Source organism: Saccopteryx leptura, chromosome 4 (assembly GCF_036850995.1).
Source record: "Saccopteryx leptura isolate mSacLep1 chromosome 4, mSacLep1_pri_phased_curated, whole genome shotgun sequence".
In the NCBI taxonomy this organism is placed as follows: Eukaryota; Metazoa; Chordata; class Mammalia; order Chiroptera; family Emballonuridae; genus Saccopteryx; species Saccopteryx leptura.
This window is the reverse complement of record NC_089506.1, coordinates 206,081,508-207,198,235: the sequence shown is the minus strand read 5'-3', so window position 1 is coordinate 207,198,235 and position 1,116,728 is coordinate 206,081,508. Positions and strand designations below refer to the sequence as shown.

The 1,116,728-nt window shown below is 45.1% G+C and overlaps 3 protein-coding genes, 1 long non-coding RNA gene, 2 other non-coding genes and 1 pseudogene across 6 annotated transcripts; 3 read left to right on the top strand and 4 right to left on the bottom strand.

Moving 5' to 3' along the window:
- Window positions 1–118,518: 118,518 nt before the first annotated feature.
- Window positions 118,519–118,911, bottom strand: LOC136402514 (large ribosomal subunit protein uL23-like). The gene has a single exon (XM_066379977.1). The coding sequence runs from the start codon at window positions 118,909–118,911 to the stop codon at window positions 118,519–118,521; it is 393 nt and encodes a 130-aa protein (XP_066236074.1).
- Window positions 118,912–146,910: 27,999 nt separating this feature from the next.
- HAPSTR1 (HUWE1 associated protein modifying stress responses) lies at window positions 146,911–171,868 on the top strand. The gene is made up of 4 exons (XM_066382632.1): window positions 146,911–147,319; window positions 147,885–147,965; window positions 156,731–157,006; window positions 169,463–171,868. The coding sequence occupies exons 1-4, from the start codon at window positions 147,094–147,096 to the stop codon at window positions 169,705–169,707; spliced, it is 828 nt and encodes a 275-aa protein (XP_066238729.1). The 5' UTR covers window positions 146,911–147,093; the 3' UTR covers window positions 169,708–171,868.
- LOC136403648 (uncharacterized) lies at window positions 158,247–651,535 on the bottom strand. The gene is made up of 2 exons (XR_010751164.1): window positions 651,422–651,535; window positions 158,247–163,075 (listed from the first exon to the last, which is right to left on the bottom strand). It is a non-coding gene; the product is annotated as an uncharacterized lncRNA (long non-coding RNA).
- On the top strand, window positions 176,600–250,233 carry LOC136403363 (antiviral innate immune response receptor RIG-I pseudogene; annotated as a pseudogene).
- On the top strand, window positions 240,314–240,460 carry LOC136404677 (small nucleolar RNA SNORA57). Its single transcript, XR_010751390.1, has one exon. It is a non-coding gene; the product is annotated as a small nucleolar RNA SNORA57 (small nucleolar RNA).
- Window positions 651,536–709,141: 57,606 nt separating the features above from the next.
- GRIN2A (glutamate ionotropic receptor NMDA type subunit 2A) lies at window positions 709,142–1,111,285 on the bottom strand. Its single transcript, XM_066382631.1, has 14 exons — window positions 1,111,039–1,111,285; window positions 1,110,252–1,110,442; window positions 1,108,426–1,108,857; window positions 868,182–868,774; window positions 824,230–824,344; window positions 789,169–789,374; window positions 783,201–783,369; window positions 782,940–783,093; window positions 777,810–777,935; window positions 773,729–773,958; window positions 765,517–765,677; window positions 744,417–744,604; window positions 719,639–719,877; window positions 709,142–712,827 (listed from the first exon to the last, which is right to left on the bottom strand). Exons 3-14 carry the CDS (start codon window positions 1,108,837–1,108,839, stop codon window positions 711,028–711,030), a joined length of 4,395 nt encoding a protein of 1,464 aa, XP_066238728.1. The 5' UTR covers window positions 1,108,840–1,108,857; window positions 1,110,252–1,110,442; window positions 1,111,039–1,111,285; the 3' UTR covers window positions 709,142–711,027.
- A 4,421-nt stretch (window positions 1,111,286–1,115,706) lies between these two features.
- On the bottom strand, window positions 1,115,707–1,115,782 carry TRNAV-GAC (transfer RNA valine (anticodon GAC)). The gene has a single exon. It is a non-coding gene; the product is annotated as a tRNA-Val (tRNA).
- Between the last annotated feature and the right edge of the window lie 946 nt (window positions 1,115,783–1,116,728).

The following is a 1,116,728-nucleotide window of genomic DNA, read 5'->3' as shown; positions in this document are numbered from 1 at the left end:
TAAGAGAATGCAGAAAAGGATATACATGTCTACACACTCATACGTCTAAGTGACCATCTCACTTTAGGATGTAATTTTACACTAAAAAAGGACAGGAAATCGTCATTCCTGTTCCACTTGACACCTGTTTCCTTTCCCTGCATTTTTCTCCAGTTTGTTTACAGTCCATATCCCCACCCACAAAAGATGTTTGGGATGCTCCGGGATCCCAAATGCCTGAGACACAGCCAGTATACTTGGTTAATATGTGTGGAATGAATGTAGGGGCTAGAATGTGACCGGATCCCCCCCAAGCATTTCATACACTTGAAGGTTACCCACCAGTGAAATTCCAGCTGGAGGAAAGAAACCAGCAGCAAAGGAAGTAGTTACTTCACGGGGATTCCCCCTGGATTCTGTAGAGGTGCTGTTATTCACACAGATTTTCACAAATGCTAATAAACACTTCTCACATGCAAAAGAATCCTTCTCTCCAGCTCTGGAGACACTTGGGGGAGGGCAGAAAGGACTCGTGGCGGAGGAAGAGGCCGCAGGGAGAATACAGGCCTGCTGAGTTCTATACTGGCCCAGCAGATCCTCATCACAGGGTTCAAACCAACCAGGGACTTAAAGGGAGTAAAAAGGATACCTTGCATGATAGATAATTACCTGTTGTATACCCATACAAAGAAATACTATTTGGCAATAAGAAAGAATGAGGTACTGACAGGCTACAACTACGTGAGCCTTGAAAACGCCTTGCTGAGTGAGTGCAAGAAGCCAGAAGCAAAATACTAGGCAGTGTATGAATCCAATCACAGAAAGAGTTCAGAGCAGGTAAATCAATCTATAGAGACAGAAGGCAGACTAGGGGGGACTGGAGAGTTAAGGGTTGGTATAGGATTTCTTCTGGAAGTGATGAAAATTCCCTAAAATTTGATTCTGGTAATGGTTGCACAACTCCGTGAATGTATTAAAAACTATTGAATTGTACACTTTAAATGGGTGAATTGTACGGTATATGAATTATATCACAACAAAATTAAGTTGTTGTTTTTTTAAGGGTATCTTGAGAAGGAAGACAATAAGAACAGAGTGGAGGCCCTGGCCAGTTGGCTCAGTGGTGGAGCATCGGCCTGGCGTGCTGGGGACCTGGGTTCGATTCCCGGCCAGGGCACATAGGAGAAGCGCCCATTTGCTTCTCCACCCCTCCCCCTCTCCTTCCTCTCTGTCTTTCTCTTCCCCTCCCGCAGCCAAGGCTCCATTGGAGCAAAGATGGCCCAGGCGCTGGGGATGGCTCCTTGGCCTCTGCCCCAGGCGCTGGAGTGGCTCTGGTCATGGCAGAGCGACGCCCCCGGAGGGGCAGAGCATCCCCCCTGGTGGCCGGGGCAGAGCATCCCCCCTGGTGGGCAGAGCATCGCCCCTGGTGGGCGTGCCGGGTGGATCCCGGCTGGGCGCATGCGGGAGTCTGTCTGACTGTCTCTCCCTGTTTCCAGCTTCAGAAAAAAGAAAAAAGAAAAAATAAAAAAAAAGAACAGAGTGGAGGCTATGCATAGTCCAGACAAGAGATGGAGGTGGACTGGACTGGGGTGGCGGAGATGGAGGTAAGAGGACAGGTTTTGGTGTGTCGAATCAGCTGGCATTACAGACAGACTGGAGTTGGATAGGAGGAAAAGAGAAGAATCCAGTATCTCTCTCAGATTTTTGACTTGAGCATAGGGCTCATTTCTATGCCACTACAGCTACTAGAAAAGCAATACAGGTGCCCTTTCAGGCCTACCAAGAAGGCCCAGATTCAGTTATGCCAGAGGGCAGGGCTAGCCTGTTTCTTCCCCTGGTGGAATTATATCTGCATTAGCCATAAAGCCTTTTTGCACGCAGAAAGGGTGTGTGTTGAAAACGCCACAGAAGATGTGAATCAGCTGAGTAATACAAGCTTCCCGAGAGGCTGAATGCCAGGATGCCTCAAAGGACCTGGACAATTCCAAACGGGAAGACTGACGGCACCATTTCTCATCATTGCCAATTTTTTATCATTTCATACCCCCTACCCTGGTTCAGAAACCAGGGACCTAAGGACGGGAGGGAAAACCGGGAAGACAGGAGTGGCAGGAACAGCTGACTTATCATTAGGTAGAGTCAGTCAAGTGCAGGGAGGGGCTACCCTATCATTACTCAGAGCAAAACATATTTTGCTGCTCTGGGACCATGCCATGACTTGGCATAAACAGAGGGTTGGTTTTTCTTCTTGAGAACCAAAATATTTATCTACCTGGAAGCTATGTTGGTCAGGGTCTGAAATAATTTAATTGAAGTGTCAGAGAAGAAATGGGAATTAGCAGGTGTTATGTTTTTGTTTTTGTTTTCTGGATATTTAAATTCTAGATAATCCATACCTGGAAAAATGATCTAAACCCCCAACCACAAGGTTAGAGAGAAAGACAGGCTTAGAAGAGATAAGGCATTCGCCAAGGTCATGCGGCTGGAAGCAGTTTGGGAGAGGAAGAGGCTTCAATATTCAGAGCCAGATGATCCATCCAGGCGGGGGCTCTGCAAATTTGAACTTGGGAAGTTGACTCTTTTCAGATTTAACTTTCCTATCAGGGAAATGGGGAGGAAAATTTCTACCTAAAGGGACTATTGTGGAAATCATAGGAACTGCTACAACTTTATTGAAACACTCACAATCCAGGAGTTGTGAAATGGCTATTGTAAGAGCAAGGGCAGAATGAGATGAGACCCCAGCGCCCATTCCTGACCCACTGTGCTTCCCCTCAGAGTTGTTCCTGCTCTCCCTCTGGGGGAGAACACCTGTGCCTGTCCCCGTCCCTGTCCCCCTCTCTCCCCCCAGGCACTTTGCCTTTACCCTCCTCTCTCCTAAGCTTCAAGGGCCTTCTTTTGCCTCTGGAACTTGTTTCCTGAGCTCATTTCTTCTACTGCTCACTTCTTCTACCTCTGTGACTTTCGAAATACACTTTCTTTTATAGTTTGGAAAGAAAAACAACACAAAACTTAATAGGTCAAGTACCTATGTGCCAGGGACTGGGCTAACCAATGTTGGATGAATGGCAAAAATGAGACAGGGTGGCTAATTAAACAAAATCATTTCACCACCAGCATTCTTCTCCCCTGTGAGACAGCAAAATGTTAGTGCAAGCTTTTCACTAGAACAACTAACTACTCATGGTTAGCCAGGTGTGCGTGCAGATGCTGGGTTGTTGTTTATTTAAAAAAAAAAAAAAAGGAAAAAAAAGCCTGACCTGTGGTGGCGCAGTGGATAAAGCGTCGACCTGGAATGCTGAGGTCACCGGTTCAAAACCCTGGGCTTGCCTGGTCAGGGAACATATGGGAGTTGATGCTTCCTGCTCCTCCCTTCTCTCTCTCTCTCTCTCTCCCTCTCTCCTGTCTAAAATGAATAAATAAAGTCTTAAAAAAAATTTTTTTTTAAAGTTTATAATGCTTGACCTGTGGTGGCACAGTGGATAGAGTGTCAACCTGGAATACTGAGGTCCCAGGTTCTAAATCCCAGGCTAGGCCAGTAAAAGCACATACGAGAAGCTGCTGCTTCCTGTTCCTCAGCCCTGTCTCTCTCTCTCTCTCTCTCTCTCTCTCTCTCTCTCCTCTCTCTAAAATCAATAAGTAAAATATTTATTTATTTTTAGATTCTATTTATTCATTTTAGAGAGAGGAGAGAGAGAGAGAGAGAGAGAGAGAGAGAGAGAGAAAGCAGGAGGAGCAGGAAGCATCAACTCCCATATATGCCTTGACCAGGCAAGCCCAGGGCTTCAAACCGGCGACCTCAGCGTTCCAGGTCAACGCTCTATTCACTGCGCCACCACGGGTCAGGCTATATAAGTCAAATATTTAAAAACAAAAAGCCCTGGCCCCATAGCTCAGTTGGTTAGTATTGTACAGATAAACGCCAAGGTTGTGGGTTTGATCCCTAGTCAGGGTACATGCAAGAAATCAACCAATGAGTGTATAAATAAATGGAAAAACTTATTTGTGTTTATCAATGCTTCTCTCTTTTTCTCTCTGTCTAAAATCAATCAATAAATAAAAATTTTAAATTAAAAAAAAACTCACAAAAGATGCTTTGGTAGTATGACTGGATTGACTGAAATTTTAAAAACAGCCTGATTGGTGGTGGAGTAGTGGATAGAGCAGGGGTCCCCAAACTTTTTACACAGGGGGCCAGTTCACTGTCCCTCAGACCATTGGAGGGCCGGACTATAAAAAAAACTATGAACAAATCCCTATGCACACTGCACATATCTTATTTTAAAGTAAAAACAAAACAAAACGGGAACAAATACAATATTTAAAGTAAAGAACAAGTAAATTTAAATCAACAAACTGACCAGTATTTCAATGGGAACTATGCTCCTCTCACTGACCACCAATGAAAGAGGTGCCCCTTCCAGAAGTGCGGAGGGGCCGGATAAATGGCCTCAGGGGCGCATGTGGCCCTCGGGCCGTAGTTTGGGGACCCTTGGGATAGAGTATTGACCGGGGACTCTGAGATCCCAGGTATGAAATCCTGAGCTCGCCGGCTTGAGCATGGGATCATCAACATGATCCCATGGTTGCTGGCTTGAGGCCAGATGTCACTGGCTTGAAACCAAGGTCACTGGCTTGAGCAAGGGGTCACTGGCTCAGCTGGAGTCCCCCTCACCCCCCCTCCACTCAAGGCATGTATGAGAAGCAATCAATGAACAACTTAAGTGCCTCAACTATGAGTTGATGCTTCTCATCTCTCTCTGTTCCTGTCTCTGAATGTCCCTATCCCTTTCACACAAAAAAATAAAATAAGAAATTTTGAAACAACGTTGCAATAATGAGAGGCTTTGAGAACTTGAGTAACCAACAGTGCCTTCTTTTCCTCCTTTCCCTTTTTTTCTTTCTTTTTTTTTTTTTTTTGGCTTTTTAGGAAAATTAGTCAGGCTATTAACCACTCTTCACTCCTCTTGGTCAAACTAACAGTGAGGTCTTTCAATTTAAAAAAAAAAAGGAAACTGAATTTCCCAGTTAAATAAAGCTGATGGTAAGCCAGGAACTTTTTAAAGCAATTTGGGTATTAACTCATTTAACTCTCACAACAACCTTATGAAGCAAGTGCTATTATCCCGCTTTTATGGTTGAGGTCACTGAGGCACACTCTACAAGTTAAATGACTAGCTCAAGTTCATGCAAATAGTGAAAAAGCAACCCAAATTTGAACCCATGCAGTCTGGCTCTATATACCTACACAGAACATTAATGAGACTTTATTATACTCACTTTACACCCTAAATGTGAAATGATCCTCCCCCACTAAAAGCACGAATCAGGAATCCCATGATTTAACAATTGTCTTTACACAATTTTCTTATCCACAGTAGCTGGAAAACAGATATAGGCCATCCTCCCAGCAGAATTGCTCTAGAATCATGCAAAATCTTTAGAAACTATCCTTTGCTTAAAGACATCCACTCTATTTTTAATTGGCCAATATCAGCCTAGTAGTTTGCCACATCACATATGTTCTTTTTTAAAAGATTCTCTTACTGGCCTGACCAGGCAGTGGCGCAGTGGATAGAGCGTCGAACTGGGATGCGGAAGACCCAGGTTCGAGACCCCGAGTCGCCAGCTTTAGCATGGGCTCATCTGGTTTGAGCAAAAAAAATTCACCAGTTTGGACCCAAGGTCGCTGGCTCAAGCAAAGGGTTACTCGGTCTGCTGAAGGCCCATGGTCAAGGCACATATGAGAAAGCAATCAATGAACAACTAAGGTGTCGCAATGCTCAACAAAAAACTAATGATTGATGCTTCTCATTTCTCCATTCCTGTCTGTCTGTCCCTGCCTATCCCTCACTCTGACTCTCTCTCTGTCTCTGTAAAAAATAAATAAATAAATAAAATTGCTTAAAAAACAAACAAACATCACTTTAAAAAAAAAAAGATTCTCTTACTGATTGATTTTGGAGGGGAGGGGGAGACAGAGAGAGAGAGACATTGATTTGCTGTTCCACCCATTCATGCCTTCATCAGTTGATGCTTTTATGTTCCCTGACAGGATCGAACCCACAACCTTGGCATCTCGGGACAACACTCTAACCAACTGAGCTACATGGGCAGGGCACATACATTCTTGACAGAATTCTATTGGCAGGAATTGTAAACCAAATAAAAAAAAAGTAACTACTCAAAAGCCAGGCAACATGCTTTTTGTGGGAATTTTACTTAATCCTCCTAACCAGTAAGAGCAACAATTAACTGCTAATGTTTGTTGAGTGCTTCTTTGTCCCAGGCATGTTCCAAAGGCTTTACGTTAACTCATCCATTTAATCCTCTCAACAACCCTGTGAAATAAACTGTTGTGAACCTCCTCGATAGGTGAGGAAAACAGGCACAGGAAAGGAAGGAGCTCAAGGTCTCAGAGGTGAGAATTGCAAGGTGTTTCTTGGTTATTTACCCAACAAAATCGACAATAATCTCAAACCAAAACTTGTAACACAAATGTTTATAGTAGCACTATTCACAATCGCCAAAAGGTGGAAACAACACAAATGACCACAGGAGGATGAAGGTATAAAAAAATGTGATCTAGGCCCTGGCTGGTTAGCTCAGATTTAGGGCAGTGGTTTTCAAACTTTTTACACTTGGGGACCAGAAACCCAGCAGGCAGGAAACTGAAACAGGCAATGAATAAAGTTTTATCTTACCACATATAACAGTGCAAAGTGGTACAAGCTGGTGCTTGATTTCTGAACTCCACTTGTATGATGCATTAAATACTACATAGTTTGAATGCTTTTTATTAATTGCACATGCTTTGTAAATGCTCTGCATGGTGCAAAAGGTTGTTTAAGCCTGACCAGGCGGTAGTACAGTGGATAGAGCGTCGGACTGGGATGCTGAGGACCCAGGTTCGAGACCCCGAGGTTGCCAGCTTGAGCATGGGCTCACCTGGTTTGAGCAAAAGCTCACCAGCTTGGACCCAAGGTCACTGGTTTGAGCAAGGAGTTACTAGGTCTGCTGAAGGCCCGCGGTCAAGGCACATATTAGAAAGCAATCAATGAACAACCAAGGTGTTGCAACGAAAAACTGATGATTGATGCTTCTCATCTCTCTCCGTTCCTGTCTGTCCCTATCTATCCCTCTCTCTCTCTCTGTCAAAAATAAAAATAAATAAATAAATAACAGGATAGTTATCTCTTTCACGCAGCTGCACGAAATTTCTGGTGGACCAGCAGCAGTCTGAGGATCAGCAATTGAAAACTACTGGGTTAGAGCATCATTCTGAAATGCTAATGTGGTTGGTTCGATCACTGGTCAGGTCTCTCTCTCTCTCAAATAAAATTTTTTGGCCCTGGCCGGTTGGCTCAGTGGTAGAGCGTTGGCCTGGCGTACAGGAGTCCTGGGTTCGATTCCCGGCCAGGGCACATAGGAGAAGTGCCCATCTGCTTCTCCACCCCTCCCCCTCTCCTTCCTCTCTGTCTCTCTCTTCCCCTCCCGCAGCGAGGCTCCATTGGAGCAAAGATGGCCCGGGCGCTGGGGATGGCTCCTTGGCCTCTGCCCCAGGCGCTAGAGTGGCTCTGGTCGCAACAGAGCAATGCCCCGGAGGGGCAGAGCATCGCCCCCTGGTGGGCAGAGTGTCGCCCCCTGGTGGGCATGCCGGGTGGATCCCGGTCGGGCGCATGCAGGAGTCTGTCTGTCTCTCCCGTTTCCAGCTTCAGGGAAAAAAAAAAAAATTTAAGGTGGTATATCCATACAGTGGAATATTATTCAGCTATTAAAAAGAAGTTTTGACACATGCTACAACACAGAGGAACCTAGAAAACATTCTGGTAAATGAAAGAAGCCAGACACAAAAGGCCACATATTGTATGATTCCATTTATACGAAACATCCAGAATAAGAAAATCATAAGAGACAAAATGGACTAGTGGTTGCCAGGCGATGGGGATTGGGATGGGGGTGGGGAGTGTCTGCTTAATGGATATGGGATTCCTTTTGTAGGTGATGAACATGTTCTGGAAATAGATATTGATGATGGTCGTATATCATGGTGAATGTTCATAATGTCGCTAATATTAAATTTTATGATATACATACTTCAAAAAAAAAGGTAAAGATTTGAACCAGGGCAGTCTCTCATTCCATAGCATACACTTCTAATCACTATACCGTGCTTTACATTCTGGTAGAAAGTATTATTATTCTCATTTTACAGAAGAGGAAACCTAGGAACCAGTAGAAAATGGCAGAAATGGGATTCAAGCTTAGCTGTGCCCCCCATAGCAGAAGTCAAGGCACCCTCTGCTGTTTGTCTGATTCAATGAGCCAGTTTCCTTTCAACAACCCTAAAAATAAAATGCTGATCTGGAAAATTAAAATATTTTAAAAGATTTAAAAATGAGAGTTGAGAATATCTATGTGTTAAAGGTAAAATTCATTGAACCTCACAAAAATTCATTCATTCAATCATTCAAATATTGGTGGAATACCTCTTCTGGCCCAATGTTGAGTCTAGATTGGAGGTCGCTCTACCAGGAGAAAGGAGACTATGACACAGTATGGCGAGTTGGTCCCCTTTCTCATGAGACCATGCATGGCTCATGCTTCCAGCTGGAAATGCCTTTCTCGGAACCTCCTCTCATCTCTTAGGATACCCAAGTACAGGACACAGCTATGTTTCTGGGCTCTGCATGTCCATCAAGTAGCAGGTCTTTCCTTCCATAGCTCTTGCTCAAGAAATACTGTTTTACCTAATCAATGCGTACATAAGCTGGCAACAGTTCTAGGCAGATTTTTTTGCAACAGTTCAGTGACTGTTGCAAGCAGCAACTGGATTTTATCTGCCAGACGGGAACTCTGGGAATTTAAATTAATTAAAATAATGGCATCTGATACCAGGGCTGATAAGGAAACAGTATCAGTCTCAGGTTCTAAGGGCCTCAAACAAGGTTGAGAACACCAAGATCCCCTTTGTGTTAAAGAACATCAGACACCCACAATGGCTGTTTATTTAGCACTTACTATGTGCCAGGCAACTCAGTGAGTGTTTTCCATGTTCTTTGTTGTTTTCTTAAATAACCTGTAATCTCCAAAGACTTAAATCAGGAAAACAGTGTCCCATGTTAATAACTGTTACACTTCTTTAGAAAGTAATTTTTTTGTTCACAAATAATCTCTGCTCCACCCCACCATGTCTAGCAAAGTGAAATATAAAGGAAGTTTGTTTGTTTTTAAATGTTCTAGAATTATTTTATTTATTCATTTTAGAGAGGAGAGAGAGAGGGAGAGGGAGAGAGAGAGAGAGAGAGAGAGAGAGAGAGGAGCAGGAAGCATCAACTCCCATATGTGCCTTGACCAGGCAAGCTCAGTGTTTCGAAACAGCGACCTCATCATTTCCAGGTCGACGCTTTATCCACTGCGCCACCACAGGTCAGGCAGAAGTTTTTGTCAAAAATGCAAGTATCCCCATTTTGACAGGTCCTTTTGAATTTCTAAAACAATATCAACAATGTTTTTAAGTGGCACCGAACAACCTGTGTTAGGATTTGGTGTTACTTAGTTTTTTCTTACAATAAGAAAAATTGAGCCTGACCAGGCAGTGGCGCAGTGGATAGAGCATGGGACTGGGATGCCAAGGACCCAGGTTCGAGACTTCGAGTTGCCAGCTTGAGCGCGAGCTCATCTGGCTTAAGCAAAAAAAAAAAAAAAAAAAAAAAAAATTGCTCACCAGCTTAGACCCAAGGTCGCTGGCTCGAGCAAGGGGTTACTCGGTCTGCTGAAGGCCCACGGTCAAGGCACATATGAGAAAGCAATCAATGAACAACTAAGGTGTCGCAACGAAAAACTGATGATTGATGCTTCTCAATCCTCTCCATTCCTGTCTGTCTGTCCCTATCTATCTCTCTCTCTGTCCCTGTAAAAAGAAAAAAAAGAAAAAGAAAAATTGAGCCCTTAAAAAGAGTGATCTTGTGACCAGGCGGTGGTGCAGTGGATAGAGTGTTGGACAGGGATGTGGAGGACCCAGGTTCGAGACCCCGAGGTCGCCAGCTTGAGTGCGGGCTCATCTGGTTTGAGCAATGCTCATCAGCTTGGACCCAAGGTCGCTGGCTCAAGCAAGGGGTTACTTGGTCTGCTGTAGCCCCACGGTCAAGGCACATATGAGAAAGCAATCAATGAACAACTAAGGTGTCACATAGAAAAACTGATGATTGATGCTTCTCAACTTTCTCCATTACTGTCTGTCCTTCTCTCTGACTCTCTCTCTCTGTCTCTGAAAAAGAAAAAAAAGAGTGACCTTGTTAGTTAAGTCCTAGTTTTCCCAAATTTTTTTTTTTTTTTTGTATTTTTCTGAAGCTGGAAACGGGGAGAGACAGTCAGACAGACTCCCGCATGAGCCCGACCGGGATCCACCCGGCACGCCCACCAGGGGCGACGCTCTGCCCACCGGGGGCGATGCTCTGCCCCTCCGGGTGTCGCTCTGCCGCAACCAGAGCCACTCTAGCACCTGGGGCGGAGGCCAAGGAGCCATCCCCAGTGCCTGGGCCATCTTTGCTCCAATGGAGCCTCGGCTGCAGGAGGGGAAGAGAGAGACAGAGAGGAAGGAGAGGGGGAGGGGTGGAGAAGCAGATGGGCGCCTCTCCTGTGTGCCCTGGCCGGGAATCGAACCTGGGACTTCTGCACGCCAGGCCGACGCTCTACCACTGAGACAACCGGCCAGGGCTTTTAAATATTTTATTAGGAGTTAATTCCACCATTGACTTGAAGTAACTTACAAAGAAAACAAAAGGTGGCAGTGGTAAAATACAACTAAGAAAACAGAACTAAATATTTAGATGTATCTAAGAGTAGAAATTCAAGAAAGGGAAAGAGAATACAAATATGCAATTAATAAATCTACATCATTGCTATGACCCTGCTCTATTTATTTTATTTATTTATTTATTTTTTACAGAGACAGAGAGAGAGTCAGAGAGAGGGATAGACAGGGACAGACAGGAACAGAGAGATGAGAAGCACCAATCATTAATTTTTCTTTTTTTTTTTTTTTTTTTTTTTTCATTTTTCTGAAGCTGGAAACAGGGAGAGACAGTCAGACAGACTCCCGCATGCGCCCGACCGGGATCCACCCGGCATGCCCACCAGGGGCGACGCTCTGCCCACCAGGGGGCGATGCTCTGCCCATCCTGGGCGTCGCCATGTTGCGACCAGAGCCACTCTAGCGCCTGAGGCAGAGGCCACAGAGCCAACCCCAGCGCCCGGGCCATCTTTGCTCCAATGGAGCCTTGGCTGCGGGAGGGGAAGAGAGAGACAGAGAGGAAAGCGCGGCGGAGGGGTGGAGAAGCAAATGGGCGCTTCTCCTGTGTGCCCTGGCCGGGAATCGAACCCGGGTCCTCCGCACGCTAGGCCGACGCTCTACCGCTGAGCCAACCGGCCAGGGCTAAATCATTAATTTTTCGTTGCAACACCTTAATTGTTCATTGATTGCTTTCTCATACGTGCCTTGACCGCGGGCCTTCAGCAGACTGAGTGACCCGTTGCTGGAGCCAGTGACCTTGGGCTCAAGCTGGTGACCTTTTGCTCAAACCAGATGAGCCTGTGCTCAAGCTGGTGACCTCGGGGTCTCGAACCTGGGTCTTCCGCATCCCAGTCCGACACTCTATCCACTGCGCCACCGCCTGGTCAGGCCAAATTTTTCATTTAATCTACTGAGCCAAATTTAAATTGAACTAAACATTTTTGGAACACCTAATAAGTTGGTCATCACCCTAAACTTCTCAGCCCATTCATTATGTTAGAACATCCTTATTGTCACTTCTCAGCTCTCTCTTATTTGCTTTATTTATTCACCAACATATATATATCTTTGGTGCTCTCCCTCCCGGGAGCATGCCCACACCTTTCTTCCCTCTCAGGTGTGCATCTCCTAAATTCTAAAAGTCCCCACAAGACTCGCAACCAGGGGAGCAATGGGCGACAGCAGCTCATCCCGGGCTAACCCCCTGACCCTGTCCCCAAGGCCCCCTTTCTCTAACTTTCCAGAGAGCCGAAGCAGCCCTGCCTAGGCTCTCTCCTGTTGATTCTTCTCTCCTAAGCCCTTCCTTGTTTCACAATCCCAAGGTTTAATGAGCATGCTCTCAGAATCACCTGGATGCATGTTGTGAAATCTTCCCCGCATGAAGTCAATAATTACACACTACGTGCCAGCCCTAAGCAGACCTGCTCTGCGCCCAGCTTCTGTTCAGTAACAAATGTACCACAATCTGCTCATCTATTCACTAAGTTGTTTTCAACTTTTGGCTATTATGAATAAAGCTGCTATGAACATCATGTATAAGGGTTTGTGTGGATATACATTTTCATTTCTCTTGCATAAATACTTAGAGGTGAAATTATTAAGTTGTATTAAAAAAACATTTTTATAACTCTATTCAAGGCAGTGAGTGAGGATGGGAAGTAAGTTGGGCTTCTCCTCTGTCACCATAAATTCCGACATTACCTGGCTTGTTTTATTTCACCTTTACATAACAGCTCTGCTATTAAAGTATTCCCAGTTTAACATTGTTAATATTATTTTATACAGTAGCTCACCCACAGGGACACATGAGCCCAAATGTGATCTGAGACAGTTTGGCTCCCAAACCACACTTTTAACCACAATACTATGCACAAGAAACTGTGAATAGTTGTTTCTTCTGAGGAATGGAAACAGGAATTAGGAGTATCGTGTCTACTTTTCATTTCACCCTTTTCTCTTCCACAGGAATCAGCAAACTTAAGCCTGTGGGCCACATCTGCATGTGCCATTTTTTAAAAATACAGTTTTATTGGGACACAACATTCATTCACTGATGCACCGTCTATGGCTTCTTCCACCCCAAAGGCAGAGCTGAATTGCTACAACTGAGACCAGAAACTGTATGGCCCACAAAATAAAAAATAATTGCTATCTGGCCATTTATGGCAAGTTTGTTGACTCCTGCTGTCGTGTATTAAAGCACAGCTACAGGGAACCTCAGAGATGACAAGGCCCAGACCCCAGGAGGAGAGCAGGTGGATTGGTAGTCAAGATTTCAGGAGGCCCTTGCCTGACCAGGCAGTGGTGCAGTGGATAGAGCGTCAGACTGGGATGCAGAAGGACGCAGATTCGAAACCCCAAGGTCTCCAGCTTGAGTGCACGCTCATCTGGTTTGAGCAAGGCTCACCAGCTTGGACCCAAGGTCGCTGGCTCTAGCAAGGGGTTACTCGGTCTGCTGAAGGCCCACGGTCAAGGCACATATGAGAAAGCAATCAATGAACAACTAAGGTCTCTCAAGGAAAAACTAATGATTGATGCTTCTCATCTTTCTCCGTTCCTGTCTCTCTATCCCTATCTATCCCTCTCTTGGACTCTCTGTCTCTGTAGAAAAAAAAAAAGAATTCAGGAGGCCCTTATTTGAGATCACCTCCCTATTACCATTTTTCTTGGTTGCCTTGTTGGGTACAGTGGGCTCCCCCGGTTCTGCCAGAACTGGTACCATTGCTAACTTCCTTCATCCCTCTCCTGGCCCTCCCCCCAGTCACTTTGCTGGTTTCTACCACCAACTTTCCCCATCATCCCACAATGGACAAAGCTCTGACCGTGGACTCTAAAATGTCTCAGAGTTACAACAGCTCACCTGTGATGGGTACTTAATATGTGCCAAGCCCTGCACTGAATGCTTTCTATGAACTTATTTATTTATTTATTTATAGTTTTGTTTTTTTGTTTTTTTTTTAATTTTAGAGACTGGAGAGAGAAAGAGAAATGTGGGGGGGGGGGGAGCAGGAAGCATCAACTTACAGTAATTGTTTCTCTCATGTACCTTGACCAGGCAAGCCCGGGGTTTCCAACCTGCGACCTCAGTATTCTAGGTCAATGCTTCATCTACTGTGCCACCACAGGTCAGCACTGATTCACTTAATTATTTTTATTTATTTATTCATTTTAGAGGGGAGAGAGAGAAAGAGAGAGAAGGGAGGAGGAGCAGGAAGCTTCAACTCCCATATGTGCCTTGACTGGGCAAGCCTAGGGTTTTGAACCAGCGACCTCAGCATTCCAGGTTGACGCTTTATCCACTGCGCCACCACAGGTCAATCAGCACTAATTCATTTAAATGTCACAGCAGGCCCTAGCTGTGGAGTTCAATTCATTAGAGCGTTGTCCCCAAACACCAGGGTTGTGGGTTTGATCCCCAGTCAGGGTACATACAAGAATCAACCAATGAGTGTGCATGGATAAGCAGTACAATACATTGATGTTTGGCCCTGGCTGGTTGACTCAGCAGTAGAGTGTCGATCGGTGTGTGGAAGTTCCAGGTTCGATTCTCGGTCAGGGCACACAGGAGAAACAACCATCTCCACCCCTGCCTATGATTGGAGAGCTATTATTACCCCATTTGACAGACGAGGCCAAGGCAGCAGGAGATCAACTGGCCCAAAAAATAGGTCCAGGCCTGACCTGTGGTGGCGCAGTGGATAAAGCGTCGACCTGGAAATGCTGAGGTCGCCGGTTCGAAACCCTGGGCTTGCCTGGTCAAGGCACATATGGGAGTTGATGCTTCCAGCTCCTCCCCCCTTCTCTCTCTCTGTCTCTCTCCTCTCTAAAAATGAATAAATAAATAAATTAAAAAGAAAAATAGGTCCAGAAAATGCCTAGGCTTCACCCTGGAAACAACTTAAAATGCCCATTGAAAGATCATTAGATAAATAAGTGGTACAGCCTACAATGGACTATTACTCAGCCATAATATCGTAGGATTCTATTTTCATGAAATGCCCAGAATTAGTAAATCCAAAGAGACAGAAAGTAGATTAGTGGTTGCCCGCAGCTGGGGGGAGGGGCGGCTGGGGAGTGACACACTAACGTGCACGGGATTTGGGGAGAGAAATGAAAATGCTGGAAACCAACTGTGGTGATGGTTGCACAACTTCCAGAATACATTACAAACCACTGAATTAAATATACACAAGACAGGTAAATTGTGTAGTATGTAAATTATGTTTTGGGAAAAGTAAAAGGTAAACTAAAAAGGAAAAAAAAAATTTAGTTCTGGCAACCTGTACAGCACTTCACCGGAGCTCTTAACAGTCACACTGACCTGTGGCAGCGCAGTGGATAATGCGTCCGCCTGCATCGCTGAGGTCACCGGTTTGAAACCTCGGGCTTGTCTGGTCAAGGCACATATGGGAGTTGCTGCTTCCTGCTCCTCCCCCCTTCTCTCTCTCTGTCTCTAAAATGAATAAATAAAAAACTTTAAAAACAGATTGCCTTTACCCAGGCAGGACTGTCAATGTTCAAAACCCATCCAAGAAATTCCTAAATACTCTGCCACTGAATTAGTACAAATAGCCATAATAGCCTTTTTTTTTTTTTTTTTTGGCCTGGTCCTTTTCTTTCTTTCTTTTTTTTTTTTTTAGCATTTTTAATTTTATTTATTTATTTTTTTTTTTGACAGAGACAGAGAGAGGGACAGACAGGAAGGGAAAGAGATGAGAAGCATCAATTCTTCATTGCAACACCTTAGTTGTTCATTGATTGCTTTCTCATATGTGCCTTGACCAGGGGGCTACAGCAGACCGAGTAACCCCTTGCTCGAGCCAGTGACCTTGGGCTCAAGCTGGTGAGCTTTTGCTCAAACCAGATGAACCCGCGATCAAGCTGGCGACCTCGGGGCCTCAAACCTGGGTCCTCCACATTGCAGTCCAACGCTCTATCCATTGTGCCACCACCCAGTCAGGCTGGCCTAGTCCTTTTCTTATATTAAATCTACTTTTCACACCAGTGGGACAGGTTGGGTTTCAGGTTCCCACATTTTCTAGGAAGATTGTGTCCCTGAACACTTGTCAACATTTAAAAATAATTATTGCAGACTTGACAATGGGGAGTGTGGATTTCTGTCTACAAACTCAGTGGGGTTGCCAGTTAGAGTGTGGACACAGGTTCTGCGGGCCAATCTTGGTCCCAGGCACCCTGATGTTACTAGATCTTTAAATTAATGTGCAGGAGGGGAGGGAGGTGCGGAAGGGGGGTAGTAAAGAGAGACAAATAGGCCTTGGCCGCCAGTTGGCTCAGTGGTAGAGCGTCAGCCTGGCATGAAGGAGTCCCAGGTTTGATTCCCGGCCAGGGCACACAGGAGAAGTGCCCATCTGCTTCCTCTCTGTCTTTCTCTTCCCCCTCCCGCAGCCAAGGCTCCATTGGAGCAAAGTTGGCCGGGGCGCTGAGGATGGCTCTGTGGCCTCTGCCTCAGGTGCTAGAATAGCCCTGGTTGCAACAGAGCAATGCCCCAGATGGGCAGAGCATTGCCCCCTTGTGGGCATGCCGGGTGGATTCCGGTTGGGCACATGTGGGAATCTGACTGCCTCCCCGTTTCCAACTTCAGAAAAATAAAAAAATAAAAAAAATAAAATAAAAATAAGAGGGACAAATATATGGTGATGGAAGATGATTTGACTTTGGGTGATGGGCACACAATGCAATCAACAGTTCAATTGCTAGAGTGGTTTACCTAGAATCTATGTACTCTTACTGATCAATGTCACCACATTAAATTTAATTTCCTAAATAAAAAATTTTAAAAAAGTTAATGCGCAGGGTAAGGAAGTTGCATTGTTTTACTTCAAGGCAAAAAGTGATACTTTAATCCATGTTTTTGTTGCACTGATTCAATTGTACCGAAAATGACAACCCTATATGATTATCTTCTTTTTATTTTTTAATTTTATTTATTTATTAATATTATTTTACATATTTAAAAAAATATTGAGTTCTTTTATTTTTATTTTTTGAAAGAGAGAAATACAGAAAGGGAGAGAGTGAGAAGCATCAACTCATAGTTGCTTCACTTTAGTCATGCATTGAGCTTCTCCTACGTGCCTTGTGCCTTGACTGACCGGGGTCATGCCAGTGTCTCCTTGCTCAAGGGAGCAACCTTTGGGCTCAAACTGGCGAGCTTTGGCTCGAGTGGATGATCCACCGCTCAAGCCAGCATCCCTGTGCTGACAAGCCCATGCTCACAGCCAGCAACCTCGGGGTTTGCAGCCTCCAGTCGGAGCATTCCAGGTAGACGCTTTAGCCACTGCACCACCACCCTTCATGCTATCTTTAACTCACAGTCTGTAAGTTAGCAGTCCCAGACAAGTCTCACTGAGCAAAAATCAAGGTGTCAGCAGAGTTGTGTTCCTTTGTAGACACTGTTGGTGTGAATCCGTTTCCTTGCTTCATCCACCCAAAACAAGTCCTTGACTTGCCTGATGAGGCAGTGATGCAGTGTATATAGAGCATGGCCTGGGAAGCTGAGGCCTCACTCAAAACTCCACCATTGCCAGCTTGAGCATGGGCTCACCAGCTTGAGCCTGGGGGCACCAGCCTGAGCATGGGATCATAGACATGACCCCATGGTTGCTGTCTTGAGCCCAAAGGTCACTGGCTTGAAGTCCAAAGTTGCTGGCTTGAGCAAGGGTCACTGGCTCAGCTGGAGCACCCCCCCCCCCCATCAAGGCATATATAAGAAGCAATCAATGAACAACTAATGTACTGCAACTATTAGTTGATGCTTCTCATCTCTCTCCCTTTCTGTCTGCCCCTCTCCCATTCTCTCTGACCTTCACTTTTAAAAAAAGTCCTTTGCTCAAGGCCTCGTTTGTCCATCTCCAAATCCAGCCATTTGGTGTCTCTCTGCATCATATCTCTGAACTGACCCTGATTATCGTTCTTTTCTTTTTCTTTTCTTTTTTTAGATAGAGAGATGACAAGCATCAATTCTTCATTGTGGCACCTTAGTTGTTCATTGATTGCTTTCCCCTACATGCCATGACTGGGGAGTGGGGGTGCTCTTGCCAAGCCAGTGACCCCTTGCTCAAGCCAGAGGTCCTGGGCTCAGGCCAGCGACCATGAGGTCATGTAGATGATCCCACGCTCAAGCTGGTAAACCTGTGCTCAAGCTGGATGAGATGGCGCTTAAGCTGGCAACCTGAGGGTTTTGAAGGACACTCTATCCAGTATGCCATCTTCAGTCGGGCTGATTATCTTTCTTTTATAAAGAGACTGACAACTTGTCCAAAATCACACAGCAAATAAGTGATGGTCTCAGGATTCTAAGTCTGTCCATATCTGAAGCTGGTGCTCCACCTCTGCCCAGTCCTCCCGGTCATTTGAAAGTCTCATCCTGAGTTTTCAGTGGAAAGCACTGATGGGATCCAGTTAGGCAAGTGCTGCGACAGCTACTCTCAAAGACACGTGTCTTCCTTTTTTCTAAATTTAATTAACTAATTAATTCATTTATTTATTTTTACAGAGACAGAGAGTCAGAGAGAGGGATAGATAGGGACAGAAAGACAGGAACAGAGAGAGATGAGAAGCATCAATCATCAGTTTTTTGTTGCCACACCTTAGTTGTTCATTGACTGCCCTCTCATAGGTGCCTTGACCGGGGGCCTTCAGCAGACCGAGTAACCCTTTGCTCGAGCCAGTGACCTTGGGTCCAAGCTGGTGAGCTTTTGCTCAAACCAGATGAGCCCACGCTCAAACTGGCGACCTCGGGGTCTCAAACCTGGGTCCTCTGTATCCCAGTCCAGTGCTCTATCCACTGATCCACCGCCTGGTCAGGCTAAATTTAATTTATTGATTGGTTTTAGAGAGAGAGGAAAGGAGGAACAGTGACCTGGTCCTGTGTGTGCCCTGACTGGGGAATTAAACCCACAACCTTGGTGTATTGGGATGACATTCTAATCAACTGAGCTACCCAGCCAGGCCTGGTATGACTTTTTTAAAGTATTTGGTTGGTCTGTGAACACACATGCACACACAAAGTATTTGGTCTGGGATAGAACTGTTAAAACCTTAGCTTTGTTAAAAACGTAGAGTTTAAGGTGATGGTTGCCAGATGGGAGAGGGCTACGGGGGTAGGTGAAGGGATTAAGAAGTACAAATTGGCCCTGGCAGGTTGGCTCAGCGGTAGAGCGTCGGCCTGGCGTGCAGAAGTCCCAGGTTCGATTCCCGGCCAGGGCACACAGGAGAGGCGCCCATTTGCTTCTCCACCCCCCCTCCTTCCTCTCTGTCTCTCTCTTCCCCTCCCGCAGCCAAGGCTCCATTGGAGCAAAGATGGCCCGGGTGCTGGGGATGGCTCCTTGGCCTCTGCCCCAGGCGCTAGAGTGGCTCTGGTCGCGGCAGAGCGACCCCCCCCCCCCCACCGAGGGGCAGAGCATCACCCCCTGCTGGGCGTGCCGGGTGGATCCCGGTCGGGCGCATGCCGGAGTCTGTCTGACTGTTTCCCCCCGTTTCCAGCTTCAGAAAAATACAAAAAAAAAGAAGTACAAATTGGTAGTTACAGAATAGTCACAGGAGCCTGACCAGGTGGTGGCGCAGTGGATGAAGCGTTGGACTGGGACACAGAGGGCCCAGGTTCAAAAACCCCAAGGTTGCTGGCTTGAGCACAGGCTCATCTGGTTTAAGCAAAGGGTCACTTGGTCTGCTGTAACCCGCCCTCCCATCAAGGCACATATGAGAAAGCAATCAATGAACAACTAAGGTGCCGCAACGAAGAACTGATGCTTCTCTCTCCCCTCCTGTCTATCTGTCCCTATCTGTCTCTCTCTCTGTCTCTGCCAAAAAATATATAAATAAAAAAAAATAAAATAAAATCACAGGAATGTGAAGTACAGCATAGGAAATATAATCAATAATAGTGCAATAACTATGATGGTGTCAGATACATATTAGAGGGGGGGATCACTTCCTAAGATATATAAATGTCTAATCACTATGCTATACATCTGAAACTCATGTAAATAATGAATGGCAACTGAATGGTAATTGAAAAAACATTTTTATCTAAAAAGAAAAACTTAGAGTTGAGAAACTTAAGTTTCTGAAACCTAGGACAGCTTGGATTTGAATAGCTTTGGCTCTGTGGAATCATTCGCTGTCTCTTGTTTTTCTTTTGTGTAGCTGTGTGTAATGGCACAGGACCCAGCCAGACCACGTGAGCTCTGTGCCCTCACCTCTCTGTACCTGCCTCTGCATGTATTGAAAGTGGAAAACTGTTCCTCCCTGTCCACTTCACTGAGCCATAGTCAAGTTCAAATGGTACCAAATCGGGCTTGACAAACTACAGCCCCTGGGCCCTGTCTGGTCTATTTCCTGTTTTGTATAGCCCAGGAGCTAAGAATGGTTTTTACGTTTTTTTCGTTTGTTGAAAAAAATCAGAGAAGACTATTTCATGACCTGTGAAAATTATATAAATTTCACATTTCGGTGTTCACTAATAAGGTTGTATTAGCCCTGGTCAAATAGCTCAGGAGCATCATCCTGAAACACATAGGTTGTGGGTTTGATCCCCAGTTTGGGCACATACAGGAACAGATCAATGTTTCTGTCTCTCTCTTGCTCCCTTCCTCTCTTAAATCAATAAGTAAATTTAAAAATAATAATAACGTTTTACTGTATAACATGGCCAGACCCTTTCATTTACTTATTGTTTATGGCTGTGACAGGGCAGAGGGGGTAGTTAGGGGAGACTGTATGGCCTGAAGCAAAGTCCCAACTATTTCCTTTTTTTTTTTTTGAGAAACAGGAAGAGAGAGGTGAGAAGCATCACTTCATAATTGTGCCACTTTAGTTGTTCATTGATTGCATTCTCCTCTGTGCCTTGATGGGGGGCTCCAGCTGAGCCAGTGGTCCCTTGCTCAAGCCAGAGACCTTTGGCTCAAGCCAGCAACCTTGGGGTATCCAACCTGAGACCTCAGCATTCCAGGTTGACAGTCTATCCACCGGCTCACCATCAGGCAGGACCAACTATTTCTTAGTTGGACCTTTATCAAAAAAGACTTCTGCCTGACCAGGCAGTGGCGCAGTGGATAGAGCATCGAACTGGGATGCAGAGGACCCAGGTTCGAGACCCCAAGGTTGCCAGCTTGAGCGTGGGCTCATCTGGTTTGAGCAAAAAGCTCAGCTTGGACCCAAAGTCGCTGGCTCGAGGAAGGGGTTACTCTGTCTGCTGAAGGCCCATGGTCAAGGCACATATGAGAAAGCAATCAATGAACAACTAAGGTGTCGCATGATGATTGATGCTTCTCATCTCTCTCTGTTCCTGTCTGTCTGTCCCTATCTATCGCTCTCTCTGACTCTCTGTCTCTGTAAAAAAAAAAAAAAAAAAAAGACTTCTGACCCCTGGAAAAAGGACGCTCTTGGTAAAAAAAAAGAAAAAAGGATGCTCTTGGTAAAATAAGGCATGCCATATATCAGCTACCATTTATTCTTCCTTATTATCAATGTTCCTAATATACACACCAAATTTTCTTTAACCTCCTATGTTTCTTAATTATTAGATAATTGTGAGCATGCATTTCTTTTAGAAGGTATTTTTCAAAATATTAACCCAATAGATGAAAAATACTCATGATATAGTCAAAGGACAGAGATTCTTTTTTTCAGAGAGAGAGAGAGAGACAGGAAGGGAGAGATGAGAGCATCAACTCATTGTTGAGTCACTTCAGTTGTTCACCAATTGCTTCTCATACGTGCCTTAAGGCAGAGCTGGGTAGGGGGGCTCAAGTATAGCCAGTAACCCCTTCTTCAAGCCAGCAACTGTGGGATCGGGTTGACGATCTCACACTCAAGCTGATCACCTCAGGGTTTTCAAACCTGGGACTATCCCAGGTCGACATTCTACCCACTGTGCCACAACTGGTCGGGCACAAGTACAGAGATTCTTAGTGTGAAAAGAATACTTTTAGTCTGACCAGGCGGTGGTGCAGTGGATAGAGCGTTGGACTGGGATGCAGAAGGACCCAGGTTTGAGACCCAGAGGTCACCAGCTTGAGCGCTGGCCCATCTGGTTTGAGCAAAAGCTCACCAGCTTGGACCCAAGGTCACTGGCTCGAGCAAGGGGTTACTCAGTCTGCTGAAGGCCTGCGGTCAAGCCACATATGAGAAAGCAATCAACGAACAACTAAGGTGCCGCAACACACAATGAAAAACTAATGATTGGCCCTGGCCGGTTGGCTCAGTGGTAGAGCGTCGGCCTAGCGTGCGGAGGACCCGGGTTCGATTCCCGGCCAGGGCACACAGGAGAAGCGCCCATTTGCTTCTCCACCCCTCCGCCGCGCTTTCCCTCTCTGTCTCTCTCTTCCCCTCCCGCAGCCAAGGCTCCATTGGAGCAAAGATGGCCCGGGCGCTGGGGATGGCTCTGTGGCCTCTGCCCCAGGCGCTAGAGTGGCTCTGGTCGCAACATGGCGACACCCAGGATGGGCAGAGCATCGCCCCCTGGTGGGCAGAGCGTCACCCCTGGTGGGTGTGCCGGGTGGATCCCGGTCGGGCGCATGCGGGAGTCTGTCTGACTGTCTCTCCCTGTTTCTAGCTTCAGAAAAATGAAAAAAAAAAAAAAAAAAAGAAAAACTAATGATTGATGCTTCTCATCTCTCTGTTCCTGCCTGTCTGTCCCTGTCTATCCCTCTCTCTGTAAGGAAAAAAAAAAAAGAATACTTTTAGCTAAAAACACACTAAGTTTATAATCATTAATTTGGTTGTAATCTAAATAACAACCAGTGAACAAACAAAAGATGATCAACCGGCCCTGGCCGGTTGGCTCAGCGGTAGAGCGTCGGCCTGGCGTGCGGGGGACCCGGGTTCGATTCCTGGCCAGGGCACATAGGAGAAGCGCCTATTTGCTTCTCCCCCCCACTCCTTCCTCTCTGTCTCTCTCTTCCCCTCCCGCAGCCAAGGCTCCATTGGAGCAAAGATGGCCCGGGCGCTGGGGATGGCTCCTTGGCCTCTGCCCCAGGCGCTAGAGTGGCTCTGGTCGCGGCAGAGCGACGCCCCGGAGGGGCAGAGCATCGCCCCCTGGTGGGCAGAGCATCGCCCCATGGTGGGCATGCCGGGTGGATCCCGGTCGGGCGCATGCGGGAGTCTGTCTGACTGTCTCTCCCCGTTTCCAGCTTCAGAAAGAAAAAAAAAAAAAAAAAAAGATGATCAACCTAATTAGTAACAAAGAAACCCAAATTAAATAAAAAGTGCTTTTCCCCCCAGCAGATTCACCATGGCTACAAATTGAAAAGGTATAGAATCAGTGATGGGGAAGATGCAGGAAAATGGACATCAATTGTACATGGGATGTTTCTCTGAATAGTGATTTTAACTGTTTCATCTTTTTTAACTTAAAATGTCTTTAAACTAAAAAATATATAGACCTGGCTGGGTAGCTCAATCGGTCAGACTCTAACCAACTAACTGTTAGAGCATCGCTTCCATACACCAAGGTTGCAGGTTAATTCCCCAGTCAGGGCACATACAAGAATCAACCAATGAATGCATAAATAAGTGGAACAACAAATCAACGTTTCTCTCGCTCTCTCTCCCTTCTCTTTCTCTAAAATGTTAATTTAAAACTTTAAAAAAATATATATATAGGTTTGGAACAAAATAACATAAAATATTTTTTATTATTTATTTACAAATATTTCATGAGTATTGAGTGAATACCAGACCATGGGAAAGACTTTTACATTTGAAATCATTGCAATGAGAAGCCATTGAAGGGTATTTAAACAAGGAATGTCGTGATCAGATTTACACTTTTAAAAATACCTTTGGCTGCTAGCTGGAGATTTGGCCCTGGAGCAAAGACCAGTTAACAGCCTTTGGCAATTATCATCAAGAAAGATGAGGGTACGTAATGTAAAAAATGAAAGTTAGCAAAAGTGCCACAGCATTGCCCTGCACTGCCTTCCCTCTCCCTCTCACCACCTTTAGTTTATTCCTCCAAACTTTCACCAAGATACTTGGGCCCAAAGTAGACTTCTAGGCTAGCTGTCCAAAACAGGTATAATATGAAGTACAAACATGTAATTTTTAATGGTCTAGGAGTCATATTTTAAAAAATAAAAACAAGTAGAGTTACTGTGTGATCCAACAATTCTACCACTAAATATGTATCCAGGAGAACCGAAAACGTATTCGTCTACTTGTACATGAATATTCATAAGCCACTTTATTCAAAATTGCCAAACAGTGGAAGCAACCCAGATGTCCATCAACTCTTAAGTGGACAAACAAAATGTGATATATAACTACAAATAGACTGTAATTCAGCCATAAGAAGAAAAGAAGTACAACATGGATGAACTTTGGAAACATTATGTTAAGTTAAAGAAGCCAGTTACAAAGAGCAACATATTGTATGCTTTCATTTATATGAAATGCCCAGAATAGGCAACTCCATAAACAGAAAGTAGATTACTGATTGCCTTGGGTGGGAAGGGGCAAAACAAAGCAGCTGCAAATGCATATGGGTTTCCTTCAGGAGTAATGAAAATATTCTGAGATTACGGTTGTGGCAATGGTCACACAACTCTGTGAATATGTGGAAGCCCACCAAACTGTACATCTTTAAACGGTGACTATTGGGCTTGCGAATTCTATCTCAGTTAGAAGTATATACATAAATGGACCCAAATAAATTCAATAAAAAGGAAAGGAAAAAGGAAACTCGTGATATTAATTTGAACCTAATTGTACCTAAAATAGCATTTCAATAAGTCATTGACATAAAAAGTTATTAATGAGACATTTTACATTATTTTTTCTTACTAAGCCTTCAAAATCTACATATTTCACAAAGATTTCAATTTAGATGTTAAAATTTCATTGGAAATACTAAATCTACATTTAGATTATGGAAAATTTACCTTTAAAGAAGTAGTCAAAATGTTATCAGGAGCTGTTTCAATGGCAAAGAAATTTTTTAAATTTCTTTGACAATAACATTAATTTTTTAAAAAGTAGGACATATCCAAGTTGTTCCAAACACACTTTTAAAAACCAGTTTTCCAATAAACAGCATCAACCATTTTTAAACTTAAAGTTAAATTCAATTCGAAGTTCAGCTCCTCAGTGGCACTATTTATATTTCAAAGGCCCAGTTGCCACGTGGGGCTGGTGGCTCCCATTCTGGGCAGACCAGATATAGACTATTTTCATCATCACAGAAAGTTCATCTGGCAACACAGGCTTTGAGGATTAAGGAAACTGATGAACCTAAGTGCTTAACACTATGCCTGTCCAGTTGTCAATATAGCACTTGATACCATGTAGTTATTTCATTGCTACATCCTCCAGGTAACCCAGTCTTCCTGACAGGGCAAGACCCACCCATGACTGTCCAGCATGACTTTCTTGTCTCTTCCCACTTGTAACTCAATTTTGCTTCCTAACGACTCCTAAAGGAGCTCCCACTCCCACCCCCACATCCATCTCTGCCCACGCAAGTTCAGGCCAGCATTCCTTTATCATCCTCCTTGTCTTTTCCCCCAATCTTCCCTGAGCCAGAGAGCAAGTTCCCTGGGATATTCACCCCCATCCCGTTCTGCACCTCTAATCTATTCTTGCACGAGGAATCAAAGTCATCCTTTCAAATTGCAACTGAATGGATTAACTTCAGTTCGTAATTACACTCAGATCTAGCCTTGCTAGGTCTGGCCCCTCCTTCCAGTCTGCCTTTCCACCTCACCCTACCTGGGATCGGGAACTGCCTCTGGCCCCAGGGCCTTTCTCCAGATGCCTGAGCCTCACCAACTTTTGCCCCAATAGACGCCAATCACTTTCTTAGAGTCCCCTGTCTCACCAAGTCACTGTACCTTTTACTTCTTCACAGCATTTGCAGTTGGTAACAATTTATGTGTGACTAATTGAAAGTTTTGAATTAACAGTGTTATTCTTACTAAATGAGGCTTTTTAAAATTTTTTAAATTTACTTAATGATTTTAGAGAGAGAGGAAAGAAGAGAGAGAGACTGAAACATCAATCTGTTCCTGTATGTGCCTGACTGGGGAAGGAACCCGCAACCTCTGTGCATTAGGATGCTCTAACGGTCCAAAGGAGCTATCCAGTCAGGGCTAGACGAGATTTTTCTTGAATGAGGTCAGGCCCCCCATCTGCTTCATTCTCTGTCCCCAGGGCCAGGCATAGACAAGTGCCTGTATGTAAGTTCATTTTCGTAAATTAGATTGTTTTTTAAAAAGACTCTCTCCATTAGAACGTAGCCTCCACAAGGTAGGAGGCTTGCACATATTGGGAAGACTCAAATACCGCCTGAAGGAACAAACGGATTCATTTGTAAGTTTCAGGGAGCCAAGGTGTCTGAAGCAGCTCAGCTGTGAGATGTAGTCTTGGTAGCTGCCCCACCTGGCACCCTCCTCAAATGCTTCCACCCCAACCCTGCACATGCACACAGTTTTCTTCTCCCTGTCTGTGAGGTTCAGGAGGATAAATTCTCCAAGTAGGCAAAGCAAAAAAGGTGAAACAAGAATAAATAGAAGAGGCCTTGGCCGGGCAGCTCAGTTGGTTAGAGCGTCATCCCCCTATGCTGAGGTTGTAGGTTTGATTCTGGTCAGGGCACACACAAGAATCAACCAATGAATGCATAAGTGGCACAACAAATTGATGTTTCTCTCACTCTGTTTTTCTCCCTTCCTCTCTCTCTAAAATAAATGTTTAGCTATTTCATGTTAATTTATATCATTTCAGCTCTGAACTGGTATAAATGAATTTTAAGATTCTTTTTGGTGGGGGACTATAATGACATTGCTAAAGACAGTAGTCGAGTCTTTAGAAAGGTCACATAACAGTCCCCAATAGGTGATCTGTTCCTGTCTTGGAAGAGAATGGATTTTCAAGGGTAATTGTGCCCCCCCCCCTCAGCATCTGTACCCACGAGGAGCTGGAGCTCCCTGTGGAAGCCCTTTAGCTGTGATCGTGATTAGACCTGATAACAAGTCACCCTTCTTTGCTTTCCATCACGCTGCTGGCCTCCATCCCCACATCCATCCTTCCAACTAGTTGCTCAAAGACCCAATTCCATGTTGGTCAATCCAATCAACTTCCAAAGGAACACGACCAAAGGCAATAGAACAAAACGCAAGCTCAACTGCAAAAGAGGAGATAAAACACTTATTTGTAAATCACATGTGTGCATACCTAAAACTGTCCAAAGGAAACACAAACCAGCAGCGAGAAGCAAGATGTCCATGAGGCGGCCAACAGCAAAATCCACTCTAGTCCCTGAAAGCAACAGTTTTCTTATGGACCAGCAATGAAGTTGGAAAATATGATTCTAAAAAACATACCTTGTCTTTTGCTGCTGTCCCTCCAGGAAAAGCTAGTGAGTAACAGTCTGCATCGGAAGCTGGTACTGGGAACCACAGGGGGAAGAGGCCGGGCTTTGCGTCTCCGGCGTGCAGGCATCCGTCTCGCAGGCGGCCTTGACTGCTGGGTGAATCTCATGAAATCAAGTTCTCTGGGGCCTCACAGCGTGTCCTTTGCCTATTCAGAGGGACCTAGGCAAGGAGGAGAAACAGACCTGGTCCTCCCCTTCCTAACCCTCGGGATTTTATAGGCCCTCTCCCAGCAGGTCCAAAGGCAGGGTCTGGAATCCTTGCTTTATTTGCATAACTTAAAGGTTTACTTAAGGCGGGGCTCCAGAACAAAAGAGCTAACAGGATTAAAGAAATTTTGAAGCCTCTACCTTTTTTTGGTGGAATATGGTGCAAAAAATCCCTCATAAGGACTTTCACCCCAAATATTCACTATGACACTTTGCTACATAGATAAATGACAGATAGATAGATAAAATAAATTTAGCAATGGTCACAGTATGTGTTTGCTATTTAAACATGTGTGTTTCATCTTACCCATTCCTTCTCTGTCTTAATTGGTCCTGGTGTTGGCTTCTGCCTCATACCTACGTGGCTACCAAATCAAGCACACTTTAGATAATATTTATATTTTTTAATTTTAGAGAGAGAGGGAAAGAGAGAAAAACATTAAATTTTGTTTCACTTATTTATGCATTTATTGTTTGATTTTTATTTATTTATTTTTTTTTACAGAGACAGAGTCAGAGAGAGGGATAGATAGGGACAGACAGACAGGAACTGAGAGAGATGAGAAGCATCAATCATCAGTTTTTCATTGCAACACCTTAGTTGTTCATTGATTGTTTTCTCATATGTGCCTTGACCGTGGGGCTACAGCAGACCTAGTAACCCCTTGCTCAAGCCAGCGACCTTGGGTCCAAGCTGGTGAGCTTTTTGCTCAAACCAGATGAGCCCGCGCTCAAGCTGGCAACCTCAGGGTCTCGAACCTGGATCCTTCGCATCCCAGTCCGATGCTCTATCCACTGCACCACCGCCTGATCAGGCACATTGTTTGATTTTTGTATGTGCCCTGACCAAGAATCAAACCCGCAACCATGGTATATGGGGACAATGCTCTTAGTAACTGAGTAACTCTGTCAAGGCATCCTTATTATTATTATTATTTTTAATAGAGACAAAGAGAGAGTCAGAGTGAGGGATAGACAGGGACAGACAGACAGGAACGGAGAGATGAGAGGCATCAATCATTAGTTTTTCGTTGCACATTGCGATACCTTAGTTGTTCATTGATTGCTTTCTCATATGTGCCTTGACCACGGGCCTTCAGCAGACCGAGCAACCCCTCGCTTGAGCCAGAGACCTTGGGTCCAAGCCGGTGAGCTTTTTGCTCAAACCAGATGAGCCTGCACTCAAGCTGGCGACCTCAGGGTTTTGAACCTGGGTCTTCAGCATCCCAGTCCGACGCTCTATCCACTGCGCCACCGCCTTGTCAGGCACATTGTTTGATTCTTGTATGTGCCCTGACCAGGAATCAAAACCGCAACCATGGTATATGGGGACAATGCTCTTAGTAACTGAGTGACTCTGCCAAGGCCATCTTTATTATTTGTAACATATATACAATTGTTCAATTACAGTACAGTACAAATTCTTTGCATGGTTAAAGGAAACATAATTAAAAAAAAAAGAAAACATAATTGCATACTGTACAATACTGAGGCATACTTCACATTGTTCCCACCAATGAGTTCATTATCATTAGTGTGAACTATTGGGCTATCTTAAAGATTTTCTTTCCTTCTTTTTCCTTTTTTTTTCTTTCTTTTTTTTTGAGATAGAGAGAGAGGCAGGGAGAGAGGGACAGGAACACTGAGCTGCTCTGTATGTGCCCTGACCAGGGAATCAAACTGGCAACCTTTGCATCTGGATGACGCTCCAACTAACCAAGCTATTATCTAGGCAGGGTTTTATTTATTTATTTATTTAATTATTATTATTTTTTAGGGTTTTATTTATTGATTGATTTTTGGAGAGACAAAGAGAGGAAGAGAGAGAGAGAGGAGGGAAAAGGGAAGCATTCATTTGTCCCACTCAGTCGTGCATTCATTGGCTGCATCCCGTATATGCCCTGACCGGGGATTGAACCCACAACCTTGTTGTTTCTGGATGACACTTTTTTTTTTTTTTTTTACAGAGACAGAGAGTGAGTCAGAGAGAGGGATAGACAGGAACAGACAGGAACGGAGAGATGAGAAGCATCAATTATTAGTTTTTCATTGTGTGTTGCAACACCTTAGTTGTTCATTGATTGCTTTCTCATATGTGCCTTGACCGTGGGCCCTCAGCAGATCGAGTAACCCCTTGTTGGAGCCAGCGACCTTGGGCTCAAGCTGGTGAAATTTTGCTCAAACCATATGAGCCTGCGCTCAAGCCGGCGACCTCGGGGGTCTCGAACCTGGGTCCTCTGCATCCCAGTCCGATGCTCTATCCACTGCGCCACCACCTGGTCAGGCTCTGAATGACACTTTTAACTGACTGAACTAACTTGCCAGGGCCTAAAGGCTCTCTTTAAATAAAATCCTCATTAGGTTTTTATGTGGGTGGTTAGAAATGTTTTAATACTATATTTGAGGAATATAGTAGCTGGGGACATATTCTTTTTTTCAATAATAGGATACACTGATAACAACAACAACAAAATACTAGAACCAACCCAAATGGCCATCAACAGGAGAATGGCTAAATTATCTGAATATACAATGGATTACTCTACAACAATATAAAAGAACAAATTATGGAGGCATGCAATGACACGAATGACTCTCATAAACATTTATGGTTCTACTTACGAAATATAAGAAGAGACAAAACTAATCGATAGTGCTAGAATTCGGCATCATTGTGACAACTGAATGGGGAGTGGGTGCTGCCACAAATAGGGGTGTTTGGGGGCTGAAAATATTCTATTAATTAGTGTTGGTCTACATGGGTGACTGTGAGATGTATGTGTATGCGAAAAGTCATCAAGCAGTGCATTCAAGATTAGTGCACTGTAATGTATGGAAGTCCATTGTTGTTCACAGTAGTTGGCTTGGGCGCCATTTTAAACAGTAAATTGACCCTGGCTGGTTAACTCAGTCAATTAAGAACATCATCCCGACCTGTGGTGGCGCAGTGGATAAAGCGTCAATCTGGAATGCTGAGGTCGCCGGTTCAAAACCCTGGGCTTGCCTGGTCAAGGCACATATGGGAGTTGATGCTTCCTGCTCCTCCCCCCTTTCTCTCTCTCTCTCTCTCTCTCTCTCTCTCTCCTCTAAAATGAATAAATAAATAAATAAAAAGAACATCATCCCAAAACAAGGTTGGGGGTTCAATCCCCTGTTAGGGCACACATGGGAAGCAACCAAAAAATACACAACTGAGTGGAACAACACATGCTTCCTTTTCCCTCCCCCCCCCCCCCTCTCTTCCTCTCTCTGTCTCTCTGAAAGAAAAGAAATTAAGCCCTGGCCGGATGACTTGGTCCGTTGGAGTGTTGTTCCGGAGTCTGGAGGCTGCCGGTTCGATTCCCTGGTCAGGGCACATACAGGAGCAGCTCCATGTTCCTGTCTCTCTCTACCTTCCTTTCCCAAAAGGGAAAAAAAACCCCAGTAAATTAATAAAAATTGCAAAACAACAAAAAATTTTTTAAAATGTGGCACTAAGTAGACCATGAAAAGGATGCTGTTCATAGTACCAGAGCTGAAAACGTTGGTCACGTTGTGCATTTCAGCTGGGAATGTGCCCATGGGGCAACTCAATTTTTGCTGCCCTGCACATGTTCATTAATGACCTTGGTAGCACTGTATTTTAATTCTTCCATTTTTTGAGAGGGGGAGGAGGGAGAAGGAAGGAGAAAGGGAAAGTAAGAGAGAGAAGCATTAACTTATTGTTCTACTTCTTGCGCATTCGTTGGTTGCTTCTCGTATGTGCTCCGACCAGGGATTGAACCCGTGACCTTGGCAGGCCGGGACAATACTCTATCCACTGAGCCATCTGGCCAAAGTGCACTGTGAGTATTGATTTGAGGATGACAAGTCACAATTTCACTGCCATCTAGCTGTGAGGCCTTGAGGCCCAGGCAAGAGACCCTCTACATCTTTAAAAATACTCTTCTCGAACAGTATATACAGTTTCTTTGTGTGTGTGTGTGTGTGTGTGTGTGTGTGTGTGTGTGTGTGTATACACATGCAGTTGCTTAACAAGTATAAATTTACCATACAACCAGCCATTCCACCTCTAGGTATCCACCCAAAAGAAATGAAACTATACAACCCAACAGACTTGTGCTCGAGCATTTCTCACAACATTGTCCTTAATAGCTAAATACCAGAAGCAATCGAATGTCCTTCAGCTGGTGAATGGATGCATAAAACAGGGTCATTCAAACAATAAAAAAGAATGGAGTTTCGATACCAGTTACAACGTGGGTGGGCCTCGAAATTGTGGTGCTCAGTGAAAGAAGCCAGATGCGAAAGGACACACATTGTACGGCTCCATCTCTATGAAAGGTCCAGAATAAGCAAATACATGAAGTCAGAGAGTGGATCAGTGGTTGCCTAGGACTCGTGGATTAAAGGGGATTAACTGTAAACTGACCTAAGCGATCATTTTAGAGTGATAGGTTCTAAAATTAGATTATAATGATGGTTACCCAACTTGTAAACTTTCTAAAAATCATTGACTTGTACACGTTGAATTTAGGATTTTTAAATAATACCTCAATAAACTAAAAAATAAACCCCTTCCAGTGTTGATGTGTTAAATCTGTTGCAGATATAACCATTAGTTAAACACGTGGCTCCTTGAGTAATTACTTACGAAAGGATGCTCTGGCCTGAGCAACTGCTGCTCCCTCCCAGACCCTGCATACCTCGGTACCCTGGGCCTGCGTCACCCCTTGACACCTTTGTTCTGGTCATTTCTATGGCCTGCAGATGGACTCCTGACGTTTTCCTGGGTCTTGCTCAAAGTTCTGCTCTTTTTGAAGTCGTCTCAGTGATCCTCCTCACTCTCTACCCTTGCCCCAACCCCAAATACCTCCCCGAAATAGTTGGTATTCCCACCTCTAGCTTTGTTCTAACTACAAGACGAGGAAGTTCTAGAAATCTACTATGCAACACAGAGCCTGTAGTGTTTTTATTTATTATTATTATTATTATTATTATTATTATTAGAGAGAGGAGAAAGAGAGAGAAGGGGGGCAGCGGGAAGCATCATCTCATAGTAGTTGCTTTCCGTATGTGTTTTGCCCAGGCAAGCATGGGTTTCAAATCAGCGACCTCAGCATTCCAGGTCAGCACCTTATCCACTGAGTCACCATAGGTCAGGCTAGAGCCTGTATTTAAACATAGTGTTTGCACTTAAAAATTTGTTAAGAGGGTAGCTCTCAGGTTAGTTAAGGGTTCTTATCACAGGAGAAAAGAACACAAGAAATCTTCGGAGACTAATGAATATATTTATTGCCTTGATTGGGGCAACGGTATATACATACGTCCAAACTCATTAAAATTTATGCGTTAAACACGTGCCATTTTTGTATATTAAGTATACACAAAAGCTGAAAAAGAAAGCACGCGATAGAAAAATAAATAAGTACAATAAACCAGTGCTTTGCACATTATATTAAAAAAATGTTTTAAATATATCTTTTGAACCCATTATTTTGAGCTTCATGTCACTTTCAGTTTGTTATCCAAGGCGCTAAAAAAAAGTATGTGACTTTTAGAGAAACTAAAAATATGGACAGCAGGAAGGAAGGAAGAAAAGAGGGAAGGAAGGAGGGGGAGAATGAGGGCAGTGTAGGTGTGATGTGGCAGTGAAAGTTTCACTGATTTCTTCAGCCAGGGTTTACTGAACACCTCACAGGCACCTGGCATTGCCCTGGGCCCTGGGAACAGAAGTGTGAGCGAGCATGTCTAGCAACCAGTTCCAGAAATGGGAGCGCTCCTGGAAGTGACAGGCGTTTAAAGGGCTCATCAAAGTCGATTGAACTCATTGCTTTCTAAATCCAATTATTTTTGGCTGTTTGCATTGATGCCACCGGCACGGAGTGATTCATCTACAAGTGTTCCTTTGGCCTTATATTCTCCTGGGAGAGACAGCCAAGAAGTGACTCTGTCGCTAAGCGCTGGGAGGAGAAGCAAGGCAGGCTGAGAGGAGAGAGGGGTCAAGGGGGCCCTTTCTGTGATGGTGATCCAGGAATGCCTCTCAAGGAGGGGCCATCGAAAGTGTCAGACGGCCTGTGTCACGGACCACCAGCCCTGCTACTTGCTGGGAAAGGCCTCTCGCTGCCTCAGCCTTTGGATTCTGGGAAATGGAGACTCTGAGGATGGCATCTGGGGTTCCTCTCAGATGGAAGGAAGCCCCACAGAGAACCTGAGCTCTGGCCGTCACTGTCATGGGGACGCTGACCTGGCAGGGAGCCTTGGGTTTCTAGGATGCCTCCTTCAGATTCTGCCATGGTGCCACAGACTGAGAAAGGTCAACTCACCTCTTCTCAGAGTGTCCGAGATAATAGTAATAATAATATGCTCACGTATTTCGTGAATCTCCCCTACTCATCTGTCAGCTCCACGAAGAGGAAGAGCTTCCTCCGCCTCCTCACCACCTCTCCAGGGCCTGCACCTAATGGAGGCTCAAAAACAACGTGGTGAATGAGCCTGACCTGTGGTGGCGCAGTGGATAAAGCATCGACCTGGAAATGCTGAGGTCGCCGGTTCGAAACCCTGGGCTTGCCTGGTCAAGGCACATATGGGAGTTGATGCTTCTAGCTCCTCCCCCTGTCTCTCCCTCCCTCTCTCTCTCCTCTCTAAAATGAATTAAAAAAACCCAAAAACCAACTTGGTGAATGAACGAATGACTCTAAAGACAAGATGTGAGAAACACACTGTGTTGTATTTTTACCTTAGAAACCACTTAGAATATAACAAGGACCTGGCAGGGCCTGGGGGTGGAGGGAAGGAGCGTGTCTCCCCTACCCTTCTCGGTCTCCAGGCATACAGCAGGGGTTCAATAGATGTGCGAGTGGACGTCCTGCCTGGTCCCCTCTGTCCTTGTAGGACAGGAGCCTGTCCCATTTCGCTTCCAAGATAGAAGCACTCACGCATCCCATACACGGGTGTTTACTCATGTCTTTTTTTTTTTTTTAATTTTAATTTTTTATTTTTTACAGAGACAGAGAGAGTCAGAGAGAGGGATAGACAGGGACAGACAGACAGGAATGGAGAGATGAGAAGCATCAATCATTAGTTTTTCATTGCGCGTTGCAACACCTTAGTTGTTCACTGATTGCTTTCTCATATGTGCCTTGACCGTGGGCCTTCAGCAGACTGAGTAACCCCTTGCTGGAGCCAGCGACCTTGAATCCAAGCTGGTGGGCTTTGGCTCAAACCAGATGAGCCCGCGCTCAAGCTGGCAACCTCGGGGTCTCGAACCTGGGTCCTCTGCATCCAAGTTCGACACTCTATCCACTGCACCACCTCCTGGTCAGGCTACTCATGTCTTTTCTTCAGATTCTCCCATTCATTCAGCCAGAGGGACCAGTGATGGGCCCCAGTAGAAACCACAAAGCTCTCCTTTAACCTTGAAATGGGCAAGACAGGAGCAGATTCAGACCCAGAGAGCTCCGCTTCCTCTCCGCACATCTGCCGTCAGAGGGATGCCAGGCAGCAGCGGCCACCTGAAGGAAGGAAGCAGGACAGCCTGACCCGTGGTGGCACAGGGGACTGTCGACCTGGAACACTGAGGTCGCCAGTTCATGGGATAAACCTGAAGGAAAGGGGGGCAGGGCACTGTAGGGAGGGGGGCAAGGGAGACGTTGAGGGGGAGAGAGGGGAGGGGGGAGGCATTCAGGGTGACCCTAGAATCTATGTAAACACAATTAATTAAATAAAAAAAAAAGTTAAACAAAGAAACTCCGGGCTTGCCGGATCCAAGCACATATGAGAAGCAACTACTACACGTTGATATTTCCTGCTCCTCTCCATTCTTTCTTTTTCTCCCTATCTATCTGTCTCTAAAAAAATTAATTAAAAAAAACCCTAAAATCGCCAGACGGGGCGGTGGCGCAGTGAATAGAGCGTCGGACTGGGATGCGGAGGACCCAGGTTAGAGACCCCGAGGTCGCCAGCTTGAGCACGGGCTCATCTGGTTGGAGCAAAGCTCACCAGCTTGGACCCAAGGTCACTGGCTCCAGCAAGGGGTTACTCGGTCTGCTGTAGCCCCACGGTCAAGGCACATGTGAGAAAGCAATCAATGAACAACTAAGGTGTCTGCAACGAAAACCTGATGATTGATGCTTCTCATCTCTCTCCGTTCCTGTCTGTCTGTCCCTATCTATCCCTCTCTCTCTCTGACTCTCTCTCTCTGTAAAAAAACAAAAACAAAAAACAAACAAAAAAACCCCCAAAACCTAAAATAAATAAATAAATAAATAAAGGAAACAAGACAGCATGCCTTGACCCCCTGACGTTATGCCAAGATGCTCCTGACGTCCCGAATATGGACTGTAATTTTCTTCTCCTTGCTGATGTTCTCTACAAAGAGAGAGCAGTTTTTAAATTTAATCAGCACAAGAATCTTTGGGGCGTGCTAATATGCAGATCACTCAGTCCCACCTTGGGTCAGGCTGGTCTCAGGCCTGGGCATCTATGGCTCCCACCAGCCCTCCTCCCAGGCGCTAGACACCCCCCCCCCACCCTGCACAAAACGACTCTGACAGAGCTGGTGTGTGGACCAGTCTTCGGGAAACCCTAGGAATACAAAATGCTATTTTTATCTCAAATGGGAATAGCTAAACTGGGGTGTGAATTTTTTTCTCTTTATTCACGTTCAGATGGAATTAACTGGGTCTAGAAAATGTCTGAGCTCTTAATTTCCTATTACTCCTCTTGGGATAATAGTAGAAGCCAGAACAGACTTTTTATCCAGGACTTACTAGGCTAATTTGCATGACATTGCATCCACATTTGCATTTTTACTCTCGCAACACATCCAGGAGACAATACTATAATTATCTTTATTTTTCAGAGGAGGAAAGAAATAACCTGTCTGAAGTCATCCGTCTAGTAGGAGACAAAAGTGGCATTTGAACTCAAAGCTGCTTGGGTGCTTACCTGACATGCCATGCCGCCTTCATACACCGGAGACCCCGAAGAGGTGGCAGGTTCCCATATGCAAGGTGAACATCAGCAAGTCCAGGCACCCCTGCAGAGATGTTTCCCAGGGCATGGATTTGGCGTTGAGAAATCACTTCTCTTTTCCTCCAACCATGACAGAGATCTCTATCACAGTGGTCCCCAACCTTTTTTGGGCCACTGACCGGTTTAATGTCAGAAAATATTTTCATGGACCGGCCTTTAGGGTGGGACGGATAAATGTATCACGTGACTGAGACAAACGTCAAGAGTGAGTCTTAGACGGATGTAACAGTGTAACAGTGAGTCTGGTCATTTTTTTTTTTTTTTTTTTTTTTTTTTTTAGAGAGGAGGGGAAGAGAGAGAGAGAGAGAGAGAGAGAGAGAGAGAGAGAGAAGGGGGAGGAGCAGGAAGCATCAACTCCCATATGTGCCTTGACCAGGCAAACCAGGGTTTTGAACCAGCAACCTCAGTGTTTCCAGGTTGACGCTTTATCCACTGCGCCACCACAGGTCAGACGAGTCTGGTCATTTTTTAAAAGTAAAACATCGTTCAGACTTAAATATAAATAAAACAGAAATAATGTAAGTTATTTATTCTTTCTCTGCGTACCGGTACCAAATGGCCCATGGACCAGTATTGGTCCGCGGCCCAGGGGTTGGAGACCACTGCTCTATCAGATCCCCTTCAACTCCTAGAATGCTGTTGACTGTAGGTGGAGGTTGAATTGTTTAGGTATTTGATGCATGGGGCTGAGTGGTCAGGACCGAAATTTGGATCCAAACAGGATTCGGTTTGTTTTCAGCATGGTGCCCCTAGAAGAGGGTAGATTTTATGGCCATGAATGTTCAGACATACAGATCCGGCTGGCCTGAGTGGAAGATCATGTGGGCAGCAAGGTCACTACCTGATGGTCCCCTCTCTCCCTTGCAGAGGTCAGAGACGTCTCCGGCAGATCATACTTATTTTTGTCTCCTCCACCTTGTGATGGTCACCTGTACTCTGTAGCAGGGCGGCTCATGGCAGCCAATGCAATCTGTTTTCTTTCTGAAATGGACAGAAATGAGATCTGATGTATGGCTCCCCCTGTTGCTGACTTCCTAAGAGGGACACTGTGGTTGGTGGGCAGGATCATGACCACTCAAAAATATCCACATCCTAATCCCTGGAACCTGTGGATATGCGATTTAGGTTGCAAATGGACTGACTTGAAAAGATGAGACTAAGATAATCACAAAGCTTCTTTGTGTGTGTGTGTGTGTGTGTGTGTGTGTGTGTGTGTGTGTGTGACAGAGAGAGTCAGAGAGAGGGACAGGTAGGGACAGACAGACAGGAAGGGAGAGGGATGAGAAACATCAATTCTTTTTTTTTTTTTTTTAAGTTTTTTTTTTTTTTTTTTTTTACTTTTATTTATTCATTTTAGAGAGGACAGAGAGAGACAGAGAGGAGAGAGAGACAGGGGGGGAGGAGCTGGAAACATCAACTCCCATATGTGCCTTGACCAGGCAAGCCCAGGGTTTCGAACCGGCGACCTCAGCATTTCCAGGTCGACGCTTTATCCACTGCGCCACCACAGGTCAGGCAACATCAATTCTTTGTTGCGGTTCCTTAGTTGTTCGTTGATTGGTTTCTCATATGTGCCTTGGCCGGGGGCTACAGCAGACCAACTGACCCCTTGCTCAAGCCACAGACCTTGGGCTCAAGCTGGTGAGCCTTGCTCAAAGCACATGAGCCCGTGCTCAAGCTGGCAAGCTCGGGATCTCGAACCTGGGTCCTCCACATCCCAGTCCGATGCTCTATCCACTGCGCCACCGCCTGGTCAGGCAATCACAAAGCTTCTTAAGCCTCTATGGACCGGTATAACTTTTAAATCACATACTAATATATCGATATTTTATTAATTTAATCTTTTACCACAAGGTGGCGTATACATCTTATTATATAATGCCTTCTTAGTAACCAACAACATTCTTGGTAGCAGTTATCAACTCTAACCTGAGATATCAAAGTAAATGCTTTTGCAAGTTTTCTGCAGATAGAGGCATAGGAACCATCTTGTGCAATTGTCATTATTTTTTTTTTTGTTCTATTGGTGTTTGGTAAACAAGAAACAGCCTACATAATAGCTCTTGGTTTGCATATCAATAATCTCTTATTTGATTGCATTTCAACCATCATTTCGTTATTATTTTCATATAATATAGCATTGTGACTTTGAGTCACAGTGAGCTATAATGGTAGGGTTCGGTGTATCTGCGGTAACACCTGGCTGTTATATAAGAGATTGTTCATTGCATACTATAAGCTGCAAGCATCAAATACTTTGTTGGAATTTAAAACTGATATTGCATCTTGTTTATGTTGAGCGAAAAGGAATCAGTAGGAAAAGAGGACACCCATTTCAACTTGTGTAGATAAACAATTAGAGGAGAAAGAGACCAAACACAATCCTTCCGGTGAAAGACGTGTGAACAGATGAACCAGCACTCTGCCCAATATTTTCAGATAAGAGGGACGCTGTAAAAAGCTGGATGTAAAGGGGTTCCAAAAATAAAATGTTCGAAATGCAACATATATCAATGTTGAACACCAACCACAAACTGTTTCATGGAATTCCATACCTAAGCTTTTTTTATACACACAAGTGCAACATTGTAAGCCATTGTTACTTCAAAGTTACAAAACATATTTGTTACAATAAAATGGTTGAAACTGTTGAATTCATTGTTAATTTGTATTTATAGGCTGATATTTGTTGATTTCATGTTACATAAATTTTCTTATAGTCATGAAAAAAATTCAGCCCATAGAGGGTTAAAAGAAGGGAGAAGGGCTTGACCAGGCGGTGGTGCAGTGGATAAAGTGTTGGATTGGGATGCAGAAGACCTGGGTTCGAGACCCCAAGGTCGCCAGCTTGAGTGCGGGTTCATCTGGTTTGAGCAAAGCTCACCAGCTTGGACCCAAGGTCGCTGGCTCGAGCAAGGGGTTACTCGGTCTGCTGAAGGCCCACGGTCAAGGCACATATAAGAAAGCAATCAATGAACAACTAAGGTGTTGCAAGGAAAAACTAATGATTGATGCTTTTCATCTCTCTTTGTTCCTGTCTGTCTGTCCCTGTCTATCCCTCTCTCTGAGTCTCTCTCTGTCTCTGTAAAAAAAAAAGAAGGGAGAAGGGCCTGACCAGTGGTGGGGCAGTGGATAGAGCATTGACCTGGAATGTTGCAGCCCCAGGTTTGAAACTCCTAGGTTGCTGGCTTGAGTGCAGGCTCACTAGCTTGAGAGTGGGATCATCAACATGATTCCAAGGTTGCTGACTTGAGCAAGGGGTCACTGGCTTTGCCTGAGCCTCCCACTCCCTATCAAGGCACATATTAGAAGCAATCAATGACAACTAATGTGACAAAAACTACAAGTTGATGCTTCTCATCTCTTTCCTTTTCTGTCTTTCTCTTTCACTAAAGAAGGAGAAGGAGGAGGAGGAGGAGGAGGAGGAGGGAGAAGGAAGCAGAAGAATCAAACCAGGGATACGAAATGATGAGAAATATTTGGCCAGCCATGGCTAGTTTTGAAGGTGGAAGGGGGCCATGAGCCAACGTGCAGCCTCTCTTAGATAATCTGGAAAAGGCACAAAAGCAGATTCTCCTCTAGAACCTCCAGGAAGACACGTAGCCCTGATGACAACTTCATATTAGCTTTATAGAGACCCCCCCATTAGAATTCTGACCACCAGAGAGAGAGCAGTGAGATAATGCACTGTGTCTTGAAGCCACTAGGTTTTTGGCAATGTGTTACAGCAGCCATGGGAGACTCATACTGGCGCAGAGCAATGACGCTGGGCATGATGCTCAGGGGCCCATGTGCAGTGCGGAGCCTGCTCGACATTCATGGCCACCTGTGTTCTCCCCACACCACACAGAGAGACTGAGAGAAAGACACTGGGTGGCCAGGCTGAGAGAGAAAGAATGAATCCAACCTGAGGAGAGAAACAGAGCCAGGAGGCTCTTGAAATGCATGCACACCAAGTCTGCGTTCTGAGGGCTTCGATCCTGGCCCCTCCTGAGGTTCGGTGAGCAGTTCCATATTCTTGTAGCAAGCCTTCCCCTTTGCTTCAACTGCTAGCTGCATTCCTGCTCCAGCAGACTCCTAGCGACCCAGGAAGCACTAGGTTACAGCCACTGTTCTCCCAGGTAACTGGGAGACACTTTCATGGAACTCCCCAGGGAGCTGAGATTTGGATTATGCCCAGTTTACAAAGAGGTGTGGTGGTGCCAGTGTCCCTGGAGGTTGTGAAGGTTGTGATGAAAAATGAGGTTAGATTCACATCCCGGATGAGCCCCCCCCCAAAAAAAAAATGAGGTTAGAGCCTGACCAGGCAGTGGTACAGTGGATAGAGCGTTGGACTGGGATGTGGAGGACCCAGGTTCGAGACCCCGAGGTTGCCAGATTGAGCATGGGCTCATCTGGTTTGAGCAAAAGCTCACCAGCTTGGACCCAAGGTCACTGGCTCGAGCAAGGGGTCACTCGGTCTGCTGAAGGCCTGCGGTCAAGGCACATATGAGAAAGCAATCAATGAACAACTAAGGTGTCACAACGAAAAACTGATGATTGATGCTTCTCATCTCTCTCTAACCCTGTCTATCCCTCTTTCTGACTTTCTCTCTGTGTTAAAAAAAAAAAAAAATGAGGTTAGAGTCTCTGAGGTTCACGAATGAGAATTTACCCCCTTCTACTCACCTGACCCAGAGCCATGTCAGGAAGGCAGCTCTGGCGGCTATGAAAGGAGTTTCTACAAGGAGAAGCCACTGTGGTATATTAAAAGAAATTTCTTTGATGGACCCTAAAAGTCCCGATAGACAATCTGACTCCAGGCCTTTCTTGTTGCCTTGGGTCACAAAGCCCAGGATGATGACTACATAGCCAGCATCATGGTAAACACGGTGCTTTTCCCTTTCCCTGTGAAACACCCTGGCATGTGGGGGGTAGAATTATTTTATATTAGGTCTGTGATTTCAGGCCGTGGCCGGTTGGCTCAGTGGTAGAGCGTCGGCTGGCATGCAGGAGTCCCGGGTTCGATTCCCGGCCAGGGCACACAGGAGAAGCGCCCATCTGCTTCTCCACCCATCCCCCTCTCTCCTTCCTCTCTGTCTCTCTCTTCCCCTCCTGCAGCCAGGGTTCCATTGGAGCAAGGTTGGCCCGGGCTCTGGGGGTGTCTCTATGGCCTCTGCCTCAGGCACTGGAATGGCTCTGGTTGCAGCAGAGCAGCGCCCCAGGAGGGCAGAGCATCGCCCCCTGGTAGGTGTGCTGGGTGGATCCTGGTTGGGCGCATGCGGGAGTCTGTCTGACTGCCTCCCCGTTTCCAACTTCAGAAAAATACAAAACAACAACAACAACAAAAAGAATGCAGAAGCTTTCTGGCTTGCAAGGACAACTGGGTCATTTAGTTTAACTATAGAATAAAGATTCTCTGAAGAACTTCCTTTCCCTTTCAATAAGAGACAATATTTAGCCTGACCAGGCAGAGGCACAGTGGATAGAGTGTCAGACTAGAATGCCGAGGACCCAGGTTCGAGACCCCGAGGTTGCCAGCTTAAGTGTGGGCTCATCTGGTTTGAGCAAAAGCTCACCAGCTTGTATCCAAGGTCGCTGGGTCAAGCAAGGGGTTACTCACTCGGTCTGCTGAAGGCCCGCGGTCAAGGCACATATGAGAAAGCAATCAATGAACAACTAAGGTGTCGCAATGTGCAATGAAAAACTTATGATTGATGCTTCTCATCTCTCTGTTCCTGTCTGTCTGTCCCTGCCTATCTCTAACTCTGTCTCTGAAAAAAAAAAAAGAGAGAGACAATATTTACATACCCTACCCTGATTTATTTATTTATTTTTTACAGGACAGAGTGAGAGTCAGAGAGAGGGATAGATAGGGACAGACAGACAGACAGAAACAGAGAGAGATGAGAAGCATCAATCATCAGTTTTTCGTTGCAGACACCTTAGTTGTTCATTGATTGCTTTCTCATACGTGCCTTGACTGCAGGCCTTCAGCAGACCGAGTAACCCCATGCTCGAGCCAGCAACCTTGGGTCTAGGTTGGCGAGCTTTGCTCCAACCAGATGAGCCCGTGCTCAAGCTGACAACCTCGGGGTCTTGAACCTGGGTCTTCCACATCCCATTCCGATGCTCTATCCACTGCGCCACCACCTGGTCAGGCCCTATACTGATTTTTAACTCTTCCTCCCTTTGCCTAGAATCCTAAAAGTAACATATACCTCTAGGCAAAGGGAGGGGAGATAGACTGTTGGTCAAATAAGTTTGTAAATATGATACATATGTTTGTTTGCTTATAGTTTGCATTGGGTGTGGGGGACAGGCTGGAAGCAGGCAGGGTCCTTATAGCCTAAGACTTAGTTTTAAGACTAAGCCTTTCCCACCCTTTTAATCCTAAAATCTTCTCAACACTAAGCTTTTCCCCACACCCTTGAATGTTGCATGATGGGGGGTGGTACACTCTTATGAGGAATCTCATTTATGCCTCAGATAAGTGACTCTGTATCAGAAACTTCCTTATTTGTATATTGGATTAAAGGTTTTGATTTCTACACTATAAAATGGGCAGAGGAGCCTCACCTGTGGTGGCGCAGTGGATAAAGTGTCAACTTCGAATGCCAAGGTCGCCGGTTCGAAACCCTGCACTTGCCTGGTCAAGGCACATATGGGAGTTGATGCTTCCTGCTCCTACCTCCGTCTCTCTCTTTTTTTTTTTCCTACCCCCCTCTTTCTCTGTCTCTCCTCTCTCTCTAAAAAAAAACGAATAAATAAAATGGGACAGAGGAGCCCATGCTGGAAAAGAGAAGAGAAGAGAAAGGCCACGTGGAGGAGAGGAGAAGCAGCCAAGATGGTAGAGTGCTGAAGGAGAAGCCAGTTTGTGCAGAGTTTGTGCGGAGAGAAGGAGATGGGGAACAGAGGTGAATAAGTCTGGTGAGGTAGAAACCTTTGATTCTAGGAAGCTCAGGTGAGTCAGTGGCTTTGGGAGCCCTGAATGGAAAGGGAAGTGTTTTCCCACTGTGTGTACTTCTTGCCTGTTGGGCGCAAGCTAGGATTAAAGGTAATGGCCCACCAGTTCTTGGCTCCGTTGTGTCATTACTATCTGTCCAAATCAAATGTGAACCTGCATGGGCCAGGTGGCTGAGATGGTGGCCGTGGCTACTGGCTTTACATAGACACTAAAAGATTTGTGAATGTCTTTGATATGTAAAATGACATCACTATTGTGTTACCTTGAAAGTTTTAGTGTTTTTTATAGATCCTCTAGACCAGGGGTCTCAAACTCACGGCCCGCTGGCCGCATGCGGCCCACCGAACAATTTTGTGTGGCCCGCAGACTAATCCACGAAGTTCAAAATATTTTGGATAAAATTAGCCCTGGCCGGTTGGCTCAGTGATAGAGCGTTGGCCTGGCGTGCCGAGGACCCGGGTTTGATTCCCGGCCAGGGCACACAGGAGAAGCGCCCATTTGCTTCTCCACCCCCCCCCCTCCTTCCTCTCTGTCTCTCTCTTCCCCTCCCGCAGCCAAGGCTCCATTGGAGCAAAGATGGCCTGAGCGCTGGGGATGGCTCCTTGGCCTCTGCCCCAGGCACTAGAGTGGCTCTGGTCGAGGCAGAGCAACGCCCCGGAGGGGCAGAGCATTGCCCCCTGGTGGGCAGAGCCTCGCCCCTGGTGGGCGTGCTGGGTGGATCCCGGTCGGGCGCATGCGGGAGTCTGTCTGACTGTCTCTCCCCGTTTCCAGCTTCAGGAAAAAAATATATATATATATTTTGGATAAAATTAAGTAAGCCTAGGGGCCTACTTGTATTTTTCATTTCTCTAGCATCCTAGCTAGATATTAGCTTAGTTAACAGCAGTTGTGATGCGAACTACAGTTTCTGGTCGTTTTGTGACACTGAGTAAACTGCATGTAAGATTGTGCTTGTTGTACTGATTTTTTTTTTGTTTTCAACTGCAGTGAGAAAAGTGTTGCGTAACAGTTGCCTTTTGTAGACCTAGTGCGGCCCGCCAAACGGCTGTGATCTTGCTCTGCGGCCCACATGCTGAGTTGAGTTTGAGACCCCTGCTCTAGACAAATGTTATAAGCTTGTTAATGACTGTGTCATGCTCCCCTTCCTTTTCCCCCTACCTGTATGTGGTCAAGGGTATATAACCTGTCACCTAAGCTCTTTGGATTTCAGTTTGCACTCAAATGAGGAAGCCGCATTAAGTAGGGCCACCAGTTTATGTAATTTGGAGAGACCCTTTGATGTTAAAAAAGTTTAATTATAATTATAAAATTAGGAGTGTCTGCCTTGTGGTGACGCAGTGGATAAAGCATCAGCCTAGAATGCTGAGGGCGCTGTCAGGCCAGGGGCCGCCGCCATCCTGGCCATTCGCTCGCACATGCAGGTTCACACTAAATTCGGGCAGCTGGTAAAGCAACAGTGGAGCCAGAAAATGGTGGGCCATTCCTTTATTCTAGCCTGGCACCAGCCAGTGAGTAAACACACACAGGGCTCCAAAACCCTGACACATTCTCTGGTTTCACAACCGGGAGAATCTTCTCCGGTTTTTCCTAGAATCAAAGGCCTCCACTAGTCTCAATCACCTCTGGCTCCCCAACTGCATACCTGCTCCCTTCTTCTCTCTGCACAAACTGGCTTCTCCTTCAGCACCCTGCCGTCTTGTCTTCCTTCTTTTTCCCTGACATCTTGGCTTCTTTCTTCCTTCTCCTCTCTGCTCTTTTCAAAACCTTTTGGCACAAAACCCATCTTCCATGCCGGACCATGTGGTGGCACAGTGGATAGAGCATCGGACTGGGATGCAGAAGGACCCAGGTTCAAGACCCCGAGGTCTCCAGCTTGAGCGTGGGCTCATCTGCTTTGAGCAAAAAGCTCACCAGCTTGAACTCAAGGTCGCTAGCTTGAGCAAGGGGTTACTCGGTCTGCTGAAGGCCTGGGGTCAAGGCACATATGAGAAAGCAATCAATGAATAACTAAGGTGTCACAACGAAAAACTAATGATTGATGCTTCTCATCTCTCTCCGTTCCTGTCTGTCTGTCCCTATCTGTCCCTCTCTCTGACTCTCTCTCTCTCTGTCCCTGTAAAAAACAAAACAACAACAAAAAACCCAAAAAGCAAAACAAACAAAAAAACCCCACAAAACCCCAGACTTCCCAGTCAAGGCACATACAGGAAGCAACATTGAGTTGATGCTTCCCACTCCTCCCCACCCCATTCTCTCTCCTCTCTCTCTCTCTCTCCTCTCTCTAAAATCGATGAATAAAATCTTTAGAAATTAAATGAAATTAGTAGGAAACAAACAGCAGACCAGATTTGCCCAAGAGCTGTAGTTTGCTGACCCCTGATCAGCATCAGAGGGGGACATATGATTTATAAACACAACACCTAAAACAAAAAACTTATTAGGTTCCCTCCCAGGGCATAGAAAAGGGTAAGGTAGGACCCCACCTCAAGCTATATGACTCTCACATTTAGGGTGCATCTGTTTGCACCCAATTAGGATAAATGGTTTTATTTGTTTGCATCTATTACTTTTTCTCCAGATATAATTTATACCAGATTAAGATCGCACACTGCCTCATGACTACATTCATCTCTGAGTCTGTCTGTCTACACAGCACCCGATAGCTCAGGGGTCCCCAAACTTTTTACACAGGGGGCCAGTTTACTGTCCCTCGGACCGTTGGAGGGCCGGACTATAAAAAAAAAACTATAAACAAATCCCTATGCACACTGCACATATCTTATTTTAAAGTAAAAAAGAAACGGGAACAAATACAATATTTAAAATAAAGAACAAGTAAATTTAAATCAACAAACTGACCAGTATTTCAATGGGAACTATGGGCCTCCTTTTGGCTATTGAGATGGTCAATGTGCTCCTCTCACTGACCACCAATGAAAGAGTTGCCCCTTCCAGAAGTGCGGCAAGGGCCGGATAAATTGCCTCAGGGGGCCGCATGCGTCCAGTGGGCCATAGTTTGGGGACCCCTGCGATAGCTGGTAAGTGGTTGAGAATATTTATACTGCTTCTTTTTTAACTCTATCAAAAAAAACTTTTTTTTCACCAGTACTCTCTGTGTTCTCCTTTGGAAATCAATCAAGCAGGTCTTTGCACCCAATTTGGCTCCCATTAACTAAATAGATAAGCTTAATAATAGGTGTGAAGCACTGTACTAAGTGTTTTATTTTATTTTATTTTTTTTTAAAGGTTTTTTTTTTTTAATTTTATTTATTAATTTTTAGAGAGGAGAGAGAGAGGGAGAGAGAGAAAGGGGGAGGAGCTGGAAGCATCAACTCCCATATGTGCCTTGACCAGGCAAGCCCGGGGTTTTGGACCGGCGACCTCAGCATTTCCAGGTCAATGCTTTATCCACTGCGCCACCACAGGTCAGGCTGTACTAAGTGTTTTAAAGACATTTTCTTATTTAATCTTATTGGTAACACTGGGAGGCAATGGGGGCAGGGAGCACTGTTCATTGCCTGTTCAGCATCCAATCTGCATTTTTTGAAATTCAGAAATGCATGTAGCTTATGTCAGTGGTCCCCAACCTTTTTTGGGCTACGGACCAGTTTAATGTCAAAAAATATTTTCACAGACTGGCCTTTAGGCTGGGACGGATAAATGTATCACATGACTGAGGCAAGTGTCAAGAGTGAGTCTTAGACGGATATAACAGAGGGAATCTGGTCATTTTTAAAAAATAAAACATCGTTCAGACTTAAATATAAATAAAATGGAAATAATGTAAGTTATTTATTCTTTCTCTGCGGACCGGTACCAAATGGCCCACGGACCGGCACCGGTCCACAGTGGGGACCACTGGCCTATGTGACTGAAGGCAGGCCAACCCCATCTTCAACTGCAGGGATGGGCTCTGATTGGTCTAAACTTGGCATTCCCCTGCATGTGATTGGTTCAGGAATCTAGGCCTAAGCCAACCAGCTTTAGGCATTCTTGAGTAAATGGGTTTTCAGTCTATGGGTGGATATGAGACTTAAATTGCACCAACTACACTGAAAGAATGGGATTTTATTCCATGATGGAAGAAGGGACTCTATTGCTCATTGGACATGAACAATAAGGCATGTGGCCTTAATTACAAAGAGAAGTCAGACGCCATCTAATAACCACAAAAGAAGCTTGACTAGATAGAGAAATGGAAAGTTCCCAAGTCTTAGAATGATGACCAGATTTCAGCTTTTGGATAAACCATTATGGAAGGCCACCCTACCATTGGGCTTTTGCTCTGTGATGTGATACATTTTCTTACAGTTCATATAACTTTTTGTTCCTTACAGTCCAAACATCTGGGTGATGCATATAGATATTTACCTTCATTTTCCTTCCTTCCTTCCTTCCTTCCTTCCTTCCTTCCTTCCTTCCTTCCTTCCTTCCTTCCTTCCTCCCTCCCTCCCTCCCTCCCTTCCTTCCTTCCTTCCTTCCTTTCTTACTTTTAAGTGAGTGGAGGGAGGATAGTGAGACAGACTCCTGCAAGAGTCCGAACCAGGATCCACCCAGGAACCCCTCTCTGGGGCCCTGCTGATAACCGAACTATTCTTAGCACTTTAGGCCAACACTTGACCAACAGAGCTATCCTCAGTGCCTGGGGCCACTGGAACCAATGAAAACACTGGCTGTGGGAGGAGAAGAGGGAGCGAAGGGAAAGAGGGAGAGGGAGAGAAGTAGATGTTCGCTTCTCCTTTGTGTCCTGACCAGAATCGAACTCCAGGGACATTCATAGCAGGGCCAACGCTCTACTCACTGAGCAAGCTGGCCAGGGCCTACCTTCATTTTCATTTGAGAAAACTGAGCACAAAGATGTTATGTAATATAAATGAGTCACTCAACTAGTAAGTGGCAGATCTGGGTCTGTCTGATGTCCCTATTAGTTCCTTAATCATATCAGTATAAAAATTAACTTGAACATTCATACCCTACACTCCCATTTCTGCAAAGTAACTGATGACAATATAAGAATAATAATGATAATAACAATAATACTTATTAAATAGCTACTACCCACCAGGTACTGTTCTAAGGAACTCACTTGCATTAATTCTTGCAGTTATAATTATTCCCATTTAACAGATGAGGAAACTAAGGCACAGAGAGTTTAAGCAACCTTTCCAAGGTCACATAGCTAATGAGGTCCAACTATAAATGCTCTTACTCACTATGCTAAATAGAGAAATGCACTTTAGTACCAACTTCCCTTGGCTAAGCTGAGAAGCTTGTTGCCACAGATCCTCCCACACTCTGTTATCTTTCAGGCTACTTATTTGCAAAACCAGCCCAGTTCCTCTAAACATTAGGGTTTCTAAACCTTGGGGCATAGCAGGGAGGCAAAAAACAGAAGCCATTATTTTTCCATGTCCACTTTCTTTTTTCTGTGTCCACTTATTTCCTGGTATATTTTTCTTAGTGGCTTTTTCTTTTCTTTTTTTAAAATTGATTTTAGAGCCTGACCAGGCGGTGGCGCAGTGAATAGAGCGTCCAACTGGGATGCGGAAGGACCCAGGTTCAAGACCCTGAGGTCACCAGTTTGAGCACGGGCTCATCTGGTTTGAGCAAGGCTCACCAGCTTGGACCCAAGGTCGCTGGCTCGAGCAAGGGGTTACACGGTCTGCTGAAGGCCCGTGGTCAAGGCACATATGAGAAAGCGATCAATGAACACAAGGCTCAACAAAAAACTAATGATTGATGCTTCTCATCTCTCTGTTCCTGTTTGTCTGTCCCGGTCTATCCCTCTCTCTGACTCTCTCTGTCTCGGTAAAAAATAAATAAATGAATAAATAGAAATAAAAGTAAAGTATGTTAAAAAAAATAAAATTGATTATAGACAGAGGAAGGAGTGGGAAACATCAACTTGTGCCTTGACCCAGAGTTTCAAACTGGCAACCTCAGCAGCATTCTTGGTCAACTTTATCCACTGTGCCAGCACAGGTCATGTGGTGGCTTTTTCTACTTTGCTTTTGTATCTGTACCACCCCCTACTTATGTTATGGCTTTAATGAATTACATTCTTGGAACATTCACCTCCCTTCTTCTCTCTCCTGCCTGAAGCTGAGTAAACCAGCTGGCCATAGGTTCATCTCCCGTTGTTTCTTCTTGCACATCATTAATTTAGGAGCTGAAAACAATTATAAGTTTACAGCCAATGTATGTCTAAAGGATGCTTCCCACAGGCCCAGCATTATTCTGGGAGCTTACCATACACTCCTTGCGACAGCTTCTGAGTCAAAGTTCTATTATTATCACCCATCTTTTAAAGATGAAAAAAAACTGAGACACAGAGAGATTAATTAATTTGCTAAGGTCACACAACAGTAGAAGCAGCAAAGATTTTTTTTTATACAGAGACAGACAGAGAGTCAGAGAGAGGAATAGATTGAGACAGACAGACAGGAATGGAGAGAAATGAGAAGCATCAATCATTAGTTTTTCGTTGCGCATTGCGACACCTTAGTTGTTCATTAATCGCTTTCTCATATGTGCCTTGACTGTGGGCCTTCAGCAGACCGAGTAACCCTTGCTCAAGCCAATGACCTTGGGTCCAAGCTGGTGAGCTTTTGCTCAAACCAGATGAGACCACGCTCAACCTGGTGACCTAGGGGTCTCGAACCTGGGTCCTCTGCATCCCAGTCCGACTCTCTATCCACTGTGCCACCGCCCAGTCAGGCGAAGCCGCAAAGATTTCAACGTAGAAAGTCTGACTCATTACTCATACGGTGGACCATGGCATTACAATTACTAGGGGAAGAAGGGAAATCTGTATGATATCAGAGTTTTTGAAATACTATTTAAAGCACACCAGTCTCCTGCTGGGCTGATCCTGTGTTTGCTGATGGTTCTATCAAATGAGGACTTACATTACTCAGACCTGACATTTTCTTTGCTCTCAGCCTGATTTCCTCAGCTTAAAAAGTTCTTTGCAGCCTGACCTGTGGTGGCGCAGTGGATAAAGCATCGACCTGGAAATGCTGAGGTCGCCGGTTCGAAACCCCGGGCTTGCCTGGTCAAGGCACATATGGGAGTTGATGCTTCCAGCTCCTCCCCCTCTTTTCTCTCTCTCTGTCTCTCCCTCTCCTCTCTAAAAATGAATAAATAAAAAATAAATAAATTAATTAAAAAAAAGTTCTTTGCAGCCTTTATCCTTGGTTCTTTATCCCTCCAGACCAGGGGTTGGGAACCTATGGCTCACAAGCCAGATGTGGCTCTTTTGATGGCTGCATCTGGCTCGCAGACAAATCTTTAATAAAATAATAATAACGTTAAAAATATAAAACATTCTCGCCCTGTCCGGTTGGCTCAGTGATAGAGTGTCGGCCTGGAGTGCAGGAGTCCCGGGATCGATTCCCGGCCAGGGCACACAGCAGAAGTGCCCATCTGCTTCTCCACCCCTCCCCCTCTCCTTCCTCTCTGTCTCTCTCTTCCCCTCCCACAGCCTAGGTTCCATTGGAGCAAAGATGGCCCGGGCGCTGAGGATGGCTCTGTGGCCTCTGCCTCAGGTGCTAGGATGGCTCTGGATGCAACAGAGTGATGCCCCAGATGGGCAGAGCATCGCCCCCTGGTGGCCATGCCGGGTGGATCCTGATCAGTTGGGCGCATGTGGGAGTCTGTCTGACTGCCTCCCCGTTTCCAGCTTCGGGGGAAAAAATAATTTTATATATATATATATATAAATTTTATATATATATATAAAATTCTCATGTATTACAATCCGTTCATTTCCTACCGCTCATGTTCATGGTTGCAGGTGGCTGGAGCCAATCACAGCTGTCCTCCGTGACGCCAAATTTTTATTGGATAATGCGTAAGGTACACGGGTTGTTATATGGCTCTCATGGAATTACATCTTTATTATATGTGGCTTAAGTGTCTGTTTGTTGCCAATAGCTTATTGGTTGCTTGCGTAACTGTACTAGCCAATGGGGTGAAGTTGCCACGGCTGAATGCAAATTGAGCGTGTCAGGGGGAAGGTGAACATTTGTTTGCATTGGCAATCATCTGTTTTACATAAAAACTATGTCTTAACGTAATTTCTTTTAAGAATGCCTCCTAGAAAATACAGCACTGAAGAGGAGAGAAAAGGAGCTAAAGCTGCACAAAAATGGCTTTCTCGAAAAAAGAAACCACTGAGCAGAGAAAGACAAGGCTTGCTTCAGTCGCAGAGCAAATGCGTCTTTCTCGGCAAAATGAGACTTATGAGCATAGAGAAACAAGGCTTGCCTCAGATGCAAGACAAAAAAGCCTGTCTCAACAAAATGAGTCCCTTGAACAAAGGCAGGAGAGAAATGCAAAAAAAACGACAGAGTAATGCTGACCGAAATGCAAAAAGGATTAAAAGTTTCAAACGGAGAAACTTTAATTTTTGAGCATTCCTCTGGTGACATGAATATTAAATATGAACACTGTCAGTCCTTAAACTTCAAGTTAGAAACTAATCGATTTGACGGTGGCAAGAAAGGATTTTCTCAATGTTGCAAGTACGGAAACATTGTAGTTCCACTAATTGAGAATTATCCACCACTCTTGAATAAATTATTGACTAATCAGCATCCAAATAGCAAACAGTACATGAATAGCAAGTAGAAGGGGGAAACCCCGTGGGGCACTAAGCAAAGGGGCGTCCTCACCACCTGCCCTGGGTAATTCAGTTTGAATTAGCAGACACCTTTGCACAAATCATTTTAATTACAATTTATAATAGCTAGAACAGCAGTCATTTCGTATGACCGCCGGGCTTTCTAGTTTTAAAATATGTGGCATTCATGGCTTTCTCAGCCAAAAAGGTTTCCGACCCCTGCTCCAGAGCTCGGCTGTCCAACATGGAAGCTGCCAGCCCCATGAGGCTACTGAGCACTTAAATTGGGGCTAGTGCAAATTGAGATGTGTTCCAAGCATCAAATGAGCAATGGATTTTGAAGACTTATCATGAAAAGAAAGTACAATATCTCATCAATAATTTTTTTATTGCTCACAGATTGAAATGATAATATTTTGTACATTTTAGACTAAATAAGATATATTGTTAAAATTATTTTCAGTTTCTTCTTACTTTGTAAATGCAGCTCCTAGAGATTAATTATTACCCATGTGGTTTGAATTCTATTTCTATTAGCACCTTTCTAATGCTCCTTCCTCTAGGAAGCCTTCCTAACCACTCCACCTAGAATGAGCCGTCTCACCTTAGATGAGTTCTCACCACAGGTAATTATTTCTCTATCACCTAAAAGTCTGAAAGGGGGCTGCACAGGGTTGGGGTGCAGTTTCACAGTGTCTGGAACCCAGGCTCCTACCTTTTGCTCTGCTTTGCATAGTCTTCATTGCATGGTAAGAACAGGTGCTCCAACATTCCTCTTTCCTTAGATCTACGACTGTAAGACTTCAAAAAAAATTCATTTTAGAGAGGAGAGAGAGAGTGGGGAGGAGCAGGAAGCATCAACTCCCATATGTGCCTTGACCAGGCAAGCCCAGGGTTTTTAACCAGTGACCTCAGCATTCTAGGCTGACGCCTTATCCACTGCGCCACCACAGGTCAGGCTCAGATTTATGACTTTAAAAGAAAAAAAGAGTGCCTGACCTGTGGTGGCGCAGTGGATAAAGCGACGACCTGGAACAGTGAGGTCGCCGGTTCAAGGCCCTGGGCTTGCCTGGTCAAGGCACATGGGAGAAACACCTACTCTCGCTTCTCTCTCCCCCTTCTCTCTCTAAAAATTAATAAATAAAAACTTTAAAAAAATAAGAATTAAATAAGTAAAAGAAAGAAGAGGTATGGTGGGGAAAACCATCATTTCTGTTTCATCTCGTTTATGCAGGGTCTTATTTGTTAGCACTGGTCACGTTTTTGTTATTTAGTTATCTGTTTCATTTGGAATATGCTCTCTCCTATAGGCAATAAGTTGGGAAAGGGTGAAGACTTGACAGTCTTCAATGCTGGGTCCCAATACCTGATAGACTTCTTGGCACAGATTAGACACGTAGTAAATATTTGTTGAATAAATCAGTTTGTTAAAGCCAAATCATTTCTAGTAGATAAATCTTATAGGTAATGAGTGAGAATTACAGCATTTTGCCCAGCACAAAGTCAGGGTATTAAAAGAAAGAGTGACCCAGCCCTGGATGAATAGCTGGGTTGGTTAGAGCATCATTCTGATACACCCAGGTTGCGGGTTCGAGCCCCAATCCTAGTGCATACAGGAGCCGATCGATGTTTCTGCCTCTCTCTCGCCTTCCCTAAAAATCAATAAAAAAAGAGAAAGTTATCCAAATGATTGCTGGGCGGTTGGTTGGCCTGGCAGCACCTATAACTTCCCCTTAATATTAAACCACAATGTGCCCCAGTAAGCAGTTTCCAGATAGAATGAATCCTGCCTTTGTGTAGATGGGACTCTTCACCAATCTTAGAAAACTCTTGGAATGTTCCTGGAATTGTGATGACAACCCACTGAGACTCCAAGCACCATTGCCAAATTCGTCTCCCTAAATGCCACAGAGATCCTTTCCAAAAACCTCCCTGTGTTGTCATTTTACGATAAAAACCAATCCCCATGACTGTCATTCGAGGATTTCTCTTTTCTGATTAGCATCATCTCTCTTAGCATATGGAGCATGTGGCTGTGGCATCCCAGAGACCTACACTCACATCTTGCCTCCTCTCTTACTAGTTCTGCTGTGGTTTCTATTTCTTCATCTATAGAATGAGGATAATAATACCCACCTCCTAAGGATGCTGGGAGGTTAAGACAGTGATTGTCTTTAGCACAAAGCGGGGTGTGTCCACTCACTGCTGTTGGTCCTCGTTATTACTTTGGCTGTATTTATCCTTTCATCTGGCTAAACTGGCCTGATGACTACACCCTAAGGAGGAGTGGCCTATTCTTGCCAATATTAGCAACAACGAGGAGGAGGCTAAAACCACTTATATTTATTGAGGCCTGTTCTGTACCAAGCACCCTCTGGGCCACACTGTGACTTTCTTGGGACCTTCCTCCAGGAAAAAAACAAACAAAAAACTAGACTTCAGGACTGTGATAGTTCAATATTTTTCTTCTGGTAATAAGTTATTTCCATGGTCATTAAAAGTATCAGGGCACATAGGCACTGTGCCTGTTGTGTCTAATGGAAAACTTGGCCCTGGAATTTAATTGTCCTAAATACATTCCAATTTCACTGTCCCAACAGTCCCATAGAGCAGGGATAGGATGGAGCATTTTTTATGTCTAGGACTTATTACTAAAGACTCGGTATAATTTTAAATTTGTATAATTTACCACCAAGCTGTACCCAGATTGGCAAATGCTTCCATTTCCCAAAGACATACGATAGTAGGAGCCATCAAACCATATTCGATATCCTGAGCCTCACATTCCTCAGGTCTTTCATGATTTCTGATGCATTTAAATTTCAGGGGGAAGCCATTTCAAATTATTTCAAATGGGGTGCATTGAGAAAAATTTATTAATGTTTTGTTCTATCATGGTATTTCAAATTCATAAAATTCAAACGGTACTATATTGTTTGTTATATCCATTTTATTTATTTATTTATTTAAGCAAGTTTATTTTTTATTTTATTTATTCATTTTAGAGAGGAGAGAGACAGAGAAAGAGAGAGAGAGAGAGAGGAGAGAGAGATGGGGAGGACCTGGAAGCATCAACTCCCATATGTGCCTTGACCAGGCAAGCCCAGGGTTTTGACCTCAGCATTTCCATATCGACACTTTATCCACTGCGCCACCACCTGGTCAGGCTGTTATAGGCCATTTTAGAGTTGTGGCTACACAGATTACCCAAGACTGTCAGAATCCAGAGTTCAAGATCTCAGCCACAACATATTACCTTTGTACCCATCTCCTCCTTACCCCACTGTGGGTCAAATAAGTTTGCAAATATGATATATATGTTTGCTTGCTTATAGTTTGCATTGGGTGTGGGAGCAGGCTGTAAGCAGGCAGGGTCCTTATAGCCTCAGGCTTAGTTTTAAGACTAAGCCTTTCCCACCCTTTTAATCCTAAAATCTTCTCAACACTAAGCTTTACCCCACACGCTTGACTGTTGCATAATGTGGGGTGGTGCACTCTTCTGAGGAATCCCATTTATACCTCAGATAAGTGACTTTGTATCAGAGACTTCCTCACTTGTATATTGGGTTAAAGGTTTTGATTCTACACCAGGGGTAGTAGTCAACCATTTTTTTTGTTGTTGTTTTTTGTTTTGTTTTGTTTTTTATTCTTTTTTTTTTTTTTTTTAGTCAACCATTTTTAAAAATTTAATTGTTTATTTTTTCTTTTTGTTTCAGATTTTTATTTATTCTTTTTTTTTTTTTTTTTTTTTTTTTTTTTAGAGAGGGGGAAGAGAGAGAGAGAGAGAGAGAAGTGGGGAGGAGCAGGAAACATCAACTCCCATATGTGCCTGGACCAGGCTAGCCCAGGGTTTTTCTTTTTCTTTTTCTTTTTTTTTTTTTTGTATTTTTCTGAAGCTGGAAATGGGGAGAGACAGTCAGACAGACTCCCGCATGCGCCTCACCAGGATCCACCCGGCACGCCCACCAGGGGCGATGATCTGCCCACCAGGGGGCGATGCTCTGCCCCTCTGGGGCGTCGCTCTGCCGCGACCAGAGCCACCCTAGTGCCTGGGGCAGAGGCCAAGGAGCCATCCCCAGCGCCTGGGCCATCCCTGCTCCAATGGAGCCTTGGCTGCGGGAGGGGAAGAGAGAGACAGAGAGGAAGGAGAGGGGGAGGGGTGGAGAAGCAGATGGGCGCTTCTCCTGTGTGCCCTGGCCGGGAATCAAACCCGGGACTTCTGCACGCCAGGCTGACGCTCTACCACTGAGCCAACTGGCCTGGGCCTGGCCCAGGGTTTTGAACCAGCGACCTCAGCATTCCAGGTCAACGCTTTATCCACTGTGCCACCACAGGTCAGGCAGTAGTCAACCTTTTTATACCTACCGCCCACTTTTGTATCTGTTAGTAGTAAAATTTTCTAACTGCCCACCGGTTCTACAGTAATGGTGATTTATAAAGTAAGGAAGTAACTTTACTTTATAAAATTTATAAAGCAGAGTTACAGCAAGTTAAAGCATATATTGATAATAATAATTACTCACCAAGTACTTTATGTCAGATTTTCGCTAAGTTTGGCAGAATGTTTGTTTGTTTTTTTGTTTTTTTTTTGGTACCCCAGGTGGGACACGAACCAGAATAAATATTTTATTATTATTATTATTATTATTATTTTTACAGAGACAGAGAGAGAGTCAGTGAGAGGGATAGACAGGGACAGAGAGATGAGAAGCATCAATCATTAGTTTTTTGTTGTGCATTGCGACACTTTAGTTGTTCATTGATTGCTTTCTCATATATGCCTTGACCGTGGGGCTACAGCAAACCGAGTAACCCCTTGCTCTAGCTAGCAACCTTAGGTCCAAGCTGGTGAGCTTTTGCTCTAACCAGATGAGCCCGCACTCAAGTTGGCGACCTCGGGGTCTCGAACCCAAGTCTTCCGCATCCCAGTCCGACGCTCTATCCACTGCGCCACGACCTGGTCAGGCCAGAATAAATCTTTATAAAACAACTTACTATAGTTTAATCTATCTTTTTATTTATACTTTGGTTGCTCCGCTACCGCCCACCATGAAAGCTGGAATGCCCACTAGTGGGTGGTAGGGACCAGGTTGACTACCACTGTTCTACACTATAAAATGGGCCAGACCAGGAGCTCTCTCTCTCTCAGTTCCTGAAACTAGCATTGGAGAGGAAAAGCAGCCAATATGGCAGAGTGCTGAAGGAGAAGCCAGTTTGCGCAGAGAGAAAGTGATGGGGAACAGAGGTGAATAAGGCTGGTGAGGTAGAAACCTTTGATTCTAGGAAACTCGGATGAGTCAGTGGCTTTGGGAGCCCTGAATGGAAAGGGAAGTGTTTTCCCACTGTGTGTACTTCTCGCCCGCTGGGTGCGAACTAGGATTAAAGCTAATGGCTCACCAGTTCTTGACTCCATTATTTCATTATCATCTGTCCGAATCAAATGTGAACCTGCATGGGCTAGGCGATTGCGCTGGTGGCCGCGGGTACTGGCTTTACACCCAGTGAGCTCTCTTTGATTCTCTCAATATCTTTCTTGAGGCCCAGCTGGAATATCACCTCCTCCATGCTGTTTTTCTTGGTCACTCAGCTCACACAGGTCTCCCTTCCTAGGCTCTATTCCTATTGCAGTGTCAACCAGTGGTCTGCAGTTGGTAGGTCGTTAGTGCCAATTCAGTGCTAACAGGAATTCCCAGTTTGAGGTGTGGCAAAGAAGGAAACTTTTTTCAGTGCAAAACAGCTATATTGTAATCCAGCATGACTGTAAAAATAGCTTGTCTGTGAGGCAGCCCTGGGGCCAGGTGGCCCAGGGGACAAGTTCCCCACTGGCCAGGCATCTCTGTCCTGCTGTGATACTCGCTGGTCTGCTCCCCTCTGTTCTGTTCTATGCCAGTCTTCTCTGGCCTGCACTGGTCTGTTCCACTCTGCTTTGGTGGAACTTCTTCGGTGTTACAGCTCGGCCAGGCAAACAGCCTTCAGTCTTTGGTAGAAAGGAAAAGGGTGTTGTGCTTATCAAAATGACAGAATTAAACCTGTGGTTTTTATTTAAAGAAATGTGGGGAGGGGGAGCTGGCTTATATAGACAGAAGTCCCTTACCCTGGTCTCTAATTAGTCCATCTTCATACAAATGAGGACAACAAATCCTAACAATTTGATTGGTCCAAAAGGCACTATCCTGATTCATCAGAATAAAGTTGCTCTAATTGGTCAGAACGGCACATCTCCAACTGAATGGGGAAAGCCTAAATCTTATTGGTTAAAATAGGATTCCAAAAACTTTTATAAGGATTGGCTCAGTGGCAGAAACACAGAACAGGCAGACAGTTCTGTGCTAGCTGCTAGCCAGGGGACCCCAAACTACGGCCCGCGGGCCACATGCGGCCCCCTGAGGCCATTTATCCGGCCCCCGCTGCACTTCCGGAAGGGGCACCTCTTTCATTGGTGGTCAGTGAAAGGAGCACATTGACCATCTCATTAGCCAAAAGCAGGCCCATAGTTCCCATTGAAATACTGGTCAGTTTCTTGATTTAAATTTACTTGTTTTTTATTTTAAATATTGTATTTGTTCCCGTTTTGTTTTTTTTACTTTAAAATAAGATATGTGCAGTGTGCATAGGGATTTGTTCATAGTTTTTTTTATAGTCCGGCCCTCCAATGGTCTGAGGGACAGTGAACTGGCCCCCTGTGTAAAAAGTTTGGGGACCCCTGTGCTAGGCTCTGGGTTTTGTTTTGTTTCTTTTTTTGTTTTGTTTTGTTTTTTATTCATTTTAGAGAGGAGAGAGAGAAAGTCAGAGAGAGAGAGAGGAGAGAGAGACGGGGGGAGGATCTGGAAGCATTAACTCCCATATGTGCCTTGACCAGGCAAGCCCAGGGTTTTGAACCAGCGACCTCAGCATTTCCAGGTCGACGCTTTATCTACTGCGCCACCACAGGTCAGGCTTGTTTTGTTTCTTTTGATTCCAGTTAGCCACCAGGTGTCCTTCTTAGGGTCCTTTTTTTCCCCTTCAGGTCCACATTTTTTCCCTTTCGATCAGAACCTGTTGGCAGACAGTGTTGATTATCAATCAGGTCAGTGTGTCCCATGTTGTCAGTACCAGAGTGGCTTGGCTACCTTCTCTGGTCCCATCCACCTAGTTCCTTGGTGGTATCCTATGGCAGGACAGTAGCCAATAGAGCAACTAGAACCATTTGATTAGAAAAGGTCTCTCAGGTATCTGCCAAATTCAAAATTCACAGTCTTTTATAAAAGCAGGCAAAACAACTTGGGAAAGGTTAAACAACAAAGGGTCTTAGTTCATGAGAGAAATCATAGGTGATTGACAAAAGGTATCTGGCATCAGAAATAAAGGTTCCAACTATCATGAATTACACACATGGAGGAGATACAATGGCTTGATGGATTATTTCTTTCTTTTACTTTTCCTTTTTTTTTTTAGATGCTCTTTATTAATGACTTTCTTTTATTACAGTCTTTACAATGCTGACAGATACCCACACAATTCATATCATGACCCACAATTTTTAAAATCATCTCACCAGAAGATGAAATACAAATATAACTTCTCTGCATGCTTGAACATAGGGTTTAAAAAATTCATTTTTAAATGAAGAGGGACCTTCCCGGAGGCTGACTCAACTGAGCAGACCCTGCCCTTCTCAGCGGGCAGCCAGACCAGGAGGTACGGGGCACAAGCACAGTTGTGGGCGGAGGCCTGGCCTCACAGTCAGGGCCTGCTGCCTCCCTTTTTCATCTCCCCCATGTCATTTCTTCACTTTCTCTCTCTCTTTTTTATTTTATTTTTATTTATTTATTTATTTATTTATTTTTGTATTTTTCTGAAGCTGGAAACGGGGAGAGACAGTCAGACAGACTCCTGCATGCACCTGACTGGGATCCACCCAGCACGCCCACCAGGGGAGACGCTCTGCCCACCAGGGGGCGATGCTCTGCCCCTCTGGTGTGTTGCTCTGCCGCGACCAGAGCCACTCTAGCGCCTGGGGCAGAGGCCAAGGAGCCATCCCCAGAGCCTGGGCCATCTTTGCTCCAATGGAGCCCTGGCTGCAGGAGGGGAAGAGAGAGACAGAGAGGAAGGAGGGGGGGGGTAGAGAAGCAAATGGACGCTTCTCCTATGTGCCCTGGCCGGGAATCGAACCCGGGTCCCCCGCACACCAGGCCGACGCTCTACCGCTGAGCCAACCGGCCAGGGCCTCTCTCTCTTTTTAAGAACTCCCACAAGGGAAACTGGACCAATGAGAAAGGAATCTCTCTTAAAGCTGTGCTTTTGTAGCCTCGATACAATCCTTGGATACCCTCTTGATATATTAAGATGTTAGAGAAAATCTGAGATGTCTTCGAAGAAGCAGAAACCTGTGCCCTCTGCTTAACTACTTCTGAAGGAACTCGAATCAGGCAGGCAACCACCAGCGAGGCCGTGAACCCAGGCCTGTCCATGGCCCCCAAAGACAACGCTAGAATTCGAGGCTGAGCAGAGGCTACTAGCAGCGCCAAGTACAGCGCGCCGCCATCTTGGGGGCCGGGCCACAGAGGCCCGCGCTTCTGCGCCCTTTTTCTTCTTTTAAAGAGACAGAGAGAGTCAGAGAGAGGGATAGACAGGGACAGACAGACAGGAACGGAGAGATGAGAAGCATCAATCATTAGTTTTTCGTTGTGCATTGCAACACCTTAATTTTTCATTGATTGCTTTCTCATATGTGCCTTGACCGCGGGCCTTCAGCAGACCGAGTAACCCCTTGCTGGAGTCAGTGACCTTGGGCTTTTGCTCAAACCAGATGAGCCCACGCTCAAGCTAGTGACTTCAGAGTCTCGAACCTGGGTCCTTGGCATCCCAGTTCAACTCTCTATCCACTGTGCCACTGCCTGGTCAGGCCTTGATGGATTATTTCTACCCTTCAAGCAACCAATACTCAAATTTTTGTAGGAGATTTAAAATATTTGGTTATACAGAGCATCACTAGCTTGATAATAAACTATATTGAACAAATAATAATAACAATTTGCAACTCAGACCTTAAAATAGCTCTGAGCCCAGTTGGGAGCCAACTGAAAATGTCAGAGAATTTAAGTCTTAACCAGCCATAGACACTAGAAGCAAAACTGGAATGTCCCTTAAGGTAGTGGTCCTTAACCTTTTTTGGGCCACAGACCGGTTTAATGTCAGAAAATATTTTCACAGACCTGCCTTTAGAGTGGGACAGATAAATGTATCACATGACCGAGACAAGTGTCAAGAGTGAGTCTTAGACGAATGTTACAGAGGGAAACTGGTCATTTTTTAAAAATAAAACATCGTTCAGACTTAAATATAAATAAAACGGAAATAATGTAAGTTATTTATTCTTTCTCTGCGGACTGATACCAAATGGCCCATGGACCGGGGGTTGGAGACCACTGCCTCAAGGAATCTGGCAAGGATAAGGAGTTAGATTGTTTCTAATTCTACCTGGGAAGAAGTATGTATCCAGGGACAGTAGCAGGTGTTGACTATGGCACAAACCCTTTGGGCTACGAGCACATAATTAAAGGGTGTTTCTGTTGTCAAGGACTATGTGTACTCAGGAGTCTAAAGATGTTTGCCGGGATGTCATTATTCAAAAAAGTGAGCAGTTTGACAGTTCTGGTTAAGTTTCATATATTTAATTAAGTAGTTCCAAGGCCACCTCATGAAAATAAAATTCTGAGAAAAGGATTACTCTCACTTTCTGAAAAGCTTGCTAGCAAGACACATCCTACAGAAAGGCCATGAGAGTATCTTCATAAACAGAGGTATCCACAGCAGGGTAGTAATCTCCTATGATCAAGCCTTCTTTTTCCTTTGATGAGAACTTGGAGCGGTGGCTATTATTATTCCGAGGATAGTAAAAAAGGATGTCAAGTGTCCCAAAAGGCTTTGTCCAGTCAGCCTCCAGTTATCTAGACAGCCAAATGCCCAAAACTGATTTATGTATGCAAAGACAAAATATAACCTGTGGGGCACAGAAGGTGACTACAAGAGTTTGTTTGTTTATACATTCATTAACAGGAAGGGAGTGAGAAGATCTTCTACTCCAGAAGTATATTTGAACATCATGGAGTGAACATTTAGGTTCACAACAGTATGGGCTGTTTTTCCTCACGATGGCCTTACAAAGGGGAGTTCCAAAGCAGAAATGAAATAAATGCAACCATATTTAAGGAGTTTAAGACACAGGTAGCCATGTGATAAGGGATGGCTAGCAACTAATTCAACTGTGGGAGATGGTTGGGTCCCATCTGGAGAGAATGTGTAACTAATGCAAAAGGTGGGTTTAGGTAGACAGAGGGAAGAGTGGAAGTTCCTTCTGCAATTTAACCTGATAGGTTTCAGAGGGAGGAGATTTGGTGAAATTAATAGTAAAGTTAGGGGCAGTTGATAAATTGCTAACAGAAATAACGATGGGGTCATCAGTTTTACCAGAAGTAAAAAGAGGTAATGGATGGCAACCCAGCAGATAAGTTCCACGAGAAAGCTACGTGTTTTTTTTTGTTTGTTTGTTTGTTTTTTTGTTTTTTTTTTTTACAGAGACAAAGTCAGAGAGAGGGATAGACAGACAGGAACGGATGGAGAGAGATGAGAAGCATCAATCATCAGTTTTTTGTTGCGACACCTTAGTTGTTCATTGATTGCTTTCTCATATGTGCCTTGACCGCGGACCTTCAGCAGACCGAGTAACCCCTTGTTCGAGCCAGCGACCTTGGGTCCAAGTGGTGAGCCTTTTGCTCAAACCAGATGAGCCCGCGCTCAAGCTGGTGACCTCGGGGTCTCTAACCTGGGTCCTCTGCACCCCAGTCCGATGCTCTATCCACTGCGCCACCACTTGGTCAGGCAAGAGAAAGTTAAGTTTTGAAACCATTATACAATAATACATCTAAGCCCAAGTTTTCCCATTTACAAGGTTAGAACAGCAAAAATCAGGAAGTACTGTATAGTTGAGGGTTCAATGATGTGGAATAATTAGAACATACACAATTTTTTTTCCATTCGTCAGTTGGTAGACATTGGAGTTGTTTCTACCTTTTCACTATTATAAAGGATGCTGCTTTACACATTCATGTACAAGGTTTTGTGTGGACACTTTTTCACTTCTCTTGGGTGCAGACCAATGAGTGAAATGGCTGGATCATATGGGAACTCTGTTTAACATTTTGAGGCATTGCCAGGCTGTTTTCCAAAGTGGTTGAAATACTTTCTATTCCTACCAATAATCTATGAAGGTTCTCATTTCTCTACAGCAATGAAAAACATAGGAAAAGTGATCAGCTTGTTGTGAGAGGGTTAAAGTGAATAAAATACCCAAGAAGTCACTGTTATAGCAACTATGAAATAAACGTATGAGTTATACATAGCAGGAGTTGACTTACTGGCCCAGTCCCGGATTGTGGGAAAAGTCATCTGTTTTGAGCACCACCTGCTTTTTATCTGAGTAGTTTTCTTTTCTGGATAACTTTAATTTGAGGTCTCCTACAGGCTGCAGGGGAATGCACCTCAACCAGGGGAATGAGGTGTAAGTTTGGGAGCCTTTTATTTTATTTTATTTTTTAATGTTTATTTTATCAATTTTAGAAAGAGGAAAGGAAAGAATGAGAGAGAGAGGAAGATCGATCTGTTCCCGTATGTGCCCTGACAGAGGATTGAACCAGCAACTTTTGTACTTTAGGACATTGCATTAACCAACTGAGCTATCTTGCCAGGGCAAGTTTGGGAGCCTTTTAAAGTGAAAAACATAAATTTATGTATCAATACTTTTTTAACCTTGCAACTCAGGGATTAGTTAACAACACCTTGTATGGTCCCTTCCAGCGAGGCTGAGTGAGTCCTTGTGGATGTCTTTTTTTTTTTCCTAAGTGAGAAGTGAGGGGGGGGGGCAGTCAGTCAGACTCCTGCATATGCCTGACCGGGACCCACCTGGCATGCCCACCAGGGGGCGATGCTCAGCCCATCTAGGGTGTTGCTCCGTTGCGGCCGGAGCCATTCTAGAGCTTGAGGCGGAGGACATGGAGCCATCCTCAGCGCCTGGGCCAACTTTGCTCCAATGGAGCCTTGGCTGTGGGAGGGGAAGAGAGAGATAGAGAGGAAAGAGAAGGGGTGAGGGGTGAAGAAGCAGATGGGTGCTTCTCCTGTGTGCCCTGGCTGGGACTCAAACCAGGGACTTCCACATGCCAGGCCAACGCTCTACTGCTGAGCCAACTGGCCAGGGCATGGATGTCTTTTTTGATGAACCATGTATCCAGGTTGCAGGCTGTGATGTTCCTTGCTTCGTCTCCTGGGAGCATGCTGTGAAGATTGCTCTACAAGCTTGCATTAATTTCGAGACCCTGCCTTGGCAGGGTTGCTCAGTTGATTAGAGCATTGTCCCAATATGCTGAAGTTGCAGGTTTGATCCTTGGCCAGGGCACGTACAAGAGTCAACCAATGAACACATTAATAAGTGTAAGGCCTTGGCCAGTGGCTCAGGGGATAGAGCATTGACCTGGCATATGGATGTGCTGGTTCGATTCCCAGTCAGGGCACACAGGAGAAGTGACCATCTGTTTCTTTTTCCCTCCCTCTCCTCCTTCTCCCTCTCTCTATCTCTCTTTTTCTCCTACAGCCATGACTCAATTGGTTCGAGCACATTGGCCCCAGGTGCTGAGGGTAGTGCCGTTGGTCCAAGTCAGCCTCAAGTGCTAAAAATAACTGAATACTCAAGCATTGGCCTGAGAGTTGGGGTTGCCAGGTGGATCCCAGTCAGGGTGCAGGCAGGAGTCTACCTCACTATCTTCTTACCTAAAGAAAAAAATTTAAAATAAAAAATAAAAATATCCTGACCTGTGGTGGAGCAGTGAATAAAACTTCAACCTGGAACGCTGAGGTTGCTGGTTTGAAACCCTGGGCTTGCCCAGTCAAGGCACATATGGGAATCAATGCTTCCTGCTCCTCCTCCTTCTCTCTCTCTCTCTCTCTCTCTCTCTCTTTAAATGAATAAATAAAGTCTTAAAATAAATAAGTGTAATAACAATCAATGTCTCTCTCTGTCTCTCTTCCTCCTTTTCTTCCTCTAAAATCAATAAATAAAACATTTTAGGAAAAGATTCAACATGTTTTATCAATTGAATTTTACTTATCCTGTCAGTTTTTTTCTGTAACACTAGAGGACTAGGGGTGATAAGTATTTATATAATGGAAATGCTAGAATATCAGCCAAATTTTACACACCTGCTATATAATTTGTCTGGTAAAGTGGGCTCCCCTTTCTCTATGGAACTCTGTGGAGATTTTTTTAAAATTAATTAATTAATTAATTAATTCATTTTAGAGAGGAGAGGGAGAGACAAAGAGAGAGAAGGGGGAGAGGAGCTGGAAGCATCAACTCCCATATGTGCCTTGACCAGGCAAGCCCAGGGTTTCGAACCGGCGACCTTAGCATTTCCAGGTCGACGCTTTATCCACTGCGCCACCACAGGTCAGGCCGTAGAGATTTTCTAAGCAGGAAAAGTCCTTTCTAGAAGTATTTTAGTTACTGCTGTGGCTGTAGCCCTCCAATGTAGGAATGCTTCTACCCAGTGAGAACATCACTGATACACTTTTATCCACGGGGTGGTGGGGTGGTGGCAACAGGATTGAAACCCACCTTTCAAACATCAGATAGGCCTCACTAGTTTCATTTTCCACTTTTGGTAATGAGAGATTTCCTTATTTTAGTTATGCATTTAATCATTCAGTTAAAAAAAACACACACAACAGCTTCACAAGCAATTATAAAAGTAAAATGGTTAGAAGTAAAATTTAGCTCTTTAAATATTAAGGTTTGGTTTACATGAACAATCAAAGACCTGAGATGCAGAGTACCTTGTTACTGTCCCTTTATAATCTATGAAGGGCATACCAATAGTATAAGAAAAAAATCTGGCCGTGGCTGGTTGGCTCAGCGGTAGAGCGTCGGCCTGGTGTGCGGGGGACCCGGGTTCGATTCCCGGCCAGGGCACATAGGAGAAGCGCCCATTTGCTTCTCCACCCCCCCCCTCCTTCCTCTCTGTCTCTCTCTTCCCCTCCTGCAGCCAAGGCACCATTGGAGCAAAGATGGCCCGGGCGCTGGGGATGGCTCCTTGGCCTCTGCCCCAGGCACTAGAGTGGCTCTGGTCGCGGCAGAGCGACGCCCCGGAGGGGCAGAGCATCGCCCCCTGGTGGGCAGAGCGTCGCCCCCTGGTGGGCGTGCCGGGTGGATCCCAGTCGGGCGCATGCGGGAGTCTGTCTGACTGTCTCTCCCCATTTCCAGCTTCAGAAAAATGCAAAAAAAAAAAAAAATTAAAAATATATACTTAATAAAAAGCATCCCATTGTTTTTTTTGGGGGGGGGGGACAGTATTTTCTTTGTTATCACTGAGCACACAAATAAACAAGTTTGCGGGTTGCAAAGGAACTCCATCTTGGCCAACAAAGTTAGAGATCTTCTTGCATGATTTTTGTCTAGAGGCTTAGCCAATTGCAATTCTCTGCACCATAATTTTGGTATATATAATCAGCCAAAGTACCAAATGGTGGCTGATTGGCACGTGAAAATTGAGAGCATGGGTTACCCACTTAGCACTTCTCTTTATGAGTGTTCCTTCCTCCCCCACCCCCCAGCAAGTGCTGTTAGCATGAACATCCTCACAAACTTAATGGTCTAAACCAAACCTGGAGGATGCCCTCCCCAATACCAAATGCGACTGGAGGATACCCTCCCTGGGTACCAAACACAACAGAGGACAGCGCTCCCTAGAGAATATCCTCCCTGGTGTCAAATACAACTAAGGGATACTCCTTCTAAGTACCAAACACAAATTCTATGGAAAAGGTCTTTTGGTCCAAATGTATGAACCAAGATCACCAGGTGAAGGTTCTCTACCTAAACTAAACAAAGCCTCTGAGACCTCAGCCACAGGCGTGAGAGGCCCTGAATCTGAGAGGACTTACCCAAGGTCCTCAGGTGCTGCTAGGAAGACATTTCGATCACAAGGAGTTTGTTCAGGCGTCATACTAGTTGGTTTCAGGATAATGTCAGGAGATTCAGTCATACCTTCAGAGCCCCGAGTTGGGCACCACGGGATGTCAACTGATAGTTGTTGGCACCAATTCAACACTATCAGGAATCCCCAATTTGGGGTGCAGTGAAGAATGAAGCTTTATTCAGTGCAAATAGTTCGATTGTGATACAGCATTGTTGTGAAAACAGCACAGCCATGAGGCAGTCCTGGGGCCCAGTCCCTCTCTGGTTAGATAGCTCTGCTCTGCTCCCCGCTGGTCTGTTCTGCTCAGCTCCATGTCAGTCTGCTCTGGCCTGTGCTGGTCTGCTCCATTGTGTTCTGGCTAGACATCTTCAGGGGAACCACAGTCTTCAGTGGAAAGGGAACATGAGTTCTCAAAGTTAGAGTGGGAGCTGGCTTATATAGTTAGAGATCCTCAACCCTGGTCCCTGATTGGTCCATTCTCATGCAAATAGGGTTCCAAATCCTCACCATTTGATTGGTCCAAAAGGAACTGTCCTGATTGGTCAGAATGGAGCAATTTTGAACGGCTGAAGCTATGCAACTCCAATTGAATGGGGGAAGTCTCAGTCCTATGGGTTAAAACAGGATTCCAGGGACTCCTTTATAAGGGTTTGCTCAGTTGGCAGAAACAGTGTAAGCAGGCAGTTCAGGGCAGAGGCAGGTAGTTCAGTTCAGGCTTCTCCCTGAAGTGTAGTTTGCAGGAGAGGCCCCTGTAGAAATAACTGCTAGGCCCTATTTTTCAGTTTTTGTTTTAAATTTGAACCCAGTTGGCCATGAGGAGCCTTCTCAGCATCCATCCAGTAACCAGGAACTGTTACTCATAATTCTTATCACCTGCCTCGGACTGTTAGCACCTCCATGCTCCCTACAACTCTCCATGCCAGCACTTCCTTTCTTCTCTCTCTTATTTGAACTTCCTCACCCTCTCATTCTGGATTTGCATCACAGCACATAATAGCAGCTAACATATGTCAGGGCTCTGCATGCATAAACAACACCACTGGAAATGGGGACTATTACCCCCCCTCATTTTGCAGGTGAGGGAACTGTGGCACTGAGAGTTAAGTGGCTTGTCCCTGATCACACAGGGAGTAAGTGGCAGACCCGGTATTAACCACGTACCCCCCAGTTCCAGACCCTGCACGCTTAACCATGCATTGCTACCTAACTACCTATACATTTAAAATTGCAAAGGGGACAGAGGGATTGTTTTTTTTTTTTTAAAAAAAAGCTTTTAATGAATTTGTATTTATTGATTGATTTTAGAGAGAGGATATATATAGAGAGAGATAGGGGGAAGGTGGGAAGCATCAACTTGTAGTAATTGCTTTTCATATGTGCCTTTACCGGGTAAGCCTGGTTTTGAACCAGCGATCTCAGCATTCCAGGTCAACACTTTGTCCACTGCGCCACCACAGGTCTGGTCTGTTGTATTGAATTTAGAAAGAGTAAGGAAGGGAAGGGAGAGAGGGAGAGAGAGTCGAAGACATCAATCTGCTTCTGTCTGAGCCCTGACTGGGTCTTGAACGGACAACCTCTATGCTTCAGGACAATGCTCTAACCAACTGAGCTATCCAGCCAGGGCTGCTATTTGTAAACTGTCTATACTTTACAGTCATTTTTTTTTTTTTAATTTAGGTCCACGGAGAAGGAAGAATCAGGAGCAAAGGTTTCTCTGGCCAGAAAAAGGCCTGCGCGGTGGAACAGGCAGCACAGAGATTAAGGACGGGTGCAAGAATAATTAGAAGCCATGAATGTAAGAGATCTCCAATCAGTTCCCAGCTTTTTTGGCGATAGTTAAATTGGAGAGGGTGTTAACACTGAAAGTCCCTTCAGGAGGCTAATCCAGTGAGTTCTGTGGCCTGGCCACAGCAGAGAAGAAGAACAGTTTCTTCTTCTTTAGGGAGGGAGATTCCTGTGCCCCCACAGCCGCCCTCAGTCCTCGGAGTGGTCAGATTTGAGAACTGGCGTCGCAAAACTCAAGCTCTGGCCATGGACGGATAAGGTAAAGTGGATGTGCTTGGGATGTCTCCACGAGCACATGCACTCAGAACGAAAAGACTTCCCTGATGTAGCTAAAGTTTCGGACAGGGAGTCTCGGTGGAAAGAACTCAAGGATGGCTGGAGGCAGGGGACTTACCGCACCGTGCGCTGAAGTGGGTGGAAGGTTGGAGATCCTGGTTCTTTCTCAGAGGGGACGGGAAGAGGAGAGGTCCTTGCGGACTTCAAACTCCTCCCGGGTTTTCGGCACCAAAATGTAAGATATTTTTCTCCCGCCGAGAAGGAAGGAAGGGGGCCGGAGCAACGAAGTGTGGAATAATAAAAGGCTTTATTTAGTACAGAGCGCGCATCCCACCTGACAAGGTTCCCTGGCCCTGAGGAAAGATGGAGGCCAAGGAAGTCGCCACTTTACATCCATTTTAAAAACTAGTGCTTTTCATTCATATAAGTATCATGGACAAAAACATCTTAATAAAGCTGGGCCAAAAATATATCGTGGAAAAAACCAAAATCATGGATAGAGAAGAAACCTGATAAATGTTACCTTATCCAGGTCATCATCAAGGTCAACATCAACAGTGAGGATCATGCTGATAACGTGCATCTTTGATTTGATGTGACGAGAACGGCGATTCATCTGTGAAGTCTTTCTCCCCAAATTCATCACCCCAGGCTCATCCTGAGGAAACATTAGACAAATTCCAACTGAAGGACATTCCATAAATACCTGACTAGTACTTCTCAAAACTGTCATCAGAAGCAAGGAAAGTGGGAGAAACTGTCATAGCCAAGAACAACTTCAGGGCATACGACAAATAAATGGAATGAGGTGTCCTGGATAGGACCCTGGAACAACGACAAAAAAAGATGTTAGGTAAAAACCAAAAAAAACTAAATAAAATATGGGTTTTAGTTAGTTGTAATACATCAACTTTTTTCTTTTTGGGGGGGGATAGAGAGAGGGAGAGAGACAGAAAGAGGAACAGATAGGGACAGACAGACAGGAAGGGAGAGAGATGAGAAGCATCAATTCTCTGTTGCAGCTTCTTAGTTATTCATTGACTGCTTTCTCATATGTGCCTTGACTGGGGGGGGGGCTACAGCAGAGTGAGTGACCCCTTGACCTAGAGCTCAAGCCAGTGACCTTGGGCTTCAAGCCAGCAACCTTTGGGCTCAAGCCAGCAACATGGGGTCATGTCTATGATCCTATGCTCAAGCCAGCAACCCTCTTCTCAAGCTGGTGAGTCCACACTCAAGCAAGATGAGTCTGTGCTCAAGCAGGTGACCTTGAGGTTTCGAACCTGGGTCCTCTGTGTTCCAGTCCAATGCTCTATCTACTGTACCAGAGTCTGGTCAGTTTTTGTTTATTAATTGTAACAAGTGTATCATACTGATTTAGATAATCAAGAATACTGAATGCAGATATATGAAAACTTCCTGTACTATCTTTACAGTTTGGGGGCATATCTAAATACACGTTATTTTAAAAGATTATATCATGGAGCCTGACCAGGCAGTGGCACAGTGGATAGAGTGTTGACCTGGGATGCTGAGGGCCCAGGTTTGAAACCCTGAGGTTGCCGGCTTGAATGCGGGGTCACTGGCTTGGATGTGGGATTGCTGACTGGAGTGCAGGATCATAGACATGATCCCATGATCACTGGTTTGATCTCAAAGGTCACTGGCTGGAGCCCAAGGTGGCTGGCTTGAGAAAGAAGTCACTGACTCAGCTGGAGTCCCCCTGGTCAAGGAAAGTATGTATATGAGAAAGCAATCAATAAACAACTAAGGTGCCACAATTATGAGTTGATGCTTCTCACCTCTCCTTTCCTGTCTGTCTGCCTCTCTTTCTCTCTCTTCCCTTTGCTAAAAATAAAATAAAATAAAACAAAAAGATATATCATGGCCTAACCAGGCAGTGGTGCAGTGGATAGAGCATCGGACTGGGATGCAGAGAACCCAGGTTCGAGACCCCGAGGTCGCCAGCTTGAGCACGGGCTCATCTGGCTTAAACAAAAAGCTCACCAGCTTGGACCCAAGGTAGCTGGCTCGAGCAAGGGGTTACTCGGTCTGCTGAAGGCCCGCAGTCAAGGCACATATGAGAAAGCAATCAATGAATAACTAAGGTGTTGCAACAAAAAACTGATGATTGATGCTTCTCATCTCTCTCCATTCCTGTCTGTCTGTCCCTATCTATCCCTCTCTCTGACTCTCTCTCTGTTCCTGTAAAAAAGAAAAAAAAAAAAGATATATCACGGGCATTTTGTGCCACATCAGCTTTTTAAGTGACTGCATGGTGTTCCTTACTACGGAACCCGCCATTTTTGCTGGTTCCATTATTCGCCAGTGCCTTCTTAGGCAGATGCATTCTCAACAGGAAGCTGGTCTCCCTAAAAGCTGCCATAGCTTGATACAAAGATCAGAAACACGCCACCCCTCGTCAGATCTCCAGCCTCCTGGGCTCCCCCTTTGTGGGAAAGAGGGATGGGTCGTGAGTGAGGCTGGTAGTAGAAGCAGGCGCTTCAATTCCCAGGCCTACTGCTAACTACAGGCTGTTCTCCCTAGGCTTGACTCCTGCTCCGGAAAGCCAGGGCATTGGGCTTCATGCCCTTGATCTCCATCAGACAAAATCCAGTGTTTGCATCTAGACTCTGGAAGATATGACTTTGGAGCATGATAGGCTTAAAAAAGAAATAATCAAACAAGGAACTGGGCTTCAGAGAGGTGAAATGACATTCCCAATGTCCCAGCTGAGAGTCAGACAGGGCTGGGACTTGAACTCAGGTTCCCCGGATTCCCAGGTTAGTCCTGGTGAAGCCGAGCACCCTGGATGCATCCAGTGCTCCTTTGTGCTTTGGGAGGAGTCTGTGCTTTGTTAGGGTTTGGGTTTGTGTCTGGTCCACCTGTTGCATTGTTTCTCATATATCAAAGTGAAACATAGATACCACATGAAAGAAGAAAAGGAGCTACCATCTCAGAGCATACTCTATGCAGATTGATTTTTACTTGTTTAATCCTCACCTCAGATGTCACTGCCTCCAGGAAGCCTTCCCTGACCACCGAAGACTGGATGTTCCTCTGTGTAGTTCCATAGCCCCTTATCATGGTACTCACCATATTGTTATAACTGCTTGTTTAACATTCTGTCTTCTTCTGAGTTCAGAAATGGGGTCTCAAGGGGACATCCAGTCGAGATGGCGGCATAGGTAAATGCTGTACTTGCCTCCTCCCACAACCACATCAAAATTAAAACTAAACTACAAAACAACCATTATGTAGAGCCACCTAAAATCTAGATGAATGGAAGTTCTACAACTAGAAATTTAAAGAAGCCACATTGAGACTGGGGTGGAGGGGAAGGGGGAGGGGAACGAAATCAGCTGATCTCACACCCATGTAGGGCAGATAAAAATCTCAAGGGAGGCCTGACCTGTGGTGGTGCAGTGGATAAAGCGTCGACCTGGAAATGCTGAGGTCGCCGGTTCAAAACCCTGGGCTTGCCTGGTCAAGGCACATATGGGAGTTGATGCTTCCTGCTCCTCCCCCTGTTCTCTCTCTATCTATCCCCCCCCTCTCTCTCCCCTCTCTCTCTAATAAAAATGAATAAGTAAAATCTAAAAAAAGTAAATAAATAAAAAAAATTAAAACAACAACAACAAAAAATCTCAAGGGATATCTCAGTTCCAGAGGTCCTCCCTGAGGGGCATGGGGTCCCAGCCTCACACCAGGTCTCCCAGCCCAGGGTTCCAGGCCAGGAAGAGAAGTCCCCATAACTTCTGGTTCAAACTAGTCATGATTCACGCCCTAGAGTTGGGCCCATTTCAGTTTGCATAAAATTTCTTTTCTTTTCTTTTTTTTTTTTATATATTTTTCCGAAGTTGGAAACGGGGAGGCAGTCAGACTCCTACATGCGCCCTAGCAGGATCCACCCGGCATGCCCACCAGGGGGCGATGTTCTGCCCATCTAGGGCGTTGCTCTGTTGCAACCAGAGCCATTCTAGCGCCTGAGGCAGAGGCCATGGAGCCATCCTCAGCGCCCGGGCCAACTTTGCTCCAATGGAGCCTTGACTGCGGGAGGGGAAGAGAGAGACGGAGAGGAAGGAGAGGGGGAGGGATGGAGACGCAGATGGGCGCTTCTCCTGTGTGCCCTGGTCGGGAATCGAACCCGGGACTCCTGCACGCCAGGCCGACGCTCTACCACTGAGCCAACCGGCCAGGGCTAAAATTTTCTTAGCAAGAAGAAAGGGACATGGTTTCTGGGGTGGGGGGCACAATTGTGAATGTCTTGAGGTCAGGAACGGTGTTTTGTCCACCTGTTTTGTACAGTCTCTAGCACGAGGACTTGCAGGTCAGGCAATGTTTGTTAAATAAAAAAAATAAATAAACCAGAGTGTTTATGCAACAGCGTGAGAAACATTTTTTCTGAAACATCGCTCATGATATAGATCTAATCTCTTAAAACGTCTGGGGAAGAAACATAGCAAAATCAGTAGAGTGTCTTTCTTTCTACCTGCAGAATAATGTTCCTCAAACATGACCATGTCCTAACGCCTGGAACCTGTGAAGATGTTGTGTTACGTGGCAAGGTGGAATTAGGGTTATTAATCATATAATCCTGAGATGGGGAGATCATGCTGGATTATCCAGGTAGAGCCAGTGTGATCACAGGGGTCCTTTTAAGAGGAGACAGGAGCATCATACCAGAATAAGGAGCTGTGATGACGGAAGCGGAGGTGAAGTAACGGGCTTTGAAGACAGGGAGGAGCCGCAATTCAAGAAATGTGGGTGGTCTCCCGAAGCTGGAAAAGGCAAGAACCTCCAGACCTGTGGATGGACAGGGCTCCAGAAAGGAAAAGAAAGCAACCCAGGCACACTGCCTTCAGCCCTGTGAGAGCTGCTTTGGATTTCTCTCCTCTGAGACAGGAAATATGTGTTGTTGAAAGACATTAAGTTTGTGGCCATTTGTTACAGCAGCAGTAGGACACTAATTCACCATTCTGGTGTCTAGTCCCTGACAGTGGTCCACGGTGAGCCACATCTTGAGTGTTCGCTCTCTGGGGGATGTCCCTCCCACATTGATCTTGTGCCACCTGGCACTTGCCAATGGATGATAACGGTGTCAGCTCCAGACCCAAGCATCAAGAGGGCTGGGCAGCTCTGCTTCTGCGTTTCTGGGGGTCCCAAGGCGCAGGATGTGAAGCTCCGCTGAGGGGCCTGTGTGGAGAGGAGAGACCCAGAGGCAGCTTGGAGTGCAGAGGGGCCCAGTCTCCCCAGTGTCCCAGCTTAGCCACCAGATGACTCAGCTCATCAGACTGCAGCAGCAGGAGAGACCCGAAGCAAGGTCAGCTATGGACTAGCCCAGGGAGCCCCGTCCATCCACAGGACTGGAGGGATAATAACATGGTTGTTGTAAGCCACTGTCCAATTTTAGCTGCCATGAGTTCAGGCTCTACTGTGGTGGGTGCCAGGGAACCGCTGGCTCATAGTATTGTCCTATATAACAGTCCCACTGTCAAGTTGAAGAAATTGAGGTCTGGAGGGAAGATAACTAGACCTGCTGGTAGATGGGAGAGCTGCCTTTAAACCTGTCTGTCTTACTCTGGAGCCCCAGGCCCTTTGCACTTCCCAGTGTAACCTCTCCTCAAAGCTCATTAGATAAAATTCAGAGGCCAAGATTGGTTGGTCCCAGTTGCTGCTTTGAAGCCATTGGTTACCTTCATGCTGGTTTCAGCAAACTCATAGCTCCGCTTCAGCCTTTTTTTTTCTTCATCGGGCTCTCAAGTCTCATCGGAGAAACAGGATTACTTACAGTAAATGAAAACCAAGACTTGTACAGGAAGCGCAGCCTGATCCATTACAGGGTTATTCTAGCCTGTAATGTACCTGTGCGCTCTCAGACACAGTCAGACTGTCTGGAGAGGGGCTGGGAGGGTTCAGACCGCTCTCTGCCTACTCCTGGAGCCGAGGCTCAGGGACACAGAACAGAGGAGGAGCAAAGACCCCTGAGGCTGTTCCTGGGGTCTCCCGGAACTGCAACCCCAGACTGTCCTCAGCTTGGCTGGTTCTGATGCCAACAGATGCTCTGATGCGTGGGTGTTTGTCTGCAGCCCAGGGACTTTGGATAACCTACTGCTTGTTTCCCGAAGGAACATGGAGGGCTTTCTATGCTGAATCACCAGCCACAGCCCTGACCCCAGCTGCCTGGGCTGTGCCGAGGTCCAGCAGCTGCTCTGGGTCCTTGCACCCTCTAGTGGCCACAAAGAGAAAAGAGCCACTTAGCAGATAAACAGAGATTAGGAAGCTGGGTCCCAGATGGCATTGAAAACTCAGACTCTCCTGCTCCTTCAGTACCAAGTAAACAGAAGGCACAACTCAGAAGAATGGATGGCCCCAGTCAGACATCTCTTTTCTCGAGAATGATAGTGCTGGCTCAGCTGGTTAGTTCAGTCCATTAGAGCGTCATCCTGAAACGCCAAGGTTGCAGGTTTGATCCCATCAGGACACAGACAGGAATCAACCAGTGAATGCACAGCTAAGTGTAACAATGAATAAATGTTTCTTTCTCTCTCTTTTCCTCTTCCTATTTCTGTCTCTCTAAAAAATCAATTAAAAATAAGAATACAAAGAACGACGGCACTGACTAGACACAGGCGTCCGTGGCCTTATCAAACATGCCCCAGCCATGTGAGCTATAAAAAGAACCTTGTTTTCTTATTTTTTAAAGACTTTTTAGCACAGTTTAAGGTTCACAGCAAAACTGAGGGGGAAGTACAGAGATTTCCCTTATACCTGCTGCCTGCACACACGCACTGTTCCTCTGTTATCGATATCCTGCACCAGACCAGTTCATTTGTTTTAATCGATAAACCTACATTGACAAGTCATCATCACCCAGAGTCCATAATTTACACGACAGTTCACTTTTAGCGTCGTACGTTCTATGGTTTGAACACATATAGAAGGACATGTGTCCATTATTATGGTATCATAGAGAGTATTTCAACAGCCTTAAAAATCCCGGCCCTGGCTTTGCTCAATGATACGGTGTTGGCCTGGCATGTGGCTGTCCTGGATTTGATTCCTGGTCGGGGCACATAGGAGAATTGCCCATCTGCTTCTCCACCCTTCCGCTTCTCACTTTTCCCTCTCTCTCTCTCTCTCTTCCCCTCCTTTAGCCATGATTCAAACGGTTCGAGCAAGTTGGCTCGGGGCACTGAGGATGGCTCCATGGCCTTACCTCAGGGACTAAAATAGCTCTGTTGCCAAGCAACAGAGTAGTGGCCCCAGATGGGCAGATCATCCCCTGGTAGGGGGCTAGCTCGGTGGATCCCATTTAGGCACATGCAGGAGTCTGTCTCTCTGTCTCCCTGACACACACACACACACACACACACACACACACACACATACACACACACACACACTCCTCTAGTTAACCCTCTCCATTAACTCCTGACAACCACTGACCTTTTCATTGTCTCCATAGTTTTGCCTTTCCAGAATTATATACAGTGGGCGTCATATGGTACGAAGCCTTTCCAGACTGATTTCTTTCCTTAGTGATATGCATTTACAGCGCCTCCATGTTTTCTCATGGCTTGACAGCTCATCTCTAGCTGCCACTGAAAATATCCATATTCTTCATATCAGTGGAATAATAAAGCATTTATCCTTTTCCGACTGGTTTATTTAACTTAGTATAATGTCCTCATGGTTCATCTATATGGTAGCACATCACAAATTTTTTAAGACTGAATAATATTTTACTGTATGTACACACCATATTTTCTTTATCCACTCGTCTGCCCAGGGACACTTGTGTTGCTTCCATCTCTTGGCTATACTGTGAATAATGCAGCGATGAACCTGAATGGGCAAATAACTCTTTTGAGATCCTGTTTTTAATTCTTTTGGGTTATACCCAGAAGTGAGGTTGCTGGGTCATGTGGTCATTCTATTTTTTTTTTTAAAGATTTTATTTATTCATTTTAGAGAGGAGAGAGAGAGAGAAGGGAGGAAGGAGCAGGAAGCATCAACTCCCATATGTGCCTTGACCAGGCAAGCCCAGGGTTTCGAACAGTTGACCTCAGCGTTCTGGGTCGACTACTTATCCACTGCGCCACCACAGGTCAGGCTGGTCATTCTATTTTTAATTTTTTGAGCTACTGCCATACTGTTTTCCATAGCAGCCATACCACTTTACATTCCCACCAATGGGTACAAGGTTTCCAACTTCTCCATATCCTCGCCGACACCTGTTAATTTCTGTTCTTTTGATAGTGGCTATCCTGATGGGTGTGACAAAATCATTTCATAATTAAAAAGTAATACATATTCTTTGATTGAAATAGCATAGAACATAGTATAACTTTTTTTTTTTGTATTTTTCTGAAGTTGGAAACGGGGAGGCAATCAGACAGACACCCGCATGCGCCCAACCCGGATCCACTTGGCACACCCACCAGGGGGCGATGCTCTGCCCATCTGGGGTGTCACTCTGTTGCAACCAGAGCCATTCTAGCACCTGAGGCAGAGGCCACAGAGCCATCCCCAGCGCCCGGGCCATCTTTGCTCCAATGGAGCCTTGGCTGCGGGAGGGGAAGAGAGAGACAGAGAGGAAGGAGAGGGGGAGGGGTGGAGAAGCAGATGGGCGCTTCTCCTGTGTGCCCTGGCCGGGAATCGAACCCGGGACTCCTGAACACCAGGCCGACGCTCTACCACTGAGCCAACCAGCCAGGGCACTATAACCTTTTTTAAAAAATATTTTAGGCCCTGGCCGGTTAGCTCAGTGAAAGAGCGTCGGCCTGGCCTACGGGAGTCCCGGGTTCGATTCCCGGCCAGGGCACACAGGAGAAGCACCCATCTGCTTCTCCACCCCTCCCCCTCTCCTTCTTCTCTGTCTCTCTCTTCTCCTCCCACAGCCAAGGCTCCACTGGAGCACAGTTTGCCCGGGCACTGAGGATGGCTCTGTGGCCTCTGCCTCAGGCGCTAGAACGGCTCTGGATGCAACAGAGCGATGCCCCAGATGAGCAGAGCATCGCCCCCTGGTGGGCGGGCTGGGTGGATCCTGGTCGGGCGCATGCGGGAATCTGTCTGACTGCCTCCCTGTTTCCAACTTCAGAAAAAAAAAAAAAAAAAAATTTATTGATTGATTTTTAGAGAGAGAGGAGTGAGAGAGAGAGAGAGAGAGAGAGAGAAGGGGGAGGAGCAGGAAGCATCAACTCCCATATGTGCCTTGACCAGGCAAGCCCAAGTATTCGAACCAGCAACCTCAGTGTTCCAGGTTGACACTTTATCCCACTGTGTCACCACAGGTCAGGCAACTATAACGTTTTTGAACAATTGACATAAATGGTGCACATGTTACGTGTATTTTTTATTTTGAGAGAGAGAAAGACGGGAAGGGAGAGAGATGAGAAACATCAACTCATAGTTGCAGCACTTTTAGTTGTTGATTAATTGCTTCTTATATGTGCCTTGATGGGGGGGCTCCAGCTGAGCCAGGGACCCCCTTGCTCAAGCCAGCAACCTTGGGCTTCAAACCAGCAACCTTTGTGCTCAAGCCAATGACCATAGGATCATCTTAATGATCTCATGCTCAAGTTTGATCCCGTGCTTGAGCGACCCGGCGCTCAAGCTGGTGATCCTGTGCTCAAGCCAGATGAGTCCAGGATCAAGTCAGTGACCTCGGGGTTTCGAACCTGGTACCTCAGCACTCCATGTCGATGCTCTACCTACTGCACCAAAACTGGTCAGGCAAGTGTACACTTTGATTTTGAGTTTGACACATATATACACTTGTAAAACCATCACCACAATTAAGATAGTGAACATCTCCAATATCCTCAAGAGTGTCCTGTGTCCCTTTGTGTCCCTTCTATTCTTTCTTCTCTTTGCCCACTATTTCCTGTCTCCAAGCAACCACTGATACCTATGTCCAATAAGGACACACCTGAATTGGCTGCTACTGGTAGCTGCAGTTCTACATCAAGCATTGCTGAGATTTGGGGACCATTTCTAACCTAATGACACCCCTGACCTCTTCCATCCAGAAGCTGGGAGCATTGTTCTTTCTGTGGCTTTCTGAGGTCCTCATAAATACTAGGTTGTGTCATATGAAATGGCTGATAGTCATTATTTTTGACCCAGAAAAAGCCAATTTTGTCTGATTCAGCTTAAAAAGATAACAATTTGGGTATTTATTTACTCATTTTGCCAAAGGGATCTTCAGAGATTCTGTCCATAATTATTATGGCCAAGCAAAATTATTAGAGCAAGCAAAAATATTAAAATAAAGAGAAAAAGCGACACCTTTAATCACTGAAAAGGAAGACAGGATAAGTGTACCAGGAGTCACTGATAAGAAGTCAATGCACTTGGTAGTAGTCGTACTTTTGGTTGTGTCTAAGAATCTGGATGAAAAGGGAAACAGAAAGCATAGGCCTTGTGCTCTCAGATGAAAGAAACCAAGATCAGAAGGGGAGCCAAATATTATTCTCCAAAATCCAAGAAGAGAATGGTCATACTGGGTGAGTCATCATCTCTTACATTTCAGCTCTGAGAAAAATCACATTCCTCTCTTTAAGTTGGAGAAGTTAAGAGTGGCTTTTGGTTCCAGCGGGGAAGCATCACTCCAGCAAAAGGCAATTATTAGATCAAAGGGACAATTTAATGCATCTTTAAAAGCCACTAATTTGATGCAGATGTGACAATCAAACCCTGCTCCCGAGACTGGTTTGCTTGACCTTGAAAAAATATCTTGTCATTTTGTTCCATGCTTTAACTTTTCAAATCAATACTCTTTTTTTTTTTCTCTCTCTCTCACAGCATTAAAATATAAACAGACAAGAATGACAGAGACCCAGAAAGCTTCAGGAACTAGTAAGAGGTGATTTTACACAGGCTCTCCTCAAACCAGTTAAAAATATGGCACTGGGAATCTTGTCTTCAGTGAAAGCCAGATTCAAGACCCAGAGGCTCCCTTTATGCCGTTTTTCAACCTACAATTATCTCACAGATAAAGGTTTCTTCCTTTAGGTTAGTGGTTCTGAAATGAGGGGTGGGGGTGGGGTGGGGGGGAGGGGTGAATCACCAACGCACTGGCAATATTTAGATACATTTAGGGTTGTTGCAACTGGCGTTTGTGTGTGCTATTAGCATGTAGTTAGTGGGTGGAAGAAGGGGTGGAGGGGTTGGAGGGGAGGATGGAGAGAGAGAGGTAGGAGGAGAAGGGTAGTTAGACAAGAGAAGAGAAGAAATACAAAGTGAGACAAGAAAAGAGAGAGAAGACTGGCAAGGTGCCAAGCCTCAAGTAGGTGTTAGATCCAGCCAGACGTGAAATCTCCCCCTTGCACTTTTCAATTATGTGAATCAATCACTTCCCTTTTTAGCTTACGCTGGTTTCAGATGGGTTTCACTCCCTTGTAACAAAAAAACCCTCCCAGCTATCACACAGAAGGAAGTGACTGTCAACCGTTTAAGGAGGCTCTGTAAGGTTGAATACGGAGTGGCCTGCCTTGAGTCAGCTAGCCCCGATCACTCTCAGAGCCAGGGGAATATTCTGCTCCACACGGGCATTTTAGGTTTATGGGGTAACGCAGGAGTGAAGACAAGAGAGATGGGATCTCTGGGTGAGTGAGAAGACCCGGCAGGCGCAGGAGGAACCAGCTCCTGAAGAAGCAGACTGAAGTCCCATCTCGCCTGAGATGGAGACATCCTCGTCTGGGTGTCGAGGGAAAAAGTGACTCCAGAAGAGAGGTGCCCTTAAAGCCAACTTCGTTCCTTAGGATGCGGAGTTCAGGCGCAAGCACGCAGCAGGCAGGAAGGAGCCGGTTCCCAAGTTCGTTCCTCGCATCCTCTCTCTCTCCTCCCCGCCTGCCTGTAGAGGGCGGGCTGGGGTCCTCCCAGCCGACGACGTGAGTGGGGCGGGGCTCCATCTGCACTGCGCCAGCCGCTGTCTGAAGGCTGGGTGGGAGTAGGGCCTGGACCACTTTGGGAATCAGGATTCAGAGCTGACTCTGGGCGGAGGCAGCCCCAGCAGCTGCCTGACTGCACGCCCTCCCCGCTCCTAACCAAGACAGGCTCCTTGTTTCTCACCCAGTAGGAGTCCTACTGGAAGAGAGAGAGAGAGAGAGAGAGAGAGAGAGAGGAAGAGAATACTCTTAGCTCCTTTTCTTGCATGTGGGATGCAGAGACGTGGGAATAAATTACCCAGGCTTCCTTCTGCTTTGGCACACTGCATTAAGCAGGTATGATAAAATTGCATCCACCCTAGACAGTAGGAATAAGGAATTTAAGGTCACCAGAACACACTCTGGGATAGAAGACGATGGTCCCATCCAGTTGTTCTCAATCCTGCCTGCATGTGAATTACCTGGGGAGCTAAAAATCACCACCTGATGCCAGAGTGCCATGTCCAGTCCAGAGAGTCCAGGGATTGCGACTTAATGCAGATGAGACAAACAAGCAAACAAAAATCCTACTGAGCAAATAGTAACTTTAAACCTATAAGCATCCTATAAACCTGGCTGGGAGTCCTGATTTCAGCAGTTGAGTCCTAATTTTACCCCAACATCACAGAATCAGCTGTGACTCTGGCCAATTTCCCCAACTTCCCTGACCTTTAATTACACTGGGGAACAAAATTTTTGTTGCATCCACAAAAACACTTGTTCTTACCTAATTCGAGTGTGCTGATCTCAAATCTGACATTAGTTTTTCTCTGTAAGCTACAGGTTTTTTTGCAATTAAAGATTTTAGGTTTTCATCTTATTGTAAAATTTTCAACATTTAGTTTAACATAATGAAGTAGAATGTCATCTTGGGCATCATCTTTGTGAAAATATAATAATTTATATAATGCAGTAAATACACTAATACACTAAAAGATATGATTGCATCAGAATTTGTCTACAATTTCAAAATATATAGAACATATCAAAACATTTATTTTAATCATAAAATTTGTGCAAAACTTATTTAAATTCTATTTAGGCAAAAATTTGCGTTTGTAGCCCTTGCGTTTGTGTACTTGTTGAGGACAATCTTGTTTGATGCTCCAGCAGTAGTCTGCTCATCACTAACAGCTCCAAGACTTTTGGGAAACTTATCAAGGTGACTGTTCAGGAAATGAATCTTAATGCTCATGTTACATCCAATGTCGCGGAAAGCCAACAGCATCCTTTGAACCAGAAGTTCATAGGTTTCTGCTTTTTTGTTGCCAAGGAAGTTCTTTGTAACTGCCACAAAAGATTGCCATGCTGCTTTCTCCTCCTTATTCATCTTCCTGGCAAATTCTTTGTTACATATGAGGGTTCGAATTTGAGGTCCATCAAATACACCTGCTTTTATCTTCTCAAAAGACAAGGCAGGAAAAGCAGAAATAATATGTTGAAAGCATTCACTTTCTCTATTCAAAGCCTGAACAAACTGCTTCATTCAGCCAAGTTTGATGTGAAGTGGGGGGAAAATGATCCTGTCTCGATTAACTACAGGTTCATTCACAATATTTTGCATCCCTACTTCCAGAGCTTCACGTTTCAGCCACTCCTTCTGTGTCCAGTGTTTCTCCTGAGTTCAACTGTCCCACAAACACAGAAAGCAAGGATACTTTGTGAAACCTCTCTGTTGTCCTAACAGGAAATTTACCATTTTAAGATCCACACAAATGATCCAGTTATGCTCCTCATACTTCAGAAAGTCGAGGACAATTTTTATGTCATTCTTACTAAGTCATTCAATTCGGGTTGGCTAAACTGCTGAGGGGTTAATGACTGCTTGGCATCAGAAGAAGACCCTTCAGATTCTACAACCATTTCCTCATACATCTTATCAATATACACTTGATCACCATGTTCACTTTCTTCATCCTTAGAAGAAATAAAACCATTGAAAACTGGAACTGGGAATGTCTCAGAGTGTGGGATAGGTCGTATTGCTGAAGGAATATTAGGATATGCGATCATATGCTGTTTTTTCTTGCCGATGCCCTTTGAATGGATCAGACAGAAATAACAGTCATTGCTGTGGTTTTTAGGTTCACGCCAAACCATGGGAATACCCAAAGGCATTCCTTTGTGTTTTCCTTTTGTCCAGTCACAAAGCATTTCCTCACAATTATGACATACAATATGAGGAGCCCAATTCTTGTCTTGATTGCCAAGGGGAACTTGAAAATAGGCAATATATGCACATGTCATAAATGATGAAATATTGAGCCTTTGACGTTGTATATAACAGAAGGTGTCAGGACTATTCTTACATTTATGCCTACTTGAAGAAGCCATGATTCAATCTTAAAACAAAATAAGAGGGCGTTTTTATCAGATAATAATTCAAAAACAACTACATTTATGTAAAAGTGATGTTTGTAAAACATTAATTACCTGTGGTTATGTTCAATCCAAGAGTCATTGCCCTTCAACTCCAATTTAAAAACCAATGCATGCCATTAACTGTAACAAAAAGAAATTAAAATTGCATAAAAACTAGATCATGCACCAAAAAATGGATTTCAGATTTGAAATCAGCAATGCAGAAATATATAGAAACAAGTCTAAAACTTCATGCAATAGAAAATGTAAAAAAAATTGTTCCCCAGTGTTATCTGTAACAGAAGGATGATGGGGCAGCAGCATTCTCCTCTTGCTCTTAATTCTTCAACCGCTTTGGACTTCTGTCCCCAGAAACTGGCATCTCTCTGGTCTCCATTCTTCTACCCAGGTGGTCCCCTTTGACTAGCTCATTCCTAATCAGGCTTTGATACCCAGCTTTCGTATCATTTGCTCTGAAAACCTTTGTGTGCACACAACGTTCCCTCTGCCTGGAACAGTTTTTCACTGCTTGTGGCACAGACCACTAACTGTCCCTGAATCCCCCATTCACCTCTTATTTCTTTAGTACTAGATTCCTGTGGTTTAACAAAGCACACTCAGAAAAAGACTGTATTTCTCACTTGATTAAATTCTGCTAATGGAAGGTGTGCCATGTGATGCATCCAACCTCTAAGTCACAGCCTTAAAGGAAAGAAGCATGCATCTCATTTTTATTTCCTGCTGGCTGGAATATGTGTGTAATGGCAGGTGCTAAACCACACTCTTTGGACTGTGAGGTAACAATCTGGCTCCCTAACCCTGAGGAAGAGCTGGAACAGCCTTCGACAAAGGTGACTTAAATAAAAGTAAACTTCTGTCTTGTTTGACCCACTGCTAACTTGATCTTTGTTATGTTAACCTAAAGATAAAAAGACATTTCAAAGTGAGAGGTAACAAGCATTTATTTGAGATCAATAAGAATGTCTCTTCAGGAATCCATAATTCAGGCAGAAGCCCAAAGAGTGTTCCCATCAGGAGACAAAAGCAGTGGGTATTTATGGGAAGGGGAAAGGGGAACAGTTTACATCAATAGAAGGGAGGCATTTCTACTGGTACAGGGAAGCTAACATAGGATGCTGATTCTAAACAATGTTTTTCATTTTCAATCCAGTAGTCATCAGTCCAGTGGTCATAATGACTGCTTTTTTGTTATCTTTGCAAACGGTTCTTTGCAAGGCAGTTCCTCTGCCATGGTAGCTCTGGCTTCTTCTTCCTCTTTTAATTTTTAAGACTTTATTTATTGATTTTAGAGAGAGGAGAGAGAGAGAGAGAGAAAAGAAGGGGCGGGGAGCAGGAAGCATCAACTCATTCTAGTTGCTTCTCATATGTGCCTTGACCGGGCAAGCCCAGGGGGTTTTTTTTTTGGTTTTTTTTTTTTTTTTAAGTATTTTATTTATTGATTTTTTTAGAGAGGGAGGAGTGAGAGAGAGAGACAGAGAGAGAGAGAGAAGGGGGAGGAGCAGGAAGCATCAACTCCCATATGTGCCTTGACCAGGCAAGCCCAAGGTTTCGAACCGGTGACCTCAGTGTTCCAGGTCGACGCTTTATCCCACTGCGCCACCACAGGTCAGGCAAGCCCAGGGTTTTGAACTGGTGACCTCAACGTTCCAGGTCAATGCTCTATCCACTGCGCTATCACAGATCAGGCACTCCGGCTTCTTCTTAAAGTGGTTTGTTTATATTATTATTTACAGTTACAGCATCCAAACCAGTGTCCTAAGGAACATACCACGCAATCCCTGGCTAATACCTATTTAACTCTTCACACCTCAATATAAATACCCTTTGCAGAGAGGTCTTCTCTAATATTTTCTTATCTAAAATAGGTTCTTCATACCTACGTCTTCATCTAGAGTGCTAAATATTAGCCTGACTGGGCAGTGGCGCAGTGGATGAAGCATCGGACTGGGATGCGGAAGACCCAGGTTCGAGACCCCGAGGTTGCCAGCTTGAGCATGGGCTCATCTGGTTTGAGCAAAAGCTCGCCAGCTTGAGCCCAGGGTCACTGGCTCGAGCAAGGGGTTGCTTGGTCTGCTGAGGGCCCGCAGTCAGGGCACATATGAGAGGGCAATCGATGAACAACTAAGGTGTTGCAACGCTCAACGAAAGACTGATGATTGATGCTTCTCATCTCTCTGTTCCTGTCTGTCTGTCCCTGTCTGTCGCTCTCTCTGACTCTCTCTCTCTCTGTCTCTAAAAAATAAAAAAAATAAAAAATAAATATTTTATAAATTCTGTACCTGATAGATACGTGAATTCCAAACTGCCCTCTTGATGTTCCGCTTATCCGTCAGACCTCACCCCTACCGAACAATCGCCCCTGGGACAAAGGAATTCCAGGAAGCTGGTCAATCACCCCAAAGATGAGTATTCCAGAAAGCCGAACATACCAGCACACCCTTGCTCGAGGCTATCCCCAACCCTACAAAGTTTTACCTCAGTCTGTTTTTGGGGCCCTTCTTTCGGAGAAGCACCCCAGCAGGTCTTTCTCCTCTAATAAAGCCTGCACCGCCCTGGCCGGTTGGCTCAGTGGTAGAGCATCGGCCTGGCGTGCAGGAGTCCCAGGTTCGATTCCCAGCCAGGGCACACAGGAGAAGCGCCCATCTGCTTCTCCACCCCTCCCCCTCTCCTTCCTCTCTGTCTCTCTCTTCCCCTCCCGCAGCCAAGGCTCCACTGGAGCAAAGTTGGCCCAGGTGCTGAGGATGGCTCTGTGGCCTCTGCCTCAGGCGCTAGAATGGCTCTGATTGTGGCAGAGCGACACCCCAAGATGGGCAGAGCATCGCCCCCTGGTGGGCATGCCGGGTGGATCCTGGTCAGGCGCATGTGGGAGTCTGTCTGACTGCCTCCCCGTTTCCAGCTTCAGAAAAATACAAAAAAAAAAAAAAAAAAAAAAGTCTGCACACCTGGAGTTCCAGTGTCATCTCATTCTTACATCTGGTGCCAAAACCCAGGACAGGGTATCGACTGCCTGGACGATCCCCTTGCTGGCCGAACTTACAACCAGGGAAGCAGTGGACAGTGGCAGCTCGTCCAGGCTTACTCCCTGATTCTGTTCGGCTGTGTGAGCGCGGTTGAGTGACCAGCAGTCCAACCCTGTCCTGAACCCCTGCCGGACCAGGAAGGTAAGGAGTTTCTCCCTCCCTTTCCCCTCCAAATTTCTCTCCAAAAACACCCCTTCCTGGTCAGAAGGTTTTGACTTCGGACCCCATATCTATGAGTGGTCTGCCTCTACTCCTTTATGGACTTCTATGAAAGTCTAGGCATGCCTAGCCAGGCCCCTGTCCTACGTCCCGGGATCTCAGCCTTGGGGTGATGACCTCCTGTCTGAGACTCTCTTTCTACAGAGATTTTCTCCTCTCGGAACTGTGACTGAAGGCGGGGAGGCGCCCTTCTCTCACCAGTCTCCTCTACTGTGTGCTCCTCCCAGTCCAAACCGTTCAGCCAGACTCCCCTCGGAACATGGGCTCCTCCCAATCTCAGGCCTCAGAGGCTACTCCTCTACTCCTTCGGGACTCCTCCTTCAGGACTCCTCTACTCCTTCGGGACTCACCTTATTCTCTGAGGTTCACAGTTTGGGAGGTTTCTACTCCAAGCAGCCTGCTTCTACGAACTTCCTCGAAAGTCTGGGTGCCTAGCCAGGTTGCTTTCTACTACCATTACAATATCCTAAAAGATCTTGACAACTTTTGCTACCAGACGGGGAGGGCATCAGAGATTCCTTATGTGCAGGCCTCTCTTCTCCCTTTGCTCTTGTCCTTAATTTCTGTACTGCTTGTTCTACACGCAGGCCGTTTTTGGCCAGAGAAACCTCACCTAAAACCTCCACTCCTAATCTTTCCTTCTCCATGGACTTTCAACTCTCTCTCCCTACTGCCTGACCCCCATGGGCACCCCTTTCTTGGGACCCCTCTCTGGTCCCTCTGCAAATCTCTTTCTCTCGAGTCTCTTCCCTCCAGAAAGCCCCCTCCCTTTGCAGGATTCTGTTTCTCATTCACCTGCAAATACCATTCTCTCTTTCTCCTTCCCTGCTGGCCAGGGGCCCTCCCTTCTCCACTGTGTTCTTAAATCCCTCCTCCATCCTTAAAAACTGTGGCTCTGGCTGCGGTGCCTGTCTCTCTTCTTCGACCCCTCCCCACTGGCTTCGGCTGTATTTTACCCATTTTCCTGTCCCTACCAGCTTCCGCTATAGCTATGTTCTTCTCCTCAGGAGAAGTGCCCGGCAGGGTTCCTTTCTTCCTTTCAATAAAGCCTGTTACTCTGGTCTTTTCGAACTCCCATGGATTCCAACAGTACCTTTGAATTTCCTTAGTGATCTTAGGAAGTAGATTCTTATTAACCTTTTATCGACCAGGAAGTGAAGCCACAGAGAGAGGGACTCCTAGGCTCGTCTGCTTCTAGGGCCCATTACTACAGCATAGCCTGCAAATGCAGGTGTGCAAAAATATCCCTTCCTTAGTTATCTAGAGCTCAGGTTCATCCAAACTCACGTCCTTCCTGGGGCACCCACCCTTCTGTCCACAGTTGTGCTGTGGTCCTTGGAGTCTTCCTGGGGCCCAAGGGTCCCTCTGTCATTGACCCACAAGGGCTGCCATGGATCCATCGTCTTGGTTTACATGGCCTCTAAGGCTCTAGAATTCTCTGCTGCTTCTAGATCTTGCTCTGGGCTCCAGGAAGCCTGGACTCAATCTTAGCTCTGCCATTGGCAACTCACTTCATTTCTCCAAGCCTTTGTCTCCTGCCCCATGACGTGGGAACGGAAGGTTCTGCGGTGTGTTTTTGGTGAGATGCCCCAGCCAGCGGATCCCTCTCCACTGTCTTGCATTCTGCTCAGGCACTCAGCTTCAGGTGGAGCCTTCGATGGTGAGACCCACAGGCCACTGCTGCCACCACGTGTCTTTCTCCTGTCCTCCATCCAAAACAGTCTTTTTCTGCTCTGGGGATCCAGGCACCACCCTTCTTCCTGCTTCTGCCTCAGGCGGTCTGACTTACCAGAAAATCCATTTTATTTGTTTTAGGTAAGGCATTTATATGCTCAACAGATATAAAAGAGGATATAGTGAAAAGGCTCCCTCCTACACCTGCTTCTCTCCCCCCAGTGTCTCACTCTGGACATCAACATTGTTACCAACTCCCTTCGTCCTTGGGAGATGATGTCTGCATATCCTAGCAACTAGTTTTACACATCCTCTCCCTGCCCACATAAGACACACTGTTTTTTTTTTCTTTTTTCTGAAGTTGGAAACGGGGAGAGACAGTCAGACAGACTCCCGCATGCGCCCCACCGGGATCCACCTGGCACGCCCACCAGGGGCGACGCTCTGCCCACCAGGGGGCGATGCTCTGCCGCAACCAGAGCCACTCTAGCGCCTGGGGCAGAGGCCAAGGAGCCATCCCCAGCGCCCGGGCCATCTTTGCTCCAATGGAGCCTTGGCTGCGGGAGGGGAAGACAGAGACAGAGAGGAAGGAGGGGGGGGTGGAGAAGCAAATGGGCACTTCTCCTATGTGCTCTGGCTGGGAATTGAACCCGGGTCCCCCGCACACCAGGCCAACGCTCTACCGCTGAGCCAACCGGCCAGGGCCAAGACACACTGTTTTTAAATTTATTAAGAAACATTGCAAACATATGCTCCAGTAGAGAGAATGGTATAATGACCCCACCCTGGGCCAGCACCCAGCTGCACCCACTGTCAGCTCAAGGTCAGCCTTGTGTCCTCTCTACCCCACCCACTTTCTGATCCCCGTAGATTAATTTGACACTTCATTATTTCATTCATAAATATTTCAGAATGCATCTCAAACATATAAGGACTCTATTTTTTTTTTTTTGCAATAGAGAGACAGACAGATGGACAGGAAGGGAGAGAGATGAGAAGCATCAACTTGTAGTTGCTCTACTTTAGTTATCCATTGATTGCTTCTCATAGGTGTCTTGACCCGGGGCCCAGCCAACCCAGTGACCCCTCACTCAAACCAGTGACCTTGGGATCATGTTGGTGATCCCACACTCAAGCCAGCAAACCGTGCTCAAGCTCGCGTCCTCAGGGTTTCGAACCCAGGTCTTCAATCTTCCAGGCCGGCCCGCAATCTACTGCGCCACTAACGGTCAGGTTGCATCTTCTTCACATCACGGTGTATTTCGGCTTTCAGTCCACATGCAGTAATGTGCTTTTGACTTTTGGAAACAAAAGTGCCCCCCAAAGCACATAAGACATTAACTAGGTCAGATAAGTGATTAACCTCATCCTTCTTGTTTCCTCCCTTCAAAATAAAAAACCTTTCTCCCTGGTCGGATTGTTGGTTGACTGAAGTGCCAGCAGCGTGGTCCCAATGCACAGAGGTAGCTGGTTTGATTCCCAGTCAGGGCACATATGGGAACAAACCGATGTTTCTCTCTTTCTCTCTTGCTCTCTCTCTCTCTCTCTCTTGCTTTCTCTCTCTTTCTCTCTTCCACTCTCTCCAGAATCAATAAAAAACTTCAAAAATTTCAATTCAATAATTCTTATTAACATACTACTTCTGATTGGAAAGCGGGAAATGCACTGAATCAAGTAGTTACATTTTAACGCACGTGGCTGAGAAATTCCTTCTCCGGGCTCATGAATGCCGAGAATGCTGGCTCTATTTGGGAATTTGACAAAAACAAGTTTGTCCATCTCCTGCTTCTCAGAGCCTCCCAGAGCTCTTCTGTTCCCTAACCTTTGAGATTGTAGTGACGATGCAAATTGGGTCCTAGGAACTCCTGTACTCTCTCTTCTCCACCACACCCGGCCCCTTCTTTCCTCGTCTTGTCAGCTTCTGACAAGTGTTCACAGGAATCTAAAGTTCAAAAAGGTAAGTTCACGAAACTAAATGCCAAGGAGACTTGAGTAATCTTTCTTTATATAACAAAGCACTTCGGGTTCCTTTTCAAATGCCAAGAAGCCTTGCCATCTAACTTTCATTCCCATTTTTGAGAGAGAAGTGGGTACTGAGAAATATTGCTCAACTGAAAGAAAAACGGTAACTTAAATGTTTAAATAATAATTGGCTTTGGGTTTCATCTTTACTGGGGGGTGAGGCAGTAGGGAAGAGTGGGGACTGTGGTGAACTGGAATCCCTTTCTAAAAGGGCAGCTACTACTGAATTCCAGTTGCTTGTTGTTAGGCAAAATATGGGCACAATGTTCCCACATCTTAGGAATTTTCAAAAGAAACTGGAAATGTGGAATTTGAGGTTAAATCAATTTCTTGAATTTTAGATGACTTGATTTTTTTATAAAACATTTTGTCACCTGGCTGGTGGTGGTATAATGAACAGAGTATCAACCTGAGATGCTGAGGTCCCTGGTTCAAGACTCCAAGGTTGCTGGTTTGAAAGCGAGGTTGCTGGCTTGAGTATCGGATCATTGACGTGATCTCAAGGTCACACTGGCCCAAGGTCGCTGGCTTGAGCAAGGCATCACCGGCTGGCTGGAGCCCCCACCCCATCAAAGCACATATGAGAAGCAGTCAATGAACAATTAAAGTGATGCAACTATGAGTCATTGCTTCTTTTCTCACTTCTCCCCACCTTCTCTTTCTCTCTCTCTCTCTCTCTCTAAAGAAAAAAAGAAGACAGCAAGACAGAACTTGTAATGATTTTATGAAATCTCACTGTAATTTTCTTAATATCCTTTTAGTCATACAAGTCAGCTGTTTTCATTGTGAGAGGGGACTACACAAAGGTGTGAATATCAGGAGATGAGAATCATTGGGACCCATCTTGGAGGTTGACTACTATGACAGTCTATAGACTATATATAAGCCCTGGCTGGATAGCTCAGTTGGTTGGAGCATCATCTCGGAGCATGGAGGTTGCTGGTTCGATTCCCCAGTTAGGGCACATACAGGAGCAGTTTGATGTTCCTGTCTCTCTCTCTCTCTCTCTCTCTCTCTCTCTCTCTCTCTTTCTGCCTCTCTTAAAAAGAAAAGATTATATATTACAGTGTCTATGTGAATCAGTTAGGTAAAAACATTCTTATTAGAATTGCGTTGATTCTAGTAACTACTGTGCACACTTTTGCCCCCACTTGGAATAATATCCTTCTCTTATGGCTTCTCTTCCAGCCAAAGCTCAGAAGCTAGTAGTACACGTGCTCCTCTGGAGGCAAGAATTCTTAGGTATTAGGGATGGTTTCACCAGGTGTGGCGAGCAGGATGTGGGTCAACAGCAAAACCTGTCTGGACTCCAGGACCTGAAATGACTTTCTGGCTTCTTGGAAAGTTCCTTCGGTCTCCCAAGTTTCTGGGGATTAAGACACTAGCCAGGCGTCCTCTGGTGGAGAAGGGAAGCCTTGGCTCTCTCTCAAGGGGCTCTCTTTCAGGATCTCGTAGAGCAGGGACAACGTCTTCTGAGACCAAGTGGACCTAACACGCCTCCGAGGTCGATAATCCTGCTCTGGAAAGGCTGCATTTCCGCTGGAGGCTCTGATCCTGGATGAATCCATCCCTATCTGACCAGGTGGTGGCGCAGTGGATAGAGCGTTGGACTGGAATGCCGAGGACCGAGGTTCGAATCCATCCTTATCTTAGGTCTGGAGAAAAGATGCTGTCCCCTCTCTCCAGCTTTTAAGCTTTATTATTTAAATAATGTGTATAAGAGCATGCGTTTCTGTTATAAAAGTAACATCATACATCATTTAAAAAGAACAATCATGACAAGATAACATATTCCACCTGTTTGATTGGTAAGGATGAAAAAAATGTGAGAACCACGTGCCAGGATGGGAGGGTTATAGGGAAAAGGGCTTCTCCATCTTGTGTTAGAAGGGAGTGTCATTGGGCACAGTTGGTTTTTTGTTTTGTTTTTGTTTTTTTTGTTTTTTTCAGGGAAAACTGGCAATCTCTGGCAAAGATTAAAACAAGACAGTCCTCTGATTCAATTAGTTCATTTTTCATGTTGACCCTGGTCCAAGAGTTGTTCAATGTGCCCGAGGCAATGTGACATAAAAAAAAAAATTGGAGGTAATGTACAAATCTATGAGAGGGGACTTGCTAAATAAAGCAAAAGGCATTCATACCATGGCTGGGCTACCATGCTGCCTTTAAAAAGAACGAGGCAGGCCTGACCTGTGGTGGCGCAGTGGGATAAAGCGTCGACCTGGAACACTGAGGTTGCCGGTTCGAAACCTTGGGCTTGCCTGGTCAAGGCACATACGGGAGTTGATGCTTGCTGCTCCTCCCCTTTCTCTCTCTCTCTCTCTCTTTCTCCTCCCTCTCTAAAAATCAACAAATTAAAATAAATAAAAATAAAAAGAATGAGGCAGAAAACACCCCCAAATAGAACTATCCCCAGGAAAGCTCAGGTTAGAATACCATGTTGTAGAACCATACACATAGAATGATCTAACTGCTATGATACTTTAAAAGAAGAGCATTTCTTTGCTTATGTTTATAGAGGCAGAGCAAATTTCTAGAAGGATGCACTAGAGACCATGGCCATCTTGGAGGCTCAGTTCTACACGCCTCGTCCGTGCTCCCATTGGTCCCTGTACTTCCTTCTGTCATCGCAATTACCACACCGAGAACTCCTCAGAGAAGAAACTGCTCTGTCCCCAGCACCTGGCACCCTCAATCTGACACATAGTGGGTGCTCCATAAGTGGCCTCTGAATTCGAATGACAGCACTTGCCTTCTGGTCACCCAAGCTTGACCTACCCTTAACTCACCTTGCACCTACCCTTCTTCCGTATTTCTTCATCTATTGTCAAATCTGATCAGCATGCACCTGCAACCCCTCACACCCATGTCGCCTCTCCTTCCTTTCCTGGGTCGCTGCTCCTGTTGGGACTGTTATTACATTTAAATGAACAGAGTGCTGCAGCCTCCCAGAAGATTGCCACATTTGCCTTCCCTCTGCCACCAGCCCAACCTCAACACTGCAGGCAGAGTGGTCTTTCTACAACATACATCTACTTTCAACCTTCAACGGGATTCCAGGGCTGGGGCGGAAGAGACCCAAGATGAACCTGGACCACCTAGTGGAGCCAAAAAGTAAGCGAGTGCTCAGAAAAGGATGAGGACGTGCTGAAAGGGCACGGGTGCCAACCTGAAAGGGTTCCCAATGGGCAGCACTGGAACGGTTTGGGGAATAGTGAATGTCTTGGATAGTCGTCCATAGGCTAGAATAAACATCCAGGGTTTTATACATGTAAATAAGTAATGCTCTTTCATACTGAAGAATTAGTGTAGAATTCATAAATGGAGAAGGAATGAAAGTGTCCAATGGTGGGACAGGGTGTAACGAATCACAATAATGAGAAGGTATCTTTAGGCTGAAAGAGGAGGCAGGCAACTCCATAGAATATGACAGAATTTATTATAGAGTGATTTACTTACCGGAAGGTCGGGCCGGAGCAGACAGACGGCCCAGCAGTTTTGTGAAAATTAGTCTCTGCTGAAGATTCCTGTTACTGTTCCTTTTTTTTTTTTTTTTTGGTATTTTTCTGAAGCTGGAAACGGGGAGAGACAGTCAGACAGACTCCCGCATGCGCCCGACCGGGATCCACCCGGCACGCCCACCAGGGGCGATGCTCTGCCCACCAGGGGGCGATGCTCTGCCCCTCCGGGGCGTCGCTCTGCAGCGACCAGAGCCACTCTAGCGCCTGGGGCAGAGGCCAAGGAGCCATCCCCAGCCCCCGGGCCATCTTTGCTCCAGTGGAGCCTTGGCTTGCGGGAGGGGAAGAGAGAGACAGAGAGGAAGGGGGGGGGGAGAAGCAAATGGGCGCTTCTCCTATGTGCCCTGGTCAGGAATCGAACCCGGGTCCCCCGCACGCCAGGCTGACACTCTACCGCTGAGCCAACCGACCAGGGCCTACTGTTCCTTTTTAATAAGAGTATAACTCCGGTACTAATGATTGACAGGACAAAGGGACAAAGAATGCAGTAGCACCAGGGACCATACCTCCTGGTGGTTAATCTTGTTATCAGTTTCATATGCATCTCAGTTGTCATGCTGGCCGCTACTAACGAAAGTATTTAAGGTCACATTTTAAGGGACACAGAAAATCATTAACTAGAAGACTTTGGTATACTTACTAAGGAGAGTGAGGTTGGCCAAAGGTCACAGCATAAAAGGACACAAAGATGGGGATGGTTTTCGTTCATATCTACATCTATGCAGAGGGGAAGAGAAATGGTTTCTGTAGGCAAGATCCACTAGTGGATGTTAAAATCTGTGGGCAAAAGATGGAGAACAGGAGTCAATTTCTCTTTTAGAATTAAATGTGTGCCCCTGAACCCCAAACAAATTATTTGTTCAAGGGCCAACTGCTGTTATGCTAAAGCATATATTTATAGAAATGCATGCTTTTTTATTATTACTATAAATGGCTTTCTTTTTATTTTTCTTTTTAAAAATGCAATTGGGGCCTGACCTGTGGTGGCTCAGTGGATAAAGCATTGACCTGGAACACTGAGATTGCCAGTTCGAAACCAAACCCTGCACTTGTCTGGTCAAGGCACATATGGGAGTTGATGCTTCCAGCTCCCCTCCCCCTTCTCTCTCTCCTCTCTAAAATGAATAAATTTTAAAAAATGCAGTTGGGGCATTGTGTTTCTTTTTGTAAATTATGTACAGAGAGACTACATTGTCCATGACTTCTTATTCGGTATAGTAAAATGAGGTTATGGAGTATTTGTATTCAAAGGGAGCTGTGGGTCTAACAAGTCGTCTACACGGTCAGGCTCTTATCCAGCCCAGCTCTTGTGTTAGTCTTGAGGGACTCAACTATTAACTGTCTTTTCACCACCTGGGCTTTCTAGGGTGTCTACTGATGGCACACTTTGATTGTGTGTCCCTAACCCTGAATGAGCTGGGAAAAGTTGCCAGAATTAGATCTTGCTGGCCATCATAAAGGCTTTGAATTTAATCCTAAAGGCAGCGGGAAGCCATTGAAGGGTTGCTATTTGTTCTTTGTCCATTTAAAAAAAAAATTTTAAGGCCCTGGCCGGTTGGCTAAGTGGTAGAGCGTCGGCCTGGCATGCAGGAGTCCCGGATTCTATTCCCGGCCAGGGCACACAGGAGAAGCGCCCATCTGCTTCTCCACCCTTTCCCCTCTCCTTCCTCTCTGTCTCTCTCTTTCCCTCCCACAGCCAAAGCTCCATTGGAGCAAAGTTGGCCCGGGTGCTGAGGATGGCTCTGTGGCCTCTGCCTCAGGCGCTAGAATGGCTCTGGTTGCAACAGAGCAACGCCCCAAATGGGCAGAGCATCGCCCCCTGGTGGGCATGCCAGGTGGATCCCGGTCGGGCGCATGTGGGAGTCTGTCTGACTGCCTCCCTGCTTCCAACTTCAGAGAAATTAAAAAAAATAAAAAAATTTTTTTAAAACTATTTATTCATTTTAGAGAGGGCAGATAAAGAGAGGAGAGAGAAGTGTGGGGGGGTGACAGGAAGTGTCAACTGCCATATGTGCCTTGACCAGGCAAGCCCAGGGTTTCGAACTGATGATCTCAGCATTACAGGTAAATGCTTTTATCCACTGCACCATCACAGGTCAGGCTGTTCTTTGTTTCTTTATTTTAAATTTCCCGTGCTCAAAGTAGCTTTTCAATTTTCCCCCATTCTCAATGAAGTCTTTATTTTGAAATAATTTTAGACTTAGAAGAGTTTGCAAAATTATACTTTTTAAAATATAGCAAAGAGGCCTGACCTGTGGTGGTGCAGTGGATAAAGCGTCGACCTGGAACGCTGAGGCCCCCGGTTCGAAACCCTGGGCTTGCCCATTCAAGGCACATATGGGAGTTGAAGCTTCCTGCTCCTCCCCTCCCTCTCTCCCCTCTTCTCTAAAATAAATAAATAAAATCTTTAAAAAATAAAAAATAAAAAATAAAATATAGCAAAGAGAAAAACAGAAAACAATAAAAAAATTAAAATAATATACACTAGACAGTTCCAGGGACAGAGAGAAAGAGTCAGAGAGAGGGATAGATAGGGACAGACAGATAGGAATGGAGAGAGATGAGAAGCATCAATCATCAGTTTCTCGTTGCGACACCTTAGTTGTCCATTGATTGCTTTCTCATATGTGCCTTGACTGTGGGCCTTCAGTAGACTGAGTAACCCCTTGCTCAAGCCAGCAACCTTGGGTCCAAGCTGGTGAGCTTTTTGTTCAAGCCAGATGAGCCCATGCTCAAGCTGGCGACCTCGGGGTCTCGAACCCAGGTCCTCCACATCCCAGTCTGATGCTCTATCCACTGCACCACTGCCTGGTCAGGCCCATATACTTTTTATTTTATTTTATTTTTTGTATTTTTCTGAAGTGAGAAGTGGGGAGGCAGAGAGACAGATTTCTGCATGTGCCCAACCAGGATCCACCCGATATGCCTACTAGGGGGCGATGCTCTGCCTATCTGGGGCTCTGCTCCTTTGCAATCAGAACCATTCTAGCTCCTGAGGTGGAGGCCATGGAGTCATCTTCAGCACCTGGGCCAATTTTGCTCCAATGGAGCCTTGGCTGCAGGAAGAGAAGAGAGAGATAGAGAGAAAAGAGAGAGGAAGTGTGGAGAAGCAGATGGGTGCTTCTCCTGTGTGCCCTGGCTGGGAATCGAACCCAGGACTTCCATATTCCAGGCCGACACTATACCACTGAGCCAACTTGCCAGGGCCCCATATACTTTTTACCCAGCTTCCCCTAATGATAACATCTTACATAAATAAATATGGTCCATTATCAGAACCAGGAAGTCCACACTGGTATAATATTCACTAAACTACAAACCTCATTCACTTTTATCAGTTTTTACATGCATTCTCTGTGTGTGTGTGTGTTTATGTGTAATTCTATGAAGTTTTATCACAGGTATATAGATATATGTAAATGTCACCACAGTCAGGACACATAACTGTTTTATCGTTACAAGTGTGTTTGTTTTTAACTGCAATGTTGGTCAGATGTATTTTTAAAAGGGTAGGAGTACTGTTTCCACATTTTTTAGTATCTGAAGTTCCATTCACTGCTCAGTAAGAAGGATCTTGTTCCGTTCAAGTTTCTTGTCTTTATCAAAAGACTTCAAACTAGAAACCAAATCATGGGAGATGGCACAATCCTTTGCTGTATCTTTTTTAAAAAAGATGTGTTGATGGTGAAAAATGCACACAAAATTTCAAGACTTGATATGAAAAAAAGAATGTGAAATATATCATTAATTTAAAAAATACTGAATATACGTTGCAATATAATTTTTTATTTTGCAACATATATATAATATTCTGGACATTTGGGTTAGATAAAATATTAACATCAGCTTCACCACTTTCTTCTTACTTTAAGAATATAGCGGCCCTGGCCAGTTGGCTCAGTGGTAGAGCATCGGACTGGCGTGTGGAAGTCCCCGGTTTGATTCCCGGCCAGGGCACACAGGAGAAGCGCCCATCTGCTTCTCCACCCCTCCCCCTCTCCTTCCTCTCTGTTTCTCTCTTCCCCTCCCACAGCCGAGGCTCCATTGGAGCAAAAGATGGCTCGGGCACTGGGGATGGCACCTTGGCCTCTGCCTCAGGCACTAGAGTGGCTCTGGTCGCGACAGAGCGACGCCCTGGAGGGGCAGAGCATCGCCCCCCTGGTGGGCATGCCGGGTGGATCCCGGTCGGGCGCATGCGGGAGTCTGTCTGACTGTCTCTCCCCATTTCCAGCTTCAGAAAAATACAAAAAAAAAAGAAAAAAAAAGAAAAGAATATAGCTACTGACATGCTCTCCCTCCCAAGGGCACACCTGCGCCTTTTCCTTCCTCCTCTTCTTCTTTCTCAGGAGTGCCTCTCCTAAACTCTAAGCGTCCCGAGAGACTTGCAACCAGGGGAGCAGTGGGCGGTGGCAGCTCATCCCAGGCTACTCCCCTGACCCCGTCTCCAAGGCCCCTTTTCTGTGACTGCAGCGAGCTGACAGCAGCCCCGCCTAGGATTTGTCCTGTTGCTTCTTCTTAGGCCTTTCCTTGTTTCACTGTCTTTAGCATTAATGCATGTAGTCTCAGAAATTAAATAAAATAAAAATACGGCTACTAATTTACACTTGCTTGTGTGGTGTGTGTCCTAGTCCTATTGGGCGGTGCCCATCTGGATATGGTTGCAAGCGCAGAGGGTCCATGTGCAAGGGGTATGGGCGTCGCAGGGATGGGGCAAGAGGAAGAGGTTTATCCTATCCTGAGGCCCGACGTGAACTGAACTTATAACCACAGCTCTCTCCCTCTTTTGCTTTCTATTGAGATGAAATTCACATAACATAAAACTAACCATTTGCAAGTGAACAATTCAATGATATTCAGTGTGTTCTCAATGTTGTGCAACCACCACCTCTTTTTAATTCCAAAACACTTAAATCACCCCAAAAAGAAACCTTCTGTCCATTAAGCAGTTCCTTTCCGTCCCCTCTGACCCTCAGCTTCTGGCAACCACAAATATGCATTCCGTGTCTATAGCTTTAGCTATTCTAAATATTTCATACAAATAGACTCATACACTTTGTGACCTTTGTGTTAGGCTTATTTCATTTAGCATAAGGTTTTTGAGGACATCCACACTGCAGAATGTATCAGAACTTCGCTCCTTATTATGGCAGAATAATATTTCATTGTGGGGACACAGCACACTTTGTTTATTCATTCATCTGTTCATGGATGTTTGGTTTGCTTCCATCTTTTGGTTGTGACTAATGATGCTATAAACACGCATGCACATGTATTTGTTTGAGTACCAGTTTTCAATTATTTTGGGTGTACACCCAGGAGTGGAATTCCCGGGCCATATGGTAATTCTGTTTAATGTTCTGAGGAACTACCACACTGATTCCACAGCAGCTGAGCCATGTGTACATTCCCGCAAGCAGTTCATGGGGCTCTAATTTCTCCACATCTTCATTATTTCCTTTTTTTAAGATATACATCCTAATGGGCGTCTTGCTGCGATTTTGATTTGTGGTTCTCTACTGACTACTGATGTGAAGCAGCCAACAACACTTTGACAACAAAGTTTAACAAATCCCTTCAGGAAACCAGGCCTTTGCCTTCCACATAGAGACACAGGTCACGCTGGATAGATAGCTCAGTTGGTTAGAGCATCATCCCAAACGTAGAGGTTGCAGTTTGGTCCCCAGTCAGGGCACATGCAGGAACAGATGGATGTTCCTGTCTCTCTCTCTCTCTCTCTCTCATTAAAATCAATCAATAAATAAAAAAGAACAGAGACACAAGTCTCCCCCAAGGTGCCTGTTTAGGATCTGAATATTTGGTTTAGGATCTGAATATTTGTGTGTCTTTGTTTTTTTTTTTTTTTTTCTGAAGCTGGAAACGGGGAGAGACAGTCAGACAGACTCCCACATGCGCCCGACCGGGATCCACCCGACACGCCCACCAGGGGCAACGCTCTGCCCACCAGGGGGCGATGCTCTGCCCCTCTGGGGCGTCGCTCTGCCGCGACCAGAGCCACTCTAGCGCCTGGGGCAGAGGCCAAGGAGCCATCCCCAGCGCCCGGGCCATCTTTGCTCCAATGGAGCCTTGGGTGTAGGAGGGGAAGAGAGAGACAGAGAGGAAGGATGGGGGGGTGGAGAAGCAAATGGGCGCTTCTCCTATGTGCCCTGGCCGGGAATCGAACCCGGGTCCCCCTCACGCCAGGCCGACGCTCTACCGCTGAGCCAACCGGCCAGGGCCTTTCTTTTTTCTTTTTTTAAAATTGATTTTAGGAAGAGAAGAGGAGAAAGAGAGAGAGAGACAGGAACATTGATCTGTTTTCATATGTGCCCTGACTGAGGATCGAACCAGCAACCTCTGAGCTTTTGGATGGTGCTCTGAGCTATCTAGCCAGGGTCACCCATAATTCTTATGTTGAAATCCTACTTCCCCAATGTGACGGCATTAGGAGGTGGGCCTTGTGGAGGTGCTTAGGTCATGAGGACGAGCTCCCTTCCCCGCAGGCAAGGTCACAGCCAGAAGATGGCCATCTGCAAATCAGGAAACAGGTTCTTCTCAGGTACCAGATCCACCAGCACCTTGATCTTGGACTTCCCAGCCTCCAGAACTCGAAGAAATTAACGTTTGTTGCTGACACCACCCAATCTGTGGTATTTTTGTTATAGCAGGCCAAACGGACAAAGTGCATATGGTTGCGATTCCATGTCCCTTCCTGCTTTCATGCTTAGGTATGACAGGGGCTGTGGTTCTGTCCGCTTTGCGACTTGGGCTCAGCTCTTCACAGCCGCTCTGCAGGCCCCGAGGTCTCCAAAGATTTGGTTTATCTGTAGAAACAGTTTGGGAGACACTTTTGCACAGGGGAGAAGAAAAAGGAAGGAGGGAGGCCCTGGCCAGCTGGTTCAGTTGGTTATAGCATTGTCCTGATAGGCCAAGGCTACGGGTTCAATCACCCAATGAATGCATAAATAAGTGGAACAACAAACTGATCTCTCTCTCTCTTCTCCTCTCTCTCTAAAATCAACTGTTTAAAAAAGAAAGGCAGAGGTGGAGGTGAGCAGAGCCCGAAGCCTCCTGGTTCTGCAGAGGAAGCAAGGCCGTGTTTCCGAGCCACTCGGGGAGGATTCGTGGCTCCGGGAAGGTCTCTGCAGGGAAATGAGCTACCATGATGGATGGGGACCACGAGTGATGGGGACGGAGATGATGACAAAGGGTCCCCGGTGGGATTAGCTGGGAGGCCTGCCAGGAGCCACAGAAAGCAGACCTCTTTCTTGTGGAGACCGCCTCCGTCTCAGGAGACAGGCTGGCTTGTTAAGGTTGAGCCTTGGTGGGGTGGGAGTGCCCACAACAGGTTGGCACCATCATACTGTAAAATGTTTGTTGTCAGAGCAAAATAGGGAACTGCAGGGGTGAGGGGGGGGGCCTGAAAGCCAGGTGGTAGGAAAGGGGTTTGTCTGCATTCCAAGAACTGCGTGGATTTGAAGGGCTGTCTGAGCAGGATCAGATGTGCATTTCACAAGATGGCACTGGATGTAGTATGCACAACAAACAGCAGGGGGCGAGAGGGAGACAGCAGAGGTCATCTCTGGGAGTACACCAGCAAGGCATGGGCATCCCTGAACAAGTGCCCAGTCCTGTTCTAGATGCTTCCACAGACACACAGCCCATACAAGATGTGGCCATGGCACTCAGAGACATACAGCCATATCAGTTCAAGTGACTCCTGTTTATTGTTCTTGTGCTGCAGTAAGAAGAAGGTGAGTTTCAATTTATTCATTCATTGTGGTTTGAATGAATAAATAGCCGAACAACAAGACAATTGAGAGGGTGTGTTAACCCCTAAGGCCAGTTGACCGAATGTAATGTCCGGCCACAGGCATTTGTTACCTAAATACCATGTCTAGCGTTTTCTCTTGATGGCAATATGGGTATTTGTAAGGTCATGACAATTCATCCCCATTAATTCACCTCTCTGAGCTTCAGTTTCTTCATCTGTGAAATAGGATTATAAGATTTTCTCCATCATTGTGTGGTTATGAGGACTGAGATGATGCATGCAATGTGTTTAGCACAGTGCACACAATAAATGTTAGTGATTGTCATTATTATTATTTTTTCTCAAATAAGAGTGAAATACACATGTCCTTTATTACTAAGTTATTACTCAACCACGTAGCTCTCTCTCCCATGACTTTGAGCTCCTTGCAGGCAATCGATATGTCAGATATCTTTTTCTTTTTTTCTTTTTCTTTTTTTTGTATTTTTCTGAAGCTGGAAACGGGGAGGCAGTCAGACAGACTCCCGCATGCACCCGACTGGGATCCATCCAGCATGCCCACCAGGGGACGATGCTCTGCCCATCTTGGGGCGTTGCTCTGCCACAATCAGAGCCATTCTAGCGCCTGAGGCAGAGGCCACAGAGCCATCCTCAGCGCCTGGGCAAACTTTGCTCCAATGGAGCCTTGGCTGCGGGAGGGGAAGAGAGAGACAGAGAGGAAGGAGAGGGGGAGGGGTGGAGAAGCAGATGGGTGCTTCTCCTGTGTGCCCTGGCCGGGAATTGAACCTGGGACTCCTGCACGCCAGGCCGATGCTCTACCACTGAGTCAACCGGCCAGGGCCTCAGACATCTTTGTATCTACCATACGCATAAGAGTAACTGATGACCACCAATGGGAGTTAGGGGGGAGGGCACAAAGGAGAGCCATGTCCCTGTCCACAGTGCTGAATCCTCATGGTCTGGGTGCTTGCTGTGATGCTTCCTCTCCAACTAGTTCACATCGTGTTCTTTACAAAGATGCCCTCTGGAGTTCTGTAACACAGTGGCCCTGGCATCAGCCCTCATCTGATCTCTCAGATGTGTTAACTGAAATAAGACAGGTAGTAAAAGATGTGCTAGCATGAACTCACTGTTAGAAAACTGACTCAGATCCTGGCCAGGGAGCTCAGTTGGTTAGAGCATCATCCTAATACACCAAAGTGTGGATTCACTCTCCAGTTAGGATACATACAAGAAACAACCAATGAATGTGAAAATAAATGGAACAACAAATCAATGTTTCTCTCTTTCTCTCTCTCATAATCAATCAATAATAATTATTTATTTTTTTTTGTATTTTTCCGAAGTTAGAAATGAGGAGGCAGTCAGACAGATTCCCGCATGTGCCAGACCAGGATTCACCCGGCGTGCCCACCAGGGGGTGATGCTCTGCCCATCTGGGGTGTTGCTCTGTTGCTGCTGGAGCCATTCTAGTGCCTGAGGTGGAGGCCATGGAACCGGCCTCAATGCCCGGGGCAACTTACCTCCAATGGAGCCTTGGCTGCGGGAGGGGAAGAGAGAGATAGAGAGGAAGGACAGGGGAAGGGTGGAGAAGCAGATGGGCGCTTCTCCTGTGTGCCCTTACCAGGAATTGAACCTGTGATTTCCACACTCCAGGCTGATGCTCTACCACTGAGCCAACTGACCAGGGCCAATAAATAACAATTTTAAAAAAGAAAAACACACACTGTGTGCACATTCTTTTTTGTAGAACACATACTGTGCACACACAAATTATTGAACTTGTTTAGAGAAATATAGAGAAGAATCTATACCAAACTGTTCATGGTGTTTATCTAAACATTAGAGTGGGATTGGTGACCGCAGGAGGGCTATATTTTTAAACTTATACACCTTGATATTTTTTGTTTTGTTTGCATTATAACTCCTATATTATTTTTTTGTCAGAATAATTTGAAAATAATGTTTTTAAACCTAGAAAATAAAGTTAGTTGGGAGAAACTGTGAAACAAGGGTCGGGACCCACCTTCATTGTCCAAAGATCAGCTCCATAATGAAGTGTCAGAAGACAATGGATTTTTTTTTTTTTACAGAGACAGAGAGAGTCAGAGAAATGGATAGATAGGGACAGACAGACAGGAATGGAGAGATGAGAAGCATCAATCATCAGTTTTTCATTGTGACACCTTAGTTGTTCATTGATTGCTTTCTCATATGTGCCTTGACTGCGGGCCTTCAGCAGACCAAGTAACCCCTTGCTCAAGCCAGCGACCTTGGGTTCAAGATGGTGAACTTTGCTCAAACCAGATGAGCCCGCACTCAAGCTGGCGACCTTGGGGTCTCGAACCTGGGTCATCCGCATCCCTGTTCGACGCTCTATCCACTGCACCACCGCCTGGTCAGGCGACTGGATTTTTGAAGTTTTGTTGTGTGTGTGTATCTAAGCAACCCTGACAGTATAGGAACTTTAGACATCAGCAAATACAGTCTCTACCCCCCATTTTACAGATGATGAAACAGACTCAGTGAGGAGAAGGGAAGAAGCCAACATCACCTGTTTAATCAGAGGCAGCTCTTGGATTAAACTCATGCTTCTGGCTTCCCAGCAAACCCTGCTTATCAGTTTCCCTGGGTTGCTGTAACAAAGGACCACAAACTGAGTGGCTCAAAGCAATAGAAGTTTATTCTCTATTGGATAAAATAATAAGCTGGTGACCTCGGGGTTTCAACCTGGGTCCTCCGTGTCCCAGTCCGACGCTCTATCCACTGCGCCACTGCCTGGTCAGGCTAGTTGCGTCACTTTAGTTGTTCATTGATTGCAATATGTGCCTTGATTGGGGAGTGCCAGCTGAACCAGTGACCCCTTGCTCAAACTTGGATCTGGAGGACCAAAGTTTGAAATCAAGGTGTCACTCTAAAGGCTCTCGGAAAGGGTCTCTTCCTTGCCTCTTTCTGCTTTCTGGGGGTTCTTTGGCTTATAGATGCATCATTCTAATTTCTGCCTCCCTTGTCATAGGGCATTATCCCTGTGTGTATGTGTCTCTCTCTTTTTAGATATTGGTGACTGGATATATAAAGCCACCTTAATCCAGTATGATCTCATCTTAATGTACATCTTTATTTTTTTAAGTGAGAGGAGGAGAGATAGTGAGACAGACTCCCACATGCACCCCAACCAGGATCTACATGGCAATCTCCGGCCTCGCAACCAGCCCAGCAAATCTTGTCTGGGGCCAATGCTCAAATCAACTGAGCTATTTTTAGCACCTGATGCTGACATGCTGGGGCCAATCAAGTCACTGGCTGTGGGAGGAGAAGAGGGAAAGAAGTGGGAGAGGGAGAAGGAGAGAAGCAGATGGCTACTTCTCTTGTGTTCCCTGACCAGGAATCAAACCTGATGTTCATATGCCAGTCCAATGCTCTATCTACTGAGCAAACCAGCCAGGGCCAATTATTTACATCTGCAAAGACTCAATTTCCAAGTAAGATCACATTCACAGGTACAAGGGGTTAAAACTTGAATATATTGTTTTTTGAGGGACATAATTAAACCCACAACACCTTGTTTCAGCCATGCCAAGATGCCTCATGGTTTAATAATAACTATTATTAACAATGACTTCTACTTTTTATTTTTTTTAGACAGAGAGAGGGAGAGATAAGGACAGACAGACAGGAAGGAAAAGAGATGAGAAACAACAACCTTTAGTTGCATCACTTATTTCTTTTTTTGTGACAGAGACAGAGAGAGACAGAGAGAGACAGAGAGAAGGATAGATAGGGACAGACAGTCAGGAAGGGAGAGAGATAAGAAACATCAATTGTTCATTGTGGCACCTTAGTTGTTCATTGATTGCTTTCTCATATGTGCCTTGACTGGGGGGCTACAGCAGACCGAGTGACCCCTTGCTTGAGCCAGCGACCTTAGGCTCAAGCTGGTGAGACTTGCTCAAACCAGATGAGCCCGTGCTCAAGCTGGTGACCTTGGGGTTTTCAACCTGGGTCCTCCGTGTCCCAGTCCGACGCTCTATCCACTGCGCCACTGCCTGGTCAGGCTAGTTGCGTCACTTTAGTTGTTCATTGATTGCAATCTCATATGTGCCTTGATTGGGGAGTGCCAGCTGAGTCAGTGACCCCTTGCTCAAGTCAGCAACTTTGGGCTTCAAGCCAGTGACTTTTGGGCTCAAGTCAGCAAGCATGGGGTCATGTCTATGATGCCATGCTCAAGCCGGCGATCCTACGTTCAAGTTGGTGAGCCGCATTCAAGTTAAATGAGCCCACACTCAAGCTGGTGATCTCAGGGTTTCAAACTTGGATCCTCAGCATTTCAGGCTGACGCTCTGTCCATTTCACCATCACCTGGTCAGGCAATAACTTTTATTTTATTATTATTATTATTTTTTTTTTGTATTTTTCTGAAGCTGGAAACAGGGAGAGACAGTCAGACAGACTCCCGCATGCGCCCGACCGGGATCCACCCGGCTCGCCCACCAGGGGCGACGCTCTGCCCACCAGGGGGCGATGCTCTGCCCCTCCGGGGCGTCGCTCTGCCGTGACCAGAGCCACTCTAGTGCCTGGGGCAGAGGCCAAGGAGCCATCCCCAGCGCCCGGGCCATCTTTGCTCCAATGGAGCCTTGGCTGTGGGAGAGGAAGAGAGAGACAGAGAGGAAGGAGGGGGAGGGGTGGAGAAGCAAATGGGCGCTTCTCCTATGTGCCCTGGCTGGGAATCGAACCCGGGTCCCCCGCACGCCAGGCCGACGCTCTACCGCTGAGCCAACCGGCCAGGGCCAATAACTTTTAATTTTCACTGAATAATTGCCATGTCGCAGTCACAGTGCTAAGTATTTTATATGCATTATTTTATTGGATTCTCTCTAGACTGTAGACACTATGATTATTCCCATTTTACTGATGAAGAAACTGAGGCCCAGAGAGGTGAGGCAACTTGGCTGGTGCCTCATCCAGTTAGTGTGGCAGATTGTAATTTCCAAAAATTTTCATAGCAATAGTTCTAGCCCCATGTGCCTTTCCAGAACCTTGTCACTCCCCATCAAGGAGCCAAATGTATTTCTTCTCCATCTGAACATAGGCAGGACCCTGTGACTACCTCACTTAATAGGATATGGAGGAAGTGACACTAGGTAACTTCCAAAACTAGGTCATGATTGGTGCTACAACCTCCTACTGTCTCTCTCTTTCAGGACGCTTGGTTTTGGAACCCAGCCACCATGCAGCAAGGCCGCCCAAACCAACCACGTGGAGAGGCCCACGTGGAGAGAAACTGAGGCCCAGCCTACACACAGCATCAACCACCACGTGTGTGAGTGAGGGAGCTCTCAGATGACCCAGCTCCTGGCTTTTGGGTCTTCCAGCTGGGGCCCCAAATAAGGAAGAGCATGTACAAGTCACCATGGCTGCTGTGCTTGGTCTGAATTCTTGACCCACAGCACCTGTGAGCATAATAAGTGACTGTTTTATGGCATGAAGTTTGGGAGCCCTTTGTGTTGTGGTCATAGCAACTGGAGCCGCTAGGAAGTGGGGGAGACGGGGCTGGAAATTTGGAATCCCAAGCTCTGTCCGCTCACTTCCACCCTCCCCTCTTGCTATCTGGTGAAACCCAGAATTATCAGCAGTTAGCAGCCTCCTTTCTTCCAGCCTGGGGACCCCTGACTAATCTCAATAGCAGGCCTTTCTATTTGGAAAAAAAATAATCAGAATCCAAAGACAATTGTTCACAGAATGTGCAAAAGCCTCTTGGTGACAGCTGGGGTTCTTTTCACAATGTAGAACGACCAGACCAGCCCACTTTATCACTCCCACCCCCTATGAAAAAAACAAAACACCAGAGTCAAACAAAAGTAATGAGAATGTCTTCATTCCTGCCACCCATGCTGTCTGCTCAGATCACAAAGGCTCTCTTTTAAAAAACAAAAAAAAAAAAGTCTCAAAGGATCTGCTAGGCCAGGCGTTGCCTTTTCTATGCTGACCTTGCCTCCCTCCAAAACAGCGGGGACCATACCTTCCATCTTGTTTAGCATTAAAAAAAAAGATTCACACTTAACTTCTGGGCAAGTCTACTAGCACATCTACATGCCTCCGGGCCGGGGAGCTAAGCTGGCCTGAATGTGAATTTGTTTTGTTCATTCTAGGCCCGTGGATTGATCAGGACTCATTGCGAGGTGAGAAATAAAAACCAAAACCAAAAACCTCAACAATCTCAACTTAAGCTGTTTAAAAAGAATAATAATTAAAACAAAGAAATGTATTCACCTTTATCACTGGAGGTCCTGGTGTATGTAGTTTGACTTCGGACAACAAGGCTGGATCAGGGGCTCAGACAATTAAACACCATCCATCCACACCCTGAACCTCTGTGTCCCTCTGCCTTGTCTTCTCGGTGGTATCCTCATTTTCCTGCTTTTCTGGGGGATCCCTGGCAACTTCAGCTTCCTCATGTCACTGAACCAAATGCAGAGGAACACAGAGTTTCTCTGACCAATAGCACTAAAGGAATCAAGAAATGGAGGCTTGCTTTCTCTGGCTGATCATTCTTGGGTTGTGGTGCTGCCCTAAGCCAATCACCGCGGCCTGGGCAAGGGAGAGCGCCTGTTAGCTCCCTCTAGGACTCAGCGGTCGGCAAACTCATTAGTCAACAGAGCCAAATATCAACAGTACAACGACTGAAATTTCTTTTGAGAGCCAAATTTTTTACACTTAAACTATTATATATAGGTAAGTACATTGTTATTAACCCACACGTGGTATTTTGAGGAAGAGCCACATTCAAGGAGCCAAAGAGCCTCATATGGCTTGAGAGCCGCGGTTTGCCGACCACGGCTCTAGGTCAAAGGCTGTGAATTTGATCGCACAAGAGGTTGGTAAGAGGCCCTGACTGGTTGGCTCAGCAGTAGAGCGTCGGCCTGGCGTGCGGGGGACCTGGGTTCGATTCCCGGCCAGGGCACATAGGAGAAGCGCCCATTTGCTTCTCCACCCCCCACCCCCTCCTTCCTCTCTGTCTCTCTCTTCCCCTCCCGCAGCCAAGGCTCCATTGGAGCAAAGATGGCCCGGGCGCTGGGGACGGCTCCTTGGCCTCTGCCCCAGGCACTAGAGTGGCTCTGGTTGCGGCAGAGCAATGCCCCAGAGGGGCAGAGCATCGCCCCCTGGTGGGCAGAGCGTCGCCCCTGGTGGGCGAGCCAGGTGGATCCCGGTCAGGCGCATGAGGGAGTCTGTCTGACTGTCTCTCCCTGTTTCCAGCTTCAGAAAAATACAAAAAAAAAAAAAAAAAAAAAAAAAAGAGGTTGGTAAGAATGGACACAGAGCCCTGGCTGGTTGGCTCAGTGGTAGAGCGTAGGCCTGGTGTGCAGGAGTCCCGAGTTTGATTCCCGGCCAGGGCACACAGGAGAAGCGCCCATCTGCTTCTCCACCCCTCCCCCTCTCCTTCTTCTCTCTCTTTTCCCCTCCTCCCGCAGCCAAAGCTCCATTGGAGCAAAGTTGGCCCGAGCGCTGAGGATGGCTCCATGGCCTCTGCCTCAGGTGCTAGAATGGCCCTCGTTGCAACAGAGCAACGCCCCAGATGGGCAGAGCATCGCCCCCTGGTGGGCATGCCGGGTGGATCCCAATCGGGTGCATGCAGGAGTCTCTCTGACTGCCTCCCCCCATTTCCAACTTCAGAAAAATACAAAAAAAAAAAAAAAAAAAAAAAAGAAAAAAAAAAGGGGCACAGAGGGACTGTTTTCACGAGAAAGGGGAGAGGATTTGGGCAGCTGGACCATAAGTAGCCGCTGCAGGGTGGAACTGAGGTGCCGTGAGAACAAAATAAACATCTGCAGCTCTAATAGGCTTTAGCAGGTCAGTCACAGAAGATGATACAGAAATGGTCATTACACACATTTGAAAAGATGCTTGAGCACACAGGTAAGCTGAGAAATGCAAAGTAAAACATTAAATGAGATACAACTTTTCCACCTCCCCCATCCATAGAGGCAACATACATACAGTTGCAAACAATTCTACAAACAGAACCACTTTAAAACGGAGCTGAAGCTGCCACCCCAGAGGAGCGGTCTTGCACATCTTATATCTCAAACCTTTAAAACAGGACCAAATAATCTTTGGATTGGGCCTAAGTAACCATGTTTCCCCAAAATAACCCGTTTGCAAAGGTAAGAAGAAAGCAGCTATTATGACTACTAGACTGAAAATTAAAAACAGGATTTAGAATTAACATGACTATGTTATGCTATCTGCACCCATAGAAATGCCTTCCTTCTGTTGAGGTCATTGTTCCCCTTCCCTTTCTCATAAATACCCATTGCCTTTGTCTCCTAATGGGAACATGCTTTGGGCTTCTGCTTGAGTCAGTGCTTCCTGAATAGCTATTCTTATTGATCTCAAATAAATGCTGGTTGCCTCTCACTTTGAAAGGTCTTTTATTCTTAGGTTAGCACAGTGTTTTTGTTTTTGTTTTTTTACAGAGACAGAGAGAGAGTCAGAGAGAGGGATAGACAGGGACAGACAGAGAGGAATGGAGAAATGAGAAGCATCAATCATTAGTTTTTCGCTACGCATTGCAACAGCTTAGTTGTTCATTGATTGCTTTCTCATATGTGCCTTGACCGCAGGCCTTCAGCAGACCGAGTAACCCCTTGTTCGAGCCAGCGACCTTGGGTCCAAGCTGGTGAGCTTTGCTCAAACCAGATGAGCCCGCGCTCAAGTTGACAATGTTGGAGTCTTGAACCTGGGTCCTTGGCATCCCAGTCCAACGCTCTATCCACTGCGCCACCACCTGGTCAGGCAGGTTAGCACAGTGTTGGCAAGAGTGTCGGGATCAGGTGTTCCTATACTGGTGATGGTGTGTAAACTGGTGCATCCTTTTGGGTAGAAAACCTAAGATTATTTCTCAAAGGTTAAACTGCCAGTTCTAGAAATCCCTAGAAACGAGTGCCCAAAGACATTTGAGCAAATGAGGATGCCATCTCTTTCTGATGTTAAGGCTTGTGTTCTTTCTTTAGAAATGAGCTGTAAACCCTGGCCGGTTGGCTCAGTGGTAGAGTGTCGGCCTGGCGTGCGGGAGTCCTGGGTTCGATTCCCAGCTAGGGCACACAGGAGAGGTGCCCATCTGCTTCTCCACCCCTCCCCCTCTCCTTCTTCTCTCTCTCTTCCCCTCCCGTAGCCAAGGCTCCATTGAAGCAAGGTTGGCCTGGGCGCTGAGAATGGCTCTATGGCCTCTGCCTCAGGCAGTAGAATGGCTCTGGTTGCAACAGAGCGACAGCCTAGATGGGCAGAACATCGCCCCCTGGTGGGCACGCCAGGTGGATCCCGGTCGGGCGCATGCGGGAGTCTGTCTGACTGCCTCCCCGTTTCCAACTTTGGAAAAATACCAAAAAAAAAAAAGAGAGAGAGAGATGTAATTAGCCTGACCAGGCAGTTGCACAGTGGATAGAGCAATGGACTGGGATGCGGAGGACCCAGGTTCAAGACCCCGAGGTCCCCAGCTTGAGTGCGGACTCATCTGTTTTGTATTTTTTTTTTTTTTTGTATTTTTCTGAAGCTGGAAACGGGGAGACAGTCAGACAGACTTCCGCATGCGACCGACCGGGATCCACCCGGCACGCCCACCAGGGGTGATGCTCTGCCCACCAGGGGGCGATGCTCTGCCCCTCCAGGGCATCGCTTTGCCGTGACCATAGCCACTCTAGCGCCTGGGGCAGAGGCCAAGGAGCCATCCCCAGCGCCCGGGCCATCTTTGCTCCAATGGAGCCTTGGCTGCGGGAGGGGAAGAGAGAGACAGAGAGGAAGGAGGGGGGGTGGAGAAGCAAATGGGCGCTTCTCCTATGTGCCCTGGCCGGGAATCGAACCCGGGTCCCCTGCACGCCAGGCCGACGCTCTACTGCTGAGCCAACCAGCCAGGGCCTCATCTGGTTTAAGGAAACTCACCAGCTTGGACCCAAGGTCGCTGGCTCGAGCAAGGGGTTGCTCGGTCTGCTGAAGGCCCGTGGTCAAGGCACATATGAGAAAGCAATCAATGAACAACTAAGGTGTCGCAACGAAAAACTGATGATTAATGCTTCTCATCTCTGTCCGTTCCTGTCTGTGTGTTCCTGTCTATCCCTCTCTTTGACCCTGTCTCTGTAAAAAGGGAAAAATTGAGATGTAATTAGTGTTTGAAATAAGGCAGGTATGCCCGGGGTCACTGCAGTGCTGTCCAGCTGAAAGCAGGAGCACTCTTCCAGATCTCACCTCTGCCGGTGTTCAGACCTTGCCACGGTTTCGATTCCTGAGTCTAGATCTGCATGGCTCTCTGGGGACTGCTGGCCTGGACCCACATCTGTGGTTTCAACTGGGTCAGATCATCCCAGCCAAGAGGCAGAGTTGGGATGAGAAAGGAGCCTGCACTATGTGGAGCCCCTGGCGTCACCCCAGCGTAGAACACAGGGGTGCCAAGAATTGGAGGAGTGAACAAGTCAGAACAGAGGGAAGCGGAAATGATGACTCACCTTTGGGTCATGATTTCGTGCTGCTCTGACTTCTGAGTCAAAGGTGATGAGTCATTGCTTTCTTGCCTTTAATTTTTGGACTTCTCACTCATCCGAGCAGGGCAGAGGAAGAGGGGGAAGGGAAGCTCCTAGCAGTTTCCCCGCTCTGCCCCCAGGTGGCCCCCGAGTTCAAATTCAGTATCTACTACAGGGGTCCCCAAACTTTTTACACAGGGGGCCAGTTCACTGTCCCTCAGACCACTGGAGGGCCGGACTATAAAAAAACTATGAACAAATCCCTATGCACACTGCACATATCTTATTTTAAAGTAAAAAAACAAAACGGGAACAAATACAATATTTAAAATAAAGAACAAGTAAATTTAAATCAACAAACTGACCAGTATTTCAATGGGAACTATGCTCCTCTCACTGACCACCAATGAAAGAGGTGCCCCTTCCGGAAGTGCAGTGGGGGCCGGATAAATGGCCTCAGGGGGCCGCATGCGGCCTGCGGGCCATAGTTTGGGGACCCCTGGTCTACTACTTACTAACCACGTGACTTTGGCAAATTACTGGGCCTGCATTTACCCACCTGCATCCTGGAGCTGCTAATGCCTATCTTGCTAGGTTCTTTACCTAATCCAACGACTGAGTGATTGAGCGCTTCCTGTGTGCCAGCACAGGGCCTGGGGTAGTAAGCTAATCAGGCAAAATCTTTGACCCTATAATGTTTACACTTTAGGTACATCCAATATAACGTCAGTTAGAGATAAGCACAGTGAAGGGAAATTAAAACGGGTGAAGAGAAAGAGGATTAAGGGGGCTGGTGGACGCAGATCCTGTTAAATGTGCTTAGTGCAGGGCCTGGCACATCGTAGGGCTCAATAAACAAATATGCAGTTTAGGAATTAAGCACCACGTGGTTCGCAGGACTGAAAGGACCTTCCCTCTCTGGAAAAGTTGCAAAGTGACTCGCGCACAGGGTTCCCAGCCACTGCACAGTGAAGAGGACAGCTGTGTGTGTGAAAGAAGTTTTTTCATTGAGATGAAATTCCCATGACATAAAACGAACAGTTACCACTTAAAAACGAACAATTTAGTGACATTTAGTATTCACAATGTTGCGTGACCCCCACCACTTCCGAGTTCCAAGACGTTTTTCAGCACCCCAGAAGAAAACCCTGTCCCCACTAAGCAGTTCCTCCCCACTCCTCTCCCTCCCCAGTCCCTGACAAATGTTTATTGCTCAGAAAAAGCAAAAAAGGGTTGGGGAGTGCCAAGGCACAACAAACACACTCATTAAAGTAAAATTAGTACAGGTCTTAAATTCTAGAGGTTACAAACAGCCTGGCTGAGGTCATTCATGCCTAATTATTGCGCCTAATAATTACCTTGACTAATTAGAGCAAAGGTTTTGGAGTGTGTTTCTATTCCCAGACACTGAGTCATCAGTGACCCAGAATAAATCTCTTCCCTCTATTTGTGTCTTGGATCATCCACATGGAAGCACCCCAGCCAACCCCTCAGGGACATTCCACAGGCTTCATTAATTTAATATTTGGAAAACAGTATAATTTGTGTATGTCAGGCCTATAGAAACATGACATTAGTATGTTTTCTTTGTTGGATTCATTTATTTAATGATGCAACTATGCTCCAGGTGCATTTAATATTTATTAAGCTCTTAGTCTGAGCCAGGCCCTGAGACAAGAAGTGGGGATGTAACAGTGAATAAGACAGTTGGGCCTCTGGCCTCATAAACTTAGAGACTAGTGGGGGAAACAGATGCTAAATAAGTAAAGTAACAAATAAAATAATGACAACATGTTAAATGCTGTGAGGAAAACTAATAGAACTCTGCCACAGATTGTAGCAGGAGGGGTCTATTCCTGTTGAATGATCCTGGAAGGCTTCTTGGAGGAAGTGATCTCCAAGCTGAGACCTGAACTCCGGGAAGGAAACAGCCAGGTAGAGCTAGTGTTCAGTATGTGTAGAAGGCATATAAAGAAGCAAAACAGCGTGGGCAAGAGTAGTGATGAGTGGTTGTGACATGCATAAACCTTCTGGGTTTGAATTCTACCCTGCCACTGACTTGCTGAATGCTCTTGTACAAGTTATATCCTGTTTTCCATGCCTCGATTTCTCCATCTGTAAAATGGGAACAATAACAATATTTGTTTCATGAGACTGTCATGAAGATTCAGTGAATTAATATTTGTGAAGCACTTAAAACTTTGCCTGGCATGGATCCAGCATCATGCATGCATGTAAGGATCCCAGAATCTTTTTCTTTTTTTTTTTTTTTTACATTTATTTATTAATTTGAGAGAGAGAGAAACATTGATTTGTTGTCCCATTTATTTTTATATATTTATATTCATTGGTTGAGTCTTGTATGTGCTTTGACGGGGGCTTGAACCCACAACTGTGGTGTATGGGGAAGACTAGAGTCTGTGATGGTGATCCATATTCCCTGGCTCACCTGACCTCATCTATAGCTGCAAAGGAGATGATTTCCAGTTCTCTCAGAGCTCCCCAACTCGACCTGCAGCTCTCCTCTCCTCCACCAAGGGGCACTCTTCGGCTCAAGCACAGGCTTACTCTGGAAATGTGAGCGTTAAAGTCCTGAGAGCTACCCACAACCAGTGAGGATCGAAGTCGGTGGAAAAACGCATCAGTGGCTGCGCCCTGCACTGGGGCCCCTCTGACCTGTACTCCACGCAGCCTTTCAGGGGAGCACCAATGAAAGTGCGCCTCCATTGCCCACCTTAGTAACCTGCTTGGTAATGCACCCTCTATTAGTTCTTCATTTCCAGTCTCATTTCACTCCCTCTCATAGCTTCCTGGAATCGCTTCCCAGGACGGGGATGAGGCAAGCCATGTGGCTAGAGTGTAAAAATTGAAAGAGGCACTGGGGTTTTTAGACTAGGAGCCATGAGAATCTCAAATTGTTTTCCACAGGCAGTGGTCCAAGCTGATATAAAAGTCCCCTCTACAGCAGCTAATGCCTGGAGCTCATTCTGGAGTGGATCGCCTATGGAAATGGACAGTTAGGAGGTGCGGCAACATTCTAAGTACTTTATATAAACATGCTCCTATACTCCTCAAAGCAACCCCATTTTGAACACAGGGAATCTGAGATCAGAAAGGTTCAGTGATGTACCCAAGGTCACACAGCAATTATCTGTAAAGTTGCTGGATAAGCTACAACAAAATATGGCATGGAACATACTTACAGTAAAAAAACTTCACTGTTTATCTGAAAATCAAACTTAGTGGGTGATCTATATAGATATTTTTGCTAAATTTGGCAACCCTAATTACAGACTAAGCTAGGATTTCAGTCCAGGGTCTGGTTCCAAAGTCCCATACTGCCTCGAGTCCTGGGCAAGGATTTGCTCTGATTCACATCCATATCCCAGCTCAACTCACTGGGGCATGGCCGACAGACAGCAAGCCTCCAACAAATGTAGACTGAGTGAACAGATAGAAGGACGCGCCGTGTCAGAGAATTTGGTAGCCTTCTGGCTTCTTTCCCTCATGGTGGTTTTTGAGGTTCATCGCAATATAGCAAGTATAATGTTTTTGAAGTCCTTCAGGCTGTAGACGGTGTCCAGGGCAGAGACCCTTCTCAGGAGCCCACTCCACTGGCTAATCCAATAATTCTCTTCTCTCAGCCCATCTTCTCTCCCAAGGGCCACGAACAGCGCACATTACGCTCTCAGAGTGAAGCCGGAAGATGCATGGTGGTTCAAGGCACAAGATGTTGAAATAATCCAGCGGGATGCCACCAGATAAGTTTCGAATCCGCCTGCCTCTCTCCAGGCTCGTCTGCCCTCTTCATCACGGTCACCCTAGTCCGGACACCTCCAGCTCTTGCAGTTCTCCCAGCTTCCACTAACAAGAGCCAAGTTTTTATTATGGAAAATTTCCAAAAATATACAAAAGGAGAGAGAATGAAACAGGAACACAATTTTTTTTTTTTGTATTTTTCTGAAGCTGGAAACGGGGAGAGACAGTCAGACAGACTCCCGCATGCGCCCGACCGGGATCCACCCGGCACGCCCACCAGGGGCGACGCTCTGCCCCTCCGGGGCGTCGCTCTGCCACAACCAGAGCCACTCTAGCGCCTGGGGCAGAGGCCAAGGAGCCATCCCCAGCGCCCGGGCCATCTTTGCTCCAATGGAGCCTTGGCTGCGGGAGGGGAAGAAAGAGACAGAGGAAGGAAGGGGGGGGGGGTGGAGAAGCAAATGGGCGCTTCTCCTATGTGCCCTGGCCAGGAATCGAACCTGGGACTTCTGCACGCCAGGCCGACGCTCTACCACTGAGCCAACCGGCCAGGGCCAGGAACACAATTTTAACAGTTCATCAGCTCATGACAGAGTATCACCCACTCCCCAGCCTCCTGGAAGTTTTCATTCCTCCTCCCCAGGTGATTTTGAAAAATTTGCAGCCTCAAGGACAGGATAATCTGACTTTGTATCAGTTTACCTTGCGGATGTATTATTGTTGTGGCCCTAACTTTATTCCAAGATTCCTTCAGAAATTTGCTTTTGAATCCAAAATTTGGATACTCAAAAGTTTAAAGACCACAAAAAAAAAAAAAATTAAAAGGAATAAAAGAAAAAGAAAGCCTCTCTTTTGCAATACTCTCAAATTAAAAAAAAAAAAAAAGTCTTGTCTTCCAAGATTATTATCTTTGCCATGAATTTCAAAAGACTGCTTAGGAACTCATAAAAGCCAAGAATTTGGCTCTTCTGTGCTGTCCTTTTTCTTGAATTGGGTTGGGTCCAGCCTCTGCAGGGGCTGTGGCCAGACTGATTCAGGCCTCCACCTCAGAACCTGGTTTTGCAGAGAGAGCGGTCCCGGGGTTTCTGTTAAAAAAGGAAACACAACATTGCCCAATGTGCAAAAATATGTTACCCACTGCTGTGTTTATTGTTGTTAAAATAGCATGTTAGTGAATTTAAATGATTTCTCAGAATGTTCACAGGTGTAACAGCCACTACCCTGTTTTTCCACGTGTTTTTAAGTTCTTCAACTACAGTTACAGATGGACTTTCTTTTTTCTGAAGCTGGAAACGGGGAGAGACAGTCAGACAGACTCCCGCATGCGCCCGACCAGGATCCACCCGGCACGCCCACCAGGGGCGACTCTCTGCCCACCAGGGGGCGATGCTCTGCCCCTCCAGGGCGTCGCTCTGCCACGACCAGAGCCACTCTAGCGCCTGGGGCAGAGGCCAAGGAGCCATCCCCAGCGCCTGGGCCATCTTTGCTCCAATGGAGCCTCGCTGCGGGAGGGGAAGAGAGAGACAGAGAGGAAGGAGAGGGGGAGGGGTGGAGAAGCAAATGGGCGCTTCTCCTATGTGCCCTGGCCGGGAATCGAACCCGGGTCCCCTGCACACCAGGCCGACGCTCTACCGCTGAGCCAACCGGCCAGGGCCTACAGATGGACTTTCACCAGAGCTCCCAAGTTTGGGGTGCTCATTTTTTATTTAATATGTCACTCTCCTAGGCATTTCTTCAAAAGCAGCTTTCAGGGCTATGCACCACTGTGCACTTGCAAACCTGAGAGGAGAGAAACAGAAGAATGCCAGGAGAAGGAGTCTGCGGGAATGACTGACTTAACCAGTTAAAGATTATCCACATCCTATAGGTCTCTAACCGACCTCCTGGAGACTCTTACAACACTCACTAGAAAAACAGGATCTGTAAATAGATAGGGCCAGGGGTCCAGAAACCCCTTTCCCCTTGTTGCCTCGCCCAAACTCCCCCTCCCACCTTGAGTCATGAGGCGCATGTAAGACCTCAGACAAGGGAATCACGCGCCCCTCGCACGGACACTGTAAAAGGTGTATAAGATGTAAGAAGCGCCTGACCTGTGGTGGCGCAGCGGATAAAGCGTCGACCTGGAACGCTGAGGTCGCCGGTTCAGAACCCGGGGCTTGCCCAGTCAAGGCACATATGGGAGTTGATGCTTCCTGCTCCTCCCCCCTTCTCTCTCTCTCCCCTCTCTCTAAAAATGAATAAAAATAAATAAATAAAAAAAAGATGTAAGAAGTCTAACCTCAGGGAGCTTGTGACCTGGTGCTACCAACTCCACATGCTCTACGGGCTCCTAATAAATTCCTCTTCCTCTATTAAGTTGCCTGGATGTCTATTATCCTCCATTTGGGTGTCATTTTCCTGCGACAAACTAGTGTCCTGGATGTCACCCAACATCCCTTGTCATTTGACAGTTTGACTGACGCTCTTGCTTAGCCTTGCATCATCTGATTTCCTCGGTCACAAGCATTGACGTTAATGTTGAAGTTAGTCACCTGTTTAAAAAAAAAACAGTATGCTTTTTTTTTTTTGGGGGGGGGTAAGTGTAAAATTTTTATATTTAGAATCAGCCAGCTGGACTCCGTTTAGATGATCCCAATTTTGTTGGTAACATCCAAAGCAGCCTAGTCAGGAGCCAATCGAACATATGCCTTCTTCTTAACCATCAGGCCCGATCATGGTGTTGACCTTGGCCACGTTGATGCCACATAGCTTCTTCACAGCCTGTTTGAGCTGGTGCTTGTTGGCCTTGACATCCACGATGAACACAGACATGCTGTCATCTTCTGTCTTCTTCACGGCTGACGCAGCTGTCAGGGGGAACTTGATGGTGGCACAGTGGTCATGCTTGTTTCTGCTGGGGATGCTCTTCCCAGGGTATTTGGGCTGCCTTCCGAGAGGCTGTGTCTTCGGCCTTTGGAAGGTGGGGGGGCACGCGGATCTTCTTTTTGTGTGGCTGTGGACGCCTTTTAGCACTGCTTTCTCTGCCTTCAAAGCCCTTGCTTTGGCTTTGGGAGGGGCAAGAGCTTCCTGCTTCACTTTCAGCATCATCTTCCAAAAAAGGAAGATATTTTTTATTTCCAAGCAGTTCCACTGAAATCTGCCAATATTTTTCAACATCAAAAGTCTCCCAGAATCAGCCTGACCAGGTGGTGGCGCAGTGTATAGAGCATCCGACTGGGATGCAGAAGGACCCAGGTTTGAGACCTGGAGGTCGCCAGCTTGAGCGCAGACTCATCTGGTTTGAGCAAAAAACTCACCAGCTTGGACCCAAGGTCGCTGGCTCCAGCAGGGGGTTACTCGGTCTGCTAAAGGCCCACAGTCAAGGCACATATGAGAAAGCAATCAATGAACAACTAAGAAGTCGCAACGTGAAATGAAAAATGATTGATGCCTCTCATCTCTCTCCGTTCCTGTCTGTCTGTCCTTGTCTATCTCTGCCTCTGTAAAAAAAAAAAAAAAAAAAAGTCTCCCAGAATCAGGACTTAGCCAGACAGGATAATTCAGGCGCAGACACGATACAGAGAAACAGAAGGGGAAGGAAGGCTGGTTAGTGGTGAGAGCCACTTACTGAGAATAGAAGTGCTGGTGTTTATCCTCACCTCACCCAACAGCTTCTCTGGTGACCCGACATGCCACAGATGGGCTTAGTTTCCAAATGGGCAGTTTTCCTGGTGACAAAATCAGAATACCCTGTATGTTCTTACAGCCAGAGGCAAAACTGTTGTGTTTTTGTTTTTTCTTTTTAAGTGCCCAGAATTATCACAATTGGGTGTACACTGATTGTTTATTTCAATCAATCTTTTATTTTAGAACAGTTTTTTAGATTTACAGAAAAGTTGTAAACACAGTATGTACAGAGATTTCCTACAAACCCACACCTGCCTTCCCCTATGATTTTTCTGGTACTATAAATACCTTACACATCTTACTGTATATTTGTCACAATTAATGAACCAATAGTGATATATTATTGTTAACTACAGTCTATACTTTGTTCATATTTTCTCCTGTTTTACTGAATGCACTTTTTCTGTCCCAGAAACCCATCCAGGACATCACGTTACATTTCGCTTCACGTCTCCTTATGCTCTTCTTGGTAGTGATTGTCTCTCAGACTTTCTTTGTTTTTTGTTGTTGTTTTTTTTAATTGAGATACAGTATAATTCACATATTATAATATCTACCCTTTTAAAGTGTACAATTCAGTGGGTTTTTGGTCTCTAATTGTGGTATCTAATTCCATAACATTTTCTTCACCTCTGTGAGAAACTGCATACCATGTACTAGTCACTTCTCCCCTTTCCCCCCACCTACCTCCTGGCAACCTTCATGCTTTTATGGATTTGCCTATTGTAGACATTTCATAGAAATAGAATCACAGGCTTCTCTCACTGAGATAATGTCCTTGAGGTTTATCCATGTTGTAGGATCTATCAGAACTTCATTCCTTTTTCTTTCTTTTCCCTTTCTTTCTTTATTTTATTTATTTATTTATTTATTTTTTTTTACAGAGACTAATAGAGAGAGTCAGAGAGAGGGATAGACAGGGACAGACAGACAGGAACGGAGAGAGATGAGAAGCATCAATCATTAGTTTTTCGTTGTGGCACTTCAGTTGTTCATTGATTGCTTTCTCATATGTGCCTTGACTGTGGGGCTACAGCAGACCGAGTAACCCCTTGCTCAAGCCAGCGACCTTGGGTCCAAGCTGGTGAGCTTTGCTCAAACCAGATGAGCCCGCACTCAAGCTGGCGACCTCGGGGTCTCGAACCTGAGTCCTTCTGCATCCCAGTCTGACGCTCTATCCACTGCGCCACTGCTTGGTCAGGTTAGTTTTAATTTTTTATTTTAATTTTATTTTTTTTGTATTTTTCTGAAGTTGGAAACGGGGAGAGACAGTCAGACAGACTCCCGCATGCGCTTGACCGGGATCCACCTGGCACGCCCACCAGGGGTGACGCTCTGCCCACCAGGGGGCAATGCTCTGCCCCTCCAGGGCGTCGCTCTGCCACGACCAGAGCCACTCTAGCGCTTGGGGCAGAGGCCAAGGAGCCATCCCCAGCGCCCGGGCCATCTCTGCTCCAATGGAGCCTTGGCTGCGGGAGGGGAAAAGAGAGACAGAGAGGAAGGACGGGGTGGGGGTGGAGAAGCAAATGGGCGCTTCTCCTATGTTCCCTGGCCGGGAATCGAACCCGGGTCCCCTGCACACCAGGCCGACGCCCGACGCTCTATCGCTGAGCCAACCGGCCAGGGCTAGTTTTAATTTTTAAAGTTATTTTTTATTTACTATATTAAATGATGTGATTTCAGTGTGTTTAGCCATTAACATTTACTTAAGAAAGAAATCTAACAAATTGTCTCATTATACTAGGCCAAGTCCAACTCTACTCTTTATTATTTGTATCAGCCCTGGTCCCTACACCAAAGAGGCGGTCACTCAAATCGAGAGATATGCAGAGAGTGCAGTGCAGGGGATCGTGTTGTGTGCTAAGGCCTATGGCTCTGAGTCACCATTCCTGTGTTGAAAAGGGTGAAGACAGAGGGTGGTTCCCAAAACTCAAAAACGGTAGCCCGATGCTGAGAGGGCTTACATCCTGGCACAGACCAACCTGCTGCAGCCCTACAGGTAAAGAGCTAGGGCAAGAAATACCCCAACTCATGCCCCTTTCTCCCTTTGTTCTCCTTCTTGGGCTAACTGTTGGCTGAGGCTACCAAACCAAACCAAAGCAAAGCAAACAAGGTTTCACAGTCCATTGTTAGCTTCTTGGGGCTGAGAGCAGAGAGAAGATGCAGAGTGGGTCTGGAGGGGTGGAGAGGACAATGGCCATGCGACCTTGAATGAGGAGTTTGACCTCTGTGGTACAGTAGTCCCCACTTATCCACAGGAGATGCTGAGTGGGTCTGGAGGGGTGGAGAGGACAATGGCCATGCGACCTTGAATGAGGAGTTTGACCTCTGTGGTACAGTAGTCCCCACTTATCCACAGGAGATGCTTTCCAAGATCCCCAGTGGGTACCCCAAACTACAGATAGTACCAAACCCAATATATGCTTTTCCCCCCATATATATATATCCCTCTAATAAAGTTTAATTTATAAATTAGGCACTGTAAGAAATTCACAATGATAAAATAGAACAAATATAACAATATACTATAATAAAAGTGTGTGAATATGCTCTGCCTCTCCCAAAATAGCTTGTACCATACTCACCCTTCTTGTGATGATGTGAGATGAAGCGAGGTACTCAGAATGGTGGGCCATTTAAAACTTACGAGTTTTGCCTGACCAGGCGGTGGCGCAGTGGATAGAGTGTCGGACTGGGATGTGGAAGACCCAGGTTCGAGACCCCGAGGTCACCAGCTTGAGCGCGGGCTCATCTGGCTTGAGCAAAAAAAAAAAAAAAAGCTCACCAGCTTGGATCCAAGGTCACTGGCTGGAGCAAGGGGTCACTCGGTCTGCTGAAGGCCCACAGTCAAGGCACATATGAGAAGGCAATCAATGAACAACTAAGGTGTCGCAACGAGAAACTGATGATTGATGCTTCTCATCTCTCTTTGTTTCTGTCTGTCTGTCTGTCCCTATCTATCCCTTTCTCTGACTCTCTCTCTGTCTCTGTAAAATAAAATAAAATTAAATTAATAAAACTTACGAGGTTCTTATTTCTGGAATTTTCCTTTTAATATTTTTGGACTGTGGTTGACAGTGAGTAACCAGAACTGTAGAAAGTGAGAACACGAATGGGGAGGGGCTATTGTATAATAAGAAATACATGGTCTGTATCCCTGGTTCCTGGTACAGACCTACAAAAACCCTCGGAATTGCCTCAGTGACAGGAGGGTTTTCTGTTTTTCAAACAAGCCCCTTTTAATCATACTTGAGTTTAGACTAATGAGGTGATTTAGGATAGGGCATCTAACTTCAGAATGGGGCTGGTCACCAGAAAGACCAAGCATAGGCCTCTGGGGAAGAGCAGGGCTGGAGATTAAATTCTGTAGCAACATTTGTTTTGTTTTGTTTTGTTTTAGTGCATGTGCGGGAGAGAGACAGATATGAGAAGCATCAATCTTCGTTGTGGCACTTTAATTGTTCATTGATTGCTTTCTCATATGTGCCTTGACCCTGGGGAAGGGGGGTCCCCCAGGTGAGCCAGAGACCCCTTGCTCAAGCCAGCGACCATGCGTTCACGTCTATGATCCCATGCTCAAGCCAGTGACCTCAGGGTTTTGAACCTGGTTCCTCAGCGTCCCAGGTCAGAACTCTATCCACTGCGCCATCGCCTGGTCAGGCTTGATGCACATTTAATGAGCTTCTGGGTTGGTAAACACATGGAGGGGCTGAGAGAGTGGGCCGTGCCTGGAGAGACACGGAAACTTGGAGTTCGCCTCCCCCCACACTTTACCCACTTCATTTCTCCCATCTGGCTGCTCCTGAGTGGTAATAATGACGAGCTCTGGCCAATGCAATATGATCAGAAGGGATGGTCACTTCCTTTCTGAGGCAGCAAAAAGCCTTCGCGAGCTTCTCCAGGCTTGTCTTCCCCTTTGTGGAGGAGGCCTGGTGCTGGCGGAAGCCGCCTGGGTCCCTGAGTTACTGCGCATCATCCAGCTGTGGAGACCGACTCTAGAGGGCCACCCGAACCCAAAGCCAGCTGTGCCTGAGCAAGAAATAAACTTTTGTAACGACGTTCAGCCAGTCAGATGTCTTTGTTATTGTTATTGTTGCTTGCTCATTCACAGCAGCATAGCCTGTCCTGACTAGTACAACATACCAATGGATGTGTCCAGAAAATAACCAGCTGGTTTGTTTGGAGGATCCTGGGCACCACGTCTCCCATCTTTCATTCCGTGATCTGATCTAACAAGCTGCTGCTGCAGCTGCTGGGAGAAACCACAGGAACACCCTCTGCCAACTGTGTCAGCACCATCAGTTCTGACGACCTCTGGGGGGCGAGGGTGAGGGTGGAGCGAGGGTGCTAATTTCTTCAATAAGAAAAGAAAATGGGCCCTGGCTGGTTGGCTCAGCGGTAGAGTGTCGGCCTGGCGTGCGGGGCCCCGGGTTCGATTCCCGGCCAGGGCACATAGGAGAAGCGCCCATTTGCTTCTCCCCCCCTCCTTCCTCTCTGTCTCTCTCTTCCCCTCCCGCACCCAAGGCTCCATTGGAGCAAAGATGGCCCAGGCGCTGGGGATGGCTCCTTGGCCTCTACCCCAGGCGCTAGAGTGGCTCTGGTCGCAGCAGAGCGACGCCCCGGAGGGGCAGAGCATCGCCCCCTGGTGGGCGTGCCGGGTGGATCCCGGTCGGGCGCATGCGGAAGTCTGTCTGACTGTCTCTCCCGTTTCCAGCTTCAGAAAAATACAGAAAAAAAAAAAAAAAAAAAAAAAAAAAAAAAGAAGAAAAGAAAAGAAAAGAAAATGGCCTTGTGGGATGGTTCTGATCTGCCAGGCCACTATTAATGTGCCCGGTTCGGGCAGAGCCAGAGAACTGGCACATATTCGCACTCCCATCAGGTCTGCATCTGTTTAAATGTAGCGAGCAGCCTCCAAGAGGGCTCCTCAAGTCTGCATCTCTTCTCCTTCATGTATTTTTAGAATTCCCTTCCCTTGAATGAGTTGGATTTACTGACTTCCCACAAATGAGTAGAATACAGCACCTGATGGACCCCACATCCGGGAGTAGGTTGTAAACCACGGTGGCACCCTGTCTCTCCAGCTGCTGGAAGAAACCAGCTGTCAAGTTGTGAGCTACCCCAAGGAGAGTTAATTAACATAATTATTACCCAGACTATTTTCTTTCCCAACGGAGATGACAAGGAGCCCCCGTTTTTATCCCTTCTCCCCCTCCCCCACCCCCAAGGAAACTTTGATCTGTTTTCTGTAACTAGAGATTAGTTTGCATTTTCTATAATTGTATGTAGAGGGAATGAATTGGAAAGCCCGTATTCCCTTTTCTTGTCTGGCTTCTTTCACTCCCCATAATTATTTTGAGGTTCATCCATGTTGTGCTGTGTACCAATAGTTTAATTCCATCTTATTGCTGTGTCATAGTCTCCTGGATGGACATACCATGAGCTGTCTGTTCACCTGTTGATGGACATCCAGGTTGCTTCCAGTTTGGGGCTATTACAAATAGAGCTGATGAGAACATTCATGCATTAGTATGGCTTTTTTTTTTTTTATCTCTTCACTAATTGTGTAAGAGTGAAATGCCTGGGTCTTAACCTAAGTGTATGTCAAATTTTAACTTCTGGGTGTTTATAAAAAAAAAAATACAAAAACACGAATTCAATAAGCTATATACACCCCTGTGTTCATTTTGGCATGATTTACAATAGCCAAGATATGAATGAATGGATAAAGAGGTGGTAAATGTATACAACAACAGACTACTCAGCTATAAAAAAGGAATGACATCTTGCCATGTGACAACATGTGAAATCTATTCAAGTGACAACATGAATAGACCTTGAGGGTATTTTGCCAATAAAACAAGTGAGATGAAGAAAGATAATGCCATATGATTTCATTCCTATGTGAAGTATGAACAAAACAAATGGAAGAACAAAACAACAAACTCACAGATACAGAGAACAAATTGGTGGTTACCAGAGGAAAACAAAACAATTGGGTGAAGAAAGTTAAGGGAGTCAAATGTATGGTGAATGATGGTAACTAGACTTTTGGGGGTGATCACTTTGAAATGGATATAGATGTCAAATTATAATATTGTACACCTGAAGCTTATATAATGTTATATACCAATTTTGCCTTAATAAAAGAAACAAACTCTTGAATTTTTTTTTCAAAGCGATTATACCATTTTGCATTCCCACAATTCTATAGGATCTTGCACAACCCTGGCACTAACCCACTAAATACCAGAGGTCCCAGTCATTGTGACCACTTATTCCCCAACTCGCTTTACAAATGGCCCCTGGGATGGAGCAGTGCTGTCACAATTGAGGATCACTAGATCAGAAGCTCTTTCGTTCCAAGGGTAGGCAAAGATAAACCCCCATTTAGGAACCAAGGAAGAAAACTGTGTGAAATTGAATTTGTGAACTGAATTTATGGTAGCCCGAGGTATAAGATGGTCACAAGAGTGAAAGGTACTATCAGTGGTACATCTTGGCTTGGTCATGGGGGTCTTAAGTTTCTGAAAAGACCAAAACGCTCTTATTTAAAGAATTAAGGTTTACATGCAATGGTGGTTAGAGCCCACAGTCAGATGATCCATTTGCTTTCTATATTTAACTTTCTCTCTGGCCCTGGAGCCTCCCAGAACCTCCCTGGGGTAAAAATAAGTGGTGTTTGGTAATTCCTAGCTGAAAGGTGGTACTTAAGTCAAAAGTACACCTGAACTCAGCTAATGTGCGCTAATCACCTACCCCAGCCATGGATCAGTCAGAGGGGAAAAGATCGCTATGATGCAACCACAAGCAGGCATTGCAAGATGCCACCCATGCTCAGACACTTTTTTGATTTCTGAAACCTTCATCCCCAGCTCTCTGTGAAACAGGAGTATGCCTCAGAACCCCCCCGAGAGCTTGTTAAAACACTGATTGCCTGGTCTCATCCCTAGAGATTCTGATTTCATGTAGCTGAAGAAGTGCCTGAGAGTTTTAATTTCTAACAGGTTTCCAGGTGGTAATGATGCTGGTCAGGGGCACGCTCTGAGACCCACTTCCTTATTGGAAGCTTCAATTTAAAGTCCAGTGATTTTTCAACCAATGTGATTTTGTACCCCTCTCCCCAAAGGGACAAATAGTAAGACATTGGGGTTGTCATAACTGGTACGGAGTGGGGGGAACTCAATTAGCATCTAGTGCAGGGGTAGTCAACCTTTTTATACCTACCGCCCACTTTTGTATCTCTGTTAGTAGTAACATTTTCTAACCACCAACCGGTTCCACAGTTATGGTGATTTATAAAGTAGGGAAGTAACTTTACTTTATAAAATTTATAAAGCAGAGTTACAGCAAGTTAAAGCATATAATAATAATTACAAGCCTGACTAGGTGGTGGCGCAGTGGATAGAGCATCGGACTGGGATGCGGAAGGACCTAGGTTCGAGACCCCAAGGTCGCCAGCTTGAGCGCGGGCTCGTCTGCTTTGAGCAAAGCCCACCAGCTTGGACCCAAGGTCGCTGGCTTGAGCAAGGGGTTATTCGGTCTGCTGAAGGCCCGCGGTCAAGGCACATATGAGAAAGCAATCAATGAACAACTAAGGTGTCGCAACAAAAAACTGATGATTGATGCTTCTCATTTTTCTCCGTTCCTGTCTGTCTGTCCTTATCTATCCCTCTCTCTGACTCTCTCTCTCTGTCCCTGTAAAAAAAAAAAAAAGAAAAGAAAAAAAAGAAAATAATAATTACTTATCAAGTACTTTATGTCGGATTTTCGCTAAGTTTGGCAAAATAAATCTTTATAAAACAACTTACTATAGTTAAATCTATCTTTTTATTTATACTTTGGTTGCTCTGTTACTGCCCACCATGAAAGCTGGAACGCCCACTAGTGGGTGGTAGGGACCAGGTTGATTATCACTGATCTAGTGGGTAGAAGCAAGGGATGCTGGTCAATCTTTTACAATATACAGGACAGCCCCCTACAAGAATTGTTTGACCCCAAATGTAAATAGTGCCTAGGTTGAGAAACCCTGAACTATAGGCTCTTTTCTTTTCTTTCTTCTTAAGTGAGAGGAGGGGAGATAGTGAGGCAGTCATATGCATGCACTCGACTGGGATCCACCTAAAAAACCCATCTGGAGCCAATGCTTGAGTACTGAGCTATTTTTAGCACCTGAGGCTGATGCGCTCCAACAGGAGCTATCCTCAATGCCCTGGGCCACACTTGAACCAACAGAGCCACTGGCTGCGGGAGAGGAAGAGGGAGAGAAGGGGGAGTGGTGGGCAGAGAAGCAGATGGCTGCTTCTCCTGTGTGCCCTGACTGGCAATCAAACCCAGATGTCCACATACTGGGCATACTGGGCGGGTGATCTATCCACTGTGCCACTGGCCAGGGCCACCTTGTTTTTTTTTTAATTTTATTTATTTATTTATTATTTTTTTACAGAGACAGAGAGTGAGTCAGAGAGAGGGACAGACAGGGACAGACAGGCAGGAACGGAGAGAGATGAGAAGCATCAATCATTAGTTTTTCATTGCGCGTTGCAACACCTTAGTTGTTCACTGACTGCTTTCTCATATGTGCCCTGACTGTGGGCCTTCAGCAGACCAAGTAACCCCTTGCTGGAGCCAGCAACCTTGGGTTCAAGCTGGTGGGCTTTTTGCTCAAACCAGATGAGCCTGTGCTCAAGCTGGCGACCTCAGGGTCTCGAACCTGGGTCCTTTGCATCCCAGTCTGATGCTCCATCCACTGCGCCACCACCTGGTCAGGCCACCTTGTTTGTTTTTATATTTACTTCTATATTGCCTGTCTTCATTTCCTGAGATGTAAGCTCCTGGTGTACTTTAGGAGAGCATTAAATAGTTGGTGGACATGCCAAATGGGTAAACCTGATGTCTTGGAGATAAAATCAGTGCTATGCTGGTAAATGTTTAACAACCGACTCTCTGAAAAGAAAATTCCTTATTTGTAGCTGTTTCCAATTGCCATGGTGTAAAAACTCCCATCATGGCTGATTTCAAGCCCCCTCACGATGTCATCGAAGGAAGATTGGGTAAGTGTACACAGCTAGCTAGCCAAGCCCATAGGAGCTGGTCCTAGCACACCAGTGGCAAAAAAAATTATATTAATAAAAAAAGGCTGGAAGGGAAAATGCTAAAATATTAATGATGGAGCAGTGAGATCATGCATATATTAGAAACCATTAAGCTCCAGCTTAATAACAAATGAATTTGAGGGGATGGCTCTTTGTCTATTTTATGTCTTCCAAGAATGCAATAACAGAGCCATTAATAAGATGAAGTTCCTAATTTCTGGTCTCTATCCAAATTTCTATCCAATTCTTGACTGAGACAATCAGCTGATACAATCTTACATCAACTGTGTTGGGAGTGGGGGAATGGTGCAATAGGGGGGTAAGGGGGGCTTATAGTGTAGGTGTTCAGGTTCAGGAAGGCAGCACATCTGGAGGGAGCCTATTTATGTCATAGACACATATGAACTTGTACAGAAAAATGCAGGTGGGCTCAGAGGTTTTGGGCTTCTGAGTTCTAAGACAGCAGGGTAATACCCTTTGTTACAAAGCCTATGGACCGACAGTCATGTACACACTCTGGAGAGCACACACACACATGTGGTTCTGTTATATATACACATGTGAGCTCCCCGTTTCTCAGAGGCCCAGGTCTGCCCCCTCAAACCCAGTGCTGAAGCTGACATGGCTGTTTCACCTGAAGGAAAGGGCACTGGGGAATCCGGATTGCTGGTGAGACATGTATGTCCTACGATGCCTTCAAGGAGGTAAAATGAGGACATATTTGACCCTCAGCCAAGGCTGCTGCCCACGTGGCCGCAGGAAGGTACTTAGAATAGTTTAAAAACATTATTTGAAATACTCAAGAGCATTAAAAACACATGTTCACACAAAAACTTGTACACAAATACTCATAGCAGCTTCATTCATCATAGACCCAAAAGTGGAAACAGCCCAAATGTCCATCAATGGATGGATACGCAAAGTGTGGACTTTCCACATAGTGAAACATTATTCAGCCATAAAGGGGATGAAGTACTGATACATACTAATACACACACACACACACACACACACACACACACACACACACATATTTCAAAGACATTATGATCAATGAAAAAAGTCAGACACAAGGGTTACATGCTTTATCATTTTATTTCTGTGAAACACCAGAATAGCAGGTTCATAGGCAGCAAGTAGATGAGTGGTCTCCAGGGGTTTGGGCCCGGGGCAATGGGGAGTGACTGGCTGCTAATGGGCATGAGGTTTCTTATAAGGGTGATGGCAATATTCTGGAATTAGATAGTGGTGACAAGTGCGCAACATAACCAGTATTCTTAAAGCACTGAACTGTAATTTTAAAAAGGTAGATTTAGCCTGACCAGGTGGTGGTGCAGTGGATAGAGTGTCGGACTGGGATGCGGAAGGACCCAGTTCGAGACCCCGAGGTCGTCAGCTTGAGCGCGGGCTCATCTGGCTTGAGCAAAAGCTCACCAGCTTGGACCCAAGGTCGCTGGCTCGAGCAAGGGGTTACTTGGTCTGCTGAAGGCCCGCGGTCAAGGCACATATGAGAAAGCAATCAATGAACAACTAAGGTATCGCAACGAAAACTGATGATTGATGCTTCTCATCTCTCTCTGTTCCTGTCTGTCTGTCCCTATCTATCCCTCTCTCTGACTCTCTCTGTCCTTGTAAAAATAAAAAAAAGGTAGATTTAATGGTGTGTGAACTATATTTCAATAATAAAAATGGTTTGAGACTTGTTTGGAGGTTCTAGCAGGGGAGTGCAGCTACTCGTATACCCTTGACCGAAAAATGGTCCTCTCCTCTAGCGCGGAAGGTCGTCCTCTTCGACCGAGTGTGCAACCTCGGGAGAGATGCACATGGAGCGGTGAGGGAGGAAGGGGACACCCGCCTAGCCAGCCAGATCAGCCGAATCAACCCTGGTGATCAATGGGGTGACAGATGTCGCAGCCAGATCGCCCTTACATCCAATAAAAATGGTTTGAGGAAGGTGCACTTTGTCCTAGTTTTCACATAGGCTAGAAGTGTATGGGCTGACAGTGGTTCCCAAGACAAGGCTTCTAGGAGTTCATTTTAGTGACCTAGGCATGGGGTGGTGGCCGGAGGTCCCAGAAAGAGAGTAAACTTCTATTCTGGATAGATACTGTATGGCAGAGCACACTGGTGCTTGCTGGCAACTCCTTGGTAATCACCAGGCCTGTGAATGTCATCCCTCTGCTAGCAGCTATGACTGTTTGGCTGAGGCCTTCGTCTGGCTGCAGAAGTGTGCTCTACCTGCTCATGGGTGGCTGGAAAGGCTGGGACATTACTAACCCCACCCAGTCTCAACCAGTGATGGACAGGCTCCCAGCTTTCTCACCTCAAAGGTCCTCAGAGAGATTGAACCCCAACTGACCATAGCAGTAACCTGTCCATGAATGCACCCCGAACTGGTTCCTCTCCTTCGTGGCTTCCCTTCCCTGTCCTGGGGTCACCTCACGAATCAACTACCTTGTTTCTGATCCTTGTTTCAGGTTCTGCTTCTGGGAGAACCCAACCTAGGTATTTTTTGAATTTTTTCATAGTAGACACAGTATTTACCTCATCAGAAAATAAATAGTTTTTCAACTCCTGAGATACCTAAGAATAATCACCTCATCTCTGGAAGGACATTCTGGCTGAAGTAGAGGTTGAAGGTATTTATCAAGTGCCTACTATGTGCCAGAAACTGTTCTAGGTATTGGAGATGTAGAGATGAACAGGGCAGCCCTTATGGAACATTCTGGGGAAAGGGGTGAGGAGATATGAGCAAGTAAGTGAGAAGATGAATATGCCTCATTCATCCCAAGATTGGTAAGCACCATGAAGAGCAATCTGGGTAAAGTGGTTAAAAATGATGGGGTTACCCTGGCTGGCCAGCTCAGTTGGTTAGTGTGTCGTCCTGATACTCCAAGGTTGCTTGTTTGATTCCCATCAGGGCACATTCATGAATCAACCAATGAATGTGTAAATAAGTGGACAGCAAATTGATGTCTAGTCAGGGAGGGCTGCTTGAAGGAAGTGACATTTGAACAGAGACCTGAATGACAACAATGAACCTGACAGACTAGGACCAGCGTTGTGAGAACAGCCAGACAGTGCCTTTCTACTCAAGATGGTCTGTGGACCAGCAGCCTTGGCATAGCTGGAAGCTTGTTAGAAATGCAGACTCTTGCCTGACCAGGTGGTGGCGCAGTGGATAGAGCATCGGACTGGGACGTGGAGGACCCAGGTTCGAGACCCCAAGATCACCAGCTTGAGTGCAGGCTCATCTGGTGTTTTGAGCAAAAGCTCACCAGCTTGGACCCAAGGTCGCTGGCTCGAGCAAGGGATCACTCGGTCTGCCGTAGCCCCCTGGTCAAGGCACATATGAGAAAGCAATCAATGAACAACTAAGGTGTCGCAATGAAGAATTGATGTTTCTCATCTCTCTCCCTTCCTGTCTGTCTGTCTCTATCTGTCCCTCTCTGACTCTGTCTCTGCCACAAAAAAAAAAAGAAAGAAATGCAGATTCTCAGGGCCCAGCCCAGACCTACAGAACCAGACTCAGCATGTGAACATGATTCCTGGGTGATTTGTGTGAGTCGTGGATTGAAGACGAGGGCCGGCATTACTGCTGTTTCAGGATGCGGGCTGTGGTCAGCAGTGTGAATCTACTGTGTAGACATCTTGTCTCAATGAGAAGCTGGTTCTCTTGTGACACTGGAGTTGACAAATCTAAGCCTTTTTGTTTTCAGAGCTGTGTTACTTTTTTTTTTTTTTTAATTTTTTTTCTTTTTTTTTTCTTTTTCATTTTTCTGAAGCTGGAAACAGGGAGAGACAGTCAGACAGACTCCCGCATGCGCCCGACCGGGATCCACCCGGCACACCCACCAGGGGCGGTGCTCTGCCCCCCAGGGGGTGATGCTCTGCCCATCCTGGGCGTCGCCATATTGCAACCAGAGCCACTCTAGCGCCTGAGGCAGAGGCCACAGAGCCATGCCCAGCACCCGGGCCATCTTTGCTCCAATGGAGCCTTGGTTGCGGGAGGGGAAGAGAGAGACAGAGAGGAAAGCGCGGCAGAGGGGTGGAGAAGCAAATGGGCGCTTCTCCTGTGTGCCCTGGCCGGGAATCGAACCTGGGTCCTCTGCACGCTAGGCCGACGCTCTACCGCTGAGCCAACCGGCCAGGGCTGTGTTACTTTTAAAAGTTTTCAGAGCTGTGCCACTTTTAAATGTTTTCAGGAAAATCAAGGAATCATTTAGCAGTCAGAAGCAGACCTGAAAACAGTCTATTAAGAGGTGCCTGGCCTGACCAGTCGGTGGTACAGTGGATAGAGTGTCGGACTGGGATGCAGAAGGACCCAGGTTCGAGACTCTGAGGTCGCCAGCTTGAGTGCGGGCTCATCTGGATTGAGCAAAGCTCACCAGCTTCAGTCCAAGGTCGCTGGCTCCAGCAAGAGGTTACTCAGTCTGCTGAAGGCCCACAGTCAAGGCACGTATGAGAAAGCAATCAATGAACAACTAAGGTGTCACAACGAAAAACTGATGATTGATGCTTCTCATCTCTCTCTGTTCCTGTCTGTCTGTCCCCATCTATCCCTCTCTCTGACTCTCTCTCTGTCTCTGTAAAAAAAAAATAATAATAATAAAAAAAATTTAAAAAAAAAGAGGTGACTGTGATGGTAAAATCAGCATTGAGCTGAGGTGTGCCTCCAACCCAGGCTCTGAGTACCACCTGCAAAGTTGCATCAAGTTGGGAAAGCCAGAAGCAGCCTTTCTGAAAATGCCTTGAGTTGCCTGTGATTCATCCCTCAGATGACAGAATGAGAGAGCACATTTTTGACCAGAGTACTACCTGATAACCCAGAGCAACTTGCAGCTACAGTTGCAGGCTGAAGACTAGCCATGGAAGGAGCATTCTGTTCTAATGGGGAAAAGTTGAATCAACAGTGGGTAAAAGCAAAGTGAAAGCACACACACAACAAACAAACCAACAACAAACAAAAGCTAATCCCCCAAAGCATAGACCATCACATTTATTTAGCACTGTGCAAATTACTGTGAACATTACATTATATAACAAGTAATGAGTTGTGTTCAGCTGACCACCTTTGCTTATATAAACTAGAGGTTTTTCCCTCTGCTTAAAAAATCTAGAGGTAGCCCAGGGTCATCACAAATTCTTCAGAAACTTCCTCCTTTCTGCTCCACCATCCTTAGCATATGGCTTCCTTCCTCAAGGTTACCTCATGGTCAAAGATGGCTGCTACAGCCCTGGCTATTTTGTTTGTGTTCCAAGCAACAGGAAGGAGGAAGTAGCAAGAGCCAGAGAGCAAGCCAAGTTAGTTCCCTTTAAATAGCTTTCCTGGAAGCCCCACCCAATGACTTCCTCTTATTATTTCATCATCCTCCCGCAGTTGCAAAGGGGGCTGGGAAATGTAGTCCTTAAGCTGGGCTCATTGCCCACTTGAATACAATTTAGGCTCTGTGAGCAAAGAATACTTGTGAAATGGATATGGAAAAGGGTCCTAGCCAACTCTGTTATGCATATAATATTCCATTATATGTTTACTTTTGAGAAACCTTTAGGAAAATTTCCCTTCTGAGGTCTGAAATACTTTGATTCTCCTGGGTAAGTTTTTCTGTCTCATAGATAACACACTAGCAGTATTTTCTACTGTTTTTTTAAGCCCAAGATAAGCTGCATTTTATAACAAGGGAAGAAAAACATGTAAGATTTCTCATTTCTGCTAAGAATCTTGTTCTTTAAAATTTAATCTGGTAAAGTGTGTTTTTATTTAAAATAGAGTTTAGAGAGAAACATGTCCTTCAATATACCAAATGAGGTAAGAGAGTTTTGACTGGGCTCAATCCAGTAGTGGGATTCAAATAATTTAACAACTTGTTCTCTCCCCTAATGACCATTTTAGGTATAAAAAAATGATATACCAAAAGGTAGTTTATTGTTTCATGCATTTAATACTTAAATAAGAACAATAAAAGAGGTACACAAAACTAGATTATGAGAGTTTTGAAATATTAAATAATACCTGATAAAAAACAATAAAACTGTTATTTAAGATATTTCCATATTGCTTCTTGATTGGCATCCTCACTTGCAATGTTTTTCATCTATGGACAGAATGAACATTACTATAGGCACTTAGAATATGCTGTTGTGCAGATGAACATTAAGAAAGAGTAAGGAATGTAATTTGTGGTTTCCACATTGGGGGGCTGCCCAGGCGCCCACCTTAGAGAGAACACTGATTACAATTGCCATTTTAGCAACTGGTTCGCCAAACTCAACAAAAAATTAGGTATTGGTTCTGCTGAGCTGGTGCAAACCGGCTGAATCCCCACTACTGGTTCAATCATGAGCTTGCCATTTCTGCCCCAGGAAAGGAAGTAAAAAGTGGTCAGAATACATCTCTTTGCCCACTTGCTCCCACACTTTCCAGAACAGTCCTCTGCTGCTGTACAAGATGGTTGTAGAATATGAATGGTGGCTCCTCCACCCTCATCTTCAGGCAAGGCATAACATCTTTGGAGTTTAAAACTATGTGAACAGTCAAAGAGTTTCACTTTCAGTAGAGAGCTAAAAGCAGCATGAGTAAGATCTAGATGCGGTGGTTTTAAAATATATCCCTGAAGCCTGGACTGTGGTGGCACAGTGGATAGAGCATTGATTTGGAATGCTGAGGTTGCTGGTTCAAAACCCTGGGCTTCTGACCTGTGGTGGCGCAGTGGATAAAGTGTCGACCTGGAACACTGAGGTCGCTGGTTCAAAACCCTGGGCTTGCCTGGTCAAGGTACATATGGGAGTTGATTCTTCCTGCTCCTCCCCCCTTCTCTCTCTCCCCTCTCTAAAATAAAACCCTGGGCTTGCCTGGGCAAGGTATATATGACAAGCAGTCAATGAACACCTAAAGCAGGGGTAGTCAACCTTTTTATACCTACCGCCCACTTTTGTATCTCTGTTAGTAGTAAAATTTTCTAACCGCCCACCAATTTTCTAATCACTGCACAATAATGGTGATTTATAAAGTAGGGAAGTAACTTTACTTTATAAAATTTATAAAGCAGAGTTACAGCAAGTTAAAGCATATAATAATAATTACTTACCAAGTACTTTATGTTGGATTTTTGCTCAGTTTGGCAGAATAAATCTTCATAAAACAACTTACCGTAGTTAAATCTATCTTTTTATTTATACTTTGGTTGCTCCGCTACCGCCCACCATGAAAGCTGGTACGCCCACTAGTGGGCGGTAGGGACCAGGTTGACTACCACTGACCTAAAGTGAAGCAACTGTGAGTTGATACTTCTCATTCCCCACTCTTTTGTAAAATCAATAAATAAAATCTTAAAATAATAATCTCCCCAAATTCTATGATATTCCTCTTTTCGAAAGTTGGGATCTAATTTCCCTTTTTTGAATGTGGCCCATACTTAGTGTCTTGCTTCGAAGGAAAAGAATGTGGCAGAATGGTGCTATTGACTTCTGAGCCTAGGTCATAAAAAGGATGCCTTGGTCCCGGCCAGTTCCTCAGTGGATAGTGTTGGCCTGGCACGCGAAAGTCCTGGGTTCAATCCCTGTTCAGGGCACACATGAGAAGTGACCATCTTCTTCTCTTCCCTTTCCTCTCCCCCTCTGTCTCTTTTCCCCTCTCACAGCCAGTGGCTCAACTGGTTCAAGCACTGGCCCTGGGCGCTGAGGATAGCTTGGCTGATTCAAGCATTGACCCCAGACAGGGTTGCCGGGTGGCTCCTGGTTGGGGCTCATGTGGGAGTCTGTCTCTCTATCTCCCTTCCTCTCACTTAAAAATAAAATAAAATAAAAAAAATAGAAAGGATGCTTCTGCCTGGTGTTGTTTCTCAGCTCACTCACTCTGAAGGAATCTAGCTGCCAGAACACCCAGGTAGCCTTTGGTGAAGCTGAGGTCCCTCACCAACAGTCAGCATCAACTTGCCAGCCATGTGAGGGTGCCATCTTGAAAGTGGGTCCTCCAGTCTCATTCTGGACTTCAGATGACTGCAGGCCTGGTCAATACCTTGATTACAACCTCATGAGAGACCCCCATGTCAGAGCATCCACCTGAGTTGCTCCTGAATTTTTTGTTGTTTATCGTTGTTTTAGACAATAAGTTTGGTTTGTTACACAGCAGTAGGTAACTAATACACCAGACATTAAATATTATGAGAGGAAATACATTGGCTGGTTTCTGCCTCTAGGTGTCCTAAAGCTTCTCATTTGTGATTAATCAAGTGGATGGTGCAGGCTAGAGGAAAAAAATCACACTTAATTCCAGAACATTTGAAAATAGTCTTAGCCACCTCATGATGTGGTAATTACATGAATACTGCACTTGACAAACCAAGAGAAAATACAGAGTCCCCAGCTCCACTCCTGGGGACTACATTCCAGAGCTTTGACTGGGTCCCAAAGACGTATACTGTATTTCTAAAAAGCCCTAGTTAGTTCTGAGGAACAACAACTCACATGTTCTAGAAGCATACCTAGGCTATTCTAAAACTCTATTCTTCTGCCTTTGGGAGAATTTTCTAGAGGAAATCCTGCTTGGCTCCAGGTTCACTTCATCATTGAACCTCTTCGTTCATTGCACCATCCTGGTTCACTGAAAGATCAGACTGGACTAGGAATATGTGACTTCTTAGTGAAAACGTCTGGACAGACAGGAAGGGAGAGAGATGAGAAGCATCAACTCATAGTAGCGGCACCTTAGTAGTTCATTGATTGCTTTCTCATATGTGCCTTGACTGGGGGGCTCCAGCTAAGCCAGTGACACCTCGCTCAAGCCAGTGACCTTGGGCTCAAGCCAGAGACCATGGGGTCACGTCTACACTTAAGCTGGAGACCCCGTGCTCAAACTTATGAGCTCGTGTTCAAGCTGGACACCTTGGGGTTTTGAACCTGGGTCCTCAGTGTCCCAGGCCGACATTCTATGCACTGTGCCACTGCCTGGTTAGGTTCAATCCTGGTTGTCTTGCCTGTAAACAATGCGGTTTTACAGGAGTTATTTAACCTCTCAAAGCCTCAGTTTCCTCATCTTAAAAGAGGACAATTGAATAATATGGATCAGGGTTTCTCAACCTCAGCACTACCCACGTTTGGGCCAGATAATCCTTTGTTGTCGGGCTGCCCTGTGCATTGTAGGATGTTTAGCAGTATCCATGGACTCTACCCATTAGATGCCAGGAGTACCGCCCTCCTCCTCAGTTATGTCAACCAAATATCTCCAAATATTGCCAAATGTCTCTCAGGGGGCATATGTGCTCCCAGATGACAACCACTGGGCTGGGTCACTGAACTCTGTGCATGGTGCTTAGTAAATGATAATTATGGTTATTTTCTCTTTTCAGATTGCAACACTGTTAGGTTTAAGCGACGTTTTCACTTGTGTTTTTAAAGATACTGCTTGCATTTTTCTGACAAAATGATTACTTTTTAAAATTTAGGCAAAATGGTGAATCTCACATTATGTAAATTTTAGCTCATTTAAAAAAAGTATGTGAAAAAGTATGAGCATCAGCAGCAAAAGAAAAAAATGAACACATTGAAAAATCAAACTTTCTACCATTTGTGCTTCCAAGGATACCATTAATAAACTGAAAAGACAACTCACGAAATGAGAGAAAATATTTGCGAATCATTTATCTGATAAGGGACTGGTATCTAGAATATACAGTGTGTCCGTAAAGTCATGGTACACTTTTGACCGGTCACAGGAAAGCAACAAAAGACAATAGAAATGTGAAATCTGCACCAAATAAAAGAAAAACCCTCCCAGTTTCTGTAGGATGATGTGGCAGCATGTGCGCATGCGCAGATGATGATGTAACACCGTGTCTACAGTGGAGCAGCCCACGGCCATGCCAGTCGAGATGTGGACGGTACAGAGGAAAGTTCAGTGTGTTCTGTGGCTCGCTAAATTTGAATCCCTGACCAAAGTGCAACGTGAATATCGGCGCGTTTATTTATTTTTTATTTTTAAAGATTTTATTTTATTTTATTTTATTATTTTTTTTATAGAGATAGAGAGAGTCAGAGAGAGGGATAGATAAGGACAGACAGACAGGAACGAAGAGAGATGAGAAGCATCAATCATCAGTTTTTTGTTGCGACACCTTAGTTGTTCATTGATTGCTTTCTCATATGTGCCTTGACCGCGGGCCTTCAGCAGACCGAGTAACCCCTTCCTGGAGCCAGCGACCTTGGGTCCAAGCTGGTGAGCTTTTGCTCAAGCCAGATGAGCCCGTGCCCAAGCTGGCAATCTCGGGGTCTCGAACCTGGGACCTTCGCATTCCGGTCTGATGCTCTATCCACTGTGCCACCGCCTCGTCAGGCTCGGCGCGTTTATAACGAAATGCCACCACATAGGAGTAACATTACTGGGTGGGATAAGCAGTTGAAGGAAACCGGCAGTTTGGTGGAGAAACCCCGTTCTGGTAGGCCATCAGTCAGTGACAAGTCTGTAGAGGCTCTACGGGATAGCTACCTAAGGAGTTCTAAAAAATTTGTGCATGAGCCCACATCGAACTGCACTGAATAGGTATAAATCTGGGAGAGTTTTCCTTTTATTTGGTGCAGATTTCACATTTCTATCATCTTTTGTTGTTTTCCTGTATGCGGTCAAAAGTGCACCATGACTTTACGGACACACTGTAGAACGAATCAGACAACTCAACACTACAAAGACATTTCAATTAAAAAATGGGCAGAGGACTTGAATGGCTAGATGAAAAACAAATGACCAATTAGCATGTTGGAGGATGTGGGATATTGTCCTGGCTGGGTTGCCTAGTTGGTAGAGCGTCCTTCCAATAAGCCAAGGTTGTAGGCACATACAAGAGTCAATCAGTGAATTCATAAATAAATGAAATAATAAATCAATGTTTTTCTCTCTCTCTCTCAAATTAATAATAATAATAAAAAAAGAGTATCAATGATGAAGAAGTGTGCAACTTCTGCCACCGTGCCTGAAAGGAGCAAAATGGACAAGTTGTGCTCTTTCTTCTGCTGAAACATAAATGTGCAGAACTGGCCTCCTTATTCCATTGCAAGAGAAGTGAAATGCAGAAATCCTGCATTTAATATGGCAACATTGGTCCTAAACTTGGACTGGTAATTGTATCAAAATACACAAAAACATTGCTCTTACTTAAACATGCTTGCTGATTTGTATGCTGTTGAATGTTAAGTAAAAGACTTGTTATTCTGTCTTGTTATTTTTATTGCCTTTTTATGCTTACAATATTATTTTATTTTTCTCATGTGTTTTGACTCAGGGCCTTGTGTTTAGCTTTGACCTTTTCTGGCAGTAATTAATCTTTGAGACAATTTTGCTGCCTACTGTGATTAATGCATTCATTATCACAGAGAAGCTATTGATAGTATGTATTCTCTTGCCATTTCTGTGTGGTAGTCAAATAGACGAGGGAAAAGATGGACTGTCATTTCCATTTTAACTCAATTATGTTAACAAGTAATCTTGGGGTGTGGAAAGCCTTTCTAAGCCTGATGCAAAACTCAGAATCTATAAAGTAAACCACTTGTCTATTTAAAAAAATGTGCAAAAAAAAAAAATGTGCAAGGCAAGAAAAATGCAAAACCATAAAACAACAACAACAATAACAACAAACAAACCAATGACTACCTGGGAAGCTGCACTAATCAAAGTACAACCACAAGAAGACATCCTTTTTTCACTTATTTGATCAACAGTGCAAAGAATTTTACAATACTATTGACATCTCTGGAAAAATAGCACCCCCATATTTATTGGAGGCAGTGCCCATTGCTCTGCCTTTCTAAAGGGCGTTTTAGAAGTCTTATACAATATTTGAGTCATATACCTTTGACCCCAAAATACTATTTATGAGGAAACATATTTGCACATGTATGTATGTACACACATGCCAAGATGTTCACTGCAGCACATATATACAAGGATGTTCATTATAGCATTGTTTATAGTAGTCAAACACTGGTATGACCTAAATTCCATCAATAGGTGTTTATAATCAATCCATACAATAAAGTATTCCACAATATTTTAAAAGAGTTTATATCCTGATGTGGAAAGATGTCCAAATTATGTTAAGGGAAACAAGTTTGCATAATAGTACAAATAAAATGATCACCTTTTTTTTTTCTGTAAAGGGGGGCCATATAGGTATACAGCTATGCATATACCGCATGTGTCAGACACATAGATAAAGCTTCCAAATATTACAAGTTATTACTTGGAAACAGGATTGAGGAGGATCTGAAATCAGGTAGGTAGAATGATTTTTACTTTTCTCTTTATACTGTTCTGTACAATTGGAACTCTTCAGCTGAAACATGGAGTACTTTTGCAGTAATAATAATAATAATGAAACCAGTGAGTACAGAAAAAAAGTGTTTTCACCAAGTGATTCTACTTTGTGGAATTTATAGAAAGGTAATAGTTGAGCGAGTGTGAAAAGATGAATGTACAAGGGTGATGGGTATATGTTATAGTATTAAAACATAGGAAACCCAAATGCCTTTTAGTAGAGAACCATTAAGTACATTATGATGTGCCTATACCCTGGGATGCTATGTGACTATTAATAAGAAGGAATGAGGCCCTGGCAGGGTGGTTCAGTTGGTTGGAGTGTCATCCTGATGCACCAAGCCTTCCAGTTCAGTCCCCAGCCAGGGTGTGTGCAGGAGACAATCAGTGAATGCATAGGTGGTTGGAACAACAAATCGATGTTCTCTCTCTCTCTTTCCCTTCTTCTCTCTTTTAGAAATCAATCAGCCTGACCAGCCAGTGGCGTGGGAGATGGAGCATTGGACTGGGATGCGGAGGACCCAGGCCCGAGGTCGTTAGCTTGAGCACGGGCTCATCTGGTTTGAGGCAGGCTCATCTGGTTTGAGCAGAGCTCACCAGCTTGGACTCAGGGTCGCTGGCTCAAGCAAGGGGTTATTAGGTGTGCTGTAGCCCCACGGTCAAGCAATCAATGAACAACTAGGGTGTTGCAACGAAAAACTGATGATTGATGCTTCTCATCTCTCTTCGTTCCTGTCTGTCTGTCCCTATCTATCCTTCTCTCTGACTCTCTCTCTGTCTCTGTAAAAATAAATAAATAAATAAATAAAATTAGGGGATATTTTCAAAATTGATGTGAAGCAGTAAAATATCCCCTAATTAAAAAAAAAATCAATCGCCCTGGCCGGTTGGCTCAGTGGTGGAGCGTCGGCCTGGCGTGCAGAAGTCCCGGGTTCGATTCCCGGCCAGGGCACACAGGAGAAGCGCCCATCTGCTTCTCCACCCCTCCCCCTTTCCTTCCTCTCTGTCTCTATCTTCCCATCCCGCAGCTAGGCTCTATTGGAGCAAAGATGGCCTGGGCGCTGGGGATGGCTCCTTGGCCTCTGCCCCAGGCGCTAGAGTGGCTCTGGTCGCGGCAGAGCGACGCCCTGGAGGGGCAGAGCATCACCCCCTGGTGGGCAGAGCGTCGCCCCTGGTGGGCGTGCCGGGTGGATCCCGGTTGGGCGCATGCGGGAGTCTGTCTGTCTCTCCCCGTTTCCAGCTTCGGAAAAATACAAAAAACAAACAAACAAACAAAAAAACCCCAAAAAATCAATCAATAAAAAAAGTTTTTTTAAAAAAAGGAAGAAATGGCCTGACCAGGCGGTGGCACAGTAGATAGAGAGCGTCAGACTGGGATGCGGAGGACCCAGGTTCGAGACCCCGAGGTCGCCAGCTTGAGCACGGGTTCATCTGGGTTGAGTAAAGCTCACTAGCTTGGACCCAAGGTCGCTGGCTCGAGCAAGGCGTTACTCGGTCTGCTGAAGGCCCACGGTCAAGGCACATATGAGAAAGCAATCAATGAACAACTAAGGTGTCTCAACGAAAAACATAATTTGATGCTTCTCATCTCTCTCCATTCCTGTCTGTCTGTCCCTATCTATCCCTCTCTCTGACTCTGTAAAAAAAAAAAAAAAAAAAAAAAAAAGGAAGAAATGAGGCCACTATATTGAGACATGGAAAAGATGTCCTAAATATATTATAAAATGAAAAATAGCCTGACCAGGCAGTGGCACAGTAGATAGAGCGTCGGACTGGGATGTGGAAGGATCCAGGTTCGAGACCTCAAGGTCGCCAGCTTGAGCGCGGGCTCATCTGGTTTGAGCAAAAAGCTCACCGGCTTGGACCCAAGGTCGCTGGCTTCAGCAAGGGGTTACTCGGTCTGCTGAAGGCCCATGGTCAAGGCACATATGAGAAAGCAATCAATGAACAACTAAGAAGTCGCAATGCAGCCCTGGCCAGTTGGCTCAGCGGTAGAGCGTCGGCCTGGTGTGCGGGGGACCCGGGTTCGATTTCCGGCCAGGGCACATAGGAGAAGCGCCCATCTGCTTCTCCATCCCTCCCCCCGCCCTTCCTCTCTGTCTCTCTCTTCCCCTCCCGCAGCCAAGGCTCCATTGGAGCAAAGATGGCCCGGGCGCTGGGGATGGCTCCTTGGCCTCTGCCCCAGGCGCTAGAGTGGCTCTGGTCGCGGCAGAGCGTACCCCGGAGGGGCAGAGCATCGCTCCCTGGTGGGCAGAGCGTCGCCCCTGGTGGGCGTGCCGGGTGGATCCCGGTCGGGCGCATGCGGGAGTCTGTCTGACTGTCTCTCCCAGTTTCCAGCTTCAGAAAAAAAAAAAAAAAAAAAAAAGTCGCAATATGCAACCAGAAACTAATGATTGATGCTTCTCATCTCTCTCCGTTCCTGTCTCTCTGTCCCTATCTCTGCCTCTGTAAAAAAAAAAAAAAAAAAAAAAAAAAGGAAAATAAAAGGTAGGCTTCACAATAAGCTGTGTAATTTATCTTTTATATTGAAGGGTTTACAGGTACATATTGAATAGTCTGGAAAGGTGTTAAAAATGAAAAGATATATTAATCCAGTTTTCTTGAGTCATCAGGTTCTAGTGACTTTAAATGGGTGTCAAGTTTCCAGATCTTAGCTGAAAGATGTCATATTTATACAGGCCTCCCAATTCCAAAGTTGGAGGCTTATCAAAGATCCAAGAGCACTTTCCCAAGTGCCTTGAGTGCTCGTCTTTATTCAGTGATTTTGTGTACTGGTACAGTACTCAGTTCTTTTCTTACTTATTCTCCTTTAATCCTGAGAGCAAACACTATGCGTTTCTGTCATCATCTCCGTTTATGACGCCCTGGGAAACCTAGTAATTTGTTCAAAGTAACTGAGCTAGGAAGTACCTGTACAATTATTTAGAAATATGGCACCATCTCATTACCAGAAAGAAAGTAAGTATATACGATTCAAGTCAAACCAGGTAATTCTGGGTTCTTTAAACCTTTCCCATGTCTGGGCCTTTGAGTCTATCTACCATTCTGCTCTGAGGGGCCTCTTTCTTCCAGGAGACTAGTCTGTGCTTCAAAGCCCATTAAAAATGCTTCTTCCTCCAGGAAGCCCTCCCAGATTCCTATCACCAATCTGATTTTATGCCCTTATGTCATTTACATATGCCTCCTTTCACAGTGGCCTCCTGTAAGCCTCGTCCCACAGCCCTTGAAGGTAGGTCATGAGCACCTGCCAAGTACTGATGTGTAACATGTTGCTTAGGTTTTAGGTTTTATAAAGGGCATTCTAAAATGGGAAAAAAAAATCACCTGCCAGAGCCCGTTCTCCAGAGTTATCACGTGTGTGTGTGTGTGTGTGTGTGTGTGTGTGTGAGAGAGAGAGAGAGAGAGAGAGAGAGAAAGAGAGACATTTAAAACCTTGGGAAGGCTCAGAGAAATCTTTTCTCACAAAACATATTAGTATGTACGTAGATTAACCTTTTTTTGCTGTAAAAATAACTGACAATTTTCAGATTTCTTTCTACTGTTATCATTATTGAAAAAAGATTTTTCATACTGTAGAATAAATTGTGTTTTTGTAGAGTCTGTACAAAATAAGTAGATCCCAGGCTGTGTGCCTCTAATACTGGATGGACAAAGTGCCCCGCCTGCTGCGCCCCCCCCACTTTGGTAGGCTTGATGAACTCAGGGTTTCCCTAAAACCCCTACTTTTGCCTGGCACGTCCTTTCTGTCATGGCCTCTAGTCTCCCTTTCTTCCTAAATCCAAATTATTTTTAGATTCAAACAAGAACAAGACTACCAAGATTCCTGTTCTAAGAAATTACTTTTTGGTAAGAGGAGCATAAGTAAACCAACATATCAATAGCAGATCATTCATTGTGATGCAGGACATGAAAAAAAACAACAAACAAACAGGCAATAGGAGAGGGGGAAGGGGCACTACTTTAAAGAGGCTGATCTGACAAGTGTTTTGTGCTCAAATAGCTTGCAGGGGTCTCAAACTCGGGCCCGCGGGCCGCATGCGGCCCGCCCACCAATTTGGTGCGGCCCGTAGACTGGCCCGCAGACTAATCCACGAAGTTTGATTAGTCTGCGGACCGCACCAAATTGGTGGGCGGGCCGCGAGTTTGAGACCTCTGGTTAGGGGCTATTTGAGTAGAGCCCCGAGGTTAGAGGAAGAGATAGAGGAGGGGGAGGGGAAAGGAGGAAGAGGAGATTCCAGAGAGAGGGAATTGCTAGGGCAAAGGTCCTGAGGCATAAAAGAGTTTAGTGTCCGAGAGAACAGAAAGAAAGCCAGCGTGGCTGGGCAGCGAAAGCCAAGCGGAGAGGCTGGTGTGTGATGAAAACAGAGGAGGCGGGGCCAAATCTTGCAGGGATTTGCAGGTCTTGGGTGAGGAGGTCAGATTTTATTACAGAGGTGGTGGTTTTAAAGCCAAGTTTGTAGGAGCGTAATCCGGCAGCAGGTGGGAGATGGTGCTCAAGGCTGACTTCTCCAAGCCCCAAGTGGCTCACGGCCCCGCCGGCAGTGTGTAGACTGTAGAGGGTCAGTTTTGCCTCTGTATGATCAACGCCCATTTACGTGGCTGCTTCCTCTCCAGACTCGGAGCCCTAGGGGAAGCCCCGGACCGCTGACCGCGGAACGCAGCCCCCTACCTTGTCCTCAGCGGACGCACAGCGCCCGTCTGCCCCATGGGTGACAGGGCGATTGCGCACAGCGGGTTAAACCTGAGGTCGGAGCAGAACTTCCCCCCTGGAAGCGGGGCCTCCCACTCGGCACGGCCACGCGGACTCGGGAAGGAGGAGGCGGAGGCTGGCACGTGACGCAAGCGGCCGCACGTGGCTCAGGAGTGTGTTTTCGGGACAGGTGGAGAGGCCCCCACGCTCTGTGCCTCCGTGAGTGCGGCAACCCCTCACCTTCTCCCGTTCCGGTTTATTCTCGGTTTCGCGGGCCGATTGGGTGACTACTGCGGACTCGTCCAGAGACCGTGTCCCGAGGGCGCAGGGTAGCTCGCCAGGACGGGTGTGGGCAGAGAAATCCCCACGCGCTCCCCGTGACAAGCTGTGTGCATACGGACCGCCCTGCAGCCCACGGGAAGGGTCCGCTATCATGCGATCTTAAAAGTTTTTCTTCGGGCTCTGAGGCACAATTTGCCCATGTAAGAAATGGGACACTGAAATAAACAAGATGGGAGGCACTTTGCACATTTGGACACAAATTGGGAGTTTTATTCAATTTCTTTACTTCTTTCTTCCTCTTGGAAGCCCAAAGGGCCGAACTACGTAGGCTGTCACCCACCACATCCCTCCTTCCCTGCAGCACTTTGGCCGGACTCGATTTTCCTTTTCCTGGGTCGTGGAAGCGTCGTAAGAGCCGTCCTGGGGTGCGGTTTCTGGGCTGGGTCACGTGGCTCCCGCTGGACGTCCCGGGGCTGGGGCAGCCGACAAGTGCGCTTGCGCATATATTGGGGAGGTTGGCTCGGACGCCTCTACTGTCAGCCCTCCCCCTCTCCTAAGACTTCATCCTTCCTGACATTTACTCCCTTCCCCCCGTCTATTGGTTATATTAGGTAGACATCTCGGGGAACCAATCACAATGCTGTATCCAGATATCGGCACGCGGAACCAGTTGAATCGGACCAGTGGGGAACCTAGGATGCGGACGCGCCCCAATCAGGGAGGGGAGCTGGGTCCGAGTGGGCGGCGCTTCTTCAGTCAGCATGTGGGCGGGGGAGGGCGGGGACCAGCAGCCGCAGAGGCGTCGACGGCAGCAGCGGCGACGACGTCTTTCAGTCTTCGGTGTGGGCTCGGCGGGGCTAGCAGGGCTGCGGGGAGGGCTAGGTTGTCACCAGCGGCGGCCCTAGGGTGGGGGTGGGGTGGGCCGCGGCGCCATGGGGGGGCGATAGAAGGGCTCGGACCTTAGAGGCGAGAGGCGGCGGCGGTCATCCGGCCCGCAGCGACCTTCGGCGGGGCCCGGGGTGGGGAGGCCCGGGGCGGGGGTCGTCCCGGACAGCGCGGGGCCGCGGGGCGGGGCTCGGAGGCCGTCGGGGAGCAGGAGGCCTCGGCCGCCGCCAGGAGCCGCCGCCGGCCGCTGGGCCCCGCCGCCAGGCCGCTCGACGACGACGCTCCCGCGGGAGCCTAGCCTGAGAAGGACGCGGCGGCGGCGGCGGCGAGGCCGCGGGAGGCCGCGGAGGATGGAGGAGCGGAAGGAAGAGGGCGAGGCCGAGATCCAAGAGCACGGGCCGGAGCACTGGTTCTCCAAGTGGGAGCGGCAGTGCCTGGCCGAGGCCGAGCAGGACGAGCAGCTGCCCCCGGAGCTGCAGGACGAGGCGGCGGCCGAGGCGCAGCCCGAGCACAAGCAGCAGAAGCTGTGGCACCTCTTCCAGAACTCGGCTACCGCCGTGGCCCAGCTCTACAAAGGTGAGGCCCGCCGCCGCCATCTTGCCACGGCCGCCTCGGGCCGGACCCTCGGCCGGGAGCCCCGGAGCGGCTGGCCCGGCCCCGGCCGCCGCCGCCGCGCAGCCCCCTCCTCAAAGATGGCGGCGCGGGAGGCCGGTCCTCGGGGGGCGGCCGGGCGCGGCGCGGGAGGGGTCCCCTTTGGGGGCCGGCCCGGAGGAGCCCATCGCTGCTCGGGTCTGGCTGCCGGGCGCCCCCGGGCCGGGCCGGGCCGGGCAGGGGAGGAGCCCCCAGTCACAAAATGGCGAAGGGAGGCGGCGGGGCTCGCCCCTATTGTGCCCGGAGCGGGCCTCGGGGCGGGGACTGCGAGGGGGCACCTCCCTGCGCCGCGTCTCGGGCTCGGGCCGCGCCTGCCGGCCCCGCGGCGCCCCTGCCACCTCGCCGCGACCCCTTTCCTGCCTTCCTCCCGGTCACTGTGGGATCCCGAAACCCTTGAACAAAATGGCGAAACCTAATATGGCCGTTCCGGAGTGACTGACGCCCAAGTGACATTTCTTTCTGTTTCTTTCTTATTTTATCACTCTTTCAGACCGAGTGTGTCAGCAGCCTGGACTTTCTCTTTGGGTCCCCTTCCAGAACGCAGCCACCGCTGTCACCAACCTCTACAAAGGTAAAGATAACCTTGCTGCATTGCCGATTCCGGGAAGGGCGCCCCGCGTCAGGGTGTGCGTCCTGCATTCCAGGTGTCTTGGTTGCCTCTACCTGGACCCAGACTGCCGCATTTTTCCTGCTTTTGAATCCAGCCACTAGCCTTGAATACTTGGCAACTTAGGAGCTTTGCTGGTGGTCTAGCTAGATCAGTGATTTTTCAAATGGGGGCGATTTTGACACCCCACCCCCACGCCAGGGTACCTTTGGCAATAGCTAGGGGCATTTTTGAACGTCATTACTGAGAAGGGGTTTGCTGACTCGCTTGCATCGCACAGGACAGTCCTCACCTCCACGCCCCAAATGTCAGCAGTGTTGAGGTCGAGAAGTCGTGAGCTGACACTGGGTGCGAGGAACTTCTCTATTGAGAAGGCACCCAAGGGAAGAGTTTGTGGTTTTGTGCCACTGGCGTGTGGGGATGAGGTGGGGGAGACTTGTAAGCACCTGAGAGTAAACATTCTTTGAGATAGGCAACTTAGAGCGTGATAGTTACAGCATTTAAGTAGGTCGAAAACTAGCTAGTTGAAGTAACCTGTGGTCATATTAATGTGCTGCTCTTCCCTACAGTCAAATAATTGTCTTAAAAACTTTGTATCTGCTTGCCCATTGTTGACAGGAAATCTGGGATCTGAGTGTGAGTTAATAGGAGTTGTGTTTTATGGTTAGAGCCTTTCTGGAGTTAATTGCCCTCCTCTGTGATGACAGGAAGATATGTTAAGTAAACATTCTTGCCCATTGTGCTCTTAGTGACAGTGGGTTGAGATTTTGTGTTTCTGATTTTGAAGATTTGGAAATTTGGGCTTGCTTTTCTAACTTTTTTGGGGGCAAGTTTTCTATGGAAAAAGAATTTGAATTTGTTAATGTTAGGAAATACATATTTAATCGAATGCGTTCAAACTTCTAGAAGTTGCTGATAACAGTAATGGAACTTTGTGCATTACAAAATTACCAAAGTAGGTTGTTCAGTGACTCGATTATCAGATTATTTTTGTGTAAGGACGTACAAATGGTGATATTCTATAAGGATATATTGTGAGATTTCTTGGGTAGAATTTGCATTTTTTGGGGACAGTAACTTGAGAACATAAACTAAAACTGGTTGAGAAGAATGTTAATTTTAAGGAATGAGGAACTAATAGTCCAGGTTTACCAAGGAAGGGGAAACATAATTAAATGGTGCCCCAGTGGTCAACTTTGATTTTATGTGACTGAGTTTCTTAAATTTTGGCTGGAGTAATTTGCTTTAACATCCATCAGTGCTTGAGGGTCTTGAGCATTATTTGGAATGGCTCTTGGTTTCATGCAGGCAGGGAAGTTTGAACTGAGACATGGTACTTAGTTTTTAAAATACTCAGATTTCTTGGCGTATAAGTTACACAAGGTAAAATCACTCTTTTAATGTGTAAGCTTGACTTTGACAAACTCACTGTTAAGAAAAAACTGTATCTCCCCCCTCTAGCCCTTAGCAACCACTGATCTGATTGCTGCATATATTGCTTTTCTCTTTTCCATAATTTTATAATTATAAATAGAGCCTCACACAATGTAGCATTTTGTATCTGACTCTTTTCCTTTTCCCATAATGTTTCTGAGATTGATCCATTGAGTTCTCATTGCATGCATTAATAAATAGCTCAGTGCTTTTTATTTTTTCTTTTGCTGAGTAGCATTCTGCTGTATGGTGGTACCACGATTAGCCATTTACTTGTAGCAATTGCTTTTTGCTTAAAGGGGAAGACAGCACATTTTAGTGCTTTCTGTATGCTAAGCCCTTTGCCTGGGTCACAAAAATAGGAATGTGCTTAGCTTTTTTTGTCAGTTTTAGGTGCTGTTATGTGCAGATTGTATCAGTCTGGGACGAAAGCTGGCAGTTTTATTTGGTGCTAATTCTTAGTATAAGAAGATGAGCTAGAAGCTGAACTTTGAAATTTCTAATATGAGCATGTACTTGACTTAAAAAATGCTGCTTATAATTTACTAGTTCAGAAAACAGACTTTAAAAAACAACAACACGAGGTTCTTGCATTATTGAAAATGCTGATTGTCAGACTGAACTACTTTTATTTTATTTTTGTTAAATGCATTCCTTTTTACCTGATAGAAAAGGTAAGTTGTGGTTTGTGGAATTTGGTAATGTAGCAACATTATTCTTTATCTGATATAAGGAGTGTGGATAGAGCTCTGCAGTTACATTTTTCCTCTTTAGGGTGTGGTCTTTAGAGAACACAATTCAACTATAGGAATAATTTGGTACTTTAAATAGAACTAATTAAATTGGCAAGATAGTGTCACAAGTGTATGCAGCGTTAAGTGGTTGGTAAATTTCAATCAGAATAGTCATGGTTCTGATAAAGTATTTTAATATATTAATAATTTACAGGAGGGGAAATTTGGGGGTATCCCTTTAAGTGGGCAGTGCTCCTGTATTTTGAATGATTAAGCACTTATCTAGCAAGCTAAAAATGGCTCATTTTGCAGCCTGGGGATAGCTTGGCACATTCACTAGCTTCTTCATAATCTCTAAAATGAGCAGGTTGGAAGGTCAGAATTGAGGTGCAAGCCTAGGAGAAGAGGAACCTTTTGATTGCCTGTGGTTTTTTGAAAAATTGCAATTTTCAGTTAGTTTGATAGGAATGTGGCTGGAATGATTTGGGAGGAGAATGAGTTGGGGTGCCCTTTGAGTGTGGACAGAATTCAACAAAATTGAGTGCATGATTCCTTCTACTCCACAAAATAGGGCCACACTTGGACATCCCTTTTTGGAAAGGGGAAGAAAAATCCTTGATTACTGGTTCTTGTTTTTACATTTGATAACTCTAAAGAGGGTGGTGTTTGTGCAATACTCAGTCATGCTATGTGTCCCTTGCCTAGTCTAGTACATTTTTGCTGTCTGCAACTAAAGAAGGTAGTGAAAAGTTTACTCGGGTTATTTTAATCTAGTTTAGCTTGATGCTTACCTGGGAAATACTTGGCCAATCCTGTATGTTTGCTTTTTAAATCCACTACCCACCCATCACATTTCCTTGGGTCATTGGTTTCCAGTCCATGTCTCTTGACTCTTCTTTGGAAAAGTTCATATTCACTTTATCTAATTACAAATTTCCTCCTGCTTTGGGGCACTTACTCAGTGGAGAGGTTGGACTGGTGGTTCTGTGGGACAAGGCCATCCTAGGGAACCTCGTGGTCAGACTGAGGTGGGTGCTGATGCCCGAGCTGTTCAGCAGCCCCTATGAGCCAGTGTTTGATCCTATACTGCAGATCACTACTTTTTTTTTAGTTCTGCTTCTTTAGTTGTTTCTCTCAGCTTGTTTTTCTTCATTTCTTTTTTTATGCTATGTCTCCTTTCTTTGTCCTTTTACGTGTTAAAACTGCTTCTGAAACTATAGTTGCATGGTGAGTCCTTAAGAGAGTCTCTTGGTATTGTTTATATACATATTTAAAGGTATTTCTGGTCTCCCTTTGAACAGCATTTGCCCCAAGGCACTGTACTCTGGCAGTGCTTGAAGAAGGCCAGCATCCTTGTGGAGTCTAACTGCTGTATAATCTGAGTTCAGAATTTAGATTGTTACTACATGGCTCTAAGGTCCTGGAGCAAGGTATTTCACCATGTGCTCCTTCATTTTCTTAACTAAGTGGGGATAAGTACCCACGCTCTTAGTTTAGTGCAGGCCTATAGTGAGTATTCAAGTGTTGAATTCAAGGTTGAGTGTTGGTGGTCAGGTTCTATTTTTCAGATGTTTCTGGCTCTGGGCAGTACTCAAGAGGAGGTGAAGATACTCCTCTTATTTTTTGTCTACACTTTTTTTCCCCCTGTGTTGGAATAAGCTTTGTGGTGTATACTTAAGAGGAAGGGAAGATATTCTAGTTTATTTTTTTCCTACACTTTGGATTAAATTCTGTGTGTACTTTCCTCCTTCATTATTCCCTGAAAGGGCTAAATGTAAATAAAAATTTCCGGTGATAAAAATAGTATGGTGCCTTTAAATCCTTTTTAAATATCTTGGTACCAAATTCTGTAATATTTCTATGGCCGTTTCAGCGGGTTATTTTGGACCTATACATAAACTGAAAGTGAATTGAATTGAGCATACTGAAAATTTGGGCTAGTTGTGAGTGGTTGATACACAAACTAGTGGTCAGAGCACAGGCCACTTGGAGCACATACTGGGATTTCATTTCCTTAACAGTTTTCTGGAGCTGTTTGTGACTCTCCTTGCCACAAAAAAAACTTACTGAACTTGGAGACTGTACAAAATGCTTTAGTATGGGTCACAATTAGAAGCTGTCTTAAATTGTTTTAAAATTACAATTAGCTTCAGTTATTCCTAGTACTGTTTTTAGATTGTAAATTATTATAGAAGACAATCGTTTTATTAGGTGTAACTTCTCTGTAAAAGACTGTTTTGGCTACAAATACCAGGAAAATAAAAGGCTTAGATTCAGTGGTTTGAACATGGATTGGCTCCTCTCGAACTTGCAGGTCAAGGGTGTGAGGTTGACTGAATTCAGTGGCTCAAATGCCCTGATCTGTAGTTTCCTACTCCTGTGTGTTCAACACGTGCAAACATGAGCTTTGTTTTCAGGCTAATTTCAGTATGTTGGCAGCTCACATTTTAGGGGCTGCTCACTCAATGAAGGTTAGAAGAGCCCGAAAGGATTTTTTCCCAGGGGCTACTAGCATATGACTTCTACAGTCTCTTGGCCAGATTTGGGTCACATGCTTACTCAGAACCAGTATCATAGCTATGGTTTGGGTTTGTGCAGATTAATTTAGGACTAAACCACATGTTTCTACCCCTTGAGCAAATGTGTAGCAGAAGCTTCCCCTAGAATTATTAGAAGGAAGGTTGGATGCCAGGCACTGTGGCTGCAGTGATTCTTCCTTGGTTCCTGTCCTTTGTTTTGTGTGGTAGGTGAAGATTAAGTAAATATATAAGTAGCTAGAAGTTAATACTTAATTTTGGATAACTATCTTGTTAGGAAATGTATCATAGTTATTTCCTCAACAATTAGATGGGTTTTTTTAGTAGACTGTGATTCAGATCTTTGTTTCTAATGAAACATTTAAAATACTTTTCTCCTGTGGCAGACTGATTGGTTAGTACAGATTAAATTCTTATTTCAAGTATTTTTGTAGCATTAGTATTCCTTGAAAGTGCTGCTTAGATATAGTGGTGTGTTCCTTTAGTTTGTGGTCCTCCAGGGAGAATGGGAAATGGCTTTTCTATTGTTAAGGGAGAAATACCATGTAGAAGGAACTATTTTGCCTAATTTGGACAAAGCCCTTTGAACCTCAATTGCAGTTCCTTGTTTATGAAATTGGGTTATCTCCTCTGGCTGACTCATAGGCTTGTATCAGAAAAAATATAATTAGTTGAAATCTGATTAATTTTGTTAGTGTATCATGTAAGGAAGTTTTGCATTTGGTCTTGACCTCTGAAATCATGGTTAGTTACTTGCTGGCCCTGCTAGAGGTGGGAGAATTAGATTTCAAAAAATCTCGTGAATTAAATTTCAGCTGCTTATATAAAAAATATGAAACATGGTATGCCTCCTGTGACTGGCAAATAAGTAGTTGTGACTAAAATTTCTGCTGTATAAAATTTCTAAAGAGCAGGGATTATTTTATTGAAAACTTGGTTTCAGTATACATGGGGGAAGTATCAACAGGGAGACTGGGAGGCCATAGATTTTAAGGCAAGGTCTTCTGGGATTGGAATGTTATGAGTTACGGAAAACAGTTGGGAACTGGAAGCAGAAGGAAAATATACCTAGGGAAATGAGGGAAGCTTTTTTGTTTCCACGATGCTGTTTGGTTTTGTTGAGTAGTCAGAATTAATTTTCCCTTATTTCTAAAATGTTTGCTGCTACTTTCCGTGTGTTCCCCCAATCAGTGCTGAATCTGTCAGTAGGAGTGCATTTCCAAAACAACATGGTGAATGTTGCCTTAGTGATATGCAATATTTAGTCCTCTATTGAATGTGGATGTGATGCTCCTACTTAGAATTTGTAAGAATTCATTCTTTCCTGAAGGACAGGGGTATAATGGATAAGAAACAGACTTGAATAAAATTATAGCTCTTGTATAACATGTATTATCTTGTGACTTTGGTGAATTTACTGGGCTTAATAGCTGTTTCGTCATGTACAGTAAGGGAACAGTAGTACCACACTCAAGATACTTAAACTAACCTTTTCTCAATTGAAGCTGAGTATCTACGGTACTAACAAACATCTAATAAAAACTCATTGTTAACATTATTAAACAAGTTAGTTTAGATTATTATAACAACCTTTTTAAGGGAATAGTATATTAAAAATGGAAATTGGCTAACAATATAAGTAGTCTCTTTTTATCTATTTAAATAAATATATATATATATTTACAGAGACAGAGAGAGAGTCAGAGAGAGGGATAGACAGGGACAGACAGACAGAATGGAGAGAGATGAGAAGCATCAGTTATTAGTTTTTCATTGTGCATTGCAACACCTTAGTTGTTCATTGATTGCTCTCTCATACGTGCCTTGACCGCAGGCCTTCAGCAGACCGAGTAACCCCTTGCTGGAGCCAGCGACCTTGGGTTCAAGCTGGTGGGCTTTTCCTCAAACCAGATGAGCCCGCGCTCAAGCTGGCGACCTCGGAGTCTCGAACCCGGGTCCTCTGCATCCCAGTCTGATGCTCTATCCACTGCGCCACTGCCTGGTCAGGCTCTATTTAAATATTTTAAAGAACAAGGCAGCCCTGTCCAGGATAGCTTGATTGGTTAGAGCAGGGGTCCCCAAACTTTTTACACAGGGGGCCAGTTCACTGTCCCTCAGACTGTTGGAGGGCCGGACTATAAAAAAAACTATGAACAAATCCCTATGCACACTGCACATATTTTAAATAATAAAACAAAATGAGAACAAATACAATATTTAAAATAAAGAACAAGTAAATTTAAATCAACAGCCCTGGCCGGTTGGCTCAGTGGTAGAGCGTCGGCCTGGTGTGCAGGAGTCCTGGGTTTGATTCCTGGCCAGGAGAAGCGCCTGTCTGCTTCTCCACCCCTCCCCCTCTCCTTCCTCTCTGTCTCTCTCTTCCCCTCCTGCAGCCAAGGCTCCATTGGAGCAAAGTTGGCCCGGGTGCTGAGGATGGCTCTGTGGCTTCTGCCTCAGGTGCTAGGATGGCTCTGGATGCAACAGAGCGACGCCCCAGATGGGCAGAGCATCGCCCCCTGGTGGGCATGCCGGGTGGATCCCGGTCGGGCGCATGCAGGAGTGTGTCTGACTGCCTCCCCGTTTCCAGTTTTGGGGGGAAAAATGTAAATCAACAAACTGACCAATATTTCAATGGGAACTATGCTCCTCTCACCACCAATGAAAGAGGTGCCCCTTCGGGAAGTGCGTTGGGGCCGGATAAATGGCCTCAGGGGGCTGCATGCAGCCCAAGGGCTGTAGTTTGTAGAGCATCATCCCTAAGCTCAGAGGTTGCCAGTTCGATTCCTGGTCAGGGCACACACACTGTCTCCTGTTCTCTCCCTTTCTCTCTCTGAAGTCAGTAAAATAAACATAAAAAAAAAAAGAATAGGAAAAGAATCTAAGAACAAGACAGACCCCCTAGGACTGTATGATGTGTTAACTGCATTTAGAATATTATGATTGAACGTCATGTTCAGGCAGTTTCTGGTGTGTGAACAAGAAATGTTCTGTAGGTTTGTTCTTTTTTTATTTTTATTTTTATTTTTTTTAGATTTTTATTCATTTTTAGAGAGGGGAGAGAAAGAGAAGGGGGGAGGAGCAGGAAGCATCAACTCCCGTTATGTGCCTTGACTGGGCAAGCCCCAGGTTCTGAACCGGCGACCTCAGTGTTCCAGGTCAACGCTTTATCCACTGAGTCACCACAGGTCAGGCTGTAGGTTTGTTCTTCATTTGAATTTGTATGGAAGTTGGAACAGCAGGTACACTTACCTATTAAATGCAGTTTAGACAGATGTTTGTTTAACATAGTATTTGTTACCTTTCTGTGCATATAAATTTATACTTAAGCATTTAAAAAAAATCCTTAACCTGCCTTGGATGATGTAGAGAAGGTGATGGGACTTGTAGGAGAAGATGGGACTGGTGTTAGTGAGTCAGGGTCTGATTCTACTGCTGGAGTCAGTTTCTTAAAGTCGGCATCAGTGGGGGTTTGTAGAGAGCTTTTCTTTTTCTCATAATAAATGGCCCTGAAGCATCTCAGGCCTTTGGTTTCTGTACAGTAAACTTGGGTGAACCCTTTTGTATCAGGATCTTGCTTCTCTAACTTTGCCATTCCTGCTTCAGTGAGATGTAAAGGAGAAAACTTTGCCGGTTGTGGAATTTCTAAGTCCGTTTTCTTCTGTAAAATCTGTCATCTGCTGCTCTCGTTCTGTAAGATCTTCATTGGTTAGTTCTTTGCCATAGGAGTCGAGTAACGATTATTTTCACTGATGTCCAACTGCAGTTGATTACCAGTAGCCCTTATGGAGTTTCATTTGTAAGTATGAGTTGCATATAAGTCGGATGTTTGTAACTCTGGGGCTTACTGTATAACATTTGAAACACGAACAAAATATAACTCAGTTTGATTACTCACTGATAGACTTAGAGAACCCTATACTTTTGATACTCACTTTGTTGATTAACTTGTAAAATGGTTCTGTTTAGCAGAAAATGCAGCATGGCTGTCCTGATCATCATGTACCATTTTCTTCTTTCCTAACAGAAAGCGTGGATACCCATCAGCGAAGTTTTGATATTGGAATTCAGATTGGCTATCAGCGACGCAATAAGGATGTGTTGGCTTGGGTTAAAAAGCGCAGAAGAACTATTCGTAGAGAAGATTTGATCAGCTTCCTGTGTGGGAAAGTTCCTCCACCACGAAACTCTAGAGCTCCCCCAAGACTGACTGTAGTGTCCCCTAACCGAGCTACTTCAACGGAAACTAGCTCATCTGTAGAGACTGATTTGCAACCCTTCCGGGAAGCCATAGCTCTGCATGGTAAAGCCGTTTAAACATATTTCTTTGGAAAATGGTTAAGAGTGTGCCTGTGAATCCATTTTCACATTTAGGTTTAGGTCCAGATATATTGACTGTTTTTCTTGTCTATTATAGTAACTTCTTGCTCTAGAAATGTTTAAATAGAATGTAAGCTAAGAACTCTTATGAGAACTTTTTGAATGTTAGCTAGCCTATTCTAAAAAATGTTTTCAGAAAGTTAGTTTGAGCTTACTGATTTTACAGTAACAGTCTTCTGCAGCATTGATTAGGATTTATTGTTTTACACTTACGCTGTACATGTTTTCTTATTCTGCTGATTCAAGGAAATTCTTGTGTTTAAGAATCCTACCACATTAATAATTGCCTGGAGGAGCCTAGTCAGTGATAGGCAAGTAAGGCAGGTAACTGTTGGGCTAACTCTCCTGGGAACTCCCTTTGACACACCCTAAGTTACTGAATGTGCCTGTGGAGGGTGAGAATTGATGACCTGAGTGGAAGTGGACAGATGGAAGAATAATTGACTTTTGTTAGGTGTATGTCCCTTAGGTTCTTGCTTTGATAGTCTAGTACATCGCCATCTCCCCAGCCAGACCTGCCATAAGGCATTCTTGGCTGAGGGGTTTAAATATTATTACTGGAGAAGCCTCTGGGGTATGTATTGTAGTTAGTGAGTCTGTTGTTGCTTGTTGTTCCCTAATACAGACTTTCAGATAGAACTGCGAGAACCACTTCTCTATAGGCCAACATTTAATACTGCCGTAAAAACAAAACAAGACTTTAAGATTTGGTTGAACCCAAGGTGAAACTGGATTGTGCCAGTGACTAAGATATATAGAAGTGATTAGTGGTTAGGTCATGAGTCCTAAAATTTCTGGGCCATAGTGTAGGTCATCTAAAACAAAGTAAAATAGTGATTAAAAATAAAAAAGTGTGATGTATACAAAGGGCTTCTATATCCGTGACACTTAAATAGTTCTAGAAATTCCTGTTCTTTGGCAAACCTTGATTCTTTACCTTAAAATGAGAACGTGGGGTTTGGAAAGTGTTGAGTTTTCTCCCCCTCTCCTGATTATGATAAGTTAAAAATATAAAAACATTTATTGCAAGAAATTCCATGATGTATGGATGTAGTTCTTACAACTGCTTGCTGTTTCTCTTATAGTGGATTAGTTACACCATCAGAACTTTTGAAACTCAGGCAAAAACAGATTGATCTGTTCCTGTTGAATTGCAGTTTCACATCTTTTTTTTTTTTTTTTTTTTGTATTTTTCTGAAGCTAGAAACGGGGAGAGACAGACAGACTCCTGCATGCGCCCAACCGGGATCCACCTGGCACGCCCACCAGGGGGCAATGCTCTGCCCCTCTGGGGCGTCGCTTTGTTGCAACTAGAGCCACTCTAGCGCCTGGGGCATAGGCCAAGGAGCCATCCCCAGCGCCCGGGCCATCTTTGCTCCAATGGAGCCTTGGCTGCGGGAGGGGAAGAGAGAGACAGAAAGGAAGGAGAGGGGGAGGGGTGGAGAAGCAGATGGGCACTTCTCCTGTGTGCCCTGGCCAGGAATCGAACCCGGGACTTCTGCACGCCAGGCCGACGCTCTACCACTGAGCCAACCGGCCAGGGCCCAGTTTCACATCTTTTACCGTTAAGTTTGTAAAACTTAGCAGAAGTATACATAGGTTGTTAGATTAATTTTAATGCATGGTAGTATTTGATGTAGTTGTCTTTCTTTCCTTAAGCGTTCTGCTTTTATCATCAGGTGGATTTAGAACTCATTCCATACTTGTCTTATTAAACTGTCTTTTTCTGTATTATGCTATACTTTAGAAGATAATTTTAAGAAACATGAATTCTCTTGTATTAAAATTTAATGCAGTTGTATATAGGGATGAGCAAAAGTAGGTTTACAGTTTTTCGTATGGAAAATATGAAATGCATAAAGACAAGAATAAACTGTGTAATCATGACTGTAAACCTACTATTGGCCCTCACTGTAAATGGGCAAGACAGCCCTCTCCCAACTCCCCTTAACATTTTTTTAAATTCAATCTGTTCAACTTGTGATATTATTTTCCTTACCTTTGGGAGTTTTAATGATGATGTAGTTTTAGGAAGAGACTCATTATAATTTATGGTTAAATTGTGAGAGTTTTAAAATGTTCACTTATAAAGCGGTATAGAAAAATAATCCTTTCCTTCAATAAACTTACCAAGTAGTGCCGAATCCAGAATATATTGCAAACTCAATGCACTCTTATGCTTAGGGTTCATACACTGAGTTCAATTCATGTAGTTAAAATTATATGTGTTGTGGTAAAGTAATAGGGCCTCTTGAAAAAGAGTGTGCAGAAACTTGAATTACATTGAAGTTTGTGCTCTAGTGGTTTTAATGAACATAAGCATATTGGAAATGCTAGTCTCATTTCAGTGTTTAAAGTGATTTGAATGATGTTTAATGGTAGGGCATTGTTAACTAAATTGTAATGCAGCTAAATGACTAACTTTGTAACGAGGTGTCCTCCTGGTCTGTTTATTGAATAGTCTGTAAACTGAAGCAAAAATTGTCCTGATGATCCTTTAAAGTATATTTTGAAACATCTTATTTAGGGCACATGCTTGTCAAAAATTGGTTTTGCATATAATTTGCTTAGCCAGATATACAGAATGTGACAGGGTCAAGCTGAGTTCTGGGAGTTCTGCATTGTAGAGAGAGTCCATATTCATGAAGTTTTGGAATGCAAGAGGGGATATCGGAAAATAATTGATATGTTAAGGCAGACTTCTGAGTTTATAATCAAAGCAGACGTTAAGTGTAGAAAGTCACACTGATTATTCTCTTCCATGTATCTCATGTTCTGTTTTTTGATAAGAGATGACAATTACTTTTATAGTTTCCTTTATCAGCTCCTAAATTTTCACCTGCACCAAAAGTGCCCAAGTATACCTAAAATATGCCCTTTATTTAAAGAAAAATGGCAAAGATGTAACATATTTGTAGCGTATACTGTATTTCCCCATGTATAAGACGCACTTTAATTTTGGGGCCCAAAATTTGGGGAAAAAAAGTGTTGCATAAAGTTATTGAACTCGGGTGTTATTCATCATAAAATTCATACAACTCCTCATCACTGTCAAAACTCCCACCCATTAGCTTGTCCTCATCTGTGTCTGATGACGAATCAACTGTCGTCATATATTGTCTTGTCTTCAGTTCCATCTATGGCATTTGAAATGCCACAACCACTGTAGAAGACACACCCAGTTTTTAGACCCCAAAGTTTTTGAGAACACATACGTCTTATACATGGGGAAATAATGGTATATTTCATGTAGACAGTGAGGGTGCAATGAGTAAAATCCTCTGATCAGTACTCATCAGCTTTAGACTTAAGTTCACAGTTTCAATCAAAAGTACATCAATTTATGGTTATCAGACAGATTTTAAAATAAAAAAATGTCAACTGAGGGTATTGAGACTTAAAAGAATGTAATCCATTGCTTTGTTTTGGCACTTATTTTCTGTATACCATGCAATCTAGTCATCTAGATATTAAACTTTGAGAAGTCAGACACACATAAACATATGCTAAATTTATTTCTATTCTTGCTTTTTAGTTCTAGTCTTAAGAACATTATTGAAAACTTCCTGAGTGCTGAATTAATACCTATCACCTTGTTTTTATGTAAAGTGATTTCAGATAGCCCAAAATCATCTGGACCTTTGTGTGGTTTTCTTACCTTTCTCATCCCTCTTTTAGTTATTTCTCTTCTAGAGATTTCCCTTTTCTTAGGCTCCCTGTTGTTTCTTCAGGCTCTTCCACGCACTTGCAAACACTTCAAGGGCCACCTCAATCTTAATTGTACTTTTAGTTTAGACTTTCTCTCCTGACTGCAGATATGTGTGCCCCATTGTCTTCTGGTGACATTTCCACTGGGTGTCCCACAGGCATTTGTCTCATACAGATTCAAACTGGACCTCATCCAGTCCCAGCAAATGGCAGGTCTTTTTCTCCTTTAACCATGCAGCAGACATGCACATGGCAGATTCTGTGCAGTCTCTGGGAATGTATAAATAAGTGAAGCACTTCCTTTTCCGTTGAGGCCAGCACATGCTTGGATATTTTAATGTCTTGAGCATGATGTGTGTGAGATATTCTCAGGACAGACGGACATTTCATGATGTAAGCCTGGCTGTGGGTTCAGAGAAGGCTCTCTGGAAGAGGTGGGGCCTGGGTTCTAGGAATAGTCGTCCTGGTTTTGTTTCCCCATAAGGGGCTGTGGAGAGGTAGGCTTCAAGGTGAATAGCTTGTGACCTGTTGGATTTCTGTTTCAGTTTATTAGGGAAGAGTATTTAAACTTTGTATACTGTAAAGGCTACTTTCCTAGTATGACCTTGGGCAAGATGGTTAGCCTTTCCAAGGCAGTCTCCCGTTTTGTGAAAGATGATATACAGTGCTTTATAAGGTGATACAGTAAATGAGAAACTATTCAGACTACCTACCCCCTTCCAACATCACTTTGTGTTCTTTGACTTGAGAAGAGTAGGACTTCAGGTTAGTTGTTAAGTCCTATGAGTGCCCTATGCCCTCGATGCAAAAATAGACGTGGAGCTTCAGTGGCCTTTGATGATACTTTTCTCCTTTTTAGTAAGGATGGCTTTTAAAAATGGCAGAAATCACTCCAGAGGGAAGAATGAAGTTAAAACTTACTGTTAACTACTTCTATTAATTGCTGGGATCTTGAGCTTTTTTCTTGTTGCTATACATCATTGAGGTTGGTGATACTCTCTTTGTACTGTATGGAGAGAGAGATTCTCAGTTGACTTGCTCAAGCAAGTGCTGTGTCTGGAAAAGCTTTAGGTTAAAATCTGGTGTCTTCATTTTGAGTTCTGTTTGTCATTGGGGATTTTGGTGAAAGGGGTCCAGAGTAAGAATGGGGCATGTGTTCATGGAGGGGAAGGATAGGGGAAGAGGAAGCAGGATGCCAAGTAGACTCCACTCGTTTGATAGCTTTATTCAAAGCCTTGCTCTTACTCAAATTATCTGACAGGTGCTGTTTATAGGTTTTTGGCCCTTGTTCATATCGTTCCAGAAAAATCAAAGACACTGAGTTTCAGAAGTCATTTCGATAACATTCTTGACTGCAGTGCTAGGGACTATTGGTCTTGGGTTGGCCCCCTGTAAAGTTCATCTCTTCAAACTCAGTCTAGTACAAAGGATCTGGTGTCTGGAGGGAACCATTGCTGTTACTGGCATTTGATTTTAAGATAGCACCTTGCCCAACTCTAAGTTCATTTCATGTTTAAAACAAGTTTAAAAATGCAGTGGGGCTGCTGCATTCACTAGCACAAGTGCTGAAGGGATTTAGGCTAATACAGGCATTCTAGCCTTCAATGGAGAATTTCAAAAGGAAAGATTTTTCCCTCCCCTCCCCTCCCCTCCCCTCAAGAATATTGTGAGTTAAAACAAGTAGCTGTTTGGTGAGTATTGAAGTCTAAAGTTTTTTGTTTGCAACCCCCCTCCCCCTCTTTTTTGGTGAATGTAGAGTTATGAGTTCTGACTTTTGCAATTAAAATCCTTCTGTGGAAGGTGTGGTTATTTAAAAATAAAATCTGTATTATTATTCAGTAGCCTTTCCTGTTGCCTAACATTTACTGAACACAGTAGATACCAAGTGCTCTCTTGGAAGCTAGTGGTGGAAACAGGTGATACAAAGATGAATCAAATAATCTTGAGTTTCTAGCGTAAGACAGTTTGATGTTTATAAACCCAGGCAGTCAGGTTGAGGGACAGAGCCATAGCCTTAGGAGGAAGGCTTCATTTCTGCCATCTTCTTTTTTTGCCTGACAAAGTTTTTCTGTGAGCTATGTGGAGATCCTTACTCTCTTAAATCAGTAAGTTGCTTGACAAATTCTTGAATCTGGAGAAACTGAGTGTAGGGCTAAGAAAAATGCAATTGTTTGAAATCATTTTCAGGGATATAAGTTCAGATAGGAATTTTTACCTTGATAGAAACATAAGGCAAATTCCTAACTTGCCATACTTTACACAAAAAACTGATAATCCTTTTCCCCTAGAGTTTATGGCAGCCTCTGAACCACAGGATTTTTTTTCTTCTTTGAGCACAGGTTTTGGCAGCTTTTTTGGTTATTTTGTCATTTTGTTATTTTTTAGTCTGTGTGCAATATAGTGATAATAGAAGTTACTAAATGGTGCTGAGGACAGTTCTTCCTGGTAATATTTTTTTTTTTTTGTATTTTTTGTATTTTTCTGAAGCTGGAAACGGGGAGAGACAGTCAGACAGACTCCCGCATGCACCTGGCTGGGATCCACCCGGCACACCCACCAGGGGCAACCCTCTGCCCACCAGGGGGCGATGCTCTGCCCATCCTGGGAGTTGCTATGTTGCGACCAGAGCCACTCTAGCGCCTGAGGCAGAGGCCACAGAGCCATGCCCCCCAGCGCCTGGGCCATCTTTGCTCCAATGGAGCCTTAGCTGCTGGAGGGGAAGAGAGAGACAGAGAGGAAGGAGAGGGGGAGGGGTGGAGAAGCAGATGGGCGCCTCTTCTGTGTGCCCTGGCCGGGAATTGAACCCGGGACTTCTGCACGCCAGGCCGACGCTCTACCACTGAGCCAACCATCCAGGGCTTCCTGGTAATATTTTTTAGTTGAGGTCTAGTACATTTAAGAAGAAATTGTTTGGTTTTCTGTCTCTCCCCTTCCTTGTCATTCTTCATCCCTTCCATTTATAAAGCTGAGTATTTAGACACAAATTTTTGACAGTTTAATAACAAAATATTAGATTAAGTATTCTTAAACTGATGATATATTATAAAAGAAAATCTTTGGAATATTCTGTTGTGGAGGACTAACTGAAACTGACCATTGGGGGATTTCTACCTATCCATCTTTCAAAATCCCCTTTTCTCTTTTTTTTTTTCTTTTTCTTCTTGCGCACACTCCTGGTACAGTGTGTGGGATAAGAAGATTCTTAATAAGTGCTTGAATGTTGTGGTCTGCATCTTCATGAATACCAGAACTGTCAAGAGTTAATTTACCAGTAAAGTATTTTAAAAACTTATTTGGAAATGAAGATGTAGGAGATAATGCACCAAAGCATTCTCATTTCTTGATTATTTTGTTTTATTATTATTACGTATTTCTTTTTATGATAAAGACAGAGATAGGGACAGACAGACAGGAAGGGAGAGAGATGAGAAGCATCAATTCTTTGCGGCACCTTAGTTGTTCATCGATTGATTTCTCATATGTGCCTTGATGGGGGGGGGGGGGGAGGCTACAGAAGACTGAGTGACCTCTTATTCAAGCCAGTGACCTTGGGCTCTAGCTGGTGAGCCTTGCTCAAACCAGATGAACCCTCGCTCAAGCTGGTGACCTCGGGGTTTCAAACCTGGGTCCTCCGCATCCCAGTCTGACGCTCTATCCATTGCTCCACTGCCTGGTCAGGCTAATTTTTTTTTATTATTTTAAAGAATATTTTAAAATTAAAATTTCTATGAAGGCTGGAATTTCTAAATTATGCCCGTTGTTCAGACCAGCTTCTGAGAACAAGAACAATTAAGGTAATTAAGATAGCATTACAGGTTTTGATGATAAGTTGGGATTGTCTGTATGGTAAGGTTAGATAATAGTTGCTGAACTGTCTAGGGCTTAACTAAGCTCCCAAACAGCGATGCAAATTGTTTTGAACTTGCAGTAATATTCGTGGGGCATGTTTTTCATAAGAGGTGATGTGATAAAGGAGCCCATGTAGCCATGCCTCAAAGCCAATGTACTTACCTAGTACTTATATAAAACCCACTGGTAGTTAGGAAGGAGTTTAACAGTGGAGTGTATTTTTCTTACTAGGTTTCTAATTTATAAACACTAATTTCTTGGAAAATTTGAAAATTTTTATAAAGTAAAAATTCAGTATGTTGTTACCCAACTATACAAAATAACTACAGTTAAATGGTGCATTTTTTTCAATGTATAAATATTGAAATTATTTTATAGTTGAGATCATACTGCGTATATGGTTCTGTATCTTGCTTTTTTTTTTTTTTTTTTTCATTTTAACATAAGCATTTTTTCCATGGCATTAAAACTGTCTTTGAAAAATTGAAAGCATTCTGGGCTTGTCAGTATAACTAAAAATGTTTTCTTGGTGTGACACATGTATCTTTGTAATTGGTTTGATCTAGTGTGCTTTGCTTCAATAAAAGTTCAGTATTACGGTACACGGATTGGGGTGGGGAGTGGTATCTACTTCAAAATACTTAAGTCTTCCTAGTAGAATTTCTTTTTCAGTGATTGAACTATGCCTGGTGCATTTAAAACACCGTATTTACACATAAGGGCTGCTTGCTTAAAATCTCAGAACACAACTTTGTGAAAAGGGAGTATTATCCATCTGAATAGTCAATTTCAAGTGGAAGAATACCAGTTTCTTAGGATTCAGTCAGGATGTTAATCACTTTGTTCAAGTTGTGGGGATTTCAAATCCCTCCTTTCTACTGGAGATGAGAAAACTGGTGGAGCAGATCTACGGGGAGTCCTGAACCTGTGCTCAGTGGATCAACAGTAATGACAAGGTGCCCTCTCTTCTCTGGCTGGCCCTCTTCCCACAGGGCTGAGGTGAGGGGAAAGGGAGGAAGCAAGTAGAGAGTGTAGATGTGCTCCAGGCCTCAGGGCTCTGCTCTGGAGGAAGGAGGGGGGCTGGTCTGAATTCGCTCTTTCTCTGGTTATATGTGACCTGACAATGTGTTGATAAGCTGGAATCACGTGTAATTCTCAAAACAGGATTTTCTTACTATGCTAAGCATGAACTTGGTATGGAAATAATAGTTATGTGCTACTTTTAACAATTTGCCATGTAATCTAGATTTCTATAACCTGGACTTGTAACTTTGTTTTAGCTCCAGTGGGAGCTTTCCTAATCTTTTTTTTTTCTCACTCCTTCACTAATCATTTAAAATGGATGCAGAAACTTTTAAACTGATAAAGTTTATCTTGTATTAAGCAATTGAGACTTCTGTCTAATCATACTACTTGTTCTGTTGCTTTTGTCAATTGATATTCTCATAGCCCTTTTGAAAAAGTGTGATTTTGGTAGAAATCAAGTTGTATGCCCTTGGGCGGTACAACTTCATTTTTAGTTCTGACGCATGTTTAGATTCTCTGTACTTGTATAGGCCTGATTGTTCATGTGGCTTAGCTAAGGTTTCCTAAAGCATCTTCTAGCAGCTGTCATTGGTTTATTAAATAAAATTTGGGCTGTTTAAAATACACATTTTTTTGGGTTGTTAATCTTAATTTTTTTTTTTTCCATTTGGAAAGTATTGGGAAGATTAGGTAGTTCAATTTTGAAAATAAATCTCATTGCTGAGAATAGGTAATAAGGAGACAGTGTTGCATATTGTGGTTTTATTTTAGCTGTTAAACTAAACCCCAAGTCATACACTGAACAGAAAAAAAATTGTGATTTTTATAGAAGTTACTGGGGAATTTTCAAATTGATCAAATTAATGTTTTCTCTCATCTTTATGGAGAATGGCAGTTGGCGTTCCTGTCTTTCTTCTGATGGAGTGATTTATGAGCCTTGGGTGTTTGTCCTTTCTTAACATGTTAAACATACTGCCACGGAATTCCTACCTTTAGAGGGGTATGGGGGTGGGTTTTCTTGAGGTGATTTTGCAGTTTCAAATGATAGGGGCACCCAGAGTTTAATTACTGAAGTGGTCCAGTTTATTGCTGAAGGTTCATATTTTGCAGTAGAACCTTAGAACCTCCTGCATTATGAAACAGATATGAAAAGATGATTGTTTAAAGTATGTGGACATCTTTTACTAGTGTGTTGTGAGCTTTGAGCTTAGAAAGGAAGGCACAGCTCTCATCTCAAGGAGTTTATAGATGGGAAGAACTTGAAAGAATACCAAGAATTTGGCAATAATTTCATTTTTAACTTGATGGCAAAGCTTTGAGTGAATAGAGCCACCTGCGTTTATTTTCTGGTGTTGGAGAAGTGTATGTAAGTAAACATTAAAAGCTTTGGATTTCAAAATATTAGATAGGACTTTGAAGCATTATTATTTTTTTTTTCAGAATTCATTGAATGTTACGTGCCAGGCACTGTGTAAATTCATTAGGTAGAGATGAAAAGACACGGTTTAGGAAGAGTTGAATGTGATTGTGTTGTGCTACTACAGAAAACCAGCCCGAGATGCTGCGTCCCCTTTTATTTTAATAAACCTGTGAGGCTGGGGAAGAAGGAGCGCAGTTCCTTTTGAAAATGTTAAGTTTAAGATGGTCAACAGGTAGTTAGAAAAATGGATAGGTCCTTGAGCTCAGGAGAAATGTTTGCTCCTGTGGCACTGATATGGGAAACAATGGGTAAGTGAAGGGGTCAAGCAGCCAGCCTGGGTGACAACAAGGTGTTGGGCAGAAGAGAAGCCCATAAAGGCCAGAGGAAGGAGCGAAGAGTTTGAAGCAGGAAGGGATGAGGAAATGAGCAAGAGACTCAACAGGAGAGAGAGGTAGAGAACCAGGAAATAGGCCTTGGGGGGAGATGCTGGTAGAGCCAGTGGGGAGCAGATGTTGGAAGAGGGAGGCACAGGCCCAGCCAGTGTTTTTAAGGGACTGCAAATTAACTGATACAGATAGTCATGATTCAGTTTTATTGGGGGAGTGTAGAAGGCAGGAGGAGAAAGCAGTAACTGTTTAGAGATAGGGCCTATGGCAGACCAGGCCCTGGACCCTAAAGCCACTTCCATGATAAAGGAATTTAGACTTCTAGGAGGGGGGAGTATAACAGTGAATAGGGATGTAGAATCTGCTTGAGTCTGAGTCCCAGCTCTTGCTCACTAGCTGTGTGACCTTGGGTGGCTTGCTTAATCTCAGTTTTTCATCTACAAAATGAAGATAATATAGATGTCATGGGGTTCTTTTGAGGATGAAATGGAAAAGTACTTAATGTAGTGCTGGACACAGGAAGTACTCCAATATTAGTGCTTATATTCTGTTTTTTAAATAGGTGCTAGTCTTGGAAAGCTGTTTCGAGCTTAAGAGGGAGGGACAAGATCAGATCTTTCCCCCGCAGTGGGAAGGGCGGATACATTGTCTACAGGCAGAGCAGTGAGGGGACAGGTTGGTTAAGAGCAGTTTAGAAGAGAAGTGTGGGCTGCAGAACGTGAAGTTGTGGGTCTGAGAATGTTCACAGAATATTTGTGGAGAACAATGTCAAAGGGAATTTCATAGATTTATGTGGTGTAGGAAGCAGAGAATTCTTTTTAAACTTGATGTTCACAATTAAATCATATTTACCGAGCATAAAATTAGAATAGGCTTCTCTGAAACCAACCTCTAAGCTTAATTTAAGTCCTATTTGGGAACGTTGATTATACTAGGTTATGTTATATATAAATTTAATCAAGCAGTAACAAAGTCCCTATGTGAGGCTAGAATAGCATAAGGGGAAATGCTTGAGAAGGAAAAGACACTGCCAGTGATATGGTAGGTTGTTAAATCCAGTGATATGGTTTATGTTTTCTTGCCTCACTCATGCCTTTTACAGGTTTATGCTGAACATTTAGGAGTGGAACACGTTTGCTTCCTTAACTGTTCAAGAGTATAAGGAATTGAGTGTTCAGCAATGAGTGCTGGGTCTATTGGATTTAATAACTTACTGTAAAAAAAATTACAAAGCAAAGCAGCAGGAATTCTTACGCAGCGCTTGCCCTCTCCCCTTTCTCTAAAGGATTGTAGATGATAATGAGTTAGGTTGTCATAAGAGGGGGTATCTACCAACCAAATAGAATCCAGATCTTGGGTGATCAGGCAGTCTGATTTGTCCAGGACAGACTCATTTTGTACTTGATGTCCCAGCATCATTTTTGGTAGTGACCCTTTTTGGGGTTTGATAGTGTACTTGACAATTTGGATGATAAATTATAAAGTCACCTTAACTGGAGGGGATGTTGGGACAAACCCACACAGGCCTGGAAATGATTGCTTGTTTTTCCCTTTGTGTGCAGACACACATCCTCCTACACCCACCGACACATCAGAGGAATGTGTTGGAATGGGGACTTTCGACAACCAAATTGTTTAACACAAACACCTTCGGTCTTCAGCTGTAAATTGCATACAGTACCTAGCTAAACGAGTAGATGGGAGGATTTCATGTTCTATTTGTACACCTAGCACAGTGTTTGTAACATAATCTTCCAGTAGTTGGTAGTTACCAATATTGTAAATATTGGTAGAATTACCAATGAAGTATCTTATATTTCAGGGCCAGACAATTTCTCTTTCCAGAATAAAGCTTAACTGCTCCCTGGGGACCTGTTACAAAGAAAACAGACAGACATCCTTTGACAGTGACAACATTGACAGTAAAATGGGCTGCTTTCAAGAGGGTTGAATAATTGAGCAACTCTAAAACCTTTTTTCTTCTTCCTAGGTCTTAGTGGTGCAATGGCTAGTATAAGCGTGCGTTCGAGTACCCCAGGCTCTCCTACACATGTAAGCAGTGGATCGAATGCTAGTCGAAGGAGAAATGGACTCCATGATGTCGATTTGAACACTTTCATATCAGAAGAAATGGCACTCCACTTGGACAATGGTGGAACTAGAAAGCGTACCTCAGCCCAGTGTGGCGATGTCATAACAGACTCACCAACCCATAAACGCAACAGAATGATCTAAACTGAAAACATTTTCACACCTACCATGCTGCTTGAAAGCCACTTGATCCTCAACATATACTATTATCGCAAAGGAAACATGAGGCCATCTTCCCGTGTTCACTGTTTAAGACAAGTGAATTCTATAGTGGTTGCCATAAAAGGAAGTTCTAGGTATTTTCAGTAGATGCCTCTTGTAACTATGGCTTTCTTAAAACTATAATCCTAGCAGAGGACATCAGATATTGTGTAGTCGTTAGCAAGATCATCATAGGCAAACATATATCCGTTCTAAGGCTAAAAGTGACCTTAACTGTATTTATTCTCAAAGGGAAAGGAAATATCAGATGTTTATTTGGTTCTAGAATGCTGTTTCTTTTTCTTTTATTCCCCCCACCCCCCCATTTCCTGCTGTGTTGAGTATTTTGCTTCAACAGTATTGCCAGGTTCCTAAAATTGTCTAAAACACGATTTGGCTTCCTTGTCAAATCTGCAGGCTTCCATTTTGCACAGCAGCACTGTACCCTGCACCTGGTTTCTATATAGTAACAGTGTGCAACTTCTAATTATTGGACTGTGCCCTGTTTTTAGTTTTCAAAGCAGTTGCTTATTCTGGTGATTGTGTGATGTAAAGAGGTGCTATGATGGTCATGCAATTAATACTTAATATTGAATCAATACACAGAACTTTGTTGGATTCACTTTGTGTGTGTTAGTGCTCTAAAGGTAGCAATATTAAATCGTCCCCAGATTAACCCTGTAGACTTAAACTCCAGTTTTAAGACAAGGACTGCTTCCCATGCAGGGTACTATCCTTATGGTAAATGTAAACATGTAGACTGCACTCAAGGTGACCTAAAGTAGAAAGGTCATGAACTTTGAGAGTGGGCTTCCTTTTTTGGTTTAGTATTCATGAGAGGGAGATGGATGGTGGGAGGGTAGGTAGTCCAGTCTTTCTGTCCAATTTTACATTTTTCATGAGTGCCCTACTTTGTGCAGTTTCCACTGGAATGGGTGGCAGGTGAAAAAAGGTCTTTTTATCTGCTCATAATGTGATTACAAGTTAAACAGCAAAACCCAACTCTCCAATCCCTCTCCTAAAAAGCGCAGTTTGGAATCATTCTGGAAAAGATGGAATCGCATGGAGGTGAAAGCTCTCACTAGATTCCTCTTTTGAGTAATTATAAGACCTCTTGTAGCTACAATGTTTTAGAGCATGTTTCATCTTCATTTTTAATATCTTGAACTGAATGATAGTCATTTTTTAGGTGAAGAACTGATGTCAGCCTGCCAGGTACTGTAATTTATTCTATCATATTATTATATAATATATATCAAGTAGGACAGTGAAAAATGTTTCCTTGCAAATTTGTAGTCCAGTATCAGTTACTTCCTATTTTTATCCGTAAAAGACCATTGCAAATCCAATGTAAGGGTTTTTCCAGTAATTTACTCACAGCACTTTGTTCAAGTTTGCAATTTCTTCAGCCATTTAGTAATATCTTTATGTGAAGAAACTTTGCTAAGTTAACCATAATCCATAATACTCATTGACTGGGTGGGATGTGAATGGAATGTTAGAAATGTATGAACTAAAGTTCTGTAATCATTATATATAAAACCTTTATTTAAAAAAGTCAATTCCATACTAAAACTAGGAATGAACGTGAGGTATTTCTAAATTTTAGCAAAAGTGGGTCATTTTTGTTCAAATATTATAGCAGGAAGAATTAAAGCAATCTGTCATTTTACCTGAAACGGACAAGCCTCTGTATTATGAACACTTCCAAGCTGCCCTTTGGACTATACCAAGAATAGCAGTTGGAGTTACCTGTTTTTCTGTTGTAAATTTAGATTCTGGAATTGGGGTTTGGTGGTGTGATATGTTGCTCACAAGTGGCCAGAACTCCTACTCCTAAAGGATTTTTTGAGATTGAGGAACACATATTTAATCTCCCCTTTATGCCTTGGTTCTAGTTCCTCTTTCCAAGTTGAGTGACAATTTTTTGGGAGTTTTTGTTTTAGTTGGTGCTCTGACACTTAATCTCAGTACCCTTTACTCTTGATTGTCAAATTTTGATAAAACATGTGCCATTTTCTTTGGTAAGAGAAAGCAGGTCTTACTGTCTGCCAGAACACAATTTATATGCCTATGGGCTCCATTAAACTTTTTGAAAACTTTAGCATTTGTTACTTTTTTCCATTGCATTTAATCACCTGTAACTCCCTTCTCCCTTTCTGTCCCCTTGCTCTCCTGTGCGTCCTGAGCACAGACTAACCTCCAGACCTAAGATTAGAAAGGGGAAGGATTTCTCTGGGGGAAACTTATTTCCGACTGCTCTATTTTTGAAGCCTTTTTCTTGTACCATTTTAGATACAAACAAATCATGGAAGATTGAGTATTTGTGTGGTATTTTTAAAATAATGATTTTTTTTTCCTTCAGTCTCTTGAGAACATTGAGGCTGAATTTTAAAACATAACACTTTGCTTTTGGGGAACAGAATCTCATTTCATCTTAAGTTGATTCTCTGATTCTTTTAGACATCATAGCTCATTAGTTCTGTTCCTGTTACCCTAACTTGGCATGAGTGGGTTGAAGTCATCCTTATACTGCAGCGTTCTGAGCATGGCTGAAGCATTAAAAACTTAATTATAATGTCTGGTATTTTATAGAGCGAAATTAATGGAAAACATTTGGCTGAATCTAAAGACCTGCAGTCAAATTCTTCAATGTGGTTTACCCAGCTGGAGTAGTGGTACACACCTTAAATCATTTAATGAATAAATAATTTAAAAACCAAAAAACCTATGGGGCTTGTCTGCAGTTTTGTTTTGGTAATCATATCTGAACAATTATTTGATGTAATCAAATGAAATCCAGGCTTTTAGAAAAGAATGAGCCTTCTACTTTTTTTTTCTTCTAAAGGCTATTGGAACTCATTAAATGAGTAATTGTGGCTCGGGATCTGGTTTCCTTTCAGCACCGGAAGCTGGACTAGCTTCCTTTATAATCAGGGGATGGCCAGGTCTGATTGTGAGGGTGAGCCAAGCCCAGAGCAGTGAAGGTGTAAGATGGGAAGAGATGATTTAGAAATGAGGCCTTTAGTTGGGGACATGAACAACATAGTTCAAAGTTTAAAAAATTAAGCCTTAGCCAGGTAGGTCAGTTTGTTAGAGCATCATCCTGATACACCAAGGTTGTAGGTTTGATTCCTGGTCAGAGCACAAAGAATCAACCAATGACTGCATAAATAAGTGGAACAACAAATCAATGTCTCTCTCCCTTCTCTAAAATAAAAAAATTTTAAAGAAAATTAGGAACAAATCGCTAAATTTTTGCCACAATTACTGTTTAGATTTTTTGAGAGTTGTAGTGACTGTTAGTAAATTAATCTCTTTGCATTTTATTTCATACAACTGTCACATTGTCCATTAAGTTGATTACTTAGGTGTCTAGTGATGAGGTTGGGAATCTTTTGAAATACATTCTGTCCTCTTGGAATGGAGTGACTTGGACGTCCAGCCAAACAAGGTCAGAAAAAACTTGTTTATTAAAGTGAAAGATAACTTAAGATTCATTAGTTAAAGAAGATTGTTCTGATCAGATGTTTGTAGTGCCTGTTCCTTCCCCACCCCCTTGGAAAGCTGTTAAAACTTTGATCAGTATGGATGACCTTATCACCTAAGGGTAGCTTCCAAGACTCCATACTGGAATGTTTCTGAGGTGTGGGATGTTTTAGAGGGGACAGTATTAGGCTATTATTCCATATGTTGGACTGATGCATTTGACATGGTGAGATCCAGTATTTTACTTCCTGTGATGAGATACACATGTTCTCTGTCAAGTTCAACAGATTGCAGCCTGTGACATGAGAGGGTTTTGAGGGTTCAACACAAATTTGTAGCCTTCAGTAAAACTGGGAAATTTCACTGATGCTATTCCTGTTCCTCATTTTATATGTATTGAATTAATGCTTTAAAGAACATCTAAAACTGCAAAAACTAAGCTGTACAACAGCTTATATGCAGATTTTTCTGCATTGTAATGTATATTGTGATGTTTTATGATCAAATAGTATGCTATTTTATTGGTGGGCCTTTATGGGAGTCACAGGGTTTCCTAATGTTGGCACAGCAGTGAAATTGTAGATTCTTTAGGTTTTTACAGGATAATTTTCTGCAGGTAAAATTGCTGGCTCAAAAGAAATTCGTATTTAAAATATTGATGGGTCCTACCAAAGACCCTTCTGCAAGGAACAGTTAGTACTTCTACGATCATGGGGACAGGAATGCCTTTTCCCCTGTGTCTTAGCCAGTGTTGGCTCTTTACTACTTGGAGGCAGAAGTGAGATTACCATGTTCATTTGCTTTTTGCCCCCTCATAGGGAGAAAGAATCTTTGCTTGAAATTATGTGGATTTGCATGCTGACTTCATCACTTACTAAGTGCAAGAACCTGGGCCTCCCAGCTCAATTTTCGTCTGTGAAATGAGTAAAATAGAAAAAAAATGACATGAAGCATAATGACTTGCATTCCACGGATACTTTACATTTGTAACTCACCTCCCATCAGTGGACCCCTTGAGGACTCTGGAATGGCTGATAGTTTTTATTAAAAATATGCCATTGAAAAAATCAACACATGTATTGTAAAGAAAAGTAGTGGACATCAGTACGGAGGCCTCTTTAACTTGTCCTCCTCCACCCTCCCCAGAGGTAAAAACTGATTAGTTTTGGAAAGTAACTTTCCAAATTATTTTCTCTGTTTGTAAGTCTTTTGTGCATGTAGCCATTAAAATATGCTGGTTGATGGGTGGTAATTTAGGAGTTCATGCTGGATAATGCACTTTAGTGAGGTAAGTCATTTTGGGAGATGGGAACCTGGAAGCTCCAGTCTTGAAAATAGACTGACTTATTCTGGTGCAGTTTGAAACCAGAGGAGGGGGTGGGTACCAAACACATGGTGACACTTGTGTGCTATGAAGTCTTGTCCACATGTGAGCGAGATCCTATTTTTCAGACAGATTGAATGCCTTCCAAGAAGATGTCATGGACCAGCAAGTACAGGCAGCCTAACTTCATTGGTACTTAACCCTCAGGCAGGGAGCCATGCCTTTTGAACCCAGGTTGAGGTGTTTTTGCTGTGTGCTACAAGGGCTTTGGTGCAGCCCCCTGTCGCAGCACAACTGTAATTGTTAGGGTTGTGACATTTCTTCCTTTTAGGTATAGTGGCTGTGTTCTCTGAGCTGGTGGAAATGTTCAATCATTTATGGAGCTGCCTTTGAGAGCTTTAGGGGTCTTTCTAGGTTTTATCCAACTTCTGCAACAAAGGTTTGGGGTTACCTGGGTCAGCCTGCCACCACTGGTTTCCCTGGGCTGCTTTCAACACCTGGGGCCAAGTGGATTCATAATCCAAACTTCTGTTTCCATAAATCCACTAAGGTGTGTGCCACTGCAGCTTTAAGATGGAAGGAAAGGCTTTCAGACCATTGATATTTCTCAGGAGTGGTGTTGCCAGAGCTGAAATCCCTTGGGGGAAAGGGAACACTCCCGAATCATTCTTGGGTGCCGAGGGAGGAGATTGATGGCTTTTCCCGTCTTCTCTCCTAAGGTGACTGTCCTAACCACAATGGCAGTGTTGATTTCAAAGTGCATCTAGAAATTGGTCACTGCCAAGTTCCAATTTGCTGTTTGAGGCTTCTCAGGTTAATGTAAACAGACAGAACTGTTTGCTAACACAGTTACAGTCTGTATATTAAGGCTTGTCTCTTGCCCCAGTGTTTCTCAAATGTTTTGGACTATGATCCACAGAAACCCTCATCACTCCTCCCATCAAGACCTCGCATGGAGACACACGTATCCACCATAAGAAAGACAAGTTAGTTGTGCCTGACCAGGCAGTGGTGCAGTGGATAGAGCATCGCACTGGGATATGGAGGACCCAGGTTTGAAACCCTAAGGTCGCCAGATTGAGCGTGGGCTCATCTGGTTTGAGCAAGGCCACCAGCTTGAGCCTAAGCTCACTGGCTTGAGCAAGGGGTCACTTGATCTGCTGTAGCCCCCTCGTCAAGGCACATATGAGAAAGCAATCAATGAACAACTAAGGCGCTGCAACAAAAAATTGATGCTTCTCATCTTTCTCCCTTCCTGTCATTGTCTATCCCTCTCTCTGTCTGCCTCTGACACACACACACACACACACACACACACACACACAAAGACGTAGAGCGGTTCTTAGTTGTCTGTGCGGATGCACTGCCCTTGCGGTTTCCTGCTGTTTCATTGAACAGTATACTGTGTGTGAGCTACCGCATTGATTCCACAGCCAGTTTGAAGGCCTAGCTCTCAGGATGGCAGGACCAGGCACAGAGTAGGTACTTGGACATTTCTTGAATGAGTGAGGAGATAAAAGGTGGCTTGAGGCCCTGGCTGGTTTGCTCAGTGGTAGAGCGTCGGCCTGGTGTGCAGGAGTCCCGGGTTTGATTCCCGGCCAGGGCACACAGGAGAAGCGCCCATCTGCTTCTCCACCCCTCCCCCTCTCCTTCCTCTCTCTCTCTCTTCCCCTCCCGCAGCTGAGGCTCCATTGGAGCAAAAGGTGGCCCGGGCGCTGGGGCTGACTCCATGGCCTCTGCCTCAGGTGCTAGAATGGCTCTGGATGCAACAGAGCAGCGCCCCAGATGGGCAGAGCATCACCTCCTGGTGGGCATGCCGGGTGGATCCTGGTCGGGCGAATGTGGGAGTCTGTCTGACTGCCTCCCCGTTTCCAGCTTCGGAAAAATGCAAAAAAAAAAAAAAGGTGGCTTGAAATTTTTTAGATTTTCATAAGAAGTCCCTATTTTTTCTCGTATGTCCTCAGTCTGTCAAGAAGCAGGGTGTGGTAATTAAGAGCAGGACATTGGAGTTGGGGAGGCGTCATGAGCCCGGGTCTGTGCTATGAAGAAGATGCCTGGGATGACGGCTGGCCCATGGTAAGCACTCAGCTCATAGCCATTAAATTGGTCACTTCATCCTCCATCTGACTGGGTAAAATTCCTTCAAGTGTGAGTTGGAGCTCTTCTGGGTCAGTTTTTTCCACATTCTTTCCCTTCCAGTTTTGTGGTTTTCTACCTGCTTGCGAGGACCAGCCGTGGTCAGGATGTGTTCAGGCAGACTAAATGGACCCTTGGGAGATGGACCAGGTACCAGCATTTTTCCAGCTCCAGTAGGGAACTACCATCCAAGAACTTCTGGTATATTCTGCAGAGAATTCTGAGGCAAATGTTGCTTAGGCTCTTTCCGGATTAATACCTGGTAGATGGCCAGTGGTTCTGGGCTTCCTCAGGGCTTCCTTGGCTGGCCTTGCGGCTAATGGCAGCATGGGGCTGCTCCCTCCCCTCGGGCTGCCTGCCCATCCACCTTTATAAAGTACCTCAGGCTTTGAGGAAGTCTGGAGCAGACCAGGGCATGGCGCAGCATGTTTTCAGGCTGAGCAGGAGGAAGTTCACACCCACAAGGCCCCAGGGTGTGGTGAATCCTGGCTCACCTGCACCTGGTAAAACTCGCAGCTGGAAAGGTTTAAAGTACAGATTCCTGAACTCCCCATTTACACATACTAAATCCAAAGGTCCGGGGGTAATTTTTTTTTAAAAGCCAAGAATAAAACAGGCCCTGGCTGGTGGCTCGATGGGCAGTGTCAGCCCAGTGTATGGATGTCCTCGGTGTGATTCCTGGTCAGGGCACACAGGAGAAGAAATCATCTGCTCCACTCCCCCACCCCCCCCACCCCCCCACCCCCCTTACTCCCTCTTCCCCTCCTGCAACCAGTGGCTGGATTGGTTTGAGCATGGCACTGGACTCAGGATAGCTCTGTTGGAGCGCATCAGCCTCAGGTGCTAAAAACGGCTCAGTTGATTTAAGCATCAGCCCAAGGTGGGATTGCTGGGTGGATCCTGGTTAGGGTGCATGTGAGAGTCTGCCTCACTGTTTCCCTTCCTCTCACCTAGGAAAAAAAAAAAAAGTAAAACAAATGGATCCTAAGCCCTACCACCTAGTTTCAAAATGTTTACATTTTGAAAATCATGCTGATAGGCCTGGCTGGTTAGGTCAGTCAGGCATCACGCTGGTATGCCAAGGTTGTGGGTTTGATCCCCAGTCAGGGCATATACAAGAGTCAACCAATGAGTACATACATAAATGGAACAACAAATTGATGTTTTTCTCTCTGTAAAAGCAAGAAAACAAAACTATATTGAAAAGGAATACATGCACTTGGGGAGGGGGATTATACAGGAAATTTCAAGGTGAGAAGTTCCTGAGCAGTTGTGGACTTTATTGTACATGTGGGTGAGTTGGGAGTTGTGTGCCCTGCCGCTACAAGGGGAGCCAGGCCAAGGCTGAGGTTGACCGACATGGCAGAAAACGAAGAACCTTGGCCCCTGCATTAACTCCACATGGGAACCTGTTACAAGGAGCAGTTTAAAAAAATCGGGGCAGGGTGCACCCATCCACATCTGTACAGACCCCACATCTCCCTACCTTGTCAAGAATTATTGGGTGCACTTAATGCTTATGCGGGCATATATATGTTTTCTTGAAAATCTGCAAAACAAGTCATGTACCCTCTAAACTGCACTTTTGTTTTCAGTTAAAGTAGGTTAGAGCTCTTCCTCTGACCTGCTTGTACAGGTCTGCATCTTTTATTTTGTAAGGGATATTGTCATGAACAAGGCCTAAAGATCTTGAGAGTGCAGCCTGCTGTCAGGTAGGTACTGTTGTGTCCACTTACCAGGTGACCAGATTCATGTTTCAGTGCCTGACTTGACCACTGCCCTGTGTGGGGTTAGGCGTGCCATGGGCTCTTGTGGGTCCGTCACTGGTTTTGCTGCCGGCTGTGCTTAGGGGTTGTAGAGCCTCCTGATTACAGTGTCACCCATTCCGGCAAGTTCTACAACCACTGCCTCAGTTTCCTCATCTATAGAGCAGATTGAGTGAAATGAGGTGATGCCTAGGTGAGCACTAACTTAAACCTGTGCAAGATAGTATTCTTTCCCCTTTCCACTGGGGGAGTTGAAATGGCGAATTGTCTCCGAGGTTGGTAAATGGTGACTCAGATTGGAAGCTGTCCCCAGGCAAGAGGAGTGTGCTCTGGGGAAGGAGTGTACTGAGGTGTAGGGAAATCCCCTGGAACGACCTTGATGACATCTACCTTAAAGGGAGGGAACAGTCTGTTCCTGGCAGCTCACAGCCACGTGCAGCATGAGGACAACAGGTGGGCTCCTGAGAAGCTGCCTGGGGCCTGACTCGTGGCAGACAACAGCAGCCCAGTGACATCCTGTTTTAAATCAACTCCTGACTGCTCTGAGCACTATGCAGTGGACTTCCGGCTGTGGCAACCAGAGCACTGACATCCCTGGGCATGAGGAGCTGGCGGAGAGAGTCACCGGCTTGACAATTGTGTATGTCCTTGCACAGGATCACACAGCCCAGCAGCGGAGGGAGGCCCCTTGAAGGCAGGAGGGGGCCGGCTATTTCCAGCCCCCAGGGTGGAGCTGATGCTGTCTCAGGCTGGGAGAGGACGGGGGCATGGGGCATGTCTGCTGTCACCCCAGCTGACCTCAGTGGGTGCCAGCAATGAGGATTTCCCTTCCTGGGCATGACCCAGCAGGGTCTGGGGCCCACCCCACTGAAACCTCTGGAGGTTTCTTGTTAACATTTACTCCCAGCCGCAAGTTTTAGAAGTACAGTGGGAATCTTGTGTCTGCGCCTGGGATGCCCTGCCAGCTTTTTGAAAAGGCTGCCCACTTTATTCTTGGTTTGTCTAACATGTCTCCTCGACCCTCTCCTCCAGCATTTTTCTCTCTGCCCCTTTGTTTTTCAGTGTGTCTTAAGACTTTATTTAGCAGTATACTCTTGTTTTGGTCAATCAGTGCTGGAGTCCAGGTGTTTGTTCACTGTTTATGCCTTTCACCGAGTAGACATCCAGTAAGTAGTTTTTGAAGGGATGAGGGACCCTCATTCTACAGATGAGAAGGCAGAGGCACTGAAAGGTTAAGGGGGGTGGCCAAACCAGGATCTGAATCCAGATCTGGGGTTTCAAATTCAAGAGGATTGGGGAGTGTGGAATGGGATGACCTAGCGCTCGTTACCTTAACCTGAGCCTCAATTTGCTCATCTGAAAAGTGGGGATGATAAAAGTAACTGCTTCATAGAGTTGTGAACACATAAATCATTTAGCTGGCATGAGTGTGTGTTCAACACCCTCTTTTGGGGGGGGGGGGTCTGGCCTGGCCAGTGGCCAAAAGTTTCCCATGTGACCTGCTTGACCTGAGCAACTCAGCTGAACTTGTACCAAGGTTGAGACTTTCTCTAGCTGGACGCCAGTCAGTGATGCAAATAGATCCTGAAATCTTGTGTCCCCCCCGCCCCCCGCCCCCACAAGTCAATTGTACTCCACAAAGACCTGACCGCCAAGGTGGGGGGGGGGGGGGCTATGGTTTTGGTTGGCCTTAAGAACCTGCTTCAGGCTGGGAGCTATGCATTCTCCTGTGTTGATTCACTTCCTGTTTGAGCCTGGAATTTGGAGGAGAGAAACGTGTCAGTCAGTTCCATGGAAATGGCTGGACCCGCCCACCAAAGCCTTAAAGGGACCCTTCTCCCAGGGAAGTGCTTGTCCTGGGGCCATCCCTGGAAAGGATTGGGGTGCTGGTGAATGGGCCCAGAAATCTAGAGTCAGGGTTTGAATCCAGGGAGTCTGCTGCCAGATCCCATAGTCCTCTTTTCTTAAGGAAGGATTGGGCATTTTTCCCCAATGCCCAATCCAGTTTATTGCTAGGCCATTTTGGAAGGATTCACACTGCCAGACCTTACCTCTAATCTTGAACCCTGCCTAGTCTGGGCCTTAGTTGCTTCTGCTATTGTGAAAACTGCCTGTGAGGGTTGGGGGTTGGGGGTTGGTGGTACACTGAGATGCTGATGGTGGTGACCCTGAGATGACAGGGAATTGCAGAGTGCACATCCATTTAAGGACACTTAATTCATGTGCTCAAAGAGACCCTGTTGGCCCAACCAGCACATTCTATATGGGGCTGGCTGTGGCATTTTGGGTCTGCACACCTGGAAGAATGGTTGTATTCCTTTCCAGGCTTTTTCTGGGAGCCATGTAGCTTTCTGGGCCTCACTTTGCCCACCTCTAAAATGGGCCTCGCCAATCCTGGATTTGGGGTCTCCTGGGTTGGGACACTCAGGATTCAGTGAATTATAACTTGCAGATACTGACTCTCAGGGTTTAGACATTGCTCCCTCCCCCCCAACTCTTCACATCTCAGACTATCAGATGGGGTTCTGGCAGTGCCTTGGGCATGCCCATCAGGGCTTTGTCTCAGAAGTCCCTTAGGTCCCTGTTGTGGCTGTAAGTCTTCCCTTAGCCTTTGGCAGGAGACTGAAGGGGCTGTGGGCAAAGTGGGCTCTGGCTTCTCTGAGACAAACAGGAAGTCCTCCAATTGTGCAGGAATTTATGCAATGTCCATTTCTCAACTGTCTCTGAGTGCTTTGCCTGTAAATCTCATTGCATGGTTACAGCAACCCCCTAAGGCATGTGTGTGCATGTGCCTCTTTTGCCAGTGGAAAAGCTGTTACTCAGAGAGGATGAGTGACTTGTCTGGAGATGCCCAGCTGGGATCTCAAACTTTAGATTTTGTCTCTCTAAAATCTGGGCTCTCTTCTGTGTACCTTTCCTTACCTGACTAAGGCACTCTGCTTGTTTCGTGGACCTGTGATCCAGTGGGAAGTGTGACATTTGGCATCACTCATGTGTTTAACTTTGCTTTTTATTCACTCTTCCAGTTAGATGGCAGTGTTGCGTGGTCTCAGTATAGAGAACACGACTTGTTTTTCAACTCATGCTTTTTCTTTAGTATAAAAATGGAATTCTTTATTAAAGTGGTTTAGAATATTAAAGCAGTATTTAAAGCAAAGGACAATACAGCAGGACTGAAACTGTAACCCCGATGCACCTCTGGGCACAGGCTCTGAGTTTGAATCCTGGCTCCACCAATGACGAGTCGTGTGACGTTGAGCAAGCCTACTGAACTTTTCTGTGCCTCAGTTTCTTCATCTCTAAGACATGGATAATGATAGTTTCTATTTCAAGTTGTTAATGAGGCAGAAAGAATTTCATTACTTAATATTCATAAAGTTAGAATAGCATTTGCCATGTAGTAAGCATTATATGTGTTTATTTAATGATAAAGTTAATAAATACTATATGGAAGCATCCTCACCTGTAACAGAGCTAATCACCCCCTTTGTCCCATGAGCCCCAATTCTGGTTCTTTCACAGGGGCAACAACCTCTAATACAATTTTGATAATTTTTTTGCTGGACTAGGAGTTGCCAACTACAGCCTGAGGGCCAAATTCAGCCCACTGCCTGGTTTTGTAAATAAAGTTTTATTTACACTCATTTGTATACACATTAACAGTGACAGAGACCTTATGGTTCCCAAAGCCCAAAATATTTACTATCTGGTCCTTAACAGAAAGCATTTGCTGACCCCTGCTCTAGACCTTTTTCTATAATTAAAAACATAGATGGAGTCCTGGCCAGTTGGCTCAGTGGTAGAGTGTTGGCCTGGCGTGCAGGAGTCCCGGGTTCGATTCCTGGCCAGGGTACACAGGAGAAGCACCCATCTGCTTCTCCACCCCTCCCCCTCGCCTTCCTCTCTGTCTCTCTCCCCGCAGCCAAGGCTCCATTGGAGCAAAGTTGGCCTGGGCGCTGAGGATGGCTCCATGGCCTCTGCTTCAGGTGCTAGAATGGCCCTGGTTGCAACAGAGCAACGCCCCAGATGGGTAGAGCATCGCCCCCTGGTGGGCATGCCGGGTGGATCCTGGTCGGGTGCATGCGGGAGTCTGTCTGACTGCCTCCCCGTTTCCAACTTCAGAAAAAAATACAAAAACACACACACAAAAAAAACATAGATGGAGCCTGACTGGGCAGTGGTGCAGTGGATAGAGCATTGGACTGGGATGTGGAGAACCCAGGTTCGAGACCCTGAGGTTGCCAGCTTGAGCGCAGGCTCATCTGGTTTGAGCCAAAAGCTCACCAGCTTGGACCCAAGGTCGCTGGCTTGAGCAAGAGGTTACTTGGTCTGCTGTAGCCCCACAGTCAAGGCACATATGAGAAAGCAATCAATGAACAATGAAGGTGTCGCAATGAAAAACTGATGATTGATGCTTCTCATCTCTCTCTGTTCCTGTCTTTCCCTCTCTCTGACTCTGTCTCTGTAAAAAAAAAAAAAAAAAAAAAAAAGATGGAGTCATACTGTAGGCATTTGTGTAGCTGTTTGCTTCATTTAACAGTAAATTAAGAATCTCCTTCTCTGTAGATGTGGACTCGCCTGCTGCTAGGATTTCAGATTTGCCTATACATGGTTTTATTAGCTAATCTCTGTTACTTTGTTTATGTCTGTGTCATTTATTGCAAAAAGTCATGCAGTGAGCATCTCTTTTGTATATATGTGAGATTTCTACATACCAAGAATTGGAAATTCTGGGTGAAAGCATACATATATTCAAAAGTTTGTTCAAGGCCCTGGCCAGTTGGCTCAGTGGTAGAGCGTCGGCCTGGTGTGCAGGAGTCCCAGGTTCGATTTCCGGCCAGGGCACACAGGAGAAGCGCCCATCTGCTTCTCCACCCCTGCCCCTCTCCTTCCTCTCTGTCTCTCTGTTCCCCTCCTGCAGCCAAGGCTCCATTGGAGCAAAGTTGGCCCGAACGCTGAGGATGGCTCCATGGCCTCTGCCTCAGGTGCTAGAATGGCTCTGGTTGCAACAGAGCAGTGCCCCAGATGGGCAGAGCATCGCCCCCTGGTGGGCATGTCGGGTGGATCCCGGTCGGGGGCATGCGGAGTCTGTCTGACTGCCTCCCCGTTTCCAACTTCAGGGAAAAAATAAATAAAAAAATAAAAAAGTTTGTTCAAGACTATCCAGTTGTCTTCCTAAAAGGCCAATTTACACACCTCCAACAAGGTCTACAAGTACCTATTTTTCTCTACACACTTGGGTGTTGATTCTTTCTAAATTAACTTATAGTTGAGTTTATAGTTCTAATAAAAGTCCAAAGGAACTTTTGGAAATGAATAGGGAGTATTTAAGTTCACCTGAAAAAATTCACAACTGAGAATAGCCAAGGAAATTTTGAAATAAAAGAAATTAAAACATTATAAAACAGCAATAATGAAAGTAAGGCATTAGCACCAAAGGTAAAACAGGGTAGACATTCTAGAAAATAACTTGGCTTGTGTAAGAACTTGGTATTCCTTCCCGAAATAGCTCAAAATGACGGAAGGGATGCATTAGTCAAGAAGTAGTATCAGGAAAACTTGACTATTTGAGGAAAAATTGTTAGATCATTTCATGTTCCCAGATTAAGCAGTTAAATGTAAAACATTTAAAAATTGGAGGAAAATATTTGTGAGTATTTGACTTTATAAGCATAAAGGTAATGGATAATATTTTTAAAAATAAAAGCTTGATTATGAGTAAAATTTAAACTCCAATATAAACAGTATTGAAAGGAAAAGTGTGTGACAGATTTAATCTCACACAGACACACACATGGGGAGATATATATGTGAATATGAACTGGGAGATTTCAGAAGCAGAAATACAAATGATCAATCAATATATGAATAAAAGAGTCAACCTTCCTTTGTGAAATTCAAATTTTCTGAAGTGATGCTGTGTTTTGAATACAATTTTGGAAAAAGCAAGTGATTACCATTGTGCTGGGATGTCTGACATGGTATACCTTCGCACACGCTGCTCATGAGAGGGCAAACCATTATATTTCCAAAAAGAAGTTGGCTGTAGATATCAACATCTTTAAAAATGGGCCTAGCTTTTGATTATATAAAGTCCACTTGTAAACATTAATACCAAGAGGGGAATAATTGTGAAAGCTGATTTTTTAAAAAAACCTAATTTATTTATTCTTTTTAAAAGATCTTATTTATTAACTTTACAGAGACAAGAGAGAAAGGGAGGAAGAGGCATGAGAAGTATCAACCCATAGTCGCTTCACTTTAGTTCACTGATTGTCCTATATGTCTTGACTGGGCAAGCCCAGGGTTTCGAACTGGCAACCTCAGCATTTCAGGTCGATGCTCTATCCACTGTACCACCGCAGGTCAGGGGAAAGCTGATTTTTAATTTTTTAATTTATTGATTTTTTTTTAGAGGAGAAAGAGAGAGAGAAGGCGGAAGCATCAACTCGTAGTTGCTTCTCGTATGTGCCTTGATGAGGCAAGCCCAGGGCTTCTAACTGGTGACCTAAGCATCCCAGGTCAATGCTTTGTCCACTGTGCCACCACAGGTTAAGACTAAGCTATGTAACAATATGAAATGTAGTATTACTTGGAATAGAAAAAAGAAATAATACAAAAAAGCTACAATAAGGGACTGATCAAATACATAAGTTTCACTAGGTGGAAAATTATGAAGCCTTTTAAAGCAGAGCAAGCTTTTGAAGAAAAATTCAAGAAATGGTGCAATACTCAGAATGTAATGAGAGATAAACAGCAGTTTTTTCAACCTTTTTACACTTGGGGACCGATGAAAATAGAATTATTTTGGGGACCGCTGAGGCAGAAATCACCCTGAGCATAAGCAAATTCGCCTAAGATCATTAGGTTTATAATCTTCATACAACAGCAGGGTGATTTAACTTTTTCTTGGACCTGCACGAAGTTTCTGGTGCTCCAGCCCGTGGACTGGTGGTTGAAAACGCGATTTGGATCGAGTAGTGCCAAGCAGTGTTTCCAATAAATGTTGACTACTGTTGTTATCGAGAATTTCAAACCCTCATGTACTCTCATTTGTTCGTTTGTTCGTTCATTCATCACTCAGTTGACACGTGTCCGAGTGTTCCACCAGTGTGTGAGCCAGCGGGGGCCAGCTGTGGGGTTGGTGGCCCCCGCTTCTCCCGTCTTCCTCCCTGGGCCTTCAGCTGGCTCTGTTTCTGGCTGGGCACTGCCACCTAGAGGCTTCTGGCCCACAGGACAGCTGTCCTTTGGAGCCTCTGAGCCCTGGGAAGGGCTGCTTGTTTTCTGGAAGCCTCCGAGACCATCAACGCTAGACATACCTTTCAAAAAACCTTATGTTCAGAAACCTGTGGGGCAGATACTCTCAAAGTATGGGCTTTGAATTCACATCCCTGTCAGCTTGTGGCACACTTACTAATGAAGACCCAGGACCCATCCCAACCCCCCTGTATCAGACATTGCTGGGTGTGTGTGTGTGTGTGTGTGTGTGTGTGTGTGTGTGTTGGGGGGAGCAGGTTCGGTGAATATCTAGAGTCTTTTTTTTTTTTTTTTTTAAATCAAGTGAGAGTCAGGGAGGTCGGAGCAACAGACTCCCGCATGCGCCCGGACCAGCACCCCCCGCCCCGCCCGCCCCCTGCCCCAGGGGCTGATGTTCTGTCCATCTGGAGCCACTGCTTCGTTCCTTGGCAACTGAGCTATTTTAGCGCCTGAGGCAAGGCCATGGAGCTATCCTCAGCGCCCCGGGTCATTCAAGCCATGGCTGCAGCAGAGGAAGGGGGTGGTGGTGGTAGTGCAGAAGCAGATGGCCGCTTGTCCTCTGTGCCCTGACTGGGAATTGAACCCAGGACTTCTACATGTCGGGCCAATGCTCTACTGCTGAGCCAATCGGCCAGAGCCGAATATCTAGAATTTTATCATGTTCCCCTGGTGGTTTTGATGCATGTTGACATTTGAGAGCCACTGACCCAGCCCACTGATATTTATAATTTAATGGGGGTGAGGGCTTGGTACAGAGCCCTTGACCTTCCTAGAAACATACACAAAGGTAAATTGTAGGAGGCTCCTTGACTATGTTAAGACTTCTTTTAGAGCAGTTTCAGGGTCACAGCAAAATTGCAAAGAGGGACAGAGATTGTTCCTACATCCCCCCCCCCCCCCCACACACACACATGCCCAGCCTCTCCCGTTTCCAGCATTCCCAACCAGAGTGGTACATCTGTTACAACTGATGAACCTACACCGACATATTGTCACCCCAAGTTCATAGTTTACTTGGGGTTCACTCTTGGTGTTGTACATTCTATGGGTTTGGACAAACGTTAATAATATGTATTCATCATTACGGTGTCATATAGAGTATTTTTGCTGCCCTAAACATTCTCTGTGCTCCACCTATCCATTCCTCTCTCTGCCATGATCCCTGGCAGCCACTGATGATTTTACTACCTCCAAACTTTGACCTTTTCCAGAATCCATACAGTTGGGATAATACAGCATGTAGCCTTTTCAGACTGGCTTCTTTCATTTAGTCATATGCAGTAAGGGTCCTCCATGTCTTCTCATGGCTTGGTAGCTCATTTGTTTTTAGTGATGAGCAATATTCCCTTGTTTGGATGGACCACGGTTTATGACTAAAGCTGTTGTCATCAGCTATGTGCAGGTCTTTGTGAGGACATAGTGTTCAGCTCCTTTGGGTAAATATCAAGGAGCCAGATTGCTCCTTGATACGGTAGGAGTATGTAATGTTTTATAAGAAACTGCCAGACTATCTTCCAAAGTAGCAGGACCATTTACATTCTCACCAGCAATGAATGAGAGTTCCCGTTGCTCCATGTCCACGTCAGCATTTCATGTTGTCAGTGTTCCAGATGTTGGCCATTCTAACAGGTGTATAGTGGCATCTCACTGTGGTTTTAATTTGCATTTCCTGATGACATATGATGTTGAGCATTTTCTCATGTGCTTATTTGTATTAGATGAGATGTCTGCTAAGGCCTTTGGCCCATTTTTAGAATCAGGTTGCTTATTCCTCATTGTTGATTTTTGAGAGTTTTTTTTGTGTACCTATATTTTGGATAACAGTCCTTTATCGCATGTATCTTTTGCAAATATTTTGTCCCAGTCTGGAATTATCTTCTGTTCTCTTGACATTGTCTTTCACAGAACAAGTCTTTAATTTTAATGAAGTCCAGCTTCTCAGTGATTTCTTTCATGGATTGTGCCTTTGGTGTTGAATCTAAAATGTCATTGTATTCAAGGCTATTTGTCTAGGTAATTTCACACTTTAAATTTAGATGTGCAATCCACTTCGGGTTAAGTGAATTGAAGGGTATAAGGTGCTGCAGCCCAGGGCCCCGTGGGCCCCGGATGCAGGGAAGCTGGTCTGCTGCTCACAAACCCTCCGGGGCCTGAGCAGGGCTGGCCATCTGCCCACATTCCCTGGGGAAGGAGGAGGCCCAATTTTTTGTTAGCCTATACACTATTCTCTGTCACAGAGGTAGCTGTACGTTAACATTTTCTGTTTGATAAAACAAGCAGTGATTTGACTATAAAAGAGTAAAACTCTAAATGCACTGAATTTGTATAAGTTCTCTCTTCTGAGCAACATACAGGAGTTAATAACTAATACCTTACTGATGCAAGTGCATGAGAAAACAATATAAAAAACAGGATTTTGTAAATCCTAGCTCTTTGGTTGAGTCACTATCTTCTTTTTTTTTTTTTTTTTTTTTTTTTTTACAGAGACAGAGAGAGAGAGTCAGAGAGAGGGATAGACAGGGACAGACAGACAAGAAGGGAGAGATGAGAAGCATCACTCATTAGTTTTTTGTTGTGACACCTTAGTTGTTCATTGATTGCTTCCTCATATGTGCCTTGACCATGAGCCTTCAGCAGACCGAGTAATCCCTTGCTCGAGCCAGTGACCTTGGGTTCAAGCTGGTGAGTTTTGCTCAAACCAGATGAGCCCGCGCTCAAGCTGGCAACCTCGGGGTCTCGAACCTGGGTCCTCTGCTCCCAGTCCGACGCTCTATCCACTGTGCCACTGCCTGATCAGGCCACTATCTTCTAGGTTTTCTCACCTGTAATAGAGGATTAACAATCGAACCTTACTTGTGGCAAAGACTGCTAGTTATCCCTGAAGATCCTTTCTCCTCCGCACTTTAGCTGGGGCATATGGCTACACCAAATAATGACTGTTTCCCAACCTCCCTTGCAGGAATGTGCAGCCATGTGACCAAGTTCTGGCCAATGAGATGTCGGTAAAAGTGGTGTGGGAAACTTCTGGGGGGTGTTTCTCTTCCCTCCTCTTCTCCTTCCCCTGAACTGAATTGCAGTTTAATAGCAGGAGATGGAGCAACCATCTGGAGCCTGAGGACTAGAGAACAGAAGGCGTGCAGAGTAGACCAATAGGATGAAACAAAGGTGTTTCCCTGACACCAGAGGATTACCACACCAGCTCCGGATCTCCTTATATCAGATTTTTATGTCACAGGAAAGTAAACCTCTAACTTATTTAGGCCACTGTCATTTTGGGTGTCTGTTAACTTGCAACTGAACTGAGTTCTAATAAATGCCTGACTTCACAGATTTCCTGGGAAGATTAAATGAGATACTCGGTACAGCCTGCTTATCACGGTAGCTAGCATATCGTAAACACTCAGTAAATGTTAGCCTCTTCTTAGGGAGCTTCTCTAGCATCTAATTACAATAACTGTCCCTCATCCCTAAGGAGCGCCAAGATTGTGTTAACTTATTTTTGGTTCCAAACAGTTACAAAAGAGAAAACAGTATTTTCATAAACAACTAATTAAGTAGGAATGATTTCATTTCATAAACAACTAATTCAAGTAGGAATGATTTCACTAATTCAAGCTCTTCTGTTCTCCTGTTTACTAGTTTTAGCTGACAAAGCTCAGCCTGACACATTTGCATGGTATTTTAACTGGAAGATAAGCCATACATTCTTTTAAATAGCTGTGTTTATAAACAAAACGCTCCATTGTTCTACATTTGAAACCCAGCCTTTCAATTTAGGTACACTCTTCTCCTTGGCTTTTTCTGTTTGAAAAAACATGTCAGAATGTTTTCTAGGAGTCAATGGCCCCACTCCAACTTTGAGCTTTATAACGTGTGGATAGTTTCATTTATCAAAAATTCAATATCCAATTAACATTTGTGGACTTAATAGTTTCTAAGACCTCATTTAGCTCTCAAGTTCTCTGATTCTGCAAAACATTGCCAGTCTAAAGAACGCAAACCTTGATTCCTAAGGAATCCTATGAGAAAAAAAACAAGGACAGTAAAACTGAAGAAAAAATTGTTATAAGGTTTATTATCAATGAATGAAAGGAAAGAGACATTAAACAATATTCTTTAATGTTTAAAACAACACAATTTTGGAGGGGGAGAGAGAGAGAGATAGAGAAAGATGGAGGGGCAGACAGGAATAGATAGAAAGGGAGAGAAATGAGAAGCATCAACTTGTAGTTGTGGCACTTCATTTGTTCATTGATTGCTTTCTCATATGTGTCTTGACCCGAGGCTACAGTAGAGCCAGTGACCCCTTGCTCAAGCCGGTGACCTTTGGCTCAAGCCAAGCAACTCTGAGGTCATGTCTATAATCTCATACTCAAGCTGGTGACCCTGCACTCAAGCAGGTGACCCTGTGCTCAAGCCTGATGAACCCATGTTCAAACCGGCGACTTTGGGGTTTTGAATCTGGGTCCTCAGCATCCTAGGCTGACATTCTATCCACTGTGCCACTGCCTGGTCAGGCTAAAAGATTTTTTGTTGTTGTTGATTTTAGAGAGAGGAGAGAGAGAGAGAGATAAGGGGGGTGTAGGAAGCATCAAATCATGGTAGTTGCTTCTCATATGTGCCTCGGCTGGGCAAGCCCAGGGTTTCAAACCAGTGATGTCAGCATGCTAGGTCGACACCTCCATCCACTGCACTACTACTACAGGTAGGGCAAAAAACAAAAAAGTTTTAAAATATGAGCTATGATATTTGGGAGGACAATAATACCTGATACTACTCTATATTGATACAATTTAAAAATAACAGTAAGTACAGATATTTTTATTATTATGATGTAAAGCAGTGGTAGTCAACCTGGTCCCTACCACCCACTAGTGGGCGTTCCAGCTTTCATGGTGGGTGGTAGTGGAGCAACCAAAGTATAAATAAAAAGATAGACTAAACTATAGTAAGTTGTTTTATAAAGATTTATTCTGCCAAAATTAGTGAAAATCTGATATATTTTTTTATTTTATTTTATTTTATTTTTTTAATTTATTTATTCATCTTAAAGAGGACAGGGAGAGACAGAGAGAGAGAAGGGGGGAGGAGCTGGAAGCATCAACTCCCATATGTGCCTTGACCAGGCAAGCCCAGGGTTTCGAACCGGCAACTTCAGCATTTCCAGGTCAACGCTTTATCCACTGCGCCACCACAGGTCAGGCCGAAAATCCGATATAAAATTATTATTATATGCTTTAACTTGCTGTAACTCTGCTTTATAAATTTTATAAAGTAAAGTTACTTCCCTACTTTATAAATCACCATTACTGTGGAACCGGTGGGCGGTTAGAAAATTTTACTACTAACAGAGATACAAAAGTGGGCGGTAGGTATAAAAAGGTTGACTACCCCTGATGTAAAGCAATATTTTACATGTTAATTCAATTCTACAGTAAAAACAATATATTTTTTGTAGAACTGTAGAGAAACTGCTGTACAAATAAGTCCAACTTAAAAATGGGTCTTATATTAAAAAGTCCACTGAGTTGTTTGATATACAAATTGGAAAATATTTTCTCGATAGAAAATAGTAAAACGATAACATGTCCCCAGCCAGCCCAATAGGCCCGTTTAATCCAAATAGTAGCTGAATGATGAATGACACATTCATAAGTATGGTTTGAGTCCTGGAATCCAGGAGAATCATTAGCTTTATTTATTGAGATAACCATGTTTTTCTTTTTTTTTTTCAGAGACGGAGAGTCAGAGAGAGGGATAGGTAGGGACAGACAGACAGGAACGGAGAGAGATGAGAAGCATCAATCATCAGTTTTTCGTTGTGGCACCTTAGTTGTTCATTGATTGCTTTCTCATATGTGCCTTGATCATGGGGCTACAGCAGACCGAGTAACCCTTTGCTCAAGCCAGCGACCTTGGGTCCAAGCTGGTGAGCTTCGCTCAAACAGGATAAGCCCACGTTGAAGCTGGTGACCTTGGGGTCTCAAACCTGGGTCCTCCGCATCCCAGTCTGACGCTCTATTCACTGCGCCACCGCCTGGTCAGGCGAGTCCTCCTTATTCTTGAATTACATTTGATTATCTTTTAGGCTAATTTCCTACCCAGGTTTTAGCTGCCTTTCCTTGAAAGATAGATACTGAATCCTTTTAATCTGCTTGATCAGGCACTCATTTATATTCATGAAACGTTTTTGGGTTGTGACTAAACCATGCCTGGTATTTGGGCAAAAATAAAATTGAAGAAGTTATGATTCACAAGAAACATGTGATTAGATACCTTGTTGGAAGAACATTGAGGATTCGGGAGATGAGTGGATTAAGGAATAAAAACTAAGAGAATTTCTGAAAACATTTCATCCAGTCAGGATTCAAGAATAGAATTGAAGTTCAAATAGGAGTACCTTGCCTCTAGGAACAGAATGGAGTTGGCTGTTGGCATTGGTAGGACTTCAGCATGTATGCAATGAATGGTCTTGGTGACCACTTCTCACCCATATTGTCCTCAGAACCCAAATTTGTTGGGTGATGCACTGGACCAGTCTGCTAGGGCTGCTGCAATCAAGTGTCACAAACTGGTGGCGGAAGCAACACAAGTTTACCCTCACAGTTCTGGAGGCTAGAAAGTCAAGATCAAGGTGCCGACAGGGCTGGTTCCTTCTGAGGCAACTGAGGCAGGAATCTGTCCCATGCCTCTGGCCTGGCTTCTGGTGGCCTCAGGCATCCCGTGGCTTGGAGATAGATGGCTGCCTCCTTCCTGACCAGGTCAGGAAGGTGCAGTTAAAATGTTAGTCTAGCCTGACCAGGCGGTGGTGCTGTAGATAGGGCGTCGGACTGGGATGTGGAGGACCCAGGTTCGAGACCCCAAGGTTGCCAGCTGAGCGCGGGTTCATCTGATTTGAGCAAAGCTCACCAGCTTGGACCCAAGGTCACTGGCTCAAGCAAGGAGTCACTCGATCTGCTGTAGCCAGCCCCTGGTCAGGCACATATGAGAAATCAATCAATGAATAACTAAGAAACCGCAATGAAGAACTGATGTTTCTCATCTCTCTCCCTTCCTGTCTGTCCCTATCTGTCCCTCTCTTTGTCTCTGCCACAAGAAAAAAAAAAAGTTAGTTTATTAAATTTGGAACTTGAATGGGGCCTACAACTGTGTTCTTTTCCTCCCTCCTCACTCCACCCCTTCCCCCCCACTCCTCCTTCCCTAGCCCTCCTTCTCACCCCTCCTCCCCATCCCTCATTTCTCCTATCTGCTTCCTCCTTCCCCTCCCTTCCCCATTTCTCCGCTCCACCCCTTACCCCATTTCTCTTCCCTATTCCTCCTTTTTCCTTCCCACTCTCTCATCTCATCCCTCCTCTTTCCTCTTCTTCCTCCTCTACCCTGAGTTCCTCCCGTCAGACGATGCCAGCTCCTGTGCCCATGTCTCTGTGCCATTCTCTCCCTATGCTGCATCTCTCTGCACCTCAGCAATACTGGCACCGGGGCTGGAGACTTTGCCGGGGGACCAGCCTGTGCACTATAGCGTATTTAACAGCGTCCCTCGCCTCCGCTCAACAGATGCTAGTGGCACCCCCTCTCCAGTGGTGATGACACAAAATGTCTCCAGATACCCCCAAATGTCCCCTGGGGGAGAGTTGTTTTGGCCCCACTGGTCTGTCCCTTTCTTCATCTCTGTATGTCCCTCTCTCATTAACTCCACCCTTCTAGGTCTCTGGCCATCATGAACCAGTAATCAGGGCTGAAGTGTCTTCAGGGCTGGGAAGCCAGGCTGTACCCCGTGCCCCGAGCCCCTGTTCTCTGCCTCTTCCATCCATGGGGACAAGACCATGAGAGGGCAAAGAGTGGGAGTGAGCAGAGGGGAGGGAGCTTTGAGCAGTGCTCCTAGTAGTCGTGGTGGGGACGGGGGCGGGGGGGGGGTGGTAAGCTTGTTCAAGCTGGGGGTTCCTGGGCTGGGCTCCACCTATGGCGGTCCATTTGAAACCCATTGATTTGGACTCTGGATAAACACAAGTGACAGTGGCCTGTGTGGCCTATGGCCAGGACTCCAAACGCTGCCTCAGCACTGAGTTACTACTGTACACCATGGGCTTTCCCCTCTCTCCCTGGTCCAAATTTGTGAACAGAATGGCTTGGGCTCTGGCTGTGCCCTACTGGGGGGGGGGGGGCTGATGTAGCTGGCATCACTCACGTTTAAATCTAAGCTGGCAGGCGAGCCCTGCTGCCCAGAAGCCTGCGTGTGGGCCTATTCTCTGTCCAGGATGTGCCGACGGCATTTCCAGTCACCTTCCTCTCCCTTAATTCTCACCTTTGGCCTGACTCTTCGCCCCAGGTGAGCTGTGAAGTGCTGCTCCGCCCAGCCCCCAGCTGTGGTCTTCCGCCAGTCCTCCCCTTGCCCAGAACAGTGGAGGGAGGGGCCACAGCAGGGGCTGAAGGCTGCCGCTTGGCACAGCAGGAAGGGGCCTCACATGAATGTGCACCCGCACACCTGACCTGGAATCCAGATTCTGCCCTGAACAGCTTGAGCACCTCACTTCACCTCTCTGAGCCTCTGTTTTCTCTTCTACAAAATAAGAATGACTCCACCAGTGGCAATATGTAGCTTATGTAACACCCACAATAGATCTTTAAAAATAATTTTTAAAATTTTTTATTTATTTATTTATTTATTTATTTTTTACAGAGATAGAGAGAGTGAGTAAGAGAGAGGGATAGGCAGGGACAGACAGACAGGAACGGAGAGAGATGAGAAGCATCAATCATTAGTTTTTTTATTGCGCGTTGCAACACCTTAGTTCATTGATTGCTTTCTCACATTTGCCTTGACTGTGGGCCTCCAGCAGACTGAGTAACCCCTTGCTCAAGCCAGTGACCTTGGGTTCAAGCTGGTGGGCTTTTTGCTCAAACCAGATGAGCCCGCGCCCAAGCTGGTGACCTTGGGGTCTCGAACCTGGGTCTTCCGCATCCCAGTCTGATGCTCCATCTACTGCGCCACCGCCTGGTCAGGCTAAAAATATTTTTTTTTATAGCTTTCTTCAGATATAATTCTCATACTATATACTTCACCCCCTGAAAGTACAATTTGATGTTTTCTGCATATTACATTATTCATTTAAATTTGTGGTTAAAATATAAATATATCACATTAAATACATCATTTTTAAGTGTACAAATCAATGGCATTAATTACATTAGCGCCTTCTCTTCTCTACCACAGAATGATCTGTGATTGTCATGCGAATCTGAGAAAGAAGACCCCTACTAAGAAGGGTTCCTGGTAGCTAACTGGGCTCAGATTTTAAAAAGCAGAGCCCAGCAGCCACTTGTACACAGGAGCCTCTCACACAAGCTGCACTTCATGGAGAACCCTGCACTGAACTGCCTGCCTGCACTGTGTTTCTGCTATCTAAGCAGCCCTTATAAAGGAGTTCTTAGAATCCTATTTCAACCAATGGGATTTAGGTTTTCCCCATCCAATCAGAGCTGAGTAGCTCTCTCTCTTTCTCTCTCCCTTTCCAATCAACATTTCACCAATAAGTCAAAGCAGCTCCATTCTGACCAATCAGGAAAGTGTCTTTTGGACTAATCATACTGTGAGGATTTGGAGTCCTCATTTACAAGAGGATGGACCAATCAGGGATTGAGGTGGGCACTTCTGTCTATATAAGCCAGTTCTCCTCTGGCTCTGGGAACACATTTTCCCTTTCCTCTGAAGACTAGTCTCCCCAGCTGAGCAGAAACAGAAGCAAGAGCCAGAGCAAAGCAGAGATACCTGGCCTGAGAGGGGCCTGGCCCTTGGGTGCCTCACTGGCATGCTGTATGGCAATCGAGCTGTTTTTCACTGAATAAAGTTTCCTTTATTAGCCCTGGCCGGTTGGCTCAGTGGTAGAGTGTCAGCCTGGCGTGCAGGAGTTCTGGGTTCGATTTCCAGCCAGGGCACACAGGAGAAGCGCCCATCTGCTTCTCCATCCCTGCCCCTCTCCTTCCTCTCTGTCTCTCTCTTCCCCTCCTACAGCCAAGGCTCCATTGGAGCAAAGATGGCCCGGGAGCTGGGGATGGCTCCTTGGCCTCTGCCCCAGGTGCTAGAGTGGCTCTGGTCACGGCGGAGCGATGCCCCGGAGGGGCAGAGCGTCGCCCCCTGATGGGTGTGCCGGGTGGATCCCGGTCGGGCACATGCGGGAGTTTGTCTGACTGTCTCTCCCCGTTTCCAGCTTCGGAAAAATACAAAAAAAAAAAAAAAAAGTTTCCTTTATTGCATCCCAAATTGGGGGTTCCTGTTGGCATTAAATTGACGGCAATGACCAGACCATTGCTTGACAGTCACTAACAGTCCTTATTATCTTGATTTGTTCTTTTGGTTTAAAGCAGGGGTCAGGAACCTATGGCTCACGAGCCAGATGTGGCTCTTTTGATGGCTGCATCTGGCTCGCAGACAAATCTTTAATAAAAAAATAATAATGTTAAAAATATAAAACATTCTCATGTATTACAATCCATTCATTTCCTACCGCTCATGTTCATGGTTGTGGGTGGCTGGAGCCAATCACAGCTGTCCTCTGGGACAACACCAAATTTTTATTGGATAATGCATAACATACATGGGTCATTGTATGGCTCTCATGGAATTACATTTTAAAATATGTGTCGTTCATGGCTCTCTCAGCCAAAAAGTTTCCCTACCCCTGGTTTAAAGTAAATGATTAATGATTGAAAGAAGCATATATATATATTTTAAATGGATTTTAGCGAGAAAAGAAGGGATATAAATAGAGAGACATTGATCTGTTCCTGTATGTGCCCTGATGAAGAATAGAACCGGCAACCCCTGCACTTCAGGACAATGCTCTAATCAATTGAACTATTCAGCCAGGGTATATATTTTATATAAATATTTTATTTTTAAAGATGTTATTCAAATTCAGTAAAATGTTTCACATGTGAACAAGAATTCGCACTTATGAAACGAAAACAACACACCTCTCAGGTCCCACCATATCACTGTCCTAACCTGTAAACACAAAATTCCAAGATTTTGTGTGCTGACAGAATGACAGAATGGCAGCAACTCCAGCTGTGTCCTCGTCTCAGCGCCTTCTTTGTCTGCGTTGACTCTGCTGTCTGCATGCAGGGACACTAAGCACCGAGGGGGCGCTGAGCGCTCCGCCTGCACTCAGGGAGCACGGACGAACAGTGCTGGGCGCCTAGGAGTTTCTTCTCAAAGCAAATGCCTGGGGCAGAGTCTGGCCGCATTGCTGGGCGTAATCAGAATGAACTTCCTGTAGAATACAGTATTTATTAAAGGATAAGTAATACCTACATGCTGCTTTGAAGTTTCCGTGTATATATTATTAAAACTCAATGGTCACAGCAGCAACTGTTTAGAACTTAAACCAACGGAAGATATTTTGAGGAAGAGGATTGTGTGGTTCCCATGGTGATAACAAAAAGTGATCCAACTTTTGATCATATTTATTCTTGTAAGTTCTGCCTACAAAATGTCACCTCTGACTGCCTGCCCCCGGGTGGGCCATGCCTGTTACCCAATAAGCTGTGTGAATTGAGGATGAGCAGTCATGTGCAGGAAGCACCCAGCATGCTCCCTATGTGTAGTGAGCATTTGATACATACAGTATTTTCCCATGTATAAGACGCTCCTATGTATATTTATATAAGACACACCTTAATTTTGGGGCCTGAAGTTGGAAAAAAAATGTATTACATAAAGTTATTGATCTCAAGTTTTATTCATCATAAAATTCATACAACTCCTCATCACTGTCAAAACTCCCATCCATTAGCTTGTCCTCATCTGTGTCTGATGACGAATCACTGTCTTCAACAATGAGCACAAAAACAAGTGTGAAAAAGTAGAAATGTAAGTAAAAAAAGTCTACAACCACTGTATAAGACGCAACCAGTTTTTAGACCCCGAATTTTTCGGAATAAAGTATGTCTTATACATGAGGAGATAACGGTGACTGACGCCTCTGCCCTAATCAGTGTGGTCCAGTGCGGCCCTTCCACGGACGGGCTGTCCGCTGCCTGTGTAGGAGATTTTCCTAATCTTAGGTGTGGCCCCCATTCAAACATAAACCATTATGTCCCTTCTGGAAGCCTCTTCCAGGAGGACAGAATATGGAATTGTCAAAAACCGCACTTTGAGGCCCTGGCAGGTTGGCTCAGTGGTAGAGCGTCGGCCTGGCATGCAGAAGTCCTGGGTTCGATTCCCGGCCAGGGCACATAGGAGAAGCGCCCATTTGCTTCTCCACCCCTCCTCCTCTCCTTCCTCTCTGTCTCTCTCTTCCCCTCCCGCAGCCAAGGCTCCATTGGAGCAAAGATGGCCCGGGCGCTGGGGATGGCTCTGTGGCCTCTGCCTCGGGTGCTAGAGTGGCTCTGGTCGCAACATAGCGATGCCCTGGATGGGCAGAGCATCGCCCCCTGGTGGGCAGAACATAGCCCCCTGGTGGGCGTGCCAGGTGGATCCCAGTAAGGCGCATGCGGGAGTCTGTCTGACTGTCTCTCCCCGTTTCCAGCTTCAGAAAAAATACAAACCCCCCCCCCCAAAAAAAACAACAACAACAACAAAAACCCGCACTTGATGCTGTTTTTCTATGGAATTTGCTGGGGAAGAAAGAGTCACTCATGTTGCACTGTGCCTTCTCTTTTGGGGATATCAGTGGGAGCTCACATAAGATAGCCTTTTAATTAAAATCTTTAAGGTAAACCCCACTGATGAGGCGTCCACATGCTACAGACACTAAAGGGAGAGCTAGGCATTTAAAGATGGGCTGGGGGTGCTGCTGGGGGAGCAGGAGGCTTCGTCTTAGCTCTGTCCTAGAATAGCACTGGATGAAATCCTGCCATCAACCTGCAGTCCATCCTACCTTCCTCCCTTCCACTGCCCAGAGCAGTGCCTACGTCATACTGGCAGAGTGGCCATCGCGTCTACACTGGCCTGTCTTCCATCCACATCACACCTCATTTCAGGAAGGAGACACTGAGGTCAAGAGAGCGGACATCTGGATCTTCCATGCAAACCTCCCAGTTCCCACATCCTTCTGGGGCACCCCACATTTGGACATCTGGACTCCCGCGAAGTGTGTGTGTGCTTCCTGGTATCTCTCAGTTGGCAGCTGGAGACCAATTTCTCCAGCTGTTGCCGACCCCTTGGTTGTAGACCTGAGGCCGGCTTTGTCTGAGGTCTATCTGGGGCTGTTCTTGTTGCGCTCCACTTTAGGACTGGGCCAGTTTTCCAGGGCCGCTGAAACAAAAGACCAGCAATGGAGCGGCTTAAAACAGCAGGAATTTATTCTCTCGAACTTCTGGAGGTTAGAATTCCAAAGTCGACGTGTCTACAGGGGTCACTTCAACTCTCTGGAGGTTCTGGGGGGAGAATCTGTGCCTTGCGTCTCTCCTGCCTGTTGGTGGTGCCAGCAAGCCTAGGCATTCCCTGTGTTACTGGGACCCCAGTGCTTGAGTCTGTCTGCCTGAGTGCACTGGCCCAAAGAGATGCATGAGCAGGAGTTAGCGGTGCAAAAAGAAGAACAGTTTAATATTGAATTGGCCAATCCAGAGGCTGGGAGCTAATGCTTAGCATCTGAATCCCCGACGGTTGTGTAGGTTACAGATTGGACAGGGCAAAACCACAAGACATTGGGGGTTAGGGGTTCAGGGCCGTGCTGGGAGCTGATTGGTCAGAGGTGAGGTAAGGGTAATAAATAATTCCTTCAGGTGTTGGGGACAGCTCTGAGGTCTGATTTGGCCGGCCATCTGTCTGGTCTCATGGAAAAGTAGTCAGGAGATCATTCTATCTTAGAGCTCAGGAACTGAAACATAGCTTAGGTCAAGATGTTATCTTGAGCCTGCCTGCGGCCTAGACCTTGTGACCATTAGTCAGATCTGGGGTACTGCCTCGGGGGTTGGTGATTATTCAAGGGAAAGGCTAGGTCTCTGAGGAGCGTATAGAGAGATATGTGAATTCTAGACCTAGGATTTAAAACTAAATTTAATCTAAGCCACAAGGACTCTTGGTTTCACTTGAGTTATAGCTGCTTCTCTCCATCTCCTTATGTGTCTGTGTCCAAATTTCCTTCTCTCTCTCTCTCTCTTTCTCTCTCTCTCTCTCTCTCTCTTTAGCAAGCACGTGAGAGAGAGAGCGAACAGAGAGAGAGATAGACAGGAAGGGAGAGAGATGAGAACTATCAGCTCCTAGTTTCAGCACCTTCGTTATTCATTGATTGCTTCTCATACGTGCCTTGAATGAGGGGGCTTCAGCTGAGCCAGTGACTCCTTGCTCAAGCTAGCTAGCTTGGGCTTCAAGTCAGTGAACTTGGGTTTCAGCCAGCAGCCTTTGGTCTTAAGCCAGCGACCCTGGGTTCACGTCTATGATCCTATGCTCAAGTCAGCAACCCCCTGTGCTCAAGCTGGCCACCTTGGGGTTTTGAATCTGGGTCCTCAGTGGCCCAGGTTGATGCTCTATGCCAGGAGTCGGGAAACTTTTTGGCTGAGAGAGCCATGAACGACACATATTTTAAAATGTAATTCCATGAGAGCCATACAACGACCCATGTACGTTATGCATTATCCAATAAAAATTTGATGTTGTCCCGGAGGACAGCTGTGATTGGCTCCAGCCACCCGCAACCATGGACATGAACGGTAGGAAATGACTGGATTGTAATACATGAGAATATTTTATATTTTTAACATTATTTTTTTTTATTAAAGATTTGTCTGTGAGTCAGATGCAGCCATCAAAAGAGCCACATCTGGCTCTCGAGCCATAGGTTCCTGACCCCTGCTCTATGCACTACTCCACTGCCTGGTCAGGCTAAATTTCCTTTTTCTTATAAAGACACCAGTCATTGAATTTAGTTCCCCTTCCCAATCCAATATGACTTCATCTTTTTTTTTTTTTCCCCTGACTGGGACTCAAACTGGTGACCCAGGTGCTCCTATCCACTGCATGACTGTCTAGGGCTGACCTCGTCTTAACTAGAGCATCTGTAAAGATGCTATTACCAAATAAGGGCACATTCTGAAGTTCCAGGTGGACATGCATTTTAAGGGGACACTTCAACCCATGACAGCCCCCATCTCTTCCTGATCCTCATCCCACATCTTCTCGGTCACCTACCAGGCAAAGGGCTCTGATGAAATAAATATGTTGCCAGAAAGGCCATCCGGATCCAGTGGTGCGCAGGACCCAGGGATGGAAGCCAGAGGACGGAGAGGTGACCGCTCACTGGGGGAGGGGATATCAAGGGAGAGGCCAGGAAGGGGTCAGAGAGGGGTCCCGGGCAGGATGGGAACCCAGAGGGGAGTTGGAGACACTTCATGTGGCTCTTGCTTGTGATGGTAGAGAGAGAGAGAGAGAGAGAGAGAGAGAGAGAGAGGGAGAGAGAGAGAGAGAAACAGAGTCAGAGAGAGACAGAGAACACTTAGTTACACAGCCGGGCAGAATCCAATGCCAGCATGTTCTCTGTGAGGGGGCCGTTTTCTGTTCAGATCTGGGGCTGGGGCAGTAGGAGAAGTGTTTCAGTTAAGTCAGCATTGCTGGGGCTGGTGGCTGCATTGTGCATTTGAGGCTGAAGACCACCAGGCTGGAGGCCAGACCCCGGCGGGGGTGCAGAAGTACTGCCTCCAAAGGGTGGGGGGAGAGGGGGCTCAGACAAGCCATCTTGAAAAGCCCTTACTGAAGACAATCTCACGCCTCTGCAAAGCCTCAAGTGGGGGCTCACTTATTTCCTTTATATTGAATTTATTAGGGTGATACTCGTTAACAAAATTATACAGGTTTCAGGTGCATGATTCTTTTTTTTTTTTTTTTACAGAGACGGAGAGAGAGTCAGAGAGAGAGGGATAGATAGGGACAGACAGGAACAGAGAGAGATGAGAAGCATCAATCATCAGTTTTCCGTTGCCGTTGCGACCCCTTAGTTGTTCATTGATTGCTTTCTCATATGTGCCTTGACCACAGGCCTTCAGCAGACCGAGTAACCCCTTGCTGGAGCCAGCGACCTTGGGTCCAAGCTGGTGAGCTTTCTTTTTTTTTTTTTCTCAAGCCAGATGAGCCCACGCTCAAGCTGGTGACCTCGGGGTCTCGAACCTGGGGTCTGCATCCCAGTCCGACGCTCTATCCACTGCGCCACCGCCTGGTCAGGCTCAGGTGCACAATTCTACAACACATCTCTGTGTGCCCAACCCCCCTAAGTCAAGTCTCCATCCATCATCATGTATCTCCCCTTTTCCCTCTCCTAGCTCCCCTCACCCCCCTTCCCCGCAATCCCCACACTGCTGTCCATGTCCATGAGTTGTTTTCTCTCTCTTTTCCTCTTTGCTCAATCCCTCTACTGCCGCCCCTGACAGCTGTCAGCTTGCTTTCTACGGGTCTCCCTCTATTTTGCTTATTAGTGCACTTTGTTCATTAGATTCCACATATAAGTGAGGTCATATGGTACTTGTCTTTCTGACTGGTTTATTTCACTTAACATGATGATGTCCAGATCCATCCATGCTGCCACACAGGGTAATATCTCCTTTATACAGTTGAGTAGTATGCTATTGTGTAAATGTACCACAGCTTTTTTATCCACTCATCTACTGATGGGCACTTGGGCTGGTTCCAAATCTCAGCTATTGTAAATAACATTTCCGTGAACATAAAGGTGCATATATTCATCCGAATTAGTGTTTTGGGTTTCTTCGAATATATTCCCAAAAGTGGAATTGCTAGTTCAGGAGGCAGTTCCATTTTTAATTTTTTGAGGAAACACCACACTGCTTTCCACAGTGGCTGCACCAATCTGCATTCCCACCAACAGTGCATGAAAGGTCCATTTCTCCGCATCTTCATGAACACTTGTTTATTGATTTATTGGTGATAGCCATTCTGACAGGTAAGAAGTGCTATCTCATTGTGGTTTTAATTTGCATTTCTCTAATGATAAGTGACAGTGAGCATCTTTTCATATATTTATTGGCTATCTGTATGTCCTCTTTGGAGAAGAGTCTATTCAGATCCTTTGCTCATTTTTAAATGGAAAGTTATTTGTGTGTCTGTATTTTTTTTTTTTGGTGTTTTTTATTTTCTAATTAAGTGAAAGCAGGGAAGGCAGAGAGACAGGTTCCTGCATGTGCCCCAACTGGGATCCACCCGACAAGTCCCCTATGGGGCAATGCTCTGCCTATCTGGGGTGTTTCTTCATTGTTTGGCAACCAAGCTATTTTTAGCACCCAAGGTGAGGCCATGGAGCCATCCTCAGCACCCAGTGCCAACTTGCTTGAGCCAATCGAGCCATGGCTATGGGGGGTGGGGGGTGGGGAGTTGAGAAGCAGATGGTAGCTTCTCCTGTGTTCCCTGACTGGAAATCAAATCCAGGACATCCAAATGCCGGGCCAAAGCTCTACCACTAAGCCAACGGTGAAGATCTTTTTTGGTGTTTTGTTGTATAAGTTCTTTATAAATTTTGGATATAACCCCTTATCATATGTATTAAAATTCAGTGGGTTGTCTTTTCTTTTTTTGATGGTTTGTTGTGCAAAGCCTTTTTAGTTTGATGTTAGTCCCATTTGTTTATTTTTTCTTCCTTGATATTTCTCCCTTTCCTGAGGAGATAGAGCAGAAAAAATATTGCTACAAGAAATGTCTGAGACTTTATTGCCTATGTTTTCTTCTAGGATTTTTATGGTTTCAAGTAACATTTAAGTCTTAGTCCACTTTGAGTTTATTCTTGTATATAGTATAAGAAGGTGGTCTAGTTTAATTGTTTTGGCACATATTTCTCCAATATTCTCAACACCAATTATTAAATAGATTATCTTTACCCCATGGGATGTTTTTGCATCCTCTGTCAAGTATTAATCAGCTATAAAGGTGTGGGTTTATTTATGAGCTGCCTATTCTGTTTCATTGAGCTGTGTATCTATTTTTATTCCAATATCATACTGGTTTTTTTATTATTTTATTTTTTTCTGAAGCTGGAAACAGGGAGAGACAGTCAGACAGACTCCCACATGCGCCCGACCGGGATCCACCCGGCATGCCCACCAGGGGGCAACGCTCTGCCCATCAGGGGGCGATGCTCTGCCCCTCCGGGGCGTCGCTCTGTCGCGACCAGAGCCACTCTAGCGCCTGGGGCAGAGGCCAAGGAGCCATCCCCAGCGCCCAGGCCATCTTTGCTCCAATGGAGCCTCGCTGCGGAAGGGGAAGAGAGAGACAGAGAGGAAGGAGGGGGGGGGTGGAGAAGCAGATGGGCGCTTCTCCTGTGTGCCCTGGCCGGGAATCGAACCCGGGACTTCTGCACGCCAGGCCGACACTCTACCACTGAGCCAACTGGCCAGGGCGGCCAATATCATACTGTTTTGATTACTATGGCTATGTAGTATAGTTTGATACTAGGTAATTTTTTTCCTCCAACTTCGTTCTTCCTTCTCAAGATTGCTATTGCTTTTTGAGGTCGTTTGTGGTTCCATATAAATTTTTGGGAATATTTGTTCTAGTTCTGTGAAATATGCTATTGGTACCTTGATAGGAATGTGTTGAATCTATAAATGCTTTGGGTAATATGGACATTTTAATGATGTTAATTCTTTCTCTCCATTAACACGGTATATGCTCCCACTTTTTTTTATATTTTATTCAATTTCCTTCTTCAGTGTTTTATAATTTTCTAACTGCAGGTCTTTTACATCCTTGGTTAAAATTTTTCCCAGGTATTTTATTCTTTTTGAAGCAATTGTGAATGGGATTGTTTTCTTAATTTTCCTTTCTGATGGTTCATTATTGGTGTGTAAAATGCAATCGATTTCTGGATATGTATTTTGTATCCTGTGGGGTCACTTTTGAAATAAAGTCCTCAGGACCTGCCCTGCACCCTGCTTCTTTCCAATCACCCTGGTGACTGTGGTGATCAATTCACTGCTGAATGGGAGGTTCCCACTCAGCTAGGCTGGGCCATGCTCTAGCCATTACCAGCCAGTCCCCCTCAGTGGCCTCTGGGCCTTCTTACCTCCTGGCCCTTAAGGTGGACTCTGTAGGACAGAAGAGTCAGGTGACACACTTGTCCTAAAACTCTGTTATGGGCTAAATTGTTTCCCATTCCTTCCATTCATATGTTGAAGTCTTACACCCCTATCTCAGAATATGACTGTATTTGGAGATGGGGGGTCTTTTGAGGGGTAATTTAGTTAAAATGAGGCCATTACAGTGGACCGCAATCCAGTATGACTGGTGTCCTCATAAAAAGAGGAAATTTGGACATAAACATGAATAGAGGGAGAAAGCACATAAACATGAAGACAGTCATCTACAAGCCAAAGAGAGAGGCCTCAGAAGAAGCCGACATGACCAGTCAGCTAAAGTATCTCATTTCAGGAAGCGTGAACAAGTTTTTGTGGACTTTTTTCCCGAAGACAAACACTTTGTCTACTGACATGACATCAGTAGTCTTCTCAGCCAGCTAGGTGTTACCTCTTACAGTCCAACAGAATGGCAGCTATTTCTTTTTTAATATATATGTGTGTGTGTATATATATATATATATTTGTATTTTTCTGAAGCTGGAAATGGGGAGAGACAGTCAGACAGACTCCCACATGTGCCCAACCAGGATCCACCCGGCATGCCCACCAGGGGCGACGCTCTGCCCACCAGGGGGCGATGCTCTGCCCCTCTGGGGCATCGCTCTGCCGTGACCAGAGCCACTCTAGCACCTGGGGCAGAGGCCAAGGAGCCATCCCCAGGGCCCGGGCCATCTTTGCTCCAATGGAGCCTTGGCTGCGGGAGGGGAAGAGAGAGACAGAGAGGAAGGGGGGGGGGTGGAGAAGCAAACGGGCGCTTCTCCTATGTGCCCTGGCTGGGAATCGAACCCCGGTCCCCCGCACGCCAGGCCGACGCTCTACCGCTGAGCCAACCAGCCAGGGCCGGCAGCTATTTCTTGACAGCTTTAAATGGATTCTGAAATGTGTTCTACTACAAAACGGTAATATTAATGAAGCGGTTCCAATGGGTTATTCAACTCATCTGCGAGAAGATTATAATGACATAAAAATTGTACTCAACTTTCTTTTTCTTTTACTTTTTTTTTTTTCCGAAGCTGGAAACGGGGAGGCAGTCAGACAGACTCCCGCATGCACCCGACCGGGATCAACCCGGCATGCCCACCAGGGGGTGATGCTCCGCCCCTCTGGGGTGTCGCTCTGTTGCATCCAGAGCCATTCTAGCACCTGAGGCAGAGGCCACAGAGCCATCCTCAGTATCCGGGCCATCTTTGCTCCAATAGAGCCTTGGCTGCGGGAGGGGAAGAGAGAGACAGAGAGGAAGGAGGGGGGGGGGTGGAGAAGCAGATGGCCGCTTCTCCTGTGTGCCCTGGCCGAGAATCAAACCCGGGACTCCTGCACGCCAGGCCGACGCTCTACCACTGAGCCAACCGGCCAGGGCCATCAACTTTCTGAAGTATGAGAAGCATTACTGGATCATTTGTGTGGATCTTAAAATAGTAAATTTCCTGCTAGGACAACAGAGAGGTTTCATGAAGTATTTTTGCTTTCTGTGTTTGTGGGACAGCTGAGCTCAGGAGAAACACTGGACACAGAAGGAGTGGCTGAAACATGAAGCTCTGGAAGTAGGGATGCAAAATATTGTGAATGAACCTGTAGTTAATCGAGACAGGATCATTTTCCCCCCACTTCACATCAAACTTGGCTGAATGAAGCAGTTTGTTCAGGCTTTGAATAGAGAAAGTGAATGCTTTCAACATATTATTTCTGCTTTTTCTGCCTTGTCTTTTAAGAAGATAAAAGCAGGTGTATTCAACGGACCTCAAATTTGAACCCTCATACGTGATGAAGAATTTGCCAGGAAGATGAATAAGGAGGAGAAAGCAGCGTGGCAGTCTTTTGCGGCAGTTACAAAGAACTTCCTTGGCAACAAAAAAGCAGAAACCTATGAACTTCTGGTTCAAAGGATGCTACATTGGATGTAACATGAGCGTTAAGATTCACTTCCTGAACAGTCAACCTTGATAAGTTTCCTGAAAATCTTGGAGCTGTTAGTGATGAGCAGACTACTGCTGGAGCATCAAATGAGATTGTCCTCAACAAGTACACAAACACAAAAGCTACAAACACAAATTTTTGTCTAAATAGAATTTAAATAAGTTTTGCACAAATTTTATGATTAAAATAAGTGTTTTAATATGTTCTATTTAGAAATTGTAGACAAATTCTGATGCAATCATATCTTTTAGTGTATTAGTGTATTTACTGCATTATATAAGTTATTATATTTTCACAAAGATGATGCCCAAGAAGACATTCTACTTCATTATGTTAAACTAAATGTTGAAAATTTTACAATAAGATGAAAACCTAAAATCTTGAATTGCAGAAAACCTGTAGCTTATAGAGAAAAACTAATATCAGATTTGAGATCAGCACACTCGAATTAGGTAAGAACAAGTGTTTTTGTGGATGCAACAAAAATTTTATCCTCAGTGTTTTTTATATGAAACAAGAACATCAGAAAAGCAAAGGACAAATCAAAGAAAGTTACTTGATTATGCAAATGAGATGCAAAACCGACTTTTATTCTATTGGTGAAAATGCACTATACAAAAGGCTGAAAGTACTGATCTGTACATTCTCTGATCCCCTAACTTTTGTGAGCAGTGTAGAATTAAATGTGAGTTTGTATTTTTTTAAATGTATGTTTTAAAGTCAGACCTGAGTGTGAACCCAGCTGTGCTGCCTCTTAGCTGGGTAAGTTGATTGACTTCTCTGAGCCTCATCTTCCTCAGTTGTAACATGTGGGTAAGAGGCGTGGCCTATCAGGCTGTCCTGGGGATTAACGTGATCATGCGCGTCGAGTGCCTCACACAGAAATCGACATATAATGGGTGCTCAACTTCAGCCAGCTCTCTCTTGGTTTTTTTATTTTTAAAGATTTTATTTATTGATTTCAGAGAGAGTACACACAGAGAGAGAAAGGGGTTTGGGGTGAAGTGGGAAGCATTGAGATGTTGTTGCTTCTCTCGCATGTGCCTTGACCAGGCAAGCTCGGGGAGTTGAACCCGCGACCTCAGCATTCCAGGTCGATGCTTTATCCACTGTGCCACCACAGGTGAGGCAAACCAGTTCTCTCCTAAGTCTCCTTTTTTTCCCTAGTAGACCAGGGATCCGCACACTTTTTCTGGAAAGTAACAGAATGTAACTATTTTAGGCTTTGGAATTACTGAGATACTGGATGTCTATGAAGCCCTCTGTGGTACAATTGTGGAAATTAGGTAGGAATATGCATATGAAAAAGTAGGCATGTTGCTGGTACTCAAGGTAGTTTTGGAAAAACTAAGGCCCCTTTCAGGGAAATCTGCATCTTACAGAAGGAGGCAGGGAGAGCTGCCAACCCTGGGGGACAGAGACCTTAGAAATCTTGTTAATTCTGGCAGCGCTGGCTTCTAAGCCATTTTTAATTTAGCCAGCAGGGGGCGCCGAGAGACCGCTTTCCTCTAGGAGTCTGTGCAGTCGGGAAGCCGTGTTAGCTGCGCCTGACAGGAGATGGAAGATTAGGGGAGATGGCCCAGATGACCTCCAAGTGTCTTTTCTGCCCATTGAATCTAGGCAGTTTTCTCAGAGGAAGGCACAGAACGAGCTGTCCGGAGTAGGCTGGCAGCAGCGGGAGCTCAGCAGGAGCAGCCCCCTTCCCCCCGGAGATGGAATAAAATGAAGATTCAGCCCATGTTGCAGGCGGGAGGTTCAGTGTGCTCCCTTTATCATGCCTTTGGTTAGTATGTATGTGTTTATAGAGGGATTGATGGGGAGAACCCCCCAGGGCTTTATTTAATTAAAGGCAGGTCCCTGAAGCACATGACAAATACCAGGTGGAAAAAAAAGGTCAGATGGGGCTTGGCTCCAGCCCTGAGGACCCACCCATGACACTCTTTTAGCCTTTAGAACCTCACAGAAGCTGTGAAGCAGACCATCTGCTTGCCTGCGGTGGCTAGCCGCCTTTGCCGGAGGACTTGTGAACTCCATGATTCTTCCCATCGTGGGAAATGGGGAGAGACATCACAGACAGGTTGGTCAGGCAGTGTTTACAAAGCAGGGACCCCAGACCGGCAGCATCAGCATCACTGGGGGCTGTTTAGAAATGCTCGTTATGGGGCCCCAGCCAAGGCTTCCTGAATCAACACTGCATTTGGGGCCAGCAATGGGCTTCTAACAAGTTCTCCTGAGGGGAGGAGAGTCACTGGCGTCCTGAAGCTGTTTTCAATCTTGGTGCACATTGGAATCACTTGGCTTTTTAAAGCCTTGATGAGAGGGCCACACCCCAGACCAGTTAAACCAGGCCCTCTGGGGTAAGGATCCACATCTGTGGGGTTTTTTTTCTTTTTACAGAGACAGAGAGAGAGAGTCAGAGAGAGGGATAGATAGGGACAGATAGACAGGAAGAGAGAGAGATGAGAAGCATCAATCATCAGTTTTTTGTTGAGAGACCTTAGTTGTTCATTGATTGCTTTCTCATATGTGCCTTGACCGTGGGCCTTCAGCAGACCGAGTAACCCCTTGCTCGGCCAGTGACCTTGGGTCCAAGCTGGTGAGCTTTGCTCAAACCAGATGAGCCCACGCTCAAGCTGGTGACCTTGGGGTCTCGAACCTGGGTCCTCCACATCCCAGTCCGAAGCTCACAGGGGTCCCCAAACTTTTTACACAGGGGGCTAGTTCACTGTCCCTCAGATCGTTGGAGGGCCACCACATACAGTGCTCCTCTCACTAACCACCAATGAAAGAGGTGCCTCTTCCGGAAGTGCGGTGGGAGCCGGATAAATGGCCTTAGGGGGCCTCATGCAGGCCGCAGGCTGTAGTTTGGGGACGCCTGTATCCACTCTGCCACTGCCTGGTCAAGCACTTCTATGGGTTTTTGAAGCTCTAGGTGATTTCAACAGCCAAGGTCAAGCCCACTGGTGTAGTGAAAATGGTTTTGGGGTCAGCCAGACCCACGTTCAAATCTCACCGTTATCACTTACTAGCTGTTGGACCCTGGGCAAGGCAAGTCACTTCTCTGACCCCACAGTTCCTCTTTTGTAGAATTGATCTAATTTTTCTTCTCTTGAAGAATTATTTAAAGCTGGAACAGATGATAGACCTAGAATAATACCAGAGCAGGAAAACCGCACGTATTTTTCTTTGCATCCTCAGGGAGTAAGCAATCCCTTGGGTATACTTATTTCTGAGAGGGAGTGGGCATCTGAACTGTTTAGCTACTGAATTTCTTGCCTGACAGTCTTGCCGGGACAAGCTAGGATGATCTTTCTCTCTTTTGTCTTAATACAGGTCAGCCTGTGACACAGGGCTCAGCCTATCTATAATATTTAAGTTAAAAACCCATAGTCCCCTTGACCTTTAGGAATCTGTCCTGTTGTTATAAACAAAATGGCCAGCATATTAGGATATGTGTGCAAAGATATGTATTGGTGCATTTTTTGCCCTGAAATAATTGGAAACATACCTTTATCAATAGGTGAATAACAGAATAAATTCGGGCACATTTAGTGTTATGGCACAACATGAACCATTAAAAAGAATTAGGCAAATCTATATTTATTGATCTAAGAGATGGGCTATATATTGCTAAGTGAAAAAGCAAATTTCTGGTTCATGCCTGTGATGTGATTTTTTTTTTTTTTTTTAGGAGAAAGAGCCTCTGTATTATGTGTGTACTCATTTGTGTGTGTGTGTATGTGTGTGTGTGTGTGTGTGTATGTGTGTGTGTGTTTGTTTAAAGCAAAGCATGGAAGAATATTCTCCAGGCTGTTTGAATGAATTACCCTGTGGAACTGGAGAGAGGGACCAACTTATTCATTCTTTTGTTTATTAATTTCTTCATTTATATTCTCACTCATTCATTTGTTTCTTCATTTTTTTTTTTGAGAGAGAGAGAGACAGGAAGTGAGGGAGGGTGAAATGCATCAACTTTACAGTTGTGTCACTTTAGTTGTACATTGATGGTTTCTCATATGTGCCCTTTGCTCAAGCCAGTGACCTTGGCTGGGCTTTTCGTGCCAGCGAGCTTTGGGCTCAAACCGGTGAGCTTTGAGACTGCGTGGTTGATTAGCCCATTGCAGCCAGTGATGCCGTGCTGATGAGCCTGCGCCCAGAGCCAGCGCTCCCGGGGCTTCAAACTGGCAACCTCAGCGTCCCAGGCTGACGCTCCATCCACTGCGCACCACGGGCCAGGCTGTTCATTCATGTTTTTATTTAATTAATATTTATTTAAGGCCTGCTGTGTGTCAGGCATTGTAACCCTGGGGGAATACAGCCATGAACAAAACAGAGCAAATCTTTGCTTCATGCTGCTAAAGTGACCCAATGTCCAGGTTGGCACGGGACGGTCTTAGTTTGAGCACTGAAGTTCCATTGTCACAGGACACTCTTCAGTCCCGTGCGAACTAGGATGGGTGGTCACCCGACGGAGCTTACGTGTTCGCGCGGGGAAGACAGATAAACAAATGTTAGAGAATGGCAGGTATTTTGGTGGTTAAAGCGCCGTCATGGAGCTTTTCCAATTTGCTTACAGCGAGAGTAACCCTCCTTCAGCGCTGAGCTCCTCCTCTCAGTTCCGATTGGCTGCCAGTGATGGCAGCGTGCCCTGATCACTCCGATGGCCCCAAGGGTCATTGGCCAGCTCTGCCTTTTGCTGAGTCAGCAGTCGGACCTAATTTGTTAATTAAGAGTAGATGGTGAGCTGTCCTCATATTTTGATTAACCTAATGGCCTTCCCAGCACGACTCGGGTTCAGCCATAGACATCGCGGCAACTTTTTAATGAAATGATTTGAAGGGCCATTAGGAGGCACTTCCCGGCATGCAGCCGCTCATCTGCCCTGATCGCTGCTTGGCAGTTGAGCGGGCCAGCGCTGTGGCCCCAACAAACACTCAGTTTTTGATTTTCAGGTATGACTCTTAATCTTTTAGTCATGCTCGAGGGATTGATGGCCATTTCAGCTTTAACCCAATTTGCTCTGCGTTGGAAGAGCCGTCAGGAGAGGATGCCTCGTAGGCTCAGAGGCTGTAGTGATGCTATTGGCGTCCTGTCCGTGTCCCCTTGGTCCCAGGGGAGGGCTTCCTTGCTGGCCTGTGCCTGGCTGGAAGTGCTGAGGGGATGTCATTAGCTGAACTGTATCCCTTCCAAGAGACATTGAAGTCCTAACCCCCATACACAACTTGCACTTGAATGTTTTTCTCAGAGTGTGCTTTTGAGACACAGCCTTGGTACGCGTGTGTGCATGTGTGTGTGCATGTGTGTGTGCGTGCACACTGCGGGGTGGGAAGCGCTCTGATCGCGGCCTCTGGTGGGTGGGAAAGGCCGCTGCATGCCTGTACTGAGCCGTCAGCTCGCTGTCTGGTGGACTGCCACCTTCGTCTGTGGGGTCCCCACCAGCCCTTCTCACCAGGTTGTGTCTAAGTTCTAACAGAGGGGCTACAGTGATCCTAAGCCTCATGGGTTCCTGGCTGTGTGCCACCACCTTTCCTCACTGAGATGTCCTTGTTTCTCTCCGGTCCTTAGTTTTTTGGTTCACTCAAGGTAACGAGGCATCATCTTTCCGGTCCAGCTCTGACTCAGCTACTGATGGGGCCATCCTCAGATGTTCTGCCAACATACTGGGGACCCAAGGAATGTTGTGGCTCTCTGATGGCATCCTCATCGTGTGCTCCTTTCAGAAGTGGCACACACTGCCAGTGCCCTGTGTGCCAGTTGGTGTCCTCCTTAGCTAGGCGGAGCTGGGCCTGGGCTGGGGGGCGTGGCCTCAGGCAGTGTGTCCTGCATAGCCTACTCCCAGGTCCCCACTCCTCTCTCTCCTGTGACACTGGCCAGGACTGACGTTTCTGGGTGCGATCATGGCTTTGTCTCTGGCACAGGGACAAAGATTTCTTCCCTTAGACATATGATGGGGTCAGGATCCTTCAAATTCTGAGAATTACATTAGTAATATACAAGTATATAAAAATCTCCAACAACACAGAAATGTTCAGAGTCAAAAGTGAAAATTCCCCTTCACCTTCTTGGTAATATTTCCTTTATCAGACAATTATGCAAATATGGATATAGATATAGACAGATAGATATACAGGTGACCCTTGAACAATGTGCAGTTGAAAATTCACATATAACTTATTTTTTAGCAAGAGGCAGAGAAAGAGAGAGACAGGAAGGGAGAGAGATGAGAAGCATCAACTCATAGTTGTGTCACTTTAGTTGTTCATTGATTGCTTCTCATATGTGCCTTGACGAGAGGGCTCAGGCTGAGCCAGTGACCCTTTGCTCAAGCCAAAGACCTTGGGCTCAAGCCAGCGACCTTTGGGCTCAAGCCAGTGACTATGAAATCATTTCCACAATCTCACGTTCAAGCTGGCGACCCCGTGCTCAAGTTGGCGAGCCTATGCTCAAGCTGGCGACCTTGAGGTTTCAAACCTGGGACCTCAGCATACCAGGTCAACATTCTATCCACTTCACCAACACCAGTCAGTCTCTACCTGTAACTTTTGATGCCCCTTAAACTTCAATACTAGTAGCCTACTCTTGACTGGAAGTATTACTGATAACATAAACAGTTGATTAACACATATTTGGTATGTTATATGTATTATATACTGTATTCTTACAACAAAGTAAAAAATGTTATTAAGAAAATCATAAGGAAGAGAAAATACATATAGAGATTTATTGAAAGAACTCCATGGATAAGCTAACCTGTGCAGTTCGAACCTGCATTATGTAAAGTCACCTATAACTATAGACAAATGTAGATATAGAGAGCTATAGCTGTGGATGAGATGGACATAGATGCACATCTATGTAGATACAGATTTGGATCCAGACATAGATGTAGATATAGGTGTAAACACGTCTATATCTACAGATATCAATAGATATAGATAGTGTATTTTAGAAAATATACAGTGTGTCCATAAAGTCATGGTGCACTTTTGACCGGTCACAGGAAAGCAACAAAAGACAATAGAAATGTGAAATCTGCACCAAATAAATGGAAAACTCTCCCAGTTTCATACCTATTCAGTGCAGTTCGATGTGGGCTCATGCACAGATTTTTTAGGGCTCCTTAGGTAGCTATCCTGTATAGCCTCTACAGCAGGGGTCCCCAAACTTTTTACACAGGGGGCCAGTTCACTATCCCTCAGACTGTTGGAGGGCCGGACTATAAAAAAAACTATGAACAAATCCCTATGCACACTGCACATATCTTATTTTAAAGTAAAAAAACAAAACAGGAACAAATACAATATTTAAAATAAAGAACAAGTAAATTTAAATCAACAAACTGACCAGTATTTCAATGGGAACTATGCTCCTCTCACTGACCACCAATGAAAGAGGTGCCCCTTCGGAAGTGCGGCGGGGGCCGGATAAATGGCCTCAGGGGGCCGCATGCGGCCCGCGGGCCGTAGTTTGGGGACCCCTGCTCTACAGACTCATCACTGACTGATGGTCTACCAGAACAGGGTTTCTCCACCAAACTGCTGGTTTCCTTCAACTGCTTATCCCACCGAGTAATGTTATTCCTTTGTGGTGGCGCTTTGTTATAAACATGCCTATATTCACGTTGCACTTTGGTCATGGATTCAAATTTAGTGAGCGACAGAACACACTGAACTTTCCTCTGTATTGTCCACATCTAGACTGGCATGGTTGTGGGCTGCTCCGCTGTATACACGGTGTTACATCATCATCTGCGCATGCGCACATGCTGCCACATCATCCTACAGAAACTGGGAGGGCTTTCCTTTTATTTGGTTCAGATTTCACATTTCTATCGTCTTTTGTTGGTTTCCTGTGACCAGTCAAAAGTGCACCATGACTTTACGGACACACTGTATATGTCATTGTGCTTTTTGTGCCACTCGCTGACTGTGTTATCACTGGACGACAGCCTTGGAGGTTCTTGGAAACAAGAACGGCAGTACCCACCTCATTCTTTTTAACCAGTTTCCTGTTAGTTGTCAATCAAGTTGGTCCCATTTCTTTTGCTCTTTTCCATACAATGCTGCAGCAAACGTACTTCAATGAACACTCAGACCTTTATTATGTATTTGAGCAAGTATTTCTGTTAACCGGCTTTCTGGAAGTTGAAGTCCTGAGTTCAAAGGTAAGCAGATTTCAAAATTGGGGAGGTACCGTCAAACTGCCCTCCAAAAACGTTGAACCAATTCATGCTTCCAGAGTCACGTAATTAGAATATTAACAAGGACTGTTAGCCACATCTTGTACTTTAAGCTGATGACGTGGGACAGATAAGTGACCCATAAATAGGTTATTATGGCACAAGCAATGTCTGAACCAGTTTTCCCTTGGCAATGCTTCGTTCAGTTTTTGTGCATGCTTTCGAAAGAGAAAAAGACAAGCTACGTTTCTTTAATGTTTTATCGTTTAAAATTCCTCTGATGGATACAAGGCTTTATGTCATGGCCATGAAAAATGCATTGTGGGTAAATGCTGGTCCCTGCAGAATGAAAGGCGTGGAGTGGAGTCACCTGAGGCCCTGAGGCCCTGTGGCCCTGGCAGCCCTGTAGCTTGCAGCAGAGCTGCCCCAGTGGAGCAGGATCCCAATCACTTAGTGTTACTTAGTGACTCTAGAAATGTAACAATATAAGCTGATTGACACACACTTTTCTGTGCTCTCATCAGTCACCGGCATTTACTCACAATCACAGTTACCAGGAAAGATTATAACGGCCTGTTTACATCTCTGACATCTTCACTAGGCTGTATGTTCAGCGTGGGCAGAAGCGATAATTGTCTTGTTTGCTTCACCGAAAATTCTACCTGGAACGTGGCAGGAGCTCATAATGAACAAAAGAAATAGTCAATGAGCTCAGGTTGCCCGTGTTCCTTGGCCGCCCTTGGATCCCCTGAACAACATTTTCTCTTCTTCTTTTTGAAAAATCACTCTGATTTTAGCCAGAATCGAGTTTGATTATCTGTCCAAATCAAACGTATGAAAACCCCAAACCTTGATGTGTACATATGAGGTCAGCGCTTCGTTTACTAAGCTGTTCCCCTCACCTTCGGCGTGTTTCATGTTTACAACCATTTTGTGATGTATCATTTCTTTCCGTTCACTGGGAGGACCCGAGGCTCAGACGGGCTGGCGACCTGCTCTGGCCTCCTCCACTAGCAGGTGGCTTGAAGGGGACTTGCATCTTTACCTCTGGCTCCTGGTCCAGGGTCTGCCTCGGACCACCTCCTTCCTTTCCCCACGGGTCCTGCCCCTCTTTAAGATATTTGGGGTCCTTCTTTGGGAATTCGTGTGTAGTGTTTGCATCTGGTCTGCTCTCCAAGAATGTGTCTTTGTCCCCTGGGGTGCCGGAGAATAGAGTGTTGCTTTTGTTATGGTCAGGAAAACATTAATGAAAAACGAACCATCAGTGAAATTAATTTCAAAGATTTATGCATTTTTCTGTGACTAACAAGCTTGCACCGGTTCATTGACACCCTTTAACAGGTCCCCCCTTATCCCCACTCCCACCTTCTTAAAATTTTCCTCCTTCCCTAAAGGAAGGCACGGCGAGCAGTTAAATAGATGTACAGTGGAATAGAGCCACGGCCTGTTAATGCAGAATGCTGGGATGCCACTTCGCAGTTAGAGCCACGGCCTGTTAATGAAGAATGCTGGGCTGCCACTTCGCAGTTAGAGCCACTGCCTGTTAATGCAGAATGCTGGGATGCCACTTCTCAGTTAGGGAGCAGTGAGCTGGGCTGAGCAGAAGGAGTTACTGCTGAGGAGACACATAGAGGGGACTGGGATAATGGGACAAGAGCAGATGGTCATTGGCATTTCTGCTGAGGTCCCTCTGCTTCCCATCATGGGGTCACCTTCCCTTCTGCCCTCAGGGTGTCCCTTGGCCTCAGGATGGACACCCTTGCTGAATAAATAAATGCACAGGGAGAGGGTGACCTTTTCCCCATCTCCTTCCCCCCAATCATCAGCTGTCATTGGCTCCAGCACTTTTCCCTCCATGCCACTGACCCTAAATCACGTCATTAGTTCCTCGTGCATGTTGACAGATGGTTACCTCCAAGAGCTTGACTCAGTGGGCTCTTTCTGGTTGGCAGCTCCTAGAGGTTGGAAGCTTGCCCACTGGACTTTGTGAAAAGCGATAGAGAAATCCAGAATTCGGATCTTTGTCAACTGGGCTCTTCTGGACATGGTCCCCCATTTGCTGACCAGCCTCATGAATGCACGCTTCACCTGTGGTCACCTTCTTTCAGCCACATGAAAGTATTTCTAGATATGAGAATGTACTAGACTCTTTCTCATTTTCTAGTCTTTGTATGCCTGAAGCAAAAAATACTCATCCCCTCTTTAAAAAAACTTTAAAAAATTGAATTATAACATACATGCTGTGTGTGTAAAATGTGTATAACTTTGTATGTAGCTTGGTGAATGTTGACTATGTAAACACCTGTGTCACCACCGCCCAGTTTAGATGTGGACTATATGCAGCTACTCCAGAAAATTCTTTCATGTTCCTTTCCAACCGATACCTTCTCCCTGCCATTTGTGTTCATTTTATTCCTGTGTGACATCCCATTAAACGACTTGACCACATTTATTTCTCATGCTCCTGTTGATGGATATTCAGTGTTTTTTTGGCTTGGGGCTAAAACCAGAAAAACTACTTTGAACATTCTTGTATGTCTTTTGTTGGATCAGATAGGTGCATTTCTATACAATGTAAACCCAGGAGTAGAATTTTTAGGTTATAGGATAGGTCTGTGATTAACCTTGTAAAAAATTATAGACAGTTTTTCTCAGTGTATCAGTATAGATTCCCACCAGCAGCAGATGAGGATTTCAGTTGCTCTACATTTTTGTCAACACTTGGATTTGTCAGTCTTTTTAGTTCTAGCCATTCTGCTGGGAGTATAGTAGTTCTTTCTCCTTTTACTGGTTTATTTGTTATTCATCTTTCAGATGTCGGCCCAGAACTCTTCTGTTTTAGTCAGCTTGGGCTGCTATAACAAAATACCATAGGCAGGGTGGCTCAAATAATAAACATTTTCTTTTCTTTAGCACTCTGGAGGCTGGAGGTCTGAGATCAGAGCCAGCATAGTTTGAACCCTCTTCCCAGCTTGCAGACAGCCCCGTTCTTGCTGTGTGAGCACATGGCTTTTCCTTGGAGAGTGAGCATGGAAAAAGATCCTCTCTTTCCCTCTCTCCCTCCCATTCTCCCTTCCTCCTTCCTTCCCTTTTATAAGGACACTAATCTTGTCTTAGGGTCCCAGCCCTCATGATCTCAATTAAACCTAATTACCTCCCAAAGGCTCTACCTCCAAAACGCCATCACATTGAGGGTAGTGCTTCAACATATGAATCTTAGCAAGACATAACATTTCAGCAAACAATGGATTTCCTGACCCCTTGCCTGTATAGTTCCCCACCACCTATGCCATCACTGCTCTGTTTGTGTGGAAATATTGTTGTTTGTTGACTTGGCCATTGCTCTTTCTAGATGTGAAAATTCTCAAAGGCAGGAACTATGCTCTGTTCATGAGCACAGAGTGTGGCGTGGGATTGATGTTCAGCACCTGTACCCATATTCTCTGCCTTCTATTCTATGACAGTGAAAGACATGCTCCTATCTATGGTCTTGGACTCTAGACTTCATCCTTTCTCCTCCTCTTCCTCCTCCTCCTCCTCCTCCTCCTCCTCCTCCTCCTTCTTCTTCTTCTTCTTCTTCTTCTTCTTTTTCTTCTTCTTCGGTGACAGAGACAGAGTCAGAGAAAGGGACAGACAGACAGGAAGGGAGAGACATGAGAAACATCAATTCTTCATTGCGGCTCCTTAGTTGTTCATTGATTGCTTTCTCATATGCCTTGACTGGGGTGGGGGCTACAGCAGACCGAGTTATCCTTTGCTCAAGCCAGTGACCTTGGGCTCAAGCTGGTGAGCCTTGCTCAAACCAGATGAGCCCGCACTCAAGCTGGTGACCTCGGGGTCTCGAACCTGAGTCCTTCACATCCCAGCCTGATGCTCTATCCACTGCGCCACCACCTGGTCAGGCATCATCCTTTCTTATCCTCTCAAAGCATTTTTTCTATAGCTATTCCTTTCATCCTATTCTGATGAATTTCTCTTCTCTCCTAGATCATTTTCGTTGGCATCATGCCATAATATAGCTCACCTACAAGGATGTAAACATACTACCCCTGCTCTAATTCCTATAATTCCATATCCATTGCCAGCTAAAATCCTACTTCTGATTCATTTCCCCTAGCAAGTCTCAAAAGAAATGCTTACATTCATAGTTTCTATTCTTCACCTCTTTTCCTCTCTTAAACCCATTCCAATCAAGCTTTTGACTTTCCTGAAATAAGCCCCCCCACCTTGCTAAAGACAGTGGTCAATTTTCTGTCCCTAGGTTACCAGGAAGCAGCATGTGGCACTTGGATCATCCTCCTCTTTTGGAAACAGAGCTTTTTCTCTAGTTCTCTAATACACTGCACTATCCTGGGTTTCTGCCTTCAGTGTGGCTGCTGTTGCTCAATCTCTTTTTGCTGACTCTCTTCTCCTATCAGGTCTCTAAATGTGTGCATGCCCCACCCTGTGCTCAGTCCCTCTTCTATCCCTCGTTCTGTCCCATGTCTTTTTTTTTTTTTTTTTGGTGGCAGAAACAGAGAGAGTCAGAGAGAGAGGGACAGATAGGGACAGGCAGACAGGGAGAGAGATGAGAAACATCAATTCTTTGTTGTGACTCCTTAGTTGTTCATTGATTGATTACTCATATGTGCCTTGACCGGGAGGCTACAGCAGACCAAGTAACCCCTTGCTCGAGCCAGTGACCTTGGGCTCAAGCTGGTGAGTCTTGCTCAAATCAGATGAGCCCACGCTTAAGCTGGTGACCTCGGGGTCTCGAACCTGGGTCCTCCACATCCCAGTCTGATGCTCTATCTACTGCGCCACCACCTGGTCAGACTGTCCCATGTCTTTAAATCCCATCTACACATCCATGACTCCCAACTTTTATCTTCAATTGAATTAAATTGCTTCCTCTGGCCCTGGTCCATTGGCTCAGTAGTAGAGCATCCACCTGGCTTGTGGAAGTACTGGCCTTGATTCCCTGTCAGGGCACACAGGAAAAGTGACCACCTGCTTCTCTATCCCTCCTCCCCCTTCTCTCTCTCCTCTCTCTCTCTCTCTTCCCCTCCCACATCATGGCTTGAATTATTTGAGCAAGTTGACTCCGGGCTCTGAGAATGGCTTCATGACTTCACCTCAGGCGCTAAAATATCTTGGTTGCTGAGCAACAGAGCAATGGCCCCTGATAGGCAGAATATTGCCTGGAAGGGGGCTTGCTGGGTAGATCCCAGTCGGTACATGCAAGAGTCTGTCTCTCTGCCTCCCTGCCTCACACTTAAAAATAATGCTTTCCAAGGTCACTGGCTTAAGCCCAAAGTCGCTGGCTCGAACAAGGGGGTCACTCGCTCTGCTGTTGCCCCCTGGTCAAGGCACACATGAGAAAGCAATCACTGAACAACTAAGAAGCTACAACAAAGAATTGATGCTTCTCATTTCTCTCCCTTCCTATCTGTCTGTCCCTCTCTCTGACTCTCTCTCTGTCTCTGTAAAAATAAAAATGCTTCCTCCACTTTGAAGTCTAATTAGCATCAAGACGTGACATGGCCCAGACAGGATTTTAGAGTCCTCATCTTGTCCCACTCTGTTGTCCTACAAGCCATACCTGTATCTGAAAAAGATGCTACTTATGAGGCTGCACAGGTCCCAAATCTAGGTCATCCTCAATTTCTCTTTTCTCATCTAAAGCCAGCCCATTAGCAAGTCCTTTTGGGTCTTCCTACAGCAAAATATGTCTGGGCTGCCACTGCTTCAGGGCACCACCTTTACTGCCACCACAGGAGGCCAGGTGATGATGGAGGCCAGGTGACGATGGAAGCAGAGACTGGAGTGATGGTGCTACAAGCCAAGGCATGCCAAGGATTTCTGGTACCCACCACAATATAGGAAAAGTCAAAGAAGGATTTCCCCTGGAGCTTGCAGAGGGGAGATGGACCTGCTGACACTTGGATTTTGAACTTCTAGCCTCCAGGTGAGACCATACATTTGTTATTTTAATTGGCAAAATTTCAAATCCTGGCTTTGCCACAGACCAACTGTGCCATGCGGAAGCTACTCAACTTCTTTGCGTCTTATATTCTTCATCTGTGAAATGGGATGGCGATGACAGCAGGGCCTGTCTCACAGGGTTGGTGTGAGGCTGAAAGAGACTACTATGTGCCTGGCACATAGTAAGGCCACGTTCCTTTCTGCTACTGTTATTTAGCTTTGGAATAACACGGACTAGGTGTCAATCTCAGATCCAAAATTTATTAGCTGTATGACCTTGGACAAGTCCCAGAGCTTCAGTTTCCTCTTCTAAAAAGAGGGATTAATCATTTAATCTCATAGGATTGTGGTAACAATGAAAACAGAATAATATAATTAAGGAGGCCTGAAGGGTATTCAAGAAATATTACTTCTTCCCAAACACATGAGTGAGCTGAGTTCTTAAAATGTGTTTGAAGGCACATGCGTGGAACTAGAAATGCCTTTTCCAATAGAACCTAGGCCCCAATGGACTGGGTGTCCCCAGATAGCCCGTTACATTCTGTTTGGAAGGTTGAGAACATTTTTATTATGAAATGTTTCAGATTTTCAGAGAAGTACAGGAAATACTGTGACACCCGTGCACCCACCCTCTGAAGTTAGCAGATGTTAACATTTTGTCATATTTGCTTCCTCTACAAGAGGAAGAAAATATTACAGTTACAGCTAAGACAAAGCTATTTAATCAAGAATGTAGCTGAATTCTAGCTCTGAGGAAGGGTCCTGTGCCAGTAGGTGGGGGACTGGGGATACTGAAATGAAAAAGCAAGTTCCCGGCTCCTGTGGGCTCCTAGCTCAGTGGGGCGGCATACTCGTGAACAGACCACCGTCCCACATTGGGGACAAGTGCCACAGCTGTGGAATGCACAGGAGCAGTGGTGGCGGTGAGGGGTATGGACGATCAGAGAAGGTTTCCTGGAGGAAGTGACATCCGAGTTGTACTTTAAAAAATGAAATAGAATTTTGTTGGGTGGATTAAGGCAGTGGTCCCCAACCTTTTTTGGGCCACGGACCGGTTTAATGTCAGAAAACATTTTCACGGACCGGCCTTTAGGGTGGGACGGATAAATGTATCACGTGACCGAGACAAGCGTCAAGAGTGAGTCTTAGACGGATGTACCAGAGGGAATCTGGTCATTTTTAAAAAATAAAACATCGTTCAGACTTAAATATAAATAAAATGAAAATAATGTAAGTTATTTATTCTTTCTCTGCGGACCGGTACCAAATGGCCCACAGACTGGTACCGGTCCGCGGCCCGGGGGTTGGGGACCACTGGATTAAGGGACAAATAGGCTTTCCAGGTGGAGGCAACAGCCTATGCAAAGTCCGGAAGGCAGGAGAGGGTAATGACCCGGGGTTCTGATGTACAGATTCGGATGTGCAGCTTCTGCCTGACATTTTGAACTGAGATGTTGTATCTGGTTCCTCTGGCTTCCGTAGGAAATGACCGCAAACCTAGTAGCGTAAAACAGCAGAAATGCATTGGCTTTCAGTTCTGGAGGCTAGAAGTCAAGGTCAGGCCACCCGCAGGGACAGCCTCCTTCTGCAGACTCTACAATCTTTCTTTACTTATTCTTGGCCTCTGGCGGTGACCAGCAATTCTTGCAGTTCCTTGGTTTGTAGCTGCATCACTTCAGTCTCTGTCCCATCATCACCTGGCCCCTTTTCCTTGTGTGTCTCTGTTCCTCTTCTCTCCTTACGAGAACCACCATACTCCCATATGACCTCATCTTAATTTGATGAGTCACATCTGCACTGACTCTAGGAGCTCAAGCACTTCCCCGGGGATGTCCCTCTCCATGCCTTGGGTATTCAGGGACACTTGTATACGCACACAAATACGTGTAGGGAGACATGCATGTAACTGCATGTATTAATAAGTTTTGCTTCTGTTCTGCTCTCAAATGTCACCATTCTAGTTTGTAGGCACAGGGAGACATCTGTTGGATACCTAAGTTTCAAGAGTATGAATTCTTACTTTGGTTTTGCATTGATTTTTTTTTTTTTTAAAGAAATCTCCTCTGTGGATTTTACCAAGCCATGCCAAGGAATCGAATAAATTATTGGATGTTTCTGAGAGTCAGCCCAGTTAATCCAGTGTTTCCTGGGCATCTGCTGGGTGTCACAGGATTAAGCTGTGGCTGATTCCTCAGAGCCATTCTTAGGAGGCTATCTGATGAATAGTTCAGGTGTCAGGATGATCCAGTTCACAAAAATGGACTTGAGGTATGGCCTGAGAGTAAATGCATGCCAAGTGTGAGCAGATGCTTTCTGAGCGTGTAAGGGTCTGAGGAAGTGGACGGAGAAGTCGGGGGAATTTTGCGGCGTTGAATCGAGTGTCCGGAGCTGCCGGACCTGAGGACCACCAGGGGGAAGCAGAGCGCTCGATAATGAGGCACTCCTACCCTCTCATCTGTGCAGCACTTTGCCGTTGACACAGACGTTGATTTTGAGCGTGTTACCCCCTCGGGCCCTGCAGCGTCTCTGTGATATTAGCGGCTACCTATTTTATGGTTCACTCCAGGGACAAGAAGACCAAGACCTAGAGAGGTGATGATGTAGAATGTTAGGACTGTATGGGACATTTGTACTGGAGCCCAGATGATGCCTTGGCTCTTCCTGTCCATGCCCTGCCGTGGGCCTGGGGCTCCTACTTCCGGTCTGGGAGGAGGTGTTGGCTGTGGTTCTCAGGCTGGGCTCGTAGGAGGGACCCCTCTTTGTTACACAATCATGGTTCCACTAGCAGGCGGGGCGGGGAAAGATCACGTCCCTGCAGTGGCTTCACATCCCAGATGACTCTTTTCTGTCATTCAGTGTCCCTGTCCAGAGACCCATCCTGTTTTTCTTTCATACCTCCTTATACCCCTTACCACCACTGCCCCTTGGTGGGGCTCTGAGGAATTGCCGACCCTAATCTCACTACTTGGCATTCATTTTTAACTTTACCGTATTGTCAACAAGAAGGGATTGTTACTTCTATTTTGTAGATGGGGATATTGAAGCATCGCTAGAAGAGGTTTGTCCAAAGTCACGGAACATTAGATTAGCACTGGTTTGGGGGAGGCAGGGTAAGCAAGCTTAGGGGTGGCTAGTTAGAATAATTGCAGTGGGGCCCTGGCCGGTTGGCTCAGCGGTAGAGCGTCGGCATAGCGTGCGGAGGACCCGGGTTCGATTCCCAGCCAGGGCACACAGGAGAAGCGCCCATTTGCTTCTCCACCCCTCCGCCGCGCTTTCCTCTCTGTCTCTCTCTTCCCCTCCCACAGCCAAGGCTCCATTGGAGCAAAGATGGCCCGGGCGCTGGGGATGGCTCTGTGGCCTCTGCCTCAGGCGCTAGAGTGGCTCTGGTTGCAACATAGCGACGCCCAGGATGGGCAGAGCATCGCCCCCTGGTGGGCGTGCCGGGTGGATCCCGGTCGGGCGCATGCGGGAGTCTGTCTGACTGTCTCTCCCTGTTTCCAGCTTCAGAAAAATGAAAAAAAAAAAAAAAAAAAAAAAAAAGAATAATTGCAGTGGGCTCTGTCCACTGAATTTCACAGGGCTGCCCCTAGTTGTCTGGTACCTGGCCCTGGGGCGATTCAGGCAAGGAGACAATGGCCGGCGGGAGTATAAGAGCTTGATAAGGAGGTGGTTGGGGTGTGGGTTCTGGATTGGTTGGTTTGTGTACGAAATGCGTGTTCTCAGGTGAGTCATTTGCTGCCTTCTGACATCAGCCAGTCCTGGGAGGGGTAGTCCCTCCTGGGTCAGCAAGGCTCCAAAGATGTCAAAGCATCAAAAATATAGAATAGAAAAGGACACGATTAATAGAAAACCCGATTCTTTTGAGTACAGAACCCCATTTTCCTGCTGCACCTGCCCATCCTTGTCAGGGACCATGAGATACTTCCTTGAGACCGTCCTGGAAGAAGGAAGCAGCATTATTTTTTGTCAATGAAAAATTACTTCCTCTTTCCAGAGTGTGTGCATTCCTTCTCTTTCCACATCATTCTCGGTATACTATCTGACACGATGACTCTCTCTGCCTGGCCCATCCCGAGCAAATGTCAGATCTCTGATAAAAAAGCATAATGCGCTGACCAAATGCACCGAAGTCGTAATGAACAGAGTGAAGGGTATTAAAACCCCTGAATTCTTTGCCGCATCTCTCTCTTTTCTAGGGCTAGAGCGAGGCTGAAAATACTGCAACATTAACTCTTTCAGATCTGCAGTCAGCAGGACTCTAGAAATCAAATCAGGGGACTTCCTCTGCAAGGTGCAGGGAAGCCAGCCCCGGAGACTATGTCTGTCCTGCGGCGGTTCCTGGGGAACTTTTCTTTTCTTGCCCAGGTTTGGCCGAGCAGAGCAGTGAAGAAGGAAATATAAGCCAAGCGAACTCTAACCAAAACAAGAGCCTGAGTTAGGATCACCAGAACGTTTACATCAGTCCTGTTCTGTGTCTGCGAATTGGTTAGTCGTAACAAGAATAACAGCGTACATTTCTGGAGCTCTGATTACGTGCCAGCCTCTGCGCTAAGCACTTTCTGCGCATCATTTATTTAATTCTCATAATGATGTTATGCGGTAGGCATGATTATTGTCTTCACTGTACAGAGGAGGGAACCAGGGTGTAGTGAGACAAAGGACATGCGAGTCATGTTTGGTGAGCTGTGATTCAGACCTAGGCGGGCTGACTGTGGGACCCGAGCTCTGAATATCATTTAACAGATGAAGAACCAAGACTAACAGATTAAGCGACTTATTTTCTTAAGGCTGTGGTTCTTAGCCAAGGGTGGTTTTGACCTAACTGGGGACATTTGGCAACGTCAAGAGAAATTTTGGTTGTCACAGTTGGGTGGAGGGTGGCGGATGCTCCTTGCTTGTAGCGTGTGGAGGCCAGGGATGGGCTGAGATCCTACGGTGCACAGGACAGCCTCCGCCACTCAGAATGATTCCACCCCAAATGCTGAGAAACCCTCCTTGAAGGTCACATTGCTTAGAGCCTAGCCAGCACCTGGGTTCTGAACGCCAGATGCCTAGCACCGTGCTCTTCCCATCACTCTGAGCAAAGGTGATCGATTTTTACCCTCTGTTCCAATGCAGGTTATTGACTCTCCGTGAACGGGTGTTTCCTGTGCCTCACCTGATGAGGATGACGAGGATAATGGTGGTGACAATGCTGATGATGGTGATGAGAGCCGTCATCAGGGATATCCTCCTTCTGCAGACTCTGAGAGAGAATCTTTCTCTGATGGTTCTTCCTGGATATCAGGGAGGGGAAGGGCCTTGGGTGGGGACATAAAAAGTGTAGTCCCTTTGGCTGTGGCTCATGAGCTTTCCCCTGTGTGATCTGTGTCTTCCCCTCTGTGATCTTCCTCACCCAGTCAGATGTCACTTTTTCCTCTGGCTCAGGGCTTTGTAATACGTCCTAAGCCAGGGGCACCTAGTGGTCAATGAGTCCCTTGCCCAGGGGGTTATGGGCTGGAAGGCAGCATGTGCTAGCCTGGTTTAATTTTCCACCGCATTAATATTAATAGGCGACAGTTGGCTCTAAGTGCAGTTGTGGGCGAGGTGCCCAAGGAACACAGGCTGCTTGCAGTTCAGAGAGCTGGTGGTGGTGGTGGGGGGGCAAGATTCGCAGAGGGGGTTCTATTGTCTCACTCTAGGCTTCATTTTAACCCTCTATAAAATGAAGGATTGCAATCAGTGATTGCAAAGATACTTTCCTCTCCCCTGCCTGTTCTGCTGTGATATTTTATATCAGTCTGCCCCCGCCCTTTGCCATTCATCTTGGGATGAGTGATCATTAGGATGTCGCTTGGCCCCTTGCAGTGACAGGGAACTCACTACCTCACAAGACACCTGTTCTATTGTTACACAGTTGCGAGCTTTGCCATTGTGGATGGTGGTAATGGCAACAGCACCCTTTGTGGGCTGCTGAGTACTTTGTGGGTGTTCTTGCCTCCTGGCAACACATTGTGGGAGTTGTAATGTGTCCATTTTGCAGATGATGAAGATGAGGCTGAGAAAGGTGTCGAGACCTACCCATGATGGCACGATAGGGAAACAGCATTGCCAGGACCTGAACCTCAGCTTGCTTGACTTCAAAGGCCTGATGTTTATTTAAGTGAGTTAACTGCAGGACACAGGTACCCACCCAGCTGGGTAACAGGTGGAGGTTGAAGTAGGTCCCAGCATCCCTGGAGAATGGCATTGTTCTTCGCGGGTGGCAGCAGGCAGGCTGGGAAGACAGGGTCTTGCTGTGAAACTGTGGGGTAACTCTGAACGAGCACCTGCTGGGTACCATGCACCATGCTAAGCATCCTGTGGTCTTAACTTTTATTTAATTCCCCCAACCTCACCATGAGGCAGGCACCATTATTATACCCATTGTCTTAACTTCCTATGGCTGTGGTGGACAAAAGCCACAAACTCAGTGGCTTCAAGCAATACAAATTTATTATCTTATAGCTCTGGAGGGTGGAATTCTGAAATGGTCTCACTGGGCTAAAGGTGTTGACAGGCCTGGGTTCCTTCTGGGGGCTCTAGGGGCAGATCTGGTTCCTGGCCTTGGATTGGAGCTCCTGCAGCCCGACTGCATTCCTTGGCTCGCGGCCCCTTCCTCCAGCTTCTAAGTCAGCAGTGGAGCATCTTCCAATCTCTTCTCTCTGACCTCTGCTCCTTCCTCCTCTGCGTCTGACCCTCCTGCCTCCCCCTTTCCCCTTATAAGGACTCTTGTGATTCACGGGGCCATCTGGGTCATCCAGGATAATTTCTTCATCTCAGGATCCTTAACTTAATTTATTCACATTTACAAAGTCTCTTGCCATAATGTGTCTTTGGGGGCCATTAGTCTGTCTACCACATCCATTTTACAGGTGAGGGGACCCAGGCCCACAGAGGTTAGCTGGTTTGCCCAGAGCTGCACAGAGCGTAGGCGGGGATTGCTGGAGCTGGGGTTCAGATCCAGGTAGTCTCCTAACCACTAACTGTGTCACCTCGCCGGCATCTCACCATTGCTCCTAGAAAGGCTGTGTTCACCGAGCAATACTTTCTCTTAACATGCCCGTTAGGGGGGGAGTGGAGTGGGTATTTCTGAATGGATGCTCTCCTAGTTGGATATAATGGTGGGACCCCCAAGACCATTCATTCAATTCATTCAGAGTGTATTTACTGAAGCTTCTACTATGTGTCACAGATGGATATGTTGGTGAGAGAAATAGACAAAGACCCCTGCTGCTGTGGAGTTTAGGGTCTAGAGAGGGGACACCAGGCCAGGAGCCACATTAATAAGCAGATCATCTAAATAAATAAGCAGATCAGGCAGAAGGTGGTGGGTTCTGGGATGAGGGCCTGGGGAATGGGGTGAGCTCTCCTGACCTGTTAGGAGCTGAGGGTGGGCTGTGCCTTCTGAAGTCCCCCAGCCACCTGGCAGAGAACTGGGGCCTTTGCCACGTCTTGGCTCTCAGGAGCCAGATGGCTCTCGAGGGAGCAGGTAGCTCTGACAAGGCCCAGGACAGATGCGCCCATGTGTTTGGGGAGAGCTGGGAACTGCGGGCTTTATAACTCAGCAGCTGCCCCTGCGTGGAGCAGCTTTGCCGAGGCCACTCTTCTTGGAAAAAGGAGAAAATGAGGACCCCTCCCACAGCCGCCTGTCCCTTCTTACAGAGGCAGCTGGGTGCCCAGGAGCTGCTAGAAGAGCTGGTGCTTCATGACTTTGACTTTGCAAATGGCAAGAGAGGCAGGCCCCAGGGGGATCTAGTTTCTTGCTTGGAGCCGCACTGGGTCTGACCTCATACCAAAATGTCTTGCCTTTCCTAAAAGGACCCTTTGGAAAGTTTGGGGTTTCGGAGTCAGAGAGATCTGAGTTTGAGTCTCGGCTCTGCCATTGGTGCCAAGCAACTTTCTTTCTTTTTTTTTGTATTTTTCTGAAGCTGGAAACGGGGAGAGACAGTCAGACAGACTCCCGCATGCGCCCGACCGGGATCCACCAGGCACGCCCACCAGGGGCGACGCTCTGCCCACCAGGGGCTGATGCTCTGCCCCTCTGGGGCATCGCTCTGCCTCGACCAGAGCCACTCTAGCGCCTGAGGCAGAGGCCAAGGAGCCATCCCCAGCGCTCGGGCCATCTTTGCTCCAATGGAGCCTTGGCTGCGGGAGGGGAAGAGAGAGACAGAGAGGAAGGAGGGGGGGTGGAGAAGCAAATGGGCGCTTCTCCTATGTGCCCGGCTGGGAATTGAACCCGGGTCCCCCGCACGCCAGGCTGACGCTCTACCGCTGAGCCAACCGGCCAGGGCCTCCAAACAACTTTCTTAACTTCTGCCAGCCCCAGTCCTCCCATCCACAGTGTGGGGAAGAGACCACTCCCCTTCCCAGGGTGTGTGGAGGGCCCAGGGTGGTGGAGGGGTGGTAGCCCCGGAGGCTCTCTGCGGTGGTGGCTTTTAAAGCTGCGCCTGTAGGAAGAGGAAGAGCAGGCCATAGGAAGCCTGAGGTGGTGTGGGGTATGCGACAGTGAAAAAAATCTCTCTAGCAAGAACCACTAGGGGCGCTCTAGAAGGAGCAGATGGGCCAGACGAGGGGAGTAGAGCGAGCAACGGGAGAGTGGAGATGGGCGGGGCCCTGTGGGTGGGGGTGAGGAACTTAGTTTACAGTCCAAGTACAAGGGCCGGGGGCTCTCAAGCACAGGGAAGCTGTCGCCTGTTTTAGGGGTTAGTCACTCTGGAGGTGTTGCGTGAGCACGGAGTTCCTCCCTTGAGGAACTTCAGCAGATGCCCGTGGGGACCCACAAAGGTGTAGCTGGAGCCGGAGGAGCAGGGGCTTTGGTCTCCGGGAAGGAGTGGCAAGCACTCTGCAGTGTCCACAGGCAGGAAGGCGGCGGCACCCCTCCCTCCAGAGCTAACTGGTGTGGGCGGGGACGGGACAAACTCTTTCCACCTCCAGGAAGTCAGAAGCTGGGGCTCAGACCCAGCCTGGGCACCTGGAGAGACACCAGGACCTCCCGCAGCAAAGTCATGTGGCCTCATCTACCACTGAGGTATCTGCCTGCTGGAACCTTCCTCGCCAATTCTATTTTTGCTCCCTTTGGCAGCGCTGTGGAAATTAAAAGGCTATTTGCAGTGACTAATGTTGCTAATTCTGATCAAACCATTTAAAATGCATCCTTCGCCATATCGGAGACTCGCTAGGGAACAGAATTAACACATCATTTGTGGCAATTTCTATGAGGGTTGGTGGAAAACAAAAAAGACATTAAAACTGGTCTCAATTCAAATTGCTGCTCATTAAACTGCCTCCTTTAAAATAGCCCATCTTGATCTAAACCTGTGGTAGTCAACCTGGTCCCTACCGCCCACCAGTGGGCGTTCCAGCTTTCATGGTGGGCGGTAACGGAGCAACTGAAGAATAAATAAAAAGATAGATTTAACTATATTAAGTTGTTTTTATAAAGACTATTCTGCCAAACTTAGCGAAAATCCGACATAAAGTACTTGGTAAGTAATTATTATTATATGCTTTAACTTGCTGTAACTCTGCTTTATAAATTTTATAAAGTAAATTTACTTCCCTACTTTATAAATCACCATTACTGTGGAACCGGTGGGCGGTTAGAAAATTTTACTACTAACAGAGATACAGAAGTGGGCGGTAGGTATAAAAAGGTTGACTACCCCTGGTAAACAGTAGGTCTCTGTCTGTTCCGGCTTTTGAACGAGAGAGGGGCCCTGACAAGCTGGCTGCTGGCTTCCAGGTGCTGGAAACTTAGGAGTGACGGGGTGACGAGGGTCACGGGGGTGACGCATCCTACCCCGCCACCTCGCGCCCCCCCCACCCTGCTCCAGCGCCTTGCAGCCTGCCTGTCCTGGGGGCGGCGAGTGGTCGCCCTTTCAAAAAGTTAAAATTCAGAAAGCCAAATATTAAAAAAAAAATCAAATTTTCCAGTATTACCCAAACTTAAGTCATTCACATACTACTGGTGTATTTTTGCCATATCCATAGCCATGTTCTATTATTTACTTAATATAAAGCCAACTTTTATAACTTTATAACGTGTATAATATATGATTAAATTAATACTAACTGGAAACGTTATAGTATATTAATATATTACATTAAATATATTAATAAATGTTAATTATATTAATATATCATATACCATATGTAATACGCACTATAACATATAATATACAATATATAATATGTTTTATTCATTAAAGTTTATAACACATACATTAATATATATTTATATCAATATACATTATTAATAATATATAATATGACATATTTACATGTTATATATTAATACTAATTTAATTTATTTTTATTTTTTATTTATTTATTTATTTTTTTAATTTTTTACAGAGACAGAGAGTGAGTCAGAGAGAGGGATAGACAGGGACAGACAGACAGGAATGGAAAGAGATGAGAAGCATCAATCATTAGTTTTTCATTGTGCGTTGCAACACCTTAGTTGTTCATTGATTGCTCTCTCATATGTGCCTTGACCGTGGGCCTTCAGCAGACCGAGTAACCCTTTACTGGAGCCAGCGACCTTGGGTTCAAGCTGGTGGGCTTTTGCTCAAACCAGATGAGCCCGCGCTCAAGCTGGCGACCGCGGGGTCTCGAACCTGGGTCCTCTGCATCCCAGTTCGACGCTCTATCTACTGCACCACCACCTGGTCAGGCCTAATTTAATTTTAAACAGGAAACTTCATAACAATTTTGTGAATGGAAAGCCAACTTCACAAACAATATATAAATGCTGTGTAAAAACATGATTTAGCCTGGCCTGTGGTGGCGCAGTGGATAAAGCGTCGACCTGGAATGCTGAGGTCTCTGGTTTGAAACCCTGGGCTTGCCTGGTCAAGGCAGATAGGGAAGTTAGTGCTTCCTGCTCCTCCCCCTTCTCTCTCTCTCTCTTTCTCCTCTCTAAAAAAAAAAAAAAAAAGAAAAGATTAAAAAAATTTATATCCCCCCCCAAAAATCATAATTTATAAACATTTGACAGAAGCTAATACAAAATATAATAATATTGAATGCAAACTGTAATTGAAAATTAAAATTAAAAAACAAATCAACAACAAAAAACCATTTTCACCCCTTGGGCTTTCTTTCGCACAAGCAGCTATGCGTGTGTGTGCAAACAATACATCAGAGTCTAATTGGATACATCTGTGGCTGAAGGCAACTTATGGAGGCAGAGAGGCAGAACGGCAGCCTCTGGAGAGCAGGGAAGGCCTCCTAGAGGAGGTGACAGGCAGTCCCACTGTCACCTTGGGGTCCCAAGAGAGGCCTTTCAGCCAGCAGAATAAAGATTTAATTGCTTTTTTTAGATTTGATATCCCCAGTGCCTGCAATTATTATCCCAGTTCTATCTGCCTTGGGCAAGTCCGTGTGTGTATGTGTGTGTTTGTGAGAGAGAGAGAGAGCATGGACATAGATTTTATAAGCTCCAGTATTATGATAACGTCTCTAGTCTTCTCTTAAGTCACCCTTTCCATCACCATGGCAACTCACAAAACAAAAAGGGCAGAAGAAAAGATTTTTGATCTTATCTTGCCTGGGGCTTTGTCACAACCTTTGATATTCCCTGAGAACCAGCAGTCTTAGGGAAGTTCAGCATTGTGTGTTTATGTTGAATATCTTGGGTTACCTGGAATTGATTTCTTTGTGGTATTGGTTTCTATCAGAGAGGTGTAAGAAATAACTAGAAATTCTCAAGCAACGAACTGGAAACCACAGGAAAACCACTGTGCAAATCATGGCAGATATTTTTCCAAGATGGCTGCTAAAATAGCTCCTGTCCCACTTGCTATGCTCGAGACCCTTTACAGCCCCATCAAGAGTTGTAGTCTCTGTCCCCTCCTTGTGAACCTGGATGGGCTTTGGGGTCTGACTTGACCAATTGAATATGGCAGAAGCTATGGGATATGACTTCTGCGATCAGGTAATAGTGTTACGCAATCCACCTTGCGTTCACTCTTAGAACCCAGCCACTGTGCTGCGAGGAAGCCCAAGTCTCTTGTGGAGAGGAACAGACGTCCCGAGCCTATAGGCCTGGCTGAGGTTCCTGCTGGTAGACAGCTTCAACTTGCCAGTCCTGGGAGTCATGTCCAGCCCTTAATCTAGCTATCCCAGTGCATGTTGCATGGGACAGAGAGGACCTGCACCCGCTGAGCCCTACTCAAATCATATACTGTGAATAAAACAAATAATTAGTGTTTTTAAAATTTTTAATTGAATTTATTGGGGTGATACTGATGAACATAACTATATAGGTTGCAGGTGCCCAATTCAACAACACATCTCTGTACACGGTATTGTGTGTTCACCCCCTAGTGTTATTTTAAGCCACTAAGTTTTGGAGTGGCTTGTTACTCAGCAATAGATAACTCCCCCCAAATGGATGTCCCAATAAGATGATTTTTGCTTTCTGGAGGTAGAATGCTCACCGATTTTCTACCTCTTCATGGGCACTTACTTGCAAGTCTGTTTTAAAATTAGACTCCTCGTGATCCTTAATACCTTGCAACAGCGACATCCAAGCAGAGACTGGGAAAATGATCTCAGATGAAGAAGGTGGGGGAGGCACTGAAGAGGCAGGAGCTGCCTGGACGAAGGCATCGCAGCACGAGGAATTTAGCGGGCACAGGGAGCCAGAGGTGGGTGGGTGCTTCTGGAATGGAAGAGGAAGGAATAGAGAAGTAGGGAGTGACAGGTCAGTAGGGCCCACATCCTGGAGAACCTATTGGGGATATCGAAGATCAGAGGAACTGGTGAGTTGTTCCCAGTCATTTAAGTAAACTCAGGTGGGACTGGTTCCTAATTCTGTGCTCCCTGACCCCAGTCCAGAATCTTATTCCCTGTTTCCAGTTCCAGTGGAAGCTGCCCTTGCTGAAGGCTCTGTTTTAAGACCCTGAAGGTTTTGAGTGAGATAAGCAGGACCATCGTACAGTGTAATAATCAAGACCTTGTGCTCTGAAGTTCAAATGCCAGCATCCTGCTGGGTTGACCAGATGACAGACAGCTTCTCTGGCTCTCTGTTTTTACTCATTTCAAAAACAGTGGTGACAGTAATAGTATGTACATCATAAGACTGTTCTGCAGATTCAATAAATTAATGAACACAACATGTTTAGCACACAGTAGGTGCCCAATAAATGTAGCTCTTAACAACAATTTGGAAATGGAGGGTAGACACAGTGAATCCAATAAAGCTTATAGATCAGCCTTAGAGAATTGAGGAACAATTCTATAAAAAGCTTATAGAATTGAGAAACAAAATTATTGGCTGATCTCATCAAGAAGATGTCTTCAGATTATTGAGATATTTCAGAGTTGAGATGAGGTGAACAATAGACTTGCAAGTAGGAAATGCATTCTCACCTGACAAGAAATAACCTGCCCTGTGGAAGGAGGTGGGTGGAAGAATGACTGTGCTTGATCATTTAATTGAGGTTAGACATGCTACCCGGGGCTAAGACATCCTTCCAAACCCCTAGCTCCCCCCAGGAAAGTGACCCCTAGGGAAATCTGTGTTTTTAGGTCACTCTCTCAAAAGCTCCTTAATGGACTCTTTAATGGACTTTCATTGTCTGGGAAGTGAAATGAAATCTTTCTGCATAAAAGCGGAGGTATGAGGTCTCGTTCGCACAGGTACAGAATGGGACGTGTCTGCCATGATCAGAATAGAAACCAGGACAGGAGAAGTTCTTTAATCCTTCCATGGGTTCTGTAATCATTGAAGAAATGGGGGGAGGGATGAATAAGTGAGGGAGTGAATGAATGAGTGAGTGAGTGATCAGGTGAGCTAATGAATGGATGAGATGGCATGTGAGTGTGTGAGTAAACAACACTGGTGAACCCCTGTTGTTACTCTGCTGCTAGTCCCCCTCAGTTTTCCCTGTTCTACCACAACAGCTGGACTCTGTTTGGATATTTTTCCAAAGTGAGGCTTGATCAGGTGCAGGTTACAGACCCAGGGAGGACCCCGGTGGATTATTTGGGAAGGGGTCCCAGGAAGCAGTAGTGAGGGAACTGGGAGAGTGAGACAGGGCAGGGAGAAAAGACCACAGAGTGGGTGTGTATTTTGAGCTGGAATTGAAGCTCAGTCTTGCTGGGGGTTCTTGGAGGAACTGTGTAGCATGCACCTTAGAACTGAATGAATGGGGGGGGGCAGGGGCCATCACCCATCAGTTCCCATCACCCATTGGTTGAGGGTTGGCCCAGGCGCACTGACTCCACCTCACTTCCAGGATGTGCGAGTCCCCTTGGGCAGAAAGCAGAGCCATATCTCCACACACCCGAGGTGGGATGCTTACCCCTCACAGCTTGGCTGAAATAAAGGGTTCAGAGAGGGTGTTACCATACAAGGCTCCACCAGCTTCTGCTTTCACCTCCCTACTGTTCCTCTGTTATCTCTGCTCCAGGTTCATTCTCCACCCAGCAGCCCAGCATTTGATCTTGTACATCTTCACCCTACTCCCTGATTTAAAATGTTTCCGTGAGCTCCCTTTTCTCTTGGGATAAAGACAAAATTACTTAACAGGAGCTGTATGGACCTTTGTGAGCTGGCTCCTCCCTACTGCTCCAGCCTCATGTGGCACCAGTTTCTCCATGCTGTCTGCACTCCAGCTGTACTGGCTTTTTTTTGAAAATCCTCACCCTTGCCATATGCTCATTCTGTCTCAGGACCTTTGCACATGCTCCACTCTTTGTGCCAAATGCTCTTTTACCCAGTTAACTCCTCATCTTTGAGGTCTCATTTCAAGTGTCACTTCCTCCAGGAAGCCTTCCCTGACAACATCACCTTCCCTTGTTATCTGTTCTCATAGTGCCTGTACCTTTTTTTTTCGGTGTCTTGCAATGGTTGTGTTTCTAGATTCATCTGTGAGATCTTCTTTTTTTTTTTTTATTAAAAAATTTTTTTTTTTAATTTATTCATTTTAGAGAGGAGAGAGAAAGGGGAGGGGGGAGAGAGAGAGAGACAGAGAGAGAAGGTGGGGAGGAGCAGGAAGCATCAACTCCCATATGTGCCTTGACCAGGCAAGCCCAGGGTTTCGAACCGGCAACCTCAGCATTTCCAGGTTGACGCTTTATCCACTGTGCCACCACAGGTCAGGCTGTGAGATCTTTTGATTAACACGTGTCCCCCACTGGGCCAGAAGCTCCAAGTAGGAGCTGTGCCTATTTCTGCTTATTCCTAATTCCCTAGTGTGGATCTTACCTGGCACATAATGGGTGGTCAACACAGGTTTGCTGAATGAGGGTGTGAGGCCTGCCTTACGGACTCCTCCCGGTTTCCATTTCCCCCAGTGACCCTACGCGCAGGGCTCAGCTTTGGCCTTGCTGCTGGCCTTAGGCAGTCTCAATGATGAGACACCTTCTTAAGCTCCAGAGTTTGCTCTTAGTGCAATATAAACGGCTCAGGCTCTATAGTTACACAGAGCCAAGTCCCAGGTTTGTCTTTCGGTGGCCGACTGACACTGGGCCAGGGACCAGCCCCTTCTCACATGGCTTCCTCCTCTATGAGATGGAGGTGGGACTTTACCCCAGGGTTGTTTAAAAATCCCAGGAGCCCCCCACACAATGTGCCACTTCCCTTCCAGTCTCCTGCTCCACTTCTGGCCCGAGGACCTCAGCTGCAGGGAGAAAAGCAGAGGGTTGGTAGGACTGGGGGGTGGGTGTGTTTGGGGGTCATGAGGAGCTGGGCTTTCACCGTGCTCTCTTTATACTCTCTCTCTATGGCTATTGACTGCTGCAAAACCTGTCATTTTGGCTTCTTAAAGAAATCAATATTCTATTAGCTAACACCTTCCATAGGCCGTCTAACTCAGGCCACTGTGGGGGATGCTCACTGTGGGGCTCTATCCAAGAGCAAAGACATTGCCGGTGGAATGAAACCTTTCAAGGGATTCATTAATTCAAGAAATACCGATCAAGCCTGACCAGGCAGTGGCGCAGTGGATAGAGCGTCGGACTGGGACACAGAGGACCCAGGTTCAAAACCCTGAGGTCGCTGGCTTGAGTGAGGGCTCAGACAGCTTGAGTGAGGGCTTACCAGCTTAAATGCGGGGTTACTGGCTTAAGCATGGGATCTTAGACATGACCCCATGGTCACTGGCTTGAGCCCAAAGGTCGCTGGCTTGAAGCCCAAGGTCGCTGGCTTGAGCAAGGGGTCACTCGGTCTGCTCTAGCCCCTGGTCAAGGCACATATGAGAAAGCAATCAATGAACAACTAAGGTGCCACAACGAAGAATTGATGCTTCTCATCTCTCTCCTTTCCTGTCTGTCTGTCCCTACCTATCTGTTCCTCTCTCTGACTATCTCTATCCCTGTCAAAAAAAAAAAAAAAAAAAAAAAAAAAAAGTAATACCAATTGAGCTCCTACTCTGAAGGGTTGTGAGCGGCTTTGGTGTGAGACAGGTGCAGATTTGGATCCTGGATCATCCCTGCTCTGCAGAGTACCTGTGTGTTCCCGGTGTGGGCCCGGCATGCGGTAAGTCGGTGCCTGCTGAACACGTGCCGAACGATGGAACGCATCTTGCGCGGACTGGTGGGGCCCATCGTCTCCCTGGACTTCAGTTCTCCATCTCTGAGATGGGCATCATAACGGCCTGTTTCCGTGGGGCTGTGAGGAGATGTCGCACCTGCTGGGCAGAGCTGGCGCCCCACAGATCCTTGGCACACGGCCGCTTTGAGGCTGACAGGTCCTGAAATCTGCCCTGCCTGCCAGCACAGAACGAGTTCTGTCTGGAATTGCATTATACCTGCACCTCATCTCTTCTGCGGCCAGTCGTCCAAATTGTTTTTTCTCTTCCCTAATTATATTCATTTGCTTTTTTCTTTCTTTGGTTACATAAGCTGAGATATTAGACTCGTTGGCTGTGAAGGTTGAATTCTTTTCTAATTATAAGAAAAAGGGCTCTTTCTCTCTTCCATCAGTCCTAACGGAAATTAGCTGTGTAAATCTCCCAGCTTTGGGGTGAATCTCTAGGCCTCCGGCGGCACTGCCGAACACAGGCTTTGAAGGGAAGCCGGCCGGCGGCCCTCAGCTGGGTGGAGGTCAGTGTTGTGGTTTTGGAGTTGGGGAGACCTGCTTTTGAATCCCGTAAGGAGCTGTATGACCTGGGGCAGCCACCTCACCTTCTGGTGTCAGTTTCTTCTTCTGTAAAACGGGCTGAGTGATATTTACCAGGTGGTGCTAGCGTGCGGTCTCACACTCACAGTCCTAAGATTACAGGATGTGGAGAGGGATTCTTTAGATATGACAGCTGCTTCCATTCTAGTCCTACCTGTTACCAGCTGCCTTCCTGTGCTGCCACACATCTGGAGAGGGTGGCCCCGCTGGACGTTCAGATGTGTCCCGTGGAGCCTGCTGGTAGGACTGCCAGAGGAGACAAACACTTTATTACACTATTTTCCTTGACCCCCTTTTCCTTACAAAGTGTCCGGATGGATGGACATGGGTGGCGATTTCCGGGCTGACTGTTCTGCAGGCTTTCTCTATCGCTTTCCTTAGGTGTCTCCCCAAGGACATCTTTTTAAAATTCCATACCATAGTGGTCATCCCAGAAGAGAAGCTAGCCCTTCAAGGACACATCTGACAGATGGCTGTGTGGGACCAACAGCTCATTCCTCATCTTCGGGCTCCCAACAAAGCACAGAAGGGAGAGAAGGCTCAATTCTGAAGCAGCGTGGGAGGAGGAGGGGGTGGGCGTGGCTGGCATGGTAGAAGAGTGAGTTGGTAATTCCCACCTTCCACGGTTAACTCTAAGACCACAGGGATGCTGCTTAATTTCTCCCCACATGCATTTTCCGTCCACAGCCCTCTGGAGGATGTCAGGCTCTGGCCACATCTCCAGATCTTGAAAGAGAGGCAGGAGGAGGAAGGAAATCTCAGTCACCAGGCTGAGCCCAGGGGAGTTTTGACATCTTGGCTCTGTGGCCCCTTATCTTCAATGGCATGTCCACGGTCTCTGGGGAGGGAACACTGGCTGTCGTGGGTTCCCAGCCGCTGACTTCTGAGTGTGGCCCACAAGTCCTGCCCTCATCCAGGCCTCCGGAGTAGCCAGAGGGCAGAGGTGAGGCATGGGCAGAGGGAACCTATCCCTAAAGCCTTCCTTCTGGTGCTTGACAGAGGCGCCCACAGGGACGGAGGAGGCTGATGCCTCTGGGGGCCCATGGCAGCTTCTCCGGGCTCAAGCTTTAAGGAGCCTGCCTGCTGAGGTCTCTACTCCACAAGGGATGGCCGATTGGTGCTCTATTCTGGGCTATGAAGAGGATGAGTGTGTGTGCATGCGTGCGTGTGTGTGTTTTGTGTGTGTACATGAAAAGGAGAGGAGGGAGAGAATGATCTACAGAGAGAGTCAAGAGGGAATAAAGAACTCAATTAAAAAGTGGGCAGAAGACCAGAATAGACATTTCTCCAAGGATGGCCAATTAACATATGAGAACTTGCTCAACATCACTAATCATCAGAGAAATGCAAATCAAAACCACGATGAGATACCACCTTAACACCTGTCAGAATGGCTATCATCAATGAAGCAACAAACTTCAAGTACTAAAAAGGGTGTGGAGAAAAGGGAACCCTCCTGCACTGCTGGTGGGAATGCAGACTGGTGCAACCACTGTGAAAAACAGTATGGAGATTCCTCGAGAAATTAAAATGAAACTGCCTTTTGAACCAGTGATTCCACTTCTGGGAATATATCCAAAGAAACCTAAAACACTAATTCAAAAGAATATATGCACCCGTATATTCAATGCAGCCTTATTTACAATAGCCAAGAAATGGAAGCAACTCAAGGGCCCATCGATAGATGAGAGGACAGAGAAGCTATGGTACATTTACATGATAGAACACTACTTGGCCATAAAACAATGGAATCCTACGTTTTGTGACAGCATGAGTGCACCCAGAGCGTATTATGCTAAGTGAAATAAATCAGAGAAAAGCAAGTACCATATGATTTCAGTTACATGTGGAATCTTTTTTTTTTTTTTTTTTTTGTATTTTTTTTTTTCTGAAGCTGGAAACGGGGAGAGACAGTCAGACAGACTCCCACATGCACCCGACCAGGATCCACCCGGCACGCCCACCAGGGGCGACGCTCTGCCCACCAGGGGGCGATGCTCTGCCCCTCCGGGGCGTCGCTCTGCCGCAACCAGAGCCACTCTAGCACCTGGGGCAGAGGCCACAGAGCCATCCCCAGCGCCTGGGCCATCTTTGCTCCAATGGAGCCTTGGCTGTGGGAGGGGAAGAGAGAGACAGAGAGGAAGGAGGGGGGGTGGAGAAGCAGATGGGCGCTTCTCCTATGTGCCCTGGCCGGGAATCGAACCCGGGTCCCCTGCATGCCAGGCCGACGCTCTACCGCTGAGCCAACCGGCCAGGGCTACATGTGGAATCTTAAGAACAAAATAAACAACACTCTTCTTCTCGGTGGTGATCGGGCATGTAGTCCCTATAATGCACGGAGGCAGAGGGAAAGGGCTCCGTCTAGTCCCCTCAGCATCATGTCTTCAGTGCGGACACTTTCCAGCCTACTGGTTCTATCCTCAAGGGCTGGGACCCGGGGGAGAGAGGGAGGGGAAGAACAAAACAAACAAAATAAAACAGACACATAGGTAACAGACTGATGGTTGACAGAGGGGAGGGTGGTTGGGAGCTGGGTGAAACAGGTGAAGGGATTAAGAAGTACAAATTGTTAGTTACAGAATTGTCATGGAGATGTAAAGTATAGCATCAGAACATAGCCAATAATACCGTAATAACTGTGTATGGTGCCAGGCGGGTGCTGGAAGGATCGCAGGGACCCCTCTGGAAAGTGCATGGCTGTCTAACCGCCATGCTATACACCTGTAACTGATACTAACATTGAATGTAAACTGGAATTGAAAAATAATACTTTAAAAAGGAGGAAAAAGAAAAGAGAGCAGGAGTGAAGAAATGAGGGGGAGAAAATGATAAGAGGAGGAAGGTGAAAGAAGGGAAGAGAGAAAATAGAGAAAAACACATTCCTTTCTTTGCTGTGCTCTTCCCTGGCTTCTTCCCAAGAGGAGGGACCTGCCCGGGCCCCCAGTCGGGACTATTTGTCAGCTACACCCCTGGCCTTTCAGCTGCCACGGGAGGGAGCGTGGGGGATGGAACCTGGTCGCTGCTATTCTGTTCAGGAAGCTGGGCGCTCCGGGCTCTGGGGGAAAGGAACCCACTGGGCTCAAAGCTACGTAGTGAGCAGCCCCACAGCCCTGGCTCAGGCGCTGGTCTAGGAACAGAAACCGACCCCTGTGCCTGCTTCCCGGATCATAGAGCCAGAGGAGGGGGTGGCAGAGCTGCGGGCACCATTCCTGCTAGTGGCACCATTCATGTCCGGCTGACCCTTCCTGCAGCACCTTGAGAGAGGAAATGAGAGTTTAATGATGCCACAGTCTCCGTGGGGAGAGGGGCATGACCCTCCCACAGCCTGTTCACGGGCTGCAGAAGCCTGTGCCAGGGCAGGACATGGCCTTTCACGGCCCGGCAGCATGGAGGCCAGCTGAAGAAATACAACTCCCTTCATTCCGAGCAGGCTTCAGGGGTCAGGGGCCAGCCCAGCACCGTGGGAAGGGCAGGATCTAGAGTCAGGCAGTCAGGCACAGCTGTGGCACTTTTCCAGCTCTGCGTGCCTCCTAACCTCTCCAAGTCCCCGTTTGCTCATCTGTCAGGTGGAGGTGATCATAGTGAAATAGCATCTGCCGACATTTATGGGGTACGTAACTGTTCTAGACTGTTCTAGTTTTCCATTTCTGGGAAACTTAGTGGCTTAAAGAGTCAACTGAGCACTCTGACTCCCACTTCTGCGGCTTGGCTGGGCTCAGCTGGGCAGCTCTGGCTTGGGGTCGCTCACGTCAAGGCGGCTCAGATGCAAGCAGAGGCTGCAATCTTCCGAAGTCCCAGCCGGCTCCTTGGTGCTCCTGGCCTCTGTCTTCATGGGGTCTCAACCTTCAGTGCCCTTCCCCGTGACTTGGGCTTCTCACAGCATGTGGAGGTGTATTTGTTTCTGTTTCTGCTGTAAAAAAATCACAACAAATTTAGCAGCTTAAAAAAAATACCCAGTTAGCCCTGGCCAGTTGGCTCAGTGATAGAGCGTCGGCCTGGCGTGCAGGAGTTCTGGGTTCGATTCCCGGCCAGGGCACACAGGAGAAGCGCCCATCTGCTTCTCCACCCCTCCCCCTCTCCTTCCTCTCTGTCTCTCTCTTCCCCTCCCATAGCCACGGCTCCACTGGAGCAAAGTTGGCCCAGGTGCTGAGGATGGCTCCATGGCTTCTGCCTCAGGCATTAGAATGGCTCTGGATGTAACAGAGCAACGCCCCAGATGGGCAGAGCATCACCCCCTGGTGGGCGTGCCGGGTGGCTCCTGGTTGGGCGCATGTGGGAGTCTGTCTGACTGCCTCCCCATCTCCAACTTCAGAAAAATACCAAAAAAAACCCCCCAAAAACCCAGTTCTTACACGGCAGTTCTGGAGGTCAGAAGTCCAGGTGTGGCGTGGCCTAGTGCGTCCTGTGCTTAGAGTCTCACAGGGCCAAAGTCAAGGTTCTTTACTGAATGAATGAATGAATGAATGAACGAGTGTTTGGATCCAACTGCCTGCTGAGAGTGGTTGTTCCTTGGCAGATGGTAGGATCAATTCGAGGAGCATTTTGACCACAGGTGTCCTGGTTCGGTTGCCTGGGCTGCTGATTCATTAGCAGAATGTCCACAATGTCCAGCTGTTTTCTTTCCTCCTCTGAGCTGGCCCAGTAGTGCATGTAGGTTGCAAAAACTTTGGTAACATATCTTTTTATGTTTTTTTTAAAAGGTTCCTTGGACACATTTTCTGAAATGTTCGTTGTTTCATTAATGTCTCAGTGGAGTGATCACAGTCATAAAGATAAATATCATTTATTGAGTTTCTACTATGTGCTAAGTGCTTTCAACTGAGCACCTCACTTAATTTCTTTAACAGTCCTGAGTGGTAGCACAAGGATCCCAATAGCAATAATAATAATAATAATAACAATGATGGCGAGGATGACAACAATAACGGCAGTAACAACAACAGCAAATGTTTATGGAGTGTAAGTGCCGCGCGCACTGCGCTCTGTGATGTATGCACTGCAGTTGTTCCATGCCTGCATACCTTCAGAGATGTTTGGGCTCGATCTCGGAGACTTCCCACTCCTCTTGTTCTCCCAAAGGGGGTGGAAGGGTTTTGCAGAAAGAAAGCAGGCCCCTCTTCCTTCCATCTTCCCAGGGGACTCAGATTAGAAAGTATAAATAAAGAAAGCTCACTCAGTCCCGGAGGGCAGCCCCAGGGCAGTGCCCACGCTGATCAGAGGTGATCTAGGCACAGGAGCAGATCGCTCAGAATTTCTAATGAAAGCTGAATGGTCTTGACCAGGGGTCCCCAAACTTTTTACACAGGGGGCCAGTTCACTGTCCCTCAGACCGTTGGAGGGCTGGACTATAAAAAAAAACTATGAACAAATCCCTATGCACACTGCACATATCTTATTTTAAAGTAAAAAAACAAAACGGGAACAAATACAATATTTAAAATAAAGAACAAGTAAATTTAAATCAACAAACTGACCAGTAGTATTTCAATGGGAACTATGAGCCTGCTTTTGGCTAATGAGATGGTCAATGTCCGGTTCCATATTTGTCACTGCTAGCCGTAACAAGTGATATGACGTGCTTCCGGAGCCATGAAGCGTGTGTCCCGCATCACTGGAAGTAGTACTGTACGTGAGTGACTCTGCGCTTTGCATCCACATCCTGTGCTCCTCTCACTGACCACCAATGAAAGAGGTGCCCCTTCTGAAAGTGCGGGGAGAGGGCGGATAAATGGCCTCAGGGGGCTGCATGCAGCCCGTGGGCCGTAGTTTGGGGACCCCTGGTCTTGACACATTAATCATTGTGTCCTCAGCCCTAGGGACTGGAGGTCACCTGGGGGCTTTTGGGAGAGATGCTCATTTTTGCTTCCCTCATTCTTAAAACCCTGTTGGGGGGCTGGCCCCTAGCTCTGCTGCCCCCTCCCATAAAACAGCAGGCTGAAGACTGCCTCTTACCCCCTCCAGTTCTAAGGTGACACCTGGGCATGGTATTAGGGTGAGGTGAAGGGTTATCTTCTTACCCCCCCCCCCCACACCAATTCTGTTCAACAGCAAAACACTCTTGCTTTAACACTAAATATTGAAAAAAAAAAATAGAAAAGAGAGAGAGAGAAACTGCTATGCTCCCAGCCTATGACAATCACTCGCCACTTCTCTGCCCTGCTTCCCAATCTCAGCCCAGGTAATGAGGATCCCAGCTCGCACGAGCATGCCCTGTGTGCCCTAGACAAGCACACACATCCTGCAGCCCGGCTGGGTATGGATCCTGGCTCTCCCACTTAGCAGCTGTGGGACTCTTGGTGAGTTACTCATCTTCTCTGAGCCTCAGTTTCCTCATCTGTAATGTGGGGTAACACCATCAGCAACCTCGTGGTTATCATGAAGATCAAGTGAGATGAGCAAGCAAAGCTTGAGCCTGGCACCTGGCATGGAACCCATCAATGTCCATGAATGGTGGCTCGTGGTACAGGTAGCCCCTGTCCCCCCACTTAAGCCTCCCCTCACATCCGCAGGACTCCCCTTTCCCGCCGAGTCAGCTCTGCCTTGTCCTTTGAATCTCCGTCCAAACAGGACTTCTTGTGGGAGCCCTCCCTGACCCTCCGACTAGGGCACCCTCTGTCAGAGCTGTTCATCCATCTTCCTCTTCTGCACAGCAGTCATCGCACGTTGCAAGATCACGCTCTTTGATGTGACTGTCTAATTATTCACTGTCTCCTCTTTTGGACCATGAATAGGGCTTGTGTCCTCTGTGGTTCCCACTGTATCCTCAGAGTCTAGCTCAGCCCAACCCAGAGTCACCTCCCTCCTGGGACCTCCGTGTGCCCCACAGTCATGAACTCTAAACAAACCCACTGAGTTCTTTCAGAGCTCAGAGAATTACCGCTGGGTGTATTTGTTGTCTCTGAAAATGCTGAGTGCCCTAACCAACCTCTCTCGGCTAGTTCTCCTCCCTTTGGGGAGGACTCGCCCCAGGCTGGAAAGGATGCTCACTTAGCTGCTTTGGATTGCAATCAGGCTTCTGCAGCATCCCCACCAGGGGAGAGGTGTTGCCTCTTGTTGCCTCCGACCGCTGACCGTGGAGGGTGTAAAGGGAGCCTGTTCCCCATCCTGGGGTGGGGAGCACAGCCTCAGGCTCAGTTAGAGACTGAGGCAGGGATCTCGGAGGCTTGGGGAGAAGAGAGGGTGAAGAGGCATTTCCCTTGCTACCGATGCCAGCTTCTTGTTCATTGCAAGACCGAGTCACAAATGATGAAAGACTCCTGGGTGGTCTTACTCCTTCCCTCCAACCCTGGGAGATTGGGATAATTGGCAAAGGCTCTGTAGATTCTCTGATACTTCTGAGACGGGCTTGCCAGGGACCGCCTCTGCTTAATGATTGATGATGAAGACGCCAGTGGGAACCAAATGTGTGTTATTACCCCCATTGGTCAATTTCATTTGCAAGATTTAGTTCTGCAGTCCCTTTGGGGGCACAACACTTCAGTCCCTGAAGGCATTATTAGCTAAATTTTGTAAACTGGCCTTGACCGGATCTCAACAAACTATAGAGTTAGCCAGGTTTTTGGGGGATACATCCATCCCAGGCTCTTTTTGGCTGGCTGGAGAGAGAATTAAGGGTTGAGGTTGTGACCTTGGGAAGAAAAGAACTGGGTTCAAATTTTGGTTCTTACATTTCTCAGCTGTGTGGCCTTGGACAGGGGACTTCATCTTGGAGCCTCATTGTGAAGCCAGTAGCCGCGGCCATCACCACAGCTGCCTGGCCCATGCAGGTTTGCATTGGATTCGGACAGTCGGTAAAGAAACAACGGAGCCAAAAACTGATGGGCCATCATCTTTAATCCTAGCTTGCACCCGGTAGGCAAGTAAAAACACACACTGGGCTCCAAAACCCACTCATTCAGTGCTCACAAAGCTACTGACTTATCCGAGTTTCCTAGAATCAAAGGTTTTTAGCTCACCAGACTTATTCACCTCTGTTCCCCATCTCCTTCCTTCTCCTTGCACAAACTCTGCACAAACTGGCTTCTCACTCAACACTCCGCCATCTTGGCTGCTTCTCCTGGCCTCCTCCACGTGGCCTTTCTCTGCTCTCCTCTGCTCTCTAATGCTAATCTCAGGAACCAAGAGAGCAAGCTCCTGTTCTGCCCCACTTTATAGTGTAGAAATCAAAACCTTTAATCCAATATACAAAATAAGGAAGTCTCTGATACAAAGTCACATATCTGAGGCATAGTTGGATTGTATCACCCCACATAAAAAAGGGTAGGAAAGGCTTAGTCCTAAAACCAAGCCCCAGGCTACAAGGATCCTGCCTGCCCACAGGCCACCCCCAACACACATTAATATTACCTGGGCGACGGGTTTCCATGTGGGCAGCGCCATCTTTAACAAAGTGAGCATAATATATTTTACCTGCCCAACACTCATCTTACTCATCTGTAAAATGAGAACAATAACATTAGAAGCGGGGGAGAGTGAGGTCAATGTACTTATTTTCTTTGTTCCCTCCTTGCACGGTCAATTAAGGTCAACTCTCGATTGAAGGTCACGCTCCTGTCTGACAGCCCCTCTCCTTGCCACTCTGTCTCCGGATTCTGGTAACTGCTTCCTCCTCCTCACTCCAAGATTATGTTTCAACAAGCTAAGTTTATCTTTTCCATCCTCTCGCCCTCTTTGTCCCTTAAACTCTGGTTCCCTCCTACCTCGCTAACTCTCCTTGAGTGTCTGGCATTTTTCTCTGCAGAGCTTCAGTTCCTGCTCTGGTGAGATAATCCCGGTCTCTCCACTCACTCCCTGAGCCTCAGCTGATAACAGGTTCCAGCAGGGGCTCTCTCTCCGGGGCCAAAGGCTGTGCAGGGTTTGCATCTGTCTGCGTTTTTCTGTGAAGAGGAACCCTAGTCTTTCTTTCTCCCCTCAATATTCTCAGTGAAGGGCCCTGGCCAGTGTATCTCAGTTGGTTAGAGTGTCCTCCTGATACGCCAAGGTTGCAGGTTCGATCCCCCATTGGGGCACATACAGGGTTAACAAATGAATTCATAAATAAGTGGAACAACAAATTGATGTTTCTCTTTCTTTCTCACCCTTCTTCTCTCTCTCTAAAATCAATAATAAAAAAAAAAAGAAAAGAATTAGTGAAGGATATGAGGTCTCTGTTACTTGTCCCAGGGTCATCTGATTTTACAGATGGCTTTTTGAATAGCCAAAAGATTGAATCTCTAATGGTGGAATTATTGCAGGGGGTCACCCAGCTAACAGGGCCTGGGCAGCTTGTAGCCTCCTCTGCTAGCTGTATGCATAGGCTTGCCTAACAGCTGTGCTAATGCAGCTTAATTATATTATTATCCCAAAGTAGGAAAACAAAGTCTGAGAGATTCATGTAGGATTATAAAGAGGCTAGATTTACTTTTCCCTAAAACTTTCTCAGAGTGAAGGAGAAAGAAAAAGACTCATAAAAAGCGACATGCTAAATTACATGGGCCAGAGAACAGATAACAGAATAAATCTCGCCACCAAGGAGCGTGGCTGGCTGATGGAGGCTGGGGAATATTTAAGAGGGAAAGAAATGGATCAAGTAAAAGAAAAGGAGCTTTTCTTCCTCTCCTCTCAGGGTGATCCCATCTCTGTCCTTAGGAATCGAAAAGCAGAGTGTGCCTGCCTTGTTTCTTAGCAACATCAGGTGGTCCAACGTCTAGGGGAGGGTAGCTCTTCTGGGGACGGGGATTCTTCCTTTTTCCCTTTTTCCTTCTCACTCTCCCTTCGATTTTAATAGAGTTATCTCAGATTTGCAACTTGCAACTGACATTTAGTTTATTTCCTTCCTGGAGCTGTTGTGAGGCTTTCCTGTGACAATAAAACCATTAATGCAATGTCTAGGCCCCCTGCAGTCAATTAAGTTCTCCTTTTCTCTTGCAACAAAACCAGCCAGCCTCTCATGCATCTAATTAATAAATGTGCATTTTGCCTGACCTGTGGTGGCGCAGTGGATAAAGTGTCAACCTGGAAACGCTGAGGTTGCCGGTTCAAAACCCTGGGCTTGCCTGGTCAAGGCACATATGGGAGTTGATGCTTCCTGCTCCTCCCCCTTCTCTCTCTCTCTCTCTCCTCTCTATTATGAATAAAAAAAAATTTTAAAAATGTGCATTTTAAAGATATTGACAAGGAATCGTGGCTCCCTTTGTAGCCTCCCGGAGGGTACCTGGACACAAAGTTGCAAGCCTAGCTTGTTGTTAAATGTTAATATGGGATCCTTATGCTTGTTTTAAGGTGTGGAGGAGGCAGGGGTAGTTTTGAAATGCAAATGTGCATTGTGTTGCCATGACAAAGATGCTGCAAGGAAATGGAAAGTCACGGAGCTTCAGAGCCAGAACAGATTTTCAAACAAAGTATCTCCATTTTCTCAGCCCAAATGGGGACAGAGGGTCAGAAGAGAGCAAGTGTTCTTACGGGAACAGCAGGGCAAAGCCATAGTGTATAGAGTTTGAAATGCTTTCTATTAAACCTCTTAACATATCTGAAATTTGTCTGCCTTTTGTGTGCATTTAATGTAATTTTTTTAAAGCTGCTATGTTATACCCAATGTGCATCTTGCAGGCAATGGTACTTTAAAATCAAGCAGATGTGGTTTTGGAATCAGAACTGACTCTGCTTGAATCAATGATCTGTTCAAGATGAGACTCCTTTGTTCTCTTCTGTACTGTGAGGAGGTAGACCAGTTACCTCTAAGCATTCTAGCACTATTACGGCAGGAGATGTGGGTGCCTTGCGGACGCCTCAGCATCTGTCTCCATCTTCTTGTGCTTCTATTGATACAGAGCCAAGGCCTGCTGCCCCAGGTGCAGGGGAGCCAAAACAATGACACTGGCCTTTGAGAAATAAAGAGCTTTTTATTTAGCACTGAGTCAACTTGCAGAAGACAGGAGGCACTGCTGGAATCTGGTTCGGACTCTGGATGAGTTTTAAGGGTTGGGGTGGCACGATGTAGTGCTGGTGGGGTGAGTTTTGATTGGAGGGTTTTGGAACTTGGCCAGTCATGGTATAACATCAAAAGAAAGCAGGAAGCAACAAGGAGTAGCTTTGGTAGGTACAAGAAAACTCATCACAAATTCAAAACATGAATGTTGGAAGACAGAAATATAATACAAACAGTGGATTGCTGCAGTTTAGAAAAAGTATATGGTGTTACTGATGAAGGGAACAAGGTTTGTAAAGCACTGTTTTTGTACCCCTCACATTTGCAGACATTTAATGATACCCTCATTATCAGTGAACACGCACAGATGAAAGATGCTCTGGGTTACTGGAAAGACTCCTTCAGAAATGTCTGAGCAGCAGGCTTTGATGAGCTTGAGCAAGATCTCACTCGGAGATTTAAAGAAAAGCTGCAGGAACTAGAGAGCATTTTCATGGATCCCAGCAATGAGACCCCTGAACTCAAAGACCCCTGCTTCATCTTGCAAGAGGAGGACCACTTACACCAGGGCATTAGAACCATTCTCTTTGTGGAAACCAGAGCACGTTGGGATGCTGGGAAGAAATGAATTGAGGCAAATTCTCAACTCAGCTTTCTAAAACCTGGCCTATTGACTGGATGTAGCACAACAAATCAGAACACAGCAATGTCCCTCCCAGCACAGATGTGTGTACTGGATGCATTCAGAACCAATGCAGATGACAAGATTCTGGTCGCTGCCTCAAGTGCTGATGTCATCCTGTCTGAGTAAGTGGGCAGTGCCATCAAAATGATCCAAACCAGAGACCGAGGAGAAGCAAGAGGTGGCGAGCACTTCTTTGTGAGTAGTCATACTAATGTAATTGAAAAAAGAAAAATAGACAACAACAATAACAAAAAGATGAATGACTCCATTTTGAGCCTTCAGGCATGAGATGAAGCCATATTGAATGAAAAGATTGGCCAGATACAGACTCGTGAAACATTCATCAGGGGAGTCCAGGAAAGGCAGGACCTGTCCTTGATAAAAAGAAAACCTGCTTTGCAGAAAGTGCAACGCCTCTGCCTGTTACACAGCTGATGTACACTGTGGTTGGAGGTGCTTCCCGAGAGTGCTCTGCAGGTAAATTACAACCCAGATCAAGGAGTGGGGGGAGTTTTGAAAAGAAAGCAAAGGTATTCTGTGCCAGCTCCAAGGTTCTTCTCCTCTGTTGCTCGTCCAACATCAGTACGGCAAAAGTGGGCTCCCTAGCAGCACGTCCATGAATGGGGACTAGCAATGCCTTCCAAGGAGGTGACATGGAAGATATCACCTCTATTGACTTCCCATTGGCTAGATTTAGTCACAAGGTCAAATCTAGCTGCAAGAGAGGCTGGGAAATATTTCTATTTGTCATTTCCATCTATGAGCAATTATCAGTTTTTAGTTGCAATACCTTAGTTGTTCATTGATTGCTTTCTCATATGTGCCTTGACCATGGGCCTTCAGCAGACTGAGTAACCCCTTGCTCGAGCCAGTGACCTTGGGTCCAAGCTGGTGAGCTTTTTGCTCAAGCCAGATAAGCCCGTGCTCAAGCTGGCGGCCTCGGGGTCTCAAACCTGGGTGTTCCGCATCCCAGTCCGACTCTCTATCCATTGCGCCACCGCCTGGTCAGGCTCTATATGCATCTTGCTGAACTTTGGAGGAGGTTCTGTTATTAAAAGGAGAAGAAAGGATACCAAGAGATAGTTAGCAATTTCTGCAATAGGGGTGACTTCCACCTCACTGGGTTGTAGTGAAGCTTAAATGAGACTCTGCCTGCCAAGAGCCAGCACATGACACACCCTTAATGATTTCATCACTGATTTGTTTTTATTGTTACAGCAGCAGATGGGGACTTAGGATCCAGGGATACGATGAGATGGGGGCACTGGTATGGGTGACAATCCCTTCAGAGAGCCCCCTTGCAGAGCCAGAGCCTCCTCACATCCAGGTGTCTGACCCACCTTGTGATCTGGTCCTGTAAGCATCCCAGCCCCGGCTCCCTGAAGCCTCTCTTAGTGACCGAATCTATTTTTAAGCCATGGTGGACTATTACCAGAGTAATTCAACAGTGGTTGGGCCTACCATAGAGAGCACATACACTTCATTAAGTTCAGGCTCACCTTTTAAGACCTCTGGGTGGGTGGGGGGGCTCTCTAACCCCCTGCTTCAGTAAACCTCCCCCTGGAGGGAGCATTTGTCTATGGGGTGCCGGACTAAAGGAGAAACACAGAAACCCGGAAAGGAGAGGGAGATGGTGGATAAGTAAGGAGCTCAGGTACAGGCTTTGAGTTCCACGCCTCCCTTCGCCTTGGACTTGCCTTTGGGCCTTTTGTTCCCCTGTTTTCACATTGTACTCCGGTTTTCTGTGAGTCTAAGGCAGACCAACCACCAGGTGGCCATTCATCTCACTCAGCCTGGCTTTTCTTGGGCTTATTTTAGAGGGAAAATTCATATTTGGGTTTCGTTTAGCTTGCATTTAGGAAAGAGGTCTGGTAACCATTCTAGAGGGGTTTACTGAGCACCTACTGTGTACGAGGCCCTGCTGTCTTGGGCTCAAGAAGCTCACAGTAAGAGAGTAGCAGACAAGCAGACAGGCATCAAGCAAGTAATTACAATGCAGTACAGTGAGAGAAGGAGGGTGGACTGCAGATGGCAGGGCTGACTGACCAGAGACTTTAGAAAATGGGCAGCAGTCTGTATTACTAATAACAAAACTGATGTTACCAAGTCTTGACTGTATGCCGGGCTCCATGCTGAGGGTTCTGTAAGCAGCATCTCGTTTGTCTTCTCTTTATCCCCAAGAGGTAGATTCCACTAGTCTCATCGGTTGAGATGAGAAAGCTGAGGATCAGAGAGGTTCAGTAACTTGCATCATGTCACCCAGCTAATAAGATGCACACAGTTGAGATGTGAAGCCCGGCTTTGTTGTCAGCCAACTATAGTCCCATAAACCAAATCCTGGCCCCTGGTCTGATTCATCTGTAATAGAGATGGTGTGGCATGCAAAGCTGAAAACAGTCACTATCTGGTGCTTTGCAGAAAAAGTATGCTGAACCTTGCTATCGTATATGTGAAGTCATTTCATTCTCATAACAACCTGATTACTACCCCCTCTTATGCCAGGTGGGAAAACTGAGGCACAGAGAGGCAAAGTCGCTTGTCCAAGATCACACAGCAGAGGCGGGTTTAGTGCTCTGGCCACAGTCTGGTTCTAACCACGATGGCCCATTGTTCTTGTTCTACCACCAAGGTCCGCTCCTTATGTTTAATTTTCACATTCTGTTTAGCGCGAGAAAGAGAAAAACGCATTTGCTAGAACTGGCTATGAGCAGATGTCAAAATATTTTCTGCAGCACCAGAAATGTGCGTCGAGAAGGAAAATTGCGAGGACTGGAACTTTCAATATTTGTCTTTGTGGTGACCACATAACGGGCGCTTTGGCAGCTTGCCCCAAATGGTCTGTCCGCCGGAGGCTGGGAACGGGCTGCAGAAGCTGCCAATGGTAGCGCCAAGCTCACGGGGTGGCCGCAGGGTCACAGGAGAGAATGTCTGCGAAGTGCCCAGAACTGTGTCTGACACCTAGTGAGGTCCACATAGGCATCCGCTATTTTGTGCCCTCAAGGGCCGTTCCCAAGGAATGTTTGTAATTCACAGCAATACCTAATTCACTCATCAGTGTCTCTCGGTCTAGGTCTCTGCACGGGCTGCTCTCCCTGCTTGGGTTCTCTCACTTGCAGGTGAGACGGCTGTCTGCCTGGCTCTCCTTGGATGTGCAGCCTCACAGCTGGTGCCAGGGTCTGCAGGGGTCCTGCCTGACCCCTCCACGCTGGAGGCGGTACACGCACACACCCCTCTACCACAACCACACCCCCCACCCCTACTGCTTTCTAGACTACGCACAGGTTCGTCTAGAGGACTTCTTACTTTTGGTGATTTCTTCCTCATTCACTGATTTAGAACTTACCTGGTGTCCTGTTGTAGAAAAACACAAATGTGAAGATCGTGTCCCTGTCACCAAACTTCCTGGGTTCAAACCCCAGCCTGTTCTTTACTGTCTCCCTAACTCCAGGCCAGGTTCTTATCTTCCATGAGCCTCAGCTTCCTCGTCTGTGAAATGGGGGGTGGCTCAGTACCTACCAGCTAGGTTGTTGGGGGGTTGAACTGAGCGAGCATGTCAAGTGCTTCGAAGAGTGCTCAATAAAGAAATGCTAGCCCTCATTGTTGTTGTGATGATTCTACTATGACTACCTCTACTTGGCACCACGTGCTGGTGAGAATCCCCAAGCTTGGACATTTTTAAAAAATTTGTTTGTATCCTCCCCTCACCCCGCCCCCAATTCCACACCCAGCATCATTCAAAGAGCTGTAAGGAAACACAGCCGAGTTAGTCTGAATGCTGAAACCTCGTCCCCATCAGCACGAAAGCCTCGGAGAAGATGAGAGGGCTGCTCTTGGGACGCCGGGCTATGGCTTGCTGTAAGGGATCCAGTTATGGATCATCAAAGGAGAAAGGATGGCGGAGGAGGGAGGGCGGTGGCCCACTTCCCCTTTCAGAGGGAGCCACTTGTTCATTCCTGTGTCATTGTTCTGCAGGCACTTGGGTCCGGGGAGGTGACGGTCACACGTTCGTACGCTGAGATAGTGTAAATCGTGAGTGGAATAATTGAGCCAGGGAGTGAAATCGCTTTCAGGGTCTGGCACACGATAAACACTTCCCAGATGTTGGCTGTTATACCTCGTACAGAATGAAAGCTGTTCCTGCCGGGCGCCATTGTGTTGGACACCTGTAGTGTGGCGATTGCAGCCCCCTCAATTAGCTGCATCCACTCAGAACCAGGAAATGTGATCTGGAGAAAGTGACCTTGAGGTAAGATTATCCTGTTGGCCCCAAGTTCAACGACTAGTGGGTTTAAGGGAGGGGATGACACAAAAGAGGACACCTTGTGATGATGGGGAGAGAGACTGAAGTGATGCACGCTAAGGAAAACCAAAGATTGTAGCCTCCACGAGATGCTAAAATGTTGGTTCCATTTACAGCAAAAGGAATGTTTTAGGATACTAGGACTCCCATAACAAAATACCGTCGACTGGGTGGCGGAAATGACAGAAATTTATTTTCTCACATTTCTGGAGGCTAGAACGCCAAGATCAGGGTGCTGGCCAGTTCGGCTCCTGGTGAGGGCCCTCTTATTATCTGCCGATGGCCGCCCCTCTCGCTATAATTTCCTCTGTGCCTGAGCAAAGAGAAAAAGAGATCTTTCTTCTTTTAAGGGCACTAATCCCATCACGAGGACCACATCCTCATAACCTCATCTAACTCTAGTCACCTTCCAAAGACCCCCATCTCCAAATACTATCACACTGGGACTTAGGGCTTCAACGTATAAAATTTGAGGTATGGAGCAACAAACATCTAGTCCATGAGAGAGAAGAAGCTGGCTTTTTGAAGGTAGGTGGTAGTTTAGACTTAGTTCATTCACCTAAAAAATAGGTGTGTAAATAGTTGCATTAACTAGACCAGAGGTTAGCAAGTTTTTAACGTAAAAGACCAGATAGTAAAATTGTAAGGATTCGTGCGCTGTTCGGTCTCTGTTACAGAGCACACAAGTCTATAGTTGTGGAAAATCAGTGACAGATGGTACAGAAATGAACCGATGAGGCAGTAGTATTCTGATAAAACCATCTTTGCAAAAACAGCTGGTAGTGAAAACAACCCAAATGTTCATCCACAGACAAATGAATGAACACAATGTGGTTTAAAGACACAACAGAATAATATGCAGTCATAAAAAGGAACAAAGCATCAATACATGCTCTGATAGGGATGAACCTTGATATTCCAATGTTCGGTGAAAAAGCCAGACCCTAGGGGTCACATATTGTAGGAGTTTATTTATACCAACTATTCAGAACAGGCAAATCCATCGCGACAGAAAGCCCATTGGTGGCTGCCAGGGGCTGGAGGGAGGGGTGAACGCGGGGCACTGCTTCCTGGGTGCTGGTTCCCTTTGGGGTGATGAAAATGTTCTGGAACTAGATAGAGGTGATGCCTGCACAAGAATGTGAATGTGGTAAGGAGTTGTAACTTCAAAACGGATAATTTTATGTGATGTGAATTTTACTCCAGTAACCAGAAAAGGCTGTGGGCTCTAGGGTGTAGTTTGCTGACTCCTGAACTAGATAATCTTTAAGGTGTCGCGCAGATCTGTGACGGAAGGGCGGAGTGGACATTTTAAGATCTTCTTTAACCCTCTGTTGGTCAAATAAGTTTGTAAAATACGATCTTTATGTTTGCTCACTTATAGTTTGCATTGGGGGCTGGGCAGTGTCAGGTATATGTGGTCTGTGAAATTGCAAATTACCTTCCTGCTTGGGAAAGCCCATTGTCTTGCTAATGTTTGCTGGAGGAGAGGTTTTCATGCCAGAAAGTTTTGAAACGAGAGAGCAGAAGGAGAAAAGAGAGAAGCCATGTTTTGCAGGGAGAGCAGGGAGAATGCAGAGGGCTGAAGAAGAAGCCATGTTGGTAGAGAAGGGAGAAGCTGTGCAGATGGGGAACCGGAGCTGAGGGGCTTTTGCGAGCTCCGCTAAGACTGGTGGGACCTTTGACTCTAGGAGAAACCGGAGAAGAGGGGCTTTTGCGAGCTCCGTTCAGACTGGTGGGGCCTTTGATTCTAGGAGAAACCGGAGAAGATTCTCCTGGTTGTGGAACCATAATGTGCCAGGGCTTTGGGAGCTCTGAATGAAGAGGGAAGTGTTTCCCTGCCTGTTTGCTTGTTTCCCAGTGTAAGGCTTTAATAAAGGAATGGCCCACTGTAAAGCCAGTAGCCACGGCCACCATCACAGCCGCTTGGCCCATGCAGGTTCGCATTTGATTCGGACGGACGGTAATGAAACAACGGAGCCAAGAACTGGTGGGTCATTAGCTTTAATCCTAGCTTGCACCTGGCAGGCAAGAAATACGCACAGTGGGAAAACACTTCCCTTTCTACTCAGGGCTCCCAAAGCCACTGTTCATCTGAGTTTCCTAGAATCAAAGGTCGCACCAGCCTTATTCACCTCTGTTCCCCATCTCCTTCTCTCTGCACAAACTCTGCACAAACTGGCTTCTCCTTCAGCACTCCGCCATCTTGGCTGCCTCTCCTCTGCAATGCTGATGACAGGATCTGAGAGAGCCCCCCCCTGCCCCTACCTTATCTTATAGTGTAGAAATTAAAGCCTTTAAGCCAATATACAAATAAGGAAGTCTCTGATACAAAGCCACTTATCTGAGGGATAAATGGGATTCCTCATAAGAGTGCACCACCCCACATCATACAACAGTCAAGGGTGTGGGGAAAAGCTTAGTTTTGAGAAGATCTTAGTCTTAGAAAGATGTTGAAAAGATCTTAGTATTAAAAGGGTGGGAAAGGCTTAGTCTTAAAACTAAGCATTAGGCTATAAGGACCTTGCGAGCTTACAGCCTGTCCCCCACACCCAATGCAAACTATAAGCGAGCAAACTTATACATCATATTTGCAAACTTATTTGACCAACACCCACCATTTTTGGCTTCACTGTTTCTTTACTGTTTGCCCGAATCCAGTGAGAACCTGCATGTGCCTGGTCATGATGGCCCTGACTGCTGGCCATACACCCTCTCTCTTTTATTTTTTTCATCCTTGCAGATTGTGACTTGGAGATTGTGCTACTGTTTCAGGGAGACTTTTTTTTTTTTTTTAAAGTTCTATCTTTTTTAAAAAAAATTTATTTATTTATTCATTTTTAGAGAGGAGAGAGAGAGAGAGACAGGAGAGAGAGACAGGGAGAGAGAAGGGGGGAGGAGCTGGAAGCATCAACTCCCATATGTGCCTTGACCAGGCAAGCCCAGGGTTTCAAACCGGCAACCTCAGCATTTCCAGGTCGACGCTTTATCCACTGCGCCACCACAGGTCAGGCCATCAGGGAGACTCTTAAGGGACACCATCCTGCAAAGGCAACCTGCACGTGCAGTAGAAAATTTTCTAGTAGCCACGTTAAAGAGGTAAAGAAACAGGTGGATCAATTTTTCCTCATTATTAATACTTATTCATTTTTGTTTTTTTTGCCAAAAATGAAACATACTGACATATTTTGCTAATTTTACTTCCTATTTTTATTCCAAAATCTTATGGACTTGATTCCTTCTCTTGTTTGAATAATCTCTCCAAGATTTTCATTGTGGTCGTCCTTATACAGGAAACAACAAATATAGAAAAACAAAAATTAAAAATCATCATATTTCAGTGTTTTAATACTTTGAATGTATTGCTTGTAACCCTACATTCGTTTTCATTTGAGAAACGTGAGTTGAATTCTATTCTTCTTCTTGTATCTTAGGCTTTGTTGAGGTACGATGAATTATAGGAATATATTTAACAAAATGTATACAGAATATTGTCATTTTGGCATGCAACCAATATACAAATTATTAACAAGATATTTTACATTCTTTTATTGATATGAAGTTTTTGAGGTCTGTTGTCTTTTTTACACTCGCAACACATATTAATTCAAATTAACCCCATTTTATATGTTTGAAAGTGACACGTGGCTTGTGGCTTCCATGTTGGACCCTGCAGGTCTAATGTTTCAAATCTGTTATCATCTGATTTTCAGTCCAGGGGACACTTATTAGATGATCAAGGAGTCTTTGCCTGAATGTACACAGTGATTTATTCTGCCATCAAAGGCAGTAGACTGGATTTCTGGAAATCCTTGTTACTAGAAAGTGCTTCTTTATATAGATTGGAAGTTGTTTCTCTCTAAGCTACAGGCAGTGGGCTTCGTGTTAGCTTCTGGGCTGAACAAATTTACGACCTTTTTTCCCTGACCACTCTGCAGGGGTTTCAAGAAGCGAGAATCAATGGCTCAGCTCAGCAAACAAGTTATCAAGCTCCCACTTGCTGAGCTCACTGCCTGGAAGAAGGTTACACCAAGACAGAGACATGGGTGGTGGCTTTCTCCTCTAGGACCCAAAGGAACATCCCCATTGCTTAAGATTTTCCTAGAGAAATATTGTCCAGACCACAGCCTATAAGGCAGGTGGCCTCTGCAATTCCAGGGTGACTGTCTCCATGGCTCTCATTCATTTTCTTTCTCCTTGTGGACAAATCTGGGGTCAGAATTCCTTGATTGGGAAGGTTGCTCAAAGGATACTGATGTACTTACTATTAGAACAGAAAGAAGGAAGTTCAACTGTGACAACAGTAACAGTAACTTTCTCTTCAAATTCTCTTGACATCCCTTAGCATAAGTGTTATTTTCTGCTTTAGAATTCATTTAATTTTAATTTTTTATTTTAAAATTAAATTTAATGGGGTGACATTGATCAATAAGAGTGAACATTTTCATAGCGTTTGAACTGTTGATTGTGTTGTGTGCTTCTCACCAAAGTCAAATCACTTTCCGCCACCATATATTTGTCCCTCTTTACTTTTTCCCCACCCCCAGGTGATGATTTCACTTTCATCTATGTCCCTGAGGCTCAGTTTTATACCCCACCTATGCGGGATATAGATTTCTCCCCCTTTATGCCCCTCTCCTTAACCTCCTCCCCTTGATTTTGTGTGTGTTTTTTTTTTTAAGGATGAGTGGTGAGGATACACACCAGGCACAACTGTGAGAAATACTCAGTCCAGTAGGAGGGCTTAGAGCCGCAGGAAAACAGGCATGATTCACGTCAGATGCCTGTTCCTTGTTTAACATGATATTTACAGTGGTAACTTGGGAAGGCAGCAGAAGCTGTGATAGAACGGAAGGACATGGGGTCAGCTTCCCTGATTTCAGCCCTGGGGGGGCCCACACTGACCCCCCTGGTCTGCCTTGTGACCCCCCCCCTCTCTTGTCTTTGAGGAATTTCCTCATTTGTAAAAAGGGTGTAAAAAGAAAGGAAGAAAGGAAGACAGAAATAAAGCTATGTCCAAGTTTATGTTGGGACAAAGGGAGGTAATGTTTGGGAGGGCACTTGGAGATGGTAAAGATTGTGGGTGATGATCATGGTGATGGCAGCTGGTAGGCTAGATCAGGGGTTGGGAAACTTTTTGGCTGGAGGAACCATGAACGCCACATATTTTAAATGTAATTCTGTGAGAGCCATACAACGACCCATGTATGTTATGCATTATCCAATAAAAAACTTGGTGTTGTCCCGGAGGACAGCTGTGATTGGCTCCAGCCACCCACAACCATGAACATGAGCGGTAGGAAATGGATTGTAATACATGAGAATGTTTTATATTTTTATCGTTATTATTTTTTATTAAAGATTTGCCTGTGAACCAGATGCAGCCATCAAAAAAGCCATATCTGGCTCGTGAGTCATAAGTTTCCGACCCCTGGGCTAGATTATATACCATTGCGACACGAGACCATTCCCAATCTACAAAAATGGCGATTTCAATCAAGTTCCCCCTTAGTTGAACTTGTTGCAGGTTTTACCATCTAGCCACCCATTTGACCTGATATAACCAAGGTTTCTAAACAAACACTAGGAATTGATCTTTGAATAGAACAGTAAATAAAATAACACCAAGCCATCCTAAACAGGAAGAATAAACCCAGTGTTTCTCAAAGTCGAGAGTGTGTGCTGTTCTGTGGGCATGAAAAGATCATTCTAGGTGGTCACCAGACCTGGCATGAAATACCTCCAGATTTTATAATGAAAATCAATCCTCTTTTAATTTCCTCTCATTCTTCAATTGCGCAAAGCTGCACATCTCAGGGTGGCAGCATCGGAAAGTCTTGCTGACCTTTCCATTAGACAACACAGAACAGGCCTCAGGCTCAGAACAGGCCTCAACCTTATTATTTAGGTTGTCATTGTATTTATTTGTACAGATGACTATGGAAAAGAATGCCAGTTTTCCATTGATAGTGATAAAAATTCTTTATTTTTATTTTTTTATTGTTTTTAATTTATTGTGTTTACATAAATTCAAGTGTCCCGTTGAATACTCCCCCCCACCCCCATGTTCCCTTCAAGATCCTCCTCAATGCCCTCTCCCCTTCCCTCCAGGATTTGCTTTTCTGCTCTTTATAACGCTGTGTTATGTGTATATAATTTCACCAATCTCTTTCCCTTCTCTGATCCCATCCTCTCATCCCCTTTCCCTCTGCCCACTTTCCCTCTGGTCCCTTTGATCCCACTTTTGTCTCTATTCTGTTCCTCAGTTCAGATTGTTCATTGGATTCCTCAAATGAGTGAGGTCATCTGATATTTTTCTTTCTCTGCCTGGCTTATTTCACTTAACATAATAGTTTCCATGTCCATCCATGTTGTTGCAAAAGGTAAGATTTCTTTCTTTTTCATGGCCGTGTAGTATTCCATTGTGTATATGTACCACAGCTTTTTAATCCACTCATCCACTGATGGACACTTGGGCTATTTCCAGATCTTGGCTATTGTAAACAATGTTGTAATAAACATGGGGGTGCATTTCTTCTTTTGAATCAGTGATTTGGTACTCTTAGGAGGATATATTTCTAAAAGTGGGATAGCTAGGTCAAAAGGCAGTTCCATTTTTAATTTTTTGAAGAATCTCCATACTGTTTTTCACAACGGCTGCACCAGTCTGCATTCCCACCAGCAGTGCAGAAGGATTCCCCTTTCTCCACATCCTCTCCAGCACTTATTCTGTGTTGTTTTGTTAATGAGCGCCATTCTGACTGGTGTGAGGTGGTATCTCAAAAGGTCTTACTGGAAAAGTTACTTATTTACATAAGGAAAGCAATTTGGTTGAAAGAATACTATTAGGTAATTACAAATATTGGCCTAAATGGTGAAGGTGATATGCACCTGCTCATGTTAGGAGATATTGCCCTAAATGAAGGTTTGGGTGTATGTGTGTTTGTGTGTGTTCAAATCACACACCCTGCAAGTTTACTTTTCTAACCATAGAGGAAGTCCCTGTGATTCAAGTGTTGATGAACCAGGGTAAATAATTTTAAACAGCGAACATGAGCACACAATTAAAATTCTGCAACAATTAAAGGGCAAAGCTGTCACCAGTTATGAAACATTCGCTGGGATTAATAAGGCAGAAAGAAGGTTATTTCAGGAAAGCGTCAAAATTGTATCAACAGTCCCACACCTGAGTGAATTTCCTCTCTTCTTTGGGTGGGCTGTGGCCAGCCAGATGACCTTAACTTGATATTGGATTAAACTATAGAGGGGCTTGCTGTGCAGCTGGCAACCACATTTAATGAGGAAAATGTGTAGAGAAGAGATAGGTGCCCCAAATCTATTCTTGACTGGAGAATCAGAATTAAGTCAGCCATGTAGAGGATGCCTACTAAAATCTCCTAATCACAGGCAGAAGGGCGAGGGACAGTCTTTTCTATCACAGAGAAATCGAAATGATAAAGCCCTTTGAAGAACTGTGTTCCTTTAAAAAAGATGGGGTCCTTCTACAAGACGTCTAGCCTGAATTCTGAAAAAGCACCAATAGTGTGAGAGTTAGAACAAGCAGTGGGTAGTTCTAGGTTTAAGGAGATTCAAGAGATATGACAGTTAAGCAATACATGACCCTTGATTGGATTTTGCATGAAGAATAGCCGGAAAGACAATACTGGGACTGCTGGGAAGATGTTGATATGGGTGGCGTATAAGTAGTATTGTCGTATTACTGTTAAATCTCTTGGGTGTGATCGTGGTACTATTGCACAATGGACTATGTTAAAAAATGTATTTGTTGTTAGGAAATATATGCGGAAGTACTTATGGATGAAATGTCATGATGTTGAAAGTTATTTTCAAATATTCAGCAAAATAAAGGGGGAAGAGGGGACGGGATCAAAGAAGGTGAAGGGATTAGCCAAATTATATATACATAAGACAGAGATACAGACAACAGGATAGCAAATCCCAGAGAGAAAGGGGGGGATGAAAGTACGGGAAAGGGGGACCAAGGGGTGAAACGAGGGTGGAAAGAGACTTTGCATGGACCATGAGGGGCATGATGCAGTAGACAGAGGGTCTTATATTGAGTGGGACACTTGAAACTATGTCAACACAATACATTCAAAATAAAAATGAAAAATATAGGCACAACTATGGTGTTAATGATCTGTAAATCTAGATGAATTAAGGTGTTTATTATCCTATTAATATAACTTTTCTATAGGATGAGGCATTTTCAAAATAAAGAGTTGTGAAAAATTTCCCGACAGCACTAATGGGCTGGGGGACTTGGGGGTAGACTCCTCGCGTTGTAGTTTTCCTTGCTTCTATGGAAATGAGAATCTGGCAGTTTGAGGGTATCAGTAGAGCTCTTAGAGGTTCAGGTGTTAGTGAATGGTTTCTTTCTTAGCGTATTTTCTGTGTGAACAAGGCTTGCAGGGAAAATGATTCTATTCTGGCTTTATAGGCATGAAGACCAGGAAGCCCCCTTTGAATTATGGACTTTCTTCTTTGCTGAATCTCGCTCTCCCTGCCATCCGGGTGTCTCAAGCTATGCCACCTTCCTCTCATACTAGGGCAATGATTCTGAGTGTCTAAGCAGGGTTGGTAAATATATAAATAGCACACATCAGGCTGCCCCTACTCCTGTGTCCATGGAAGACATTACTAATTGATTTCAACACAATCAATCACCCAACCAGCCACCGCTAATAAATTGCAGAGAAACAGTCACTTAACATCCTGGATTCTGTCTCCCCCAACCTTGTCCCAGTTTTCAAGCAAAGCAAGTGTAAATCTGAGTTACTCTAAACATGATACAAATGGTTTCCTGGTTCTCATTGTAACTCATCTCTCTCTAATGCTTTCTCCTACCAACTTAATAGAATAAAACTTTTTCTTGCCTCAAAACCCTTGTAAACATTTAGTGGGACCTTGGGGTGCTCCTGTGTATTCATGAGGAAATTGGCTTCCAGGTCTGGAGAAGCTGCTGTTCCTGTGGGTACTGCCATCGAGCTGGTGGGGCGCCTATTGTCTCTTCTCCTGGCATTGGAATTTTTCCCAGCTGTTCCACTGGGGTCCTTGGTGCCAACACTTCTGAAAAATGACTTTATTGAGGCGTATTATATATATATATATTGTATAGTTAATTCAATACAAGTGTACCTTTTTAGTAAACTTACCAAGTTGTGCAACTGTTGCTATTTCTCTAATGAGTTCGCTCATACTCATTGACTGATGATGCCTTGAGACTCAGACTGGGACTTACACCATTGGCTGCCCTGATTCCCAGGCCTTTGGGTTTGGATTAGAAATGTACCACCATCTTTCCTGGGCCTTCAGCTTGCAGATGGCAGATTGTGGGAATGCTCAGCCTCCATAATCACGTGAGCCAGTCCCTCATATTAATCTTTATCTCTCTCTCTCTCTCTCTCTAGCTCTATCATCTATCTCTATCATCTATATCTATATTTATATCTATATCTAATCTATCTATGTCTGTGTCTATATGTATATGTATATGTATATCTGTATCTATATCTATATCTATATCTATATCTATATCTATATCTATATCTATATCATCTATATCTATATCTACCCTATTGGTCTGTTTCTCTGGAGAACCCTGACTAATGCCAAGGGCCCATTGGAGGGCTGGTCATTTCCCTTGCCATCTCTGTGATAAAGAGAAGAAGGCACAAATGAGCTGTGGGCTTGCTGCACCACTATCCCACGGCTGGGGTCTGCAGCAGGGCCTGAGGCTCAGTGTGCAGCTGGTGGTGTCAACAAAAGGCTTCTTTTTGCTTATTTTTCTGTGGCTGCTCCTGGCAGCAGAATGCACAGGAGACGCCCTGGCAGATGGAGTGGAGGCAATGCCAACGGAGAGAAATACCTGCAGAAATGCTCCATGGATGGGGCTCAGAGTCCCCTTACCCAAAGCAAACATCATGGAATCACAGGACCTTGGAGCTGGAGGAGATGTGAGGCCTGGAGCATTTATTAAGCCCCTGCTGTTTGCTAGACCATAGTGCTTTCCTGCTCTGGAGAGCCCATACCCAGAGCCTCTTTCACTATCCAAGGCTGGAGCACCTCTGTAGTATCCCTGAAGGGTGATCTTCCTGCCTTAACTTGATCACCTTCAGAGATGGGGCACTCACTGCCTCACCTGGGTCAGGGGAGCCAGGGTAATGCTCTCCTGCTTAGATATCACCATGTGCAGAAATGATGCCTGCATTTTGACAAGGAGCATAGGAAAAAATATGCCTTTTTTCATTTACCTTTTCTAAATACCAGGTCCCTATTAGTGGTGAGTGTGCAGATGGAAGGTTTTGGATCTCTTTCCTTTGGATGTTTTATTTTTTTTTAAAACTTCATCAGAAGTTTCTGGAACAATCTTTTAATAATGCTAGCATACTTGATTATTATACTTTGGAGTCTCTTCTCACTCCTCCAATCAGACTTCTGCCATCCCACAGAGACCACATTCGTCGAGGCCACTGGTGGCTTCCAGAGTGTCACATTCAGTGGCCAGCATTGCTATTGTTGTTTTTCTTTTTCACATCAGCAACATGCAAAGCGATGGATCACTCCCACCTTTTCAGAACACGGTTTTTGTCTTTGCTTTGGTGCGTACTCACCCTCTTAGTTTCCCTCCTATTCGTCGGCAGCTCCTTCATATTTTCCTTTTCTCACTTCTCCTCCTCTGATTCTTTGTTCTCTTCTGCCCCAGACGTGAAGCAGCCATTTCTCCATTGATCCTTGGTTTGTCCTGGTTGGGAATGGTGCTTAGAGACTCCAGTCTGGGTCCCTGGGGTGCTCATTATTCCCGGGTTGAACATTATTGCTAGTCCTCTTATTGGTTAGAGACAGTGACATTTTGTTTTGAAATATAATGCATCTTGACTTTATACAGAGACTTCCAATTCAGACTCAGAACTTGTAAGTTTCCCATAACCTCTTTACTCTTATTGTCAGTGTCTTTTTCCCTCCCTACCCAAATTCCGGATTCCCAAAGAAACCAACATGATTATTCACTTGCTTTATCCCATAACATACAGAGAATGGTTTCAGGAAAATAATAACAACACTATCATTAGTGATTTGATCATGAATAAAGTTTAAGATTTTTTGTTTTCCTTTTTTTTTTATCCCTCCTCCCCTCCACACACTTTTTGTCATTCTTAATGTATATCTTACTGGGCCTTTCTCACCAATGATTTAAAGTACTCCTTTCTTCATTTTTTTTTTTTTGTATTTTTTTTTTTCTTGAAGCTGGAAACAGGAAGAGACAGTCAGACAGACTCCTGCATGCGCCCGACCGGGATCCACCTGGCACGCCCACCAGGGGGCGATGCTCTGCCCCTCCGGGGTGTCGCTCTGTTGTGACAAGAGCCACTCTAGCGCCTGGGGCAAAGGCCAAGGAGCCATCCCCAGCGCCCGGGCCATCCTTGCTCCAATGGAGCCTCGCTGCGGGAGTGGAAGAGAGAGACAGAGAGGAAGGAGAGGGGGAGGGGTGGAGAAGCAGATGGGCGCCTCTCCTGTGTGCCCTCGTCGGGAATCGAACCCGGGACTTCTGCACGCCAGGCCAACACTCTACCACTGAGCCAACTGGCCAGGGCTTCCTTTCTTCATTTTTTATCACCTCATCCTATCTTTTTGTACTGAATTCTTTGGTGTTGAGTAATTAATTGTTTATAAGCTCCTTGAGATCAGAGTCTTTCCCTGCCTTTTCATCCCAGGATTCTCAGTGCCTGACACATAATTGGTGCTCAGCACACATGGTTCAGTGAAATGGGTTCATGAATAAATAGCAAATATTTTGCTTGGGAAATGTTCCTCGTTCTCATTCTCAATCTTCCCCAGTAGAGGGCACTCCTTGAAGGCAGGCAGGACCATCATTGGTTCATCTCTGTAGCTGTAGTGCCACTTCGCCTGGCACATACAGGAGCTCACAGAGGGCACATCTAGGTTTTGTGGATTCTGAGGCTTATAAAACTTGGAGGCCCTTCTTTAAATGACAGACTATAGAATTACAAATACCAAATTAGGTAGATGGCCTTGAGAGAGACCCATCTAAGAGAGAGCCCCTAAGAAAGCTGAAGACTTCTAAGTTTCAGGGAAAACCCACCTCCAGGGCTCATTAAATGTCCACTGAATGAATGGATGAGTCACAGGTAGACTTTAAATACCTGTTTGCTGGTTTCACTTTCAGTGGATAGAAACACAAAGAAAAGTGTAGCCATATGACCAATGGCCTGCCCTATTTTATTCTTGCACATAATTAGGATACCTTTTTATCTTTCCAACTGAAGGTGGTTTCCACGTCAGGTCTGTGCCCACAGGAAAGAGAATAATCAGGTACTGGGGCACTTCACAGAGGCGGCTCTGTCAGGCAGCTGCTGCTTCGGTCTCTCTGCTCTCCACTCCCCTCTCTCTTGTTAACAGCACAGCGGTTTCTGTCTGGAGAACCATCTTCTGCCTCCCAGAGAGGGGTACGCACCCTGGGCCTGTCGGGCCAGCGCGGTCCAACCCTTAGCCCCAGTAACTTAATTAATGGTCACTTCCATATCCTGTGTACTGTGCACTAGTCACTGTCTAAGCATTTTAAAAATGTATATTGATTCATTTTATCTTCACCTCAGGCCTTTGAGGGAAGTAGAATTATTTTTACTATTTTACAGCTAGAAAAATGAAGGCACAGAGGGGTTAAGGCTATATTGTCCAAGGTCCCCAGCAGGCAAGTGATAGAGCATGGATTTAAACCTAGGCGGTCAGGCTCTTGACCTTCACAGTGGGTTGCATCTTAATTAGTTCAGGTAAGAGAGAAGACAGCCAAGCCAGTCCCAAGACTCTTTTTTTTTTAGAGAGAGAGAAAGAGAGAGAGATAAGAAGGGAGAGAGAGGGAAGAAAGAGATGAGAAGCATCAACTTATAGTTGTGTTACATTAGTTGTTCATTGATTGCTTCTCATACGTGCCTTGACTGGGAGGCTCCAGCTGAGCCAGTGACCCCTTGTTCAAGCCAGAGACCCTGCGCTCAAGCTTGTGACCCACACTCAAGCTGGCAATCCCATGCTCAAGCGGGCAACCTCAGGGTTTTGAACTGGGGACCTCAGCATTCCGGGTTGACACTGTATGCACTGTCCCAGTGCTAGTCAGGCCCAAGAGCCTTAGTGTTAAGCTTTGGAACATAGAGGAGGATTTATCTTTCCAATAGGAACTATCAGCAGTTCAGATGTTGATAGCTGGAAGTTTCCATGGTCACTGTGTAGAGCTGGAGAATGTTATCACCACCTGGAGGAGAGATGGGGGCCTTCTGGTGGAGACCTTCAGGATGCTGTTGGTGCCCCATCTCAGCCTGTGCATGAAGATATACCTCTGGGCTTCGCACACACACACACACACACACACACCAAGATGTTCCTTTTATTGCTTTAAACATGCATTTAAATATATATATTTAAATTTCTTTACTTTGAGGAATTGGCTCACACAATGGTGGAGGGCGGGCAAGTCCAAGATCTGTAGGGTAGGCCAGCAGGCTGGAAACTCAGGCAGAGTTTTTTTTTTGTTTTTTTTTCAGGCAGAGTTTTTATGTTGCAGTCTTGAGGCAGAATTCCTTCTTTTCCAAGAAACCTGTTTTGCCCATAAGTTCTTCAACTGATTAGATGAGGCCCACTTGCATTATGGAGGGTAATCTCCTTTACCTAATGTCAACTGATTTGTAGATGTCAGTCATGTCTAAATAATATCTCCATAGCAACATAATGCTTGACCAAGACAACCAGGCGCCAGAGCCTGACCAAGCTGACATAATGTTAACTAATACATTTGCTGGTGCAATTTCCTCATCTATGAATTGGAGAACAGGCCTTGCCTTGAGCTTCAAGCTTCTCTTCTATAAATGGGAATAATGTACAGGAGTGTGCCGAGGGAAGTGAGGGTAAGGCCAGGAGCAGGATGAAGAGGATTCTGGACAGAGACTCCTCGCTGTCTTGGGAAGGAAGATTCTGCAAGTGGAGGCCTCTTGTTCCCTGAACCGCTGAGTCATCTCTGGGTAGGAGACTGTGACATCAGAGCTTAAAGGTGGCCGTTGGCAGGTACTGGAGCTATTTGTATGGCTTTCCAGCTCTTCCACAAAGACAGTTTCAGCCCCAGGAGGGAGAAAGCACAGCCCTTCTGGGCAGAAGCTCTGAGCACAGAGACAGGCACAGTCTCACAATCCTACAGAGAGGCTCGTGCTGGAGCGAGCAGGAGGCAGCCAGCAGGGGGAGGAGGATGACGAGGAGGGCGGCCCTGATGGGAAACAGCACACGCTCAGTCCCACACATCTGCCAAGTGGAGAGCAGGGTTTCCGAGCTGTTTCTGATATCTCCTCACTGTGCTGACTTGGGCAGGCAAGTCAAGGGACCTTGCTGACCCTCAGTCACTTTATCTGTGAATGCAGAGTTATGGCAATAATGCCCGGTGTGCAGGGATGTGGTTAGGATGACACCAGATAAATCACATGCAGGGCCCCTCAATCCTGCTGTTGCTGCACGGCCTGGCGTACGGGGGCCCCCTGAATTAGGCTGTACTTGGTCATGCTCACTGCACATCTCTTGGGTCATAAGCAGTGCTGCTGCCACTGGCCACAATGAGGTCGAGTTCAGCTCTCAGTCATCCTGGGTCTTGGTGTTTATGTTTATTTTTAGCAGGGGAATGTTATGGTAAGAAAGGGAAGAACTATTAACGAACATATTATTCGACAAGGGGAGATAATAAGCAGCTGTTCTAATTGTATTATGAGCCTGTCACTTGAAGTTTATACCATGATTCAAACTCAACATTTAAGGTATTTTTAGGTGGGAGCCCAGGTTTTCAAGTACAGGAAAAAAAAAAAAGGAAAAAGAACAATTGCTTAAAAGTAGTAAAATTAACATTTCCTTCTTGGCCTTCTAAAGAGCTTTCTGATATATAGTCTTCATGGTTCACCCAGGAAATTGAGGCTGGAGAGTGATATCACTTCCACCCGAGTGATGAAAACACTTCCACGAAATAGTTCTTGGCTTGAAAAGGCCAGACGGTGAGCATGAATGTTTTGATGGTTTGAAGGTTACATACAGCACGTGCTGACCTTTGTCCCTTCTTAGTTACCTTGTAGTGACTTTAGTAATCCCAGGAGGCAGGAATTATGAGGCCTTGATTTTATTGTCTATTAATATTTAAAAATTTTATTTAGAAGATGAAATTTAACAGGGTGACATAGATCAATATGATGCCTCTTTCCTGCAAATAGTGTCACTGAGGCTCAGAGGGGTGATGTGACTTGTCCCGAGGGGCAGAGCCGGAGCAAGGTGTGGTCCTAACCACAGCCCTCGCCTGCCTGCTGAGGACCAGACTGGGTGACAACAGCAGAGGCCTTTGAGACGCCTGCTTTGTGAAGGGCCAGGCCTCGGAAGTTTCTGCTTTTATCCAACGGCTTTTTTTCTAGTGGCCCTAGGGCATGGTGTGATGTGTTTAGATCTGCATTGCAGCCAGACCAGTCACGAATCAGCCCCCATCCAACCCCATCCTGTCTCTCCCTGTCTGAGTCTTTCTATTCGTGCAGAACAGCGAGGTTCCCGCACAACACCAGGATCAGCACCCTGTAAATGGGGCCTCAGATGCTTCCACTTACGCGTTTATGTCTGTAGTTACGGCTTCTTTATACGGCTAGCAGTTTTGGCTTGCCCATTAAGGTAGTGAGGGACAATTTTATTTTACAATAAATGCATTTAAGCTTTTTAAAATTGTGTGGATATGAAAATATTTAAACAGATAATAGAGATGGTAGCATAAATGGCAATAGCTAATTACAGAGGTTTACTGAGTGCTGACGATGGGCCTGGCATGATTCTAAGCACTTTCTGTTTAACTCATTGAACCCTCCAACCTTTGAGGTTGGTTACTATCGGTCCTGGTGTACAACGGAACAGAAGGAGGTACAGAGACTTGAATATCTTGCCAAGGTTGCGTGGCCAGTGAGTGGGGGTGCTGGGATTTGAACCCAGGCGCCGGACTGCAGAGTCCGTACTCCTAAGTCATTGTGCATGTGCGATATGAGGGAGTGGTGTTTGGGGAATATTAGCTGTGTCTGGATGACCAGCTTGCTCCAGTTTGCTGGGACTTTTTTTCTTTTCTTTCTTTCTTTCTTCCTTTCTCTCTTTCTTCTTTTCTCTCTTTCTCTCTCTCTTTCTTTCCTTCCTTCCTTCTTTCCTTCCTCCCTCCCTCCCTCCTTTCCTCCCTTCCTCTCTGCCTTTTTTCCTTCTTTCTTTCTTTTTCTTTTTCTTTTTTTTTGAGAGACAGAGAGACAGGAAGGGAGAGATGAGAAGCATCAACTCATAGTTGTATCACTTTAGTTGTTCATTTGCTGCTTCTCATATATTTCTTGAGCGGGGGTCTCAAGCCAAGCCAGTGACTCCTTGCTCAAGCCAGGAACCTTGGGGTCAAGCCGGTGACCTTTGGGTTCAAGCCAGTAACCCCAGGGTCATGTCTATGATACCACACTCAAGCTGGAGAGTCTGAGCTCAAGCCGGCGATCTCAGGGTTTCAAACCTGGGACCTTAGCATCCCAGTGCGATGCTCTATCCACTGCACTACCACTGGTCAAGCAAAGGACTTTCCTGGTTTTAAATCTGAAAGCCTGCATTCTGGGAAACCCCTTGTCACTTTAGTTATACCCGTCTTTCCCAGTCTCCTCTGCGATCGCCTCACTGTATATGCTGGTGACATGAGCCAAGCGTATGTCATCAGCCACACACTCCAGGTCTGCGTGGATTGTGAGGAGTAAACATCCACCTCTCCTAACTACATAAGAAACATGCAGAAACCCTTGCTTAGAAATGACAGAATGAAGCGCCTGACTGCTGTATGTGTCACTGACAGCGGCACTTGCCTGATCAGTAGACGACAGAGTGAAAATATGCCGCATCTGTATGTACAACACAGTTGCAAGTGTCATACAGGAGGTATGGAAAGACAAGATCTTGGCACACAGGCACCGATCATGCAGAATAAAGAGTCCTCATTGGCACACCTGAAAGAATGAAAATAATAATGATGATGATGATAGCTGTTCCGTTTTTAGTCTTCATTCTCTTCCAACACAGCACTAAGCACTACAGTGTGTGCATTACCTTAATCAACTCACACAGTCCCGGTGTGGTGATACTGTTATTATCGTCTCCATTGTACAGATGAGAAAACAGAGACCCAGACAGGCTTCAAAAATCACCAAGCTTCCACAGTGAGGGATGAAGTGGAGACTCTAACTCAGGCAGTTTTTTCCCAGGGCCGATGCTCTGAACCTCAGAAGAAACCACAGCCCCTTGTATGGATTTTGTGGGGTGAAAGGTGCCCATTCTTTTTCGTGACTGTGGAGTAGCCCATAACATGGCCATATTATACCTTTCTGAACTAGTTTCTTTCTGATGGACATGCAGGTGTTCCTGTGTTTCTCTGTTATAAATAATTTTGCATCATACAGGCACGTGTCTATCTCCTGGTGCACATTGTTTTTTCTCTAGGATGATGTCCCAGGCAGGATCCTAAAGATGTCCCCAGGATTCCAGTCCCAGAGTCATTCTAATTTAAGTATTTCCGGGAAGGGACGTTGCAGAAGTCATTGAAGTCCCAAGCCAGTTAGCTCCCGATAGGAAGATTATCCCGGTGGGTGTAGTGTGATCACAGGAGCCCTTTGAAAGCAGAGCGTTTTCCTTGGCTGGGAGCAGAAGAAGAAGCTAGAAAGATTTGACACATATGAAGGTACAAACGCTGCTGTTGGCTTGGAGATGGAGAGTCTATGTGAAGAGGAATTCGAGTGACCTTTCGAAGTGGAGAGAGCCTCTAAGTGACAGCCCATGAGGAACTGGAGACTTCAGTCCTCACGGCGGAAAACTGAATTCTGACGGTTCTGGCAAGAAGCGCGGAGGAGAATCTGGAGCTCCCGGGAGGAGTATAGAGGCCGACACGGGACCCCGGTCTGAGCAGGGACTCCACACGAGGCTGAACTTAGGACCTACGCAACCAGAGCTAAGGAGTGGGAGCTAAGTTGGTAACTTGTTACACAGCCATAGAAAACGAATACAGATGGTTTTTTAAAGGCAGCATCAAAACCTATCTGCACTTAAAATCTGGATTCATTCAACAAATACATATTGCCCATCTGGGCCAGGTCTACTCCAGCAGGGAACAATTAAGTCACATAGTCTGTACCCTTTTGAAGCTGACATCCTGTGGGGGGTGTCTTTTAGAAGGAGGCATGCAGAAGCCAAAATATGTACAATATATGTATATCTAGTGATTTGTGGGTGCTATGGAAAAAGAGAGGCAGGGAAGAGGGACTGAGAGAGAAAGAGAACAGGACAATGTGTGTATGTGTGTGGACATTAATGTGTGGCTAGGAACAAAAGTGACATGTGACTAAAGACTTAAGAGACTGAGCCATATAGAAGAACATTCCAGGTAAAGGACATAGCAAGTGCAAAGGCCCTGAGGCAGGGACATACCTGGTGAATTCAAGGATATTTTAGGGCACAATTAGATGGAGGAGAGTAGTAGGAATTGAGATCAGAAATGTAATGGGGCCTTGGCTGGCTAGCTCAGCGGTAGAGGGTCGGCCCGGCGTGTGGAAGTCCTGGGTTTGATTCCTGGCCAGGGCACACAGAAGAAGCACCTATTTGCTTTTCTACCCTTCCCCCACAGTTTTCGCTTTGTCTCTCTCTTCCTTTCCTGCAGCCAAAGCTCCACTGGGGCAAAGTTGGCCTGAGTGCTGAGGATGGCTCCATGGCCTCCGCCTCAGGCGCTAGAATGTCTTCGTTGTAATGAAGCAATGCTCTAGATGGGCAGAGCATTGCCCCCTGGTGGGCATGCTGGGTGGACCCCAGTCAGGTGCATGCAGGAGTGTGTCTTTCTGCTTTCCTGCTTCAGGAAAAAAAAAAAGAAATATTGATATAATGGCACCCCAGATCCTGCAAAGCCCCTAAAATGATTGTGTCAATTACACTGTACTCCACCAAGCTTGCAGAGCTTCTCTCTCCACCATCCCACCCTGGCCAATACTTGTTAGGATTAAATGCAATTGTGTGTGTGTGTGTGTGTGTGAAAGAGAGAGAGAGAGAGAGAGAGAGAGAGAGAGAAGCGTCACCTTGTAGCTGTGTCACTTTAATTGTTCATTGATTGCTTCTCTTACATGCCTTGACCGAGGGTGGAGGGGTTCTAGCCGAGCCAGTGACTCTTTGTTTAAGTCAGAGACCTCAGACTCAAGCCAGCAAGTATGGGGTCATGTTAATGATCCCATGCTTAAGCTGGTGACCCAGCCCTCAAGCTGGTGACCTTGGGGTTCTGTACCTGGGACCTCAGTGTTCCAGGTTGATGCTCTATTCATTGTGCCACCACTGATCAGGTTTCTTCTTTCCTTTTTTTTTTTAAGATTATATTTATTGGTTTTAGAGAGAGAAGAGAGGGAGAGAGAGGAGGGTAGGAGCGGGAAGCACCAACTCATAGTAGCTGCTTCGCATATGTACCTTGGCCAGGCAAGCCGAGGTTTCAAACCAGCGACCTCAGCATTCCAGGTCAACACTTTATTCACTGCGCCACCACAGGTCAGGCAAACATGTTTTATCTATTAGATGGATGAATAACGGTGCTTACTTTTCTTTTTTTTTTTTTTTTTTTTTTTTTTTTTTTTTTTTTTTTACAGAAACAGAGCGAGACTCAGAGAGAGGGATAGATGGGGTAGACAGACAGGAATGGAGAGAGATGAGAAGCATCAATCATTAATTTTTCGTTGCGACACCTTAGTTGTTCATTGATTGCTTTCTCATATATGCCTTGACCGCAAGCAAGCCTTCAGCAGACTGAGGTACCCCTTGCTCAAGCCAGCGACCGTGGGTCCAAGCTGGTGAATTTCTGCTCAAACCAGATGAGTCTGCACTCAAGCTGGCAACCTCGGGGTCTCGAACCTGGGTCCTCCGCATCCCAGTTCGACGCTCAATCCACTGCGCCACCTCCTGGTCAGGCGGTGCTTACTTTTCTAACTTGCATTCTTGCCTCACAGGTGAGGTTGGGAATCTTTCCCAATCTCTATTAGCCACGCCTACCTCCTTCCCCTCCCCAGCACCTACCCCTGCCCCATATATGCATCTGTGTCTGTTACAAAGAAGAAGGCTTGATATTTCTGTATGCACCTCAAAGCTGTCCCAGGCTTTTTCTTCCACCATGTGTAGACACATCTATGCTCTAGCTATAAATTCCCTCCTTTCTTCTCCCAGAACCCTAATCAGAATGTAGCGAGTGAAAATGATGTTGCATAGGAATAACCCTGAATCTATTTCAATACATATTCACACCACCGAGAACTTTCTAAAAGTAGCAATAGATTACTTGGTAATACAGCTCACAACTGTTGGCAACACACCATACCTTGGCTGAGAATTGGCAGAGCGTGGGCAGTGGGAGTGTGAGTGTGAGCGTGAGTGTGTGTGAGTGTGAGTGTGTGTGTTGAAGGAGAGAGAGAGCAGACTTTCGACGCCCGTCTCCCTCAGAGCCACGAGGTTGCTTCTCAGGTGCCATCTATTCCAACCAGCTCGTGAAGCCGCCTCGGGAGGCTCTGCAGCTTTGGAAGAGGACTCTCCAAGAGCCTAGTTCGGGTGTCCTCGCGGCTTTCCCTTTCTTGCCAGCAAGCCTCCTTCCTGGGAGGTCTTCCCAGAGGGCTCTCTTGGACTGAGGCCCCCAATAAGGTTTTTGCCAGCTGCTTAGTACCCTGGCAGCCTGGTCATGGCCATGTGAAGACAGAAGCAGAGATCGGGGCGATGCTTCTATGAGTCATGGAAAACCAAGATGGCCAGCAAACCAGAAGATAGGAGAGCGGCGTAGAGCAGATTTCTCCTCCCAGCCCTCAGAAGGCAGCGGCCCTACTGGCACCCTGATCGTGGTCTTCCGGCCTCCAGAGCTGCGAGATGGTGAATTTCTGTTGTGTAAACCATCCAGGTGGTGGTGCTTTGTTGGTAGCCCCAGGGCACTAATACGCAGACACGTGTAAGTGGTTGGGACGAGTGGAGTATGGAGTGTGCGGCGGGGGCATCTCAAGGACATGAGTAAAGAGCCGAGGGTCCTGCATTAGGTTTTTTGTTTGTTTGTTTGTTTTGTTTTTTTGGGGTTTTTTTTTGCATTTCTCTGAAGTTGGAAACGGGGGGGGGGCAGTCAGACAGACTCCTGCATGCGCCCAACTGGGATCCACCCGGCATGCCTACCAGGGGGCGATGCTCTGCCCATTTGGGGTGTTGCTCTGTTGCAACCAGAGTCATTTTAGCGCCTGAGGCAGAGGCCATAGAGCCATCCTCAGCGCCTGGGCCAACTTTGCTCCAATGGAGCCTTGGCTGCGGGAGGGGAAGAGAGAGACAGAGAGGAAGGAGAGAGGGAGGGGTGGAGGAACAGATGGGTGCTTCTCCTGTGTGCCCTGGCCAGAAATCGAACCCAGGACTTCTGCATGCCAGGCCGACGCTCTACCTGAGCCAACCGGCCAGGGCCTCTGCATTAGGTTTTAAGCTTCAACTGCCCAGTCATAGGAAGGGAGAGCTATGGAGTGGGGCCTTGGGGTCAGACGTGGGTTTAAAACCTGGCTCTCCTGTGTGACCTTAGGCTGGTTACTTAACTTCTCTGAGCCTCAGAAGACCTGTATTTCCTAAAAAGCATCATGTTATCCATCAAAAAAATTTATTTCCAAGGCCCATTTCATAACATAATATCCTATAAGTAATCAGGAACATACAATAAGATAGAACTCCATTATGTTTTCATAGCCAGTTGCTGAGAATGTAAAGCGGGGGCCCGAGTATAAAGGTGACGGGGTGATCGTCTCCTCTGGGACACCTGCTCTTCCCCCGTGGGCAGGACGCCGGGGCAGGGAAAGGTAGGAATCCAAGGAACGTGACTGACAGCGTGGCTTCCCTTCCTGGGGACTCGCCGTGTGGCCTACAGTCACACTACGTTCTATCTCCAAGGTGTCCTTGAGCGGCGTTCAAAATTAGGGCCACCTGTCTGGAAAGGACCAATGTCATTTTGAATTCTTGAGTGCCACAAAAGTTTTTAAACGGTAAGGGCTGGGGGTAGCAGTTTCCATGGTGACGTGAAGAGCCAGTGCGAGCACTGAAGGTGCTAGGAGGTGGGCAGTGCACACACAGTTGGTTTTGAAACTCGGGGTTTTATGTGAAGGGAGAATGGACCTAAAGCTGCATAGGGGAAGAGTGGAGCCCAAAGAGTATGAGGTCGCCATTCCAGGTGATTCGAGTTCTTGGGTCCGCAGCAGCTTACATAATGAGCCCTGGTGTGTGTGTGTGTGTGTGTGTGTGTGTGTGTGTGTGTGTCTGTGGACCTGTGTCTGTGTGTCTCTGTGTATAGATATGTGTTTCTACACGTCTGAGTGTATGGGTGTCTGTGTTTGCATCGGTGTGTGCATGTGTGTATCTGTGTAGGTATGGGTTTATGTGGACATGTGTCTCTGTGTGTGCAGATGCAGATGCATGTGTATGTCTGTGTATGTGTACTATGTATATGTGCATGAAATTGTGTATATGTGTGTAGGCATGTGCCCATGTACCTATGTGCATATGCATACATCTCTCTCTGCTTAAATGCTATGTATTCATGCATGTGGGTCTCTGAGATACACGCATCTCTGGTTATGCATTCATGTTTAATGTACATATGTAAGAGGTCATATATTGTATGTGTGCATCTGTGTGTATACACACGTGTCTGTATGTCTGTATGCGTGTTTATATATTGACTAAGTGTACATGTAGATATGCGTATATGTATGTGCTGATGTGTCTGTTTGCACATGTGTACGTGTCTATCTGTGTGAGTGTATTACAGTGTGTGTGCTGTAATTGACATCACTAGTCAATTACGGCAAGACTCAAACTCCTTCTCTGAGTGCCTCTCTCTACTGCCAGCTGTGAACTGGGTTGGCCACAACAGAAAACCAGTGTGTGTTTCCAGTTCTCCAGTGTCAGGTCAAGCTGCTCAGACTGACAGTCGATGCTTTTCAGAGCCTGTCTCTATTTTCTGCCAGAAACTTTCTGCCTCGGTCAGTTCCCTGAGCCCTAATGTGCTCACTGGGTTTTTGGACAGGTTTCTTCTCAGCTAACAAGGGTCATGAAGCATACAGCCTCTGACATTAACCTCCATGGGTTCAATTCCTGCTCTGCCACCTCTGATTTGGGAAGCTTTGAGTAAATCATTTAACAATGTAGCCTCACCTTCCTTATCTGCAATTTTCAGAAGCTAATAATAATATCTACTTCACAGGTTGATGTGAGGGCAAACAAAATTATTCATGTAAGGGCCCCATACAAAGTAAACCCTAAATGAGTTATGTGTACTAATGTAGTATTGTAACATCTGGTTGCCATCTGTTTCTCTATTAAATAGCTGTCCATTGATTCCACTATCCATTCACTTCCTGTCCGTCATTCATCACTTCCTGTCTATTTCTGACCCTCTCCCATCCCCTTTAAGACACCTCCTCCCATTGATCTGTCCTTTCCTGTCTTTTAGCATTTCACAGGGCAGCCATGTTGGTCAACCTCAGGGAGGCAACATCACCTGCCTTCCTGGAGCTATGCTCTAGGGAGCACCATCAGAGACCACAAAGTGAGAGATGGCCCCTCTGAACTTTGCCACTGATGTCCTGTTTCTATGGACCTCCGGTCACATATGAGGACCGAACCTTGCCTTCTCCAGGAGACTGAATGGTCCTGAGGGCCGAGGTTGTGCCTTAGTCACCATTGTATGCCCAGCACCCTGCGCAGTATCTGACATACAACAGGTGCTCAATCAATGTGGGTGGAAGGGGTGGAAAACAGGGAAGGGCCGAGACACCACCTGTTCTTTCTTTTGCAGGGATGAGGTCAGCATGGGTGGTTAGTGATGTAAAATATTGAAAATCACATGGAGGGTTCATGTGATAAAGTGGAAATACAGTTGGACAGAAAACTTCAAACCCAATCCTCACCCCTCAGTCTCTATCCAGGAGGGATCTAAACAGCTCAACTGCTGTCTAATAGTGTCCTTTAGTGCCTCCGTGGCAGCCGACAGCAGGACAGGTTTTCCAGGCATGGCAGTATTGGTGTTCTGGACTAGGAGTTGTCCTATGCATTGTAGGATGTTTAGTAGCATCCTTGGTCTCCAACCTTTAGATGCCAGTAGCAACACCCCCCAATCAAGTTATAATGACCCCAAAGGTCTCCAGACATTGCCAAATAATTCTGGGAAGGCAACATTGCCCCAGCAAAGATCTACTGTGTCATGACTCCACCGAACAGCTGTGCCCTCAGGTCCTGGCTAGGTGACAGCCACCTGTACACAGGTAAAAGCTGGGAAGGGTGAGTCTTTCATCATTATACTTATGTTAAATCAGTGATTTGGGATTTTGAGACTTGCCATAGGGGCAGCAGAGATTCTCTTGATGACCTAGTCCTAGCCAAAAATCTTTTTTTTTTTTTTTTTTACAGAGACAGAGAGTGAGTCAGAGAGAGAGGGACAGACAGACAGGAACGGAGAGAGATGAGAAGCATCAATCATTAGTTTTTCATTGCGTGTTGCAACACCTTAGTTGTTCATTGATTGCTTTCTCATATGTGCCTTGACCACGGACCTTCAGCAGACTGAGTAAACCCTTGCTGGAGCCAGCGATCTTGGGTTCAAGCTGGTGGGCTTTTTGCTCAAACCAGATGAGCCCGCGCTCAAGCTGGCGACCTTGGGGTCTTGAGCCCGGGTCTTCTGCATCCCAGTCCGACGCTCTATCCACTGCGCCACCGCCCGGTCAGGCCTAGCCAAAAATCTTAATGCACGTACTTGACCTTGGGGGTCAAAGGCTAAGGCTGGAAGCTCTTGGCTAATGTAATGTTCCCTTTCTGTTATCAAGTGAGCAGTGACTGGGTCGTGCTGGAGGCAGGAGCAGACGGAGGGGGTGAGACTTGAGAGATTTCTGGGGTTTTGGAGACTGCAATGTGGTGAAGCCTCCCTCTTTCGGGTCCGGTTGACACCCAGGGAACTGGCTTGTTATGTGGTCAGCAAAACCTCCCAGAACTTCCCTTCTGTCCTTCCCTTACCTGATTGACTCAGGTCTGTGAGCCTCCCTTGGGTCAAACCCTCCAGGAAGGCTCCCCTTACACTCATTTTCTCAAGCTGGGTTAGGGTCGTTCCAAGACCCCTGGCCCCATGCTTACCCTATCACAGACCTCAGTGCATTGAGTTCTACTTGATGACTTATCAGTTTCTGCCACACGGCCATGACCTCTGAGGTCTTGTCCATCTTTGTACTCCTGGTGTCTAGCATAAGGGCCTGCCACATAGTAGGTGCCCGTCTCCTCACTCAGTGCATTTTGCTGGTTCCCCACAGGGAGTAAGCCTTGCACCAGGCACAGTGGTGATCAAACAAGACGCGGTCCCTGGCTCACAGTGCTGCATCTCCCGGGGAAGCAGACACGCTGTTATCTCCAGCCACAGAAGAGGTCACGAAGGTGTCAGAGCACAGACAGAGTGGAGACATCTAGTCCAGGGGTCAGGGTTGAGTTGTGTGTTTTGTAGGGTGACCAGTCTTCTCTGTTCACTCAGAACTGAGCTGTTTCTTGGGATGGAGAACGCTCAGGCTAAAACTGGGAAGTTCTGAGAAAATTGGGATGGGTTGGTTTATTTTAGCGCTGACATCAGCCTAAGAGAGTTATAATATATTGCACAGTTTAATCCTCAGAACAACCCTACGAGGTCAGTATCAGCATTACACCCATCTGACAGGTGAGGACCAGGCCCTAAGGGTATAGGAGAAAGTAAGGGGCAAGGCTGGGGTGGAAACCCCAGAATCTGATGGTCTGACTGGTTTGCTGTATTAATTGGCAGGGACTAAATGAAGCCAATGCCTATTTTATGGGACAATGAGCTATCCGGCTCTTTCCTATGGGGGAAGGTCCTGAGACCATATTTGTCCATCTCCTGGAGTCTGCAGAAGAATCTGGGGGTCTGAGTGGCCCCCAGGCCAGGCGATGGAACCTCTGGGTCAAAGGATATCAGATTTTTATTTGGCTCTTCTCTCAACCTTGTGAAGGAGAACCTATGATTACCATACCTGTTCAACCATAGAGGAACTGAGACCCAGAGAGGTTGAGTGACTTGCCCAAGGTCACACAGTGAGTTGGTGGCAGTGTGTGATGAACTCAGGACTTTCAACTCTTGCTCCATTGTTTTCTTTGGGTTCTGGGTTAATATACAGACGCTAGATATCCAAATCATGGCTCTGCTAGGTACCAGCTTGATGACCTTGGCTAAGTCATTAACTTTCTAACTCTCTATTTCCTCATGAACGTAACTCGAGGCTTCCTCTCAGGGTCGTTTTGAGGCATCATTGAGATAGATGGTGCATTTAAAAAAGGTTCTTAGCAGTACATGGTAAATCTCCCTGCACACTAGCTGCTGCTTTGAAACCCCCCCAAGTTTACATTCCTTTGCAGGGTCCAATGCAGAAGCTGTAACCCAAGGGCTCTATGACATCACACTCTCACGGCTAGAACCAGCCTCTGGGTTCTAAAGGTTCTAAGGTGATGCCCAACTTTTGGGGACCATGTACTCCTCCTCCCTCCTGGAGCCCAAATTCCAAGAGATGCAGCTAAAATTGGCCCTCGAACAGCTTTTGCAGAGCACGTCGCAGCTTTTTTTGGGCCTAGAGAGCTGGTTTCCATGATGAGAGTGGCACAGAAGGAGAGACCCAGCTAAAAACAGCCACCACCCAGACTAGTGTTAACAGGATGCAGCCTCCCCTGTCGTTTCGGGACTGTGGACGCTTCGACTTCCGCAGCAGCTTTCCCCGTCACCACTAGGTGGCGGCATCGCAACGCGCGGCGGGGACCGCGCCCCGGGACCGTAACAAAGAGCCGCTTCTGAAAATGATGCCCATAAAATACGCACCAGCCACAAAATCCTGCACTAAATTATTTCTCTTTTATTTGGGGCATTTATTTGCATTGCAGGAGCTCCGCGAAACTATTTCTTGTCAGGGCTGTCTGAGTGCCTCAGAAGCAACGCTAAAGAATTGTCTGAGCACCGCGGTGTCCCTGCAGCAGGCCTGTGTGTGTTCCTTGCACCCCACCAGACTTAGGGGGTCATTATGCGTTGGGTCCAATGTCATGGTTGAAGTTTCGAATACTTCAGGGAAGGTAGCCTAGATTGGGTGGAAATGCAGCGATATGGGGCTCATGGTGCTGCCGTAGGTAGCCTGTTACTTCCCTGTCTGGGTGGTAGGGATGGAGTTTTGGCTCTGGACTGTGGCTGCCTTACTCTCAGGACCCTTCTGGGTCATTGTGAGGAATAGATGAGTCACAGATGTGAAGGTCTTAAGCAGTCAGCTACGTTCTCAGAATCTCTGGTGTCTGGTATGTGGCAGCTACACAATGAGGAGTAACTTACTGGGCCTGCCCGCCCTGTTGGGAGACCACAGGGGTGGCAGGAATGACCTTCCAGGCTGAGTTGCTCAAAGGGCCAGCAGCATGGGTAACCCTGGCACTTGTTAGAAACCAGAATCCTCCTTCACATCACCTCCGAGGGTTCTGTGGCGCACTGCAGTGGGAGGGGCACAGCTCTGAGGTCCCGTTCAGCCCCGGAGACTTGGCCCTCAGCCCTGCCTGGGTGGGCTCCGCCCCCCACACCCGTATCTGCCGGAACAGCAGCTCTCAGGCAGGGCCTGCATTCTAACCCTCTCTCCTGCCGTTCTCCATCTTCTCCAGCTGCCTGAGCACTCAGGTATGACCGGAGTGGGGGCCCGGGGGTGCGTGCCACAGTGGGTCCAGTGCCACGCCACCTTCTTCCCTGAGCACCCATGTGTGGCTCCCCTGTCTCTGGCCACAGCACCTGCCCCATCCCCAGTGACCAGAAACGAACTTCGTCTGAGACTCCCCATGACCCTTCCTACCCTGGGCCCTGTGGATCCAGCCACCGAAATGTTTCTCACATGCCAGGCCTGCTCTGCAGCCCTCACCCTGGCTCTCTGTTGTCCAGCTCTCTTGGGAACCATCCTCACGTCTAACAGTCCCCTTGTCCCCACCTCCTGATTCCCTCCCTGCCACCCCCTAGATACTTCAGCCAAATTCTTCTCCCCCAGCTGGCCTCTGACCATGCTTCATTCTGTAGTCCAAAATCCTGTCCTTGTCCCCACCACTAATTCAAAGCCTGTTCTCCTTTGTTGGGTGGTCCAGGCCCCCTCTGGCCTTCTAACGACCCCCGATTCGCCTTGGCGGGTCCATCTCAGCTTCCTTTCTCTTCCTCTAGACCAGTGACCTCAGACCATGCCAAATCCAGTCCACGGCCTGTTGAAGATCAAGTTTGATTGGCACACAGCATGCCTGTTTGATTGATGTGTTGTTTCTGGCAGCTTTTGAGGTATAAGGACAGAGTTGAGTAGCTGCAACAGAGACCCAACAACCTGCAAAGCCTAAGATATTTACTGCCTGTCCACGTTCAGGTGGTAATTATCTTTGCCCTAGATCTAGCTCAGTGGCCCCGCTGCTGGTCCCTCACACACACTCCAGACCTTTGCACGGCCGGGGCCTTGCCCATTTTTTTTTTTTTTTTTTTTTGCATTTTTCCAAAGCTGGAAACGGGGAGGCAGTCAGACAGACTCTCACATGCGCCAGACCGGATCCACCCGGTATGCCCACCAGGGGGCGATGCTCTGCCCCTCTGGGGCATCGCTCTGTTGCATCCAGAGCCATTCTAACACCTGAGGCAGAGACCACAGAGCCATCCTCAGCGCCCGGGCCAACTTTGCTCCAATGGAGCCTTGGCTGCAGGAGGGGAAGAGAGAGACAGAGAGGAAGGAGAGGGGGAGGGGTGGAGAAGCAGATGGGCGCTTCTCCTGTGTGCCCTGGCCGGGAATTGAACCTGGGACTCCTGCATGCCAGGCTGATGCTCTACCACTGAGCCAACAGGCCAAGGCCCCATTTTTGCCTGGAGTCATTCTGTCCACCTTGGGGTGCCCAGCTCCAAGCAGCTGCACCTGGCACTCCTCCAGCAAGCATTTGTGGCCCGGGCATGGCATGTCGTGTGCTGGGATGGTGTCCCTGCTCCCAGAAAGCTCATGAGCTGCTGACTCAGCTGTTGATTGGAAGGACCTTTTGGGCTTTAGAGTAACAGCTGAGGCCTCTTGTGTTATTATTCGTGTTATTATTGTAGTGTCTTGATGGCCAGAGGCCAGGCTTCTGTAGCACTTAGTATAGTGCGGGCCAACACAGTCCATTTGGGTAAATGAATAGATTTCTTTCCCCTGGGTCCATTTCTGGGTCGTCACCCTGGAGGCCAGACTCCATTTCCCCGAGGCTTCCAGCTGCTTCTAGAATCCCAGTTCAGACCAGATGCTGCTTCTATCAGTACTTCCCAAACTGTCACATGTTCTTGTTAAAACACAGATGTCAACTGTAGGTCTGGGATGGAGCCCAAGGTCCTGCATTTCTAACAAGTTCCTGGATAATACCGACACTGCTCGTCCACGGGTAGCAAGGATTGGTTCTCACCTCCGAATTCACCCTGGAATCACTTGGGGGCTTTTAAATGCTCATGTCTGGGCTCCTGTCCAGACCAGCGGAAGTGATGTGAGCGGGTGAGGTGGGGCCCGGTCTCTCGGGAGATTTTCACGAGCAGCCAGCGTTAAACCTGACCTGGAACCAGCAGCTGAGAACTGGAGCTTCTTGCCGGATACCTCCCCCCCACTGCCAGCATCACTGCCAGTTGCAGCAGTGGTCCCCAAAGGGAGGTCCCCAGCCTCACCTGGGAACTGGTTAGACATGCAGGCTCTCAGTGTCTACTTCAGAGCTACTAAGTCAGAAATCTGGGGCCTGGGCTGTAGCAGTCTGTGCTCTCACAAGCCCCCCAGGGGACACTGAAGCACTCCCACTGCGAGGACCACTGTCCACAAATGTCTGATCCTGGGCCTACCTGCCAGCTCCTAATTCGTCTTCCTGCCTCTGGCCACTCCCCATCCAACCCATGGTTTATTCTGTAGTGATAGTGAGTTTCCAGAAACGGCAGTCTGACTGGAGAACTCGTCTGCCCACAGCGTTCCCAGGCTTGCCATTGCCCTGAGTCCTAGCGCAGAGCTGAAGGCCGAGCCTCCCCCGTGGTCCCACTGTCCAGAGGGACAGAGGTCAGAGAAGGGAAGTTATTCCCCACCAGGTGCTCTGTTATCACGGACTGAATTGGGCCTTTTTGATGACTGGAAAGTTTTCTGACTCTCCCAGCGCTAGCCGGAAAGCCCAGCTCTCCAGACCTGGGGAGACCCCTGCACACGACTCTGTACCCTCACCCTTCTCTTCTCTCCCACCCATCAGCTCCGGCGGTTCCCGACGTCACTTATTGGAATCACCCGGGAGCTTCTACAGATACTGACATCTGGGTCCCATGCCCAGAGATCCTGCTTTCATTGGTTTGGGGAGCAGAATGGGCACTAGGTGTTTGGTTTTTTTTTTAAAGCACCCTGTCCCCACCCCTGATGAACCCAATGGCAGCCAAGGATGAGAACTTCTGTATTTGGCTTGAAATCTGTTCTCTGAGTCCAGGAAGCCTATTTAACAAGAGACGAGAGAATTGTCTTCTTTGCTTGAGAAGGAACAGGGTGTCTCTGGGTGCCACCATCTGAGCCCCACTGCCGATGCCACCCCGACACCAGGCGGGGGGATCCGGATGTTGGAAGCACCCAGTCGAGCTCGTCCAGAGGGGCAGGGGCTAGTTCCAACAGTAATTGTATTCCATACACATTCGCTCTTTCATCTTTCAGAATATTTGGCCAGGTAGGTGTTTATTACCTTGACATCACTTACTAATGAACTGGGTTCTGGTGAGCTTTTGAAAAGCTACCTTTCTTCCATGAAGAACTTGAACCCGTGCTAAGTGCTTTGCATCCATTTCCCTATTGAATAACAACATGAGATACAGATGTTCTCATAAATGAAGCAAGAGGAACTCAGAGAAGCGAAGTTACACGACTGAGGTCACACAGCTCTTGGAGGCAAATGAACCTGGATTTGAGCTTCTAGATCCTTTTTTTAAAATAACCCTAAACTCTAGCTTCCCAGTCCTCTCTAACCTTTGTCTCTAACATGAAGCAAACCTTAAAAGTCAAAACTCTTAAGTCAGATGCGAGGAATCAGTAACTTAGCATTGTATGCAAAATTTCCCATATCAGTTCAGCCATCTCAGGGAAGGTCCTAATTGTCATTTGAGGACACGTTGGAAATTGTGTTAGTAAAAATTACTTTATGTAATGAACTCTTAGATCAATGCTTGTTGAAATGAGCTGGAATTAGATTTTTTGCTCTCCCCATATGTAATGACTTCAATCCAGTGATGAATTACCGGAGTCAGCAGTTATCTGACATTTCAATGCCGTACCCCGCATGGTAGAGCGTTCTTGTTTGCCGGCCCGGCGCGGAGGGGGAGCAGACCGGCTGGAGCGCACTTTTTAATTTAGCGGAGCTGTTTGACAGAGGCTTTTTTCTTTATTCAGGGAGAATTTGCCCTTTGAACATTTAGATTCATTTGTTTTCAAAACCTCTCTTGGGTCACCGTGTGAATATTGATGACTACGTGCACACGCAGGTACGTTTCATTATTCGTGTGGCTTTGGGCAAGCCCCCTCCCCCCGCCCGTGCTTTCTGTTTCCTGGTCTTTGAAATGAAAGGATTAGATCAGGTAAGTTGCTGTTTGCTAAAATTCCGTAGATGGGAGTAGGTGTTAAGAAAAAAATGAGAGAGATGTGAGATTCAACAACGTCAGGGCTTCTGCCTTCTTTTCCGTTTCTGCCCCAGCCCATGAAGGAAGCACTTATTCTAAGAGGCCTGCCCCTCGCGGGGGTGTGGGAGCAGCTTTGACTCTAAGCTCCTGTAACTGGACAGATGGGGGGGGGGGGATTGCCATTCTTTGAACCATTTTCACCAGCTGGGGGGGCTGAGGATACAGCATCATCCCAACGCTCACCCGAAAGCCCACAGCTGTTTCTTACCGTCGCTGTCAGGACCACGGCCAGCTGAGATCCTGCTGCGGACCGGACCGCAGAGAAAGCACCTGCAGCAGAAGTTGTCGAGTCGTTTGCTTAGGTGCCTGCACCCTCAGCCTGGCATCTGCCAGGAGAAGTGAATGTCTTAGCACTCTCTGGGGACCCTCTCTATCCCCAATGAGGTTTCTTTGACTTAATGACCATGTTTTCTCTGCACTAATATGGCCACTCCCCTCCCCCACCCCCCCTTTTATTAAATTTGGGTAATATTTGCCTGATGTATCTTTGTCCATCCCTTTAGTTTCCATCTATATTTGAGCTTGTTACTTATTTATTTATTTTTAAGAGCACAGAGGTGGATTTTCTGCACTGCAGTTGGATAATCTCTTTAACTGGGATGATTATTCCATTTGCATTCGTGGTGAATATTAATATATCTGGAGTTCTCTCATTTTAATTTTTTAAAAATTTCATTTGTCCTGTGAGAGACAGGTGTTTTTTTTTTTGGGGGGGGTCTGTAAAAATTAAGGTTTTCTGATACTTTTCTCTCTCAGGATGAAAGTCACAGCCTTTGCCTTTGTTGTTTTAGCGGCTCTCTTTGCTTTGTTACTGTGCACATGGAACTTCATATTATTAATGGGAATCTCTTGACTGTTACCATCTCCCTGCCCTGCCTGAACCTACAAAGACTGTGGGATATTTAAAAAAAAATTTTTTTTTAGAATTTTTTTTATTCCTTTTAGAGAGGAGGGGGGGGGGGAGAGAGAAAGAAGGGAGGAATAGCAGGGAGCATCAACTCCCATATGTGATTTGACCTGGCAAGCCCAGGGTTTCGAACCGGTGACCTCAGCATTCCAGGCCAACACTTTATCCACTGTGCCACCATAGGTCAGGCAACCAGGGGTCTCAAACTCGCGGCCCGCGGGGCCGCATGCGGCCTGCCAAACAATTTTGTGCGGCCCGCAGACTAATCCACGAAGTTCAAGAAAAGTGTTGCGTAACAGTTGCCTTTTGTAGACCTAGTGCGGCCCGCCGAACGGCTGTGATCTTGCTCTGCGGCCCACATGCTGAGTTGAGTTTGAGACCCCTGGATTAGACGATGGTTTTTATATTCTGAACACAATGACTACCCAGACTTATCTTTGGGTTTACCATTCTGCCCACCTTGCTGTTCCTTCTTGCATCTCAGGCCTTCCTATCTGGGATCGTTTTTATTCTTCCTGAACTATAAACTTTAGAAGTTCTTTTATTTGGGCTACTGGTGATTAAAGCTTTGAGTTTTTGTTAGTCTGAAATGCCCTTATTTGGTCTTTGTTCTTGAGATACAGTTAAATATGCTGTCTTAGACTAAATGTTTGGGTTCACCTGCAAAATACTTATTTTGAAACCTAAGTCCCAATGTGACAGTGTTAGGAGGTGGGGGCTTTTGGGAGGTCAATAGGTCATGAAGGTGGAGCCCTCAGGAATGGGATTAGTGCCCTTATAAAAAGAACTCCAAATAGCTCCTTCACCCCTTTCACCACGTGAGGACATAGTGAGACGATGGCCCTGTATGAACAAGGAAGCTGTATTTTTATTTCTAGGACATCTATTTACACGTGCATTAGGCAAAAAATCCCTGCTAGCTCTTGTGAGACAGTAACTTATGGCTAAATACTGGCCATAACATGGGCGAATGTGTGAGGAAGTATGATACAGTGGAGGCTCTGGATGACTGTACAACTGGGTGTGTGGAAGGCGGCGTGGCCGTGGGGAGGGCGAAGGCCAGGTGTTCCTTCTGTGGGAGAACATTCGCAGGTGTGCCGCCCTGAGGTGTGTGGGGAATCCTGTGTTCCAACAGTCTCAGAACTTCATTCGGTGTCTGGGGACGTGGAGAGGGTGCTGCTGTTCTACACGTGGTGGAGACCATGGTGAACAGAGGGGTTCCTTTCTTCTTGGAGTTGACATTCCAGGGGAGCATATAGACCGTTTCAAGGAAGTAAGTAAATAAAAATGTCATTTGTGACCGCAGTGTAGAGTGAGGCCTGGAGGGTGAGGAACAGGGTGTTAGGTAGAAGGGAAAAGAAAGGCCTCTCTGGTAAGGTTTTCCGAGCTGGATCCACAAGGCCCAGTGTGCCGCCTCTGCCCAGAGCTGGGACAGGGCTCCCGGCAGAGCTCAGGGGTGGGTGGAGTGGAAGTGGAGGCCGTGCGGTGGGAAGGAGTGCCCACCAACAAGTGATGGAGAGGAGACCTGTGTGTTTGGCACGGCATTAGTTATCTGTTGCTTCCAAACAAATTCCCACAACCTTGGCAGCTTAGAACACACTTGGAATCTTGTAGAGGGCCCGAGGACCAGCAGTTTGGTCAAGGCTAACCTGGGTCCTCTGCTCAGGGCTGCCGTCAGGGCATGGGCCGGATGCCACTTTCACCTCAAGGCTCAACCGGGGACGAATCTGCTGCAGCCTCATTCAGGTTGTTGGCAGACTCGATTTTCTTGTGGACGCATGACCAAGGCCCCAGCATGCTGCCGGCTGTTGGCTGGAGGGAGCTCTCAAGTTCCTAGAGACCCCCTGCAGCCTTTTGCCGTATGGGCTTCCTCCACATGACTGTCTCATCAAGCCAAGAAGGAGGATCTCGCAGCTCAGGGAGACCCCAGTCCTTCTTTTAAGAGCCTTCACCTGTTTATGTCAGGCCCACCCAAGGTGATCTCCTTATTGATGAACTCAAAATCAACTGATTTGGGACCTTGGTTATACCCTCATAATCTCTTTACTGTTGTCATGTCCTATTGGCTAAGGCAAGCCCCGCCCATCGGGAGGAGATTTACAGCCTGTGAGCATCAAGGGCAGAGATCGTGGGGCTTGTCTTAGAATTCTGCCTCCATCGGTACATTGTGAGTGGGACTGGGGACGGTATGCCAGGTGCTGCTAGTTGGCTGCTCAATATTTAACCTCCCTTTCTTCCTTATCAATAAAGCCTTGATTCTGTTCAGGAGGCAAAGTGCCCATTGAAGAAGGCTTGGCTTCCCAGGTTGCTCCCCGATATGACATAATGACTTGTAAGTAGCGATCTAAAAATAAAGTTATCCCTTTTCTCATAAAAAGGTACAGATTCAACTGGCACATGCTCTTTCTCCTTTGCTTCTTCCCCTTTTCCTGCTTGGAACTTGGACACAAAGCCTGGGGGTAGAGAAGCTGTCTTGTGACCATGAGGCTTCCTAGTCTTTGAGCATGGCAGAGCAAGAAGATAGAAGAGGCCTGGGTCTCCAAGGGCTTTTTGAGCTTCTCTGGACCACTTTAGGCCTACTTGTCATGTGCAAACAATATCTATCATTTCGTTATGCAAATATACTTAAGTTTCTGTTACATGTAGCCAAATGCGATCCTAACATAAAACCATATAATGCAAAGTCAGGTCATGGAAGTCCTTGACCTTCATTATAGAGTGTGGGTTTTATTCTAAGTTAAACAGGAAGATGATAAAGATTTTTAATCAGAGTGGTACCTGGATTGATTCACCTTTTGGAAAAATCCTCTGGCTACTTGGCCAAGAATGAACTACGACGTGGGGCATTGTGTAAGACCAGAAGTGAAGGCTCAGAGAAGGTAGGTTAGTTGCCCAAGGTAACACAGCTAAGAGAGGGATAGGAATGGGATCCTAACTGCATGTTTGTTTGACTGGACAATCCTGGCTTTGGCTGATGTCTCTGATTTTAATCAAGGCCTTTGTCTACTTGCTGTTACAGGAGGGGCCCATCCACCTACTTCTTCATTCATTCTCTGGAGTCCCATTCTCTGAGGAACCTCATGAGTTCCACAGTCATAAAGAAGAAATTCATTCTGGTCTGGAAATTTTTCCAGATCAATCTGGGTCAACCTAATTAAAGCTAATGAAAGAAAAATGTACGTGTGTGTGTGTGTGTGTGTGTGTGGGGGAGAACTTTCCTTTCTGTTACGATTTGCTTACAATTTCTTTTATGTCCCTATTGAATAGTGTCCACCTGATACTAAATTACCAAAGCTTGGAAATAAAAACGATTCCAGCATTATAATCAGAACTCTAATCAGCTCCGACTGATGCTGAATACTAAATGAGCTTGAAATGGGGCACCTCTCTCGGACATGACATTGAAGTTCATCCAGGGGCCTCTGTGGGAATCATGCAAAGTCTGACACGTGGAGGTGATGTACTAGTGACATCTATTAAGTCTGTGAATAGGCCTGGGCTCTAGCTCCCAGTTCCCACTGATTTACTGGGTGACCCTGGGGAAGTCACTTCCCCTCTCTGGTCCTCAGTCTTCCCTTCTTCTGAGTGGTGTTCTCTAGCCAGAGCAGGGTTTTTTTAACCTGTGACCCCCAGAGTTCCAGGATTTCAGAGGTTATTCTGGAGATATAAATTGAAAGATGATTGGAGGACAAAGAAGGAGCTTTAGAGGTAGACACCTGCCACCTTGTCCCTGAGAAAGCTCACTTTCCATCCCGGCTCCGCTGTTTAGCTCCAGCGGAGGGGTGGGAGAAGAAAAACCAAGCTTTGTAGGTCACAGAAAAAAGCATCTGCTCTAATTAGACCCATCATGAGCGAGCAGGTGGCCTCCCTCCAGTCCTCCTGGGGGGCGGGAAGCTAGCCAGCTGCTTGCTGCCCGTGGACAAAGTCCCCTCTGCCCTCATGGCTCCTTGGGCAAAGCTGACTTGGTGAGCCAGGGAGAGCTGGGGCAACCTCTAGAGAAGAAGAATGAGGGGATAATGGAGATGCAGGGAGAGGGCTAGGAAGAAGCACTCTAGGGCTTGGAACTGTTGAACCTGGAGGAAAGGAGCTGGAGGTGGAGGGGTGGGGTAGATGCGGGGACAGTCCTGTGTAGGATACCACCTGTTGAGTGCTGAGGGTACCATTCACTTCCTTCATAACTGAACCCAGTTGAATCCCATCCATCCGTCCATCCATCCACCCATCCATCCATCCATCTACCTATTCATTCATTACCATGCATCCACCTACCCGCTGGTCCACCCGATTGGTTCGGCCCTTCCTTTTTTCTCTCTGCCTTATTTATTCATTTTTTCTTCTGACGATTCCATAACCATTGAGCAGCCATTGTGCACCCGGGAGTGCAGAGGGGAACAGACTCTTCAGGGAGCTCGAAGTCCCCGTACTGTGAACAGATGTGCATGCAGTTCTGGAAGTGATTGTATAATACGACAGGGAGGAACAAAGCGCTATTTGAGTTTGGAAGTAGGAGGGACTGTTGAAGGAGGTGAATCAGGGAAGGCTTCAAGGAGGCAATGACATATGAACTGGACCCTGAAGGAGAAGTGTTCGTTTATTGGCTGGACACGTGGAGTGAGGGTTTACTTTTGGGGGTGCTGCCAGTTTGAGCCCATGCTTATCCTTTACAGATAATATAAGCTTTCCTCCCTCTCCCCCTCCTTCCAGCCTTCAAAAAAACCATGTCTGAATTATTTAAGTCAAATTTCTAGGCTGATGAAATTCAGGTTTAATTCAACAACTGATTGTTCTTGTTTAAAACATTGGAGGAAAAAAAAAAAACCATTCAAGGAAAAATCATAGACGCTCATAGCAGGAAGTTACCTTAATCAAACCTCTCCCTGTGTGGCCTCTACAAGTGAGACCCAGCCATCAGCTATTCATTCTGCGGAGAGGCCAGGTGTGTGTGTGTGTGTGTGTGTGTGTGTGTGTGTGTGTGTTTCTAAGCCGATTTTGCTTCGGACAATCAGGCTGTTTCTTATGGTTTGGTCCTATCTTGCCAAAGGTGTCTCTTTTGTGGTAGCATTGCCGCATTGTTACTTGAATTTGACACTTAAATGCACTCAGTATGTACCCGTGATCCATTCATCAAATATTCATTAAGTTCTTCTATCTTCCAGGCTTGGCACTAGCTGCTGAAGGCAACACACTGATAAACAAGGCAAGTTCTTGCCTTTAGAGAGCCCACAGTAGTGCAACAGTCAGCAAACTTTTCCTGCAAAGGGCCTCATCATAAATATTTTAGCTTTTGCAGGCCATAAGGTCTCTGTGACCACTATTCAGTTCTGGTCTCGTAGTGCCAAAGCAGTCTCAGGTCATATGTAAAAGAGGGCTCATGGCTGTGTTCCCATAAAACTTTATTTACCAAAACTGAGTTGGGCCCAACTACCATTCGCTGACCCCTCTCTAGTGAAGAAGACACACAAGTGACCAGAGAGTGATAAAGTAGTGTGGTAAGTGCTGCTACAGGGTAAACACAGTGTTCTGTGGGAGCACGGAGCAGAGTTCCAGCCAGGTTGAGGAGTGCGGAAGACTGCCTGGAGGAGGTGACAGATGAACGGACGGGGTTAGGAGAAGAGGTTGGGGTAGGGAGAGTGGGTAGAGAGGGCTCTCGGCACAACAAGTATGCAAAGCCTGAGGTCCCTCCGTCAGCAGATGTGTTACATCGGGAAAATGCAAGACCTAGCAGAGGGGTGGGCGGTGGAAGGGGTGGGCTAGGTGAACAGGGCAAGGTGGGGAAGGACCTTGTAGGAGCAGGACATAGGGTCCTATCAACAGGTTTTCAACATCTTGTTCTACCTTGTTTTGTTTTAAAGACATAGGCAGGCCCTGGTGAGATAGCTTAGTTAGCTGGTTAGAGTGTTGTCTCAATAAGCGAAGTTGCAGGTTTGTGCCCCAGGTCAGGGCACACACAAGCATCAACCCATGAATGCATAAATAGGTGGGAAAACAAACAGATGTTTCTGTCTCTCCCTCACCCTTCTTCTTTCTCTAAAAAACCAAAAACAGAAACCGAAGCGAAGCAAAGCAAAACAAAAAACAACACTCCCATCTTAGCAGGCCTTTGGGGTGGCATCTTGCCACAGGGCCTCAGGCCCAGAGTAGGACACAGAGCTCTTCACAGGGTGGCTTGGTCTCCATCTTCCCATGATCTGTGAGGGCCCTTCAGGTGGCCTTTGGGCTGGTGCAAGAGGCAGGTCCCTTCTGCAGGAGGTTTTAACAGCAGAATAGAAGCATAGTTTAAGAAGAAACAGAGACAAAATAGACTTCAACATAGAGCTGATATAATGAATAGTTACCAAGGCCAAAGCTCTGACTGCACAGTATTGTGGACAGGATCGAATACTATCCATGTGGGTGAATTTCCATCTTGTGAATGCTTAAGTGTCAGCAAAGCTAAGACGGGTTAAGGCTCCTCTCTGCGGCTCTGGCTCCTCCTCTCTCCCCTCCCCTGCCCTCCTGCCTCTCTCTCCTTAGGCTAGCCTCGTAAACCTGGGTTAAGGAGTGTTCTTTGCCTTCTAGGACCTTTGGAAGAAAACTGTATAGAGTACAGTTTAATCTATGGGCCTCGAGGAGAAACAACCAGGTTTGAATCCTGGCTGTGGTGTTTATGAACAAGCTATTAACTTTTAGGAGAACCAGGTTTCTCCTCTTTAAATGGGGATAATGTTTAAGTCTCCCTCCTGGTTTGTTGACATAACTCATGTCAAATGCTTATGCCTGACACGAGTGTTATTGTGTTTAGTTTTAAATTCCAGGACCTCGCACATGGTAGGCACATAGCAAATGCCCGTGGAATGATTGTTTGATTGCTTACATAACGTATAAAACATAGTAGTTTCAGATAATATAACGACAGACTTCAGCTTGCTAGTTTGCATGTCCTTATAAAACAGTTCTCCATTATGTCCTCATCCTTTCTCCTCAATTCTATGGATTTTGTTATCAAAGTCCCTCCAGTCAAATTTCCTCTCTTATTCCCACTGCCATGACTTCGGTTTGTCAGACTTTGTCTGAACCTGCCAGCAGGGTCCATTTTTCTGTCATCAGTCACTCATACCTCATCTATCCACTCAACTGTGGATAGATCATCCTAAAAAATAAAGATGTTCTCTATACTTTGCTTAATCAATAATGTTCATGACACTGTGATGTCTAAACTTATAGTAGGACCTTCAAGTCCTTTTCTGGTCTGGTCTGTTAATGTTTCTAGTTTAGTGGTTCTGAACTGGGGGTAATTTTTCCCCCCAGGGGACTCTTGGCTCTTGGTAACAGTGGTTGTTGTGCCTTTTTTTTTTTTTTTTTTTTTTCAGTGAGAGAGAGAGAGATAGAGACAGGCAGGAAGGGCAGAGATGAGAAGCATCAACTTGTAGTTGCGGCACTTTCGTTCTTCATTGATTGCTTTCTCAAGTGTGTCTTGAACTGGGGGAGCACCAGCTGAGCTAGTGACCTCTTGCTTAAGCCAGCAACCTTGGACTCAAGCCAGCAACCTTGGGCTTCAAGCCAGTCACCTTTGGGCTGAAGCCAGCGACCATGGGGTCATGTCTATGATCCCACGCTCAAGCCAGCAACCTCGTGCTCAAGCTGGTGAGTCCATGTTCAAGCTGTTGACCTTGGGGCTTTGAACCTGGGTCCTCAGCATCCCAGGTCAATGCTCTATCCACTGTACCACCACCTGGTCAATCCTGGAGACAGTTTTGGTGGCCACTACTGGAGTGTGTGTGAGTGAGTGTTTAAGCTGTTGGAGTGCAGTGGACAGAAGCCAGGGTTGCTGCTGGTAATCTTACAATCACAGGGCAGCCCCCCACAACAGAGAATTACAGAGCCCCAGCTCTCAGGAGTGTTGACAATGAGAAACTGCTTCGTCACATCTCTCCATGATTCACTACCTATCCCCACTCTCTCACTGATTGCTGAACGTGCCTTCCTGTTTGTGCATCTCTGATTCCCCTTACTAAATCACTCTTTCTCTCTCTCTTTCCCCTGACACCCTCATAGAAACCCTCAAGATACCCTTGCTTCCTGCAAAACTTGTAATTGCCACTATGTGGCAATTAATTGCTTTCTTCTTTTGGAGCCCATAGCGTTACAACATGATAGTGCTGTAAATACCATTATGATAGTATTTTGTCATGCCCCTCCTCACCATTTCTGAGCTTCTTTTGTATGGAGATTGGGTCTTGTTTAATCCCCCTTTCCCAATATAATAAATGTCTGTTGAATGAATGAGTAAAATAGTCACAATAATACATAGTTTTGAAATAAATGCTCCGGACTGATATGTGAACGCACATATTTCTCCACTTCTTTCTCATCTTCCCCATCTCCCAGGTAAATTTTATGCAGACAACCTTCAAACTTTGGTGAAGCTCGGAGATGATTTGTGTTTGTGATTCAATTGCAATTTCCTGTCTTCAGCACTTGCACATTCAGGATCAGGTTCCGTTTTGCAGTAAATCTATTGATGTGGCTTGAACACACATTTTTTCTGCTCCACCCAGTGACATATTTACCACCACCAACCAAGGGTCTTCTTTTATGGGAGCGGAAGCAGGTGCTTCCCATGTGTCTGCCAACCTCTTATTCGTATTCAAACCATGATGGTGTCTTACTGGAATTGCACTGTCCCCCCTTATGGGAATGTCTCTTGCTAATAATAGGATAAGACCCTGGTATGGATTGTTCTACAGAGATGATCAGCTTATTGAGGGCCATTCAGGTAACTGCACAATCAGTACTAGAGTTAGAGATTTTTCTAGACTCTCCTGCATGGTACTGTTGTTTTTTTTAAATTTTTAAATTTTTTAATTTTTCCGAAGCTGGAAAAGGGGAGGCAGTCAGACAGACACCCTCATGCGCCTGACAGGGATCCACTCGGCATGCCCACCAGAGGGCGATGTTCTGCCCCTCTGGGGCATTGCTCTGTTGCATCCAGAGCCATTCTAGCGCCTGAGGCAGAGGCCACAGAGCCATCCCCAGAGCCCGGGCCATCTTTGCTCCAATGGAGCCTTGGCTGCGGGAGGGGAAGAGAGAGACAGAAAGGAAGGAGAGGGGGAGGTGTGGAGAAGCAGATGGGTGCTTCTCCTGTGTGCCCTGGCCGGGAATCGAACCTGGGATTCCTGCACGCCAGGTTGACACTCTACCGCTGAGCCAACCGGCCAGGGCCTGTTGTTGTTTTTTTTCACCCCCCCCCCCAACCTCCAGGATTTCTGCCCATCATAATCATAGTCATATAGGTCTGAACCTCAGTGTGCAGAGGAAAGCTTGAAACCACTTCATGATACATGTTTCCTTCAGTATGTGGCACAGGAACCATGGATGTTAGAGCAGAAGAAACCTTTGAGAAATGCTAATTCATCACGCTCAAGGTACGAAGAAGCCTGAGGCTCAGAGAGGTTAAGTAACTTGCCCCAGGTCACACAGGGAGGTGGGAGCAAAGCCCTAGCTTGATTCAGGCTTTCCGGACTTCCAAGCCTTTGTTTCTTTTCCTGTGCTGAGGGCGTCTGTAGTCTGTATTTTGTGCTATTTGAATTCAGCCTATAGAGACCCACACAGCCCTGCTTTCTGCTGCATTAAACTCCTGATTCAGCGGCGTGAGGCCCGCCAGCCCTCCTGAGAATGGGACGTGCTTGAGAAGCAATTTCAGAAGAGGTTTCTCAGCTCAGCGCCCTGAAAAGCAGCTCTGGCTCAGACGTCCTTGTGCTGCAGGGTTGGATTCTCACACACAAGCCTTTCCTGGCAGGAAAACGCCAGCCCTTACAACGGACCAGTCCCAGGGCCCTCGGTCCCCCTTCGCTGCATCCTCAGTCCTTAATCTGAGAAGGAGAGCTCTTTATGCTCCGGGTCTATCCTGAGGTTTTGGCTGGGGGGTGCATCTTCAGGGCACTTAGAGAGAAACAGACTCAGGGCCTGGCCCTTCAGGTTCAAAGTCTGGCTCCTTGTAGCTGGGGGATCATGCCCATGGCACTCAGTCTTTCTGCATCTGAGTTTTCTCAGCTGTAAGGTGGGAGCACTCCTTTCTGGGTTGTTGCGAGAATTAAGTGAGATGAAGACAAACAGTGCTTTCAACAGTATTCAGCACATAGTAAATACTCAATAAACACCATCACTTGTTGGTCGATGCAGGTTCTCACCCTGCGGTGGAGTCTACCATGACTCATTTCCCGGCTTGGCTTCTCATTGCCTGTGGGACTTGAGGTGAGTTACTTGACTGCTCTGAGCTGCAATATCCTAGCAGACAAATGAATAGAAGAGCAATACGGAAAGTTCTGGTTTTCACGTATCTATCTTTGGGACAAACCACCTTGGGCATTTACAATGAAGCCTGTGCACTCCTTCTTCTGTGTGACTTTGGGGTTTTGTACCCCAGCTGATGCAAGGTCATATTAACACCTGTGTGATGATGCCTCCCACGAACAGTTCCTCTCTGGGAGGGTCCCCTTAGTCTGTGCAAAGGACTTTAATATTTGATTGCATTGTTGTGACTAGTGTATAAAAGCAAGAGGAAAGAAGTGCTGATCCTACTGCTGAAGGAGCACAGTCTCATCAACCAGCTACAACCGAGCCCAGGATGGAGAAAAAGAAGATAATGTTAGAAGAGCCACACAGCACAGCAGAGCTTTAATGTGAGCGGGAAGGTCTTTGGCCTGAGCTGACTGCCTGTCACTCAACTGTGAAAGAAAGGAATATAATGGAAGAAGCATGAAAATGATCGAAATATAAGGTTGAAGATAGCGTCAGAAAAAAAAATGTTTAATTAAAGAGTGTATACAAAAAGTATCTTACCCTAACATAGGGACTGATTATTACATTTTTGTATACATTTGCAGTTGTGCATTATATATGCAAGGAGGGATGGTGACTGCTCTGTATGTAAAGGGCCCACCACAGGGCATGGGGCATACAGGTGCCTCCTAAGTGATGGCTATTGGCATCCATCATCATCATCACCATCTTCATCCTTAAGGTCGTCTCTGAAGATTTAGAGTCAGTTGAGTATAGACTGAAAAGCATTAGAACATAGCCATTCTGGTAATTCAGAAGTGGACTAAGAATTTTCTTCTGCCTGATACCCCTATTCTCTGGGAGCTCACTGACCACTCTGACAGCCCACTCTCTTTTAAATGTGGTTGCATGTACCTACTATGAGTTAGTGTATTTCCTAGGAGACTAGCTTCTAGTGGGTTTTATGTTCTGTATGGAACCACAGAAGTAGTGAAATCTCTTCACACAGAAGGGCTACCCTTTCCTTAACAAATCACAGGCCTTGGATGGTTGGCTCAGGGGCTAGGGTGTCAGCCTGGCATATGGACATCCCGGGTTTGATTACCAGTCACAGCACACAAGGGAAGTGACCATCTGCTTCTCTCCTCATTCTATCCCTCTTCTCTCCCTCTTCGTGTCCCACAGCCAGTGGCTCAATTGGTTCCAATGTCATCCCAGGTGCTGAAGATAGCTTTGTTGGTCTGAGCATCAGCCTCAGGTGCTAAAAATAGCTTGGTTGATTTTAGCATCAGCCCCATATATAGGTTGCACAGTGGATCCTGGTTGGGGTGCATGTGGGAGTCTGTCTCACTATATTTCTCCTCCTCTCACTTAAAAATAAAAAGAAAAGAAAAAATCACTCATACATTCATTCACAAACATTTCCTAAACAACTACTGTGGGCTGGCTTCTGGGCAGGGCCTAAGAGGAGATCCAGGGCCTGTGGGGAAAACAGACAATCACAATAAGGGATTGTAATTACAGTTTGCAATGACAACCTGGACAGATAGAGGGAACAACACTATAGAACCCCCAAAGAGGTGCTCAGCCCAGCTGAGGAGGGTGGTGGTCACAGAAAACTTCCCGGAGGAGGTGACTTGTGAGCTGAATTTCAGGAGATGGGTGAGAGGGGGATGGGGAAGAGGAAGGCATTTCACATGGAATAGAGTGTATGTACCAACAGACATGGAGCTCAGAACACTGGTGGGTATTGAGTACACAAGCAGGTTCAGTGGTGTGTGTGTGTGTGTGTGTGTGTGTGTGTGTGTGTGTAAGGGAGGTGGTTAGAGGGTATGAGGTACCTAGGATAAGGCCAGGAAAACTGAAGGTTCCAGGAGAGCCTTTATGCCAAACTAGAGTTCATCCTTTTTTCCGGGGATATGAACTTCTGGTGACAACCCTTTGAGTTGCCCTGACCCTGGGTGGGGGCTCCCTCCTCTGGGCTAGAGCTCTCCTAGTTGGGTTCCGCTGGGAGTTTTCTGATCTTTTGTGTGACAGCCAGTTCTGTTGTTCCCACTTCCTTGGCAGGGTGCATCACATGGCTTGCTTGTCCTGCCCTCCCTCTCTCTCCTTTCGTGATCCGGCGGTGAAAACTTGGCTTTGGAGACAAAGAGACAAGGGCTTATTCCCAGCTCTGTTGCTACCTACTTTGGAGCCTCAGCCCCGCTCCTTGAACCCCACAAACTTCAGTCTACTTGCTTGTAAATGGCGACGATGATAAAAGTAGCAAACATTTATAGGTAACGTTCTATGCACTTTACAAAAATTGCTCATTGAATCTTTAAACATCTCTAATAGGTTGGTACAGTTATCAGCCTCCGTTTTACAGATGCAAAAATCAGAGGCACAGAGGGGCTGAAAGCCTTCCAGCAGGTAGGTGCCGGGCCAGGGGGCTGGAAGAGCCTCTCTCTTGGAGTTGAGTGAAGATCTGAAGGGTCAAGGCATGCAGGGTCCCCAATGCACTGTCAACACATAGATACTCAGTAATGGCAACTATCACAGTTACAAATGCTCCAAAAAACATACAAAAGCAATGGCATCAAGGTGACAGCAGTCCCCAGAGTTAATCCCCTTCATCCAAGAGAGCCCTCGGAAAGCCTAATTCAAACGGACTCATTAACTCCACACAATAGGAAATGACAGATTAAGTCTTTGAAGAAAAAGACTGGAACAGCCATTGATTAAAAGGCAGACTTGCTTCTTTCTTCCCCAACTGATTGAGTGACTTCTGAGGGCTCTTCTCTCTGTGTAATTAAAGAGCTAACTGAACTATCAAGCATGTCTCCTTCATCCATCACCATCTTGAGGGTGGGCGGGAGGACGTCTGATAAGCTATAGATTTCCTCCTGCCCAGTCCCATAGCTGAGTCCAGCAAAGCTTTAGGGCTTCCAACCTGCCACTCTTGAATCTCGGAAGCCACATGTCACCCTCTCTTTTGCCACCCGGATAAATATTGGCAGCTGGAACCAGAGATTGCCCAAGAAACAAAGACGGCTGCAAAAATCACTAGATGTGAAACTTGGCTGTAATTAGATGTGAAACTTGGCTGTAATTGGCTGGAGAAGGAAATGGGATCTTGGGGGTGGGGCGTGGAGGGAGGTGTGCAGCAAGCCAGGGTGTAACCTGATCGTGCACTGGAGCCAGCAGACCCGAGTTGGGATCCACGCCTCGCCACCTCCTAGTGGCATAACTTGGGGCGTGGCCATAGGGGCGAATCCTTCATAGTTCCTGTCCCAATTCAAGCCCAGGGTTTGGTACGGGCATTGAGGAGCCACCTTCACAATCGGTGCTGCATGGTGGGTGATGGGAAGGTTTGGTCGGTGGTCAGACCTTAATTTACATCCATGGGGCCCCACACACGCTGTGTGACATGTGACAGTGGGGGCTGGCTTCCCCTCAGAACCTGTTTCAGGCTGAAGACTGGGGGTTAACAATAAGGATTTTGTGTCACGTTGCAAGCAGAGTGATTCCAGAGTCCAGGCTCTGGAATCAGGCTGCCTGCATTCAAATCTGTGCTCGCTGCTTCTCAACCCAGGTGATTTTGCCCTGCCCCCACTTCCCCAGGGGATATCTGGTCATATTTAGAGACCTTTTTGATTGCCACAGCTTGGGGGGTGTGGCTGGGAGGTGGAGCCCAGGGAAGAGGCTCTACATTAGACAATACGCAGGCCTGCCCTCACCACGGAGACTTATCCAGCCCTAAAAGCCAGTGGTGCCTAACGTGAGACATCCCCCCCTCTTGCCACAAGCCTGTGAAGTTATTTAACCCGGCCAAGACTCTGTTCTCTGACCCGGGAAAGCAGACAATAACTGCCTGATAACAGTGGTAGGAGATTCTTTTAAAAACAGAGGCAATGTGGCTCCTCGCACAGTATTAGGCCCCTTGCAAACCCTCAGCAAATGCAAGTTCAGATTTTTGTGGAATTGAGAGGCAACAGTACCTAGTAACTGCTCGGACATAGGTAGGTCCCATGTAAGTCATGGTCAAGATACGATGACGACGGTGGGTCGTGCCGTTTTCCCAGGATCTTCGCAGTGCCCCGAGGTTCTTCTCCAAGACTGCACCTCACAGAGAGTCCCTGTGCCACCCACATCTCTGCCTCAAGGTGACGTTCAGAGCCATTGTCAAAATTCAAAAAGCGAGACTTGTCCCTGGGGAGGCTGACGCCGGCGCTGAGGCAGCTGCCTCCCCCTGTGTTCTCCTCCGCCATCGTTTTCTGAAAGCTGTTTCTAACTTGAGCAGTTCTTGTAATTGGGACTCACTTTCCCGGACCGGAGGCTCTTTATCCTCCTCTCTCATATACCGCCTGCACCTGTCATGGACTGAACGTTTATGTCCCCCCAACACGTATATTTTGAAGCCTAAACTGCCAGTGTGACGGCATTTGAAGGCAGGGCTTTTGGGAAGTGATTAGGCTCAGATGAGATCATGAGAGTGGGAACCCAGGTTGGGATGAGTGTCCTTATTAAAAGAGAGAGACCAGGCATTTCCCTTCCCCCAGACTTCTCCTCTCTTCCCACTGCCTGCATTTTCAACTTGGACTTCCAGCCTCCAGACTGTGAGAAATAAATGTCTGATTTTTATTCTTCCCAGTCTGTGCTATTTAGTGATAGCAGTCCACGCTAACTAAGACAGGACCCAGGGCGCTAAAGGTATAAGTTTTTTTTTGCCAATTCCTTACTTTTTCAGGGAGGTCATAGGGAGAGGTTCTCCCCTATCTCTTCATCGGTCGCTCGCTCTTCCCTCTGAGAAAAAAGGTGGCTTTTTTTTCCCCCGTAGCTGGAGCTTGACTTCCGTGGTCCATGTTGGCAGGGGGAGCAGTAACCATCTCCTCCAGGTGGGGGACAAGAAGCGAAGCGTGAAGAAGGCTTGTGAACAGAAACACAGGTAACAAAGGTTTACGTACTGACTGGAAATGTGACCAGAGGTTCCAGAAACCCAAACCTGCATCCCCCCTCCACGCAGAGATTCTGTGTTCAAGAATTCAGTCTTTGTGGTGAGTTTCTGGGACATGACTATGTAGAACAAGATGTGACTGTATTCTAGTGTTCTCTTACTTCCTTGTGTGAATCATTTGCTGGTAAGAAGGGGCTGTGTGATTGGTGACCCCCAGATCCTGCCGGCTTGGTTTTCTCCCCACCACGGCCAGAGGCACATGCTCGTCCCTCTGGGCTTTGGCAACGGTTTCGCCACTAGAAAGACACTTGGGTCTTCTGCGAGATGGGGAAACAAACTCTCACATCCCAGCACGGGTGTAAGAAAAAAGAAATAGGGTCACCCAATCCCAAAATAGGGGCTGAAAATACTAATTTTTGATTTCCTGCCCCCTGGAAGGATTGTCACAGCATCAGAAAACCTAAGTTCTATTGAAAACATTTCGAAAGCAAGAACCGACATGTCTATAACCCTGTGTTCATGAATTTACCAAGCTCGGCTTCCTGTCTTTGGTCACTTACACAGCTTGGCAGGTCCTGGTCACGTGGGCACTAAGCTTGCCCAAGCTTCTGAAAAACAGAAGAGTAACACTGGGGATGGGAATGTAGAAATCAGCCTGTTTTCTGTGCCACTGTGGCTCCGGTCTGGAGTCCACTGGTACCTTTGTTGGCAGGTCCATTTCTACTAACTGACCATGATGGCTGTTTTTCTGTGTCAATCTAGCTAGGCTGTGGCACCCAGTTGTTTAATGAAACACTACTCTCGATGCTGCTTTGAAGGTATTCGGTAGACGTGGCTAACATCTACAAACAATTGACTTTAAGGAGATTGCTCTTTATAATGAGAGAGTCCTCAGCCAATCAGCTGAAGGCCTTAAGAACCCAAACTGAGATTTTCTGAAGAACAGGTATCTAGTGAGGGCCTGTTTCCTGGGGTCTCTTTCATAAGGGCACTAATCCCATTTGTGAGGGCTTCAATTTCATGGCCTAATCACCTCCAAAAAGCCCTACCTTCTACTACCATCACAGTGGGTGTTAAGTTTCAACATATGAATTTTGGGAAGATGTGAACGTTGGGTCTAAGGCACTTGTGTTTCTTTGGAGAATCCTGACCCCTACCCTGACCCCTGTGAGAACTCATCAGCACCTGTGGCTTCACCTGCCATCTCTGTTCGTGTTTCTTAACCCTTCTCGGGCACAGGTCCATGTGAGAGAGTAATGCAGGACTTGGATCTTCTCTGCGGAAAAATGTGCATCCACGCTTAACATTGCACGCGAGCTTAGGGACGCAGGGACCACCAGTTAAGATTCTGATCAGGATGCTGGTAGACCCTAAACTCTCTCTGCCCCAGCTGCTCTCTTGAGTTGCAAACCTGCTCAGCGTCTCATCTTGGCTGTTCTGCGACAGCCTCGAACCCAACAAGTCTAAACTGAAGTCTTCATATTTCTGCTCTACTTGTTTCCCTTCTCACGCTCTGTTTGCCATGGAATCGTCACCCACTGGAGAGAAAAATTTTGGGTCATCTTTGCATTTTTCCCTCTCCCTCTCCACCCACACCCAAGCAATCACCAAGACCTGTCAAATTCATTTCCTCTGCCAAGGGCAATTTTAGGCCACCATTGCCTTCTTCCTAATTGGGTTCCTCGCTCTCAGCCCTTGTCATGTTTAATCTGTTCTTCACTCGGAAACTAGGGTTGGATTTAAAAACAAACATTTAGTTTAATTTAATTTTTTCCAGCTTTATTGACATATTTGATATATAATGTGTAGGTTTAAGGTATATGACATGTTGATTTGATACACTTATATATTGCAAAATGATTACCACCCTAGAGTTAGCTAACACCTCTATCAGGTCACATAATGAAAATAAATATTTAAAATGTTTATTTCTGAATTATGCCTCTCCCCTAATTAAAAAAATCTTTGGTAGTTCCACCATGTCTTCTGGGTATTGCAAAGTACAGTGTGGGGTATAAGACTCTCTGTCTGGCCCTGTTTTATGTCATTCCATCATTCATTCTTTCCACAAACATTTATTGAGCACCTTTGTGTGTCAGGCTCTGTGTTGGGTGTTGGGGACACAGAGGATGGTGGTCTTGGTGTTCAGGTTGCACATGACTCTTGTCTTACGATTGCCAGTCACACTGAGATGAATTTTTTTTGTTATAGAGACAGAGAGAGAGAGACAGAGAGAGGGACAGACAGATAAGGATAAACAGACAAGAAGGGAGAGAGATAAGAAGCATCAATTCTTCATTCCAGCAACCTTGGGCTTCAAGCCAGCGACCTTTGGGCTCCAAGCCAGCGACCCCATGATCAAGCTGGTAAGCCCACGCTCAAGCCGGCAAACTTGGGGTTTCGAACCTGGGTCCTCCGTGTCCCAGTGTGACGCTCTATCCACTGCGCCACCTCCTGGTCAGGCTGAGACAATCTCTTTATCGTAATGTGCCACATGGTATTTCACTGGTGCCTTCACACCTGTGCATCAGTCTCTCTGTCCTTTCTTCCTTTTCACCATCCAGGGAGCTCCTTTTTACTCTTCAAAACCAAAATCAAATCTCTCCTTGTGGAGATTTCCATATCTTTTTTGAGAATCATGCAACTCTGTATAACGTGAGAAAAAAAATAAATTTATTGGAAGACTACGGGGTGGAAAACCTGGAAGAATAGAGCCAGGAGGCTCTGGGGAATGTAAGTAAAGTGATGAGTCTCTCCCAGCTGCCAACTGTTTGTTGCTTCTCCATCACTTTGCCTAACCACTTCGTTTAATATTTTCGGGCACAAGAGACTGATGGGTTAGACTTGAGTCAAGTGCCTGCCCCTAGGGGATGCCACTTGACTGACAGCTCAGAAAGATTGCATGTAATTGGGGAGGGAGAACTCTCCAAAGGGATTCTGATAGCAATGAAGAGGGAAGTAATTCTTGGCAAGCAAAAGATAACACACCTCTTAAAACTTCTTGACCTCTGCTGCAGAATTAATTGTTCCTTCTGCTGGCTTTTACTTGGCACATTTAAAAAATTAATATCTTGCCAATAATTTCTCTGACCATGTAGAATTACAATTGTTTTTGTACTTTGTTTTTGCATTTGACTCTTTATCTTTGTAAACTGGGCTTCAATCCTGGTGCCTAGCACATAGTAGGTTGCTCAGAAATGAGAACTGCAATGAAAACTCAAAACCAGCCGTTTCAAGGTCCCCCTCTGAAATGCAGTTTTCTCCAAAGAGCAAAGTCTGGTTTTAACTTTGAGATGGCAGCTTTTTCATGATTTTTTTTTTTTTTAGGAGGCTTTGGGCCTTGAAACATCACTTATAAAGAGAATTTGGGTTGAACAAAATCAGTTTGCTGAATGGTTTTAATGATTATAACCAGATATATGGTCCCCCGGAAAAGATGACACCCAAGGGCAGAAGAAGAAATTAGCTTTTATTCAGACCAGAGACATTTATGTGGAAAGAATGAAAGAAATAAGGATTATTTTGGATAAAATATGTAATAATGATGCATAAAAAGTTGTAAAATATAAATGCAAAGTAGCCTGGGTTTGTGTTATGCTTGGGAGAAGAAGAAAAGAAAAACTAAGACTTTCAGTGGATGGAGCACATGACCTTGAAAATACTCTCTCTGTCTCTCGGCAATTACTGACACTAACTATGTGCCTGGTACTGAATCAAGCACTTACCCACCTTTAACCCCTACAAAGCCCTGTGTGCTGGAATCACTGTCCCCATTTTACAGAGAGGACACTGAAGTTCAGTGCATTTATGTAATAGGTCCCAAACTCGAGTAGCTAGCAAGTAGCAGAGGCAGGATTTGAACTCTGGTCTTCCTGATGTCAAAACTGCTGTCTTCGCTCCCATTCAGCCTAAAGATGGGGCGCAGGCATCATTTCCCAAAAGGGAGCCCAACGTGCTGACTTTATGATTAGCCAACTAGCAGTTGGCTCAGGGCTCTTTAAATTCCTTCTTGCCGAGGTCAGGGCTGGCTGTACATTCCAGAGGGAGCTCAGCTTTCTTGCTGAGGTCAAGAATCAACTGGAAGACACTGTTTGAAAAGAAGAAATGCACCCCCATGTTTATGGCAGCATTGTTCACAATAGCGAAGATCTGGAAACAGCCCAAGTGTCTGTCAGTGGACGAGTGGATTAAAAAGCTTTGGTACATATATACTATGGAATACTACTCACCATAAGAAATGATGACATCGGATCATTTACATACAGGGGTCCCCAAACTTTTTACACAGAGGGCCAGTTCACTGTCCCTCAGACCGTTGGAGGGCCACCACATACAGTGCTCCTCTCACTGACCACCAATGAAAGAGGTGGCCCTTCTGGAAGTGCGGTAGGGGGCCGGATAAATGACCTCAGGGGGCTGCATGCGGCCCACGGGCCGTAGTTTGGGGACGCCTGATCCTGGACCTTGATAACATTATACGGAGTGAAATAAGTAAATCAGAAAAAACTAAGAACTATATGATTCCATACATAGGTGGGACATAAAAATGAGACTCAGAGACATGGACAAGAGTGTGGGGGTTACAGGGTGGGGGGAAGGAGAGGAAGGGGGTTAGGGGAGGGGAGGGACACAAAGAAAATCAGTTAGAAGGTGACGGAAGACAATTGGACTTTGGGCGATGGGAATGCAGCATAATCAAAAGTCAAAATAACCTAGAGATGTTTTCTCTGAACATATGTACCCTGATTTATCAATGTCACCCCATTAAAATTAATCAAAAAAAATTTGTCTCATGGCTAATTCAGGCAGTTAGAAGAATAGTATAAGGATGCTAATTCTACTTCTCAGGCCATATCCTGCCAAAGGGGCCCCAAGAAAATTGGTGATTTGGCTCCTCTGATTTTGCCAATTGGATTAAAAAAAATAGATCAGGAATGCCCTGAAATGGAACTACCAATACATGGGCACAAATTTAAAGGACTTTTAGATACTGGAGCTGATGTATCTGTTATTGCTAAGCTACATTGGCCTCCTTTCTGGCCCACTCATGCAGCAGCCACAGAATTACAAGGTATAGGGCAGAGTAAATCCCCTCAACAAAGTTCTAGTTTTTTACACTGGGAAGATTAAGAAGGTCATTCTGGATTTTTAAAGCCTTATGTGCTCCCTGGATGGCCAGTTAATTTATGGGGTAGAGATGTTTTGAAAAATACAGGAGCATTGCTTGTCAGTCCTAATGGTTTAGTCAGTACTCAGATGCTTGATCGGGGATTTTTGCCCACCAAGGGACTAGGGAAAGAACAGCGAGGAATTCTCACCCCCATAGAAGTGGCACCCAATACCAGAAGGTGTGGATTAGGATATCAAAAGTTAGCATAGGGGCCTTGGTAGCTCCTGCTACCCCAATAATGCATTGTGCAGACCCAATTACTTGGAAATCAGATAATCCTATATGGGTAGACCAATGGCCCCTTTCTCAGGAGAAACCTAGGGCAGCTGCTCAATTGGTACAAGAGCAGCTACAGCTTGGGCACATTGAATCATCTAATAGCCCATGGAATACACTTCCATATTTTGATCTTGCTGCCTCCTGGATTATCAAGGGGCATAGGTGACCCTTACAGCTTATAGGTTTTGAGCCTCAAAATTATTGTTGTTCCTTTCTTCAAAGGATCAACAACAATGGCTCTGGGAAACTTCCACTAAATGGCAAATCACTTTTGCAAATCAATGGACAACTTTATACTGAAACAGTCAACTTAAAATCAGCTCAAAGACTAGAATTATATGCCATTATCATGGCTTTTCAGCATTTGCCATATTCCTCCTTTAATCTATATACAGACAGCAAATATTTACTTATGGTTGTTTCCACTATAAAGACTGCTGTCTTAGGGAAACTGCTGATGAACTATTTCAGCAGTTCCTCCTTCTTCAAAGACTTGTATGTCAACATAGAGCTCCATGTTTTATAGGACATACTCGAGCTCACTCCATGCTCCCTGGAGCTTTAGCACAAGGGAATGCCCTTGTTGATCAAGCTACCCAAAAGAAAATTATTTGGAGCAACCATGACAGATCGAGCAATTCAGTCTCATACTATTCATCACCAGAACGCTGCAGCCCTGTGTAAACAGTTTCAACTTTCTTGGGAAGCAGCACGGCAGATTGGTAAATCCTGTCCAAGGTGTCCTATACTACAATCTGTCCCTTCATTTGGAGTTAACCCTCAAGGACCCCTACCAGGACAACTTTGGCAAATGGACGTTACTCATATACCTTCATTTGGCAAACAGTCCTATGTCCACGTTACAGTGGATACCTATTCTGGATTTATAGTAACCTCTGCCAGAACAGGAGAGGCTGCTAAGCATGTTATAGCTCACTGTCTGTATGCATTTTTCTATTATTGGATTTCCTAAACTGGTTAAAACTGACAATGCTCCTGCATATGTAGCAAAGCATTTACTGTATTTTGTCAAACCTTTCGAATTATGAGTATTTCTTACAATCTTTAAAGTCAAGGTATTATTAAAGTATACCCAGCAAATATTTTAAGGTCAATTAAAAAAAAATTTAAAAGGGGGGAGTCATATCCTGGAACTCCTACAGGTCTACCATATCATGCTTTTTACTTAAAAAATTATAAATTTCTTTTAAATGCTGATGAACAGGAGATGCCAAATCTTTTTCTCCTGCATACTTCTATCTTCTTTTATTTGATCCAGCTAATAACACTGTTTTGTCTTTTTACAAATAGCTCCAGATATATGGAAAAGGTGTATATAGGTGGATGGGGATCCTCAAACCCCTCAGCAGGAGATCTTCTGAGCATGGCTTTTAAGGTACCAAGAGGCAAAAAAAGCCCAATAGGTGAACTACGAGCTTTTAGGATATGCCCTCAAAGGCTCCAACACCCCAAAGGGGTCTCATAGGATTCCATCTGGGTCCTGCTTCAATAGTGAAAAGGAAGGTCATTGAGCTAAAGCCTGCCAGGCTTACAAGCCTTTGCTGTGAGGAAACAGGGACACTGGAAGGTAGGCTTCCCCCTTGCTCCTCTAAGGGAAGGTTCAGTCTCTTCCAGCCCTGCTCCAGCCACCTATGACCTAACATTGCCCAGAATGCTGGGGTTTGCCACTGAAGGCTGAAGGTGCCCAGGGCCATCAGCCCCATCTATGACACTGTGGATGAGCCTAGGGTATTTCTACCAAGAAGCAGGTAAACTGATCTCATTTGCACAAGGGCCACTTAACTATGTCTTGCCTGAATAGTCAGATTTTTTATTCTTCCCTTGATGATCTCTGTTGTGGGTGTTGATAGTCCTATTTTCTGTGGCTTTGTTTAATATATAGTGTTTCCTTTATTCCTCCTACCTCAATGCCCCACTCATATTTCAGGCTGGGACCTACTCCTAATTTAGAGCTTTCTTTCCCCCTTTTGCCAACTTCTATTATGAATCTACCATTGCCACCCAGCTTAGTGTATCCCAAGGTTCTCTTTACCATGCCACAGCCACAGAGCTCCAGGGAAAAGCAACCTGGTCTCATCTCTCCAGGCAGAGGAGAACAGAAGCTCCATCTCCACACATGCTGCAAATGGCTTTTCCAGTCTACCTGAATCATTACCAGCTAGAAGCAGCGGTCATTGGGACTTGAACGTGAGCTGCAAAATATAGAATGGTGACAACAATTCCAGTGCCATGTGGACTTTTCCTGGATGTGGACTTTTCCTGGACTCCTGCTCCTTGTGACAGCTCATAATGGACTGAACTGGGGTTGGGTTGCATTTACAGGGATTTGGAATGGTGTTGGTGCCAACTTGGACTTGGTGAACATGTTAAGGACACTACTCTTTTATGGATTCTTGCCAAGAGTTTGCTTAAAGGCTTTAATCACTGTAAAAAAATAGAAGACTGGATAAAGATGGGCACATATACACTAGGGTATGCTACTCAGCCATAAGAAATGATGACATCAGATCATTTACAACAAAATGGTGGGATCTCGATAACATTATACAAAGTGAAATAAGTAAATCAGAAAAAAAACAAGAACTGCATGATTCCATACATTGGTGGGACATAAAAACGAGACTAAGAGACATAGACAAGAGTGTGGTGGTTATGGGGGGGGAGGGAGGGGGAGGGAAAGGGTAGGGGGAGGGGCACAAAGAAAACTAGATAGAAGGTGACGGAGGACATTCTGACTTTGGGTGATGGGTATGCAACGTAATTGAATGACAAGATAACCTGGACATGTTTTCTTTGAATATATGTACCCTGATTTATTGATATCACCACATTAAAATTAATAAAAATTTATTTATAAAAAAAGTTTTAAAATTTGCATTAATAATTTTATATTAATTTCACGTTGAAATGATAGTAGTTTTTTGATCTATTGGGTGAAAGAAAATATGCTAATAAGCTTAATTGCATTGTTTTTTTAACAGAAAAAAAAAAAAAGAATCAACTGGAAGATTCTTTCCTGGTGGTATGGGCAGGTAAAATGGTCTAATTCTCAGAACAAATCCTGGTGGGGAACCCCACTCCCGGTAGGAGGCGGATTTCCTGTGCCAGTCTGGGGTTCGGGAGGGTCAGGACGTGTGCACGCGTGCACGTGTGCAGGGGTGAGTGTGTGCATGTGTGGGGAAGCCATGTGCGTGTGGAAGAGTCTGTCTGTGTCTCTCTGTGAGCACTTATGTATTTCTGCATATGTATGGTCGTGTGCTGGGCAGTGCACATTTTATGATTATTTATACCCCGTGTGTGTTTGTGTGTGTGTGTGTCTGCATGTACAGTCTGTGACTGCCCGTGTTAGTGTGTGCACGCGTGTGCTGTCTGTGTAGCACAGGCAGGTGGATCTCTGTGTGATTATGTGCATGTACCTGCCTGTGTACTTATCTGTTTTCCCGTGTTTGTATGGTGTGTGTGGGTGTGTGTGTATAATGACTTACAAAAGTGAGGATGAAGAACTTTGTATTCAGACACCCCGACTACCTGCCAACCTGCTTGACAGGTTTCAGAGAGTGTCTGTTTACTTCTTACTGGAGCTGCTCTGTTATGCTCTGTGATTTCATTTTCCATTCGATAAAATGGGTTTAAAATAATTTTTTTTTACGAGTTTGGAAGCTGCCCAGTAGGACTTTACTGCTCGGCATTCTTTAGCTTGTGGCTGCTGGGACAGAAGGGAAAGGCTGGCCCCGCCTTTCTCTTGTGATGTTTCAAATAGACTGAGGCAGTAAAGCTCCTGAGAGAGAATGGTTATTGGGCCTTTATCTTTTTTCAAGTGAACCCCTGCTTATAACTTTCTATTGACCATCAAATAATAGGATTATCTGCCACAAATGGGTTTTGTTTATCTTTCATAAATCTCATCTTGGCAACTCCGCTCTGCTGGTCCTCACATCTCTCATTGTTCTGAGCACTGTAGCGTCTTTTATGAGGCTTAATATCCATATTTTGCCCCAGCTCTCATGTGACACTAATTTCCTATTGGGCTGTGATCCTGTTTGGTTGGCTGGGATGCTGAGGAGTCTGGTTTTGGTAGCTGATTCCAGACCTGTCCTACTAGCTCTCCTGAGATGTAGAGATAACCTTGGATATTGGAAGATTTGGTATCGTCTTAGGCAGCCTGATGTGAGGCACACAGAAAAATGAGTTTTGGATCGGCCAGGTGGTGGCACAGTGGATAGAACATTGAACTAGGATGCTGAGGACCCAGGTTTGATACCTCAAGGTCGCCACCTTGAGTGTGGGCTTACCAGCTTGCACATGGGATCATAGCCATGGTGACTGGCTTGAGCCCAAGGGTCACTGGCTTGAAGCCCATGCATGGTTGATGGCTTGAGCAAGGGGTCACTGGCTCTGCTGGAGCCCCACAGTCAAGGCACATATGAGAAGCAGTCAGTGAACAACTAAAGTTATGCAACTACTAGTTGATGCTTCTCATCTCTCTCCCTTCCTGTCTGTCTGTTTCTGTCTCTCTCTCTCTCTCTCTCACTAAAAAAAGTAAAAGAGAAAAATGGGTTTTGAATTCAATGGAGCTAGTTTCAATTCTGGCTCTGGGACTTAACAGATGAGTGACCTCAGGCAAGTATTTTTTGTTTTCTTTCTGCCATGAAACTTCTATAACAAAGAGAATGATAAATTCTTAATTGCAAGAATAAAAATAATTTATTAAAAACATTGGCTAATTAGTAAGTGTATTGGATAGCTATGGCTGTGTGACAAATCATCTCAAAACTTAATGGCTTAGCCCTGGGCAAATACCTCAGTTGGATATGCCAAGGTTGTAGGTTTGAGCCCCAGTCAGGGCACATACAAGCAGTAACTGATGAATGCCTAAATAAGTGGAGCAAAATTCAATTGGTTTCTCTCTCTCTGTCTCTAAAAAGCTCAATAAGAAAACCAACAATTTAGTGGCGTAAAAACTATAAATGCTTGTTTTTGCTCATGAGTCTGTGTTGGCAATTTAGGTGTGGGTTTTGCCAGGCAATTCTTCCATTCTCAGTGGAATTCCCTCACGTGTCTGTGGTCAGCCCAGGATCAGTGGGATGACTTTTTTCCGGAGGTCGGCCTGCTGTTGGCTGAGGTCTCTTGGTTCCCTCCTCCATGCTCTCCCAGCCTCTGAAGGCCAGCCTGGGCACATTCCCCGGATGCTGGCAGGGGCCCCGGAGAGACAGCTGAAGCCTGCGCGGCCTCTTTGAGGGGGTCAGCTCGGAACCGGGACACTGTCCGGTCCACTGCCTTCTCTAGGCCAGATCTGGGTGATAAGGCTAGCCAGGAAAAAATTGGGGAGAGCAGACCTCCTGATGGGAGGAGCTGCAATCACACTGGAAGACCTGGAAGCAGGGAGAACAGGAGTGGGGTATCAATGCAAGCAACCTGTTGCAACGGACACTCAGTGTTTGTTGGACTGCGTGGCAGCTAGGAGGCGTTTGATGAATATTAGTTAATGGTGTAACCTGTTGTGGAGGAAAGAAAAATAATTTTCCCTCCACCCCGATAGGTTCTTGGCTGAGACACCCCCCTCCCCGACTCCACTGTGGTAATAATAAAAAACAGATTAACAGGAGAAAAACAAACAGAAGTTTCATAATATGCATACCTCCTGTATGTATGCATGGGAGATACTGGCAAAAACCAAATAACTGCCTGAAATGGTGCAAGCCACCACCTTGACCATCTCCAGCTAAAGACAAAAGAAGGTGTTGGGAGGTGGGAACTCGGCATGAAAAGCACAGTATTCAAGGGTAAGACTGCAGATTTAAGTTATTTTATCTTCACTGATAAAAGTTGCTAAACACTTACTCCTCCTCCTTTCCTTGGTTCAAAGAGGGAAACACCATTACAAACAGAGATGTCCTTTACAAATGTAGATTATTTCTCTTACAAAAGAGGAACTTCTACTTGGTTTGCAGAGCTTCTCTTGTGTCTGCTGTTTCTTAAAACTAAATCAGTCTAAAATAACCCTTAGGCCAAAGTAGCGTCCTTCCGGTGGTAAATTCTGCTCCTCTTCACCGCTACCAGGTCCAGTATTGTCTGTCTTGCTTTCACTGACGGCCTTTCGATTTTTCTGTCCCTCGTTGGGTTGGGCTGTTGCATCCCCACAGAGAGGCTCGAGTCTTACCTTGGGGCGTGGTAGGCGTTCAGAGTGCACCGGGCAGCTCACTTCTTCAGAATGGGAATAAAAACATACCTAATGCATACTCTGCTCCAGGCGCTATTCTATACACTTTGCCTGCATTGTTAATTTTTATCTTACGATTGTTGGGGAGAAAAAAAAATTTTCCTCTACCCTTCTAAGTTCTTCTGGCTGGCCTAAGAATTAAATTGGCATGTAACAGATGAACAGGAGAAGCTCAGATTTAATTACGTATGTAGGGGGAGATCCATATAAAGATGAGAGATCTCAAAGACAAGCAAGTGAGGTTTATATGATCTTGTCAGCTGAGGAGAAAGGGGTCATGTTCTTAGACTTCAAAAGGGAAAGAAGGCAGTTCAAAGAAAGGTGAAAAGAGCCAATGGTTGCCATGCTGTTGGGTAAATAAGTTTGTAAACTGATTTTTATGCTCACTTTGTTAAAGATGGCGCTGCCCACGTAAATGGCTATCACCCAGGTGATAATATGAATTACCTTCCTAATTGGGAAGGGGCTTGGTTATGCTAATATTGTTGGAGGAGGGGTTGTTCCCGGGGAAAAGTTTTAAAAGGAGGAGCTAGGAGGCCATTTTGGCAGAGAGGAGGAGAGATCACGTGGTCGTAGAGGAGGCAGGCAGCCAAAATGGAGGCGTGCAGAGGGGACTGAGTGAGACTATTGGGCCTTTGATTCTAGGAAAAAAACAGAGAAAGTCAGTGGCTTTGGGAGCCCTAAATGGAAAGGGAAATATTTTCCTGCTGTGTGTATTTTCTCGCCCGCCAGTTGCGAGCAGGAATAAAGGATGACCCACCAGTTCTTGGCTCCATTGATTCATTACGATCTGCCCAAATTAAATGGGAACCTGCACGGGCCAGGCGGCTGTGATGGTGGCCGTGGCTACTGGCTTTACACGCGCCATGTGAGACAATGGGACACAGAGAGGAATTTTAATAAACAGACTTTACTAAGTTTCTCCCTCTCACACCCTAGTTCATACTATATGATGGGTAGTTATGTATGGTAATTGCTCCCTTTCTGGAGCAGGTCCTTGATCTGAATTCTTTTAGTCCAGGGGTCTCAAACTCAACTCAGCATGTGGGCCGCAGAGCAAAATCACAGCCGTTCGGCGGGCCGCACTAGGTCTACAAAAGGCAACTGTTACGCAACACTTTTCTCACTGCAGTTGAAAACAAAAAAAAATCAGTACAACAAGCACAATCGTACATGCAGTTTACTCAGTGTCACAAAACAACCAGAAACTGTAGTTCACATCACAACTGCTGTTAACTAAGCTAATATCTAGCTAGGATGCTAGAGAAGTGAGAAATACAAGTAGGCCCCTAGGCTTACTTAATTTTATCCAAAATATTTTGAACTTCGTGGATTAGTCTGCGGGCCACACAAAATTGTTCGGCAGGCCGCGAGTTTGAGACCCCTGTTTTAGGCAGTTAGGGAGAATGTCAAAGGTTCTTTCTAAGTCTTTTGTTTCCTAAAAACAATCAGCCTAATATCATCCTCATGCCAAACAGATACATCTTGGTGTGGCAAATTTTGCTCTCCTACATGACAGCCCTCTGAGGGGGCAACTTAATCATGCCCATGTTATGGACAAGGGAAGGTGAAGCAGCCTGCCCACTTGGCTGGCACAGGCTGGACCCACACTCATTCCGTTCGACTTTAAAGTCCATGCTTTAGCAGTTACGTTAAACTGTCTCCCTTACCTAGGCCAACAACTCAATCCCGCCTTCTGGAGGTTTTCCTGGTTTTAAAACTGAAAGCCTGGCATCCTGTGAAATCCCCCCAAAGCAGGATGGTATGTCATTCAACCCCAACCCGAGGTTTCCGGCATCAGACTCAGCTCAGCATCTCTGCCTCCTCCACTTCCCTAGTCCCCCTCAGAAAAGGGCAGTTCCGACGTCTTGCTTCCTCTCCAGTTTCTAACACTTGTCTTAGTGCTTCTTTCTTGCCTCTGTAGTTTTGTGTGCCATCAGATCCGGATTTGTTACCGGACAGGGAACCTGGCCCTTTGGGTCTGCCGCAGGTCGGCTGGTAGTGTATAAGTTCTTGATGTCGTGCAGAAAAAAATTCACAACACAGGTGCAGGTGATCTTGAGAGTAGGTTTATTAAAACTGGGGACAGTGAAACAAGGAAGGGCCTGGAGTGAAAGAGGCAACAGGAGAGCCCAGGCGGGGCTGCACTGGCTCCTAGAAACCTTACGGAAAAGCAATGAGTGGAGAAAAGCGGGCCTGGGAGACAAGTTCATGGGGCTAGCCGGGATGAGCTGCCGCTGCTCACTGCTTCCCTGGCTGCCAAGTCTCGTGAGAACCCTGAGTTTAGGGGATGCATGCTCGCGGAAAGGGGAGGAGAGGAGAGGAAGGGGGAACAGGAGAAGGGGGAAGGGAAAGGCGTGGATGTGCTCCTGGGAGGGAGAGCCCATTGGGTCTTTAGTTTTGAGGTTTTTTTGAGGACTGGGAATTCAGGGGACAATTTCAACAGAATATTCATCAGATTTTCCAGATGTTTCCACTGATCAGTCAGCCCCAGAGCAGGGGGCCATCAGCCACGCAAGCCTGGGCCCCCCATCTGGACCTGGACCCAAGCGCTACTGAAGCCTAGATGGTCATCTCTAGGGAGGTGATAGTGCAGCTGGCTGTAAGTTGCTGGGCCAGTTTATTCAGCTATCTGTTTCCCCATTCTTCTTGCCAAGGAATCGTCCTAGCTTCTCACAGTCCTGCCTCAGTTTGTGCCACTGGGGAAATGCACACAGCACTGCAGGCTGCCTCTGGCGCTGGGACTCCCTGCCCCCACCCAACAGCTGAGGCCTCCTTGGGGTCCCTGGGGGAATAGAACAAAGTAGGAAATTCCCTGTCCTCTTTCTGTCTCCAGGGGCACGGGATGGGTGGGGTAGGTGGGGCGGGTGGGCAATACCTTCTCCTTACTGTGACATCTTCGCTAACCCCCTTCCATCACCCTCACAACACGACCATCACAATAAGCTATGGGGATTGAGAGGGAAGAGGAGAGAAGCAAATATCCATGAGACCTCCTGTCTCCATCCCAGCAATCACACATGTTTGGCCTTAAGGATCTTATCATTATTTTCATACGCATTTTTGGATTCTTAAAATAGAGTGCCTTGCCCTGGCTGGTTGGCTCAGTGGTAGAGCGTCGGCCTGGCTTGCAGAAGTCCCGGGTTCGATTCCCGGCAGGGCACACAGGAGAAGCGCCCATCTGCTTCTCCACCCCTCCCTTCCTCTCTGTCTCTCTCTTCCCCTCCCGCAGCCGAGGCTCCATTGGAGCAAAGATGGCCCGGGCGTTGGGGATGGCTCCTTGGCCTCTGCCCCAGGCACTAGAGTGGCTCTGGTGGCAACAGAGCGACGCCCCGGAGGGGCAGAGCATCGCCCCCTGGTGGGCACACTGGGTGGATCCCGGTCGGGCGCATGCGGGAGTCTGTCTGTCTCTCCTGTTTCTAGCTTCAGAAAAATACAAAAAATAAAAAAATAGAGTGCCTTGACAACGATCGTTTAAAAACCTCCACTGAAATCAAAGGACCGCAAGCCTCCAGGCACCAGAGGTGCTGCTCAGAACGGGCAGGTCTCTTCAGTGCACAGCGTCCACGGCCATCTAATACGAATGATAAATACGGAGCGTGCTGAATAAGATAAAAAGGCGTGCCACGTGTCCCCGAGGGTGGGCTGAACCAGCGCAAGAGCACAAAACAACAGATATTTCAGAAATGCTGACCTCGGCAGCTCTGCTATAGAACCAGAGAGGTCACTGAATTTGCTGGGTCCCCAGTGAGCAGCTAGCTCCCTCTGGAAGCTTCTCCAAGCTTGACCTCCAAGGGACTTCGAAGATCCCCAGCAGAGCACAGGGAATGTGGTTCTGCTTTGTTGAACAGCCACGGCTCTGACTTTCCTATAGACAGCACTCTCAACAAAGACATCTGGGGGACTAACAGGTAAATTAACAACAACAACAAAAATATTGCCAGCATTCGCATTCCAGTTGCTCAGATGTTGAATATTAAACAAAAACCCTTAGTGACCCACGTTGCTGGAGGTTGGTGTGCATTTGTGATACACAACAGGAGTCGAATCAATATTCATCCAGAGAAACAAATGAGGAACGAGCAGTTCATACTCAGCCAGGCGTGCCAGGCTCTCCGAGGACGGAGCAATGAAAGATTTCTGCAGTCCTCTGTGCCTGCCCCAGAGAACCTCTAAAAGCTCCCCAAGGTTAACTCCAGAATAAAAAAGACCTTTGGCAATTGTGATATTGTGAGAATTTCCATTAGATAAAGTTAATGGGATTTTTAAAGTGCTTCTTGGTCGCTATTAGGTCCATGCTGGGAAAATAATGGAAAAAAAATCCAGTAAAAATGCTTTTCAAATTTAATGGGAAATATATAATATTGGGGAGGGGGGCATAATCCCCCACCGAGGAGAGCAGTCTAATTTCTGGAAATGGCCATCGTATTGGGTAGATTTTCCATAATGTCAATTATGAATAAGGTTAATATTGACAATAATCGGGACTGGCAAAGGAATCGGAGAGTTGTCTAGGGGCTCAGGGAGTGGGAGATTGTTGGTAACTCCCTCTGCCTTTTTCAGCATCTTGGATTATTTCCTCCTCGTGCTCACTTGGCAGGTTCTGTGTGTGGAGGAAACGGAAGGTGGATTGTGTGTCTCCCGTCCTGGGCAAAGACTTGGGGTCAACATTTGCCATTGTGTGGGTTGGCAAACCTGTTTGTTTTCTAACCTGGCTGCGCATCAGAAATGTTTGAAAACTTAAAAAAAAGAATTCTTAGAAATCCCTTCAGACCTACTGTGTCAATGTCTTTGAGGTTGAGGCCCAGAAACCAGTATATTAAAAAGAAGTCCTGCCTGACCTGTGGTGGTGCAGTGGGTAAAGTGTCGACCTGGAACGCCGAGGTCGCCGGTTTGAAACCCTGGTCAAGGCACAGATGGGAGTTGATGCTTCCTGCTCCTCCCCACTTTCTCTCTCTTGCTCTCTCTCTCTCTCTCTTTCTCTCTCCTGTCTCTAATAAAAAACAACAACAAAACAACTAATAAATAAAAAAATTTAAAAAATTGTCCTATGTCGATATAGTCTTTACTTGGTGTATTTGTGCCTGTGTGTCTCATATATACTGCATGTTATATTTCTTTTTTTAAATTTTATTTTAATTTATTAGGTTTACATAGATCAGGGGTCCCCAAACTTTTTACACAGGGGGCCAGTTCACTGTTCCTCAGACCGTTGGAGGGCTGGACTATAAAAAAAGAAACTATGAACAAATCCCTATGCACACTGCACATATCTTATTTTAAAGTAAAAAAACAAAACGGGAACAAATACAATATTTAAAATAAAGAACAAGTAAATTTAAATCAACAAACTGACCAGTATTTCAATGGGAACTATGGGTCTGCTTCTGGCTAATGAGATGGTTAATGTCCGGTTCCATATTTGTCACTGCTAGCCATAACAAGTGATATGATGCACTTCCGGAGCCGTGACGCATGCTTCCCGTGTCACTGGAAGTAGTACTGTACGTGAGCGGCGCAGCCACATATGGTACTCCAGCATCCGCATCCTGTGCTCCTTTCACTGACCCACCAATGAAAGAGGTGCCCCTTCTGGAAGTACGGCGGGGGCCGGATAAATGGCCTCAGAGGGCCGCATGCGGCCTGCGGGCCGTAGTTTGGGGACCCCTGACATAGATTGTAGTGTCCCCCCCGAATACCTCCCCCTTTCCCCGTGTTCCCCACCGCATCCCCTTTGCCCCCCTCCCCGCAACGCCCTCCCCCCTTCCCTCCAGGATTTGCTTTTCTGCTCTCATCCCATCCTCTCATCCCCTTTCCCTCTGTCTGCTTTCCCTCTGGTCCCTTTGATCCTGCCTCTGTCTCTATTCCATTCCTCAGTTCATACTGTTCCTTGGATTCCTCCAATGAGTGAGGTCATCTGATATTTTTCTTTCTCTGCCAGACTTATTTCACTTAACATAATACTTCATGTTTTATTTCAATTTAAATAGACATTCCAGGTGATTCTGTAACAGGAACAGGTCTTTGGAAAAACGGGGCAAGTCTCCTCTACAAATGAGAAAATTGAGTTCCTGAGTTACAAGGGATTTGCTTAATGCCACCCAACCCCAGGCCATGTCTAGTGGCTTGTATCTAGACTCAAAGTGTAGGACCTTCCGCTCTAGGCCAGACTCATGAAGTTGTTCTGGAAACTTCTGGGAACGTTTTACACCATTCCTTACAAAGCCCAGAAGCCACCCATGGATATTGGGCTTCTTTGGCAGAACATAACGGTGTTACCAACTTTGACAGTGCTTTTACTGGATCATTCTCCAGAAGCCCCCAAATGTACAGGTATCACCCCCCCACACACACACACACTGAGTGCTCTCCGTGGGTACCTGGACAAAGCATTGTTTTGCAACAGCTGACGATTTACCATGTCACACTCACTGAGTATTTAATGTGTGGCAGGTACTTCTTTGTCCTCTTGAACGTCACATCGACACCCAAGGACTACGACTTATTATTATCCATTTCCCAAATGGAGATGCTCATTTTACAAAAATTTTATAATACTGAGGCTCAGAGAGGTGAAGGAACTCAAACAGGATCACATAGCTCAAAAGTATCAAAGAGCCCTGGCCAGATAGCTCGGCTGGTTGGAGCATCGTCCCAAAGCACAGAGGTTGCCGGTTCAATTCCTGGTCAGGGCACATACAGGAACATCAAGCTGTTCCTGTCTCTCTCTCTCTCTCTCTCTCTCTCTCTCTCTCTTTCTCCCTTCTTTCCTCTCCCTCTTAAATTAATAAAACAAACATTTTTAAATTAAAAGTACCAAAGATATATCTAATCATTATGTTGTATTTCTGAAATTAATAGAATATCAATTATGTTTTAAAAAAAATGAATCTAAAAAAGTACCATAGATTCAAACTCTGGTTTTTTTTTTTGTATTTTTCTGAAGCTAGAAACTGGGAGAGACAGTCAGACCGACTCCCGCATGCGCCCGACCGGGATCCACCCGGCACGCCCACCACGGGCTGACGCTCTGCCCACCAGGGGGCAATGCTCTGCCCCTCCGGGGCATCGCTCTGTTGTGACCAGAGCCACTCTAGCGCCTGGGGCAGAGGCCAAGGAGCCATCCCCAGCGCCCGGGCCATCTTTGCTCCAATGGAGCCTTGGCTGCGGGAGGGGAAGAGAGAGACAGAGAGGAAGGAGAGGGGGAGGGGTGGAGAAGCAGATGGGCGCTTCTCCTGTGTGCCCTGGCCGGGAATCGAACCCGGGACTTCTGCACGCCAGGCCGACGCTCTACCACTGAGCCAACCGGCCAGGGCAAGCTCTGGTCTTTATGGCTTCAAGACTCATATTTCTTTCTTTGTTCTATGGCAAAGACACGCAACCATCATAACTCAACCATGATAGCCAAGGAATTTTAGTGACTCTCACCAACCTATTCTCTGGGTTAAAAAAACACACAAAACAACCCTATGAGTATCTTCTTCAGGTGAAAGTAAGCTCCAGTGATATTATTTAACATTTTACAGAACTTCTGCAAGTAGCAACGTGGATAGCTAATAAACCATGCGGCTAACTATTTTCAGGAGCTCTGAAAGAACTTTGAAATTAGAGAATTCTCAATTGTGAGCAGGCCTTGGAGAGGTCGGCGTTACTGTTAACGGAGTCTTTCATGTTCAACAACACTTTTCTGAGGATGGAGGTCAAGTTCGGGCATTTGTAATCAGCTGATAAAAGACATGTGTGTGCAGCCACATGGGAAATATATGAATATTATTAAATAATGGTGTAGAGTATAATTAAGGTTGAGCTATTAAGCTCTAATTAATTAAGCTGTCAGATTTTAATCAAGGAATTGATTGTTTCTGTATAGACCTCTGGTGGTTCCGCCTCTTTGAGAAGCTCTGGAACCCTGATTTGCAAAGATTAACAAATTAAAGGGCCACGCTCCAGCCCAACGAGGCAGTGAGCTTTTCTGCCTCCCAGAGTGTGCAGACTCAATAAATGTCAAAAAGGCAAGGGTGCCTTCTTGGATAGAACCAGGCCCAAAGATTATACTTAAAATTTAGTTTCTTGGTGGTCATTATTCAGATTCAAAAATATTTCTGGAGTAGCTACGCTGTTCTTGGAGCCACGTCATCCCGCTTTATCCTCAAAGCAACCCACTTTACAGAAGAGGAAACTGAGGGGGAGAGGGTCCTATAACTGAGGCCAAACTGCTTCAAGGGAGGAGAGGTGGTGTCGAGCATCTATTCCCTGAGGCTGTGTGAACGGAGCTGTACTTTCTTCGGTTCTTGAGGACACAGCGGCAGCATTTGATGCATTTTTGCATCCTTAGCGCCCTTATCTCCAGTCTCCCTTCTCACTGCACGGAGAGCCTTTGCTGGTGGGAAACACACCTGTTTCTGACGTCATACAGATCAGGGTCTAAATCTGACTCCAATACTTATTAGCTGTGGGAACCTGGACACATCATTTTCTTTCCTCTGACCCTTAGCCTTCTCATTTTCTCCATGGGAGCAATACTATGATTTTGCAGAGGATTAAATGGTATCATGGCTACATTATATTGAGTACTTCCTGTCTGCCAGGCATGGCCCTAATATAATATGTTCATCAGTTCACTGCATCCTCACAATAACCCTTTGAGAAGGTGCTGCCCAATAGAACGGTCTGCAAGGATGAAAATAGTCAGTATCTGTGTTGTTTACATGGTAGCCACGAGCCACATGTAGCCATTGAGCACTTACAATGTGGCTGGTGCAAGTGAGGGACAGAATTGTAAATTTTCTTTAAATTTAATAAATAAAAAAAATTTTTTTTGAGAGAGGAAGAGACAGGGATAGAGAGAGAGAGAGAGAGAGAGAGAAGTATCAACTCGTAGTTGCTTTACTTTAGTTGTGTATTGATTGCTTCTCATCTGTGCCTTGACTGAGGATCGGACCTCAGGCTCCAGCTGAGCCAGTGATCCCGTGCTCAAGCCGCCACCTTTGGGATCAAGCTGGAGACCTTTGAGATCAGGTAGATGATCCCGTGCTCAAGCGGCCACCTTTGGGATCAAGCTGGAGACCTTTGAGATCAGGTAGATGATCCCGTGCTCAAGCCGCCACCTTTGGGATCAAGCTGGAGACCTTTGAGATCAGGTAGATGATCCCGTGCTCAAGCGGCTGCCTTTGGGATCAAGCTGGAGACCTTTGAGATCAGGTAGATGATCCCGTGCTCAAGCGGCCGCCTTTGGGATCAAGCTGGAGACCTTTGAGATCAGGTAGATGATCCCATGCTCAAGCCGATGAGCCCACGCTCAAGCTGGCATCTTTGGGGTTTCAAACCAGTGACCTCAGCGTTCTGGGTTGACACTCGATCAACAGCGCCAACACCAGTCAGGTAATTTTTATTTTATTATTATTATTTTTTGCATTTTTCCGAAGCTGGAAACAAGGAGGCAGTCAGACAGACTCCCGCATGCGCCCGACCGGGATCCACCCGGCATGCCCACCAGGGGGCGATGCTCTGCCCACCAGGGGGCGATGCTCTGCCCCTCCGGGGCATCGCTCTGTTGCATCCAGAGCCACTCTAGCACCTGAGGCAGAGGCCAGAGAGCCATCCCCAGCACCCGGGCTATCTTTGCTCCAATGGAGCCTTGGCTGCGGGAGGGGAAGAGAGAGACAGAGAGGAAGCAGATGGGCGCTTCTCCTGTGTGCCCTGGCCGAGAATCAAACCTGGGACTTCTGCACGCCAGGCCAATGCTCTACCACTGAGCCAACCGGCCAGGGCAGTCAGGTAATTTTAATGAATTAAAATTTAAATAGCCACATTTGTCTGGGGCTACTGTATTAGCACAGCTCTCATGGTATATTTCTTTTATTTTCATTTGACAGATGAGGGCCCAGAGGAGCCATGTGACTGGCCTGTAGCCTGATACCTTGTCTGTGGCAGAGTCGAGATCTGAACACAGGTGAGGCAACTCCTAACCGCGGTGCTCTCCCAAATGGGAACTCGGGATCAGGGCCTGCAGGAGCAGAGGGGGAGGCCACGTGCTCCCCCGCGGGCTGGTGTGTGGCCCCCTGCCTTGCAGCCCCGGGGCTCTGTCCCTGCAGAATGAGGGCCCAGCAGAAGTAGACCATGCTGCTGGGTCCCGCTGCTCCTGCCACAACCTCCTCTGCCCTGGGGAATCATCTGTTTCTAGGCAGGAGGTGGACTAGCCCTGCAAGGGCAGAGGTTACTTACACGACCTGGGTTGTCTCTGGGCTGGGGTGGTCCCAGGCTTTGGCCTGGGTTGTCTCTGGACTGGGGTGGTCTCAGGCTTCGGCCTGGGTTGTCTCTGGGCTGGGATGGTCCCAGGCTTTGGCCTGGGTTGTCTCTGGGCTGGGGTGGTCTCAGGCTTCGGTCTGGGTTGTCTCTGGGCTGGGGTGGTCCCAGGCTTCGGCCTGGGTTGTCTCTGGGCTGGGGTGGTCTCAGGCTTCGGCCTGGGTTGTCTCTGGGCTGGGATGGTCCCAGGCTTTGGCCTGGGTTGTCTCTGGACTGGGGTGGTCTCAGGCTTCGGTCTGGGTTGTCTCTGGGCTGGGGTGGTCCCAGGCTTCGTCTTTCTCTCAGCTGAAGGAAGGAGCTGGTGTCTAGTGAATGTGTAGGTTGTGCGTCAGCTGCCACGTGGGTTCTTTATACGAGTGCTCCCATTTAACTCCATAAGTTAGGGGCTGCCACAACTCTTCTGGAGATGAGGGAGCTGAATCCCCAACAGGCTCAGTGACTTGCCCAAGGGTGCACACATAGAGGGGCTGATGTAGGGGTTTGAGGGCAGGCTTTTGGCTCTGTTATCTATGAAGGATTCATTTGCTTTATTACACTGCACTTTTTATCTTGGCTGTCTTGCCCTGTTGGCCTGCCCTGTCTCATGATGGGACAGGTGTTTGGGCTCTGTCTCAGCAGGCAGGGAAGCAACAAGGGGGAAGGGGGCTTGGCGGAATTTGACCGAGGCTCCTGTGAGCGGGGGCAGGAGAAGGGCGTGGGCGCTGAGGAGGAGCAGGAATGACAGGGACCCACACCAAAGGAAGCCATGACAATCATTACAATACTGATCCTGATGGTGGTTCTCCCTGTCCTCTCCCTGTCCCCACGCCCTAGACAATGGCCTGATGTCTGTCATCCCCCGAGGACTGGTTGTAAAAGATTGCTGTCACCTGATCAGGTGGTGGTACAGTGGATAGAGCGTTGGACTGGGATGCAGAGAAGCCAGGTTCAAAACCCCGAGGTTGCCAGATGGAGCGCAGGCTTATCTGGCTTGAGCCCAAGGTCACTGGCTTGAGCAAGGGGTCACTCACTTTGTTGTAGACCCCGGTCAAGGCACATACGAGAAAGCAATCAATGAACAACTAAGGAGCTGCAATGAAGAATTGATGCTTCTCATCTCTTTCCCTTCCTGTCTATCCCTATCTGTCCCTCTCTCTGTCTCTGTCACAAAACAAAACGATTGCTGTCATATCTGGAGACAATGGAAACAAAACTGTCAACATTTAAGGAAATGTGTCTGTGCTGAATACTTTGTTTCTTTTATGGAGCAATAAGAATGCCAAGATTTACACATTTTGGGATTCCTAATTGAATTGTATAAGTGGAAAACGCTAGCTCTGGGAATCTTTGGAAGAGCAGGTGGTGGTTTGTCAACGTCAGGTTGCCATGCTTGATTCCTTCCCGGACAGCTTGGCGGCTGCGTTGATGACTCCTGGCATGTCTTCCGCACTGGGGCGTGTCTCTGCTGGCGCCTTCCCTTCTGGACCTGCGCTGTTCTGCAGGGAAACTCTTGAAAAACAAAACAATCTTTTGGTCCTGGAAGCTGGTGCTTCCCAGCCTCCTGTCTCTGTCACATCTGACTTTCAGGCGTGTGGTTTTCTGAGATTTTGAGGTGGTGTGTGAGGGGTCAAAGTTTGGGGCTCTCTTATGTCCTAGCTGTGTGACCTTGCCCTAGTGACTAAACCACTCTGAGGCTCTATTCGTTTCTGATCCTCTAAAATTGACAGCATTGATTGTAAGGGTTGTTACAAATTAAATTGCTCCCTGCCCAATATGTTAAAGTCCTCACGCCTGATACCTGTAAGTGTGGCCTTATTTGAAAATAGGATCTTTGCTTATGTAATTAACTTAAAATGAAGTCATACTGGAATGGGGGGGGAAGTGCTTAATACAATATGACAGGTGTCCTTATAAGAGAGGAGACACACAGAGAAATGAGGAGAGAAGGCCATGTGAAGACAGAGGCGGAGGTTGGTGTGAGGCTGTCACAAGCCCAGGAAGGCCTGGGGCCACCAGAAGCTGGAGGAGGCAGGAGGATTCTCTCCTAGAGGCTTCAGAGGGAGCGTGGCCCCGATAACACCGTGGTTTCTGACTTCTGGTCTCCAGAGCTGTGGGAGAATAAAACCCTGTAGTTTTAAGCCTCCCAGATTGGGATACTTTGTTATGCGGCTCTAGCAAACTAATACAAGGGGAGATGATTTTGAGGAGTGAAAGGATTTGTCTGTGCCTGGCGAGAGTAGATGTCAGGAGATGCTTGTCTCTCTCCTTTCTTCATAGCTTTTGGGGTCCTGCAGTGTCCAGGAAGAGAGGCTGAGTCATGGCGATGCAGTAGTTCAGTCACACTCTAAAACCAGGCTTCCTTGACTTACTCCATTATTTGAATGAGTTGCTTCATCCTTCTGGTCTCAGTTTCAAGAAAGAAGAAAGCACTGCTGATATCCAGGATTGGCCTCGGGCTGTGTGAGCACAGGCTTGGTGTTGCCAGGAGCCAGCCTGGCACTCACATCTGGATGTTGGAGTAACAGTTTCTCAGAACATCAGCATCAGGAGAGGCAGAAAGTAGAAGAGTGGTTACGGGGGGCTGGGGAGTAAGGGGAATTAGAGACATGTGGTTTAAGGTACAAACTTGGAACTAGTAGATAAACAAGTCCTGGAGATCTACTGCATAGTATAGTGATTATAGACAACAATACTGTACTGTAGACCTCAAAGCTGCTAAGAGACTAAATATTAATTGTTTTCATTACAAAAAGGAAAATAATAATTATGTGACATAATAGAGGTGGTAGCTAACACTATGATGGCAATCATATCACAACATATAAATGTATCAAATCAACATGTTGTACACCTTTAAATTACACTATGTTATATGCCAATTATAGCTCACTAAATCAATCAATCAATCAATCAATCAGTCGATAGAAAGCAAAGGAAAAGACTTTTTATAACTGATGGATCAAGACCGAAACAAGACTGCTCTGTAATGATGTCTAAACACAGACAAAACGTGAACATAATGACCCAGCAATCCCTTATCCTGGCTAACATAAGTGACTGTGGTCCCTTTACTAATCACAGCCATAGTCTTGCTCCATTCCTCCCGCCTTCTAGATGAGAATTATTAAGGTAATCATAGAATTACTCCCACTCCCTGCCATGCAGAGGAGCAATCTGCCACGCCTTCTCAGGTGAGCTGGAGGGATTGAGTTTGGGAGCAAGAGCACGTATGCCTGTCAAGGAGCTGGGGTCCCCAGGAGAGCAGGATAAGGGCCTCTTTGCTCTGGAGGGAGGTGACAATGGCCGTGCGCTACAGTGGATGGGTCTGGAGTCGGAAGAATACAGGTTACAAAGCACTAATGGCTCTGTGGCTGGGGTAGCACAGCTCACTTCTCTGAGCTTCTGTTCACTGACGGGCAGGACCAGAACGATCACACTACTAATGTTATGGTGTGGTCGCCAGGGGCACTGTCGAGTTTCTGTCTCGGAGATCCCACACTCCTGGATTGAGGTCCTTCAGTGTGACACAGTGAGCTTCTCAGATTGGGGTTCTTACAGCAGGACACAGCAGTGCCCAGTCCAGATTAGAGGTGCTCAAGCCAGAGTGATTTTGCTGCCCAGGACATTTGGCAGTGTTTGGAGACATGTCTGGTTGTCATGACTCAGGGATGGGAGGCGTTGCTGGCATCTATTGGGTAGAGTCCAGGGATGTTGCTAAACATCTTACAGTGCACAGGACAGCCTGCACAACAGAGAATTATCCGGCCCCAAATGTCAATAGTGCCAAGGGTAAGAAACCCCACACATGGGAAAAGGGATACATCATCTGCATTGCCACTGTTGCTCCATGGGAAATGGTTTAAAACATCATTTTATATAACAAATGCAAATATACTATGGAGGAGAAAGCAACACGTGCACAACTTTTTAAATAAAACCTGATATTTCCAAAATTTATACTCAGAGAGCAGGCCACTTTGGGCTGCTCCCTGGTCGTCTCCCACTCCCTTCCCGCCCCCACCCTGTGACCCAGAGTGCTGTGAAAGCTGCTGTCCTGGGGACCAATCCCAAATCGGTAACATGGCATAGATGTCTTCCACACTCCTCTCCCCAGCCTTGTCCGTTGTCAAGTCCATCTACATCAAGCAATAATAGCAAGTAACATGTTTCCAACCACTGAGCCAGGCACCAGCTCCATGTTTTGCACACATTCTCTCCTTTATCCAGAGTACCAGGAGTGTCTAAAAATAGACATGTGCTTTCCTGCTTTTGAACTCAAAAGTTCTCCATCAAACAAACTCCTACACATCCCTCAAAACCCAGTTCAGGTAAACCCTTCTCTGCCAAGTAGTTAAGAACATGAACCCTGAAGCCAGCTGCCTAGATTTACATCTTTCCTTTGCCTCCTACTTGCTGTGTTCTCTTGGACAGATTGCTTTATAATCTGTGCATTTTGCTTTTCAAAATAATGGGATGATGATAATAGTATTTCCCTTACAGCGATTAAACGGGGCCAGTGCATTGGAGACAAGTGCTTGGAATAGTAGGCAGTACACAATAGCCGTCTAATAAATGTTTAGCTATTATTATTATTGAGCTTTTTTTTACCCTCCCCCCAGCACCACCCTACCATACCTGCCAGAGCCTGGGTCTTAAAGGGTCTTTCTGGAGTTCTTTGTAGGTGTTTCTAAGTGTTTTCAGAAAGAAACAATGTGATGCAGAGATGATAGGCAGTGGGTATATGTTACAGGGGTGGCTGCTGAAACCTGAGCAGAAATCCCAACCTTAAACAAACTTCCAAGTCCCGGATAAACAGATCGGGCTGCCGCTGAGAAAACGCTGTTAACAGAATTGGGAAAAGAGACGCACAATCTGCTCTTGTGAGCAGCTGTGAGCTGGCTCCAGCACATCTGGTTAAGCCCCCCATACTAACACTCCTTTGTTAGTCCTTGGCTGGCTGTAGCAGGGTGCTAAGAAAGATGCTGAGGCTGTGTCTGGGGACAAAGAGTGGCTTAATCACTGAAATCACGTATGGCTGTCTGCCATGGGTGATGGAGGGGGCAGTACACATGTGCAGGTACTTATTATCTCTGGATATATGAGACCCTTTCAGGGTCTGGTGCCCAGTGGGCATTCAATAGATCAAGGGTCGGGAACCTATGGCTCGTGAGCCAGATGTGGCTCTTTTGATGGCTGCATCTGGCTTGCAGACAAATCTTTAATAAAAAAATAAAAACGTTAAAAATATAAAACATTCTCATGTATTACAATCCATTCATTTCCTACTGCTCATGTTCATGGTCGCTGGTGGCTGGAGCCAATCACAGCTGTCCTCTGGGACAACAACAAATTTTTATTGCATAATGCATAACGTGCATGGGTCGTTGTATGGCTCTCACGGAATTACATTTTAAAATATGTGGCGTTCATGGCTCTCTCTCAGCCAAAAAAGTTCCCGACTCCTGCAATAGATGGTGTATAATACAGGCGGGCCAGGACACCAAGGCGGCCTCTTGTTCTTGTGCTGACACTTGCTGAACACACATGGAACAATTAAGTGTACCCAAAGCCAGTAGATGTTACAAAAGCACGGTAGTGGGAGGCAAAGGGAAAAGTCTGTGCTTTGGAGTCCAGCTGACCAGGGTTGGTATTCTGTCAGTTGTGTGACCTCGGGGAAAATGGCATATCCTCTCTGACCCTTGGTTTCCTCATCTGAAAAAATAAAAAATAAAAAAAGGAACATTATTGGGAGGATCGATTACATGCATGAAAATCATAAAGTGCGAGGCTCACCTCTGGTGTTTCGTGAGGGGCAGTTTCCTTTCTCTGATTCAGTTTGAAACTGCAGATTCACTCTTTACCCACAGCCAACTCAGCAGCACAAACCTGGAAAATCCTGTGACTGATTTCTAAGCAGCAGTAAAAGTCAAAATCACTCACAAGACTTCTCGCTCCACTTAAAAATTTCCCCAAGTTGTTATTTTCCTTTTACAAACAGGAAAAGAACAAAATGAGAAAAAAAGCTACTTACCCATACATACCCTGCAGATAAACACCCCATAAGTAGTTCAACTGCCGGCACAGTCTTCAGGAGGGACGGGTTGGGCTTGCTTCGGCCCCAAGCTGGGTTCATTATAATCCCTGGAGAAAGTAGGTTCCCGGAGAAATGCTGACACAGCCCATCTCAGTGTTGCTATGATACATACATACAATCAGATCCTAAAATATAAAAACTGGGGTTTTATTTATTTTTTTTTTTACAGTGACAGAGAGAGAGAGAGAGAGAGAGAGAGAGAGTCAGAGAGAGGGATAGATAGGGACAGACAGACAGGAAAGGAGAGAGATGAGAAGCATCATTCATCAGTTTTTTGTTGAGAGACCTTAGTTGTTCATTGATTACTTTCTCATATGTGCCTTGACCGTGGGGCTACAGCAGACCTAGTAACCCCTTGCTCGAGCCAGCGACCTTGGGTCCAAGCTGGTAAGCTTTGCTCACCTCGAGGTCTCGAGCCTGGGTCCTCCGCATCCCAGTTCGATGCTCTATTCACTGCGCTACCACCTGGTCATGAGGTTTTTAATGATAAAACCCCTGCCTATCTTGTTACTATTTTCTGTTAAGTGGCCCTGTTTGTTTTATATCCTCATGGTTTGATGAGATGAATTGTTTGTGCCCCACAGTGTTGCTTCCTTCCATGTGGAAGATGTGAGCAGATGTGGCTCAAGGAGATGAACCAGTTTCTCAGTGAAATGCACGCTCAGGAGGACAGCCAGGGGCAGTGAGGGGCAGCCTGCTGTTTCTCTGTGTGTCTCTGCACAAGTCACCTAAGGACTCCGGTTACAGTGAGGTCTTTCTTCCCAGCTGATTGGAACCAGGCGAACTCTAAGGTGCATGGATATCACAAAGGGCTCTTGTTCTAATGAGGCTTCTGAGGGAGTGGTTCTGGGGTGCAGCCCGAGAGCCTGCATTTTTACCTAACAAGTACCCGGTTATGACCGCTGCTGTTGGCTCCTGTTTCCCGCTTTGAGTAGCCAGCTTTGAAGACACATGGAAGCGTTGGGGAAACTGAGAGTTATTGTACCATCGGAAGGCGTTTTACACGGGAAGCACAGACATGGACATTCCATCAGCTGCTCAGGGAGGAAATGCTCACGAAGTGGCTAGGGGGTACCCGGCAGTGCTCTAGATTCAGAGGAAATGACCCGGATTGTAACTCGCAACTCCTCTGGAGTGAGGACGGGCAGAGAGAAAGAGAGAGCAAAGGTGGCGGGGCCAGCCAGACCTGAGTGTGAATCCTGCCTCTGCTATTTCATGCTTGTGTCATCAAAAACAAGGCAGCTCACCTGTCTTCGCCTCGGCTTCCCCATCTGTTAAATGTGGATGATGTCACTACCACAGGGCGGGCAGAGAGGCTTACGCAAGACCATGGATGCCAAGTGCCTGAGCCAACATGTCCAGGTATTGCCTTAACGGCTGGAGATGCCAAGGCTGCCTTCATCGCCCCTCCTCGGGGTCCCAGCCCTTGAAACTACACTTTTCTTTTTTATGTATGTCTAGAATAGTGTCTGGGGCATAGTTACTTATCTGAGCAGTAAGACCTATGCTCAGGACATCTCCAGTCCTGACTGTATCCTGTGTTGTCAGGGGGAACAGTTTCTCGGGTCCTGTTGATCTTCCTGGAAAGGAAGAGAAGCAGCTTCTTCCTCTGACGAAGTTGTGGACCAGCAGGCAGGCAGAGAGCCTGTTGCAGAAACCGGCTCGCTCTGCAGCCAGCCCGCGGGCAGTGGCTGCAGCTTCCCAGTGCCAAGGAGGTCCTGCTTCTCCAAGCACCGCTGCACACTGCAGCAAGTCATGACTAATAGAGCTGTCAGGGGACGGGCTCCCTCCCCCAGCCCAGAAGCCTCACCAGTCCCTGCTGACCGCTGTGTGCGTGCCGCGGACCATGCAACTGGCCTCCGACTCACACTCAGGAATGCCGGGCAGAGAAGAAACATCACCCATGCCCCTAAGAGTTGGATCGGGGTGCCTTAGGCCAGTATGTGGAGCAGCTGGGCGCAGGGAAGAGAACAGTGGACTTGGAGACTGACTCCAAGGGGGCTTAAGGCTATCTGGTCTTTTCTCATCTAAAAAATGGGACCAAAAGGCTTGACTTAGAGAGGCAGGGCCGTAGGGGGCAGGTGCTAGGCACATCTGGGTTTTGATCTTGGCTCAGCCACTTGTAAGCTGTGCCTTCCTGGGAAAATGACTCCATCTCTCTGATTCCTAGATTGCTTTCCTGTAAGCAAGGGAGATAACGATGGTACCTAGACCTCAGAGAGTTATTATGACGATTAGAACAAAATAATGTGTAATGTGCTTAGCCTGTTACATGGCGAACTGTGAATGTCTGGTCTTCTCATCGAGGGAGTTTTCCATTTCTTCCTTCCAGGTAGTATGTTGGAGTTGAAGACACAAAAGCTAAAAGACCCATAAGAGTTGAGCAGAGATTTGAGGATTGTTGGGGGAGTTAGCCCAGATGATGCCTATGAAGGACTCAGGCCCTGTGCTCAGGGACCCCTCAGTGTCAACCGAGGTATGTTCCCTTCTCCTCCCCCAATGTCACCTGCTGACATTAATAATGGTGATAAGAAAGCACTATCCTTACATAGCTCATGCTCTGTGCCAGGCTTTGTTCTAAGCACTTTATAAATGTTAATTCATTTAATTTCATGACATATGAGGTTTATATCATTATTATCCCCATGTTATTGATAAATTGAGCCACAGGGAAGTTAAATAACTTGCCAGGGTTACACAGCTGTTGAATGGTGGGGCCAGAATTATGACCTTGGTGGTGTGGTGGCCAGCTCTTTGCTTTGGACTACTTCACCAAAGACAGCTTCTCGGGATGGTATGCTGGGGCTCCTGACCTTGATTTTCTGTCTACCGTCCTGTCTTCTGGCTACAAGACCATGCTGCCCATAATAATGCAGCCCAAAGAACCACTGCCTTAACTCAGCTCAGTTATCGGACTCAGTTCAACTCAGTAGAACATGGGCCCAAAGGTCTAGGTCAGACACAAGTGGTACATCCATCCAGTAAGTGATGCAAGCTTTAGAGGTCATCCTTCCTGCTTGTTCTATTCCAGGGGTCGGGAACCTATGGCTCGTGAGCCAGATGTGGTTCTTTTGATGGCTGCATCTGGCTCGCAGACAAATCTTTAATAAAAAAAAATAATAATGTTTAAAATATAAAACATTCTCATGTATTACAATCCATTCATTTCCTACACTCATGTTCATGGTTGCGGGTGGCTGGAACCAATCACAGCTGTCTTCTGGGACAACACCAAATTTTTATTGGATAATGCATAAGGTACATGGGTCGTTGTATGGCTCTCATGGAATTACATTTTAAAATATGTGGCGTTCATGGCTCTCTCAGCCAAAAAGGTTCCTGACCCCTGTTCTATTCCCACTGGTCTGGCGGGAATCTTACCTTCCCAGTTTACATAAAATAATACCAAGACATTATGTGCACATAGCACTGCTGTGGTCCCTGGCCTATTGCGGGGCTTGGGTTCCAGAACACCCCCGCAATAGGCGGAAACCCACGAAGTAGTGACCTGATGTTTATTTTACTATTTATATATATCTTAAGGCTTTATAAACCTTCCCCACACTCTTATACACCGTTCCCACACTGTTATTAACCTTTCCCACACTTATTTCGCTTATTTTACCGCAAAAATAATTAAAATAATAAATATATAAAAATACCTATATACCACAAAATTCTGTGATATAGTGAAAAATTCACGATACAAAATTAGATATATACAATTTAAAGCTCTGTGATACAGCGAGACCGTGAAAAGTGAACCATGATAGGGTGAGGGGTGACTGTATACAGTTTGCAAATCTTTTTACATATGTAGCTTATTTAAAACATGTGTTCTAAGCCAAGCCAGTTTGGAAGTAAAAAAAAGGGAGATTATACAGAAGATAATTATAATATTATATACTATTAATTGGGCAACTATTACGTTCTAGGCATGGTGTTAGATGCTAACAAACAGTATATAACTCATTTAACCTGTCACCTTGGGAGAGTATCCTGGACATTTTATAAATGTGGTCACTGAGGTATAGACAGGCTGAGTTACTTTTCCAAGTTACAAAGTTGGTGAGAGGCGTTACGGTCTACTTCTGGACGTTGTATCTTACCAAAGCTCCACCCGGCCCCCCGGGCTGGCTGCCATCAGGGAAACCAGCCCCTATCTCCTCAAGAAATCAGGACTCGGGAACAAGACCTAACTAGAGGGGGACATAAAATAACAAGAGATCCTTCCCTTCCCTGTAAATCCAGAGATAAAGGAACTGTGGCCTCTGTGCCAGCCGAAGGCAGGTCCCCTGAGCAGGGAGGAGGAGCACGGGCTGCAGAAGAGAGAATTCTGCTTTACGAACCGGGTAAATTCCGTCCCTTACCCAAACATAAGATGCTGACATGACCTGCAACCAGAGTTGGATTAGGTCAGTTGAGGCCCGGGCACAGAAGAAAATTGGGCCCCTTAAAAAAAAGAGAGAGGAAAATAAAAATACATGTTAACCATATTTTAAAATAAATTAAAAATCTTAGGTACTATTAATGTTAAAATTACATGTATGAAACCAAACTTGGAGTCATTAGAAAAAAGTGTAAAGTTGGGGTTTTGCAGGGCCCTTCAGAAGTCGGGGCTCAGGGTGTGCACCCGCCATTAAAGCCACCTCTGCCTGCAGCCCTCCATTCTTGCCGGAGGGTGTCTTCGAGTTTGGGTTGAAAACCATCTCCTTCAATATCTTGCTTTCGGATGTGCAAACTATGGTCACAAGAAAGAAATCCTCAAAGCCAGGTGGATGAGAGACCAGAGCTCAGACCCCCACAGCTGGGGTTAATTAAGTCAAAATCTTTAGAAAGAAGAATAATTGAGATTTGGCTTTTGAAAATGAACATCAATCACATTATTGATCTTTTCTTCTTCTTTCTTCCCCTCTTTATCTTTAGGGTCCCTGGACGCACCTGCTGTGGGCTTACATATGATAAAAATCGTGCTAATTCAAATGCTGGTGTAGATTGGACAGGAGACCTTGCTGTGGAAAGGGAGGGGGGACCTGCGTGGGCCTGGAAATGGCGCATTGCTGACTTTGGATACTCAGGGGCCCACTCATTTCTTTTCCTTCTGTTTGGATTCCAGTTCTCACTTTTCACTTGCTCTGAGATTTAGCTCTGGGAGGCGGCATGGCTCAGTGGAACAGCCACATCAATGTCAAGTTAGAATCCCTCACTCACCACTCGGACTGTGTGCTCTTGACCATGGTTCTTAACTGCACGGCGCCTCGTTTTCCTTATTCACTAAATTAGGGTAATACTACCCAGCATGCCGGATTTCAGAAGGGTTGAATGAATATATGAAGGGCCTGCATTACTCAACAGTAGGTAATTTATTATTAATATTATTTTGGGGGGCATCTTATGAGCCACAGAACAACCCGATAGCTATAGAACAGGCTTCACTGTTGGAGAATATTGACTAACTACCTCTCAGCTCTCAAACGATGATACATCCTTTCCCCCCTGGGCCACCCGACAACCTTCCAGATCTCACAGTGCCTGTGCAGGAGTTATATTTAAATGTGAGCAGTACTGATATGAAGCCATATGTGTAAAGCAGAGCTGAAGACGGTCTCCCACTGCGCACCTCGATTTTTACTATGGCCACTCTGTAGCCTAGCAGTGTGAACTCTGCATCCTGCTGTGTGGAGGGGTCAGGGTTCATTTAGCCCTTGGATCATGGGAGATGCGTGGTCCTCTCTCTGGTCAATCTAACATTTTCCCCTTCTCTCTCTTTTGCACATAGCTCTTCTGCTTACGCACAGAAGTTAGAGATCGAGAGAGAAGCGTGTGTCTACACAGTGGTCGGCAAACTCATTAGTCAACAGAGCCAAATATCAACAGTACAACGACTGAAATTTCTTTTGAGAGCCAACTTTTTTAAACTTAAACTATATAGGTAGGTACATTCCTTATCGAGGTAGCGCCCGCACGTGGTATTTTGTGGAAGAGCCACACTCAAGGGGCCAAAGAGCCGCCTGTGGCTCGCGAGCCGCGGTTTGCCAACCGCTGGCGTAGAAGAATCAGCTATAGAATTAGGAAGAATTGAATTTGCATCCTAGCTCTCCAGCTCCACTTGTGTACTCTCAGTTAATTGTAGCCTCTCAGAACCTGTTCTCTCAGCATTAAAAAGAGGTGGAATGGTCCTACTTGCCCCACAGCATTGTCATAAGGAGTGAATGAAATGCATGTCTGACAAATGTTTAGCTTAAGGCCTACATGTAAGCTGTTATTATGTCTTTATTTTATTTTTTTTAAGTGAGAGGATAAAAGATAGACTCCTGCATGCACCCCAACCAGGATCCACCCAGCAACCCCTGTCTGGGGCCTATGCTTAGACCTACCTATTTATCCTAAGTGCCTGAGACCAACACTCAGACCAACTGAGCTATCCTCAGTGCCACTGGTTGTCAGAGGGGAAGAGAGAAGGGCGAGAGGGAGGAGAAAAGAAGCAGACAGTTGCTTCTTATGTGTGCCCTGACTGGGGATCAAACCAGGACACCCACATGTGGGCCGATGCTCTATCCACTGAGCAAACTGGTCAGGACCTTTTTTTAAAAAAATTTTTTTTAATTATTGAATTTTTTTTAAAATTAATTTTAATGGGCTGACATTGATAAATCAGGGTATATATGTTCAGAGAAAACATCTCTACATTATTTTGACATTTGATTATGCTGCATTCCCATCACCCAAAGTCCAATTGTCTCCCTCACCTTCTAACTGGTTTTCTTTGTGCCCCTCCCCTCCCCCAACCCCCTCCCTCTCCTCCCCCCAACTCCGTAACCCCCACACTCTTGTCCATGTCTCTGAGTCTCATTTTTATGTCCCACCTCTGTATGGAATAATACAGTTCTTAGTTTTTTCTGATTTACTTATTTCCCTCAGTATAATGTTATCAAGGTCCAACCATGTTGTTGTAAATGATCCGATGTCATCATTTCTTATGGCTGAGTAGTATTCCATAGTATATATGTACCAAAGCTTTTTAATCCACTTGTCCACTGACAGACACTTGGGCTGTTTCCAGATCTTCGCTATTGTGAACAATGCTGCCATAAACATGGGGGTACATTTCTATGTCCAACTGTTACTTTGCCTATCTTACTAAAATAGTCTGAGATGGAACACAAAGAGATCACTAGAAGAATTTTTAAAGTAAAATGCATCACTTTCCATTTGCCTTGGGAGTCATCTTCTTCATTGAAGAAAGAAGATTCAAGTGTTCTAATGTTCTCAGATGGGATGGCAGGTGTCATTAGTATAAGAAACCAGCAAAGGACTTATGTCAAACTCTTGGGCTTAGTGTTTGAAACCTTGAGATCTGGTCCTCACTGGCCTTTGGCTTCCTCACCCTCTGTTTCTATTCATGTGCATGCAGAGTAGGAAAGGGGGGGTAGAAATTACAAAAGGGGGCACTGCTCAGCAGAATCAACTTATTTTAAATAAGAGCCTTCATGGAAGTCCCTTAACCTCATTCTCTGCCCCACATCTGTTTGCATCTCATTGGTCAGAATGTAGTCATGTGGCAACACCTGGCAAGGGAGACTGGGAAATGTAGTCTTATAGCTGAGTGCTGAATTTAGGTTCCTATATTAGCAAATAAGGGAAAATCAGATGGACACTGGTATCTCTGCCACTGTTTCCATGAGTTTACTGACCACACCGATAGCCAGGGTGCTGATGAAAGTTGGGAAGAGTTTAAAATAATTTGGGTGCAAAGAGCTAAACCTCTCTGGAGACTGGCAATCAGCGTGGCCTGGGGGAAGACCCTCTAGAGTGGGTGTCTTGACCTGGATTCTTGTCTGCCTGCATGACCTTGGTACCATAACAGAAGGGGGGGGGGGATGGTGGCCTCTCAGGTTCCTTCTATCCTCTGTGATACTAACGGAAGCAATCCTGTCTCTACTGGCTCTAAGCGAGGCATGATTTTGTTGTTTTTAAGCTTCTTACCACCGTCCTCGCCTCCCATTTATAAATGTTTAAAAATATTCGCTTGACGCACAGTGAGATTACAGACTCTCTCATTTCCGAGATGAAAAGCAGCTCATGCATTATTCAAGAAAAATATCCTGTTGTTGAACAAAGGATGAGTGCATTCATCCCTTATTACTCATCCCAGCCTTTGTTACCTTATTAGGAGGTGTGTTCTGTGAGGATGTTAATGATGGGCTTTGTAAACAAGGGCAAGATCAACACTAGTGTGTTTAGATGGCAAGATTAAGAGATTAACATAAAGTCATCAAATTGCATGGCTGGTGGGTCATCTAGTCCACCTAGGGCCTGGGCTCCTTCTACCTATTCCTACCAAGTAAAAGTTCAGCCTTAAACTCTTTCAATGATGGCGGACTCACTACCTGAATTTCACTTTTGTGGAGTTTGTAAGAAAGCTCATTTCATATTAGGCTGAAATCTCTCTCCCTGTGACCTTTACCTACTGGACTTAATTTTCATATGGAACAATTCTTTGTCATTTTCTCCATGACAGAGCTTTAGTTATGTGGAGATGGCCATCATCATAATCCACCTGGGTCATTTCTTTGGAAGGTTAAGTAACCCCTGATTCTTCAGCCAACTGCCCGTAGAAAGGAGGAGAGTGAATTGGACCTCATGAGCATTGATCCAAAAGCCTCCCCTAACATTCCAAGCACTTTGATAAGTGTGTTTATGGCTTATAATACTTTATCGTTCAGTGGAGAGTTTGTATTCAGCTAGCAGGATTCAAAGTTCATGGCCACTTCATAACTCTCCAGCCCTTTCTCCCACTACTCTCTCTCTCTCTCTTACCTTCCTTCTTTAGTCTCTCTGGCATTCTATCCCTTCAATACAACAAGCTCCTCCCTGCCTCAGGGCCTTTGTATATGCCATCCTTACTGTCTGGGATGCTTTCTCAAGATCTTCACATTGGCTGCCAGCTTCTCATCATGCAGCTTTTAACTGAGAGGCCACCTACTCAAAGAAGCCTTCTTGGATTTCTGTCTAAATCAGGCTCTCAATCCCATTTCTAACCCATTGCTTTCCTTCCCATCACCCTGCTTAATTTTTCTGTAGCACTGTCCGTCAAATTGGTCAATTTAACAAATATTTACTGAACACCTACTACGTGCTAGTGGTTGTTCTAGGAATTTGGGTTATTCTGGTGAACAAAACAATACTTCTTGCCTTGATGGAGCATACATTCTCACAAGAGAGACAGAAAATATACAGTATACATATGGAATATGGATAAATTATCTGGCATGTTAGATGTTCTAAGCTATGAGGAGAAAAAGTAGAGGATTAAAAGCACCAGTGAGGCTAGGCTCTGTGTTAAAGAAGGCAGTTGAGGGAGGCCTCTTTCAGAGATGAGATCTGAGCAAGGACAATTTCCCTATATGTGAAGTAATCTTTTCTGTTTGTTTATGTATATATGTATATATAAATATATATATACAGAGAGAGAGAAAAAGGGAGAGCCAGGAAGGGAGGTAGATGAGAAGCATTAACTTCTCATCGTTGTATCACTTTAGTTGTTCATTGATTACTTCTCATACATGCCTTGACTGGGGGCTCAAGCCAGGGACCTTGAGATTATGTTGATGACCCCGTGCTCAATCCGGGGACCCTGTGTTCAAGCTGGTGAGTCCATGTTCAAGCTGGATCAGTGTGATTAAGCTGCTGACTTTGGGGTTTAGAACCTGAGACCTCAGTGTCCCAGCTTGACACTCTGTCCATTGAGCCATCACCGGTCAGGCTGTTTATATATTCATTGTTTGTCTCTTTCCTCTGAATGTAAGATCTGCGAGGGCAGGGATCTTGTCTGTCTTGTTTCTATCTGTACTCAGTACCTGTTACATTGTAGGCACTCAATATATTTTTTCTGAATGACTCAAATATATGACAAGGCTGTGGCAGAAATTTTTTGTTCAAGGTATAATGTAAAATTCACCTATTTTTAACCTGTTTCCTCCACTTCCTACTGTGATTTTTTTTTTTTTTAGGTCTTGTCTCCCTCTCTCCTTTCCCTTAGAATGGCAAGAGGAGTTACACTCACTTCCAGTTAACTCATCCCACGATGAGGCCAAGCAGAGCAACTGCTAGCATTCCGATTCTGCAGAGGGAGAAACTGCGGTTCTGAGAGGTCCAAGGTCATGCAGGGTAGTGACAGAGTGTGGACTTGAACCAGAGTCCTTTCTGCCGACAGGAGCAGGAGCGAGCCCACTTCCACCAGCTGTTCTGCCCCATCCTCAGACCAGAGCTGCCCCGAGCAGAGCAGTGCAGACAATGGGCCCTCCCCTCCCCGGGGATCTTTCAGGAGAGCGGACTCTTCATCCCCTCCTGCTACTCTTGCACCGAGATGGAATTTTCCAGAGAGGGAATCTGCTGCTTCACAGCTCTCTCCGAACCAATCAGTTAGGGAAAATCCCGCTCCGCCTGGTGGATCCTCTTAAGCAGAACCAAATAAATAATCAGGGAGCTCTGAATAATTGGCTTTTTCTTCTCAAAGCCAGTTGTTATTTAAATGAATCCTCCCTTCTGCCTCTTTTATTATGTCTAACTAAATTGTCTTTCGGTTTCCGGAGAAAGCTGAACTCTTTTACCTCCGGATGTTTGCCGGGCCATAGACACATTCCCTTACCTTTCTGTAGAATTTTAGGATTGACAGAGTACTTTCGTACAAACCATATGATTTCAGTTCAGACACTACAAACCATCCTGTGATGTGTGAAAACACATTTAAAAAATTATTTTATTTTATTTTTAATTAGACACTCAGAATCAACCCATGGATGAATGCCTTCATTTTCAGGTAACAAAAAAACTCAGCTCCAATGGGCACACGGATAAAGGGAACTTATGGATGCAGAACTGAAACATCCAGGGGACAGAGGTAGCAGTTCTGGATGCAGTGTGAGCATCACTATGGCTTCATTTCTCTGTATTGTTTTTCCCAGATACTTTGCAAGTCAGATGCACTCCCAGGCTGGCTTCTTTCATGACTGCTATATGGTTACAGCCAACAGCGCTCCCTGCTCTCGCCTGCACATGCACAGGTCAGAAAGAGCACGTTTGTTTCCACGTTTCATGCAAGGTTCTCCATTTCATGCAAGTTGCCTCAGTCGCGCTTCCATAGCTCCCACACCCACTCCTGAACTGGGGACTGAGTATGGAGGACTAACACCCACTGATGGGCTTCAGCCACTCAGGGCTTACTCCTGTTTTGGGGTCTGGAGTCAGTCTCCCCTAAAGCATATCAATGCTGTTGTTAGGGTGAGGGAGGAAGGTATAGACCAGGGGTCCCCAAACTTTTTACACAGGGGGCCAGTTCACTGTTGGAGGGCTGGACTATAAAAAAAACAACACTATGAATAATCCCTATGCACACTGCACATATCTTATTTTAAAGTAAAAAAACAAAACAAAACGGGAACAAATACAATATTTAAAATAAAGAACAAGTAAATTTAAATCAACAAACTGACCAGTATTTCAATAGGAACTAGGCTCCTCTCACTGACCACCAATGAAAGAGGTGCCCCTTCCGGAAGTGTGGCGGGGGCCGGATAAATGGCCTCAGGGGGCCGCATGTGGCCCGCGGGCCGTAGTTTGGGGACCCCTGGTATAGACGTTGTTGGGCAGATAAAATATATTATGCTCACTTTGTTAAAGTGGCGCTGCCCACGTGGAGGCCATTGCCCAGGTGATTTTAATGTGTGTTGGGGGTGGGCTAAAGGCAGGCAGAATCCTTGTAGCCTGGGGCTTGGTTTTGGGATTAAGCCTTTCCCACCCGTCTTGATGTGGGGTGGTACAATACAATCATGCCTCAGAGAAGTGACTGTATTAGAGACTTCCCTATTTTGTATATTGGATTAAAGGTTGTGAAGCTACACTATAAAATGGGGGCAGAACGAGAGTTTGAGCTCTTGGTTCCTGAGATTATCATTAGAGGAGAGAGCAGAGCAGAGAGCAGAGAAAGGCCATGTGGAATAGGCCAGGAGAAGCAGCCAAGATGGCGGAGTGTTGAGTGAAAGGCCAGTTTATGCAGAGAGAAGGAAGGAGATGGGGAACTGAGGAGAATAAGGCTGGTGAGCTAGAAACCTTTGATTCTAGGAAACTCGGATAAGTCAGTGGCTTTGTGAGCACTGAATGTGAGTGGGTTTTGGAGCCCAGTGTGTATTTTTACTTGCCCGCCGGGTGCAAGCTAGAATTAAAGAAAATGGCCTATCAGTTTTTGGCTCCGTTGTTTCTTTACCGACTGTCCGAATCCAATGCGGACCTGCACGGGCCAGGCTGCTCTGATGGTTGCCCTGGCCTTGGCTGCTGGCTTTACAGATGCTATCCAGGCATCCCAGCACGTTTTTATGACAGATTGATGTTACAATGGGAAAAACGGAGGATTGAGTGATTTCTTAAAGGGCATTTGGATACTCGGTAGTGAAGCAGAGTCTGGAACCCAGACTCACACCTTTGCACTCAGAGCTCTTTCCAAACATCACCTTCTCCTCACCCTTTGCCAGCGCTCAGTCGGTCAGGTCCCTTTTGTCAGAGGCTGGGCGGCTGTCAGCAGAGTTAGACTTTAGGGGTGAGCCAAGGCCTCCTGCGTGTATTGCTGATGCCAAAATTCCACATAACTTTCTCCTTTTGGGTTATAGCATTACTCATTCATTCATCACCAAACACTCCTTGAGCTGGGAATATTTGCTGAACTGGACCATCTGGAAACTTCTCTTTTAATCAAGAGTCTTTTAGTTGCAAGTAAAAGAAGTCTAATCAAGCTCTTTGAGCAGATTAAAAAGGAGGGCTTTCTTCTAAGAGTACAGAATTCTCGATGTCGCCCCCTATTCTCCCACAAGCGACAACATAATCTTATCTGATGACATGTTTAATAAATACACACATTGCTTATTGAAAATATTGATTGACCCTTGGGGCCTCTACAGCCCGTTTGATAGCTTCTGTTTGCCTGCTATCCGGGTTGAGGGAACTTCAAATGAAATCTAACCCCATTTGCACACTCTTCCTGCCAGCTCATTTGAGCTCGATGAGATGGACGTGTTCAAGCAAAGGGAAGGGCTGAGAAGTCTCTCAGGAAGAAAAGACAGGGGGTGAATCAGAAAGCTGGATGGCGACATCCGCTCACCTCATCCCCCAGCTTACGGAGGCAGCGGCTGTAACCTCACCGGCGTGCCTGTTTGGTACTGAGCTTGCATGCTGACTGTGGCCCCACAGGTGCAAGCAAGAGCTGGCTGCAGGCTGCTGGGGGGCATGCTGGTTTTGTAAAGTTGCCTCTACTCACTCCTGTGCAAGAACCGGATGGCAGAAAAGTTTCTTGGACGTTCAAGTATTCAGACGCTATCCAGAGAGGGCGAGATGTCCCCGCCCTCTTCGTGTCTTCTCGGAGACACTGAATCTCTCCCTTTTAGGGGATGGTGGGAGCATCGTCTTCCTGTACATCTGGGTTGAATCAATTGGAATCATGCCTTCCAGTTCGTGGCTTCCATAATTCCCCCCTCCTTTGAGAAGCGGAGGAAGCCAAAGTCGAGATCACCTGATGAGTAAGCAAGTATCTTCCCCCAAGAATGAATTAATTCCTCCTTTCTTTCCCCAATGGCTTCTGTCAAGTTTCTCCGCTCAGACTGTGCAGCATCAGAATGAGCTGAGAGCTTGTTGGGAATGTGCAGTCATGAGCCGCATCCCAGGCCCCGAGTCAGAATCTACATTCCGGTAACAGCCTCGGTCGTCACGTGCACATTAATGTTTGAGAAGCGCTGCTGTAGAAACTGCTTCTCTAGCACCTCTGGTCCTTTGTTGCACTCATTTGATTGCTTGTCTATGTCCAGGAGAAGGGCCAAGGTCATGTCTACTCACCAGTGTCTCCATCTGCTCCATGGGGCGTGGTATATAGGGGATAGTCAATAGCTACTGGATGGATGGAAGGATGAAGAAAAAAAAATTCTTCTGCCTGTCAGGGAGGTTATATGTCCTAGTAGAAGAATGCTGGGGTCAGGAGGAAAGCAAAAGGTCACTGAACATCAACATTTCTTGAGCTTCCTGTGAGGTGGTTTACCTACGTTATACAATTCACTCCACATAAAACATGACCAGGCAGGTGTTGATATTATCATTTTACACCCGAGTGAGTTAGTGCAGTTACCGTTTGAACCTGGAACAGTACCTTTTCTTCCTGCTGCGCCGCCGTTCAGTATTGTACAAGGTTGGGTCTGCCGCCTGACCTCCGGCCTCTGCTCCCTGCATCTGTGGCAGAGGCCTTGATACTACTCTTCACGTGGCACTCACTGTTCCCGCCTACAGCTTCAGGCCGCAAAGAGCCTGCCGCTCTGCCTGAGGGCTTCCCCCTGGTCCTAGGAGCAGCTGGTCCCATTTGCAAGGCACATCTCTACAACGCTAGGAGGCAGCTACTGCTTCATTTTCTCTCCAAGGGGCTTAGAACAATTCTGCTAGGTTTCGATTTGCAAGGGATCTGTTAGGATACTTGGGGAGTCTTAATATTAGGATTCAAAGGGACCAGAGGGAGATGGGAAAGTGCCAAGTCTAGCGACAGGGGAGATCTTGTCAGTAGAATAGGATGAGGCCGGACAGATTCAAGGATAAACTGGGGGAAAAGCAGGAATGATCTATGTTCTTCTCTCAACAGTCCTCGTGTGGTCTTGGTACCGAGGCACAGCCAAGGACTGTAACAGACAAGTGTGGGAGCAGGAAGAAGGATTATATGTCACCCATGCCAGTCAAAGTTGAGTACCTGGCATCCACATAAATAATTTCTAGATGGCAAAATGGCAGCAGCTTTTATCTTACATGCCAACCCTCACTGACTGATAGTGGCTTCCTGGAGCCCTGTGTAGAGAACAATTCTTGAGGCTGCTTCCCACCTCAGAGTGAAGAGTCATGATTGATTAGTGATGTCTGCTTAGGGCTCAGAAGTGGAGAGTGTTGGGACGCCCGCCACATGGAGGAACAGACTAAATTCCCGTATGAGTCAGAAGAATCCTTAAGTTAGAACCAAAGCAGCATTTACATTTCAAGTAGGCTCCTACGAATGGAAGGGATGGTTTCCCCCTGAAGAGAGTTTATCTTTCATTTGAACATATGTGGCTAAACCTGGGCAATATGGGGATTACAGTTTGATCAGAACTCCCCAGGGACAAGAGAGAGAAAGGCGGCACAGAACGTACTGAGTAGAACACACACAGGAAGAGGAGTCACTTCCTTTTTCTTCTGTTTTTGTCATGGTGCCCTCAATGTTGAGTGGGCTTTGACGGAGCCTCGTCTTATCACAGCCTCTTGTGAGTCTGTGATCTCTACCTTCAGGAACTCTGGTTTCTTGGTTTCATCAAAGCAGCAGTGAGAAGTCCTGGTTGTTGGAGTTCTGTCTTCTTAACTTAACTGCGGTTGGGAGAGGAGGCAGGGAGCCCGACACAGGTCACTGTGAACCGTGCATCTGCCTGTGAGGAATGCTGAACAAAAACTATAAATAATGCAGCCACTTCTGCCCTTGAGTTTGGAGCTCATGTAGAATTTGCTGCATCACGTAACTTCCTGATGCTCAGTGCCAACCTGCATGGTGGGGAAAGTCAGACTCACTCATACTTTTAGTTTAACCCATAATTGGTACCCTGCACTTCAAAGTGCCCTTGGAAATCATGTTGCCCAAGAAGTTTTGAAATACTCAAATTTTCAAAGGAAATTCAAACAGTTAGGTGAAGTCACATGGAATGGACCTGTGACTTCATATCGGGACAAGTCCTCTCATATTTAATTAATGATGGTCAGGTTAAATGATTAAATTGTGTACTCCATACTGAGATTCTATAACAGGAAGTGACTTTTCTGAAATGAGCCTCACAATCAGCAGACCATCAGGTAAAAAGTTGATCTCATTCTTCCAGTGCCAAAGATTGGATTGAAAACTCAGTTACACAGAGTCTTGCTATAGAAAAAGGGATGGGAAGTAGATTTTCTCAGGTTGGTAGTGGATGCCTGGAACTTAATAAATAGAGAAGATTGAGGTGGAAGCTGGGATCAGTGAGATGAAATGCCACAATTGATTAGAAGTGTCACACACACACACACACACACACACACACACACACACGCACACACGGGCCATCCCTTCTCCAAGAGGAAGTTGTCTGGGAAAAACAGAGCAGGTGGAACAGATACCAAATGTCCTAGAAGAGAAAAAGAATTGGACAAGGTTCGTCCCAACAGCCTATTACTGGAGAAGAAATTTTGACCTAGACATCGGCAGGTTCCAGAAAAAGCTAGTTTCTCCATCTTCCACTGTTTCCTGAAAGAATGAGCCGAAGGCATTGTTAAGACCTCACGCAAATGAGGTTTTCAGGATGGGAAAAGGCTAGAGAGAGAAGAGCAAATGCCTCCTTCTGACGCTGGGCAAAGACTCGCAAAACTGTCCAAGGAATTGCTCTCTGATCCCCATGAAGGATGGTGCTGTGACTTTCCTTGGGATTTCCATCCCTTCCAGAGCAGTGCGGTGGAACAGAGTTCATTCAGCTTTGAGTCTAGATTCAAATGCTGACTTCATCACTCATTACTTAAGTAACCTTGGACAGGTCACTTGGATTTTCTGAGCTTAATTTTCTTCATATGTAAATCAAGACTAAAAATATAAAACCTTTTTAACTTCAAGGTTTTGCCAGAAGTGGGATATTAATACCTTTCAAGTGGAATCGATACGTGTGGATGCCACCAGCCCACTGTCCGGCCCACAGTGCATGTTCAGGGGTGTGAATTCAGAAAGGAAAAATCCACCGAGGACTAGACTGCTCTGTTTTCTGCTCCTAGCCTTAAGGTCCTGGGATGCCTGCTTCTTAGAGATCATGCCTTTCAAAATGTCTCTAGAAAAAAGAAAAGACAGTTCCAGATCCTGGTGGCTTTGGTTACTTTATCATCTCTGTGAATTCAAGAGACTCTGCAGGGAAAGGCAATGTGGTGATAGAAGCAGATGTCAAAGGCCATGGTTGGTCCAGGCTGTCGATCATTGCGTCCCCTACTTGTTGAATGTTCTGGATGTTGAGTTGTAGCTTCTTGATTTTCTGCACTTAGGAGAGGGAGACAGACTGCTCTCTATCCAGGTCTTTCTGACACTCCAAGGGGAAGATCTCTGCCAGGTACTCTGCCACCATTTTGTTCTGCATCTCAGTTTTGAGGTTCCCGAATCATGCAATGCTTTCAGACCCAAGGAGAGTGAGGTTCTAGCGGAGCCATAAAAGGTCTCGGGCAGAAAGGACCTGGGGGAATGGGCAGGGTGACCCTCACACAGATCGCTCCCTTAGCGGAAGGATGTCTGGACCCACAACTCTTTCAGCCTCAGGTCAGTCATAAATTGCCCATAGCAACGGATGCAGAGGTCAAGTGTTTCTGTTTTCGTTCTCACCACCCTCCATTCTGGTTGAATATAGTTGAGCTTCTGTGATAGTAATACATCTAAACCATAGATTTTTCTGCTCAAGATCAAGCAAGTGTCACTCCATCCCTGGCCTTAGCTCTGCGGACACCAGGTCGACCAGGGTCCTTTCCTCACTTTGGAGTCTAAGCCACAGTGATCCCCCACCCCCCACCCTGATTGTCTGTTGAGAAAGGACCACGGCTGGCATCCTGCTGTTGACTCCGGCCTCACCCTCCTAAGCTGTGAGGACCTGGAAGTCCGTGTCCAGACTCAGGCACCTGCCGGACTTTGGTGTTGGGCGTAGAAGAAAGGTTCTGCTGGCTGGGCCTCTGAGCCACCGGGACATGGCGCCAGGGGCACCACCCCACAGCAACCAAGGGAGAAACAAAAGCCTATTATTCTTTTCTCTGGCAGCAGCCTCCGCTTTCCTTCCCCCCTGGGGAAATTAGCTCTGGATCCAGAGAGAGGGAAAATAAACAAGTCTAACCTGAAATATGCATTAGTGTTTAGCTATTTTTGGAGGTTTCCAAGATTGAAAAAGACTGAAGGCTAACCAGTTCCCATCTGCCCTGAATTAGCTTTCAGAGGCTTTGTGGGGAGAGTGAAGGGGCTGTGATTGCCCGAGCAGAGCACTGAGGTGCGATGGGTGGGGATCTGCGGATCTGGTCAAAGAAACTGTGGTCCCAGCAAGTCCGTTTCTCTTAGCGACTGGCTCAGAGGGGAGGCGGGGAAGGGAGCTGCATCGGACGGAAAACATGGATGTGGAAAGAGGAAGCCCGGAGCCTCCCCGCCAAGACACTGTGCTTTCACCTGAGCGATAGGGTTGAAATTTAGGACATGCTTTTAACCTGCGTTCTTCATCAGAAGGGGTCGGAGGTCTTACTCATCTGCATGAGGCTGTGAGTTTGCCAAGGACGGGGTTCCCTGAGCTAGGGCCTGAATGCTATGTCTCCCCAACCTCACATATGGAAGCCGTAATTGGGAGGTGGGGGTCTTTGGGAGGTGATTAATTCATGAGGGTGGAGCCCCCATGATGGGAGAAGAGAAGAGACCCAGCTCCCTCTCTGTTCGTCATATGACAACAAGTGAGAGGTGGCATCATGAAAACCAGGAAGAGTCCCCCTCCAGACACTGGGTCTGCTGGCACCTTGATCTTAGACTTTCCAGCCTCCAAAACTGTGAGAAACAAACATTTCTTGCTTAAGCCACCCAGTCCATGGTCTTTTTGTGACAGCAGCCCAAACAAACTCTAATCTCTCTCTGCAAGACAACCATTAATTTCTCTCTGCATCCACAGCCCCCAGTAAAATGCCTGGCACATAGCCAGTGTTCAAGAATCTTCTTTGCTAATTGTGGAGTAAAATTTTTTTTTTGTTGTTGTTGCTGTCAAAGATATTGCAGGCTTGTGGGAGAGGTGACTTCTGGTGTAAGAGGAGAAAGAGAATTTCCAGGTGTCTTTGAATCACCCAGCCCGGGATTCAGCCTCTTTTAGCTACAGGAAAACGTTTTTTCCAGGAACACACTTATTCTTAGCACAATTAACACCTGAAATCATTAAATCTATTCAGACTTAAATATGTTCAATTCTATTCAAACACTTGTATTGAGGACCTACTGTGTGCCAGGTGACGGTAAAGAGAAGAACCACGTTCCAAGTGGTCAGTAGTCACATGTGGCTGGTAGCCACAATACTGCACAGTGCAGAGGTAGGACATTCCCATCATTCCTTCAAGTTCTGTTAGAAAACATGGATCTAGATCTTCGGTCCAACCTCAAGTTCTTAATGGGTCCAAGTTTAACTTCCTGTCTTTTTCTTATGGAGATGGTAACTAATCATGTAACCACTGCCCTTATTTAGAGATATCTATTAAGTCACTCATAATCTTTTCAGTATTTGCCACTTTTTTTTTTTCTCTACCGCTTGTCATTGTCTGCTTAGCTTTCTATGGCTGGTGTAGCTAATTATCATAAACAGTGGAGAAAAGCAAACATTTATTATTGTGTAGTTCTGAGGGTCAGAAGTTTGAGAAGGTCTCAGTGGGCTAAAATCAAGATTTTTTAGCAGGGCTGCATTCCTTCTGGAGGCTCTGGGGGAGAATTCTTTTTTTTCTTTTCCAACCTCTAGAGCAGGGGTCCCCAAACTACAGCCCACGGGCCGCATGCGACCCCCTGAGGCCATTTATCCAGTCCCTGCCGCACTTCCGGAAGGGGCACCTCTTTCATTGGTGGTCAGTGAGAGGAGCATAGTTCCCATTGAAATACTGGTCAATTTGTTGATTTAAATTTACTTGTTCTTTATTTTAAATATTGTATTTGTTCCCTTTTTGTTTTTTTACTTTAAAATAAGATATGTGCAGTGTGCATAGGAATTTGTTCATAGATTTTTTTTTTTTTATATATAATTTTATTTTTTTAATGGGGTGACATCAATAAATCAGGATACATATATTCAAAGATAACAAGTCCAGGTTATCTTGTCGTTCAATTATGTTGCATACCCACCACCCAAAGTCAGATTGTCCTCTGTCACCTTCTATCTTGTTTTCTTTGTGCCCCTCCCCACCCCCTATCCCTCTCCCATTCCCCCCTCCCCCCCGTAACCACCACACTCTTATAAATGTCTCTTAGTTTCACTATTATGTCCCACCTACGTATGGAATAATACAGTTCCTGTTTTTTTCTGATTTACTTATTTCGCTTCGTATCATGTTATCAAGATCCCACCATTTTGCTGTAAATGTTCCGATGTCATCATTTCTTATGGCTGAGTAGTATTCCATAGTGTATATGTGCCACATCTTCTTTATCCAGTCATCTATTGATGGGCTTTTTGGTTGTTTCCATGTCCTGGCCACTGTGAACAATGCTGCAATAAACATGGGGCTGCATGTGTCTTTACGTATCAATGTTTCTGAGTTTTTGGGATATATACCCAGTAGAGGGATTGCTGGGTCATAAGGTAGTTCTATTTTCAGTTTTTTGAGGAACCACCATACTTTCTTCCATAATGGTTGTACTACTTTACATTCCCACCAACAGTGTATGAGGGTTCCTTTTTCTCCACAGCCTCTCCAACATTTGCTGTTACCTGACTTGCTAATAACAGCTAATCGAACAGGTGTGAGGTGGTATCTCATTGCCGTTTTGATTTGCATTTCTCTAATAGCTAAAGAAGATGAGCATCTTTTCATATATCTGTTGGCCATTTGTATTTCTTCCTGGGAGAAGTGTCTATTCATATCCTCTTCCCATTTTTTTATTGGATTGTTTGTTGTTGAGTTTTATGAGTTCTTTGTATATTTTGGATATTAGGCCCTTATCTGAGCTGTCGTTTGAAAAAATCATTTCCCATTTAGTTGGCTTTCTGTTTATTTTGTTATCAGTTTCTCTTGCTGAGCAAAAACTTCTTAGTCTAATGTAGTCCCATTCATTAATTTTTGCCTTCACTTCTCTTGCCATTGGAGTCAAATTCATAAAATGCTCTTTAAAACCCAGGTCCCTGAGTTGAGTACCTATGTCTTCTTCTATGTACTTAATTGTTTCAGGTCTTATGTTTAGATCTTTGATCCATTTTGAGTTAATTTTTGTACAGGGGGAGAGACTGTAGTCCAGTTTCATTCTTTTGCATGTGGCTTTCCAGTTTTCCCAGCACCATTTATTGAAGAGGCTTTCTTTTCTCCATTGTGTGTTGTTGGCCCCTTTATCAAAAATTATTTGACTATATATATGTGGTTTTATTTCTGGACTTTCTATTCTGTTCCATTGGTCTGAGTGTCTATTTTTCTGCCAATACCATGCTGTTTTGATTGTCGTGGCCCTATAATAGAGTTTGAAGTCAGGTATTGAAATGCCCCCAGCTTCATTCTTTTTCTTTAGGATTGCTTTGGCTATTCGGGGTTTTTTATAGTTCCATATAAATCTGATGATTTTTTGCTCTATTTCTTTAAAAAATGTCATTGGAAGTTTGATGGGAATTGCATTAAATTTGTATATTGCTTTGGGTAATATAGCCATCTTGATTATATTTATTCTTCCTAGCCAAGAACAAGGTATATTCTTCCATCTCATTATATCTTTTTCGATTTCCCTTAACAATGGTTTATAGTTTTCATTATATAAGTCCTTTACATTCTTTGTTATGTTTATTCCTAAGTATTTTATTTTTTTTGTTGCAATCGTGAAGGGGATTATTCTTTTGAGTTCCTTCTCAGTTGTTTCATTGTTGGCATATAGAAAGGCTATTGACTTCTGTATGTTAATTTTGTATCCTGCGACCTTACTGTATTGGCTTATTGTTTCTAGTAGTCTTTTTGTGGATTCTTTGGGGTTTTCGATGTATAGTATCATATCATCTGCAAAAAGTGATACCTTTACTTCTTCTTTTCCGATATGGATGCCTTTTATTTCTTTGTCTTGTCTGATTGCTCTGGCTAGAACCTCTAGTACCACATTAAATAAGAGTGGAGAGAGTGGACAACCCTGTCTTGTTCCTGATTTAAGGGGGAAAGCCTTCAGTTTAGTGCCATTTAATATGATGTTAGCTGATGGTTTATCATATATGGCCTTTATCATGTTGAGATATTTTCCTTCTATACCCATTTTGTTGAGAGTCTTAAACATAAAATTGTGTTGTATTTTATCGAAAGCCTTTTCTGCGTCTATTGATAAGATCATGTGGTTTTTGTTCTTTGTTTTGTTGATATGGTGTATTACATTAACCGTTTTACGTATGTTGAACCATCCTTGAGATTCTGGGATGAATCCCACTTGATCATGATGTATTATTTTTTTAATATGTTGTTGTATTCGATTTGCTAGTATTTTGTTTAGTATTTTAGCATCTGTATTCATTAGAGATATTGGTCTGTAGTTTTCTTTTTTTGTGCCATCCTTGCCTGGTTTTGGTATGAGGGTTATGTTGGCTTCGTAAAATGTGTTTGGAAGTATTGCTTCTTCTTCAATTTTTTGGAAGACTTTGAGTAGAATAGGAACCAAGTCTTCTTTGAATGTTTGATAAAATTCGCTGGTATAACCGTCAGGGCCTGGACTTTTATTTTTGGGGAGGTTTTTAATGGTTTTTTCTATTTCTTCTCTACTGATAGGTCTGTTTAGGCTTTCTGCTTCTTCTTGACTCAGTCTAGGAAGGTTGTATTTTTCTAGGAATTTATCCATTTCTTCTAGGTTGTTGAATTTAGTAGCATAAAGTTTTTCATAGTATTCTACAATAATTCTTTGTATATCTACGGTGTCCGTGGTGATTTCTCCTCTTTCATTTTGGATTTTGTTTATATGAGTTCTTTCTCTTTTTTCCTTGGTAAGTCTTGCCAAGGGTTTGTCAATTTTGTTGATCTTTTCAAAGAACCAGCTCCTTGTTCTATTAATTTTTTCTATAGTTTTTCTGTTCTCTAATTCATTTATTTCTGCTCTGATTTTTATTATCTCCTTTCTTCGGCTGGTTTTGGGTTGTCTTTGTTCTTCTTTTTCTAGTTCCTTAAGGTGTGAAGTTAAGTGGTTCACTTGGGCTCTCTCTTGTTTGTTCATATATGCCTGAAGTGATATGAACTTCCCTCTTATCACTGCTTTTGCTGCATCCCATAGATTCTGATATGTCGTATTGTCATTTTCATTAGTCTGTATATATTTTTTGATCTCTGCACTTATTTCTTCTTTGACCCATTCATTTTTTAAAAGTATGTTGTTTAGTTTCCACATTTTTGTGGGATTTTTTTCCTCTTTTTTGCAGTTGAATTCTAGTTTCAAGGCTTTATGATCAGAAAATATGCTTGGTACAACTTCAATTTTTCTGAATTTGCTGATGTTGTTTTTGTGGCCCAACATATGGTCAATTCTTGAGAATGATCCATGTACACTGGAGAAAAATGTATACTCAGTCACTTTGGGATGAAATGTCCTGTAGATGTCTATCATATCCAGGTGCTCTAGTGTTTTGTTTAAGGCCACTATGTCTTTGTTGATTCTCTGTTTGGATGACCGATCTAGAGCCTTCAGCGGTGTATTGAGGTCTCCAAGTATGATTGTATTTTTGTCAGTTTTTGTTTTAAGATCAATAAGTAGCTGTCTTATATATTTTGGTGCTCCTTGGTTTGGTGCATATATATTAAGAATTGTTATGTCTTCTTGATTCAGTGTCCCCTTAGCCATTATGAAATGGCCATTTTTGTCTCTGAGTACTTTTCCTGTCTTGTAGTCAGCATTATTCGATATGAGTATTGCTACACCTGCTTTTTTTTGGATGTTATTTGCTTGGAGTATTGTTTTCCAGCCTTTCACTTTGAATTTGTTTTTATCCTTGTTACTTAGATGAGTTTCCTGTAGGCAGCATACAGTTGGATTTTCTTTTTTAATCCATTCTGCTACTCTGTGCCTTTTTATTGGTGAGTTTAATCCGTTTACATTTAGTGTAATTATTGATACTTGTGAGTTCCCTATTGCCATTTTATATCTTGCTTTCTGTTAGTTTTGTGTCTTGTTTGATCCTTCTCTTTTGTTTTTCTATCTTTTGTTTTTATTTGGTTGTATTCCATACATCTTTCCACTGTTGCTATCTTTTTTATCTCATGTGCTTCTCTGGTGGTTTTTTCAATGGTGGTTACCTTTGAATAATGAAAAGGGTCCCTACCCTGTTCATTGTAGCGAACTATTTTGTGAGTACTTTTGCACTCCATCGTCCTTTGCTACTGTTAATCTCCATCTTCTCCCCCTCTTTCTTTTTGTTGTTGTCACAGTTTAAATTTGGTTTTATTGTGTTCTTCTTGGAGCTTTTACTTGTGGCTCTGTTTTTTTTTGTTCTTTGTATCTGATTGGAGAACCCCCTTTAGTAATTCCTGGAGTGGGGGTTTTCTGATGATAAATTCCCTCATCTTTTCTGTATCTGTGAATGTTTTTATTTCTCCTTCATATTTGAAGGATAGCTTTGATGGGTATAGTATTCGTGGCTGAAAGTTCCTCTCTTTCAGGACTTTAAATATTGGGGTCCACTCTCTTCTAGCTTGTAGAGTTTCTGCTGAGAAATCTGATGATAATCTAATGGGCCTTCCTTTATATGTTGTATTCTTCTTTTCACTGGCTGCCTTGAGAATTTTTTCTTTGCTGTTGGTTTGTGTCAATTTCATTATGATATGCCTTGGAGTAGGTTTGTTGGGGTTAAGAAAACTTGGAGTTCTGTTTGCTTCTTGAACTTGAGGCTTTAGTTCTTTCCACAGGCTTGGGAAGTTCTCATCTATTATTTGTTTGAGTATGTTCTCCATTCCATTTTCTCTCTCTTCTCCCTCTGATATACCTATTATTCTTATGTTATTCTTTTTGATGGAGTCAGATAATTCTTGTAGGGCTATCTCATTTTTTTTAATTTTTGAGTCTCTTTCTTCTTCTCTCTGTTGTGCCTCAAGTTGCTTGTCTTCTATTTCACTAATCCTCTCTTCTATCTGACCTGTTCTATTAGCTAAGCTTGTTACTTCGTTTTTCAGCTCGTGAATTGAGTTTTTCATCTCTGTTTGATTTGTTTTTATAGTTTCAATTTCCTTGGACATATATTCTTTGTGTTCATTGAGTTGTTTTCTGAGCTCCCTAAATTGCCTTTCTGTGTTTTCTTGTATATCTCGGAGGATTTTTAGGATTTCTATCTTGAATTCTCTGTCATTTAGCTCCAAGGTTTCCAATATATTAAATTTTTTCTCCATAGATTTTTCCTCATCTAGCTGTGTTACCTCTCTTTCTTTTGTATCCATGATATTCGATTTTCTCTTCCTTAATGGCATCTGAGGGTGGTTTTGTTGATAGTATTAATGAGATTTAATAAAGAATAAAAAGTTTAAAAAAATAATAAAAAAAAATCGAAAAGAGTTGTTTTTTTTTAAAAAAAATTAATAATGAAATAAAGAAAAATAAAATAAAATAAAAATTTAAAAAAAAAAAAAAAAGGAAATTATTCCCCCCCTCCTTTTTTCCTCTCCTCTCCTCTCCCCTCTTTCTTGATAAAATCTTGTGGTGGACTGTGAATTATAACAAACAATGCCTGTGATGGAGGGCCTGAATTGGGGAAAAGTAATAAAGGGGCAAAAAAAAAAAGAAAGAAAAAAGAAAAAAAAGAGCGTATGGACCCACAAAAAGCAAATAAGGAAAAAATTTGGGTCAAGAATAAAATGATTTGCTTTTAGGTGTTGGTTGTCTAAGAGTTATGATGAGAGGATTAAGAGGAAAACGGAAAAATGGGGGGACAAATTAAAAAATTACTATTGTATTTAGTGGAACAAGAACTAGATAATATGGAGAGCCAGGGATGGGAGCACTGCTAGTGAGTTAAAAAGGTGAAGTAAAAACCCCCCAAAATGCCACAAACATAAGTTTGAGTCCCAGATAAGATAATTTGTTTGTTATTGAGGTTTGAATGAGAGGAGATGTAAAGGAAAAAGGAAGAAACTAATATAGAGGGAGAAAAGAAAGAGAGAGAGAGAAACAAAAAAAAAAGAGGGAACCACTAAAAGAAGAAAAAAGAAAGGAGAGAGGGAGAGAGAGAGAGTTAAGGGTTTTGGAGTGCAACCCTCATAGAGAGAAAGGAAGAGAAGAGAAAAGATAATAGGAGATGTAACACTTATGGGTAGTGTAGTTCAAGGAGAGGAGAGAGTAAGACCGGTAGAGAGTTAATCGGCCAAATTGGAGGAGGAAAAAAAAAAGTATCAAGAATGAAGATAAGAGAAACAAACGAACAAATATAATAAAATGGGATAGGTTATAAAGTCTGCAGATTATTCTTGATTTTGAGACGTTATCTTCTTGCTTTTTCTTTTCTCTCCCTCTTCCTGGTCGGTGACTCTGTACCCCGGGTTTTGCCCCTTTGCCACGCTCAGGTGGAGGTTTGCAGTTGATAAGTCTCTATGGCAATGTCATGTATTGTGCTTTAGTCTCGTTGGCAGTCGAGGCTATTAGCATTTATAGGCTCCGACAGTGAGAGAGTCCGTGTTCCTGGAGCCTTTCTCCTAGTCTTTCCTTCCTCAATTAGTAGCCTGATAATCCAGCTATGGGGTTGCTGCTGCCTCTGCCTGGATAGTAAGAGGCTCAAAGAGCTGGCAACTCCCCACTCTATTTCCACTCAGCACAGGGCTCTGGGTAAGGCTCAGTCAGTCAGAGCTGCTAGCATAATCAGGCGGGCTTTCCACCCACTCACAGACCTCTGGCTCTGCCACTCTGTCTGGTAACACAAGCGGGTGCCCACTTCCGGGGCGCTTGGAGAAAACTCTCACTCACTGGCTGCGCGCGCAGACCAGGATATCCGGCCAGCAGTCTCACGCTCTGAGTGAAACCCCCCGACCGCAGGGAAAAGTTGCAGCGTTGGAATTGAGTCTCGCTCCGTCCCTGTGCGCGGCTTTTGCAAGGCGCTGGGGCGGCCCGAGATTCCGCTTTGGCCCACACAAAGGCCCCTGACTCTGCCCCTCTGTGCGATGACACGGGCGCGCACTGCCGAGGCACTCGGAGGAATCGCTCACTCCTTATCTGCGCGCGCAAACCAGGATATGAGGCCGGCCGCTTTCCCTCTGAGTGAAACACCCTCCAGCACGGAAAATCTCCACCATTGGAATTAGTTCTCACTCCCTCCCGGGCGTGGCTTTCCCAGGGCGCTGGGGCTGCCCAGAGACTCTGCCCTCGGCCCACAGAAAGGCCTCTGACCCTGCCTCTCCGTGGGGCAACACGGGCACTGACTCCCGGGGCCTAGGAAGAAATCCACCAGCCAGGAGACCGGGTAAAATGGCCGCGCCGCTTGTCTTTCTTTGTTTGGGTTTGGTGCGAGTGTTAGTTTGTATTGCCCGGGTTGCCACAGGATCAGATTTTCCTCGGCTTGGATCTCCGTGCCACAGCCTGGTTCGGCCGTTTGTATTCACCCCCTTTGCCCGCCTCAGTTTCTATATTCACAGTTACCAGAGAAAGCCGCCCTGTTTAGGTTAGTGAGGAAGGCGGAGCATTTCTTACTCCCTATTTCCTTCGGGGTTTGGTTATATATTTAGCCAATTTTTCACTCAATCATACCTTTGGGTGTATTGCGAAGCATCTGGAAGCTCCAAGTATAGGTTTTTCTGTTTCTGGTTGAAGATCTTGTTGAGTTTTGGGGGAGATTTATCGGTATCGCTTCCTACCCCGCCATTACTCTGACGTCCATAGATTTTTTTTATAGTCCAGCCCTCCAATGGTCTGAGGGACAGTGAACTGGCCCCCTGTGTAAAAAGTTTGGGGACCCCTGCTCTAGAGGCCAACTGCATTCCTTGGCTCGTGGCCCCTTCCTCCGTCTTCAAATCTAGCAATAGGCATTCTTATCTTTCTCATGGCACTTCACCCTAACCTGCTCTTTCTGCGTTTTTATCCATATTAAGGGCTCTGTGACTAATGAGCTCACCTTGATCATCCAGAGTAACCCCCCCCCCCCCCGATTTAGCCACCTTAATTACATCTGTTACCTTAATTCTTCTTTGCCACGTAATATAACACATTCACAGGTTCTGGGAATCAGGATGTGGACACCTTTGGGAGGTCGTTGTTTTGTCTACCACACCATCTTTTGTTCTAGAAGAAAACACAGCAGAAGAAATAGAATTCTTGTGTGTGGAGCATGAGCGGCAGGTGAGAGAGCAAGGCTCTGTGGTTGGAAAAGCAGTGTAGGGTGGACCGAGGGGAGGCTTGCCGGAGTCAGACTGCCTGGCTCTGAGTCCAGCATTGTGACTTTGGACAAACATCCCTGAGCCTCAGTTTCCTCACCCATGAACAGAATTAACGACGGGAGCTGCCTTGCACAGCCATGGCGAGGATTAGAGGAGATAATGCCTGTGAAGCTTGGCAAATAGTAAACCCTCAAATGTCAGTTACCATTTGGAAGCTAAAAATGCCTTCACATTATGATTCGAATGTGTTCTAGCTTTGAAAATAGCTCCAACTTTCATTTCTGTTAAGAACCACATTCTGTTCTCCATTCCTGTGTGTGTGATGGCCTCTGGGAGTTGGCAGGTCATCCAGTGCTGTGTGGAAAAAGGTCCTGCCTGGTCCAAAGGCCGTGACAGGGGGATGGGTGACCCGAAAAGCCTCCCTTCTGCTGTATGCTAATAGACTTGAGACTTGAAGTTCAAAAGCAGGTTACACATCTACAAATCTAATAGAAATGCTTTTTTTGTCATCTTGAATGCAATGAAATGAGCTAGTGCTGATGTATTTTTAGGAAATTCCTGGAATTCCTAAGTTAAAAGGGAATCTATTTGGAACATTCTAATGATATTTGAGTATTCTCTATAATAGTCTGCTAAAATAGTCATCCCTGTTTAAACAACCCAGAAATGGCAATTGCACTAGCTTTTAAATGAAAAAGAACGGAATAGGTAATACACGTACATGGTATAACACTGAAAAAGGTCTACAGCCTTAGCAATGCCTTTTCCCTCTCCACAGAGAACTATTAACATTGTTTTTTTTTATATGACTTACCAGATTTATACTCTATCTATGATTTATACTCTATCTGTTCTCCCATGCCTATCCCCTGCAGCAACACTAACATACTATGATATATTCACCAAACTGTACTTACTTCCAACTCCCTGGTCAGTTTTAACAATGTATCTTGGAGACTATTCTATATTGTTATGAAAGCGGTATTCTTTTTTAAGGATATACTATAATCTACATTACCAATCGCTTATTCATAAAGTTATCCACACTGCTTCACCATTGCAAGCAAAACTGCAAATAATCATTGTATTTACAGCATTTTACACAAATCCAAGGATGACTATACATTAACGTATTCCAGTGAAATTGCTGGGTCACATAGTATGTGCATACTGCATTTAAAAAGTTTGTGCCATTATTGGTGGGAATGTGATTGGTACAGCTAATGTGGAAGAGAGTATGGAGGGTCCTCAAAAAATTAAAAGTGGAGCAGTCCTGCTTCTGGGTAGAAAGCTGGAGGAAATAAAATCGCTATATTGAATAAATACTTGAACTCGCATGTTTATTGCAGCATTATTAACAATAGCCAAGACATGGAAACAACCTAAGAGTCCATTGGTGAATGGAATTTTATTCAGTCATGAGAAAGAAGAAAGTCCTGCTATTTATGACAACATGGATGGAACTGAAGGGTATTATTCTAAGTGAAATAAGTCAAACACAGAAAGATGAATGCCATAAGATCTCACATAGAAGTGTAATAAAAAAACACAACAAATTCATAGACACAGACGGTAGAACAGTAGTTTCCAGGGACTGGGGGTGGGATGGGGGAAATGAGGAGGCATTGGTCAAATGGTAGAGACGTCCAGTTATAAGATTAACAAATCCTTGGGATCTAATGTGTGGCATGGTGATTATAGTTGACAATACTGTATTGTATACTTAAAAGTTGCTCAGGGAATGAATAGATCTTACATGTTTTCACCACGCACAAAGAATCTGTGATTATGTGAAGTGGTGGATGTGGTAAGTAACTTTGTTGTGGTAATCATTTCACAATATCACATGCATCAATTTAAAAATGTTTGTGCCAAATTGCTCTTCATAGAGGTTTATCAACTTATATTCTCATTGAAAATTATGAGAGATAGTTATTCAACAAAATATGACTGTTTCCCCACAACCTCAATTGTTATCAAACACTTTGATGTTGGCCAATTAGAAATTAAAGATATAGTATTATAGTTTTAACTTACATTTTTCTTATAAATAATGGGGGTGAGCATATTATAGGTGATGTTTAAGAGCCATTCATATTTTCCTTTATAAAAGAAAAACACTCGGTCCATTTATTTAGTGAATTGTTGATATTTTTCTTATTGGTTTATAGGATTTCTTTATTTTTAGGAAATGACATTTCACTTAGCCTTGCTCGAATATTTTCTCCAGAGTGTTGTATCTTTTAAAAACTGTGGTTTTTAAAGGCAGAAATTACTTATTTTATTGCTCAAATATACCTTTATTTAATACATGGATTCAGAATTTTAAATAGTTCTTAATGTTTTCTCTATCAAGATTTTATACCCCCCCCCCACTTTTTTAGAAGTATTTTAATGGTCCCACTATTTTATGTTTAAATAAATGTTAAATAAGATGTTGGGTTCATCTGAAATTTGTTTTACTGTAAGGTGTGAAATAAAGATTCGACTTTCTCTCTCTCCAGATGGTGCCCCAGTTGTTCCCATTTATGGGGTAATCTGTCTTTCTCCCACTGATACGAATGCAATGTCATTATATATTAATATCGTGTGCATTTGGTTCTATTTCTGGATTTTGTTTTCTGTAATTCTCTACCCTTTGGGGTATCTATTTGAATTTTTGAGATCTCACTGCTCTTTGTCCCAAGTTCCCCAAAACACAAGAAAGGAAGTGCCTGCTCAGTTGGCAAGATTCTAGATTTTTGTGATGTTTCTATTTGGGACTAAACTCATGCTGAAGATGGTGACATTAGAAAGAAGGACTTAAGGATCAGGAAACCCCTCCCCACTGTTAGGTGCATTCATATCCCCCCAGGATTCAGTGGTTTCAAATTGCCAATTGGACAGACGAAATAAAAATGAGTTCCCCTCCTCCCTCGTGGAGAATCACGTAATGATGGTAATGAAGATATCAATGATCATAACTACCCTTCTGGTGGGGGTTGGGCAGTTTAAATATGTTATTTCATTGATTCTTCCAGTGAGTGATAAATTAGCATTTTTATCCTCATTTCACATAAGAAAGAAGTGAAGAAAAATAGCATTTATAAGATAATGCAAAAAACTGCCAGGTGTAATGGTTTCAAAACCGGGACTCTTACCCATTCTGTAATGCAGGATCTCTGGCACACTATGGCCAATGAAATCCCACCTTGTTCACGCAGGCATGCCTTCATTAATTCATTCTATAATTACTTTTGAGCACTTGATCACCATTAACAGAAATCAGAAGATACATATACCTTTGGGGACAGGCAGGTGACAGAAATGAATGAAGTTGCCCAGATGGGATACAATAAGAAGTGATGAGGTCAGTGGCCCTGAGAGAGCACGTCATGTCTGAAGTTGGCACCTGTCCCTCAGCCCAGAGGGACAGGTATTGGAAGGTGAGCTCAATCTTCAGAATCTCAAAGGAACCAGAAATCCAGATTTATACTGAAAACCTTCCAATTTTTAGATGTCAAAAATGATAAAAACAATCACTATATGTTCTTTAAAACTCAATGCTTAATTCTAAAATTTTCCTTGTAGATAGCAAATTAAACAGAGACATTTATTCGACCAGATATGACTCAGCAATGGAAGGGAATGAATTCTTGTTTCATGCACACACACAAAATGAATAAATCTCAGAAGCTCTGTGCTGAGCGGAACAAGCCAATACAAAAGAGCACATATGGCATACATTCATTTATTTAAAATCCTAGAACAAGCAAATTTAACCCACGATGAAGGCAGGGATTGATGGGAAGGGAATGAGGACAATTTCAGGTGTGGTAATACTATTTTGTGTCTTCCTAGGGGTTTGGATTATACTGGTACATGCATTTGTCATGACCAAGTGAATGTACACTTAAAAAGTATATATTTTCATGCAGGTGCACTGTATACAAAAAAGTCTAGGAATAAATATTGAGCTCTAGTTAATGGCAATCATGAAGTACTTAGGAGGAAGTATGCTGATGTAAGCAATTGACTTTGAGATGAACTAAAAATAAGATGGATTAATGGATGGTTAGAGGAATAGATGGAAGAGAGATATATAATACATCACGTTGAGTAAAAAGTTAATAAATCAATGTTGCTGTGCATTTTAAAACTTTGATGATAAAGTTTGGGAAAAATTAGCAAAATGAAAAAAACCCCAATAAATAATTATGTATGAGCTTAACACACACACCACCCACCCACACACTGTGGGCTAGATCTGGCCCATCCGCACCGGTCTCGATGGCTTCTGACTTTTGTGCTCTACCATCATGCTGCCCCTGCCCCCCATTACATGGTGTCGTCTCAGCAAGTTTATTATAAGGGCATTGTTCCTGCCTTCTCCCCTTCGCCTTCCACGGGGCTTGATAGATCTGGCACGGTTCAGCGAATGAAGGTATGAGAAAATCCATCACCTGTTGGCATCATTAGCATTTCTCCAACATGACCTGTCTGAGATAAAAGTGAGCCTGGCCTCCTTCTCATTAATCAAGGGGAAGGAAGAAAACCGTTCTGACGACACAGCTCCTCTGCTCCTTCTGCTCATCCGTCTTGTCGCGTCGCCAGTCTCTCTTCACATGGTGTTTAGATTCAGAGGGGACAAAGAGCAGGCCCTTCATTAGAGAACGGGCTTTAGGAAGTGTCTGCTGCCTTGCTGTTCCCTGCATTGGTCAAGCAGATGCGATCTTCATTTATCAGCAGCATTTTAGAGCAAGTGGCTGTGTCTGGGGTGAATACCCGCCACGGGCCCTTGGCTGTTGTTGGGATAAAGAGAATATGAACAGGGAGTATCTGAGTCTTGAAGACACCACCAGGATTGTAGGGAGAAGGGGACAGGGAAGAGTAGTTTCTTCTCTAAACACACTCTCTGAAGTGGCACCTTTTCAATAATTTTAAAAGGCAATTTATCATTGCCACAATTAAGATGCTGATGCATACAAACGAAACAAGGATCAGTCTTGTAAACACGTGATTGATGCATCAGAGGTCAAACCTGCAGACATTTAGAGATTGTCATCAGGAGGCAGCGCCTTTTTATGGGCCCTTTCCCTTGCTCGTTGAATTATATACTGGAATATCCACTCCCCTTCCCTGAAGGAGACTACTGCTTTCCTCCTGCAATGGCATCATAATTTGACTTGATTCGGCCAATGAGGTGTGAACAGAAGTGACATGAGTCACTTCCAAGCAGAAGATGTAAGAACCATGTTCTCTTTTCCCTCTGCCAAAGCAACGTCCCAGATGGTGGCTGCATCAGCAGACCAAGCCCCAGAGAGAACAGATACAGCGCACAGCCACGACTGGCCGCGATGGGCGTGTTGGATGAGAGAGACATGAAGATTTGTTATTGTCAAGTCACTGAGCTTTCGGAGTCATTTGTTCCTATGGCGTAACTTAGCCTATCCTAACTGATCCACTCTCTGGCCAGAAAGGAGTCTGCTGCCCACGTCCCATAACCAGATCCTTTTGACTTAAGACTTCTCCATAAAACTTCTGCCTGTTGTGAAATAACGAGGACTACGCAGTATAAACTATCTTGGATAAAGATAAGACAGTTTCGGTGTGATTGCACAGTGGGAGGAAGGCAGTGAAGGGTGGGCTCTTGGAATCGGGCATTGATGTTAGGGACAGGGGGGCACAGGGCAGGGAGGAGTGGTGTTCTGGGATTCAATAGACAGGGCTTGAGTCCTGGACCTGCTCTTCACCAGCTGTGTAGCTCTGGACAAAAGCCTTGGCCTCTCTGATCCTCTGTACTTACTGGATGGAGTTGTTGTGTACTAAATCATGTGAAAGGGTAGGGTCAAGGACAGGGCCTACCGCCAGGGTTCATGTTGCTTTCCTTCTCTTCCTCCTTCTCCTCCTCATTGACCTGAATAATAACATGGCGGAAGGGTGGGAGAACGTATGTGTTGTGTGGACAAGACAGGGTGTGCCTGGGAACTGGGTGGGGGGGCTCTCCAGCCCATCCAGGGAGAGGCCTCGCGTTCCAAAGTTTCTGCCAGACACATTTGGATGTCAGCTTTGCCATTTCCTGGTTGTCTTTTTTTTTTTTTTTTTTTAATTTTTTTTTTTTTTCTGTATTTTTCTGAAGCTGGAAATGGGGAGAGACAGTCAGACAGACTCCGGCATAAGCCCGACTGGGATCCACCCGGCACGTTCACCAGGGGCGACGCTCTGCCCACCAGGGGGCGATGCTCTGCCCCTCCGGGGCATCACTCTGCCGAGATCAGAGCCACTCTAGCGCCTGGGGCAGAGGCCAAGGAGCCATTCCCAGCGCCCGGGCCATCTTTGCTCCAATGGAGCCTTGGCTGCGGGAGGGGAAGAGAGAGACAGAGAGGAAGGAGGGGGGGTGGAGAAGCAAATGGGCGCCTCTCCCATGTGACCTGGCTGGAAATCGAACCCGGGTCCCCTGCATGCCAGGCCGATGCTCTACCGCTGAGCCAACCGGCCAGGGCCATTTCCTGACTATCTTAATGATTTTCCATCCAGAGGCCAAAGCAAAGTTGGGTGAAGACTTAGATTGATCTCGCCTCAAAGAAAAAAAAAAATTTTAGATGTATAAAACAAAATAATTAGGATTACAAAGGGAACTAATCTTATTAGTGTCAAGATACGAAAAAATATAAATTTGTGATACAATAATACACAATCTTATTAGTGTACTAAATCACTAAATCTATTGACAGAACTAATATTATCAACATTTCAGGGCTGTGCTGAACACCGATAATATAGACTAACAATTGTGATGTGACGGGAAAGTATCCCTGGAGACAAAGTCACAATAAAATAAGTACCACTGCGCTTGGTTATCTAAGTTCAGTTGAAAGCGATGAAAATTTTCAGCTAGAGGTTATTGAAATTTTTTTCCTAATTATTTCCCATTCAAGTTCATGGACTCCCTAAATTCTATCAGGACACCATGAGGTTCAGAGGCCTGGCACTAGCTGGATTTTCTTGAGGAAGTCACATCACTTCTCTGAGCCTCAATGTCCTCATCTGCCGAAGGGTGTTTATTAAAAAAAAAAAAAAAAAGATTGATTTTAGAGAGAGGGATGGAGAGAGAGAGAGAGAGAGAGAGAGACATTGATCTGTTTCTGTGTGTGCCCTGACCGAGTATTGAATCTATAACATATGTGTTTCAGGATGATACTTTAACCAACCAAGCTATCAGGCCCGGGCATGGGTGTCTTGACCTTGATGTCCTTTTTAAGTGTGAGAATTGGTTACCCAAAAGTGAGCAGCCCTTGTGGGGCCTTGATTCCCTGGATACTGTTTTTTTAAGTGATAGCACCAACATGGAAGAACGAACACACCCATCTGCCTTTCCTCTCCCTCCAAATCCCATGAAATCACAAGAGAGAAAGAAGTGGAAGGTGACAGAGGATATTAATGAGAATATATAAAGAAACAGACTGGAGAACAAGAGAGTGGCATCAGTGGACAAGAATTCTTGAGGAATACATCTGGTTTTGACAGGTCAAACCAGATCACATAGTTGGAGAAATAGCATTGGAAAATACCACCTAAAACATATGAAAAGAAATATCTAATTTTAAGGGGCACTTATTTTATACTTCTATTATTTACTTTAATTTTCATTATAACCCTATGATGTAGGTTCTGTTACCATCCTCATTTTATGTTATTATTATTATTTTTTAGATTTTATTTATTCATTTTAGAAAGGAGAGACAAAGAGAGAGAGAGAGAGAGAAGGGGGAGGAGCAGGAAGCACTCCCATATGTGCCTTGACCAGGCAAGCCCAGGGTTTCTAACCGGCGACCTCAGTGTTCCAGGCCGACACTTTATTATTATTTTTTTTCCTTTTCCTGTATTTCTCTGAAGCTGGAAACGGGGAGAGACAGCCAGACAGACTCCCGCATGTGCCCGACCGGGGTCCACCCGGCACGCCCACCAGGGGCAACGCTCTGCCCCTCCGGGGCGTCGCTCTGTTGCGACCAGAGCCACTCTAGCGCCTGGGGCAGAGGCCAAGGAGCCATCCCCAGCGCCCGGGCCATCTTTGCTCCAATGGAGCCTTGGCTGTGGGAGGGGAAGAGAGAGACAGAGAGGAAGGAGAGGGGGAGGGGTGGAGAAGCAGATGGGCGCCTCTCCTGTGTGCCCTGGCCGGGAATCGAACCCGGGACTTCTGCACACCAGGCCGACGCTCTACCACTGAGCCAACCAGCCAGGGCCAGGCCAACACTTTATATCCCCATTTTATGGATGGAGAAACCGAGGCTCAGCAGGTTCAGGTGCTTTGCTCATGATCACACAGCCAGGGTGTGACAGAGCCAAGATGTCTGGCTGTATGGTTTCAAACAAAGCCTGTGATATTATCTATTACACTCCCCATGTAGTTAATCATTGTATTTAATTTGTATGCAAGAAGAAGTGTGTGTGTGTGTGTTCTTTTAAGTCCTGCTAGATAGAATCTGCAGGCTTAAGAAACTAGGATGAAAACTGTTCTGGCACCGTTTCTGGGGAAGGGAAAAAACTTAAGCTACACCATTCAAGTTTAAGTTCAGCAGTGCACACAGCAGCTGCCCGGCCCTGGGGGGCTTGACGGAGAACCGAGCTAATCCATTCGAGGAGATCTGCGCTTGAACACAATGACCTCACTCTCTTTCTTCCTCTATTTCCTGAGCACCATTTGCCCTAAAAATACTCTTTGACATTATGCACAAACATTGAAGAGACATTTATTTGGCCCTGACCTTTGTATGGTTCCTGTTAAAAGAGAGTCAGTGACACACAAATGAGGCTGAATTATTTATAGGCCCAAGGGGAAATCAAAGTTGCTTTTCTTTCTATTGAAAGTGTATTAGAAAGCTAAAGAGCACCAAATTAGCTCTGGCTCCTCACAAAGGTGCTCCAGCTAGACTCAAGGGTGCTTATTAAAGTTGGGATGCTCTCTGTGGTTGGGTCTTTGGAAAGCCCCATGAACCTGGGCTGATTTGGTTATTTTGAATGCTTTCTCAAGGGACGAAGGTCTGCACCCTTTATGATAGGAAGTTACCGGGTGAGTGTGGCGGAGTAAGGAGTGCTTGGGAGTAAAACATCCCCGAGGCTGGTCATTTAATAAGTCAACTGACATTGATTGATCATCTACTCAAGAGTGGGGATTGGAGTGGAAGAGATAAATTTATTAACTCACTTAATCAGTGATTCAATAAACGTTTATTGAATGTCTTCTCTTGAGAGGTATATTGTTTCAGGCACTTGAAAAGTATGTAACAAGACTGACATGATCCTGTACTCACAGATAGGACACTGTTCCTGTTCTCACGTAATTTGGTATGATGAGGGCCTTCATCATCATCATCATCATCATCATCATCATCATCATTTACTGATTGCTTACTATTTGCCATTAATTCAACTAATCCTCATAAGCACTCAATGAGATAAGAATCATCTTTTTTTTTTTTATAGTTAAAGACAATGAAACTATAGAGTTTAAATAACTTGCTCAGTACTACCTTGGAAGTTCTGAGTCTGGGATTTGAACCCAGAAACTCAGCCTACCTATTACAGAGGTTAGATAAGGACTACAGGTAAATCGGGGAGGGGCTGTTTGAACTGGGTCTCTAAAGAGGAGTACAAGTTTCTAGGTACCCAAATGGAATACAGGAAGGGCAAGGCATTTAACCTCTCTGCACTTCCTTTTCTCACCTTATAATATGAGGTTTGTAAGAGAAATGAATGAGAAATCGTAAATGTAAATGCTTTCTTCCAGGCTCTTGAGGGCAGGGGCCGAGGAGCACACACCTTTGACTTCTCTCTGTTCTCCCTTGGTACGTGCAGACTGCCTTCCTGACATCTCATAGCGTCTCAGCATTACCCCGAGATGTCAGTCCTTCAGCCTTCAGGACTTTAGGCTTCATAGGAAGATTGTATTTTTCTACATGAGCCATGATGTGAAAAGCAGTAATGGGAAAACAATAGGCACTTAGTTCATTCTTTTAAATTGTTTATTTCTCTTGTATGTGCTGGGTGGGGTATAAATTTGCTCCGGAACCAAATTCTCATGCTTTCTGTCCATTCAGGAAGGGTCCATGAACATGACTGAACCTGCGTCACTCTTGTCCAACCTGTGACTCTGAGCTCACTAGTCGGGTCTCTATCAATCTGGGCTCATTCTCTCTGACACCAAGTTTAGGACTTACTCCATTTGGCTTTTTAGTGACTACAAATCGGACTAAAGGAGGTTTCCTAATGGGGAAGTGCACGGCTTCTCCAATCATTTAAACTCACAAATAAGAGACTCATGGGGAGAGAAGGGAGCTGCTGAGCTCAGAGATGCAGAAGAAGATGTTGTATGGACGTGGGGGCGGTGGCAGCTCTAAAATAATACTTAAGCATCAGTTTATAGGGGTTGGTGGGTTCTGATACCGGAGCTCCATTTCCTGGGATATTAGCAACACGAAAAGGCCAGAGCTTGTGTCTTTTTCTCCCAAAGGAGGAGGAAGAACTCTGTTGTTTGTGTGAGTTATGGGTCCCTGCTGGATGAAATGACATCAAGACATCTTTCCTGGGACCCTGAGATCAGTTCCTGGTCTCCAGGGTTGTAGGCAGAAGGGATTCTTCTACTCTGGAGCTCCTTTGAGCCTGGGTTGTAAGAATTGTGTTCATTTTGTACCATTTCTTTCAGCATATGAACCAGAGAGTGGACTTGAGGCGGGAGGTGTTTTCATTTGGGGCGGGCAGGAGGGGATGAGGAGAGATAATGTTACCACTTCTGGCTCTAATAGAGCCAGGGCACCGAAACGGTACACTAGACAATGGATACTGTCAATAAGAAGATTCTGGAAACCTTGTTACTGCCCATGTCTCTTACGATTACTTTCCATCTGTTTTTCTAAAAAGACTGGCAACAAATCCTCCACTGTTGTTTGAAGTAGCTGGGACACGCTAGTAAGCATTTTAGCCAAGTTCCAGTAGTAAGCAGAATTATCTATGATTAGAGTGTATGCTTGTGGCAGCGGTGGCAGTTCTAATATAATATCAGGGTGCCAGACGTCAATCTGTGGGCAAGAACACCTTCTTGTCCTTTCCTGTGACACCAGTGCTCAGCACAGTATCTGGCACATAGTAGGTATTCAAAAATATTTTTTTGAATGGGTGATTAGAACAGAGCAATGGTATAATAATATTAGTGAATTAGTATTTATCTACTCAGTATGTTCTAGAAACTGTGCAAAATGCTGAATGGTCGATAACCCTCTGAAGTGTTACTAGCGCCATTTTATAGATGCTGAAACAGAGACTCGGAGATTATGTTTCCTACCCCAAAGCCGCAGAGCTAGTAAGTGGGCTGGGCTTGTGTGATTCTAGAGTTCTGCTTTTTACTGCCAGGCTACCGGGTCGAATAGGTAAACCAGGAAGTGGCATGAAGTGTAAAGAAGGCAGCTGATGATCAAGGTAGCACCATAGATATTTTGGAGAAAGCAAAAAGTACTAAAACCCCCCAAACAATGATATTTCATTCAAATCGTATTAAACATCTGGTTATTTCCTAGAAAATAAATGTAGGGCTGCATCCCATTGTATATAAAATAAATTGCAGATGGATTACAGAGCCACACGCAAAGCTCTGCCCTTACATGTGAATAGAAAGCTCTTACATGTGACTAGAAAGGTGGGAAGGAAAACAAAACATGAATTATGAGTGACTTTTATTTTTTATTTATTATATTTAAAAAAAATTTTTAAATAAGATGTGCTCTTTTAAGATTAGGAAATACACAAGAAATCTATCTTTCTACTTTCATTTCTTTCGGTTTTGTTTTCTCTTTCTTTTGTCCTTTTGCTCCTCCTTCTGTACTCTGCCCTTTCCTTCCCTCTTTTCTTCCCTGCTCTCTCCTTAAAGGACAAGAAGGTACAAGGAGTTCTCTGGCATTCTAAGGAGGAAGTAAGGGGGCGGGTGTTGCTGGAGGGGGATTTGTTGAGAGAGAGACAAAGGAGCAGAAGGAAGAGGAAGAGGGTCAGTGAGGTGTCCCTGTGCTGGGTGTCTTATGTTTTCTCTTTCTCGTCAACTCCCCAACCTCGCGGCTTCATAACCATCATCCCCTTTCCCACTCATCTCACTCGTTTTAACAGTGATGGACGCGGAGGTTGAGAGCGCAGACACCTGTACTATGCAGAGTTCCATCTGAGCCCAGGTCTGTGGGACAGCCCAGCCCAAGTTCCTTCTGTCCCAATCATGGACAGGTGCTTCTGGTGCCACACCTCTCCAGGGCTTCTGACCTTGGAGCACCTCTCAGCTTTGGCTCCTGAGAATTTCCGTCGAGTCTCTCTCTGTAGCCTAGAGACCCGTAGCACCGTGCTGTACCTGGTTTTGTCTGCCCCTGTGGGCTCTCAGCGACTCTGAATACGCAGAAAGCCCCTCTCTGCTCCTTGAGCTTGGGTTCTCTGGGATTTGATCAGTTTCACCACAATATTTAGATCTCAGCTAAAAAAGAGACTCTCCCAGGACACATCCTTGGTCTAGATCCTCCCAGGCTGAGACAGTTCCATCTGGAAGTTGCTGTCAGAGTTGAACCCAAGTGGAAACAGTGAAGGGACCGAAGGAGAAAGTGTATAGCGAGCTGAGGGTGGGGCTGAGGCAGAGAAATTCCTGTAGCAGCACCGGGGATATCTCTTGTCTGTGTGCCCTTGACTGTGCATTCAACAAGAAATGAAGGGACACTTTGAATGGGCCAGGCAGTGGGGAATTTAACAGTAATATGACCCCTTGCCTGACCCTGCCCAGAGTTCAAGGTCTGGTGGAGAGCCTGCCACGTCTACAGACCATCACGGCCCAGCATGATGGGAGCAATGCCGGAGGGGAACACGGGGTTGGATGAGAGGAAGGCGCTAACCCCAGACAAGGTGACGACAAAGATCTCCTCGACCTGACTCTAGCCAGGCTTCTGTGAGCCCTCTTCTCAGCTAGAGTTCAACCTTGGCCTTCAACTTGAACAAATTTGGCCTTGGACTTGAACAGGCATGAACAGTTTCTTTTTCTTTTTTCTTTTTTTGTATTTTTCTGAAGCTGGAAACGGGGAGAGACAGTCAGACAGACTCCCGCATGCGCCCGACCGGGATCCACCCGGCACGCCCACCAGGGGCCACGCTCTGCCCACCAGGGGGCGATGCTCTGCCCCTCCGGGGCGTCGCTCTGCTGTGACCAGAGCCACTCTAGCGCCTGGGGCAGAGGCCAAGGAGCCATCCCCAGCGCCCGGGGCCATCTTTGCTCCAATGGAGCCTTGGCTGCGGGAGGGGAAGAGAGAGACAGAGAGGAAGGAGAGGGGGAGGGGTGGAGAAGCAAATGGGCACTTCTCCTGTGAGCCCTGGCCGGGAATCGAACCCTGGTCCCCCGCACACCAGGCCGACGCTCTACCACTGAGCCAACCGGCCAGGGCCTTGAACAGTTTCTAATAGCGCGGGATACTGTCTCCCTAGGTTGACCCGAGTCCCCCTTTAAAGTGCTTTCTGAAAAAAAATTAAAGCTTCCCAAAGAATGTACTGTTTTTCCCAGCCGACCCTAAAGATAGGGCTCCATCACCCAGCTTCTGCGGGAGGGCACGAGGCTAACTTCTTTAAGTGCCAGTTAGCAAACCCGGCGGTTTCACACGGACCAACCCCGAATCCCACTTTTTGTAAATCTTCACTTCCCTATCTCTGCGCAAGCTCTCATCATTCCTTTTCCCGCTCAATCATTTCCCCTACGGTCGTTGCTTACTTAGTAAAATCTGTTTCACTGCTTCCCCTCACGCTCGGCCGTGTTTATCTGTGGCAGCGAGAAGCGTGGTCGGGGGAGTGTGCGGAAGGGGTGCAGACGAGAGCAGGGGGCTAGAACGCTCGAGGCAGAGAGAAGAGCTTGTGCACACGGCACATGGAGCCCGAGGAACCGGAGGAAGTTTGATGAGGGGGCAAGAGTGAGTAGGGAATGGAACTGATCACCAAAGGGACACTGGGACAGGCACCTTTGGGTGGCACTTGGCATGTATAATATTTTGGAGTATGTTTTCATAATAGACCATCTCAGAAGGAAAAATGGAGACTGTTTCAAACAGGAGTGGGACCGGGGTTAAGTCAGGATGCATAGCTAGCTGTGTGGGATAAAGGTTTGTTTTCCATTTGTTACTTCTCTTTCTCTTGTTCTCTGAGATCTTTTGTGTCATCGGTGTCTGGTTTCCTCTCTGCCTCCTGAATGGAGAAATTGTACACATAATGGCCCCTCAGTGGGGGATGTATTTGAGGCCCAGAACTCTTCCTTTATTTTATCACACCCATAGTTTTGTCTGCTCTGTGATTCGGCTGTACTGGAATTGATATCCTCAATCCATAATAACTTTAGCTTCTCCTTAATGCAATTCAGAGTTCACCATTGTCTTGCTGTCTTGGTCACCTCTCCACCCGCCACAGAAGGCTCCCTATTGGTTTGTTTGCAGAACGAAGGGGACTTGAGAAGCTGTTGAGTTTCTTCCCTTCTTGGAGAGCTCTGTGCATGGCTTCTCTTGGCATGCCCAGTCCTGGGCTAGAGCTGGTCTTTGAATGCTTGATATTACTTTGTTTGACTTGAATAAGCTTCTGCTGAATTTCTTACTGACATTTTCAGGCACATATTTCTAACTTTAAGAAAACCAGTTAATGAAAGTTTAAGCATGTGGAATGATAACTCAGACCCAGAACTCTTTACGCACACTGATGAACTTTTGGGACTGGAACACATTTTTACAAAGTGGTCCCTACTGACAAAGTGTAATATTGCGACTTAGCAATGTTAATATAAATGAAGAAATAGAGCTGAACCTCAAAATTTGAAAATGAAGTGTCAGGAGAGTATGTGGTGGGGAGTTCTGTTACCTGAAGAAGATTCTTCTTACCTGGCAAGAAGGAAAGTGGGACATTGAGATTTATGCAAAGTGCTGCAAAGCTCTGAAGAGTCTTCGAAGGTCATCTGTTCTAGTGACACCAACAACAAAAAGCCTGGGACCTGGTCATCCATGGTATTTTTTTTTTCAGTGCTGAATTGCTATTTTGATTTATTTCTCCAGGGCAAACCTGTCTACAATTGTATAAGAAAGTAATGAAAATTTGATTTACTTCCCTGAAAACATCTCGCTAAGGCAATACAAGCCTATATGGATATGAATAAAAATCAGTTTCTCCAAAGTCAAAATTATTGAAATGGTCTAAAATAGTGTCTTTTGATTGTTATTCTTCTCCAAGCTGTTCTGGAGACCCTGTGTGGGTACCAGGGCAGTCTTCAAAGAGACAGCCCACTCCGAACATCAAAGAAACATCTGGCTATGTTTGGAAATCAGCTGCTAAAAATATATCCATATGCGAAGACAGTCACCCATGTCGGGGACTTGTCAGACTTCTTTTCCATAACACCTCAGCCTTTAAGTGTGTGCATGACAACTCCTGAAATTCTACTTGATGGTGCAGGAAATGAGAACCCAGGGGAAATGGATAGCTTTAACTTTGGCACCCTCCTCCCCAAGTGGATGGGATGCATTTCTGAAGATGCTATTGGTCTCCAGTGAAATTTCTTTCACTTCAGTTGGTCACAGAGCCTCTGTTAAAGTTTGAATTTGACTTGATTATGTCTGCTGTGCTGTGAACTAGGGGTGTCACAGAATTTTTGGCATGATTTTCAGGTAGGATTTCAGTGGGCTGTTTACTACTAGGGTACTGTGCTTAAGCACCTTATGCAGACCATCCCATTTAAATCCACTTTAAACCAAAGGATTAGGTATTTGTGTTACCTCCATTATACAGATGAGAAAACTGAGGCACCAAAAGATTCAAGACTCCGGTATTCACAATGTGAATCAGTGGTGAAGTCAAGTTTATAGTTTTTGTCCAGTACAAAAAAACTGCTATTAACATTTGTTCACAAATCTTTGTATGAACATTTGCTTTCTTTTCTCTTGGGTAAATACCTAGGTAGGAGTGGACTGGCTGAGTCATGTTAGGTGCATGCTTGACTTTTTAAGAAACTAAGAAACTGTTTTAAAGTTGTAGCATTCTAAACTCCTCCCAAGAATATATGAGGCTTCCAGTTCCTTTACATTCTTGCCAACACTTGACACAGACTTAAATTTTAGCTGTTCTACTAGTGGCATCATATGGTTTTAATTTGCATATCCCTAATGACTAATAACGTGGTGGATCTTTTCAGGTGCTTATTTGCATTTGTATTTATTCTTTATTGAAGTGTCTGCTCAAATAGTTTGCTTATTTTAAAAAGTGGGGTTTTTTTTTTTAGTTTTTAGTTTTGAAAGTTCTCTATATAAACTGTAGCATTCTGTTTTATTTTTTAAATCCTTTTCTTTCTTTGCTTCAGTTTGGATAATTCCTATTAACCTATCTTCAAATTCACTAATCCTTTTCTCCACCATGTCCAGTCTACTCTTAAGCCCATTGAATTAATTTCCCATTCCAATATTGTGTATTTCATGGCTAGACATTCCCTTCGATTCTTGTTCTAGAGTTTACATTTACCTTTTGGATTTTCTCCATATTTTCACCTGTATTAATATTTCCTCCAAATTCTTTCACATACTTGATTATAGTTATTTCAAAGTCCTTATTCACTAATTTCATCATTGATGTCATCTCTTGGTCTGCATCTAGCCACCTATTTTTCTCTTGATTTTTTTAAAGTTTTTCCTCCTGCCTTTGTTATGCACTTGAAACCTGTATGGTTTTGTGAACCAATATCATCCCAACAAATTCAATAAAATGAAAAAAAAAAAAAAAAAAAGGAAAAACAGATCCTGTTATTTTCTTATTATATACCACAATTTGGATATAAAAACTGCTATGAAGTTGATAATAATTTACACCAGAAATACTTTAGTTTCTTCTCTTTCAGACAGCTAGCATAAGGATTTAGTTTCTTCAGTTAATCAGAAGTTGACCTGGCTGGGGCTGGTTTGCAGCTTTAATTGGTTTTGGTTCACCTCTGAAAAAGGTCTTGAAGGTGGGACCAGAACTCTTCCTCCTTTAGGTACCACTCCATCCTTTCCAGCCACACCCCTGACTTCCTGTCCCACTCCATCCTTTCCAGCCACACCCCCGAATTCCTGTCCCACTCCTTCCTTTCCAGCCACACCCCCGAATTCCTGTCCCACTAATTCCTTTCCAGCTACACCCCCCACTTCCTGTCCCACTCCATCCTTTCCAGCCACACCCTCCACTTCCTGTCCCACTCCTTCCTTTCCAGCCACACCCCCACTTCCTGTCCCACTCCTTCCTTTCCAGCCACACCCCCACTTCCTGTCCCATTCTTTCCTTTCCAGCCACACCCCCCACTTCCTTTCCCACTCCTTCCTTTCCAGCCACACTCCTGACTTCCTGTCCCACTCCATCCTTTCTAGCCACACCCCTGACTTCCTGTCCCACTCCATCCTTTCCAGCCACACCCCCGAATTCCTGTCCCACTCCTTCCTTTCCAGCCACACCCCCGAATTCCTGTCCCACTCCTTCCTTTCCAGCTACACCCCCCACTTCCTGTCCCACTCCATCCTTTCCAGCCACACCCTCGACTTCCTGTCCCACTCCTTCCTTTCCAGCCACCCTCCACTTCCTGTCCCACTCCTTCCTTTCCAGCCACACCCCCACTTCCTGTCCCACTCCTTCCTTTCCAGCCACACCCCCACTTCCTGTCCCATTCTTTCCTTTCCAGCCACACCCCCCACTTCCTTTCCCACTCCTTCCTTTCCAGCCACACTCCTGACTTCCTGTCCCACTCCTTCCTTTCCAGCCACATCTCTGACTTCCTGTCCCATTCCTTTTTTCCAGCCACACCCCCACTTCCTATCCCACTCCTTCCTTTCCAGCCACACCCCCGACTTCCTGTCCCACTCCTTCCTTTCCAGCCACACTCCTGACTTCCTGTCCCACTCCTTGCTTTGAAAATGTTCAGTGGGTGAGGGAGTGGGTCTGGCTCCAACCGATCTCAATGCCCACACCTGCCTGTGTACAGATATTAAAAATTTAGCATGTTTGCTCTCTGCCCCATCACAACTCTTTCCATCTTTGACTTTGTTTTTAGTCACATTGTTCTAATGTTTTCTAAAGCAGCTTTTATCACTGCGTTATTTTATCTACCGTTTTTTCCTAGGTTCTTCCTGATCCTTTGTTTTTTCCTCTTTTGCTGTCATATATACTTCTCTTTGAACTTTTATTTATTTTTAATTTTAAGGGTAAATGGTATGATAGCTAAGTTTCACCTTCAATTTCCCCTTCTTGTCCACCCTGAGGTTTCTAACTGGGTCAGCCTTTTTCCATGACCTGACTCTATTAGATCCTGACCCATCCTGATTAGAGATAATTTATTTGTTTTTGGATAAGCCTTTCATATCTGTGAATTTTATTTTCAGGTAGATTGGTTTTCTGCTTGATGTCTGGGAACATATTTGTTGAGAGTCAAAAATAATGATAATAATGACAATAGCAGCCACTGGCTTCCAGGTGCACTGCCTACATCATCTCTAATCCTCTCTGCAGCCTGGCATGGTAAATATTATCTCTGTTTTGCAGATACATTTTATTTATACTCCCACCATGCTCCAGGAAGGTTTATAAAAGACTTTATAAGGATTCATGAAGTACAGCATCGTAAAGAAAGGTAAAGGCAGAGAAAATAGTTATTTTTTTAAAGTATAGAAATAGAGTGTCAGTGCACTTAAGAACCTTGCCTGCAACCATAGAAGTATTAAGCAGAATTGCGATTTGCACTTGGCTCTTTGGCTGCTAAAAGCTCTGATGCTTGTACTAAGCCAGGCAGACTCAGCCAGAGCAACAAGAAGAGACCCCCAGAAAATTGGAGGCCAGACTTGATGGGGGGCAGTCTGAAGGTGGGCTTTGGAGCTGGACATGCCGGGCTGGGTACCAGTGTTACTCTGGCTGTGCTGACCACAGCTGTGGTCAGGAGGGCTCTTTCTGAAAATGATGTCTCTCCAGGCTGGGGTTCAGGAGGCATGAGTGCCACCCCCAGCTCCATGACCCAGTTCTGTTACAAAAGCCACTCGATAGTATCTGTTGAGTACCTGCTGTGGGCAGAGCGTGCACCGACAGGTTGGAGGGTCTATCTGTGACAAGATAGGTATTGTTTCTGCCCGCAGGGAGCTCACAGTCCAGTGGGTAAGGCAGGTGTTAAGTAAATAAATGTACATCTAATAAGCAAATGACAAGAGCTGTGAGGGAAAGAATGTGGATTCCAGGGGAGACCAGCACAGGGCTAACTTGGGGCCAGAAAGGGGGTTAGGGGAGGTCCTATGAAGAAATACTATACAAGCGGAGACTTTTTAGTTGACACCTCTGTTTTTGCCTGGCCCTTACCCCTCACTTTGGTAACGGAGCTTCTTTTGGGGAAGCCTGTTCATTCTATGTGGATTGGATGTTTGTCCCCTAGTCTCAGGTGTGGCATGTGACACAGACCTGGTCAATCAGAACACTCTAATCCACAGGCCACAGTGATGGTTCAGGGGTAGGCATGTGGTCCGAGAGAAACTGGAATCTGTCCCAGGCTCTTCCTCCAGAGCCAACGGGGAGGCTGTTGGCTTCCCAGTGTGGGTCCACCCACAACCACGTGAGGCTGGGGCTCTGACAACCATCCTGGGCCTGCGTGGAGAGAGACGAACAAAGAGAAAGCCTGAGCACCGATGGCATGCTTTCAAACCCCAAACGCAGCCTTGCCAGGAGCCTGACTTTTAGTTACATGAACTGATGAGTTTTCTGCTTTGGGAGAGCTAGGCTAATCTGAGTTGGGTTTCTCTTACATGTATCTGAAAGAAGCCTACTATAGATCTGAAAAATAGTAGAAATTCACCATATAGATATTGGGTGGAAGAGTGTTATAGGCAGAGGGAACAGCATGTGTGAGGGGCTGAGGTGGGCCAGTCTGGCTACAGCAAGGGAATGAAGTGAACGGTGCCAGGCTTGTGTACTGCACAGAACTGCCAGGACATGGGGTGAAGGGAGCTGGTGGAAATACAGGGTGTCCTCCAGAATCCATGTCTATCTGGAAGCTCAGAGTATGACCTTATTTAGAAATAGGGTCTTTGCGGATGTCATTTAAGATGAGGTCCTAGTGGATTAGGGTGGCCTCTAAATTTGATGACTGGTATCATTCTAAGAAGGCCACGTGAACGCCTAGAGAGTGATAGTGGGAGAAGGCCCTGTGATGACAGTGGCAGGGACCGGAGTGACGCAGTTTCAAGCCAAGGAGCGCCGAGGATCTCCAGCAATCCTCAAACGCTGGAAGAGGAAGGAAGAATTTTCCCCTAGAACCTACAGATGGATCGTGCCTCTGCCAGCACCTTGATTTTGGGCATCCAGCCTCCAGAACGGGTGTTTTCAGCCGCCCTCTTTGTGATACTTTGTTGTATCAGTCCGAGGAAATGGATAGAGCAGGTGAACATCTCAGCTCCTTTGTCTCCCGACAGGTAATTCAGGACCACCTCTCACAGTCACTGCCACGGCCTCCAGCAGGACAGCTGGTTACCACAGGTGCCTCCCAAATGAACTCCTTATGCCCAAGTCCTTGTCTTAGGGTCTGCTTTGGGGGAATCCAAACTGAGACAGATGCTTTTTAAGTCAGCGGTGGCCTGGTTAACAGGGCCTCAGGGCGATTAGGAGAGGTTGGCAGAAGACACGTATAATTAATGAGTTTGTATTGAATCCAGCGTCATAGCAGAAATTAGAGCAGGGAGTGAGGTCTGATAGTCATTTTTCCGGGCTCTCATTGGCAGTGATTTGGAGAATGGCTCACAGGGTGGTGAAGCAGTTAGTTTCAGGGAGACCGATGGCTTGGTCCTTATCCTTTTTATAATTCATGATCCGAGGCCAAGGCCTCCACTGGGGATGGAGCGAGATGCACAGTAGGCATGGCGAGAGGCAATTTTTCTCCCTTTGAATCTTGGGGACCTCTTGTTATGCTGCAGGTTCCCTCAGTTAACACTCAATTGCCAAGTAATTCTCATTACCTCTCCTCGCAGACAGACAATGAACAGCTGTCAACCTTGTCTTACAAAACAAGACAATTTTTTCCCCATTAATGTAGCTCAGGCTCAGAGTGAGCAGAGGGGCAGGCGCAGCTGTAATGGAATATTCGGGCCGTGTCTCTTTCAGTCCTGTTTTCAAGTGAGCAATAATCTCCCGGCTGTCACGGGAGACAGAGGTGGGAGCGGGGAGCGAGGCAGCTGGCACCTTTGGATCTGTGTCCCGCTCTGGGATTGCCCTCTCAGGAAGAAACCAAACTGCAGCCCCTTTGGAATTTGTGTATAATTTGCATTTGCAATTTGATGGAGCATGTGGGACACACTTTCACCTGAGATTGTAAGTTAATTGCAATCAGATGGGAAATAGTCTTATGCAGAATTTAAATGTTGGAAGGGGAAGGAAAGATGATCTAGGTCTAGGTGGAATGCTAGGCATATAGTAGGCACTCAACAAATCCATCCATCTGTCCTTCTCCCCTTCTTCTTTCATTTTGTCCTCTTTTCTTTCCTCTCCAACCTTGTACCTAATGCTTGAATCATTGTTACAGTATATCTACTAAATGCTGGCCAGCCTCAGCTTGAATACCGCCAGTGACAGGGAAGTCACTCCCTTTCATTTAATTCCTCTCATTGTCAATTCTGACAATGAGAAAACTGGCTTTTTAAATGCTAATGTGAAATTTCTCTCTGTATCTCCCACCTACTATAATAGATCTGACTGTGCTCACCTGTGGCCCCACAGAATAAACCTTATTTCTCTTCCACATGATGTTGCTCAGACATTGAACACAGGGCTTTAAAAAAAACTTTTTTATAAATTTTTTTGGTAAAAGAATAAAGACAGTTCTTCAACCTTTTGTTTTGCTCTTCTAGAAAAGTTTTCAATAATCATTATCTCTATTAAAATTGAGATCTCACCAGTGGGGATCAGACTTGAACTATCACCTCCTTTCTCCTGAGCAATGTACCTTTGTTGATGCAACCTAAAATAGTGTAAGTTTTAAATTTTTTTCATTTTTAATATTTTGGTGGCTGCCACTTTATATCACTAGTTAATGTTTAGCTTGGTACTGTCTAAGAGCCTTGAATCAGGAGCTGAAAAGTCAAATACTGTCAGAGGCCTGACAGGTAAGGTAAATGAGCAAAATAGTTTTCATAAGGTTTGTAGTGAACCAAACAGTTCATGTCCTTTTGTAGCAGGCAGTAGCTCTAAGCTCCAACTGATTATTGCCATACAGAGGGAGGCTCAGCTTTAAAAATTAGGAACTTCCTCCTAAAAACTCAGACTTGCAACTTATTTAAAAAAAAACCCAAGATCTGGCAACCTTGTGCTCACGTTCCAGCATGGCTGGGACATAGCTGTGGCTGCCAGAGGTCCTTGTACAATCCTGCAGAAGCAGCTAAGAGGGCCCTAGACCGCTTCCATGTGACCATGCTAACTTCATCTGTCACATGGAGGGGGTCAAACAGTATCCCGGAGAGGCTGGTACACTGAGGCTCAGACACTCTGGCCTCTGATGTCATTTATAGAAGTGATAACAAGGGCAGGGGCCATGTCACACAGAGTCAGACAGGCCAAGGTGAGGAGCTTGGCTTTAAGTGTGATGTCAGTATTCAACAAATATTTAATGAGTTCCTTCTATGGGACAGGCATTGTATAAGGTGTTAGAGACATACCAATGGACAAAATGGATAAAATCTCTGCCCTCATGGAGAGAGAGAGAGAGAGAAAGAGGGAGAGAAGCATATGATAAATTATGCAAGTAGCACATATAGTATGTACACAGAAAAATAAAGCAGGGAAGGAAGGAAACTGACATGATTTCAGGCCAATATCACAGTCTCAGTTCTCAGTTTACTTATCTTTAAATGACTCTGCTAAGCATTTCCTCTTGCCATCACTGCAAGGATGAAAGGATAAGGTGTTATAGGCTACATTGCATCCTTCCAAAATTCATATGCTGAAGTCCTAACCCTCCAACCTCAGAATGTGACCTTATTTGGAACAGGGTCTTACAGAAAGAATCAAATTAATCTGAAGTCATTAGCCTGGACCCCAATCCAATAAGACCATGTTCTTAAAAGAAGGGGAGATGCCCTGGCCGGTTGGCTCAGTGGTAGAGCGTCAGCCTGGCGTGCGGAAGTCCCGGGTTCGATTCCCGGCCAGGGCACACAGGAGAAGCGCCCATCTGCTTCTCCACCCCTCCCCCTCTCCTTCCTCTCTGTCTCTCTCTTTCCCTCCCACAGCCGAGGCTCCATTGGAGCAAAAGATGGCCCAGGCACTGGGGATGGCTCCTTGGCCTCTGCCCCAGGCGCTAGAGTGGCTCTGGTCGTGGCAGAGCGACGCCCTGGATGGGCAGAGCATTGCCCCCTGGTGGGCGTGCTGGGTGGTTCCTGGTCGGGTGCATGCGGGAGTCTGTCTGACTGCCTCCCTGTTTCCAGCTTCGGAAAAATACAAAAAAAAAAAAAAAAAAGAAAGAAGGGGAGATTAGGACCCAGATGCATACAGAGGGATGGCCACGTGAAGAGTCAGGGAGAAGACGGCCATCTGCAAGCCAAGGAGAGAAGCCTGAAGCACATCCTCCCTTCACAGCCTTCAGAAGGAGCCATACAACACTTTGACCTTGGACTTCCAGCCCCCAGAACTGTGAGAAAAGAAACTTCTGTGGTATAAGCACAAACCAGTCTAGAGGGTTTGTGTAAAGTGTTTGTCCTGAAGTCTGGCATCAGTAAACATTATACTGGACAAATGGAGGTAGCTGTTAAAACAGAGGGAGGTTGTTACCTGGCCCAGGAATGACTCAGTCCATGGAACTCCCTTCCGCCTCCCCTTAGCCAGGCCGTTCATAAGGGAAACTGCCAGTCAAATCCCTGTGGGCCCTCCCCGTGCCCTGCCAGCTTCTCTCAGGTCGGTTGTTCCAAGCAAGAAGCACCCCGATCCCCCAGCCAGATCTGGCTCCGTGAAGTCATCCTGTCCCAAGGCAGAGCAGAGCCTCCCGCTGGCCAGAACCCTCCGGGGCCAGCCACCACCGGACACCTCTCCCTCTCAGCTGTTTTCTTAAAGGTCTCCATGCCAGAGAGCTACAAGCAGCATCACCTCAGATGACAGATCACCACCTAACTGAGCAACTGGGCTGCGTTATCAGAGCCGTTCCGAGGAAAGGGAGGGCTGTAATCCCTTACCGGAATCAGCCCGTCCACCGCAGGGCTGCAGGGTAGACAGAGAACGGTCAGCGGTCAGCATGGCTTATGAGATGTGGGTGGGGAAGGGGAGCCCTTGCTGGGGAACCGCAGCCTGATGACCGACCGCTCTCCTCGCTTTCCCATGGCCTTCCAAGCCTGTTTCCTTGGGTTACTGGATCGGATGGATCTGGAAGTTTCTCCAACAGCCTATGGTGACATTTTGATGACGGATTAAAGCCCCTACTGTGATTGATTTAAAAAATTATCAGTGAGAGAGAGAGAGAGAGAGAGAGATCAATTTGTTGTTCCACTTATCTGTGCATGCATTGGTTGTTCTTGTATGCACCCCAATTGAGGACCGAACCCACAGCCTTGGTGTATTGGGACGATGCTCTAACCAACTAAATCACCCAGCCAGGATGAGACTGACTAACGCTGACCCGGCGCAGCTCCACGCCCTTGTGGCCTGTTGGGAGGGGAAGCCGCCACCCCAGCGCTGAGGTCTGCTGAAGCCGTGTCTTAAGGCTGCCTGCTTGTTTACAGCTCACCTTCTCCAACCTGTTCTGCATGTGACTAGAGGAGGGATTTGTCTACACAGAGGCCACTTCACCCGCTGCTGCTGAAATCGCTTCACTGGATGCTCAGTGCTGCGCGGAGCTCGGAGCAGGCCCTTCAGCGCGGCATTCAAGGCCCCGGGCTGGTCCGCTTCCAGCTCACCTTCCTCCCCCTCTCTGGTGCCTTCCTGTGCGCCTGCGCTGTTTCTCACCGCTGTACCCTTGCAGATGGTGTTCCTGCTGTCTGAACGCACATCCCGTTAGTCCACCAGACAAATTTGTCTTTGAGAAATCTGCTGAGACTTTTGTGTCGCCTTTGTGAAGCCGGCTCTCTCCGGAAAGTAAATCCCTCCCCTATCTGAATTGTGTGCTCCCCCCTTGTACATGGCTCTCTATACGCTTGACCCTTGAACGAGCACGGGTTTGAACTGTGTGGGTCCACTTCTGGGTGGATTTCCCTCCCAGTATTATAGCCATCCCTTTGTGTTACTAGGTTTCACTTCCGCAGATTCAACCGATCATGGATTGAAAACAGGAATCCTCTCTGATGTCCCGGGTCTGAGACCAGCGTTCGGATTCATGCTACAGGAAGATCTCCACCTGCTGCCCTCCACCTGCTTCTTCTCCAGGCTTCCCCGCCCCCGAAATGGTGCCTCCTCATAATGTTTATCATGGAGAATTCTGGCACATACAACAGTGGAGCAAATGGTGTGATGAAAACCCACGAACCCATCACCCAGCATCAACTGTGATCTATGTTTGGCTAATCTTGTTTCACTCCCCCACCCCCTCCCCCCACCCTCAAAGACCTCTCCTCTCTTACTAATTTAAAGTTAATCCTAGAATTATATCATTTAATTTGTAAAGATTTTGGTAGGAAGCTCAAAAAAGTAAGGGCAATGAACAATACATACCCACACTCCCATTACCACAGCTAAAAAATTAGTATGCTTTATTATCTTCCAATATCCTGTCTGAGAGTTTAAGTCTGAGAGTTGTTAGGGATGCTGGCGGGAAAGGGGGGAGGGGAGTCAGAGAGTGTCCAGGGACTGTGCTGCTTACTCTTCCCTCACTGTCCTCCCCCGTTCAGTCTGTGGGTCCTGTCACCCAGTCAACTCAAGGCGCATCCGGAATCCACCCGTTCGGCCACTTCCCCACGGCCCCCACCCTAGCCTAGTGCAGGACCGGCTCAGAACAGGCGAAGTGCCTGTTCCTATGTGTTCTGGCCGCTGCCTCCTTCTGGACCCCACATCCTACAGCCCTTTCCCCCTTACTCCACGCCAGCTGCACTGGCCTCTTTGTGGCCCCCAAATGCCCTGTGCTCTCTCCGATCGAGACCCTCACTTTGGCTGTTCCCTGGTGCCAGAATTCTCTTCAACCAGCGGTGTCTGAGGCCTCATCCTCAATTTATCCCGGTATCTGGGGTGTGCCACTTTCTCAGAAAGACCCCCCCCCCACCACCAGCTTCACTACCTTGTCCCTCCCAGGACGCCATCCACATGCTCAGCCCTTATCACTCTCTGAAATCAGGCCATGCTGCATCTCTCCACAGACCTGTTGGTTGTCTTTCTTTCCAGCAAAGGCAAGGTCGGGTAGACCAGTGGTTCAGCCCGTCATTGCTCACTTGGTACCCACGGCATCTAAGGCAGCTCAGTGCTCCACGGATATTCGCTATGTGAGTGGATTCTTTGCCCCTCCTAGAAATTGGCTGTATAGAAAGGATGCCAAAACAAACAAATAACCCCTCCCCAATACCCCCCCCCCCCTAATAAGGGGAGAGCCGATCAGAGAGTCAGCCAGGCCTGGGGAGCATCTTCCTGGATGGCTGGAGGACACAGCCGAGGCATCCTCTTGTGCTGGAGGCCTCACCGCCCCCAGGGAGCCGGGAAGGTCGGGAGGTGGTCTGGCCTTGCTGTGCCTGCTCCCACTGTCACCCCTCTGTCTCATCCTGGACAGTCTCCAGCCTCCCACAGTACACTGGGCTGGTGGATTCTGTCATATCTCAGAAACAACCGAGCCCAGTGTGCACTCCAGGACCACAGGGAGGAAAAGACTGTGGGGAGAATTTCTTTTTCTGAAGGTACACTGGCCTCGGCTGCAGCCCAGATCCCCCTCAGGCCCGGGAAACGCTGTACGTAGAGATGAACGACACGGGGTCTTAGCGAGCACCAGCATCTCCCTGGAAATTCACTGAGAATGTGGCTGTGAGCACTGTCTCCTTCCTGGTCCAGGGGACCCACATGGTGGTGTCCCCGCTCGGTGGCTACCTCAGAGGCTGCTGATGTGAGTGGCCCCTGCCTCACATTGAGGAACAGCAGACTAGAGCGAGTCCCCAGCTTAGAGTGCTGTTTCCGTTTCATGCTGCTTCGAGCAAACACAGGAGGCTAATTACGCACTTCTGTCAAGACCTTCCCTAAGCGCTAAGCCACCTCATTAATCGAAGCTCAACAAAACCCCAGACTGGAGGTCGGAATAAAAGTAGCTTTGTGCAGGTTAAAAGTTAAAATTAGCCTTGTGTCAGGAGTTTAAGTCTGAGAGTTGTTGGGGATGCTGGCGGGAAAGGGGGGAGGGGAGTCAGAGAGGTGGATATTCATGTCCTAGTCTTTGCGTGGGGTCATTGGGGGCAGGGGAGGTGTCACGCACATACAAACCATAACAAGGAGGTAACAGTAGCTGACATGCTGGGTAAGTTTCCGGGGCTGCTATAACAAATGACCACACACTGGGTGGCTTAAAACAATGCACATTTATTCTCTCCTAGTTCTGGAGGTCAGCAGTCTGACATCGGGGGTCTGCAGAGCCACGCCCTTTCTGAAGGCTCAAGAGGAGAATCTGTTCTGGGCCTTTCTCTCTCCCAGCTTCCGGTGTCACTGGAAGGCCCTCGTGCTCCCCAGCTTGTGGACACGTCACTCTCTCCAGTCCCTGCCTCTGTTCCTACCTGGCGTCATTCCGGAGTGTCTGTGTCTGCGTCCAAATTTCCATCTTCTTATAGGGATACCAGTCCTGTTGGATGAGGGCCCACGCTAACGACCTCATCTTAACCTGATTACATCCCAATTGACCCAATTTCCAAAAAAGGTCATAATCACAGGTACTGGGAGTTCAGGTTTCAAGATATCTTTTTGAGGGGCACAGTTCAACTCCTAACATATGCGTTCCTCACGTAGCCCCTGAACAGTTCCTACATGCGTAAGAGTGGGACACCAGGCAGCCTCATCCATCTGAAGGGTAACCCTGGGCGTGGTGCATTTACCTACATTAATGCAGAAGCTCAAACTCCTCTCTTTCAAAGGTGGACAAAATCATCTGTGATGCCCACCCGGGGTTGCAGCTACTGAAATCCATTCTGCCTGCGGCTCTAGCCCCAAGATCTTGGAGTCTCAAAAACGAAGACAGATTATGTCACTGGCAGAATCTTAGAAGTTTTATTGGCTGCAATGATGACCTTCCCATCCGGGGAACCAGAGCAGTGTTCTGGACTGTATCTTACAGAGAGGGAGGCCTTCCCAAGGACTGTACCTACCCAAATTAGCAATCAGTTCCCAGGTCCTCTCCCGCCATTCCATCACCTTCCCCACACAAGGTCCTATGATGTGTGATGGGGATACCGAGGGACCACCCGGACCCTCCACTGGGTGGCCTTGTGTGATCTAGCCCTGGTTTAATTCTTTACTTTCTATTGATCGCTGAAAGGATTCACTCAGCATTGGCTCAGGAACTATTAGAGCTTCTGCTCCATGCCATCTGCTAGAGAGCCACACGGGGGCTGGGGCTATGGCAGCGAACAGAATGACCAAGTCTCGGTTCTTCTGAAGCCTCCATTCTGTGGAGGAGCAAACAAGAAACCAAGGAATGTATGAGTCCCCACTGTTGGCTACTACCATCTCTTTTTATCTAAAAAGTCTGATATTCCAAATATCCCGACCTTGACCATCAGCCCCGTGCCACCCACATGTGAGAAGGGGGAAGAGACAACTGTGCCTGCTACCTATGTACCCCTCAGGTAGGGAGGGCTACACCCGGCCCCTGACCCAGGCAGTCTGTGCAGAAGCCATTTCTATCAGAACAAAGGAGAGTCATTAAGCAGAGGTTACTCCTCCAAAGCCACCTTTTCTTGAAGCTCCTAGCAACAAACTGGGAGCAGGGAACCAAGGATGAACATTTTCTGCCCCCTCTAATTTAACCGCTGATTCTATTTTCATACCAGAACTCGGTGTGATTAATGAAACTGTGACTGTTGAGTTGACAGCAGGCGGGGAGAGGGGGTGCCGAGGCACGGAAGCGGGACTCACGTTCACTCCGCACCTGCCAGGGCCGGGGCTAAGGTGAGGCCGGCAGGGCGCTGCCTTGGGGGCCCTTTGTGCAGGGGGCGCTTCAGAACTCAGCTATCAACATAAATATTTTCATGCAACATTTTAACAAATCAAAATTAGTGCAGAAATATCAGAGATCCTATAGGCAAAGTTCCTAGCTTGGCACCTGGCACGTAGCAGGTATTCACAAAATCAAACACAAGAACGGGAAAGTAATAATAATAACGCTAAAGGTACCCAGCACTCTTCGAAGGATTCTGCATGTGTGAACTCATTAACCTTCACCATAACCCCTTTGAGGTGGATTTTCTTATCTTTATTTTACAGAGGAGGAAAGTAAAGGCACGTAGAAAAGGACTGCCCGGATTCATACAGCGAGCGCCGGGGGCAGCTGGAACGGAGTCCCGGGAGCCTGACACCAGCGTCCACTTGCTCGACTTGCACAACCACTCATTGTCATCGACGCTCACCGTGGCATCAAAAGAACCCCAATGTTTCCATTATTTCTCTGAGTCTCCATTTTGGATTAATTCGAACAGAAGAAAGCCCATGAAGCCATTTCCCAGGGCTAGTAAATAAATAAAATTAAATCACACAATGCATTTCTCTGGGACTCTATAGCTACATGAAGTGAGGAAGAAAAACCAGCCCCCTGGGGTTTGACATCAGCCTAACTGGTGACACCATTGATGGGCTTCACTGTGAGCCCCGGACAGCAGCCGTCAGGGAGGAAGACATTAGCAGCTGAGAAGGAGGAGGGGGGCTTAGTCAGTTTAACTTCCCTCAGCTGCCAAGAGTCCTGGCGACAGTGACCACCTCTTTTCCAGGACAGAGTCCCTGGGTAGCAGGTCCTCAATGACACTGCTCCTGGGGAGGAGGCTGTCTGAAGCGGGGGTAGGAGAAAAGGATTTGTTAGTTCCAGTCAGTCTCTGTGATAAATACCAGAGCATTATTTGGGTTGAAAAACTCCATTATGGCCTCTTTGAAAACTATAGAGTCCTACGTGTCGGTTTTAGCTTAAGTGTGAGGTCTTTATTTCTCTCTGTCATAACACTCTGTTTATTTCCTTTCCTCGAATCAGTCAGCTGCAATTTAATTTCCTCACTTGCTTGCTTGTTTATTGTCCATTTCCCTACAGGCATGTATGCCATAGAAATGGGCAAATGCTACAAGTCTGGCTCCCTTCCCCCCATCACATGACCAAGCTCCTTCAGGACCCACCCTGTCTATTTCATCTTCTGGGTGCACCTGTCTCTGCTGGGGGCCAGGCACATGACTGGTGCTTGGTAAACTCCAGAATCAAGGCGGTGAAAGTGGTACTCCACAGTAGGAGGAGGCGTACCATGGAGATAGGTGAATTGATGGGTTCTGTGGTTTGGCTTACTATAAAGAAACCGGTTCAACTCAAGTCTGCTACCTTGTATCAGCCCCCAGGGGATTCAAGATAGAAAAATCCTAGCTTGCTGCCCCACAGGCTTGCGGCGGGGGCGTGGGGTTTGGGAGAGGACTCATGGACACGCCTAATGCAGCTCAGTAAGTGGGCGGAGGAGGCGCTCAGGGATTCCGGTGACGACTGGCAGGTTAGAGTACATCCCTGCTCATTTGTTGAGGGGTGATAACTGTCTAGTTGTCAGTTCTCTGTTTTAAGCCTCGTGGTGCCAGCCAGACAGGGACACAAACCAGGGTCCGGAGGGCATGACCGCCCTGTCCGATCTTCCTGAGCGGTAGGACCCTGGGCACTGGAATTGTCTGAGTCCTAGTTTGTTCATGTGTTAAGATAGAAATAATAAAACACCCCACACGTGTTGTTTAGGGCAGTGGGTCCCCAACCCCTGGGCCACAAGACCGATACCGGTACGTGGGCCATTTGGTACCGGTCTGCAGAGAAAGAATAAATAACTTACATTATTTCCGTTTTATTTATATTTAAGTCTGAATGATGTTTTATTTTTAAAAAATGACCAGATTCCCTTTGTTACATCCGTCTAAGACTCACTCTTGATGAGTCACGTGATACATTTATCCGTCCCACCCTAAAGGCCGGTCCGTGAAAATATTTTCTGACATTAAACCGGTTCGTGGCTCAAAAAAGGTTGGGGACCACTGGTTTAGAGGGATAACTTAAAAATCAAACAAAACTCAGTAGACAAAGTACTCACTGAATTAAAATATAATCAACTGATGTGTTGGAAGAAGCCATTTTTCCCCCTCAAATGCGATATATATCATTCTAGTATTTGTCCTCTCTCTCTGGCTCTCTCTTCACTCTCCGCCCCGCCTCTCTCTCCTTTGCCCTGTTTCTCTCCATTCTCCCTCCCCCTCTTCTTCCTCTCCTGCCTTATTTCTCCCTCTCTTGGCTGACATTGATTGAGCAGCAATAGCTAGGATGCATTGAGCATTTACTCAGTGCCAGGCCCATTCGACGCGCTCTTCCTGTACAGCTTGCTTTGTCTGGACAAGCGCCCCATAGGTTGCTCCTGCCATTATCCCCATCATATAAGGGAGAAAACAGAGAGGCACGGAGAGGGTGTCACTCAGCAAATTAGTGGCAGAGCTGCGAATGGAACCCAGGCACTCAGTCGCATGCTCCTGTCATGTCCCCTGCTGCTTTTCCCACCGCAGTTTCCTCCCACCGTCTTCACATCACAGACGCTGTTCGGATGGAAGCGAGCCGAGCGGTTGAGGCAGGGGCCCAGGCACCCAGATCGATCGGGGACCCCGAGCCCAGGCTGTGGGCGGTCTGGAGGATTAGAGGCACAATTAAACCCAGCGGGCTTGGAGAGCCTTTCCCTCAGATGTGGGGGAGGCAGGCAGGCTGCTTCTCCTTCTCCCTGGGGTACCAGCGGCAGCTGAGGAGAGATGCTGACCAGCCCTATCCCTAATGAGAGCTGCTCGGGAAAGAGCAATTAACGGTATCAGCTTTAATTTTCTCCCAGGAGGAGTAGGGCCCGTCCTGTTTTCTCTCTAGACAAGGCAGGCTCTTCTTCTGGTAAACGCAGAAGTTGGCTAAGAATTTCAACAGCAGCAACAACAAACGTTTGTTGGAACCCACGATGATGGGGGCCGCAGTGCCTGCCCTCCTTCAAGGAGGTGCCATGTTGCCCTGGGTACCTGCAGCCTTACTCCCCCCTCTCCCATCCTCCGAAAGGCAGGCAGAGTGAGCCTCTGAACTCACACGTCAATGTGCTGTTCCTCAGGTTAGCAGGCTTCTCGTGGGCCCCGGAATGGAGTCCAAACTCCCCCTAAAGCACCTACAGCCTTTCCCAGGCTGACCTTCTCCTCTCCCTTCTCTCCCGGGCACCAGCCTCACCGAACTGCCTCCAGGTTGATACCCGCAGTGACCTCTCTCACTAGCGCCTCAGCCTTCGTAGCGTCCGTCTCAGCCGTGTGAAATGAGCCACTCTCCCTCCACCTGCTCCCGGGTGCTCCGAGCGTGGTCTGTCTTCACCTGTTCCGAGCAGGCTCCCTCACCTGTTAGGTCAACCAGGCCTCCGCTTACGTGCTTTCAGAGTCCACTGCGCCTTTCCCTTGCCACATTTTGCATAGTTTATAATGCTCTTCGTGTGCGACACCCTGAAACAGTTCACATGAGAAACTGTGGCTTTCAGAGAGCCACAGGGCAATCTGGAGGGTGCAAAGACAAAGCCACACATACACACCCACACCCTTCCCACACCCACGCTCCCCACATACACACATACATAATACACACATGCATATACATATACACACACAGATGTACCATCCAGACACACACACACACACATACATATACACATCCATTTGAGATAATAGATCTTGAGCTTTCTTGAATGGGCAGGGAAGTACCCAAGGTATAACAGAAACAGAGAAAAGAGAGTCTCTGAAGTCAGAGAAGACTTCCTGGAGGTGGTAAAACCACAGCAAAGCACTGAGTGAAATTCACCGTTAAGAGATATCTTATTTGAATAGCTTTCAATGACTTGCCATCCACTGGCATCCATGAATCACCACTGTATCCTCTAATACAGGGGTCCCCAAGCTTTTTACACAGGGGGCCAGTTTACTGTCCCTCAGGCCGTTGGAGGGCCGGACTATAAAAAAAAACAACTATGAACAAATCCTATGCACACTGCACATATCTTATTTTAAAGTAAAAAAACAAAACGGGAACAAATACAATATTTAAAATAAATAACAAGTAAATTTAAATCAACAAACTGACCAGTATTTCTATGGGAACTATGGTCCTGCTTTTGGCTAATGAGATGGTCAATGTCCAGATCCATATTTGTCACTGCTAGCCCTAACAAGTGATAGGACATGCTTCCGGAGCCGTGACGCATACGTCCCACGTCACAAGAAGTAGTACTGTACGTGAGCGACACCATACTTTACTCCTCTCATTGACCACCAATGAAAGAGATGCCCCTTCCGGAAGTGTGGTGGGTCGGATAAATGGTCTCAGGGGGCCTCCTGTGGCCCGCGGGCCGTAGTTTGGGGACCCCTGCTCTAATAAATGCTCCATTTGTGTGTTTATGCTTACTCTTGCTTGGATTGGCTTCTATTTTGTGCAACCCAAGAGCTTGGACACATCTAACCATTTACTCAGCGCATGAGAGTGGCAGCAGTGTCATGGCTTATTAGAAGGAATTGACTCTCCAGAGGAAGAAGTGTGTTGTTCAATGTTCTATCAGTCAGCTTTCTTGGAGGCGAGCGACATAAATGCCTTCAGGCTGAATTAAGCACAGAGGGTAACTGAAGGATACTAGGGGCTCATAGAACTGGAGGGATGAGTGGAGACATAGATGGGAGCCGAGGATGCTATGGAGGCCAGAGAGAAGTGACCTCAGTAATATGTAGGAACAGGAGACGCCCCTAAACCTGGCCTCCCACTGTGCCCTTTGTCTTCAGGGGCAACAATAGGATTGTCTGGGAAAGCCCTGTCTGGGGCCAATGCTCTGCATATATGCGGCCATGCTTGAACAAAGCTATTCTTAGTGCCTGAGGCAGAGGCTTCATGGAACCATCCTCAGTGCTGGGGGCAGATGTGCTTGAACCAATCGAGCTATGGCTGCAGGAGGTAGAGAGAGAGAGAGAAAGGGGGAGGAGGGGGAGGGGTGGAGAAGCAGATAGTCACTTTTCCTGTGTACCCTGACTAGGAATCAAACATGGGACATCCATACTCTGGGCTGGGGATCCACCACTAAGCCAACTGGCCAGGGACTGAACCTCTTTAACCATTTATCCAAATGGGGGTAAAAATACTGCCTGCTCACAAAGTTGTATGTAGTTAGGCTTAAACAAAACAAGCCAGTAAATAGTTGGACACATAGTAAATGGCAATTACTATGGTTATTGATGCATGCTTACCTCAACCCCAAACCAGCTGCTTGCTGTGGTAGAAAGAACATAGATATTGCAGTCAAACTAACCTGAATTAGAATCCAGATTCTATAACTTATTAGTTAGGTGAGCCACTTAACACCCAGCTAAGCTGTTTCTAGATCCCTGACTTACAGAAACAGTGAGATAATAAAGTTCTTGTTTAAGCTGCTAACTTTTGAGAGTAATTGTTATGCAACCAGTGATGACTAACATACTCACCTAATAATTTCTGCTTAATTCTTATTGGTTAGATGATGTCATATGGTCACTCCATCCTTAAGGGATGCTGGGAAATGTAGTTTTCAACCAGGCAGATAGCCAATCTAAACAAAGTGCGGGCTCTATTAGTAAGAAAAACGGGGAGAATGAATATTGTATTAAGCAATTTCTTTCCTGCTGCTTTATTATATTTCTTATCGCACAAAGCTTCAAGGAGTTGAAAATGGTTTGTGAACATGCTTCCCCTTTCCTTTTTTTTATTTTTTATTTTTATTAATTTGGGGTAGAGAGACAGAAGTTCAGCTCCCATAAAATGAGAGTGCTTCTGTTTCAGTGACAGTGTGTCAAATAAAATATTAGGACCAGAAAAGTATGTAGAAGTTCTACCTGTGGTTATCTCCTCCTGTAAATAAGTCAGTCACAAAGATATCTTTATTATCCACCGGCCATTTAATTTTTTAAGAGGATATTAATTCAAGAATATTTCTACTGGCCAGTTGTATGGCTACGCAAGGGTTTGGAAGGATTTATAGTCTCTTAATTTTTCTAACTGGCACATTCTCCTTCAATCCTTTTCAAGAAGAAATGACCAAAATGCCAGCATCATATTTCATGCCATGTATTTGAATATCTGCCACAGGAACATTTTACTTTTTTTCCTAATTAAATTGGGAGTGCAATTCCAGTTTTTATGTCCTCATAAAACACATTCATTACATCAACTGACTTTTCATGCTTTTTCCCCAGTGGGAAGGACACTAACAATCACTGAAGACCTACTGTGTGCTAGGCGCTTTACATATATTAACTGTCTTATATGCATACAATAGCCTGATGGTAGAGGTCACTATTATGATGTCTATTTTATGGATGAGTGTCATAGAAGCGACTTGCACAGGGAGAGTTGGGGTTTGACTCAGAACTCTGGTTTCCAGGTCTTTCTATGCTCCTAAATTGTCACTCATCCCCTACCTGCAATTTAAGAAGGACAGATTGACCCTTTATGACAAACATTTGCATTTCTTCTATTAGTTGGTTCCTTGACCCAGTTAAAGGAAAAGTTAGCATCGAAATTTTTAGGCCCTTCCTTACACAGTACCTAATTATATTTAATATTTGTTATGCTTAGAAACTGTGAAGAATTAATGCTAATTGTGAACTGATTGTCACATTCTGGTGTGTCTTATGGCATGTGACCTGCGCCCTTCACGGCCGTCTTGATCTTTCCCCTCTAATTATCACCCGGGGGGCTGTGAGCAAGGCTGCTATTCAAGAAGCCAGTCAAGACTTCATTTTAAAAAGAAAGATTTAGGAGAAAATGAATAGGGCTGTTCAGAAGATGATGGCTGAATGACTAATTGGTGGTGTTCTGTTGCTTGTGAATTTGTTTCTATTGGATTCCATCAAGAGGCCGTTCAGATTTAATTTGAGTGACAGGGTCATCTTTAATCAAAATCTTGCGTTCTAGCTTTTTTTTTTTTTTTTTTTTTTAAATACAGCATTTAAAAAAAATCAATTTAGATTCACATTTAGTTGTAAGAAATAACATGGAGAGATACCATGTATGGTCTGCCCAGTTTCCCCTGATGGTAACACTGCAAAACTAAGGACAATATCACAACTTAGGTATTGACATTGATATAAGTCAAGATGCAGTGTTGTGATCACAAGAGTTCTGCTTGTTGTTCTTTTATAGCCAGACCCAGTGAAGGGATTTTTAAAAATTAAGTGAGAGCAAAGGAGGCAGAGAGACAGATTTCTGCATGCACCTCATTTGGATCCACTGTGCAAGTCCTCTATGGGGCAATGCTTTGCCTATCTGGAGCTCTCGGCAACCAAGCTATTTTTAGCACCTGAGGTGGAGGCCAGGGAGCCATCCTCAGCACCTGGAGCCAACTCGTTTGAACTAATAGAGCCATGGCAGTGGGGGGAGGGGAGAGAAAGTTAGAGAGAGAGAGAGAGAGAGAGAAAGGGGAGGGAGAGTGGGGAGAAGCAGATGGGTGCTTCTTCTTTCTGCCTTGATCAGCAATTGAACCCGGGATACTTGCATGCTGGGTGATGCTCTACCACTGAGCAAACTGGCCAGGACTCAGTGAAGGTATTTGGATTGCAAGGAATGAAGTCAATCCAGGAGTGCTCATTCTCAGTGTCTCCTATTCTCTTTCCTCTTTTTCAAGCAGGTGAGTCTGGTGAGGCTGTCCATGCTCCCACTGCCACAGAGATTGGTCAAGTAAGGGCCCAGCCAATCACAGTAAACCATTTCCTTGCTCATGGGGCTTGGCGGTGGGTGGGCGGGTGAACATGTTTTCAGTTCTGGCCTAAAGACTTTTCCTGGGATTTTTGATGTAGAACTGGGAAAGGCGCTTGCCTCTGGGGTTCCGGAGCTAAAATAATGATGAGTGGTTGCTAGCAGCTATTTTCTTACCATGTGGGAAAAGCCTTTCTATTTGAGGGGAGAAAGGAGCCCACACACAGATATAGGTTTTGGAAAAGTGGCAGATGAACAAGTGACGAAGGTTATGACACTGTTTCCTCTCTGGGCCCAGTCGTGCCTGAGGCTACCTCCTCCATCTACCTACTGGTATGTAAATTACTAACTCCCATTTTTTGCTTCCCTTGGTTTGAGTTCCATCGCTTTCCCCTCCAAGTATGCCGCTGACTATTGAAAGATCCCAGGAAATCTCTTGGAGTCAAGCACAGCAAGGTTTCTTGAGGGGCTGGGACTGGAAACTCCGGCCATGAGGACCCAGGAGGCCTCTCTTCCTGGTTGCTGTCCTGCTTCTCCCTGTGGGCTGCTATCCTTTTCTTTCTCGGCAGACCAGCTCTTTCTATGCCCCGACGTTAGCGATCAGCAGAAGATGGCCACCCCTCCAGTTTCTGAATCCAAAATCCAGATACCTGGGAAAGAGAATCCGTTTGATCCAGTTTGAGCTTGATGTCTGTCCCTGGTGTGATAGACTGGGGATCAGGACCATGTGTCTTCCCAACATGGTAGCTGGATTCTTTCAGAGTGAATGATCCAAAAGAAGCAAGGGGAAGTCACGACACCTTTTATGACTCAGCCTCAGAAGCCATATACCACAATGTCTATAAAATCCTGTTGGCCACACAAGCCAGCCTATTCAGTATGAGAGTGGACGAGACAAAATCATAAATCCCGGGAAGCAAGAATCATTGAGGGTTGTCTTGATGGCTCTCACACACAACCAGATACAACGATGTCTGTAAACTTGTAGCGCAGTGTGGCACCTAGTAGACACTCAATTCCTTTCTTCACTCCTTAACTTTCTTCTTTTTTTCTCCTTTCCCTCTTTCTCTCCCTCCTTCCCTCCCTCCCTCCCTCTCTTTCCCTCTTTCTTTCTTTCCTTCTCTCTCTCTCTCTCTCTCTCCTTCCTTCCTTCCTTCCTTCCTTCCTTCCTTCCTTCCTTCCTTCCTTCCTTCCTTCCTTCCTTCCTTCCTTCCTTCTTTTCTTCCTTTGATACTTTTTTTGTGAGAGAGGCAAGAAGAGAAAGAGAAAGAGAGAGGGAGAGGGAGAGAGAGAGAGAGAGAGAGAGAGAGAGAGAGAGAGAGAGAAAGACAGGAACATCGAGCTATTCCTGCATGTGCCCTGACCGGGGATTGAACCAGCAAACTCTGTGCTTCGGGATGATGCTCCAATCAACTGAGCTGTCTGGCCAGGGTTTTCTTTCATTTACTGATTGATTTTTAGAGAGATAGAGAGAGGAGGTGAGAGGGGAGGGTGAAAAGAAATATTCGTTTCTTGTTCTACTCAGTTGTGCATTCATTGCCTGCTTCCTCTGTGTGTGCCCTGACTGGGGATTGAACCTGCAACTTTGTCATTTTGGGATGATGCCCTAACTAACTGGGCTAACTAGCCAGGGCCACCCCTTCACTTTATTCAAGTACAGCTTTTCAACTCTTTCAGACACAGTCAGGAAGAACTTACTATTTTCTCTGAGGCTCACAAGTATAGGAGCTCATAAATCTAGAAATGTACTCTCTGTATTGTGAGTTCTATGTTTTTTCTCCCCGTGAGTATCTTCTTAATTCACAACACCACTTACTGATTAACCTTTATTCTCTCTCACTGAATGGAAGGTAATCTCTCCCCCACGAGGGCAAGAGCTCCAAGAGGGACTGAATTGTGAAAACTCATGGAAAATAGCAACACAAAGACAAACACCATTTATGAGCCCTTGGGGACCCCTGGAGTGATTAGGGAAACTTTGTAAAATAATTGCAGGGCTAGAGGAGCCTCTGAGCAGAAGTGGGCTGGTGATAAGAGGTTCGTGCAATCAGCCTGAACAAAGATTATTTGGTAGAAGGAACCAAGCCTGCGAGAAAGCAAGGCTTCCGGCTTCCCAGTGACTGGGGCCCAAAGATACTGGCGAAGGCATTTCAAATTCAAATTTCACTAAAAAGGGCAATTTTAGGTTGATTCTAATGAGGAAATAAAAGGGAGGAAAGAGGAAGGGAAATATAAAAATGGGGGGGGGGGGAAGAACATCTGTAAACAACACCATGTATTCATTCAATGAATATTTATCAAGCATCTCTCTACCTGTGCTTTAACAGGTTAGGATAACAGAAAGATAAGTAAAGTTCGGTCCTTGCTCTGAGGGAGTGCATCATCTGGTCGGGAAATAGAGCTGTAATGGGGCACATGCATGTATTGTGCCGGACAAGAGCCCAGGAGAAGGTCCAATTTCCAGCACAAAGATCTCGGTCAATTTCCCGAAGGAAGCCACGGTGCCTGAGCTGCGTTTTAAAGCTGAGCAGCAAAGAAAGGAATGAGGAAGGCAGCTCAGATAGAGGGGTCAGCAAGGGCTAAGACGGCGGCGGGGGGCTGTCGGAGACTTTCAGAGAACTCAAGCGGACAGAGAGGAAGACCATCCTCTCATTTCCCAGGCGCTTCCAGTCTTGGGAGAAAATGGATGTGGAAAACCCCAGTGTGCTAATGTGCCCTGTGTCAAGTGTATCCACTTCTTTAAGTTAGAGCAGCGTGTATGCAGGGCATGTGCGCACACGCCCGTTAAACATTCATACCCTTGTTGCTACTGACTCATTTGACACCAGCTAGTAATTGACGGCTCATTTGGACATTGGACCAAGAGCTAGCTCTCCATTTTAAATTGTTGGGTTCCAATAGGTCCTAAAAAATGGTAAGGTTTTCTACCATTTTCTTTCTCTCTCTCTCTCTCTCTCTCTCTCTCTCTCTCTCTCCCTCCCCACCATCTCTCCCTCCTTCCTTTTCTCTCTGCTTTCCTCTCCATTTCTTTATTTTAAATCAATGACATCTCTTCACAGTTACTGGACATTCTGAGTAAGGAACATGGTCCAGAAATGCCAATGGTAGAGAAGTAAGGAGAACAGGGGGAGGGATGGGAAACAGAGATACTTCTAATTTAGTAAGATAGGGATTTTCTCTTTCTTCTGAACAAGAAACAACCCTTCTCCTCACCATAGATATCTATTTTGTTAAAAATCGATAACTTATTTTTTAAAAAAATAAGCATGTTATTTCTTTTAAAAAATGTTTATTTTCTTGATTTTAGAGAGTGGAAGGGAGAGAGCCTGAGAGAGAGGAACATTGGTCTGTACCTGTCTGTGCCCTGACTGGGGATCGAACTGGCGACCTCTGCACTTCACGATGAGGCTCTAACCAACTGAGCTATCTGGCCAGGGCTAAATAATTGATAATTTTTTTTTTTGTATTTTTCTGAAGCTGGAAACGGGGAGAGACAGTCAGACAGACTCCTGCATGTGCCCGACCAGGATCCACCCGGCACGCCCACCAGGGGTGACGCTCTGCCCACCAGGGGGCGATGCTCTGCCCCTCGGGGGGGGGGGGGTCGCTCTGCCGCGACCAGAGCCACTCTAGCGCCTGGGGCAGAGGCCAAGGAGCCATCTCCAGCGCCCGGGCCATCTCTGCTCCAATGGAGCCCTGGCTGCGGGAGGGGAAGAGAGAGACAGAGAGGAAGGAGGGGGGGGGGTGGAGAAGCAATGGGCGCTTCTCCTGTGTGCCCTGGCCGGGAATCGAACCAGGGTCCCCTGCACGCCAGGCCGACGCTCTACCGCTGAGCCAACCGGCCAGGGCCGATAATTTTTTTTTAAACAGAGATTAGTCCTGACTTGAATGTTCAGGTAGAGACACACGTTTACTGGGTCCCTTTGGCCTGAAGGGGAAACTTTCTTCCTTTAAATAATCAAGTGATGTGTTTGCCTTTCTCTCTTGTCCAGGGGAATGTGAAGCAGGTTTTCTAGTCTATTTCTGGCACCAAGGAACTAACTGGTTTTATTCTGGATAATTTGAAGAAATAGTGATGAAAACTGTTTCCCTTTTCCTTAACTTCCACAGCTAAAGCACATCTTTTTCTGGCCGACCAGACTAAATGTGATGGAATTTAGACCTCCTCCCTGTCTGTGTTATAATCGCAGTGCTGTTTAAAGAACACATTCTGTATTTAATTACAACAAACACAGATACAGAAGGCTTAACACGCAGGTAAGAGGTGAGAGGACATTAATCACTTTTCTGCAGGAGGAAAATGCCTTGGTGCTCTGTGCTGAGTGTCTGAAACGGAGCCCCTGGGAATGGGGAGCCTGCCAGCAATGAGGCTTCGGGAGGCTGTGAAGTGCCCACCCCAGCACTTTGTGGCCCCCTCCTTCCCCGGTCCCTACCTGCCCAGAACCCCCGAGGAAGCAACTTGCAGTGTAGGGAAGGCCTGGCTCATGAAATTTCCGAATCTTTTCTTTGGCTATAACACAAGAATCTCTCATCAGACCCTTTGGATACATATGAGACCCAGGGAGATACATTTGCTTATTAGTTCAGTGTGTATTGATTGAATGCCTGTTATGTGTCAGGCACTGTGCTAGGTCCTGGGATGCAGAGGAGAGAATATCAAATGTAACGTTAGTGACCTGAATGCAATAATTGGGTCTGAGTATGGCCTTTGCCCATACTGTCCCCCATGTCTGGGATACTTGTCCCCCCACCTCCGCCTAGTTCATGTCTATTTATCTTGGAAACTTCTCTCAGCATCATTTCCTTCCCCAATTTCTCACGATGTTCATCCTGAATGGTGCATTTATCTTCCTCCTGCATTTTTTTTTTTTGTCCCACGATGGGACCTTAAATGTCACCTCCCCCACTTGCAGTGCTGTTCATACTTGGTAGCACTTATTTACTCACCTGTCAATCACCCCACTCGGCCACCATGGGATTTTTGAAGACAAAGCTAGTAGTACCTCATTGATTTCTGTCCCCCATTTTGAACACTTAGTTCGTGGGATGTAGCAGGTGCTCAGCCATCTCCCAACTATTTCTAGATGTTTACGTCATAAACTACCCCAAATGACACTTGCCCTGGTAATCCTGAGGGCCCTCTAAGGTCCAGCACTCTTTGACTTCACAAAGCGTCAGTTTACTGAGCACTGCTGTACTCTGGAGTCGATGGAGGAAACAGCTCATGGCTCCTAGGAGAAGTTTTATTTTGTGAGGGAGAAAAAAGTAAGAAAAGGAAGGTCCTTCAGGGCAACTTCAGGTTTGGTAAGCTCCCCCTCCATGTGTCCAGCACCCACCTTGAGAGATGGGGTTATGTCTCCAGTGGAGATGCCAGGGGCATGGTAGCAGACATTGCTGGTGCTGGCCAATGCCAGACTGACTTTCCCAGACACGTGGAAGGCCACAGTTCCCAGGCCTGCAGTACTTGGGGCCGTTCTATGTTTCTTTTTGGCTAGAAATGATGTATGTCACTTCTGGGCAAAAGGACTTCAGAAACAAAGCCTACTCCCCCCTCCCCTCCTTCCCAGCTTTAGCCAGTGGGGACATCTCACGTTCCAGAGGGTGCAGCTACGAGCTGGTGGGCCTCCAACAGCCTGGATGACACGTGGAGCAGAGTATCCTGTCAACCCAATGGCAATGCAGTGTGAGTGAGAAATAAAGTTTGACTGTGTTAAACCACTGAGATTGGGGCTGTTTATTTCTGCGGCAAAATCTAGCCTATGCTGACTGATAGAGGTATGATGCTGTTTAGATGGGCCCTTGGGCAATGAAGTTGAAAGCCCGGAACCCTGTATGGAGGCCTGTTTCATGCTGCAGTTAGAGCAACTCTAAAAGGCCTTGATAACCATCGGCATGTTGCATTAGCACACCGACGATATCAGAATAGGCTGCTTTTGATAAAGGGACAAGGAAGGGGCAGGAGAAAGGGACCAACTGAGTTTTCTGGGATGGTGCCTCTCCAACAGATCTGTTCTCTGTGAGTAAGTTCATAGGCCATAACTATTTGAAGCAGAAAACTGCTTTATTGCTAAATGTATATAGGGAGTTGCTTATTTTTCCTTTCTGAAAAGGGGGGAGGGAGTCATTTTACTAACAAATATATAATTAAAGCACTTGGCCAATAATAAGGGTCCCAGAAAAGAAGAGCTAAAACTGGACTCTTAGCCTGGATCTAAGCTGGTTCCCCCAAATGGGAGTCCAAACTAAGTCTGTGGATCACCTTGAGAATCAGAAGTAAGGAAGCCAGATCTGAGCCTCACCACACAGGCATCATGGGGCCCGGGAAGGAAAATGGGGCCGCTTGGTGTAGTGGGCCCGGACTTGAGTTCTGAGAGAAATACTTCAATGGGAGTCGCAGCTCTCCACAGTCTAGCTATATGGCTTTGGGAAAGTTGCTTTAACTCTCTGAGCAGGGTTTCCTCAAGTGAGAAAGAGTGAAAATGATCAAGTCGACCTCCTTGGACTCCTGGGGGTGTTAAATGAGATGGCATCTTTGTGGCAGGTAGAAATCTGAGGCCATGCATTGACCGTGCAATAAATGTCACCCTTTCCCCGCTCTGTATTTCAGTTTAGTCTGTGTTGCGTGCACCCGATACTGATGGCTCAGCCTCTCCACTTGTCTGGTTCTCAATGACATGCTTATGCTGATCTCATCTTAAAGGATATGATCAGGCTGCTTCCAGAGCCAAACTGTCGTAGGTGGGGGCTCAGAGCCTGCCTCGGGACTTCTGCCTGGATACTTTTCATGCTGTATTAGTTACCTATTGCTGCATGAACTAATCAGCTTAAACAGAAGAAAACCAACAGTGATTATCTCATGGTTTCTGTGGGTTAGGCATCTGCAAGCAGCTTGGAAGTGAGTTCCCAGAGAACTCACTTGCTTCTGGCTCAGGGTCTCACAAGAAGCTGCAATCAAGATATCAGCTGGGGCTGCAGAAACCTCTGCTCCCATTCCATCCCCGTGGCTGTGGGCTGACAGCCTCAAGTCCTTGCTGGCTGTTGGCCAGAGACAGTTTTTTGTCATAAGGACGTTGCCATAGGGCAGCTCACAACATGGCAGGGGGCGGGGCGGGAGAACCCAAGACAAAAGCGATAGTCTTTTTGTAAGCTGACCTCAGAATTGGCATCTCATTGCTTCTGCCACGTTCTGCTCATGAGCAGTGAGTCAATAATTCTAATCCATATTCAAGAAGGAAAGGTTTTCACAAGGGCATGACCTTTAGGAGGCAAAAATTATTGGGGGTCATTTTAGAACTTGCTTTCCCCTAAACTTCACCTGGGGAACAAGGTTCAGGTGTTCTGGTCTCTGCTCTTTGTTTCCCAAATTTGTTCTTTTTCTTTTGGCCGTATTCCCCTGGGACTTGACCTGGGCAAGTGATGGGTGGAAATGCAACAACATAAAGTCATCCTTGCTCCCCTCAATCCCGACAATATCCAAATCCTGAAGGCAGGCAAACTCACTCTGATTGATAATAAAGTCTCCCAAATCTATTATTTATGGAATCATTTCTATATCCAGAGTCTTTTAGGATCCTGACTTCTGGTGCTCCAAACCTAGGATTTTGAAACTCAGAAAACATTTTTCTTAAACTCTTATTTCAGCCACAAGTTTCAAAAGCTTGTCTTGAAACTCAGAAACGGAGTACTGATTCTTATCCCCTTTCTGAATTTCTTCTATAACCTTTTTTCAAAGCATTGAACTCAGAAAATCCTAGCACTTTGGGCCGGAGGAAGGATCATCAGAAATTTGACGAGGGGGCTAGAAACATGTCTGCTAATACAGGCAAATATCATGACTAAACACATAAAGCACTTAGCACATTGTTCTGTGTTCAATGTAATACATATTAATTCCTTTTCTTATCCTCTTTGTCATCCTTGCTGGAAGTCAGGCAGATTCTGGAGGTGAGCAATCAGCAAGATCAAGGGTGTGAGTGAAACTGTAGGGTCTAAGCATTAACTGGATGCTGAGTTGGTGTCTCCAAGGATGGGGGTTTAATTGGCTGCTGGCAGAACAATGGGCTGGCCTGGTGACCTGGAGCCCCGTCTGCTCATGAGATGAGCAACCTGGGACACACCCTTCATGAATCTTTCTCCTTCCTTATCTCACCAGTCTCTGTCTCCATTTCTGTCTCCTGGGGTCTCTTACCCAAACAAAACGGCTGCCCCGAAGCTCCTGTCTCAGTGCTTATTGCCCTGGGTTGAGCTGGAACCCTGGCTAAGCAGTTTCCTTCCATCAACCAGGTCCTATGTGAAGCATTTTATGCATAACTTTTCACTCGACTCAGGCTGCTGTAACAAAATCTAAAGGCTGGGTGAATTCTAAAAACAGAAATTTACTTTTCACAGTTTTGGAGACTCAGGAGTTCAAGATCAAGGTGCTGCTGGCAGAGTTGGTGTGTGGTGAGGGCTCACTTTCCGGTTCAGAGAAGACCATCTTCTTTCTCACTGTGCCCAATGGCAGGAGGGCAGAGAGAGCTGTCTGCAGTCTCTTTGATAAGAGCACTAAGGCTCCATCCTCATGTCTTACTCACTCCCAAAGACCCCACCTCCTAACACCATCTCATTGGGGATTAGGTTTCAACATGAATTTGGGGGGACACAGACATTCAGTCTATAGCAATAACCTATTCAACATGCACAATACATGGTGAGGTAAAAGTTATTATCTCCATTTTATAGATGTGGAGGCAAAGGTTCAGAGCTGAAATAACTTGGCCAAGGTCCCACAGCTTGGAAGTATTGGGATTGGATTTGAGCCTGGGTCAATCTAAGACCATAGGTGTCATTCTGAGTCTGTTTTCCTGCCTGGAGTCATATGTCCCCAGTAGAGCCCAGTGGGTCCAATTTGTGCTGTGGGAATTTCAATTTCTCAGCTATAGAGAATGCTTTCAGCAACTGTGTGACAGGTGAGTACACTGCCTTTATCCTACTCCTATAGCCTGAGCCTTTCCCCCTGGAACTGATGTCCTAAAATTACAGGTTCAGGACCACGGACAAGGGCTCAGAGGCACCCACCCTTCTGAATTCTAAGTCCTTAGAACTCATTTGGAGCTGAGAAAGAAGAAAATGTATTTGACTTGCTCTCTCCTTTTGTTTTTCTCAAGGAGACTCTGAAGGCATTTTTGAGTAAGTCAAAGGCCCCTGGACCAGCGTTCCAGTCTGGAGACTGGGCTGCGGATGTCTGCCGAGTGGCCTTTGTTTTGCCTTTGCAAAGACCAAGTGAGTCCTGTTTATAAAAGCCTTTCTGTGCCCTGTTCTTCTGCAGTGTTGACCTCTGGGACTCCAGGATTCAGCTATTGGCATCTGCTATGAATTCGATTGAAAGGGTGCCAGGAAACCTCCAGCCTCCTGACTATCTCACCCTCGTGCACTGCATGGGTGGAATCCCATCTTCTTTGGAACTAGAAACCACCATGTTACAGAAAAACATCACTCTGGCTAGGCACTGTGTATTTTATATGAACTTTCTAATTTTGGCCTCATATTTTTATTAAACAGATAGAACCACTGAGTCCCAGAAAAGACATTGGGCTTTCCCGAAACCAGGAAGTGGAGGCGTAATATTTGAACCTGAACTTCAGCTTTCAGAGTCTAGACTTGTTCCATCTCACCAGGCAGTGTCTACTTCTTGTTTTAAGTCTGTTCTCTCCCTGGGGAATTATGAAAAGGTTTGATTAGTGACTCTCTAAAAGTTCTCCTATGGGGGGATGAGGGTCCCCAAATGAAGGCTTATGGCTGGATCAATAATCATAGCAGGGGCAGACTCAGCCAGACTTCCTTGGTGCCTGGGTCCTGCTGACCAAATTGCATTGCAAATTTTTCAAAGCAGGAAAGACTACACAGCATGCCTTTCAAGGAAGATATATGCAATGCAGATAGCTGGTCTGAACCCTGGGAAAGGTGAGGAGTGCTTGTGTCCCAGAGGAGCAGTGTGTCATCAGCAGAGACCTCGATACTCAGAGTGTGGTCTGCAGACCAGCATCTACATTACCAAGAGCTTGTTAGAAATGCAGAATCTCCTGCATTTTAGCCAGATCTCTGAATGACTCAAATACACAATAATGTTTGAAATGTGCTGAGCAGAAAGACCGAGCTTGTAGCCTCTGACCATGCTTCAGTCGGATGCTGTGAGTGTTCCAAGGATCTCTTGTGCCTAGGGTTGAGTGTAATAATGACTTATGTGATGTGGATGAAGAGTATTGTGTCCCTCCTCCATCTTTACTCCATTGTTTCATCTTCATGTACATTTTTAATGCACACATCAATAGGAGAATTCTCGCAACATTAATTTTCTGCACCAAGTGTCTCATGGAGCCAATTCCATTAAAGTCATTTTAATCCAGTATTTAATTTGCTATACAGCTCAATGTTTCCATTAAAATGTTTATTCATAGTAAAATTATTTTCATGGGATTGGTTATTTTCTGTTTAAATTTTACAATGAACATTTGACTCATCAATATCTTTCCTTATACCAGCTTTCTGCTGTTTATAACATCTGCTATTTTGAGGTTTTGGTTTGCTTTCTTGTTCGTAACTTTCTGATATGAAGTACAAGATCAGAGTGCTATAAAGTTTAAATATCCCAGGTCAAGTTTTGCACATCTAAATTTTGTCAACAACATTATTCCTCTGTCAATTTTCAGCCCATTACAAATTCTGCTGTGTGTCACTGTTGTCGTGTTAATTTTGGTTACTGCTGATTATTTTCTACCATAATCTAAGGTAGAAATAATCACCAGAATGCAAGTGAGGTCAGGATATCTTTTTTTTTTTGGCTGCCTTATCTTCAAGGCCTGGAACATAGTAGGTATTTTATAAATAGTTGTAGGCAGATGTCTAGTTGTCTGATAAGAAGACTGAGCAATTTTCAGAAAGAGAGATAGGCAGAGGCAGGTTGGAAAGTGAAGGAGAAAATAGAGATACCTAGGCAAAATATGCATAGGCATGCATACATACGTGCATATGCACAGACACATGTGTACAAACACACACACAAGTCACACATATTCAGGTATGCACACAATGTGCACAGACATGCACATGCTTATCTATGTACACAGCCACACATGCATATACACACAAGACATGCAAATACTTATGCATACACATATATACAAAACCCATATACAGATATGTATAAACACATATACATGGATGCTCACACATACAGATATTCACACGCATAGTCTCCTGGCATATTGACTGCTCACCTTTTTAATGCAGGGGGAGTTAAATGCCTCTGGTGCGAGAACAATGGAATACAAATTGCAGGGCCCAAATGGTCTGCTTACCACACTCCTCTTCGGGGTGTCAGTGTTCACACGTAGAGGTGAAAAACTTTCCCCTTCTTCTCGCCTAGGTTCCTTGTCTGGTCTAGTAATTAAACTGACATAAGACAGACTAACAAGAGAAAAACAAATATCATACACATGTATGTAGCCCCATAAAAGTCCGAGGCTCCCAAGCAGTCAGGCAATGGAGGTTCCTCTGCCACCCTGAGCGAGGGAGAAGGAGTGGAGGTCTGGGCTTCAGAGGGGAGGAAGACAGTTCATAGGGAGATGGGGAGAGCCACTGCCTCACGAGCAAATGTGCGGCATGTCCTGCAGACAAGTCTTTCTGACATAGAAAGTTATCTCTGGTAACAGCTCTCTTCCTAGCACAGGACCTACATAGAAATTCTTTTAGACAGAAAGCTTTTCCTGAGCCTGCTGGGTCTTAACTATCTTCAGTCCAAATAATCCGTGTGCCAAAGTGGCATATATCAGGGTGTTCGTGCTGCCCCCCTTCACCATCTTACAACTGGCACTTAACTAAATGTATATTGAGGTGAACTGGATATTGGCAAAACAGTTGCTACCTTTGTGTGAATTTATGAAACAAAACAATCCTAGCTGGTCCTCTCTTTGGGTCAGACCCTGTGAAAATAATGGGTTATGGGAAACGAAGAGTTCTGGGCCCCTCTTTTCAAAGGCTCCCAGTCTGATGGAGGAGGTAGATGTAGAAGTTGAGCAATTAAAATGCAGCCCATGAAGGGCTGTGCTACAAAATCCTCAGGGAGTTGAGGGAGATCAAGGGGATGGTTCATGCTCGATGATGAAGATGAAGTGGGAGCTGGGGGAGATGGAGGGGGGTTGGTTCATGCTCGATGATGAAGATGAAGTGGGAGCTGGGGGAGATTGAGGGGGGTTGGTTCATGCTTGATGATGAAGATTAGTGGGAGCTGGGGGAGATCGGGGGGTTGGTTCATGCTCGATGATGAAGATTAGTGGGAGCTGGGGGAGCTCGGGGGGTTGGTTCATGCTCGATGATGAAGATTAGTGGGAGCTGAGGGAGATCGGGGGGTTGGTTCATGCTCGGTGATGAAGTTTAGTGGGAGCTGTTAAATTCTGAGTCATCAGACATTTCTGCTGGATTCCTTCTGGCGTGTTTGTTAACTAATTATAAAATAATTATAATGAATACTTCAGGGGAGAGAAGTGGAAAGACAGAGAGGGCTGAAATTGAGGTTGGAAGATGCTCAGCGAGAGACCTGGGTCACCCGTTCGACCTGCACAGGCAGAGGCCGGCCGTTTTGCTCCCCTGGACCATGGCACCTCAGTCTATAACACAGGGAACAAGACCATTTACTTCAAAGCTTTGCTGTGAAGGCTCAATGAGAAAATGGACCCAAAAGCTCCCCGGAGATTGAACACCACTAGTAAGCTGGTGGATTTATTATTCAGATGAGGCTGTAAAGAGTTGGGGTTGGTTCTTTCATTAGCCAGTGTCCACTGCAGTAACAGCATGTAATCAGCATGCCCCAAATCTTGGTGGTTGAACATTTTGAACATTTATCTCATTCCTGAGTCCATAGGTTGGTTGGGGTTTATTGAATGGGGGCTGAATTCAGCTGGACCTGCCTCCAGACTTCTCTGGGTGTGTCTTCTGTTCTCCTTCAGCAGTGGCTTCCTGCACCTTCAATCTCGTGGTGCTGGCAGAAGTGTAACTGGACCACACAAACAATTGTAAAGCCTAACAGCCCATCAGCCATGGCTGGTCACGTGGCCAAACCCAACTTCAATGGGCAGGAGAACATACTCCACTTCCTTCAGCAGGAGGTACTGCAAAGTCACATGACCACGGGAGGGTAGAAGGAACTGAAAACGTTGACCTAATCCACCACAGCCCTTGAGGCAGGACTAGTGGTGGCTGCGTGCCCCAGGTTGACAGACTGGGTCCCAACGCACGCCACTTCCTCTCCTCTTCTTATCCTGGAGACTGGGTACGTCAACCTCTCTGAGGTTCAGTTCGCGTGTCTATAAAACGGGCGTAAAGGTAGTCTCCATCCCATAGAATTTCAGTCAGGATTGCCTGATTTATTACAACACCCTTGTGCCTGGTGTTCTCGCTTGACCCTGCACCTTCTGCAATCTCTTCTCTACACATCAGCCCGAGTCAGTGTTTAATTTTAAACATCATCTATAAAGACAGAGAGTGGATTTGTGGCCGCGGAAGCTGGAAGGGAGTGAGGAAAGGAGGAATAATTGCCAATCAGCATGAAGTTTCTTGTTAGGAGGATAAAAACACTCTAAAGATGATGGTGGTGATGGTGAACAGACAGTCTCTCTGCCTGGAATCTTCTCCCCCGGACCCCTGCCCCCACCACAGGTCTGTGCTTGAATATGGAGCTCTTCCCGACCACCCTGTTTAAAGCGTGCACTCCTCCCTGCCAGTTCCTCTCCCCTGCTCTGTCTTCTCTAGTATCTGTAGCACTCTGACCTGCTTTATATCCTGGCTGTGTGTGCTTTTCCTTTATTATCTGCCCTTCCCCCTTCTCCCCATCCTTCTCGCAGTACCCCAGGAGGACGCAAACTTCAGGGATGCAGGAATATGTGTTAATTTTGATTATGGCTGCACCCCAGATGGGCCCTGGCACATAGCAGGCCCCCCACAAATATTTGCCAAATGCAAAGGGTGTGTAATATTTAAGTGCTCAGGGCCTGGCATGCACAAAGAGATAATCAATGTTCACATTTCTTTCTTTTTTTTTTTTTTAAATCATGATTTATTTCAAATAAGCTACTTAATTGTCAAATTGTCTGTCTGCAGTGACTCTGAGTTTGAGTCAAATATTTCCCCAGGGAGTCCTTGCTTGCACACACATGTGGACTAGACTCCCACGACGCCCGCGGATACCAGATTTCAGGCCCCGGCTCTTCCCTGCTGGGCACAGAGCTGTGACATTTATATTGATAAATCTTGGGGCTCTTAATCCCCTGCTGATCCTCAGAGACAAGACGATTTGCTGCTGCACACATTTCCCCACTCTGGAGAAAGGAACGAAGAGACACCCAGGCATCGCCCAGAGGTTGTGATGTCACCTCTAGCAGGTGGAGGAGGGAGAAGCTGAGACTCAGCTCTGCGAGCTGGCTTGCCTCGTGTCACTTTCCGGGAGAGGGCCATCATCGCTGGAACATGCGTCTTGGGGTCCTGGTTCTCACACTGCTCTCCTGAGTGTCTGGGGCAGATTGGGTTGTCTGGAGGCCTTTTCCTTCTATTGAGCTGAAGTTTGTAAATCCTTTGTGTAAATCTTGCACACTCCTTACCACTCCACTGCATGGCCCTCCATGCCACCTTTTAGAGAGAATGTTCTGCTAGAGCGATTCCCACAGAACGAGGCCCAGAAGCCCCCAGGAGCATGCAGGTGTGTGACTTTGGAGCATTAAGAGAATTCATCCGGATCCCTTCACAACCAGTCACCATTTAACAGAGCCCACGTGGCTGTGACGGCTTCTGGGGGTAATGCTGGTCTGTGGCACGCCTGGTGAAGGAGTGTGGGTGCTCCTGAAAGATGGACACGGTACCTTCAAGATCCCCCCATGAAAAACCAATAGCAGTTTCAGGAAACTTTGAGAATAAGTAGATGGACCCCAAATGGTGGCTGCAGGAATCAGCGCTTGAAAATTTACCATTTATGGGAAGACCTGAGCCATGTGTCATTGTCCTTAGGCGACTGCACGTGTCAGGACATTAATCAGCCTGGGAAGCTGCAAAGGGAAGATCAGACTGGACCGTAGAAAATGCATTTGCTTGCTGGTGGCCGGCTCGTATTAAAGAACAAACCACTTGAAACGGGAGGCGGGAGCGGCACTGGGGCGGACACGGCCCTTCAGACAGATAGTATTGTTTGCCTGCAAATTGCCCAACAGCAGTTCTTGATAGGAAGGGAGTAAGTTCATTTACCTTTAGATCGGTTCAGCGACATATACTGAGTGCTGATGTGGGGCAGGGGTGCAGCATTTAAGAATTCCTTGCTCTCTGGAGATTCACAGGCCATGATGATGTAAACACCTCCTTAGAGAACACTTGCCAATACCAAGGGGGTAGAAATCAGACAGCAGACTTACATGTTACAGGACTATGTAGTTGTGTGTGTGCATGTGTGTATGTGTGTGTGTGTGCATGTGTATATGTGTGTTTGCACATATAGAGGGCATGCCCAGAAGAATGTATAAATATGACAACAGTTTTAGCTACCCCTTGCTTTGTTGTTTTTTTCTTTGCTTTTTTTCTTTAAACTTCATTATGGTATCATCCAAATACCATGGAATGTACCCATTTAAGTGTATCATTCTATAGCTATTAGTATATTTGCAGAGTTGTGCAGCCATCACTACCATTTTATCTGAAATCATTTCCATCACCCCAGAAAGAAACCTTGGGCCCCTTTGCCATCACTCCTCATGTCTCCCCTCAGTCTGAGACAACCACTAATCTGTTTTCTGCCTCTATTAATTCCCCTATTCTGCACATTTTATATAATGAAATCATAAAGTACTGTATGTGGCTTTTTGTGTCTGGTTTCTTTCACTTAGCATAATGGTTTTGCGGCTCATCCATTAGATACACTCAGAAGCAATATTTCCAGCATCAATACAGACTATAAGTTTGTCCTTTTCTTCAATTGGAGGCGCAATTAGCTGGCCTAAATCTCATGCAGGCAAAGACTTCCCATTTGTGGCATGCTCACTCATTTCTATCTCAGTTGAGATTGAATCCCTTATAGCATGAATTTTAGTGCTTTGACTTTCCTGTTTTCAGTCACTTTTTCTAAACCAAGAAGAGTAACATGGAATGAAATAGCCCAATAATCATCTCAATAGACACAGTGATGGCGCAGAGCTGCCAGTTGGTAAACAGCGCTGCCTTAAACTTGTCAATCGATGTGCGAGAGGTGACATGTGGCATACAAATCTGACTTGGGGACATCAATGCACCATTTATGAAAGTGCAGCTTGTTTGAAACTTGAGTGTGTGAATGTTAGAGGTGACCTGCGAATATCATCATCATCATCATCATCATCATCATCATCATCATCACCACAGTAAGCAACTCCCTTTTCCTGCCCCTGCTGTGTGTCAGATGCTGTGCCGTGTGCTTCACATGCCACCATTGGGGACTTATCTTATTTTTATTATTATTATTTCTACTTTGCAAGTGAAGAAAATGCGGCTCAGAAAATTGAAAGAAACATGCCTAAGATCATATGGTGAGGAAGGGCCCGAATCAGCTTTTGAATGCAAGGGCTCTCCGTCAACTCCAAAGCCTGCTCAAGTAATTACTTTCTATATAGATGCAAAGAAAGAAAGTGAGTCCCGATGGGTCGGTGCAGAAGCAACTCTCTGGGCAGTGGGAAAAGAGGGGGCAGCATCAAGGAAACAGCTGGTTTGGAATTTGGCTTTTGAAGGATGACTAGTATATTAGGGTTCTCCAGCGAAACAGTACCAGGAGGATCTATGAGATATAATTACATTATGTAAATGTATGCTATTATAATATATAAATTACATAAAGATGATTTATTATGAGGAATTGGCTCATGTGACTGTGAAGGCTGAGGAGTCCCCCAATCTGCCATCTGCAAGCTGGAGACCCAGAGAAGCTGGTGCTTTAACTCAGCCCAGGTTCAAAGGCCTGAGAAGCCGGGGAGCTGATGGTGTACATCCCAGTCTGAGGGCAGGAGAGGATGAGATGAGATGTCCCAGCTCAAACAGCGAAGCAGTGAAAGGGGGCAAATTCCTGCTTTCTCTGCCATTTTCTCTATTCATGGCTCTCCCTGGATTGGATGAGGCCTTCCCACAGTGGGGAGGACAAGCTATTGTCCTGAGTCACTGCTTCAGATGCCAGTTTTCATTCAGATACACCCTCACAGACACATCCAAAAATTATATTTAATCTAGTCACCCTGTGGACAGTCAAGTTGACATATGGAATTAGCCATCACCACTAGGAATCGATGAGTGGGCAGGTAAGGCAGGGAAAAGCATTCCGAGTAGAGGGAACAGCCAAAGCGCATTTGTGAGCCAGCGAGTATGAGTTTGGATGCAGGGGTCTCCAAACTTTTTACACAGGGGGCCAGTTCACTGTCCCTCAGACCATTGGAGGGCTGCCAAATACAGTGGTCCTCTCACTGACCACCAATGAAAGAGGTGCCCCTTCCAGAAGTGCAGTGGGGGCTGGATAAATGGCCTCAGGGGGCCGCATTGTGGCTCGCGGGCCATAGTTTGGGGACGCCTGGTACTACAGGATGGTCAGGGTTGCTTGGGAATAAAGGCTGGGAGGAGTCTGGGAAATGAAGCTGGGGAGGTTGGAGCAGGTCATGGATGTGATCAGATCCTGCTGAGGAGGTTGCCTTTAATATGAAGGCAATAGGGAGCTATTGAAGAATTTAAAGCGCAGGTGTGATGTGAACTGATCTGAGATGAGATGAGGATGATGGTGGGGATAATGGTGGACTGGGTCAAGGGTTACTATTCCTAGTCGCAGATGTGGGTCTCAGAAAAACCCCCAGAGCTTCTGCCCAAGGTCTTCTTTCCTCTACTCAGCAGACAGCCACAATTTGGGGTGCAAAGACTTACCAGGAGGATTGCAGTTTTCTAGAATCCTGGGCTGGTGAATGTCAGCCCGGGCAGAACTTGACAGGGGGCTACGATCGGTCCATCATACTGCCTGACCAAGCGGTCAGTGACACTAAATTGTCATTTCCTTCGCTGGCAAGGCTTTCTTGGTACAAAAAAAAGTATGTGTGGTTTCTTTTATTACAAGGGCATTTAGAGGCCCTGAGTTGAAAAGGCAGGAATACTGACATGTGACAGTCCTGTCCTTGTAAAAGTTAAGGACAGGAAAAAAAGTTTGTCCCAATCACTTTATAGTTGGTTTTGTTGATGAAGAGGAAAAAGTAATCAATATTTTTGCCTTCTAGGATTTCTGTCTTTTGTCAACAACGATTCTAAGGTATATGTCCTAGTACGTGTGGGCTGTAAGATAACCCCTGATCTCAGTGTTCCACTGAGTGAATTACCAGAATGCTTCCCATACACAACATGGCCTCAGACAAGTCACAGAACTTCTCCAGGCCTCAGTTGCTTTGTCTGTGAAATGGAACCACCGCCATGACCACCTAACTCTTGGAAGTGTTGTGAGGATTGAATGAGTTAATATTTGTAGAGCATTTAGAACAGTTCCTTGAACGTAATAAGACTAGGAGGACTCGTTCAATTAAAAATAAATAGATTTGGAACCACAGGGAGGTCATGCTATGGAGAGTGAGTTAAATACCCGGCTGAGTGACCTCGGGCCAATTGCTCATTCTCTCCGAGTCTCATCTTCATCACCTGTGACAGGAGGAGGCTGAACAGGGTCATCTTTGGATCTCTCAGCTCAGCATTTCTTCTCCCTCTGTCCAGGGACAGAGAGAAGGCTCGTTTATATGCCGTGTGAGCCAGTGATGAAACAGAGGCGGAGAGAGGTCGCGCAGTTTGCCGGAGGACGGGGATGGCAGCCAGACCTTGATGAGCGCTTCTCGGCCCAGTTTGCCCTTGAGAAGCATCTTGGAGAAACAAAGACGCCGCTGCCTAGGCCGTAACCCAGAACCGCTGGCACGGAAACTCTGGGTGTGGGGTGCAGGGTCAATACTTGGTTCTGCCGAGATTTGTGAGGATGGAGGATGCTGATCTACATACCCGGAGGATACTCTAACCAACCAAGCTGTCTGGCCAGGGCTGAGAATGCCGATCTTCAGCGAGTGTCCCAGCTGGAACTGCCTAGGAGCTGGGTTTCCCTGCAAGTGACGGCCACCCACTGGGTCACATTGTACACCATAGCTAGTTTTATGTTCTCGAGAAGTGCCAGCAGGGGTCACTCATTTTACAAATAAGGCTCACTGCTCCAGGTCTAGAGGTATGGAGTGGTGGGACCAGGTCCCTCTGACCCTAAAGCCACTTAAGTAGCTTCCTGTCCCCTCTCACCATCTTAGAGGAGGAAGCAGAGCAAACAGCACCCTTGACCTGCAGGTGGCTCAGGTTGTATTGGATGTTTGCTTCTAATACCGGCAAACTAATACCGACTCCCAATACCTGCTGCTACTCAGGCATTGGGAGTGGGTTGTTCCTAGTTTGGGTTAATTTAACCCCTAGGTCAGCATGGCCCCTGGACTACTGGCATCAGTATCACCTGGGCATTTGTCAGAGTTGCGATGGGCACCACCCGAGACTCAGAAACTCTGGGAGAGGGGCCCTGCAATCTGCATTTTATTTATTTATTTACTTCTTTCTTTCTTTCTTTCTTTCTTTCTTTCTTTCTTTCTTTCTTTCTTTCTTTTACAGAGACAGAGAGAGTCAGAGAGAGGGACAGATAGGGACAGACAGACAGGAACAGAGAGAGATGAGAAGCATCAGTCATCAGTTTTTCGTTGTGACACCTTAGCTGTTCATTGATTGTCTTCTCATATGTGCCTTGACCGCGGGCCTTCAGCAGACCGAGTAACCCCTTGCTCGAGCCAGCGACCCTGGGCTCAAGCTGGTGAGCCTTTTGCTCAAGCCAGATGAGCCCGCGCTCAAGCTGGCGACCTCGGGGTCTTGAACCTAGGTCCTCCGCATCCCAGTCCGGCGCTCTATCCACTGCACCACTGCCTGGTCAGGCCCCTGCAATCTGTATTTTAACAAGCCCCTCATCCCCTCTGGGGACACTGATGTTCCCTAAAGTTTAAGGACTGCTGCCCTAGACCAGTGCTTCACACTCTGGCTACAAATTACAATTAGCTGGGGAGCTTTCAAAACGTTCTTGTGCCCAGCCCAGCTGGGATCTCTGAGATGGGTGGGACCAGGCACCAGTCCGAAAAGAAACTTCCTCAGGTGATTTTAATGTGCTCAGTCAATTGGGCAAATCAGAAATGGCAACAATGTCTCCAGTTATTTTTGAATTTCAGATCAACAGTGAAAAATATTTTGTGAGTCTGATGCAATCTTTGGAACATTAATGATAATTTTTTTTTTTCAAATCTATGTGCAATCAATGCTGAGAACCATTGAACTTCGCATATGAAGACGCTGCAACCTCAGAGAGGCTGAGTCACAACAAAAATAAGACAGTGGTTGAATCTCACGTGTACAGCTCCATGAATTTTTACTTAGAAACACCCCCCAGATTGCTTGCTGCTCAAAGTGCGGTCCATGGACCAGCAGCAGGGATATCGCCTGGGAGATTGTTGGAAATGCAGACTTTCAAGTTTCACCCCAGACGGACCGAATTGGAATCCGCCTTTTAGTAAGGTCCCAGGTGATTTGTTAACATTAAATTGGAAAAAGTCTCTTTTTAGAACTGCTCTGTCCAAGATGTTAGCTGTGTGTCACACGTATCTATTTAAATTAAGATTAGTTAAAATAAAATAAATTTCAAAAGTCAGGTTCTCCATCACGCAAGCCATGTTATAAGTCCTCAATAACCACCCGTGGCCAGTGGCTTCCACCTTGCACAGCACCGATACAGAAAGTTCTATCGGACGGCGTTGTTTTTGAAGGCACCAACAGCATGTTCTTTGTGGACCACCAGGTGGGCATTGGAGCGCTGTTCAAGGACAAAGATAAAAGTGGTCGTAGGTCAGGGAGGCAAAAGAAACAGCTGCCCACCAGAAATGCCTGTGTCATCTGAAAAAGGTGGGGAAAAAATGCCCCAAAACCTTTTTCAAAGTTGGCCAAGTTCCAGGTCGGGCGTGCTGCCGCTTTGCTGGCAGAAAAGCTGCGACAATGTGGAGTGTGAGTGCATATGACAGCCACATTATTATCAGATAAATTCATTAGGATGGATGCCATCACAGTGAATACCAAATGACACGGTGGCGGCAGGACAGTCAATTAAAGTGTGACACAGACAGCGCTTACCTCGCTGGGATGCCTCCCTGTGCCTGTTTGAAGATGTCCTGGGGGCAGAGAGCTCATCTGAGGGGTGGTCACCAAAATGTCAGAGTGCCCTGTGAGAAGGGGTCCCTGGCCACCGAAATGTCAGAGTGCCCTGTGAGGAGGGGTGTCTGCAGCACAGAACCTGGCGGGGCTTGAGGACGTTTGGAAACATAGGGGCCTGGGGACTGTGAGTCCCAGCCTCTGGGTCTGTACCAGGAGGGCTGGGACTGTCCAGGGCAATTGTCACCCCTTGCACTTGCACAGAATTTATTGTTGCCAATGTTTTGCACATACATTTCTCTTACCTGATTGCCGGCTACCTATAGGGTTGTAGTGAGAGTTCATCAGAGAACAACCCTGACAGCCCAAAGTGGCTGGAGAAGTTCCCTCTGTTTCAATGTTCTTTTGGTCACACAGGTCAGCCTACCCGACGTGGGAGGGGGCAACACAAGAGCATGGCTATCAGGAGGCGAGAACCACTGGGGCCATCTTGGAGGCTGGCTACTTTTCCAGTTACATGAGGGGTGACAGCATTGGCCCTTTTTCTGCCAATGAGGAGACTGAGGCATGAGACTGAGTGACTCACCCAAGGACCATGCGGGGAGATGTTGGCAGTGTTGGGTGCCTTGCAGCCTTCTGAGGGGCTCTTTTTTTTTTTTTTTTCATTCAAAACCATTTTATTAGGATTTCTAAAGGTGTTACTGGAATAGTAGAGAACTCTGAATTCCCTGCAGGGAGTTCAGGGGAAATTTATACTCAGAGCAGAAAGCTAGGAGACCACCCGCCTCTTCCACCCAGAACCTATTGCTCAGGTAAAAACGTATTGTTAGTTCAGAGCGTGCCTGGTCTGTTGATTCATTTTAGTTCATTAAAGGCTGGTAGGTTTTTAGGATGTTCATGATTAAACTAGAGAAATTATGCATATCTACAAATAGATATAGATAGATATAGATAAATGAATGAATAAGGATGGGTAGATATATAGAGATGGATGGATGGATAGATAGATAGATAGATAGATAGATAGATAGATAGATAGATAGATAGATGATAGATGAAGGGGTCATGAATTGGGTACATAGTGGGTAGATGAATGGGCAGATGCTACCGTGTTTCTCCGAAAATAAGACAGTATCTTATATTAATTTTTGCTCCTAAAGATGCACTAGGTCTTATTTTCAGGGGAGGTCTTATATTTCTAAGCTAGAAAAAAATTACACTAGGTCTTATTTTCAGGGCATGTCTTATTTTGGGGGAAACAGGGTAGCATAAGATGACCAGCTTTCTTTGGGAGACACACCTCAGACCTTAGAGTCATCTTTGACCTCTCTTACCTAATAGATAATTCCGCATGAAGAGAATAAGAAGATGATAAACAATTACGAGCTTTAATCAGGAGTCTTTTCATTTATTTTGTCTGTCAGCTCTAATTTTAAACTCTGTTCAGAGTCCGGCAACCTCTCACCAGCTCCTTGGCCAACACCCTGGCCCCGGCCCACCATCGTCTCCCATCTGGGTTATCGCCCCCCTCGCCTCCCTTCTGCCCGTTCTCCTCAAGCTGCCCGAGGGTCCACATGACAACATGAGCAGATCAGGCTGCTCCTATGCTCAGACTCTTATTTTTGAATGGTTCAGCCAGCCCCTTGTTTTTTCTCTGACTCTGTCTCCTGCTGTCTTCCCTCTGATCCACTCTGATCCGCTGTTCCTCACACTCTCCTGACTCACTCCCACTCCAGCATCTTGGCTGATGTCCTTGTCTGATGTGTTCTTCCCCAGATATCTGTCCCACCTCCTTTACGAGACCTTCTCTGGCCACTCTAGCTAAATCCTCTATCCCCATCCGTGTGCTCATGGCGGCAAGCCCCGCCTTCTGGAGGACTGGTGAATGTAGGGTAAGTTCCCTCTAATTACCTGTTGAATAAATAAACAAATGAACAGTTAATAACAGTCAAGGCCTTTATTACTCATCATCTCATTTAATCCAGGAAAGTAGGTATGATTTATTACTAACCCCATTTTACAGCTGGGGAAACTGAGTCTGGAGAGATTAATTGGTTGGCTTAGCCCAGTGGTAGTCAACCTGGTTCCTACAGCCCACTAGTGGGTGTTCCAGCTTTCATGGTGGGCGGTAGCGGAGCAACCAAAGTATAAATAAAAAGATAGGTTTAACTATAGTAAGTTGCTTTATAAAGATTTATTCTGCCAAACTTAGCGAAAATCCGGCATAAAGTACTTGGTAAGTAATTATTATTATATGCTTTAACTTGCTGTAACTCTGTTTTATAAATTTTATAAAGTAAAGTTACTTCCCTACTTTATAAATCACCATTACTGTGAAACCAGTGGGCAGTTAGAAAATTTTACTACTAACAGAGATACAAAAGTGGGTGGTAGGTATAAAAAGGTTGACTACCCCTGGCCTAGCCCATGGCCACGCTGAGATTTGGACCCGAGCCTGTCTGTCTCCAAGGTCACTGTGCCATTTGCCCTTTACAACCTTGTCTGGCCCTCTGGGATGTGGACCTTCTGCCTTTAAACTGCTGGAATTCTGGAATGCCAACTTCAAATTCTGATTTTTCACCAAATGGTCTGAGTTGTCAGAGAGGTGAGTATAAGACAATAGGGAGTTCAGAAAACTAGTCTATTCGTTTTGCTTTTTCTCCTTTTATTACACTGCTTTTTGCAAGTCCCCTCACCAGGCTTCTAGTAATGGCATTCTTCCCAACCACGTCACTGCAGACACACTCGCAGGACCTTGCTGGCTGAGAACTGTTAGCCCCAGACACCACAGGACGCTCTGGAAGAGGACCAGCTCCCCTCAGTTCTGCTTAGAGGTGACAAAGACATTCAGAGTCTCTCTAGACAGTAGGTGTGACTAAAAATAACTGAGCTGCCATTTTCTTCACATTTAATTTTAAAGACAACACAATTGTCTTCCAGAAAGAGTTTCCAATCAAAGGGAACAGGCATTCGTAATTCTGCTGTGCACCTTAGCAGCCACATTGAATCATAAACATCTGCCAAGTTGTCAAAACCTTTCCCTGTGACAGGAATTGATAAAATTTGGTTAAAGAGTGAGAGGGAGAAAGACAGGAATATAAGACACCACACACACACACACACACACACACACACACACACACACACCCATAGAATCTGGAACTCACCTAAATCATGTGGGAGTCAGGACTGGTCTTATCTAACAGATAATTTCTCATGAAGAGAATAAGAAGATAATTAGTGAACAATTAATAGCTTTCACCATGAGTCAAGACCTTTCCATTCATTATCTCTAGTAATCTGGTAAGGTAGTTAGTATTTATTACTGTCCCCATTTTACAGATGGTAAGACTGAGTCCAGAGAGGTTAATTGGGTGAGCTAGGCTGTGGCCAAACTGAGAGGCCATGGTTGCACTTGGTGAGGAGGACCCCCTAGTCTGTAAACTTCTTTCATGAAGGAACTTCTGCTTTATTCTAGGTTCATTTTCTTGGGTTTGCTACCTGCTTCTTGACCCAGGGAGCTTTTATACAATGTTGATGCCTGGGCCTCACCTTCAGGGGTTTTGATTTAATTGGTGCAGATGGGGGCATTGGGATTTCGATGTGCAGTCAGAGTGAAACTCACTGGGTTAGGTCTTTGCTGACTTGGAAGCCTCTAGCAAGAAGTGATATATTTCCCCATGTATAAGATGCTCCCCTGTATGAGACACATCTTAATTTGGGGGTCCAAAATTTGAAAAAAAACGTATTACATAAAGTTATTGAACTTGAGTGTTATTCATCATAAAATTCATACAACTCCCCATCCATTAGCTTGTCCTCATCTGTGTCTGATGACAAATCACTGTCTTCATATATTGCCTTGTCCTTAGTTCCATCTATGGCATTTGAAATGCTACACTTCTTAAATGACCTGACAATGATCTCAATCTTGATATTATCCCAGGATATTTTCATCCAGGTACAAACTTCTCCTATAGTTGACTTCTTTACTCTTCCTGCTGGTGTCAAATTGTCCCCAGAAGACTTCATCCATTGGTTCCATTCATCTCTCATGGCAGCTTTGAAGGGTTTGTTAATGCTGACATCAAGTGGTTGGAGCTGGGATATCAAGCCTCCAGGTATGACAGCAAGTTTTGTTTTTTTGCTCTGCAGCAATCTTCTTTGTGTTTTTTGTTATGTGTGCCCTGCACTGATCAAATATCAATAGGGCAAGTTTACACAAGAGCCCACCTGGACTCCTTCTCCAAACTTTCTCAAACCAGATCTTTATCCCATCCTGATCCATCCAACCCTTGTGATGAACGTGGACAATCACTCCTCAAGTAATGTCTTCTTTTGGCATTGTTTTGCTTCTGAAAATCAGCATAGGAAGCAGCTTAATTCTGTTGGCACCAACAAGCTAGAACAACTGTATAATGGCTCTTTTCATGTCCACTTGTCTTCACAGTTACAGTTTTCACCCCCTCTTATCAACAGTTCTGTTACTTGGGACTTCAAATTGAAGGGGCACTTCACCCATATTTGCAATCTGTCCCCACTCAAACTGATGTGTCTTCCGACATTGAATGACAAAATGAAATTTTGAAATTTAAGGACCTTCTGCTCTTAGCTTTCAGGCATCTTTTGGGCAAGTCTGATGCATGTATGCATGCTTAGTCCATTTCATTTCATGAACCTGAAGCACCAATTGTGTCCTCCTTTGAAGTTAGTAACTTCTTTTTCATCAGCAATTCTTCTTGCCTCATGCTGAACCACCTTTGTGGACACAGAAGTTCCAATTGCCCTTTGCTTTTCAATCCACATCAATTTTCTCTCTAAATCAGGCCATTTTGCTGGCTTGCCTTTCATGACCTTCTTCTGTCATGGCGTTTTCAGTAGGGTTTCTTCTTCCCATAGCCAGTTTTGGATTGATTTCTCTTGGAGGAGGATCAAATTTACGTTCAAGTGTGAAACAATGAGCGCAAAGACAACAAGCACGAAAAAGCAGGAAATACAAGTAAAAAAATCTACAACCACTGCCTAAAATGCACCCAGTTTTTAGACCCCAAAATTTTCAGAAAAGGGTGCGTCTTTTTCATGGGAAAATACAGTAAATACTCTGTCAGCAACATGTGACTTAACTGAGAGCAGGAAGTAGTAAACTGAGAGCAACCGCGCGCTGAGCTGTGGTGTGGAATGCACTTCTCCGTGTGTCTTCTCCCAGAGCCCTGCTCGGATGTCCTTAAAAAATAACCATGGCCCCTGTGCCTTGGCATCACCCAGGAGTGAGGCTTGATGGACAGAAGAATGTTCTCCTCCTGCCTAAACATTTACTTTATGCTTTTCCAAGTTAGGCTAAAGGAGGCTAGAAAGGTGGAACAGAAGGTAAGGGACTCTCCAGGAAACCATGTTGGGATGGTAAGGAGAGAGTTCAAACAAAGACCCGGGGTCTGGGGTGGGCACCAAACCACATGGAAGAGAGGGAACAGAGAGTTGAGGTGGGGGGGGGCAAAGAGAGAGAAGGAAAAGTCTGCTGGGGAAGAGGCACCTGTTTTGGTTTTACTGCAGCCCCAGGTCCTGGGACAGTGCCTGGGAGAGAGTGGGTGCTGCGTAAATGTTTGTTCAGTGAATAATGGACACACTTAATAAACACACTTGTTCTTCAAGAGTTCGTCATGATGTCATAATTGGCCCCTAGGACTTTCTCTCTGGCTCCTTCTGGATGTCAGGATAAGGATGAAACAGAACTGAAATACATAGCTCTATGGCTGGAAGGCGCTAGAAAGAGTGGAAATAGAGCACCCCAGGGCCATCCCCAGGGGGCAGGAACAGGATGGAGCATTTAAGTCGCAGTGAGGTGAGGACTAATGCACAACTTAGCTTTGCTGTGGGAGGGCCTTCGGCATCGGACCAGCTTGTCCCAGAGGCTGCGAAGTGGAGGGCCACACAGAGAAGCTGGCCCATAGATATTTTGTTTGGGCCACCATTTTATTAATGTTATTTTAAATTCACTACCAACATTTAAAAATTGGGAAATTTCCTTGAGATATCTAGATTTCTGACTTCTCTTGAAAGTTCACCGGGCTAGACCTCCCACGGGTAAGAATGGGCTTGACCTCTGTCCAGGGGTCTTTGTCAATATTTACTTCCAACCTCGGCCCTGTAGGCATTTGGTTTGACATTTGTGTGTTACTTTTGCTGTTGTGTCTGGTTACCTCATTTTTTTTTTGCCAGGTACATTTATATTCTGGCCTCTTTTCCTCCCTGGACATGTTTCCTTCAGCCAGTGTGTTTCTCAGAATCTCCAGGAGAAGTTTTCATACCCAGCCCAGGTCGCATTTAATACCTCTCTCAGTCCAATGTGGCAAGCACTGCTGTTTTTTATTGCCCAACAAACATTCCCTCCTCTCCTTTATCTTTTTGCTAAGAAGGAAAAAAAAGCTCTAGGGAATGAATCACAATTGCTAACTTACCTGTAGAAATACCATTTCATTTTGCATGGAATTGGTTTAGGGATGGGCATGTGACTCAGTTATAGTCAACAACATCTAATAAGAAGGCTACTAGAATTTTTTTCTAACTTTATAAATATTTTCACCCTTATAAAAGAAAGATTCCCCTGCCCCATTTCTTGGAAAGCTGTTATGTGGAGATGTGATACTTGGAGTTGTGGCAGCCATCTTGTGACCATGAAGCAAGCCATCATTCTTACACTGAGAGTAAAAGAAGACGGGAGGAGCCAGGGATCCTTATCATAGCACTGATTAGCTGAAACAAATCTATGTCTCCTTATTATGGATTTCTAATTTTGCAAGCCACAAATGCACTTGGTTTAAGACATTGTTGGACTTTAAAAAAACATAAAGCCAAAACATTTCTAACTGACATACTTCTTATACCAGGTAGATTGTAAGCATCATGAAGGCAGAACTGCAAGGCTCATCACAGTGTCTAGCACATAGTTAATACTCTATAAATATTTGTTAAACGGATGAATTTATCTATTCCAAACACTTCAAACTATTTAAGTATGAAGAAGGCAAAAACACTGAATTTATGTGCTCTGTACAAGTATATAACACATTTAAATAAAATTCAGGTATTAATTTCAGAGTAGTAATGTGAGATGATATATTTGACCTCATTTTATAGGTCAGAGTTCTGGGGCTGAGAGGGGACAAATTACTTGCTGGTATTCCTAGTGATAGCAATAGCTGGGAAGTATTGGAGTTCGTATTTGAATCCAGGTGGTTTGAGTTTGAAATCTGTACCCTGCAGACACCGGCTCATACACTAACCTCTACTGCCTGCCAGCCTCTAGAGAGCAGCAAATGAAATAACTCCTGCTGGGTTTGCCTTGCAAAGTACAACAGATGACAGAACTATCCAGCAGAATTTGGTCCCCTTGAGCCTTGATTCACCAGATGCTGTTCTTGTGCCATTTGTGAGTAGAACCACAAAAACTGGCATCACGGATCCCGACAGTTAGGAGGGAACTTTGGCATCCCTCCTGTTTAGCCTCCAGCCTTTGAGCCCATGCTGTGGCAGCTTGAAGATGGACCTTGGAGTCTGATGGGCTTGATTTCAAATTCTAGCTCTGCTATGCACAAGCTGTGTGACCTTGGGCATTCAAAACCAGCCTTCTGAGCTTCGATTTCATCATCTACAAAAGGCAGGGTGGTTTAAATGAGATAAAATATGGGAAATGCTTTGCCCAATACCTAGCACAGAGAAGGCACTCAACAAACATTAGTTTCTGCCTCAGTTCTGAGGTCAACTTTTATATTTATAAAAGCTATTTCATTTTACATATAAGGCAGATGTGAAAGGGACATGGAAAATTCTATTGCAGATTTCATAACCCTTATTTCTAGGTCCTGTGCCAGAGAAGTAAACCTCAGTTCATACTATTGTAAAAGAGAAAGAGCACAGTAAAGCTGCGATCTCTATGACTTAATTAAAAGCGACAGAATACAGGTATCTTCCTATCTGCAGATGAATGACATTTAAATAGATACTAGTGTTCAGATATTTCATTCTGTGGTTAGGTAATATGCCCCAAACAGCATGTCTTAGTAATTACTGTATACTTTACTTAAATACCTTGTTTATTGATTGTCTTATAACCGGATGATACACATACATAATTTTATATTTATGGATAAGTGCTCTTTCCTGACAACTTGAACATCTAAATTAGGTAACGCAAAATCAGATAATTGTAGAGAAACATTTGTCATCTGGCATATGAGATCTCCAGGTAAATAGTATAATTATGTGTATCTGTTGGGAATCAATTGAAGGTGGGTGACCTGATATTTATCAGTTATCCTTCCATCATCTTCTCATTTTTAAAAGGGAAATTCAGATTTACCTAAAAGAATGGCTTTGAGCTTTGACAGCTCTTATGAAATGAAATGTCCTTGCCCTTGCTTTTATAACCTGGTGCAAAAAAAGTAAGTTTAACTGAAGTATCTATTTAGAAACAAACAAACAAACAAAGATAACCAAAAGAATGTCGAGCAAGTTTTTGCATCTCCCTTTGGCTGATAACAGATCTGGCCAATGAGATTAACATATGACTCAGGTCTGGCCAATCATTGAACTCTATTTCTCAGGCATCAGTAATTGACTGAATGGGTGGGCATGTGACCTTAACAGAGCCAATTAACATTCTTCCCTGGAACTGATGTATATGCTGGAGGAAAAACTCTTGCTTTTGGCTCAAAATATAAAGGAAGATGTAAGTTGTAGGTGCTGGCAATTATCTTTTCTCCTACTATGTAGAAAAGACTTGTCTGTAGTGGGAGATAGTAAAATGAAGCTATGGAGAGAAAAGGGAGGTAAGAAATTGATGGGGAAAGACCGGGGAGAGAGAGAGATGCTTTGGCAGTGCCGAGGCCCAATCTCATTGCCTGGGGGCTCATCCCCATAGCTCTTCTTTCAATTCCTTTCAAACCATTTCCAACCCATGTGAAACAATAATATCATATTCCCCTTAGACACCTACTGTTTGGAGGTCTGGAAGAAGAGGAGAGTCCAGAAAGGAGAAAGCAGCAGCACCTCTGTCAGGTAAGAAAATTAGTTATTTTGGATCACAGGTGAGGGAAACAGACAACATTCTGCAGGGCCTATGGGTGAAGAAGCCTCTGTAGAAGCCAGGTGATCAGACTAGCACTGTCCAACAGAAAAATAAGGCGATCCACCAATATAATTTTATGTAATTATACAATTATGTGATTTTATATAATAACATTTTTCCTAGTCATGGTTTGAATTTAGTGTTCTATTGCCGGCAACAAAAGGAATTGACTTCTCTGACAAATTTCCTTGTCCATTTTGAATGCAACCAGACACTCCCTCCCACACTGCTCTTGGGCCATGATCTGCTCTGAACCAGGCTATTCAGAAAGATCTTTGGGTGGCCTATGACAAAGCCACACAGAGTAGCTTCGTACTCATTTTCTGAGTGTCTCCGGCTCCTCCCCAGAATGAAGATGGAGGAGAGAATTGTGACATCTGGTCTAATTTTGGTAAGGCCATAGTTTTTCTTACAAGACTTGCTGGGCCTCATACATATTCCTGCCTGTTGATTCAGCAAGTCTAAGTCCTGGTCTCCATTATGAAAACAGCACAGGCTGGAACAAGGTTTATCCATAAAGATGCAGAACCAGGCTCTATCCCACTGGTCAGCTGGAAACAATCCAGGAGCCCACAATCTGGACAAAATGAAATTAATTATGAGCCCTTCACATATGGCATATAACTTATCCCATACAGGATTTGAAGTAATACCCTAAATATTTATGCTATAATACTGAATAAAAAAAGTAGGGCAGGGAAATTGTGAAAAATAGTTTGTGAATTATGTAATGAGCCATAAGTACAAAGATTAGAAGGGAATATGCTATTATTTGACTTTTACTAGGGTGATGGGATTGAGGGCATTTTTTTTTCTTCCTTCCTTACATTTTTCTTTGCCTTTCAAATTTTCTATAATGATGATGTATTGCTTTCATGATCAGAAAAACAAAATAAAACAAAGTATAATAAAGCAAAATAAATCTTGCCTTGACTATGCTCTGTAATCTTCTCTCTGGTTGAGCAAGGATGTTTGACTGCTTGCACTTCTAGCTGGTGCAGGGGGTCTGGGAAATCAATATCCTCTGTGATCTTTTGCTAAGCTCTTTGACATTTCCATTCCTAGGTCTTCTACTTGTGAGTAGAGATATGAATTCCATGTGATTACCATTCAGAGAGGCAAGGAAAATGAAAAGGACCACGAATGGGATATTGAGTATTAAGGGACTATGTAGTGATTTGGGGAGTTGCTTTGCTAGAGGTGGGGTGGGTGACTGCAGTTTCCACCTGAAGCACTTTGGGCTGAGCAGTGGGGGACATGTTTTCCTGGATGGATTCTAAGGAGGATGACAAAATATCCACGCATGTTGGTTTTGCAGAGAGGATATGAGTTTAGGACAGAAGGTTCCGTCGTGAGAAGGCGGGAGCTGCAGCACCCACCATACAACCATTCCCAGCAAGGTCAGGCGCTCACCCATTTATTCTCATTCAGTTAGCCAACATGTACTAAAATGTCTGTTCTGTGCCAAGGTCTATGCTTGGCATTGGGTTACAGTGGGTGAAACAGCCAACATTCTGCAGGGCCTATGGGTGAAGCAAGCCTCTGTAGAAACCAATTGATTATATTAGTGCTGTTCAACAGAGATATAAAGTGGGCCACAAATGTAATACTAAATTTTTAGTCATGTGATTAAAGTGAAAAGAAACAGATGAAATAAAGCATTTTTTTAGCTTAATATATCCAAAATATTATCATTTCTATATGTAACCAACATAAAAACACTGTCAGAGAGGTATCTTTCATTCTATTTTTAATAATTAAAAAAATAGATCCTGGCCGGTTGGCTCAGCTGTAGAGTGTCAGCCTGGCGTGTGGAAGTCCCTGGTTCGATTCCCAATCAGGGCACATAGGAGAAGCACCCATCTGCTTCTCCACCCTTCCCCCTCTCCTTTCTCTCTATCTCTCTCTTCCCCTCCCACAGCCAAGGCTCCGTTGGAGCAAAGTTGACCCGGGCGCTGAGGATGGCTCCATGGCCTCCACCTCAGGCGCTGAGGATGGCTCCGGTCACAGCGGAGCAGTGTCCCAGATGGGCAGAGCATCACCCCCTGGTGGGCATGCCAGGTGGATCCTGGTAGGGCGCATGTGGGAGTCTGTGTGTCTGCCTCCCCGCTTCTCACTTCAGAAAAAATTAAAAAAAAAAAAAAAAAGAAAAATAAAATAGACGTAATTTTTTAATGTAAATTTAAGTTCATAGCAATATGGTACAGAAATTTCCTGTGTATCTCCCGCCCCCCCCCCCCAAACACAGTGTCTCCCACCATCAATGTCCCCCATCAGGGTGGCACGTTTGTTACAGTGGATGAACCTACACTGGCACATCACTGTCACCCAGAGTTCATAGTTGGCATCAGGGTTCACTCTTGGTGTTTTACATTCTATTGGAAAACGTGTAAGGACACATTTCCACCATTGCAGTATCATACAGGGTAGTTCCTGCTTTAAAAATTCTCTGTGACCCTTTGGCCTTCATTGTTATTGACATTCTTTTCTCTTCTCCAACCTTCTGTTATGATAACATGACAGCCAGGAGAGTTAGAGGTCAGCCATCCCTGTTTTTCTCTTGCAGATTCTCCCAGAGGTGCTAGAAAGGAGAAGGGAGAATTAAGGGAATGTATTGGAGAAACTTGTGAGCATTTTAACCAGAATTTACTGGGGGAAAAAAAGGAAAGGAATGTGTTCCAGTAGAGGATGGAAACCTTTGAGGGGCTTTGAAGTTGGAATTTACTACCCCAACCCTATACTTCCTGGCTGTGTGACCTTGGGCAGATCACACCACCTCTCTGAGTTTCTGCTTTCTTCTGTGCTGAGAAGATGTACTAACACTGTGGTGGGTCAGGTTCCCCAGGGAAACAGACTCTGAGCTGGATTTGCATGCAGGTTTACTGGGGAGAATTCAAGGGCTCGGCTGGGCAGTAAAGGAAGCAGGACCAGGCAGAGCAGTTGAACTATTGTGACAAATCTAATTCCAGTGTCATTACCTACCTGGAGCTGACATGATTCTGCACAGTTGTCCCAACTGGAGGCGAGATGGTTGGGCCGGGCATTGTAGGCAGGCTACCCCCAAGGGGGAAATGTGTGACCTCATGGAAGGCAGTTCTCTTCCACACGGTGGGTGTAATTCTCAGGGGTGAACTTGGCTGAGAACTGTCAGCCAGCAATATTCCCAGGAGCTGCAGGAACGAGTGTCTCGGTCCTGAAGGAGGGACCCGGGCACACACTGCAGCATCCACTACAAGTATTATACCAACCTTCCAGGGTGATTAGGAGGTTTAGATGCCATACAGTGCGCCAAGTGATTGGCATAGAACATGACACATAGTAGTCTTTCAGCAAATGGTCTTTGATGATATTATTATGATCATGATAATTATTATGATTATTCTGTTTTCACAAATATTTGCGAAGAAGCTAGTGGGTAAAAGGAGGCAGCCAGTAACTTCCAAGCAGCCTTAAGGTCTGGGAAATTTCAAGGAAATAATAATCCTTGGAGAGTTCAGTGGCCTCCGCAAAGCCTCTAATCGCTGAGATGCTGACAGTATATTTGCGTCCAAAAAAAAGACGCCAAGTCTGCAGAGGAGCCTGCCGGCTGCGGAAGGCGAAAGCCAGAACGAAGCAGAGGTTTGAACAGAGCCATTTTGCATTTGAACCTTCCCAGGTTTAGGGTCCTCTGCAGCTGAGAGCACTCCAGAAAACTGGCCGGGATGTGCTCTTTTGTTATCCTGGTGGCGGTTTTATTCTGCTTTCTTACCGGACCGGGTGCTGCCTGGGACTTGGCTAATTATCTCCAGTTTGAACTCAGAGCAGAGGCACTGCGCTGAGCACTTTGCATTCACACAGGACACCTTGAGGCCCCTGCGGCAGGCTGGGCAAACTTGTCCCTCACTCTTGGCCCAGTGGGGGCAGCCTTTGATCCCTCCCCTGAAAAACTGCTGAGTCAGCAGGATGAGCAGCTGGAGCCTCAGGAGACAGACACACCAAAGCTTATTAGAGCCGCGAGCTATTTGCGCCCAAAGTGGTGGCTCTGCTCCTTCTCCTGGGAGTGCTGAGGGGCCCGGCCTGGAGAATGTGCTTGCTGTGGGTGGGGTGGGACGGCTTACTGTGAGCGCCTTGAAGACACACCTGGCAGGTTTAGTTTGCATTTTTATCCCCAGAATTATCACGGGGCTTGGCACATAGGAGAAGCTCAGTGACTATTTATTTATTGGATAAACAAATAAATGACTAAATGATACGAATGGATGACTTCTTCCCCAGAAAGTACTGGAAGGCCCAAACTCGCCCTCTTGTTTTTTGAGTCCTAGGAAGGCCAGTGAGTTGCTGAGCACGGAGATGTGACGGTTTAGGGGTTGTCTTCAGGTGCCTCGCTCCTCTGAATCCTCGCCCCTTGGGGGTTGTGTCTGCTGCAGTCTGCGTGTGAGTTTCCATAGTGATGGAGAGGCAGAGGGGCTGTGTGCTTTTGGGTGCCGGAGCCTTTGCACAGGCCCCCACCTCCGCCCGCTCACCTGCCTTGCCCTGGCTCCTCCTCACTGAGACGGGTGCTGGTCATCCCTGGGGGCTCGGTGCAGAGCTGCCTCTTCAGGGGGAATGTGTGGCCAGTAGCTGTGGCCATCTCATGGTAAAGAAACAGTGGAGCCAAAAAATGGTGGGCCATTTCGTTTATTCAAGTCTCACACCGGTCGACAAGCAAACACACAGGGCATTCAGGGCTCGCAAAGCCCTGTTTCATTCTCCTGTTCCTCCTAAAATCAAAGGCCCCCCATAAGCCTCAGTAGGGCTCCCCAAACCCCTCAGCTCTGGTGCCCCATCTGCACACTTTCCCTTCCCCTGCCAACATGGCTTCTTTCTGCCTCCTCTCTGCAAACAGCTTCTTTCTGCCTCTTTTCCTTCTCTCTCTTTTCAAAACTTTCTGGTGTGAAAACCTCTCCCCCAGCAAACATCAGCAAAACAATGGCCCTTCCCAAGTAGGAAGGTAATTTGCAATTTCACAGATCCACATATACCTGGGGCTGCCCAGCCCCCAATGCAAACTATAAGCAAGCAAACATAAAAATCATATTTTACAAACTAATTTGACCAACAGGGGACCTCTTTGGCTCCTCTGTCCTGCCACAGGCCTTGGGTCTGTCTCTGCAGTAGCACATTTCACATGGGGCTGGTGTGTTAGCTTCTAAAACCCCACCCATCTGTGGGCTCTTTGAGGGGGGTCAGACTGGGATTGATTTCCGAGGTCTGCACCTTTTAAGGATCAGAATGGAGCAGAGACTCCATTATATATATATAATTTTTTTTTAAAGGAAGAAATGAATGAATGAAATTAGAATGGTCTTAGGAAATCCTCAACCCTGGGAAGTGTCCTGGGAAGGCAGGGGGCGTGGACATCCCCAGAGAGGTCTGAGACACATCACTGAGACTACCACCTGCAGAGTCTGGGATCTGCGGGCAGGTGGTCTGCGGATCACACTTTTAGGAACTCAGCATTATCACTGCAAGCAATTAAAAAAAAGTCCTTCTCTAGCTCATACTCTCTGAACTCAAAGAGCGAGGGGAAAGTGTTTCTTATGTAGGATCAAACAGACTAGCTTCCCAGACATACTGCATCTAATTCTAGACAGCAAGAAGCAAAGATGGTTCTTTCCCAGGAGAGCTGAAGGAGATTATGATAAACAGAGCTTGCTCTTGGAGGTGGGAGTGGAGGAGGGGGAGTGATCCTGACAGGAAGCCGAGAAGAGGTGTGGACAGTTACAAAGGACGAGCAGGAGGAGAGAGAGGGGTTCCACGGGGTCCATTGGAGCTGTCTAGTGTCTCCCGAAACCAGAGCAAGGTGGCATTTAAGTGTTATCACATAAATCCAAGGGCACAGGTGCAGCGAGGCAGACATGCTTATTTCAACCTGATTGGTCTCGAACCATGGCTGCTCCCTGTGTCTGTTATTTGCACTGGATTCTGAAGGTTGGGAGATTCTGGAATGTTCATATTAAGAATAACCCTACATTTCTACAGCCCAGCTTACAATGTACTTTTTCCCATGCATGTTCTCATTGGAGCTTCTCAATAAATCAGTGAGGTCATCAACATTGTCCTGTCTCTCACCTTTGCCCTTTGCCCAAAGAGGGAAAAATGAACTTTTTTTAAAAAAATGCATAGCCTGGAAATAGCACAGCTCCTGTGACAGGCATCATTAATTGATCATGACACTAGCCTGGTAACCTCAACCCCTGGTCTGGACAGTCACTACTAATCAAATGGAGATAAAAGTGATTTGCCTTCTGCTTGACCAAGAATAAGACCATGTTGCCTCTCAGGGTATTTCAGATTCTACCCTATGTTCCTACCCATTACGTTATTACCCATCCAGCATTCTGTCCCTCTCTCTCATCATGGCTGTAGGCTGCTGTTGTATGCATGACTTTGGGACCCCCCACCACTTCCATCACAGGCTCATCTCCTTTCTTCTCCTTTTTGGGACTTTGCATGGCATCCTCTCTTTTAGTTCTGCCAAGCTCTCTTTGGCCAGGAAGCTGTGTCCCACTGCCTCATACCACACAGACCCCTCCGTCCTGTAGAGTTCCTTAGCAGACTGCTCACCCTCAGGCACTATGGGCATTTTGGGCAGATCACTGGGCTGTGAGGGCCTTCCTGGGCAGTGGAGGGTGTTTAGCAGCATCCCTGGTTTCTACCCACTAGATGCCAGTAGCACTCCCTCTCATAGCTTTGATGATCAGAAATATCTCTAGACATTGCCCAATGTCCCCAAGGGTTTAGGTAAATTTGTGCCTGCTTGAAGTACTGCTTTAGAAGTACAGTCAATCCATAAACAATGCAGGCTGTTAAGAAGAAAGAGCAATTCTCAGTGGGTGAGGGATGGGAGTTAGGTGGATAAATAGTCCGGCTCCCCTACTGCTTAGTGGGACCATTCTGATGTGCTTCCAGGCACTGCACAGTGGGATGAGCCCTAAGTTGTCCACAGAACTCACACATTGACACCCCCTGTGCTGGCTTTCTCCTTTCAGCATGTCCTCCTCACCTCACACTGGAGCTTCCCGAGAGCGTCCCCCAGATAAAGGACTTGCGCCCAAGTCCTGTCTCGGGCTTGGTTTGCATGTCCGTAAGAGAATGGTGAGAAATGGCTGAGCACAATGCAGGCATGACCCAGTCCATCCATGTGGCTTGTGAGGAACGAAGCTTCTAGACTCCCAGGGGTTCTGAGAATGGCCTTGCATGGCTTCCAGGCTCGCAGGTGACTGGCACTGCATAGCACCTGCCTGAGTCTCTTTACCGAGAGTGCTGGGAGGTCACGTCAGAATCGGAGGCAGGCAATGGAATGGGTAGGGAGACAATGCAGTGAAACGTCAGGGTGTGAGCTCTGGCTCTGACATGTTATTTTGGGCAAGTTACCTCCCTCACTTCAATTTTCTCCTCTGGAGGACAATCATCTGACTTATCATCTAAATACAGAGGCATGGGGGCAGAAAGAAGACACTGCTAATAATTATGCCAGAAACATGGGCATGAGCAGGGATGTGGGGGGGTCCCCTGACTCATCTGCTTAGTGGGGTTGTGACCGTGCTTTTGGGTAACCCAAATGAAGACATGTTACTATTTTAATTCTTGCAAGAATCCCACAAGACAGGTGCTATTATTACCCCATTAAACGGATGAGTAAACTGACACGGAGGGCGGTTCAATGACTGACATGCTCAAGTCCAGGTACACGCTCACTGCTCTCGACCATGATACTGCCATGATGGAGTGGGGGCGGTGCTGCTGGCTCTGCCGGGTGGCTGCCCGCTTTCCAAGTCCTGTGTTACACTCGCCGAGTGCTTGCTGCATACCGCACGTCATGTAGGTCATCCTGTTTATCCCCATCACTACCCTGTGAGGTCCAGGCACTGCTAACCTCTAACCACTGCACTTGCCTGCTCAGATTCTGAAATGAGCTCCTAGTGTTCTCGGTAAAGAGGCCCTGGCAATGTCAATTAGCCACTTGTCAACCTGGAACCTTCTAGGACCCAACTCTTAGGAATGCTGAAGGTCCATTCCTTACAAACAACATGAATGGGCTGCATCGTGTCTACATTATGCTCAGCCACTGGTCACCCTTTAATTATGAATGTATAAACTGAGCCTCTGTTGTTTTTCAAGGCCATAAAACTATTGATTTAAAGTAGTTCCTGCTCAGCCCATTTTCACCGATAAACATAAATAAGTCATAACACTCTTCTATGAATTATGCATTAAATACACATCTGTAACACTTCCCCGTAAATAGGAAGACTTTGACCATATGGAGTTTTAATTGGACACTAAATCAATTTTTCATATCTCTGGCGATGGAATTTGAATGTCTGTCATTGTTACATGATAAGAAAATAAAACCCTTCCTCAGACATCTGTGATTTTGATCCCCACTGCTGACACTTTCCATAATTCAAATCTCAGCCCAGGTACCTGTGAATAAAGAGATTAGAATGGTTCTTGGTGAGCTGAGCGGCAGTGTTCAGATAGCATCGGAGAGTGAGAGGTGGAGAAATGATGGGCTGCCTGAGGAAACCTGCATGTGTGGTGTGAGTAGAGAAGCGATGGTGTGGGGAGTCTAGGCTGGGGAGGGCGCAGAGGAGAAGAGGAAGAGGGGAGGGGAGAGACGGGTGGTGGGGCAGGCGAAAGTACCCACTGTCTGTGATGTTCTTTAACTGCAGTGGTTCATTTAGTTCATTCTCTCTTCCTATGAGATATGGGCTCCGTTCTACAGGTGAAGAAACAGATTTAGGAAGGCCATGGAATTTTTCCAAGGTCATACTAAGTGTCCAAGCCAGGATCCTATCCCAGATGGTTCTGCTCCTGTGCATTTGCTGTCTCTTATGGGAGGGGGGTTGGATGGTCAGTTCTGTAAATTATTATTATTATTATTTTTTTTACAGAGACAGAGAGTGAGTCAGAGAGAGGGATAGACAGGGACAGACAGACAGGAACGGAGAGAGATGAGAAGCATCAATCATTAGTTTTTCATTTCGCGTTGCAACACCTTAGTTGTTCATTGATTGCTTTCTCATATGTGCCTTGACCGTGGGCCTTCAGCAGACTGAGTAACCCCTTGCTGGAGCCAGCGACCTTGGGTTCAAGCTGGTGGGATTTTTGCTCAAACCAGATGAGCCTGCGCTCAAGCTGGTGACCTCGGGGTCACGAACCCAGGTCCTCTGCATCCCAGTTCAACGTTCTATCTACTGTGCCACCGCCTGGTTAGGTTGTAAATTCTTATTGAGATCACACTTCCCTGGTAAATGACAATGAACCACTGCGGAATGAGATGTAGGGGGTTGATGAGTAAGAATCTACTAATATATGTTGGTGAGTTTCCTACTTAGATGCTATTATTTCTTAGGGGTCTTTGAGATAAAATACTTTATATCTTGTGAAGAAATGAGTTCCATGTCAGTGGAGGTAATCAAGCATAGACCCCTGGTGGCTCCTTTAATATATCCTCAAGTGAACTTAGAAGTTCCTACAAATACACTAATGGAAATGTCTTAGGCTCCATGTCCAGCCATGGGAGAGAAGGCATGCTCTTCGTGTCCCTTCAGATCAGAGCCCTTCACACATCTTTTAGGACATTTACCACACTCACCTTCATACTTGGGCAGTTAGGAAGCTAAAGAACAATCTTAAGAGTTGAAATGGTCCAAAACAGACTTGGCAATGACTTCCAGCTGTGTGACTGTAGGCAAGTTCCTATGCATTTTCCAGAATTAGTTTTTAATCTGTAAAATGGGAGAATAACAGTCTTTACCATCTCTTATGATGCATATATGTATCATGCCTCTGTGAGAAAATAAATACCTGTTGTTTAAGCCCAGAGTGTGACATTTTGTTATGGAAGCCCTAATAGACAAATAACTCAAGGGTTGTTATGGGGATTCAGTGGGTCACAGCACACAAAGTGCCTTGCGTGGTGCAGGAATTTAGTGGACACTCAGTGTGTGCTGGTCTCCTCCTACCCTGCAATCCATAGTGGTCTTATTGCTCCCATAAGCTATGGGAACCCCTTGAGAGTTCTTTGTTTCTGTCTTAGTACTTTGGCACAGTGTTCAATAAGTGTTCGCTGAACTGAATAACAAATGCAGCAGACTATGTGGTCACTTCCTAAAGCCCAGGGGATCTAGCCCTGTCTTCATTTTCATTCCTACTGAGCCACACCCAATGCCATTCCAATTTTCTCCCCCTGTTATGGAACCTTGCTTAGGAGATCTGAATTGCCTGGGCAGCCCCTCCCTCACCAATAGCCACCCGTTACTGAGCGCTATGTCTCACTGGGTTTTTCATACATTGTCCCATTAAAGTTTCTTAGCAACTTCACAAAGTAGTAATAGTAATTCCTACCTCTGTAGATGGTGGGACTGAGGTCCCAAGCAGTTAATTCTCCCAAGTTATCCACCCAGCTAGGACACAAAGATGTCTAGAGTCATAGTTTGTCCCATGAACGTCTCTTAGCAACCCCACAAGATAGTAATAGTAATTTTCACCTCTGGAGAAGAGGGAACTGAGGTCCCAAGCAGTTAGTTCTCCCAAGTTATCCACCCAGCAAGGATGTGATGATGCCTAGAGTCAAACCTGGATTGATCTGATCTCAAAAATCAGTGTACTTAACCACTAATCAAAAATACTTGAAATTTAGACTCAACGGTTAATAAAAACAATAGCAACAATATTAGTATCGTCTATTGATTATTTGCAATGTCCTAGGCATTGTGCTAAGTTGCTTATATCAGCATTTTCTCTTTAATCCTCTTGACAACCCATAGGTAGCGACTATCATTACCTCCCTCTAAAGATGAGGAAACTGAGGCACAGAGGGTTTGGTGACTTGCCCAAGGTTGGTAGCTAATCAGGGCTGGAACAGAATGTTCATCTGAGATTCCCTCTGAATCCCTGCGCTGTACTGATCATCACTGAGTATCCACCATGGGGCCCTCTGTGCCGGTCTCCTCTTATGTTTGAGTACCATAACCCTCTCTAGGAGAGGTCCGGAGAGGTGGAGAGGATTGATTGGAGATCACATAGCTGGTGAGTGGCTGAGCTATGACTACCCAGACCCCAAACCTTTCTGCTGTCTGTGTGTGTGCTCCTATCTCTATTTTTGCCCTTTATGACCTCATAGCTACCCCCAGGTGGCCTTGAGGACTTTTCCACTCTGAAAGGTGGAGCCTTCTGGTGACTGACTGACTGTCAGACAGTCGCAGGGGAACCGACCTGGAATGGCCCCAATGCTTATTTCCTCATTATTTTGATTTCGAGCCTCTGCAAATTGAGGACTCAGCAGCACCAGGATTAGGCAATTTTCTTGCTCCTGTAATGTACTTTCTCTGAATTGGTTCTTTCGAGACAATTATTTGAGGGCTTCGGATTGTTCCCGCAGGCAAGCTGAGAGAGTCAGTTGACACGTCTTCATATTCAGATACGTCTTTGGGCTCTTCTCATCCTTAACTCGGACTCACAAACACAGGAAGGGAAAGGCAGAACCAAAAGAAAGTTGCTCCCTAGACCAGAGCCGGGGTCCCAAAATGCAAATCTTCTATGTAAAAAACACGCATGGAGCCCCTCTTAGCTCTTTCATAACTCATCGTCCTAGATCCTCGTCCTGAGCCTCTGAGATGGGCACTATTACTTCCATTCTTCGACTGAAGGCACCGAGGGTCATTGAGGTGAAATAAAATTTTCCAGGTTACTCAGCAAATCTCCAGCCCTTTCCATCTTTCACTCATGTCTCCTCTCTTTGAACCCTCAGAATATAAATTGCCTCTTTCCTCCTTGGGCACTTACTATGATGTAGTCTTACCTTTTATTTAACCGCTCTGAAAAGGCAGCAGAGTTTAGAGGTTAAAAGGATAAACGTTTGAATCGGAGAAATGTGCGTTTAAATTTTGGCTCCTTCTTAAAGCAAATATTTAAAGTAATTTTTATTTTATTTACCAACAATGCAAAAAACATTTTGCTCTCATTTAAATATTAATATGTATACTTTGTTACTGAATTTTTTATTTTTTAGTTATAGTTGACACACAGTATTATATTAGTTTCAAGTGTACTGCGTTAGGCATTTGTGATTAGTGATTAGGCATTTTTATACCCCCTGAACTGATCGCCCCAATAAATCTAGTACTCATCTGGCACCATGCATAGTTATTACAATATTATTGACTATATTCCCTATGCTTCATCTCTTTCTAGCTATGTAATCTGTTAGCTCTTTAACTTGTGTGAGCTTGTTCCCTTCTCCGTAAAATGAGAATAAGAAGAGGACTTAATTTGTGAAGTTCTTTTGAGGAAATAGTGTATTTAAAGTAGGACAGTTCCTTCACATTAAGGTGCTTAGAAGAGCTTAGCTGGCACTTTTGTTTATGTTGTTACTGTTAATTTGTGTGGGCATGGTTATGAAAAATGCTGAGAAGAAAGCAAGGCATCCAGGTTTCAGTTATAAAATTTGCAAATTCTGGCTGTGTGATTTTGAGTGAGCCACTCAAATTCTCTGAGTTTCACTTTTCATTTAAATTCTGTTCTACGGGGATATTGAGTATGATTCTGCTTGTTTGACGGTGAACTATGGGAGCTCAGACGGCATTGGGGACCTTGGACAGCGCCCAGCAACCAGACGATGTTTAAGGTGTGTTGAATGAATTAGGTAAATTTACATGAATTAAATAAATAAAAAAGCCCAAATTGCTTTCTAGGTATAAAGGACCACTAGGTCAATAGTTAACACAGGGAAAGAAAGAAGATGAGAAGAAATCACAAGGAAGAAAGAAGATAAAGGAAGGGGGAAAGAGAAGGGAGAGCTTTATCTTCCTATGGACCAAGGTGGCGGTGGGTAAGAGAAGGAAATCTGGAGTTGTTCAGCTGGTTTGAATCCCTAATAGCCATTTTCTATTTGTGTCCTTGGATACATTGCAAACACTTCTGAGACTTGGTTCCCCCAACTCTAAAAGTGCACCAGTATTACCTATATCATAGGGCTGTTTTGAGGACTAGTGAGACAATAACTGAGGAGTGTTTAGCACAGAGTGACTGACAGTTAGCACTGCTACTATTATTACCACTTTTATGAGTACCGAGCACTGTGCTGAGGGAGGGTAGAGTTAGAAAGGTAGCATTTACTATGCCTGACCTGTGGTGGCACAGTGGATAGAACACTGAAGTTGCTGGTTCAAGACCTTGGGCTTGGCTTGCCTGGTCAAGGCACATATGTGGGTTGATTCTTCCTACTCCTTCTCTCTCTCTCTCTCTCTCTCTCTCTCTCTCCTCCTCCTCCACCTCCTCCTCTTCCTACTCTCTAAAATAAAGAAATAAAGTCTTAAAAAAGAAAGCTAGCATTTACTAAGGAGCAACTTTTCATTCATATTTTATCTAATCCTTAGAGCAACCAGAGAGGAAGATGCTATGATTATGCCCAATTTGTTTATAATAAAGATCTGAGGCTCAAAGAAATGAAGTAACTAACCCCAGGCTGCACACGTGGGAAGTGGTGAAGCCTCAGTTTGATGCCAGGTCTATCTAACAGTGGAGACCTTGGTCCCTGCTCCTCCATGCAAGGAGAGGAGCTTTCACATATGGATGAGGAAGAAAAGGAGGCCAGAAGAGCTGCAGACCAACCTCAGCAAAGGCAGCTGCTGGGGCTACTCTTATTTCACAAGAGTAAGGAAAGGACTTCAGCTGCTCTGAGAAATGGCCTGGTCTGTGATATTTAAAATGCTTTCCTCTCTGTTAGAGACTATGGAGACTTTTATAATATCTTGACCCTTGGGGGGCTCTGACAAACTCTTAGGAGCACAGCATGTGACGGAAGTATCTGACTTTCAAATCTCAGTGGGAATTTGGGAGATAAGGTGGTTCCTGGTAAGTTTAGTCCAAGAGTTGTCTTTCTTCATTGACCGCCTGCTCACTCGCTGCAGGTCCTCAAATAATGTTGTTTTGTTTAACATTATTTTGTTATAACATAAATGAGATGCCATAGGAACTTATCTCTTGTTTATATCAATTAGCTCATAATACAATTGTTTTCATTACATCCATTCGCTTCAAGTCACAAAACCTATTAATGATGTTAAGTGAGGACTTACTGTACTCACCTAGACCCCTCCCTCCACACACCTGGCCCTGCTATCAGCTTTCTCTGTTGTTTTATCTTGCTCTGTGGCCTTATCGATTGCTGTGATCTTCCTGACATCCCCATATAAAGAACAGGGACAGGCAAAGTGTCAAGGTCATGGTTTTATGAGTTTTTCCTTGACAATCTCTTTATTAGTGTATTTATTCAGGGAATTCTGACAGCACTTTGAGCTGCCTTTGGAGTTCCATAAATCAAGCTTTTTTAAAAAAATTTTATTTATTTTATTTTAAAATCATTTTTTATTTTTAATTACAGTTGACATACAATGTTATATTAGTTTTGGGACTATAACTCAGTGATGAGACATTATATAACATTATATAATTATATAAACTGATAAAGTGATCATGTTGATAAATCTCATACCCATGATACCATATATAGTTATTAGAATATTATTGACACTATTCCCTATGCTGTACTTTACATCCCTGGGACTATTCTGTAACAGCCAATTTGTACTTCTTAATCCTTTCGCCTTTTCACCCATCCCTTCAATCCTCCTCCTACTTTGGAAATGTCAAAATGTTCTCTGTATCTATGATTCTGTTTCATTCTGCTTGTTTGTTTATTTTGTTTTTAGATTCATTTGTCAATAGATATGTATTTATTGCCATTTTGTTGTTCGTATTTTTATGTCTTTTTCTTCTTCTGAAAGAAGACTCTTTAACATTTCATGTGATACTAGTTTGGTGGTGATGAACTCCTTTAGCTTTTCCTTGTCTGGGAAGCTCATACTTTGATTCTCAATGCTAGCTTTGCTGGGTAGAGTGATCTTGGTTGTAGGTCCTTGCTTTTCATCACTTTGAGTATTTCCTGTCACTCCCTTCTGGTTTGCAAAGTTTTTATTGAGAAATCAGCTGACAGTTTTATGGGAGCTCCCTTGTAGGTAACTGTTTTTCTCTTGCTGCTTTTAAGATTCTCTCTTTGTCTTTCAGCTTTTGCATTTTAATTATGACGTGTCTTGGTGTGACGTAGGATGCTGGAGTGAAGTGCCAGTCTCCTTGAGACTCGCAGCTGGAGGCAGAAGTACGGAACTAGATGGGATTGTTGGGGGCTGAGCCTCACCGGAAGGTATTGTATATTGTCAAATGTTTTAGAAATAAGACAAGGATTTGAATTGTACTCTTGAGGATACTAGTATCAAAATCTTTCTACCTTTTCTGCTATTGAATTGGTTTTTAAAATTGAATTTTTTTCTTTTTTATTTATTTATTTTCTTAAGTGAGAATAGGGGAGGCAGGGAGACAGACTACTGCATGCGCCCTGACTGGGATCCACCCATCCTGGCAAGCCCCCTATGGAATGATGTTTTGCCCATCTGGGGCTGCTGCTCTGTTGCTCAGCAACTGAGCTATTTTAGTACTTGAAGTGAGGCCATGGAGCCATCCTCAGTGCCCCGGGCCAACTTTGCTCAAACCATTCGAGCCATGGCTGCAGGAGGGAAAGAGAGTGAGTGAGAGAGAGAGAGAGAGAGAAGGAGAAGGAGGAGGGGTGGAGAAACAGATGGTTGTTTCTCTTATGTGCCCTGACCAGGAATTGAACCTGGGACTTCCACACACCAGGCCAGTGCTCTACCACTGAGGCAATTTTTCAGGGCTGGATTTAAGTTTCTTTTTTTTTTTTTTTTTTTTTTTCATTTCTGAAGCTGGAAACGGGGAGAGACAGTCAGACAGACTCCCGCATGCGCCCGACCGGGATCCACCCGGCACGCCCACCAGGGGCGACGCTCTGCCCACCAGGGGGCGATGCTCTGCCCATCCTGGGCGTCGCCATATTGCGACCAGAGCCACTCTAGCGCCTGAGGCAGAGGCCAAGGAGCCATCCCCAGCGCCCGGGCCATCTTTGCTCCAGTGGAGCCTTGGCTGCGGGAGGGGAAGAGAGAGACAGAGAGGAAAGCGCGGCGGAGGGGTGGAGAAGCAAATGGGCGCTTCTCCTGTGTGCCCTGGCCGGGAATCGAACCCGGGTCCTCCGCACGCTAGGCCAACGCTCTACCGCTGAGCCAACCGGCCAGGGCTTTAAGTTTCTTGATAACAGAAATTGGACTGCATGGGGAGACATTTTCACATAATACTTCAATCTGGGACAGAGTTTCTTGATGTAACCTTTGTAGAAGTTTCCATACTGTGGTTAAGAGCTTAGACTCTGATGTCTGAAGATCTGCATCTTTACTCACCAGCTGTGAAACCTTGGGCCACTTGCTTAGCTTCTCTGGGTCTCAGTGGCCTCATCTCTAAAATGAGTATAATACATAACTTCCGTCACAGTTGCAGGTAAGAAGTGAGGAAGGAATGTTAAATGTTTAGCTTTGCATCCTATTATTTTTGGTAGTTTTAAGGGCTCAGGTTTAGAAGTCAAGATACACGATGTGCTTTAATAAAGCTTTGTTGTTTGTCTGGAAATGGAAGGACATGTTAATTAACGGCTCTGAACCCCAGTCTCTGCTGGTAAAATGACAACAATAATAAATGTATAACTTACAGGCTTCCTGTGAATTAAATGAAAAGCAAAGTTTATTAAGTGCTTAGAAAACTGCTTGAACCTTAGAAGCATTAAATACATAATTGCCACTATTTTCTCTTTCTTTCTTTCTTTTTTTCTTTCTTTAATTAAGTGAGAGCAGGAGAGGCAGAGAGATAGATTCTCCCATGTGCCCCATCTGGTATCCACCTGGCAAGCCCCCTATGGGGCAATGCTCTGCCCATCTGGGGCATTGCTCCATTGCTTGGAAATGGAGCTATTTTTAGCACCTGAGGTGGAGGCCAGGGAGACATCCTCAGTGCCCAGGGCCAACTTGCTGGAGCCAGCTGAACCATAGCTGTGGGAGAGGGGAGAGAAAGAGAAAATAAGAGAGAGAAAGGGGAGGCAGAGCAGTGGAGAAGCAAAAGGTCGCTTCTCCTGTGTGCCCTGAGAATCAAACCTGGAATATCCCCATGCCAGGCTGATGCTCCACCACTGAGCAAACTGACCAGGGCTAATTACTATTATTTTTATGATTCTCTTGGTCTTGCTGGAGAAGACGCATTTTCTGTCTCTATGGTTTTAGCGAGTAATGAACAAAGGTCAGTACATCTACAGAAAATATGAAGGTGACATTGTCTGGGGAGCCGAGGAGACCTGGGCTAAACTGTGTTCTGGTGGCAGCAAGGAGGACCACAACTATAAAACACAGGCCATGATCCGTTTGCAGCCGTCCCCTCAGTGGGGTCCAGGGGAACTGGATGCAGGATTATGGGTCTGAGTGCTCAGGAGGGGGCCTGGCTGGAGGAAGCTCTCCCATCTTCCTGCTGTTTCTCACGTGTTCCAGGCCCAAGAGTCAATGTGAATGGAGAGGAAAATCCATCCAGGGAAGGGAGAGTCCTGTCAAGAAAAGCAAAGTATAAATGTAGGCTGGGTTTTTATGGAGCTTCCTGTCAGCTGTTTATGGATAAAGGTACGTGATGGGGAAAGGTTTATTTGATCTTTAAAGGGCAGGAACCCAACAGACCTGCTCAAGGGCAATGATTTCAGAAATGGCCTTGAGGACTTGGATTTTACAGCTCAGCGTCTGAGTAGCACTGAGGGTATTGGGAAGAGTGTGTGTGTGTGTGTGTGTGTGTGTGTGTGTGTGTGTGTAAACTCAGTTATTTTCCATTCCTGGTCCCTGAGAGATCCTCTTCTCTTGGCAGGAGCCCTTGGGGCCCACTTGGCAGATGGCTGCTGGTCCTTATCTGCAAGGAGCTGTCAGTCACAAGGTACCTCCGGGCTGATGATGTTTCAGGAGGGCCCTTCTATCATCTCAGGGCCATCGGGGATAGGAGGCTCCAGGGCAAAATTTAAAAATGAGAAACAGACTCAGACCCACTCTGTGTTCTTTATCTGATGTGTTTCCAGAAAGTGCCTAGGTATCTTCTGCCTCAAATGGTAACTACAGCACTAATAATTGTTACTGCATGGTAATTCCTCTCCTTTCATACCCCCACCCCCCAATGTGGTAGGAAGCTCAGTTACCTTGGAACCGAACTTATCAGAGGCCAGTGCATTCATTAAGATCTGTCCCACACAAATTTGCAGACAGTGAAAGGGAAGGCAATTTAAATGAGTTGAGTTCAAGACAGAAGGGCAGCTATATATTTTTTTATTCAGTGAGAGGAGGGGAGGCAGAGAGACATGTGCCCCAACCAGGATCCACCTGGCAAGCCCACTAGGGGGCGATACTCTGCCAAGCTGGGGCCTTGCTCTCTTGCTCAGCAACCGAGCTCTTAGCGTATGAGGCGGAGGCCAGGGAGACATCCTTAGCACCCAGGGCCAACTTGCTCCAATCAAGCCATAGTTGCAGGGGGGGGGGGGGGAGGGGAGAGAAAGAGAGAGAGAGAGAGAGAGAGGTGAGAGGAGGAGGGGTGGAGAAGCAGATGGTTGCTTTTCCTGTGTGCCCTGACTGGGAATCAAACCTGGGACATCCACACTCTGGGCTGAAGCTCTGCCACTGAGCCAACTAGCCAGGGCCAGAGCAGCTATTTTAATAAACAAACAAACAAAAAATCTCACTGAATGAGGTGCTAATATTAGGGATCTGAGACCCATTGGAGGACAAATGACTCTGGGACAACCTATCATGATAATTATGCACTTGTTTGTTCACTCAAAAAACGTATTGGAGACCTGCCTTGGGTCAGTCCTGTTCTTGGCACTGGGAATACAGGCATGTCCTAACCTTCAAGGTCTAGCAGGGGACACAGCCATTCAACAAATGCTTTCACTGATAGACGTGATGACAAGGAAAGTGACATGGCATGAACGGGAAGCAAGTTTAAATTGGGCATTTAAGGAAATGACATTTAAGATGAGCACTTACTGTTCTTACTACCACTTCTGCTGCTGTTGCTGCTACTATGGTCACTATTTCTATTGTACCACGATGGCTGCTGCTGCTGTAGCGGTTACCACACCACTATTTCTTCTTCTTCTCCTTCTGCTCCTTATCTGGCATATTCAGTACTCAAGCAAACTATGTTTTCTTCAAGTAGATTGAGTTGTATGACAAGTCAGCAATATGAAGGGTGAATTGCATTGTTCCTGCTTTACAGATGAGGAAATGGAGAAATTGGAATATAGCTGGTCTTACCATGTGAGAGAGGCTAGTTAGCAACAAGATATGAAACCCTCCGTTCTCATTAAATCTCATTTCCATTGTTTATATTCATGGCGTAACATTTCAGCAATTACATGGTGCTTCCCACTGGGATATAGCTTCTGAAATGCAAAACGTTTGTCTGTTTTGTCCACTGATTGATCCTCAGTGCTTTAAGTGATGCCTGGTACACAGGAGGACTCACAGAGGATGGATGAGTGTTGAAAAATGAATGAATGAATGAATGAATGAATGAATGAATAATGATGAATCTTCCTCACTGACTTGGTTATAATGTCAGGAATACTTTATTGTTTTAATGGTTTCCTTCCCCCTGACCAATCTTTCTCTTTCTCTGCCTGCAAATGGAACGCCACAAAATATTCCCCAAAAAGAGAAAAACCAGACTATTAAAACAAAAAGGTTTTAGAATTCGGCCTGTGTCCATATCATTAAAATTCACACCACAAATTTGTATGTTCAGATTCAAAGTTCAAAAAGTGATTGAAATCTAGTCTCCCCCCATCTCCTGCCTGACCATTCATATTCAGCGGTATTAAATCCATGTGGAAGTAACATTTTTTCCCCAGACAAGGCTGTCTAAAGAGGATAGCTGGGAAATTATGCTGTGCTAAGGATGGGTCAGCTATAACTCTACAAATAATTTACAGTGTTCTTTAATCATATAATGTTATTCTTTCTTCCTGTATTTAAGAATATTTAGGCATAGAAAAAAAAGAGTCATGTAATAAAAAGACAACAGTCTTGGGAGTCAGATAGTCGTAGGTTAAAAAATCTCAGTATTCAGACCTTGGACAAATCATTACCTTTCTCTGGGTCTCAATTTCTTTCATGTTTTCAGCAGAAACACTAGTACCCACATCATTAGGACGCAGCGGGATTTATGTAGGGCAAGTGAAAAACCTCCAAGCCCAAATGCGAGGCATATATTAGGTCATTCCATCCATTGAAGTTTCCTTCCTCCTTGGAGAATCATTTACATAACGCAAGTGAAGGACCTCCGTAGACCAGGGGTCCCCAAACTACGGCCCGCCCGCGGGCCACATGCGGCCCCCTGAGGCCATTTATCCGGCCCCGCTGCACTTCCGGAAGGGGCACCTCTTTCATTGGTGGTCAGTGACAGGAGCATAGTTCCCATTGAAATACTGGTCAGCTTGTTGATTTAAATTTACTTGTTCTTTATTTTAAATATTGTATTTGTTCCCATTTTGTTTTCTTACTTTAAAATAAGATATGTGCAGTGTGCATAAGGATTTGTTCATAGTTTTTTTATAGTCTGGCCCTCTAATGGTCTGAGGGACAGTGAACTGGCCCCCTGTGTAAAAAGTTTGGGGACCCCTGCCATAGACTGTGGAACGCTGCAGCCCGGAGGGAGGGAGGTGCCTCTTCCCCTGCCCTTCCCCCCTGCTGCTTCTTCACCACGTTCTGGGGTGCAGCCCTGTGAACTCACTGAGGCTCCAAACGCGCCACTTGCCCACATTCCATCTGATGGCCACAATTATCTCCATGAATCAAGACCCTGCTTGGTTCCCCCCAGAAAGTTTCTCCGTCCAATCTACTCCCTGCTCCCATCAAGTGGATTTCACTTTGGTGGGAGCTCCCCACCAAACCCATACTTCACCTCTTTGTGTCTCATCACTTAGTATCTCATTTATTTGCTATGTTCCTTCCTCCTCCAACAGGAGGGCGAGCTCCCCCAGGACTGAGTCTGTCTGATTCACCCCGTATCCCTGGCACTGAGTATCAAATTGGACTTTTAGAAATATTTCCTGAATCAATAAACATGACTGTGTCATTCCTACTATTAGATAATAAGAGTTTTCTCCATACTAAAAAACACAGTATTCCAGTATATGCAATACAAAGGGAGCCTGAATACTGTTATGAAATCCGCTGACTGTGGACTGATTTCTGACCATACCCTAAGGGTGCCTGAGTTATATGTAGTTGTAGTATCATTCTTTCATTAGTTTCCTTCTGCTAAACGAATTGTGTCCACCCTTGTCCTCTGAGTCCACAATCAACGTTGTTAAGTGGACCAATAGGGTTCCTCTGGACCTTTTGGTCAACCAAATAGCCAACATTTGGAGAAAATTAAAAAACTAAAGTAAAAGGTTGACTGGGAAACCTAGTAAGATGGATGAACCCATGTCAAAACCTTATACCCAAAGTAGGCTGGAGTCATTCATCACGTCTCCTTGGCCCAGTCCACTCTGCTTTCCTCCTAGGAGAAGTGCCCGCAGCAAACCACCAATTTCTCCTTGCTGAAAAGAGCCTGGGCATTGCCACGCTCCCTCTTACTCCTACTCTCTGCGGCATTTTCCAGGTCTGACCCGTCCCTTCTTCCTGACAAACTCTCCCTGGTCTGGCCATCTCTATAGTAACACCCCAGGGCATTGGATACAGAGGCAGAGAGACTGAGAGCAGCACCCCACTCCACTTCTACTGGAAGTACAATCCTGAACAAGTTTCTTCACCCGCCTGAGCTTCAGTCTCTTCCACTGCCAGGTGCAGACCAGAGCAGTACCTAATTCAAAGGATATAACAGTAATCCTCACGAAGCTCCTAGCACCTGACCAGCCTAGAGAGCATTTCAGAAGAGTTAGCTGTGTTACTACCACATTCTCCCGGTGTTCAGTTGACATCGCTGGCTTGTTTCTTAGCCTGGGTTTCCGACCTCCACTCTTCTGCTTCTTCCTTAAAAACTGGTCTTCTCTTCTGGCTCCCTTTCCATTCCAGGCCGTGCACCCGTCCTAGGAAGGCCCGTCTGCCACCATGGGCTCAGGTGTCATTTTTATGCTGAGAATTTCTCTTCTTTTATGTCCCTAGCCTAGCTTTTCCTCCTGAGCTCCACATCCAGACTGTATGGCATCTTTGGGACATTTCCCAGGGACCTCAGACTCACACTGCCCCAGACTGAGTGCACAGCCTTCTCCTGAAACCCGACCTTTCTCCAGGGTCCGCCATCCTGTGATCCATTTGGGCGCTCAAACCCGAGTCCTCCACCTCCCTCAGCCAGGTGTCCATCCTGTCCCGCTGTTTCAGACCATGCATCCCCACTGCTTCGCCATCCTTGCCAGCTCAGGTGTCTCCCGATGCTTCCTGATTGGTCTCCCCGCTGCCATTCTTGCCCACTTCCACTTTGTCACCCAGCTGGACTCATCTGTTAACAGCAAGCGTCAGATCATGCCATTTCCAGAGCCTGAAACACGCCAGGGGAATAAAATCCCAGCTCCTCTATATGGCAGAGTCGACTCTGTGGCGTGCCCTCCCAGCTCCCTTGCAAGACCAAGGCCTTCATTCTCCCAGCTGCTGGGAGCGTTGGCTGTTGGTAACTCACAGCTGAATCCCTCCCTTGAAAGGGCGCTGCCTCATGCAAGGTTATGGGCCTCAGCCGGGGAAGACCCCTCCCACTGACTGGACAGAGGAGAGGTACACAGGTCTGGCTCCCTCGCTTCACTTTGGGTAGCTCTAGCGCCCCCTGTGGGGCCAGCTGAGGTTTCTGTTGTACCTGCATTGCTGCTCACTCGCTCCCTCAGTCCAGTCTGGTTTCCCTGTCTTCCTCCTGGGTTTTGTACCTGAGAGCACTTCCCAATAAACCTCTGGCATGCAAATCTCAACTCAGAGTTCACTTCGGGGGAGACCTGATCCACAGCACAATGGCCAGCATAGGGCAGACACTCAGTGAGGACTGTGGGTGGACCGCCCCGGTTGGCTGCTTGAGGCAGAAACAAGAAGCGAGGTGGAGAAATCTCTTTCCCACTGGGTATTTGCTCAGGGGTTCTCAGGGGCGTGGTCAGAGGACATCCACGGGAGTTAATGGGCAATGGAGACCCATGTAGCTGTTCCGGTTGGTGACGATGGGAACCTGTAATCCAGGTGGCACAGGAGAGGCTAGAAGAGGCCTGCCAATGGCACACTCTTAGAGTTAGTGCTTTATCAGCAGAACGTTTACTGCTGAATTGATTTTCGTGTATTCTTTCTTACTCTGCCAAGCTAGGAACAAAAAGAAAAACCACAATTTCAGAATGTGCTTTTCTTCTGCAACCAATGTAGCTCCTGCTGAATTTCACCTTTTAAAATGACTTGCCCTGGGGATGGCGACTGCAGATACCCGGCAGGATCCTTTAGGCAGTTTGGTTCTGACCCCGTCCCATCATGCAAAGAGAAGTGGCAAGAGCAACAGCATCTCGGGCTTTGCCCAGAAGCCTGGGGCTTGCTGTGTTCTTTCTGGTCTCAGGGCCTTTGCATATGCTCTGATGCCTGCCCCTCAACCTCCCCTGCTTCATCTAGCTGCATCACTCCTTGTGCTTTAGGATTCTTTTCAGACATAACCTCCTGCAGGATGTCTTTTCTGACCCCCACAAAGGATTGTGCACCTTCCCTTTGCTGACCCCAACAGATTGTCTGATAACTTCTTACTTCTCTCTTTGCACTGTCCATTAGAAAGCTCAGCACTCAATTTTCAGGCCATTGGTAGCTCATGAAATATGTGTGATATGAACACTAATCTCTCTTCTGACTTCCTCTTAATTTGCTTGCAATCATTTTCCCTTCCCTTGACTTTCTTACTCGCATGGAGTTATAATCTTACACTGATTTTAATTACTTTTTTTTAAGCAGAAGATTTTGTAGTGGTCACAAAATAAGTGACCATGTACTTATTCATTTTCCTCACTAGTTTATTAGTTTATGAGAGAAGACGTGACATCTTTTCATCCATCTGCCTCAAATGCCTGGCAGGACTTCAAAAATGTTTTCTCAGTGGGGGGAGGAAGTGAGTCTGGGACTTTGGGGACTTTTCACTTCAGACCTAATGCTTTAGACAAAGAAAATGGAAGAGGCAAATATTTTGAATCTATTTATGCTAAAAATATTATGGATGATTTCTTGACCAGAAGGGCTGGGGAAAGATGGAGTGTGACTACTAGAGGGAAAATAACTCATTTAAGAGACAACCCTTTAACCCAGCTGTGATGAGAACATTTGTTGAATTGGAGGGACCAGGTCTAAATCCCCCTAAACACATAGAATCCACTAACTTCTTTTAAAAGATTAAAATGTGATTTTACCTTCTCCGTGGAATAGCAGTCATTTCTGTTTATTTAGCAGAATTATATGACACAGTAATATTCATACTCCCGACATTATCATATCTGATATAGACAATATCCCCTGTTGGACAATATTTATCATTACTCTCACCTTGCAGAAGAAAGAAGTGAGGCTCAGAGACGTGAAGTAACTTCTCTGAAGTCACTCAGCTGAGGGTGAACCAGAATTTGAGTATCATCCATCTGACCCCCAAATCCACTCCATGCCTTTTTCTACATCATTCTTTTCAGGGTGCTCTCCTCATTTGTCCTTTTGGGGGGAATGTCACCCAGCTTCCCCACAGGGAGCACATGTGGACTGAAGTTTTACTGCAGGGAGATTGTCAGGCTCAGTGACCTCCCTAGGAATAGTGGGAATATGAATCTAGGCCAGTGGTTCTCAACCAGGGGGCAGTTTGCTTCCCAGGGGATATTTGGCAATATCTGGAGATACTGCTGGTTGTAATGACTGGTGTGTGTGTGTGTGTGTGTGTGTGTACATACATGTGTGCATCATGCTATTGCCATCTGGTAGGTGGAAGTCAGGGATGCTGCTAAACACCCTACAATGCACAGGACAGCCCCAAAACAAAGGATTATCTGGCCCAAATATCAGTAGGGCTGAGGCCGAGCAGCCTTGGTCGAGAGGGGTTCCTCGCCTTGCCGGCCCTGTGAGCAGCTCACCCCGGCCGTGCCTCTCCTCGGTGTCTGCATGGGAACTTGGACCTCGTTCCAACCACCAGCACTAATGCCTCCTGGGAGCAGTCCATGAAGGCAGAGGCAAAGATGAATGATAACAGGGACAGAGAAGCTTTCTGGGAGAAATCCAGGACTCGGGGGCCCTTCCAGACTGATTCACTGTGACCCATTTCGTCCTCTTATCTCAGAAGTCGCAGGCACAAGCCACGTTGATTGGTATGGAACTGGGTTAAATTTGAGGAAGAAAGGGATCATTTTTCATGGGCAACTGTTGGGGTCAATACCAGCTCAGAAGTTCTGCCAACTTGGAGATATGAGTCAAACTGCTATGAAAGAAAACTGGGCACTCCACAATTAATCATTGTGTAAGACCTGGGGAGAGGCTCTTTGTCTGATATTCTTGAAATCTGCCCCACACTTTGACGCACTACTCCTTTCATTAAACTGGTGTTAATTCGACTCTATGTGCCGAGCATTATGCTTAGGGCTTCGTGAGTATAATCTTAATCCATCTGAATGCCCACCGATGAAGGAGGCACCGTGGCTACCTTTATTTTACAGGTGGGAGAGTGAGCCTTAGCGAGGTGAGCACTTCCTCCAAGGTCGTCAGGTAAGCAAAGGTGGAGCCGAGACTGGAGCCTGGTTCTGAGGAACTACAATGATTAAGGTCTTAACTGGCTGCCTAAGGGCTGAATCAGGCACTTGGATATGTTTGTTTGACTTTGTACAATGTTCTTTCTTTAAAAAACATTTTTTTTTGCCAATAGTTAAAAAATTCAATATTGTACAAAAAATCTGATCTTTAAACTTACCTTAATAAATAAGAATATCTGGAAACGCTGCACATTCCCACCTGGCATTGCTGACACTGAGCAGCAGCTGCCCATGTTAGACAGAGATGTCACACAATTATGTGACCTGCTTGGCACCTGTGGGTACCTGAGATTTTTTACCTTTGGTCAAAACCATTCTGGCATGTAAGGAGTGAAAGAAGAGAGAACAATGCCCAGGTGTGTTAGGAACATCATTCCCTTTGAATCTTTTCCTGTGGACAACATGACCCAATCTGGGAGACAATGATGGGAGACGTCACTGCCCGTCACTGTGACTGGAGGTGTATAGAGAAGGCAGAAATCAGGATCTCCTTACAAGCCAGTGAAAAAGCTCAGGCATTCTCTCCAAATCTTCTCTTTTGAGAAATCCCAAGTTTCAGAATTCCTACAGGTATTGTTAAGCTAGCTGTCAGGTCCGGGTCAAACCTCTTGACTATCACAGCCATAATTCCGGTGCCCAGAGGGAGAAATACCAGGTTAATGAGTCCCTTTTTGCAGAATTCTGACTGAACGAGGCTTATTTATGCCTCTGTGTGCTACAGGTTACAATAACATCATCTTTCCCATATATAAATAATGTATCAATTCTGTTAAGTTGCTGTGCAGGCTTTTTAGTTCTTGGGGAGGCAGAAGGTCAAAGGAATCAACCCTACACAGATGCTAAGGGAATACTCATGTGTATCCTTCTTGCATTAAACATAGCATTTGGCTCACCCTTGGAGAGAAGTCCCAGGAAAATCTTTTGACAAACTGTTATGGAATTGATACGGTTGCAAGTTAAAGGCTATGAACTCACTGCTGGATGATAATGACGATGATGATTAAGAAGAAGAAGAAGAAAAGGAAGAGGAGGAGAAGAGTAAGAAGGAGGAGGAGGAGGAGGAGGAGGAGGAGGAGGAGGAGGAGTAGGAGGAGAAGGAGAAGAAGAAGAAGAAGAAGAAGAAGAAGAAGAAGAAGAAGAAGAAGAAGAAGAAGAAGAAGAAGAAGAAGAAGAAGAAGAAGAAGAAGAAATAGTACTTCTGTTGAGATCGCCTCTTACCTATTATCCTAGATGCTTTATATGCATCATCGCCAACCTTCATAACAAGCCTTTGCAGTTGGTGTTATTATTTATATTTTGCACATGAGGAAAACCGAACTCTGAGAGTTTATATTCTTGAGATTCCAAACTAGAAAAGACATAGCTGTTGTTCAAATATAGTTTTATTTGCTTTTCAAAACTTCCACCCTGCCACATATGCAAATTCTCTAGCAATTTAAATTAAACTATCCGGGCTACCCAGGAGTACAATTTGGAAGAGATCCATCTACCCCATTTCCTAATTAACCAGTGAAAACCTATGAGTCTAGGAGACTTCAAGCATTCATCACTGTATAAGGCTTGGGCGGCTTTAAGCAATGGAGGTTTAAGAATTTATTTGGAATGAACATGATGAAATAAGGAGCGAGTGAGTGGCGGTGGCCACTTTCCTCCCCCCAAGATCACCCCTGACAGTGCGTGAGCCCCTCTCTCAATGCCTCTAATTAAGCAAAGCACAGAGAACATATTCTGAAAATTGCTGAATGCTTTAGTAGCTGCTCTGTATCAAAAAATGTTAACGTTTTATCCAGAGGAGCTCAATTAGCACGCATCAACCAGTGGTTAATAGTAATAATGAAATGATCACTGAGTGAAAGGCTTTTATTTTCATTTCACAAGAATCATTTGTTATATGTGAAGAGGCTTTTTATCTTTAATTGAAGAGAGAAGGATTGCCCTGGGTATATCTCTAAGGCCCTCGTGACAAGAGGAGAAGGAAGGGGCACCAGAGAGGGGACTTTCTGAGTATTTTTCTTTGAGGCTTAGGATGGGAACAGGTGTTAAATAGGTCCTCTTTCCTCTCTTTTTTCTTCTCTTTGTCTAGTTCTCTGACCAGGGGCCTGATTACACACGAGGAGTCATGACGCCTGAATGCTCAATGGACTGTCAAAGGTCTGAGTATCATGATCTGAATAGTGAGAACAAAAGCCTAAAGGGCTTTCATCAGTCTCAGTTGAGTCAGAAGCAGTGTTGAGAGTAGGCAGAGAGGTGCAGACGTTAGGTGTGCAAAGCACTTTCTGACCTCAGGCTTGCGGGAGGAAAGGGGCTCTTGTTTCCTGACCACCCACTCTATACCAGGTGCTAGGCGTTTTAGACAGATTTGACACACTCAACAAGGCCATGGGGCAAGGTCTAATGAACAGATAAGAAAACTAAGGCTTCTTTGTTCCCAGTGTCACAGTTAATGAGAAGTGGAGCTGAATTCAATTTGAAGTCTTTTCTGTGACTTGATCCTTTCAAAGATGCCTTTGGCTACCGGTGTGCCTTGTTCTAACCAATGATTCTGTTTCTATATAGAGGCATCAGGGAAGAGGAAGAGGATACAAGTAGGAATGTAATGGGTAAGCTGGGTGGGAGAAAGGACCAAGAGACTCTGAGAGAAGATGTGAAAGGAGACAGAATAACTGATCTGTGTCCTCAGGCGCCCACTCCCGAGCTTTACCGTGGACGGGCTCTGTGCTAGGCACTGTAAAAGACACTCCTTCATTTAATACTTACCAACCCTTTGATGCTAGTTGTGATATTTTCTTGAGACACAGGAGATAAATGAAGCCCAGAAAATTTAAATGACTTGCCCAGATAACATAGCTCTTAAGTAGTAGAGTTGGGATTGGGATCCAGACGGCCCATCCCCAAAGCCCATAAATCTTCTCCTTGTTTTATGTTTCCACCTCTGTGAGAACTCCAAGTGGGCCGTCACTCAGAAATAATGCACAGCTTTGTCCATTCATCACATACTCATTGAGACAACATCAAGTGTTGGTGAAGATGTGGAGCAACTGGAATGCTTATATAAGTGAGAATGCAAAATGGTGCAACCACTTTGGAAGTAATTCAGGCAGTTTTTTTTATAAAGAAAACCAAACATCTGTCTACCATACAGCCTAGCCATTTTATTTCTAGATATTTACTTAAGATAAAGATAAAATATTTGCTCAGAAAAAGACTTATACAAGAATATTTGCAACAGTTTTAGTCATAATATGTAAAAATTAGAAACAGCTTATATGTCCATCAGTAAGAAAAGATATGAATAAACTGTAGTACATTCATACAAGGGGGCGCTACTTAGCAATAAAAGGAATAAAGTACTGATACTTGGAAAAACAGGAATGAATCTCAAAGACATTCTGCTGAGTGAAAGAAGGGTAACAAAAGGATTAATGTGTATAATTCCATTTATATAAAGTTATAGAATGGGAAAAAACTAAACAAGAGTAGAAAACTAATCAGAGTGGTGGTAGAATGGAGACTCACTAGGAAAGGGCACTAGAGATTGTTTTGGGGGATAATAATTAAAAAAATTTTTTTTTTTGTATTTTTCTGAAGTTGGAAACGGGGAGGCAGTTAGACTCCTGCATGCGCCTGGCCGGGATCCACCCGGCATGCCCACCAGGGGGCGATGCTCTGCCCATCTGGGCTGTTGCTCTGTTGCGACCAGAGCCATTCTAGCGCCTGAGGCAGAGGCCATGGAGCCATCCTCAGCACCCAGGCCAACTTTGCTCCAATGGAGCCTTGGCTGTGGGAGGGGAAGAGAAAGACAGAGAGGAAGGAGAGGGGGAGGGGTGGAGAAGCAGATGGGCGCTTCTCCTGTGTGCCCTGGTCAGGAATTGAACCCAGGACTTCTGCACGCCATGCCGACGGTCTACCACTGAGCCAACCGGCCAGGGCCAGAAAATTTTTTTGATAAGATTTTGAATACACAGATGTATGCACTTGGCAAAACCCAGTGTATTTATTTGCTACAGTGGCCATAATCAAGTACCAAAGACTGGGTGGTTTAAACAAAGGGAATTTATTGTCTCACAGTTCTGGAGGCTAGAAGTCTGAGCTTAAAGTGTCAGCATGGTTGGTTTCTTTTGAGGCTTCCCTCCTTGGCTTGTAGATGGCTATCTTATTACTGTGATTTCACACGGTCTTCCCTTTGGAAGTGTCTGTGTCCTAATTTTCCCCTCTTTTAAGGACATCAGTCATATTTGATTAAGACTCACTCTAATGACCTTGTTTTAAGTAAATTACCTCTTTAAAAACCCTATATTCCAATTCAGTCACATCTGGAGTACTGGGACTTGGGGGGGGGGAGGGCACAATTCAGATCTTAACAACCAGCAAATTTACTCTATTAAGATTTGTACAATATACTCTATGTAAATTTTCATCAAAAGATAAAACAGAACAAATATTGGAGTTAATGATATGCATGTTAAAGTATTTAGGGGGAAGTATATCGATATTTGCCATTTACTTTGAAATGTTTCAGAAAATAAGATCGATTAATGGATGGAGAGATACTCGGATAAATAAGTGATAAAGTAAATATAATAACATTTTAATGACAGAATCTATATAGTAAGCATATGAGTTTTCACTTCAAAAAAATTTTCAACTTTGCTGTGTTTGAGAACTTCTAAAATAAAATGTTGGGATTGTATCCGCGACATACGTACTATGTGCCAGGCACTGAGTGAGGTGATGGGAGTTGAATGATGAACAGTATAGTGAGATTTTTATCTTAGTCTATTTAAGATGCTATAACAAAAGTACTACAGACTGGGTGACTTAAACATCAAACATTTATTTCTAACAGTTCTGGAGGCTGGAAACCCAAGATAAAGGTACCTGCAGATTCAGTGTCTTGTCTCCTGATTCATAGATGGTCACTTTCTCAATGTTTCCTCACATGGTATAAGAGAAAAAGGAGCTTTCTGAGGTTTCTTTTATAAGGGCACTAATCCCATTCATGAGGGCCCCACCCTTATGGCCTAGTCACTTCTCAAGGGTTTTATTTCTCAATGACATCGCATTGGCAGTTGAGATCTCAACATATGAATTTTTGAGGGAACACAAACATTTAGTCCACAACAGTCCTCATCCTCATGAAGCTGGCATTTTAAAGTAATTCATTAGTAGTTGTGGTTTCCAGTGATGCACCCAATGAGCATATTCATTTATGAGTTGATCAGACTTAGCCTGATCTCCAAGTGTACCATGCATTTCACATTTATCTGCTCAATGCTCCAGCTACCCATTTCACATTTAGCTGCTCTATGAACACAGGCCTGTTGGCTTTCTTCTTCCACTTAGATGATGAATGCCCCTAGTTGTGCAAAGATAAATCATTCCAAGTCCAAGTGGTAAACCACAGAAATAACAGCAATTTATATATACCCCAGGAGTCCCTTGTGAGAACTCCGTCACTCTTTATGATGTGTAGTGATGAAAGTTAAAAGCAAGGATGGGAGTGGCAGCTTTATTTTATTACCGTCTACATACTACAAAGGGAAGCCAAATGGAAATGCTCGTTGGAGAGCCAGTTAGTTAGAAAATCCTCATGACACAAAATTTATCACGGATAAAAATAAGCATCCACCCAAAGCTGCAGTAATATTTTCAATACTGGCCGAATGTTTTTAAACTGGAACAAAGGAATTTTTCAATATTCTTAAATGACTTCTAGGCTTATGGTCCAAATCCCAATGAGCAAAATGTTGCACTGATTCAAGTCACAGTAATAAAAATAAATAATTCTGTCAGCATTTATATTCAGGGGATTTAAGAAACCTGGACTGGGATGGGAAAAAAAAATATCTTTGCCTCATGAAGTAGAAAGAGTTTCTCTGTGATGTCATAAACTATGGATTTGAATTCTGATTTTTTTCTAGGCAGACTTAGGCAAATTACTTTGCCTATTTAAATATCAGGGGTTTTTTTTTTTTAATTATAAAATGCTGATAAAACTATCTATTCAGAACGTCCTAAGAATTTGAACTAAGGCATAGAAATCCTTAAAACATCCTTAGTATTTAGTCTGGCTCCTAGTTAGTTTTCAGAAAACGGAAGTGATGGAGATGATGGTGGTGGTGGTGGTGGTGGGTGATGATGATGATGATGATGGTGGTGGTGATGATTGATACAATGGTGATGATGATGGTGGTGATGACGATGATGGTGGTGGTGGTGGTGGTGGGTGGTGATGATGATAATGATGGTGATGATAATGGCGACAATGATGACAATGATGACTACAATGGCAATACCGATAATTATAGCAACAATGAAATGAAGCAAAGTAGGAGGAGATGCAGTCAAAAGTTGCAGACAGGAAACAAGGAGGCAGCTACTCTGTCCCTCCAAGAATTAAACGGTAGGAGATCAACCAAGAAAGTTCAGATGTGGAAACTGTTTAAAGGCTTGAGTTTAGACTTAAAAAACCCCAACAGATGGAGACCATTTGATAAGTAGGGTGCACATGGTTTCTCCTTAATCAATTGTCAGTCTGGTTCATCCGTAGAATGCTATGCTATGGTTAGTTAGTGATGCTTGCCATGGATTTGGACAAGAGGTGCAGCAATGTGAGTTTATAGATTCTGGTGATGGAACTTCAGGCAGAGTTCTAAGATCTAGCACTCACGGGTCCTCCTGATTTAATCTTATTTGGATATGTCTACCTCTTTAGTTTTGAGGACAAGGACCATCTATTTATTACTTATTAATAAGATATTAATAATGATGTATTATATTTGTTAATATTAATAATTAGACATATAAATAATATTAATAATTGTGTTATAATCATAATGAAAAATATATTAATTATTAATTTAAATATTTATTCCCTTCTAATCTCTAGTACATAGACAACTTTTAGGTGCCTCATGGATGTTTGTTGAAGCAAATAAAAAAATAAAAATTATCTTTGTGATGCAAATTAGTGAGAACCTATAATCTTCTGTTCCGTTTGGAGTGGTATATATTAAGAACTTTGGAAAACTTTCATCTACCTCTATCCTCAAAGGGTGAATAAAGAAAATGGAAAACTTTGCTCTTTAAAAAAACTTACTATTCTGTCACTTACTTTATAGAAATGAATTTTTGCAAAACCCTAGTAAATGTTGTTCCAGACATAACTTAATGACCGGGTGTGCAATTCACTTTCCAGAATTGTTTATCTGCTTCTCAAAGAGCCACCTTTATTCTATGTCAAGTGCAGCTCAAAAAGGGAAACTTTCACTGATATTTCACATACAAAAATGTTACAAGTTTCCTCAACTTCTCTCCAATTACTGTGGCAATCCGCAGAGCAAGAAGAGGGGAAAATGCTTATGATGCTCTTTTCTCTGTGGGGTTTTTCTTTGTCCCTTACTATTCAAGATTTACAGCAACACCAAACCCTAGACAAGAGTTTTTAGGAGGACTCTTCCCAATGTCCCACATTGTCAGGAGGTGTTCCAGTCTGACTGGTAGGGACCGCACTGTTCCCAGCCCTGTTTGAGTTCCGGGCACCATTTCCTCTAATCCTCCCAGGGGGGTTCTGCCCCCAGCCTAAGGTAGCTTCCTCCCGCCCACGTGCTCAGTACTCGCAGGACCCTCTGCAGACCTCCGGGCCGCCTCCTCGTGCAGTTTCTTGCTCTCCAGTGCTCTGTATTGCAAACTCAAGTTATTTTGGGTTCCGGGGACTCACAGCTCCATCTCCTCAGTTCAGAGCATCCATGAACCTTTGTCTGGCTTCCCCAGAGGGGCTGCTTTCTGCAACCTGCTTTGTCAATTTCTTCAGCAACCACCCCAGAAACGGAAGCTCTGAACTTAGAAGCAAAGAGGAAGCTTCAAGGTTAAATAAAGGTCTTGCCTTCGAAGGAGCTTGGAGACTCACTGTGATGCCAGCTCCTGCTTTCTGTGACAAAGACTTTTACAAAACACACAGAGGCATCTGAAATAAAAGAAATAAAACAATTCTTCTATTCTTGCCTTCATTGCCCTCTATAGGATGAGGAAGAAGGGCTGTAGAAACAGCACAACATGGGCTGTGATGTTACAAACACTGAGTTTGAATGCTTGTTCCACTACTTAGTTGCCGGGTGACCTTAACTTACTTAGCCTCTCTGAATCTCCGTAAAATGGAGAGAAGAATGCCTCTTTGGAAGAGTGGTCAAGGTTTGAAAGAAGCAATGTAATTGCCTTATGTTACGCTTGGAGCATAGTAGGTGCTCAACAAATATTACTCATTTCTGGTACCGTGTTATAAATAGATGAAGGGAGGGGCCCCGCAGCCTGACCCTTGAGGATTCTATAACTCAGGAAGTGGGAAGACTGCTTCTGTGGTCCTTGTCCTCATTACTAGCTACTGGAAAGGCCATAGCAGGGCTTATCTCACCGAGAAAGCAACCGAGTGAGCGTAGTCAGGGAAAACCAACTCCTCTTCTTGGGAGAGCAGGAATCCGGGCAGGTAATGCCCCCAAATCATAAAAAGGATGCTCCCTCATCACTAACCTTCATCACCACATCAGCAAAGTTGGGGAACTTAAATGAGCTCAGCTGGATCGGGTTGCTCTGCTCCTGAGTCAGCCCTCCAGGGCCTGGGGGGCTAGGCTTCACTGGCCTGGTTGGACTTTCCCCTGGCTTCAGGGAGCTGAGCCTTTTCAGCAATAACTTGTGCACTAGACAAGGTCAGATTGATATTAACATATCAGCTACCACTTACTGAGTTCTGTGTGCCTTTCCACCTCTACCTTCTGTACTAATTTTTTCAACAAGCATTGTGGAACCAATTCCCTCATGGTTACTCAGGGCTAAGTCATATTCTGTTACCCTCTTCTTGCTTAAAAACCCTCAAAGGCCCTCTAAGAGCCACCTGTTACACTGGGATGAAGGCCACATATCTAACCATTTCCTAAAAGTTCTATATGATCTGACCCTACCCCAAACTATTTTCCCCCTCCTTCCCTCCATCCCTCCTTCCCTCCCTCCCTCCCTCCCTCCCACTTGCTTTCTATGTTACAGCAACACTGTCCTTTCTAATTCATGAACATATCAACTCTTTCTTACCCCAGGGCCTTTGCACTTGCTTTCCCCGCCTGCTTGGCATATTCTCCTACATAGGTTTTGTATGTCTGACTTAGTTTCATCCTTCAAGTCTTCTTCAGGTGTTAATTGTTTAAAGAGATCCTCCCTGAGACCAAAAGTTGCTTCATGATTTGACAGATGCTGAGCTATTAGGAATCATGTTACAGCTGAGGAAACTGAGTTTCAGAAGAGTTATAGAGGCTCCCTAAGGCCCCAGAGTATGGCAGCATTGCAGATGAATCTAAAGGCAAGTGACTTGTCCATTGTTTTATGTCTTCTTATTTATTAGGGGGACCCCTTCCTTCCCACGTGCCTTACCCACCCCCTCTACCTTATTCTTTGTCATTTTAGAATCAAGTTGATTATTAACACTGTATCTCCTTTGGTGGGACACACTCAGACCATGTTTTAACACGGATTTAAGCAAACTTTCTGGACTCTGCCTTTTCCTGCAAGCCAGCACGTCTATCGCTCTTACTCTAGACAAGAATGGAAACAGCTCATGCTGTGGAGAGACCGAAATTGCCAACACTAAACTTGTCTGCTTTCTAAAGTAGTTTGTGAAATAAAACGGGTAGTGTGTTCTCCCCCTCAGGCCAATCCAGTATAGTGGTATAAATAGGCCTCAACTCCAAGCACAAATAGTATTTCTCTGTTTGTGGGACCTACCATGGTATAGCTCCCATCCATTTCCATGCTCGCTGAAGCCCAAATACTTCTCTCCATGTCTCCTTGTTGCTGCCGAGAGACGTCAGTGCTTGAAACCATCACTGCCAGATGTTGAAAGGACAAATGTAGCCATGAAGTGCATTCCTCCTCCTACCAAGTCCCTGGGGCTGCTGGGTCTCTCAGTGAAGATTTGGAAAATGTGAACCAAGTCTAGAGTCAATAAAGACCAACACCAAGATAACCCAGATGATGGATATTGTGAGAAAGAATTTAAAGCATCTATTTAAGTATATTTCAGTCCTTAAAGGGAAATATAGTCTTCATGAGTAAATAGATAAGGAGTATCATCTGAAAAATGGAAGTGACATAAAATAATAAATGAAAATTCTGAAGTGAAATGTACAGTAATTGAAATTAAAGCTTTACTAGATGGATTGGATGCCAGATTAGAAACCCATTCATGATTAAAACTTTCAGGAAACTTGAGACAGAAGAATACATCTCCTATTTGATAAAGGACATCTGTGAGGGACATACAGTTACTATAATAATTAATGGTAAGATAGTGGAAGCTCTGCCCTCTCATATTAGGAACACTGCAAGTCTGTCTTACCATTTCCATTAGATATTTTACTGGATGGAGAACCTATTTAGTGCAAGAAAGTATTAAAAAAAAAGGGTATAGAAATTTGAAAGGTATAAGTAAAACTTTTCTGTGTTTTCACATGACATGGTCATCTATGTGGAAAATCCTACAAAATTGTTGAATTCATAAGTGGGGTTAGCAAGGTCACAAAATGCAAGGTCAAGATACAAAATAACTTATATTTTATATTTATAATATTTATAATTATATGTAATTTATGTTATATAAAGATAGAATCAATTAATTTTAGAAAAAGCACCAACATTAATTCACTTGAGGAAGGAAATGTATTTTCAACAAATGGTGAAGAAAAATCAGGATATTTACAAGAGGACAATGTGAACCTTAACATCTACCTCACATAAAACTTCATTTAAAATGCATCATAGGCCTAACTGTAAAATCTAAAAATATAAAAAAATCTCATGACTTTGAGATTAGCAAAGATTTCTTAAGATTAAACACAAAAAACACTGGCTATTAAAAAGAAGAGAAAATATTTGCAGAGTGTACATCTGACAAAGTACTCATGTTCAGAATATAAAAAAATATATACAACTCAGGCCCTGGCCAGCTGGCTCAGTGGTAGAGCTTCAGCCTGGTGTGTGGAAGTCCTGGGTTTGATTCCCGGACAAGGCACACAGGAAAAGCGCCCATCTGCTTCTCCACCCTTTCCCCTCTCCTTTCTCTCTATCTCTCTCTTCCTCTCCTGCAGCCAAGGCTCCATTGAAGCAAATTTGGCCTGGTCACTGAGGATGGCTCCATGGCCTCCACCTCAGGTGCTAGAATGGTTCCAGTTGCAATGGAGCAACACCCCAGATTTGCAGAGCATTGTCGCCTGGTGGGCTTGCTGGGTGGATCCCAGTAGGGCGCATGTGGCAGTCTGTCTCTCTGCCTCCCCACTTCTCACTTCAGAAAAATACAAAACAAAAATACAATTCAATGAGAGGACCAAAAACCAGTTAGAAATGAGCAGACTACATGAATATACACTTCACTAAAGAATAGATACAGACCATGGCTGGTGGCTCAGTGGATAGAGCATCAAGCTGGGCATATGAATGCCCTGGCTTTGATTCCCGGTCAGGTCACACAGGAGAAGCGACCATCTGCTTCTTCCCACCTTATTCTCCCCCTTCTCTCCCTCTTTCTCTCCCACAGCCAGTGGCTCAATGGGTTTGAGCATAGCCCCGTGTGCTGAGGATGGCTCAGTTGTTCTGAGCGTCAGCCTCAGGCGCTGAGGATAACTCAGTTGATTCAAGCATTGGCCCCAGACAAGGGTTGCTGGGTGGATCTTGGTCATGGAACACACAGGAATCTGCCTCACTATCTCCCCTTGTCTCACCTAAAAAAGAAAAGAAAAGAAAATATACAAAAGTCAATAAACACATAAAAAGATGTCCAGCATTATTACTTGCTAGAAATACGCAAATTAGAATTATAAAATCCTGATTAGAATGTCTGTAATGAAAAAGAATGACCATACTAGGTGTTGGTGAGAGGTGGAACAACTTGCGTGAGTGCAGAATGGGATATCCACTTTGGAAAGGAGTTTGTCAGTTTAAAAGTTCAACGTACAGCCCTGGCTGGTTGGCTCAGCGGTAGAGCGTTGGCCTGGCGTGCGGGGGACCTGGGTTCGATTCCTGACCAGGGCACATAGGAGAAGCGCCCATTTGCTTCTCCACCCCCCCCTTCCTCTCTGTCTCTCTCTTCCCCTCCCGCAGCCAAGGCTCCATTGGAGCAAGGATGGCCCGGGCGCTGGGGATGGCTCCTTGGCCTCTGCCCCAGGCGCTAGAGTGGCTCTGGTCGCGGCAGAGCGACGCCCCGGAGGGGTAGAGCATCGCCCCCTAGTGGGCAGAGCGTAGCCCCTGGTGGGTGTGCCGGGTGGATCCCGGTCGGGCGCATGCGGGAGTCTGTCTGACTGTTTCTCCCCGTTTCTAGCTTCAGAAAAATACAAAAAAAAAAAAAAAAGTTAAACGTACACTCATAAGACTCAGCAGTTCCATTCTTAGTTTTTTATACAAAAGAACTAAAAATGTAGGTCCACACACAGGCTTGCCCATGAATGTTCATAGGAACTTTATTTCTAATAGTCAAAAAACCAAATGTCTATCAACAGGTGGATGCAAAAACAAATTCTAGAACAGTATTCTGCTGTTAAAAGGAGCAAACTGCACACAGTTAACACGGCTGGATCTTTAAGATTTGCTGGGGAGAGAAATCTTACATCAAAAAGTAAATACCATAGGATTCCATCTATAAGAAGTTTTAGAGTAGGCAGAACTGATCTATAGTGACAGACATAGCACCAGTGGTGGCCTGGGGTGGAGGATTGGGGATTTCTTTCTTTTTTTTTCTTTTTTTTTCTTTTGTATTTTTCTGAAGCTGGAAACGGGGAGAGGGGAGAGACAGTCAGACAGACTCCCGCATGCGCCCGACCGGGATCCACCCGGCACGCCCACTAGGGGCGATGTTCTGCCCACCAGGGGGCAATGCTCTGCCCCTCTGGGGCGTTGCTCTGCTGCAACCAGAGCCACTCTAGCGCCTGGGGCAGAGGCCAAGGAGCCATCCCCAGCGCCAGGGCCATCTTTGCTCCAATGGAGCCTTGGCTGCGAGAGGGGAAGAGAGAGACAGAGAGGAAGGAGGGGGGGGTGGAGAAGCAAATGGGCACTTCTCTTATGTGCCCTGGCCGGGAATCGAACCCGGGTCCCCTGCACGCCAGGCTGACGCTCTACCGCTGAGCCAACCGGCCAGGGCTGGGGATTCATTTCAAAGGGTCACATGGCAACTTTCTGGAGTGATAGAAATGTGTTGTATCTTTTTAAAAAAATGTTTTATATCTTGAATAAGGTGATGGTGACTATTGGAGAAATATAATTTAAAACAAAATCTCCTACCAACCCAGAGAAGAACCTTTTCCTAAAGGCAGAGGGGATAACCTACAATCTTATTATTGAAAATGCCATAAAGCAGAGTGTGATGTGCATCACACACAATCTACTAAGAAGTTGCAACCCCCACAGAATCCCTCCCTTTTTGATAAACAATCAGATACAACTCATTAAATATATGTTCTCAAGATAAAAGAAAATTTGAAAATGATGATTTGTAAAAATATATGTACCCCTGTTAATTGAAGCATTATTCACAATAGCTAAGACATGAAAACCACCCAAGTATCCTTCAATAAATGATTGGATAAAAAAGAGGTGGTGCATATATACAATGAAACACTACTTAGCCTTACAAGGTGAAGTATTGCCATTTGGACACATGGATGGATCTCGAGAGTATCATGCTAAGTGCAATAAGTCAGATGGATAAAAACAAGGACCATATGATTTTTTCTCATATGTGGGATATAAAACAGAAAATAACAAACAAATAACAAAACAAACAAACAGACACAGACAACAGTATGGTGGTTACCAGAGGGGAAAGAAGTCAGGGGCAGGGGAAGTGGATAAAGAGGGTAAAAGGGGTCAAATATATGGTGACAGAAGGAGACTAGACTTTGGGTGGTGAGCAGACAGTGCAATATAAAATAATGTGTTATAGAATTGTACACCTGCCACTTATATAATGGTATTAACCAAAGTTACCCCAATAAAATGAATTTATGAACAAAACCCGCCCTAGTTCCCAAGTAAGAGGACCTGATAACACCATTTGTCACAGAATTCCTCTTAGATTACTGCCACAGTACCTGGTAGTTGGAGTGGCCACTTGTGTTTGCTGATTGGTTTATCCAAAGGGAAAAGAAGCTTCTTTTTATGATAAAAGTAGTTGAGCAACTTGAAGTTGGGCCCCTGCCCTCCCGCAGGAAACTGGGAGACAGAGGCGTCCTTGTCCTTGATTCCATTTCAAAGAGATAGTTCTCAGATCCTTGAGAGAGACGGGGCTGGTTCTGAGAGCTGTCAAGAGACTTATTTAGCTTTTAAAATGATTTCTACACATTTCAAAGAGACAGAGTAAGAACTTAAAGTTAGTTTGCTAAAGTGTATTGAAGATCTAAGAAAAGGGACCGGAAAGAAGTCTTTCTCCTTATTTCCAACACGGAGAATTAAGCTTATTCTTTTAAATAGGTATTTGCCCTTAGATGACATAAATGTGTATATTTCTCCAAATCATCAAATTGTATACTTAAAGTGTGTGCATTTTTGTATGCACAAGCTATACCTCAAAAAAAGTGATTTGAAAATGGCACAAATGACCTGAAACACATCTATGTTTTCACAAGGACACTTAAAAACCTTTCTATGCTCTTCTTGGAATTTTCACACATTTCCCTGAGTTGATTTCACTGTCATAACAGTGTAAGAAAAATTCTAGCTAGATTATACTCAAGTTCACATATCATAAATCCTCTTAAATTTTTGTGGCAGTGGAGCCCAATTCCTTCAAATAACAGAAAAATATGATTCAAAAAGAATTTAGTAAAGAACCTTACGATAATTTAATACCTACCATTTGGCGAAACCTATTGTAAGCTGAGGGTTTTCTTTCTCTCTGTTTCCCCTCAAGTGTAACTGAGCATCTATCTTAGTCTGCATTTTTAAATTTAATTTATTGGGTTTACATAGATTCTAGTGTTGCCCGGATTGCATCCCCCCTCCCCCATATTCCCCTCAATATCTCCCTTGCCCCCCTCCCAACAGCTCCCTCTCCCCTTCCCTTCAGATTTAATTCCATTCCTCAGTTCACATTGTTCCTTGGATTCCTCAAATGAGTGAGGTCATATGATATTTTTCTTTCTCTGCCTGGCTTATTTCACTTAACATAATAGTTTCTAGGTCCATCCATGTTGTTGTAAAACGTAATATTTCCTTTTTTTTCACGGCCCCATAGTATTCCATTGTATATATGTACCAAAGCTTTTTAATCCACTCGTCCACTGATGGACACTTGGGCTGTTTCCAGATTTTTGCTATTGTGAACAATGCTGCCATAAACATGGGGGTACATTTCTTTTTTGAATCAGTAATATGGTGTTCTTGGGATATATTCCTAAAAGTGGGATGACTGGGTCAAAAGGCAGTTCCATTTTTAATTTTTTGAGGAATCTCCATACTGTTTTCCACATGGCTGCACCAGTCTGCATTCCCACCAGCAGTGCAGGAGGGTTCCCTTTTCTCCACATCCTCGCCAGCACTTATTCTGTGTTGTTTTGTTGATGAGCACCATTCTGACTGGTGTGAGGTGGTATCTCATTGTGGTTTAATTTATATTTCTCTAATGATTAGTGATGTTGAGCATTTTTTCATCTGTCTGTTGGCCATCTGTATGTCCTCTTTGGAGAAGTGTCTATTCATTTCTTTTGCCAATTTTTTGATTGGATTGTTTGTCTTCCTGGTGTTGAGTTTTACAAGTTCTTTATAAATTTTGGTTATTAACCTCTTATCAGTCGTATTGTGGAATATGTTCTCCCATTGTGTAGTTTGTCTTTTTATTCTGTTCATATTGTCTTTAGCTGTACAAAAGCTTTTTAGTTTGACATAGTCCCATTTGTATATCCTGTCTTTTATTTCACTGGCCCATGGAGATAGAGCAGCATATATATTGCTGTGAGAGATGTCGGAGAGCTTACTGCCTGTGTTTTCTTCTAAGATGCTTATGGTTTTACGGCTTACATTTAAGTCTTTAATCCATTTTGAGTTTATTTTTATGAATGGTGTAAGTTGGTGGTCTAGTTTCATTTTTTTACAGGTAGATGTCCAGTTTTCCCAACACCATTTGTTGAAGAGGCTGTCTTTACTCCATTGTATGCTCTTACTTCCTTTGTCAAATATCAGTTGTTCATAAAGCTGTGGGTTTATTTCTGGGTTCTCTGTTCTGTTCCATTGATCTGTATGACTATTCTTATGCCAGTACCAGGCTGTTTTGAGTACAATGGCCTTGTAGTATAATTTGATATCAGGAAGTGTGATACCTCACACTTTATTCTTCCTTTTCAAGATTGCTGAGGCTATTCGTGTTCTGTTTTGGTTCCATATACATTTTCGGAATATGTGTACTTTATCTTTGAAGTATGTCATTGGTATTTTAATTGGTATTGCATTGAATTTATAATATGATTTTGGGTAATATAGTCATTTTAATAATGTTTATTCTTCCTAACCATGAGCATGGTATACGCTTCCACTTATTTGTATCTTTCTTGATTTCTTTTATTGATGTTTTATAATTTTTCGAGTACAAGTCTTTAATCTCCTTGGTTAAATTTACTCCTAGGTACTTTATTTTTTTTGTTGCAGTAGTGAAGGGGATTGCTTCCTTAATTTCTATTTCTGACAGTTTATTGTTAGTGTATAAAAATGCCTCAGATTTTTGAGTATTAATTTTATATCCTGCCACCTTGCTGAATTTATTTATCAGGTCCAGTAGTTTTTTGACTGAGTCTTTAGGGTTTTCTATATACAATATCATATCATTTGCAAATAATGATAGTTTTACTTCTTCTTTTCCAATTTGGATGCCTTTTATTTCTTCTTCTTGTCTGATTGCTGTGGCTAGGACTTCCAGAACTATGTTGAATAAGAGTGGTAAAAGGGGGCACCCCTGCCTTGTTCCTGATCTTAAGAGGATTGCTTTTAATTTTTGCCCATTGAGTATGATGTTGGCTGTGGGTTTGTCATAGATGGCCTTTATCATGTTGAGGTATGTTCCCTATATTCCCACTTTGCTGAGAGTTTTGATCATGAATGGGTGCTGGATTTTATCAAATGCCTTTTCTACATCTATTGAAATTATCATGTGGCTTTTCTCTTTCCTTTTGTTTATGTAATGAATCACATTGATTGATTTGCAAATATTGTACCAGCTTTGCCTCCCCAGAATAAATCCCACTTCATCATGATGTATGATGTTTTTCATATATTGCTGGATTCGGTTTGCTAATATTTTGTTGAGGATTTTAGCATCTAAACTTATCAGGGATATTGGCCTATAATTTTCTTTCTTTGTGTTGTCTTTGCCTGGTTTAGGAATCAGAATTATGCTTGCCTCATAAAAGGTGCTTGGAAGTTTTTTTTCCTCTTGAATTTTTTGAAATAGCTTGAGAAGGATAGAAATTAGTTCTTCTTTTAATATTTGGTAGAATTCACTTGTGAAGCCATCAGGCCCATGACTTTTCTTTGTTGGGAGTTTTTTTGATAACTGTTTCAATTTCATTTGTTGTAATCGGTCTGTTTAGGTTGTCTGATTCTTCCAGATTAATTTTTGGAAGATTATATGTTTCAAGGAATTTGTCCATTTCATCTAGGTTGTCTAGTTTTTGGTGTACAGTTCTTCATAGTATTTTCTTACAATATTTTGTATTTCTGTTGTGTCAGTTGTTATTTCTCCACTCTCATTTCTAATTTTATTTATTTGGGTCCTCTCTCTTTTTTTCTTGGTGAGTCTGGTTAAAGGTTCGTTGAGTTTGTTTACCTTTTCAAAGAACCAGCTCCTGGTTTCATTGATCCTCTGTATTGTTTCTTTAGCCTCTATGTCATTTATTTCTGCTCTGATCTTTATTGTTTTCTTCCTTCTACTACCTCTGGGATTTACTTGCTGTTCTTTTTCTAGTTCTTTTAGATGCAGGGTCAAGTTGTTTATTTGAGCTTTTTCTAGCTTCTTAAGGTATGCCTGTAATGCTATGAACTTCCTTCTCAGGACTGCTTTTGCTGTGTCCCATAAATTTTGAGTTGATGTATGCTCATTATAATTTGTTTCTAGGAATTTTTTAATTTCTCCTTTGATCTCATTGTTAACCCATTCGTTATTTAATATCATGCTATTTAGTTTCCACGTGTTTGAGTATTTTTCAGTTTTTTCGTTGTGGTTGAATTCTAGTTGCATGGCATTGTGATCAGAGAAAATGCTTGATATGATTTCAATCTTCTTAAGTTTGTTGAGACCTCTTTTGTGCACTAACATGTGGTCTATCCTAGAGAATGTACCATGAGCACTTGAAAACAATGTATATTCTGCTGCTTTAGGGTGAAAGGTTCTGAAGATTTCTATTAAATCAAGTTGATCTAGTCTATCTTTAAGTTTGCTGTTTCTTTGTTAATTTTCTTTCTTGAGGATCTATCTAGCAATGTTAGTGGGGTATTGAAATCCCCTACTATTATAGTATTGCTGGTGTACTCACCTTTTATATATATCAAAATCTGCTTTATATATTTAGGTGCTCCTATATTAGGTGTGTAGATATTTATAATGGTTATATCTTCCTGTTGGATTGCTTCCTTTATCATTACATAGTGACCTTCTTTATCTCTTACTCCATTTTGTCTGATATAAGTATTGCTACCCCAGCTGTTTTTCCATTTCCATTTGCATGAAATATTTTTTTCCATCCTTTTACCTGCATTCTATGTGTATCTTTTGTTTTGAGATGTGTCTTTTGTAGACAGCATATGTATGGATCCTGTTCTTTTATCCATGCAACTACCCTATATCTTTTGATCAGATCATTTAATCTATTTACATTTAAGGTTATTATTTATATGTAGTTGTTTATTGCCAGTTCATTCTTTAAAGCTATCTTCCTCTTTTACTATATTTTTCCCCCTTTGTTCTGTTTACAACAGGCCCCTTAACATTTCTTGCAGCATTGGTTTGGTTGTAATAAATTCCTTCAGTTTTTTTGTCTGGGAAGCCTTTTATTTCTTCTTCAATTTTAAACAATAGCCTTGCTGGATAAAGTAGTGTTGGTTATAGGCTCTTGTTCTGCATTACTTTGAATATTTCTTGCCATTCCCTTCTGGCCTCAAGTGTTTCTGTTGAGAAGTCAGATGTCATCCTTATGGGGGCTCCTTTGTAGGTGATAGTCTTTTTTTCTCTAGCAGTTTTTAATATTTTTTCTTTATCTCTTAGCTTTGGAATTTTAACTTTGATGTGTGTTGGTGTGGATTTCTTTGGGTTTCTCTTTAATAAAATTTTCTGTGCTGCTTGAACTTTTGTGACTTTTTCCTGCATTAATTTAGGGAAGTTTTCAGCTATGATTTGATTGAACAAGGTTTCTAGCCCTTGTTCTTTCTCTTCTTCTTTAGGAACCCCTATGATGCAGATGTTATTTCTCTTCATGTTGTCACAGAGCTCTCTTAAAGTTTCATCAAACTTTTTGAGTCTCTTTTCTTTTTGCTGCTCTGCTTCCATACCTTCATTTATCTTGTCCTCTAACTCGCTGATTTGATCTTCAGCTTCATCCATCCTGCTTTTAATTTCTTCCATTGTGATCTTCATTTCTGATATTGATTTTGTCATTTCTTTTTTTTTTTTTTTGTATTTTTCTGAAGCTAGAAACTGGGAAAGACAGTTAGACAGACTCCCGCATGCACCCGACCGGGATCCACCCGGCATGCCCACCAGGGGGCAATGCTCTGCCCACCAGGGGGCGATGCTCTGCCCCTCCGGGGCGTCGCTCTGCAGCAACCAGAGCCACTCTAGCACCTGGGGCAGAGGCCAAAGAGCCATCCCCAGTGCCTGGGCCATCTTTGTTCCAATGGAGCCTCGGCTGTGGGAGGGGAAGAGAGAGACAGAGAGGAAGGAGAGGGGGAGGGGTGGAGAAGCAAATGGATGCTTCTCCTGTGTGCCCTGGCCGGGAGTCAAACCCAGGACTTCTGTATGCCAGACTGACGCTCTACCACTGAACCAACTGGCCAGGGCCTTGATTTTGTCATTTCTGACTGATTCTTTTTTATTATTTCAATGTCTCTTTTTATTTTTGCTATCTCTTTATTTAGGTGCTTGCTATGTCCATCTATTGCTGTTCTGAGATCTTTGAGCATCCTAACAATCATTATTTTAAACTCTGCATCTGGTAATTTGTTTATATCTGACTCATTCAAGTCCTTTTCTGGGGATTTCTCTTGATTCATTTGGGTTGCATTTCTCTGCCTTCCCATTCTGTCTGTGTATAAGAAGGGTGTGGCTACAGGAGTCCAGTGGGTGTGACCTCTGTGTTCCCTAGGTGTGGTCTGTCTGCAGGCCTGCCACCCCCTCTGCCGCTGCCTCAGGCGTTTGGGTATGGGTGTTGCCAGAGCCAGCCCACTGCCGCTGTTTGCTGTCACTGTGGTTTCTGCCTCTCCTCCACAAACGGGGCTGTGTTCACATGCCCAGGCTACAAGCCCTGGTGGGCTTCGGCCTTTGCCTAACCTCCTCGGGTGGGGCTGTGCTGCAAGCTGGGGCTGCAAGCCTTGGCACTGCAGGCAGGGCTGCACACCTATGCTCTGCCATGGATCTCTGCCCATTCCCAGCTTTCGCCCCACCCCTGAAGGCGGGGCTGTGCTCCTCATGGTTCCAAGACCCGGCTCCAGGGGTGGGGGCTGCGCACTCTTGTGCAGGTCTCTGCTTGTTCCCCGGCTTTTGCCCCGTGGACTGCACTTGCTTGTTTGGCTGCAATCCCTGGCTCTTGGGTGGGGCTGTGCACCCCTGCTCAGCTGCGGCTGTCTGCTGGTTCTCCCGCTTTTGCCCGGCTTTCATCTTGCTCTTGCAGACAGGATTGCAGGTTGGACCACTCTTGCTCACCCTGCCCGTAGCTGGGTCGACTGCTTTCGTGTGCCCCTTCTGCCCCTGCTGGATGGAACTGAGCTCATGCTGGACCTCAGTCATGGCCAGTCCGGCTTTCACCCCCGCCTATGGGACTGTGCTTCTGCGTCCTGCCACACCTGCCCTCCAGCGAGTCCCCAGCTGTGTGGGTGGGGTTGCTGCTGCACAGATCCTAACATTCCATAGTGTAGTTCCAAAAGCTCCCTCCTTCTAAGCTTCTCTGCTCTGAGTGCCGCAGGAGAGCTTGTTTGGCTGGTGTCCTGCTTCCCTTTGCTGGTATTGCTGGTTCCGGGGAAATATTCACTTTAGATTTGGGCAGTGACTCATCCCAGGGTTTAGGGTGGGTGTTCCTCAAAGTGTTTCTCCCTGTGCCTCCTGGATTACTCTCTCTTTCTGCTACTCTGGTCCTCTCATCTCTCCCCATTCCCTAGAGTCCCGGTTGAGTGGTTGTGAAAGAGGTTTTCTGCATGGTCCCTTTAAGAAGAATCCTGGGTCTGAGAAATCTCTCTCACAAACAGTATTCTGGCTTATTTTGCAACTAAATACTGTCCATACACCTCTTCTAGTCTCTGGGGCTGTGTGCTGGGGCTTCGGTCCTGGAGCTCAGGATCCTCCCCTCTCCACTAAACTCACTTCCCACCATGCGAGTCCCTCCCGGCTGCCGTTCGCGCCTGGGAGCTGGGCAGCACTCTCCGCATTCCACTCTTCCTACCAGTCTCGGTGTGGCTTCTTCAGTGTTCCTTGGTTAAAGAGTCCTCTTAGTTTAGTCCAAAGCTGGTTTTTCCAGATGATGGTTCTTAAAATTAAGTTGTAATCCACTTTGGTTCTGGGAGGTGGAAGTTGGTACATCTGCCTACTCCATCGCCATCTTGCCGCCTAGTCTGCATTTTTGCTGAGGGCTAAGCATACAATGAGGAATAACATAGGTATGATCCCTGCTCACATCAAGTTTATAGGCTTGCAAGGTAGCCAGATAATAAACAGGTAATTATACTAATACTTTTTTGGTTATATTGCAATAAGTACAAGAAGAGATTCAAGGTACAATGGAAGTACATAAAGTGTGTGTGTGCTTTGTGTGTGTGTGTGTGTTCAACTTGGGAAATCTGAAAATCTTCCCAAAAACTGGGAGAATCTATCTTAATTTGACCCTTGCTGATCTTTCCCATCTGGTCTTGTACCTCCCTACACCCTGCTCACTTCCTGTATGAGTTCAGACACCTTCTTTTTCTCTGTTCCTGAACATTGAAGCTATCCCTGATTTTGGCTTTTGTACATTCTGCATCCCCCTCCATCAGATTTTTAAATGGTAGGTTTCCTGCCATTGGATTTGATCCCAAATGCCCCAGCAAGGATTTCCTGGCCCATCCCATATGAAGAAACCCTTCCCCCAGCCTGCATCCTTGACCCAGGTGATGTCAGTGCTGCTGTGCACAGACCACACTTTTGAGTAGCAAGAATCTCCTCCCTTGGATTGGAAGAGAGGAAAGAACAGCATGAGGTTGGCAAGTTCACCAGTGGTCACTATAATTTCAGGGAATGACATTGGGTGCTCACGCTGTGGATTCTGTAGGGAACAACTCAGTTAGTCTCCTATCAGGAAAAAAGAAACATCCCTATGCTTGTGCCAGGAGCTTTCCTTGGGCTAATTAATTTACCCTGTAGACCATCTGTCACTCACAGAGAAGAAACCTGAAGCTCAGAGAGCTTCAGAAATTTTCTTGGGGTCTCACAGCCAGGAAGAGGGTGAGCATGGATATTATTTCTGATTTGTCTGATGCTAGAACTTCTCTCTTTTTACCATGGCCTAGAATTTCTTTTGAAGTTGCATTTTAATGCTTTTTCTCATAAAAGTAAAATTGATAAGAGATGATATTTAAAGACACAAATAGCAAATATCTAGAACACATCTATCTCCAGTTTACCAAGCACATCAGGACAATCTGTGCAAGGTGGGCTGGGACAAGGGGATCAGAATTTCCATTCAAATCTTAGCTGGTGGCTTTCAGAAAGTCACTAAACCCATCCAATCTCCAATTCTTCACCTGTAAAACGGGACTGCCAATACCCGTTCAAGATGTGCAAATATTAAATGGAAATGCAGGGCCATCATTAGGCATAGAGGAGCCTTCACATGGGTATTAATTATCATTAACTCTACAGTTAACAGTAATCATTATAGTTAATGGTTATCATCAATTCTACAGTCATTAGAATCTCTTCATGAATGTGCAGGGATAGGACGACCCCAGGGCCATGAGTTGATGGAAGAGGAGTTAGTCATAGCCAAGGACACGTGGATCTCACAAACCAAGTTGTAGAATGGCTCAGTTCTCATTTCCCCTTGGTTACCAGATGCCAACCTTTTGGAATGTGGCAGTCACACAAGTGAATTATGATCTCTTGTGTAGCATTTGTAAGACTCTGATCATTTCTGGCCCGGTAGATTCTACCACAATCTGCCTAGCTGAACTCTTCAGCAAAAGGGCGACTGGTTCTCATTTCTGCCATCTGAATCAGAGGCACCCATGGATTAACCTGGCATGGTCTCAGGAGAAGCAGCGGTGATTTATACAGACATCGGCAACATAACTGTCTCCATGACCTGACATGTCTAACAATGCTTTTCATTTGTCAAACAAATTAATCTGGATGGGTCATTTAAACACAACAGCGACACTCACTCATAGAACCAAGGATGGGCAGGATAGAAGAGATGTCCGTTCTCCATGCTGGGAGATAGAATCCTCGTCAAGTTTTACTCCATCTTTGATTTCCCCAGTCTTTTATTGTTTTTTTGTTAATTTTAAAATATTCGTTTTATTGTTAAAGGATGTACATTATTTTGTGACCTCTTACAATTTGGAAGCCTGGGATTGTGACAGCCATTCCTGAAAATACCATAGAGGATATTGAAAATAAGTAATGGCCCTGACCAGGTGGCTCAGTGGTAGAGTGTCGGCCCAACGAGTGGAAGTCCTGGATTCAATTCCTGGTCAGGGCATATAGGAGAAGCACCCATCTGCTTCTCCACCCTTACCCCTCTCCTTCCTCTCTATCTTTCTCTTCCCCTCCCACAGCCAAGGCTCCATTGGAGCAAAGTTTGCCTGGGCACTGAGGATGACTCCACGGCCTCCACCTCAGGCGCTAGAATGGCTCCGGCCACAATGGAGCAACAGCCCAATGGGCAGAGCATCACCCCCTAGTGGGCATGCTGGGTGGATCCTGGTTGGGTGCATGGGGGAGTCTGTCTGACTGCCTCCCCACTTCTAACTTTGGAAAAATACACACACACACACACACACACACACACACACACACACACACAGTAAAAGCCTCTGTTTTTCCCTTTTAACTGCCTATCAGTTCATACTAAGTTTATCTTTAAAAGTTTAAAAAGAGAATTCTTATACTCTAGTACAATTGAAAACTGAATATGGCTTGTCAATATTTTACTTGGTCTGTGTACAGTTGTTTTTAATTTTGTCTTTGTTTCTTACTTTAAGAATAGAAAACGGTAACATTGCCCATGTGTTCTTCAACCAAAAAGAACCAATTCATAATATTTTTTATCATATATCATATTTTTAGAAATGAAGTTTTAATGTTTAGTTATTTGCTAATATTTTAAAACATGAGGTTTTTAACATAAAAATATGGAGTTATGGATTGAAAAGTGGGAAAAACTTGGCACAAACTGGGCTTGCATTTGTATGTGTAACATTCACCTGGAACTGAGCTAGGTCTTCCATTCAAAGGATCTGAGTCCTCCAGTTGGCCACAGTCTCCACCAGTCCCTATTGTCTCTCCCACAAAGCTAGGTTATCTGTTTGACCCTTGTAGATAGCTGAGTCTCTGACTCATTTTTCTTCTATGATCATCTTTCCCTCTCTTTCCCTCCCTGATGCTTCCCCTGGTTTCTCAATTTCTCTGATCTGTTCCTCACTTCTTCATTTTAACCTTTCACCAATTAACGTTCCACTCAATTTTAGCCTCTCTGGGCTTGGGGATGGGTGGAAATTGGTGCTCCTTCAAGTGCTATGTTAGAGAGAAGAAGATGAAGGTGACGCTCTTTCCTGTTCAGCTTTGTAAAGCGCCTTTAAGACGAAACTTTTTCCTGGCAATGACTGTCCATCCCTTAACATAATTCCAGTTCAGCATAACTCTAATAAATCTCTATCTTTCTCCACCTTTCTCAATCCACACCTTCTTACCTTAGTCTGAGCAAGACCAAGATTGCAGAACAACAGTGGGTAGAAATGTATTTTCTGGGAATGGAGTGAGGTGGGGGAAAATCTCCATGAGGCCACAGTATAAACTTTGGAATATATGAAAACTGTTACAAAGTAGAAAAGATCATTGTTCAATAGCACAAAGCCTTGGCTACTCCAGTATATTTTCTCTAACATATTTTAATTTCTTTCTTCCACGGAGTTGGGGCTGAAGAAATACAATTTTGTGTTTTTATTATTTTGCTTGTCATTGTTGAATAAGTATTTCCCAATGATATTAAAAATTCCCATAAATGTCATTTTAATGACTGCATAACAGTCCATCATATTAAAGTGCCCCATTTGTTTAACTAGCGCCACATTACTGGACACTTGCGGTGTTTCCTGTTCTTTAGATTGTAAATAACATTGCATCAAGTCTGTCTGTGTCTCAGAATATTTTCTTACAATCTTTTCCAGAGGGAGGGTTTGGGGATTAAAGAGTTGGACATTGTTGAGGTTCTTGTTACCTTTGCCAAATTGAAGCTCACATTTTGGTATTTGTGGCTAGTACCTTAGTTGTAAAGATATTGTGACATTTTGGTGCAATTTCCCAAGGGTCTGGGTGAGCAAAAATGATGAAGAGGGAAGTGGGAGTTGGGATAATGGATGAGACGTGTTTGGATGTTTGTTAAGTGGAAAGTACAGGCAGATACTGAGGTCATCCGCAGAAATGCACCTCATTCCTGGCTAAATGACTTCCTGAAATTGGCTTCTTGTCAGTTTCCTCCACTATAGCAATGTTAGCCAAAGAGGGCATGTCAGATCATTTTTGAATGCATTACATTTTTCTGCCTGAATCTTGACGTAAATACCCTCCCTCCCTCCCTCCTTCCCTCCCTCCCTCCCTCCCTCCCTCCCTCTATCTCCCCGTGTTTTCTTCCCTTCCTCCCTCCTGTCCATCCTTCTTCCTTTCTCTTCTTCTCCATCTGCTTCTGATAGTTACCATGTGTTGAGTGGGCCCAGCACTGTGCATGACTCTTTGCATCACTATTCATTTACTCCTCTCCACAGCAACACCAGGGGGTTGTCACCATCCCACTTTTATGTGCAGGGAAGCTGAAGCTTAGACAAAGTTATCCAGCATGCAGAATAGTCCACCCCTGGCAGGTGAGCAACAGAACTGGATTCAACTTGTGTCTCTCAACTTGAGAGAGAAGAAGGGAGAGAGAAATGTGGCTGGACTCAGAATCATGCCACAGGAGAAGCTAGGAACAGCTCACCCAGAGCTGGAGTTGTCTAGGTAGACTTCACATTCATGAATCCAAGGGGGAAAAAAAAAAGAAGAAACTCATCAAACTGTGTCTTCTTCAAAATGCAATATAAATTCAGCAAATGGATAAGCTGATGCTACTTTTGTTTCTATTCAACGCGAGAACAATTATAGCTAAACACCTTGGAGAAAGCCATCCAGTCTCCAAGTTTGCTAATTCCTTTTCGAAAATAGCTCTAACGTCTTCACTTGCTCATGATGGGGATAATTAAAGGTAATGAAGTGAATTTCGGGCGGTGCATTCAAGACAGCGCAGAGCAGCTGACGGTGATTACAGATGCTGCGGCCCCTTTGAAGGTAACTGGTGAACGGCCCTTCTTCATTTGTATTCATGAAGAGAGGGAGCCATCTTCCTGAGGTTGGCAAACATTTCAGAGCAGAAAGCCACATGGTATATTTTAGAAATTAGAATTCTTCATTATGTTTTAAGAGTTCTAGGATTTTACCTACTGGTCACAAATGACTAAGCATGAGCCATTATATGTCTTCTATTCTTATTCTGAATAATGGATTTAAGAGATGAGAAGCTAAGAAGGAGGGACAGGAGGGACAAAGGAAGAAAGGAGCTCATTTATACATTTATGGAATACACGTTCATGGAGCACTTGTGCCCTAGACCCTGTTGCATGCCAGGTTGTATCCAAGGTACTGAAGAAACATAAAACAGATAGGGATTCTCTTTTCATGCACTTAGGTCCTAGTTGGGAGAAGTAAAAACAGGAAAAATATGACGTGGTGATAAGTGTACGCAAGAATAAAACTAGGGAACAGGTCAGAGGGATCTGGGTGCTCAGAGAAGCCCCTGCAGAGGCTACGACTTTTAAACTGAGTTTCCACGACAAGAAGGAAACAGACACTTAAAAATCAAAGGGAGAACATCTGATGTGAAAAGAACGGTGAGTGCAAAGGCCCAGTGGTGCATAGGGACAAAACATGTGAGCAGGAAGGCCATGTGATCACTGTAGAGTGAGTGAGCACAGGAGTAGATGGGATGAGGCTGGGTTTTGGAAGGGGAAGGAGTTTGGATTTTATTCTAAAAGTAAAAAGAGACTGTTAGAAGCTTTCTGATTGAGGAATAATGAGATCTGGTTTGCTCTCAGAAGCTCCCTTAGAGATCATGTGGAGAATAGACTAAGGAGGGGAAGGAGCGAAACAGGAAGACAGTGAGGAGAAGGCAGCAGTCGTCTCCTTGAGAGACAGATGGTGGTAGAGGAGATGGAGAGTCAGGTATTGGTTTGAAGGTGACGTTGCCATGGAAAAACCCTAAGTGTCTGTCAACAGATGAATGGGTAAAGAAGATACCTATGGGTGTCTTCTAACACACACACACACACACACACACACACACACACACACACACACACTCACTCACTCCAAAAGAATATTATTTGGCCATGAGAAAGAAGGAAATCTCACCATTTGCGACAACATGGGTGGACCTTTAAGACATTAGGATAAGTGAGATAAGTCACCCAGATAGAGATAAACACTGTGTAACCTCACTTATATGTGAAATCTAGACAAGCTGAACTAGTAGAACAATGAGTAGAACGGTGGTTACCAGAGGCTGCGGACGGGAGAGCAGGAGAGACGCTGAGCAAGGGCATGAACTGGCAGTGAGTAGCTAAACAAGCAAAGTGATTATTGACAACCATATGATGATCATCAAATTTGCTCAGAGATGAGATCTTAATTATTCCTACCACAAAAATGCTAATTTTATAATGTAATAGAGGTATTAGCTAATGCTATAATGGCAATCATATTTCAATAAATAATTGTATCAAACCACCATGTTGTATACCTTAAACTAACACAATGTTATATGTCAAATATAGTTCAGTAAAAAAAAAAAAAAAAGGGTGAGTTGCCATGTTTTGCTGATGAGAAAAATAGGAATCAAGATGACATAAGTTTCTGGCTTGCAAAAATTGGCGGTGTCAGGCACCGCGATGGGGCTAGCAGGGAGAGGGGCACACTGGGGAAGGGTGGGTAGAATTCCCCAGGGTGAGTTTGGCTGTCTTAAGACTGAGATGCCATGTAGACATTCAGGTGTGGAAGCTGAAAAAGAGAAGGGTGATGAGTTGGAATAAGAGAGAAAAATGAGCAGAGGGGAAGGAAGATAATGAGGTGGAGATGCTAACATTCCTCCAATCTTTTCCTGTGGCACCTGGCACATTTCCCCCTTGTCTGCATGCCACAGAACCCAAGGTAGAGACTAACACTGTCTCTTCAAATGCCTGTCCTCATTCTCCTCAAAAGCCCTCTAGTTCCTTTCAGTTGAACTCTAGTCCAAAGCATGGCTATGGCACCTGGCACCCTACAAATCTGGGTGTAAATCTAAAAAATTGCCTCTTACTAGATGTGGTATATTGGGTAAATAATATAACCTATGTGAGCCTCAATTTCCTCATCCACAAAGTGGGAATCATAAGACCTACCTCATGTGGTTGTTGACATGACAGTGGCTAGACTTTATCGAGCATTTATTACATTATATCTATTTTTTCATTCAATCCTCAACACAGCCCTAGAGGGTAAGGACATTGTTCTCCCACTCAGCAGATGAGGAAACTGAAGCTCAGAGAGGTTACATGACTGACTCAAGATGCCACATCTAGAAACTAGGAGAGAGAGAGTGATTTTTCCAAGTTTATATCACTGTGTCTGACATGGTACTCAAATTGAGGTAGTCATTCTTATCTTTTCGCATAATATCTGACGCAAGAGCTCAAAAGAGAGCTGCATGTTTTTCATTGTTTTTTTTTTGTGTGTGTGTGTCAAATTGCACAATCCATTGACCACTTTGCTTTCCCATCTGACTCAGTAATTTCCTGAGGGTAGGGGCTGTGACTTATTGATGGCTGTGTCACCTGTGCCCTGCACAGAGCATGGCACCCAGCAAGTGCACAGTAGATGTTGCTTCAGTGGAGAACATGACAGCAAGACCACCAGGAACTCTCTGGTTCCTGTACCTGCAAACAGTGTTTCTGATGGAGTGGGCTTCCTCTGTCTTTGAGACAAGACAAGCCTTACCAGTCTACAGGAGGGAGGTGGACAACAGAAGAAAGGTCTCAGCAAGTTCTCCCACCCCTGAGTGTCACCCTCAGTGAAGAGTGCCTCTTTAAAACAGGAAGTTGTATTTGGCATCAACCGAATGCCCACACAAGTGCTAAACATAGTGTAAGAGAGGGGAAGATTCATTGGGGCAGAACAGGAGGTTTCTAATTCATTCTGCTTCCAGTATGCAAGACAGTGGGTGTGTTGTGGTCAGGACAATTAAATTGAAATATGGCCCAGCTAAGCATTAGAACTATTCTTAATGGGAAGGTTAAGAAACCCAATGGCAAACTTTTCAGGTAGGTAGGCGGAGTGAGGTCCTTGAGGTGAGGTCTAATTATGTTGGCCATGTCAATTTCCGACATGGGGGCTGGCCTAAAAAAACCCAAGTCCCCAGGCTTTAAGGAGATGGTTACTTAATAATAAGAGAAATAGTCAGTAGAGAATTATAATAGCTTTGCAATCAGTACATGCTTCTTAGACTGAACATCCTTTCATAAGACAGTTATGGATTGTGGTCTGTCTTCACCCCTTCCCTCGGAATATGAATGGCCATGAGAATTGTGCTAGTTGTGGGGGTCGAAATGTTGGGAGGGGGAAAATCCAAGGCTGTCTCCCTTTCTTATGTCTCCTGAGATCCCTCAAGCACTTTAGAGAGGAAGCTGATTGTCCTGAAGCAGAAAGGAGAGCTTGGGAGTGACAGGAGCAGGGCGTCACTTGTAACAGCAACTCCTGGTACTTAGAGATGTGGAAGCACAATCGCCAGAGATGCACCTGCTCCTTAGAACAAAAGGGGAAAATGTCACTGAGGGCCACTTGGGGGACTCTCAGCCACCTGGTGTGCTATGAATCTCAGATGCCTAAGTCTTGCCTCTTGCCTCTCCTCCTTCATTCCAGTGAACCCCTGCTGGGATGAATGTGGGGGGAGGGGGATGGGAACCATCTCAGATGATGCCTTGGGCGACCCCAAATCCATTTGCCTGGATTCTAAATCCTTCTATTGCTGCCTCTTTCCTTTCTCTCCCACCTCATACTACCAACACCACTGACTTAAAACTACCTTATAATATTATAGAATTTTATAGTATCTAGGGACTTGAGAATCTGGTTCAAGTTCCCATCTAGAATTTGAACTTGAGAAACTTGAGATGATGTTCACGATTTACTGGACTAGTGCGAGGACAGGATTCTCAAGCAGGGATGAATTTGCCCTTCAGGGTCCATTTGGCAACATCCGGAGGTATTTTTTGTTGTCATGACTTGGGGAGGAATGCTGCTGGCATCTAGTAAGTTGAGACCAGGAATGCCATTGAACATCCTATAATACATAGGACAGTTCCCTACGAAGAAACATCTGGTCCTAAACAGTACCTTCCTTTAAGGATAGAGTTCATCCCCGATTGCCACCACCACAAGAGCCCCCTTTACTTTCGGGTTACTCTGGAGGGTAAAAGAAAGGCAGGTGTATAAGGCAGGTGGCTTTGGAACAAACTTATTTGGAGAAAGTCAAGACTGTGCTATTCTAGGTATTGGCAATGGGAATTAAGAAATACCCACCAGTGATACAATAGGTTGGAACAAGATCACCCAAAGCTATTTCCAAAGCAAGTATCCAAATTAAACAGATTCTCTGGGAACACAATTGGTCCCAAGTATTGGAAGCCAACATCTAAAATTTGACTTGCAGTAGATAGTAGAATAAAAAAAAAAAGAAGAAACAGAAAAATGCAGTCTTTCCTGAGAATGCACAATAAAAGGAATACAAAATGAAATGACACATATGTCATTGGAAACAATATATATATAATTTAATTAACCAAATATATATATAATTTAACCAATATATATATAATTTAATTAACCTATATAATTTAATTAACCAAAGTCACCCCAATAAATTTAATTTAAAAAATTAAAAAAAAAAAACACAACAACCACACAACAGTAAGACATATTGAAAGGGAAAGCAAGGGAAATTTTTGTACCATCTCCCATGCTTCATGAGTGGACCTTGACCTCATGGAGTTAATGGTCTAGGAGCATGTCAGCCTCTCTGAATTCTCCAGGTTCTTATTTTTTTTAATTTATTATTATTATTATTATTGTTATTTTTAAGTGGGAGGAGGGGAGATAGCCAGACCTCCGCATGTGCCCTGACCAGGATCCACCCAGCAATCCATGTCTGGGGCCGATGCTCAAATCAACTGAGCTATTCTCAGTGCCTGAGGCTGATGCTCAGATCAATCGAGCCACTGGCTGCGAGAGGGGAAGAGAGAGAAAAGGGGAGAGGGAGGGGAAGAGGAGCAGATGGTCACTTCTCTTGTGTGCCCTGATTGGGGATCGAACGGGGATGTCTGCACACCAGGCTGCTATTCTATCCACTGAGTCAACTGACCAGGGCCTCTCCAAGTTCTTAACGATTTTCTTTCCTGTATCTAGAAAAAGGAAGAGACAGCAGGCCTGCTTACTCCCAGGTTTTCTTTTATGTCCATCTTCTGACAGCCATAATTCAAGTCTGACAGGGTAAATGATTCTTCTTGACAGTGATAAATTTATAAGTTTTGACTGTGAAATTTCTGAATTAATTCTTTATAGACTTCTATTGGCAACTGAGTTTGTGTTTTGAGTTGAAAATGGGAGTTTGGATAAATTATTGGCAAACATTCTGCTCCCTTTGGAGAGCTCACACTTTGCACTATACACTGTTAATCTGCCTGCTCACCAGCAGCATTTGTCTTGCAGTGACACAGAGCCAGTGGTCACCATGACATAAGACAACAGTGTCAACATTCACTCCAGCGTCATTGGACCCCGGGCCATCTCCCGAGCAGCCTGGCCAGCGCTCTCCAAACATTTACATCTCTCTAGCACCACAAGGGTTACTTTGGAATTTTTTTGAGGGTGGCCTGAGATCTATACCTATCAAGAGCCTAATGTGGCCAAACAAGTGTAGAAAAGGAGCTGTAGTGAGCCTCTGTCCAGAAGAGAGAAAGAGAGAGAGAGAGAGAAATGGAGGGAGAGAGAGAGAGAGGGAAAGGATGAAGGAAAGAGTGAGAGAGAAAATTGAGAGAGACAGAGAGAGAAAGAAGAGAAAGAATAGTTTAAAGAGAGAGAAAGACATGAAAGTCAGAAAAAGAGAAAGAAATATGCAGGAAAAGACTGAGATAAGTGGTAGAGACACACAGAAGAATGGAGAGAGATGGAGTGAGTGACCGAAAGAGAGAAGGCTTTTGCAAAGAGAACACCATCCCTTCATGTAAGGTGAAATGACCTGGGAACAACAATCACATGTACTGTGTGCTTATAACTTGCCAAACAGTGATAGGCATTGCTTTCTTCTTTTTGTTCAGCTCACATTATCATCCATACTCCAGAAATGCTGGCTGGTTTGCTCAGTGGTAGAGCATCAGCCTGGTGTGTGGATGTCCTGGGTTTGATTCCTGGTCAGAACACACAGTAGATGTGCCCATCTGCTTCTCCACCCCCACCCCTTCTCTCTCTCTTCCCTTCCTGTAGCCATGGCTCGATTGGTTCGAGTGAATTAGCCTTGGGCACTGAGGATGGCTCTGTGGCCTCTGTCTCAGGTGCTAAAAAATGGCTCCATTGCTGAGCAATAAAGCAACGGCTCCACATGGGCAAAGCATCACCCTCTAATGGGATTGCCGGGTGGATCCTGGTCAGGGTGCATGTGCAAGTCTGTCTCTCTGCCTCCCCTCCTCTCAGTAAAAAAAAAAAAAAAAGAAAAAAGAAAAAAATAAAGAAGTGCTGAAACATTAAATAGCTTTCAGTGGGACACACAGTCAGTTTTCTGAGGTGCCAGTATCTGAATTCAGAGCGCTGACCCCATAGCAAGCCTTTTCCCAAAGGTTCTGAGGGTGGGGAGGGAAGTCTGGGAGACGCAGCCTGAAGTTTTACAGGCCTGTGTGATGAATGATGGTGTGGAGAAGGAGGAACAAAACGGGTGAAGGGCTTCTGAGTTTCTCTAACCCCTGCAGAGGCCAACCTGGGTGTACATTGTGCTTGGGCCTTTCTGGTGACTGGTAAACAAAGACGTCCCGGGAAGGGAGCAGGCAACATTGCCTGGGAACCAAGACTCGTGGCCATTTTATATATGACATCTCATTTATTCCTTACAATAAGCCTATGCATTGGGAGTATTGTCCTTACCGTAGAGATAGGGGAACTGAGGCACAGGGGAGATGAACGAACCTAAGGTCACATGGTGGTTTACAGGTGGTGGAACCGGGACTACAGCTCGAGCAGCCTCTCTGAAGAGCCCTGGTCACAGGTCCACACTGAAGCCAAGGAGTGGGGCCAATGCTCAGAATGCACAGACTCTGCAGGAGGAGCCGCAGCACTTCAAGAAGCCCCCTGACCCTGTTTGCAAGGAGACCCTAGAGCAGGGGTCCCCAAACTTTTTACACAGGGGGCCAATTCACTGTCCCTCAGACCATTGGAGGGCCGGACTATAAAAAAAACTATGAACAAATTCCTATGCACACCGCACATATTTTATTTTAAAGTAAAAAAACAAAACAAAACGGAAGTAGTACTGTACTTGAGAATTGCTGCGCTCACTGACCACCAATGAAAGAGGTGCCCCTTCCGGAAGTGCGGCAAGGGCCGGATAAGTAGCCTCAGGGGACTGCATACGGCTCGCGGGCCATAGTTTGGGGACTCCTGCCCTAGATTGCTCAGACATCCAGCATGAGAGCAGGTCAAATGCCCTGAAGTTTTGGTAAGAAAATCAAATCTAAATTAATTAGAGTGTAAACACTAGGAGATTCCTAATTCCCTTCTAGGTGCAACTAAGCAAAGCAGACACCTCCATAATTGTTGTCCACTGTCATCCTTTACACCAAATGGATTAGGTTCTGCTTGACAGTTTCCAGTTTAATTCTGCTACGCTGGATCCATAATGCTGGGGTTCAAAGAAGGGCAAGAATTCATCCTCCATGTGTACTTGACATTGATTGGAGCCCAAATCAATCAAAAGGCCACTGTCTTTGAGAGTCAGCATGGATACCAATAAGACTATCATCATCATCGAGAACAACAAGAAGCATGAGTCTCAAAACTAAGCTTAGTAATAAGAACACGCTGGAGAACAGAGACGAAGGAGGTAAGAGCTTGGGCTGTGGAGTAGGGCGGGTCTATTTTTGAACTTACTGAGCTCTGCCACATATTAGCTGTGTGACTTTCAGCACGACCGAAATGATTAAAAATGACTAAAGTTTTCTAAAATGTAGTCTTGTTTCAGATCCTGTGCTTTTATCATCGCAGGAAACATAGAAGCTACTTGACACACAGTCTTGCCCCTGCACGACAGGTAATTATTTACTCACCTGCGGAGGCGAGGACTACATCAGGGCTATTCCCAGAGGTTAGAGACATGGGGCAGAACCTAAACTGGAGCCATCATCATCATCATCGACAGGGTCCTCATCGTCAGTGTCAGCCTCCTCTTCGTAATCACCTTCATCATCTTGACAGCATTAACTGCTGCCTCTTCAATATTAATTATGGGCCCTGAAGGCAGTAAAGGACCCACGTAGTCTCTTTGATTTCTCAGAGCCACCCTGAATTAACTCTCTCCTGTTAGACAAGCGGAGCCTGCAGCTCCAAGGTGGAAGGTACCTGCCCAAGGTCAAGGGGTTGGAAAACGGTGGAGAGAAAGGCGCAGATCCACCTGACTGCCAAGTTCCGGTAGACATTTATTGCTTTCTCTTTAATTGAATTTCTATAATGTGTGTAGGCCTTCTCCTTTTGAAATTGAGTTGTACTTTAACTATTGGATTCTATTATAATTTTGGAGATAATTTGTCTTCAGCATGGCTGTCTCTTCAATTGGCATCAGCTTCCCCAACTTCAGTTTATGTTATCTGTGGGCACAATGTTCCCCCTGCCTCCCTGCCAAGTAGTTAATGGTGCATACACACATGCTTAAGGACAACCAGGGATTGTGCTGCTAGCTTTCCCGTTGATAGAACGACACTGTCCATTGTTCTGGGACTCCAGCTCTGTGGATTATCAGAAGAGCATGTCTAGTCATTGCAGCTGCAGCTAATTGACACGAACACATTGCCGCTGCTCTGTGGTAGAACATTTTCCTGGTCCCAGTAGCAAAGGACCTCAGCGGAAAGGTCCCTCTGCATTTCTTAACAAGATTGTTTCGTTTTTCAATAATGAAGCCCGGCCTGAATCATCTTGGGCAAGAGCAATATGTTGGAAGAATACTGTGGTATCTCAGAGAATACAAGGAAATGAACAACTAGGCTTCAAAAATTTAAAAAAAAAAAAAAACAATTACAAAAAGAATAGTGGGAATCAGCTGCTCTAGGGACCTAAGTAAAAGGAGTTTATGGCTCACTTTTTGTGAGTTTTGCAACTAAGTCCCCAAAGCTGGGTTAGGTGGGCTTCTCCTCTGGATCAACCAGTATTTCATACCCTCAGTCATGTGCTAGAGTTTGACCTGTATCAGTTCACAAGAACCAATTATTAAATTTGTAGGAATTTTGTGAATTAGTTGTTACACCATTGGTAACCTCAAATCAGCCACAGTGGAAGTAATTACACCATGGGAATTGGCAAATGCTACAAGTTAGGGCTTTTTTATTTCCTTGAAGAAATGGTGTAGCAGCAACTCCTCTCACTATCCATTCATTAATTACCCAAAGTCATCTTTTTTTGTGTGTGTGACAAAGACAGAGAGAGACAGAGAGAGGGACAGATAGGGAGAGACAGACAGGAAGGGAGAGAGAGAGATGGGAAGCATCAATTCTTCGTTGTGATGCCTTAGTTGTTTGTTGATTGCTTTCTTACATGTGCCTTGACGGGGGGGCTACAGCAGACCGAGTGACCCCTTGCTCAAGCCAGTAACCTTGGGCTCAAGCTGGTGAGCCTTGCTCAAACCAGATGAGCCCGCGCTCAAGCTGGCGGCCTCAGGGTTTCGAACCTGGGTCCTCCGCGTCCCAGTCCAATGCTCTATCCACTGCACTACTGTCTGGTCAGGCCCAAAGTCATCTCTAAGAATATAACCTTTTAATCAGACTCTGTGGGTTTGATGTAGAGCTGCACTACTGTTTTTCTTTGTGATCTTAAACGAGTTTCCCAGCCTGTCTGAATCTTAGTTTCCTCAGCTATTAGATGAGGATAATAGTTCTACACTAAACAGAGTTTACGTGAGAATTAAGTGAGCTAATCCACAGGTCTGGGTCCATAGAAAGTGCTCTATATACAATAGCTATATAGTGCTTTGCAATCGTCTATTTTTTGTTTACTATTTTCTGGAACCTCAATGCCCTGCAAATTTTCAGTAATAGCATGCAGTACAAGTCTTGTTGAATGGGTGAAGAACAAAAGGAAGGAAGAAGGAAAGGAAGGAAAGCAGGAGAATGGGACCATGGGAAATATGCCCACTTTGCCTGACCAGCATGTCCCCAGCATCTACAACTGTGACTGACACATAGTTGGTACTTAGTAAGAAAATATTTTTTGAATGAATTAGTAGGTGTGTGAACCTTAAAGCCCCGTGTAGACCAGTTTGGTATGTTCTCCTTAATGTCAAGTGGACGTCTTCCTCTCCTGTACAAATCATTCATTATCCACATTTTTACTCTTTAAATAACACAAATCATGTCATTTCTTATCTTTACATGACAGTCTTTTAAGTCTTTGAAATAACATATCTCTTCATGTTTTTATTTCCCTTGGATGAGATTTCCAAAGAGTCAGAGCAGAGGCAGGAAAGCAAATCTGTCGTTTAGGGTCAAGCTTAGTGGTGGCATCCTCCTGGGCTCACAGACATAGGCTTCCAAAGTTACATCTCTTATTACAAATCTGTTGTATTTTTTTTTTTTTTTTGGTATTTTTCTGAAGTTCGAAACGGGGAGGCAGTCAGACAGATTCCTGCATGCGCCGAACCAGGATCCACCCGGCATGCCCACCAGGGGGCGATGCTCTGCCCATCTGGGGCGTTGCTCTGCCACAATCAGAGCCACTCTAGCGCCTGAGGCAGAGGCCACAGAGCCATCCTCAGTGCCTGGGCAAACTTTTGCTCCAATGGAGCCTTGGCTGTGGGAGGGGAAGAGAGAGACAGAGAGGAAAAAGAGGGATAGGGGTGGAGAAGCAGATGGGTGCTTCTCCTGTGTGCCCTGGCTGGGAATCGAACCCGGGACTCCTGCATGCCAGGCCAACGCTCTACCACTGAGCCAACTGGCCATTTTAATACTTCTATTGTCCTTCCCCAAGTCCACCATGGGGCCAGGGTAGATGGACCTATAGAGATTTCTGATCTCAGCCACCCTCCTTAGACACGCAAACACCCCACCCTCTGTGTCTCAGCCCGAAGAACCAAGAAACATTTCTTGACAAAGCTCTCTTGGAGAGATTTCCTAGAAATTAATTGATGACAAACCGGAAAAGATAAGAGTAAAGCAAGAAACGTGATGGCATGTGGGACGGGGTTGTCAGCTCGGAGCCTGTGATATGCCAGACCCTTCCCCTCACTGAGCGGGCTCCCAAGGGTCCCTTAGAAACTTGAAAGACAAAGCTAGCTCACAATTCCTGGGGGAAGTGCAACATCCTTCTCAAATCTTGGGAGAGCCATGTGATGTTTCCAGTCAGACTGGAGAGCATTTTCAGTCAGGCTCACGTGGATTCCGAAACCCTTGTCCACACAGCCAGCACGGGGGAGGATCTGGGGCCATTCTCAGCGGAGTCACGTCTTCCTCATGTCATCCATGGCGTACAGCCCCTCTCCTGATTACTTCCATCTTTCTGGCACCAGGAGAGGCATCTGGATTTTGAATTTCTCATTTAAAACAACACCACCAACAACAATAACAACAACACATTTTAACAGATCAGGAAGAAATCTAGGTCCCTATCAGGGTCATAAAAAGTTACAGGTAACAAGAATATTGAGGATTATTAGGGGCACGCTCAAATCAGGAGGATGGAATGAAAGGAAAGTATATATGCTTACCTCTGGGTCTTCCAACCAAATTCCCTCTAGGTGATTTTTTTCTTTTAAACCACTAATGAAGAGGAATCACCACGTGCCTCAAGGTGGGCTTGGAAACTTCATGTCCAGGACTCCTCAGGTTATGACACAATTGCATTTCTATGACAGTGACATAACCCGAATTGTGGTGTAAATTGAGACACACCCTAGTTTAAGTCACTTATCTATCCTAAAACAGCTGTAAAATCATAATCTAGAACATAAAAACACAACTAAACCACAGAAAAAGGAAAAGGACATAAATACACTGTACTGTAGTAACAGAAAAAATGACAAAAACTGAGTGTAAAAAAATTCCTTATCTTTATTCCTGTGGTTGGCTTGCACACTGGACAGGGCACTGCAAGGTGGGAGAGAGTGACCTATTGGGAGGAGAAAGCTGGAGAGGCAGGAGAACCTGCAGCAGGTGCTGGAGATACTGGGTCAGGTGAGTCAGGATTGCTTAAGGAACATGCAGGAGATGCTGGAGATGATTCTACCTGTAACAGGTGTTTCATCTCGAGAAGCAGCTGATGTAGAGGGTACAGGATCTGTTGCAGGCTTCTCCATCTTCTTAAAGAATTATTCTAGGCTAGTCTGTAAGTACAATGTAGTCCGTGAGTATGACGCTAATGGTGTAAACTGAAACACTCATGTCTCAAACATTTTAAGTTTTTATGGGAGTGAGCTTCGTAAACTTGAAACATTGTATGTAGAGACTGTTGTAACTCGAGGACCCCCTGTATATGTGTGTGTATATGTATATATATATTTGGTCTAGTTCCAGGAGCCCTATGAGGTTAACATGATGGTCTCCATTTTACAGATCAGGAAATTGAGGCACAGAGAGTTAAAGTAACTTATTAAGGACACATAGCCAGCACTTGACAGAACCAGACTTTGAATACAGGTGTGTCCATCTGACTCCAAAATCCATGTTCTTTCTCCTCTTTCTGGCTGTTTCACTGTATCTACATCAGCCATATTCCAGAGAATTCTGTGACTCTTCCAGAGAAGATCTGGTGGCCAAAGCTATACAAACTTTCTTGGTGATTGCGACTGATTTCTTGTTTTCTTTTTTGAAGTCGAGGGGGATTGTTTGAAAGACTCGAGAGATGAAGACCCGTGGCTATTGTGCAGGGCTAAGCACATCTACTAACCTTAATGGGAAACAGCCAACATAGTGTCAAGCCCCACGCTCTCTCTGAGTGTTTTTCCAGGGAAACCACTTAGAATGCAACCTGCATTCATAGAAAGCCACTGAGGATGTGCTTCCCTGCCGATGTTCAAAGATGGCAAATAACCGAACTCGCTCACCGGAGGATCTGATGATGTATTAGGACTCACGGGGGGGGGGGGGGGGGGCGGGAGAGGGAAGAGAAACTGCCCAACGGGGATGAGATGAAATCATTTATCTTTGCCTTCTGGGTGAGAAGCTGGAATGCAAAGAAGACAGGAGGGGGCCTCTGCTGGCTTAGGAGCAGAGCAAGCCTACAGTTAATTCTCATTAGGTTAACTAAGCATAGGGCTTCCATAATAATTACAGCAGGGCTGCATGCCTTACACACAACCCAACGAGATGGAACCCTGGTACTTCTCTCCCTGGCCCAGAGCTACAGTGCTAATTGAAGCATATCTTGCTGTGCCTCTCTGGGGAGAGGAATCCAGCTGCAAACCACATGTCAGCCCAGATTCACCATCCTGCTGCTAAGATTTATTCTTGGATTGGTTGCTAGAAACAATCTGCCTAAGAAGGGAGGGTTTTCTGTTTTTTTAGTTTTATGTTTGTTTTCCCCCCAAAAACAAAAATGAACTTGCAGGTAATTAGTGAGTCTGCAAAGCTAAAATCAGCCTGGATTAATTTTCTGGACATAGTATTTGGAGTTTACCATGCTAGATTATGAAAGTGTTAGAGTGGTATTCAAGCCGAAGTGTGGGTTTGAGTGTAGGTGTCAAACTTTGGGGATGGAACAGTCTCTGTCTTAGCTAGTTCTTCGACTGTCTCCAATACCTTGAGATTTTGTGGGTTTCACTTATTTTCAGCTGCTCTGCCTTATTCTAAAATGGACTGGAAGCCACCATGTAATGTGCTTGCACCAGTTCACAAGAACCAATTGTTACATTGTCAGGAATTTGGTGAATCTAGTCATTAAACTGCTAGTAACTCCCGATTGGCTATGGTGAGAATATTTACACCATGGGAATTGGAGATTGCTATGCATTGGGCTTTCCAGTTTTGGGGGGAGAGGTGGTTTATTAGCCCCACCCTCTCACTGTAGAATATCTATGTGTTAACCAACCAGGGTCAGGTTTAAGATGATAAGCTTTGGTATCAAACTCTGTGGAACTGATATCTAGCTTTGGGGATAGTAAAAAAAACGGGCTTTGAGAATTTATTTATTTTTATTTTTTTATAATTTTTTTTTTTTAGATTTTATTTATTCATTTTTAGAGAGAGAGAAGAGAGAGAGAGAAGGGGGAAAGATCAGGAAGCATCAACTCCCGTATGTGTCTTGACCAGGCAAGCCTAGGGTTTTGAACAGTTGACCCCAGCATTCCAGGTTGACACTTTATCCACTGTGCCACCATAGGTCAGGTGCTTTGAAGATTTTAAGAGTTAGGGTTCACATCCCATGTTGTCTTTTAATAACCACATGACCTTGTGGCACTTTTTTTTTAACCTTTTCTTTTTTTTTTTTTTTTTCATTTTTTTCTGAAGCTGGAAATAGGGAGAGACAGTCAGACAGACTCCCGCATGCGCCCGACCGGGATCCACCCAGCACGCCCACCATGGGGCGATGCTCTGCCCATCCTGGGCATCGCCATGTTGCGACCAGAGCCACTCTAGTGCCTGAGGCAGAGGCCACAGAGCCATCCCCAGCGCCCGGGCCATCTTTGCTCCAGTGGAGCCTTGGCTGCGGGAGGGGAAGAGAGAGACAGAGAGGAAAGCGCGGCGGAGGGGTGGAGAAGCAAATGGGCGCTTCTCCTGTGTGCCCTGGCCGGGATTAACCTTTTCAAGCCTCAGTTTCCTCAACTGCCAAGGGGGCATGGAGACTTCGTAGGGTTGTCACAAGGTCAGAATGAAATAGCTACCCAGAGCCTCTTCCTAGTGCCAGGTGTTGTTTCTGGGTCTTGAAGAATAACCGACAAACACCTGGATCTTGAAAGATGACAGCTATGCTGAGAAGGATTCAGAAGCAGTGCCCAAGGGCCTCAGGAAGAATGCTACAATTAATCAGCGATGTGTGTCATAGATGTGGGTGTGGGGAGTATGAGAAGGGAGGAATGGTGGCCCAGGCGGCAGGAATAACATGGGCAAAGGCATGGCAGTCATACCTAGCATTCAGTAAACCCTTGTGATATGCTGGGCACTCTTCTAAGTGATTTATAATCTATCATATTAACTTGGTAATTCTTATAAGAATCCAAAAAGGCAGTGGTTCTCAGCCAGGAGTGATTTTGCCATGCCCTCCCACCCCCAGTAGATTTAGCAATGTCTGGAGACGTTTTTTGTTATTATGACTATGGGTGGTTGGATGGATGGTACTGGCATCTGGTGGGTAGGAATCAGGGATGCTGCTAACAATTCTATAGGGAAGTTCCCACCGCAAAGAACTATCTGGCTCAAAGTGTCGATCCATAGTGCAAAGGTTGAGAAACACATCAATAAAGTATGAAATACTATTATCCCCATTATACCGATGGGAAGAGTAAAGCACAGAGAAGTTAAAGCACTTTTTCAAAGTTATCTGGGCAGTAAATTGCTGATGTTGGCTTCAGACCCAAAGCTCATGCTCTTACCTTCTCTGGCTACACAGCCTCTTGTATTTAGTAAGAATGGTGGGAGGGAGGAGAAGAGAAAGATGGAGGATTCGGAACAATATCTGGGAAAGAAGAGGCAGGTTGCAGCTACAGCGAGTCACGCCAGTTTTTGCTTTGCCTATACCTATGATAATCCTTCCTCCCCCTTCCCTTCCTCAGGCCAGAGCCTCTGCTGCTCCTCCCAGCACTCGACTGGAAGGTTCAGTGCTCTCTCCAATCTCCTCGGGCTTCGAGGTCCCTCCTCCAGCTGCTCGCCGCTCACCTCCACCACTGGGGGGCCAGGGCTGTGAGTGTGATCTGTTGTGACATGCTCACTACGCTCACCTACCCTGCCGGGAAACCAAAGCTGAAAGTTGCTAGGGCTTCGTGGGAACAAAATAGGATCAATGTGCTCCCCACTGAGGAGGCAGGTCCGGGGCCAGCTTGTCCGGGAGCGGCTCCTCGGGGCCTCCAGAGCTCCTGGGAGGCCACCGGCTGGGCCCAGCCAGTGAGTCACCTGGGGTCTTTGGAGGCAGAAGGGGAAGCCAGCCACTCCTCGCCGCTGACACGAAGCTCTGAGCTTTTTGCTCTTCTTCTCTGTGCTACTGGGTAAGCAGGCAGCAATGAAGAGTTTGCTGTTTTTGATGTAAATAGAGGAGAAAGCGAAGGAAGAAGAAGGGCATGGAGTGTGGGCTGTGGAATCAGACGGCTTTGGTAGCTGTGTAACTGTGAGCAAGCTGCTGTACCTCTCTGAGCCCCACTCACCGGTAAGATGGGGCCAATCACGCCTATTGGGAGCTGTGAGGATTACGGCTTGTTAGGTACAGACACACAGATATGTTACTAAACTGAGGGGATCCGTTAGCCTGCACACATCACAATCTAGTAAGACACAAACAGGAACCTGCAGCAAAGAAAGTAAAGGTTTAGTTTTAGGAACTGGCCCCCGCCTGGAGTCAGAGCTGAGCTAATGCACAAAGACCTGGCTCCCTGATGGCTTCTAGGGGATGGATTATATAGGGGAACATCATCAATCAGGCTGAGTGCGGGAGTTAGGGTCGTGGTCTCCAGTGATTGCTCATTGCCTCTGGTCCTGACGCCAGCCATGACGTCATTTCCTCTGGTTTTGCCACTTTTCTGGACCTGGAGGTGAAACTCAACTGGGATCTAGATGATGTTATCTCTCGTTTGATCAAAACTCTGTCTTTGTGGCCAAGAGACTGGATGCTTTGTTCCTAAGATTGTTTGATGCTGACCAGAACCTCATTGTCCTGAGGGTTTAATGAGTAAGCCAGTGGTCGTGCAAGGGAGAAGGAGGCAGGTGAGTCAGGGTGCTAGGGGGAGGGCAGTTTGAAAGGAAAGACAGGAGAAAAGGGCACATTAAATAAATGAAGTTTCTACCCAGTTACAGGGATTGCTAAAACCTAGGAGGGCAAATGGTTTCCTATCTTATGAATGAAACTAACGCCATTCTTTTTGTAACAACTGCTGAGTAGAGAAGAATTCAGAGATCAGGCCCAGGCTCGTCAGGAAAGAGTGCCTGATTTATTAGTGATGTCTGTCATGGGTGTATTCCTGGTGTCCGCCCACCCCCAAACTCTGCTGCATAGTAAATAGTCAATGGAAACCATTTTCCTGCTATTGTTGGTTATTTAAGTCAAGGTAAGAAATGCTGATTTGTTTGAGGGAGGTTAGAAACTAGAGAATGAAGAAAAGTTGCTGATTTTTTTTTTTAATTGGCAGTTCCTTGTGATTAAATGGCTCTGCTGCTGGGAGGGCTCTAACGGGTTTGACCATGGGTGATAGGAAACCAAACAATTGGCCACAGTCATCTCCCTTGCTGACACTTGTCCTTGCTGTGCAGATTGGGACAAAGGCAAATGCTGCAAAGTTACAGAGGCTGGTGTCTCCCAGGGTGAGGAAAAGGCTGGGCAGCTGACCCAGGTAAACCTCTGGTGTCAACAGCTGTTTAACAGGGAGGGGTGTTGATGATAAAGAACAAAATGGAAAAACACCTGTAGTAGTGAGCGCCGTTTTTGTCAGTACAAGGGGAGAGGCTGCCTGAAAATGAAGCCAAAACAGAGTCAACTGGAGATAAGAAATGATGGGAAGCAGATTCTTGACGTTATTGGAGCACCTGGATCCAGCCATGCCTGAAGCTGGTTATAGGCTCTTTTGCCTTACTCAATTTATGATGATGATTCTCATCCCTGAAAAAAGAAAGTCCTATTGAGTTCCAGATAATACAATATTCATGGTCAGAGGAGCATGTCCTCAGAGCCAAGTGAACTTTCCTACATTTGCTGGGGGAAGGGAAGCAGACACTAGACAGAACAGTGAAAGTAAGAAAATTCTAGCATGTTAACCATGACAGTGGTTACTTCTGTAAACCTCCTCCTATCTATGACTAAATAAGCCTGGGCCAGGGTTTTTTCATAGTTATCACTGATCTTAATAATCTCATAGTATGATCCCATTTTTCAGATGAATAAATCAAGAATTGGAGAATTAATAAATCATACCCAACATGCAACAGCTAGTTATGGAGCTTAAATTGGAGTCCTGCTCTGGCTGAATCCCAAACCCATGTTTTGAAGTACACTCCATACGGTCTCTTGTCACACATGCTAGAGAGAGAGAGAGAGCGAGGACAGAGCCATGGGCTGGCTGTGAGCCACGCCCAGTGTTGGGTCCCTACTCATGTCTTCTTTTTTGAGCAAAATAGAACTCAGATTGTCAAGACTGAGAAAATAAAAGATTAAGAAGAGAAAAATATGTAGATAAGAAGCACAAAATCTGCTTGCCCCGATGCGTGGAGCTCCTTAGCAATGTATATTAAAATAATTGATCAAATGCACATTATCAGTTGCTAGGATATCCAGTCATAATGGCTGTCTATAGCCCCCCGAGAGAACTTCAAGGAAATCCATGAAGGATAGTATTGCATTTTGTCACTCAAGCCAGTCCTGGAGAGACTGAAGGAGAGGTGGGACAGGTAGTCAATTTCAAGCACTTTGGGATATCGGTTGGAATGCAGGCTGGCTGGAAACCTCACTGTTCTTTACTATAGAAAACGTCTATCTCAGCATCCAGCCAAGACAGCACCTTGGCGATTGACATGCAACTCATTAGTGAGCTATTAATCCTGGGTTTGAATGAAAGCCAGCCTTTCTTCCTTGAGACCTTCATTAAGTACAAAGTCATCAACTGCTGGGGACAGGGGGTGCATTTTTATCTTCAACTCAACATCATAAATATTTAGAAGTGTTTTAAAAATTAGAACATATCTGATCCAATTGATCTCTTCTTCCATTTCTTTTTCTCACCTATCTGTAGTTAACATTCAGAAAGGACAGCTGCTTCTGAGTATGCACCTGAAACATTGCTGAGTCATTTGTACACATTATTGACTCACCCCTCACGGCTTTCGCTTACACACTTGGCTCTGCCTGGACTTCCCTGTCCTCCCCACGTTCCCCAAATTCCCCTTCCCCCGAATACTCACCAGATTAGCTTCTAGTCCTTCAAATTCCAGCCTGGTCTTCACCGATGATCCTATTACATATTTCCTTAGTTCCCGGATTTGTCCTATATAGATGCAGCCGTTTGTAATAACATAATTGTAATTATGTAATTCTATTAAAATCACTTGTATGGTTATTGACTAATATCCAAGTTCTTCTTCAGAAGTTACGTTCCATGAGAATGAGCTTAAGTTTTTGTTCACTATTGGATTCCCAGAATTTATCAAAGAGCCCAACGTGCAGTAAATCTTCAGTAAGTAGTTTACAACACCCCTAGGAATGGGCAAATATTACTGATCAAACACTATAGATGAGGAAGCTGAGGGTCACAGAGCAAGTCGGATAACATCCTGGGGGTGAATCCAGTCCTGTTTCACAGGAACCCTGCCCTTCTCCGTTATGTTATCCTGACCCTTAGAAATTGACCTTCTGTCCGGCAGAGTTCAAAGAGCTAAGTGAGCACTGGTGGGCCTGGAGATCAATTTAAATCGGTCTGAAACTTTAATTATTTCCATGGTATCAGGGGCCATTTTTCTTTTCTTTTCTTTTCTTTTTTAAGAATTCAAAGTCCAAACACCTTAGACTGGTAAGAAGACACTTTGTAATTTAGCCCAGTGTTTCTTAGACTGGCAAGGCACTGGAATCACCTGGGAGGAAAAACAAATAAACAAACTGCTGACGTCTGGGTTTCACCACCAAAAGATTCTGATTCAATTGGTTTTTAGGTTTTATTTTAATGTTCCGCAAATGAGTCTATATGCAGCCACAGACCCAGGCTCTGCTGACCTCATTAGCTTCATGTCCTGTCAAGTCACCACACCCCACCCTCATTTCCACCTCATCCGCCTAAAGCAGTGTCCTAAGGAGCTGTGTGTGCCCTTTTCTCCTTACATGGCTGCACGTCCCCTCTGACACCCTGTGCATATTACGTTCATGGCATTTGTCACGCCGTGTTCCAGTCCATCACCCTATTGTTCTAATTCCATTTTCTTGGTGTCACCCACATGGACTGATTTAGTTGAGGTCATGGACTTCTCTTATCCAATGATGCACCCAAAGTGTCTATTGCATAGCAAGTGTTGACACACACACACACACACACACACACACACACACACACGTGTCTATTGCATAGCAAGTGTTGACACACACACACACACACGAGTTAGTGAATTAATACATAAATGAAATGTAGAGGTGATTCAATGTATTTTATTTTTCTCACCCTTTCCCATTTTAAACACATTTCCTAAAAAGTCAGGAAATATTTCTAAGGCCATTGAGATCAAAGATGTTAGTAGAGTAGCTCTGTCTCCTCATTCAGTCAAACATAACCCTCAGTGCTAATAATTACCATCTGTTTTTGGAAAGATTATTTGGGGGTTATATGATATTTTTAAAAATTGCTTCAGTGTTCTCAAACTGATTGCCCACTGGAATCATCTAGCAATGGCCGTGGTGCCATCGAGTCATTTGCTTAAAGGAGCCCTGTGGGCCCTCTGTGTGTCATGAATTAACAGAGAGCTTTCTCACTGCTCAAACCCTGAGCTCTGAAGACACCCTCTCCTTTTCTGACTCATCACACATCATCCTACGGACACATCCTAGAAACCGCACTGGCTTTCTTTGCAAAAGTGAGGGGAAAAAAACCCACTAGAAAACACCATATTTTCTGAGTTTTTCTTACTGTTTCTTTCTCATTTCCATATGGTAAACACATTCATTGTGCCTTTCATTAACTATCAAGAGACAGAAGAATAACTTTTTTTTTTTTTAATGAATTTTTCAACTGCAGCCTTGCATGAATGTCTTGATGCTGTTGTCTTAAGGATAGAAAAAAAAAGTTGAATGTGGAAATATATTATTGATTCCTGCCTATTCTTTGGGCTCATGTACTATTGATTAAAGCCCTCCACAGCCTTGCCCTTTGCTCCCTCATCCCAGGGAGCAGATTTGTAGAGCTGCCAAAAACCAAACTCTGGCGTGGATATTCTGATATTTGGTGAGCCAGCCAGACAGGAGAAGCTCAGCAAATTCTTATCAATCATATGAGAGGCCTTGATGGGGAGATGTAAGGTGGGCAGATTGAGGTGACTGAAAGGGCTTGGATGCTAACAAAGCACATGCCCCTTCAAGGACTTGGTCATCTCTTGCACGCCTTTCTGTAATTGGGTCTAGAGCAGGGGTTGGGAACTTTTTTGGCTGAGAGAGCCATGAATGCCACATATTTTAAAATGTAATTTTGTGAGAGCCATACAATGACCCGTGTATGTTATGCATTATCCAATAAAAATTTGGTGTTGTCCCGGAGGACAGCTGTGATTGGCTCCAGCCACCCACAACCATGAACATGAGCGGTAGGAAATGAATGGATTGTAATACATGAGAATGTTTTATATTTTTAACGTTATTATTATTTTTTATTAAAGATTTGTCTGCAAGCCAGATGCAGCCATCAAAAGAGCCACATCTGGCTCATGAGCCATAGGTTCCCGACCCCTGGTCTAGAGTGTCAGTGTGATCCATAACTCTGCTTCCCTGTTGCAATGCAGAGACTTGATCCCCACTGGCATAGCCAACATCATTGTTGCTTTCTTGGCTTATGTATCCAGGAATGGCAGGGGTAGAGTTTTGTGCCTTATGGACAACTGGATCCAGGACTTCGAAGAGCCCCAGTGCTCTTCGTTTTCTCTGTATTTTAAAATTTTTTATTAAGGCCCTGGCCAGTTGGCTCAGCGGTAGAGCGTCGGCCTCGCGTGCGGGGGACCCGGGTTCGATTCCCAGCCAGGAAACATTGGAGAGGCGCCCATTTGCTTCTCCACCCCCCCTCCTTCCTTTCTGTCTCTCTCTTCCCCTCCCGCAGCCGAGGCTCCATTGGAGCAAAGATGGTCCGGGCGCTGGGGATGGCTCCTTGGCTTCTGCCTCAGGTGCTGGAGTGGCTCTGGTCGCAGCAGAGCGATGCCCTGGAGGGGCAGAGCATTGCCCCCTGATGGGCAGAGCGTTGCCCCTGGTGGGCGTGCCAGGTGGATCCCGGTTGGGCGCATGCGGGAGTCTGTCTGACTGTCTCTCCCCATTTCCAGCTTCAGAAAAATACAAAAAAAAATTATTAAATTTGTTGAGGTGACATCGGTTAGTAAAATTATATAGGTTTCAAGTGTACAATTCTGTAATACATCATCTGTATGTTGCATTGTGCACTTACCACTCGAAGTCAAGTCTCCTGTCATCATATATTTGACCCCCTTTACCCTTTTCTACCTCCCCCTACCCGTCCTTCCCTCTGATCACCCCCATATGTGGTCTGTGCCGGAGTTTTTGTTTGCATTTTGATTTCACTTTCTCTTACCACAGGCAGTGGTCTCCAAATGTTGTTTCTTCCTTCACAAGACTTTCAAATTCAATCACTTCCTCTCCTTTCTTATGGTCACAGCCCTCACTCATGTCCCAGTACCTCTCAGTTCACTGATTGTATTAGATTTTAATTGGTGAATGTGGAATTAATTTCTTTGTCTCTTGGGAGATGATGTAAAAAAGAACAATGTCAAGTTCAAGTTCTGGCATGGCCATTAACGAGCTCTGAACCCTGGAAGAACCACCTAACCTCTGTGAACTTTGGTTTTTCTCTCTTTCTTGGCCCACTTCTCATGGGTGCAATGAGGGTCAAACAGGAACATGTATATTGCTGGTAGTTTAGTGAAAAAAAAACCAAGATATATTCCTGTCCTCTCCCTGCAATGACCCTGGATATTAGTAATGAGGCAATCCTGTGGTAATCAAACTATAAAATTAATATACAATGGATCAGGGCAGAGATAGACAGCAAAAAAAAAAAAAAAGCTCAAGTTTCTAGGCTAGAGAAAAACTTAGCTGACTTTGCTAATAGCTAAAGAAAATGTGTCTATAAAAAATGCACTGGTCAGAAATAAAAATGTAAAGGAAGAGTGTCAGAGAAGCAATCAATTCTAGCAAAGCTAATTCAGCTCACCAATTAGGGCCCTGGGGGAAGCTCATAGTGTGGAAATTGATGCAGGCACTCTGACAGAGTCTGGTGCTGTTATACTTGGGGAAAATCCAGTGGGCCTGCCCATGGTTGCCTTACACCTTCTGTTAATACTCAGTCCTGATCAGGTTGAGATGAAATGAGCATCTTTGTGCCTGGCTGGCACGCATACACTAGCACATCTTTCTGGAGGGACAATTTGCAATGTGTAAAAAAAAAAAAGGACTTAAAAATATTCTTATCTTGTGGAGTAATAATTCTATGACTGAGGAATTGATCTCAAATGGGGGAGAGGTTTTATGTCGGAGAATATTCATTCATCACAGAATCACTTATAATAGCAAAAAGTTGAGATGATCTAATTGACCATAAGGGATGGGTAAATTTATTATAGGCCAGTCTTAAGATCAAATAGTGTAATTTTGTTTGTTTGTTTGTTTGTTTGTTTTCTTTCTTTTCTTTCTGAAGCTGGAAATGGGGAGAGACAGTCAGACAGACTCCCGCATGCACCCGACCGGGATCCACCCGGCACGCCCACCAGGGGCGACGCTCTGCCCACCAGGGGGTGATGCTCTGCCCCTTCGGCGCGTCGCTCTGCTGCGACCAGAGCCACTCTAGCGCCTGGAGCAGAGGCCAAGGAGCCATCCCCAGCACCCGGGCCATCTTTGCTCCAATGGAGCCTTGGCTGCGAGAGGGGAAGAGAGAGACAGAGAGGAAGGAGGGAAGGGGGTGGAGAAGCAAATGGGCGCTTCTCCTATGTGCCCTGGCCGGGAATCGAACCCGGGTCCCCCGCACGCCAGGCCGACGCTCTACCGCTGAGAAATAGCGTAATTTTGGAGAATACAAAATGTCATGGGGAAATGTTTATACACTATTATACCTAAAGATACTTAGAATAATGTTAATTCAAAAACTCAAATAAAAAATAGTGTCAAGTGGATACAAGTAAAATACATATAATACTTCCATATAACATGATCCAGAACTTAATAGGTGAATTCCATGACAGATATGTAAGCTATTTGCTTCTGAAAGTGAGCCACATCTAGTGCCGGATGTCAGCATGGTTTAATAGGTATATTAGTGTAAAAGTGGAAGGACATAATAACTTACAGTCTCTGTATTTGCCAAAATTTCCATAATGAATATGTTACTTTCACAATAGAAATATATAATTCTCAATTGTGTCACTTCCCTGATTATAATTCTTTCTGTGAGGCTCATGATTATTTATGAGTCTTAGACTAATGTACTCTGGCTATAATTCAGTGTCCTCCATCATGAGCACCTTGCTCTCTTCTTGCTTACAATCCTTTAAAAATTCTTAGATTCAGTTGGGCCCACTGCCATTTGATCTTCTAACATAAACACTCAGTAGACATACATTGTGATGTTTGCTCAGCCTAGAAACCATTGTCCTTTTGCTAAAAACTGCCCTCAAATTTACCAGCTGGCTTCCCCAACAGCCATGTGTGTGATCCTTGGAGAAGCTCATTGGATGAAGGGTAGATCAGTCACTTCATTCTGGACCAACCAGATTCACTCTGTTGGGAACTTGAAGTTGAACTGAGAGGCTGCCTTTTTTCACTTTGTAGAGCAAGAAGTGATGGAAGCTTATTTGCAAAGGAATAATAAAGCAGGGAGAAAGGCAGAGGGTGTTATGATGGCATTTGAGCTTTTGATTATGATTAATGCCCAATTTCTTGGTGCCATTTTGGATTCTGAAATCTTATATTAAATATGAAAGTCAACTGTTTGTCTTAAGTTGGCTTGAGTTAATTACTGTTACACATGGTTAAAGAGACCTAACCATTATATATTCCATGCTTACATTTTTCTAAGAAGGGTATGATTGTAAGAAAAATTATTCCTCTTCTTTTAGCCAGTCTGGATCCCCCTCTTCCTCCATCCCAGCCCTTCTGAGTGGTAGGTCTTCACTGATTAACCTCATTCACACTCATCTTCCAGTTGCCCATAATTGCCTCCATCTTTCCACACATCCACCTACTTCATCATGTGTTGGCATCTGCTGTTTCATAACTACCCTTTGAAGGTCCCTGGGAGCTGAAATTTTGTCTTTTTCATTTATTTTTAATACTATAACACTTACTACTTTGCTAGACAGAAATGAATTTCCTGAATGGAAGTAAAACTTCAGGGCAGTTGTAGGGAAAAGTGGCCAGGGAAGACTTCAGCTTGTGCTGACAACCCCACAAAAGCCCACTGTTCCTTTCTGCACACATATTCTGAAAGTGGTCCCTGGCCGGAAATTTTGCACACAGGTTGATCCAGCAAGGGCAGGTGGGTACTGACATGATGTAGTAGACTGAGGGAGCTTTAAAAGTGAGTCATATTTTCTCATTTCCTGGTTGTGTGACCTTGGACAAATTATTTAACTTTGCTGAACCTGGTTATTTTTTGTTTGTTTCTTTATTACTTACAATCTAAAATAAGGCTAGTAATAACCTTCTCCTTAGATTTTTATTTTTTTTTTGAAGTTAAATAAAATAATGTGTTGTCTGATGGCATGTTACTTAAGAATAAAGGTTCTGGAGTCAGACTATCTGGGTTGAAATCTTATCCCCACCACTTGCTAGCTGTGAGATCTTAGATAACTGACATAACCTCTGTGTGGGAGATGGATGTAGTGATGGGCCCAATATATTCAGGTCTTTCTTTCTCTGCATGCTGTAAGATGGTCTCTTCCTCAGGGTCTCTGGGACAGATAATAGCAAATGTGATGCAAGCTGAGATTTTAGACATGCTTGTCCCTTCTTGCTGCTTTGGAACACTGAGGTCATGTGAAGAGGCTCAGGCTAGCTGGCTGGATGAGAGAGACAGGATGCCTTGTCTCCTGTCCAATAGCCCCCTAACCATCAGACACGTGAGTGAGGCCATCTTAGATCATCCAGACATAAGCCTATTCACAAGCTGACTAAAGTTGAATGAGATAGCCCAGCCAAGATCAGCTGAGCTGGCTCAGATCAGAAACCCACAATTGACTCAAGGAATCATGAGCTAAATAATTGCTTGATTTTGGAAGCCATTATAAATTGGGGATGTTTGTTAGCAACAAAAGATAACTGATACACTTGCCATCTCCCATTTTCCCTCATCTCAATAAATAATAATAGTACCTTCTATGTAAAGTTGTCCTGAGAGTTAAATGAATTAGCATGTGCATAACACATGCAACATGTCTAGACACCCAGTGCATAAATGTACTATTTATCATTAAAGTGAATACTGTTTGGGGTGCAGACTAGAAACTCAATAGGTATTCATTCCCCTCTTCTCTTAAAATGTGTTCACTGATGAACAGAAATCCAAGTTAAACTTCAGGCTGATTTCCTTCAGCTCTTTTTAGTCTTCTAAAAGAAAACCATGGGATTTTTACCAAGATGTTTAAACTAACTCGATCTAAAAGTGTCCTTCACCCTCTGACAAGACCCTTGAATCAAACTGTCAAAGAGACTCTGATGTGGTCAATGGCCACCCGGCTCTTTCTTCCCGCCTGCTCAGAGGCAGCTGAGTGATTTATGTACGATCCCCTTGGGCATCCGGGCAGCAGGCCTCGGAGATGAGCGGAGGGGACGTGTCAATCCTGCACTATGTTCCTAAAGCTAAGCTGTGTGGGGAAAGCACTCCCATTGAGCAAGAAGGATTTAGAAAAAAACACAAAAAACCAAAAGATAAGACAAGATACCTATCTCAAAATTAAAGAAAGTGGTGGGCAGGAAGCTCAATTCCCTTTGTCTGGGCGCGTGGTGGTATAGGCAGAGGGAAGGAATAGTGCTGGCAGTCCTGGCTGATGCAGTATGAGTCTCTTCCAGCCAACACACCGGGAGATACGTGGGGTGGGGAGGTTACAACACCTTCTGTTTATTTGGTGGCTATAAAAATTCCTCTGTTTCTAAGATTTAGAGTCAGTATTTTCAATTTGTCAAGAGGTTCTTCTCTGCAGTGAGGTGTGATGAAATCTCTCAGAAGAAAAGGACTATTGACAAATCAGGATGGTGTCAGGAAGGGGATGGAGTCTATCCTTCCGACTGGGGAAAGACAGCCTTTGGCATTGGGCTAGTGATTTAGTGACTCGAAGCCTCAGTTGCCACATTCGTAGAGTGGGAAGGCAGTAGTTCCAACCAACTGGGAAGTTATGCAGGGTTAATAAGACAATAAATGAAGAGAGTTAGCACAGTACTTGGCAAACAGTTAATGCTCAATAAGTGACAATATCGCTATTATGAAAAGCAATCATTTTGTGCCATTACTGTGCTAGACATGGAGGGAGGGACATAAAAAGGAAAGAAGTTATAACCTTTGTCCTGGATCAGGGAGTCGGAAAACTATTTCTATGAAGGGCTAGAGAGTATATGTTCTAGGTTTCATGGACCAGACGGTCTGTTTCAAACACTCAACACTGCCATTGTAGCAGAAAAACAACCACTGAAAGCAAAAAAATGGGCGGGGCTGTGTGCCAATAAAACTTTATTTACCAAAATGAGTAGTGGGCTGAACTTAGCTCACGAGCTGAAATTTGCCATCCCTTGTCCCAGAGCATTGCTCAGTTAGGCGTCCTTGGCTATAATTAACAGAACTCTCTACTGAGAGGAAGTCTTGAGGTAGGCAGCTACTGGTGTTGGTTCAGGGGTCCAAAGACATCAACTAGAATTTTATGACTTTCATTGCATTTCCTTCATGCCTATCAACCACATCACATCCATATTCAAGACAGGAAGAAGGAGAGGAGGGGCAGGGCCTGCTGAGGTATCCCTTTTATTAGGACAGCAAAGACTTAACCAAGGTCTCTGCAGATTTCTGCGATGTCTCACTGGCTGGACTGTGTCACACGCCTAGCTGCAATAAGGGCTGGGAAGTGAATATTTGTCACCTCTGTCATTTATAATGGAGGTGGGAAGGGGGGAAATGGTGAGAATGGTGTTCAGTAAATGGTGTTCAATAAAACTGTTATACCCTTAAGTAATGTCATATCATTGAGAGACATACACAGAATTAAAATAGACTGATTAATAATTTTATACACACATAAATACAAGCTGTAATGGGAATTGAGAAGCGAGAACCTAATTCCTTGTTAATTTAGAATATCATAATTGTATATTCATTAATAAGGCTGTTTGAACAAGGAAGTGCAGGTGTCTAAATGGAGATTGAAGCATTCCTCTCCACCTCCATGAGTAGCATATGCTAAGTGGACCCATTCATGTTGAATTAGGTCATATAGCTCTATTCATGTTGAATTTTACCTTGTAGCTTGCTTGCCCTCATGATGGGCCATGTGCACTGTTCTGCTCTTTGACTATGGGCTCAGTCATCTGACTTGGCCAGTGAGATGGTAGCAGTCATGATACAAGGAGAGAGACTTGAAATGCACTTGTGAGGTCAGGCTCATCCTCTTGCACCTCTGCCATCATCATGATAGAAATTTCCCTTTACCAGCTATTGGCCCTTCTGCCTGGGCTCAGAATGAACATACCTGCAGAAGACCTGAGCCAAACCTGCAGTGAGCAGTCAAGTCAACCTGAACCCAGGCTTGAAGCAGAGCTGCTCAGTTGAGCGTAATAAACTCCTACCCTACCTACAGACACATGAATAAGAATAATAAATGACTGTTATTTTAACCACTGAATTTGGGGTGATTTGTTATGCAGCAGTACCTAACTGATACAACAGTACACGGTAAGAGTACATAAATTTTAAACCCACTAATTCAGAACATGTGTTGATCTGGATTTTGAACTTCTGGCTTTTAGAACTGTGAAAGAACAAATTTTCTGTTCTTTTAAGTCACCCAATTTGTGGCAGTTTGTGATAGCATCTACAAGAAACTAATACAGAAACTAAACTTCCTTATCTCATGAACAGACCACAAAGGGATGACTTTTGACAAACAACAACAACAACAACAACAGCAACAATATTGAGAAAGCTTTGAGGGGATTGGAGACTCAACAGACACCCCCAACAGTAATAAGTGAATTGGTCCCGGACGGAGCTTAGTCTTTGATGACTGGCTTAGACTTGCAGGTGGGGGGCAAGCCCAGTAGCTGTTCTGGACTTTTCCCTTCCTAGACACCAGCTGTAAAGCCCTGGGAACATTCCTGGTGCTTTCTCACATAGGAATGCACTAAGGCAAACTAATTTTGCATCCACAGTAAGGCCTGGTTTTTGCTGATCCAATGGAAAAATCTCCGAAAGAATGCACAGCCGCACTCAGTAATGCATCCATGGGAGGTTCAAGTATAACAGAACTTTGCTGAATGCCTATTCTCCTTGAAGTGAGCCTTGGGGCTACTGAGATGAATAAGACACTGTTCCTCTGTTAGGGACGCACAGTCCAAAGGCAAGAGCGAGACTTCAGTGCACTGTGGTCTGTTTGAAGCACACTTGTGCAAATGTATGTAACTTCATTCCTGTTTTTGCAGGTGTGTGCCTGTGCGCGCACACACACACCTGTTCATGCACAGCGTACAATGGCCTGACTGTGTGAATGTGTGCGCACTTGATGTGCAGATCCATGTGTGTTTGCTTGGGTCCGCACAAGTATGCCTGTATCCATGTGCAGTTTGCTTGTGCCATTTCCAAGGGGAATGTTTTATCCCCTTTAGAAAAATTCTGTCTTCTTTGTGCAAAAACTCATTGCTTTTCTTTCCTTTTTTCCGCAGTCAAAGTCAGTCTCAATGAGGGCTTTGCACAGTCACTGATACCGGCCCAGTTTCAGTAAATATCTTATGTGTGGGATGTCGCATGAAGTAAGTGGATGGCCAGCGTGCTGTCCACTGAATAAGCCTCCCGGATACCCTCTGTCATCCCACCCTTGCCCATTCGCCTCCTGCCGATGTCTAGAAGCCTGGACCGTTTTGTCCCACCCTCTTCCCTGGGCCTCAGATAATCTCAAGCATCTTTGTCTTTTGGGATTTCTGTTGCTAACCCCCACTTAGGAATTGGTCAGTATCCTGCCACTGAATCCAGGGAAGTTGTGTCCTTTGAGGACCCCACCCTGAATCTGAAATGTATTGTGGATTAGAGGTGAGAAGTGGGCCTTAAAGCATCTAAGTCCATCCAACTGAGGCCCCCAAGTTCACTCATGGGGTTTTGTAAGTGCGAAGCCACTAAAAAGACTTGCCATTCGACATTGGGAGAGAAAAGCAATGAGAAGTTCCTTGCTGCACAATAGAATAGAAGTCTGTGTTCAAGTCCCAGCTCTGCTTCCCATTGCTGTGTGCCCTTTAACCAGTCATATCCCTCTCTGAGCTTTAGAGGGGCTGGGCTAAGCAGGCTAAATATTAGAAACTCCTGACAGTACTGGTTTTAAAAAGAACCTGTCTGGCCCCACTCTCAAAGCAGAGCAACAAAACCTCCAGGGATGAGGTCCAAGAACCGGCATTTTTAATATGCTTCCCACATAATTCTTCTGCCCTCTGGAGTTTGGAAACAAATGGACGAGTCAGCCTGTGAAGTCCCTTCCAGATACTCCGACTATTATTCTGGGAGAGAAAATATTGGCAGAACACAGATGGGATACTTTTTTTCAAAGGAAAGAAATGAAAACTTTACATCTTGCAAGAAATAGAAAAAAAAACCCAGAAACTGTTTGAGGAAGAAGCACATCAGCCCAGGAGGAGGGAGCCTGGGGAGGGGGGAGTGACCCAGAACATTAAAGCCAGGCTGGCCGGGTTCCAGGACCGGAGACACTCTGCCAGCCTCTTCCCATCGATTCATCTGCCCGGCCCCCAGATCAGGGGACCATTCTGTCCTTTTAAGCATGTTGCAGCCATCAATCAGAAGTGCTGCAGTTTAATCAAGAGCTGTAGGGTGCCGGTCTGGGCCTCGCACTCAATTGTCATTTTCCGATTGTTGGTTTGCAAACTGGTTCACACAGGTGAGCCAGTTCATCCACATCGCTAAATGACTGTAATAATAATGAATGCGATAAGATTTATCGAGCATTTGTCTGTCACCAGATGCTATGCTTCGCCTTTTACAGGAATTAACCCACTTGATCCTTGAACCAATTCTTTGAGAAAGATGCTAGTGTTATCCACATTTTAAAGATAAGAAAACGGAGGCCTAGAGAGTTTAAATAACTTGCCCAGCATAGGGCCTCTGCTAGCCCATAAAAGGCTATGTGCAAATCAGAGAAAAGCACCCTTTTTGAATTAGAACAAAATGGCCTCTTTGTTCTGACAAGGAAATTGGCGAGTAGTTAGCATCTTTACCTAAAGAAGACGCAGCTCCTTGATCCAGATGGGTCCAACCCCTAGCTGGCTGGCACAGTTTGGCAAATACAGGGCAATCTGACTCCCCCTCCCCCCTCCTCCTCCCTGTGCACGTGTGCAGGGCGCAAGCTGGGCAGCCACACTGGGAGCCCGAATGCCCCTGCTTAGTGCTGAGGTTGGGGTTGACTGGGAGCTTGCCGACTCCAGAGCTGATGCTCTGACCGTAATAAATTTTAATTCTTGGCAGTATATAAAAGTAACACATGCTTTTTTTTCTTTTCACAAAAGGGAGCTGCATGGGAGCCTTTTTAGGGCTCATCAAGTGGGGGTGCATGGACGAGAGTGAGGACCAGGGGGGATGCTCACTGCGCAGCCCCCCGGTGTCCAACCCCTTGGCGGTACGCTGCTGGCTTCCAGAGAATTTTGGTCACCGTAGTTTTAAATCATTTTCTTCTCCACAAGATATTTTAAGGCATACATACAATGGACTATTTGTTTAAAGTAAGATATAAAAGAGACTACATACACATCACCGAAAAGCATGATAATTCTGTCAATGAGGCTCAAGATTGTCTTTATCTATTTCCATAGGCAGTGTCCATCTGATAAGAATTTTTATTTAGCACATCTGGTATTCCAAAATGAATGTTAAGTAGAGGAGCTTTTATTAAGAACTCTGGAAACTCAATAAGAAAGAAACAAACAGTGCGATTACAAAACGGTCAGAAGACATAAAGAGACGTTTCACCAGAAAGGACACACAGAGGGCGAGCAAGCACAGGAAAGGAGGCTAAGTGTCATTAGTCACCGCGGAAATGCTAATCAAAGCCGTGACTACACACCAGCAGAATGGCTAAAATAAAAAAAAAACAAACAGTGGTAACACCAAACGCTGGTGAGGATAGGGAGAAACTGAATTATTATGGCCAAACGCACAGACACTGCTGATGGGAACATAAAATGGGACATCCATTCTTAAGAAGAGTTTGGCAATGTCATAAATGGAACAGTACTTTCTATACAAGCCTGCAATTGCCTCATGAGTGATCATTTTAGAGAAATGAAAATTTATGTCTTCACAAAAACCTGCACACAAATGTTCATAGGAGCTTTATTTATATTAGCCCCAAACAGAAAACAACCCGAATGTCTCTTAACAAATGAATGGTTAAAGAAACTGTGGTATATCCACTCAAAGGAATACTACTCAGCACTAAAAAGAAATAAACTATTGGCATGTGCACCATTTTTATTTTCTTTTTCAATTACAGTTTACATTCACTATTGTTTTGTATCGGTTTCAGGTGTGCAGCACAGTGGTTAGAGACACTATACTTTACAAAGTGTTCCCTCTCATATTTTCATACCCACCTGGCACCATATTTTTTATTTTATTTCCTGTGCTGTACTTTACATCCCCATGACTATTTTGCAACTACCAGTCTGTACTTCTCACTCCCTTCACCTTTTATTCCAGGCCCCGAACCCCCTCCCCTCTGCCAACCAGCAGTCTGTTCTCTGTATCTCTGAGTCTGTTTCTACATGTGCAACAAATTGAACAGATCTTCAGAGAATTATACTGAGTTTAAAAAGCCAGACATATTGTCCGGTTCTATTTATATAGCGTTCTTGAAATAATAAAATCATAGAGATGGAAAACAGATTAGGTGTTGGGAAGTGTTAGGGATATGGTGGGAGGGAAGTGGGTGTGGTTATCAGGCACACTCGACTCAAAGGAATTGCTGCACTAAAGCCAGCCGGGGAAGTGGGTGTGGTTATAAAAGGTAGTGCAAGGGAGCCTTGTGATGGAAAGTACTGTATTCTGGCTGTGGTGGTGGTTAAACAAACCTACACATGCAATAAAATTGCATAATATTGGTGCAATCTGAATAAGCTCAGTGAATTGTATTTATGTCAGTTTCTTGGTTGTGTTATTGCTCTAGAGCTATACAAGATAATGCACAGCAAGTGATGCTGTTATTAGGGAAAACTGAGTGAACAGTACCTGAGACATTCCTATCTTTTTTCTTATTTCTTGTGGATCTATAGTTATTTCACATAGAGTTAAAATTAGGAAATGTTTACACACTGTTAGGCTACAGAAAGTACAGTATGATTTACAAATTGTGTAAATAATAATAATAAATACTCAGAAAAGTAAGAACAAGAAAAGGTACTTTGATCACAGTTGTATCTGATTTAGTTTTTTATATGCTAAGAACCAATATGATCCACTTTAAATGTGGGAGGGCAGTCTAAATTCTCCACCCCTGCCTTGCTGTTTAGAAATAAGACCTGTGCCAAAGAAATCCTCACACATAAGCACAAGGAAGCATGTGTAAAGGTGCTAATAGCTACAAGATTAATAACAGTAAAAGATCAAGGATGACCGAAGTGTGTATTGACATCTTATGGGTTCCTACTTTACGGAATACTAGGCAGCAGTTAAAAAGAATGAAGGATATTCATGAATGAGCATGGAGAGATGCCGAGGGCTTCTTGAGTGAAGTAGAAGTGTGATATGTTTAGGCAATTTGCAAAATAATAAATTGTGTATGTAATATATATAGAGCATATATATAGAATAGTACTATAGAGATACATAAATCATTGTTTTTATATAAGAAAAAAGAAAAACACAAGTGTGTGTGTATGTGTGTGTGTGTGTGTGTGTGTGTGTATATATATATATATATATATATATATATATATATATATATATATATATATATTTGAATAAATGAAGAAAAAACTATCTGGGAAGATGTACTCCATACTGATAGTAGATGTTCAAGGATGAGGTCAAACATCTGCCAGGTACCAAGACTGCAAACATTGTCTCCTTTAATCCTCCCAGCAACCCCAGGAAGCAAGCACTGCTATTATAGAACTCCATTTTCCAATATGGTGGCACAGAGGTGGGGAGTAACTTGCCCAAAGCCATACATTAGATGTGGGACTTCATCATGGTCTGCCTGACTCCAAAGCCACTATGTGTATCTCTCCATCCTGCCGACTTCAAACCCTCCTGCTGGGTCCACTAAAAATGGTCAGTTCAGGGTCTGAGAGAAAATGCCTTGGCTGGAGACCATAGCCACCAGCAAATTAGAGCAGAGCTGGGGAGAGAATGACTGACAGAAAGGCTGAGCGAGAGTCCACACCCCCCACACCTCTGAGACCTCACTTTCACTATACACTTAGGATACATCAGGCCACTGACTGCTCAATAAAAGCAAATGACAGGATAAACCTGCGGCTGTCAAACATCCCCGCCGTGGCTGGGACATGAATGCTAATCACCCCCATCTGGGTGAAGTCTTGGAAGGGTTGGCTGGAGAGAAACAGCCCCATGCATCTCCTCCTCTCTGGCACCTGGCTCTCCGATGGAAGGGAAGTGCCTGTGGTGGGGGAAGGAGAGGGCAGAAAAGGGGAGGAGAGGGTTGATTGCTTTGGTGCAAGTGACCCCCGACCCAAGCCTGGGAATTTGATGAGAACAGGCGGGAGGGGAGGGAAGGAAACTAACACTGTGTGCCTGTCCTGCTGTGGACTTGACTCTTCCAGGCTTCACAACGATTATCCCTCTATAGCTGGACCCTGACATCAAAGAAGTTAAGGAACTTAGTTTTTAAAATTTTTAAAAGGATTTTTACTCTTATCTTGAAAAAATTTCTCCATTTTCCCTTCCCCTCAGCCCCTGGCCACCACCGTTCCCCTTTCTCCTTCAATGATTGGACTATTTGAGGTATCTCAGGTAAGTGGGACCGTGTGGTATTTTGTCCCGCTGTGACTGGCTTTTGTCACTCAGCAAAATATCCTCCAGGGTCATGTTGGTCATAAATGGCAAGATTCCTCCCCCACCCGCTCCTTTTTCTATTAAGGCTGAACAATATTCATGATTGCTCTATATCAGGGTTTGGGAACCTATGGCTCGCGAGCCAGATGTGGCTCTTTTGATGGCTGCATCTGGCTCGCAGACAAATCTTTAATAAAAATAATAATAACGTTAAAAATATAAAACATTCTCATGTACTACAATCCATTCACTTCCTATCGCTCATGTTCATGGTTGCGGGTGGCTGGAGCCAATCACAGCTGTCCTCCGGGACAACAACAAATTTTTATTGGATAATGCATAAGGTACACGGGTCGTTGTATGGCTCTCACAGAATTACATTTTAAAATATGTGGTGTTCATGGCTCTCTCGGCCAAAACGGTTCCCGATCCCTGCTCTATATTTTTCTATTTTTACTTTTAACTTCAGCTCCAGTGTCACCTCACATAGACACCTTCGCTAATCTCCCCGCACCAGGGCATTTTTCCGTTATAGGCTCTCCTTGCACTGTGACCTTCTCCTTTGTGGCACCTCCCCGCCACCCAAACAGTAGTCAGATAAATCAAATGAGTACTAATGCTGTGAGCTCTTTGATCTGTTTCTCCCTCTCTGGACTGTGAGCTTCATGAAGGCAGCGGCCACACTCGTGCTGTTAGTTACTGGATCTCCGGGACCCAGCACAATGCCCTGCACATAGCAGGTGCCCAACAAACACAGACACATGGATTCCCACATGAAACATAAAATAAAGTTTTCATGGTACTAAAAATAAAATGAGTACAATGGAATATTTGGTCATTCAGGACGTTGCTTCCCTTTTTCATTTAACTACTCGTCATTTTATCTACCCCCTCCAATATGCAAGGCTTTTCCAAGCATTGGGAGCACAGTGGTGACAAAACAGACATCGTCCTTGTCTTCAAAGACAAAGCTCACTCTAGGATCGAGGGCCCCACAGTGGAGCTCTGGAACCTGAGACCTTGTTACGAATGTTGCAAACTGGTGGTACTGGCCACTGAGGCTGGCATCTGGCTCAAGGCTCACTTGTAACCTAAGGTCCCCCAGAGGCTCCCAGGGGAGCCCACGTATACCCAGCCCCCCTCTCCTGACCCCTGATTATCACATTTCACTGCTGCCTCCAAGTCCCCTTCAAGGGAACCTGTTTGGCACCATAGCAAGATACTCAAGTTGAAGTTGGAAAAGAATTGGATCCGTGTCCAGCTTTCTCTTCTTAGATATGAATGTGGGGAAATTACTCAGACCCTCTAAGCCTTATTTTCTTCATTAACAAGAAGAGGTTGATCTCTGCATCGTAGGGGTTTTATGATGATTAAATAGAAAATGCATGTTATGTACCAGGCTCATGGCGGAGCCCCTGGGATCTACTCCATAGAGGTGAGGTCACCTTCCCCTCTCTTTGTTCACCATGTTTTCCCATTAAGGGATTTTGTGTATTTCGAGCCCTCAGGGAGAACCACGGCATCCTTTTGTCCCCGGGATAGATGAGAAAACTCAATTCTAATGAACCCTCTGGGATTTCTGATAGAATTCATTCCTTGATCAGCACTCACCAGGATTTGGAGAAACAGATAAACCCAACACATTCATTTATCTGCTATTCCAATGTCCCAGGAGGTGATTTTTCCTTGAAGACAAATGATTAAATTGCCACTTGAATGACTAAAAATTGGTATTTGCCTTTCCTTCCCTCCCTCCCTTCCTTCTTTCCTTCCTTCCTTCCTTCCTTCCTTCCTTCCTTCCTTCCTTCCTTCCTTCCTTCCTTCCTTCTTTCCTTCTTTTTTTGTCATTATTTTCTCTGAATGGACTGCTAATATTCTCTTTCTTATCATCATCATTGTCATTGTCATCATCATCTGCCCTTCCATTAGGTACATTTTTCAAGGAGTCATATGACATAATTTAATATTTCTTGCAAAAGCCACATCCAAAATGCGAGGCCTGACCTGAGTGAATTTGTGGGTGCATCGTTCATTTTCTCCCCTTTCGTTCCCGAATGTTTGTACGGGGAGGATGAATTGCAATTAGAAACAAAAAGAAGAGGGTTGGAAAATATGCGTTTTCTAGACTTGCATATTGAACTACCTAGTTGACATCTTCCCTGGGATGTCTGACAGGCGTCACAGATACAAGGAGCCCCAGACTAGACCACCCTATGCCTGTTTGACCATCTGGAGCCCCATCTTACCGTGCCCAGTCTCACAGCTAGTTCTGTTGGCTCTACTTTGAAAACATATCTAGAACTTGACCGTTTTCACTGTTGCCTCCGCTCCTGCTGTGCTCTCACCCACCACTATCCCTCATTTGGGTTCTGGTGAAGCCTCTCAGGAGGTCTCCCTGCTTCCTTCTTTGCTCCCCCCTTCATGGTCTGTTCTTGACACAACAACCTCAGTGAACCATTTAAAACACAAGTCAAATCATATCTTTCTTAATGTCTTTCTTTTACTTAACACCTTGCAATTTACTCAGTGTGAAAACCTAGCTTCTTACCACACTGGTGTCTCATTATCTCTCTGACCCACTTCTCACTCCCTGTAGTCATAACAACAGTTTATCATGTGTTTATAATGTGCCAGGTGCTAAGGGTTTATCAATATTACGCACTCAATCCCGTAATATTCCTGTCAGGTACGTACTATTATTATCCCAGTTTGACGGGTAAGGAAACTGAGTCACAGCGTGATTAGGTGACTAGCTTAAAATCTACTTTTTGGAAGTGATGGCCGGCATGCACCCCTATGTATTCTTGGTCTCCCACTATTTTCAGCATTCACCGGTGGGTTTTGCCCTCAGCATTGGTCACTGTGGTGTAGAAGGAATAGGTTTTTGAACTCTAGTTTTCACTCATTGACCTTGGTCACGTCACTATACTTTTCTGCATCCTAGTTCTTTATCCATAAAATAGGATTTATAACTGGGTTGGTATTACGTAATGGAAAAATGAGAGCATTGGAACAATGCCTGTCACATATTAGAGACTCCATTAATACATGATCTTTCCCCGACCCTAGCTCTTCCCCTAAAGAAATGGTGACATGGCATATTCGGCCAACAGACGAGATCCTAAGAAGAACATCCTTCTGATTCCCGCTGCCAGAGTGCACAGAGACGTCAAGACTCCCAGCAGCACAGAGCACTCCAAAGTTGCTCGTAGCTACAGGATCCTTCTCACATCTTTGACAGAGGACATTTGGGGCTTCCTGTCCGCACACCATAATACAAATCTTTTATGGGGCATATCAATTATGCATTCGCTTGCTTCTATTAATATTTCAAGCTCCATAAGCATAAATAAAACATACATTAATTTGAAGTTTGACTCGGATCATCCTTTTCCCATCTTCTTCTGCCATCGGCCTTATTACCAAAGCCGAGTATTTAGGGAGTATCTGGTCCACAGCATACATGGCTTGGTACCATCCTTGCAGGTCAGCGGCGTGCCCCCTGCCAGCTCAGAACAATTGATTCAAAGAACCCTGACGTGTGGTTGCAGACCACCAACAGCCACCAAATTCTATTGTTTTTCCTTTTTAGAAGAAATTAAAATTATTCATGAGGTGCTGCTCAACTGAACACTTTTCCCTACAGCGGGGACAGATTTCCTGGCCAGCACTTGTGACTGAAGAATTTAACATTGGTTAAAAGTGAGCCTCTCCTCCAAGGAGGGGGCATTAATACACTTAATGTTCAGTAGACCTTGGCATACCCCACTGCAAGGCTGCCAAATAAATTGCATCAGGTAGGCACTTTTGTTCTTGATGGGATTAACAGGTGGCCTGGGTACATGACACATCTTTATTCACTTGGATCACGTACAAGCAGGTGAGCACCATTCATATTTCCAAAGCATAGATTGCCCAGCAGCTCCAATAGGTCCTTGGACAGAACACGTGCAAGTCGCCAGAGCAGCATACTCGGGCGCTGTTCTCACTTGTACTGACATGCTGAGGGTCTGCGTACCTATAACGGTTTTCTTCCAGTTATTGGACTTGGCAGAGATCAGGAAGGAGGCTGATTCTTGGATCGCTCTCAGAGTACCCTGATGCAAGGGTCACAATCTCCAATGTCCACAGGCACGCAGTGGGAATGAGCAAAGCGGGCTGAGTGAGGAGGAGTCTGAGAACAAGAAACCTCCCTAGTCTGGGGCAGCCAGAACACACAGAAGGTAAAGGTGGGGCTCGACTTTGAGTACAAAGGTCTGTCTGGCTCCAAAGTTCTCAAACACTTATGCACATAATCCAGAGCGTGAGATAAAGCAAGATAAGCTTCATAAATCAGCACATAGCCAGGAGTTCCTGTTGTAAATGATTTCATGTTTCCAAATTTCAGTGGACAGATGCATGGTTGCCTTCTCCATTCTAGAAGAAAAGATGGGATTTCTGTGACAGTAGAATTCATCGCACGTTCTTCTATTTCTATTTTTGTTTCTGCTCTAAAGCAGTTTGCTCTGGGAATTTCAACAAAGGCAAATGCACCACCTGCATGTTCTCTCCCTAATCTGTGTTTCGAATACTTGGCTTCCCTTCTCTGTGCACAGACCTCAGCGACAGTCACTCCTGTGCTGAGCAGATGCTGGATCGAGCCTGCAAGGCCTCTTGCAAGTTGAAGAGTTACCAATCTAACCAGAGAAATTCATTAGCACTCTTTGCACCTACCATTGAAGGCAGAGAAATTTGACAATCCCCCTGAGCCCAGCTCTTTGATTGTATGTGACCTGTGTGTAAATCTTGGAGCTCAAGCACCAAGAAATAAGGACACGAGTGAAATTTGTTTTGAAAAGAGATGATGGCTGTGATGGCAGCATCTTCCCATTTCCTGGGCAGGAAGGGCACTGGGCTAACAGCACAGCCAATGTCCACAGCTGGTGCCGTGGACCAGGAGAACTCTAGAAAACTCTCAAGTTTACTTGCCATGTGATACTCATTTTTGACTCCTGACACAATTCCTCTGCGACCTTTGCCAATTGGCGAGAATCTGGTTCAAATCCTTTATGTATTTATTTCTATTTTATTTTATTTTATGAGAGGCAGGAAGAGAGAGAGAGAGGAACATCGAACTGCCCCAGTATGTGCCCTGACCAGGAAATCAAACCAGCAGCCTCTGCGCTTCAGGACGATGTTCCAACCAACAGAGCTCTTTCTGGCCAGGGCTTAATTTTTATTGAGTTTTAAAGAGACATGAAAGGAAGGGAAAGAGAGGGGCGGGAAAGGGAAGCATTCATTTGTTGTTCCACTCAGTTGTGCATTTTTTGTTTGCTTTCTGTGTGTGCCCTGTCCAGGGATCACACCTGCAACCTTATCATTTTGGGATGACACTCTTAATCAACTGAGCTAACCAGCCAGGGCTGGATTTATTTTTTTAAATAAATTACCAGTGGCTGTAAAAAGTTGGAATATAAATTAAGAATTCTTAAGATTATTCCATGCTCTTTTTCTCAATAATTTGACCTCTAAGAATCTATCCCAAAGGTAATTTCCTCATATCCCTATGTGGGAGAGGGGCTGTAGGCTGGTGGGGTCGTTGTAGCCTAAGGCTTGGTTTGAGACTAAGCCTTTTCCCCACTCTTTTAATACTAAGATCTTTTCAACACTAAGCTTTTCTCCACACCCTTGACTGTTGCATGATGTAGGGTGGTGCTCTCTTATGATGAATCCAATCTATGCCTCAGATGAATGGCTTTATATCAAAGACTTCCCTATTTGTATATTGGATTAAAGGTTTTAATTGTCTATGCTATATAATAAAGCAAAGACCGGGATCTCGCTCTCTCTAATATTGCCATCTACATTAAAAAGGCCTCCCAATTAAGAAAATCTATTTTCTTAATTCTGCACCGTTCTCCCTCAAGCCCCAGAATTACTAGCCGCGCTGGTCCGCGGCACCCTACACCATTTATTGATCACCTTCTCTGTGCCACGTCATTGTTTACATAAACGCTTCATTTACATCCTTGATGCTGGTGTGGGGGAGATATAAACATCACACTCATTTAAAGGCAAGGAGACTGCGGTTCAGAGGCTGAGTCGCTGGCCCAAGTCCGTTGGCTGCTGGGCAAGAAAGGATCTGGGTTTCAGCCCAAAACACTTTTCCTGTAGACAGATTGCCCACACGATTGACCACACTCCGCAGCAATGCTATTTTGGAAGCTCCATTTAATAAGTTAAAATGAATTTTATGGGCAGCTGAGTAATTATCTGACTTGAACCCAATTAAAAATTGAATCCATTCTGCCTGAGTTTCAGAGGCTCTTTTGATTAATGCTCAACAAATGGATTTCTCCTTTTAACTGGGACTCTGAGGTACAGGTGGCGAGCCGGCTTCCGCGCAGGGTGTCCACGGAGAGGTCGCAGGATAGGGCCACACGTGCCCGCTCATCCGTGCGACCATGTGCTATGCACGGGCACCAATGAAGGAAAAGATTCTGGACTCCTGCAACCAGATATTTGATTTGCATTTTCAGCAGCCAAAACGTTTAATCGAAATGTGTTGCTGTTCAGCAGCTCAGTGAAGCGCAAAGCGTTTGGGTTTTAGACTTTCCAGACTGGAGCCCGCTTAGCAGCTGTGCAGTCTTGGGCGAGTCACGTCACCTTCTCAGCAGCACTTTTTTTTCATCTGCAAGTGATGGAATGAGCGGTTGGGGACTTCAGCTGCAGGCCACGGAAGTTAAGCCTGGGGGTCGTAAGGAAGCTCACCACCCCAGAGGAACGGAGAGTCAGGTTCGACTCCCTGAATCTCCCAGCAGAATTGGTGGCCACCACTCCCAACATCGTTCTAGAGTCCTCCTGGTCCGCGGCACCAGCTGTGGACATTGGCTGTGCTGTTAGCCCAGTGCCCTTCCTGCCCAGGAAATGGGAAGATGCTGCCATCACAGCCATCATCTCTTTTCAAAACAAATTTCACTCGTGTCCTTATTTCTTGGTGCTTGAGCTCCAATTTCACCCTGGAGTGGGCATAACAGCCTGGCGGAGCTGGCAGTCATCAAGGCCTGCAAACGTGGGCATTTGACATTTTCCTTAGAAGTGGGAGATGGGTTCTGCCTCAAAAAGTGAGGAAAATGCACCAAGTTAAGGAAGGAGATATGGGTGCCGGGTAACCAAAAAAAATAATGACACACATCCACCACAAATGGGAATAATTTTAGCCAACTGCATAGTTTCATTCATTTATCCAGTCACTGATTCATGCCACCAGTATTTATTGAGCATCTACGAGGTGCCAGGCCCTGGCTAAGTCTGGGCTCCAGCTGTGAAATAAGGATTTATAGTGCAGATTTACATTGTTGCTCATACCAACAACATCACTGACGTGGACTTCCATGTTTTAGAGCTCGTGCTCTGTGCCAGGCACAGTGCTCACCCTGCAAGTTAATGAGATGTGACCTCCAGAAATCCTGCTGCAGGGCCATTGGGCCATGACACCTCATCGCGGGTGGCCCACAAAAGCGACTCCTCTCTCTCCTCAGCCCAGCAGCTTCAGACTCTGATCCCGAGAGATTAAGTTTCCTTGCCTTTACTTACTTACTTACTTATTTATTTACTTTTATTTATTTTTAAGACATCAATAAGCTTGAAAATCAAAACATGGAAACCCAGTGATTTTGTCTAAATGCATGAGGTCAGCCTCTTAGCTCCATCATGGGGTGACAGCTGCCAAGCAGGTGACAAATGGAAGGCAGGGCACCAGGGGCATTGAGGCCCAGCTTGAAAAGGCTTGCTGCTTGCAGACTTGGATCGTCTGTCACCAGCCCCCTCTCTGTGCTGAGTTGAACTGATATAATTAAAGGCATGTTTCTATCTGGGAAGTGAGAGGCCGAAGCTGGCTTTGGGGCTGCTCCATTCGTCATCCCAGCCTGTCGCTGTCTTGGGACCTGGGCTCTGAGCGTAGTTTTCCTTAAACCAGGGGTCCCCAAACTTTTTACACAGGGGGCCAGTTCACTGTCCCTCAGATCATTGGAGGGCCGGACTATAAAAAAAACTATGAACAAATCCCTATGCACACTGCACATATCTTATTTTAAAGTAAAAAAACAAAACGGGAACAAATACAATATTTAAAATAAAGAACAAGTAAATTTAAATCAACAAACTGACCAGTATTTCAATGGGAACTATGCTCCTCTCACTGACCACCAATGAAAGAGGTGCCCCTTCCGGAAGTGCGGCGGGGGTCGGATAAATGGCCTCAGGGGGCCGCATGCGGCCCGCAGGCCGTAGTTTGGGGACCCCTGCCTTAAATCTTTGACTCCCCCGAGGTCCGGTCAACTCAGGCATACAGCTGTCACAAAAGTGATGCCCAATTCTGTGTTTGATGAGACTCAGATGAGAGAATGTAGCCAAGTTCCAGGCTTATGATGTCGGTGATAGGTGGTTGCTATTGTTGTTGTTGTTATTATTATTACTGTTTTCCAAGCTCTGCCAGTTATTGCATTCTAGTCAACTCACTTATGCCTAAGTTTCCACATCATCAAACTGATCTCCCTCTTCAGTCCTGTCTCATGGGAGCACTATAAGGATAAGTAGAGAAAACAGATATGTCAGTGTTTTAAAAAGTCCTTCATGAGGATGGAGCCACCCCCTTGCTTGACACAGTACGGAGGGGAACACTGCCCTGCACTGTGCGTTCATCCCAAAGCCTCCCACGAGGTTAAGTTGGGTCACCGGTTTCGAGCACCCCTTGCCTGTCTGTAAAGCAGGGTTCCCTGCCTCCCTCTTAGGATTATCACGATGACCAGTTAAGAGAATGCGTGAGAAAGGTCCAGAAATTATTCCAGCCATGATTGGAGGGTGTGAGGTCTGTGGACCCCCGCTCCAGGGTGGGGTTTCCGGAAGCAGACAGGAGGACCTCGTCGTCTCTGCAGGCTGCCCAACACCTGGCTTTTTGCTCTTCTGAATCTGATCACGGGCTACTGCTAAAGTTTTATCAACCCCCAGAGCCTGTGCTCAACCATCTCCCCCTGCCCCGTGACTGTTTGGCCTTTCCTGAACGCACCGTGCTTTGTCTCACCTTTGTATCTGCTCCTCCTTCTGCTGGGCCTTCCCTGGCTTCCCAGGCACCCCCTCCCCATGCCTTCCCTCGGGGGTGGGGGCTTGGCATCTAGCTCTCTGTGTGCTGCTTCCTGTCTGTTTCTATTTCTCCAGTTTGAGGCTGTTAACCACTTGCCTTCCGTTGTTTCTTGAGGTTTTTTTTTTTCAGGCTCCCCTGACCACTGGGCCTTTGCACAAGCTGTTCACTTCAGCAAGGAATCAGACAGACATGAGTCAGCACAATACAATGTTTGAGCTCCCAGACTCTGGGATCAGACCTTACCTGTGCCCAAATTAGCTGTGTGACCTCAGGTAGGTTCCATAAGCAATCTGGGCCCCCATACAGGGGTGTTCGAGTGCCTTACTCTCAGTGCCTCTCACACTCTACTGGGCATTTGAAACAACTGGGGATCTTATATGCAGTTCAGACTCCGGCTCAGCAGGTCTGGGATGAGGCCTGAGATTCTGCATGTCTAACAAGCACTTGGCTGTTGCCAGTGCTGCAGTTCTGTGGACCACACTCTGAGTAGCGTGGGGCAAGGTGTGGTAGATTCAAGCCTTGGGCCTTCAGGGAGCATTTGGTTTTCAAGAGCAAGTTGAAAAATTAATAGTTTGATATGAGGGTCAAGGGACACCATGCATTTAAAGCCCTGAATTCACAAATTTTGACTAATCAAAGCACTTCTCATATCAGCTGTCATTGTCTGAGCACTTTCTGTATATCAGTCGACATGCTGAGTACTTTGACACACACTTAATTGTCACAACAACCACATGAGGTGGGCGAGGAACAACTATTGTCCCTATTTTGCAAATAGGAAAACTGGGGCTCAAAGAGGTTGAATATGTTGAATTATTTATTATCAGTCTTACAAGTCTTCTGATCAGCATGTCCCCTTCTTAGACTTTCTCACACTCCTCTCTTTTAATAAAATTGCCAAGAATCCGAGAAAATCAAATCTGTCCCCAGTCCCTGTTACTGCTGCCTGGAGCAGATGTAATGACACCGGAAGTATTCACTCTCCTTTTTATTCATTGCTGCACCATTGTGTATTGAGTAGCTACTCTGTGCAAAGCCCTGTGGATGCAATGGGGAAAGTGTCCTTTCTTGCTTTCATGGAGCTGACAGATTCGTGTGAGAGATGCTGACTTTAACCAAGTAACTCTGCAGATAAATATGACTCCAATCTGTTGAAATAAAAGTTTTGTGAACGATATAAATGGGAAATTTGATCAAGGACTCTGCAAAGGCTTCTGTGTGGCTGTGACTCTGACATGATATACAAAAGGGAAGTAGCTTAAGGGGTGAAAGGTGACAGGCATTCCAGCCAAACAGGACAGCTGGTGCAAAGGCCCAGTGGCCAAGGGAGCCTGAAAAACTCAAGATATAACAGAAGGCAAAAGTGGTGGGGGTGAGGGGAGTGGGACTTGAAACTGGAGAGACGGGCAGGGTCAATCCACAAGGATTCTGGGGCTTTATCTTAAGAGCAGTGGGCAGACATTGCAGGGTCTTAAGCCAAGGAGGAGTAGAAAGGTCAGGCATGAATACTGAGATCTCTTAAAGAGGTCAATAAAACAGATTTGGCAGGTGTAATTTAAGTAGAAATAGAAAGAGGAATGTGGAAGCTATTGCTGTACTTCAGACAAGAAAATGATGGTGACCAGGCTGGGGTGACCATGGTGGCAACAATGGGGTCAAAGGGTCTGGATGTATGTGGGAAGTAAAGGAACAAATGATAGTGCTTGGGGATGGGGTTATAGCAAGTGAAACAGTAACAAAGTAGGGGGCTTCCTGAGTATCCTCTAATGTGAGGGTCATCACGGTCCCAACTGTCCTCTCATTCCACACCACTCATTTACACAGGATCAGAGGGGGACTTGGCCAAGGTCTTGCAGCCAGATGGGCAGAGGCAGAGCCCGTTTGGGACCAGTTTTGAGCTTCTGAATGAGAAGATGAATTAGCTAAGATTGATTCTCCTTTGATGATTCTGTGAGACCCGTCAGATTGCCTAGTCTCAGGATTCTAGGCAATTCGTCTGCCCTTAATGAGGAATGGCTCACGCCCTGCTCTGCCATCTAGCAACCTCCGCGGGGCTCTTGTGCTAGAACTGCAGCCAGAGGCTTGCTGCAACGGGGAGATTTTTATTCAGGAAGACCCAGGAGCCAGTCCCGGTGGCGCGTCTAACAACCCACCTTGGAGAAGCACTTGTCTGTACGAAATAAAGAACGTACATAGGAATCTTCCTGAAATGCTGCTGCTTTTGTAATAAAATTTTTTTTAAATCAACCTGAAAGTTCATAAATTGGGGAAAGAATAAACAGAGCATGATATATTCATGTGACGGAATAAAACATAGTCATCAAAACCAATGAATTTATAGCTGCTAGGGAAGGAGATCTCAAAGGCATATTTTGAGTAAAAATATATACAAGTTGTCTAAGAATACATTCGATATGATACCAATTACGTAAAAAAAAAAATCATAGAGAAAAAAACCCCACATATCTTATGGACACTTTTATGTGCATCTAAAAGATTAAAAAAAGGCCCGGAAGAATGGTTAAGATGGTAAAATTTGTTATGTGTATTTTACCACAATGTAAAAAAAAAAAAAGGAAAAAAAAGAAAAAGAAAAGAAACATCAACAAAAGAACCAAAAAAACCAAAAAAACAAAAACCCAAAACAACAAAAAATTAAATAATAAAAAGAGGCCTAAAGAATAGGCCTGATGTTTCTAACACTCTCCGGAGGTGGGAGGGAGGGGATTTTCGCTGCACTTTGCAGATTCTTTAAAAGGGGAGCGGGTTCCTTTAACATGGGAAGGAAACTCTGGCTGTGCGACTTCAGGCAAATAATACTTTCTGGGCCTTGCTCTTGTCACCTCATAAGTCTACAAATGTTTATAACCTATTGTGCAAGGTGCGGGGGCTGGTGAACGGCTGCCTTTAGAGGAGCCATGGTGTCCCGGACAGAAGGCAAGTCATTGATTAGAGAGCACAGACAAGCCAGGTGTCCGGGGCCCCAAAGTGTCACCCCTCAGCCTGCGGTTCAAGGAAGGTCCCCCTGGAGACTGGACTGAACTGAACTGAGATTTGAAAGGCAAGAAGGTGGTAGCCAGTCTCAGGGTCAGGAGACAGGCGGTGCAGGCAGATAAAACAGCGTGGGCCCTGGGTCGGACTGATTAATTACCGTATCAGCTACAATGCCTAAAGCAAGTGCTGCTTCTATTCTAAGCTTGTTTTATTGTTGTTGTTTTTTGTTTGTTTGTTTTTTTACAGAGACAGAGAGAGAGTCAGAGAGAGGGATAGACAGGGACAGACAGACAGGAACGGAGAGATGAGAAGCATCAATCATTAGTTTCTCGTTGCACATTGCGACACCTTAGTTATTCACTGATTGCTGTCTCATATGTGCCTTAACCGCGGGCCTTCAGCAGACCGAGTGACCCCTTGCTTAAACTAGCGACCTTGGGTCTAAGCTGGTGAGCTTTGCTCATACCAAATGAGCCCGCACTCAAGCTGGCGACCTCAGGGTCTCGAACCTGGGTCCTCAGCATCCCAGTCCGACGCTCTATCCTCTGCGCCACCGCCTGGTCAGGCTATTGTTGTTTGTTTTTAATGCTGACATCACCTATAAGATGGGAATCAGGACAGTTAGCACGCCAGGCTGCTTTGAGGAAAGCACCCAGCACACAGTAGGTGTTTAGTAGAAAGTACTTCGTGTCTGCTGAATAATATTCCCCACAGATATCAGATTGTAATTCCTAGAACCTGTACATGTGACCTTATTTGGGAAAAGGGCCTCTGCAGACGTGATTAAGCTGAGGATCTTGAGATAAGGAGATTTTCCTGAATTATCCAGGTGGGCCCTAAATGCAATCAGAGGTGTCCTTATAAGAGAGAGGCAAAGAGCGAGAACACAGTCACACGAGGGATGAGGAGGCAATGTGACCAAGGTGGCAGAGAGAGGTTTAAAGATGCTGACCTTGAAGACTGCAGTGATGTGACCACAAGCCAAGGGACGCCAACAGCCACCAGAAGCTGGAAGATGCAAGGAAGTACCTAGAGCCTCTGGAAAGCTCATGGTCCTGACAACACCTTGACACCAGTCCAGTGCTAGGGATTTTGGATTTTGGCCTCCAGAACTGTTAGAGTACCTTTCTGTTGTTTTAAGACACCAAGTTTGTAGTTATCTGTTACAATAGCCACGGGAGATGAATGCATCCACCCTTATTGTCTGCAGCTTTCTTCACTCTTACTGCATTGCAGCAAAGACCTCTAATAAATGCATTTACGTAGGAATGTAAATTCGTGGTCTCCTAGGAATGTATGCATTCTGTGAGAGAACGATGCTCAGCCCAAACAGGGATGGTTTTCTAATTGAGTATTTTAGACATTAGAGGGGTGCTGAGTTTTGAACAGAAGGCGGGTTTGAAACATTTGTTGCATTATCTGGAAGATACTGGCAGCCATGGGGAAGGTTCCTGACATCTTATCCTGGAAAACCTCAGCTATTGGGTTGAACAAGCAGAGGCACAAGAGGAAGCCACAGTTTTTTTTATGGAATTCAGCTTTGTGGAGCTAATATGAGGGATAAAGCACTAATGAAATAGAACAAGTCACTATGGATAAATAATTGTTGATGAATGTAGACTATTCAGTTACAGGTGTGGGACACCATACTAAGAGCATCTCATTTTTAGTACTTTAAGGTAAGACCCTTCAACATATTAGGAATCTTAGGCTCCGTGACTGCCCAAGGTCACAGAGCTGGAAGGGCAGAGCTAACATTTATCCCCAGGTCTTTCAGATTTCAACCTTTTGCTTGCTCCACGTTGGCTGAAGACTGGGAAAGGTCTTCCAGGTGTGCCTAGGATTTAGATTTGTGGATCTCATTTCTTGTGTCCTCTTACTTCATGTCTTTCAGATCTGCTTGCTACACAGAAGCCTGGTTCTAGTGCTAATATTTCTTAGTGTTTGTTTTTAATGTGAAGTCCTGGCAACACAAAGGTCCAGGTTCTTCTGGAAGTGTCTTTAGGCTGATTCATTAGACTGGAACTGAGGAGAGGTGTGTGTGTGTGTGTGTGTGTGTGTGTGTGTGTGTGTGTGTGTGTGTTACATGTCTTATCAGCTGCCCTGTCTAGGGCTGCGCTGAACTGCTGTCTTTTGGAAAAGAACAACATTGCACCTTCGTGTCAAGCTGATTCATTCCCATCGCAGCTATAATGAAAAACAGACCACGTTCCATCCCAACCTTGTTACAGCCTGCATCTTCTGAGATTTTTTTTTTTTCTTAATCTAGTTCCAGAATCTTAACAGCTTGTGTAATCTTCCAAGAGTTGCATAGGGCTTTCTAATGTGACTGTCTCTGAGAAAATGGGGAAAAAATTACATGTCTCTGGTTTGTCACACCTTCTTGGAGGTTGTGCATCGTGCCTCAAATTAGGGGCCGTTTGAAAGGGAATTGATGCTATCACAATTTACTGAATGTCTAATTCCACAGAAAAGATTATCAAGGCTTAACACAGCATTTACTTTGTGACAGTTGCTGGTTACTGTTCTACGTATCTTATTAACTGATTTTAAACTATACAATAGCTCTATAAGATAGGTACTGCTACTAACTCCACATTAAAGATTGTGCAACTGAGGTTCAGAGAGGTTAAGAAATCTTCCCAAGGTCACACAGCTATTAATTAATGTTAGAATTTGGATTTAGGTGTCCTGGCTCAAGAGTCCATAGTCTTCACCATTCTGCTAGGGGTCCTAGACTCACTCTAGGACTGTTTCATTAAATCATGAAGCAACTAACATTAGTTGAGTCTTTATTATGTGCCAGATATCTTGCAGGGTGCTTTATAGCCTTTCTGAATCGTTCCCAAACCTGGTTATCACAATTACCTGGGAATTTAAAAAAATTTCAGATTCTCTGGGCTTCATTTCTAACTTCCTCAATCAGTTATTAGGAATAGAAGTGAGACTAGGAATCTATATTTTGAGTTCTTGTCTAGTTTACTTAACCTACATGCTCCAGGCAACTTGGGGGCAGAGAATGAGATAATTTCCTCTTCTTTTCTCAGGAAGAATGATGATAGTACCTCATTAGACCCCAACTGGCCTAACTAAGAGAAGCCAACCCCACTATAGCTGAAGCAACAATAGTCTGCATGCTCTTGCCTTTTCTCTGCCTCAGGGCCTTTGCACTCGATGATCTTACTCCTGGATCATGTGGGTTGTTCCCATGATTGGATCCTGCATCTTCATGTTTCAGCATAAATGTTGCATCCTCAGAGAGGCCTCCATGGCCACTCTGACTGCATGTGTCCTCTCCCAGTTTCTTTATTCTTCCTTTCAGGAGTCGACAAACTTTCTGCAAAGGGCCAGATAGTAAATATTGTAGGCTTTGTAGGATGCTTAACAGGTGCTGATTGAATAAAGGAATGGCTAGAAAATTTTAGACATGCTACCTTTCCCAAACACTGCCAGGAAGCTTCAGGCCAAGATGGCTTGGAGTGACCAGAGATCTCTATGATATTCTCCTATGCCCTTTCCCTCCATGCTAAGGGAATTAGAATTCTTGCCTTAAACAGGTTCCCAGTCCTTGGGCCCACAGAGAGCTGCCCACTTCCATCAACACAGGTAAGGAAGGAAAAGGGGAGCATAGACACCTGCCCCACCTGACACCTCATTGTGACACCTTAGTTGTTCATTGATTGCTTTCTCATATGTGCCTTGACCGCGGGCCTTCAGCAGACCGAGTAACCCCTTGCTCGAGCCAGTGACCTTGAGTCTAAGCTGATGAGCTTTTTGCTCAAACCAGATGAGCCCGCGCTCAAGCTGGCGACCTCGAGGTCTCGAACCTGGGTCCTCGGCATCCCAGTCCAATGCTCTATCCACTGCACCACCACCTGGACCACCTGACATTGCAATTTAGGTCTATAGATGCCAATGCAAATTGGCAAGTAACGTCCAACCTTTGCTCATTTGGAAACCAAATAGTCCAGCTCACTGACTTCTCAGCTGGCCGGTCTGGAGTGGCCAGCACTAGGTTTCAGCATGAGCCCTGCCACCAATACAGCAGAGCTCAAGCATTCTAGCCTGGCAACTACCTGAATTTATTTGTGACGATGACGATGATGATGATGATGGTGATGAGGATGATAATGATGATAGTGACTTTTTCTGTTTCAAAGTGAAAATAGCTTTATTTTTTTTATTACACATCTAATTTGTAGGAATTTTTAAAACTTCAAATAATACTGGAAAAAAGAAAAAGACAAAAACTCACCCAAATTCCCATCAGCCCTAAGTAACTTGTTGACCACGTTCGATATACAGAGCATTATCTCCAGACGCCTTCCTGGTGCTTAAAGAAGCAGACAGCACTGTAATTTACATGAGTGGGATTATACGATAGGAGATGCTCTGCAATTCGCTTTTTTTGTTCAGATGATGGTGATTTTAATGGACAAGTTAAGTGGAACCAGAATGGGAGAAAGATGTCCTCTATGAAAGTGACAAATACAAGCTCCGGGTTCTCAGCCTCCATGTAAGCGCTAACCCCAGGGGGTTGGTATGAGAAGAAGAATAGGAATCTGTGTTAAATGCCTGGACCTTACTGCCTGGATTCTTTGACCAGAATTCACCCACCCAAATACGTGCACTGCAAACAAACGTGCTCCCAGCTACCCTCTTTCCGTGGCTATTCCAACTCAAATGCTATTTATGTGCAGTGTAAGCTCTGATCATTTTCTTATCAGGGAAAGCAGCTTCTGGAATTACTCTGGGCCATCAAAGGCTGGAATCAGAGATAAACGGTGGGGGCAATTGCTGTCCATTTGATTCAGATGCAGCCGCCACATACTACATCACTTTAATTAAATAGGAAAGGTCAAGAATGACGTTAGGGAGAAACACTCACTTAGGCCAGTTCCTGGATTTTTCTGTCTAATGGAACTTCTATCTGTATACTCATTACCTCATCTGTGAAAAAGCTTTGAAAGTAGTCTTGATGGTACTTGAGGAAATAGGCCTTTTTGTCTTCTCGGGGATGTCACATGGCACAACAATCTGAATCACTGATATTTATTACCACTTATCAGGGGCCAGACACTGGGAAAGCATCTTCTGTTTCACACCCGAATACCCTGAGTAGGTGAGAATGCTGAGGCTAAGACAGGGGACATGCCCAGGTCACCCAGCTAGCAAGTGACAGAGCCAGGCGTTGGATTCAGGTCTGAGTCAGAGCCGACCTGTAACTACTACGCTGGTGCATAGAAGAGGTACCCTCTCAACACAGTGTTCTTTCCCTTACCCTTGTAATAGGGGACTTTTAATAAAAGAGAAACCTCATATCCTCATCATCTGATTTCTTAAAAAAAATTTTTTTCCATTGATTTGAGAGAGACAGAGTTAGAGAGAGAAGAAGAGAAAGGAAGAGAGAGAATGATTGCTTTATGCATGTGCCCTGACCAGGGATTGAACCTGCAACCCTGGTGCACTGAGATGATGCTCTATGCACTGGACAACCCAGCCAGGACCTGATTTATTTTTTTAAAAAACACTTTTAATTGAGGTATGATTGACATGCAAAAAGCGAACATTTTTTTTTTTTTTTTTTTTTTTTTTTGCATTTTTCTGAAGCTGGAAACAGGGAGAGACAGTCAGACAGACTCCCGCATGCGCCCGACCGGGATCCACCCAGCACGCCCACCAGGGGGCGATGCTCTGCCCATCCTGGGCGTCGCCATGTTGCGACCAGAGCCTCTCCAGCGCCTGGGGCAGAGGCCACAGAGCCATCCCCAGCACCCGGGCCATCCCTGCTCCAATGGAGCCTTGGCTGCGGGAGGGGAAGAGAGAGACAGAGAGGAAGGCGCGGCGGAGGGGTGGAGAAGCAAATGGGCGCTTCTCCTATGTGCCCTGGCCGGGAATCGAACCCGGGTCCTCCGCACGCTAGGCCGACACTCTACCGCTGAGCCAACTGGCCAGGGCAAAAAGCAAACATATTTAATGAATACAACAACTTGATGAATCTGGAGAGAAGTACGTGACCATGAAACCATCACCACATTCTACGCTGTAAGCATACTCATCACCTCCAAAAGTCTCCTTTCACTCTAGTATTATTATTTTCTGATAAGGACAGTTAACAGAAGACCTGTCCTCTTCACAAAAGTTTAGCTATGTAACACAATATTGGTAACTACAGCCGCTAAGTTGTCTATAGATCTCTGGGACTCATTCACCTTGCATAACAAACTTTGTACCTTTGACAAATATTCCGTTTCCTCCTCTCCCAGCTCCTGACAACCACCCTTCTACTCTCTGCTTAACCGCTTCAGATGCCTCACATAAGTGGAATCAGGCAGTACTTGTCATTTTGTGTCTGGCTTATTTCACTTGGTGCAGTGGTCGGCAAACTCGTTAGTCAGTGGAGCCAAATATCAAGAGTACAACAACTGAAATTTCTTTGGAGAGCCAAATTTTTTAACCTTCAACTATATAGGTAGGTACATTGTTATTAACTTAATTAGGGTACTCCTAAGCTGGCCTTTGTCCTCAGTCTGATTGAGGTACGTTCGCTGGGGTCGACCCCTCCCAACTCTCCCATCCACACTCGTCTTGTATACTTGTTTCGTCTATCTCCTTTCGTTCATCCTCTGCATGTCCAAACCATCTCAACATGCCTTTCTCAATCCTCGACACTACGTCTTCTTTCACTCCACAATGCTCCCTAAAATTAACTTAGTAAACTTTACTTAAAGTCTTAAACTATAGGTACATTGAATAAAACTTGTTATCACACTTAATAACGATATTATTTATTGATAAAATTAAATTTTAAGGTATCTATAAAATTAAATCATGAGGGGCCCTGGCCAGTTGGCTCAGTGGTAGAGCATCAGCCTGGCGTGCAGGAGTCCTGGGTTTGATTCCCGGCCAGGGCACACAGGAGAAGCGCCCATCTCCTTCCTCTCTGTCTCTCTCTTCCCCTCCCGCAGCCAAGGCTCCATTGGAGCAAAGTTGGCCTGGGCGCTGAGGATGGCTCTGTGGACTCTGCCTCAGGCGCTAGAATGGCTCTGGTTGCAACAGAGCAACACCCAGATGCGCAGAGCATCGCCCCCTGGTGGGTGTGCCGGGTGGATCCCAGTCGGGTGCATGTGGGAGTCTGTCTGACTGCCTTCCCATTTCCAACTTCAGAAAAATACAAAAAAAAAAAAAAATTAAATCATGACAATGACTGACAAACACTAATGTGAACAATGGCCTTGAATCTCCTTGGAAAGTTTGGGTAAGCAGGTTTGTATGGGGTTGTTTTTAATTTTAGGCACAATTCCAGGTTCTCATCAATAAGACTATTTCTCAATTTACTCTTGATAAGGTTCATGCTTGAAAATGATTGTTCGCATGAATATGTAGACCCGAATAAGGAAAGAACAGCAAATGCTAGTTTTTTCATCTGATTATATGAGTCAGGAATACTATTCCAGGTGTTAAAAATCAACATGTCTTCCTTCTCCAGGTCTTTCAAAGCAGACCACTTGTGCTGTGAACTAAGTTCACATTTGTTTTTCTCCAATATTTCTATATCAGCACAAAGACATTCAAATTTCGAGCTTCACAATTCTGTTTTTTAAATCCAACAATTGCATTTTAAAGTTGCCAATGTCAATATTAAAGGGAGAAAATTTTAATTCTGTTATAGTAGCATTAAGAGGTTTTTTTATACAAAGGCTAACCTCACTTTGCTGTTTCTGAATTCCTGAAACCTGTTGAGAAAAGCTTCCCTCATATTTAAAAGTGTTGTTTTGAAATAGCAAATGTCAACATCAGAATTATTTTCTTGGCGTTGTTTCAACAGGCTTGGAAAGTAAATTAAACTTTCTCTTTCAAAATCTGGAGCAAAAAGAGATCATTTGTTTTTGAATGAAGTAACTTCTAACATCGGAAAAGATTGTGTTTTCTTTCCCCTGTAGTTTATGATTAAGCTGATTTAGATGAGACATAACGTCTACCATGAAATAAAATTTTTGGACCCACTGATCATTTGTTAGTTCTGGATAGTGAACACCTTTCTCAAGGAGAAATGCTTTAATTTCTGTTAGTAAGGAAGCAAAACGTTTCAAAATGTTTCTTCTTGATAACCAACATACCTTGTTATGCAGCCGAAGATCTGAGTACTCACTCTCCATTTCAACTAAAAATTCTTTAAATTGGTGATGATTAAGAGCTTTAGCTACAATAGAGTCGATAATCTTAATCACTAATTAAATAATTTTGCAAATTTCTTCTGGAAAAGCCTACATACAAAGTGCTTCTTGATGAATGATGCAATAGTAAGTAAGTATCTTGTAATTAATTTTTTCTTTCAAAATAGCAACAAACCCGTTTCTTACGCCGGTCATACTTTTTGCCCTGTCTGTTGAAATTGAGACAATTTTATCGAGTGGAATATGATGTTTTTCCATGCACTCAATTACAGCACTTGCTATATCCTCTCCACGTGTTTGACCTTTGAGTAGCAATAATCCTAAAAGTTCTTCTTTAGGACCTGTAGATGAAATAAATCATACAAAAAGTGAAACTTGCGCTGTATCATTTATGTCACAAGACTCATCAACTGCTATTGATAAAGCTGAAACCAATTTAAGATCTTCGACTTGCTGGTTGGTTATATTAGAAGACATTTTGACTGTTCTTTCACTGTTTTAGCAGACAATGGTAATTCTTTAATTTTTTTTTTTTTTTTTTAGAATATCTGCTTTGTTCTTAAAATCCCGAAATAGCTCTTTAGATGCATTTATAAAACAACTTTTTATGTATTTGCCATCTGTATATGGTTTTCCTCTTGTAGCAATCTCTTGATTAACCACAAACTTGCAATATTAACATTGTTGGGAGATTGCACCCAGTAATTAAATACAGAACTTGATTTTTCCCGACTCTTCTGAAGTTCCTCAACTGCTTTCTTCCTTGCATCACCGACAGGATATTTAATACTAAATGACACGTGTTTAGTTGTAAAGTGTCTCTCTAAATTTGATTTCTTGTTATGCGCCAATTTTTCCTGACAAATAAGACAGGTTGGAAGGCCATTTAAGTTTTGAATGAACGCGAAAGTCTCGGTCCATTCAACTTTAAACTCACGGTTTTCGTCTTTCGTTTTTCTTTGCTTTCTTCTTTGTAGCCATGTCAGACAGGGCACCTAAAAAATGTTTCATTTTATAATAATTAAGCCACCAACACAAATAATTATAATTCTTAAATTGATGACAAAAATACCTGTAAAATTTGCAGCTGGTTGGAAAAATACAGGTAACTTTATGCTTTGAGTAGGTACTTTTGTCACCTGCGTGTGATATGCGGATGCAACTAGCACTAACCACTGCACAGTGAGACTGCTGACTGACTGGCTCACTCAACTCGTGCAGGAATCGCACACGCCTACCCCACGCTGCGTATCCCGTAGCCCGCCTGCACCGTGTCTCCCGTCGCCCGACCGACGGACACTCCCGCGCATATGTGTGCACCCGCACATGGTATTTTGTGGAAGAGCCACACTCAAGGGGCCAAAGAGCCTCATGTGGCTTGCGAGCCGCGGTTTGCCGTCCACTGATTAGTGTAATGTCCTCCAGGCTCATTCATGTTGTCGCAAATGGCAGGATTTTCTCGTTAAGGCTGAATAATACTCCATTGCAAGCATATACCACATTTTCTTTATCTGTTTGTCCAACCAGTGGACACTTAGGCTGTTTCCGTATCTTGACTGTTGTGAATAATGTTGCAATGAACATAGGGGTGCAGATATCTCTTCAAGATCCTGATTTCATTTCTTTTGGATTTCTATCCAAAAGTGGGATTGCTGGATCATATGGTAGTTTTATTTTTAATTTTTTGAGGAATCTTTATACTTTTTTTTTTTTACAGTGGTTATACCAATTTACATTCCCACCAACAGTGCACACGAGTTCCAATTTCTCCATCCTAACAAATGTAAGGTGATAGATAGCTCATGGTTTTGTTTGGTTTTTTGCATTTTCCTGATATTAAGTGATTTCAACACCTTTCCATATGTCCGTTGGCCATTTGTATGTTTTCTTTGGAGAAATATGTATTCAGTTATCTTGCCATTTTAAAATCAGTTTATTTGCTTTTTGTTGTTGTTATTGAGTTGTAGGAATTCCCTATATATATATATAGATATTAACCCTTTGTCAGATATATGTTTGCAAGTATTTTCTTCCATTCTGTAAGTTGCCTTTTCATTCATCTGCTCTAGTCTATCTTGAACATTCATTTATTCATACATTCAATAAACAAATATTTGTTGAACATCTGTGCCAGGCATTGTCCTAGGCAATGTGGACAGTGCACCAAGCAAAGCCCCTCCCTCCTTTCCCTCATGGAGCCTACTTTGAAGTATGAGATGGTAGACAATGGAAAAAAAACAGAAGTAAATTTATACTATATTGAGATAATGGAGAAAAGGAAGGCAGAGTTTGGAAGATAGGGAGGAAGGTGGGTATAGCATATAAGATGCTTTTGATAAGGTAGCAGTTCAGTAGAGCCCTTAAAAGAGACACAAAAGTGAGACTTGCAGAATTCTGGAGGAAGAGCAGTTCAGAGAAGGGCATGTGCAAAGGTCCTGAGGCATGAGCATGCTTAGGGGCCAAGGGGGCTGGAGCAGAGAGTTAGAAGAGGATTAAGAGAAGATAAGCTTGGTGAAGGAATGGGAGGTAGTCAGATCACATAGGGCCTCATGGGCCATTAGGAAGGATTTTGGATATATCCTGAGTAAGTGGGGTTTTAAGCAGCTGAGTGAAATGATCTGAGTTCATTTTGACAGGACCATTCTGGTTGCTGTGTGTGTGCTGAGGCTGGGCCTGGGATGGGAGCAGATGGACCAGTTAGGAGACTGCTGTGATAAACCAGGTAAGAGACAAAGGGGTCATGGCCCAGAGAGCGAGCTCTGAGGGTGGCAAGAAGTGGGAAGATTCTCTTTATAACTGTAGAAAAAGAATCAACGGGGTGTTTTGAAAAATTGGATGTAGAGATTCAGAGAAAGAGAAGATGTAAGAACTATATATTTCTTAATTGTCATGCACTCTTCTGTATTGATGGCACATAAAAAAAGAGCAGCTTGATGTCCCCGAATATGTCACCTACGCGATGCCATCTCCTCCTGAGCAGAATAAGACAGCGCTGGCTCAAATCCATTCCTAGCAACTTTGTTCCCCTGTAACTTTATCTCCCTGAGCCATTCTTTATCAGTTAAATTGGACAACACTATCAACAGTGCCTCCATGAGAGCGTCACAGTGCGGATTAAACGTGATGACGCACGCACATAGCTTAGGCACCTGCATACGATGGGGACAACCTAAATGTTAGTCCTTAATCTGTTTGGAGACCTACAGACCTGTCTTTTGATCATGGGACGGAGTCCTTTCCTTGAGGCCACTGCAAGTGTAAGATCAGAAATCAATGAAAAGGCAGTTATGGTCATAATTGCCCCACTTGGTCAAGTCATTCCAATTCTTATGCTTCAGTTTGCTCACCTGTGAAATGGGGAGAATAATCGTTGCACGGTGGCTGAGGTTACACATATACTGAGCACAGGACTGTCCCTCAGTCACGCCTGCTTCCCTTCCCCTCCTTCCAAGCCACCACTGTCGGTAGCGGAGCACCTGCCTCAGGATCTGCCCTCATACTCCGTGTCTGCTCCGGGTTACAGAAAATTACGCCCTGTCCTCTTTCGTAGGGAACTGCAGCTTGCCCTGGGCTGGGGATTTAATGTCGTTGCAAATTGCCTGATTCTGACATTTACTGCCCTCTGCTTGTCCTGGTCTGGCACATGTGCAAAGAGACAGCTGCGGGCTTTGTTCTGAGCCGAGGCCCCTTTGTGGGGCACAGGGGAGGGGAAGGACTGTTTTGTTGTTGTTGTTAAGCCACAAAAGTGTCGGTAGTGAGTTCCCTCATTTTCTCTCATCTGGGAAGTGGTACGTGGTTGCTCAAGGCTACACTTGTTCCTTTCAATCTCTTTTCCATACACCTGCCACAGGCGCAGGGGATCATTAGAAATGTCCTATCACATCATGTGTCTGCTCGGATCCTTTCAGTGGCTTCTGTTGGTCTCAGGATAAAGACAAAATCCTTCCCAGGGCTCCCAGGGTTGCCTTGAACATCCTTCTTCTCATTCTCCCAAGCCGCACTGGTCTGCCCTTTGCAAGCTGACTGTGTCCTTGCTTCCCCCGCGTGCTGGTCTGTCTTCCGATGGAGCACTGGGGCAGGGGTTAGCCCGAGGGGAGTCAACAAGGCACCGGCAGGGCACTCAGGGACCCACTGCCCTGGGGGTTTCACACAATGCTGTCATTTAAAATAAAATAATGGTACGCTGCAACATATAATTTTATTTTCAAAATTATACACATTTATGTTATGCTGATCTAAATATGCACTCTTTTAATATTTTTTTTCTTGGAGAGAGAGAGAGAGAGAGAGAGAGAGAGAAGCATCAACTCATCGCTCCACTTCAGTTGTGCACTATTGATTGCTTCTCATGTGCCTTGACTGGAGATTGAACCAGCAACCTCAGGCTTGGGCAGGCGATATTGCTTCGGGTTTGGAATAAGTGACCTCAGCACTATGGGTTTATGCTCTATTCACTGTGCAACCACCCACCAGGTTCCTTGAACATTTTCTTATTCATTCTCTTTTACTCTGTCTCTCTGGGTCCCTGCTTTTCTGACACTCTAAACCTGTACTTAATTTCCAACTGGAGTCAACCACTGACTTTTTACACAAAAGAAGAAGGAATTTTAGAGCCTGACCTGTGGTGGCGCAGTGGATAAAGTGTTGACCTGGAACGCTGAGGTCACTTGTTTGAAACCCTGGGCTTGCCTGGTCAAGGCACTTATGGGAGTTGATGCTTCCTGCTCCTCCCTCTTCTCTCTCTCTCTCTCTCTCTCTCTCTCTCTGTCTCTCCTCTCTAAAATGAATAAATAAAATCTTTAAAAAAAAGAAGAAGCAATTTAAAAAGCACAGAGCAAGGAGTATTCAAAGAAGACTGGATGTTTATGGAAAGCCACCACCATTATTATATCATCATCATCATTTTTTAGATAGTAATGACGACAACGGTAAAATTGCCCATGTATTGCCTATCTACAGTGAAACAGGTCCCTCGCTGCATCCTTCTAAGAATTCTTTAAGGAAATCTATCATCCTCCTTCAGAGGTGAGAAAAGCTCAACTTCAGAGAGGCTGTGTTGCTGTCCAAACTCTCACAGCAGCTAGAGGTAGAATTCACATTGAGATCATCAGACCTCCACAGCCTAGACTCAACTCAAAGCTTGTTTTGACATGGACTTTTGGGTTCCTAAGGCCCTCTACTACTTCACAATCTAGAAAGACCCCAAGCAGAGGCCAGTCAAATGGGCCTGATGCTGCTTAGGCCTGATGGCTCTCCTCGCTGTACCCCACAAAGACATGAAAGTCGCTTTGACCAGGAACCCCAGTTTGCGAGACAAGGAGATTCCCAGACACATGTCTGAGTTAATAAGCTTGTGTATCACTAAGCACCAAATGGAGGCACTCAGTTCAGGCCTGGCGTGCACCAGGGTGTGTCAGTTTCCTGGGGCTGCTGAAGCAAATTGCAACAAACTGAGTGGCTTAACCCAACAGACAGGTAATCTCTCGCAGCTCAGAGAGCCAGAGGTCTTACATCGAGGTCAGGTGAGTTGATTACTTCCAGAAGCTGGGGGAGAGGATTTGGTCCCTGCCATGCCTCTCTCCTAACTTCTCGTGGCTCTCAGCAATCCGGGGCGCTTTCTGGCTTGTAGGTGTTATCACTTCAATTTCCGCCTCCATCATCACATGGTGTGCTCCTTGTGTGTCTCTGTGTCCAAACTTATTCTTCTTATAAGGATACCAATTACTGGATTAGGACACATCTTAGTCCAGTAAGACTTCATCTTGGTTACATCTACAAAGACCCTATTTCCAAATAAGGCCACATTTGTAGGTGCTTGGGGTTAAGACTTTTTGGGAGACACAATTCAACACACAACAAGGTGTAATAGGAGCGGCTGGAGCGTTCACCCCAAGCCACGTGGAGTGACCATGCAATCAAATAAAAGAGTAGCCACGACCGCTGTGCAAAGGCAGCTTCATGACAACTTCCCAGCTCTCCAATCAGATGGCCATCTGAAGCACTCCTGTGCAGAAATTCCAGAGGCTCAGGAGGAAGGCAGAGTTAGTGTCATAAATGGAGAGGCATGTGGAGGTAGGAGAGGTATTGGAACCAGCCACGGGGGTGCCCTGTTCACACCTCCTCCCGGGAGAACCTGCCATGAGGAGCGTGGCAGGTGGACAGCCTTGAGCTGCTGCACCTCCGGCTCCACCCCAGTGTTCATGTCAAGGCTGTGTTCTCCTGGTCTCTGCTCAGAAAGTGACTAAGGGGGGCCAGGGTACCGTGCCAGCCCACCCTGACCAACACAGTATTCTCCAATAGACCACATGTGCTTGGAAGCCCTTCCCTGACTTGGTCAGGCCTTTCTCCGAGCCACACTGCAGGCTGCCGTTCTCCCTACCCACCCGTCCTTCCTTCCCTCTGTCCTTTCTCCATGTCAGATTCACAGATGGTCGCTCCATCTATTCCTGCTCCTTTTCCCTTCACCCTTCTCTGCCATTTTTCCTAATAAATCCAGGTTCAACTTGACACCTGCTTCTCAGAGGACCCCAATGGACACAAGCAGAAAATGAGCATAGAGATCAGCATCGTCAGCCTTCTTGGAACCCCTGATACTCTGAAACTCGGGAACGCCGGCTCTCAAGTTCCTTATATCCACATAGATGCATGGACTTGTACCCCACTGGGTGGATCTTTCAAAGATGGTGTGGGGGTTGGCTAGTTGACGGCCTACTCAATGGCCATTCACCTACTCTCTTGCTTCTTTCCCTTGTAGAGCTCGGAAAAGCCCAATAGTATTTTTTCTGGTCTCTTTGCATTGAGGATTGCTTTCTTACCTCTTTCCCTCCCCTTTTCATTCTTGAACATGGACAAGATGCCCACGGTAGATCCTGGGCAGCCACTTGAGAATGCAAGATAATCCTGAAGGAAAGACTCAGAAAATCACAGAGACCCCAGCTCTGGCGTAACTGAGTCACTGAAGGAACTCCAGCCTCTGCTGATCTCTGGACTTCCTTTTACATAAGAAAAAACAACCCTGTATTGGTGTAAGCCATGGTGTGTCACTTACAGGTGATATACCATGGCTTACACCGATTAGGGTTTATTTTGGACACAGGGCTGAGGAAATACCAGCAGCATCTCATGACAAGACAGAATTTCATAGGAGAAAGGCCAGCAAGTGCCCAGATTTCTGTCTACTCAGCATCCCGCAGAGAAGAAGGAGCACCTGGCCACATGGCAGGGCTGAGAAGTAACCTCCCGCCTGTTGTTATGGGGATGAGAGATGTAGGCTTTGTTTCTCTTCCCTACTTTATCTGATGAGCAGGAAGAGTCAAGAGACAGCAGCAGGTGTGACTGTGAGGGTTTGTAGGAAAGAACATAAAGCATTACTATCCAAGTGAGAGTGGGTGGGACCCCCCCCCCCCCGGGGGTGGTCGTGAGAAGATCTCAGAAGGGAAAGCATAGGGGGAAACAGGGCCCAGCCTCTCACCCTTGTCATTAAGGGGTTAATCTTGTTTTTTTACATCTTTAGACAGTTCAAGTCCACTTTCCATAGCCCTCACCTCCACCAGCTGAACGTGAATCACCCGCACACTTCGAATGCAACTTGGGTCTCATGTTCTTCACTTAAAACCAGCAGTAGTAACACTCGAGCACCAAAAAAGCCCAAATAATTATATGTCTGTTTCCTCCGCTGTTATCTGCATGTAACAATGCACCTGCCACGTTAATTGTGCCCTTTTAATAAACATCTTCAGCCAACCAACCACAAAGTGCGCCCTGGGGGTGGAGTTGTGTTAGAAGGGAGGGTTTCATCTTCACATCAGATCTTCAGCTTCTCCTTGAGTCCAGGGATGCTCTCATTCAGCTGAGGTGGCCAGACTTTCACTGGATCGTCAGGGAGGATGATTCCTTGAACTTCAAAAAAGAAAAAGAGAGAGAGACATAAAATAAAGAAGAGTCTTTGGAGAAGTAGAGGGAAGTTAAGCAAACCTTCCTGCCTGGTGTTCAAAGTCATAGTATCACACTGAGGATGAGGTGTCCTGAAGAGAAATAGAAAAGAAGAAATGCGTGTATCACAGTTGTATCCTGCAGGCATTGGGAGCCAGTCCCTGACAGGTTATTTTTCTATTTACACATAGACGCATAACAGAGAATAAAGGGCATACATCTTAACAGTTTGAGTCCTTTAAAAATGTTTTTATTGTAAAATATATAAAACCTAAAATTTGCCATTTTACCCGTAAAAGTCAGTGGCATTAATTACAACTGAGATGTTGTGCAACCATCTCTACTATTTCCAAAATTTTTCATCATCTCAAATAGAAACTCTAAGATCATTATACTTGGTCAATTATTATATACATTTACAATGTGTAGCCAAAATCCAGATCCAGATAAGTGAACATTTCCAGCTTCCAGTAGGCTTATTGGACTCCTTCCCTGAGGTAATCACCCAGAGGGAACCACCGTTCTGACCTCTATTACCATGGAGTAGTTTTGCCTGAAAATCCATATAAATGGAATCAGAGTCTCTGGCTGTTTGTGTCTGGCTTCTTTCATTCAACAATGCCCATGATATTGATCCATATCATTGCACAGATTTGTAGTTTGTTCTTTTTTTTATGTTTATGTGGTATTTTATTATGTGAACATATCACGATTTATTTTCTTTCTCCATTCATTCTCCTAGCAATGCGCATTTGACTTGTTTCAAGTTTGGAACTATTATAAATGAAGCTGATGTGAAAAGTAGGATGTAAGTCTTTTAGGGAAACATGGGTACTCCTTCTTGGCCATTGTATTAGTCCATTAGGGTTGCCATGACAAAGTGCCACAGACTGGGCAGCTTAAACAGCAGATACTGGTTGTCTCACAGTTTGGTAGACTGGAAGTCCAAGATCAAGGTGTGGCCTGTGTTGGTTTCTTCTGAGGCTTCTCTCCATGGCTTGTGGTTGGTCGTCATCTTCATGCGTCTTCATGGTCTTCTCTCTGTATCCATCTGTTTCCCAATTTCAAGATTAGATTAAGGGCCAAACCAATGATTTCATTTAACCCCAATTACCTTGTTAAAAGCTCTTTCTCCAAATGTAGTCACATTCTGAGTTACTGGGAGTTAAAAACTTCAACATGTAAATTTTAGGGGAACATAATTCAGTCCTTAATAGCTATGTGTTTAGGAGCGGCATCACTCGGTCATAGGATGGGCATGCATTTACTGTTAAAAGATATTCACTGTTTTCCAACGAACTGTAACAACAGAAGTCCCAGCAGCAGTGTGGGAGAGCTTCAGTTCCTCCATGTCCTAGACAACACTTGATGTTGTCAGTCTCATTTTCATTTTAGCCATTCCGGTGGGAGGGTGGTGTGTCTCATGTGATTTTTTAGACACTTCCTGAACATGTGACTTAGCCTCTAATTTGGTATCTCCCTTCTTATTTGTGTACTACCAGAAAAGATTTTTTTTGTGTGTGGTTGAACCTTGGAAGCTGTTTAGCTCACAAAGATTCCTGTGGTGTGTTTGTCTACATAAGTCTGGAAAGTAGTGTTTAATCCTGGGTGGGTGGGGAAATTGTGAATGATCTAAATTTATATCTTTATATGTTTATTAAATTTCTTGAAACTCCTCAATTAGTGTGTGTTACTCAAAAACAAACCTTGTTTTAAAAACAAAGATGAAAATATCTGCTTGGGCATCTATCATAGAGGTGAGCCTAAGGGGCAATTATAAATGTGATTTTTGACTGTTTTTTTTTCTCAAAGAGCTCATCAGGGAGCATCGGGATCACCTGTACACTATCAGGGACGCTTCAGGAAGAACACAGAAGATGAGGCTTGATTGTGCGAAATGTGTATGCACACACATGTATAGGTGTGAATGTGTTTGTGTTTCCACATAGACACCATTTTCTGGAAGGACCTGTGCCAGAAGCTACACTAAGAATCTTCTCAGAAATCTTCTCAGTCTTAATAAGATCAGTGAGAGCAACAATAATAAGATCATTTTCAGCAACAATAACATCCTCATCATTATTATTTATTGATATTCAGAGAAGTAAATGACTCACACAAAGCCACACAGCTTGCAAATGGCAGAGCTAAGGGTCTATACTCAGATGCCCCTGACTTTTTTTTTTTAATGTAGAAATTAAATTTAATGGGGTGACATTGATCAATAAGAGTACATATGTTTCAGGTGAACATCTCTATAGCATTTGTACTGTTGATCCGTGTAAGGCCAGTAGCCGCGGCCACCATCACAGCCACCTGGCCCATGCAGGTTTAGGTTCGCATTTAATTTGGATGAATTGTAGAGAAACAACAAAGCCAAGAACTGGTGGGCTATTTTCCTTTATTCCTGCTCACAATTGGCAGGCGAGAAAATACACACAGCAGGGAAACATTTCCCTTTCCATTCAGGGTTTCCAAAGCCACTGACTTTTTCTGTGTTTTTCCCCTAGAATCAAAGGCCCTCACCAGTCTTATTCATCTCTGTTCCTCATCTCCTTCTCCTGCACAAACTGGCTTCTCCTTCAGCATTCCACCATTTTGGCTGGGTCCTCTCCTCCACGTGGCCTCTCTGCCCTGCTACAACATGGGCTCCTCCTCTCTCTACAAGAATGTGGTCTCTTTCTCTCCAAAACGGAGAGAAAGAGACCACATTTCCTTCCTAGCTCCTCCTTTTAAAGCTTTTCTGCACAAAAGCCCTCCCCCAACATACATTAGCATAACCACACCCCTACTCAAGCATGAAAGCAATCAGCTGTCCCATGTAGGCAGCGGCCATCTTTAACAGAATGAACACAAAATAACTTATCTGCCTGACTCTTATTCATTGACATCCTACTGCCCCCACAATGAGTCTGCATGCTTTACCTGCAGGATCTCTAACACTTCAAAGCTGAAAGGTGGATGTTATTAAGCCCCATTTTAAGGATGAAGAAATAAAGGTACTTGCCCAAAGTCATATGGTTAGATGAGAAGGCCAGGATTCAAATTCAGTTGGTAGGGCTTCCAACTCCATGATTGCTATTGTTCTTCATATTTCAAATCTCTGTCAAGCTCTGGTATGTCAAAAGCCGGTTTTACACTATCCTTGAGAGACAAGTCCATCCACCAGACAGTTCTCCCTTGCATCAAGCTGAAATTGGCCTTGCAAATTCACCCAATTGCTCCATAGCCCAGCATTTGCTACTTAATTGCGTCTTGTATTCTGTGATGCACTAATTGTCTCTTTCCTCCCTTCTCCCCTGCTCCTTGCTAACTCCTGGAGAACAGAGACCAAGTCTTATAGGCTGAACATCTTGCAGAGTGGCAGAATAGAGCTTATTAAATAAATACTTGTTGACTAAAGTTCCCACCAGGATTTCCCCCTAGGGCCTCATCCCAAGAGTGTGGAAGACCGTGTAGGAAAGTCACAAGGGATTTGTAATTTAAATATGCATACGGTTTGTGTATAATTTAAGTACTCCCTCTACAGCTTGTGCAGTCAACACTTACACTATTTTACATTTGAAATGAATTGGTCCCCGAAGGCTGTCATTTCTTCATTTCTCTCTTCTTTCCTTCTTCCATACTGTATGCACATCAAATCAGGAACTGGGGAGTTTATACCCTATGTGTCAAGTGAGTAGAACCTGGATTACAGAACCAGAAGGTTAGGATAAGTTTGCCTGGTTCGACTGTGTCCCTTTGAGGCTGACCGTTGCTTGTATTTGCCAGTGCCTTTGGACACAATTACTCATGCCTAACTACTTTGCTCCTGTCCCCTGTGGTTCCCTTACTGCTGGGTCCCAACAAGAAAGTAGTCAGAATTCTTTCGGTTGCAATGGTGGGAACCCTACCTCACGCAGCTTAAACAAAGAAAGGGTATTTGAATTCTTTGGTTTCGGCTTCTGTAAGTGAACAGTCTGGGGGACTTGGGACAAGGCTGGATCTAGACGTAGATGGAGACAATCTTATGAAGAGATCTTCAGAATTTCTCTTCCCTTTTCCCTACTCTGCTAACATTATCAATACAAAGAGTTCTACTTGCTTAGCAGATGAAGTCACAATCTCAAGACTGTGTCTCATTGGCCTGAAATGGGTCACATGACCACCTCTGAACCAACTGTTGTTGGGTGTTGGTCAAATAAGTTTGTAAATGTAATATATAGGTTTTCTCGCTCATAGTTTTCATTGTGTATGGGGGACAGGCTGTAAGCAGGCAGGGTTGTTATATCCTAGCAGAGGTCCCCAAACTTTTTACATAGGGGGCCAGTTCACTGTCCCTCAGACCATTGGAGGGCCGCCACATACAGAGAGTGCTCCTCTCACTGACCACCAATGAAAGAGGTGCCCCTTCCGGGAGTGCGGCGGGGGGCTGGATAAATGGCCTCAGGGGGCCACATGCGGCCCGCGGGCCGTAGTTTGGGGATGCCTGTGCGTAAGGCTTAGTTTTAAGTCTAAGCCTTTCCCACCCTAAGTGACTTTTTATCAGAGACTTTCTTGATTGTAGGATTAAAGGTTTTGATTTCTACACTATAAAATGGGACAGACTGGGAGCTTGCTCTCTCTCGGTTCCTGAGATTAGCATTAGAGAGGAGAGCAGAGAATGGCCACGTGGAGGAGAGGAAAGGAGAAGCAGCCAAGATGGCGGAGTGCTGAAGGAGAAGCCAGTTTGTGCAGAGTTTGTGCAGAGAGAAGGAGGTAGGGAACAGAGGTGAATAAGTCTGGTGAGCTAGAAACCTTTGATTCTAGGAAACTCGGATAAGTCAGTGGCTTTGGGAGCCCTGAATGGAAAGGGAAGTGTTTTCCCACTGTGTGTATTTCTTGCCCACCAGGTACAAGCTAGGATTAAAGCTAATGGCCCATCAGTTCTTGGCTCTGTTGTTTCATTACTGTCTGTCCGAATCCAATGTGAACCTGCACGGGCCAGGTGGCTGTGATGGTGGCCGTGGCTACTGGCTTTACACTGGGAAAACATATTCTGATTAGATAGTTCTTAGGTGAGGCCTACCCCCAAGTCATGAGGTCTGAGAGTAGAGGAGAAGTTTTCTAAAAAGATGTTTAGGGCTTTCATTAGAGAAAGTACAGACACAGACACCCGCCACCAGTAGGTCCGGTATAAGTCCATCTGTCTTTCTAACCTGGGGCTTATGAAAGATAGGAAGTTGGGAGACTCCTCATGAAACTGAACATTTGAAGGTGAAGGGGAAATAAATCTTCAAGGCTCTCGAGAGTCCTTCCTTTCTCAACTGTTTATCCAGTGACAATGATGAGCAAATAGACATGATTTGTGCCCACCATGGGGCTTACAGTTTTGTTGGTGAGGCAGAACACACACAACTGACTTTAATAGAGAGTAATGTGCATTGACTAGATGTGTGAACCAAGGTTCTGGTTTACAATGTAGAACACTCAGCAACACTTTATATATATATTTTTTTTTCATAAAACCCTTTAAAATATCTTTGCAGTAATGCCTAAGAGTAGATGCAATGCCTCCCTCCCCCAATTAATAGGTGGGGATGGAGATTCTGCAAGAGAAGCACACCTACATCATGCCAGCAGCCAGCAACACTGTGCTTTAATGTAGATAACCTTATTTTCACTAATCTTCCCAATAGTCTTGTAAAGTGCATTCTTATTTTGTTTAGTGCTTTTTTTTTCAGGGACAGAGAGAGAGAGTCAGAGAGAGGGATAGATAGGGACAGACAGACAGGAACAGAGAGAGATGAGAAGCATCAATCATCAGTTTTTTATTGCAATACCTTAGTTGTTCACTGATTGCTTTCTCATATGTGCCTTGACCGTGGGCCTTCAGCAGACCGAGTAACCCCTTGCTGGAGCCAGCGACCTTGGGACCCAGCTGGTGAGCTTTTTTTTTTTTTCTCTCAAGCTGGCGACCTCGGGGTCTTGAACCTGGGTCCTCCGCATCGCAGTCCGACGCTCTATCCACTGCGCCACCACCTGCTCAGGCACATTCTTATTTTGTACATGAGGAAACAGCACCTCAGAGATGAAGACCTGGGCCTGGACCAAGTGGAGGAACTGGGATCCCAAGTCAGTTGATGGCCGGGTCAGTGACTGAGTGAACCAGAGACTGGGTCAGAACTTGAACTCAGCTCATGGCTCCAGGCCCAATGCTTGTTCCTCAGACCCACTGGGTGCCCTCTCTGCCCTTACGCCATGTCCCTCATTGTGGGTCACTCTGGTTAGTCATTGGACAATGACTCTTCTGACTGGGCAAATAGCTATAAACAACCTTGGCCCAGAGGAGAGAAAAAGGTGTCCTTTCTGCTCACCTTGCCACAGCCTTGAAGCCCTGCCCCAGAAACGCCAACCTCCTTTCCCCCGGAAGGTATTTCTGTCCACCCCATTACTCATTGCTAACCCTGTTCTAGAGGCTGGAGGTGGTGGTGGCAGTGGCCGCAGCCAGCCCCACCAGGGCTTGGCTGGGAGGTGTGGCAGCCGGCATCGGCCTATTTTGCACACACAATGAGCAGTGATCTGCTTGCTGCCCTGCTGGTGTGAGGAGAGAGAAAGGGAAGGGTCAAGGATTGTTCCAACATTTTTTTTTTGTCTGAACAACTAGAAGTCATTCACTAAGATGAGGAGACATTGGCCAAAGCAGAGTTTTGAGCAGGGTGGAGTCAGAGTTAGTTTGTACCTGTTCATTTAAAGATGCTTATTAGACACCTGAGAGGAAATATTGAGAGGTGATGGAGATGGAAAGAAAATGGGGCTGGATGGAGAACACAAGGTGAAGTTCGTGATCAAAGAGACAGTGCTAAATGCTATGGGATGGTTGAAACCAATAGTGAATGTGACTGTAGAGAAGAGGATGAATTAAGGAACAGCTCTGTAGCCTTCTAGCCTTAAAGGCCAGAAGGATAAGAACCAGCAAAGGAGATGGAGAAGAAGGTAGTTAGCAGAGCGATGATAACCAAGAATGAGGCTATGGAGGCCGAGTGAAGAAGGTATTTCAAGAAGGAAGGAGGAATTAGTTGCATCAAGCACTGCTGCTAAATTGGGTGACATTAAGACTGAGGACTGACCTTAGTTTTAACAGGTGTCATACTATTGGTGACCGGAGCAGGTGTAGCTTAGCAGGGAAGAACACAGGAGAAAATGGGAAGAGTGCATGTGGACACACTTCTTTTTACAATAAAGGAGATGATGTTTCTCAAGATGAGAAGTATTGCAGCATGTTCACGCACTGATGGGGATGATAGGGAGAAACAATTTTATGACACAAGGAAAAAAATGGAGGCAATTGTAGGAATAGTATTCCTGAGCAGGCTGGGGGAGATGGACAACTGGGGTGTTTGGCCTTAGAGCCTGAACCCCCACTCTGTCAGGTGACCTCTCCCCACCATGATGCTTCTTGACTTCTCTCCTCAGAAGCCTCCGTGTTTCCTGAAGCACGCTCCTTCCTTCACGAGGGAACAAAGCCCAGCACAGAACACTTGCTATTTATGCTTCCAATAACCATGAATTAGAGAGAATAGAGGAAGGAGGTGACAGAAGACTTTGTCTGAGCTGCCGAATTTAGGTGTGTGCATTGTGTATATTGTGAGCCTGCTTGCCAAATCGCCTTGCTGGGGATGTGTTCAAGGTTGGGAGGCACTTTCAAAAGGAAGTCGAGACAAATTAATGAACACCACTGAAATATAAGCGGGGAAGTGATCTAAGAAGTTTACAAAAGACACGGCATTTACCATTGTCTCCAGCTTAAAAACAGTTGATTTTTTAGAGGTTCCTTTTAAGGTCATTCACGCAGCGAATGCAGTGAGATCTGGGTAAGGTTCTGGAGACAGAGGAGAGAAGGCTCTTGTCAGGGAGCTGAAAGTCCAGTAAGCTTTAGTTAACACAGGATGTTCACAGTGTGGTGTCCCATGTTGAGTGTTTGGAGAGATTTAGGCGTGAACGTTATGGATGCACAGAGCAGGGGTGGATAACCCAGGTAGTGAGAAGGAGACAAGTTTTAGGCAAGTGTCAAGGGGGAGTGGGCTCTATGCAGATAAATGTAAGGAGAGGTATGCTTCTGAACAGGGAACAGTATGTGCAAAAACTTTATGGTGTGAAATATCGGGCCACATTCAGGAAACACTAAATCAGTCAGGATGGCTGGAGCTGGGACTTTATCCTGAGCACCCAGAGGATCTACTGAAAGATTTTAATTGGAGAACAACCGGAGTGGACATGTTTAGAATTCAGAACATAGAAGAAGTGTAAAAAGAAGTGGTCAGGGTGCAAGCCATCCTCAATGAATGAAAGACGAGTTGAACTGTAGTACTATTTAGGGTTTGGGGGTCTAGAGGCAGGTGTGGAAGGAGAAGGAAAAGTTGTCTGTTTTATGACTATATACTAAGCCATGGTCTTGTGCATAATTGTAAAGTGACTAACTATTCTTCAAATTAATTCAGATGTAGAGTTGAGAACCAAAGTTTTCTAAGCATAGAATTTTAATCTCAGTCACACCCATTTGAGCACCTACTATGTATGGACAAAGCACAAGGGTGATGATCTGAGAGTCCCCTAAAAATGTAAGAGGCATATCTCTGATGGATCTAAATTTATTTTAAGCAGTGGGCAGATGACCATTAAATAACTGAATGACAGAATGAGAAAGTTGTTCCCTTTTTGGTTATCTTGCAATCCTCTTGAACACTTTAATGAGAAATGCTCAGTTGGATGCTAATGGATCTTTACCACCTGTCTTTTTGGTATTGCCTAAGGTACACATTTGAATTAGATTGAATGGACAATGGAAGAATACCCAAGATAAGATATTCTTAGAACTTGGGAAAGCACATGCAAAAGGGAAGCCAGATCTAGACACATGGGAGCACAGGGCAGTCCTTTGAAACCAATGTCCTTTTCACATTGGTTAGCATTTACTTAGAGGAAAGGTTTGTAGTGAGTGAGGGAAGGGTGAGGCACTGCCAGTGTGAGGCGCTATCATTTCTCTTGCCTGAGAAACTCAACTAGAATAAACCCCCCAGCGGCCCATTTAGCCAAAATACACAAACAGATAAAGGATCTCTCAGGTAATTGAGATTTACCCTACATAGTGGCCGTTTACACTTCTTAGGGTCATTCACTCACCTTAATTTTTCCAAGTATTTTTCTGAGACATTATTTTTTTATGACAAGAGTTCTATGATGCATTTCACTCCATAATGTTTCATTTCCAAGGATGTTTTAACATCCCTTATGGATGAAGGGCAATTGCCTGGTTGTTTCATTTTTTATGGCTTAAAACAACATTTATTTTACTTACAAATCTATAATTTGGGCAAGGCTCAGTGGGGACAGCATGGCTATACTCCTCTTGTTTCCAGAAGTGGTGGCTCAAAGGCTGGGACAGAATCACCTACAGTCTCATTCATCCACATCTGGTGGTAAGTGCTGGTGTGGTTAGGACTAGAGAGAGGTCAGCCAGAATACCTACCTGTAGCCTCTTCAATGTGGCTTGATCTTCCTCCCAACATGGTAGCTTGGCCCCAAGGGTGAACGTCCCAAGAGAGAAAATGGACTGGAAGCTATATCACTTTTAAAAACTAGGTTCAGAAGTCATTCAGCAGCAGTTCTGCTATATTCTATTCTTTAGAAGCAAGTCACAGAGGCCAACCCATATTCAAAGGGAAGAGAGATTCAACTTCATCTCTTGATAATATGTGACAAAAAATTTGTGGGTGTGTCTTAAACTCCATCACAGTTTACCCTCTGGCCATGAGTTATTTATATTTCTCCCACAGGCAAAATAGAGACACTCTCTCAAGGGCCTCCTTACCCCACATTTTCATCTATTTAGAGAAACAGAGACAAGGATCTTATCATCTAAATCAGGTCCAAATGACACTTATTCATCTTTTAACAGGTTGACATCAAACCTCAGTCTGAGAACCTACAGAGGTCAATAACCAACTAGAATTAAATAATATTTGTTCAATTGATTAATTGATTTTCTGAGCTATAATTCACAACAGCATTTTATTTATTTATTTTATATCCCTTCCATTACTGTTTGTAGTATTGGTTTTCCACTCATAGTACTAAGGTCAAATTTTCTTTAAACATGGCTATTTTTTTAAGCAAGTGGTTTTAAAGAAAATAGTCAAAAATAGTATAAATGACACTTGAATTTGACAAAAATTATGAGAGTGGGTAGTGTAACGAGATTACCCCATGGATAAACCTTAAAAATATTACACTAAGTGAAAGCATCCACCTACAAAATGCCACATATTATATGGTCCATTGATATGAAATGTCCAGAAAATCCAACTCTTAAGTAAGTAGATTAGCAATTGCTTGGAGCTGGGAGTGGGAACGGGTTAGACTGAAATGATCATGAGGTTTCTTTTTGGAGGGTTAGAAATATTCTAAAAGTAAATCATGGCAATGCTTGCAAAACTCCATAAATCTCTTACAAATCTTGACTAGTACTTAAACAAGTTAATTATGGTATGTAAATTTTACTTCAATAAAACTGTTGACAGATTTTGAGAGTGTGTGTGAATGCCTGGAGTTTGGAGACATTGGACAATAAAAGTAGGGTGATTTTCAAATTATGTCCATCAGAGCTGCTGCTCTGAAGGAAAAGATGAGAGCATGACCGATCAGTGCTTGTTCAAGACCACTTGGATCTGTCCTTATTTATCTTATAAATAGCTCAACTTAGAAATATGGAAATTGCTAGAAACCAACCAAGCTACCCACCGGAATAAAGCCGGGTCTACCTGCCCAATACCGGTTGATGGCATGAACCATTGTGTGGGTCCATATGAAGTGTAGATCTCCTGATTTATTTATGAAGGTGAATCATGCCTTATTTATGATTTTAAAATGTCAATGTGTAAACATCTTTGAATAAAACTTTTATGGGCACAGAGCAGAACAGATGAGCCAGCATATAGAATTTGGCTTCATTTATATGGGTGTGCACCTGTCACTTGTCCAGGGTTTTAGAACCGTAGCACATAAGGACCTAACAGAGAGCTTCATGGAACCTAACCCATTAGTAGATTGAGGAGGGTCCAATTGGACTTTAGTAAATGATTGCACTGGAGGGCAAGGTCTCTAAGCTAAAAATGTCTAAGAACCACTGGATTGAAATATGCAGAGTGGACACCACCACCACAGGGTTTGGTTTTCTATACTCCACAAATTGTAGTAATTACCATTTGTGATTGTCTTTGCGAATAGGCAAGTGAAGACTCTGAGATGAAGACAGCTGAGCAAATGATGGGGTAGATCAGCTTCCCTCCGGGAGGCCAATCCTCCTCCCATGCCCCTCAGAGCAGATGGAGGAACGGGATGGGAATGAATCTAGGGAAGCTTGTCCCAGCTGTGAATCCAGCCATATCTGCCTCTGGGGCTGGAGTTATTTCCTGGTGCTTCTCATCACCCAAGTGTAGCCTCAGTCTGTTTCTTCTTTTGATGTTCAATGCCACAGCAATCCTTCTGTTTATTAATTTTTAATTTTTATTGAATTTATTGGAGTGACATTGGTTAATAAAATTATATAGGTTTCAGGTATACAATTCTAAAGTACCTCATCTGTGTATCGTATTGTGTGTTCACCACACAAAGTCAAGTCTTCTTCTTCTGCCTCTTTACCTTCTTCTGCCTGGCCCCCTGCCTCAGCTTGTCCTCTGGTAAACTGTTGTATGTATCTATGAGATTTTTGGTCTCTTGTTTTTGCTGAACCCCTTCACCCAGCCTTATAACACCCCTCCTCTCTAATAGATGCCAGTCTATCTTCCTTATTTATGAATCAGTTTCTATTTTTTTTTTTTTGGTCAAATATAACTATTCCCTTCCACTTGCATGAAATATCTTTTTCCATCTTTTTACTTTTAGTCTGGTGTATCTTTCATTCTGAGATGAGTCTCTTGTAGACAACGTATATATGGATCTTGTTTTATTATCCATTCACCTACCCTATGTCTTTTGATAGGAGAATTTAAGCTATTTACATTTAAAGTGATTATTGATAGGTATGTATTCATTGCCATTTTATTATTTTAACTATGTTCCTCTTTCTTTTCTCCCACTCACCCTCCTTCTTCTATTTGTCATTCTCCTTCTCCTTCTTCTTCCTCTTCCTCTTCTCCCCTCTCCCCTCTCCTTTCCTCTTCCTCCTCCTCCCCCTTTTCTTCTTCTTCTTCTTCTTCTTCTTCTTCTTCTTCTTCTTCTTCTTCTTCTTCTTCTTCTTCTTCTTCCTCTTCTTCCTCCTCCTCCTCCTCCTCCTCTTGTTCATTCTTTTTCTAGACCCTTTAATATTTCTTGTAATACTAATTTGGTGGGGACAAATACCTTTAGCTTTTTCTTGTGTCAGAAGCTTGTTATTTCTCCTTCAATTTTAAATGATAACTTTTGATAGGTAAATTAGTCTTGGTTGTAGGTCTTTGCTTTTCATCACTTTAAATATTTCATGCCAATTCCTTCTGGCCTGAAATGTTTCTGCTTAGAAATCAGCTGACAGTTTTATAGGAGTTCCCTTGCAGGTAACTGTCTTTCTCTTGCTGCTTTTAAGATTCTCTCTTTGTCTTTAACCTTTGCCATTTTAATTATGATGTGTCTTAGTGTGGGCCTCTTTGGTTTCAACTTGTTTGAAAATCTTTGCACTTCCTGGACTTGTGTGTTTCTTTTTTTTCTTTCACCAAGTTAGGGAAATTTTCAGTCATTATTTCTTCAAATAGGTTCTCAATCTCTTGCTCTCCTTCTCCTCCTTCTGGTAACCTTATGACGTGGATGTTGTTATGCTTCATGTTGTCCCAAAGGTTCCTTAAACTACCTTCATGTTTTAAAATTCTTTTTTGTCTTGCCACTCTGGCTATTTTTCTGTTACTTTGTCTTCTAAATCACTGATTCAATCCTCTGCTTCATCCAACCTACTGTTTATTCCTTGTAGTGTATTCTTATTTTCAGATATTGTATTCTTTATTTCTGACTGGTCTTTATGATTTCTATGTGTATTTTTTTTAGCTGCTATCTCTTTCATTGAAGTTCTCACGAAGTTTCTTGAGCATCCTTATAACCATTGTTTTGAACTGTATATCCAATAAATTGCTTGCCTTCACTTCACTTAGCTCTCTTTCTGAAGATTTCACCTATTCTTTCGTTGGAGGCATGTTTCCTTGTCTCCCATTTTAGCTGCTTCTTTGTGTTTGTTTCTGTGTACTAGGTAGTTCTGCTGTGCCTCCCAGTTTTGGTAGGATGGCCTTATGTAGTAGGTGTCCTGTGCGATCCAGAAGTATAGTCTGCTTGATCACCTAAGCTGGATGCTCCAGGAATGTTCCTTGTGTGAATTTTGCAGGCTGTCTTATTGTAATCGAATCCTGATTACTATTGGCTCATTCATGTGTGGGGTGGACCTTGGATCTTCAGGCTGGCAGACTATGAGGATTGACCCCAGCCACAGTATGCGTGTGTGAGCTGCAGTGCAGGCGCTGACCTCACAGGGTGGGTACCTCAGCAGCGTCTGGTGCCTGCTGAGATCTTCCTTTGGATAGGTCACTTGTGAAGTTAATTAGATTCTGCTCTGATGTATTCTGAAGCTGGTCACTGGGTGTGTTGGTCCTGATGCCTCCTGGGTGGGACTCCGGTGCAGGCCAATGTCAGACACTGCCTTTGCCTGGCCCTTGACAATCTGTTTGGAGCTACAAAGTGATCCACAGTTTGTGGCTGCCTCTATTGGGCCTGGGTGTGTGTGGGAAGAACCAAGCTGCACACCAAGGCTAGCTTTTACCAGCCACCAGTCCCAGAGGCAAGTCAGCGAAAGTCCCAAGGCACCTTGAGACCCACCTCTGCCTACCTCTGCCTGCTAGCTGCCTGATAAGTTCAGTCACTGAAAGATTCTCTGGTGGTACTCAAATTGCATGAAGTAGATTCTCAAAGAGTCACCAGGTAGAGGAAAGTGGTGTTCATCAGACTGGAACAGGTTCAAACTCAGTGCCAGTGCTGGGTCTGAGGTCACTCAGCTAATATCCCAGGGTATACCATATTTAGGTGTGCCCTGTTGGAAGCTTGAAGACTTTTGTGGTGGGGTGTGGTCTCCTCAGCAAGTCATCAGGATGAGGCCAGTAGAATTTATCAGTACCAAACATACTAAGATTTGTTTGCATGAGAGGTGGGAGGCACTGCACTGGTTCAGGATGTAAGGGGAAAATGGCCCTCATTCTAGAGCCACACAGCTCAGTCTATCCAAGATTCTGCCAGGAGTCCAAGCTTAACAGGGCAGGGCCAACCAGGAGTCATGAAGGTGGGGTTAGCGGACCTCCTGTGATGAGGAGATGCCAGTCAGACTTGGGGAAAGGTTGAAGGTGTGACTCCAGCCTCAGAGCCACAAAGTTCAGTCTGTTCCGGATTTTGCCCAGATCTCAGCAGGGCAGGGCCAGCAGGAGCCAACAGGATGGGGCCACCTGGAGCCCAGAGGGTGGGGCTAAAGGATCTCCTGTGATAGGAAGGCACCAGTCAGGTTTATGGAAAAGTGGGAGAAACGGCTCCCACCCCAAAGCCACACCACTCAGTCGCCGACACCTCCTAAGTCTCCTTAGACCTCTATACCCTAGCCCAGGCAGCTCACTCTTCAGCAGGGCATGAACTTCATAGGGTGGGGCGGCAGGGAGTCCAGAGAGTGGGCCTATAGCATTCTCCCAGACCAGCAATAATCACCCTTTTTCATCTCATGGCATACATAAACTGATAACTAAAATTCTATGAAACACCAAAAAGTATATTTTTTGCTAATCTGACCAAAAAAATAGCTATAATTTTGATTCATTCACCCTGGACCACTATTGTTGTGTTGGTTGTTGACATTTTTTTTTTAATTTTTTTTATTTTTATTAATTTTAATGCAGTGACATTGATAAATCAGGGTACATATGTTCCGAGAAAACATCTCCAGATTATTTTGACCTTTGATTATGCTGCATACCCCTCACTCAAAGTCAAATCGTCCTCCGTCACCTTCTATCTGGTTTTCTTTGTGCCCCTCCCCCCACTCCCTCCCTCTCCTCACCTCTTCCCCACCCCTCCACCCCACTCCCTGTTACCATCACATTTTTGTCCATGTCTCTGAGTCTCATTTTTATGTTCCATCTATGCATTGGTTCATATAGTTCTTAGTTTTTTTCTGATTTACTTATTTCACTCTGTATAATGTTATCAAGGTCCATCCATGTTATTGTAAATGATCCGATGTCATCATTTCTTATGGCTGAGTAGTATTCCATAGTATATATGTACCAGAGCTTTTTAATCCACTTGTCCTCTGATGGACACTTGGGCTGTTTCCAGATCTTCGCTATTGTGAACAATGCTGCTATAAACATGGGGGTGCATTTCTCCTTCTGGAACCATTCTATGGTGTCCTTGGGGTATATTCCTAAAAGTGGGATGGCTGGGTCAAAAGGCAGTTCGATTTTCAATTTTTTTTTTTTTGTATTTTTCTGAAGCTGGAAACGGGGAGAGACAGTCAGACAGACTCCCGCATGCGCCCGACCAGGATCCACCCGGCACGCCCACCAGGGGCGACGCTCTGCCCACCAGAGGGCGATGCTCTGCCCCTCCAGGGCGTCGCTCTGCCTCGACCAGAGCCACTCTAGCGCCTGGGCAGAGGCCAAGGAGCCATCCCCAGCGCCCGGGCCATCTTTGCTCCAATGGAGCCTTGGCTGCGGGAGGGGAAGAGAGAGACAGAGAGGAAGGAGGGGGGGGTGGAGAAGCAAATGGGCGCTTCTCCTGTGTGCCCTGGCCGGGAATCGAACCCGGGTCCCCCGCATGCCAGGCCGACGCTCTACCGCTGAGCCAACCGGCCAGGGCCGATTTTCAATTTTTTGAGGAATCTCCATACTGTTTTCCACAGAGACTGCACCAGTCTGCATGCCCACCAGCAATGCAGGAGGGTTCCCTTTTCTCCACATCCTCGCCAGCACTTATTCTGTGTTGTTTTGTTGATGAGCGCCATTCTAACAGGTGTGAGGTGATATCTCATTGTGGTTTTAATTTGCATTTCTCTAATGATCACTGATGTTGAGCATTTTTTCATATGCCTATTGGCCATCTGTATATCCTCTTTGGAGAAGTGTCTATTCATTTCTTTTGCCCATTTTTTGATTGGATTGTTTTTCTTTCTGGTGTTGAGATTTACAAGTTCTTTATAAATTTTGGTTATTAACCCCTTATCAGACATACTGTCAAATATGTTCTCCCATTGTGTAGTTTGTCTTTTTATTCTGTTCTTATTGTCTTTGGCCGTGCAAAAGTTTCTTAGTTTGATATAGTCCCATTTGTTTATCCTGTCTTTTATAAATCAGCAAATATACCACTTGATCATGGTGTATGATTTTTTCCATATATTGTTGGATCCGGTTTGCTAATATTTGGTTGAGTATTTTAGCATCTATATTCATCACGGATATTGGTCTATAATTTTCTTTCTTTGTGTTGTCTTTGCCTGGTTTTGGAATCAGAATTATGCTTGCCTCATAAAAGGAGCTTGGAAGTCTTCCTTCCTCTTGAATTTTTTGAAATAGCTTGAGAAGGATAGGAGTTAGTTCTTCTTTGAATATTTGGTAGAATTCACTTGTGAAGTCATCTGGCCCAGGACTTTTCTTTGTTGGGAGTGTTGTCATTTTTTTTAATTTGACAATCTAAGGGAAAATTGGTCAGTGCCCCTGACTAAATAGTCAGGTATTGCATGTTATAAAAAATTCTTGTGCCACACCAGTGTGTCTGTTGTGGCACATGGGTTGAAAATTGCTGTACCACGATGGTGTCACAAGGAGAGGAATCCTCTACTCAAGAAAAATGGTGTCTGTGGTGTGGGAGAGGGACTCAGTACAGGGATCTTGATGGCTGTTCCCTCAGCTCTCTCTTAGAGCCAGAAACCCCAATCTCTACTCACACTACTCTAGTCTGCTCTGCCCTACCTACCCTGGAGCTTATCATGAGTGGCTGTCAATGAGATTTTGTGCATTGGCCCTTGAGGAGGGCATCTGTCTCTAGTAGACTTCTGTGTCTCCCTGGCACACAGAATCCCTGCTGATTTTCACAGCCAAATGTTTTGTGGGCGCCTCTTCCTGGCACTGGTACTCTGGGCTGGGGAGCCCAGTGTTGGGTTGAGGTCCCAGGCTTCTCAGGGGGATACTTGAAAGCTGAGATATCTCTCCAGAATTTCAGCCACTGCCATGGGAGCAGAGCCAGCCCTTTTATGTCTATACCCTTTCTACCAGTCTCGATGTGGTTTCTTCTGTAAATTATCGGTTATAAGACTTCTATTCAACCAGTCTTCAGTTGGTTATTCAGCTTGATTGTTTTATATTTTAGTTGTAATTCCAGCCTGGACCTGGGAGGAGGTGAGTATAACTTTCACCCAGTCTCCCACCATCTTCCATTTCCACCCCCCTCCCCCCAGCAATCCTTTACAAACAAAAGAATGAAGCCACACTCTTGCTCAAACCCCTCTGGTAGCTTATTAAGAATAAAACTCAAAGAGTAAAAACCAGTGATCTTGATCTGTGTTGTCCAAATGTGGCTACTGAGCACTTTGAATATGGGTAGTCTAAACTCAGATAAACACTGAATGTGAGACACTTGTGTATGTATTCCACTCTTTGAAGTCTTCGAAGACAATATAAAAAACGTGAAGTAGCTCATTCATACTTTTATATATTATTACTGTTAAAATGATAATACATATTTTGGAGATATTGGCTTAAATTATATTACTAAGATTAATTTCACCTTTGTTTTTAAAACATGGCCGGTAGAAAATGTTAAATTACATCTCTGAAAATAGTCTGTTTCTCTTAGGCGGTACTGATCTAACCCCTACTTGTTTCCTAACAGCTACACTGGCCTCTTACTTGTCCTTGAGTGAAGCAGTCGTGGTCTGAGCTTCTGTACCTGCTGTCCACCAGTCTTAGAGAGCACTTCGCCTAGATAGCATAGCTCGTGGCTCCCCCCTCTGCCTCATCCAGCTCTCTGTCAGCTCACCAGAGAAGCCTTTCTAGAGAAGAACCCTAATACTCCTGATCACTTTTTTTTATTTCTGTTTATAGTACTTATCACTGATGTTATACTGCCATCAACTTGTCTATCCATTTATGTCTCTCCTACCAGAATGTAAATGCCAAAGAGCAGGGGATTTAATTTATTCTCTAGTACTTGGCATAAATAGGTGAGCTGCCTGCTCTCACAGAGCTTTGTCTCATGAGGGAGACAGAGGAGTGAGCAAATTTCCTCACCGTCTGATGGTGTATGTACAGAGGAGGTATAGTCTGCTGAGGCATGCAGAGAAAAGTGCTGTTTTTGGCTGTCTCTCCTCCCTCTTTTTGCTCTCTTCCTCAGTAACAGAATCCCAATATTCCTCAGGTACCCATCCCTTCCCTGCTGCCAAGTGCCTCACGAAGAGAAGACCCATCCTCAGGCTGGGTCTGATTCTCCTTGCCAGTGATTGGTTCAGAGTGCACATGTGACCCAACTCTGGCCCTTGACGATAGGAGGGCTTACCCAGGGGATTCTGGGAAAATTGTGTTTTTTTCTAAAAGAAAAGATAGCTTCTTTTTTGCATTGTCATGTCTGGATGTGGTACCTATGACTGCTGTCGCTAGCTATGACCACCTGAGGATGAAGCCAGTACCTAATACAGGTCCAGAAGGTGGAGGAGAAGCATCTGGTCTCTGAGGATGTCACTGAGCTGATAAACTGACCCACCGTGCAGCTTGCACAACTGTAGGATTCTCCATGGGAGACAATAAATTCCTAACTTGAGGTCATTTTGAGTAAGAGTTTGGTGACATACAGCTGAAAGTTACCTCAACCTAATGTCAGATCTGCTCTTACAGGGTGTCAAGGAAGGCTGCTGTTTTGAGTCTTGTTTTCCAAGAAGTAGACCCTATCTGAATTGGAGATTTTCATGCAGGAGATTTATCAGGGAGATCAGCACCGGTTGTGGAGTGAGGGGAAGTGGAGTCAGGCAAAGGAGGAGTTGGGCTGTGAGGCACTAACAGCAGGGCCTCACTGACCCCACAGCAAGCTGTGGAGCTAGATGCTTCACGAGTTGTACTTCCTTGAGACCAAGGGGTAAGGTTGCAGTACAACCACGTGGAACAATGTCAACCGTGTGAATGTGCATGGGCCCTAGCAAGACAGAGTAACTTTGGGTGGGACAGTTTTCTTTGGTTGAAGACATTTCCTGGGGACTGATTTAGAAGACACTTGTCAGCCACTGATATCCCAGTGGCTAAATGTGAATCTGGGTAGCTTACCAGAGCAACAACTGCAGGCTATCTATGCTATGATCTAAAGAGATAAGTGAGAGTTATCCTGGTGGAGGTGTGGGGAAATGGGGACCATACAAAGGATAAGAAAAATAGCATTTGAAAATCTTGGCTATGACAAAGCACGGAGTATTCTTGCAATGGAGAAGCAACCCTTTCTTTCCCTACCCCAAGTCAGCTTCAATTAGGTTTTCTGTCACTTGTACCCAATCTGTCATGATTGGTACGTACACAGTTTTGTGGCAGAGACAAGATTTGAACTTTGTTCTCTGTGACTCAAAAGTCCGTGACCTTATTCAACATGTCGTATTGTCTTTCCAGTTAAATAGCGTTTCCTGTACCTGAGTCACTTGAAGTATCACTAGGCAAGAGCCTCAAGTGTCCACAGCTTTGAAAATAAGGTTATATGGGTCATTGCCAAGAGTACTGAATTCTACATATTCTTGTTCCACATTTATAAAACAGCCTTCATTTCACCTCTTTTACATTTAATGTCTGTTTGTGAGCCTTTCTTCGTCCCACCCCCGTGCAGCAGGGGTCACAGGAAGGAGACGGAGAGGGCCACAGAAAAGGCGATGCCAGGGACTCAGTCATAGCAGGAGTTCCATAAACTAAGTTGCGAGAATGGAAGGAGATTATTTCATTCACAGTAAATCAGCCACTTGCAGGCAGGGCTTTTGTCACTGCTGAAGGCCAAATGTGTTTCTGGAGTGAGTTCATCAAGTAAAAGCAGCATCTAGAGACCAATCAACGTAATGTTGAAGGAAGCAAACATCCTGGCTCTTGGTGCCCTGTCCCTGCAGCAAATGTGTCACCAAGAGCCATAGAATTTCCCATGGGCTCATTAGCTGAGCACTTTCCATCCAAAGCAGCTATACGATACACCCAGGTCGAAACAAATCAGGTTATAATGAGGGAAAGAAAATGCTGACCTCTACACCATGTTCCAATATTTCTTCACCTCTGGACTTTTCCACATGCTGTCCCATCTGCTTAGACTGCCTGACCCTTTCCTATGCTTAGAAAGCTCCTAGTCATCCTTCCAGGCCCAGCTTGGGAAGCATTCCCCATTTCTCCCAAGGATGTCTGTTGCCCCTTCCTTGGAGCCTTCTCAACAATTTGCCTGGATGAGTTCTACAGCATTTGTCCTTGGTATGTAGCATATTGTATTGTAGTTCTAAGTCCAAGCATCTCATTCCCCTCTAGACTCTGAGCTCCTTTAGGGGAGGGGCATGAGCCATTTATCTCTACAATCCCATGGAGCTGGACACATGACATGACCCTGGTGAGGGTTTGAAGAGTAAATAAAAGATTGCATGAGTATGTGACAGTGGGTGCGTGAGCATGTGTTGTCTGAATGGTGAGTAAATGAGAGAGTAAGTGACAAGGTGGATAAAAGTGTGCACCTGTGTTGATCACTGAGCGGGTGAACAATGACTAAGAGAATGAAGGGAAGTGTGAGTCAGCATTAGACTTTGGAAGTCAGTCTTATTTCTGGTCTTTAATGGTTTAGTTCCCTTCCCACCAGACTTGAGCATGCCATGTACCCACCAATCACTGCATTGTTTAGCATAATTTAAATAAACCAGTTACTTTCTCTAGGGACTGGAAGGATTTGCTTCTTATGGCAAAGCAGTAGACATGACTGTGGGTCAGGGACAGGAATAAAGCAAGAACCTCATGGATACAGAGATGACAAAAATCTTGGAAGTAGCTCTTAAAATTTCAAGGTGAAGGTAGAGACACCATTATTTCTAGATCTATAAATTCTTAAGCTTTTTGTTGTTGTTGAAGGGGGTGACCTTTGACAATAGGACAGACTCTATGGTTTTTTTCTCTAGAAAGAACATACAATCACATATGAACACACACATATACATGCACAGTTGTGTATTGAATAATATAATTTTAGAGTTAATGAAGCCCCTTGGATCCAACAAAGGACACATTGACCATATCCTGGGGGTTGCACCTGCCTGTTTTTGCATACCAGAAACTCCCAGGATGTACCACAGAGCTCATCACTTAGTCTTAGGACTGCACACATTCCTGTTGAATTGGATTGAATTGAAATTCCCTAACTTGAGAAGCAGGAATCAGGACCCCCTGACTTTTTCAGTCTCATACTTTGGGAATCCTTGATGTGGCCCCAGTACCTAGCTCTATACTGATAAAATAACCTTTCCAGACACTTTCTGTCTTCACCTCTTGCCAGGACACATGAGTTTTCCCTCCCAAAACCTCATAGGAGAAAATCTGAGAGCGTAAAATATAATTCCCACCTGGGTGAGCAAACAGCTCCGTGTTGGAACAACCTCGTTCATGGTGATGCCGAACCCTTAGCCTTTTCTGTTCAGTGCCATAGGCTGTGCAAATGATACAGGAGCCTCTACTCGGAAGGGGCTCACTAAGCCCCAATCTGGAGAGGGCAGCCCAGGGTGGTGAGAAATATTAGCAGCTGAGGTGGAACAGAATTACAGTTCAGTTTATCCTGAACCTGGCCCTTAATGAAGGGTGTTCAATTTTATTAATACAGCTTAGAGCGTCTCTCTTGGTTCAGAAGGATTTATATGGGGGGAGGGGCAAGGTGAAAAGCTGTCGAATCACCAGGGAGGCAGAAGAATGTCAGAGATTGAAAATGCTAGAAATGTGGGGGCTGGCCAGGGTGTGGGGTAATACGTGATTTCACATCCTGTTGGAAGGAGGGTGAGATATGCAAATAGTTCGGAAAGTGATTGGTAATATCTGTTAAAACAATAAAAAAGCACATTTATCTTTTGACACAGGTATTCTAGTATTTAGACAGTTTCCTATAAATGTGCTCATACTTGTGCATAATGAAGATGTTTATTGTTGACCACCATAGAGACTGGAAATAACCGAAGTGTCCAACAATAAGAGGTTGCTTAAATAATTAATCCATCCTCACAGTGGCATGCACTGTGGCATCTGGGAAGGAGAAAATAGCCCTATATATCCTGATGAGGAGTAATGCCCAGGATATATTTTTTTCAGTGGAAAAAAGCAAGGTACTAAACAGTGGTTAGAGTATACTTTTAATTTTGAAAACATAGTTATATATAGTTATATATACACACACATATACATATATGCTTGGAGTACCTCTGGAAGGAAGGCTAACCGTACACAGGCAAACACAAACACACACATATACATGCACTTATTAATGATAACTTCTAGAGAGAATGAGGGAGGGGGTCAGAGATAGAATACTTCATTCTCATTCTATATCCTTTGCATTGTTTGAATTTTTACTATGTGCATGTATTACTTTTATCAGTTAAAATTATTGTTTAAATAAGCATATACACCATGGTATACTATTCAGCCATAAGAAATGATGACATCGGATCACTTACAACAAAATGGTGGGATCTTGATAACATTATACAGAGTGAAATAAGTAAATCAGAAAAAAACAAGAACTGCAGGATTCCATACATTGGTGGAACATAAAAACGAGACTAAGAGACATAGACAAGAGTGTGGTGGTTACGGGGGGTGGGGGGAGGGAAGGAGGGAGGGGGGAGGAGGAGGGGGAGGGTGGGGCACAAAGAAAACTAGATAGAAGGTGACGGAGGACAATCTGACTTTGGGTGATGGGTATGCAACAGAATTGAATGACAAGATAACCTGAACATGTTTTCTTTGAATATATGTACCCTGATTTATTGATGTCACCCCATTAAAATTAATAAAAATTTATTTATTAAAAATAAATAAATAAGCAATTCATATTAAAGATGAGCACTGATTTCTTATATTCATTTGTTCATCCATTCACTTTTAAATACCTGCGGAATACTTCAGAGCTGAGAGTTGACCATCAGCCTTCAGAAAATGTGACCCAACCTTGACCCACGAAGAGAGCTGAATAGAACAATACGCCTTTTACAGGGTCCCCAACCACATCCACCTGGGGTCTCCCCACGTCCGCTTTGGGCAGAGGGAGGAGGGGAAAGGTGCTGACATTGTCTGAGCACCTGCTGTTTCCCAGCCACTGTGCTGGATGGCTCCCTATTTACTGTCTCATAGCACCTGCTCTTGTCACTGAATTCCTAGCACTTAGATCAGGGCTGGCATCGGATCAGCAAAAGGACGGCTAACGCTGTAACTAAAGAAATGAGTGGATTTAGATGTGTGGGCCCTCTAGGAAGAGGGAAGAAGTGGCCCGTGGGAGGGCAGACCCTCTGCGCAGCCCGAGGCCCGGAGCCCCCACAGAGCTGCGGAGGGCAGATGGAGACGGTCGGTTTTTCTCCTGCCGCCTCTGGGAAAAAGCATGCAGTCACCACTCACGGTCATGCCCAGGGCCTGAACGGGGAAATGGCAGACAGTTGTGTCCCTAGGAGGCCTGTTTAATATTTAAATATTATGCATTTTTAAAATACATCTTCAGGATACATTAGTCAGGTTTTCTTTACTCTTAATATAAGCTCTGAGACCTGAGGGTTTTGTCTACTTTCTGGAAGAGTTGCTTCTGTGGAAAAAGTCTGGATTCTTTCCACAAATATTTACTGGGCTCTATTGTTAAGGCTGTTGTTCAAAAAATCACTGCAGACCCTTTCTCTCTTTAAGGAATGTTTTACTCCACTCAGGTCCCAGTGGTCACTCTGTGTAACTCTGTTTTGTAAAGACACAGAGGATCATATAGATGTTGGGTTCTCTTTTGGCATCAGCTACCAGGGAGCGTGGAGCCCAACTGTGCCATCTGTTTCTAGACGTTTCCATTGTGTCTAGGCAGAGGGCTCTTGTCTCTATCTTTCTACTATTTTGCATGGCTTCTTCCTTAAACTCATTTTATCCTGTATTAATAAACCTGATCTATCAGGGCCTTTTGGAACAAGGCAGGTATACTAGTGACCTAGTCCTGCTCTAACAAATGTGCACTAACTGGCTTAAAACCACAGAAATTTATTCTCTCGCAATTCTGGAGACCAGAGATCCAAAATTCATGAAATTGGCAGAGACGGTTCATCTTGGAGGTTTGAGGGAGAATCCATTCCATGCCTTCCTCCTGGATTTTGGAGGTTGCCAGTAAGCCTTGGTGTTCCTTGGCTTGTAGGGTCACCATTTTGGTGTTAGTTTCCCAATCTGCAAATGCAAATAGTGGATAGGATGTCCTAGATCAGGGGTCAGGAACCTATGGCTTGTGAGCTAGATGTGGCTCTTTTGATGGCTGCATCTGGCTCGCAGACAAATCTTTAATTAAAAATAATAATAACATTAAAAATATAAAACATTCTCACGTATTACAATCCATTCATTTCCTACCACTCATGTTCATGGTTGCGGGTGGCTGGAGCCAATCACAGCTGTCCTCCAGGATAACACCAAATTTTTATTGGATAACGTTTAACATACACGGGTCGTTGTATGGCTCTCATGAAATTACATTTTAAAATATGTGGCGTTCATGGCTCTCTCAGCCAAAAAGGTTCCCAACCCCTGTCCTAGATCCTTCTGGTTCAAAAGTTCAGTGGCTAGGGAAGAATATTTGACTATAACTAGATTTTATGGATTTACATTTTGGAAAGCGGCCCCAAAGAGGGAGTGGAGAAGACTGTTTGGGCCAGATTCTGGAAGGGGCCGGGACAGGGTAGCCTGATGGCCAAGGGATATAGGTCGAGACAAGCAGAGTGATGAGAGGGAGAACAATGGTCACAAATAACAATGTTCTTGACATTTTTTCCCAATGGCTTGCCATGCCATAGGAAGTCTGAGAGCAGCACAGAATGGAAAATCCTGGAACTGGGGTGGTGTCTGGAGTGTTTCCAACCGCGTGGCTCAGAGTCTGGCATAGAGCAAGATTTCAAACAGTATCTTCTGACCGGCTGGCTGAGTCAGATAACTCTGGTTCAACTCCTGGCTTCCCCTCTTGGAGAAATGACTTTCTGAGCCTCCATAGAAACATCTGTAAAATGGGTACCACCACAGCTGCCTCAAAAGGCTGTTGAAGCTCCTTATCTAGAATTTGGTGATTGAGAGTCTGGGTTCTGAGGGTGGGTGGTATGAGTTCCAAGGTGACCTCTGGTACTTATCAGCTGCTAGATTGGAAGCGAGCCCCCTGAGCTTCCCGTACCTCAGTTTCCTTGTCTATAAACAGGGGATAATACTCCACTGAGTTTCAGGGAGGATAAAATGACATGTGAGCGAATGTGCCTGGCACAGGGCTGGGCATGCGGTAAGCGTTCAGTAATCCCGCTCTGTTCTTCGGTTTCCTCTCAAAGATGCAGGGTGTGGGGGCAGGAAGCACTTCCCCGACAGTCCCACACAGCCGAAGGGGGAGGAATGGTGTCCTCCCGCAGCACCAAGACCCCTGCAGACTCAGGGTTCCCACTCGCGTGTGGTAACCCTCATACCGGACTGGGAAACCGAGAAAAGAAAAGTTGTTTCTTTTTCCTTCGATGGGCTCACTTGCTGAAAAACTCTCAGAAATCCATTAACTCTAGTATTACTGAACATCTGAATGCAATTTGCAAGCCATAATAACACCTCTCTAGTTAGCAAATGTTTATGCCTCTCTATAATTTTCTTTTCCATATGAAAATAGACCTGTCATACGAACGTGGTCGACCAGCTGCCTCTATAATATCGTTAATAAGCGGGAAGGATCATCTGTTCTGCCGTCGGATGGGGTTGGTATGCATTTCTGTTCCGGAGTGGGCTTGACAAAGCTGCTCTGGGGACCGCTGCATGTGTGTCAGTCACTCAATAGGTAGAAAATATGGGACCTGAGAAGTAGGGAATTAGGAGGCACCAGGTCTGCTCTCAACTCGCAGAGAAGAGTAGAACCAACATTTTTTGAGCCCTAACTCTGTGCCAAGCATGAGGCTAGGCTTATATACCATTCAGTGGTACCCCAAGTTGAGTGTGTGTCAGATTCCCCTATGGGACTTCCTACAAATACAGATTCCTGGGCCTCACCCCAGATGCTGAATTAGAATCCCCGTGGGTAGTGCCTGGGCATCTGTATTTTTTAATGTTTCTTTGACCATCAAGTGGTTTCCATGCATATCAGAGTGTGGAGGGGCTAACTCCTTGTATCACAGAGCACAACAGAGTTAGATTTCAGGGGCAAACTTCCTTTTTTTTACAATAGATATGAATCACAGAAGCTTCCCCCAAAAGTTGCCTTCCCTTTAAATAACTGAATAATTTAGGCCTTCCAACCAGTCAGCAAAACTCAGTGCCCAGGGAGTACACTGGTGGTTGGAGCTGCGCTCTAAGAAGGACATGGCCCCTGCCCCTATGGAGGTTACATTCGAGTGGGAGAGCCACACCTGAGAATCGATAGTTATAACAAAATATACACATGCTGTGAATGGGGAAGTGGGAGTGTGGGAGCCCCCGGAAGGGCAGTGACCTGGTCTCAGGAACCAGGGAGGGCTACCGAGAGGGAGTGGGAGAGCCACACCTGAGAATCGATAGTTATAACAAAATATACACGTGCTGTGAATGGGGAAGTGGGAGTGTGGGAGCCCCCGGAAGGGGCAGTGTCCTGGTCTCAGGTACCAGGGAGGGCTACTGAGAGGGAGTGACAGCTAAGCTGATAAGAACAAGCAGAAGTTTGCCGCAGGAAGGAAGGGTGTTCCAGGCAGGAGGAAGACCACGTGAGGGGGGCCTGGGGCTAGAAGGAGTGTGGAGGGTCAGAGGGACCGCAGAACTGTCTGCATGGCTGGAATGCACACTGAGAGATGGTAAGTGCTGAAACAAGGTATCCGGCTGGATAGGAAGTGAGTGCCACATTAAAGACTTTATACTGCGGGCAATGCGGAGCCATTGGAGGGGTAAGCAAGGGAAGATAACACGGTCATGTTCACGTTTTATAAAGATCACTCGCTGTGGCTGCTGTGTGAGACTGGACTGGAGGGGGCGAACCTCACGTCTAGAAGATCAGCTGGGAGCCTGTATGCTGGGGGCCGAGGCCAGGCAGGTCCACACTGGATTCGGGCAGACGGTAGAGGAACTGCGGAGCCGGAAAGCATTGGGCTATTCCATTTAATACAGTCTCTCAGCGGTGGACAAGCACACAGCCAGGGAAAAACCTCTTCTCCGGCAAGGAAACGGCAAGAATGGCCCCTCACAGTGGCGGGCGGGCAGGCAGGTTGGCGGGCGGGCAATCCACCATCCACAATCCACACTTCCCTGAGCATAAGCACCCATAGCCTTATACAGGCCATACACACGTGGCGCAGCCACACACTCACGTACCGCTCAGGCAAAGGGCTTGCAGCCAGTAAACCAGTGGGCAAGCCTCACACAGCTGCCCCGCAGAGCCTGTTACCACTGTCCGGGTGAAAGATGAAGGTGACCTGGGCCAAAGTATTGGTAGTGGAGGCGGAGACAGGTCGACAGGTTCTAGACACCATAAGGGGGTAAAAAATCATTCACCATGTTGTGTGAATGATTGGATACCAGGCAGTATGGGAAATAATTAGGAAGGAGAAAAATTAATTAAACCTCCCTCCCAAGGCAATGACTATGACCTCTATTCGCTTTTGAGTTCTGATGTTTTCTTTTTCATTTAACATGATGTCATATGCATTTCCCCCACATTGATAAATTACTAGCTTCCTTTGTCCAAGGCTCATCCAGAGAATACTGGCTTGATGGGGACCCTCTCAGCTGAGGTCAATTGTGGGTTTGGATCTGTTATGTCCTTTTGAATCAGCTCCAACGGTCTGATTTCCTGTCATGGACCACCTAATAAATGAGCCAGTTTGCTCAATTGCCTGTAACCTTGCCAGGATTGGGATAAGGGAGAAATTACTAAACGAATTCCTGTCTTCTATGAAGTAACAGTTCAGCTCCTTGGCATGGGTTTTATGAATGCTGACAGGAAGGGGGATAAAGCCAAGTAGAAACAAGGAGAGATGAGAAAGAGACTGGGAGAGAGGCACACTGTATCTATCATTGCTTAAACTAGTTCCAGCTTTTTAAAAATTTTTTTCCTTTTAAATTTGCTACTCAAAAATACCAGATGAAGTTGTCAACACCAGGAAGAGTTAGTTTCTGCAGCCAGAGGACTGGGTAGGAGAGTGTTTTGTAATTCAAGACATGGAAGCAGCCCCTCCCTCGCCTGCCTCGGTCCCAGCTCCAGGTGTTCTAACCAAGCTGAGTTCAAAATGAACAGACCCCTGAATAAAGAACCACGCCAGTAGCTGTTGTGCAAAGAGCAGAGCTTTGCAGTTAGGTGGGCGGGGGTTACATCTCAGCTCTGTCACTTACCAGCTGTGTGGAAAAAAACCTCCACAAATTATAGAAATGGTTTATTTGTCGGGTTTGAGTCGAGGATCACGTAGTGACAATGGCTTGCGGGGGAAGGGGCGAGGGGAAGAGTAGACAGATTTCATGAGATTTTGCTCCCATCTTGTGCCCTGAGTTTCTTACCTGTCAAAATGGAAATCCAAGTATGTGCCCCCAAACCTCACATGGTGGTCGTTAGGATTAGTATGCAACCCCAATGCTCAATAATTATTGCAAGATTCAGCCAGGAAAGGAAAAGAAGTTCTGATATGTGCAGCCGAGTAGATGAACCTCAAAAACATGAAGCTCAGTAGAGACAGAGGCAAAGCGTCACACGCTATAGGATTCCACTCTTAGAAAATGCCCAGGAGAGAGAAATCCACGTAGAAAAATGTCCAAGAGAGAGAAGTCTACATAGGAAACGGCCAGGAGAGAGAAATCTGCAGAGACAGAAAGCAGATGGCTGGCTCCAGGGCTGGGGGAGGCGGCAATAGGGACTGACTGCTAATGGGTAAGGGGCTTTCTCTACAGGTGATAGAAATGTTTTGAAACTAGACAGAGAGGATGGTTGAACAACATGGGAAATATACTAAGTGTTGCTGAGTTGTGTGCTTTAAAATGGTTTGTCTGCTGTGTGAGTTTCATCCCCGATTAAAACCAAGAATCAAAGGGTGGCCTTTTCAAATGCCAGGTAACCAGCTGTTTTCAACCTCATCGATTCTCATTCTTTTGGTCTGAAGAGAGACCCAAACATGGCTTATTTTAAAAAATTTCCCCAAGAGGGTATAACGGACCATAAATGGACTGCCAAAGGGTCAGAACGACAGGATTAAAGAAACGCATGCTGGTGGAAAGGGTGTGAGTTTGGTGTCCAGCCTACCAGGTTAGGGTTCCATTTCTGCCTCCTAATTGCTAATTCCCTGCAACTGTTATATTATCTGAGAACGCAAGTATTTACCTTATCAGGGCTGTTGTTAACATTACATTAGATCGTGTTAGTAAAGCGTGTGGGCTTGGCTTCTATTAGGTACTAAATAAATTACTGTTATTATTCACTATTAGGAGTAGTTGTCAAACTTGATTGTAAAAGTTTGAAAGAGCCATTCAACTGTAAGGTAATAAATGGCCAACTATGTATTTCTCATAAATCACAATATCACAGATATTTGAGAGACGTAAAAACTTGTGCAAGATACTCTCCTTGCACCTTGGTTTCCCTATCTATACAACGGAGCACAGAGGCGCCTACCTATTAGTGTTATGCTGAAGATTAAATAAGGATATGCTTGGTATAGGTGCTGCATGCACTAAGTCATAAATGTTAGCTATTTATTTTTAGCAATACCATGAACAGTTTGCAGACTTTGGAAGAAACAGATATAAAAGCTCCCAGGAGAAACTGGGTTTGTGTTTTTTATCTCTTGTTTCACTCCAGGACCCAGCCCTCGTCAGATAGTACTTTGGAAAACGTGATCATTCTTTCCTGTATTTCAAAAATAAATTTGTCGGAAGAGTAACTGTCCAAGCAGGATACGCATCTTTTCATTTTGTGATTGGGATTCTCTTCCCTTGCCTGCTGCTTGGGCTTCCTAACAGCACAACTATCTACCAGCGCAGCATCTGGACAAGCTGAGGAGGGGTTTAAGGTTCAAGAACTAAGCCAGCATCACTGAGCGTCCGCTTCAAGTACAAATGGGCAGCAATTTGCAGCAGCTGCTGAGGCGGACACCCCTCCCCCTGCTCCCTCCCAGACCTGCTCCCCCTCCCTCTCAGCTACTGGGAGAGGGACGTCTAGGTGTGACTGTGACGCCAAGCTCCAGGGAACTCAAAGCTCCAGGACAGAGAAACAATATTCATTTAAATTCCGAGGAGAGATGGCAAGCACACAGAGATCTGCCTTTAAACAGATTTGGAAATGAGCTCAGACCAAACACTTTACACCCAGCAGAGTCCCCTACTCTTTGGAGCCTAATAAATTGCATGTCTGTGCGTCCATGCCTGGGTCTCTTTTGTTCTTCCCACTCCCAGATTAACTGTTTTAGAGCCTCCTGCTGTGACAAGTTATTCCCCAACCCCGACAGGACCCAATCCATTGATTTGTAATTTTAGATAAAACACCTCTTCAAAGACCACTCTGATCTTGAAGAAAATTCACAGGATAAGGAAAAGCCACTTGACAAAATGTCATCAGAAATCAGCTTAAAAAACAAAAAAAGAATCTGCTTAAAATGAGGATGAATTTAAACAAAAATTTCCAAATACAAATAGGTTATTATTATCATTGGAACAACTTTTAAAAATTGACTTAAGTTGCTTAAATTCTAAGGTTGGTTTCACTCAACAAAATAAACTATAGTTCTTCATCTGTCTTTAGATATGTTAGTTAATAACAAAATCTTTCTTTGACTGGCTTTTGGTGTCCCTGTTGACCCTGGACAGAAGTCCTGCAGGCTCAGCGCTTAAAATGAGAGTGGGGTAACATCTTCCAGCTGATGGCTTGACCCAACATAACATTCTCTACTTTGGGGATTCATGGCATTTATAGCTCAGGAGGAAAGGTGGATGAAGGTGAACCAATGGGTACTGACAGTTCCATAGTTCTGTCTGGCTGTGACTTTGGGCCAGTCACTTAACTTTTCCAGTATCTTCATCTATAAAATGGGATGAATAATAGTACCTATCTCATCATAGATTTCATGTGGGGGTCTTATGTAAGAATCCATGTGAAACATTTAGCACCATTCTATGAAACATTAATATTTGACAGGTGAGGAAACTGAGCCACAGAGGTGAAGTGATCTGGTCATGCCAGGCAGTGAGTCGTTTGCAGAACTTGGATGTGAAGTCAGACCTGTCTGAACCCTGAAGCTGGTCACATCTCCTCTGTGCCACTCTGTTTCCCTCTTCTCCTCCTATTTCAGGATCTCCGCCCTCTTCCCAGACCCCCATGCCCCGGCAGCTTGTGAAGCTGCTCTCTGTAACATGGGCTACAGTGAGCGTAAGGGTGTTGTGTGTAATGCTCATCTGTATCTGTGCTCCCTTGTGCTGCGTCACCTGGTCAGGTCTCTGGGTCTCTGAGCCACAAAGAAGGGATGTTGGGAGTTGATAAAGCTTTACTGTCATTGGAGAGAAGACTCAGGAAACAACTAAGACAGACTTAGAGCCCATTTGTGTCGGTAAATGAGGAGCTTTGAAACTGGTCTTCAGACCCATTTAAAACAACATGCCATTCAGACACAAATCCCTCTGCTAAGTGTATTGCCCATTAAAGCTTCCTTTGTATGGGCCCAAATAATGGGCCGTGACAACCTAGGCTGGTGAAAGGGAATAGCATCCCTGTGAAAAAGTACAAGACAGAATTACTCTGAGCTGGCTTTTGTTGGATGAGTTGTCATTGAAATATGGTGAGGCGGACAGAGTTATGTGAAGTGACAATAAAGAAGAAAGCTTTCTGAATAGCCCACAGGCACTTGGCTATGAGAAGGATTTTTTTTAAGATACTGTGTAAGAAGTATGAGAATGGAGCTGTGATAATATGATTTGCACACAGTATCTTCCCTCACAGTGAAGCTTTCTGAGTGCCATCATCAACACCTTCAGAACCGCCCCCTCCTCATCATGGTCATCATTAGCATCACCATCATCACCACCATCATCGCTCATCAACACTGTCACCATCATCACTCATCAACACTGTCATCACCACTGTGGGGGAGGAACTAACTTTCCTCTACCTTTAAGTTTCTTTTGGTTGGTCTAATAATCTAATAGACAAGACAGATTAGCAAGAGAAAATAACCACATTTGATGCATACATATGCATGGGAACTCTGCATACATGAGAGAGTCAGAGACCTGCAAGCAGGAGAAGTTTGGAGATAGAAAGGGAACAGGGATGGGTACACAAGACATTCAGAGCGAGGGATGACTAAGATGTCTTGGAGGCTTCAAAGGGTCACTGCAGAATGAGAAGAAGGCCAGATGCTTAGTAAACAGAAGTTTGCCAGGCAACATAGATGGGTCATAAAAGAATTATTGCTGATGATCTCTTATTATGGGCAAGGTTCTTAATTCAAGTTCATCTAGGTAAAGGAGGAAAGTTAAAGGAAGTTTCTCTGGAGCCTGAAGCAAAAATTGCCCTTAGCTCAAAGCAATATGCATACCTCAGAAGCACATCTTGGAGTGACTAGCTCTGAACCCCCACACCATCACCATCATCATCATCACCACCATCATCATCATCACTGTAATCATCACCACCACAATCACCACCATCATCACCATCATCATCACTGTAATCATCACCACCACCATCACAACCATCACCACCATCATCACCATCATAATCACCACCAATATCATCACTGTAATCATCACCACCACCATCACCACCACCATTACCACCATTATCACCATCATCACCACCATCATCACCATCATCATCACCACCAATATCATCACTGTAATCATCACCACCACCATCACAACCATCACCACCATCATCACCATCATAATCACCACCAATATCATCACTGTAATCATCACCACCACCATCACCACCACCATTACCACCATTATCACCATCATCACCACCATCATCACCATCATCATCACCACCAATATCATCACTGTAATCATCACCACTACCATCACCACCACCATCACCACTATCATCACCATCATCACCACCATTATCATCATCATCACTGTAATCATCACCACCACCATCACCACCACCATCATCATCATCACTGTAATCATCAGCACCATCATCATCATCATCACCACCATCATCATCATTGGTACCATTTTCCTGGGCCTTCACATTCACTCTCTCATGTTGTTACCATAGCAGTCATGTGAGGTTGTTAACTTAATTTCTATTTTTCCATATAAGGAAACCGAGGCTCATAAAAGCTAAAGAATTTAACCTTGCCCAAGGAGAGGTCTGGTCTTTGCTCTTAGCCTGAGATCATTTCTGAAATTACTTCTGAGAGGTATTTACTCACTACTGACTCCCTGTACCTAGCACAGTGCCGGGCACCTGGTAGACCTCCACAGACCCACTGCAGAATGAATAAATGATCCCAAAGGTTACAGATGAGGCTTAGAGAGTGAAAATGACTGCTCCAAGGCTGCAGAGCCAGGAGCTCTGCAACACCGGGACTGGCGTCCTCGGGCATCCCCCTTCCTGCTGAAATGAGTGAAAGGCTCAGAGCGGGGTCAAGAACACGCTGTTCAGGGACCGCTGCCATTTGACTCCAATTGAGGAGGCAGAAGCTGCCGGCAAGGGATAAAAGGTGACTTATTATCCACTGGGTTTCAGATGGACTTGCTTTAGCAGGTTATTTCCTGGGGACCAAGGATTTTGACCCCTCCATTGAGGAAAATGTCATACGGGATAATGCTGTTTTCCGAACTGTGACCCTGACCTTTGGGAAAGTGGAAAAAGGAGACAAGGGCTTTAAATGGGGTCAGAAGAGAACATTAAAAATGGCATTCCACTGAAATCCAGGTTCTGACAACCACACCTCCATTTCTAAAGGGAAGAGAAGCTACCAGTTCGGCGCAACAAATCTTGTTTTACTTTTCTGAAGGCAGCAGGATATTGTGAGAAACACAAGGGCTTCAAGAGCAAAGAAGGCTGGGGCTCAGCTGTCCTGTTTATGAGCTGTGTGACCTAGGGAAAGTTGTTTAACCTCTCTGCGCCTTAGTCTCCTTGTTGGCCTTGGAGGACAATAATGCCTACGATTCATGGCATGAGGGGATATCTAATGAGACAAAGAATTTAAATGCCTAGTAGCATGCCTTTCACAGAGCAGACACTCAGGAAATCTTAGTTCTCATCAAATAAAATGTATTTGTTTGAATTAACACTTCCATGGTTAGAATGGGGGACAGACAACAGAGATCTTGGAGGAATGGATAAGAAGAAGGAACAAGTGACCTGTAGGGTCCCCTCCAAACCAGGATATCATGATTCTTCTTCATGTCTATCAGTCATTTTGGTGTTAACATGCACCAGGATTCATATTTTGGGGCAATTAATCATGTTACATCAAAACATGAATAAATTGGGGTCTTGGCCATTAAACAGTTACCAGAATTTTTTTTTTTTTTTTTTTTTTTGTATTTTTCTGAAGCTGGAAACGGGGAGAGACAGTCAGACAGACTCCCGCATGCACCCGACTGGGATCCACCCGGCACGCCCACCAGGGGCAACGCTCTGCCCACCAGGGGGCGATGCTCTGCCCCTCCGGGGCGTTGCTCTGCCGCGACCAGAGCCGCTCTAGCGCCTGGGGCGGAGGCCAAGGAGCCATCCCCAGCGTCCGGGCCATCTTTGCTCCAATGGAGCCACGGCTGCGGGAGGGGAAGAGAGAGGCAGAGAGGAAGGAAGGGGGGGGGGTGGAGAAGCAAATGGGCGCTTCTCTTATGTGCCCTGGCCGGGAATCGAACCTGGGTCCCCCGCACGCCAGGCTGACGCTCTACCGCTGAGCCAACCGGCCAGGGCCAATTTTTTTAAGACAATATCTTTAGCGTCCTTGTTTAAATTAGGGAAATCCAAATCACCTAGTCCATTCACTTATTCAATGTGGGCATGGTGAGAACAGCCAACATTTTGGAGATAAAGACTTACCAGGAGTCAGGCACTGGGTTAACAACCAGACAGTAATGTATTATCTCATTTGATCCTCACAGGCGAAAAGGATAAATACTCTTTTATCTTTATTTCACAAGTGAGGGAACTTAGGCTCAGAGAGAGGTTAAACTAGCTTGTCCAAGATCAGACAGCTGGTCAGTGACGAGATTTGGATTTGAATTAGGCAGTCTAACTCCCTAGTCTTTGCTCAAAGCTACTAGGCTACACTACTCCCAACTGGGCTGACTTCTCCGCAGGTCTTGTGATGGTTAAGCCTGGAGCTATGTAAGATCTTCATCTGTAAAGTGGAAATCAAAATTACTCTTAGGAATTTCAAGGTCTGCACAGACGTTCATAGACAGTAGGGGAGACAAAACATGGAGAAGTAGAAATAGAATATATAACATGATAAGGGTTAGAAGGAAAGAGAACGGGTGAGGTGCCCAGATGGGGAGTCCAGGAAGTCTTTAAGTAGCCCTGCAACTTGGGCTGAGTCTCTATTTTAACTCTTAAGAAAATATTTTAGTAAAGACAGATGAGGAACTAGAAAATAATAGCTTTGGAGTAAGGCTTCTCTAGGCATGGTTACCTAAGATTTCATTGGATTTACTGAATTCTGAGTAATCATCCATCTCTGTCTTTGGGGTAGATGAAATGAAAGGCCTAATAAGAGGAGCAGGTGATTTGTGGGTTTCAGATAATGTTCTTGGCCTGAGCTGAATCTCAAAGGAAAACTGGAACCCAACGTTTGAGCTGAAACCTTGCAGATGTCATTCAGTCAGACAGTCGAACATGTTTAAAATCTTACAGCTAGTACATGGCAGAGCTGAAATTCAGAGCTATGCCAGTCTGACCCCAAAACCCATGGGACAGTTCTATTTTAAAAAAGGAAAAAAAACCCTCAGAAAATATCATTTATAGACATCATCAGGCTCTCCAAAGGGACATAAATTTTAACAAACTTTCTGAAAAGCAGTTTGCAATACATATCCTGAGCTGAGAAACATTCTTACCTGTTGACACAGCAATTCAACTTGTAAGAATTTATCATAAGGAAATAACCACAAATGGAAACCAATTAGACATTCAAGGAACCATTGTTTGTAATAATGAGACTTTAGAAATAATCTACATGTCCAACAAGAGAATAAAATGATAATTATGGGATATCCACATGACAGACTATTATCTAGCTATTGAAAATAACGTTTTGAATTCTTTTTATGATGTAGGCAGTGCTTACCAGAGCTTCACAACTTATGAGCTGTGTAAAAAATATATATATACATCCTGACAAAATAGGATAGCAATAGCGATTCCAAATGATGACAATAATGCATGGGGGATTATGGTTGATGTTTTATTTTATTCCTTACATCTGTCTCTATCTTCCAAGTTTTTTTGTCAATAAACATATATTACTTTATCATTTAAGACAGAAAAAATAAATACCACCCATATTTTGGGGTTGGCTGACCCTCCTTAAGCGGAAAAGACAAATTCTTATTTTGAATCTTTATGTAGCAGAGTAATAGACACATTTGCAACAACAGAGCTGATTCCATAAAAGGAATTTTCTTTTAAAAGTGATGTTGAGGCCCTGGCTGGTTTGCTCAGTGGATAGAGCATTGGCCCGGTGAGTGGATATCCTGGGTTTAATCCCTGGTCAGGGCACTCATGAGAAGTGACCATCGTCTTCTCTCCCCCTCCGCCTCCCTCTTCTTTCGCTCTTTTCCTCCTGAAGCCAGTGGCTCTGTTGACTCAAGCGTCAGCCTGGATGCTCAGGATAGCTCGGTTGATTCAAGCATCGGCCCCAGACAGGGTTGCCGGGTGGACCCCAGTTGGGGTGCATGAGGGTGTCTGTGTCTCAATCTCCCCTCCTGTCACTTAAAAAAATAAGTGATGTTGAGCTTGACCAGGTGGTGGCACTGTGGATAGAGCATCAACCTGGGATGGTGAGGACCCACGTTCAAAACCCTGAAGTTGCTGGCTTGAGCGCAGACTCACCAGCTTGAGTGCGGACTTACCACCATGGTCGCTGGCTTGAGCCCAAGGTTTCTGGTTTGAGTAAGGGGTCGCTGGCTCAGCTGGAGCCCCCCCCCCCCGAGTCAAGGCCCATATGAGAAGCAATGAACAACTAAGGAGCCACAACTATAAGTTGATGCTTCTCATCTCTATCCTTTACTGTCTGTTTGTCTGTTTCTATCTAAAAAAAGAAAAAAGAAAAAAAAAAAAAGTGATGTGAAGATGCTGTGACAAGAGTCCCTGCGGACCGGGAAGGGGATGGAGCTTGTTGCCCTTTCCTCCTGAGTAACAGAGGAGCCTCGCCGGGTTCAGGGACCGGCACCCTCGCTTTGGTTTCCTCGTAGCCATGCATCCACCTGCCGATTCCACACTATGTGTTGAGTGCCAACGACATTCCAGATAGTGCCTAAAGCCCTTGAACTTCAATGGTGAATCAGACACAGATTGGGAGGTCTTGACAATGTTCTATAACGAAGGTTGCTTTTGTCCCTAATAAAGCGACTTGTGAACTCCTCACTAAGCTATTTAACCCACTGTACGATTCAGTACAATTATTTTGATTCACTTCATTCAATTGACTGGCTAAGCACACATGGTGTCGGGCACTGAGACACTGTTCTCAAATGTTAGAGCACAGAAAGCTTCCCTGGTGATTGTGAAAAACCCTGATTTCTGGGCCCAAGCTCTGGAGAGTCTGGTTTAAAGGTCCCAGGTAAGTGATGCAGATAGCATTAGAACACGCCTGAGAAACTATGATGGGTAAGCTGAAAAACCCAAAATAATAACAGTAGAGGCTTCCCTCCAGGAGCTTATAGTCCAAAGGGTCATAAAAACAATTGTAAATTTATTAGGAAAAATGTAATAGCCTGAAAATAACCACAACACTTCACAACCACAATAAAATCCCAGCTATCCTTAGTTTAGGACTTCCTACAAACCAGAGATTGAACAAAACGCTTTGTTTCATTTATGAGCTAGGTATTCTTCCTCCCATTTAAAAAATGAAGGCTGAATTAACTTAGCCATGGTTTCCATCTAGTAATGGGGGATCCTAGATACAGACTCAGGGTTTCTCACGTCAAAGCTGTGTTGCTGTGTTCTTAACCAGCCCAACAGTCTGTGCTCTGAAGAGACAGTGGTGATGAGTAATTTGAATGGGACATCCGGGAGCAATGGGAAGCCCAAGGGGTGTGGGAGAGGCTTTAGGATGCTGCGTCAGATACCTGTGCCGAGTCTTGAAGAGCTAGATTGGCCAAAAGGGTGAGGCCAGGTATGAGCTTGGCCTGTGTTTGGGGAGCTGCCCGGACTTGGTGTTGGCAGTGTTCGGATGAACGTTGGGCAGTTGCAGGAAGCAGGTTCTAGGAGGGAGGGCAAGTTCACAAGGTATTCTCTAGTCCCACTGTGGGCATTTGGATCTTGCAATATAGCTATTGGAGCAAGGGAGTGGAAACCATCAGTTTTATGTTTTTGAGAGATTCCTTTATTTGGAAAGAAGATGCAAAGCTATCGTTGTTGATAGATAATAGGATTCTCTAACCCAGGGCAGCCATAGGAAAAGTCTTAGAACTAATAAGAAAAGGCAGTAAAGTGGCTTCACAATAGCTTTCTTATATGTTAGTAATAAGCAGTTAGACAATAACAACGGAAAACAATCTTATGCCCCCATAACAGCAAAAAAATAATTTGTTTTCAAACCCTTAAGGAATAAACTTAACTATATGAAGAAAAGTACAGCACCTTACTGAGGAACATTAACAAATACATTGGCTTCATGAAGAAACATATCATATTCTTAAAAGGCAAGACTCAATATTATAAATAGGTTCTGTCTTAATTAATTTACTGGCTTAATACAATTATCATATAAATCCCGGCAGGACATATTTTGGGAATCTCGACAAAGTGATTCTAAAATGCATTTGGACAAATGAGTAAAAAGAGCCAAGAAATAAATATTAAGGAATGTAGCAAGGTGAGATTATAATATATTTAATATCTGTGAGTGCTGGGCGGGGCGGGGGGGGGGGAGACGACGACAATAAGTTTAAAAGTGTGACACTGCTACAAAAAGAGACAGTAATGGAACAGAGGAGAGAGATGAGCAACAGATGCTGATAGAACACACACACACACACACACACGCACGCACGCACGCACGCACGCACGCACCAAATTCATGATCAAAGTGATGTTTCTAAGTGGGGTGAAACACAGGATGATTCCATCTAGAGTGCCTGAACAATTGATTAGCTCTTTTCTTTAGCAATACACCAAGCAAAATGTTAGTGCCTAACCTTGCCATTTCTACTTAGTTTATAACTTGCTTTTTTTAGCCATCTGGGTTTAGTGCAGCTTGATCCTGTTCCCATGGTGCTCATCACAGGGAGAGAATGTTCTGTTTATATGTAGACCACGAGCTCTTAGGAGGGCAGCAACTTTGTTTTGTGGATATCTGTGTCCCTAACTTATAGTAGATGCTCAATAAATGTTGAGTCAATGGGTAAATGGACCCTTATGCAACCTGGTCCCTAAGTTCAATGAGGGCAAGATGGCTTCGTTTAGCAATCTCCAAACCCTGTAAACCACGCTTCAAGTGGAGTGCTCAACAAAAACGGAGTGCACGAGTCATAATCACACTGACAGTTGTTTCTATTTTTTCCCAACTTATTCTGAGCTTTTGTTTGTTGTTATCTCCTTAGCTATTGTTCTTTTATTTCTTGGATGCAATTTAATTAGATCACAGATGGGAGGGGCACCAGGAAGAGAAACAGTATCTGAGACACATTCATTCAGTCTTCTATTTTTCAATAGTTTTAATTACAGTTGACAATATTATTTTAAATTAGTTTCAGGTGTACTGCGTAGTGATTAGACATTTATATAATTTATAAAGTAATCCCCCCCAATAAGTCTAATAGCCACGTGGCAGCACATAATTACTACAATATTCTTGACTATATTCCCTATACTTACTTTACATCCTTGCTGCTATTTTGTAACTGCCAATCTGTACTTCTCAATCCCTTCACCTTTTCCACCCAGCCCCCTAACTCCCCTCTTCTCTGGCTACCATCAATTTGTTCTCTGCGTCTATGACTGTTTCTGTTTTGCTTATTTGTTTATTTTATTCTTTAGATTCCACATATAAGTGAAATCATATGATATTTGTCTTTTCCTGCTTGACGCACTTACTTCAGCATAATGCCCTGTAAGTCCATCCACATTTTTGCAGATGGTAAGATTTCATTCTTTTTTATGGTAGAGTAATAATATTCTATTGTATATATGAATCACATTTTCTTTATCCAATTGTCTATTGATGGGCACTTAGGTTGCTTCCATATCTTAGCTATTGTAAATAGTGTTGCAATGAAAATAGGAGTGTATATATCTTTTTGAATTTGTGTTTAAGATATATGCATTCCTATGTTTATTCAGTCTTTCATTCAACACACCTATGTTGACACCTATTATGTGCTAAGCAGTGTTTCAAAGACCGAAGGTCTAAGTTTTAATGGTCTAAGTTTGAGCAATTTTCTGTGTATTATTTCATCTTTTTCTCTATTTTATGACTCCAGATAATCTTGAATATTCTTAAGTATTTTTATGATATTTTTTTCTCCTTGGGACCATGAGAAAGAAGAAAACCATCAGGGAATTTCTTCATGCAATAATAATACCCACTTAATGTGGCCTCGTCTGGAAATTGCCTGGATGGGTATGGAGAAGCTTTTCTCCTTCACCTGGAGAAATGTCGCTAATCAAAGCTCCAAACTCGTGTGGGTGATGCCAGCCCGAACAAAGCAAGATTGGTTTCATTTTCTCCTCTTTCATCTGCAGATACCTTTAATCAGTTCCCATCCAACACAACTCAATCACTCAGTCAACATAGTCTTTGCCTCTCACCTTCACGTTGAAAGATCCCTTTGATGTCTTTATTTGCCATGGGTTCCACAGCTCAATGTCTTTAATCAAATCACAGCAGCTGATTTATTGCAATATATTCACCCACATGGGGGTCCTTCGTCAAACCAGTGCCTGAGTTAGACTCACCATAAGACCCAGAGGCATTAAATCTGAATTCTTCCTGTGTGCTCATTACAACCTCTGATTAACCTCTACTGGTCACCACCACTTTCAGGGACAAAACAAGAAACCTGGGACTCATTCTTGGAACTTGTCATTATTACTATTATTATCGCTGTCATTAATTGAGCACTTACCATGGCCAAAGTGTTGCACATACATTATGTCCTTTAATCCTTTTAATTCTCACAATATATAACCTTAGGAAACAGGGACTGTTCTTGAAGCTATTAACTTAATTAAGCCAATTTAATTTTTGATCCATTACCTATATAATACATTTGGAGCAATGTCATTTCCTCCCATTTCTATTTTAGTTTTACTAAACTTATTTTCATCAGATCAATCCTTTTCACATAAATATTGGTTAGAAATATTTTAACCTCATGGAATCAATGCCACTTTTTGATCTGGTGAATATTTAACCCCATCATTCAACAATTTCGATGTCTGAAGAATTTTACCCTGTATTTTTTTAAAAGAGACCTTCAATTATGATTATCCTCAAATGATTAATTCATATTGATATAATATTTTATATGAATTCTATTAAATCAGCTTATGTCATCAATTTTCTACCCATTGCAATTCTTTTGTTCTCCAAAATCAATTTGCCTTTTTCCTCCTTTTCCTTCCCCTTTCCTTCCTTTTTATCTTCCTTTGTTTTTCCCTCCCTCCCTCCTTCTCTCTTATTCTCTTTCCCTCCTTGCCTCTTTTCTTCCTTCCATGCATCCTCCTTCCGCCCTGTCTTCCTTCTTAAAGACATTAGTTTGGACTGAGCAAGGTAGGCATGCATGTGGCGAGGTGGTGGCAGTCACCCCCTTGTGAATCAGAGTCTGGATAGTGTAAGAAATGGATCTATGCAGTGGTGGTGGGAGATTGGCTACCCACAGGAAGTTTGATTAAAGAAGTAAATATACTCAGCATAACGTAAACCAGTTTCTCTCTGTAGGATAAGTGACTTACAATACGGGAAAGGAGAACACTGGTATAAACCTAATGTGGCACTGAATTGAAATAGAAGGTAGGGTTGTGAACTCATGGTTTCCAATATATATAAATAGGTAAAGAAAAAGAATACGTATATAACATACTTAAAATATAGTAAATATATGTATATATCCTAGTTCTTCCTGGGAACAATAACACTCCATTAGTAATAATTACACTTAATGCCTCAATCTTGATTTCTAAATACCATTTAGTCAATATCCAAAATATAATGCACCGAGAGGAACACCCCTGCATTTCTGTGATATTCCTGCCAAAGACTTACAACACTAATCTAATAACAAGAAAATATTTTTGGCAATCCCAACTGAAGAAATAGTGTGCAAAACAATTATAATTGGTTTATAATCCTTAAAAGCATCAAGGTTATGGAGTAAAAAAAAAAGAAAAGAAAGAAAAGACTATGGGACTATTCTAGATTGAAAGAGACTATGGAACTAAAGTGTAACATGAGATCCTGGAGCTGATCTTTTTGTTGTACAAGACACGATTAAGACAGCTGGCAAAACTTGAATGGGTGCACCCAATAGGTGGCAAAAAGGTTTCAACGTTATTTCCTGAGCTTGATGGTTCCACTGAAGTTATTCAGGAGAATGTCTTTGTCTTGGGAATTACTTAAATATTTGGGATTCATGGGGCAGCATGTCTTCAACCCATTCACAAATGGTTCAAAAAACTTCCATTTGATGATTCCAATTTTTCTTCATATTTAAAATTATTTTGAAATGCGAAGTCCAAAATTATTTTATTTCAGTTGATAAATATAAAATACTTTGTATAGGCCAAAAGAGGTGCAGAAAATAATTTCACAGAAAAGGAACCAAGTAAAAAGCATGGAAAAGTAAAACAGCTATTGAAGAGTACAAACATTACAATGGACTCTCCTGGGTTCTGTTCCACCATCTGCTTTATTTGCTGTTTGATCTCTCTGGGCAAGTTCCATAAACTCCTTTTGTCTCAGTTTCATCAACTGTCAAATGAGAGTAACATTAATATCCATCTCCCAGTCTCATTTGAGAGTTAAGTAAAATAAACCATACAAAGTATTTATCATATTGACTGATCCATAGACAGCTCTGATTAGTGTTGGCCATTTAAAAAAAACAACAACATTATTACCAATTTTTTTAACGAAATCAAATTTCCTCAGGTAAAATTTTGCACGTCTAAATTTTTGTCAAGAATATTTTACTCTTCCAACATTTTTTTATCAAACTCAAACCCTCCCAGTCAGCGCGACTTTAGTTGTTATTAGTTTTACTTTCTGTTAATCATTCTACCAAGTCTAATTTTTTCCTCGAGTTGTTTTTCTTCGGCAGATTTCAGCGTTATCAAAAAGCTGTGATTCTTCAGTCAGTTTTTCCACTGTAACAAATTTTACCAGGTGCAGATTTAACAGTTGTCAGTTTTAGTTTTTGTCATACATTTCTATGAATAATATGCTCTATGAAATAGAAAAAAGACTAAAGGTGTTTTATCATCTCTTGCACTGGAAAATGCTCATCTGAAAACCAAATGTGTAAACATGGATATACACAAAATCAAAATGGCGTGGCACGAAGCCTGCCCCACAATCTACCACTCATCTGGGACAGAGAGGACTGAAACGCTGAGTGAGTGACTGGTTTTTGATTTCTTTGATGCAAAGATTTCAAAATGCCTGTAAGAAATTCCATGCATACATAGCAAGGCTTCAGTAAGAAGCAGATGATTACTGCAGAAAGAACCCTGGCTTTTGAATCCAATAGCCTCTTGGCCATAGATCTCAGCTTTCCCACACGCAAGCACTTGACCTTTCAAAGTTCTAATCCCTTCAATTGTAAAACTAGGGGATGGGGGGTGACCTTTGGAATTCACTGTTACTGTTGACCTTTGGAATTTTGAGGTCTGAAGGGGATAATAGATAGAATGCATTATTCCTAGTGCTTCATAGACAATAGGTGTTCAACAACTGAAAAGTCCTGGAACTGTGATGAGATTGAATGACCAGATACTGGAAGCTCTAGACCTTTACTGTTCAACATAACTTCCTGTGATGATGAAAATGTTCTACATAGACCTTGCTCAATATTTTTCTCACTAGATACATGAGGCTACTGAGCACTTGAAAGATGACTAGTGTAAAAGAGGAACTAAATTTTTAGTGTAATATATAATCTATTAGTTCATTTATTTTTTGAATTTTTTTGAAACTATGTCTTTTTAAAAACAATATGAATCCATTCATGAATCAGCACTGAACATAAACCACTGACACGTGTGCTCGCTTCTTAAGACAGATTACAAATAGATTCTCCTCATGAATTTGCTCACCTTTAAAAATGTTTTATTGAGTTTTTTGTGGTGACATTGGTAATAAAATTATATAGGTTTCAGGTGTACAATTCTATAATACATCATCTGTATGATATTGTGTGTTCACCTCTCAAAGTCGGGTCTCCTTCCATCACCATTTCTCCTTTACCCTTCTTTACCTCACCCATTCCTTTCCCTGTGGTAATCACCATGCTGTTGTTTGTGTCTATGTGGGTTTATATATACATACACATATACATATACATATACATATACATATACATATACATATACATATATAATTAATCCCTTTACATTTTTACTCAGCCCCCAACCCCCTTTCCTCTGACAGCTGTCAGTCTGTTACCTATATCTGTGGGTCTGTTTTTATTTCCTTTGTTAGTTAATTTTGTTCATCAGATTCCACATATAAGTGGGATCATATGGTACTTGTCTTTCTCTGCCTGGCTTATTTCACTTGGCATAATGCTCTCCAGGTCCATCCATGATGGCACATAAGGTAAGATTTTCTTCTTTTTCATGGCTGAGTAGAATTACGTTGTGTAAATGTACCACATTTTTTGTTTTTGGTCCACTCATCTATTGATGGGCACTGGGGATGCTTCCAAATCTTGATTATTATAAATAACACCACAACGAACATACAGGTGCATTAATATACATTAATTTAAGTTGAAGCAGCCACCTGTGAGTTGGCAACAGTATTGAACTGCATAATCATAGACCTATGCATTTTTAAACTTCCTTCTAAAACACTGATAGAAATACCCTCAAATGTATCTAAATTTAGCCAAACCACATAGACCCTTCCAGAATAAATCAAAAGTGCCACTCAGACACCAACATTTCAGGACTCAAATTATTTCCTGAAGTACCTGCAATTCCACTTCTCTTTCCTACCTGTGGCAATATTCTGAGATCTGCTTGCCAGGCCGGGCACAGGTTCCAGAGGATGGTAAGAACACACTCTTGGGTGGATGCTGCCCAGGGCATTGTACTAGAAAATCCCATTCGCCCAGGTCTTTGCAGTCTTCGAGGTCTGCCTCTTTCTCTGACCTCAGACAAGTCCCTTCCCTGTTCCTGGCCTCAGGGCCACACATGGATCGATTTGTTCAGACACTCACGATCCTAACATTTATTGAGAGTGCATTATGTCTCAGGCACAACACTAGGCATTAGAGAGAAAAATAAAAAAAACCCAGCCCCTGTCATCAGAAAACTTGCAGTCTACTGGGGGCCTGTAACAAGTGCCTCCAGTGCCATATGTTTCAAGTACTATGGCTGGGCAGCAAAAATCACTATAAAAAACTTAGTGTTAAGACATCACAGTTTATTATTCTTCATGGTTTCTGTGACTCAGGAATTAGAGAGCAGCTTGGGTGGGCAGTATGGCTTGGGGGTCTCCCATGAATTGCAGTTAGATGGTGACTAGGATAGAGGTCATGCTGAAGACTTCTTTACTCACACACCTGGCAGTGGATGCCAGGAGGACTCATACATGAGGGCTCCTTGGTCATCGTGCTCACAGTTTTAAATACAGGTGCATCTTATAAATACATAAGTGAAGGTCAGCAATGCATGACCACTAGCAAAAAGCAAACTCTCTTTCCTGCCCCTCTCCCTTCGACTGATGTCCTTAGAATTCAGAGAAGTGGGAAGGGGCTGGCTAGCTCACAGAAATGACCTCTAAACTTAAAAGGGGCAGCATCACCCCTCCCTTCTGCCCTCTGTTTGCTGAGAAAGGAAACACTTCTATAAAGATAAGAGAAATGGGATTTACTATCCACTCTAGATACGCTCACATGGTTTTATCAATAAATTCTTTTATGGTAAGCAGTAGTTTATCACAACGCCCGGATTCAACAAACTATAAGTAGCTGGTTTATCAGATGATGCCTTTTGCATGAACAACATTTAATATTTCTGCTACAGAAATGAGACGTCTGCATTGAAGCATTTTTATAACTTGAGCAGATTAGAAAACCATCTTTTAGACTCTTAAAATTTTTTTTATTGATTGACTCTAGAGAGAGAGGAAGGGAAAGAGAGAGAAAGAAACTTCTATTTACTTTTCCACCTCCTTATGCATTCATTGGTTGATTCTTTTCTGTTTGTTTGTTTTTTAGTTGAGGGAAGGAAAGATAGTGAAGCAGACTCCTGCTTGCACCACAACTGGGATCTATCTGGCAACCCTGTCTGGGGCCAATGCTCAAGTACCAAGCTATTTTTAGTGCCTGTGACTGATGCACTCTAATGGAGCTATCCTCAGCACCTGGGGTGATGCTTGAACTAATTGAGCCACTGGCTGTGGAAGAGGAAGAGGGAGTGAAGGGGGAGAGGAAGGAAGAGAGAAGCAGATGGTCACTTCTCCTGTGTGCCCTGACTGGAGATCAAACCCAGAATGTTCATATACAGGGCCAGTGTGCTATCCACCAAGTCAACTGGCCAGGGCCACTGCTTGATTCTACTATGTGCCCTGACCGAGGATGAAACCCACAACCTTGGTGTATCAGGGTGATGCTTTAACCAACTAAACCACTCAGTCAGGGCTCTAGAATACCATATCTTTTAAAAGGCCTTGAAATCAACCAAACTGATGGTGGGGGGCACATCTAAATCCCAGACATTATTTCTGAGCTCTGTGACATTAGATAAATCACGTGGCAGCTAAGTCACATGATTTAGTGAAATAACTGAAAATAGGCTTTGGAAATAGGAAAGTCTGGTTCAGACCTTGGGTTTCCACATTCTATTTGAGTGACCTTGGGCAAATTATCCAGCCCTCTTTGAATTTCCCATTTGCCATTGGTCAATGGAGGATGAGAACACCCACCCAGTAAGATTGCCTGGTGGGTAAACTGGAATGATAATAGTGCAAAATGTTTGGCACTAAGAGAGCGCTCAATTAATGACCATGCAAGTCAATTGTCTTTCCCTTTGTCCTTCCCTCTCTGCTTCCTCATCATAAAAATAGACAGTTCACCTCTACTTGATGTTAAAAAGAAGAAAATCTTAACCTTCTGCAACAGCATGGATGAACCTGGAGAGCACTATGCTAAGTAAAATAAGCCAGTCAGAGAAAGACAAGTACCATATGATTTCACTCATGTGTGGAATCTAATGAACAAAGTAAACTAATAAACAAAATATAAAAACAGACTCATAGATACAGAGAACAGACTGACAGCTATCAGAGGGGAGGGGGTTGGTGGCTAGGTGAAAAAGATAAAGGAATTAAGGAAAAAATAAACTCATAGACACCAACAACAGTATGCTGATTATCAGAGGGGAGGGGACTGGGGGGAGAAAGAAAGGGTGAAAGGAGGATAAATGGTGATGGAAGGAAATTTGATTTTGGGTAGTGAACACACAATACAATATAGAGATGATATAACAGAATTGTAACCCTGAAACCTATATATTTTATTAACCAATGTGACCCCAATAAAATTCAATTAAAAAATTAACAACCCGTGGTTTCTAAGTTTCCTTTCAGCCCCAAATAATTCTGATTAATCCATGGAACCGAGTCGTAGGGCACAGATGGGTCATATAGCACAAAACCAGGACAGGTGGACGGCATTAGACACGTGTCAGTGTGAAGTTGAAACATAGTGGCAAAATCAACGGAGTCAATGACAGGTGAATAAAATCAAAGGTACACTAAAATAGCAACCACTCTTTTGTGGGACATAATGAGTGCTTCAGCTGAGGAATTTCAGACCTAGAGAAATCAGGCGAAATGATAAGAGTTCAGTGGATTGGCAATTATAGGCTGAACAAGGGCCTTGTGACTTGTGGAAGATGAGGCAGGTGCTACACAAAAGCAGGACTTGGGAAAAGTTGATGTTCTTCATTGATAAAATGTGCACATAGAGACCTGCCAACACCAGGCTAAAACTTACATAACAGTTAGCTCTGTGTGTGTGTGTGTGTGTGTGTGTGTGCTTGTATGAGACTGAGACCATGTTGTAAGTACATTACATGTTTTGACTCATTCTTGACAATCTCATTGCCATGCAAGCACTGGTATAATATGAGGTGTAAGGAACAGGCCTAAGATCACAGAAGATGACAGAGTGGGGATTCAGATCTCCTGGGTCCAGGAACCCTGATCTTAATCTCTCTTCTGTAAGGAGGGTGGAGGGACTGGTCATCTATTAGATGCACAGCAGGCTAAGCTCAAAACAAGTTTGTTGGGTTACCTGCTGGTAGTTAGTGGTCAGCCTGGGAAATGATGTTGGTGGCTACATAAAGACCAACTCTGATTTGGGGCATTTGGATTGTATCCATCCATCAATCAATGACTTTCACTCAAGCAGGACTGTGAGGCCAGTAGACTAAAAATCTGTGACCCTGCCTGGCCTCTGACTACATTCTATGGAGGGGAAAACTTTTCTCTGGTCATGGTCATCCGAGCTAAGGTGTCACCACTAACAAAACAAAGCTAGGGATATGCTCCCCATGTGGGTACTGTTTCAAAGAGAAGATACTACCATAGGCCATAACTGACACCAATATCTGGAAGCTTATCCTATGGCCAATAAAACTCCAGATTCTCATAAATGATTGAAGAGTTCAGAGAATGGTCTTTCTGTAAGCTTGGCCTGCTTGCTGTGTAATATTTTACAAAATTGCAGGGGAAAAAACCGTAATACAGTGGTACCTTGAGATACAAACAGACCAACATTCGATTATTATTATTTTTTTAAGATATAAGCTGCGATTTGGTCTGTATTTTTGTTCGAGATCCAGGCAAAATTTCGAGATACGAGTCGTGATTCAGGAAGCTGCCGCTAGTTGGCGCGTTGGCACATGGGTCCATTATCGGTAGTTTGATGTACGAGTTGACTGACTTATGAGCTCAGTTATAGAACAAATTAAATTTGTATCACAAGGTACCACAGTAGTTTAAAAAAACAAAACAAAACTAATTTGAGTCCTAAGAAGTGGGTCTGAGGTTTGGTCCCATTATTTGTTAACACCATGGCCTTATTAACCTCACAGGAGCATTTCATGAATCAAATGATAATCCACACAAGTTGTCTGTAGAAGCAGGCAGACCCATCGGGGTGGAGTCAGCAGAGAGGAGCAAAGTGGGGCATCCCGAGCCTCTCCTGTCAGTCCCATTGTGTAGCAGAGATAAATCACTCCCCATCTGTCTAACTTGAGACTTGATTTGGGAAAGTGACCCTGTTCCTTAGAACAGATCAGACAGCTGTGATAGATGTCCACGGGCATTGGCATGCTAACGCAGTGTTTCTTAATTTCATTCCACAGTCACCTAGGAATTGGTGAAGATGCAGATTCTGATTCAGTGAGTGGGTCCGTTTCCCAGGGCTCTTGTGACAAATCACCACACACTTGGTGGCTTCAAGCAACGGAAATGCATTCTCTCGGTTCTGGAGGCCAGAGTCTGAAATCAGGATGACGCTTGGGCTGGCTCCTTCCGGAGGCTCTGAGAGAGTCTAGCCTGGGGCTCTCTCCTGGTTTCTGGTGGCTGCTGGGAGTCCTGGGCACTTTTGGGCTGTAGATCATCACCCTGATCTCTGTCTCCAATGCCACATGGCCACCTTCTTTCTGTGTGGTTTGCCTGTCTTCTCCTCTTCTTCTTAGGACATCAGCAAGTATAATTTCATCTTGAGGTTCTTCGTTTAGTACCACCTGCAAAGACCCTGATTCCGAATAACAAGCAAGGCAATGTTTTTTGTGAAAAAATGTCAACTTCTGAGATACATGGTGGACATCTCCTCTGAGATACGAGGTGGGGTGACATAAGTCTACCTACTGTAGAAGGTCTTGGGCGGGGCCTGAGACTCTGCTTTTCTAACAGGTTCTGCTGGTGCTACAGGTCCACAGACCGCACTTTTAGAAGCAAGGCTCCAAAAGACAAGATCGATTATTTGCAGCATTTCAGGTGGGTTATATTATATGTCACTTGGCCACACACAGACCGATTATAAGTTACAAACTAAAAAAAAATTTCTACTGATTTGAAAGAGAGGAAGAGAGAATGAGGGGTGGGAGGAGAGAGTGAGAGAGGGGGAGAGAGAAAGAGAGAGAGAGAGAGAGAAGCATTAACTCATTGTTTCACTTTGTTGTGCACTCATTGGTTGCTTCTCATGTATGCCCTGACTGAGGATTGAACCCATGACATGACATCAGGATGCTGGGACAACGTTCTATCCACTGGGCAGCCTGGCCAGGATCTAGGTTACAAATTTTAGTAGCCAAAATCCTGGGACTTCCCAAGAGTGCAGAGTGAATGCCTAAGAGCAGGAATAGATACAGCATGACCTGGATAGGGATTTTCCTGGTCCCTGAATGTGACACTTGGCTACTAATGGCAATGTCTGAATGGATAGGTCCATACCAAAATACGAAAGCTGCACAGTAATTTTTGTACCATTGTCTTTTTCATTCTTGGAGCTTACAGAAATCTCTCCACCTCCTGGAATAACTTTCACTAATATTGCATGTACTTCTATTTAAAGAAATGTTTGCAGATATCTCTTTATCACTGAAATAAACTCATAACAGCAAGGGCGTATTTTGATCTAGGAGAGAAACCAGGGTCAGTGGCTTGCTGTCTCTAGATTCAAGTTAGATGCCTGAGTTCGATTCCCACGTCTGCCGCTTAATAGCTGTGTGCCTTTAGGCAAGTTTATTGGCTTCTCTGCTTCAGTTTCCTCATCAGAAAAATATGAAAAAAGTAGTCCTTACTTCACAGACTCATTTTGAAGATTAAAGAGCTAATATATAGAAACCATTTACAAGGGTTCCTAGAGCATAATGAACACTCAAAAACCTAGCGTTATTTTTATATTTACTATTATCATTATTTCCCTATAGCTCACTTATGACTCTGACTTAATGCCATCTTCTTATCTGAGTGTTTTTTAATAGAGAGCTTGGTCCCAGGGACCACGATAACAAAATCTATTTCCCCATACCTTTTAATACTTCATTTCATTTTTTTTATCTGTTGATTTAATTTATCCTTCAGCTCATCCCCCCGAAGGATAGAAAACAGAAAAGAGCTCTCTAACCCTTACCGCTGCCGATGGAGGGCCGCCTCGCAATTGTTTTATGACCTACTCCTGTGCGAAATGATACCACGGATGTGTCATCGTGACATGTGCTATACAGATGAGGTTACAATGTTCCCAAGTCTTCAGGTCGATGGTGAGAAATGGAAGAAATATGACCGCTGACCCCCGGAGAGCTGCCATGAACGAAAACGCTGTGACAGGCCTTCCCTGGTCATTGGTCTGCAGGGGAGCGTGTAGCGAGTGGCGATCGGGAGAGACCAGGCGGCAATAAGGACCCGGGAGATGCCTCGACAGCCTGGCTCAGACCTCTCCTCTCCTGCCCTCCCTGATGAAGGCTGTTTTCGAATTATAAAGTTCTCTCTGCATTCAGAATTCCTCCTTCCAGATACAGCTCCTCGGGGGAATGCAGCAACGGTCCATCCGCTAAACTTTAAATACTGGTAAACAGAAATAGGATTTTTCATAATAATAAAATCTTTGATTTATGAAGCACAGATGGTCTATTAGGCACAAGACTAGCATCTTATATACAGTTTCGCATTTAATCTTCATAACAACCCTGTGAATTAGATGTCATTGTCCTCATTTACAATGAGATAAACGGATTTTTAAGGAGAATTATGTGAATTTCCCAAGGTCACAGAATTAGCGTACGCCACAACCTACATTTTAACCTATGCTCGCTGACTCAAAAATGTTCCTGTTGTAATACACAATATAACAGAGCCTACTCAATATGTAATGTAGAATACGTAATTTAATCTACTGTGGCTGTTGTGTTTTTGAAGCTAGGAAAATTATGGATAGTTTTATGTACTTTATGTGATTGTGAATATTTTATATTTGCTATCATGCACATATACGTTCCTAATTGTATTTTAAATATAGCCTGTGTATATATAGATAATGACACATTTTTATCACACTTTAAAGCAAATAACACAAGGCCAACGTGACAGGGGATGATGATAAAAGATGAGCTCTTCATAAAATTCAAGGCAAATGAATCTAAATGCACCTACAAATTCTAAAAATAATCTGAACACGCCATGGAGTTTCACGGTCTGCTCAAAGTCAGCTTCACGATGTCTGACGAACGCTTTTGTCTATTTGCTGCATATAAGAAATCACTGGTTAACTGGTAAGAAAAGTGCACGTTATTTTCCAGGAAGGACAGATGTCGATAAGCAAACTAGGCCCTTGTACAAATGGGAACAACTAAAACTTATTAGATATAACCTAAAGAGTTGCCCCCTCTTGCAGCTAGAAGTTCTTATTCATAACATTTTTTTGAGTAGTTTAATCAGGTGTACAAGAGAAGAAAGCATTTATTGACTTTTTATGATATTTCAGACACTGTTCTGAGTCATATATATATATACCTATATATTTATACACACACACACATATATATATACTGCTCACAAAAATTAGAAAATATTTTATCACTTCATATTTGTTTTGAAATATCCCCTACTTTTTGTGAGCAGTATATATATGTGTGTGTGTATACATATGATAAAGCATTTACTTCTCACAGAAGACCCATTAAGTAGGTACCATCCTAATCCCAGTTTTATTTATGAGGAAACTGAGGTGTAGGTTTCTGAAAATTTAAATGGAAGTGCAAGGGACATCCAAGTTCAAAGAATGTCCAAGCAACGTTGATTAAAGGAAACTAAGTTGGAGAACTGATGCTCTCTGATTTATTATTAAGCTACTAGGTTGACACGTGTGATATTGGCACAATGAAAGGTTTTTAAATTAATGGTATAGTCTCAAGAGTCCAGGAATAAACTCAAACTTATAGGCTAAAATGACTTTTGATGAGGTCACCAAAGCAATTCACTAGGAAACAAAAATAAACCTTGATCTCTTCCTTATACTATACAAAAATAATCAATCTGAGATGGATCATAGAATTAAGTATAAAAGTCAGAAGTATAAAGGTCTAGAAGAAAATATAAGTGAATAACTGCGCACACAATGGGGGAATGGTTAAAAATTTCTTAAGTAGAACTCACACCAGAAAGAAAATAAATGGCAAGTTAGAATTCATCAAAATTAAATATTTTTGTTCTTCAAAAATCACCATTCAGAAAATTAACCAAGAAGCCATAGATTGTGAAAAAATATTTGCAAAACACATATCTGATAAATGACTTGCATCAGAATATATTAATATAAGGACTACCTGCAAGTCAATAACAAAAAAACCCCATACAACTTAATTAAAAATGAACAAAGCCTTGAACTCTCTCAGAAACAAAGGCATATGAATTTTGAATAAGCACAGAAATGCACTCAACCTTGTCAGTCATCAGAGAAATGCACAACTAAAGCCACAGTGACCTATCCCTACACCCTCTCCTGAATAGCCCAAACTAAGAAAACCTGACAACACCAAATGCGGGCAAGAATGTGGAGAAACTAGAACTTGTCTTCATTGCTGGTGGGTGGGTAAAATGTTACAACTACCTTGGGAAGAACTGGCAGCCTCTGTCCAATAAGTCAGCAATTCCACTCCTAGGTATATACCAGGGGTCCCCAAACTATGGCCCGTGGGCCGCATGCGGCCCCCTAAGGCCATTTATCCAGCCCCTGCCGCACTTCCAGAAGGGGCACCTCTTTCATTGGTGGTCAGTGAGAGAAGCATAGTTCCCATTGAAATACTGGTCAGTTTGTCGATTTAAATTTACTTGTTCTTTATTTTAAATATTGTATTTGTTCCCGTTTTGTTTTTTTACTTTAAAATAAGATATGTGCAGCGTGCATAGGGATTTGTTCATAGTTTTTTTTATAGTCCGGCCCTCCAATGGTCTGAGAGTAAGTGAACTGGCCCCCTGTGTAAAAAGTTTGGGGGCCCCTGGTATATACCGAAGAGAAATGAAATCATATCACCACAATAAAAAGCTTTTACAAGAATGCTGATCGCAGCTTCTTCATAATACCTAAATATTGGAAATAACCAAAATAGCCATTAACAAGAAGATGTAGGAACAATTTGTAGCGTATTTATCTGATGAATTAACAACTCAACAATAAATAAGAATGAGCATGTAACAAAATATATAAATCACTTCAATATTATGCTGGGTAAAAGAAGCCAGAAGTAAAAGAGAACATACTGTATAATTCCAATTATATAAAGTTTTAAAATAGATACATCTTATCAACAGTGAAAAACACAGAAAAAATGACTAACTTGTGGGAAATTAACTGGAAACTGAGGCTTAAGGGAACTTACTGGCAGGATAAAAATGCAGTCTATATTGATAAAATTGTGAGTTGCAAAGATGTTAGCATTTTCCAATTTATGCGTTTCATTTTTTGTAAGCTTTACCTTAAAAAAGAATTAAAAACAAAATTTGAGCTCCAGTTAATTGGTTTGCTTTTCACAGTGCTATGAGTTAGCAATTCTAAAACTACTTTTTGTGTATCCTGGGCTTGAACAAAAGAGTAAATATTTTGAAGATAATGAGGTCCAGGTTTCTCACAGTTAGAAAAGGCGGTTTCAAATATGAAAAAGGGGGAAACTGGAATGTTTCATGTATTATTGGATTAGAATTAGAGGTATCAGTAAAAGCCATGGTTTTTAAGATAGGGGACTCTGTGTGTGTGTAGACATATATGTATATTCTAGTGCTGGCTGCTGGGAAGGTCAAAAGCAATGAGACAGTAGCATCAGTGAGCACATCGAGGCCCAGATCTTCAGTTCCAAACATGCTTCTCCCCTGAAAGAAACCCAGATTCCTTGGGGAAAGGCCAAATCCAGGGCTGGGTAAAGGAAAGTATAAATTGAGCCCAGAATTTTTTTTTTGCATCAGAAAGTAAGAAAGTGCTCAAGGACAATGTGGATTTGTCAGAAAAGCACATGGGATCAACAGGAAGGCGTCCTACTGGCTCAGTCTGGTCCAGTTTGATGTGACAATAAATGATAACAATAGATTATAACTCATTGGATAAAGTAAGAATATGTGAGTTCATATATGAATAAATTAGTCAATGGGGAATAAAGAAACTCTGCCTCCCCATAAAATATCAACGAATAAATAGAGAGAGATTGACAGAGTGGGGGAAATCATGTCAGAGCTAAGCCTTTGTTGTGAAGGTTTGATAAAAGAATAGGATACACACACAGTTTCAAAGTATCTACGCACAGGCTGTTTATTAACCACAAAGGGCAAATGGTGACTAGACAGTGGAGAAACCTGGAAGACACGTTCCCTAAGTGGTTTTGAGGAACAGTTTACAAAAGAACTCATCAGAATTCTTAAAAAATACCAAGCTCAAGAAAGAGAAAGAGAGGCTGAGGAACATTCTAGAAGAAAGAAGGCTAAAGAGACAGGATAACCAAATGCAGTGTAATCTTGGAGTGAACAGTGGAGTGGCGGGGGCGGGGGGGGGGGCGGCGATGATGACAACAAAAGGCATTGTGGGAAAAATGACAGCATTTGAACAAAGGCTGGATTTCAAGATAGTTTTATATCACTGTTAAATTTTTTGAAGTTGATAATTACACTGTAGTTTTGAAAGAAAATATTCTTGATCCAAAGAAATACACACCAAAATTAATAGTAAAGGGCTGTGATCACCAACTTCTCAGATGCCTCAGAAAAAATACATCTATAGAGTGATGAATAAAATGGAGCAAAAGTTAAGAATATGATTAAAGGGTATTGGGATTCCTCTACACTCATCTTCACCTTGCTGCTTTTCTGTGAGTTTGAAATTATATCAAATGGTGGGGGACGGGGGGGAGAAAAAGAGAGAGAGGAAAAAAAGAGACTCAGAATGTGATTCCTGAAGAACAGGGCCTTGGGCCGGACTGTTAAGCTCAGTAAGGTCTTAGCTAAACACACCCAGACTGTCCCTGGGATGGTAGGCCCTGTCAGGGAGAAAGTGATTACAAGTCTGGAAATCAGAGAGCTGGTTTAGACCATAAAATTGGAAGTTAAAAAAACTCATGTTGAGCTGCAGGCAATGAAATCCCCTTGCATATATTATTCTGAGAGTTACTTTATAATTACAAGCATAACTAATATAAAGTTACATACTTTGTTAGTAAAGATTTTGTGGAGTAAGGAAAACACATCAGGATGGGAAGGTGACATTTCTCTGCCTGCCTGTGCGCCTGACACCAGGCAAACAATACTTCCCAGAATCTTCCCGGCAACCCTCCTGGTGGCTGTTAACATCTGCATCTTACAGAAGAGTCTTGGTTCACAAACTGGCTCTGTACCTCAAAGACAGGGGAGGACCTCAGAAAGAGCCCAGCCACTGTAGATGGGTACGTGGCAGTTTTAACAAACAAGGGAACTTACATAGAAGGCTTGTCTTGGGTCGCCAGAATCTTAAAGTTTATGTTGAAGCCTTAATGGGGCTCCATCACCTATACCAGTAGTAGTCAACCTGGTCCCTATTGCCCACTAGTGGGCGTCCCAATTTCATGGTGGGCGGTAGCAGAGCAACCAAAGTATAAATAAAAAGATAGATTTAACTATAGTGAGTTGTTTTATAAAGATATATTCTGCCAAACTTAGCGAAAATCTGTCATAAAGTACTTGGTAAGTAATTATTATTAATATGCTTTAACTTGCTGTAACTCTGTTTTATAAATTTTATAAAGTAAAGTTACTTCCCTACTTTATAAATCACCATTACTGTGGAACCTGTGGGCGGTTCGGAAATTTTACTACTAACAGAGATACAAAAGTGGGCGGTAGGTATAAAAAGGCTGTCTACCCCTGACCTATACCATTCTGATGGCCTAAACATCTCAATCTCTCAGGCCGCATCCCTGACGCAGCAGTGACTCTTGTGGGAAAAATGGGTGGGACGTACGTTCCAAAGACAAAGGAGAGGGGAAGAGCCTTGAGTCTCCTGGATCCAACTCAAGCATCACTGTTGGCCATGTACTCTCGATGACCTCTTTCAACAAGGAGGGAATTGAAAGATCGAAAGTGTGTCTCACAAGGTCACCCAAGGTCACACAGGTAGAGAGTGTCTCAAGTAGGATGGGAGCTACAGAGAGAATGGAAAGAGTGCTGGCTTACTACCTCATCACTCCCCTCTGGAAGGTGAGCTCCTGTTACGTTCACAGATAGATGCCAGAACCTGGAGCAAACGTTGTTTAGAGAAGTGCTCAATGAGTGGCTGTTGAATGAATGAATGAATTCCCCATTGGCGTTGGCAAGATCTCGGTCACTGTCCTCTTTCGGTAATAGTCATCATGACTGGGCAGTAGGCTGAGGTGAGCAGAGGTGAGGGAGCAAAGACCATGAGGAAAGTCAACTTATTTTTTTTTTTTTTTGAGGAATTTTGCTCTGTAAGTCAGAAGAGAAATTGGGTATTATCCTGAGAGAATGAGGGTCAATGGAAGAACTTCCTGTAGGACGTGTTAAGTTCCATTTATAAACCAGGGGAGAAACAATGCAGGAGAGAAAGGGGATGCCAGGGTGACATGGGGTTACAGCGAGTGAGTCCGGGCAGCAGGGACAGAGTGGCAGCACAGGGTGCCCGGTGGGCGGCCCCAACGCAGTTAGGATGGAATGTGCGTTTTCACACAACGGGGCTTCATGACACGTCGTGCCTCAGTATGTGCAGTGGACGTGACCATGGCTCTGTAGGTCCCGGGGAGGTTGCTCAGTGTTAGAATCTGTTATGCAATTCTTCCCTGCAAGTCAAAAATTTTCTTTACATTTTTTTTTTCTGAAGAAAATATCCATAAGAATTTCATTTCTCTATGAAGCTTCTGGAAACCTCAGTCTGAGAAGTCATCCCTTTCCGAAAATGCATTTTGTTACTACATGTCAAGATTTACCAGATGCCTCGTGAAACCTCACAATAATATGAAAAAGCTTGTACTATAAAAACTTACTTTATGAAGTGGGATCTGAGGGCGACACCATGAAAATGACTTTCTAAACATCGTGCGGCTCAGAGTTGCCTCCAGAAATGGAGTCCAGGTGGCCCGTCTCGGTTCTGGCTTTGTTACTACCTCTTAGAAAACGTCATTGAGTCTTTGCTGGCAGCACTTCCCGGGCTCCCTGGACCCACAGTCCAGCCTGAAGGGACAGCCCCTGGGCCCAGCTGTGTGGCTCCTGCCGCTTCGGGCCAGCCGCTTCTCCAGGAATAATCCCAGCAAGTGTCGGCCCTTCTCCTGCCAACGTGCTGAGACAGAGCGCGACAGGCCCGGCCAGTTGTGATGTCACAGCGGTGACAACCATGCTTTTGCTTCAGTAGGACTAGCCCTCTTTCTCTTTCCACAGACAACTTTTCCAAATATCAGCATTTCCTCATTTAAAATGAGCCTTCTTTTAATAGAAAAGTGGACGAACAAACTGGAGTCTATTTATTCATTTAAAAAAAAACAAACCCTAAACTACTACTACATGCAAAAACATGAATGAATCTCAAAATCATGTTGGGCAAAGAGGAAGACACCAGAGTGCAGAGACCGTATGATTCCATTTATACCAAGTTCCAGGGAAGGCAGGACGAGTCTGTGGTGGCAGTAGTCAGAATGGTGGTTGGTGCCCATTTAGAAGGGAGCAGGGCGAGATTTCCTGGTATGACAAAAATATACACCATCTTGATCTGGGTGGTTGTTTCACAAGGGTTTGAATATGTAAAAATTAATTGCGTTGAGCATTTAAGAATGATGTGTTTGTTTTTTTGTTTGGGGTTTTTTGTTTTTGTTTTTGTTTTTACAGAGACAGAGAGTCAGAGAAAGGGATAGACAAGGACAGACAGACAGGAACAGAGAGAGATGAGAAGCATCAATCATCAGTTTTTCGTTGCGACACCTTAGTTGTTCATTGATTGCTTTCTCATATGTGCCTTGACCGTGGGCCTTCAGCAGACCGAGTAACCCCTTGCTCGAGCCAGCAACCTTGGGGCCAAGCTGGTGAGCTTTGCTCAAACCAGATGAGCCCGCGCTCAAGCTGGCGACCTTGGGGTCTCGAATCTGGGTCCTCGGCATCCCAGTCTGACACTCTATCCATTGCACCACCTCCTGGTCAGGCAAGGATGATGTGTTTTATAGGTAAATTATATATATATATCTCAGTTTTAAATTATGCCTTCCCTAAGGACCTGGTCTCATGGAGAAGGAACACCCAGAAACAACATGGTGTAGAGAGTCTCCCAGAAAAGGACACATTGGATGAAGGCGGGTGGGTGAAGGAAAAACCAGTGGGGTCTGCAATTGAGATGGCTAAGGGGCAGGTCTCCGCTGGCCACCAGGGCACTCACAGGAGCCTGGATTTCCTTAACAGGGGTGGGGGGCTGTCCACACCCTCAGCTTGGTTACTGGCAAGGCTGTTGTCCAACCTGAGGTCCCGGGTGGGAGACTTTTCCTTGCTCTCTGCCCGCTTAGTTGCTGGGGCAGGAGCGGGGTCTTGGCATACAGGCTCTGCACAACGCCAGTCCGGGTTGAAACCTGGTTTGTGTTCAAATGGCCTTGTTTCCGAGAAGCATGGAGCTCGCCCAGAGGGAGAGCCTGCACAGTCAGCTCTGTAAGATGGCTGCATCCAACACCACCCTCTCTCATCCCCCTTCCCCAGCTTTTATTTAGCACTCGCTAATCCAAGGCTGCTGTGGACGGAGTTTCGGTCGATGCTCTCTCTTCTTCCATCTCTCAGAGACATTATTTGTGGTTTCATTAAAGAGTAGGTTTCACAGCATATTTCAAACAAAGTCGCAGGTCACAGGCTGTTCTCATGACCTGTGTAAGGGAGGGAGGGAGGAGTGGAGGGTTGAGGGCAGGGGAAGGAGGGAAGGGAGGGAGGAAGAGGAAATGAAGACAATGGGATTGAGAGGGAAGAGAGGCAGTGGGAGGAGTGAGGTCATGATGGGAAGGAGGGACAGAAGAGATGGGAAGGAGAGAATAGCTTTCTCCTTTGCTCACATTTTCTCCCCCTTTCTCACGCTAATCTCAGTATCCCCGTGTTCATCAGAGAATGTTGCTAAGAAGCATGGAAGAAAGAGTGACAAAGATGAATGAATGGATAAAGAAGATGTGTTACATAAACACAGACATAGACATAAACATAAAGAAGTAAATGTAAATATTTTCACCCACGAGAAAGGAAAGCCTGTCCTTTGCAGCCACATGGATGGACCATGCAGGCATTATGCTAAGTGAGGTAAGTCAGACAGAGGAAGACAAATATTGTCTAAGCTCACTTATCTGTGGAATTATGCAAGTCAGACTCAAAGAAACAGAGAGCGGAGTGGTGGTTACCCGGTGCTGGAGGTGGGGGGGGGGGACTGCTTGTATAACATTGTAGTGTTCCCTGACATTTCAACCATATTTATTAAAGTTTCCGGACAAGAAATCTTGTCAACCTCTTTAAATGAGAGAATAAGGAGAGAGAAAAAAAAAAGTAAACCTCAGGCTATTTCATCTTTACAATGCCTGGGAGGTAAGGCATAAACAACCCAACTTTGTTTAACTTAAAATCCTTTCTCCCTTTGACGCTGGGCTCCTCCCTGGGTCCACAAACGTTCAGTGATCACCTGCTGTGTACAGAGCTCTGACATGCTTCGCTATGCAGAGGTGCAAAAGAAATGAAAAAGAGAACAAAAACACATAAATACACAGTGTATCAGCTATGACAAGAAATGTAAATAGATATGGTTCTCTCTGATAAGGCAAAAACTCCTTGTAAAATACTGTCTTAAAAATCCCAGTGATGTTGCTTGTAAGGGTCTTAAAGGACAAATAAAGGTAACAAAGTAAAATCAGCAGGTAAACCTCAGAAAAAAAATTGAAAAGAGAAAGGAAAACCTCAGAACGATAGAGGCTATACTACAATCAAATTCAAGGTGGTATAAAGCGCTGAAAACAACCTGGGCTTTGCACTTAGATCTGAGTTTATATCTTAACCTTAACCAATCATCAACTACCTTATTGAAAAAGTTGGCATTAAATAATAACTACATTTCTGGGTTCTTGTGACCATTAAAAAGAATACTAAAGCATATGTAAAAATAAATATTCTGGCTCATGGCAGCTTGCCCAACAGGGTAATGTTTGTTAGTTTTCACTATCTTAAAATAGATTTTTTGCTCTACACGCAAAAAAAATGAAATACAGTAGACCGCTGACAGTTTCAAGAGCTAAGTTCTAAAATACATATGAATTCTTCGATTCATATACAGGAACAACTAAATGACCAGTTCTTATTTGTTGTAAAACTCCCTGGTGGCTCATGCATAGATCAAACCTCATATTGGCAAGACCTCACATGCTATTGGGCTTTTGAAATCGATCGTCTAGACCAGGGGCTGAAAATCAAAATCCATGCAGAGATCAGCTAGAAATGAAAATGAACAATGCTGTATGAGTTAGGCTGTGCTTTGGACACAAACTGTTTTATATGTGAAACACACAGGATATATTTCAATTCTGTAATTGTAAATTTTCTTGAAAGGTGTGGCCCTGTCAGTCTGTGTCTTGTTTTCCTCCATTTGATAGACTTGGTATAATAAATATTTTGCTTTTCCCTTAATTACCCTGAAAGGAAAAATAAGCCAAGGGCAATGATAAATGTCAAGGAGCACTTGGATTTGGACTCAGGGAGGCGATAGGGAGCGGTGGGAAGAGTAGACAGTAGACATTGTCGGCTCCAACAGATGGTTGCCAAGTGGGCTTACTATTGTTAAATTTCCCAATCTTTCCAAAGACACAGAATGTTTGGATCTTTATGGGGCATGTCCCAATATTGTAATTTTATTGTTTTAATGGGATGTGAGCTGACATTTCTTTTTGTTTTTTTTCTTCTTTTCCAAGTGAGAGCAGGGAAGATTGAGAGACAAACTCCTGCATGCTCCCCGACCAGGATCCGCTCGGCAATCCCCATCTGGGGGCGATGCTCTACCTATCTGGGGCCATGCTCACAACTGAGCTACTTTTAGCTTCTGAGGTGGAGGCTCCATGGAGCCATCCTCGGCACCAGGGGCTAATGCGCTCGAATCAAGCGAGCCATGGCTGCGGGAGAAGAAGAGAGAGAGAAAGAGAGAAAGGGGAAGGGGAGGGGTGGAGAAGCAGATGATCGCTTCTTCTGTGTGCCCTGACTAGGAATCAAACCCGGGACATCCACATGCCGGGCTGACCTCTACCACTGAGCCAACCGGCCAGGGCCATGAGCTGGCATTATGTGAGCCAAACAAAACATATCTGTAGATGTTTGAGCAGCAAAGGCCCCTGATCAAAATCTCCTGGCCACCAAGTCAGCTCATAAATATTACACAGTCATTAGTTTATTCCACACATATCCACTCCTGCCCTGTTCAAAGCATCCATGCTAGACGTGGGAAGAAACCTCAGCACGGAGGAACTGGGTTTTGAAATCAGACATCCTTCTTTTGATTCCTGGCTCTGCCGTGTTGCAGCTGTGGGCTGTCGGGCAATATTCTTAACTCTCAGACCATCTCTGGGTTGTTATGAGAATTAAATGAGATAATGCATTGATTATTCATAGTGGATATCTATTTGTTGATTGTCCCTAGCTCTTATAATAAAGACAGCCCAGAAATACAGCCCTGGCATTTTTATCCTATGTGTTTTTTATTTCCCTCCCCGGCCAGCTTCCTGCTAGCTCCTTTCTTGATAACGTCCCCTTATACTGCTACTATCCAAATTAACACAGCCGATGCAGATAAACACACATGCCTCCTCTCTGGACATTTCAGCCATCATGTTGAATTATGCAGCTTGTGCCTTCTTGTGCCGCCGTGTTTTGTAACATCAGATGCCGTGAGTCACCCAGTCCCGTTTGACCTGATTTATGTCCAGCGGCAGAGCTGTGTTTTCTGGTGTCATGTCTTGTTATAAGCATCCTCATTGACTGACTAAGGCTGTGGCTGCAAAGTCCCTGAAACTCAGAGTCCTGGACTGTGCTGCTTTCAAAGACCTCCTTTTCCTTCTAGCTTCGTGCATCCACGCTCAGCCTGCCTGGAAGACTCTACCTTGTTCCGAACAGAAAATTCACTTTCTAATGTGCCCCAATTCCTGCTACTTGCCTTTTCTGCTTCAAGACATCCCCAAATGCTTGTCCAATCTGCTTATTTGTCTCTGATAAAGAATTGATGCTGACTACACTCCAGGTTGTATATGAGGACCATTAGTTCCTCCTGAATCCGCTTTCTGCTCTTGTATATATATATATATTTATTTTCCTACTCTTATTCAATTCTGAGGACTTCCCAAACTCTGCTCATATTCTGTGACATTTCTCACAGTTGGGAGTGTCATTTATGGACAGCATGGTGTAAAGGAAAGTATAAAATCTCTGGGGTCAGATGGCCATGCAGGTGAGCGCTGTTACCTCACAGCTGTTTGACTTCTGGCTAGTTCCTCCTTCGCTTGAGCTAGGATTCATCATGTGCGAAATGAGGTTGTTAATGGTAACTGATTCAAACAGTTGTAAAGATTGAGTAGACATTTCTGGCACATAATTAGCACCCAACAAATGTTTACTCCTTCATTCGATCAGGAAAAAAATATGTTTATTAATAACATGTCACAGGATTTCAACACCTGAGGGTAAGGACTGTGTCTTAATCATTTCTAAACTCACAGGGGCGTCACAGTGCCTAATGCGGGGAAAAAGGAGAGGGAAGAAAGTCTAATCACCAGGAGCTGGCTCAAACACAGATGAATGGGTCCCACTCCCACAATTCTAATTCAGCAGGTTTTGATGGGGCCCAATAGCCTGCATTTCTAACCTGTTCCCAGACGCTGCTTCAGGTCTGAGGACCACCGTTTGAGAACCATTGCCTTTTTTTTTTTTTTTACTACACTCCCCTCTTTCTCAGTGGTTCTCAGCCAGGGGTTGATTTTGCCTTTTCCAGAGGATGTTTGGCAATGTCTGGAGACATTTTTGGTTGTTACAACTGGGTTGAGGTGGATGCTACTGGCATGAGTGGGCGGAGGCCAGAGACGCTGCTACACATCTCACAGTGCACAGGATGGCCCCACGACAGAGAGTTATATGTCAGTCATGTCCAGGTTGAGAAGTCCTGCTCTTCCTGCCCCATGCCGGAAGTATTCAGAATGACGATGTCCACCTGTCCCCCAGCAGGCCCTCCAGTGCTGTCTTTCTCTCTCTCCTCCCGCTTCACAGAAACAGCCTAATGGCCTCGTTCTAGCCCAGGGCTTCATTGTTCTACAGCCAGAGCTTTCTGATTGTATCACTTCCCCACCTGGCGCCTTTCCGTGGCTCCTCCCTGCCCCTTTGAGAGACTGAGACCTTTCTTCCTGCACTCACAGGGCCGGCTTGTCCGGCATCCTCTCCCGCCTGCACCTCGCTGACTCTGCCCTCCAGCCACTCAGCTCTGCCCTCACATTCCTGACAGTGGGAAGCCCTCTCTCACCCTGGACCTTAGCGCATTTGCTCCACTGGTTTAGAATGTTCTTCCTTATCTCTTGGTGTATTAATTTGCTAGAGCTACCATAGCAAACAAAGTACCAAAGATTGGGTGGCTTAAACAATAGGAATTTATTACCTCACAGTTCTGGAGGCTAGAAGTCCAAAATCAAGGTGTTGGCAGAGTTGGTTCCTTTGAGGCCTTTCTCGTTGGCTGGTGGATGGCCATCTTCTCCCTGTGATCCTCAGATGGTCTTCCTTCTGTACGTATCTGTGTCCTAATCTCGTCTCACAAGGACACCAGTCAAGTAGATTAGGGCCCATTTTAATGAACTCCTTTAAACGTAATTGCCTCTTAAAAACTCTATCTCCTAATGCAGTCTCATCTATGGTATTGGGGCTTCGAATGCCTACATATGAATTTCAGGGGACACACTTCAGCCCATAACAGTGGGCAACCAAAATGTTCTCTGAGCTTTAGGGTCCTCCTCTCTCACCTTAGGGAAGATGGTACACAGAGAGCCTCATCCCAGAGGAAGAGTCTGCTCGACAAAAATGTCCTCTCTGCCAACTCAGTGGCCTGTCATTCATCTAGCTTCTTCTCAGGGGATGGCAGGGCAGGAGGAGAAGGACAGACAAGTGCCTCGTGTAAACTTTACAATCTGGAACCTCATTCTTCAAAGTGTGGTCCCTGAACCATCAGTGTCACCGGGAAGCTTGTTGGAAATGCAGAATCTGGCCCTGGCTGGTTGGCTCAGTGGTAGAGCGTCGGCCTGGTGTGCGGAAGTCCCGGGTTCGATGCCCGGCCAGGGCACACAGGAGAGGCGCCCATCTGCTTCTCCACCCCTCCCCCTCTCCTTCCTCTCTGTTTCTCTCTTCCCCTCCCTCCCGCAGCCAAGGCTCCATTGGAGCAAAAGATGGCCCAGGCGCTGGGGATGGCTCCTTGGCCTCTGCCCCAGGCGCTAGAGTGGCTCTGGTTGCGACAGAGCGACACCGGGAGGGGCAGAGCATCGCCCCCTGGTGGGCATGCTGGGTGGATCCCGGTTGGGCGCATGCGGGAGTCTGTCTGACTGCCTCCCTGTTTCTAGCTTCAGAAAAATACAAAAAAAAAAAAAAAAAAAAAGAAAGAAAGAAAAAAAAAGGAAATGCAGAATCTTGGACCCCAGCCCAGACCCGCTGCGTGAGAAGCTGCATTTTATCAAGGTCTTCAGGTGATGCGCAGGCACGCTGAAATTGAGGAGCACTGGTCTAGACTAGATACAAAGTCATTCGATTACCCCCACCTGCCACTTGCCTCTCCCAGCCCTGGCTGCTTCTCCCAAACTAGAAACTCGGACATACCCTCTTTACCATGCTTCCCAAGTCTTTATGCTCCTTCCCGGTGTCCTTTTCGCCAGCAGGCAAGAAGAGGAAACATTTTCTCAGGAAGCCCAGCCTCCGCCTTGACATTTACTCTCTATGGTTTGTAACCTGTCCATCAGGAGAGGTGTGATGCTCCCCTCCCTGATCTCCCTGTGGCTCAGGCTTCTTGCCTGCTCTGGGGAAGATCCCCACATCTGGCTCTGACTGAGTTCATGCGACAGAAGAGCAAAGCAATCATCACAGGCCATTAACACACATCAGGCAGACAGCGTGGGTGGGAAGCCACGGTCCAGGACATTCAATTGCTCTTAGACCCATCAGGAGGAGCACTCAATTAATTCTGTCCTTCAACATCTTCCCCAAAAGCTTTGCACGTAAGAGTAACTCACACTTTCAGTGTCTGGACCTCTCCTCCGTGCTGCTGGCTTTAGCATCAGCCCCAAGCATGGCTGGCTCCGCACAAGGCAAGCGCATCCCACCATGGGCTGATGCTTTCCGCTGTGGCTGAGAGATTTTACTCCCAACTGCAAAAAAAAGGCTGCATCCTTTTCCAGCATGGGTTCAGTCCATTGTTCCGCTGCTCTGCTCTCTGTAACAGAGCTAATCCCACAAAGCCTATTAGCATCGCAGCCTGTCACCTTCTGCTTCCCGGACTCTGACGCCTGCCATGGGACCCTAGCCACAGTCACCGCAGCTCCAGATGGAGCAGTTTAGGAGACAGAGCAACCATTCCATGTCCTTGTCCACGGGCTTCTTGTCGGTCTGGATGAACGGCTGCACAATTTCCTAGACTCTTTGGTCTATTGCTCAGACACCTGGGAGTCCCAACCCCGTGTCCTTTGCCATGCCTCATTTCTGGTGCCTTATTACACACTCACTGTTCAGTACCATCACCAAATGTCAGGCCGGCATTTGCCTGATATCTGCTTCCTAATGTTTCATCCTGTGCTTCAGCTGCAAAAACAGCCTTCTGACCCACAGGAAGCAGCCCCGAGTTGTACCTGGTTCCTGTGCCATGCTGGTATGGATGAATGACGCTCTAAGTATTTAGAGGAGCTCCTTGAACTAACTTCTCATCAGTTCCTAAAAGGTGAATGGTTTTGACTGGATTTGATTCCTCAGCCCCTGAGCTAAATCTTTTCAATCCCACTATCTTGTTGTAAAATTAAACTTTTTATTTTAAGATAATGTAAATCGGCCTGAAGTGTAAGAATTAATACAGAGAGAGCCACTGTCATCCAGTTTCCCCCAAATATAACATCTTGCAAAACTGTGTGGAAGGTCATAACCAGGATATTGATATTGGGACAGCCAAGACACAGACACTGTTGTCACCACAAGGAGCCTCCCTTCTTTTCCCTTTTATAGTCACACAACTTCCCTCCTTAACCCTAATCCACTGAAATCTCTTTTTCTACAATGTAATCTCCATTTCTACAATTTTATCATCTCAAGAATGTCATATAAATGGAGCCATGCAGTATGTAACTGTTTGAGATTGGCTTTTTTCACTCAAGATATTTCTGTAGAGATTTGTACACGTTGTCTGTATGTATCATTTTTTTTTTTTTTTATGGTTAGGCAGTATTTCATGGTATAGATTTAGCCGTTTGTTTAACTACCCACCCACTGAAGGACATCTGGGCTTTTGGCCATTATGAATAAAGTTTCTGTAGACATCTGTGTTCAGATTTCGTGGTAACATAAGTCTTCATTTCTCTGGGATAAATGCCTAGTGCAATTGTTGGATGATGTGGTGTTTGTATGTTTAATTTTTAAAGAAATGGCAAACAGTTTAGGCCCTGGCTGGCTGACTCAGTGGATAGAGCGTCGGCCCAGCATGCAGATGTCCCGGCTTCGATCCCTGGTGAAGGCACACAGGAGAAGCAACTATCTACTTCTCTTCCCCTCCCCCTCCTCCTTCTCTCTCTCTTCTCCTCCTGCAGAGGAAGCCAGTGGCTTGACTGGTTTGAGTGTTGGCCCTGGGCACTGAGGACAGCTTGGTTGATTCATTCATCGGCCCTAGACAGGGGTTGCTGGGTGGATCCCGGTTGGAGTGCAGATGGGAGTCTGTCTCTCTATCTCTCCTCTCACTTAAAGAAAAAAGAAAAAGAAAGAAAGAAAAAGAAACTGGCAAACAGTTTTCCATAGTGGCTATACCCTTTTACATTCTCATCAGAAATGTATGAGTGATCCAGTTTCTCCACATCATCACCAGCATTTGGTGTTGTCACTTTTTTATTTTAGCCATTCTGATAGATGTGCAATAACATCTCATTTGTTTTCATTTGCATTTTCCTGGTGGCTAACGATGTTGAACATCTTTTCACATGCTTATTTCTACCTGTGTATCCTCTTCAGTAAAACATTTCTTCATAAGGCCCTGGCCGGTTGGCTCAGCGGTAGAGCGTTGGCCTGGCGTGCGGGGGACCCGGGTTCGATTCCCGGCCAGGGCACATAGGAGAAGCGCCCGTTTGCTTCTCTGCGCCCCCCCCATCCTTCCTCTCTGTCTCTCTCTTCCCCTCCCGCAGCCAAGGCTCCATTGGAGCAAAGATGGCCCGGGCGCTGGGGATGGCTCCTTGGCCTCTGCCCCAGGCGCTAGAGTGGCTCTGGTCAAGGCAGAGCGATGCCCTGGAGGGGCAGAGCATCACCCCCTGGTGGGCAGAGCGTCGCCCCTGGTGGGCGTGCCGGGTGAATCCCGGTCGGGCACATGCGGGAGTCTGTCTGACTGTCTCTCCCCATTTCCAGCTTCAGAAAAATACAAAAAAAAAAGTTTCTTCATATTTTTGGACCATTTTCTAATTGGATGATTTCATGTTCTTCACGAGCGAGTTTTGAAAGTTCTTTTATATATTTTTTGTCAGAAACAAGGTTTGCAGATATCTTCCCATCAGTAACTTTCACAGAAAAAAAACTCTGAATTTTGAAGTCCAGTGTATCAACTTTTTCTTTATGGATTATGTTTTTGGTATCCAGTCTAAGAACTCTGCCTAACCCTGTGTTCTTTTCTAAAGGTTTTATGGTTTTACATTTAAGTCTGTAGTTTCGTTTTGAGGGGTTTTTTTTCTTTGAATAAAGTATGAGACTTAGGTTGAGGCTTGATTTTGTTTGGCCCCTGGATGTCCAAGTTCACCGGCATCTTTCATTGAAAAGGTTATCTTTCGTCTGCCAAATTACTTTTGTATTTTTGCAGTTCAAGGTCGTGTTTAAGTTGTATTTATGTGAGTCTATTTCTGAATTCTCTCTTCTGTTCCATTAGTGACTGTGTTTATCTCTCCATCAATACCAAGATTCTCAATTACTATAATTATGTAATAAATCTTGAATTCAAGGAGACTGATTCTTCCTACTTTTCCCTCTTTTTCAAAATTGTTTAGTGATTCTAGATTCTTTGGTTTTCCATATCAAGTTTAGAATAATGTTGTTGTCTACAACCCTTGCTGAACTCATCTATTAGTTCCAGGAGCTTTTTTTTTTTTTTGAGGTTTTCCACATACATAATTTATGTCACATGCAAATAGGGAAACAGTTTATTTATTTTTTCTGGAATTATTACATTTGTTGGAACAAAAGGGGCAAAAATGGACATTCTTCTCTTGCTCCCAATCAATCTTAGAGGGAAAATACTCAGAATGGTTTGTCAAATTACGAATGTTTCTATTCCTATCTTTCTTTTTAATCAAAAATGGGTATTAAGTTTTGTCAAATGCTTTTTTTTTTTTTTTTGCCAATTGATATGACCATGTGATTTTTTTCTTTAGTCTGTTAATACAGTGGGCTCAATTAATTGACTTTCAAATATTATAACCTTGTGATAAACCTTACTTGGTCAGGTGTATAATTCTTTTCACATATTGACAAATTTCGTTGGCTAACATTTTGTTAAGGAATTTTGTGCCTATATTCATGAGGAATATTTTTGTCTGGTTTTGGTATTAGAGAATCAGGGTAATACTAGCTTCTTAAAATGAATTGGTAGTTTTCTCTTCTTTACCATTTTCTGGAAAAAACTATGCAGAATTGGTGTTGTTTCTTTTTATATGTTTATTAGAATTCTTCAGGGAAACTATCTAGGCCTGAAGGTTTCTTTTTTAGAAGTTTTGTATTACAAATTCAATTTCCTTAATAGCTATAGAGCTATTCACATTTTCTATTTTATATTGACTGAGTTGTGGTACTTCGTTTTTTTTCAGAGAAGTGGCCCATTTCATCTGTGTTGTCAGATTTATGTTCATAGAGCTTTTTAAAAGCATTCTCATATCATTCTGATGGGTGTAGTTTCTGTTTTATTTCTGATAGTGATGATTTGTGTCTTCTCTCTTTTTTCCTTCGTCAGTCTTACTAGAGGTGGGTCAATTTCTTTGTTAAAAAAAAAACCGGTTCTTTGTTTCATTATTGTCTTTAATGTTTTCCTGTTTTCAATTTCATTGATTTCTGCTCTTTTATTTATTATTTCCTGTATTTTACTTGTTTTGGGTTTATTTTCTTCTTCTTTTTCTAGTTCCCTGAGGTAGGAGCTTAGATTATTGATTATAAACATTCACTGTTTTCCAATATATATACCTAGAGCTATAAATTTCTTTTTCAGCATTGCTTTCACGGTGGGCCACAAATTTTCATGTTATATTTATCTTTTTCATTTAGTTCAGTGTATTTTAAAATTTCTCTTGATGCTTTCTTTTCAACCCATGGATTATTTAGAAATGTGTTGTTTAGTTTCCAATTCTTTGGAGATTTGTTACCTTTCTGTTATTGATACCTAATTTGATTACGTTATGGCTGGAGAACACCTTCTGCACGAATTTAATTTTCTTCATTACTTGAGGGTTGTTGTATGGCCCTGGACACAGGCTTCTTGCAATATGTTCCGTGGGCACTTGGGAAGAATATGTATCTCGTTGTTGTCAGGTGGCGTGTTCTAAAAATTTGAATAGATCTTATTGATGATAGTGCTGTTGTGTCCTTCTATATCCTTCTCAATTTTCTGTCTAACTATTCTATCAATTGTAGAGAGAGGGGTTGAAGTCTTCACTATAATTGTGCATCTATTTCTTTCATTTCTATCAAGTTTTGCTTTACATATTTTGTTGCTCTATTGCTTGGTGCTTACGTATTTAAGATTGTTTTATCTTCTTGTCTGATTAACACTTTTATATTGTGTAAAAATAAATATAATACAATATAAAATTTATTTTATATTGTATTTATATTGTATAAAAGTGTTAATCAGACAAGAAGATCAAATTGTATTTTTATTTATTGTATAAATTTCTGTTTCTGGTATTTTTTTTCTTTTTTTGCTATGATAGTTACTTTATCTGATATTAACATCAACATTCCCCTTTTCCTTTTAATAATGTTTACTTACTATATCTTTTCCAGCTTTTTACTTAAAAACTGTCTATATTGTATATTTGAAATGAGTTTCTTGTAGAAGACATATATTTGGCTTATGTTTTTAAATTCATTCTGTCATTCTATGTCTTTCAATTAGTGTATTTAGATCATTTAATGTAGTTAATGATTTGTAAGGCCCTAAGTATGGTTTTGGGTGTTTTTTTTTTTAACTTGTTCTTTCTGTTATTCGTTTCTCTGTTTGTTTTTTTCTTGCCTTCTTGTGAGTTACTTGACCATTCAGAATTCCACTGTGCATGTTTATAGTATTTTTAGTGTATTTCTTGTATAAATTCTTCTGTCTTGCTGTAGTTATTCCATTATATATACAAAACTTATCACAGTTTACTCCTGTCTTCATTTTATCAGTTCCAGCAAAGTATAATAATTTTTGCCTACCTTTATGTCCCTTTACCATCCCCAATTTATAATATAATTATCCTCTGGTTGGGGCTTCTTTTAGTCAATTCTTAATTGCATTTCTAGGTTACCAGTTTCTGCATCTCTATATCTTGGACTCTGAGACAAAAAGAAAACCTAAGGAACAGGCCCTGGCCGGTTGGCTCAGTGGTAGAGCGTCGGCCTGGCGTGCGGGGGACCCGGGTTTGATTCCCGGCCAAGGCACATGGGAGAAGCGCCCATTTGCTTCTCCAGCCCCCCCTTCCTCTCTGTCTCTCTCTTCCCCTCCCGCAGCCAAGGCTCCATTGGAGCAAAGATGGCCCGGGCGCTGGGGATGGCTCCTTGGCCTCTGCCCCAGGCGCTAGAGTGGCTCTGGTCGTGGCAGAGCGACGCCCTGGAGGGGCAGAGCATCGCCCCCTGGTGGGCAGAGCGTTGCCTCTGGTGGGCGTGCCGGGTGGATCCCGGTCGGGTGCATGCGGGAGTCTGTCTGACTGTCTCTCCCTGTTTCCAGCTTCAGAAAAAAAAACAAAAAACAAAAACAAACAAACAAAAAAATCCCAAGGAACACATCGCAGTGCCAGTCCTCAGGCTCCAAGTACATATCAGTATATAATTCCTTTTTATGCTTCAATAATATCCCATTGTATAGTTAGAGAACATTTTGCTTATCACTACGTCAGCTGATATATAGTTAGCTTATTTCCTCTTTTTTATTATTATGAATAATACTGCTATAAATATTCATTACAAGTTTTTGTATGGACATAAGTTTTAATATTTTTAGGTAAATACTTAGTGTACTTGTTGGGTCATGTAGTAACTTTATATTTAACATTTTGAGAAAGTGCTAAACTATTTTCAAAGCATCTGTATCATTTTATAGTACCATCAACAATGTCTGAGGGTGACATCATGTTTTTTTAACATCTCTGAAATTGGGATGTATCTTTTACTTGATAGCCGTTAAAAATGATTAGATTGCAATGTCTTTTTTCTTTCTTAGCAGCAACTAAAGTGTTGCATTCTGCAATCCACAGAACCTTAGGATTGATGACATGTGGTAACTGTTTATCATCACATAAATACTATCAGTCTGGATAATAAGGTAAAATACAGATGACAGAAATTGGGAAGTGGAAGAGGGAGCAGTTATGGGTTAACTTTAGATTTTATCTATAGTTGAAAAAACAAGGAAAGAAGATATATAAGGAATATTTGCAATAGAGGACTTATAAATGTGTTACATAACAGAGAAGAGAAAATGTGAAGTACTTTAAGTGAAGAAAGTCCTCAACTATCATAGCCAGAAATCAATAAATAATTTCTAAAACTCACTGATCTATTAATAGCAGAATAATCACATTATGTAAAAATATGGAATTAACTGTCATGGAAAACAATGAAAGGTGACAAGGGTGATGTCTTTGTCATTATGTGTTCTGGGAGTGGGAAGGATGTGGGGTCGGTGATGGACAGGACTGGTCCTCTGTAAGCCCTTTTGTTCTGTTTGAAGTTTTACCATGGGTATGACTTTAATAAAAACAAAACTTTAAAATACATACTAAAATGATTTTAAAGATATGCTTTATTGAGTTATACTCTCTTGTGGTGAACACTTTGCAAGTACTAAAAAATGTAAGGTGTAGTAGATTCTGAATAAGATGAAAATAAGGAAGAGGAGTAATGCCAGGCAATGGATTGATTAAAATGGTCTACATTGCAGTTGATTTTATCCAATGTGGTTCCATGATACCCACTGCTTATGTTCTTCTCCAGAACCCAAGGATAGCAGAAGCTCAAGAAGAGGACAGGAGAGGAAAGCATCTTCTCAGTTTTATCACCTATTCGTGGCTCTGAGTTTCCAGATGAGAGGAGGTTGACACTGGGATTCACATTCTGTTTTCAGCTTTCTCCAGGTGTATGACTACACCAGCTCTTTCATCTCTCTGTGAGTCAGTTTTCTCATCCCTGACTTCAGGATATAACACTCAGTCGACAAAACTCTTATGGAAATTAGATATAATCAAGAATGTTAAGTCTGACCAGGCAGTGGTGCAGTGGATAGAGTGTCGTACTGGGATGCAGAGGACCCAGGTTCGAGACCCTGAGGTCGTCAGCTTGAGCGCGGGCTTATCTGGTTTGAGCAAAAGCTCACCAGCTTGAACCCAAGGTTGCTGGCTCGAGCAAGGGGTTACTCCATCTGCTGAAGGCCCGCGGTCAAGGCATATATGAGAAAGCAATCAATGAACAACTAAGGTGTTGCAATGTGCAACGAAAAACTAATGATTGACGCTTCTCATCTCTCCATTCTTGTCTATCCCTGTCTATCCCTCTCTCTGACTCTCTTTCTGTCTCTGTAAAAAAAAAAAAAAAAAAAAAAGAATGTTAAAACTGTTTTTAAAAATGTTATAAATAAATGTTCTTTGTTAAGGTTTTTTTTTTTTTGTACATTAGCAAAATAGGTGAGATTACATCATGGAACTCTCCACACTATACTGAAAATAATAAATATTTGACATGTAAGCTATTAAGCTTTCAAGTTTTACTTTCTCCTCTCATTTAAAAATATTAAATATTAAGATTTAAAACATTTGCACATCCAGAAACCCATTTGCACATCTTTGTAGAAATTGTGACATCAGAAGTGAATCTGTTACATACCAGTTGGAAATAAAGTGTGAATCTCAAGTCTTGTGCAATGTTCCATGGACGAGAAAACACGCCTTAGGCATCTGTGAAATATTTTAATGTGATAAATGACCAAGGGCTTCTGTTTATGTATGTATTTTAGGATCCACCATCTGGTTCCCTCGTCCCAATCCATGTGGACATGGAGCCTCACAGGCAATTTCCAATCACCCACAATGAAACCAAAAGCACTTTCTAGACAATGATTATTTATTTGGCTTTCAAACATATTTCACATATCAGAACAGAGTCAATTCTCCTTCTGTCCTTTACGTGAACTCCAAGGGCTTAGTAATAAAAATTTGTTGACACCTGTGGGCTGCATACAATGAGCTGTGGCACTTAGCTATTTACTGGGCACATACTCCCTGATCTAACTGTTATGCAAACTTAAGGTGCGGTACTCTTATTATCCCCATCTTACCAGTGAGGACACAAGCTTAGGCAGATTGTAGAGAGATTAGAGAGAAGTAAAACAGAGCTCCAGGGTCAGAACTGGTAGGCACGCAGCCTGTGGGAGTGGGGAGGACAGAGGAAGACAGTGTTGGAAGGCAGAAGCTGAGAGACAGGGGAGGGGTGCTAAGGCTCTCAGGCCAGTGCTCTGCTATATTATGATGTGCTCTGGCTTGAAATTATCATGAGTCAACTTACTTCTAATGAAACTTGGAGCTGCCCATGGGCAACTAGGCTAGAAGAAAGGAAACGTGTTGCTGGAGACCTCTTTGCCACCATTTGGAAGCAGATAATGAAGTCAACAGAGAGGATACCAGAATCAAGAGGTGAGGAGTGAACTATTCCTGTTGCTGTCATTTCAGCACCAGGATCCAGCTACGCCTGAAGTCCCCACTGGACTTTCTGTTATGCTGGCTGCTGCCAGTCTCTGTTGTTCTTAGTTTGAGATGGGTTCCCATGAGCTTTAGTTACAAGAGTCCTGAAAACAGATGCTTACAGCTTTTCAAGGCATAGACATCCAACTGTTCTTTCCACAGGACCACGATACTACCTGGACAGGAGGAGCTGACCTGAGGGATTTCCCCAAGGTCACACAGCTGGTGAACACCGGGGCCGACATCAAAAGATCCAGAGTTCAAATCCTGATCCCCACCCCCCATCCTCAGTTAAAACAAAGAAGTCAACTTTTCAGGAAATTTATTGTTTAGAATGCTGACCTTTCTTAAATTTTATTTTGGACACTTCAGATTGTGTTACATAACCAAAGTTTCACACACACACAACAAAAAAAAACCCTGAAGAATAGTTCCTTTTTGTAGTACCTATTAGGATTCTCTTGGGGGATAAAAGGGTGAAGAGAGGATGAATAAAGGAAACTGGCACTTACTGAATATTCCTTATTGTCTGAGGCTGTAGAGCAGGGGTCAGGAACCTATGGCTCGCGAGCCAGATGTGGCACTTTTGATGGCTGCATCTGGCTCGCAGACAAATCTTTAATAAAAAAAATAATAACGTTAAAAATATAAAACATTCTCACGTATTAAAATCCATTCATTTCCTATTGCTCATGTTCATGGTTGCGGGTGGCTGGAGCCAATCACAGCTGTCCTCCGGGACAACACCAAATTTTTATTGGATAATGCATAACACAGGTCGTTGTATGGCTCTCACAGAATTACATTTTAAAATATGTGGCGTTCATGGCTCTCTCAGCCAAAAAGTTTCCCGCCCCCTGCTGTAGAGGCATTTTAGCATAGATTATCTCATTTATTTCTCAAAAAAACCCATTACAGGTGGTTATCCTCATTTCCACTCTGGATAAAAAACTAAGAGTTGATCCAACTGTCTAGCTCTAAATTGCATACTTTTAATAGCTACACTATCAGGCCTCTGAGCCCACAGTGAAGTGGGAGAGAGGCTCTCTTTCTGCAAAGGGCTCGTACTCGTTCTATAGGATTCATAGCAGAGAGAGCAGACAGTCTTGAGGTCAAGTCCGTGCCTCCCTCTATTAACTGTGACCTTGGACAAGTCATTTCACTCCTCTGAAGCTTAGTTTTCCATCTGTAAATTTAGGATAGTACAATGTATTGTACTACAGGAGTATTGTGAGAATTCTTGATTGAATGTATTGTAGTTCTCACCACACAAGAATGAGAACTATATGAGGTGATGGGTGTGTTAATTAGCATGACTGTAGAAGTTATTGCACTATATATATACATATATATATCATTGCACTGTACACTTTAAATAAACACAACTTCTATTTGTCACGCCTCAATAAAGCTTGGGGCAAAAAACTGCATATGGAGCATCACCTATCTGTCAATAGAGGGCGGCAGAGAGCCTGAAGAAAGCCGTAAGACGGGTAGAGAACAGAGGTCCAGATGTCAAGGGAATTGATGGCCAGGATCTCTCACCTACTAGTTGAGTGACTTTGAGTCAAGCACTCAACCTCTTTAGACTTCATTTTCCTCCTATGTAATATAAAGATAACAATAGTTGCTACCTTTTAGAATGGATGTATAATGAATGACACAATGCATCTAAATCACAAAGCATGATGCCTAGGTCACACAAGGGATCAATAAATATTAGCTGCTGTTGCTGTTACCAAACCTCAATACTCGATGCCAGATGGTGGTTTTCAACCTTTAGCTGCTTGCATATTAGGGGCACCTAGGGAACTTTTAAAATTTTGATTCACAGCCATCTTCCAGGCCAGATAAATCATAATCCTTGTAGATGAAAGCCAGGGATCAATATTTTGAAAGGTCCCCAGGTGACTCCAAGGTTTATTCAAGATGAGCCTTGTACCACGGAATAGAGATGATTTCAGGGAGCGCTCCCTCCCTCTGGGGAGCTCACAGCCTTCTCGAGAAGAACAGCATGTATAGAGATGTGATATGATGACTCTATTCACCAAGAAAGGAGCGAGGAGAAGAAAGGCAGGGGTGGTCAGGCCGAAGGTGTCTTTGAACCCAAAAGGCTTATAAAAAGAAACCTCAGACTATTTTTTGTTTGTGTTATCTACAGAAGAAAGTAATTACCCCATGACTCATATTTTGGCAAAAGTTGATTCTCCTGGAAGTAACTAGGTCATTGTAACCCAACCACTAGCAGTTCTAAATAGGCCCCAGGTGTCCATTAACCTCCTTGCTTGCTTCTTCTTGAGATTGGGGCAGGGGGGGGGGTGTAATTGTGATGTTCTTTACAGGGCCTGCCAGATGGTGAAAAGAAAAGCTGTTGTCACCTGCCCCAAAGAAGTGGCAAAAGATTCAATCAGGCATGGAAACCCTGAGACAAGTTTCAGTCCCGTCCAGGTGTGTGAGATCCGAACTATCCTTTGCCAGCTCACACTCCACGATTTCTCTGGTTTCTTTTGGTTAAAGAGTCTCTTTTTTTTGTTAATTATATATGTGTGTGTGTAATTGAGTTTATTGGGATGACATTGGTTCTCAAAACCATACAGGTTTCGAGTGCACAACTGACAAACTGTCACCTGTCCACGGCATTGCGTGCCCTGTGCCCCTAGCAATGTCCCTTTCCATCCCCCTCTCCCCGCCTCTGCCCACCCCCACCCCACCCCCACCCCCTTTCCCCTCTGGCCACCAGCACACTTGACTGTGTCTATGTGTCATGTGTATGATTTTTGGCTAATCTCTTCACCTTCTTTCATTCAGTGCCCCCACCCTCCTCTGACAGCTGTCAGTCTGTTTCATGGATTCATGCCTCTGTCTCTATTTTGTTCATTAGTTTATTCGGTTCATTAGATTCTACATATAAGTGACAGCATATGGTACTTGTCTTTCTCTGACTGGAGTCTTGATGAAGTCAATTTCCCCATTCAGAGTCACACCGAGAACAAAGAAGTCTGATAAAACAAGTTTGACTGGTGTTGTGCCTTGAGTTGTGTCCCCCAAAGTGATATGTTAAATTCTTAACCCCCAGGGCCTCTGAATGGAACCTTATTTAAAACTAAGGTCTTTGTAGATGTGATCAAGTTAAGATGAGATCACACTGGATTAGGATGGGGGTCTAAATCTAATGATGGGGGTCCTTATAATGCCAGAAAGATACAAAGACACAGAGGGAAGCAGGCCAAGAGATTACAGAGGCAGAGATGGGAGTGATGCAGCTACAAGCAAAGGAGAGCCAAGAATTGCTGCTACCCACAGATGCTGCAAAGGATTGCTGGTACCCACAGACACTGCAAAGAATTGCTGGTATCCACAGACGCTGCAAAGGATTGCTGGTACCCACAGATGCTGTAAAGGATTGCTGGTACCCACAGATGCTACAAAGAACTGCTGGTACCCACAGACACTGCAAAAGATTGCTGGTACCTACAGATGCTACAAAGAACTGTTGGTACCCGCAGATGCTACAAAGAACTGCTGGTACCCACAGATGCTGCAAAGGATTGCTGGTACCCACAGATGCTGCAAAGGATTGCTGATACCCATAGACGCTACAAAGAACTGCTGGTACCCATAGACGCTACAAAGAACTGCTGGTACCCACAGACGCTATAAAGAACTGCTGGTACCCACAGACACTATAAAGGATTGCTGGTACCCACAGACGCTGCAAAGGATTGCTGATACCCATAGACGCTACAAAGAACTGTTGGTACCCATAGACGCTACAAAGAACTGCTGGTACCCACAGACACTGCAAAGGATTTCTGGTACCCACAGATGCTACAAAGAACTGCTGGTACCCACAGACGCTACAAAGAACTGCTGGTACCCACAGACACTGCAAAGGATTGCTGGTACCCACAGATGCTGCAAAGGATTGCTGGTACCCATAGATGCTACAAAGAACTGCTGGTACCCACAGACGCTACAAAGGATTGCTGATACCCACAGATGCTACAAAGAACTGCTGGTACCCACAGATGCTGCAAAGGATTGCTGGTACCCACAGACGCTGCAAAGGATTTCTGGTACCCACAGACGCTGCAAAGAACTGCTGATACCCACAGACGCTACAAAGAACTGCTGGTACCCACAGACGCTGCAAAGGATTGCTGATACCCACAGATGCTACAAAGAACTGCTGGTACCCACAGATGCTGCAAAGGATTGCTGGTACCCACAGATGCTGCAAAGGATTGCTGGTACCCACAGACGCTGCAAAGGATTTCTGGTACCCACAGACGCTGCAAAGAACTGCTGATACCCACAGACGCTACAAAGAACTGCTGGTACCCACAGACGCTGCAAAGGATTGCTGGTACCCATAGACGCTACAAAGACGCAAAGAAGGATCCTCCCCTAGAACTTTCAGTGGAAAAATAGCCCTGCTGATGTCTTGATTTTGGTTTTCTGTTGCCCCAAAAGGTAACATAATAAATTTCTGTTGTTTTAAACTGTAGTAATTCATGGTAATTTGTTACTGCAGCCCTTGGAAACTAATACAGCTGGTCACCTATCATTTAGGGCAGTGATCCCCAACCTTTTTTGGGCCACGGACCGGTTTAATGTTAGAAAATATTTTCACGGACCGGCCTTTAGGGTGGGATGGATAAATGTATCACGTGACCGAGACAAGCATCAAGAGTGAGTCTTAGACGGATGTAACAGAGGGAATCTGGTCATTATTTAAAAATAAAACATTGTTCAGACTTAAAGATAAATAAAACGGAAATAATGTAAGTTATTTATTCTTTCTCTGCAGACTGGTACCAAATGGCCCACGGATCGGTACCGGTCCGCGGCCCAGGGGTTCGAGACCACTGATTTAGGGTCCCCAGCTCTGATCAAGAGCAGCAGAGCCCGACAAATCACCATCTACTTGGGATGGAGTTGAGTAAACTGACTCTCATTAGTCAACATCTCAGGCATCTTAAGCTTCATAAGTACCTTTCAAAGTGTTCACTACTTTTATTTTGCTCAAGGCAAAGACGAAGCCTGGTTTTGATAGAATTTGTTAAAATCAATTGGATTTTAAGAGTCTCAAGTGAAGATGTCTATCTGTGTTGGATCAGTCTGACCACGTGGGCACCAATACCAGGACCCTCCTTGATATCCACAGTAAAAAAAAAAAAAAAAGAGAGATGCTTTTTAGCTTCCTGAAAGGAGACAATACTTAGCTTCAAGTCAGACTCATCCAACATTACAATGCTGTCTCCAGTGTCTTTCCCATCCTGCTCTCTTTGCTTATTATAATGCATAGCCCGGGGTGCCTCACAAAACACATGCTTGTTTTCATCTTTCCAGGACTTTGCAACTTCACTGCAATCATCTTTTAGGTCCTATTATTTCACCGGTGGCCAAAGCAGCCTTATCGTTCATTGGCCATGCTTGTGGCGTCCTTTCTCTGTGCCAAGAACTGACGTGGATGCTGGCGATGGATGGGGTGGAGAGAATACATCAGACCAGCTTGCTCCCCTTAGCTCAGGTGTGGCATGGTCAAAAAACCCTACAATAGAGAAACTCTAAATAACAAAGATGGGTTCATTTAGGCCTCTGTTTTAAGAGCTTTAACCTAATATAGGTAAGAGGGAAAAAAATAGGAGGTGACAGGGTTCATTCAGGTCAGGTCGCCCCCGAATGTGCCGCTTTGGCATGAGGACTGTTTTGAGCTGAGGATAATCAAGGCCGAATAGACTCAAGAGCCTTTCGCGTTCCCTCTTAACTGCAGAGAATAATTCAGCTAGGGGGCTTGCACCAGGGCGGGAGCTGTCACAGAGATCATTTTTACATCAGAGGGGCTTATCTGCACGGCAGGCAAACATCTGTTTACCAAACGTTTGCTCATCCCATGTCTCGTGCATTGGCTTCCTGGCCTTTGAAGGCCCAGATTCCTACCTTCTTCTTGGCTCGGGACGGCAGAGGCGCCTCGGTCGTCTCACTGCTGGGGAGCCTCACGTCTTAGCCATTTTCATATGTATGAAATCAAATTTGGGTTTTTTTCCCCCTTCTGTTAATCTCTCTTAAGTCAAATTAATTATTAGACCAGCCAAAGAACTTTAAAGGGAAGAAGAAAAAAGTTTTCCTCCCCTGTAGTGGTAGAACAGATTTGAAAGCAGAGAGGGAGAGAGAGAGAGAGAGAGAGAGAGAGAGAGAGGGAGAAAAGAGAATCAATTATGGAAATAAAGGGATTAGTTGTTGAGAAACCTAGAGATACCTGTTGGAACACAAAGATGGAGGGCGAGGGAGTTAATTTCACTTTTGTCCTTCAGCAGTCGGTCATTTCATTGAGTATGTTGGAATATTCAGCCGCTGACTGGTTGGTTGATGGTCCTGCTGCTGGCTATCAACCGTCGGTTTTCAGACTGAGGGAGACGGGAGAGCAGGGTGGGCAATAAAGACCAAATCCAGCCTCAGCACTGGCCAGCCCTGTGATGCTGACCCTTTCCCTAACTCCTGTCTACCCTGGTTTTCCCATCTCTCTGTACTTTCCACCAAACAGCATCCTGTAAAAGGAATCGCCTACCTTATTCGGCAGCTGCAGAGGACCAAATGAGATAATGCTTATAAAATGCACCTAGAGTGGTTGGCAAGCACCGTTCGATATTATTTTCACAAGTTGTATGTGAAATATTTACTGATAATAGCACTCTTACTTGGCAGCTTTATTTTCCATGCTCAGATTCACAAGCCCCTAATTTGTTTTCCCTGCGGATGCCAAGTACTGCCTTCCATTTCTATTCTCATCTCAAATTTGAAATTCAAGATAGGCAGCTCCTTCTATGGGGGGTAATGGTGGCTCTTCCTTGCTTTATTTATCCAACAAACATTGACGTAGTGCCTCTCCCTGGTGCTGGAGACAGAGCAGTGAGCTAAAGATACAAAGTCTCTGACGTGCTGTGGCTTAAATTCCAGGGGTAGAGAAAATCAAAGGCACCTTGTAAAATAAGGTCAGGTAGTGCTAAATGTTATGAAAGACATACAAGGTAAAATTAACCAGTCATTGGGGGACATCTATTAGATCTCTGGGGCTGTGGAGCTGGGGCCACAGCCACCTGATGCAAACACAAGTGGCATTCTGAGGGGGACTAATGGCAACACAGAGTAATTGGAGATCTTTGTTTGGGTGACTAAACTGTCCTGGCAGAGAAATAACCATAGGCATGCTGACCAACCAGCAAAAACAAACGCACACAAGCAAAAGGTAAGGACTTCATCATTAACGCTTATAAATTTGTCTTCTAACCCAGGGGTCCCCAACCGCCGGGCCGCGGACCGGTACCGGTCCGTGAGCCATTTGGTACCAGTCCGCAGAGAAAGAATAAATAACTTACATTATTTCCATTTTATTTATCTTTAAGTCTGAATGATGTTTTATTTTTAAAAAGTGACCAGAATACCTCTGTTGACGCTTGTCTCGGTCATGTGATACATTTATCCGTCCCACCCTAAAGGCCGGTCCGTGAAAATATTTTCTGACATTAAACCGGTCTGTGGCCCAAAAAAGGTTGGGGACCACTGCTCTAACCCCCAGTGATGTTAACTACCTTTGTTCTAGACTGAGATGTAAATCTGCAAGGAGGGGAAGGAAGGGAGGAGAGGAGGGGGGCCGCTAGAATGGATATACAGGGATAAAACCGGCCTTGATCTTTCTAAAAGGTCAATGTGGGATTTTAATTTCTTCTCTAAAGCAGGAAATAGAGATCGAGTTTGCCCAAAATAATTGGAGAGCATTGCTTCTTCGTTTAATTAGAAAATTCCTCCAGAAGTGTTTCCACTGAAAAATTCAGTTAAATATCATTTAAAAGATAAGCAGGTAGATCCTCATTTGGGAGCAGGGACAGCATCTCAACACCCTGGGAAGCCTTCCTGGGGACCCGCTTACCTCCCCTCTCTCCAGGAAGCTTTGTTCTTTTAAAGATTTTCCTCTGTCAACCAGATGAAGGGACCAAGGTGCTTTGGCAAAACAGCACGCCCCGCCCTGGGGTAGTCAGCCCTGTTGGGCAGGTGACCGGCACCTGCACCTGCAAAGGGACTGTAGCAGCACCCTGCTTGGGTTCAGAGGCGAAAGCATTTGTTTCCTCACCATCATCCTTGTAGCCCTTGGCAATTACAAAATCCTGTGGCCCTTGGGGACAGTGATCTGTGAAACACCTTCAGAGCCAGAAAAATACGGGCTTGATTACCTCCTCTGCTAATTATCAGTGGTGTGGCCTTGGACGGGACCTTAGCCTCTCTGATGGTCTTTCCTTCTCCGTACAATAAGGGTCTGTACCGAGGGATTAAACACCAGCGTAGGTGCCCATTATCTGGCCCAGAATGAGTGCTCAGCAGTGGTCTTCAGGACTGTTATTATTGACTTCAGGTAAGTGAAAGTCCACTTAGAGCCTGTGGGTCCTAAAAGCAGAGAAGAATTCACAGATTGGCTGAGGATGGACAGATCATGGAAGCGGGAAGAAGACAGATGTGGGAGGTTATAATTCCATCCCTTCTGTCTCTCTGGCTCCTCTGTGCTCCCTCTCGCGAGAGTCACTTTAGTCCTAGTTCATCTGGTCTCGTATGTAAAATGAAGACTTGAATAGATGCAACTAAGGCTTCTTCTCTTCCTGATCCTGTCACCTGACACTCACTGGTGCCACAGGAAGCACCCTGACGTCCCACTAACACGATGACCTTCAGAGCAGTACTTTTCAGCTTGCAGATGTACCATTTCATTTCATCATCACAAACTTTTTTTTTTTTTTAGGTCTCATTTTCCAGATGAGTAATTGAGGTCCGGGGCCACAAAGGGACTTGTACCAAACCCCAGGGAGATGCAGAGTCAGATTTAAACCCAGTTTTCACAACCACAGGGCAAAGCCAAAGTCCTAAATGGACTCTTCTCTACAGTGCATACAGTGAGCGTGCCCAGGATGTGGTAGGCACAGGCTTATGCTGAAACCGAGTGACTTGGCATCCACGATGAGCAGGAGAAGCAAACTCCAGAGACCTGGAGGAAAACTATCGAACAGGATAAAACAGCTTCGTGGTTCTGAGGCCGGGGGAGGGCACAAAGCCTGGGTCAGCGGACGGATGCTCATTTGGGCTTCCCTGGTCTTTCTCAGCGCAGTTTCCACAGCTGAAGCCGCTGCCACACTCTGTAGCATCTTTCTATGCCTTTGATCAATTGCACCTTTCATGATTCATACCGCCTAATTGCCTTCCAAATGAGTATCCCTGGGTGGTACCCTTATGAGGGGAGGTTTGTGCCTCTCTGGCATGTCTTAAGTATATTGTTGCAAAGCTACAGAGAAATGAGGCATGCTCTTCTGACTACACAGCAGACACAGAAAGGGTGTGGGGCCTTTTCTCTGCAGCGACGCTGTTCCACAGAACCTTCTCGCCGATGGCGATGTTCAGTATCTGCACTCACTACTGCAGTGGCTATTGTCTGAGTGTGGGTATTGGACACTTCAAATGTTGCTGGTGCAACTTGGAACTAAATTTTATTTCATTTGAATCAATTTAACTTTATATGTAAATAGCCGTGTGTCTGGTGGCTACTATGTTGGACTGGGAAGCTCTAGCAGGGGTCCCCAAACATTTACACAGGGGGCCAGTTCACTGTCCCTCAGACCGTTGGAGGGCCACCACATACAGTGCTCCTCTCACTGACCACCAATGAAAGAGGTGCCCCTTTCGGAAGTGCGGCAGGGGGCCGGATAAATGGCCTCAGGGGGCCGCATGTGGCCCGCGGGCCGTAGTTTGGGGACGCCTGCTCTAGAGTAATCAAAAGATTGATTTTATGGAATGATCTTCAAATTCTAGTTCTGCCACTCACTGCCGGCATCACCTTGGACACATACGTACAGCTGCATGCGTGGGGAGAGTCAAAGCACACAGGAAACCTGAATGGCAACATTTGCCATCTCTTGGGCTCTCACGGCCTGAAGAAGGAATCCGGGACTGACTTCACTGGGATTCATCCATCCAGCATTATCCATATTCACACGGAGGTTATGGAGGGAGGCTGTGAAGGTAGTTTACCGCAGGAACGGTCACCTACTTAGAACACATGTCTGGGCGTGTGGAGGCCCAGGAATCTCCTGTGGCCGTGAATGTAACTTGAGAATGTTCTGAGGAGTCACCCGTTCTGCTGACGACTGCAGGGCTCTTCTGATCCCTGACCGAGTTTGGTGCCAGGTTGCCAGGAAACAGAACTCCCTGAATGCACCTTGCAGATCTGGGTCTTGATGCCTTTCCTCTGCCTAGGATGTTATCTTGCATCCTAAACAGCATCCCTTTGTCTGTCTTACCAATTTCTTTTCTTAGACCTCCTTAAAGCGTCAGTTAAGAAAATCGGTCCTTTTGAAAGTTGTCATTTATTTCTTCTCTGTGCCCCTGAAACATGCCTGTGTTGTAACACTTGTGGATACCTACATGCCAACTTCCTGGTAGAGGGTCATGTCTTTCCATCTCCAGAGATTCTCCAAACCCAGTTCAGAACCTGGTATGTACCAGGATCTAAGTAAACATTTCACAAGACAGTAATGAGGACAATAAAAAGATGATGATGGTAGATGATGGTGATGATGGTGGTGGTGTGGTGATGATGGTGCTGGTAGCTGATGATGGTGATGATGATGATGATGATGGTGGTGGTGCTATTGCTGCTAATATCATCATGATGATGATAAAATGATGTTGGTGGTGATTATAAACATTTATATAGTGGTTGCTATGTCCCAGAAATTGTTATAAATGCTCCACATAGCGTTCAATAACTCCCCATAGTAGCTATTATTTTGATCTCTATCTTAAATCTAAGTAGAATGAAGATCAGTGATTGTAAATGATTCTCCCAAGGTTGACTGAGCTTGGCAATGGATTCTTTGCTAAGGCGGCTACACCTTCAGAGGGCTGAAGGGTCCGCCCTTCTGGGAGAGCTGGCCTCCTGGCACCTTCTCCCTGTGGACACCGCCGTGACAACAAATGTTGTTCTGATGCCTGTGGGTTTTGGAGCTGAGGGGCCATCACCCCTGCATTTCAGCGTGAAGTGCCGAGCCCTGGAAATAGCCCTGTGTGGCTCCTGAGGGAGGGAGCATGTCCCCAGGTCCCTCCCCAATTCCCAGGCACTTAGCACTCAGACAGCTGCAGTGGAATGATTTACAACCACTCGGTGTTTTCCAGCAAGAAGCTGAAAAGTGTCACATACTGTGGAATACCAATTGCACAGCCTCTCACAGAAAGCAGGCGCCGCTGACTTTCTGCAGACCTGCCTCCCCCGAGCCCACGTACACTTTCTAACGAAGGGCTTGCCCAGTGGCAGTCCTGCCTTGACCGGCTCTGAGCAGTAGGAAGGAAAAGACATTAGGGATGGAGTGCAATAAAATCTATACCAGGTGGGTTTCCCCCTGCCTCCACTGAGCTTAAGGATTTTTCCTTCACATTCTCCTTTCCCTCCATCACAAATTGACTCACTTCACAAATATTTATTAAACCCCTTGCATGTGCTAGATGCTGGGGACACTGGCTTTAAAAAGTACCCAGCCTCTGCTCCTTAGTATATTTGGGCTTCTTTCTTTCTTCCTTTCTTTCTTTCTTTCTTTCTTTCTTTCTTTCTTTCTTTCTTTCTTTCTTTCTTTCTTTCTTTCTTTCATTCTGTGAGAGGAGAGGAGGCAGAGAGACATACTGCCACATGTAACCAGACTGGGATCCCTTAGCAAGCCCACTAAGGGGTGATGCTCTGCTCATCTGGGGTGTTGCTCTATTGCTCAGCAACTGAGATCTTCTAAGCGTACAAAGCATAGGCCGTGGAGCCATCCTCAGTGCCTGGGGCCAACTTGCTCTAATTGAGCCATGGCTGCAGGAGGAGAAAGAGAGAGAGAGAGAGAGAGAGACGAGAGGGGGAGGGGTGGAGAAGCAGATGGCGCTTCTCCAGTGTGCCCTGACTGAGAATCAAACCCGGGACATCCACACACCAGGCTGACACTTTATCATTGAGCCAACCAGCCAGGTCCCTACTTGGGATTAAAGGGGCCAGGAGTAAGTATTTGCTGAGCAGTGTGATGAATGATAACAGAATGAAGACTGGGGTACTATGAGAGCATAAGGGAGGGCTATCACCTTGCTTGAGGAAATCTGGGAAGGCTTCACAAAGGAGGGAGCATTTAGGCTGTTCAGTTAAGGCTCATGAAACTGCGAAGGCTGGCAGGGAAGCCCAGACAGAAGGAATAGCTTTCAAAAGGCATGGGAGTGTGAAAGGATGCTCGGATGGTTGGTTTATGTGTCCACTTGCCTAGGCTGTGATACCCTTTTACTTAATCAAACTTAATTTTACCAATCAGAGATTGGTTAGTTACTAATCTAGGTGTTGCTGTGAAGGCATTTTGTAAATGTGTTTAACACCTATAATCAGTTATTTTTTAATGTAAAGAACTCATAGTCTTTGCCATGTGCCCCTCACATACTAAGAATTCAATTCATGGTATTGTGGATTAGCTATTATTACCATATTGTTATTATATTTATTATAATAAAACTGAGATACAAAGAGGCCATTTGACTTGCTTAAGGTCATATAAGTAGCTTTAATTTAGCACAAACCCTGCATATGTGAGCTGTGTTGTACACACAGTAACCATCAGCAGTCATTACCATTCTTATCCCCATTTACAGGCGAGAAAACTGAGGCACAGAAAGACTAAGACACCAGGCCAAGTTTGCACAGCCAGTAAAGGGCAGACTCTGGATTCAAACCCAGAATTTTGGGACTTGCCCCGCCCTTCAGTCCCATCCTGACACATGACTGATAGTCTACCCTGCACCTTCCTGCTTCTTCAGTCAAGATGTCCCCGCTTCTTGTCACAGCCATCTCTACCTTCGGAGTGGGGATCAGACTGTGAGTTCATCTGTCTACAGAAGCTATGAGGGATTGGGACATATGTGGGGCAGAGACGGGCAAAGTCAGTCCGATGTGTAATTTATTGCCAGAAGACTTTCTGGCATTGAATCAGAACAGTGCCTCCCGATCTGCCAGAACAGCGCCCCCGTCGGCCCCCCATCATTTGGATGCTGTGGAGGGTCTGTCAGGCAGTCGGCTGCGTCAGCGCCCCAGGAGGGGGCTCGCAGGGTATGCCCCAGTCCTGCTGGATTGCCCACGGCCCAGGCTGACAACCTCCGATACTGAGTTTCTCATGCCGGGGAGTTCGGGTCAATACTGCACTGTCATCGGCTACAGCCTGAGGCTGGGCAGCTAGTCATCCATCATGCCTTCCCAGCCTGCTGGAGCCGCGTCGTCGGGACCCTGCCGCCTGTTCTTTCAGGCTGGGGCCAACGATTTCACAGTCAGAATTGAAAGGCACCTGCTCTGACTTCTGATTTGAAATTTCATTGTATCTGAATTGTTGGTATTTGCTGAGCCTCTCTCTTCATGAGTGTTTGATGTCAGAGTACTGGGGCTTTGAGGTTCAGCAATTCCCTTAATTTTATTTCAATTTCTTTTTCTTTTGTTGTATCCAGAGAAAAACAATTTAACATTGCTATTTTTTTTTAAAAAAAGTCAGGATACTGTGATCCTTTCTTATAATTTTATTTCTAGCTGTTGACCTCTTGTCCATTAGTATATAAGCATAAAAAGATGTCTGGAATGATCTTCATCAAGTGTTAACTGAGGTTATTTTGGGGTGATAGGATGTGGGGTACATTTGGCATCTTTTGTTTTGTACTTCTGGATTGTTTAAAGTGTTTTATGACAGTCAGGTATATATATATATATATATATATATATATATATATTTTTTTTTTTTTTTTTTTTTTTTTTTTTTTTTTTTACCAAGACAGTCATAATAAAACATAGAGAGGGAGAAAGAGTCAGAGAGGTATAGAAGCTCAGGACTAAGAAGAGGGCCCTACAGGTCTTTAGTCCAAGCCGCTATAATGATGAAATGGAGGCTCGGGGTAGGCAATGTATTTACATTGGGTCACACAGTAATTTGATTGTTGAGACAAGACTAGAACCATAACATAGATCTCAGTCTAGGTTTTCTCCCAAAATTCATTTGTTCATTCATCAAAAACGTAGTGAACATGTACTTGGAAATAGGATGAAGCCAATGCAGTCCCTGCCCTCAAGGAGTCAGAGTTAAATCAAGGTTTATAGTTATGATGAAATTATGGAGGAGACCGCAGGCAGGGGAACCTAGTCCAGGCAGGAGAGGAGAGAGGAAGACCAGGTAAGCCCTTTGGAGAAGATATGAATAGCCATTGGTCCCACACAAAAGGGGACAGGGAGGAATCCAGGCATGAACCCATCCTGGAACCATGCAAGAGAGAACATGGGCCATGTATCAGATGAAGAATAGTCACCATGTGGCTAAAACAGAAGTGAGTCGTGGTTAGGATTGGGGAGGCTTCGAGCTGGAAGGCTAGACACAGACAGGTAAGAGTCAAACTCCCTAGAATCTGCATGGAAATGACCTGAGAACATGACCCTTGCTCTCCTTATTCATCGAAGCACCACCGCACCTAGAATCGATGCACATTAGGTATTTGTTACATACCGTATTTCCCCATGTATAAGACACTCCCATGTATAAGATGCATCTTAATTTTGGGGCCTGAAATTTGAAGAAAAAAATATATTACATGAAATTATTGACCTCAAGTTTTATTCATCATATAATTCATACAACTCCTCATCACTGTCAAAACTCCCATCCGTTACCTTGTCCTCATCTGTGTCTGATGACAAATCACTATCTTTAATAATGAGCATAAAAACAAGCACGAAAAAACGGGAAATGCAAGTAAAAAAACCTACAACCACTGTATAAGATGCACCTGGGTTTTAGACCCCACATTTTTGAAAAAAAAGTGCATCTTATATATGGAGAAATATGGTAAATGGCTCAGAAAAAAATAGCTTTCCCTCCAGGGAGCCTTCTTCAACTCTCTCCTTTCTCCAGTGCCAAAATTAATCTCTCCATTATTTCTATTTCCTAAGCCTTTGTCCATTTATCTTATCACCTATTAAAATATGTCTGATGGAAGTGATCATTTTTCCATGTCTGCTTCCCCACTAGACCACAGGCTGTAAAAAGAAAGGTGGAGGTTAATATATCTGCTTCCTCTCCTTGTCACTCCCAAGTACCTGGCACACAGTAGGTACTCAATAAAGGATACCTATTATGCTCCCTGACCCCAAGTCTTTCCTCCCAACTTATGCGGAGCTTTTTACTACACCTGGCCACAGTACTACAATTCCAAACACCTAAGGAGCTCTGCAAGAGGGATCTGTTGGGATGGCAAAGACTGCCGGGAACATATTTCGGTTCCACCTGTTCAGGAGTTGTTCCCTTTCTTTTGGTGACCAACACTTTTATTCCCCTTGTTAAACTACTCATCAAATGCAATTTCAGTGGGAGTGACAATCAGGGTAACCTATTCAATCCCAACCTGTGGTTGATCTACAGGCTGGATCAATCAGTTCCTCTTTCCCAGGATTTTCAAAAATAAGCAGAGTAATGCAAAGACCAAAACAATATGGAAACTAATTTGCACTGATGTCCTTCCTCGTATCCTTCCTTGTGGGTGATAGAGTCTGTTTTTGTTGCTTGCAACTAACAGGTCTCGGCAAACACAGGCTTTGACTCATTCACTGTTTGGCACATTTCATTAATTCTCTAGGGAGACAGGCTGCCTGCAATGGGCCATGATTTCTGTTCTCAGTCAGCTATTCGACAAGTCTTTTTGAGTGCTGACTTTGTTCAGGGCACTGTGCTATCCTTTTGAAATTTATATTCCCTGGATATTAACATGGAAATGTCGGTAACCTCAATTTAAAAAAAAAAAAGGGAAAGTATATAATTAGCCAATGTCTAGAGCAGAAAGCCTAAAGACAACCAAACATATGAAGAGATGCTTAAACTCATTAGTAATTAGAAAAATGCAAATGGAGCCTGACCAGGTGGTGGCCCAGTGGATAGAGCATCAACCTGGGAGGCTGAGGACCCAGGTTCTAAACTTCAAGGTCGCTGGCTTGAGCACGAGCTCATCTGACTTGAGCAAGGGGTCACTGGCTCAGCTGGAGCCCCTGGGGTCAAGGTACATATGAGAAGCAATCAGTGAACAATTTAGAGTGCCACAACTACAAGTTGATACTTCTCATCTCTCTCCCTTCCTCTCTGTCTCTATTTCACTATAAGAAAAGAAAGAAAAATGCAAATGGAAACAACAACACAATATCAATTTACACCTATGAGATTGGCAGACGTGAGAAAACTGGGTGATATGAGTGAGGGTTGTGGGAAGACATGGATGTGCTCCTGCTAGAGCAGTGGTCCCCAACCCCCGGGCTGCGGACCAGTACCAGTCCGTGGGCCATTTGGTACCGGTCCGCAGAGAAAGAATAAATAACTTACATTATTTCCGTTTTATTTATCTTTAAGTCTGAACGATGTTTTATTTTTAAAAAAATGACCAGAATCCCTCTGTTACATCCGTCTAAGACTCACTCTTGATGCTTGTCTCGGTCACGTGATACATTTATCCATCCCACCCTAAAGGCCAGTCCGTGAAAATATTTTCTGACGTTAAACCGGTCCGTGGCCCAAAATGGTTGGGGCCACTGTGCTAGAGGAAGTGTGGTGTGGTTCAGGTATTCTGGAGCCATCTAGCTGTGCTTGGTCATATGAAGTATATTCATAGCCTGTGGGCCAACAATATAGTCCCTAGGGCTACGCCCCATACCAACTTTCTCACTGGTCCATAAGGGAACATAAATGAGAACTGAGGCACTGTTTGTGGTAACAGGAAATTGGAGAGGTTTGGGGTGTCCATACAGGGAAAGGGGACAGGTAAGAAGTGAAGAACGTCCCTCAAGGAGTACTAAACAGTAGTTAAAAGAAGTAGACTAGCTTCCCACTTAGCAATACAGACAGGATGCAAAAACAGAGTGTAGGGGAAATAAAAGAGAAAGAAACAGAATGAGATAGGGCACAATGCCATTAATAAGTTAAAAGACCAATCACCGAAAGAATACTATTTTGAAAGAACATATACTGACCAAAGATGCACATTAAATGCATCGGAATGCTTGTCTGTGGGGAAGGCAAAACGAAATGAGAAGCTGAATTTCAGTGGAATAAATAAATAAAACAAAAAAGGATGGGGAACGTGGACAATGTTGCATCTTTTGCCAAAAAGCACGAGAGAGGGAAGTTGGCTTTAAAAAGGCAGGACGACAGGACCTTGAGAATTGGTAGAATCTGACCGAGGACAAGTGTTGGCATCATCCAGGGACTGATGTGGCAGGCACCACTGCTTCCAACAGCTTCTGCAGACAGGTCCCGTGAGCACAAGGCTGTTTTCTGAAAGACTACACGGGCATGACTGAGGTGGTTGGCTGCAGTCTGTGTGTCTCCTGGGTACTGCGTGTTCTGATATTAGGGAGTTACGTACCAGTGACACTGCCCAGACCAGGAGAGGGACGCCTTCCTACTCTGATTACGTAAGTCACTACGTCTTAGGGAAGAAGGATCAGATGTTAGCAACAATTGCTTGAGAAGGTGGTAGTGCAGTGAATAGAGTGTTGATCTAGGACACTGAAAACCCAAGTGTGATACCTCAAGCTTACTGGCTTGAGTGCTGGCTTACCAGCTTGAGCATGGGGTTTCCAGCTTGAGCGTGGGATCATAGATGTGGCTTGAGCCCAAAGGTTGCTGGCTTGAGCCCAAGGTCACTGGCTTGAGCCCAAGATCATGGGCTTGAGCAAGGGGTAACTGGCTCGGCTGGAGCCCCCACCCAGATCAAGGCACATATGAGAAAGCAATCAATGAACAACTAAGGAGCTGCAACTACAAGTTGATGCTTCTCATCTCTTTTCCTTCTTGTCTGTCTGTCCCTCTCTTCCCCCTCTTCTCTCTAAAAAAAAAGTTAGCAGCAGAATGCCACTACCTTAATATTTGTTTTGGGGTATTTTAGTTTAAGTCAGCTTAGGGTATTCTAATTTCATAATTGTTTTAAAATCCCTGAAGCAAAAGAAACCTGTAAGTATTAGTATAGGTGAATGGTTGAAAGAGCAGTTCTTACTAAAAAATAATGTGGTCAAGATTCTGGGGTTCTCTAGCAATTCTACGGCTTAGTATCCACCCAAGAGAAATGAAACACGGTGCAGGTGGAACTGCGCTCGTGCGCAATTACTGAGCAACCTGATTTCCAATATCTAAATCCTGGAAACAACCCCAAAGTCCACCATCTTGACGAACAGATGACCAACCATCCTGTATCCATACAATGTGATACCGCTTAGCAATGAAAAGGGACAAACCACTCACACATCCTCATGGGCGAGTCTCAGAAGCACTATGTTGAGTGAAAGAAGCCAAACACAAGAGAGTACTTTCTGCATGATCCCATTTACAAGAAATTCAATAAAAACAGATATAATCCGTAGTGTCAGGAAGCAGACCAATACTTCACCGAGGCTGAGGATGATGGGGGCTGACTCAAGAAAACAAGGGTAACATTTGGGGTGATGGGAAGGTTCTACCCAGGTACAATCATTTGAACAAAGTCCATGAATGATCCACTTGAAATGTGAACAGTTTATTTTATGTTTACTAATAACTCAATCAAGTTGATTTTAAAAAGGCAATGGGCTGTTAAGTCAATACAACAGAGAAGAATTCCCCTCTATTAGGGTGCTAGCATTGCGAACCCTATTCCTCTCTGAGTGGGCTACACTACTTTATAGAGAGGGGGGAAAGAGAGAGAGAGAGAAGGGGGGAGGAGCAGGAAGCATCAACTCCCATATGTGCCTTGACCAGGCAAACCCAGAGTTTTGAACCGGCAACCTCAGTGTTTCCAGGTTGACGTTTTATCCACTGCACCACCACAGGTCAGGCTACACTACTTTAAAATGATGCTATTTTTCTTTTCTTACAGGATGATGAGAAAAATCTAATGAGATAGCCTACTGGAAATAAGAACAACAATAATGAAGAGGGTGTGGAAGAGGAGAGAAGGGGCATTTATTGATGACTACCTGTGGGCTAGGACCTCCAGCAACACTATAAGATTAGGTACTATTATTAATCTCATTCCATGTAATGAAATTGAAACATTGAGAATATCAGTAACTTGTTTAAATTCACAAAGAAAGTGATGGAATAAAGGTTCAATCCCAGATAGTCTGAGCACATATGCAACCTTTAACCCTTTGAGTAGTACAAACGTTCATGCACGTCCTCACTCAAAGGGTTAACAAAAAACTCACTACTCAAAGGTTAAGCTCTAACCCATACAAGCTACAGAGCTTCCTTTTATTATAAATGTCTTAATCAAAAGAAAAAAATGAAGGATGAGAAGTTCATGCATTAAAGCCACAGGAGGAATATTGAGACCCTCATGCCTTACAAGTGACAGCTATCTGTCAACTATTAGTCACAAGGTCCTTCAAATGGTTGAGAACGAACAAGGCTACCTTCTATTTTTTTCTAAGCTTTCTCCTAATGGGACTCTCTTGTTTACTTTCATAGCTGCCACTGAAGTTGCCACAAAACCAATTAACAAATTAATGCAAGGGATCAATGAGTAACGGCTGTCTTGCTCTCATGGTTACCAAGTGTGCACAAGATAAATGACACTGAAGGATGACTCTGATGATCTGGACAGAGGGACACGAATAATCATACGGCCCTCAACAGCTGCTGGGCCCCCCACTCACTGGAAAGTCAAGCTGCCAGCACTCACACAGCAGATCTGTGCAGGCAGTGTGGCCCGGCCGGTCTCCAGCCTGCAGGTGCCTGTCTTCTCCACTGAGGCAGCGAGTATGTGACATTCTCAGTTGCACTCGGTCCGGCATGGGAGAAGCGAGCATAGACGGGAAAGCGGCATGCGCAAAGGCGCGGGATGCATCACTGGGTAAGGACCGAGCCCCCTTCAGTCTCAGCCATTAGTACTCAGCTCATCAACTGTCCCCAAAAGCAATTGAGGGGAGAAAAGCCCATTCTGGGAACCCGAGCTGGGCCCAGGTGGTAAAGCTTGGTCATATGTCCTGATTATCAAGTTCTGGAGCCAGACTGCCACATTCAAGTCCCAACTCAGTCAGTTCGAACAGGGTGACTGAGGGGAAGTGTGTTAACTTCTCTCCATCTCAGTTTTCCCATTTGTATTTTCTGAGTTTTAAATGAAGAGTGCTTAGTTAGCACAGAGTCTGGTACACAGTAAAAACTCAGGGAATGTCAGCCATGATCATCATAATTATAGAAATTGCCGTAATTCCGAGATGCAGTTTCACATTTTGAAGTTCAGAATGTATACTAAGATGTGTTTTCTGGCAATCTAAAATTACCCCAAATAAAAAAAAGTTTATTTAGAAATTGATGTATTTTAATTAAATCTGGTAATAAGGCTCTCGCTATTTTTTAAACATTCCACATTAAAAAATAACATTAATAAACCAGTTGGGTATCTTATAATCACTGGCATCTTAAAATCAAAATAACTAGGTACTAAGGACTCAGATTTGTGCTGTGAATGGGGATACAATGAGGGGCTTTATATTGTAGTCAGATGCTCATTGAGTGGAGTCACACTGACTTATGTCAAGCCTTCTTATGCACAATGATCTCACCACAGGACCTATGCACATGATCTTCTTTTGTGTTCTCCACCTACCTTTTCTTCTTTTCTTCTTCACCTAGCTAATACCTCATCAGACTATACTTTAGTTCCCAGCCCTACCATTTTATTTCCTCAGGGAAGTCTTCTCCAATTTCCCGATCTAGGTTCAAACCTTCTACATCATTTGCCATTTCATTCTAGTCCTTGTGACAGTTGCGATTTCATGTATAAATATATTGCACAAACATTTGGCTGCTACCTGTGGCTTTCAGTAGACTCTAAACTTCACAGGAGGAAGAGACTGTATCTTCTTTTATTCATCATTGTATCTTCAGCACCCAGCATGGTGTCTGGCCCAGAGCAGGAGCAGACTAAGTATCCTTTGTAAGAAGGAACAAATACATAAATGAGTTTTGGAGACACCACGGATCTGATTGGAGAGTTTGGCACCTGAATTTTTCATATACATTTACATGATAATTTAATTCATGTCTCTTCAATTGCACTGCAACCCACGCTTTGTGAGAGCAGGGTCTTGTCTGTTCTGGTCTGCTGTAATCGAGCACTTGTCGCATTTTATATTGTACTAAAAGATTCCTGCCTATACCAAACCTCATCTTTGTAAGTTATAGTCATAAGAGTAGGTATTATATCCTGGCTACTGATACAGCAATGAGTCATAAATCTGCAGCTAAAGCTTCAATTGGTTTCCCAAGCTTCAGCTCAGTGAGTCCATCTCTCTCTGAGAAATTGCTCTTGGCTCCCCATAGACAAGTTAACGTGCACATAATATTCAAAGTTGGATCCGCCATGCCCCTCATTGAACTCACTCATTGGACAAATGAACAAATGTAGGTTCTTCTAGTATGTGGGCTCTCCTTAGCTGTGTCACAGGTGACTCACAAGAGGGCATAACTTCACCCCTGCCATTGTATTCTCACAGAGGCAGGGGTGAGAATGCAGGCAGCATGGGGAAGCCACAGGAACATGAGCTGGGGGATTGCTGGCCTGGGTTCAAGGTCCAACTCTATTTAACATCATGACAAAGGAAGAGGGAAGGAGTAATAGAAAGAGGATTATTAAGCAGTATAGATGACATCAAGACCTTTTGACATAACAGTTTTGTTCAATTTATAATAAATCTATGGAGTTGGCATTACTATACCATTTAATAACTAGGAAAGGGTTATTAAATGTTAATAAGCAGAGCAGAGATTAAAACCCAGATCTCTCTGACCTCAAAAGAGAGCTTTTCTCTTTATACCATCTTGCGTGATTCCCTGGCTGTGTGATCTTGAGCAAGCTGCTTAACCTCTCTGCTCCTTCATTTTCTAGTCTGTAACTGTGATGATTCCCACATCTACCCCCGATGGCTTCCCTGAGGGTCTAATGATAATGCATTTGAGGCAACATATAAATTCCAGTTATTACAGCACTCAATATCCACGAACAGGTAGATCGGAAGAAATAAATTCTTCTGTTGGTCTGTTTAGGGCAAAAGAGAGCTTTTATTATTCCTGAAAAAGTTTCACAGCTGGAGAAGCCACAATACAATTCATGCAATAAAAAGTGGCTGTGTGGGCGAAGGGGATCAAAAGGCAACACAACCCTGTCTTCCAATCCAACCTTTTAAAAAAAAGTTTTACCAAAATACAATTTCAGATTAGGTAGCTTATTCTTCACCTGAAGTCTGAGCATTTAGAGCTCAGCTGTTGGGAGCAGAGCACCGCAGCTCAATACGGCTCCACGCCCTGGCCCTGTGCCAGCGCCTGGTGGATGACTCAGCACCCAGATCTCACAGTGAGCACTGTTTCCCCTGAACGATTTCCCTGGTGCGGCTTCCAGCATCTCACCTCATGCCTAGCTTTTGTCTGCACAGGTGCTGGTTTGCATGGGAACATGTCAGCTCTCTGTACTGTCACCTGTTGAAATGACCAATCATAGCCACTAGGCTACAGTTGGCATGACATGCTGGCTAGCCCCAAATGCTGGTGCGTCTGCTGCAGCTCCAGGCCTATCTTGGCTCAGTTTACCTGTTTGCTGAAATTTGCTTCTGGGTGAGTTTCCCCCATGATGAAACCTGGGGTAAAGGCTCACAATGCCCAGAAACCCAGTCTCCCTTTGCAATAGATGGAAGCAAAGACAGCAGACAATAAGCACTCAGGGAACAGAGGGGGAGAAGCCACAGTCGGTGCCCTCAAAGACGTTTCAGTTTACAAGGAGAGAGAAACCTGAGCAAACAAAACAACAGCCACCATTCCCAGAGTGCGTGGTATGTGCCAGGCACTGCTTCGAAATGTGTTCAAGATTTACCACATGTCAACCTCACCACAATTCCAAGAGAAAGGGACTATTCTTGTCCCTCATTTGACAGATGGGAAAACTGAGGTTAACTGGTCCCAGTCATGGCTAGAAAGTAGTAGAAGCAGAAAGTTGGATTTAAAGAGTCTGTGCTCTTAATGATTATACAGTGTGTCCGTAAAGTCATGGTGCACTTTTGACCGGTCACAGGAAAACAACAAAAGATGATAGAGATGTGAAATCTGCACCAAATAAAAAGAAAACTCTCCCAGTTTCATACCCATTCAGTGCAGTTCGATGTGGGCTCATGCACAGATTTTTTAGGGCTCCTTAGGTAGCTATCCCGTATAGCCTCTACAGATTCGTCACTGACTGATGGCCTACCAGAACGGGGTTTCTCCACCAAACTGCCCGTTTCCTTCAACTGCTTATCCCACTGAGTAATGTTATTCCTATGTGGTGGCGCTTCGTTATAAACGCACCGATATTCATGTTGCACTTTGATCACGGATTCAAATTTAGCGAGCCACAGAACACACTGAACTTTCCTCTGCACCGTCCACATCTCGACTGTCATGGCCGTGGGCTGCTCCGCTGTATACACGGGGTTATGTCATCATCTGCGCATGCGCACATGCTGCCACATCATCCTACAGAAACTGGGAAGGTTTTCCTTTTCTTTGGTGCAGATTTCACATTTCTATCGTTTTATGTTGCTTTCCTGTGACCGGTCAAAAGTGCACCATGACTTCACGGACACACTGTATTATAGCTTCTCTCAGATGACTAGAATATAGTGTAGGCTTAATGGAGAGGGAGGTTTAAAGATTGTTCATGGACAAAGGTGTTTCAGATAAGCAATCACATATACAAAGGCCCTGAGGTGCCCAAAAGTCTGCACATGCAGGAAACAAAAAACAGCTCATTGCAGTTAAAGCATAACAAGAAATGTTCAACAGAAGGTGGAACATGTGGAAGACACCGCTGGAAAGGCAGGTTGTGGTCAGCCTGGAAAAAGCCCTGAATGCCAAGTTAGAATCTTGGATTTGACCTAGTAAGATGGGGACCCAGTGATATTGCGAGAGGCAAGGGACATGAACAGCTCAGAGTTAAGAATAGTCTTTCCAGTAGTAGCACGGGGAATGGATCTCAGAGGAAGACTGGAGGGGTCAGGAAGGGAGAGAGGCTGTTACAAGGTGGTGCCAGAGAACGGAGGGTGTCCCATCTTCCGTCTCCTGGTTATTTGAGGGCTATGTGCCCCTAAGGCTCTCCCTACCCTAAGTGACCCATCAGCCTATGGCTTGGCAGTAGCAGGCTAGGATACAATCAACACCTACATATAAATTGGATTGTAAGGCTTCCAAGGAAGGAGGGTTGGCCAAATGACACCATTGACAGAGAAGCCAGTATGCCCTTTCAAGTCTGAAAACTCTAATGATAAAATCAATTCTCTGAACACCTGCAGGGAATAAGGGAACCACTCACAGTAGCAAGGAACTCTGGAGAACATTTGGATTTTGCCTATCTTGGGGAAGCTCCTCTTCCTCCATCAAGAGTAAACCTGGGTGCCTGCCTGCCCACCCTACCTCCCCACAGCTGGACCATCACAGAACTTCATCTTCCCCACTGCGACTGGCCCAAGGGGAGGTATGTGCAAGCAATAGGACCAATCAAGAGTTCTGCAAAATCTGACATGAGGGTGACGGGTCAGAGAAGAGCCCTGCTGGTAGCCAGCATTCCTGACATATGTGAAGGATGAACTTGAAAATGAAGCAACATTGAGGAAAACGGGACCAGAGATAGAGAAGGACAGAGTCTTTTTTAAATTGAATTTATTGGGGTGACACTGGTTAACATAATTATAGAAGTTGAAGGTGCCCAATTTTACAACACACCTCTGTACATTATGTTGTGTTTATGGTTTTGTCCACCACCATTTACTTTCCATCATACTCTCTTCTACTCCCCTCCTACCCCTCAATTACCACACTGTTGTCTATGTGGTTTTTTGGGGGAGGGGGGGTTATCCCTTTTTGCTCAATCTCTCTATGCCCCCCACTACCACCTATTCCCCGCCCTCCACAGCTGTCAGCCTGCTTTCTATGTATCAATATAAGTCTGTCCTTATTTTTTTTTGTTGTTAGTTCATTTTGTTCATTAGATTCCACATATGAGCGAAATCATATGGTACTTGTCTATCTCTTACTGGCTTATTTTACTTAGCATAGTGCTCTCCAGGTCCATCCATGCTGTTGCAGAAGGTAAGGTTTTGAGGACAGAGTCTTGATTCTATAAATGAGCCTAAGGATCTAGCTGTGCCTAAAGTCAATTAGGTCTACTTACAATTTACATCTCCCACATTTCCAACAAACGGCAGTTGAATCTCATTGGCTCATTCGAGAGTCAATTGTTGAGGCCAAGGGGATGGAATAGGATGATTGGCCGGGTTTGAGTCACATGACCCCTTTTGGAGACAAGTGCTGGGGTGTGAGTTGGAGGAGTGGGAGCCACCACGTCAGAATCACAGAGGCTGAAAGGAGGGTGGGCTGTGGCTTCCCAAACAAAGTTGAGGTCTTATTACCAGAAAAAAGAGAAATGGTTTCCGGGCAGGCAAAATATAATAGATGTGCTCCAAAACCTTTGGCAATACAAATGTTCAAATTGCATCAATCTTTCAAACTCATTAGTTCTTGAGCTGGCTTATTTAGAGAGTAATTCCATTGAGCTGAGAGCTCTTGGGATGGGAGTACCTGGCAAGCGGCTCTTCTTGGTCTCAATCCCTGTTTTTAATTGTATCTCTTTGTCCCTCTGCCCTAGTGAAAGCCACTAGGTCAGCTGAAACACAAAGTTTTGTTTCTGTAAGCCTGAGGCCTTTATCTTAACTTCTCCTGGCTTTGCCCTCCTATTAGCATTCACGAACTCAAATTGTCAGAGTGTCTTGGGTAATTAGAGGTGATAAACAAATGCTAATCAGCACTCTGGCTGTACCCAAAGAATGCCACAGGCCAATGTTTGTGTTTCCAGGATTCCTTGAACTTCCACATTGAAGACCCCTTTATGAACCTTCTTTATATAATACAAAAAAAGAGCTCAGAGCCAGTATAGCATTTGTGAAAGGCATTGCCCTTCTGGTTTACTCACTTGCATTTCAGTCTCAACTCTGCCCCTTACAAGAGCTATATACGTAGGCAAGTCAATTAACTTCACTGAGTCTCAGTTTTGTCATCCATAAAATGGGAAGAGTAATCTCGACTTGAACGTGTTTTAATTATGTGAGTTAGATACTGAAAGCAATGAATGCAGGACTTGGCACATGGTAAGTGTTCAATAAATGAGTTCCTGTGAGTTTATGTAATTTACAAGGAGGAAATAGAAGGTTAGACATGAAATCAGGGTATAAATTCTTCTCTGCTCCGTCCATTCTCATTACCGCTGTTTGCTTGAAGCGTCACACCTCTTGTGTGAACCAGGACAATATTCCTCCGTTGGAGCACAGTTCTTTTTCTACCTTCTCTTTCCAAATCATTCTGCATTCGCTTCCTAGGATTGCCATAACAAATTGTCACAAAACCGCAGGCTTAAAACAATGTAACTTTGTTGTCTTACAGCTCTGTGTACCCTAGAAGTATAAATCGAGGAGTCAACAGGGTTGGCTCCCTTTGGAGGTGCCGAGGGAGAATCCATCTCCTGCCTCCCTCCTCGGGTCTGGCACTTGCCGGCCACTCCTGGCCTTCCTTGGCTTGTAGACCCATCACTCCCATCCCTGCCTCAGCCTTCACATGGCCTCCCCTCTCCTTTCTGCTTCTTCTCTTTTGTCTAATTTCCTTCTAGGCTTTGCCCTTATGAGGACATCTGCCATTGAATCTAGGGTCCAGTCAAGTAATTCAGGGTTTTTTTCTTAAGAACCTTTAGTTAATTACATCTGCCAAAAGCTCTTTCGGTCAGATCACAGATCAAATCGGTCAGATTCACAGATTCCTAGACATATCTTTTATTTGGGAGTGGGGGGTATCTTTCAACTGACTACACATCCCAGATCCTGCATCCCCACTGCATGGTCAGTGTTCCCCAGACACACCTCTATTCCTGACATCACGTCATTCCCAGCCTGAAAATCCACAAAGCCTAATCATTTCGACCTAAAAGACTTCCAACCACATAGCCTGCCCTCGGAGTCCGCCTGGAGGAGGTCTCAGCCTCTCCCTCTGCGCACCCTGCGCTGGGGCCGCTGAGCTGCCCGCCCACTGTTTATACACCCTGCCCCTTGGGCTGTGCCTCCATCCATGTTTCCATCCTGGACTCTGTATTCATTTTCTGTCGCTGCCGAGGAAATTACCACCAACTCAGGGCCTTAAAGCGACATGAATTTATTATCCCAGTCTGTGAGTCAGAAGTCTGGGCACAGCCTAGTCAGGCCCTCTGCTCAGGGGCTCCCAAAGCTACCATCCGAGGGTCTGTTGGCCAGCCTCTGTACTTCTGTGGAGGTCGGACCAGGGAAGAATCCACTCCCCAACTCATGCAGGTGGTGGTGGAAGTATTTCCCTGCAGTTGTGGGACTGAGGGCTCAGCTGACTGTCGGCTGGAGGCCACCCACAGTTCCCGCCACGCAGCGCTCCTCCAGGTGGCTGCTCACTTCATCAAGCCGGCAGGGAGGAATCCTCACCTCAGGGAGTGCCTCGTGTCCCTTTTAAGAGCTTTCACCTGGTTATTAAGTGGGTCCTATTCAGAATAATGTCCTTTTTAATAAACCCAAATGAAAAAACCCATATTGAGACCTTAATTACAGCTGCTGAGTCCCTGTCCCTTGGCTCTATTCTCCTGCCTAGGACACATCACAGGTCCGGCCCGCACTCAAAGGGAGGGCCAAAGACTCGCACATGGGTTTCAAAGGGGAGCTTCCCATCCTGCCTCCCCCAGGAAGCCACGGCCGAGCCTATCCTACTGGGTCACGTCGGCCTCTTCCTTATTCCGGAGTCTTCGTTTTGACCGTCTACAGCAGTGGTCCCTAACCTTTTTTGGGCCACGGACCGGTTTAATGTCAGAAAATATTTTCACGGACCGGCCTTTAGGGTGGGATGGATAAACGCACAAAATAAAATTATGCGACCTGTGTAAAAACTGTGGTAATTTTAAATATAATTGTCCAACTTACGAGACAAGCGTCAAGAGTGAGTCTTAGACGGATGTAACAGAGGGAATCTGGTCATTTTTTAAAAATAAAACATCATTCAGACTTAAATATAAATAAAACAAAAATATTGTAAGTTATTTATTCTTTCTCTGCGGAACGGTACCAAATGGCCCACGGACCGGTACCGGTTCGCAGCTCGGGTGTAGGGGACCACTGCTCTACAGCACTAACTGTTCTATTTGAGAGGCAGTGACTGGCACCACACAGGAGAAAAGAATGAGGAGTTGGGAGTTAGACCACCTGGGTCCATCTGGCTTCTGTACAATCTTTTTTTTTTTTTTTTACAGAGACAGAGAGAGAGTCAGAGAGAGGGATAGACAGGGACAGACAGACAGGAATGGAGAGAGATGAGAAACATCAATCATCAGTTTTTCATTGTGACACCTTAGTTGTTCATTGGCTTTCTCATATGTGCCTTGACCACGGGCCTTCAGCAGACTGAGTAACCCCTTGCTCGAGCCAGCGACCTTGAGTCCAAGCTGGTGAGCTTTTTGTTCAAGCCAGATGAGCCCGCGCTCAAGCTGGCAACTTCGGGGTCTCAAACCTGGGTCCTCCGCACCCCAGTCCGACATCCTATCCACTGTGCTACCACCTGGTCAGGCTGTACGATCTTTAAGTATGAGCCTGGGCTACTCAACTTTCAAAGCTCAATTTAAAAAAAAAAAAAGAAACATGCAGACGAATCTTTTTGTAGACTTATTATAAGATGATTGAATGTGCTAAATTTTGTGATGCAATTAACAGTGTCTGGTTCACAGCAAGGATCAAATATATGGTTATTTTGTCTAAGTCAGGATAGGCTAGGTGATATTGCAGTAACAAACAACTCCTGAATGAGAAACTCACTGGCTTAAGATAAATATTTCTTTCTTTCACATACTGTGAGCCCACTGAAAGTTAGCAGAAGAGCTCTGTGCGTCTTCATCACTCAGGGTCCCCAGGTGGATGGAGCACCCATCACATTGAATGCTGCTGGTTGCTGGGCTGATGGGGAAAGAGTCCAGGGGCTCACACCAGGCAAACGAGTGGTCCAGCTCAGACGTGACACGGGACACTTGTGCTCCCAACCCATTGGCCAGAATGAGTGATATGATCCTGCCATGGAGCCAGGAGCTAAAAACCTCTCAAGTACCTAAATGGGGGAGGTCCACTTGTGAGTGCTCATAATATTGCATATTATCTCTATTAATATAATCCTCATTTCCCCTGAAAGGAAATCATCTTTTATCTATAGCAGCACCAATCACAGCACCTTGCATATAGATAGAACTTCAGAGCAAAATGTTAGAAAACCTGACTTTAAAAAGAGAAGTTATGATGCATAGAAAAGATGGACACAATCCTTTTTGCAATGCAGGGGGTCCTTGTGTTACGACATAGTTCCATTCCTATGACAGTGACGTAACCCGGATTTTGGTGTAAGTTGAAACACACCCTAGCCTAAGTCTTACTTACCTATCCTAACACAGTTGTAAAATCATAATCTAGAACATAAAAATACAACTAAGCCACAGAAAAAGGAAAAGAACATAAATATACTGTACTGTACACTGTACTGTACTAACAGAAAAAAAATGAGTGTAAAAAAATTCCTTACCTTGAGACTTGTTTGGAGGTTCTAGCAGGGGAGTGCAGCTACTCGTATACCCTTGACCGAAGAACAGTCCTCTCCTCTAGCGGGGAAGGTCGTCCTCTTCGACCGAGCACGCAGCTTCGGGACGGACACACATGGAGCAGTAAGGGAGGAAGGGGACACTCGCCTAGCCAGCCAGATCAGCCGAATCAACCCTGGCGATCATTGTGGTGACAGATGTCGCAGCCAGATCGCCCTCACATCCAATTCCTTACCTTTATTCTTGTGGTTGGCTTGCACACTGGATAGGTATTGCAAGGTGGGAGAGATTGACCTATTGGGAGGAGGAAGCTGGAGAGGCAGGAGAACCTGCAGAAGGTGCTGGAGATACTGGGTCAGGTGAATCAGGGTTGCCTAAGGAACATGCAGGAGATGCTGGAGATGATTCTACCTGTACAACAGGTGTTTCATCATGAGAAGCAGCTGATGTAGAGGGTACAGGATCTGTTGCAGGCTTCTCCATCTTCTTAAAGAATTGTTCCAGGCTAGTCTGGAAGGTGACTTCTTCTCTTCCAAAACCTGCCTATAGCATTGCAAGGCATCCATAACAGCTCTGTAGACCTTACTGAATCTGTCATCGCTGGGGTCCTCAGCCTGAAATTTGCCAACCCGTCCTCTATCATAGAAAAACCTTCTGCCAAACCCTTGGTAGTAAACGTCTTGGGTTCTGGGGTTTCTCTCTCTTCCTCTTCAGTCAGCTGCTTCTCCAGCTGAATGAGGTCCTCAGCAGACAGCTCCTCTCCATGTGATGCCAGTAGCTCTGTGACATCCATCGTGATGGCTTTCTTCCTCTTTGAAGCATTACCAATCTGAAGACTCTGACTTCCATTTAGGAGCCATGATAAGGGCCAAAAAGTTGCCAAAACAACACAAACGGAATGCTTGCGCTTTTTAGCAGTCCAAAATGGTGTACTTAAGTGTCCTGGGGACGCCAACTCCCTCTCTCATATGCCGCGTTACTGCATAGTCTTCTGCCGTGCACAACCAAATTGGTTCGCCCACGTAGTCATAAATATGACGCTAATGGCTTTCACTGAAACACTCACGACTCCATTTTTTTAAAAAAGTTTTTATGGGAGTGAGCATGGTAAACTTGTTGTATATTGAGATTGTTGTAATCTGAGGACCCCCTATATAATTTGAGGAGACAAAAATTTCTATCTGCCCTTAAACATTTCCTCTCTTCACCTGCTACCCTGTCTAATATTTCTGCCAGGATCTTGACCCGTTAGGGTCTTTAAAGGTGCATTTGTAACAGCCGAAGGCATTTATTGCACTGCTTAGGCAGGGTAAGATATTTGTGAATATACCATTTACTCATTTAGCCTGTTACCAGGGCTTCCATTCAATTCAACCAGCATCTGCTGAATTTGCTGCCAGGCAGCATGCTTGAAGCTGGCATAGGTTCTAACATGGTCCCAATCCTCAAAAAGTCATCATTTAGAAATCTTAATAGCAAGCAGGGTCCCGGGAATGGGACAGAAGACTAATTCGTTTCGAGGGAGGAAATACTATAGTAACGCCAGCTAATAACTATATATATAAAGAACTTGGGTGAGCAAACATAGATGTGTGAGATTTAATCCTCCCTAGGAGAGGGAGACTGCAATTTCCTTTTACAATAGGCAAATCGAAAAGAATTTCCATCCCCACTTCAGGACGGGTCCTTGTAGAATGCAGGGGTATAATATAATCAGGACTCAAATCACGTGGGGCAAGAGAAAACTCCGTCATTACAGTTTGCCTGAAGCTGGTTCTGATAAAAACCTTGCCTTGGTCACTCACAGGCAGTGTGACAGCAGGAAACTTGCTTAACCTCTCTGTGCCCCCCACCCTGCACCACCTGGTCTTGGCTGTAACTGAGTACCTCCCCTGGGGCCTCGCATGCCATGTGGTGGTCTTGGCATCCCTCTCTGTCTCTGTCTCCTCCCTCTACTCCAAGTGCAGCAGCAGGAGCACAGGGACACTGAACAAGCCTCCCTGATGGAAACTAAGAAACTTTTGAATGAATGAAAACTATTTTTTCAAATAAGTTTTACAAATTATTTCTAGAGCCACCTAATAGCCCTGATTAGGGCTGGGAATGGAAGAGCTAAAGCTTTGGAAAACAAAAGCTATTAAACTCTATTAAAAAGCCCTATGTGCACTTTTTTATATAATGCAGAGAAAGTAAGTCCAACCGTTGGATGTTTCTGTGTGAACAAGACTGGGCTCCAGCGACTTGGGGAGTTGAAATGAAAACCCCTGCAGCATGTGCGCAGCCGCGGAGGCATGCTTCCAGCCTCGAGCAGCACGATCCGTGTGCGTGATTGTTTGGGACTTGGCGGCAAGGAGCAGTGGAAAGAATTATTTGGAAATGAAGAGAATCAGCAAAACAGGAGGAAAAAAAAATAGACAAAAGAGGAGAGCAAATGCAACAAGAGAAAGACAGTCGGGAACAGGCCAATTTTCTCTGCCTCACGCGGCTTTGGTGGCGTGCGGTAAATGAGTTTCTAATGATGTTTTTAAATAGTGGTTCTTATTCAGTGGGGCTGCTGCAACTCCTGCTGCTTCCTGGCTGTGTCCTGGGGAACCTGATGAAAGCAGGAGGGACAAGCCTTGAACCTGGGGGTGGCATTTTCTTTGTCCTCCTGGGAAGGTCGCCAGCCAAACGCTCCTCCCTTTCCCACTCCCTGCACTGGATATTCAACTAGCTCCTACTATGTGCCAGCAATTCTGACCTTCAAGGATCACAGTTCTGTGTGAGGCAGAGACAGAGACAGAGACAGTGACAATCCCGTGCTAATAAGAGGTTCTTTCGTGCCTACTGTGTGTCAGGCTTGGGTGTTTGTTTGTTTTTTTTAATTTAAGGATGGAAGAATGAATGAGTGAGGAAATGAAACTCAAGATGCTCAAGAGATAGAGCACCCCCACCTTTGGGATGAAGTAGGAAAAAGGGAAGGCTTCCTGGAGGAGGAGATGCATTAGCATTCAGGAAGACACAAAGGGGTTTAAGGCAGAAGAGAGGGTGGAAGCAAGTGCATGAAGGACCGTCAGAAAGGACATGTCAGTCTAGGGAAGTTCTAGTCATTGGACTTAGGAGGCTTTTAGAGGCAGGTGGCGGGAGATAAAAATGATAGCCCTTATTGAGCATTTAGAGTGTGCCTGGGGACATTTGGCAAGATCCAGAGACATTTTTGGTTACTACAACTGGGGGAAGGAGTGCCACAGGCATCTAGGGCAGTGGTCCCCAACCAGTTTTGGGCCACGAACTGGATTAATGTCAGAAATATTTTCACGGACCAGCCTGTAGGGTAGGACTGATAAATGTATCATGTGACCGAGACCAGCATCAAGAATGAGTCTTAGACGGAAGTAATAGAGGGAATCTGGTCATTTTTTAAAAATAAAACATCATTCAGACTTAAATATAAATAAAACGGAAATAATGTAAGTTATTTATTCTTTCTCTGCAGACAGGTACCAAATGGCCCACGGACCGTTACCGGTCCGCAGCCCGGGGGGGGGGGGGGGTTGGGGACCACTGATCTAGGGGACATGGGGCAGGATGCTCTAAGCATCCTTTAGTCCATGAGACGGCTCTCCCTCCAACGCCAGCACCTCCGAGGGTGGGAAACCCGGCTGTGTGCCAGGCTCATGCTAATCACGTTATAGACTTTAAACCACTTTGTCATTGTCCGAGTCCCATGAGGTAGTGGATTTATTCCCATTTCTCAGACATAGCATATGAGTCTCTGAGCACTTAAGGCACTTGCTTAAGATCACACAGCTAGTAAGAGGCAGAGTGTGGATTTGAACTCAGGAAGCCGAGCTCCAGCTCCCTGCTAAGAACAACTACAGGAGAAAAATCCACTGGCCATATTGTAAAGGCCCTTGATGCAATGTTACAGAATTGGGGCTATTTTTTATCCGCAGATTTTCTTACTTTCTCATTCACTAGAGTACTTTCCCCCTAAGAACCAGGTGCTGGTGAGAAATAAAATTCCCAATTGTAAGCAGAGAGCGAGAGCGAGAGAGAGAGAGAGAGAGAGAGAGGAGACATAGCAAAGATTTTCAATGTACCCATCATATTACCCCACCACACCACCACTGCCCCCACTCAGGCCGGCTGTGACCCATTACTAAATGCAACTGCAAAAAAACAACAACAACAAAAAAACTGCCTTGTTCTAGTTTATTCAGAAAGAGCCTTACAATGGAAGTAATGGAAGTCTCTCCACACGGCTTCGGGTTGTCCCTCCTCTGTGGCAGGAATACCAAGCCCTGGCGGGTCTGTATCATGAGACTTCCTTGAAGCTCTGATCACGTGTGCAGCCATTTCTCTGCCGTTTCTCATGGAGTGGCGGTGTTCTCAGCGCATGCCTGTCAGGTCTTCATTTCCTCCTAGCGGAATCACAGCATTTGGCTTCCCCTGAGCACGTGGGCCAGCACGGCCTGGAGAGGGGGAAGAGCCAAACTCAGAGTATCTGCAAGCTGACATCTGCCAAACAGGAGTTCAAAACAATGCCCACCTCCGCAGCCCTTCACTGGATGCAGCTTCTGAGCAGGACCTTCTCTCGCTAATATCCCTTGTCTTTACCACAGCCAGTGAGATAGGAATTAACCCGCCCCTTGTACAGATAGGAAACTGATGCTTAAAGAATCTAAGAGGCCTGACCTGCGGTGGCGCAGTGGATAACGCATCGACCTGGAAATACTGAGGTTGCCGGTTCGAAACCCTGGGCTTGCCTGGTCAAGGCACATATGGGAGTTGATGCTTCCAGCTCCTCCCTCCTTCTCTCTCTCTGTCTCTCTCTCTCTCCCTCTCTCTCTCCTCTCTAAAAATGAATAAAGAAAAAAAGAAAAAAAAAGATTAGATAAAAAAAAAGAATCTAAGAGACGGTGGAGCTGGAATTCAAACCCAGGCACTTTGCTTTGTATAAGTGCAATGAAATAACTTGTACATTTATTTTTTTTAATGGCTTTAGAGCAGAAATTCTTTCTGGTTTTGTGGCCTGTACTGAGCACTGTGCCTTTGCTCAATGAAGATGAAATCAACCATGAAAACAAACACATCACAGACAAATGACTCCATCAGGGATGTCTTTGACTCTTACATTAATTTTTCTATAAGAAAGTCTAATGGGGCGATAACTTATAGTGAGGTCCCTCTATTTGCAACTCATGTAGAAGAGCACAGGCTCTGGGGAGAGTCAGGTTTGGGTTTGAAACTCAGCTCTGCCCCTCATTGGCTGTGTGACATAGGGCAAGTGAGTGCACCTCTCTGAGCCTCTGTGCTGCTGCTTGTACAATGTGGATAAGAACACACACTTCACGGAGCTGCTATGAGAGTAAATGAGCCAAGAGCAGAGGAATTCCTCTTATGGAACATTTAGTACACACACGAGGTGATCAGATCATTTAATTCCTAAGTCATTCGTTTATGTTCTTCCTCATTTCAACACTAACTTAAGTTTCATTTTCTCTTTGATAGTTGCAGCAAGTTAGGCTCAGAGAGGTAAGCAACTTGCCTGGAGACACACAGCAAGAAGGTGGCACAGCTGGGACTTAAGGGCAAAGCAGCCAGATTCCCAGTTTGTCCCTTTCTCACGTTCCTTGATGCCTTTTTGGAGGGCTTGAGAATCTGGGGTTTTGAGTCCAAATTTAGAGTTTTGGGGAAAGAAGGAGGAGGAAACTTCTTCGACTGGATGGGAAATGGCGGAGGAGACACCTGTCTTTGGAATGTGAGTGCTGGCAGATCTGGGCTCCAGAGCAGCTGTTCCTGCTCCAGGTGTGACGCGCCAGGGTTTTACTTCCTTGAGCAGAGAGCACATCACATCAAATCTCTTCTCTGATGGGAAGAGATTATGGAACAACAACAAAAGGACAGACCTGGTGAAAACAGAAGTATATATATTTCCTAGATTGAAACACAGACACACAGCCAGGAGAAAACACACAGAGGTTGAGGTTTGAAACAAAGTCTAGTCTGTAGGAACTTGGACCTGGAATATACAGTGTGTTCGAAAAGTCATGGTACACTTTTGACTGGTCACAGGAAAGCAACAAAAGACGATAGAAATGTGAAATCTGCACCAAATAAAAGGAAAACCCTCCCAGTTTCTGTAGGATGATGTGGCAGTACATGCGCATGCGCAGATAATGACGTAACACCGTGTATACAGTGTAGCAGCCCATGGCCATGCCAGTTGAGATGTGGACGGTACAGAGGAAAGTTCAGTGTGTTCTGTGGCTCGCTAAATTTGAATCCGTGACCAAAGTGCAACGTGAATATCGGCGCGTTTATAACGAAGCGCCACCACATAGGAATAACATTACTGGGTGGGATAAGCAGTTGAAGGAAATGGGCAGTTTGGTGGAGAAACCCCGTTCTGGTAGGCCATCAGTCAGTGACGAGTCTGTAGAGGCTATACGGGATAGCTACCTAAGGAGCCCTAAAAACTCTGTGCATGAGCCCACATCGAACTGCACTGAATGGGTATGAAACTGGGAGAGTTTTCCTTTTATTTGATGCAGATTTCACATTTCTATTGCTTTTGTTGCTTTCCTGTGACCGGTCAAAAGTACACCATGACTTTACGGACACACTATATAAGAAACTCTCACAAATCAGTAATAAAACAACTAGCCATAATAAAATGGCTATTTTATGGTTTAAAAAAATGATAAAAGGATTTAAATAGACATTTCTCCAAAGATGATATCTGGATGGCCAATGAGCTCATGAGAAGATGTTCAATATCATTAGTGATCAGGGAAACGTACTGGTAAATCAAAGCAACAGTGAGATACACCTTCACACGAGGATGGTTAAAATAAAGCAGACAATAACAAGTGTGGGAGAGGGTGTGGAGAAATCGGAACCCTTACACTTCACTGGTTGAGATGCAAAATGATGCAGCCACCTTGAAAAATAGTATGGCAATTTAAAAACTGTCATACTCGTGTGAGAATTTGTGATTCTCAAATTTTTAAATACAGTAATACCTCAGTTTTCGTTGACTTTCATTATCGTTGGTTTCAGTTTTCATGGATTTTTTCTGAAAAAAATTTGTCTCAGTTTCCACCAGTTGCCTTGAATTTCGTCGGTGTGCCCGTGACCTCACTGCTAATTTTGTGAAAACAAAGGGCGACCCACTCATTCTCCTGCTCAGTGTGGCGTTTCTCGTTGTGTGAGCATCACCCTGTGTGTCTAGCCAAAAAATTTCATTGCTTTCCAGTGGTTTTGTGCTTTTTTTATTGGTTGCAAGTGCTAATACTACAATTACATGTAAATGATTACTATGTATACAGTATTTGGTGTAATGTGCTTTTGGTATGTATTTTAGAGTGTCTAGAACGGGTTAATTGGATTTACATTGATTCATATGGAAATACTTGCCTTGGTTTTCGCCGGTTTCAGATTTTGCCAATTGTTTTCAGACTGATTATCGACGAACACCGAGGAATCATTGCATAGCATTACCATATGACCCAGCAGTTTCACTTCTAGGAGAACGGAAAACATGTTTGTACAAAAACTAGTACATGAATATTCATAGCAATATTATTCCTAATAACCCCAATTTCTTTTCACAAAAGGCAAATTTATTGAGACAAAACATAGATTAGTAGGTGCCTAAGAGTTGTGGTCGGGTGGAGGAGTCAGGGATTGACTGCAAATGGGCTTAAGTTCTTCTTGGCGTGAGGGAAACCTGCTACAATTATACTGTGGTTATGGTTGTATAATTCTGTAAACATACTGAATATCATTGAACTGTGCATGTATAATGGATGAATTGTATGGCATGTAAATTCTACTAATTCTACTAATAAAGCTGTTAAAAAGATGGCTAGCCCATTGCCCCAGCTAGTGCGGGTCAACCACTGAATCCCAAGGAGTCTGACTTCACTCACCCACGGCACAGCCTGACTCCGGGAGAAGGGTCCATCTTAAACTCACTAGGTCACAGAGGCTTTTTTTCAAGGAAAAGACCAGAAGCTGACCAGCTCCCCGCTTTGTTGCTGATGGAGGCAGTACCGGCAGTGGCTCTGTGGGCTGCATCAGTCACCCGCCAGCCCACAGGCGAGAGGGGACCCGCCTCTGATAACATCTCAAGTGTGATTAAGTCAGCAATGTGTCCGATGTGTCTGCTGTATCTGTGTCACAGCTCCCTGCGCCTGGCCAGCCATTCATCCAGAACACACTTGACAGGACTGGGCAGCCAACTAATTAATTGTTGCATCAATAAAATCCAGGCTTGGCCATCTCATGATGAATTACATTGTTTAAATGAACTTAACAGCTGCATTAAAGAAAGGAAACAAAGGAAATCAATATAGGAGAATTTTTTCAGCCAGAGAGTCAGCGTTTCTCACAGACTAGGGTCCATCATGAGATGAGCACCCATCACATGGCAGAGATGGTGTTTATCATTGATGAGACTATCCTAGTTTACAGGCAGGAGTTTAAAATGAAAAAAAGCACAATACTGCAGCCCCAGAAGCAGTGGAGTGTGGTTGGCACGAAGCCCAGACTCTGGATTCAGTAAAACCTTGGTTCAAACAGCAGCTGCTCCACTTCCTCGCCATCAATTTTGGCAAGCCAATTAACCTGGGCCTCAGTTTCTCTTATCTGCAAAAGGGGGATAATAACAGGACCAATATCTTTGTATTGTTAGGACGATTAAATTAGATAATGTGGCGTACCGTGGCAGTTCTTGCTAAGTAAATGTTTAATATAGGTTTGCTATTGATGATGTTACACTTTGCTCTGTTACAGTGTTTGCAGAAGCAGCAGCACCACCATTTCCGTCTTCCTCCGTGGTCCTATCGCTGAACTCCGTATTCTTTCCACTGGTCTACGCATGTCAGTCCTTTCGCTAATCCTATACTGTGCCGATTACTGTGGTTTATAGTAAGTTTTAAAGCTGGGTGGGTGATATGATTCCTCTAACTTTAGTCTTTGTTTTCAAATTATTTTGTTGGTGGATAGTTTTTGGAAGGCTTTTTCTTTATTTTTTTTTTATTTTTATTTTTTTTTACTACTATGGATTCAATTTCTTTCATAGGTCTATGTCCATTTAGGTTATCTATCTCATCTTGGTGTGTTTGGTAGTTTGTACTTTTTAAGAAATTGGTCCATTTCATGCAAATGTTTGCATTTGTGTGTACAGAGTTGTTGGGAGTTTTTATATTAGCTTTTGAATAGCTGCAGGGTAATATCACCCTCTCTCCTAACATTGGTCTTTTGTGTCTTCTCACTTTTTTCTTTTTCAGTCTTGTTGGAGGGTTATCAAATTCATTTATTTTTTTTTCCAAAGAACACTGCAGTATCTTTCAGTTGCATTGATTTTCCATACTCCTTTACCAGTCTCAAGTCCATTGATTGCTACTTTTTCCTTAATCACTTCATTGTTGAAAGCAAATATAATAATGTTGTTCTGTTTGCTTTGGGATAGATATTTAGCTCATTATTTTCAGATTTCTTAAAGTGGAGGTTTAGATTGTTGAGTAGAGACCTTTCTTCTTTTTAATATAGGCACTTAATGCTAATCAATTTCCCTCTGAGCACTACCCTGCTTCCGTGCCACAAACTGTTATATGCTATATTTTATTTTCACAAGGTTCCAGATATTTTGCAATTTTCCTCACATTTTTTTGTGAACCTTGGGACCTTTTTCGGTACCTCAAATAGTTTACAAATTGTGGCTTTGACTATATCTCCTGTACATATATATTTTTTTGTAATGGTTGCTTTAATAATGCTTCACTCTTCACTAGTCTATCTAGAGTCAATTCTTACCACTTCAAGTGGAATATTGAAATATGTAATATATATGCAAATAGACATTAAAATTCTATGACTCAATGTTCTATTTGCTTTCAATAAATTTATTTTGAGGGATTCAAGAGGAGAGGAGTTTATTATATTTGCCCAGGTATTTACCATTTTAAGTTGTTTTGCCTTCATTACCAAGGTTGCAAATTTCTTCCTGGTATAGAAATTTCTTCCTTTATCAGTTCTCTTTGGGAGGATCTGCTGGCAACAAATTCTCCTGTTTTTCCTTCATGTAAGCTTTGTATGGTGCCAGGTGGGTACTAGGCTTATTGGGGACAGGGGATCACTTCATGAATTATATAAACATCTAACTACTATGCAGCACACCTGCAACTAATATAAAATAATATTGACTGTCAACTGTAATTGAAAAATAAAAAAATAAAGATAGTGTTAAAAAAAGAATGTCTATATTTCACCTTCTTAGATTACTTTCTCTGTATATTGAATTCTGAGTGGATAGTTGTTGTTGCTTTTTTTTCCTCCACATTAAAAATATCATCCTGCTTTCTTTTGGCCTCCATAGTTTCTAATGAGAAATTTAGTCACTCACATTATTGTTGCCTTGTAAATATTACACTCACCCTGCCTTTGGCTACATTCAAGGTTTTTCTTTGTCTTTAATTTTTTATTTTATTTTTTGTATTTTTCTGAAGCTGGAAACGGGGAGAGACAGTCAGACAGACTCCCGCATGCACCCGACCGGGATCCACCCGGCACGCCCACCAGGGGGCGATGCTCTGCCCACCAGGGGGCGATGCTCTGCCCCTCCGGGGCATCGCTCCGTTGCGACCAGAGCCACTCCAGCGCCTGGGGCAAAGGCCGAGGAGCCATCCCCAGCGCCAGAGCCATCTTTGCTCCAATGGAGCCTCGCTGCGGGAGGGGAAGAGAGAGACAGAGAGGAAGGAGAGGGGGAGGGGTGGAGAAGCAAATGGGTGCTTCTCCTGTGTGCCCTGGTCGGGAATCGAACCCGGGACCCCTTGCACGCCAGGCCAACGCTCTACCACTGAGCCAATGTCTTTAATTTTTTGAAGTTTGATTATGATATATCTGGCCACGAAGGTTCAGGGTTTTTCCTGTCTGTGGTTCTGTTGGTTTACGAGGTTTGGGGGTGAAGTTTTCTGCAATTATTATTCAAAATATTTTTTCCACTGTGCACTCTATCTACTGGTCTTCAGGTTGTGGCTGTTAAAGCTTTTAGTATTGTCTCTGAGACGGGGTTCAATTTTTTAAAACTCTTGTTCTCTTTTGTTCAGATTGGATCATTTCTACTAATTTTTTTTTAAAGATTTTTATTTATTCCTTTTAGAGAGAAGAAAGAAAGAAAAGGTGAGAGGAGGAGCATGAAGCATCAACTCCCATATGTGCCTTGACCAGGCAAGCCCCGGTTTCAAACCGGCAACCTCAGCTTTCCAGGTCGACCCTTTATCCACTGCGCCACCATGGGTCAGATAATTTCTACTGATCTTAAAATGCACTGATTTTTCTTTGTTATTTTCAAGCTGCTAGTGCATCCTTTCAGTAAGCTTTTTAAATATTATTGTATTTTCAGTTCTAAAATTTCCATTCAGTTTTCTTTCTTCCTTCCTTCCTTTCTTTCTTCCTTCTCTCTTCTCTCTTTCTTCTTTTTTTTTTTTTTTAGAGAAAGAGAGATTGATCAACTCATTGTTCCACTTTTTTGTAGTGGCATTGATTGCTTCTCATATGTGCCCTGACCCCCAGGGCCCTAGCCTGTAACCCCAGGCCTGAACTGGTGACCCTGGCACTCTGGGGTGGTGCCCTATTTACTGCGTCACCAGCCAGGGCTCCACTTGGTCTTTCTTTAGAGCTTCTGACCTGGACTCAAAGTTTCTTTGCTGATACTTTTAAATATTTTCATTCATTTTAAGGGTGTGTGCCTCTTAGAAAATTTTTGTCATACACTTTAATGTTGTTTTCAGATTATTCCAACAGCTGCATCATCTTGGTATTGGCATCTATTGGGTTGTCTTTTTCTATGCAGGTTGAGTTTTTCCTGATTCTTCACATAGTGAGTAATTTTGGATTGCATTTTCTTATTATATTACAAGATTGAATGTTGTTGAAATCTTATCAAGAATGTTGTCCTTGGCTGTTTGGCTCAGTGGATAGAGTGTTTTTGCCCCAGCATGTGGAGGTCCTGGGTTTGATCCCCGGTTAGGGCACACATGAGAAGTGACCATCTGCTTCTTTTCCCTTCCTTCTACCCCTTCTCACTATCTTCCCCTCTCAGCCAGTGGTTTGATTGGTCTGAGCGCCAGCCCCAGGTGCTGAGGATAGCTTGGTTGATTCAAGCATCAGCCCAAGATGGAGGTTGCTAGGTGGATCCCGGTCAGGGCTCATGTGGGAGTCTGACTCACTTAAAAAAAAAAAAGAATGCTGATGTTTTTCCTTTAATGGACAGTTGACCCCATTGGGCTGAGGCCACAATTTTCGACTGCTCTTTTCTAGGCTGTAGTTTCAATGGCTTCCCTACTTTCAAAGCCTTTGAGATGCTATATGGATTTTGGTCCTTGCATGCGCCACCCATTAGTCAGTCTGGGGTCCAGCCTGTGGTCTGTTTCACTGCAGAGAAGCAGCTCCATGACACGGGCACCTCGGGGATGAGCCCTGTGGTTCAAACAACACTATGGAGACACTTTTCTGGGCTTCTACCCTCTACCCTATGATCTTCCCAATATTTTTTGTTTCCTTGATTCTACCTGTTTTGGTCCTGAATATCCCCAGGAGGGAAGAAGAGCAAGTTTTGCTTTACCTTCCTGGGGCCATAGCTTCTTCAATTAGAAACAATCCTTCTCAAGAATTCTAGGCTCCTACTGTTACTCCCGGTTTTTAGAGCCTGACCCCCGGGACTGTCCCTGGAGTTCTGTCTTCACTGATGCCCACATCTTGGTTGGGGGGCTACTTTGCATCCAGGCCAGGGGATACAAGAGGAAACAATGCTAAACTTACCGACGCTCCTGTGGCGCTTCAAACGTTAGTCTTTCCTCCAGCCTGCCTGTTGCTTTTTAACTTCTCAGAGTTCTCAGAAGCTGATTCATGCATGCGCCAGAATGTATAGCTCTATTTAGTCAGGGAGGCAGGGTGCTGAGCAGTTATCCTGTATTACCCAGAATTGGGACAATCTGGCTGACTTTGAATCATAGCAATACCCTTATAGACAAGAATTAGTTAAGTGCTTAGTCATTAAAGTCAGAGTCACTCAAGTTTGATAACTTGTTTTTATAGCTTTGCCCAAATAACTTGTAAAGTAAGTATTATTCCTTTTTCTGAGGGCTTACATAAATTAAAGAAATTCCCTAAGAGCATACAGCTGGTAATTAGCATGAGCAGGACTTGAACCCGGTCTGTGCTAGCTCTAGGGCCCATTTGTCTCACAGTACCATGTTCTGGGATCATATCATCATTTTATTACCTGCAAGCATAAAGCTTATGCTTTCCTTTCTCAGATAATGTTGATTGACGAAGGCCCTTAAGTGCTGGAAATTAGATCCTCAAGTCCCAGTGCAATTCTGTTCAATAAAACAATAAAAGTTTAAGACAATTCATTGCTTTCTAAGCCTTTGTTCCTTCACGGTGATTTGTGAAGGGAACGGCCACCTTCTCCTGCTTTAAGCCTTATCATCCGAACACAGAGCTGCCGGAGAATTCTGACCCTTTACTCCAATGTTGCATATGGCCATTGTGGAAATGAGCAGAGCTGAGCTACTCATGTCAGATGTGGGTAACGTACTTAAGGAGAAAGAATCCATTTTTGTACTTCTGAAAATTAGAGAGAGGTAGCGAGCAGCTGAGACCCAGAGAGGAACTCAGTAATTAGTATACACTTGGTCTCTAGAAGACATCTTCCCAATAGTTTGGCTCTCTCTGGAGCTAAAGTGTCTGATAAATATTGGTCAGTTTTAGGAGAAAAGCTGTGAATTCATGCAAGCATCTTTCTCACCCCTGGAAATATCTCGGTGAGTCGTTAGCTTTTCATCGGATATAAAGAAAGTCCTGTTGTATTCAGACTACAGAGAAAGTGGTGACTAAGGTGACAGCATGGAAAGCTGTAACCTTCTGAGAGAAGAGAGTGGGGCTCTGAAGTCTCTGTCAACAATTTTTACATCACAAATACAAAGGATGGAGCATAAAATAGAAGTCAAGAGATGGGCAGCAGTTGGGATTCTTTTCATTGGTGGTGTCAGAAGCCGTCTCCAATCAGGTTAAGGACAGGTACAAAAATGCATTGGTTTAAAAATGATTGGCTTCCGTGTCTTTAGATCCTAGTAGTTGTGCTGGCAGGTGTGGCTCAGTCAGGGCACTCAGCAAGGCCGGGCCTCTCCCACTCCGCACCCTTTCCTCTGTGTTTGCTTTATTCTCGTGACTGTCCACATGTGATGGCAAGGACATCACCAGCAGCCCCTGACCCCCATCCTAGCTCTATAGCAATCCTATCAGAAAGATGGCATGTCTTTCTCAATAATCTCAGAAAAAGCTTTAGGGCAGATTCTCAATGACTCTTGTTGACCCAGCGTGGCCTATACGATGCTCTCCGGCATCGCTGTGGTCATGAAGATGCATTTCTCTGACTGCCCATGCCTGGACTGCTCGGTCTTCTCTACAGATTGCTAGGAAGGTCCGTTCAACTTGAATCACTGAGACGGGGAAGTGAGTAGAGTTGTCATCCAGAGGAAAATTAAATTCTTGTTGCCAAATGAATGGAGAAGGCAAAGGATGATAGATAGAAAAATAAAATAAAAAAGAATGGAAAGAAGGAAGGAAGGAAGAAAGGAAGGAAGGAAGGAAGGAAGGAAGGAAGGAAGGAAGGAAGGAAGGAAGGGAGGGAGGGAGGAAGGAAGGAAGGAAGGAAAAGAGGGAGGGAGGAAGGAAGGAAGGAGGGAGGGAAGAAGGAAGGAAGGAAGGAAGGAAGGAAGGAAGGAAGGAAGGAAGGAAGGAAGGGAGGGAGGGAGGGAGGGAGGGAGGGAGGGAGGGAGGGAGGGAGGGAGGGAGAATAGAAAGAAAGGTGTGTCCACTACATCTCCTGTCCCATACTGGCCCTGACATTTGCTAATCTCTATGACTTTAAGCAAATCCTTTTGCTCCTCGATCTTCTTTTTCTTCATGTACACACAAGAGGGATGCAGACAATGTGTTTAAGATAATTTCCAGTTCTAAGTCATCTTTGATTATGAATCATGGACATTCAGATGCTCCTCAAATCTCCCATCATAGTCTGGGAGCTCAAAGGAGGCAGGTTTAGGAAAAATAGAGAAACCCGCTTTCTCACAGAACTTAGTGTTGCCCCCAACAGAGACCCTGGGGCCAATCGCTTAGGCTTGCCGCCATTTCACCGCGCAACCTCTGCGAGCACTGAAGCCTCAAGGCCTGACATGTACAATGAGTATCATAAAAATTCCCATCTTCCAGTGCTGCCATGGCCAGTATGGCCAGCAGAATTCTAAGGTGGCCCCAGGATTCTCGCTTCCAGGCATCCCCGCCCCTGCATAATCGCCTGCGCCGAGTGAGGCGAGACCTGCACTTGTTTCTATCCAGCAGAATGTGGCGGAGTGACGGGACGATGACTCCCGTGACCACGTTGCATCAGGCAAGACCCCGTCTCAGCCAGCTGAGCTAGAGGTTCTGCTGCTCATCTTAGAGCAAGAAGCTGTCCTTGCTTCAGCAGTTAAGGGGACCCTGATAGGAGCTAGAAGGCAGCCTTTGGGGTCTTACAGAGCAAGAAAACAGGGACCTCAGTTTTCTACAAGGAGATGACTTCTGCCCAACAATTCGGGGAGACGTGAAGTGGATTCTCCCCTAGTGAAGCCTTAAAACAGGAAGGCAGCCTAGTCAATGCCCCCAGTGCAGCTGGAGGGAACCCTGAGTAGGGCAACCCTCTAAGCCATGCCTGAATCATACCCAATCTATGAAAAAAGGGCGATAATACATGTTTGTTGTTTTAAGCTGCTAAATTATTTATAATTTGTTATATAACAGTAGAAAACTCATACAAGGAGTAAATGAGATAATGCACGTAAAGTACACAAACTTAGCATGGTGCCTGGCTAAGTATTCTGTATTAGCTATTTTTATATTCTAATGAAAGAGTTTGGCATTGTGGATTCAAGATAGCACAAGGCTATAAATCTCCCTGTGTCCATCGGAGGTGACCTTCTGGGCTCGATGGACCCCAATCGGGGGCCGTGCTTCCACAGTGAAAGTGCCATCTTTGTAGACATCTGTACAGTCGAATAATGACCAAGCAGATGCACCATTTATTTGATATACAATTTATAATCATCTACTTTCAGCAGAAACTACTTTAGTATAATGGGAACTGATTCGGAGTATCATTGTTGGAAATGCACTGTGCTTACCCAATAATGAGGTGAGATCAGGTAAGGGTGAACGGGTGTTTCAAACACCTTCAGTGTAAAGTTCTAAAACTGAGTTTATCGAGGCTTTGGAAACTACGAGAAAGGAAAATAACATTTATTGAGCACCTGCCAGATGGTCTCAAACACATTGTTGCCTTTAATACAAGTAGTTCATGGGAAAGAAATTATCCTCTTCATTTTATAGGTGAAATTAAAGAAGGTGAGCCCAGAGAAGTTAAGTGACATGCACAGGGTCACCCCTGTCTAATCCACACCCTCTCACTGACTTGATAACTGGGAGAGTCCTTGGAATCTACCAGGAGGGAATTATAATGTTTGTGAAAGGAATCCAGCCCACTGAAAAGGGAAAAGAGAACAGATGTGTAGGATCAGGAGCTGAACCGTCTCCATTTGGAAACGTTGACATTGGGCTTCATGTAGCCAAATAATGTGTTTGCAAAGTGTGAAGAATCTTAAGGTAGATAACAGGGATATATAGCCACACCTGAACCCCCTAATGGGAGAGAGGAAATAAAGCAACTATTATACCTTCCTTTTTTTGTTGTTGTGAGAGAAAGAGAGAGTGAGAAAGGGAGAGAGATGAGAAGCATCAATTCTTTGTTGTAGCTCCTTAGTTGTTCATTGATTGCTTTCTCATATGTGTCTTGACTGGGGGGGAGGGGGCTCCAGCTTAGCCAGTGACTCCTTGCTCAAACCAGCGACCTTTGGGCTCAAGCCAGCAACAATGAGGTCATGTCTATAATCCCACACTCAAGCCGGTGACCCCACACTCAAGTTAGTGAGCTTGCACTCAAGCCGGTGACTTTGGGGTTTCAAACCTGGGTCCTCAGTGTCCCAGCCAGCACTCTATTCACTGTGCCACCACCTGGGCAGGCTATAACTTCCTCTTTTTAGAATTTATTGTGGTAAGAACACTTAATATGAGATTGACCCTCTTAACAGATTTTCAAGCGTTCAACAATTTTGTTACCTGTAAGCACTGTGCTATAAAGCAGAGCTCTAGAATTTACTCACCTTGCATGACAAAATTTAGACCCGCTCATTAGCAACTCATTTCCTTCCTCCCACCCCCAGGCCTTGGCAACCACCATCCTGCTCTCTCCTTCTCTGAGTTTGACTATTTTAGATCTCATATAAGTGGGAGCATGCAGTATTCATCCTTCTGTGGTTGGCTTAATTCACTTAGTTCTCAACGTTCATCCATGTTGTCACACATGGCAGGATTTTCTTCTTTTTTAGGAGGAATAACACTCCATTGTATGCATATACCACATTTTCTTTATCCTTTCATCCATCAGTAGACATTTAGGTTGCTTCCACATTTTGGCTATTGTGAATAATCCTGCAGTGAACACAGGATGCAGATATCTCTTTGAGATTCCGATTTCAGTTCTTTTGGATAAATACCTAGAGTGAGATTGCTGGGTCATATGGTAGTTCTATTTTTAATGTTTTTGAGGAAACTTCATATTGTTTTCCATAGTGGCTACAACATTTTTGGAACCAATAGTATCCAAGGGTTCCAACTTTTCCCATCCTCACCCACACTTGTTGACTTTCTAAAAAAAATACATAACGACCCATCTTAACAAGTGTGAGGTAATGTGTCATGAGGTTTTGATTTGCATTTCCCTGTTGAATAGTGACAATGAGCATCTTTTTACATACCTGTTGGCCATTTATGTCTTCAGAGAAATTTCTGTTCAAGTCTTCTTCTCACTTTTTAATTGGACTGTTGAAAAGGGACAAACACTTGAAACTAATAAAATAATATATGTCAACTCTAATTGAAAAAAATACATTATTTAAAAGCAAACAAACGAACAAAAAAGCACAAGCAACCAAAGGAAAGATAGACAAGTGGGACTATATCGAACTAAAGTGCTTCTGCACAGCCAAGGAAACAATACAGTGAAAGGCAAGCCGCAGAATGGGAGAGATTATTGGCAAACTGTATATATAACAAAGAGATAATCTTCAAAACGTTCCTGGCCTGACCTGTGGTGGCGCAGTGGGATAAAGAGTCGCCCTGGAATGCTGAGGTCGCTGGTTTGAAACCCCGGGCTTGCCTGGTCAAGGCACATATGGGAGTTGATGCTTCTTGTTCCTCCACACTCTCTCTCTCTCTCTCTCTCTCTCTCTCTCTCTCTCTCTCTGTCTCTCCTCTCTGAAATGAATAAATAAAATAAAATAAAAAGAATATTGCATTTAATTTAGAAAAAAAGATTCCTGTCATTTTTAAAGAGTGGACACTAATCATTTTCTTGGTAGCCTTGATAGTGATTTTTTTTTTATTCCAAATTTTGAAGTTGGCCACTGAAAATTGAAATGCCAGAGGCTGCCAGGGTATTTTTTTCTTTTCTATTAGAACATTTCTATCCTAGCTTGTTCCAAGTCAGATTTGAGGCAGGCATGAAAGATAGATACAATATTTCAGTCATAGTACTAAAGACTAATTAATTAAGAACCTGCAACTATAAAAAAAAAAAAACCCCAACCAAATACACAATGAAGTGAGAAAGAACCTGGACCACATTTATTACACAGAAGCCATTGCTGGAGGGTGGCCACACATTTGCTTCTGTGACTTCCCAGCATGTAACTAGAAGAAGCAAAGATGATTAGTTATAAGGATTACATGGCTATCCTTAGAAACAAACAACAGTGGCATCGAGCGTTTATTGCACTCAGTTTACCAGGTCTCTACATACACATTTTAACACTTCCTATTCATTTGAAAGTATCCCCTAATTTTGTGAGAAGTTGATATTATCTCACCTAATCCTCACAACCAACCTGCAATCTAGGCATTAATATCAGTATTAGCTAAGTATTGAGTAAAAGCTAAGCATTGAGCATTATTCTCCATGCTTGAAGATGAAAGAGAGTTCCAAGTTTACAGAGCTAAAAAGTGGGCCTGATGAAATTCATGCCCGGGGTCGGGCTTCTCCAAGACCGGCTCCAACCTCTACACTGCACCCCACCCCCACCCCCACCGTAGCTGCTTTGGAGAGTACAGCTGAAAACCACAAAGACTTTCTCTCAGGGCATCTCAGAGGGAGGGCCCCCCGGTGATGTCATGAGCATGGCTGTCAACAACAGCCTTAGAGCAAATCCAGGAACAAGTATAGGGGTTATTTCTCACCTGCTCCCTAAATACAAGTGGGCGGCACCATGTCACGGTCAAGTTTCACACAAAGGTGTCCTCCTCTATAGGGAGCTCTCCTATAGGGAGCTATCTGAGACATGACAGGTTGTAATTGTTTTCTATTTTAAACATGCTGATGTCAGACTACTTGAACAGAGAAACCTGTAGTCCACGGCGCTGTCACGGAGGCCCCAGAAATCAAACTCTACATTCTACGTGGGCATCTGACTAATGAACTCCTGAGAGGTCGGCTCGGCTTCACTTAACACCTGCAGGGAGGTAATGAGCTGCAGCCTGGGCTGCAGTAATCACCCCGGTTAGAGGCAGAGGGAGGCTGTGCCACTGTTTCCCCGACAGGGAGATGCCAAGAACCAAAGCTTTGCGGGCATTTGCAAGGAACCAGCAAAAGGGAAGTAGAGGTGGGAGATGGGTTAAGGAGGCTGTGAGTTTCAACTAAGCATAGTCTTAATTAGGACTGAAACAGCTAAAAAAAAAAAAAATCTTCAGGTATTACCATAAGTTCCAGCACAATCTTGGCCTGATCCTAGACCCCAATAGTTTTCAGTCATTTATTTATGAACTACCAATTATGCAGCAGGTCAGGCTCTGGGGATACAGAAGTCCCCTCTGGGTGTTTGGACTCTGTCCCTCCACTGGGGAGCTATGGGAAAAGATTTCAGGAAGGGGCCGTGGAAACAGACTATGTCGCCGTGGGTGGAGACTGAGATGTCAGCTTCCTCGGGAGCCGCACCCTTGGCATCCATAAACCTACCACCCCAGATTCCGGTGGATGAGGGTCAAACCTCCCCATTGTGTTTGTGGGTCACTAAGTCTGGAATTGGACTTCGGTACTGTCTGGCTGTCAAACCCATTTGGTTCCGCGGCATCTCACTGCTTCTTGACCAGACAAGGAGGAGTTCTGAGTCATTGATCCGACAGGTGCATTGAAAATGCCTATCTCAGGTTCTTCATACCCTTCTCCTTTCTGGGGAAAAATCTCAAATGAAATGAGTGCCCTGATGTGTGTTACACAAATACAACACATGGCTAGTGTACCAGTGGTTATTTTTACAGCAGCCTCGCCTCTTCAAATTTCCAGTGACGAGCAGAGATTGAGCCGGCAACCTCCACATCAAAATACAACAGAGGATCCACGAGCAAGGCCATCAGTATTGCTGAAAGCCAACGGTAGTCTCTGAAGTCTACACGGGAGGCAGATTATCAAACACTCTGCACCTAGCTAAAGAAAGAGACAGGGAGAGACACAGGGAAGCAGCAGGGAGCAGGGTGCTCATAGCCCTGCCATGGAGGATACAGAAAACCTGAACAACAGCCAGCACTCAAAAAGCTCGTTATTCCTAAAATCTAGCCCACTCAGCCATGGCTATGTCTGAAGCCTTGCAGAATCATTGAACTTGGTGAAGTTCCCAGAGGCGCCCTGCGCTCACGGATATTAATAAGTCAGAGTCACCTGGGCATAACATCGCTGACATCAAGGTTCAGTATCAGTTAGGCAGGATTGGTATAATGTTTCCCCTACTCGCCAATATTCTGGTAAATAGTATTTGATATTATGTCAAGGAAAATGACCGCGCAAATAGCCAGGCATTAACATAATTGATTTTACTTTCACTCCCACGGGCATTTCTATCACCCCAACTAATTGCTTTAACATACTTATGTTATTTCCATTCATCCTTCAGACAGGTGCTTAAGACATCGATTATGAAAAATATAGATTAACAAGGCCTCTTCAAAGTAGAGGACTGAATAAATTGGTGGTACTGTAAACTTTGGGGTCATTAAATTACATTGTTATCTTTGTGGAGACTGGGACAAAAGCTCTGTCCAAGAACTTTGTTTTTCCTTTTCATAGCGGGACTTCTGTGTCCTGTGTCTGGGCAGAGAAGACCCCTCCGGTATTCACCCAAGCAGGGAGAACACCCAAATGTCACCCATCCTTCAAACAACATGCCTTTCTTCCAATTAATTCCACAGCCTCTTGATGACTTTGCATTCACAGCTCAAAAATCCTTTTAGAGTTTTCTGCACCCCCGCCTCCGCCATTCCCTCCTCCTGGGCTCTTTGTTTAATGAACACTGCTTTCTTCCTCCTTCACAAGCAATTGAGATACTGCCAGCTACTCACCAGAAGGGAGGGAGACTGAGGGAGCAGGTGAGGGTGACCAGTACCCAGTCCCCCATCTGCCAGAAGGGAACAGAAGTTCAATACAGCTTATAGTTACACCTCCCACCCAGAAAAACTCTTCAGGCAGTTCTTATTCTAAAGCCACAGTTTTAAGGATGTGCATTCATAGAGGAAGGCAAATAGATCTAACGAAAGCAAGACTGATGCCAATCGCATACACAGCCTTGTCATTGGGCAGAACTCATACTCCACAGAGACATGCTGGGGGAAAATCAGATCTGTGGTGTCTGTTACTACAAAAAGAGTTTGCATTTCTTTTGGGGGTTCTGAGAACTAGAAAAGATTGTTGTCATCTTGTCAACTATCAGTGAGTGCTAGGCAAGGCTTTATGAATCCCATGAAACAGGGTGGAATTTGAATTCTGCAGGCTAGAGAAGTTAGAGAGAGTCACACAGTAGGAGGTGGGCAGACCTCAGACCACCGAGGAGCTGGTTTTCACCTAAGGACTTTTCATTTTATTCCGAAAGCTGGGTAGTGATGTTCTCAGATCTGTGTTTTGGGAGGTCTCAATGGTGGACATGAGTAAAATGAAGCCAGTTCAGAGACAGGGAGAATGTAAAGTTCCAGAGTCTGATCTAATGTCACAGAGATAATTAGGTGTAAAAAAAGAGTTTGCATGAAGACAAGAGGGTGCTGGCTATCTCCCTAAGGCCAACCCCTCCAACCTGCTCACCTTTGTGGATTAATTCTATTCCCGCAGCTCACCTTCCTTCCTAGCCCTTTCTTGTGGCTTTCAGAGGTCCTAATTCATTGGATGTCCCACTGCAGGTGCTGGCCTCTTCCTGGTTACTGTAAGCCAGGACCTCCTTCATCATTTTCTGGGTTAGACTCCAAGTGTACCCTTCTAACATTATTCTATAGCCTATGCCCTCTCGGGACTAATACTGTTCCTCAAAGAAGTGCCAAGTTTGTCTCTGCCTCAGGACCTTTGCACACACTGTCACTGCTGCCAAGAATGCACTTCCACCTCCATCTTCATTTGCAGATACTGCCTTATTCTTCAACTAATAAATATATTTTTAAAGCAGACTTTCCTGGTTAAACACCAACCCCCTCCAGCTAAATTAGACCGATCCTTTTGTTCTTCTTAATAGCAGTTTTCACAATCTGAAATGACATAATCCATTCAATGTTTAGATTCCATGGCAAGGACTATATCTCTTTTTCAACTCTATATCCCTAGCATGTGTCCCAGTGCTTGGTATAGAGTTGATGGCCAATAAACATTTGTATAAATGTGCTGCCTTAAACTTATATAAACTTGAAGCCTTAAATCTGTTCCTTCCTTGTCTGATACACACCAAGCTATAGGAAATGGGTTTCTGGAATATTAGAACAGTCCTTTAGAAAGGAAGCCTATTTAGTTGACCTTTGGCAGCCCTAAGACCTGGATTTAAATCTCAGCCCTACATCTTGACGGCTAAATGTCTCTGAACATTACCTAATCTGAAACTCTGGTTTTCCAGGAGAAGAATGGAAATTTTCACTTTATTTATAGTGTTTCTCTGAGATTCAAATAAAAAAAAATATATCCATCCCCATGAGTGTCCTTCCTGGCTATAAAGCAAAAGCTGCGATTGGACAGGAAATGGTTTCTATTTGGTAGAATTAAACATCTGCACTATTGACTGGAACTCAAAACATTTTTTTTTTCTTTCTGGAAATAAAATAATATTTTAACTTAGTTCCACTTGAATAAAAATAGTTCCTTTCTTCCACAATGAGCCCACTAAACACTTTCACACACAGTTTAGGCATAGTCCACTGGTTTATATGACATGTCTCCGTATAATACATTCACATTCCCGGGAAGTGCATGAAGTTATATATTTGTGTCTATTTGTGACTTTTGAGTGTGGGTTTGAAGCCTGACTCTGCCACTTATGACTTAAAGGACCTCAGGAAATTTACTCGGCTTCTCTGAGCCTATTTGCTCAAATGGAAAATGTAGATGACTGCATCGGATTATTATGAGAATGCAGTGAATTTATAAAGAAAGCATGTAAAGCGAAGTCTGACACATGTCAAGTTCAATATCAATTTTATTGCTGAATATAGTTAGTGTACTAAGCACAGTGCCTGGTATGCAGTACATATGTTCTCACATTAACCATGATTAATTAACTTTTGCTGAAGTCCATTGGATAAGATCAAGAGCGGTGAGGATTGACAGGGTGAAGGCTTCTTCCGGCTGCTGGAGGCTATGCTGCTGACCAGTTTATGAAACCCTGACGGCTCAGCCACGCAGGCACTGATGGAGTACTGTCACTTTAAGGGAGGGAGTCAAAGGATGCTTTTCCTTTAAAACTACAAACAAGTGAGAATGTCAATGCTTAGAAAGTGCGCTTGGGATTTAGATTTATACATTTCACTTGACCTGACATGTTCTAACCTCATACGTGCAAGCCGCCTCCTCCTCTCTGTGGCGTGCTTTCATAGATATATTGAGTGTCCATCCAGAAGGGGTTTGTTTTTCTTAAGCACTTGGGAATATTTAAGGCTTTTAAGCCAGAGCAGAGTTTGGAGTGCAGCATAGAAAAGAATCCTTATTTTCCCTCTGATATCTTAGAGCTGGGGCTCCTCCCGAGAAATGACACGGGGACAATTTGGCAGCTACTGTCAGAGGCAGGGCACCTCAATCCGGTTGAAGTTTTACTTCATCTTATAACTAGTAAATTAGCACGTGCTTAGATTGCCTGGGACGTAATTTTCTTTAATGACTGGTTTCTCTTAGCCTCTCACAGTGGCTTGTCAAAGAGAAGAAACTGAAGATGCGGAAAGAACACTGCAATCTGCCGGGTTCTGACTTCCGGCTGCGCAGTGATGAAGGCAGCTAGGTACAGAGCGTTGTGTGTCCATTTTACAGAAGGGAACCGCCGCGTGGAGGGCCCACTAGGCCACCCCGTGGGCAAGGTAGCCAGGACTGGGATGAGAACCCAGGACCCTGTGGCCTCCAGGGGCCAGAGCTCTTCTTTCTGATACTTAGGAATCTTTCTTCATTGACTGCCCCACTCCCGGGGATCGCTAACAGAATCCTGTTTATCTGGGCACACACATAGCCCCGGCCAGCGATCCCCGAAGGCGGAGTCTGCTGGGGGGGTGGGGGTGGGAGGGCTTTCCTTCCGGGGAAAGGAAGGACCGAGACATTTACAGCCTCTTTTCTGACCCCGCGGGCACGCCTTTGTGTGATGCGGAACTGTAGCAGCTGCACGGAGGCCGTGAGGTAAGACAAACGTGAGGTAAGACAAACCGTGTATGATGACGGCATATCAGAAGGAGGGAAAAGACGTGAACTTCTGTCGTCATGCTCCTTAATTTTTTTAAACTTGGAACCATCCAGAAGATCTCGTGTTTTTGGACAATGGAAAATGGACTCGATCTCTCCTATATGACAGTTAATAGGGTAGCTTTGATTAAAAAAAAATTACATAAGTGGCATTGTCAGAGTGGTGGGGGTGGGGTTGAATGAAAAGATTAAGTCAAAAATAAAATAAAAAAACCCTCATAGACACAGACAATAGTGTGGTGATTACCAGAGGAGAAGGGGGTAGGGGGAGGTATAGGGAGGATTAATGGTGATGGAGGGAGACGAATCCCAGTACATATGGGGTGGTGAACACACAATGCAATGTATAGCTGATGTATTAGAGAACTGTACCCTGAAACCTGTGTAATTTTATTAATCAATGTCACCACAATAAATTCAATTATATATATAAAATTCAAGTTTAAAAAAAGTGACATGCAGTGTAATCCCTCTATAGTCCCACAGGGGAGGTCTGGTCCACATTCCACCAGGACAGTGCCACCCAGGGGTGGAAAACAGTATTGCTCTCTGTGTACCCTCCCCTTTTTTTTTAGCCTCATGGAGTATTGGCCAGGTTTAAGTCTCAAGCCCAGATTACAATATCAGTCACTTGACAAAAGAAGTAGAATTTCCCTGTCTTAGATCAGTGTCCTCAATGCTGGCTGCCCATCAGAATCACGTGGTGCTGCCTAGAAAACACAGTGATATCTGGGCTCCACTACAAATTAGTTCCCCCTGTGGGCAAGAGTTCTTTCTCCTTATCCCATGCCTTGTGGTCTTGAATCTGGAAAACACCCCTCGTTTGGGGAGGTCAGTTTTTCATGTCATTAATCTGACTTTGTGATACCCATGAAGGCATATGCAGTTAATCATTTGCTCCAGAGCTCTTCACTGAGCACGTCTGCAATGGGGCATGAAATTCTCAGCTTGTTGGAGATGTTATTTCAGTCGGTAAAACAGAGAAGCCCTTGATCTCATGTAGCTTTCTATTTAACTGAAGGGAAACAAAAGTATAAACAGATACCTGTAATACTTTCAGATGGTGTTAAATGCCGTGAATGAAACAGAAGAATTTCATAGAGAGAGACTGGAGACGGGATGCCGGTTTACATAGAGAGTCACGAAAGGCCACTCCGAGACAGGACACACTGGAATGGAGGCTGAATGGCTAGAAGGCAGCGTAACATTCTTGGAAGAGGGAGAAGCATTCCTGATGAAAAATGAGCCTGGTGGGGTTGAGGCACAGTAATGAAGCCCACGTGCTGGAATGAATGGTTTTAATGGGGAGCATGACAGGAGATGAAGTCAGCAGTGGGAGCCCACTGCCCTAAGACACTGTACTGGGCTGAGTGGTGACCCCCCAAATCTATGTCCATCCAGAACCTGTCAATATGACCTTATTTGAAAAAGGAGTCTTTGAAAAAAGGGTTAGTGATCTTGAGATTACATCATCCTGATTATTGTGGACCTTAAATCCAAAGACAAGTGTATCTTTATAAGAGAAAAGAAGAGGAGAAATACTCAGAGAACAGAGTGATGTGAAGACTCAGGAAGAGGTTGGAACAATGCATCTAGAAGCCAAAGAATGCCAAATAATTGTTGACAGCCACCCACAGCTGGAGAGAAACATGGAATGAGTTCTCCCTGAAAGCCTCCAGAAGGAACCAAACCTGACTACACCTTGACTTTGGACTTATGACCCCCAGAACTGTGAGGGAATACATTTCTGTTGTTTCAGGTCACCAGAACTGTGGCCACTTGTTACAGCAGCCACAGGAAACTAATGCAGAAGTCATGACTCAAAGTTGACTCAAAGAGCCTCCCATCGTTCTGCTCAGAATTGTGCTACATGCCGGCACCCCATCCAGCTCCCAGGGAGACAGGCCAGACACCTACAAGCTTGTCCCCTTCCTGGAAACATCTGCCTCTCGATTCCGAATGTTCTAGGAAATGTATAAGAGACCATCATTGCGTTACAGCTCAATTCACTTGAATTCATGCCACTTGAAAATATTACATCAGTATGTTTAAAAATTCGGTTCCATTGTTGAGCAGGTCTTGGCAGCCATCCTTGCACTGAGCTTAAATTATCTTTCTGGTATTATCAAGATTCAACAGTAGCATTAATTGTCCTGGGTCTAGCTCCAATAGCTTTAAATAATTATTAGCAATTGCTTATTATCTCTTTTGGAAACCCTAAATATACACTTATTTTTTAAGCCATTGGCTCATTGGGACTGGAAAAGACAGAGACTTTCATTCTTGGGGCTGACGTGAATCAGGGCATTGTTCGGGAGAATTGAAGTCTGTGGGCTGGAGGCTGCCATCAATTTTGAAGTACTGATAGGCAAATCCTGGATGGCATGTGAAACCTCAGCCTTCAGATCTGAGGCCCAAAGTCAGATGTGGGGAATGAGGAGGAAACGGTTTTACTTTGTTCCCTTAGCCACCTCAGTATCTCTCAGGGTTGCTTTCTCTTTATTTCTCTGACCCCGGCATCTCATACCCTAAAATGTTCAAGTGACCTTGGCTGATCTTGTAGATACATCTGCGGTCAGCTGGAGGATTGGCTGGGGCTGGCCAATCTAGAGGACCTTACCCACAGGCCTGGTGGTTGGCTGATGGTTGGGTGGGGAGGAAAGTGATTGGATCACATGTGTGCCATCATTCAGCAAGCAAGTCTGGGCTTTCTCACATGGCAGTATGTTTCCAAGTACAACAATAGAAACACACAAGGCCTCTTGAGAGCTTGGCTCAGAAATGGCACGTGCTGGTCTGTCACCACATGTTACTGACTAAAGCAAGTCCTGAGGCCAGCTCATGGGCTCTGGAGGTCATCTCTGCCTTCAGGATCCTGATTCTCTGAGGCTGCCTCTGTTCTAGCCTACACTGAGTCAGTGTGAAATTCAGACCTTCCTGAACCCACAGAGTCATGCGTGCGTGCACACGTGCGCGCGCGCGCGCGCACACACACACACACACACACACACACACACACATACAACCACATAGCATTTATGAATGTCATCAGGTTGATTGAATACAAAGACAACTGCGCCCACAGCTTTAAACTGAGTAATAGGCGTATCCTATTTTCTTTTAAATGTCCATTCTCTCCCCCCAAAATTTCCACTAGCCTACAGCCTCACACAGTCTTGGTGACTCCTCACTCCCCTCCTTTTCTTGTCCTTCCCCCTCCCTCTCGAGAGCTGTCAAACTTTCTCTCACCTTTATACACACAGGAAACTTTCTCTCCCCCACCCCCTCACTTGGTCTCCCTCAACCATACCAATATCCCCAAGCTCAAGTTCATCTTTTATACCAAATGGCTTTCCAATGTAATCTTTCAGACACTAAAAGAATTCACGGCCAGTTCTTAAAACAATATCTTCACTTTATATCTCCATAAAAAAAATATCAGAAAGGAAATCCCCCAACATACATGTAGTGGCTGGTTAGATTATAAGTGATTTTCATTTTCTTCTTTTAGAAAAACTGTGTTTCTAACTAACTTTCAGTGGAAGATACATTACATCATTGTATAAATATCCCCAAAAAGAAAATAGCAAAGAGTAAAACTTTATTTGTAGCCTACCCACACAGCAATACTAACTGGTTATTCTTAGACTCACAGAACCTGGGCTCTTCTGACAATACAGAAGTAACATCTAAGATATATGATTCTAGCCTCTCTTTCTGGAAGGACTTCAAGAACACATTTTTCCTGCTCACAGCTCAGAGAGGTTGAGCAATTTCTTCAAGGTCACACAGCTAGAGAGAAGCAGAGCCAAGATTCAGACTCAGATGTCTGACTCTAAAGACAATGGTCATTTTGCTATTGCACATCTCTACCCAGGGAGCCCGGACTGTGGAGAGAGGATATCTGAAGAAGTTAGAAAACACTTGGCCAGGTGTCATTTGTGTGTTTTTTTTTCAATTGTGGTTTTTTACAGGGCTTGCTCCATGACATAATAGTGAGCGTACCGGCTCAGGAACATGCTGCGAGAGGGATGGATAACCTTCTCACTTCCCTCCCGAGGCAACAAGCACGTCTGAGGAGAGATGCCCAGCACTCCTGAGCACCATCAAAGACACGTTATCAGTGTGCAGCCATGCTGGGAATGACCTCCAAAACAATTACTCCTATCAAATAATGTGACTGAAACATGGTCTTACAAAAAAGGATGTGATCAGGCTCAGTTTGGCTGTAGTCATTCGAGACACTGAGTCATCAAACCTTTATTAGAAGCAGAGATTGGTCGCCATGGTTTTCTGCCTGGGCGAGTCTGATCAAGTCTTTCCACCCCCATTCTGGAGCAAAAAGAAAGTAGGCTCTGGATAATGTGAATATGGGTGATCAACGCCCTGAATCTAGGGGCAGGGAAACCAGGGATGCTCACAACAGACCCCGCCTCTGGCAAGGCGGGTTCCCCTTCCCCAACTTCTTCTTCCAGGTTTTGGGCTCTGTTTTATCTCAAAGGCCAGAAGGGAGGTTGTCATGGCATTTCCTTGAAGCCCATTTTGATCTTAAACGTTGTGTGTTCTGACGCAAACCAGCACCTGTCTGCTGGTACAGGCTGGGTCTGGAGACATTCCTGTTGTCCTGACTTGGTCAAGCACGCAACACCATTTCCTGTACCTGGTAGCAGTCACACACTGGTATGCGTGACTGTCTCCCCCCTGCCCTTTGTAATTCTTCGGTGCCTGTTAAGAGGCACGGGTGTCCATTTTGTTTGGCACAGGCGTGGGCATCCATTTTGTTTTACAGCCCCTTAAGACGCACCTCATATGTAAGTTTCCCTTAATAAACTCTACTTATTACCACACTGGCATGGACATTGTAAAGCCAGTAGCCACAGCCACCATCATAGCCGCCTGGCCTGTGCAGGTTCGAATTTGATTCAAACAGACGGTAATGAAACAGAGCCAAGAACTGGTGGGTCATTAGCTTTAATCCTAGCTTGCACCCGGCAGGCAAGAAATACACGCAGTGGGAAAACACTTCCCTTTCCATTCAGGGCTCCCAAAGCCACTGACTTATCCAAGTTTCCTAGAATCAAAGGTTTCTACCTCACCAGCCTTATTCACCTCTCTTCCTCATCTCCTTCTCTCTGCACAAACTCTGCAAAAACTGGCTTCTCCTTCAGCACTCCGCCATTTTGGCTGCTTCTCCTTGCAATGCTAATTTCAGGAACTGAGCAAGAGAGCCTCTGGTCTGCACCATTTTATAGTGTAGAAATCAAAACCTTCAATCCAATATACAAACAAGGAAGTCTCTGATACAAAGTCACTTATCTGAGGCATAAATGGGATTCCTCATAAGAGTGCACCACCCCACATCTTGCAACAGTCAAGGGTGTGGGGAAAAGCTTAGTGTTGAGAAGATTTTAGGATTAAAAGGGTGGGAAAGTCTTAGTCTTAAAACTAAGCCTTAGGCTATAAGGACCCTGCCTGCTTACAGCCTGTCCCCCACACCCAATGCAAACTATAAGCGATCAAACATATACAAACTTATTTGACCCACAGACATCCTCGTTCTTTGGTCTTTCCCTGCTGTAAAGCCAGGAGCCGAGGCCAGGGCCACCATCAAAGCAGCCGCCTGGCCCATGCAGGTTCGCATTGGATTCGGACAGTCGGTAAAGAAACAACGGAGCCACAAACTGGTGGGCCATAGTCTTTAATCCTAGCTTGCACCCGGCGAGCAAGTAAAAATACACACACTGGGCTCCAAAACCCACTCACATTCAGTGCTCACAAAGCCACTGACTTATCCGAGTTTCCTAGAATCAAAGGTTTCTAGCTCACCAGCCTTATTCTCCTCAGTTCCCCATCTCCTTCCTTATCCCAGATACAAACTCTGTACAAACTGGCATCTCACTCAGCACTCTGCCATCTTGGCTGCTTCTCCTGGCCACATGGCCTCTTTCTGCTCTCTGCTCTGCTCCCTCTGCTCTCTCATGCTAATCATCCCAGGAACCAAGAGCTCAAGCTCCCGTTCTGCCCCCATTTTATAGTGTAGATTCAAAACCTTTAATCCAATATACAAAATAGGGAAGTCTCTAATACAAAGTCAATTCTCTAAGGCATGATTGGATTGTACCACCCCACATCAAAAAGGGTGGGAAAGGCTTAATCCCAAAACCAAGCCCCAGGCTACAACGATCCTGCCTGCCCCAACACACATTAATATCACCTGGGTGACAGCCTCCTTAAAGTGCTATCTTTAACAAAGTGAGCATAATATATTTTATCTGCCCAACACCTGCCCTCGGCTTCCAGGTATAGGTTTTCAGGCTCTGGGTCTTCCCTGGGTCTGTGTGTACAAACACAAGCCCAAAGTGATAAGACCTTAACCCTAATTGTGCAAAAGAAAGTAGCAGAGTACAGTGGCTGGGAACTTGACTCAGACTGCCTGGCCCCTTTGATTGTTCCTCTCACAAACATTTATTACACACCTACTGTGTGCCAGGCACCATATTAGGTGCAGTCACTAAGATTGGATCCTTGCTTTCATGTGTCAGGTCAAGTTGAGGGAGGAGACAACATGTAGAGGCCCTGAATAGGAACATAGAACAGGGACAGAGTTCAGTGCCCTGAGGCAAAAGCCACAATGGTGGCAACTGAGGGAAAGTACTGAACGTGCTGAACACAGTACCCTGCTGAACACAGCACAACAGGGATAGAATTAGCAATTCAGATTAAACAATAGGGGTGGACATTGGAGCTACTCCCTTGCCCTTTTATCTCTTCTAAAGAAGTTCCCCTTCCTGACTTCCTCATTCTCTTCTTCTCTGCTTCCTGACTTCCTCATTCTTGTCGTACTTCTATTTGAGTGTATCAATAAATACCTGTAAGGACCAGGGTTGGAGCACCTCATGAATCCTATACAGGGGATTGTGAGGCAGTCTCCCCTAGGTCCCTTGGTGCACTCCATCTGGTCTCTGAGTGGTCATTGTCTCCACGACAACAACATATAAGCAAGAACATAGCAGATGACAGTGACGTGAAGAAAGAAAGGGGTGACAGAGAGGCTGGGGGCTGCTTTAACAGCAGTAGGAGAAGGGTCAGGGAAGACCCCTCTATGGAAGTGACTTTTGAGCTAATACCTGAAGAATGAGAATGAACCAGTGTGTGGATTTCCTGGAGAAGAATTTCAGGCAAACATTGCATTTATCAGTTATGATCTTGAGAAGTTTCTTAGCCCCACCAGGACTCAGTATTGTCACTCAAGAAATGAGGGTCACAAAAGGCCAGTGTTAGAACTGAATGCAATAAGCCATATGAAGCCCAGCATGTTGAGTGAGGATGAACCATAGGAAATTGTAAAGCCAGAAAGCAGGGCCAAGGCCACTATCACAGCCGCCTGGCCCATGCAGGTTCGCATTGGATTCGGACAGTCGGTAAAGAAACAGCAGAGCCAAAAGCTGGTGGGCCATAGTCTTTAATCTAGCTTGCACCCGGCGGGCAAGTAAAAATACACACTGGGCTCCAAAACCCAATCACATTCAGTGCTCACAAAGCTACTGATTTATCCGAGTTTCCTAGAATCAAAGGTTTCTAGCTCACCAGACTTATTCTCCTCAGTTCCCCATCTCCTTCCTTCTCCCAGATACAAACTCTACACAAACTGGCATCTCACTCAGCACTCCGCCATCTTGGCTGCTTTTCCTGGCCTCCTCCACGTGGCCTTTCTCTGCTCTCCTCTGCTCTCTCTTCTAATGATAATCTCAGGAACCAAGAAAGCAAGTTCCCGTTCTACCCCTATTTTATAGTGTAGCTTCACAACCTCTAATCCAATATACAAAATAGGGAAGTCTCTAATACAAAGTCACTTCTCTGAGGCATGATTGGATTGTACCACCCTACATCAAAAAGGGTGGGAAAGGCTTAATCCCAAAACCAAGCCCCAGGCTACAATGATCCTGCCTGCCCCCAACACACATTAATATCACCTGGGCGATGGCATCTTTAACAAAGTGAGCATAATACATTTTATCCGCCCAACAATCCACCCCTATGCTCACTTTACTACCCACAATCTATACCACCGGCATCCCTGTGTAAGGAGATTAGAACATTACACAAATTACAACAGCACAAATCATACAGTTTCAACAATCACAAAGGTACACTTCACCAGTCTCTGAGCACTTTGCCCAAAGCGCAAAATGTCCTCGGCCTTTTTCCTAGCCATGGGAAAAGCTTCCCGGGGCAGGGGAGTGCTTCCAGCAAAGCCACCCCCCACCCCCATCAGGGTATTTCACATTGTCCAAAATCCGTAATCCGTAAGTCCATCCAACAAAGGAGCCAATGCCCACTCCGGTCATAGTCCAGGAAATCAGTCCACGAATATGGGGCATCAGCCACCCCCCTCATTCCTGCCGTCCTGGCAGGTCTTACACTGTCTCAAAGAGGAGCACATGGCAATGGCAGGCAGCATTTCCATCTCTGCTCCGGCTAGCTTGTCCAGCCCTATGTCCCAAAATCGCAGACCTACCAGGGCTGCAGTAGGTGCTCCTTCCAGCTGGGCTCCCATCTTATGGAGACTGCGGATTGCAACTCCAGCTCGACTCTTCTCATCTTCCAAAGAGGAACTGAAAACACCAGCTCGCACTGCCGGGCTCGAGCCTTCGTCCGCTGTTGCCTTCTGCTCCGCAGACCTTGCAGCTCCAGACCCGGCCTCAGCTTCAGCCTCAGCCCTGGCCTCCCGCCGCTGCTGGCTCTCCGCAACATCCAGGGCAAGCTGCAACTCATGAACTTGTGAATCCTCCTCCAGCATTTGCTCCATTTCCAGGCGAATCTCGAACACCTGGTTGGCCTCCTCCTCCAGCATTTCCTCCAGCTCCAGGGTCAGCATCGGTTTCTCCTGCGTTTGCTCCATCTCCTTCCACTGCTTGGTAGGCAGGTCCATGGGCAGCCTCTTTCACAGAGCTCTGTTTCCTCATGCATGGCTGTAAAAGTCAGCCAGCCTACGATCCCCAAAAGGACAGCCATGGGGAACCCTAACACTAGCCAGTCCTCTACTCCACTGCTCAAAGGCTCCTTGCTGATCTGTATCGAATCCTGCCACAGACTACGCCAAATGTAAAGCCAGTAGCCATGGCCAGGGCCACCATCAGAGCAGCCCAGCCCTTGCAGGTTCGCATTGGATTCGGACAGTCGGTAAAGAAACAGCAGAGCCAAAAGCTGGTGGGCCATAGTCTTTAATCTAGCTTGCACCCGGCGGGCAAGTAAAAATACACACTGGGCTCCAAAACCCAATCACATTCAGTGCTCACAAAGCTACTGATTTATCCGAGTTTCCTAGAATCAAAGGTTTCTAGCTCACCAGACTTATTCTCCTCAGTTCCCCATCTCCTTCCTTCTCCCAGATACAAACTCTACACAAACTGGCATCTCACTCAGCACTCCGCCATCTTGGCTGCTTTTCCTGGCCTCCTCCACGTGGCCTTTCTCTACTCTCTTCTGCTCTCTCTTCTAATGATAATCTCAGGAACCAAGAAAGCAAGTTCCCGTTCTACCCCTATTTTATAGTGTAGCTTCACAACCTCTAATCCAATATACAAAATAGGGAAGTCTCTAATACAAAGTCACTTCTCTGAGGCATGATTGGATTGTACCACCCTACATCAAAAAGGGTGGGAAAGGCTTAATCCCAAAACCAAGCCCCAGGCTACAATGATCCTGCCTGCCCCCAACACACATTAATATCACCTGGGCGATGGCATCTTTAACAAAGTGAGCATAATACATTTTATCCGCCCAACAGAAATGAATGAGACGGTGATCATGATGGTGGTGGTGGTGGTGGTGGAAATGGAGGGAAGTGGGTAGAGGTGGGAGAGAGGCAGGAAGGGGCTCTGTTGTGGGGATATGTGGGGCTGAGACAGAACGCAGTGATAAGAATGGTGCCACGCTCTCTGTATTGGGCTTGAAACACGGTGCTGCCAGCCTCTGCAATGGGGCGTTGGGGTGCTGATCTCTGCTGCAGGATGAGTACATGGGCTTTGGATGAGATCAGATTTTCATTTGGGGAGTGTTAAATCTAGTATTATTGTTAGGTATCTGTAAAGCCAGTACCCATGGCCACCATCAAAACAGCCTGTCCCATGCAGGTTCACATAGGATTCGGACAGAAGGTAATGAAACAACAGAGCCAAGAACTGGTGGGCCATTACCTTTAATCCTAGCTTGCAACCAGCAGGCAAGTAAAAACACACACTGGTCTCCAAAACCCACTCATTCAGTACTCACAAAGCTACTGACTTATCCGAGTTTCCTAGAATCAAATGTGTCTATCTACCTCACCAGCCTTATTCACCTCTGTTCCCCATCTCCTTCTGTCTGCACAAACTCTGCACAACTGGCTTCTCCTTCAGCACTCCACCATCTTGGCTACTTCTCCTCTCCTCCACATGGCCTTTCTCGGCTCTCCTCCCTGCTCTCTGCCCTCCTCCTAGAATGCAATCACTCTTCACCAGAACAACATGACCTCTCCTTTTAAAACCTTTTGGCGCGAAAGCCCTCCCCCAACACACATTAACATAATCACGCCCATTCCAAGCAAGAAGGGCAACTAATATCATCACCTGGGCAACAGGCTTCCATGTGGGCAGCGCCATCTTTAACAAAGTGAGCATAATATATTTTATCTGCCCAACAGTGTCCAAATAGAAATGTTGAGTAAGCAAATAAAAATGACTAGTTTGAAGCTCTCTAAGGGGGTTGACATAAGAAATGTGAATTTGAGGGTTGTCAGCCTACAGCTTAGATTGATGTCATGAGGCTGAGTGGGGGCCGAGACAGAGCACAGGGAGAAAGAAGACAGGGGAAATGGAGATGAAGCCTTATGTGCTCTGTAACACACACACACACACACACACACACACACACACACACACCATGGTTAATGAGCTGCGGGACACAGCTGTTAAATTCTGTCTCTGCCCTTTATGACCTTTGTCAAGTTACTTCATCTCTCTGAACCACATTTCCCTTACCCATAAAATAGGAGGATGTTATCTACATATATCCCAAGGTTTTCATGAGGATCTGAATTGATGTGAGCTAACCCCCCTGGGCTCATCCTAAGGGCACTGCACACAAGCGCGGGCTTGGGGCTGTTCTGCCTTAGACCCCTCCCTGGTCTCCCAGCCTGTGTCCTAGCCCTGCACTTTCTTGATTCAAACCACGTTTCTTTCTTAATCTCATTCCCCACCTCCAGCAACAAAAGGCAGATCCCTGAGAACTCTCTGTGGGGTTTCTTCGATTTTAGATTTTCCTCCACTTTCCTGCCTCCCAGTAATATCTGGCTCATTTGAGCAATCTGCAAACTTCTCATGTGGAAAAAAATAAGACTATTTGGGATGAGCCACTTTCTAAGCTGCATGCTAATAAGTAGTGTTCTTATTGTTATATTTGCTTTCAAATCAGCAAGAATTCTGATTAGATTGTATAGACAGGGGACAATAGTAGCCAGTGGTGTGAAGAAAATGTAAGCTATTCTTAGAAAATCTCCCTTCTGATTAGACCCTAATGATTATTGGATAGTTGATGATGTCAGTAGATAATACTGAGATGATGTCAGGGGGTGTTTTGTGGGGGAAGTTGTACGTGATAGAATCCATCGGAGTCCGAAAGCCCAGTGTAACAGGCTTTATTGAGAGAAGACCTGCCGGGCTGTCTCGTAAGAGAGAGCAGCCCCAGGTTCTCTAACAGGTAGGGTTAAATAGGGGATTTGAAGGTGGGGGCTAGTGGTCATTAAGGAAAAACATAGCTTTCAGTGATTTATGTAAGATTAACCATAAATAAGCTAGGGGACCTTCTACACCTGGGTTAGTCACCCAGATGTCCAGGGGGTAGTGACCTGGAACATCCAGTTTGTCAGTGTCCCTTTGTCCACTTAAGGGAGGAGGGGGTCATGGCCTGCACCTGTAACACTATCATTTTAGCCTTTTTTTTTTCTTTCTGAAGTTGGAAACGGAGAGGTAGTCAGATAGACTCCCGCATGCGCCCGACCGGGATCCACCCGGCATGCCCACCAGGGGGCGATGCTCTGCCCATCTGGGGCATCGCTCTGTTGTGACCAGAGCCACTCTAGCGCCTGAGGCAGAGGCCACAGAGCCATCCTCAGTGCCCGGGCCAACTTTGCTCCAATGGAGCCTTGGCTGCGGGAGGGGAAGAGAGAGACAAAGAGGAAGGAGAGGAGGAGGGGTGGAGAAGCAGATGGGCGCTTCTCCTGTGTGCCCTGGCTGGGAATCGAACCCGAGACTCCTGCACGCCAGGCCGACGCTCTACCACTGAGCCAACCGGCCAGGGCTCTAGCCATTTGTTATATGGTTGAGGGGCGATGATCATTGTTCTGTAGCTACTTCCTGCTGGTAAGGGGCGGTGAGTCTGGGGAAGGGATGGCTGGCCTCTGGCTGCAGTGGTGAAGTAGAGACCTTCTGGTAGGTGGCTTGGAGTAACAGCAGTTCGTGGACAGTTCAGTTAGTGAAGGCCTTGGCCTGGTCAGCAAACTGCGGCTCGCGAGCCACATGCTTTAACCACTTGAGTGTGGCTCTTCCACAAAATATTACATGTGGGCGCTACCTCGATAAGGAATGTATCTACCTATATAGTTTAAGGTTAAAAAATTTGGCTCTCAAAAGAAATTTCAATTATTGTACTGTTGATACTTGGCTCTGTTGACTAATGAGTTTGCCGACCACTGCGGGGGTCCTAGAGGAAATTAGAGAAAAAGTGCAGGAGACGGACCACATGCTGAGAAGGCAGAAGGCAGGGTAGGGTTGCAGGGGCGCTGGTCTCTCTTCTGTAACTTCTTCCTGCTGTTTAGGGGGCGTAGTCATAGGGGCTCGGATTTTTCTGCCCGGTGAGTGTAGGTTTCAGGGTTGGTGTGTAGAGCTAGGTAGATTTCCCCAGTTTTCTGGTTGGTGAAGGCCTGCATGCGGTTCTGTAAGAAGCTAGAGAAATAGGCGTAGGAGACAGATCCCAAAAGCCAGAATGACAAATACGAGAGTGAGTGGACCAATACATGGTAGGAGCCAAATAAAAGGGTAGGTGTTGGGATTCTTGAGATGAATAAGGAGGGGAGTGTGATGTTTGGCAATGGAAAGTTGGGAGGTGGCCCAAATGACCGGATTTCCCTCCTCTGGGGGAAGTGGAAGAGGGTTTGTGACCGAGTCTGTGTCTGCCGCCAGCAGAAGGAGGATATTGGCTGAGGAACTGTTATGTGTAGTCGTCAAGGTTAAGGTTGTTTGGAATTCGAAGAGGACATCTCTACCTAGTAGTGGGGCAGGACTTTGTGGGATGACTAAGAAGCGGTGAGTGAATTGGATGTCCTCTGTAGTGTAGTGTATAGAAGGGGTTGAGTTATTAAGGGATTGGTTTTAATTCCCGAGACTCCAACGACTGTTGTGTTGGAGGTGGTGAGAGGGCCGGAAAATTCAGGGAGGGTCAAAGAGGGGCCCCGGTGTCCACAAGAAAGGAGATAGGCTCACCTGCCACACGAAGTTTTACCCTGGGCTCGCGGCGTGTGATGAATACCGGGGCCAGCTGCCCCGGTACTCAATCCTCAGTCACCAGTCCCAGAAAATCTGTCAGAGATCCGGGTGTGGGATTTGTTATGGGGAGGTTTGTTCCAGTTCCCCTTCGGCAACTGGGGCAATCTACCCCCCAATGTCCCTCAAGGTGACAGTGAGGACAGGGACCTGGAGGAGGTCAGGGATTAGGGCACTGTTTAGCCCAGTGGCCATGTTGTCTGTATTTAAAGCAGGAAATCCGATTATTTGGTACAGCTCCCAACCTTCCATTGCACTGGTGGGTTTTGAAGAAGTTCCAGAACGCCCCTTTTGAGGGGTTTTTGAGCTTACTGGAGGGGGTCTCCAGAGGGCCTTCTCTAGCATAAGGTAGTTTTCCTGATCTCTCCTCTTCCGGCCCTCCTTTCCTGTTCCTCCTGGTTATGAAATACTTTAAACGCAAGGTTTAGGAGATCCCTTTGGGGTGTTTCCGGCCCATCCTCCAACTCTAAGTCTTGCCCGAAGGTCTGGGGCGGGTTGAGATATGAAGTGGGAGTGTAAGAGAACCGTGCCAGCCGGGGTTGTTGGGTCTACTCTAGAATATTTTTGGAGGGCCTGGGATAGGCATTCAAGGAATTCTCCAGGGTTTTCTTGGGGGTGCTGGACAATTTCCTTGATTTTTTCATAGTTTGCAGCCTTATTTGCTAATTTGTTTAATGCTTGGAGGAGGTAATCAATCATAAGGTTTCTAGCTGTCTGATTTTGGTGGTCTGTTTGGTAGCTCCAGTTAGGAGCTGTAGTGGTACCTATGGGATTGGCATTATTTCTAGTATGGGCCTCGTCTGCGATTTGCTGGGCAGTAGTAGTCCAGACTTGGTCTTTATGGGAGGGAGTGAGGGAAGAGGTTAGGATTATGTAGAGATCGTGCCGTGTAAGGTCATAGGATTGTGTAGGTATTTGAATTATTTTATGTAAGTGTCTGGGTCAGAGGAAAAGGAGCCTAAATGGCATTCAATTTGGGATAGGTCAGTTAGAGCAGTGGTCCCCAACCTTTTCTGGGCCACAGACCAGTTTAATGTCAGAAGATATTTTCATGGACCGGCCTTTAGGGTGGGATGGATAAATGTATCACGTGACCGAGACAAGCGTCAAGAGTGAGTCTTAGATGGATGTAACAGAGGGAATCTGGTCATTTTTTAAAAATAAAACATCGTTCAGACTTAAAGATAAATAAAACAGAAATAATGTAAGTTATTTATTCTTTCTTTGTGGATCGGTACCAAATGGCCCACAGACCACTACCGGTCCATGGCCCGGGGGTTGGGGACCACTGAGTTAGAGAAAAAAGGATGGAGAGTCAAAGGATGCCTTCCGCCCCGCCACCTCACATAGGGGATAGAGACCAGTCAGGTGTGGGGTTTGAGAGGAGGGATGTGAACGAGGGCGGAGGTTAGAGGGGAAAGCGGTGGGGGCAGGGGAGGTTGGGGAAGTGGTTTCAGGCTCTATGTCGGTTTTATATGGGGGAGGAGGTTGAGGTGCTGGTGGTGATGCCACGTGGTCAGAGGGGTCAAAAAGATCAGAGCTTAGAGGAGAGTTGGAGGAGGACGGGGAAGAAGGGGTTCTTGCTAAAAGTATTTGGTAGGTTGAGCAAGAGGAACAGAGGGAGGGTCGAGATTGGAGAAAGAAAAAAGCCTGTATATAGGGAATTTCTGAGGCCTTCCTTGTCTGGTGGCAAAAATTATTGAGATCTTTGAGAGTATTGTAATCAAAAGTAGTTTATATTGGGGCCATGTGGTAGATCCCCATGATAGGTCAAGGAGGTACACAGGAGTTGGGGAGAAAGGAGGAGTGTCCCCCTTCTTCTTCTTCCAACCATAGAGAAAGGAAGGGGAAGAATTGTCGGGGTCGTCACCTGCGAGAATCCAGTCCCAGTAAGTAGGAGTAGGAGCTTTCTTGGCCAGGCGCCTGGGCTTCCGAAAACGTAGTCTAAGTAGGCAAGAAACCCCGAGGTTCTATCTCCTCTGATTTTTAGGGTGAAAAATTTGGAAGAGCGCCTACAGGAGGAAGGGAAGGTGAAGAAGGATCCATAATCTTGGTCTGGCAGGGGTCCAGAACAGGGTCACGGAGCCGGCCGATCTACCCTGGCTCCCAGGACCAAGCAGAATCAGGGAGTAAGCCCGGAATGAGCTGCCACTGTCCGCTGTTTCCCTGGTAGTAAGCTTGGGTGAGAGCTGGGGGATCGTCCAGGCAACTAGAGCCCCATCCTGGGTTTCAGCTCCAAATGATAGAATCAATAGGAGTTCGAAAGCCCAGTGTAACAGGCTTTATTGAGAGAAGACCTGCCGGGCTGTCTCGTAAGGGAGAGCAGCCCCCAGTTATCTAATAGGTAGGGTTAAATGGGGGATTTGAGGGTGGGGGCTGGTGGTCATTAAGGAAAAATGTAGCTTTCAGTGATTTATGTAAGATTAACCATAAATAAGCTAGGGGACCTTCTACACCCGGGTTAGTCACCCAGATGTCCAGGGGGTAGTGACCTGGAACATCCAGTTTGTCAGTGTCCCTTTGTCCACTTAAGGGAGGAGGGGGTCATGGCACGCATTTGCAACCTTATCAGTATGAGACAGTTGAGAATAAATATTTGCACATAGGAAAATGTTCTCATGTGGACCTTCTGCAACTAGAACATCCTTCAACCAGTGCTGCCCACGTGCAGCCTATACCAGGTGCTTCTTTTTTTTTTTATTTTTCTGAAGCTGGAAACGGGGAGAGACAGTCAGACAAACTCCCGCATGCGCCCGACTGGGATCCACCCGGCACGCCCACCAGGGGCAACGCTCTGCCCACCAGGGGGCGATTCCCTGCCCCTCCAGGGCCACTCTAGTGCCTGGGGCAGAGGCCAAGGAGCCATCCCCAGCGCCCGGGCCATCTTTGCTCCAATGGAGCCTTGGCTGCAGGAGGGGAAGAAAGAGACAGAGAGGAAGGAGGGGGGGGTGGAGAAGCAAATGGGCGCCTCTCCTATGTGCCCTGGCCGGGAATTGAACCCGGGTCCCCCGCACGCCAGGCCGACGCTCTACCGCTGAGCCAACCGGCCAGGGCCACCAGGTGCTTCTTAAATATTGTGCATGACCAAGGGGACGATGGCTGAGACTCTGGGTTCACACAAGGTCGGTTCAAATGTGGTCTTTCCCATCCCCTGTGTGACCTTGGGCGAAGTCCTGAGCACTCTAGGTGTCCACGTCCTCATCCAGAGCGTAGGGGAAGTGACACTGCCTGCCTCACAGCTCCATTGTGAGGAGTAAGTGGGACTACTGTGTAAAGAACAAGGACTTCAGTTGCAATGTGGTGACTGCTCTATAAATGTCAGTTTTTATCATCTTATTTAATTATCATATTATGTAAGGCAGGTGCTAATATTATGTCTATTTTCCTAACGTACCCGAACTGAAGCAAGCTCAAGTTGGATAAAGGCTTGACCGGAAGATGCAGAGAGACAACGTAGGGTCTGGGATTTAATCTACGTATCTACGTCTTCCTTAACTGAGGCCAGTGTTCTTGCTGCCTCACCCATAACCTTGACTCTGCGATGGAAAACTAGCGACCCAACCACCACGAAGGCTTGTAACTGACTGGATGGCAGTGTTCCAGCATGCGAGTGGGTAGGCGGAGGGCTGGACAGAGCCACGAGCAGCCTGACGACGTGCCTGCCATGCTCAACAGCAGCATGCCCACGCTCGGCTGATACCCCCGGGGCTCCTACAACGTCACAAACGGGCTGAACACTGGAGCGAGTGAAAGTGGCAGCTAAGCAGCTGCTCAGCTCTCTGCCCTCGTGGAGCTTACAGTTGAGGGGAAAGGCTGGTGTGATGCAGATAATCACCAAATAAACACAAAATGACAATGAAGATAATGTCTGCACCAAAAATACAGGGTCCCTCTTTTCTATCTGCACACACATCCTGGTGCCTGACCTCGTCTGAGAGCCCAGAGAAGGCTCTCCTGGATGATTGTATCATTGTGTAATAATAATTATTAATGCTTTTATTACACCACTTACTATGTGCCAGGCACTGTGTTTTTGTGTAACACTTTACATATTATCCTCACAGCAGCCCTATTATAGATTGCTACTATTATGCCCATTTTAAAGATGAGGAAACCGAGGCACAGAAAGTTGAAGTGACTTATTTTCCCAAGGTCACGTGGCTAGCAAATGGCAGAGCTGAGCCAGCAGTTGGCTTCAGAGCCCACCGTCTTCACCATGCTGAGGCCTGCAGGACGTGCAAGCACCAACCAGGCCAAGGGCGTCAGTGGGCGTGCTCCTGGAAGAGGACAGCTGCACAGAGCATGCGCGGGACTGAGTGCAGTGGGGCGGAGCTGCAGCGGGGAGGGTGTGCAGAGAGGGCGGGAGGTGAGCCGTGCCAGGCCTCCAGGCTAAGGAAGAGGTTTTAGTCTTTAATCTAAGAACCATGCGCAGCCATGAAGAGTTTTTAAATGAGGAAATCACATGCTTTGCATTTTGTATCATTCATGCTGGCTGTTGGGTGAAGAACGGGTGGAAGAGGCAGCAAAAGAAGCAGCAGGGAAACCAGTGTTCAGAGGACTCTACGATTGTCCAGGATGAGATGACAGCAGCCTGGGCCAGAGTGGTGAGGACAGAGTCAGAGAAACACTGATGGATTTAAAACGAAACAAAACAAAACACTTAGGAGGCAGAATGAACAGGATTTTGTGATTAAATAGTGTTAAGCGTGAAGGAGAAGGAAGATTAAGCATTTACTCATTGGATCAAGGGTGTAGCGAGCTGGTCACCCAATCCAAAACTGGTCCAAAGAGAAAGAAAGAGGGAGATGTTTGACAACAGCTTGTGATCTAAAATCTAAGCAGAAATGCTTGCAATGGGGCTTCTTCTATCCACTCTCCAAGAACATGGGAGGGATGCTATTTCTAATCAGAGCACATGGAGGGGAGACTTTTGAGTCTGAGTCATCTAGAAATATGGTACAAATCATCCGGGTGACATGGCCACCAAATCGACTCCTATTATCTCAGGTTGTCCTCTCAGTGAAAGGGGACACATATCCTTGTCTCTTCTGAGATTATCAGAAGACACCTCAAGTGTGATGCACACAACCCTGCATGTCAGACATTCAAGGAACTGACAGACCCCACGGTGTCTTGGTGATGTGCAGGGTACTGACAGGGAAATGTAAAACATTGTCTGAGCATTTATTTCATATCAAGAACTTGCTAGGCTCTTCACACACTGAGCTTCTAATTCTTCTCCTGACCTTGTAGTATGTTAACCTGTTGATGAGGGGATGGCAGCTCCGGTATTTAAGTGGCTCGTTGAAGGTGGTGTAACTCGTAAGAGACAGGGGACGTTTTCATTTGGGTCGGTCTCACTCAGGTGGCTCTGCTTTCCCCACCATACTGACCTGTCTCTCAGGACAAAAAAGAGCTGATACAATGGGAGAATATTTAGCCTTTTTTTTTTTTTTTTTTTGTATTTTTTGAAGCCAGAAACGAGGAGGCAGTCAGACAGACTCCCGCATGCGCCTGACCGGGATCCACCCGGCATGTCCACCAGGGGGTGATGCTCTGCCCATCGGGGCATCACTCTGTTGTGACCAGAGCCACTCTAGCGCCTGAGGCAGAGGCCATGGAGCCATCCCCAGCGCCTGGGCCATCTTTGCTCCAATGGAGCCTTGGCTGCGGGAGGGGAAGAGAGAGACAGAGAGGAAGGAGAGGGGGAGGAGTGGAGAAGCAGATGGGCGCTTCTCCTGTGTGCCCTGGCCGGGAATCGAATCTGGGACTTCCGCACTCCAGGCTGACACTCTAAATATTTAGCCTTAAAAATAAAGACTTGGTGGAACTTGATGTTTCCTGTCTCATATTTGCCTCAAAACAAAGAACAAAACAACAGAAAAAGAAATGAGAAAAAACTCATGGACACAGACCAGTGTGGAGATCGCCGGGGGATGGGGGGTGAGGGAAGGTGGAGGAGGGTGGAGGGGAGTACATGCGGATGGATGGAGACCTGACTCGGGGTGGTGAACACACAATACTGTGTGGAAATGATGTTTTGTAGAACAGTGAGCCCAAAACCTGGATGATTCTGTTAACTAGTGTCACCCCAATAAATTTAATAAAAAGGGAAAAAATTCAAATTCCTCATTTGTAAACCAGGGCTAATAATAGTACTTAATCTCAGAAGGTTATCTTAGGCCCAAAGTACAAGTGCAGTAAAGCACTCAGTCTCGTGTCTGACACATAGTCCTTCAGCAATGCTAGTTTTTGTTCCCATCATCCTCATCCTCATCCTCATCATCACCACCACCATCATCATTGTTGTTGTTGAAAGAAAGTTTACTCTAGATGAGTCCAGAAGACAAGATGAAGACAAGCGGGGAGAATTGATTGAGAATCGGGTTTGTCTCCCTGGGGCCAGGGGCGTCTTTCAAACAGGGAGCGCTGACCTGCAGTGCGAGGAACAGCCTTGGGAAGGGGTGAGCGCCCCGTCCCCGGGGCTGCCCAGATCTGGGCTAGACAACCACTTACGAGAACAACACATGACGGACCTGCTCGTCAAATTGAGTTACACAACCTGCAGTGGCCCTTTAAACTGAAAATCTGATTCTACCTCCTCCACCTGCTCGAAAAGTGACAGTTTTTGTTGTGACATGGAGTAAATCTAGGGCACCTGTTCCAAAAATAACCACCGAATAAGGCAGGAGGAGGAGTTGAGGTTTTGTGCACGTCACCTTCCCTTTGACTCACTCCTCATGAATATCACAAGGCCAGACGGGCAGGGCGGACCGGAGTCCTTCTGACCCATCCTTTGACTCTCTGCAGCGTCTCACCTTGAACAGGTCCCATTCCCGCCATCTGGTGCTAGTAGTAGACCCAGCTTTGTGGCTGTCCCAAGGGGAGGGGCACCCTAACTCTGGCCAAGGCATTGCCCCAGGAACAGTTGGCCTATTCTCTGTAAGACACTGATTCAGAATTTCAAGAAATCTTCACTATTGAAAGGAGGAGAAGAACGTAGGGCAAGTTCAGTCTGGGGAATCTCTGCAATTCTTATATGGATGATTAATTGACATGAAGCAAAGTCAGAGCTTCTTTAAGATAGAGAATATATTTTATTCATCTTTGTATGTCTCACAGCTTAGTAAAGGGCCTTGCACATAATACATGCTCAGTGGATAGAGGAGGTAATGAACAACTATTTGAATGGAACCAACTTATTTAAATATAGATCTACTGTCTTTCATTTCAGCTTGCTATTTAGGGCAGTGGTCCCCAACCCCCGAGCCGCGGACCGGTACTGTTCCATGGGTCATTTGGTACCAGTCCGCAGAGAAAGAATAAATAACTTATATTATTTCTGTTTTATTTATATTTAAGTCTGAGCAATGTTTTATTTTTAAAAAATGACCAGATTCCCTCTGTTACATCCGTCTAAGACTCACTCTTGATGCTTGTCTCGTAAGTTCAACAATTATATTTAAAAATACCAGTTTTTATTGGTATAATTTTATTTTGTGCATTTATCCGTCCCACCCTAAAGGCTGGTCTGTGAAAATATTTTCTGACATTAAACTGGTCCGTGGCCCAAAAAAAGGCTGGGGACCACTGATTTACGCCATAGGGGTACAATTTAATATAATTGTTAGTGTGTGGTTATAGGTTTAAGAGGTAACTCCAGAATAGGAAAATTTTCAAAAATTTGAGGGGGTACAATTAATACATCACTTTCTATGACCAGGGCTTGGATGGATGAAAGATCTACTCATGTGCAAGAGAAGGTAAAAAAAAAAACAGAAAAATAGTTGAACCACCTTAGATAAATGAGGTCAAACTTTGTCCTCTCTTATAATCAGTTCTCTCTCTCTCTCATCACTTGCTCTCCCTAGACAAACCAGATATCATGTCATTAGCTCTCTCAAGCATCCCTGTAGAGACCCCAGTAGTGAGAAACTGAGTCATCCTGCTAACAGTCACGTGAGTCAACTTGGAGGAGATCCTCTAACCCCTGTCAAGCATTCTAATGACTGAAGCCAACTTGGCTGTAATGTCATGAGAGAGACCCTGTGTCTAAACTACTCAGCTAAGCTGCTTTCAAATTCCTGCCCCAGCTGAAGGTAGTATGTGTTAGTTGTTTGAAGCCACTAAGTTTGGGGACAATTGATTTTGTAGCAGTAGATAAGGAATGTAGTTTTCATTCCCATTCTTGTTGCTAAGTTCTGTATTAGTCAGGGTTTGATCAGATAAGAACTACTGGGAGATTAGATAGATCGATAGATAGATAGATGGATAGATAGATAGATATGAGATAGATTTATTATGTGGGTTTGACCTTATGCAACTGTGGGAGCTGATTAAACAGTGTCTGCAAGGCACTTCATGTCTAATGCTGAAGATTGCTGTCCACGGGAAGGTCAGCAGGAAGGGAAGATTGATGTCAAGGGGAGAGGAAGAGTAAGGGCACTGTGGAACCCATGAGAATAAGCCTGGAACTCATGCTGGGAGGTTGGAACCCCATGTCAATTCTCACTGGCTCCAACTTTGATGGACTAGATGTCTGCTGGAGAAGCTGGGACCTTGTGTCCTAGAGCTCAACATGCACCTGGTTTCAGAGCTGGAGAAGTTTGAGGAGTCACAGGGAGAGGTGGGGCAGTTGCAGGTTGGGATTGACTCCACCCCAATGAGTGAGCCAGCAATAAATAGTAATGTGTGCAGCATTGTTCACAGTGGCCAAGACATGGAAACAACCAAAAAGCCCTTCAATAGAAGACTGGATAAAGAAGATGTGGCACATATACACACTATGGAATACTACTCAGCCATAAGAAATGATGACATCGGATCATCTACAACAAAATGGTGGGATCTTGATAACATTATACAGAGTGAAATAAGCAAATCAGAAAAAAACAAGAACTGCATTATTTCATACGTAGGTGGGACATAAAAACAAGACTAAGAGACATTGACAAGAATGTGGTGGTAACAGGAGGGGGAGAGGGAGAGGGGGAGAGGGAGGGGGAGGGGCACAAAGAAAACTAGATAGAAGGTGACAGAGGACAATCCGACTTTGGGTGATGGGTATGCAACATAATTGATTGACAAGATAACCTGGACATGTTTTCTTTGAACATATGTACCCTGATTTATTGATGTCACCCTAGTAAAATTAATAAAAAAAAATAGTAATGTGTGTGCAAGCACAGACACGACTGCTTTCTCCCTCCAATTCTCCCTCCACATCTCCTGTGATCCACTTTAACCAGGAAGTTGAAACAGCACAAATCCAACACACTCTCTCAAGTGGTCTCATTCACACCCACAGTTTTAATATAATCTGTGTTTTGGTGACTTCCAATTTATCTTAACCTCAATCCTTTTCTTGTGCCCCACACAGCTCACATTCTTTTTTTTTTTTCCACTTTATGAAGGTGTGATTGACATATAAAAAGTTGTATATATTTAATATATAAAACTGGATACGTTTGGGGATAAGTACACATGAATAAAACCATCACCATCATCAAGGCCATAGATATAGCCATGACTTCCCAAAGTTTCTTCTTCTTCTTCTTCTTCTTCTTATTATTATTATTATTATTATTATTAAGAGTACAACATGAGATCTACCCTTTTAGAACATTTTAAGTCTACAATATTGTTAGCTATAAGCTCCACGCTGTATACAGGTCTCCAGTACCTATGGATCTGGCATAACTAAAGTTTTGTGTACTTTGAGCAGCACCGCCCCCAGACCCCTTCCTTACCCCCCGCAATCCCTGGCTGCCACCATTCCACTTTCTGTTTCTATGTGTTTGACTGAGACTCCTCGTATATGTGAGACCATACAGTTTATTTCTCTTTGTTTCTATTTCATTTAGGATCATGTCCTCCAGGTCCATCCATGTTGTCACAAATGGCAACATTTCCTTCCTTTAAAAAAATGTTTTTTCTCCATTGATTTGAGAGAGAGTGAGAAAAGGAGGGGGGAAGGATAAGAGAGAGAAGAAAGAGGGAGAGAGAGAGAGAGAGAGAGAGAAGCATCAACTTGTTTCACTTAATAGTTGCTCCATTTAGTTGTGTGCTCATTGATTGCTTCTCATACGTGCCCTGACAGGGGGTTAAACTTGTGACCTTTGGTGTGCTGGGTTGGTGTATTATTCACTGAGCCACCCATCCAAGGCCAATATTTTCTACCTTTTTAAGGCTAAGTAATATTTCATTGTGTGTATAAGTACTACATCTTCTTTATCCATTCACCCACTGACAGACATTTAGGTTGCTTTCATATCTTGGCTACTGTACATAATGCTGAAGTGAATATGGGAATTCAGGTGTCTCTTTGAGGTCTTGATTTCAATTCCTTTAGCTACATACCCAGCAGTGGGATGGCTGGGTCATGTGGCAGTTCTGTTTTTAATTTTTGAGGAAACTCCGTATTGATTTCTGTAACGACTGCGCCAATTTACATTCCCACCGAACAGTGCACAAGGGTTCCCTTTCTCCACATCCTTGCCAACACTTATCTTTTGTTTTGTAAACAATAGCCATCCTAACAGTTGTGAGGTGATCTCTCACTGTGATTTTGATTCAAATTTCTCTGAAGATTTGTGGTGCTAAACATCTTTTTCATGAACCGGTTGGGTCAATCAGGCCATTATCTTTATGGGGAACTTCACAGTAGGGAAAGTAGACATATTAAAGGAACAAATAACAATCTACGCTGAAAAAGTGTCCAAAAAGTCATAGGAGCTCAAATGTGGAGCCACTTACTCTGTTTGGGGGACTCACAATGTGAGTCAGGACTTACTTAAAAGATAATTATTTTCTAAATCGTGAAAGGACACTCATGAAGAGGAAACAGCATTTTTAAGGACCCACGTGGGAGGTTACGAAGGTTACTTTCTGCTGGGTCAGCATCTGAGTGCCAGGAAGGAGTGGGCGATGAGGTTAGAGAGTCAGTGACAGCAAGAACAGACCCAAAAAATCCTTGCCAGATGTGCCAACGGTTTTTGGTCTTTACACTCCAGGCAACGGGGAGCCACGTAAAGACTCCCAGTTGGGGATGGCATGGTCCCAGCTTTCTTTTAGCACAATTACTGCAGCAGGTAATTGGAGAGACCATGAAAGGTGGGTCAGTATTGGAGGCAGGGAGACATGTTACTAGGCTGTCAGCATACTCCACGGAGGAGGAGATGAGAGCTGACAATCGGCAGTGGGGACGGAAAGCAGGAGGCCTGTGGGAGGACACAGACAGAAATTCACCAAGACTGGGGGAGGGAGGGAGAGAGAGGAGTCAGAAAGACTGAGGGTTTGGCCTGGTGAGTGGGAGCTTATGATGCTCTGCTCTGAGATGGGAAAGAGGAGAAGCAAGTGCTGGCAGCAGGGGGCGGAGGGACATTCTGTTTTGAATATGTTGAGTTTGGAGCGCCTTCAAGATATGCTAGAGGTGGCTGAAAATATGTTTCTGTGTTATTATTTTTACTTACCTTATCTTTGATGGATAATGTAAGCTTTATGACCCTTATAGCCAAATATCAAAAATATCCCAAACCTGTAAAGTGCTTTCAAGGTCTGAAGGTAATTCCAATGCTCACACTTCTTCCTCTGCAGGTGATGGTGAAATGTGAGTTCTTCAAATGATGGGAAGGGATTGGGAAAGATGTCAAATGTGGTTTATGGTTTAACCCATAATAATAGATTTGGGATGCCTGGATTATAAAACCTCCTGTGTATGTTGATTGCACTGATACAGGCCCATTATTACCATAGTTCTTGTTCTGATGGTGTCTGTACATCTTGTAGTCAGTAAAATAAGCCATGGTTCCATGTGCCAGACAAGAGTCTGACTTTTTTGCATTACTCTGAGCATGCTCGGGAGACCACAGATAATCACCTTCTTGAACCACAGCATTATAATTCTTCAACTGGGAAGTCTGTGTGCTTGTTGTTCATTGTGCTTGGTGACAGGAGACAGAATGGGATCTGGGTGCTGTTTGATAAGGGACGACCTTCTCTTCCTTGGCCCCAAGCAATCAAACATAACAAAAGCAGTGAGCATATTTGATGCCGCCAGTTCCCCGGGACCCCAGCCTCTGAAATGGTGACCAGAATTTCTTATCTGCTTGGGAAGAAATGCAAGAGGAGGAGGCTGTCAGTTAGAACAGAGGGCCGCCTGCAGTACTGCTGAGTTTAGAAGGACAAGGCTGCTGTTTCTTCCTCAACAGGAACAGAGACAAAGTGAGAAGAAGTCAAGAAAAAGGGAAAGTTTCTGAAATATCCTCACATGTCAGTGGGTGGTGGGACATGGAAGAGAGTTGGACATTTTCTCTAGAGACAAAGAATTTCAAATGGAAAGTCACAGTATAGTCTGCTCCTGGCTTCTGCCAGCACACAGGCTGAAAGGAAGCTCTTGCTGAACCAGAGTGCATCAGACTTTGCATATCCATCCCCAGACATTTTAGCACCCTGGGGATTCCAGAAGCAAAAATGTGGATCTCGTTTCTATCTGCTGTTTTAGGAGAGTAGTGAAGGCTTTGCACATACAGCCCTGAAGTTTTCAGCACCGCGGATAGCTCAGAGATTAAAAAAATAAAATGCCTGTGGCCACTTTTCTCTCTGCTTCCTCAGGGGAAAGGCCTGGCCGATGACCTCTAATTCATGGACCATTTTCACTTCCAGGAAAAGACATTCTCTGTCCCCAATAAAGCTGGGGTCAGATGTCATGGGCATCCAGCCATTTCATAAGGAAGCTGTTTTTCTTTGGACATATCCTAAGCACAACTTCTAAATTTTGGAACTAAAAAAAGTGCAACAGGCATTATATTTTGTATTATATGCTTAACCATGTCTCTGCCTATGATGAGGGCAGAGTTGGAACTGAAGATTCTCATTTTACAGATATGTATGAGAAGACAATAGGAAGAATCAGAGAGTTGGAGTGACTGGCCAAAGGTCATAAAGCTAGGATATGGCCAAGAACCCAAGACTTTCTGGTTCATCTTTCTGCTACATGCTTATTTTTAAATATTTATGGAGCATTTAGATTGTATAAAGAACTAGGGACACAGAGGCAGTTCCTACTTATACTTAATGGATATATTGATATGTAATAGTGAGCATGGAAACAGAGACCATCATGAGATGTGAACTCCAGCTGACATGTGCTCACCCCTGACCCCTGCTTCATAACCACTTGGGTCATTTCAACTCTCTGACCTTTGGTTTCTTAATATGTAAAAGGGAGACTATAATTCCGGCTATGTAGCAGTGCTCTAAATATTTCTAAATATAAGTTAGCTTAATGAACTTTGACAAATTTCATCAGGACTCTTGGAAAAGAAGGTAAATGATCCTAATCACTCTATTTTTAGCAGAAGTCTACAGAGCCTTCCAAGAGAAACATTTTTTTTTTTTTTTTGGTTTTACCCTTAGAATTATAGCACATTTGACTGGTAAGTAAGAGATTTTTCCCTCCTACAGGGCCAGAACTGCCTGTTAATTAAGTTTGCTCGGCTGTCTGGTCATCTGGCTTCAGCCAGCAGAATCTTGGGGGAGCAAAAGAGAAGTGAGCCATTCTGGATAGCCGTGCCACTGGCAGAAGCAAACGTCCCGAGTCCCAACTATAAATCGCTCCTAATTAGGAAATAATTATGCCCCCAAATGGGGCTACATGGATGTAAAGGCATCTCACAAATTGCCAATTAGTTTCATAGCAGTGATGGTATTTAGTGCCACTTTGGTTCATGGAAAATGTGTTGGAAACGGCCCATCTTTAGTTGCTCAAAAAAAAAAAAAAAAAAAAAAGAAGAAGAAGAAGAAGAAAAAGCTGGAGATGAGAAGAGACTCAAAAACAGGGAATGAGGCAAAAGGGAAAATTTTATCCTCTTTCTTGGAGAGTGTACTGTAATATGAGTTTGGGACGTGAAGTTAGAATGTGAAGAATTTTGATATTATTCTGACCATCATGGAAAAGTATTGACATATCGAGAGAAGGTGAGGGATATGATCTATTTAGCATCTTTAAAGATGACCCTGGCTTCTGGCTGGAGAATGGATGAACATGGAGGAAGAGAAAAAGCAGGCTAGAGAGCTACTGCAGGGGTGTGGAGGGGAGGTGATGGACTGGGGGGCAGTGACGAGGAGCAGATGGGCCCTCAGTGTATTTAAAGATCCTCCACACAGAGCTGGCCGCTGGATTGGACGTGAGGGGGAAGAGGAGTGAAGGGTGGCCGGTAGGCACTTGGCCTGAAAACCAGGTCAGTAGCAGTGACCCGAGTTCAGAAACCTGCGGAGGATCAGATTTCTGTGTGTGCTGGGGGGGGTGGGGGGGTCCAGAGTGCTTTTGAAGACATTTTGGGTTTTGGATGTCTTTAACATCTTTAGGTGGAGATATAAAATATAGATATGTATATGTGAGTCTAGAGCTTACAGGGGAGACTAGACCCAAATAGAAAAAATTGGGGGTCCTCAGTGACATTGGAAAGCAAAGGACTGGGTGAGATATTGTGAGGAAGGTAGAGAGGGAGGTAAATCAAGAACAGATTCCAAAGCACTTCATCTGTCTGTGCATCCAACCTCACACCCACTCGTCCGCTATCCACTCTCACCGCTAGCCGGCCTTCTACCCGTCCACAAATGTTCAGGGTGTGCCCTCGCTGTGTCAGATGCTGGCTGGGGCGCTGGGATTCAAAGGTAAAAAATGCTGTGCCGCCCCCACCCCCGGGAAAAGCTGACATTCTAAGGAGAAATAGCACACATAAAAAATATAGTAGAGCCTGCCAAATTATGTAATAGAAGTGTGCACAAGAGGCTGGATCAGTCAACTGCTAACTCCACTGCTGGAGGAGAGCTTGGGAAGGCTGAGAAGAGGTTTCTCCTGACAATCCATCTCCGAGTAGGATGAAGAGTGGACGAGGAGACGCGGAGGAGACCAGCATTCCCGGAGGGCGGAAGAGCCGAGTGAAAGCCTGGGAATACGAGGGCATAGGGGGTCTCCTTTGCAGAGGAGAAGGGGCTCTGACACAGCGTAAGGTTGGCGGTCGACAAGAAAGCGCCGGACGCTGGGCCGCGGAATCTGGGCTCTTCCTGCAGGCCATTGTGTTCACCTAAAGGCTTTAAGGGAGAGCTGAAGTGAACACGGTCTTATTTCAGTTTTAGAAATGTCACTTCATTTGGGGATGAGCGTTGTCAAAAAATAAAGAAAATTAAATTTGGCTTAGGTAGGAGTGACTTCCTTTAGAAAAATTACTTTAAGGGCAAGAAAAGTACTGTAGTAATAAGGGAGAGGGACCATTGGGATAGGGAGAGGGCTCTGACTGTAAGATCTGCTAGCATCCCAAGGGCTAGGCCAAGAGTTTCTTATTTCTAGGGCGGAGCGAACACAGCTAGAAAGAACAGGGTGCGTAGAAGTGAGGTGAACACAGCAGCATACCTGGACAGCAGGTCGGGGACTCTGAGGCCAGCCTGTCCCCCAGAGGGGCTGTTCAGGGGTTATGTGCGGGCTCTGAGGCCAGCCTGTCCCCCGGAGGGGCTGTTCAGGGGTTATGTGCTAGCTCAGGCTGAAGGCAGACCAGAGCCAGGGACCTGGGAGAAGGAGAAAAGCTTAGGCAACAATCGGTCCACAAGCATTTTGTTTCCACTGGTCAGTGGGGATAAGAAGTTTAGCTAATCATTTATGAGGCAAAGAAAGGGAATTTTTTTTTGGGGGGGGGCGTCTATGTCTGGCCTTGGTAAACAAGGGCGACATCTGTGAGTCATATATAAGTCACATAATGAAGGGTGGCTCTTTGCAGTACACGCTGCTTCCTGGCACACACAAAGGAGGGAAGGTCTTTAACCATCCCCAAAATCACAATTCACAGGGCTTTTTGAAATTTACCGTCATCCGGAGTCAAGACTGCAGGTAGGAGGGCTGCACAGGAAATGAGGTCCAGATAAGGGATGGTGGCAAAGAATGCAGCTTAAATCCTGAGGCCAAACCGTGGATTCTTCTCAGTTTCATGCTTCCCTCTAGATCCATCTGGTGCACAAAGGGGGGGGGGGGATCGAGTTATGGCTGCTTTGTAATAACAAGCCAGCCTGAGATACCAGTGATGCTCACCACAGCAACGATGATGACAACAAAGACCATAACTCCGTTTCTCATTTTCATATCAATTGGCAGAAATTATCTTTATTAGAAAAATGAAATTTTCCTGTATTTACATTTTTACACCATAGGACTGGGCACTTTCATTGTCTTGGGAGTTATGTACAGATCAGTTTGCACACACATTTCAAACCCCATTCCTTAAAACAGTTGCTAACACGTTGAACAAAAAGAAAAGACATACTACAAGAAGACAACCATAGTATATACTTCCTCTATCATAGAAAGGTGTTAAGCAAACGTGTAATTTAGTAGCTATGCTTGGAAATATTTAATACAGTTAGTAGCACTTCCTCATGCAGTGGATTAAAATATGACAGGTATAAGCTGCTGTGATTGGTACGTGAACATCTATTCCCAAATGGAAACCACTGAGTAGAGCACACAGCTTGCTTTGGGCTCCGCCATACAAGAGATCAAGCTAGTTCTGATGTGGGTTTTGGACTGTGTTTGAATGTTTCTGTGACTGAAAACCCTCTATATGGACTTCAATCCCATTCATGTTGGGTTAAAGTAGACTCAGACATGGGTATTTAAAGCTGTGTCATTCAATTTCTCTCTTATGGGTAGTGACCAGTTCATGTCTTATGCAGTAAGTCTTCTAACACATGTGAAAGATGAATAGTTTACCCTCTTTTTCTAAGAAGGCCATTATTTATGATTTGCATGATCTACTTCTTATTCAAGCCACCAAATTAACTCATTGAATTCTTTCTGAATACTCAGTTTGAAATATATATACTATACATAAACACATACGCACAAACATTCCATTACGATAAACAACATTGAATTATCCCGACTAAATAATTTGGCAGGTATATGGTTTTAACTTTGTTTTAGCAGGGGGGATGAACAAGATTGAGATTCATAGTTAAAAACAACTGATTAAAAAATCTTTGGGGACTCTCAGGCTTGGAAAGTGTGTGAGCCACATCGAGCCATGAAATTAGTTATATCGAGCCATGAATTAGTTAAATTCAGTTTACTGAATTTTTATGAAAATGTTATTTTTGACCTTATCTCTTATTTGGGAAAAAAAAATGGCAATTGACATACATCCTTTGCCAGTGAAAAATTTGTGAAACATGAACGTTATAAGTGCTATGTTCATTTTCCCCAAATCCATCAGAATTTGACCTCAAATAGTTATCTGAATCTTTAATTTCTAAATTGGAATTTTTCCTTCATGGTCATGGTCCCAAAGCTACAAACCTAATAAATTTAAGATTAAAAAAAAAAATGAAACAAGGTTAAAAAGTCAATACTGTTCATTTATTTGAATTAGCTTAAGTGAGAATAGAAATAATTCTATAAGTCTTAAATGGCTAATGTAAAAACCAAATTTAATTCAAAAGACTGTAATTGTTTTCTGTGGAAAAACTGACCACGTTTTTATATATCTGGACCTTCACTATTTGTTCAGCTATCAATAGTCTTTGATTTGAGCCCTTTAAAAGCTTAACACAGCAAAATGTCAGATCAATGAGAAGTATTTAAAATGCCAAAGACAAACTTATGTTTGCTGGAGTACAATTAACCTTATTAATTTAAAAAGGCAGCTGTGGTATTGGCTACATGTTATGTTAATATCCTTTTGAAGGATCATCTTAAATCCTTTCCAAAGGTTTGAGAGAGAATTAAGTGGAAGAGGTTATGACCAGGGCTACAGCTAATGAGGAATGTTCTAGAATTGCAAAACTGTAAACTCAGTATTTCATGGATACGGTACAGAAGAGGGATGTCTGAGTGATCATCTCATTTTGCCTTGTTTCTTTCTGCCTGCTGCTGACATGTTATTTGAGGAAATTAATCTGAGAAATGATTCCATTTTAAACAAGTTGGTCTCTGCTCCCTGGGTAGTCATGTGCTTTGAAATATGGCAACAGTGAAGACACGCCACTGGCCAAATTGTTCTTCTGAGTGTTCTGGTCTCTGCACAGCTCAACGTCCCTGGGAGAATGTGGTCATGCACTGTGGACCCAATAAAAAGATTGCCAAATAGCTATTAAATAATAATAACCTTTCTGTCCTAAGAGACCTTTTATACCCCCAGCTTAAAATGGCTAGAGAATTTCTCAGGAATGAGGACAAAGGTGCTTACATTAAGTGAACTGACCGTCCAGAAGGACCGATTCACCGAACCCTCTAGAAAAATCTTCCTTCAGATCCCAGATCAGTTTCCTCATCTGTAAAATGGACCCAGTGTGCCCCCTCCCCTCATAAATATAAGTGGCAGGAGACAGAAGTGTGGCTACAACATGGGAGGGGAGTGCAAAAAAAGAGTGCATGGGCTCAGTGTCTTCGTTTACACAATGCATTAAACACTATGTCATATGGAACTCCTAGAAACCTAATGGAAATATTCCAGTTCAACACTCTTTTAAGAGACGAACTGAACAAGCTTTCACTAATTCAACAGTTATCTTGATGTCAGTGACCAGGAAAGTAACTCTAACATGATATGGAAAAAAACAAAACAAAAACAAACAAACAAACAAACAGAAACAGACCAAGAAGGAAGAGCAGTCTTATTAGCTGGCCCTCCGTCATTCTGACCACCAACACTCTTGGTCATTTATCCAAAACTCTATTTCCCATTCCCTGTCACACCTCAACTCTTATTCTGTCTGCTTGGCAAAAACCACCAAACATCTAGATGAAACAGAAGAGACAGTTAGTTGCAAATAACAGGACCTTTTTGAAAATGAGCCAAAATGTTTAGTTAGGAGAACTTTCGTGGGGGGGCCACAAGGCAATGTGTGTGCACGTGCATATGTGTGTGTATCCACACACATGGGAAAACATACTATTTGCATATGTTTAATGGGATTAGCCCTGATGTCTACGGAGAAAAAAAGGAGAAAGATATTTAAGATTAGGCACATGCTAAGAAGAGAAAATAACTCTCCAGGAACCAAAAAAAGTAAATGCTGAGTGCAGGCATACAGAAGAGAGACACAAACAGCATTTCAGTCCCAGAAAGCACTGAGAACAGAGCTGAGATAGAGCCCCAGGAGTTCTCCACGTGCCCCAAGCCAGACGATGAGGGGAGGACACTAACCAACTTCCTCACCACGGAGGCTGAATGAAACTCAACAGAGAGCCTTGGGGACCTCTAACCAGCATCTCTCTCTTTCTTACTTCTATTCTGACCTCTCTGGAGGAGATCAGGCACTTCAAGAATATTCCTAATGTTAGGGATTTATTAGAAAATTCTTTTTACCCTCTGATGAGGCTGACATCAACCTGAGCCTCAGTTTCCTTATCTGTAAAATGGGAGCAGACTTACACCCTAACATTATTTTGAGAATCTCATTCTAGGACATGCCTAGAACATTGTGTAGACGCAATGCAGATATATTTTAATATTTCCAAATTCAACTTCTGAACCCAGGCATGTACAGTGAGTGGATAAGCAATGAATCTAACATTCCAGTGAGCAAATAGGATGGACAGAGGCAAAAATAAGGTCCTTCCCCATCCACCGTCTTCCTGAAATTTCCTTGCCCCGTTTTCTCTCGGGGGCACCTGGTGTGTTCTCTTTCACCAGCCACAACAGTAGGCACTTGGGACTCAACAAGGAGTTCTCCCCACTCCCTTCCCTGATACATTTATACCCTGAACTATCGGAAGTATTCTTCACAAGTCAAACAACACAACCGAACACAAAAGCTTTCGGAAGTAGTCTTTTTACATCACGGTCTATTTTTTTAATCCTTTGAGGATTTTTTTTTTTCAACCTTTCCTTGAAGCACATGTCATGAAGCAGAGCTGGGAGGAAGCATGATTTGGCAAGGGCTAGAGGACTGAGTGGAGTCAGAGCTGAGCCTGTCTGTGCAAAATGTGGGAAGGGCAAATTTATTCACCCAGTTATTGGCGCGTAGGTTTTCTAAACACTGTCTTTGAAGGTTAAAGTAATCAGTGGCAACCCCAGGAGCCCTGACTAGATTCTCCAAAGTTACTTACAGATCTAGGAAAGGGTTTTTCTGTTTGTTTGATCATGGAATCAGATAAATCTTTATTTCCTAGCAAGAACTTTATTTCTCAGTTCTAGTTTCTACATTTACTCCGTGTTTGCATTTCATAGGTCCTTGGTTATCTTTTGTATTAAAAAACTGAATTTCTAGACCCGGTGCTACTATGGGAAGAGACTTTATTTTCTATATTCTTTGCAGCTCCCTAACCCCAAACTGGCCGTAAAAGGGGAATATGCTCATTCAAGTGCTCTCAGCCCATCCGTGTCCTTCGACAGTCTTTGGCTCATGAGAAAGAGAACCCTATCCTCTCTATGGTCGCTGCCAGCTTTCATCTTTGGTTTGAGGTTTTAAACTATATCCTTCATTGATGCTTCCCAGGAAACAGGTCCCTGAGAAAATTTTTTTTCTCTTTTCCAAGACAGGGAGCTCTGGGGAGCTTAAAGGAAAACTAAAATGCAAAGAGGGATGCTTGGGTCTGAATAAGGCAAGAGGCAAAGAAAGACAGGTCAGTTCTATGAGGTTCTCTGGCTCCAGGCTCAGGGGTACTCAGGAGGGCACCCATGAGAAACCCAGAAACGACTCAACCTGGTGAAGGGGGCCAGGTTGGGAACTGGGCCATGAAGCCGTGGGTTCTAGACTGGCATCTGGTGATGCTAACAGGTCACTGATCCCTTGGGAACTTCTTTTCCTCTTAGCTTTCTTTTCTCCCCTTCCCTTCCCCCCCAAATCTTGGTGCACTTCTTTAAGTTATGTGATTCTAGGACCTTTCTGGGCAGGCACCTGTAGCTGATACCCTACCGAGAGTACTTCTAGCCACAGAAAGAGTGCAGGTGGGGAAAGAGGACGAGGAACTTAACAGGAACTAGGCCCTCTGATGGGTTTACAGAAGTCACACACATGTGTGCGTCAGCATTGTTGTCAGGAGCAAATGTGAGCAGTGTCCACTCCACAGCCCTTACTCCAGAGATGTTTTCAAAGAAGGGGTCAGGAACACCGACACCCAAATCCCGTTTGGCTCTGTCACCCTCCCTGGAACTGAGATTTTACAAAAATAGTGTCCTCTCTACATCAAACATCATCCCATCAATAACCAGAATGGGTTTTTTCCATGTGTTAACACCATCATCACCATTTAATTTTTAACATAAACTTTACATTATGTACAGTTTTTTATTTGGATAATACACTTATGTGTGAATTGTAGAAATCAAGCATGTATAGTATATACATGTGTACACAGGCATTTGTATTCACAAGATAAGTGCATTGGATCATCTCCGATCTCTAGCAAGTGGCAAGCTGACCTCATCGGGTACAATTTGATACCAACACAGCACAATGGAAAGGGATCGGATGGGAAAGGGGAACTGCATACTGGGGGAACTTTTCAAGTGTAGACCCCACTTTCAACCCTGTTCGCCAAAGGAAGGTGGGGGTACCCAGAAGTATCCCATGCCTGTCTCGTGGGAAAATAAACACAGCTTTTGGAATGAAAGTTGTGTTTACAGAGAACCCTTAACTCACATTAAACATCAGCCCATGAGTTTAGCTTCCACCTGCTCGGTTCTGTTTCGTGTTTTCAGCTTGAAGGCCAATGACATCCATTATGGCCCTGGTCAACACAAACAGCCTCTACTGCAGAGACAGCTCATGCCCCCCCTTCCAAGGAGGCGTGCACAATAGCAACGCCCAAAGGAACAGTCCAGGGGTGTGCGGCAAGCTAACAAACACATTCCGCTCTTCTGAAAGATACTTAGGTTTCTCAAATTAATATTTATTTAGGTCTCAAACTGCAAGGGCTTTCAGTGTAAGGTATTTATTTTGGATGACAACTGAGTATTAAAGCTGCAGTTTTTAGGTTTAAAGGAGATAAATTTTTAATCACCATTTAATTAACACCAACTCCCCCCTCCCCCCCTTTTCATTAGCGATTCTATTTGCAAATAATTCAGGGCATTTGTCATTTCCTGAGAAGGATGCAGAATATTAAGTACACATCAGCGGCAGACATATCAAATAGAATAAACAATGTGTGACTGTGCAGCGGCCGTGGCTCTTTTGACTAATTAGCTGCCTTGGCTAGAGTCCCATTTAAGCGAAACTATTTCATTTGTAAACAAGGTGTAATTTTCTTTCTTCTTCTTTTTTTCTCCCCTGAAAGTAAGCGTGAATTGATTTAACTGATTTTGCCGCAATGGGTAAATCTCAATGTGTCCATCAGAAAGGCTAAGTTTGCAGCCTTCTCAGGCACCCTGTGAACAGGGAAGAGAAAGCACGTAGCACTGTACTCTATGGGACACCCGGTCGTGGAGCTGGCTGAAATCATGCAGTGGGATTTGCAAAGGATGAAAGATTAAAGCGTGGGGAGATGACAATCCTACACTCCTCCGAAGCCTCACTGGCTGAAAAACAAATCCAGTGGGGACTTGCCTAAGTGACCTAAGAACCTGAGTGTGTGACAACAAGGAAAACTATGTTCCAGAAACTTACAGTTTCCCGGAGTAGAATTCATGCCTCAGAGGACTCTCCTCTTAACACAGAACATTGTAAGCTGGTTGCGTGTGTGGAATATTACCCGCGGGCAAGAACGTGAGCATTTGCCTTCAGGTGTATCTGGTGGGTCCTTCTCAAGTGGAGAAAGCCATGCAGAGTTAATGAAACGTGATTACGAGGCCAGCTCTGACTTGCGTCAGGTGAAACTCAGGCACGAAATTGGGGTCAGAGATCTGGCCCGTTGGCCTCCACACATCTAAGGCCACAGAACCTTTGGGATGGATCCAGGGTTCAGGGCTTCCTATCTCATTCTCGTCACCTCCCATGCGGTAGGCGTCATTTACTATTGAGGGTTATGGTCCCCATATGCTTTTTCCAAAGATCGGACAGGATGTGGATCACCTCTGCAAAGCTCTGAGACATCACCTTCACTTGGAAATCGACCATCTGATAGCTGGTTGATTTTGTTACGTTTGGGATCATCCCAATTTAGAGTCAGTGAATTAGTGGAAGGGGAAAACTAAGTATTTTTTTTTATAAAGCATCCAATTCTGATTAATTTTTAGAAAACTGGGCATGAAAAGAAGTCTATTTCTTTCAGTACATTACTATCGGTTCTTCCAAATGCCACATTTTTAGTTTCTTATCCAGAGACATATGGGACTAATAGCAGAAATCATGCTCTTATGAGAAGGCTTTGGGGGCCATGGAATCACTCTACATGTAAATGTGCACTCTCCCTGGAGATTTCTGTCACATTTAGCAGCCCCATGAGTTCTGAGGACACTACAGGAAGAAAACGTCCCTTTGGGTTGGTGACATACCACTGCCCTGTCCTCTGGGGAGACTTTTTCATTCATGTGATGGTAAGACATGCCAATGTTTTGGGGAAATAGAGGTGATCCCGGCTGGAGGAAGATGGGCCTTGGATGCGATGCTTCAAAGGGCGAAGGTAGAATGTGCTAAAGACAATACCATCAATGGTATGCCCCAGGTTGGAAACCAGGTGACTATTCAAAGTTCTTCACTCTAGGCCCCTCCATCACTGGGCCAAGGGGCAGCAATGGGGCAACTCCCATGAAATAAAATGCAGGGGCTCAAGTACATCTGTCATCAGCGTCTAGCCAGTCCCTTCTTCCTTTCGACCTCGAAGATGATGGGAAACCTTCTCGCCCATTGCCTTCCTCTGTCTCTTTACTACTGACTGAAATGGATTGCAACCAGCTTTCATCCTTAGAGGAATATTGTAAGTCAGGTGCACTTCTCCAAAGATGGAGCACTCAATGAGTCCTCAAGCTCCAACAGAATTATTCCTGGCACCTGCCCGCTCATAGGACAACACGACCTCCAAAACAGAACACACCGTGAATAAAAGAAATCGGATAATTTTTCAACCTGTTGCTCTGTCCACTTTTCCAAGAACCCAAAACAAAATGCAAGAGGAAACAACGGTCAGGCTAGTTTCCCTTTGGTTAGGGTCCCTGCACTATGTCACCAAAGCTGACTGAGGCACTGACAAGACTGATGGCTACTTCTCCCAAATATATTCCAGGGACAGTAATGTATTTAAAACACACTCATTACTAAGCTAGAACTATAGAAAATGTTTCATATTGTTTGTGGGCTTTATAATAGTTAACCTTTGAACTAGAAAAGTCTGGTCTGACAAAGTATCACAACATAATAACTGTCCTTGTTTATTTATTTAGGCACTTTGCACGTGCCAGGCACAATGCCAAGAGCTTCCCAGGCATAAAGATTCCCTTCTCTGCCCCTGATTATGTTAAGTGAGTATGGTTTCACACCATACATGCACAGGTTTGAGTAGAGTAACAATGGGATAATGGAGGCGACTCGGAAATGACAAGTGCGTTGAGGAATTTTTCATCTTTCTCTGCTGCTGCTAGTGAAACAGCCTCACTCAACAGAGCGAATATTTCAGAAGAGAGAAACCACTTGTCCCACTGACGTTTACCCACAGTTTGGAGGATGCTCAGGGTAGATGCATGAGTGTCTCATGTTTTGGAGGCTTATTATGATTTGAGGAGGCTGGGGGTGGAAACGAGTGTCCAACTAAAATCTCATGACGTTAGAAACATAAACCTAAAACCATGCTAGCCTTCTGCAGACAGATGGCATCGTACTTCTTACAGATCACAGCACACATATGGCTGTTGGTGCATGCCACCAAATTCACAGCCCTGGGAACAGCAACACACAGTTAATTAGACGCCACCATGGCTGTTCGGGGACTGAACGAGTTACAGTTACTCTGGGAGGAAAGGGGTAACAGATACTATACAACCCTGAGTCATCACCAGAGGGGAGGGGATGCAAACTTACGTACACAGGAATCTTCAGGATCAACTACAACGGCTGCTGTGTTACTGACAGAAGATCCACGCTTAGATATCGAAGACATAAATGTGTTACTTTTCGCAGCTCTGAACAAGACCATCAAAGCCAAGGGTGAGAGGGTGTTTGTGAAACTACACAAATGGACATCCAAAGAGATTCTTTTAGCTCTCTGCCTGAGGGCCCTTCTGGCCTCTTACTCCAGATGTGTCTTGGAAATGGACTATCATGAAGGTAGCATTGTTAGCATGAAACACACTGGTTTGCTAGTCTTTGGGGGAGCCTGGAGTTCTAGGGTCGGGCCTGGGCTGTGATGAAAGGCATGACAATAAAGCTGAAACGGTTACAAAGGCAAACCTCCTAATCTCTTGTACAGGTCAATCTCGCTACAGTGCAGATGCATTCTTAACTGTTGTATTTGGTCTGTGTCAGATTTACATGCATACCATATTGCTTATTCTGTATTAGAGAAACCGTTAGGCATTTTTGAAGAGGAAATTACATGATGGACTGGCTTAATGGAGTTTGGAATATAGGAAATCAACAACATCACCATTGGCATCCAAGGCATCATTATTACCAACATACCTAGTGGGCATGTCCGGGAGACTTGCCCTTGTGTTTATTATTTTTGGTTAAGGACTCACCTATCTGGTATCTGCCATTCTCAGCACACACCTCACAAGATTCCTTGAGTGGAAGACTATTGCATGGAGCCATGTGCAAAAGAACCAACAACAACAAAAAAATACCTTCCTAAATCGTCTTCCTCTTTTGCAGGGCACTATTGGACATCCAACATTTTTCCCTCCAGAACGTTGGCCATTATGCATGTTTCCCTATAGATAAAACATTAATGGAAGGTTTTAAACATCAGATTCAATACTAGGCATTTTCTTGTACACGCGTCTATTGCTGCAGGAATTCAAAACCCTGGGGGTAGAGTACATATTATTCTTATTTGCAGCATAAGGCATAACATGCTCAGAAATATACACATCGTTGTGGCCTCTACTGTCCCTGGAACAGTACGATGCCGTGGACCTCAAGGACGAGCGAAGATAGCTGTCGTTTGCCGTCTGAGATGGCAAGGAGTGTTTATAAGGGTCTGAGGGGCATCTCCCAATGACTAAGCGTTGGTCATCCCCGTAGGCGTGGAGGAAAGGATTATCGGAGGCATGGTCAGGCAACAGAGACTTGCTCCGCTTGCTGTCCTCCAAACCCTGGGGGAAGAGGGAGCCTTTGTTCCCCAAGAGTTTGCTGGAGGGGACACTAATGAGACTCCCATACAAATTTCCCTCCAGGAGCCGTTCCCTGTCCTTGAGGCTTATGCTCCGAGAGGGCCTGCTGAGGTCCAGCTCCCTGGGCTTGTCCAGGATGTTATCGTAGGAGTGCTGACGGCTAATTCTCAGCTTGTTCTTTTGGAACTGGAGGGCATTGTTCTGCGCCCAGTCCTGATGGTAGATCTCCTCCTGGGGGGCGGGACTGCCTGTCTCCTGCAGCATCTGGTCTTCGTCGATGTCATAGAGGTTCCCCATCCGTAGGCAGGCGTCGCACTTGAAGGGGGACCTCATGGTGAAATGGCCCGAATAGGTGGGCAGGTTGGAGAGGCAGCCCCTGCAGTGGGTCGAGTTCTGCCGGTATCGGTCACTGCCCTCGCTGAGAGGGGAGCTCTTGTCTTTCAAGGTGAAGTGCTTGGAGTAGAGCTTATACTGGTCGTTGTTGGGAAGCCCGTCCTCATTGTGCAGAGGGTTCCTGTTCACGGGCAGTGTGGAGTCTCCTTTGCGGAAGTTCTCGTTGTGGTCCGGGTAGGCATCTGGGAAGTCCACGTTCTCAGGGAGGGACATGTTTTCAACAAACTGGGGGGGATCTAGGTGGAAACTGGGCTCCTTCTCATCATCGATGGTGTAGATCTTGTCCCTGGGGGAGCTCGCTTTGGTTTTTAAGTAGGAGCGCTCAACCTCGCTGCAGTCCTTGGGGTACTTGGAAGCCATCGACCTTTTGAAGTTGTCCTTGGTCTTGTGGTTCTTATTATTGTCAGGTTCTCTGTGGCATGTGGTACGGCTCGAAGCTTCTGAAATGTCCGAGTGGGCCACCTCTTCTGGAAGGTACCTGGGGCTCTTTAGGGAGTGGGTCCTATTCTCCAGTGTTCCCTCATCCCTCTGGGACATGGGGTTCTGGGTCAGTGAATCTTGGCGAAGAGATTCCACTGATTTCTTCCAAAGCTGCCGGGGCCTGGAGTTCCCTTTGGATTCCGTGCTCACGGCCACCTCCACTGTGTTAGGGTTGGACTCGTTGAGGGTCAGAGGGTGCTGACCCTGGAAAACATAGTTATTGAGGTTATCCTTGTGCCTGTTGGCCACAAACGTTTGGAGTTCATTCATGTTGTCCCCAAAAATGCTGTCTTTCCCCTGAAAGGACCTATTGTCTGAATATATCAGGTTTCCCTTATCGGAAACCATGTCCATGATGAGGGAACCTCTTTGGATGAGGTCAGCAGCTCTTTTGGGAGAATCTATTCTTGAGGAGTTCATGTTGGACAGGTTGGAGATGTTTTTGGCTGACCGAAAGAGTTTCAACATGTTGCTCTGAGACCCAGTCAGATTGAAGTCCGGTGACTTCTTTTTCTCTTCTATGTGCACCCCATGAATGCAGCTGTAAATGCCCTGTGGGAAGTGACACAACACACCATCAGCAGCAGCAAGCACAGGGAACCACTTTGCACCTGAACTCTACCTGCAAAGTGAGACCTGGCCTTCTTGTCAGAGCCCTGGAAAAACAGTGAAGTCCAATCTGAAACCTGATAATGTTTCTTAAATGGATGAGACCAGTGGCAAAGCATCAGGCTTATCTTGTCTCTCTGGCTCAAGATTATCAGACACTTTCACACATAATCATGCATGAAGTTTGACAAAAGGTATCAATGCATGCTCATATAACTATGAGGGTCTTAGTGCTTCCACACAGACATGTAAGGATATTGAATCAACCTTTAAACACTCATGCTGGCAACTTATGCTTTTTATTAAAGTTCCCCAGAATCATCTTTGGAATTTGGATACCAGAGAGTTGGCTATTGACAAACTAAGTTGTCAAAAAAGAAGCACCTATTATTAATTCTTTTAGGAGATTACTTTTACCCAAATACTGAAGCTATCAATCAAATCACGAGACCCAAGCAGGTCATTCAAAAAATCCTTTCTGATTATGGCTAGACATTGAAATTTATGGATAATCAATCGGACTATTTTTTTTAGGAATAGACATAAACTCTGAGATAGAAAGAGCAGTTGTAAGGGATTGGTCTTGCCACCATATGGGGACACTATCTTGAGAGTGAAGCCATCATAGAAAAATATAGAACCCAGGGGAGAGAGAAACATGATACAGATGGAAACTTTGGGGCCATTCTCGAACTTTTCTCTTACCCCACTCAATATATTCTTTGTGTGTTTGTCTGTCTATGAATTTGCTCAACATAAAGTTGGGTTTTAGTTCTGAAGGACAGTGGAGAGTCCTGGTGACACAGTGTGCTATATTTAAATCCACCTGGGGACCGAGTGACTCAGGGACTCCTGGGTAGCTCAAATATAGGTACGTCCATCTATGTCTCTTTGTGTTTTTTTTTTGTTGCAGTTTCTTCCATTCTTGAAAATACTATTTACTTCTCCTTAATAGTATCTCAAAGGACAAATTCTTGATTCATGCTATGATCGCAGGCAAGAGGGCACACTGGCATGATGATCTGTGGTCCCTCCTTCCCCACGCCTGCTCTCAGTTTGGCAGCTGTACCTATAAGGAACAGTCAGATCAAGCCTGCAGGACTTGACCTGGTCCTCCCACGACGAATGAGGAGCCAGCCCAAGTAGGGGTTTGTAAAAGCAAACGTGGCAGCTGCTGCTGGCTGTGGCATAAACTCGTGGAAAGTATATGTGATTAACTGTGGACACTGATAATGTGGCTCCATCAGTTCCCCGTGGTGGGACAAGTCTAACCCGCAGAGACACTCAAGGGACTGTGACTGCCTCAACCCTTCTACGTTTTTCTTGTAGTTTTCTAGAGAGAGTCTCCGCCCCAGCCTTCTGGGAGAGGCAAACAGAAAAGCCTCTGGCTGTGTGTCTGAGCATCTCTTTCTTCGACTCCCTCAAGCCTGGGCTGAATGGCCCTCGCGTCAGGCCCGTTCCCCCTTCCTGCAGCCTGGTCTTTAGTCTCCTGCTCTGGGTCCTGTGTGGCTGGCTAGTCACCTGTCAAGAAGCACCATCTCCTCCTCCTTGCTGTCAGGGTGGCCGGATGTGGAAATCATACCAACGCATGCATATTTCACACAGCACAGTGCTTCTGAACCTTTTTTTTTTGTTAACCTCTGCTTTCTTTACCCAGTTTAGTAATAGTAATAATCTTATTCCTTGACCTAGAGGGACTTGCTATGATGGGTGAAAATCAGGGTGTCTCCTCTATGTCTGAACCAGCCAAGATCTCTGCCTCTTCTCCATGTTGTTAGTATAATGAAAACAGTAGTTTCAATTTATTTTTTCCAATTTTCTATTTTCTTTTTTAAAGAGGCATCAGTGTTTGAGATCAAAGAAGAATAGTTATTCAGTATTTTATTCTACTGAGCCCCTCTCTTTGCCCTAGAGAGTTTTAGTACTTCCCTCCACCCCTTCACTGTCAGAGCAGCATGGGGCCATCTGCTGCAAGGAGCCCGCGTCTCTCCGTTTGGAGAGGCCAACCGAGGAGGTCAGGAGCTGAGTTTTGTGTCTGGAGATGAGAGGACGGCGGCTGACTGCTCTCTCTCCTCTCTGGTTTCCCAGGCACTAACTCACAGGACACAGTGAAGGCAGCTCCCAGGGGCGTCTGCCCGGTGAAGACACAGGAAGGCGTCAGCGTGACAGACACAGCCTGTGCCCCGGGTTTTGGTGACAGCGTTCTCCAACTAAGTTGACCCATCTTCCAGAGGGGTTGCTGAGGGAAGGGGCGCACACTACAGAACAATGGGAGCAGTCGGAGACCTGGAACCCACTGGATGAGGGTCCCAGCTCCGCCTCGACTAGCTCTGTGACTTTGGATAAGCTGTTACATCTTTTTGAGCCTCCTTTTCCGCATCTGTAAAATGGGGTTGTGTAGTCCTCAGGCGGGGGCCCAGGCAAGATAAAACAATAAAGCAAGCAGAGTACCCGACGCAGTGGGGGCTGGGCGAGTGTGGGGGAGGGGGACCAGCCGCTTGGCCACCCCGGACCTGCCCTTCTCTGCACTGCCTCGCCTCTCCTTCCACGCTGGCACGAGCGCACAGGGCTCATTCCATCGGCGCTTCAAAGAAAGGCCGGATGCCCTTTACTGCCGAAGGTTTGTTCTGGAAAGCCGCTGTGGCTTCCCGGTGAGATGAGCAGCCCGAATCCCTCCTTCAGAGCCAAATCCCTGCAGAGTTCTTTCTTTTCTCCTTTCTGTTATTCATACATTCCGGCTACACTTTATGGGTTGGAGAAATAGGATGCCCTCACGACTCCACGGTGGGCTCAGCTAAAATCGGCAATGAGGACTCAACATGCTCGTCCAGGCAATCTGCTCTGCTCCCAGCAAGGGCCCTGACCTCTAGAACATTCTCACTGGGGCATGGGCCTACTGTCCTTGGAGCCTGGGTTTGGTCCCTCAAGCTCTGCTCTGGACTTGATGTTTGTGTCTTTACCGCCCTCAGATTCATATATTGAGATTCTAACCCCTCATATGATGGATTTAGGGGATTCAGTTTGAGAGGTGCTAGGCCACGAGAGTGGAGCCCTCATGAATGGGATCAGTGTCTTTATAAAACAGACCCAGAGAGCCCCCCCCCCCACCATGTGAGGACATAGGGGGATGTCTGTGACTCCAAACAGGTCCCTCACCTGACCATTTGGACTCCCAGTTCTACAACTGTGAGCAATCAATTCCTGTAACTTGTAAGCTACGGGTCTGTGTTAGGGCAGCCCGAATGGACTCAGGCAGTGTCTGTGTCTGTCCGCTGGTCCCAACTGGGGGCTAGCCACAGGCTGCCTTCATTGCCTCCAGCCTTCTCATCTGCGCTCAGGGGAGGGGCCACGTTCCAGCTCCCTGGTCCTTGTCTGTGCTGTGTCTCTCGCATCCCTCACGTCTCGGGAGACCACTGATGTGGGTGCCAGTGAGTATGTTTTTCCACATGAGAGAGAACGCATGTTAGAAACCAAGCTGAGGACATCCCACAGCAGCAAGAGGGCATCATTCTGTGGGTCATTGGAGACAAAGGCCACAGCTGTGGGGGAAGCCTGGTTCTAATGTTAAAGAAATGGCTGCTTTGAGCTTGGGCCTCTCCTCCCCGGGCACTGCCAGAGTGCATGGATCTCAGGTTTGTGTTTGTTCCAATTATCCAGCAGCTCCCCAAGGGACAAGCCCATAAGAAGGGCTGTGAGTCTGTTGAGTGGCAATATCTTAATGTCTACCGTCTGGCTGGTCACAGTGCTGAAACGAGGACGGGTAATGGAGAGACCTGGCTTATGTGCTGAAAACTCTGCCTTGGGGTGGAAGTGAACTTCAGAGCATCCTGATCAAAGTCCCTGAGAGAGGAGTCTGAACCCTGAAACTGACAAAAACCTGTGGCCCAGCCTTGCGCACACAGACAGGTCTCCTCTGTCACACTTGTTTTTTTTTTATTTTTATTTTTTCTGGCATGTGAGACAAAGTGAGAATAAACCTGTTGTTTCCAGGAAACACAAAGGGACCCCAGAACGGTCCCATTCTAACCTGTCGGGCCTCAGCTTTTCCACCTATAGGATGGGTATGATCAAATCCACTCCACAGGGTATCGTGAGATTAGAGGGAGTGGCCCAGGCTCTTGTTTACACCACAGGCAAAATTCATTGTGTTGTGGTCTTGAATTGTAAGAAATTAGGTTCTTTGCTTGGGAATTCCCCACTGAAGTGTTTTGTTTTGTTTTTTTTAAGGAAATGATCATGTGTACAAAATAAAGACACTTTTGTTGCAATGTGTGTCTTCTGTACACATGTAAGGGGGCACATTTGTGACTACGCACATAAGACAAGCTTTAAAGGTGTGTGCTAACCCCTGACCAGAAAGGAAGAACTTTTATTATGATGATTATTTTTTAGCAACCCAGAAGCCCTTCTCTGCACCGCATCAGGGGCTAGGCCCATTCTTAGTTCCCCTAACAAATGAGAGAGGGATTTATTAGGGGAGCTCGGAATGAGAAACACACATTAAGAATGAGATCTTTTTTATTCACACGTATCAGGCTGTACTTGTTTTAAAAGGCAAATCTGGGGAGAAGGAGGGCCATTGCTCGGCAAGGCTCCCTGCAACCTTCCAGGGTGGGAGTAGCAGCAGCTGGGGGTTTCCAAGGGGCACAGGAGCCAAGCCCTCGGTGCTTCTATGGGGGAGGGGTCCACTCTCCCTCAGAGAAGGGAGGCTGAAGTTCAAGGTCTAGCCTGTCAAGCTGCAACACAACAGTGGCCGCTACTGTGTCTTCAGTCTCTCCTCCACTTCCATTCTTGGAATGGGAGTGACAGATTTAGTTCATTTCTTATAATAATGATCCTATCAACTTGGCTTCCTTAATGGTATCCCACACAGAGGAAATACTCTCCCAAACACAAACAGGATTTACAAGTAAATGTTAACAGTGTGTGTTTGCTCATGATAATCCCAGAATCCTTTGGATATGGAAAGCCTTTCGTAATTGGCAGAGAGAATTAGCTTAAAGTTGGCATATCTAACTGCATGCATGCATGTTGTTATTTTTAAGCAATCTGTGTGTTTAGATGCCATCAAGCTAATTAAGAAATACGTATTTGCACAGAACTCCAGTTTATAGTGTCACTGCCTGGAGAAGAGAAATCCTCCTCCCTAAGCTCACGTGTACGTTCTGAATCTCCAAGGCTCTTTAAATCAACAAGTGCAAAGAATGCACAAACTCCTTTTAAAACAGTTATTTCGTTTTCTCAGTAAAACTCAGCATATAAAATTAGGTGTTTTCAACCAAATATTTTCCACCGTGTTTTAAAGTCTAATCCATTAAACTCTTTCAGAGTGAAAAAATTCCAAGGTAAAAAAATGGGAGAAATAGAGAAGAGATAAATAGGTTGAATAGATGAATGGATGGATGGATGGATGGGTGGGTGATTGATTGATTACCTGATAGATAATGTTATACTATGTTGGAAGATGAGTAAACAATATGCATGTATGTGCTTTTATTGTGATGCAAGTAAATAACTAGATTGCATTGAATATGTAAACATCATGTGAGTTACATGCAATATCTGTTGTATAGTTTGATTTGTATCAGATCTCGTGTTGCTGTGTTTGATATTTGTTGCGTATGTAAGAGGGCATGGGTCCTGGCTGGCATAGCATCTAGATTCAAATCTTGGCTTCCCCAAGACCGTGTGTCCCTGGGGAATTCCCCTAACCTCATGAGTCTGAGTTTTCCCACCTGAGACGTGGAGATAATTACAGTCCCTGCCTCATAGAGTTGGCTTGTAGGTTAATGCCATGGAGAGTATTAAGGTCTTACATGGTGCCCAGCACACGAATGTGATGCACAAATATTTTCCATGATTGTTATCATTACTGGTGAGTTATGTCATATGTACCTTCTATGGCAACACAAACGTGCCACGTAAGGCAGCATACCAGGAGCTTTCCTTGTATTGCATGTGAGCTGACTGTCGCATGTGTACGTGGCACTGTAGTTTATGTTGGGTGGAACGTGTATTTTGTTTTGTCTGATGCGTGTGCACGTTCTCGTGGTTCTTCATGTCTGTGTTTCATCTCAGGCTCTGCCGCATTGCCTATGCTCTCTGTGTTTTGTTAGGTGTGTACACACCCGGCGTGATGGTGCATGTTGATTATGTTTTGTCATGCACATTCTGTTGGAGTGCGCACACACGCCGTACCATCCTGCGTGGGAATTTTAGTAGTGTGGTGTAGCGTGTCTGAGTGCTAATGGTGGAGGCCACTGCCTGCTTTGTTTGGCCCACGTGATGTTTTGTGTTATTTAAAAAATGGAATTAGTTACTAATATTTAAAGATGGAAAGGTTTCCTATAAAATCAGATGTCTACTTTCTCTTTCACAGATAAGACCTGAAATATTGGCTCTGCATTCCCGTCCTCTGCTGAGGATGACTGCCCCCTATAGGGGAAGGAAGCATTATGCAGTCTGTCATAGATCCGCGGATTCTCCATTGATCCCTCCGCTGACTCCAAGGTTCAGAAGCTCTTTCTCATGCCCATCCCGCTTCACCCATTCCCCTTTCCTTTCTGCTTCCACAGTCATCTGGGTTGCAGACCCTGGCTTATAAATGCCCACGGTCAGAGAGGGAGGGGAGGGATGTACAGACCCCCCCACCCCACCCCCCGCCCCCAGGGAGTCAAGACTCCTGAGTCTCTGGAAGCCCGATGCTTTCTGACACCTGTTCCTGCAAAGGGAAGTAGCCGCCGGGGGTACTGACCCTGCTGATGGAGAAGAGCAGCCCTGGCCGGTCAGAGCAGACGCCGGTGAAACAGAAGCGCAGCTTCCAGTAGAAGAGGTGCTCCCAGATGAAGGTGATGAGGCTGAGCGCCATGGCGGCCGCCAGCATGTAGAACACGCCCGCCATGTTGTCGATGTCCAGCTGGCTGCTCATCACCTCGTTCTTCTCGTTGTGGCAGATCCCCGTGAGCCACAGCGTCTCCAGCTCCTCCATCTCACCTGCACAGGAGACAAGGCCCGCGGGCGGTGAGCACAGGGCCTGCACTTTGGGGCAAGCTCCTTGGGGGTGGGGACAAACATGTGTGACTATGGCTGTGTGGCCTTCAGACAAGTTTCTGAGTTCTTCCGGTCTATGTCCACTTACCTGTTGAGTGAAGATAATAATAATAACAACAATATCTGCCTAATATCATTGTAGGAGGATGAAATGAGATAATGTATGGAGAATTTGGCACAGTCTCTTTTTTGTTTTTTTTTGGTTTTTTTTTGGTCATTATCATTATGTTCTGCCCATCCCGTTTTTCTCTATCCTGACCCCAAACACATGATCTAGTCCTGGAACAGGACAAGGGACAAACTGGGAGCCAGGCTGCACAGTGGGAAGGCCCACAGCGCAGTTACGACTTCATCACTACTAGCTGTGTGACTCTGGAGCCCCAGTTATCCAGCCTGTGAAACGGGTATAATACTGCATATTTCCTAGATTTGTGGTGAGGATCAAATGAGCTCACATAGGCAAAATTACTAAATGCAGTGCCTGGATCACTTCTCGTAAATAGTAGCCTTCATGGGATTGTTGTAAAGGAAGGCCCCAGCGCAGTGCCTGGTACACAGCATTCCTCAAATATATCAGTTTCTTCTTTCCTCCACCTTTAAAAGAACATCCAGCATTATTTCAAAAAGTCACCCACAAGCAGCGTGTGCACAAAGCCTTGATTGAGAAGAGACGTCCCAACTGGCTCTGAATGACCCCTTGCACACTAAACACTTCCCCACTTCAGTAAGCAATTAAAGAACCAGGTTGGGCTTTCAAAGGATAAAAGAGCAGGCATGCTTAGCATCGTTTTGTCTCTCTTTTATGTGCATTTTATCCAGTTGCCATTAGGAGGATATTTTCTGGTCTCAGTGTCCAGCAATCACACTAACTGTCTAGCAATTCACTAAACTTTGGCACTTAGATTGTGATTCAGCCCTTACAAACTATCTTTCAAGAACAGTGAAAATCAAGGAAGATACATATAATGTTAAATGGAAGGTAGGTCTACATGTATATTCTCTAAGATGCAAGAGACATGCAGAGAAAAATAAAAAATAAACAACACTCCATGTTTATTTGATCTCTTGTGAAGAAATTACTTTAATTATTGCATTTAATTGCTCTCTTTTTTTAATTTTTGTGGTATCAGTGTATATTGTTTTTGGTTTGTTCTCACTCTTGACTGATTTGGCAGAACATAGAAATCTAAGTCAACAATTACTTTTTCTTGACCTTTTGAAGTTATTAGTTCCCTTCTGGTCTAGACTACAGGTATTATTAGAAGTCGGCTCATAATCTAATTGTCATTACTCGCTATGCAATTTTTATTGTCTCTCTACTTGCCTTTGAGAATTTCATTTTGTCTTTGGGGTAGAATCTAGGTGTGGATGTGTCTGATTTGTTCTGCTCTGGACTTACTGTGATGCTTCAACCCGGTGACTCATAACTTTAATTCTGGGAAAAGCTCACCCATTGTTGCTTTGCATATTCACTCTCCCTATCCTATCTGTTTAATAATGAATAGACTTTATTTTTTGAGTAGTTTTAGTAATAATGAAAAACTGAACAGAAAGTACTGAGTGTTATCATATACTCCCTGAATTTCCCCCATTAACATCTGACATTGGGTTGGTAAAGTTTTTTTATAATTTATGAACCAGTCTCGATCATTATTACTAACTAAAGGCCATAGTTTACATTAGGGTTCACTCTTTGTGCTGTAGTTCTGTGGGTTTTGCGGAACGCGCAATGTCACGTATCCACCATTATAGCACAATACAGAAAATTTTCACTGCCCTAAACATCCCGTGTCTCAACTATTCATCTCTCCCCCACCTCCCACCCCCACCCCAACTCTTGGCAACCACCAATCTTTCAACTGTCTCTACAGTTTTGTCTTTTCTGAAATATCATATGGTTGGAAGCACGGAGTATGCAGCCTTTCCTACAGGTTTCTATCACTGAACAGTATGCACTTCAGGGCCTTCTGTGTGTTCTAAGTGGCTAGGTAGCTCAGTTCTTTTTACTGCCGAATAATAATCTCTTGCATAGACGTATTATTTGTCCATTCACCTACTGAAGGATATCTTGGCTGTTCTCAGGTTTTACCAGTTATAAATAAAGCTGCTATGAACATTCATGTGCAGGCCCTGGCTGGTTTGCTCAGTAGATAGAGCATTGGCCCGGTATATGGATGTCCTGGGTTCAATCCCCAGTCAGGGCACACAAGAGAAGTGACCATCTACTTCTCTCCCCTCCCTCTTCTCCCTTCTTTCACAATCCCCCTCCCACAGCCAATGGTTTGATTGGTTTGAGTGTTGGCCCTGGATGCTGAGTGCTGAGGATGATGGCTCAGTTGATTCGAGTATCAACCCCAGACAGAGGTTGTCATGTGGATCCGGTCAGGGTGCATGTGGGAGTCCGTCTCACTATCTCCCCTCCTCTCACTTAAGAAAACAAAAACAAAATAAAACAAAAAAAACATTCGTGTGCAGTATTTTCCGTGGACATAAATTTTCACCTCATTTGACACGCGGTGAGATTGCACGGTAACACTATGCTTAGCTTTGTAGGAAACTTCCAAAGTGACCCTGCCATTTTTCATCCTCACCAGCAGTGAATGGGAGGTCCTGTCACCCCGCCCCCCTTCCTCTCCAGCAGTGACTAATGCTGTCAGCGTTTTGGATTTTAGCCATTCTAATAAGGCGTGTAGTGGTATCATAATTCTCTAATGACATGTGATAATCCTAGCTTTTTCTTCTGAAAATTTTTGCTTAAACTCTTCTGGCCCTTCCATTCTATCCTCTAGGTTATTAACTTTGTTTTACTATTTTGCATTCCTTTATCTCTAGGTCCTGCAGTTAGAGAATTCTTATATTTTCCAGTTCATTTACTCTTTCATTACTAAGATTTAGCTTTATGTTTTAATTTTCATCCATTTTAATTGTGACATTCATCTGGCTCTTTTAAAATTCTGCCTGTTCTTTTTTATCAGAATGTCCTACTCTTCTGTTATTTTAAAAACTTTTATATTTAATCACTTGAACCCTACAATCTTCAGCTTGTTCTCTGCCCCGACCCCCTCCTTGCTCCCTTAGTTCGTGGGGTTCACGATTTTCTGGTCGTTGTGTGTGTTGACCTTCCTGGTGAATGACCTCCCTGGGATATTAGTAACTTTTGATTATGAGATAATCGTCAGCAGGCGTTTTCTCCCCTACAGCCCATGGGGCCCAAGCATTCCAGGCTGTGGCAGTGTCCCCAAGGTGGGGTTCTCGGTTTCTTCCACCGTGGTCCCAGGGGCTTCCAGTGTGCCAGTTTTTGTATGAAAAAAAAAAAATTACTGTAATTGCTGCACCATTTAAATAGTATACATTTAGACCTTCCATACTCATTTCGGTTTTAATTTCTCACTCAGAGCTTCCAAACAGATGGCAAGCCTTCTTGTACTTGCTCTGCTCTGATGGACATTTTTTTTCTAATCTCTTCTTCACAGATGCATTGACTCCTGAAGGTCTTAGATTTATACAGTGGTGTCATTTTCTACTCCCTTTGCACAATTCAGGGTACCTCGTGTGGCTCTTAAAGTCCTGTTCTCCACCCTACAGCTGTATTACCTGAGGCTGCTGGACCTCCACTGAAAAGTACTGAGAATATCCCATTTCCCTTCTCTAAGCACGTCCCTTCCTTTTCACCTTGACGATGCATTGTGTGAGTGTGTGAGGTGTGAGTGTGTGTGTGTGTGTGCAGTTGCTTTTCATCCTGAGCTATGTGTTTGTCACAGAAGGGGGCTCATGTCAATTTGCTTCTCCACTGAACCACAAGCATATACACGTGTTTAACTTGTGGTCAGGATTTGAACAGCATATGTATTTATGGAAAGAGAAAATAGGGAATGTGTGTCTTTATGAATTCTCCACTCACAAAGAAGGGTGCAGGCACAGGGATGACAAGGGGCATGCTGATTTCAAGTCCTTTCCTTCCAGCAACCTCAGTGCTTTCCCACAGTCACACGTCATGGAGGCTCTGTCATGTGACCTCACTGTCCACCCAACACCCCTGGTGACAGACGGGAGGCTCATGCGCACTTGAGAACGCCCTTGCGTCCATGGGAGTTACACCTGTTCGAAAGCTCTTCCTGGATCTGTCTTCAGGGAGGAAGACAACGTGTCTAAATTCCATTCCCGCTCCGAGCCTCACGGTTTCCAGCAGCGCTTTCTCTCCTCACAAAAGCACCAGTGCTGTCCTTTCAAAAATACAGTGTGCTGTTGACTCACCTCCCTTTAGAGTTCCCGAGGACACAAAGATTGGTCCTTGCCCCGTGTTGTGTCACATTCCCAGCACATCTTTCGCTGGTGTTCTCTCAAAGAAAGCAGGGCTTGTATGCCTGTAACAGGGTCAGTCTGCAAATCAGAAACATCACCCTGATTTTTCGCACAGTGTAGAACATGAAGATTTTTCCTCTGCCCTCTGCCCACACAAGGCCTCTGCTGGACTAAGTCAGCTTGCTAAACCAGACCTGCACCCTGAACGGAGAACAAAACATACAAGTCTCAATACCAATCCCAGCCTGTCCGGTCATTGTCCAGTTAATCATTCCTGCCTCGTAGCCTTCTGCTACGAGCGTGCTGAACTGGAGTTCAAATACTTGATTTCGTTTTTAATTTACTCAAGTGTATTGCCATCTCCTTGAGGGAGACCGGGGACCGTGCGCTATGATGTTGGTAGTTCTCATGGTCCCGTAGCACATAGTAAGCACTGGATCTGCATTGTGCATTTCTGCTCCGTTCCTCACACCCCCAGGCTTACACTGGGCAGCACTGCAGAGAGGTGTGCACTGTTGGTGAGTGTCTCTGCCAGCGATAGAGAGAAAACACAGAGCAGAAGGAAACTGGCCGTGGACCGGAGAGTGGAAGGCTGGGAAGTCCGCGTGTCCTCAGCGAGAGTGAAGCAGCCAATGCCATTTTTGCAAGGAGCAGTTCTGTGATGTTCATTCCGCCGTCAGTTGCTCCATTACAAAGAGGCCGTGATCCCTGCCGAGGTGATCCTGTAAACTGGAGCTGGTAAATGGGACAATTAAATGTCTTCCCTGCAGCAGACTCATTCTTGTTGGAAAGACAAAAGCTAAGAGGTCTCCTGGGAGCAGAGCCTGAGCAGCTCCGGCTTTGCAGCCAGGCCCATATTGTCTTCCTCCCTCCGCCTGAGAGCGGAGAGCTCTCTCCCTCTCTATTTATACCCCTGGTGACAGACGGGAGGCTCATGCACACTTGAGAACGCCCTTGCATCCATGGGAGTTACACCTGTTTGAAAGCTCTTCCTGGATCTGTCTTCAGGGAGGAAGACTGCCAGCACAGGTGTCTGTGCCGGCCTCTGAGGCCTGTGCCATGCCGAGGACGGCTGTGTGTCAGAGCAGGGTGTCACAGCTCTCTCTCTTCTTTAATGTTGCCAGTTCAAAGTCAGAGTGGTGGGACTTTAAGAGGCAGGAGCCAGAAAGATGTAAACTCTAAAAGGGAACAGGCAAGGGTAATTGAGACAGCGCTGTGTGTATGTCCGAGATTTGCTTCCATCTGCAGCTTGGCTGCAAGAGACTGCATGAAACATACAGAATTGGTCAGACCAAGTCCTGTCCGGAGAGGCTACAGACGGCGCAGGCCCGCGCATGCGCACGGAGTCGCACATGATCCACTCACGCGCTTACAAGGTGGAAGCCATGGGTTTCAGATTTGTAAAAAGGAATAAATGAAAATTCAAGTAGACACCATCCAGGAAATTAAAAAAAAAAAGTTTCAGGTAGAAAACACTAGCCTGAGTTACGTAAGCTAGTGCCCTTTCCTGAGAGTTTGGGGGGGGGGGGGCATGTTGAATCACCCTGTAAGGTCCAGACGATCAGTGGAGGTAGCAGGAGAAGCAGACCATCTGCATTCAACTCCCACCTTAATCCCATTTGATCTAGATCCAGATACTCCTCTTATCTATCCATCCCCACACCCATTCATTTATCTATTTTTCTATTCTTTTATTTAACAATGTTACACAAATTCTGTTCTGCTTCAGGCTCTATACTAGAACTCTTAAAAATTAACCCCCATAACCCCCATATCAACTCAATGTGACTGGGGGGCCATTATCACACCCCCTTGAAGAGGAGGCACAGAGAGGCTAAGGAACTTGCTCAGTCTCTCTGAGCACCAGTTGGAATGCCTACCTAACGAAGGACAACAGTCTTTCCCGCCCAGGAGTTTTGTCGGACTTCGATGAGCTCACATGCACAGAGTGCCTGGCACACACCCATGACACGATCAGTACTGCTGGTGATGACGTCATTTCCTGTCTGAAGCCAGGGACGCTGAGGCCTGGCGTAGAGTAGACCACATAGCCCGTCCTGTGCCCTCCCAAGTCGTGGAGTCTATGAGTCCGAGGCTGCATGTCCGGAGAGAAGGTGCCGGCCTCCAAGAAGGCTCTGCTCCGTCTTAAGTAAGAGAACTCAGCTCCTTACTTCCCCTTCGGCTCATGCGCCCCGCCTCCCCGGGGACTGCAGTTGCTTTTCAGATTAGATTTCCTTCGGTTCTGTAAGACTGTCAGAGCACGCAGGGGGTTGCTCCGGGAGAGGGTTTTATAGCATGCGATGTGACTAGCCTTCAGACTTCCTGAGCATTTCTCCCCCGGGGGCAGTTGTAAAAAGTCCATTTTGAACCTGTACCCTTTAGGCTTCATCCAGGGCCTGAGAATTTGCTGAAAGACATCTTCTAAAATCAGCCCACCCATGGTGCCCTTGCAAGCATCTACGTGTTTTTTTCCCTTGGTTCCTGGCCAAAGCACCTGACCCCAGGCAGTGATGGTATGGAAAGAAACAGTGTGTGGTTTTGAGAAGCTGAGTTTAATGTTCTGTTTCATTTTTCGGTCAAGGAAACTGCTTTTTGGTTCTCCAAAGCCACCATTTGTCTTTTGCCTTACTCCTCCAACACTCATTTAGTCCCTCATTTATTCATTCCTTCATTCATTCCAAAAAGGACGCTTCTTAAGCACTTAGCACGTGGTCAGCATCTCAGTATTTTCATACAGAGATGGATAATATGATCTTTGGCCTCTACGAGCTCGGAATCCTGTGGGAGAGACGGTCCTGCAAACTGGCAACTATGGCAAGATGAGATGATTGAATTTGCAGAGGGTTGGAGGCAGGAAAAAACATGGGAGTGTTTTGAGATCAGGGATTGTTTCAGAATTTTGGGGAAGGGAGAAGTGATCAAAGGAAAGGCCTGAAGGGCTGGGGCCCATTGCAAAGGACTCAGATTTCATGCTAAGGAGTTTGGGGTATCCTGGGGACAGTGGGGCCAATGGATGAGACCAAGGGTATGCTTGGTGGACCCAGGGTTCTTCAACTGTTTTCTATGGAGACCAGTGTCTCCTCACATGTAATAGAAGGCAGGCTGTTATAGGTGGGTGAGAGATAGAAAATTGAACAACGGTGCTATCGTGTGGAGGAAGGTCACCAGGAAATTCTATCCCAGTAACACAGCTGTGATTAGAGTCCAATCCTGGCATCAGAGGCAGGTGGAGTGTGCAGATTAAACTCTCCTGCCCCCGAGATATGTAACGATGGGGAGAAAGCCACTTGCAAAAAAATTGCTGATCATTTTGAATTGTAAATTGTCATCAGTATCACTAGCACTCATAACTATTTATTCTGGATGTGCCAGCTGCATGGTATGAAGCTGAAAACTTGGCAACAGTTCAGAGGTCTCCATCTTCAGGAAGTCTTCCCTGATCGCACAGGGATGTTGGTAGGAGACCACGGTTTCTCCTTCCATGACATCAGAATACTTCATCAATAAAGAATCTGGCACACTCAAGTGTAATTGTCAATTGCTTCTATATCTTCCCCAATGGAAGATAAGTTTATTCAAGGTGGGGATCTTGCCTTATTTTTCCTGTATCCCCTGTCCCGGGCACAGGTCTTGGCATGGAGTGGGTGGATCCATAAAAGAGTGTTGACTGGAGGTGACACAGGGCTTCCCTCCTTGCTTAGCTGGTGATTCACTGATCTGAGAATCAGCAAGAGCCCAAGAGAGGAAGGAATATGTGAAGCCACAGGCAAAGGGTCAGGAAGAGAGAGTCCTAGGAACCCAGGAATCAAGGCTGACTCTGGGGGCAAGCAAGTTCCTATCAAAGGTCCTAGCAATAGAGTCCCGCAGGGAACCAACTTCCATCCACAGCTCAAGACGTCAGGATGACAACACTGCTGATTGCATCAGGGTTTGCTGTGAACACCAAGAGGGGGCTGACCCCATTTCAATCCTTTTTCATGTCTTGCCCAGGGATTGGGCACTTTGAGTTCCTCAGAAGCCCAAATGGAATTGGAAATGGCAAAGGAACAACATTCTTTGTAGAAAATCTAGGGCAACATCATCGGCAGGCTCGTGTTCTCAGTGAGAACAGACTCAGCCACGGTGAGCTGCGAGCTGCAGCCCCGGGAGTGCAGACAGCTTGGGGTCTGCAGGGTTGAGGCCAAGTCCTCTTCTTGCCCAGTTGGCCTGGGAGGAAGCTGCTGGTCAGATTGGGGATTTAGTACACGGCCTTGAAACAGAGTAAGGTCAGCCAGACCATCTGATCACTGACCTTAAGGTCTGAGCTTCATTAATTCTAAATGCCTGTGTCCAAGTCAGGCGATCTGGGATCTAGAAGTCATAGTACTGGAACTACGATCTCTGCCTCCATAATTTCCGAGGGTCACTGAACATCTTGCTGGAGAGAAAAAAAACCTTTGGTGTGGGGTGGGGGAGAGAAAGAGCACAGGATTCGTTCGGGACACAAATAGACGATGTTTGGGAGATAAATCTCCCTTATTTAAATGTCAGAATCTTCCATGTCTGTATAATGCTGAGAAGTCACAAAACCAAAATAAGAATAGGCTTAAATGTGTCCAGTTCGATACAGAGATGGTCTGTCTTTGGCATAAATGTTCCACCTTCTAGTTGAGGTCTCTGCTCTGTGGATGGAGCCCAAGTACCGTGGAATTCAATACGGGTTGTCGCCATCTGGCTGGGATTTCACAGGCCACATGATCAACCGAGCATGCTGAAATTTTATGCACACAGGTCCCCAACCTGTGTCTCTTACAGAAGAAAAAAGAAAAGGAGAGAGGATTGGGCAGCTCTATCAAACATCAAACAATGTACCTGGTCACGATTTTCCATTAGAGGGAGGAGTTGGCGAGAAATCATTCTCCAGAGAAAAACTGCAGAAAAATTTCAGGAAGTCCAGGAAATTCTGTGTTTAACAGGCACTTCTGGTATCTGTTTATCCGATATGTCTCATACGCATAAAGATAGTCAAACTGGTATGGCTTAAAAGGCATATGCATTTGTGAGCATAAGTGAATTCACAGTAGCTTTTTAACACTGCACATTTTTTCAATCAATAGTCCTCAGATTCTTATTACTCATTGTGTAAGAGTGTGAGGACTTTGTAATATCACAAAGGGATCCTCGTGTTTTAAAAGGCTGTAGATGTAAGAAAATACAAAGAGGGTAGCAATAATTCCACATCCAATGCCAAAAAATATCTTCTTTCTTTCAGTAAGTACAATGACATCACTGCCTTTCAGTTCCTGTTCTAGTGAAGTGTTGTGAATAAGCTTCCTGAGACAATAAAATCCTTAAGCAAAGGGGAGCATGTCTACTGTCTATTGTATCAAGATTCCCCATTGCCTAGAACAGTGCAAGCTTAATGGGCACTCAAGGCTTTGGCTGTGATATGAAGAAGAAAGAGGAGAAAGTAGAAAGGAAAGGAAAATAGGGGAAGGAAGGAGGGAAGAAGAACGAAAAGAAGGAGAAGAGAGAAGACCAGAAAGGAAAAACTGGGGGTGGCGGTCGTCCTCTGTCTTCCTCCCCCCTTATCCTAGATAGAAATACCAGATGGCAGTGTCACCAAAGCCAGGGACGAGTGGGGGGGGGCATGTAGGGATAGGGGAGTAGTTGCATTCAGATTCCAACTCAGGTAAACATGTGGAACAGACCTGATAGCTCTACTGCCTCATCCTACTACTGATGCAGCTAAGGTCAAGTTAGAGGAACCACATTAAGGAAGCTGGAGAAGGAATCCGAATCTCTGAACTACTGGCTACGATCTTACGACAACATCCAACCACACAGCCCCCAAAGAACACGCCTGGGGTCCAGTCACGCAAGCCTGCTTTGCCTCTCTCCTGGAAGGCAGAAACAGGGCACTCTGACTCTTGAGGAGCCACCTGCACCCTGGTGGGAATGGAAATTCGTTGCACTTCTGAGAAACATTTGGGAGCATCTGCCGAAGCAGAGTGTGAGCACACTGTACGACCCAGCATTTTTACTCCTAGATGTACTTCCCAAACAACTAAGTGCCTACGTAATCAACATGCTAAGATACCCAAAACAGATGAAAATGAAACCTAACCCAATTGACCATCAACGGCAAATGCATAAATAAACTATAGTATATTTGTACAATGGAATACCAGGCAGTAGTGAAAAATATTGGGCCACGGTTAACTCATTAATATGGATTAATGCCACAAACAACACAAATGAATGTACGTTCTATTGGTCCACCACGTTCAAAAGGAGGCAGAATGTGTCCGTGATCCTGGAGGACAGAGTAGTGGTGACCTATTGAGGGGGGTGCTGGCTGGAAGGGGCCTTGAAGAAGCTTTCTGGGGTGCTGCTCATGCTCTAGATTTTGATCTGGGTGGTAGGGACACAGTTGTCTAAAACTTAATTGCAAGGTAAATGAATGTGTGTAATGGTTTACAGAAGGCAAGAAAGGAGTAAGACTGCATAGCAGAGGTGTCGCTAAGGTGTTCTTCCATTTTGGGAGGCAAGAGAGGGGACAATAAGGAACGTGGACAGAAGAAGTCTTTCCAAGCAGAAAAAAAAAATCACTTAAAAAAAAAAAAAGAAATGTGACCCTTTTACAGAGAAAAAAGAGTCTTAAAGGATAAAAAGTTGTAAATTAAGTTAAATTCATCCATATTGTTGCAATTATTTAAATAAAAAAAAATAGAGTTTTTACTTTTATAATTTAAGCCCGAGGTCAGCAATCTTTTTCTCTAAAGGGCTAATTAGTAATGTTGCCAGCTTTCTGGGCCACATGGTCTCTCTGTCACAACTGCTCACCTCTGCCCTTGCGGGACAACAGCAGCCAGAGGCATACGCGGTACATGAATGATGTGTCTGTGTCCCGACAAAACATTATTCACAAAAACTGGCATGGGCCAGTGTGGGCCATAATTAGCAGAATCCTTACTTAAGCAATCAAAAAAAAAAAAAAAAAAAAGAAACCAAATAATTTTAAAGAAAACTAGGTCTATAAATAAGAACAACTCCCAATTTAAGGAGCGCCTCACCATTGTTAACTGCCTGTGATCCATTCTGCTGTACTCCATACACCAAGCTATTCTCATGCCATTCAAGCTGAGGAGGCTGGTGCCACTACAATCCCCAAATGAAAGAGGAGGAAATCGGCCCTTCAAAAGGGTCACTTCCCCAAGGTCACGGAGCAAGTCAAAATCACTTCTTACATTTGAACTCAAAGCCTTTGTTCTTAGCTGCACCCCTGCTGCTACATTTATGACTTTTTCTGTGTGTCTGAAATACTACAATAAAAGTTTTAACAAATTACTAAAAAATAAAAAAATGTTCATTAAATGTATATATAAAATAGTTAAATGGTCAAAAAAAAAGATGAAAAGACAATTCAGATACTTTTCCCACTTTCATTAGTACTCAAAGGAAGTCACACTTAAGGCAACCCCGAGATAGCGCACTGCACCTTCTATAACAGCAAAAGGAATCACAAGGCTTAATGCTGCTACATTGTTTTAACTTGCTACATTGACTCATTATTAATAGTACATTTAGATGGCAACAAACCTTTTGGACATTAATATGACACCATTATTCAAGACTCCTAGAGATAGATATAGCCGTTTATCTTTCAAATTCTACATTTAAGAGTTTGTCGTCCTAGCTGGTTGGCAAAGTGGATAGAGCATCGGCCTGGCATGCGGATGTATCAGGTTCAATCTCCAGTCAGGGCATTCTCTTCCCCTCCCTTTCCCCTTTCTCTCTCTCTCCCTCTTTTGCAGTGGCTCAGTTGATTCAATCATTGGCCTCAGGCACTGAGAATAGCATGGTTGACTTGACCATCAGCCCCAGACAGGGGTTGTTGCCAGGTGGATCCCATTTGGGGTAAATGCGGGAGACTGTCTCTATCTACTCTCCTCTCACTTGGAAACAACAACAACAGAGTTTGTTACAAACAGACAATTCAAACAAAAATAGGGGTGAAGATGTTCCTTCCATCTGTATCTAGAGGAGCAAAAAAATAAAATAAAATGTTTAACATTAGGAAAATAAAGTAATGAAATATGTTTTAATAATGATTATGACAAATGAAAGTGATTATGAGGGCCTGATTATGTAACATTAAAAAATGTTTAAAATATACTGGTAAGTAAAATAGTGAAATATTAAAGCGTACATAACCGACAATTATTTAAAGAAACGTGTCTGCAAATAACAAGGACCAGAAGGTAATATATTTACTAAAAACAATTATGTTAGGGTAGTGAACTGGGGAGCTTTTATAGGTACATTATACTGCCTTGCCAAATTGAAGTGTTTTTAAAAATGTCGATTGAGAGGGATTTGGGGCCACTGTTCGCCCATCCTGTCAATCCCACACGAGGCCTGTAACATCAGTGTTTGACTTACCAGCAAGCCCTTCCTTAGGTCTTAGTTCAACTTTGATGGTTCTCTTGACATCTGACTATCCCTGGTTTGAGCCATTCACCGCTCGTCAGGCACACGTTTGGCAGTGCGACCTCGCTCTGGTCCTGGCGTCAGATGATAATAAGCACTGCGACTGCGGATCTCAAGGGACCTATTGGGACATTCACGGCGAACTTACGCAGATGGCAACCTTTGGAGCTTTAACTCAGAGGAAGAGTCGATGGCTCTAGGAGATATTTATGGATGTTATCTGTTTCTTAAGTAAGTACTCTTCCATTATTATTCCAAATATGTCTCTCATTAAAATGAGGAGGGAGATAATAAACAAGTCTAATTTTTACAGTACCATCTGGTCACAGGCCAATGGAGAAGGAGTTAAGCCCTTTACTGCTAATTTATGCTTAAGACCGACACTTTCTTCCTTTGAAAACATTTTATTTATGAATGAGTAGTTTGACCTGAACTTAGCTTCTAGGTCATAGAAGGTGACAGTTTCTGGGTCATCAAAATGATCATTAATTACCCTCTTTGGGTTTGTATCATCAAAACTGCTGTTTTGTGTATGAATGAGGGTTTTTTTGTGAATGTAAAGCATCAGACTCAGTCAACCCATCACCAGTAATAACCTGTAGCCACACTTCCCTGGTGGTTTCCAATGGGTCCACATTCACACGTGTAAGGGGTCAGGAGAGCCATCGGGTCCAAATCTGGTTCCATTTGGATTTTTTTTTTTTTTTTTTTGCATTTTTCTGAAGCTGGAAACAGGGAGAGACAGTCAGACAGACTCCCGCATGCGCCCGACCAGGATCCACCCGGCACGCCCACCATGGGGCGACGCTCTGCCCACCAGGGGGCGATGCTCTGCCCATCCTGGGCGTCGCCATGTTGCGACCAGAGCCACTCTAGCGCCTGAGGCAGAGGCCACAGAGCCATCCCCAGCGCCCGGGCCATCTTTGCTCCAATGGAACCTCGGCTGCGGGAGGGGAAGAGAGAGACAGAGAGGAAGGTGCGGCGGAGGGGTGGAGAAGCAAATGGGCGCTTCTCCTGTGTGCCCTGGCCGGGAATCGAACCCGGGTCCTCCACATGCTAGGCCGACGCTCTACCGCTGAGCCAACCGGCCAGGGCTCCATTTGGATTTTATCAATAAGATCCCTGGCTCATTGTCTGTCCAAACATGGATCTTTCAGTCTTGCCTGCTTTATTTTAACACTGTTTTTACATAAAGATGAAATCTCTGGAAGCAACAAACACTTTCATGCCTATTTTGTTTCTTCCTGAATGAGGAAGCTTAACATTAAAGCCTATTTGATGACTTCTGCCATTCACACCCCATCCCCATATCTCCTCTGTTCCCTATTGCAGTCATTGGGCTCATGGACATTTCTAAGACCCACACCACTGTTCCCTCAGGTTTTCCCAATCACCAGGGGCCCTGGATATGGAAACCCAGCTAGGAGCCCCGAGAAAGGAAGAGGAACAGCAGCACATGGAATAAACATCCAATTTCATGGACCCCACATGAGTGAGCTATTGGCCAGGGGCATCTGTATCCAGTAGTTGCCAATCAGAGAGTAAGATGCTTCTAAATGCTAAATATGTTTATTCTGAAGAGTGGTTATTAAATCTTATTGTGTATTAAAATATCCAAGAGAGTATGCAAAAATGGCCTCCTCGTGGGGTACAAATTTGGTATCTGCATTTTCTGTAGGCTCCCCCAGCGAATCGAGGGATGCAGAAGTGACACAGCATCTTTACAAGTAAGGTAAGCGTTAAGGGGGAGAGAGCAGGAGTCTCAGTCATTTTTATATCCCACCACCTTGAGCTTTGAAGCCTCTTGGTTATTCTTCTCCGAACGCATGTCTACAGGGAGAATGAATAAATGAGCAAATGGGTAAATAAACTGGAGGGGGGGGGGTTCTTTGTCAATGGCACCTGGTCTTTCCTAACTTGATTAGAAAGTTGGTGATTTACAGATTAGCCTAGCTCAGCCCAAACTGTGATTTGTGCCTTTGAAGTCTCAATTTGATTAAAACATGTTTAGCGAGGAACAATAACTTTCTGAAATGCCAGGGATTATGCAGCTCCGAGGAGCTCTGTGGGGAGCAAGCAATTTGGACAACCAAATCGGGTCTTTGTGAACCTGGAGAGGCTGTTCTGCAAGTCTGTATCGGGGCCAAACATCTGACTCCTCTTAATTACATTCTGTCCTTGTTTCATTCCTTCTCATCTCTTGCTTCTGGGTCCTGAGTTTTCCCCTAACTGCCAGGGTTGAATGATCTCAAAAATTAGGTTGAGCCTGTTCCCACGGTGCCAGGGCCCGGGGCATAGACAAGTCTCCTTCTCCATGTAAAAATGGAGAAGTGTAGGTCACTTTCTCTCCCCCTCCCAACCTCTGTCACCAAGTTATTTTGCCCAGCCTCATCTACAGGGGACCGAATGCTATTTCTTCAGTGAAAGAGGAAGGAATACTGAATCTGGGTTCTGACTGATCTGTGTTTAAATATCTGCCTTAGGAGATGACTATGAGGCTGATAGCAGATAAAGAAGCAATATTGCATAATGGTTAAAGGTAGGCCCTGGAGCATGCCTGCCAGCTACTAGCCTGAACACCTTATTTAATCTACCTGTGACTCAGTTTTCTCATCTGTAAACAGGGATAAAAGTTACAACTAGGCTCTGGCCAGCTGGCTTCGTGATAGAGTATCAGCCCAGTGTGTGGATGTCCCAGGTTCGATTTCCAGTCAGGGCACACAGGAGAAGTGATCATCTGCTTCTCTACCCCTCCCTTTCCCCCTTCTCGCTCTTTCTCTTTCTTTTCCCCTCCCACAGTCATGGCTCGATTAGTTTCAGCACATCAGCCTGGGTGCTGAGGATGGCTTCATGGAGCCTTCACCTCAGGCACTATAAATAGCTTGGTTGCAAGCATGGTTGAAGATGGGCAGAGCATTGGCTCCAGATGGGTGTAGTTAGGTGGATCCTGGTCAGGGTGCATGTGGGAATCTGTCTCTTGATCTCCTCCCCTCACTTGGAAAAGAAGAAAAACAAATAACTAATGCCATTTCATCATTTTGTGGGCCAAATGGAATGATTGAGATTATCTTATAGCCCAACGTTATCTCTCCATAAGTGTTACCTATTATTACAAATGTCTATAAAAGTAGCAATGAGGATGGTAGCTGTTGAACAGCTTCCATTTTGAGAATGGAAAACTGTCTCTTCCCCTCAAAGGGAGTTCTCAGATTCTCAGCACCTGCTTTTCCCAACTCCCCCCCCCCCCCCACCCTGATTTTGGCATTTATCTCCTTAAATGATTGCAACAAAATGTTGCTGAGTCATCAAGGACACAGGCACCTACGTCAGGGAGAACTGCTGGCAGGGGAAGCCCACAGGAGACAGATAGACATCCCCGAGTCAGGAGTGAGTCAGCTGGTGGCCTGTGCCTTGCTCCATCACGGAGCCCAGATGGGCCAGTGGACATTCTAAGACTTCTCCAGTTTCATCTGCAACGTAGCCAAGTGGCAGCTGAACAACGCCAGTCCACCCGCCGATGCCAGGCTGAATGCTGCCTGACCTGTCACCTGGCACTCATCTCTCTCTGATCTCTCTTCCCCACTCCTTCCTCTCTTCACATCCTCCTCACTCTTATTCCTCTTCTTTTTTGCGATCATTCCCTCTTTCCCCCTTTCTTTGCTTTTGACTGTTCTTTACTTCTTTATCATCTCCTATCCTCTCCTGTCCTTTCTTCTCTTTTATTTCTTCTCTCTTATATCACTGTCCCTCTTGCCCTCCCTTCTTCTTTTATCATCTTAATCTTTTCCCTTCCCTTAAGAGAACTGGGCAACCTGCAATTTTAAGTCTTCTCTGCCCTTCTTGTCTCTCTCCAGACTATCGAAGACCTGGAGTCATCCCACCTTTTCTAGAGAGGGTCAGGAAGTAAATGTTTGAGGCTTTGCAGGTCATATGGTTTTTGCTGCAACAACTCAACTCTGCCATTGTAGTGTGAAAGCGGCCACAGACAATACCTGAATGAAGGGATGTGGCTGTGTTTCAATAAAACTTTATTTTCAAGAACAGGCAGTGGCTGGATTTGGGCGATAGTCATAGTTTTGGCCGTAGTTCGCCACTCACTCCCTGTGGTAAACACTCTTTCTCTTGTTGACCAACTTGACCACAAACCACAAACTCAGTAATGATTTATGACACGCTCCTGTTCTAAAACCCAGGAAATAGATCATCTTGTTGGTTATATCCGTCCCAGAGGATCTGTGTTAAGAAGAGTAAGCAAAACAGAGATGTTTGGCTACTACTGCACACAAACTAGACCACGGAGGAATCTGCCTCTGTCTCGCAGTGAGTACGGGCTCAGAGGCTCGTGTCTCTCTGCCAAGAGATAGCTAATGCCCCAACTAAAGAAAACAGCATCGCTTTCATCAGAAAAGATATTTAATTGATGAAATAAGCCCTGCAAAAGTGTATCTATACTGTTATCCAATCTATTAATTCGTTTATTCACTCATTCAACAAATTTTATTTGAGCACCTACTGCGTGCCAGGCTCAGTGGTGAATCCTGAGGGAAGAGAGAGGCAACAAGAATGGGCACGCTTGTGTCTGCCCTCAAGGGACTCACAATGCAGTGCACTTCAGTGGGCCAGGGGACATGGACAGGCCAGCAACAAGTAGGCATCTAACATGTGTCAAGGACTAGGCTAGTTTATGTTTGCTCCCACACTTAATCTTTAAATAACTTGCATTAAAAGATGAGGAGACTGGAACTCAGAAATTAATTGGCTAGGAAGTTACAGACCTTCTATCTTACCCTTTCACTTGCTTTGCTAAATGCCACAAGAATGCTCCAAGTGCAGAGCGAAAGGAGTTTAGAGTGTATGGGGGCATTTACTTGAGAGCTGTGGGCTTTAAGGAAGTCTATGGAGGGGCATATGAGCTGAAGGATGGGCCAAATGTCAAATCAAGAAACAGGGTGAACAGTAGAGGGAAGAAGAAATTCCATTTATAGAGAAACTCCATTTTGTAAAGATGGTGGAATTTCAGATGCGGTAGGGAGTTGAGTGGGGACAATATTTAGGAGTGAGCGGCAGACCTTCAGCAATTTCCGTAGCTGGCACCGCCACACCATTCCTCCGACGGCCCCGAGAAGGTGGCTGCAAAGGCTGCTCACAAACCGGTCCGTCCTCGGAGCGGAGGCATCGTGGTCCTCAGCACCCGAGCTGCGGGGGCGGCCAGCTCTCCCAGACACGCTGACATCAGCCCGAAGGTACTAAGCTGGGGAGCTGGACAGGGGCTGTGCTGAGGATATTAGCAAGCCATCCAGTGGCTCAGAGCAATTTATGAGAATCCTAATTAGATACACAAAGAACTTCTGCAATCACGCACACGCTCTGTACTCTGGCTGGCAGCATGGGGTCCCACGTCATCAAAAGCCATCCTGTTGCTTCAGTGGAGGAACAGCCAAAAATAGAGGAACCAGGGATGTGAACGTTGACCCGCTGGGAAGCAGGAAGCGGGCTCCGCCATGGACTGGGCTCCGCCATGGACTAGGCTCCAGCAAAGGCTGCTCACTCCAAGGGCCATGAGCACCTTGATCTTGCAGGGGGTGCTTTCCCAAAACGCTGGAGTCATGGGCAGCAAGGTTCCTTATTAACACAAGAGCAGCGTGTGCGGTACCTTCCGATCTGTTATCAATCTGGATAAGTCTTTCAAATGATTGCTTGCATACTTACAGTATAAAAGGGACAAAGGGAATGGATAGGTACCCAATGTACCTATCCAAATGTAATGATACATATGGTATTCTTCGACTATTTCATATATATCTATCTTATATGACCCAATATGATATTAATTGGCATCACTAGTTAGTTTTAAAACTGGGAGAGTCCCCGCAAAATGAATTGAGTTGGTCACCTATTTAACACATTTCTTTTTAAGTGAGAGGAGAGGAGAGAGTGAGAAAGACTCCCACATGCACCCCGACCAGACTCCACGTGGCAACCCCTGTCTGGGGCCAATGCTCAAATCGTCTGAGCTATCCTCAGCACCTGAGCCGATGTTCAAACCAGCTGAGCAACTAGCTGTGAGAAGGAAGGAGGGAGAGAAGAGAGAGAAGGAGGGGAAGAGAAGCAGATGGTTGTTTCTCATTTGTGCCCTCACTGGGATTGAACATGGGATGTCCGCACGCCAGGTCGACACTCTATCCACTGAGTCAACTGGTCAGGGCCTATTTAATACAATATTAATACAGGAGATACATGTGTCATATCATTCAAATGCCTTACATATAATATCTATCACATATACCTAAATATGATGTAAAGACAATCTGATATACCATATAAATAATTTATAAAAAATATATGGTAAATACATATACTTAATTTTATTTGTTCAACGAATTCAGACTCACAGTATCTCAGATATGGACAAGGAATGTATTTCTGAGTTTAAAAATAAACCAACACCATGAAAATTCAGCAAAGTGTGAAATGGAACATTAAATGCTTGTCCATGTTAAATCATATTACTTATAACTAGGGTGATATGACCACTAGCGGCCAAGCTTGCTCTCAGCGGCATGGTTAATGGAAGGATGGCCTGAGCTGGAGTCACATGAACTTGGCTCAATTTATAACTCCATAGCAACCTACATGGAGTGTCGTCCATAGACCAGATGCATTAGCATTGCCCGGAAGCTTGTTAAGAGATGCAGAATCTCAGGCTCTCCCTCCCCAGACCTACTGGAATAACATCCCCCGGTGATTCCTGTCCACGGTCCTATATGAGAAGCTCTGCTGTAGCTCACTTAACCTGACTGAGCCTCATTTTCTAGGTCTGAAAAATGGAGATCATAAGATCAACTCCAGAATGTTGTATGAAGTTACTAAAATCATTTGTGACGTACTTGGCACAGAGCTGGACCCCTGAGTGTGAGCTCGGAAACAATCATGTCCTTCCTTTTTCTCAGCATTACGTATTTGCTTCTGAATAATAATACGGTACGATCACTTCTCCTCACTATCCTTTTGCTGGTCTCTGTACATCAGAAGGGCTTTAACCTCTCTGACCTTCCCTTTTTTTGTCTCTTTGAATCTCAGAACCATATTAAAAAATTATAAAATCCATGAGATTGGTGAGATCTCTTGTTCAGCCTCCCCTTTGGAGCCACAAATGCCATTTTTTGGTCCCAGATTGACTCATTATTTATGTTCTCACTCAAGTGTTACCTTTTAGGTACCAGAGAGATATCAGGTACTCAACAGATATTTGCTGGTTGCTGGATGAGATCATGGATGAAGCTCTATGAACTCTGGACCATTCTATTCTTCATCTAAATCTCACTACACTTATTTCCTTTGTGACTTTTTAAGTCCTTTATCTTCCATTTAAGAAAACTGGTTTACCCTGACCTGTGGTGGCACAGTGAATAAAGCGTCAATCTGGAATGCTGAGGTCGCTGGTTTGAAACCCTGGGCTTGCCCGGTCAAGAAACATATGGGAGTTGATGCTTCCTGCTCCTCCCCGCCTTCTCTATCTCCTTCCTCTCTCTAAAATAAATAAATAAAGTCTTCAAAAGAACTGGTTTATCTCATTATTTGCCTTGACTACTTTCTAATCTATGCAAGACACCTAAGAATATGTATGTATGTGTATATATATATATATATATATATATATATATATATATATATATACACACACACACATGTATATATTACTTCTTATATATGAATTATTATAAATATATTAGTATTTTGAGATTAGATATTTTAAATTTAAGTATTACCCATCAACTGGACTATAAATTTCTGGAAGAGAAGAAGAAAAAGACTATGATATTCCCTTCCTGGAACATCAGTGCTTATGAAGGTCTAGTTTTCAGTAAATGTTAGATGCTTATGATCAAAGCTGAAAAGTACCTATGAGTGTTGTTACTGAACTACTGAGAGCAAAGATCCGCATGGCACATACTACTATTTCAGAAAAGACTCAACGAGCATAGGGAGAAGGAAGGTACGGTCTTGTCGAGATCCTGTGTGTCTCTTAAGGCAACCTGGGTAGCCTTTTTCCTAGGGAAATGCCTGGCATACTTCACGTAAGAGGCTCCCCCAATAACCAAACACTCTACTCAAAGGTTATATTTATACAGCTCATTAAGAAAATTTTTTATACTTTTGACACTCATTACATTTGTAATCGTCCACTGAAGCTACTCCATAACAAGAGATAAATACTCCATTCTCGAGGATGAATAATAATTAGGTACTGCTCAGCACCATGCTCTTTACAGGTCTAATTTTAGAGCATAATTAATCCTACTGAAGCAGTATAAGATAAGTGAAATATTTATGCAGCTGTGTTAATTTATGTATTTACTCCTAGAGAGACATTCAGAATTGGACATGGCTTTCCGGGAAGATTATGTTAAGACACCCCCTGGAGCAACGTCATTTTCTCTCTGATGTCTTTGCTTCCAGATGGTCTCCAAAGACAGAGCTGAAGAGACACATTTCCCAACCCTGAGAGTCTGACCAGAAAAGCAATGAGCCAGAACATATTTATAAGAATCTAGACACTCTGCTAGCACAAGGAACATACTTCTTGCCTATCTGAATGCCTTTACTTTTTATTTTTTATTTGCCAAAAAGGACATTTTCTGTTGTTTCCATGATATTAACTTGACCATATTGCCACCTATACAACACTAAATAAGGTGTATTAAATATTAGGGTTGTGGATGGACAGTGATGATGATGAGGAGGAGGTGGAGGAGAAGGAAGATGGTGATGGCGGTGATGATGATGGTGGTGATTATGACAGTAATGACGATGATAATGATGATGATGGTGGTGATGATAGTAATGGTGATGATAATAGCACTGGTGATGATGATGGTCGTGATCGCGTTGGTGGTGATGGTGATGATGACGGTCATGATCATGTTAGTGGAGATGATGGTGATGGCCATGGTGATGATAATGGTAACAGTTACCACTTACTGAACCATTTCTGTTTCCAGGTGCTGTGTCTCTTCACATGCACTGTCTCATCTCATCCTCACACCAACCTTATCAGGTAAACATTTTTATACTCATTCACAGATGAGGCTAAGAACATCACTTCTTTTGCAAAAGTATTTATAAATGGGACAATAACTTTAGTTTAGAGATGTACCAAATTACTCTTTCCGAAAGGGTCTACAAATCTCAAGTGTCTAATTAGCCAACTTTGAAAGATATCTTAGAGAATTAAATATCATGGAAATCTTACATCATTGACCCCCTTTTAGGGTAAGGCTCCTTAAGCAGAAGCTTTACGCCTAACCAGGTAGGGGACTTGCAGACCCGCTGAGCTTTGGTTTTCTCCTCTGTGAAATGGGTATAGGCAATATTTCGTTTCATACATTTGTTGCTAATATTAAGTGAAAGAACACATGTAATATATCCAGTATAATATTTGGCATATCCTGTTCTCTAAATATGTTGCTGTTTCATAACAGATTCTGCATGAGTGACAGCAATGGTGGGTAGGAGTAGAGTTGAATTCATTATGTGACAGCTACCCATCATATTTAAAAGTTTCCTGTCAAACAGAACATATCCCAACACCAACCATTCATTCGTGCATGTATTTATTCATGAAACCCTTCATTGACCAGTTATCTGTTGCATTCAGTATTTTGTGGTGTTTACTCTTATAAACAAGACTCTTATTTGTTGAGTAGTCCACTCCATGCAGGTTTGCTTAAGCAATCACTATGATAGATGGAACAATTAACCCCAATTCTCGACCCGTCCCTGTGTCCTCACTCCTTGTCACAGAACTCCAAAACTCTTCCCATAAAAGGCAGAGCATACCTCCAAGCCCTTGACCTTGGGCTTGGCCATCTGAGTTGCTTTAGGCAGAAGGGTGTTATTAGATGTGAATGCGACAAAGTAGAGACCTGAAGTGTGCATGTGCAGTTAGCTTCTCCTAGGTGGCTGCTGACCTTTCAGCCTGTGACCCGAAGCAAGCACACGTGGAGACCACATAGGTGACCCGTGGGTTTGCAGAGGGCATGGAGTCACCAGAGCCATCACAGCCTGAGGCAGAGCTTCTCCACTCAATCTGCACTCTCAAGAGCAAAGTAAATGCTTATTGCCGGGTGCCTCTAAGGTTTCCTAGCAATAGTTGGCTAACACAGCCACAAAGCACTATTACACAGCAGAGAACATGGCTGGTGATCTGAGGAAGGTACAAACGTCCGATAGGGAATTCAAAGAACCAGATGTTTATATCTGGAAATTAAATATAAAACACACTGAGATTTCTTGGTGGCACTGTGGGCATCTGGGGTTCAATCTGAAAGCAGAAAGAGGAGGAGAAGCTACAAGGAATTATGTACCTGGTTCAAATTCACATCAACCCTGTGCTCTAACCTCTGTGCCCATTTCAATGTATTTGCCAGAGTGGTTGCCAGATTTTCCTTGGCCAGCTCTAGATGGGCATAGCATGTTCTGTAACCATACTGGCTGTAGTCTCCACCAGCTCTTGAACACAGCTTTGACCCTATGTCCCGAGTGTTGAACCCTACTCACACTTACTCAAGTTTTCAGTGCTAACCAGTCACCTCTGCTGAATTTGTTCCTCCTACCTCAGTGCTGGCAAATCAAAGTGAAACCAACCTGCCATCTGAGCCACATCAGGTCTCTGAAAACGATGTCATGGCACAGGCTGTGGTGAGCTCACCAATTGGGAAACAGAAAAGGACAGACAGAGGAAATGCTGCCGGAGCCTGAGTTGACCTAGCTAGCTCAGGGTCTCATGAATGCCATTACCCTTTAGATTGTAATCCCCACGAATGTGGAAACTATTATTATTATTATTTTGCATGACAGAAAAATCAAGGAGTGGACTGTAGTGAAAACCCATGAGATTTCTGCTCTCTATTCCTTTTCTGGATATCGTTTCTCCTCGGTTTGTCCATAGGATAATAACAGGAGCTGTTGTGTTAGTACAACACAACCTCTCCCTTTATTCACTCCTGATGGGTCCAGGAAAGAGTCCTTGACCCATAATGTACCAGGAATCCTTCCTCTGGTATTTAAAATTTAGAATGGAGAGACTAGAGATTGGGGACTTATTGTGGCTGGTCAGGTAATGTCACTGCTCTAGAGTAGAGTTTTTCAACTCCAGGACTAACAGTTGGGTGGATAATTCTGTTTTGAGATATGGCGAGGCTGTTTTGAACATGGTAAAATGTTTGACAGAATCCTTCATCCCTGGCCTCGACCCTCGAGGTGCCAGTGATCAACAGCCTCCAGAGTCATGACAACCAAAAATGTCTCTAGACATAACCAAGTGCACCCTAGGGGACAAAATCCTCCCCCATCTCGAGAACCACTGCTGTAGAGAGCAGACCTATGAATTCTTGCTGCTGAGGCCCCAGGACTGCCCTGGTTGCCAGCTTTTCTCTAAATCTATTTGCTTAACTCTGTCCTAAATTCACTGAGACAGACACTTCTGCATCCTTAAAATAAATTCCTTTAAAAAAATGTAGTTATCTATAATTCGTTTCCATTATAAGCAACCCAAAGAACCATGGTGTCATGTGACAGGCACTCAATAAATACTTTCAGTGTGCAAGTTCATCACGCAAGGACCCGTTGGAAAGCCAATGAAAAGAACAGAAAGTGTAGTGTGAGGGTTCCAAGTCCCCCAAAGTAGGGGTTACCCAAGGTCTTACCATCCCCCACAAACTGGAGCAGGGCCAGGTCTATCTGCCTCTTCCAAGGGGAGCCCTTCTGGAGGGCGATTCCGTAACCAGTGGTGGCAAAGATGTACCCACTCCCGATGGTCACCAGCTTGCAGCCTTCATCCCGCCCTGCCTTGTAATTCAGGACTGCCGCGTCGTAGATGAAAGCATCCAGTTTCCTGCAATGACAAGAAACCAGGGAGTCATGGCAATGGCGGTGTACCATCTCAGGGCCCTGCTGCCAAGGCCTGACCCAGCACCAAACACTTTCTTGCACACCAGAGATGATGACTCACGGCTGCTCCATCCTCTCGTCATAAAAGGATCTATTTTTAATGAGGAGGTAAAAGCCAGAACCTTTTCTTTCCAAGTAACAAGAGGTGGCTAAATAAAGACATGAAGAATCCTTATGCCCGAGTGAGTAAACAGTCAAGTTTGCTGGTTTGTTCACTGCTCCCCTTCGCGCCCCCAACAGCAGAGAGCAGCGGCCTATTTAGAAAGGTCGCATCAGAACAAAATAAACCACTAAGGGGCCGCAGGAACGGCACCAGCAGGCGGGAAGGGGAGAGGGACTACATAAGAATAAGGCTGCTTCCTCCCAAAGAAGCATGTTTGCTGTGCATTCATATTACAAAAAAATCATTACATAATGATTTTTAGAAACCCAAATAACGTAGAAATATTAAGAATACAATTAAAATTAAAATGACCTGTAGTTGCATAACTCATAGGCAACCTCTGTTACCAGACTGGCGAACCACCTTCCACACTTCTTCTGCGTGCACACACACACACAGAGCCACACCCATACAAACACATCTTTAAAATAGGGGCTGCCCACTTTTCTGTAGAGACAAGCTAATAAACAGTCTAGGCTTTGGGGGCCATATGGTCTCTGTTGCAAACACTCAACTCTGCTGCTCTAACATGTTAAGGGCTGAATTATAGCCACCTCCCCCAGATTCACAGGCTGAAGTCCTAACCCCCAACACCTCAGAGTATGACCTTATTTGGAGATAGGGTCATTGCAGAAGTTATCGGTTAAAATGAGGTCTACTTATTTAATACCGGAGTAGGGGGGCCCCTAATCTAATCTGACTGGTGTCCTTACAAAAAGGGGAAATCTGACCACAGACACACAGGCAGAACACCATGCAAGGGTTGGAGTGATGCTGCCACAAGTCGAGCAGCTCTCAGGAGCTGGGGGAGAAGCGGGGACAGATCCTGCCCTGGTGTCTGCAGAGGAAGCGCGACGCTGTCAACACCTTGATCTCGGACCTCCAGGCTCCAGGACCAGGAGACAAACGATCGTGTTTTTTAACCCCCTCCGTTTGCGGCACATTTCACGGCAGCCCTAGGAACTAACACACAGCACGAAAGCAACCACAGGTAACACATAAATGAATGCGCCCGGCTTTGCTCCAGTGAAAGGTGATTTGTAACAACAGGCTGGCCCGGGGGCCATTTCCTGCCGACCCTTGTTTTAACTTCCCCAAATAGGATTATACTATGCAAACTATTGCGCAAGTTGCTTCCTTTTCTCGTTTCACCACCACACATAGTGAACATGTTTCATGTCAACAAACATAACGTGTTGTGGGGATGTGTTTATTTTTATTGAGGTATAACATGAAATAAAGTGCTAGATAAAATTTGACATATGTACACATCCTTGAAATCACCTTGCAGGTCAACGTACAGGATAGTTTGATCACCTCGGAAGTCCTGTATGCCCCTCCCAGTCAGCTCCCCTCCCCCCCAAGGCGAGCACCATGCGACCCCCCAATGGCCTGGCTGTGCCTCATTCATTACCTGGAGCCCTCTTCCCTTCGTGGGTGTGCATATTTGGTTCCAACTCTTAAAGTTATTTCACAAGGCTGGAGTGATCACCCTTGAACATGCGGATGGATACTCAACTCTAAAGTAGGTAGGAAAATTAAGTCCAAGATTACTCAACTTGACTGAAACTTTCTTAATCTCACTGCCTTTCTTTCTTTTAACAAGAAAATGTGAAACAGTGAAGCAAGGCAAAAGAAAAGCGGCAGAGAGAGCGTGTAAAATGCTGCATGCTTTCTCAGACAGATGCTGAAGGACGCCCTATGGGAACAAAACTCTTTGGAAGGTTTATGACTTCGTTCTTCATTTTAAATTGTTGTTCCTATAACGGTTAGAGGTGGAGCGAGACTGCAAGGCTCGTCTCACTCACAGAAAGACTCGGAAGCTTTTCTCTGAGGCTGTAGGATTGGAGATGTGGTTTTAGACTCAGAGAGTATTAAAGGGGGATCAGATCATCCAAGCAGAAGAGGAAGAAAAGTGGGCATTGTCAATGGTGCTGGTGAACCAGATCCGACAAATCAAGGGGAAACGGCTTTTCTGGAAGGCTGGCAAATACTGAGACCATGGAAATATGAAATGGGGAGTTTTAAAAGGTCAATTTGTAGGTGATGCTGTAGGGCAGGGGTCTCAAACTCAACTCAGCATGTGGGCCGCAGAGCAAGATCACAGCCGTTCGGCGGACCGCACTAGGTCTACAAAAGGCAACTGTTACGCAACACTTTTCTCACTGCAGTTGAAAACAAAAAAAAATCAGTACAACAAGCACAAACGTACATGCAGTTTATTCAGTGTCACAAAACGACCAGAAACTGTAGTTCACACCACAACTGCTGTTAACTAAGCTAATATCTAGCTAGGATGCTAGAGAAATGAAAAATACAAGTAGGCCCCTAGGCTTACTTAATTTTATCCAAAATATTTTGAACTTCGTGGATTAGTCTGCAGGCCGCACAAAATTGTTTGGCGGGCTGCATGCGGCCCGCAGGCCGCGAGTTTGAGACCCCTGCTGTAGGGGGTGTGATGGGAGCGGTGGATGAGCAGGTAGAAAAGATCTGAGTTCGAGACCAGATTTGAATGAGGTTACGTCCTCAGGAAGGTCACTTTCCTGTTTCATATGGCTGGTGGTCTGCTGAGGTACTCATCCCTCTATAATTCTGCGCCAATAGTCACCTTCTGTGACTCTTCATAGGGAAGTTGAGACTCTGGATAGCACGTGTTCCCTGCAGATGACACGCTATGGCCAGCATTTGTCCTCTTGAAGAAGTAGGGTGCTTGCAACAGCCACACTTCACAGATCAAAGTTGCCATGGAGATTCCAAGAACCTGGGTTTTATTAAGGCTTTCAAAGCCTCACCCAACTCTCTTCTCCCAATTCCTCAAAAATTAAACATAAACAAACACTTGTATGCACACAGGGGCATTCATATGTGGGTATTTATTGGGTGACACTTCTCCTCATCCCGTTAACCCACTGCCTGCTGATGCGTTTCTGAGATGGAAATCTAAAACCGCACCTGGCAAGCACACGAGATGTGGCCGGCCATGGTTTAAATCATTAAGCACGGATTTGAGCAAATCTTTACCATATGTATTTCATGACAAATCTTTTTTTTCAATTGAAAGAAAAGTTTTCCCATTGTTAAAAAGAAAAAAGAAAAAAATTGCTGACATTTTCAAGAACGGGCTTGGTAGTCAAAGCCGTTGAGCACAGAGTGGAGAGCGGGATGCTGGGAGTAACGTGGTAACATGATTAAAACGTGTGCGCAGTGACTGGCACATAACACATGCTCAAGACACACAGATGCATCCAATCAGATTCAGATTTTACGGTAAAGGCACTTGCAACTTCTACGCATCCTGTGTGACAAATCCAATGCTAACTACTTTACACGTGTTATCCCATGACCTTTATTCCTCCCAACTATGCACAGGTTTGCCGACTGCCGCCCTCTTCCCCGAGAGATGAGGACTGAGTCACGGAGAGGCATAGTCATTCAAGGTCACCACCAGCTTACACGTGTCAGAGCGGCGTTTGGACGCACACAGCCTGAGACCAAAGGCCACCGACTGACCACTATGACTGCGTGATCCACAGCACTAGTGACATAAACTAAGGCAGCTCTGTCTGTTACTTATGAAATTCAGACTGGAGGATACAGCTATAATTCAAGCCCAATGGTTTGCAAAAGGCAGCAAGGCTGAGACCAGAATAGAGTTAAAAGATTTGGTGGGCTGTTCAGCTTCCTGTGTTTCTTCCCCAACAGGTGCGTACCTGTGTAAGGTCTGGGGTTAAACCACAGAAAACGCCTCTGGTTCGTTTGTTCGGGAGGAGTTTGGGTGGAGGTGGAGATCGCGCGTCTTGTTGAAGGGAAAGGTAAGAAAGAGAAAAAGGCCGCCTGAAACTGAAGCCCAAGTTTAGACCAGAAGCACTTGGGGGGGATTGGGGTTCTGATCGCTGGAGACAGTGGTATGTGAGGCTGCCGTGTGGTGATCGGCAGCTCTGGGTTTGGAACATCACAGGGATGAGAGGCTGGCACTGGGAGAAGAGGCCCTCAGAACTCAGAGCAGTCAGCTGGACGCCTGAGGGCTCACAGGTAAGACACCCAGTGTGCTTCTCTGCTCTGCCTCTTCTCCTCCTGCTTTTCAAGAGGAAACCGTCTCTGTCCCCACCTTCCCTGCTCCTGCTGAGGGCACATGGCTAGCACTGGCTAATGCTTCTCTTACTGGGCACAGGGGGCTCAAAAGTCAGGATCAGAGACCCACGATTGGAGACAGAGCTCCTAGCCAGCCCAACTCCACACCACACGGAAGGCTGATCATTTCTCCAAACATCTGTGACAAATGAAATGACACCTCGGTTCCCCAACATGAGGGCTGAAACAGAACCGAAGCCTGAAATGAACACTGTACCAGCTTTGTGACATGCCCCCCTCCCTGCCAGGCATCACAGAGGCTGTGTGGGTGCTGTCACCCTCTCCCTGTCACCGGCAGTCCTCAAAGAAAGCAAATGATTAAAAATGACAGTAATTCAGAATGAGAAGGGGGAAATAAGACCTCCTTTTGGCAAATTTACAAAGAAGCAAAGCAAGGAAGACTGTCACGTGCCCTGTGCTCCTTTAACCTCGCAGCTTCCTGACAGATTTTTTGACAGCTTTGAAGAGATGCTACAGCTTGCTGGAGTGTGTTAATATGGTCCTGCTACGGCAGCCGGTCTCTCTTGTACCTGTGGGATGGCCTGAAAGTTCACTGTAGCCCTGAGGCTGCTGGTCAGCAACTCCGATTCCCCCAACACAGAGGAAGACCACGGCCCCCTTGAGAAAGGAAACGTGCATTGTCAAGTGGCTTGACATTTTCTAATCAAAAGTTTCCGGTTTTCGCTTTTCATCTCCTTACGCATGTTTTCAGATGCTCTCTGAGGGGGGGGTCTCAGCATACTTAAGGGCTAATTATATAGTTAAAGTTAATTATTCATTCATTAACATTCAAGAAGCCTTTAACAAGACATTGAGTTGTTCTGATGAATTAATGAAACCTTCGTGTGTGTGTGTGTGTGTGTGTGTGTGTGTGTGTGTGTGTGTGTGTGTGTGTGTGTTGGAAGTCTAGTCTCAAGTGTTACTGAAAATTAAACATCTCTTTGATGGTGACTGAGGTACTTTTTAGGTTACATCAGAAATTTGTTATGAAGAAGAACACATCACCTAGCAATTTAGGCCAGGCAGCATGTCTGGCAACTGTGGAGCAGTGGATGGGTTTCTGCCCGCTCAGTGAACAAGGCCCAGATCTCGGACCTCTGGGAGCCTTGGATTTCTCATCTGTAAGATGGGGACACACCAGCTCTCTCACAGGGCTGGCTGCTGGATAGAAGAAAATGCAAGTGAAGATGTTCTGTAAATTGCAGATCCTGGGTCCAACGCAGGAGGCGGTGGAGACTGCTGTGGCAGGGATGATATTATCGGGCCAGGAAGCGGTGGTGATGCAGCCATCCTCAAGCACCCAGATGCGGGGGTATTCGTGGGCGAAGGGCATCCGTGGGCCCAAGCAGTGGTACCACGGAGGCATGACAACCTCTGAAAGTGCCTAGTTAGGCAAGAGACACTCAACATCCACAGCAGCTCTCTCTGCCATCAGCCAAGGGTAGTCTGAAACTGGCTTCAGGAAAGTGGCTTAGAATCACATTTTGACTCTCAATCTGTGAATGCAAAGTTTAGTGCATTTTCAATGCGGAAGCATTTTTCAGAACAAACTCCATTAAACTAATTTAATCCCTAGATTGATGTCTTGCACAGTGTAGTTAAATTGTTTCCATTTTTTTGGAAACTATTTTCACTGCAGTCAGTTCTTGGGTGTTTAAATTTTATAAGGCTTTCATTCATTGATCAGAATTCGAATCATAACAAATTTTACTGATTCATAACTTCTGCTACTGTGACTTTTCTTTTGTAGTGATTATTTCCATCAAATCCAATGCTCCTGGGTCAAAACTGTGCAGAGATCTAAAATTAGCCAAGAAGGTTTGAGTCATCTATGGATTTTTAGTCAATAACAAATTTCACCCTGTGTGCTTTTAGCTGCTGTGAGTTTAATTTGTGTTAATTATTTCTACCAGTAACAGTCAACTGTGAATTGAGGGGAAAAAGACTGATGGCTAGTATTTATATTTTAACTGAGAATATTCTGAACAATTTTGTAAGACGGAGGCCGAGAGCGAAGCAGAGACAGAGGGAGAAATCAGGGAAGAGAAAGTAAGAGGGAATGCTACAGATGGACGTAGGCACCAAGGAAAACAAAGGCAGTTCAGAGAAAGAGAGAGACGGGGTGTGCCAGGGCTGCCTCAGCGGGCAGTGAGTACGGGTCTGCGCCTGCGGTGAGGGTCTGAAGCCCACACCCGGAGATCAAGCCAGGCAAAGCAGCTTGGTTATGGAGGCGACAGCTTCTCAGAGTCCTGGAGAAGGTGTCGTCTGGGAGTCATATGGCTCAGAAAACCTGGGAATGGGCCAATTATATGTAGGAAGCTCAGAGCATTGATGAAATCTACAAATACGACAAGAAACAGCAGCCAGACATCCCGGCCGTGAAGCCCTGGGCTAAGGATCACCGTTGCTTTCAGGACTGCAACATCTCAGCATTGGCCCTGCAGAAAATGGTGATGCGTGCCAGATCACGGGGCAAGCTGGAGGTGACAGGCCCGGTGCTGGAAAAGGCGGCTGGAGAAACAATGATCATTGCAAACAATGCTACTTTGCCTGTAGAAGGCACTGAAACCCAAGGATAAGGCTCAGGCTGCTGCGCACGCACACATGGCTGCACACAGAGAACGCCAAACAGGTTGGCTGCCTTGAAAATGCAATTGGCTGGTATCCTAGCCACACTGGCTATGGCTGCTGGCTTTCTGAGTTTGATGGTAGCACTCAGATGCTCAATCAGAGTTCCAGGAGCCATCGATAGGTAGCCGTAGTGATTGACCCAACAAGAACAATATCTTCAGGGGAAATAAATCTTGAAGCCCGTAGGACAGGGGTCCCCAAACTACGGCCAGCGGGCTGCATGCGGCCCCCTGAGGCCATTTATCTGGCCCCGCCGCACTTTCGGAAGGGGCACCTCTTACATTGGTGGTCAGTGAGAGGAGCATAGTTCCCATTGAAATACTGGTCAGTTTGTTGATTTAAATTTACTTGTTCTTTATTTTAAATATTGTATTTGTTCCTGTTTTGTTTTTTTTACTTTTAAATAAGATATGTGCAGTGTGCATAGGGATTTGTTCATAGTTTGTTTTTATAGTCCGGCTCTCCAACGGTCTGAGCGACAGTGAATGGGCCCCCTATGTAAAAAGTTTGGGGACCCCTGCCGTAGGACATGCCCAAAGGACTACAAATCTCCCAATGAAGGACCTCCCGAGTACCAGACTATCCCACCGAATAAAATAGGAAACTTTTGGTGTATACTGCAAACAGTATTTGTTATGCCTTAGAAGTCTCCCATTTCAAGTCCTCTTTAAATCACAAATTGCTTGAGCTTTTGTGGCATAAATGCGGGGTGAGTACACTGAGCTCCTCTGGCTTGCTTACTAATGCAGACTATACCACCGGCCAGGTACTTGATTTGTCTGAAAAATTAGAACAGTCAGAACCCAGCTGGAATGAGGAAATTTCATGTCGGGTTTAGAAACACACGACTAAAATTCAGAAGACCAAGTTGCCAAAGCTATGCAGGACAGCTGTGGAAGTACCATAGAAGCTACCCATGGAATGGTGCCGCAGGTTATTAAGGATAAACTGTTTAAGCAAATTCACATCTCTTAAATAATCACTAAGTACTTCTTTTGCCTGAAAGCCAGTATGAGAAAAATACTTAAGAAACCCTTTAAAACCAGTTATCAAAAATCTGATTAGGCCCTGGCAGGTTGGTTCAGTGGTAGAGCATCAGCCCGGCGTGTGGAAGTCCCGGGTTCGATTCCCAGCCAGGGCACACAGGAGAAGCACCCATCTACTTCTCCACCCCTCCCCTTCTCCTTTCTCTCTGTTTCTCTCTTCCCCTCCTGCAGCCAAGGCTCCATTGGAACAAAGTTGGGCCGGGCACTGAGGATGGCTCCATGGCCTCTGCCTCAGGTGCTAGAATGGCTCCGATTGCAATGGAGCAACAGCAACACCCCAGATGGGCAGAGCATTGTCCCCTAGTGGGCATGCTGGGTGAATCCTGGTCAGGCACCTGTGGGAGTCTGTTTCTCTGCCTCCCTGCTTCTCACTTCAGAAAACACACACACACATACACACACACACACACACACACATACCTGATTAGAAGTATAATATTATGTACCCATGTCCCAGGAGTTGATAGATCATGTAATACAATCTTTTAACTTTTCAGATGAGGAAACTGAGGCTCAGTGATCCGTCCCCAAGGCATCCCACAATCAGTGATTCCAGACCAGTCTACTACTCGTGAAAGCAACGTGCCTTTGGGCATCACTGCAGGGCTTCCCAGATCCAAGGGTAAGTCCTCAGGTGGGATGTGGGGTCAGAGGAGCAATACACAGGCTGGTGGGCAAGTCTGTGTGCCCCTCCTCATCTGACCAGAAGGAAAACGATCTCTTCCACATGGCTGTACTCTGGTTGAAGGAATTTGCTATCAATTTGCTGTAAATTTGCTCAGTGAATTAAAGAGCACTATACAGATGCTATTCTTTCCTCACCCTACAACTCAGGTTCTGCCATAGGAAGAGTATTGATTCCTGCTGGAATGTAACTATTTTATAATAAGAGTGCCTTAGAGTATACTCCTCAAGGGCTGGGATCAGAGCTGACCTAGGTGCATAGTATATAATAAAGAATGCTCAAAATTGTTTTCTTTGTTCAGACTTTTCCAGAATATTTACTATGAGCCAAACACTATGCTCTTTGCCTACATATTGATTGCATTTAATCCATACAATGAACTCCTTCATGGAGGAACCAAAATTAGCATCATTTCATAAAAGGGAAAACTGAGGTTTAGGAGGTTAATTAACTCGTCCAAGTTCCCACAGCTGGACGTTAGCAGAGAGGGACTCCGAATCCAGGATGCTTAGCTTTTAAGCATGCCATTATACTGGTAGTGAGAAATGATGCTAACGAACGTGTCACACACAAGCACAAGACAGGGAATCTCAATACCAGAAAACATGAAATGAAAGAGATAATGGGAAAAGAGTTGATATTTGATAAAAATCCGTAGTACGTGTCGTATACAGTGCCAGCTACTTTGCCTAAAATCAATTCATTCCATTCTCAAAGAAATCCCAGAAGGCAGGCTCAGAGAGGTTATTTAACTTGCTAAAGGTCACGCAGCTGGTATTTATCAGAGGCAGCATAGGAAGTTAGGTATTTCTCACTCTGAAGTCCACGTTCTGCACCAGGAGGCCACTCAGAACGTAAGTCCATCAAATGATCAATTAGCTGAGTAAGACGAAAGTTTTCAAGACAGTATAAATACTTGACCCAGAAATTCTACTTCTTGTGATTATGCCCAGAGATCACAAAGGACTGCTGGAGATTTGTAACACAGCCACTGACTGATACCCCCGGAAGGAAAAGGTTAAATCAGTTGTGAAGTATGCACACCATGGCATTGCTTCCAGCAGCCGAAGAGAATGGAGGCTACCATACCTACAGATATGCAAGGCTCTTCAGAACATATGATTAATCAAAAACCAAACTGTCACATATTGCACAGTTTGATAGCACCCCACAGAATAAAATGTCATAATTATGTGTAGACATAGAAATATATGCAAATGCCTAACAAAGGTCTAGGAGCAGTGGCATGAAATCAGACAGACAGCAGGACCCCCCTGGCGGTGGGGGTGGTTGGGGACTGGACCATGGTCAAGGAGATGCTTCCTATTGCCATTTTTAATATTTTTAATGAGAATATATATATATATATATATTTATTTATTTATTTTTATTTTTCTGAAGCTGGAAACGGGGAGAGACAGTCAGACAGACTCCCGCATGCGCCCGACCGGGATCCACCCGGCACGCCCACCAGGGGGTGATGCTCTGCCCCTCTGGGGCGTCACTCTGTGGTGACCAGAGCCACTCTAGTGCCTGAGGCAGAGGCCAAGGAGCCATCCTCAGCACCCGGGCCATCTTTGTTCCAATGGAGCCTTGGCTGCAGGAGGGGAAGAGAGAGACAGAGAGGAAGGAGGGGGTGGGGGTGGAGAAGCAAATGGGCACTTCTCCTATGTGCCCTGGCCGGGAATCGAACCCGGGTCCCCCGCACGCCAGGCCAACGCTCTACCTCTGAGCCAACCAGCCAGGGCTAATGAGAATATATTTTTAATGAGAAGCAATACAGCAGAGTGGTGAAGGGCACAGATGCTAGAGCCAGTTCAAATCCCAGGTCTGAAGCTGATAGGCCGAGTGACTTAACCTGCCAGCATGGGTTTCTCTGTGCACACAATGGAGAAATGGGGCATCTTAACCTCGGGGGGCCGCTGTGAAAACTGAATGAAGAATTATAGGCGAAGTGCTTATAACAGTGCCTGGCAGAGAATGAGGACCATCAAACAACTGAGATGAAGAGGTTGAGATGGAGAAGGGACAGATAAGCAGTCAATATAATGACCCATCTCTTGATGGTGGGGGTTCACGCATAAGAGCCCACATTACATGGGTGTGCACTGAGTCCTGGTAGGCATGGCAACACTCCCCACAGCACCACTCAGTGGAGCCCCGAGCAGTGAGGACTCGCACCCCACAACGCCCCGCCACCCCGGACACCAGAAGAGAGCCTTCTCGGCCTCTGCTGAGGTGGGCCACCTGTCAGAAGGTGGTGTGGGGACAACCACACTGTAACCCAGGTGACGGCTGTGGGTTGAGGAGTCCCCCACCAAATTCACACCCACCTAAAAACTCTGAGTGTGACCTTATTGAGATACTGGGTCTTCACAGATGTGATTAGTTAAGGAAGGATCTCGAATGAAATCATCCTGGATTTAGGAGGACTCTAAATCCAATCACATAGAGGATTCTTTTTATAAGAAGAGACCCCCTCCCCCAGGGGAGAAGGCAGACAGAGACAAAAGCAGAGACTGAGTGATGCGGCCACAAGCCCAGGAACTCCTGGACCAGGAAAGGAAAGGTCCTCCCACAGAGCCTTCAAAGGGAGTGTGGCCAGTGACACCTTGAGTTTGGGCTTCTGCTGTCCAGGACTGAGAGAGAATAAACTTCTATTGCTTTTAACCCCGAAGTTCATGGTAATTTGCTACAGCACCCCAGGAAACAACTGTGGGGGGAAGGATAACCTGAAGGGGTACCGAGTGTCACTGTCACTCTCCCACCTGCATTTCTCTCCATGGAAGGACACCGGAGTTGCCAGGGCAGGCGCACCTGTTCAGGGGTGGCCTGAGCAATCACCAGGGGCTGTAACCAGTGTCTCCCTATATGCGGACTGAGCCAGCCCAGCCTCAGGGAAACTCGCTCCTCCCCCTGCTGCTAGATCAAGACGTTGAAAGAGAACACAGGCTGGTGTTTTAACGCCTTGACTATCTGAGCACCTGGGTCAGTGGGAACCTGTTTACAGTGTTCACAGTGGAGAAAAAAAAGCGCAGTACTGAGATTTTTTTCAAATCTGAGCTGCTGGTGGGCAAAAGCATCCACTTCCCCGATCCTGGTTCTGCTATCTCTTGACGAAGGGGTCCCAGTCCTTCACAAAACAGTTCGCTCGTCAGCACCTTCATGGGCAGAAAGAGATGTCGGGTCGAGTTTGAGTGCTGGCTCTGCCACTGGCTTGTGCTTTGGACGAGTTGTTCCTGCTCCCTGACCCCCAGTTTCCTGTCCTGGGAAATGGAGAGAATGGCTATCTGACAGGGTTGAGTCAGGACGAAATGAGATTATGAAATGTTCAGCGATCAATAAGAAGAGGTGACCCCTAGGGAGATGGAGCCTCCTGGGGGCCCCTTCTTCTTCAGTCTCCCCAGGTAAAACTTCTCAACCAGGTGTACCACAGTATGAGGAATACAACCTTCTTCTGGTTAATTTCCCCGTGAGTTCATTTCTCTTCTCCATTGCAATGGAAGGAGAATTATTGCATCTTTTTAAAAAAATATATTTATCGATTTTTAGAGAGGGGGGGGAGAGAGAGAAAGAAGCGAGAAGCATCAACTCACAGTAGTTGCTACTATAAGTTTTGGGTTGCTACTACAAGTTCAGGGTTTTGAACCAGTGACCTCAGAGTTCCAGGTCAACACTTTATCCACTGTGCCACCACAGGTCAGGCATATTGTCTCTTTTTAAAGCAGTTTAAGGGCTTCAAAGAAAAATAAAGAGACATTTTAGAGTATGAACAAACTCGGTTCTAGGTTTTTTATAATAACAGCCAATTAGAAATAGGCTAACTGCAATGTTAGGGGAACATTCCCATTTATTTAAAGACAGGACTCCAAACATGGGCTCTGGAGCAAGCAGTGTGACCGCAGACAGGCTATGGAATCTCTCTATGCCTATTGCCTCCTTTGTTAATGGGCATCATGATAGTTACGGTCTCATGTGGTTGTTATGAGGTTTAAATAAGGTATGTGGGCAAAGCATTCAGAACAAACAGTACCTAGCACATAGGTAAGCTCGCAATAAATGTTATCTGTTAGTAAGAAATACCTTGCCTAGTTCCCAAAACAACTCAGATAGCTTATTCAAATTGCAGTAGAATAAGGTTTCAACATACAGATAAAGCAATTCAAGTTCAGTGAAATCAGAGATAGAAAAGTAGCAAAGGGTATAGGGAAAATCAGGAAGCAGGTATTCAGGACATAAGCGCTTCGCGGCTGCTAGCAGAGGATCAAAAATTAGGCTCTGAATTATGTAGCAGCCTAAGCAAAAGGAAAACTAAGTCGTTTCAGGAATTGTGTTGTCCACGAGATAAAAGCATGCCGTCTAGTGAAGAGAAACAATGCTGTTCACAGCACAGAAGTGTGAGAAATAAGGTAGGATGACATTCTCAAAAACTGGTCTACAATACCGGTATCAGCAAACTGGCAGAAAAGAACTCATCCCCTGTAGGGGGATGCCAGGCGAGGGACAATGACAATGCAGAGCAGTAAAAGTTCAATTGTAAATTCAAAGTAAAAGTTCATATTCCTCTCACTCAGTGAAATATCAATCACCTGGTTATTAAATATGAAAACTGTCCAACAGGATGCTATAGATTTCACTGAGAAAAGCAAAGCCCGGACTTACAGGCGTACTGATTCAATGTATGTAAATACGTGAACACATACCCAAAGGAAATGTGGAAATGAAGAATTATGTTCAGCAGAAACATTTTTCCTGATTATTAGAAGTAATACATTTGCTGCAGAAAATTTAAGTATAGAAGGATATGAGAAAGACCATAACCCTAATCGTTCAGCAAGATCTCTGTTCACATTTTGATGTATTTCATTTGAGTTTCCTTTCTTCCCTCTCTTTCCTTCCCTCTCTATCTCCAGGTTTACAGAATTGGGACCCCACCTTATTTAATCCCCACTTGTTTTTTCTATTGTTAATGCTTTATGGTTGTCCTTGAAATTCTGTTACTACAGTTTTAATAGGGTTTAACAAGAAATAATTCCAAGTACATAAAAAGGATGTCTGATTTTTTTGAGCTTTTATTAAGGAAAAAAGTCCTAAAACTATGATGTGGGAGCAATTATTTTTGAGCTTTCTTTGCAGTGTGGGGGTGGCTCTCCAAAACCAGGTCATTGTCGATCCAATTTTCTCTGGAGATGATGCTACCTCATTTAGGAGAACAGCTCACTGAACTCTGATGTCCGCGCCTGCCTTCGAATTCAGCAGCTGAAAATGAACCCTCCAAGTCTGATTCTCTTTACTAATACAGCTCATAAAACCTGCTCGAATGGCATCTTGAAAGAACTTGCACTGCGTAGCGACTAAACTTCAATGAGGATCTCTCTACCTACCTGGTCTACCTATGCCTTGGAAATTTCTACATCCCTGGATCTGTTTCTTTCTTTCTTTCTTTTTTTAATGAAAGAGAGAGAGACAGACAGATAGACAGACAGGGACAGATAGAAAGGGAGAGATGAGAAGCATCAACTCGTAGTTGTAGCACCTTAGTTATTCACTGATTGCTTTCTCATATGTACCTTGACCGGGGGGCTACAGCTGAGACAATGACTCCTTGCTCAAGCCAGTGACCTTAGGCTCAAGCCAGTGACTATGGGATTATGTCTATGACCTGATGCTCAAGCCCGTGACCACATACTCAAGCTCAAGCTGGTGAGCCTGCACTCAGGCCGGATGAACCCACATTCAAGCTGGTAACCTCGGGGTTTCGAACTTTAGCCCCTCAGCATACAGGCCTATGCTCTATCCACTGCTCCCACCACCTGGTCAGGCTGGATCTGTTTCTTTTGAGGATGGAAATGAGGATGCTGTGATCTTGTCAACTCTCAGATCATCAATCAATAAATGTATATGATGTAGTATATGCATATTGTATACAATATTAAGTACGCACATATATGATTATATCAAATAGATATCCTCAGTTTCCAATTCTCCCTAAACTCTAATCTTACTTATCCAACTGCCCATAGGGCAGCTTGCCTCCTCACCAGGCAAGCCTCACTCCCCCACGCAGTAATGCTACAGTGTAGTCACTCAGTTACATAGCCTGTTGGGTAATGAACTAACCTTGTGGAACCTCATCTATAAGAGGAAATAGCAACGATACTCAACTCACAGGAGCGTCGTGAAGATTAAATGAGATTATGTTTATGAAGCGCTCAAGGCTTCCTGTCACAAATTGTTCGGTTTCAATAAATGCCAAGATGATATGGAAATATGATGATGCTGTCCCAAAGGCACTTCCAACATAACACGCTCAAACCTCAACTCTTGCTCCCCTATGCCTTACTTCCCCTGAAATGCACTTCCTCTTTCTTGCGTTATCTGCTCCAGAGAGAGAACATCGTCTCTCAATATTCCACTAATTAACTTCTCAAAGCCCTTGTGCTACCTGTCAGAGTCACTAGAAGTGCCAATAAAAACATGGATTCCTGAGCCCCACTGGCTTTCAGAATCTGTGCAGGGGTTCGATGCCCACCTTTTCTAGGAAGACAGTTCTGATGTGGCTACCCCCTCCCACTTTTATTTATTTTTTCAAACACATCATTGTGTACAATTTGAATCTTGCAAAAAAAAAAAAAATAAGTGCTTATTGGTCAAAAGACAACCCTGTCTTCTGATTTTTCTCTCAAACTACTCAATGCAAAGGAAACCAAAGACGCTCATCTGTTGCCCAACATTGTTGAGCTGGAAATAAAACCAGATAGGGAATTGGGGTGGGGGGGTGAAGGGCTAAAGATAGATGTTTCTAAAAGAAATTGGGATTTTTTTTTCCCCCAGAATTTTGTATATACATAATTGTACATAAAATCTATTTTAAAAACATCATCGCACTGTGTCCTGAAATATTAGGCTCCTTACGAGTCCTAGGGATGTTGATAGTTTCATTTAGATCTGGCATAAGTGCTAGGCTTGCAGTTCTGCACTCTTGCCAAAACTTCTTGGAGAACATTGGCTCCTGATGACTGAGCATTTGTAAATCTAAATCTGTCCCCACTCATTTTAGCTTCAGTTCCCTCTTCTAGAGCAGGTGTTCTCAAATCTGATTAGCACCCAGCAGAATCAACAGAGCTTGTGAAAGCATGCAGATTCCCAGGCCCCAGCCCGCCTCCCCAAATCTGATTCTGTCAGCTCAGTGGGGTTCAGGATCAACATCTTTATTAGTACCCCCACTGATTAAGAATCAAGCCAGGATTTGACAAACATTGGTCTTGAAACTTGGGGGTCATGAATAGCTCATCTACATTTGGTTCAGGAGAGCCCACATGTCACAACAGAACTAAAAAAGTCCCTTGTCTGTCGATGTTGGTACATCATATCCTGTTTTCTCACTGATTTACCTGATAATTTTGAAATGCTTTATCTGTTTATTAAAAATTTGAATTACCGATGAAACTGAACAACTTAGTTTCAAGATCCTCGTTGCCTAAGCTCTTCTTGAAGAAAATTTGGATCCCAGAGACGAGCATTTGGTTGACTTAGTCTTTATGGGCTGTCTCAGTGAAATGTGTTTATTGAATCCCTTTAGAACAGCTCTTGTTGGCCCTGGCCAGTTGGCTCAGTGGTAGAGTGTTGGCTCAGTGTATGAATGTCCTGGGTTCAATTCCCGGTCAGGGCACACAGAAGAAGTGACCATCTGCTTCTCCACCCCTCCTCTTCCACCTTCTCTCTCTCTCTTCTTTTTTCTCTTCTCCTCCCACAGCCGTAGCTCAATTGGTTCAAGCGAGCTGGCCCTGGGCTCTGAGGATGGCTCCAGTGGCCTCAGCCTCAGGTGCTAAAAATAGCTCAGTTGCCAAGCAACAAAGCAACAACCCCAGATGGGCAGAGAATTGCCCCTTAGGGGGCTTGCCAGGTGGATCCGGTTGGAGCACATGTGGAAGTCTGTTTCTGTATCTTCCCTCCTCTCATTTAATAATAAAAAAAATTTAAAAAGAACAGCTCTTGTCAAATTTCATCACAAATCAAAACCACCTGGAGTAGTGGTTGGGTGCATGTTAAAATGCACATTCACAGGCTCCTTCACTGGAAGAAGGTTCTGCGTTGGGCCCAAACACTTGCATTTTAACAAGTGATTAAAGTAGTGTTAGTTAGTTCACTGACCAGATGTGGAGACACCCAGCTTTCGAACATCATTCTAAATGTTTTCTATAAAACTGACAACTGTTTATATATACATAGTATGTCTAGATTTTGAATTTTGGAAAGTTTTAAATAGTGTTCAACACAAATAAAAGAATCTCAGAACTATTTTCAGAGATCAAAGATTCCAGCCCTATCACTATTTAGGTGGGGAAACTGAGGCTCAGAGAGGTAACACGACTGACTTGTCCAAGGGCACAGCTCGCTAATGATAGAGCCAAGATTAAGACTGAGCTGGGACTCTCAGTCAACCCTAATCCAAAACCCCTCTTGTGTTCCAGATTCTCCCAGGCAGCTATAATCTATAAAGAAGCCCCCCGTCTTACCACTCTTGGTGCATGTGCACACATTTTGCTACACAGCAGACAGATGTCACTGAGACTTGTGGGTGGAGTGGTGGAACCCAATAGCCAAGCTAAGTGCTCTGGGGTGTCGAAGTCATTGGATTTTAGGCTATTAGGGGAATTAACAATTCAGGAGCGTTTGGGGCACCCACTGCTACCTCTAAAGGGAGAGAATGTTCTAGAGATGCTGTACATAGTGAAGGAAGAAAATGGGTCCATGAAGAGTTCATTCTATTATTGTTTTATTCCTTAAATAGTATATCCTCATTATACTTACTCTTACAAAAATTATTTTATAATACTTATATTAATTTCTTATATTAAATGATATACTTAATAATGAGAAGTTTAAAAAGGAAACAAGGTGTGAGAAGGAAGAAAAGACCACTAAGGGTGGTGAGGTAGACTGACGGGGGAGAGAAGCAGACACGGTCAGCAGGGTCTACCTTGTGCCACTCTGTGGGGGCTGTTCTCCAATTTGGGTCCTGGTCATTCTGTGAAGAGTCTCGCACTCTACACCCAGAAAAATCCCAAATATTAGAAACGCAAACAAAATAGAAAGAAGCAGGAGGAACTTATTTTTGTAACCTCAGAGCAAGGAGGACTTTTGAATTACGACTCAAAATCCAGAAGCCATAAAAAAACAACAGGTAAAGGCAGCTACAAAAAATAAAAATCTGCATGAAAAAAAATTTTTCATCCGTAAGTTCAAAGACAGAGAAAAAATGGGAGAAAACCTTTGAAATCACACCACAGATAAATAACTCCTTCCTCTGCTGTATAAATTAAAAAGAAAAACCAACAGAAAAAAAATAATGTGGATGAAAGGACCACAATGAAACAAACAAAACCCACACCCATGGCTAAGGTGGAAAGGTGTAAAACATGTGTCTCTTCTGATAGCTACTCAAATCGAACATTCTATAGCTTCGCAATTCCAGTCTTAGGTATATACCAAGAGAAATGGATTCACTTGTGCACCAAAGACATGTGTGAGAATGCCCTTCGAAGCATTGCTTATAATAGCTTCAGATGGGACGCTATGCAAGTGTTATTCAAGGTTTGAAGAGATAGATGCCTTTGTGGTGCATGCCCACAATGAAATTCTATACAGCGATGAGAACGAGAGAACGAGAGGACTGGAATGATACGTAACTGTCGCATAAACAGGATGTTGAGCCAGAAGACGACAAACCAAAAAAAAAAAAAAAAAAAAAAAAAAGGAAAACCATATGGTACGCTTTCATTTATATGTTAAAATAACAGGCAAAAAAGAATCTACTTTAGAAGAGAAGATGGTCTGTGGACAATAGTGACTGGAAGAGGCTGTGGCTGTGGGGAAGGAGGTTCTCGGGATGGGTGATGTCTTGTTAATTGACCTTGATGGTCAGTTTGTACAAAGCCATCAAACAGCATACTTAATATTTACATATTTTTCTGCATCTTTTAGCTCTATAAAACATTTTGAAAAACCATTGCAAGCCAGAATGAGCTGTGTGTCAATGAGCTTTAGATACATCTAAATGAATGCTGTCCCAGCCCCTGTCCAGATACCAAAGAGACGACCGAAAGGACGAACTGCTATCAGCCCAAGCTCCCGGGCAATGAGGCGGAGCCCTGGCTTTGGTGGTGCAGAGGAGGCCCCTCTGGGCCAACAGATGCAAAGGAGCCTAGAGGTCTTTGCTGTGGGCTGTGGATTCGTCCATGTTACATCTTCATCAATGTTCTATCTACTGTTAGTTCGGGAGAATGCACTGTAGTAGTAACATTTCACTCATCAGGAATCCCTGGGGATTGGGACAATCCACATAAAAGTTAATTTTCTGGCTAAGCAAAACGTTCTTCATCGAAAAACTCCTTCATTTAAAACAGAACCATCTTTAGTGAAAGCTTTTCAAAAATGCACGTTGCCCATCCCTGATAGCTTGATAAGCCCACCGACTAGAATTTAACCTTTACACCAAATGACGACACTAACAATTAGGTCTTCTTTTTGTACCAGGCAATTTCTGAAATGCTTTCCAGCACATCATCTCCCCAAATCCCTATGAATTAGCTCCTAGTATGATTCCCATTTTATATATTTGGCTGAGAGCCATTACAACACTATCCAAGTTCATATGATAAGTGACAGCAGGGATGGAGAAGCTTACAGTCTTGCTCCACAGACTCGGCTCCTAAGCCCTGTGCTGTCTTTTCTTTACAGTTCAGTTATTTCGCCCATGCTACACTCTGCAATGCCACAGGTAGACAAGAATATTAGCTGTACCTTTATAGCAATTGAGTTCTCACTGCTTTTCTCTCCATATTGCCTTTCTCTTTCTTCAATGTTATATCTACTGTTAATTTTCACATAAAGCTACACCAAAAATTCCTACCTAAAAATCAGATAAAAATCTATAGCACTCTCAATCTCCTTAGATCAAGGAACAACAGGCCCAAAATGGAGTCACTTATGCTAAGCCCCACTCCAGCAAAAATCACAACTTCCTTGCAGTTTTAGCTTCTCCCTGAAATGTGACCTTTGAGCAGTCAATCTGAAATGACCTGGTCAGCAGTAGTGAGGTAATCTGCCTAACGACCTGCCCTTCTCCGAAGGAAAGTGACCTTGCCTGAAATGATCTACTCTTTGCTAGAAACTTCTTTTCCTGTCCCTTTCGGCCTATAAAAGCCTTCTATTTTATACAGCTCCTCCGAAGCCCTTTCTAGTTGCTAGGTGGGATGCTGACCAATTTATAAATCACTGAATAAAGCCAATTAGATCTTCATATGAACAGCGGGGGTTCAGGTCGAATCGCCCCAAACTGTGCTGTTCCGGCATGCAGATTATTTTGAGTTGAAAACAATTGAGGCGCAGAAGGCTCAGTAAAAAGCTTTGTCCTCCTTTTTACTGCCTAGAATAATTTAAGGCGAAGGACCTGCTCTAGGAAGGGAGATATCACCATAGATAACCATAGTTTAATATGACTAAGTGCGGTAGACAGAGGTAACCTACCAAAGCCCATTTGATCCAAGTCCTCCGTGTGTCCCATTGTTTCAAGATGGCCCAGCAACAGCTGTTTACTAAACATTAACTTTTTCCCTCCCCCTGGTAAATTGCCTTACCTCCTTTTGAAGTCCTGGACCCTAACCTCCCCCTTGCTAGTCCAGAATCACACATACACCTCATTTTATCTCACTGTCTTTGGAATTTTCATACTTGTGTGAATTTCCTATACGTTGTCGTTGGTATTAAACTTGATCTTCTCCTCTTTATCTGCCTTCTGTCATTTTAATTATTCTACCAGCCAAAAAAACTCAAAAAGGAGCAGTGCAAAGTTTCCCCATTCCCAACATATTCAGTTGAATTTTGCTTTTTAACATTTTTATCTGGGTAAAATAGCCCAGATAAACTTCTTTATCAGTTTAAGACACCCCACTGGCTCTCCGCATTTTGGAGTGCCCTGGATTTGCTTTTCCTCAACACAGCTCAGAAGGAAACCTGTAATGCTCATCAGATTAACAAAAGCAGCCCTTAACTGGGGTCCATCCTGCCTGCAAGGCTCTCCATAAAATATAGATACAACGGTGGGGGTCGCTAAGCGCCAAGGCACACAGAGAGTCATTTTCTGTGAGGTTTATCAGCTAACAGGTGTGGGGAGAGAAAGAAACCACCATTCTTACCCCGTTTTCAAGCTGACCAGCGCGTCCTCTACTCCCTTCTGATTAAATTTGGTCATGTACTGATGCATGTAGGGGTAGTTATTCCGAATGTTTCTTTCCGTACTGCCGTTAGGCACCGTGCCAAATCGAAAAGGCGGGGAGTAGTCATGAGGTCTCTGAAACTGGAGACGGACAGAGAGAGAGAGAGAAAGAAAGAGGATGAAGAGAAAGAGAAGTCAGCCATTGCTTTGCCTTGTGTCAGGAGTTAAAGATATGCACGCATTAGCACAGCAAAAACGCATTTATTTGTTTTTCTGCTTCTGAAGCACACCTTCCACTGGCCTGGGAGCTCCAGTGTCTGTCTTGTTCCATACTGTTCCCCACTAAATACTGGCTGGGCGTGCCATGGATACGTGTTGGGTTGACTTTTTGGGGGCCGTTATTGACAGCAGCCTAGTGGTAGGCACTGGGGAATTGGCAGAGCTCGGTCGGGAACTGCTGGTGGAGCAGGAATGAAGGTATTGTTTCTGTTTGGTTAATTTACCCACCTTATGATGAAATTTTCTGTGATCTCCACCAGTCACTACCTTCTCTGACTCCATTTACAAGGACCTTCACCTCACCCAGAAAATCATGAAGGGGAGCAGAATTTGCCAGCCAATCCACAATATGTTTCTTTGGCATAAGAATTATTTGGGGCTGATTATTTTCAAAAAATAGCAGACACAGGAGAAGTTCTGAAAACCAAGTAGAAGTTCAGCCTATTCTGAGAGACATTTACATTAATAAGAAGAATCTCCATATGTGTGTCTTTCTCTCTGTACCAGAATTTAGATGACTAAATCTCTAGACTCTTACCCGTGGAGAAGGCAACTGACTTGAGTCTGCATAACAACCAAATCCTTGTTAACCATGTTTTCCCTGGTAATCTCCCATACTCTGTCTCCCCGACAACATCTTTCACCTTTACCTGGGGAGATAGTATTTAAGGTGGTGGCTTGGGCCATTTAAGGGTGTTAATTCACTTCAATCTCCCTTGCATAAAGGAGTTATACTTGTTATTAAATTTGTTTTTTTTTTTCTCCTGTTAATCTGTCTTTCATTATGGGGGTGGGCAGTTCTCAGCTAGGAACCAAAAAGGGTGGGGAAAAAATTATTTCTCTTCCCTTACAATGAGTATATGTTGCCACTGTCTCATTCTCTGCCCACTCATTCATCCACACATGCAATACTTTTTTTTTTTTTTTTTTTTCTTGCATCTTTCCAAAGTTGGAAACGGGGAGAGACAGCATGCGCCCCACCGGGATCCACCCGGCACGCCCACCAGGGGGCGACGCTCTGCCCCTCCGGGGCTTCGCTCCCTTGCAACCAGAGCCACTCCAGCGCCTGGGGCAGAGGCCAAGGAGCCATCCCCAGCGCCCGGGCCATCCCCGCTCCAATGGAGCCTCGCTGCGGGAGGGGAAGAGAGAGACAGAGAGGAAGGAGAGGGGGAGGGGTGGAGAAGCAGATGGGCGCCTCTCCTGTGTGCCCTGGCCGGGAATCGAACCCGGGACCTCTGCATACCAGGCCGATGCTCCACCACTGAGCCAACCGGCCAGGACTGCAATACTTCTTGAAGGCCTAACATACTCCAGGGACAATAGCAGGCTCATGAACATTTGCTGAGTTGATGTCCCTACAAAGCATTAGCTTTCTGGAGGTACTCGTGTTGTATATGGCCCCCAGCCTTCATGAAAGCCCGCTGTCCATGTTCCACTAATATTCCATGATCGGCTGACACCGTCCTTTCACAACTTCGGTGTTTGACGCAACCCAATCAGATGAGTAGTTAGGAGAACTGAGTCTGAGTCCTCAAGACATAGTGAAAATCTAGAGGCAACACAGGCCAGTGGCTGCAGGTCTGAGCTCAGGTTCGCAGGTTGCAAAATCAGGTTTTATCACGTACAAACTGTGAGGCCTTAGATAAGTCACTTCACATCACACTGTCTCCATTTATTTTCTACCTGGAGAGTGTGAAACCCATCAGTACTTCTCGTATGGGGTCATGGGAGGATCCAAAATTACCCAGAGCTCCCAGACTTCCAGGCCACGGAACTGAGCACTTGCCGGAGAAAACGTGCAAGTCTACCCAAGAGTCAGACCAACCAAAAACATTATTCTTTTTTCCAGGCTTACTTTCGCTGTTAATTAAAATTTCCAGTTGAAAACCACTTCCCCTAAATTAGGCATGCTGCTGCCTAATAAGCTGCCACGACTGGTTTGGAGGGAAGTGGCCACGCGATGTCTAAATGAGATCCTCCTACTGGGTGCCTTGGTTGGGAGTATGTGTGTGTGTGCGTATGCGTGTGTGCATTTGCGTGTGTGTGTCTGTGTCTGCAAACAGAAAAACGCTCTCTGCACTCACTCCATCAAGCAGCTTCTCAACTCATCACCAAGAGTAGGAGGCCCAGCCCCGGCTCTGCACGGCAGTCCCCGCTCTGGGAGAGAGGCAACAGTGCTATTCACAAATCCAGTGGTCGGAGCAGCCGCTCCCGGTCTCCAGAGACACCCAGAGAGTGCCAGTCTGACCAGCTGCCGCCACCTCAGTCCTCGTCTCCTGCAGGGGGGCCCAGGAGCTCTCTGAGCTGCCCTTTGCTCCCTGCCTCTGGTGTGCAGAGCGCCAGCCAGCCAGCCAGCAGCCTCTGTGAATAATACTCCTCTGGCCTTGACTGTACATCCCCCAAACGAAACTCAGCCCGGCGCCAAGCTCCCGGAACCCTGCCCGCTAGACTAACGGCTGTCAAACTTGTCACAGCGTGACTCACGGTCCTTTTCACAGGACACACACACGCCACTTCACCAGTGCTCTCTCTTTCCGCATGTGATACACTCGATGTCATCCATTATGCTCTATTTTTTTCCATGGTCATAACCCTGAAATTAATTTCATGGCTCACCCAAGAGTCACCACCTACAGCGTGACAAGCAGGGGCCAGCATGACTCGTCACTTGAGCCCCAGGCCCTGACATCAAGGACACACTCTGTGTCAGTGGCAGAAATGATTTCTAGGGTACCGTTCTCCCGGAGAGGCTCCTGTGCAAGCAGGAAGTTACAAATGTGGGGTTTAATTAAATCTTTGATACCATTAGATAAACAGCAAAATTCTTGGAGTAAATAAGCTAGATGCTCCTGGAAGATTAACAGCAGATGCACCAAGAAAATTTGCACAATAAAAATCTATATTGAGCCCATTTATTCCTCCCTAGTTCAGGAACGGGTGGGACAGGGGTTTCCGCTGCCAGCAGGTCCACGGAGCAGCACGATCATGATGCCCGGAGTCCGCGGGGCTCCTCACGGCTTCTCTTTCTCAAGGCTGCCCTCTCTGTTCATGTTAACTGACTCCACCTGAACTTGGGCTGGGAGCCACTTGGGAATGCTGTCATTTTGAGCAGCTGCTTATGTTCTCTGAGCCTCCATTTCTCTATCTGTAAATTGGGGATTGCTTTTGCAATTAATCACAGAGGGCTTGAATGACTTCCTGGCATCTGTCTGTCTGTCTGATACACATCACCTCATCATCTGTTGTTGTCCAGACTGACTTCAGACAAATAGCAGGGCCAGTTTCCTTCCAATGTGGAGAACAGAAGATTACAGGGTTAAAGCCCCCCCTTTTTTTTTCACTTTCAATATGCGGCCAAGTCTGAAAGTCATCCAGGTGAGTAAGACATGGCAAGCACTTTCTGGTGGAAGAAGCTGAGATGCCAGTCTGGGCAATAAATTGTTCAGGAAAAAATGTAGCAATTTCTTTGTTCCTCTTATGAACGAAAACTACACATTTATTAAAAACATTGATCTGTCTTCTGTGGCTATAATTTAGAAGCCCGGGCAGCTAGCGCCCCTAGTTTCTAGTACAGTCTTCTGCCTGGTGAAACTTCGCGTGCTTCCTGGTATCAGCATCAGACGGTTATGGACCATAAGAGGGAGAGGAGGCTCAGAGGCCCCCATTCAATCAGTAGGCACCGTGCGTGTACCAGGACCACCAGCAGTATAACCGCAGTGCCCAGAGACGGCATGGCTACCACGGGCAGTTCTCCAAATTCCCTCCGCTGCTGCCACAAAAGGCCAACTCAGGGCAATATCATTTTAAACTTCAGAAGTGAGGAATAGTTCAACTCAGGCAGGAAGGATAATGATGGTGATGAGAAAAGGGAGATGAACAAAAGGGCAGGGAGGAACCAGTAGATTATTTCTAATCCTCATATCAACCTTGCCAGAATGGTATTAATAGACTTCTTCCTCCCCTCTTTATCAGGAAACTAAGCCTTGGGTATATCAACACACTGAAGGCCACATAACCATTATTTGGCAAGGTCAGGATCTGAACCCTGGTCTATTTCTGCTACATTAATCTGCCTCACAGAGACGGGTTGTCCTTACCATACATACTGATTCCTAACATTTTGGATATCCAACTTTCCTTTAATAATTCCTGGGGGAGCATCTACCAATGAAATTTACCTACTTTTAATTTAAACCCAAGCTCCTCTGATCATACCATGAACTCCGAAGGTGCTTTCTCACAGTCAGCACTAATACTGCAAGTGGCTTAAACTATTGTAAACCTGATTGTTACACATGTATTCACGATCTTAAAAAGAGAGAGAAGAGGAAAACCTACTGTGTGTAGTATTAAATTAAATTGGCTCAATATAGATTTTTATTGTGTAAATTTTCTTGGTGCATCTCCCAGGAGCATATAGCTTATTTATTCCAAGAATTTTGCTGTTTATCTAATTGTATCAAAGATTTAATTAAAAGAGCTACCTGCTTGCCACAATGCTCTGAGGTTGGAAACTGAACTGTGTCCCATGAGGATGTCGTATCTATTACTGGGTGTTTCCAAATCAGAGAAGGTCAGTCAGATTATTAGTGGTTCTAATTAGTTTTTTCCACAAGCGGTCATATTATTTAGAACCAAAACTATGCAGAAGGGATTTCTCCCCCTAGCCTTTGAAAATAGCAACAAAAAGCAGAATAGGCTGCAGTGGTTTTCTTGAAAAAATCTTCACACCCAGGACATGGCTCACCAGTGCTGCCACTGCACCTCCAGTTGCTTCTTCTAGAAACTGCACCTTTGCTCCCATAATGTGTTAGAATCGTGTCACAGGGCTTTGAGTCTGTAGGGGACTTAATGGGCTGCAAGGCACATTCCTGTTTGCATAGTCTCCTTTCATCCTTCTACAACTATGAGTCCTAAGTTTACAGAGAAGAGTGAGGAGACATGGACAGGTTACATGACCAGAAAAGCACCACAGATCCCCATATGTGGCAGAGAGAAAATGCACCCCCAGTTTCCTGTCTCGGAGGGCAGGGCTTTCCTGTCTCTCTCGCAGAGGCCATGTGCTTTAGCTGGGGGTCAGCCAGAAGTTGACCTCTGAGCTGAGGAATTGGGTGAACATGCTTTGTTAAGAAAGAGTTCTAGGTGAAACGAGGGAGGGCATGTGGGAAGGCGGTCAGGGAAAGGGAGGAAGCCAGCCAAGGGTGTCATTTTAGGCAAAGTCTTAGCCTCAGCCTGACCTAGCAGGGAGCTCTGGAGAGTGGACAGTCCTGAGTTTGCCGTGCCTAGAAACAACAGAGCAGCTGGGCTTTTCGGCTCTTATCCGGTCAGTGGTTGGTTACAGGCAACTGAAAAGATTGGGACAACTTAAACTCCCAGGCACTTACAGTTCCTCTGTGCAAAGGTAATTATCCCATGAAGATCCCTGTATGAGACTTTATCAGCGAAAAGGGGGCTGCACAGACAGAGCTGTAAAAGGGGTCTGGGGACATCCAGGTGGGGTGCTGACAGTGTCCATCCACTGCACCATAATTTCCTCATTCAGTCAGCACATATGAATTGGGCACCTACTAGGTGCCAGATAACTCTTTCATGTGAACTCTCCTGATATCCCCCTTCTCAAATCAATTTATCTTTATTTTTTAATTGAATTTATTGGGGTGACATTGGTTAATAAAATTATATAGATTTCAGGTGTATAATTCTATAACACATCATCTGTCTATTGTATTGTGTGTTCCCCACCCAAAGTCAGGTCTCCTTCCCTCACCCCCCTTTCCCCTCTTCTACCTCCCGCCACCCCCTTTCCCTCTGGTGATCACCACACTATTGTCTGTGTGTATGAGGGGTTTTCTTTTTGCTTAATCCCTTCACCCTTTTCACCCTCCCTCCCCTCCTCTCCCCTTCCCTCCGCCAGTCTGTTCTCTGTATCTATCAGGCTGTTTCTATTTTGTTTGTTAGTTTATTTGTTCACTAGATTCCACATATAAGTGAAATCATATGGTACTTGTCTTTCTCTGACTGGCTCATTTTACTTCACATAATAAAGGTGAGATCTTCCCTTTCTTCATGGCTGGAGTAGTATTCCACTGTGTGAATGCACCTAAGCTTTTTTATCCACTCGTCTGCTGATGGGCACTTGGGCTCCCTAAGTCAATTTTAACCTCATCAGTCTGTCTCCTTTATAACACTCATTCCTGCCTGGGATCTTCTTCTCCATTTACATTTCCTTGTTCGTTGTTCATTTATTCCTGCTAGAATTCAGGTTTCATGGGAGCACCAGCTCAGGCTGCCAAGTTCAGCCCAGTGGCTGGGAAGGCCAGTTAGTTGCAAGAGGTGATATCTCCCCTAAGGCCTGAACGCCAAGGGGCAGCCTGCAAGGGCACTGTGTTGGAAAGGAACTTGGAGTTTTTAAGGCACAGAGAGGGGGGTCTCAGTGAGGGAGGGGGAGAGAGAGGGGAATATGTGGAGTAGGCCCAAAAAATAAAAGGCTTTGTCACCATGGGATGTCGAGTGGTATTTATGCAAGCTGCAGGGGTCCCCAAACTTTTTACACAGGGGGCCAGTTCACTGACCCTCAGACCGTTGGAGGGCCGCCACATACAGTGCTCCTCTCACTGACCACCAATGAAAGGGGTGCCCCTTCTGGAAGTGCAGTGGGGGCCGGATAAATGGCCTCAGGGGGCTATAGTGGCCCGCGGCTTGTAGTTTGGGGACACCTGCTAGGGGGAAGCCATCAGAGAGAGGCCGCCCATTCCCAAGGGTGATGGCGCTTTTGTGAAGGTGATGCACCCCGACCCCGCCCTCCCCATCACCCCTGATGACAGGCCTCTCTGTGCCTCTTGCAACCACAGCAGATATTACGGATAAGCTGTTCAGGCTTTTCATGGACTGATTTTCTATTCAGCAGTTTATTGATGAATGCCAAAAGCGTATATGTAGACTTATATCAACAAGACATGATAATGAGATTTTATAAAGAGAGACAAATTATCCACACACACGAGACAGAAAATCTTTGCAGCGGTGCAATCCCCATACTGCTGAGCTTAGCAAGTCGGGATTTGTCTCCCAAAGCTAGAATTTCAATGGCAGGATGCACCCACTTGCCTCCTTTTTTTCCTCACTGTGCGTTTCTGAATAGCCACTCACGCCCCACAACCCTCTTTCCATTTGAGTGGTGAAGGAGAGCAGGTGTTACCACTCCCATCTTACTGATGTAAGCACAGCCCCGCGAGGAAGGGCTGGAGATGTGCCTGAGTTAAAGGAATTGGTGGGAAATGGAAAATCTCTGCTTCTTTCAAGTCCATTGAAGACATTTCAGGTGAGTCAGGCATGCTGAGAAGGAGGCTGATTGGCCACAGACTAGAGGGAAGCTGTCAGCTTTCTCTCCGGATAGGACATAGAGATGACTTTGTTTTCTTGTCATAGATGAGGAATCCAAGGTGTGGAGTCTATAAGAGACTTCTCCAAGATCACAGAACCAGGAGGTACCTGCAGCCTACAGTCACCTACTTCACCCCAAGTTTCTCCTCATCCGGGCTAGTGGGTCCTCCTTGACATCAGCCATCACACTGTCCTTAGAAGATGCGCTCCAGACAAGAGCCAGAACGCGCCCCGAGTCACCGAGCCTCATCTCCGGCAAGAATGTATAAATAAGAGAAATGACCACGTGGGGACAACTGCTCCCAAATTACAGCTGGGATCTTTCAGACCTAGGAGAGCTAAGCTTACGGTTCGGATCCTAAAATTTTTAGAAATATCCCAATTTACATTGAGAGAGAGAGGAAAAAAAAATCCTCTGGCTTTGTGTTTGAGTGGATGGATTCGGATGGTAGAGGCTGAACCGCTCCCTTCGGAGGGATGAGCATTTGTGATCAACCCCTCAGGCAGAGAAGAAAACAAGGTGACCTTACCTTTTTGTCACTGAGGCCAGTCACTTGGTCTACAAATTCCTCCTGGATCATAAAAGCAGCCAGATTGGCCGTGTAGCTGGCCAGGAATATGACGGCAAAGAAGGCCCACACAGACACCATGATCTTGCTGGTGGTGCCTTTAGGATTCTGCACAGGCACGGAGTTGTTGAACACCAGGCCCCAAAGGAGCCAGATAGCTTTTCCAATCGTAAACGAAGGCCCGTGGGGCGCTGCCAATGACAGAAAGGACATTCTCAGCATTTCCTCAAAATGCACACTTGTGAGTGTTTAATAACCACGCGATGGCCACAGGCCACGCTGAGGGTCGCCAGAAGATGAAATCACATCACAGTTGTGTCCCTTCATCACCTCAAAAACCACAGCCACAGTAGTTCTTATTTTCTTTAAAAATTACCATTCATCTCACATTTCTATTTGGCTGAATTTTTTGCCATGTTTCTTAAAAGAAAAAAAAAAAAACCAAGAAAAGAAAAAAAAAAACATTATGTAAAATATGTGTTTGAATGAGAAGCAGTGTTGTGACCTGTTTTAAATTTGGCTTTCATTTCCATTTGGGGGACCTATCTCCTCGATAAACATGATGACAGCTTTACAGACACTGAGTGTGTGTGTGTAGTGTTCAATGGATGTGCTATCGCATGAGAACCACGCAATTAGGCGGGATTGGTGTTGGGTATTCTAATCTGATTGTCCCTAGCATTTGCTCCTATTCAAACTCAGACGTGTTCAAACTATAGGAATTAAACCCAACAAAAACTCTCTCCAAAGGAAGACATCCAGGAACAGAACAACAACAGAGCTGAATTCTTCAAAAACTTCGCAGAGGAAAGCCACTTGGTTGCAGGGTCATGGAAAATGAACTGCCAACTCACGGCATGTTCCCTGCCTCAGTGTACCCTCCATCCCACACACACAACTACTTTGTGTCCCTCAACAGAGTCTTAAATGGTCCTGGCCATAGACTTAACTCAATAGGCAGAACAATATGGCAAAATGTATTGGGGTGGAGAGTAGGCCTGCCATAAACAGCACATGTTAGGGTTTTCGAGTCTATTTTTCACAAGGAAAAAGAAAAATCAATGTATGCCCTCATCTCATTGTAAAAAGAAAAAAAAAAGAAGAAAAGAAGATCTTCCTTTAACAGAAGGTTAATTTTATGTCATTTAAGTAAATAAAAATGTAAAAAATTGATCTACTCAGACTTCAGTGGAGAAGCAAACAGATTGAGCAATACATTAAGAGGCAGAAGTGAATTCAGATTGATGGACCTTACGAAGTTCTGGGCAGGAAGCCCAAGAGAAGCGTGCTTTTCTCACATTGGAGGCCAAACTCGGGCTACTGCAATACTTACAATAGCCATACACAATGCATAAGAGAAGAGGCAATTAATTTTATTCTTTTAAACCTCAAGCTCTCCTGTTTCTCTCTGCCCAGCTTTATGATCTTCTGGGCTTATTCCCAAGAGTCCGAGAAGTCAGGGAAAAATAATGAGAGTCAATCCACTTAACTTCATGAACTACTTCATTTTATGAAGAGCGCATGCTGATTAGAAGCGACAGTGTTTGGAAATCAGAAAAGGGCAGTTGCGAGGGATCTGTCCAACACTTTTGGGGATTCCTGATTCATGAATACTATTACGAGGCCATATAATTTTCCCCATAAAGGGCAGTGAAATGGAACTGAAAACCATTCTGCACAGAGAAACCAGCAGCTGCCATTTCCTGAGAGCGTCCACGTACAGTTGAGCAGGAAATCGAAAGCCTTGTCGTAAGAAAATGGCCAGGGAGCTTGCATGCGAGAGTCCTTTCTCTAACAATAATCTTCTAAGCGTGTGCTTCAGCCAAAGGAGAAATTATTGCACATGATGGCCTCTGGATAAGTTTTTATTCTCCAAGATACATCTCAAATTTATCCACTAATCTCCCTCTCCATTAGCCCATCCAATTCCAAACCACTGTAATCCTTTCTCTTGGAGAACTGTAACACCTTCCTAACTGGTCCCTTCCTTCCGCCCTTGCTATTGTCTTGATAGAGTAGCTCCAGTGACCTTCAACATGGGCCATATGTCATATCCCCTCTCCCCTTCCATTGTATACTGAAGAAAACCTGAAATGCCTACCACAGTCGACAGCCTATCCCTCTGATTTCATCTTTTAGGACTGTCCACCTCTCTCACTCACATCTTCCGTTTCTAAAGCATATCAAGATCCATTCCATGCTGAGGTCTTTGTATTCGCTGATCCCTCTGCATGGAATGCTCTTCCCTTTGGTTTTTCTTATGACTAAATCCTTCTCATCCTTCAGGTCTCTGCTTAAACGTCATCTCTTCCAGAAGTTCTTTCCTGCCGGACCCTCTTATTTAAGTAGCATCTCCATTCCATCACTTCATTTGGAACTTTTTTCCCTTCTTCTTTACATTTATTACCATCTGTGATTATTAATTCACACGTTTGCATGTTGTCTCCACTACTAAATTCTCAGTTTCCTGAGGGTCAGGATGTTTCTATCCAATTTACCAAATTATCTCCTGCATCAGTACAGTGCCTGGCACATGGTACCCACTCAACACATAGTCATCATATGAACACACAAATTCATAAACAGTACAAACTCCGCTTCTGCAAATGTAAGGACTTACTCTACTGCTCACCCACAGAAAATTGTCTCAAGTGCCACCTTGCTGGGAAGCTCCTGACTGATTTGTTGCATCGCCCCTTTTAGTGAAGACTTGGCAATGCTTCCCTCGAAATACAACACGACTTTCCTGGCATTTTACTGCATTTTATTGGTTGGAGATGGTTTGTCATAATTAAGTACTCTTTAGTGACGAAGAAGAAGGGAAAGGATTACAATAAAACTAAGTTCGAAATATTATAGATTCCCACGGCCTGTGGGCTGTTTCCGACAATGGATCTTCCAAGTGGAAAGACTATTTGGGAAATGGGTGTCTTGCCTTTGAGTAACTGAAGGTATGCTGCCTTCTCCAATGTCAAGTCATTTTTCAGGAAAGAGGTTTGGTTCTGTCACCCTTCTGATACACCATCCACTTAGAACTTATTGTGCATTGAGGAAAATTTACTCAAAATGATGTAATATGTTTATGTACATGACATGAATATTGGCTTGCATGGGAGCCTCTTAATAAGTAATAGCCAATGAATGCCTCCCAATTCAATTTCCTATCCTACTGAATGCCACTTCATCAAACACAGAGGACTAAGGTCAGGCACTGTCAAGAGAAAAATAAAACTCTTCGGGGGACATTACCATTTTATAATTATATTTATTATCAAACAAATGCAATCATAATTCAGTACTTAGGAGAATATCCTTAAACTAGATCCTATAAAACCATTTTCTTACATAATCTAAAGCTGAAAATCACTACAATTTTTTATTTTTAAGTGAGAGGAGGGTAGATAGTGAGACAGAGTCCTGCATGCACCCTGACTGGGATCCACCTCACAACCAACACTAGTCTGGGGCAGATGCTCGAATCAGGCTGATGTGCTGGGACCAACCAAGCTATCCTCAGCAACCAGGGCCAATGCTTGAACCACTCGAGCCACTGGCTGCAGGAAGAGGAGAGGAAAAGAAGAGGGAGAGAAGCAGATGGTCCCTTCTCTTGTGTGCCCTGACCAGTAATCGAGCCTGGGATGTTCATATGCCAGAGTGATACTCTATTCACTGAGCAAACCAGCCAGGGTGAATCATTCTAATTTTAAGATTTCTTTTGACACATATTTTTAAAATTAATTGCCAGAAAAACATCTTCAAATCTGCTTTCTCAACAAATTAAATATCAGTAAGCCTTCACCTATCAACTATGAACTCCACATTATAACAAGATGAAATGTTTCATTTTGTTTTATCTTTTTTTTTTAGTTGAACCAAATAACCCATACTTGTATGGAATTATAGGTAACATCAATGACCCAGAACCATTCGTACAATGGTTTAGCAACGCAAATATAGGATAATGTGTTCTAAACCTGAAACGTTAAATGAAAGTAAATTAAATAGCATCAACGTTGAATTATGTTCATGAAGGCATTCTCACCTTTCCCTTTGGCTAAGTTTCGGTTGTATCCAACAGGACTGAAGTATTCAAAGACAAAAACAGCTATGGCAGACACGATGAGCAGCATCACAAACATCATCACCCAGACAGAGGCGCTGAATGGTTCTGCAGAGAAACAGGCCAGAGGGATGGAGACATGGTCAGTTTGCTCTTCCTCACAACCAGCGCCAGCCGGAAGCCCAGCAATCCCTTTGTGGGCTCACTGGGAAACTTTCTCTAATGTGAATCTGATTGTTCAAAAGGAGCTAGTCATTACTTATTCATATGTTTAAACCGTTCTTTATTCTACAAACTATTTGAGGTATTTTATAAGACAGCACAGAATAGGATAAAAATAGAGAAGAGCATGTGACATTTTACAAATCAGGTCAAGGATAATAAAAACAAAATAGAATGATGATACCAGGGGAGGAAGCTAGAATGCAAATAAAGAGGCCATGGGATCCTGTGTAATCATCCAGGGAACCGAAGTTGGGGAAACAAGGCTAGACTCTAACAGTCAACCATCAGGCTCCTGCCCGTCAGCATGGGTTTTATTGTCATTTTCATTTTTATTTTTACATGTTGGAAGGATGGTGTGCAGGGCATTCCAGCAGTAAAGGGAGAGTTATAACCTGTTAGAAAAGAATCGTAATTCGTGGGGTTGATGGGAATGTTGGAAGGTCGCGTCCACCACTACTGCTAACACACACTCCATCTCACCTTCTGCTCCGGAAAGAAGAGACAGCTACAAATTTAGAATTTTGTTGAGTTGGCAACGGGCTTAGATGCAATTGAGAAGTCTTTTGAGGACATTCCCATGATAAGTCAATGAGAGAGCATCACTTAAAGAGCAGCAGAAATGAACTAGTAAGTGGGTAGATAATTATTTCCCCTAAAAATACTTTCCCTCAGTTCATTCCCATGTGGAGGTCACAGGAGGGCAGGCCAAGTCACAAGGATCTAAATCTTAGAATACTCTAAAAAGGTAAGAGATAAAACTATACGAGATAAATGAGCATTTCTTATAATTTGATTGAGGACATGGAAACGGGCTGAATGGACCCATTTCATCTGTGTGTGACATAGGTTTGCTGGAAAATCAACAGGGACTAAAATTTTTTAAAATGAATATACAGAGTTGTTCATATGGAAAATACAATAATTAATAAATAATACTACAAGAATAAACTCTGTGTTTAGTGTACTCACAACTGTAAGCGTACTTTTGGCCCAACTGAATGCATCATTGAAAAGTGACTGTCCTTCGACACCAATGAACTTATCATCCTTTTCATCATAAGCAAACATTTTCTGATAAAATGTGAGAAGCCCAATAATACCTCTTGAACAGGAGACATTTTATTATTTTTAAATTGTTTTTTTCTGATGGAGCTAGTAATAATCCTAAAGAACTAGGCTGGTAGTAGACCATCTTCTTACTTTTTAAAATTAATTATTTTTATTTATTTATTCATTTTAGAGAAGAGAGAGAGAGAGAGAGAGAGAGAGAGAGAGAGAGAGAGAGAAGGCGGGGAAGAAGCAGGAAGCATCAACTCCCATATGTGCCTTGACCGGGTAAGCCCAGGGTTTGAACCGGCAACCTCAGTGTTCCAGGTCAATGCTTGATCCACGCGCCACCACAGGTCAGGCAACCACCTTCTTATTAGAGTCTGTGACTACCTAGTACAGCTAGCGGTCATCCCGGATTCTCGTTTAAGGAGCTCAGTGTGTTACAAGAAACTAATATGTCCGAAGCTTTAACCACATTGGATAACTTCAAAACTGAAAGGAATGCCTTGCAATGCAGTCTTGATAGTGCAACTATGTTAAAAAGCAACAGGTAACCACACAAATGACTTGACTAAATAACACAAGATGAGCTTGAGGAAATCAATGAGACAAATGGAATTTATCTTAGTTAAAGTTGGCTGGAGTAGCAAACAATACCACGTCCCTGAAATCATAGCAATTAGGTAATGAAGTATATCTAAAAAGGAGGAGAAAGAAATGAGTAATTAAGAGATTGAAAATTACTTAATATTCAAGAATAGAGATGTTAAATTAATTCTCCAAGTTGGGTGTTCTAGTGGCATAATGTGTCTTACCCGGGAAGGATCATTGTGGAGAACACGTACACAGGGAACATTTGGTAGTATGCGCTGCACACTGTATATACGTAACAGAGTAAATGAAATACCTGTTTGAATCTATAATTAAAGCTAGACTTGGCGGTGGTGGGTGTTGTTCAGGGTCCTGAAAAGGGCATCCTGGTTTCTAAAACATGCACACTTACTACTCTGATAACTTCCTTTTCTCTGTAGGTTGTGATAACATTATACAAAATTATGAGAAATCCGTACTGAATTCTTCTATTCACACGTCAGAATCTGTAAACCTGTGCAGCAGGCTTCATTTGGCCGTTGATTCATCCTGGTCACCAACTAGTTGGAAAATCAGGTGGAAGCTGACCACGTCACTGATGCCAATGATTTTAACTTGGAAGGGACAACATCTGTCCCTTGACTTGTGAGCATGGCACAGAGATAAAAGGATTCTGCCGCAGTGTTCTGGTTTTAGTAAGTTTAAGTGCCCTGAAGGATTGCTATTGACAGACACCACCCACACACGCATGCACGCACACACGCATGTATGCACACACACACACAGCCCACAACAAAGAAAAGCATTAGAACAATGGTGAAGCACTATCTACAATGTCTAAGGAGTGACCCAGAAATATATTCAAATAGCTTTGAATTACATCCTCTGCTGGCTTAAAACAGATTCAACATTTGTCCGTGAAGGAACTTCAATCTGTGAGACTCCAGGTCAGCGTTTCTTCAGATCAAAAAAAAAAATCCAACCTGCTTAGAAAGTCTTTAGAATTAACTGAATGGAAATATTGCGAGAGACGTCATCTCTGTCCTTGAAAATCGCTGGTTACATTTTTACACAAAAGCTCAGAGGCATTACCTGCAAGGGTTTCTGATGTGAGTTAATGGGGTTTGCGGAGGAGAGAGAATAGGAAATAATGAAGAGCCATGCAATCAGATTTTGAATGTTTTGGCTCTTCCGGATGACTGAACCAGTGAATGGAAAAAAATGTAGCTTAGCACAGTTCATTATGGCTTTGAAAACCTGCAGATAATGACCATAAATAAAGGGGTACACAGTCAATCAAACAGGGATATCATTTAGTGACTAGGAAAAATATTAAGCCTACTATGTAAAAACAGCTTTGAAAATAGTTTCTTCAAGCTACCATTTATTTTATTTTATTTTTAAAAAAACAGCAGAAGAGTAAAGGAAAAAGGAAGTCTGGCTACATTTAGCAAAAATACTTGACTTTTTATGGAAATATTCTACTAATGCTGGTAAGATAAAAATCTAGGGAAAGTGTGCTGAGGGCAGACTCTATATCAGTGGTCCATTTTTATTAAAGAAGCTGATTGATATTTTTTTTTCTCTGATTGAACTGGAATAAAAAGTTCTCTCTAGCTCCTAAGGAGATATGGGGACAATTAGTGAAAAGAAACAGATCTCTTTCCATGAAGTAAGTTCCTCTAACCTTTTCTGAACCTCCAGGAACAAAAATCCCCATTAAAGGGTCTGATAGAAAATGGGGGGCAAGAGGAAATGACTAAGAGTGACTACTGAGTGGGGGTCTAGTCAGTAATGGTCAAGACTCTGCACGTGTTGCATTTCTGGATCGGTGGGGCGTATATTTCATGATGTAGTGAGGCTCCCTTCCTAAGACATGGGCGTTGTTAGCCATCTCAGACAAAGGCACAAAAGGAACGCAGTGAGGTGTGTATTTTGTTAAGGTCTGCATCATGCCAACGAAGCTTATGACCGTTTGAAGCCACCAGTGCCAAACCCTAATCCAGTGAGTGGAAAGGATTTTAACAGCCTAAATGGGTTACCAGAAATGAAAATGGTCACTCCACGTCTCTGTGAGTAAGGCCGTACCCCAAATCCTGTTAGTCAACATTTTGCTCAAGAGAGTGAAGCATAACAAGTTTCACTGGATCCTGATGTTACAAGTAACTGAAGACAATGGAGGAATGAGACACGGGTTTGGAGATGGTGTCTGCAAACTGCTCCAGTCCGCAGTTTGCATTCTCTAAGAGACAAAGGGGTTTTTCGTCCTTTAAAATATGTAACCAATTCAGTTGGCCTTAGTCTAACTGTTTCCCCTCCTCGTACAGTTTTCTTTTAGGTGTCAATGTTCATCTCCACCTTCCCAAATTTGGGACAAACCCACTAATAAGGGAATGTCAAGGAGAAGTTCGTTTGAATTCATGGTCGTCAAGATAGCCACGATCAAAAAATATTTATGCTAACCAAACAGTCCACACAACATTTTCCTTTAAAGAAACAATAAATAGTGCTTGACATGTTGCGTGGAGTTTCAACCACTCTAGGCAGGCTACCTAATGCACATATACTTACAATGCTAGAGAAAACCAGATGATAGAAAATATAAATCTACTTTGCTTTGAAACAATCTTATGTGAGAATATAAATTTATGAACTAGTTTAAAGGAGCATAAAAAGAACTTCTTCCTTCAGAAGCCATTCAGCTTAAAGGCTAGTCACATTGAAAATATGACTCTGTTTATTTTAAATCAGTGTATGTTCTTCAGATATTTTGATGTTATTTATTAGAGTCCTGGTATAAATCACTCTGCAGTCACCATTATTTTCACTCTTAAATCCGGTAAATAAGTGACTGTCATTCCAGTGAGGGATGGAGGATGGGGATGTGGTTGGCCAATGACGGGTTAGGGGCTGATTTAAATTAACTGGGGACAGACAAGCTTATTTGTTAAATGTCTCTAAGGCTCTAAGAAATATGTCTACTAGTCTACATTCTACACAATCAAGATCACTATCTGAATATGGGATTCCGTTTTCAGCAGATTTCTCCAAGTTCAAGATAAATGAGAGATGCTAACTGAGGAAAAGAGTGAATTGGGATAATTCAAATGTGACATGCTTTGGAATATATTGACATGGTTAAATGGAACTGAACCAGCTCCTATCCGGTTACATCCTTCAAGCAAACAAGATAAAATACCCATCATCCATTGTAGAAAAGTAACAGAGACGATAAAGTTCAGATACCTAGAAAAGCAGAAGGCGACACGGTGCCGTTGCTTCTTGAAACCATGACGCTGATTCCTGTCTCCACAAAGGGCACAGAGAAGTCCACCACCTCAGAGCGTTCCTCATTGATGGTGAGGGAGCCGACCGCCATGACTGCCCGCTGATAGACCACCTGGATGGAAGGAGAGAAGCACAGCGCCTTTATTACCCTCCCCTCCGTCCCTGAGGGCCTCAGGCCCCGAGTCTGAATGAGAGCCCGTGGGATGCAAAGTAACTTACTTCGCCAATCATCCCATTCCACACGTTGTTAACTTTTTTGCCGTGCTTCCCATTGGTCACCAGGTAAAGGTCGTAGGTGAACTTCACAGTTCTGGAGAGCTTCTTTAGGATATCGATGCAGAACCCCTTGCAGCACTTCTTAACATTTTTCCCCTCGTTGGTTGAATTACTGTAGAGAAAAATCCCAAAACCACAGACTATTAGCACAGGAAAATTTGTTCACAATCATTAGCTATGCTCTTCTGCTATTTTTCACAGGGGAAATTGCGGCTCAAAACGAAGAGTGGCTTTTCCAAGGGTGTGCAGTGAGTTTGTGACAGCGAAAGGGGAGAGTGTTCTTAATTTTGAGCGTGATCATGACCACGGCTAACATTTATTGAGTAATTACTATCGGCTAGGCACTGTGCTAAATGCTTTGTTCTAATTATTGGGTTAATTTCCATGACACTTCTCTTAATTAGGCAGTATTTGTTTCCCCATTATACAGTGAGAGTTACTGCCTCTTAGTTTTAAAAGTTTAGGACACATATAACCTTTTTGGACCAGGGTTTAGTCATCTGATCTAAACTGAATTATAAAAACTTACCGGAAAATGGGAGGGGGCGTGAAATTCGCAGGAAGGAGAGTTTTGCTCTATCCTATCATGCAGACAGAGGTTTGCAACCAGAGGGACAAAGTAAGGGAGGCTTCCCATTGGTCACCAGGTAAAGGCTTAGGAAAGGCTCTCTCCTTACTGAGAAAAGACACCCCAGCAGAGAATCAGGAAGCCTGAGGTTTACTCCCTGTCTGAGCCCATAGATTGAATATCTCATGATTGAGTCATCTGTCAAACGAGGGCTCGCTCATTCATAACATTTTTTCCTCCCTACTTGCGTGGCAGGAATTGTAAAAGATGACACTATGAGATAGCAATGCACTTGATCAGAAAAAAAAAATCCTCATTAAAATAGTGTGTTTTAAAAGCTGTCTTAAAAGCTATCATAATCTACCAAGGTTACATTCATCACTTTAAGCTTTGCACCACCTTGCTTTATTTACCTGACCAAGTCATACTCATACTCAAAGGACACCCGCAAAAATTGGAAATTCCTTTAAAAGAGAAGGAAGCAGGGACTTTGACAAGTGATAGCCAAAAGGACCTAGACAGGTCATGTAGGAAGACTGAGACCTCTCTGGGCAATTCATTTTATTCTACCTTGCACTTGGAATTCCATTAGTTCAGTGCTTTGCCTTTGAGTCATGTATGTCATGAGATATGTGCTCTGTCTGAATATTCCATTGCGGACACATCTACACATTGCACTATTACTTGAGCACTAAAATGATGTTTACAGAAATGCAACATAAAAAAAAAACCCTATGTTTTCACATCATGTGAAAAAGTAGGTTACATAGTGATACATTATAGAATGATCATAGCTATGTGAACACAGATGAGCGTAGGCAATATCTGAATGGAACAATAAAATATGAACCATAACTACTTTTGAATGGTGAAAAATGTTTTTCCCCTTTTCATATGTTTAGTCCCCCCCCCCAATTATCTGTAGTGAGTACATGCTACATATATAATTGGATGTACACACAAGCCAAGTACCATTGGGTATATCTGCATTTATACCCATGCATATAAATAAATTTGATAATATAACTGAGTAATGAAAGTGGATTGCAAAATGAAATCTTTATTTCAATGTTTTCCTTATCTGAGGATTGCAGATCACTTATTCTGAATTGCTGTCTTCACCATGACCTCTTTCTTATCCTAACCCCAATCTCAGCTCAATCAACCTGCTTCTGCCAGCCAGGACCACCTGCTTCTGCCAGCTGGGAGACTTTATTTCTAGCCTAGAGGCTGGATAACCTCCTCTGACCCTGCCACTCTCAGCGTGGGGGGCCACATCTGTATGTATTTACATATGATGACTGGTAGACTTAACTCCATAGTGTGACAGGAAATAGGTACCTTCCCTACCCCACCAACTGCCCAGAGCAGAAGGGGTCAGGCTGGAATTACAACTGCTATCAGTACATTAAATTAATGGCCTGTCCAAATATGATTTCCGTCTTGGTGTTTGTGACCCTGAGAAATGGGTCAAAATCAATGCTGTTACAGGTCATGCACCGATGCCTCTGCTCCACCTCTTACCACTGTGTCTCCCTCACTCTCTGCACCGTTGCCCCTTTCATCACAGTCTCTTCCTTCCCCTGGTCAAGGTTCCTGGAAGACTTTGGACAAGACTGACAAATGCTCCAGGTTTAAGACTCAGGGTCACAGGCATGTAGTGACCTATATGATTCTTTGGCCTCCCGGGGCACCTCAACCAGTTTATGAGTTAATTATGCCCCATGTCCCCTAATATTAAGTTATTTCTAGATACCAGTCATTGATGCCTTTTTCACCCAACAAGCACCCACTGAGTACCTACTCTGTTCAAGACAAAGACCTAGGCCCTGGGGACACAGGACAAAGACACATGCAGCAAATGCAATAGCTGAAGGTATCACTGGCGTTATGAAAACACCACGAGTTTGTAATGGGGAAGGAAGTGCGGATGGTTCCTAGCACAGCCCTTATGTGTGTGTCTGTGGAGCGGGTGTGACTTAACAACATGGACATCTGAGAAATGGTGCCTGTGCACTCGCTCTCTCCAGCTCTCTCCCATCGCCCAAAATAAAGGGTGACTCATAAAAACAAATAGAGGGAAGAGGATCCAAGAAATCCTATCCTTTGGCTCTACGGTTTCCCAGTGTGGCCAGTGGATACAAGCACAGCCGCGCCAGCCAGACAGAGCTGCTCCCAGACCCGGAGTCCGCTGCCAACAGCCACAAGAACTCAGACAGTCTCTTTACTCACAGCCTCAGTCGGCACGTCTGCAAACCGAGAAGGCTGAAGCCTACCTTGCAGGATAGTTGAGAAGATAAAATAAAGTATCTAAAGCACCCCTCACATAATCACTTAAAAGTAGCTCCTCTCTTCTCCCCAATGATTTGACGGTTTGGGGGACCAATTGGTCGTACGGCCATTTCTCTCTACATAGTGAGGCCAGGTAAGTTTTCCTTAACAATTTTCTCTTCATGCCTTAACATTCAACTGGCAAGCTAGAAGATCATCCTGGTTCCACAGCTCACATCCTATTCCCTGTAACTGAGAAGACTTATGTATGCCCTCAAGACCAGGCCATGTAGCAGAAGTGAGTGGGTGACCAAGGGCTTTCTCTGCACGAACGTCACTGAGAAAACAAATACAACCCTGTCCCCTATCGAGAATCTTTTTTGGAACCAACTAACCTGCCTCAGGGATATCACCTTTAGAAATTCAATTGGTCCAGTCTGTGTTAATGTTGAGATTAGTGGATTCTAGTAATTTTCTTTGCTTTCAGGTAAAACAAAAACTAATGCCACCAAGGTGAACTTGTGTCCCCAGGTGGGAAAAGGAAAGCTACAAGCCACCACCACCTCCCACAAGAACCTAAATTGTGAATTTGAACCTTTTAATTTGTTCATATTCTTCAGTGAAAAAGTCAATTCTTTCAGAGAGAGTAATTTATTTGGGGGTTTATTTTCTCCGTACAAATGTGACTCAGGACTTGGTGATTATTATTTTCAGCTTTAAGGCTTCTGATTTTAAAGACATTAAACCCTATTATTGACTATGAAACATAAGAGGCCCTCCTAGTGGCCAGATTGAAATAGAAAAGGCACTGTTATCATATGAGAGGTGCCCCACTCTGCTTTGTGCCAGCCACCCTGCTTTCTTCCTCTGACCAAGCTCTGCTCAGAGAACACCTACCCAAATCAAAACTTCCTTTGGCAACTTTCTCATTGTTTCCCTGGCTCATCGCTTTGTAATGTTGCACTAGGCTTCCATTATTTCCCAAACTTGCCCATCTCTTTCTTGCCTCAGGGTCTTTGCACCTCCTGTTTCCTCTTCCTAGAAGGCACTTTCCCCAGTTCCTCCCACATTTGGCTCCTTCTCATCCTTTCTATGCCACCTTGATACTTACCTATGTGAGCTAAAGGAGCCCCATATACCTCAAGGTATCCTCTCATCACAACACCTTTTTTACACCCTTCCCCAAGGTTAAATAGAACAAGAAGCTGCATGGGCCCTTTTTTGGTTGAGTTATTTGTTCCCTGTATATGCTTCATGATGACAAGGTCTTTGTCGTTTGTCTTCCCTGTTAGTGATATATCCCCTGTGCCCAGCACTTTGCCTAACTCCTAAAGTGTGCTTAATGTGTATTTACTCATTGACCAATCTATTCAAAATTTTAACTCCCAAGAGGCTGACAGCTTCAAAAAGACTGATCATTATTTGTTGAATAATCTACTCAGAATTTCAACTCCAAAGTGGCTGCTTATTGATAACAAAATTTTCTCCAAACCAAAATGTGCCTTTGAAATATATTTAGCAATCATATTTTTAAAAAAATATCTTTATCCCAAGAGCTGAGCTCTGGAGATTTGCATCTTGTGTAATAACTTAGGTTGGAATTTGGAATGTGGGAGGAAAAGTAGCCTCTTACTCATCTATTCAGGTATCATCAATACTGGTATGTCATGTTCTGTGCTTGTCACTTGGGTACCAAGGTTAATAAGTCATATTGCCTAGATTTAGGCAGCTAATAATCCAGGAGGAAATATGGACAAACTATAAGCCACAAATGGTGACACAGAAATAGAGTGGTATGGACTGAGTGTTTGTGCCTCCTCAAATTCATGTGTTGAAACCCAATCCCAATGTGAGGTGGGAACCTTGGAGGTAATTTGGTCATGAGGGTGAAGCCCTCATAAATGGAACTGGTGCCCTTATGAGAAGAGACAGGAGAGCCTGCTTCTTCTCTCTCTGCCATGGGAGGAAAGACGGTAAGCACAGGGCCCTCATCTGTGCTTATACTGAATCTGCCAGCATCTCCATCTTGGATTTCCAGCTTCTTGAACCGTGCGAAATAAATGTGTTTTTAAAGCCACACAGTCCATGATAATTTGTTATAGCAGCCTGAACTGACTAAGACATAGAGACATATTCACAGTACTGCAGAAGTAGGGAGAACTCACCGAACTTGGGGAGGGCGAGGTTAAGACTTAAAGGACAAGCAAGAATTAGCCAGGCAACAGGAGGTGATCATAAGCTACTCAGAAAAAGAAGTTGATTTCCTTCCAGCGATAGGCCTTTTCCTTTGGTGAATCCCCTACAAAGGTGATACTTTTGTTTGTGTTTGCATTAGCAAAGACTACGGTCAGGGACTTGGACTTGGCAATGGAGCTTTATGCTTCTCCTAAAGCTTTATACATGAGGGAGAAGCCTTCACCAGAGGCTCTGTTAAAAATAAAAGTCCGGTTTTTTTCTTCATTTGTAACAAAAGCAGAAGTGGCACAGATGTGAGCCACGCTTGCTTGCTGCCAGGGAGCGGGGAGGTCACCAGGAGGTCAGCTCCACCTTGATCTCATCAGAAAGTCACCTGTAAGGTGTGTGTCGACCCCCAAATGGAGAGAAGTTTTGGAAAATTTTAAGAAGTCTGGATTTAGGGAATATAAAAGTGATGGGAGGAAGTGGACGGTGCAGGGGTGGGGTGGGGAGCAGCCAGAAAAACAAAGAAAATACGTGTTTGGGCAAGATCGAAGGAGAGGGTTGATTCAGCAGAATGCCTAAGAATTTGGACCCATGTTTGAGTCCTGCCTCTTCCACTTACTAGCTGAACGGCTTCCATCTTTCCACAATTCAGTTCTTATCATATTTAAAATGTCAAAATCACTTACCTTGTACTGCTGTTGTCAAAGTTGAATAATGCCAACCACTTGGAGCAGTTCTAGTTTAAGTCTTTTAAAAAACAATCTATTATTATATTATACCTATTACAATAAGGTATATTTTCTATTACATTTGATTATTTTATAGATTTTGTTATTATCAATGTTATTTTAAAAGGCTGGACACATTCAGCTGACAGTGTCCCCGACTCACTTGATTTTGACGAACTTCCGACAGGGTACAGTGTTCCTCACACACGTCTCGGTCAGCGGGTCTATGTCTTCCACGATGACAAAGGGGGCCTCCTCTAGGGTGACAATGCTCAGATGGTTGTCATCCGGCTCGCAGTCGGAAAAGGACTTGTACCTCGGCCACACGGCATGCCTCAGGCTCAGGGTCTGGTTCTCCCACTTGCCCACCTGCATCATGAAGACAAAGACAGGCTGTAATTTCTGCCCCCCAGACTCCTAGGAAGGCAGGTCTTTTCCCATTAGAGAAACAGGAGAGGAAGTCATCCAACCTTAAGGGTTTTATTGCCTCCTACCTCCACATACAGATCTGCTCACATGCTCAGAAAAGGGGGAGCAAGGGGGAGCAGATGATCGGGCATGGCCTCTCCCCAGACTAATTAAGTCCTGGGGGTCTTGCCTGAGCACTAACCCTTTCAGAGGTCCCCAGGTGACTCCAAAGTCCCGCCAGAGTTCAGGACCACTGATGTAATGAAAACAGCACGGACTTTCAGAATCAGAGAGATCGAGGCTTGAATCCTCAACTCTGCCACTTAGTAGCTGTACAACTGCAGGTGGGCTCTTCATCTGTTTCTCACCTGTACACAGGCGCAATTCTACCTACGTTACAAGGGTGTTGTGACAATTAAACAAGGCAATTTGTGAAAAGCATACAGCACAGTGCCCAGCACAGAGCAAGGACCACATACTTCTTCCTTTTACATCTAAAAGAGAGAAAATGAAAAGGAAGAAGTTTTGTTGTTGTTGTTTTAAGTGTTAGAAAAGGAGGAAAGAGAAGAGGAAGAGGAAGTGGAAGGGAGAGCTGGGGAGAGAACACACAAGCAGAACAGAGCAGGTCAGGAATTTAAAAGCAACGCTGCAAGCTCAGAAACGGATCTATTTAGGTTGCAAATGAAGATGAACTTTTACTAATCCAGCACAGAGGGGAGACTCCTGCTTAGTATATATCAAGACCTGTCAGAACAGGATCGATGTGCTGCTTGCAAGCAGCAGTCGGCACCTTAGTGAAATCAAATTGAAGGCTGTATGTTTTGAACCTTAATTTCATCTGACAGCTTGTTGGCACTGTTCGCATGCACGAGGCAGAGAGCTGCCCCCAGCACCGCATTTTCTCTCTCCTCCTCCCGCTCCCACGTGCAATTGCTTGACACCACAGGTCAGCTTTTTATTTGTAATACCAACCTCAAGAAAAACACCTCGTCTGAAACACCAAGTGCCTGTCTGGGCTCGTCTGTCTGGGCTGACCCACTCACCTCCCCTCCTGGCACATAAGTGTCACCAGGAATGAATCTCAGGTCTTTAAAGAGAATTCAGACTCTCTGGCCACCAGGAGAGGTGAGGTGAAGGGGGGGGGGCGAGAGAAGGCAGTCAGTGTTGTCTAAGATGACCTCATCAGTTGGACTGGAAAATTTTCACTGCTTGTAGAGAAATAGCCTGTGTGGCCAATGACAAACTGCCCAGCTTCACTGGTACCTTCCTTTTTAAGGCAGGAAGGAGAGTAGAGTGATTTGCTTAAACAAATACAGTCATCTACCCATGCTGCCATGTGTAACAAGAGGGAGAGGATGTTGAGCCCATCAAATTCTTCATTCATTCAACGCAGATTTATTGAGCACCAACTATAAGCTGGCACCAGCCTGGGAACAGTGGTGGATAAAAACAGAAAGAGTCCTTCCTTCTTGAAACTATCAGTTGGCTGCAGGTCAAAGATCAAACCAAAAATAATAAATATGCAAAGATAAAGAAATGTCCAAGTTTTTCCTTTGGAGACATGTTACAATGACTCCTCCCTTGTTTTGTGTTTTGGTTTGTTTTCCTCCCCCAAAGGCTGGGTAGTCAGTAGGTAAGAGAATGGGTTTCGGACTCAAACAGAACTGAGTGCAAATCCCGGCTTCCCTCATTAGCTGTGTAGCCTTAGGGAAGTCACTTAACCTTTCTGAGATTCACTTTCTCTGCTTGTAAATTGCGCATAACAACAGGATACACCTTTCAGGACTGTAGTAAGATTTGAATAAGCCAAAAATATACAAGAAGCAGTGAGCATAGAACTTAGCACGTAATACATATGGTAGCTGCTATTGTTTTATTATTGTTGTGACAGGCATTTAAAATATAACTCAAATATCACGTCACCTTTAAAGGCGTCCCAGTCTTCCCTGGTAATACAGAACTTTGCACCCATCTCCACCATAGCAGCATTATTATTATTATTATTATTATTATTATTATTATTATTTTAGCTATGATTGTAACAATGCCACTTTTGAGCATTTCTGGGTCAGGAAATGTGTGAGTATATCACCACTTAGTTTGACCCTCGAAAATCCTACATGGTGAGGATTATTATTCTAATTTCACAATTCATAAAACTAACACACAGAGAGGTTATGTGACCTGCCCAAACACACACAGCTAGTATCTGGTAGAAGCAGAGCTGAAGCATGGAGCTGTCTGAATCCAAAGGTGTTTTCCTACTAGTGTTTCTATTAACTGTTCTACACTAGTCACGTTATAGGTCCAAGACCTCTCCTTCCTTCAGAGACAATCCCTAAAGTCCCAAGAATACATAAATAGAGGTAATGCCTATTTAGCTAGCAGATCTTTGGTGATGTCATTGACCATATATCACATACCTTACACAGTGGGAGGCAGGCAAAAGCCCAGAGTCGACTCACAGAGAGAGAGGTTGCAAAGGTTTATGAGTTTCCAGAGTGCAATAACTTCCTAAATCTTGTCTTTCTCCCTTCCCAACATGTCTAAGTAAGCACCCATGAGTAGGCCAAGGAGGGTGGAAGCAAGTGGTGGGTGGAAAAACTCAATCAGGAGCTGAAGCTGCTGTGTTAATATTGCCCCAGATCCTGAGAGCTCTAACTTACTGCTCTGAGTCTCACTGGCTCCTCTGATAGGCTCCCATATGAAACACCAAATACAAATGTATCCCAACTCCAAGATTTTATATACCAGACTGGGGCAGAACAGATGTCCTTCACTTTTCCCTCCTCTGTCCCTATTTTAAAGGACTATAAATGAGTCCAGAGTGTATAGACAGGTTTAACAGAGATCCATTCAATCCATAAGTATTAATAAGTGGCTACTAGGTACCAAGAACTATGTATACTATAGAGAAAACAACAAATTCCTTGCTTGGAATTCTTACACAAATTGGAAAGGCACATCTGGGTCCAACAAATATACAAAAGTACATATCATGCAAGCCAGGAAGAAGAATAAAAGGTGGGTCTATCAGAGAAAAGAGGGGTAAAGAAATCTCAGAAGGCTTCCCAGAGGAAGAAACTCTTAAACTGAGATTGCAAATCTAAAATGAGCAGGTGGGGAGTGAGAAGGAATCGTGGAAGGGAGAGTACTCCAAGAAAACAGGAGCTAGATGATGCAAAGCCTTGTAGGTGCTGTTAAGGAGCAGAGACTTACCCTAAGAGCTAATATAGTTTGTTAGCCAAAATATATAGAAAAAGATACATGGAAGTCATTGTGAACAGATTTCTGGATGTTAACTGCTTGAAAGTGAAGGTTCTTTACTCCTGCAATTGATTTTTTCTTTTTTGTGTGTATTTTTCTGAAGCTGGAAACGGGGAGAGACAGTCAGACACACTCCCGCATGCGCCCGACCGGGATCCACCTGGCACGCCCACCAGGGGCGACGCTCTGCCCACCAGGGGGCGATGCTCTGCCCCTCCGGAGCGTCGCTCTGCCGCGACCAGAGCCACTCTAGTGCCTGGGGCAGAGGCCAAGGAGCCATCCCCAGTGCCCGGGCCATCTTTGCTCCAATGGAGCCTCGGCTGCGGGAGGGGAAGAGAGAGACAGAGAGGAAGGGGGGGTGGAGAAGCAAATGGGCGCTTCTCCTGTGTCCCTGGCTGGGAATTGAACCCGGGACTTCTGCACACCAGGCCGACACTCTACCACTGAGCCAACCAGCCAGGGCCAATTTTTTCTTTTTTTTATTCTAAAAAAATATGAACTCATACAAAAGTACAGTAGTAGAATGAATCTTCATATTCCCATTATCTAGCTTTATTAATTACTAGCTCCTGGCCAGTCGTGTTTCATTTATACCCTGCCCATTTATCCCATACTAGATTGGAAAAAATCCTAGCCATCATGTCATTTCATTCACGACTCCTTAATTTGATTTCAATACATAATCTCCATTTGCTTAATAACAGTATACCGCAGCAACCTATGTATTTGTGTGTTTGTTCCACTCATTAGATTATGATTCAGTCTAGCAGAGATTTTATGTACATGGTGACTGATTTCTATGTCCTGGCTTCTAACTCAGGGTCTGGCGCAAGGAGGGACTTAAAGGATACTTGTTGATGGACTGAATGAACATCCAGCCTGATTTTTTTAAAATGTCAGTGAGTCAGAAAATGCTAGTTGGCCTTGGCTGGTTGGCTCAGTGGTAGAGCGTTGGCCTGGCATGTGGATGTCCCAGGTTCAATTCCCAGTCAGGACACACAGGAAAAGTGCACATCTGTTTCTCCACCTGGCCCCCTCTTGCTTCTCTCTCTCTCTCTTGCTCTCTCTTCCCCTCCTGCAGCCATGGCTCAATTGGAGTGAGTTGGTCCCCGGTGCTGAGGATGGCTCCATGGCCTCCGCTTCAGGTGATAAGAAGAGCTCAGTCACTGAGCAATGAAGCAACGACCCCAAATGGGCAGAACATCACCCTCTAGTGGGCTTGCCAGGTAGCTCCTGGTCCAGGTGCATGTGGGAATCTGTCTCTGCCTGCCCTTCCCACACTGAATTAAAAAGAAAGAAAGAAAGAAAGAAAGAAAGAAAGAAAGAAAGAAAGAAAGAAAGAAAGAAAGAAAGAAAGAAAGAAAATGGTAGTAAGTTGATCAATGTGTCTTTTTATGTGTCTTAGATATAGAATCTTGCACCCTAAGGAAGGATATAAACTGAGCCAATGGGAATTTGCCCTGGGATTTTTGTTGTTACAATAGGGTGGTCACCACAGACCAACCAATCAGAGATTAAATGTGGAGCAAAGAAATAGAGAGAAGAGAGCAATAAAGTCATGATGGTGTTGCCTGAGCGCTTACACTAAAAGCTGACATTCACTGGGCACTTATGTATTAGGCACCATTCTTAGCACTATTTTAATTCTTATAAACACTTTATACACAAGAAAAAGGGAAGGGCAGATGATTTTTATCTCTATTATACAATTTTTTTGTACTTCAAAATAGTTTCAAACTTACCCAAACAGACTGTGCAAGAGAAGAATAAAGTCTTCACACTAAAAATAAACTACATTTTGGTGATAAACCTTTTAGTGTCACGCATTCGTTGATTGATTCTTAAACGTGCCCTGACTGGGGATCTAACCCACAATGTTGACGTATCGGGATGATGCTCCAACCAACTGAGCTATCTAGCCAGGGCCTAAAGTTTTAGGACAAAGAAAAATAATTGACTTCTGATAGAGAAAATTTCCTTTGGTAAAAGAAATATGAAAAGGAGAAATTAACTTTGTAATTTTTTTTATCCATTCTTATTAAGGAAATTTAAATACAGTGCTTTTAGAAAGCTGATTGCTCGGCAGGTCCTAGAGAGTATTTTGTGCAAGGGCAGCAATTACTTCTTGAAATGTTCAGCCAATCCTCTCTCAGAGCAGAGATGATTTCATCTCCAGAAACTGTCTCTTAAGTTAATATTTACCCCTTCGTGTCTGGATAAATTCAGAGCTATGCCACAGGGGCTGCAAGAGGCTGGAAGAAATTAGGTTAATAGATGTGTGCGGCTCTCCTTTCAGAGATATGAGTGTTTGATCTTGTTTGATCTATTCATGAAATGCTTACAAGAGACAATTAAAATCACTTAATTACTGGTCTCCTGATATCTCAAGCCTCCTCCTAAAAACATATCTCTAAACACCAAAATGACAGAGCTACTCCACTCAAGTCCTTTCACGATGCATTCTGCCTACAGAATCTATTCTAGACTCCCCTTTAGGTGGAAGGGCCCCATGCTATACGTTCCACTGACCACATTACACTCGCCTCTCCACCACTTCCTCAAACTCCTTCTCTCTCTTCTAAACCCCACACATGCTCTTACACTTCAAAACACATGCAACCACCCCTTCACACACTCACATATATAATACATACACATATATGTGCATGTATACATGTGTGTATATATCATGTGCCTATACATCAACACACACCTACATACATACACTCATGCCCACCCACATGCACAACTATATTTACACACATACCTAGCACACACATAAACTCACACCTCTACATACTCACACACACACACTACTAAGCCACAATGGTACATCTAGTTCTCACTTCTCACCACACAAACCTTGAACACCCACTTCCCAGCTTTGCCTGCACTATTTCTTCCACCTCGAATTCCTCACCTTCTCCTCTCCACAGATTGCCATCCTCCCCGTTCTTTCCAGGTTCAGCTCGAATACCACCTCTCCCACAGAGCCCAGCTCCCCAGCTCAATCTCCTTTTGCATTTCCGTGCCTCAGGAACCTTTTCTCTTTCCCTTGAAGTTCTCACTTGTTCACTCATACACACTACATTGCGTGCATCCGGGGCTTTGCCCTGTGCCCGGCACTGTGAAAGGCTCTGGGGCTACCACTGTGAACAGTCCGGGTCTGGTCCCTATCCTCAGCTTCCAGTCTGGCTGGAGAGAAGTCAAAGCTCAGTGGCGATCAAGTGAGATAACGGCCAGGCTTGGTATGCACAGGATGCTACTGCAGCAGACAGATTCCTGCTCCGGAAGGAACCAAAAGATGCTTCCTGTAGGAAGTGGTTCCCAACTAGGAGCCAGCCCAGCAGGGTTGCAGCGTGGCTTGTTAAAGGTTCTGTCTTTATCCTCAGGACAATTCAAGGCTTGATATTGAGCGAGGTGCAGGTGGTGATGACTGAATGAAGACTTTTAACCAGGGGAGGGATAAATCAATTCTGATGTATTAGAACAGTGGTCCCCAATCTTTTTTGGGCCACGGACTGGCTTAATGTCAGAAAATATTTTCACGGACCGGCCTTTAGGGTGCGACAGATAAATGTATCACGTGACCAAGACAAGTGACAAGAGTGAGTCTTAGACGGATGTAACAGAGGGAATCTGGTCATACTTTTAAAATAAAACTCTGTTCAGACTTAAATATAAATAAAACAGAAATAATGTAAGTTATTTATTCTTTCTCTGTGGACCGGTACCAAATGGCCCACATACTGGTACCGGTCTGCGGCCCCGAGGGTCGGGGACTACTGTATTAGAACACTTCTTCCCAATGCAGTGCAAAGACAGGGCTTGTGGCTTAAAACATTGTGAACCCAGAGAAACGGGTTATGAGGTAGTTGCAATTATCTGAATGAGCTGGACACAGGGCCACATTGGGGAGGCCAGCATAACTCATGAGGTCACAAAGTGGTAGACTCAGTAGAACTTGGAGACCAATTGTATAATCGTATGGGAAGTGGGAGGCAACGGCCCAGGTTGCGTTGAATTATAGTTCTGTTGAGTATCCAGCCTGGCCAGGCTTCACAACCACGTGACCCACATCAGATACACGACCGCGTTCGCCCACAAGCCAGTTCAAGAAATACTGGCTAAATTGAACTCGATTCAGACTGCAGCATACCATCCGTTTTTACTTGGAATTCAAAGCTAGAGGAGGAAAATGGCCTGTTTACTCAGCTCCTCTCCTTGGAGACAAGACAATGGGGATTGCAAAATTAAAAATCAGAAAGGAAATTTATTAAAACTGACAATGGAAGCAGAGTTCACGCTGCCTACGTTCTAGCTTGACTGGCCCGATTAGCTCATTGGGTGATTTCATAACCAAGGCGGAATCAGGTCTTAAAACAAACACTTCACGTGCGCAAAACATCGGAAAACATTTCACTCTGGATAATAAGCAGTGATTTACTCCCAAGCTGGAGAAAATGAGTAATTAACTCTTCAGGAAGATGAATTTAAGGCAAGAAAAAAAAAAACACAACAGAACAAACAGGAGGCCAATTTCTCTCCACCTGAAATATAAAGTCTTCCAAAGGGCATGAGATAAATGGCCGCGAAGGAGATTTAAAATGATTTAATGTCCATATTTAGCATAACTAGCATCATCGATTAGCATCCCTTCCTGGCCTCTGCATGCAAATCTAACGCACAAGTGAGCTGATAGCAGGTTTACACACAAATAATTGTGTGTCTTAGGCTGCGGCTTGAAACCAAACCGAGATTTCAATTTGATTGATCGGGAATCTGCAACACTGATGTTTGAGCCAGGGCTTGATACTGAGCTGAAGTGTGCTCTATCTGGAGTACTTCGCAGTTGGGCCCAGTAATTTATTTTTTTTTTTAAAAACCATGACCCAAGCCCAAAGACGGATTAAGGTCGGTTGAGGCCCTGGGCGCAGAAGAAAATATTGGGCTCCTTACATTAGAAAAACGTGTAAAGTTCAGGTTTTGTGGGGCCCTTCAGAAGCCGGGAACCAGGATGCGTGCCCAGTACACCCGCCATTAAATCCGCCTCTGCCCAAGCCAAAGTTCACCCAAAACAGCCAGAGTCCGCTGAAACCAAATGTCTCATCAGAACCCAGTCTCCACCGGCACAGTATGTTCAGTTTCTTCTCCAAAGAAACTGCAGAAACAAAGCTGTGGGTCAAATCTACTTTGTCTTTAATACCCCGGGGCCACATATGGCCACTGGAAGAGGGATACTAGAAATTGTTTTTCAGGTACAGAGGTAATATGTCTGCTACCTTTGAATGCACTGTCTTAAATGCAATTATCGAAGGTGCGCTGTTTTAATGTAATTATCGAAGGTGCTCTGTCTTTAATGCAATTATCGAAGGACTACAAAACTTCAGCATGAATAAGAACCTTCCCTTGGGGGCTGATGGAGAAGGTGGACTCCTAGATCTCGGGAGTGTTCACATCAGGAGGTTGGGGATGACCCCTGGGAACTTGATCTAGGTCATTCCACCAGGATCTAGGTCATTCTGTTCTAGGTGGTCCAAGGACCACATTTGGAGAAGCACCAGAAGGACCATCCCTATGGGTCCCAGCAGGACTCAATGCAGCATAAGAAAAGATGGAAATCTTTCTTCTTGGGTTACTTATGTAACCAGTGGCAATTGCCAGCAGATCTAAATGAGTTTAATCAGCTATTAGAGCCTTAATTAAATTCCTCTCAGTTGAAATTTCAGAATTGCCTAATTGTTACACAGCTCACATTGGAGCAGTTGATTTTTTTTTTCTGCTATAATAACTGCTCTCAGGATAATCTAATATCTGCACAGATAACAGCGTCAGCCGCCTTAGAACCCAGCGCTGAGACGGTAACTCCTGGAGATGTGTTTTGATCATCGTTGTTCCCACAAACGACTCGCGTATTCCCCCCCCCCCCCCTCGCTGTTCGGCCCACAGCGGAGGAGCTTGGCGCCCGTTCAACCTCTGGAAGTATCTGGGACCAGGAGCCGCCATTTCCTTCAGAAATTCATTTATAATCTTCAGTCCTCCAGAGTTCCCCAGTTGCCAGGTCGCCAGGGATGGATAGGAATTCTATTTATTTGGTTTTCTTTTAATTTTTTGCATGCTCTTGAAAGTGACATGTCCTGGTAATTAGCTCAACAGTGAACAGCATTTCTGTTCTTTTCTTTGGGACCTTGCTGGAGTGGTAGAACATGAGAGGCTTGAAAATTCAGCAGAACGTCAAAAGGAGCTCTTTTATAATTACTAATTAATTTTTTGAACATGCTCTTGGGTGTCCTTCATTGTATAACTTAACGTATCGGTCAATCTTCCATGGGCTGTAATAATGATCATTAAATAATTAATAAGTATCATAACTGGCATTTCTTGAAGGACCGTGATCACCCCAACATGCCTGTTCTCATTTTGCCCTCACAACCCTGGCAGGCAAGGGCCAGTATAACCTTTATGTAACTGGGAAGTGAGGAGTCTAAGTCATTTGTCGTGGATCGAACAGTGAGTGAGAGCTTCTGGAATCTGAGCTCAGGCTCCCTGACTTCAGAGCCTGGGGCCATCACCAGTCCTTGATAGTGCCAAGGTCGCCATCAGATTTGCTTCGGGAAATAGGACGGTAAACCGGAGCAGCTGGCTTTGACGCAGGAATATTCCACGGACCAGGCGGAACAACGCAGGCGCAGAAGGAGCGATGGCCCGGGGAACTGGACCACCCGAGTCCCGAACCTGCCCGTGCATAGCCTTCCCACGTTGGAGAGGGGCGATGTCTTCCTTCTCTGGGAAGCATAGCCAGAGGTGGTCACCTGCACTTTTCTTTCACGGGTGCCCATTTTATCTTCTCAGTTTACTTGTGAATTGATTCTTCTAAGCTAAGGACCTTGAATTCCACCATAAAAACGCCTCTGCCAGCAGAGCCGCAGTGAGTGAGCCCCTTGCCGGCTTGAGGTTGAATTCCACTGCTATTAACACAAACATCCAAAAAACAATTACAGTAATAAATCAGGGGGAAACATCCATCGCTCAAATGTGAACCAAGCGACAATTAGTTAATTTAGGGATTTCAACCAAGAGGAATGTAATTAAGTCTCTTAACAGCTGATTAGCCTTTTTCTTCGCCTCTGGAGTCCTCTCCATGCCTTACATAAGGGACCTTGGAGGAGAGGACTCCATCTTCGCTTTGTGTCATGTTGTACTTGAGATGCGGACGGTCATGACAAAACGTCTGTTTACAGGGCTGCGTCTGTTCTTATCAAAGCTCAAACATAAGCTCGGTTGAACTCCTTAAAGGGCTGCTGCCTTCGAGAAGAAAACCAGACTGCATATAGGTTGTGCAAAAAACAGCCCAGGAGGAGAAGTGGGGGAAAACTGGGACAATCACAGAAACTGAAATGGGGTGGAGGGGAGGGGAGGGGGCTAAGCCTATAACACTGGATCAGAACTTGACCTAAAGCCAGTCCTCTTGAACAATCATAGTGATAGCCATTATTATTTTTCATACAGTCACAAAGACAATTTAGAAATCCTTGGCCCTGGCCGGTTGGCTCAGTGGTAGAGCGTCGGCCTGGCGTGCAGGGGTCCCGGGTTTGATTCCCGGCCAGGGCACACAGGGGAAGCGCCCATCTGCTTCTCCACCCCTCCCCCTCTCCTTCCTCTCTGTCTCTCTCTTCCCCTCCCACAGCCGAGGCTCCATTGGAGCAAGGATGGCCTGGGCGCTGGGGATGGCTCCTTGGCCTCTGCCCCAGGCGCTAGAGTGGCTCTGGTCGCGACAGAGTGACGCCCTGATGGGGCAGAGCATCGCCCCCTGGTGGGCAGAGCATCGCCCCGTGGTGGGCGTGCTGGGTGGATCCCGGTCGGGCGCATGCGGGAATCTGTCTGACACATTTCTAGCTTCAGAAAAATGCAAAAAATAATAATAAAGAAAGAAAGAAAGAAAGAAATCCTGTAAAGATTTCTCTTGAATCTTCTGATGTACTTTTTTGGGGGGTAAATTTCAAAGATCAGTGTTGTTTCTATTTGTAAGATAAATGACATGCCATTTGCAATCTGGCAGAGTAAATAGCTCTTTCTGGCAGTATTTACCCTGGACGGTATTTAGCAGCTCTTGTTGACTCGGTAGAGTTGCCAGGAAGAGTTAGAATGCAGTCAAGAGGGGGCAGCCTCTGATGCTGGGCTGATAGCTGAGAGCGCCTTGCATTTACTGGGATTATCAAGTCGTTCTTACCAGTCTGAAGATTGTGACAAGGCTGGGTATGAATACATAGATAAGACTTCTTCTCTTACGGTTGGGCAACATTTTAAAATAATAATAATAAAAAAACCTTGGAAAGTAGCAATATTTTGAGCTGAGTGTCGAACAGTTTATGAGAAGAGATAAGTTCTAGGTGATTAAGTTGCAGGCTAAGGAAGCAGACTTCAGTGCATCGAACCTGACTTGGGGGGTGGAATAGGCCAGAAGCTGATGGGTCTCCTCACTCAGCGTTATGTAAAACAGCCAATTCCATTTGGATCTTGCCTCTGAGCATTCAAAGTTAACCCCATTGATGGTGTCTGCTGAGTTTTAAAATAAGGCTATAAGACCCAGGGATATCAATCAGCTGTAACGCTTTTAGCCCCCACACCCGTGAAAAGTGACTGGGTTGTCAAAGTTGAAATGTTTGGAACTTGGTGTCAGGTCTTTGATGGGCATTTGTTGTTGTTGTTTTCACATCTGGGGCAAAACAAAAAATTGAAATCTTTGAGAAGGATGTTTTATTCCCTCCAAATGAAAGGGTGAGCCAGGGGTTGGTGTCTGAAGCCCCGCTGGTTATCAGGAAGATGCTAACCAAAGCCTATGTGCACGGCTGAAATCCATCACTGTGATGAAATGCACACGGATAGGAATTTCAATCCTTTGTAGAGAAGATGGTATTTTCACAATCGTTTTTCTTTGCCCGGCTCTGGCCCCAAACAACTTTGCTCCAGGCTTGTCTGAGTCCTAAAGTATTCCAGCGAGAGGATCCTTTGAAATACGAAAGCCAGCAGAAGATTTAATGGTGAGGAAACAGTAATAAGCTTAACCACAGCTTTTACCTACTGTTAAGAACATGATTAGAAGGCAGTGGGGGAGACGAGGATCCCCTTGGGATGGGCCGGAGAAGACTTGATTATTTCAAACAGAAAGCCTACGTAACCCTCTACTGTCAGCCCAGTTTCATCCAAACCTATTATCCTTATCTTGGACACTAATGAACAATACCAGATCCCTGTAGAGTTACTGGAAGGAAATGACAACCTGGGTGACCAACTAGGCAAGCTACTCGGCATTGCTTTCTCTGCTGAATTTTATACTGGCAAACTCAGTAGAGTCAAAGAACCCTGGAATTGGAGTCAGAAGACCAAAAGTCAAGTTCAACTATGATGCTCATAAGCTACGTCACCTTAGTTAAACCAAAATTTTTCAGATTCATACAAGCTGTAGCCTGAGCTAGAATCCCAAGATTCCTAATTACTCTGCTACAACCAATAAGTGAAGCTATTCCCCCCGTGTTTGGTCACTTAGGGTTGGATGACACTGATTTATTGAGTGCCTAGCATGTGCCATCCGCTGTTCGATGGCTGGTGATACAGCAGTAAGCAGGCTCCAAGCTGGGGGTCACCACACTTCACCCCCAGAGCCAACTGTTTCTGTATAGTCCATGAGTTAAGAATGGATTTTATATTTTTTAAATGATTAAAATAAGATGGAATAATATTTTGTGACACGGGAAAATTATATGAGATTTGAATTTCAGTGCCCATAAATAAAGTTTGATTGGAACACAGCCATGCTCATTTTCCAATGTTATTTATAGTTGCTTTCACGCTCAAACAGCAAAATCGAGAGTACTTACCATGCTCCCAGTATGGCTGACACACAAAACTAATGTTCACTAGCTGCCCTTTACAGAAAACGTTTGCTAACCCCTGATCCAAGTCCTTGTCCATAAGGGACCCACCCCCCAGTAGGGAAAGGAAGAAAAAAAAAATGCCCTCAAAATTAACTATAAAATAAAACCAGCAATGACAAGTGTCAAAGGAAGACAGATGAAATAAACGCACAGGGCATCAGGATCGAGAGAGAAAATCTGAGGAGAGAGGGAAGAAATTGTGAAAAGAGTAGCAACTGAGAGCAGTTTGGGTAAGCAAAGGAGTTGAAAAGGCAGAATGGAGAGAGGCGACTTCTGGGTTGAATGAAGAGTGTGGACAAAAGCACAGAAGTTGAGTTTCAGGGACATGTCTGTGCACTAGAAAGTGACCCCAGTTGGATGAAATACCCAATATACCAAGGGGATGAGAGAGGAAAGGGAAGGAAGGAAATAACTGAGATACGCTCACAGCAGCCCCTGGATGGTGGGGTGAAATCCCTGTGTGTACACTGGAATTTGGTGACATGGCAGTTCAAATTGGCAATTGGCCTTGGGACCCTTTAATGATTTACTAAAAAAACAAGGGGGATAATATTGCTAATCTCACCCAGGTATGGCGGTATGGCTGATATTTATCACCTTACATCTTTTGGAACTGTCCCGTTTTCATGTAATTATATCATTTTTAAAATAAATACATTCACACTTGTCAGACTATTTTAATATATTTAGAGATCAGTTTTGTGACCTTCTCTTTAGTGACTAGCTTCTGTTCACTTTTGCCACCCATACCCATAAAAGGGAAACTCACTTAGAATTTGCTTGATTTTAATGATTCGAAATTTAGATAATACCTAGCACTCTCATTCAGCTATTTGCATATCCCTTCTCCAATATCATTTTGGCCATTGGCCCCTGGACTGCTCAACTGAGCTACTCACTCATGTCTCCAACTCCTCCCAGTTCCAATCTAGACTTCATCTATCACGTCAATCATATTCTGTTTGCCAGATCCACAGTTATTCTGCTTCCGCTTTGTCCTCCTGTCATACCCACCTGGCACTACTCCACCTACCCCCAAAGTCTGAGTCAGTCCAACCACTTCTTCACCTGTGAACCACTGAATACAGGCAAAGAATACCACATAACCACTCGAAATGGAAGGACTCCTTCTTTGGCTGGAAATCCTTCTCTCTTTTTCTGATTGGCCATCTCTCGTTCCCTAGAAACTATTTTAAGCCTTCACACCTGCCCACAAGACTGCAATTCCGCCTGTTCCATCCTCACTCCCAGATGATGAATCTGTCCCTTATTTCACAGAGTCTATGGACAACCCACACACCCCACGAACTTACCTGCCTCTGCACACGTCTTCCTTCTCCTTTCCTTTGATAATGAAAAAGTTATCCTTCCTCTAACCTAACACTAATCCCATTGTTTGTGCTCTGGACACAGTCTTCTTCTGCACTAACCTTTCTTCTCAAAGCGGCCTCACCGAGGTCAGCAGTCACTTTCTCATCACTAAATCCAACAGGTGCATTGCACTTGACATTGAGGCGACTCCCAACTTCCTTGAGTCTCCTGCCCTCGATTGTGATGATCCTGCCCTTTCCAGGCTGTTTCCCACCTCTTGGACGTCTCCAGCTCTGCCAAACTGCTCCTCTTTCTCTGCACACGTTTTGCATGTCCATCCCCTCTCTCTGGCCCCCAGATGTCCACGCTCAGGCCTCTTCTACTGCCCGCTCTTCACTTCGCATCTCTATGGTGGTGTCCCTCACACCCGACTGTCTTTCATCGGCTCCTCTCTACTGCCTCTGAGAAACCTCAGACTCCATGAGACAGGAGTAGAACTCATCATCTCACCTTCGACCATTAAAAAAAAAAAAAGCACATTTCTCTCCCATGTGCCAAATATGAGTTCTTGAAAGCATTCTTTAATTCACCTCTCTCCCTCCGCCCTCAATATATTAAATCAATCACCAAGGCTTGGCAGCTATAATACTTGAATATTCCCCCTTATCTGTGTCTTCCCTAACTGTGACCAGTGCCGTCATTTGGGCCTCCAACTGGTGTCCCTGCCCCCGAGAGTGTTGCTCTCCAGTGATCCTCCAAGCAGTAGCCCGAGCCATCACTCTAAACATCTCTGCATATGTGATCACTCCACTCCCCCCTTTAAAGCCTTTTGAAGGTTTCTTACTAAACTTGCAACCAAGTGAAAATGCCTGACCACAGTGTAAGTGACCCCGCCCGCTCCCCGGCCTCTCTGGCTCTCTGCACTCGTGCTAACCTTGTTTCTGACAACCTCCTTTGCCCTCTGCCCCATCCCACCACCCACACCAACTGATGAGTCCCCTAGAAGCAATTACAGGCTTCTGAGTACAATGAGCTTCACTCCATGCCAGGTTTCAACACATGCTCCTCACCCTGCACAGAAAACCCTTTCTTCTTCTCTGCCTTATACCCTTTGATTTGACCTTCAGAACTCTACATAGAGGACTGTGACCCTGTAAAACTGGCCAGGTGACCTCCTCTTTGCTTATCTCTTTAGGTATTTCAAGTACGCATACACCCACCTGTCTTCCCTGGCTAGCTTGCTGAGCATAGGGGATTGTGTTCTGTTGACCTTAGAACCCTTTACACCGGCCCAGGGCCTCTTATATAACAGAGGCACAAAGGTTTGTTAAGTAAACTACTGAATAAATAAATGTACCAACATGAAACACTGTAGCTATGATCTTCCTGTAATAAATTATCAACTTTATTTGGTCTCTTCTGGTAATTAACATGTCCTAAAAAATAATTCGGATTTTGGAGTCAGCTGAAACTGAGTCTGAATATCAGCTCTGGTGCTTACTAGCTGTGTGACCTTGACTAAGTTTACCTCCTGGGCCTCAGTTTCCTCCTCTGTCAAATCGGCACAACAGGAGTAATCATATCATATGATTGTTGTGAGAATAAATAAAATAAGGTCTACAAAGCACTTACCCTGTTTGCCACATGGCCATTGTTCAACGAATATTAGTTTTTGTATTATGATATACAAGGTTTTTGTAAGGATTATATTAATTTATTTATGTGACCTCTCAGGAAAGCCTGGCCCATAGTAGGCATTCAGTTAAGGTTAGTTTCATCCCATCTACAATGTGCATATCTCATGAGGTTGAAGTTAATCCCTGGATGTAGGGCACTGGCTATTACTCCAAAGCAGGGGAGAGCAAGGCATTGGCTTTATCAATAATCCAGGCGTAGGGCTTATATATCAAGATGACACTTAGGAAATGCATTTTCTTTTTTCCTTCTAAGGGGAGACACATATGTTCTTCACTTACTGCTCTCAATAGGCAACAGATATTGCCTATTAATATAATTCTGTGCTCAGAGAAGGAGGCCCTGCCAAGAGCAGCCTGGCATGACTTTAGCTCCATCAATAAGTCCAAAGACCTGACAATTATTTTTCATTCCCTTGCAGGTTTGAGATTCTGCACAATTAATGCATACCATTAACCTCATCGTTATAAATGTAACCCTAGCTTTCTTGGCTCCTTAGGCCAAGAAGTGTGTGTGACCTTATGAATATACTTTTCAGAGCTTGACTAGCTAAGAAACTATAATAAGGGAAAAAGAAAAAGAAAAATAAATAAAAAAGGAAATTTTCAGATAACAGACACACTTGCAAGAGGCATCCTGACCAGAGTGCTATATGTCATTATATGGATAATAATACAGTGTGTTTGTAAAGTCATGGTGCACTTGTGACTGGTCACAGGAAAGCAACAAAAGATGATAGAAATGTGAAATCTGCACCAAATAAAAGGAAAACTCTCCCAGTTTCATACCTATTCAGTGCAGTTCGATGTGGGCTCACGCACAGATTTTTTAGGGCTCCTTAGGTAGCTATCCCGTATAGCCTCTACAGACTCGTCACTGACTGATGGCCTACCAGAAGGGGGTTTCTCCACCAAACTGCCGGTTTCCTTCAACTGCTTATCCCACCCAGTAATGTTATTCCTATGTGGTGGCGCTTCGTTATAAATGCGCCGATATTCACGTTGCACTTTGGTCACGGCCTCGAATTTAGCGAGCCACAGGACACGCTGAACTTTTCTCTGTACCATCCACATCTTGACCGGCATGGCCGTGGGCTGCTCCGCTGTATACACGGTGTTACATCCTCATCTGTGCATGCGCACATGCTGCCACATCATCCTACAGAAACTGGGAGGGTTTTCCTTTCATTTGGTGTAGGTTTCACATTTCTATTGTCTTTTGTTGCTTTCCTGTGACTGGTCAAAAGTGCACCATGACTTTACAGACACACTGTATAAGCTCCCCAGAGTTTAAATAGCCCATTGTGGGCTACAAGTTGCGTTTATTGTCTCATTCCATTTGACCTTCAGGGAAGAGAGTCACAAAAAGGTAAGGAAGATATTATTACAGTTTTTCAGAGCAGTAAACTAATGTTCAATCCAGTAAGCACAGCAAACCTGACTGCTGGCTGAGGATTGCTTAATTGTGTATGACTCAATTCATCTCCTGATGTGGGACTTAAAGTAAAAATAAAGGGATGGTGACTCTTGAGTCTGTTCATCTTTATACCGAGAGCCCAACTCCTCTGAGATCGCCAGCAGCAGGTTTCTAGAAATCCTCAAAATGCAAAACAAAACAGAAACCCCACAAAATATTTTTTAAAAAAAACACTCTAATAATTATCATTTAAAAATCCATATTGCACTTCGCATAATAATTCCCACTTATTCAATTTTTTTTCTGTTTTGTACCAGACCCTATGCGAGATGTTTTACAAACATTATTTATAATCTGCACAAGTTATGAAGTAGCTGGGTGACTGTTCTAATTAACTCACTTCTCTAGCCCTCAATGTTCTCAACTGTAAAACAAAAATAGTTATAATATCTACTGATTAGGGCTGTGGGGAACTAATAATGTATATGATATGTTTGGCTCAGGACCTTTGACAGAGTCAATGCTTAGAAATAGTTCAGCTTTTTGTTTTCATTATTTGGAATTGAAATTACATAGGAAACATAAACCCCACACTTTGCCCACTTGAATCCTCTGCCTCCCCCAACACTGGGTGATGTCACCCACACTCAAGAAGGTGGTTGAGGAAGATACTAGAACTTAGTGGTCACAGCGTGGGTTTCAGAATCAGACAAAAGGGGGTACAAAATCCAGTTCGGATTCTTGGACATTAACTTGTTCTCTGTATTATTTGGTTTTCACATTTATAAAATGGGGAAAATAATAGTACCCACATAGGGTTTTGTGTGAACTGAGAGAGGTCATGTATCTAAAACTTTTTCTGCCCCACAGGAAACATTTAATAAATGGTAGCAGTAATATATTCACAGAAACCCCATTTTATTGATGAAAACACTGATAGAGAAATACAAAGAATGACGATTTTTCAGGGCTTGCTTGGATCCCAGAACTAAGTGTTATCCATGGCCAACTCAGTCCTAAAGGTTGATCAAAACCCCTTTCTTCCCAAAAGGTCCCAGCTACTAATGTGAGAGCATCAGCCGACCTTTCCACTGACCATGGTGCTGATCTCTTTGTCAGCATGAACTGTTCCTTTATCTTTTGACATTGATTTGGGACTTGGGACTCTGGATTAGATACACCCTTGTCTCCAACATCTGTCCTGGTTGATTGACAGTATAACTTGGTGGGTGCCCCTTATTTTTGTTTTCTCATCCATTTTCAAAGCAATGACAATTCCTGAATGCAAAACCTAGAGTGTCATTTTAGTAACAGAACTTAGACCTTGCTGTGTTGATTCAAGTTACAACTTCTATGCTATCTGTGGAGAGAGTGTGTACAGTTCGTGGTGAGGAACCTTGAACAAGCTGCTTATTCGGTGTGAATCTCAGTGTTCTCACCTGTGAAAAGGAGATTAATATTCCTACTTTCCCTTTAGAAAGGGTGGTTGTCAGGATTCAACATCAGAATCTGATTTTTGCCCTCCTTTCCTATCCTGTCCTATTTTCTTCAAACAAATTTTAATCAGAAAATTAAAAAAAAATGCCATCAGCTATAATCCCCTGGTGGATAAGAGGTCAGCAGTGTGGGGGACAATATGAAAAATCAGGATTCTTTCAACTCACATGGTCTGTTTCAAAACTTAAAGTTAAGCACAACATAAAGAGAGCAGCCAATGGATTCCTCAAGTCATTCTACAACTCCCTTCAAGGGGATAAAAGTTGAGTCTCTTGTCTCTCCCCAGCTTTGGATTTTCCCCTCATATGCATTTCCAATGGACTCTATATTTGCACGCTGAGAAAAATCGGGTGGTTCAGTCCCTACCTCCTTCCTTCTCAAACAGGTCCATTCAGTCTTTCTAATTTGCAAGATGATAATTCAAATGGAAGGAAAATATACTCCAGGAACTCTATAGATCTGATTGCAATGGGTTTTAAAACACATTTTCAAAAGACAATGACTACAGATAATGAACCATATGGTGGAGTAATAAAGAATAAACAAGCAGCTTACTGCAGGAGTCTGGGGCGATTTACATCTTCAGGTTAGAACAGGAATGCTGACTGGCTTTGCACAGAGATGCAGGAGACTGATTATGTGGCAGATTTGCATGCAGCTCAGTGGGATGCTCTGAGCTAAGCTCAGAAAGAGGAGCCTCATCATGGGGGCATCTTGTACCTGTAACAGCCCTTCTTGCAAACACTGGGATGTCCCTACACAGGGATGAGGGATTCCCAACATAGGTTTTATAATTAATGCAGTGACAGCCTTCACTACTAATAAACAAAGAACCCCACCTCTACCATATGGCGTCATCGAAATAAAACGAACTTTAGTGTCTGACAGACTTGAACTGAAATTTAGACATTGCCACTTGCTCTGTAACCTTGGGAAAAATCACCCGTCTTCTCAGAGACTCAGTTTCTTTGTAAACAAACTGGGGAGGGGGGTATGACAGTTTATACTGAGTATCTGTCAAAAGGGGATGAAAGTAATGTATATACAGACTGTAGGCTATAACTAGGAAACAGTAATCATTATTTTTCATTTTTAATTGTTATAAAGTGTGGGACTCAAGGCATTAGGTGTCCAGTGTCTTTGTCTTCCAAGTCTAGAAAGCCCAGTAAGTCTTCCACAGTTTAGCAATCAATACTGGGAATATTTAAAAATCCCTTCCCTCTGGCCCAACCCCGGCTCCAATGCCGAGCAAACAGCGTAGTGGGTGCACAGCTCCTGCTGCCAACAGCACAGCTGAGAAGTCCCAACCGCGGCTCCAGAAGGCAGCCTGACACAGCCACGTGTAGCCGGGAGCAGATTGCTGGGGTCCAGTGCTTCACTGTTCTCTCCTTTCTTACAGACAAATGTCATTCCTGTCTGTACCATCAGCCTGCAAATGGGGAAATAGCAGAAACCGACAGGGACAATGCTAAGGAAGTGGGGAGCAGGCTCAGATGTCAAACCACTGAGGTCTGACCGTCGTAGGTGAGGCAGGAAGCAACCCAGCTGCTGCTACACCGATGAACCGTGAAGTACAGAAGAACAGTGAGGACACTCAAATATTTGTGCTTCAGTCAATACAGAAGGTCAAATGATCCTTGCCCTTTGGATAAATATGTCTTCATCCTGGAGGACTCAGGACATGTGTCAGCTCTTTAGGAAGCCTTTTCTTATCCCTTTCATAACACCTGGTTGGGTAGTTGTCCCTCTGTGCCATAGGCTTAACTATACTATCAGCTCTCCTCTTACTGTCTTATAATTAAAAGTTCATTTATCTGTCTCTCCATTAGACTGAGCTTCCTGAGGACAGGAATATTGTATTATTCATCTCTGCTCCACCCATACCTACCACAGACTGTCACAGACTAGGTAATTAGTAAATACTTGCCAAACAGATTAGTAATGGGTCAATGGGTTGGTTTGAGAATGGAAGACCAGATGATAAATAAAAGACAGTTGTTCAGATGGGTTGAATTGTGGATTGGTGAATGGATAAATGGATAGATGAATGGATGAACAGACAGATGGGCAGACAAACAGATGGATGGATGGATGACCAAATAGATGGTTTATTAGATGACTGATCATTGAATAATTGGCTTGGTGGATGATGGGTAAATAAGTGAACAAATAGTTAAATCACATCAGATATTTATAGTTAATAGTTCATTATCCTAAAGAGTAAGATTTGTGTCTACTTAAAAGGCTAGTTATTGTCATTTTTTCCCCCTCCACTCAACTTCAAAGGCAAATACTATCCACAGGAATCTCTTGGTCTTTTAGGAAAACTTACATCATTCATCCTAGAAACTGTGCAAGGGGTGCAGTGAGTACCAGACTTTGAGATTCACAAGACTTAAATTTGAATCTTTTCTCAGCTATTGCTAAGAAATGTCTCACAATATCTCTAAGTGTTCTCTCCCACCAAATCAGAGAATACTACCCACTTCACAGGGTTATCATGTAGCTAAGGTGAAATAATAAATCTGAAAGCCAATATTGTAGAGTTTGAAAAATAACAGGTGTGCAACAAATTTGAGCTTACTATTATATTCAGAGTCACACTAAATTCAATCCCTTGACTCATTTTCAAATTTATTTTAGAAATATTACATCTTCTCCCCTAAATGAAAGCTCACTTAGAACACCAATATAGCAACCAGAGAGAAAGCGTTACCATATCTGGTTAAAGTCGGATCCTGTCTTGGTAACACCTATCTTCTCAGAGACCCTGGTGGCACTCTAAAAGAATCTAATTTCCAGGGAACATTGTTAGAGAAAACCTTTCCCCTATGTGACTCATGGAAGTTGAAGTCTATGTTCTGCAGCGCTGGGCCTAAAGGTCACTGTTCTCATTCTCCCTGACTCCCTCCTACTCTCCCTCTCTCCCTCCGTCTGTCACAGGCACTCGGGGCTTTGCATTCATCTACAACACAGATGAGTTGATGGCCCTGTTGGAAAAATGAAAATGGTTTTCAACGGTCTGTTCAGGAGTTTCTAGAAATACTTCTGAGAGACTCTTTGAATAATTTACTCATCTGAGATCGTTTAAATAATCTATTCACTCATTTTCATAATTGATGGCAATGGCAAACTATCAAGGGTGCAGCTTTTGTCTTACATTTATACCATCTGTCGGCTTAATCATGCCCCCATAATGCTCAGATAGCTTCCTTACCCACTGGGTTTGTGAGTTAGGTAGAGATGGATTCTCTAGACGACATAATTGTTGTCTCTGGCCCTACTGTAATGCTGCCTGGACTCAATTCTGCCTTCACTGCTCTTACCTTGGGCAAGCCATTTATCCCGTGTAGCTTCCAATTTCTCTCCTATAACCTGGAGCTCCAATTCTAATCATGCTGGCATTTATTGATAATCAACTATACTCCAGTCAGTGTTCTAAGCACTTGATGTATTATTTTGTTTAATTTTCCCAACAACCCTATGAAGTAGGTACTACGATTATCTCCCTTTTAGAGATGAGAAAATGCAGAGAATATTATTATATTAAAGCAAGATAATGCATTGAAAACATTCTGCGTGGAGTCTGGCATATAATGGAAGCTGAACTAATGACTCCTGTTGCCATCCTGATTATCACATCAATCAACAACATCACCACCACCATCACCATCAGTCATCTTTATCATTAACATTCTCATCAATATATGTTTCCATACAGAGATGTCTTCCCTATGAATTGCTTTTTTTATTTTTTTATTTTTTTTTGTATTTTTCTGAAGCTGGAAACGGGGAGAGACAGTCAGACAGACTCCCGCATGCGCCCGGCTGGGATCCACCCGGCATGCCCACCAGGGGCGATGCTCTGCCCACCAGGGGGCGATGCTCTGCCCCTCCGGGGCGTCGCTCTGCCGGGACCAGAGCCACTCTAGCGCCTGGGGCAGAGGCCAAGGAGCCATCCCCAGCGCCCGGGCCATCTTTGCTCCAATGGAGCCTCGGCTGCGGGAGGGGAAGAGAGAGACAGAGAGGAAGGAGGGGGAGTGGAGAAGCAAATGGGCGCTTCTCCCACGCGCCCTGGCCAGGAATCGAACCCGGGTCCCCCACATGCCAGGCCGACGCTCTACCGCTGAGCCAACCGGCCGGGGCCTGAATTGCTTTTTTTAAATTTCAGAAATCTAGAAAAATTTTAGCAAAATGTTGCCTGCAGGAGAGCATTGGTTCAATTGCTGTTCTTTTTGGAGCTGGGCTAGTGTTACAACTGAAAACAAAAACAAACAAAAAACAGTGCAAGACAGAAACACACATACACATGCACAAGGAAATGACATCACTTATTTCGGTTTGATGTGTTCATTTGTTAGAGACTTACTATACTTTCCCCACTGTGACCTAACATATTGAACTGGGTGCATATTTAAAATAGTCACTATGCATGACTCTAGATGATCATTTCAAATCTTTTGTAATGGCTTAACTTTCCCTTCTCTATGGCTCACATAATTTGAGAAACTTAATGATCATTATATAAGAAAACAAATTAAATTTCACATAGACTCTGCTAAGGTAGTGATATTACCAAACCCATTTTACAAAGGGGAACTCGGCTTTGAATGTGGGATGGGGAGAAGAAAAAGAAAAAGAGAGAAGAAGGTAAGAGCAGGAGAGGGAGGGAAGAAAGATGACCAATGTCACAGGAATGGCAAATTTCTTCTGGAAATACTCAATCCAAAAATGCCTGTGCACAGACCCATACCTAAAAATTGTTTCTAAAAACCTGACTGATTCCTCTCTGTCACAAATCTCTCAGCAAACTATCCAGTCAATGCCGAGTGCTTTCAATTCTGTTTTTGAATTTTCTCTCCGATCCCATGGCCACTGTTCTTGCCCACACCTACATTCCCTCTAACCTGAACGACTTAAATAGCCCCTTAGAAAGTATCCCACAGATTTGTGCCAAACACCGTTTTATTTCTAAAGAAGTAGTCTAGTTTATGGGGTTCATATATCCTGGCTTTGCAACTTACTAGCTCTGTGACCCTGAGCAAGTTATTGAATTTCCCTGGGCCTCATCACCTATATTTGTAAAACAGGGTAATAGTCATATCCGTATTACAGTGTTCGTGTGAGGATTAGGTGGGTTTATGTGTTTGAACGCTTAGCACCCTGCATGGCATATCATCAATATCAAAGAAATGTTAGCTATTGCTATTATTATTTTTATGTTGTTCTCTTATCTGAACCTTTTCTGTAGTGCCCAAAAGAGTACTGAACAAAGTCCCATGGTCTGTAATTTCGATTCTAACATGGTCCTTCAGGCCCATAATTTCCCTTAGAGTAGTCTGTATTCACTTTCTACTGTCATGTAACAAATTACCTCAAAGTTAGCTTCTTGCAACAATACTCCTTTATGATCTCATCATTCAGCAGGACTCTGCTGGGTCCTCTGTTCAGGGTCTCACAAGGCCAAAGTCAAGGTATCAACCATGCTGGGGTCATAGCTAGAAAACCTGGGAAACTCTGACTTCCAAATTCATTCAGGTTGTTGACTGAGTTCAGTTCCTTGAGGCTGTAGGACTGAAGTCCTTGTTTCCTTACTGGCTGTTGGCTAGGGACAAAAAAGGCTCCTAGTGGTTATCTGCATTCCTTGTCACTCACTCAGTCCTCAGATATAGCAGTCATTCAAATCTTTCTCTTGCTCAAATCTCTCTGACTTCCTTTTCTGCTATTAGTTGCAAAAACTCTTACTTTTAAAAGAATCATGTGATTAGGTTAGGCCCACCTGATAATCTTCCTTTTAATTAATGCAAAGTCAACTGAAAACCCCCTTTTGTTATCTAAAACAATTACTGAAGGCATATTTCATCATATTCATGGCCCCACTCACAATCCAAGAGGAAAGGATTATTAAAAGGCGAGGGTCATTCAACACACACGAGCTATGTTTCAAACACACTGAACTCTTCCTCAGATGGGCCTTGACACTCTTGCCTCTGGACTTGGTCGTCAGTGTTCCTCCTGCGTGAAATGGCCTTCCCACATGTGTTCAGAAGTCCAGATCATGCTTATGCCCTGAGACCTTGTTCAAATGAGAAATCCTCTGTGTAGATGCCCTTGACCTTCTCACTATGTTTAACATATCTCTTCTCTAAATACCAAAAAGTTTTATCAGAACACCTTTTGTGGCACATTTCACACTATCTTGTAAGTTCTGAGCATTTCTTAGTGCCCTATTAGACTCTAAGTATCTTAAAGGCTGGTCCATGCCTTATTGCATCCTCTGCAATGACTAGCACATAGTAGGTACATGGGAAATTTTGTTTAATGGGATAAATGTGTGACTAAATAAGGGTTATATGTCCAAAATTCAACATACTCTGTTTATGGGGAACAGATATAACTGAAAAAAAATTTAATAGCTCAATACTTACTGAAGACTCACCAGGTAACAGGATTTAAATCAGAGGTCCCCAAACTTTTTACACAGGGGACCAATTCACTGTTCCTCAGACCGTTGGAGGGCCGGACTATAAAAAAAAACTATGAAAAAATCCCTATGCACACTGCACATATCTTATTTTAAAGTAAAAAAATAAAACGGGAACAAATACAATATTTAAAATAAAGAACAAGTAAATTTAAATCAACAAACTGACCAGTATTTCAATGGGAACTATGGTCCTCTCACTGACCACCAGTGAAAGAGGTGCTCCTTCCAGAAGTACGGCTGGGGCTGGATAAATGGCCTCAGGGGGCCGCATGCAGCCCACGAGCCATAGTTTGGGGACCCCTGATTTAAATCATGTCCATAAACAAAAGTTTACTTGTCATTGTTACCATCTCATTCATCAGAGATTACTCAAGGTGCAAAGAGACTCCAATTTCATTATTTGCTTCCCCCCCCCCCCATATTATTTCTCTTAAGCATTGCTACTAAGCAGTGTATAATGAAGGAATAAAGAGGCACACAGACTAAAAAGCAAGGACTCTTGATGACTAGGATGACCTAGATGAAACCATTTTGTCACGGTTACAAGGACTAAGTCTATGCCCTCAAACAGTTGCTCTACATTTTAATGGACATGAGCATCACTAGTGGAGCTTATGAAAAAGCAGAGTCAGAAATGATTATTCTCTAGGTATGAGGTAGGGCTCAGGTCTTTACACCTGTTCATGGCAACTCTGACATAGGAAGCCCAGTGGGCCACACTTAGAGAATGAGCACACTAAGGCCCTGGCCAGGTAGCTGAGTTGATTAGAGCATCGTCCCCGATATGCCAAGATTGCGGGTTTTATCTCCAGTCAGGGCACATATAGGAGTCAACCAGTGAATGCATGGATGAGTGGAACAACAAATCAATGCTTCTCTCATTCTCTTTCTCTCCCTTTCTCTCTTTCTTTAAAAATCAATTTTAAAAAAGAGAGAAAGATATAGGATGATCATATTAAACAATGTTCTTCATTTGGGAAAGTTCATCAAAAAATGTTTCCATTCATTCTCTATCCATTCTACAAATATTCATTGAGTCTCAGCTATTGAGCACCAGAGATGTCATGGTAAAGGAAAAATTAAAAACCTGAAAGCGAACAGACTATTTTCTCGGCCACAGCTGGAATTCACGGTTTAATCCATAGGCTGCCATAGCTTTTCTAAGCAAGGTAGGCATGTAGTAGAAGCCATATGATGTTTCTGTCTACTTGCAGGATTTGTAAACAATGCATTTCCTTTTCAGCAACCCACACAAATGTACTATCAATTGTCATATACGGGTCTCAACTATAATTTCCCTCCATTTTTCTTTTACATAATCATTGAAATGTGTTTGTAGAAGACAGGTACGTTTGCATAAATACTTCGATCCTTAGCAGGATGAACATTTTTGCAGACTACTGATATACACCAACACACACACATACACACCCTGAAATCTTCTGTACATCTTCATGTGTTCTGGAGACTCACTGGGCCATTCTGGGATAAATGTGGTAGGAGGGGTCATGGAGGGGCAGTTAGGATACAATGATATAGAAGGAAGAAAGGTAGAGCATTCTATAATTAGGAATCACATCACATAATAACTGTACCCCCCCCACACACACACACACACGCAAACACAACACTGTTGGTAAAAGCCTCACTCACTCTAGCACGTTGAAAGCCCACAGTCAGAACTACATACTCCAGAGACCAATCTCGGCTTTTTCTAAGATCCCTATATCATCTGTCCTAGCAATTTTTTAACGAGAACTTGCTTTATAATGCACAAGACACAGGGACTGGGTACAATCCCCTTCTTTAATCAGACAAATTGGAAGGTGGAACCGCTTTAACCACCTAAAAAAGATAAGGTCTATGAGATGTTATAAATACTTAGAGCCTAAGTTCCAATTAGTGAGGTTTGGGTGGGCTCTGCTGTACCTAGGGAGATGGATTTTATTCGAAGGGCAGAAGGAACTCCCTTAATTCCTCTTCTAAATTATCCTTTTCCTATTAGCAGTATGATGTAGTGATCGGGAAGGCAGTCTTTGGGGTCAAGCCCTCTTTTGACATCTGCTCCCATCACATACTAGCTGGGGCGTCTGAAGCTGCTCATTAGCCTCTCTGAACCTGAACCTCTATTTATGAGGCAGGGATAAAAATACTGACTTTAGATGAGTTGTCAAAATGACTAAATGAGATTATGGATGTAAAATTCTCAGCAGAGTTCTGGGTACAGAGTAGCTCTTAAAAAATGGTGACTGAAGTCATCGTTGCCGGCAGATTGTCTGGAGGCCCTTTTATGCATCTGAAACAAAGCCTTGTGAGTGGCAGAGCTATTCCTGATGGGTCTCTAGTCGGAGTGAAGATGAATATGCAAGCAAACAATTACTATGCAAGCTGTTGACACTCTTGGGAGTTAGTACACAGATCTGGAAAATGAAGTGGGAAGGACTGAACCCACATTGGATTATGCGGACGTAGAATCAATGGAAAGGGTGTCCTTGGCAAGGGGAGGGGGAAATGTTCAACGGGGCAGGAACATCAGGACATGCTATGCATGAGCAGATGACAACTGAATACGAGGGCCTAGGGGATGTCGGGAGGCTCAGAATGAAGCTTTCTGTACTGGGCCCGGGACAATAACCATATCCAGGAGAGGAAGGTGATGACTTTGACTTTGGCAAGCGGAAGTTGGAGGTCGGTGGATGATCCACATGGGCATGTTCTGCAGGCAAGTCTGAAGGTCGAGAGATCTGGGCTGGAGGCAGAGGTGACCGTGTGGAAGGTAGCAGAAGACAGAGGCGCCAGGGAGAACACAGAGTGGTGAGGATAAAAAGAAGGCAGGGGGGCCCTGGCCGGTTGGCTCAGTGGTAGAGCACCGGCCTGACGTGCAGGAGTCCTGGGTTCGATTCCCGGACAGGGCACACAGAAGAAACGCCCATCTGCTTCTCCACCCCTCCCTCTCTCCTTCTTCTCTGTCTCTCTCTTCCCCTCCTGCAGCCAAGGCTCCACTGGAGCAAAGATGGACTGGGTGCTGGGGATGGCTCCATGGCCTCTGCTTCAGGAGCTAGAGTGACTCTGGTCTCAACAGAGCGACGCCCTGGATGGGCAGAGCATCGCCCCCTGGTGGGCGTGCCGGGTGGATCCTGGTCGGGCACATGCGGGAGTCTGTCTAACTGCCTCTCTGTTTCCAGCTTCAGAAAAATACAAAAAAAAAAGAAAAAAAAAAGAAGGCAGGCACATCAGAGCAAAGGGAACAGGACACTTTGTTCAGGAAGACACAATCACAGGTCTACCTTATGTCTTCTGGGACATCTCTATGCTCTTTAATTAGCACTTCTCTAGAAAATAAGAGGGTTGTTTTTCTTTCATATGTATAGGTTTTGTCCTATTTATGCTTGGAGTCAAAACTTCTAAACTGTTTTTTAAAATTTTTTCTTTAAATCTCTCTTTCTGTCTTTCTCTATATATCCCTTTTAAAGCTGCTCTGTGTGTATACACACACACATACACACACACACACACACACACACACACACACACACACACAAATATATACAGTGTAAACCAGCGGTTCTCAACCTGTGGGTCGCGACCCCGGCGGGGGTCGAACGACCAAAACACAGGGGTCGCCTAAAGCCATCGGAAATACATATTTATTATACAATACATTTTTAAATAAAATATGTATAAAATATGTATTCCCGCCGGGGTCACGACCTACAGGTTGAGAACCCTGTGTAAACATATATATTTTTCACTTTAAAGCTAATATAACCCTAAAATGGTCAATAGGATTATTCCCAAAGCAATTTTTCAGAAATTGATTTGGCTTGAAGAAATCCAATCTGTCACTCAAAAACCAACGCCAGTGCCGCTATCCTCATGAAGATTTCCCAAAGTGACCAAGTCAAGTTCCCCCCGCTTCCCCCAGAGGTGGCTCAGTTATGAGCTACTTGAGGAGAGGGATGGTTTTCTACTCATCCCTGCAGCAGCCCAGGATGCCTGATGGAACGTTGGCCATGGAGTTGGCCCCCCAGGGGACACTGGCTGTTCTGGCCCGGGGTTGATAATTGGCTTGCCTTCAGGGTACTGTTTTGAAGCATCTCTGGGAAGCACTGGACCCACCAAACTCCAAGGCAGAGTAAACCCACTGAGAAAAAGGGGCAGCAACAGGCACAGAAGCCCTGGTTTGCAAGAGAAAGCCTGCTCTCCAAAGGAGTTCTGTCTGCTGACACAGGCAGGCCCTGCACAGAGCACTGGAATAATCCTCAGCAGCCACACACAAAGGCTCAGCGGGAAGCAAATGCCCCTCTCAGGGCTTGTTATCTTTTTCTAGACACCGTCATTACATGCTGCTGCTTCCAGTGACGCCACTGAGTGACCTCAGAGATGAAAAGAAATTGCCTCTCAGTCCCAAAATAACAGCTCTGCCCGTCTGTAGGCCTCCCCCTCTGCTGACCTGCTGTACCGCTGTGTGCTGCTCGTGGGGCAGACTTCAGGAAAACATGACTGGTATTTACCTGCTCCGCTGGCTTCCCCTTGCTCCGAGACAGAAGCACAAGGAGTTATTTCTGAAACGCTGGATCTCCTGAGTGCCAAGAGAACAGACCAGCGACAGGAAGCGTCTGTACGTTCCCAGCTCGGCTCAGCAGCAATTCCCCAAGCTGCCTTTTTGAGAAATTGCTGAATTTCAATGGGAATTTGAAGGAGGTTGCACAGAATATAAAAAGGGCATTTTCTGTATCCGTTAATGGACGATATCAATGGCAGCTTCCCTTAAAGCGATGCTATCTCTTGCCCCGCAGTGGCCTCCCCGTAAACAGGCTCCCTGGCAAATAAGTGAGGTCCAAAGGCAACACGGAAAATTCACAGGGGCGAGCCAGGCCTGACCCAGGACTGGTTATAGTCAAGCAGGGAGAAGGATTTTACAGCTCCAAAAAGTGATCCTCAGATTGTGTAACTTCAAAAGGTTGAAAAAAAAAAAACAAAAACAAAACCCAACTCAACAACATAGGCAGAAACACTCAAATTCTCCACCTCCCATTAAGGATAGGAAAACAATAACTTGAATTTTGGCTTCACTGGTCACGTATAAAGGGACTCACGTAGTGTGGTGGTGTGGGGAACACAGGGTATGCCAGAGGACAGAGAGGAGGAATCGAGGGGGGGTAGTTAACTAGAATCCAACGTTTCACTCAAGCATCACAAAACTCCACGGAACTCCACCCACCTCCCTCCACCACATGCTATAATAGAATCGAACTTCCATGGGTGCAGAAGTTACTTAGTGTGTTTCTCTTGCTCACTGATAGATTTCATACCTCAAGCATAGTGCCTGGTGCATAGTAGGCTCTGGATAAATACTTGTTGAATGAACAAATAAACAAAGCTGTCACTTGGTACTTGGGTGTACCATCTAAAAAAAGAAGCGTCACTGTTCCCTAAACAAGGGCTGATATTCTTATAATTAGTATTCATTTCTGGGAGTTGAACATGAAACTCGGTCCACATTAATAATTAATTGTACTGGGTATCTCTATTTGAAGGGCTTCAAAAATTTTTTTAAATTGAGCTACAATGACATACAATAAAATAAATATACCCTGTGTATTAGTTTGATGCATGTTCAAGATAAGGAACACCACCATACATCTAGAAAGTTTCCTTGTGCCCCTTCCCAGTTAAGGACCCTCTTCCACAAAAGCAACCATTATTTTGATATCTAATCTCACAGATGAGTTTTGCCTCTTCTTGAACTTTGCAGAAGTGGAATCATACATAAAAATCTTCTGCATCTGGCTTCTTGTGTTCACCATAACGTTTTTGAAATTTTGTCCACATTGCCATGGGAATTACTGGCTCATTCCTTATTAACGAGCAGCATTCCATTTTATGAATATACCGTAGTTTATCCACTTCCTTGTTGATGCACATCTGAGTTCTTTTTGATGTTTTTTCTGTTATGAATAAAGTTGCAAAGAATATCCTCACATAAATATTATTTTTTGATATCTGTTTATGCGTCTTTGCAGTGAATATCTAGGAGTAAAATTGTCGGATCATAAAGTTTGTGCACATTTACCTTTATAAGAAACTCCCAAGTGTTTTTCCAAAGTGGTTGTAAGTTTACATTCCCACCAGTAACATATAAGATATCCAGTAGCTCCCTATTTTTACCAACACTTGTTATTCTTTCATTTTAGCCATTCGGTGTGTGGACAGTGGTATCTCACTGATGCCAATGATGTTAAGCCCGTTTTCGTGCTAAAGTCGATTTCCCATTTTTAATTGTCTTTTTTTCCCATTATTGACTGATAGTTGTTCTTTATATATTCTGGACCCAAGTCTTTTGTTTTAGATATAGATATACATTTATTTTCTTTCCTTAAAAATATTTTTCCCAGTTTGTGGCTTGTCTTTTTCATATTTCTAACAGTGTCTATATAGAGGTGAAAGTTTTAAATTTTGAAGTAGTCTAGTTTATTATCTTTACTGGATGCATAATGCTTTTGCATTCTGTGGTCTCAGATCACAAAAAATATTCCTCCCATATTTTATTCTACAACGTTATAGTTTTAGCTTTTACATTTAAGTCTGAAATTTAAGTTATTTTCTTGTGTAGAGCCTGAGATCAATGTTTGTTTATTTATTTATTTATTTTGGTGAATATCCTGTTGATTTAGTACCATTAATTAAAGATACTTTCCTTTCCCCTACTGTCATAATTATTCATCAAAATAATTTAAGTGTATATTTGTGGATCTATTTTCATTATTTCATCATTATACAATATGTTAGCTATGGGGTTTTCATAAATAACCTTTATCAGATTGAGAAATCTATACTGCTCACAAAAATTAGGGAATATTTTATCACTTCATATTCATTTTGAAATATCCCCTAATTTTTGTGAGCAGTATACTTTCTTTATCATGAATGGATATTAAATTCTGTCAAAAGCTTTTTTTTTTTTTTTTTTCATTTTTCTGAAGCTGGAAACAGGGAGAGACAGTCTGACAGACTCCCGCATGCGCCCGACCGGGATCCACCCGGCACGCCCACCAGGGGCGACGCTCTGCCCACCAGGGAGCGATGCTCTGCCCATCCTGGGGGTCGCCATGTTGCGACCAGAGCCACTCTAGCGCCTGAGGCAGAGGCCACAGAGCCATCCCCAGCGCCCGGGCCATTTTTGCTCCAATGGAGCCTTGGCTGCGGGAGGGGAAGAGAGAGACAGAGAGGAAAGCGCGGCGGAGGGGTGGAGAAGCAAATGGGCGCTTCTCCTGTGTGCCCTGGCCGGGAATCGAACCCGGGTCCTCCACACGCTAGGCCGACGCTCTACCGCTGAGCCAACCGGCCAGGGCTCAAAAGCTTTTTTTATGTCTATTGAGATGACCATATAATTTTCTGCTCTACCAGTCTTACATTCCTAGGATAATCCCCACTTATCCACAATGTATTATCTTTTTAAAAAATATATTGGTGTATTATTATTACTAATATGTTTTTTAAAAAACTTTGTGTAGATTGGAGTCTTTTTAAAACATCTGGTAGAATTTCCAGTGAAGCCATCTAGGACAAGATTTTCTTGTTTAAATGGAAGGTTTTTAGTTATAAATTAAATTCCTTCGCAAATTCAGAGCTATTAAGATTCTCTATTTCTTTTTGTGTCAGTTTTGAAAAATTGTGGTTTTTCAAGTACTTTGCCCATTTTATCTACATTGTCAAATTTGCTGACATAAATATTTCATAATTTTAAGAAATAATTTTAATGTCTGTAGGATCTTTAATATCTGTAATTACCTCTCTTGCATTTCTAGCATTGGTTATTAGTATTTGTGTCTTTGTTTTTATTGTATGATCATTCTTGCTAGGAATTGTGAATTTTCTTAATCTTTTCAAAGAACTAAGAACAAAGAACTAGCTTTTGGCTTTGTTGATTTCCTCTATTTTTTGTGTTCTGCTGTGTTGATTTTTTATTCTTATGTTTATTATTTCCTTTCTTCGCCTTCATTTGCATTGACTTTGCTCTTCTTTTTCTAGCTTCTTAATGTAGAAGCTTAAGTCATTGACTTTACATTTTCCTTATTATTTTTTGTTTTTTTAATTATAAGCATTTAAAGCTATGAATTTCCCTCTTAGCACAAAAATCAACTTTATTCTTCCAACTTGGTATGTTATGTTTTCACTGCCATTTCATTCAAAATGTTTTATAATGTCTTTCTGAATTTTCTTTGACCTACAGGTTATTTAAAAGTGTTAGGTAATTTCCAAACATCTTTTGATTTTCTAGATATATATTTTTATTACTTTTTATTTTAATGCTGTGTGGTCAAAGAATGTATTCCGCATTATTTCAATCTTTCAAAATATATTCAGACTTGTTTTATGTTTCAGAATTAGTCTAGATGGTGAATTTTCCAAGTACACTAGGAGAAATGTGTATTTTGTAGCTGTTGGATGCAGTATGCAAAGTCTTTCAAAGTTTCATCATGTGACATGATGGCAACTAATTTGAGAGTTCAATTATGGGGGAGGAGAGAGTGCAACTGGGACAGATATTGTCACTGTACGCATGGCAACACCATCTGAAAGTCCCTGTGACATCTCCCCTTTTAGACTCAGGACATAGCTTATATGGAACATTAGATGATTTTTCCTGCACAGTTATTTTTTACAGTTAATATAGATGTACTAGAAAATGTGCTTTGTAAAAAATACAACCTCCCTCTCCAACCTATGCTTTATAGAAGTGACACACTTAAATTTTGGAAATTAGTTGATTTAAAGTAAAAGACTAAGTAAATGAAAATGCAGAGGGTTCATCCATATGGTTAAATGTGTAAACACGATACACAATTATGAGGTTTAGGCAAGCTGGTGTGATCACTGCTATACAGTCAACATCTGCTACTGCAATGATCTGAACAAAACTCCACCATCTTGAAATTATCCGAAGTCCTTAAGGACCCTTCCTCCCGAGATTTGAGAACCCAGCATAGAGAGTGGCACAATTACCACAGTGTGCCTGTGGTTACCATTCCAATTGCATCTGACAATATTTGCCTGCCTTGTTCCAAGAAAAAGATCCTCCCGTGGCCATGGGATGGGATCGGAGCAGCTCAATGGGAAATGATTCAGGAAAAGGAGTGACCAGAATGCTTAGCTGCTCAGGCTTTCACCCCTCCTCTGCATTCAGCACACAAAGGATGCTCACCTTTTCCCACTCCCGGTCCTTGTTCAGCACAATCACCACCAGCCTGGGGTGCACCTGATAGCCTTCTTCGGTGAAGGACAAGTCTTTGCCATCCCATGTCACATTGACCATAAATCTAGAAAGAGGAAGAAACAAAGACAAATTTTTTAGGGAAGAATAAAGAGGTGTCAAACAAATGAGTGGATGCCACCATTGGTGTAACGCTGAAAAAGTGTAAACTTACAATGCCATCACCCATCTCAAGCAGCCTCTATCTGTGGATGTAATAGTGCACATACAGGCACTGCTAGCTGACCGGGTACCCTTTCCCTTGAGCCTGTACTCATTCTCAGGCTCGCTAGTCCTGTACAGGTGTTAGTATTGACTGTAATCAGCACATGGGATGAAGCCTTTCTGTCCTGCCAGATTCATATACCCTTGTTCAAACAATCTTCTTACAGGAGGATCTAAAGGCATGCTGTATTATGTTTTAACAAACTCCTTAGAGGAAATTCATAAACTCATAAACCACATGATATACAACTTCAAAGAAATGATTTCCCATCCATCATTATTCATTCAACTAATATTTGTTAAACACTAACTCCGTGCCAGGACTCAGCTAGTTAGTTGGGGATAAATAAGGAAATAGACATGATCCCTCTTCTCATGACGCTTATAGTCTAAGAGAAAGTATAGACATTAATTGATTAATTACAGATCTATGACAAAAACTACAATAGCAAGGTGGGTGTGCTAGGCAACAGTGAAACAAGGATCATCAGGCTAGACTACTATAAGAAAGCGTAGCTTGTCCTGAAGGATGAGTCAGCATTAACCAGGTTTAAAAAAAAAAGACATGAGTATGTTCCAAGCAAAGAGAAAGGCATGTACAAAAGCCCTGTGGTCATACATATGAGGGACTGACTGCAAACCAGTGAGGATGAAGCAGAGAGAGAAGGGAATGTCAGCTGTGGTGTGACTGAGACAGTGAATAGGAGCAGACAATGCGAAGCTTTTCAGGCTGTGTTAAGAAGTTCCATTTTGTTTTAAAATAATGGAAGATAACAAAGGTTCTAATTAGGGGGAGTGATAAAATCAAACTTTCCTTATATAACATGACTTGAAGGCTGGGTAGAGCACAGGTTTGGAGGAAAACAAAGTGAATACAAGGGGCTTGATTACTGTGTTCCTATTATCCACGTGAGAGATGATATTGGCTTTGGTCCTGTTGTGGCCTCAAAGGAAGCGAAGGAAGAGTAGGAGCAGCATCAAAGAGGACCAAGTGCAGAAATACTGAGCAGGTATTTAGTGACGGATTGGATGCGAGGGTGAAGGAGACAAGTATCAAGGACAATGCCTCAGTATCTGCCTTATGTAATACCTCTGTAGTCAGCTTTTGGCATAGGTATTCTCATCGCAGGTGACATCTGTCTGTCTTACAATACTCTTATCTCCACCACTCCTCAAAGCCATCTTGCCTGTGGTCCGGTTGGACTCAGATGGAGAGCTCATCCCCAGCATTTGGGTGGGGAATCCCCAGGGGTCCACATCTCCTCACGGCTTGAGAAAATGTGAGGTTGTTATAGACTTACAAGAAAGCATACCTCTAAGCAGACACTGACTAAAGTATGTTACTTCCCCAGAAAGACACAGTATCTCAAAGTCATAGCATTTTCTTGGTTTATATTCCTCTGTCACTAACAGCAGCTGAAGAAGCAAAAATGTTAAAGAGGAATACTAGCTTACATAAAAATTACAAAAAGAGAGATTGGCTTTACTGGTCACATGTCCACCGCTGGACCACCATCCCAAAGGAGACTGTAATATATGTGGGGAGAATCAGTTCTCTAATGACAAGGTGAAGACATTGGGGTAAAGTCAAAGAATGAGTATTGTGTAGCCATTCAATACTCTATTTGGGTCACTAAAATCATTTTTTTTTAGAAACAAGTTAATGGCATGGAGAAAATGCACAGTATTTAATGCTAAATAAGCAGATAAAAAGGATAAAGGCAGGGCTTGTCTATGCATGGAATGATTACAGGTGCTTTTTATTTTCTTTTGTGTGTCTCTGTAGTCTCCAAATTTTATGCAAATACTTTTAACAAAAATACTGTTTTTACCATACAACACTGCTATTTTAGGAAAAGCAAAGGGAAATCACTATTCTATTTGGTGCATTTGAGGTATCTCAGATCATTTTGTAGTAAAATAATTTATTGATTTAATAACTATTTACTGAATGTCTACTATGTGTCAGGCCTAATGGTGAGTCCTACAAACACAGGCAGAAAAAATAATGCCTGTCTGCCCTCTTACCCACATTCTTATAACTCAGTGGCACAGACACATAAAGAATGATGGCGCTAGAATACTGTTGTGTACTGACGGACAGTAAGTGTGAGAAGTTGTGAGAACATCGAGAAAGGGCCCCTAACTCAACCTAAGGGATTTAGGGATTTCCCTGGGGAATTTTGAAGAGTGAAGGGATTGACAAAAAGTGGGACAAAAGGATTCTGAGCAGGGGAATAATCATAAGTAAAGACGTATCAGCAAACAGGTAACACACATCAGGGGAAGTAGGAAATAGCTTAGTCAGGTTGGTGGGCAGTGGGATTTGTCCGGGCTGAATTTCTGTAGCCAGATCACATGGGACCTTGAACGATATCCTAAAGGGTTTAGATTTTGTTCAGAAGGCTATGGGGATCCAGGAAAAATTTAAAGTAGAGTTATGATGCACTCAGATTTGTTGCCAACAGAAGCAGAAATAAAAATGCTTTTCTCTGCGTTTGAAGACAACTTCAACATTTTTGTGTATGGTTAAAAAACAAATGTTAGCTACACAATTGCAACTGGGGTTTCTTTGTTTGTTTTTTATCCTTTGATGCTTCCTGGCTGGTATTTGATAAACTGAGTGGATGTGGTCCAGGCAGGCACATTTAAAGAGTGTTCTCCTTCACATTCCTTTATTGAGACCCTTGAGAGACAATTTGCATAGATTGGGAATTCAGATGAGGACTGAAATTTGGTCAAGTTCCTCATTATCAACCAGCTTTCAAAGTAGCTAATTGGGCTCTAAATTAAGCTGTTTATATTTTTTCAAGCTGACTTTTTGGTTTTGTTCCCTGTGGTTATTTTCAGCGCTATCACATTATCTGGCACACTGTGGGGGTAGAGTTAATTTTTGGTGGTGTTGACAGATCATCACCAGAAGTGCCATTCATCCATCCATCCATCTATGACCATCCATCCCTCAATACATACATACAGACATACATACATCTATCCATCCATCCAGTCAGCCAGCCAGCCACCCATCTAATAGACATGTTTGAATACCTATTTTATGTCACTCCCTATGCCAAGAATCATGCTAGGAAAATAATACAAAAATAAGCAAAAATGTATCTGTAATAAATAACTGCAATAAAGACCAATAAGTGTAAAATTAGAGATATGTATGTACTAAGTAGGTTGGTGAAGAGCATAAGGAATAGAGAGGCCAATTCCATTGTGTCGGCAGCGCTGAAATCAGGGAACAGAGAAGATGTGTGGTTGTGTTGGGGAAGAAGGGTTGGCCAGCGAGTGGAAGGGGAAAGAAAAGAAAGGCACTGCAGGAGACTGCAGAGTCAAAGGCACAGAACCATGAAACGTGATGGAACTCTATTCCTGGAATCTCAACATAAAGAGTGCAAAGACCACCAGTGTCCTTTACAGACCATTTTGTAGTGCAGTTGGATGGACTAGCAGAAAATCTGTTACCAAGTTGCTTCAGAGCTGCCAAAACTCATAATTAGGCCAGCCAGTTCATTGAGTTTCTTTTTTATTTTAATTGAACCCAATGAGTTCTCATGCCATGTTTGGATTATCCAAATACACTGGGAAGAACAGAGTTCAGGTTGGATCAACTGAATGCCCTAAATTTGGGTGAAAGTGAAAAACTGTTGATTATCAAGAGGTTGGGAAATATTCAATATGTTATCTGTTTGGAAAAGAAAAACCAAAGAACACATGTTTTGGGTTTGACTTAGACACATGGCCCTGAGGAGAGTCATTCGCAGGCTTATATCATATAAACCACAGGTGACAGTCACCATTTTCATCAAAGAGCTAGTGGCATGTACTGTTGAGTGCCCAGGGCCCCTTTTGTTTTGACAGTTGAATTTACTCAAATCCCCTGCTTCTTTAATTGCCCACCTCTATTTCCTCCACTCGTTCCCTTTTCTCCCATTTTATAGTACAATTAGATGAAATTAGCATGGTGATTATTTAGATACAATAATTCTTCTTCAGGGTTTATGGAAACAATTATATGGGAATTCTCATGCTCCAGACTTTTTTGTGTTCCTTTAAGATTCAATATTCTGGACCAATGAGTTCATATATACAGTGTTAATATTGTCCTTTTCCTTCCTTCCTTCCTTCCTTCCTTCCTTCCTTCCTTCCTTCCTTCCCTCCCTCCCTCCCTCCCTCCCTCCCTCCCTCCCTCTCTCTCTCTCTCTCTCTCTCTCTCTCTTTCTTTCTTTCTTTCTTTCTTTCTTTCTTTCTTTCTTTCTTTTCCTTCCTCCCTTCCTCCCTTCCTTCCTTCCTTCCTTCCTTCCTTCCTTCCTTCCTTCCTTCCTTCCTTCCTTCCTCCCTCCCTCCCTCCCTCCCTCCCTCCCTTCTTTCCTTCCTTCCTATCTTTCTTTCTATTAAGACTCTTTAATCCCTTGGGAGGAAAATAAAAACTCTAACACAAATCTTGCTCAATGGTAATTTCATTATGAAGTTGGCAGGGAGCAAGAACCTATTACCTTCAATTCCCCCATCCAATTTCTAAGAAGGACAATCCATATTTCCTTGGGCTTTCTTCCTGTTTAAACTTGTTCCAGAGCAAAATTCTCCACCTAGGGAAATAGCATTATACACCCCATTGCTGAGTCCCCATGAACACCCACTGGGCACTTGCATTAAACAGTACAATTTTATCACTGTTTTGTTCACTTCTCAAAAATTGATTATAAAACATTTGGTGACCAGATAACGTACGAAAAATTCTGGCTTTGTTAAGCTTCAAATTTCATTTTCCGTCTTCCCATCAAGAGCAATAAATACATGAAAGCATACTGGAAAAATGGGGAATGGAGAGGCTCTCATGGTTTGCAAAGGGTCCACTTCTGTGTAATCATCATCCATGGATGGTAAAGTGTCAAGTAGCTAATCTTTAGTGTCAGTGATATACACAACACTAAACCAAAAAAAAGTAAACATACTATATGACTTACATACAAGTTTCCTTTGGTATCTAGTCTTAGGGGATTAAGAAGCTAAAGTCCAAGGCCCTGGCCAGGTGGCTCAGTGCATAGAGCATTGGCCCAGTATACAGACATCCTGGGTTCAATTCCTGGTCAGGCACACATGAGAAGCGACTTTTTCTTCCCCTCCCTCTCTCTCTTCCTCTCTTGCAGCCAGTGGCTTGGCTGGTCTGAGTGGCCTCAGGCACCGAGGATAGCTCAGTTGATCTGAGCATTGGCCCCAGACAGGGGTTGCCGGGTGGATCCCAGTCAGGGCACATGCAGGAGTCTGTCTCTCCATCTCTCCTCCTCTCATTTAAAATAATAATAATAATAATAATAATAATAATAATAATAATAATAATAAAGAAGAAGAAGAAGCTAAAGTCCAAGTAGTAAAAGAAACGTTACTTGCTTGCAATCTGTGCCCTGTGATGTTGTGTGTGGGGATCAGAAATAACACTGACGCACGTGGAGACCATTTCCCTATATATATAATTATGACTGTGAAAAAGTTGGGCCAGAAGCATCATGTTCTCTCTGGAGCTGCGCTAATTCGGTAGCCAGCACTACAAGTGGCTACTGCATGCTTGAAACATGTTAGTCTGAATGGAGGTGCGCCACACGGGCCTGACACACTGGACTTAGAAGGTTCTGCGTTAAAAAATAGCACATAAGAGCTCATAATTAATTTCATATTGACTTCATGTTAAAATAGTTTAGACATGTGGAGTGCAATAAGATATATGATTACAATTTATTTTTACTTGAGTAATGTTCAGCCAGAAAATTTAAATGACTATGGCTCACATTATATACATATTTCTACTGGACAGCTGTTCTAGACTGTTTCTTGTGTTTGTCTGTTTGTCTGTCTGTCTGTTTTAAACCAATAGACAGTATGCGTCCTGAAGGCAGAGACTGCTTCTGCTCTGTTTAGTATTGTAGAGTGCCTGGCACATAGCTGGTGCTGAATGCTCAGGATGGATAAGAGAAAGAACTGCTATTTCTGTGTTGTGCACAGCTGGTGCTGAATGCTCAGGATGGATAAGAGAAAGAACTGCTATTTCTGTGTTGTGGACAACAGAACTGAGAACAAAGGCTGGCTCCCCCACTCCCTCAAATATGTCCTGTTAGACAGTATATTTCAAATTCTCCCAGTTTTCATCTCTTTCTTTGTAAAAATGGCTCAAGTTAAACCGTATTAACTAGCCATGACAGCTTCATGTAGGTTAACCTAACAGATACCTAACTCTCAAGTTCAGGAGCGAGGTTTGCGATAATGCATATAAAATGCTCAGCACAATGCCTAATCAATGCCCGTTAATATTTACATAAAATTTCTATGCATTTTTTACTACTTTTCTACCCTGTTGTAATTTTGAACACACCAGCCGGAATGCAAGCTGGTCATTTTAAAGTCACACTTGCCACTGCCATTCATACTGATTTCTAGGGTCCCTCTGTCCTCTTCTCAAGAGCCAACCAGCCACAAATGGGCTGCATTCGCTTCTTTAACTTTAAGTAAAATGTCTCATTCCTCCAGATTTCTATTTTCTCCTCTTTGCCTTACAGTGCTAAGTTTCCTTTAACTTCCCGAATCTGATTATTTGAAGTGTTCTCTAGACATATTTATTATTGGCTATTTCCCTTCAGACTTTAATTCTCTTACTGTTTCATAAATGCCACCATAACCCATTTAGTGGGTCTCAATTTTAGGTTAATTTCCCATCTGCTTTGCCATTTCCCAGGTTCCCCGGGGCCTCTCCCCACATCACACTATCCCTTAAATACCTCTTTGAACCGCCTTGGGTGTCACCAGTTTTCATTTGTCATTTAATTTACATGTTGTTGTTGTTGTTGTTTTTTCCAAACAGAGTCACTGTTTTCTCAAGACGCTCTCATTTTTTTAAAAATGGTTTTGCTCTTTCCAGTTTTCTCTTGTAGGTTTGAAACCCTTTCAACTTTGATGTCTGTCTTAGCACCCTCTCATCCCCTCTCCCTGAAGGCCATGAGCCCTCTCCTTTCTTGGGAGCAAAGTCCTGGAGCTGTCACGGGTTTCAGTTCCCAGCTCCTACCCTGCCCTTCCTGCGCCGTACCCCCAGACACGCACGCACCCTTGCACGATTCTTTTCAGCCAGTTTCTGAATGAGTGCTCTATCCTCTTTGTCCAGGGCTCCATTTCTCCTACTCCTCGGTGGCTTCCCATTTCCTCTGAACGATTACCAAAGGCATGACTGCAGAGCTGAGTCTTAAATGTCAGGACAGAAATGTCCTAACTCCAATGCACAGACCTGCATAGTCCAGCCCAGCATCACCCAAAACAGGCTCAGAAACCACATAACGCAGAAGAAAAAACTGGGTTTAAAAAAAAAAGAGGGGAGTATTTATTCTTTCAATTCAGATTTTACTGTGACCAATGGAAAAAACATCTGGTTAGTCATCCTGGCTGAGCAATACTGATGTTTTTCTTTTTAATTAAAACAGGAGGCCCTGGCTCAGTGGTAGAGGGTCAGCCCAGCATGTGGATGTTTTGGGTTCGATTCCCGGTCAGGGCACACAGAAGAAGCGACCATCTGCTTCTTCATCGCTCCCCCTCCCTCTCCTACAGCCATGGTTTGACTGGTTCGAGTGCATTGGCCCAGGCGCTGAGGATGGCTCCATGGAGACTCTGCTTCAGGTATAAAAATAGCTCAGTTGCGAGCATGGCCCAAGATGGTCAGAGCATCAGCCCCAGATGGGGTTGATGGCTGGATCCTGGTCAGGGCACATGTGGGACTCTGTCTCTCTATCTCTCCTCCTCCCATTTGGAAAATAAGAAAACAAAAGCATACAAACAAAGAGGAGATGGTAAGATCCATAAAGGCAGGGATCTGTTTTGATCACTGGGATTCTAAAACACCTAGAAGAAAGTGTGTCTTGCAGGGAGCACTTAAAAGAGTTTGTTGACTAAATGAATGAGCAGACAGAGACCTCCAGGAAATTGCTCATTCCATGTTTAATTCCTGTGCAACAACTTCAGCAGGCAATTCTGCAAGACAGGTTCGGTTTGGGGATCTGAAGGCTGATTTAGAATGCAGTTCTGGGGCTTTCAATCCCGGGCTGGTTGGTACCCTAAATTCTCAGAGCCTCCGCTTCCTCATCTGTAAGAGTGAGGTTATAATTGCCACATCACTGTCATTATAAGGACTGAATTAGATGAAATTAAATGAGATAAGGTATGTAATGTGGCCAACAGAGTGTTTGGCACATAATAAATGATGGTAGCAGTTGCCATGCTTTTACATAATTATATTTCCTCCTAAAATTTAGATGAAAGGCTTTTTTTTAGATGCTGAAGGATCACTGTAGCTGCTAATTCCAGTCTCCCAAAGCAAGATGATGTGTCCCCGAGGGCCCTACTCCAAGAAAAGAGGAGGAGCTAACCTGATTGCTCTGAGCGCTCAGTACCCCCAGATCAGGCTACGGTGCAAGGTGGTGACTCGGTACTAGCCTGCTCTTCACAACTCCTGGGCCTCCTGTCTCTATTTGGTGAGTACACCCGAGTCAAAGGTGACATTTTGGAGACATGTTCCGCATGCTGTCTGCTGTAATTCAACTTCCGAGCCTAAAACTTATAGTAAGTAAGGGCAAAGCTTACTCTGTCAATATGACTATTCCCTCTTGCTAACGCTCCCCCACCAGAAAGCATACCTGAACCATTTGGCCAAAGGTTTACATTGCGAGCAGGACATACAGGGTGGGATCTAAGATGCATGCCCTAATTCTACTTCATCAGGAGATATCGGAAGCCCGAGCGTCCATTGATAAAGGGGTTCTCAGAATCTCACTCTGCTCTTGTTCCATACACAGGTAGGGTTCTTTCAGGAACCTGGTCAGGGATCTGGAAATTCTTGAAGTTCTGGACAGTAATTTGTAGCCCTATCAAAATAGCACCAAATAGAGCACCACTAACTTCTAATGACTCTGCCCCCTCTAACCATTCAGAACTGGCTGGCAAGAGATCAGTGGAACCGTCCTTGTGATGGTCGTCCATTCCTAGATAGCCCCCAAAATTAGATAACTTGAAAAGCAGTTTCTGTGAGCTGACTTGATCACCTGCATCTAAGCTTCCAAATTATTTGGGATCATAGAGGCAGCTGTGGGTGGGTGCTTCCTCTTCACCCTCCAAAAATGTATAGAATGAGGTGATATGGGTCAATTCAAGATGATAGGGTCAATTCAAGGTGGGATTTTATCCAGGGATTTCTGGATATCCCATACTGGAATATGGACTGTGTTGGCAGTATCAACATTCTAGCGCTGGGAACAGCGCCTGGCAGAGAGGAGATGCTCAGCACACGTTTACTAAAGGAATAAAAAGCCTCTGGGTTTTTTTTTTTTGTCATTTTCTTGCCCTCTCCCAATGAGTCCGACTTTATCCACCTGTCCAATGGGTGTCCACTGGTGCCCTGTCAATCACTGGGGATCTGATGAGGTGCCCCAAGGATGGAGGAGAGGTTGGAGGTGAAGCTACTGGGCTTCTAGGATGTCCACCTCAGCTTGCATCTTTCATATATTGTACTTTTTTAAAGTTATTATTTGAGGGGAAATCTACTACTTATATCAGTCCATTAAACAAATGAGACAGAAAACAATGGGTAAACTCGTTCCCCCAAGCTGGTGGTATGCAGGAAGAATTCTGGTCTTCCTATCAGGAGACGGCAGATCTTGCCCCACCTCCCTGCATATGTGAGCAATAACAACTTTTTAAAGAAAGGGACGGAAATGTAGTTGGCACTTAATACATGTTAAGTGTTGTACCAGATACTTTCCATATGTTCCTGAATTTTTACCTAAGAACTAAGTGTGGATGTTCCTATTTTACAGAGAAAGAACAAAGGCTCAGAGGATTTTATGATGGTGCCAAAGACTACACAGGGTGTCAGACACTTGTGGCGGTCCCTTGATATCTTCTCTCCTCTTCTTCCTCAGTGGTAGAACCCCCATTTTTAGCTAGCACATAGCCTTCTATAGTTAACTGTACATTTTTCAGCCTTCCTTGTAGTTAGGCATGGCCGTGTGACCATGTTCTGGCCAATAGAAGAGAGGAGCTATGCCATGTATCACTTACAGGAAGTGTCTTATAGGAAGGGGATGAGCCTCCCTCTGGCCCGTCCTCCTTCCTGCTGGTGCAACGCAGCAGACAGGCTAGCTGGAGCACTGACAGCCCCCTTGACCACTAGGACGCAGAAGCTACTGGCTGAGGGCGACACAGTCACAGGGCAGAAGCAGCGTGGGTCCCTGGCAATGGCGCACTGCACAAGCCTGGACCACCTGTGACTCCTTTTACAGGAAAGAGAATTCAATGCCTACCTTCTTTAAGCCACTTGTATTTGTTTTGGGCTTTGTGTCACTTAAAGCCAAAATTAATTCTAGCTGGATAAAGTGGTTGAATGACTATCTACACCAAAATGGATTTCAAAAAGACTTTGAATTACACTGTACCAGCTACCATTTAGTCTCTCTGCACAGCAGGTCACCTTCTCTGAAAAACAGGGGCATGGACCACAGACCCCTTTTTCCTTCCGGGTCTGCAATATCTGATCCTGTCTCCTCATCACCTCCTTACGGGCTGTGCTCCCCGCAGCACATAGTCCTGTATTTGGTACTACTCATCTCAGTGTATGCTGCTTCTCTCACCCAGACTGCCTGTCCTCCTCATTAAGCTCAATCTAAACCCAAACTTTTTTTTTTGGAAAGCCTTATTGTAAGCTCCATTTCTGCCATGTGGTCTTTCCCGATAATCTTGCCTTTTCTTAGTTCTTTTTAATCCATACCTCACGTGATAGCCCCCAGCAATACATTGTCCCTGACTGTTTTCCAAGGATTTCACATTCACACATTTGGTCTCACCAGAAGCAGAGATCAGATCTTGGATTTAGTCATTCATGTTTATCTAACATCACGCTGTTGGACACAGCGTGCTCAACATTTATTGACTCAATTTGAAAAGCAGTGCATTAATCTTCACCTCAGGGCCGCATTTTTCCCACTTAACGCCAAACACAGGACTGAGTGGTGATGACAAGGCGGGACAAATGTCTTTTCTCACAGTATCTTCTGTAGCTGTAATTCCTTTTCAGCCCCCACATCACGTGCATTGACCATCCTTCAGGATCACCTCAAACCTGGCCCTCAATGTCTTACCTGATTCCTCCAAATCAGGAAGTCCTGTTTCCCATGTGGACTGCCCCTCTCACAGAATGTACCTTCATAATCTATGTGTAGCCCCAGCCACTTGGACAGAACTTTTAAAAGACATTTTTTGGAAGACCCTTGTGATGGTTGATTTCGTGTGATTGGGCTAAGGCAGCGATTTTTAACAGGTGTGCTGCAAGAATTTTTAAAACATGCAGAAGCTGACTATTTAGTAAGGGGCACGGACCTCTTTTCCCTCAGATTGTGAAATAAAGAAACTACCACAGTCAACACAACAATAGCCATGTGGTGTGAATGCTCCATCCTGAACCAGAAATATATGAATCATATGATAGACTTGCATCTTATTGGTCACTTTGCACGATAAGGTTGTATCTAATTGGTTACTTCTTGGTACCAGACATCCTTATACACAAGTATAGGGCCTGATTTTTTTTAAAAAGTCATTTTGAAGCAAAAAAGGTAAGTAATTATTTTATCATTATCATTACTACTTTGCAAATCAATCAAAGCTATACCTACTTTTTTTGTCAGATCGGTTAAAAATATAACATATTTTTTTGGGTGTGCCACAGAACTGTAGTAATGAAATTGGTTGCAAGTCACTGGGCTAAGGGACAGTGGGATAGCTGGTCAAACATTATTTGTGGGTGTGTCAGTGAGGGTACCTCTGCAAGAGATCAACGTTTGAATCAGCAGAATGAGTAAACATCACCCTAATCAGTGTGGGTGGGCATCATCCAATCCTTTAAGAGTCTAAATAGAGTAAAAAGGCAGAGGAAAGACAAATTTGTTTTCTCTGCTTGAGCTCAGATGGCCATTTTCTCCTGTCCTCAACATCACTGCTCCTGGTTCTCTGGCCTTTGGACTTGGACTGGGATTTATACCACCAGCCCCCTGGTTCTCAGGCCTTCAGGTTTGGACCAGAACTATACCACCGGCTGTCCTGGGTCTCCAGCTTGCAAATGGCAGGTTGTAGGACTTCTTAGCCTCCATGATCATCTGAGCCAGTCCCTCCTAATAAATCTCTTTCTATGTAACTGCATACATCTTATTAACTCTGCGTCTGGGGAGGGCCCCGACCAAGACAACCAGATCCCAGCCTCGGCCAGACCTGTGGAAACAGAAGAGCAACCTTTGGTGACAATGATGCAGAGGGAGATTCCTGGATTTGTGGTGTGCGTAACCTGCACAATTTTGTCACCTCTGCTGGAGTATAAACCCCTTGAGGACAAAAGATCTGACCCATTCCTTTGAACTCTGGGAACATTGCCGGGTCGAAAGAAGAGCAGGTTTAGGGACAGACAAGTTGAAGTTGAGTTTTAAATCCACCATTATTGGCATTATATCCTTAAGCAAATCACCCGAGTTCTCTGAGATTCAGCTCACTCCTGTGTTGGTGGGGTAACATCAGTTTTAGTCTGCTCCGGCTGCTATCATAAACATGCAAACACTGGGCGGCTTGAACACCAGCACTGCCTCTCACAGTTCTGGGGGCTGGAAGTCTAAGATCAAGCCCTGGCAGATCTGAGTTCTGGTGAGAGCCCACTTCCTGGTTTACAGACCTCGTCTTCATGTTTCATTCTCACACGGTGGAAAGAGACGGGCCTCATGTCTCTTCCTCTTCTTCATCAGAAAGGTCCCCCTCATGACCTTATCCAACCCCAATCACTTTCCAAAGGCCCCACTTCCAAATAACATGACACTGCGGATCAGAGTTTCAATGTATGAATTCGAGGGGATGCAAACTTCCAGCGTATAGCAACCACACAGCTTAGTGGTGGTAGCGCTAAGAGTTAGATAAGGGCCCATAACATCTACCTTTCTTGGTTGAGATCCATAAGTAGTGTAAGCGATTATCCTGATTTTCCTGAAACTGAGGGGTTTCCTGGGGCGAGGAACATTCGGTGCTAAAGCCAGGATCACCAATTATAGGCCATAAATGAAGAGTTTGGTCTACTAAACAACACCTTAAAAGCACATCTACCGCCCTGGCCGGTTGGCTCAGCGGTAGAGCGTCGGCCTAGCGTGCGGAGGACCTGGGTTCGATTCCCGGCCAGGGCACACAGGAGAAGTGCCCATTTGCTTCTCCACCCCTCCGCTGCGCTTTCTCTCTGTCTCTCTCTTCCCCTCCCGCAGCCAAAGCTCCATTGGAGCAAAGATGGCCCGGGCGCTGGGGATGGCTCTGTGGCCTCTGCCTCAGGTGCTAGAGTGGCTCTGGTAGCAACATGGCAACGCCCAGGATGGGCAGAGCATCGCCCCCTGGTGGGCAGAGCATCGCCCCTGGTGGGCGTGCCGGGTGGATCCCGGTCGGTGGATCCCGGTTGGTGGATCGCGCTCGGGCGCATGCGGGAGTCTGTCTGACTGTCTCTCCCTGTTTCCAGCTTCAGAAAAATGAAAAAAAATAAAAAAATAAAAAAATAAAAAGCACATCTACCAAAAGGCTTCAAATCCATTTCTAAGAAAACACATATTCTAACAAATATTAACTTAGTACTACTATGTACCAGCCACGTGCAAGAGATCAGACAATCAGTAAAAAAAGGGAAAGACTTGTGGTCCTTTCCCCAAAGACATTTAGAGTTTAAGGGAAAACAATTATTATCAGGAAATATTTATAAGAATAAAAATGATTCTAATAAATGGAACTATTATATATTCGCACCTAAAGCCCCGGATGCTGCTGGAACATGAGCAGGGGGACCTAATCTACCAGAATACTGGTCAGTCTTCCAACACTCCGTCTCCACTTGCTTTTCTTAAGGGCAAACACCAAGCTGAGTTCTCAGGAGGAGTGAAAACCTCACACTTCCCCAGATATCGTGAGCAAAATGGGCCAGGTGCAAGATTCTAGAGTGGTGAAAACCCCAGCTAGAAGCATTCCATTTCATTTAGAAACAATGCTTTAAGTGAAATAAAACACACCCACTGACCACTTGCTCGAAATCTGTTCTGTCTTCAAACTTAAGAATATCTGTGTTCCTTCCTCTAGCAAACATGCAGGCTTTCTTCTCCTATGGCATCCTTTGTAGGGAGGCTTGTTAACATGCAAAAGGCCCTAGTTTTTGGAAAAGGCCTCCCCACTACATACACCTGAACACGTCTGCTTCCCACCACCACTCTGCTTCCCGGCCATGAAAAGCAGATCTGGTGTGTGGGGTGGGTATACCTGTCCCAAGCTGGATCCATCAGATTCTCTGTCCTGGGAATTTAAAACTTGATAGGTGAGGCAGAGACCAGAGATTTCTGGATCTGGATCAACATGGTAGCACTTTCCCCCATCAATGAATGTTGCCTCACTTTCTGACATTTCCAAACCTTTGACTACTCAAATTTTACTTTGATTTTTTACGATGGAGTCCCAATATATTTTCTATCATTCTTTCTTCCTTGACTCCTTTTGTTTAAATTAAGTTGGTCAGAGTTAAGTTCTGCTACTTACTGCCAAAATAGCTTAAGTAATACTCACTTTGTTCCTACCTGGACTGTTACAGCATCTTACCTGGCCTCTAGGTTCCCTGTGTATCATGCCCCATGCTCATATTAATAAACCCACCTGCCAGAAAAATGATCCTAAACCTTAGTGCTGCTTACGTACAACTCTGCTCAAAAGCCTCCAATGACTCCCTATTGTCCAGAAATAAAATCTACACTCGTTAGCCAACTTGAACTTCCCACTTTACTTCCTAAAACTGTTCTTTATATATCAAGCATTTCATGGTGTCCTGCTAAAGCCGTATGATACCCCACTTCCTGGCTTTTGTTCCTACATTTTCTTCCACTGAGAAAACAGCAATAGTCATTATTTCTGGCTACTCCCACTTCCTGGTGATAGATCTTCCTCTTCCTGGCCAAGAGGAGAGCCTCTGGCAACTGTGATTTGTTCAGGGATGGATATGACACATGCTCATCTAAGCAGATTTCCTTCTCTGGGAATGTTCCCTTGCAGCTGGAGGAGATAACTGTCTCTCTTGACCTAGGAGACACAGTGAGGAAAGTATGCGAATTCACACCTATTTTAGATGACTCTCTTCCTCATCTCATGGTGTGGGGCGGGGACAAACGAGTCACAATGGAGAGACGCATGGGAGAGACAGAGAGAGGAACAAAGAGAGAGAGAGAGAGCTGAGAGAATAAACTGAAGATATCATTGGAGCCTTTATCTAGACACACCAACTAATACATAGCACACCTCCAACATTTCCAGTTGAATGGACCAATAAATCCTTTCATTTTTACCTTGTTTTCCTTAAGTGCATGAGAACTGGCTTTCTATCACTTAAAATCATAAGTGTCTCAATTAATATAAAGATTTTTCTCCCCTAAAGAGTCACATGATCAGACCTTCCAAAACTAAGCACAGGGCTCACGTCTTCCCAAAGGGCTCACCAAGCTTCCGGCCTCCACTCCCTCCTCAGGACCCCATCACTTCCTCTGCAGCTCCCATTCCACCTTGTTATTAGAGAGTTTCCCACACGCACACATACACACACAAGCACACACACGCACGCACACACGTTTCCTTTGCTGGAGGGTAAACTCCTGAGGAACAGGGACTGGATCTGAGCTGTTGCCACACGTCCCACACCCCAAGCACAGCATCCAGCATATGGCAGGTGATCAGTGACCATTTGTTGAATGAACAGGAGCAGATTTTCATCTGGCCAGAGCTGGAGTCCTCAGCAGCACAGCGAATATCCTGGTGTGTTGAATGACACCTCAGAACCATCAGGACAGAGTTAAATATGTCCTGGCCTAAATAGCAGTCTAAATGCTGCCCAGACTCATAATGAAACTTGACAGCCCTGTGTAAATTCGGCAGTAAGAATGTTTCACATCCTGCCACAGATTTCTGGCGTGGAATTGTGTGCCCCAGAAGACAGTTTGGCAGTCCAGGTCGCTGCTCTGATATTCGGATCTTTGCCCATAATGCTAGGTCACTGTCTTGGTGGAGAAGAAAACGGTTTATTTACCTCCTAACTAGCAAAGAAGAACCATTAGATCAAGGAGGGTCCAGGTTTTCTTCTTTGTATAAATGATAGAAATATAGCTTTTAATTTTCCATAGCATCTCTTCCTGTTTGTTTTCCAAACAGCTTCTAAGAGTTAATTTTCCAAAGACAGGGAAATAATGAAGAAGAAAAGTAAGAAGAAAAAGAGAAAACCAATGAGTAGAAAGGAGAAAAGAGGAAGAAAAGTTAAAGAGGAGGAAATGCCTGGGGAAGGGAGAGGACAGACAAGAGACCAGGGAGAGAAGTGTGGGAAAAGGAGGGTTGATGTGTTCTCACACTTATGTAACGAAACAAAATGGAGTCTGGAGCAGAGCGGGGCCCTTCAGGGAAGCTATGTGGGAGAAGATCCTCGTCAGTGAGACCAGGGCGAGAGAGTGACAAGATGGAGTGAGGCCAGGTTGCTCTAGCTGCAGGCAGGAAGGGGAGTGGCGAGAGGAGGTCCCACGCTGTGGTCTGGCACCACGCCCTCCATGGTGACATTGGAAAAGTAGGTCAGTTTCAGAGCTGGCTCAGAGATGAATGGTCAGCCAGGAGCAAGTGATGTGAAGTGAGGATGCCGAGTGAGAGGCTGGTCTGACACGGGACCTGGGAAATGGGGCACTTCCCGAGAGCAACAGGAAAAACGGAAGCCAGTTCTAGACAGCACTGCCCGACAGATCCTTCCCCAAGGATGGAAACGTGAACTACTTGTGATATCTGGTAGGGCAGCCGGTATCTGTGATGTCCAGCACGATAGCCACCCATCGCCTGTGGCTACTGAGCACTTGAAATGTGGATAACGTGGCTGAGGAACCTAATTTTCAATTTCATTTCATTTTTATCAATATAAATTTAAACAGTCACCTATGTCTAGTAGCTGCCCTATTGCATAACGAAAGTCTAGAGCAGGGGTCCCCAAACATTTTACACAGGGGTCCAGTTCACTGACCCTCAGACCATTGGAGGGCCGGACTATAAAAAAAAACTATGAACAAATCTTTATGCACACTGCACATATCTTATTTTAAAGTAAAAAAACAAAACAGGAACAAATACAATACTTAAAATAAAGAACAAGTAAATTTAAATCAACAAACTGACTAGTATTTCAACGGGAACTATGATCCTCTCACTGACCACCAATGAAAGAGGTGCTCCTTCCAGAAGGGGGCCGGATAAATGGCCTCAGGGGGCCGCATGCGGCCCGCGGGCCATAGTTTGGGGACCCCTGGTCTAGAGGATGAGTGCATTTCATTCAAAAAGGATTGACTGCCAGCGGAACTGAAGACTGCTTTCCCCACTGTCATCAGTGTACTTCCGGCAATACACAGACAGATGCACTAGGATGGCGCATGAGTTAACTTTATTTTTGGAATTAAAATTTGTTTATTTTTAATGTATATTTGAGACATAGAGTTAGCAACATCAAAGCCATTGTTTCATAGATATTACTGCTTAAGAAGAAAGTGTGGTGGAATTTTATGTCTCTACAAAAGTTAATCAAGAAATGAAGTGTACTATTTAAAAAAAGTACAGTGTGTCTGTAAAGTCGTGGTGCACTTTTGACCGGTCATAGGAAAGCAACAAAAGATGATAGGAATGTGAAATCTGCACCAAATAAAAGGAAAACTCTCCCAGTTTCATACCTATTCAGTGCAGTTCGATGTGGGCTCACGCACAGAGTTTTTAGGGCTCCTTAGGTAGCTATCCCGTATAGCCTCTACAGACTCGTCACTGACTGATGGCCTACCAGAATGGGGTTTCTCCACCAAACTGTCGGTTTCCTTCCACTGCTTATCCCATAGAGTAATGTTATCCCTATGTGGTGGCACTTCGTTATAAACGCGCCGATATTCACGTTGCACTTTGGTCACAGATTCGAATTTAGCGAGCCACAGAACACACTGAACTTTCCTCTGTACCATCCACATCTCGACTGGCATGGCCGTGGGCTACTCCGCTGTATACACGGTGTTACGTCATCATCTGCACATGCACACATGCTGACACATCATCCTATAGAAACTGGGAGGGTTTTCCTTTTATTTGATGCAGATTTCACATTTCTATCGTCTTTTGTTGCTTTCCCATGACCGGTCAAAAGTGTACCATGACTTTGCGGACACACTGTGTAATAGAGGGGTTTACAGATCTGACAAAAGGCAATGAACAGACGAGATTGGGCATGTTCAGGGTGATTTAGATACAGAGAACAGACTGACAGCTGTCAGAGAGGAGAAAGTTTAGGGAACTGGGTGAGAAAGGTTGAGGGGATTAAGCAAAAAAAAAAACACCCCAATTTCATAGACACAGACAATAGTATGGCAATTACCAGAGGGAAAGAGGGGTGGGGGGAAGGGAGAAGAGAGTGAAAGGAAAATAAATAATGATGGAAGGAGACGTGGCATGGGGTGGTAAACACACGGTACAATGTACAGATGATGTATTATAGAATTGTACACCTGAATCTATATAATTTGATTAACTAATTATAACCCAATAAATTCAATAAAAATAAAAGAATTAAAATTGACAAAAAGCAATGAACATATTTCATATCAATGGATTTATACAGTATGTGGCTTTTTGTGTCTGGCTTCGTTCCCTTAGCATGATGTTTACAGGGTTAATCCATGTTGGGGCATGTATCAATATTTTGTTCCTTTATGGTTGAATAATCTTCCATTGTTTAATAGATGGAATATTAAGTTTATCCATGCATCTGTTGATGGACATTTGTGTTGTTTATACTTTTTAGTTATTGTGAGTAGTGATGCTATGAACATTCCTGTACAAGTTTTTATTTGCATACCTGTTTTCCATTCTTTTGGGTATATAACTAGGAATGGAATTGTTTGGGGTGAAGAAGAAGTCCTGGAACTAGATAGTGGTGGTAGTTGAACAACATTGTCAATATACTTACTGCCACCAAATTGTACAGTTTTAAATGGTTAAAATGGTAAATTTTATGTTATATGTATTTAATACAATAAAACTTTGTTATTAAAAAAGTAATGAAGAGACTGACCAGTTGTGGCACATTGGACAGAACATCAACCTGGGCTGCTGAGGTCCCAGGTTTGAAACCCCAAGGTCACCGGATGATCGCAGGCTCATCCAACTTGAGCACAGGCTCACCAGCTTGAGTACAAGGTAACTGCTTGAGCATAGGATCATCAACATGATCTCATGGTCACTGTCTTGAGCTGAAGGTCACTGGCTTGAGCAAGGAGTTACTGGCTTGGCTGGAGCCCCCAGTCAAGGCACGTATGAGAAGTAATCAATGAACAACTAAAGTGTTGCAACCATGAGTTGATGCTTCTCATCTCTCTCCCCCTTCTTGTCTGTCTGTGTGTCTCTCAAAAGAAGAGGAAGAAGAAGAAGAAGAAGAAGAAGAAGAAGAAGAAGAAGAAGAAGAAGAAGAAGAAGAAGAAGAAGAAGGAGGGGGAGGAGGAGGAGGAGGAGGAGGAGGAGGAGGAGGAGGAGGAGAAATGAAGAAAGTAAGTATATGGCTGAATAGACAGAGCTAATTCAAATAATGTAATAAGTAGCTTCAATCAAGATAGGAGGTTTATCGGAAATCCCAAAGTATCCTTCTGTCTAAGAATTATTTTACAACATTTCTGGTGGAAAGATGAGTCTGACACCAAGAGCATAAGAAATAAAAGCAAAAATTAACAAATAGAACTACATAAGACGTGCAGAGCAAAAAATATATATCAACAAAAAAAGAGGCAACCTACAGAACAAGAGAAAAATCTTCACAAACTATATATCAGTTAAGGGGCTAATATCCAAAATATATAAGAAACTCACAACTCAGTAGACATGGAAACCTCTAACATTCCAATATAAAATGGGCAAAGGACTTGAATAGACATTTTGCCAAAAAAAACCATACAAATGGCCAAGAGGTACATGAACAGCTGCTCAACATCACTAATCATCAGGGAATAGAGAAGCCAAACCACACTGAGCTATCACCTTGCACCTATCAGAATGGCTGTATGGAAAAGACAAGACAGGACAAGTGTTGGAAAGGACGTGGAGAAAATGAAACCCAGGTGCCCTGCCTGTGGGAACGTAAACAGCGCAGCAATCCACTTCTAGGTATGTATCCAAAGGAAATAAAATGAGGATCTCGAAGAGATACCTTCACTCCCATGATCATGGCAGCATTATTCACAATAGTCAAGACATAGAAACAACCTAAGTGTCCATATACAGATGAGTGGATAAAGAAAAGGTGAAATATATACACACATACACACACACACAGCTACAAAAAAAGGGGGGGGGGTATTCTTCTGTTTAGAACAACATGGATGGGCCCTGACAGTATAATACTAAGTAAAATAAATCAGACCCAGAAAGACAAATATTGTATGATCTCACTTATATGTGGAATCTAAAACCTAACAAACAAACAAACAACAAAGAACAAAAAACAAACAAGCTCATAGATACAGACAATAGGTTGGTTGTTGCCTGAGGCAGGGGGTGGAGGGGTGAGTAAAGTGGGTGAAGGTGGTCAAAAGGTACAAATTTCTAGTTATAAAAGAAGTAAGTTATGGGATATAATGTACAGCATGGTGACTATAGGTTAGCATACTTTGTTGTAGATCTGAAAGTTACTAAGAAAGTAAGTCCTACAAATTCTCATCACGAGAAAAAAAAAATTGTGACTATGTCTAGATATTAACTAGACTTATTGTGGTAATCCATTCCCAATATGTACAAATAATGAATCACTGTGTTGGTATACCTAAAACTATTGCGTGCTATATGTTAATTATACTTCATTAAGAAAACAATACTCATCTCGTGTGGCTCTGGTGAGTATTAAAGGAGCACTGCACACAAAGCACTCTGTGAAGAGCCTGGAGCAGGTGACTGAGAAGTCGACATTAGTTACCATGGTATTCATGGGCACAGTCAAAGGTGGAGAGGTCTGGGGCAAGGAATGAATGCAATAGGATTCCATATCTAAAGGCAGTAGTAGTAGCTGTGCTGTTCAGCAAATGTGGATAATAAGAGTCTAAGGCAGACAAACCAATGGACCTGAATGGTCTCTACATAGAGGATTTTAAGGTTCTTTATCTAAACTGATAGAACTGTCTCCCACTGCACTTGGCCCCCTGCCACGCCTCGCAGAACCCCTTCCTGACAGACAGCTGCCCATCTGATGGGAGGTTTCCAGTGTCTGAGAGGTATCTCTCTACTTCCTAGGAAGGCCCCTTTCACTGAGAGCTCTATGTTTTTTTTGCAAAGATTCCCTTCTACTGAGTCGGAATTATATTTCCTGGGAATGTCAACCCACTGACTGCAGTTCTCCATTGTAAGCCAAGGAGACTAATTCCACTCCGATTTCCAGATGGCGATCCTTTACAACTCTGAGGATGACCCCTGCGTCACCCCCTCCCCCCTACATACATTTATTAAACGTGGGTGCTCCTTCCCATTCACAAACACACTTCAGATCCTTTTCTCTTCTCTCCAAATAGGATCTGGAATCTTCAGAACATTTTCAGAATAAAATCCTATCCCACGGACCTCTGTGTAAAGATTTACAAGCATTCATGACAAGGAATTACACAATCTTGTATTTCTGGTCAAAGAAGTAATTGAAACACATTTCTTTATGTTTCCTCTCTACATAGGAATGGTTAACCATAATAAATTCGGGGGGGGGGGGTCCAACATGTGTTAGGCGCAGTGCTCGGTAGGTGACATAAGTTATCCCATTTCATACCTCAACGGCTCTGCAACTAAGCCACTAATACAATCAGTTTAGAGAGTGTTCTCATGTTTCGGAAATTGGGTCTTACATCCTGGAAAGGAGCTCTATTCTATGCTTCATTTGCACTTCACTCATAAAAACACCCTTTGGTAAGAGCCATTTGATGTACACAGTCCCTTTTATAGCTTTTGCCTTTAACTGGGAGGTCACGTTTTTTGCATTCTCCAACTCAATCGTCAAAGGCTCTTGGGCTGCTGACAATGTAGAAGGCAGCTCATATTGTGTGAGCTTGAAGTTTGGGAAAACATTTTCCCCATCTCTTCTTTGGGAAGGATATGTATTTCATCCACAGGAGTTCTTTTTACTTGTTGCTGATTTTCAAAAGAAAATGACAAAAGTCCTTTATGTGAGGGCACCGGAATGGAGTAGGAAAAAACAATTAGAACAGGCCCTGGCCGGTTGGCTCAGCGGTAGAGCGTCGGCCTGGCGTGTGGGTGACCCGGGTTCGATTCCCAGCCAGGGCACATGGGAGAGGCGCCCATTTGCTTCTCCACCCCCTCCTCCTTCCTCTCTGTCTCTCTCTTCTCCTCCTGCAGCCAAGGCTCCATTGGAGCAGAGATGGCCTGGGCGCTGGGGATGGTTCCTTGGCCTCTGCCCCAGGCGCTGGAGTGGCTCTGGTCGCAAAAGAGTGACGCCCTGGGGGGGCAGAGCATCGCCCCCTGGTGGGCAGAGCGTCGCCCCTGGTGGGCGTCCTGGGTGGATCCCAGTCGGGCGCATGTGGGAGTCTGTCTGACTGTCTCTCTCCCTTTCCAGCTTCCGAAAAATACAAAAAAACCCAAACAAACAAAAAAAAACCAATTAGAACAGAGGTTCCTGAGAATGTGTGGTTTTAGGAAAGATAGAAAATTATTCTTGGTCAATATCAATATAAAATCAGAGACTAATTCCTTCTAGTTGAAGTAGAGCCAGAAATCAAACATGCCAGGTCATTATTAAAAAAGGAAAAAATAGCAAGTCTTAGTGCTTCTCTACTTGACGGAAACACCTAGAAAGACAAGAAAACTTTACAGAATTGTTTGTTTCCAGCATGCTGGCAGCCAAACCCAGCAGATGCACCAACAAGAAAGGCAGACCAAAACCAGCCTAGCAGGGGCACCACTTGGCAAATGGATGGCCTGCCAACCACACTGCTTTCTATTTCAGACAACAAAATTGTCCAACACTGTCTAATAGAGTTAACTCAACCAGCTGTGTGGCTGACAGGTCTGCACCTGCTTACAGTATCAGATCTGGCTTCTGAACAACACAGTCTATCCCGGTTCTTCTCGCCACTGTGCTGAAACGCAGCCGAAAATTCCCCGGTGTCCAAGGTCCAGAACTGGTTCTGGTGCCTATGATCTGCTGGGGCACAGAAGTTAAGCTGATGAGAGATGGACAAATGGTCCCAAAGCTTTCAAACCCGAGGCTGAGGGAAAAAACAATGACAATGACATAAACTAGTCCCTAATGCCATGTTAGCTCCACCACCTGGGTATGACAGTAGCAGTCAGACCAGCCCCTCCCCCCATGAAGAGCTTCCATTGGTTAACCGAAGCATCGTGCTGCAAAGTCAGCTAAGGGGAAGAACAGCCAACAGGGACACTTCCCACATGCAGGGCGGTGCATATGTTTCCATTTATTTGCATCCTATTCACTATGCAGAGTTGTAATAAGGTAAGCTGAAGTAGCTGAAGCTGACAGCAAAATACAAGTCAGGAATTAACTGGTTAAGAAACGTATCAGAATTGGGAGGTCTGGAACTGAATCTACTGCCCTTAATAACGGCATCCTTCTTCCTTACGAAGAAGAACAGCAAGTATCCAGACATTCTGTTAAAGCAGGAAATGTGTAGAAACAATGGGTTTCAGGGAGGGAAATAAAAGTGTAACAAGATGGCCCGTAATACAGAGCCGCTGTAGAATGTGGATCACTTTTCTTTTATTCATTCACTTCTGCTTCCTGATGTGGCCAGGCTCTGAGTCTCGGGGCCACTGAGGCAAGCCAAGTTTCAAACTCTCAGGCTGAGGGCTGAGAAGAATTTTATTTCAGCATTGTATCTGATTTGTATTTAAAAGGATATGAATCTGTACGACTGGTCTCTGTCTCTTAGCATTCCTGAATTTTCCATCCTAATTTCTATAAAAATAAAGCAAGATACAGTCCAGAAAGATGGGATAGTTCCAAATTTGGTAGAATATATTATATTCATCTGTTCTATTTATGGATGTACTTATATATAAATTTGGTTAGTGTTTATATGAATTGTTTATTCAGTTTATATAAAGTTTTGCAGATTTTTCATCTAATCTTCACAATCACCATGTGAGATAGTCATTATTCTTAATTTAAGGATAAAAAAAAAACCGGTGCTCAAAGTGGTTATATGAATTGCCCATGGTCAAACAGTTATAAAATAGAATATCTTGAATTTTGTCCCAGGAAAAAGAAAGAAAAAGAAAATGTATAGTCTGGTTATTTATCAAGGCAATTGTTCCCTTGTGGTTTTTTCTGTTTTTTTTTTTTTTTTTTTAATCTATGTGGAAAAAGACAGCATAATAGCATCCTGTTTCTACATTTTCTAGGTTTTTTTTTGTTTGTGTGTTTGTTTGTTTGATCAAGAGAAAGAGAAGGGATTAATAACTAGGAATATGCTCAATGCAATATGATTCCTATTATTATCAGAAGTACGTCATCAATAAGTAGCATTGACGGCACTTGCTTCGGAATTAAAGCGTTAGGACTTGTGAACCACCCCTGCAACTTGCCAGTCAGGTAGACGGGGCTCAGTTGTTACTTCACCTCTTTAAGCCTCAACTTCCTCATCTGTGAAATGGAGATAACAAGAGCACTTACTTCGAGGAGTTGTTGTGAGGATTAAACTAGTTAATAAATCAAAAGAACTTAGCGCAATGTGCCAGGCACACTCGATAAATGCTAACTGTTGTAGAAGTGGTAATACCATCAGTGGTTATTATGAACATCTTTACTACCTCCCTGAGATTGTTGAGAGAGCTGGGACAGTATCACACACCCAATCCTTTGCAACCTTTATCTTCTGGATTTGCAACATCAGAATTAAGTCAATGTCTTTGTGTGATCTTGATTATGTCTCATGACCGCTATGAACTTTATTATCTTTGTCTGTTAAGTGGGAATAATCTCATGTGACTCCGAATTGTTACAAGGATTAAAGGATATTGTTTATTCAAATCTAAAAGAACTATATAATATTATTATAATAATTATTAATTATGGCTATGTAGATGGAGAGCCAGGCAAAATGATGGTCCTCTTATCCACAGACCCTTCCATACCCAAAGCTTCTTCAAAAAGAATAAGTTATATTAAGGAGCCCCTCAATTTCTCAAGGGGACCAAGAGGTTGGGAATGGGAGTTTTTCATACACTCGGAATGTGCACGCATTTATAAAGTGTGATCCTCTCATTCTTCTCTAATTTTCAAATGCCTTCTGCTGAGAAGAAAGGTGCTAAGATGGAAACCATTCAGGACTGAACAGTACAACTTTAAGAGCCACCGCAGTGCCAGGGCAAATGCAATGTGTGTTCCGCTATGTGGGTTAACAGAGACACCTAGTGTTCCAGTGAGGAGCTGGTCCATGACGCAGCTTTGGTTAGGGCTTGGCTGAAGTCAACAAGAATTATCCACCCCCAGCTCTTCTTCCACCACTCTTCCTCCACCACCAGATCCCAAATGGAAACTCTTCAAGTATCTCCTTCAGCTTTAACAGGACAGAAATGGAGTCGATCACATAATCTGAAAGGAATTATCTTCTGGAGGATTAAGTAATTGATGTGAGGAGGTGACTAGCACCCTTTGACAGTCGCTGCTCCATGGTTTTTCTCACCCTTCAAACACTCAACCATCCCTCCTTCAGAAGTAATGTTGTCTATGCTCAGAGAGACCTGGAGCCGAGTCTACCATGATAACATCTTCTTTTTTTGTCATTTCCTTATAAACACCAAGGTCTTACCTAGCTCAAGAACTTTGCACACTCTGTTCCCTTGCCTGGAATGACTATCTTTGCCTCTTTTCATGTCTGCTTTTTCATCCTTCTGCTTTAAGATGCAACATTACCTCCACAGAGATGCAGTCTCTCTTCAACCTGCATAGAGATGTGTCCTCCCATTCTTGAACTTCTTCCATCTCAGTACCCTGTATCTTTTCTCCTCAGCAGCCATAAGAAAGTGTAATTTATTTATTTGCTTCCCTTCTCATTTTTGTCTAAATTCCCTATTAGGCTATAACCATACTTTTGTTTTCGCTGGTGTATGCCCTGCAGGGTTTGACAGTGTGCAATAGATTAAGTCTTCAAGTGAACGGATAAATGCAATTGTGACTCTTGCCCACTAATGATATGATCTTGAAAAGGTCACTTAACTTTTCAGAGCCTCAATCTTCTCATTTGTAAAGTGAGGGTATCACCTACCTTATAGGTAGTTAGAGCACTGGGCAGGGCAGGCCCTGTTATTCTAGTGCAGGGGTAGTCAACCTTTTTATACCTACCGCCCACTTTTGTATCTCTGATAGTAGTAAAATTTTCTAACCGCCCACCAATTCCACAGTAATGGTGATTTATAAAGTAGGGAAGTAACTTTACTTTATAAAATTTATAAAGCAGAGTTACAGCAAGTTAAAGCATATAATAATAATTACTTACCAAGTACTTTATATCGGCTTTTCACTAAGTTTGGCAGAATAAATCTATATAAAACAACTTACTATAGTTAAAGCTATCTTTTTATTTATACTTTGGTTGCTCTGCTATCGCCCACCATGAAAGCTGGAATGCCCACTAGTGGGCGGTAGGGGCCAGGTTAACTACCACTATTCTAGTGCATCAAAGATGTGCAAAAAAGTGCAAAAAAGATGTCTCCTTTTTTATTTTGCATTTTAACCTTTTTGAAATAAGGATCACTTTATAATTGCTGGGACTCAGACCATATAAAATATGGTAGCATCTCACTCTTAAGCAGAAGCAGGATCCATGTTCTTCTTACACTAAAATAAAAAAACCTCTTCTGGAAAGACATGGTTACATGGCTCCATGGGTCTATTTATTGTTTAAGGAGCAAGTTAACAGCAACACTAATGCATTCTACTCCACAATGTCACCACCGCCTCCCTCTCATTTCCTCTCTAAGGACCGTCTCCTCCCCGCTCTCTTGGTTATTAAGACTACCTTTCTAAATTTTTAAAAATCTATTTTTCTTTAAAAAGCCCCAGGGAATGAGAATAATGAAACACAATTAAGCTATACAGAGCAATTCTGCCATGGAGGTGACATTTTTTGTCCCACTTTCCCTGGTCATTCTGAGAATTACATTATTACACAAGCACTGACATTCATAGGTCACTCCGCATGTGCCAGACATTGAGCTCACTGCTTTCCATGCCTGGCTAATTCTCATAAACTCCCCACTATGAGCAGAGACCAGTATTGTCTCCATTTTACAAATGACAAGAATGAGATCCACATGTATTTAGTCATCTGCTCTGTAGCTAATAAGTGGCAGGAAAAGCTAGAATCTGATTCCAAAACTGTGGATTTATAGGCTGCAATTCTCCAAAGACTGCCGATCTATACAAAGCACAGATGATGGCGATCGAGGAGTTTTGTGTCTGGAATTAAAAAGGCCATAGTTGTCTTGGGTAAAACAATTTTCCTGAAACTTTTATTTATAATATCCTCTTATTGGTCAAATTCAGCTTTATGAAAGACAACCACGTTAATTTAAAGGCTATTGTCATGGACTAATTAGCATAATACTACAGATTAGCTGCCAAATATGCATATCCATCAAAGTTCTTTTGGTTGCAATTAGCAGAAATCAACCTGAACAAACACACCGCTAAGGGAGTCTCCTGGTTGAGGTCTGAAAGGCTCAGTAAGAGGGTGGACTTCAGGTGAGGTTCATGGCTCTGGCTGACTGTACCATAAATCTCTTAGTTCTGTCCCATGTGTGAGTCACCTTATCCTCAACCTGATTTCTTCCATGGTAGAAATATGGCCTCAGAAATTCCACATCTGCACACTTGCCAATATATCCAATAATCCTGAACTTCTCCCTATTAGATCACTTTAACCAGGAAATGAGATGAGTCAGGGGAAAGAAAAAGCAAATGATACTCCAGATACAGCCGGGGCAAGCTCAGGGGTCACTGCAGTAGTCCACTTCTCTCCCCCGCTACAGTTCTCCAATGGTTCCCATGACACTTAAAACACAGAACCTTCACCAGGGATCTAAGACCCCACAGAGTGTGGTCTACCTCTCCCAACGCCTGTGCCATCGCCCACTCTGCTTCTGCCGTCCTGGCCGTCTGGCTGTTCCTCAAACTGTTCTAGTGATTTCCCAGCTCCAGCCCTCTGCACTTGCTGGTCCTCTATGAAGAACACTTTCCCCAGATCTTTACATCACTTTTGTATTCACCTCACTCAGACATCTGCCAAAATTTCACCTTCTCAACCATTTCATCTAAAAGAACGCCCTTTCCTTCTCTATCCCCTCACTCTGCACTATTTTTCTTCCTATCCCCTGTCAATGCCAATGGGCATTATGTGTTTATTCATTGATTTTTGGTCTCCCCACCAGAACAGGAGCTTTAGGTAGGGAGCTTCCGTCTGTTTTGCTCATCACTGTGTGTGTCTCGTACCTGAAGCAGGTAGGTAGTATTATGCTGCCTGCTGCAGTTATGAGACACATATTAAGTGCTGAATACCAGAAAGAGTGAGTGAAAACAAATGCAGGCATGAATGAACGGACACATGAATGAACGAGTTCCAGGCAATCAGTCGGTGAACATGGCTAACAGATGCCAGGGACTGTATTTATTGTTTGTTTTGTTCTGTTTCACCTAGTTGACTAAAAACAAACACCTTGAGTCCTGAGTTCAGGGCTTTGAGTCTATTAAAGAAGTAGGCTGTTTCAAAAGCAGAAGATTTATTAAACTCAAAATCTGTAACTAGTTCGGGGGCATGATGGCTCCTCCCCTATCTCCTATATTGAGTGGAGGACATCTGCCTAAGGTTAGGCTTCCCTGCATTTATGAGAATACATTAAAAATCAAGGCAGACAACCCCATTATGACCTGGCTTACACCCAGTATCAAAATTAAATATTACCTTCCCTCTTTCTTTCCTCCCTCCTGCCTAGCCAAAATTATTGAGATATCCTTGTTGACATTTTTGCTTAATTTTTTTCACCCAGTTAATATTCAGCAGCTCTCCTCAGGGATGCACAGAGTCTGAAGGGACTCATTCTAGAACAATTTAAAGGGGGGTGATGACTAGGCAATTGGGCTTTTGGCTAGTCTCACGAAAAGTCTCCCAAGAAATACTAGCTTCTCCCTCTGTTCTCCACTTGCTTTATTCCTGGCGATACCAAACATCAATCTCCATGATACTGACAATAATAATAATTGATATTGATGGTGAGAATAGTAACATTTTCAGGAAGATTTTGTGGTTTACAAAATGAATTCCCATCCATCACATTCTCGTGATAGATTAACTCAAAAGACAAGCAAATGACTCTTGCCCGCACTGGGAGGACCTCTGTGTGTGCTTCACAGTGCTGGAAGACTTCTGGGCCTCCTGAAAACACAAGCCTCGTGTTTCCCTGGGAAGCCAGAAAAATCAGAGGATCGGTGCTACAGCCAGAGGCAACCTTGATCCTGACTCCACTAGGTGACCCTGGGAAAGTCATTTTTATATCTGGGGTATTTCTCTCATGTGAGAATGGTAATAGTAATTACCAACTATTCCATGGAGTTGTTGCGAGAATAAAATAAGAAAAGAATAAAATAGAAATGCTCAACATGGCATCTAGATCAGAGCCATTATTCACTCATTCAACACATTCATTAATGTCTATGGATGCTCCGTACTGGTCTACACAGCTAAAGGGAAGTTCAGCAGCATCATCCATCATCACCATCCCATTATTATTATTAATCACATAGCACCTAGAAGGAGAGGACTGGTGTGGTGGAAGCAACACACCTGGCCTTGGGAGAAAGACAAATTGGGCTCTTAGCATATATTAGCTAGTCTATCGTTAGTGAAAAATGAACCCTGTGACTTCTTGGCCTCAATTTCTTTATTAGTAACAAAGCACAGAGAGCTAATTTGTGATTTTGATGTTATAAAACAAGTTGAAAATAATTTGCTGCAACTAATAATATCTTTTATGAATCTGGGCCAAATGTTATGAATTATTTATTTAAAAAGTATAAATTACAGCAGAGTCCCCATCATCATTCGCTGGCATTCTAATGTTTTCTTGAATGGGAATAAAAACAAAAGGTTTGGAATTAGCACTCACTCTTTAGGCATCATGATGACTGCACAAGCATCCACGAGCTTCTGTACAAAAAATAAAAATACTTCAACATGATTGGTCTACGTGATCTTGTAGCATTCCTTCCTGCTCTGACTTCATGCAGTTCAATTCCAGATGATTATACTCAAAAGCTGAAGAGGTTGAGACCCAGGAAAAGTCAAGTCTTTCCAAAGATGACAGCCATATATAAGAGCAAAGCTTAGATTAGAACCCAATGTTCCAAATCCTAGTTTGCGTTCTCTGATGGTTAATTTTATGTGTCAATCTGATTGGGTCATGAGGTGCCCATATATTTGGTCAAACATTATTCTGGGTGTGTCTCTGATGGTGTTTTTAGGTAAACTGATATTGGAATCAGCAGACTGAGTAAAGGAGATTGCTCATCCCAGTGGGTGGGCCTCATTGAATCAGTTGAAGGCCTAAAAAGAACAACAACCAAAATAACCCTCCCACGAATAAGCGGGGCACACCTGCTCCCTAACTTCCATGAGTTGACACAACTCAAATGGAAACATCAGCTCTTGGTTCTGAAGGTTACAGCTCTTGGATCAGAATTTACACCATTGGCTTTTCTAGGTCTTCAGCCAACTGACTGTAGAGCTTGGGACTTCTTAGCCTCCATAACCACATGAGCCAATTCCTTAATATCTATACTCTCTCTCTCCCTCCCCCAATCTCCCCCCGCCCCTGTTTCTCTGGAGAACCCTGACTAATACAACTTCTATTTCCGCCATCACATAAAAACTTTCATGATGAAAAGGAACACGGATTGCCTGAGAATTACACCCACACCCATCTGGACTCAGTTTTCTATTCTTTTTGTCAGTAAACCCATTCCTTATGCCCTCACATTCATGTACCACTGTAAGGACAACAATCCTGACCATCCCGAGCAAAAACTAACTGAGTCATCTGTCCCATGACTTTGTTACTGGAGGACGTACCTTGTGTCTGAATGATGAACAGTTTCCCATTATTGAGGCAAGAATTTTCTGTGCTCAACCCAATCCTCCACGAAGATGACACTTCCCAGTCTGGCTGGTGGGAACAACACACTACTCCCGGACTCACTGAGTGCTGGGTACTGTTACCTCTAATCTTTGGCGTGTTCCTTTCCCTGGCCTGATTGGTTCCTTCACCGACTTGTATTGATCTGTGTTCAGCTCTGTACTCAAGAGGGACCTTTGGCAGATCTCCAGCGTTCTCCATTAGTGAAGGTCACTTTTCTCAGATACTGTTTTGGAGACTCTCGCTGCCCTGGCGCCCTGAATTCATCTTCAGTGGCTCCCCTCGGAGACTTCCAGGATTCACCTGGGTTCCCCATTCTTAAGTTCCAGCCTGGAAACTCTCTCAAGGCAGTGATCTGGGACATTCATGGGACTTATTTCCAAGGTAGTCAGATGGGGCATTCACAGGACTCACGTAGTTTATTTTCTATATTCTTTTGTCTGATATCCAGGGTCTCTAAAATCATCATGTCATATAATTTTGCCCATTTTCGGTTCTTTTATTTAGAATGTCTCCAGTCCCTGTTGCTTCACCTTGGTCAGAAGTGGAAGCCAATATGATAAAATTTAATGGAGCTAATTATGACCATTATATCTCTCAAACATATGCCTAACAGAATTTACAAATGCAACTTTTTGGTTTTTTTCATTTTCCAGTGGGAAGGCAGAGAGACAGACTCCCACATGCATGCCAACCGGGATCCACCTGGTAAGCCCACTAGGGGACGATGCTCTGCCCATCTGGGGCCATGCTCGCAACCGAGGTATTCTAGTGCCTGAGGCACCAGTCTCCACAGAGCCATCCTCAGCGACTGAGGTCAACTTGCTCAAATCAATCGAGCCATGGCTGTGGGAGAGGTAGAGAAGTGGAGGGTAGGTAGAGAAGCAGATGGTCTCTTTTCCTATGTACCTTGACCTGGAGTCGAACCTGAGATATTAACACACCAGGCCAACGTTCTACCACTGAGCCAATCAGCCAGGGCCAAGAGTTATTTTTATAGCAAACATTGAAAACCTCAGTATCATTAAAAAAAAAAAATCAAGTTAGAACTATATTCTTTACTAGGTTTAAAAAATAAACTAACATTTTTAGTAGGGACCCTTAATAAACAACAGAGGTTCCATCAGACTCCATCATTTGCCATTCCCCTGATAAATGTCAGGATATTACAGAAAAGCTGAATGCTCACCCCACCTTCTACCAGAACAAATATTTCCTCCAAGCTTTAGAAGAACACCCATAAATTAATCCCATCTGACAAGTGGGAACTCTCCTTGGGTCACTCAGTAAGCTCACGCCTGCTGAAGAGTGGGCAGCCATTTAGGCACAAACTACTCAAATTGTCACCTGTAAAGCTGACAGGAGAAGTAGATTTATGACCCTAGGCCACATAAAATGACCACTTAGTCCCAGATGACTATCTCCCTGACACCTCCATCTGAAACTTTAAAAGAACATTTTATTTTGGTTTGAGAAAATGTGAGTTAAAGACTAGAGGCACCTCTCCAATCCCGTGGAGACTCCAGTCACAGAAAATCATGAACCAGCTGTGATTTCACCAGATGTTTGCGCAGTGAAGCTGTGAGCACAAAGCAAGAGAGAGACCCTACTTGTCTGCACAGATCTTGTACTGACTCAAGATAAAGGTCCCTGGGGGGGGCAGGTATCAAAACTCCCTGTCTTCACTCATTCTAATACCCACCACTCGAGTTCTAGCTTTGTAATGACTATAAATAACGATGATTATGATAAAAACTAATAAAGTAAATACAAGACACATTATGATAAAATAAAATGCTTAAAGAAGCCATGGAGATAATACAAATTAGTAAGTGGTCCAGGTGGGGACAAAGGTAGCTTGGGAGGCCTTTCTTGATCTAAAGGTCACTTCTCACATCCAGTTGACCTTTTCCAGGCAGGAGGAAGCTTCCAGTACAAGATGGTGACATAAGAGGCTCCTTAATCCACTTCCTCCCATGGACACACTGAATCTACAGCTACCCAAGGGAGCATTGATGTCCATGAGCTACACACAGGATGATTCGCTGTGGAAGAAATCCACAAGCTGGCTGAACAACTCCCACACACCCAGTGAACGAGACAATACCCACATCAAACTGAATGGAAAGGGCTGACACACTCTCCCAAAACCCCCCTCCCGGCACAGCAACATACAGTCGGGAGGGAATTCCAGGTTCACCCCGAAGAGTGAAGGGTTTGCAAATGCAATGCCCCAATTTGTTAAGACTTCCAGGCAGGAATGTGGGATTATCATCAATTCTTCATATTCTTCCAGATTAACTAAAAATTACAATTTTTATTGAACTCTTACAATTTTGAAAACAGTAAAACCATCCTATTAGTCAATAACAACAACTTCAGGTCAATTTGCAACCTCTGAAAGTAGTATAATGGGGTTTACATCCAAATGAAACTGGATTTAAATTCTGGCTTCATTTTGTATTATTACCTGTGTGGCTTTCTGTCAAGGTAACTAACTTCTCTGGTGTTCAGTTTTCTCATCTATAATATGAGTTATTATGATTTATAATTGACCTGATGACCATCTTACCCAGCATCCATTTCCCTCTTCCTCATTTTTAACAGAACTCATAAGTGTTGAGACTTCATTCTTCCCATTAGAATCCATGGTCCTCAGGGGGAGCTTACCCCAGTTCTAAGAGTATGTCTGGTTTGGTTTAACCTAATCCTATTTGCCTTCTTAGTAACTGGGTCAGGAGTCCAAAATTAAGGCATTTAGCACATGGTAGCTTCAAAATGGATGTCATTGGTCTAAAGATGGGCATAGACCTAGTTTGGCCACAAAATACTTATGTCAGGTATTGCTGACAGCAAAATTTAGGTCATAAAGGAAGCCGTATGAGAGCAAAAATGGCACTTCCCAAAGAGCTCAGTCAAGAGATTACAGGGAAAAGAACCATAACCTGGATCATACTGCACCTGAAGTCCACCCTACCTCTGGAATTCCAATCAAATACAGTGTGTCCGTAAAGTCATGGTGCACTTTTGACCGTCACAGGAAAGCAACAAAAGACGATAAAAATGTGAAATCTGCACCAAATAAAAGGAAAACCCTCCCAGTTTCTGTAGGATGATGTGGCAGCATGTGCGCATGTGCAGATGATGATGTAACACCGTGTATACAGCGGAGCAGCCCACGGCCATGCCAGTCGAGATGTGGACGGTACAGAGGAAAGTTCAGTGTGTTCTGTGGCTCACTAAATTCAAATCCATGACCAAAGTGCAATGTGAATACTGGCACGTTTATAACGAAGTGCCACCACATAGAAATAACATTACTTGGGGGGATAAGCAGTTGAAGGAAACCAGCAGTTTGGTGGAGAACCCCGTTCTGGTAGGCCATCAGTCAGTGACGAGTCTGTAGAGGCTATACGGGATAGCTACCTAAGGAGCCCTAAAAAATCTGTGTGTGAGCCCACATTGAACTGCACTGAATAGGTATGAAACTGGGAGAGTTTTCCTTTTATTTGGTGCAGATTTCACATTTCTATCGTCTTTCGTTGCTTTCCTGTGACCGGTTAAAGGTGCACCATGACTTGACGGAAACACTGTAATTCAATCACAGAAATTATTACCTGCAGCAAAACCATCCAAACTCACAGCAAAGGATTAAAGGTAATGTATGTAAAGTGACTGGCCCAAAGGAGACACTTAATACACGGGGGGGTTGTATCATTAGAGTACTTCAATTATATCACATTTTAAAATACATATGCTTCCATAATATTACTTATGAAACTTTAAGTTTCCCCTTTCCCCACATAATGATGTATTAATTACATTCAAAATTTGAAACCTCTTTTTTATTAACAGTGGTGGAAATGAAAAGGAAGTGAGCACAGGTCTGGGGAGAGCTGTTCTCCTTCACACAGGAAGCCGAGTGGTGTGTGTGTGTTTATTCCTTGTGTTCACACAGTACAGAACCAAATGATACAAATCCTCAGGAAACTGGCAATGGGGATTTGGGTAGGAGTGTATCACACATCAGCAGGTCAGCCAACTCATTCACCAAACTTTGGGGCTTGTGTAAAAATGCTTCTGGCCTCCCATGCCCACACAGAACCCAGCTAGCATCACCAAGAGTAACAGCGACTCCTCGATTCCTGGGACCCATGCCAGCCTTCGAGGCACTGGGCGCCTGCACCAGGGCTCAGTCCCACCTGCAGGCCGGCAGCTCTCACGCGGCAGTGGGTGGGGGAGGCAGAGAAGCAAGAGGACAAAGGCAGAGAGCAGGTGAAGAGATCCATTCTGGCTGTCTAGCTCACACCTGGAAGGGACAACAAGGAGGGCTTCTGTCCTTCATGCAAAGAGGAGCACAGACAGACAGACACCCTTCCACAGCTCCCGCCCAGTATGCTGCTGCTTTCCTTTGCCTCAAAGGACTCACTGCTCTTAGGATTTTTTTCTGGTAGTTTAACCCTGATATAAATAGATAAATTTTACTTTCCTACAAAGTTGCACTAAACCCAGGTAGGTTAGCAATGGGTCTTTGGAAAGTCCATAGTACTGATCACAATGTCTATCATACAGCAGATCCTGCATAGACATCCACGTGGCTCCACTGCAAAATCAAGATTGGAATAGGGCCCTGGCCAGTTGGCTCAGTGGTAGAGCGCCGGCCTGGCGTGCAGGAGTCCCAGGTTCGATTCCCGACCAGGGCACACAGGAGAAGCGCCCATCTGCTTCTCCACCCCTCCCCCTCTCCTTCCTCTCTGTCTCTCCCTTCCCCTCCTGCAGCCAATGTTCCTTTGGAGCAAAGGATGGCCCCGGGCTCTGGGGATGGCTCCATGGCCTCTGCCCCAGGTGCTAGAGTGGCTCTGGTCGCAGCAGAGCGACGCCCTGGATGGGCAGAGCATCACCCCCTGGTGGGCATGCCGGGTAGATCCCGGTCGGGCGCATGCGGGAGTCTGTCTGACTGCCTCCCCGTTTCCAGCTTCAGAAAAATACAAAAAAAAAAAAAAAAAAAGATTGGAATAGGAAGTCTCTATGGGGAGAAACACAGCTGAAATTCACAGCTCACTCTTCCTCCCCAGTATTCTCCTCTCCCTTCAGGTATTATTTACCAATTAATGTAAAGTTCTTTATGGTACGAACCTGTTTCCTCTTCTGATTCTTCATTCTTCCCTATGTGATCTCACCCAATCCTGGGGCTTTAACAGCCATCAATAAACTCAAAACCTGTGTATTGTATTTTAAGTGTGACCTCAGACTCTCCTCTACAATTGCTTACTTGAGATTTCCATATGGGTGTCTCAAAATTGTGTCCAATGGCACGTGTTTGAAATTAACTGTTGCTTGTGACTCACTCTCCCCCAACTTGATTCTTCACCAGGTCTGTAAAGGCTCCGCTATCTATTCAGCTTGTCCAACTGAGACGTTATTAATTATCATCTCTCTTTTATCACCTCACAGTCATCTATCAAGTCTTGCTAATTTTACCTCCAAAACATGCATTCAGTTTACCCACTTCCCCCAAGTCACCGTCTTCTCTCTCCTAGACTATGTCATGGTCTCTGAACTGATCCCAGTTCTTACACATGAATACCCTCTGCCCCTGATATACTCTCTGTCAGCAGGCACCAGAGCGGTAAAGATGGTGCTTTTCTTCGCTTTCTCTTTTCCCAGAAGAGAGTTGCAACAAATTGTTAGTATATGTCACCAAATTAACAAGTTTTAAAATGAAAGCTTTCCTCATGTTCAACCCAGAGGGAAACAGATCACTACATCTGTTTGTTAGGCATGCTGGTCCCCCAAATCCAAAGACTTGCATCCAGATTAGGGCCAACTGGAACGATATTTATATTTTATGTATGACCCCAAAACAACCCAAACCACCTTTCCCTCAAGGTAAGGGCACGGCTAATTTCTGGTCCTCTCAAGTTGTCGGCGTCAGATTTCCACCATTTGTCAAGCTATTCGCTGGCTGCCAACTGGAAATGATGGACTTGCATTGCAGGGTTGGCATACGGTGCTTTTGACTTCCTGCCAAAAAAGAGAGGGCTGTGTTCCAGGAGAGATGCCACAAGCAGAGAGGATGCCGAGGAGAGGCTGTTGACTTAGCTCTCAGAGTGAACACCCAGGGGATGCAGCCCACTTATGGGTCCAGCAGGACACAGGAGGAGTCCAGCTCAAACTACACATCTGGTCCAGGGAAGGAGAGTTAACATCTGCAGGGTGCCACCTACATCCTAGATGCCAGGCTAAATGTATTGCATGCATTTAAGTGTCTCCATAATCCTCTCTGGTTAGAATTATCTCTGTTTTCAATCAAGAAAATGAAGGCTTAAAGTTGTGAAGTAACTTGCCCAGGACAACCCACATCATGAGAGGGTTTGAACACAGCCCTGTCAAAACCCACATGGCACAAGCTTCGGGGGCCACACTTCGGTTCCCAGGGCGGCACCTGCCCCTGGATTCTCTCACTACTTATCTCTTCAAGGTTCAGCCACATGCCCTGTTCCTGAGTCCCGAATCCCAATAGATAAACAGCACAGACCCACAGGACGGCTTGGTCTCCTGGGTACCTGGTATCACTGCCAGAAATGTTTGTCAAGTATATGGTGATCCCACAGATAAATATTTGCAAAAAGTTATCACATTCACCCAGTTCTAACTCCAATGGAGCTCAGAGAATTAACTGAGCAGGCTTTTTTATTGGCCTTAAAGAAGGAACCAACAGTGATTATTCTGGTTATCAGATATAAATATGCCTCAACCGGGTTAGTTCAGGCTCTTAGTGGGTCATTGAACCAGGAACTTCTCCTATGGTTCTTTTAGAAACGAAGGTTGAAAAAAACATCGACGTAACTTGGATACAAATAAAACTCAATCTCCCTTACATACCCGCCGTCCCTTTCCCCCCAGGTGGGGTGATGTCGCTTCTTAAAGCCCAGGCCTGACTTCACAAATCAAGCGGTTAATGTAAAACACCTAAGTGGTCAAGTCAGGCATCATCAATTAAGGCCAAATAATGTTCCTTCAGTACTAATGCATAATTCTCCCAGGAGAAGATGTTCTTTTCTTACTCGTTTGGGCTCTAGACCTACTTGAGCACTTCTATTTGACTTCCGATGCAGTAACTTCTCCACGTCCTACTCTCTTGCCTACAATGGGAGTGACAGAACATAGAGTTGTGATCCAGCTGTTAAAAAATACACTTGCAGGCCCTGGCCGGTTGGCTCAGTGGTGGAGCGTTGGCCTGGCGTGCAGAAGTCCGGGGTTCGATTCCCAGCCAGGGCACACAGGAGAAGCGCCCATCTGCTTCTCCACCCCTCCCCCTCTCCTTCCTCTCTGTCTCTCTCTTCCCTTCCTGCAGCCGAGGCTCCACTGGAGCAAGGATGGTCCGGGCGCTGGGGATGGCTCCTCGGCTTCTGCCCCAGGCGCTAGAGTGGCTCTGGTCGTGGCAGAGCGACGCCCCGGAGGGACAGAGCATCGCCCCCTGGTGGGCAGAGTGTCGCCCCCTGGTGGGCAGAGCATCGCCCCCTGGTGGGCGTGCCGGGTGGATCCCGGTCGGGCACATGCGGGAGTCTGTCTGACTGTCTTTCCCCATTTCCAGCTTCAGAAAAATACAGGAAAAAAAATATACACTTGCATGCCTCAATTCCCTGCCTGTGCAGAGCGTGCAGTGTAACAAGTGTAAGTTAAAGTACTAATAACGATGATGATGATGATGATCATAGTAAGATAAGAAGAAGGCAGGAATGGCAGTTGTTTGTGAAACACCTACCACCTGCCAGGCACAACGAGAAGCGTTACACACACATGCCTTCATTTCGTTCTGCAACAACCAGAAGAGGTGACTCTAACACACACATGCATGTATTTTAGAAAACAAAAAACCTGCTCAGTAACTGGTCAGTATGTGGCTCACTCAAAACCAATCCTGTCCCATTCCCCAGCCCGTGAAGGTCTCTCTGCCACACTGCTCTTCTTCCCCTTGGCCACATTTCCCCCAAGGTAACCAACCCCTTGGCAAGAGGGTTAGATCTAAAAAACACCTCCCTATCTCTTCTGTGATCGCCTTGGTAAGTGTAAAACATGTTCCCTCTGATGTAGAACACACACGAGTATGCACACACACACACATACACACACATTGTGTCAGTTATAGTGACCATTACAGATGACTTTCCATGTGCCAGGCTGTGGGCTAAGAGGGAATGAATTACTTTTCCGATCCTCATGTCTCACCTGCGGGAGCAGACCTGGACGAATTAAGTAAACTTGCCCAAAGTCTTAGATCTAGGAGGGTTCTGATCAGAGATTCAAACCAGGCAACCTGGCGGTGGTGCCCACACTCTTAACCACGAGGCCACACTGCCTCCCAGGGGCCACATCCACCAGTGAACTGGCCAGATCCTTGGGACAGAACCGGACAGCACAGCCTAGGTTCCACACCAGCGAGACAGGTGGTGGTTTACCTGCACAGTTCTGGGAGTTGCTGGTGATTTGCTCTGTGCTTGGCGAAGGAACAGATGTTTAATAACTTTGCAGTAGCAAGGAAGAGGTTACATAACACGGCTGAGCTATTTTTGAACTTTGGGAAATGCTGACTGCTCTTTTCAGAGAGCCTTCTGTAACACCAGGAATGTTAAACATAAATAATATTTTCCCCCACTTTTTAAAATTCTGAAATCCCAGAAATGCAAAATTCACGGTAAGATCACTAACAGATCACCCTCAGCAAGCCCTCCCTTGTACCAATCCAGCATCCTAGGAAATAAGCCATTGTTCCAATATCCTAACTACACAAGCTCTGTGCATAAGATTGCAAATAATATCCACAAGGCCCAACGAGGGACATAACTGGTCGTGCTCAACCAGTCAGAGCTGCATCCCAGGCCCTTCCAGTTACGCATCAAGAAACCACCAGGGGTGGCCTCATCTGAACCTCTTCTCAAGCCATTCGCATCCCCCTTCTACACAGTGGGAGTAACGAGAGCTATTCATCTACTATCTGCTTTACCAAAGAAGACTTTAAAACCCGTTTGAAAATGCAACTTCGCAAGCTTGAAGTGAGCTCCCCTACCTCTAGAGTCCTGGGCTACACAGAAGAAGCTGATGGGTCCGACTCGGGCTGAAGCTAGATCTGTTCTCTGCCTTCAGCATCCAGACTGAAGAGCCCTTACTATCAACAACCATCATCTTTTTAAATAAAAGATGGAAAACATATAACAGAATACAAAACAGCAAGTGAGAGGAATATGCTAGAATTATGTATATATATCTTCATAAATCAATCTTGAACCCATGAAGTTGAGGTAAAGGAAATTCTAACACATTAGATACCATTTTTTTTTTGTGCCCAAGGAAGAACGCTATTGGGCCTAAGGCTGCACGGACATCTCCATCAGAGTATAGAACACGTGGAGGGATTTGAATGACACCAAACTTCTGGCAGTGTTTTCTCTCCCATGGACAGAAAGGGCGAGAAGTGGACTGGGCAGGGTTTGGTCAGGACTTCTACATTATCAGTAATGTTTACTTTTTCTTTTAATTTTGAAACACATGTGACATGTTAACCTTCGTTCTCTGGGGTAAGTATTGGGGTGGGTGCTTGATTGGACTCTGTACTTTTCCGTATATTTCCTCCTTGTCTATATTTAAGAAAGAGTTCTTGCTTTCTGAGCTTGCATTTACCCAAATGCTCCCCCCTTCATCAGACTGTTCCTCCTTTGAGAGGCGAGGTTATGTAGGGGCTGGCATAAGGTCTGTTGGATTGTACGAGTGATTTGTAGAGGATGAAAAGATACAGAGCCCTTAAATCCTTCTCTTCAAAACTGCCTTCTTTGGGTTTCCTCAAGCTCCCAGTCCTCGCCTAGCCTTGGGAAGGTCCCACTCTTCCTTGGGCATGTTTCAGAAGGTACATGACAACAGGGGACAAGTCAGGAGCCTTGCTGGTGCCAGGTCCCAGGCTCCCACACCAGGTGAGCACCACCGTGCTCCATAAATGGAAAGATGTCTCGTTAAATGCCCTGCAGTGGGTGACGGCTCTCCACCCCTGACGCGTTACTTCTCTGGGGCTGAAACATCGTCTACAAAATCGCTACACTCAAAGGCATAACCCCTGGAAATAGCACAACACTATTTCACAGCAGTAGGATTTTTTTTTTTTTGAGGAAAGGAATTCAGGGTGGTCCCTTGAAGGTGATCTGAACGCCTTACCAATTATCGTTCTCAAATTCTTTTTCCTGTATATATTATATTTCAAGTGCCCTAAAATTGAGTTGTTTCCATCAAAATCATACATGTCTGAATATTCCGGCTGCAGGGCACTTCTTGTTAGGAAGAGTAAGAATCCATTAGCCCAGCCCCATCGCGGGGCTGCCGGCAATCTTGCCTCGGTAAGAGGCTCCCGTGTTTCCTGCTCCTTCATCTCAGTTGTTTTCTGATAGCTGGACAATTATTTAAAATGCTGAAAGTGGTGATGGAGAAACAAGATCATTAAAGAGAGGAAGAAGACAGGGAAAGGGAAAATTTCAAAGGACTACAATTTCTTAATTTAAGAGTTTTTCAGGGTGATGTCAATTTCACACACACACACACACACACACACACACACACACACACACACACACACACACACACACACCTCCAGCCCCAGCCCAGAGATAATCCCTGAACTGCAGCAGATTCAAAGTCCTAAAACCTTCCCGAGACATTTCAGAGTGACGTTGCTACTTTGTAAACAGTAAACAAAACCGATCTGCTGGCTCTCATTCCCGATGACCAAAAACAACCTCGCTGATCACCCTGACAGTCATTAAATAATAATTGGGTGCTGGGCTCTGTGCTCAGCAACACTTTTCACGCATCACCTCATTCAATCCTTCAACAACACCTAGAGCATTGGTTCACGACGTGTGATCCCCAGACCGGCAACATCAGCCTCACCCAGGAACGTGCTCGAATTACAAATTCTCGGAGTCCACCCCGGAGCTCCTAAATTAGAGCGTTTGATCATGGGGCCCAGCAATCTGTGACCTGATAAGCGTTGCTAGTGATTCTCCTGCATTCTGAAATCAGAGAACCGCTGCTAGAAAGTAAATACTATTATCGTCACTTTGCAACAAACAACTGAAGCCCAGAAAAGTACAATGATTGTCCAAGTCACACAGAAAGTGGCTGAGACTTGTCTGAACCCTGACGAGTCTAGCTCCAGAGCCCGGTCCCTCAGCATGGTGCTGCATTGCTTATTATATGCAGGATGAGCAGGGATTGAACCAGTGAACATCAGGCAAAATAGATGTACAGGTGTGAACATTCTAAATTTCAACAGCTAAGCCATAATGATGATCCACAAAAAAACAATGACACTTCCCAGAAACATAAAATTTAACTTAAATGTCCACCAAGATGGGAGCCATTATATAAACTACATTGCGAGCACGTGATAGAATAGAATGCAATGTTAAAAGTGGTGTTTGCCAAGATTTCCAAAGATCTACAGAAATAGTTAGGACACGAGAAGGGAAGAAATTCAGATACACACTCAAACAGAGACTAGGAGCACTAGTGTGGGCAGTTTTCCCAAATGTTAACATGTTGGTGAGGATGTGGAAAGTCAAGTGATTTCACAAACTGCTGGTGTGAATATAACTCGGTATAGTTACTTTGTAGGACAATCTGGCAATAGACACTTAAAACTTAAAATGCACATGCTCTATGACCCCCAAATTCTACTTCTCAGAGTCAGCCTTACAGAAATACTTGCACCTGTGCATAAAGAGACATGTAGAATGGTTGGCGCAGCAGTTTTGTTTCTAATGGAGAAAACTTAAAAGAATCTAAATTCCTATCATTATAAAGGTTAGATAAATAAAGTGTGGTATGTGCTTATTGAAGAATGCAATGTGTAAGTTACAAAGATTATAGATATTCACATATGTTTTTATGTATATATGTATACATATATGTATATCTACATATATTCACACATGTGCATATACACACATATATCTTCATATATACACACATATACATACTTGAAATATATCTATAGATAGAAAATGGATGAATGGATGGATGGATGGATGGATGGATGGATCTCAAGTGTATGTTTCCAAGGTATATTGTTGAATAAAAAAAGTAAGTTGCAGGAAACAAAGTATGAAGTTACTTAAAAACAAAGGGAGAGGAGAAGAGAGGAAAAGAGAACTGCAGAATCAAACAAAAAAATGCCTTAAGCACATACACAGCATTCTCCCTTTTCAGTAATGAGTTTGTATTGCTCTTAGTCTTCAAACAAATAAATAACAGCAACGACAACCCAACTCTGATCCCAAGCAAAGAGAGACAAGCAAAGCACCCCCTCTTACTCGTGCAGAGTGTGCACAGGAGCCTCCGGCTTCTCCGTCTGCCCGTAGCAGCTGGCCTTGGCCTCCGGGATGTAGGAGAACCTGTCCAGCATGGAGGACGCGGCAGTCGTCAGGATGCCCAGGCCATCCCGTACTCTCGCCTCCAGGCTGTAGTCCCAGTCATCATAGGAGACTGAAATGAGTCCTGATGGAAACTCTTTGGGGATGAGCTCCGTGTTCCCAGAGACCAAGCTGGGGACAATCCAGAAGAAATCATACCCGGTGAGGCCGAGGGAGCGGGCCTCGCTCAGGATGAGGACGGCCTCATCTTTGGAACAGTAGAGCAAGATGACAGAAGAGTGGATCTTCTTCAACTGGACCTGCGTCTTGGCATCCTCAAAGGAAGTGTCCAGGGTGATCACGTTCTGCATGTCCCAGCCCACAAAGCTGTTGTCCACGGTGGTCTTGATGAAGCTGATGAAGTCCCTGTAGCCAGGGAAGATGGTGGTCACCAGGGAGAAGACGTGCCAGTCGTAATCCTGCATGATCTTCAGCATGACCGTGGCTTGCTGCTGGATGGACGCTCCGAACTGGAAGAAGGTAGACGTCGGATCCTGCCAACAGGTAAAAGAAAAAACAGAAAAGGAAAACAGGATGAGGCAGAAGGCAGTTTATACAGCATCCTCTGTCTTATAGACTTAAAGAAGCTCCTTCTAGAAGTGGGGGAAATTAATCATATAGCTATTCATCCTCAAACATTCCTGAGCACCTACTGTACACCCCACCCTGGAACAGATACCGAAAATACGAAGATGAGAGAGACCCTAAACTTGAAGCCCACACCCCATACAGCAACAAACATCTGTTATGTTTGCCATCTCGTCATCTAGTCTCCTCATTTTCCTCATTCATCCCATCCACCCCACCCCTTTGAGCTCATGTGTTTCCAACAGATGAAATCTCTCTGGCCCCCAGGCTCGTAACTGGAAAATGAAGCCAACAGAGACAAAACATCGTCAGTAAATAGAGACAGATTCCTGATGACACATCACACCACCTGGAGACTGCCGTGCCTGTAGCCATTTACTCTGGACCTTTATTGGTTTATAAGCCAACAAGTTCCCACATTCATCTGAGCCAATTTGAGTAAAATTTCTGTCACTTGAATTCTAGACTCCTGTATAACTGAGAGTATGATCAAAGCTGGGTGGACATTTATCTGCTCGATCAACAAATATTTGGAGGGCACCTAACCGTGCAGTAACATCATTTATGAGCCTGGAGAGATAATGGTGTATAAGACGGACACAGATATTTTCTCAGTCTTCAGAGATCTGGTGGGAATTTGAGGAAGAGGAATGTCCATAAACTGGGAGCTGAGAGAGGCTAAGAGGGTGCTGAAGGGGAATCCAGGTGACAAAGAGGGGAAACAGGTGGACATTAGAGTCAGAGGAGCCTGAGACTACATCTTGATTATCTGGGGAACTGGAGGTAACTACATCACGGTTTGTGAAACAGAGGGGATGAGATGAGCTTGGCAGGAACCCCATCATGTATGGCCTCAGGGGTTCTGTTCGAGGCTTAGACCTCATTCTGAGCATAAGGGGAGTTGCTGAGTGCTTCACACTGGAAAGTGGCCTGGTAACTTGTGTTGGGTTGGAGGACCTCTAATAGTCCTAACGTCTCCCTAAGTCTATGATCTAATCACAAGAACAAATTTCTTGTTAGAAAAGGCAGGTGACGCATACTGTTGTATGATTTACAAATTACCTCCACAGGCTTCGATGAGGTTAGTACATTGTTAGCAGGGGGGAAAGAGGCTCACAGCTAGTAAGTGTCCAAAGTCAGGCTCTGACTGCACGTCCAGCATCCTGTGGTTCCAACACGAACCACAACGTTCTTAGGATCACTGAAGATCTGCATAGAGCAGATGCTTAAAGCATGGTGCAAAAATGCCAGTGAGACAGAAGGTATGGCTCTGTGTTTTAACAAAACAGAGTTAGACAAATGCCGAGATGTATCTCTTTCTGGGAACTGAGAGGATTCTCAGAGGGTCCTTATTGTATCGCAGCCATGCTTTCATTGTGCTTTCTGTATTTACCATGTGCACTTAACACCAACTCAATAGTATGAATATGAGGATTCCATTGTGTGTGTGTGTGTGTGTGTGTGTGTGTGTGTGTGTGTGTGTCTGGGTTAAGCCTGAATGATTCCATTCATGTCTTTTAGAACATTACTTTGTAACTGTTCTTCTCAACTCTTTGAACAAGTCTGCATAGTTTTTCCTGGGGGCTCTCGTTGAATAGAAAGTTTTATCTGAATGGGCTGTAGTTATCTGAAAAGCTGTAGTTCTTCGCAATATGCCCCTTTTCCAAAATGCATGGGTTAGGGGAGATAATTTGAATGTAGTGTGGCTTAAAGGCAGCGAGAAAATAACAGGAATAAATGCCTTCTGGGCCCCTTCCAACATTATAGTTCTATGAATTTTACCTAATTAAATCAATTAAAGTGGCAAACAGATTTAAAGACTTGGGATAATTATCTTTTTTCTCTCCAGTAGCTTTTGGAGAAATGCAATATTCTTGGATTGATTAATCATTTTAAATCATCCTCAACAAGACTATGAACTGCTCAAGGGCAACGATTTTGCTGTCCTCATCTTTCTGTCCCCAGAACCTGGCAGAAGGCTTGGCACATGACACATCAGTTAATGGAGGATGAGGAAATGCGTGAGTGAGTGAACGTGCAAATGAAGCCTAGGAAGAATGTCCTTGCTTTAACATAAAGTGAAAGGGAAGATTTCAGTATCTGACATTGGGTTTTATATGGCTCGTGAATGTCACATCCAAAAACTAAAACCTTTCAACATCGTCACCCTACTATTCTGAGGAACCCCTCCTCCATCAAATGTCCCAAATCCATTTAATGTGTCCTTTATTGATAAGAAGAAGATTATAGAAGCCCTATAATCCTCAGCAGGTGTCCATAGAACTTCATTAAATACCAAAAAAGGGCAACAACATAAAGAACCCGTCCACAGAAGGAGGCACAGACGTGAGAGGTCGCAAGGCAGTTATAGTCACCAACCTCAGGCACTGTCAGGTGCCTCTTGGAATGGGACCGAAAAGTTCCGAACTTAAAACAAATGTCAGAACTCCCACAGAGCAAAGATGTGTCTGAGGCAGCCCAGTCACCAGGTACACTGTGACAGCAGAAGGCCACGGGGGCCAAGCATCTCCTTGCTCTGAGCATGCAAAGAATGAAGAATGTTCTCAGGACATATGTTCAGGGAACAGTTGGAACACAATTAAAAAAAAAATGAGTCTCTGAGACAAGCCGCATACACACACTTCCTTGGGATCACTGGTATTGGTGGAGGTGAAGGTCAAACATGCTCGACGTCGGAGCCGATGGTGTGTGGGATGCTCTAATGCCCTCACTCCACATTCTGTGAGCTAGACATGACCAGTGCACCCAGGAGCAGATCTGCACACAAGGCGGAGGTGTCAGCCAATGCAGCCTTGTCTGGCTCCCCACGTAGACAGCAGGGTACCACTGCACTGGGGACTTTTGGAAGGAGAAAGATAATCATAGGGCTAGCAGTTCATTGGCCAAGAGCTTGGCAAAGGCCATCTGGGTAAGAGTATGTGCAAACTCCTTGCCTTGTGCCATCTCCAGACCCCTGTCCTACAATACTTTAATCCAAGCTGAATCTTCCCTGTTACCCTCCTATGATCCTCATTAATATCTTCTCCCAGAATAAATAGCAGTGTAACTTCCGGGGTGAGGCTACTCAGGTACCTATGCTAATTATTTGGTCTTAGGAGAACTCACTTAACTTTTCCAAGCCTCAGTTTGCACATCTGTACAATGGGTATGAAGATGTGATTATATAATTATACCAGGGCACATGCCAGAAGTGCTTACTCTATGATAGTCATGTGGCGTAATACTTTATATGTAGGATATTCTTTAATCTCACCCCCAACCGTCTTCCTAAACTGGCACTAGTATTATCTCCATTTTATAAATGAAGAAACAGATTCAGAGGTAGAGCAACTTCTCCAGGGTTACTCAGCGAATCAGGATTCCCTGCCTTTAAGATTCCAAGATTTTCACCCCTGCACTATACTGTTGGCAAGGATAGCATTTCCTCATCAAGTTGTAAGAATTAAATACGCTCTCTGTATAGAAGCATCCAGTACAGTACTCACCACACATCAAAGGCGCAACAAATGGAAATCACTTTATTTTCCTCCTGGGTCAGGACTCTCCATGCCTCACATCAGGGGAGTACGCTGCCCCTCCCCTAAAGACAGAATTCACACTCTGGACTGCAGCATCTCAACAACTCACTCTATTCATGGCTGCGTGGGGCTTTAACCATGCCACTTCTCTACTCTATAGTCAACTGTGCCCCCCCCCCCCAGACCTGCCACATTAACTTTAGGCTCTCTAGCCTATCTCTACATGCACACCAGTCCAAACCTTGCAATGGAAATAGCATGGGCTCTGGGTCCATCAAACCTGAGTTCAAGTCCTAGTTCTGCAATAATTAGCCATGTGACTGTGGGCGACCTCTTACATTTTCTGCATCTGAGCTTCTTTACCTATAAAATGGGACTTGTGAGCACCATCTCCTGGGGTTGCTGTGAGCATGGGATGACTGGTGGGGTGTGAGCAGCATCTCCTGGGGTTGCTGTGAGGATGGGATGACTGGTGGGGTGTGAGCACCATCTCCTGGGGTTGCTGTGAGGGTGAGATGACTGGTGGGGTGTGAGCAGCATCTCCTGGGGTTGCTGTGAGCATGGGATGACTGGTGGGGTGTGAGCACCATCTCCTGGGGTTGCTGTGAGGATGGGATGACTGGTGGGCGTAACAGGCTCATCTGTCCATGTGGACTCCAACAGCTTGGGGGCTCCTCTCTCTATCCTCTGTCCTCCAAAACATGAGCACGCCAGAAACCTAAAGGGACCCGTGTCCTATTTCAGAAACTGCTGTCTCCTGGTCTACCAGCCTGCGCGCTCCACAATGCCCCTGCAAACCGGCCCACTCACCCTGAGTGCAAGGAGGCTGCATGAGGAGAAGGAATTGTCTTTCCTCCCAGTGAGGAATAATACTTTGGAGAGAAACCATCAGCTATGTCCTTCGTGGACTTCACGCAGCACCTTCCACCACTTTCATTTCCACTGACATCTGAAACTTCAAAACTGTTGTGGACCAAAGGCATTGTAATCCCCTCAGAGGGAAGGAGGCCAGAGTTTTATGCAAAATGTAATTGCACAGCGAGGCCCCGAAGAGGCTCAGGTTTAGCTTTGGATTTTTCTAAGGTGGTTTTATGACTGGCAGGAGGTGATGGGGGAAGTTGGCCACCTTCCCAGGGCCTGGCAGCTGATATGCCAAACGGTCTTTTCTTCAAGGGCCCTGAATGCTCTTCCCGCCTGGAGAGCAGACGCCATCCCTCCTGCCCTCAACCTTCTCAGCCTGTCCTTTCGCATCCCGGAGCTCAGTCTCTGGCCACCTCTGGCACCGGCGTCCTCAGCAGCGTGAAGCCGGGGGAGAGGAACAGATTTCAGACACCCACTTTGGTTCTGAAGCAAAAGCAGTTCTCTCCCCATGCTCACTGCTCCGCAGAACACAGAACAAACTGTTTTAAACACAGAGCGAGGGAGGTGGGGAGGTGTGGGATTCTGGGTGCCTGCTCTCGACTCTGTTTCAGTCCCACAAGGCTGAGGGCTGACTCTAATGTTCTAGAATGTTCCAGAGCTTGACTGAGTCCTCAGGATGAGACCTGAGTCCATGGGTATCAAAGCCTGATGTTTAATAGAGTCTAATACCAACTCTCACTCTCATTCACAAAAGGCTATAAAGGATACCCACACCCATTAGCTCTGATTCTAACTCCCCAAGACATGAGGTATTACAAGTGGCTGTAACACTCATGGATGGCATTTCGCACAGACGCAGGAGGGGAGGGTAAGTGGTTTCCCTAAAATCCACATGGCCCCCTGATGACAAGAGCTCATTTGTTGCAAAATGCCATCCAGTGTTTCCTTACACACGCCAGGGGCTCTCGTTCCCGGCTGCACAGGAGAATCACTTGGTAAATTATCTGAAAATGCCAACGCTTGTGCCCGATGCCAGTCCACTGGAAACCAAACCTCTGTGACCTGAGTATAGAAACTCCAACACTGATCTGTTTGTTTTCCTCTGTCTCGTATCGGTGGCAGGATGGCAGGTCTTCAAAGCCTTGCACAGTGTCTGACACACCGCAGGGGCCCAGTAAATATTTGGTGAGGAAGTGAATGAGCAGGAAGCTCATCCCCCAGAAGGAATCATGGGAGAACCTGTCATTGTTGTCAACCCTGCTCCTATCTCTGTAGCTTATTTTCCTTCCGTCTGCCGGGCTGGGTACCAAGAAAAAGGAGAATGATGCAGGTGACCCAGCGAAGACCAAGAGGGCCTCCTTGGGAACTGTCTTTATCCCGTCGGAGGACTGACTTGGTGAGCCCTGATATGCTTTCTGCCTCTCTTACTATGTATCAGCTGAGCTTATAAACATATTTTGTTTCCATTTCCATGGATGAGATAAAAAGTAAAAAGTAAAGATATCAAACTTGATAAGCTTGAGGATTCAGATAAATGGCATTCTCACAAACATATAAGCTGAATTTGTCCTACCAAAGGAGTTCTATCCCATAGTTACCCATCCTCCTCCTCCTCATCTTCCAACACCACCATCATCACCGTCCCCCACCATCATCATCATCCATCACCACATCCATCCATCCTCCTCCTCATCATCATCACCCTCACCACCTTCATCACTGTCCCCCACCATCATCGTCATCCATCACCACATCCATCCATCCATCCTCCTCATCATCATCACCCTCACCACCTTCATCACTGTCCCCCACCGTCATCGTCATCCATCACCACATCCATCTATCCTCCTCCTCATCATCATCACCATCACCACCGTCATCACTGTCCCCCGTTATCATCACCCGTCACCACATCCATCCATCCTCCTCCTCCTACTCATCATCACTACCACCATCATCATCACCATCACCACCATCATCACTGTCCCCCACCATCATCATTATCCATCACTACATCCATCTATCCTCCTCCTCATCATCATCACCATCACCACCTTCATCACTGTCCCCCACCGTCATCATCACCCATCACCACATCCATCCATCCTCCTTCTCCTACTCATCACCACCACCATCATCATCACCATTCCCCATCATCATCACTGTCCCTCACCATCATCATTATCCATCACCACATCCATCCATCCTCCTCCTCCGACTCCTCATCACCACCACCATCATCATCACCATCACCACCATCATCACTGTCCCCTACCATCATCATTATCCATCACCACATCCATCCATCCTCCTCCTCCTCATCATCACCATCACCACCATCATCACTGTCCCCCACCGTCATCATCACCCATCACCACATCCATCCATCCTCCTCCTCATCATCATCGTCATCACCACCATCAGCACAGTTATCATCACAGCTAACACTTTGGGGCATATCCAATATGTAGTACAATGTAGCACACAGTAAGAGGTCTTATTATTATCCTTCAGAGAATGTAACTTGCCCAAACTCACATAGCTAGTACTTGGCAGGGCCAGGATTTGAGATCAGGCAACCTAAATCTAGAATCTGGATGCTTAACTGCTGACTGGGAAAATGATTTCAGGTGCTCAAACAGGAAACAGAATGCATGTGCACGTGTGTGTGTGTGTGTGTGTGTGTGTGTGTGTGTGTGTGTTGAACAACCACCACTCAATCTTTCTTTAGGAACCCAACCAGCAAAGAAAATACCCCAGAAATGGGAATCAATGTCAAAGATCTCACCTCAGTCAGCGATCTGTTATGTAGGAGATGGGGGCTGGGAGGGGAAATCATACTCAGGTGCCATTTCCCAAAAGCACATCATCAGCTCCATCATCCACAAACACAGCATTTCATCCCAAAAACCTCCACTTGTTGGACCATTTACCATTTAATAATGACTTGTGTTCCAGCCTTCACTCTCCTTCTATCAAGAAAGAAGGGCCTCTTCCCACATTTACTGCTGCAGCTAACTGCCATTCAAGCTCAGAGGTGTGTGTTCCTTCTTCGTTAACCACAGGTTTCTTTCTTTCTCCTTCCCCTGTTACACCTGCTCACATTCAGACCGCCGGCAGTTCTCTCCCGAGCTAGAGTCCCTGTCCCAGCTGCACCCCTCCCTCACCCACCTTCCACACTACTCATGGAGCTCTTTTTCACATTCTCATTGAAGTATTGTGTCCCCTGCTTAAGTATTTTCAGCAGCAACTACAACCTTCAGGAAAAAGTAGAAAAATATACACCAACCCCATCTCAGCCCGGATTCACATGTCTGGGGCTCTGCATCTACCTCCGTACCTGAGAGAAATCAGGTACTCCATAAATATGTATCGAATTGAATTACTGAGTCATCTAATGAAGCCGACTAAATGTGTGCTTGGCAGGAAAACCAAAGGAAGCCTTCATATATTCCTCTGTCCATCATTTCCTCAAACACATCAGCCCCATCACCATAAACACAGAATTTCACTCCAAGCAATCTCCACCCTTCGGATCATTTTATGATGTATGTTCTATCCCCCAGTTAGCTTCTCTCAGGAGCAAATCCACTAGCGTTCTCCCAAAACAGCCTGCTGCCACTTTGCTCTGCTCTCTCCTCTTGTTTCTTCAAATGAGCAGTTGAATCTTAAGTTTCTGGTGACTGCTGGGCTCACAGGTGGGGTAGCTATCCAAGGCGGCTGGAGTGCTCTGAATCAGAGACCCGGAGAGGCACACCGGTCTTACGTCAGAGTCTGCGCACTAGTCTCTCAGGACAGAACAGAGGGGATGGGTAGTAAGGTAAATTCTAAGAAGAGCATGACAATTTAGGGATCAAGGAACAGAGCCGTGCGGAGCCAACAAGCTTCAACCACATTCGAGCCTGGGATTCTAACACAGCATCTGTTGGCCACATGTGACTATTTAAATAAACTTGAAAGCAGTAACTACAATGAAATATTTGGTTTTCTCAATCACACTAGCCACATTCCGAGGGCTCGACAGTCTTTAAACTTTGAAGCTGATGCTCTCCCACCCCTGCCAGTCTCATGCCTAAAGATGCCAACTCCGTTGGTCTGGGACAGGGTCCAGGATTTCTTAAAAAAATTCTCCGGGTGAGTATAACGTGCAAGCAGGGTGGAAAACACTGATCTAAGCCTCCAGCATCCAACCCTGTAGCTGTGCGTCATCTCGCTTGGGGGATTTGTCATGCTTACAGATTTCTAGGCTCCACGCCACCCCCACCGAGTCAGAACCTCCATTAAGGAGCCCCGGAAATGGTATTTTCCCCAGAATACGCTGATGGACAGCAGAGTGTGGTACAGCTAAGTCCAGCTTCCCCATTTGCTAGGTGAGGCCCCTGAGGCCCCAGCTCCCTGATGACTTGCTTGAAATCAGCAGTCTTGCCCTGGCCGGTTGGCTCAGCGGTAGAGCGTCGGCCTGGCGTGCGGGGGACCCGGGTTTGATTCCCGGCCAGGGCACATAGGAGAAGCGCCCATCTGCTTCTCCACCCCTCCCCCTCTCTTTCCTCTCTGTCTCTCTCTTCCCCTCCCGCAGCGAAGCTCCATTGGAGCAAAGATGGCCCGGGCGCTGGGGATGGCTCCTTGGCCTCTGCCCCAGGTGCTAGAGTGGCTCTGGTCGCGGCAGAGCGACGCCCTGGAGGGGCAGAGCATCGCCCCCTGGTGGACAAGAGCTTCGCCCCTGGTGGGCGTGCCGGGTGGATCCCGGTTGGGCCATGCGGGAGTCTGTCTGACTGTCTCTCCCCATTTCCAGCTTCAGAAAAATACAAAAAAAAAAGAGAAATTAGCGGTCTTGCACAGTCACGGGGCCTCTGGCCGCCTGATTTGGCGCTCGCTCTGCTGTGTCCTGACGCCATCAGGTATGAGATGTTGTCTACAAGGAACAGGGCTCTGTAGGAGGCACACAGGCTCTGCTGACAGCCCACAGGACATCCCATCCTTACCGTGAGTGAGCAATTGAACTTATGCCTCTGTTTCCCCATCTGAAAAATCCATATAATAGTAACAGTCACCACCTTACGGGGTCCCTGTGTGTGTTTTCAGAGATGACGCGCACACAGCACTTGGCAGATGGGAGGCGCTGGGTCAGGCTGAGCAGATGTTAATAGCGGTGATGGTGGGAGCCCTGACCCAAGTGCCACACCCATCATGGACGTTTTACTGTCCCACTTCTACTTATCCCTCCCTTTCTGAATTGCCAGCACCTTTGTCTTTCGTTCCCTTCCCTCAGCCCTGACTTGTGTGTGACTGTGCAGTTGTTCAGAGGCACACATCTCGCCTGCCCCACAGCCTCGGATTTTGGAGGGCAGGGCTCCTGCCCTTCTAAGTCTCCCTCTACACCTTGCATGGCACCAGGCCACTGCCTTGGGAGTGAAGCTAGAGTAGCACTCTGGGTCTGCCAGGCTGCCAGTGGGCAGGAAGGGAGCCTACTGCTTTATGTCTTTGAGTGAGCCCGCTGGATGTGCTGCTCTAGAAAGAAACATTTATCTCCTGATTGCCTTTCATTCATTCAGTGAATCCAGCAAACTCCGGTTATCAGCCAGGCATTGTTGGGGGAAGTGAATTTAGGAAAGAAGGCTACTGAAAGATGCCTGCTTTTATGAAGTTTCCATTCTTATGGGAGTGAGACAGACAAGGAAGAAGGAAATCAATCCCTGGACTAGTTTCCAGGAAAGCAGGTGATGTAATAGTTCAGGAAGGGGGAGGAGAGCAGAGGAGCTCCACTTTAGACCATCAGGTCGGTGGCACTGGTGCTAATCAGAAGAACGCCAAGGAAAAGTCCGCCAGGAAAAGTCAAGGGGTGGGGTGTGAGTACGGAGAGCCATTCACGCAGACGGAACAGCATGTGCAAAGGCAGGAGAGGGGTTAGCAAGTTCAGGGAACAGAAGGAAGGTCAGAACAGCTGGCATTTAAAGGAAAGTGTTGAGTCCTGGTTGGGTAGCTCAGTTGGTTAGAGCATCATCCCAATACACCGAAGTTGTGGGTTAAATCCCTGGTCAGGGCACATAACAAAAATCAACCAATGAATGCATAAATGAGTGGAACAACAATTAGATGTTTCTCTCTCTCTCTCTCTCTCTCTCTCTCTCTCTCCACTCTCTCTCTTAAATCAATTAATAAGTAGAAATTTTAAAAAATAAAGGAGAGTGGTGAGAGATGAGTTAGAACAGCAAACAGCAAGTGTCCCGTAGATCACGGAAAGGAGCCTGGATTTAATTTCTAGGTCAGCTTTATTCCAGACAACTCCTGTGTTAAATGCAGCATTAGTTAAATGCAGGGGAGCTGGGACAGGCTGGGGTTTCCTGTGCGCCAGCCCTCTTCCCTTCGGAATTCAGATCTAGGCCCACAGGGCAGCCTCCACTGAAGAGATTGTAAAGCCAGTAACCTGTGGCTATGTCACACAGTCCATTGGTAACCTAAACTCAAATACCAAGGCTGGAGCTCCCATGTCTACCCGGGCTTCCAGGACTTGTCTCAGTTCATTATCCAGATCCAAGCTCTCCCTGTAGCGAGCAATACAACGCTGGAGGGGAGAGTGCACAAATGCATGGCGAGATGTATTTCTTGATTTCAGATGCAACTAGTTTAGGACAGCGCAACATCCTCTCCATTCATCAGAGCCACATGATGATTGATGCTCTCGGCCCCAGCTCAGCTTTCTGGATCATTAGCAGAGCTGGACAAGGAGGAACGCCTGCTGAGATTCAGGCCCTTATTTCTATGCAAGGACACAGCAAAGGCGGAAGCCGGCTTCCCCCAAGTGCTCTGTCAACCGGCAGGTGAGCATCTGACTTAAGGCTTCCAAACATGGTCATTAGCAATTACAGATTGCCTGAGGCTACATAGGAGAATCATTTTGTTGTTGTAATGATTTCTTTTGTTGCTGTTTTTTTTTTCTTTTGCCAGTCCTAACTGACTAAACCATTGGCCTTGCTCTGTGCACCTGAAGCCATCCCCCGCCCCATGTATTTTCTTAGAAAAGCATCAACTTCCTTGAGCTACATCATAGGCATTCATTATTCTGATCACTGATCATCCTTTCTTCCTTTACTGATAACAGTGAATTTCCACTGAAAGCCATCCTTTCCCCTCTCTCGGTCAAGCCAGTTGGCTCATCCAATCCCCACAACGTCAGCAATTTGTCCATTCAGACTGACTCCCAGGATGTGTGGAGAAAGCAACTAGGAAAAGACAGTTTCTCTTTGTTAGACTTGAATCTGGAAGGACATTTGGCTAGAATTTTTGGTAGCCATCCTGCCACGACCATACACCATCCTGAGGAGGAAACCATCAGCACCGAAGGTAATGCTGAAAGATGGTCAGTTAGGAAGTTCTAACATCTTTGTCGAGCACCTTGTTCAAGCCACACCTGAAGCCAAATACCTATGCGGTCATTGAAAGTCCCAATTAATTATCTTTTTTTGTTGTTGTTAATTTGGATTAGCATCTCTGTCACTAGCAACCAAAGATTCCTGGTGCCACTTTGGCTAGAAAAGAAGAGAGAGTATAACCTGATTCATTCCTCACTCATCTTCCAAACTTAGATCAGAAGAATTAAAATCACAGAGTGATACATTTCTATGCACCATCCTTCTATTGTCTTACCCGTCCTCTCCCCACCCCCTCCACCGAGCAGCTGCCTCTCCCCACGTTATCTCCCCCTTCCCTGCACGAGCTCTTTCTCTTTTTTTTTTCATTGTTGATTTTTCTTGAAAATGCTGCTGAGATTGGTTTCCTCTCAGAGAGTCTGACAGACACAGTCGCCATGACCCAGATGAAAGACATGACAAGTTGCCACCAATAATAATCATTTGTCATTAAGATGTCCCAGCGAGGAGAAAAAGCCAGCAGGGCCTGTTCATCAAGTCTCTGTCTCTGGCTGTCACACAGAGGGGCAGCTTTATTTTTGGCAAAAGGAGAGTCTTGGGCATTCCCATAACATTTGCGAGGGACAGGCTCCGGTGGTAAACATTATAATAGAAGTGTCCTCTTCAAAAATGCCCCACTGTTCTCTAAGAAATGTCCACAGACAGGTCTGGGAGCTGAGCCTGTGAAGGAAGCTGCTTCTCCCTTTGGGAGTCTGTACGCTCATGTTATTAAAGGCCCAGACATTGGTGCCAAACGGACAGAGGGTCGAGCCTTGGTTCTACCTCTTACTAATGGCAGAATCTTGGGCAAAATCCTTAATACCTTTGAGACACCCATTTTCTCATTTTTAAAGTGGGGAGGACGTTAGTCCCTACTTTAAGGAGGTTGCTGTGATTGCAGTAATGCATGGATTGATCTCAGCACATACCAAGAGCTTGAGCAACGGGAGCTGGGATTACTGTGGCTGTTGTTACCTTGAAAGAATTAACCACGACAACAGTGAAACCCAAAACACTACAGCCCACCCGCTCAGCATCAATGCAAACAAGCAGTTCCCCTGTGGCTCTTTTCCACGCGTTTCCTAAACATCCTAATAACCATGTCACCGCCTCTCCAAAGGAGCGTTCACTGTGCATCAGGCACGAGCTGAGAGCAGGGTGACAATTCAGCCTGGTGTTAAAGCTGAGAGTCCTGTGTCCCCGGAACCGCTTTAGTGCCGAGCAAATCAGTAATACTCTTCAGTCATGCACAGAGCTTGAAGTGCATTTAATCCTCACACTGACCTTCCAGGGAAGCATTTCTGTTCCCATGTTACAGTCGAGGAAGTTGAGGCTTCTAGGGACGTGGTTCATTACCTTAATAAATCCAGGATGCACTGGGGGACCCTGTTCCACAGCAGACCCCATCCAGTGGGGGCAGGCTGGAGCATTGCCAACAAGCTCCCAGGTGGCACCCATATGCTGGTCCAGGGACCAAGTTCTGTGGAGCAAGCACGTTGGACAGGCTCACGGGGCATGCTCAAGGTCATGCACGGCATTTGGCTGAGCAGAGGTTCAGAACTTGGGGTCTGACCCCACAGCAGTCTTCAGCCATGATGCCAGGGAGGGGGGCGGGCTCCTTCTCCAGGGAGGACTGGGGAGTGACACAGTGTCTGCTGTCTGACATCCTCACCTCTGTGTGTTTCCATCAGGCCTCCCCGGCTGCGACAGTCGCATGTCACAGCAGCCGCATGTCACAGCCTGTCAGTCCTGTCGTCTCACCCAACAGAGTGCTTTCAGGAGAGGCTGAGTCAGAATGCACTGCACCAAGTGGAAGGGAGGGAAGAGGGGGTGCTGGGGTGAGCACCCCACTCCCAGGAGGAAGCCAGTGCCACCCAGGAACCCAGCGAGTTCGGGGAGGTCACCCATCATTCAGAAGGTGCCCACGCCCATCTGTCTGCTGAGGAATGATTCCACAGGGAGCGAAGCCACCTTCTCTCTGCGTGCAGGCCTTGCTGCTTTCAAATTTGAGGGAGCCGCTGAGTCCCTCCGAGCTGCTGTGTTTTCATCTTTGACACGAACCTAGTGGGCCTCTGGTTACCTGGAGGCGCTGGGCATCAGTGAGGGGGGGCTGCACAGAGCTCCATGAACTGCAGAGTGGGGGCCGATGTGCCAGCTCTTTGGCTACAATGAACACTGCTGCCTCCTCTCTCTCCTTCTCCCCACCCCCCTCCACGGTGCTCCCAGCACACAGTCCAGGCCTCCACTGTGGATCTCATCACCGGGTATTCTCAGTGCCTATTTAAATATCTGTCTCGGTGCGGCTAGATTAGTGCTAATTCACCTCGGCAGCAACAGCACCCGGTCTAGCTCCCAGGACCTGATGGGGCCCAGCGCGGGCTAGCTGATGGTGCAAATAAGCAAAGGGAGCCCTGGCCGGTTGGCTCAGAGGTAGAGCGTCGGCCTAGCGTGCGGAGGACCCGGGTTCGATTCCCGGCCAGGGCACATAGGAGAAGCGCCCATTTGCTTCTCCACCCCTCCGCCGCGCTTTCCTCTCTGTCTCTCTCTTCCCCTCCCGCAGCCAAGGCTCCATTGGAGCAAAGATGGCCCGGGCGCTGGGCATGGCTCTGTGGCCTCTGCCTCAGGCGCTAGAGTGGCTCTGGTCGCAATATGGCGACGCCCAGGATGGGCAGAGCATCGCCCCCTGGGGGGCAGAGCACAGCCCCTGGTGGGCGTGCCGGGTGGATCCCGGTCGGGCGCATGTGGGAGTCTGTCTGACTGTCTCGCCCTGTTTCCAGCTTCAGAAAAAAGAAAAAAAATAAAAAAATAAAAAAAATAAAAATAAAAAAAAAAAATAAGCAAAGGGATGGATGGATGAAAGAACGAATGGATGGATGGATGGACGGACGGATGGATGGATGGATGGACGGACGGATGACTGAAGTGGCCTGTAGGTACAACAGTATGAAGGAACAAATGACAGACTGTTCAGCGAGAGTGGCTGAGTCAGGGGCGCATCCATGGAGCCAGGAAGGTGGGGTACAGTGAGTGCTGCGTGAACGGGATGTGAGGCGCAGGGAACCGCGAGGCAAATCTGAGTGTCTGAAACCCAGGAACCCTGTGCTACCCGAACTTTCGGATCTGAAGGCCGGAAACAGATACACGACTTTCAGGGTGAGGAGGCCGGTATTCCTTGCTGTCTGAACTCTTGCTACTTACTCTCCAGAACTCAGGAACCAAACACAGATTCAGACACAAATGGGATCCCTCCCGACCCGAACGCAGGAATGGGACAGACTCCATCCTTCTGTGTCCACGCTGCTGTCAGCATTGACTCAGGGCTCTCATGAGCACAGGATGCTCTGTTTCCCTTACCCAAACTCTACGCCCCTCCCTATCAGCTCTCTGGCCTTCCCCTCCCGGTTACACAGCCACAGCGCAGGAGCCGAACGCAGAAGACCACGCCCTGTTAGGAGTCGATTGCTATGGCACATCCGGAACAGGCCACTCCACAGACAAAGCAGATGAGTGGTTGCCGGGAGCTGGAGGTGAGAGGAGTGGGAGGGACTGCTAACGGGTTTGGGGTTTCCGTCTGGGGTTCTGGAAATAGAGAGTGGTTGCATCACATTGTGGAGGGACTTCACGTCACTGAATTGCACACGTTTAATACGATTTACAGTGGCAAACCTTAAGTGTATTTTATCAGGATAAAAAGACAAAGACTAAATACATAAAGCAAGCCGGGCCTACAGCGGAGGCTGGATGCTTCATCTAGCTTCCCCCAGCCTTGCAGCCCCCGCGGTGGGAAGGGGGCCCGTAGGGAGCCCTCGGACCTCGGACCTTGCAGTCACTCGGGGCACTGACCCAGCTGGAAGGAAGAAGTCCTGGGGGCCTGTAGGAGCCCAAGTCATGCATATCTCCCTGCTCCTCCCAGGGATCTGAAGTCCCTGAGCAGCCTTGCAGTCATCAGTTATCCCCTGACCTCGCAGAGCCTGTATCTTGAGTGGCTATGACAACAGTGTCCTCTAGACAGGGCTCCCAGGCAGGCATGGCCCTGCCTGCGCTTTCACACGCTCAAACAGGACGGCGCAATTGCTTGGCCAGAGCACAGCCCCAGCAGAACCACCACGGAAAGAGAGCTGGCGCAGGAGAAGGAAGACACCCAGGTTCAGGGATGAGACACATCGGCGCTCAAGCCTCCGTCCTGCCCTGTACTAGCTGCACGGCCTTGAGAAACTGACTCAACATCATTAAGCCTCCGTTTCCTCCGCTATGAGACAGAGAAAAGCAATCACCACCTATCTCATGGATCGTATGAGCTCATGTACACAAACCTGTCAGGACTGTGCCTGACCCACCGTGGCTACTACCGACTGATTCTTACACGTCATTTGCTTTTTCCACCTTATCTCACTTAATCATTAGTGCAATCCCGTGGAGTAGGCAGTATTGATGTCTAAGTGAGTTCATCTGAATTTTGTTGTATTTCAAAGCCCTCTTGCCACCCTGGGCAATGGGTGCCCCTTTCTTCATCATTCTTAACCTGTTTGTTCCCTTTCCTGGCCCCAACGCCTGCTCCTGCTGCAGACATTCTAATGTGGCCCGAAGCTCGCCCCTTCCTCAGCACTGCACTGGGCATGGTCGGCTTCTCCCTCCGGAAGTAATGTCTCCAAAGCAGAAGTATGAGTCCTAACCTAACGCCAAGAAATTCAGCAAGCTAATCTGCCTCATTCTACTTGAACATAGTATTCCGTTCGCTAATCACTTCCCCGTGAATCTCAAGAGATTCTGCAGCTTCCTCTAACTGTGTTGACAGAGGTGTCGTAGGAGCTTCCAATTGATTGATCTCTCATACTCTCAGAGACTGGTTGACCAAACAGCCAGCAAGCCTGCTGGCCCTTTGAATAGGGCTACACTAAACGTTCACATGTGCATCTGTTTGTGTGTGTGTGTGCTCCCATACATCAAAAAGTTAACATTTGTTTGTTCTTTCCAGCAAATTTTAAGCCGAGATGCACTTGAAGCTCGAAGAAAGAGGATGAACTCATAGTGACTGAAGTTCCCCGTCACAACTGAACTCAGAACATCAATTAGGAGCGTAAACAAGGGGTCTGGGAAGGGAGAGGTTTTTAAAAGAAAAATTGATGGCTTGAGTGTTTTCTGAGACGTGACATAAAAGGGAAAATTGAATGTCAGCCTCTGAAAAGGATCCCAAATTACTATTTAAGGGAGAAAAATACAGATGACAAGGGTCCTGCCCAGCTTGGGGACTCCCAGCAGCAGCAGCACTCAGGGCTAGCCTCAGGCAGGGGCCCAAGCCAGCTGACTGCTCCCAGCTCGGGGTGTGTCCTCCCTGTGTACCTGAACACAGAAGGGACATCTTCAGGGCCTCACAGGCAAGGGGAGCCTGACACGCCACCTGCTCACCGTCCAGCCCCCAGGATGCCCTCACCCTCATACACTTCATGTTTGTTTCAACCCTGCTGAAGCCACGGGAAACTGGCAGATGGCTCTCTTTCTTCCCATTTTATACAAGGGAATCTGAGGCAGGAATGTGGGGAAGGGTGGAGAATAGCAGGAGAGAAGGCGGGTCCAAGGGTAGGTCCATGCCGTCTACTCATTACGTAGAGTACCACTGAATCTGGTTCCAAAGCACTTAACACCTTTACGTTCCAAACAATTCACATGATTTACTTACCATGTTTATTGTTTCCTGTCTGTCCCTGATGGAATAAGAGGGATATTTTGTTTGTTCATTGATGTATTCTAAGTATTTGTAACAGAGCCTGCTGTATAATGGATCTTAATGCATATATTTGTGAAGCTGAATCGAACCTATTTAAGTTGTTGTTGGAAGGAAGGGAGAGAGTCAGGGAAGGAGAGAGGAAGGGAGAAAGACAGAGAGGGAGGAAGGAAGGAAGAAATGAAAGAAGGGAGGGAGGGAGGGAAGGAAGGAAGATGAAGAGACAGAAAAGGAATGAAAAGAAGAAATAAGGAGGTAAGGTTTTCTACAGCGGATGAAAATACTCTACTGAAGAATTTTAAGTAGAGATATGACACAACCAGATTTTTTTTTTCCTGGAAGGACCACCGGCTAGTGCACATCAGCTGAAGAGGGGACAGTGAAGGCAGGAAGAGTGGGTCAAGAGGCCACAGGTGCAATCTGAGAGAAGGGGAAAGGCCTGAATTTGGACAGTGGCAATAGAGACTAAGAAGAGGACAAATATTCCATAGATGATTAGCAGATCGATTCTATTGGCTCTGGCAACAACTGGTGGGGCTGGAAGGGTTTCGGGTTGTGGAGGGGGCGAGAATGGCCAGATGTCACCTACAAAGGTGGAGAACAGGTGAGGAACCTTGTTTTCTTCCTTCACTTGCATCCCTGGCACCTAACACGTACTTCACATGCAGAGGTGGCTCAGTAAATGTTTGTTCAATGTGTTTTAAATTTTCTTAAATGTTTGTTTACTGATTTTATCAAGGGAGGAGGTGGGGGGCACATCAATCTGTCCCTGTATGTGCCCTGACCGGGGATCAAACAAGCAAGCTCTCAGCTTCCGGAGGACGCTCTAACCAGCCGAGCTAGCCCAGCAGGTAGCAGGATGTGCAGGCTTGAAGATCAGGAAAGAAGACAAGGCTGAAGTGTGAGCATTGAGTTGTCCACGTGCCAGGGGTTGGACAGCTGTAGACATCTCTTAACATCTGCAGAGTGAGGAGAGCCTTGAGGACTTTAGGGAAACATCAGACGGCATGGTCTAGCAGGAGGAGAGACACAGGAAGAGGAGACAGAGAAGGCCTGCAGGACAGGGACAAGGAGAAAGGAGGGGAGCATGACGTCTTAGGAGCCAGAAGGCGTGGAGACCCGGAGATGGAGGAAGGGTGGGAGGTGCCTGAAGTGTCCAGGAGGACAGGCGGAAAGGGGCTGCTGCCCAGGGCAGGGAGAGGGTCCCCGGGGTGGAAAGGGGCTGCTGCCCAGGGCAGTGAGAGGGTCCCCGGGACGGAAAGGGGCTGCTGCCCAGGGCAGGGAGAGGGTCCCCGGGGCGGAAAGGGGCTGCTGCCCAGGGCAGTGAGAGGGTCCCCGGGGCGGAAAGGGGCTGCCCAGGGCAGTGAGAGGGTCCCCGGGGCGGAAAGGGGCTGCTGCCCAGGGCGGTGAGAGGGTCCCCGGGGCGGAAAGGGGCTGCCCAGGGCAGTGAGAGGGTCCCCGGGGCTTTCATCTGAGTGCGAGGCACAGAATCCACACCTCCGTGGTCCAGAGCAGCGAAGCAGGCACGAAACGTGAAGCAGAGGGTGGAGGAAGACCCAAACTTGAACCAAGCGATGCTTCCTTTCCAACTCAAAGACACTCCGATGCAGGGAGAAGAATCCCTCCGCTGCTGGGACCAGACTGCGGCCGGCTGGCTCCTCCCCACCCGCTCCTCCCCCGCCCACTAGATCCTCTACAATCTTTCCTCCCGCGATGGACCGAGAAGCACGTGCAAGAAAACACAGGATGTCCTAAAACAAGTCCCTCCGTGCTCAAGGACAATGCGGGAAGCGTCTTTCTTTTCGTTTCATTCCAAAATGTATGCTTGCAATACTCCTCAGTGTGGGAGAAAGGGGTTGCTAAGTTCTTCACTGTGGACAACCCTTGCCCTTTGCAGAGAAAATACAAAACCTCACTGTGTTCTGCTCCCAGGAACGTAAACGAAGTCAAGGTTGAACGTGGTCAGCTGCTCGGGAGCCTCGCAGGCGCCCCCCTGGGAGCCGAGGCCGCTCTCAGCAGCGCACAGGCCCCGCACCACCCTCCTGCTGCCGACCCGGTGGGGGCTGCCGCCTCCCTCCCTTTGAACAGGGCAGAGGAAACCGGACACCTCGGGGCCTCTGAACACTCCGCTCATGAACAGCCCACTCGCATGCCTCTTTTTCTAACGCTCACGTGAGCCGGGGATTGGACAATTCTGGCATGGAAACCCAACTCTCTTCATTTCTTACTTTTAATCCCTTGCCAACAAAACGTTCAGGCTACAAATTAGAAACGAAGAAGCACCGCAGATCCTGAGGAAAGCTGAGAATTTAATGAGCCTTTTGCCTTTAAATGACTCTATCTGCCCAAAACTCAAATTCTCTCTGCGCTCCGATGACATGCGTGGATGAAGCCAACCGGGTGGCAGGATGAGCCCCAGGATTCATTGGTAGTCTAAGTCCGCCCTTTCTCCGGCCGCCGCCGGTGCCTCGTGTCAACCAGGGCTGAGTGTGTAGCCGGCGTGGGAGACTCGCTCCCTGGTTCTGAGGCAAACAGTGACTGCAGCTGTGTGGCCGCCCTCACCTGCGATCCTGAGGTTCTCACAATGCAGGCTCTCTGGTTGGGACGTGGGGCAGTTTGGTACCATCCCTGCCGGCACTCCATAAATCCTTGCAGCCAGTGGCCTGAGTGAGGAGAGGGCTTCATCCTCCTGACACCTGAATTTCTCTCTTCTCCCGCGCTGACCACTCACTGTCAATGGCTCTCAGGACAGATGTCACAAGCAGCAGTGTCGCCTATAGGTGCCAGCAGGGTCAGGGCCTTGTCACCTCTGTGGGCTCATCTCAGACCACAAGCTACCTTGCTCTCTGCCCTTCCTCTGCAATGGCCTCTCAGCCACCTGTGCCCGCCACAGGGCCTTAGCTTGTGCTGCTCCATCTCCCTCCTTCTCAGTCCATTATACATCCTTGATTTCATGGCTGGGTCATTATTTTTTATGGGTCACTTTCCCCGACCTCTTTGATTAGGTCGATTTTCTCTGTTCTGTGCTCTTTCTGGTATTTGCTCAGCCCTTAATGTGGTTACCAATTAACATTTACTTACTGCAGTCCCCTCTCATACACAAGAAATATGTCCCAAGATCCCAGTGGACACCTAAAGCCACAGACAGTACCAGACTCCATAAACACTCTGTTTTTCCTATACAACTATATCCGTGATGCAGTTTAACTTATAAATTAGGCACAGCACTAAAAGAAGCAATTACAACAATTACTGTAATAAAAATTATGTGAATGTGGTCTCTCTGAAAACATCTGACTGAGCTGTACTCACCGTTCTGGTGCTGGTGTGAGGTGATATAACCCCCACGTGATGAGCTGAGGTACCACCCACAGGATGGCACGCAATTTAAACCTGACCGACTGTTTATTTCTGAAATTTTCCATTTCATGCTTTCAGACTGTGGTTGACCATGGGCAACTGAAACCACAGAACGTGAGCCCACAGCTGGGAGCTACAGTCTTGAGTGTGTGTCCCCCACTAGAACACACGCTTCCGTCGAGGCAGGAACTGGGTGTGGTGTTTCATTTTGTTTCTTCGCCTTTGTTTGACTAGTCACTACATCCCCAGCACTCCTCCCCCAGCACTCGGAGGAGCCTGACTCGGTTTTTGGTTTCGTTCTGGTTTCCTGGGATGAGGTCAGGAGTCATGCCCAAGTGTGTCAGCACACAGTAGGTCCTCAGGACACTGGGCATCGCCGAGGGCATTTTGTCCGGACTCCCTCTCCACCTCCAGCTTCAGCATGCCAAGAAGCACGGTAGTTCCACCTTTGTCAGAAATGCCCCACAGTGGGTGGATCAGGCTGACAAGTCTTGGCCAGACATGGGTACGGGTCCCTACCATGATTTCCAGGCCATTCCTTTAAGTTGCTTGTGTCATCCCTGAAAGGTTTTCTTGTTCAAGCTGGTGATCGAGATGCAAAATGATCTTTGCTGGAACCTCGGTTCCTGGCTACGGCCATGTGAACACCGAGGTCGGCGCCCGGCAAGTTCAGAGTAACAGGTCGACTTTGTTCACATGTGGCTCACGTCGAGGGCAGTAGTTTGAACAGAACCCACCATCCTGTGGATTTTGTTGTCTGTCTTTTTGTTCTCGTTGTATTTTGCTCAATTCATTTTCTAAATTTTTAAAACTCCTTTTACCAATAAGTAACATCATACCCATATATCAAGCAAAGATGAATAAAATCTCTGATTCTCGAGGGTTCTGTATGAGTCCGGTTTATGAGGTGTGTGTCATTTCATTGACCCATACAGAACCTTGGTTTCTTCATGGAATGATCTGCTTTACTAACTTCCTAGAACTATACAAAGTACAAGGTGTCAAGTATCACTTAACTGTGTTTTCCTTTAGCCAAAACATTCCATTATCCTCTTATTAATTCATCTCTGACCCAGGCGCAGTGCTGAAGGCTAGGATTCAGTGGTGAACAAAACCAGCCATGGAACTTGCACCCCCAGAGCTCATGTTCTCGATGGGGAAGCATTCATCAAACAGCCACGCGAATGCCACGTTGAGACTGACATCTGCATTTTAAAGGAAAGGTGTATGATGCTTCAAGAACACACAATGAAGGCAAATGTACAAGCTGGATGGTCAGAGACTCTCCTGAGGAAGGGATGCTGGAGTAGAAGTGACCCAGGTGAACAGGTTAGAAAAGGGGGCCTCTCATGAGAAGTGAGCTTTGTGTGCAAAGGCAAGAGGGTCTGAAAGGAATCCACTGAGGCAAGGGTGGGAGAGACCTGTTTTCTGCTTATAAGACATAGTTTTATACTTTTATACATAGAAAACAGGCTATTGCTTCTCTCTCACTTCTCAGTTGCTCGGCGACTTTTCTAGGAGGAAGACCACTGGGCACCAGACCCTAGTTTTACTAGTGGAGAAGATGAGCTAAGAGCCTGCCCACCATGCTCAGTTCACAAATGGTGGGTCCAGGATGGACCTGCAAGCCCAACATGGCTTTTGCTGCATGATAGCCACCATGCGGACCATGGGCCACCCAAAAGGACTGTGGTCTTTCACTTCTAAAAGCAGATACTGTGGTTTCCGTTAAGGATCCTCCTTTATCAAGTTTCCCCCAGTGAAACCCCAAGTCACCTTGAAGGATGTAATCAGGAACAAAATGTCCATCCATAGTTGTGCTCTGCTTATATTGAGCAGCCAGGGCAGCAGAGATGGAATAAATATGAACCCAGAGAGGCAGTTTCCTAGAGGAAAGGGGATTACTAGAATTATGTGATCATATCCTGCCTAGCGACAGGGCTGAAATTCCCATCCGAGGAAAGGGGTCAAGGAGAGGGGTAATCTCAGCTCTTCATTAATTGGGTGATTTCTCAGCCCAAATGATGACCAGTGTCAACTCTGAAGGGCTCGGTGGCTCAATGAGGTGCGCCCTGAACCTCTTTGAGCCTCACCTGACCACTGATTGTAGACGTGGGTGGGAGGAGAACATCACCCAGACCTCTTCCTGAAGGTTTCCAGCAACCACACTTGTAGGGTTCCAGAGTGTCACATGAGTCACCCTCGTGAGCAACACCTGCCAATGAATCCTCCTCAAAGGGCAGGTTGGCTCATTTTTTCATCTTTATGGTGTGCTTCTTTAGGCTCTATGGGGAAGGAGGGGTCGCGTTGGAGTGCATCAGATCCCACTGCTGTCTCCGACGTGGGTGACTTTGAGCAGACTGCTCAACGTCTCTGTGCCCTGGTTTCCTCCTCTATGAATGAAGATGACAACTACACCTTCTACATAGGAGACCTTGAGGAGTGAAGGTGGCAGTGATTTCAAAGCACTTGGCACACCAAGAATTCCCACTACAGTTAGTTTTTCCTGGAATTTCCATCATATGTTATCCACCCTGAACTGCTGTCAAACCAAACTGCTAGTTGCCAAGTTTATTATTGACTATCCCTCCCACCTATGAAAGACGCCACACACCCATGCATATACATGTAAACAACACACACACACACAAGCTCAGTCCCACTGTCCTAATTTACCCATGTCTCTTGGGGTGGCCCTGGTCCCACACACTTTATCTGTATAGTAGACCCAAAGTGTGGCACAGGAATCTGTATTTTTTAAAGCAGATTCAGAGTCACCGGGTCCTCAGAGTGGCCCTAGGATGGACTCCACAGGATGGAAACACCTTACTGAAACAACCATCAAGAGCTGGTGAGCTGGGAAAGAGTGGCTGCCCAGACACCATGTACTAGGCCCCCGTTGCCTACCTCAACTTTCGTACCAGATTGCAAGCTCCTTGAGAACAGAAATTAGAATTTGAATAGTTTCATACTTCTACCTTTCCCCAAGCCACATGTAGTAGGTGCTCAATAAATATCTAAACTGCCCGAACAGATTATATAAAGTCCACATGAGCACGGATGGCCTAGCTCACTGTTTTATCACCTGTGTGAGCATCCCGGAAGTATTCAAAAAAATATTTGTTGAATAAATTATTGAGGAATATAGAGGAGGTGTTATGTAAAATGCACAAAAAGAGAATTAATGGTAATTTATGTTGACACAGACGAATGTTTAACTTATGGCCCTTAGCCCACATTGTTACAATCCTCTTTCCATAAAGCCACTCAACACTGCAGGGAGCCTCCGATCGGTGTGGTCTGCCTCTGTGCTGCCCCATAAGCATTCGCTTCCATTCAGATGTTTGGCTTTGAGTGTCACAAGGATGAATAACCATCTGGACTAGAGAAATAGGCTGGACTTGCATTCATCTGCTGCCATGCCCTGAAAGCTGCTTCAGATGGTTCATGGCCCTTTTGAAAACATCTTCTCCAACTGCCTAAGAGACAAAATGGTGAGCTTCCTTGGCCTACCCCTGACCCACCCACCCACCAGCTCTCATCTCTGAACCTGACATTGTTTCTCTTCCTATTTCAAATCCTCATATGCCCTGCCCTGAAAATCCTCCAATAAGAGCTCATCATGGGCTTGCAGGTTCCATCTGATTCTGAAAATCAAGTTATGGCACTCCAGTTTTGGAAACCCTTCAATCTATTTGCAGAGCAAGCCTCGTTAGTATTTAAATATGCAACCCGAGCTCCTGTGTGTAATCTGTGAACTCCTCACCTGGGAGGATGAATTCTGGGAGTCCCGCTCCAATTTGTTATACAGGGTCCCCGCTGCGCTAAAGCGAGGAGCCCAGGGAGTCTACAGGGAATTGCGGATCGTGTTCCTGCAGTTTCCTTCTTTTAGTAATTAAAAAAGTAGTACATAGCAACAATCTTAAAGATCCATTAAAGGCACATAATTTCAACAACACCAACACTTTAAGGGGTAGGAGATGGCGTGGTTTCAGGATAGGGACCCGACTCTATTGGCTCAGGTAGGGGACAGTAGCATCTAATGGAACAGGCTATGAGCTTTGCATAGTGCTCTGCACACAGGAGGGGCTCAAAAAATAATGTCGCACAGCAAGTAGTCCATCCACATCAGTTGAATGAATAGTGAGTGAAATGCATCACAGCTACTGAGTTTATAACAACCCAGGAAAAAAGTTAAATAGAAAGTAAGATATAATTTTACAGGTGTGCCATGATCATTTCTATATTAGACAAATAATTAATATCCTATATAAAGTAATACAAGAAGGTTGTACATCATGAAATAAAACAGTGATTGTCCTGGGGTGGTGGCAGATGGATGCCTTTATTTCTTCTTCTTTTGTTTTTCTGTGTTTCTCGAATTTTCTATAATTAACCTCTGTTTCCTTTATAAAGGCAAAATCAATTAATTTTACTTTAAAAATAGATAGCCCAGATGGATGTGAGGAACATATCTGTTGGAATCAACTAGTCTAACACTTATTAATCATATGACCCGGGCCAAATATGAAACTTTCTTGGTCTCCATTTCTTGATTTATATATGAGAGATAATAACACCTACAATTCAGATGAGTTATTGTTATGGTTTTCATTTCCATGAGATGATGAATGCAAATTCAGCAGTCTAGTACCTAGTAGTTAGTAAACACCCAATAGATCCTGGGTAGGGAAACACTTGTTCATGTACTTGTTTATTTCATGGCTTTTCATTAAGGCCCTATTGTAGAGGTCCTGAACAGGAGCATAGAACAGGGACACGGTTCAGTGCCTTGAGGCAAAAGCCAGAGTGGAGGCACTGGGGAAAGTGCTGCACACAGTAGGTGCTGAACACAGCACACAATAGGGATAGTGTTAGCAATTCTGATGAATCAATAGGCAGGGTAGATATCTCAAAAGTGAGTTACTTCCCTCGCCCTTTTGTCTGCTCTAAAGAAATTTCCCTTCCTGACTTCCTCGTCCTCTTCTCTTCTTCTCTGCTTCTATTTCTGTGTATCAATAAGTACTCGTAGGAACTACGGGTTGGGGCCGTCTCATGAAACTTGTATAGAGGATTGTGAGGCAGTCTCCTCTAGGTCCCTCAGTGCACTCCGAGTAGCTATTGTCTCCGCCACACTCTATTATGTACCAGGAACCACTGTCTTCCTGAAGCTGTTGCCCTTAAAGAAGACATTCCTAGCCTGAATCACCAGGTACCATTCGGATGTCAATAAGCATCATCATCCAATAAGAGGCTCTCTTCCAGACTGAGAGCTGAGAGAATAATGTGGGGTCACTGGTGAATGCAGAAGCAAAGGCTTTCCATACTCAACATCACGGAAGGACCTCAAAAATTATGGTAAGAATCCAGCCACAAAAAAAAAAAAAAAAAAAAATGCACACTATACAGTTCCATTTACAACATAACATGACAGAAATTTTATATAAAGTTCAAAAACGGGCTAAACTACTCTATGGTGATTGAATTCAGAAAATAGTGGTTATCTTGGGAGCAAAAGAGAACTTTCCGGGGCACTGGAAATCTTTTCAGAGTTTATATGATTAAATTGGACCCTTCTGGATAATCCTGGATAATGTCTCCATCTCAAGGTCACAACTAAAATGTCCCTTTTGCTATCGTCACAGATCCCAGACAGTAGGATGTAGGCATCTTTGGGAAAACCATTATTCTGTCTACCACGCATGGTATTACTTAGCACAATGCCTTGCTTATGTGTGCCAAAGAAAGGTTAGTTGCCTTGATATTACTGTTCCTATTATTACATCAGATTCAAAGGAGAAGGAAATGATAGAGCCTGTGGGGCCAGTAGGCTTGCGATCTGAACCCAATAAGCTGTAAATCTTGAGGCTGCTCAGCTTTCTTGTTTAAATAATAAAAAAAAAAAACTGCTCCAAAAGATGAACAAATCTAGAGTTAGTTTCCATCTGAACAAGAGTTTCTAATACTGTGAGAATTTGTCACTAAATACTATCCACCGCATATCAGATGCTGGCAGAACAAACACTGCCTGGTGTCTCAGCATCTCCATACCAACAGCGAGAATAGATTCCTCCCCTAACCCCCTGTGCCATCCCAGCCAGCTGGTCTGCTCTGACTCATAAATGGCTATCGCCTGGTGGTGGGTGATGAGCTCTCGGTAAAACGTTTGCAAAGAACTCCTAGCAACTGGTGGGGTAGAACCAAAAATGCTCTCAAAAGCTGCCTCACTTCATTAAAAGTTGTGCAGCTAGGAAGCCAGGAAATTGAACACAGAGCATATTGGGCTATGGAACAGAGAGAGGCTCTTTGAATCTCTAGTCCACTTTCTCCCCCCATGTTCACCAGATGTGCAGTAGACTCTGATGCTACTTAACCATCCCTGCCACTGCCGGTTCCATGAGAGCAACGGCCATGCCCGGAAGTTAGCCTCCAATCTCCCACAGCCAAGTTCAGTGTCTGGCACAGGCAGGACCCGATAAACTGTGTTGAATTAAAGAATGAATGGATGGTTAGAGATTCACTGACGGGAAGGCAAGCAAACCAGTCTCACAACCAAGATGGTATTTAGATTCCAAAACAGGGTTGGCAATCTATGGCCCATGGGCCATATCCACTGCAGTCTATTTTATACGGCCCCCAAACACAGCCACCCTCACTCCTTCATGTATTGTCTGTAGTTGTGTTTTTGTTCCATCAGCAGAGCATGTGCCCTCTTTGTCTGCCAAGCCTAAAATATGTACTATCTGGCACTTTGCAGAAAACTGCTCTACAATATGTTAAGGTAGCTCATCAGAATTATCTTGGGATCTTTTATATGCAGTTTCGTAGGCCCAGGATCTGAATTTTAACTAATTTCCCCAAGTCTAAGAATCCTTAAACTAAAAGGGTAGTGATCTGATTTCACTAGGACAGGGTTCTAAACATTTGGATAGAACCAGGATCACCAAAAGGCTTGTTAAAATACAGATTGACAGGCGCTGCCCCCAGAGGCTCTGATGAAGCAGGGCTTGTGTGGCAATGTGCACTTTTTGGTCATATTCCCAAAGGATGTTAATGCTGCTGGTCCGGGGACCACACCCGAGAGCCTCTGCTCAGGGTTACCCAATGCTCAACACTGCTTTAAAGTCACTTGTGTTGCATACGGGTTGTCAGTAGATTCTGGGTTCAGTAAGTCCCACATGTGAAATCTGGAGTAAATTCTTCTTGCAACTCTGTGGCAATAATGAACATGAACTGTGAACGCACTGGGAGGCCGAGGCAGCAACTGACAGAGAGAAAGGCACTGGGTGGCTGTCACTGAAATACAGTTTCACACAGTGTTGCGTCACCTACGAGGTTGATCTTCATCTATTATCTCATTTAAACGCTACCCCAATGCTATGTGGAGGCACTGCTATTACAAAGTGATCCTCATCCCCATTTTTCAGGAGGAAGAATGAGGCTCGAAGGGGTAAAAGATGGAGATAAGTTTCCCCCTCCGCTTCCACCTGCTTGTTTAATGAAAATCTCTCTGAGCCCAGTAAGCTTTCTTCTTTCTTCTCTCTCCTTCTCTACCACTTCTTCCCCTCTATTGACACTTCTAACTTGACCTCAAACATGCCCAAGTCTCTCCCTTCTTAAAAACAAACTTTGTCGCATCTTCTTTTCTCCTAGATGACAATATGATCGCTCATCTTCTCTTTTCTGGCAAAGAGCAAGCAAGCGGTCCCCGCTCTCCAGGGCGAGCACTGGTCTCCTCTTTTGCCTGAAGAGCAGTCTGCTCTCTGGCTCCACCCCCTCCCCTTTCATTCGCTTCTCAACCACCTGCGGTTCTTAGTCCCCCGCCCTCCATGGAAACTCGTCTATGCCGGTGCTGTCCAATACAGATATAATGCAAGCCACATATGTAGTTTTACATTTTATTGTACAAACAGATGGAATCAATTTTAATAAAGTATCTTATCCCATCCAATATATCCAAAATATTATCATTTCAATGTGCAATTGCTATGAAAATGATTAATGAGATATTTTGCTTTTTTTTTTTTTTCACAGTAAATGTGAGATCCAGTGTGAATTTTACACTTACAGCGCATCTCAGCTCAGTCTAGCATCATTTCTACTGCTTGGTAGCCGCACGTGGTCAGTGGCCATCATATTGGATAACAGGTCTCTGTGCTCTAGATGATCTTCTGGTACTTATGTCTACAAGCCCTGTACAGACCGGGGGTCAATGAAGCTTCTATCTACTGACTGTTACCTCTCCTTCCTCCTTGTCCACACTCCTCCATTGTTTTCTGAGAAACTTTTTCTATTTGTCTTTCTCCTACATCCCTGATCATTTCTTTTTTTTATTTTATTTTTTATTTTTTACAGAGACAGAGAGAGAGTCAGAGAGAGGGATAGACAGGGACAGACAGACAGAAACAGAGAGAGATGAGAAGCATCAATCATTAGTTTTTCATTGCGTGTTGCAACACCTTAGTTGTTCATTGATTGCTTTCTCCTATGTGCCTTGACTGTGGGCCTTCAGCAGACCGAGCAACCCCTTGCTTGAGCCAGCGACCTTGGGTCCAAGCTGGTGAGCTTTGCTCAAACCAGATGAGCCCGTGCTCAAGCTGGTGACCTCGGGGTCTCGAACCTGGGTCCTCCACATCCCAGTCCGACACTTTATCCACTGCACCACTGCCTGGTCAGGCTGATCATTCCTTTTCATAGGCAACTCTTCATTCACTCACTTCTTAAAGAGTTGGTGTTTCCAAATGTTCTGTTTTTCGTCCACTGGTCCTCTCTCAGTAGATCAGTTACTTAAAAATTTTGTACATTCTTTATGGTTTTAACTGTAGGCGGATGGATCTCAAATCCATATCGTTAGGCCTGCCCATTCCACTTGGCTTCTGTATCCAAACATCTGGGCATTCCCAGTACCTTATTAGCCAACTGAACTCAACGGATTCTAAAACTGACCTTACAATCCACCATCAGAACCTGCTCAGTGAATGGCACACTAATCCATGGGCCATCCAGGCCAGAAATCCGAGAGCAGTGGTTCTCAACAGGAGGGGATGTGCCCCCCAGGAGTCATTTGGCAATGTCGGGAGACCTATTGCATTGTCCAGGCTTCAGGGAAGGGGTGCTGCTGGCATCCGGTGGGAAAAGACCGGGGATGCTGCTCAACATCCTACCACACACAAGAAAACTCCCCACAACAAAGAATTAGCCATTGAAATTGGATCCGTATCTTCTACCCATACACTAAACCAACTCAAAATAGACGAAAGGCTTAAAGGTCAGACCTGAAACTGTAAACTCCCAGAGGAAAACATGGGGGAAACACTTCCTGACATTGGTCTTGGCAGTGGTTTCTTGGATGTGACACCGAAGCACAGGGAACAAAAACAAAAACAGACAAGTAGGACCAGATCAACCCAGAAAGCTTCTGCACAACAAAGGAAGGACAACAAAGGGAATGAAAACGCAACCTCCATAACGAGAGAAAATATTTGCATCACATATCTGACAAAGAGTTAATTTCCAAAATTTATATGGTGGGATCTTGATAACATTATAAGGAGTGAAATAAGTAAATCAGAAAAAAACAAGAACTACATGATTCCATACATTGGTGGAACATAAAAATGAGACTAAGAGACATGGACAAGAGTGTGGTGGTTACCAGGGGTGGGGGGAGGGAGGACAGGGGGAGAGTTAGGGGGAGGGGGAGGGGCACAGAGAACTAGATAGAGGGTGGCGAAGGACAATCTGACTTTGGGCGAGGGGTATGCAACATAATTTAATGACAAAATAACCTAGACATGTTTTCTTTGAATATATGTACCCTGATTTATTAATGTCATCCCATTACCATTAATAAAAATTTATTTAAAAAAAATAAAATAAAATAAAAAAATAAATAAATAAAAAAGCCCTACAACTCAATAACAACAACAACAACAAATACCCTAATGTTTAACAATGGGCAGAGGACCTGACTAGACATGTCCCCAAAGAAGGCGTTTCTCCAAAGGCCAACAGCTATATGAAAGGGTGCTCAACATCACTGCTTCTCAGAGAAATGCAAACCAGAACCACAATGAGGCATCCCCTCACGCCTGTAAGGATGGCTGTTCTCACAAAAACAAAAGCCAACAAGTGATGATGAGAGTGGAAAAAGGGAACTCTTGTGCAGTGCAGGTGCGATTTTAAGTTGGTATACCCACTATGGAAAACAACATGGAGGTTTTGCAAAAAAATTAAAAATAGAACGACCATATGATGGTCCCACTTCTAAGAAACTGAATGAAGTTATTCAAATCAGTATCTCAAAAGATATCCTCCCTTCCATATTCCTTTGCTGCATTATTCATAACAGCCAAGATATGGAAACAACCCAAATTTGCACCAACAGATGAGTGGGTAAAGAAAATGTGACATCATAGCCATACAACGAAATAGTATGCAGCCTTTAAAAAGCAGAAAATGTTGCCATTTGTGACAACATGGATGCACTTGTGGGATATTATGTTAAGTGAAATAAGCCAGACACATAAAAAAAACAATTACTTTATGGAACCACTTAAATGGGAAATCTAGAATAGTCAAAGTCACAGAAGCAGAGAGGAGACTGGTGGTTACTAGAGTTGGGGGAAGGAGAGGAAATGGGGAGATGCTATCCAATGGGTATATTTATTCACTCATGGCAAAACGAGTAAGCTCTAGAGATCTGTTGTAAAAACACTGTGACTATAGTTAACAATGCTGTATTGTACATTTAAAAACCTGACAAGAGGGTAGATCTCATATTCACTGTCCTTACGATAATAATAATAAAAGAATTATCCAACTCAAAATGCCAAGAGCTCCACTGCTGAGGAGAGCTGCTTCCCAGAACAATAGCATCACAGGAGACATACGTACATACTCTTGGCCGCACCCCAGACCTGCTGAACCATGGCGTGTGGAGTGGGGCCCAGGATCAGTGTTCTCACAAGCTCTCCAGGGGATGCTTACGCACACTAAAGTTGGTGAATCACTGCTCTACGTAGAGACAACTTGAATGTCAGAAACATCCATTGAGCTCCTGTTCCGTGTCAAGTATCAGATTCGATGACAGAGAAAAGGAAGCTCAAATTCAAACTTTGAGTGAGCGCATGACATCAGCCTTCAGGATCCAACTTCCCAGGCCTTCTAGGTAAACCATTTCACTCTCTTTTCTTCCCTTTATTACATGATTCCAGAATAAATAAACTGTAAAATTCATGGTCCACAGCAACAATATATGATACACAATCTGCTTCTTAGTCCTGAAGCTTGGAGCTGATTTCTTTAAGTTTGAAACCTGAAATAGAGCAGTGTGTTTGGTGCCTTGCTCATGAGAGAGAAACTGGAGTAGAGACCAATGCAGGAAAATCTCCAACCTTTTCACCCTATAACACTCAGTTTATATTTTAAAACATGAAGCAAAGTGCTCTTGAGATATAGGGATAAAGATATAAGCTGGAGAGAATAAGAAAAAGAGGCCTTGAAGATTGTTTAGGTTCAATCGGCTCCTGGAGAGCCCTAGAAAGAACCAGCTTGGGGAACATACAAACCTGGAATCCAGCTCTGCCTCTGTCTTAACTGACTGTGTGAATTTCAAAAAACAAAAATCACTTCAGTTCAAGAAATATTTATTAAGCTTCTCTGAGGAGCCAGGCATGGAGCTAGGCACTGGGGACAGAATAAACAGAACAGGTGAAGTCCCCAACCGTGGGAAGACAGGCTACTGAATGAACTCTCAATGGGAGAGGCACTACATGTATCAAATATGATCCCTTCCCCTGAGACACTCAGACCAGCTGGTGAGGAAGACAAACAGGTCTTATCATTGCAAGACAGTGTGGTAAATACTAAAGTATGTACACAAGGCTGTGGAATTATATTGAGATGGAAAGTTCATGCACTCGGGGAGATAAAGCCTTTTAGAAGAAGGCAAGGAGTTGTGCAGAGAGAGTCAAGGCTGGAGAAAAGGGGATGAGTTAGAAGCTATTTCAGTGCCAAGTGGGGTAAATTGAAGATGACCACGCATTTCTTGCCATCCTCCCTATGGACAGGCGGATTCTTTATCCTCCTCTTGAATCTGGTTGGCCCTGGGACTATGTGACTAATAGAAAGTATCTGATTGAAGAATTTACCGGACGCAATCTAAGAATGAAGATGACAAGAAAGAATCAGAGAACTGGAAGATAGATCAATACAGAGTATTCAGCTTGGAAAAAAGAAGGGAGAGACCTAATACACATGATTGACATGTGAAAGAGAGAGAATGGGGTAGGAAAAATACTGAAGAATAATGGCTAAAATCTCCCAAACTTGGTGAAAGACCTAAATTTACAAATTCAAAAAGCTCAGAGAACCCCAAACAGAATAAATGTGAGGAAAACCACGCAGGGCACATCATAGTCAAACTGATGAAAATCAATAGAAAGGAATCTTGAAAATAGCAACAGGAAAATGATACGAGATTATTATTCAACGTTTTCAGTCTTGAGATTAGAAACTAGAGAGTCCAGAAGACAGCAAAAACCATCTTTAAATTGTTCAAAGAAAACTCTTTAACTCTGTATGTGGTGAAAGCGCCCCTCAAGAATGAGAGTCAATGCAAGACTTTTAGAATAAAAGAAAACTAAGAGAACTCACAGCCAGCTGCCCAGCACTCTGAGAAATGCTAGAGGACGTTCCTCAGGCGGAAGGGAAGGGATGCCAGAGGGAAACCCAGATTCCTTCAGGACTGAATGAAAAGTAACAAAAATGGTAAGTATGGGAGAAGGTGGAAAAGACTATTTTTCCTCTTAATTAAAAAAAAAAAAATACATATACATATGATGTTTACACTTACACCGTCTCCCGTGGTTTTAGTGTATGGAAGATGCGAGGCACATGCCCTATGGCATAAAGAGAGGTGAGGGGTGGTGCACAGCTGACAAAGAGAAAGAGGTCTACATTTACGTGAAGAGGTACAATATTAACCCTAGGTAGCCTGTGCAAAGGGTGTTTAATGTAACCCCTCGGGCAATCACTCTTAAAATGCAAGGCCTATAGTTAAAACCAATGAGCAAGTTTAAAAGGAAATTCTATAATATCCAAAAATGATTTTTAAAAGAGCAGGTATTGTGAACAGAATGGCCCCCAAAGATGTCCATGACCAACCCCTAGATACTGAGCATTTGTTGTTACGTGCAGAAAAGACTGCAGATGTATTTAAGGACCTTAAAATAGGTAGGTCCCTTGAGCCCAGTCGAATCAACTCATGTCCTTAAAAGCAGAGTTTTCTTCACCTGAACTCAGAGAGATGTGGCAGAGAGGTCAGAGAGAGTCAGAGATTCAAAGGGGGAGAGAAACATGAGCCCCCCCCCATCGCTGGAAGGGGCCCATGGAATGCCTGACAAGGAATGCAGGTAGCCTCTGGGGGCAAGGAGCAGCCCCCAGTGCACAGACAGCAAGGAAATGCAGACTACAGTCCTACAACCCCTTAATGTTGTGCTAATTTGTGACAGCAGCAATTGAAAATGAATACAGCAGGACAGGGAGAAGAGAGGAATGAAAAATGGAAAATACAGAACACAATAAAATGGTATACCTAATGCAAATGCATCAATAGTTACATTAAATAGTAGTGGGTTAATAGGTAGAGATGATCAGAATGGACCAAGAAACACAAGACCAACTATTTCCTATCTATAAGAAATGCACTTGAAATATAAAGGCACAAACAGATTGAAAGTAAATTAATGGAAAAATTACATATCACACAACCAGTAAGCATTAGACAGCGGAACCATCTGTATCAGCATCAGAAAAACAGACTTCAAAGCAAAAAGTAACACCAGAGTGATATTTTGTAATGATAAAAGGGTCTATTCATTATGAAGATTCAGCAACCATAAATGTGTGTGCACTTAAACACAGAATCCCAAAATGCATGATATTGTTAAAGGAAAAAATAGACAACTCCATAATCATAGCTTCTCTTCCACTTCAACCACTGATATTTGCCACTAGTTTATTCTTTGTCTATAAATCCACTCACTTTTAAAAAATAAAATTAAGTTATTTTTAGGGAAATTGTATAGCCTGCATACATGGAGAACTCTGTCACACAAATAATCACCATGAAAATGAACATGCTGTTTTATTAAATTCTAGCATTCCTGCCCTATCCCATGCTCACTCTGGGCCCATGTTCTTCAGTCTCATTCACCAGGTGCACCCCACATCCTGGGAACCATTGATGGAACCCAACTCTCACGTGTGTGCAAGGGGGTACTAACTGGTCTCCTGTCCTAAACAGGTTGCTGCCCCACTCCATCTTCTGAGCCCCTGTGGAGTGCCCCCTCCTCTGCTCTGCTCACCCTCCTATTAGCAGTAAGAGCAAAACCCAACTCCCTCTCGCAGTTGGTCTTTAGAACCCAACAGAGAACCCCAAGCTCCAGGATCCTGAGTTAAAACCCAACAGAGAAGCCCAAGCTCCAGGATCCTGAACCAAAACCCAACAGAGAACCCCAAGCTCCAGGATCCTGAACCAAAACCCAACAGAGAACCCCAAGCTCCAGGATCCTGAACCAAAACCCAACAGAGAACCCCAAGCTCTGGGATCCTGAACCAAAACCCAACAGAGAACCCCAAGCTCCGGGATCCTGAACCAAAACCCAACAGAGAACCCCAAGCTCCGGGATCCTGAACCAAAACCCAACAGAGAACCTCAAGCTCCGGGATCCTGAGTCAAAACCCAACAGAGAAGCCCAAGCTCCGGGATCCTGAGTCAAAACCCAACAGAGAACCCCAAGCTCCAGGATCCTGAGTCAAAACCCAACAGAGAACCCCAAGCTCCAGGATCCTGAACCAAAACCCAACAGAGAACCTCAAGCTCCAGAATCCTGAACCAAAACCCAACAGAGAAGCCCAAGCTCCGGGATCCTGAGTCAAAACCCAACAGAGAACCCCAAGCTCCAGGATCCTGAGTCAAAACCCAACAGAGAACCCCAAGCTCCAGGATCCTGAACCAAAACCCAACAGAGAACCCCAAGCTCCAGGATCCTGAACCAAAACCCAACAGAGAACCCCAAGCTCCAGGATCCTGAGTTAAAACCCAACAGAGAACCCCAAGCTCCAGGATCCTGAACCAAAACCCAACAGAGAACCTCAAGCTCCAGAATCCTGAACCAAAACCCAACAGAGAAGCCCAAGCTCCGGGATCCTGAGTCAAAACCCAACAGAGAACCCCAAGCTCCAGGATCCTGAACCAAAACCCAACAGAGAACCCCAAGCTCCAGGATCCTGAGTCAAAACCCAACAGAGAACCCCAAGCTCTAGGATCCTGAACCAAAACCCAACAGAGAACCCCAAGCTCCGGGATCCTGAACCAAAACCCAACAGAGAACCCCAAGCTCCAGGATCCTGAACCAAAACCCAACAGAGAACCCCAAGCTCCGGGATCCTGAACCAAAACCCAACAGAGAACCCCAAGCTCCGGGATCCTGAACCAAAACCCAACAGAGAACCCCAAGCTCCAGGATCCTGAACCAAAACCCAACAGAGAACCCCAAGCTCCAGGATCCTGAACCAAAACCCAACAGAGAACCCCAAGCTACGGGATCCTGAACCAACTCAAAGAGCTAAGTATATAAACATAACATATTTTTAAAATTCACTATACATTGTGATGTTTTCACATCATTAAAAAAACCTTTCTGGCTGGGGAAAGATGGCTTCTTTGGGGGCTAGCCAATTCTTCAAGATGGCAAAGGGTTCAGCAGGAAAATGACTCATTCAGAAACAGACCGATGCGGAGTTATACCCCCTCTATCTGGTCCCTTACTCTAGGAGGCAAAATTCCTCTGCCTTAATTATCCAAGGACCAAGGTATTGTTAGGCAACTAGGGACCATGCCTACAGTTTAGAGCCCTCTGAAATTATTCAAAATCACCATCCTAAACTGTTGACCCTGTCCCTCCCTGCTATCCCTTGGAAACTCCAAGGAGAGCTTTGACCCCAACTTTCTGCTCCTTCAAGGCCTCTGCTTCCTGACCAAAACCTCAACCTTCTCTGGAGTATCTCTAGTTTCTAGAACTGGGAGATTTCTTCCAATAGCTTTGACCTCTGTGTACAGTCACTCACTCGGTCACTTTTCTAAACTATGACCCAGGCACAGACAGTGTGCTGGGAGCATCTGAGAATCCCTAGAGCCAAGTGTGTGATGTCTTCCTAACACGACCGATGTCATCCACGGGGTTACAGGAAACCGGGAGGGAGCGCTCCAGCTCCAGGGACAGACTCTGGGGCAGGCACCTCAGCCACACAGCAGTCTCCCAAAGAATGCCCCTCCACTAAAGCTGTGTGGCAGGCAGCTTGTAAGTTTACCCCTTGGAGGGAGCCACTGTTCACTAGGTGGCCGGCCTGGTGCCACATAGAATGAAAAATGAGATACTGGAATCCAACTGACCGGGCAAAGGCCACATTAGCGGAGTACAAAATACCGTAGTTTGTCCTGCTTTTGCTTGGTACTCAGCTGTAAATGAACTTTGTCCACAGCCCGAAACACGAGGGACCAAACCGATTCTGCTTCCATTTCAACAACGAATAGGAAGTTAACTCTCCACATTCCCTAACTGATCCATACGATTAATCTCTAATAAACCAGTTTCTTACACGGCCCACACTCAGCGTGAGGCTGACACGCAAGACACCTGTTGCAAACGTTAAAATGGACCCGGCTTTGAGTCCTGGGTCTTGTCATTTGCTAATTGATAGATCTGACATTATTTAAGCTTCTCAATCTCAATTTTCTAATCTGTAAACACTTGAGAAAATATTATTTATCTCACCCTGAATGGGAAAATTATAATAAAAATGAATAAGGTTCATTGCACACCAGCTTTCAGACACTATTAAGCCCTGCCTGTGTGTTGGAGCACATACGTACGGTCCAAAGAAGAGTTGTGTGCATATCCAGGCGCTTGATGTAGGGTACCACCCACTCCAGGGCGGAGAAGGAAAGGCAGAACTCAAACACATGGTTAGGCAGTTCTACCAGTGAATTTTAACTATACTGCTCACCAAAAGCAGGCGATATTTCAAAATGAATGTGAAGTCATAAAATAGCCCCTAATTTATTTATTTATTTATTTTTAATTTTTTTTTCTTTTTTTTTTTTTTCTTGTGTTTTTCTAAAGCTGGAAACGGGGAGAGACAGTCAGACAGATTCCTGCATGCGCCCGACCGGGATCCACCCGGCACGCCCACCAGGGGCGACACTCTGCCCACCAGGGGGCAATGCTCTGCCCCTCTGGGGCGTCACTCTGCCGTGACCAGAGCCACTCTAGCGCCTGGGGCAGAGGCCAAGGAGCCATCCCCAGCGCCCGGGCCATCTTTGCTCCAATGGAGCCTTGGCTGAGGGAGGGGAAGAGAGAGACAGAGAGGAAGGAGGGGGGGGGGTGGAGAAGCAAATGGGCGCTTCTCCTATGTGCCCTGGCCGGGAATCGAACCCGGGTCCCCCGCACGCCAGGCCGACGCTCTACCGCTGAGCCAACCGGCCAGGGCCAAAACAGCCCCTAATTTTTGTGAGTAGTATAGTATATAGGTAAGCGTGTCCGTCCCCACCAACACCACGCACAGGTGCACATATACAGCTCAGTCTACGAGGCTGACTTTCCCCAGGGGAGTACGCTTTGGCGAATGCATACCTCTCTTAAGTCATAACACCAACTCCAAGAAAACCGAGAATTTTTTTTTCTAATTCACAAAAGAAAGATGTCCATAATTAGGTTTAGCCTGAAGCTTGGACCACAGAGGTAATGAACAAAAAGCCCGTTGGCAAGAGCAAGCAGCCACAGTTTGAGAAGAAGGCAGTAAACTTGGAACTTGTACACAGGGGCTCTGTTGCTTATTCACTGGGTGAGTGGGGACACATCTTCACATTTCTGAGCCTCTTCTTATGTGCAGCCTGAGCCAGTTTGAAGCTATGTTTCTAGGCACCACGGGGCTCAGCATAAGCAAAGCACCAAACACTCACTTTTCAAAGCATCCAAGGAGAGGCTGTGTGCTTCCGGGCTTGGAGCTGCAGAGAATGGCTTCACTTCCCCCTCCCCAGCCCCTCTCTCTTCCTTCTCCCTATTTCCCTCCCCTTCCTCCTCCCCCTCCCTTTCTCCTCCCCTTTCTTTTCTTCCTGTTCCTCCTCCTCCCTAAAGAAAAGGCCTATTCTCAATGATAACATCACATCTCTCCCACTCTGTGACCCGTGTCAAGTTCACCATGAAAACAACTCTGCCAGTAGGAACCATTCCTGCTGAAGGAACTTCTTTCTATTCCTTCTTTTTTCTGAAGAGGAACAGGCAGGGGATCAACAGATGGTCTCTCAGAAGATGAGAGCAAGTGGCCCTGTGTTTGGAGCGGATGCCCCACCCGAATCTGAGTGATGTCTTAGTCTCTGTTCTGGTGACATGACACAGCTCTGGTTCTTCAGCTCAGATGGCAGGTTATTCAGCGAGACAGAGGGAGAACAGCAGATGGATGTGACGGTGAATTCTGCTGTGTACCCACAGACACTGCGGAGACATTAAAACGTTGTGCCTACATTTCCTACTCCCACAGCGAAACCTGTGAAGAGATCCCGGCATCGGTCAGAGGAGCATGTGGGATCTGCCCCCTCTTTTCACAAGTCCCGCACTCTGGTCACGCCACGCACAGCTTAAACTGACCTCTCTGGTTGTAAGAAAAGGAAGGCAAGGGAAGACTAAGACTGTAAACAGGTCTATTTTATCAGCTTAGGAGGAACACCAGTTCTGGATCCTGATGAAAAGAATTCGAGCTGTTCTGTGACTTCCTTGCAATGGCAGGAAAGGGATGCCTCAGTGCTCCCATCTCTATAATGGGAGGAACACTGAGAACAGCTCCACGTGGTTATTCCAAAGACCAAATTAGACCCATCCTTGGGCCACTCTCCCTCTCACCCAATATACTCTCAGCACGGGGCGTCTCGACAGTTTCCAGGCTGTGATCGGCGTTTTCTGGCCTCAACATCTTTGCACTGGCTGTTCCCTCTGTCTAGGATGCTTTTCCTCCAGCTCCTTCCATCACTAGCGGTTCCTTCTCCTCCTTCAGGTTTCTGCTCAAGTGTTACCTGCTCTGAGAAGTCTTCCCTTTCTAGAGCAGGCCCTCTGCCCATTAGTCTTTATTACAGCTCTCTGCTTATCTTTGTTTCTCCAGAGCGCCTTCCAACATCTATGATTCTTTTTTTCACCTGTGTATGGATGTCTCTCTACACTGGACTGTAACCCAGAATCTGACCTTTGCATGCTGTGTCATCAAATCTAATGCATAAGTGAATGAATTAGAAAATACATAAAAACTACAAAGTCCTATTTTACATATAGGAGACGTTCCACATCTGTATATGTATGTATATCTACATGCACACACTATATAGAAAGTGAAATCAGACTCGTTCTGATGATACTGGAAAGTTTCCCTGCATAACGTTTCACCTACAGCTAATGTAGAGGAGGAAATAGAGCTGGCACGGGCTCCAGACTGAAAAGGTATCAGTCGCCATGACTGGCAGGCACAAAAGTGGAAAACGCCACCCAGGCTGTCTGCTACTAACTTCCCGAGTGGATGCCTTCTACTCTCTCATCTCCAGACAACCTGGCCATGCTGCTCTCAGAACCTTCAATAATTTTTTAAATGTTGTTACTTCTTTTTCTTCCCTTAATTTATTTTTGAGATACAATTGCCATATAGAATTGTGTAAGTGTGAAGTGTACAGCATGTTGATTTGGTGCATTTATATATATATTGTAATGCAATTGGCAGTGATTACCATGGTAGCATTAACTAAACACCTCTATCACCCAATAATGTTTAAAAGAAATTTAAAAGAAATTGGGCTGGTAGATTTTTGCCAATCTGCAAGGCTTTATTATAACCCAATTATCAATAGATCATTTACAGGAACATTTACATAAGCTTAGGTCACTGTATTCTTTATACTCTTGTCACTAAGAGAGATGTCAAAGATAGAAAAGAGAAAGAGGCCCTGGCTCATTGGTAGAGGGTCGGCCCGGCGTGTGGAAGTCCTGGGTTCGATTCCCGGTCAGGGCACACAGGAGAAGTGACCATCTGCTTCTCCACTACTTCCTCCCTCTTCTCTCTTTCTCTCTCTCTCTCTTCCATTGCAGCCATGACTCATTTGAGCAAGTTGGCCCTGAGCCCTAAGGACGGCACCATGGCCTCACCTCAGGTGCTAAAATAGCTTGGTTGCCAAGCAATGGATTAATGGCCCCAGATGGGCAGAGCATTGCCCCATAAGGGGTTTGCCGAGTAGATCTCAGTCAGGGCACATGCGGGAGTCTGTCTCTCTGCCTCCCTTCCTCTCATTTAATAATAATAAAAAAGAAAGAGAAAAAAAAAAAAAGAGAAAGAATATTATAATGAACTCCTATGTACCACATCACCCAATTTCAACAATTTGTGATTCATGACCAATCTTGTTTTGTCCGTATTCTTACCAATGTCCTACCTTCCTTGGACTTATTTTTGAAGTGAACCTCCAGACATCATATTAATTCATGTGTAAGTATTGCAGTATGTACCTCTAAAAGTCAAGGACTCTCTTTTTAAAATATCACAATAGCACCCTCACATTCAGAATTATTTTTAATCCTTAATGTTATCAAGTGTCTGGTCTGTGTTTATATTTCCCTGATTGTTCTATAGACTTTTCTTTTCAACACTTTATTTCTTTGAATTGAATACAAACAAGGCCCATATATGATAATTGCTATAACACTTAAGTTTCTTTTAACAAATAGGTTCACCTTTCACCTTTTTATTTTATTTCATTGCCTATGGTTAAAAACCTGAGTCTTCTGTCCAGTTTCCAACAATCTGGATTATGCAATGTGAGAAAATTGAACTTCCATGATGTCATTTACCAGACTTATACCCCTCACATATTTGTTGATAACTAGTATCTTAATCTAAAGGCTTGATCAGATGAAGGTTTCAATTTTTTTTCCTATTTCACAGGTAGTGTGGATCTCCTTTAGGAAAAAAATTTCTAGTCATCCTTTTTTTGTAAAATTAACAGGGATTGATGATCATTGCCTAGATTTATTAATTCATTAGAGTTTGCAAGACAGTAATATTCCAATTCTATTATTCCTTCTGCACTTAGTACCTGGAACCATGCCAAACAGATAAACTTTCCCTCATTAACTATTTGGTTAGCCTGATGGCTAGTTTATATAAGAAAGGCAGAGTAAGTATTGATTCTTTCTCCTTAGTGTTGGTTTTTAAAACAATAAGTTGAGCCCTGGCCGGGTAGCTGGGTAGGTAACCCATCATCTTGATGCATCGAGGTCATGGGTTCGATCCCTGGTCAAGGCACATACAAGAAGCAAGGATGAGTGCACAACTGAGTGGAACAACAAATCAATGCTTCTCTCCCTCTCTCTCTCTCTCTCTCTCTCTCTCTCTTTCTCCCCCTTCCCCGCCTCAAATCAATGAAAAAAAAAAAAAGAAAAGAAAAACAGTCAATGAGTTGGTTTCTCAGCATCCTCCAACAGTTCCCAATGAGTTATCTTTCTAAATATCGCATTATAAACCCATGGACGTTATTATAAATTCATGGGTCTCGTGTGTTTCAATCTCTTGCAATTAGCACCCTTATTGATGCCCACAGTGTTCTATCTCGGGCCAGTGGGGACTGCAGATGGGCTTCTGAGTGCTGTGCCCTTGGCCCTTGGTACCTGCTTTGCTCTCTGCCATGAAAAGCTGCTCTAGGAAGAGCCAGCCCCTTCCCTAGAAACAGCCGCTTTCCCAATGGGCTCTCTCTGCGGAAAATACTACACTGGTATTAAGTTATTTTTAAAGTCAGCAGATATCGAAGAAGCTCTGAAAACCTAGTAGAAGTTACCCTTTCATAGGAGACAATAACATTTATAGTTTCCAAGTGTTTCCTAATACATTCATTCAGAATTCTACTTTTGCCTTTTTTTAAAAAAAAAAAAAATCACAATAGCTTTGTATGGGATTCAACGACATACATTGAACAACTTTCAGGTTGTTCTTTTTAAGTGAATTTAGTCTTCCTATACTTTCAGGAGGAAGAAGAGGCCCAAGATAGTGTCTCTCCTTCATGGCTTTATAGTTCCCTGTTCTGTTTCATCATCAAGTGCTTAAAACTATGGCTCTGCATTTTGAGAGCTTCCTCTCCCACTTCTCAGCCGCTTACATCTGGACTCCTGTCATTTCTTCCTCTTGCCTATGTCCTGCCCACTTTGGTTTCTGCTCCTAGCTTGTCCTCCTCAGTGACTGTTGGCCCTGGCTGGTTAGTTCAGTCAGTTAAGAGTGTCATCCCAAAATACCAAGGTTGCAGGTTCGATCCCCAGTCAGGGCACACACAGGAAGCAAACAAAAAATGCACGACTGAGTGGAACAACAAATGTTTCTGTTCTCCCTCCCCTCTCTCTCCCTCTTTCTGTCTCTCTAAAAGTCAGTAAAAGTTAAGCCCTGGCCAGGTAGCTCTGGAGCATCACCCCGGAGTGCAAAAGGTTGTCAGTTCGATACCCCCATCAGGCGCATACAGGGACAGCTCAGTGTTCCCTTTGCTCTCCCAGCTTCTTTCAAAAAAAAGCAGTGCCTGTCTTTCCCTCCACATTCTCACACACAGTCTCTAATGCCACATGGGGGTTGTAGCTCCTGGTGGTTTTATCCACACACTCCTTTGGAGGGTTGATGGGAACATTCTGTCTCATAACTCCTTCATAGCTATTACCCATGAGGTTTGTTTGTTTGTTTCATTACCTTTGTTGATCTGCCTTATTGAGACAGGTTCAAAGATGCTCAAAAGCTTAGGTGCTACTACCTCCCAGATAAGCTTATTCTTTTTCTTTCTTTCTTTTTATTTTTTGCAGCAGAAGTTATCACCTGTACTTTTCACTTAAAGATAAAGAAACTGAGCTAGTATCAGCAGTGGATGCACAAGGGATCACAAACCACAATAGAGGAGTGTGTAAAATTCTCTGAGGCATTTCAGAGGCGAAAACCAGTTCAATGTTCAAACCCCGTCTGTTGGAAGGGGAAGCTCTGTCAGACTCTAGGTGTTCTAGGGGGTACTTTCCAGCCCTCATTTACTCTGTGTAGATGTGGCCACGTCACAGATTGATGAGACCTGAGCGGCTGAGCTTATTCTTGATGTGACACTCTTTCAGCTACAAGTACACATGTCCCAACACACACTTCTTCTCTCACATATACACTCATGTATGTGCACACACACACACACACACACACACACACACACACACACAATCTCCCTCTGTTTCCCTCTAAAGAGTAACTTGACTCTGTGAGGCTCTCCCAGAAATTAAATTATTAACAAAAGTCACCTGATTTGTCCAACTCGGACTCTGCTCCTCAGTTAAATTGGGCCCAGATCAGCTCCCTGGGCCATTGTTAAGAATAACCAAATAGCGTCATTACAACATCCACCGTTGGGGCCAAATGATTGATAGCTTCATTTCTGTATGGTTCTCTATATGGTATGAAAAGAAATTTCAATTGATCCTTCTGGTTCCTATCTGCGTTTATCATCAGGAAGTGATGTTTATGAGCCAGTGTCTTAAAAGGAAAATACATTAGAATGAGGTTGTTCCCTGACCAAAACCATATGCGACCACAGTCATCCTGCTTCTGGCGAGTGGAATGTTCTTGATCATCCGGCTGGGGTAAGAACTCTGAAGGAAAACAGAAGCATTTATCTTCCTCTGGAAACAGAAACCATTAACACCACTGTTCTTGCAGCCTGGGTACCAAGATATACTAATAAGAAAGGAAATGCACGAATAAAAAGGAATTCTGCAACGAAGAAAAAAGTATTTAGGGAGAGGCTGTAATAACATGGGAAATGCATAAGCTTTGGCATTATTTCCTCTGCATATATATATATATATAGGGGAATAAAAGCAGGACACAAAATGAATCTATAAGATGATCTTAAAAAATACTCATAAGAAAAAAAGAAACTACCAAAATATTACAACAGTGATGAGACTGCAAGTGATCTTTTTTCTACTATATTTCATAGTATTTTCTATTTTTAAGAAGGTGCATTTATTATAACCAATGGCTTTCTAAGGAAATACGGTAAATTAGGCTAATATTGTCCATGCTCCGTTTGCCCTTCGAGATATATTAATAGATGTCACTCTCCCTCTTCCTTAAGTCCTACAAGCTCCCACAGGGACTTTCCATTCTTCAAACTTTTAAGAGTGCTAACGATGCTCCACAATGTGGCGAGCATCATAACCACTCAAAGGAGTTATTAAGAAGCATATTCCTGAGTTCCTCTCCAGCACCACTGAATCAGAATCTCTGAATACAGTGCCCAGGAATCTGGATTTTGAACCGGCATACCTAGTGTTATTTATGCAAGTATTCTCTGGACCCTCCTTTGAAACACTGCACTAGGGACCTGACTTTTCACTGGGCACATAAGTTGATACTTTCTGTGAATGGCTGTCAGTTACTACGGAGCATGTTTAACCTGCAACCAGGTTACTAATTGTGGGAAAACAGCCACAACTTGTCCCAAAGCCCTCTAAAATGATTCTGAGCAATAAAGATGACCCAAAGACATGCCATCTCTTCCTTTTTAAAAACATTCATTATAGGGTTGCATCACAAAACCTATTCACCTTCATCCGTAATTCAGAGAAGGAAAAGCAGCTAGGGTAATGGGGTTTTCTTGGTATGCCGTCAGGCACTCGTGTGGAATTCCACCTATCCATCAAGAACAGCTACCTAATGGCTGCTAGTTTATGCCCTCCAAATGCAGTAAAATAAATGAGGACACATAAAAGTAAGCAAATATGCCCGTACATATTTAAAATGTGGCATCCTAAAAATATCTAGTCACCTCTGCCTTGAGCTAAGCTGAGTAAATAAAACTAATGACACCGAATAGAAGCAAATTATTAGACATTCAAGTTGTATACCTCTGGCATACATAAAAACAAAGAGAGGAGTTGTCACTCACATGAGATCTGTTTACTCCGATTAGCCCAATGTAGAAGTAATGGTCTTCAACAGTTCTAGAAGGACCATGTTGAATTAAGATCTAGATTGGGTAGATACAGCCAGTCACTCTGGAAAGGGAAAAGTCTCACGCGTGTAATAAATTTAATTATATCAACAGGCTGCTCTGTAAAAGTCAGTCTTTCCAGACAGCAGAAAGGGATTATCTCTACCTAAGAAATGAATCCAAAAAGTAAGTAAGACTAATACTTCAACACATCCAGTATTGTGTTAAATGGTTTCCCTGGACCATGTCTAATCCTTACAGCAACCGTTTTGCAGACAAGGAATCTGAGACTTGTAAAAAATAAACCCAAGATTCTATCCGTAGTATTTCTGCCTCCAAAATTCAAATGGCTCCTTCTATACCAACCTACCACCTACCAGAGGCAATGGAAGAATACCAGGTCCAAAGAGCAATCTGGACCTAAGTCATGCCTGATGTCAGGGGCAGGAGCCGACGGTGGAAGGAAAGACACTAAGGTGTTCTGGGATTATGTCTCTCCTAGACACAGAAAGAAAGAGCACTATCATTACAAATGTGTACTTGTGGGAATAAAATATCTCACAGACATGCATTTTTAGTAAAATTTTAGCACATAAAACAGTGGATAAATCATTATGGAACACCACTCCATTTTTCACAATTTGAACATATCCATGCAACTGCTTCCCAAATCAATATATAGACAATCACCAGGAACTATCCTCCAGCTTTCTCCAAGTCTATTCCCCCCAATAGTTACCTGGTGCCCTGTCTCTCTCTCTCTCTCTCTCTCTCTCTCTCTCACACACACACACACACACACACATATGCACACACTTTTCAAGGACAAAGAATATTTAAAGAGCACCTTCTGCATATCAGGCACTGTGATAGTTGACTTAATCTTCAGCTTATTTCATTTTCACAATAACACTCTGAAGAAGCCATTATCTCCATTATGAAGAAGAGGGAATTAAAGCTCAGACATCATATCACTTCCCCAGGGTGATACAGCTAGAATAGTCAAGGTGTGATTTGATCTCAAATCAGACTAACTCCCAGCCCACGTTCTTTCCACAACACCACAGAGCCCAGGGTCTCCTACTTTCGATGTAATGTATCCCAGATGCCCAAGAGCCTACGTTTGTCAACCAGTAAGATGAAAAAGAAAAAGGGTAGGATCAATATACTCACCTAGCTAACAATTTTTAATCCTATAAATAACCCTTATTTTCCCTTTAATCAATATTGAAATCTTAATATGTTGGGTCATTTTCCTGCCTTAATAAGTCAAATCTTAAAGACTATGGCAGAGGGTTGATACTCTCACCCTGAGCATGAATAATCTCTGCCCAGGGATCAGCGATAGACAGTCTAAGTTACAAATGAATGCCGACCCCAGATTCTGCCTAGACGTAGAGTTCTGACTACATTCTTCACATTGGCATTTCTTCCACCTGTTTCTATCTCATAAAGGTCAAGTGTAGGAGAAATTTGGGCTAACACAGCTAGTAGGGTAGGTTTCGGATAGTACAGTTTTCTTTTTTTTTAACAAATGACCTGTTATTTGTAAGATGTCAATGTTCTCATTAAAAAGGAAATAGAAAAAGGCAAATGCCTGGCATTTCTTCATGAGGTGCTACACACAGCACATCACAGAAGTTATCAGATTTAATGCTCCCGACAATCTAATATTGGGTACTATTGGATTCATTTACAGATTGGGAAAAGAGAGAGGAAATGATGTCTCCAAGGTAGAGAAACAATTTCATCTTGGCCATCTGGATAGCCAAAGGAAAACTATGGCACTTACCAAAAGCCAGAGGAATGCATTTTAAGATTAAGAAGACAAATACAACATCCACCACCATGGCCTTTGAGAATACATTTAACTTCATCTGGCCCTAAAGTCTAGTTCTGAATGATTAAGTGGTCCAATTGGTAAAATAAATGATGCTATTTCAACTTGCCATCATGGTTCTTAATATAAAGGCTTTCCAGAAGATAAGAGAGCTTACAGAGAAAGCTGGAAGAAGTGGAAAGAGGAATGTACATGTTTAGACATCGTTCTCAGAGCTCAAGTTCCCATGTGAAGAAATAGTCTATTTACTCTGAAGGAAAAAGGACCAGCTTCACTCTCAGCCAGCTGATGGCACACTGTTTGTGCCCTATTTCTTGGTGCCATCACAGGTAAGAAAGAGACTGACATATATCTCAGTTCCTGAAGTTAAGGAGTAGGTTTCTGGGGTGAAAATAACTGGCCCTGCTTCAGCTCGTTCAACCAGAGGCAAAGAACAGAAACAACTTAGTTATTATGAATAAACAATGCATGAGTGTTTGCTGATGAGGCAGATTGTATCTCATTATTGATTTCACATGGACATTCTCTTTGCATCAACTGGGGCTAATAAACCAGGACAAAGAAGGATCAAAGTGACCATGTGAAAGCCCTGGCCAGTTGGCTCAGTGGTAGAGTGCTGGCCTGGCAGGTGGATGTCCCAGGTTCAATTACCAGTCAGGGCACACAGGAGAAGCAAGCATCTGCTCCTCCACCCCTCCCTAACTTGCTCTTCTCTCTCTCTTCCCCTCCTGCAGTCATGGCTAGACTTGAACGAGTTGGCCCGGGCACTGAGGATGGCTCCATGGCCTCCATCTCAGGCACTAAGAAGAGCTCAGTTACTGAGCCACAGAGCAACACCCCAGATGGGCAGAGCAGCGCCCCTAGTGGTCTTGCTGGGTAGATCCTGGTCAGGGAGCATGCAGGAGTCTGTCTCCCTGCCTCCCCTCCTCTCACTGAATAAAAGAAAAAGAACCAGAAATGCAGTTCAGAGGGAAATGCCGACACTAGACAAACCTGAGACTAAGGGGCAAGGGACAAGGGGCAATGTTTGACCAATAAACAGTATGTAACAGGAAGTACAATGAAGGCCATACCCCAATTTATCTCCTTTCTGTCTTGCTTCCAGCTTACTTTTTCCTGCAATCAATAATGATAACTTTCATATCTTAAAAAAATTATTTTGTTTCTCCTAAGAGTGGAGAGTCCTCCATTTTGAATCTCTCCTAGGCATGGGATGTTTCTCCATCTCATATTGCAGGTGGGGAAACAAAGACACGGTTAATTTTGGCTGACATCGTGTCCCCAAAGGCATCAACACACTCTATCAAAGCGAGTCCTAAGGCCAGAATCTAAACCTGTCCCATCTCCAAGTCCCCACGTGGTAAAGACCCAGGCTCCAAGTCCCCAGAGGCAGGAGGCCTCAGGGTACAGCGTGAGCCAGGGTAGGTGGCTGTGAAAGGGAGAGGACGTGTCCTTGTTCCCGCACTGTGCCAGACCACAGCACATCACTGCAGTGTTCTGGTCCCACTGCATGATCACTTCTACTCTGCTGCGAAGAGTGGTTTTCTATCTTACAGGGGATTGCTGGTGGATGCTTATTCTTGAGCATTCTGGAGCAAGGGAAGAACCTTATTACACAAAATACTTTCCTGAGTGCTATCACCTCACATCTCTGGCATAAGTACTCAGCAGTAAAAGTAAGGCTGCAACACACCCCTTTTTCCCACTTAGAAAACACAATGAAAACTCAAGGTCTCCAGCTACAAGGCTTTGTTTTTCCAGTTTCCAAGGCAAACTGCTGAGGACAGCATTGCACTTGTCAGAACATGGAACCCATCTATCGGCACCTGCACAGTATCTTTCCCTGATTCAAAGAGGTGACTTGGGTTCCTCATCTCAGATTGCCTGTTCCCATGGCTTGTATCTCCCTCTCTCCAAGGAAATAAAGCAAAATGTCATGGTTTGGGGGGCTGTGGAACCCTCCATATCCCCAGGTGAGAGATGGGATGAGAGGAACTCAGCAGTGGGATCCAATCCATCAGGAGGAAAACAGTCTCTTAACTTATCTCTGCCCCGAGGATCGACTTCCTGAGATGCTAACCTTTGCGTGTCAGTGGAGCGGGGAGACTAGAGTTGATTCACTACTCTGAATGCAGGGGCCAGATGAGCGGAACTATTGATTTCTATCAAAATAGACAAAGAGCAAATAGAAGACCACGGACAGAGAAGGACTTGAATACAGATGGAAATCGCCAGGTATAACAGTGAAACCTGCGCTAGGTTTCAAGCCAGGAAGCACCTATGTCCCCAGTGCATGAAAAAATATTAAGCAAAATTCTAGGCTCAATCTCCGTGTAATTGGATTTTCTTTTATCCTAAAAATGTTTCTTTTGCCTACAGTTGCTATGGTAATGAAGGTGTTCTTGGCCAGCATCTTGATGACAATAAATAAGCAAATAACCTAATTTCAGCTAGTTTTAAGGGTTAAGAGGCAGATAAATGCCAGATGATGTGATAGGGTGTGACAAGGGAGGGAGAACCCTTGGCAGTACATGTGCCCTAAAGGTCCAAGGCGCATGTGCCCGTGAAGAGAGTCCTCAGCCTTCACCAAATTCTTCACAGTGTCTTTGCTCCCTTACAAAAGGTTCAGAGCAACTGGAGGAGAGAGAATCATCTGAAAAGGCCACTCTGGGGACCCGATGACAAGAAGGAACCAGGCAGGTGAGACTTGGGGCAGGTTGGGGACAGGGGAGCGGAAACAAGGCTAACCTGACCCAGGGATAAAGAGATGGTCGAGAGAACTGGGGGAACACATAAGAGAAGAAGGTCTTTAAGCAGGTTCGTGAAAGGGATAAAGGAGGAAATCAATTTTCAAAAGGCTTCCTAGGTGTTTACCCCTCAGGATCAGTAAGACAAGAATTCTTGTGGTTTCGGAGGAGAGGTCGTGAGGCAGCCCAATCTGTCAGGCCGCCCTGGCACAGGTCCAAGGGGAAGGCCTGGATACGTGTGAGCAAAGGGAAGAGGGGTTCCACCAGTCTGACCCATGCTCAGAACGAAATCTCCCAACGAGTAACTGTACACGGGGTCCTGGTCATCTAACAACAACACCCCCCCTCCTGGCCTCCCCCCGCCACGCACACACACAATATGCTTCTAATGCTCATGATTCCTGCACTCGCATTCCTTCATGTGCTCACTCATGTTTTGAGTGGTTCTCCCAATCCTACATCCTAAGAATGTCTTTTCAGGGTAAGGAGTGCATGGTCCCTGTGAGCCTAATTTCCACTTAAGGAGGGATGATGAAGTAATGCTTACAGGGTCCATGTGGCACCTTCAGCCTGTCTAAGATGTCATAGGGAAGGGCTTGTAGAGAGGCAGAGAAATAAAAAAATAAGGAGAGTTGGAAGTCCACTGAACAAGAGTGACCAAAGTGGGAAAATAACAGAGGGGAGGATCAAAGAGGGAACAGAGACAAAGAGGGAGGAGAGGAGGACGGAAGAGAACAGAAGGAAATAGAAAGAGAAAGGAGGGTTTGGAAAGAAAAGAAAGTAAAGGAGAAGCCAGTGTGGAAATAAGGTAACCAAGGGGTGGAAGACAAGGCTGCCAGAAAGGGAAGAAGCAAGACAAACAAAGAAGTGGCCAAGTTACGGAAGGTGGAGGTCACCGCCAACAACTACATCCGAATGTAGAATCACTATTTGCTCCTTTCTGCCCCAGTGACTCAGGGGCGGAGGGCGCAGACCTCGGGCTCTTCCACACACGGGACTGTGTGAAGCCACGCCCACTGCCCGCTGCCCACTGCCCACTGCCCGCTGCCCGCTGCTTGCTGCCCTGACACAAGCTCCCAAACAGCGATTCTCTCCGACTTGGGTGCGAATGCAACTTGAGTTCAACCAAATGCAAACTGAACCCCAGAAAACCTGCTCATACCCATCACCATAGTCATTAAGGAAGAAAATTAATTGCCTGAGACCAGAGTGCAGAAATCCAACTAGACATCTCCTCCCAAGCGATCTGTCCCTGAGTGGATTGTGGTGGGAACACCTATAAGACTCCAAATGCATTTGTCTACACGAAATTTCCTTGCCAGGATTTATAATCCCCTATACGTAATTGTTGTGGTTGCTGTAAAACATCTGTCTCTCCAACATACTATAAGCTTCACCCATGGAGCTTAGAGCCATACCTCTTTTTTTACCCCTTAGTATTTGGTGCATACTAACCACTCACTACTAAATGATTGTGGAGGCTGGGTAGAGGATTGGGGTAGGGACCCCAAACCAGAACTCACAGCTCTTATCCAAGAACACAGAATGAAAAGCCACACTGCTCATTTTTTTTTTTTTTTTTTGTATTTTTCTGAAGTTGGAAACGGGGAGGCAGTCAGACAGACTCCCGCATGCGCCTGACCGGGATCCACCCGGCATGCCCACTAGGAGGCAATGCTCTGCCCATTTGGGGCGTTGCTTTATTGCAACCAGGGCCACTAGCACCTGAGGCAGAGGCCATGGAGTCATCTTCAGCACCCAGGCCAACCTTTGCTCCAATGGAACCTTGGCTGCGGGAGGGGAAGAGAGAGACAGAGAGGAGGGAGAGGGGGAGGGGTGGAGAAGCAGATGGGCGCTTCTCCTGTGTGCCCTGGCTGAGAATTGAACCCGGGACTCCTGCACGCCAGGCCGACGCTCTACCACTGAGCCAACTGGCCAGGGCCCACACTGCTCATTTTTCTGGTCTGATTCCTCCACCAGGTTTAGAGAAACCATAAAATTATTTCTTATACCTACGAAGTTTCAAACAAAAGATGCCAATCTTAACACAATTCCTTAAGCTAGGGTGGGTATTCCATTCTCTTCAGCAAACCATGATTTTTTTTTTTCTTTATCACCAGCATCCCCAAAATTTATCATCCTGACAACACAGAAAGAACAACTTGATTAAGCTTGGAAAACTTTCTCTAAAATCAAAACACTGACTGCCCAGTAAGACTCAAAACAGCAGCTTCATCCTGAAGTGGCTTCTTGACTTTCTAACACTAAAACAAACCAATAATCACCAGCGTTCAAGATGCTATACTTCACATCAGTTTATCACAATGGGGAGAAGGCTCAGTCTAAAAGCCCTCCCTGCTCAGCACTCCCCCAGTTGTGCTATTCTGCACCAAAGGGTTGAGTGACAGCGTGATAAACGAACGGTTTACCCTCATTCTACCCCAGGACACCTCTGCCTCTCTGTGGACTTCCCTCTGTGCCTTTTTCTTGGCATTATTGGTCTCTTTCTCTTTGTATTTCACTCCCTTTCTTGTTTTCTCTCAATTTGTTTATATGTATGCATTCAAAATACGAATGTATTCTCCTTCGGAAAATCCAGACATTGAGAGACAAAGCTGAAGGACTAACAGGGTATGCTTTCTGTTCTATAACATGCTGTTTTCACCCAAAACAATGTCTTTGAGACCTCTCGACATCAGTATAAGGCTATTTCAAACACGTTCTTTTTTCCCCAAGGTACAGATGTACCATAGGTTAGCCACGACCCTGAAATCAATACTTAGTCCATGTCTGCTTGTTATTGCCACTGCTACCTGCTACAACATGGGTAAATCTCAAAAACATTACACAAAGTAAAAGAAGTCATACACAACACTGCAGGATTCCATTACGTGAAATGTACAGAACAGGTAAATCCACACAGATAAGACAGGTGGCTGCTAGTTTTGGACTGGGGAATGTGGAATGACTACCTAATAGGCATGGGGTTTTCATTTGGTGTGATAAAACGGTTTGGAACTAGACAGTAATGATGGCTTCAAAAAACTGTGACTGTACTTAATGCTACTCAATTGTATACTTTAAAATGGTTAACATAGCAAACTTTACATTATGGGTATTTTGCTAAAATAAAAGAAATACAGACATGCTGGATCACAGAGTATATGTTCTTATAATTGTACCAACCCTGTGGCAAATTACTCCGTAAAATCTCCCTCCTTCTCTCTCTGTTTAGATTATTGTATTTACCTCTTCTATATATCCTTCTCTATTTATTTCATGTCTGCCTCTCGCTCGCCTTCTCCCTCCCTCCCTCTTTCCCCTTCTTCCCTCCTCCCTCCTGCTCTCTCTTGTTTTCTTCCTTTTCAGGAGAGTGAGGAACACCTGACCTTCCTCTCCAAGTCTATGAATGATTCTGACAGTGGTCACAAATATTTTCTCCACCCCTCAAAAATCAGGCGATGTGTTGGCTCCAAAGGCATGCATAGCCTTCCCCTTTCCTGCTGCTCACGGCAAACTTCCCAGATGGCTGCTTGAGGAGTATAAACATGTCGGAGGGTGGAGGAGACCCCTCGGATGCATGAAATCCACCCCCCAGTAGCCAGGTCCGAGCCAGTGGGAGCCTTGCTGGCTGCAACAGCCAGGGCTGAGTCAGAGGTTCTGGCGCATCACAATTTCTATTGCGCACATGAAGTGTTTCCTTCAGAACAGCACACTTAAGGCAGCTTTGCAGGCATGTGCTGGCTCAGAAAGGACATCTTAATGTCTAAGACAGGGGTCCCCAAACTACGGCCCGCGGGCCGCATGCGGCCCCCTGAGGCCATTTATCCGGCCCTCGCAGCACTTCTGGAAGGGGCATCTCTTTCATTGGTGGTCAGTGAGAGGAGCATAGTTCCCATTGAAATACTGGTCAGTTTGTTGATTTAAATTTACTTGTTCTTTATTTTAAATATTGTATTTGTTCCCGTTTTGTTTTTTACTTTAAAATAAGATATGTGCAGTGTGCATGGCGATTTGTTCATAGCTTTTTTTACAGTCCGGCCCTCCAACGGTCTGAGGGACAGTGAACTGGCCCCCTGTGTAAAAAGTTTGGGGACCCCTGGTCTAAGATTTCCCATCTGTGCTAGGGAGGTAGTAGAGTGCAATGGTTAAGGCCCAGGTTTAGGTATCGGACTGCCTGATTCAACCGCTTCACTAATGAAGTGACCCTAGACTTATGAACTGCCTTCTCTGAGCAGTATTCTGTTATCTCTGCAATGAAGGATTCATAAGAATTAAGCAAAAATATATGCAAAACCTTCAGCCCAAGTGCGGTCACATGGCCTATTAGAGTCCATTTGCTGCTATAACAAATAACCACAAGCTTCGTGGCTTAAAACAACACGCATTTCTTTTCCTGCAGATGCTGGAGGACACCCACTCTAACGGGTTCCTCTGGGCTCCAATCCAGTGTCTGCAGGACTGTGATGCTGATACTCCAGGGGAGGATTCGTTCCCTTGATATTTACCGGCTTCTAGGATTCACGACATCCTTTGGGGTCACGTCCTCCTCCCAGCAACCTCCTTCCTCTGACCTCTGCTTCCTCTGCTTCTCTTGTTCCATCTCCTCCTCTGGCTCTGACTCTTAAACCTCCTCCTTTGACTGACAAGGACCCTTGTGATTACATGGGGCCCATCAAAATAATCCAGCAGAATCTCCCCATCTCAAGATCCTTAACATAGTCGCATCTTCAAAGCCCCCTTTTGCCATGTGAGGGGCACAGGAACACATCCTGAGAATAACGACGCGGACATCTTTGGGAAGCTGTTATGACACACACCACATGTGGTGAGCCTCATGCATTAGCATGCTGCTGTTTCTGTGCTAGTCCTACTACTGAGCCGAAAGAAAACTTCTCGTCCCCCTAAAAAGAAAGTGAGAACTGGTCATGGCTCGGCAGTCAAGAGAAACGGGTAAAAATCCAATATCCTGCCCCTTGGAAATCCCTCCAAACATTAAGGCAGCATCTCTTTCCTCCCCCACCAGTGGGCCACTTGTTCAAAGTCCTAATCGCTGAGTTATGTTCACACTAACAAGTGGCCCTAAAGCCCCTGAAAACACTTCAGCATGAAATATAGAAGGAGACAGAGAAGAGCAAGGTCCTGGGGACCTTGGCCTATCTGAGCCCTGCTGATCTATTGTGTTCAGGAGGAGAAAGGCCAAGATTCTTCTCCTGTATCCCTCATGCTGCTTTCGGTATAAACAGCATCTCATGAGCACTTTTTTTCTGCTTTCTCCTTTCGTTTTCTTTTCTTTTCCTTCCCCACTGCTCTCTCCCTCACTCCCGTCCCTCTCGTTCTCCGGGAACTGATGCAATACTGGGGTCTTCAGCTTCCCATCCCCTTGCTTTGGCACTGCTCTTGGTTGCAGGGCAGAGACAGACTTCACAAGAACACTCCAGACTCCCGCCGGCCCCAGGAAAGTGGCCCTACCCCTGGCTGCAGGATCATGTTGTGTTGGTGAACCAATGATATCATCAAGATTTTGTTCTTTCCAACTTCCTGCTCTGGGTTCCAGGTGTTAAAACCATCCTACGGACACAAGACAGGATCGTACCAATCATTCCAGGAGCCACATGCATGCTCCTCCGTGTCCTAAATAATAAGAAGAGGGTCTCTTCAGAAGCCCCCACCCCAACCATGTCTTCCCCAATCTCACCGTTGTTAACTGTGACTCATGCTAATCAATGCACCAACGACTGTAGCCAGTAAATAGAAATTGTATTGACTGGTTTAAGGCAGGGTCACATGACCTGCCTTCGCCAAAGGACATGAACTGTAGGGGTGGATATCCAAAGGAAAATTATAGCAGTTGTCAAAAAACAAAGTAATGAATTTTGGGAAAACAAACACAATATCTATCACATGGCCTTTGAGAATGTGTTTAGCTTCTATGAGCCTCAGTTTGCTCATCTATAAACTAAAATAATAGCTACCTTTAATTCAGACTAGATACACTAATTTTCGTTAATCATTTATCCTGGTATATGGTTTCCCCTGGTAGCAGTTTTCCAATAAAAGGTAGCTACTAATATTATCATAGTTATCAACACTATTACCATCACACAAACTAACATGTCTTTCTTTCGGTCTTACCAGGTAAGCCTTGAGAAATCTCTCTGATGGCCTCAGACATCAGACAGGAGCTTCCAAACAGCACAGAATCACCAGATGAAGAATGTTACAAGAGGAGGTGACATCCGGTTCCTGGCTGCTTTACAATCAGTACAATGCAAATGTTCATTTTGTAACTGAGTGGGTCTGAGCCCTTGGGAATGTGGTAGAAACAAAGTTTGGGAAGGGCAGAATAATCCAAGTAGAGGCCCACTAGCATCACCAGCCAAGGGGTGGGAAGATTTAAGAGAGGGAAACATTACTTCAGTCTGTGGAAGAACTTTCTTTCAGGGAGGGCTGGTTACAGAAGGAAGTGCTACATGGAATGGCAATGAGCCTGTCATCTCTGGAGCCTCAATGACCAAGAGAGAGAGAAGGGACATCCATGGATCAGATGTGCGGGGGAGGGGAGGCACCAGTGTCTATATCATGCCTTCCTCCTGTCAGCCTGGTTCTCCAGGAGGGAAGGTGCACACTGAAGTGACCACAGAAATCAGGCAAGTAACAAAGTGTGCAACTCAGGGTGGGTGCATCACAGGCCTGGATGAACCAAAGCCCGCCACCTTGTTCCCATGAACAGCAACCACTCAACTCCAGCTGTCTGTGGTCTATGGCCTATGGGAATACGAACTGAATCCAGATCTTTCAGGATTTCAAGATAATCCAGAAATCAGAACATTACATAAAATATTCCTATTCTAAAAGTTGGCAATTCATTCGCATTTAAGATCTTGTGTGAGTCGAACAGAACCCATTTGTAAGTCAGAATCGTCCAATGGGCCCACCACTTTGTGGCCGCTATGAGAAAGGTAATTTGATCATTTCCTTCTAAGGTACCATGTCTGGCCTTGAATTAATGTCAAAACTTATCATTAAACTTTTAAGCATTAACCACTAGAAATATCAGCATATTGCCACTGAATATGTGACTGCAATAACCAACCACTGTGGATATTAGAATCCAAACAAGTACTTGATACATGCTAAGTGGAAAAGAATATAAAGTAGTCAGTGTAAAATGAAAACCACATTTCTTGGAGGTCTCCATTTGTCTTTCTATATGGAGAGCAGGGAGTTTATGACCTTCCAACCATTTTTGAGGTGTCTAATCCAGAAATGGAGAAGAAACAGAAATCCTGGATTCCTAGGTCAGTGATGGAGGCACGGACTAGTCAACAGTACAGCGAAAAGAAAAGAAAAGTCTGAGGAAAGAAGGTATTTAAGGTAGTCATTTTCACAGAGGGATTTCAAATGGAAAATCTATTCCACAGAAAAGGGAAAGGACATCAGGATTAGGTAGGAGAAATTAAAGAACTAAGTCAGTAAATCCTGGAAAAACAGTATAGACCTGCTAAAGCATGAATAGAGGAGAAAAAATGAACAGGAATGAGCCTGGAATGGTTTGCACTGTTTTGGCTACAGAAGACAAGCTAACCAAGAACACAGTAGGAGTATACCACTAGACCTGAGTACTTGGACAAGGCTCTCACTCCTGGTTGTCTTGGCAATGAGACTCCTACTTCATACTAATGACATCAGGAAGAGTAAAACCCCATGCAAATTGAAGCACGCAGTAATTAGAGGCAGAGTCACATGTAGTCTAGATCAGTGGTCCCCAACCCCCGGGCCACGGACCGCTACCGGTCCGTGGGCCATTTGGTACCGATCCACAGAGAAAGAATAAATAACTTACATTATTTCCATTTTATTTATCTTTAAGTCTGAATGATGTTTTATTTTTTAAAAAATGACCAGATTCTCCCTCTGTTACATCCGTCCAAGACTCACTCTTGACACTTGTCTCAGTCACATGATAAATTTATCTGTCCCACCCTAAAGGCCGGTCTGTGAAAATATTTTCTGACATTAAACCGGTCCGTGGCCCAAAAAAGGTTGGGGACCACTGTTCTAGATAGTGTCACAGCAGAGGCAAGTCTAGGGAACAGCTTGGGTGGGCTTGTAGAGCAAAGCAATTGAACTATGAATAAAAGGGGAAAGCGCTTGGGAAAACTGAATTCCACTGACGCGGTTTTCCCACTGATTTCGGTCAAGTCACTATGGATAACGGGTCATGTAGTCCCCTGTCCACATTGCTTTCCTGGATCTATGTTTCTGGGTCCCTCCGAGGAAATAATCATGAAGTAGGGAAAGACAGCGGTTTGTGATCCTAGTTCCCAGTGTGCGCTGCCTCACTATTGTGCATAAAAGGGAATGAAGAGAGGGCTAGAACAGTTTCGTGGAGAAGCTTGCAAATACACACAAAAAAGAGGCCAGTTATGGGATGTATTAGGTTCTAATAGCTGCTGTAACAACTTGCCACAAACTGGGTGGCTTAAAACAACATTTATTCATTCTCTTACAGTCTGGAGGTCAGAAGTCCTAAATCAGCTGCATTGGGTTGAAACCTGTACTCTGCTTCAGACATCAAATGCCTTCATCTTCTCCTGTTGTAGAACCTCCTCTGTGTTCCCCTTATGAGGGCTTTTGTGATTATATCATTCAGTCCATCTGAATAGTCCAGGATAGTCTCCCCATCTCAAGACCCTTAACTTTATCAATCCACAGAGTTCCTTTTGCCATAAAAGGTAACATATTCACAGAATCCAGGGATTATGATATGAATATTTTAGGGGGTTATTATCCAGTCTACGGTATGGGGCAAGAAAGAGTAGAAGTAGGGAAGAAAGGTGATTTTAAGAATTGTAACTTGGGCCTTGGATGGTTGCCTTAATAGTAGAGCACTGGCCCAGTGTGTGAATGTCCTGGGTTTGAATCCCAGTCAGGGCACACAGGAGAAGCAACCATCTGCTTCTCCACCCCTTTCCCCTCTCTCTTCTCTCCCTCTCTTCTCCTCCCCGCCTGCAGCCATGGCTCAATTGGAAGGAGTTGGCACCAAGCACTGAGGATGGCTCCATGGCCTCTGCCTTAGGTGCTAAGAAGAGCTCTGTTGCTGAGCAATGGAGTAACATCCCAGATGGGCAGAGCAGCGCCCTCTAGCAGGCTTGGCAGGTGGATCCCAGTCAGGGCACATGTAGGAGTCTGTCTCTGCCTCCCCTCCTCTCACTGAATAATAATAATAATAACAATAAAATTGTAACTTAAAATGCAATATAAATTAGATGTTCGTTAGTATTTTTGGAAAGGTATAAGTAAAAATAGAAATTTCTTTTTAATAACTATTAACTATGTTTCTTTGAATTGACATAGTTTTGAGACTGAATCACAAGGGTTAGGGCATAAATGTAGGTTACAAGCAGTAATTAAAATAATCATTAAAAAAATTACACCCAACAACATGCATCACTTAAAGTAATCATTTCCAGTTATTACTTCTTTGACAGCACTTATTTTAAATGAGCACTGATGTGCAAAGTAGCAAGGAAGACTTAGATATCAAAAACTACTTATATTTTGAGCAAATGGTAATTTTTTTTTGTTTTTTTCTGAAGTGAGAAGCAGGGAGGCAGAGAGACAGACTCCTGCATGCACCTGACTGGGATCCACCCGGCATGCCCACCAGGGGGCGATGCTCTGCCCATCTGGGGCGTTGCTCTGCTGCAACCAGAGCCATTCTAGTGCCTGAAACGGAGGCCATGGAGCCATCCTCAGTGCCCGGACCAACTTTGCTCCAATGGAGCCTTGGCTCCAGGAGGGGAAGAGAGAGACAGAAAGGAAGGAGAGGGGGTAGGGTGGAGAAGCAGATGGGAGCTTCTCCTGTGTGCCCTAGCCAGGAATCGAACCCAGGACATCTACACGCCAGGCCAATGCTCTACCACTGAGCCAACCAGCCAGGGCTGAGCAAATGTAGTCTTAAATGTTGCTTCCTCACTTGCTCTCTCTCTCTCTCTCTCTCTGTGGCATCCACTGTTTGTATTGATAAGTTTGTACAATTACACAAATGAACAAACATGGATAGATCATTTTTTGTTACTTACATTACCTGCCATGTCTTAGTCTGAAGGGAAATAAATGAGAAATTTTAGAATGATAGGTCACAAACCAAATATTCCAAGCATATGACAGGGTGACTGAAGTGGTCCAGATGGGATGAGGGGCACACTGCAGGGTACACGGCCACCAGAGGAAGAAGCCACTGGTCACCTCTGCTCATTATTGGTATTTCAAAAGGCAGTATCAATAGAGCTTTCAAATTTTCAAGAGAATTAAAAAAACCCAGAATTTCCTGTAATATTTCCTGATTTTTAAATGTTGGAAACTAATTCAAAACACCATTCAAGCCAAATAAAATGTATAAAACCTGTGGTGTGACACTTTGAAAATGACATTAGAAATTCTGTTAAGTAGTTTTGACTTTTTAACCTGAAGACAAAAAGGGCATGGTGTCACCCAGTGGCATGATATGGCCACATTTGTATTGACTTTACTTCTAACACAAACATGTGCATGGACACACATGTGTGTGCAGACATGCATGCATACACACACACACACACACCAACACTCCACCACCACCACATAAACCTTAACTGAAAAATTACTTCGAAACCATAAATTCTTAAAGGATAGCTTTTTCTTCTTACAGCTTTGCCTACTTGTTTCCCTTCAATGAAGAGCCACAGGTTGTTATAATAATAACCTACTTTATGTGAGAAAACAGTCCCCTGATGGGCACTGTGACCTATCTTGTGGACAAGCTAAGCAAAATGGCCCCAGGAACCTGGGACACTGTCCTAACTGCGCCCAGAGAGGTCACTGTCCACATCTTCCTGCTCACAGTCAGGACTGGAATGAAACTATCTCACACAAATAAGCATTCCCCCAGATTTCAAAATAGATTTTTTTTTTCCATCCTGGACGGGTAGCTCAGTTGGTTAGAGTACCATCCCGGTATGACAAGGATGTGGTCTGATCCTTTATCAGGGCACGTACAAGAGTCAAACAATGAACGCATAAACAAGTGGAACGGCACACCTGTTTCCCTTTCCCACTCTCTCTCCCTCTCCCTCTCTCTCTAAAGTCAACAAATCATTTTAAAAATTAAAATACAGGTCTTTTTAAAAAAGGTAATCCCAAAGTTCACATCAAAAAATAAAGCATGTGAACAAAAAACACAATTTTTTCAATAGTGCAAAGAGCTATGTGTAAGATGAAGCGGGTAACGAGATAGAGTGTGATGAGCAGGAACGGTCAAGAAGGACATGCCACCCCTGAGAAGGTGACATTCGCACTGGGACTAGAAGACACCAAGCACATAGAAGTTAGGAAGTTCTTTGTTCTTGGCAGAAGGAAGTAGAAGTGCTGAGGCCCTGAGGCAGACGGGAGCTTGGGTGGCCAGAGGCTATGATGCTGGAGCCATGGGAGGCGGGGGAGACAGAGTAAATCAGGGAAGGGCTTTAAATTGGAAGGTCATAAGCAAGGTGTGACTTAGTCCTATTTAAATTTTTTTTTTTTTTTTTTAGTGAGAGGAGGGGAGACAGAGAGACAAACTCCCAACTGGGATCCACCCAGCAAGCCCACTAGAGGGCAATGCTCTGCCCATCTGGGGCCACTGCTTTATTGCTCAGCAACAAAGCCATTTTTTTAGCATCTGAGGCGGAGGCCATGGAACCATCCTCAGCAATCAAGGCCAACTCCCTCCAACCAATCAAGCCATGACTGCAGAATGGGAAGAGAAATAGAAGAAGGGCGTAGAGAAGCAGATGATCACTTCTCCTGTGTGCCCTGACCGGGAATCAAACCCAGGACAGCCACATGCCAGGCCGACGCTCTACCGCTGAGCCAATAGCCAGGGCCTGTCCTATTTACATTTTTGAAAAGCTGACTCTCACAAGTCATGCCATCTCTTTGAGCCTCTTATGCTCTCTAAGATGCAGCTGATATCCTTGTTTCACAGAACTCTTCGAAGAGTTAAACTGGATCTTGGGCAGGAAGCGCCTGGCATACGTGGGCACACGATGAAAATGAGTTGAAGCTGAACAAGCTGAGGAGGGGAAGCTATGGTCCTGCGGAGAGAAGGGGAGGGGCCGTGAATGGAGAACAGCTCCCCTGGGCCTGAGCGATGGGGATTTCGTGGCCGGACCTCCTCCTCCCCTGATTGGACGTCTCCTGACTAGGCTGCCCCTGTGTTCCAACTAGCATCCATGGTGATTCCAACAGGAAAACGAATTTGGCTGTATCATTCTGAGAAGTCCGTCTTCTAATACAAATGTAACAGGTTCACACACAAAGAATGGACTGCTGGTGAGCACAGGGGTCAGCAAGACAGACTCCTAGAAGCCTGAGCAATGGGCATCCCCACCCTTACCACCATTCCTGTGGTTCCGTCCAGCCCAAGAAAGCGGGTGGGTTATTTCTAACAGTAGCAACAACCAAAAGACCAAATACCCATCCCATGAAAGAAGGTGATTCCTCCCTGGGCATACAGTGAAACACCCAGGTGCTATCTACTCAAGGTAGCCACACAACCTCGGGCCCAGCAGTTCCGCTTGTAGAAAACTGCCTGTGGATATTGAAATCCACTAACAAGGTCTGTGCGATGCTGCTCAGGGCCTGAGATTGGGAACAACCTGGAAAGCCACCGGAAGGGCAATTAAGGTGCGTCCTCACCTCATCACGGCTGCACGTTCCTGCAGCTGATCAGGAGGGGAGCTGATTTGTATGCATCTGAAACACACAGCGTTGAGCGAGGAAGGCAAGGTGCAGAGCGGTGTGCAGAGCTGGCCACCATTTGGGAGAAGACAGTGAGTGGCATATTCATTAGTTGATTGAGAGTCTTTTTTTAAAATTAATTTTAATGGGGTGACATTGATAAATCAGGGTACATATGTTCAGAGAAAACATCTCCAAGTTATCTTGACAGTTGATTATGTTGCATACCCCTCACCCAAAGTCAAATTGTCTTCCATCACCTTCTATCTGGTTTTTTTTGTGCCCCTCCCCTCTCCCCACCCCCCCCAACCATCACACTCTTGTCCATGCCTCTGAGTCTCATTTTTATGTCCCACCTATGTATGGAATCATACAGTTTTTAGATTTTTCTGATTTACTTATTTCACTCAGTATAATGTTATCAAGGTCCATCCACGTTGTTGTAAATGATCCGATGTCATCATTTCTTATGGCTGAGTAGTATTCCATAGTATATATGTACCAAAGCTTTTTTAAAGTGCCAGACACGGGGGGATGCAGCTGTAATAAAACAAGTCCTGGCTCCACGTCATTTGCAATCTGATGGCGAGACATAGATAATGCACGTGAAAATAGGTTGTATACCAGGAGGTGATTAGATCCAGCGTTCCATATTTATGCTCGAATTTGGCTGAACCACATGGAATTAATTGCCAGCATATGACCTCTCTGACCTATAACAAGGTAGTTTCATAAGGTCTAACCTGGTACCTACACAAGACGAAATGACATAAAAGAAATAGAGCGGCTCCTCCAGGAAGGGACAATAAGGAGGGGACATGCTAACTCCACACATGGTGGGGTGATTAATTTCTTCATCCCATGCATGTATTGCTTATTCAGAACAAATATTTTAAAACCTATCATATTTAGGAGCATAATAGAGTTGGCATGCAGGGAGGGTAGAAGGCAGACAAGGATGGAGTGAGGATAAAGAGCGAAGAGGAGGTGGAACTTTTCTAGATGCAAATATAGGCAGGTGACAGTGACATACTGTAGAAATGTATGCTCAGCTTGAAACCCTAAGCGGCCTCTATATATTTGTGATTCAACTCACCCACCAGGGACAGCACAATTCCTAACCCAGATCAGGAAAGGGGCAGTGGTAACAGGGACGGGCCCGGGGAAGGATGAGATGTGGTGGAATCTGTGCGCTAGCTCCTCAGTGCACCTGCCCCAGGTGACCCTCGTGGGTCATCCTTAACTCTGCTCCATTTGCTCTGCGAGCACGGATTGAGAAAGGCCACTTCCCACAGTCGCCCTCAGTGCTCTGAGTGCCTTCCTCCAATGAACAGAACCTGCCAACCCGATCTCTCCTGCAGGAAACGAAAACCACCGTATCGTTCCAGCACACAGCAGAGGAGCGGCCAGGCAGCTCGGTCACGTGGCCAGCGGCAGGCTCAGCAGGGAGAGGTCACGTGGGATGGAGATGAGCGAGAGGCAGAACCAGGTGGGATGACAGCCAAACGTTTGCACACAGAGCCTGAACCTGAGGTTCCTAAAGATGTAGCCTGGCATGGAGCAGCTCCTGATCTTGGACCAGCCCCACGCCCAGTCCCCTCTGCTCCGTGAGTGGGCAGCCAGGCCCTGAGCAGACACGCAGGAAGCAATCCAAATTCCTGCTCTCAACTTCCTAGCTGTGTGCCCTGGGGCACACCGCTGAACATCTCTGAGCCTCCATCCTCCAGTCTGTAAAAGGCAGATAAAAACAAGGCCTATCTTTATTTTGATGTTAATTATCTAGCTGTTCCCCTTAGCCTGTATGTCTAGCTTTTTTGATTACTCTGTTTGCTTAGGCAAGAAAAACCCCACTTAGGAAAAATCCTACAACCTTATTTTTCTGAGTCCTCCTAACTTCCAAGAACGGAGGTTGTTCCAGCAACAAGAGAGAATTTAGTCTTGAAAGGACTAACAATAGCGTCTACCTCTGAAAGTTATTGTAAAATTAAATAAGAAAATGTATAGAGCAGGGGTCCCCAAACTTTTTTACACAGGGGGCCAGTTCACTGTCCCTCAGACCATTGGAGGGCCGGACTATAAAAAAAACTATGAACAAATCCCTATGCACACTACACATATCTTATTTTAAAGTAAAAAAACAGAACGGGAACAAATACAATATTTAAAATAAAGAACAAGTAAATTTAAATCAACAAACTGACCAGTATTTCAATGGGAACTATGGGCCTGCTTTTGGCTAATGAGATGGTCAATGTGCTCCTCTCACTGACCACCAATGAAAGAAGTGCCCCTTCCGGAAGTGCGGCAGGGGCCGGATAAATGGCCTCAGGGGGCTGCATGCGGCCCACGGGCCGTAGTTTGGGGACCCCTGGTATAGAGAGTATCTCACACAGTTCCTAGAACTTTGTGGGTTCTCAATGAATAGAGATATTATCTACCCGTGAGTACCATGGATACGCAGCATCAACAAGTGATGGCTAACTGAAACAGCAGACCTTGAGCCCCCAGGCACCTGCCCAGGTAGTAAAGGCTCTAATCTTGTCCCTCTAGGGATGCCGTATATTTATACTGCTCTGGTCTATCAGCCAGACCTGCCGCTCTGTACAACTCAGGGAGGAGAATTTATGTTGTATTCCAGGAGCACGGTCCGCCTCCCCACCAGGCACCTGGAGTTGTGTAACATGGCAGCCTACGTGCTACAGTTTCGGGTTTGCTGGGTTGTCACTGTAGTATTTGCTTCCATGATATCTGCCGCCAATTTATGGTCATCCCCAGTGCACCCAGCATGGATAGATACCATGCTCCACTTTAGCAGCTGCACCCCCCACCCCCGCAAGCAACTAGGGAGATAAATAGCTAAGCCCACTTCTTCTGATTTATGAATCAATTTGAAATTATAGGGAAATATTTGTGCCCCTACTCTGATGATGGTTCTTTTTTCTTTTTTTTTTTTTTTTACAGAGACAGAGAGAGAGTCAGAGAGAGGGATAGACAGGGACAGACAGACAGGAATGGAGAGATGAGAAGCATCAATCATTAGTTTTTTGTTGTGGCACCTTAGTTGTTCATTGATTGCTTGCTCATATGTGCCTTGACCGCAGGCCTTCAGCAGACTGAGTAACCCCTTGCTTGAGCCAGCAACCTTGGGCTCAAGCCGGTGAGCTTTTGTTCAAACCAGATGAGTCTGCGCTCAAGCTGGCGACCTCAGGGTCTCGAACCTGGGTCCTTCCGCATCCAGTCCGATGCTCTATCCACTGCGCCACCACCTGGTCTGGCTGATGATGGTTCTTATCATTAATTGCAGGTAAAGGTAAAACTCACTTTTTCAATACTAAGATTATATGCCCGGGCCCTCAGGCCAGACAGAATTCTAGGTTTGGAGTTAAAAGGGAACTCACTGAAAGATGCCCTACCTAGGCTGTCCCTCTTTGTTTGAAGAGGAGAAACTGAAGCTCAGAAAGGAAAATGGACCTGACCAAGTTCAATCAGCTCATTAGCAGCTCTCTTCCCGATTCCACATCCCCAGTTCACCCTTGAGTACTTAGTAAGATGCTCAGGGACCTACGGACTCACCCGGGCCTCGATTCTAGCAATCATTTCATGTGAAAAGGTACTGCTGACGTTGGTATATCTGACATTTCTGGTGGCAGCCACATCTGATTTTCTTTTGGGAATCATCTCTGACCAATCACAGTGGGCAGGACACCAGTCGAGCCACCTGTCTCCGCCAGGTGGAAGTGGGACCCACATCAACCAATCAGACTCATTCCTTTGAGAATCCACATCTCAAGGGGAAAGACACAAGGTGGAACTGGTTTGCCTGAACTTCTGTGTGCTGATGTCACTGCCCATCAGAGCCAGCTCCCTGTGTCCCCAGAGAGGCCCCCTTCCTGCTCTCACAAAAACCAGAACGTCCTTGAAACCTACCAGTGAATTATTTTTCAATCTAGCCAAGCCATTTAACCCAAAGTTCACAAAAAAAACAAATGTCTACAGTGGAGAGACAGATACAGGGAATACATAAACCAGTTCAGTAGAGTCTAAAGGGGTGGCCATGTGGGGCAGAGAGAATAATGGCCCCCATCACCTCTCATGGCACTGTTACAATGGAAAGTAACAAAGAACAGACCCAAGTACAGAAGTACAGAGGCCTGTGGCACGCTACACCACTAGAAACCAGCTTCCAGGTCCAGGTGCCTTACTTCAACTCAGTGATACAACCACTAGCTTGCTCAAGCAAAAAAAAAAAAAAAAAAAAAAAAAGACTTCCTGATTCTGAAAGCACTTTAAATTTCTGAGTATACTTACATTTGAAAAGTCACTTTGCCTTACGTACACAGTCTGCACTTGATTCATTTGCATTCATTTAATAGTGCTGCATAAGCTTGCGCCTGAGCGTCTTCATCTAGCCAAGCATCCAATCGCTGCATTCCTTTGACAGACTATTTACCAGGCGCTGGCAAGTGCCGGCGACACGGAGGTGAAGCGACTCAGGCCCTGCTCTGAGGGAGCTCGTGGTCAGGGTAGCAAAGGACATCCAAGCAGACGCTCACTCAACAACATGGCGGGCGTTCTCTTGGCCAAGGAGGCCGAAAGGGGACCTGGGCGCACAGAGGAGGGGCATCTAACTCAGCCTGGAAGGGAGAGTGGGAGGCAGTCAGGCAAGACACCTTGAAAATCTGAGAGTCGTTTAGTTTCCCAACTGAACTGTGGGCTTCTCATGCCGAGTTCCCTCTGTCAACCCCGAGCCACTCAGCACACAGCTCAGACAGGATGAGCTGGGACAACTGCTTCATGCACACTGGGTTTTAAAAAGTTATATATATATATATATATAAAATAGAAACAGAGCCACTTTAAAATGGAGCCGGAACAGCCAGCCCGGAGGAACTGCCTTCCATGTCTTACGCTTCAAACCTTGGAATGCCAAAACAGAGCAAAATTACCTTTGCCCCGGGCCTAAAGCAAAGTTATGTCCCAAAGAACTGTTGCAAAGATAACAAGGAAGCAGATACCATGACCACTGGACTGATGACTACCAGACCGAAAATTAAAAACCTTGTTCAGAGTTGGCATCGCCATGTTAGCATGTCTGCACCAATAGAAACGCCTATGGATCTCATCGTTCCCCTTCCCCTCTCATGAAGGTCCACCGCCTTTACCTCCTAGCAGGAACACTATTTGGGTTTCTGCCCAAATCAGTGCTTCCGGAATAGCTTTTTTTTTTTTTATCTCGAATAAATGCTTGTTGCCTCTTACTTCGGACTTTTATTTTTAGATTAACACATGGAAAAGGCAAGGACTATTGCCCCATGGATGCACTGCCTATAGTATTTCTAAGGGGCTGCAGCTGGTGGCCAATCATGGCCCACTTTAGAGCACGATGCACTTACCCAATCACATGTCTTATGAGGGCAAGGAGCCCTGTCCTTCTTGCTCATGGCGGAACCCCCAGTGTCTGGCATAGTGACTAGGAGATGAATGAATAACTGAGAAGCCAGGGGATCAGTTGAGTTGAGGTTTTGCAAATAGTTTTCCTTCCACTTTGAGTGGTTACACGGCTCTTCCGCATTAGGACAATGTGGGCTAAAGCATCTCTGACTTGACCAGAACTAATCCTGACCCCACCACTGTTACTCACACAGGGCAGCAGGATGGAGCTGGCACACAAGACGAGCCTCCCACGCATCCTCTGCCAAGTCTTCAAATGTCATCCAGCCACTGCCGCTTAATGGGCTGTGATGGATGAAACACAAATGCAGAGAAAGGCTACGCTTATCAACTAAAAGATGAGATGCCGCTGGGCTTCTTTCTGTCCTGAGAGAAGCATGTTGTCATTGGGGCGAATGAGCTTGAGTCCAGAACCATCAGGAGCAGGTGAGCAAGCCTAAAGCAGCCTATGAACGTTTCATTGTTTGGTCACAAAATAACCATGGGAAGATGAAGAAACAGCCACCTTTATGAGACCTCGTGAAGAAGATGGTCAAGGAGACAGATAGTAATTACATGCCATTGTGCGTGCTATGATGGTGTCATCATGGGTCACCTGATGAGTCTGAGGGTCAGAGAAGCTGCCTGGGGGAGTTATGCCTGCAGGCGGGACTGGGAAATCATTTCTGCACAGGATATCGTAACCCGAGTGCACGTACCAGAGGAAAACAGCCTTTGCATTCCTGCCCCACCTGTTTTGAGCTGCATTAAGCAGCAAGTTACAACTCGGGGGGGTCTCAACTGCTCTGAGGAATGTGAGCGAACAGAAGCAGCTCCTGGTGCCTGGGGTTGCTGTGGGGACTGTGCACCTGAAGGACACGAGAACAAGCCTGGGACACAGGAAGTGCTCGGGAAACAGTGCTCATTAGTACCACGGCGTGGACCAGGGTGAGATGAGTGAGACTCACGTTTGGGTGCAAAACTTAAGAGAGTGTCAAAAGACTCAGTGAAAAGAGAAGAAGGAATACTTTAATACAATCAAATCAATGCAGAAAACATCTACGATGAAAGAAGTATCAAAATTTGAAATAAAGACAGGCTCCAAGCCTGCACTTGCTGATCCCGGCTGACTTATCACCCCAGTCCCAGTTCTGTCGGACCCGCTCTTTGTTTAAAATACAATGTTTCGTTTATCGTAAAGTTCTTTGCATTAATTTGGGTTTTAAAATATTGCATTCAAATAGCATTATCGTGATAACTGAGGGGTTTTTTTAGTGTCCCCTTCCCCCCCCCCCCTTGAATTTTACACTCAAGGTGAGCGCTTTCACAAGTTCACCCTAGCCCTGGCTCTAAGACATTTCTTTCAAGTTTTGCTACAATGATATGTTACTTTTATCATTAGAAAAATAAAAGGGTAAGCTGACTATTCTAAAGAAATGAATTATTAAAATGAGGCTTGATCTGAAGGCATTTAATATAGCTTGGGAGGCAGACCAAACACACGTGGGCTATTTCAAGTGCAAAACGATAAAACAATGCATGATAAAGTGCCTGCCCAATGAAACAATGAGTGTTGTAAGAATTCCGATCACGGTGAGAACAGAGCAGAGAAGAAGGTGGCATTTGCCAGGTAGCCCCTGAAGGCACACACCCCGGCAGTGACCCCATTGTCTTTGACCTTGACGCTCCTGGCAGCCCCTGCAGAGCAGCTCCCCACAGAGTGAAGAGGAACAGCCAGCACTTAGGCACGGCGGTGGCCTGGGTCTCAGTGCAGTTCTGCAGCCAGACCTGCGTGTAGACAGGGGAGAGAGTCCTGGAGGCTGTCCCTGGCTGTCCACACAGGGGACGCTTTCGCAGAGGAAGTGGGGAGCCTCTGGTCCACCTATTGCTGAGGCAGCAGGAAAGAAACTCCAGCTAGGGAGGGGACTGTCCTGGTGCCGCGCCGTCAGCTTGGCATGCCTGTCTCTGCCGTTCGTCCCCACACACGGAGAGCCCCAGCTCTGCTTGTCCATGTAGATGAGCAGAGCAGCGGAACCTGCCTCTCAGCCCCAGGGCGCTCTGACTGTCCCGATCCCAGACTCAGAATCACAGACTCCTTGACTGTCATAAATGATGCTACGCCCAGAGTTACAGCGCCGAACCCTCAGACTGGGCACTGCCTGTGGTCTGCAATCCTCAGACCTTCCTCTTTCTCCCAAGACTTTCCAAGCTCCAAAGAAAAAAAATACCCCCCCCCCTTTTTTTCCCTAGAAAACTGTTAACAAGACCCAGTGAGGGGAGGATGATCCATTTTCCAATAAAATCAAAGGAAGGAAAGGCCTGGATCCTAGTTAAGCTTGTGAGCTGGATCTCCCTATGTCTGAGTTACCCCATCAGTAAAAAGGGAGGATCACCCCACTGCCGACACCTGATTGGTAAAATGGGGACCCTAATGTTACCAGTGAAGCAATGAGACCTCGAGTCTTGTCTTCTTAAAGTAAAAAGAATTGTCAAGAGACAAAGCGCAGCAAGTAAAGGAAGAACTAACTCAGGGGTCCCCAAACTTTTTACACAGGGGGCCAGTTCACTGTCCCTCAGACCATTGGAGGGCTGGACTATAAAAAAAACTATGAACAAATCCCTATGCACACTGCACATATCTTATTTTAAAGTAAAAAAAACAAAACGGGAACAAATACAATATTTAAAATAAAGAACAAGTAAATTTAAATCAACAAACTGACCAGTATTTCAATGGGAACTATGCTCCTCTCAATGACCACCAATGAAAGAGGTGCCCCTTCTGGAAGTGCAGTGGGGGCCGGATAAATGGCCTCAGGGGGCCGCATGCGGCCCGCGGGCCGTAGTTTGGGGACCCCTGAACTAACTGATTGGCTGTGCAGGAGGAAAGTCCCAGAAAAGAGGACCTGGGAGACAGGGTCAGGGGGTTAGCCCAGGATGAGCTGCCACTGCCCATCGCTTGCCTGGTCGCAAGTCTCCTGGGGTCCCGTAAAGCTTAGGAAAAAGAGAGAGGCAAGGAAAACTCGCCTGGGGGGAAGAGGCTGAAGGGGGGAGGCGGAAGGTGGGGGCATGCTTCAGGAAGGGAGACAGCGCTGGGTCCTAGGTCCCAAGAGCTTTTTTTTTTTTAAAGAATGCACATTCATGAGAGACAGACAGGAAAGGAGAGAGATGCAATTTATAGTTGTAGCACTCTAGTTGCTCACTGACTGCTTCTCATACGTGCCTTGACTAGGGGGCTCCAGCCAAGCCAGTGACTCCTTGCTCAAGCGTGCGACCTTGAGCTCTAGCCAGCAACCAAGGGATCATGTCAGTGATCCCACGCTCAAGCTGGCGAGCCTGTGCTCAAGCAGGATGAGCCCCCGCTCGAGCCAGAAACCTTGGGGTTTTGAACTTGGGAACTCAGTGTCCCAGGTCGACAGTCTATCCACTGCTCCACCAACGGTAAGGCCTAAGGGCTTCTAAGGGTGGAGATCTTAGGGGAGGTCCCAAGGGAGGGTCTTAATAGAAAATTCATCAGCTTTCCAAATGTGTCCTTTAGGGTCCTGGTCTCCACTGATTGCTCAGTGCCCGGGCAGGGGGTCATTAGTCAATGCAGCTGGTCCTTATGTCAGCCATGGCATCACTTGTCCAGTTTTGCTGCTCTTCTGGGCCTAGAGCTGAAACTGGGCCTCGATGTGTTTGATGTGGGTTGGAACCTCATTGTTCTGAGGACTTAATGTTTAAGGGCTGTTGTTCTCTGGCTTATTTTTCACTCCCTTGCTAAGGTGTCTAACCTGTGTGACCAGCAATGTGCTAGTGGAGGAAAGGTCACCCTGGGGGTTAAGGTCCTTGTTTCCCCAGTTTTGCCCATTGCTCAGCACCTGCGGCTTTCTGAGCTGGTGGCCTTCTGTGCCTGGCCTGTAGTCCTTGCTCTGCTCCTATCTGTCTAACCGCCTGCCACGCTCGCGGTACCTTCTTGCGTGGCAGGTGTGAGAATAAAACGCGATAATGCAAGTACAGCAGGCGTTCAGCACAATGCCCGGCATATGACAAGTGCTCAATATCTGCGCGCTGCTGTTTATTATCCTTTTATAATCATTGTATCTTCCTCATCATTATTGGGTTGTAAAAGTAAGGACTAGAGCTAGATCGTTGCGTGTAAAGCATCCATCACCCCCTGGCACATGGCAGAACAAGTGGCAGATATTGTTGTAAGGATGGCAACGAGGAAATGGAACCATCTGAGAGGCATTTCAAAGAGGAACGCTAAATAGTAGTTCTTAGTAGAAATCTGTAAGTACACTTTAAAGATAAAATGCATTTCTAATTAGCAGCATTATTTGCACATAAACAATTTATCTACCCAAGACGAGAACACAGTTTGTTCTTAAGTGGATTAAACCACCCACACGCCCTACACACCAACTCCTCCTTTTGCTACTGGGATGCTTGGTGAATGCTTTCTTCTGAAATTGTAGTCCGGACTATTTCATTCCTGTAGAGACAGGGTTCAGAACTGAGCGCCTCAAATGTAGTAGCTCCTGACTTTACATTGCACTAACTTTCAGACTGATTAGCAATTACCCTAAAAGAAATTAAAAAAAAAAAAAAAATCTCGTAGTTCAGTGCTCATGATCTGAAATCACAAAATTGTACTTTCCCCCCTACAGGTGGTCTAGTTCAGAATGTTTAGTCTCTGATCTTAAAGAAAACTTTCTAATGAACTCTACTTTGGGCCAGAAAGTTGGGTAAATGTCCAGTCTAGGAGATAGGACAGTCGGTGTTGTAAAATAGCCCTCTGGACTTTGCTACGTTTTGTAGATAATTCATAAATAAAGAGAGAAAATAAAAAGGCAGGCTCATGCCACCCAGGCTGCTGAGCTCAGTGCGGCTGGAGTCACAACCCCTTGCAGCTGGAAGAGGTGTTGGCAGGCAGGCAGGTCCAAGCCCAGCTTCTCTGCAAGTCACTGAAGATGCACGCTGACTTCCCTTACGATGCAGACGCAGTCCCGGCCTCCCAGGGCCGCTCAGCCCTCTCATTCCTGCCTGGGTACCAAATTCCTCTCTCCTTTTCCCTTTCCACCATCCAGCCAGGGGTCTTAGGAATGCCTGATGACTCCCATTGGGGCAGGCTTTTAATTAAGCAGAGGGGCTTCCAGGATCCTGTAGGGAAGAGCGGGCTTTCTCTGGGGTACGAGAAGAATGGAAATAACCCTCAGCTGGGACTTGAGACACACGTACTGGATCTGACTCCACCATGAACCCAGTCTCTCTGGCCTTCAGCTTCCCGGTCTGTAAGAAATGGGGGCAAGGAGGGGAGTAACCCCAACCTGCCTCCTCTGAAGAACTGTTTCGAGTGAAATCATGGACACAAACACTCAAATGATGATCACTTCAACCCTGGTTGCATGTTAGCACCACATGTTAGCACTTTTTAAAAATTCAGGTGCCTGGGCCTCACTTCAGAACAGTTAAACCAGAAAGCCTTCTGCAGATGCTCATGTGCGCACAGGGCTGGGAGCCGCCAGGCGAGTAAAGGACCAAGTGGAGCAGCAGTGTTTGATTCTCACGGAGGGCGACAGAGTGTGCGGTCCACGGACCACTGGGTGGGGAGCAATGAAAACTTCCGGACAGAAATGAGAGGGAGTGTTTAGAAACTTCTATAGCAATTGTGGTACTTCTGCAATGTCTAAAATATAAGATCACATTTTTAGTAACGTTTTATTGCATTTTACAAAGGTATCTGACACCGAAGGATTAATAATTAAAAAAAAATTAGATCTCACTGCTTCTGTTGCTTTAGCAGCACTGGTTTAGTGGTCGGTGAAGTTCTACCCAGACCCCGGCCCTGCACCTTCAGGAGCTGCACGCACTTGCACGTACTCACTGAAGCTCTTTGGACTCAGTTTCCTCATCTGAAAAATGGGAATCCTCATACCTTCCCTGTGTTCATTTTCCAACAAGCCCAGAAGTCAATCATGTAGAAAACACCTTTCACAGTATAAGTGATTAATACATAAAAAATGGAAGTTCTGCATATTATGATTTCAGTACAGGGTGGAACTTAATGCAGAGGGCACACAGCAGTCGCTCAATGATGTAAGATTAGAGTTTCCCATCTTGAGTTTCTGGATAACCAGGGAGAACAGGGACTCTGCAGCTAAGATGTCACATGTGCTTACTAGGTCTGTGACATAAAGTGAATTAAGTGCTCCAATCCTCAGCAGCCACGTGAAGGTAGATAATCTGTGAGGGGTGTAACCAGAACGATGTAAGGATGAAAGAAAATTAAGTACGTATAATGCACCATGCATAGTGCTCGGCCCCGCTTAAGTGCTCTGGAGATAGTATTACTTTACTATAATCACAATGCCATTATTGTCTTTCACTCTCCTGCCGGGTACAGCAAGGATCGTGTCTGTGGCAGCCCCAGCACCAGGAGCCAGCTGCTCGGCATGCCACCAAGCTGCTGTGGGGCTCCAGCAGGCGTCCTGCACTTCTGCAGCCTGTGCATGACGCCATCTGCCACCGTGCCCATGAGCTTCTCCCTCTCACCTCCGACTATGTGCTAAACAGCTTACCAAGCAGCTTCAGACTCATTAACATCTAATCAGTACTAATTGGCTGCGATTCAGCAGCCTGGGCTCTGGAAGAAGTCCCTTCCAGGGGGCAGGTGGCTGCCATAATCCCCACAAAAGCAGACACCTGGCCTCTGGGGACCAGCCACCTGGTGGGTGGGAGAGGGAAGACCAGAGTTGGGTCCTCTATGGGACCTATGCACCAAATGACTGAATCAACAGGTTGATCAAGCATGGACCCATTCAACACATTTACTGAGCACCTCCTATGTTTCAGGCACCGGGCTAGGTGCTAGAAATACAACCATGAGTAGAACTGATGGTTCTCTATCCTCAAGGAACTCAGGTCTTATGGGGGAGGTATACCAAAAAGCAAGTGAAAACATTCACCAAACTGATGGGCAGTGCTTAGTGAGCACCTGCTGTGTTAGGCCCCTGTTCACCTGGATGACTCTATCAGGTAAGATCTACTATTATCCCCATTTTGAGAAGAGAAAAAATAAGACCGAGAAACTTGGCCCAAATTCTCAGAATTTGGTAAGCAGTGAAGCCAGGATTCTCACCTCAACAATCTGCCACAGAATGAACACTCACCAGACATCAAGATAATAGATTCCAACTGAGTTCTCCCAGGCTAACCTTATACTACATTGTAAACAAACAAAATGATGATCACTGTCTGCTCCTAGTATTAGAGTTGCATTTCAAAACTAGAGAAGAAAGATTTGCAAATATGGAGTAATTCAGCCAACTAAGGCAGGGGCTCTGTAGACACCACTGAAGCAAAGTTGAATATATTGGGCAAATATCACATGGTCTATGTTATTTCTTTAGTACTTGCATCTGTGTGTATCTGGGTGCATATAAGTATGGCTTGCCAACTGAATTTTCAAAGTTGGCATTATCATTACAAAATTCATCCATGAGGAAATGAAGGCTGAAATTTGTTTAGTAATCTGGTACAAATCTTCCCCCTCCTTTTTTAAAAATTCAGTGAGAGGAGGAGAGACAGAGACAGACTACTGCATGTGCCCTGACTGGGATCTACCTGACAAGCCCACTAGGGGGTGATGCTCTGCTCATCTGGGGCATTGCTCAGCAACCGAGCTCTTCTTAGTGCCTAAGGCAGAGGCCATGGAGCCATCCTCAGTGCCTGGGGCCAACTCGCTCCAGTGGGGCCATGGCTGCAGGAGGGGAAGTGAAAGAGAGAGAAAGAAAGAGAAGTGAGAGGGAGAAGGGTGGAGAAGCACATGGTCGCTTCTCCTGTGTGCCCTGACTGGGAATCAAACCCGGGACATCCACACACTGGGCCGATGCTTTAACACTGAGATAACCAGCTAGGGCCCTGGTACAAATCTTAAAACTAGTAAAGAGATATACCAGGATTTGAACACCAAACAGGAGCCCATTTTCAACTATTACAACTAATGGTGAGTATTAAAAGTCCTCAACAACTACTGATGAAAGAAACAGGTGTCATGGAATTATAATACCAGAGAACCTTCTGGTACTTCCTCTTGCCCTGGTTCAGTGACCTCTGATGAGATGAGAGTTTTCAGAGTATGTTGCTATAAATGGATATCATTGCCTTGCTAGTTGAATCTGCAGACAGAAATAAAACAAATGGAAACAAGTTCACGCTCTTCCATAGGCCTTCCAGAAAGATCTTTGACATATGGTGTCTCAGCTAATCCCCAACAGCCCTGGGAATTGGGCGGCCCTGGGAAATGAGATGTGAAAGCAATAATGACAAATATTTATTAAGTATGTGCCTTAGGCCTGGCACTTTTCACATTACACCATTGAATCCACTCAGATGAAGCTGCCATGGTGCCCAGTGTGCAGAAGAGCAGGCTGGGGCAGGGAGAAGTTCAATGCCTCCTGCGAGGTCATCCAGCTGGTCCTCAGAGCCAGAGTCCGAACCCGAAGACATGCTCTCAACCACTGGCATCCCACCTTTTCCCAGGAGAGAGAAAGGCTCAAGCTAAAGCCTATCAAACTCCCATCAGATACCTGCCAGGCCTCTTGGATTTGGGGCTCATTCTACACTATTGTGAAGACTTTATTGATACCACACGCTGTTCTGAGCAAGGATACATTTCACTAACTTGTCTTCTCACTGTTTCTTCTCTGCCTCTTACTGCCCGTTGAAAATCACAGAACCATAGTGGGCCTGCCTTTCAGACACTCTCATTTTGCAATCCCATTTAAACTGCAGCGTTTTTGAATGAGATCAAGACAGAAGTCTAAACAATGCCGGGAAGGCCCATGTTCAAACAGAACCCTCTCAACTCCCCACTCATTGAAGAGGCAGGCGCAATAGCTTCCCCACAGCTTAGCTATTATTTTATGTCCAGTAAGAGTCATCGAGTGGTGAACGAGACCACTTGTAGACACAGAATAGCTATGTGGTTGGTTGGTTGTTCACTTTTTTAGGAAATGAAATATGCTTTTAATTCAAACACAGCCTCCAAAAAAAAAATCCAAGAGTGAATGAGAAAGAGGTAACAGTTGAAGTGGAGAGAGGCTGGGGAGGCCGGGGGTGGGGGGTGGGTAGGGATGGGAGAACCAGACGGAGAAAGGGAGGGGGGGATGGGAGGGGAGAGAAAGAAGAGACAGAAATGGCAGAAGATGGAGAAGAGAGGAGAGAAAAGGAGAAAATCGAGAGATGTGGCGAGGAGGTTAGCGGGCCTAACAAGGAAAGGAAATGATCAGCAGTGCAGCTGAATCATAAAACTTTCATGTTTACAGAGAACCCAGGGCCCCAAGGTTTAACAAAAGGTGTTCAAACTTGCCAGACTGGAGAAGCAGCAGGACTTCTGGATTGTGCTTAGATATGGAGGCCACAGTGCCTTCTCTTTGATTCCAGGAAAATAACAATTTGCCCCAGGGATGAAAACAAAGACACAAGAAATAGCCTATTGGGCAGGGTCCACTCAAGAGTATTGGCCAGAGCCATTCCCCAGGTGTGTCGCCTGGCGGTGAGAGACAAGGGGATGCGGAGGCTCCCAGGTGGAGACACAGCCTTGCTTCAGAGAAACCTTGCTGCAAACCCTGGAGACCTCCAGACCGGTGCTTTGGACAAGGTTGCAGTGACGTTATGTATTTGAGGCACTGGAAGTTTCCTTCCGATGAAAAGGAAAGGTAAGAGGCTCGAGCAAGTCAGGCAAAGCAAGCTTGGCAGCCAGAGCCCTGGAGTCAACCTCGAGGCAGCCTCTCTGACTCGCACAGTGCTCTCTGGCTCGACATCCTCACTGTGCTCAGTCCAACCTTCTTCCTGGTTACAGAAGCTCTGTACGCTCACCATAGGGACAAAAAAGAGGGGGGGAAGGTACAAGCAGAAGAATGCAGGGAAGACTTCCAGAATCCCTCTCCTAGTGGCAGGACTGCCTAGTGATTGAGAGCTTGATTCAAATCCAGACTCAGCTTCTCACCAATGAAATTGAATGACCTAGGGCAAGTCATGTCACCTTCCCAAACCTCAGGTTTCTTCACCAGCATGACAGTAGTAACAAACTGTGGAAAAACAAAACAAAATGCTGTCTTCACTGTCCATCACATACAGGAAAGCTACTGATATTACTTGTTATTGTTTTTGAGTAGATTTCCTTTTTTTTCCCCCTGCATATAAATGTGGTCTGTGCGATGTACCCAACATAGTCAGAAGGATTTTTTCCAGGCCACTAAAAACACAATAATACTTCCTAAATTCAATCTTCAGATCACTTTTCCCTCTGATCCAACCTGAGTATTAGGATCCATCTCTAACTTTTCCCTTTCTTCCAACCAAAGCACCTGACGCTTCTCTGCTCAGCTGACGGTCAAGCTGGAGGGACTGCGGAGGAAGCAGACAGAACACCAGCAGACATGAGCCATGACAGCTCTTAACATGGCCCAGGAAAAACCACCAGCTTCACTCACTAAGAGGCATGTCAAATAAGAACCTGGTCTATTTTCTCTCCCTCTCTCTCTCTCTTTCTCTCTCTCTCTCTCTCTCTCTCTCTGCCCTCCTAGATTCTTTATATCAAATGGAGAAACCTCCAGACCTTTGCACATGCTGTTCCCTCTCTTGCAATGCTCTTCCTCAAGGGCCCAGAGGAATCATATCCTCTCCTATTTGATCTGTTTGCCCTCAGGAGCTCCCTCTAAGTGAAGCCCTCTCAGATGGCTCTGTTAAAGCTGAAACCCCTTCGCACCATCACCCTACCCTTCCTCATTCCCTTCCCTGTTCAAATTGTTCCTAGTGCTTATCACCAGACATGACTTGGGCGTGTCTGTGTCTGCTTTCCCTCTTGCTAGATTGTAGCCAAAGCTAAGGCAGAAAGTTTTGCAATTTTGTTGACTGCGGTATCCATAGTGCTCAGAGCTGACAGAAGGCTCTCAAATAGAATTTGCTGCATGAGAGAATGAGTGGCTTATAGTTCCCCCAAGCCCTGGCATCTGCACGGAGGCTTAAGGGACCTTATGAAGAAGCTGTCCATATTACAGATGAAGAAACTGAGATCCAGAGGGGCAAAGAGACTGGTCCAAGATTTCATAGCAAAGTTCAGCAGTTCAGCTGGCAAGAACACCCACATATCAATCAGTGTTAGAATATAATGAACTTCCTCTCTGTGCTCCCAGGACTGTTCATCCAGCCTGTCTCAGGAACAACCTCCATAATCCACCAGCAGGGTGGGATTCCTTGGTCTGCACTGACTAGCTATGCGTGAACTTGGTGTGTCTCTGAGGGATTGCATCTGGCCACCTGAAAAATGGGACAATAAGCCCTGCTCTTACCATCAACCAGTACAGCTCCGAATCAATAGGACATTCTGGAAAGTTTCTTGCCTTCATGGAGAGGGGACCTAGTAAGACATAAGGAACTCTTGCTGGCATGGGGGTGCTGAAGTCAGCCTGCTTTCAATGAGGGCTGGCCTGATGCTCTGTGACTTCCAGTTCATATGCTCTCCCACCGCTTGTCCCAAGCAGGTGAGATGCTGGCTCAGTAAAGGACAGAACAAGAGATGCTACTGTACCCATGGACTAAGCACGTCCTCTGCCCACGTGTTCCTCCTGTCTTGTCCCTCATCGGGGCATTCCAGACAGACACCTGTGTGCTGTGGAGAGGCCCCTTTCCACTCTGTCTGTCCTGATGCCTTGGCTTGAGTAAACCGCTCTAGGAAGTACTCCCTATAACATCCACACAGCCACCTCCTAAGAAGTGCAGGTGGCTGGTGCTCTAAAGGATGTTGGTGAGGTAAGGTCCCTTTGGTTTTCTGTGGAGTCGCTAGAAATGCCATCACCATCTTTGGAGACTGGCATTTGTTTTCTGGATGCCACATCCCAGACCTGTGCCAAGCACTCCACATAGCATACTGTGTCATTTACTCTTCACAACAATGCTATGAAGCAGGTGCTATTGTTATGCCCATTTCAAAGATGATGAAACTGAGCTACACAGTGTTTAATTAAATTCCTCCAAAGATTCAGTCAGTAAGTGGCAGAGTGATGATTCAAAGCCAGGCATCCAGCACAGTAGGAAAAGAGTGTGATGGTGATGGCTATCTGTCCAGAATGAATGTGTGCTTCCCTTAACATAAATAGAGTGGCACTATTGCTAGGAGGCAGCTGTCCAGCCAGGGACTACACTTCCCAGCACCCCTTGCATCTGGGTGTGGCCATGTGACTAATTCTTACCAATATGAAGTGAACCAGAATTTTTAAAAGGTGAGAAACCTTCTCCTCTTCCCTCCAATGCCTGGTGGCAGGACATTTTAAGACAGTCAGTAGTGTCAGTCCGCAAAAGAGTTAACCACGGGTTGAAAAACACTGTTCTAAGGTGTTGCAGGATGACAGAGCCACAAGATGGGAGGGATTGGGTCCTTAAATCCCCATGTGACAAGAAGCTGCATGTTGACCTACATTGGACCACTGGATGAGTGAAAAATAAGCTTTATTGTTAAGTCAGAGGTTTCAGAGGTGGGCAAACATTTTCCTGTAAGGGGTTAGACAGCAAATATATATTTTCCAGTTTCACAGGTCATACTGTCTCTGTCACAATGACCCAAGTCTGCCATGGCAGCATGAAGGCTTCTGCAGACAGTCACTAAACAAACACAGTGGGTGTCAGGGTTCCTCCCCCAGGCTTGAGCAGGCCATGAATCCAGGCAACAGGAGACACTGCCTGAGGAAAATCGGAAAATCAAAAATCGGAAAAAAATCGGAAACCGGAAGAAGGAATCCCCAAAGAAAACAACTCTGTCTCCCAGTCTAACCGCACAACTTCCCAAAGGCTTTAGTCATGTAGATTCAAATAAAAAATGGCATTTAAAAAAGAGAGCAGAAATGCCGAATGAAATATTAAATAGAAAAATCCAATGCAGCCCTTAAAAGTTAATGCGCCAACATTTGTTTGGAGGATGAAGCTCGGTGTCTCACCTCATCTGTGATTAAAAAGCCGCCTGCCTTATTCATGCAGGGGCTTTTCATTGTTTGCATAATGCAGCCAGTTAAAGTAGAAACTCCACAGAGGCCACAGGGTGCCGGGCGTTCACTGCAGCTGAAGGAACCGGAGCTCAGGCAAGGGGCAGGACGGAACCACTGCACGGACCTTCCAAGTCCTCTGCACACTGTTGGCTCATTTTTTTTTTTATCAAATATTATTCAACGGCACTTCTCTTGTCACTCAATATTACTGTGGTTCTGGCAGACAACAGAACAGACACACATGCTGGGGTTCCTTCCACCGTCTCTGCTACAGAAGGGGAGGGATTGTATTCGCAGCATATTTACGCGGGAGATGCTACGTCCCTGGGAGGCCAGAGGTGGGCTGGCCTCTGCTCTCTCCAGGGCTGTGCTCAGGCCTCTGCCATTGCCTGGGGAGGGGGGGGGGTGAATTGGGGGAGCAGGGTGAGGTGTGAAATCCAGGAGGGTTCTAGTTTAGGTCTTCTGCTCACACTTCCTTCTGCCCCCGGGGAATTCAGCTGGCACCTGCCCCAGAAAGTCCCACACAAGGACCAGGCACTCTCAGATGGAAAGGTTTTTATCACTGATACTTTCTCCTTTTGTTCTGTCTTAAGCCCAAGACTTTCCCTTTTGTGCTTTTATGTTGATGAATTATAGAGGGGCCTCTCCCATCTTTCTCTTTTTTTCTAATCTCCTCCTTTCTCTTTCTTTGCTGAATCTCTACTCTCAGGCCAAGAGTCATTACCTAGAAACTTAAGTGCAGGGTGATCATCTATTAACTCAGGAAACAGTTCCCGACATCTACAATCTCAGATGCTATTTAAGGCTCCAGAGACGCAGCGGTGGGCAAAACCTGGTCGCCGCTGTCAAGGTTCCTGCGTTCCAGCGGGAAAAACAATAAATGAGTTTAGAATTTATTACTAATAAAATGTTTTTTAATATAAAATCTCTTTGGTTTTATGTCGCATGTGTTTTAGGGAGGGTAGGCTCCACCATACTGGCTGCTAACATAAAAATGTGCTAATACTCATGAAACCACAGAGAAATCTGAACTTGAGAAAGTGGTTTGGGACCCTGGCATTGGAGGAGAAATGGCCTAGGCTGGCTTCTTCTGCCACTCAGCTCAGGTCACTTCCTAGCTCTCCAGCTTCCAATGACCACTTGTCCTTTCTGAATAACATTTAAATCTTCAGTGTGGCTTTCAAGACCCCATATGATCTGCCTCTGCCTCTGCTACTCCTCTGAACACACCCTCTATTCCTTCTCTCCAGCCCATTGGCTTCTTTGCTGTTCTTCAAACACACAGAGCATGTGCCTACCTCAGGGCATTTGCACCTGCTGTGCCCTGATTTCTCTTCCCCCAGATATTCATGTAGCTGCTGCTCTCATTTCAAATTATCAGCACTTCAAGAGGTCCTTCTTATCTAAACAGCAGCCGAGCCTTTCTTGTCTTTGCCCTGCTACTATGAATGCCTCACCCACCCCCCAAAGTTCATACGTTAAAATCATAGCCCCAAATGTGATTGTATTATGAGGTGGGCCTCTGGGAGGTGATTAGGTCATGAGAGTGGAGCCCTCAGGAATGGTACTAGTGCCCCCATACAAAGATATTAGAGATACCTCTCTCTCTTCTTCTCTCCCTTCCTCCCTTAGTCACTCCATTCCTCCCTCTCTCTTTCTCTCTCTCTCTCCTTCTCTCTCTGCTCTCCACTACAGAAAAGTAATAGTTATCTACAAGCAAAACAACAGGTCCTCACCAGGAACCAAATCTGCTGACACTTTAATCTTAGACTTAGATACCAAGCCTCCAGAACTGTAAGAAATAAATGCTTGCTGGTTAATAAACTGCCCGGGCTAGGGTGACTTGTTGTAGTGACCCAAACGGACTAAGACGTCTGCTCTCAGACTCTCTTCCCAGCCCCCGCCACCCCCTGACACACCGGCTACACTCACTCCCCGTCTCTGTTCTCTGCCATCCTCCACCAGAGCACTGGCTCCTCCGCTCTGTCAGGCTGACCCTGGAGAGATGAATGACTTCGGTGGCTGTCACTGCACCCACTCCACTCCCTTCCAGTAGGTTTCGCTGTGGCTGTCGGGGGGTGCTTCCGGAATGTAAGTCTGATGCTCACCACCCCCTCCACCGTGGGCTGGAAATCGTCAGTGGCTTCCGTCTGCTCTCAAGTTGAAGATGCAACTCCCAACGGCAGACTTGCACCTACCCCCCTCCCTCAACCTTATCCTCCAAGCTCCAGAGCCTCTGGCATGTTTTCAGGGGGTTGCTACAGGCCCTTGGGCCACAGGGTTTGCTCAGGCTGTTCCACTTTCTGGAACACTCTTACCTTTCGACCCAGTCACCCTTCTCTAGCCCTCACATCCCAGGTTCAGTCCTTGACCTCAGGCAACATCATCTGACCTCTGAAGTGGGTCAACCCTGCCCCTCATCTGCTCTCATAGCTCCTTGTGCTTCCATAGAACAGACGCTCCCAACTTACAATGGGGCAGCATCCCAATTAATCTATCATAAGTCAAAAATGCATTTGATAGACCTAACCCCCAACCTCCCAAACAGTAGAGCTTAGCATCGCCTGCCTTCAACGTGCTCAGAACACCGACAACAGCCTGCAGTTGGACAAAATTACCTACCACAATGAATACACTATAGAGCACCATCATGAGTCAGGGACTGTCTGTACTTATTACAGGGTACTGTATATTTATTTCGGTGACACTTTTTTCCACACCTGCTGCCCCTCTTGTAGACTTGAAGTTCCAAGAGAGCAGAGAGAACATGTTTTTGCTCCCCACTTTAGTCTCAGAGCCCAGCACATAGTAGGTTTTCAGGAAATATGTGAATCAATAACCAAAGGAACCTGACTTTCAAACAAGCTTGCTAAGCCTCGGGCAATAATAGCTAAGCCAGAGGGATGGGAGGCCTCAAAGAGATCAAACTTACCATGATGCCTTGTAGGTAGAAATGGGCACGTTCTGTATAAATTAAGTGGTTCTTTAAAGACGTGGGCCTGCCCACCTCTAGGCCTCTCATCTGACCCATGGGCCTGCCCACCTCTAGGCCTCTCATCTGACCCACTGAATTTGAAACAGAGACACTTGAATCCAAATGCCACCTCTGCTAAGTTTCTTTAGTAGCCTTTTATACCATTAAGGGTCAACTCTTACATACAGGAGCTTCTCACCAAACAAGTTGGGCATTTTCTGTGTGTTCTAAGTGCTGCAGGTAAACGAACACATCCAGCCCTGTGACCTATCATTATCCCCATTGTACAGATGAGGAAACCTGAGGCATGGAGGAGAAAGAGGACTTTCTAACAGACACACTACTAGAAAGTAGTGTACCGAGGATTTGCACCCAGGCATTCTAGCTCCAGTCCATGCTCTGAACCGGATTTGAACCCAGGCATTCTAACTCCAGTCCATGCTCTGAACCATCCAGCAGGAGCTGGGTGGAACCCATACACAAATGACAAACGAGGACACTGGAGAGGTGTAGTCACAGGTTCTGCCTGACTCCAGCTGAAACTCCTGACACAAGCCTCTGCTCACACAAAACAATATCCAATGTCCTTGCCCACCAGAGAGCCCCCTGAGCCCAGCACTTTGCCATGTCCCCCCAGAGCACACCTGGCTCTCTGGACACCCCTGATGCCAGGCTGGTCTGCACTGGTGAGTACAGTTCACCCTACACTACTAGGCATATGTTTATACCTGTATTGGATATGTTTCTGGAAGCTTCTCAGGTGCACAGACCTGGTGCCCCTGTCATGACAACTTTGGGCTGTAAGCCAATTCCATCAACATTTACCAAGATTCTATCACATGGAATTCTGCAGAGAGCAGAGGTTATGGAGTGAGGCTTTAGTCAAACAGACCTAGGCTCATATCATTCATTCATTCATTCATTCGTTCGTTCGTTCTGTTAACAAATATTGTGGAGCCCTGGCTCTATGATGGGGCTGCTATTCATTCAGGATACCAAGTGGAACCCAAGAGACAGGGGCGCTGCCATCCGGAACTCAGAGCCTGGTGGGAGAGACTAACACTGAGACAATGAACGCATAAACAAATAAGAAATGGGCAATGGACGGGCGCTGAGCTTGGCTCTGTGGCCTCTGCCTCAGGCGTTAGAATGGCTCTGATTGCGGCAAAGTGACGCCCCAGATGGGCAGAGCATCGCCCCCTGGTGAGCATGCCGGGTGGATCCCGGTCAGGTGCATGCAGGAGTCTGTCTGACTGCCTCCCTGTTTCCAACTTAAGCAAAATACTAAAAAAAAAAAAAAAAAAGAAATGGGCAATGGTGGAAATAAACTAGGAAGTGTGGTAAGATGAAACTCAGAGTGGAGGGTTGGAGAGATCTTTAAAAAAGGCCATAATCCGCAGTGGATAAAGCATCGACCTGGAAATGCTGAGGTCGCTGGTTCGAAACCCTGGGCTTGCCTGGTCAAGGCACATATGGGAGTTGATGCTTCCTGCTCCTCCCCCCTTCTCTCTCTCTGTCTCTCTCTCCTTCTCTGTTTCTCTCTCCTCTCTAAAAATAAATAAATAAATTTAAAAAAAAAAAAAAAGGCCATAATCTGCCCCTGACAAGTTTCACACCTCTGACAGGTCTCTTAATCCCTCCAAGATACAATTTCCCAATCTGTGAGTGGTGATGGTAATATCTACTGCATATGGAATATGCTCGGAAAGGAAAGCTATGCTTTTGTTAGGGCAGGTGCTAGGTGTCTAAGTGTGAACAAGACATTGTGTGCACTCCGGGGGGGGGGGGGATAGCCTACATGAAGGCGTGTGCAGCCAGCCTTCGGGGGGTGCCATAATTGTCCTCTCCAGAGCCCCGCCCCATTCCTCCTGAAGCCACCTTCTGCGCACTGAGTCCGTGCTTGTTCACTGCCCACTAACACAGGTGAGTCCTCCAGCCACGTGCCGCCCAGCAGCCAACTGTGAGAATAGCAGGCGAGAGGCGCCTTCCTCCTCTCACCATGCGATGTCATTGAGCAAAGAGACAGGCAGATGGGCCCACTTTCTGCCTCTTCTTTATTTATTTTTTATCACCCCAGGCCAAACAGCTGCTGGAAGATCTCGTAGGAAGGGCCAGAACCTTGGCATAGAGGGATGCCGTCAGGAAGCTAGGCGGCCAACGGAAGCTGAGATTAGTGGCGGAAAGGGCAGACAGCTCTCCGTCCTATCTGACCAAATCACACTGCTCCTGGAGACAACAGCCCATCCATTCTGTGCCTTCGGGCTGGGTCGGTGATCAGGACAGACTAGCAACTGGGTCAAAACTGGCTCAGATATGAGGGAGCCTGGCTCTGGAGAAAAGAGTCATAACTTGCTGGCTTATGGTCAAGGTCAAGAGATAAAGAAGTCGCTAGTCTTTAAATAGTCTCCGGTAGGAGGAAACTGGTATATCTATTCAAGAGATTCTTGAAGATTCTCAAAATCTAGGTATCCCCAACATCCCCACCATACACACACACATACTTTATTATGTGTATGCATACACACAGATACATATACAGACACATACATATATACAGATACAAACATGTATGTATATGTAGACACACATGTATATAATGTATATAGACATACACAGACACAACATGCAAATATATAGAGAGGGATATATGTATATATAGACAGACAGAGACATTCACAATATAGGTATATATATACATGTATAGGAGATAGGAGACACACGCATATGTATATATAGACACACATCCCTGTACTACTGTTGTATCACATCACATTAACTTTAAAATAATCTTCAGTGGTCCTCCATGAAGAATAAACTTACCCTAGCCCTAAAACCTCTACAATTTGACCTCACCTTCCTTACATCTAGCCATTTCTTTCTTTAACATTTATTCTTTTCTTTGCATATTCTAGACTGGTGTTTCTTTGCCCAGCTTCCACTGTTCACAAACAGTCTTTGTAATTTCTGAACCACCCATTTTATTAACAACTTAATATTTTTTAAATTAAGTTATTTTCACTTAACTAGATTTATTTTGAAAGATACTGTTATTCACAGCATCAGAAATGAAGCACCAGCATCACTCAGCACGACATAAAGGCAGCCATAAGAATAAACACAATGAATATGAAATAATGCTGGTAAATTCTCACTGGGGCAGGAGCCTGCCAAAGACCTTCCGCCAGAGACCCACTGACATGTTGTTAAGAAGGGAAAAAACTGATGCTGGAGGCGTGACACCCCCGGCCGAGACTTTCTCCCTGACATAATCTAGAACACGAGGGGAAAAAATTTTTTTAAAAGAGGTAGCTGATTCCATTGATTGAATCTGGTGTGGGTGTGACCCCTCCATTCATTTCAAGAACCAGCAGTCTGCAGCCAACACTTGGAGGAAGAGTGGGTGAGTAGGCAGTGATGTGTGGCTGGGAGCAACCGATTTGAGTGTCACACACACAAAGGACACATGGGTGCTTCATCCCATAGCAATTGTGAAATGCCTTCCAGGATGCTCTATTAGGTATGAACTCAATTCAGGCTTTCAAATCTTTCTAAACGGAACCTGTGTAGCTTCATCCTCACCTCCCCTGTGTGTCTGTACTTACTCCTCTTCACATATCCTACCCGGAGTAAACGGGACCTCTAAATAAGTCTTGTGCTTCCACACCTCCCCACCTCTGCTCCACCTAAAATGTCCTTCCCCAGCTCCTCATAAAGCCCTACCTGTCCTTCAAGTCACATCTCGGTGTCACCTTCCCCACGAAGCTTCCCTGCCTTCCTCAGCCTCACTCGCCCATGCTCTCAAACCTGAGAGTCCTTCAGCACCCCCCGGGGATTTCCGACTCGGGGGTCTTCCGGAAGCCCCAGAGTCTTCTTTCACGGGTGACAGTGATGCTGCTGGTCTGGGGACCACGCTTTGTGAGCCCCATGCCTCCTGCTTCCAGATAAGAGTGGTGACTGAATGGCCACCCCCCCACCTGTGTTACTGAGATAGGGGGTCTATCTGAGATACACCAGGACTTCCCCATTATAAACCGCTCTCTTTACACGGATGTAGTAGTTCCTAGGGCTGAGGCAGCAAAGCACCACAGACCAGGTGGCTGAAACAACAGGAACTGATTCTCTCACAGCTCAGGAGGCTAGAAGCCCAAGCTCACCATGTCCACAGGCCTGGCTCCCTCGGAGGGCTCTGAGGAGTCTGTTTCGCGCCCTCTCCGAGCTTCTGGTAGCCTCAGGCATTCCTCGGTTTATAGATGGCACTCTCCCATTTATGCCAGGATAAAAATATTAGTACTTACTATTTTTAAAAAAAATTAGATGTGTCTCTGCATCATCTTCCCTCTGGATGTGTCTGACTCTGTCCAAATTCCCCTTTTTATGAGGACACCAGTCATTTTGAATTAGGGCCCACCTAATGACCCCATTTTCACTCGGCTACCTCTGCAAAGACTCTATCTCTAAAAAAAGGTTACATTTTAAGGTCCTAGGAGTGAGGACCTCCACATATATTTTTTTTGTGTGGGAGGAAGGGGGACACAATGTGACCCATAACACCCTGTCAAGTAACACCTTTCATCCCCGAAGGATCCATGCTGTGGGGACAAACAACTCACTCGCCTTGATGACGCATCATCTCCGAGATGTCCCTCGTCACCCAGTGCAAGCATCAGAATTGGGGCTACTGGAGAATTCTGCTCAGGTTAGCAGAAGTGAATTGCTCATGTTGTTATGCAATGTGCTGACCTGGTTGGTAATTTAAATGAAAGGGTGTCCATGTAAAACTTTGGATCCTCATCTACCCAATGCTTTTCTTTCCATAGTTTTTTCTTGATAAAAAAAAAAAAAAAAATACAGCCCTGTTATGTAACTGCATTCCATGCCACTGATTCACTACCCGACTCCAAGCCCTTCTGAGGGGCCCAGTGCTGGCTCTGTGCTTGCCTGCATTGAAAGACCCTAAATTCAAGTCCCTCACCCAGGGTCCAGCCCTGTCCCCCTCCGCCCCACACACATTCAGTCCCCAGAGTGACGTTTCTGAAAAGGATATTTGACCACGTTACTCCCCTGCTTAAAAATGCTGTAATGCCCCTCTCCCCATCCAAAGGTAAAGTCTAAATTCAACAGGACATTCAAAGGTCTTCATTAATCTGTATGTGACAGAACTTCTCTACACCCATTCTGAGCCCTCCCCCACACTTGGCTGTCCTTTGTGACAGGCCCAGATCCTTGTATCTCCTCTGTCCCCATCCCACTCCTTGGAATGCCTTTCCCTCTGCTGGGCCAAGACCAGATCCCCCCATCCCACTCTCCAGCACTGTTGATACTTGGGGCCTGATCATCGGGCCTTGTGAGGAGCCAGCCTCGGCATTGCAGGACGTCAGAGCCTCCGTGACCTCCACCGGCTGGATGCCAGTAGCAACTCCTCCCCACATCAAGTTGTGGTAACCAAAACTGTGCCCAGACATTGCCAAATGTCCCCTGCCGAGATAACTCCAACTGGTCCTTTAAAAATCAGGCTGGCGTCACCTCCTCCAGGAAGCTCTCTGGCCCTCCTCCAGGCCCTGAAATGCAATGTTTTTGCTGCATCCCTCACACTGCAAGTTCACTGTATGCTTACTCTGGGTCTCCCCCAAACTAGGTGGGACCACGTAGGCTTCTCTTTGGGGCTCCTGGTGCTAGCACAATGCCTGCCTGGCAGGGATACACACTGGCATTGTGTTTACAGACCAAGTCAATGAGAAAGGGAGTGAGTGATGAGGAAGGGAGAGAAGGGGGTTGGTCCTGCCCCCTGGTGCCAGTAAAGAGGTTTCACTGCCTCCGGCATTTTCCCTGCAGGCGGCAGGCCGTTCTGGGCTCACCACTCAAGGGGAGTGAGAAAGGGCAGGCCGTTCTGGGCTCACCACTCAAGGGGAGTGAGAAGGTGCTGTGCGCATGCGGAAGGACCGGGTAGGAACCAGAACCGCACTCCAACCAGCGCCACGCCTGCTTGCCATCCCCGGGGTCAGATCAGTGCTGCCCTCTTAAAACCACAGGTTTTCTTTTCTTTTCTTTTTTAAACTTTAAACGATAGAGTTTTGTTTTTCTTTAAGGCAAGATGCTAAAGCTTGCTAAAGCTCATTTCCCCAGACTCGGGAGAGGGGCAAGGCGATCAACACGGCCACCTCCGGAACAGTGGGGCAGTGAGAGCCCGGGTGGCAGGGAAACGGGCTGCAGTCAACACTGCCACCTCCGGAACAGTGGGGCAGTGAGAGCCCGGGTGACAGGGAAATGGGCTGCAGAGGCCAGCAGGACCCCTCCCAGGAGGAAACCCGGGGCAGCCAGCAGGACCCCTCCCAGGAGGCAACCCGGGGCAGCGCCATGGACTGGCCGGCCGGCTCCTGGCCCCTCAGCGAGTGAGAGGGGACAATCAGAAAAGTTCTGAGAACAAAGCCATAGGCGGAGATCCGTCCCCTCCGGGCAACAAAGGAGCTAGACTAAGGAGAGAGATCACAGCCCCATACACCCAGCACCCGTACAAACTCATATACACACATACAACCACAAACACATTCATTCATACCCCCCACACCACAAATACATAAAACACACATCACAGGCAAACTGTACACACTCCATCTCAAACACACTAAAAACACAGCACCAGCAAACTATGACAATGTTGCACACACTGGCACAAATACCCATATATACACAATGCACCCTCACATTTGTGCTTCTAATTCTCCTTACACCTCTGTCTGCTTCTCAAAAAACCATTCTGGGGGGTCAAGACAGCTGTGGAGAAAGATGCAGCTGTGGGGGAGACACAGCTGTGGGGAGACGCAGCTATGGGGAGACAGCTGTGGGGGAGATGCAGCTGTGAGGAGACAGCTGTGGGGGAGATGCAGCTGTGGGGAGACAGCTGTGGGGGAGATGCAGCTGTGGGGAGACAGCTGTGGGGAGACAGCTGTGGGGGAGATGCAGCTGTGGGGAGACAGCTGTGGGGAGACAGCTGTGGGGGAGATGCAGCTGTGGGGAGATGGCTGGTGGGAGATGGCTGTGGGGAGACAGCTGTGGGGGAGATGCAGCTGTGGGGAGACAGCTGTGGGGGAGATGCAGCTGTGAGGAGACAGCTGTGGGGGAGACAGCTGTGGGGAGATGGCTGGGGGGAGATGGCTGTGGGGAGATGCAGCTGTGAGGAGACAGCTGTGGGGGAGATACAGCTGTGAGGAGACAGCTGTGGGGGAGATGCAGCTGTGGGGGAGATGCAGCTGTGGGGAGACAGCTGTGGGGAGATGCAGCTGTGAGGAGACAGCTGTGGGGAGACAGCTGTGGGGGAGATGCAGCTGTGGGGAGACAGCTGTGGGGGAGATGGCTGTGGGGAAGACGCAGCTGTGGGGAGACAGCTGTGGGGAGATGGCTGTGGGGGAGATGGCTGTGGGGAAGACGCAGCTGTGAGGAGACAGCTGTGGGGAGATGGCTGTGTGGGAGACGCAGCTGTGGGGAGATGCAGCTGTGGGGAGATGGCTGTGGGGAGATGCAGCTGTGGGGGAGATGCAGCTGCGAGGAGACAGCTGTGGGGAGACAGCTGTGGGGAGATGCAGCTGTGAGGAGACAGCTGTGGGGAGACAGCTGTGGGGGAGATGCAGCTGTGGGGAGACAGCTGTGGGGGAGATGGCTGTGGGGAAGACGCAGCTGTGGGGAGACAGCTGTGGGGAGATGGCTGTGGGGGAGATGGCTGTGGGGAAGACGCAGCTGTGGGGAGACAGCTGTGGGGAGATGGCTGTGGGGGAGATGGCTGTGGGGAAGACGCAGCTGTGAGGAGACAGCTGTGGGGAGATGGCTGTGTGGGAGATGCAGCTGTGGGAAGATGCAGCTGTGGGGAGACAGCTGTGGGGAAGATGCAGCTGTGGGGAGATGGCTGTGGGGAGATGGCTGTGGGGAGATGGCTGTGGGGAGACAGCTGTGGGGGAGATGCAGCTGTGGGGAGACAGCTGTGGGGGAGATGCAGCTGTGAGTAGACAGCTGTGGGGGAGACAGCTGTGGGGAGATGGCTGGGGGGAGATGGCTGTGGGGAGATGCAGCTGTGAGGAGACAGCTGTGGGGGAGATGCAGCTGTGAGGAGACAGCTGTGGGGGAGATGCAGCTGTGGGGGAGATGCAGCTGTGGGGAGACAGCTGTGGGGAGATGCAGCTGTGAGGAGACAGCTGTGGGGAGACAGCTGTGGGGGAGATGCAGCTGTGGGGAGACAGCTGTGGGGGAGACAGCTGTGGGGGAGATGGCTGTGGGGAAGACGCAGCTGTGAGGAGACAGCTGTGGGGAGATGGCTGTGGGGGAGATGGCTGTGGGGAAGATGTAGCTGTGAGGAGACAGCTATGGGGAGATGGCTGTGTGGGAGACGCAGCTGTGGGGAGATGGCTGTGGGGAGATGCAGCTGTGGGGGAGATGCAGCTGTGAGGAGACAACTGTGGGGAGATGGCTGTGTGGGAGACGCAGCTGTGGGGAGATGCAGCTGTGGGGAGATGGCTGTGGGGAGATGCAGCTGTGAGGAGACAGCTGTGGGGAGACAGCTGTGGGGAGACAGCTGTGGGGGAGATGCAGCTGTGGGGAGATGGCTGTGGGGGAGATACAGCTGTGGGGAGATGGCTGTGGGGAGATACAGCTGTGAGGAGATGGCTGTGGGGAGATGGCTGTGGGGAGATACAGCTGTGGGAGACAGCTGTGGGGGAGATGCAGCTGTGGGGAGATGGCTGTGGGAAGATGCAGCTGTGAGGAGACAGCTATGGGGAAATGGCTGTGGGGATATAGCTGTGGAGAGATGCAGCTGTGGGGAGACAGTTCTGGGGAAGACGCAACTGTGGGGAGACAGCTGTGGGGAGACAGCTGTGGGGAAGACGCAGCTGTGGAGTCAGATGCAGCTGTGGGGAGACAGCTGTGGGAAGATGCAGCTGTAGGGAGATGCAGCTGTGGGGAGACAGCTGTGGGGGAGGTGCAGCTGAGGGGGAGATGCAGCTGTGAGGGAGATGCAGCTGTGGGGAGATAGCTGTGAGGAGACAGCTGTGGGGAGACAGCTGTGGGAAGATGCAGCTGTGGGGAGATGCAGCTGTGGGGAGATGCAGCTGTGGGGAGACAGCTGTGGGGAGACAGCTGTGAGGAGACAGCTGTGGGGAGACAGCTGTGGGGAGATGCAGCTGTGGGGAGACAGCTGTGAGGAGACAGCTGTGGGGAGACAGCTGTGGGGAGATGCAGCTGTGGGAAGATGCAGCTGTGGGGAGATGCAGCTGTGGGGAGATGCAGCTGTGGGGAGACAGCTGTGGGGAGACAGCTGTGACTAGACAGCTGTGGGGAGACAGCTGTGGGGAGATGCAGCTGTGGGGAGACAGCTGTGAGGAGACAGCTGTGGGGAGACAGCTGTGAGGAGACAGCTGTGGGGAGACAGCTGTGGGGAGATGCAGCTGTGGGGAGATAGCTGTGAGGAGACAGCTGTGGGGGAGGCGCAGCTGAGGGGGAGATGCAGCTGTAAGGGAGAAGCAGCTATGGGGGAGACACACCTGTGAGGGAGGCACAGCTGTGGGAGCAGACGCAGCTGTGGAGGGCATTAAACCTGTGGGGGAGCTTGGGCAGTCCCACACTGCTCCCGCTGAGGCATCTATGTTTGGCAGGAGCCACTGCAGCCTGTAACCTTCCCTTCCATTCAGATTTTGGGAGTGGGGCTTCTCGGTGCTTCCGAAAAGGCCTCCCAAGCCTCTGTCTGAATGAAACCAGTGTCTTGGTAAAGTAACCATGATTGATTCGCTCCCCTCCCCCTCCAATACTCACCTTCTATCCACATGTGATTATCTGAGTGGGTGGAGTTCCAGGTGTTAATTAACAACAATTAATGGGTTTTCTTTTCAATAAACCTTATCACCTTTATCATTTAAAGAGTAAATTTGATTTTTAATTTTTTAATTATTTATTTATTTTTTACAGAGACAGAGAGAGAGTCAGAGAGAGGGATAGACAGGGACAGACAGACAGGAACGGAGAGAGATGAGAAGCATCAATCATTAGTTTTTCATTGCGCATTGCAACCCCTTAGTTGTTCATTGATTGCTCTCTCATGCGTGCCTTGACCGCGGGCCTTCAGCAGACTGAGTAACCCCTTGCTGGAGCCAGCGACCTGGGTTCAAGCTGGTGGGCTTTTCCTCAAACCAGATGAGCCCGTGCTCAAGCTGGCGACCTCGGGGTTTCGAACCTGGGTCCTCTGCATCCCAGTCGGACGCTCTATCCACTGCGCCACCGCCTGGTCAGGCTGAATTTGATTTTTAAGACCTCACTTCTCCCATGAGACCTTCCCAGTTTTACAAGCTAACTGTTCCGATAACCCAGCCTACAAAAGGTGTAATGCAGAATAGGAATTCAGGGGGGAGAGGTACAAAGTAAATCTTAATAAATTTTGAATCATATTTTCAATGCATGCGTTGGGTGTGGGCTTGATAATTAGGGAGAATCTTCAGTAAAGTCTCAATAAAATGACAAATTCTCTTGTAAAGAGATTACTCACTTTTCTGTACCTACTATCTAAAGCTAAATTATTATATAAAAGCCTGACTTTGAACAAGTTAGCCAAGTTTCTTACAGCAAGAATTGTCCCCAAGTTCTTTGAAACACAAATATCCCTTAGGCTAGCATTCTGAGTGGGACCTCTTACTAGCTACAGGTTTTCTAAGACTCGTTCCTTTCTCTGTAAAATGAAAACAGCATTGCCTGTCTCCCAAGAGTAGAATTACGGTTAATACGCATGCGCGCACACACGCACGCACGCACGCACACGCACACACACACAGCGTGTGGTACATCTTAGGTGCTCAGTAAATGCTAGCTGACACTGTTAGTATGGTCATGCTCTTCCCCAATTCCCATCTCTGACTGTCAATTTAACCCTTTCCACGGATCCCAGTTTAAATTCCACCTCTTTGTGAAGTCTGTGTGAATGTGCTCATTGGAAGGAAACTGTGTCCTTCTGTAATCTACACCCACCTTCTGGCACTGTGGCTAAAGTCCCTCTCCTAGGGCAGGCACCATTAGCTTTCTATATTGGAATATAGTCTCCAGCCCATGTCACACTCCTTCTTTATCACAGCACCAGGGTCCATTTCTAATGCATCCATATCCCCTCAGTACCCGTAACAATGAGATGCACCTTGTGAGTGATTTATGTTAGAAAAGGTAACGGCATGGCAGACCTTGTGGCTGGCTCCCCAATATCGACTCTCTGCCGACCACCAGACAACTGTTCTAAGACAATCACAGAATTTCTGGTGCACCACAGATAGGGTATTTGAAAACTATGTCCAAATAACGGTTAAACTCTTCCCCACCCTTCAAAAGGAGAAGCCTGACCCCCTCCTGTGCACTCAGTAATCACTCCTAATGAATGAAATTTGACAGAAGTCAGTCTGTAACTTCTCAGATGCAATCAACAAAAATACTGTGGTTTCCTTCTCTCTCTCTCTCTCTCTCTCTCTCTGTCTCTCTCTCTTTCTCCTCTCTTTCTTTCTCTCGGCTCACTCATGCTATCACAAGTAGGCGCCATAACATGGGGACCCTCAAGTGGCCCATGGAGAGGTTCTCAAAGTGAATAAATGAGGCTCCCTACCAACAGCTGGGTGAACAAGCCGTCTCAGCAGGAGGTCCTCGGGCTCTGGCCCAGCAACCCTGGCCAGGGTACTGACCACAACCCTGCTCCTGGATTTCTGACCCACAGAACCTAGGAGGTAAACATGCTTGTTGATGCAAACTGTGAAGTTTGGGGATGATTTGTTAGGCACCACCACTAACTAACATATATTCCATCGGTACACGGTTCAGGAATTTGATCCAATCCTGGGCAGTGATACAGTGAGTGGAAGCTGTGAAGGGAGCAGGGGAAGGCTCTCTCACTCACTCCTAAGGGGGTCACAAGAAGTAAAACATCTTCTGCAATTAGACGTTTGTCTCTGCATACGACGCCCCAAGCCTCAGAAATGTTTTCGGTAGCAGCCCGAGTGAAGCTGACACCAAGGGTCGCAGGGCAGAGTAAAAGAAGGAAGCCAGGTTGTCTATGGTGATACTGAACTCCCAAATCCAATGGCCCCAAAGCCTGGTCTACGTACTTCAGAGTTTCTGATCACATGAGATAATAAACTCGTACATTGTATATATATAAGCTATTTTGAGTCAAAGTTTTCGTGCTTGCAGCTGAACACATTCCAACTCATTCAAAGAGTGGCATTTAATGGGCTACTTGCATTTTGAGTTTTAATTGATTTTGGAGAGAAAGAGAGATCAATTTGTTGTTCTACTTCTCCATGTACTAATCAGTTGATTGTTGTATGTGCCCTGACTGGAGATCGAACACACAACCTTGGCGTATCAGGATGACGTCCTAACCATCTGAGCTACCCGGCCAGGGCTCTCTCCTTGACATCTGCCTACAGATTATTTCTAAGCTCTCCAGGATCCTACCACTTAGGTATTAACAAACTTATTTTAAAGATGAGGAAATTAAAGCTCAAAGAGGTTAAATCATTGTCCCAGGTCACATAGCTACCTAGAGGTGCGGCCAGGATTCAGTACACGCCTGTCAATCTCCAAGTTCGCAGTCCTTCCAACACCCCACGCTGATGGCGTGCCGGCTATCTCCCCAGGATAAATGCCAGCTCCTTATCTCTGTGCAGATCCCAACACTAACTTCTGTCACGGAGCCTCCAAAGGCCCGATGGGTCTTGATGTGATTTTCCACCTCTCACTATGTAAGGCATTATTTTTCAATACTCCACAAAATCACCACCAACCTTCAATTATCTCAGCTGGGAATGCTTTTGCAACCAACCACTCCAGGCCACAGCCAAGGCTCCCTGATCTGAACCCCCGCTGTGCTGATAACTAAAACTACAGTTTAGTGCTGAAGGGTTTTCAAATTGTTTCAAGCATCCTAACCTGCCCCCGTCGGCCCAAGCTCTCTGTTTCTTAAGACTCAATTCCTGTGCCAAATGCTTCTCTTATTCAGCCCGAGTCTAGGTATCAAGGTATCAGGCATAATGTGATTGCTGAACACCTATACACTTGCACACTGTCCGATCAGTGCAAAGGGGCTGCAATATTCATTTTAAAATCATGCCGATGCGGCTTTTTGCTGCATTGAGAAGTTTGACTTGCCTGCCCTCTTTTATGCCTCTGCTTTCCTCCGTGTCTTGGCTCAGGCCTTGTGAAGCCTCCTAATGCCGTTCCTAAGCCCCCTAACTAAGTCAGTCTTCTGAGCTCTCCGCGTGTTCTGCATATATCTTTAATGTAACGAGCATCCTATTGCTTTATGATCCTCTGCTCTTGGGAAGCTCTTGGGAAATCAGGTATGTGAAAAACCATCCTATCCATTCCCCAAATACCAATGGCTGGTATTCAGCAGATGCTCAATAAATGTTAATGAAGTGGGCAAACACATTTACCATTCAAACGATATCCAATGTCTGCTGTGCTTCCATAAGAGTTATCACAGGTCTCACCTCAATACACTGCAATTTGATGTTTGCAACTGTCTCCTCTATTGGACTATGAATCCACAAGGGGAAGGAATAGCTTCTTTTCACCACTGCTTCTCTACCATGAGCACAGGGCACAAGAAAAGCATTTAAATATTTGCATATAAATGTGTGATGACTGTTATCTGTTTAGTTAAGCTTTAAATAGGTTACTGTTCCCCAATCAATGGCCAATGAATTATTGAACAATAATTCTTGAATGAAACATTTACCATACATAATCACCTGGCAGAAAAGCGTTCAAAGAGAACTCTTTATAAAACAAATTTTGGGGGACACTTAGTTGATGTCATGAGCTCTTCTGAGTTGGTAGCAGTTTCTTGCCAATAGAACTTCGTTGTTGCCTTGCCTTGCAAGTGTGCAGACCTGACTCCAGGATTTCCAATAAGGTTTGCCTATGAGAATGTGCCATGGGAGTTCAAAGCTACGGAGTGACATATTTAAAAATACAGATACCAAAAATAAATAAGTTAAATAAAATAAAAACAGATGCCCTTTCCCAGGAAATTATTATTTCCTTTCACCAAAAAGAAGCAAGGTAAAAAGGTTCTTCCCTCCCCTTCTGTTAGCCAGGGGTCTCTGGCCGGTGGACACCCTTTTGGCACGGCAGACCCCGACCCAGGCCTCTTCGAAGCTGGTCTGCGCTGCTCCGCCTGCAGCAGAGAGAGGTTCAAAGTGGGACACAGCTTCACCATCAATTAATCCTGACTGATCTCCTGCCAGAGGTGACGTCCTATCCTCGGGCTTTGGCAGCAAGCCTGATGGAGATAAGAAATGCCAGACTGGGTCAGACCAATGGCCCGTTCAGGCCACCGCGCTGTCTGACAGAGGCCTCCAGAGACGTTTTGTAAAAAAGAGCTGCATGTGTCTCCTATGACATCAGTCATCAAAAATGTGCAAAAGTCCTTTGTAGCAGATTATCTCAGTGGTCCCTCCAACCTCTATGCACCCCTCTCCCGTGCTGATGGACTCCCCTTTCATTCAGGTGTCTACCCTCCCCCATGAAGCTCAGGATGAAATACTTTCTGCCCCACACCAGTTTCTCACAATCCACACTACTGACATTTTGTACCATATAATTCTTTGCTGTGGGGACTGTCCTGCCCATTGTAGGCTATTTTGTAGCATTCCATGGTTCCTACATGCTAAACACTAGTAATAACCTCCCCACACCTAGTTGTGACACCCAGAAGTACCTCCAGACATTGCCCTTAGGGAAGAGGGAGACAAACTTGCTCACAGTTGAGATCCACTGCTCTAAGCCAATGTGGTAGCCTCATTGCCTCAACAAGTGATTGGCTTAGGGGTGAACATGTGATCCAGTCTGACCAATGAGACATGAGGGGAAGCCATCTTGAGAACTTCTGAGAGTTTGGGTTTTTTTTTAATTTATGTCTTATGAAATAAAGGTCCCTCTTCTTCTGGCTGCTGGCATGTCTCAATCTGACATGGGGAACTGCAGCACACATCTTCTAACCATCCTGAGGGTACAGCCAGTGAAAAGGATAAAAAGGTTATTTTTTTTTTAATGGCTCCCCAGTTGATTTAACCAACCCCAGGGCCACCATACCTCAAGACTTTTTGTTACATGAGATAATAAATGTCCTTATGGATGAGACAAATTTGAGTTGGCGCTTTGTTACTTGAAGCCAAAAGCATCGGAACAGATGTACCATCCGATCTTCTCTATAACAAATACACTTTGCATCTCCACTCATAAGTAGGTCTATCACCACCTTTAAATGAGCTCAGAAGCCATGCTGTATAGTTCAAAGAACCGTGAGTTCCAAGTCATACAGAGCTAAGTTCAAGCAGCAATGAATACCCCTCTGTCACTTTCAGAAGTCACTCAATTTCTCTGATCTCTAACAATGGTAATACCATCAGTTCTGCACTCCTTTGGAATTTTGTGATGATTAGATAAGATATGCAAAATGCTTAGTGCATTCTAAATTATTTATGACTCTTATTTTATTTCCAGCCCCTATACCACCCTTTGAAGAGTGGCACATCTTCACATGTACCACCCAACAGTCAGACATTGGACATTCTGTAACATTTAGTAAGCCTGACATAAAACTAAGCACTGTGTTGAGCAGTTCCCAACCTTGGCGCTGTTGACAATTCTATGTGGTGGGGGCTGTCTTGTGCATTGTGGGATAGTTAGCAGCACCTCTGGCTTGTATCCAGTAGATGCCGATAGTCCTTCCTCCCCTAGTCATGACAACCAAAAATGTCACCAGACAGTGCCAAATGGGGAATATCTGTCCCTGAAGGACAAAATTGCCCCTCATTGAAAACCACTGGTGTAAATGATGGAGATATATAGATAAAACTATTTGTTCCTAGACCTCAAGTAACTCACATTCTTGTATAAGCAATCATTTATTTTTATACTATAAAGCTACCACAACCATTATTTGGTAGCAGACAGGTCAAAGCTATAGATTCAAATGCTGACTCCACTCTCTCCTAACTGAGGGACATTACTTGTCTCAACCTCAACTTCCTCATCCAGAAAATGAAGGTGATAAAGCCTACCCCTCTGGGTCATTCCTAGAATTAAACAAGATAACAAGTGCAAAACACTGAACAAAAAGCCTCACATGTGATTAGCACTTACTACAGAGCACCACCAAAACTCCCTCAGACCTTCTCACCACTGCAGTCGGCTTGACGTCCAACAGCCGGCACCTGCATCTTTATTAGCGAGCAGCCTTGCAGGTGTTGGGCCACACATCACCTGGACACTTCTGAGGCACCTGCGTGCTTCACCGGGGACAGCCTCTCCCAGAGGACTAATGGGGATGGGTGTACAGAGAGCCCTGCTCCCTCATTCCCTGGCCGGGATAATTCTCAGGCAAATGGTTTACGTTGAGTCCTGCAGCGTTAACTTTCAGTTGCCTGCCGTGGTATCTGGCTGAGGACAGACTCCTTAGCGGAGGACTGTCCCTCCTTGGATCACCTCCCCCCCCGCCCCTGTCGGTGCCTCAGTGTACCCCTGATGAACCAGGTCTACTCATCTTTACTTGGGGTCTATTTCCAGGGATACCCAACTGAGATGGGACACTTTCCCTTTAGTTTAGTGATTAAGATTCTAGACTCTAAAGCTAGACTGGTTAGAATCCTTTTTTTTTTTTTTTTTGTAGAGAGAGAGGGAGAGATGGGGGAACAGATAGGGACAGACAGACAGGAAGGGAGAGAGATGAGAAGCATCACATAGTTGTGGCACTTAAGTTATTCATTAATTGCTTTCTCATATGTACCTTAATTGGGGGGTTCCAGCTAAGCCAGTGACCCCTTGCTCAAGCCAGCGACCTTTGGGTGACCATGGGGTCATGTCTACGATCCCACTCTTAAGCTGGCCAACCCGTGCTCAAGCTGGTGAGCCCTCGCTCAAGCCAGATGAGCCCGTGCTCAAACTGGCAACCTCAGGGTTTTGTATCTGGGTCCTCAACAGCCCAGGTCGATGCTTTATCCACTGCGCTACTGCCTGGTCAGGCTAGAATTCCATTTTTAACATTTATTAGTTTTGCAGCTTGGGCAAGTTATTTAACCTTTCCATGACTCAGTTTTCTTTATGTAAAATGGAGATCATAACACCTACTTCACAAAGTTTTTATGAGAACTAACTGCAATAATATTTGTTAAACACTTAAAATCATGCTGGATGCCTAGTAAGTGCCACATAAGAAATTATTCCTTTACCCTCCTTCATAATGAGACTCAGTCTCCTTGGCCACCCGAGTCAAGTTTCCAGCACCTGGGATTGCTGCCCACCATCTCAAGCCAGCACATAGGGAATTGTTTAAGAATCTAATTTCTGAACAAAGTCAATAGCAAGAAGGAAACTTCACCCACTTGCCCCAAGCACAATTCCAACCTTCGCTGGTGAAGACATATGTGGGGACATGTGGTTTGCAAACTGCCTTGGTTCCTGAACTTGAATTAACACTCAGGAAATATGTCTAGATAGATCTGCATTTGCAGAATAATCCTTCTGCCCTAGAAAACAGACCGGAGATATCAATATCCCCAAATGCTGACACAGCCAGCATTGTGCCCTGCAGAAATGGGCATTCATTCCCCAGGCTGTGAAATGGGTAAGCAACAGTTGTTCTTGCAAGACAGCCACACCCACCACCTTTGTTCTCCTCCTGACTGGTGCTCTAAGTGGCTCAAAATGTCTCAATGCATAAAGGATTTCTCTCCCCGTTTCCTCTCTCCATTTCAACCTGAGATATGGGCTTCCACTTCCCGAAACTTTTCCACATTGTAGTAGGGACCACAATGCCAGCTCTAGGGCCAAGCTCAATAAGCTGGCATAGGGCAAAAAGCAGGGCAAGACTGCTCTGGCCCCAGCCCCTGCTTGCTCTGTATTCTTGCATCAGAAACTTACTTTCCCCGTCGGAGCTATTCGCCTCCCAGTTGTTGCTATTTCAAATGAGAGCCATGGAGAAGGAAAATCCATAATAGTACTTTGATTTTCTGGTGTGTCATGCTTCATACTGAAATAGCCCTTCTAAAGTTCAGAGTGCCTCTTATGCCCAATGAATTTTAGTGAGTTTTACCATCCAGAAAGATCAGGATTTTGTTGTATGAGTAGCGAGATGACTTCGAGGGGATGGATTGTCTACTTACTTATGTAAATTTATTCTTAACTTACACTTAAGCGTGTTTACATTGCGCCAGACACTGTGTTAAGCACTTTACATTCATTACCTCACACGTCACCTTCTCCATGAGCCCCAGCAGGACTACCTTGTTTAAATGTGCACCTTGGACAGCCCTCCCTAAAAACTTCCCTCCTTGATTGTTCTGTGACACACTTAGCACCCTCCAATTTTTATATAAGCCATTCATTTCATTTGTCTAGTTCCCCTGATTAAAATGAAAGCTCTATGAGGGCAGGAATTTTGTACATTTTTTGAAAGCAGTGCCCAGCTCCCAGGAAGTATTTATTTAGCATTTGCTGAATGAATGAAGGAATGAATGAATGAATATCCTGAAGTCCTTCTGATAGCCCAACAGAAAAGTCACATTTATCATCCTACCCATACCATTACATCTGATAGGCAGAATGATGCCCTCCCATGCCCACACACACACAAGATACCCATGTCCTAACACCAGAAATTTGTGAATGTTACCTTACATGGTCAAAAAGACTTTGTACATGTCATTAAGAATTTTGATATGGCCTGACCAGGCAGTGGCGCAGTGGATAGAGCGTCGGACTGGGATGCAGAGGACCTGGGTTTGAGACCCCGAGGTCGCCAGCTTGAGTGCGGGCTCATCTGGTTTGAGGAAAAGCCCACCAGCTTGAACCCAAGGTCGCTGGCTCCAGCATGGGGTTACTCGGTCTGCTGAAGGCCCATGGTCAAGACACATATGAGAAAGCAATCAATGAACAACTAAGGTGTTGCAACACGCAATGAAAAACTAATAATTGATGCTTCTCATCTCTCTCCATTCCTGTCTGTCTGTCCCTGTCTATCCCTCTCTCTGACTCACTCTCTGTCTCTGTAAAAAAATAAATAAATAAATAAAAATTTTAAAAAAATTTTTGATATGAAGATTATCCTGAATTATCTGATTGAGCCCAAAGTAATCACAAATATCCTTATAAGAGGGAGGCAGGAGGGTAAGAGAGGGAGAGAGATTTGAAGATGCTGTGCTGTTAGCTTTGAAGACAGAGAAAGGAACCGCGAACCAAGAAAGGAAGGCATGAGCCTAGAGGCTGCAAAAGGCCAGGAAACAAATCCTTCCCTGGAGTTTCCAGAGGAATACAGCGCTGCTCGCACACATCTAGATTTTAACCCAGTAAGACCCATTTTGGACCTTGGTCTTCCAGAACATATAACTTATTATATAAGATAATAACTACCTGTCACTTCAAGCTACTACGTTTTGGGGACTTTGCCATAGCAACAAGAGGACACCCATACACTCATTACTTGGGTAGGAAAGCCAAGACTTGGGATCGTGTCCCGTGTCCCACGGGTAGTGAAGCAGAGGAGTGTGGATGTGACCTCACGCAGCCTGACTGCCAGGCCCCTCCTCTTACCTTCTGCGCAGTCAGAGGAGCTGGAGCTCCGTGCACTGGTCAGATGAGAAGAAGCAAACAGCATGGAACGCTCAGCTCCTGGAATGTCGGTGCTTTTACACCATGATCATTTTACTTCGCCATCATTTCAGCACCTACCACTGTGCACTTTGGGGCATACTTTTCCCTCTGCGTGGGATTTCCACCGCCCAGTATATACAAATGACAGCAGTCAGTAGTGAAAATGCATGAATAGGAATAAGGCACCCACTCAACGGATCTCTGAGCACAGTGGAGCAGAGAGGGGCATACACGAGTATCAGTAAAACACTAGGAAGGTAAATTCCTAAGTTACGTGGGCACAGAGATATCGCCTTTACATAGATGTATCCCCAGACTCTATATCAGTGTCTGACACATAGTAGTTGTTCAATAAATGTTTGTTGAATGAGCAAATGAGTGAAGAGTAACTCAAATTTCGTTTTTCTTATAAAAGGCTTTTTTTTTTTTCAGCAACTAGCTTTTCTTCTATGATGGAGAGTTTCAACACCGCAATCAACAGTTCTGATGCTATAGAGACGTTTACCTGGAATCTATGTACTCTTGTTGAGCAATGTCACCCCATTAAATTTAATTTTCTAAATACATTTTTTTAAAAGGACAAAAACTTTTTTATGTAATCATCAACTCATAATATTGAGTTGTTTTGTCCTTGATAGTAAACCTGGGATAATCCTAAAACACCAGCAAGGCAGATGCCATGGAATTCACAGTTTGATTCCCGTCCTTCCCCCCCCCCATCCCACCCCCCTGGTTTACAGAGAGCCCACTCCCTTCCTGGACCTCAACACAGCAAGATAAGTTTGGACATGCGTAAGATCAATGCTGCTTAATCCCTTGGGACTCACTTTCCTCCCAGCTTTATTGAGTTACAGCTGACAAATAAAAATTGTATATATCTAAATGTATAAAATATGACAATTTGAGATATGTCTACATTGTGAAATGATTACCACAATCAAGTTAAGTAATACATCTATCATTTCTTACAGTTATTTTTACTTTTTATTTTTTCTTAGTGAGAACACCTAAGATATACTCTTTATTTATTTATTTATTTAGTGACAGAGACAGAGAGAGGGATAGATAGGGACAGACAGACAGGAAGGAAGATGAGAAACATCAATTCTTCATTGTGACACCTCAGTTGTTTACTGATTGCTTTCTCATATGTGTCTTGACCGGGGGGCTGCAGCAGACCGAGTGACCCCTTGCTTAAGCCAGCAACCTTGGGCTTCAAGCCAGCAACCATGGGGTCATGTCTATGACCCCACACTCAAGCCAGAGACCTCAGGGTTTCAAACCTGGGTTCCCTGTGTCCCAGTCCAATGCTCTATCCACTGTGCCACCGCCTGGTCAGGCTTTAGCTAATTTCAAGTATACAGTACAGTATTATTAACCATGACCACCATACCATACATTAGATCCTCAGAAAGTATTCATCTCCTAACTGAAAGTTTGTGCCCTTTGACCAGCATCACCCCATTTCTCCCCATTTACCAGCCCCTGGAAACCACAACTCTACTCTGTTCTATGCATTCACAGTTCAAGTCTAAGAGTTCAACTTCTTTTTTCTTCAGATTCCATTAACAAGTGATACCATATATAATATTTTTCTTTCTCTGTAACGCTTATTTCACTTAGCATAATGCCCTCCAGGTTTACCCATCAAAGTAATTTTTCAAGTGCTCTAGGCATACAGAGCTGGAAAAAAATTACTTCTGCCTTACCTTCAGTGTGCGTGCCTGGAGGGTCAGAAAGGGGAGATAACAGAGAATGAACCGTTCAAATTGAACCTTGCAAGATTCCTAAGATTCATCAAGGGGCAAGGGCATTCCAGACAGAGGCACAGCCTGATCCAAGGAGGCAGAAGAATACTAGAGAAAGCAGAGCATTCCAGGGTGAGGATAGTACTGAACAGGTGGTTCAGAAGATGAGGGGAGAGACTGATCAAGTCCTACTTGACCTGTGGGGCTGACCTGCTCCTGTCAGCCATGGGGACCAGCTCAAATGTTCAAGCAGAAGGGTGACAGAATTAGACAGGTGTCTTATAAAGACTACACTTGCAGCAGTGTGGACACCATAATGATGTATTTTCACTTCTCAGATCATTGTCAAATGCTTAAACAAAACAAAACAAAACCCTCTTTTGTTTGTGCTGAGAGGTCCCAAGCTATCTATTTAATGGAAGATTTAGTAAGAAAACTGCGGAATCATAATGGACTGAAAGATAAGTCCCTTAAAGACTAGGATTGAGGCCAGAAGACAACGTCACACGTGCTGAAAGCAATGTCGTCAGAAAATTCCAGAGGTTATTAAATCTTACTGCAAATAACAAAAAGATAATCCCAATGATAGATGTATTCTCCTGATCATTGAAGCTATTTCACACTTGGAATAGGGGAGAAGAGGAAATTCATCTTCAAAGAGCCTATCGTGTTTAATTGTCCCTAATTAAGACCTATGAGGTGAACATAGCCTCCACCATTTTACAGTAAGAAAGACTAAGGATACACTATAGAAATCAGTTTCCGCAAATATTAAAAACAGAACTACCATAGGATCCAGCAGTTCCACATCTGGTTATTTATCCAAAGGAAATGAAAACAGTGTATCAGAGAGATTTATGCACACCCATGTTCATTGCAATATTATTCACAATATCCAAGACATGGAAACAATCCTATGTATCTGTCAACAGACAAATGGATAAAGTAGACGTGATATATATATATATTTGATATATGATGGAATTTTATTCAGTCACGAGAAAGAACAAAATCTTGCCATTTGCAACAACATGGATGCACCTTGAGGGTACTATGCTAGTGAAATCAGTAAGACAGAAAGACAAATATTATGTGATATCTCTTATATGTGGAATCTGAAGGAGCTGAGCTGGGAGAAACAGAGTAGATTGGTAGTTAACAGGGACCGGGTTTGGGAAATTAGAGACATGCGGTTTAAGGTAGAGAAGCAAGTCCTGGGCACCTACTGCACAGTGGAGTGATTCTAGACAACAATTCTGTATTGTAGACTTCAAAGCTGCTAAGGGACTAGATCTTAATTGTTCCCACCATGAGAAATCAACAGTAATTATGTGACATGCTAAAGGTGTTAGCTAACACTATGGTGGAAATCATATTGCAACATATAAATGTATCAACACATTTGTAGACCTTAAATGTACACAACGTTGTATGTCAATGATATCTCAACAAAAATAAATTTTAAAAAAGAGAAAAGAAAGAAAGAAGACAACGACTGAGGAGGTTAAGCCACGTGTCCCAGATCAGAGCTCAGGGATTTGAACCCGAGAACACTACAAAGGGTGTGCTACTTGCCACAGCTATAGCTCTCTTTTACATTCAAAAACAAAGCGAACAAACCAGCAAACTCACAGAGCAATCAGGAATGACAAACAAGGTATGTGAGGCAGTTGCAGAGAAGTTTTAAAACTCCACTGAATATCTGAAAATATGTCCCAAATAAATAAAAAAAGCTACACCATGTCCATGAATAAAAAGATTCCCTATCAAATGTTGATGTGCTCTAAATTAATCAATAAATTCAATAGAACTTTAATCTAGCAATGGAATCGACAGAAATTTTATAGACTAGGACAAGCTAAGTACAAAATTTGTATCTAAGGATAAAGGCCCCAAGAGAGAGGGAAAAAATTATGATAAAACAAAGCAGAAGGACTTATCTTCTCTGAAATCAAATTTTATTCTAACGCTATATTAATGCAAAAACAAGCCGGTATGAAAAAGCTATAAGGATAAACAAGAAGCTCAATGGAACAAAGTGGAGAACCCAGAAAGGATTCTATCACTGAGGAGTTACTACAGGTTCATGAGAAAATGATGGGGTATTGAAGAAACAGTGCTGGAGTAATTGGCTCTCCACATGGAAAGTAAACAGATCAGACACCTATTTCACAACCTACACAGAAGACATCCCACCTAGTTTAAGCATCTGCATAGGAAAGGCAAACATTCTATTTAAAAGGAGCTATCTTTCTGCCATTGGGGTAGGGAATGAGTTCTTTGAAAAGATGGCACTAAGAAAAAGTTGAACAAATTCTCCTGTGCTAAAATTTTTTTTATTTTATTTTTTTATTATGAGACCCTATACTTAAATTTAAAAGACAAACTGAAACTTAGGAAAAAGAATTCTGCAGTATTTTTTTTTTTTTTTTTTTGTATTTTTCTGAAGCTAGAAACCGGGAGAGACAGTCATACAGACTCCCGCATGCGCTCAACCGGGATCCACCCGGCACGCCCACCAGGGGGCGATGCTCTGCCCCTCCGGGGCATCGCTCTACTGCGACCAGAGCCACTCTAGCGCCTGGGGCAGAGGCCAAGGAGCCAACCCCAGCACCCGGGCCATCTTTGCTCCAATGGAGCCTCACCTGCCGGAGGGGAAGAGAGAGACAGAGAGGAAGGAGCGGGGGAGGGGTGGAGAAGCAAATGGGCACTTCTCCTGTGTGCCCTGGCCGGGAATCGAACCCGGGACTTCTGCATGCCAGGCCGACGCTCTACCGCTGAGCCAACCGGCCAGGGCCTCTGCAGTATTTTAATAGATTCAAAAATTAATATCCATAATATAGAAGAAAATACACACAAATCAGTTAAAAAAAAATCACCCAGGAAAAGAAAACCCCAATGGCCAGAAAATAAGCTCAGTTTCCCAAGTAATAAGATAAACACAAATTGAGAACAACAGTAGGATTCCGTTTCACCACTATCACAAGCAAAAATGGACGAGACCAATAATACCAGGATTTGAAAGGAATACGAGAAAGTTGTCTCTCATTCTTTGCTGTGGGAAAATGCACTGGCTCAGTCGTTTTGCGGAACAAATTGGCAATCTCTAGTGATGCTGAGTGAGATCTAGCCCACAGCTTATGACTCAGAAATTCTTCTTACAGGTATACGTTCTTAAGAAAATCTCTCACATGTGCAAAAATGTTCACTGGTTCATTGTTTGTAATAACAAAAAAGGTGACCGTCATTCAGTTTACAGATAGATCTGTAATATTTTTATACATTTGTACAACAGATACTACAAAACAGTTAAATCAACTAGAGCTAAACATAGATGAATCCAGGTAACATACTATTAAATAAAAAACAAGTTGCAGAAGGATACATACAATAGGTATTGTTTATTAAAAGCTTACCCTGGCTGGGTAGCTCAGTTGGTTAGAGTGTCATCCTGATACACCAAGGTTGTGGGTTCCATTCCCAACCAGGGCACATAAAAGAATCAATTAATGTATGCATCAATAAGTAAACAACAAATTGATGTTTCTCTCTCTCCCCCCCCCCTCTTTAAAATCAGCAAATAAAAAAAATTTTTTAAGCTTAAAAGTACTAATGCTCTTTAGGTTTGCATGAACATATAGAAAATTATATTTATTAGCTTCAGGTTAGTGGTTTCCTCTTATGGGAGAGAGCGGGAAATGGAACGAGGGTGATAGGATTCAACAATGTCTTTACTGAACTATATATTTTAAATCTGAAATGAATGTGACAAAAATATTAACATGTTAAATCTGAATAGTTGGTACATCGGTGTTTGTTATCTTATTCTCTGTACTTCTCTGTATAGCTGAAATACTCTAGCATTTATATATCATTTCTTTTTAAAGAGAAAAAGAAAAGATTCCAAGCACAATGACATAACCGCTTCTCTGAGTCTGCTGAGTGCATTGGAGCTATCCGGACCAACGCTGAGGATGTTTGCAGCAGAGAAAGCAGCTGCGAAAATCTCTGCCATCTGATAAAATCAATCCATCTGGCACCAACCTACAAACCTCCCATTAAAAAGAGCCCTGACAAACTCAATCACTTAAATAGACAACACCAGAATAGGTGCTTTTAAATTCAACAAAGCTCTTCCCTGGCCAAAGAAAATAAAAACCTTCAACAGAAACCAAGACCTAAACTTTAGAATCACCAACACTACACAGCATTAGCTCCTGCCCAACCTGAAATAACAAAAGCAACTGTGGATGCCTAAGGCATAGTTATCTGCTGTCCTGTTTATGACTCTCAAGATACTGGGATGCGAAATCCAAGTGTCTATATATTTTCTGGTTCCTAACAGCTGGAATTATACCCAGCATGCAATCTCTTTCTCAGAGTTGTTTCAGGCACCGGGATGCGGGCAAGTGCAAGCTGACAGAGTCCTTGCAGTTTAGATTTTTGGGGGACAGAAGTGTGGGGGACAGGCAGTAAACTGACGGGGTCCTTGCTGCCTATCCCCCCACCTCACTTGCTTGATTAAGTTGCTAAAGGCTCAGTTCTTCCCCACAACCTCTGATGGTTTAAGTTGGTGAAGGCAATTGACATGCCCTTCCCCACAGCTCCATGTTAGCTGTGATGCTGATGGTTCCTACTGGTTCTATCCCAAGAGACTGGAGGCAGTTTTCTTCTTACTCTTTGTTTTGTGAAGTTAAGATGTTATGCATGGTGGAAGGCTTTTTGGGCTCTTAAGAAAATTCTTGGTTTGCTTCAGACATGTGACTTTGTATCAGAGATCTCTTTGATTTGCTAATGGCTTTGCTCTCTGCCCATAAATAAAGCATTTTGGGGGTGGAGACTTACTTACTCTTGCAAGCCATCAGCTTGGCAATGGGTCCTCCCAATCCCATTGTTTTTCTTTCTGTGTTTATTTTCTAATCCTCCACTGTTTCCACCTGAGACCTGCAAAACTATGAGTTGTGCTGGTTCGCAACACCAGGAGCACATTCCTGCCTAGATATAAAAACAGACTAGACATTGCACCCACAGAATTGACACATACGTCCTTCTCCCCTGGTTGTACATAGCCTAGGACAGCTGTCAGTAGCCATTCCAGTGAACAGCATTTCTGAAAGCAGAAAAAAACAGACAACAACTATTTAATAAGCACTTTCTAAATGCAAAGTGCCATACCAGGTAATAAAGAGAAGGTAAACATATATGCCATGAATTCTACTATGAAGAAGTTTATAATCTAATTGAGTCACCCATACATTTATTCAACCAGCCAAACATTCCTCCCTCCATCCATTTACCCTTCCACCTATCCAATTTCCCGCCCTCTGTCCATTCAACCTTACATCTTTCCACTAATGCATACAACAACCCCTTTACCCATCTATCCCTTCACAATTCCAACTACCTTGATCCCCTCTTCCAACTCTCCACTCACCCACTCAACCACCTTCCATTGCTCTACTCATCCATCACTTCAACTCTCTGACCACCTGTATAGGACTAAGTAGAATTCCTCAAAAATTTATGCCTGCCTGGAACCTCACAACATGACCTTATTTTGAAATAGTGTCTTTGCAGATGCAGTTAAAATAAGGTTATACTGGATTACAGTGGATCCTATTCCAATGATCGGTGCCCTTATAAAAGGAGAAAACAGAGACACATACAAGCAATTACCATATAAAATGTCAGAGCTTGCAATGATGCATCTGTAGGTCAAGGAATGCCAAGAATTTCTGGAAACCACCAGAAGCTAGAAGAAGCAAGGAAGGATCCTTCCTTAGAGTCATCAGAAAGACCAAAGTCTTGCTAACAATTTGATTCTGGATTTCTAACCTCCAGAACTCTGGTACAATACATTTCCGTTTCTTTAAGCCACCAAATTTGCAATATGTTGTTTAGGTAGCCCTAGGAAACTAATACATCCGTTCTCTCCACCTTTGCAACCCCCACCAGTAACCTTTCCAACTATCCAACTCTACACCCATCCACCCCCATCCACCATTCATTCATTCATTCATTCCATCCATCCATCCATCCATCCATCCATCCACCATTCATCCTATTTATCTATCTATCCATAGTTTACTGAGGATCTATGTGCCAGCCATTATTCTGTGTGCTAGGTATACAATGGTAACAATAACAGTAACAAGATGTCATGGGTTTTGCCCCCCAAGTATGTTAATATCCCCACTAATAACACCACACCCCAAATATAAATATAATGATAAATATAATGAGCTTGCTAAGCCAACTGAGCTACAAGGCAAGTACTCTAGCCATTCTTGCAACCCACAACCACATTAGTGACACTTTGGCCCTTCTCATAAAAAAGTTCTAAAGCTCCTACTAGGCGATGAGTAAAACACCCAAGCTCTCTTCCCTGATGGACATAGGGATATTAAACAAATTATCATACAAATAAATATATATTTATAAGTGTGCTAAAGTCTATAAAAGAAAACATCTCATCTCTCTGAAGATAACACCGCAGGGCACTAATTATAATTGTGAATGCCTCTGTGAATTGGAAAAACAACACATACTCATAAGAAGTGAAACATCACCTCTCAAAGGGGTTTAATGTAGGATCAGGGGTTTACTGGGTTTGCCGAAGAAAGTGCTACATGGTCTCAGAGCAGGAGCCCACAGTAGGCTGCAAAGGCTTCTGGGAGAGAGATCTGCCTGCACCCTGAAGGATGAACAGAATTTAAGTAATTGGGTGGAGGTAGGGATGTTCCTATTTTTAGGGTGGTCCTCAATAAACAACAGTGTAGAAGTGATTCATTCATTCAAAGGATTTGTCATTTCTGCGCAAGGACCACTTTGGCAGGCTGGTGAAGCCTTCAGATTCCTTCTCAGAACAAAACTGTTAACATGACATGTTAAAAATGACATCTTAAATCTTAAGTGGCTTTAACTATATTAAATTACAAAGGAAATTAATTATATCAAAATATAGTCATAACATTTTTTTCAAATAAATCTGTTACATGTATCTAAGTCTAGATTATGTTAAATAGCAAACTCTATGCTGTCTCATCTAACTACAGTCATTCAAAGCAGCGTGATAAAAGTAATCAGTAATTCGAAGATTGCTGCAGCAATGCTAATGCAATAGGAAAACAAATATATTTTGGTGAAAAAAATTAGAGTACTGCTAATATTGCTGCGGTCTGTTGCTACCATTCAAAATAAAAGGAAACAAAAATCTCGGTTACATGTGGATGAAAGCAGGTAATTATTCCCATATCCAAGTTTACAGATCACTGAATTCTTTTTGCAGACCCCTTGGGGTACAAATGACCCTACATTGAGAACTCCTGATTCCTATGTTTAGGTATTTATGCATTTAATATCCATTCCTTTATTCACTCATCTGTTCCCCAAATCCTAAGTGCTTATGACACTTCTAACGTTATAATAAGTGCTAGGACCACACTGGGGCAAAAAAAAAAAAAAAAAAAAAAAAAAAATCGATGGGGTCTCTACCCTAGCAAGCTTGTATTATAGTGGGCGGAAACACAGTCAAGAAACAGGCAAATAAGACCGTTCTGGATTGCGAGAAGGGAATCCACGTGATGACACAGTAGGGATACTCTATGGTGGGGAGACAGGACGTACACTTGGGGTCAGAACCCCTGAAGAGCAAGCTGTTCAAGAGCCTGGACAATCACGGGCGCAGGGAAGGGAAACGGGAGTGCGGAGGCCCTATGCGAGTAGACGCGCCGGCTGCGGAAGGAGGGGGCGGAGTCTCGCGTGGCCGCGGTGAAGAGGGGGCGGAGTCTCGCGTGGCCGCGGTGAAGAGGGGGCGGAGTCTCGCGTGGCCGCAGTGAAGACGGCAATAGGAGAAATCGGAGATGAAAACGAAGGTGGGGCTGGTAGCCCATGGGAATGGGACTGCAGAGTACTCTCTATGCAATGGATATGCAGGTCGCTTAGGCAGGGGGGATAACAGGAGATGAATAGGTGGTTTTAAAAGATTTCTTTGACAGCTGACTGGAGAACGGGTTGTAGAGAAAAAGACACCGGCAAAAGAAAGTAGCTCAGAGGCCACTGCATTCAGCTAAGAGAGAGGTCACAGGCGGCCTGGGCCAGAGTTGGGGTCAGGGGGAGGCAGGAGAGGCATCAAGGGTGCAAACTGTAAGGAAGCACTCCCGGGCCCAGCTGTGTAAATCTGGGTTCCGCTAGCCCCGGCCGGCACCGGTGGTGGAGACAGAAGAATGGGTGCAGTCTGAAGACATACTCTGTGGGTAATGAGTAAGACAGAAAAAATTTATCCTGAGAAAAGTTCAGAAATAATACTTTTAGAAAACATTTTTATGCAACAGATTACGGAGGGTCTTTAATAAAGGAAAAGGAATATTGACTGTCTCCTGAAACTAACGAAGAGTCATGGGATTAACTAAACAAAATTATATCCCCCATCCTAACAAAATCTGTGGAGCCCCAGCAGCCATTCTGGACCATGAAGCAACCTCAGGGATGCAGACCATGTGCTTAGGAACACTACAGAAATACAGCACGGGCCCGGATCTGTGAGGACACCGCGCCAGCCTCCAGCCGCCTACCTCCGGACTGCTCTAGCCTGGGCAGAAATAAACTAGTTTGTTTTAACAACTGATTCCAGGCCTGTCTACTTGCAAAGACAATTCCTAAGCTACTGGGAGTTACAGAAACCTGCCCACATGGCTTCCCCAAATCGAAATGAATAGATTCCTGAGTCTATATCCTCAATTCCACTCATTCACTCTGATTGAAATACAGCCAGCTGTGTGTCTCACTTTGGTTGACAGGGTACCGTCAACATGAGATTTTTCTCCCCTGTTGCTTCTGAAAAAAAAGCTATCAAACCCACAGTAAAATTACTCTGGGGCATAGAGAGGTGGTATAACCTTGTAAATGTCATTATAAATTCCACCTCTCTGCTGATTCTAAGAAGGTGAGCAGTAGCAAAGACACCAAAAAGTTACGGTGATGAACAGAACAGGTTGGAAAGTGGCTGAACAAAGTAGGAATTAATGAATTTCAGCTCCAACAAACGTCAGCTGCCGATCAAAAGTGAAGAAAGGAAGGCGTTCCTTCCGAAAGTGACAATGGGGACACCTTCACAAACAGAACACAAGGGCAACTCCAACTCGGCAGCAAAATGGACTGTGCTCGGCCAGGTCCTGCCGTTCTGTAAGGCCACCCATCCGCTTCTCTGCTGAACCCAGGGACATGCTGGAAGGGACTCTTGAAACCACTTGCTCAATGTCCCCATTATAGAACTGAAGCAATCGAGGCAAAGTCACATGGAAAATTAGTGTCTGGGATAAAACAAAAATCTGGGTCCTACACTTACTGACTTCTCTACTGATGTGCATACACACTTCCTATGGACTATGAGAATCGGCTTTGATCTAAGGCAGAGGTCAGCAAACTTTTCTGTAAAAGGTCAGACAGTAAGTACTTCAGGCTTGCGGGCCACGGGGGCTTTGTCACAACTACTCAACTCTGCTGTTGCTATATAAGAAAAGCTGCCCTAAACAACAGTGAGCACATGGGCATGGCTGTTGGAATAAAATTGATACACAGAAATAGGTGGCCAGCTGGTTTGGACCCATGGGCCCTAGGTTGCTGTCCTCAGGCCTAATCACTAGATCAGTGTGGTCCCTGGACCAGCAGCATCAATATCACCTAGAAACACAAATCCTCAATTACCCCAATCCAAGAACCTAATGAATCAGAAATTCCAGGGGTGGCATCTGGTAATCTATTTGCATAAGCCCTCCAGATGATTCTGATATCCACTGAAGGTTGAAAACCCCTGGGCTAGAGTCATCGCAAATCACAGTATGTGAGTACTATCTGCCCTTTAGTCATTTCTAGTACATAGGTCGGTGTCTGGCTTCCAGTATATGCCTATCACAGCAAACACTAGCTTCCCACCCCAAATATACATTGATATATATATATATATATATATATATATATATATATATATATATTCCCTTCTTCTTCTTTATTATTATACCACCAAGTCTCAGCTAGAATTATGGCTACCCAGAATAAAGCCAACATTTCTACATTTTCCAGGCTCCCTTGCAGCTAAGTTTTCACTTGTAACTAAATTCTGGCCAATAAAATGTAAGGGAAGTATTGTATGCCAGCTCCTGGGGAACTCCATTAAAAGACAATTTATATACACCTATTGCCTCTTTTTTATGTACAGCTTTATGAAATGTAGGCATAATAGAGTTCCAGCAGCCGTATTGTACCATGAGGTGACCTTAGGAATAAAAGCCATCTAAGAAGGAATAACAGGATAGATGAAACTTGTCATTGCGTAGCCACCTTACAGGCACTGAGCTGTCCACTTCCAGGCTTCTTTTATATGAGAATGAAATAAAACTCTGTCTCACTGAGCCGTTGTTGACTTTGGTTTTCTGTCATAGACCACCAAACCTAACCCAAGTGGTTCAGTGTCGAGTAAATATGTGTTGAAGGAATAAGTCAATCAAAGGCAAATTAGAAGATCTGGATCACAAGTTACAGGTAGATTTGATTACTCAAAAACAATTCTTCAAAACACAATGTCCATTAGAACCAAAAAAATAAAAAGAGCCACATTAGGTGGTAAAACAATGAACACTTCTAAGACACATCATCGACTTCATTTCTTGCATTGTCCAAAGCCAGGCTGATAACAGAGCAAAGAGCCCTCTTCTCAGGCTCCCCTGAAGAGGCAGCCACTATATCCATTACCCCCATAGTCATCTCATTCTAGAAACTTCTCCCAATTAGAGCACTCCTAGCATTCTGGGGTTTTGTATCTCACAGCAGCACTTACAGGACTGTTCACACTGATGTCGTTTTGCAATGATTCTCAAGCTACTTTTCAGACAGAGTGCTTTTCTTACCCGTGGTACTTCTCAATCGATACCTATGGAATTGAACTGACTCCACTGGGGAGCGTTTTGTTTCTCCTGATAAAACAGAAATTCCTTGAGAAGTTGGGGCTGACTTTCTGTATCAAACAAGCTCCCACTAGCCACCGGGTGTGTACGAGCTTTGCACCCGCAGGCCCTCCATGAATGCTGCTTAGTGCACCCCAAGCGATTCCTGTCCTCCGCACACTTTGATGCACTAGAACAGCATCTCCACTGGCCCCGCACCATTTTCACTTCCTGGGGACTGAGGACTGGCCTGGTCCCCAAAGTCTCACAACAGAAATACTCACATTTTCAATGAGGACCTCATTTACCAACCCAAAACAGAAGAACAGTTTTGCTCCGTGTTATCGCAACAGCTAATCAAACCAATGCTTCTTTTTACTGTTCATGCCTTTCCATTAGTGTTTCTCAAGATTTTATAACCCGCCTGACCTGTGGTGGCGCAGTGGATAAAGCGTTGACCTGGAAATGCTGAGGTCGCCGGTTCAAAACCCTAGGCTTGCCTGGTCAAGGCACATATGGGAGTTGATGCTTCCAGCTCCTCCCCCTTCTCTCTCTCTCTCTCTCTCTCTCTCTCTCTCTCTCTCTCCCCTCTCTCTCCCTCTCTGTCTCTCTCCTCTCTAAAAATGAATAAATAAAAAAATAAAAAAAATAAAAAAATAAAAAAAGATTTTATAACCCATACCCCCTTGATAAACATTTTTAAACAACTTTAATTAAGATATACTTGATATAAAATAAAATACATATATTGAAGGTATATAGTTTGGACACATGCAAGCACCCATAAAACCATCACCACAATATTAAGGTAACAGACATCTCCATCACCTTCAAAAGCTTTCTGGTCTCCCTTTGTAGTCTTTAGTGTGTACTGTTTTGTTTTGTTTATAGTAATAACACTTAAAATAAGATCTACGTTCTTAAATTTTTAAGTGCATAACAGAGGGTTATGGAAAATAGGTATCACACTGTAGAGCAAAGTGCTAGAAACAATTCATCTTGTGTAACTGAGTCTTTATACCAGTTGAACAACTGCCTATTCCCCTTCCTCTTGGCCCCTGGCAACTGCAGTTCTATTCTCTGCCTCTCTGAGTTTGGCTATTCTAGGTACCTTACATAAGTGAAATCATACAACATTTGTCCTTCTGTGTCCAGGCTTATTTCACTTAGCATAATGTCCTCCAGGTTCACCCATGTTGTCACAATGACAAGATCTTCTTCTTTTTAAAGGCTGAATAGTATTTCATTGTATGTATATACCATCTTCTCTTTATCCATTCATCTTTAGATATACATTTTTGAACTCACATGTTCCTCTAACATTATTTGACATTTCAAGATGAGTTAATATTGTGAATTCAAACACAGCCAAGTGACATCATTGTTCGGTGGCCCCCTCTAACCACCCCAGGAATATTACACCCACGTGACTCCACTGAAAATCTTTGTTTTACAGATGCTATTCTCTGAGTCTTGCTTGCTCCGCCTCTGTTCTGACTTCTCCACACACTTTAGCAGAACACAAATCACTGTTTGATCTCATGGACTAAAACCAGAGGGAGATCTCCAATGCTTCGTGGCAGGGTTGATATCCAGCCACTAGTGGATGGTGATGGCTGGCATCCATTCCTGGGGTCAGTGCATCGTTCACACGAACCAGTGCCTATGCCTGACCAGTTGTTAAACCTGTTGAGGATAACACAACCTACCTCCGGGGACCAGGGGTAACATAAATTAGAGAATGCATAATAGTGTGAATGAAGGGTTCAGACCATGCAGAGTTTTACAGAGAAATGTAGCCAAGTCTGGCGAGAACATAGAAAAAGTGTCTATGTTGTCCACACAAAGTGGGAATTTAATAAGTCCCTGATGCAGTTGTGAACCCATACACACCAGTAAGCGTTGTGCTTTCCTTTCGGGTAACCCACCTGCCTGGCTTAGCTGGGAGAATTAGTAACCATCATTAAATAAGCACGTGCCTGGTGTTACCTGCCCAGGAGCCCACTGTGTGGAGGTACCCACATGCGAAACAACTTGTTGGCAAAAGAATGCGTCTGGAAGTCACAGCACCTACCTTTATGACTTTTTTATTTAGGGCTCCGTGTTAAAACCACTGTTCCTCCCTCCACCTAGGACAATTTAATACACATGCCACAGGGGTCTCCCTTGCTGCTTCAGGCTAATCACGGCCCATCCCCCCACCCCCAAGGTGCCTCCAGGACCCACCCACTCCAGGATGCATTAATGTATATTTAGATTGCTATTATTTGCTCCTCGTGTGACCCTGGGCAAGTTACTTTAGTTTTTTCAACTGTAAAATGGAGCTAACAGCTCCTACCTCATAGCAGTGTTAAAAAGATCTAATGAGATCATAGATAGGAAGCACCCTATGAGCTTGGCATGGGGCTTGGCGTGTAGCATGTCTTTAACAGTGTTAATAATTATGGAAGATCCTGTTGGCCACTAGGTAGAACACTAAACTGGAAGAGGATTGAACACGTCATTTACTCCCACGCCATTCGAAACCAAGACTGGACCAACAGCGTGTGAAGTTACTTTTCCATTCCTTAAAGGTGGTTCCTCAAGAAAAAGCTTTTGGAATTGGCATTGGACATCATGATGTCAACAACCAAGAAATCATTTCTCCTGTCCCCCGACACCTTCCACGGTCACTCACACCCCGCCCCATCTCAGAAACCGGGAGGAAATATCCTTCAGGCTGTAGAAAGCAGGTGACGTTCTGCACTGACAGGGGACGTTCTGTACTGACGGGAGACTTCACATCTCCCAGAGTCGAAGCAGGAGCCTGACCACGTTTAAGTTTGGGATGTGTCTTCTTCTCCGTGCCTTTTGGCGTCTTTACTTCTGCACCACTGCACTTCTGGGGAGCCCGAGCAGAGCACGAGTGACAAGGTGGCCTCCTATGTCCTTTCCAGACTCTGATCCTGTCTGTCTTAGCACACCCTTCTTCCGGAGAGATCACACTTATTTATCTCTCTGTCATATACAGGAGAGCGGGAAGGAGAAAGGGTCAAGGTTAGCCAATGTCTGGGAGGTGAAAGTGTGGGCTGAAGGTGGATGTGCGCTGAGAAAGGAGGGCTCGACCAGTGCCAGGGAGCATCACCGTCCACACAGATCAGCCAGCACCAGGGAGCATCACCGTCAACACAGATCAGCCAGCACCAGGGAGCATCACCGTCAGCACAGATCAGCCAGCACCAGGGAGCATCACCGTCCGCACAGATCAGCCAGCACCAGGGAGCATCACCATCCACACAGATCAGCCAGCACCAGGGAGCATCACCGTCAGCACAGATCAGCCAGCACCAGGGAGTATCACCATCCACACAGATCAGCCAGCACCAGGGAGCATCACCATCCGCACAGATCAGCCAGCACCAGGGAGCATCACCGTCAGCACAGATCAGCCAGCACCAGGGAGCATCACCGTCAGCACAGATCAGCCAGCACCAGGGAGCATCACCGTCAGCACAGATCAGCCAGCACCAGGGAGCATCACCATCCACACAGATCAGCCAGCACCAGGGAGCATCACCGTCAGCACAGATCAGCCAGCACCAGGGAGCATCACCGTCCACACAGATCAGCCAGCACCAGGGAGCATCACCGTCCACACAGATCAGCCAGCACCAGGGAGCATCACCGTCCGCACAGATCAGCCAGCACCAGGGAGCATCACCATCAGCACAGATCAGCCAGCACCAGGGAGCATCACCGTCAGCACAGATCAGCCAGCACCAGGGAGCATCACCGTCAGCACAGATCAGCCAGCACCAGGGAGCATCACCATCCACACAGATCAGCCAGCACCAGGGAGCATCACCGTCCGCACAGATCAGCCAGCACCAGGGAGCATCACCATCCACACAGATCAGCCAGCACCAGGGAGCATCACCGTCCACACAGATCAGCCAGCACCAGGGAGCATCACCATCCACACAGATCAGCCAGCACCAGGGAGCATCACCGTCAGCACAGATCAGCCAGCACCAGGAAGCATCACCGTCAGCACAGATCAGCCAGCACCAGGGAGCATCACCGTCAGCACAGATCAGCCAGCACCAGGGAGCATCACCGTCCGCACAGATCAGCCAGCACCAGGGAGCATCACCATCAGCACAGGTGAAGCTACAGGCCAGCGCAGCTTCCTCACGCACAACTGCTTGCTGCCTTAACAGTGAGCCGCAAGGAAACTAGTGCTCCCACCAGGACCCATCGCTCTGAGACCCTGGGATAAGCAACTGAACCATGTTAAGCCTCCCTCCCCAATGTCTATAAAATGTCATGTCAGGTCAACCTCCGGTGGGATCAGAAGGACTGAATGGGAGAACGTATGCACAGAGACTAGCACAGTGCCTGCCACGTGGTAGGGATTTAGGAGATGTTGGCTTTAATCCTGATTTACAAAACCAGCCCATCAAAGCAGCACTTTTCACTGTAGCCAAAAAGTGGAACAAGCCAAACGCCCACCGACAGATGAATGGATGAAGAAAATGTGGTGTATCCATACCATGGAATATTACTCAGTCTTAAACAGGAAGGCAATTCTGACATATGCTATCATGTGGATAAACCTTAAAGGCATTATGTTAAATGAAATGAGACAGTCACAAAAGGATAAATACCATCTGATTCCACTTCTATGAGGTTCCTAGAACAGCCAAATTCACAGGGACAGACGGTAGAAGGGTGGGTGCCAGGGGCTGGGGGAGGGGCTGGGGTGTTAGTGTTTAATGGGTACGAAGCTTCAGTTTTGCAAGATGGAAAAGTTTTGAAGACGGATGGTGGTGATGGTTGCATGATGATATAAATGTACTTAATGCCACCGAATCCTACAATTAAAAATACTTAAATGGTTTAAAAGGGAATAAAGAAACCCAGAGAGACTGAAACAGCCCCCAGACTCTGTAGGGGAATTTGGGGAGGGGCAGCACTCCAGAGCTCCCCCTTCTCATCTCCCACTTTGGGTGCTAAGGCAATGAAAAGTGGCCCTTGTCAAAGTACCCGCTCAGCAAACCAACACGATGCAGACGCCTAAAGTCAGGACCGGGGAATGCACACTGCGATCGAGGCTCGAGAGCGGGTGTATTCTAAGAAGGATGGCCCCCACTGCACACTCACCGACACGGCTCAGGCCCCCACAAGCACACCAGCTACAACCCAAAACTCTAGCATAGAGACCCCTCGGCTGCTCTGCGAAGAGAGTGAAGAGAGAAGCTTCCATCCTTGGAGCAGGAAGAAGAGGTTGCACGCTGAAATCAGCTTCGCTTAGCAACACGAGGAACTGTCCCTATGTTAGCAGGAGGGATGTCCATGAGTAACAATAATGGGATGAAGCAGGGACTGGGTACCAGAGACTTCAGATACATTACCCCTCACTGTGGTAGTAACCCCGAAAGTCAAGTACCGTCGTCCCCCAACTCTCTGGGCCTCTGTGGCCTCAGCGAGACCACCTGTGAGCAAGCGTAGCACTAAGGAAGCTCTAAAGAAACTATACTGCTCACAAAAGTTAGGGGATTTTTTATTGCTTTATATTCATTTTGAAATATCCCCTAACTTTTGTGAGCAGTGGTTGCTGCCGCCGCAAGCACAGACAGCTCCCTCTGCCCTTTTCTATGCTGCAGAAAAGTGAGATAGTCGACATGCATGGCATTTGCTCTAGCTAGAATGGAGAGTGATGATTGCTGGGAAATCCTCAGCTCAACCCTTCCAGGAAGCTTTCCCTGAGGCCCCCAGGACTGGGTCAAGGGGCTTCCTCTGACTACCCTAGCCCCTGTGCTTCCCTCTGTCTCAGCACTCGGCATACGGTGTTGTAACGTGATGATTGTTGACTTGTGTGTCTTCCAAGAAAATACTTAGAGAGTGAGGACAGCACCAGCAAACTCCCTAGCTCATAATTTTTTGGATGGAGAGATAGATGGAGAGATGGATGGATGGATGGATGGATGGATGGATGGATGGATGGATGGATGGAGAGATGGATGGATGGATGGATGGATGGATGGATAGATAGATTGGTAGATGGATAGATGAGTGGGTAGAGGAGGGGAAGGAGAGGAGGAAGTAGGGAGAGATGGGTAGAACAGTGGATGGGTGGGTGGATTTATAGATGGATAAATAAACCAAAAAGGGAGCCCTACCTCTAATTGTATCCCCTGGCTAGGAACTGACTCACATTCTGTGTCAAGCATACACTCCTCTATTCCTTTCTCTCTTCATCCCTTGTACTTTAAAAGACATTACTAGCCTTTGAGGCTCTTTTTTTGTCCAAAAAAAAAGTAGGCAAGAAATAAATTTCTACTTTAAATCTACATAAAACACCCAAGAAAAATTCACACTCCATCTCTGAATGAAGGAAGGCTAGGACACTAAGCTGTTCCAGTGGTGGAGTCACAAGTCTGTTTTGACAAGTTATCTCCTCATAAACACAGTGGTTTATCTCACACTAAACAATCAGACATGTTATTTAGGCATAGAGAAAAAAAATATTGCACATTTTCTGTTCAGCATGTTAGCATCCATGCTAATGATACAAGCTTCTGAACATGGATGGGGCTGATGTTAAATAAACCAAAACAGCAAATGTTTATTGCAACACTCAGATCATCACCGTCCATGTGTTGCAATCCCAGAGGGACGTACAAGAGAGGACTGTGGGAAATAGTGGGATGAGGAAGGATTCACAAGGAAAACAGCAGCTCTGCAAGAGAATTGGGGTGGGCGAGGACTGGACTCGAGGCGCACAGGAGAGGTTGAAATTACCCACAGGCTAAGCCACTGGTTCTCCTGAAGGCTAGTTTGGCCCCACGGGGATATTTGGCAATGTCCGCAGATAGGTTAGGTGTCATAGTTGGAGAGGGTGGTACTATCATTGAGAGGGTGGAGGCCAGGGATACTGCTAAATGTCCTATAATGCATCCCACAACAAAGAATTATTTGGACCCAAATGTTTTAGTGCCAAGGTCAAAAAACCCTAGACTAAGGGGCAAACCAGCTCTATGACCCAGCAGCTATGTAACTTGGGCAGGTTAATCAAACTCTCGGGGCTACAAGATGAATTTGACAACAATCTGTGGGACAGAGCAAACGCCATGGTAGGTGTTTGATGCACACAGTAGGTGCTTCAGTGAATGTTAGCCTCGTTTGTGTACTCCTCCCTGTTCCCACTTTCCCAGGGCTTATTTATTCACTAATTCACTCACTCCTTTTTACCAGTATGTATTGAGGACTCGCATGAGCCTGGACCTGGGCACTGGGAATTCAACAGCAGGTGAGAAAGGCAGGGTCCCTGCCCTCACAGAGCTTACATCCAAGTGGGAGAGGCAGACAGTCGATAACATATACACCACACTTCTGATTAGCGCCATGGAGGTGAAATCGAGGGGCCAGGGTCTGCCACGCACAGGGCGGTCAGGGAAGGCCTCAGCGAGGAGAGAGCGGTGAAGCAGAGAGCTGAAGGACAGGGAGCCACTGCTGAGGGGACAGGGTGTGTTCTGGTGGGGGGGGGCAGGCGCTGGTTCCAAGCAGAGGGAATAGAATATGCAAAGACTCCCAGAACACAGAGGTATGTTCAGAAGGGACAGGGAAGGCCCTGGCTGGTTGGCTCAGTGGTAGAGCATTGTCCTGGCGTGCAGAAGTCCCGGGTTCAATTCCCGGCCAGGGCATACAGGAGAAGCACCCATCTGCTTCTCCACCCCTCCCCCTCTCCTTCCTCTCTGTCTCTCTCTTCCCCTCCCGCAGCCGAGGCTCCATTGGAGCAGGGATGGCCCGGGCGCTGGGGATGGCTCCTTGGCCTCTGCCCCAGGCGCTAGAGTGGCTCTGGTCGTGACAGAGCGATGCCCCGGAGGGGCAGAGCATCGCCCCCTGGTGGGCAGAGCGTCGCCCCCTGGTGGGCGTGCTGGGTGGATCCTGATCAGGCGCATGCGGGAGTCTGTCTGACTGTCTCTCCCCGTTTCTAGCTTCAGAAAAATACAAAAAAAAAAAAAACAAAAAAAACCCCCCAGAAGGGACAGGGAGCCAGTGCGGAGGGGACAGGGTGTGTTCTGGTGGGGAGGGGGGGAGGGTGCTGGTTCCAGGCAGAGGGAATAGAATATGCAAAGACTCCCAGAACACAGAGGTATGTTCAGAAGGGACAGGGAGCCAGTGCGGAGGAGCACCGCTGGCACAGGGGAGAAGGGCGAGACAGGCAGGGCCTCACAGGTGATGAGAAAGCACCAGATGCTCATCTAGATGTCATGAGAAAGCCTTAGGGGTCATCTAGGAGAGCAGCGACCGGGGCAGTGGGAATCTCGGACTGGAGAGGGATGGAGGTAGAAGCAGGGAGACCAGTAAGAAGAGTGCTCCCGAGGTCCAGGCGAAAGAGGACAGGGCTGTTATGAAGATGGGGGAGAATTTGAGATATGTTTGAAGAATAATTATAAATTGCACTCGTCTGAGGAACGGGAAAGAGAGAAAGGAAATCATTTCACTGTCCATTGGGTGGTTAGGCTGTGTGGTCAAGGTTGAAAGGTAACTGTCACCCAGGGAGGGACAAGATCAGTGCACGATTTAAGGTCACTGTGAACAGGCATCACAGACACTGGCTCAGGCGGTGGAGCGATTACCCACAGCGAGGGAGACAGCGCCCAGCGGCAGTTCCCACAGCGAGAGTTCCAGGCCCTTGCAATGTGTCGGTCCCCACGGCCAGGGACCCTCCCCACAGCTGCCGTTGCAGTGTGGCTGCATGCAGCCCACTTTGCACTGCAGTGCAAGGATCGCAATCCCTCCCCGCAGGGAATGGAGGTAGCAGCGGGGTGGGCACGTGCCACACAACACACACTCCTGAGCAGAACTAAGCAGTACGCAGCAAGCCCGGAGCAGGAAAAGGTCTGCCGAGCGAGGAGATCTGCCCGGCACAGGCCGTGAGGGTTCTTTACGTCTGTGCAAGGAAGTGTCCCCGGGCCCGAGGAAATGTTACACAGCGTGCCGGGTGCAGCAAGCGCGAAGGGCTGCCTTGGTCAGCGGGGAGAAACGAAGGCCAGCTCCCAGGTCCTCGGCTTCGGCAGTTGGGTGAGTGGTGGGTGTGATTACTGAGCTGAGAAAGACTTGGGCGGAGACAGATGGAGACAGAAAGCAGGAGGAAAGATGGTCAGGAAACAGCCCCTCGGGTTCCCTCCAGCCCGTCTTCCCACTCACCCTAAGCGCAGCCGCAATGTTCGCAGCTCCTGCAGCTCCAGAACCCATTCACACCTGGGACTTCCGTAGCAACTTCTCTACCTGGGAGGTGGTCGGAAAATCTGACTCTTCACCCTCACCTGGGGGAGTCCTCACGCCCTGCCACACGTAGGGGTCCCAGAGACACCAGCAACGCTTTCGGAGCACCCCAGCCGGTCCTATGCCACCGCGGAGCATCCCCACTCGGGGCCCCCACATCTGCTTACCAAGCATCCCTCCAGCCCCACCACGCACCGGGTGGCCCCCAAGCATCCCTCCAGCCCCACCACGCACCGGGTGGCCCCCAAGCATCCCTCCAGCCCCACCACGCACCGGGTGGCCCACGGCCAGCAGCGTCAGTGTCTCCTGGGAGCCTCTTCGAAATGCTGAACCAGACTCCGCATGTGAACCAGGCCCCCGGGCACGTGCGCGCACGTTAGTTTGAGAAGCACTGGCCTACAGCGCACAAGGCGGCCATCTGTAACACTCCTGGATGTCCGTTGTTTGTGATTATGGTACAGGAGCTGCCAGTGTGCCCTGAGATGATTTCTTCTTAGACTTCAAGGGCCACCCAGGGCCCCAAGATCCTGAGGACCCTGATATATATATATATACAAACTTCCCTCTGTGCGGTCTCATCAGCTTTTCTGGAGAGTGAATTAAGTAGGCCTTTCTTTCCCAGAACTCCCGCCTGGGCCTCTGCCTCCTCCAGGAGATTCTGTGAACTGTGTACACTGCTCGGCACCCGGCACCGGTCGGCCAGCTCCGCGGGCTGCCTCACACGCCGGCCATCTGGACCTGGTTGCCTACGAGGGAGACGAGTTCCACATGTGCTCCTCCTTGTGCGCCTTCTCTCAGAGGCACGTTCCCCTCCAAGGGGTTCGCTCCCTCCTGTCTGTCTGGGTTTCTTCTCACCTCTGCCTCTCCCCACTTCTCTGTGTTGGGAGAGCAGCTAGCATCAACATGGCAACTATTTGAGAGACCGGACTTGGAGAGCACAGGACTCCACGTCCTCCCGGGAATAACGACTGTCAATTATCCAACACTTTCCCGGTGCCGAGCCAGGTGCGGTGTTGATCAGAAGGGGAAAGCTACTGTGTTGAAATTGGAAAACCAGTTTCCTGTGTGCAAGAAGCACAGCCGGCACGTGGCTGCGTGGTGAGGATTGCTGAATGAAGACTTGAGGCGTGGAGTTAGAGGTGTTCTAAAGGTATAATCCGAGTGATCTATACACTTGGAAATATTCTAAAACTATGACAGTGGCAACCACATGTTGTGAGTGTATTGGCCTGGAGAGAACATGTCACTGTCAGTCATCCGGATGCAGACCCAGCTCAGGTGAGACGAAAACTGCTGTCGGTCGACAGCTTCAAACGGCACAGGAGAGTCCAGCAGGATATGTGAGTGCCAGCAGGGGACACGCGGGCCTCGCTACGGAGACAAATGTCTATCTCATCTCCTCTGGTGGCCTCCACAGGACAGGCCCCTCCTCACACTAATGACATTCTGCTGAACAAAACTGCGAGTGTGTCAGGGAACCGGGATGGAGCCCACGGCACATCACAGGCTGTGCTCTCGGAGAGGGACTGGTGTGGGGTTTGGGAAGGTGAGGAGTGAGGACAAAGGCAAAGTCTCACCAGGCAGGGCTGGGCTGGAAAAATAAAACAGAGCCCTGGAGAGCATTTTGGACAAGGTGCCTGGCCATTGTTTCTAGCGCTGGCATTGTCCCAAGCACCTGCCCTGCCTGTCAGCCTGGCAGTTTGGAAGCCAGTCCTAGAGAAGAAGGAGGGAGGGCTGACACCAACCGGGGAGTTCAACATTTTACATAGATCATCCTGTCAGTTCTCACGATGATTCTCTCTCTCTCTCTCTCTCTCTCTCTCTCTCTCCTTCCTTCCTTCCTTCCTTCCTTCCTTCCTTCCTTCCTTCCTTCCTCCCTTCCTCCCTCCCTCCCTCTCTCCCTCCCTCCCTTCCTCCCTTCCTTCCTTCCTTGGAGTTCAGTCACGTTTATTTACTTATTATGTTTAATTTTATTTTATTGTGGTCAGAACACTTACCGTGAGATCTACTCTCTGAACACATTTTTAAGTGCACAATACATTATGGTTGACGGTTGGTTCAGTGGTGTACAGCAGGTCCCTAGAGCTTATCCATCTTGCTCAGCTGAAGCTTGATGCCCATTGGTTAGAAAGTCTGCCTTTTCCCTCTGCCTCCAGCCCCTGGAAACCTGCACCCCCCCCCCCCCCGATTCTATAAAGTTGACGTCTTCAGATACCGCATGTAAGCGAATCATACGGTACTTGTCTTTCCCTGACTGGCTTGTTTCACTTAGTATAATGTCCTCCAGGGTCAAAAGTGGCTTATCCTTGTATTCTTTGGTTTTCTCATTTTAATGTTTAAAGACGACTTCACAAGAGGCAGTGCCCACAGCGCAGAAACCCGCAGGATGTGTCTTGGGCTCTTCTGTCGGTCGGAGTCTGACGCTGGTTCTTCGTGGGGGAGCCCTGGGCAGCCGGCAGGCACTAAAGGCCAGCTGTTTGAAATCGTTGGTTCTGAGGGGTTTTTTTTAATGATCCCCAACTTGCTGTTTATTACCTTTTCTCCTGGGGACCTTAAAATAATTTCCCTCACAGAAACAGAATGACTTCATCACCGTTTCTATTCACTGGTTTTAGTTACTCATTGGCTTTTAGGAATTGAGATTTTACATCGTTTCATTTTTTAATTCTTTAATCCCATTCATCATCTCTTAAACCTTTCTGTTTGCTTGGTTCTGGCTATACTTGGAATCAAACTGATTATTGTAATCGCGCCCAAAACAACGTGTGTGGTCTAGGCTTATTTTATTTTATTTTTTTAGCCGAATGGTGTCCCATGTACAAGCACTTGCTCTTGGGCACTTTTGAAGAAGATGAAAAGTGTCCTTGAGGGCCTCAAAGTCTCAAAAGTAAATGATGTAACCATGATTGGTGCCCCAGAACAGTGACAGAGGGGCACCGTGTGTGCGGTCACATCAGCCCTCTGTAGTTCAGCATGATCAGAACAAGAAGGCCATCTGTGGTGAGTCTCTTTCTGGGCTGGAAGTCTTTTCTCAGTTTTGTCGACTATCATCCTCTGTCCTCTGAACTGGCGAGTGAGGGCCGGGGCTTAGAGCTATCTCTGTCTTTGGTAGATGATAAAGGAGTAGGGGAGGGAAGAGAGAAGGGGGGAGAGAGGCTCGCTGAATTAATAACCTGTCTATACAAATTCTGACCGTAGGTATGATTCAGACTGCACCCAGAGAAAATAAAAGATTTTTTTTTATTAAAAAAATAAATGTTCTCCAGGTTCATCCGTGTTGTCCCATATTGCAAAATTTCCTTCTTTTTTATTCCATTGTGTAGATATACCACGTTTTTTTTATCCATTCACCTGCTTAAGAAAATTCTTCAGGACCTTTCTGTATCCTAATTGCACAGATGAAGATACAAAGGGTCAGGAAGGACCAGTAGCTGGCCCGGCTAAGTGGCAGAGGTAAAATTCCAAGCAGGTGCCCTGACTCCAAAGCCCACACTCATGACCACTTTGCTGAACATTCTTTCCCAGAAAGACCCTGGTGCCACCGGTGCATGGACAGAAGGCCATCGCCACTTCATCTGGGGGCAAGGGACATCAGTGTCTCTCTCCATAAGTACGGGTCGATGTAGTGCCATCATGAATAAGAGAAGATGCCTCAAGCGCTGCCCTGTCTGGTTAGCCAACCCCTGTCATAGGGAACTTGGAGGTGTGTGCACCCTTTGCAATCCTGTGCCCTCTGTTTGCAGCAGGAGAAGAAAGAATAAATTGCAGCTCAAGTGAAAGGGTGAATTCTTGAATCCAGCTGAGCTGAGTGGGTTGGAAGGCTTAGCAAAGGGAAACAACAAGTAGAATTCTACGGCTGCCAGTCCCAGGCAGTTACAGAACGCTTGTTCTCAGCATTTGGTGGGCATCAGACCCACCTGGAGAGCCTTTAAAAATATCAATGCCTGGGTCCCACGCTCAGGGGATTCTGATTCGACTGGTCCACAGTGTGGCCTAGGTGGCGAGAGGTTTTAACGTTCCCAAGGTAGTTACAACATGCAGCCACATCTGAGACACGTAAGGCTCACTCTCTCTGGGATCTCAGGACACACGTGGGTGAGCAGGCTTCTAGAATAGGCAGTGGCTCCCCAGATGTAGTCTGGGAGTGCCCAACATCATGAATCACCCGGGGATCCGGTTACACACACACATCCTTGGGTCCTGGGCCCCAAAACTCTAATTCAGGATTTCCAGGGAATGGCCCAGAGTTTGCATGTTTAACAGCAAGCTTCCTAAGTGGCTCTGCCACACAATGAAGGTGGAGACCTTCTAGAGTTGGGCACTTCAGTCCGAGCCTGAAGCTGGTTCTCATCAGGGTGGCTGCAAACACACAAAAGGGGAAAGGAGCCGAGACAGACGCGGAGGCAGGCTGAGGAAACGCGGGGACAAGACTCCATCATTCCTGAGCGTGCCCAGCACCTCAGGGGAGCGGAAGGTGCTCGCAGGCAAGGCTCACGGGAGACAGAACACATGTTTATAGACCGCTGCCTCTAACGGCTCAAAAGGGCAGACCCATCACCTGCTGACGTTATTCAGGGCTGGTCGGGGAAAGGAGTTCCCAAGCCAGGGGAGGTGATGGTGGCCACTGAAGGGCTAGCCTGACAGTCCTGTTCCTTCCTCCCCCCCCCCCTCATCCCGAGCCCGGAGTCCGAGAAAGCACGGAGGGCTGGTCTCTTCTTCCTCCTCACCCTCAGAGCCAGCAGAGTTCTAACCAATCCTAAGCTACCGTGATGTCTCAGGACCAAAACATGAGACGGGGTTGGGGGGGTGGGGGGGATGGATCATGAATAATAACGCTGGGCACACTTCACCGAGAGTTAAAACTTTTCTGCCTGAAAGGACACTATCAGGAAGAGAAGAGACGATCCACAGAATGAAAGGACATAATTTAAAATCTGTGTCTGATAACAGTCCACGATCCAGAACATAAAATAAATAAATAAAGCTGAACAACAGATAACTTTACAAATAATCTCATTTTAAAATAGGCAAAGGGCTTCCATGGACAGTTCTCAAACGATAACGTACAAATAGCCAAGAAAAGAGGCTCCCGTCATCAGCGATTATGGAAGCGGAAATCAAAAACCACAAAAAGGTACAACTTTATACTCCCTAGAACGGGTAGCATTAGAAGAACGGAAAACCACAAAGGTTGCTGAAGATGTGGAGGAGTAGGACTCCTGGTAGGACTGTGAGATGGTGCACCTGCTGTGGAAAACAGCGAAAGTTTCCCAAGAAATCAAACACAGGGTCACTATAGGACCCAGCAACCTCACTCTTAGCTGTGTATCCAAGAGAATGGAAACATGCCTGCACAAAACTTGTACGTAAATGGTCATAACAGCACTATTCACAGTGGCCAACAATGGAAACAACCCAAAGGTCCCCTCAACTCATGAGCGGACAGACACAATGGGTTATAGCCACTCACTGAAACATTGTTAGTCCATAAAAGGGGAGGAAGGACTGATACATGCTACAGGGGAATGAACCTTGAAGACGTGATGCTAAGTGAAAGAAGCCAGTAACACACACACACTCTCTCACACACACATGCAAATGTTGTATGATTCTATTTGTATGACGTTTCCAGTACAGGCAAATCCATAGAGACACGAGATAGATTAGTGAGTTACAGAGGAAGGGGAGGAACAGGAAGCGACTGCGAATAATTTAAAATTTTTTCATATTCTGCAATTATATGGTGGTAATAGTTGTAAAATATAGTAAATATATTAAAAACCCAATGGGTTGTAAACTTTAAAATGAAATATTTTATGTTCCAGGAATCTTATTTCAATCTAAAATGTTTAAGAAATAATTTTAAAATACTAGGTATTGCCCTGGCCGGTTGGCTCAGTGGTAGAGCGTCGGCCTGGCATGCAGGAGTCCCGGGTTCAATTCCCAGCCAGGACACACAGAAGAAGCGCCCAACTGCTTCTCACCCCTCCCCCTCTCCTTCCTCTCTGTCTCTCTCTTCCCCTCCTGCAGCCAAGGCTCCATTGGAGCAAAGTTGGCCTGGGCGCTGAGGATGGCTCTGTGGCCTCTGCCTCAGGTGCTAGAATAGCTCTGGTTGTAACAGAGCAACACCCCAGATGGGCAGAGCATCGGCCCCTGGTGGGCATGCCGGGTGGATCCCAGTCGGGCACATGCGGGAGTCTGTCTGACTGCCTCCCCGTTTCCAACTTCAGAAAAATACAATAAAAAAAAATACTAGGTATTATTTTCCTCCTTGCTGGTCTAAGCGCTATCCACAGATCAAACATCTTGTTTTGCTGTTGAAAGAATCCTGTGGCCCGACCAGGTGGTGGTGCAGTGGATAGAGCATCGGACTGGAATGCAGAGGACCCAGGTTTGAGACCCCAAGGTTGCCAGCTTGAGCGCAGGCTCATCTGGTTTGAGCAAAAGCTCACCAGGTTGAGCCCAGGGTCTCTGGCTCAAGCAAGGGGTCATTCAGTCTGCTATAGCCCCCCGTCAAGGCACATATGAGAAAGCAATCAATGAACAACTAAGGTGCTACAACAAAGAACTGATGCTTCTCATCTCCCTCCCTTCCCATCTGTCTGTCCCTATCTGTCCCTCTGTCTCTGTCACACACACACACAGACACACACAGACACACACACACACACACAATCCTGTGAAGCAGGTTCTGTTACTGTCGGGAGTCAGCACATTGTGGTAGCTGAGAACATGGCTCTGGAGCCCAACCGAATGAGTTAAAATCTCATAAAATCAGCATCTTAGAGGACCATCTGCAACCCCTCATTCACTTCAGCATTCCTCACAATAGCCAAGACAGCAAAACAACCTAAGTGCCCATCACAGATGAATGGATTTAAAAAATGGAATATCATATGGACCTCAAAAGGAAAAAACCTTTGCCATTTGCAACAACACGGATGCACCTGGAGGACATCATGCTAAGTGAAATAAGTCAGACACAGAAAGACAAATAATGCATAATCTCACCTACATATGAAATCTGTAATATTAATTATAAAAGCTGTACTCATGGGAATTGAGAGTAGAATGGTGATTACCAGAAGTTGGGTGTAGGAAAAAAAAAGAAAGAAAGAAAGAGGGGGGGAAGGAGGGAGGGAGGGAAGGAGGGAGGGAGGGAGGGAGGGAAGGAAGAGAGAGAAAAGAAAGAAGAAAAGAAGGAAAGAAAGAGTCAGGTAGGTAGGCAGGTAGGTAGACAGGTAAGTAAGTAGGAGCTAGAGCAAAGGTCGGGAACCTATGGCTCGCAAGCCAGATGTGGCTCTTTTGATGGCTGCATCTGGCTCACAGACAAATCTTTAATAAAAAAATAATAATGTTAAAAATATAAAACATTCTCATGTACTACAATCCATTCATTTCCTACCGTTCATGTTCATGGTTGTGGGTGGCTGGAGCCAATCACAGCTGTCCTCCAGGACAACACCAAATTTTTTTTTTTAATAATTTTATTTTTAATGGGGCGACATCAATAAGTCAGGATACATATATTCAAAGATAACAACTCCAGGTTATCTTGTCGTTCACTTATGTTGCATACCCATCACCCAAAGTCAGACTGTCCTCTGTCACCTTCTATCTAGTTTTCTTTGTGCCCCTCCCCCTCCCCCTTTCCCTCTCCCTCTCCCCCCTCCCCCGTAACCACCACCCTCTTATCAATGTCTCTTAGTTTCACTTTTATGTCCCACCTACGTATGGAATAATGCAGTTCCTGGTTTTTTCTGATTTACTTATTTCACTTCGTATAATGTTATCAAATTTTTATTGGATAATGCGTAATGTACACGGGTTGTTGTATGGCTCTCAAGGAATTACATTTTAAAATATGTGGCATTCATGGCTTTCTCAGCCAAAAAGGTTCCCGACCCCTGTGCTAGAGAAAGGGGAAATGGGGAGTTCGTGTTTCATGGGTACGGTTTCTGTTTTGCAGGATGAAAGAAGTTCTTCAGGTGGATGGTGGTGATGGTGGCACAGCAACGAACGTGAACTTCATGCCACTAAACTGTACATTTAAACATGAGTAAGATGGTAAATTTTATGTCATGTGCATTTGACCACAATAAAAACTGAACCAAAACAAAACATATAAACAAAAAAAACCCTCAGCCCTGACCTTGCCGGCTGTGGGACTTTGCACTGGTCATTTCATCTTTCTGTGCCTCAGTTTCCTATTCTGCATATTGGGGGAAATAATATCTAGTACAGGGGTCCCCAAACTACGGCCCGCGGGCCACATGCGGCCCCCTTAGGCCATTTATCCGGCCCCCGCCGCACTTCCGGAAGGGGCACCTCTTTCATTTGTGGTCAGTGAGAGGAGCATAGTTCCCATTGAAATATTGGTCAGTTTGTTGATTTAAATTTACTTGTTCTTTATTTTAAATATTGTATTTGTTCCCGTTTTGTTTTTTTACTTTAAAATAAGATATGTGCAGTGTGCATAGGAATTTGTTCATAGTTTTTTTTATAGTCTGGCCCTCCAACGGTCTGAGGGACAGTGAATTGGCCCCCTGTGTAAAAAGTTTGGGGACCCCTGATCTAGTACCTGACACAGAGTGGGCATCTAATAAGTGTTGGTTATTATTATTTTCACAATCATATAGAATCAGATTAGAAATCAGGACCCAGAGAGATGACATGACCAGTCTACGCTCCTGTAACCAGTACAGAGAGATCTAAGAACTGAAGCCAGACAGATGTGCGTTGGAAACTGTGCTTAGTCACTGTGCTTCTCTAAGGACAGTGAGAGAATTCAAACCACTCCCTTTTACAACTTGAGGAAGTTCATTCTGAGCCCCATCAGCAAAAGTAAAAGAATCTGCTATGGTGAGGCCTGAGAAGGCACAGAGAGATGCCTCGTTGCTCCTGCTCGGACACAGGACACAGAGCCGATGAGACTGTTCTCCCTGCCTTCACCTGGGATGTGAGTGAGCAAAGTGGGCTGAGGCACCAGCCCCCACGAACCGCCTGAGTCGCTGGGAGGAAGTCTATCCTGCTGCTTGTGTTTATTTATCCTCTCTGCTGTGGTAGGCACTGCTAAGCTTTGCAAATTAACTCACCACAGGGATCCAGGGGGGCTGCGGAACTGGGCCCTGACCCAAAAACCATCCATAGGAGCAGGTTCACACGCAACATCTGCTGCATCGGTCCCACAGAAGCCCGAACCAGGAGCCAAGTTCGTATCCAGAGTGACGAGGGCGGGGGCCTGGGAGCCATAGCCTGGGTTCCTCGGCTCGGTCCGCCCTCGGCTCTCACAAGGCCACCTCGCAGCCAGGCAGGCACAGAGCAGGTGTCAGCGGCTGTCCCCGGGAGCTGGGACCTACATCCTGTTCCTTACGTAAGAGGTACATTCGGTTCAAATACGGTTTCAAACTATGTTCATGTCACAGATCATCTGGACACTCCTCCTCGGGGTGTGGCTCTGAGAAATTCTAAGAGGGAAAGGTACAGACAGGCTCCACCCCGACCCCGTACTCCTTGGCTGGAGGAGAAAGCCATGGGGACCAGACAAATACAAAGGGTGTCTGGACAAGTCAAGGGCTCTCCCAAAGCTGTAGCTTCAGGCACACCTCTGCCCTGAAACCCAGACCCAAACACTCACCTGCCTCCTAGCATCTCCACACCTTGATGTCTGCGTGGGATGGCACAGTAATAACCCCCAAACGGGCCCACATCCTAATCCCTGGACCTGCAAGTTTGTTACCTCCCATGGCAAAAGGGAACCTGCAGATTGATTAAGTTAAAGATCTTAAAATGAGGCGATTATCCTGGATTATCTGAGTGGGCCCAATATAATCGCCAGGGTTCTTATCAGAAAAGGACCTTTCCTGGCTTTGGTTAGAAGGAGGTGTGACTCCAGAAGAAAGGGACAGAGAAAGGCAGTGCTGCTGGCTTTGGAGGTGGAGGATGGGGCCACAAGCCAAGGGAGCCGAGCAGCCTCTACGCTCTGGATAAGGCAACAGATGGATTCTCCCCTGGAATGTCCGGAAGGAACGCAGCCCCGCTGACACCTAGATTTTAGCCCAGTGAGACCTGTCCGACTTCCGGTCTCAGGAACTGGACCGGAAGAAATGGATGTGTTTTAAGCCACTAAATTTGTGGTGATCAGTTAGGGCAGCGATAGAAAATAAAACAACAAACAGGCATCTTGGCCACAGCAGCCCCAACCTTCCAGCTGCTCAGGCCAAACGCTTTGGGGTTCTCTGTGACTCCTTTCTTCTCACTACTCACGTCCCATCCATCAGCTAACCCACCCTACACCCACTGCTGCCACCAGCAGACTGCTCCACAACACTGTCCCCTGTCCCCTAGATAACTGTCCCTGTTTCCACCTATGCCTTCTTATAATCCAGTATCCACACAGCAGCCGGGGAGGCCCTGGTAGTCTCCCTCCCTCAGGAGCCCAGCTCCCTGTAGTGGTTTTCCAGGCAAGTCCTGACTCCATCCCACAAGGCCTTTCACAGTTTGGAGACCTGTGGTTACTTTTCTGTCATCATCTTCTTTCCTTCCCAAGCCATCTTGGCCACTTTGATGCTCCTCAAACACACTTGCAATGTCCCACCACAGGGCCTTTGCACATACTGTTCCCTTTTCTAAGAATGCTCTTCTGAATAGTTGCCTCTTTTGGGCCTTGAGTCAGATATCATCTTCTCAGCCAGGCCTTTAAACTGCAGGCATTTAAAACTGCAGCCTCATCTCTGGCATTCTTTGATCTAAGGTGAACATATGTATATTATCATCCAAACTGAGATGTTTCTGAGACTACCAGTGATGGTCCTGACACAACAGGCTTAACCTGGGACAGATCCGAAGTTTCTCTCCCTAATTCATTTTTCTCCACGGTACTGTACTCATATATCAACACTTACCCAGTTGTGCAGTCTAGTACATGTCAATTATACCTCAGTACAGCTGCTAAAATTGCAAAGTTTTAGTAACATAGTACTAATAGCAGTGATAATGATAAAATGCTTTGTCCAATGCCTGAAACAGCTTTATTAAATATAAGATGGTGTTGAGGCCCTGGCCGGTTGGCTCAGTGGTAGAGCATCGGCCTGGCGTGCAGAAGTCCCGGGTTCGATTCCCGGCCAGGGCACACAGGAGAGGTGCCCATCTGCTTCTCCACCCCTTCCCCTCTCCTTCCTCTCTGTCTCTCTCTTCCCCTCCCGCAGCCAAAGCTCCATTGGAGCAAAGATGGCCCGGGCACTGGGGATGGCTCCTCAGCCTCTGCCCCAGGCGCTAGAGTGGCTCTGGTCGCAACAGAGCAACACCCCAGAGGGGCAGAGCATCGCCCCCTGGTGGGCAGAGCATCGCCCCCTGGTGGGCGTGCCAGGTGGATCCCGGTCGGACGCATGCGGGAGTCTGTCTGACTGTCTCTCCCTGTTTCTGGCTTCAGAAAAATACAGAAAAAAAAAAAAAAGATGGTGTTGATTTGTTATCACTGGTGGGACAGGGACTCCATTAGCCAAGGAAGTGACAGCCTCATTTACTCCTCATGACCACACCACCAGTATGATCCCCATCTCACAGAAGAACAAAGTGAGACTCACAGGCCCTGCCAGTAGAATGCTCTAGAACAAAGTCCTCTTTCTAGCACGGGCTGGTGGCACGTGAAGCAAGGCAGAGGAGAAAAAAGCAGATCTAAGGGGAGGCAGCCAATAGGACCAGGGGAGTCTCTAAGCACCGGGTGGCTCCCTAGTTCCTGGGAAGAGGGGGAACCCAGGCCACACAGCAACACGCGCAAGGAGAACGCAGCCTGCATCACCTCTCTGCTCCGTCACTGCTGCCCACAGAGGCACTGCTGTGGGCCAGACCGTCTCCCTTTCTCCGCCAGCAGCAGCTGCGTGGACCCCAGGGCACAGCCCCTTCTGCAGACAGAGAGAGAAGCTGTGAGGTGGGGCGAGGCTGGGGGAGCTGTCGCGAGCGGAAGCCTCCGTGCCCCAGGCAGAACCTGCGGGGGGCGTGGGGCTCCAGCTGACCGAGCCTCCCGGGAAGAGTGCACGCTGACTGACTCCCAGGTCGCTGGGTCTGCATTGTAACCCCCAATTTCCTGTTGTGTCTTCGGAGTCCCCGGTGTCTTTCCTCTTCAGTAGCCATGGTAATGATAGTAATAAGAACAGCCACACGGCCATACACCCTCGTGGCTTCATTCATTCTAACAGCTAGGCATCAGCGACGCCTGAGATTTGTTCTGCACCTGTGTCCCACCTCCGACCACCCAGCGAATAATTTTCGAGAGCTTACCATGTGTGCCAGGCTGCGGGAAAGGAGGCAAGTATTCACAGGGCCCGTGCCTTCCGCAGCTTAGGTTCTAGCGGGGATTGGCATGGAGAGGCACACGGGTAAAAGCAAACAAACATAGCAACGTCACATTCTGGCCAGGGCTGTGGAGGAAATAAAGCCCTGGGCTACGGAACAGAGGACATAATTGACTTGGTGGTGGTCAGGGAAGGCCTCTGAGAGAGCTGGCCCCGACACTGAGACCTGAAGGATGACAGAGAGCAAACACAGCAACGTTTCAGGCAGAGGGACACGGGAAGCCCCCGGGGCGGGAAAGAGCTTGGTACATGGTGGGAGGAAGTCGCAGAAGAGCACTGTGATGATGGAATGGCATCTCCATGATGATCTGTAAGCGGTGCACACTGGAGAACCCTGGTTCAGTTCCCGACACTGCTACCTACCGGCTCGTATGAGCGCGAGCCGGTGACCCCTACACCTGCCCTGTGCTGGCGGTTGCTCCCAACTAGCCAGTGAGGCTGGTAATGGAGCCTAACTCGGGGACCTGTTGTGAAAATTAATCTAGCTAATTCATGGGAAGTGCTTAAAGCACAGCATATAGCAGGTACTCAATGAACATCAGCTCTTTTTTTTTTTTTTTTTTTAATCTTCCCCATTGATTTTATTGGGACAACACTGGTTCACAGAATTATGCAGGCTTCGGGCGCCCAATCCTACAACACATCTCTCTATGCACTGTCCTGTGTGTTCACTGCCCCAAGTCAAGTCTTTGTCCACCACCATTTATCCCAGGGGTCCCCAAACTACGGCCCGCATGTGGCCCCCTGAGGCCATTTATCCGGCCCCCACCGCACTTCCGGAAGGGGCACCTCTTTCATTGGTGGTCAGTGAGAGGAGCATAGTCCCCATTGAAATACTGGTCAGTTTATTGATTTAAATTTACTTGTTCTTTATTTTAAATATTGTATTTGTTCCTGTTTTGTTTTTTTACTTTAAAATAAGATATGTGCAGTGTGCATAGGGATTTGTTCATAGTTTTTTTTATAGTCCGGCCCTCCAATGGTCTGAGTGACAGTGAACTGGCCCTATGTAAAAAGTTTGGGGACCCCTGATTTATCCCCTCCTAAACCCTCCTCTACCTTCCCCCACCCCGGACAGTCGCCACACTACTGTCCGTGTCCATGAGTTTTCTCTCGCGCTGTGTGTGTGTGTGTGTGTGTGTGTGTGTGTGTGTGTGTGTGTTCGTTTCTGCTCAATCCCCCCACCCTGTCAGCTCTTATTTTTATCGCTCCCCTGCCTGGTAGCCAGGATTCAGTATCAAAGCGTCTGTCTGCTCAGGGCTCAGCACTGAGGTCTGATTCACCCCTGCAAGATACCCATTGGGCTCCTTGTTGTGGTTCTCACAGTACCAGGCAGTCAGAAAATAATTTGTTGAATGAGCAAATAAATGAATGAGTGGGCTTCCTGATTATTGTTAGGCCGCTGAAATGCACCGGGAGGCCTCCCTGCGATTAGGCTTTCTCTGTAAGCAAGGTGACGCAGCCTGGAATTCTGTGTTCCTGGAATATAGGCAGAGGAGAGGTGGTTATTAGCCACCGTCTCTGCAAACGGCAAGCCATCTGCACCCCATTACCTAAGCACAGGCCTCTGTGGGCGTCCAACTTCAGAGCCCTGAAAGTTGGAAGGGATTCCGAGCTTGGATCCCTCGGGCTAGGCTATTCTTGGAAGCTGAGCACCGCCTGCCACAGGGAGATGAGTCATGCGGAGGGCGAAGGCTTGATGGATTTCTCCGAGGCAACAGCTCTTTATCAGGGTGGATCTGTATACCACACCAGCACACAGAGGGAGAGCTGGGTTCCGAGCTGAGGCTCCTTAGAACAGTATCACCCCTACCTGCGTCCGTGCCTCGCATCCAGGTGAGAACACCAGGGACCCTCTCCCCAGCTCAAGGAGGGTGCTGTTCTTTGACACACTGTTCTCCCTTCTACACGAACAACCCTCCAGAGAGCTAGCAAAATTAGTCCCCACCACATCTCCACCCTCCACCTCCATTTGTCAACTTGTAGCTTGTGTCTCTCCTGTCCCCAAGACCATCTTCACCTCCCCGTGAGACTCTAAGATCTCAGGTCTTGTATTGCAGATGTCATATTTGTTCATAAAACCCTGAGTCGTGCCTGAAGGCAGAATAATGGTGGTCTTATTCCATTCTGTCTTTGCAAAGTGTCAACTGTGGAAGGAACACCATGTCACAAACAGCTTAAATGCCGCTGATAATACAGTGTGTCCGTAAAGTCATGGTGCACTTTTGACCGGTCACAGGAAAGCAAAAAAAAAAGATGATAGAAATGTAAAATCTGCACCAAATAAAAGGAAAACTATCCCAGTTTCATACCTATTCAGTGCAGTTCGATGTGGGCTCACGCACAGATTTTTTAGGGCTCCTTAGGTAGCTATCCCATATAGCCTCTACAGCAGTGGTTCTCAACCTGTGGGTCGCGACCCCAGCGGGGGTCGATCAACCAAAACACAGGGGTCGCCTAAAGCCAATATGTATTTTCCGATGGCTTTAGGCGACCCCTGTGTTTTGGTCGTTCGACCCCCACCGGGGTCGTGACCCACAGGTTGAGAACCGCTGCTCTACAGACTCATCACTGACTGATGACCTACCAGAACAGAGATTCTCCACCAAACCGCTGGTTTCCTTCAACTGCTTATCCCACCGAGTAATGTTATTCCTATGTGGTGGCGCTTCATTATAAACGTGCCGATATTCACGTTGCACTTTGGTCACGAATTCGAATTTAGCGAGCCACAGAACACACTGAACTTTCCTCTGTACCGTCCACATCTCGACTGGCATGGCCGTGGGCTGCTCAGCTGTATACACGGTGTTACGTCATCATCTGCACATGCGCACATGCTGCCACATCATCCTACAGAAACTGGGAGGGTTTTCCTTTTATTTGGTGCAGATTTCACATTTCTATCGTCTTTTGTTGCTTTCCTGTGACCGGTCAAAAGTGCACCATGACTTTACGGACACACTGTATAAACAGCCACCGTGGGACAGTTTCCTAAGATTTCACATGCTGTGTCCCGAGTCCAGGGCGAGGCCTCTGCACCCACTGCTGAGCCTGTGTGCGCACTTGTTACCAGGGACCGTGAGCCGGGACGGAGCGAGCGCGGCCGCCCGGGATTGGGCGCCTGGTTAGTTCCACTCGCCTGCTCTCCTCTGTTCTGCCCCAACTGCCTGGCAGCGCCTCTCAGAAGGCAGCCTAGGCTCGCAGTTCTGAAGGACAGCTCCTCGCATGTGCTCCCCAAAAGTGGCTCCAAGTGAAGGCAGCTTAATTAAAAACCACATTCAATCAAACTGTCATTCTGTTTATGAAAAGGTGTCGAGTGGCTGGAAATGGCAGGAACAAGAACCGAAGATTAATGCTCAAAATTTGTCCTGATTAAAAAGTACCATCAAGGCCTAGTACGATGGAGGCATTGAGAAAGCAAGCCCCGGAAACCAGTGACCCCTAAGCTCAGGATTCTTTTATTTGCAAATGCAACTGGGGACCTTTTTTAAGAAGAAATGGAACATCTCTACGCCTCCTCTACCTTTATGAAGACAGAATCCAGCCGGAATTTGTTGTTTTTGAAGGGAAACGTGCCTGAGATGTGTTCTCCCAGCTACCTCTCCCCACCCCCGCCTGCTTCTTCACTGGCAGTTGCTCTAAAGGTAATGTCCACTCGCTCCAAGTTGCTAGATCTGCGGTCACACAGTGATATTGACACGAGTAGGGAGGGACCTCAGAGACCTCCCGATCCTACGCTTCCCTTTTCCAGAGAGGGACGCTGAGACCCATGAACAGAAAACAGCAGTCTCAACGGCACCGAGTAGAAACAGAGCCAGGCTCAGGTCACCGAAGGTTAGCTTTGCTTCCAGAATTTGTCAACTTCCAGAACCCTTCTTTTCATCAGGGTTACGAAGCCACCGGTCTACTTTATCCCGCAGAAACTGGTCTTAACGAAGCCACCTGGAGACAGGTGACTCTCACCTGCTCTGCAGGCAAGAGCTGCCTCTTCTGTATCCCATCATTCTCCTTGACCCACACTTGAGGCCTTCAAAATGGGACGGTCACACTCCACCTCCTCTCACAACGGAATGACAAGAGGGCTTTGGGAAATAGCTGTTCTCCAAGACACATGCTTAATCCAAAAATATTGGGAAGAACAGGATAGCCTCTCTCAGATTGGGGCTACCAGCCAGGGCAGGGAGAATTCTAAGCTGACTGCCAATGATGCATGCCCTCAGATGACCTCTTCCCCTTGAGCGGAACCTGTGAATATGATAAAGGTGAAGAGATGTGCAAATGTTATTAAGGGCCCTAATCAGTTGGCTTTGAGTTAAGCAAAAGAGAGATTATTCTAGGTAGGCCTGACCTCATCAAGTAAGTGCTTTAAAGGGGGCTTAGACTGTCCCTAGAAGAAGCAGCAGTCTCTCTCTCTCTCTCTCTCTCTCTCTCTCTCTCTCTCTCTCTCTCTCTCTCCATTGCTGGTTTCGAACAGGAGGACTATATGAGTCCTACAGCTGCAAGGAAATGCATTCTGCCAACCACCATGTGAGCCTGGAAGAGCACCTTAGCCTCAGACGGGACCCCAGCCCCAGCAGACAGCTGGAGCGCAGCCTTGGGGGATCTTAAGCAGAGAACCCAGCTAAGCCATGCCCGGACTCCGGAGCCACAAAGTCTGTGACATAATAACTAGGTGTCAGCCACCAAGACTGGGGTAGCTATTCATGCAGCAATGTATAGCTCATACACCAGCCCAGAGCCAACAATTCCTAAAGACGGCGAGGTAGGAATGACGTCGCTGGTACTGAAATGAGGACCCAGCACTAGACGTTCCCCATGGGGCTCCTATAATAATAATAAAGCAGAGGAGACTTCAAAACCTAACTGGCCCATTTCCTTTACCCGTCATTCTCTTTAAAAAAAAAAAAAAAGAAAGAAAGAAAGAAAAATTAAAGGCTACCATGGGCGCCCTGGGCTGCTCTGATCACAGCTTGGTTAGGTAAGTTTCCTCTAAGAGTTAAGGAAAAGAGGGCTCTGTTAGCATGAAAGGAACAAGTTGCTCTTTGAGACTAAAGAAAAAAAAATGTTTTCAAAAGAAACATTTGAGACTCAAGCCTAAAAAAACAACTTCAGCCAAGAAGAAACTCCCACCATTTGGCATTTGCAGGAGCCAGAGGGGAGACTACGCAGAAGGAAGCGGGTTCTGGGTGTGCCCGGCGCCGGCGGGTGTGCCAGACACAGCCCCAGGTCAGGCCTTAACCCCCACCCCAGCCCCCAGCGCCCGGCTGCTGCGAGGGGACTCAACGCTGTGAGACAGTATTGAGGAGTCAAACTGTTGGTTGCTGGGTTTACGTGGTAACCTTGGTGGAAAGCCAGTTTGGTCGGGGAATGCTTCCGTTTCGGAAATGCTTTGCGTGGCTACCCAACGCCGTCAAGAGAAAAATCTGAAACTGAGTAAGGCCTACACCACCCCTCCTGCTCCCCACCCACCCCCCACCCCCGCGCCTCTCCGCCCTCATTCCACCACCACCCCGTCTGAATTCCGTCCTGCAGACACACCAGACTCTTCTGGAGGCTGCTTCTGCTCACGGTGCCCTTCTGGGCGTGAGTCTCCTCCCCTCCTGGGATCTGTGGCTAAAAGAAAAGCCTCCTGGTAACCCTCCCTGAACCTAACGCCAAGGTCATTAAGACCGGAAATAAGCCCTCGTTTCTGACCTCATTTAGGAAACCAGAAAAAGGGAGAGATGACAGATATACCTCCTCAGAAGAATATTTCAATGTCCTGGCAAACCCTCATTTTTCAAGATGGGATGTTGTGTGCACGCCTCGCAAGGCTACATCTTCATCGGAGCAGATGTCGCCTCCTCCGGGGAGGTTTACATAATCTCTGCTCATTAGGCATTAATCTCTCCCTCATCTGACTTTTCAGGACTCTGCCTTGGATCTCGTCGGCACTTTCCTTCCAAGCCTTAATCACCAGCTGATGCATTAGACATTTACTTGTCTGTTTCCTGCCTCCATCCTCTCAAATGTAAGCGCCTCGGGGGCAAGGGTTAGGATTATGCTCGTGGCTCTGTGACTAGGACCTAGGTCAGAACCTGGCAGACAGGAGACACTCAGTCAGTATCCAGTATCGGTTGAGCCAGTGATCGTAGGAGGAGGAGCCAGTGCTGAGAGTGCTTCCTATGCACCAGGCACTTCTGGCTGCTGTGTGTATACTTCCTCATTTAACCCCTGCACAGCCCTGTGAGCTAGGTGCCGCCCCTCATCATATCCGGGAAGAGGCTGAGGTGTGGAGCGTTTCAGTCACCGGTGCTGTTAGCCAGCCAGTGAGGGAAAGAAAGGATTCCCACTCAGGCAGTCTGATGCCCAAGTTTATGCTCTTAACCACAACACTAGAGTGAGTGAGTGAATGAATGAATGAATGAATGAATGAATGAATGAATGAATGAAAAACTCAAGTCTATCACATCCTGTAAATGTACGCTGGAGATCATACCGGGGGATGTGCTTAGCTGCTCCCCAGGTGTCTTCTGAGACGTTGTAGCCTCGGCATGAAATGAAATCCTATGGCTTGCACACAGTAGGCACTCAGGAAGTACTTCTTAAATTAGATCCCCATAGTCAGTGCTTCTAGATATTCTAAGTATCTTTCCATGCAAATCTCCAGCCTGCCTTCCATGGAGACTCATAACATCAAGACCACTACATAATTGCAACATTGCTGGTCCTTATCTGGAGCTTTTAGCAATAAACAAACCAAAGCCACCCTGCCTCACAGCGAACACTGCCACAGTGTCTGGGCCAAGAGAGTGTTTGATGCACACTGACAACGAGTTTGGAGGAACAGTGATTCCAAAGGAAGTCAACACTACTTGGAGCCTCCTGAACCCTCTCATTCTCCTGAGCAGGCACTGTGTGTGCGCCTGCCCAGGGAAGTAGGCAAAGCTGTGCAGACGCAGAAGACATTTGTGGCAAGAACCAGCAGCTTCCTGGCCAGACTTGACTGCAAGTGAGCAAATCCCGCCATCTCTGCTGGCTCCGAAGCAGCTGCAAAACCATGGTGGGTCCGCAGTAGAAGCTACACCATACTAAGGGGAGGAGCAGCTCAGAAGAGGAGGGAAGCGGAGGGAAAAAATCTGGCTACATATCTACCTGGGACAATCTGTTTTCTCAACAGTAGAGAGGACTGTGTACCAGGACCAGGCAGGCAAGGCGTGGGCATATGCCACTCCTGGGTTAAGCCACGGACCGCGGGGAAAAGCAGGCAGCGCCGCAAGGCTGCCGGGCTCTAAAAATACCCAGCACATTCCCACCGTGGCACGAATGGCAAGCTCTTAGCAAACAGGAATCCTGCCAAACCAATGCTTAGCTGGACACTCCAGAATGAGTTCCAAGGCTGGAGACGATGAAAACGTGGAACCCAGCGAAGGAAGTGGTTTTCCCTTGAGTGTTATCAGAGATTGTTGAAGCTTTAAGAGACTGGTGTGTTTGGATGGCCCTGAGCTGGGGGGAGGGGGTGGATCCTGCTGCTGCTCTATGAGTGGAAGTCAGGGTAACTCAGTGGTTAAAGCCACAGGCTCTGGAGTCAGACTGAGTCCACTTCAATCCTGGATCCTCCACTTAATAATCGTGCAGCACTGGAGGAAAATTCATCTCTCTGAGACTCAGTTTCCTCATCTGTAAAAAGGGATCAAAACAATCACCCTCATCTACCTCATTGATGTTTACAAGTATTTTAATAGATTACATTATTGTTCAACTATTCACTGTCCCTCTCTGCCCGATCCCTCCTCCCTGGGCAGCTGGAGTCCCCACTGACGTCAGGCTCACAGCCAGTAGAATGTGGGTGGAAGCGACGCATGCCACTTCCGAGAAGAAAATCCCTAAGACTCATCTCGTGGTCTACACTTTTATTCTCTGTGTTTTGCGAGTGGCAATGAGCTTGGCTCTGGGGTATGAAGCACAGCTACAACTAACCTAACAGGAACCACGAGCAAGAAATAAACCTTTGTTTTGTAAGCCATGGAGGTTTTGGAGTTATTTGTTACTTCACTATAAGTAAGCTTAAACTGACTGATACAAGGATTAAATGAGATCATCTATGTTATTCATTCAACACATACTGGCATTTTCTAAGCATTAAAGTTTACTGACCATCATTATATCAGCAGCAGCATCAGTGGTTCTCCCTTCTCTTGGAGACATCACATACCTCACTAAAAAGCTAATGAAAGCTGTGGGCCCTCTCTCTTGAGAAATTACATACAGACACAATTACACATATAACTTGTATCAAGAATAAACAACTTAACTAAAAGACATTAGATATTTCACCAAAGACGAGCTGCAAATGGCTAACAAGCATATGACAAGATGCTCGACATTATTAGTCATTAGGAAAATGAAAACTAAAACCGTGCTCTGGCTGGGTAGCTCAGTTGGTTGGAGCATCGTCCCAATACGCCAAGGTTTTGAGTTCTATTCCCTGTTAGGGCACATAAAAGAATCAGCCAGTGAATGCATGAATGGGTGGAACAGTGGGCTGGTGTTTCTTTCTCTCTCTCTCTCTCTCTCTCTCTCTCTCTTTCTCTCTCTCTTTCTCTTCCTCTATCTCTAAAATCAATCAATAAAATAAAATAAGAATATTTACTAAGAAATTAAAACCACAATGACATAGAAAAGTTTAGTAAAGAAGGTGAGTATTGGCGCAGACATGGAAAAACTGGACTGCTCATTCGTCGCTGATGAGAATGTAAAATGGTTGCAGCCACTATGGAGAAAAACAGTTTGGCAGTTTCAGCAAAGGGATCTACCCAAGAGAAATTAAAAACCATAGATCCTCACAAATACTTGTACATGAATGTTCAACGGAGTATTATTTATGAAAGAAAAAAAAATCGGAAGCAGCCCAAGTGTCCATAAGCTGCTGAGTATATAATCAGAAGATGCTATATCCACACAACAGAATATTATTTGGCCATAGAAAGGCACATACCACTGACACCTGCTACAACGTGGGTTCATCTCAAACACATTACACTGGGTAAAAGAAGCCAGACTCAAGAGACTGCATCGTGTATGACTCCGTTTGTGTGAAATGTCCAGAACAGGCAAATCTATAGACAGAGGAAGCAGACCAGTGGTTGCCGGAGGCTGGGCATTGAAGCAATGACTGACTGCAAACAGGCTGGAGGGAATTCTGTCATGGTGGTGATAAAAATGGTCTAAAACAGTCTTGTGGCGATAGTTGCAAAAATCTGTACATTTAGGGGAAAAAAATCTTTGAACTTACAATGAGTAAATTCTATGATTTGTGAAATATACCTCAACAAAACTGTAAAAATACGGAAAGTAATTAAGTCTCACTAGCCCATTCAATAGTCTAGTCCACAGTGTGGCTTGCTATACCACCAATGTCCTTCCAATGGCACAGAAGAATGCAGTCAGAGGGACAGGTCCTCACCTCTTTCTCTCTAAATAAGCCTACCCAAACACCATTTAGAAAGCATTAAAAAAAAAAGTGACAAACAGCACAATAGTGTCAGCACAATATAGTTACACGCATATATTTTTAATCTCTTCAGTTCTAGAAAGGGAGTCTTGTTACACTCCAGAGAAAATCAGTCTTTACGCTGAATAATAAATTAGCATTTCAGCAGAAAGGCAACGTCGTGTGTGATCATCCGGCATCAGCAGTTAGCCCACAGGGTGACAGCAGCAGCTCCTCTGTCTCCAGGGCAAAGATGAGGCGGTGGGTGAAGATGATTGTGTCTCCCAGAGACTGATAAATTCTCAAGAATCTCAGAAGAGCCTGACCAGGCAATGGCGCAATGGCTAGAGCATCAGCCTGGAATGCTGAGGACGCAGGTTCGAAACCGCAAGGTTGCCATGAGCGCAGGGTCACTGGCTTGAAGCCCAAGGTTGCTGGCTTAAGCAAGGGGTCACTGGCTTGTCTGAAGTCCCCAGGTCAAGGCACATATGAGAAAGCAATCAATGAACAACTACGGTGCCTCAACAAAGAACTGATGCTTCTCCTCTCTCTCCCTTTCTATCTGTCCTTCTCTCTCTCCATCTCTCTCTCTCTCTCTCTCTAAAACAAAAAAATCTCAAAAGAGAAGGAACCCTCCTTTGTCTGATAAAATAACTTCTCAGCTCCAAAGACTACTAGCAACAAGCATTCCCCCCCCCCCCAATAATTTGGCCTTTAGTAACTGCTTGCCAGGAACTGTTTCAAGCAGTTGATATACGTTACCTAACTTAAAACTCATAATAACCCTCTGAGGTCAGCTCTACTTTATTCTCTTTTTACAGATGAGGAAACTAGAACTCAGACAGGTTAAGTGACTTCCCCACGATCACACAGCAAGTTGGTATAATGCAGCTAGGATCTAAATCAGGCAGCTATCTATCTCTAGAGCCACTTCTCATAGGCCTTCCATCTCTTATTCTCGGTACATTGCAAGGTACTGAGAAATATATACCCGTAAGTTCTTTTTAATGGCACCTCTCTGAGACCTGAAGAAGAAGAAGGGCAAGTGGAGGTAGGAGTTAGAGGCTGCTCCCACTGTGGCCAGGGCGTGTGTGTGACAGGGGCAGGTGGGGTGGACGCGGAGTTCCAGCAGTCTGCGGATCCCAACCCTAACTGCATCCTTTTTTCTTGCCTGCTCTTGAAAAGAAGCGACTGTCAGATCTCAACTCTCAGAGGCATGTGGCAGGTGTCTGTCCCGTTTCTCATGAGGTTTCCTCATCTGCTGGACCACTGAGTTCCACCCTGACTTGTGGGAGAGGCCGGGCGTCCACCTCTTCCCAAATCACACAGCTCAAATTCAGTGTCGCTCTTCCATTTGCCACGAGGCACTGGCACCTGAACTCACGTGGTTGTATTAAATCAGACGGCATCAACTGCCTTTATAGTTAAGACCTCCAGTTTCTGGCTATTTTAGGGGATACTCTAGCAACCGCAAAAAAAGGTGGTATAGCCTTTTTTTGGTAGATTAAATTTTCAGGCTAATTCTTTACTCTTTTTTTTTTTTTTTTTTTTGTATTTTTCTGAAGTGGAAATCGGGAGGCAGAGAGACAGATTTCCACATGCACCCAACATGGATCCACCTGGCAATGCCACTAGGGGGTGATGCTCTGCCCATCTAGGGCATTGCTCTGTTGCAACTGAAGCCATTCTAGTGCCTGAGGCAGAGGCCGTAGAGCCATCCCCAGCGCCCGGGCCAACTTTGCTCCAATGGAGCCTTGGCTGCAGGAGGGGAAGAGAGAGAGAGAGACAGAGAGAAAGGAGAGGTAAGCAGATGGTCGCTTCTCCTGTGTGCCCTGGTTGGGAATCTAGCCTGGGATTTCCACATGCTGGGCCAACGCTCTACGACTGAGCCAACCAACCAGGGCCTCTTTACTCTTTACTCTTTAGTGTAACCCTTGTCATGTGAGTCTGTGATCCTTTTTACTAATGGAGGAAGGAAGGTATATTTCCCACCCTCTGCTTTGGGTTGGTCACATGGCTTGGTCTGGTCAATAGAGTGAGGCGGAAGCAGCAGTCTGCTGGTTCTGGGACGAGGCCTGAAGAGACCTGCATGTGTCTGCTTGCTCTCCAGAGGCCCCGCCATTATCACTGGAGGAATTTTCCCACAGCCACTGCCTCCTCAGCCTAATTCACTGCACAAACTGTCCAGCACGGCCCTGAGTCCAAAGCTCAAGGAGGGCCTGGGCCCACGCACACCCGTAGCTTGAAGCATCAGGGAGCTCACATAGCCAAGATCGGTATGCTCCCCCCAGCCCATGGGAGTGCGAGGGATAACAGGTCAGTGCTGTCAGCCAGTGCATTTCAGGGTGGTTCGCTATGCAGCAAGAGTTAACCAATGTACTGTGTTACAATGTGGCTTTTGCTTGGGGGGCCCAAGCAGTGATGGGATTCAGCCAGTTCTCACCAGTTCAGCAGAACCGATACCTAATTTTATAACTGATACCTAATTTTTTGCTGAGTTCGGCGAACCGTTGTTAAAATGGCACCTGTAATCAGAGCTCTCTCTAAGGTGGGCGCCTGGGTAGCCACCCAATGTGGAAGTCAGAACTTTACATTCCTTACTCTTTTTTAACATTCATCTGCGCAACAGCGTATTCTAAGTACCTGTAGTCATGTTCATTCCGTCCATATGTGAAAAGCATTGCAAGTGAGGATGCCAATCAAGAAGCAATATGAAATATCTTAAATAACAGTTTTATTGGTTTTTTTTGTCAGGTATTATTTAATATTTTTTCATTAATATTTTAAAACTGTTTCTTATAACATAATCTAGTTTTGTGTACCTTTTTTATTGTTCTTACGTATTAAATGAATGAAATAATAAACTACCTTTTGGTATATTGTTTTTTTTTATACTTAAAATGGTCATTAGGGCAGAAAACCGGTTGTTGTTGAATTATTTGAATCCCACCATGGGGCCCAAGACTCCAGGGAGGGGATGGTCTTGGGGACATCTGGCCGAGACATCACCATAAAGCTCACATAGTTTGGTTTCGTTCCTTTTATAAACGGGAAATGTATCTCAAAGGGGAGAACTGATGGGTCACCCAGCGAGCAACGCCGAGGACAAGCCGTGTGAGCACATGAGAAGGGGCAGCATCTGGAAGACCCGAAGAAAGCTCTCACCAGAACCCGACCGTGCTGATACCGTGGTCCCGACTTCCAGACTCTACGGCTGTAAGAAAGATAAATTTCACCCTGGCCGGTTGGCTCAGTGGTAGAGCGTCGGCCTGGCGTGCGGAAGTCCCAGGTTCGATTCCCAGCCAGGGCACATAGGAGAGGCACCCATCTGCTTCTCCACCCCTCCCCCTCTCCTTCCTCTCTGTCTCTCTCTTCCCCTCCCGTAGCCAGCCGAGGCTCCATTGGAGCAAAGATGGCCTGGGCACTGGGGATGGCTCCTTGGCCTCTTCCTCAGGCGCTAGAGTGGCTCTGGTCGCGACAGAACAACGCCCCAGATGGGCAGAGCACCGCCCCCTGGTGGGCATGCCCTGTGGATCCCGGTCGGGTGCATGCGGGAGTCTGTCTGACTGCCTCCCCGTTTCCAGCTTCAGAAAAAAAAAAGGAAAAGGAAAAAAATTATTAAAAAAAAAAAAAAAAGAAAGATACATTTCTGTGGCTTTAGCCACCCAGCCTATGGCATTTTGTTATGACAGCTCAAACTCACTAAGGCAGGAGCGGTCGGAAGAACACAGACCCGATTTGAAGCGGCGCTGCTTAGCCAAACCTGGGACAATGGAAGCATAAAAATAAAAAATGACAGCGGGGGATCAGAGCCCGCTGATGAATGAAGTGCTGAGTCTACACTGATAGAAACAAATAAAGGAGAAATAAACATTCTCCCGTAGAGCAGAAGAACAACCAGTGCAGACAAGGAATGATGGGCTTTGAAAGCAAGGATGATGCTGAAACCGGTGAGCAAAGTCAGGATAAGGAACTGTATATTTACAATAGAGACTGCAAACACTACCTTAACTAAGTCATCAAAATGAGTATCACCAGCCCTGGCCGGGTAGTTCAGTTGGTTAGAGCATCGTCTCAATACATCAAGATTGCAGGTTTGACCCTTGGTCAGGGCACATACAAGAATCAACCAATTAATATATTTAAAAAGTGGAACAGCAAATCAATATTTCTCTCTCTCTCTTTCTCCTCTCCTCTCCTCTCTAAAATAACTAATCTGAGTATCACCAACATCAGGACCAAGAGACGGCACGTGCCTCCTCATGTGATGCAACGAGAAGAATATAACGTCACTGGAGTGACGTTCCTGCCAAATTTTGCAGAGGAAATGGGACAAAAATGTAAACAATTGGTGAATCTGGGTGAAGGGTGCACGGAGTTCTACTATTTTTTCAACTTTTCTGTAAATTTGATTTAAATCAAAACATACAGTTTTTTAAAAAATACATGGGTCCAGGTTCCATCTCAGAATAATGAAACCAGATTCGCTGTGTGGGGGGCCCAGGCAGCCCTGTATTTGTTGTTGAAGCTCCGCAGGTGATTTGATGTGCCTGCCAGGTTGAGAACGCCTACTGCTCTTACAGGACTATTCCACTCGGACATTCTCTGGACGGGCGCACAGCGTGGGGAGCCTTGTGGCTCACAGTCCGGTCCCTAACCAGCAGCAGCAGCAGCAGCACCTGGGAACTTGTTAGAAATGGAAATCCTCGGGCCCCACCCAGATCTAATTAATCAGATACTCCAGAGGTAGGAGCAGCCTGTATTTTTTTTTATTATTATGAATGCTTTTTAATAGAAAAACTTAGACGACAGAATCTGACTAACCAGCAGTCTGTATTTTAACCAGCCTTCACATGGGTCTTAAACCCACTTGGGAGAATCCTAGTCTATACCGCTTTTCAATTATTTTTCAAGTGATTAACAGTATTTCTCTTTTCCTGATTCACTTAGTTTAGTTGTGGTCAAGAACATATAAAATAAATTTTACTATCTTAACCACTTTTAAATGTACAACTCAGTAGTGTTAAGTATATTGACATTGTTGTGCAACAGATCTCCCTGTTCATGTTGCCAAACTGAAACCGTACCCATTAAACAACAATCCCCCTCCCCCTCCCTGCAGCCCCTGGTACCCACCATTCCACGTTCTGTTTCTGTGAAGTTGACAGTTTTAGCTAACTCATTTGAGTGGAATGATCCAGTATTTGCCTTTTCGTGACTGCGCTGTTTCACTTAGCGTGATGTCTTGTGTATCCATGTTGTAGCATGCAACAGGGTGTCCTTCCTTCTTTAAGGCTGGATATTTCATTGTCTATATATACTACATTGTGTATACGTCATTCATCCACGATGGATACTTGGCTTGCTTCCACCTCTTGGCTATTATGAATGATGTTGCCGTGGTGATGGATGTGCAATCTCAACTCTAATATACATACGACTCATTCATGAATAGTCTTAAAATTCAGGGGGTATCTCGGCTGGGGGCTTCCCAGACCCTGCATCTGTGACAAGCTCCCAGAATCAGCTGTGGCTAGCCCACAGACCACACTTGGAATAGCAAAGATCTGGACCCAGTGAAAGCAGATAAAAGAACACAGCCAAGTTCTAAGTCAGGGTACACTTCAACCCTCACACACCTTCCACAAATGCCCCTCAAAGGGCCAAGTCTGGGGACGACAGTGTAATCATGGATTTTAACTCCACTACAACCCACGCCAGGTCCCCTCCTACCGATGAGAGGTACCCCACCTCTGTTACTTCCCTTCTGTTCACCGCCCACGCACTGCCCGGCTACAACCACCATTAACTCCTTGAAACTGACCAGCCTTCTACATCACTCCCATGCCAGGTCCCCTGAGCCCACCCAGAAAACAAAGACTCAATCCACAGAATTAACCAATCCAAGGGTGTCCCCTGGAAAACGTGGGAACCCTTTCTCAAGCATGAGGCTGTTCCACTGATGATCATTTTTAGGTGGTACAAGAATACAGAATTAAGGAACATCAAATCACAAGGTGAGAAAGCTGTTCCCTTTGAAGTCTGTTTCAACCCTTCCGAAAACATCAGGAAAAACATCCCAAACACCCTACAAAATTTACTAATCTCCCTTTTTAACAGAGATCGGGCCTCGGGCTCAGAGCCTTAGGCAGACAGCAATCCCCAGCTAGAAACGAAAAACCTGTTGGGTCTTCATTGCATTTAGTTTTTTGCAGTCACTTTCTATATGGGGAATGATGGTAGTTTTCCTCTTATGGTTCAGATGCCAAGTGGCTTTTTTAAAAAAAAATAATTACACTTAAAGTATTCTAAATATATACTAAATATATACTAAAAGCAAGTGATTTAAAGCACACATTAAACAAATAATCGTAGAAATGTTTGAAGTTGGAAATCTCAAAAGAGGAGGACCAGGGCCCCTTCCCTGCGAAATCTTCCCACTATATTTATCATCTGGTCATCTTGGGGACACGTCTTTCAATGACATAAGCTATGAGGCATCAGGGAAGGAACAGAACCTCCAGCCAGATTGGAATACCGGGTCCAATAGAGGGACTAGCAGAACCTACTTTTGCCCTTTCTTCTGACCCCTGAAACTCAGAGGCTAGACCAAGTCTGCCCCTGAGGGAAAATCCTGGGTTCTACCAGAGCCAGAGCTGGGCAGGGAAATGCAGTCAGATCCTTCAACAGCGGGAGCCCACCCGCACTTTCTGTCTTAAACTCCCCAGTCCACAGGAATTTGGATCAAAGCAAAGCGGTTCCTAAAATTCTCTCATCTTGTGCACCTGACCAAAGATCTCCTCCTTGACCTTAAAAGACTTAGAAAAGGCATGATTATGAGTAATTCCAAACCATTATAAAAATTAATTACCTATTTTGAGATGACTCCAGCAGTCAGTATAAAAGATACTTCCTCTAAAGCCTTTGGTGTTTTCATTCCAACAGGAACTTCTTTTAATGCTACAAGCAACATTGCAATTTTATAAGAGAAACATTCTCAGTAATTAAATGCAAATCACCAGAGCTCCCAATTCAGGGCCCTGTCTCCGGGAGCATGTAGGGCCTGGGTTCAGCAGCAGGGGAGACCAGACGACTCAGCAAAGGAAACAGGTGCGCTCCTCCCCCACCCCCACCCCGCCCCCGCCCCCACTCCCGTCTACCCCGTGCTCAGCGCACTGGAGCTCTCTTGGGTCAGAGACAACGTGGAAGTAGGTGCTCTTTGACTATCTGGAGCTGTTTCCTTCCAGGAGTAGGAGGGGTCAGGGTCAGAGAGATCTGTTCACACTCAGTTCCCCAGTTCTTCTGTCTCCACGGTTCCGATTTCCTGTCTTGTTTTCTGGGGCCAAGAGACAGAACTGGCTTCAATGGCTGGATTCCGAGGCTGCTTCCTCCAGACCTCGTTAACTCTCCCTCACTGCCAGTTAGAAGGGACTCTGCTGTCCCACGGCCGCGAAGTCAGGACGTTGTCAGTTCAAACCCCAACACTGGAACACCTGCCCGTTCAACAGAGTTCTTGAGCACCTGCTCCAGGCAAGGCGTTCTGCTTGGTGCTGGGAGCGCACAAGGGAAGACAAATGGGTAACTCGCTGCCCTTACGGAGGAGGAGCCCGCAGTGCCGCGAGACAGGAGGTAATCAAATAACCACAAAAGTAAATGGAACATTACAAATGGTAGTGAGAACTACTTAAGTACATGAAAGGAATTTACTAGTCAAGGAGGCAAGTGCAAAGGGCCTGAGGCAGAAAGGAGCAGGGTAATATGAAGGGAACTGCAAAGCCAACAGGGCTCATGCAGAGGGCTAGGGGGCAGGTGAGAAATGCTGAGGTCAGCCAAGCAGTACCATGAAGACCACAGAGACAATTTTATTGCAATCACCATGGCAAAGGAGGGCACCCAGGGGTTTAAGCAGGGGAGGGACATGATTAGGTTTGCATTTGCAAGGATCCCACTAGCTTCAGACTGATGGTGAACATGGAGAGAAGGATTTCTACTGGTTGTGTCATGTGGGTCCAGTTACTTCTCCTCCCTGCACCTGCATTTCTTCATCTGTAAAATGGGATAATAATGCTCGTGCCCCCTGAAGAAATGAAGTGCCGTGGAAAGCACCCTCCCCCCACAAGAGGATTCACGAGATGACAGCTGTTAGAATAATGATGATCCTCTCCACACCTCTCCTAAGAGCTTTGCCTATTTATACTTTTTTAAATGGCTGCTGTGCACACTTCTCATTTCTTCTGTGAGGCTTTATGTCCTTTGAAGCCACACGGTCCCTCCTGGATTCACTGTATCTCCATCAGGTCACCCACCAGGGTGACTAGCATCCACAAAGTGTAAATAAATATTTATGGAGGAAACTGGCTTGAATGGCCCAGATGGTGGCACTCGGCCAGCCTCCCTAATCATTTGAGTTTATCCATCACAGATGCGCTGGTCTCCAGGTGTGGCTTCCACGCAAGTACCACTCGGAACTGCCTTCAAGAAAGAACGGGTTGTTCAGCAACTAGAAGCCCAATTCACTGGTGGCCTCCGACCACAGCGCCTTCAGCTCTGGATCTGAGGCCATGCTCTTGCCTGCAGTCTGCAGCCAAGACGGAGCATGGGGGTCCTAAGAGCTTGACCACTTCTGCCCAGTGTGCGATTTCTCTAATCTGCATCTCAGATCTGCATCTCAGTCTGAAACGCTCCCTTGCCCAGTCCTGCTTCCTCGCTCCTTCATTTGATTTTTCACAGGCATTTACACCTCTCCTTCCCCTCCTAATAAATCTCTTGCACTCCTGACTCTGACTCAACCTCTGCTTCCTGAAGGATCTGACGGGCACACTTTGGGGAGAGGAGAGACTAAAAGGTACAACATGAAAGAAGCATCGAAAAGAACTAGGTTAAGTTAGGTAACTCAGAGCTGTCTGCTGTCTCAAAGGATTAAAAACTCCAAGAGTTATAAAAGAGAATGGTCTAATTAATTAAATTGGCTTAACTTACCAGGAAGGTTTCTGAATAATAGCAGATGTTGGGGTTTCAGGAAATATTGCGCCTTGGTTTTGGCCAGGATCCCGGGGGTCATTTAGGGCTGTGAATTAGCCAGCTCTCCCCTTCTGGCCAACACCTGTCAATCCCGTATTTGGGATACATATTTAATTATAAACCTGGGACAAGAGCCTCATCTTCCAGCAAGGAAAACCAGGGATGGCAGTCAACTTTACCTCTCCCTGCCCCGAAAATCAGTGTGCGTCTCAGACTAAAAGAAATCAGATGGAGATAAGGGGGGGGGGGGGGGGAGAAATACACATAAAATACTACCATAGAACTTTCAAATCTATTGGAGAGATAGCACCACTCTAAGATGGAACTGTTGTTGCTATAATTTGGGGGATAGTATATCAGGTTTGGGGGACTCCACTCCAAGTTTAGTCTAGACTCAATTTCGAGGACATCAAGCCACCTTCCTGAAGGCAAAGGTGACAGGCAAAACTGACAACTCAGTGGTAGTCTCAAAGATAACAACAGCAACTAGGATTTACAAAGCAAACTATGTTTCTAGGGCTCCATGAGGTATCTTCACATAATTAACTCACTTAGTCATCACAAGAACTCACTACCATTGGTGATATTACTACTATTTTCTCAGTGAGGACACAAAGGCTCAGAGAGGTTAAGTAACTTGTTTGAGGTCACAAAGCTAGTAAGCGGCAGTGCTAGGATCTAAACATAGATCTCTCCAGAAGCGAAGACCACATTTATCATCCTTCCTCCGTAGTCCCAGAGCCCTCTCTCCTATGACCACTCATTCTAGAAATAGTCATCCACCCACAGACGTACAGTGGATACACTTCAGTTGTTACATCCCTAAACAGGCATTTATGTTCTACTCTGAACTACATCCTGTGCTAGACACCCTCCAAATGGATGATCCTTGACACTAAGAAGCTCACAGATGGGTAGAGATACTATGTAGCAATTTCTCATAAATTCTCTCATGGGAGACCTACCCTGAACTTTGAGGAAATAGAGACTATCAGCAGCAATAGCTACATTTTTTGTAAGGATAAGATGACGGGGTATGCAGACTTGGCCAAAGACTTGGCCAAAGACGTACATCTAGTCATAACAAAGCTGAAATTCAAACCAGGTAAGCCAAGATGTCATAGCCTCTGAATCACCACTTCTAAAAAAAAACAAAAACAAAAACACTCGGGGATGAGGGAAGGCTCTCCGTGCATAAGTCAGGATGCAATTTGCAGACATTTTGCAGAGCAGAAAATAGTATATGAGTGAAGGGCAGTGATCAATCATCGCAGCCATCTTAAGTGAGACCAGAATAGATACAAAGAATCACAACCACACACAATTCTAACAGTCAAGGGTGTTAACTGACCTCCGGAATATTTCTTCTTGAAATTCTATGGATGTGGTTCTGGAATTTGTTGTTGTTGAGGGAGAGAATGGGGTACACAAAGAAATATTAGTTTTGGCAGCTGAAGAACTACCTATCTTTATGAAAGGACTATTGCCAAAAGTCCTTAATAACCGCATAGAATCTAAAGGACAAAAAGTTCATACATATCCAAGCCAAGCCAATGTAAGGGTTCTCACTGGAGCTTCTGCAACATATGTTTATTCTGCCTGATGACCCTCCAATGACAACTCTCAACAAGTCCACCCATTGCTCTTCCTAATACTTTCCAGAGCCAGATTCTATCCACCCTGGACTCTACTCTTCCTTTAGATTCTAGAGCAACATAGAATATAGCTATCCCATGTCCAACATGGAAGCTCTTAAGTAATTGTATAGTCTAACAAGCTACCAAACCTTCTTCCTTTCCCACTCTTCTCTACTTCCAGAAACACACACAATTATCCTTCCATTGATACTTTTCAGGGGACCATTTCCAGCAGCTTGCACCTCCCCTACTCAATTTCCTCCCAAGAAGTTCATTCCTCCTAAGAAATCAACTTTATCAATGTCCTTCTTAAACTATGGAACCTTGAAATGATCGTAGCCGAAGATAAAATTATTTGTGAAGGGGCTTTGAAAACTATACCAGGCTGAAGCAAAGCACTCCCCCTCTCCCGCTGGAACTAAGCAAAAAGATGAACTATAGTTTTCTAATACAAACCAGTTTGAAGAAACTATTGAATTCATTCATTCATTCATTCGCTTCACAGAAATGTGTTGGCTCTAAAACAGTGGCCCAAGAGAAGACGTGGGCCTATCACGGCATAGGAACGCCATCCTTCTACTCTTTACTGATCAGCCTCAAGGCTCAGTGGGTGGCCCTCTGCTCTTTGCACCCTTTCTTCTCTCCCAGGGTGATCTTTATGTCCAAGGCTGATGCTGCCCAAATGCTCACCTCCCCACCCACCTCCCCAGATTGCTTCCCTGGCATTTCCATCAAGAGAACCTGCAGCCTCCTCTAACCCAACTTGTTCAAGAAAAAACTCATCACTTTTCTCTCTTCAAACTAAATTCCCCTTCAGCTCATTGGTGCCACCATCCTTCCAGATGCCCAAACTTAAACTCTGGGGTTCTCACTTTCTTGCTTTCCTCCATGACCCGCACACTCAATCACTCTGCCTCCTACATGCCATTCATAGCCACTCATCCACTCCTCTCTTTTCTCTTCTGGCCCAGCTCCCTCTAATCTCTCACCTGGACAAGTTCAATAACATCTCAGCCTTTCTTCCTGCTTCCACTGTTGTCTCCTATAATTCATTCCCCACCCAGCTGCCAGAGGTGTCTTTTAAAAAACAAAAACCTGATCCTGTCTGTTTCCTGCCTAAATAAAACCCTTCAAGGATCTCCCCAAAGTCACCCACTTACCCCTACATGGCCCGGCCTTTCCTGATGCCACCATCATCACTCCATCCATCTAGTCCCGCTCCCTGACTTTTAACAGAGGCCACGGCCCTTCCAACCATAGGGCTTGCATTTGCTGGAAAGCTCTCTCCTCTGCCACTGTCCACTAACCCACCTCTTGACCGAGCTAACTCCTTCTAGAGAGGCCTTCCTTGAGCACCAACCCCCACCCTGAGGTCCCCTCTCACAGCAGCCTGTAATTCTTGTCATCACAATTATAGAAGTTATAACTATGTAATTCATTATATATAACAATATAACACTCATTACTTGGTGTTTCTCTCCAATGAGACTGCAAGTTCCATAAAGCCTGACATTTCATCTGTCTTGCATTCCTATATGCCCCTCATGGCTAGTACCCTGCACTGTATAAAGTAGGTGATCAATAAAAGGATAAGCAAGGTCAGAAAAAATAGATTAAAAAAAATGTGTGATTGGACTCCCTCAAAAATGGCTCTGCTAGCGCACAGAAACTGAGCAAGGAAGGGGAGCTGACGCTGTTCCTTTTAACCAGCTGATGTAGTAGATAGACACAACCTTGATTAGTGAATCAGACATGGTAGGAACTATTCATATATATATCAACCTTAGGCTCCCAAAGGCCCCTCACCAAATACGATGCATACTTCTCATAGTGCCTAAAAAACTGTCTCCCCAACCCCCAAAAGAGAGGGGAGATGAGTGATAAGGAAAAACAGAAGAAAGGATGAATGGGAAGAAGGGAACCCCAACACAATGTTTGTTTAGAGCTTTGTTGTGGGATTTGCTTCGTTTTGTTTTGTTTTCCCCTCCCCCCACCCCACCCTCCACCGGGCATGACAGTGTTTGTTGCTCGTGTGTGTATCACTGCCTATTGCGTTGTGGACGAGAGTCGATATATTTTGTCTGTTTTGTTGACTGCTATACCCCCACCACTTCAAAGAGTAGCAGACATTCAATAAATATTTGTTAAATGAATGATTTCCGATGCGAGAGCTGCATGAGAATGAGGACAAGTCCTACCAACTTTTATCCCCCGTGCCTGACAGAGGACTCGAGTGTCGTGGGAATCCAATAAATATTACTGGAATGAATTATTTAATGAAGCAATTAAATAATAAATATATAAGTTATATTAGTTCTCCCCTGCCACCTGCATTGCATTTGATTAAATGCATTCTCTTATTTGGGAAGCTTGAGTGAACATGACTTTTTACCTAGTTGCAGAGAGAAATGAGAACACACAGCATGGGGCAATAGTAGGTTTACAGTTGTTAGTAAGCAAATCAGAGTTTATTCTTGTATTTGTATTTATTATTGTATCTTATTTTCCTCCAATAACTCGAGTCTTTGGGTCACTCACACGATGGTACCAAGTTTGTACATTGAGTTCTAACTCCCAAAAGGAAAGGTTCAAGGGCTACCTATAAATAAATACCTAACCTTGAAAGTCAGTGAACTGATCTCTCAGTCCCGGTCAAGTCAACATTTTAGACCGCAGCGTGTGCAGGTGCTCCCGGACATGCGGGCACACGAAGAGAAGCAGGTCCGATGCCCATGTCCTGCATGAGCTCAGGGCCTATGAGGAAGATTGAGGGGAAAGACAAAATAAAATAATAAAAAAGACTATACAGCCTGACCAGGCGGTGGTGCAGTGGATAGAGCATCGTACTGGGATGCGGAAGGACCCAGGTTCGAGACCCCGAGGTCGCCAGCTTGAGCGCGGGCTCATCTGGTTTGAGCAAAAGCTCACCAGCTTGGACCCAAGGTCGCTGGCTCCAGCAAGGGGTTACTCGGTCTGCTGAAGGCCCGCAGTCAAGGCACGTATGAGAAAGCAATCAATGAACAACTAAGGTGTTGCAACGCACAACAAAAAACTAATGATTGATGCTTCTCATCTCTCCATTCCTGTCTGTCTGTCCCTGTCTATCCCTCTCTCTGACTCTCTCTGTGTCTCGGTAAAAATAAAAATTAAAAAAAAAGACTATACAATATGATCGAGACAATACCAGAGGCACATGCTAATGTGAAGGGAACTCAGAGGAAGTATATAAAAAATAAAAGAAGCCTGAAGTCCACGTTTCATCAGTCTCCCAAGACAAGTCTTTGGTCTCCTCTGCCAAGATGAAAGCTGAGCTCTGGGTCTGATGCCTGTGCCCACTGTCCAGAAGGAGCCAGAGCTCATCCTGAACCCTCTCCACCGCGGGAAGCTGGAGATGGAGCTCCGCAGAAGCAGAGAGATCGGAAACCCTGACGGAAGGCCTGCGGGTCCTCCCTCAGCGCTGCTGACCACGGTTACAACTTGAAGTCAATCCCCCGAGAGGAAAAGCCTTGCCTGTTAGTGACGCTGCCCAAAACCTCCGGAGTGCACAGTCTGCACTGCATCTTTCTGCAGACAGGCAACAGCGAGAGGGGAAATCTGGGGGTCACGGCAAAACCAGGGGAGCTTTCAGCTGCGACGCGTCACCCTAGGCCTGGGGGGTGGGCCCAGCTGAGCCAATGTCAATAGAGATATTAAAAACATACACACATGAGGAAACCACGTTTAAAATCACAGTGTGGAAGGAACGGTGGTTAAATGCATCTGAAAACAAGCCATATGATATTGCTTTTGGCAGCTATCATAAACATAAATAATTTTAATGACAAGAATTCCTTGTGACATTCTAAATAAATAGAGCAAAATAAAATTTATATATAGATAGATACATAAATTATATATACAGCCAGACATTACATTAAAATATTTCTGTAGCCCTGTCCAGTTGGCTCAGTGGTAGAGCGTCGGCCTGGTGTGCAGGAGTCCCGGGTTCGATTCCGGCCAGGGCACACAGGAGAAGTGCCCATCTGCTTCTCCACCCCTCCCCCTCTCCTTCCTCTCTGTCTCTCTCTTCCCCTCCTGCAGCGAGGCTCCATTGGAGCAAAGTTGGCCCAGGCACTGAGGATGGCTCCATGGCCTCTGCCTCAGGTGCTAGAATGGCTCTAGTTGCAACAGAGCGATGCCCCAGATGGGCAGAGCATCGCCCCCTGGTGGGCGTGCCGGGTGGATCCCTGTTGGGCGCATGAGGGAGTCTGTCTGACTGCCTCTCCGTTTCCAACTTCAGAAAAATACAAATATATATATATATATATATTTAAAAAGGCTTGCACTCGCAAGGACTCTAGAAAGCATGGATAAAATGAGGCACGTACATATCCCCGTATGAAATACCCAAGATGCTGAACATGCTGGGGAAAGAAACTAGTGGAGGAAGATTTTTGTTGTTGCTGTTGTTTTGTGTTTGTGAGGTTTTTAACTTTTTAAAAAATTATTAATTTTTTTTTAAATTTAAAAATAAGAAAAAGCTCCCAAATACCACCACCTTAATACAAGCATGCTGGCCACCCCATCCCGTGTGAGACTGTTTACAGCAGTAGTCCCCAACTTTTTTTGAGCCATGGACACGTTTAATGTCAGAAAATATTTTCACGGACCGGCCTTTAGGGTGGGACGGATAAATGTATCACGTGACCAAGACAAGCATCAAGAGTGAGTCTTAGACGGATATAACAGAGGGAATCTGGTCATTTTTTAAAAATAAAACATCGTTCAGACTTAAATATAAATAAAATGGAAATAATGTAAGTTATTTATTCTTTCTCTGAGGACCAGTACCAAATGGCCCACGGACCGGTACCAGTCCGCGGCCCGGGGGTTGGGGACCACTGGTTTACAGCATCCTGCTCTGTAGCTGATCCTAAGTCCCTTGGAGTCAGGGAGCATGACTACTTTGTGTCTGAATTCCTGGTGCCTGAGCAGCCTGACCCCTCCAAGGTGCTCAGAAGTGTCTGCTGGATAAGCAATGTGAACGCTCGGGAAGGAACGGGATTTTTTAACAAAGTAAAACTGCATTTCAAGGGATGTTCGCAAGTCAGCTCCTTCATTTCTGCAGAAAGAAAGAGAATGAGGCAGGAATTCAAAATGCTCTTGTGAACAGCAGTGCAGCGGGCGGCATGGGAGATGGGGGGAATTTGTGAAGGGAGGGAAGAAAGGCAGGAACGATGGGCTGTGCAATGAGAGGCAAGCCTGTAGACTATTTTACCCCCCCTAAGGACCCCCAGGGTAGACACCACCATCACCTCCATTTTCAGGTACAGAAACTAAAACAAGGAAACTGGACTGAGGGCGTAATGAACATCCAATTGGCAAGTGGAGATTTGAACCCAGGTCAGTTGGTTTCAAATCCAGGAAAACTGTACCCCTAGAGGAGCGTGGTGTTGTGGGGAAGGGCCAGGGAGGGGACCAAGCTTTCCCATTGAAGAAATGTTGAACCAAGCACGTGTACTTCAATCCTAAGCACACACAGGGATGTTCTTTCTGCATTTGAGAGCCAGGTGGGAGATCTCAGGACAAGTCTGTGGCGCTGTTTCGATTCCCTTCTTGGTCACTAGATAACTGGATATGTTAGCGAAGGAAGATGGGAAAGAAAAGTGAGATGGATCTTCATGCACCAAGGGAGACCACGGGGCATGAATAACAGCAGGAGCCCTCGGAGGACATGACACATACAACCTCTTTCTTCCAGCCCTGGTGTGGAAATTGTGGTGTGGAAATTGCCAGAAGCCAACTTTAAATTCCCTGCAGGTAGTTGCAAGGGGAATACTTACAGGATCCTGCTGAGTCTGTTTTTACTTTACATCACCAAGTCCTGTAGCCTTTGAATAAACGCCTGTTCTCCTGCCAGGCAGGGATAGCAGATAGCAAAGGGCCATACCTGGAATTTGCAAACCAGGGTTGAAGGAAGGTGAACACACCCCCGTGAAAGAGAACTGTTATTCTTCTGGAGTTTACAAGGTCCCTGAAGGTCCTATCCCACCCCGAGATCCTGACAGTCTATAAGATTCTTTCTTTCTTTTTTTTTTGTATTTTTCTGAAGTGAGAAGCAGGGAAGCAGTCAGAAGGACTCCTGCATGCACCCGACCAGAATCCACCCGACCAGGATCCACCTGGCCTGCCCACCAGGGGGTGATGCTCTGCCCATCTGAGGCATTGCTTCACTGCGGCTGGAGCCATTCCAGTGCCTGAGGTGGAGTCCATGAAGCCATCCTCAGTGCCCAGGCCAACTTTGCTCCCATGGAGCCTTGGCTGCAGGAGGTGAAGAGAGAGATAGAGAGGAAGGAGAGGGGGAAGGGTAGAGAAGCAGATGGGCGCTTCTCCTGTGTGCCCTGACCGGGAATTGAACCCAGGACTTCCACACTCTTGGCCGATGCTCTACCGCTGAGCCAACCAGCCAGGGCCTAGCAGATTCTTGACAGGAAAATGAGAGAGCTCACCTATGACAAATAACCCAAGACTGAGATAACCATCAGCTAGGTTATTGAGGCTACTGTCTTCTTCCTGAGCTTCAGGGCACTGAAATCAGAGGTACAGATTGAAACAAGAAGAACCCATTTCACCAAAGTTTTTGAGTACCTGCTACCTGAGTACAGTGTCCTGGATGGTGGGATATGGAGGTGAGCAGACACGCCAAGTGCCTGTCATGGCGATGGTCACCTTCTGGTGGGAAGAGACCATATTCCTGAGGATAATGACAGAGTTTGAAGGAGTGCTCCATATACAACACACAGACCCTGGGCTAGGTCCTTTTCATATGTCTCACCCAGTCTCATCACAGTTAGCAGAAATAAAACAGGGGGCATCATTACAGAGCTTTCCAATGTTAAAGGGATAGTAAAGAAACATTATGAACAGTTTAGAATATCTTGACAACCTAAATAAAATGGATAAATTTCTTGAAAGATGCTCTTTTGATATACTGGGACCAATTTCAGTTGGGTGGAGGGAAGTGGCTACCCCATACCAACGAGCAATTCAACTTGAACTGAATTCAGCTCAATTCTGAGATTATCTACCTAGAAATAACATGACTCCACAGGTAAAGTGTTCAGTCTCACAAGACTGTTCTCCCATCCACCTCTTCCTACCTTGGGTCCAATTAATTACCTAGAGTGACTCACAGAACTCAGAAAATCATTTTACTTATTAGATTCTCAGCCTATTACAACAGATATCAAAGAATATGTACCAACAGCATGATGGAGAGAGGCACAGGGCAATGTGTGGGGAAAGGCACGGGGCTTCCATGCTCTTTCCAGGGGCACCACTGTCCTGGCACCTCCACATGTGCACCAACCCAGAAGCTCTTTGAACCTCATCTTTGCAGGGGTTTGTTTTTTTTTTTGTATTTTTCTGAAGCTGGATACGGGGAGAGACAGTCACATAGACTCCCACATGCGCCCGACCAGGATCCACCCGGCACGCCCACCAGGGGCGACGTTCTGCCCACCAGGGGGCGATGCTCTGCCCCTCCGGGGCATCTCTCTGCGGCGACCAGAGCCACTCTAGCGCCTGGGGCAGAGGCCAAGGAGCCATCCCCAGCGCCTGGGCCATCTTTGCTTCAATGGAGCCTTGGCTGCGGGAGGGGAAGAGAGAGACAGAGAGGAAGGAGGGGGGGGGTGGAGAAGCAAATGGGCACTTCTCCTATGTGCCCTGGCTGGGAATCGAACCCAGGTCCCCCGCACGCCAGGCCGACACTCTACCACTGAGCCAACCGGCCAGGGCCCATCTTTGCAGGTTTTTAAGAAGACTTCGTTACAAACTCATGGTTGATTAAATCATTGGCCACTGGTGGCTGATTCAATTGCCAGCCCCTCTCCCCTCCCTAGAAGTTGAAGGTGGCGGTAGGACTGAAAGTAACAATGCTCTAATCCAGTGATTCTCAAGCTTTTTGAAGTCGGGGCGCATTTAAAATCCTACAAATAATTGTAGGCACACTATATACAAATTTCTGAGAAATATGTTATGATAATTAAGTCAAATATTAAAGAAAAAAATATGAAGTCCAAGTGTGCTTTTATGGTAATTAAACAAAATAAATATGACAAAATTAAATTTATTCTAACATTAAAAAACATTTTTATGCTACATTTTTTGAGTTATACTTTTCAGAATTTGTAAAAAAAGAGGGATTAAAATACAAAAAAAATGACAAAAAAAGTAATCTTTATATATACAATAGATATAGATAGATACATTCTTAGTAAGATTTAGTAAATTCGGCAGGTCCCAGCACAAATATGTTAAGTTTTTTCATTCTTGTGTTTATGAGAAACATGAGCCTGATGTGTCCTAGCAATTTCTTCAAGGTTTGGGCATATATTTGAAAGGCGAACTCTCATTTCTTCATCAATACATTGAAGAATTCCTCTCTTTTCACTCTTAACTGTGTTGAGGGTAGAAAATCCTAATTCACATAAATAGGATGTGGAAAATTGTAGTAAAATGTTCAAAGCTTTTTTAGATATTGCCACATATTCTTCTTTTATAGAAATCCAAAAGGCTTCAAGAGACAATTCCTTATGTTTAATCATCAATCCAAAACCTCCACCATACATATCATCTTAACTTTACACCAAACAAGGGATAGAAGAAATGTGCCTCCAGTCTTTCTGGGGAATATGGGGGGTAGTGTAAACAATCCAGCACCACAGCTTAACAGCCTTTTGAAACCTAATCAGGCAAGTGAGGTGGGGGGTTGGGCAGACTGTCAGCTTACAGCCAATTCCCCACACTTCTGTCCCTCCAAAATCTAAACTCCAAAAACCCTGTTGGTTTTTTGGTCCCCAACAGGCACATATTTCTCTGGAATACCATAGGGTGCACCTGGACATCTTCTAGGGCACATCAGTGCACCCCGGTGTAGGCTTTGAGAACCACTGCTCTAATCACATGGTTTTCTCCATTGGCAACAAACCCCCATCCTTAGATGCTTGTCAAGTGCCTCATTAACATAACAAAAATGCCTTCTGCACTCTCAACACTTAGGAAACTCCATGGGTTTTAGGAGCTCTGTGCCAGGAATGGAGCTTGAGACCAAATGTACATTTCCTGTTATAAATCACAATATTGAAGATGCAAATTACCAAAACTCTCCTAAGAAGAAATAAAAAACCTGAACAGCCCTATATCAGTTTAAAAAATTAAATTCACATTTCAAAATCTTCTCACAAAGAATACTACAATCCAAGCTGTCTTACCTGATGAATTCTATTAAATATTTAAAGGAAAAGAAAAACCAATGCTACATAAATTATTTCATACACTAGAGAAGGTGAGAACACTCCCCAACTCATTTTATGAAGCTAATATTACCCTGATTCCAAAGCCAGATAAAGCCATTATAAGAAAACTATAGCTCTCCCAACCAGACGGTGGTGCAGTGGATAGAGCGCCGGACTGAGACCTGGAGGACCCAGGTTCGAACCCCAAGGTCACCAGCTTGAGCACAGGCTCATCTTGTTTGAGCAAGGCTCACCAGCTTGAGCCCAAGGTCGCTGGTTTGAGCAAGGGGTCACTCAATCTGCTGTTCCCCTGCCTCCCCCCCACCCCATCAAGGCACATATGAGAACGCAATTGATGAATAACTAAGGTGCTGCAATGAAGAATTGATGCTTCTTGTCTCTCTCCTTTCCTGTCTGTTTGTCCCTATCTGGCCCTCTCTCTGTGTTACAAAAAAAGAAAAAAGAAAAGAAAACTATAGCTCAATGTCTCATAAACATAGATGCAAAAAAGACCCACATTTTAGCAGATCAAATCTAAAAATATATCAAAAGGCAATATACACACACATGCATATACACTGTTATAGACTAAATGTTTGTGCCCTTCTAAATTCCTATGTTGAATTCCTAAGTTGCAGTGTGATGATATTAGAAGGTGGGGCCTTTGGTAGGCGATTAGTCATGAGGGTGGAGCCTCCATGAACAGGATTAGTGATCTTAAAGAATAGACCAAAGAGAGCTCACAGGCTCCTCCATGTGAGGGCACAATGGCCATCAATAAGAATCCATGTCTTGCCTGACCTGTGGTGGCGCAGTGGATAAAGCGTCGACCTGGAATTCTGAGGTTGCCGGTTCAAAACCCTGGTTTCCCTGGTCAAGGCACATATGGGAGTTGATGCTTCGTGCTCCTCCCCCCCCCCACCTCTCTCTCCTCTCTAAAATGAATAAATAAAATCTAAAAAAAAAAAAAGAATCCATGTCTTCACCAGACACTAAATCTGCCAGTGCATGATGTTGGACGTCCCAGGCTCCAGAACTGTGATAAATAAATGTTTGTTTTTTTATAAACCACCTAGTTTATGGTATTTCTGTTAGCAGAGTCAGTGGACTAACACACATACATACACAAACCAATGCACACATATATGGAAGTAAATAGAAGGAAAAATGCTATTTGTGTCTAATATGTGTGACAGAATCATTAATAATTTAAATTTTATTTTTTATTTATAAAACAATGGGTATATAACACTCTTGGGATAAGATAAAAATAAAATAAATACAATAAATATAATTTAAAAAAAAATTTTAATCATCTCATGACCTTGCAGAGGAGGATCTTAAGAAGAGCATCTTTTTTTTTTTTGTATTTTTCTGAAGCTGGAAACGGGGAGAGACAGTCAGACAGACTCCCGCATGCGCCCGACCGGGATCCACCCGGCACGCCCACCAGGGGGTGACGCTCTGCGCACCAGGGGGCGATGCTCTGCCCCTCTGGGGCGTCGCTCTGTTGCGACCAGAGCCACTCTAGTGCCTGGGGCAGAGGCCACAGAGCCATCCCCAGCGCTCGGGCCATCTTTGCTCCAATGGAGCCTTGGCTGCGGGAGGGGAAGAGAGAGACAGAGAGGAAGGAGAGGGGGAGGGGTGGAGAAGCAGATGGGCGCTTCTCCTGTGTGCCCTGGCCGGGAATCGAACCCGGGACTTCTGCATGCCAGGCCGATGCTCTACCACTGAGCCAACTGGCCAGGGCCGAGAAGAGCATCTTAAGAAGAAGGAGGGTTGGTTCAGTCTTTCACAAAACCGCACAACAGGACTTCACGTTGCTGTGCTCTGCGGGACCAAAGCTGAAACACACCCTTGGGAAAGCCCCATAGGGGAAGCTGCTTGGACACTTGAGGGTTAAAAGGGTTGTTTCAATCTGCTTAACAGGGTATCGGGGTGCAAAGCCAGGAGCACTGCGGACTCAGAGGTTCCAGCCTGGATGAAGTGAACTGAATTGAGCAAAGCGGAGAGAGAAATGCAGGCCAGCCGCCCACAGAGGAATCGTAACCTTTGAAAGCGGACTGTGTAAACACATGAGGGGGAAGAGGAAGATGTAGCATCTGTGTCCCCAGCGGTCCCCAGGCACCAGCCACATCGATCCCAGGATGTGCACAGCCAGTTTGTTTTGAGGAGCTAAGAACACTGCCCACTCAACCAAAATAAGAGCGACTTCTGCAAACGATTATGCAGCCATTGATTTCTTCAACAAATATTTCCCAAATAAAACCCAGATCCGTGTTCAAATATCTAGGGGTCTAACCAAGGAACCACAAAGTAGTGTCCTACCGGGAACTAAGTAGGAGCAACCGTGGCAAGATGGAGAGAATCCAGGCCTGGGTTGACGGGCAGTCAGGCCCCCAATGTACCGGATCTGCACATTGTTTCTAAAACTGTTTTTGTTTAAATTCTTTTATATATATAAGTGAGGTTATTTCACTTGAAAAGTCCAATTTCTAGTTTTTTTTCTGAAAAAGTTGGAAGAATTGACAACACTGGACCCACATTCCTGGGTAGCATTGATGAGTCAACTGGCCTCTTCTCACTCATTCACAATTCTCGCCTGGTTCTTGTCATTTCTGAGTTTGCCACAAGTGTTTCCTTCCTGCTGAAATGTGATACTTCCATCCCTGTGGTGGAACTGTGTGCGAAGTAGAGGTCATTGAGCCCTGAGTAAGCGTCTAAGAGGGTTCTCCTCCTTTGAGTCAAGTACACAGACTTTGAGATTGTTGTTTTGGATGAACTAAGATATTTTTTCTCAGCTGACTTTGTGATTTCCTTAGTGGTTCAAGATGCTGGTCTCCCGATCAGTGAAACACTGCCAGGGCCCTTTATGAAGCCACTTGTTTCATCACCAGCTTAGAGTTTGCTGGCATGCATGTTTCCATTTGTAGAGAGTAGGAAAGACTCTTAAAAATGTCCCATGGAGACAGCAGCTCTCGCTGTCCCCCTGCCCCTCCCGTCTTATATACGAAGAGAAATTCATCTTAAGAACGATAAGCAGAGCATCCTTCCATGCGCACATCGTTGTCTGAGCATCAGCTGAGGCTGCTGGGTGTATTACTTATAGTCTGGCAGTGGTGCCCGAGTCCACGGCACCTGGATTTTATTATGCTGCAGGTGAAATTTACTTTGGTAGCAGGTGTTCCTGAGACCCAACAGTGTTCTGCAACTGGATCCTCAAGCTGGAAACATTTTGTGTGAATACTGGGGTGGGGAGGTCACAGCTTCCCAGAAGTATCCCTTATTTTCTATTCCATGCAAATACTGGAGATGGGAAATATGGAGCATAATTACTTAGATTAGTGTGTGTGTGTGTGTGTGTGTGTGTGTGTGAGAGAGAGAGAGAGAGAGAGAGAGAGAGAGAGAGAGAGAGAGAGAGAGAGAATGGCTGGGGAAAAGGGTAATGTCTCCGATCAGATTTTCTCTGGAGGAAATCTGAGACAAGACATTGGGGCACTTGATTCATTGGAAAATGATCACAGGAAGCATGGTGAGGGCACAGGAAAGTAAGACAAAGCCAATCAGAGGTGCATTAATGGTAGGGTTACTGCTGGGGGCAACTGGGCCTTAGCCCACAAGGGGCCTTCTGACACTCAGTGTGGTACATGCCGCAGTGTTGTCTCGGTGAGCCTCAAGGAAGCTGGGATGTTGCTGCTCCAGTTTCCTGCCCCTTGTGGTTGAGGATGGCTCTGGGGTCACCTGTTCCCTTCTGCTTCTGGTCTGCCATTTACCGAAACCATGCACAATCCTATGGCCAGAGAAAGCCCTCAGGCTGGAAGATACCCATGCTCAGGGCGAGAAGCCATCACTGTGTTGAGCACTGTCCACCTAAGCTTCAGGCGAGCTTAGGGTGGGTCAGGAGGAGATGGGCAGGGGGCCAACAACATAGCAGAAAAGGATTATTTGGCCTCACCTAACTTGGAAAAGAAAGTGGTCAACTTTAGGACTTCATGCACAACTGAACGCGGTGCCCCAAATTTGTCATCAGGACTCAGTTTCTCTCCTGCTGCTCCGCCATCGCCTGACTGGCGCCCACGGCTGGCTCCACGTGGAAGCAGGGCCCGCAGCGTCAGCCACGCCTCTCCAGTCTCCTTCCCATAGGAAGTGCCAGGTCTTTCCCCAGGACCGCTTATCTTTAGGGGTACACCCTTGAACATAGAGAGATGAAAGGGTATGATTTGGGGAATTTGCTCCAAAATAACCCACTGTGAGCGGTGCTATAATGGAACAAGATTGCCCACAAGTGGGTAAGTCCTGAAGCTGGATGGTGGGTATTGGTGCCTGTGTGTTGGAAACTTTTCATAATAAAAAGTTAATTTTTTTTAAAAAAAAAAGGAGAATATCTTTCAAGTTGGTGTTAAAGCCTGATTTCATCTCATTTCTCTCCCTGGGTCTCATCCCTGAACCAATCACCCACTAAGATCAGGGGGATATAATGATGCCGATGGCTCAGGTCTGAACCATGTATTCTGCTTCTGATCTGAACTGGGGGGAAATCGCCATAAGAACTTCAGGGGCCACAGCAGGGGAGGTTAACTGGATACAGTCACCAGAAGAATGTTAATGAGTGTTAGGAACAAACATACAGAGGTCTGCTATACAAGAACATTGGAAATATAGCAGACATTGGGTATCTTTGTCCATCCAGCACCCTCTCCCCCATCTTTTTGTAACAGCATTCTCAGTTTTCCCTGAAGAATTGCCCTCCCTACCTCTCCATCCCTGTGGATTGGGCACCCTTTGGTCTAGTGGTGTACACATGAGCTGGTCTGGCCAATGAGAGGCAGGCTATGGCGATTGGTGCAAGGATGGGCACGTGACACCAGACTGGCCAATGAAATTCAGCCCTGGGACATTCTCTGGAGCCCTTCCCCCTGAGGAAGCTAAGCTGAAGGATGAATGTCTGTCACTGCTGGTGGCATCTTTGCCATCACTGAGGAGAGTGGGTAGAGTCTGCCAAAGACTGAGTCTGACACAGAGAAAAATGGAGCCAAGAAACAAAGAGAAAAAGGTTCCTGATGGCATAGCTGAGCACCTGTACTCAGCCCTGCTGGAGCCAGACACACTGCACTTCTTCCTTACACGATAAAATTTATCTGTGGCTTAAGGCTCTCTGATTTAGACTTCTGTCACTTATTTCCCTGACTAATAAAGGAAACTTTGATCACCCCCAATGCAGCACTCGTAGTTTGTCCTGCCTAGGCTGAGAGTGTAGAGCTGGGGTATAGCTCCATAAGCACATGCACTACAATTTCTGGGTTAACAAGGAAAACCTACTGGAGGGCATCCTTTTGAAGGTGTGGACAATTTTTCATTTTTTGTTTAGTTAAAAGCTCTCTTGACCTTTAATTCTGAAATTTCTTTTTTTCTTTCCATCTCCTCCACCCGGTCCCCTTAGGCAACCATCAGTGTGTTTTTTATATCAATGGGTCTGTTTCTGTTTTGTTTATTCATTTATTTATTTTAAGACTCTACATATAAGTGAGATTATATGGCATTTGTCTTTCTCTGTGTGGCTTACTTCATTTAGCATAATACTTTCTAGGTCTATCCATGTTGTCACAAATGGCAGGACTGCATTATTTTTTATTGCTGAATAATATAAATAGATGATAGATAGATAGATAGATGATAGATAGATACATGATAGATCATATCTTTACTCATTCATCTATTAATGAACATCTAGGTTGCTTCCACATCAACTAATAGTAATAAATGACATGGGGTGCATATATCTTTTTGAATTAGTGTTTTTGTTTCAACAATACAATATTTCCCATCCATTCAGACCTTCTGTAAACATTTACTGAATACCTTATATGTGCCCAACCCTATGCTAGGCACTGGAGATATAGAAATTAATTTGGCACAATCTATATCTCCAATCTTGGTAGAAAAGAGAAAAAGAAATTAAAAGAGCAGACAGACAGCTGGACGTGGAGATCTGGATTCTTTTCCCAGCTCCACCTTAATTGTGCAGAGAGGACTCTATGCAAAACTCGCCCCACTGATGAAGAAAGTACTTTATATAAACAGGCTCCCAATGAATCTTCATGACCAGAGAGTGTCACAGAGTTTGAGCCAAGATGAGAAATTCAATACAGATTCACTCTACTTGATTGGGAAGCCACCAGGAGTCTAATTTCCATCAATGGAAGGTGAGCATGAATGAAGTCACATCCAGGCCAAGGCTCTTTAAAGAGGGCGTGCTTTCTCCCTACTCTTTTTTCTGCTTACTGGAAACAGTGAGATCTTGGTGGTGGGAAGAGCCACAAAATGGCAGAAGCCTGGGTCCCTGAGTCATTACATGGAGGAAAGCTGTCTACCAACCAGAAACATTATTACATGAGCAAGATTTCTACTGTGTTAAAACCACCAAAATTCTGGGGCTTGTTACAGCCACTACTACTGGTTTGCTCATTCCACACGGATGGATATCTTTGCTGGTCTTCAAAGCCAAGAGTAAGGGATTTTCCAACTATTGTATATTTGATAAGCTGGTCTCATGGCTAATATTTGCCAGGATTCTTAACATCACCAGGTCAGGGACTGCGCCTTAGTCATTTCTGTAGCTCCCACAGCATTTCACAAGCAATAGATTCAATAGGAAAAAACAAAAACGAACAAACAAAAAACCTGGTTCAAAGAAGGAAACAAGGCATTCTCTTTTTTTCTAACCAGTTGTTTCAACTGGAGTGATTTTACCCCCCACCCCAAGGGATATTTGACAATGGACGTTTCCAGTCGTCGCATCTGGGTAATGCTACTGGCATCTCGTGGGTAGAGGCCAGGAATACTAAACTTCCTACAGTGCACAGGACAGCCCCCAACACAGAATTCCCTTCCGAGGTTGAGAAACCCTGGTCTAACCTGTGCTTCTCCTCCCACCTTGATCAATTCATTATTCTATCCCTTTCTCAGTTCTCCTTCTCTTACTGAACTCTGCTGGGTCCTGAAGCCAGCGGACCTTTACCTCAGCTTTCTGATTCACGAAACATCAATTTTCTGGATGCGTCTTAGAATTGTACCTCTTAATTAAAGTCCTCTTTTTTGAATTCATTAAGTGAAAGAAAGAGAGAGAGAGAGTAGATATGTGGGTGGATGGGAGGGTGGTGAGCAAACCAGAAAGACTCCACATTTAAACACACCGGAAAACAGATCGTCTGTCTGAAACACACTTATGATCTCTTTCTGTCTCCCTCTTCCTGTGCAGGTGTTTTGCATTCACAAGAACAGAGCCCCATCCTATTTACCTCAAGAAAAAAAAATAAACTGTTTATATAGAAGGCACACGCAGACCGCCACTGGAAATCAGATGCTCATTCTCACTCTCTGTATCTGTCTCTCTCTCTTTTTCCATGGTCTCTTATTTCAGCCTCCCTCTAGAGTCTTCACCTACGATCCCCGCCCACAGACTTTCCCTGTGTGTTCCTGACTTCAGTGCGTCATTGCACCCTGTCAGCGCCCATATCAACAAGGCTAACTGGAAAATCCTGTCGGATTTCTAATTCACAACCTCACACTCGAGTTCTTCTTTTCAAGCCCGGCCATAAAAATCATAGGTCAGTAGGCAGTCTCTGGATGAGCTACACATTTTTTTTTATTTACTTTTTTTACTTGTTTATACTGTTTTTACAGAGAGAGAAACAGAAAGAGAGAGAGAGAGAGAAGAGAGTGAAACATCGTTTTGTTGTTCCACTTATTTATGGATTCACTAGTTGATTCTTGCATGTTCCCAAGAACCAGGATTGAACCCACAACCTTGGTGTATCAGGATGATGGTCTAACCGACTGAGCTACCTGGCCAGGACCTGCGTTACACTTTAATCAGCCCAAAACCCTGGTCAAACCAGCCCTGCCTAGGGAGAAGAAGTGGGACTCAGAAAGCAAGGGCTATGAGCCAGGCAACCACAGGAACTGGCTCCCTAGGACACTGCTTCCCACACACGCCTACCCGCTGTCCCTAGTGGCATCAACCACAGACAGTTAAAATGAGCCACCAGCAGGATGAAACTACCTCCAAGGCCCCAGGAGGTCACCTAATCATTTTGCCCTTTGTGTTGGCTTGCACCCCTGCTGGGGGAAGGTCACCCATCTTGTCTGGAAACATCTTTTTAAAGGATCACAACTCTTGGTCCTCGGGCTCAGAAGCTGAGAAGATCGAGCTTTTCAGATAACATTCAGATGACCCCATAGATAGATAGCTCTGGAATCACTCACAACAGCAGCGTCCAGCAGAGCCTGGGTCCCTGCAGCTTGTGCTGGGTCCCTGTGACCATGGGGAACACAAAGGCACAAGCTGATCTACTTCCCTAACACCAACGCAAGCGCAGGCGCCAGGCTGGGCTGGTGGCACCGGCGTTTCCAGGACACTGCTTGAGCTGAAAGCATTATGCTGTTTCTGTCACCGCACGGGAACCAGGCGGGGGTGGGGGTGGGGGTGCGGTTCTCTGAACGATGACCCCTAGCAGAGCAGACAGGCCGACAACAAGAGAGACCTGTTCTCCCTGGAAAAGGAAGGCGAGCAAACACTGAAACTTATGACACTTTAGAACAGCGCTGGCCTTGGCTAATTTTACTCCACATGAAAGATTTCAAATAATGGGAACACTGTCAGGCAGAAGAGAGGGAAATAAGCAGAATGTGCATAAAATCCCCTATCACCCTGCACACAGAAGGAAACATGGTTTAATTAAAACAAAGTAAAAGGTCACATCGAGGCTCCCAAATACCCTTTCCACAAAGGCCCCGTGCCAGATGGGCCCCACGCATCGGGCAGCATCGGGCCGGCTGAAGTTCAGTCCATGCCCTTCCGCTCTGGGCACCACCAGCTGCAAAAAACTGGTCACCTGTAGACTAATATGTTATTGTTACAGCTGCACCCCTACTCAAAAGCTTAAACAGCAAAATCTCCTAATGATATTTGGCCCTGCGTCAGAATGCATCACGAACCTCCTGTAGTCAGAGCCAGAAACCTCGTGAGGAACCTGGCACTATGCAAAAGGTCCCCCTTTTTCTTTAGCATTGGCTGTCCCCTTTGCAGTTGGTTAAAGCTGGAGGAGTTTTAATCGGACTGAAATCTCTTTCAGGAGAGTCCTGGCGAGGAAGTGACCAAAGTGAGGTGCTGGGGGCGGGGTGGGGGGCCTCTGCGGAGCGAAGGTTCGGCTATTCAGGACGAGCTATTTTCTCCCAAATCCTGTAATGGCCTGGAGCATGTGATCTTCTTGAAGGTCATTAAAGATGTGCTGCTGTCAGGTTCCTCCCAGAAAGTTTCTACTGTGATTAGTTTCCTGACGTCTATTTCCTAAAAGTCTCTTTTTGTCGCTTAAAAAAAAAAAATGAGGAGCATTAAATTTTTAAAAAGAGGAATTAGATGAATAAGCTGCTGACTTGGCAAGATAAATGGAAAAAGCAAAGCGGTATGAAAATGGCCCTGACCTTCCCGGGATCCCCTCAGAGACACTGCTGCACGCTCAGCCCATCCCCACCCCCAAACACGAGGCGGTCCAGAGATACACAATATCAATCATCAGCTCCATCACCGCTCATCCTTTTGACTCAAACATGATCACATACGTCATTGGTAAAGCCCGCATGGGTGCCTCATGGCCCTTAGGGCATTTACAAAGGGAGAGATTATAAATAAATAAATACATAAATAAATAAATACATACATACATACATAAAAGCCCTGGCCAGGTAACTCGGTTAAAGCATCGTCCTGATACGCCAAAGTTGCAGGTTTGATCCCTGGTCAGGGCACCTACAAGAATCAACCAGTGACGGCACAAATAAGTAGAACGACAAATCAATGTTTCTCTCTCTCTCTCTTTCTCTCTCTCCCTCTCTCGCCCTTCCTCTCTAAAATCAATAAAAAATAAACTAATAAAAAATACTTTAAGAAAAGCTCTCTTTGTCTGTAAGGATTCAGGTGTCTGAGAAAGCATCTATTAGGACCTGCTGACATGAACTGGAGCTGAATACCTGTCCAGGACAAAGATGAAATACATAGCTCGTAAAACCAATGTTTTGAGTCAAAGAAGTAAATCAAAGTATTTCTCCCAACACAATAAGGTAGAGCCAGTCTCTCTTGATTCAGAGGCTCCATTTGTCCTCTCCACACTTGCAGATGTGTGAGTCACAGGCAGACCTAAGATGGTAGCTACCTTCCCAATCCGTAGAGAGGTTGTCTGCCAAAACTTCACCTGCAACACGGGCGCCTTCAGCGGTCCCAGCTCCCTGCTCACTTAGGTGTTAATAGTGTCTGCAGACCACTGTGGTCTCTTTTTCTTTTTCTTTAAGCCTTGATCAACTCTACAAGCACAACTTGCTTTTATTTCTGTTGATGGTACTACATTAATTAGTCATCACTCATCTATCCTGAAAAGGAGGCAACAACTCATTAATACCATAATCTGTAAGATACTGAAATCACAGGTCATCTCCAAGAACCCATGTGCCCGAAATCTCCAGCACCCGTAAGATTGCACTTACTTCACATTCATACATCTCAAACTTGACCAAGCACACGAATCACTACCAGGGGGATCTTGTTAAAACTCTGATTCTAACCGAGTGGTGCTGGGATGGGGGCTGAGATTCAGCATTTCTAACAAGCTTCCCGGTATGATGGAGTTACAGGTCCATGGACCACCCCTCGAGTAGCGAGGGACTAAGGAACCTTTACAGGAGGTCCTTGGGTTACAACACACTTCCATTCCTACGACAGTTGAACCAACCCAAATCTTGGTGTAAGTCAGAACACACCTTAGCCTAAGTCACTTACCTATACTTAACACAGTGGGCAATGTTCTTCAATGATTCTCCTTTTTCTGATCTCTTTGCACTGTCTAATTTCACTGCCATCGTGATGGCTTTCCTCTTCTTTGAAGCACTACCATCTGAAGACTCTGACTTTTGTTTATGAGCCATGATAAGGGCCAAAAAGTCACCAAACAAAGCAACACAAATGGAATACTTTGTGCTTTTAACAATCCAAAATGGCGTAGGTGAGCGTCCTGGGGGACGCCAACTCCCTCACTCATACACTGCGTTACTGCGTATTCTTCCACCACGCGCCACAGGAGTCACAGTAGTCACACTAGTCCATAAGTATGATGCTAATAGCGTAAGCCGAAACACTCATATCTCCATTTTTTTTAAGTTTTTATGGGAGTGAGCGTCATAAATTTGAAACATCACCCCATGTACTTAGCTGGTGAGTGGGTCCATGCTAGCTGAGCCCTCAAGCTCTCAAGTCAGATTAGCTGGGTTTCTATTACCCTCCACTATTTACTGTCCTTGTGCCTCAGTTTCCTCATCTACAGAACAGTGCTTTAAGTAATAGCAAAAAACAGTGTTGCTATGAGGATTAAATGGGGCAACACCTATGAAGTACTCAGCACAATGCATGGCACAAAAGCATCCAAGATGTGAGCTGTGGTTGCCCTGGTAACTGCTCAGGTATCATTTCCTTGGGGCCGTCTCCTTCCCAGTCAAAGGACACCCAGGAGAGTCCCCAGAGGCAGAGGAAGTAAAAGCGAAAGTTTGACTCTCACAACTCAACCCATCAGCATAGTCTTTTTAAAAAGCAAGGTCTTACCAGCGCATTACATCATCATGGTGCAGAAAGGCTGTGAGCAGGTGTGTCAAAAACTAGGCCATGCAGAGTGGGAAAAGGGCACAGGGTTTGGAGTCTGGCAACACAACATCCAGATTGACTTCTGACCACCTCTACTTCCTCACCTATAAAATGGGAGTAATAAAACTTACTGTATAGGGCTGCTCCGAGGGTAAGGTGTGCCGAGTGCCTGCCCCAGGAGTGTCAGGCGCTTGATAAATGGAAGATGTTGCTGTGCTTGCCATCAGAACTCCAGGCTCACAATGGTAAACAGGAGAGGAAGCCAACCTAACCAATAACTTGGCTTGGATAGCTCTTTGCTCATCAAGCAAAAGGGGCTGTTTGTCAACCTGAAGAGGATGACTAATGAGGGCAGGACTGCTTGGTGCTGGGGTGCACAGCTGTCCTGTGGACTCGGGTACAGGTTCACTGAGACGATTGCACGCAGGGGTTTTCCCTCCGTGGCCCAAGTGTGGCTGAGCTGGGAGAGGGCACAAAACATGCAACCAAAGTTGCTTTTCTAGAGAGTGATCTATAAATTCCTTCCTAATTAGGGGATATTTCAAAATGAATATGAAGCGATAAAACATCCCCTAATTCCTGTGAGCAGTATATTTTTAAGTTGGCCCATGTGTCAGCTGCTCTACTGAACAGCCAGTGATGAGCCAGAGGCCCCACCCTCAAGAAGTGCCCACCTCATGGAGGAGACAGACCACATAAAGAAACGTATAAAATTAAGCATTTCAGTACAGTTCAGGAAGGGAGGGCTCCTTTGAGAGCAATTAACAAGATTATCATGGAAGGCTTATCTGATGAAAATAAATTTAAACTGAATTTTGAAGGATAAGAAGGAACCAATCAAGTACAGAGGAGTGGAAGAGCATTATAGGCAGAGGGAACAGTGAGTGCAAAGGCCCTGGGGTTGAAAAGAAAAAGGAGAATGGTAGGAAACAAAACCAAAACAGCAGGTAGCAGCCAAATTATGCAGGGCCTTGCAGGTCACAGTGAAAATACTGAATTTCATTCTGAAGACCATGGATGCCAAGGAAGGGTTTTAAAAGGGGGAATGCCACACATCTGTCTTACAAAACAACAGATTAAACTCTGCAGGAATCAATTCCCATAATGGCCTGAGGCCATGCAGTCTGGACTTCTCTTCTAAAAGTCTATTGGTTCTTGGCCCTGGCCGGTTTGCTCAGTGGTAGAGCGTCGGCCTGGTGTGCGGGGACCCGGGTTCGATTCCCGGCCAGGGCACATAGGAGAAGTGCCCATTTGCTTCTCCACCCCCCCTTCCTCTCTGTCTCTCTCTTCCCCTCCCGCAGCCAAGGCTCCATTGGAGCAAAGATGGCCCGGGCGCTGGGGATGGCTCCTTGGCCTCTGCCCCAGGTGCTAGAGTGGCTCTGGTCACAGCAGAGCGACGCCCCGGAGGGGCAGAGCATCGCCCCCTGGTGGGCAGAGCATCGCCCCTGATGGGCGTGCCAGATGGATCCCGGTTGGGTGCATGCAGGAGTCTGTCTGACTGTCTCTCCCCGTTGCCAGCTTCAAAGAGAAAAAGAAATAAATAAATAAATAAAAATAAAAGTCTATTGGTTCTCACTAGAAATGGAAGGTCTTTGACCCTGGGGACACCACCCCACTATGAAATTTCTTAGTCTTTGGTGTTCACTGCCAAACCATCAGGGGAAGAAAAGAACAAAAAAAAAAGGGGCTTTACCTGGAAGTCACCCCAAAAGCTTGATAGGAAAAGTGGAAACCTTGGGGAGACCACTGGGTGAACACACTGCTGACCCGCCAATCTCCCACCATGCACTCTGCACGTCTACGGAGTAAGTAAATCCCGACATGAACTTCCAGGCAGCCTCCCTCAATTACACAAACACAGACATGACGGGGCAGCTGAGATCCCCCTTGAGTGAATCTGAAAGCCGAGAGAAAAGCCAAGGAGCTAAAATGTAATCCTCAGGCCACAAGCAGCCCTCCGGAAGAGGAGCTCTGAGTCCCCAGGACCCCAGCTGCTTATCTAAGGCTAAGCCCTACATCGTCTGCCAACACGAGGCTGGATGGCCAAGAGCCAAGGGGCTGCCTTCGCTGCTACAGTGATGCCTCAGGCGCCCTGGGAAAAGAGAGGGAAGGTGCCTTCTTCCTGAGCCCAGAAAACCCAGCATCCTGCAGGGAAGGGGCCTAGGGGGCCCGAGGAGGCTCGAAGGCAAGTCTTTCCCTGTCCTCAGCTCACTAGAGTAGAGTTCGCTTCCACTCAGGACAGAAGGAGATTTGATACGTTCGCACCAGAGGGAAACGGGGCAGGGGAGGGGTGCAGAATTAGGACGCGGAGGCAGCTCAAACGCAGAAGGGGGGTGCCCGATCTCCCTCCCCTCCCTTGTTCCCGCCAAAACAAAGTGGGCGGGCCCTGGGAAAACCCTTTCCAACTGCCTTCCTTGTTTTGTTTACTTGTGACTTTGCTTTTCTTATTATAAAAGTAATACCTAGCCCCACTTAACAACACCTTTGTGTTAGCCAATTAATCGTGTTATTGTGAGTATTTTGTATTATTAACAGGCTTTAACATTTTTCTCAAGGGTTTATTAACCTTTGTGTTTTTATTCTCTAAACCGCTTGTGAATTTTCTTGGTCTGTGTTTCCTAGCGCATTTGCCACTTTCTTAATTTATAACTAATCTTTTCCTACAAGTAATATTAACCCTTTAGCAAATATTGCCAATATTTTTCCTCCTGGTTGTTGGTTTCTACTATTTTTATGGCATTTCTTGGGCTCCCTGAAAGGACCGCAAAGCAGTCATCTAACATGTATAGTTTCCGTCTTTGAAGTATGGTTTCTAGAATCCCCTTGAATTACCCGCTCACTGGCCCAAAATGTCTCAGAAAGACTTCACCTGTATAAACCATGCCATTGGTCTACGGTACCGATCTCCTCTTTCTCTGCCTCTGTAGAGGCTGTGGTCAGATTTGGGAAACTTCCAAGTCACATTCGGAAGTCCTGAGGTCACCATAAACAAAGAACGGTCTCCTGATGGCTTGGAGATGCAGTCACTGAAAACCAAAGCTCCACCTCACTGGCCTCACTCAACCCTCCACCCCTTTCATTCGCCTCCATTTCTTTTTGTCTACAAGGCTTCCTGACAGCAACAGGTGCCAAGAATCCCTCACAGAAAACCCATTTTCTTGGTTTCCAAAGCCAGCTGCGTTGGTACAGCCTGGAGGAGCCTCTGACGGTACACCGACTGTACATGCAATAGGAGTCACCTGTGACCTCCAAAACAACGTGGCACTCCTCGTGTTCATCTGCTGCTTTCTCAGCCCCAAACCTTTGCAGGTGACTTCCCACCCCCTACACCACCCAGCTCTGGCCAGCTTTCCAGGCTCAGCTAAACCATCCCCACCTTGGGGGGTGGGGGGTTCACCAGCAACCAGGCTAGTTTGGACACCCCTCTACCAAGAACCCTTAGTATCATTTCCAGCACCATAACCGTGTAATTATGTATCAGTGACTGTTGACCAGTCCGTCTCGCTGGCTTTTGAGGGCTTGAACTACATCTTGCACCACTATATTCCGAGCAACTAGCACAGAGCCAGGCTCATGGCTCACAATCAATATATATCTGTGGAATCAATGGATCATTTCAAGTGTTAGGACTACAACAGTGCTAGCTAGTTCCACTGCCATCTGCAAAGGCTGTACCAGGAGTACCAGTGTAGCTCTTATAAAGAATTCAATCTTGCCCAAAAGGAGGTATTATCTTTCCCTTGAAATGTCAAAGCTGATAGGAGGGTTTTTGTTTGCCTGGGAGCCTAGGCTCATACTGGATAGTCTAAATATAGAATTTAGGGTGGGGGCTTTGAGTCACACAGTATTAGTTCAACTGGAGACTGAGCTCCGCCCCGTAGAGAGCCAGTCATAGACCCCAGTACTCTGGACAGCCAGGTTAGAGCAAGCTTCCCTGCTTAGCAATACTGTATGTTTACGGTCACACATCGTTGCCGGAACAGGAGCACTGTCCATGACTTTATGGGAAGAGGACACTGAGAAGCTCCATGTTTGGAGCTTTCCTGGACTCTGTCTTATGTGCTTCCCTTGGCCAATTTTATTTTGTATCTTTAGCTGTAATACACCCTAACCATGATTATAACAGCTTCTGGTGAGTTCTGTGAGTGTCCAGTGAATAATCAATGCTAAGGGTGGTCTTGTGGATCCCCAGACTAATTTTTAATACCAGAAATGAGGGTGGCTTTGTGGACTGTGACCCCCTAACTTTGCAGTTCCCACTCTTAATGACATTCAGAAAGCAGTGGCTGTTATAATAACTCATCTGGAAAATGCGAAGCATAAAGGACGGGAATGTCAAGACTGGCCATGCCACCATTGGGGATGCTTCATTCATTAAAACCAGCCTGGAATGCAGAACAGGCCACTGTGTGGTCCCACCCTTCCCGGATGGAGGTGGGCAGCACTCCCCAGGCAGGAGGATGAGTCATGAGGCCTGCTCGCTGCTCCCCCTCTCTCCAACAGATGATTGAGCAAAAATAGAAAAGAATTCCTTCTTTATAAATATCTTTACATGCTAAATGTCTCTAAAAAGTACCATGTGCCAAGCTAGTCTGCTAAGAAACAGATGCAGCACAGATGCAAAGGCCCACGAGGTAGCTGAGAAGTTAAAGAATTTTTATTCAACAAGAAGCAGGAAAAGTTTCTTGGGAACATAATATGATCAAGGATGGCCTGAGGCAGCTAGAGAGCCATGGAAAGTCTGGCTCCCAACTTAAACAGAGCACTTTTTTTTTTTCTGAGTGAGAGAGAGAGAGAGAGAGAGAGAGAGAGGCAGGAAGGGAGAGAGATATAAAGCATCAACTCATAGTTGCATCACTTTAGTTGTTCATTGATTGCTTCTCATACGTGCCTTGACCAAGGGGCTCCAGATGAGCCAGTGACCCCTTACTCAAACCAGCAACATTGGGCTCAAGCCAGCAACCTTGGGCTTCACGCTAGTGTCAATGATCCCACACTCAACTTGGTGACCCCACGCTCAAGCCGTCAACCTTGGAGTTTCAAACCTGAGACCTCAGTGCCCCAGATCAATGCTTTATCCACTGAGTCACCACTTGTCAGGCAACAGAGCATTTCTTACCATGGAAGTTTCAAAGCATAAATGTCTGTGTGTGTGTGTGTGTGTGTGTGTGTGTACACCCATGGCTACTCCTGACCCATTCATTTAACAGATATTTATTAAGTACCTACTTATATACATGACTCTCTCTTCTTAGGATACAGGATACAGTGGTGACCAAGACAAGGAAGTCCCTTGCTCTCATAGAACATACATTCTAATGAAAGGAGTCAGGTAAAAATATAAACAAAATAATGTTTATATAGAACCTATGCTACAAAAGAAAATGGAACTGATAACATAGTAATGCTGGGGGTAGAGGCAACTGGAACTTGAGTGATCAAGAAAGGCCTGTGAGAGGCAGCAACAGATGAGATAAAAGCTAAATGATGAGAAGTCTACCATTGGAAGAGCTGGGAAAAGAAAATCCCAGGCAGAGGGAACAGCAAGTGCAAAGGACCTCTGGTGAGTCCCAGGATTGCTTCTGCAAGGAAGGAAGGGACTCAGGGAAAGGAGCATAGGATTCGGCCTGAGACGTGATCACGATACGATGGCAGGCCTTCTAGGCCATGGTAAGAAACTGGTTTCGTTCTTGATAAAATAAAAAGTTATAGAAAGGTTTTATTAGGAAGTGATGTAATTAGATTTATGGGTTTTGTTGCAGTTTTCAATCACTCAGACAGCTGGGTCCTGCACTGACTGTAAGAAATCAAAGCTGGAAGCAGTGATCACTTTAGAAGATGTTGCTGTTTTCGAGGGTGGTTTGCATAAGTGGCACTTTAAATAGGGAAAGGTTTTGTGGCTATGTTTTAAAGGTAGAGCTAGTTGCACTTGCTGATAATTGGGATGTAGTGGTAAGAGGAGAGAAATCAAGGATGACTCCTAGGTTTGTAGTTCAAACAGCTAAATGGAAAGTGCATAATAATTAATTGACTAAGATGGGGGAGGTAGAGGAAAGCCTACTCTGGGGACATGCCGAGGATAAAAAAAAATGAGACTCAAAATGGCTAAGAGTATAGCGTCGGCCTGGCGTGCAAGGGGTCCCGGGTTCGATTCCCGGCCAGGGCACAAAGGAGAAGCACCCATCTGCTTCTCCACCCCTCCCCCTCTCTTTCCTCTCTGTCTCTCTCTTCCCCTCCTGCAGCCGAGGCTCCATTGGAGCAAGGATGGCCCGGGAGCTGGGGATGGCTCCTTGGCCTCTGCCCCAGGCGCTAGAGTGGCTCTGGTCGCAACAAAGCGACGCCCTGGAGGGGCAGAGCATCGCCCCCTGGTGGGCGTGCCGGGTGGATCCCGGTCGGGCGCATGCGGGAGTCTGTCTGACTGTCTCTCCCCGTTTCCAGCTTCGGAAAAAAACACACACACACACACAAAAAAAAAATGGCTAAGAGACTAGTTCAAGATCACACAGCCTGGTACTTGCTAGAGACAGATTTGAATGCTGGTCCTTGGGACCCCAGGGCAGAATTCAAATAGCAAAGCAAGCCGAATTTCCAAGCCAGGTTCAGAGAGGACTTGGAGGAAAAATGAAATCAGTAACCCAGGCAAATTCAGGACATGCCACATGGCTGATCTATTTTCAGCACCCACTCTTGTGAAAGCTACTTGTAGAACCATAGAGTTAATAGAATTTTTAAGCTGAGCAGATCCTTGGGCTCAGAAGGGCACCTGTGTCTTTACAAATATGATTCACAGAACATCCCCTGGGTAGGCTGATGGGTCGGGCTGCTCAGTAGACTTTGCTTTGAATGGAGCTCTGGACACAGATCCATCTTCCAAGCCATTTTATCTACTCCCTCTCCACTGTCAAAGGAACAGGACATTATATAAACCTTCTGAAATGCCAAAAGGAGCAATTCTATATTTAACTCCCCTCCCAGCATCCAAAAATCACGTGATGGAATGTTGAGGATCCAACTCAACAATATTGAGTAACAGGGAGATAACCCAAGGGACTCTCCCCTTCTCCCTTCTCCTCCACCTTCCTGTCTCCAGCCACCCACTATCATATCTTCATTAAGGAAGTTCAGGAGCAGCAGCGTGACTCAGGCAGATCCCTGGGAAAGCAAACAGCTGGGGGAGTCAAAAAGATTATGCTAATAGAGATGCTATTAACACAGGCATAGTTACCAGGGAGCTGGAACTCCCGAGCCAATCATGGGTCCTTCCTCCCTTCAACATTCCCCAGAAGAAGTGTGGGGACTGAGGAACAAGAGGGAAGGAGGCAGCTTATGTAAAAACCAATGCCCTCAAGGCCTGGGAAGCAAATGAAATGGAACTTGAGCTACTGCATCTCAGCAGCTGGGAACCTCTTTAGAAAGACGCAGATGAAAAGAGCCAAGGCAGGTCTACAAGACGGCGAGGGCTGCCGAGAGGAAGGAGCAGTAGGAGCCGACCAAGCAGGCATGGAGCAGCTCCTGAACACGCGTACTGACCAGCTTGCATGCTGTGGGCGATCAGTATATATTAAGCCCCGGTAGAGAACAGGTTTAATGAGGCCAGGAACAGAGTAGGGAGTAGGCTGTGGTGGTGAAAGGCCATGGAGATGCTAAGCAACCAGCCTCATCTCTGCATGTTCGTGCCTTTCTCTGGGGTGCTCTCAGTTTCTGAAAGAAAGCAAACCAACCCAGGGGGAACTTCACGGGGAAGTGGGAAGCTGAGGGAGCTCTTCCCTGGCATGGCTCAGGTCTACGGCTCCGGTCTCATCACACCATTCATTCAATTAAAAAATAAATCTCCGGACCATAGCAATATGGAAACTGAGAAAGTTTCCAGGTATCAAGCATATTGGCAACACTGAGTGGGAAAGGACTTCATGTTATCAGCCCACAGAGGAAGGGTATCCATTCCAGCCAAGGTCAGGGAAGATTTCCTGGAGGAAGTGGGTTTTGAAAAGAAAAATAAAGGCCCTGAATGGTTGGCTCAATGGTAGAGTGTTGGCCCAACATGTGGATGACCTGAGTTTGATTCCCGGTCAGGGCACACAGGAGAAGCACCCATCTGCTTCTCCACCCTTCCCCCTCCCCCTTCTCTCTATCCCTCTCTCTCTTTCCCTCCCACAGCCGTGGCTCAATTGGTTCCAGCGCATCAGTCCTGGGCACTGAGGAAGGCTCCATGGAACCTCCATCTCAGGCACTTGGTCGCAAGCATGGCACAAGATGGGGAGAGCATCAGTCCCAGATAGGGTTTGTCAGGTGGATCCTGGTCAGGGCACATGCGGGAGTCTGTTTCTCTATCTTCTCTCCTCTCATGTGGAAAAGAAGATAGAAAGAAAGAAAGAAAGAAAGAAAGAAAGAAAGAAAGAAAGAAAGAAAGAAAGAAAGAAAGAAAGAAAGAAAGAAAGAAAGAAAAAGAATCAGAGGGAGTAGACAATTTAAGTGGCTGAGAGGAGTGGTACCTCTGAGGAACATGGCATGTACAAAGGTCTGGAGAACCTGCTCTTCCCTTCTGGGGGGCAGCTGTGTGAGGCTTGCCCGCTGGTTTACTGGCTGCAAGCCCTTTGCCTGAGTGGTACGTGAGTGTGTGGCAGCGCCACGTGTGTATGGCCTGTATAAGGCTATGGGTGTTAGCCCTCAAGAGAGATTGGGGAATGCGGATGGCAGATTGCCTGCCCACCACTGTGAGGGGCCATTCTTGCTGTTTCTTTGCCTGAGAAGTGGTTTTCCCCTGTCTGTGTGCTTGTCCACCATTATGAGACTTTATTAAACGGAATGGCCCGCCTCCACAGTTTCTCTACTGTCTGCCTGAATCCAAGGTGGACCTGCCTGGCCTCGGCCCCCGGCCTTACACCTTTACTCATACCATGCCCATACCCCTTACTCACCATGAAGCCTGTGTTATTTCCCTCGATAGCACTTTGCCAAAAGTAATTCATCGCTGTTATTAGTATTCTGTTGTTCTGTTATTACTACTACTGTGATCATTATTACTGTCTTATTTATGAGCACTTATTATGTGCCAGGCACTCTGCAAAGTATTTTAACCACATTTTCTCTTTTAAGCCCCACATTCCTGTAAGAAAGATGCTACTCTGACAGATGAGGAAACTGAGGTCCAGAGAGCAAAACAAAGTCACACAGCCAGTAAAAGCGGCAAAGCTGGGTCTGAGCCCCGGCAAGGCGACGCAGCGCACTTAGATGCCTGCTGTTTCCAGCAGGTCGCCACACACGCCACATGTAAAACTGAGGCAGGACTCCTCGGCAAGTAGAATGGGGAAACTGAGACAGATAGCTGGACACACTGGCTGGACAATTCACAGCCAGATTCTAGGGATAACATCTAGGCCTCCATTGTATTTCAGCTCCAGGCCCAGAAAAGCAGCAAAACCAGGTGGGCAATGCCAGGACCAGCTGCAATGATGACGAACCCCTGCCCTGAGGTTAACCAATCAATAGAGAGCACAAAGGGCACAGCTGGAAAAGCTGATGAATATTCTATTGAAATCCTCCCCTAAACTCCCATTCCTTTCACTGATGTGTAAAATCTAATGAACAAAATGAACTAACAAGCAAAATAGAGACAGACTTATACATAGAGAGCAGGCTGACAGCTGGGGGGGTGGGGGGTGGGGGGTGGGGGGTGGGGGGAGGGCTGGCCGAGGGAGGTGACAGGATAGAGAAAAGAAAAAAGAAAAAACTATGGACACGACAAGAGTGTGGGGTTGCCAGGAGAGGGGAAGGTGGAAGAGGGTATGGGGGGGGGGTAAGTGGTAAGGGACTTGACTTGGGGGGGTGAACACACAGTGAGGTGTACTGAGATGTGTTGTGGAGTTGGGAACCTAACACCTGTATCATTATGTTAACTAGTGTCACCCTAATAAATCCAATTTAAAAAAAAAAAAAAGAAAAGAAAGAAAAGAAGGGAAAAGAAGAAAAAAATCCTCAAAACAAAGAACCCAACCAGCGCTCTCTCTTTGGGAACACCCATGCCTTTCCCTTCCCCTTCTCCCTCTTCTTACCCCACAGGTGGCCACCTACTAAACTCCAGGGGTCCCCACGAGACTTGCGACCAGGGAGCTATAATGAGCAGCCAGCGGCAGCTTGTCCCGGTCTGACCCCCCTGAGCCTGTCTCCAAGGCCCCTTCTCTCTGACTTCCAGTGTGGGCTCACTTCTTTCCCATCAGGTTTCTAGAGAGCCCACGCAGGCCCCCGGGCTCTCTCCTGTTGCTTCTTCTAGTCTCGGCCCTTCCCTGTTTCACTGTCCCCAGCTTTAATAAACTTACTCTCAAAAGTATCTGGGCCCTGGCCGGTTGGCTCAGCAGTAGAGCGTCAGCCTGGCGTGCAGGGGACCCGGGTTTGATTCCTGGCCAGGGCACATAGGAGAAGCGCCCATTTGCTTCTCCACCCCCCCCCTTCCTCTCTGTCTCTCGCTTCCCCTCCCGCAGCCAAGGCTCCATTGGAGCAAAGATGGCCTGGGCGCTGGGGATGGCTCCTTGGCCTCTGCCCCAGGCGCTGGAGCGGCTCTGGTCGCGGCAGAGCGAAGCCCAGGAGGGGCAGAGCATCGCCCCCTGGTGGGCAGAGCGTCGCCCCTGGTGGGCGTGCCAGGTGGATCCCGGTCGGGCGCATGCGGGAGTCTGTCTGACTGTCTCTCCCCGTTTCCAGCTTCAGAAAAATACAAAAAAAAAAAAAAAAAAAAAAAGAGTATCTGGACTCACGTTGTGACGTAAGTCAAAAACCTACACACTACCGCTTGCCCATGGCAAACCTGAAGGGCCAGGTCCCCCTTCAGGTAACAAAGCCTCACATTTAATTATGTCTTCCTGGCTTCCCAACCTAACCTGTTTGTACTCCTCATGCCCCTTGTTATTTATCATTCAGGACCTACTCCATAGACACTGAATCAGTTGGACATTGGGGTTAAATCTCAGACCCACTGCTCGCTAGCTGTATCATTTGGGCAAGTTATCTGAACTTTCAATGCTTCAGTTTTCACAATTACAAAATGAGGATAATAATGCCTACATTCTGCAGGGCTGCTGAAACAATGAAAGATAACATGTTTAAAGAGTGTAGCAGAAAACCTAGCACACGTGTTGTATTCACGTCCCATTGCTGCTGTAACTAGTTACCAGAAACTTAGTGGCTTAAAACGGTTTATTATCTTAGAGTTCTAGAGATCAGAAGTCTAAATTGGGTCAGCAGGGCTTCCTAGAACTTTATTCTGAGGGCTGTAGGGGAGAATCTTGCCCTTTGCGACTTTTAGAGGCTGCCTGCATCCCATGGCTCAGGGCCACATCCCTCTGGACTCTGCGTCCACCACCACATCCTTTCTGGCTCTCACTCCTGCTCCCTTCCAGGTACCCTTGTAGTTACATTGCTCCCAGCCCCAGGGAATCCAGGATAAGCTTTCCATCTCAAGATGGGAAGACTCTTAATCACATCTTCAAAGTCCTTTTGCCTGGTGAAATTCTATACACATAACACAGTGTTATAGAGAACAGGACAGCAAATCCTGAAGGGAAGGGGGGAGGCTGTTGGGGGGAGGGGTAAAAGGGAGTATCAAGGGGAACACAGGAGTGCGGGGAGGGAGATATATTTGGTGGGACACTTGAATACATGTAAGCACAATAAATTAAAATCAATAAAAAATTTAAAAAGAAAAAAAAAGTCCTTTTGCCATAAAAGATAACATATTCTCAAGTTCCAGGGTTTAGGAGGTACACACCTTTGGGAGGAGGGCCTAGTTCTGCCTACCACACTTCACTGTCTGGTCCCCAAACATTCACCTCTGTCACACATGCCACGTGTATTTACTCCATGCCCAAAAGTTTCAACCTGTGACAGTGTCAACTCAAAGACCAAAACAATCTCATTCAAATCTCATCAGCTCAAAAGTCCCTAATCTCTCATCATCTCCAACCTAAATCAGGTATGTATGCAACTCTGGGAATAAGTCATTCCCGGGGCAAAATTTTCCTTCATCTGTGAGCCTGTAAAACTAGAAAACAAATTATCTGCTCCCACGATATGACTGTGGGACAGTCATAGGACACCAGTTATAGGCATTCCTGATCTAAAAGGGAAATGATGGAAAGAAAAAACTAGTTTACTACACCCAAATAATTTTGAAATCCGGCTACGGAAACAACCCTTAGTTTCAAGGCCTGGTGATATTTCTGTGCTCAATGGCTCTACCTTTACAGCAATCTTTCTTTTTTCACAAGGGCTAGCATGTGTTTCAGCCTAGTAGTCAGAGCAGTCTGTTTCTTGCTGATAGAATTTTGGGAGTGTGATGGACTTCTTTCATTACATCCTCTCTCCATCTCTTCAGTCCAAGTTGGCAATGTTTCTGCTGGTAGGAAATTTCAAAGAAATTTGTGGGTCTCCTGTGTATTTCATGGGGATTCATTCCAGTAGACAAGAGGCTTTTTAATGCATCTTGCTGAGATAATCCTACCTCTATCTGTGGCTTCTGCTTAGATCAGGGGTAGTCAACCTTTTTATACCTCCCGCCCACTTTTGTATCTCTATTAGTAGTAAAATTTTCTAACCACCCACCGGTTCCACAGTAATGGTGATTTATAAAGTAGGGAAGTAACTTGACTTTATAAAATTTATAAAGCAGAGTTACAGCAAGTTAAAGCATATAATAATAATTACTTACCAAGTAATTTATGTCGGATTTTCGCTAAGTTTGGCAGAAAAAATCTTTATAAAACAACTTACTATAGTTAAATCTATCTTTTTATTTATACTTTGGTTGCTCTGCTACCACCCACCATGAAAGCTAGAACGCCCACTAGTGGGTGGTAAGGACAAGGTTCACTACCACTGACTTAAATGATTGAAGGTCCATGAGTCACACACCTAATCTCTTTAAAGATCCCTCAGTATAATCAAATACAGTACTAAGACTTTTTGATCTTTCCAAGCACTAGCAATAGGTTATTCAGCCACACCCTTGGCTTTCTCCTTGGAGCAGTTTTCTTGACAGCAAGTCTCCTAATTTTACCATATTTTACAATTTGGATCGGCTGAGAATTTCTGAATTCATCCTTTTTGCTTAACAGTTCTTCCCTCAATCTATCTCTTTCCTCTAACATTTTACTAGAAGCAGCAAAAGAAACCAGACTGTACCTTCAACACTTTGCTTGGAAATCTCCTCAGCTAACTATCCAAGTTCATCCCTTACAAGTTCAGATTTCCACACTGGAAGACACAATTCAGCTAAACCTTCTGCCACTATATAGGAAGCATCCCCTTTCTTCCTGTTTCCAATAGCATATTCCTCATTTCCACGTCAGCTAACCCTCACTGGTAGTTAACATCCTCATCTCTACACACAGTCTGTTCATGGTGATGTAGGTGTTCTCTGAGATAATGTTTTCTCTACAGTGTTCCTCACTTCCTGTGAGTCTTCTACAGCAGAGCTGTTGGCACTCTTACTTCTACTACAGTGTATTCAAGGAAATCAAGGTGTGGGACTTTTTTAAGATTTGTCTGAAAATTCTTCTAGCCTCTGTCCACTGCCCAATTAATTCCAAGGCCAATTCCACTCTTGTAGGTATTTCCTAAGGAAGCTATCCCACTTCTGATACCAAATCTGTACGAGTCAGGGTTTAATCAGAGAAACGGACCAATAGGAAATACATATTAAGACATTTATTATCATAAATTTGCTTACATATTGTGGGGGATAGCTAGACATGTCTGAAATCCATAGAGCAGGCTAGACTTCCTGAACATGAGTTGAAGCTTCTATCTATCCTCAGGTGGGATTTCTTCTTCAGAGAAGAAAGAAAACCTCAGCTCCACTTCTAAGGCCTTCAACAGATTGATTCAAGCCCACCCCAATTATCTAGAATAATCTCCCTTAAAGTCAACTGATTTTAGACTTTAATCACAATTAGGAAACATCTTTACTTCGACACTTGGATTAGTGTTGGAATAACTGGTAAATGGAGCCTACCCAAGTTGAGGCATAAAACTGACCATACATAGGTGTTATACTCATCATGCTATGTTCCTAACACACAAGACAGGCCCTCATGCACGTCTATATCCCTGAGATTTCCCTAAGTCCCAAGTCCAGAGCACACACACACAAGTCAAACGAGCAAGTTTACAGGCAAATGGGCTCATCACTACTTTTCATCATTCTTCCCCATCCCCTTCTGCCCCACCCCCCAACCTCACTGATTCTAAAGGTTCCCTTTTGTCTTTGCCTCCCAGCAAATCCATCAACTTATACTTTGGGAAACCATACTGTAAACATTGGAATGCAATAACCCACAGCACAGACCCTATAATCCCACCTCTTCAATAGACAAAGACTAAAACAATAAAAATACAAGAGAAATTCTCCCTCCAGCTTGTGACCAGGCATGCAAGCTCAGATATCGATAGAAACTTCAAAGGTGAGGTTCATTTGCAACTGGGTTCTAACAAAAACAGTTCTCCTTCCAAGAAAGTCAAAATGGGTAACTCAGAATGACCAATTTAGGATGCAAGAAGCAGTTAACTAATCCTATGCAATTGTAGATCTGTTATCCATGGTGTTAGACAAAGATGGAAGGTTAAAAATACTGATTAATAATAATTAATAAACTGTCCTTCTTTACAAAAATTGTAATACTTTCTAGCTGAATTTCTTGTCACATTTTCTTCATAGCTTTGCATGAGCTTATCTGTCAGTGCAAATGTTTCTTAAAAATGAGTTAATTCGACCTTCAGAATGATGATGATGATGATGATGATGATGATGATGATGATGATGATAGCGGCAACCATTTATTGGGACTTACCTTTCTCTAAGCACGTTTTATATAGTACTTAATTTAATCATTATTATAACCTGTCATACGCTGAGTTCTCCCAGCAGGAAACCCTGCGACAAGAATTTGAGTTTCCAGTAGCTTATTTGAGAAGTGATCCCAGGAAACTCAGGTAGGGAAAAAAAGAAGTGAGGCAGGGAAGGGAAAGGAAACAATAAATGGTGCATTTTTAAGCAAGTTACAACTGAAGGCAACTGAACCTTATTATCACTGGGGACATCTGGGATCTGGCATAACATATCTAGATTACGGTCATCCCACCTAAAAGGCAAGGAACTGAAGTACTTATCCAGAACTCCCTATCACTGGCTCCTTCCAGCACCTTCACTCATCCTGCAGATGGGCTAAACCTGTTTCCAGAACCAGAAAAGACCTTGCAGGTAGAGAGTCACATGTCTCCATAGTCAGCAGTCATTGGTATACAGTGGGAGGGGCCAGGGGAGTGTGGGCAAGCACCAGCAACATGGGCTACACAACTGCACGTAGGTGGTGTCATTCTCATTCCAGAGGAAAAAAAAAATTAAGACTCAAATGACAGAACTGGATGAAAATCAGATCTGTCTGAAAAGAAGGCGTGCAAATTGCCAATAAATATATTTTCAAATGCTCAAAGTCACTGATCATCAGGGAAATAAAAACCAAAGACACAGTGAGATACTACCTCCTACCTGTCAAGATGCTGGTTATCTAAAAAACAAAAGACAGATATTGGGAAAAAAAATATGAGGAAATCAAAACACTTGCACACCATTGGTGGGAATGCGAAATGGTATGGCCACTATGGAACAAAATGGAGTCCTTCAGAACACTATCATATGACCCAGCAATACCATTTCTGGATATTTATCCAAAAGAACTGAAGTCAGGATCTCAAAGAGATATTAGCAATTCCATGTTTATTGCAGAACTATTCACAATAGCCAAGGTATAAAAACAACCTAAATGTCTATCGACAGATGAATGGGTAAAGAAACTGATATATACATACAGTGGAATACTATGCAGCCTTTAAAAAAGGAAGGGGGGCCCTGGCCGGTTGGCTCAGTGTAGAGCATCAGCCTAGCGTGCAGGAGTCCCGGGTTCGATTCCCGGCCAGGGCACACAGGAGAAGCGCCCATCTGCTTCTCTACTCCTCCCTCTCTCCTTCTTCTCTGTCTCTCTCTTCCCCTCCCACAGCCGAGGCTCCATTGGAGCAAAGTTGGCCCGGGTGCTGAGGATGGCTCCATGGCCTCTGCCCCAGGCGCTAGAATGGCTCTGGTTACAACAGAGCAATGCTCCAGATGAGTAGAGCATCACCCCCTGGTGGGCATGCTGGGTGGATCCAGGTCGGGCGCATGCGGGAGTCTGTCTGACTGCCTCTCCGTTTCCAGCTTCGGAAAAATACAAAAAAAAAAACAAAAATAAAAACAAAAAAGGAAGGGAATTCTGCAATATGCAACAACATGGATGAATCTTGAGGCCATTATATTAAGTGAAATAAGCCAGCCAGTCACAGGAGAACAAATAATGCATTATTCCATTCACATGAAGCATCTAAACCAGTCAAATTCATAGAATCAAAGAGTATAAGGGTTGTTGTCTGGGGAGAGGGTAAAAAAGGAATTACTTTTCTTTTTTCTTTTTCTGTTTATTTGTTTCTGACAAATAAAAATTATATATATATTTAAGGTACACAACTGATGTTTGATATATATATATATATACACACACACACACACATTGTAAAACAATGACCGCACTCAAATAAATTAGCATATTCATCACCTCACATTGGTGAGGTGAGAGAAAATGAGATCTACCTTAGCAAATGTTAAGTGTACAATACATTATTCTTAACTATAGCTACCATGCAGTACATTAGATCTCCAGAAGTTATTCATCTGATGACTGAAAGTTTAGACCCTTTACACATTACCCCCACCTCGTCCCCCACCGCAGCCTCTGGTAACCAGCATTCTACTCTTTAGTGTATCAGTGCAACTTTTCTAACATCTTTACTTTCTTTAGATTCCATATTGGAGCAAGATCATGTGATATTTGCTTATTTCACTTGGCCTAATGTCCTCCAAGTTTGTCCATATTGTCACACGGTTTTTAAGGTTGAATAATATTCCACTGTATATATATACTGACCTCTTTTTATCATCTGGTGATGGACACTTAAGTTATGTCCATATCTTGGCTGTAATGCTACAATGGGTATGCGAGTGCAGACATTCCTTCAAAATTGTGATTTTATTTCTTTCATATATCCACCCAGAAGTGGGATCACTGGATCATATGGTAGTTCTACTTTTAATTTTTTAAGGAACCTTTCCATAGCGGCTGCACCAACTTCCATTCCCACCAAAAGTACACTAGGGTTGTAATTTTTCCACATCCTTGCCTACACTTGTTATCGCTTGTCCTTTTTAGAATGACTATCCCAACAGGTGTGAGATGATATCTCATTGTGGTCTTGATTTGCAAGAAATAGAGAGGTTTTAATCAGTGGGCATAAAGCTTCAGCTGAGCAAGATGAATAAGCCCCAGAGACCTGTTGTACACCACTGAACCGACAGTCAACCATATATTATTCAATTAAAAAAATGTTTTAGGAGGGTAGATCTCATGGTAAGTGTCCTTTCCACAATAAAATTTTTAAAAATCAAGTCCGTCTGACTCTGAAGTCACATTCTCACCCACTTCACAGGCTGATATCCAGGGAGGTGGTTCCTTTATGTCCCTACTGTTACCATCTCAGCTCACACGCACCTGGAGGCCTGCCGTGACCCAATGCTTTCACCTGCCTGCAGTCCTTCTGCACATCATAACCAACTTCACCATCCTTCCCACAGACTACAAGATCAAGTTCAAACTCATCATTCAGGCATTCAACTCAGCTCATAGCTGTCCTGCTTATAAGCTTTGTCTTTCTTGCCCCAGCCCTGAACTACACCTACTTGATCCAGATCAAATGCCACCTTTCTTTTTTTTTTTTCAATAAAAAATTCACTGAGCACCTATTCTGTGTGAGACACTATGAATCCCCTTGCTTCCTCCTTCGTAAAATGAGGACGCTCATAGGGTTGTTAAAAGGGGACACGAGAAAGTATAAAGTGCTTCGCACAGAGGACATGCTGAATCAGTGTGCCCCTGTATTCCCACCATAAGCTCACAAGGAGTCATTGTTGAGCCCAGAGTTCCTCAGAGCCCAGGGTTCACCTGTAAGAGCCACATAATACTGGTCACAAACTCCCAGGTAACTGGACATGACTTCTCCCCCACCCAATGTGAGATGGGGGAAGAAGCTTGGATTTAGAGCAAGAAGCCAGAGTCCCAATCTGGTCTCTGCCCACCCCTTGTCATGTGACCTTGACCTCATCAATCTGCTTCTAGATTGTAATTTTATCATTCCCAAAGTGGGCACAGCCCCTGCCTCATGGCAGAAGTAAAGATTAAAGGTTCTATAGAGAATGTTTAATAAACAATGAGCTTCTTTCCTCAAGTCTAACTCGTGTTAGTATATGTCATTGTTCATAATGCAGACTCAGAAGCCAGAGAGAGATGGGGATTGGATCCAGATCCAACCACTTACCAGCTATTTGGGTACTTTGTTTTATTTCAGTGAGCCTGTTTTCTCATCTGCCAATTGGAGGTAAGAATACCAGCAGCATCATAGAGTTACCATGAAGATTAAATGAGATATTTAAAGCACCTGGCACATAATAAAATTCTAGTACATGCTGACTGTTACCATTGTCATTATTATTACTATGCCATCATTATCAGAATTCTTTGAATATAAAATGTGCTTAAGGACAGTTTGATGAATGAATGAATGCTGAGAAAAGAACATCATTAGCTAAGTCTTGGCAGTGCCTGGATTTTGTAATTCTTCATATGGAAGTTCTCCACTGGGGAAATAAAATGCCTTGCAATTAAGAGAATGGAAAGAGAACAAAAAGGGTTTGGCCCAATTGCCCAAGCCCAGCCAATGTAGGAAGTGCCTCAGAACATTGGATGGAGCCAGCACGGATCGGCCTGAGTCAAGATCAAGATCATGAGACTAGCCTAGGAGCCTGGAATCTACCTACGCCAGTTTTTCCTGGGATCTGGAGGTCAAGTCCACCTTCTCTCACAATTCTCACCATCATCTCTCAGTGACGGGACAATAACAGAGGTGTGAGCATCTCCCAGGGCTGGGATAGGTCTCTACTATGCCCTCAGGTGGGGAGAGGAGAGACTCTGGCTCTTCTGAAGAAGCCTTGGGCAAGAAGGGCAGGTGAGGAACTCTGTTAAAATGAAAACAGAAAAACGTTCAAATCAAAAACCAATCTGCTCAAAAACAACAAAAAAAAACCCCAATTTGCTGCTTTGTTCAAATGCAGATTCTGTTTGTCTGTCAAGATAAGGTTCATGTTTGTAACTTAAACAAGATACCTCCGAAAACGCAGACCCTGTTAGTCCAGGGGCCACAAGGAGTCTCCAAAAAGGGACATGACGTGCCGAGGCTCACACACTGAGTTCGTGACAGGGTCAAGACTAGAATCCAAGTTCTCCCTGCCTCTCAATCTAGTGCATGTGTCTGTTGTAACTCAAATTGGTACCGCATGGGAAAATGAGATCAATAATATTCACTGGTTGATAAAACACTCGTCCTCTGACCCTTTGGGGGAATCAACTCTCCTTACCTCTCTTTCCATGTTGCTCATGTGGGGGTCAATCCCATTTCCAGTTCTAAGGATATGCACATGACCAGCCTGGCCAATAAGCATACTCCATTCCTTGGCCATAGTGACTGGCTCATTTCGGGGTACATGATCCAGAGGAGTCCAATCAGAGTTAGCCCTGGGCCTTCCCACGGAGCTACCAGGAAGGAAACTGACCTCCAGTTTCTCTGAGTCATTGAATTGCCACACTGGAAGTGGGGTTGAGACGATATTCCCTGAGAATGAAGCCAATAGAGAGAAGAACCAAACTGGGAAATGGGCGAGACCAATTCCCAAGGACACCTTGGTCCAGCCAGACCGGACGATGATTCCTGGTCTTTTCAGTCACATCACCCACCTTATCTGACTTTGTACAGCTGCCATCTGTTAATAATAATTGCAAAACTGGGCTTTTTTATACTGAGATTTAGGCTTTACAAACAGTGTTCATTTGCATTACAGCACATCATCCTCAAAGAACCTCCATGAGGTAAACAGGCCACGGGCTGTTGCCCACGTTTTACAGATGAGATATCAGGGCTCAGAGAGGGGCAATGCCTTGCGGAAGGCCACACAGCTCGCCAGTGGCAGGTGAGAAACAGTAAGTCTAATTTCCCGACTCCGGTTCGGAGCACTTCCCACCCTCCCCTCCCCTCCCCTCCCCTGCCCCAACCTGAGAGCTGTGTCCATCTCTCCTTCAACTCTCAATAAGGATGAGTTTGGGGGCCTGGCTGCAGCTCCAAGTTCCATTTCACAAAGAAGTGCACGTCCCAAAGAGCCCATTCCCTCTCTTCCCAGGAGCGCAGGGGCTGGAGCACACAGAGGTACTGACTCACAGGAAGGGGGAGCCAAGTCAGTGCTACCAAGAAGGCAGAGCCCAGGGTCCACGCTGGAAAAAATTAACCTTCAGTGCTTCCATTTAGAAAGGGGAGTTAAGTTCTTAAAACAAACAAACCAAAAAAGTTAAAGGACCCTGGGCTCCACAAAGGCAAGAGCCCTGATTTACCTCCATCACCCAGGCTGAAGTTCAACCCACTGCAGGCGTCCAGAGGCTCTCGGACCCCTCCCAGCCTCGTGCAAGTCCCTGCCTCGGAACCGGAACCGGAACCCGGCCCTCCTGCCGCGATCTCCCTCGGTCATGCTACCACGTAAAATTCTCGGGTCTCGTCCCCTCTCCAATTACGCACTTAATGCAACTTAGATCCTTGTGCCACCACACAATAATTTACACAGAACACTTAATTAGCTTCTTAGATAAAAATAACATGTAATTTGTTTGGTAATTATATGTTTCCACAACCGCTGAAAGCAACTCATTATAGGAATTGGGTACACTTAGGATAGATTACCTTAATTCTATTTGCTGTTTATCCAATTATATCTGTGGGTCTTTACTTGTATTGTAAATTGTGTTGCACTGGTAAAGGTGACTAGAAAGCTGTTGTTCCTTCAGGTTTCATGGCTGATTTGCATGTCCCTGGCGTGGGCTCCAGGCGGCACTGACTGGCTCTGTCCGCATGGGAAAAACCAGGACGCACTAAGGCCCCATGCACGAGCAAAGAGAAAGCTGGCGAACCTTCTGCCGACGGCCTGCTTAGCACGGCGTGCTCCACACTGAGGGTGCACGGATCCAGCTCCCTTCCAAGTTTTTTACAATTCAGTAGTCATTCTCATGCATGTGAAAAAAAAACCAAAACATAAATAGCACATCCAAACCATAATTTCAAGCAAATTACTATTGGAATGAAGCTTAAGTACGTATTTATTTTTAAAACATTGAGTCAATTTGTGGGTAATTGATGATATGAAGGAATTATTACATTTTTAAATGTAATCACAAAATTATGTTGATAGTCCAGAAGTGGAGACATTATCTTTTAAGATAGCTACTGCGGTTTTATAATAAAATAATACGATCCCTGGGATTTTCTGGAGAAGAACGGAGACGGTGGGTGTGATGGCCGAGGAAGCATTAAGGAAACAAGACGGGCCACGAGTTGAAGCTGGATGAAGGGTACATGAGGGTTCATTGCATTTTTTCTCTATTCTTGTATGTTTGATCATTTCTATAATAATAAATAAATTTTAAAATTGAGTCAATTTAAAGAAAAAATTGGTTAAGTAATAATGTAGTACATATTTTTCTATAAAGGGCTAAAAAGTATTTTAGGCATGAGGGGGCCACATGATCTTTGTGGCAACTACTCAATTCTCCTTTTGTATCACAAAAGCAGCCATAGACAATATAGTATGTTCACAGATGGGTACAGGTCTGTGCTGAGTGGGTACAGTTTGGTTCCAATAAAACTTTATTTATAAAAAGAGGGGGCAGCCCATTATTTACAGACCTTTGAGCTTGGTAATATAGCCAAAGCCATAAGGTGGTATAGGAAAGGCATGTAAGAGGGAGAAAAGTACTCACTTCTTGGATCCCTGACACTCCTTTCTTTAGAGTAATAAGTTCTTTATCGGTTCAGAGAGGCAACTTCTGGCCAGGCCCTATGCTAGGCAGAGACACAGATAAAAGGAAAACAGGGAGAAGGTGGGAATAAAAAGCATATCCAGTCATCCATTCATTCAACAGCATTTCATAAAACCCCGAGTAGGAGGCCATGTCAGCCTGCATCAGAGGATGACACAAGGGGAGGTACTTAATCTATTCCTTGTCGTCTCCAGCTCATGCAGAGACCAGTTCACAAACACCCATATCACCCACAGTGTGCTTAACCAGTGTGGGATAAAGGCTACCCCTCAGAGTGTGTATTGGTGGAGCTACTTCAGAGTGACAGTTAATATCATTATTTTTCTGGCTCTGCAAGTCCACTTCTCTGTGGGTTTCTGTCTGGAGGTGAAGACAGGAGCAGGGGAAGTGACTCCGGGAGGTTTCTAGGCACTAGCCTGAGTACTAGAACTTACACTTGAGATAAAGAGTTCCCCCATCTCCGGGTCAGCTTGCTTTTCCAGAAACCATATGACGGTGACATCCCCAAGTTGCTAAAGGAGGCCTGAGATCTCCATAGTCCAGAAACTGTATAAGAAATAACAGCTGGATGTGGTTGTCCCCATGATGACAGCTACACAATCCTCCCAAGTACAAGTGCAAATCCTGGATCATCAGCAAAGATCAGACATGCTGAACCCTTCCCTGGATGGAAGACCTCCCTTCCTTCCTCATTGGATCTTGAATCATCCAAATATGATGTGGTTTTGTCATCGAAACATCAAAATACCACTCACTCAACAAAACATTTATTGAGCCCTTAACATGCACAGTACTGGGAACCAGAGAGACCAAGATGAGTATTTCAGAACCTACCCTCCAGGAGCTCACATTATAACTCAGTGTTTCTCAACTAGAAGCAATGACACCCCAGAAGATATGTGCAATGTCTGAAGGCATTTTTGGTTACAACTAGGGGAAAGGGTGCTATTGTCATCTAGTGGGTAGAGGCCAAGGATTCTTCTAAACATTCCACAATGCAGAGGGTAGTCCGACAGCAAAGAATTATCCAGCTCAAAATATAAATGCACCAAAATTGAGGAACCCTGCCCCCACAGAAGACATAGATTTTAAACAAATGACTGAGTGAAGGATAAATTTACAGAAACGTGTACAGGGTACCACTGTAGCAAAAGAAAGAGATCAACTCTGAAGTCCAAGCATAGCTTCTACTGTAAAAACAGAAACAAAAGCCCTTATTTGACCCCATAATTCTCCATTTCTCTGCTCCCTTTTATTGCAAAGATGATCTAAGAGTTGTCTATAGCAACTGCTTCCACTTCGTTTACCATTTTCTCCTCTATCAACTTCAACCAGGTCTGGTCGCCGCCGCCCTGCTGCAAGGCGGTCGTTAAGGTCTCTGCAGCCTCCATGTTGTCGGAACCACTGGCCAGTTCTCAGTCCTCATCCTCCTGAACATCTGACACTGGATCGCTCCTTCCCTTGATTTGCCTTTCTGGGTACCACGCTCTTCTGACTTCCTGCTGCCCGCCTGGCTTCTGCCCTCTCAGCCTCCTTGCTGATTGCCCTCCATCCTCCTGGCCTCTCAACATGGGGGGCTCCCAGGAGTTGGCAAACTATAGCCTGTGGGCCAAATCCAGTCCACCACCCGGTTTTTGTAAATAAAGTTCCATTAGAACCCAGCCGTGCCCATTGGTTGACGTCTTGCCGAGACTGCTTTCTCTCTACCCTGGCAGAGCTGAGTCACTGCCACAGAGATCAGGTGACCCACAAAGGCTCAAATAGTTTTTATCTGGACCTTACAGAAAAGTGTGCTCACCTCTGACCAAAACTCTTATTTAACCATTCTTTTTCATTTAAATTGACTGAATTTTAATGCATTTTTTTATTATAGAAATAATAAAAATACACAAGAGCAGAGAGTTCTATGACATTAAATACCAGGGGCTTCAGGAAGCAGTCTCTACAGCCCAGGCTCCTTCCTGAGTTCCAGATTCATATGTCCAGCCAGCTTCTTCGGCATCTGACCCCACATGCATGTAAAATGATATGACAACATGGCTAAAGCAGAACTAGAGAACCCCCTCTTCTGTGCCCGCCCGTCCCCATAGGCTGTCTCATCCACGTTACTCTGCTTCATTTCCTTGCCTGGCACTTACGGCTACCTGAATTTATTTCATATGGTTACTCATATTGTCATTACCTATTGTCTCTGCCAGAAAGTGCACTCCCTGTTGGCAAGGAACCTTATCTATCTTGTTTCTTGCTGCATCGTGTTGCCTTGGGCATGTTTGGCTTATGGTAGATGTTTAAGTATCTGTTGAATGTTATAAATGTCGAATGAACTTTGCCTGGAGAAGTCAGAGAAAGTGTCCAAGAGGAGATGAACTGCGGCCTGAACAGTGAGGAAATGTATATATGTTCATTTCTTTAGCAGCCTCGCTACCATGAATGCCTTTAGGGAATCCTCAATCTCCCTACCCATCACCTTGTGGAATCTGTGTATTCAATTACCTCCCCTCATTAAGTTCTGAGACATAGGACGTAAAAGCCTGGGTCCTCCAGGCTTTTAATTTTGAGCAGCATGTCTCCAGATCCTACCAAGAACCCTGAGAAGTGTCTCATCCCCTAACTCCAGGAGTTGCCTCAGTCTTATCCCTTCAGAGTCTCAATTTGATGAGCTCCTCTCTCTTTTCCTTACTGGAGAATGTGTCTGGTGCTTCTCAGTGGAGAACCGTTCCTGACTTTGCCAGGTGGGTGAGGAGGGGCATTCCGGATACAGGTAACAACTGTTGCCAATGCCGTCTTGTGTTTGTCCAGTGATTTTAGCTTTTCAAAGAAGTTTCAAGTCCATTAACGTAGAAGCCTCAAGTTTGAGGCATTAAAGGTTCTTCAGGTGGAAATACCAACCTGTTATGACCAAAAAGAAACCCTCCGGCCTCTGTTGAACCCTCAACCCTTCCCATCAGACACTTCAGCTTTTCTCGAGGCAGCTGCAGCAGAGATATTCATTCAAACCAGCAGGAAGATAAATGCTGAGCCTGCACACTCAGAACCTTCGGCTGGCTCAGCACCATGTCAACAGGGATGCTGAACTTGTCACTCATTCTGAGGAGTCACAAAGTACCTGAGCAAGCTTGTCTTAGACACCCTCTCCATGGCAGTGACTGCCAGGGAAACCAGTACAATGGGTGGTCTGAATAAGAGAGGACCATACGACTGACACACTGTTATTAGAAAATCAAGACAACTGGCAGATCCAAGAACATGACTAGTGCCATTTCCACTTGCCCCAAATTAGCATCAAAGTCAGCAGTGGTTAGGGTTAAAATGCAAACACCCCAAGCTCCAACTGTTAGCATAGGTAGCTAGATATTAATAAAGAAAAGGAACAAAGGGAACAAGACATTAAGAAGCCTAGTCAACTAGGGAGCTAAATTGGACAATAAGCCTGATTCACCAGGAGGTTGCAGCATTCATAGGCTCCCCAGGGGATCACAGCATTGCCCCACCAAAGGGATTAACACTCTTCCCTCCCACGTGGAGGGAAGAAGAACCAGTTTTCCAATCTCCCTGAGTACAACTAGCCATTATCCTGGATTACTGAGGGAAAGACAAAACAGTAAAGGGAAAATTCCTCTGCTGGGCGCATGCCCAGTAGAAGGCAAGATGGTGACCAAAGAGGCCTGTCTGTATGGCATGGGAAAAGGATCAAATTGGATAAGAAACACAGAACACCAGAAGATACAGGAAATGAATTGGTTAAGGGGAGAACCCAGCAGAAGCCCATGAAAAAATAGAAAGTTGATTGGCTAGTTTGAAAGGGTATCTGGTCCTTCCCAAGCCCAAGCAATATAATCCAAGCTTTACAAGGTTCTCTCTCTCTCTCTCACCCAGTACCACTTGATCACCCTGTGCGTTTATGCATTCTTTCTCCCTGTAGCAACCATGCAGGCTTAGCAGCTAGCTGTCTTGGGCCCAGCAGCCATGTGGACACCGAGCATGGGCTCCAAGCATGGACATAGGCACAGCTCCAGCTGAAGCACAGCTGGGAACAGACAAAGCTAGCCAGATGGGGACAGAGAATGAACTAGATTAAACTCTGACATGGTACAGAATTTCTGAAGACTGGCTTTTGTTCTGGGCTTGATGAAGACAAGGATGAACTTTTTCCACAGCAGGATGATCAGAGATGAGACACTGGGAACCAAGGACAGTCCTTTAATTTTGCTTCTACAATAAATCTTACCAGTACATCCTCCTATATGTTGGTCCCCAGAATGCTTTCCTTGTGATTCCGCGAAAGGACCCCTTTTCCACCAGCAGCACAACCACAACTATCTACATATGGTTCCCCATACCTACCATGTACTGGCCACCTATGTCTTTATTCATACTGTTCTTTTTGGCTGGGTAAGCCCAGGAAAATTGTTTATTTTTGCCAAAGTTAGCATTTACTACAGACATAGTTATGGTTAAAAGCTATGGATCGCATGTGGCAATCCTTGCTCCAGTTCCACTACTGAAATCCTACTCATTCGTCAAGCTTGTTTCTGTCCACTAGTACTTGCTCTGATCTGCTTCATTTCATTGTGGTCTCAGCTAACTCTTCTCTAGCTTTATAACCTTTCTTGGCTTGGTGTGCAGTCAACCACTGCCTTTATTAGATAAATTCACTCTTCCTTTAGTCAAATTCATTTTACCTTCTTGACAGTCAATGGTGCTGAAGTCAGAACGCAGCTGAAGGTCATAACATAAAAGCCTTCCCTTCCTTTAGCCAACCAGTCCAAAAGTAGTAGATGTATTGTTCATGCATCACTTGCCAGGTACTATTCAGGGTGCTGGAGATGCTCAGTGATGATGACAGACATGCCTCTGTCCTCTTTGAGTGTGCCAAGGAATCTGGACAGTGATAGGTCATCCTGAGTATGATAAAACTATCAGGTAAACACATGGGTAAGCACTCACTTTCCTTCTTACATGCATTTTAGAAATATGATATGATTAGAGTGACTTTACATGTTTCTGTCCGGTTTATTGGCTAGAACATAAGATTCTTGAGGGGAAAGCCCTCAGGTCAAAATAAATCATGTAGCCAGAGATAAGTTCAGTAAACTGATTCTAAGTTTTTTAATTGAAGGACTCCAATATTAAACAACCCTTGTTTGGGCTGGTTAGATATGATCTAATTCTACAAATGTACACTCAATTATATCTGCCACTTGGACAACTGGAATAGAAAGATCTTACAAATACCGAAAGTCCTGGATTCAATATATTATTCAAGATGGTGACAGACTAGGTGCATGTTACTTACACTAACCTCCTCCCAGGACCAAATTGGAGTTATAACAAAGTTTAAGAACAATCCTCCTAAAAAAACAACAACTCAAGACTAAATAAAGAGGGGTATTATAACCAAAGATTCACAAAAGAAGCCGCATCGAGTCTGGTAGGAAAGGCAGACACGCTAAAAGGACTGTCCCTCTCTTATGGGTAGCAGCTGATGTTCTGGAGGGATATCTCAACTGCAGAGGGTGGGGAGTTCCCCCTGAGAAGGGAGTGGCCTAAATACCAACCAAGAAGAGGCACCCACATAGCATTTGGCTGTAAAAAGTGGCAAGGTTTCTCTCTGCCAGAAATAGACAGGGGTCGCATTGTCATAGGCACCCTCTTAAAGGGCCAATGTACAAAATCGCGTTCACAGCCACTTACCCTGGGCTCTGCTGGAGGGAGAGCTGAGCAGACAAGCCACGTGAGAAAAGTCTGAGATTAGCAAGTCTGGGGAAAGACACAGTGGGGGACAGCCGCCAGTACCCCTGGGCTGAGTCACCCTAATACCAGCCACCATAAATCCTGGGAGGAGCACTCCGTTCCAGGCAGCATCAACCTGAGGGAAAGCAACTACCCCACACATGAGAATCTCTGTTGCCCTGCCCTCCGGAGATTAGGTCTGCTGAGGAGCCAGCAGCCTTGGCCAGGGAGTGGAGGTCTGGAAAGATTTACAGAGTGACAGTGACTCTGTTATCTGGCTTTGAGGTGGGAGCTGTTCCCTTCACTTTTCTGAGGTGACTGCTGTTTCCCACTGATGGAAGATCCAGTGGAACCACTGTCCTGGCTATTGGCAGGCAAATGTCTAAGCTCCAGAGGACCTGCCTGCCCAATTCCTAGTGGCTCCACCCTTCTGAGATCAAAGGACAATTCCAGGACAAACTGAGACTTACAGCTCGGGGCTGGGAGCCACACCCACCCCTTTTCCTGATGCCTGACAGGCACCTCCTCCACAGGGGAGATCCACTAGCCCCAAATTCCCACCAGAGTCTCTTTTAGTGGCCAAGCCTAAAAAGCAGCCACCAGATAGATGCAGATGGCAGCAGATTTCAGGTTGCCTTGGGTCTTTTGTTGACCTGCCCTCAGGCTGGTGCGGATAAAAGCCAGGCTTGGTGTATAGCTTTGTCTTTCCACCTGCACCTAAGCCCAGCAGAGGCAGCCACAAACTGTGGATCGCTAGTAGCTCCAAAAAGATTGCTGAGGACCAGCCACAGGCAACATCTCACAATGGCCTGTAGCAGGTTCCCTCCTAAAAGGCTCAGAACAAACACAACCAGTGGCCAGCTTCAGACAACATCAGAGCAAGATCCAATTAGCTTCACAAACAGGATATTGTAAGGGAGATCTAGTCAGGCACCAAACCCAGCTGAGGCAAATTCTGCTTCCTGTGGTCAGCACCTGCACAGCAGCTTGCATGCACTGGTAGAGGTAGAGGCTCACAGTCAGCCAGCCTGAGGGTCAATCCCACCCACAATGGGTTAATAGCAATCAAGACTCAATTACAATAGGAAGACCTACATAACCCACACAAGGGACATTCCTGGAGCACCCAGTTCAGGTGAGGAGGAGTCTGCACCACTGGACCCAACAGAACACCTACTACATAAGTCTGCCCACGAAGACTGGGACTCATAGCAGATCTAGCTAATACACAGAAACAAACACAGAGGAAGCCAAAAATGGGGAGAAAAAGAAACAGGTCCCCTAATGACAGAATAGGAGAGATCTCCAGAAAAAGAGCTAACTGAAATGGAGATAAGCAATTTAACAGAAGGACACAAAGGGGAAGATTGACAGCAACAGAGTCGTAGAAAGGGGATTTTTAACACCCCTTAACATCAATGGCTCACTCTTCAAGACAGAAAACCAACAAGGAAGCGACAACCTTAAGTGACACGTTAGACTGTCTAGATTTAATTAATATCTTCAGAGCATTTCACCCAAAAATAGCAGAATATACATTCTTTTCAAGTGTCAATGGAATATTTTCTAGGATAGACCACATGTTAGGACACAAAACAAGTCTCAATAAAGTTAAGAAGATTGAAATCATATCAAGAATCTTCTCTGACCATAATGGTATGACACTGGCCACTGGTTGTGTAGAAATCAAGCACAAGAAATAAACTGGAAAGCACACAAAGACATGGAGGCTAAATAACATGTTACTAAACAATCAGTGGATTAACAATGAGATCAAGTAATAAATCAAAATATACCTTGAGAAAACTGAAAATGAGAACACAATAATCCAAAATCTATGAGACACACGGAAAGCAATACTAATAGAAAAAGTTATAGTATTACAAGCCTACCTCAAGAACCCCCCCAAAAACATCTCAAATAAACAATTTAACCTTATACTTAAAGGAACTTGTAAAAGGCCAACAAACAAAGCCCAAAGTAAGTAGAAGAAAAGAAATAATAAAGATTAGAGCAGAAATAAGTAAAATAGAGACTAAAATAATACAAAAAAAATCAATGAAACCAAGATCTGCTTCTCTGAAAAGATAAGATTAACAAACTTTTAACCAGACTCATCTAGCTATAGAGAGGACTCAAATAAATAAAATCAGAGATGAAAGAGATGTAACAACAGACAGCAAAGAAATACAAAGCATTGTAAGAAAATATTACAAAGAAATATATGCTAACAAATTGAACAAGCTGGATGAAATGAGTAAATTTCTAGAAACATATAATCTTCCAAAACTGAATCTGGAAGAATCGCAGAATCTGAATAGACAGATTACAGCCAATGAAACTGAGTCAAAAAATACCCAACAAACAAAAGTCCTGAACCAGATGGCTTCACAGATAAATTTTACCAAACATTCAAAGAAGAGTTAACATCTATCCTTGTCAAACTTCCAAAAAATTTAAGAGGAGGGAAGAGTGCTGAGCTAATCTAAGAGGCTAGCATTATCCATATTCCAAAATTATATAAAGACACTACAAAAAAAGAAAATTATAGGCCAATATCCCTAATGAACATAGATGCTAATATCTTCAACAAAATATTAGCAAGCGGGATCCAGCAATACATTAAGAAGGTCATACACCATGAACAAGTGGAATTCATTCCAGGGATGCAAGGCTGGTACAATATCCACAAATCAGTAAATGTGACATACCACATAAACAAAATGAAGGATAAAAATCATAGGATAATATCAATAGATGCAAAAAAAAAGCATTTGACAAAATTCCACACTCATTCATGATAAAAAACTTTCAACAAAGTAGGAATAGACAGAATGCACCTCAGTGTAATAAAGGCCATATGTGAGAAACCCACAGCCAACATCATACTTGATGGACAGAAACTACAAGCATTTCCCTTAAGATCAGGAATAAGACAGAGATGTTTACTATCACCACTCTTATTCAATATAGTACTAGAAGTCCTCGCCACAGCAGACAAGACGAAGAAATAAAAGGCAACCATATTGGAAAGGAAGAAGTAAAATTGTCATTATATGCAGATGACATGATACTGTATGTAAAGAACCCTAAGATTTTCATCAAAAAACTACTAGAACTGATAAATGAATTCAGTAAAGTAGCAAGATACAAAATAAACATCCAGAAATCAATTGCATTTTTATATACTAATAATGATCTATCAGAAAAAGAAACTAGGAAAACAATACCATTCACAATTGCTTCAAAAAGAATAAAATACCTAGGAATAAACTTAACCAAGGATGTAAAAACCTATACTTAGGAAATTATAAGGCACTGAACAAAGCAATTGAAGAAAATACAAACAAGTGGAAGCATATACCGTGTTCATGAATTGAAAGAATCAACATCATTAAAATGTCCATATTACCCAAAGCAATCTGTAGATTCAACACCATTCCTATCAAGATACCAATGGTGAATTTCACAGAACAAGAACAAATAATCCAAAAACTATATATGGAACCACAAAAGACCCCAAATAGCCACAGCAATCTTGAAAAAAAAGAACAAATTTGGAGGAACCAAGCTACCTGATATCAAACTACTATAAGATCATAGTAACCAAAACAGCATGGCATAAAAAGACATTTAGATCAATGGTACAGAATAGAGATCCCATTAAAACAAAACCTCATGCCTATATGGTCAATTAATATTTGACAAAGCGGGCAAGAACATACAATAGGGTAAAGACAGTCTACTCAATAAATGTTGGTAAGAAAATTGGACAGATTAAGTGCAAAAAAATAAAATTAGACCACCTTCTTACACCAGACACCAGAATAAACTCAAAAGAGAGTAAAGATTTTAATATTAGGCATGAAACTATAAAAATCCCAGAAGAAAATACAGGCAATAAAATTTCGCCTATATCTCACAGCAATATATTTTTCAGCTATCTTTCCTCAGGCAAGGGAAACGAGAAAAGATAAATAAATGGGACAACAAAAAAAGTTTTTGCACTGCTAAGAAAATCATCATCAAAATGAAAAGACAATCCACTAAATGGGAGAAGATATTCATCAATACATCTGATAAAGAATTAATATCCAAAATGTATAAAGAATTTTTAAAACTCAACACCAAAAAAAAAAACAACAACCAAACAATCCAATTTTAAAAATGGGCAAAGAGCCTGAATAGACATTTTTCTAAAGAGGACATACAGATGGCCAACAGGCAGATAGAAAGATACTCATTGTCACTAATCATCAGAGAGATCAAAATTAAAATCACAATGAGATATCACCTTACACCTGTCAGAATGGTTATTATCAATAAATAGCAAACAGCAAGTGCTGGCCAGGTGTGGAGAAAAAGGAAACTTTGTACACTGTTAGTGGGAATGCAGATTGGTACAGCCACTGGGAAAAGCAGTATGGCGTTATCTCAAAAAATTGACCCAGTGATCCTACTTTTGCAAATGTATCCTAAGAATTCTGAAACACTAATTAAAAAGAACATATGCACCCCTGTGTTCACTGCAGCACAATAGCCAAGATCTGGAAGCAGCCCAAGTGCCCATCAGTAGATGAGTGGATAAAAAAGCAGTGGCACATTTACACAATGAAATATGGAAATCTTGCCTTTTGTGACAGCAGAGGTGGGCCTGGAGATCATTATACTAAGTGAAATAAGCCAGTCAGAGAAAGACAAGTACCATATGATTTCACTCATATGTGGAATCTAATGAACAAAATGAACTAACAAGCTAAACAGGAGCAGGCTGACAACTATTGGACCGGAAGGTTGGGTGTGAGAGGTGGAAGGATAGAGCAAAAAAGGACAAAAACAAACAAACAAACAAACAAAACCCATCATGGACAGCCTGACCTGTGGTGGCGCAGTGGATAAAGTGTCGACCTGGAATGCTGAGGTCACTGGTTCAAAACCCCAGGCTTACCCTGTCAAGGCACGTACAAGAAGCAACTACTATGAGCTAACGCTTCCTGCTCCTCTCCCTGCCTTTCTCTCCCTCTAAAAATCAATAAATAAATCTTTAAAAAAAAACTTCATGGGCACGGACAACAGTGTGGAGACTGCCAGGAAGGAGGAAGAGGAGGAGGGTACAGGGGATAAATGGTGATGGACAAAGACTTGACGCGGGGGTGAACACACAGTGCGGAGTACAGCACTGTGCTGTGGAGTTGGTAACCTGAAACCTGTATGATTATGTCAACCAGTGTCACCTCAATAAAAAAAAAAATTTTTTTTAAGATATTTATTCAACAAATAGTGCCTGGTCATCTACTCAATACCAGTCCTTGTGCTGAATTCTGAAGGGTCAGGGTCTTGGCACACTGGCGGATCAGGATCTCTGCGTGTGTTATTTCCTCCTCTCAGAATGCCCCTCCCCCATATCCACCTGGCTCCTCTCCTCTCTCATTATGGTGTCTGCTCACTTGTCCTCTCTAATACGAGAGGACATTAATGCAGTCCATCAACCACTCCAGTTCCCTCTCTTTCCAGGCTCAAGGCAAGACAGCACTTCCTCTCCCCTTGAGTTAGTTGTGGCCAAACAAATGTGAGCTGAAGCCTTTAAGAGACAGTACCTGACACACCACACCCCTTTCCCCACCCTTTCCAGCACAATTAGCCTTGTGACAAAGGTCCAGTCTACCTGGGTTCTCAAGTAAAGAGAGGTAGAACAGAGCTCCTACCAGGGGTCCCCAAACTTTTTACACAGGGGGCCAGTTCACTGTCCCTCAGACCGTTGGAGAGCCGCCATATACAGTGCTCCTCTCACTGACCACTAATGAAAGAGGTGCCCCTTCCAGAAGTGCGGCGGGGGCTGGATAAATGGCCTCAGGGGGCCGCATGGGGCCCGCGGGCTGTAGTTTGGGAACACCTGTAAGATGACCCTTGCTAGGTATGCTACATTAATGAGAAATAAGCCTTTACTGTAATAACCCATTAAGATATAGGAACTATGTTTCTTCAGCATAACCTAACTCATCCTAGCTAATGTAGCCTTTCTAAAAACCCTATGCCAAAGGGCATCCATCACTCTCAGTCTCTTTACCCTGCTTTTATCTTAGCACTTAACACAATCTAACATTATGTTACGTATTTGCTATAAGTTCATATTTTGCCCCACCCCATTGAATGTAAGCTCCATGAGGGAAGCAACTTTGGTCCCCCAGGATCCCCAGTGCCTTCAACAATATGCTCGGACACAGGAGGCACAATCCCCATTTATGGAACGACTCAATGAAGGAAAGAAGAGAGATATAACATGGCTCCTAGCCTCAACTAGAAATCCTCAGCAGAAGCTACAAAAGCACCTAATGCCATGGGGGGTGAGAGGGATTATGGTGCAAGTTTCCCACAGGGTATGACTTCTGAGACGAGTTTTGAAGGATACGAGAGAGGCAAGAGCACAGAGAAGGGCCAGAAAATAAGAAAGAAGCCTGGTGTATTGTATTGAAGCAATCTGAGGAATGCCTTTTGTTACATTTTATCAAGCCAAGAAGAACAAAATATGTATGGGGGGGGGGGAGTCTTGTGGTTGAATAGATTTAGGAAATAATTTAAACATAGTTTAAAAGATGTCTATAGTGCAGAACTTCTCAGAGCCTTGAATGGGTTAATATGTATTGTAAATATCCAATGGTTGCACAAGGTTCAGCATCTTCCTAACTTATTTTGGCTTAAACTTTTCTCTGAAGAGAACACCTCTAGGGCTAGTATTTCTCAGAACTTTGTGTTGTTTTTTTAAATTGACTTTTGAGAGAGAGAGAAACATCCTTTCACTTATTTATGCATTCTCTGGTTGATTCTTGTATGTGCCCTGACTGGGGATTGAACTTGCAATTTTGGCATATCAGGATGATGCTTTAACCAACTGAGCTACCTGGCCAGGGCCTTCTCTAAACTTCCACAGGGAAATGGAGGACTCGAGCAAATTGCGAAAGGGGGAGAGGATTGAGTAGAGGCTGGAGAGACAGGTAGGGATCAGAAATCATGGTCAGAAAATCTGTGTGGGCAGCAGTTTACATTTTATCTGAAGGCGGTGTGGTGTAAGTGAAGATTCTGCAGTAAGGAGGGGCTTTATCACCATCCCCATCACAGAAGAAGGGTGTCCTTGCTGGTCCATTCAACGACACCAGTAATCAACATCTGATGGGTGAGGACACCTGTGGACTCGGACTCAGGAAGGCAGGTTGGTGTCTGAGATCCCCTGAACCTCTCTGAGCCTCATCGTCCACATCTGCCGGATGGCTCACATTAAATACATCCTTTTTATGGTCTCCGTCAATTATTATGTTCAATAGTGTGACTTTGATACTATCAATGATCATGATGTTAGGTATAAAGGAGTAAAGGTACTATTTTTCCACTGAAAGAGTTCAAAGGCTCAAAACTTTCAAAGAGAGAGAGAGAGAGAGAGAGAGAAGAGAGTCAATAATCATGCAGAACGTCCAATTTAAGTGTTAGGAGGACAATGAAAGAGATGGCCTAGCCTTGAGTCAGAGCTGTCAGCTTTCCTGCTCCACCGCTGCACCTGGACACAGACCGTGCCTCCTTTCTCCCCAGGGAAACTTCTGTCCCCTACAGGGATATTCAACACACTGGCTCCTCCCAAACCTTTTGATACAAAGAGCAAGAGGGAAGGAATCACGTCACAGGACTGGACAGGCCGCTCGTCACGTGTGGTCAGCTGTGTAGCAGAATATAAATTTAAAACACCCAAATAATTAAACTGTCACTTCCTCTTAGTAGAAGCATATTCAAAGGTGCAACTAATTGGAGAAGAAAAATAAGGAAAGAAAACACGTTTGACAGAGTCAGTGGAGTGAGGCTTTCTCCACCCCCCGGTCTACGATGACAAGATGGTCTCTCCCATAGGTAGTCACAGGTCTGCCCTTCCAAACCACAGACACCAGGCACTGAGGGGTGAGAAGATGGCATGGCTACAGCCAAGATAAAGAAGAGGGATCTGTTCAGTCAGTGGGAGGCCATTCTGTGTGTCAGGTGGCACAGAAGACACCAAGGGGAGGCAATTGCTTCAAACCTAAGAAATAGAAAAGGCACCTCCCAGCCCTTGGCATTCAAAAGTTTAAGAACTTAAGACAAAACCAGACTAGCAAGGATATGTTTTGCACTTGTATTTCTCTTTAAGGTTTTCTCAGGGGTTCTGTCTGCCTTATTCGATCTTCATAAGAACCCCGAGAGTTAGATCAACCAGGATGATCCACACAGGTAAAGATGGAGGAGGAAGAGAAGTGAAGTGATAGAGTCAGAATGGTGGAGCAGGTGGAAGAAAGAGAGAACTCTCTAGTTCCCCAGATGGGTCAGTATAGGAGACAGAAAGAGCTGGAAGGTGACAGGGAGCAGACTGTGGTGACTCGTGTGTACCTGGCTCAGGGTTTTAGATTTTACCCTGGAAATATTAAAGATTCCACCAAAGATTTAAGAGTGGGGAGTATATGCTCAAAGCTCCCTTTCGGTGTCACGAGCTGTGGCTGGTGGTGAGCGTACAAGCAGGAAAGTTAGAAGACTGGAATCAGGTCAGAGTCCCAGTGAGAGGTGATAAGGACCAGGTGACACAGAGAGGAAGGAGGTCACCACCAGCTGGGTAGTGGAAGAAAGGACACAACCAGAGTGTCAGATATGGCACCAGACAGGGTTTTGTCCTATAGACAAGGCACTAATTAACATTAAAGCACTCAGGACAAAGCCCTGATTCTCTTTTAATCTTTCCAATTAATTAATGAGCAAGTCTCATTTTGGTGCTAATAGATCTTCAACATCTTTCTAACACTTGTTAATCTACTTTTTAAAGAGACTGTAATATGCTAAGCCTTAACAAAAAAAAAAAATAGCAGCTGGCTGCATTTTAATAGCACTGTGGTGTTTCTTCTTTTTAATTTTCTTTTGGGTTTTATTTTTTTAACTTCTGTGATTTTGTTTGTTCGTTAGTTTACGATTGCCATCTACTTACGGCAAGGGAAAACGGATTCTGCTTTTGGTAGTGATATAACATTTCCTTCCAAAATATATTTTATTTCCTTTAAAGATGTCAAGAAAGCGTTATAAAAGAAAAGGAAAAGAAAAAGTCAATTTTCAACAAGTTAAACATAGTATTACCATATGAACAATTTCACTCCTGGGTGTAAATCCAAAAGAAATGAAAGCAAGTGTTCAAGCAAATATTCGTAGCAGCACTATTCACAACAGCCAGAAAAAAAAGGTGGAAATGACACAAATGTCCCTCAGCTGGTGAATGGATAAGCTAAATGAGATCCATCCCCACAATGGAATGGTGTTCAGCAATAAAAGGGAGTGAAGCATTGATACACACCACGAGATGGGTGAACTTTGGAAACATTATGCTACGTGAGAGATGCCAGACACAAAAGATCACATTTTATATGATACCATTCCACCCAGGACAGTTAAATCCACGGAAACAGAAAAGTTAGTGGTTGCCAGAACTAAAGGAAGGAGGAAATGGGAGGGGGGGGGGACTGCTTAAAGGTGATAGGGTCTCCATTTAGAGCAGCAGTTCTCAACCTGTGGGTCGTGACCCCGGCGGGCGTCGAACAACCAAAACACAGGGGTCGCCTAAAGCCATCAGAAAATACATATTTATTATACAATACATTTTTAAATAAAAGATGTATTTCCGATGGCTTTAGGCAACCCCTGCGTTTTGGTCGTTCGACCCTCGCCGGGGTCGCGACCCACAGGTTGAGAACCGCTGATTTAGAGTGAGGAAGATGGTCTGGAACTGGAATGAGGCAGTGGCCCCACACAATTGTGAATGCACTAAATACCACTGAATGAATTGTTCGCTTTAAAATGGTTAAAATGGCATATTTTATGTTATGCCTACCTTGCCACAATTTAAAAGAAAATAGTCAAAATAGACAACACAAAAAAATCGTGAAGGTGTCATGGGAAGGTCCAAAGAAACTCCTGTGTTGGAAAAAAACACAGGCTGGGGAGTCAGGAGATTTGAGTTCAAGTCCCAGCTCTGTAACCTGTTAGCTGTGTGACCAAGAGCAAGTATCTGTGACTCTCTGGGCTTCACCTTCCTTCTATTTCCTGAGGATAGTGTTCCTCCAGCTCCTGCCAGCAATCTGCTGCCTGCACATGTGGGAGCTCAACATCCATCCATCCTTCCCTTCCCTTCTGAGTGTGGGTGCCCTGAAGACTTGGGACATCACTGACAGAGAGAGGAAACCCAGTATTGGGATGAGTCAGAAGGAGAACGGTTTTAGGTGGGTTCCATTTGAGATGCTCACGGCTCACTGCACAGTGTTTCATGTCAAGGGAATAAGCATACTGAGAAGCTAAGGGATTGGGTCAGAAACCCAGGGCAAGAGGTTGGGGCTATAAGTATAGATGGTGAAGGCATCTACACAGTTCCAGCTAAGAAGGACCACATCTGTAGAAGTGCTTTGAGGAAGACCCTCACCTGTCCAGGAGCCTAGTTCCCGTCAAGAAGGCAGAAGACAGATCACCACCAGTCAACTAGAAGTGACTCTTAACCTCAAAGAAAGAGTGGGCTCCCCCATCAAGGAATAGACCCTACCCCAATCCAATTTTACTGATGAGGAAAGGTAATGCCCAGAAAAAATAAAAAGATACATTATAAATGTATTATTCCATATGTATGAATATATATTTTATTATGTATATGATCCCTTTTGACAGGGAAGAGTATTGAAGTCCAGATTAAACCCTAGGTCTGCCTAACGCAGAGCTCCAAATTTTTCCCATACAACCTGCTCTTCTCATTGCATAAAACTCACCAAAAGAAGGAAAGATATTAATGCTGAAAAAGCAATAGCCCAACCTTCTCCCATTAAACAAGAAACTGAGGTCCAGAGATTGCCAGCCTGCCCACTATGCTCGCTAGTCACATGGTGAAGCAAATTAAACTCATTAGTGAAATATAGAAAAGAGAGGCTCTTAGCATGAATAATTTTTGGCAGAACTTACTTTCTCTATAACAAAGAGACTTTTAGCAGAACTTCCTTTTTCTGAAAAGACTCCCTATTTCTGGCCTTGAGGCTAGTTTCCCAGACTGTGGCCTTGGGTTAGCTTTGAAAGTCTGCAGGTGTTCTCAGACTGTTTCTCTCTGAATTAACCCTATAGATAAACATTGTAAGAAAGCTTGTTTCACTGCTTTGTCCTACTGCTATGCTTCCTCTCCTCCCCATTCCTCAATCAGTGTATAATTTTGTCTTCAAAATATAGCCCCAAACTGTGTTCAGGACCTAAGTCATTAATTTGAATGACTTAGGTCTCCATGCGGTCACACCAGCATTCAAGACTCCTTAATTTGGCTACTTAATTAATTGTGTGGCAAAACGTCTGTTTCTCGCTGTTCCGATACAACAGTTAGCTCAATCCTGCCGTGCCTCTATGGCAAGACAGCTATTCTGGCCCTTGTGGTTGGCTAAACCATGGCTCCTGAGATACCCAGGTCCTAATCCCCAGAATTTGTAAATGTTACTTTAAATGGCCACAGAGATTTTGCAAATATGATTAAATTAAGGATCTTGAGATGATGGAGGATTATCCTGGACTCTCAATGTAATCACTGGGGTTGTTACAGGATGTTTGACAGCTAAAGGAAGATGTTACACTGCCCTGCAGTTGGAGGAGAGGGTCATAAGCCAAGGACTGTGGCTCTAGAAGCTGGTGAAGACAAGGACACAGAGTCTCTGCTAGAGCCCCCTCCCCCGAGGGAGCACAGCCATGCCCACACCTTGATTGTGGCACAGTGAACAGGACTTCCAATTCTGCCCTCCTGAGCTGCAAGAGGGTGAAAGTGTGTTATCTGCATACATCCTCTGCAGACGCCAAGTCGGTGGCAATTTGTTACAGCGGCTGTGGGAAAGGAATACAGCACTGGACCTACGCCTTTCTACTAATCCACTGTTTTACTTACACATCTGCAGAGTACCTACCCTGACCCAAGCCTGGATGCAGGAAACAAGGAAAGAGGAAGTCATAAATGTAAGAGGGACACCATCCCCACAAACTACATGAATAGGAACACGCATCACACAAGGGATTGGACCAAGGGCTGACAAACCGTGAATGGGACATGGACTTGGGTAAGCCTTTACCTGGCTTCAAAAAATTCTGTCCCAGCCAGGACACCAGGCATGGCGTTAGAAACAAAAGAGAAGGCTCATGAAGGCGGCCTTATTAAAATGTATATCCTAAACAGGACTCCTGGTAACAGGTAGGATTAGAGATCCATCTAGATTTCCCATGTGGTCACTGTAGGGCTGACGATTCATATTTCTAATGTGGCTGCTTAGAAGCAGAGGTATCGTCGGGGGACAGAACCTTCCCCAGATGCTGCCGAACCAGAGATTTGGCTGCTTCAGTGAATTCTTCCAACCCACTGCACTAACCCAAATCAATTATAAACCTTAACAGATTCGTTTAAGAGATAAAACTTGATCTCAATGTATTTTGGAGAAATGCCCCAATTAACAGAACGCTCATTATTGATTAGCTATTCTTCTTTTCGCTTTTCCTGGTATCCTGAATTTCTTGACCCATTTTTCCCCCATCCAAGTCCAAGAGTGACGGGCAAACTGTTGGCAAAGAATTTGGTGGAGGCACATTAATTGTTCAGACAACTCCCCGTAAGGCCATGTGTGCACTCCATGAATCATCCTTCTCAAAAGAATATTAAGCGCCTATGAGCACATGCGCCTGTGCCTTCTGCAATCTGCTCGGTGCCCTCACTCAAGCTGCCACGGCGTCCCTCGGCTGCCAGGGAAGCCAGCGAAAGGTGTTAACATCCTCGCACACCGAGTCCCACTTGGTCCTGACACCAGCCACCAAAGAGGGGAACAGATTCCACGGGGTGCTGGCTAGATAAAGAGACGGGGACATTCACTGACACTTGTCTGCTTAGAGCTTCGAAGGTTTTGTGAAACTTGGGGCCCAAAGTGTCATGAAGTCTTCCCCTACCATGCAGACAGCACCACACAGTGATCAGACTTCAAAACCAAGAGATGCGGTTTTCTACCTGGGACAAATGAGCCCCCCAAAAACATTTAGTAGTGTCTGGAGACATTTCGTGTTGTCTCATCCCAGGGTGCGGTGGTACTATTGGAATCTAGAGGGTAGAAGCCAGGGCTGCGGCTGAACAGCCTACAGTGCACAAGGCAGCCCTCACAACACAGAATTATCCAGACAGTATGTCAGTAGTGCCAAGTTTGAGAAACCCTGCCTAAGAGTCAAACTAGCCCTGGCCAGCTGGCTCAGTGGTAGAGCGTTGGCCTCGCATGTGGAACTCCCGGGTTCGATTCCCAGCCAGCGCACATAGGAGAAGCACCCATCTGCTTCTCCACCCTTCCCCCTCTGCTTTCTATCACTCTCTTCCCCTTCCACAGCCAAGGTTCCATGGGAGCAACGTTGGCCCGGGCACTGAGGACGGCTCCATGGCCTCCACCTCAGGCATTAAAATGGCTTCTGTTACAGTGGAGCAATGCTCCAGATGGGCGAGCATTGCCCCCTGGTAGGCATGCCGAGTGCATCCTGTTCGGGTGCTTATCACTTCAGAAAAAAAAAAAAAAGAGTGAAACTAGATGGATTCAAATCCTGGCTCTACCACTTGCCACCTGTGTGAATGCAGACATATAATTTAAGTTCTCTGGGCCTCAGTGTCTTCATCTGTGAAATGGGGATAATAATGAAATCTATTTCGCCATGCTGTTATGAAGATGAGAAGTGTTAATTAATATGTAGAATATGTCAGTGTTAGAACAGTGCTCACTACACAGTATGCTCTACTTCATGTGCCAAACACAGGTAATTATCTACAGCAACCTTGCAAGACTGGCATTTCTACCAACCCATTTTATAGATTAGAAAGTTGAAGTTCAAAATGTCTGGTAAGTTAAGGAGCCAGGTTTTGAGTTGTCTGGATTCAATGCACACACTGTCCTGGGACTCTCAAACAGGCAGGCATGGCCTCGAAGTACACGTGGGCAGAGAAAAAACACGCTAGAACTTCCTGGAGTGTTACTTTTGCTTGACTATTTGGTGAAGAGAAAAGTTGACATATCTATCTGGCCATTTTAAAATCATTTTAGCCTTAATACCAACATGTTACCTTATGAGATGGCATGGATAATCCGCATGAATACTTAAGGTAAAGCACAAGGAGACGGCCACAAGGGGCACAGCCTGCCTGACACCACATGGTTCCCACTTTCCCTGGTATTGCTGCATCTCTGGCCGCTGTCACAAACTACCACAAAGCGAGTGGTTTAAAGCAGTAGTGTTTAAACTTTGTACACTTGGGAACCAGTGAAAATAAGATAATGATTTCATGGTGACTACGGCAGAGATCATCCTGGGTATAAGTGAATTCAACTGAGATCACTGGGTCAATAATCTTCATACAACATCAGAGTGCTTAACTCTTTCGCAGACCAGCACGATGTTGCTGGCAGATCGGCGCTGGTCCACGGACCAGCAGTTGTAAAACACTGCCTTAAAGCAACACAAATTTGTTCTCCTACAGATCCAAATGTCCAAAGTCTGAAATGGGTCTCAGTGGACTAGAATCTAGGAGTCATCGGGTTGCATTCCTTCTGGAGGCTCCAGGGGAGGCTCTGCTTCCTGGCCTTCTCCAGCTGCTGGAGGCGGCCTGACGTCCTTGGCTCATGGCCTGTGTGTCCATCTTCAGAGGAACTCACTCCAATCTCTGCTTCTGTCATTTCCCTCTCTGACTCTCCCCTTGTCTCCCTCTCATCATGATCCTTGTGATCACATCGGACCCAGCAGATACTCCAGAAGAATCTCCCCATTTAAAGATCCTTAACTTAATCATATCTGCAAAGTCCCTTTTGTCATATAAGGTAACACATTCACAGGTTTCCAGAGATTAGGACGTCCTTTGGGGGGTCACTACCATCTCTACCACATCCTCAAGGCTGTTTTGAGTAACACGTGTTAGAAAACACTGCACCTGAAAGATCTATGTGTTTTAGGAAGGATTCTAAGACAAGGACTTGGTGCTTCAATGTGTGAGCCCCATTGCCAGAATGGAAACCCCACCAGGAGAGAAAACAGTCAGTGCTGGAGTATGTGGGGGTGTGAGTGCTGGGCTGGGGCATCTTAACTCCCTCCCTGCTCAGGAGCAGACGCACGCTAGACAGGCTTGGAATGAAGACTGACGTTCCTCCCAGCCTCCAGCCTTCGTCTGCTCGGCTGCCAGAACAGAGCACCCCAGACCGGGAAGTCTAAACAACAGAAATGTATTTTCTCACAGTTATGGAGGCTGCAAGTCTGAGGCCATTATCATCATGTTTGGTTCCTTCTGAGGCCTCTCTCCTTGGCTTACATTGGCCTTCTTCTCCCCCTGTCTTCATATAAGTCGTCCCTCTCTGTGTATCTGTGCCCTAATCGCTTCTTCTTATAAAGACACCAGCCATATTGTACTAGGGCTCATTTTAACCTAAATTGATAATCTTCATTTTGTCTTAACTGTCTCCAATCACATTCCAAGGTACTGGGCATAAAGGACTTCAACATATGACTTTTAGGGAGACAAAATTCAGCCCGTAACACTCCAACACATCCCAGGTTCTCCCTACCCTCTGAGGAAGCCAGAGACATGCCTCTTTTCCCTGGAAACCATTAGAACTTGAAAAACCTGCGTACCAGGGAATGAGTAGATGCAGATGGGGAATTTCCCGTTCTGAAGAAGGGAGGGAAGCCACAGACTCTGCAAGCAAACCAAGTACTTGGCCCACTAAGGCACATCCATGGCCGTTTTTTGAAGGCTGACCTTTAACAAAGCTAATTCTGACTGTAGAATATTTCCAGCAAGGCACGAGATCACTTTTATGCTTCCACAAATGACCACATCACATCGCAACACCAGAGACTGAAATGGGCCCTTTCATTCAAGCCCAGTGAAAACAGGAGTGGCTTGGAAAGGTCTTCCCTAGAAGACGAGGACCAAAGGGGTAGGAGTGGGTGAAGGAAACAAACCCTGGCTTGACCTCCTATGCTCGCCTCTTCCCACGGGAGGGCAGAGGCGTGCCCGCTTGCCCGTAGAGCCTGGCTGGAACACACACCGCAGGAGAGAAGGGGGAGGCCCTGGGATCAGAGGTGGGAGGGGACAGAGCACATTTCTATTCCATGTTCAGGAAAGCTCGCTTTAAAAGGCCCTCAGCCCCACCTCCCCATTTCAGGGTATGGCTGACCCGCGGCAGAGGAAACAGCCATCCTCTGCAGTGTCCTGGACAGTTCATCGAGAAACTCACTGCATATGTTTGGCATAAAAGACATAAGAGATCTCACTAATATTTTAGTCTGATAGCCAGCTGATATATACGAATACAACCCTTCTGATTATTAAAATGCTAAAATGCTAAATGCTTTAGCTTCTACTGTGAATAGCTGCAGCCAGGACCTTCAAGAAGCTCTGCCACTCAGCCCCTCCCCCAGGAACAGACCCGCCCCCAGGAACAGCCCCACCTTCCCCTCACCAGACGCTAGAGGACTAATGTCTGACACAACAGGGGCTCTAGGATCTTACGAAGGAGATGTCTGCTCTGATTGGTCAATGCTATCTTAGTTCAGGCTGCTAGAACATAATACCATAGACTGGGTGCCTTATAAACAACAGACGTTTATTTCTCATGGTTCTGGAGGCTGGAAGTCCAAGATCAGGCACCAGTAGATTCAGTGCCGGGTGAGGACCCACTCCTCCTGCTTCACAGATGAATGTCTTCTCGCTGTGCCCTCACATGGTGGAAGGGGTGAGGGAGCTCTGTGAGGTCTCTTTTATAAGGGCACTGATCCCATTCATGAGGGCTCCATCCTCAACGTAAACACCTCCCAAAGGCCCTGCCTCCTGACATCATCAAATTGGGGGTCGCCAAGTCTACATATGAACTTGAGGGAGATGGGGACACAAACATTCAGTCCGTAATAGTAGTCGTGCTGTAATAGAGATTAAATATGTATTTGGAAGATACCCCCCCCCCCAACATCTGTTACTATAAACCCTAATCCCTGCTACTTTTGTTTACAACTCATTTCAGTAACCCCAGCCCCACCATGGAAAGGGAGAACAGTTACTCCTTGCCACCCATGTGGTGTCCCCTTCAGATCACAGGGCAGTCAATGTGACATCCTCGTTCTGCCTTCAGCTGTTAGAGGATCTAACAACAGGGTTTCACATCCCTCCCATCCACCACGAAGCCCACGACGCAAGTACATCTCAGGCCCACCGAGACATGGTTCTGCATCACCTCTCAGCAAATCACAGTAGTCAAGGACCTGACGCCCCAATGTGTGAGCCCCACTGTACTGGAAAAGTTTACATTTTAAAGCAATTCTTGAAATAATACTGCTACGGACACAATGGTTGAGCAATGCCTGGTGACTAAGAATGAATAATTATAGAACTCCCTGCCAGGCTTCAAAATATTTATTATTTTTCAGAAATTCAAATTATTTCACTGTACTTTATATTGGAATCCATCGTTTTTTGAGGTTTTTCCATTCACACAATGAGAACTCTCAAATAGGTGATGTGCAGCACGTAGAGAATAGAAGAGTGACTAAATTAAAATACATTCCACAGCAGGTACCATAAAAGAGATGCAAATGAGAACAATGAGATAACGTTAGAAAAATTTTTGTTTCGAGTGCTGGCCAGCATTAGGAGACAGAGGCGCTTTAATACAGCTATTGGAAGTGTCCAGCAGAAACCAATTAGGAGTATGGATCAAGAACCTTAAAATTCTTTATGTACAGTGGCCCAATAATTTCAGCCATAGGGTTCAATTCAAAACCAAGAGTCTGCAAATCAGACATTCCATTATGAAGATAATTCACTGAGGGGTTGTGTTTAATAGCAACAAATGTGAAGAAATCTAAATCATCAAGTAAATAATGATGTGTCTACAGCATAGAAAATGTAGCGGATAAAAATGTTTACAGATAATTTGTAATGTTCTGATAAATATTAAATAAATTAAAAGTTATATATGAAGTTAGATAATCAATATGTATATATGTGTTCGTATATAAGGTATAGAAAAGACTAGAGGGAAATAAACCAGAATGTCACTAGCTGTTGTCTGTGGATGGTGAGATCAAAGGCGATTTTTATTTTCTTTATACTTCTCTGAATCTTGCTAATTCTCTAATGTGCATGCAAAAGATTACTTTTTTATTAACTTATTTTTTAACAGTCCTTAGAATGCTTTTTTGAGAAATATTCTGATATATATATTCTGACATATTTATACTACCCATATGTATACTGACATAGGAATAGATAAACTACAGTGTAACGATGTTTTGGATTTGTTATAAGATGATCCCATGGTGGGGGTTAAGGACAGTGGTAAAGTTACAGATAAAACAAATAGTCAGGCCTGACCTGTGGTGGCGCAGTGGATAAAGCGTCGTCCTGGAAATGCTGAGGTTGCCGGTTCGAAACCCTGGGCTTGCCTGGTCAAGGCACGTATGGGAGTTGATGCTTCCAGCTCCTCCCCCCTTCTCTTTCTCTCTCTATCTCTCTCTCCTCTCTATCCCTTTCTGTCTCTCTCTCTCTCCTCTCTAAAAATGAATAAATAAAAAAATAATTTTAAAAAAAGAAAATGTTTAAAAAACAAAAAAAACAAATGGTCATGTGTTAATAATTATTGAAGCTGGGTGATGGGTACATGAGAGCTCATCATACTATTCTCTCTATCTTTTTATGTGCTTGAAATTTTCCATGATAAAAGTATTTCTTTGAATGCTGCTAAGTAGCTTTAAAAAAGAAAAAAAAATGCAAATACCAATTAACCAAGACAAAACCAATAGCAATTAACTAAAGTGTAATTTGACCATGAAGCTTGGTCTTCACTCAAAGCCTACCATCTCCACAATCCCATTGGTGGGAGCCAATGCTCATCACTGAGCATCAGAGCCACACAGCAAGCCTGTCATTCCGGACCACTCAACACCCTCCTCCTGTGGTTTTGGCTCTATTCACCGAAGTCAACCAACACTACATTTCCTCAGCCCTACAAATATCTGAGCTTGAAAACAATTCACCTGGTAAAATTTTTTTCTGCCCCAGGACTAGAGACAAGCCAGACTACCATGGATTTTGAATACCACTCACTCTTTCTGGCTAGTTTTCCAATTTGAAAGAGACAAGAGAGAGCAGGAGACATTTAGCCGCTTGTGACAATAAAACAGAAATGCAAAAAGCTGAATGTTTTGATTGTGAGAACCACCGTCCAGAGGAAAACTCAGGAGCTAGCAAAACAGCACTCCCGCCTGGCAGCCGGGAAGAGCCTGTTGGGAGGAGGGGAAGGCCCGAGTTGGACACTGGCGTCTGGTCCTTCGTGAGCCAGCCTCCGCCACCATGCAGCTCACCCTTCTCAGTGCTGGATGCCACCTGCAGGGACAGGCACGCAGGAGGCTAGCCTCTTCCGGGTCAGGAGTTCCTGAATTCTACTCTAGATCACAGCCCTGTAGGGCATTTTCTCTGACAAACACCTCACCTCAGACCTCTGAATCAGGTGTCCTTCCTTCTCTGTCCCCCCCACAGCCCTCCACACTGCCCTGGTCACAGACGCATCACGCTGGGGCCAGGCTCCGACTAGATTCTGAGCTACATCAAAGCAAATAATTTGATCCCAGATATACCTACAGAGAGCATTTTGGCCCAGGATACAGGCTCAATCAATGTTTGAAGAATGAACATATTAATAAACCAACAAATTAATGAATCCTAAAAGGGTCTATGAATAGGTTTCAGAGTGTCTGTCGGCCCTTAAAACCGCATATAATATTGAATGCATGCTCAGGAAGATACATTACCCTGGGGAGGGTCCATTGCTTTTTTGTATGTGTGTGACAGAGACAGAGAGAGACCGAGAGAGGGACAGACAGACAAGAAGGGAGAGAGATGAGAGGCATCAATTCTTCATTGCAGCACCTTAGTGGTTCGTTGACTACTTTTTCATATGTGCCTTGACCAGGGGGCTATAGTAGAGTGAGTGACCCCTTGCTCAAGCCAGTGACCTTGGGCTCAAGCCAGAGACCATGGGGTCATGTCTATGATCCCACACTCAAACTAGCAACCCCACGAGCTGGTGAGCCCACGCTCAAGCTGGATGAGCCCGCACTCCATCCGGCAACCTCGAGGTTTCAAACCTGGATCCTCCGCTCTAGTCACCGCGCCACCTGCCTGGTCAGGCAGGTCCATTGCTTTTATTAGTGTATAAAGTGATCATCACTATCTCCCCAGTCACTCCAAATTATCTTAAATTCCTTGGATGAGTATGTGAGTCTAGCTTTGAGGTGTCAATGATTTCCAGAAGCACTCTTATATTCTAGAATGAGTTTTTATTTTGTTTGGGGAAAGCAGGCATCGTTGGTGAGCAACAGAAAATCATTCACCTCTTTCAAGTCAGTGGGATTTTAAAGAGGAAAAGGTCCTTGTAACATACCAACTTGAACATAAATTACCAATGGAAACAAAGTATCATTCCAATTTAATTTTGTTTTATTTTAATGAATAACATGGTCACTTCACTGAAGAAAAATGTGTGCCTGAGGATCTGCTGTGCATTAATTGAGCAAATACTCTTTCTCTGAATGCTGTATTTTATTATTTAGGTTTTTGTGTGTGTTTTTTAAACTGGCACATGACTGCCTATTTTTAATAAACAAGAAATTAGAACAAACATATCCATTTCCATCACATGGAACATCGTAAAATTTGAATAGAAAGACATAGCATTTGGAAAGCAATTTCAGGTTTTGTTTTTCCCTGAGAGATATGAGGGAGAAATTAGGGGAAGTAGATATACAACAGACTAGTCCCCAGAGCAGTTTCTGCCATAAGCAAACATTCAAAACACAGAGGAGTAGAGCAGACAAAAAATAATAATTTGACAACTGAAAAATCAGGGAGAGTTCTGGCTATCTCTTTAAAATACAAAATACAGCTACAGTGAGGTGTGCAAAACTGTGAATATACTTTAATAAGTGATCGTGATTAAAGGGATGCAACTGCAAATACTTCCCACTTGGAGATCGTTGGCAATTTTTCTAAGCATCATCTTCGGTAGATGTGCTTCTTAGCCAAACCCACTTCCACTATTAAATATGATGCCGGCTGACCTACTTATGTTTATATTTATATATGCATGTGAGAGGTGAAATGTCCATAGGTTTTCTGCTTCTCAAATATTGTCTACCCTTAAGGACAATGTAAAGTCCCTTGGGGATTGAGGTGATGACGCAGGGTTCATAAATGCCTCCCCCATGCCAGGCAAATTTAAACTGAATTACTCATACCCTTGCAGAAAGTTGGGAGGTTGGTTTTCAGCCAAATCCAAGAGCCTAAACTACCAGCACTTGGAGATTTTTTTTTTAATGTTTTTCAAGGATTTGAGAGGTGCAGAGTCTCTGAGTGGCCCAATCCCATCTTACCAATGTGAGTCCAACTCTCCAGCTCGTTCCTGACAGACGGGCAGTCGCTCTCAGCTCGGTCATATCTGCCAGGCACTTATTATTCCATGAAATATCAGAGTTCTCTAACAGAGACCGAATTGCCAAAGCTTGTTCCTCATATCTAGCTGAAACTTTACTCCTTGTCATTTCATCCTCACCCTCAGTTCTGTCCCCAGAACAAAAAAAATGTTAAGATTAAACCTTCTACCCTCTACAGCCCATGGGATGGTTGAACAAATCTCTCATCTTCTCTCTGAGCTACTCTTATCTGGGCTAAACTCCCCTAAATCTTTCTCTTGAGACTTAGCTTACATCATTTAGATCCTACACAAGTCTAGAGGTCCTTCCTCTGGACACACTGCAGTTTACAACATCCATCTTTTTTTTTCTCTTTTTTATAGTGAGAGAGAGAGAGACAGACAAGGACAGACAAGAAGTGAGAGAGAAGAGAAGCAACAACTCGTAGTTGCGGCACTTTTGTTGTTCACTGATTGTTTCTGATACATGCCTTGACCGTGGGGCAGGGGTAGGGGAGGGCTCCAGCTGAGCCAATGACCCCTGGTTCAAGCCAGAGACCCTGGGCTCAAGCCAGTGACCTTAGGTTATGTCTATGATCCCATGCTCAAGTCAGCAACCCTACACTCAATCCCGTGATCCCACACTCAAGCTGGTGAGCCTGCATTCAAGCTAGTGAGCCCATGCTCAAGCCAGCGACCTCAGGGTTTCAAACCTGGGTCCTCAGCATCCCAGGCTGACACTCTAACCACTGCACCACCACCTGGTTAGGCTCCATCTTTAAATATTAGCCACCCTGCACAAGAACTAAGTCAAGTCTACAGATAATGGTGTCAGTGTAGCTGAAGACATCTTTCATCGTATCACTTGGCCAATGCTCCTACACCCTTGCTAACAGAAGCAAATTTTGCGTTAGTGGCAACTATCCATTCTTGGAGAAGAATCCTGACTGGTATTCTCCACCAGTGAAGTTCAAGGGGTAGCATGTGACCCATTTCTAGCCAATGAAATGTAAAGGGAAGTCTTCTCTAATGAAAGGATAGAAAGTCTAGAAAAGAGCTTCATTTTTATCCCTTTTTCTTCCTGTTTTGCATGCTGGCATGTGAAAATGTGATGGCTGGAAAGCAGCAGCTATTTTGTGACCAAGATGAACCATCAGTTGAGGAAAGCAAAACAGAAGAATGAAAGGACCTGAGCCCTTGGTGGATTATCGTGTCACTAAACCAGACCTGGGGCTCCTTGTTAGACAATAAAACTAAATAGCTTAATGGTTTAAACCACTGTCGGTTAAGTACTCTGTTACTTGCAGCTGAAAGCCCTCCTAACAATATAAAAGGTAAAATGGAGCCATCACCACTCTTGATTTGGACGTTAAGTTTCTAGAAATGTGGCCTTCACTTTTTTAAGAGCCGTATCAATACTTAGAATCTGAAGAGCATCTGCTCAAGGCAAAAGCAATAAGCAAATAATAAATGAAACCCCTGTGAGTGGGGATCTCAATCTCAAATGCTTGCCGAGACCTTGCAGTTGACATAAATGTGGGAATCTGGCTAGACATGAAGTAACAGCGAGTAAGGGGAGTCTAGTGAACCTGACAATACATGTCTCATCTAAAGATATTAAAATTTAAGTATCTTAAATACTGTGGTGGTAAATAAAATACTAATGCATCTATAAGCCAGACACAGCAGGCAGTCCACCAGTTCATGACCCTTGCAAAAACTATTCTCAAGTATATTGGAAAGCCATATCTTCCCCCTCCCTGTAAGAGTGTAAATTCTTCCTAAACCCTCCAGGGCAGTCTGTCATACAGGTGTGTCATTTCAATCTGGAAAGGCAGCTCTGAGTTTTAATCCCATCATCTAACATCTTAAATCATTTTAGTTACGACAACCAGAATATTAACGTCAAAATCTGTTTGTTGTCTCTCTGGTATCTAAGCCCCTTCCCTAAACCAGCTGCATTCATAATGATTAACTTGAAAGGGCCATAAAATAAGAGCAGAAGAATAATCCCCCACAGACCGGGGTTCTGGTTGTGTGACTACACAAATCACTGCAAAAATCAGGACCTTTCTCTTCTCAGCAGCACATTTAATCAAATGTCTCTGGGGCTGCCACGTTCTCCGGGCCATCATTGAGTTACTTAATCCTTAGAAGAGCTAAAATGAAAAACTAGATGTGTCCACACCCTAAAGCCCTAAGCCCAACTTGATCCAATCGACAGAGTTATCGACTGCAAAGGTCACTGAGACAGTCTCCTCTTACAGACACTTTCACATTGGACATAACTAATCTTTAGTCTGCCGGGAGAAAGCTCATGGTACGTCCAAAGCCCTCAAAGGAAGTTTCTGGTTGTCCCAGTTAAGAAAATATGAACCATCTCATGTTAGACTGCCCACTCCTAAGGATTCTGTGAAATTCATTCCCAGTTTCTTGCAGGAGATCGCCTCCTCACCCTTCATCATTTTTTCTAATTATGAAAAAGTGCATGTACGTTGGAGAAAAACAAGAACTACAAAATATAGACACAATACATAACATTTCTGTAATACATATTTATTATGTCAAACACTGAGCTATGTACTTTATATCCATTATCTCATTTAAATCTCACAACTCTAGGAAGTAAGTATTATTATTGTTCCCATTTTAAAGATAAAGACACTGAGGCTCAGAGCCATTAAAGAACTTCCCCATGATCACCCAGCAGGTAAGTGATGGAGTATGAACTTAAACCCATGCACTCTAACTTGATGTTCAACTTATTAACTGTGCTATAATGACAGTTAAAAAACAAATTAAGGCCCTGGCCGGTTGGCTCAGCGGTAGAGCGTCAGCCTGGCGTGCGGGGGACCCGGGTTCGATTCCCGGCCAGGGCACATAGGAGAAGTGCCCATTTGCTTCTCCACCCCCCCTTCCTCTCTGTCTCTCTCTTCCCCTCCCGCAGCCAAGGCTCCATTGGAGCAAAGATGGCCCGGGCGCTGGGGATGGCTCCTTGGCCTCTGCCCCAGGCGCTAGAGTGGCTCTGGTCGCAAAAGAGTGATGCCCCGGAAGGGCAGAGCATCGCCCCTGGCGGGCAGAGCATCGCCCCTGGTGGGCGTGCCAGGTGGATCCCGGTCAGGTGCATGTGGGAGTCTGTCTGACTGTCTCTCCCCATTTCCAGCTTCGGAGAAATACAAAAAAACAAAACAAAACAAAACAAAAACAAATTAAGACAGCTATGAGTTCACCAGCTAAAGACAAGCACTGCTTAGTTAGGTATGTTTCTTGCCAGCCTTCTCTCGAAGGCTGTAAATTTCCCAGAGCCAGAAAGGGACTTAGAGATAACATCACCCCAAACCTTCATTTCACAGAAGGAGAGCCTGAGGTTCAGAAAGGTGAGGGTCTTCCTCAAGGTCCCACTGCCATTTGGAAACAGGATTTAGTTTCTCAGACTCTTTGTCTCAGGCTTCCTGGGACCCTCTGACTCGAGTTGGTTGGCAGTGGCTTCCTGGTGTTGTGTGTTGAGAAGGATTTAAGGCCAATGGGCTCAAAAGGACAAAATGCTGCAGTAGATGAATGATGGCGGCCATGAACACAGCAGCATGGCCATGTGCACACAATGAGTTTGCCAGCCACCAAGGAGCATCCTCGGGGAGGCGAGGAGAATGCCCGGGGCAGCCCTCCTGACAAAGAACAGCGTTTCTTCACCTACATCAGGGATCTCAAACCCAATGCCTTCAGGACTGAATCCATAACACAAGTGAGCGAAGCTGGCAAGCTGAGGACTGGAGAAAGAGGGGAAGAGCACCTGCCCTGTCTGGGGGGAGGGGTGCTAGTCATCTCCAGCCAGCTACTGCGTGGCGGAAATGGGCCAGCGTGGCGGAAATGGGCCAGCGTGGCGGAAATAGTCCAGCGTGGCGGAAATGGGCCAGCGTGGCGGAAATGGGCCAGCGTGGCGGAAATGGGCCAGCGTGATCAGGCCTTCTGATTTTTTTTTTTAAGAAGCAAGAAATTTCTGTCATGTCTTTAAATGTTGTCAACTAACTTTAAAATGTTGGCAACTAATTCAAACTTGAATCATGGAGAGGAGTGCAGAGCTCCAAAACACACAGTTAGTAACATAACCCCTCACTGAGATGATGGCCTATCAGAAGCCACCAACTCTTTACTGAACACCCAGGATTCTATTTGTCTCTCTTCCCTTTATTCCCCGCCTATCCCCCCTCCCCTCCACTCCCCTCCCACACACTCAGAGAAGCATTTCCCACCTAAGGCTACCAAGGTGAAGATGAACACCCCTTAGGAGTCCACCAGACCAGTCTCGATGGTCCACGTGATTCCCAATGGCCCCGGGGGGACATTTGGAAAGTTAATCATGCCTCTCCGGTGATGCCTGTTGCTCTCTGATGACTTATGTGAGGGGGAGTGGATGAGTGCATCTGACATGCCTCATCGACTAGGCTAAATATAGGCCTCCCCACTCTCAGGAACTACCTGACGCCTCTGTAGTCGGAGCTGAGTGGGCCCCGCCACCACTGTGATGTGCATGTCTGCCCTTTCCATGAGCTCCCAGTGGTTAATGGAAAGGCTCGGCCCTCACATCCAAACTCCAGAGCTGCCAGGTTACCAGGGCACCAGCCTCCACTTCCTGCTGTTGAGTTGCTACTCAGCTACACAGGCCTTTTTCATGGACCCCTCCCCCAATTTCTGTTAATCCCCAAGATGGCTAGTAATCATCTTCCTACTAGCGAGAAGAGGAGATTTGGCACACACCTATGAAATCAGTCAGCATTTAGGGAACAAACACTGTCTGGAAAGCCCTGAGCCACAGTGTGGCAAGTTTATCCAGAAACTGCAGCAAGCTGGCCACAGAACCAAAGAATTCATTCATTCAATCAACAAACATGTACCAAGTAACAAATGCGAAGAGCAAGATCAGCACAAGGTGCCAGAAAGAACACACATGAGGACTAGACATTATCTTTACTAAAGGTAGAACAAAATCAACAGACTACTCTAAAGCCACTTAAAATCATGTTTGAGAAGTCTATTTAATAATAAGAAAAAATTCCAAGACTATATAATCAAGTTTGAAAAAAAAATAAAATATGAAAGCAGGTTGTGAAATATAACTGAGTCAAAATCAGAGTGAACACATTCAGTAAACTCTCTCTTTTGCTCCCAAAACATGGAATTTATAGATAGATATTTAGATATTTTAAATTTCTACATAGTTCTACTTGGAAATAAGAAAAGGGAATCACAGATCACAAATAGAGAAGACTCCCTAAAAATAAATAAATCAAGAGATGAAACGTCACAATTTTAAAAGGAAATCAAAGCCACGTGGTCCGTGGAAAGATGGGTCCAAGGCAAGAAGACATGGGGAGCAGGATCCCCCACATCCACCAGGGGATAAGAAGCAGAACTGGACCCAGAAGCATACTGCTAGCTGTGAATGGAGTTGGAACATCTGCACCAGCCACCGTGAGTCACGGCCGGAAAGGATGCCCCTCTCTGTGCCAAGGAGCCAAAGTGAGACACCATGAGACTGAGACCAAAGCCTGTCCCGTGGAGTATGTGGAGCAGGAAGAGACGTCTGATCTGAGCTGTTGATAGGAGCTCTGGCTTAAAAGCACACATCCTTACAGATGCAGGGCAGGAGAGCACGTAAAAGTGCTCTGAAAATAAGTGACAAACAAAAATTAGAAAATAGATGAGAACCTCCATTGATCAGACTCACAAAACGGAAGAATTCAAAACAAAGATGCTAGAGCAATCAGAGGAGGACTTTATAATAAGTATTTTTTAAATTCTCAAAGGGACAGAGGAGGGGTTTACATCCACAAAATAAGAAGAGATTTTTATAAAACAAACAAACAAACAAAAGCAGAAAGGTGTGTGTGTGTGTGTGTGTGTGTGTGTGTGTGTGTGTATTTTTTAAAAAAAAAGGACTAGTAATGTATCCTGGAAATAAAATGAACCATTGTTGAAATAGAGGACTTAACAGATAAACAAAATAATAGACCAGACACAAATGAAAAGAGCTGGTTAACTGAAGTATAGAATTGAGGATACCTTCCCAAACATAGCATAGATTGATGGAGAACTGAGCAGCGGGGGTGGGGAGGAATGTTTAAGTTAAGATACATGGAGGATTAGGCCTTGGCCAGTTGGCTCAGTGGTAGAGCGTCAGCCTGGCGTGCAGAAGTCCCTGGTTCGATTCCCAGCCAGGGCACACAGGGGAAGCGCCCATCTGCTTCTCCACCCCTCCCCCTCTCCTTCCTCTCTGTCTCTCTCTTCCCCTCCCGCAGCCGAGGCTCCATTGGAGCAAAGATGGCCCGGGCACTGGGGATGGCTCCTTGGCCTCTGCCCCAGGCGCTAGAGTGGCTCTGGTCGCAGCAGAGCGATGCCCCAGAGGGGCAGAGCATCGCCCCCTGGTGGGCAGAGCATCGCCCCCTGGTGGGCGTGCCGGGTGGATCCCGGTGGGGCGCATGCGGGAGTCTGTCTGACTGTCTCTCCTCATTTCCAGCTTCAGAAAAATACAAAATAAATAAATAAATAAATAAAATAAAATAAAATAAATAAGATACATGGAGGATTGATGGAGAAGCTACGTATGAAGAGAATAGAGGAACTATCCAACAGATCATGGCTGAGATTTTCTCCAGCATTAAAACAACAACAACAACAACTGGATCTTCTGACTAAGAAAGCCCACAGAAGATTAAGCACAATAAAGACAACCACATAGACAGTATAATCCTGAATTTATAACTAAATAAATAAAGCTTGAAAGAAAATAGACCCAAGTGTCAATAGTGGTTACTCCTGATGATAGAATTTAGAGGGAGATTTTTTATTTTCTTTAAACTTTCATGTTCTTTCTAGATGATCTACAATGAAAAGATCTTCTTTTTATAAATTGTCCGTGTAGAAGGAGTATTTGTTATTTCAAATTCACACATACACACAAACACACTTTTTAAAAAATCTGTCCTTAGGGAACTTACACTCTAATAGAGGAGATGAGGTATGTATAGAAATAACATATAAAGCAAAACCCATGCATTTACCCGCATAGATAGCTGTAGGTAAAAATCTAAGCCTTGCCTTTTCCCCTATGGGGCAGTTGGAAATGAGGGAGAAAGGGATGGAGGAGGTGAGGACAATGAGCAGAAATGTAAGTCTAGTGCACATGATTGGTTTACTAAGCGCCATTACTGCAACCAGAGGGTACTTCATTTGGATGGCCTCCAATGGCCAAACCAGGATGTGGTTAGAACTCATCTACCGGCATTATTTCCACCTCTAACTCAATTATTTCTCAGGATCACCCACTGACAGAAGCAAAATTTTAACATCTTCACTGTAAATTAAATTAACACCACAAAAACCTGTCACTTGACACATTTCAATTATTATAAAACTTTGTTCTTTTTTTTTTTTTTCCAAAGGCCAAATAGGCTGAGGGAAAGGTAAAGAGGATGGGTATTCGATTCAACTGATAATCAAATTAAGTACCATTATTATCCACAGGGGCACTATCCTGTTACCAATTTAGAAGCTGAAAACGCAGGCATGTTCTGGGTTTTACCAAGTGAACATCATCTTAGGGGGAAACAGAGAGGCCTTGTCACTTCGGGGAGATCCAGAATTTGTGACCATAACAGCACTGTCACACCCAACCAAGCAAGGTGGAGTTTTAGGCAATGCCTCATGACTATTTCCTTAGAGCCAAACAAACTGCATTCAGCACTCAGCTCCGAAACAGACAGATGGCATAGGCACTAGCCAGGTCGATGGGTTACTAATGGAAGGAAGAGCTGTCCATGTCTCAATCTCTTTCCTTTTCTTTGTAGCACATCCAGGTTTACCAAAATCCCACCCTTTAATCCAACCCTTCTCAACATCACCTGCACATCCCACACCTAGGGCCCACCCATATACCCCAGTGTTATCTCCACTGACTTATTTGATTCCCTGCCGTCAAGACCAACTCAGAAAGCCCCAACCATGAGGACTACCCAATTTCCTTCACCATTTTTGAGCCAATGGACCTTTCCTCCCACTCTTCTCCATCCCCTCTTAAACTGCTCTCTAGTCTTGACTTCTCTGAAAACATCCCTTCTCATCCTCCTCTTGCCATTTCCTAATTCCCTTTTCTTCTTCGCTCTTAAGTGGGATCACACTCTTGTCTAGTCCCTAGAAGGCAGTTTCATTCTGCAGGAGAGGAGGATGCTTCCACCCACATGCTTTGGACTTCTCAAACCTCCTTTTCTAATTTAGTTCCCTGTTCAGGAGAGGGGCAGCTTCTGCTGTAGCAGATCAGAGCCTGACATTCACAGTGGGGAAGGTCGCTGCATGTCAAGGGGTGTTCAGCTCTGAGCCCCTTCCCTGTTCCTACTGTTTTGCCTACAGTTGGATGCATACGTCAGGAGAGAGCCTGAGTCACACACCTGTCAGCTCAGACCTCCCAGCCTGAGCCTCAAGCTACCTTCTCCAATTCAGCTTTTACCAGATTCCTCCACAGACTGTGCTGAGCCCTAGTCAATCCAGAAATTTCATTTTCAATATGGCTACTGTTTTCTGTGTGTTACTCCTCTGTTCAAAACTTCAGAAGGAAAGAAGGATTGGTGGTAATATTTAGATCCTTTAAATCACATTCCAAATCCTTGCTGGAAACTGCTGTTCTTAATATCTGCATCAGAAGGCTGGTCACTCCAGCTGGTCACTTGACCCATAAGCTCTCCAGTTCCTGATTTGCTGTACCTTTCTGTGGCCCAGGACCTGCCATAAAATGAAATTCCTTGACCCTCCTGAAGATGGGCTGACAAAGTGAAAGGATAAGCTTGACGTTGGTGGAAAGTGAGATCACCGCTTGGGACCAAAAACCCAGAGATCTAGTTCCATCACCACTATGTGGTCTTGGCCAAGTTGTTAACTGCCCTACACCTCAGTCACTTCATCTGAAAACTATAGGATGTCCTTATAGACTCTGAGTCCCTTTCCATTTCTGAAATGGTCATACATTGGCGGCAAAGCACAGCTGTTCCCTACTGTTTTTCATCCCAGAAAGGAACCCCAAAGCTGAGAGGCAGCTGAGAAAATGCTCAACCACACATAGGAATTCTGCTAGGCTGCAAACCATTTTTAACTGAATGTTTAATAAGATACTGCATCAGTTGTGTACTTCAGCCGAATGTACTGCAGCCCAGGAGACCTGGAAGAATTAATACAGTCCCCACAGGAGCTGCTGGGAATTGCTGAGGCACAGGCAGAATCTGATTTGGTGAATATAAAAGTGCTTTGAGAGTGTCAGAAGAAAAGTGCTATGACAAATCTCTGCTCGCTCCGCTGGGATGACTGCTGCTACCTAAGGAGCATGCTCCGAGGAGGTCTCAGGGCTGGGGACCCTAGCACACAAGTACACTCACCCTTTCCTCCCCATCCCCATGCCCAGTCCCTTGCTGGGGCTTACACAGAGGTACGGTGCACCCACAACTCTAATCCTTCCCTTTTTTCCTCACTCTTCTCTTTGCTTCTTCCTTCTGTCCTTCTGATTGTCTTCTGTCCTTCCACTTTTGCACAGTTCTCAAACCAGACCCTCATAGCATCTCACTCAGATCTTTAAGTCTCTCTCTCTTTTTTTCCCAACTAACACCTGATCTGGTCCACAAAACAACAGACCCTCCCTCTCATTCAAAGCCAGGAAATTTGGACTCAACTTCCTTCATTCTGACACTGTCAAACTTCAGTACCAAACCCCCTCCTTGGGTGGCAACCCCTCCAGCTGAGGGCCTTGGAACCCTGCCAGCTTCACCCCCAGGAGCACGCAGGGAAATGCCCGGCCGTCCATGGCCTGTGCCAGCAGTCCGTTCTCCTCTCCACTCACGCCCACTCCCCTGGAAGGACACTCTCCTGTGGCCTTTAACCCAGGGCTTCTCAAACTTTCCCACTCCTCTGGTGGCTGCAAAAGCATATGACGTTTCTCTGTTCTTTTGTGCTTTACCTAAAACTTCTCATTTTGTTCCACAACATACCCACATTTAATCTTTTGTGGAATAGTTCTAGGTACCACAAGAGGTGACAACGGACACTTTCCACAAGACAGCCTGGTAAGATTACATTACAGGACTATAAGCCATGTTGTTTCAGGGGGCCCCAGGCCTGCATCTATACACTACTTAGAAATCTCCAAGCGTTCCACCTCTCTGTCACACTTCTGGGCTTTCCTAGCTCTTCATGGCACACCCAAGGTGCTTCTGAGTACCCCACTTTAAGACCAAAGGCAAAAGGCATTTCCATTCATTTCTGGGTTGTAGAGGTGGTAGTAGCACTTGGTTCTCACCAGGGTCAGTGGCCACCACCCCCTGGCAGCCCTGTGACTGGCACACTCCGGCATCCTGGCAGCCCATCCCCTCCCGCCCTTACCTTGTCAGCCATGATCATAGATGCGCCCCCGTGGATGCCCAGGATGGGAACGAAAGTCTGTGAGGAGATAAAATCCAGCATCTGGGCCACGGCCTCCTGGTCGGTGTCGTCCCCAAACACGAGGCCATGGATGCGCGCACCGGACATGAGGTCGCACACATGTGTGATGAGGCTCTTGGGGTCGGTGCGGTTCATCAGCAGTGCTACCACGTTCACGTCCAGAGGTAGCCCGGACGCCTGTTCCGGGCCCCACAGGTTCCGCAGTTCACGCTCCGTCACGTCGTGGCTATGACCCAGCAGCACCGCGATGTTCAGCGCCGGAGGACCCTTCTCCGCCGCCGTGCCCTGCGCCGGACCGCGCCAGACCAGAAGTGCCGGCAGCACCAGCAGGGTCCAATAGCCCAGTCTGCCCATAGTCGCCACTTATGGTCACTGCAAGGTGGAGAGGAAGAGTCAGGGCCGCGGTAAGCGAGGGTTGCAGACGAAAGTAGTTGCTGACCCGGCCCTTTGCTGTACAAGCCCGGTACAAAGCCCACCCGCAGCTCCAGCTGTCAGTCACCTACTCCATTCCGGATCCCCGATGCCATCCACGTCCCCAGACCCATCTCCAACTATATCCACAAGTCCAATCCGAACTAATTCTCCATCCCTGGCCGTAAATACATCTTCGCATCCATCCTCTCTCTCATCTCCTGTCTCCATCCTCTTCTCCATGCAGACTCTGCCCACAGCACCCATCGCATCCAGCGAGTTAGCAGCGGACCACCGCCCCAGAACGTAGGCTCACGGAACAACCTTCACCCACTCCTCTCCCACACCAGCTGGAGCGGACAAGTTACCGACCCCGCCCCCTGCTCACAAGGTATAAACTACAGACCAGCCCCCGCTTGCGGAGGCGACAGAGCGACAGGGCAACCCTGTTCCTGCACTATGACGAGTTGACTGACCCCGCCCCCTGCGAACGCGGGATGCAGCACAGACCTGACTCCCGGCGGCCCCCGCTGCAGACCCTCTCCTCTCCTGCAGGGTCTCAAGCGCTTGGGACGCTAGCTTGTGCGCTCCAGGCTCTGGGGCGCCCGGGGAAACTTAGCGCCCACCCCTTCCTCACGCCGAGGGGCCCTGAAGCAAGTGGCCCCAGGACCCGCCCCCAACACACGCGCGTTCAGATACGCGTGCACACACAGCACATATCCTCTTTCACACGCTCGTGTGCAATGCAGAAAGCCAGAGAGGAGGCGAGTCCCCCCGCGGGCCGGCGCGTGGGAGCTGGTGAAAAACGTGCGTGGGGGTAAAGGTAGGCTCCCAAGAAGCTCTCCAACCGATGTGAACTGTACAGCCCCTCCCCAGGCTTTCCATTTCAGATCCTGATACCAGGTCTTATATGCACGTGGGCAGTGGGGCTGCACACGCTCACAAGCACGCGCGCATTTCTGCGCACAGCCGCAGGCCGCCGTAGCGGTGCTCACAGCCATCCGGAGTCCGCACATGTGCTCAAACGGTGCACACATATGCTCCACGCCAGGTGCACAGAAGCGCGTGCCTGCAAATACCAGCACAGTCGTGCACGCGTGCACAGGCGCGCGCCCCTCCGGCAGGGCGCTGCCAGAGCCAGGGGAAGTTGGGGCGAACTCGTACCGACCTTAGCGCTCTATGAGTGAGCACTGCGGTGCCGCAGCGCCCCCTGGTGCTCCTCCCTCGCCTCGCTACCGATGTTCCCTCTCCCGCTTTCTCTCTCTCTCCCAAGACCCTTCTCCCGCTCTCGCTCAGGTCGTGTCTTCCTTCCTCCTACCCATCCCGCCAAGCCCAGGTCTCCTGCTGGGACGTACCTGTAGCCGGAGAAGGTCGAGGATGCAGTGGGGCGCGCTGCGCGCACAAGCATCTCGGCCGCCTCAGCAGCCACCGGGTTTAGCGGGTTCCCGCATGCTGCGGCCCCCGCGCGCTCCCCTGGCTGTCCCGCGCTGTCCGCATCGCCCCCACGGGGGGCGGCTATCCCAGCCGGAGGCTCTGCAGCAGGGCTCTACGGGGGGGCAGAAAAGAGACGGAAAGACAGGGTCAGCCCACGGGGTCGGGAGAGAGGGACCGGGGGGTGGGCAGGCTGCAGTCTGCAGTGCTCACAGCCCCTCTGTGCACACAGGGGGGCTCGGCCGTAGAGGGGGAGCTGAAGCTCCATGCCCGAGACGCCCCCAGAATGGATCCTCAGACCTTGTGGCCGATATAGAGAACTCCTCTCCAGAGCGCACAGGAGAGCCAGAGCCCAGTTTGGCCACCCACGAGAAGATAACTGGGCACCTCCACCCTCACCCCCTACCACCTCCCCAGAGCCGGCTGCTGGGAGTTGTGCGGCCAGGAGCGACTGAGCGAGGGGGGTAGGGAGAGAAAGAAAAGGGAACGGGTGGGTAGGTTAGGGGTAGAGGCGGCTGAGTTTGCGATGAGAGGGCAGGAGGCGAGGGAGAGGGAAGGACTCGGGCTCCCGCGGTCCCGGATCCCCGAGGAAGAGAGCGATCCTTCCCATGCAACGACTCTTGCAGTCCCGCTGCCCCCTCTTATCCAGGCCTTCCACAGTCCTCTTCCCAGAGGGGCCGCCCAGGCCCCGCGTCCCGCGCCAGCACTCACCGCAGCCTCCCTCCACATAGTTCTCAGCAGTGGCCGCTCCTGGTCATCTCCAGGGCTGATGGCTGCGGCCGCGACTCTCAGTGCTCACCCGGCCCCATGCTCCAGCTAAGCCCTCGGCGCCTCCCTCAAAGACCCAGAGCTCGGCTTCCTGCCCCGCTCCCGACAGCAGCTGCCCTGTCCTCTGAGCGCGCCAGAGAGACCTCTCCGCAGCCCAGGATCCGGGCTGGTGAGTGTGAGGACGAGTGTGTGTGAGAGTGAGTGTGGGAGGGCGCGCGCGCCTGTAGCCGGGGATCCCCGCGGTCCCCGGCCGAGAAAGGCGCGGGCGGGGGGAGGCAGCTCCCTCTGGGCCCTTGGCTGCGGGGCCACCGTTCAGCTTCCCACTTCGCGGCGGGAGTCCCGAGAGCGCCTGACCACCCTGGTTCACAGCACTGGGAAAGCCGGGCTTCCAGGACGTGCTTCTGCTGCGGTCGCCTCGGAGGAAAAGGAGAAGGCAGGGGCGCCCCCACGCCAACTTAGGGACTTGTTCCCAGTCGGTGAGACGCAGCAGCCCAGCCCACGCGAAAGCCGGAGAGACTCGGAGCTTCGGCGGGCGAAGGCGTCTCCCGCCCGCAGCCGCGTTCCCCGGAGGCGAGCTGAGGCAGACCCCGCAGTCCCTTGGCGGCGGCGCAGAGCGCGGCCACCCGCTCCTGGAGCGCACGGTGGCGACAGGGCCAGGATAGGTGGCTGGCTGAAGGCGGGGGCGCCGGCGGCGGCGCGCACCGCTATCCGTGGTGCTGAAACCACGCTCTCCGCCCGCTCCCGGGCGTCTGGTGCGGCTGAAGAATCAATTATTCAGAGCTCCGCTACAGCTTCCTCCTCCCCCAGTGCTTCGCGCTGAGTACAGCAATCCCCCCTCCACGCACAAACGTGCTCACACACACACGCACGCACACAGAATCTGCTCCAATGCTTCTCCCTATTCCTTGCCACCTCCGTACTGGAACCCACTCCTCTGATCTCAGAGAGCCAGAATCCTAAAAGTAAAGACATCTTTTACATCCCCCACTTGCTTCCTTCTTGTTTTCTAAGTTATACCAAACGAAAGTCGCCCTGAGGCCGTTGCTCCTATGCTCCCAGCAGAGGCGAGACAGAGAGCCTGGGACTCGCTGGGTGTGGGGGGCCTGGCTAGCTTGAATTCTGGCAACTGGGCACGAAAAGCATTGTCAAATGAGGACCGCTGCCCCTTTTCCACTCAACGGTACCTCTCCTTCCAGTGTCCATCTCTGCTTTTCTCCCTTCAGGCCCTGGAAATAAAGAGGCCTTAAATTGTAAGAGGTTGTACAGTCACTGTTCTAACCCTGCATCCTCCACTTTACCAGTCTGATATCACCTGTGGGCTGGGAATTTATCTTCCTTTTTTTATTGCTAATCTGGAAAATGGAGATGGCAGTAAAAAAAAAAATCTACTTCTCAGGGTTATTTTGAAAAAAAAAAATGGCATCGCCTTAGTAAGGGAATCATCAAGGTCTAGCACACAGCAGGTGTTCAGTAAATGTGAGGACTCTTCAGGTGGCCTAGTACAGAAAGGACTCCTTCCAAGAATGCAGACGTGGCAACTGAAATGGAGACAGAAAAGAGGCACCGTCCCTGGATACCTATGGGTTTATCATTATGCTAGTTGTTGTATGTTGAGTTGTCTAGAGTTTTATTATCCAAAGGCCAGAGGAAGGAGGAGAGAATCATGGGAGGTAAGTGAAAATGGAGGGACGTGTGATATAAGGCAGGGAATAGGGAATTGTGCCCTTTCCTGAGGCTGCAATTGGGCTGAGCTGGGTTAGGCCCTTCCCTTGTGTAGAGATGATCACTTCTTAGACTTTGGCACAGGTAGAGGACCTTAATTTGGGGCCTTGCAGGCTACGTTATTTTAATGTGGTATAAATTATATACAATAAAATATACTTTTCCTCTTAAGAATTCAGTTCAAAATTTGAAATCGTATACATCTGTGTAGACCATCACCACAACAATGTACAGAATATTCCTATCACCCCCAGAAACTGTGTGTGTCCCTTCATGATTAATCCCACTTCCCTCTCAGTAGTGACCACAATTTTGATTTCTAATACCCTATGCCAGCTTGGCTCATTCTCAAACTTTATATCAATAGAATTCTACATTGTATATTGTAGCTTTTTTTCACTTAGTCTACTGTCTGGGAGATTCATTCATGCTGAAGCAAGTAACAACAGATTTTCTTTTTTATTGCTGAGTAGCTTTCCATTGTACGAATAAACCACATTTTGTGTATCCAGTCTCCTATTTATGGACATGTGGGTTGCATCTTTGGAGATTTTCAAATTCAGATGCCTGCACCCACTTTAGGTCTTCTCCATCATTATCTCCAATGGGCCAAGTGTGTTTATCTGTTTTGATTCCAGAGACCATTCCGATGATGCCCTGGTTGATAGTCACTGCACATTCATTCTTGTATATCATTGCTGACCCTGAAATCGCCTTAAGTGAAAACTATGTTATAACCAGTTTAAAGTCATTTGTGACCAGACTTGTAAAAGGGTAGATCAAACAGGTATGGCCTCTTTTGAACACAGAAAGAAGGAACAGTCTGTCTCTGAAGACAGACACAGGCAGCTGGAGTTGCTCTTGACTGAACATCTCCCCTGTGTGGAGAACCATTTAGGGTCGGGCACCTAGAGAACCTCACCAAACAGGTGGAGACTCTAACACTGTGTATCATAACATGACAACTTTACTCCATGCTGTGCTGCAAAGCTACACCCACCACACAGCTCAGGACATTGAGCAGGATTTTGCTCCTCAGGGCTTTCAGAAGGAAAACCTTCAAAAAAAAAAGCCCTTTATTCAACACCTTTCTGCAATTTTGCCAATTGGTTTTTATCACCAGTCACATCATTAAAGTAAGTGAAATAACCTAGTCTGCTCTTAAGGCACAAATTGTTTCAGTTGTTTTCAAACCAATTGATTTATCTTCAAATGCTCTACTAGAGAAAGGACCCCCATGGTTGTGACTTGCTTTGAGCCACTTAAACACTGTGGTTAAAACCAACCACCATATTATGTTCTCAGGAGAGAACTAAAATGAACCAATCATTGATTATGCTTCTCTTTATTTATCTATTCTCAAAGGAAATCAGTAAAGAATTTATAGCATTTTGAAGCTGAATGACCATTAGAGACTATCCTGTATGGTGTATTTTCTGTTTTCAAGTAAGTTTAGAGAACTCTACCTATCAAAATCACTTTAAGGTCAATTCTTATTTTAAAGGATCTGAGAAGTCTTACAGTTTTATTTTAATATTTTTATTAATCCAGCAATATTCCAAAAGCTATTCACCATGGAAAACTATTTTATTCCACATAAAAGCTGCTACCATCCAATGGAGCTATTGTTTCTTTTAAAATGCTTTTTAAGAATTTCTGACCTGGACCTTTATTTGCACATGGGGGACAGAAGACTTGAGTGGAACTAATCAAGTTTAGTACTATGGGACAAGAGGCTAAAGGCAAAATTTGAAGCAGGATCCAGAATTTTTGCTTTAAGTGTCTGCTAGGTAAAATAAAGTACTTGCATTTTACAAAGTAATTGAGATTCCAAAGCAGCATGCTAGAATCCTGAGAGAAGGGTAGAGTAGAAAGGTATATTAAGAGCACCAGACTAGCCACCACCTTAGGCATTCTCAGTGGTGATCTACCTTCACCATTCCTCCAAATTCCAACCTGTTGGTGTCAAATTCCAGCCTGTCGGTGGGCTAACCATGGTCCCAGCTTTCTTAATCTTGTCTTTTATGTAGTGGCAGATAAATAGGACTCACCTGTCTTGTGCCAAAACAGACATCCCTGACCAGTTCTTGACTTATTTCTCAGAGTTTAGCTAGAACTTCACAAGCTTGCTTAGACATAGGAGTTCCTCATCCATTAATTTGTCATGTCTGATTTAACAAGTTCTGATAGATTCCTGATCTTAGCACAATCTGACTCTGATTGCCTATATTTTCTTTACTTTTTCTCAGAGCCTAATTTCCATGTTACCTGATGATAACCTTAAGTACTTTTTTCCTCCTTAGACCTCAGTTTCTCCATTTGTAAGAGAAAGGTTTAGACTAGCCAAGATGACCTCAAAGCTGCCTTCCACTTTTGATGGTCTATGATTCTGTGACTTTCTTGTAAGTTTCAACTCTTGGATCAACAAAGGCACTAGTTAATCCTTCTATAATAACTTATCCAAAAGACTACAAATCCCTTCCTGTTCCCATGACACATTCAGGTATCAATAGTTCTAATCAAAAGGCAAGGTATTTTCTTTTTTTTTTTTTTTTTTTTTTTTTTTTTTTTTTTTTTCTTTTTTTGTATTTTTCTGAAGCTGGAAACAGGGAGAGACTGTCAGACAGACTCCCGCATGTGCCCGACTGGGATCCACCCGGCTCGCCCACCAGGGCCGACGCTCTGCCCACCAGGGGGCGATGCTCTGCCCCTCCGGGGCGTCGCTCTGCCGTGACCAGAGCCACTCTAGCACCTGGGGCAGAGGCCAAGGAGCCATCCCCAGCGCCCGGGCCATCTCTGCTCCAATGGAGCCTTGGCTGCGGGAGGGGAAGAGAGAGACAGAGAGGAAAGAGGGGGGGAGTGGAGAAGCAAATGGGCGCTTCTCCTATGTGCCCTGGCCGGGAATCGAACCCGGGTCCCCCGCACGTCAGGCCGACGCTCTACCACTGAGCCAACTGGCCAGGGCCGGCAAGGTATTTTCTAAACAAATTCACTGCTAGTCTTGGAAACTAAAATTAAGAGAGCAACAAAAGATTTTGTTCCTTATCAGTCTTTACCTAATGTAGCCCAGTTGCCTCCTTTATATTAAACAGGATCCTAGGAGGAGGCATCAGGCACAGTGTTGAGAAAAGAATAGTGAATTGGGAGTCAGGAGTCTATATCCCACCACTATGAGAAGACTCATCGACCTCTCCAGGTCTGTGTCTTCATTAGTAAAATGGGAGTGAAATCACCCAGTCTTCCCCAACAGTGTAGTAAATGTTGTACAGTGATATGTCTTAGTGTGGATCCCTCCAAGAACAGTAAGAATTCTGCACCCAAATCCAGTGTGTGTGGTGGGGGGAGGGCATGCCACACCAACAAGCAATTCTTGTACACCAGCTGGGTGTCTTAAAATTCAACTCAATTAGCCTGACCAGGCGGTGGCGCAGTGGATAGAGCGTCAGACTGGGATGCAGAGGATCCGGGTTCAAGACCGTGAGATCGCCAGCTTGAGTGAGGGCTCATCTGGTTTGAGGAAAAGCCCACCAGCTTGAACCCAAGGTCGCTGGCTCCAGCAAGGGGTTACTCAGTCTGCTGAAAGCCCGCGGTTAAGGCACATATGAGAAAGCAATCAATGAACAACTAAGGTGTTGCAACACGCAATGAAAAACTAATGATTGATGCTTCTCATCTCTCTTCGTTCCTATCTGTCTGTCCCTGTCTATCCCTCTCTCTGACTCACTCTCTGTCTCTGTAAAAAATAAATAAATAAATAAAAATAAAAATAAAAAAACAAACTTTTAAAAAACAAAAACAAATAAAAAATTCAACTGAATTCTGACACTACCTACCTGGAGACAGGAACAGACTCCACAGGTTGGGGCTTCAATCCCACAAGACTGCCTCCCCTTCAGACACCAGTTGAAAGT

Bases quoted from the DNA above. Each gene is read 5' to 3' on its own strand.
- LOC136402514 (XM_066379977.1), bottom strand. From the start codon at position 118,911: ATGATGCTGAAAGTGAAGCAGGAAGCTCTTGCCCCTCCCAAAGCCAAA.
- GRIN2A (XM_066382631.1), bottom strand. From the start codon at position 1,108,839: ATGGGCAGACTGGGCTATTGGACCCTGCTGGTGCTGCCGGCACTTCTG. The intron at 789,375-824,229 runs GTGAGCATCCTT...TTCATGATGCAG, and splicing joins AGGACCGGGAGTGGGAAAAG to GTGGGCAAGTGGGAGAACCA. The intron at 773,959-777,809 runs GTGAGAATGCCT...TGTCATTGGCAG, and splicing joins AAACTTAGCCAAAGGGAAAG to CGCCCCACGGGCCTTCGTTT.
- HAPSTR1 (XM_066382632.1), top strand. From the start codon at position 147,094: ATGGAGGAGCGGAAGGAAGAGGGCGAGGCCGAGATCCAAGAGCACGGG. The intron at 147,320-147,884 runs GTGAGGCCCGCC...TCACTCTTTCAG, and splicing joins CGTGGCCCAGCTCTACAAAG to ACCGAGTGTGTCAGCAGCCT. The intron at 157,007-169,462 runs GTAAAGCCGTTT...TCTTCTTCCTAG, and splicing joins GGAAGCCATAGCTCTGCATG to GTCTTAGTGGTGCAATGGCT.